The sequence below is a fragment of the Dasypus novemcinctus genome, chromosome 8 (genome assembly GCF_030445035.2).
Source record: "Dasypus novemcinctus isolate mDasNov1 chromosome 8, mDasNov1.1.hap2, whole genome shotgun sequence".
NCBI classification, from domain to species: domain Eukaryota; kingdom Metazoa; phylum Chordata; class Mammalia; order Cingulata; family Dasypodidae; genus Dasypus; species Dasypus novemcinctus.
Window position 1 is genome coordinate 111,392,312 of NC_080680.1, and position 1,153,433 is coordinate 112,545,744.

General features: G+C 43.2%; 9 protein-coding genes, 5 long non-coding RNA genes, 3 other non-coding genes and 4 pseudogenes across 32 annotated transcripts; 10 read left to right on the forward strand and 11 right to left on the reverse strand.

Annotated features, from left to right (window-relative positions):
- The first annotated feature begins 2,050 nt into the window (after positions 1–2,050).
- On the forward strand, positions 2,051–146,522 carry PTPN3 (protein tyrosine phosphatase non-receptor type 3). Of its 8 annotated transcripts, none has more exons than XM_023584102.2 (26): positions 2,051–2,128; positions 63,272–63,426; positions 71,945–72,052; positions 72,129–72,171; positions 74,689–74,767; positions 79,362–79,406; positions 82,673–82,725; positions 87,495–87,615; positions 88,766–88,853; positions 90,794–90,882; positions 97,719–97,782; positions 99,681–99,853; positions 102,583–102,717; positions 105,013–105,189; positions 116,679–116,865; positions 117,034–117,102; positions 118,091–118,147; positions 119,193–119,349; positions 123,100–123,260; positions 131,602–131,692; positions 131,966–132,027; positions 133,736–133,882; positions 141,897–142,025; positions 142,264–142,409; positions 142,879–143,014; positions 145,160–146,522. In XM_023584102.2, exons 1-26 carry the CDS (start codon positions 2,080–2,082, stop codon positions 145,235–145,237), a joined length of 2,799 nt encoding a protein of 932 aa, XP_023439870.2. In that variant the 5' UTR covers positions 2,051–2,079; the 3' UTR covers positions 145,238–146,522. The 8 variants fall into 8 exon arrangements, with proteins under 8 accessions (XP_023439870.2, XP_023439871.2, XP_071073178.1 ...); XM_004476536.5 differs by lacking the exon at positions 2,051–2,128 and adding an exon at positions 32,666–32,770; XM_058302564.2 differs by lacking the exon at positions 2,051–2,128 and adding an exon at positions 33,926–34,086.
- Positions 11,137–16,502, reverse strand: LOC139439523 (uncharacterized). Its single transcript, XR_011649499.1, has 2 exons — positions 16,421–16,502; positions 11,137–14,477 (listed from the first exon to the last, which is right to left on the reverse strand). It is a non-coding gene; the product is annotated as an uncharacterized lncRNA (long non-coding RNA).
- Positions 24,769–24,931, forward strand: LOC111760023 (U1 spliceosomal RNA). Its single transcript, XR_002793828.1, has one exon. It is a non-coding gene; the product is annotated as a U1 spliceosomal RNA (small nuclear RNA).
- LOC111760026 (U6 spliceosomal RNA) lies at positions 56,608–56,713 on the reverse strand. Its single transcript, XR_002793831.1, has one exon. It is a non-coding gene; the product is annotated as a U6 spliceosomal RNA (small nuclear RNA).
- A 52,126-nt stretch (positions 146,523–198,648) lies between the features above and the next one.
- On the forward strand, positions 198,649–372,043 carry EPB41L4B (erythrocyte membrane protein band 4.1 like 4B). Of its 4 annotated transcripts, none has more exons than XM_058302570.2 (26): positions 198,649–199,093; positions 253,736–253,840; positions 267,284–267,326; positions 268,198–268,276; positions 270,266–270,310; positions 272,157–272,209; positions 274,132–274,252; positions 275,331–275,418; positions 275,561–275,649; positions 275,951–276,020; positions 276,109–276,278; positions 278,908–279,017; positions 281,251–281,281; positions 284,641–284,674; positions 288,959–289,023; positions 312,090–312,310; positions 314,451–314,569; positions 319,370–319,495; positions 323,213–323,280; positions 326,281–326,379; positions 336,710–336,905; positions 338,709–338,786; positions 350,407–350,520; positions 352,948–353,016; positions 363,305–363,447; positions 369,363–372,043. In XM_058302570.2, the coding sequence occupies exons 1-26, from the start codon at positions 198,785–198,787 to the stop codon at positions 369,430–369,432; spliced, it is 2,715 nt and encodes a 904-aa protein (XP_058158553.1). In that variant the 5' UTR covers positions 198,649–198,784; the 3' UTR covers positions 369,433–372,043. The 4 variants fall into 4 exon arrangements, with proteins under 4 accessions (XP_058158553.1, XP_058158549.1, XP_058158550.1 ...); XM_058302566.1 differs by having other exon boundaries at positions 198,770–199,093; positions 336,719–336,905; XM_058302567.1 differs by lacking the exon at positions 350,407–350,520 and having other exon boundaries at positions 198,770–199,093.
- A 4,413-nt stretch (positions 372,044–376,456) lies between these two features.
- FRRS1L (ferric chelate reductase 1 like) lies at positions 376,457–405,415 on the forward strand. Its single transcript, XM_058302571.2, has 5 exons — positions 376,457–376,709; positions 390,369–390,453; positions 393,012–393,150; positions 396,609–396,855; positions 399,453–405,415. The coding sequence occupies exons 1-5, from the start codon at positions 376,472–376,474 to the stop codon at positions 399,623–399,625; spliced, it is 882 nt and encodes a 293-aa protein (XP_058158554.1). The 5' UTR covers positions 376,457–376,471; the 3' UTR covers positions 399,626–405,415.
- A 4,752-nt stretch (positions 405,416–410,167) lies between these two features.
- On the forward strand, positions 410,168–504,976 carry TMEM245 (transmembrane protein 245). 2 transcript variants are annotated; one of them, XM_058302572.2, is made up of 18 exons: positions 410,168–410,840; positions 420,913–421,030; positions 422,564–422,665; positions 435,415–435,531; positions 437,518–437,736; positions 439,613–439,782; positions 442,816–442,839; positions 446,843–446,947; positions 451,143–451,225; positions 456,531–456,621; positions 463,730–463,828; positions 465,454–465,585; positions 476,171–476,293; positions 476,435–476,580; positions 488,433–488,533; positions 488,695–488,869; positions 491,426–491,620; positions 500,266–504,976. In XM_058302572.2, exons 1-18 carry the CDS (start codon positions 410,262–410,264, stop codon positions 500,309–500,311), a joined length of 2,625 nt encoding a protein of 874 aa, XP_058158555.1. In that variant the 5' UTR covers positions 410,168–410,261; the 3' UTR covers positions 500,312–504,976. The 2 variants fall into 2 exon arrangements, with proteins under 2 accessions (XP_058158555.1, XP_058158556.1); XM_058302573.1 differs by lacking the exon at positions 442,816–442,839 and having other exon boundaries at positions 410,210–410,840.
- Positions 427,872–428,989, reverse strand: LOC139439469 (SPRY domain-containing protein 7 pseudogene; annotated as a pseudogene).
- Positions 504,977–507,223: 2,247 nt separating the features above from the next.
- On the forward strand, positions 507,224–590,011 carry CTNNAL1 (catenin alpha like 1). Of its 2 annotated transcripts, none has more exons than XM_004476544.5 (19): positions 507,224–507,449; positions 520,069–520,258; positions 526,106–526,293; positions 528,329–528,448; positions 535,689–535,778; positions 536,819–536,989; positions 541,202–541,402; positions 543,431–543,517; positions 550,697–550,855; positions 552,621–552,713; positions 557,719–557,869; positions 568,971–569,008; positions 580,773–580,823; positions 580,915–581,069; positions 585,044–585,092; positions 587,921–587,977; positions 588,125–588,238; positions 588,897–588,977; positions 589,081–590,011. In XM_004476544.5, the coding sequence occupies exons 1-19, from the start codon at positions 507,315–507,317 to the stop codon at positions 589,153–589,155; spliced, it is 2,205 nt and encodes a 734-aa protein (XP_004476601.2). In that variant the 5' UTR covers positions 507,224–507,314; the 3' UTR covers positions 589,156–590,011. The 2 variants fall into 2 exon arrangements, with proteins under 2 accessions (XP_004476601.2, XP_023439869.2); XM_023584101.3 differs by lacking the exon at positions 507,224–507,449 and adding an exon at positions 510,753–510,967 and having other exon boundaries at positions 541,202–541,423.
- Positions 590,012–590,320: 309 nt separating this feature from the next.
- On the reverse strand, positions 590,321–597,305 carry ABITRAM (actin binding transcription modulator). Its single transcript, XM_058302574.2, has 6 exons — positions 597,106–597,305; positions 596,021–596,072; positions 595,318–595,447; positions 592,436–592,512; positions 592,287–592,356; positions 590,321–592,197 (listed from the first exon to the last, which is right to left on the reverse strand). The coding sequence occupies exons 1-6, from the start codon at positions 597,206–597,208 to the stop codon at positions 592,060–592,062; spliced, it is 570 nt and encodes a 189-aa protein (XP_058158557.1). The 5' UTR covers positions 597,209–597,305; the 3' UTR covers positions 590,321–592,059.
- Positions 597,306–597,528: 223 nt separating this feature from the next.
- ELP1 (elongator acetyltransferase complex subunit 1) lies at positions 597,529–685,212 on the forward strand. Of its 2 annotated transcripts, none has more exons than XM_012518830.4 (37): positions 597,529–597,791; positions 601,600–601,798; positions 604,597–604,749; positions 608,444–608,525; positions 609,609–609,689; positions 613,683–613,759; positions 614,781–614,877; positions 615,948–616,038; positions 617,148–617,271; positions 626,247–626,340; positions 626,817–627,041; positions 630,953–631,123; positions 636,345–636,444; positions 638,225–638,407; positions 640,910–641,016; positions 641,336–641,439; positions 642,704–642,757; positions 642,854–642,959; positions 643,829–643,944; positions 644,324–644,397; positions 645,137–645,215; positions 645,306–645,385; positions 646,793–646,930; positions 647,038–647,123; positions 647,450–647,598; positions 649,096–649,219; positions 650,587–650,684; positions 659,059–659,260; positions 665,059–665,120; positions 670,526–670,588; positions 670,966–671,026; positions 672,517–672,630; positions 673,146–673,257; positions 674,242–674,369; positions 674,841–674,995; positions 677,550–677,625; positions 682,312–685,212. In XM_012518830.4, the coding sequence occupies exons 2-37, from the start codon at positions 601,649–601,651 to the stop codon at positions 682,377–682,379; spliced, it is 3,984 nt and encodes a 1,327-aa protein (XP_012374284.1). In that variant the 5' UTR covers positions 597,529–597,791; positions 601,600–601,648; the 3' UTR covers positions 682,380–685,212. The 2 variants fall into 2 exon arrangements, with proteins under 2 accessions (XP_012374284.1, XP_004476602.1); XM_004476545.5 differs by having other exon boundaries at positions 597,549–597,791; positions 613,683–613,768.
- On the reverse strand, positions 606,008–606,114 carry LOC111760025 (U6 spliceosomal RNA). The gene has a single exon (XR_002793830.1). It is a non-coding gene; the product is annotated as a U6 spliceosomal RNA (small nuclear RNA).
- LOC139439470 (beta-1,3-galactosyl-O-glycosyl-glycoprotein beta-1,6-N-acetylglucosaminyltransferase-like) lies at positions 628,157–629,778 on the reverse strand (annotated as a pseudogene).
- On the reverse strand, positions 632,441–633,111 carry LOC101415833 (prefoldin subunit 6 pseudogene; annotated as a pseudogene).
- Positions 685,213–690,271: 5,059 nt separating the features above from the next.
- On the reverse strand, positions 690,272–691,772 carry ACTL7A (actin like 7A). Its single transcript, XM_004476546.3, has one exon. The coding sequence runs from the start codon at positions 691,714–691,716 to the stop codon at positions 690,394–690,396; it is 1,323 nt and encodes a 440-aa protein (XP_004476603.1). The 5' UTR covers positions 691,717–691,772; the 3' UTR covers positions 690,272–690,393.
- Positions 691,773–700,123: 8,351 nt separating this feature from the next.
- ACTL7B (actin like 7B) lies at positions 700,124–702,759 on the forward strand. 2 transcript variants are annotated; one of them, XM_004476547.4, is made up of 2 exons: positions 700,124–700,219; positions 701,387–702,759. In XM_004476547.4, exon 2 carries the CDS (start codon positions 701,428–701,430, stop codon positions 702,679–702,681), a length of 1,254 nt encoding a protein of 417 aa, XP_004476604.1. In that variant the 5' UTR covers positions 700,124–700,219; positions 701,387–701,427; the 3' UTR covers positions 702,682–702,759. The 2 variants fall into 2 exon arrangements, with proteins under 2 accessions (XP_004476604.1, XP_058158910.1); XM_058302927.2 differs by having other exon boundaries at positions 700,151–700,246.
- A 33,823-nt stretch (positions 702,760–736,582) lies between these two features.
- Positions 736,583–754,029, reverse strand: LOC131279521 (uncharacterized). 2 transcript variants are annotated; one of them, XR_009186935.2, is made up of 3 exons: positions 753,904–754,029; positions 750,446–750,588; positions 736,583–739,929 (listed from the first exon to the last, which is right to left on the reverse strand). It is a non-coding gene; the product is annotated as an uncharacterized lncRNA (long non-coding RNA). The 2 variants fall into 2 exon arrangements; XR_009186937.1 differs by lacking the exon at positions 736,583–739,929 and adding an exon at positions 750,243–750,332.
- Positions 741,260–742,114, reverse strand: LOC101417570 (mitochondrial transcription rescue factor 1 pseudogene; annotated as a pseudogene).
- Positions 754,030–760,309: 6,280 nt separating the features above from the next.
- LOC131279630 (uncharacterized) lies at positions 760,310–785,686 on the reverse strand. Its single transcript, XR_009187026.1, has 3 exons — positions 785,399–785,686; positions 784,853–784,962; positions 760,310–760,339 (listed from the first exon to the last, which is right to left on the reverse strand). It is a non-coding gene; the product is annotated as an uncharacterized lncRNA (long non-coding RNA).
- Positions 785,687–836,410: 50,724 nt separating this feature from the next.
- LOC131279522 (uncharacterized) lies at positions 836,411–1,034,468 on the forward strand. Its single transcript, XR_009186938.1, has 4 exons — positions 836,411–836,654; positions 1,021,772–1,021,950; positions 1,022,547–1,022,586; positions 1,034,126–1,034,468. It is a non-coding gene; the product is annotated as an uncharacterized lncRNA (long non-coding RNA).
- On the forward strand, positions 988,754–997,584 carry LOC111760022 (uncharacterized). The gene is made up of 3 exons (XR_002793826.2): positions 988,754–988,855; positions 994,199–994,351; positions 995,169–997,584. It is a non-coding gene; the product is annotated as an uncharacterized lncRNA (long non-coding RNA).
- Positions 1,034,469–1,153,433: the final 118,965 nt, after the last annotated feature.

The window sequence follows — 1,153,433 nt, forward strand, 5'->3', positions numbered from 1 at the left end:
GCCCCACGTACAAGGAGTGTGCCCTGTATGGAAAGCCGCCCAGCGTGAAAGAAAGTGCAGCCTACCCAGGAGTGACGCTGTGGGGAAATGGTCTCCCTCCCCCACGCCACACAGAGTCGAGTGAGCAAGAGCAGCTTCAGAATTAAATTGTTGTTAGACAAGGCGAGATGGAGAGGGCCTGAGATAGCCCTATGGAATTCCCCCAAAACTCTCTGGAGTACCTCAAGCGAGCAGCCAAATATCTCCCACACCCACAAGGAAGAGCAGAAGCTAGCTGAAAGAAGTGAGCTGGCAGTTCTGCAGATCCTAGAGATAATGAATTAAAAAAACAAACCTCAAGGACAACATTTTTTTTTAAGATGTATTGATTTATTTTATTTATTTATTTATTTATTATTTATTTCTCTCCCCTTCCCCCTTCCCCCTTGTCTGCTCTCTGTGTCCATTTGTTGCGTGTTCTTCTTTGTCCACTTCTGTTATTGTCAGCGGCACGGGAATCTGTGTTTCTTTTTGTTGCGTCATCTTGTGTGTCAGCTCTCCGTGTGTGCAGCGCCATTCCTGGGCAGGCTGAACTTTTCTTTTGTACTAGGCGGCTCTCCTTACAGGGCACACTCCTTGCACGTGGGGCTCCCCTACGCAGGGGACACCCTTGCGTGGCAGGGCACTCCTTGCGCGCATCAGCACTGCACGTCGGCCAGCTCCACACGGGTCAAGGAGGCCCAAGGTTTGAACTGTGGACCTCCCATGTGGTAGACAGATGCCCTATCCACTGGGCCAAATCCGCTTCCCTCTTAAGGAGCTTTTTAGCAAGAAGGGTTATTGACAACTGAACTCCTCACGGAGCCATGTTCAGAGGCCACACATTCCAACAGCAGTTAGCGTGAAAAGAAGACCCCTGAAGGCCAGCTGCCTGCTCTATCTCCTTCCCATTACTCTCCCACACCTACCCCCACACACACATACATGCATGTACTCACACACATGTACACACACAATGGCTTGAACATACACACAACCTTGGGGAGAAAAGGAGGTAGAGGAATCCCTACACTGGCTGAGAAACCCTGGAATTGTTTTTCTATGTTTCTGCCACCAGGAGGAGTGAGGGACCAAGAGCGAATTTGATTGAAGTTACAGAAAATTAACTACCTTCATTTTTGCAGATCTGAATTTTGAGCCTGAAAATTCATACTCATTATAAATATTTGTTGAATGAATGAATGAGTGAGTGAGTGAGAGCGGGGGCTCTCAGCAAAGCAGTCATGATTTCCAAGCAAGACGGTAATTACTGAAAAGAGTGTTTGCTTTCTAGTCCTTGCTTGGTCACTTATTGCCTGGCGTTCCTTGGGTAGTTGGTGGGTCTCTTTGGGTCTCAGCCTCATCACCTGTAAAATGGGATGATGATAACGGCCCTGACCTCCTTAAAATGCTCTTATGGTGCTCAAATGAGATAACATACTCAAAGGTGCTTTATATGGGATTATAATGAGGGCATCCAGATCACCCCTGATTTGTGATACAAGGAACTAGAGAAAAGTAGTTCAAAGATCTCAAAGATCAAAGAGTTCTGCCGTTACCCTCTTCTCAACCAAAATGTGTTTCTAGAAATGGCAAGGATCAGTGACTACGTTTTCCCTGGAACCACATGAGTGCTAATTGGAGGATATTGAGGATTATACTCCCAATATCGGCAGAACACACTCCATTGGGATGAAATTCCCAGGGCATGAAGCAGATTTGATTTCATTGTGAAAAGTCTGCCTGCTATGCAACAACAAATTAAGCTCAGATGACTATTCCTGTAAAACGTGTTCTGTGCTCACCACTGCTATTATGGGGTGGATAGCCATGGTAAAGAATCAATTAAAACTCTGACACAATAAATGGAGTTCAAAGACCTGTTTCACAGGTTTCCCCAGAGGAAAATAATCATGATGCATTATACTTTGGAAGCCGATCGAGGCAAGATTCCTGAGACAAGTCCTGTGGTTTACAAGACAGACTTGAGCTTTTCTAAACCATTTTTGAAGTGCTATTTGAAGGATTCAGTGTTTAATTCTCCAGTAGTCCAACAGCAACATGGTGGAGCAAGAGGGATTATCAACATGTGGCCATCCTCCGGAAAACTGTAAGTTCCCTTAAAAATGCATTCAAAGAAATGAAAATATTACGGTGTTTATATTTTTGCCCATGTTGAAAGGAAAGCGAATGTAAAGCAAGTCAAGTCACAAGGATATTAAAACTGCATTTCTTTTCTAGTTTTCTAATAGGGCTCACACCCAAAAGGGTAGCCATTGTCCAGGAACTCTCTTTTTTTTAAAAGAAGCTCTAAAATTTCAAAAAGAGATTCACAAAACATGAATGAGAGCGTTACAAGTAAAATATGAATATTTGTCATTATTACGGTTTAAATCATGTTTCTATGACAGCAAATAGGAATGTTGATGATAAGAACAGTGTGTTTCTTGGCTAATTCAGACATCTGTAAACAATCTTCAGTCTCATTGCCCCAATAATTTCTGTCTCTCCACCTGAATAAATATAAGAGACGTTGAGGTTAAGGGAGTGTATTTTCTGGAGTGTTGCCTAAATGAGCTTTGGCGGAAATAAAGAATTGAGCAGGTCAAAAGCAAGCCAAGCGTCTGCAGTGATCGTTGTCGAGGAACAAATAAGGCTTGCTGATGCCATTGGCTTATCAGGAAATGGTCTGGGGGACTCCGCAAACCCCCGGTTTTGCACACTAATTCAGAACAAACCTGAGTCAGCATGAGGGTGGGGCGTAAAAGTCATGTTTTCAAGACATTTCACCGGGACAGAGAGAAAGAGAAAGAATGAAAAGGAAATCCAGAGCATAAGGACAAGACTGGGCCTGCCAATTCACACGTTCAGCTTTCATAAGGGGCAGGACGTTTTCAGAGGAAATGTTCTCACAGTGCAGGAATCCATGTGTTTAGGAAAGTAAAAATGTTTGACACTCCGTTCACAGAATCTATCTGCAACATCTTTTCTTTTTCAGTATGAGGAGGTGAGAAGGGGGCAGTTAAACTAGGCTGGAAGTTAGGGACACCATTTTTAGCCAAGTAAAATAATTTTCCAAAAAAATCTTTTGTTTCTCATCCTATTAAATGGACACCTAAATCCTTAATGTCCCCTCTATTGCTTGGGAAAAGTATCCTTTCTCGTGGAATAATGTGTGCTTCAGTTTGTTGATGCTTTCTTAACCTTTAGAGAACACAGGCCTTTCAGAGCTATTCAGCGGGAGGCTCAGAATGTTCCAGAACCTTGGAGTCTTGTGGTCCTGACAAAGACCTTGGGGCTATAAGGAGAGAGGGTGTCAGGCCAGGTCTGTGCCCTGCCCCACACTGCTTTCCTGCCCCCACAATCTCTCTCCCCTCAAACATACACTCCAACCACACCTGGCTTTCACCTACGATTTCGTTAAAAAAAAAAAAGTTTCCACTGCTTAAAAAACAAAAACGTGACTATCACTAAAATAGTCCCCTTTTTCATTTGACAGGGAGGGGCATTTAATTTCCCAGAAAATTATAATGAATATGTTAAAGGCAGATCAGCAAGAGAAGCCAGGGCTATGGATAACTAGCTCCATCATACCCGTCTTCTTTTCCCATTTTCCAAAGCAGTTGGTAGGGTCTACTTCACCTCACCCACCTCCTACCTTGACTTAGCTCATCTCATATTCTAAGGCCTTACATCACACGCCACAGAGTCCTAGAGGATAGGGCTCTATGTAACGCCTCTATAGTTAACCATATTCCACAAATGTTAATAGAGCACCTTTCCTATGCAGCCCAGGTTCTGGAGATCCCCAGGTGAGTAAGACACAATTCCTGTCCTCAGATATATATGCAACCTCTTATAACTGAAGCCTTCTTATAATTGTACCATGATAAGATTTTTTAAAAATATACCATATTATGGAGCAAAAGAGAAAAAGGAAATGGAGGCTCTGTAGATGCTATTAAGGCGCCAGAAAATAAGGTTGTAGCATCAATTGAGGATCTGCTCGTGCAAGCCTGGAACATCTTTGGATCTTATTCTGGGAGAAGTCGGAGAGCCTATAAGAGTCTCTAAGCAGGAGGATGACTTGATCAGATCTATGTTTTTGACTGGACATCTTGAGTGGGCCACCAGCTGTAGGTCTGGGCCCTTGGAAACCAAACACACAGAGTCTGCTGGCCAGGTGGGAAATCCTGAAGAATGTACCAAGATATAAAATCCCTGCCTGATCATGTTTCAGTTAAGTAATTGTAGTCATCTTATTTGAATTCAGAAATATTACCCAGGATGAAAAATATTAGCCACAACTTTTTCAAGAACTATTTTTAAAAAAAAGCTTAAACCCATATTTTTGCACATCCTACCAGCTTTGGCATCTAGCAGAGTGTTTAAAGTAAAATTAACCTGCTGCCTCTTGCTCTGAAGATTACTCATAAAGACTTGTCTTTGAACAAATTCTTCCCCAAAGAAGAAAGCCTGTTTTTTCAGAGAGCAAATTGCAATCCAAAAATAGATTTAGAAAAGGAGCTATGTTTCAAAATTAATACATTTACTTTCTTAAGTCTCAATTTTGACCCTTGTAGCATTTCAAGAAATACCGAGCACCTTAACTTTTTTTCTGAAAAGCCAATGGGCTTACTTCGTACAAGGAAAAGAAATTTGATGAAACCAGAGTGAAAATCTGACTTGCTCTGTACTCATCTAAATTCAAGGCAAATCTATCAGAACCATACGGAACTTAAGAAAACAAACTTTAGAGGTAATTCAAAAGACCTCTATCTTCTATCATTGTATCCACCAGTCCTCTTCCCCTTGTCTTCCTAGGGTGACCAACTATTCCACTGTATCCAGGACTGAGGGGTTTCCCAGGACATGGAATTTTAAGAGCTAAAACGGGAACATTGGACACCCAGCTTTCAAGTCCACCCAAATCCTTATCAAAAGTCCCTTGTAGATGCAGGATTAGTTTACCGAGCGGCTATCACAAATACCACTCATGGGTTGGCTTAAGCAATGAGAGGTGATTATCTCACAATTTCAAAGGCTTTCTGGCAGCATTCTGATGCTGGCTCCTTGGCTTGTATCTCTGCCTCTGTCACATGTCAATGTCCTGAAGAAAACCCTATAGGGGTCCCTCTGGGTTCTTGCCCAGAGCAGATGAATTGGAGTCCATACTGGTGTGTTCATAAGAACAAGCAGGTTTAGTAATGCCTGCAGAAGGACAGGAGATTGGGATGTTTCAAATCTGCTTTCCCCAAACCAGGGGAGCAAGAGTTTTTATGATTCAACCAGGGGAGGATAGAGTGGTTACCATCACAATGGCAAGTATACACAAGGGTGAGTTCTGAAATAACCATAAACAAGGGTAAGTTCACTCTAGAGTTTCCATCACTATGGTAAGTACACAAGGGTGAGGCTAAGTGTAGAGTAACCATAAACAGGGCTAAGACCTGTTTAGAATGACCATCACAAGAGTGGGTCTAGGCTAAATCCAACCAGTTTTAGCCATTGCAGATATCAACCTTTTGCTATTTCATAATATAAAGGCATCTATATAATGATTTTCTAATCATAATTATTTGTCAATTCCTAACCTTTAGTTACAATCCTCTCCTTTCTTGCTTCTGTGACTTCTTGGTACTCATCGTAAAGTTTCCAGTAATCTGGATTAAGACCCAGGGTCATTTGGTTGGGCCACACCGTAACTAAAACTAACATCTTCAAGGGGTCCTATTTAAAATAAATTCACACCCACAGGAATGCAGATTAAGACCACGGGAAGTGGAAGTGGCTCAGGTGATAGGGCCTCTGCCTACCATATGGGAGGACCCTGGTTCGATCCCTGGGTCCTCGTGGTGAAAAAGAAGAAGAAAAAGTGTGCCTGTGCAGCGAGCCAGTGCCTGTGTGGTGAGCCAAGTGCCCACACAGTGAGCTGAGTGCCCACTCAGAGAGCCAAGTGCCTGCATGGTGAGCCGACTGCCCATGCCAATGAGTCACAACAAAAGACAGACAAAGAGGACAGTCAAGGTGAAGTGCAACAGAGACCAGGAACTGAGGTGGCACAATTGTCAGGGAACCTCTCTCCACATCAGAGGTCGCCAGGATCGAATCCCAGTGAATCCTAGAGGAGAACGATGAGAAGACAAAAAAGAGATACAGATACAGAAGATCACACAGCAAATGGACACAGACAACAAAAACAGCAGGGCGGGGCCAGGGGAGGGGGAGGAGAAGGAAAAAATAAAAATAAAATAAAACAAATTGAAAAGAAAAAAGATTAAGAACATATCTAAATTGGGGTACATAATTCAACCCACTGTACTGGGAAAGTAAAAAGTAACAGCAGCAGTGAAGAGGAGGGAGACATTGGGCATCATTTGGGTCCATAACATGGAAAGAAATACATTCAAACAGCAAGAATGCATTCCAAGTGAGCTGTCAGACTCACAACTTCAAACCTGTGTGCCATGACAGTGATGTGACTATGCAGCAGGCTGCAAAGGAATGTGTTTTTTTTTCTTACCTTCCAAGTCATTCACTCATCAAATGCCTACCATGTGCCAGGGTCAGGATCCAGGGGTGATGAGCCATCCCAGCCTTGGAGATGCTCACAGACCAGGGGTGCTGCAGAGGAGATGTATTGGGCGGCAATCGGGAATAACAGAGTTCCCGATGTCTACGAGCCAGACATTTCTATGTGTTCTCTCATGCTCATAACTATACCTCCAGTAGGTAGATATTATTATCCCCATTTTACAAATTTAAAAAATAAAATAAAATAAAAACTGAAGCCCAAAGAAATTATGGAACTTGCCCAAGGCCACCCAGCTAGCAATGGCAGAGATATCACATTGTGAGCTCGCTCCACATGATTCCAGAAACTGCCTATTCCACTACTCCCCGATCTCTTTCAGAGTGATCAGGGCTTATGGCAGGGGCATTCAGATTTCTGACCTCAGTCCAGCATCCTTTAGCCTTTCATCAGAATAGCTGTGTCTTCGCTCTGAATTCCCAGCAAAATTGTCAGGTTTTATTTATGCTAAGGATGGTGACAAGGTGGGAGTGGGGGAAATAACAGACAATTGGAAACTGCTGTTAGAGATTAGATCAAGATTGCACACAGAGCACTTGCATCAACTGACATCAATTTTCCACCCAAATTTCCATTTAATGACAGAATGAAAAAAAAAACGTTTTTTAAAAAGGAAAAAAAAAAGTCCATTAGAACAACGGAAAGCAAGAATGAGTACTACCAACCCACCAGAAACTAAGGAATTTCTGAATGATGGAAAGCAGATGGGATTAGGCTGCAAGAGAAACAGGAATGGAGAAACCTCAGCTTGAAATACTTACAAGAGTCCCTGCTGTGAAAAAGGATCATGGAGAAAGGAGGAGAGCGATTGTCTGGAACATTAATTGGGGCACTCTAGAGAAGAGTGTCTCAAACTTTACCAGGCATTCGTGTCACCTGGAGGGCTTTTGTTACAACACAGATTAGCCCGCTCCACCCGAGTTTCTGATTCATTTGGGTTGGGATGGAGCCTGAGAATTTGCATCCCTAATAAGTTCCCAGGAGATGTTAATACTGCTGGTGCAGGGACCACGCTTTGAGAATCACCTGAAGGAGCTCAACCTGTCTGTTCTTCCCCCTCGTTCTCCCCTGGTGAGAGGATGCCAGCAGCCTCTTTTCCGGGTGGAAGCACTGAGTATAGATACTGCAGCCAGAAGTAGGGTAAAACCCCGGGTTCCTAAAAAAAGCGAAGGAAGGACAAGGACTCCACACCTGAGGACCGCCATCAGCACACAGCCTATCCACCACCACCCCCAAACAATGGGAAGCAGCTACTTGAACCATATGACAACCATCCACATATTTAACTGAGATTTTTAAAGTAAAAAATGAGTAGAAAACCAAGATTTGCCAAATATTTGAGGAAAGCCAGCAACAGACCAGAAGAGCATTAGTGTCACGAAAGAGAATTAGCAGGCAAGGAAGTAGAATTAATAAAACAAAAAGGTGTAAAAGTATGTATAACTAATAGCCACAGACAGATTGTAGAGGATATTGAAAACACACACAAAAGGAAGAAGGAGGAAGAAGAGAAGGAAGAGGGAAAAAAATGAAGAGGAAAAGAGACTGTTAACGGGAAATGAATGTGGCTTAAAGTGACAGGGCTTCTGCCTACCATACTGGAGGACCCAGATTTGATCCCTGGGGCCTCCTGGTGAAAAAGAAGAAGAGAAAGCATGCCTGCACTGTGAGCCAGTGCCCATGCGGTCAGCCGTGCCCACGTGGTCAGCCGTGCCCACGCAAGTGAGTCACGCAGCGAAATGATGAAGCAACAGAAGAGACAAAGGGGAGAGTCAAGGTGAAGCGCAGCAGAGACCAGGAACTGAGGTGGCACAATTGACAGGGAACAGCTCTCCACATCAGAGGTCCGCAGGATCGAATCCCAGTGAATCCTAGAGGAGAGAGATGAGAAGACAAGACAAAAAGAGAAATAGATACAGAAGATCACACAGTGAATGGACACAGACAGCAAAAATAGCAGGGTGGGGGGAGGGGAGGGCGGAAAAATAAATAAATCTTTTTTTAAAAAGGAAGACTGTTATACATATATATATATCCATAGATTTGGCTTTTTTAAAAGGCATAACATATATACATAGAAAAGTGTACCAATATTAAGTGCACAGCTCAGTAAATTTTTACATGTGTATATACCCTTGAAATCACCACCCAGATCAAAATAAAAGATACAGCCACAATTCCAGAAGACTCCTTTCCCAGTCCATAACCACCAAAGGTGACCATTATTCTGCCTTTTAACACCAGAGATTTGTTTTACCTCTTATGAACCTCAAACAAATGGAATCAGACATTACATATTTTTGTGCCTTCCTTCTTTTGTTCAACCTCATGCCTGTGAGAGTCATCCTTCAAGTAGCAGATGTTTATACTTTTTCATTAATGTGTAGTACTCCATTATATGAATACATCACAACTTATTTATTCATCCTATCATTAAAGTCTCCATTTTGACTATGTTAAATGATGCTGGTATGTATAGCCATATAAAAATATTTTGGAGAACACAATAGTCATTTGTCTTGGGTATTCTTGGCTAGATACCTAAGTAGTATTGTTTGGACATAAGATTTACTTACGTTTAACTTCAGTAAATACTGTCACTCTTCCAAATAACTGTACCAATTTATACTCCCACCATCAATGTATGAATTCCAGTTGCCCCCTATCCTTGCCTACACTAAGTATTAATAGTTTCTCTAAGTACAGCAAGGGGAAGGGCATATCTAGTGCGGTTTTAATTTGCATTAGTGACATTGAGCAAATCAATATCCAAAGGAAGATATCCTCCTTTCTGAGGTAATCTTTACAGTCTTTAGCCTAATTTTAAAAGACTTTCTCTTGTCAATTTGGGAGAGTTCTTTATCTATACTTTGCTGAACATATATGTGGTGCAGATATTCTCTCCCAGTCTTGGCTTGCTTTTTTCACTCTCTTACTTGTGCCTTTGATAAACAGAAGTTCTTTTTTTAAAATAAAGCTCAATTTATCAATCTTTTCTTTTATGGTTAGTACTTTTTTTGTGTGTTCTGCTTAAGAAATCTTTGCCTATTCCAAGATAACGAAGATATTCTGCTATATTTTCTTTTAGTATTTACATTCTTTCACCTTTCACATTTATATCTATAATCCATTGTGAATTAATATGGTGTGAAAGATCCAGTTTTCTTTCTTTCCTTTTTTTCCCTTTTATGTATATTCAATTGCCCAGCAGCATTTATTGAAAAGTTGATGTTTTCTCCACTAACTTTTAATAGAATATTTGTCATAAATCAAGTGGCTATATAGGATTGGCCATGTAGGATTGTTGCTGGATTCTCTATTTTATTTCATAGGTCTATTTGTTTATCCATGCACCACACTGCCTTAATTACTATAACTTTACAGTAAGAGTATATCCGGCAGTGGAAGCCCTCAGCTTTGTTCATCTTCAAGATCGCATGGGCTTTTCTAGGACATTTGCTTCCATATAAATTTTAGAATAAACTTGCCCATGTCCACTAAAAAGAACTTCCCTGAATTTTTATTAAGTTTGCATTAAACCTGTACCTCAGTAAATGGGAAACTGATGTATCACCAATATTGTCTTTTCAATCCATGAATATGGCTTAGCCCTCAATTTATTTTCATTTGCTTTTGTTTCTGTCAGTAATGCTGCATGGTTTTCAGTGTACTGGTCTTACAAATCTTTCATTAGATTTGTTCCTAGATATTTTGTGATTTTGTTGTTATTGTAAACACTATTTTTAAATGTTTATTTTCTAACTGTGGCTAGTATGTAGAAGTACCTATGAGTTTTATATATTGACCTTGTGTTCAGCTCCCTCACTAAATTTACTTGTTAATTTAATTTCATAGATTATATTAGATTTTCTTCATATTCAATCATATAATACATGAATAATAATGTTTTATTTCTTCCTTCCATAACTTTTCAAAGCTCATGTTAAGGAAGTATAATTTATATACAAAAAAATTCACCAATTATAAGTGTACAGTTTAATGAGTTTTAGCAAATACATCCAGTCAAATAACTACCACCACAATCAAGATGTAGAATATTTCCATCACTCCAAAATATTTGCTTGCTTTCCCCTTTACAATAAGGATTGGGAAAAAAAGGTCATATCACCAGCCCCTTCCTGGTGGGAAAAGCTTACGTTAATTAGCATGATGTTGCAGACTATAAGTCATCTAGAGTCTCCAGAAAAGGAAGAGTGGGATGTGAGGTTTCTTTATGAAGAGAATTCTATTAAGTAGTTCCCCAATCCTGGTCGCCCACTAAAATCATTGGAAATACCCTTTTAAAATACCACTGCCTGGAATCAATCCCCAGACATGCTGGTTTGCTTCATCTGGGATGGATCCCAGCATTGGGTATCTTTGAAAAACTCCTCTAGTTAATTCTAATGTGCAACCTGGGTTGAAAACCATTGAGCCAAAGGAAATCATGTTTGCAGGGAGAGAGACAGCATTTTAAAATCTCATCAACAAAGGAAATTACTTGAAAAGAAAAATCACAGAAACTGTTTTCAGGGCTTTGTCTAATAGTAAACATATTTTTATTGCAATAAACTATATTTATGGCAATGAAGCAATTTTACTTTCTTTTAGTTACCATTTGTTACAAAATTCTTCATTAAATCCTTACATAGATTATATCCTTAAATAGAGGGTAGTGTTTCTGAGTGTGGACTTTAAACTTACACAAGCCTGGGTTAAAAATTTTAGAATTTTCATTTTCAAACTGTAGATCTTGAGCAAATTACTTAACATATGTGAACTTCAGAAGCTCTAGTTGTAAAAAAGGAAAAATTGTATTTATCTCCTATCCTCCCAAAAGCCTTATATAAAAATTAATTCAAAAATTAATCAACAAACTAGTTATAAGAGCTGAAACCATAAAATATAAGGGTAGATCTTCATGATCTTGGATTCTTAGATATGGCACCAAAAGAATGAGCAACAAAAGAAAAAAAGATAAATTCGACTCATCAAAGTTAAAAACATTTGTGCATCGAAGAACATTATCAAAAAAGTAAAAAGACAACCTACAAAATGGGAGAAAATGGTTGCAAGTAATATATCTAATAAGGGTCTAATATCAAGAATATATAAAGAACTCTTACAACTCAATAACAAAAAGACAAACAACTCAATTTAAAAATGGGCAAAGGAATTGAATAGACATTTCTTCAAAGAAGATATACAAATGGCCAACACACATGAATAGATGCTCGTCCTCCTAAGTTACTAGGCAAATGCAAATCAAAACCACAAGATGCCACTTCACACCCACTAGAATGATTACAAACAAACAAACAAAAATCAGAATAATAAGTGTTAACAAGAAAGTGGACAAATTGGAACCCTCAGACATTGCTAGTGGGAATGCAAAATGTACTAGTTGCTATGGAAAATAGTTTCTTATTTCCTCAAAAAGTTAAACATCAAATTATCATATGACCCTGCCATTCTACTAAGTATGTACCCAAAAGAATTGAAAAACAGGTACCCAAAAAGTACCTGTATATGCAATGTGTTCATATAGCAGCACTATGTGCAATTACGAAAAGGTGGAGACAGCCCAAATGTCCATCAACGGAAGAATGGATAACAACCTGTGGTTTATCCATACAATGGAATATTATTCATCCATAAAAAGGAATGAAGTACTAATACATATACAACATAGTTGAACCTCCAAAACATTATGCTAAGCGAATGAAGACAAACACAAAAGGTCACATAGTGTAGGATTCCATTAATATGAAATGTCTAGAAAAGATAAATCCATAGAGGCAGATCACAAATTGGTGGTTGCCAGGAGCTGGGGGGTGAGGGGGGAGGGAAATGGGGAGCAACAGCTTAATGGGAAAAGTTTTACTCTGGAGTGGTGGAAATATTTTGGAACTAGATAGAGGTGGTGTTTGCACAGCATTGTGAATGTACTAAATGCCACCGAATTGCTTGCTTTTAAATGGTAAATTTCAACTCAATAAAATTTTTAACAAAAAAAAAATAGTACCTACCTTATAAGCTCATTCTGAGAATCCATGTTTTTAAAGCTGCAACAGCAAAATGTCTGGCACATTCTAGGCTTGCAATTAATGCGAGCAGTTATTACTGAAACCAGGCAGGGCTGGCTAATGAAAGGAATGGCATTCGAAGGCAGTAGAGGCAAACTGACCGTGGAATTGGGAGGGGAAAGCAGGGGCTTCCTTCACGCTCAGCAACCAGGGCTCAGCTCCCTGGAGGAGTGGCTTGGGGAGAGTAACTGCGTGTGTGCCTGTGTGTGCACACGTGTATTTGTGTGGGGCTAAAGAGCTGGGAGTCTATGAGGTGGAGCTACCACAGTTGAAAACTAGAAAAGGGCCCCTGGACCACCTGCCTCAGGAGGCACACAATGACAGCAGCCAGAGCCCTAACGAATGGAACGCTCAGGCAATTGAGCAAATTCTCCCTTTTTCTCTCCTTGAGACTGCAAAACCCAGGCTGACTCCTCAGACAGAGGGAAGATGTGCAGGACCTTGGACGTACCACAGGGGGCCGGGTCCTGAGGGGAAAAGAAAAGCACTCTCGTGTCAGATGGAGTGGAGGTATCAGGCCATCTAATTTGACTGATAAAGAAACAATACACATTTATAGAGAGAGCTTAATTTATACCAGGCACTATTCTAGGTGCTTTAATTAACTTTATTTGATTAAATTAATTCATTTAATCCTCACAACAACTTTTTGAAGTAGGTATTGTTATTATCCCCATTTCACAGATGGGGAAACTGAGGCATAGAGAGGCTCAGTAAACTTGCCCGGCGTCACACAGTAAATGGTACAGTCAGAACTTAAACCCAGGCAGTCCAGCCCAGAGACCATGCTCTTAGCCACCATTGCCCCAAGCAGATGGAGCGCACCATATTATTATATTATAACGAATTTTGAATGCTCACCACATAATAATTTACTCAACAATTCCTTTTTTGTCTAGTACCTCCATTTTTGTCTGCAGTCAATATCTTCAGGTATATAGCTTTTCACTTCTGTTGAATTATCTCCTTAGTTTTTTTTCCCGTGAGTGGCATTACTTGCTCCATGGGAATAAACTTTGTAGTTGGTGCTACCTATTGCCATAGTATTTTCCAAACAGGCCACACCAGTTTGCAATGCCACCAGCCGGGTATGATTATACCACTTTCACTACCACTTCAAACAGTATGGGTAGAATCATTCATATGAATAAATATAAATTTGTACAATTTTAAAAATATTAATAGCTACAAAGTTGGAAATTTGGAGCTTTTGGTTGGTTTGGCAGCTGTGATTCTGGAAGTTTCCCTTCATTCAAGATCCCTTCATTCACCAAATCTGCTGCCTGGAAGATGAGCCACTGTCCTCCATCAGGCCGGGACTTCTAAATTATCTGGAAGGTGAGGGACCCACACATTTGGCCCTTCATCTACAGCTGTACTGAAGGCCTCAAGATATGAGCTAGGCTTTCTCTTCCCCTCTATCAGTCAGTTTTCCTGCAGGAATCGGAACAGAATTTTAAGCCAGCTAGCTGTCCACTCTAGTCACAGAATCCAGTGCTTTTCAGACTTACAATGTGGCTAAAAAGCACATGAGGAAGCTTATTAAAACACAGATTCTGATTCAGTTGGTCTGATGCAAGCACTGGGAGTCTAGCAAACTCCTAGATGGTGCTGAATCTGCTGATCCATACTTTGAGTAAAAAGAACCCAAAACACCTTTAAACCTCAGGCAAATTGGACAGTAACCAAAGCCCAGAGAATCCTTTTGAAAACTCTCTAATCTTGGTTCTGCCAATGACAGGCTCCCGGACCTTGGTCTAATCTGAGGCTCAGTTCTCCACCTGTAAAAGGAAAGGCACAGCTTAATACAGTTTCACGAGGCAAACACCGTGTAACCAACGCCCTGAGCAGCACCTCCTTGTGCCCCCTGCCCATCAAAACCCACCTCCCCACCTTGAATTTGAACAGATGCCAGTGCACTGTGAGATCAGCTGGGAATCTTGCTGAGCTTGAAGTCCACTGGTTCCAAACACAGAATGCCCCCCCTCCTCCCCACAATCCCCAGCCTCTCCCCCAGATTATTATCTCTTCTTTTGTTCATTCCTTCATTTTTCTATCCAGTCATCCTCCATTCGATAAGCTTGAGCTGAGCACCTACACGTCACACACTCTGCAAGGGCACAGGGAATGGAATAAAGGTGAGTTAACACCAGGCGCTGAGCTTAAAAAGACAAATGTGTCAAAGGACAATTACCATACAATGTGGGACTGTAGACAGTAGGCGTGTACGGGCACGCAGGAGCAGGTTCTTGGGAAAATCATTGAGACTGTGTGGGTAGGATTAACAGGACTTCTGTGTCTTTGATGGGCTGAGACTGGACCAGCTTTTGCTTTATGTCACCGTGGACTTCCCATGTGGTTGCTGTGGAAGAGATCCTCTCACCTTTCTGTAAAGCAGATCCAAGCTAGAAAACCAGGCCACTGTCAGTGCTGTCACTGAGCAATAGAGGGCGCTACGAGACTGTGTGCTTGCCACTGCCAAGCCAAAAGGCAGCACCTTCCTCAGAACTGGGGAAAAAAGGTGATGAGGAGAGAGACGCAGCTCAGAGAGGAGAAGGGATGCGCGCAGGATCGCACAGCTGCTCAGGAGCAGAGTGAGCACATTACACCAGGCCTATGCCATTTATTCCGTGATGCTTTAAATTTCCCAAAACTCTCAATTTGTATAATTCAGGAAAAACTTTCTAGAAGGACTTCTCTTGTCATTTGTGCTGTGTTTGTGTTTATGAACTTCTTACAAACCAATATCATATTGGGCTTTGTATTCGCTTTCCTCCTACATTTGAGGTTGGTGCCATGTTCCTTGAGAAAAGCGCAACAGTTTTGAGTATGGGCTTGGGAATAAATCTGGGTTTGATTCCAATCTCTGCATCTTCTTCTTGAATGACGTTGGTGACCGTGAGTGCATTTCTCAACTGCTTGATTCTCTGGCTCCTAACCTGTGATGATCACACACGTACCCTCCAAAGCTGTTTTAGGATTAAGTGAGTTGACACTAATAAAAGTTCTGAGCTGCTCCTGGCCAGGTAGGAGTACTGGTCCACCCAGGCTCTTACTCTCTGTCTCCTCCCAAAACAGTGCTGGTGAGCATGCCACGAGGTGTCCGTGTACAGGAGAAGTCAAGCCGCATATTCTCCACTCTTTGAATCAACAGGTGTGTCCCAGCTCAGCCTTTTCATTTATGTGATCTTGAGTAAGTCCCTTCACTGCCTCTGGGCCAGTTTCTTCATTCCTCAAATAGTACAAATAATATCAATTTTATTACTACTAGTTATTTCATTGAAGCAAGACTTCCTTTGAAAGCAGTTCAATAAATATTTTCTGATGCCCTAAAGTGCCTTGGGCCCAATACTGGGGCCTGGGGGGGAGGGGGAGAACCAATGGTTAGAACCCCATCCTGGAGGTTCTAGTAAAACGGGCTAGTCTGGTGATCATATAAATTACCAGAGACAAGATGAATAAAGAGAGGGAACCCTGTTAGTGGGTTCCAGGAAGACTTCCCAGAGGAAGTGAAATCTAAGTTGGCTTTTTTTTTTTTTTTTACAATTACAGAATTGTGTTATTTTATTTTATTTTTTTCTTCTTTATTTTCTTTTAAATGTTACATTCAAAAACTGTTGGCTTTTGAATGTGAATAGGAGTTTGCCAGACTCCTCCTCCTTTAAAGTCAGTGAAGACAGTTTATGGAATCAGGAGTCCCAAACGGGAGGTTTGTTGCACATACCAGCCCAAGCTTTCTTCTTGCCTTAACTTCGCTATTCCCCAGGCTTATTACTTCTGCCAGTCTCCCTCTTTTCTTCTTTTCTCTGAAAGGAGGCAGAGGAGATGTTGTCAGCTGGTGGATTAGACTTTCCCTTGAGGGAAAGGAGCCCAAATCACAGTAGTGGGGAAACGGTGGGAAGCACCCAGCGCACACAGATCAGGTGCCCTAACTAGCACCCGACCCAGGGCACCTCCCACAGGTCAAGACTCTGCTGCATGCCCAGCAGAAGGGACATGAAGATTCCAGCCTTAATCCCACACCTAAGCCAAACACTGTCGTTCATATCTTCATCTTTCAGCCCTGCCTGATTTGTTCTTTCTCTGGTCCTCCCAAATTCTACTTGTCACCTCCTCCAGGAAGCCTCGGTTGCCTACCCAGGGCAGAGTCAGTGGTATTCCCTGCACCTCCAATGGTACCCTGACTGTACCCCAGCATCTCTTTGTCTCTTGGGGATCTGGCCTTCCAATAAGTGGTGAACTCTGCAGGCCAGAACTGCATCCACGTCCCCTTCTACATCCCCAGCTCCTGGCACAGAGCCTGGCACAGAGGACCTCGCTCAGTAAATGTTTGCTGAATTGAACTGAACTGAACTGACCTGAGCCCAGAATTCCTGGCTCTTTCCAGTCAGTGTTTTTTGTTTGTTTGTTTTGTTTCTTTTTCTGTCCCAGCAAGAAGCAGAGGGCACAAAGAAGAAACTGGAGAGAGTGGAACGAAGGAATCATTTAGAGAGGTCTTGGCAGTGTTGAAAGAGATAAATTTGGGGAAGCACCCAGAGACCAGCCTCTGTGGAAAGCAGTTACCACCCCTCGGCTGAAGGGGTGGGGAAGAGGGGAAGGGAGCTGGTGCAGAACCTGGTGAGAGCTGAAGCCACGAGCGTGGGGCTGGCCAGCAGAAGCAGCCACTGCCAGACCACAGTCTGGAGGAAGGGGGCCAGGGGGCCAGTGCCCACCCTCTCTCTTCTCCCACACGTCTCCTGCTGTTGCATCCCCTTGGTTGAACCCAAGTGGAACTCAGTGGCTCAAGCCACAGAAGGCTGCCTCCCTGGGCACAGAGCAATTAACCAAAGGGCAGAGCGGATCTGGATTTGTCAATGGGAAATACCTACCCAGCCAAGTGGCTTTTCCCAAAGTATGGTCCACATGCCAGCAGCAACAGAACCACTCCAGAAGCTGATTTCCAAAGCTTCACACAGGCCTACTAAATCCAAATTGCTATAGTTGGGGCCTGGGAGTCTGTGTTTTCAGGAAGACCCCCAGGTGATTCTAATTCACATGAAATTTTGAGAGCCACCATCTAGAATGGATGGTTTGGATGGTATAATAAGGAAGGCTGGCCAAGCATCTCTGGAAAGTATGGAATTACAGTGATTCTGAACTCATTTACCTCGATTTGTATTTACAGACTTGCCTCAGTTAATGGCGCTTGATGATATTGGTTCCCATCTATGACATCCAAAGGACCAGGGACCTTATTCATTCATTCATTCATTTATTCTTCATCCAACATCACTGAGCATGTTCTAATGTCTGAGTCCTTTAGAGCTCCTTGAAGACACAAAGGTGAACAATGATGGTCCCTGCCTGGGTTTTTTTTAGGATAGCCTCTTAAGATGTCACCTGGGGAGTCTTCTGCAGTTCCAAAAATCCTCCCCAGCATGTGGGGATGACTCTCCAGTGCTTTGGCAAGCACCCCGTTCTGGGCAGGTTTCAACCATCACCTACCCCAATACACATCTCTCCTGAGTTCCGGGGGTGTGGCTGCCTAGGAGACAGACACCTGGAGGCTCCACAGGCCCTCCTGATCCGCAGGAGCCTAAGGAACTCACCTTCTCTTCCTAGTCACCAGCCCAGACTCCTGACCTCCGTGAATAGTATCACCATTTACCTGTTGCTCAAACAGAATCCTGGGAGCCTTTCCTGACCCCTCCCTTACCCACCCTCAGTCACCAGGCCTATCAGCTCAGCCTTCTCCCTTTCTAACCTCTTACCTTCTCTAGTTTTTCACTAGCACTCCAGGTTCTCTTAATTTTCTCCATTATTACTGTAATGATCTATTGTGCTTCCTTATTTATTTCCAAGTCAGTGCTGCCAGAGGGCTTTTTTAAGTGGGCTCACTCCCCAGCCTAAACCTGCAATGCTTCCCATTGCCCTTGGGACAAAGTCCAGACTCACTGTAGCACACAAGTCCCTTCACAGCAGGCCATGCCTGAGTTTCTACCTCATTTCCCACCACCTCCCACTCCCTCCCACCCCCACCCCCCACCATGGGTCTTAAATTCAGTGCACTTGTGTCAGCCTTCTTCCCAGAATGTCCTCCCCCTCCTACTCCTGATCAACTCCTTCTTAACTCACTGCAAGAGTCCTTTCATCCATGAAGTTTTCCCTGACCACCAGACGGGGTTAGACTGCTCCTCAGTATCTTGCTCTTGTGTACTTGACAGTTCATTGGTCTGTGATCTCTATAAGGACAAGGATCAGTCATGTCTTATTTGACTTTATATCTCAATGCCTCAACAGTTCCTTCCAGTCACAATGAGTGGGTAGGTGGGTGGGAAGGAAGGCAGATAAATTGAATTTGTAGTAGTCTCTTGCTGGGGAGCAGATGTGGCTCAAGCGATGGAACACTTGCTTCTCACATGGGAGGTCCGGGTTTGGTTCCCAGTGCCTCCTAAAAACAAACAAAAAATACAAACAGCAAGTGAGCAAACGAAAAAAACCAACTCAGGCGAGCTGATGTTGAGCACTAGCTTCCCACATACGAGGTCCCGAGTTCGATCCCTAGCCCCTGTACCAAAAAAAAAAAAAAAAAAAAAATAGCAATCTCTTGCATGGAAAGGATGTTCTCAGAGAGGACCTAGGGCAGACTGACTCATTAAATTTGCTATATGGAAAGGAGTTCCGATGTTTCACTAAACTAAACTAGTGGAGTGTCCTAGGCTGTGTGCCAGTATGGCAATTGAGAACAACCCCTCCCCCCAAGGGCCTTGCGATAGTTAGGAAAACATTGTCTTAGTTAGGCTCTTTCAGAGTACAAGGGAGAGACAAGTTCAGCTTTCTTAGGTGCTGGGGGTTTTTGTATGGAAGTCAGGAAGTAAAAGAAGCCTCCCTGCAGCAGCCCAGTCCCTCTGGAATATCACCACTGAAGCAAGAGTTTCGAGCAGATCTCATAGAGGATGGAATTAAAGCCCCCTGTATCAGTCAACTGTTCCCCAGTGATGCTGCCTAACACACCACTCTAGTTTTCTGTCTTAAAACAACAATTATTTATTCTCAGTTCGGTTCTGCTTCACATTCTGCTTTCTTTTGGGACCCGCAGTCTAGCTGAGGCATGCCCTTTCTATGGCAGAAACAAAAGCAAGAGAGACAAGCTAAACCATGCAGGCATGTTTCAAGCCTCTGAGTGTATCACTTCTACTAACATCCTATTGGTCAAAGCAAGTCACATGGCCAACCCCAAAGTCAATCACGGGAAGGTATATCTACATCTAGTAGGAAGAACTGTAAAATCACATGGCAAAGAGCATAGACATAAGGAGGAGGAAAGAATGGGGCCAGTAACGCAGTCTACCATACTCCTCATTATTCAGGAGAGAGTTCTAGTTACCTGACCACCTTAGAAGCAGATGTCAGTGGCTCCCTTCTCCTCACCTGTAAGCTCCATAAAGACAGGGATTTCACTGTATGTCCGGAACCTAGAACCTTGCATGGCATATGGCTAGTGCTGATCAATATTTGTTGAATGAATGAAGGCCCTTTGATATCTCCTCCTCACATACACACTTTCCAAGAGCTGGCATCTGGCTGGAAAGGTTTGTTACCCTCGAATATGGTGTAGACTAAGGAGATTAAGCTTTATCCAGTACACAGGCCAAGGGGGACCATTGCACAATTTTGAGCAGAGGATTAACTCACTCAAACCTGTGCCTTAGTAAAATCGACCTGTTCCCAGTATTCCAAGAAAAAAAAAGAGAGAGAGAGGGTACTGGAAGATCAATTGGGAGGCTATTTGGTAAGAGATAAGGAGGTCCGGAAGTTGAGGGTGGAGCTTGCAAAGGATTTGAGAAATATTGTGGGGTAGAATGGAGAGAACTTGTCATTTGTTAGAACACAAGAGAGAGGGAGGTCTTGGGACTTGGGACTTGGAGCATGGGCACTGGGGCAGACTGGTAAATGGAACAGGCTTGTTCACTTGGGACTTGCTGAGTTTGAAGTGCTTGTGGGCCACCCAGGTGGAGGTATCTAGTAGGCACCAGAAATTGAGAAGTGGCCCTTTAAGCTAGCCGTTTACTTCAAATGTAACACTTACATATAATGCCCACTTAGTCAAACTCATCTAAACCTGCTGGCTACGCCCACCAGCTCAAGATCAGGCAAGCTGTTGTGAGTTGTCTGGTTTTCATAAGTCTCAACCCGAGAAGAAAAGGGTAAAAGACAAGGGCTGGAGATTAGAATCAGAGATATGTGACCTCTGCCAGGCATAAGCACCTTTCTCCAGAAGCTTGAAACCCACCCAAGATGTCCCCTGACTTTCATACATTCTTTCAAAAAATATTTTCTATCTGTTCCTTCTCTGTGCCAGGCACTGAGTTCAGGGCTAGAGACACTGAATAAGGCCAGGTCTCTACCCTCAAAGTGCTTGGACTTGGGTAGGGGACACTCTAAATACCCAGGTGCAGGCACCCGGATAAATGTCCAGTGGGCCTTCAAAAGAAGGGCTGGCCAATTTCACAGAGGTAAAAAAGACACACTATAGGTTCAGGAAACGTCCAGGTGGATGTGGGTTAACAAGAATAAGGAACGTTCCAGATGCAGTACCTAGCTAAAGCTGGGGCTAGTGTAAGAGATGAATGAACAGACTGCATTAATGTTTGGGAGGGAGGCCAGAGGAAGGGGAGGGAGACGGGCAGGGGAGAAACAGGCAATGCTGGGCCCAGATCATGCAGCACCTGGTACCGAAGGAAAGAGCTGGAAATGCATCCAGGGTTTTCCATCCTTGAAACATTTTGTGGAAGGGTCCCAAAGGCCTGGCTTTCCTTTCCTTAGAAGAACAAGATAACTCATAATGAATCTTGGTGGAATGAAAAATAGATAAAACACTTTAAACCCCTGCGTGACGTCTTTATGATTAAAGGCTTAAGAAGCATTTGCATGGTGTTTTCAGTTTCAAGGCGCCCTCCCTCCCCATACCCCTTTCAGTCCTCACAGCATTTGGGAGGCAGGTGTTACCAACATCTCTGCTTGACAGATGCGAAATTTAGACTTGAAAGAAATCCCTAACAAATGCTTCTTGCAGGAATAATGAAAACCTTCTTTCAAAAGGCCTTAAAGGTTAGCTAGCGTGATAATGTTTAACTAAGGAGCTGTGTGTTCTCTGTTCTGGGGAGTGAGAAAAGTGTGTTTGGCTGCCAAATGACTTTCAGAGAAGCGTGTTGGTTGGGCCAATGGTTTCCAAATGCTCTCCAGTCTGTGGACAGGAGCTTCTTAAAAACAGATTGTAAGGTTCTACCTCCAGAGATTTTCAGATTCAGCAGTTCAAGAAACTAATTTTGTCAACAAGCTTCTCAGATGTTGTTGATATACAGGTAATTAGGAAATTGGTCCATCGGGCTCTTCTGATTACAAGGATAACCTAAGGCCCTCTTGGTAAAAAGGTGGTCCAGAGACCGCCAGCCTCAGTGCCACTGAGGGGGCTTCATGACCATGCGGTTTCCTGGACCCCACCCAGACCTACTGAATCAGAGTCTCCAGAGGTGGGGCCTTGGGATCCATTATTTTCAAGACTCTCCCAAGATCTTTTTGTTCATTTATTCAGTAAGCCTCTCTCAAGGTCTTCTTGCGATGTGTTGGACACCGTTCCTGGGATGTTAATACTGAACAAAACCCTCAACGTCCCTCCCCTAAAGACACTTGCATTTTGGCGTAGCTCTTGGAAAGCTGGGGTGCGAGAGCCACTACCTTCAAATAATCTGAAATTACTCTAAGACCAGAGGGGGCAATAAAGAAAATGGGAATCTTAAAGAATCCCAAAACACGAGGTCATCCCAGATCATGGCGTTTCTAGAACGCAGCACGTCTATGAGCAGGGCAATCTGTCAGAGGAGAACATGAGTATCTCGGGCACCTTGGCTACACCTCCTGCGAAGAGCCGGGTGGTCAGTGCTGTGCTCACACTGAAGTAAAAATGGTCTCGTGTGATCACCTGGGAGCCAAGTTAAAATTTTGAATGTGCTGTTGGTTGCCCACATATTTTTGTTGTTTTTGGGTTTTTTTTTTTCTTTCTGGTTTTTGAAGTACTACGTATAGGTTGTAGAAAACTTGAAAAATCCCAAGAAGAAAATTTAAATCACTGGTCATATCCTTACATGGAAGTAGCCCCTCAGCCTTTGAGTGCATTTTTCTCTCAGACGTTTTAATGTGCATAAATGTATTATTCTTGACAAAATTATGCTCTAAATATAGCTTTAGGTCTTACATGCTTCTTTTAAATGATATCATTAGCATTTCCCATGTCATTACACACTCCTTGTAAAATAATTTTAAGAGTTAGAAAATAGTCAGTGGACAGGCTATTATGTATTCAGTCAGTCCCTTATTTCATATTTTTAGCAATCATTACCAGTGCTATAATGACCCATTTCTGTTCTTAAGCATTTTTCCACATTTTGGATTTTCCCTTTGAATTGAGTAGGTCCACATTTTTTCCTTATATAGCACCGTTTTCATGATTACTTCAGTGTTTCCTAATACATAGCTAGAAAGCTATTTTCTCTCTCGAATGGGACCGATACTGTCCTCTGCCCCATGTCCCAAGGCTGGCTCCGGGGCCTCGCAGAATAGGTCCATTCACTCTTGTTCCATTTCCCCTTGCTTGGCAGTCCTTGTCCATCCCCATTTCCGTGCGGGCGCACAGGAAAGCCAGGGTGGATCGGCTTTTCAACCTGTGAGTTCAGCAGCGCTGGAGACAGAGCTGTGCATGTTCCCACGGTCATCTCTGTATCCAAACCATGGAAAATTGACTTTTTTTTTCATAACTGGCACAGGCTGTGTTTGGGTCAGGAACCCAACATTAACTACCAAGGCTGACCTCACGGTTTATAAAAGCCCAGAAAACCTGAGCAGCATCTAGATAACACTATTGGGGAATTTTCCCTTCATGTGAATTGACATTTGAAATATTTACTACTATTATGTATATTTTTTTTAACACTGCTGAAACAAGTGGAACAAAAAAACACACTGGCTTAGAAAGTCAGGGGATTTAGCCTGACTTGGGCATACCAATAAGACAATCCAGTTTCAAAGTCACTCCCTTATCGTATGTTTGTTCGATAAGTACCAGAGTCTGTCTAGACTCCTTGGATAAGAAGAAAATATGTGAGAGTTGGAAGGTGGAGCAGAGACTGGGGCGGGGGGCATAGTGGACTTACTCCATTGCATATAGTGTGGTAAATGTGTATTGAGAGTGGAATCCAAATGCAAAAGGAGCGCCTTGGGGTCTGCCTACAGAGTCAAAGAAAGCTTGAGGGAGCTGTGAAGGCTGCCCTCGACACATTTACCCTCTAGCATTTACCCTCTAGCGGGAGGAGAAGCTACTGTCATGGGGCAGCTACTCCTGGTTCAGACCACATAAGAAGCTATGGTGCTGTGAAATTGAAGCCACAAGGTACCAGAGGCCGGCGAAGGGTTTGCATCTCCTTTCATACCCGGGTCACTGCTGTGCTGGTAGTCACTCTCCCTCTTGTTCCTGGTCCTTCTGCCTGAGGATCGGGTCACAGGCCCCAGAGCTGGTTTGGAATTAGCTCGCTTAGCAACCAATACAGGTAAACAACAAATGGGTGTGTCTTTGACCAGCAGACCTGCAGAAGGACTTCTGCTAGCACAACTAGGTGACTCTCAGGGTGGAGTGGGAGGGGAATGTCCTAACTCCTTCAGTGGTTGCACGTAAGTAAGAAACTGAGAGTGCATGGTCATGTCCAATACCTGACCAGGTAGACCTTACTTGGGATACTGTTGGATATTTTCCCCTTGTCTGTCTGCATCTATCTGTAGCTCTTTTCCTATTATCTATCAATCGTCAAGCTAGCAAGTAAAATTCCGCAAGGACTTTTGACCAAAAACCTTTAGCTATAACTTATTGCCTCTTGCTCACTGCAGAAAGGCAAGCAATTGTTCAGAAGAGGTTCACAGGCTTTGCCGACGTTGCTCAGAAATAAGTCAGAGCTCCCGCAGCATCGGGATCTTCAGTCCCTTTCGAGGGGTTTTCCAAGAACCTTCCAAAAGGGGCATGTCCATAGTAAGTACAATGCAAGCCAACTTGTGATGAGGGGAGATACCATGACCAGGAAGGTGGTTTTCCCAGGACAGGGCTTATCCCCTGTGCTCCGGATGTGCTGACCCCTGTGATTTCCCCAAATGTGGGACACTTGGCTGCATAATTAGGGATAATGAGGAACTGCCTTCATGTTTCCCCTTGTACCTAGCAAGAATTAAATAATAAAAAGGAAGGAAGGAAGGAAGGAAGGAAGGAAGGAAGGAAGGAAGGAAGGAAGGAAGGAAGGAAGGAAGGAAGGAAGGAAGGAAGGAAGGAAGGAAGGGAAAGAGGGAGGGAGAGGAAAGGATAAGAGGCGTAAAAAAGGAACAGACCAAATGCCCTGGGGTGCAGTGGTGGGATAATCTCTTAAAGGATGGGTAGGATTTCAACAGGCAGAGATGGGCAAGTTCATTGTTTCAGGAGGTACACACAGGCTGGGCCGTCATTCTTCAAGCAGAACCAAGAAAGAGGTTTGTTCCTGAGCTTGGGGTGGAGAGAGCAAAGCTCAACATGGTGGTGGCACCAAGGACCAAATGGAAAGAAGCCCAAGGAGGTGAGGAAATGGGGAAAGGATACGGCTGGGTGATAAGACAGCTGGGGAGAACTTTACCCTGGTAGAGGAAGTTGGGGCTAAAGGAGAGCAGTATCTCTAGAGGCCTTGGTGACTCCTGCACAAAACCAGGCTCCAAGCATGGCTCGGTTTCTAAGCAGAAGGTCCTATGACTCTCTTGAACCTGCAACCCCCATGTGAACATGGTATGCCTTGCTGTCCCTGGCCGAACACAGATTCCTTTAACTTGTGACTCATGTTTACAGAGGCATCACTGGACAGTCTGTTTGGACTGTGATGCAGTGGCTGTGTATACCATGGAAAAAATGAGAAAGCCATCCTCGCAGGACGCCAGGCGCAGTTGAGGAAATCCTGTGGTGTGTCATCCATGCAACGCTAGAAGGTCACCAGAGCACTGGGCAGGCTGGACAGTGTCCCCCAGCAGCCCTCAGAGGGCTGGAAGCATAGTTTTTCCTGGGCCCAGATCAGGTTTCCAGCCTCTCAGGAATGAAATGGTTAGCAAAGCAAGAACAGGCTTTGAGATGATCATCTTTTCAGAGAGGCAGCTTACAGTAGAGATTTGAGTAGTCAAAGTTCTCCGTCCCCACTCCATCTTCTTTTCTGGCCGTTTTGTTATCAGCTGTGTCGGGAAAGCATTATTCCTGATCCTGAGGTCACTGAAACCATTTTTCTTTCTCTTTTATCCTAGTCCAAAAGCTCCCCACCCCCGGCCCTCCCACAGCCATGTGAATTTCCAATAGGGGTAAGAGTTCTTGGCATTTGGCTATTTCTTTTGAGCAAGTTATAAATGGCTCTGTAAAGATTTGACTCCTTTCAAGTAACCTGTGCTTTGCCATAGGTAAGCAAAGTTTAGATGGAGCCAAAAAACATAACAAAATAGAGTCTGTGTTTTTTTAATTATGCATACTTCATTATTTTTTCCCAGAGAGAATTTATTTATTTTTTTTAAGATTTTTAATTTATTTCTCTCCTCCCCCCCTTCACCCCCCAGTTGTCTGCTCTCTGTATCCATTCGCTGTGTGTTCTTCTGTGACCACTTCTATCCTTATCAGTGGCACGGGGAATCTGTGTCATCTTGCTGTGTCAGCTCTCCGTGTGGGCGGTGCCATTCCTGGGCAGGCTGCACTTTCTTTCACGCTGGGCAGCTCTCCTTACAGGGCGCACTCCTTGCGCGTGGGGCGCCCCTACGCGGGGGACACCCCTGCGTGGCACAGCACTCCTTGTGCACATCAGCACTGCGCATGGGCCAGCTCCACACGGGTCAAGGAGGCCCGGGGTTTGAACCGCGGACCTCCCATGTGGTAGACCAACGTTCTATCCATTGGGCCAAGTCCGCTTCCCTGATTTATTTTTTAAATAGGTTATTCATTACGTGATAGAAAATTCAAAAGGTACTAAAGAATTTTGGGAAGAAAGCAGACTTCCATCTCTCCCCTACTCCTACTCATTCATCTCCTCTTCAGAATATAACGATCTTCCCAGTTTCAGTTTCCTCAGTCTCCCAAACACAGCAGTGTTCTTACTTTAAAGTCCATGCCCCTTACTAAACAGCAGCTCTCCCACTTGTACCACCATTACCACCTCCTCTCCAGCCATATGGTTATCTTGGGGTTGGCCTTGGAAGGACACGGTGAGATGAATGGAGCCAGAGACCCAGGGTGAAGGGCAAGAGCCCAGCAGCTGGAGGTTCCTATTTGCATGTAAGGGATGCCCTCTTCCCCATCTCCCCTTACCCTCCCCCTGCACTCCCTGACAGGGGCGGCTCCTTTAAGAAGTTGATGCTCTGGTCCTAGTCCCATCCATTCAAGCATCAGTAATGCCTACAAGACCATGATTATCTCTTGGTAAAATTTCCAGTCTTCTTAGCTCATTATACAGACTAAGTTCTTGATGTAGATCAATTAGAGGTTGTAGGACAGAAGTTATAAAGCATCAGTGTGCATAAGATTCTCAATAGTAAATTATAAAATGCAGACTCCTGGGCCCCACGCCCAGAGATTCAGAAGGTCTGGGCTAAGCCCAGGAGTCTCCTTTTTCACAAGGTTTCCTTCCCCAAGACGTTCTTGATGCACATGGTTCCTGAGTCACACTTTGAGAAACACTGGCTCTCCTCCCTAGAATTTTCTATTTAGGGTGACTGAATGCTTCCTTCCTTGTTGCTGGTTTTTCAAAGTCATAACCTCTGTGTGGTTATTCTCTATAACCCTCCTTCTGTTTTCGGCATATGAACCTGGAAGATGTGATTGGGGACTTCTGGCAAACCCATCCTCCCCAAGCTTTGTAAGATGGCACCATCTCTTTCCAGGATGGCCATTGCTTAAGTTAAAGAGACCAACTTATAGGCTCCACATTCTGTCATTGTTTCTTTTCACCTCTAAAGCCACAGCCTTCAGTGGTTGGAGAGTCTTCAATGCTTTGAGTTTCTGGAGCAGGACCCCAAAGACCCCAGACTTACATTTCATTTTCTCACCTAGCAGCAAATATAGGTGGTGGTCTGTGGGTATTTAACAGTCTGTTTGGTCCTTGGTCAGTTTCAAACCTAAGGATTCATGCAAGTGTTCCTGAAATTCTGTGAGTTGCCTAAGATCAATTTTAATATCATCTTTCCACTTTCAATAATGATAAGATTTAAAAATATATGCATAATCGGGATTGTCTGGCTAGCCCCCTTCTGAGGGCTGCTGTTTCATTTTGGTTCTCTTATTTCAATCTGTGCTGCTGTCTAGCTGGCATCGAGTGTCCATCTAAGGGGACAGCGTTTGACTTCTGATGGGTTACCAGCACATTTGGCAGCATTAACATGGCTTCCATCGCACTCAGAGTGAAAGCTTGAGTCCCAAGAGTCTCTCTGACTTCATCTCCTGAGGTTCTCCCTCTTGCCCCACCAGCCTCCTTACTCCAGACACGCTTCCCTGAGGGCCTTTGTATCAGCCCCAGAAGATTCTTCCCTCAGATTTCTTCACTCAGATAATCTGTAAAAGTAGCTCCCTCATCTCCTTCAGGTCTGTGCTCAAGTATCATCCTCTCAATCCTATTTAAAATTGCAACCCTAGCCCTCCCCACCCCCATCACACTCCCTATCACCCTCAACCTTCTCTCTTTCTAATGTTCAGTGTGTATTGTCTCCTCCCCCATTAGTAAGCATGCCCTGTGAGAGATGGGCTTTTTGTTTTTTTCAGTGATGTATCCCAAGCACCTACAGCAGTACCTGACACACAGTGGGTGCTTGATAAAAATTTAATGAAAGAATGAAAGCTCTAACAGACAACAGCCACCTCCTTTCCAGACTTGTCTTCCTGTTGAATTCTTTTCTCAGCTCTAAAGACAAAATTCCACTTTTGCCGTGATAATTTGCATTTTTCTCAATGGATAAAACTCTAATCTTGAAACTTTGTGTTTCTCCAAGTGAGATCCATGGACTCCAAGAGTTCTAAGGACATAGACACTGGGGATGAGGGATGGAAGTTTTCAGTCTGACCCAGGCCTCTGACTGACCCACTGACCACCTCTTTGTTTCTCACTCTCTCCTGGCTCAGAAACAGACCTCCTGCCGCCACCTGCCTGAGCTGGTGACTCATGGTCCACAGGCAGGGCAGACTTTGTACAATTCCCTAGCCATTTTTCCTCTCTTAACACCATTTTCTTTGGCTTGCCAATTTTAAAAATTGTTTCATTATTCTTGATTATAAAGGAAACACACACTTATTATAAAATAAAATTTAGAGAACCATAAAGACAGAAAGATATGGATGCCCAAAGACTTGAAATTCCTGCCCATAATTGCACTATCAGATATAACCACTATTATTAGCATTTTGGTGCAGTCTTTCCTAGCCTTTTTTTCTATGCACAAGGTATTAAGTTGAACTATAGGAAGTTGCTGGTATTCAACCATTCTGACCCACAAAATGGCAATTTTGTACAGTTTGACCTAGGAATTCATACAGCTAAAGTCACGCTATGTGTATATCGTTTTAAGTCATGTTCTTTTCTCTTTCTATAATGGCACCGCTTGTCCATGTTATTCTGGATTCTTGGGCCTTCCCTCAAGCTTGCATTAATGGCACAAATTATTGATGAGCATTAGAATCTCGGCTGGGAGCTTTGCCCTGTAAATCACTGAAGCAGCACACATGCTGCCCAGACTTCCTGAGTCTTGATGTGAATGACAGTCCTCAGTGATTCTTCCAGGAAACCCTTCCTATAAATGCCCCCAGCCAATTGCCTGTGTGCAGCGCCTGGCACCAGATTTTCTGCCTGATTGGCAGCTTCTGGGAATGCTGCTAATAATTGTGCTCAGCTGCTCAGCCCCTATGCCTCTCAACTTGTATGAATCGGGTCTGTTACCAGGGATCTATACTTCATTTTGTGCCTTCTCTTTCTCTCTTTACGACCCTCTTTAGCTTTTTGTGGTTTCTGGATTTCTAGGCCACCTACAATCTACCAGCACTATTAAGAGGTTTTTTTTAGCTTATCGGCAGGAGGAGGGCTGCTGGTAGGGCCCCGGCTTTCTCTCAGCAAACATCGTTGACTACCAGCTCTATACCCTTCTGTCACAACAAATTCCTGAAGAGTCCATGGATCATGAGGTTCCATTATGTTGTGACTAGGCCTCCAAAATAATTGCCTGGGGACAGTAGCCATGTGGGTCCTCTTTGCAGTGGCCTCATTAGCTGGGACTCAGGAGAGCCCTCCTGTCTGGGCCATTTGCTTGCTCTAGATTGGGCTGAGTTTAACCACAGACCAAAAAGATTACGTGTCATCTAAAAATTCCATTTGCATAAGATTTGGGTGCTTATGATAGAAGAGCCATTGTCATGGATAAAAACTCCATGTCACTCCAGGTGCAGAAGCTTAAAGGGATGTATCTTAACATCTTGGCCCCAAGAATAAAACAGTAATACACTGGAATAGAGGTAATCCGTAGCCTACAAACACATCAAAAAGTTGAGAAAATAAGCCCCCCCCCCCCCAAAAAAAAAGATATAGAATGAAATGTTATAAAATGGTATAAATGTTTGCTATAGGGCTGCTAAGGCAAAACACCAGAAACGGGTCGGCTTTTATAATGGGAATTTATTTGGCGGAAACGCTTGTAGTTCTGAGACCATGAAAATGTCCAAATCAAGGCATCACCGGAGATGTTTTCTCACCAAAGGTCGGCTGCTTGCCATGTGGCAAGGCAAAATGGCGGGCCTGCCAGCCTCTCTCTGCTTTCTCCTTCAGGCTCACTTTCTCCCCGAGCACACCAGTGGGTGATCAGGCACAACGGCTCTTCTCTCCCCTCTCTTCTGGGCTTCCTCTCTGCAGCCTCGAGCTGTTCCATGATTCCAGCCTCTGGCCGCTGCCTCAGCCTCTCGGGGTTTCTGTCTTCCTGCAGCTGTAGGTGATCCTGGAATCATCTCTACATACATGGCAGGGTCAAATGGCAGCTCTCTTTCTCTGTGTCTCTCTTCTGCATGTTTCTCCTGTTTATAAAGGACTCCATTAAAAGGACCGCCCCCTCCCCAATCCCACAATCTAATCAAAGTCCCTGAAGTGAAGCAATCGAAGCAAAAGGTTCACAATAGGTTTGCGCGCACGTGAACGGGTCAGCTTAAGAACATAATTTTCTGGGGTCCACAAAGGACTCAGAGCACTCAAACCAAGACATGTGTCCTCTCATGGTATCCTCCTGGTAAGATATGCTCAAGGCTGGCAGGCCATGTATCATGAAAGCTAACACCCAGGCTTGATGTCAGACCAACTGGCATTCACATCTTGACACTGATTTTGACTAGCTCCTAGATCAGGGGTTCTTAACCTTTTTTGTTCCACGGACCCCTTTGCCAGTCATGTGGAAACCACAGGCTCCTTACTAAGTTCACACTATACCATGTGTTATTTAAGAAATATATAACACCCGCACCAATGCATCCCCACAAGAACAAGGTTGGTCTTTTTTAAAATTAAAATTCAAGTTCATGGACGCCTTGTTAAGAACCCCTCTCCTAGACGGTTTCCTCAACTGTAAAACTAAAAATGCTCATTCTATAGAGTGAGTGTAAGGATTAAAGAGAGAATGTACGCAAAGACGGATCATATTTCTAGGAGCTGGATAATCAATAGTTATTATTATTAGATTTACACAAAACTTCAAGGATTTTTAATGTGATCTTTTAAAATGTTTATTTTTGCAAACACAACATTGTGACATTAGTAGATAAGCTTTTAAAAAACCTCAGCTCTAGGGGCGTGGATGTAGCTCAAGTGGTTGAGCGCCTGCTTCCCATGTACCAGGTGCTGGGTTAAAAAAAACCAACCAAACAAAACCCTCAATCCCACTACCAAAAAATTCAAACTATGTTCTCTCATATTTCCTTCTAATAGTCTTCATGTAATTATAGCATAGATATATATATTTAACATGGTACCATAGTTTTTCCCGGTTGCAACACGGTCTTTCCAATTGTAGAGTAAAATAGTTATTTTAACAAATAGACCATAACCTAATTAGCCTTTCCTTTACTGTTGGGCATTCGGTTTGTTTGCAAGGCAAGGAATAGTCATTCTTTTTGCTTCTCTTTCTATGATGATCATTTGAAATGAACTCTTTTAAAAATATTCAGGTCTTTTTTCTTAGGTTTATGTATATTTCTAGTTCTAATTTGAGAACCTTGTTCTCAACCTAGTGACTGTTGACTGTGGAGAAAGGAAAAATGGTTTCAGCCTAGTTTCTAGTATACGGGCGATCTGAGACAATTCCAACAATTCACATGTCGGCGAACCCCACTTTCCTCAACTCTGCAGGTGGCAGACTCGTGTGAAAGATGACGGATAACTGACCTAGGTACTCAAAGAAATGGGGCTTTAGAGCGGACACGTTCACGTCCTTGTTTTTGTTCAACCACCACCTACAGCCCAGACCGAAGCGGTAGGTCTTCGTATTGTGTGAGGCACAGAGAGGCTAAGGCGCTGGCCCCAGAGCACACAGCAGACGGAAGAGGGCAGAAAACGCGGTTCTCAGACCCTGAATTCCCAACCTTCCCCCCGCGCCTTGGGAAAAAAACGCCCCCAGACCCCGCTGAGAAAGTGTGGCTTCGGCGGCGGGCGGAGGGCCCGGCCGGGCTCTGCGGGGGTGGGGCCCGCCTTGCCCGGGCACTCCTCCTCCCCGCGCTCCCGCGCCGCCGGGCTCCGAGCATGCTCCGTGCGCTCCCCGCCCGTCCGAAGGGTACTGGAGCCGGGCGCGGCGGCTCCGGGCTTTGCCAGCAACTCCAGGCCACGGCCGGCCTGGGCGCGGGGAGGGGCGCGGGCGGGACCTGTCTCTGGGACTCCCGAGCTCCACCGGAATTCCCCCGGCGCGACACTCGGGTGGTGCCCACTGCGGTGGCACTGGCCGAGCATGGCAGGGACACTGCGGTGACATCCCAAAGAGGAACACACCATGAGAAGTAAGCAAACCACAGGAAAAGCCAACCTTTGCAACCTCATCCTGCTGTTCTGCCCTTCCTTGCTGTTCCCTGAAGCGGTCCTGGGTCTTGGGGCCCTTTGCATTGGCTGTTCCCTCTGCCGGGAATGCTTTTCCCCATGGATCAGCGTGGCTGAAATGTCAACTCATTGTCACCTCTCTAGGACCCAACTGATCACCCCATTGCAGAAAGCCCTGCCTCCACTCCCAAGCCCCTTCACCTTGCTCTCTTCCTCGTAGAACTTACCTCTTTCGAATATCCTATATAATTGCTTATTTGCTACGTGTATTGTTTGTTGCCTACCGCCCTCCCCGCCCCGCAACCCTCCCTTTCCATCAACCAACAGGATTTTGTCTGTTCACTAACGTGTACCACGCATCTAAAATCAGAGTGGGCGCTCAATAATTATTTGTTGAGGGAATTAATAAATGAATAGTGATACCTGCTTTGAAGACAATAAAGTAAGGTAAGGACGTGGAGAGTGGCCAGGAGCAGAGGGCTAATTTAAAAGGTGGTCAGGTAAGGCCTCCCTGAGGAGGGGACATATGCGCAATGAGAAGGAACCACCCACTTTTAAAACTGGGTAAAATCTGCCTCACTCTGGGATAAGGTATGTGCAAATGCCCTGTGGCTGGCCCAGCTCTGACTATTTGAGGGCCAGTGAGGCGCTTCGGAGAGAAGAGAGCGAAAAGAGCGGCAGAGAGAGAGGTGGGAGAGGCCAGGTGGGAGAGGCCAAGTGGGGGAGGCCAGGTGGGGGAGGCCAGGTGGGGGAGGCCGGAGGAGCACCAAGGGGGCAGGGGGCCTCAGAAGCCCAGGGCAGGAGGCTCCACCCGGAAGGCTCCCCACCGCAGGGGGGTGAGCAATGCAAATGTCGTCTGCAGGATCCCAGCTCAAGCGCCCACCCGCCGTGCAGGAATCCCCCTCGTTCCAAAGGTGGGTGGAGCGCGGACGGCCAGCCAGGCCGAGGCACGGATTCCCCGGGGCCCGGCGCACAGTAGGTGCGCACACAGGGGCTGGGGAAGGACGGCCTGCGTGCGTGGGCGAGGCGGCTCCAGGGCCTGGCCAGGACGCCGGGGGGCCCGCGGGGCCGCGTCGCGGGCGGGGGCGTCCCGCACGGCGTCCCGGGCCCCCGCCCCCCGCCCGGCGCGCGAGCCCGTCGCGGCCAGCCCGGCAGGCGGGAGCCGCCCGCGGGCGGCACTGGGCATGCTCAGACGGCGGCCAGGTCGCGCCGCGAGCGAGCTTCCGCGCCGCCCGCACGCGCGACCTACCTGGGCGCTCGGCGCCCCCGGATGCTGCAGGTACGGAGCGGCGCGACCCCCGCGGGCCGCGGGCCGGGTGCGGGGCGGCCGCGGGCCGGGATCGCGCGCGGCGCCGCCCTGCCTCCCCCGGCCCCCCAGGCGAGCGGCGGACGCGGCGCCCCGGGGTTCCCCGCGCCACGTCGGGGCGGGGAGGGGGCGTCCCGGCCGCGCTCACCTGGCCGGGCCGGGCCGGGGCGGGGGCCGGCCGGGCCGGGCCGGGTGGGGCGCGGGCGTGGGCGGGCGGCGGGAGCGCGGCGGGACGTGGGCGTGCGCTCCGGCCCGGGCAGGGGCGGGCGCGACCTCCTGCGGAACCCGCGCGCCCCGCGCCCCCGGGGGGCCCCGCGCCGCCGCGAGCCGGGACCCGAGCGCCCAGGGGGCGCACAGCCCGCGGGGAGCAAGCCAAGGCGGGCGGCCAGTCCTTCTCGGCTCCCCGGGCGAATCGCCTCTAGGCTTTCAAAGATGGCATTTCCTGGGCCTGGCACGAACTCCAGAGCCAATAAATCCTCCCTGTTCCGCGGGCGATATGGAATTATTTATCAGGTACCTGCGGTGAGACAGCTGCGGTGGGGGAGTGTGTGCGCGAGCGCCCAGCCCCCCGGGAATTCCCATTTGCAGCAACCTAAACTTGCTGAGAAGTTGCGGCTGCCTTAAAAATTCATGGGAAGTTAAGACAACTTGACACCTGGGTTCTCGGAGGTGGTAGAAAGAACCTTGTGTCTGGAAACAGGAGACCTCCGTTCAAGTTCGGCTTCCCTTGGCCAGCTGGTGACCTTGGGCGAGTAGTTTAACCTCTCTGATCCTCACTTTCCTCCTCTGCAAACAGCTGGTAATGATGCCCACCTCACTGGCTGGTTGGGTGGATTAAGTGGGATAAATTATGTGGGGGTGTTTGGCACGGTGCCCGGCACAAAGCAAGCAGAGAGCTGTTGGCGTGATGTGAATTTAATTCGTTTAGAGACCCTCGTGGCTCCCATTTCACCAGGAAATTAGAATTACTAAAGCATCTTCAGGGCCTAGTGCGGGAGTGACAGATTCTGTCTTTGTGCCCAGGAGAACTTCCACTCAAGTCAAGGGCTTTGGAAAAACAATTTAGTCAAATTGTAATCAGAGAGTTATCTTCTTTAAAAGCGGTTTTATACATTCAGAAACTCTAGAAGTTGGCAGCCCAGCTTTACTTACAGAGGAGCCGTTTTTGCAAGACGATCCATCTTGCACATGTTCAAGGGGATGGTGTGAGAGAGTAAAGCCTGGTTAAAAAGATTTCTGTTCTGAAAAGTGCCCAAACCCAACTTTAAGTCATTGTTACTTAGATCAGGGCTTCTCAACCTGGGCGCTCTTGACATCTGAGGCTGGTTAATTCTTTGTTGTGTGAGCCTGTCCTGTGCATTGTAGGATGTTTGCAAGTATCCTTGGACTCGGCTCAGTAGATTCCAGTAGCAAGCCTTCTTCCCGGCTTGTGCCAACCAAAAGCACATCCAGACATTGCCAAATGTTCCCTGGGGGAAGAGGGATAATCCCTGCCCCCCACCTTCACCCCCTTTAGAACACTGATTTAGATAACCCCTGTTTTCTGTCATTAGCCTGCATTGAGAATTTCATCTTGTGTTTTTACTATAACAACTAACGTTTGTATCGCCTTATAGAAGTGTGCGGAATGCACCCATATGCATCACTTCATTTAATTTTTATGACTACCCCTGAGAGACTGGGGTTATTACCGTTTTATAGATGAAGAAAATGAGGCTTTGAGCAGCCGAGGCACAATATGTGGTTAGCTGGGAAGTCACCCAGGTCTTCCTCCATGCACAGGTCTTTTTCTTCTGCATCAAGCTGCCTTTTACTGTACAGAGACCTTTAAATAGGTGACTTGCCTTACGGCTGACTCAAGATGTAAAATAGATTGGAAGCTGGAAACCTTTCTGAGATTGACTAGTTGAAATTTAACAACAGTAAGCTTTTATCTGACAGAGAGTAGGTCGTTCTAGTTAAATATTCTAGTTTATAGCGTGCTCCCATAAAGCCCACATACAGTTAATGGAATACAAATTTGCAGAGAATTCAAGTAGAATAAAACATGCCTACTACTCTAGCAGTATTGATTGTGAGCTGTCTCCGGTGAATTTCCCTCTCCTAAAAAGGACTCCTATTTGCAAACTAGGTATTAGCTGGGGAAGGCAAAAGGTCAAGTTAAAGTATTTTAGAGTGGCTGAGGCATTTCGTTCAGCAAGCATTTCTTAAGCTGCTTTTATAGGGCAGATGCATTGCTGGGTAGGGCACAGAGTAGATCAGTGGGTCCCAGTGAATTCAGGGTGCCTGGGTGAACTTTCCCACAGGAGAGGGCACGTTCCCAGCAGGCCAGACACGTGCTGGCCCTCAGGGACAGCTTGGAAAGCTAGAAAGAACCCAAGTCAACACTGAGGCAGATTCAGAATCCCATTGCTTCATCACACACATCCTGGGGCAAGTTGCTTCCTTTTCTGAGCCCTGTTTCTGCATTTTATTAGAGAGAAAGCACTCCACTAGCTTTAAGGGTCTCCTTCAATTCCCAGGGACCTGGCCAGTGAGGCTGGATCAGAGACAAATCTTATCCTTGAGGAAAGTTGGGCTTCGAGGCTGGTCAGTGGTCTCAGGGCATCGAGATCAAGTCTTTGATTGTTGACCCTGTTTTCACATGAATTGCTTAATAAGTTCTGTTCCCCTTCGCAGATGAGGAAACTGAACTAACAGAGAATGGGGCAGGAGCAAAAGAGACTAACTACTGGGCCAGACATGCCAGGGTTAGGATTTTCTAAGTTGGGCTGTAACTACCAGTGGGGCTCAGCTTTGGGGATTGGGGAGAACCAAGCAGACACGACACCCCGCTTCCCTCTCTACCCAAGAGAACTCTTCCCGACCGCAATCCCGACGCTCACCTTCCTTCCACCAGACCGCGTGTTCCTGGAAAGCAGGGCTGCTCTCCTCCCCTCTTCTTAGGGTCTCTTCCAGGGTCCAGAATGCGGAAGGCACCAAGCACATGATTGTGATGTTTGGGGGTGGCTGGTGCTGCTCCTCAAGCATCGGCTGCTCTTTTTACCAACTGATGGAGACAGGACAGGACCAGGGGAATATCTGCACTGTCCTTGTCTTGGGTATAGGTGACCTCGGGCTCTGATCTCACAGGTGTCTCCTTTAGGTCTGCTGAGAGGGAAACTAAGGCGCTACCTGGTCGGCCCCTGGCAGTCCTGGGTCCTGAGAGCCGAGGTCTCATCTGCAGAGCTTCTGCTCGTGCATGCACCTGAAGCCTGCTTCTGCCTCCGGGTTAGCATGTCATTCTCAGGCCAGCTGTAAGCAGACTTAACAGCAGCTTCAAACATTTATTGAGTCTGTACTGTGTGCCTGGCCCTAGGGCTACGAAGGTGTGAGTGGGACCCCTGCCTTGGAACGATGGAGGGATTCATGGTGGAACTGGGGAGAGAGTGATACACACATACGTAGGACAGCTGCTGTGGAAGAGGATTAAGCTAGGTGCAGTAGAGACCAGGGCGGGCAGCCATCACCCTTTCATTCTGACAGGGGCATCAAGGAGGGCCTGATGTTGCAGTTGGCATTTAAATGAAGCCTTGAAGGTGGGGAAAGATGGCATTGGGGCAGGTGGAATGGCCGGCGAAAAGCCTGGAGGCCTGAAGAGACCGAGTGTGGTGGCTCTTCCCGAAGTCCAGCCACCTGCCTTCCCCAGTGCCCGCCCCGCCTCCCGTGTTAGGGCCCCCCTCCCAATCTGTCTGAGAGGCACAGCTCACTCAGCCCAGGGCCGGGGAGCGGACGGGGTGCAGGGTGGCAATTCTCTGTGCTTCCCGCACTTCCAGGTTGTCATTGAGACCCAAGCACCTTCTGCCAGGAAAGCCTCAGGTTTTATTCATTGAATACTAACGTGGCGCCCACTCGCTGCCAGGGGCTGTGCTGTGTGCTTTCCAAAGAGTAACTCATTCGTTTAATTCTCGCAGCCGCCGGCGGGCCATGCTGCCTCCCCGGGCCCCGGCCGCGTGCTAGGATGGTGGGCCAGGTGCTGCCCCGTCCCGTCTACTTGGTAGAGCCCCCGTGGCTGCGCTTTGCCTCGATCTGCGCAGACACAGCCCTGGCTGAGGGCTGACAGCCCAGGCCCCTTTGCCCTGCCCTCTTTCCTGCAGGGGCCCAGGAGGGCCCTGCCGACCACATTTTCTGAACCAAAGCTTGGAGCCCGTAGGCTGAAAAAGAATGTTTGGGCTGCTGCTCTGTGCAAGAGGAGGCCTGGGAGGTGGTGTTTGGATATGAGAGAGTGGAATTTTTGAGCCATTTTGATGGTTTATGTGGAAAGTTAGGACAGAGGATTTGAAATTGGGAGCATCCTGGAATATTCAGGTCCCATAATTTACTGTCAGGATGTGCAAGCTTTTAGTACGTTTGGGCAACTTTATAATCTGGAGTGAAATTTCTGTACAGAGCCTGATAGGGCATCTCAAAAGGAGTAAGTGGTGCATTTTAGTCCCAGAATCTTGATAATTCCTGCCAGCCCCGTTTTACAGATGAGCTGAGAAAATTGAGGCTGGAAGAGAGGAAGTGACTGCCTACAGGATATATTGTTCTTAAGCAGGGCAGCCAAGATTTAGTCCAGGTCCACCCCTCCAGACCTATTTTACAATGTTGCTTAAAAATCGAGCAGACTATTGGTTACCTGTTTGAGGATAATAGAACTTTTTTCCTTTTATTTTGACCATTTTAATGAGCTGATGACTGAAAACCTAATAAGGTACATTTTGGCACAGAGAAGTGTCTCCTCCCTTCGGGGTGGAGCCCCTGCCCTCCCGGCGAGCTCTGGCGCTCCCTGCTGAGGGTTGCTATGGGCAAGTGCCTGCCTGCTCCAGGTCAGGGCTAAAGGGTTGGTCCCAGAGGCAGGGTCCAGGCCCCGACCGGGCAGTGACCTGTGGGAAGCTGTGTCGAGAGGCCGGTGGCCTGACTGGGAGTGGAGAGTGGCGACCTGGCCCCTGTACCTGGTCCCCCTCAGGTGAGTCAGCCTCCAGGTCTAGACCACGGGTTCTTGGTGAGAGGCAGGAAGTAGCCCCAGCCACCGTTGACCACTTGGTGGGCCTGGAGAGAGCATCCGAGCAATGCATGGTTGTCACTGAGAAGGGTCTGGGAACAGCAGAAAAGTCACCCATGAGCGACCCCACGGAGCACCCCCACCGTTCTGTGGAAAGGCCACGAGCTCGCTCACTCCTTCCAGGCACCCCTCCTCCTGCGTCCAGGGGGGCTTTCCTAAGATGACTCCTTGTCGCTCTTAGGATTAAGACAAAACTATTCTCCTTGGCATCTCCTGCAAGCCCCTAGGTTCACGCTGTGGTCCCCTGCTTTTTTCAGTCCTTGCCTTACCCCTTCCTGTTAGGGGCCGTGAGAGCCCAGAACCTTCTCCCCTCGCTCCTCGCCGGTTAACCTGTACGCATCGTTTGGATGCGCCGTTGGCTCCGTTGCCACAGCTGCCCTCCTTTACTGACTGATTTGGGTAAAGCCACCTGCCTGCCATGAACCCACGACACCACCTAGCTCTTCTCCACCGTTGTGGTTTTGTAGTTAATTAACATAATTATTTATATTCATACCTGTCTCCCCTACTGCCATAAGCTCTATGAGAGCAAGGTTTGTCTTTTTTTTTCTAACTTTCTCTGAGCTTTATTTTTTCTTTCAACTTTTTATTTTGACCTAATTTCAGCTTTATAGAAAAGTTGCAAGAATAGAACAAAGAACTCCCATATGCCCTTCGCGCAGATTCCCAAAATGTTACCATTTTATCACATTTATTTTATCTTCTTTCTCTATATATACTTTTTGAACCATTTAAGAGGCCTAGACTCTCCCTTTCCCCTAAATACTTTAGTTTCCTATAAACAACATTCTCTTGCATAACTTCCATTGTTAAAATCAAGAAATTAATGATACAGTGCTATTAGCTAATCTTTAGACCTTATTCCCTTCTTGCCAATTGTCCCAATAATGTCCTTTGTAGCAAAGAAAATCCCGGATCATACATTCCATGGCATTTTCTTCTCTCTTCGGTTTTCTTTAGGATGGGACAGTTCCTCGGCTTTCTTTGTCTTTGATGACCTTGATATATATCTGAAGAGCACAAGCCAGTTATTCTATAGAATGCCCCTCAGTTTAACTACCATTGTGTCCCCAATGTCAAACCCAGTGCCTGGAGCATCAAATGCATTCAGTAAATATTTGTTGAATGAAGAAAAGGAGAGATGGAAAGAGGAAGAAGGAAAAAAAATCAGGTTTTCTGGTTTTCCCCATTCCCACTTCTTTCTTTGCTGTGACATGTTATTTAGTTGCAGTCAGAACATATATAGGTTTGAATCCTGCTTTATTATTTTTTTTAAATAAGAGTTTTCCCCAAAAGAGAAAAACTCTTTTCTGAGGTAGTGAGCCTTCCATCCCTGCAAGTGTCCAAACAGGAGCCAAGTGATGGCTTGGCAGGCTGCGGGAGGGAACAGAATATTCAAGGAAGAGTGACACTCAGCCTGGGGGTCCCTTCCAAACCTGAGCAGCCTTCCTTGGTCATGGTCCTGATTCCTCAGGCCAAGAGGCCCAAGAATAAGGTGATTATCATTTACCATCTAAACCAGAACATTTTGAGAATAAAAGGGGGTGCTATTAATAGTTACATTTGGTCAGTGGCCTCAGCCAGGACTGCCCAAGGTAAACGAGGATGTGTGGTCACTCTGCCCAGGTGTGACTGAGGCCATGGATCAGTGCCAGGATGGGCCGGCCTGGGAAAACCTCGAACACCGGCAGTCCTCTGCCTGGATAAAGTCTCCTTGGCATTGGCCGCGGGCCCTGGTGTTCAGACTTTGGTCCCCCTTGCCCTCTGTGGTTGCATCGCCCACAGCACTCCCCTCCCCAGCTTTGCTCCTTAACCTTGCCAGCCTTTCTTCAGCTCTCGCTTCCCCGCGCTCCTTCCTGTCACAGAGGCTGTGAGAGCCTGGACCCTTGCTTACACACCCAGGCTGGATGCGGGGGCAGGAGCAGGCTTTTCCGAGATGCACAAGGGCGAGAAACAAGCCAGCTCTGATTCCCACTGACCCAATTCTAATGGAATTTAAGAAGAGCACACACAAGCGAGGCGGGGCAGGAAGCTGGAGCCACCCTAGACCTTATCTTCATTTTTCCCCTAGTGCTCACACTTCCACCTGTCCTTCCTGCACTAACACCCACTTCCTTCTTCCAGCCCTAGTTTTGAGATCACCACCAAGTCGCTGCCCTTTGGCAGAGGCAGGGAGGCAGGTGGCATCGGGGACCCAGACACAGTAGGATGGGCATTGGATGACCAGAAGGTGCAGACAGGGACTTGGATGCAGAGAAACCAGGCAGGAAACCAGAGTCTAGGGATCTGGGTAACAGGGTCAACATGGGGCCATTCATGAGGAAGCCTAGATGTGGCCTGTCAAGTAGGAGACGCTCCTGTTAGTGTGTGCTAGAGACCGTGCAGTTCTTTCATTCATTCTCTGCTTCGGAAAAAGCATACGTCCTGCCTTTCTAGATTAAAAAGTATTATAGGATGACAGTGTGACCATATAGAGGTATTTTTCTGGGAAGCATCCCAGTCATGTGGACTGAAAAAATATCATCAGTGCAATTTAATGTTTTTATAACTCCAGGCATCGGTGACTTTAATGGAAAAGCCACTTATGAAGGAGTGTTCTAGCTCTTAGAATGCAGGGTACTGGCACTCTTTGAACATGGAAAAGGTGTTCTAGTTAGCTATTATGTTTTACTGGTTTAAAATGAACTCCCCCACCCCGAAGCACAATTATGTAAAAAACATTTCATTTGGAGTCACTTTTTTTTTTTTTTAATTTTATCCTTAAGGGAGTTTTAAATTACAGAAAAGTTACATTGGAAATAGAGGGGATTCCCTTATACTCCACCCCTCCCCCTCTCACATTCTTCCCTTACTAACATCTTCCTTTAGTGTGGTACATTTGTTAACGATTGGCCAACAAATATTGAAGCATTGCTAACTGTGGTCTGTAGTTTACATTATGGTTTATACTTTACACCTTGCAATTTTATAGGTTTTGATAAATGTATAATGGCCTGTGTCCATCATTGCAATATAATGTGCAGAACAATTCCAGTGTCCCCCAAATGCCCCATGTCCCACCTATTCTTCCCTCCCGCTCCCCTCAGAATTTCTGGTAACCACTATCTTTATATCAGTGTTACAAGTTCTTCCATTACTACAGTAACAAGTCTACTTTGGTCCATGGTTGCATTCCCTCCTTATGTTTGTTTGTCCGTTCTTTAGTCTCAATGACTTTGGGATTGTGACATCCATTCTGCTTCTGATTGAGAGGGGGTTTAGATCCCATGGGGTGGATGGATCTAAATTGTCTTATTTGCAGTTGTAGATACTCTCAGGGTTTTGGGGTGGGCGTTGTCTATCATCATTTTTTTAGTTATCTTGGACAAATCTGATGAACTGGAAAGTGGGTGTTGACTGCACCTCTGCTGAGATTCAAGGCTAACCCGGCAAGTGAACAGACCAAAGATTTAAGTTGCTAGGACATATATTTAAGGAGTATAGTGCTAATTATGGGTTCAAATAAAAGGGGCAGAAGAACCATGTGTAGGGAAATTATAAGTGAGTCTAACTCTGTTACATTGGGAAAATAGGTTAACGTTTATTCCCAGGTCAGACCCACCAGTGCCCTGCCTACAGTGTCCAGATGTCTCTAGAGCCGGCAGGAGTCCCCCTGCTTGCGACTTTGTTTACTGTGGCAGTAAGTGAGATCCCTCTGAGACGTGCATAAGCATAACCTCTGGAATGAGCTCCTGACCCACATTGAAATCTCTTAGCTGTAAAAACTCTTCTGTATTTAATATTTCCCCCTTGGGGTCAAGGTCACTAGTTGGCACTTGGTAGTAATCCCTTGGTGCCAGGGAGGTCCATGCCAGGAGTCATGTCCCATATCCGGGGAAGGCAGTGAGCTTATATACCTAATTTGGCTTAGAGAGAGGCCACATCTGAGTGACTAGGAGATTTTCAGGAGGTAACTCTTAGGCGATATATATTATTAGGCCAAGTTTCAGTTTCACAAGAATAAGGTTAATAAGTACAAGCATTCATATCAAGGGCTTGGTATATTGGTCTGTCCTCTTTCACCAGGCACTGCCTGTGTACTCTAGAGATTCTTGTCACTTTATTAGAGAATGTGGCAGGACTCCCCAGGATGGGAATTTAATATTTTGTTGGCTATTGTTTGGGTCTCCACCCACTGAAATAATACCCCATGATCACATGAACACATAATATTCTGTAGAGGCATGTCCAGGGTGCATCCTTCCCACACATCCCCCCACACACAACACCCTGCACCAGTGATCCTCCCCTGCCATGGTTTAGCTTTTCTGAAATCCAAAACCTCCCTAAAACCAAAGCAAAAAAAAAATTTCTTGCATTGTGCCTTTCATCACCACAAGATCTGTTATTTTTTATGAATGTTAACAGTTTCTTCTGTATGTTCCCCCAGTGTCATCGTCTTTTTTTTTTTTCCACTTTCAAAGAAGCTTTAGTTTACAGAAAAGTCACATCTTAAATATTGGGAATTCCCATATACCCCATCCCCTGCCCCCTCGCATTTTCCCCTATTAATAACATCTTACATGAGTATGATACATTTGTTACAATTGATAAACCAGTTCTGAAGCATTACTACTAACCATGGTCAATAGTTTACATTATGGTTTACACTTTGCACCGTACGATTTTAAGCTTTTGGCAAAACGTATAATGGCCTGTATCCATCATTGCAAAAGCAATATCATGCACAACAATTCCCATGCCCTAAAAGCACCCTATGTTCCACCTATTCTTCCCCTCCGCTCCCCTCATAACCTCTAGTAACCACTAAGTTTCAATTTTTTCAAGAATAAGGTTCATAGATACATGTGTTAATATTGAGGGTTTGACATATTGGTCTGTTTTCTTTTATTAGGCGCTGCCTATGTTCCTGAGAGATTCTTGCCTTTCTTTTTGAGAACGTAGCAGGACTCCCCAGGATGGGAGTTTAATATTTTGTTGTTTATTGTGTGGGTCTCCCCCCACTGAGATGGTACCCCATGATCCCATGACCACATTCATATTCCCCAGAAGAAGCGTGCCTCAGGTGCACCCTTTGTCATACACCGCCCCCCTCCAACTGATACCCTGTGCCAGTGACCCTCCCCTTCCGTATTTGCCAAAAGAACATTCCACAGTTGTATTTTCAACCACAGACCTCCACCTCCCCACAGTGCACCTGTTCCTTCCACCGGCCCTCCTCTCAGTTCCATGGATGGTCCAACTCACCCTCCCCAACCCTGCTCACCCTCACATCAGAGTCACTTTTTAGCAGGACAGAGAGTCACAGGTTTCAGGTCTGGAAGGGACTTTGGAAGAACCAATTTCCAGACCCCTCTTTTTACAGGCAGGGAAACTGAGGCCCTAAAAAGTGATGTGACATGCCCAAGGGCACGCAGGTAGTGGCAGAGCAGGGACTGGTATCTATGCCTTAGAATTTCCAGCCTCCGGACCCTGGGTGCATTTTCTAGATCTCACCCGGGGGAAGTTTATCATGTGGATTGTTTATTTCTATTATTTGGCATTTGGCTAACCATACAAATAAGTTGAATTGACATTGAAACAGTTACACATTTCTTGTACTTTTATAAAGATGCTTCCAGGCTGCTTATCTTTTTTTTGTTTTCATATGAAAAAGATGATCATACCTTCGATTGAATTTCTATATCCTTTACCAGTGTTTCTCAAACTTTAGTGCATTAGACTCACCTGCATGGCTTGTTAAAACACAGACGGCCCCACCCCCAGAGTTTCTGTAGGTCAGAATCAGACCCTCAGGTGGGGCCCGAGAATTTGCAGTTTCTAACAAGCCTCCCCAGCGATGCTGGTACAGGGACACCCTCTGAGGACCGCGGCTCGGGGCTCGGGGCTTGGGCGCCGATAAGGTGCCCCCGGTGCTTGTGGTCAGCTGGGGCCCCCTTCCCATCCCACCTGGCTCCCACACCCCTCCGGGGGTTCCCACACCAGCTGACCAGACTTCTCCATTCCCTCCAGGATTGCTGCTGGCTGCCCCCCACGCTCCACTGACCCCTCCACCTGCCACCCTGAGGCTGGGGGCGGGGAGGCGCCTCCTCACTGGACCCGGCTCTCCTTTATTTCCTGGCTCCGCTCCTCTCCTTTCTTCCTTTCCTTCAGTCTGAGAAAACTAAGATCCTTCTGGCTCAGACTTACCTCTCCACTTAAGGTTAAGCCTGCCCTCGCTTCACCCAGCAAAAAAAAAAAAAGCCTTCTCCAAGCCCGGCCTCCCATTTTGGTCCTTTCACTGCTAAGCCTCCTAGAGGAAGAGTCCGTGGCTGCTGAGAAAAATTTGCTCCCCACCCCCCCTTTTTAAAAATTTATTGTTAGAGAAGTTTACAGAATCATACAGAAAATACATATAGTGCACCACCCCCCATGATTAGCACCATGCATTAGTGTGGTACGCTTGTCACAGTCGACGAAAGGATATTGTTGTAATTGTACAAGTATAGTCCATGGTTCGCTAGGGTCCATTGTGTTTTACAGACCTATGTTGTCTTTTTTAATTTTTTAATTTTTATTCTAACAACACATATGCAATCTATAATGTCCCCTTTTAACCATATTCAGATATGTATTTCAGTGCTGTTAATTGCATTCACAATTCTCTGCTACTGTCACCCCCTTTAATGCCATTCACTTCTACGCGTCCAGGTTTTCTATACCTGCAATGAAGGAAAGACACGATCCTGATTACGGGGGACTTGCCACCTCAGTAGAATGTTTAGGCATTTACGTGGCAGCCTCCACTTCATCTGCACACACACACACACACACACACACACGCCCACACACACACACTGCCTGTGGCCACCAGGCTTCCCCACTGGCAGTGCCCTGCTGGGTTGGCAGGGACCGCTCCCCTGTCCACACCAGTGGCCGGTTCTCATGCCTCAGCCCCTTCGTCCCCTGCGCATTGGCCCGGTCGACCCCCACCTCGTTCCGGGCTTCTGCGATGCTCTTCTTTTCATCTACCTCCGCCCACCTGCCTCGTCCTCGCTGCCTGCTCCCGGGCATTACTGCCCAGTGCCGTTCTTGCTCCTCCGCTCTCCTTGCCCAGACAGCCTTCCTGAGTGAACCTACCTCAGTCCGTCGTTGAGGGTCCACAGGTCCGTGCCTCCAGCCTGGCCAGCCCTGAGCAGTTCCAGACCTGGGCTGTATATCACATCTGAAATCCGCCCCATGCGTGTCCCCAGGCCCCTCCCTCTGCACGGCCAAAACAGAGCTGCTTCCTTAAAAATGCTCTCTTTCTGTGAAAGGCACCGCCTTCCACCTTAGAAGCCCCGGGTCACCCTTCACTCCTCCCTGACACGTGCACTTGACACATCCCCTCCATCAGGCCTCAGAAGTCAGCCCTTTTCCACCCGTTTGAACGGCATAGAAGGCCCCCATATTGCCACCAGAGAACTTCCCCTAAGAAGATCTCGTCCTCCTCTGGGATCTGTAACCCAAGTAGACAGGCCGTCATCCCTTGAGATGAGTCTGGAGGCTGATGTTTTGAGATGGAAGACAGGGAGTTGAAAGAGAGCTGCGCCTCTCGCCCTTCTGGAGAAGGTGCTAGCGATGGTAGTGGGGTGGGGCGGGGTTCCCAGCAGCTGAGCCTTACTACGGGCACATCAGGCGGGTTATATGACTCAGTAAGGCTTTGCTGTTGAGGAACCGGTTGGGAGAAAACCACTGATGGCTGTTTCCCCAGGAGCTGGACTTTGGCTGAAGAGAGGAGGGAGGATCACAGGGAATGGCCTGAGAGACGAGGTCAGGGAGGCCAGAGCCGGTCGGGCCACGTCTAACTCGGGATTCCGCTCTGCCCCGACCTCGGGCCACTTGCCCAGCTGGCTTCCCGCGGTGATGTGCGTGAGATGGCGGGCGGGGAGGGTCGCATGGGTCCCGGAAGGTGCCCAGGGGATGCCTTCCCATCCCCTTCCATTCCATCCTGTCCAGGGTAAAAGATTACCGTGCCTGGTAGAAAAGACAGAAAACAAGAATTGTGGCGCGGCCCCTCTTTCACCTTGCTCCCGTGTCCTCTTGTGGCAGCATGTATACAACACAGACCTTCCCGTTTTAACCACGGCCACGTGTCTGATTCGGTGCCTGGGCATTTTTGCCCCCAAGTCATCTCCTCTTGGCCCCCTTCCCTGGCGGCTGCGCCTGTCCTTGGCTGCCAGCCCCTCCTTCCTTCTCAGGATTTACTGTGGATTCTTTTTTTGAAATCTGAGCTCTAGTTAGAAGCTCAGATTAGAAGTCTACCCACCAGCCATGCTTACATATACCCACTCGGTGGAATATTATAAAACCATAGTCAAAAATGGCGTTGAAGTATTTGAACTACATGGACAAATGTTTGGTAGGGGTAATGAGAACAAGCGAGTACAACTGCTTTTATTGTCTAACATATTGTATCATTTAAAAAAAAATGTTATTTGTATCCGGTACATTTAATTGAGAAATGTATGTTTTTATTCAGCTGTGTTTTCTTTTTAAAATGTTTATATTTTCAATTATTAAATATACAAAATAAAGTTTAAAAAATAATTTTTAAAAATCCCCTCCCAAGTTGGGGAGCAGATGTGGCTCTGGCAGTTGGGTGCCTGCCTCCCACATGCGAGGTCCTGGGTTTGGTTTCTCCTAAATAAAAATCCAGCAAAAACAATAAGCAAATAGATGAGGGAGCCATGTCGGGGGCGGGGGGGGGGGGGGGCAAAAAATACCCCCCAAGCAAACGAGAGTGTTGGCTGGTTTGTTGTTTCGTTTGAGGCAGACACATCACAGCGTGTCCTTCGTCGACTGGTCTGCTGAGCTGTCCTCTTCGTCTTCCCCACCTTTGAGTGGCCAGAGCCACTTTTGTTTTCCCACAGTTGTCTGAGAGAATCTGTGCTCCCCGAGCATCTCCCACAGGGGGCTGAAATAACCGAAAGGGTCAGGACACTGGGAGACTTCCGGACCCTCTCCGAGACCCGGGCCTCTGCCCCTCCCGCTCCCCACACCCCCAGGGCTGGCCCCCTAAGATCCCTGGCCTAGGGCTGGCGCGTGAGGAGCTGCCTGAGCTGGGGCTAGGGGGATGCCCCGCCTCCTGGGGGCTTCAGGGCTGCAGGGACCCCCGCGGCTCCGAGGCTGGCCCCAGGCCTCAGGACCTCCCTGGAAGGAGAGCGGCAGGTTACTCCAGGGCAGGAGAGGCCCGTGGGCAGACACAGGGCGGGCCAGGCCACAGGAAGTGAGGCGGCCCCTCCCGCTGCCAATGATTAACCCAGGAGGGCTGCCTGTTGGACAGCAGGCAAGGCATGTCCACCCGCCAGCCCCCGCCTCTTGGCACAGCCAAGGGCGTTCTGCGCCGCCTTTCCTCCATTCCAGAAGGCGCGTTTTCCACGTTAGCTTTTCTGAAATCGCCCCAGCTCTTCCAAAGGGTACTCGGGCTGGACCGTTGCTTTAACATGATTTTTCTGTATTTTTGCTGGGAAATCTTTGCGTCACCTTAGAATGGAAGGAGTATGGTCATAAATATCCAAGGCGATACTCAGGTTTCTGATACTGCAGAATTAATTGGGGCAAAAAGGTTTTCTGGACCGTGTGGCTGATTTCCTTCTTAAGAGGAAATTTATCAACATGTGAGCTGCAGGGAGTGTTTATGGAGATTATCCCAAAGGGCAGGAACCTACCTTTAGTCAGTAAATTACAGAGAAAATAGCGATTAAGTGGGGCCTTTTCTCCCCCCAGTGATTTAACTCTAATTCACCTTCTCCCAGTCACGTTGCTGATCCCTGGACACAGGAAAGGGGGGTGTGCTGCCCGGACCTGAGCTTGGCGTTATCACCCGGCTTGGAGTCTGGACGTGTGGTTTGGGCTCCATTCTCCACCTGATCTACCAATCTGTAAAATGGGCGCAGCTGTGCTGTCGGCCAGGCCCAGCACCTGTGAGTGGGGAGTGGAGGGTGTGGAGATACTGGTAAACTCTGGAGCCTTGAAGGGTCCTTGGTTGTCCCTCAGACAGCAAGTCTTGGGGGGGGGGGCCAAATTCAGGGAGAGGAGCGAGGCGGGTGGAAAGGATGGTGATGGGGCGGCCACGATGAGTGCGGTTAGCGATGAGGAGCTGCAACCGCGTGGAGGGCCCGGCCCTCTGCTGGGGTGGGTGCTTTATGGCTGCTCTTCACACTTATTTACAGATGAGGAAACCGAGACTTAGAAAGTACTTTGCCCAAGGTCATAACCAGCTGGGGAGAAGCAGGACGGAGACTAGAACCGGGGTCTGGCTTATTCCTTCGTCCCCCCTGGCCTACTGAGACCTCCAGTGGTGCCAGGCCAAGGCACATACGTGGGTTGTCTTTATCTCTATTCCCAGCCCACGGAAGGCTTTCAGTACAAACAAATAAGTGCAACAGGAGCAACAAAATACATTGTCATCCGGGTATTCCTACATACTGTTATTCTGATTAGCATTTTGGCACGCCTTTATACGAGTCTCTTTTTTAAAGTTAATGCAGTTTACTTTCATTAATTTTCTGACTCATATCACATCAAGTCACAAAGCCATGGAAATCAAAATAGGTTCCATAAAAATGACATTTTACCTTGGTTACTAGGGGCTCTGGCAACCAGCAGTGTAACTGTACCTAATATAACCTGAGATGGCCCCTGGATTAAAACCTTACAGGCATAGGATTTTAAAGCTGGAAGGAGCCCTAGAGGGCTCTAAGCTGGAAAACTGAGCCAAAGAAAATCAGAGTCATGCCAAAAGGCGGACACAACCCAAGCACCCATCAACAGATGAATGGATAAACAAGATGTGGCATATACATGCAATGGATTATTATTCAGCCCTAAAAAGGAATAAAGTTCTGATACATGCAGCAACATGGCTAAACCTTGAAGACATGCTGTGAAAGAAGCCAGACACTAAGGACAAATATTGTCTCCACTTAACACGAAATACATAGAATAGGCAAATCCATTGAGACAGCAAATAGATTCAAGGCTGCCAAGGGCTGGGGGCGGGGGGAGTTCTGTCTTAATGTGTACAGAGTTTCTGTTTGGAGTGATGAAAAGTTTTGGAAATCTGTAGTGGTGACAATTACACCACATGGTGAATATAATCAGTGCCACTGAATTGTACACTTAACATGGTTAAAATGACAAATTTCATGGTATGTCTATTTTACATCCTGAAAAAAGTAAAGGAAAGAAAGGGGAGGAGTGACTTGCCCCAGTCCTCTGACTCAGGACAGAAGCGCGGTGTTTTTGTGTCTGTCGTTTTCTGCATTTCCTTAGTAAGTTTGCTGCGCTGCTGGGCTGCAGTGAGGGCTGGCCTTCTCGGGCTGGGCTGCTGCTGGCTCCACACTTCTTGGCTGGAGCAGAAGCTGCCGTTGAGGCATCCAGTTGTAAGATTCCAGCCGTCTTGGCTCGGATGCACTCTGATTAGCACATCTCAAACCTTTCAAAGTGACTCTAGCTGTGTTCTTTTCTGAAGGCTTCTGCTGCTTTGGGCTCTAAAGGGAGGGAGGTGGAGGGAGGCTGCAGCCTAAGATAGAAAATCATGGACTGACACCCAAATGGGTGTGTCTGTACCCCAGGGCAAATATTAGCACAGTATTTTTGTAAAGTTTATGCAACTTGATTCGTGTCCCGTAGAGTAAATTTATTTCATCCTGTTTTCCAGTCTGCTTGGAGCCTAGTGGAACTATTCAGAGGGAGCCTGCAGTTTAGGTAGAAGCAAGTTAAATATCAAACTCACGCCATTGTCTCTTTTTTGAGCTTTGTATTTTACTTTTTGTCTGCTCATGTTCTCTTTATGACCTATTTCATGGGATGACGGGCCATTTCAGATTTTCCCAAGAGTGCAGTATCTGTTTAGAATTATTTTCCATGAGAGATTCGTAAGGAAATCCAATTTTGAATGATGCTGTTGTACGTGGGGCTTACAGTTCCATAAATTTAACCTTGATACTGTTGGAATAGAAGTCATGATAGAATCTCGGGTTGGAAGGATCCAGTAGCTCGAAGTTCACTTGTCCCACTCTCTCCAGTGTGGGCTGCCCTCTACAACCCTATCACCAAGGGTACCGCCCAGCTTCTCTGCTTGATTTTACCTCTGATCATGGGGAGTTCATTCCTCTGATCATTACCTCTGATCATGAGGCAGTCCCTCCTGTATTTGTGCCACCTTAACTGTTTAAAGCCCTTCTTCTATTGATAGGAGATTTTTTTCTTTTTTTTTCATCTTTCACCCATTGGATTATTGGGGCTGAAAGAAATAAATTTAATGATAGCAATGCTAACTACCATTGATTGGGCCCTGGTAGGTGCTAGTTGATTTGCATATATTATCTCCAGTGCCTGAGACAACCTTGAAAAGCGGGGAAATTTGGCCCTGTTTTCTAGAGAAGAAAACCAAATCTCAGAGATGTCAAGCAGCACCTCTAAGGTCACCCAGCCAGTAGGTGCTTACGCTGTGGTTCCAACCCACATGCCTGATGGCAATGCTGGCCACCTTCCCACCAGCCCGCTCCACATCCTCTTTCCCATTCTGCTTGACAGCTCCTAGGATTTTTGAAGAATATGATCTTATCCTCCCAGAAATTTCTCTTCGCTAGGATTTCGGTTGCTGCTCAGACACTCCTGCTAAATCTGTTTCCGTGCAGTTCTTAAGTCATACATCCTTTCTCCCTCCCTTTGCACAGCAGTGTGCAGTGCCTGGAATGCCACTAGCTGTACCTGGTGAATTTCCCTTTATCTTTCAGGATCGGGGGCAGCCTTTGTGAGCTAGCCCCACCATCCACCCCACCCTGGTAGGGTCAGGGGCCCTCCCCCGGGCCCTCTAGAATCCCAGGTTTTCATCGCCCAAGGAACTTGAAATTCCAGGCAGCTCGGCCCCTCCCTACCCCCACCCTACTCCCTGCCAGGCTCATCAGATAAGGTTTCCAGTAAATGAATATTGAGGGAGTAAATGGCCTAGGACACCTTTGCCAAAGTAATAACAAAGGCGATCAAAAGTAATTATAAACAAGATCTACAGGTCTGTAACATTGTAGTCCCACTAGGGAATTTGGCTGGTTCCTTGGAGACACTCGGGTTAGAAGTCGTTTTCTTCTGCATGACTTAGGCCAGACCCCACTTGGGCTGGCATTTGTCCCCTTTTCTCCCCCGAGGAAGGCTGCTGGCCTCTTAAATTTCTGGGTTCACCCATGAGGCACATACAGGGGGCAGGGTCTTACCACAGCCCTTCTCAATTCCCCACAGCCACACATGCCACCCAGAGAACCCACACGTGCACTGAGGCACGACCCTGGAAGAGTCGGGTCCTGTGACATTGAGGTGTGTACATTTTAGCGGTGCACGTGATAACACTTTTTAAAAAAAAATCTTATTGGCGTATGTCATCCGTACATGAACATGCAGAAACACTGTGCAGTAAATGTTCAAAACTTACAACACAAACATGCATAATACATGCTAACACTTTTTAAAACATTTTTTTAAATTAAAAAAAAATTAATTTAAAATTCATGGAAACAGTATTATAAGTCCGGAGAGTGGGCACCTTTGGAGCAGGGGGTGGGGTGGGCGGGGGGGGGGGGGGGGGGGGGGGGAGCTGTGCCTGGAAGTGGCCCTGAGGGGGCTACTGCCAGGCTGGAAATATTCTCCTTCTGGAGAGCTTTGCACCTGTGATTTGAGCTTTTTCCCTCCAGGTGATAATTCAAGAAAAGTTAAAAAAAAAAAAGACAAACCTAATAAAAGAATTTAATACCTTCCCTTAATAATCTCATAACTTTTAGCATCAGGTGTCAGGTAGTTTACGAGCAGACTTTGCTTTTGTTTGTTTTAAATTTGCTAGCTGCTCATCACAAGCTGACAACTCAGCTCATGGAACATAAGAGGTGTGTTTCTCTTTATAGCAACATTACCTCTTTCCTGAAACTGCCTGTAGCTCCCACGGCATTCTTTATCTTGCCCTTCAGGGAGCTTCAAACTACGTCTTGTTATCCTCCTGGTATCAAGTATAACTTTTTTATTTCATTAGTTTTGCAAGTGTCGTGGTGTCGAATCTATAAATAAATCCCAACTCCATAATAAGAAAACTATTTGACATTTTGAAGTTGTAGGAGAACAAGGCTACTAATTACGGGTCTCTGTTTGAACACAACTAATCTTACAAATTACTCCACCCGTTTCCCAGGGGTTCCAGTTGGAGATCCACTCCCTGAATAAATTACAGAATCTCTGGAACAAATTAGTTGATCCCAAGATCATACTTCTGGAGTATTAGGATTAATAATTGCAGGATAATTTGACCGAGTGTCAAATGTTGTCATTAGGGTGACTTGTGTGAATGCTTTCTCCCATGTGCTGGAGAATAATGGGAAGTCTGAATGTTAAATACTTCCATAACTACTTTCACAGAAGTATTTTTTTTTATTTAAAAAAAAAGTATTAAGCACTGTTATAAATACGCACCCAAATTAAAAATAAGATCGATGCACCAGTACTTCCACTGTCAGCTGCAGTTATTGAATTCATTTGCAAGTATTAAGCTTCAAAGATGTTATTTAAAAATTAATTGATTTTTTGGTATATAGACTCAATATGGATTAACAATATGAAATGCCTCCTTTAATGAGTAGATTTTTCCTCCCCCAAATTTGCTAAGTATTCAGTAGTGATTGTTTACCTTAACAGCCAATTTTAAAAATAAGTTAGCATATCCAACTTGGTGTTTTTATGCAGTGACAGACTTTGGAAATTAAAAAAAGACATGAAAGGAGAAAAAATAGAATAAAGTAGTGATAATAAAGTTATGTAAATAATAGAGTCATGAGGAAAAATTTAATTTTGTTACGTTTGCACATAATTTAAAATTTTTAAAGTGAAGTAATGTATATGGAAGTGTTTTCTAAGATGGCGTTTCAAAAACAAAAGCGAAAATCACTAATTTTTAAATAGCTGGGCTGTATTTCATTAGTAACATTTGCTGAGCCTTATAAGTGACACAAAACATAAGCCTTTCTTTTGTCTTGCTTCTTTCCTTTCTTAAAATAGCAGTAGTCACTCTTTCATGCTTTTTTTTTTATTTAGAAAATGCATTTTTTTTTGAGAAAGCACGTGGATAACGGAAGATACTGTGGTCTTTTTTTAATAACTCGAGTGTTATAAATTGTTAAGAAATGGTGCCTGTGAAAGATTGTCCATGAACTAATTCCAGTGAACAAGCCAAGACATCTGGTTAAATAACATCAAGTGATAAAATCCTTTTTGAACTAATTTGATTTTCACGCTGCTTTTTTCTTCTTCTCTGTTTTGACAACAGAGCTAATCCCAGCACTGACATATAGACTGGCAAATGTGTTTCTTTATCAACAATGATTTAGGAAGGTCTTCTCCCAGACTGAGCCACGAAGAGACAGCTGCTGAACTATAGAAACTCTTTTTAGCTCTGGGAAGTGATTTTAGGAAAAACTAGCTTGTAAGCACAATCTGCCAAAACTGAAAGAAACCCCCGAGATCTCTGGCTGCGAGTGTTTCCCATAACATAGCAGCTAATGAAAGGCAATTTGGGATCCTGGATCAGGACGAAAGAAACTGCTGTAAAGTACATCCTTAGAACAATCTGAAATTTTAATACGGACTATCTATTAGATAGTGGTGTTTTATCAGTGTTTTGTTTCCTCTGTGATCCTTGTTCTGTGGTTATGCCATGACCCTGTTATTAGAAGACACATGCTAAAGCAGTTAGAGGTAAAGGGGTACGATATCTTTAACTCACTCCCAAATGGTCTAGAAAAAAATCATGGTGGGTGTGTTTGGGTAGAGGAAGGAAAAAACACGTGGCAAATTGTTAACGGTTAAATCCAGGTTAAAGGGTATATGGGGGTTCTTTCTCTTTTCTTGCAGCTCTTCTGTAAGTTTGAAATTTTTTTTAAGTTAAAAAAGGCATTTTCCTGGGCCCGTACTGAACCTGAATCTCTGGGTGGCACCAGGATTCTGCCTTTTAATAAACTTCCGAGATGATTCTTGTGTATGTTCACGAAAGTTTTATTTAAGTCACTAGTTAAAAGCAAAGTCTCATTTTTTTAAAGTGTGTTTTTTTTAACAAATATGCAACTCATGATTTACTGTTTTAACCACATTCAAGTATAAATTCAGTAGTATTAATTACATTCACAATATTATTCTGCCATTGCCGATATCCATTATACCTACTTTTTCATCACCTCACATAGAAACTCTTTATCCGTTAAGTTTTAACTCCCTCTTCCCACTCCTATGCCCCTCCCCCTGTAAACTGTTAACTACTGTCTGTCTCTTTGAAGTTTGCTTCTTCTAAATATTTCGTATCAGTGAAATAATACAATATTTGTCTTTTTGTGTGTGTCCGGTTTTATTTCATTCAACGTTATGTCTTCAGGGTTCACCCATGTTGTCGTATGAATCAGAACATTCCTTTTTACCGCTGAATAATATTCCATTGTATGTATATACCACATATTCTTTATCCATTCACCTGTCAACGGGCACTAGGGTTGCTTCCATCTTCTGGCAATTGTGAATAATGCCACTGTGAACCCTGGTGTGCATATAACTTCCTGAGTCCCTGCTTTCAATTCTTTTGGGTATATACGGAGAAGTTTATATTGCTGGGTCATATAGTAGTTCTATACCTGACTTCCTGAGGATCCACCAAACCATCTTCCACAGGGGCTGTACCATTTTACACTCCCACTAACCATGAACGGATGTGCCTATTTCTCCACATCCGTACCAACACTTATTATCTATTTGTTGGTGTGGTTTTTAAAGCAGCCATCTTAATGGGTGTGATGTAGTATTGTTGTGATTTGCCTTTCCCTGATGACCAGTGGTGTTGATCATCCTTTATTAGTCTTTGAATATCTATTTTAGAGAAATGTCTGTTCAAGTCTTTTTTTCCATTTTTAAACAGAGTTGTGTTTTTGTTGAGATTCAGAAGTTCTTCACGTATTCTGGGTATTAAACCCTTATCATGTATATGGTTCTTATTTTCTCCCATTCTGTAGGTTGACTTTTTGCTTTCTTGTGTCCTTTGGCATATAAAAGCTTTCAATCTTGACCGAGTCCATCTTATCTATTCTGTTGTTGCTCATAATTTTGGTGTCATATCTAAGAAATCACTATTAAACCCTTAGGTTTACTTTGGGGGAGGTTTATGGTTTTAGATATTTTATCTAGGTCTATGGCCCATATAGACCTAATTTTTGTATATGGTGTGAGATAGTGAATATCCAGTTTTCCCAGCACCCTTTGTTGAAGGGACCCTTCTTTCCCCAGTTAATGTACTTGGCACCCTTGTCAAAAATCAGTTGGTCGTAGATGTTGTAGGTTTATTTCTGAACTCTCAGTTCTTTTTCCGTAACAATATGGAGCACTTCATGAACTTGCTTGTCAGCCTTGCACAGGGGCCGGGCTAATCTTCTCCATATTGTTCTAATTTTAGTTATGTGCTGCTGTAGCAAGCACACAGAGTCTCATTTTAATCACTTAATCTTTAAAACATAAATTCTTAGTTTGATCTAATCTTTTAAAAAAAAGTTGTGGTAAAATATATGGAATACACAATTAGTTAGCCTAACCTTTTTTTTTTTTTTTAATTTCTCTCCCATGCCCCCCCCCCCAGTTGTCTGCTCTCTGTGTCCATTCACTGTGTGTTCTTCTGTGACCACTTCTGTCCTTATCAGCGGCACTGGAAATCTGTTTCTTTTTATTGCATCATCTTGTTGTGTCAGCTCTCTGTGTGTGCGGTGCTGTACTTGGGCAGGCTGCACTTTCTTCGCGCTGGGCAGCTCTCCTTACAGGGCACATTCCTTGTTCTTGGGGCTCCTCTATATGGGGGACACCCCTGCATGGCAGGCCACTCCTTGCGCGCATCAGCACTGCACATGGGCCAGCTCCACACGGGTCAAGGAGGCCCGGGGTTTGAACCGCGGACCTCCCATGTGGTAAACGGACGCCCTATCCACTGGGACAAGTTCGCTTCCCCTAACCATTTTTAAGTGAACAATTCAGTGGCATTAGTAACATTCACAATTTTGTGTGTCCTTTACCATTTCCGAAACTTTTTCTTCATCCCAGCTGATCTGATCTTCATATTTAATAAGTGATGAACAAATCTCTGCCAGTTAGAAGGGAGTAACCAGCTCATTTTAGAGAAATTTAAGGAACATTCTCATGCATGGACTTCAAAAAGGCCAGCTTATTAAAAACGACTATATAATATTCCTCTAATAGTATATGTTCAACCTTTGCCTTTAGATTGTCTTCCATTTGTTTTCTGTTATTAATAACGCTATGCTCAACCAACCAACTAGACCAGAACTGGAGGTGCAGACAACAGTTGTAAAGAGTGGTTTGTTTTCCTACCCAATGCCGTGAAAGCAGCAAGCGATTGCTAGGACTCCAGTTTGAACCCTGAAGACTCCATGATACAGCTCAACTTCTGTATTTACAGTGAGAAGGAAGAGAAAGCCAATAGTTTTACTGTATTAGCAGCTAAGCAAATAGAATATTTCTTTTAAATACATTAAATATTGGTATTTGATGAGAAGCAGACTTAATTTGATGAGTCATCCAATTAATATGGCTGATTGCACTTGACGTTTGTAACTTTTCCTTCTCGAGCAGATCAGTCATCTCTTTGGGCTCATAAACAGCAAAAAATAAATAAAAAAATAAAGAGATTCCTGGAACAAATTGAATTGTGACTACTAAACGAGGAAAGAAGAGAGCATAGCTTGCCATGTTTCCCTTGTGGAAGACCAGTCATAGGGTGCAAGATGAGGTATTTCCCCCTGGTGGCCACTAGGTGGTAGCATTGACCTAGTTCAGTTTGATCATTAGTCACGTTGATTCCTGTGGGGAGACACCCAGGGTTTGTTTGTACAGGTGATTCGCAAATTAGGTGTTTGTAAATCAGTTTTTATTGAAACTTACATTCTTGAATTAAAGGTCTAAGTTCCTTTTCTTAATTTTAAAAAACAGGGGTATGAAATGATTTTATACTTTTTAAAATATCAAAATTGGAGATGAGCTGCTTTATAACTCGTGCGTGCTTGTCTCCTTTCTTCCTGTGGTTCATTGACTTGTGAAAGAACACTGTTCTCCAGATCCACATGTAAACTCTTAGGAAATAAAGCAGTGGCATCTCCCCATCAGAAACAGTGGTGGAAGCCTTGTTACCCAGCCGGTCCTGACCACAGGGCTTGGCAATTTGTGGCCTCATTATTCTGCTGCCACTGAGTTTGCAGGGCAGCTCACAGATATGTCTTACATCTGAAACAACTACTCCTTTTTTCATTTAGCAGGTTGTTTCTATTAAGGCAAAGAAGAACTAGAGCATTTATATGTTTGAAATCAGAATCCAAAATCCAGGATCCAAAGTCAACACCTTGATGGTATTAGATGCTTAGCATTGTTCACAACATGCCTTTTATTAAATACCTATTATGCATTCCACATACTGCTAGGCACTTGACACACGCTAACCTGACACACACTAACCTAACATTCAATGATATTTATCGGGCCTCTACTATGTGCAGAGGGAGCTGTCATCTCTATCATAAGTTTTGCAAGTATAACCTGTAATAAAAAGAATAGTCACAGTAGAACCTCTGTTATTGGGCAAGAGATTCTAAAGCCATTACTGCTTGGTTTTTAAAGTTATGTAAAGAACAAGCTGAGCTTCGATATTGTAAAATGCATCAGCTACAGCCGTCATCAGCTGTGACCAGAGAGGCCAATGTGTTCCTGCTTCGGTTGTGGCTTTGTTTAGAGTTAAGAGGCTTATAAAGGAAGCCATAGAAACTCCCAGTTCCCCAATTGCTGTGCTACCGGAAACTGCGCGGCTAGGCAGCCATCTATTGTCCAGAGTGGATTGTTTAAGATATAATTGCAAGACAATCCAAAAACACCACACGGCTCAATTATGAGATTATTCAACATCAGACTTAATCATATCGAGGTTTGTTCTAAGAACATTTGCAGGAAGAACTTCTACAGCTTTACCTATTTATGACGTTATCCGCTGGTGTCAAGCTCTTGTGAGGAGGGAAAAGTATGTCTCTTCTGGGCTGCTTTATTTTTGCCAGCTGACTACGTGACTGTGCCGGGGAGTGCCACGAACCATGATTAAATTAATAGGCGTCCCCACCGTTACCCGTTACCCACGCTAGCGCTTAGCTACCCGGGCCTGCTCAGGAGCAGCATTTTGGAGATCTGCCTGCAGTTGGCCTGTCAGCCCATGTGACTTTCATTTGGAGGCTCCGACTTGAAATCACTGTTGTTTTTCTCTGTCCAAAGATGGGCAAGCCTGGAAACCTTTGATAATTTCTCAGTTCCAGCTGCCCCAGGGAATGACAAGCCCCCTTCTTTCACAAGTGCCCCTACCGTGAATGGCTTGGGTTGCACAGACCCTGTAGTCTAATTCAGACCATCCCCCCAGCCCCCTGGGGTTCCCTGAAAACCCACTCTAGCCGTTGCCTGTCTGTCTCTTCGATGGCTTCCCGAGGGGACGGCCATTCCAGGCTGTTGAGTCATGATCTGGAGATGAGGCCAGGACGTGCACATTTTTTAAACACTCCCCGGGTGATCCTGATGTGCACCTCCCACTAAGAACACTTGTAATAGTTCTGTTGTATCTTTTAAAAAACGGTGTAACCCACCTCAAATTCTTAGGCAAGGACTCAATAATAAATCTGACATTTCAAATTCAACATGATCCAAGTAGTATGGAACACATTTGTTGTCTTCCGATAACTCTTTGTATTACTCAGAAGATGCAGCCCTGCCTGGGATGACATTTTCATTGGAAAGGGCAAGGTGGAGGTGGTGGGGTGGGTGGAATTTTATAAATGCCTAAGTAAGTTTATTTCCACTGCTGATCCCAGGACTTTTGTGTTCGTATTTGAGATTTCCTGTCCCCCTCTACAGAAGAAGGGAGGTTTCCCTGGAGCACCTTGACCGTGTTGAGGGACCTAGTACGGGGCGCTTTCTGGGCGCGGTGTACCTGCTCCCTCTAGGACTATGCGGCTTCATCTTGTCCTCCTGCCTGCCCCTTATCTGTGCCTTGGTGGTTCCCAGAGGCCTCCTCCTCACCTCCCATCTGCCTTCACGTCCTCAGCCCTCTAAGAGCTGAGTCACTCGGAAGGATTTCGGAAAGCTCCTGATTTCCAAGTCTCTGTCTTCTGGCCCTGATCCCTGCCCTGCTGTTTGTTCCTGCATTCCCAGTTGCCTGTGGCTTGCTAGTCATGGCGCGGGCCCTGGACCGGCAACCTCGGAATCACCTGGGAGACTGAGAAATGCAGATTCTCGGGCCCTACCCAGACCCTCTGAATCAGAGTCTGCATTTTAGCAAGAGCCCAGTGCGATGGCACGCGTTGCGGCGTGTGATGCGCAGTCCCAGGACGTCCTCGCTGTGTTCTGGGTTGGCGCCCTCGCTCTATGCCATCCCTGCCCTCTCTGCTCCCACCCACCCATGTGTTTCTATCAGTTTTCCTGCTGTTTTTTTCCCAAATGATAAAGCTTTGCTTCATTTTTCATTTCCTTCTTCCTCGCATGCGCTAATGCGTTCAGATATTTATTGACTGCCTGTCAGAGGGCGATTGTAGCAGTTTGATATGGTTATGAATTCCAAAAATAGATACGAGATTGTTTGTAATCTGATCTATTACTGGGCATGATTCAGTTATGATTAGGGCTTTGATTGGGCCATGTCATTAGGGCCCCTTGGTGGGTGGGGACTCAGATAAAAGGCATGGCAGAGGACAGAGCTGGGGCTTTTAATGCTGGAGTTTTGATGTTGGAGTTTGATGCTGAAGCCAGGAAATAAGCTACAGAGGAAAGAAAAGTAAGAACCAGAAAGGGAGGAGCCCAGGAAGGCTTGCCCTTGCAGAGGTCGGCAGCCATCTTGCTCCAACACGTGAAAATAGACTGCGGTGAGGGAAGTAACTTATGCTTTATGGTGTGGTATCTATAAGCTCCTACCCCAAATAAATACCCTTTATAAAAACCAACCAATTTCTGGTAGTTTGCATCAGCACCCCCTTTGGCTGACTAATACAGAGATGTAGAGAACAAAACTAGACGTGATTCCTACCCTCGGGGTGCTTAGCGTAAGTAATCGCAAAAGCAGCTATTAGTGTAAGTTTGAAGTGCTGAGCTCTAGAGGAGCACCTATAGGGGAAATAGAGACTAGTTGGGAAGCCCTCGGATGGCTTCCCTGGGGAGGTGGAGCTTGTGCAGAGGGCTCTGTGGGAGCCGGTCAGGGCAAGAGGAGCTATTCGTTCCAGCAGAAAGAATAGCATATGCAGCTCATTATCGCTCGTTTGTAGGGGATTAAGAAGAAGAACATTTGGTTGCTCGTAAGTCCATCTCTTTTTAAGTAAACTTGTTGCTGAAATATAACGTGCACGCAGAAAAGTGCTCAAATCACAAATGCAGAATTGATGAATTTTCACAAAGTGAATACACCAGTGTCATAGCACCCAAATCAAGAAATAGAATATTATAAGCACCCCAGAAACCTCTTTTCTCCCTTCCCAGGCGCTAGACCCAAAGATAACCCCCCTCCTTTCTTCTGTCAGCGTCGATTCATTTTCCTGGTTTTGAACTTAATGTCAATGGACTCATGCAATAGGTGATCTGTTGCGTGTGGCTTTTTTGAGCCACATGATGTTAGAGGAATTCCTTCCTGCTGTTGCATATAATGGTAGCTCACTTATTTTCTTTGCTGAGTAATAGTCCACTGTATGACTGTACCATGGTTTACCCATTCTACTATTGATGGACTTTTTGACTGTTTTGAATACTCTTATACGTCTTTTAGTGAATAAAAGCACATTTTTGGGGAAGCGGATGTGGCTCAAGCAGTTGAGCTTCTGCCTACCACACGGGAGGTCCTGTGTTCTGTTCCCAGTGCCTCCTAGAGAAGACAAGCAAGACAGCAAGCTGGCGTGATGGGTAGGTGTGGCAAGCTGGCAGACAAGATGATGCAACAAGGAGACTCAAAGAGGAAAGACAATGAGAGACACAACAAAACAGGGAGTGGCGGTGGCTCAAGTGATTGAGCACCTCTCTCCCATATGAGAGGTTCCAGGTTCGGTTTCCAGTGCCTCCTAAAGAGAAGACGAAGAGACACAGAGAGCAGACAGCGAGCACAAACAATGAGGGGGTGGAATAACATAAATCTTTTAAAAAAATTACATTTTTCTGGGAATATGCCTAGAAGTAATTGAATAATACCACAAGTGTGCATATGTTCAGCTTTAATAGAGACTGCCAGTATTCCAAAGCAGGTGCAGTAATTTGCGTTCTCACCTGCAAAGCGTGAGTTCCAGTTGCTCCATGCCTGGCTAACACTTGGTTTTCTCAGTGATGTTCATTGTAGCTTTTCTGGTGGGTGGATGGTACAGTCGTTCTGTGGTTTTGATTTGCATTTCCTCTACTCCTAACAAGGTTGAGTACCTATTTGAGTTGTCTTCCCATTTTCTACCAGGCTGTTTTTTCTCTTGCTGAGTTGTAGGAGTCCTTTACATATTCTTTTTGGATATAAGTATTACAAATATCTTCTCCCCCACTGTGGGTTGCCTTTTTACTCTTTTATTGGTCTCTTTTTTAATGAATAGGCAGTCTTAACTATAATATAGCCAGATTTATCAGTAAATTTTTTCATTTTTAAATCGTATTTGTTCCACATTTAGTTCTGTAAAACCTCAGGGGTAGAATACACAAGTACATAAAATAGTCAAAACATAAATTAAAGTGTAAAAGCCTGGAAAATATACCTCACAAGAAGATTTGGACCAGGGAGGTAATAAGACATGCAAATAAACAAGCCATGTAATTCTACGAACGTGTTTTAATTGAGTAAGTTTTACATAGAGCATCTTAGAGGCCAAAGCTCAGATAGAAACATGGTGTAATGGACTTCTCCTTATCTGTGACTTGGCAGGCCCCGAGGGCATCTGTGGACAGCTGGTGGCTTGCACATCACAGGGCTAACGGGTATATCTTATGTTACAGGTTATCCAGCAATAGTTATGACCTCCCGGTTACGTGCGTTGGGTGGAAGAATTAATAACATACGCACCTCAGAATTACCCAAAGAGAAAACGCGATCTGAAGTCATCTGCGGCATCCGCTTTTTAGATGGCTTGGTACAGACCTTTAAAGCTAACGTAAGTTCTCCTCATTTTATTTTTCCCAAATTAATGCTCCTAAGGAATAGCTTTTCTCTCGTGAAATGTTTACAAAATGAACAATTTTATTTTTTTCAGATTTATTTTTTATTTATTTCTCTCCCCCCCTCTCGCCAGTTGTCTGTTCTCTGTGTCCATTTGCTGTGTATTCTTCTGTGTCTACTTCTATTCTTGTTGGCTGCACCAGGAATCTGTGTTTCTTTTTGTTGCGTCATCTTGCTGTGTCAGCTCTCCGTGTGTGTGGCGCCATTCCTGGGCAGGCTGCACTTTTTTCGCACTGGGCGGCTCTCCTTACGGGGTGCACTCCTTGCGCGTGGGGCTCCCCTACGCGGGGGACACCCCTGCGTGGCAGGGCTCTCCTTGCGCGCATCAGCACTGCGCATGGGCCAGCTCCACACGGGTCAAGGAGGCCCGCGGTTTGGACCCTGGACCTCCCATGTGGTAGGTGGACGCACTATCCGTTGAACCAAATCTGCTTCCGAGATGAACAATTTTAAATTGTTTAAAATGAAGGCCCAGTCGTTTCAGTTATCTCTCAGAGCTGTTATGTTGTGATTGGACTGGAGAGACTTCACAACGTGGCCCATATCCTCGCCTCTTCTGAGAGAGCCTTCCTGTCGTCTTTGTGACGTGAACTGCGTAATCCTCAGGCATTACCTCTCCTGAGTAGGCCTCGTCAGTCGGAGGCCGAGGCAGAGCTAGTGCTTCAGGAACAGTGTCCTGTGTCTGCTTTATTAGAGCCCTTGTCACATCGTCGTAATTATTAACTTTGAGGACAGGGCATCCAGGAGGCACTCATTAAACACAAGAGGGAACGGGCCCTGTGTGGAAGGTAGTGATGCTTCCACCTTGAGCTCATGGCAGAACCAGGGCAAGAAACCAGGACTTGAGTCTCCCAGCACAGCAGGAAGATGCTCGAAGAGTCCCTTGCTGGCCCCACCCCACCCGTCACCACTTTTATTCCCGTGACATTTAGTCAGAGTCACCCCCAGCCCTGGACCCAGTGCCAGCATTCACCCCCGCCTGGAAAGTTCACTGTGCAAGGAAAGATGTCAGAAGAGAAAACATAGGACAGGAGAACAATTGGGGGCAGTAAAAGGCCACAGGAATTAAAGGGTCACAAAAATTGACTGCCGGGTCTTCCACCCCACCCACTCCTTTGCCTCCTGCTGACCCAGGTGTCTGCGGAGCTTGACGGCTCATCAGGCGAGAGGAGAGCGTGGCTGGAGGGGTAGGGTCGCTGCCACTTGACTTGGCCGTGGGCTCCTCCCTGCCAGGGGACGGGAGTTAGGCAGACAACTAAGACGTGGGTGCATGGGCCACTCCCCTGCCAAGAGTGGAAACTGGACAGTGGAGACGCGTTTCCTACCACCCCCGCCCCCGCCGGCTTCCACGACTGTGCAGGTCTCAGCTGCTCCCCAGGCAAACTGTCTCGTTTTGCGCGTGGGAACGTTATTGTAGTAGGAAGGGGGAAACTCAGCAGGGAATTGAATTTAGTTAGATGTCTCCAAAGTCTAATGAGAAGGTGATAGAACATACACCTGTGGCCTGTCTCCTAAGTAGCCAGTTGGGACAAAAACACCCTCTCGAACAACATTTTCCAAAAAACTTTCTGTGATGATGGACGTGCTCTCTGGGCCATCTAATAGCGGGCCACATGCCACATGTGGCTATTGAACTTGGAGCAATGGAGAAAATAATTTTTTCGATTTTTTATTCTATTTAATTTTAATGTTAATATGCTCTAGTAACTAATAGTTCCTGTCTGGGACAGCGTGACCTTAATGGCTATTTCTTAAAGTACATCAGGGAGCAGATGTGGCTCAAGCAACTGGGCACCTCCCTCTCACACGGGAGGTCCCAGGCTCCGTTCCTGGTGCCTCGTAAGAAGAAGGTGAGCAGACCCGGCGCACAACATACAGACACAGTGAGCGCACAGTGAGCGCACAGTGAGCGCACAGTGAGCACACGCAATGGCGGGGAGCGGGGGGAGCAGGGGTGCCAAAAGTAAATAAATAATTGAAAAAAAAGACATCAGAACCACCGAGGTGGCATGTTAAAAATGTCAATACCTTGTCCCCTCTGGGTATTTTGAAATGTATATGCTGGTGTTGGGGCCTGAGAATCTGCATTTTTAACTGCCCCCTCTTTGATCTCAGCGCACACTATAGTTTAGAGCTGATTTAGGGGCCTTTTTGGCAAGGTCATAACATTACTGAAAGCAACTGATTTGATTCTACAGAACTTCGTCCTATGTCTGTTTCATTTTTAGCATAATCCTCTATAGAATTTGTGGTTAAACAAGCCTTTTTAAAGGTCACAAATGTCTCTTTCAGATGGTACAGTCTGACAATATAGTGTATGTCTGGCTCCTTCATTAAAATTAACTTTGTCTGGGAGCTATTTCTCGACTGTGTACCTTCTTCCTGACAGGAATCTGAATGTTTCTTGCCATATAATTCATTTATTCATCTGACACACATTTACCGAGCAGCACCTCTTCTGAGGCACACTTTGTTCTGGGTACAGAGAATACAGCAGTAAATAGAATGAAGAGAAATCCCTGCCCTTTTTTTTTTTTTCTATTTTTTGTCTTTATTCATTTTTTTAATGCTACATTCAAAAAATATGAGGTCCCCATATACCCGCCACCCCCCTCACCCCACTCCTTCCCCCATAGCAACAACCTCCTCCATCATCATGAGACATTCATTGCACTTGGTGAATACATCTCTGAGCACCGCTGCACCTCATGGTTTGATGCTATGTCCTAGTGCGGGAGATGGGCCGTAAACAAAGATACACTATTTCAGGTAGTGGAAAGTGATTTGAGGAAAAGTACAGCAGGGTGAGCGGAATAGAGAGAGCGGGGCAGGACGAGGGTAGGGCTGTCGTCGTGTAGCGGCAATAAGGAAACGCCTCCCTGTTCTGAGATGACATTTCAGCCGTGACCTGAAGGCAAGGTGGGAAAAGAGCCATCTAGCTCTCCAGGGGAAGCATGTTCCAGGTAGAAGGGACGGCAGTGCCAAAGCCCCAAGCCAGGAGCCCGCTTGGTGTGTTCTTGGAACTGTGGAAGCCGGTGTATTTGGAATGGATGAACAAGGTGGAGAATGGCATTCTGGATGCTCTGTCAGAATAGACTGTTAGGGGAGCATAGAGCTAAGAAATAGGATAACAGTCCTGGTGAGAAATGGTGATAACTGGACAGAGTACCAGTGGGGAAGTAGTTAAGAGTAAACCACGTCTAGAAATATTTTGACGGTGGAGCTGATGGAATTTGCTGATGGCTAGAATTGGGGTGGGTGTGGTAGAACAAGAGGCCACAAGGTGACTCCAAGATTTTTGGCCTCAGCAACTGGTAAGCTGGAGTTGCAATTTATAGAGGTGGGGAAGACTGAGGAAGAGGATAAATAGCCAGTTCTGTTTTGGGCGTGTTGAGTTTGCTGTGCCTATCATTCATCTTTGTGGAAATGATAGATACATGAGTGTGGAGGTCAGGAAAGGGGTCCAGGCTAGAGATAGATTCCATTGTTTCTAGGATGGAGATGGTATTTAAAGCCATAAAACTAACGAGATCACCTGAGGAGCCTGTATGACAGAGGATACGAGGTACGTTCTTTAGAGCTTAGAGACATGTGGAGCAAGCCCTGAGGAGACCGAGAAGGACCAGCCTGGAAGGTAGCAGGCGACCGAAAGCAAGTGTGTGGAAAACCTGGGTGATAACATGTTTTAGCGAGGAGTCAGCACATTAAGAAGGAATAAGGAAATCACCTACCCAGAGTATAAATCACTTAGAGCCCTGAGGGATTTCTTGTGGTTTCCACTCTAACGGGCAAAGAACTTGGAAGTCAACAAGGAAAAATCTGAACAAACTGAAAAACAACTCTTAAATCCATCAGAGAATTGAAGTCACAGGGCAAGCAGCTGCCCCCCAAAACAAGAGGCAAATAGAATCACAGCTCACTTGGAGCAGAAGCCTCACCTGGACCCAGTGTGATTCATCATGTCCAGCATTCAGCGGAAAACTACAAGGCGTATTAAAAGGCAAAAGCACAGTCTAAAGAGCAGAGTCAGCATCAGAACCAGACACAGATATGGCAGAGATTGGGGAATTATCAGACTGGAAATGTAAAAATAGCCATGATTAATGTGCTAAGGACTCTAATGGAAAAGTAGACAACACATAAGAAAAGATGGGTAAAGTATATAGAGATGGAAACTCTAAAAAAGTAGCAAAAGGAAATGCTAAAGAGTTAAACGTAGAATTACCATATGACCCACAAATCCCACTTCATCATATACCCAAAAGAATTGAAAGCAGGGGGTCAGACTGATATCTGTGCACCAGTGTTCATGGGAGCATATCTCCAGAATGCCAAAAGACAAAAGCAGTCCACATGTCCGCCAACAGATGAATGGATAAACAAAATGTGGTGTATCAGTACCAATAACAGGGAATGTTATTCAGCCATAAAAAGGAATGAAATCCCAGTATAGGCTACAGCATGGATGAACCTTGAAGACATCATACTGAGTGAAATTTAAGTCACAAGGGCAAATGTAATACAATTTCACATATATGAAATAACTAGAATATGAAAAGTCATGGAGACAAAGTAGATTGCAGGTTACCAGGGGTGGAGGGGAAGAGGAATGGGGAGTTATTGCTTAATGGGTACAGGTTCTATTTGGGGTGATGGAAGCATTTTGGTAATGGATGGTGTTGATGGTAGCACAACACTGTAAATGTAATTAATCCCACTGAATTGTGCACATGAAAGTGGTGAAAGTGGTAAATGTTGTGTTGTAAATAAGTTACCACAATAAATTTTTTTAAAGAAAACAACAATATATCACTTCATACTCACTTGAATGGCTGTCATTTTTTTTTAATGGAAAATAGCAAGTGTTGACAAGGATCCAGAGAAATAGGAACCCTCGTTCATTGTTGGTGGGAAGGTAAAATGGTGCAGCCAGTATGCAAAGCAGTTTTGCAGTTGCTCAGGAAGTGTAGAACTAGTATATGACCCAGAAATTCCACTTCTAGATATATACACATGAAAGAATTTTTTTTTAGGAGGTACCTGGGATTGAACCCAGGACCTTGTACATGAGAAGCCGGTGCTCAACTACTGAGCTGCCTCCACTCCCCAATGAGAGTTGGTTTTTTCGTTCATTTGTTTGTTTTGCTTTTAGGAGGCACTGGGGATTGAACCTGGACCTTGTATGTGGGAAGCAGGCGCTCAACCACTTGAGCTACATCCTCTCCCTTATACACCAAAGAATTTAAAGCAGATACTCAAAACAGTTATCTGTAAACCAGTGTTCATCAGAACATTATTCACACTAGCCAGAAGATGGAAGCAAGCCAAGTGACCATTGTCAGAAGAATGGATAAACAACCTGTGGTTGTTGTACACATGGTGGGATATTATTTAGCTGTAAAAAGGAATGAAGTTCTGATGCATGCTACAGCATGGATGAACCTTGAAGACATCATGTTGAGTGAAATAAGCCAGGCACAAAAGGACAAATATTGTATGATCTTACTCATATAGGAGTGGACAGTGCAGAAAAGAGAGAGTGCTCAATTGTTACAGAGTTTCTGTTGGGGATGATAGAAAAGTTTTGGTAGTGGATGGTGTGGCTGTGGTAGCACAAAACATGAGTGCGATTAATCACCAAATTGTTACTTGAAAGTGGGCAAAATAGGAAATGTTATGTTCTATATATGTTATCACAATAAAACTTTTTTTAAAAAAAGGAAATGCTAGAAATCAAAAACACTGTCACAGAAATAAGGATGCCTTGGATGGGCGCCTATAAAGCGCCTAGAAGAGAGCCTAGCATTTAGGAGCGCTCTGTCATTCTCAGTGATGGACGTCATTGTGTTGGTGCTGCTGCACCAGGGATGCCACCGCAGGCTTCTGGGCAGCCTGGCTCAAAGCTGACTCGCATTGAACGTGAGAGATTGGAGGGCCTGGGTACAGCCTAGAATCGCCATCTCTGAATATTTTCTCCTAGTGGGGATCGTGGCACTGTCTCCTTCCGATGCCCAGACCAGCCAGGACTTGGACTGGGCATCATCGGGGTGCTGACTTGGACAGTTCTTGGGTGCCCTGGCACTAGTAGCGCGCGCTGGTGTCAGCAGAGGAGGCCTGTTGTGGGCTGGGGGCAGAGCTGTGAGGCTTGTCTTATTATAAATGTGGCCTTTATTATATGTATTCTGATTCCTTTTGAGTTCTGCAGAATAAATACCTGAATGAATGGATTATGCGCTACACAGGAGCATAACACAGTGTAGTGGAAAAATATGAAGTTTACCTGCTATGAGTCAGGTGGGCAGCTGGAGGTACAAGACACATAGCCTTTCACTGCCTGCGTTTACACATCTGCAAAAGGGGGTGGTGGTAAAGTATGCGACCCACAGGATTGAAAACAGGGACACAGATACTTGCACAGCAGTGTTCATAGCAGCATTAGACACAATAGCCAAAAGGTAGAAACAACCAAATGTCCTTTGGCAGATGAATGAATAAAACATGATGTGTACAGACATAGACATATTTTTCAGCTATAAAAAAGAATGAGTTCTGATAAATGCTACAACATGGATGAACGTGAAAACATTGTGATAAACTAAAGAAGCCAGATATGGAAGGGCAAATACTGCTTGATGCCATGTATATGAAATTTCTGGAATAAGCAACTTCAGAGACAGAAGTAGATTGGAGGTTACTAGGGACTAGGGGAAAAATGAACAGGGAATCTTAGTGGGTGCAGCATTGCTGTTTGGTTTGATGAAAAAATCTTGGTAATAGATGGTGTTGATGGTAGTACAACATTATAAATGTGACTAATACCATTGAATTGTACACTTAAAATGGTTAAAGTGACAAATTTTATGTTGTATAAGCATAGGATGGCTGTAACTCCTTCTCAAAGTTGTCTCAAAGATTAGAAGTCATATTTTTAAAATGCACTTAGTATTTGGCCTGGCTTCTAAAGTTTAGTTGTTGTTAATAATACATATTAAATAGAGTATAAAATCAAATATGAATGATTATTTCGGTAAGGGGAGCAGATAGCTCTTTCAGGCATTTAGAGAAACTCTCATAATTTGGAGGGGGGTGACAAATGTAGCTCAGTGGTTGAGCACCTGCTTCCCATGTACAAGGTCCTGGGTTCAATCCTTGGTACCTCCAAAAATATAAATAAATAATTTTTTTAAAAAATCTGTGGACCGGGTCATTCTTTCGACACCCATTATGCTTCTCCTGTGATGGGAGACTTCCCAGGCAGAGGAAGCAGCAGGTACAGGGCTCCTCTGCAGGAAGAAGGACTTATGCAGGAAATGAGCATGTTTCCCACACTTGCGACAATTATGAGGCTGCCCCCAAAGAAGTGGCCCTGCAGGCGGGGACCACCATTACCTCGTTCTCCACATCCTCATCCCTGTGGCTATTTTCAGGTACATTATCAGCTGTCAGGCGCTCAGAGAAAGAGCTGCCGTTGCTCGTTCTATACGTGATCTATTTCTGACTCCTGTCATCCTCAGGTTAAATGGTTTGGTTCAAAGGATGCCTAGAAGCCGGCTTGTTAGGGAGGATTTGCGCCCACCCCTGTGCCTTGCGCGTGCCGGGCTGTCTGCTGCAAACGCCGTCTTGGCAGGTGCTCCCGGAGAGGGGGGCCTGAGTCTTGTCATCCTTCCAGACCCAGGTCAGGGGCTGCTGCTGCTTTGCCCCAGGTTGAACTGTTGTCCTCTGGGGTGCTCCCCTTCCCTCGTGCATTTCACAGCCTCGGACACGCTGTGCTCCAGTCGCGGCTTCCAGGGCTGCCCTTCCCAGGAGGGCAGGAAAGGGACCTCACGCGGCTCTGTCCCCGCGTCCAGCCCCGAGCCTGCTTCACGAGCGGCGAAGGCTTGAGCCCTGATCTGGACGTGCAGTGCGGCTGACTGTCCCCACTGGCTTCTCGCTCCAGATGACGCGAGCAGTGAAGCAGATAATCCACGGAGTGACTGTGCCAAATCACTTTGATGGCCTTTGAGTATTTTTAGCTGCCTTTATTTGTGCCGTTGGTAGAGTTTTCCTTCCCTGTACACACTCTTGTGCCTTCTCTGGGGGAAAGAGGCAGCCCAGACGTTCCTGAGGAGCTGAAGGAAACCAGCCTGGGATTAGCATTTTGCTGTGGATAATCCACGGGTAGGTCACGAAGAATTTATCTGACTCTTCTAATTTAGACATCACCACTTGACCATCGTAGCTAAGGGAAAGGAAGAAATCTTAGAGAATTAAATTAAATCGTATTTCTCATCTTTCTTAACCCTATTTCCTATGTATTATGTGACTTCTTGAAATTTGTTCAGACTTCAATAATTGTGGAAAATGTGTTTGCATAAAATCTCTCTGAATATTTAACTTCTTTTTGCCTACAATAAAGACTTTTTCACCACCCGTTCTAAAAGTTTGCCCACTCGATAATTTTTTTTTTTTCCTAGAAACAAGACACTGGCCAAGTTCTTTTGGATATGGCATACAACCACTTGGGCGTGACTGAGAAGGAGTATTTTGGTTTGCAACATGGTGACGACTCGATGGACTCTCCTGTAAGTTCCTTCCCTTTCAGATGTACTGGCCTCCTGCGCAGTTTGGTTTTATATCTTATATTTTCTTACTCAACAGAGATGGCTTGAGTCAAGCAAACCCATCAGGAAGCAGCTGAAAGGTGGGTGTGATCGTCTCATTGCACGTGCACAGTAGTCGTTAGATGTCTCCCCTCCAGTCATCAGTTTGCCTGGAATGCCTAGGATCTGGATTCCAGATGGTGCAGGAGACATGATTGGGCCAACTTCCCTCCGTCTGACTTTTGAGGTAGCAGAGATGATTCCAGATCAGCCATCGAGGGCCCTCACAGCTGTGGGCAAGAAAGGAAAGGCAGAGAGTAGACAACTCAGAGCAAGTGAACCCAAGTTCTTTTAACAGGGAAGAAAAAGGGGAACGAGAATGGCCTTTCAAAGCCCAATGTAAGAGCCAGGGTGGGGGAAAAAAGAGAGAGAGAGACATATACCTGTTACTTTACAACGACTCAATTACATTAGCTGGAAAACTGAGCCATAGATACAAAATATCACGAACAAAAAAAGCTTAATCCTGAAATCCAGCTCATCAACCGTGTGTGGATTCCCCGTGCTGTAGTCTAACTCCGAGTTAGGTGGGCCTTCAAGCCCCCACCTGCGCTCCTGCCGGCCCTGCTCTGTCCTCCACCTGCTTGTCCACCATGGGCTCTCTCGGGTTGCCTGGCTTCCCTTCGTAAAAGTCTCGCTGGTCTGCAGGCCGCACACTGTCCTCTGAGCCTTCCCTCAGTCTCTTCCCTCTGTCTGGAATGCTTTTCCCTCCCATTTCCATGTTTCCAGGTCTTACCATTCCTCCAGGCTGCTCAGCTCCCATCCGTCTCCTGCTAGAAGCCGCGACTCCCCCCCCACTCCCTTACGTCTCACCGTTTCGTGGCTCTGAGCACCTCTCCCTCTGCTCCTAGTTACCGCCTTTATCTTTCTCACAATGCTGCAAGGTCCTTGAGGTTGGGACGCTTGTCACATTCCTCTGTGGACCCCTTGCAGTGCCTGACACACAGGGTGGCCCGTGACTGACTGACAGATGAGGGGTCCAAACCTCCCGGCCCCAGGCCCCAGGTGGGAAGGGGCGGAGCCAAGCAGCCCTGGCCTCCATCCTGGGGGTGGCGAGGGGCGGAGGAGAGGGACGTGGGCTCGCTTTGGTCCCACTGCTGCCCTCTCCTAGAGCGAGGTCCTCCGACTTCTCACCTCCCTTGGGTATCTGTGTCCTCATCACTCCCAAGGACCCGTGGAAACCACGGAGCCCTCGTGGAGATGGATGCCAGCCCCCATCTAGGTTCACAGAAGAATGCACGTGCACAGGGCAGGGGCGGGCACTGTCATCTGTTCTCCAGCTCAGACTTTGGCAAGGCCGTGGACGAGGCCCTGGGAACTGTGGGGGCTCAGACAGGGAGAAAGACGTTTCTGTGATAGAAGCACATGAGAGGACGCTCTGGGCACACACACGGCTGCCTGGAAGAGGCCACGCCTGAGACATGAAAATGTTTTAGAAGCGGAGTGGGGTGAGAAACGGACATCCCAAAGCAGTGGCGGGACCCAGTGAGCCGGGATGTGCACAGTTACAGCGCCACCCACTGGCCCCCAGACAGGGATGCTCACAGGTATAAGCAGACCTTTAGAGAGTCTGAGCCCAAGCTAGAGAGAACAGGTACTAAAGAGACAGAGGGAACCAGGACGGGCTAGGGTGAGGAGGACAGGAAAGCCACCGGGAGGGGCAATGAGGGGAGAAGGGTGGTAGAGAACTAGGTTTCGAGAGCACGAAAGTGCTGAGCACGCAGGCAGGCGGGTGAATATTTGCTGAGTGATGAGAGAAAGCGAGCTTGCGAAGAGCCCAGAATCTTAGCAACACAAACCTGACTTTCTCCTGTTGCCATATCTCGCAAAAGAAATGGACTAATTTGATCTATGCAGGCCTCTTGTACGGACTCTTAGTGTTGATGCATAAAGCCATATTTAAGAATGCTATTTGTGTCTTAGTCACTAAAATGTTAATCATTTTGGGAATTCACTTTGCATTAGAGGCATGAAATATTTCCCAGTATAGAAATGATTTTGAAAGGGGGCATAGCAGAATCGGAAGCCTAGGTGCTGTAGTTCTGATTTGTCCTCAGTGCTGTAACCTCAGATAAGTCACTTACAACTCTAAGCACGTTTGCTCATCTGTAAAACGGTACTATCTATAGCAGCGTAGCCTAATCATGGAGACTTGGTGGTGTTTAAATTCAAAAGAGTAAATGAAAGTGTTTGAAAAGTATAAATCTCTGTGTAATTGTAAGCTGTTATTTCTTTGTGAATTTTGTATAATATACCGATTTAAGAATTTTTAAAATTCCTATTACAGATAACGAGTGCATTGTTTAAACACATTCCTGTGTAATAGAAAGTAGTAGATAAGAGCTGATTGTATGCTGGTGTTGCATAAATATTTTGCTTTTTGTAGACTTAGAGATTTCTGAAACCATCAACTAATGCACTCCTTATTAGAAATTTGCCCTTTTATGATGGAAAAAGCTGTGGTCTAGTGAAAAATGCATCACTTATGGGAGAGTAGTAGCTTACATACATTCATTTTCTTAAGGGAAATTTTAATTTGTTTTTGAAAAATGTTGTAGGAGGTTTCCCCTGTACCCTGCATTTTCGAGTAAGATTTTTTATACCTGATCCCAACACACTGCAGCAAGAACAAACCAGGTAATAACATTTTTTTTAAGTTTTCTATTTAGTGTATAAAAATTAATAACCACTAAAAATGTATTCTTCATTTTATAACAGTGGCCAAATAATTTCCTTTGGGTGTAACTGCACCAACAATTATGATCCAAGTAAAACTTCGAGATCCATGTATTGAACTTTTAATCACCTAATTAGTTTCCCGTCTTGGGCCTAGCTCTCTCACCTCCTGATTTGGTTTGATTCGCAGCAGACTCACATCCACCTCCCCCTACCTCCCCTGCCTCCACCCTCCTTCTCCCTGGCTCTCCCACCTGTTGGAACACACTGTGCCCCAAGGGTGCAATGTCATTTTCTAGTAATACCGGCAGGGTTTAGAAGATGAAACTGTGGAACAATCAGTCCACAGATCCAGTAGCAGAATTATATCTGAAAGGCCAGAAGTGAGGCTATTAGGATGCCCAGAAGTCTCTGTATGAAGAATTTTCCATCAGATCCGCAGTTCGTGGGAACTAAAAAGTAGAGTGCGCGGGGGCCCAACTCTTATCCCTGGTGAATCAGCAGACAGCAGGGCATTTGTAAACCAGATAAAGGAAGGAGGCTGGAGTAGGAGTTGTCTACCCCTCAGGGCCGGGGGTCCACACAGACCCTCATTTTGTTTTGGCTCATGGGTCTTCTGGGTTGGGGGCAGGGTGTGTGGAATAGAGGGAAAGGGCATGGGAAAGCTATCGCCACTTGAACACAGTGCGAGCTCAACTGTGCCTCTACTTCTCCTCCCCCCGGTGACGTTAAGCCCTTTTATTATTTATCCATTTATTTTTCGTAGAAAACAAATGGTTTCTCCAGAAAAAAGCAATGATTTTCAGGATTCCTGAATCCTGTTATGTGTCCATTGTGGCCATCACCAAGGAGGCAACAACTCAGATGCACAGAGCGCTGATCACATTGTAACTTTTAGTATTTAAAAGGCAGATATTAGTCTGCTACTTGTTTGGTTTTTTTTTTTCGTGCACTTCTTTCCTCTAAAATAGCAGACATTGGAGATTGACAAAGTTAAATTTTAAGCCAGCAGAAGAAATGCCCGGCGTGACTCACTGGACAACCACGTGGAAGCACACACGGTGCTTTCACTTTTTCCCACAGTGGCTTCCTCGTGCGGGTGGCCGAGAGGTAGTATAGAAACACTCCACACGCCAGGTCAGTGTACACCCAAAGCTAGTGGCATAATCTCTAAGATACATTTGAAGTGACCCCACCAGGGTTTTCCCAGACCATTAACTAAACATCAGCTTCTCTTCAAGGGATGCTTTAAAAAGTGGCATGGTGGATTCTCTGTGTGTGGGTAGTTTTAGCCAGCAGGTATGTTTTTTTCAATCACAACCCCATCATAAAATATGTATTTTGCTTCATAACCCAGGGCACAGATACCTATATAAATTACTGAAACGCTTCATAAAAACAACAGTAAGCACTGTGAAGTTTCCTTTTCTTTTTAAAAATGCCAGTTGTGGCCCACTAAATTGATTTTGCTACTGATTGATGGATTCCAACTCCGTATGAAATGTGCTAAGTTAGTGACTGTCACACATCACTCTGCCCCCTCCTTATATTGCTAGAGCTGCAGGCTTGAGGCCTCAGGGGGCCACAAAAGACCTGCCTGAGCCCTGCAGGGAAAAGATTGAGTGGAGAGATGGCTGGGAGCAGCTCCCTCACGCTCCCCTCTCCAGTACCCGCCTTACAGGGTCCTTGGCCATCTAGTTCCATACCACGGGAGGAAGCCCCCTGGCCGTGGGCTGACCCAGGCTGCTGCTTGCTGAGCCTCCCAAGGCTTGAGGGACAGTTAAGGAAACGTAGAGTGTTCGAGATGGAGAGAAGGCTCGGGGAGAAAAGAATGTTGCTTTCAGATCTCTTAAGAGCAGTCATGGGGAAAGGGGAGTCCAACGTGCTTGGCCATAGAACTATGACTGGTGGGTGGAGGCTCCAGAGAGGCAGATTTTGGCTTAGGAGGAAGAATTCTCTAGAATAGTTCTTACCTAAGTGCCAGATAAAATTCAGTTTGTCTGTGTTCCTCCTAAAACACTAGTTTAGGACTCCCTCAGTCTGAAGATAGGTGCTGTGCCCAGCGTGGAGTAGGTGTAGCTATCACCTCCCAGAGTTGGGGCACCAGACACCTCTTAATGCAGCAGGAGCCGTGGTAGTGGCCATCCCAGTGGATCCTGTGGCAACCAGGACTATCAGATCTTTTTCTTATGCTGAGTTAGGCGTCCGTATTTATATTTTTTATTTCAATGAAGTGTTTTATCTGTATTCCTGGTACATAGTATCTTATTAAATTCCAGCTTACTAGCCTTCCCAAAAGTAAGTTGAAGAAATTTAACTCTCAGGAGCAACAGGCATATAGAGATGGGATTTATTGTTTGCTTGATTAAAAAAATTTTTTTTCACTTTTTGAAAGCAGTTTTATTGAGATGTATTCTCATACTACACAGTCCATCCAAAGTGTGCCATCAGTGGCTTTTAATCACAACGTGGACATTCATCACCACGTTTTGCTTGATTTTTAAGGGTCTAGGCAGGGAGACATTCATTGCTTTTTTCTGGAACTGAAGTCACGGATGGGCTGCGTTCTGTGAGTGGCCATGCCCTTTCTGAAGAAAGGCGTGCCAAGCGTTTCTTCTAACTTTCCTTTAGTCTGATTGTTAAATAAATGTCGTCTTACTTCATGGTAAGCCTCCACAACTGCTGTTTTTGATAAATTTAGATCACTCTGAACAGTTAGCATTTCGTTTACTGGCAATCTCAAATTAAAATCCGCCTTCTGAGAGATTCCTGGGAAGGCCACACTGCACTGTTCTGATTTCCTTGGTTATGATGTGGGGTTGGCTCAGAAATTTGCTGACGATACCCCCAGGCGGCATTTGGTGAGTGTGATCTCCAGGGTGAGGTTCTCATTTATATCCCTGGGAAGCGACCCTGATTAGTTGGGCTCATCAGTGAAAACTCAGGTTTACCACTGGATTATCTCTAACTCTGTCTCTTCTCTTCTTTCCCTCAGTAGCATTGTAGGACAGGACACTTAATTCTGGTTGAATGTCAGATTGGATAAACATAGAAACAAACTAGGAAGAAGAGGTTTTGTTCTCCTAGTTGGGAAAGGTATAGATTCCAGTGCCAAATAGGTGTGAATCAGCAAATGAGTGCCCCTTCACTCAGTGCAGGGTGTACTGCCCATTGCGGGGAGTTGAGAATTATAATCAAAGTAGTATTTTCAGGGTTATGAAATGGATCCTAAGCGTTTTAGTCATTAAATAGGCCAGAAACTTGTGGCATAATCAGATTTTTTCAGAGCATGAATGTCCAGGTTAAAATGAAACAGCCCACACCAGAAAACTTATCTGAGCTTCTGTTTCCTTGTGGGGAAACTGAGGAAAGAGTTGGTACCTCTCTCATAGGACTGCTATAAATATGAAATGAGATGATTTGTTAGAAAATAGCATGCACACTACACTGCACATTTGAGACAGTATTGCCATTTGAGGCATTCTTATCTCAAAAGACCTGCACCTTGACCCTTAAATGTATACTTTTGAAAGCATGAGGTGACTAATTTGTTTAAACTGTCGAAATTGTCTCTTTCCTGCCCCCCAAATACTTCTGCAGTGTCTGCATTCTATTTTCAAGAGGTTTCCCTTTGGTCGTCTGGGCCAGATCCTGGAATGTCTATCCCGTTTAAATCTGGGTTTTAAAAAAAGGGTGGGAGCTAACTGCCACGTGTTACATGTATGCCACGTCCCTAAATATAAATCTCTCTGGGGACCTCCTGGCTGCACAGCGCTGCTGATGGCCTTCTCTTCCCCTCTTCCTGGAATTAGAGGCGCCGCCTTACAGGCTGAGGGGCTTGTGACCACCTGCCAAGCTCTGCCCACAGAACAAGTCCCAAGTTTTGAAGGTACACATGCTGGCAGCTCACAGCCGCCTGCAGAATTCAGCTGGGAGGTCCCGGCGGCCTCTTAGTTGACCGAGATTTATGCTTTTTTTATCACGCACCCACAGTTCCTGGGACACAGGAAAAAACCCAGCTGGGTGTTTGCACCCCAGCCAAGGAGATGTCTGCACAGACCCTCCTCCCCTGAGCAACTGCATGCAGAGGGAACGTGGGCGAGTGAATGCCAGCACGCTGTTCAGAACAGTGCACCATGGGTGTGGGTAGGGGGGAACCACCTGTGCAGAGTGCACGGGTGTCCTGGTGCTGTCTGTCACCTGGACGCTCAGGAAGGTCCCGGTGAGGGCCAGGGGCTTGCCCTCACTTGGTGACAGGCTGCGCCCATCCTGTCCTGAAGATCCACCATCCCTCTGACGGCATGTGCTGGGCTGGGAGAGCCGGACCCCGCCCATGCCATTTAAAACGTAAGGCAGCAACACGAGTCGCTGTTCCACAAGGGGCAGCCCCGAAATGTGCAAAGTAGATCCTGATACTTGGGACAAAAACAGGTTGTTTTATATTTTGATTTTTCAAAAGTACAGGTCTTGCCCTTGACTCATCCACATTTGTTGATGGTTTGTTTTTGCTTCTTTCAGTTTGAATAGGAATTAACTTAAGACCATTGTTTCATAGGCATTTGTATTTCTTACAACTGAAGATGGATATCTGTGAAGGAAGGTAATTCGAATTTTGAATTTTTCTTTCCTGTCGGTTGCCAGACTAACAAAATTCCCAGTTTTAATCTAATGAGCATGCATTTCTGGTAACAATATTAAGTCTACAAAGAATGGATGTTGAAAGCAGCATCCTGTACAACATTAGACTCTGGACATCTGTTTTTAACTCGGTCTTGCTTAAAGAGAGGCTAAGATTGATAAGCTGTTTCAAGTGTTATTCCCGTTTTATGACAAAAGTTATCTTTCTGGTAAAGACCTGAGAAATTTGAAAGGGAATGGGGATTGCAGAATGTAAATTGTCTTCATTCAGAAAGGCAGATCAGGCCTAATTTAGGTCCACGTCCACACTCCTTTGCTGATTCATTTTCTCTCTGGGAAGCTTTTTGCTCCATCTGCCTATGATTCAGCCCTTCTTGTGTATCAGGACCATCTCAGTGGCTGAAGAGAATCTGAAAGATAGCCCACGAAGGGAGGAGGAAATCCAAGTCACTGGGCCCTGAGCTACCTCCTTCAATCTTTTTTTTTTTTCCTTCTTGATTTATGGAAGAAACTGACCGCTCTCTCCTCCTGTCAGTTTGGGAGGGTGTTTGGAGGCCTCCAGTGTGCTGCAGCATGGGGGAGAGTACGGTCTGGTTGGGCAAAGGGTGAAGTACTTGGGAATAGGGGGGACCACAACTGTCGTATAAGACTTTAGAATAAGGAGATGCCAGTGGGGGCGGGACCATTTGGAAGAGCCACTGCGGACTTGGTGTGATGAGCTGGAACTGGGGTTAGTAAAGGGGAGGGAGGAACTGGATTTACCTGAGCAGAGAGAAGACACCCCCAGCCCCTTCAGTCCCAGTTGGAAAGCACACGCCGAGGGCTAGTGGTCATTTCAGCTCACAGGGGAGTAGAGCAGAGGGTTCTTCTGTCAAAGCTGGACCTGCTTCTTGGGTCCTGGAGACAGAGGAGAGCAGGCAGAGGCTTGTAAGCAGGAGAGGCCAAAGAGCATCTACAGAGACACCTTTTGTGTCAGTACACAAGGGAATTCTGGAGGGAGGGGTGGCCCTGGAGGAAGCCACCGCAGGTGTGCAGGCCAGAGGCTTGAGGGCATGGCAGTGAATATGTGGGGGAGGTAGACAGCTAGAAACAAGGAAGTTCTTGAAGAAAGGATTGACAGAACTGGCTGAGTGTTTAGCAGTCACAGAATTGTAGAATATTTGTCATTTTGGTTATCCTATTGCTCAAAGTAGAGAATGAATTCCTTCTCTAGGACCCTCTGCTTGATCGCCTCCTGTGAGGGGGAGCTCACTCTTTGATGAGGCAACATTATTCCATTTTTGGATAACTCTAGGTCCAGAGGCCCTCTGCAGCAGGAGAAACTTGTTCTCTCTCTTCTACCATTAATTTGTTTTTTTTCCCCACAAATTTCTGCAAGCACCTGTTGTGAGACAGTTACTGTGCCAAAAAAGGCGTGGTGCCTGCCCTCAAGTAGCTTTCCGTCTAGCGCTCCAAATACTGGAAATTGGCTTCTTCATTTTTCCCTTCTCCATTTTTCTGTATGAATTGGTGGAGATCTTTTAGAGGTAGGGTCCATGGCCTGGCTCAGCTTCTTGGCACTCTTGTTCAGGTCTGCTGGTGGTACCCACCATCCCTCTGAGGGAGGGTCCGCCATTGCCATACACTTCTCAGGTCTGTATCAGGTGGATCTCCTGCTAGGCTCAGGGGCATATAGTTAGCATTTCTCCTGCATTGTCAGTGGTAGCCATTGCCCAACACATTGCTATCAGGACAGGCATGGGCTGTTAATTAGTCCAGGTCTCTGACCTGACAGCCCAGAGGGAGCGAGAGGGGCCTGTTTGTGGCCAAGGCAAGGGTAGAATGCAGGCTTTGCGGATTCTGCCAACTGTATTCACAACCCCGTTTCTTTGGACATTTTTTCTTTCTGTGACTTCTTCACAGAATTGTTCTCCATCTAGACTGAAGCCCCCCAGTCTCTCTTCTAAGTTGCTCCCCACGTCCCAGACACCTGCTCTTCTTCTAGCAAGGGTGCTGGGTAGGAGAGCAAAATGGCGGATACTCCTCAAGTTTCTGCATGCTCTCCCATGGCATCTGGGTCCCCAGATGTACTATTAGATGGTGAGTAACGGCGGGACGTATCTGTAGGCTTGGAGAGATCACTTAGAAGTTGGAGCAGGAGCACAGTACTTAAGGGAAGGTGGGTCCCTGCTTCAGGAAGGCCACCTTCACAGCACCCAGGGCCAGCACCCAGAGCAGCGGCATGGGTGCCCCTGGCTGGCCAACCTGCTTAGTCAGAGGGTGGGGTGACTCACATCTTGGGAACCTCCTGGGTGGCCATGGAAATGGCATGTTTTCTCCACTTCCCACTGGGTTGCTGGGAGGAGTGCTTCCAGAACCTTCCTGCCTCCTGTAAGCTCCGTCAGTCCCTCTCTCAGACCCCTCCCTACCCACAATCCCCTCCTCCCACTGCTTCTAAGCAGGCCCTTCCCACTGCCTCTTCGGCTGCGCTGCCTGCCCCAGGCCTGTTGGCAGAGCTCCTGGGCCGGCCACGGAATGGGTGGCTGAGTGGAGAAAGGGAGGGGAGCCACCAGGAGGATTCAAAATATGACTCAAACTAAGGCAGAGCCACTGGCAGAAGTGGGGCATTTGGGAGGGCAGTGAGTGTAAGAGAAAAGGAGAACAAGTCCACCCCCGAGCCTCTTGATTTCTAGTGGACGTCGGGAAAACAGAGAACAGTGGGCAGACCATCTCATCTACTGATCTGGAACTTCAGGAGGGTGAATAGTTAGGAATCTTAATTGTGAGTTTTAAAATTCAAAATACCTTCTTTCTGCCTTCCCCTTCTAAGTGTTTTAAGTCACCCATAACTAAGAAACCCTACAAAAAAGGTCTCACATCTTTACCAGAAAGAGAGAAGGTTGCCCACTGAGCTAAGTGTAAGTGCCTGGCTTTTCTCCTTCAGGACGGGAGCATGGCTTTTCTTGACCAGCCGACGCGCTGGCCAGCCTTGGACCTCTAGCTTCGTGGCCTCTGTGATCATGTGCACAGCTTTAAGCCTGAGAACTTTTTCATTTTATTGTCAGAAACCTTTAACATGTTGCATTTACCTTGACTCTTTGAGATGCATTTGTATCATAAAATTGTTATAATTCATGGGTTTTTAATGGTTAATCCTAGAAAAGAAAGATGTATGTTGCTCATGACCCATGAGTGTTTCAGGCCGTTGTTGGTCCTTGTGACTTTGCTGATGTGTTTTTCTCCTGCCAGGTTGACGTGCCCTCTTAACTCCGCAGTGGTCCTGGCATCCTATGCAGTACAATGTAAGTCTCGACGGGGGCGTGTCGGGAGCAACGGCTCACTCTGACCTGTGCGTTACAGGCGTCCGCCTCTCCTGTTTGACCACATCCTTTCCCCTCTTCCCAAGAAATCCTGTCAGGCAGCTGTCCCACCCTTACCCTGATTTACACTCTCCTCCAGGTTGGGGGTCTGTCGGATTAAAGAAGGTGGGGATGGGGAAAGAATGAATGAGCTGGGGTGGGTTTTCCCCCCAGGAGAGCCATGAGGCAGCAGACAGCTCCTGCATGTTATATTTCCCAGAGCCTTTGCCCATGTTATTGCTGCTGGGAGCTTGAGGATTTATTTTGAGAGTTTCAAGATAGCTAATGGGTTATATATTGGTCTGTAGCAGGACTGACCGAAAGAAATAGAATGTGAGCCACATATGTCATTTTAAATTTTCTATTAGCCACATTAAAAAGAGCAAAAAGCAAAGTAATAAATACCCCTGAATTGTATACTTGAAAGTGGTTAAAATAGGAAATGTCATGTTGTTTGTATGTTACCACAATTTAAAAAAGAAAAGGCAGGGGCGGGTGCTCCCAAGGACTCCGAAAGTGAGCCTCAGTCCTAGCAGCAAAGAACAGGAATCAGAGTGGTACAGAGCCAGGGGCAGGACTTCAGCTCACCTCCCCAGCTGCACGGAACCAAGAAGTGGAAGGAGAGGACGTGAAAGGTGGCTGCAGAGCTCTTAATATACAGTGACCCTGTGCCCTGGTAAGACCAGGCCCAGCGGTAGTCTCCTGTCTAACCTGCATCTCCTTCCCCTTTATCGGGGACCTCACAAGAGGTTGGACGGTGATGGAACTGGATACATTTGAAGGTTCCCCTCTCCCTACGCTACAGCTAAAACAGTCTGGCTATGTAAGGTCCATATGGAAATGGCATGGTCACCAGTCAGTTTGGTTTCTTATTGTCCTCTAGGCCTTGTAGACTCTAACTCTTACACACGATCAGCTGATGACACCAAGCTCTCTCACAGCTCAGGGCAAGTTTAATGTTTATACCTAGAGCTTCAGGTTTGAGAGACAGGAGAGCTAGAAGGGACAGAGCTTTAGACGCCATCAGACTCAATTTAACGCTTGGATTCTGCTTCTGTCCATTGCATGAGCCTATATGTATCAAATCACGTCTCTGAATCTCAGTTTTCTCATCTGTATAATGGAGGTGATGATGGTGCTGTGACAACTCAAGATAGGGTTATTTGGTTCAAGTTTAACACATGTGAAGGTCATCTGTAACCAAAATCTCTCTGTGGTTGGACCATCACTGTTAACTGAGCCAGTGGGAGCACACATTGGGGCCACATTACCTGGTTCCCGTCTCTTCTACCCACATGACCTTGACCCTCTTCAGGCCTCAGTTTCTTCATCTGTTAAGTGGAAATACAGTATCTACTTCATAGGGTTGTAGTGAAGATGAAATAAGTTAATAGACATAAAGCTCTTAGAACAGTGTGCCTGACTCATGGAAAGTATTGTCTTGCTGTGTTTTCATGCCTGCCCAGAAGAAGGCTGCCTAAGGAACTGCCAGTTATAAATAATAAACTCCATTTAGAGTCAGCTGAGAAAACTGAAAAAAAAACCTTATTCCTGGCTTCAGTAGTCAGGTTCCCCTTTGCAAAGGACTCATGGAACTGGGCTAAAGAAAATTAGCATCTAAAAAGTGCTTCATGGAAATATTAGCATGACAGCCATGCTAATAAAATTGTGGGTTCTCACTGGAAATACATATTTAGTTCATAAATGTGGGCACTAAGTTGATTCTCTGCCGTGGGCAGGCAGCACAGCAGCCTCGGGGCACATAGATGGATAAAGCTGGGCTGTTCTCAAGGTCAGGCCAGGTAAAACTAGCAGTGAGGAGCCAATTCCATCCTTCTTGGGACAGAGAGGGTGGGCAGTCCAGAAAGGCCTCTGAGGGGGGATGTCTCTAAGAACTAGTTGGAGTTGGATGAATAAAGGGCTTGCCCAACAGAACACAGTTTGATAGCTTGAGATGCCATATGTTTGGGTAACTGAGGTATAGTCTCTCTTTGCTATCAGACATAAAATAGGAGCCAGGAGAATGCAGGGAAATTAAAAAGATGAGCTATCTCTCACGTCGGCACTACTTTCTTTCTGCTATAATGAGCTTTTGCACGTCAGCTTCCCTACCATAGGAAAACTGTGTACGTCAAAGGTGGGGGTGTGATATGGTAGACAAGCACATGCATGGACACAGGGGTCCACATTCCCAGCTGAGCAGCAGTGGGCAAGCCTCTCCCTGAACTCTCTGTTCCCTTACCTGTTTAATGAGGATGAAAGAAGTGTCTCTCACTGAGTGATAATGAGCATCAGGCGGGGTGATGTCCTCGAGATCCCTGTGGAAACGGCCCGGAGCTTTTGCAAATGTTTGTGTGACTGTTTGACTTTGTTTCCCCCTAGTGGTTAGCACAGGGCGTAGCACAGAGGAGCCACCCAAGACTTAAAGCCACCCTACCAGGAGGTTCACTCTTAATGCGTAAAGTTCAAAATCTTTGTCGGTGACTTGACCGCAGAGGTGCCTTTGCGGCTCGTGCTTGCAGAATGGCACATGGGTTGGAGCAGCTGCCCAGTAGGATGAACGTCTCCGGGAGCTGACGAAAGCAGGAGCAAAATTTCCTGAGACTCCTCCCTGAGGCTCAGGAGTCACTGGCAGGATTTGGTTGCCCTTTGGGGCGTAGCCACGGCCTCCAGCAAATGGCCACAGCAGGCGGCAGGCCCCGTCCTGGCAGGCAGGCTGGTGGCATGGAGGAGCGCTGGCAGGGCACAGCTCGTCTGGGTGCTGCTTGTCCTGACTCTGCTGAGACATGGCTCCATGTCCCCGCTCCTCTCTGGACCTCGGTTTCTTCCCCTCTGAAAGGAGGAGTTTGGACTAGGTGGTTCTAAGACTTCCATGAGCTTTCCTCCTTGGGCACCCAGCGTCAGAGCATCTGAGTTATTTCCCGTAAGCGCCCCATTGTCCACTTAGCCACACATAAACCTCGTTTACACTCACGTCGCCCGGCCTTGAGGTTCCACCTGCGGCTCGGCCGCATGTGCCTGACCTTCCCAGCCTGGGGTTTGACCCCAGCCAAGCTGCGCACATCACTTGGCTTTCTGTCCCGTCAAGTGATGGAACTTGAGAAATAAATTCCTGAAGTTCTTAGCGGCCTCTGGCAGGTCGGTTCTGAGCACCTGCTGGGTGTCAGGCCTGGTCCTGGACCCTGAAGACAAGTCCAGCACTCTCCCATCCCTCAAGGAACCAGGTAGGAGGAGACGGCGCCCTTCATTGCTGCTTGGTCCTCGGGTAGCCCTTGTGAGATGGCGGAGGGTGTGAAAAGCCAGGTGGCTGGAGAGAAGGGTCAGACCCTTGCATCTGATGCTTCAACTCTGGAACAGATTTCACCTGAGCAGCCACCTGGCTCGTCCCTCTTCCTTCTGGGATTGGCCATGAGGTGTTACCACAAGTCTCCCCGTGCCTTGTCCTCATAACAGTGAAGCGGCCGTTTGGTTTAGAAATCTCCCCTGTTAAGTCGGCACCACGGGACACTCGTGAGAGTGCCTGGGCACCTCCTAGCACGGAAGGCAGCTGCCCGAGGAAGTCATTTAAAACCTTTAGAAAGATCAAGGTTAATATTTTTTAAGAAAAAGATGAATTGGAGCCTCTCTTTTTGGTGATGGTCAAGACAAGAAAATGGAATACTATATCAATGACCCATCAAAGCTAGAGATCCTCTGCCTTGCCCTGTCTTTATACAGATGGAGAAACTGAGTCTTGGGGAAGGGAAGCAGGTGTCCTTATGTCCTACAAGCTGCATCCTTGACTTCTCACCTGGGGTCTTTTTTTCCTTGTCTTCTTCACAATCCAGGCTCCCAAATGGTTTGGGCGCTCAGGGCAGCCACATACACCTGTGCAGGTTGTGCACTGCATAACACTTGGGAGTGCCTTTTGTGTCATAGACATCAGCAATTCACCTCCACAGATGGCAGTGAAGGGTCTTGAAGGAGAGGTGCCACTGGGCCAGGCGCCAGGCTAGGAATCCCTCCACAAGGTCCCCCTGTGGCTGCAGGTCCCCAACAGTCCCAGCACCCGATGATCATCTGACCACTCTGAGAATACTTCCTTCTCCCTGAGAACTCTCCCGCCAGCCTTAGCGGGCCCCTGACTCTTCAGCACCTGTGGCCTCTGAGCACATCCTGATCCCCTTTCTTCCACACGTCCCCAAATCCCAGGTGGTGAGTCTGGAGGTAGACAGTAGTCAGCTGGGCATGACCCCTCTCCTGCTCACGGTCATTTTGTAAAGCAAGCTGTCCAGTGCCATGATCACCTGGGGCTTCTACGGGGAGAACGAGCCTGCACAGTGCCTGGCATACCCAGTGGGATTTTCCCCGGCGGTTCCCTTTCTTTTCTTTAAATCTGGGGATAGGAGTGCAAACTGCCATACTTACCACAGAGTATGGATGAGGTGTGGGGTTGGAGGAGGACCTGGTTTTGAACATGATCTCCCCCTTGACCCTGTGTAGCCTCAGAACTAGGTTGGATCATGTTTTATGAAAGCGCTTAGCCCATCACAAGGGTTCAGATCATAAACATGGAGTCTGGAGCTGTGTAAAGCTCTGGTTCCTGCAGTATCAGAACCTTAGAAGAGTATATTCAATTAGTATTTTTCACGTGATGCTGTTAATGCTTGTAAATACAGACCCCATTGAAAACCCAAAACTGATTACAATTTCTCCCCCATTCTGTCTTGTAGCTCATTTTGGAGACTATGATTCTTCCACGCATCGTGCAGGATATCTTTCCGATAGTCAGTTTATACCAGATCAGAATGATGACTTTCTGGTGAAGGTGGAATCTCTCCATGAGCAGCACAGGTGAGGGAGGGGCTCTGGGTGGCCTACTTTGGGACCTGGTTTGGATATATTTAGACATTGCCTCGCCTTTTGGCTGATGTGACCTCTTCTTTCTTTGCTCACGAATCCTCTTTCAGGATGTCGGGGGTTTTTGAAGCTTTGAACTATTAGGACACAGATAGATATATTTGGCATAGTGTTGCTGTAAAGTTCAAAATCAAGTAGAGTTTAGGGTTGATGGTTACTGCCTTCCATTTCAGGATGTCTTTGAACTTTCTAAAGGAAATGCCCATGTTGAAATCAGGTGGTACCACCAATTCACCCTGCCAGGAAAAGCTTTGAGCTGTTCACCACAGTTAATGAAACGGGCCATTCCTCCAGGTATCGTCAGCTAGACAGACAGCTGGGCATACAATACTGACAGGCCAGGTATTCCCAAGCCCTCCCTAGGTTTGGTTCGTGGAAACCGCCTCATTTCCAGGCAGGTAGCACCAGAGTGCAGCAGCTGCCTCAGGGTAAGCCTCGGCTCCTGGCAAATATGCCCAATTCTGGCCTCCTGTTCTCCTTCCTCATTTTACTCAAAGCTACAGTGGCAGCTCTTCAGTCCAGGTCCCCTGTGGGCCATGCTCACTGAGAAGGCCAGTTCACAAAGGACCTCACACTTCTTAGGAAGGCCATAAAAACAAAAGCAAGAGCCAGTGTACCTTCTCCAAAGGCGTTGCCAGACCACTTTCCCAGAATTCCTCTCCCAGCAGAGGTCAACGTCCTAAAATAGTACGGGGCCCGTGACATCCGGAAGTTTGAGTCCACTGCTAAGAGAATAGATAAAGGCAGATAGAACTAAGGAAGCAACTCAGAATCAGTGGGGCTGGAATTCTAAAAGTGACAGTTTTCGATGACTAAACGTTGAGAGACCATTAAATGGGAAGTATTATATTAAGAAATGAGAGGGCTGGATGAGGTCAAATTCAGTAGAATCTAGGGTTAGATTGTGTGTAAGATTATCAGCATAAAAAAATAAGAATTATATTTTTAAAGAGATTGACAGCATAAGGCATTTAATAACTGTGTAAAAACGCTGCCACATTTCCTGGACTTGTATTACTTAAGGAAGTTAGAGTGTAATTTCCTCTGCTCATTGAGTGAACTCTGCACTTTCTCTCTTCTGTAGTGGTCTGAAGCAGTCAGAAGCAGAATCTTGCTATATCAACATAGCACGGACCCTCGACTTCTACGGAGTGGAGCTGCACAGTGGAAGGGTATGTGTCCCTGTCGAATATTAATGCAGAAATTATTGTTTTATTTTCTGAAAGTTTGAAAGATGACTTTGATAAAGCCATTGCTTTTCCAGCATATAAATAGACCCTTTCTAGAGATTTAGAACTTATGGAGTAATACTGAGTTTTGCCACTTATTTATCCTGTTGCCTTTTTGTATTGGAAGGCTTTTTCTGTTTTGGAGGATTAGAGGGTATAAAAACGAGTGATTTTTTTGAGACTTTCTTCATGTGATAGATGAAGACGCAAAAAAAAAAAAAAAAAAGTGTATAAATCCATTTTCCAGTTTAGTGAAAAAGGGGGTTGGAATGCTAGCAAACGCTGCATTAACTAAAACCCCCTAAATCCCAGCAGCTTGTTCCCAAATTTTTTTTCTCAGTTCTCCAAAATCTGCGGTGGGTCTGGGCATGTCTCCAGGGCAGCCCCCTCCGTGCAGTGGCCCAGCAGTGCAAGCCGCTCCCATCTGGCGCCATCGCCTTCTCCACGTGTCGCCTCCATGCTTGAGGGAAGGGGAAGCTGGAGCATTGCACGTCAGCCCTTAATGCCTCGGTCCAGGAGACCCCCGTTCCTCGGTGGGCCAGAGCAGGTCCCGTGGCCCTGCCTTTTCCACACAAGTGGGGCTGGGAAACGTGGGCTGGGCGTGGACATTTAAGAAGCAGAAACGGTGCAAAGACCATGGAACTGATAGACCCGAGATGCTGAGTCTCTGGCGCATCCAGACCGTTCATTTCTTTCCTCATTATGCGCTCAATTTCTGGCCATTTGCTAATATGCCCTTCTGTCCCACTCGCTTCATATTTCCCTATATTTTGATAAAAAAATCACCGTTAAATGCAACCTTGCTCTTCATCATGCAAACTGATCTTGCTTAAAGCATATGATTTCAGTTGGGTTCCCAATAACGAACGTTCCGCCATATATCAGCACTGTTTTCTTTGGCCATTACCGGAACTCCCCGTGTTCCTACTTTTGTCTCTAAATGGCTTGCCGCACTGTCCCCTGAGAGACAAAAGGAAATTAGTGTTTGTTATACGTCTTCCACACACCAAACCCATTCTATTAAAAGAAACTCCACATGCCAGGCCCTGTACCAGGTGCTTTCCTCATATTCTCTTCCGTCAGCCTGGCAAAAACCCTCTGAGGGTTTTATTGTACAAAAGACAAAATGGAGACTGAGAACCCCCAAAATAACACAGCTGGTAAGTGGCAGGCCTGAGCTTCATAGTCACTGACTCAAACGTGCTCCTTCTTTAGAGTTACCAATATCTGATGGAGTAAATGGGAATGTCAGTGACTCCAGGGTAGGAACTGTTTGATTTAAAATTTTTTATTTGCTTATACCTACGTTGTTCTCAAAAGGCTTTAAAGCAGCTTGGAGTCATTGTATCTTTTTTCTGTATCTTAAGTGTCTGCGGCAATGCCTAGCACGTAGGCTCTTAATAAATACGAAGTGGGTTGAATTTGCAAGCAATATTTATTTCTTAATTGGATTTACAGCCGACGGTTCTATGTATCTAAATTTTCATCAAAATATCATTGTAAGAGCTAAATGGGAGTGGAGATTTGTATATTGCTGTGGGGGGAGAGCATTATGATTTTAATATCTACTAATGGTTGAAAATTTAAAATTGAATATTCATTTCAGTGATTGTGTGGAATGAATGGGCTTCTCTGGTAAACTGTCTAAGCCAGTAGAATCCAGGTGTTGCTGTCAAGTAGTGTGTGTTCCCTTTAGGAGAAGTTGGTGCTGAATACTTAGATCTCAAGTATCTGTTAAGGGGGGATTTTTGCCTGTTTTCAGTAACGTTTTCCCCTTGAAGCTTATACATATTGCTATTTATAAAAGCGTGGGCACTTTAAAGTTACTGCAGGCATGAGCCTGACTGTAAAGCCCTGTGACTCTGAGATCTTCCTCTTCACAGGATCTGCACAATTTAGATTTAATGATTGGAATCGCTTCCGCGGGCATTGCTGTGTACCGAAAATATATTTGCACCAGTTTCTATCCTTGGTAAGTGCAAACCAGTTCTAATTATTTTCTGAATCATGCTTTAAAAATGTGCTGAGCCAAAGGAATGTTATCTCTAATTTTAAACTTTTATTTCTCTAGAACTGGGTAGAGATTCGATCTCTGACCTCTGAATTTGATTCAGATTCAGTACTTGGGAAATTTACAGAGTTTGGTTTTCGTCAGCATTCCCTCTCCCCTGGCCTCGCTATAGTTGAGGGTACCCTGTGGAAACATGGTGGATAAAATATTAGAGTTCTCCAGGGAATCAGAACCGACAGGAGGTAGAAGTGTGTATTTATATATTATGTAAATATTATGAGGTGTGTTTTTTTTTAATAGAAATTGGCTTGTGCAACCGGGGATGGTAGCAGGCCAAAAACTGTTTCTCAAAAGGAGTGTAGTTATCTGAAAAGGATGGCCAGACTCCACTCCAGAATCCTAAGGGTCTGTGCCTTGGCTCTTCTCTAGGAGCCTGCTGAAGGCTCCAAGCAGCATCTCTGTGGGCCACTGACACTTCCAGCACCATTGGATCTGCTGGGTCCTATGGCCTAAGAGGCAGAGCAGCCTGCACAGCAGCCTGGACCTGTTCCCAAGCCTTCTCTTATTCTGATCCCCACTCAAAAGTAGCAACTTTTCGGGTTGTAAATGGGCCAGAGTAGCATACCCAGATGAGGAATATGTTGTTTCCAGAACCCAAGGAGGCCAAGTAGGCCTTGTGCCTCCTTTTTGGTCATAGGAGAGGCCTGATACAACAGCTTATCCTTCACCTTAGAATAAATATATCTCTACATGCCACACACCACTGGATGCCTAGAAATTTTACTGGGGTTGAGGGACCCTGAATTTTTGTTGGATTTATCTCCCACCCTCTGATGTGAAAATCCCTTACCTATCAATCTAGAATAGTTGCTACTTCTTGCTCACTACTTCCATTCACCAAGATATCATCAATATAATGGACCAGTGTGATGTCTTGTGAGAAGAGAGATGATCAGGTTGGTGTGAACTAGATTAGGACATAGGGCTGGAGAGTTGATATACCCATGAGGTAGAACAGTGAAAGTATATTTGCTGGCCTTGCCACCTGAAAGCAAGCCATTTCTGGTAGTCCTTACTAACAGTAATTGAGAAGAAATCATTTGCCAGATCAATAGCTACGTACCAGCTACCAGGGGATGTGTTGATTGCTCAAGCAGTGATACCATGTCTGGAACAGCAGCAGCAATTGGGGTCACAACCTGGTTAAGTTGACAGTATTCCGCTGTTGTCCTCCAAGATCCATCTGTTTTGCACTGGCCCAATAGGAGAGTTGAATGGGGATGTGGTGGGAATCACCACCCCAGCATCCTTCAGATCCTTGATAGTGGCACTGATAACCTGCAATTCCTCCAGAAATGCAACACAGTATTGCTTTTTTTTTTTCTTCAAGGTACCAGGGCTGGGGATTGAACCTGGAATCTTGTGTGGGAAACTCGTGCTCATTCACGAGCCACATCAGCTTCCCTGATTTGGTTTTTTTGTTTGTTTTGCTTGTTGTTTGTTTTTTTATTTTTTTTCAGGAGGCACCAGGAACCAAACTTGGGTCCTCCCGTGTGGGAGGTGGGAGCCCAACAGCTTGAGCCACATCCGCTCCTAGTATTGCTTTTGATATACTATTTTGCTAGGTAGAATCAATTCTAGTAGCATCTACTTGGCCTTTCCTACCATGATAGCCCTCACTCCACAAGTCAGGGGACCAATGTGGGGCTTCTGCCAGTCATTGAGTGTGTCTGCTCCAATTATGCATTCTGGAACTGGGGGAATAACCACAGGTAGGGTCCAGGGACCCACTGTGAGACAGACCTAAGCTAAAACTCCTGCTGGTCACCTGACCTCCATAAGCCCCTACTCTGACAGTGATGTTTTGGGTCGCCTGGAATTAATGTCACTTTTGAGTCGGTGTCTAATAATTCCTGAAATGTCTGATCATTTCTTTTTCCCCAATGCACAGTTACCTTGGTAAAAAGCCCATAGGTCTCTTTGGTGAAGGCTGGGAGGAATGTTAACAGTATAAAATTTTGGCAAGCATTAGCGGGGCCCTTCCCCAGAGAGAACTGGCCTTCCCTTCATTCCAGGGGCTCCGGGTCTGTAAACTGTCTCAAGTCTGGGAATTGATTTAAGGGGCTGTGACTCTGTTTTTGTGATTCAAGTTAGACTTTTGTTCTCTTCACCTAGAATGCTTCTGCTTATACAGATCAAGTAGGATCAAGTAGGATTTAGCAGACTGCGCATTTTACTTCTAGGTAGCCCATGATCTACTAGCCAAACCCGTAGGTCTGTGTGAGTCAGACTGTTTTGATTGCTGCTCTGAGTGTGCTGTCCATTGTGGTAGCCTCGCCCACCTTGTCTTTGTTGATTTAGTTTTGCCACTTGGCTTCTGCCAGTCCAGGATCCGATCATCCTCATTGTGTTTTAGCATCCAAGTTCATTGTCAACAGTGCCCCCAGTAATATCTGACCTATAGAGAAGAGGGAGCACAGAGCTCTTCAGGGAAGATGGGAGTTAGTCTCACAAATTTACTCCTCACAGTCCTGGTGGAAGGGGTGTCCTCTGGACATTCCTGGGATGAGTGAGCAGGTCCTACATGATAAATCCACTCTAACATCCAAGCTCTCTAAGCCTGGATCCCCTCATCTGCATTATACCAGGGCAGTTCTCGCATTTCAACCTTAGGCAGTGTAGGCCGCCTTTGAGTCCATGCTTCAGCCAACCACCCACACATACTATTAGAGCCCTTTCTACCCCTTCAAGCTTCAACATTGAATCCAGAATCTCTGCTTAGTGTGCCCATATCAATAAATTCAGCCTGATCCAACTTTATGTTCCTTCTGCCATTTCCCACACCCTTAACATCCATCCCCATACGTATTTCCCTGATTTCTGTCTTTATAAATTGAAACAATTATGCGGTTCTTTGGGAGTGTAGTATAACTCCTCATGGGTCATACTTAGTACCTCATCTCTTGGGGCCTGTTAGAACTTCAGTCTGGTTATAGGTCTAAAAGAAAAGAGGGGTGGTGGGGGTGAGTCATGAGAAGAATTAGAAGTGTATTGCAAGCCAGCTACCTAAGGATATTCCACTGCAGTTTCATCTGGTGAAACAGGATTAATCGCTTCAGGCAGAGGTGTGAAAGTTCTTTTCTCAGGGTTGATCAGGCACAGCAGGGTTAAATTCTTCAGGTGGTGGTTGGGTGCCTGATTCCTCACAGCAGGCTGGAGATGGGGTGATTTATTCCGCAGGACTGACCATGATCGGTTTATCTGGCAGACTAAGCAGAATCTCAGGTTTCAATGTCTCCACCTTTTCATTATCAATCCATATGTCTCCATTCCAGTTTTCAGGATCCCATTCCTTTCCAGACAGTGCCCTCACTTTAACAGCAGATACCCTGCAAGGCTGGGAATCCAGTTTATGTTGTAATTCAGCCACTCACACAATGAGACTCTGGGTCTCAAGTCTACAGCTACACAGAACAAGATTTTGTTTTCAAGGAACACATCATAAAAAACTTTCATATACTTCATACAGTGCTTAAGTTGGGAATTTGAAGCCTTGAGCTCATCCATTTCTTTTACAACTTTATCCAGAGTATTTTTGGAACAACCAACCCACATCATCATACTTTAACTCCACAAAATTCTGTTAAGGTATCAAAAACGTTCTTACCCAGTGCCTTGCCTCTTATAAGCATTTGAGTAGCTATAGCCTGTGGTGGTATTTTGTGGATCTCTATTGCCAAACTCATACCATGTGCTATCAGTGCCATCTTGATTATTGGAAATAGAGTCATTAGTGCCTTTGACTCTAATCAGATTGGAGAATCAATTCCAAAACCCCAGAACCAACCCCAAAATCTCATCCTTAAGATTCTTTTTCTTAAGAACCACTCCCAGTACCAAAATCTGTATTAGCTGCAATTCTCTTAGGAAACAGAAGTGATAGGAGATAGATATATGTTTGTATATATGTTGTATAAATACTTGAGTTCTTTTTTTTTTTTTTTAATAGGAATTGGCTCTCATAACTGTCGGATGGTCAAATCCAAATTCTGTAGGACAGTTTGCAAACTGGGAACTCTGGTGAATCTTTTCAGTGAATTCCTCAGGAGAGTCTGGCTAGTTCAAATAGATGTGGAAATTCTCTCTTCCTACTGCTGAAATCAGCACTTTTCCTTTTAAGGCCTTCAACTGATTGAATGAGACTTCTCTTACTGTTGAAGGTGGTCTCCTCTATTGATTGCGGATATAATCAGCCGTAGATGCAGTCAAGTTACTGATGATTTAAATCCATGAAATGTCTTCATGGTAACAATCAGGCCAGTGCTTGCTTGACCACACAACTGGACACTATCACCTGGCCAAGGTGACATGTGAACTTAGTCAGCACAGCAGGTCTTGGATTAAGGATTCCTTCCTGGGCAGTGCATCAGCCAGAATTTAGAGAAGAGCTTCCTCTGTGCATAAACTGTATTTTCAGTTGCATTCCTTAATTATTAATTGGACTTTTGCCAATTTCCCAGCTCTGTTCTAAACCCTAAGGGGACCCAAAAGATAAACATGGCAGGGTGCTTGCATTGTAGGCTTACAGTCCTGGTGGGGAAGCAGATCTTCTTACACCAATAGTGTGAAACGCAACCATCAGGTGTTACTGTCTGAGCGGTGATGATCATTAAGGAGAAGGATACGTTGAATAATACCATCTTTATAAATAACACGATAGTATTCAGAATGGAAGTGGGACCTATTTGCCGGATGAGTTTGAGAGAGAGGACACTGCAGGCAATAGGAGACAGAAGCAAAAGCACAGATACGTACAAGAACATGGAGTTTTAGCAAAGCAGGGGTGCAAGGAAGGGAGTTAGGGGAAAAGGATAAGAGAAGATTTGGTTCCAGGTCACGTGTCTCACCGAGTTTTGTCCTGGGGTCTAAATTTACTCCATCAACTTGGCAATGTAGAACTTCATTAACTGGGACACAGAGGTGTTCATGACAGCTTTATTTGTAACAGCAAGGAAAAAATATATAAACAAGTAAATAAACTTATGGAATAATAATAGTAATGATATTTGTTGAGCACTTACTCTGTCCAAGTCGCTGTACTTTTACTTTTTTACTTATACATTTATATTTTTTATTTTATATTTATACTTATTTACTTTATTTGGTTTTTCTCATTTTAACATGAGCTAGGTGCTATTGTTAGCCCTGCTTTCACAGAGGAAGAAACTGAGGCACAAAGACGTTGTCCAGGGTCACACAGTAATTGTCATGGTTGAAATTCAAATCCCTGCTAGTCTGGCTCCAAAGCTTGTACTTTGGTTCCACCATTAAAAGTTACATCTGTGAGGAAATGCTTATGGGACTCACCCCTGCAGACACTGGTTTTTAAATAAGTTTCAGATATTATATATATTTCCCAAAACAAAATATTGCAATAGCCCTTTGCTGTTTTCAGTAAAATCATTGTGACCAAGAACAGGATCATCTTTTCCTTCATCTCTATTCAAAGGCCATTGGGGGAAGCGGATGTGGCTCAAGCAATTGGGCTCCTGTCTACCATATAGGAGGTCCAGGGTCAATTCCCAGGGCCTCCTGGTAAAAACAAGCTGGCCAGAGCAGACTACTGGCCCGCACAGTAGTGCTGGTCCACGTGGTAAGCTTGCCTAAGGAGAGGGCTGGCGCAGCAAGATGGTACAGCAAAAGACACTGAGGAGAGACAATAAGAGATGCAACCAGGGAGCTGAGGTGGTGCAAGAGAGTAAGTGCCTCTCTCCCACTCCAGAAGGTCCCTGGGCCCATTCCCACCTAAAGAGAAGACAAGCAGACACAAAAGAACACAGAGAATGGACACAGAACAGAGAGCAAGCGCAAAACGAGAGTGGGGTTGGTGAGAGAGAAAAAAATCAATCTTTTTTTTTTTTTAAAAAGGCCATTGGAAAACTCCCGGCTTGGCTCACTTCAGTGCCTGCAGGATTGGGGTGTAGCTGGGGCCTGCTCAGACCGGGGCTCAAGCAGAGCAGAGGGGAAGGGCATGGGGTGGGGACAGGCTCATTTCCCTTCTCCAGGGGCTCCCCCAGATACCACAGGCCTGAAGTGGCCTGGGCCCGGCTCTGTCAAGCCGAGCCTCCTGTCTCATTGCAGGGAGCACCAGGGAAGGACAGCACCAGGGGGGACCTGAGCCCGGGAGGTGGGCTCAAAACAGATCTGAGGACCCAGGGGGCCTGGCCCAAGAGAGTGAATCCTAGACAGAAGGAAGGGAGAACCAGTAGATCCAGAAATGAGCAAGCACAGGGGAACAAATGCAGTGACCTCGGAGGTCAGGCGGCATGCAAGGGAGGTGGGTCTGATCTCTTAGTAGGGGGCCTGGTTCAGCTGATGATGGTTGCTATTCTGTTATTATGCAAACGAGAAGCTTCCTGGCACACAGCTGTTGAGCAGTGGAGCTGGGATGCAGGTGTGTCCTCTTTCGGCTGTACCCCACAGCTCTCAGCCGCCTTCCCCAGGTACGTTCACACAAAACTGCAGTGTCCGAAGAAGCTTAAGCTTACAGCAAAGAGAGCGCATGGCCCGTGTTTCTCCCCATTTAAAAGCCCCATCACTGTCCACTGGCCCTTATGTCATACTGCGCTTGGTTAGCTGCTTAGTACCTGGCCAAGGCAGTGGGGCCACCAGCATTTCCACCTGAGGCAAACTCTAGGCAGCCGAAAGTCCCCAGTCACCTTGAACCCGGGTAGATGGTGCAGGTCAAGAGACCACAGTGACTAATGGGCTTTGCTTGTGTTTTGTGTTTTTTGTAGGGTGAACATTCTAAAAATTTCTTTCAAAAGGAAAAAGTTCTTTATACATCAACGACAAAAACAGGTGCGTTATCCCCGTTGCTTTGCTTTTTGTCTTTGGAATCACTTCATCTCTTGATCCTTCAGGGTTGAAGGCAAGTGGCCATACATGTAGCAGGGAGGAGAGGGCATGGCCCGGTGAGAAGAGAATGGACTTTGGAGTCCAGAGGATCCAGCAGTTCTCAAGGAATTCCCTCTGCTTATCTGGTTGGAGGATTAACTTGGTTGGAGTCACTGATAGTGGATTCAGGGCCGAGCGCTTCTGCCTACCAGTGGGACTAGTCACCCCTAACCTTACCTAGACTGAGTCACCTTGTTTCCAAAAATGCAGTAGTACCCAATGACCAGGGACTCGTGAGGATTAAATAAAATAGCTTTGGTCTAAGCACTTGGAGAGGGCCTGCCACAGAGAAGCAGTAAAGGCCAGCAAGATCATTGCTTTCCCTGGATATGTTTAAAATGCATGGCGACCTTGTATATGTTTCCTCATTTAGGTTATCCAGCATGTAGGAAAGTAGGGATTCAAAGCAAGGAGGCTGATATTTGAACCCAGGTCATGGGAGATCCAAGATGCCTGCTCTGAGAGCAGGTATAGCTCAGGGTTTGAGTATTTGCTTCCCATGTACAAGGTCCTGGGTTCAATCCCTGGTACCTCCTTTTAAAAAAAAAAAAGAAAAGATTTCAAGACACCTGCTCTTTGCCTGATAGGCCACACTCCATCTTAAATTGTATATTTTTCACGTATTTTTTAAGCAGTTTTATTGAGATATAGTCACATATCATACAATCTATCCAGAGGTTTTTAATATAATCATAGTTTTGTGATTGTTTTATATTTGTCGCTATCTCCATTTCCAGTTTTTCAAAGGTAATGTGTACTTAAAACAGCTAATCATAGAAATGAACTCTTAGAAATGAGAACATTACAGCTCAGAGCAAATTAGGATTAGAATCTGAGTCCCCTGACACCCCAGTGTAAGATTCAGGGTGGTAGGAAAAATGTACAAGAAGGTAATTTCACATGAAATCAGAACACATCGGGAAACGGACTTGGCCCAGTGGTTAGGGTGTCCGTCTACCACATGGGAGATCCGCGGTTCAAACCCCGGGCCTCCTTGACCTGTGTGGAGCTGGCCCATGCGCAGTGCTGATGCGCACAAGGAGTGCCCTGCCACGCAGGGGTGTCCCCCGCGTAGGGGAGCCCCACGCGCAAGGAGTGCACCCATAAGGAGAGCCGCCCAGCACGCAAGAAAGTGCAGCCTGCCCAGGAATGGCGCTGCCCGCACTTCCCGTGCCGCTGACGACAACAGAAGTGGACAAAGAAACAAGACGCAGCAAATAGACACAGAGAACAGACAACCGGGGGAGGGGGGAATTAAATAAATAAATGAATCTTTAAGGAAAAAAATAAAAAAAAAGAACACCTACACTCACACGGAATGAAGGTGAAGCCAGTCATTAAAATGACAATGTATGTGAGCCTGAATTTATCTCTGTGCGGTTGGGAAGGTAAATAGAGAAGTCAAAGGTTATAAAATTCTTAAGAGCCTGCTAGGGGAAAGATCAGTTCAAGAGAGAGATTTTCCCCTGAGCTAAAAATAAAGAGGAATATATTAGGCCCTGACCTGGTGGTTCTAGGCATATCCAGCCTGGAAATGGAAGGAGATTTGTAACAAAACCATGCGGGAAGCACCACTGATGATGCTGAAGAGCAGACACTGGGCGTCTCTGTTACCACGCCCTTAAAGAAGACTAACAAATCATACCTCTGAATTTTTCTGAAGAGCTGGTTTGTGGCCTCAGGTATTTTGCAGCCAGTTGTCTGCTTTCTGGTGGTTGCACCTTAGCTGCTTACCACTCACGTGGGCATGACGTGCTTGTAAGACGTTGCAGGTGAAATCCCTACTATGTTTTTTCTCCCAGACTGACTCCAGGGAACATATTGTGGCCTTCAACATGTTAAATTACCGATCTTGCAAAAACTTGTGGAAATCTTGTGTCGAGCACCATACGTTCTTCCAGGCAAAGAAACTACTACCTCAGGAAAAGAATGTTCTGGCCCAGTACTGGACTCTGGGCTCTAGGAACCCCAAAAAGTGAGTATACTTTAGGGACGTCACCAGCACTAGCAAAGGCATAACCACGTCCTGGTTGCCACTGGCCGGTGGATGCCCAGATCCCAGTAACCCCAGCATTGGATCCACATCTTGAAGCCGAGGTTGAGAGTCTCTCCTGGGGTGACCACAGACTCAGGTACTTCTCATCTTCCCCTCATTTGTTTCTGCCTCCTTAACTCTGCTGTTGTCAGAACTCCCAAGCAGCCAAAATTGCAGCTGCCCCTGTACATGTCACAATAAAGGAAGGACGTGGCAGTGCCTTGGGGTCATCATGGTACAGGACATAGCAGGCATTCCCGGCCAGATGCAGCTAAACCACCTCTCCCCACGTGCATTTCACAGGACATTGATTCTGTAAAATGCTTCATAAAAAAGAATGAGTTATTTCCATTCAAATGACTTTTGGATACATTGCCTATAATAATGACAAAATCATAATATTGATAATTATAGCTGATACTCAAGGAGTGCTTACTTTGTACCAGGCACAGAATTATATTTCATTCTTTTAACAGTCCTATGAGTTAGGCTCTGTTATCCATAAGGATGATATTCGAAATATTTAATGACAAATACAGTAAAATGAATTAATATATTAAATTTTAATTTAAAGTTTTTTTCTCTAAATAAACTAGGCATATGGCTTATGTTTTTATTTTGTTACGAGACTGCCTTCTAAGTTACATAAGACATGGCAGAAATTGTTTATCAAATTATTCTTAATTTCTAAATCTTTTTTTTTAAATTCTTTTTCTGTGTTTTTATTTGGTTTGGTTTGGTTGCTGTGGCTATTAATAACTAAATGATACCCCTGTCCAAGCCATCGTTTGATTTGTGGATCTTCATCAGTCTTTTCCAATGACTGTACTATTAAATTGATAATCATTAGATAAATTATTCATTCAGTAAGTAGCAAATTTCCATTAATACCAGTGATAATATTTATAGCACTGAATGATTTCTCTCAGCTTCTGATGAACCAAGAACAAATACATTTTTAAAGTTTTTAGCTCTTAAAATACCGTCTGGTATTGTATACATTCTATAGCTCTCTTATTGAACAAGCCATGAAAATACCCTCTTGGAATGTGGTATTTATTTAGGTGGGATCTAACCCCTCAGGCCACGCGGGAGGCAGCATAGCGAGGGCAAGGAAAGTACGGACTCTGTTCCCAAGAAGCCTGGGTTCAAATCCCACTTACGTTGCTTTCGTTCTAATTGTCTTCTTCAGTTTCCTCATCTGCAAAATGCAGCCCCTGCAAGAAGGGATGTTCTGGTTATCTTTTGCAACATAACGAACTCCCCAAATTTTAATGACTTAAAATGACAGCTATTCTACTCTGCCTTGAGCTTGTGTGAGTCAGGGATTTGGGATGCATCCGCCAGGTGGTCCTTCTGCCCCGTTGTTGTTGACTGAACTTTCTTGGTTATGTTCAGCAGGTGGCTGAGCTGCACTGGAGGGTCTCACACAACTTCTCTCATATACCTGGTACCTTGCTGGGACCATTAGGAGGCTAGCTTCCCCTGGGCCCCTCCACATGGGCCCTCCAGGGGGGTAGTCGGATTTCTCACAAGGAGGCTCAGACCGCCGAGAGACTGGGCAGAAGCAGCTGCTCCTCTTAAAGGCTAATCCTGGTGGTTCTGTGACTTGCCCAAGCTCTGGAGATGCGTATATATGTTTGCATAGTAAGTCCTCTGAGAATTCTGCACAAAAGAAACCTACCTGTTCAGGACTTCTCACATTTACAGGATAACGTCGCACTTTTGCGAGATGCATCCATTAGTAACATCCAGCTTGCTCTGATCAGTGATAATTTGGTCTCTGGTATCAGCCTCCTTCAGAGCCGAGATTTTCCTAGAGATGCTACTGGTTGCTTATGAATCAGGGTGACAACAGTATTTCTTTTTATAAATTAGTACATTGACAATCTAGGGGATGTTTTGTGTGTTTGGATTTTTTGTCGTTTTTTGTTTTGTTTTGTTCTGTTTTGGTTTTGTTGGCCGGTGGTTTTAGACTGCAAGGAAATGTGTGGAATGTTTAAGACATCACAGCATAGCTTTGAATTTAGAAATCCCAGAATTGAAAGAGTTACCCCTGAACTGCCTTTAAACTCCATTCTGTCAAATAATTCATTCCCTAAGGTGTCTAGGTAGCTAAGATTTAAATTCTCTAGGTATAAATGAAAAATAAGCATTAGTGAAGCACATTCAAAGAACGTGGCCCGAAACTCTACTTCCTAACCATGTTCCTAGGTCCTCTCTCAAAGAGTTACCTTGGATCTACAGTGGCAGCTTCTGCCAGCTAGAATGACAGAGAGCAGCTAGAAGGATGATTAATGTTTTTTACTCATGCAGTGTGAATGAGAAATCCTTGAAGTTACTTAAGCTGCATTTCTGTATTGTCCTGAAATCTCTTCTAATCCGGTAAGGCTTGGTTATACTCTTGAAGCAGCTTTGTCAGCTTGCAGTAGTAAGGGCAAGAAAAACATTTTCACCAGAAGAGAGGAAATAATATGAGGAAGACCCAAAATGGAAGGGAATTGCGTTTGACCAGTTTACCTCTTCTCTGAACCTTGGTTGGTGTCGTCAAGATATTAACCATTTGAGGTCAGAGAAGGAGCGTGTAGAGACTCTGTTTCATATGTGCTCTCATTTCTTTCTCGCTGCACATGTCAGCATAGAAAGTGAACCTGCATCTGGTTTTTCAGGTCTGTAAATAACCAGTATTGCAGAAAGGTGATTGGAGGGATGGTCTGGAACCCGGCCATGCGGAGATCTTTATCGGTGGAACATTTAGAAACCAAGAGTCTACCTTCTCGGTCCCCTCCTATTACTCCCAACTGGTATGTCCTCCTCTTTTTGTACTACCCACCGGTAAACACTATATCTCTTTAAAAATCAAACCTCAGCTTAATGGATTCCTAAATATAGACCATCTACTCTGAGTTTATATTTGCATTTTACACTATTGCAGAAGTAACTATTTTCATAAAGTATGCAAGTCCAGCTAAACATTTTCTGTAGGGTATAATGCTGCAGGTGTTCCTGAAGGGAAAAAAAAAAGTTATTTGGTCTAAATAAATCTGGGAACTGCAGCATGCCTAAATGCCCCTCTTGGAATTAAAGTGCATGTTAGCATATAGAGGTTCTGAGACGTCCTGTGACAAAGAAGCCCATTTCATGCCATGTTTCCCGTCGACATCATCCAAGATAAACTTTGGGAAAAGCTAATGAAGGCACAGGATATATTTGACTGAAGGTTGTGTGACCCTCAGCAGTAGTAGCAATTTCACACAGGTGGGGAAGGAGCCTGCCAGCTTTGAGAGGATGGACCCAGCCCAAAGGAAGGACGTGGCAGTTTGGCAAAGTGGGAAGGGCACTGGGCTTGAAGCGGAAAGCCCCAGCTTCAGATTTGGCTCTTCAGTTAACTAACAAGTCTCTTTACCTCTCTGGTCTCGGTTTCCCCGTCTGTAAAATGGGTATAAAAATCACTCAAATGAAGTAATAAAGCACAAGTGCTTTGTGAACTTACAATAGAAAGTAAGGTGGAGTTATTATTATAACGTTCCCCATTTATATATTTGTACAATTACAGTTGTATGTATGTTTCTAACTGGATTATGTATGTTTATACATACAGTTTTTTTAGGAGGTACCCAGGACCTCATACATGGGAAGTAGGTGCTTAACCAGTGAGCTACATCTGCTCCCCAATGAGAGTTGGATTTTTTGTTTGTTTCTAGGAAGTACTGGAGATTAAACCCTGAACCTCATACATGGGAAGCAGGTGCTCAACGCCTTGATCTACATCTGCTTCCTATACATAAAATTTTAAATACGCTTCCCCAAAGACATCAGGCTATTCTCATAAGTGCCTCCAGAAAGTGCAGGCATCAGAGGAGGGGAGATGAGGCAGGAAGCGTTGCCCCCAGCTCCACGCTGGAGCAGGAGCATGGCTTTCCATTCACTTCACTAAAGATGGGATGAGCCTGGAGCTTCCTGAGCAGGGATCCACTATGACCAAGGGAAACTGAGGCATGGGTGAAAAGAGGAAGGGAGCACAGGGGCCGCTGGAGAAGACCCTCCCCCTGGAGCCCAATGCCCGGGGCAGGGGCGTTGCTGGTAGTTAGTGTCAAAAGCCACGCAGAACCACGTAGATTTGTTTCTTGTTTCCAAGATCTAGGCCTGTCATCAAAATGATACATTCATGCTGTAAGGTGGCAGCTGATTTTACCTGGAAGTCTCTCGGGCAGCGATGCCAGGGCCCCAGAGCACAGGGCTGGTGCAGGGCAGCCTAGACGTTGCCGCGTTCCGGCCAGGAGCTCTTGCTCCTGTCCCGAGGTAGCCACGAGAGCCTTCTGTTTAGACCCAGTGGTTTGGATCATCCAGGGGATTTCAAATAGCAGAGGCCCTGGCAGCCCCAGGGAGAATGACTAAGAAAGAAAGGGAAGATGGGAAATCTGCGAGGAAACCTAGACCTTGGAAAGCTCAGCAGCCTGAGCTCACAGCCGACTGCCCGCATGCTGTACCAGGGGTCCTGAGAGCATTCCCTCATTTTATTCTCAGGGTAAGGTGGGTACAGCCGAGGCCTCAGGGGCGAGAGACCCGTCCAAGTTCACATGGCTGTGCTGCCACCGGCGGGACCGGGCTGTGCTCTCGTCCACCTAACTCCACATCCTAAGGGTGACGTTAGCGCAGACATCTCTGGGATCAAGTGAAATTCACGTGAAGGGATGTAGCTGAAATAAGGTCTGGATTTTGTGGTACCCACAGCCCTTATTTATGCTGAATTCATCAGAAAATTTGTCTGATCAGCAGTGAGTTTGGCCTAGTTATGCCTTGAGATCGTGGGTCCTCCAGAAGAGTCCTCACCCGAAATCAGCGCTGGACTCTTCAAAGGGCATAAAACAATCTCCAGCTGAGGCCACTGCTCCGGGGGCCTGGACCGCTTGCCAAGAGAGCAGGACGCAGGCGTCACCCTCGGGACTTCCGGTGCAGCCGTGGGTTAACCAGCTCTCGATTTCTGACAGCTGCATCTAGTCATCCTTAGGGCACAAATTATATTGCTGATGTCTTTTTAAAATTCTTGAAGGAATTTGTGCTCAGCCATTTACACTCCACCCTTCCACCCCACCCAGGCGCAGTCCTCGGCTCCGGCACGAAGTCCGAAAGCCCCGGCACTCCTCCGCAGATAACCTCACCAACGAGATGACCTACATCACAGAAACCGAGGACGTGTTCTATACGTACAAGGGCTCCCTGTCCCCAAAGGACAGCGATTCGGAGGTGTCTCAGAACCAGAGTCCACACCGAGAGTAAGAACCTTGTGTGATTGTGATTGTCTGTCCCGGTCCCTGCTTGTGCGGGCTCTTGAATGCCCACAGACCCAGGTGGCCTGTTGGAGAGAAGTCGAGGCGCCTGCGGCTCGCTCCCCAATAAATCAGGCTGGCCGCCTCCACCCGCCTGAGCACGGGCTGTGTGCCTGTGTCTGGAGTACACGCTGCTTTTTATCTGCAACAGACGACCTTCTCTCCATGTTCTTGTTAGCTGTCTTGAATTGTCACCTCGGCAGCTCGTGAGCAAAGCCCAGCGTAAATCATTCCGTATTCGATTGCTGTAGACTCTTGGGTCATGCTGGCATTTCTCTGGATTTACTGCTTTACCACTGTATGACTTCAGATCTCTAGAAATACTCTGACTTCTAGCTCTCGGTGCAAAGCCTTCTGGGAAGCACAGCGTGCCCTCCAGGTTTTTGTTTTGTTCTTGTTCTTAATTGATGGTTACTTAATATGAAAAAAAAATAGTATAGAACATCTCTGACATCCTTTGTTTAATTTCTGTCAAAAGACAGTGTACACTATGTTTTGTTTTGTCTTGTTTTTTTGAGGTACCAGGGCCGGGGATTGAACCTGGGACCTCGTATGCAGGGAGCTGGCGCTCAGCCGCTAAGCAACATCAGCTCCCCTGCATCTATGTTCTTTAATGCCTCCACTCTACTTTTTTAAATATGGCAGATTCCCCCCATATATCAAGGCCCAGAGGGGAAGAAAACCTCTCCAGCATACTGGCTTGAGTGCTTTTATTATTCAATAAGATATATCTAATCGACTGGTTCCCTTTTTGTCTTGGTTACCAGGGAGCTGAGAGTTTCCTTTTATGCTCAGTGGCGTTCGTTCCCCTAGCCTAATTCCTAGGTTTCTGATTCAGTCCCTTCTCTTCCTTCCTTGCCCTTATTACGAGTCTTACTTGTTTCTCTTGTTTCAGTGAATTCATAGTTCTCCCATACCTATATCTTTTAGGGTAACCTTTCTCAAGTCATTTTTGGAAGTAGACAGGAGGTAGATCATAAATGAATAAAATCACATCTTAAACCAAAGTATGGATAAATTCTGGAAAGGATAAAACTGTTAGGAAGTCAGCCATAGCCACCAGCACCCTTTATAAGTCCATACTCAGCCCCCAACACAGAAACCTCATGCCTCCCCTAACAGCAGAGGAGTAGCAAGGCCTGGAGGTAATCTGCACGCCCTCCCCACCCGGTCACACTCGGCTTCAGGCAGCAAATGCATCCTGGTTCCTCTGGGCACCCGCAGGCAGCAGCAAATCTTGCTCCCCACGTCTGGGCGCGGTTGCTCCCCTCTCCTTTGTCTTTCTGACCACAGCGAACATGGTTTCCAGCTCGTCTGAGCTCTTAGCACCTCTGGTTAAATAATCCCTCTGGTCATTATTGCCTGGTGACCTCCTCGGCTTGGATGGCACTGTTGTTGAAATGAGCGCTGTCTCTTGCCCCTGTTGCAGCCTGCTGCCCCGTTGAGGCTACGGTGGAAGGGGTGGAAGGGCGTGAGTTCCTCTGTGTGACACTGGGGCTTTGCAAAGCTCGAGCAGGTCTAGAAAAACAAGGCAGGGGCGCATGCCTGGAGCCGATCTGAGCCGGCGTTGGTGCTTCTGCCTCTTTGGTGAAAGGAGAAGAGGCTAAGGAGCTAGTTGGGGGCTCTGGGATGCGCAGTCCCCCCCCCACTCCACCCCACCCCCCTGTGTCACCACTTCCTCCGGGGTTTGCCGCCCCTCGCCAGCCACATGTCCCAATTCAAATTAATTAAAATTAAAAAGTCAGCTCCTCAGTGACCCTGGCCTCTCCACAAATGCTCCGTGGCCACCCTTATGTGGCGAGCGGCTGCTCAGACGTGGACTGTCTCCCTCATCGCAGAACCTTCTCTTGGGCAGCACTCACTTTTTCCCTTTTTCTCTCCCTCATTTGAAGTGCAGAGGATGCCTGCAGTGTCTGCACCCTGAAAGGCATTTCTCAAACAGAACTCAAGTGGAAGCGAATTGGGGCTTGCGTTAGTTTCCTCCAACTGCCCTAAGGAAATACACAAGCTGGGTGGCTTAAAACGACAGATGTGTGTTCTCCAGTTCGGGAGGCCAGAAGTCCGGAATCGGGGTGTCGGTGGGGCCTGGCGCCTCCAGGGGGGCCCTCCTTGCCTGGTCCAGCTTCTGGCGGCGGGCCAGCCCCCCTCAATGTCCCCCCGCCTGGGGCGGCGACCCCCGCCTGGGGCAGCGTCCCCCCAGTTTCTCCCTCTCTCTCTCGGCACCCTCCGCTCTGTGTGAGTGTCCAAATCTCCCTCTTCTCGTAAGGCCCCCCGACATGGCGGCTTAGGGCCCGCCCGCTTCAGCACCGCCTCATCTCAGCTCATTGCATCCGTACAGAAGTCTCCAGCGCAGGTCTCCCTGGTGTCGGGGTGCACAGTTCTGCCCACCGCGGGGATCCCCGTTCACCACCACGAGTCTCGCCGCTGCTCCCCGGAGCACCCAGGGTGGAGCCGGCCGGCTGCACAGTGACCCGGAGGCCCGCAGGGGCCACATCGCCGACCCCATGCCAGGTGGAGGAGGCAGGGATTCTTTCTGGGGAGGGGCAGTGCCTTTGCTCCTGGCCCTCTGCTGGTCATTGAGGGGACGCCACGGGGAGCCGGGCAGCCCTGCCCTCGGGGCGCCCGGGCCAGCTGTGCCGCTAGCGCAGGACAGGCTCCCTTGCTCTGGAGAAGAGAGAAGAGGTGGCGGGACCTGCCCGAGAGCGCTGAGAAGCCCACTTTGGTCCCCCGCGCCAGGTCTCCCTGCTGTGGCCTTGCAGTCTCCGCTCATGGAATCGCAGAGCCTCTAGCCCTGCACTCGCCAATGTAGGGGCTTCTAGCCATGACTGGCTACTTCAGTCTAAATTAAAATCAAAATTGGTGAAAATTCCCTTCCTCAGCCCATTTGCACTGAGTAATTTCCAGCCTGCTGAGCCCTCCACGTTACCCTTTGACACTCTGGAACTCCTCTGGGAGACCTGGTAAAGCGTGTCATCGCGGGGCACTTCTGGGTCTGCAGCTCACTGTCAAAAGCAGCAGATGGTGGGCATTCAGAGGCCGCGGGCCGGGCCTGGCCCTGCAGGAGCACTGGCAGGAGGCAGCTCCCAGCGTGAGGCTAGGGGGAGCGCGCGGCTTCGGGGTGCACTGTTGGCAAATGGGCACCCCTACCCCCTGGCCTCCCCCGGGGACCTCTTCCTGCCCGCACCCGCACCAAGGCTGCCCTCCCTAAGTCTGGGAGCCCTCCACTGCCCGACGCAAGAAACAAAGGTTGGTCTGTACTTGGTGGAGGGGGAAAAAAAAGTGGTGGTTGCTTCAGCGAGTATTTGCAAAATGTTTAAGAAACGTTTGACATGTTTTATATAGCAGATTTGTGTTAAGAGTCAAAAAGAAGTTTTGTGTCAGAGAAATCAGATGAATAGCATCACAGACAGCGAGGAGGGCTCCTTTTAGAAAGAAGAATTAAGTGTAATGTTCTGTACCCATTTTAAAAAGAGGAAGAAGAAAGAGCGGGTAGACATTGGCTCTACACCCAAAGTGGCTCAGCTCCCGCTTTCTGAATATTATTGTAGCGGATGAGTCACTCGCCCGTTTCCTTCGTATTTATAGCAGCACAGCAAAGTTTATGATTATAGTTATGAGTCCTTGGCAGTGCTCTTTGTGCCAAAAGTAGGCTGTGCTCTTTTGTTGCTCCCAAAGATCTCTCAGCCTTCATGTGTTCCTTTCCTTCCTTCAGGGCCAAGATCAGATTCTGTAGAGAAATAAGTTGCCTTCTTTGCAAAACAGCCTGGCCACCCCCTACCCAGAAAAAGTGTGTGGGGGGGGGAGGGTAGGGGAGGCATTCCCTAAAGAGAAACCAACTTGCTGAGCAGAAAACCAATTTTAGGGCAGATTCGGGTTGTATTGAAAAAACTTGTTTTGTTGGTGTTGTTTTATCCCAGTTGTTTTCACGGATCACCAGAATGAGACATATCTCGGAGGGAGTGGGGCACCCTGGCATTACAAATCCTTGTTTGCGATTTGTTCACCTCTCATTGCATGGAATTTGGGACAGCTGTTCACGTTAAAAAAAAGTTTAAAAATTTGTAAACACTGTGTATTAATATCCCTAGCAACATCTCTCCGTCCCCCTTCCCCATCACCAGACAACCTCTAATCTACTTTGTCTCGACAGATTTCCTATTTCTAGCGCTTTTGTGTAAGTGTGAAATCATATAGCATTTGTCCTCATATGCCTTGCTTCCTTCATTCAGCAGCATGTTTTTGAGGCTCATCCATGTTGTAGCCTGTCTCTTCTTACAGCCAAATAATATTCCAGTGCATGGAAATACCACATTTTGTTTATCCATTCATCTCTTGGTGGCCACTTTTGCTTCTGCCTTTTGGCTATTGGGAATAATGCTCCGATGAATGGAAGCTCACAAGTTTCCATTTGAGTTTCTGTTTTGTATTTCTTTGGGTTTGTACCTAGAAGTGGAATTGCCTGGATACATGGTAATTCTCTGTTTAAGCTTTTGAGGAACGCCTAAACTATTTTTCACAGTGGCTAAACCATTTTACTTCCCACCAGTATCCTCTTCAACACTCATTTTCCTTTTCCTTTTTTTTCTTGTCTTTAATAATAGCCATCCTTGTGAGTGTGAAGTGGTATTTCATGGTTTTGATTCTTGTTTACTTAATGGCTAATGATATTGGGAATCTTTCCACGTGCTGATTTCCATGTGCTGATTGGCCATTTGTATATTCTCTTTGGAGAAATGTCTCTTGAAGTCCTTTGCCCATTTTTTAATTGGGTTTTTGTTGTTGAATTGTGGGAGCTCTTTATATATTCTGGATACTAGACCCTCATCAGATATATAATTTGCAACTGTGTTCTCCCAACAGCTGTCACATTTTATTTCAAAGCTTCCATGCATTGGAAGCAGCCCTAGGGCTCCCTCCTTTAGCACCTCAGTGGCCTAAGAATTCCCTCGGGCCTGAGATCCGCCTCTAGTGACAGGGTGCTTCCTTGCATTATGGTAGCCCGTTCTGTTGTTGGCTCACCCAGTTATCCAATGTTCTCCCCAAACTCTGCAGCAAGTCTCCTGCTTGACACTGACCCAGCATGAGCCTGGCCATCTACTGGTTGTCCCCTGCCTCAGGCCCTTGGAACAGCACAAATGCCATGTTTCTGATTTTACCGAATTCTAATTCTTTAAACAATCCCATTTCCTTCAGCCATCGTCCACCCTCCACCCTCTTTGTCACTGTTCTCCGAGTGCCACCAGTCCTTTACTCGAAGGTTGTGGTGAGTGGATTGGTACAACATCCTGGTGTCTCTGTCAGAGGACAGCAGCCAGGGATGAGATTTCTTTAGGACTTTCTTAGGTTCAGCTTCCCTGAAACCTGCCTGCCTTGCTTTCCCCTTGGTGGTGGCCCACTTGCATGTGAACGTCTCACACCGAAAACCCAACCTGGCCACTTGCAACCCATCATCTTCTTTCATGGCCACCCTGTGGCTCCTCCCACATCTTGGTGAGCAGGACCATCTTTTGAATCGCACTCAGTCTGTACCTATTGGAAACCTCAGTCACCTGTGACGACTCTTTTTCTTTCACCTTCCTCATCTCACTCATCACTTATTAGTTGTCTCCTCTTAATCATCTCTTGGACTTTTCCACTATCCCCACCACACTGGCCTGGTTAAGTGCCATCGTCTCTTGTCTGGACCATGCCAGTAGCATCCCAACTGCCTCCTGTCTTTGGTGTTTCTTTCTCCTAAACCATCCTTCACAAGGATATCTTTCTGAAATGGGAGTCACCCAAGCATGTGACTCCCCTGCTTAAACACCTTCTCTGTGCTTTTTCAAAACATCATCCACTGCATATGCTGCTGCTTTGTTTTGTTTTTTCAAATGGTTGGTAGTGTTGTTTTGCCCAGAATGCCTTCTCCTTCCTCCTTGACTGCCTAACCAAGCTCCTGTTAATTCATCTTTCAAACTCAAGCTCAAGTGCCACCTCCTTGGTGAAGCCCTCCTGGTGTTCTGCAAGTATCCCAGACATCTGGGCATCTCCATTACAGCACAATAATATTTTTATTTGATTACTTTTATATCTCCTCCTCCACTAGACAGTGAGCCTTTGAGGGCAGGGATAGTTCAGTGCCTCATTCACCTCTCCTTTCCCCAAAACCTAGCATAGTCCCTGGCAAGAGTGGACATTCAAATCACTGTTTACGTGGCTGGATGGACAGATGAATGGCTGGATGGGTGAAGTAGGATGGGGCTCTCATGATAAAATACAAAACAAGCTCCCAGGGTTTCACAATGGGATGCCCGCTCTGCCATTTCCTATCAGGTTCCTGTAGCATAAGGAATATTAGAATATTTCTGAGCAGGGCCCCATGGTAGGTGCTGCTGCAAGGCAAGCGTGGATGAGATAGTCTCATCAGAGAATTCAAGAATGAATCAGCAAGTGCTTTCTCACCATTGAGATGTCTTACATCAGAGCAGGGCAGCCTAGAGGACAGACTTGTGATCTGTTATTTCATGATTAAGGAAACTTGGGGCTTAGAAAGCAACATATCTGAACCACATTACTTCAGCAGCCTCTTCCTTGAGTTAGGCTTTGACCTTGGGCCGTGGCATTTACTACAGACAGAGACCGTCATAAACCTGAACTTGGACGCAGTATCAGTGGCCCTCCTGTAAGCATCCAAGTGAAAAATTTCTCCAGGAGTTTCTTTCAGAAGAAGCTTCACTTTCTGGGTGAACTGGCGTGCTTCCTTTTAGCCCCTCGCTATGCCACAGAGGGCTGTGAACCAGCGCTGACAGCATCACCTAGAGCTTGTGGGAAGCTCCGACCTGCCGGATGAGAACCTGCAGTTAGAAGAGATGCCCACGAGATTCGTGTGCACAGCACGTTTTGAGCTGCTGGGAACTCTGACCCTCTTTCTCTTTTCACCGGAGCTTCCCAGGCCACTGAGTAGATCTGGCGCTTTCCTGGAGAAGTCCAGCCAGTCCGCTTGTTTCTCCATTCGCTCTGCAGTTTTAAGTGAGTGCTCACTGGGGCCCTAGCCCTGCCTGAAGTGCACTGGGAGGTTAGAAAGATGCCTTCGGTCTCTCCCCTGTTGGGAAACGTGACACCAAAGAGCAGCCCGGCTCTGCCACCCCACAGAGCAGTCGTCCCATCATCCATTGAGAGCTGGGGCACGTCTCTCCTCTGCTCCACTGAGCAGCCTGGAAGGGGTGGGGGCTCGGTCCTTTGTCATTTTCTGGGGTTTGGGGGGAGAGAGGAGTATGAAAAGAATCATGCCAGAGTCTCTTTCTGGGACAATCCTGCATTTTAAAAATTCTTTTAATTTTGTCTCTCTTCAGAGAAGTAATTCTCTCCATCTTTTGTTCCTGATAAGGGTCGCGTTGAGGGTCCCGAAGCCCGTTTCCCGAGGGTGAGCTTGTCTGCCTGTTGGTGTGTCTGCCTCTCCTGTCGGTCTGTCTGTCTCTGCACCTCTCTCCCCCGGGTTCCGAGGGGCCAGGCCCTCACTCTGCTCTGGCTCCCAGATGCAGAGCTGTCCCCCTGGGCTGCCCCTCTCCGCTCTCTTGCGCAGCTGCTGCTCCCGCCTCTCAGGTCATCAGTGCACCTGCCCGCGCTCTCCACTCTCCCCTTGTCCTACCCTTTCCCTGCACTGAGCCCTTCTCAGGAGCCCCACGCCTCCCCTGGGCGGGGAGCCCCGGGTGTCAGCGCCATCGGCCCTGGCAGGCCTCAGGCCGCGTCCAGCTCCACTTCTCATCGCTCTCCGTCCTCCTCCCTATTTGTCTGTCCCTCCTCCACACTCTGCACCCTGAGCAGAAAGTTACTGCAGCCTCCCATTGATTGCCCGAAAGTCATCTGTGTAAATGGAACACTATCTAAAAGTATCCTCTCCTTTCTTAGAAAATAGGTTCAGACTTATGATGACTTTCAGTAATACTGTGGGCTGTTTTAGGTAGACCATTAGGGGTTTTTTTGGTTTTTTGTTTGGGGTTTTTTTGAAGTACCAGAGCTGGAGCTTGAACCCGGGACCTAGTATGTGGGAAGCCAGCGCTAAACCACTGAGCCACATCGGCTTTCCTGAGTTGGTTTTTCATTTATTTTGCTTGTTGTTTGTTATTGTTTTTTCAGGAGGCACTGGAAACCAAACCCAGGACTTCCCATGTGGGAGGCCGGTACTCAACCACTTGAACCATATCTGCTACCTGTTTTGTTTTTGTTTTTAAGCAGGTATCGGGGATTGAATCCATGACCTCACACATGCAAAGCAGGCGCTCAACCACTGAGCTACACCTGCTCCACGAGCATGAAGTTTTATTTTGTTTTAAGATTTATTTTATTTATTTCTCACCTCATTGTTGGCCCTCGTTGTCTGCTCTTTGTATCCATTTGTTGTGTGCTCTCTGTGTCTGCTCGTCTTCTCTTTAGGAGGCACAGAGAACCAAACCCAGTACCTCCCATGTGGTAGGCAGGAGCTCAATCACTTGAGCCACATCTGCTTCCCAACCATTAAGTTTTATACTGAAGGACAAAAATACTTGAAAATCCTCTATAATGAAATCCACAAATTTAAGATAACAGTGCGTAGATTTTTAAAAATCAAATAAACATAATGAATATTTTCTAGTTCTGCTTTGTTACCTTGCTTTTCAGTGTTTTGTTTGTTTACACTCCCTTGTCCCTTCCATCACTGTCACCTTATTGATTCTTCCAGAGTTTGAAGTACGTAAGCGCTACTTGGAACTTCTTGGAACTTCATATCAAAGGGTCGGTCATTTCCTAGCACTGAAAATGGCATTTGGTAATCCCTTTGGCTTTAGCCTTGTGCGGCAGTGGCAAAGCAGCTGCCCTTGCTGCCACTAGGTGGTGCTCTTGCAACTATTAAACCTCAGGAAAGTTGCCCTACTTGGGGGATTTTTTTAACTTCTAAGTAAATTAAAGTCTCACCCATTTTCAATCTGAAAATGTCCCACGAATGCATAACTTCAGTTCTACGCTACACTCTCTCTGAAATGCCTTCCTGTCCATAAGCCCCTTTCCTCAACCAGCAACTTTAAAACCATGAGGCCAAACTCTTTCTTGCACAGAGTTAAGTTTCTTTACTGGTCTGTGGCAGAATTTCTTTAGCGATATAAATTGAGACTGTGAATCTTTCTGCATGCATATGATACAGGTGTTATATTTAAAGTAAGCTCATTTGAACTCTCCAGGAAACAGTAGCACTATTTTAATTTTTAAAATTCTTGAACCAGGGCTTGAAATAAAGGTTTTGTGAGGGGTGGGGGCAGTTCTCTTTCACTGATGTTTCGCTGAACTGGCCCTGTCCACTTACCTTTTCCACCACTTACCTTCGCCCGAGCTCAGAATGTGACAGAATCTCTCCAGGGTGGGGCGAGCCTCACATTCCATAAGCTATTTTTGTAAATGATGGTAACATATACATATAACTCAAAACTTCTTATTTTAACCATTTTTAAGTATACAGTTCAGTGGTATTAATTACAATCTCAGTGTTGCGCTATCACTGCCATCTATTATCAAGGCTTTTTCATTACTCCAACAGAAGCTCTGTTCCAGTTAAGCAGCAGCTCCCATTCCTGCCTTCCCCTGGACCCTTGTGCCATCTAATCTACTTTCTATCTCTACGAATTTGCTATTTCCAGATATTTCATATAAATGGAATCGTACAGTCCTTTTGTGTCTGGCTTTTTTTATTCAACAGGATGATTTCAGTGTTCACTCATATTGTGGCATGTTTCAGAACGTCATTCTTTTTTCTGGCTGAGGAGTATTCCGTCATATGTACACACCACATTGTGTTTATCCATTCACCTATCAGTGGACACTTGGGGTTCCACTTTTTGGCTCTTGTGAGTCATGCTGTTATGAACACGGGCGTACGACTAGCTGCATCTCTGGTTTCGGTTATGTGGGGTATATATCTGGGAACGGAATTGCCAGGTCACGCCAAACTGGCTTCCAAAGCACTGCAACATTTTTCATTCCCACCACCTATTTCTCTGCATTCTCCTCGGCACTCGTTATTTTTAGTTTTTTTAATAATAGTCACCCTAGTGGGTGTGAAGTGGTAGCTCACTGTGGTTTGGATTTACATCCCGCTGATGACTAACGGTGTTGAGCGTCCTTACCTGTACTTGTGTCCATTTGGGTCTCTTCCATGGAGAAATGTCTAGTCAAGGTCTTTGTCAGTTTTTAAATCGGGTGGTTTGTCATTTTGTCATTGAGTTGTAGGAGTTCTTTCTATAGTCTTGATATTAAGCCCTTATCAGATGAAAATATCATTTGCACCTCTTTTTCCCCGTTCTGTAGGCTGTCTTTTCACACTCTTGATCTGTACGCTTGGTTAAGGCAGCGTCTGCTAGGCCTGTGGCTCTGGAGGGTCTCGTGTGGGCGCGTGACGCCGAGATGTTGTGTTTCCTGCCCGTTGGCCCTTTGAGGTGGAGATGGAGCTCTTAGGAGCGGCCTTGGCCTGGCCTGGGGGAAGGAGGCACTCAGGGACACACCACCAGGCGCTGTCTGTGGAAGGAGGGAAATGTTTATCATCTTGGGCCAGTCACTCGGTCTCTCTCAGCCTTAGAGTCATCTGTGAAGTGGAGATGGACCAGATGACCATAGAGGACTGTTCATTTCTGATAGTCTGTGGTTCTCTGTGACAGGGCTATCCCACAGAACATCCTGTGCTGATGGAAATTCTCACTGCCTCCACCATCCAGTACAGGAGCCCAGTGGCCACAGGTGGCTCTTGAGCATGCAAAACATAGCTATTATGACTGGAGAGCCGACTTCTAATCTCAGTTTATTTACGTTTAAGCAGCCATGCATGGCTCATGGCTGCCGAATCGGACAGGGCGGCTGCTCAGAGATACAGAAGGGGCTGTATTAGATGCAGCAAAATAAAAGACCGTGTGGGCAACTAAAGCATGTCCGAGGCATATAAGACAAGCTAAGAATAATATAAACTGCCCAGAGTGTGCAACAGTCATCCCTTTACTTTTGTGTAACCAAGAGTCTATTTATGCACAGCTGTTAGCAGAAAGGAGAGGGAGGAAGAAGCTTCCAGAAGGGATGGAGACATGCACGTCTGGCTGAGCTTGCCTGACAGAGTCTGGTTCAGTAGTGAAACCAATAGTCGCAAGACACCTTTTCCTCTCCCCACCCCAAAGCAGCAGGGAAAGGAGCTGAGTTTTTTGGGTGCTCCTGCATGCCCCTCCCCTCCTGCCCCCTTTTCCCACAACCAAAGGTAGCGCTGAGGGGAAGAGTAGCCAGGGGGCTCTGGGTGTGCCGGAGCCCCAGGGTCGAGCCCTGGGCTCTTCCGAGTTTCCAGGGATACAGGACAACCGTGGGACACCAGGCGCTGACAGTCAGGAATGTGTGCTCTGCTAAAATATTAATGCGGTTATTAAAATATCTCCTCCTTCCCCATGACGAAGGAGTATATCCGAGAACAACCCAGCACAAAGCTGCCTGACCCAGAAGTCATCCAGTTCTGTGTCTCCATCTTCAAATGCTCCAGGCTCCTGCTCGCCGGATGGGGTCGACCAGCAGTTCTTAGAGGACTTCCACAGGGTGACCGCAGGGGGCTCCTCCCAGGACTCCAGCCAGTACTACTGGGACAAGGTGAGCGGGCGGGTCCGACGGCGCCGCAGGGACGGGGGCGCACCCCACCTTCCTGGTGCGAGGGCACCACGTGGGCAGTTAAGTAGTTCATGGCTAAAATAAAACATTTTATCTGCAACAGCTCAGGAGAAGAATAGTGTAACTGACCACTTGCCACTGCTTTTCCAGGACGATACCTACTTACTCTTGATCCGTATCACTCCAGATGAAGATGGAAAATTCGGATTTAATCTAAAGGTACCTTGTGGGTGTCCATAGGGAGGTTTGAGGCTTTGACGCAATCTTGAGATGAGCCTTTAGCTTCCATTAGAGACGTGCCGCCTGCCTTAAGCCACCAAAGGCAGTTGGCTCGGACCGCAGAACCGGGGCTCTGGCGTGTGGCCACGGTGGGCCCGGCATTGGCGCTGGATCCTTGCGGCAGGCTGTGAGGCTGGCACTGTGCTGCCCATTTTATAGATGGACACTGAGTCTCGGGGCACACAGTTGGCATGCGTGTCTACCCCCGGGGGCTCTTAGATAAAGCAGACCGAAGCTCCCCTCGACATTGGTAAAGCTGATAGGAGAGAACAGCCGTGCACGGGGTAAGGTCCTCGCCCTGCCTGCATGCCACTGGGGAAGAGCTCTGCACAGGTGGCCCAGGGCCAGATGCAGCCCCTGCCCCCGGCCTGCCACGCCGCTCTCCTGCTCCAGCACCCATGGTTAGCAGTTGCCTGCAGAGACCACAGGGCTGCAAAGCCTAAGCTGTTTACTCCCTGGCCCTTTACGGAAAGAGTGGGCCGGTGTCCCCTGCTCTGCGGCAGGGTGGGGCCTTTGCGCCCGCCCCCAGCACCCACTGTGCACGCCTGTCCTCTCTCCAGCAGCCCTGCGGAGGGCTTGCTCTCAGTGTCAGGAGCCCTCGCAGCGCCTGATCCTTTCTAGAGCTTCCCTGCCTCTCCCCCGACAGCTCCTCCTTCCTGCCTCACAGAGGCAAAGACGTATGACTGGCATCCTTCTCTCGGGGCGTTTGCATCTTAACTGAGCGTGGGGGCTGCCGTGGGAGGCCGATGAGCAGGGAGCCGGCTCCTTAACCCCCTGGACCCCAAGGGGCGGGGGACTTTGTGACCTCCTGAGATTAGAATAGGTGAAAGTGAGGTTTGGGGGCCCCCAGGTGCTGGAGGACCCTGCCTTTGCTGGCATCGGTTCTTGGCTGTAAACTAAATTGTTTTTTAATTGAAAATATTTACAGGGAGGAGTGGATCAGAAGATGCCTCTCGTGGTATCAAGGATAAACCCAGAGTCACCTGTAAGTGGACACGTTCTGTGGCTTTTCTCAAGTTTGCTTTCCCCTCCGTCCACCAGATTTTCCTTAGTTTCCTGGGCCCCGTCAGTTTCTTTTTTGTCAACTGCGGAGAGTGGGTGTTTTTACCATCATGTAGGTGGATGGCAGGAAGGAGCAGGATCTACACGCAGCTGCATCACCTGGGGGCTTTTAGAAATGCAGACGCTCAGGCCCAGCCCCAGACACGGAATCTGCATTTTCATGAGATCCCTGGGTGATGTGTATGTCTCTTCGAGTGTGAGCAGCACTGCTTCAGAGAAGGAAGTCGAGGCACGGCATTTGCCTTGCAGCTGGGCCCTGTGCTCCCCTCCCCAGCTTCAGCCCCCTAAGTGCTCGGTTGAGGCCCCTGGGGATCAATGGCCATTTTTTAAAGCAGAGGAGCTCCAGCGAGTCGCTGTGCCTCCCGAGAAGCCACCAGCTCAGGGGTTTTACTGGTACGTCGACATCAAGCTTGTGGTTTCCTCTTTGTAGTCTCAGAGAGGTTTAGGGCACACAGTTGGCATGCACTTAACGAATTAAGGAGGCTTCCCGACTGACACTTTTACGTTCGTCGCTGCTCCACGTAATTGTTTCTGCCTTCGGCGTCCTGCTTGTGAAACCTTTGGCCATCCGGGCTGCGTCCCTCACGGCTCCTCCACTGCTCACTGCCAGCAGGCAAGTCGCATTGTGCCAGGACATCCAGAAAATAAAAGACTGCCCGCGTATCATCATGTTGTGACAGTCGTTTTTGTCATAACTGAACGTTGGCTGCCCTGGAGAAATGGTTCAGCAGTCCCCTTAGCCTCCCTGTGAAGTGTTCCAGAATTTAGGTCCTGAGCGGCACTTCTTTAAAACCCCGCATCCAAGCACCGTTTCAACCCAGCAGCGCGTGTAAAAATAACGGCGGAAATGCCCGAGGGAGAAAGGCGCGCCCGGCCGTGGTCTCAGGTGGCCGGGAGCCAGGCCGCCTCCTTCCCCCGGGAGGACGGCGTTATGGTAACCGCGGGAACCGCTCTCCACCTCCTCACAGGCGGACACCTGCATTCCGAAGCTGAACGAAGGGGATCAAATCGTTTTAATCAATGGCCGGGACATCTCGGAACACACCCACGACCAAGTGGTGATGTTCATCAAAGCCAGCCGGGAGTCGCACACGCGCGAGCTGGCCCTGGTGATCCGGAGGAAAGGTAAGCGGGGCAGGACAGGGCTCTGCGCGGCCCCTGCCCCAGCGGGGAAAGCTTTCGCTGCACAGCCAGCCTCGGAGAAGCAGGCGGCTTTCACCCGACAGCCGGGGGGCCTGGCGTCCGCCAGAAGGAGGCCTGGCCCCCTCGTGGCCGCGGTGGCTGCAGCTCGGCCACAGGCACTCCCCATCCACGGGGCACGAGCCTCCCGCGTAAGCCACGGACCTGTGCGCAGTGTCCACCCACCTAGTTCTGTGCACGTGCAGAGGGGAGATGGCGCCAGACAGGCTGTCACAGACAAGGGACCTTGAGCAAGTGGCGTCCCCCCCCACCCGTTGGGGCTTTGGTTTCCCCAGGCAGAAACCAGGGCGCCGGCAGGCCCCACTTCACAGGGGGGCTGAAGTGGGCAGTGTCCTGGACGGGGGCCTGGCGGGCGTGGGAAGGAGGCCTCTGCTGCATGCGTGACTCTCACTGCTGCTGCTGTTTTTAGAAATGAGCCCAGTCCCTCAACTCTCCCTGTCCAGTGCCGGCAGAGTGTGGGGCAGCACAGCACACCGCCCCACACGCCTGCCCGCTGCCTTCTCTCTATTGTACTAGAGCTCCTGGTCCAGAGCCAGCGCTGACACACGTCCCCCGGGAGCCCTTACCCAGGCTCTCTGGATACATTCGCCCCCCCCCAATCCCTGCCCCGTCCCCTTTAGCCCTAGCCCCATGTTGGTGCACAGTAGGTGTTCAGCAGTGATAATGGCTGGTGGAACCTGCACTCTTATTTTTTTTTTCCCTCTCCCCTTCTCTCCACCCGTTGTCTGCTCTCTGTGTCCATTTGCTCTGCGTGTTCTGTGTCCACTTGTATTCCTGTCAGCAGCACCAGGAATCTGTGTCTTTTTTGGTTGTGTCATCTTGCTGCGTCAGCTCTCCATGTGTGCAGTGCCACTCCTGGGCAGGCTGTGCTTTTTTCATGCCGGGTGGCTCTCATTATGGGGCACACTCCTTGCGCATGGGGCTCCCCTGTGTGGGGAACACCCCTGCGTGGCACGGCACTCCTTGCATGCATCAGCACTGCGTGTGGGCAGCTCACCACACAGGTCAGGAGGCCCTGGGTTTGAACCCTGGACCTCTCGTGTGGTAGGCAGATGCTCTATCAGTTGAGCCAAATCCGCTTCCCTGGACCCTGCACTCTGCTCGTTGCTTTACCTAAGCATCCTGTTCCGATCTCGTCACTTTCCTATAAGATTAGTAATACTATCCCCAAGCAGGGAAATGGAGAAACCAAGGCCCAGAGAAGTTAATTAAGAGACTTGTCTTGCTGCCCTGTAACTGTCAGGCCTGATGATCAGGGGGAAGGGATTGCAGAGATGGGAGCAGCCCCCTTTGTCACAGGAGTGCCCCACGTCATGCCAGGGGTCTGGGGGTCAGCAGGTGGGGAAGGGGAGCCCTACCTGCCCCCAGAAGGGGCTGGCGCCTGTTTGAGGCAAGGAAAAGAGATGTTGATCGACTATTAGAGCTGAAAGGGCAGTGCCACTGGTTTTCTAGTAACTGACGATGTTTATTTTTAAAGTAGTCCGTCCTCATTCTTCACCAATTCCGTATTCACCAGCTTGCCTATGCGTTGAAATCCACAAGCCCAAAGTCAGTACTTGTGACACTTTAACAGTCATTCACAGACGCGTGCAGAGCAGCCAAACTCGGAGTCAGCCGACATGCATGTTGCCCGCTGAGGTCAAACGAGGCAGCGCGCAGCCTTCTTGTTTCAGCTCTCCCACTGTAAACAAGCACCTTTTTCATACTAAAGTTAGTGCCTCGTTTTTTCACATTTCTGTGCCTTTTTGTTGGTGATGCTGTTCAAGTGGCCCCCAAATGTAGTGCTGAAGTGCCGTCTAGCGCCACTAAGCGCAGAAGGCTGTGATGCAGAGAACATGCAGGTTAGATGAGCTTCATTCAGGCGGAGTTAGAGCGTGTTGGCTGTGGGTCAAATGTCAATCAACAGTATGTCTAAAGGAGGGCCTTTAAATGGTAAGACACATCCAGCAGGGTTACACGCTGATGGGTGATGAAATGCTGTGGCCAGAGGCCCACAGGAGCCTCCCCCCGGTATTTCCCCCAGGAGCAGCGGTTCAGCGATCGCTAATTGAGTGTTCACAGGGACGTGATAGAACATAACTACCACAGAGAGCAAAAATCTAAAGAGAATCGACTGTACACGTATTACAGGAAAAAATATGAGTTGGATTTTAAAATGACAGGTAAACAGCACAGGGACTAGCACATAGGACCGAAACCGCGAAGTAGTAGAAGCAGCCCTGAACTCCTGTGATCCGGTGGAAAGAATGTGGTCATTACGGTCAGACAGAGGTGCACGGAAATTCCGTCTCTCACCTGGCAAGCTGGGTCGCCTTGGATAAGTTATTTGCGCCATCGGTGGCACTTTCCTCAGCTCTAAAACAGGAGTAATGACAGCTGCTTTGGGATCGTGAGAATTCACTTCAACTTTGTGGGAAAACTCTAGAGTTGTTAGTTTCTTTTTCCTTTCCTCTTACCTCGAAGGCAGTGGGGAGCCATTGAAGGCGTTTGAGTGAGGGAGTGACTTTCCTTTCTGAATGGAAAGAGAATATTTGGAGATCAGCCTAAAGTTTCCAATTTGGGAGACTGGAGAAGGGAAAGAAAGGAGACAGGAAAAAGTACATGAGGTTGTAGAAGTATTGTCCATGATAGAGAAGAAGCTAGTCCTAGGTTTGTTTATGCCCATATGGAGTTTGATGCAGAGGGAGAATTTATATTAAAGAAGCAGCTCTGAGATATTAGGATGAGAGATGTTTGCTTGGGAGCCTCCAAGCAAACTTGAGAAATGGCCTCAAGTTAGGGAATGAATAAACTCTCAGGGACTGATGGTATGATGGTGACAACACTGGAACACACACTGATGCTCTAGAAAAATCCCCCCTGTAAGGGAGCTAATGCGAAGCAGCCCCAGCAAGAAGGAGTGGAGAGGATGGGCAGAAGAATAACCATGTCCAAGGGAGCAAGAGGGGGGAAATAAATTTCTTTTTTTGTTGTTGTTGAAGTTATTTATTTCTCTCCCCTTCCCCTGTCGTCTGCTCTCTGTGTCCATTCGCTGTGTTCTTCTGTGACCACTTCTATCCTTAGCAGCAGCACCTGGAATCTGTGTTTCTTTTTGTTGGGTCATCTTGCTGTGTCAGCTCTCCGTGTGTGCGGCACCATTCCTGGGCAGGCTGCACTTTCTTCATGCAGGATGGCTCTCCTTACAGGGCGCACTCCTTGTGTGTGGGGCTCCCCTAAGCGGGGAACACCTTTCATGGCACGGCACTCCTTGCGCACATCAGCACTGCGTGTGGGCCAGCTCATCACAAGGGTCAGGAGGCCCTGGGTTTGAACCCTGGACCTCCCATGGGGTAGGTGGATGCTCTATCAGGCGAGCCAAATCCGCTTCCCAGAAATAAATTTCTTTAAAAACATTTTTCCCTTCCCCTTGCTTTTGGCAAAAGCTGCTGAGTACTAAACACCGTCATTTAAAACAAACCAGAGAAATTAGTATGTCATTTTGTATAATTAACACATATCGAACCATTCAACTAAAAGTGGTATCTTTGGTGTAAATGATTACTGTGCACTTAATCATTTAATGAGGTGTTTTAAACCATCTACATTCAGGTGTCAAAGGTGTCCTTTTTTTGAAGGAAGTGGATAAACCAGGGTGTTCCAACACGAGCCAGACGCCCTCTCTCTCGTCCACTACAGCTGTGCACTCGTTCGCGGATATCAAGTCTGAAGATGAACTGAACCAGCTTTTCCCAGAGACCCTTTTCCCCATGTGTCCTGAGGGTGGGGACAGTCTAGAGGGATCCATGGAACAGCTCAAGAAGGGCCTCGAAAGCGGGACGGTGCTGATACATTTCGAGGTAAGAGGTGCCAGGCCTGGGCGCTTCCCCCGTGCCCCCGGGCAGTGGCCATGCACACCCCCGTTCCATGAGGTCGGGGTGACGGTCTTGTTTCAGTGGAGTCACGTGACCCTGGCGGGGTGAAGCCCACGCTCAGCCCAGGCGCACAGGGTGCCCAGCGGCACAGCAGGAGGTCGGGACCTCGGGGTTAGAGACTGAACTCTGCCTCACCCTTTTTTTTCCCGCAACGTTCGGGTGTCTTGGAGAAACGTGTGAGAGGTGGAGGAGGAGGGCTGAACATATCTGGCTCAAAAGCTCGAGGCTCTCAGGCTGGGCCTGGGTGGTGGACAGAGGGCGCTGGAGCCAGGCCCTGACCCCACCAGGGGCTCTGTCCTTTGGAGCAGTGAGTATCACCCGTGAGCCAGGCCCCCCAGGACGGAGGCGCACGAGTAGAAACCAAAGTCGGGCCCCATCTTCTCCAGGGGAGCCTGTCCCCCATAGGACCGAGACTGCCCTGTCGACAGAGGCTTCTTACAAAACAAAATGCAGGGGGAGGCTGGGTGTCTAAATCGGTTTTACTGATCATCACGGACAGAATTACAATAGGATGTGTCTGTCTTCCACATTATATTAAAAGAAAACCAGGTCGTTGACTCGAGAAGAAAGAGCACCAAAAAGCATAAAGGAGGCCGATAGAAGAATCACGAATAGCAGTAATGTACACAGTCTAGATTCAAAAATTAAGAAATAGAGTCTTGAATAGATTCAAAACCAGAAATCAGCAATGCATGGTTTATTAGGAAGCCATACAAAGGAAGAAAGAGAAACAACTAAGAAGTTTGTCCAATGTATGTGACTGCAGATTGATTCAGGAAAGCTTGACTACTATGAATATCAAATAAAATGGAATGCAAAGCAAAAAGCCTCGAGAGAGGGAGATTTATTTTATAATGGTGTAAGGAATAGACTATAAATCATTTTATTAGTGCATTATATATTGAACAATGAACAACAGTGAAAAGCAAATTCCCACAAGTGAAAGGTGAAGGTAATTGACAAAATAAAAATCAATAGGGAATTAGCAGCCTTGGCAGATAATAAAGACAAAAAAAATTAGTATCTGTGGAAATGAAATCAGGATCAGGGGATGGGAACAATATAATTGCTTGGGTAGACTTTAGATCTACACTGGATGTTATATTCTACGAACAGAAATACCATCTTCTCAGTGGCCTGCAGGGAGTTACATAAGCTTCACGTTTGAAAAGAAAAAAATGTAGCAGTACATTCTCAGGCGCAGGTTGCAAAAAAGTTCAGAATTAAATATACATTTTAAACAGTAAAACTCATTAATATTTTAAAACACTCTTCCAAAACAAAAAGGAAACACTCTTCAAAATGATTGAAATGAGGAAGAACTTAAAAGCCAGTTGCTGAATGTATCTGTTTTTTCCTTCTTTGGGGGGCGGCATAGGTATTGGGGAGACACGAAAGGGAAATGGTGCTGTGGAGTCATTCATTCATTCATTCAGCGAGTATGTATTGGGCATTTATTATGTGCAAACACTGGGCCAGGAGCAGAGATGCGGACGAGGGGGAGAGGGGGCCCCTGGGCCAAGGCGCTTACAGCCCAATTTTGGTGTCCTTGGGGAGACATGAGAGTCCCAGAAACGGCTAAAGACCAAGCTAGGGCAGGATTTTATATCACAGAACGCACGCTCTGTAGGAACTGAAGTGGGGGGTTTCCGGGGTCCTCCGGAGTGAGAAGTAGGATTACCAATGGATGGATGGGAGGAGGGTGGTGGGGGCTATTACTGCAGGAGGGTCACGGCCTGAGCAGGGCCCTAAGCCCCCGGGGCGGCAGGTGGCAAAGGCAGCGCGCCCACCTGCGAAGAGTCTCCGGGCCGAAAGCCCTCCGCCCCGCCGGCCTGGCCGCTGTGTGATCGGCTCGGCCACCAGGAGGCGCTGCGGGCTCCCCGGAGGAAGACGTCTGAGGAAGCCTGGACTCAGCGCGCCACGACGTCCCCTCCGCTGAGGCGGCTCAACGTCACGCTTCGCCTGCGGGGAGCCCCTGTTAAGATTTGCCTTGAACCACCTTCATCGGCTTTTTGGAAAATGTGAACATGCTTTAGAGAAAAGTACCCGCGCCCACCGCCACCGATGTGTTTGCATAGTGTTTCTGAAAGGGGGACCCCCTCTGTGGAATCCCCTGGGGAGCTTGTTCCTGGGGGCAAGAGCTGGTTCCTGTCATCAGACCTCCAGGAGGTGATGGTGCACGTTGCCTCAGGCAGGGTTCAAGCGGGGAGATGGTCCCGGGACCACCGCTACATCCCCCAGCCCCCCCCAGCCATGTGTCTTGTCTTTGGACGTTGTAGTTGGACTATAGCATAAGAAATGGAGAACATACACCCTTTGGGGCTGCGTTCTCTACGCTCCCTAGGAATTAGGTGAGCAAACCCTCTTTTTAAATAGCATCCTTGGCAGGATTTGAAAATAGAGAAGATAGAAGCAGAGCTGCTCGGTGCGGGGTTGAGGTTACGTGCAGCCTCCCCTCACTGTCGCCCAAGGAGCCTTGGGCTAAACAGAGCATAATTGAAAACACTGTTATATTTGGGGGGGGGGGGTGGCTCACACAGCTGCTGGAGCAGCCGAATACTAAAGGAAACAAGGACCTCAGATCGGATGGAAGCCGAGACAGGCGGTCACCTCCCTGAGCACTTACTGCACGCCCACCTGCATCGACGCCGCCGTCTCCCGTGCTGGGTGGACCAGAGCAGCCGGGGAGGGAGGTGACCCATCCAGACCTCGCTGTAAACGGCAGGGCCAGCACGGGAGCCCAGGCAGGCCTGAGGAGCCGGCTCTCTAGCAGTCTGTATCCTGTGAAGACTGCACAGTGCTGTTTTCCTGGAAGAGCACAACCCCAGAGCAGGAGAACCCAGCGGCTGCCCAGCACAGGGAGTCAGACCTGGTTACAAGCCAGGCTCCACCCTGCTTCCTGCGTGACCGCTTGTTTTCCCCATCTGTAAATTGGGACTCTCCCGGTGTGTGGTTAGGATTAGATGAGATAAATGCTTAATGTATTGTCTGACACTTGGTACGTGCACAATTGACATCTGTTGCTGATTTTAAAAAGAAAAAAAACAGCCCTGGGAGACTTAAGAATGTGCCCTAGCTCCGACCGAGAAGTGCGGGAGTGAGTCTGGAGCCTGCGGCTGTCCAGACTCCCAGGCCTGGCTGCTCTGGTCCCCACCTGCTACCTCCAGTGCTGTCCACAGGCCGGTGGCTTGGCCGGTGGAGGCTGTGCTCTGGGGCAGGAGCAGAAAGAAGGGGCAGTTCCCCAGCAGGACCACAGCAGGTGCTCAGGCCACCCACCCGCCAAGACGAAGGGCGCCGGGAGGCCTCCCTCGCGCGTGGGGAGCCGCTCTCCGGCACAGCTTGCTTTGAAGCACTTTCTCATTAAGGGAATTCCTCCTCCCTCCCATGGCTTTCAGGAAACAATTACAAATGTGTTCCAGAAAGCATTTGGTCTCAGCTGTAATCAAATCACACTTAATAATAATCAGCATTTCTCTAGCACTTTGGAATCCACCAGGTGTCTTTCACATATGCTGTTTCACTTGATCCTCGGTTCTGTGAAATAGCTTTGGCCAGAACTATTGGGATTATTGGAGAAAGAGAGGCTCAGAAAGGCTAAGTAGCTCACCCAGTGTCACACAGCTAGTCAGAAATAGCACTGGGACTCAAATACGTATTAACAAATGAAAATCTAGTCCTTCGGAGTGACTCGCTGTTGCCAGGTACAGCCCGACTGTTCACCCAACTCACGTGTTAGCCCTTCCCTTCACTAGCAGCACTTCAAAGCGAGCAGTTGGGCAGCATTTATTATCTGCTTCAAAGTGCCGAAATCCGGTGCCTTGTCCCGTCGAGGCTGGGTTTTCTCTTGCTCTTGTGCACAGGAGCAGGCCTGGGCCCCAGCGGGCTCCGAGTCCAGCCCCACATCCATGCTGCTGGCCTGGAAGGAGGCCCGAAGTCCAGCCACAGGGTCTCCTTCCCAAGAGCAGCGTGTGGCTGGTTCGTGCTCTCCCAGCGGCGAGGCTCCTGTTTGCACAGCAGGCACAAAGCGACGTGGTCCCGCGGACTTGTCCTTCATTTGAGAACCAGCTTCCTGGCAAACAAAGGACCTCTAGCGTCCATTCCCATGCAGCCTCCAGAGGCCTCGCCGTTTCCCGGCCTCCTTTCCCTCCAAGAGTCAAGACCTTTGGAGGCCTGTGGGATGTGGCTGAGAGAAGACAAAGAACAGTGCGAGGAGATGCCCCTCCCCGGCCTGATGGATAGGTGGTGGCCCCCAGACATGGCTCAATGTCACATTCACATACCCACACCCTCCTGCTCTGCAGCAGCAACTTTACCATCTTCTTCTCTGACCCCTGGTTTCCCCTAACTCCTACATCTCCTAATGTCAAAACAAGTGACTCACTGTCTCTATGATAATTATATATAAAAGTTGTGTTTGGAAGGGCAAAGGTCACTGACTAATTATGAGGCCTTGAAGAAGATACCTGTAGAAATGAGTGAGGGTGACTGTACCTTCAAGATAAGAACCCGTCCCTAAAGGAACGCACCTAAGAAAACATTTTTCCAGGGAAGCGGATGTGGCTCAACTGATAGAGCGTCTGCCTACCACATGGGAGGTCCAGGGTTCACACCCAGGGCCTGCTGGCCCACTCACAGTGCTGCCATGCACAAGGAGTCCCGTGCCACGCAGGGGTGTCCCCCATGTCGGGGAGCCCCACATGCAAGGAGTGTACCCTGCAAGGAGAGCCGCCCCGCGTGAAAAGCGCAGCCCGCCTGGAGTGGCACCGCACACACGGAGAGCTGACACAGCACAATGATGCAAGAAAAAAAGAGACACAGATTCCTGGAGCTGCCGAGAATGCAAGTGGACACAGAAGAACACACAGCGAGCTGCCACAAGAGCAGACAATGGGGGGTGGGGGGGAGTAAATAAAATCTTTAAAAAAAAAAAAAATTTTCCAAATAGGTTTTTTTCTCTTTCTAAGAAAAGTGTTAGAAATAGGATATATGGGGGTACATGGAGCCAGCTGTGGGGTCTATGGAGGGGGTGTGACTGCAGCCTTTCCATCCAAGCGGCAGGACCCATTTGAAGGTAGCCCTCCTTCCGCCCGCCGTGTAACAGTGAGGGGGGCTCTGGAAGGATGCATGTCATCTAGGCCAGTGTTGGAGTCTAAGCCCGGGGCCGTGCGTTCACCCAGCACTACTGAAGGTCCCCACATTCAGCTGACGTCTTTGTAGGCAGGTAGGTGGAGGCCCCTTGGCCCCTCGACCATGGTATCACTTGCCCTCTGTCTGGGTTAAGAACAAAGGAAAGAGGCTGTCCCCAACGTGGATGAGCTGTGCATGTAGAATGAATTATTAATTTGCCTACAAAGTGGTACCGTGAAAACAGTCTCTGGCACCTTCCTGAAAAGGGAGCATGGAGTTTCCTTTGAGCTTAATTAAAAGCTCATGCCGAATCACCATGTCCAAGAAAGTCGAGACTGCCATCTCTTGACCCTTATTCAAGCAGCACATCTCAGAACTCATTTTCTCCAAAAATTTTTCTTGAGCACCTGCCATGTGCCGGGGGCAATGCTGGCTGCAGGGTTTATGGTGGTGATGGAAACAAACAGGATTCCTTCCTTCAGGGAGCCAACAGTTTAGTGACTGAACCTGTAAACAGTGAACGGTTATTTTTATTTTTTTAGGAGTTACCAGGGATCAAACCCAGGACCTCAAACAGAGGAAGCAGGCACTCAACCACTGAGCTACCTCCACTCCCCACTGCGAATAGTTATTTTAAAAGCCATTGCCTTGAGGTAGACTCTGGGTCTTTGTTGAAGGCATGAAATGGAATCTGATTCTGCTGTTGGCGCTTTCCTTACCACCAACTCCCCCCATCCTCTTTTTCTTTCTTTCTCTCTTTCTCTCCTTTCTTGTCTTTGTCATCTCATTTTCCTCGCCCTCCTGGGTTCCTGGGCCTTCAGGAGTTCCCCTTTTCATCTCGACATGTCTGACCGCCATGCTGCGCCTTGTTGGCACCCACAGGTTGAAAGCAGTGGGTTGTCGGCAGCCCTCGTCTGAGGATGTCACCAGATTTCACATCTTTGGTTGGGTGAGAAGTCTGAGGAGACCAGAGTCCCCTCCTGCTGCCCTCTATCTAATATTAGGTGACTTCTTCAAAGAGGAGGTCTTTATACTGGAAAACAGTCTCTTACCCATCCCACCTCTCCTTCGCCAGAATGATCCAGCTCCAAGTCCCACTATTTGATTTTTGGCCTTTGAGGCTATCGCTGGTGATACTGATATGAATTTAGATACATTTGTTCCCTGGCAACCTCTTTTGTCTTTATATCATTTAGCCTCAGTTTCAGAGCTTCTTAGAACTGTATTCTGATAGGATTAGATCGCAGTATTTTAGGACATAAAAATTAAGTTTCTCAACTACGGAATTTTTCAAAATTCCTCTGTCTTGTGACCCTTACCTCTCAGCTTCCATTTCCCTCTCATTCTCGGACAGAATTTAAGGTACGCAGGAGCTCTTGTCTGCCTCACACACATTCAGCTCAAGAATAACCAAGCAAAATGCATTTTTTCAGTGGATAGTTGTTTGGAGAAGAGTCCATAAATGAAAAGCACTTGAGCACCAGCTCTTTTTTCTTCTCCTATTTCAATTTTATAGATTTCTTTTATTGTAGTCCTTCCTATTTCAAGTCATTCGAATTTTTTAAAAACTCTGTTGTAATAATTCAAATAATTCAGAAATGAACAAAATAAAATGAAGTCTGTTCATCCCCATCCCCTTCAGTTTCTTCATCTTCGTTATAATTTACAAATAACAATTGATGTGTATCCTTCCATACTTATTGAATTGCTAATGCAAATATATTTTATACATATAGACACAGATATATATAGGTATACACATACACAGAAGGTTGTGCATGTGTAACCACACATGTGTCACTTTCCACTAAACACTTCTGTGAGATGCTTAGGTGTTCCATGGTCAAGTTAGCTACAGAAATCTGTAGCCAATCAGAACTAAGTAGGTTTATGTACCATGGGACTTATGGTTTAAGACTCTTTAATATGGTGTGTATACTTTCCAAATTTATTTGACCATGAGTCTTTTTTCAAGGAATACCTGTTGCTTCTCTGAGAACATGTGGGTTCCATGGAGCAACAATGCGGGAAATGCTAACATACAGTTAAATCTCATTTTTTTTTTGCTTTTACAAATTTAACAAGTATATGTATTATATCTGTTTATATATATATACTTGTAAAAGTATGCACAGAAAAAATAAACTGGAGAAAATATATGAAAAAGTCATCTCAAGGTTTTGAAATTACTGGTGGTTTTTTTTTTTCTTTATACTTATCTGAATTTTCCACATTTTGTGCAAGAAAAAAAAATAGTGTCACTTCCAACATTGAAAATAAAGTTGTTTTTAAATTCCCATAGACTTAATAGAAACACCTGGTGAGTTGGGCTTACTGCTGTCAGTCAAGTGGAAGAAACAGCTGCATAGAAAAGAAAACTCAAGCTTTGGAATCAGATCCAAGTTCATTTTCTTCTTTGTGATCTTGAGCAAAGCATTTAACCTCTGAGGCTCACTTGCAAAATAAGCCTACTGTTAACGCCTGACACAGGACTATTGTGAAAACCATGTCAAATACAGCAGAACTGTACAAATATGTACTTGTTATGCAAAAGTTATTTTAATTGAACTTTTTGATAGTGATCACATGTACAAGGAGATACCATTTTAAGTGAACTTTATGACACATTGGAACAAATATTTTTACTTTGGAAATATACTCCCAAGATGATGAATGAGATGCTTTTGTTCTTAAGCAAAGAATAGGGTTGACTCCACTAAATTGGAGCAAAATGTTTTTAGACTAATTTAGATGATCTTCATTTAATTTTGAATCAGAATTATTTTTCTCCTCTCTAGTCACTTTTAGCACTTGTTGAATAATCGTCATAAAGATAAGGTTTTACTTACCATGATCCATTATCTGTGACTTAGACACTTTCCTATGACTTTTTTCCCCCAGAGATCCTCGAGTTTTAAAAAAAAAAAAAACATTACTGAAGAATTTAGTCTGTTCCCATGAAATTGTAGAATTTCTTGTTGGAGAGCTTTTCTTTTTAACATATAACACATAATCACTTTTAAGATTTTAAGATCTTAAGAGTTTGATGCTAAGAATGGTAAACTTTAAAGTGTGGTTTCACGCTCCCTTGAGCTGTTTTTTTACAATTTTCTTCTGTACTTCCCTGTTTGTTATATAGCAACTCTACAGAAAGAAGCCTGGTTTGGCAATCACGTTTGCAAAGCTGCCTCAAAATTTGGACAAAAATCGATATAAAGATGTGCTGCCTTGTAAGTATCCAGCGGGAATGCCTCCTTTCCCCCCCACACCGAAATAATGTTTCCCTTTTCAAAACAGATTGTCTGGTATTCTGGAACGAGTTTCAGTGTGTCTGTAAACACCACAGCCTTTATTGCAGCCATTTCAGACTCGGAACAGTTGGGGAATAGTGTTTATGCTAATGAGGCAAGAGCTGCAGATGGGGCTGGGAATGAAACTCTTGTTGACTTGGTATGATAAAAATAACGCGCGGAGTAATTGGTCAATTTCTCTCTCCCCCGCAGATGACACCACCCGGGTATCATTGCATGGAAATGAAGATTATATTAATGCAAGTTACGTGAATGTAAGTTAGGAATCTATATGTTAAGACTGGACAGTGAAATCCCTTTAGCAACGATGATAATGGCATGATTGGGCTTTGCGCTTGACAGCGTTTTTCTGTTCACTCCCTCATTTCAGCTATATGCAGTTAGGCAAGTTAGTGTTGCTTTATAGAGGAGAAAACTAAGGTTCAGAGAGGTTCAGTAATTTCGAAAAGGGCAAAAAGCTAACAGAAGGTGGGACCAAAACTTGGATTCTGTGTCTCTGACTTCATGCTCCACATGCTTTCTACTGTCCTTGGCTGCTGACGTGTAGGTGTTTGTTTCTTGCCAGTGGTATGTTTGTAACTTGCTGTGTGTCCCCCCGCCCCCCACCCCATGTTATTTGTATACATTCTGCCTAAAAATAAGATAAAACCTCTGTGCATACCCCAAAAAGAAAAGGTGAAATATTTCACAAGTTTTGGGGAAAGCATTAACTCTCACTCTGAAAAATGCATTTTGAGGCAGCTTATTTGTTTTTTCTGAACCTTAGTTTCTTCATCTCACCAGCAGCCAGCAAACTTTTTCTGTAAAGAGACAGATAGTAAATATTTTGGTCTTTGCAATCCAAGAGTAAAAATCGAGGATATTATGTAGGCACTTAAGGTAACCATTTGAAAATGGAAAAACTGTTCTTAGTTCGCAAGGCAGGGGCCACTGGGTTGGCGGTGAGGCCATAGCTTGCCAAACCCTGATCTAAATGAGCCAGTGATATCCAAGTATAGTTCTCTCAGGTTGTAGCAAAGCATCAAGAACTGCCCTAGTAAAAATGGGTCCAATCAGTGGTTTCCACTTTTTCCAAGGCATCTGTGGGACTCCTTGGCCCTCATTTCATCACTTCTGGGATCTTAAAAGTAGCCCATCAGAGAGCGTGGGGACAGCAAGACCATGCCATCCCATCTCTTCATGTCATCCCGGGGTCTGAGACCAGGGTCCAGAAAGCCATTACCCCAAGAGCCAGCCAAACTATGAATGAGCAGCCTCCATGTCCCTTCCCCGCCTAAGAATGAGTGACTCTCAGAGCAGACCCAAAGCTCAGCAGGTTCTCGGTGTTCTTCCTTAGAAAGGAACACATAAAAGCGGAGCAGGAGGGGCACACCGAGGACATTTGTAAACATTTTAACTGGTTAATGTCAACATTGACCAACTTCAGGGGAAGCATTGAAATCCATGCAGGAAACAAAGAACAAGAAGAGATGGTTTCTGCTTCAAAGAAAATAGATTTTGATAGAAACCTACATGGGGATTGGTATGTATTGCTAAAAATACAGTTACCCAGTATCAATAGATTATCTCTGAGATAAAGCAATGTAAGTCATTTAACCGCTTATGTTTTTTAATGTAAAATTCTATGTGATATATTAACTTTAATTTTTTTTAAAAAGTGTTATTTAAAAAAATACCACACAGTGAAGGAAAAAAAAAACTTCTGCCATTTTGTAGGTACATTTCTGATTGTTGCCTACTGAATATAACACAGTTTAAACTTAAATATCTATTTCTAAAGTTACTGTCCAATATTTTTCAAGAATTTTTTAAAATACATTTTTCTTTGATTTTCCTCCTTTATGGTAAAATCATGAGATATGACTCTGATGTGATGTCAGCTACCAAGAAGAGTTTAAGATCTAGTTCCCTGTCCACCTTGGGGCAACAACAGATTCTAACACCTTCACAATCTCTTGCCAGATGGAAATACCTGCTGCTAACCTTGTGAACAAGTACATTGCCACTCAGGGACCCCTGCCACACACCTGTGCACAGTTTTGGCAAGTAGTCTGGGATCAGAAGCTGTCGCTCATCGTCATGCTGACAACGCTCACAGAGCGGGGCCGGGTAAGTGCTGGCTTCCCATTCACAGGTGTGCGGTGCTTTATGGAACATGAACCTGAGGACCGGAAAGGGTCTTGAATGTCGCCCAGTCCAGCTCCCATGCAGCCCACAGAGCTGCTAGTGTACACCTCCAGTGACCACAAGCTCAGCACTTGGCTCTCCCACGCCCTGCCTTCCCTGAACTTGGCCTTAAAGAATGATCAGGTAGCCATTCCCATTCCAGTCTTGGTCCATTATAACAAGCCAGAAGACAGTTGCCCGTACCCTACCTCGCCTCACCTGGCCCAGAACCCCTGCTTTAGCTGTGGCCTCATGAACTCCGGACAAGCTTGTCCTGAGGAGAGCAGTATAGAGGTCGGGTTAGCAGTGGCCGTAAAGAACAGGTGAGATGACATGCTTTAACATCATCTGCTTGTGTCTCAGTAAAACCTGATGCACAAAGAGGTCAGAAGGCATAATTAGGAGAGTGACAGGTACCATGCCGACCATAACTGGGTGGGAATTTTCTACAGGAACAGATCACTGACAATATGCAAGGGAGACCTGCGTCATGAGTCCTCTGACTTCTAGATACATCTGCATATCGTCATCATTAAACCTTTATTTAGAAATGCAATCCAAGACCAAATATAAATTAGTTTTGAACCACCTGCTCTGAATGATCTGTGTGACCACTTTCTCCCAGCTACCTCCACTGTACCTAGTTCAGAATTCCAGATTGATTCATGAAAATCAGAATACACGGGTTTGGAGTGGATAGTATGTTTGAAGGGATCAATCTAAACTCTTACCCAAAATGACCTGATAAGAATTCCTGCTAATTCAGCAGAACCCTGCAGGTTGTATACGCTCTTACATGCTTTGTCCCAGACACATAGCCCCCACCTCTGTCGGAGCCCCCCGAGGGCCTATCCTGTGGGTGTTTGGCGGATTCATATAGTTCTTCCATCACAATGAGCTGAAATCCATGTTGCTTTTAACCTTCACCCCACCTAGTTCTGCCCCATGGACAGATAACAAAATAAGCTACCCTTCTCTTCTACGTGGCACCCCTTTAGAGATCTGAAAATAACCTTGGGCTTGTAAAAGACACACTTCCATTAAGCTTGTGGTCAGTGGAAACTGTCTGGTCTTTGTCTTGATGTTGCTGTCTAGCCAGGGTCCCCCCTTTTGTACTCATGCCTTTGACTTTTGGAACCTCTGTCCAGCTCACTGGTGGTGCTCTAGAGCCAGACTTTCTGGGTTCAGGACATGTGCCTCTTGAGCAAGTTATTTAGCCTTTCCACTCCTCTACTTTCTTGCCTATAAAATGGAGGTGACAATAGTACCCACCTTGTAGTGTTGTTAAGAAGACAGAGAGAGCGCATATATATAAAAAGCTTAGAGAACTGCATGTTGCAAGTGCCTAGCAAATGTTAGTTGTTGTTCTGTGTGTGTGTCATCGTCCTCATCGTTGGTTGGATTCAGCCATCAGAGTGGTCTTTGAGGTCTTTTTTCTTTTTTCTTTTTTGCTCGTTCTTTGTGTTTGCTGTCACTCCTGGCTTCTTGTCACTCAGATTTTATCAGAATATCTTCTCTTTGCCTAAGTCATTGGTAAAATTGTTAAAGGTCCTGGGGAGGCAGTAGACGCCTCTCCGGGAACGTTGTCAGAGACATCGAGGGCACTCTTCAGGGAGCAGTTGTTAAGCCTCACGGCTCAGCTCTCGTCCCCTGCCATTTCTCCATCTTGTCTACCCAGTTACCACGAGAGAGCTTGTCACAGGCTTTGCTGAAATCATACCGTGCCATGTCTGTGGTCACCTGATCTAGGAATTTTGTTTTTGTTTATACTTTATGGTTGGTTGGTTTTTTTATTTTGTGTTTAATAAGAAGTCAGTTGGACTCTGTTTGAACATCGGGAACCCCTGTGGACTCACAGTACCGTCCTCTCTTGTTTTCTAAGGACTTCCAGACATTGCGTTCTGTGGTCTAGTGGCTAAGCATGCAGACACCAGGGCCAGCTTCCTGAGTTCAAGTCCTGGCTCTGTCGCTTCCTTCATGTGTGACTTAAGCAAACAGTAAAACCTCTTTGTAAAATGGAATAATAGTTCCTGTTTCATACGCTTATGAAAGCACACAAAAACACTATATAAAAGTTTCTGGTAGGAATGGCAACAATATTAATAGTAATTTGGGTACCACTTTAGCAATTATTGCCAGGTCTTTTACTATATTTATTTCACTGCACTGTTACTTTATGATTTTTCTTTGAATTGACTCACCTTTTTTCCTCCTAATGAATTTCCTTTAAAAAGTATTTCTTAAGTGCAAGTCCAATATTGCTTGCCATAAATAAAAGACTACAAAGCAATGTTATTAAATTCCAGGCAAATACTCTTGACTTCCAGACTCTGACACTGAGGCTGGCTTTCTCTCTCCCTGTTAGAAAACGGAGCAGAAAAGTACTAGGGAGGTGGTGGTAAAACTGCACCAGTCCCCAGTTAAGGCTCTCTCTGTGGCGCCATCAGAAATATCGAAGGAAAAATACCACTTTCCCACCAGGTGGTTCCTTGTTGTCTCCTGAAGGTCTCTTCCCCTCCTAGTGTACCGCCCCTGGCCCCCAGTCCAGGCCATTCTGGTATTTTATAGCTGACAGAGATCAGGCTTACTGCCCCGTCATTTCCAAAATCTATTTGAAATACACTTTCCCTATTTCATGATCCTTCTGTATTTATCTGCCTCTGGTCCCTTGCGCACCTGCTTCCCAGGTGCCTCAGTGCTCCAGGGGCTCTCAGGACCGATTCAGGGAGGTTGCCCTCCCCCATCTCCTAAGGCCTTTTAGCTCAGGGTGTGAATCCCGAACGCCCAAGCCCGAATCCGTTCAGGGTAGTCCGGTGCCATGCTCCTGCCTAGTTTGGGCTTCTCTGTCTCCTTCCCAAAGTTTGCTCTACCCTTTGCAGCTGGAAGAGCCTTCTTCCCAGGGAAAGGGGAGCCCCAGCAGGAATGGTTTATCATCTTTCAGCAGCTAGCGCAGCCCCCTCTCCCTTGCTCTGCTCTTTCCAGCTCAGCAAAAGAGGCCCTTTCTGTGCTCCGAGAGGCCTCGGCCTCCCCTGGCTGCCCTCACAGGCCCTGCCCCGCCTGTGCTGTCCTTGCGCGCACCCCTCTCCTCTCTTCTGTTGGTGTCCACTCTGAACCTGGGCTCCTCTGAGGTCTCCGCGTGACCCCGTGGGTTTCTTTGTTTCCCAGCCCTTCCTTCCTTTGTGAACCCACGGGGGCCGATCCCATGGCTCCTGTGTTGAGGTGCCATCTCCCGGGAGAGAGCCTTTCCTCCAGTCCCGACCCGGGAACCTGCCTCTCTCGTTGGCCCTTAGTTAGAAACCTGTTCTAAAATCCAGGGTTTGTGTTTCCTCCCTCTTCTGTTACAAACGCTCAGGTGACCCGGGCCCTTTGTTGGAAGGTCCCTATCTCTTCCTGGCCCCACCCACCCACGCACCCAGATTAGGAGGGAGTCCACGTGAGCAGTTTTGCCCTGAAAATGCTCAACAAGCCTTGTTTGTTCTCTCCCACTTCACGGTTGAGCGGAGGGAGACGGTCTGCGCGTGGGTTATGGAAATACAGGCGGTTCTTGCGATCGTGGTCGTTGTGTTCTGTAATTAGCAAATACTGAATCATCGATCCTACGGGAAATACACAATGTTTTCATCAACCGATCAATGTATAACCTTGTTTTATGTGTGTTTCTGTTGAAAGGCACTTCCCTTAATATATATTATTGATTCCTTAACATTGAACTCACAGCCAACATGCTATGACTCATGCCTAAACAAAGCTTATCGAGCACGTGGATTTTTCCTGTACATCGCATCGAAGCCCTCTCTTGCTCAGGAATTCTAGAGAGTACGTCAGTGCTCTACCTGGGGGCCAATTTAAACAGCAAAATCACCAACAAAAGGCACAACAATGCGAAAAACATGGCACTAAATATATTGCAGAAAGGACACATCGTTTGCATTGTGAGAGCCAAAACGAGAAGGCAGAGCATCACCTTGCTCGGCCTCGGTGGGGGATGTGTGTGGCAGGCAGCTCAAAATTTTTCACCACTCTGCCCATGTCCTCAAATGATCGTGAAACCACCCCAAGTGTTGATCTGGGGGTTACGAATACATTTTAGCAAGAAGGTGAAGTCAGACAAGCAGGTTCTGTGAATACTGAGGGTCGACTGTCTGTCTTTTCAGTTGAAAACCTCGGTCTCCCTCGCCTCCCAGCAGCGATGTTTCTTTTGAGGGAAGAAAGCATTTTTGCCTCTACCCCTTTCGGATGCCTTTCCTTCGTGGTCTGCCCGTCCTCAGGGGCGCTGGCTTCTGAATCGGAAGGCAGTGACAATGCCTCTCTCTTGGACCTGTTTGAGGGTTGGGAATGACCCTGGACACAAAGCCTGTCACATAGTAGGGCAGCAACTCTGCATCCCATCCTGCCATGTCTCACTAGGCCTGAGGTAAAAGCATCGACCGCTCTGTGCCCGTTAGGGCATCGCCAGGTTGTCACGGCATCAAGTGAGGCAACAGGAGGAGGTTTGGGGCAGCGCAAAGCCCTATACATGCTCTTCCTCTTGCTCTGTGTATCACACAGCGGCCTTGGTGAGATGCGTTCATGGGTGATGGCACTCCTCCCCAGGGAGCTTAACTTCCAACGAGTCCTGGTCCTCCCTCATGAGTGGTTGAGCAAACATCTGGGCACTGGCTCCTTCCGTGCCTGAACCCCAAACCCACGTGCTCATTTGTTGACACATTTACCCAAGTGGCCTCCATATAGGGTGCCCAAAGCTGAGGTCACCAACCGCACACACACACACACACACACACATACTGACACAAACTTGCACATCCTCTTGTGCTTATTATTTTGGCCCATGGCGTACATCTGTCCAGTCTCCCAAGCCAAAAATCTGGAACCAGCCTTTTCCCCTGCCTTATCTCCACCTCCCACATCCACTCACCACTGACTGCCCTGTAGACTACCTTCTGCAGCTTTCTACTCTGTCTCTTCCTCTCTGTCCCCAGGGCCCCTGCCTTCTCGCAGAGCCTTTTCTCGCCCCGAATCAGCAGCCGCTTCCTTAGGGTTCTCCTGGCCCAAAGTCCCCCCCGGTCTAGTCCATTAGCACAGCTTCCAGCTTGGCCTTTCCATAACTGTCACTTTTCTACTCAAAACTCTTTGGTGGCTCCCCAGGCACTCAGAAAAGCCACACATACAGACACACATGTACACATGTGCACACCCACCTGCCAGCCTGGATTCTACTTTTTATCCAATCACAATGAACTCTAAGTTGTTCTCTTGGTGCACCAGGGACTCCCGTACCTCTTTACCTTGTACATCTCCTGCTCTCCTGAAGCATTGGTCTTTGCCTCACACACCTGGTGGACACCCAAGTTCTCAGGCCCCTTTGTCCTAGATGTCTAGTTCACCTCTGGAGGACCTCCGTCCCTGCCTTGCCTCCATCTCTACTTTTCACACACGTCCCTCTACTGGATATGAGATACCTGAGGGCAATGCCCAACCATGTCTCATTCATCTCTTTCCCAGCAATATTTGTCAACTGACTAAATGAACAAGAAAACAAACATTTCCCCATAAAGGCTACTTAATTTGAGCATGACTCTCCCACCAAGCCTGATTTTGTGTTGTCTTCCTGAGATAATGTTCTTCCTGTACCATGAACCCAACCTTCAGCAGGTACCTTGTCATCCAGAAAACCAGATGTTTTCGGAAGCCATCTTTTATGGCCACCTCTTCCTCCCTGAACCCTCTTCTCACCCAAAGTCACACTTAGAACTGGAAGGAGAGAAAATCCAGGCCTGATCACATCGGAGCCATCCCGGTGAGCTGGGTTTGCAGCAGCCCGTTCCTAGCCTGGCACTTTCACGCATCTCCTTGGGCTCTGGTGATTCCTTCCTGGAGAGTTGGACCTTCTTCATGCATTGCCTGTTTCATCCTCACTGCCCTTCTTTAGAACTGTTTATTTGTTATTTCACAGTATATCATCCTGCCTAAGAATTCGCAACCCTGGTGTGAAATTTCAGCTCTGCCCTACTTTCTATCTACATGATCTGACCCAAGTTGATTCATTCTCTGAGTTTCCCTTTACTCATATGCAAAACTGAGATAATAGTAGTACCCACCTCACAGGGTCAAAATACAATGATGTCCATAAAAAGTACCATTCAGTGCTTAGCACAGAGTATTCAGAAGATACTAGGCTTTAGCATCATCGCCTCTTGCAGCAGTAGAACTAATGGGCAAAGGAACCTCAAAGAGATCAAGCAACTTTCCCAAGGTCACACAGTTGGTTAATAGAACTTATCGACCAGGATTTAAATACAGATTCTCCATAAAATTCTTGCTCTTTCCACTAAACTCCAACTGCTTTCAGATCCAAATAGGCCTAAAAACTAAATTCGATCAGAGCTAAGGATGGAGTCCAGTTCAGGTCGTATTCATTGTGGAGAAAGGGGAATCTCTGGGAATGCAGCTATTTGTAGCACTGCCTTACGTGGGCTAATCACTGCCAAGAACTTCCTCCCATCTGTCATTGTGTGGGCAGGGTGTAGGAAGCCTGCAGGGCCGGGATTTATGCCTCTTTAGAGATGGCAGGCAGGTGAGGTGGTGGTGGTGCCCTCTGCCTGGGGTTCTGCAGACAGTAACCCTTGTCACATCGAGATGAAGTTGGGAGATGCCTGCTGGCTGACGCACCCATGGTCCAGGAGTAAAAGTAAAATCTTAACCCAACTTCCCAGCAGCAGACTTCAAATATCCACTGTGACATTTGAAAATAAGAATAGAAAAGCTGTTTCCAGACAAATTATACCCCCTTTCTGCAGCTGTAAGCACATGTAATGTAATGTTTACATAATTGGTGTATATATAGGCTTGGAAATACTTTTTTTTTTTTTTAATGAGCCAGAATTTCACAGACAAAAGGAGCTATGATGCAGTGGACAGCTCGGCCCTGAATTTTGCTTAGAGTTTAGAACCAGGAGCTAAGATGGCTTTTGGGCAAGCTACCAGGGAGGGCCGTGGGAGGTGTGAGTCTGTGGGAAACCACCACCGTGTCAAGGGACACTGGGCGTGCCGAAGAAAGAGGGCTGCCCTGTGCCGCAGCCCTGTGGCCTCGGGCACACTGGTCCCCTGAGCCCCGGTTTCCCGTCTGCTAAATGAGGAGTGGTAGCACTGGTCAGCCCCGTAGGGAGCCATGTGTGAAAGCGTGTGAGGGCCTAGAAGTGCCACTCACATGGGAAGGGCTGTGGATCTCAGTGTGGGGATTTCATTCCTCTGGATTTTTGTGGCATCTCTGCTCGACTGTTCTCATGCAGTCGAAATGACTGCAGTGATGGCCACATGGACCCGACCCCAGGGCGAGCCCAGCGCCGCCCCTCACTCCCCCAACCTCCACCACCAACCGTGACCAGGCGCCGTCCCAGTCTTCCCGGTGAAGAACGTGAGGCTGAGAGGGCCGAAGCCACATGACTTGTTCAATGTCTGATGACAACAATGTTTACAGAACTAGTCCTCCCCGGGAGTGCCGGCCGACACCCAAACGAGTGCTCCCGCCACGGGACCTGCAGCCTCCTGCCCTGGGAGCAGGGGGTAGATGGCGAAGAGGGACCGAATCGATGGGGTGCTCGACTGGGGTGGGGGGAGGTTGGGGTCCATAAAGCCCCGTAACTGTGGTCGCCCGCTGGTCTCCCACCTACGAGCCTGGCGAGGGAGAAGGCAAATCTCTTGGGGTCGTCCGGGCTCTGGCCCAGGACTGATGGGAGAGCCGCCGGCAGGCTGCCCCGCACCACGCTCTCGGGAAGAGGAAGGAAGGGTCTCTGCTCGCCCGGGGCCTCACCCGAGGTTCCTTTCTCCCGCCACCCCCGGAGGACCTGGGCGTGAGGGAGAGGTCGCTGCTGGCTCCTGCTGTGCCCACACCCCTCTCTCACAGGGAGGCGGCTGTGGCCGGAAAGTGCCCCCGCCTCACTCAGCCGTTCCCTTGCAGACCAAATGTCACCAGTACTGGCCCGACCCCCCTGACGTGGCGGAGCACGGCGGCTTTCACGTGCGGTGCCGCTCGGAGGACTGCACCATCGCCTACGTGTTCCGGGAGATGCTGGTCACCAACATGGAGGTGGGCGGGGCCCGCGGGCGACGGTCAGAGGGGAGGGCCCAGCGGGGCCCTGGGGGAGGCGGTACTTTGGGAACGCTCAGTAGTGACGCGGGTAGAGAGCCCGCACGTGTGGCCCCGACGGTGAGTCCCGCGGGCGCCGACGGGAAGAGATCCCCGGGTGGGAGTGAGCGGGGAGGCCGTCCTGCGTCCGCCACCCACGCGGCGAGGTGGCCTCACCGCGGACCCTGCGTCTGCCCAGACAGGAGAGGAGCACGCAGTCACGCATCTCCAGTACGTCGCCTGGCCCGACCACGGCGTTCCCGACGACTCCTCAGACTTTTTGGAATTTGTCAACTACATGAGGTCCCTGAGAGGGGACAGCGAACCTGTCTTAGTTCATTGCAGGTACTGTGGTTGGCTGGTTTTGAACCTGTATCCCCTGGCGGGGGCCAGGAGAAAGCTGACGGGCAGCGCCCCCTCCCTAGTCCTTGTAAGGCCGTGAGCTTTTACAGAGCCCTGTTTTCTTGGTCTCTTTACTAGTTCAGATTTGGAATTTTTCATGAAATGACAAATTTCCAAATGTTGCCCAGAACGAAAGGAAAAGTTCCCTCCTGATCTTTACCTGTACCTTTGAGTCAATGGCCTTCACCATAGGTGGGGATAAGCGGGGGGGTGTGGGTTTCATTGGCCTTTAAGCCGGGAACCTATAGATCAGGCTCCTTCAGCAGCCCGAGGGCACACCCTGAGTGTGTGTGCGAATTCTCCAAGGTCGGAGGAGGAAGGCTCTTCCTGAGGAAGTGCAGGCTTCAGGCAGGATTCCTCTGGGCCATGCAGAAAGCTGCTGGGACAAATCCCACTTCTCTCCCCTCTGCAGTGCTGGAATAGGTCGGACTGGTGTGTTGGTCACCATGGAAACAGCCATGTGCTTAATCGAGAGAAACCTGCCCGTTTGCCCACTGGATATTGTCCGGAAAATGCGAGACCAGCGCGCCATGATGGTGCAGACGTCAGTGAGTGGAAATCCAGCGATCAAAGCGGGCGATGGCTGGCACTTACCGAGGGCCTACCCTGGGCCAGGCTTGAGGGAGGGCTTGAGGGCAGAAGATGGAGGCTTGGGGGTCCAAGGCGCTCGCCAGGGGCCAGAAGGCACCAAAGCCCAGCCCCTCCTGTCGGCCAGGCACTGCCCTGCGCTCCCACGGCCCTCGTGGTTTCCTCCTGTCCCCTGCTCAGCCGGGAAGCAGCCGGGGTGGTGCCGTGCCTTGCAGAGCCACCAGCCGTCATCTGCCCACCAGAAGTGAGCAGGTCACCCGAGGGATCACACCCTGGGGGACTCTGGCTGAGTGGACGTTTCACACGGGCCCTCTCTCCTCTTGGGCTCTTGGTACAGCAGCTGCCCTTGAGTGGAAATCCAGTGGCTTTCCCCTAGAACTACCAGCCGGCAGTGGAGTGGGGTGGAAGGAGCGTTATTCAGGCTCCCCCTACATACTGGACAACTTTTTTTTTTTTTTAAACTTATTTTATTTGTTTATCCCCCCCTTGCTGCTTGCTCGCTGTCTGTTCTCTGTGTCCATTCACTGCGCGTTCTTCTGTGTCTGCTTGTCTCCCTTTGTTGCATCATCTTGCTGCCCCAACTCTTCATGGGGCACAGGCCGTCGGCTCTCCGTGGGCGCGGGCCAGCCTGCCTTCACAAGGAGGCCCTGGGACACGAACCCAGGGCCTCCTGTGTGGTAGACGGGAGCCCAACTGATTGAGCCACCACCGCTTCCCCTGGACAACTTTTGATCATCTCTTAACCTCCCTGCAGGCCTCAGTTTCCCCACCTGCAAAGTGGAGACTTAGTTTCCCTGGCTGCTGTAACACAATACGACAAAGTGGTATTAAAACTTAAAACAACGGCCTGTTAGTCTCATAGCTCTGGAGGCTGAGAGTCCAAAGTCAAGGTCTGGGCAGAGCACGCTCCCTCTGAAACCTGTGGGGAAGAGTCAGTCCTTCCTTGCCTCTTCCTAGCTGCCAGCATTTGCGGGACATCCTTGGCGCTTCTTCAGCTGCAGCACCTCAGTCTCGTCTCCCTTTATAAGGACTCCAGTCGTAGGGGATAAGGACACCCCTCCCCCAATCTAGGATGGCCTTACTTTAATTTAACTCATTCCATAGGTAATGACCCAATTTCCAAACAAGGTCACATGCTCAGGACTCGGGGTTAGGATTTTGATCTATCTTTTGGGTGGACACCATTTAACTCGTAAGAGGGGCCATCCCACATTTATTCGTTCAACAGAGAATTGCAGCAAGCAGGAGGGGAACTGGATTATCAGTCCTGGCGGGAGGGGGAGTTCAGTGGGCTCTGAGAACTCAGAGGAAGGGTATCTAAAGATGCTGAGAGGTCCAGGAAGGCTTCCCGGAGGAGGTAGAAACCCCCAGGATGAATGAGAAGGGTTCAGCAAAGAAAGCGGGAGCTGTTCCCCAGCCACCAGCTATGTAAGATTTCTCTAATAGATTATGAGCTCTTGTAATTTTATATTAGTTCATCCCCAGAAAATAACGTTAAGAGGAAAGAAAAAAAAAAACTCATTAAGGCTATTCTCTGCCCTGTTTTGTGGAAATGGAAAACCTTGCTGCTGGTTACAAAGGAAAAAAAACACATCATCTTGGTGGGTAGATTTTCCTAGCTGGTGAAGCTCTGTCTGATGCTTCACTTCATAAAATAAATTTCTTGAGTGTTTGTCGAGATAAATAGCCTGACCGGCGTAGCGGCTTTTAGAGGCTCTCCTTTGGAAGACAAAATCCAGACTCTGGGCCCCAGCTCAGGGCCCCCCACGACTGGATTCTGGCCCACCGTCACAGCCTCTGCTCTGGGCCGGCCCAGCTGGCACCGCGCTGCTGCTTGCGCCACCCTTCCCGCCTGCGGCCACCTGTGCGTCCTCCCCTCCCTCCACCGAGCTTCAAAGACGCGCTGCCCCCGCCTCCCGGGCATCCACACACACACACACGCGTGCGCGTCCTGTAGGAACTGTTGACTCGCAGGTGCATCTTCTCCTCTGTTTCCCTGGCCTGGCCCAGAGACGGAGCTCGGGGAGCGTTCATGAATGGCGCCGCGGTCCAGTGCGGCGCGGAGGGCGCTGGGCCCGCCTTGACAGCCTTCTTCTCTTTTCCAGAGCCAGTACAAGTTCGTGTGCGAAGCGATTCTTCGTGTTTATGAAGAAGGCTTAGTCCCAATGCTGGATCCCAGTTAAGACGACTGTGAACACGTTCATTCCTCTTTCCCAAGGGCACCCTCCTGAAGGACTGACAGGCCTTCTCTCTGGACCCAGCAAGAGGGACCTGTGTGGGCTGTGGGAAAGGAATGGGCGCATTTGAAACCAGGCACTTTAAATTTCTCTAGGAAAGGTATCGTGTACATAGGAACCATGTAGATAACGCATGCAGTCATGTATAGCTTCGTTGAGACCCATTTTTTTCCTACGGAGAGAAATAAGCAAAAGGAATCTCACTTCGGGGCCCGTGCTGATGCCTTCCTCCTAGACGTCCCCAGGCTCCTGAAGCCATGCTCGGGCACCCCCCTGAAACACGAAGGCGTGGTCGCTTAGGGTTGCTTGGAGTGTGTGTGTGTGTGTGTCTGTGTGTAGAGGGTATGGGCAAGCTAAGGGCTGAGCTTTCTGTGCTTCCGGGCAGAGCTGGAAACAATTGGAGTTCAGCGATGGATGCTAAGGAAACCCAGATGAATGTACTAGACTTCAGGGGCAGGGATTTCAGGCCCTGTGCCCTCCCCTTCTTCCCATCTTCCTGCTACTTCCCGTATTCGTGTTCCGGAGAATCAAGTCCAAACTCTCTGCTTTCTCCCTGCGTTCCCGACCCGTCCTGCTTGGTTTTCAGTTTCGACTCCGAGAACTAGGACTCTCGGGGTCTTGTTTTCCTCACGTGTTAGTTTTAGAAGCAGGTGTCCCTCGGCTCTGCTCAGTTCTTACTGTACCCTCGGAATCCAGGACTGGAATCATTTACTACTGAATCTACTACATGTATTGCTGCTACTTGAAGCTATTACACTTGAAACCTTATGATTTGCGTGAGGGGGAATGGGATGACGTCATCTAAATACTCAGAATCGTTGGCTCTTCGAAGAATGACCGTCTAGGCGATGAACCGTGGGGAGCCCAGTTTTCTGGAGGGTTGTCTGCCGGCGCGTGTATGTGTGTGTGTGCCCATGGCTGAGTGTTTCTCAGGATTCCTGACTTGATTCAAATTACAGTCAAGTTCATGTAAAGAATGACTCTCTGTGCAGAAGAACAAATGTGTGCATTCACCCTGCGTCACGATGGTCTCCATTTCATTTCAAAGGAGAGGATCAGACTATCTGAGTATAAACACAATTTGATGTTAATTTATTCTAAGTCCATCATGATTTTGATTGTCCTGAAGAATTCTGCCTTTGTTAATACCATGTTAATTTTTTTTTTAAATTTGTGTCAGGATTGTAGCCAGCTATTATTTAAGGGAAATAAATTACATAAAAAATGTTAATGTGGTTTTTTTACATAGCTTTTTACATGTTCAGAAGAGGAAACTGAGCAAGCCTCTGAATGGCATTTATTAGGAAAAAATACATTCATAATATGGTGCATGTGAGTGAAGCCATTTTGATAGAGCAAACTCAGGACAATTGATTCATTTCCTGATTGCAAGATGGATAAAGACCTGTACAATGGGGGCAGGTTTGTAAAAGTTTTTCTCTGCAGACCTAGCATATTTACTTGGATACTTCCCATCTTTTCCCCACCAGTCTTTACTGCTAAGTGGGAGGGATAGGAGGAAGGTGCCATAGCCTCATATTGTGAAACAAGAAAACACCGAAGGCAGTTTCCTTGCATAGTGCCAGGTAAGCAGATGGTTTGAGGCCAAGCGGGAAGGAAATTTGGTTCCTGATCTCCATTGATGCCGGGTAGCCATAGGCCTCATCCCATAAGAGCTCTACCTCTATTTCCTCATCTGTAAAATGGGAGAAATAACACTTCTGACTTTAGGTTGATAGTGAGGATTGAGAAGGATCATGTTACTAATGCAAATTTTCATCAGCTAAAATGTAACTGATAACTGTTATGGATGGGGTAGTTAACTTATTAGTAACTAATCCCAAAATATGGCTTTTTATAGGAGAAAAGTGCTTTTCTTCTAGAGAAAGCAAGAACAAAAAGGGAATTCTATACCAGTATTTTTGTTCAATCTGGTCTCAAAAAAATTCTGTCAGCAAAGCACCAAGAAGGGGAAGGAAGGAGCAGTGGCATAAATTTAAATGCCATCAGGATATTTAGCAAATCATTACCATTTGATGAAAAGGCCTTGTCACCCTGTGTGCAAAAAGCCCGAGGGGTCTAAATGTGTTTGAAGATTTGTGTGTGTGATTCTTTTAAACAAATTAAATTTGTCCAGTATGGTTGCAGAATTGCTGCCATAATTGTTCCATGAATTTGTCGAAAGCTACCAAAGCTTGCCACCAGCCTTTCCCTGCCTCTGTGCCAGCCAGTGGTTCAGCCCCAGCAGATACTGCCTGAAACAAACTCCATGAACTAATGGGGACGAACAAGACAAGGGGATTATCTGAAGGGGCAGATATGCAGGCGAATACTGTAGATATAACCAATTAAATTCTATAGCTCAGATTCCATTCACCCCTTATACACTTAAGCAGTTATACTCAAGAAGGCTTGTTTAGTTTCAAGTAAAGAACTGCATCAGTCAGGATGGATTCTTTCGGCTGGGAAATTTGGCTAAGTGTGAATAGGGGAGACACTGACACCCTTGTTCTGCACTTGGGAGGATCTAACTAGACACGTCAACATACCTGTTTAATCAGGAAGGGAGAGCCTACACTTGGTGTTCCGACTTTCCAGAGAAAAAGATTCAGCTCAGTTTGGGAGGTGAGAGCCAGATCACAGACTCATACAGGTCTTTAGTTCCTGAGATAGTATACAATTTATACTTGATTGTGCCTTTAGATGAGTGTAGAAGCTACTGCTGCTGTGTTGCCAGTTGGCATTTTTGTGTTCCTCAGGAGTTCACATTTGAGGGCGAGCAGCAGGGCCCTTCCTCTTCCAGAAACTATGAAGAGGCATCATCAATGCGAGGAAATTGCACAAGGCAGGACTTGGGTCCTGACCTGGACTTAGGCAAGATGTGTCTCTCTCAGCCCTCAGTTTCCTCGAAAGGGGAAGATGGGGCTGGACTAGGCAAGCTCTTTGCTTATTTCAGAAGTTAACATTTGGGGGAAGCGGACTTGGCCCAGTGGTTAGATTGTCCATCTACCACATGGGAGGTCCGCGGTTCAAACCCCGGGCCTCCTTGACCCGTGTGGAGCTGGCCCACGTGAAGTGCTGATGTGCGCAAGGAGTGCCCTGCCACGCAGGGGTGTCCCCGCATAGGGGAGTCCCACGCACAAGGAGTGCGCCCTGTAAGGAGAGCCGCCCAGCGCGAAAGAAAGTGCAGCTTGCCCAAGAATGGCGCCGCACACATGGAGAGCTGACACAACAAGGTGACGCAACAAAAAGAAACACAGATTCCCATTCCGCTGACGACAACAAGCGGACAAAAAAGAAGATGCAGCAAATAGATACAGAGAACAGACAAATTGGGGGGGGCGGTGGGGGAGAAGGGGAGAGATAAATAAAGTTTAAAAAAAAGTTAACATTTGGGGAGTCTGATATTTCAGAGAACTGTAGTTAACGCCTAAACCAAAGCCATGTAGCTACTAAAGAGGTATTTGTCCCATTTAAGTGACTTGTCCCAGAGCGATTGTCCCTCGACCTGGGAGCTGCTGAATGCGGAGACAGATTGACCTCTGGTTCCTGTCTGACGCCCTAAACTGGAACAGTGTCAGCGAAGATGTCAAAGGCTCTGACCTCCGCTCAGGGAATCAAAAACGTGTGAGGCTGGTGGCTGGGCTGTCGTGCCATCATCATAAGTCACGTTCTGTTTGGCGCAACCAAAGGATTTGCGTGAAGCCACAGAGTGCAGAAAAGGATTTTAATTGATCAGCAATATTTCTTCTGTAAACTTGGAATCTTTCATTCTGACCTTCAGTGACGACTGAAAAACAACTTGGTCATTATAAAAACATTCAAGCTATGCAATACTATTATTGTCTGTTGACATTTTTATTCCAGTTGTCTTGCTTCCTGGTCATGCTTGCTTATTTTGTTTGCCTTGATTTTTTTTTAATACTCTTTGGAGGAGAGTGCCCTCTGCCCGTCTCCACCATCCCTGTGGTTAGCAGCATGGCCCCCACGCACACTACCTGTCTCTGCCTTGAACTTGGGTTGCCAATGCTAGATCAGCATTAGGTTCAGTCATTGGTGACAATAGTAGTTTGTACAAAATAGAACTTTACCCTCTGTTATGAGTTGAATTGTGTCCCTCAAAAAGCTATCTCCAAGTCCTCATCCCAAACACCTCCAGACATGCCCTTATAGGAAATAGGCTCATTGCAGATGGACTTGGCTAAATTAAGATGTCACGCTGGAGTAGAGGGGGCCGTAATCCAATGTGACTGATGTCCTCAGAAGAGAAGAGCACACCCAGACTGGGGGGAGAAAGTTACATGAAGGTGGAGGAGACAGACTGGAGCGCTACGTCCGCAAGCCAAGCCTGAAGGAGCAGGAAGGATCGCCAGCACCGTGAGCTGGGGGGGCAAGGAAGGGTCTCCCCTTCAGGTTCAAGGGAGCACGGCCCTGCCGACACCTTGACTTTGGGTTTCTAGACTCTAGAACCGGGAGACGACATTTCTGTTGTTTCAAGCCCCCCCCCCCCCCCCCCCCCGTTTGTGGCACTCTGCTACGACCACCCAAGGTGATTAAGACAGCCTTCTTCTGCCGGCCGCCCCCCCCAGGTCCTTCGACTTGGTGCTCGCCCCTCCGCCACGCAGCCTCTGCCCAAATCCAAGGAGGCTGCTCCAGGCATTGCATTGCAGCCGGGAGGCTGGAAGACAGGCAGGACCCCTTTCCTCGGACACCCGCCGGGCGCCGTACCCTCCGCCTGTGCTTACACCCAGCGGATCAGAACTAGCCACGGGGCCGCGCCTACTGCGAGGGAGCGGGGAAAGGTGCTTTAATTCCAACAAGTGTTCACTGCCAGGCTGAAAGGCAGCGGGCCCATTTCTGAGAAAGCAGGGAAGAATGGGTTCCAGCGACAATGGCTCAACTTTGAGCCGCTGTCTTCCCCCTCATGGAAGCCACTCCCCCGCTGCTCAAGGGAGACTCCCCACTCCCACCCTGTTGCAGCCGGGCCCTGACGCCGAGGCTAACGCTGGGGCCAAGTGGTGGGTGGGCTTCTCCGTCAGCCCCGGGTGCCTTCCTGTGGGCTGATGAGCTGTAAGCCTCCCAGGACAGCCTTTCAACAGGAGTGAAGTCGAAACAGGAAAAGAGCCACAGAAAGCTCCCACGGGAGGGCAGTCGCTGCTCCGTGGCGCTCATCAGAGCCGTCTGGACGGAAGGGGAGGGCGCCCCTCCTCGGGCGAGCCCCTCAGGCAGACCCCTGGGCCTCAGCGCTGCTCCCAGGAGGGGCTCCTGGTCCGTGCACCCCCTCGGCCTCATCGAGGCAGGTCTGCAGAGGGTGATCTTGGTGACAGCCCAGCTTTTACTTACAGCCCCTCTGAGTCCTCAGGGGTGCTTCCACGGTTCTTGCAGACCAGGTTGTGGTTTCTTTGCCGATAGAATCCCACCACAGGTCCCCAGCCAGAGATCCGGGGTAGACCCTGGGGGGTTTCCTTACTCTCCTCGGCTAGGCTCGTGCTTCTTTCTCATTTTAAAAGTGACTGCCTTGAGACCACACAAAAGAGAGACTCGGGTGCAAAGGCAGCCCCCGTCATCTGATTTCTGGAGCTACCCGGCCTGCATTTTCTGGCAGAGAAGTCTTGAAAACAGTATGTCGTGCAGAGCAGGTGAAGCTCAGTGGTTGAGCACCTGCTTTACACGTATGAGGTCCCAGGTTCAATCCCTGATACCTCCTAAAAAATAAAAAGTAAGGAAACGGCTTGTTGTCCCAGTCTTGCCTCCTGCTAAGGCTGCCACTTCAGGGCCACTGCCCTGAACAGCTGCTGTTTGGAGAACAGAAGAATTTTGCATTTTTAAACCCTCCCAAGACTTCAATCAACTTCAAGTGCAGGCTGCAGACAAGACCTCCCTTAGCAAAGCTGGATTCCCTCTCTGCTTACAGCCTGCCTGGTGTAGTTCAAATTCATCTCACTTTTATAGGACCGTGTGAAAAGCAGTAGTAGCAGTCATACTCCTTGTATGTCTCCTACCATTTCCACCCTTGCTGGGGCCTCAGTCAGCGTGTGGCCCATCCCCCAAGGTCCTGCAGATGACAAACTCATAAAATGTTTAGCCCTTATATAAAAGGACAATGGCTGTGTCCTCACCATCTTCTGGCCTAGCAATTCCACTAAGCCAAGGCCACAATTTAGATGTTGTTTGCAGCACCCCGTTTTCAGGTCTCACATTCTGAGTTAGAAAACCAAAGTCAAGGCAGCTTGAACAAAATTTAAGTGTCAGTGTCCCTGAGCACGGGGCACAGTGTAGGCTGCTGACACCACTGAGGTTAGGCCGTGGCCCTCCAGCCCTGGACACGGGCTAGCTGGCCCTGCAGCAGCCACCCACACCGAAATGAAGCTACATAGTCCCTTGCATCTCCTAGCTCTGATCCAAAGTCTGGGCCAGATGCTTCTCATTGGCAGAGCTTCAATCATGTGCCCACATCTAGCTGCCAGGAAGGCGGGAAAGCCAGCACTGGCATTTCAGCACCTGTGATAGGAAATGTGAGAGGTATCTCCAAATGTAGAAGCTGGGTGATCAAAGACAAATGACCAGGGAACAGATGTGGCTCAAGCAGTTGAGCACCCACCTCCCACACGGGAGGCCCCATGTTCAGTTCCCAGTGCCTCCTGAAAGAAACAAAGACAACAAGCAAAACAAAAACTAACTCAGGAAAGCGAATGTGGCTCAGTGGTTGAGCACCAACTTCCCACATACAAGGACCTGGGTTCAATCCCCGACCCCTGCACCTAAAAAAAAAAAAATCCATATAATCCACTCCTGTTGCTATCCAGTATCCTTCTGATACTTATACATAACTGTGCTCCCACCTGACAGAGACCAACATCCCATGCACCCCTTCCCCAAAAGGGATCCACCAAAACTCTCATCACTTAAATCTGGAAGAAAATCCATGACCTCTGGCTGTCGGTTCCTTTTCCATTTGATCATGATCCCATCTCATCATCCAATAATCTATGGACTAAATTCTATGGGATAACTATCAGCAGGCCCTTTAAAACAGTGGACAGAAACAAGAAGAAAATGAGATAAAATACTTTAAAATATGTATGACACAGCAAGGAAAAGAAAATGCCATAGGACAACCTGGTGCTAAGAGGCACTGCCCAAAAGAGGGTGATGTCTCTTTTCTGTCCAGAGTGAGTGACTTGGACCTAGGCCTTTGGGGCTCCAGCACAGAATGTATCTTAGCACTTAGATTTCATCCAGACCGGGGACAGGGTTTTGATTGCAGTGAGAGACCTACCTGGCAAACTCAGGAGAGATGTAAATGAGAACAGGCTTGATAGTAATTGAAGCTGGTCAGTCAAGTTTCTAAAGAAAAGCCACACTATTTATAAAACAAGCACAAAAACCCAGTAACTTAAAACAAACAGCTGGGAAATGCCTAGAAGATGAATTCCTAAATAAGTATTAAAATGATAGTCCTTCTGTAGTCCCTCATTTCCTTTTTGTTTTTTAAGATTTATTTTATTTACTTATCCCACCACCACCACCCCACCCCGCCTCCTTGTTTGCATTCACTGTCTCCTCTCTGTTTATCTTCTTTTTTTAGGAGGCGCTGGAAACTAAGCCTGGGGCCTCTCATGTAGAAGGGAGGCACCCAATCACTTGAGTGACCTCTGCTCCCCGCTTGTTGTGTCTCATTGTGTTTCCTCACTGTGTCTCTTCGTTGTGTCAGCTTGTTGCATTAGCTTATTACACCAGCCTGTCACGTCAGCTTGCTGTCTTTTTTTTTTAAGATTCATTTTTAATTTATTTCTCTCCCTTTCCCCCCTTACCCCCCCCCCCCCGCCAGTTGTCTGCTCTCTGTGTCCATTCACTGTGTGTTCTTCTGTGACCGCTTCTATACTTATCAGTGGCACCAGGAATCTGTGTTTCTTTTTGTTGCGTCATCTTGTTGTGTCAGCTCTCCGTGTGTGCGGCTCCATTCTTGGGCAGGCTGCACTTTCTTTTGTGCTGGGCAGCTCTCCTTATGGGGTGCACTCCTTGAGCGTGGGCTCCCCTACGCAGGGCACACCCCTGCATGGCACGGCACTCCTTGCGCACATCAGCACTGCGCATGGGCCAGCTCCACACAGGTCAAGGAGGCCCGGGATTTGAACCGTGGACCTCCCATGTGGTAGGCAGACGCCCTATCCATTGGGCCAAGTCACTTCCCAGCTTGCAATCTTGCTTGTCTTTTTTCAGAGGCACCGAGAACCGAACCTGGGACCTCCCATGCAGTGGGCGGGTGCCCAGCTGCTTGACCCACATCTCTTTCCCCGTAGTCCCTCATTTCTTGCATCAAATCTGGGTTGTCTTTGGTTACAAAGAGATGATAGGAATTGAGTTTTGCCTTGTGTAGGCTTTGTCCAGAAGTACAGGATTGTGAGGGAACCAAGAGCTGACTATTTACCTCCAGGCATGCATACCTCCAACCTCCTTATTTTTATCTTTCACTGTTTGAGTAAAATTGGTCTCTGGTGAGCCCTCCTCTACAAGTGTATATTCCTTCTTTCCACACCCTTCTTCATTCACCTCAGGAAAAGCTCTGTCTTCTTTCTTCATACCATCAAGAACCAGAAATGGTGTTCATAGCAGGATTGCTCAGAATAGCTAAATAGTAGAATCAAGCCAAATGCCCATCAACTGAAGAATGGATGAACAAAAAGTGGCATATCCAGAGAGTGGGTTATTATTTGGCCATAAAAATGAACAAAGGACTGAGACAGGCTACAACGTGGATGAACCCTTATAAACATGCCAATGGAAAGAAGGCAGACATAAGGGGTCACGTATTGTATGATTCCATTTATAGGACATGTCCCTATTACGCAAATCCAGAGAGTGCAGATTGGTGGTTTAGGGAATTGGGGGAGAGTGATGGGAGACTGGGGGGTGACAGCTAATGGGTACAGGGTATCTTTGGGGCATAATGAAAATGTTCTGGAATTAGTAGTCATGGTTGCACAACATTATAAATATTCTAAAAACCACTGAACTGTACATTTTAAAATAGCAAATATTGTGTGAATTTAATTGAAAAAAAAAATGATGTTAGAGAAAGAGAGAATAGCAAAAAGTCTGGAAAAACATATGCCAAGTCGTTAGGAGTGACTGTCTTCAAGGATAGGATTGTAGGGCGATTTCCTTTCCTTCTTTTTTTAATGTAATTTTTTATTAAAGAAATTGTAAGTTTACGGAAAAATCATGCAGAAAATACAGAGTTCCATATTACTCGTACACGCACCCCATTATTAACACATTGCATTAGTGTGGTGCATTTGTTACATTGATGAAAGAATATATTATAATTGTGCTATTAACTATAGTCCATAGTTTACATTAGGGCTCACTGTGTTAGACAGTCCTATGGTGCTTTCTCTTATTTTATTCTAGTAGCATAAACACAACCTACAATTTCCCTCTTTTAAGCACATTCAAGTACATACTGTGGTGCTCCTTTTGTCAGAAGTCTTTTTTTTTCTTTTTTTTTTTTAAGATTTATTTATTTTTTTATTTAATTCCCCCCCCCCCCCTCCCCTGGTTGTCGGTTCTCTGTGTCTATTTGCTGCGTCTTGTTTCTTTGTCCGCTTCTGTTGTCGTCAGCGGCACGGGAAGTGTGGGCGGCGCCATTCCTGGGCAGGCTGCACTTTCTTTCACGCTGGGCGGCTCTCCTTACGGGCGCACTCCTTGTGCGTGGGGCTCGCCTATGCAGGGGACACCTCTGCATGGCAGGGCACTCCTTGCACACATCGGCACTGTGCATGGGCCAGCTGCACATGGGTCAAGGAGGCCTGGGGTTTGAACCACGGACCTCCCATGTGGTAGGCAGACGCCCTAACCACTGGGCCAAGTCCATTTCCCTATCAGAAGTCTTTTGATTACAGGTGACAGGAACCCAACTCAGGCTAGTTTAAGCCAAAAGTGGGGGCTCATGGGCAGGATGCTATGGTGGCAGAATGGAAGGAAAACTGCAGGAATATTTATTCAGAACTTGAATATTTATGTTCTTTAACCCAACTTTTTCTTCTAGTTATTGATTCTAAGGAAAAAACAGAATTTGGGAAAATGATTTATATACAGGAATATTTGTTGCATAGGTTTCTAAAATAAGGACAGATTGGAAATGACTTAAGGGTCCAATAATCAGGATGTGGGCCAAATAAATTGTGGTATGGCCAGATAGTGGATTATTAGGCAACCATGAAAATGACCTTTGTAAAGAATATGTAAGTAAGATTTTAAAAATGCTTGTGATGGGATGTTCAGTGTAAAAGCCCAGACACAAAACTTACAGAGTGTGGTCTCCATTGTGTGTATGTATGTAAAAGGGGCTCGGAAGTTTACACCCCTATATTAACAGTGAAATATCCCTATGTTTATGAATTATGGGTAATTTTAGTTTTTTTCCACAAATACCAAGTATGTTTTATAATTACAAAAATTCATTTTTAGAAAGGCTCTCCTAATTTTAACTAGTCACAGATTACCTTATAGTACAACCTCAGTGGCAGTCAGTATGCCAAAAATTTTCATCAAAGATGCACATTCCTTTGATCCCGCAGTTCAGCCTTTAGAAGCGTATTCCTCATGTGTGTGAAACGGCCTGTGTATCTGATTATTCACTGCAGCATTGTTTGTAATGCCAGAAGGTGGGAAACAACTTGAATACCCATAGAGATCTGGTTAAATAAATGATGACACAGATGTACAATGGAAAATTCTGCAGCCGTCAACAAGAATAAGGAAGTTCTTTACAAACCATTATAGAAGCCTCTTCAAGCTCGAGTGCTGATTGGAAACAGCAAGGTACAGAACAATGTGCAGAGAAAGCCTCCAACTGTGTAAAAAGGGGGGGAAAGAATATGTAGATAGACATCTGTATAATTGTATCTATATACCCTTGTGTTAGTTCAGATCATGCCCCCCCCCCCAAAGGCATGGGCATATCTTAATCTCCATTCCTGTGCCTGTGAACCCATTAGTAAACAGCACTTTTGAAGGTGTCATTATCAGATAAGGTGGCCAAATGGAATCAGGGTGGGTCTTGTTTCCTAGGACCGAAGGCCTCATAATGAGAGGAAATTGGAATGCAGTCAGAAGTAGACGCCAGAAGTCAGGGGAAGCCAGAGAGGAGAGAGCGATCACCATGTGACAGGGTGACTCCACTGACCCTGGGAGAAAGCTTGGCCTTGCCAAAATGTTGATCATGGGCCTCTATCCTTCAAAACCGTGAGATAGGGAAGTGGATGTGGCTCAAGTGATTGAGCTCCTGCATACCACACGGGAGGCCCCTAGTTCAGTTCCCAGTGCCTCCTACAGACAGAAAGCTGGTGTGGCAAACTGATGCAACAAGAGACACAAGAAGAAAGGCATAATGAGAGACACAACAGAGCAGGAAGTGGAGGTTCCCGGTGCCTCCTGAAGAGGACGAGCAAGACAGCAAGCTGACGCAACAAGATGACACAACAGGAGACACAACAAAGTAGGAAATGGAGGTGGCTCAAGTGATTAGGTGCCTCCCTCCCATATCGGAGGTCCCGGGTTCGGTTCCTGGTGCTTCCTAAAGAAACAAGGAAGATGAACTGACACAGCATGTGCAAACAATAAGGGAGTAGGGAGAAATAAATTTTTAAAAATCTTAAAAAAAGTGAGACAATAAACACTTGTTGTTTAAGCCAACTCATTGTGTGTTTTTGCCATAGCAGACTTAGGAAACGAAGATGCCTTCTTCTATATGCATAAAATAACTGGAAGATTACACAAGACACAGTATATTTGTTTTCCCCCTCACATCTCTGGCTTCATGGGCTCCCTTTATTTCCAATGTCTGTATTACTTCTTTCTTAGAATTTCCATGTGGTTTTTCTCAAATCTGCCTGTTCTCTTCTTACTGCTCTGCTCTTTCCTTGAGGCTTAAAGTATCTTTTCTTTCCTTTATCTCATCAAAAAAGTTTAAACCTGCTTAACAGTCTCTTTCAGATTGTTTCATTATCTGTTGTTCTTGGGTTACAAAGTCTGTTTGTTGCAGGTGCTGACAGCGTGTGATTTATTTCCTGCCCTGGCTTTGTAAATGAATTGCAAGCTCAGATGCATCACGTATTTCTGTGGCACCCTGTGACTCCTGACTGTGGGGTGTCCCTACCCGTGGTCTCATAGACCCTCAGGACCCTCAGGTTTTACCGGTTCCGGACAAGTCTAGTGTTTTGAAGAATTTGTATTTGTAAACACTCTACACACGCCTAGCAAGCCCCCTCTTATTGCCCTGTCCCCATCCCCTCATAACTGCTTCTCTGCTTTGCGTCTTTGTGAATTTGCTATTTCTAGCTATTCCATGTAAGTGACATCATGCATATGTGGCCTTTTATGTCTGGCTTATTTCACGCAGCATGTTTTCAGTTTCATCAAGGTAGCAGCATGCTTCAGAACTCCTTTCCTTCTTATCTCCACTTGGAATCCCCGTACCATACAGGTGATATGAACTTGGACCCCACATCTGCACGTTCCCAGTGCCAGCAGGTGGAGTTTCTCTGGTCCTGGTTCCAAGGCCAAGCAGCCCTTTTCATCTTCCTCCCTGCAACACAGAAGGTATGAAGTCTCCAGCCTGACCACCAGGTTTTGGCAAGCCATGATGAGCTCTGTGACATCATCGCTGCAGCACATACCATAGACAGGAAATATCCATGAGTTCTGGACTACAACGTTAGCTGAAGAGAGAATGGGCTCAGAAGCTTCAGGATGAGTTGGGGAGAAGATAGCAGAGAGCGTCTGGGGAAACAGATGTGACTTTAGCGATTAGGCTCCTGTTTACCATATGGGAGGTCCAGGGTTCAACTCCCGGGGTCTCCTGGTGAAAGGCAAGCTGGCCCAAGCAGAGAGCTGGCCCATGCAGAGAGCTGGCACAACAAGATGACACAACAGAAAGAGACACAGAGCAGAGACAATAAGAGATGCAGCAGACCAGGGTGCTGAGGTGGCACAAGAGACTGAGCGCCTCTCTCCCACTCCGGAAGGTCCGAGGATTGGTTCCCCGTGCCGCCTAAAGAGAAGACAAGCAGACACAGAAGAACACACAGAGAATAGACAGCAAGCGCAAAACGACAAGGTGGGGGGATAAATAAATGTTTAAAAAAAAAAAGAGGGAAACAGACGTGGCCCAGTGGTTAGGGCGTCCGTCTACCACATGGGAGGTCTGCGGTTCAAACCCCAGGCCTCCTTGACCCGTGTGGAGCTGGCCCATGCGCAGTGCTGATGCGCGCAAGGAGTGCCGCGCCAGGCAGGGGTGTCCCCCGCGTAGGGGAGCTCCGCACGCAAGGAGTGTGCCCCATAAGGAGAGCTGCCCAGCGCAAAAGAAAGTGCAGCCTGGGAAGCAGACTTCGCCCAGTGGTTAGGGCATCCATCTACCACATGGGAGTTCCATGGTTCAAACCCCAGGCCTCCTTGACCCGTGTGGAGCTGGCCCATGCCCAGTGCTGATGCATGCAAGGAGTGCTGTGCCACACAGGGGTGTCCCCGCGTAGGGGAGCCCCACCGCCCTGTAAGGAGAGCCGCCCAGCGCAAAAGAAAGTGCAGCCTGCCCAAGAATGGTGCCGCACACATGGAGAGCTGACACAACAAGATGACGCAACGAAAAGAAACACAGATTCCCATACCGCTGACAACAACAGAAGCAAAGAAGAACGCGCAGCAAATAGACACAGAGGACAGACAACCGGGGTGGGGAGGGAGGAAGGGGAGAGAAATAAATAAAATAAATAAATCTTAAAAAAAAAAAAAAGTAAATGACACAATCCTGCTGAAAAACTCAATCATCTCTATATTGAAATAGATTGGGAAGAAATATACCAAAATGCTAACTGAGCTGGTTTGTTTTGGGTTGAATTTTTTTTTTTTCTGCTTTTCTATATTGTCAATATTGTCTATCCCTCCTTTTTTTTTTTTTAGGAGATACTGGGGATTGAACCCAGGAAGCAGGTGCTCAAACCACTGACCTACACCCACTCCTCTATTCCTCTTTAAAAAGAAAAAATATTAATAGATTTTATTTTTTAGAGCAGTTTTAGATTCACAGAAAAATTGTACAGAAGGTAGAGCCCATGTACCTCCTCCCCCACCCTGAACCCAATTTCCCCTGTTAACATTTCACATCAGCGTGGTACATTTGTTACAATTGATGAGCCAATGTTGATGTGTTATAAAGTTCACAATTTGCATTGAGTCTCTCACTTTGGGTTGTACAGTACTATGGATTTTTATAAATGCATAATGTTATGTATCTACCATTACAGTATCACGCACAATAGTTTCACTGTCCTTGTTTTCTATTCCTTTTATCTTGGGGGGAAAAAATCAAAGGCCAGGTTTTAAAGCAGCTAGCAGGGGGTTGCTAAGGTGACAGCAGAGGATCATTTCTCCTGTCAAATAAAGGCAGCTGTAGGGAGGGGCTGAACTCCAAGGCCTGCGCTTGGAGGTAGAGCCCCAGCTCCGTATTTGCTGGACCATCCATGGAAGTAGTCCATTCTCTGACCTTCATTTTCCTTTCTCATCTTCAGTGGAGACTTGTTCATCAATTCACTCATTCCACACCTGTTTACTGATCATGTGCTCGGTATTCAGCACTGGAGCTACCACAAAGAACCAGACAGACATAGACTTGAAACTCATATTCTAAGGCAGTGCTATCTGATGGAACGTTCTGGAAACGTTCTGTTTCTGTGCTATCCATATGGTAGCCACTAGCCACATGGGGCTGTTGAGTACTTGAAATGTGTGACTGAGGATCTGAATTTTTTATTTTACATAATTGTAATTAAATTTTAAAGAGCTGCATGAGGCTAGTGGCTATTTGCGCTGGACGGCGTCCTCTAAGGACTTACCGTAGCGGATGATGCCTCTTGCCCTATCTCACACAGTCTGTGTGAGGATCAAGGCAATGTCGAAACGGAACTGTGGACCCCTCTTCAGCTGCGAGAATGTTGCTTGCCTCCCTCAGACAGAACAAGCTGCAGGGAGAAACAGCTGTGGAGACTTGTAAGGCCTGGAGGCGGGAGGAGTGAGAACGTGGAGGTGGAAGGAAGCATTCAAAGTGGCAGGACACAAAAGCTGTGGTGACTAAGCCTTGGCACGTGGTCCAGGAGCACCTGCCCCACGGGCTTTGCGCAAGCTGAGCTCTCCCTGCGGAGTACAACATCTACGGTGGAGTACAAGAGGTAACTAAAATCAGGCCCCGGGCACCCGATGCTTGCTAGCTCCTTCTGCTCTGCAGGCTGCCCTCTTTACCTGCCGCCTTCTGCCCCATCTGTTTCCCTCCCGTGAACTGTCTTCTCCACTGATAACTGGAGCTCCGGCTCCCTCGACAGTGGGCAAGGCCAGCCCACACAGCTTCATTCCACACATGCCCACTCTTGTCTCTGCCTCCTGGAACCCTTCACTCCAAATCAAGCTGGTTTTTTCCTTAGCCAAGAACATGGGCAGCAGCCCTCCCTTCCTATTTTGCCTTCCATGGCTCTCTGACTTTTTCTCTGCCCCAGTCACCTGGGTTTTCAGGGGCTCCATGCCCTCTGAAGCCATCCTTGGAAATATACTAGACTCCTCACTCATAGCACCCATGCCTCTCGCTAGCCCTGCTAAATGGGAGTCCCTAGGGCAATGAACCTCTTCCCCATTCCTCCTCTCCACAACCACAGCTGATTGGACCAGGCCCAAAGTTCTTGGACCAAAGTCAGCCAATCTATAGGTTTGTCAGAACCTATGAGGTGGCCTGGTTTGGAAAAGATAAGCTGAGCCTATCAGATTTTCTCTTGTGGGAATTTGTACTGAAATACATAGAGAATGAGAGGGTTAGCAGTGGAGATAAAGTTGAAAAGAAGTCTTGAGATGACATCAGGACTATCAAAAAACATGGAAAGCTGGGCTTACAAAGTAGACATACAGAGAGCATGCGGAAGCATGGAGATCCTAAAGCTACTGATGGCAATCAGGTTCTAGTTCCTGAAGACACTTGAGAAATTTCTTGTGAAGGAACTTGTCATATATCTTAGATTGATTTTCCTGGAAATGGGCTCTGAGATGGAAAATTGGGAGAAGACTTATTGGGGATTGCTCTTCAAAAACATAAGGAGGTGAGGAAGGATGGAGAAGAGGGTTGAAATGCAGTGGCACGTGAGCGTTGGCTGATCCTTCAGGGAACTCTGCAGCTCTTCAGAATTGACCCAAACATTGAAGCAAGGAGCTGGGTTTCTTTATGCATAAATTAGGTAATCATTGACCATGAACCACCTGTGAGAGGGGGTATACCCTTGGGGCCAGCAGTTCCCTGCAGCTGAAGATAATACATTGAAGTACACAGCTCTGAACCATCAGCAGCCACCATTTGCAGCATCTGGGGTACTAGTGTGAGGGCACTGAAGCTGGGACCTGGGTAGAGCCCAGGCCCCACATCTTGTGACACATTCACAAAACATACACAGTGCACCCTTTCCTCCAACTCAGAGTTGCTCAAGGGCAGAGATTATGTCCTATGGTGTTTCTCACCTCCAGCCTCACACCTGTCGCAGGATACTGTTAGCTTTGGATTCAACAGATGTGCAATTGAGCATCTAAACTGCACCAGGCTTTGTGCTAGGCACATTACATGGATTATCTCACAGAATATTCAAAATGGTTTTCTAAAATGCAAATATTTTGTAAAGTACAAAATTTTATCCCCGTTTTCCAGGTGAAGAAATTGAATCTTAGAAAGCAACCTGCCCAATTAGCCAACAAGTAAGGACAAAACTATAATTTGGATTTGATTCAGGGCTCTTTCCATTATACCATGTATGACCAAGATCACTAGTAGCCTACCCAATATCCATTCTATTCTTCCGTGCTGATGGAACCCTGATTTTATTTCAAGCTGACTCATGCTCAGCTAAAATACCACGTTTCCTAGCTTTCCTTGTGCTTAGAGAGTGACCATTGAGACTTAAGTGAAATTCTTGGGGTTGGGCATTGACTAGACTTAAAGATTCACTCTTTGCCCTTCCCCATTCCTCCTGCCTGAAAGTTGCTGTGATGTTTGAAACTGCAGTAACCATCTTGGGACCATGAGACAATCATCGGGATGGAAGCCACACTCTCAGGTTGACAAAGCAGAAAGCTGAAAGAAGACTGAGACATTGGAGTTTCCTTACTAGTCTTAGAAGGCCTACCTCTATATGTTAGGCCCTTGTTAATTTAGAATCTACAATTCCTTATAGAATAGAGTATTTATTATTTTGTTGTCTTGTAGATACAATCCAATATTGCATCTATGGTCCATGGAAATGGTATGCCAGAAATAGATTTTGCCATAGTTGGAATTTCTCATAAGCAAATAAGTTATTTTTTCTTAAATATTAGAATGCTTAGTTCCCATACTAACATATTCAGATTGAAGTAATAGTAGTAATACCTACTTTTATCTTGCTATTAGTGGTATGCATCTTTTCTAATTTGTCAACATAACAGTTGTGTGAAATAGACAGGGAAGTACTGCTATTTCCAATTTACTAATGAGAAAAACTGAGCTTCTGAGAAATCCAGTCACAGACGCCTCATATCATTCTCATACTGGGTATTTTTCAGTCCTTTCCTAATCCCTACAGAAGAGAATCCAAATTTCTTAGAAGTTTAGGGGAAGTGGATGTGGCTCAAGCGATTGAGCTGCCATCTAGCACATAGGATGTCCCTGGCTCATTTCCCAGTGCCTCCTAAAGAAGACAGCAAGCTGGCGCAATGAGCAGGCACACCAAATTGACGCAACATAATAATGCAACAAGAGGCACAAGAAGAAAAAACATGAGAGACTCAACAAAATGGGGAACAGAGGTGTCTCAAGCGATTAGGTGCCTCCCTCCCACATCAGTGGCCCAGTTTGGTTCCCGGTGCCTCCTAAAAGAAACAAGGAAGAAGAACATACACAGCAAGGGCAAACAACAAGGGGGTGGGGAGAAATAAATAAATAATTTTAGAAGAGAGTCTAGGCCTTTAAAAATCAGATCCCAACCTACCTCTTCTACTTTCTTTTCCATCCTCCCCACATGAACCTTATCAAATAGTACTGCAATAGGAGAAAATGTTGGAGAAAAAGTTGGAGAAAATGTGACTAGCCATGAGTTTTATCCTGGCTTACTTCCAAAATAGGAGATGGGAGACAACTAGAGTGCAGATAGTTTATTTGGGAGTTGACCTCAGGAAATAAGAATGAGGTACACGAGAAAGTGAAACAGGGAAATAGGAAAAACTAAATAAAGAGTATGTTCTGTTGCTAGTCACCACTGGGGCCACCGGGACTCAATCCTGCCAGGGCCCTCTGAAGAGCACACAGAATCCTCAAAAGTGCCCACTCTAAATTCAACAGGATCAGCTAAATTCATTAGCTCCCACCCCCCACTGTTTGACTGTTGTTGCAGGGGGCCTTCTGGCCTGCACATGTGGACATGCCGAACTAGCTGCCACCAGCATCCCACATGACAGCCCTGGAGAAGTCTTGGGGTAGAAAAATGAAAGGTGTGAGGCTCACCCTTAAAGTGAGTTGCTATCCAGCCCAAGTGATCGAAAGCCTGCATGGGGGGTATATTGGAGTTCTCTGTATTGTTCTGTATTATTTTTGTAACTTTCCTTTTAGTTTGATGTTATTTCAAAATAAAAAGTTTAAAAAAAAAAAGAAGCCTGCAGAGACTTCTTTTTTTTTTTTTAATTTTTTTTTAATTGACTTTGTAATAATATTACATTAAAAATATATATGTGAGGTCCCATTCAACCCCATCCCCCCCCCCCCTCCCCCCCCCCAACAACACTCGTTCCCATCATCATGACACATCCATTGGATTTGGTAAGTACATCTTTGGGCACCTCTGCACCTCATATACATTGGTTCACATCATAGCCCATACTCTCCTCCATTCCATCCAGTGGGCCCTGTGAGGATTTACAATGTCCGGTGATTGCCTAGTACCATCCAGGGCAGCTCCATGTCCCAAAGACGCCTCCACCTCTCATCTCTTCCTGCCTTTCCCCATACCCTTCGTCCACTATGTCCACTTTTCCCATTCCAATGCCACCTCTTCTATGTGGACATTGGATTGGTTGTGTCCATTGCACCTCTATGTCAAGAGGAGGGTCAGATTCCACCTGGATGCTGGATGCAATCCTCCCATTTTCAGTTGTAATCACTCTAGGCTCCATGGTGTGGTGGTTGTCCTTCTTCAACTCCATCTTAGCTGAGTGTGGTAAGTCCAATAAATCAGATTGTAGGTGCTGGAGTCTGTTGAGGCTCAGGATCTGGCTATCACATTGTCAGTCCAGAGATTCAAATCCCCTAAATATATCTTAAACCCCAACATTAACTGCACCTCCAGCACATTGGCATGAAAGTCTTATGAAGGGAGATCCCATCTGAGTCCAGATTCATCACACATAAACACCATTTCCAAAGAGGGGCCATCTGCCCTGGTAGTTAACCCCATCGGCCATGACCATAACTCCCGTGGGTCTCTTTAGCCCTCAAAGGAACCAATATCTGGGGGTTGTATCTGCTTTATCTGTCTCTCTGACTCTGCTCAGTTGTGCATGAGGGCAAACCTTCTGCCAGCCTCCAGACTCTTTTTTAGAAACTCGTAGCCATATAAACTCATTTCTCCTTTCCATTTCCCCCTTACTTTAGGTCAAACAGCATTTTAAAGTCATGGTATTTTATGTAGACATGGATATTCTGCTGATCCGCATTGAACCTTCCGTATAAGGTCATTTTCCAGTTGCATCATCAGTTGGTAGTTGATAGTGGTCCCTCGTTGCCAGGGAGGCTCATCCCCGGGTGTCATGTCCCACGCTGGGGGGAAGGCATTGCATTTACATGCTGAGTTTGGCTTCGAGACTGGCCACATTTGAGTAACATGAAGGCTGACAGGAGGAAATTCCCAGGCACAAAGTTGTTCTAGGCCTTGTTCTTATTTTGGGTTTATCAGCTCACAAGCATAGTCATTAGCATCAGGGGCTCACTGTTGAACCCTCACTCCCTCCCGGTCCCCGCCACTGTACCTGGGAGACTGTTGCTGCTCCCCTAGGGACCACGACAGAGCACCACTGGCCAGGAACCCAGGACCCCCCCTACTGTGGTTTTTAATTGTTGCCACTATGAGTATATCCAAACATTACCATGCACCCTGGACATATGTTCCTACAGAGACTTCTGCTTCCAGTCTGATTAAGTAAGATCCTACCAGATGTCTTACCCTCTAAAAAACAGTTACAAAATTTGGATATGATGCTACAGGGATGCTTCCCTCAAGGCACTGGAGAGGGAACAGAAGTAGGATAATTCTGGTGCAGAGCACACATGCAGGAAGGCTGTACAAAATGACTTCCTATTTTCATAATACCCACTTGACAGTCTAGAATAACCCGATAAATGATAGACTAGGAAAATGGAACACACACTCAAGAGAAAGGAAAATAATTGAGAACAACTCCAAGATAACCCAGATTTTGGAAATCGAAGATAAATATTTTTGATGGCTATTATAACTATTCTCACTGAAGTGAAACAAATAATTTCAATGAATGAAAATAGAAAATCTCACCAGAGCAAGAAAATAAAAATGGAAAAAAAAATGAAATGGAAATTCCAGAAATGAAAAATAAAATATAAAAACTTTATACATTTTAATGGATGGACTTAATAGCCAAATGATCATAGTACAATATGATAGAGCAATAGAAATGATCCAATATGAAGAACAGAGAAAAAATGTTAACATAAATTTTACAAAGAACAGAGATTCAGAAACCTTTTAGATAATATCAAAAGACAATGAATACTCAATCAACTGAGCACCTTCTTCTCATATGGGAGGTCCCAGGTTCAATCCCTTGTGCCTCCTAAAAACAAAAGCAAACAACAAGCAAACAAATGGTCTTTGGTTCAATTCTCAGTATCTCCTAAACAAAACAACAACAAATAAGGTGATGAATATGCAATTGGAGTCCCAGAAAGAGAGAAAAGAAAGAGAATGGGGCCAAAAAACATTTTTAACATAATGGCTAAAAATCTCCCAAATTTGGTTAAAAACATAAGCTTGTAAATTCAGGATGCTCAATGAACATCAAGTTGGATAAACATGAAAGTAACTTATATTCAAAGTGCTTAAAGCCACAGATTTTTTTAAAACTCTGATTTTCATGTTATGGGGCCAATATTACCCTGGTATTAAAACCAGACAAAGATAACACATGCAAAAATAAATAAATAAAACTACAGACTAATCTCCCTCATGAATCTAGATTTTAAAATCTTAATGAAATTTTAATGAATCAAGTACAGTATTTTTAAAAAGGATTATACATAGTGATTATTTTAGTTTCCTGGCTGCTAAATCAAATACTATGCAATGGATTGGCTTTAACAATGGGAATTTATTGGATCACAGTTTTGAGGTTAGGAAAGTCCAAAATCAAAGTACCATTAAAGCAATGCTTTCTCCCAGAAGACAGTGGAATTCTGGGGCTGGCTGCCAGCAGTCCTTGGCTTTCCTGTCACATGACAATGCACTTGGCAGGTTCTCCTTTTCTTTGGTCTCCATCGACTTCCAGATACTGGCTGCTCCCTGTGGCTTTCTCTCTCTACGTAATGCCTCCAGTAATAGGAGAAGACCCATCCTGATGCAGGTGGGCCACACCTTAACTGAGGTAGCCTCATCAAAAGGTCCTATTTGCAAGGATTCACACCCACAGGAATGGATTAATTTTAAGAACATGTTTTTCTGGGGTACATAGCTCCAAGTCACCACAGCGACCCAGTGAAATTTACTTGGCAATGCCAGGTTGGTTTAATACTCAAAAATCAATTTATGTAAAAATCACATTTATAGATTAAGGAGAAAAGCCATATGATCATAGATGTGCACACATAATTTGACAAAATTCAACATCCTTTTGTGATTTAAAAAATATATATCTTCAGCAATCTAGGAAACTATTCAATCTGATTAAGGGCATCTTTGAAACCTACAGTTAACACCACACTCAATAGTTTAAAGGGTCAGTGCTTCCTCCCCAGGACGAGGAAGAAGGCAAAGGTGTTTGTTCTCACGTTTCCATTCATCATTGTACTGGGAATTCTAGCCAATGTAATAAGTCATGAAGTAGAAATAAAATACAATCAGATTGGAAAGGAAGACATAAAATTTATTTTGTTTGCAGATATCATGATTGTCTATGTAGAAAATCCTAACAGATTATAGAATAATAAGAGAATCCAGAAAGATTGAAAGATTCAAGTTCAATATACAAAAAATGATTCCATTTCTATATACTGACAGTGAACAATTAGAAAATGAAATTTAAAAATCAACTCCATTTACAATACACTAAAAACTATCGTAATCAAGTTAGTGAAGTATTGGCATAAAGATAGATACCAAAAATCAGTGGAACAGGGAAGCAGATATAGTTCAGTGGTTGAGCACCTGCTTCCCATGTGCAAGGTCCTGGGTTCAATCCCTGGTACCTCCTATTAAAAAAAAATCAGTGGAACAAAATACAGATTTCAGAAAACTTTTGCTCTTTAAAAGACGTTGTTAAGAAAACTAAAAGACAAACCACAGATGGGAAGAAAATATTTGCAAAACATATATCTGATGAAGGGCTCATATTCAAAAGACATACTGAACTCTTATGACTCAATAATAAGATAAACCAATAAAAATGGGTGAAATATTTGAATAGATATCGCCCAAAAGAAAAGATAGAAATTACTAATAATCACATGAAAAGATGCTCAACATCATTAGTCATTAGAGAAATGTAAATTAAAACTATGTAGCTCTTCACTTATTAGAACAGCTAAAATTAAACAGTGACAAGACCAAGTATTGGCAAGGGTGTAAGGTAGGGCAATTGGAACTCTCATTACATTGCTGGCAAGAATGCAAAAAGGTACAGCCACCTTGAAAAACAGGCAATTCCTAATCAAGTTAAACATATATTTATCATATGACTCACCAATCCCAGTTCTAAGTATTTACCTAAGAGAAATAAAAACTTATGTTCCCAAAAGACATGTGCATGAGTGTTAAGAGCAGCATTCTTTAAAATAGCCTGAAATTGGAAACAATCTAAATGTCTATCAATTGGTGAATGGGTAAACAAATTGCAGTATATTTATACAATGGGATACTGTTTGGCAGTAAAAAGGAACGAATTACTAACACAGAACTATAGAGATAGAAAAAGGTCAATGGTTGCGAGGGGTTCAAGGGTGGGTGGAAGAGAATGATAAATAGGTAGCGCACATGGCATTTTTAGGACAGTGAAACTATTCTCTATGATACCATAACGGTGGATACATGACATTATCCATTTGTCAAAATCCATAGATCTTTACTACACAAAGAGTGAACCCTAATGTAAACTGTAGACTTTAGTTACTAAACATGTATTAATATTGGTCCATAAATTGTAACAGAAAAATTGTAGAGAGTGTACAGAGAGTTCCCATATACCTCACACACAGTTTTCTCTATTATTAATATTTTGCATTAGCATTGTACATTTGTTAAAATAAAATCTATTTAAAAAAAAAAATAGGAATGAACTACTGGGCACCACTCTCATCACGATGACAGAGAGAGATGTTTTTAAGTCTCCATCCCCCAACGGAATCTTTGAACAATTAGTAAGAACAAGCAGAAACATCTTTCTCAAAGCTACAGAAAATAGTTAAAGGACTGCAGTAACAAGGCCGGCACCAAATCAAGAAAAAGGCTACTTAAAAGCAGTAGTATCTCATGTCACCCTGGATGGCCCCAACCCGTCCCTCAACAGCTAGGCAACAAGCTGGCCTATGCTCCCAGTGTGGATCCCTGGCCCCTGGTTCCAGAGGAACAGAGTAGCCCTAATGCACATCTTGTGGTAGCCTGAAAGACTTGCCAACCCAGAATTTGCCCTGTGCGTAGAAGGGGGCTCACAGAACTCTCCTACAGTAGTCTGTGGGAGAGCGGTTAAGTTGAGCTGCTAGAGTAAAGGATTGCTGGTTATAGGACATATAATGCAGTGTCTCAGACTGTGAGGAGACTGATTCCTAGGGAAGAGGGGACGTTCATATCTGCATAAATGGAGGAATTCCTAAAAGCAAACGCTCAAGCCTAAGATAAGACATGCATAGGAAGGACCAGGAAGTCTCCTACACTTTGACCTAGAGCTGTTTTCTTTTCTTTTCTTTTTTTTTTTAAAGATTTATTTATTTATTTATTTATTTAATTCCCCCCCCCCCCACTCCCGTTGTCTGTTCTCTGTGTCTGTTTGCTGCGTCTTGTTTCTTTGTCCGCTTCTGTTGTCGTCAGCGGCACGGGAAGTGTGGGCGGCACCATTCCTGAGCAGGCTGCACTTTTTTTCATGCTGGGCGGCTCTCCTTACGGGTACACTCCTTGCGCGTGGGGCTGCCCTACGTGGGGGACATGCCTGCGTGGGGTGGCACTCCTGCGCACATCAGCACTGCACATGGGCCAGTTCCACACGGGTCAAGGAGGCCCGGGGTTTGAACCACAGACCTCCCATGTGGTAGATGGATGCCCTAACCACTGGGCCAAGTCCGTTTCCCTAGAGCTGTTTTCTAAACTCATTGTATGAGTAAACTCTGAAGGAGAGCACCCACACAGGTCAATTTACGAAAACTGGAAGATTTTTTCCTTATTTTCCTTTCCTTCTTTTTTTTTTTTTTTGTTAGTTCCTGGTACTAAAGGAAAGTTCTGTTATGACACTAGCTAGATACAAGCATAAGGAAGAGATACTTCAGAGTCTAAATTCCAGTGATAGCACAGAATATCAAAATATCTAGGTTTCAGGAAAGGATTTCAAAACATACTAAGAAACAAAAAGTGATGACCCAGGCAAAGGAGAAGATTAAAGCATTAGAAATCAGCCCTGAAGAAGATCAGTCCTGGGACATAACAGGCAAAGACTTAAAAAAAGAAGAAAAAAAGGTCTTAAATATGCTCAAGGAGCTAAAGGAAAACATGAACAAAGAACTAAAGCAAATCGGGAAATTCGTAAACACAAAGAGACTATCAAGGGAAGCGGCTGTGGCTCAAGCAAATGAGCTCCCATTTACCATATGGAGGACCCAGCTTCCATCCCCAGGACCTCCTGGTGAAAACAGATAGAAAGGCATCCCAGACTTGCATGGTGAAATACAGGCCCCTGCGTGGCAAAGCAATGCATCAAAAAGACGATGATGCAACTAGATAAAAAGGGATAAAAAAGAATATCAATTAAGAGATGGAAATTATGAAAAGGAACTAAACAGAGCTAAAGACCACACATAGAACGTAAATTTAAAATTCCCTAGGAGGTTTCAACAGCAGATTGGAGCTGGCAAAAGAAAGAATCAGTGAACTTGAAGATAAGATTATCGAAATCGTCCATCCATCCAGTCTTAGGAGCTGAAAGAAGAAAAATGAAGAAAAGTGAACAGAGTCTGAGGAACCTGTGCGACACCATCAGCCATGCCAGTGTGTGCCTTGTGAGAATCCCAGAAGGAGCAGAAAGAGAGATGGGAGTAGAGAGATTTGTGGGGCTTATTTGTTGTGGTGGTACTATGAGATACCCTAACCACTACATCTGTTAAATATAGGTGTATGTTACTGATCTCTTTTATTAGAACATATGATCTGTTTGAGGTCAACAGCAGGTCTTCATCCTTGTAACTCCAGCACAAGCCCCTACAATACAAGGGACATAAAGTGTGTTCATTAAGGGTGTGTCGAGTGAATTATAAGTCAGTCATTCTGCCTCAACTTAAGTTGATACTGACTAGAAGCATAGTGTCTTTGTTTGTCAGGTCAGCTATAACAAAACCACAGGCTCACTGGCTTCAACAATTGCAATTTACTGTCTCACAGTTTTGGGGGTTAGAAACCCAAATTGAGGTAAAGGCAGGATCATGCTTTCTCTGCAGTCTGTCGTGCTCTGGTGGTGGCTTGCTGGCAGTCCATAAATCAAAATGGGCCTCCATCACATGGTCATCTCTCTCCCCATCTGCCTTACTGCTGTGTCCAAATTTCTCTGCTTATAAGGACTCCAGTCACACTACATTAAGCCTATGCTGATTCCATCTGGCCTCACTTAAATAACATCTTCAAATACCCTATTTACAAATGGGTTCACAGTCACAGGACCAGAGGTTAGGACTTTGTGGCTTTGAGAGGGATGTGATTCAATCCATACTACTTGGTAATCAGGGGCACTGGATGCCAATCCAGAATCTTCTAATTCCAAGCTGAGGGCTTTTTGCACGTTGCCATTGTGAATACATGATGGGAGCTGTGAAAAAATTCCCATGTGTGACAGTTCAGCTGACAAGCAATGTGTGTGAGTGGCTTTCTAGGACAATTATTCTGGAAAGTCATTTCTGGGAAAGGGCCCAAGAATTTATACACAGCAGAGAAGAAAGAGTTCTTTAAACACTGACTCCTGCCATTACTCTAGTCCTGAAACTCTGAAAACAATACCAGTCAGAGCTTCTTTGTGGACAGAAAAGTATCTGTCCTTTTGGAAATTTCAACTTTTTATTACACAATTTCTCTGGAATGAGCAAAGGAAAAATTGAGCAGGGGACTTCTTAAAAATCCTATAATTATGCTCAAAAAGTCAGTGCAGATTCAAGGTAGGGAAACAGATTTGTCAGCTGTGTGACATCAAACTCAAGAGTAATAAAGATAAATTTTACTTTGCTATTTTCCAAGAGATGACTCTACTGTGGGTCAGATACAGAACTAAATTTTATCTCCATCATACTTTCTTACTCCTTACAATAAAGTGGCAAGTTATGTAATATTATTCCCATTTTTAGGTGGAAAAAAAATGGGTTCAGAGTAATTTTGAAACTTGCTAAAGGTAGCATAGCTAGTAAAATTGCTAATACAGGATTTAAACCCAAGACTTTTGGACTCCAAAGCCCAATCTCTAAGTTTGCAAATGTGGCAAAGGTGATTATTTATTTGAAAGTCTCAGAAACCCACCTTGAACTGTGTATCAGTGAGGGTCCTCAAGAAACAGAAACCCCAGGATCTATGTTTATGTATGTATAAGAAAGAGATTTGGGAACCAGATGTGGTTCAAGCAGTTGGACACCCACCTTCCACATGGGAGATCCCAGGTTTGGTTCCTAGTGCCTCCTAAAGAAGACAAGCTAGACAGAAAGCTGACACGAAGGGCTGGCATGGCAAACTGAGGCAATGAGATGTCACAGCAAAATGTCACAATGAGATGACACAATGAGGAGACACAATGAGAGACACAACAAGGAGGGAGCTGATGTGGCTCAAGAAATTGGGCACCTCCCTCCACATGGGAGGTCCTGTGATTGTTTCCCGGTGCCTCCTAAAAGGAGCAGACACAGAGAGCACACAACAAACAGACACAGAAAACAGCAAGTACAAACAATAAGGGTGGGGAGAAATAAATCTTATTTTAAAAAGAGAGATTTAATACAAGGAATTGGCTCATATGATTGTGAGACTGATAAGTCCAAAGTTGTAAGATGGACTGGAGGCTGGAAATTCCAGTGAGGGTGGAGGGTATAGTCTGGAGACCAAATTCCTTCTGATCTCTGGAACCCTTAGTGCTTGCTGTTAAAACTGTCAGCTGATTGGATGAGGCCCAGTCATGTTAAGGAGGGTCATCTCCTTCACTTAAGGTCAGTGATACAGCAGCAGATCCCATCTACAAACACCTCTACCATAACAAGTGGACCGGTGTTTCACCAAGCAACTGGACATCATAACCAATCCAGGTTGACATCTAAAATGAACCATCACAAACTGGTTTAGATAAAGGGACTTTACTGTTCCCCAGACTCCAAGAAGGATTGAATGGCAAGCCACTGGAAGGGCAGGGATAGCTCTGCGCTCCTTGAGCAACAGCAACTAGATGTCCGTCACCCCCCATCCGTGTGCTCCTCACAGGGCTCGCCTTCGTTCTCTCTCCCGCACAGCGTCTCTCCCCCACACAGCAGAAATCACAACTGTCGACCTTTCCCATGCCTCACAGCCCTCAGCTCCACTGGGAAAGAGGAGCTGGCTCGCTTCAGCTCCCGTTTTAAAATATCTCAGAGCAGGAATCTAATTGGCCAGCTGGGGACAAGTACCTCACCTTTACCAATTAACTCTGACCATGGAGAAGGGGTCATCTAACAACGAGGCACCTCCTTGTTGGGAGAAGAATAAAGTGTCTGAAAAACAAATATAGTGGAAGGAACTATAAAAGCTTAGCCTGAAGCGGGAAGATAGGGAAATATTCCTGTTTCCTTTAAAAATCTGAGGGACCATCATGGGGAAGATGGGGGATGTGCTGTGGGTCACACCAGGGAGCAATTAATAAAAAGGTCCAAAGGATAGAAGTTTCCAGGGATGGATTTCAGATTCAGACTCGGTAGCCACTGAGTGCTAAATGCTCTAAGTCCTTGTGCACATATCATCTCTCTTTCTTTTTTTTTTTTTTTAAGATTTTATTTTTATTTATTTAATTCCCCTCCCCTCCCCCAGTTGTCTGTTTTCTGTGTCTTTTTGCTGCGTCTTGCTTCTTTGTCCGCTTCTGTTGTCATCAGCGGCACGGGAAGTATGGGCAGCGCCGTTCCTGGGCAGGCTGCACTTTCTTTCGTGCTGGGCAGCTCTCCTTATGGGGCGCACTCCTTGCGCGTGGGGCTCCCCTACGCGGGGGACACCCCTGCGTGGCACAGCACTCCTTGCGCGCATAAGCGCTGCGCATGGGCCAGCTCCACACGGGTCAAGGAGGCCCGGGGTTTGAACCGCAGACCTCCAGTGTGGTAGACAGACGCTCTAACCACTGGGCCAAGTCCACCGCCATGGGCGGCTCTCCTTTTAAAAGCTATACTGGATATGTTCCATTTGCCCTTCCAAAGGAACTCTGCCTTTCTGTGCCCTGACCTGAGCCCATGGGCTGGCCTGAATGCCCTCCCTCCTGGGCTGCCTTGCCCTTACCATCCAGCTGCTTCTGTCTAGTGGGGAGCCACAGCAGGAGATCAGAGGAAGGAGGTGGGCAGCTCTGGGAGGTCACCTTTGGTTGGCTGTACCCTCAACTGGAGACTGTGCTCAGCCTGGCCTGCTCCACTCAACTCTCATTCCTTCTAGATTCTGATAGCCTCTCTCTTGCCTCTTGTCTTCAGCCTAGGGACAGCAGCAGCTCTGCTGCTGCTATACCCCAAGTCCTCAGTATCCCTTGTGGGGTTCCCACGCCCCATACCTTTACAATTAATCTCTTTGTAAATCAATCTTCCTCGAACCATTCTGATTTGCTTCCTATTGAGACACTGACAGATAAAATAACCTTTTCCAGATAATAAATCCTGTATTCTAATGACATGACTCTTCATGCTCAGTGTGAGAATTTCAGATGTAGACCAAAGAAGGAAATAGAAATCAACTATAATCCCACCCCTAGGAATAGCTAACATTTGGGGCATTTCTTTCCATTATTTTTCTATGGATACATTACATGTGCTTTTTCAAGCTTCTATCTCAGTGTATATACCATTTCATTAATGCAATTGTATCATGTGCATTTCTCTGTGTCATTAAAAAGCCTTTAGGGAAGCAGACTTGGCCCAGCAGTTAGGGCGTCCACCTACCACATGGGCAGTCCACAGTTCAAACCCCGGGCCTCCTTGACCCATGTGGAGCTGGCCCACGTGCAGTGCTGATGTGCGCAAGGAGTGCCGTGCCACGCAGGGGTGTCCCCCGCGTAGGGGAGCCCCACACACAAGGAGTGTGCCCCGCAAGGAGAGCCGCCCAGCACGAAAGAAAGTGCAGCCTGCCCAGGAATGGCGCCACACACATGGAGAGCTGACACAACAAGATGACGCAACAAAAAAGAAACACAGATTCCTGGTGCTGATAAGGATAGAAGCGGTCACAGAAGAACACGACAGCGAATGGACACAGAGAGCAGACAACTGGGGTGGGGAGGGGAGAGAAATAAATAAAAAATAAATCTTAAAAAAATGAAATAAATAAAAAGCCTTTATAAGCACTGTGTTTCAAAGTTGTCCTCTATAATATAACATGATGATTTTGCCATTTCCCTCTTTAGGTTATTTATGTTTTTGCTATCGTAAATATCAATGCTGTAATTATCATAATTCATGACCCTTAGTACAAATTTCTGATTGTTTCTTTTTTAAGATTTATTTATTTTTTCCCCTTCCCCTCCTTTCACCCTGCTGTTTTTGCTGTCTGTGTTGTCTTCTTTTATCATTTTCTTTCCTCTAAGATTCACCAGGATTTGATACTGGAGACCCCTAAATGTGGAGAGAGGTTCCCTGTCAATTGCACCACCTCAGTTCCTGGTCTCTGCTGCGCTTCAGCTTCCCTCTCCCTTTGTCTCTCTTCTGATGCATCATCATCTTGCTGTGAGTCTCACTTGGGCGGGCACTGGCTCACCACGTGGGCACTTGGGCTCACCACGCAGGCACTCACATTCACCACGCAGGCACTCGCGCAGACACTGGCTTGCCGCGTGGCCATGCTTTCTCTTCTTCTTTTTCACCAGGAGACCCCAAGGATCAAACCTGAGCCCTCCCATATGGTAGGCAGAAGCTCTGTCACTTGAGCCACATCCACTTCCCTGATTTTTTTCTTTAGGTCCTTTGAAATTTTGATGCTCGTGTAATGCCCGATATATTGTCTACACTAGAGGGAGCATGAGAGTTCTCAGAAACAACAGTTTTCTGTGCCCTAGTGAAGAATGAACACAACCTGCCAGGACTGGCAGAAATATTAAAGGCATTTGAGGGTTCCCCTTCGCCACTGGGAAAGCTATGCCTGATCTCATAATAAAACAATGTGGGCCTTCTTTTCCCAGGCCTGGTGGCATCGTGGGTCGGGAGCAGGGCTTGGCTTGTTATTTTGGTTGAGGACAAGTGTGGTCTTGAATCTTTAGATCTGTGGGTGACCAGCAGGGTGACTGCAGAGGCCCTGCTGTTTATGAAGAAAGCCACTTGAGAGGGCTGTGAAGGAGGGCCCCGCCCTAGCCCCGGGGAACCTCAGTTCCCGAGTGAGTCCCCAGAGCCACAGGCCAGACCTTGTTGTAAAACTCGTTGTACAAGTTCTCTAAAGCTGCAGGAGCTGCTTGAGAGTGCCTGGTGGGTAATTCGTCCTCAAGCAAGGCTCAGGATCACCAGCAACTGAATGGGTAACAAGCCACAGGGACAGGACTCCTGAGGGGGAAAAGGTGGGAGCAGGGCCTGAGTCATCACCCCACTTATCTCGAGATGATTCTTAAAACCTAAGGTCCCAACTCAGAGAGAGCCTACCAGAGCCCATGCCGTCAGTGGGGAAAAGCCCTCAGCAGGTGCATGTGCTTCCTGTGGCTGCTCCAACAAAGTACCACAAACTGGGTGGCTTTAAACAACTGAATTCTTTTCTCTCACCCTTTTGGAGGCTAGAACTCTGAAATGAAGGTGTCACGGGGTCATGCTCCCTCTAAAGGCTCTAGGGAAGGACCCTTCCTAGCTTCTGGTGTTTGCCGGCGATGCTTGGCATTTCTTGGCTTTTCTCGGTTTGTAGATGCATCTCCCTCATCTTTACCTTCAAAGTCACATGGTCTGCTCCCTGGGTGTCCAGGTCCAAATTGCTCTCTTCTTGTAAGGACACCAGTGATTTTGTATTTAGGGCCCCCCTATGCTAGCATGATCTCATCTTAACTAACTATATCAGCAAAGACTCTGTTTTCAAATAAGATCACTTTCACAGGCACTGAGTGGTCATGAATATTAGGGGAATGCTATTCAACCCAGTAGAGACGGTGACGTGAGAACATGGGACGCTGCTGGGTCAACCCTACATTGCCCATGGATTAAGATAGAATCTTCCAGTCCCCTTGCAACCAGGACTCTGCCTCTCCCACCTGGGTCCACCTTCCCAGGGATTGGCATCTCCTGCCCAATGCTACTTGGCTTGCTCATTTGTCCAAGAGATAAATCAAACCTCTCTCCTTAAATTCTGAAGCATGAGGAAGATCACTGACTGCAGGCCATAGCCCTTCCACGGCCTAGGAAGGCAGCGTGGTTAGCATGATTGGCAAAAATGACAAGTTGGAGACTAGACAGGCTCAAGGACTTGGACTTTTTCTTTTGATTTTCTTTCTTTATAAAGAATGTTTTTTATTAATAAATGTAAAGCTCTTAAAACAATATCTGGACCATAAGTAGCAAGTGCTATGTCAGTGAGTGCGATATACATAAATGTCCCAATGTCCTTCACCATCTCCACCCCATCTAAACTCATAGCTGGGGAGTGAGAAACCATTCTCCCCTTTCGGTGGGCCTTCAACTCTCAAGCTTGTGTCTTCTGGACTTGTTCCCACGAACAATGTGGAACGTGGCAGGGGGCAGTACCCCTTCCTTCCCCAGGACCCGTATTTTTCTAATGATAGAAGTACCATAGGTAGGGTTGTCTTTCCCTCTAAAACCATGGTTCTCAGCTTTGGCTGTAGGTAAAACCACTTGGGGAGCTTTTAAAAATCTCACACTCAGAGTCATCACATCAGAATCTCTGGGGATGGGACCAGACATCAGTAGTTCTTAAAGTTCCCAGGGGATTTCAATGCATTACAAAGTTGAGAACCACTGGCCATGAAAGGACAATGAAGGAAGGCCAAGGCTTTTAATGGATTGATAACCGTGTAAAGGTAATGGCCATAATTCCAGTCTGTAGTTAGGGGTTTTATTTCTTTACATCTTGCTTTATAATGCATTCTGGCCTTAATTCACAAAGCCAATTAGAGCTCTATAAATAAGTTATAATTCTAATAGTAAATATTTAATGACGACAAAAATCTTTTTGTTACTTGTGCTTCATGAGTTACCCCTACCTAAGGAAAGCCTCATTGGCTGGCAAACCCAATGCCATCTTTTGCATCAAGCAGATAGAATGCCTTGTGAGAAGGAGAGGAAAGGTCAGGATTCACCAAAGCAAAACGGTAAGGATAGCAGATTGAGAAGTGGAGGGAAGCTCAGATGAATACCTAGGAGAGAATTCTGCATTTCAAGTGCAAGAGTGTAGCCACTGGGGCTGGAGGGTGGCAAAGGGTGAGGCGCTTACTTGGGTGGCAGCACACAGGAGACCCTCGGACTGGACTTTGGTTTGGACTTTGGCAGGAAAGCCAAGAGGAAATCAAATCCCAGAGCTTCAAAATTCAGACCTTTTCTGTTTGCCGCACCCTTCTCTTTCTTCAGTCTCAGACATCTTCCTTGATGGTTTGTCAAGGAGTAGTGTGGAAAGTGGAAAAAGCTGGGATCTTGGAATCAGACATGTGAGTTTGCAGCTTAACTCTATCACTTACTGTGAGACCATCAAGATAGGTTTAACCCCTCAGGGTTCAGTTTCCATCAATGAACTTTGACAAACCAGTAAAAGCTTAGTCCCAGGTAAGAGGGGTCCCTGCTCTGGTCCCCCTGGTTTTAAAGAGTCCTATTCTGGTGTTTCTTCTCCCTGCTGGATGAGGGTTCATGGGGCCAAAAGAACCTGCCTCCTGGAACCCATGCTCTTTTTCTAGACCACATTTTCTACCCTGCGGCCAGGACCTTAAAATTTCCCATCCACACCATCTGATCCTCTTCTGGGGTGTGCAGGGGGTCCCTCACCAGGTCCATCCTCTGGAGGATGAACTACACTGCTGGTACCCCCAGGCTCGGGGCGAGGGGGGCGGTCAAGAGGCAGTTGTAGGGGAGAGAGGGGGGAGAGAGGTAGATGGGGCCAGGACATCTGGTTTCCACGTAGGCATGGCCTGCCTGGTGTTGTGGTTCAGTGCAGTTACGGTTGGGAAGAGAAGGGGGCAACTCTCCCTGCCTCCCTACTATTCAGCACAGAACACAGATGAGCCTAAGTATTTAAATTCGAACTTGGCCTTCCGGGCCATTATAAAGATTGATGCTATCTGTTGAGGTAAGAGGTTAGAACTTTTTTTTCCTAACAGCTTATTAGTTTGATTTGTAACATTGAGAAATTGAGGCATATGGTGTGTGGGCCTCCATTTGTACTCTTACCTAGCCCTACAAATGTTACAGGCAGGCCTGGGGAACATCATCTATCACTTAGGTTTCTGTGAGGATTAAATGCAAAATGTAGGAGTGCACGGTAGGTGCTCGCTAAGGGTTATCCTCCCTTCCTTTGCGTTTATCAGTGTCTTACTTTATAAAGCAGTGATTCCTGCTCCAGGTAGGGCTATTTGCCTTCTTCTCCCCAGGGGCTGAGGTGTAGCTTCTGGCTCCTTGACTCGCTGGAGCTCATGGCTATGCCCTCTGGCCTTGCTGAGAGGCTCATTCCCTCAGAAGCCAAAACTTCACTCTCAGCTCGGCCAGGAAGGCCGGGCCGCTTCTGAAGAGGCTCTGGAGCTTCAGGAACTCAGGTGCCCGTGATCCAGCACAAACCACAGAGAGGTTTCTGGGTGTGGGAAACAGAGAGGATAAAGAAACCACTTTGGGAATCCTGAGAGCTGGCTGCAGAGTTTTACTGGCCTGAGCCCAGGAACCGTAGCTCAAAACCCACCACTGCACAAGACTTTCATGCTACTTTACTGGAACTGTAGTTGGTGTTGGGGTTTAAGATATATTTAGGGGATTTGAATCTCTGGACTGACAATATGATAGCCAGGCCCTGAGCCCCAACAGACTTCAGCTTCTACAATCTGATTTATTGGACTCACCTCACTCAGCTAAGATGGAGTTGAAGAAGGACAATCACCACACCACGGAGTCTAGAGGGCCTACAACTGAAAGCAAGAGGATTGCATCCAGTTGTCCATGTGGAATCTGAGCCTCCTCTTGACATAGAGGTGCAACGGACACAACCAATCCAAGGTCCACAGAGAAAAGGTGGCATTGGAGTGGGAAAAGTGGACATGGTGGCTGATGGTATGGGGAATGGCAGGAAGAGATGAGAGGTGGAGGCGCCTTTGGGACTTAGAGTTGCCCTGGATGGTGCTTCAGGGGCAATCACCAGACATTGTAAATCCTCCCAGGGCCCACTGGATGGAATGGGGGAGAGTATGGGCCATGATGTAGACCATTGACCATGGGGTGCAGAGATGCCCAGAGATGTACTTACCAGGTGCAATGGATGAGTCATGATGATGGGAGTGAGGGTTGCTGGGGGGGGAGTGGTGGGGTGGGGGTGGTAGGGTTGAATGGGACCTCATATTTTTTTAATGTAATATTTTTACAAAATCAATAAAAATTAAAAAAAATTTAAAAAAATAAAACCACCACTGCTTCCTCAAGGGCCACGGAAGGGGCCGGAGGGGGCGTGAGACCCACGTTCAGGCTTCTCTGATAAGCGGAACCAGCAGAACTGGTTCACTCGACACCGTTCCTCAGATTCGCTGTGGTGTGCCTACTTTGTACTTTGAAACTACCCATTATTTTCTGCTTTTTAAACAGTAAGTAGGAGTATGCCAAATAGAAAAAGGGCTGGGTGAGGCAAGACAGGGCAGGGAGCGAGCACAGTGTACGCACAGGGCTAAAGGCATAGAAGATCAAGGTGCATCAAAAGGCAGCAAAGGGGGGCAGGGGGCAGAGATGAGGCTGGGAGGGCCCTTGAAGCCTTCTGATGTTACTTCATGTATCACAGGGAAAAATCACTTCAGACTCTTATAATAGGATTTCCTCCTCAGAGAAAGGCTTCTGTAAACTTTGGGAAATACCCATATATACTTTGAATCTCTTGCTGGTTGAAATAATTCTGAACCTTTACTTATCTATCTATCTATAATTTATCTATCATGTATTTTTTTTTAAATCACCAGAAATAGAAATTTATTTTTAAATGAAAAAAAAAAGTATTTTTCAAATACAAAGTTATTCATTTGGTAGGTTTGGGGGTATCACACAGTTTCAGGAAACAGGTCCCTGAAAAAGCACTCTAAAGCGGGGTCCTTAACCTTTTTTTGTTCCATGAACCCCTTTGCCAGTCAGGTGAAAACCATGGACCCCTCACTAAGTCCACACGATGGTGTGTATTATTTAATAAACAGATCACACCTGCACCAACATGGTCCCACAAGATTAATGTTTCTTTGAACTTCAATTCTAGCTCAGGGACCCCAGGTTAAGAAATCCTGCCCTAAAGAAAATGTTCCTGGAGCCTCAAGGTCTTAAAAACAAATTTTATGAATATTTTCAACTTATTCAAATGCTAAAGACCACTCTCCGAAACAGTATCTATTCAGCTCCATAATAGTCCTCTAGGGTAGCTTTCTCCCTAAAGATGAATAAATAGGAACTCACCTGAAGGCAAAGTATAAAAGTGTTGCGATTTGGACTCTGCCCAGTCTTCTCTGAAGGCAGCCCACAGGCCTCCACGCCCACCCTGTCTTTCCCGCCTCCCAAACGCAGCTTTGAACTCCACATTGTCTCTCATGTGAAACCCAGGTTGGCTAATTCTGATGATTAAACCCTGGTCCTTTATACCACTGGTTGGTATAAATGCAACATTGTTTATTTGCCAAATCCCCCGGAAGCAAAGATCTAATTAATCTATTAAGGCTTCTCCTGTAAACAAGTCATACCTTGCAGATGGGAAACCTGGGTGGGTATCATCAGTGGGTTTTGCAACGGGGCTGACGGGGTTGCCCCAGACGACCCGGACCGCCTCTGCGCGGCACACCGTGGTGTTCCAGCAGGCTGGGGGTGGCGAGCTGGGATGAAGAGAGAGTGCAGCTCTGTCTGGATGTTGAGCTGGAGAGGCCTGCGGCCTCCACCAGATGGAGGCCCGTTGCCGTCTGAGGTGGCTCAGCTGTGCCTCTCCCCAAAAACCAGGTACAGAATCGGGGAAGACACAGTGGAAGTGGTGCTTCAGGATCCCCCCTGGCCTGTCCATATAATCTTCCAAACCATGTGCTGGAGGGTGGGGGCTCAGCTCTGCTCAGTGGGCCTCTCTCCTGAGGCTTCTCCTGGCAGGCATGGCCACTCACAGCAGGCGATAAACTTGCCCCCCCCCAAATGAAACCTCCCCGGTTGGCCACCCTGCTACCTGGTACTGGGGGTTGGACAGCGGGTTTGGGTGGGAGGAGAGGGCACTTGCTTTGGTTTAATTACTTTTTTTAATGTGATAAGATACACATAATACATTTTGCACTTTATACATTTTTAGGTGCACAATTCATGGCATTAATTGCTATTTACAATGATGCTACAATTACCTCTACAGTATAACCGCTGTCTTAGTTTGCCAGGGCTGCTATAACAAATATCCCAGACTGGTTGACTTCAACAACAGAAATGTACTGTCCCCCAGTTTAGATGTCCAAAATAGAGGTGTCAGCAAGACCATGCTTTCTTTGAAGGCTCTAGTATTCTGGTGTGGTTTGCCTCAATCTCTGCCTCGGTCACATGACCATCTCTCTCCTACTGTGTCCAAAGTTCTGCTTATAAGGACTCCAATCGTATTGGACTAAGCCCACCCTGATTCAGTTTGGCCTCATCTTAACTAATAGGGTCTTTGAAGATCCTATTTACAAATGAGATCACATCCACAGGACCAGGGCTTAGGACTTGAACATGTCTTTGCAGAGTTTGAGACTCAATACATAACCACCACCCATTACCAAGACTTCTTCATCACCCAAAAGAAATTCTGTGCCCATTAAGCAATAACTCCCCATCTCCACTACTCGTAAGCTGCTGATAAACTTGAATCTACTTTCTGCCTCTATGAATTTGCTTATTCTAAGTATTTCATATAAGTGGGCTCATGCAGTCCTTGTCCTTTTGTATCTGGCTTATTTCATTAATCATAATGTTTTCAAGGTTCATCCATGTTGTAGCATGTGTCAGAACTTCATTCTTTTTTTTTTAACTTTTTTTTCTTTGATTATTCCCTCCCTCCCCAGCATACCGCCAGATGGTTCTCTTGTCTGTTTTCTCATTGTTTGCTTGCCTTCTCCAGGAGGCATCAGGAACTGAACCTGGGACCTCCCACATAAGAGGCAAATGCCCAGTGACCTGAGCCACATTTGCTCCCTGTGGGCTGTGGCATCTGCTGGCTTGTGGCATCTGCTTGAGGTGGGAGTGGCGTCTAGCTCATTGTAGGGGGTAGGGTGGTTGGGGGGGGCAGTGTCTAGCTCATTGTGGTGGGGGTAGCATTGGCTCATCTTCTTTAGGAGGCACCGGGACCCAAATCCAGGACTGTCCATGTGGTAGGCAGGTGCCCTACTAGTTGAGCCACATCCACTTCCTTTCATTCCTTTTTGTAGCTGAAAAATATCCCATTGTGTATAATATACCACATTTTGTTTATCTTTTCATCTGTTGATAGACACTTGAGGTGTTTCAACCTTTGGGATATTTTGAGTAATGTTGCTATGAACACTGGTGTACAAATATCTGTTTGAGCCTCTGCTTTGAAATTTTTTGTGTATATACCTAAGAGTAGAATTGCTGGGCTATATATGGTATATTAGTTAGTTTTCTTCAGATAATCAGAAACAACAGGATAGATCTATATCTATGTCTGTCTATATCTATCTATACCTATACCTATGTCTAAATCTATACATCTGTATCTATATTATTATTATTATTATTATTATAGGAATTGACTCACATGGGCTTTGGTTGGCAAGTCCAAATTCAATAGAGCAGGCTGCAAGTTGGAAACTCTTATTAAGGTGAAGTTGAATTCTCTGGGAGAAGTTGGCTGGCAGAAGTAGAGGTAGAAATTCTTTCTGACTTCTGAAACCTTCAATTCTGACTTTAAGACCTCCAACTGATTGGATGAAGACTTCCCTCACTGCTGGATGCAAGCTCCTTTGTTGATTGTAGATACAATCATCCATAGATGTGATCAACTCACTATACATGCAAATTCATCTGTGAAATACCCTCCCAGTAACAATCAGGTCAGTGATTACATGACCAAACAACTGGACATCATAACCTAGCCAAGTTGACATATGAAATTAACCATCACATATGGTAAGTCTATGTTTAATTTTTTGAGGAATCGATGATTTTAAGCCACCAACCTTCCACATTTCCTTCAATTCAGGAAACTTCTGAGCAGTGACCAAATAGAGCCTCCTCAGGCTTTATTACATGGTTTTGATCTCTTCAGATCTCCAAGCCCAGATGACTTCAAGAGATCCCCAAACTGACATCTATACTCACATTATGACCGATATTTGGCAGAGGGTAGGGGAAGTGGGATAGGGACATGGCTTACTCTTCAGCTCTGTCCAACAGAACTTTCTGGAACAATGAAAATTCTATTTCTGCCCTGTCCAACACAATAGCCAATAGATACATGTAACTACTGAGACTTGAAATGTGGCTAGTGTAACTGAGGAACTGAATTTTTAAAAAAATTTCATCTCATTTTTAATGACTTTGCATTTAAATAGGCACAGCCAGAAGCAAGCACAGCAAAGAAGTTCCCCGACCTTGAGAGGCTGAGGGAGGGAGGCCAGCTTCAAATCCTCCTGCTCCCCTTTTTTTTCTTGCTTGCCTGGACTTTTGGGCCTTTCCTCATTCCTGTATTGATTGCAGCTCCATTGCTGAGGCCTTTGGTCTGTTAACCCTCCCGCACTGGCCGAACTTCAGCAAGAAGAAATATTACACTGTCTGCTTTAGAAAGACTGGGTATTGCTTTCTCTGAGCAGGCGGAGGTTGGCAAGGATGGCTAAAGCTGAGTGTGACATTCCAAACTGCTAATTTGCTAAAATAATTTGGGAAAGTGCTACTTAAAACCCTGACATGAGCGAAGGTGTCGTTCCTGAAATCTGTGGGAGGCCAAAGTGCATGCCACTAGAGAGTATGTTTGCTAATAGCTCAGTGGTTGTTTATTAAATGGCAATGGAATATTGATTTCTCTCAGTCTGAGCACTTGCCCCAGAGAGGCAGGCTCACTCACTGAGATTTTCCACCTTGACCCAATCTAAAGATTCAGTGTGATTCCTCTGCAATTGGAAATTTTATTGAGAGGGCTCATGTAATCTGCTTTTCTCCCCTCAGAAAGATGCAGAGGACATTTTCATAATTGCCTTTGCAACCAAGGCGAACTGTCCCATGCAGAGGGTCTGCTCAGAAGAGAGAGGCAGGCATGTGTTTTGTTCTATGCTGTTCACCCACCTGACATTGGGTGTTTTAGGAGTGGGCCCTGACCCACAGCAGCCAATTCCATAGGCTGGCCAGTGACCTGTGGCCTGGCACAAAAGAATATCAGATTTCCCTTTTCTGGACTCTAAGCTGGAAGCAGAGAAAATCTGAACCTGGAAATAGTAGGTGGGGGATGAGAGGGGAGGGGCCAAGTATAGCTACTTAAGGTAGGCGCCTCTTCCCAGGGACTGATTTTTCACAAGCAGGATAGAGCCATAGAATCTCTGTTTTTGAAATTCTTTGGGCAAGTCCGAAGCAATAAATCCACTCTGCTTTAATTCCATACGTACCTAGTCACCTTCAACAGGACACCTCTACCTCACCTCCCACCTCTTGTTTGAAACTTGAACATAGGATACAACCAGTATTTTCCTATTTTGCTAGTAGTCAGTGCAAGACTTTCTACTTAATTTTTTCCTTAGGAGAGATTGCTAGTAGTGGGATTTTTAAGCCACAGGGATAAGTATCTTTCTGATTCTCGCTACACTCTGTTTTCCAATAGCTTGTGTAAATTTAGTGTCATTGGTTAACTGAGAATGCCAGTGTCATCACAATCTTGTCAGTGCTGGAGTTACTGTTTTGGATTTTCCCCTAATTTTTTTTCAGTAAATGTCAGAAAGTGTCTGACATCTGCTTTAATTTGTGTTATGCTTTCCCATTTGTGTGTTTCTCTTCTCCCTGAGTTTCCCAAAAGTAATGTCTTTTAGACACCTTTTCTCCTACTACTAAACCTAGTTTTTCTCTATATTTTCAAAAGCACAACACAGCGTTCAACATCTCTAGTGGCAGTATCCTAAAACCCCAAGTCTAAGCTTCCTAGGGTTGCTCTAACAAAGTACCATGGACTGGGTGGCTTACAACGGCAGACGTTCATCATCTCATGGTCCTGGAGCCGCCAGTGTGAAGTCCAGGTGTCAGCAGTGTTCTCTGCAATATGTAGGGAGATCCCTTCCTGGCCTCTTCCTGGCTTCTGGTGTTTGCCCATAATCCGCGGCATTCCTTGGCTTGCAGCTGCAAAACGTCAGCCTCTGTTGTCATGGGGCGTTCTCCCTGTGGACCTGTCTCTGCATCCAAATTTCCCTCTTCTTACAGAAACACCAGTCCTCTTGGATTAGGGTGCGCCCTAACCCAGTTTGGCCTCATCTTAACTAACCACATCTCCAAAGATCCTATTTCTAAATAGGATTGCATTTATAGGGTGGGGATTAGGGCTCAAACACCTCTTTCTGGGAGACACAAGTCAACCCATAATACCCGACCAGTCAGAAAAGTGACCCTTTTCCATTTCATTTAAACCTCTGTGGTAGCATTTCCCTCCATAACCGACACACGTTGTTGTCAAATAACCATGACCTTTTGGTACATGGCCAGAGTGTTCTGTGGTCAAATAAAGGTGAGATAATGGGATAAAATACAATGAAGCCAATTTCTTTACTGCAGGTCTTTTCAGAACCTTCAATACTTAACAAATGCTCAGTGCAGCTCTAAGAGGAGAACGTATGAGGCATCTTTTTCAAATAGATTTTGTCTGCAGGAGAATCCCTGAATGCCAGGGAGCAGATGTAGCTCAAGTGGTTGAGCGCCTGCTTCCCATGTACAAGGTCCTGGGTTCAATCTCTGGTATCTCCTAAAAACAAAACAACCAAAAAGCCGACTGTCATTGGGGAGTGGATGTGGCTCAGCTGTTGAGCACCTGCTTCCCATGTATGAGGTCCTGGATTCAAGCCTCTGGAACCTCCTGAAAAAAAAAAAAGGAATCTGCAAATGCGGAAGGATCCTGAGGCAGTGGTGTTCTAAAGAGGTACGATGAGAAGCTCTGCTCCGCCACACAGACCAGCACCGCACTAAATTCAGCATGCTAACCGGAGCAGGAAAAACATCCCACAGCCACTTGACTTCAGAAACAGGTTCCCAGCGCCAAAACACAGCTTGGGTTCAGAGCAACTTTAAAAAAGATGTTTGCAAGGTCAATCAGGATGTCGGAAAGATATTTTATGGAGTGAACGGGTAAGCTACAACACAGCATATAGAAAGGGTCCCATTTTTAATTTTTAAAAATGAATAGGTTCATTGCTCACTTGTTTGTGCCTCCACCTCCCACCACCACTAGAATGTAAGTTTCAGAGGGCAGGAATGTCAAATCATACAGACCATTCTAAATCGGCTTAAATTTTTAGAATAGGTTTATTTTAGGCTATTGTGTTTGCTTATCACACTGTTGGGTTTTGCTTTATATTTTATTTTAAAATGTCTTTATAATACATTTTTTACCTAAAGAACTCCTTAATAATAAAGTTGTGTGTGTGTGTGTGTGTGTGTGTAGAGAGAGAGGGGTAATGTAAATTTTACCAGAGACCTGTGATCCTGGAAAACAGCAATGGTTAAGAAACTCCCCACCCTTTGTGTTCTGGAAAAAAATGATAGACTTCAAGGCAGTCCCCATCATTTAGCTAAGATCCACAGATGCCCCCTTGTTTACCTGTGACAAGGCCTCAAATTGCCATTCTTTGCCTTATAGCTGATTAATTGAACTGCTAGTCCCTACTGATCAATTGGAATAAAAATGCCTGTTCACCAAAATTTTGGTTAAGCTTCCTTCCAGACCCCTGAACTTTAAGGGCACCTCTCAGAAAATAGGCTGTTTCCGCGAACAAGATTCTCTGATCTACTATCTAATCACATCGACCTTTCATCCCATTTCCCCACACTTGGTTTCCTCCCCTCTATAGAATAAAAACTCTTTTTGCCTAACTGTTGAGCTGCTTGTGGCCTTTAGAGTGTTCTCCCTACTACAATAGCCCTTTCTTCCTTGGACTCATGAAAGTGTCTCCTTACCAGGTCCGGATTTGTTTTTTTGTCTATACATACGTGTGTGTGCGCGCGCGAGTGTAGGTATATAGGGAAAGAGAGAAAAATGTCTGAAAATATGTATATCAAAATGATAGCTGGTCTTTCTTTTGATTGGTAGGATTATATGATTTTTAAAAGCTTGTTTCTCTTTATTAGTTATTGCCTGAGAAGAATGATTTTACAATGGGTATATGTTAGTTTTATAATCAGGGTGGGGGTGGGGTTAGATTAAACCTATTTTCATTCTAGGGAAAAAGAAGAAATAAGGGAAATGAACATTTGTGCATCTCCCGTGTATGACGCACCTCAGCTCTCTGACATCATTTAATCTTCTCGTTTATTATTCCAGTTTTACAGATAAGGAAACTGAGGCACAGAGCACTTAACTGACTTGCCCATGAGCAAGTGGTATGTGGTGGAGTAGGTTTTTGTTGTACTCTGGAGGGCGTAGGGGTTTTGACTCCAGCTCTGTGGGACTTCGGGTGGCTTGAGCGCCAGTTTTCGCTAAGGTAGGTCCACAACTCTGTCTCCCAGAGCCAGAAACGGCTGGCTAGGCCGGAGGGCCCCTGGCAGCGCCTCCAGGCCGGCAGGGACTCCAGGCAGCTCCCCGATGCGGCCCACACCAGCTGACCCTCCTGGCTCCGGGACCGCCCAGACCGGTTTGCAGAGTTTCAGTTCCTGGGAGCACGTTCCCTGGCCACACCGCAGAGGCTCTCTGCTGGATTCCTTCTTCCTCTCTCCCTCCTTCTCTCCCTGTCTCCACCTGGTCCCCTGCCAGCCCTCAGGTTCTGGACAGCTGATTTCACTCCCGCCCCCAGGCCCCGAGGCCTGGGGCCCCTCTTATCCCCTGGGCCCTGGCTAGGCCAGCCAGACTCTGACCCAGAAGGTTTCTGTTTTCTTCCATGGTTATAAAATTATCAGTAATAGCACCGACAGGCATGTTAGCACTTAGGCAGTCTTGCCAAAGTTTACATGCTCACGTCGGTTTCCCTCACAACAGGCCTGTGAGGCCGTTATTACGATACGATTATTATGCCCTGTGAGTGGATGAAAAACTAAGGTAGGAGGCTCAGAGGCAGTGCCCAAGGTCACAGTCAGCGGGGCACACCCCTCCCGCTCCTGGACCGCCCAGCGCCCTCTCTCACTTGCTGCCCATGGCTGTTTAATGAGGGGGGGAGGAGAGAAGGGGAGGGAGGGAGAGCACACACCACCAGGATGTCATGTCGAATTCAGTGTCAGTTAGTTTTTCCAACCTCAGACCTTTTGGTTTCCAGGAGGTGTATTCCCACCTACAGAGTGGGGTGACAGGGACAGAGTGCCACCCCTGAGGGAACTTGTAAGGAAAGTTCTTGAACCCAACACCCCTGACCCCTCACTCCAGGCACCCTCCCCAGGCTTCAGGCCTGGCTTTGTTCTCTCAGCCAGGCCTGCACGGGATGGGGTGGGGAGGATGGGGATGAGGAGGGAGCCGGGACCTGCTCCCACCTCAGGGAGCTCCCAGGAGCCACCTGCCACCTGCCTCCCTCTCCCCCTTAGCCCACCCATCACCGCATCTTGCTAGGGTTGCCGCCTTTCTATCCCTCAATTCTGTTGGCTTTCTTTCCCCACTCTAGTGCAAGCTCCCTTCATCTCTAACTGCTGAGGCTGATACCTCTTAGCACAGAGGGGCTGCCCGGTTACACAGCAGAGGGGGGCGTGGGTGCCTGGCAGCTGTGAGAGGACAGAGACGGGAAACAGCAGGGTCTGCTAGAGGGGGCCAGAAACGGCTTGACCGGCACGGCCAGTCTGGGTTCTGAAGGCTCAGTAAGAGTTTGCCATGGGAGGACAGGAAAATAGATTTGAGTGGGAGGAACACCCATAAAGGCTTGAAGGGTGCCTCTGGGTCTCAGAAAAACGGGAGTGAATACAAGGTGATTAGAATTTAGGGCGAGGGGTGGCGACAGCGCAGAAGCTGCTCAGGCAGCAGGGCCACACTGCGAAGACCCTTTCCTGGTGGAGTGGCCTCCCAGAATGAGGCGGAGCACTGGTTCAAAGTTTGTTTACTTGAGTGTAAAGAATAAAATAAAAAATTGACAATTGTTTTCATTTCCTAGGCTGCTCCAAGCAAATTCCACGAGTTGGGTGGGGTTAAACCATGGGAATTTATTCGCTCACAGGTTTGAGGCCAGGAAAATGTCCAAACCAAGGCATCATCAAGGCGATGCTTTCTGCCCAAAGACTGGCTGCCGGCGATCCTTGGCTCCTGTGCCACTAGCCTCATCACAAGGTCCTGCTTACAATGGGTTTACATCCACAGGAGTGGATTCGATTTAAGAACGTTTTTCGGGGTACCTGTACCTTCAAACCACTAGGACGGTGATGCTAGCACAACACTGTGAATGCCATTGATGCCACTATATACGGGAAAGTGATCACAATTTCTGTGGTATGTATATTACCACAATAAAAAATACATAAACAATAAAACTAAAAATGTTTACATTGACGCTATTAGATTTCAAAAAGATTTTGTTTGTTTGGCCTCCCCAGCAAATGCAGACGGACTAAAAATCTTTACATCCGGAATTTGTCGGGATATACAATATAGATGGCCCCAGGTCCCCTTCCAGACGCTTGGAACACTGACATTTGTACCCATCTTGTCATCAACCCAGATGAAAGAGTATAAATAGGGGCGTGGCCTGGCCCAGCCCCCTTTCAGAAGGGTCCCTCTGGGGGCCGGGTAGGGGACAGCTTAGAGGGGCCCAGAGGATGATTCTGGAAATGTCAGGATGCAGGAGTAGAATGGGAGGAAAGGACGGGCAGAGAGAGCCCCTGCCCAACTCCCCGCACCAGGAACGCATCCTGCCTGCTTTCTTGCTCTCCTCCGAGAGGACGGAATACTAATCTGATTGGTTAGGTGCCAGGAAGCTGGTGAGGCCAAGTTTCCTTGTGAGTGGGGTCACTGAGCAGTGAACGGCCAGCCTCTGGCCCTCTCTTCCTCCCACCCACACCTGAGCACACGTGCTTCTGCTTCTCTAGCCAAGGCCAGCGGAGGAAACACCCCCGATCTCTCCCCAGGACAAAGGAGGGCTTTCGGGCTAGGCCCTGGGCTCTGGCCCAGCTTTATCAGAGCCCTGGGCACTGGGCAGGCCCAGCGGCCAAACAAAGCGCCGCTTGTATGCCGCTGCTCTTGCCGGGGTGCCTGCTGGCGGGGGCGGGGAGAGGGGCAGGGCAGAGTTTGGGTGCCCCTGGCTCCCATCTTCATAGCATCAAAACCCCCGACTTGGTTCTCAACAGCTTCATCAGAAGGTTGAATGGGTGGAGGGAGGAGGGAAAGGAAGGGAGGCTGCCTCAAAGACTTGGGATTGAAGGGGGGGCGGAGCCTTGAAGGCCAGTAGAGTGTCTGGGGAAGAAGGAACAGGGCCTCCTCCCAGTGAGTCAGTAGAGCCGAGCTGGCGTGGCCTCGGGGAAGAGCTTCAGTTTGGTTTCAGTTTGGAGAAGGCAGCGAGGGAGGGAAGGAGGCAGGTAAATAGCTGTGGGAGGCAGAGGCCCAACCCCAGCCCGCTACTAGCTATGCAACCTCCGGCTAGTTCCTACAACTTCTGGGAGCCCCAGGAGCCTCCATAAACTAGGGCTAAAAGATGCTCGTGCCCCAGCAAGCGGCAGAATTGTCACGAGGAGTAATTAAATGCGAAGAGGTGTTGGCATCTTTACTATTCCCTTGGGAATGAAGAGCCTGATGCCTTCTGATAAGCACTTGTCAAGTCCCAGCTCCTTCCGGTTTCTTCCTTCCATTTCTCCATCCAGTCTTCTCTCCAGCTTCAAAACTGCCACCTACTTCCTCGCAAACATCAGCTTTACGCTTATTCTCAGATACTCCCTCATCCCTTCCCTCTCCTTCTCCGTAGGTTCCTTGCTTTTTCTGTTCTCCTAATACCTATCAGTCCCCTCAATAGAAAAACACCACCAGGCCTCCCAGACCTTTGCTTGATCCCCTTGCCTCTTCTAATTACTGCCCTATCCCTTCCTTCTTCCGACCTTACACTTTTATAGCATTTTTGCATTGGTTATCTGTTTTAATCTTCACCTGTCAAAATGAAACTTGGGGGTTAGTAAAGTGTCCATTTTACAGGTGAGAATAGTGAGTCTCAGGTTAGACTTCAGCAGACATCCCATGTTTTCTTTGATATCAAACTGCCTCCCTTTGCTGCTAAACTTTTTTTTTTTAAATTTCTATTTTGGTAACATATACAATATAAAATTGTCCATTTTAATCTCAATGAAGGATATCATTGAGGAGGGCTAATTATACTCACAATGTTGTGCTACCATCAACGTCCACCATTACCAAAACGTTTCCAGGCCCCTAAACAAAAACTCGGGATCCATTAAGCATAAACTCCCACTGCTGACTGCTTTCATGAGTGATCTGGCTCTCCCGTGTCGATTCCCTTCTAAGCCCTTATAGTCCATTTGCTGCTCCCACCAGTGTACTGTCCTCAAGGCCACCTCCTCTCCAGCCAGCGCACCTCAGAGGTTCCTTGCAAACCACATTCTTCTCAATCCTTCATTGGCATGCAGCTGACTCTACCCAGCACCTTCTATTGCTTCAAAGTCTTTTTCCTTGGCTTGAAACAGGACTTGAAGTCTTTGCGGGAGAGGAAGGTGATGGGAAGTTCCTTCTCCATCTGTGGTTCTTGTCCCTTGGCTGAGTAATGTGAACACAGGTGAGTCATGGGACCCTCACTTTGAAATGCTGCTTCCTGGTGTGCTTTGGGGTGTGGCAGGATTTCAAAAGCACATTCCACCACCACCACCAGCCCAGCTGTGAAGGGCTTTCCCCGAAAGAACATTGTATTTTGGTTTGGATGAACTTGGCACAAGCTGGGCTTTTAATTTGATGGCAAACAGGAGTGGAGCTGTCGTATCTTACGACTTGGCTGGACACGGGAAGGCTGATGTCAGCAGTCTGGGACAGAGCAAAAGGGGTCACTACCTTTTGTGGGAGTAGAGTAACGGCTAGGGAGATGAACCCAGCTGTAGGTGGTGATGGGGTGGCAGGGACACCTAGTCCCGTGCTACCCAATATGATAGCCACTAGTCACACATGGCTACTTACATTTCAATTAAAATGAAATAAAATTAAATATTCACTTTCTTAGTTGCACTAGCCACATTTCAAGTGCTCTGTAGTCACATATGACTAGTGGCTCCCAGACTGGATGGCACAGATATAGAACATTCCTGTCATCACAGAAAGCTCTACTGGATAGCACTGATTTTAGCGCGTCAATTGGAGAAGAACGGAAAGTATATAGTTGGCTAAGAGAGAGTAAGGGAGAAACAAGTTCATCTGGGATGTTCAGTAAAAGGGGGCATGGCATGGGCAATCCGAGGTCGAGAGCAATGGAAAGGTAGGCAGGGATGCAGCGGGTGGGGGGGCACTGCAGTAAAGGCCTCCCTTCCCTTCTGTGCATCTTCAGTATGGATATCAGGCTTATCCAAGCCACACGGGCGGGCGTGGTTTCTTCATGTACATCCTTCGGGTCAGGAATGGGTCCTTAGATAGGAAACCCCTGCTAAGGTTGGCATCTAGGTCTTGATCTCTTGAACCTAGTCAGAGGGCTGGAGAGCAGATGTTTGTATCAGGGTTCTAAAAGCTTCAGTGATTTATCAACCCTACATTTATTTCTCACAATTCAGTGATGAGCATTGCTCTGCTAATCATGGGCCTGGAGACAATTCTCTTAAAAGATGAACAATGTGAATGCCTATTCAAAATGTTGCTGTTCTGTGCTCAGGAAAGAGAACGAATGATCCCAGGAAAAGACGGGGACCTGAAAAACTTCCTCCTACTCCTGATTCTCTCCTTACAGCGGAAACACCAGGGGACAGGTCTAGCTTCAGATACGGATGGACTGAGGCAGTCAAAATTGCTTGTCCTTAAAAATCGGCATTTCTCCATCTCTTGGCTTGGCTTTTCTTTGGGTTGGTGTCATCCTCGGGCATTTTGTATCTGGTGTCAAAGTGGGCACGCGGCAAGCAGTTCCATGCTTATATGTTGCTGTTTCATCAATCGCAAATGGAAAGCAATTGCCTCTTCCCATGGACTGTAACAGGTGCTCCAGAGCTGACCTTCAATGGCTGGGCCTGGGTTACTGATCATTCTTGAGCCAATAAGGCTGGTCTAAAAAATTGGTCAGGCCTGATCATGTGCCCATATGTGAGGCAGTGGGCAGGGTCAGGATTAACTAGGCGCCCCAATGGGGAAGAAGTGGTTCTTCAAAGTAACCCAAACACCATCATCCAAAGGAAAATGGATCCTAGGCCAGCTGAAACCACTCTACCCACCAGGTGTCTTTAATTAATGATAGGTATTATTATTGTGAAACAATAGCAGAGAGGTTATGCCAACATTTATTAAACACTTGAGAGGGTAGGGAAGGCTTAATAAGCTCTCAATAAATGTTTATGGAAATAATACATTTCTAAGGGAGTAAATAGTAAAGCGGTACATGCATAAAGTGTCATCTTGGTCTAAAGAAAAAAGTCCTATTGGAATGAGGGCACAATTTGTCTAGGAAATGAGCCAGGCAACACAGAAAAGGATAAATGGCACATTTCTAAAGAGGAGTTCCTTAGAGGACTAAGGGCTCTTTAATTAACATATAAACCTACTCTGGGGGAAGGAAATGCCTAAGGAACTCTCCAAGGTTTGCTGAAGATTCCAAACCCCAGAGTAGAGATGGGGAGGACAAGGAAAGTCCTCCTGAAACTGAGGGATGGGCAAAGTGGCAGCTGAGCTTTAATGAGGAAAAGGGATGAAGGTGACTTTAGGGGTCAAATTTCAAACGATGCATATGAAATTAAGGAGTTCAAGCTACTGCTTATGACCAAGGAAAAGACCTGGAAGCTAGTATAGACTGTTTCCTGAGAATTTCAGCCCTGGATGGTTCCAGACAGAAAGGCATGTGAAATACTGGGAGTTGTGAATAATAGTTTGACCAAAAGGCACATAAAAGAGATGCAAGGGGGAAGCGGACTTGGCCCAGTGGTTAGGGCGCCCGTCTACCACATGGGAGGTCCGCGGTTCAAATCCCGGGCCTCCCTGACCTGTGTGGAGCTGGCCCATGCGCAGTGCTGATGCGCGTAAGGAGTGCCATGCCACGCAGGGGTGTCCCCCGCGTAGGGGAGCCTCATGCACAAGGAGTGTGCCCCATAAGGAGAGCCGCCCAGCGCGAAAGAAAGTGCAGCCTGCCCAGGAATGGCGCTGCCCACACGGAGAGCTGACACAAGATGATGCAACAAAAAGAAATACAGATTCCCGTGCTACTGACAACAACCGAAGTGGACAAAAGAAAAACACGCAGCAAATAGACACAGAGAACAGACAACTGGGGTGAGAGGGTGGGGAGAGAAATAAATAAAAATAAATAAATAAAGAGATGCAGGGTATGTATGTAGCTCTGGCCCATACATACAGGTCAGGGGAGGTCCAAGAAAAGGCATTTCCTATCTTTAGAGGGCTGCTTATAGAGCTCAGGTAACAGGGATAGAGACTTTTAGGTCTAAAAGACAGAGATTAAGAAGAGCAATGGTTGAGGTGCATAACAATGCGAGCAGACAAAATGCAAACTTGCTCATCAAATCGTGAAATTAAAATTCTAAGGTTAAAACTTGAGGGATGTGAAATTTAATCAAAGGAAGTCCTGAGTCCCAGTTTCTCCTCTGATGGAGCAAACAGTGCTTAGATCTCCATTGTGGGGAGGGTTGACAGAGATTAGTCAGGTGACAGTGCCTGACACATAGGAGGTGCAGGTAAAATTAAAGCCATCTGGAGTCCCCAGGCAACTAGTGTTAGCTGGAGCGACAAGGTATTGCCAGCAGCACACAGGACTTAAAGTCAGGAGACAGAGTTTGAATCTGGGCTTCACTCCAACCTTCATTTTCATAACAATACCGAGGGCCATGATGAAGATGAAATGACATCCTGCATTCATTCAATAAACATTTACTGGAGGCCTACCATTGACCCAACAGTAGGCTAGGTGCCGGGTAGGGATGCAATAATGAATAAGAAAAAGCCCTGTCCTCATGGAGCTCACACTAGTGGGAGAGACTGATAGGAGATATTCACAAACTTGAATGAGGCTTACAATGAGAGAGGTGGCACTAGGAAAATGTAATGGGGAGCGACGGCTTTGAAAACTGTAAAGAGCTCATTATCCTTTAATACTGCACTTGAATTAGTTTTCTTTTGCTGCTGTAACAAATCACCACAAATGTAGTGGCTTAAAACAACACAAATTTATTCTCTTACAGTTCTGGAGGCTAGAAGTTTGAAAGGGGTTTTATGGGGTTGAAATTTAAGGCTGCTTTGCTTCTGGAGGCTCTAGGAGAGAACGTGTTCCTTAGCTTTTCTAGCTACTAGCAGCTGCCTGCATATCTTGGCTCCCGGCCGCATCATTCCGACCACTACTTCCATTGTCACGTTGCCTTCTCTGACTTCAACCCCCTGCCTCTCTCTTACAAGGACCCTGTGATTAGTGAGGGCACACCTGGAAAATCCAGGATTCTTTTTCCATCTTAAGCTCCTTAACTTAATCACAACTGCTATGGTCCTTTTGCCATGTATGATAACATTCACAAGTCTTGGGGATTAGAATGTGGACATCTTTGGGGGAGCTGACATGCATCCAACCCCAGCACACCTGGGCTATCGAGAGAGACTATTGTGGGAATGGGCTATCCTTAGAAACCAGTAAGCAGAATTGGGCTATCTTTGAATACCAAATTGCTGACATTCTACTGGATCTAGTCTTACAGGGGGAGCAGAGTGGGTATCTGAAAGCTGATTGCTGATGCCCCGTCAGAGGGCACTGTCTGCATGTTAGACCCCACAGTGTCATAAAAGGAGTATCAGGCAACACATGAGGGCACTGGCTACTGCCACCCAAGAGTTCTATGACTTTGGACGTCTCTAAGCTCCAATCTCCACCTATCCTAATGAGGATAAACAGACTACCTGGAAGGGTTGGAGTGAGAATGAATTAAAATATCATCCATGAAAACACTTAAACAGTGCTGATCCTGAAGCAACGTCTACTCTGGATGGCCTCCTGAGGGCATCCTTCCCTCCCTGTCTGTCCCTTTTGCTGTGGTCTTTGCCTTCATCCGGGCCTCACTGGTACCTTCACCAGGTCGCCAGCCAGGCCACATTCCTCAGTCTGGCAGCGGAGCTAGTGGGCACGGCACTTATCCCTGAGGCCGACCTTGAACTTGCAAACCTGAGGAACATGGCTTTTAAACAATTCCCTCTGCCTGGAATATTCTCAACACGCCCTATATTACTCAGTGTCTGGGTCTCAATTCTGCTCTGCGCCCCAGCGCTTTGTTCAACCTTCAGGAGCCTTCTCTGTTACGGCTGCTTGCGCGCCATGGCCTCCTCCGTGGAGAATGTTGGAAAAGCACTCCTCCGCTTTTGCGGGTCTCAGTTTCCTTATTTTCAACGAGCTCTTGGGAGTGGAACGGCTGAAATGGCCTCTCCAGCTCTGAGATCTTACAGGGACATAACTTAAGAAGTGGCAGGGGCCAAGAAGGGAGACCGAGGGGCCCAGGCCCGGGGAGGGTCATCACTCAAGGCCATTTTCCGTCGATCCTTCCAGGCAGGGCTGTCCGGAGGGCAGGCAGCCTTGTTTACCTAACCGACTGCGGGGCGACTCTCGGGCGTCTCCAGGACTCAGGGCGCCGGAAACACGTGTGTGCTCACCTACGGGTACACACGTGAGCACACCTACAGCAGCGGGGGGCGCTCGGGCCGGCAGGGGGCAGCACAGACCCGGCTTGCAATTACCCGGCGCAGCCCCCAGGGAGGAGGGCGTGCTGCAGTCCCGGCGGCGGCGGCGGCGGCGGCTGGAGGTGCAGCTTCCCAGGTGGGAGGCGGGGGCCGCCCGCGCAGGAAGAGCCGCCTCGGGAGCGGGCGCTCGGCGGGCTCTCCTCCGGCCCGGGCGCGGCGCGGCGAGAGGGAGCGAGCGCGCTGGGAGCACGCAGGCGCTCTGCTCCGGCCGGCCCTTGGTCGGCGCGCGGCGCGGGAGCAGCCCGACCCCCGCAGCCCCCGCGACTCCTGGCGGGTCCGCAGCCGCCGGCCGGGAACGGCCCCTCGGCAGCCAGCGCAGGCCGCCCGCCGGGGTCTCGAGCGCGCGTCGGTGGCGGGACGGCCCCGGGGCCACCCCGAGCGCGCCCTCCCGCCTGCGGCGACTCGCGGCGGGCGCTGGCCGGGCCGGCGCGCCCCGTAGGCGGCTGGAGCGCGGCCCCAGCGTCGGCGGGAGCGAGCCCCGGGCCGCAGCCGGCGGGAGGCGGCGCGGGCGGCCGCGGGAGCTGACGGCGGCGCGGGGCGCTCCCGGGCGGCGGCGGCGCGGCGGCGCAGGGGGCGGAGGCAGGGGGCGCCCCCGGCCAGGATGCTGCGGTTCCTGCGCCGGACCTTTGGCCGCCGCTCCATGCAGCGCTACGCGCGAGGCGCGGCGGGGCGCGGGGCCGCCGGGCTGGGGGACGAGCGCGACGGGGGGCTCCGGGGCGGCCCGGCCGCCGCCGCCGCCTCCTCCGTGGCGCTGCCCGCCGCGCCTGGGGGCAGCGTGTTCCCGGCCGGCGGCGGGCCCCTGCTCACGGGCGGCGCGGCCGTGCACATCTCCGCCGCCGGCGCCGCCAAGGCCGTCCTCTACTGCCGGGTCTTCCTGCTCGACGGAACCGAAGTGAGCGTGGACCTGCCGGTGAGTGACGGGGTCCGTCCGGGGCAGCGGCACCCTGCGCCCCGCAGGGCAGCCTCCCTTCCCCCGTGCTTCTCCCTGAGCTTCTCCGGGGATCCCCTCCCTCATCTCCTCCGGGCACTCCTCGCCCTGGTTCCCTCTCGGGCCACCCCGTCCCGGCCTGTTTCGGGGCTCCATTCCAGGCCCGCGCCCCCTCCTTGACACGTTGCGCCGCAGAGCTGCGCCTTCAGTGCACCCCACCTCTTCTTCTGGTTCTCACCCCCTACGGATCGCACAGTCCCCACGTCCCGAGACCCCGCCCCTTGGCTCGGGTGACAGGTGTTCTTCTGCTCCCCACGTTCACGCAGAGACCCTCCTGGTGCTAGGTTTTTGGGTAGAGAACCTCAAAGCTGCGCGGGGCGTCCCTGGGGCGCCCGGATTGCCCCCACAAATTCGCCGCCAGACCTTGGGAGAACTGCTGGGAGGAGAAACCTTTTCCTCCTTTGCTGCCCGGCGGGTTCCCCAAGTTTGGGGGTGGTGGTCAATGGGCCGTTCTTTCTTCTGATCCTCTCTGGGTGCTGCCCCAACGCAGAGAGCCCTTCTGGCCCGCCAACCCCCCGAGGTGGGGGAGTGTCTGGCGACCTGGGAGCTAACTCCAGAATCGACTCTTTTAAACCTGACCAACTTTGTACCGGCTGAGCCCTGGCGCGGGGAGTTGGCCTCGGTGACTCGCGTGGCCTGGAGCCCCGGACTTCGCCTCCGGGTATTGTGCGTGGGTCTGGCCGGGCACCCCAGGGCGGTGGTGCCCGGGCTTCCGTCCCCGGCCACCTGCCCACAGGTGGTTGCAGTCCCTACCCTCTCCTGCTTCAGCATGGCAGGGCGTCCAACCACGGAGGAGGCCTTCTGGCCGGAGGGACCAGATCAAATCCAGTCATTTATGGGGCACCTCCTTGCACCCCGAGCTGCGGCAGACGGTGCCTTCGGGTATCTTTGGGTGTGATTGATGACACCGCTATAGTTGAGCTTTAGATGAACGTTGGAATTATCCGGAGGGTTTCAAGAGAAGAGGACAACATACCTTGTGTTCCAAAGAAAGCATTTAGGCCTTCCCTGGCAAGGAAGTTCTTTGGATTCCACGTGAGAACTAGGGACATGTAAGGGTCTCCGATGGAAAAATCAGAGCCTGCCTGGTCTGGGCTTTAATGTTTCCCTATGTAGGTTTAAATTTTGAGAGTTTCAGTTTATGGCAGTTTTATTTTTGTGGCTGCTTGTGCTCTCCGTAGGCTATCATTTGATGTGACTACCCTTTGGGGGCCTTTTTATTCATGGGAAAGGAACCAACATTCTGGTGCTTAGAGCTACCATCTTTGAAACAGCCTTCAAATGTTCCTGCTCCTGAGGGAAGAGGTTCTCTAGCTTTCCTTCAGCTGGGAGAGGAGTGGATGGTGAGCAGGCTGCGCTGGAGGGGCAGCTTGCGTTTGGAGACGATATGGCGCATTTTGCGTCTTGGGTCCGGGAAAGGAATGCTCTCCTTGGGCACTTTGACATGCCCCTTGTTGATGGTTTTCTTGTCTGTTCCCCGGGAATAATTCGCTTATGAAACATGTTGCTTCTGTCAGGTTTGTGTGACAAGCTTATGTGCCATTTCTGAGATGAAAAATGCAAACTGAGTAAAGTGCATGCGTGGTGAATAGACCCAACCTGGTCCCCAAATGAACAGGTTGGGAGGGGACTGCTGTCTTCGTACCACCGCTGGTGGAGCCCTCACTGAGCATGGGGGAAGGGAGAATTGCATCCTAAAAGGTTTTCTTCTCTCCTTTTTGACAAAAGAATTCACTCGTCTGGATTTTCTTAGGATAACAGATTTCTTGATACCTTTAAGATGCAATTTAATGAACTCCAAATTGTATTTACATGTACACACATTCATGTGTGTCTACGTCCTATCCAGAGGCAAATTAAAAATCAAAGGCTGGCTTTTTGTCATGTGAGTTCTCTGGGAAGAAAGATGAAGAAAAATCACCCGTGAGCACAGCTCACTGGTTTAAAGATTTATTGGATATTAGAACTGCATCACACAACCTCCTACACCAGTCTGCTTGGATCAGAGTGTTAGTTCCTGTAATTAATTTGCGGAGTTAGGAGGTTATGCCAGGCGGCCGGCTCCCAGATGGATGTGGGGCTTATCTTTTGGGTTCTCACCCTGCCCCGGGCTGACTTGGGAGGCTGTCCTTTTTGGCATTTGGCTCCACTCGTTGTTATCCTCTTCAGTGTTCCAGAATTTTTACCACTTCCGGGACTCTGGCCTGGCCTGGGTGGTATCGTCTTGCCTTGCCTTTGACTCTGACTCCGCTAAGATGGTTTTCTGTCTCATCTGCTTCCTGGGGCCCTGGGAACTGTGGCTCCTTTGTAATTAAAACCTTCTGGTGGTGGTAGCTTCAAGAACTCCTTTGCTCAACATACTAAAAGTGGTTTTATGTGTTGCCATAAATCCTTTTATTAGTTCTGAAATGGCCTTGGATGCAATCACATGCTCAGGACGGCAGTTCACTCTGGCAGCGCCGCAGCGCAGTTCAGTCACTGATTATGGGGCATCTCCAGTGTGTCAGGCGCTGAGCTATGGACACAAAGGTGAATGGGAAGTGGCCTCAAGGCTCGGGGGAGACACACGTGGGAACCTGTCTTTTTATTCTAGGCGGCCATGTGCTGTGCCAGGCATACCCAGATGGGATGCTGGGGACCGACTGGACGGCGGGAGGGGGAGGGCTTCTGGAGCCTTTGACACTGGAGATTATAGGATCTCAAATCCAGTGTCCTTTGAGCTCTTTCAGAATATCTTTTGTCGAGTCCACTTCTTGGCAAAGCCATGGCCCAACTGTGGTATGAAATAAAGGAAGAAGCAACTGTAATTTTCTCCTCCCACAGTCCTCCTCTGGCAGAGCTTCAAGCGCCCGCGGCTGGTGGTGGGCCGAGGGGTGGTATGGGTGGCGCATTTCCAGCCATCGCCTAGCATCCCTGGGTCTGTCTTTTCTTTCTTTTTCTTTTTATTCGGAAAGGATTTCAAACTTGCGGGACATTTGCAAAAATAATACAACCACCAGTACCGAGAATGCCGGTATACCCCCCACCCACATACCCAGATTTACCAGCCCCGCCCCAGCGTTCGTAACCTTTGCTAGGCATGGTCCGTGGTCTCCCAATCTTTTAGAAGATGTGAATAAAAGGATCTTCCTAAAAATCCATCTCTAACATGCAGTGTAGAGTGGGCTGGCTGTGCACACCCAGCTTCCAGATGAATCCTTGGCTTGCCCTGCCAGTCACGGATCACCCTGAGCAACTCCTCTTCAGAAAACAGCTGGCCCTGCCCTGGAGGGCGCCTCCCCGTGCTGGCTGGCCCAGCACTCCCCAGCCCCCAGGTGTGGCCTGGTGAGAACAGGGCACGGCTGCCTCTGGCCTGCTAGAGACACCTTCCTTCTGTGAATGCAGCTGAAGATCCATTAGTGCGCTTGGCAGAGGCGCCCACTGTTGACTCATATTAGCTCTCTGTTGACTAAATCCCTGGCACCGCTTTTGCTCGCGCGGCTGCCGCTCAGCCCGTCTCCCCCTTCTGCGTGCACAGCCTTCCAGCATCCCTGTGTGGAAAGCTGTTAGGGTGTGTGGCTGGTGGGCTGGCACTCCCGCCATGCCTTGGAGGGCGTGGCTTGCATCGCCTGTGGGGCCATGGCTTTCACTGTACCTGGAAATCCATCCATCCGCACTGAAGAGTGCTGCAGGGAAGAAGTTCAGAGTTAGAAGACCCGGGTTTGAGCCTGGCAGCCTGGCTGTGCAGCCTTGGGCAGTTTATGCAAGCTCTCTCATCATCGATTGCCTGGTCTTTAAAATGGGGATGTTGGGAGGATTAAATGGCAGAAAGGATATATATATTTTTAAAAACCACAAACCTGTCCAAACAGCAGGGTGCAGAGAGATGCTAGAAGGTTGTAATCTTAGACGCCTCTCGTGCCTTCTCTTTGGCCTATGGAAAAGGCTGGAAATTTTTCTAGAAAAAATCCAACAAAAAGTTCATAGCTGTGCCAGGTAGGCTGAACATGGTTTAGCTATTCTTTAGTGGAAATTAGAAGTTGGATGTAGTTTGTGGAAATTAGAAGTTGGATGTAGTAGGAGATATGCTTTAAGAAAGTTTGTCACTTTGGATGGGAAAATAATGCCCCTAGGCTCTGAGAAAATAATACATCCCCACCAAAAAAAACCCCAATTCTACCATAAATTGCAGGTTCTTGGAACTTTAGGACTGGAACCTCTGCTCCAACTGAAGACACAAGGGTCATGTGTCTTATTGTGGAGTTGGAAGGTACCCTCGACAGCCTGCATCCCATCCATTGTTTAGATGGGGAAACTGAGGCCTGTGGTTATAAAGTGGCTTCCTGTGGTCTGCCAGAGAAAGTGTGGCGCTTGTCTGGTGTAGTGGGTAGCATCAGCAGGAGGAAGGAAGACCCCTTGGTCTTCCTGCCTGATGGACACATTTTCTCAGATGGTTCAAGGCACAGCATTTGAGAAACACGGGCCCTAGAACGCTGAGCACAGAGGGCAGCTACAAGATGCATTAAACACTGCTCAGGTTATACTAAAAGCCGTTGATTATACACTTTGGATAGCGTGTATAGTTTATGACTATCTCAATAAAACTGCTTACTAAATAAATAATTGTGCAAGAATAACCAGAAATAGCAGCTCTGTGCAGCAGGAGACACATAGAGAAATCGAGGGATGAAGAGTTTTCTTGCCAGTTTGTTTATTATTATTATTATTGAAATAATGAAAATGCTCTAATGATGAATGTACAACTGTGTGATTGTACAAAATACCATTGATTATACACTGTGGATAAATTGTAGGCTTTATTAATGCCTATCAATAAAATTGATTTGTTTAAAATAAAACCTGCTCCAGTGGTCTTTGAGCCGGGAGTTGACAGCATCAGGCCAGTGCTCCAGAGAGCGCATTTTTATGGGGTCGTAGGAGGGACCAATTGCTGTTGCAGTGGTACACGTGAAGGGTGAGGACGGCCTGGCTGGGACCGAGTGCCCAGCAGAAGCAGGGCAGCTCCTGAGAGCAGGAGAGGTAGAGCCAGTTGAATAAATGGGAGGAGGAGATAAGGAGTAGTGGGGTCTGGTATGGAGGACAGGGGTAGCTTCACCCTCAGGAAGCAGTGGGGTCCATATAAGACAGCCCAGGAAGGAGGAGAAGGTGCCCCCTCCTTGCCACCTTTGCCCAAGGCTCTGGCTGCCATGGGAACCTTGCTTTTAGGCCATCCCAGGCCTCAGGAGTGGGGCGGGAGGCTTGCTTGTTCCTCTTGCTGCTGGGAAGGTATTGGCTAAAGGTGCCCGCAGCGCTTGCCTCTGCCCCGTCCTGCTTCTCGGACTGTGAATGAGACTCTGGAAAGCCTGGGATTCCTACCTGTGTCAGGGTTGTTGTTGTTGTTGTTTTTAAATAATATCTTTGTTTTGAAAGGGGCTTGGAGTAGATAAGTAGACAGGTATATAGGTAGATGGATAGATATTATAGAATGATACAGCAAATGTGGCAAAATGTTAAAAGTTGATGGGTTTGGGAATTGGATGTGGCTCAAGCGATTGGGCTCCCATCTACCATATGAGAGGTCCGGGCTTCGATTGCCAGGGCTTCCTGGTAAAGGCAGGCTGGCCCACGTGGAGTGCTGGCCCACGTGGAGTACTGACCCACTTTGCGTGCTGGCCCATGCAAGAGTGCTGGCACAGCAAGACGATGCAACAAAAAGAGACACAGAGGAGAGACAGTAAGAGACAGCAGACCAAGGAGCTGAGGTGGTGCAAGAAATTGAGCACCTCTCTCCTGCTCCAGAAGGTCCCAGGATCGGTTCCCAGTGCTGTCTGACGAGAAGACAAGCAGACACAGAAGAACACACAGCGAAAGGACACAGAAAGCAGTGAATGCAAAACATCGGTGGGCGGGAGGGGGGGGGGGCTGTAGGGCATAAATAAATAAATCTTTAAAAAAAGTTGATGGATGTGGGTATCTGGGTAGAGTTGGAGTTCTCTGTATGGGTTTTGTATTATTTTTGCAACTGTTCTGTAAGTTTGAAATTATTTCAAAATAAGTGTGTGTGTGTGTGTGTGTGTGTGTTTAAGGGTGGGGATAGGGAAGGTAAGAGAGACAGGTGGTGACCGTCCTTCCCGATGGTGGACGTCGGTGAGATGCATCAGAGTCAGGACTGACCTGAGAGGGAACTCCAGTTCTAACCCTGGTCCCGCATTTTACTAGCTTGTCAGTGTTAATATTGGGGGGGGGCTGCAGGTGAGGTGGTGGTGGTGGGTCCCCCCCAGCCTCTCTGGTGCCAGTAACATAACCCTGCACTGGCACAGGACGCTGAACAAATATTAACTTGCTAAGCACTTTCACGTGCATAATCTCATGGAATTCTGCCCCTGGTTTCCTGCAGTGGTTGCAGGTGCAGGTCTGTTGAGTTTTGAAAGAGTAAAAGGCCAGTGGGGAGCCCCTTTCCTTAGATTCTTGTGTGGGAATTTAGGGAAAAAAAATCCACCCCAGTAACCACAGAGATCCTCCACCCACAACTTATCCTCCGAACTTGTTTTCCATCCATCTCCTCGGCCTGAATCCTTTCTGCCAGCCCCTGTAGGATTCCCCCTACTTCCCCCCACCTCCTCTCTGCGCCAGCCTGGAGCAGCTCTTGGGGAGAATCCAGTTCTGTCTGAGCTGCAGTTTGCGCCTCTATCCTGTGGCAACTGCCTGCGGGCAGGGTTGGCTGCTGATTCATTCTGGTGGTGGTGGTTTTTTTTCTCTCTCCAGGTTGACTGGTGCTTCCCTCTCCTACTTTTCCTTTCACGATTCGAACATGTTCAAAGCAGAATGGCTAGAAAGTACAGAGAAGAAAGAGAAGTTAAAACATCATCTAGAATCACACCAAGCAACGATGGCCACTTAAAATGCTGGCGTACAATCGTCTTATCCATCTCTACTTTTTCCTTTGCCTATTTAGACATAAGTACCTATTCAACATGATTAACTTACTTTGGCTTATGTTGATTGACGGACGTCTCTCTCCATCCCTTCAATACAATTGAATAGTGACTCTGGACCCTGCGCTTATTTTCCTTAGGGTTGGGCCAGTCCTCAGAGCTCCTCTCCTTAAACGCCCTGGCCCCTCAACGGGGATGCTCATGGGGTAGCCCCCCAGTGCTGGCTGTCTGTGTGAGCTGTTGACTCCTGCCAGGGTGAGAAGAAGGCTCCCTGCTCTTTTATAACCAACCCCCTCCCCCATTCCCTCCTCTTCCAGGCAGATGGAAGGTCTAGTTGGTACAGCCACAGAGTTGTTCTGGGAGCTTGCGTCCTGAGCACCTGCTTTGGGGCAGGCGTGGCCCTTGCCTGCCTGGGTATGCTCAGAGCTTGCGGTGGTAGAGCTGGGTGAGGGCTTGTAGCGCCCCTGGGCGCTCCTCTCTGCTCTAATCTCATCATTCCACAGCCTCTGCCTCCTCTCTAGAGTTGGGTTTATATCTCACTAGTGCCACTTGAATTTAATTTCTGGCTTATTTGTGACTGTTTTCCGATATGCTCTCATCTTCCCCTAGTACTTTTTCTTTAGTTAGCAAAGATCTTTTGAACGCTTTTGCTTCATGAGGCACTGGGGAGGAATACAGGGTGTAAGAGAGTTTCTTGAGCTCCCAGTCTAGAAGAGGAGACAGTGTCAGTAGATATTCACAACCCCACTGGGGGGTGAGCTCCTGAGCCGTGGCTGGAGCAGGAGAAGGTTTGATGCCCACAGTGTTTTCTGAGTCGTCCCAAAGGATGCACAGGGGCTCAGCTGCTGGATATGGTGGTAAGGAAGCAGCAGGTGTGAATGCATGGAGGATGGGAACCAGAGCACCTGCTCCCTGGGCCTGGCCATTTGGGGACAGGAAGGTAGGATTTGAGCTCTGACTGTGTCCCTGGATCTTAAAGGAGCGAGGGAAGAACCTTTGAAACTGAGATCAATGTGCTGCGAACTAATAATAAGAGGCAATACTCCCCAAGTGTTTACTCTGTGCCCGGTACAGTGCTAAGTGCTTGCACATCATCGGATTGAATCCTCAAGAGTCCCTCTTGGTGGTCACAATTGTTGTCCTTGCTTTGTGGAAGGGAGAATTGGGGCTTAGTGGATAGGGCAGGAAATCTGCCCAAGAGTGTGCAGTAGAGGTAGACTCCAGACTGAAGCTCAGGCTACCTGGCGAGGCAGGACATGGGTGAGTGGGTATGGGGGCCCAGCCCCGGGGGTCCTGACCCTCCTTTGGGTTTCCTTCTTTGCAGGCCTCGTGTGCCATCTCAGGGATTTCCCAAGGTTGTTTACGTCTTCAGTCATCCTGGGTTGAATGTAGTTTTGCCCCGAGTGCATTCTGCTGTGATGGCCGTAATTCTTCCCCACTGAGGTCAGAAGGCAGCTGCATTTTCCAAAAGTGATTAATAGACAACCTTAAAACCATCACAAAGAAAAAGGCCTTTTATATAGTCCAATCCTGCTGCGTATAGCAACTGGTTCTTTCTCTGTGTTCCCTTTAGTCTTTATGCTTTTCATGCATGCTTATAAGCATGTATATTCATTTATTTAAGGATTTCAAGTACATATTCAATTTTTTTAGTATATGTAGGGTTGGTTAGAGTTTTAAATTGTTTTCTTGGGTCAGATTTAGTGAGTTGGGTTTTTCATTGATTTTGTCCATTTTATTTAAGCTGTTGAGTTTGTATCCATTCTTATTTTTAATTTTTTCGCTACCCATTCAGGCTTTCCTGACACACCTCCTTTGTGCTTGGTAGGGATTACTTAGATTCGGCTCTCATTCATTGTGTGTGTGTGTGTGTGTGTACTGTTCTGCAAGGGAATGAGTAATACCTGTCTCTACCTGTCTCTCTGGGTTGGAGGTTGATATGCAAATCACCTGGTATCTTACCTGGTAGGCAACCTTACCTGCCAGGCTGGGAAACTACGTTGTGTCCCTTATTCCTGACCTTCCAGTAAGGAAGCATAATAACTACATTACACGTGGTCTCAGGGAGCCAGAACTGAATCTAGGTTTCTCGACTCCTTTTCCAGTGCTCTTACCCCCAGCCCATGCTGTGCACACCCCGCCTGCCGCTTTTAAATGTGTACCCTGGGGAGTTCAGAATCCCTTGTGATTTAGCAGGTCGAAATTTTATGCAGCCAAAACCACCCCATCTCTCTGCAACCCCTTGCCCTCTCCGCCCCTCCGGCATCTGGGTCCTGCCTGCCGTTTCTCGGCGTGTTTTTGCAGCCTCTTGTCCCCAGAGTCACAGCTGGCTGAGTGCCCAGTGTTTCCTTCTTCGAAGTTAAGAATTGGCAGATGGTATCCCAAGGGTCCCAGCGTCCCCTTCCCGGTTACCCAGCGCTGGGCCCAGTCCGAGGGGTGCCTGCAGCGTCCCTCAGCTCGGTGGCGTCCCCTCCACACCTGTTTTGGCACCCGACTGGGCGGCGGGGATAGACCGGAGGGTGCTTCTTCTGCCTTGCCCTCGCTGTGTGCTGCGCAGTGCACCCAGGCTGAGCTCTGGAGTTGGGTGCTGGTCCAGGCCTTCTAACTCCATGCTGCCCACTCATTAGTGGCTCTGCCCTCAGCGGCTGGATGCTCTCAGCCTCCCCTCTGGTTTGATTCTTGGAACCCTGGCTCCTCACCCAATGCTGACCAGCCTCCAAGGTGCTGCTCAGTCTTTGCTTGGGGCGGGCGGCAGGTGACTTCCTTTCTCCCCCTTAAATTTTTGTCAGAATTGCTCTGTGCTGGCAAGTCCTCTGTCCAACACATTCTTTAAAGTTTCGAAAGATGAAATATAAATATAATAATTGTCCGTAACATGGATCGTTTAAAGAAAATAATACAATGAACCTGTGTGCACCCACCACCCAGCTTAAGAACATAAAGCCCCCCGTGTGTCCTCCCAGTTACATCCCCCTACTTCCCTTCTCAGGTTTGTCGTTCATCCTTTCCTGCTCTTTATAGGTTTACTGCATCCATGTGTTTCCCTAGACGATATATTGTTAGTTGTGCATGTGTTTGAACTTTGTCTAAATGTACTTTCATTCAATTCATGTTTGTGAGATTCATCCATGTGGATGAAGTAACTGTAGTGCCTTCATTTTTATTTCTCTATAATTATTCTATTGTGTGACAGTATCAGAATTTATCCTTTGGCAGTAGAGATTTGGGATGTTTCCAGTTTAGGGCTATTATTAAAACAAGGCTGCTTTGAACCCTCTGGAGTTGCATTTCTGGGTGCACGTGTGCAAAGCATCGCTCCTGGGTTTGTATCTGGTTGTGGAATGGCTGGGAGGGAGGGTGTGCAGGGCCTTTTAAAGGTATGCCAAATTGTTTTCCAGAGTCCTAGCAGCATGTAAAAGTTTCTGCTGATCCATTCTTCTCCAGCACTTTGTATAGTAAGACTTTTTTGTTTTATTTTACTAGTCTAGCAAGAATTAGTAGTAGCCTAAGCCTTTCCCCAGGTATTGATCGGGTTGTGTATCTTCTCATATGTTTATTGACCATCCCCATTTCCTCCAGGATTGCTCTGTTTTAGGATTTGTTTGGCCTTTCTTTTCCGGTTGAGTCGTGTTTTCTACTTGTATTTCGCTCATTCCTCCTGGTATTCTTGACTGTGTCTCCCTTATCTCCTTCCTCTTTAGAGGTTAGTCTTAATGGAACCAGAGAGGACAGTTTTTGTTAAGTCCTCAAATAAATAAACTTTCCCTCCCATGCCCATCTTTACTGAGTAGGAATCTGTGTAAGCTTCAGTTTCTTTTTGCTGTGAATGAGCTGAAGTTTGTTGCTGCTGGTGGCTTTTGGTGAACAGTCACAGAATTGATATAGTAAGACAGGGAAAACCATGCACAGTATATTTGCTTTGGGCAGATCTTCCTGATAGGAGGGCTGAAGCTCAGGAAAATCTCTGCCTTATCACCATCTGGTTATAAAACCAGGAAACAGACATCCCAGGGAGTAAATCCCAGAGTTAACATTTTAAAACATTAAAACGTACAGTGTGTTGGAAGCAGATGTGGCTCAACTGATAGAGCGTCCATCTACCATATGGAGGGTCCAGGGTTCGATCCCCAGGACCTCCTGATCTGTGTGGTAAGCTGGCCCATGTGCAGTGCTGCCGTGCGCAAGGAGTGCCGTGCCATGCAGGGGCACGCCTGCATAGGGGTGCCCCACGCGCAATGTGTGTGCCCCGCAAGGAGAGCCGCCTCGCGTGAAAAAAGCACAGCCTGCCCAAGAGTGGCACCACACACACGGAGAGCTGATGCAGCAAGATGACGCAGGAAAAAAGAGATGCACATTCCCAGTGCCGCCTGATAATGCAAGTGGGTGCAGAAGAACACATGGCAAATGGACACAGAGAGCAGACAACAGGGGGGACAGGGAGAGAAATAAATAAAAAATCTTAAAAAATTGTACAGTGTGCAAAAAAGGACTACAAGACAAAGGAACAGTAAATGATGGCATATAAAAGTACAGAAAACACCAATGAAGAAGAAGATGAGAATGTACACATTCCAAACAAAGCCTTTACAGGGGTTCTTAACCTTTTTTGTTCCACGGAACCCTTTGCCAGTCAGGTGAAAACTGTGAACCCCTCACTAAGTCCACACTACACTGTTTATTATTTAATAAATATATTACACCCACACCAACACGTCCCCACAAGAATAGTGTTTTTTTTTTGAATTTCAATTCAAGCTCACAGACACCCTGAAATCTTCCACGGACCTCTTGGGAGTGTGTGGACCCCTGGTTAAGAATTCCTGCTTTAAAAGAAATAATCTTAAAAATGCTTAAGGAGATACAGGAAAGTACAGAAAAAGGACTGCAGGATATCAGGAAAATAATGAATGAACAATATGAAAGTCTAAGTAAAGATAAAACATTTAAAATGGACCCAAACAGAACCACTGGAGTTGAAGATCACAATAACTGAAATGAAAAATGCCCAGGAGGGTTTCAAGAGCAGAATGGAGTAGGCCCAAGAAAGACTTAGTGAACCTGAAGACAAGACACTTGACATGGGCCAGGCTGAGGAGTGGAAGGAAAGAAGAAATGTTAAAAGCAGTTGTCCAAGACAGCTATGGGACACCATCAAGCACACCAATATATCCATTATGGGAGTCTCAGAAGGAGGAGAAAGAGAGAAGGGTGCAGAAGGAAAAGTCAAAGAAATAATGACAGAAAACTTCCCAAACTTAGCAAAAGACGTGAATATGCACATCCGAGAAGCTCAGAGAACCCCAAATAGGATAAGCATGAAGAAAACTACACCCCATCATATATTGATTACGCTGTCAAATGCAAAAGCAAGGAGAGAGTTCTGAAGCTTGCTAGAGAAAAGCAGTGTGTTACATGCAAGGGAATCCCAATAAGATTGAGTGCTGATTTCTTATCAGAAACCATGGAGGCAAGAAGCTGTGGGTTGAAATACTTAAAATGGGGAAGCGGATGTGGCTCAACTGATAGAATGTCCGCCGACCATATAGGAGGTCCAGGCTTCAAACTCAGGGTCTGCTGGCCTGTGTGGTGAGCTGGCTCATGTGCAGTGCTGCCACGCGCAAGGAGCGCCATGCCACTCAGGGGTGTCCCCCACGTAGGGGAGCTCCACTTGCAAGGAGTGTGCCCTGTAAGGAGAACCACCCCGCGCGATAAAAGCACAGCCCACCCAGGAGTGGTGCTGCACACGTGGAGAGCTGACACAGCAAGATGGTGCTACAAAAAAAGACACAGATAAAAAAGAGACGCAGATCCCTGGTACTGCCTAGAATGCAAGCAGACACAGAGGAACACACAGTGAATGGACACAAGAGAGCAGACAATGGGGGTGGGGGGAGGAGAGAAATAAATCTTTAAAAAAAAAAAAACCTTAAAATACTGAAGGAAAACAATTACCAACCAAAAAAAAAATTTTTTTTAGGAGGTGTTGGGGATTGAATCCAGGAACTCATACATGGGAAGCAGACACTCAACCACGAGCTACATCTGCTCCCCAGGAGAGTTGTTTTTTTTTGTTTTGTTTTGTTTTAGGAGGTACTGGGGATTGAATCAGGGACCTCGTACATGGGAAGCAGGCACTCAACCACTTGAAATAGCTCTGCTCCCCAACCAAGAATTTTATATCTGGTGAGATTCTCTTTCAAAAATGAGGGAGAGGTTAAGACATTCTCAGATAAACAAGAGCTAAGGAAGTTCATCACCTCTAGACCTGCCCTACAGGCAGTTCTGAAGGGATTTCTTCAGACTGAAATGAAAGGACACTAGCCAGTGGTTCCAAGCAACATAAAGTAATAAAGACTTGTAATAAAGGTAATCATTTGGGGAGTGATAAATGCCAGTATTATTGTATTGTTTAGTATGTAACTCTACTTCCTACTTCCTACAGGTGCTAACATGCAAATGCATAAAAAGCAATAATAAATCTAGGTATTTGAATATACAATGTACAAGAATGTAAGTGATAACAAGTACAAAAAATGGTGGGGAGACAGAAGGGTACAGGCAAAGTGTAGGTGCATGCTATTGAGGTAAAGTTGGTATTAAACCAAAAATAGTTATGTATTTAGGATGTTAAATTTTAACCCTGTGGTAACCACAAGGAAAACAGATGAAAAACAGTATCCAGATAGAAATGAGAAGGCCTTCAATATGATAGAAAGCAAATTCATTTAAAAGAAGCTTTAACAGAAGTGAAGGACAAAAAGGTATAAGACTTAAAGGCTAAACAGCAAAATGGCAGAAGAAAGACCTGTATTATCAGTAGTGACTGATAATGGATTAAACTCTCCAGTCAAAAGGCAAATATTGGCAGGATGGATAAAAAATAATGCTATAGTATAGTATAGTAAGTATATGCTGTCTGCAAGACTCACTCTTTTTTTTTTTTAATATTTATTTCTCTCCCCTTCCCCCTGTTGTCTCCTCTCTGTGTCCATTCACTGTGTTCTTCTGCACCCGCTTGCATTATCAGGCAGCACTGGGAATCTGTGTCTCTTTTTTGTTTTGTCATCTTGCTGCATCAGCTCTCCGTGTGTGTGGTGCCACTCCTGGGCAGGCTGCGCTTTTTTCATGTGGGGTGGCTCTCCTTGAGGGGCACATACCTTGCACGTGGGGCACCCCTACGTGGGGGCACCCCTGCATGGCACGGCATTCCTTGCAAGTGGCAGCACTACATGTGGGCCACCTCACCACACAGGTCAGGAGACCCTGGGGATCAAACCCTAGACCCTCCATATGGTAGACAGACGCTCTATCAGTTGAGTCATGTCTGCTTCCCAAGAGACTCACCTTAACGTCAAAGATACAAGTAGGTTGACAGTGAAAGGATGGGGGAAAAAGCATACCATGCAAGTAGTAACCAAAAGAGAGCTGGAATGGCAATACTGATATTGGATAAAATAGACTTTAAGTCAAAAACAGTTATGAGGGAGCGAGTGTAGCTCAGTGATTGAGTGCCTTCTTCGTGTGTATGAGACCCAAAGTTCCATTCCCAATACCTCCTTAAAAAAAAAAAAAATCAACCCACAGTTACGAGGGACAAAGATGGTCATTACGTACTGATAAAGGGGACAATTCAACAGGAAAATGTAACAATTATAAATATATATGCACCTAACAGCAGAGCCCAAAAATACATGAAGCAAATACTGACAGATTTGAACGGAGGTATTGACGGTTCTGCATTGATAGTAGACTGTAATACACGACCCCGGTAATGGATAGAACATCTAGTCAGAAGATCTGTAAACAAGTCCAGGACTTGAATGATACACTAACCAATCTAGACCTAACAGACGTTTATAGAACACTATACCCAATGGAAACAGTCTTCTCCAGCGGAGGCGCAGGGAGAGCAGCGAAGCCTCGTGCCGGTGGGAGAATCTTCACTGCTCGCCTGCCTGCTGCTGCTCACCTGTGGCGAATGAGCAGTAATTGGAGTGTAATAAGAGCAGCTTCCTGCATGCAGCCCTTCCACTCCCAGCTCCAGCTCTTCGTGGCTGAGTGACCTTCAGCAAGCCTTTTTTAAAAACCTCTCTGAGGCTCTGCTGCCTCTTAAGAAAGAGAGCCACAGTTTGTCCTTGTCTCCGCCACCACACACACACAGAAGAAACGTTTACTGCCCAAGATACCAGCCCTGAAATGGATGTGCACTTCCTGCAGGAAAGCCAGCTGAACCGCAGAGGCTTATGGGGGTTAGTTATTAACTCGCAGCCTACGTCCTGCGGCCATAGCACAGCATTTCGTGGCACCTCTGTCCTTTTATTGCTCCTGTGGGCTGCACCTGAGAGCCCAGGCCCAGGCCACCTGAGCAATCCATTGTGATCTGAAATGGGTGGCATCAGCAACGCTGTGGCAAGGGCAGCTGGTCAAAGTCCAGGGAGGGAACCAGACGGGTTTGAAACTGGTCCCGGTTCATGCCCACAAACCCCCCAAGGAAGCAGATCCAGTGGGTTCTTCTAGGGTGCAAGCTAAAAAAAGGAGATTTATGGGAGAAAGGGAAACCCAAGGTCAGAAGTGTTTGTTCAACATACTTCAGTAGTCTAGAGCTATAGGATTTATTTTTCTTTGAAGTCCAGAAATAGTTCTCTTTATTCTGAAAGATGTGGAGGAGAAGCTCCTCTTCATTTAAGAGGCTTCTGAAGAAAAATGCAAAATTGACATGCTGTCTTTTAAAAGAGAAAGAGAAGAATTGCGTGTAGTCGGAATTACTATAACATGTCATTTATCTTATTAAATCACTTCAGGGAATGAGCTCTTCCACATGTATGAGCTTTCCAAGTAGCTTCAGTTTATTCACTGACAAGACCTGTTTTATTTCAGCTATTTCATTTATTTTTTATTTTTTTTAAATCACAGTGCATGTAGTATGTGTAAGCCCCTGTATGAGGAATAGGAAATGTTAGGGGGGAAAAAAAAGTGGGCTCAGCTCCTAAGGAGCTCCTTTGGGGTAGGGCATGGACTTTCTCTTGAATTGCACATCTTGTGCCCTTTATTGCCCTGGTCTGCATCAAGGCTCCAGGAGGGTCCTTCCCTCACCCCCACCCCGCAGTGGTCCCAGCTTTGTCAGCTGGGTCCTCATGTCACCTTTGGATAGTATTCCAGCTCCACGGTTTGCTTCCCTTTCTCGCTTTTTCAGTAATGGGGTTCCCTAATGAACCACAACAGTCGTTTATTTTTCTTCCAAAATTCTTTTGAAGACCATTTTTACACCATTAATTCACCTGTTTTAAGTGGACCATTCAGTGTTTTTTACTATATTTAGAATTTAGCCAACATCTACAAAATTTAAATTCAATGTTTTTATCACCAGTAAAAGAAATCTTATATTCTTCAGCTGTCATTGTCTATTTTCTACAATTATCGCCATTCTAAACATACTATTTAATGTGTCATCTCAACATATCCCATCAGATTGGAACGTTGTTTGGTCACAGAATTTACATGTGGGTTGTATCTTCAACCATTATTTCCTTCATTTTTTTTCTTTGCCTACTTTTATAAAGGAAGAAGTTACCCTCTCCCACTTAGTATTGGTCTACCCAATGTTAGCCTTTAAAAAATTTTAAAAAACAATTTTAACTTTATTTTTAAAGAAGTTTTAGACTACAGAAAAGTTACAGTGAAAATACAGGGGACTGTCATATATCACACCCCCTACCCCTCTCACATTTTCCCCTATTAATATCATCTTATATTAATATGGTACATTTGTTACAATTGAACAAATATTGAAGCCTTGCTACTAACCGTGATCTATAGTTTTCATTATGGTTTATACTTTGCACTGTACAATTTTACAGGTTTTGACAAAATGTACAATGGCCTGTATTTGTCATTGCAGTATCATGCAAAACAATTCCAGTGCCCCAAAAATGCCGCCTGCTCCACCTATTCTTCCTTCCTCCTCCCCTCTGAGCAGCTGGTAACCATTATCTGTATATCAGTGTTACATGTTCTTACATTACTACAGTAATAATAAATCTCCTTTGGTCCACTGTTGCATTCCCCCCTTAGGTTTATTCATTCCTCCATTTTGATGACTTTGGAATAGTGATGCTCACCTGCTTCAGATTGAGAAGGGACTTAGATCTTATGGGACAGATAGAAATGTCTTGATAGCAGTTTTAGTTACTGTCTGTTTTTTGGGCTAGGTGTTGTCCATCATCATCATTTAGTTACTTGTCCAGGGCAAGTCATGAACTGGAGAGTAGGTGTTGGCTGCAACTCTGCTGAGATTCAGGGCTCAACTAGCATATGGACAGACTGAAGATTAAAGTTTCTAGGACATATGTTTAATGGATATAGAGCTAATTATAGAGTCAAATCAAAGGGGTAGAAGAATCAGGTAGGGACATCATAAATGAGCCTAACTCTATTAGGAGAAATAGGTTAACATATATTCCAAGGTAAGGGGTTCTGATTCCATTGGGTTGTATGCATTGCCTATAGTGTCTAAATGTCTCTAGGGCCTTTGGGAGCCTTGCTGTTTGAGGCTTTGTTTACTGTGGCAGTTAGTGTGAACCTCCTGAGATGTGCATAAGTGTAACTTCTGGAATGACCGTCCAATTCACTTTGAAATCTCTTAACAATAAAACTCTTGTATCTAATATTTCGCCCTTTTGGTCAAGGTCTTTTCCAAATGCATCGCTAGTTGGCACTTGCTAATAGTCCTTCTGTGCAGGGAGGCTCATACCCTGGAGTCATATCCCACACTGGGGGTGGGTGGGTGGGGGAGACTGGAGAAGAGGTAGTGAGTTTATATGCTGAGTTTGGCTTATAGAGACCACATTTGAGTAATAATGAGGTTTTCAGGGGGTAACTCTTAGGCAATAGATATTATTAGGCTAAGTTTCAGTTTTACAAGAATAAGGTTCATAAGTGTTACTATCAAGGGCTTGGTGTATTGGTCTATGTTCTTTTATTGGCACTGCCTATGTTCTCTAGAGATTCTTGCCACTCTCTTAGAAAACATAGCTGGATCCCCAGGATGGGAATGTAATATTTTGGTGTTTATTGTTTGGGTCTCCACTCACTGAGACAACACCCCATGACCGCATGAACTAGAGGCATGCCCTGGGTGCATCCTTCCCCACACATCTCACTACCACAGACACCCTGCACGAGTGATCCTCCCTGCCATAGTTGTAACTTTTCTGCAATCTAAAACCTCTGCCAAAAAAAAAAAAAAAAACCTGCATCATGCCTATCATCACCGTAAGATGTTATCTTTTTGTGTATGCTCCCAGATTCTTCTGACTGTTCCCCCAGTGTCTTCTTTTTTTTTTTTTCTTTAAACTTTATGTTTAAAGAAGTTTTAGACTACAGAAAAGTTACATTGAAAATATAGGGGATTCCCATATACCCCTTCCCTTCCTCCTCTATAATTTTCCCCTATTAATGACATCTTATATGAGTATGGGACGTTTGTTACAATTGATAAATATTGAAGCATTGCTACTAACCATGGTCTACAGTTTACATTATGATTTACACCTTGCACTGTACAATTTCATAGGTTTTGAAAAAAATGTAATGGTCTGTATTTGTCATTGCAATATCATGCAGAACAATTCCAATGCTCTACAAACGCCCTGTGTTCTACCTATTCTTCCGTCCCCCTCCCTTCAGAACCTTTGGTAACCTCAGTCTGCATCGAGGCTAAAGGAGGGTCTTTCCCTCCCTCCCTTGACCCCCCAGTGGTCCCATCTTCTGTGTCAACTGGGTCCTCATGGCCAACTATGGATTGTGTTCCAGCCTCCACTCTTTTGCTTTCCTTTCTGGCTTTTTTGGGTTCACTAATAAACCACAACACTGATTTTCAAAGTCTGTTGCATGCTAGACTCTTCTGGGGAGCTTTTCAAAGTCCAGCTCCTTAGGCACAACCCAGACCACTAACATTGGAATTGCTGGGTGGGTGGGGGGACCCGGTCATCAGAGTTTTTATACGGGTCCCGAGGCGGTGCCGGTGGGCAGCTGGGTTTGAGAGCCAGTGTTTTACAGGGTCACGTCCCTTACGTCTGGGTAGTGTTTTAGGTTGACATGAAGCACTTCCCTTTCATGGCTTCATTTAGTCCTTATAGCACATCCTGGAGAGAACCATGGGTCTTCCAGTTTTATGGAAGGTTCAGCAGAAGGTATTTGTCCAAATCTCACCGCTAGTAAATGCCGGGAGCCAGACTTAAAATCATACCCAAGCTCCAAGTTCACCTCTCTGCAGTTCTGCTCCACTCTAGGGGTTCTCTGGCAGGCCTCCTCTCACCTTTACTTCTCACCTGTGTATATTTGCTGGTGTAGTCCTCCTTTCTATCTGTTGCTTCCATCCTGAGGACCCACTTTCAGGGTCTGTCTCATATGCTACTATGTTCATGAAGCGTGTCCAGTCCTCTCATCGGCCTCCCCTCCCCCCCTCCATATAGTGGCCTTCTCCTGCCTGCGAATCTGCAGGGCACTTTTTTTTTTTAATTAGAGAAGTTGTAGGTTTATATAAAAGTCATGTAAAAAATGCATTCCTATCATATCCATATGTTCCCATATATGGGAATGTTGTGTGTGTGTGTGTGTATTTTGTGAGCATAAAGCACCTTTAGTGCAGTAATAACTCAACACTCGTATGTGTTGTGGGAGATGGAAGGGTTAGGATTAGGCTTAGGGTTAATTGTTGCTAGTTGTTGACAGCATCAGTAGGTACCTTTGTTAAAATTGATGAAGGAATATTAACATATTACTGTTAACTATAGTCCGTAGTTTGCATTAGGTGTGTTTTTTTCCCATATACTACCTTTATTAACACCTTATAATAGCGATGTACATTTGTTGTAATTCATGAAAGAATATTCCTATATTTGTAGTATTAACCACAGTCATTGTCCACAACAAGTTCACTGGGTTATACAGCCCATGTTTGATTCTCTAGTTTCCTTCTAGGGACCTTCAAGACCCAAAACTTCCCCATCAACCACATTCACACACATGATTTGGCTCTGTTAATTACACTGAAAATAATGTTCTACCATCACCTCTATCCATTTTCAAACATTTACAGTCAACCTAATTAGAAATTTTGCAGACGTTAAGCATCAACTCCCCATTCTCTACCCTCATTCTATCTCCTGGTAACAACCCATACTCTAGATTTTGCCTCGGTGAGTGAACTCATTATAATTAGTCCTTGTTAGTGAAACCATGCAATCTTTTGTCCTTTGTGCCTGACTTCATTCACTCAGCGTCCTCGGGGTTCGTGCATGTTGTTGCGTGCATCAGGACTTCATTCTTTCCTATAGCTGAGTAACATACCATCGTATGCAGAGACCACATTTATGCCTATCCCATCATCAGCTGATGGATACTTGGGTTGTTTCCGTCTTTTGGCACTGTGAGTAATGGTGCTATGAACATCGGCGTGCAAGTGTCCATTCGCGTCCCTGCTTTCAGCTCTTCTGGACCTGAATCCTACTGGTGGGACTGCCAGCAGTTCTAAGCTCCCCGAGGAACAGCCAGACTGTCTCCCCCAGCAGCCACCTGCAAGGCACTTTTGCCTTGGGTGGGGCTCATTGTGACTCACCCTGCAGTAGTTATTTATATTCAAGTAACAGAGAACAAGAATTGATTATTTTTCCCCTTGCAAATGATATGTTTTATTGTTGTGATAAAATACACATAACATCAAATTTACCGTAGTGACATTTATTCCACTCACAAGGTTGTGCAATCGTCACCACTCTCCAGCTCCAGAACCTTTTCGTCACTCCAAGGTATACTCTGTACCCACGAATGGGCTACTTCCTATCACCCCCTCCTCCTAGCCCCCGGCAACCACTAATTTGTTTTCTGTCTTCGAGGATTTGCCAACTCTGTATATATTGTATACATGTTACCGAGTAAAATGTGGCCTTTCTCGTCTGACTCCTTTCCCTTGGCATAATGCTTTCAAGGTGTCTTGACCATTTAAATGGTTCTTATCTCTTTATGTGGCTTAACTCAGAGACTCCTCACAACCCGAGGAGATAGATAGTGCCGATTAGCAGCCTCATTGTACGGATGAGGCGACTGAGGCACAGAAAGGTTAAGTGTTGTTTCCTGCAGGCACAGCTCATCAGCACTCTTGGCCCCTGTGCTGACCTGCCCTACCTTCTATGCCGTTAGAGACCAGAGCTGTGAGCTGAACCTGTAAAGTGGAATTTGAAGGGCCAGTGTTACACTTAATCTACGACCTAAGAACAACACAGATGCAGCTGCTGGAGCAAAACCATCAGAGGCACCTACCTCAGGGGCCTGCCGAACAGTATTATGGGGGTGGATTCTGCTCAAGGTCTTGCCTTAATTGGACTGGCTCTGTTTTGTTACAGATTTCCTGCTAATACCGTGTGTGGAGTATAGGGTCGCATATCTAGTATTGGAAGCCAGGGGATGTTCCAAGGTATCTCCTGTATTGTACAGATGAGGCAACTGGGGTTAAATATCTTGACCAAAGTCTTGCAGCTAGAACAGGATGGAGCCAGGGAGTCTGGTTCCAGAGTCCATCCTCTTAATCTTTTTATGTTGTCCTGCCTTTTATAGTTGAAGGAAAGCTTGGGCAATTGGCTCTTTGTCATGGGAAGGAGAAGTCTTGTTATATGGGCAGCTGGGGAGAAAGTTGAAGTGAGTACCTGGTACTGAGGAACCCGAAATGACCAGGATGTGAGAAGGCAGACGCTCTTAGGAGCCTGTGGCTCACAATTGGACCGAGGTTGGCCATAGATGCTAAGGTCCCACTGAAAACATTGGATCTTCAGTGAGCTCCCAGTCCTTTTCTCATTCAGTCCTCACCAATACCTTCTTTTTTTTAAAAAAAAGATTTTATTTATTTATTTATTTCTCTTCCCTATCACCCCGCCCCCCCCTCCACGCCCAAGTTGTCTGTTCTCTGTGTCTATTTGCTGCAACTTCTTTGTCCGGTTCTGTTGTTGTCAACGGCACGGGAATCTGTGTTTCTCTTTGTTGCGTCATCTTGTTGTGTCAGCTCTCCGTGTGTGCGGTGCCATTCCTGGGCAGGCTGCACTTTCTTTCGCGCTGGGTGGCTTTCCTTACAGAGCGCACTCCTTGTGCGTGGGGCTCCCCTATGCGGGGACACCCCTGTGTGGCAGGGCATTCCTTGCGCGCATCAGCACTGCGCGTGGGTCAGCTCCACACGGGTCAAGGAGGCCCAGGGTTTGAACCGCGGACCTCCCATGTCATAGACGGACGCCCTAACTGCTGAGCCAAGTCTGCCACCGCCACCACCTTCTGAGGTCAGCACATCAGACATTCCCATTTGGCTGAGGAGGTATCTCCAACCTAGAAGGGTGTGTTTGTTCTTTTGACTCTTTCAAGCCCTCTGCCAGATATGTCTCAGATAACCGCAGTTCTCAGGCAGGATGGCTTGGGTACTGCCCTTGTCCGACAGACGAGCCATGTGGGGGGCTCGTTGGAAGCAGAGATGGGTTTTGAATGAATTTGGCTTCGTGGGAAGTGATGTTTGAGGTTATTTTGACAGCCTGAGTGGCGGAGGATTGACAAGTCCGGGTGTTAAGACAATGTGAACAGTGTCACTGAAGGGGGCACACGGAGGATGCATTTGAAAACTAGGGTGCAGTTCTGGGATGCTGAAGCAAGGGAGATGGGAAGGCAGGCTGGGGCCATTTATGAGCTTGGCGTTGGGTCCTGCGGGGTGCTGGAAGGTAGACTGGCAGATGAGGAAGCTGTGGCAGTTGGCAGAGGCTGAATTTGCATGGTGCTGGGCATGGGATTTGAGGACTTGGAGTCTAGGGTTTAACCAGGAGTGGGCTTGATGGAGAAGCTGAGATGACACCCCCATATTTCATGCATGACACATTGGTGAGGCTGAGAACCCAGGGAGAGGAGCAGGAATGGGGAAGAGCCCAGCAGGGTACTTAGTTGGAAAGTTTGTAAAGGCAAGCTATCCATAGGGGTCATAAGCTTCACCATGCTGTGTCTGGACTCACTCACTGGTAGTGTTTTAGACGAGGCCAGTGAGGGGCCAGCAGGTTGGACACCTGGGGAGGAGTCAGGTAAGAGTTGGAAATGCACATCCAGGGCCGGAGAGGGAGCCTGAGAGTGAGAGCAGCTAGAGCGCGCATTCTGGGCCATCACCGTTCTCTGGGGAAGACTCAGCCCTCCCAGCCTCCCTGCCATTTTACAGATGAGAAAAGGCAGGCAGCTGCCCAGGGTCCCACAGTCAGCGGCAGGGCTGGGATTTGAATCCAGCCAGCCCGCACCCTCAGCTGCCCTGCTCTGCTGCCTCCCAAGCCTGGGAGTGGTTGGCATTTTCAAGGGGGAGCGAAAAAGAAGAGAGGTATTTATCGAGAGCCTGCTGTGTACACAAACTGAGCCAGCTTGGTGCTGGGTGAACACAGAGCTGAGTAAAAGATGTGCGTGCCTCTTAGCTCAAGCACCTACCAGTTTAATGAGGACGAGTGTCCTTTGTATTTATAGATCACTCTGCTGTTTTAAGGTGCCTTTTTCCAATTGTCTTGCTTAAGGAGGAAAAAGAGCCAGGATATGAGACAGGATAAAAAATAAGTGGTCCACCTTTCTTCTCAGAGGGGTGGTATAAGTCAGCTCCTGTTGGTCAAAACTCTGAGATAGGTGCTGCTGCACAGAAACTGGTATTGGACCAAGGGAAGAAAGCAAGACTCGAGTAATTAATTGAAAATCATGCTCCAAATCCCAGTTCAGGTTAATTGTATACACTCAACCATGAAAGCTTTATGGCTTAGCCACGTAAGGGGCCACAAAAAGGACGGTGGAGATGCGTCTACAGCAGTTTGGCCAAAACCTAATTCTTTTTTGTTAGTAAACTATCTTATAGAGCAGTTGTAGGTTTGCAGAAAAATTGCACAGACAGTACAGAGTTCCCCTATCCCCCACCCCAAATGGAATTTTTAAAACTCCTCTTTTTGAATCTCACAGGCATTATGTGAAGTGAAAAAAGCTTTTTACAAAGGAGTACCCTCCTAATGATTGCATTTCTATGCAGTTCTAGAACAGGCAAGATTAGCCTATGGAGTAAAAAATCAGAATAGCTGTTGCCTCTTGGGGGGAAGGCAGGGGTTTTACTGGGAAAGGGGACCAGGGAACTTTCCAGGGAGATTGGAGTGTGCCGGAATGGAAGGAGGGGTGTAGGGTATGGGTGGGTTGCCATTTGTCACAATGGAGGCGCTAAAATTTGTGTATTTCAATGAAAGTAATTTTTAAATTAAAAAAAAATTTAATAAAGAGATGAGTTTTATTTCTCCCATAAAACCCTTTTAAAAATTTAAAAAATTACAGTCTTGAAGTTATGTGGACTTAAAAACTTAGCTACTGTTTTAATTTTGAAATAATTTCAAACTTATGGAAAGTTGCAAAGATACTGGAGAACTCCAGTATGCACAGATACCCTGATTTATCGGCTTTTAACATTGTTACATTTGTTAAGTTCAATTTAAGTACATTTTACCACCATCCTCAGCAGATAAGTGTAAAAAAATTAATATATTGGGGGGGGGGGAGGAATGAGTAGAAATAGAGGAAAAGATGATACAGAATGTTGGTAATGTTCAAGCTGAGTGACAGCCAGCCAGGGTTTATGATACTACTCTGTTCGCTTCGTATTTGTTTAAAATTGTGATAAAGAGAAAAACAAAGCGCATCAGGTAACCTCTGTTGATTCATCCTTCCGGGAAGCTGCCTGTGCAGAAGGCAGGCTCTCACGAGGACAGGAGTGGTCCCAGCCGCCCTGGCTGCAGCCTCTGCTTGCTCACTGCCTTGAACTTTGGCTTCCTCCCCCTGCACCTGCCAGCCTGTCCTCTCGCTGTTCCTTTGATCTAGGAACAGACCCTCCTCTTCCGGTTGACTTTGACCTTCTCTGTCCTCTGGCTTTTCTTATCTCTGACTCCTCCCTCTGCAGATTCCAAGTGTTATCCACAAAATGATGAATTAACTTGGGGCTCACTTCCCTTCCCTGGAGGGTTGTAAAGTGCCACCTGTGTGCCTTTGTTTTTAATCCAGCTCTGCTGTGAAAAGGGCAGCGCCACCCCCACCCCGCAGCTGCGAAAGGGTGCGTGCTAGATTCCATTTATACCCAAAGTTCAAAACAGGCCCAGTTTACCTGTGGGAAGCAAGGAGGGGCTGGAAATTGGGAAGAGGCCCCAAGGGGCCCACCAGGCAGCTGGCGACGTTCTGGTTTATTATTAAAAAAAAAAAAAAAAAAAAAAAAAATGGGTGGGGTTGCACAGGTGTGCTCACTTTTTCCCTTTTTAATAATTCAAACTTTATATCAATTTCGAAAAAATAACAGAAAAAGGGTGCTCAACAATTTATGGAAGCATTACTCCTAAAAAGTTCTGTCTAGGCACTTTTATCTCATCTAATTCCAACTAAGGTGGTTGTTCCTCTAGTGTTCCGATGAGCAAAGATTAATTAGACGACATAGAGTCTCCTTATTGATGAAAAAAATGAAGAGAAAAAATGTTTACTCATACTCCTATCTCACAGAACCAAACCCCATATTATTTTTTCTTTGACCTTTAGCATTAATGTAGTACCTTCTTTGCTTTTACTACAAAACAGTACAGTGTTGTTAACTATAGTCTATAAGTTACATTAGTTATATTGTTCCCATGTATCACCACATTCTTAACATCTTGTAGTAGAACATTCCTGTATTTATATTAATCACAATCCTCCTGTCTCGCCAAAATCATTGTTATGCTTTTTTTTTTTTTTTGAAGTACTAGTTAGAGATTGAACCTGGGACCTCGTATGTGTGAAGCCGGCACTCAACCACTGAGCCACATCAGCTCCCCTGAGTTGGTTTTTTTTTTCCTTTTGTTTACTTGTTTGTTTTTGTTCCTTCAGGAGGCACCGCGACCCCTATATGGGAAGCAAGCACTCAAATGCTTGCGCCACATCTGCTCCCTTGTTATACTTTTGATATAGTGAAATCATAGATTCACTTTTTTTAAGATTTATTTCATTTATTTCCTCTGCCCTCGTTACTTGTGGTCACTGTCTGCTCTCTGTGTCCATTTGCTGTGTGCTCTCTCTATCTGCTCGTCTTCTCTTTAGGAGGCACCGGCAACCGAACCCGGTGTTACCAGATTTTATCGATATTCTTTGACTATGTTGCAGAAATGAATTTCAAGAGCATGTCGGGTGAATTAGGCCAGTAATTTATATAGGGAGGGAGGGAAGAGAAATGGGAGAAAACAGATCAGGGGTCCCAGGTGAAGAGGAAGGGGTTGAAAAGTGATAAAGCAGGCTGATTTACAGACCACAATTTCCCATTATAGATTATAAATCCCCAGGTTTACTTGTGTGGCCACGTGGCAGAGGAAAAAACGGTGAGAGCGGTGCACAAAGGGCAGGATGGGCCCACAGGTGAGAGAGCACAGGAAAGCGAGACCTCAGGCCTGGCGCCTGCTTTTTGAACTGTTAATTATCCCACCCCTTTGCTAATGGCAGGGGAGGAGTTTCAGCTGTTTACCCTTTTGATTGCTTATTTCTCCCATCAATCTCCCAGGAGGGCCCAATGATAAAGTCCTTGGGGAATATCTGGGGCTCCTCCTGGCTCCCAGAGGACATCTCCTTCTTGGGGACTCTCTGCCAGGTTCCAGATCCATCTGTTGTTTCCCTAATTTACTAGCCTACTTCCCCTGGACTCCCATGTGGTAGGCAGGAACCCAACAGCTTGAGTTATATCCACTTCCCAATAGATTCATTTTTGATAATTCCTTGTGTTGTAAGATCCATGTACTTTTTTGTATGTATGTTACATTTCAATTAAGAAATAAACTAGAGGGCAGTATGAGGTTCTTGAAAATCAAGACATTTCACACTTAAGCAATTCAAATTTCTTGTTTTCTTGAGAAATAGGAAGATCTGAGTGTATGGTCTGCATTCCCTTAGAGCAGTCATCCAGCAGAAGTTCCTCACAGTGCCTGTGTGTGGGTGGTACCTGTCTAAGCCCATTACACATCTACCTCCTGTGTTGTCCTCTAAGTCTCTTTAGAAGGGATGGAAATTTTGTGGGCGAGGGTGGGGGAGGGAGGGTAGAGCAGATGCCCGCTTTAGGTGGCAGTCTTGCAGGACTACCTTTTGACGATTGGATCTCAAGTCCTGGGGCTTCGGGTACTTGTTGAAATCACTCCAGGTGAGGTCTGCTTGAACTGGAGACAATTGGAGTTAGTTTATGCATGAATCCGTAGCAGTTGAGGATGATGAGCTATTACTTTATTTGTACCCAGGTGCTCAGTTCTGTAATTTCCTCCTTCTGTATTCTACTTTCAAGTAACTTTTCAGGGTACTAGTTAATACTTGTTTAAAAATGCTGATATGATTGGGAATTATTTTTCTTAGGTAACGGGTTGAGAAAGGCTAAGCTAACTTTTTTTTTTATCCCCCCTTCCTTGTGGCCTTTTTTTTTTTCTTGCTGTCTGCTCTCTGTGTCCATTCACTGTGTGGTCTTCTGAGTCTGTATTTATTTTTATTTATCCCCTCCCTTGTGACTTGCTTATTGTCTGCTCTCTGTGTCCATTCGCTGCGCCCTCTTCTGTGTTTTTTTTTTGCTTGTCTCCCTTTTCTGTTGTGTCACCTTGCTGAGTCAGCTCTCTGCGGTGCCCTGGCCAGCGGCTCTCTGCAGCGTGTGGGCAAGCCTGCCTTCACAAGGAGGCCTGGGGACGCGAACCAGGGCCTCCCATATGGTAGACAGGAGGCCAAATGACTGAGCCACAGCCGCTTCCCTAAGCTAACTTTTTGTCTGAAAAACTTAGAGCCAAATGGCTTCGTCTTGAACAGCACATACCGTTGCAGACCACATAGCTCAGGGAAATCATCTTTCCTAATGCCATCCTTACAAATCCAAGCCCATGGAGAAGCTGTAAACATCACCCCCTTTTCTGTCTGAATGTGCTATTCTCTGCCACCTCCTTGCAGGAGGCAGGGAAACTTTTTGTTTGGTTGGGTTTTTCTTTTCCTTCTTTAAGACTGTTGACTCACCGGGGGAAAAAAAGAAAAGAAAATTTCAAAAGCCACCTATGAAAAGGCTACTTTATTTGTATACCCGCTTATCACATAATAGTATCGCCTCAGTTATGGTTTCATGATCCTAACAGCCAACTTACCACAGGGAAGGTTAAAAGAAAAATATGTATGTGTTTTTCCACTCATTAATCTTTTTGAAAATTTTATAAACACACGTGTGTGTGCTCACACAGCCATGTAAATAGCTTTAAGAGTCTGTGCCTTCCCAGCTGGTGTGATCACCAAAAAGACTAAGAAACCAGTCAGTTTGCTAGCTGGGTTCATTGTCCACACTTGTGGACTGCCAGCCCTGGGTGGGACCCAAGGAGCCTGGGCTCCAAGACCGTGCTGTGGCTCATGACGCTTCCAGGCTGCCGGGGACAGGTCTCACCGCCAGTTTGAGTCCAGGGACCAGCATTGTGCAAAGGTTTTCCAGGAACCACACAGGCTCTCCACTGCCGAGGCGATGTGACGAGACGGGCCCAGGGCTTGGAGTTGGCAGCTGGACACATGTGCTGGATGGACACGCCTGTGCTTTCCTTCACCCTCACGACCACTCGGTGGGCTGGGTACCCTGCCATTATCATCTCCATTTTACAGATGGGACACGGGCTCCGAAAGCTCGAGGAGCAGGCTCATGAAGGCTGCAAGTGCTGTGGAGCCAGCGGTCCAGCCTGGCCTCTACCCAGCAGCCCTTGCTCCTCCTGCTGCTTGACCTCCCTCAGCGCACTTCCCTCTCTGTCAATGGGATGCTCCCTAGAAATGATGCCACCTCCATTGCTGGGAGCTTCCCTCGGGCAGACCCTGGGCCAAGCCCTGTTAAATCTGTCATCTCATTTGATGGAAGAAAAAAAAAAAATTAGCGAAGGTGAAATTCACAGAGCGTTAAAAATTAACCTTTTTTTTTTTACCACACCATTATTTAATCTTTAATTTTTACATAATTTCGAACCTATAGAAAAGCTGCAGGATGAGTACAGAGAACATTCATGTAACTCCATGCACCTTATTTATTTATTTTTTTTAGCATTTTGCTCTGTTATTTTCGCTCTCTGTATTTATTTCCTTAAACTTTTGCTATCGGGTAGTATATGTCATACAGTTTGAATTAGGCTTTTTAAAATAGAGAATGTTGTTGCCTCAAAGAATATTGAAAAAAGAAAAGACCAGAGGGTTTGGAAGAGAAGCTGTTTTGATCAATAGGGGTCTTAATCTCTCATGCTTTTTTTTGAAGGTCAGAGTTCACCATCTAAATGAACTCAAGAGCCACATCTAGCCTGCTACCTGTTATTGTGGGGCCAGTAAGCTAAGGAAGGAAAATTAACCATTTTAAAGGTTCAGTGACATCTACTGCATCCACAATTTCTGTGTAGTTCCACATTTCCCTCATTTCAAAGTAAAACCCTGTGCTCAGGCAGAGTTTTCTCTACCTCCTACCCCTCCCCCACCCCCCGTTAATCCTCACAACCTGCTTCTCAGGTGAGGAATTTCCTCGGGGTGAGACTCCACTGAGCTGAATAACAGAACTGGGGCTTGACCCAAGCTTGTGCCTTTAGCCGCTGCAGCACACAGGGTTTGTTGTGAGATTCCTGACTATGCTTGCAGGTGTGAAAGGGCTCCACAGAGAAAAAGCCAACGGTCACAGTAGACCTGGGGGTTCAGTAAGCTTTGAGCAGCAGGTAGCCTTGACAAATTTCCTCAGCATTTCGAGTTGCAGGATGGGTGGGGGCAGTTGTCGACCCAAAGTTAGGTCTTTCTGTCCACTTTTCTTGGCTGGGTTTCCTGGGGATTTGTCACAAATTTATTTACTTGGGGTTATTTGCTTTCAGAATTGCACTGAGGGGGTATCTGCAGTCTGGCTGCAGAAAGTAATTTGGCAATTTATTCTCAGAGATGCCCTTCTTCCAGCAGCGTGTTTCAAACTCGACCTCTGTCATAAAGATATCCATCATTTTAATTGCATGTTACTATTTAAGCAGTCACAAATTTGTTGCCTTTTCTTTTTCCTTTTTCCCATATTCCCCCCACCCCCCATTTTTAAAAAAAGCCAAAACTATTTCCCCAAACCACTTTTTATAGTCAAAGAAGTTTTTTCAATTTTTATTTTAGTACCCTCTAAAATTTCCTCTTATAACCACATTGAAGGACATAATTCAGTGCTGTTAATTATGTTCACAATGTAGTAATACCATCACCACCATCCATTACCAGAACTTTTCATCATCCCAACTAGAAATTCTGTACATTTAAAACCTTAACTCCTTATTCCCTACCCCCACCCCATACCCTAGTAAATCATATTCTAGATTCTGACTCTATGAGTTTGCTTATTCTAATTATTTCATATCAGTGAGATCATACAATATTTGCCCTTCTGTGTCTGGCTTAACAACATGACGTCTTCACATCATGACGTCTTCAAAGTTCATCCTTGTCTCATGTGTCAGACCTTCATTCTTTTTCACAACTGACTAATATTCCATTTATATACCACATTGTGTTTATCCATTCATCAGTTGATGGACACTTGGGTTGCTTCCATCTTTTGTCAGTTGTCCAAGAGTTTTTAAATCCCTGGTTTTCCAGTGTTGCGTGATTGGTTCTTCACCTTTCCATAGTGGAAAAGCTCTGCTTGCCTTTTCCTTTTCTGTTCAGGTAGCATAATTCAGTCATCTCAAGATAGATCTAAGGGAAGTGGACTTGTCTCAATGGATAGGGCATCCGCCTACCACATGGGAGGTCCGTGGTTCAAACCCTGGGCCTCCTTGACCCGTGTGGAGGTGGCCCATGCGCAGTGCTGATGTGCACAAGGAGCACCGTGCCACACAGGGGTGTCCCCCACGTAGCAAGGAGTGCGCCCCATAAGGAGAGCCGCCCAGCGCGAAAGTACACCCTGCCCAGGAATGGCGCTGCACACACGGAGAGCTGGCACAACAAGATGACGCAACAAAAAGAGACACAGATTCCCAGTGTCGCTGATAAGGATAGAAGCAATCACAGAAGAGTACACAGCGAATGGACACAGCAGACAACTGGGGGGGAAGGGGAGAGAAATAAATCTTAAAAAAAAAAAAAAAGTGGATCTAAGAAAGGAAATGGCATTGGTCTCAGGGTCCGAAGCCTGTGCTCTAGTCCTGGCTTCGCAGTGGCTGCCTGGCAGTGTGACCTCCGTTGGCCTCGTTTTATCCCACCTGTAAAATGAGGGACTTAAACACCCTGATTTCTAGGACATTCCTGAGTTCTTGCTTGGTAACTTGGATGCTGGTCCTTGTGGCTATCCAAGGGCATCCAGCTGAAGAACTTGTCTTGTAGATTTTTCTGGTTCACAGATGATAGCTTTTTCATTCAAGGTTGAAAATCATTTCTGTGCCCTTCAGAAACGGTCTAAGGATAAAGCATTGTTTCCGTGAATTAGAGTAAAATGTACATGTTGGTGCCCAAAGCTAAAACTTTACCTTTCATTGCTGCATATACTTCTTTGTTTCATGTTGTGAAAGTATATTACTTTGTCTGTGAAATTCGGCACACAGTACAGTGGCGCAGCCCCCTTTAGAGGCTGTGTGGAGGGAAGTAGGGATGAAGTGGGACCTGTGCTCCGGGGAGCATCCTGACGGAGGTCCGTGTGTTGCATTTTGTTTTATTGACGTAGGATAGGTGGCTAGGGGTAGTTTTTCCCTGCTGTGTCTTGAAGACTTTCGTCTTCACCACAGTGGACATAAGCCTCCTCTTTTAACCAGCGGCTTGGCTCCTTGAAGGAGGGCCCAGGCCAGACTGCCAATACCCTCCTCTTACCAGCTCTTTTGCGTTTCCTGACGTTTTAAGCGTTTATAGACCTCTTTGAATATACAAAGGAGAGAGAGCAGTGTGATGGGACTCTCAAGTACACAATACCCATTTATTTATTTTTCTGGAGTATTTTAAAGCAAATCCCACACAACTTATTGTTTAACCATAAATATAATACGTAAGTGGGAATCTTTAACAGATATTTATATATATACACCACAATACCATTATCGAACTCAGCAAAATGAACAATTCCTTAATGTCATTTAATATCATCTAATACCAAATTCTTGTTCAGCGTTCCCTAGTCATATCAAAACCCTTTTTACAATTGGTTCGTTCAGATCAGGGGCCAAACAGGCCACACATTGGCATTTGGTAGCTATGTCTCTTATTCTGTAGCAGTGCCCTGCCCCCTTTTACGTGCCAGCTATTGAGGCTTTAATGTGTAGTTTGGTGAATGGAGAGTAAGGCAGCCTCAGATTTTCCAACCCTCGACCTTAATAACTTTGCCCTAAACAAAGGTAGTGGCCTTCAGAGAGCAATTTATTTATTTGTTTATCTTTTTATTTTTTTAAGGATTCATTTAGTTATTATTTTATTTCCTTGTCTCCAAGCAGTGTGGGGATTTCATAAGAAACTTATTTTTTACCTATGAAAAACTTGATATGTTTTATATAAACACACATGCACACACCCACACGTGATGGGTCTGTAAAGGTTTGGTTTTCATTCTGGCTATCTACTGTTGCCTAACAGACTCTCCCCATACTTGTCTTTTTTTTTAAACTTTATTTATTTTTAAAGATGTATTTATTTTTCCCCCTTCCTTTCCGCTGGTCCTGCTGTTTTTGCTGTCTGTGCTTCACCTTGACTCTCTCCTTCGTCTCTCTGTCCATGCGTTGTCATCTTGCTGCGCGACTCACTTGCACCGGCACTGGCTCACCACGTGGGTGCTTGCGCTCACCACACAGGCACTTGCGTGGGCACTGGCTCACCACACAGGCTCGCTTTCTCTTCTTCTTTTTCACCAGGAGGTCCCAGGAACCGAACCTGTGTCCTCCCATATGGTAGGCGGAAGCTCTATCACTTGAGCCACATCTACTTCCCCTTACTTAAGTCTTAACATCAACCACTTAGTAAAACTCACAGATTTCTGATGATCAGGAATTGGGGCAGGCCTCAGCCAGGAGATTCTTCTGCTCCTGGTGGCATCAACCGAGGTCACGCGTAATATTCAGTTGGGAGGTGGGCTGGCTGGAGGATCAGTGGTGACTGGCAGGCTCAGCTCAGCAGGGACAGTTGGCAGGAACGTCTACTTGTGGCCTCTTCAGCCTGGTGATCTCAGCTGGACTTTTTATATGGTGACTGGCTCTTCCTCCAGAGCAAGCATTCCGAGAGACTGTGGCCTGAGGCGCCTTGGAAATCACAAAACATCACTAATGCCATATTCTATTTGATTAAGGAGTAACAAGCCCTTCCAGACTGAAGGAAAAAGGAAGTAAGGGAAGTGGCTATGGCTCAAGCAATTGAGCTCCTGTTCACCATGTAGAGGATCCGGGTTCGATCCCCAGGACCTCCGGGTAAAAAAAAGAAAAAAGGAGTCCCAGACCTGTGCAGCGCAGCGCAGCAACACACCAAAAAAAGATGATGATGCAACCAGATGCGGGGGAGGGAGGATATGAGACTCATCCTTTTCTCTGTAAGAAGGTCAGAAAATATATAGCTGTTTGTAAGGACCACAATTTAACAATTAAAATAACACCTAGATACGTGTCCATGGTATCTTTTAAATCTCTCTGTACCTGCTTTTCTTTTGATGTAAGATGGAGGCCACTGAGGTCAGGTGCCTGCCTTAGAGGCTGGACGGGGCCGTCTCCTGCCCCTGCTCCATTCACCAGGGACTCGAGTAGACTGTTGGGCACAGCGCAGTGACAGGATGTATGACTCCCCTGTCTAATCATAAAGGCAAGGCGGAGAGGCTCCCATGCCAGCACTCTTAAGGGGAACTCATCCGGCAGACCTCTGTGTTACCGAGATTGTCTAATACGTGGTTAACGTCCCTGTCAGTAGGGACAGCATATTGACAGTGCCCAATCATGTTGCCAAAAACTGAAAGACTATTCAACACAGGCTGCTTCGATGTTTCTCCTTGAGGGTGGTAGGCATGATGTTCAAGTACCTTCAGGTGTCCCGACTTCATTCAGAATTTTGAGGAATAAATGGGAAACCCATCCCTTAAACCAACTCTCAGATCTCTTGCGTCAGGTATGCTCAGAAGGAGCTGTGGGCAGGCAGAAATCGTGGTCACCAGCAGCTGCCGGACGGTCCATGCCGATTGAAAGAGGGTGCACGGGATCATGGCCAGCAGGATCCTGAACCCTCACAGCAGGCCTGGGCAGGCGGTTCTGTTGACGGAGCAAATGAGAGCTTTGAATTCTGCTCAGAGCTTGGCCTGAAGATGGTGTATCAGCCTGGAGCAGAGGCTGATCAATAATGCCACACAAAGCCTCAGGGTTTTGAAGTTCTCTCTCCATTCCAGTGTGACTGTGTTCTGTGGTGAAATAGTTAAACCTACAACCTGCCTGTCCAGCCCCCTCTTCAGCACACACAGAGCCCCTGGCCTTGGGTTGACGGAGAACACTGGAGAAACTCGTCAGTGATGGAGAACACTGGAGAAACTCGTCAGTGATGCCTCCTTTCACTGACTAGCATTCCTACGTGACAGTGACTTCTAAGATTCTTACTTCCTTGTTGATCAAAATTAAAGGCAGTTGCTTTTGTTGCTTCCTCTGATTTCTAAGAGATTGCTGGCCAGGCAAGTCAGGAAATTAATAAGATGTGCTCTGCATTTACCAGAATTGAATTTCCAGGAACCGCCCAGACTGTTGTGTTCTCCCCACACTCCAGTGTCTTGGCTTTGGTGTTAGTTTGTGAGCAGAGAATCTATTTTCCACTCTGCTGCAATTTTCCTGCCCTCCAAACAAAATGGGAATCCTTCTCCCACCGTGAGATCTCTGTGGACCATGTGGTCTTCTATTCCAGCTGCAGCCAAGATGGTGTGAAGTGGGCTCTTAGTGTTTGTGCATTGATTTGGTATTCAAAAAACATTAATTGTTTGTAAGGCACGTTGTATGTTGCTCGACGCCAAAGAGGTGAATGACATGACTAGAAGCAGTGGGATAGGATAGAAAGAACTTCGTCCTAAGAATCAGAAGGCTGGTTTGGTCATTTATAAACAAAATGAACTTGATCTAGGCCTCGATTTCCATGTCTACAAAGCGGGCTTACAGAACCTTCGTTAACATGGAACAAGTGTCCCACTCTTCAACGGGAAGGTGGCGTTTATAAGTTGGACATAATTTACAAGCCTTATGTCCATCAGATTATGGACATTTCTGTCTGATCTTTGCCTCACTACCTTCCAGTTTTGAGTTACCAACTCACAATGGTAACTGAGATGGTGTTTTTCTGACATGATAAAGTTCAAGGTAACTTTATTTCATAATTTCAGATATTACGGAAATTATAACACTCTGTTATAATAGAGTGGTAGTTAGCTACAAAGACTCATAGAAAACTAGCAAATTTTCAAGGGATGGTGGTGAAGCTGGTAGCTAACCATGAAACTAGCACTTCCTAGAAACAGCTGGAACAGGCCTAGAAGCAGAGACCTTCGTGGGAAGTCAGCTGTGGTCAGAGGTGGAGCTTTGGCACAGCTGACAGGAGTTTTCAACAACTTGCAAAGGAAGAAACTGCTCTCTAGAGATCATCATAGGTTTACTAAAATCCCAAAACCAGATGAGCTTCATTTTTTTTCTTTAAATGGAATTGCTAGACTGCTATCGATCTTGGGCCTCCCATACCTCAATGTTTATTGGGCATTTGGCAAGGAGAACATCATGCTGTTCCTGAGGACAAGTGGGAGAAATGTGGTTTGTGTGAAAGTAATAAGGATTCCTTTGTGTAGGACTCCAGTCTACAGTGCATGCTCATTTGCTTTCTTCTTTGTTTGTTTGTTTTTTTACTTATTTTACTTTATCCCCCCCCCCCCTATTGTTTGTGCTTGCTTGTCTGCTCTCAGCTCTTGGCTGGACCAGCTTGCCTTCACCAGGAGGACCTGGGAATCGAACCTGGGCCCCCCATATGGTAGACGGGAGCCCAGTTGCTTGAGCCACATCCGCTTCCCACCTTTCTTGCTTTTTTATTATAATGACTTAGCAAGGTTGATAAGGCAGATGAGATGAGATGAAGAAACTGAGGCTGGGGGTGGGGAGGGGTGCTAAGTAACTTGCCTAAGGTCATATTGCCAGAAGAGGGTCAGAGCTGGGTTTCCAATTCCAGGTTTTTTTTGTTTGTTTGTTTTTTAATCTGGTTGTATCATTGTGGCATATTGCTTCCCCACGCAGGGGCCTTGTGCCTCTCTGCGCAGGTCTGGGATGACTTTTTTCTTTTTACCAGAGGTCCTGGGGATCGAACCTGGGTGCTCCATATGGTAAATGGAAGCTTGATTGCTTGAGCCACAGCCACATCCCCTGTTTGATCTCTTAAAAGTCCCAGGTCGGGAAGCAGACTTGGCCCAGTGGTTAGGGCGTCTGCCTACCACATGGGAGGTCCGCGGTTCAAACCCCGGGCCTCCTTGACCTGTGTGGAGCTGGTCCATGCGCAGTGCTGATGCACGCAAGGAGTGTCCTGCCATGCAGGAGAGCTGCCCAGCGCGAAAGAAAGTGCAGCCTGCCCAAGAATGGCACCACACACACCGAGAGCTGACACAACAAGATGATGCAACAAAAAGAAACACAGATTCCTCGTGCCGCTGACAATAACTGAAGCAGTCACAGAAGAACATATAGCGAATGGACACAGAGAGCAGACAACTGGGGTGGGGGGGGTGGGGAGAGAAATAAATAAATAAATAAATCTTTAAAAATAAAAGTCCCAGGCCACTGCCCTGAGCGGTTCAACTGTGACCTTCATACCTGGGGTGGAGGCCACCCTTGGGCAGTGACGTTAGTGAGGTATTGTGATACTAAAGAAAGACATCACCATCACCCTCATGGGCCTGCTTCTCAGATTTCCCATACAGTGTGAAACTGAACCAATAATTAATAAACAGTTATTGGGTATAAAAAAAGGAAGTCAACATGCTCTTTTTTTTTTTTTTTAAGATTTATTTCTCTCCACCCCCACCCCGTTGTTTACTCTCTGTGTCCATTCGCTGTATGTTCTTCTGTGTCTGCTTGTATTCTCATTAGGTGGCTCTGGGAACTAATCCTGGGACCTTCCGGAGTGGGAGAGAGGCAATTACTCTGTTGCGCCACCTCAGCTGCCTGTTGTACTACATCTTCTCTTCTCTCCTCTGTGTCTCTTCTTATGCCATCTTGCTGCGCCAGCTCTCCACATCGGCCGGCACTCCTGCGCAGGGCAGCATTCCTGTGTGGGGTGGCAGTCTGGCATGGGGCAGCACTCGGGCATGGGGCAGCATTCCCATGTGGGTCAGCATTCCTGCATGGGCTGGCACTCCACGTGGGCCAGCTCGCCCTCATCAGGAGGCCTTGGGCATCGAACCCTGGACTTCCTATATGGTAGACGGGAACCCAATTGCTTGAGCCATACCTGTTTCCCTCAACATGCTCTTAATTGGATAGAATCATGGGCCAGTTAAAATAAGGTAATGTTTAACTGGAACAAATGCAAAAGCCTGCACGCAGGTTTAGAAACCATCACCATAAGTACTTTGTTGGTTCTAACTCAAGAATTGAAATCCAGTACGTGATAGCATTTTGTGTGTAAAAGGCATAACATTTTTGTTAGCCATAAAGATAGGCCACTATATTATCAGGGTCCTCCAGAGAAACAGAACCTACATGGTGTGTGTATGTGTAAAGAGATTCTGAGTGTGTGTGTGTAAAGAGATTCATTATAAGGAATTGGCTTACGCAACTGTGGGAGCTAAATCCAAATTCAAAGGGCAGGCTGGAGGCTGGAAATTCCAGGGAGAGTGGGGTTGAAATTCTTCAGTCCTAATTACTTAGTCTGGAAACTCAGGTCAGAGTGGAGGGTGTAGTCCTGGGTGGAATTTCTTCTGATCTCTGGAACCCTCAGTCTTTGGTAGTAGGACCTTTTACTGATTGAATGGGGCCCACCCACGTTATGGAGAGTCCTCTCCTTTATTAAGGTCAAGCGATTGTGGATGCTAATCCTATCTACAAAATACCTTCACCATAACAACCAGGCCAATGTTTGACCAAACAACTATAATCCAGCCAAATTGACAAATAAAATTAACCACTCTAGCCACCATGTGGTATGATTTCCCAGACACTAGCATCACAGTTTGCATTAGAACGGACATGGGGCCCAAAGGGGTGTCTGTAGTACTAAGGTTCTGTGTCCAGGTTCCAACCAACTATGAAGAATTCCCAGCAGAGTTAGACCAGGAAGACTGGATCTCTGAAAAGCAGGTTGTTTGAAGAGTGTTGTAGAACCAGAGATTCTCTTTGTACACATCAGCATTTGTGTTTTTTGAGACCCAGAATGTCAGATGGCAGAGAAGCAAAGAGGAATGTGGATGTGATCCCACCAACAAGAAGTTGAATGAAGATTGTTGAACATGGAGATTGGTTTGCTGTAGGTGGCAATAGGAAAGGGACATGGGACAAAGGCATCTTAGGCAGTATAATCCATACAAGCAACCACTGTGGAGGCAAGAGCTGCTGTGTGTACTGCAAACTATGGAACAAGCACAGGAGCATGTTCCAGAGTTTGACTGGAGCTCAGGGTATGTTTAGGTCCCTGCTGGGGAGATAAAACTTGAGTATTGGGATGGGCAGTGTTGACTGTGTAGTGTGTCATGACACCAAGCCGAGGAGCCTGCGTGTCATTCCCTGGTGGATGCTTTTTGACCAGAGAAGTGACTGAGGTGAGGGCTGTGTTGTGAGAAGACCATTCTGACAACACGGGGAGGGAGATGGTGGAGATAGGGGGACCAATCCAGGAGACGTTTCCATGGTCCAGGAGCGAGGTGATACGGTCTGAACCATGATGGCGGTGGAAGGGAAGGCCCTTGCTGATGATGCGTGCTGGAGGGTCCTGGCATCTGATGGCTGCAGAGCAGGTGGATAGAGGAGGGCCTGAGGGGCCTGCAAGGAGATGGCTCCTGACACCACTGCCACTGCTTCGAAGCTGTTCTTTTCCATTTTAGTTCACAACTAGGGTATCTCTGGTTGGCTGGCACCCTTACTCAACAGCTTCTTTCCCCCTTTCAGACCTGCTTGCAAGGCCTGTCATGTCTTTGGCTGTTGAGATGAATGAGATCTGGATGGGTTGGCCTTTATCTAGGACCAGAGTTGTCCTGTTACATCGTGCTTGGGTCCAGTTGCAGTAAGACATTGCCAGTAAGCATGTTATCTAAGAGGGTCAGGATAATTAATTTATTTGGGGGGCAGTTAAGACATAAGCTGTCCATCAGTCACCCTTATCAGGAGCATGGCCAGGAACCAGTACATAAGCAAAAAAGGAATTTCTGACTGGCTGGCAAAGATATCACAATGTCCATACCTTTCCTTGCTGGCTGCCTGCCCAAGTCTTCAGTTGGCATCTCTACTCTTATTTTACCCATGATTTTAATGAGCTTGGTTATTTTTAGCTCTTGTCAGATTGGGGGTAAGAAAGGAGCTTCTACAGAGAGAAGTAACTGATTCAGCACCACTAGTTGCTGGTCCTTGTGAAAAGTGATGCACTGAGATGGGAGGCAGAAAAACTAGGAAACGTGGGTTAAGCTGTCTAGGGCCTGCTGTGTTTGGGCTCAGGTTACTGTTTACATTTCGAAGTAGAAGGAGTTGGATTCCGGAACGGTAATCCTGGCATAGTAAGGAAAATCTAGATATCAACAGTCAGTACTTTACACTTAAGAAGGGAGGGAGGTATGTAATATGGCTACGTATGGGTTTGGACCTCAAGCTCTTTTAGAACCTTTTGCTCCCCCAGAAGTCCTTATTCAGTGAGGCCTTTCTGTCCTACCAAACAGACTTTGTAACCCCAGCTAGACTGGTGGTTGACACTTGATCAATAAATAAAAGTAATCAATAAATAATTGTCAAATGAGTGAGTGAATGAATGACTACATCACAGAGGGTGAATCTAGTTAACAGTAAGGCACATTAACTCATCTTCTATTGTACCCAGTAGCCAGCACTTCACATAATAGAGCAAGATTATGTGTAGGTAAACGGCCTTGGGAGTGCAGAAGGGTTCCCTGGGCACTTGTTCATGTAATCCTTAATTTGAAAAGGTCTTGATGAGTGTATCCTCAATTTTAAGCCTGCCACTCATTTAGTATTTCCAGCCTGACCATGCCTTAGCCTGCTGATCCAGAAGATCCATGCAACAAACAAACGTTTATGGAGCGCCTGCTGCCTGCCTGCCAGGGATGGAGGGAAGGGGAGGCGGGTCCTGAGATGGACACAGCTGGGTCCTGCCCTCAGGGAGCACTCAGCACTAGCAGGAAAAAGGCAGGGCCCCAGGCATCTGCATTGCAATGTGACACGTGTCTGTAATAAAGGCCTCTGCCTGCTAGAGAGGAAGGCGCATTTACTTTGGGGGGGGGGGGTGGGGGTAGGGAGAGTGGGGGGGCTCCTGAAGGAAAGAGTGTGGACCAAGCCTGAGATGACAGTTTGTGGGCTTCTGGGGGTTGCCTTGGGCTGCATGTCCTGGCTGGCATGCCAGTGAACCATTGCCTGGTGGCTTCTTAGTGTTTCTTGTTTGAACTTTTTGTTTTAGTAATGGGTGTACATTTATTACATTTGCAGTTTTGTGCTACCATCCCCGCCATTCCCTTCTTAGTTTTGAGAGAGGTCTCTCTGGGTGCTGGAAGGGTAAGATGGTGGGTTCAAGTGCTCAGTCATTAACTCTTCTTTCTTCACCCCCCACCCCACCCCACCCAGTGAGCCCCTGGGACCTCCATTTGAGCTCTCATAATTGTACGGGATTCTTTTTGAACTGGAGAGGTCCACTTCCAGCAGAAGAGATCAGAGACTGCACTTGGGGTGTGTGCGGGAGGCTGGAGGGGTGCGGGGTGTGTGTTGACAGATGTGTTAAAAAGGACTAGAGGAGAGGTTAGTTCCTACCCACCCAAACCTGCTTCCGCACCCGGGGCCAGCCTGCCACCTCCAGGTTCAGCTCAGTGAGCACCTTCTAAATTAAAAGCTGCGTTAAAAGGCGCAATGGAAAAGCAAGATTTGGAATGACCTAGACAAAAGCTTGGTAGAACCCCCTCATTTTACACATGTGGAACTGTGATATTTCAGCTCACGTTCCGCGAGTGGTAGGATTCCCTACCAAGGTGGGAAAGCTTGGACCAGAAGACACCCAGGTAGGGAGCAAGTTGGGTTCTGTATGAGTTGAGTTCTGGTGCCAGATTTGCAGCTGTAGGGAGAAGGCTGGGATGGCAGTATGGATGTGGGGACTTAGGGCCTGCTTAAGGGCCCCGTTAGCAGCAGATCTGGGTGTAGAGCACAGGTCATCTCCTTCCTCCCAGCCCAGTGCCTTCTGCCACATCCTGCTGCTTCAGCTTTACTCTAACTTACTCTGTCCTCTAGGAATCCTGTTAATAAAGCATTGGAGCCATTAGGTGTTGCATAGGGAAAAATAGATCAGGAGGACAGATTTTATGGGCAAGGAGGAAGAGTGCTAGAATAGCGATTTAAAAAAAAAATTTTTTTTATTCCTCACCTGACAACTGGCAGAAGATCATCCACAGGTTCTCTACCCTAACACAGCTATTTTTAGTTTTTGCAGATACCCTGTTTTTATCAAACTGTCCATGTATAACATATGTATTTATGTAGTTGGAATCATACCTTACTTATTCCTTTGTAGTCAGTTTACTGTCACTGTTCTAAAATCTTTTCTTGCTTCTCTCTTCATAATTATCTTTCATAGTGGCCAAACAGTATTCTGTTGTATTCTGTGCCTCTGCAGTTGGGAGTTTCAGTCATCTCTTCTTTTTCCCCACTCTTCTGTTTCTCCAGTAGATAATTTTATAGAAAACCTCATTGCCTATTGAATTATTGTTTTCAGAGGAATATTAAAAAGAAAGTCTGAAGGTGTAGTTTTGTTTAATAATTTTTTTTTTTAATTAGAGAAGTTGTGAGTTTACAGAAAAATCATGCAGGAAGTACAGAGTTCCCATTTACCCTTTCCTTACATGCAGTTGTCTTTATTAACATTTTGTAGCAGGGTGGTACCTTTGTTACAATTGATGAAATAATATAACTATAATGTTAACTATAGTTAATAGTTTACATTAGTGTTCGCTCTTTTTGTTACACAGTTCTATGATTTTTCAGAATTTTTATTCTGATAACATGTACAACCCTAAAATTTCCATTTTAACCACTTTCAAGTTTACAATTCAGTGGTGTTAATTACCTTCGTAATATGCTACCACCACCACCATCCATCACACCAAAAAAGACTCTGTACCCACTAAGCATTAACTCTCCATTCCTTACCCCACCCCAGCCCCGGGTAACCTGTATTCTAGTTTCTGACTCTAAATTTGCATACTCTTAATTATTTCATTTAAGTGAGATCATACAGTATCTGTCGTATTGTGATCTGGCTTGTTTCACTCAACATGATATCTTCAGGGTTCATCTATGTTGTAACATGCATCAAAACTTCCTTTTTTTTTTTTTTTAGATGTATTTTATTTACTTTATTTATCCTCCCCTCCGCCAGATGGCTCTCTCATCTGTCTGCTCACTGTCTGCTCACCTTCTTTAGGAGGCACTGGGAGCCAAACCCCGGACCTCCCACATGAGTGGCGAGTGCCCCACAGCCTGAGCCACGTCTGCTCCCCACAGGCTGCGGCATCTGCTGGCTTGTGGCATCTGCTTGTTGAGTAAGGAGTGGTATCTAGCTCATTGCAGCAGGGGGCGGTGTCTGAGCTCTTTGCAGCGGGAAGCAGCATCTGCTGCTTGTTGTCATCGGCTTTTTTTTTTTTTTGAGGAAGCAGAACTCGAACGTGGGACCTCCCATGTGGTAGGCAGGCGCCCAAGGGCTTGAGTCACATCAGCTTCCCAAAACTTCATTCCTTTTTTATGGTTGAAAAGTATTCCATTGTATATATACCCCATTATGTTTATCCAGTCATCAGTTAATGGATCCTGATTGCTTCCATCTTTTGGCAATTATGAATAATGGGGCTAAGAACATCAGAGTACATAGTTTTGCTTTTTTCTTTTTAACCTTTTTGTTATTGCTATGTGAAGCATAAATCCAGATGTACAAATAAAACAAACATACAGCTTCATTAACACTAGAATGCAGGTGCTCTCATAGTGCCCACCTATGTCAGGAGATAGAACCAGCCAGTCTAGAAGCCTTCCCTGTGCCCCGCTCAACCCCCTTGCCCTCCCCAAGAGCAGCAACCACCATGATTTTATTGTCATCACTTCCTTATTCTTTAGAAAGTTTTATTACTAGAAGGTGCATCAACATGTGGGGTCATTTGTGCCTGGCATGTTTCACTTAGCATAATTTTTTTTGGTGAGGGGCTCCGCAGACTAGATTTTATTCTGAGTTTTGTTTGAGTGTTGCTGAAATCCTCAACTTCAAATTAACCCGAAAGAAAACTTCATTCTACAAAAATAACTCTACCAAATTCTTAAGGAATTTAACTTGGTTAAATTGACACTGTTGGAGGCAGCTTTGGGGCAGTTTAAGTCAAATGACCTCCTTTGTTTGTGCAACCAAATAAACTCTTTCTTTGGAACTCCATTGTTTCAGAAATTGACTTTAAAAACACATCAGAAGAAAAGAACCCACTTTTTCTTGGTATCGGTTTGGCAACCCAGAAGGGATAAGGACAAAGGGGTCCCTGCTGGAGTCTGACCTCCACTTCGCTGTCTCTGCTTATAGTAATAGCCTGGCGTGGCCGGCAAAAGAGGCAAGTGGAGCAGGCGGTGGACTGTGGACTACGGGTGTTTGAATGCTGAAGCATCCCTTTTGGCACCCGCAGCCTTGGACATTGTACTCTGCGTATCGGTGCCAGCATGCGCCTCATCTTGGTATCCTCTGGGCATCCTTTTATCAGGTGCCTTGGAAAGCAGGCACTTTCCACTGGGGAACAGAGGAGGAGCAGGCCCTGCAGGAGGTGAAAGTGGCCATTTCAGCTGCCCTACCTCTAGGACCTTGAGGGCATGGATCTCCATTTGAATTTCAGGTTTCTGCCACCAGGGCCTATGTCAACTGGTCTGGCAGAAGGGAGGAGCCACAGGAATTCACAGGCTCCTGGTCTTCTAGACTCAAGTTCCCAGATGTAGCCCAGTGATATTCCCCAATCAAGAGGCAACTTCTGTCCTGCTATTGGGCCTTGGTAGAAACGGAAAGGATCACCAAGTGCTCTCAGGTCCTACTAAGGTCAGAAATCCCCATCATAGCCTGAGTCCTGGGTAATCAGAGCCCTCTCAGGCAGTGCCCAGCAACACAACATCATCAATCGGAAGTGGTGGCGGCAGACTTGGCCCAGTGGTTAGGGCATCCATCTACCACATGGGAGGTCCGCGGTTCAAACCCCGGGCCTCCTTGACCCGTGTACATCTGGCCCATGAGCAGTGCTGATGTGCGCAAGGAGTGCCCTGCCACGCAGGGGTGTCCCATGCGTAGGGGAGCCCCACATGCAAGGAGTGCGCCCCGTAAGGAGAGCCTCCCAGTGCAAAGGAAGTGCAGCCTGCCCAAGAATGGTGCCACACACACGGAGAACTGACACAACAAGATGATGCAACAAAAAGAAAGACAGATTCCCGTGCCACTGACAACAACAGAAGTGGACAAAGAAGATGCAGCAAATAGACACAGAGAACAGACAGCCAGGTTGAGGGGGGAGGGAGAGAAATAAATAAATAAATCTTTTAAAAAAAATCGGAAGTGGTGCTCTCAAGGTCATGCTCACGCAGGCCCCCGGGGAGAGACACCCGTGTGTAAGTGGGTGGCGGAGACCTCTCAACATTGATCCTGTTGTAACAGCAGATGAGGGCCATTGTGTCTTGCGGACACAACCTGAGCAGTTTTGGCCACCCCAGGAGACTGGCTACAATGGGATTTCTTTCCCTCTCTTGTGAACTCTTTTTGCTGTGTAAGTAATAAAGTCATCATGTACATATACAGAGAATGGAATATTATTCAGCCATAGAAATGAATGAAGTTCTGATATGTGTGACAACATGGATGAACCTTGAAGACATTATGCTGAGTGAAATAAGCCAGCCACAAAAGAACAAATATTGTATCATCTGACTGGTATGAAATAATTAGAATAAACAAACTCATAGTGTTGGAATCCGGAGTATAGGTTACCAGAGGATGGGATGGGGGTAGAGAATGGGGAGTTAATACTCAATTTATACAGAGTTTCTATTTAGGCTGATTGCAAAGTTTTGGAAATGGATGGTGGTGATGGTACCATAATATTGTGAGTGTAATTAACACCACTGAATTATATATATGAATGTGGTTAAAAGGGGAAATTTTAGATTGTATGTATGTTACTAGAATAAAAATTAAAAGGTAATTTTTATTCTTTTAATTTTAGGACTGTATAGAACTGAACCCTATTGTAAATGATGGACTATAGTTAAGAGTACATGAAAATGTTCTTTCATGTTCCCCTCTCAATCAGAAACAGAGTGGGCATCATCCTCCTAAAATCCTCAAGATTGAGGAATGAACAAATATAAGGGTGAGAATGCAACTGTGGACTAAAGTAGACTTACTATTATTCTAGCAATGGAAGTACTTGCAACATTGATAAAAAGGCAGTGGCCACCAGAGGTTCTGAGGGGAGGGGGAGGGAAGAATAAGTGTAATATGGGGCATTTTGGGGATTTTCTGAATGACATTGCAATGCAGATACAGGTCATTATACATTTTATCAAAACCTATAAAAATGTGCAGTGCAGTGTGTCAACTTTAATGTAAACTATTGACCATGGTTAGCAGCAGTGCTTCAATATGTGTTTATCAATTGTGACAAATGTACCACACTAATCAAAGATGTTGTTAATGGGGAAAAGTATGGGAGGGGGAGGGCGTGTGGTATATGGGAATCTCTATATTTTTGATATGTCATTTATGTAATATAAGCTTCTTTAGAAATAAATTTTTTTTAAAAAATTGACACTGTTAAGATGGCAGTACTCCCTGAACCAATCTAGAGATTCAGTATAATCCATCAGAACCCCAGCTGAAGCTTGTCCCAGCAGAAATGGACAAGCTGACTTTGAAATTCAAATGGAATTACAAGGGGCCCAGAATAACCAAAACAATCCATTTGAGGCCCCTTGCAATTCCATATGAATATTAGGATCAGCCTTTCCATTTTCACAAAAAAGGTGCTGTAATTTTTATCGGGATTGTATTGAATTTGCAGACTGCTTTAGGCAGTGTTGACATCTTAACAATATTAAGCCTTCCAATCCATGAACATGGGATGTCTCTCTGGTTTTTTTTTAGGTCTTCTTTAATTTCTTTCAGCCATCTTTTGTAGGTTTCAGTGTTCAGAGCTCTCAAATCCTTGGTTAAATAAATTCCTAGATTTTTTATTATTTTAGATGCTATGGCAAATAGAATTATTTTCTTGGTTTCCTTTTTAGATTGTTCATTACTCATGTAGAAACTCAACTGACTTCTGTGTGTTTACTTTGTATTCTGAAACTTTGCTGAATCCATTTATAAGTTCTAGTAGCTTTCTTGTGGATTCTTTGGGATTTTCTATATATAAGATCATGGCATCTGCAAATAAGAGTAATTTTACTTCTTCCTTTCCAATTTGAATGCCTTTTATTTCTTTCTTTTGCCTGATTGCTCTGGCTAGAACTTCCAGTACAATGTTGAATAGTAGTGGTGACAGAAGGCATCCTTGTCTTGTTCCTGATCTTAGGGGAAAAACTTTTAGCCTTTCACTATTGAATATGATATTTGCTCTACCATTGATTGACTTAAGATATCTGTGGGTTTTAGGATATATCCTTTGTCATGTTGAGAACGTTCCTTTCTATTCCCAGTTTTCTGAGTGCCTTTTTACATGAATGAATGAATTATATTTAGTTTCCTTTGGAAAGACTTTGGTAGTCTCAAATGACGCTTGAATAAACTTAAGAGGCAAAGAAATGCAGTAGCTAATTGTATAATGATTCTGGTTGGACATCAAAGATGTGAGAAAAAAAAAGGTGGGAGAGCATTTTATATCTTATAACTTAATGATGCGGAACACAGATTGCCACCTTTGAATTATGCAATCACTGACATAGCAATTAAGAATTTAGTTCCGTGTATTTTGACCTAAAATATACATCATGTGTATTATATATTCACATATAATAAGATTAGACCTGTGACAGGTATCTCTAAACCATTGATGATTTTCACAGGGCTTTCTTTTATGAGTTCTCTGATATTTTGCTGAAGATGTTCCACAGTTAATGTGTTCATAGAGTTTTATTTCTGTGTGCAGAATTTATCATCCCAAGCCCTGCCATACTCACTGCCTTCCAACAGTTTCTTTTCTGTGTGAATATTCTGACACCAACTGAGGTCTTATTTCTGGACAAGGGCTTTTGTCCAATCAGTATGTTTCTACTACTATGAGCTCACTGGTGGTCTACAGTGATAATTGTTGATAGGGTCTGTCTTCCTACAAAAGGTTTTCCCAGTCTCTGCATTCACACTCATTCTCTCTGTATACACTGACAGCCATATAATGAGCAAGGTTTTACTCAATCAAGGCCTTTCTACCTTGAATGTATCACAGTTTATTCTTGTGTGTTTTCTGTGACAAAAGATGTGACGTAATTGGTCACTGAAGGTACTGCCACATTTGTGCCATTTATGAGGTTTCTCTTCTATGCAAACTGACTTATCAGCTGAGGGTTCACATCTGGCAACAGGCTGTCATCTAACAGCTATGCTAGGAGCCCACCGAAGTTTGATGAACTCTTAAGTTGTCACAGAAGACATTTGCACAGTAACTGTATTAACAGTTTTTCTCGTGTATGAGATCACTTGTATGTGATGAGCCTTGATTCTTTGAGAAAGGAGTTTCCAGTTTGGCTAAACTCACAGGTTTCTCTCTTGCATGCAGCATTCTCTTAGGATAAACAAGGCAGAACAAGTGGGAGAAAACTTTCACACAGTCAGAGCATCCACAGGGTCTCTCTACTGTTTGAGTTGTCTGATGTCTATTGAAACATAACTTATCTCTAAAAGTTTACCCACAGTCACTGCAGATAGGGGTTTCTCCCCTGTGTGAATTCTCTGATGGTTAATGAGACCAGACATATATGAACAAAATTTTCCACATTCAGTACATACAAAGGGTGCCTTTCCTGTATGAAATCTCTGATGGGATATGAGTCATGTCTTCTGGCTGAAGGCTTTCCCACATTCACTGCATACATAGGGTTTCTTTCCAGTAGGAGTTTGTTGATGTATAAGGAGATTGTCCTTCTGGATGAAACCTTTCCCATAATTGCTGCATATATAGGATTTCTCTCCTATGTGAATTTTCTGATGTGCATTGACCTGTGATTTCCAGCAGAAGGCTTTTTCACACTTAGTGCATTTATAATATTTCTCTCCTGTATGAGTTTGCTGATGTTCATTGAGCTGGACTTTCTGGAGAATGTTTTTTCACATATACTACACCCATGAGGCTTCTCTCCAGTATCAACTCTCTGATGATTAGTGAGCCTAGACTTCTTGATGAAGCTTCTTCCACATTCTTTCCCTACTTAAGGTTTCTCTTCTATATGAATTTTGTGATAAATACTTAGCCTGATTTCTTAAGACTTTGTGACATTCAGTGCATTCGTAGCATTTCCCTCCTATAATAGTTTTCCTATATTCAGTAAGCTGAGACGTGCTGGGGAATGACCCAGATATACTGTATCGAGGTTTCTCTCCTGTATGAACTCTCTGATGATTAGTCAGGTGAGACTTCTTGGTGAAGGCTTTCCCACATTCATTGACTCATTGGATTTATCTATTTTGTGTGTTCTCTGATGCTTAATGAATTGAGACTGTGTGCATGGGTTTTCTCTGTTCGGGGAATTTAATTTTAGTATGCAATTGTTCATGCTTAGCATGGAGAAAGGATTCTCCATCTCCATTAACTTCAGCATGGTTCTTAACTTCATAGCTTCTGTTCTGGTTAAGTAAACTTAAATTTGATTTCAATGTTTTTCCCAAAAGTTGAATATATCATGCTTTAGCTGTAAAGAAAAATGATTTTTGCTTGATGAGCAATATTTCCAAATGCATTATGTTCAGGATACTGTTCCATTATCTTCAGCCATTTTTGGTTTTGCAAGCACCCCTGTAGATGATTGTCAACTTTCTTGCTTTCTGAACAGGTTTGACTGTGGATTTCTTCTTCTATTGTCCATGGTTCTCCTCATTTCAACCAGGAGAGGGCATCTGGTTGGCTGGCCTGATACTCCAGTGACAATGGGTTATTATAATTCTCCAACATCATGTCCCAGTATAGGGCCTTCTGAGCAGGGTCCAGGAGCTGCCACTCCTCCCAGGTGAACTGCACAATTACACCATCAAATGCTAGTGATTCCTGGTCCTTGATCATTTTCTTGTGTTATCAGGAAATGGCAAGTAGCTAGGATGCTTTATATTTAGTCTCTTCTGGGTATGTCCTAAATCTCTGGTTACAAATCTCAGTCACCAGTCAAGATAGAGCCTCTCTCATTTTTCCCAGAAATGACAATATCCAGGTCCTGGAACCATCTCCTACTTCCTTTGATGAATCTTGCTCCCGAATACAGTTTCTCAAACCAAGACTGCCTCTGATCACTCTGTTCTTTGGTGCCCCAGAGGGTTTTACACCCTGGAGCCACAAAACTTAGAATTCAGAATGTGTGGACAATCTGCCTTTCTTCTGTGAAATAGAAGTGTGTTGACTGTGAAAGGGAAGCAGGAGAGGAGATTGATCTAGCACAGCATGATGCCCCAGTAGCAGGGGATTTCTCAGGCAGATGGGTTTCTGGGCTTCCCCAGGCACATTCCTAGAGGTCACCCATATTCCCTCAAGAAGGAGCTCTTTGCTGTACAGATATGTACACATGCTTCAAGATGGTCCTGCCCACTGCACTGCTTTGCTGCTTTCTCCATATAAGCACACAGTGGAGGTGGCCTTCCTTGGGCTCAGTACATCTTGCAGGCTAGGATTGCATACTGTCCTGAGTGTTTTTATCATGAACAGATGTTGGATTTTGTCAAATGGCATTTCTGCATCAGTTGAGATGGTCATGAGGTTTTTTGCCTTCATTCGTTTAATGTGGTATAAGAATTGATTGCTTTTCTTAGATTGAACCAGCCTTGCATTCCTGGAGGATTTATGCTTCTATATTCATAAGTGATAATGGTCTGTAATTTTCTTTTCTTTTGCTGTCTTTATCTGGCTTTGATAATCACGGTAATGCTGGTCTCATAGAACTCCAAGAAGTAATACTGCCTCTTCCTTTTTTTTTGAAGAGTTTGATAAGTATTGGTGGTGAATTTTGTTTAAATGTTTAAGTTTGGTAGAATTCAGCAGTGAAACCATCTATTCCTGGACTTGTTTTCATTAGGAGGTTTTTTGGTTTTTACTTTTTTAATAGAGAAGTAGGTTTACAGAATAATCAGGCATAAAATACAGGATTCCCATATACCATATGTATTGGTCTGGTATATTTGTTACAATTAATGAAAGCACATTGGTATATTTGTACAATTAGCTAGTCCATGATTCTGGAAGTTTTTGATTACTGATTCAATATCTTATTATAAATCTGTTGCGATTTTCTATATTTTCTTGTGTCAGATTAGGTAATTTGTATGTTTCTAGGAATTTTTCCATTTCATAACTGTTCATAGTGCCCTCTTATAATCGTTTTTATTTCTGTAAAATCAGTAGTAATGTTCCCATTTTTATTCTTGATTTTAGTGATTTGTCTCCTTTCTCTTTTCTTTGTCAGTCTGGCTAAGAGTTTGTCAATTTTATTGACCTAACATAATATTTTTAAGGTTCATCCATGTTGGAGCAGGAATCAGTACTTTACTCCTTTTTATGGCTGAATAAAATTTTGTATAGATATACTACATTTTCTTTATCCATTCATCCACTGAGGCATATGATTTATTTCTGCTTTTTGGCTATGATGAATAATACTGCTATGAACATTTGTGTAGAAGTTGTTGTGTGGTCATATGTTTTCATTTTCTTGAGCATATACCAGGGGGTGGAATTGCCAGATTGAATGGTAACTCTGTTTAACCATTTGAGGAGTGGCCAGACTGTTTAAAAAAGTTGGCTGCACCATTTTACATCCTTACTATCAGTTTCCCTACATCTTTACTACCCTTTATCTTTTTTTTTTAATTGATTTTGTAAAAATATTACATTAAAAAAAAATATGAGGTCCCATTCAACCCCACCACCCCCACCCCACCACTCCCCCACCCCCAGCAACACTCACTCCCATCATCATGACACATCCATTGCATTTGGTAAGTACATCTCTGGACATCTCTGCACCTCATGGTCAATGGTCCACATCATGGCCCATACTCTCCCACATTCTATCCAGTGGGCCCTGGGAGGATTTACAATGTCTGGTGATTGCCCCTGAAGCACCATCCAGGGCAACTCTAAGTCCCAAAGGCGCCTCCACATCTCATCTCTTCCTGCCATTCTCCATACCCATCAGCCACCATGTCCACTTTTCCCACTCCAATGCCACCTTTTCTCTGTGGACCTTGGATTGGTTGTGTCCGTTGCACCTCTGTGTCAAGAGGAGGCTCCGATTCCACGTGGATACTGGATGCAATCCTCCTGCTTTCAGTTGTAGGCACTCTAGGCTCCATGGTGTGGTGGTTTTCCTTCTTCAACTCCATCTTAGCTGAGTGAGGTGAGTCCAATAAATCAGATTGTAGGAGCTGAAGTCTTTTGAGGCTCAGGGCCTGGCTATCATATTGTCAGTCCAGAGATTCAAATCCCCTAAATATATCTTAAACCCCAACACCAACTACAATTCCAGTAAAGTAGCATGAAAGTCTTGTGAAAAGAGATCCCATCTGAGTCCAGTTTCACCACACAGAAACACCAGCTCCAAAGAAGGGCCATCTGACATGGCAGTGAACCCCATCTGCCATGACCATAGAACCCGTGGGTCTCTTTAGCCCTCAAAGGAACCAATACCTGGAGTTGTATCTACTTTATCTGTCTCTTAGACTCTGCTCAGTTGTGCATAAGGGCAATCCTTCTGACAGCCTCCAGACTCTTTTTTAGAGACTCGTAGCCATATAAACTCATTTCTCCTTTCCATTTCCCCCTTACATTAGGTCAAACAGCATTTTAAAGTCACGCTATTGTATGTAGACAGGGATATTCTGCTGATCCACATTGAACCTTCAATTCAAGATCATTTTCCAGTTGCATCATCAGTTGGTACTTGGTAGTGATCCCTCAGTGCCAGGGAGGCTCATCCCCGGGTGTCATGTCCCACGCTGGGGGGAAGGCATTGCATTTACATGCTGAGTTTGGCTTCGAGACTGGCCACATTTGAGTAACATGAAGGCTGTCAGGAGGAAACTCCCAGGCACAGTGCTGCTCTAGGCCTTGTTCTTATTTCAGGCATATAGGCTCACAAGCATAGTCATTAGTATCATGCTCTCACTGTTGGACCCTCATTCCTTCCTGGTCCTTACCTTTGCACCTGGGGGACTGCCGCTGCTCCCCCTAGGGACCACGACAGAGCACCCCCGGCCAGGAACCCAGTACCCCCCCCAGCTGTAGTTTTTAATTGTTGCCACTATGAGTATATCCAAACATTACCATGCACCCTGGACATATGCCCTGTATAGCTCCCTGTCAGCCATATATCACCTGTCAATAGTATCCTATACCAGTATTCCTCCGCTGCCATTGTTGAACCACTCTGTGATCCAAAACTTCCTGAAAATTGAAGCCCAATATAATGTCAGGATCCCTTACTAGTAAAATGGCATATAGTGATGGGTTTAAAGGTTAGATATAGAATATGTGTTGACTTTTTGATTCCAGCCATCCTAGTGAGCCTGAAGTGTTATTTCACTGTGGTTTGGATTTGCATTTCCCTGATTGCTAATGGTATTACATGTCTTTTCATGTGCTTATTCGTCATTCCCATATCTTCTCTAGAAAACTGTGTTCAGATCCTTTGTCTGTTTAAGTTGGGTTACTTGTGTTTGTATTTTATTTTTTTAAACTAATCAATTTTATTGGTACATATTTATAAAGCATATAATTCATCCAAAGTATACAATCAGTAGTATTTGGTATAATCACATAGTTGTATGTTTATCACTTCAATCATTATTAGAGCATTTTCATTATTTCAATAATAATAAACAAAAAACAGATCGTGTTTTCATTATTGAGTTGTAATAGTTTGTTATATATTTTGGTACAAATCCCTCATCATTTATATAATCTGCAAAAATTTTCTCCCTTTCTATGGTTTGTCTTTTTCTTTCTTCAGGAATTGATGTCCTTTTTAAATTTGATGATGTCCAGGTTTTTTCTTTTGTGGTTTGTGCTTTTGGTATCATATTTAAGAAACCATTGCCTAATCCAAGGTCATGAAAATTTATGCCTATGTTCCAAGAGTTTTATAATTTTAGCTCTTACATTTGAGTCTTTGATCCATTTTGAGTTATTTTTTGTATATGGTGTGATCTACTCTTTGTTTAACTTGTGCTATAACTAAAGGCTGGATAAATGCTTGATTCTTTTCCTTTATTTACCAGTTTTCGTGATAAGAAGTTGGTTACCAAGACATCTTATGAAGTCGGCTTTTGATTTTTTTCCTTTCTCATTATGAACACTTATATTTAAACATTTGTGCTTGGATCTATCAGAGAATTATGCCTGTGTTTTGCTTGGATGAGTGCAAATAAGCTCTTTCTTTTGTCAGTGACTAGTTTTCGTGCAGCGGTTTCTCATGCATGATCCCATTCAATTCTCCCAAGTGACAGTGGGATGAGCAGGTATCTTCAGGCCCATTCAGACAGGAGCAGGAATAGAAGCATAGAGAGGAGACGCGACTTGCCCAGGGCCACACTGCTAAGTGGCACATTCAGGATTTGACCCGTGTCTCTGTCACTCCCCTCTGAGCTCATGCCCCTTGCGTGTACCATGCAGCTGTCCCCCTGGAGTGGGCCTGTTCTTTGAGTTTGAGTCCTGACTCTGCCCCCTTTGGCCAGAACAGGTCTCTGGACTTTCATGGACCCTGGTTACCTGCTCTGTGAAGTCAGGAGCCTGACAGAGCCAATTTCAAAGGATGAGCTGATTTCCTAAGGTGGCCTCATTTATGGAAAGGCTCAAGAGAAGCAGCCCAGGTTTCATTCTGCTAGAGTAGGGCCATCACCACTTCCTTCCGGTGCCTGGTTTTCACTACACTTACCATCACTCATGGGTGTTCTTCCAAATAGCTCCTTAGAAAGGGTTAACAGTGGTTATCTGGGTTTTTAACTTTATACCATTATATGATGTTTGAATTTCTTTGATTTTGAGTTTGTATTATGCTTATAATAGAACTAATTTAAAATTTTTATATGCGTATTGTGACATATATGTGTATATAATATACATAGAGAAGTGATTTTGTTTTTCTTTTCTTTTTAAATCTTCCCAGCCTTCTCATCTTAAATTTTCTTGTATTGAATTGTCTTCCAGAAACATGCCAAAGGCCAGGATTTGTTTGATCAGATTGTGTACCACTTGGACCTCGTGGAAACAGATTACTTTGGCCTCCAGTTCCTTGACTCTGCCCAGGTCGCGGTATGTATTGCTTTGATTCATTTTAGGCACAGATTGGATTTTCATGCTAATTGCAGATCCACAGTTGTTAGAGATTGGTAGAAACAAATAGGAGTAAAACTGTGATATTGTTCCAGTAATGGGATTTGGGACCGCAGGGATGGTGCCGTGAGAAAAATATCCCCAGTGCCTGCAGGATCCCCTCCCACCCCCACACCGAGGTGGCCAGTGACGGGAGAGGGGATGAGAAGGAAGCACTTCTCTCACTCGGGATGCATTAGGAGAACATTTCAAAGCAGAGGGATGCTTTATGGGCACATCAGCAGAGTAAATAGAAAGAAGAAATATCATAATAGCAATTCTTTTAATGGTGCTACTGTTTTTTTCTAATATCAGGAGAAGAGGCTGTGCCACTTTCTTCTCGTGGAGCCTTGCTGGGTGTGGAGAATGGGTACTCTGAATCCAGCTGGATCCCAGCCAGGCTTTGTGTGTGTGTTGGGAGGGTGGTTACAGCAGGTCTTGGCATTGCACGAGAACCATCTTGCAGGCTCCAGGAGGCTGTGTTAGGTCAGCAAAGGTTCTACTTTGCTGTTCACTTTGGAGATGCTAGAGTGAGTGGATTTGAAGCAGCTCAGAACTGCTCCCTCTTGTTTTGTTGTTGGTTAAAAAAGAGATACTTTTATTATAGAAAATGTCAAACACACAAGTGGAGAGATTCGTCTCCTAGCTTCAGTCACCACTAGTTGTCAGAATCATTCTTTTTAAAAGGAGGAATGGTTTCATTGTCCATCCCCCCACCCCCACCCCAACAAAATCTAGCTTTGGGTTTCAAAGATAATTTATTCAACAGTCTAAAAATATTTCTGAGTGCCCGTCATGTGCCAGGCCCAGTTGTAAGCCCTGCAGAAAAAGCAACGAACAGACAAGACAAAGTCTGCTCTCTCAGGGCCTCTATCCAGGTGAGGCGAGATGGGCTATGAGCAGGCACAGAGGAATAAAGTGACAGGTTGTAATAAGCTTCAGGTAGAACAAAGAGAAAGGGGCTCGATGGCTGGTGGGGAACATGGGGAGGTGCTATTTGAGATGGTGTGTTGAAGGGTAGGTTTCCTAATAAGAAGGCGTTGGAACTAGATACCTGGGCTCCTCATAAATGGTTAAATCCTTTCTACCTGAAAGGCATGTATCAGATACTTCCCGGGTGCTGCACTGTTAGTCATAACGGGAAGATGATCACATCGGTGTCTGGAATTGTTTGCAGTAGAATGTGCGTGAGATGCCTGAGCCCTTTGCAGATGGAGTGGGATGGGATTTTAATGCATCCAAGCTCCAGGGCTTCCTGGGTGGTTGCCGCCTGTGCCATCCCCACCCCCTGCTCCCACCCGGAGTCTCTGTGCAGATGCCCCCTTATGCCACTGACCTCCTCTGTGTCTTCAGGGCTTCCAGTCTGTGGACAACAGATTCGTTGACTGATGCTGGAAGCTTCCTGTTGCCCCCTTGAATTAACGGTCTTCATTCCTTCTCCGTTTCTCAGCAGAAGACACTCACTCTTTCCCACCTGGGGAAGGCGGAGAGCAGCTTTTCCCTCCTTGCCTCCCTGTCCAGCTCTCCTTCCTCTGAAGTTGGGCTCCCCAGCACCCTGCTCTCTCACCTCACCGTGGCCCTTCACGTCCTTCAAGGCATCCGTGTCTCCGTTTTCTCTTCCCCTGAGAAACCTCAGAATTCAAGTTCCTCTTATTCGAGCAAATCTCGGCACACTTTGGGCGCTCTCATTTCCCTTCACGGCCAGATCCAGGATTCTCTAATTCCCCCTTCCAGTGATAATTTCCCTCCAGTCCATCCTTCCAACTGCTTCCATCTGGTCTTGACCCTCAACTGTCCCCTCCCTCCTGATTGGCCCTTCTCCTGGCCCCCTCCTGTCCTTGCCTTCTTTACCTGTGTCCTCGCTCACCCTGTGACGTTCTCCTACCCATCCCTCAGCATGCAGGTCCATCTGTTTTCTCCGTGACTTTTCCCAGGCTGCCAAGAATTACTGGAGAAAGTCATGGGCTGGTGCCTTTTGGCACCAGCACAGATCAGAGGCTCTGCAAAGGTCAAGCACCCGTCCCCCCGTCCCCCCCGCCACCCAGCTGCTCTTTGGGGCTTGTTAGCTCATAATTGACTTTTTTTTTTTTTTTTTTTTGAGGTACCAGGGCCGGGGATTGAAATGGAACCTTGTATGTGGGAAGCTGGCACTCAACCACTGAGCCACACTGGCTCCCCTGACTTGGTTTTTTCATTTCTTTGCTTGTTTGTTTTGTTTTTAGGAGGCACCAAGTACCAAGCCCAGGACCTCCCATGTGGGAAGTAGGTGCTAACTGCTTGAGCTACATCTACCCCCCCAATGACTCTTTTTTAAAAAATATATATTTTTAATTTATTTTAAAAAGATATTTAGATTATGTAAAATGTTACAGAAAAAAATATAAGGGATTCCCATATGCCCCAGGCCCCACACTTCCCATTTTCCCCCACATTAGCCATTTCTTTCATTAGTGTGGTACATTCATTGCAATTGGTGAACACATTTTGGAGCATTGCCACTAAGAGTGGAATATAGTTTACACTCTCTCCCACTCAATTCTGTAGGTTATAGCAGGATATATCATGGCCAGTATCTGTCATTGCAGTGTCATTCAGGACAATTCCAAGTCTTGAAAATGCCCCCATATTACACCTCTTTTTCCCTCTCCTTGACTTCAGCACCTCCAGTGGCCACTGTCTTCACATCAATGATGTAATTTCTTCCATTGCTAGCATCACAATAAGTCTATAATAGAATACCAGTGAGTCCACTCTAGTCCATATTTTATTCCCCAATCCTGAGGATTCTGGGATGGTAATGCCTACTCCACCCTATTGAGAGGGGGCTTCAGTCCCAGAAAACTGACGGATGGGACTCTATGGCTTGCAGCTGTAGACTCTCTTAGTGCCTTGATGTGGTGGCCCATCCTCACCTCCTTGTTAGTTGTCCTCTGTGAGTCCAATGAGTAGGTGTTGACAACTCTGCTGAGGCTCAGGACCCAGCTGGCACATGGACAGCCCAGAGATTCAAGTCTTTCTGACCTACATCTACCAACTCCAGCACCAACTATGGGTTCAAATAAAGGAGACAGAAGAGGCAAGTGTAGAGAAGTCACATCTGACTCTAACTCTGTCACACTCGGGAGCACAAACTCCAAAGTAGAGCCCACTGGCAAGGCACCAAACTCCAGAGCTACTGCCATGACTGTAGGACCTGGGTGCCTCTGGAGCCCTCAGGAGCCCCACTATTTGGGGTAATATCTACTTTGGCTGTCTATGAGATCCTGCTGAGGTGTGCAGAAGTGTTACCTCTCTGATGACCTCCCGACTCATTTTGAAGTCTCTTAGCCATATAAACTCATTTGTCTTTACCTTCCCCCCCTTTTATTTGAGGTCTTTTTCCAGTTGCATCATAGCTGGTACTTGGTAGTAATCCTGTGCCAGGGAACCTCATCCCTGGGAGTCATGTCCCATGCACGGAGGAAGGTAATGCATTTATATCCTGAGTTTGGCTTAAAGAGAGTCCACATTTGAGCAACATTGAGGTTCTCAGAAGGTAACTTTTAAGCACGCTACGGCACTAGGCTAAGTTGCAATTTCAAGAGCAAAAGGCTTATAAGCATAGTTGTCAATATCAAGTGCCCATCAATGGACCATCCTTCACTAATCATTGCCCCTGTTCTTGGGGGATTGTTGCTCTTCCATTAGAGAATGTGGCAGAGCTCACTAGGATGGGAATTCAATATTCTTTCTGTTGTTGTGTGAATCTCTACCCAGTGTGGCAATGCCCCATTAGCATTTGAACATATTTATATACCTTATATGTATGCTCAGGTGAACTTCCTCCCGTGTATCCCCCTTCGCTGACACCCATACCAACGATCCTCCCCTGCCACAGTTGTAACCCTTCTGTGATCCAAAACTTCTTCAAAAATGAAGCCAAGAATATTGTCAAAATCAGTTAATATGAAAATGAAATAATAACAGGTTTAAACCTAAGAAATAAGATAATAATTTAGAAAAACTAAAACAAAATAAAGTAAAAAATTGGGGTATTAAAGAAGTGAAAAATATTTTAAAAAAATTTTTTTGCTGTTTTTCTTTTCATCACTGTAATATCTGTAGACCTGTATGTACAGTGACATTTTCTTCCATTTCTTCCCCAGTCGTACTTTTTTTCACTTTATCTTCAAAGAAGTTTTAGGTCACAGTAAAGTCACATAGAGAATATAGGGGATTCCCATATACCCAACATCTTCCCTCTTTTCCCCCTTCCCTGTTAGTAAACTTTTTACATGTGGATCATACATTTGTTAAAACCAATGTACCAATATTGAAACATAGCTGCTAACCATGGTCAGTGGTTCACGTTGCAGTTCACACTTTAGACCATACACTTCTATGAATTTTTGATGAAATTTAACACGGCCTGTATCCATCACTGCAAGATCATGCAGAATACTTCCGTTGCCCCCTAAATCCCCCCTCTTCCATCTATTCTATTCCTCCTTCCCCCTCCCCTCGGGTCCCACAACGACTACCAGGCTTCACTCCTTGAAGGACAAGATTCATAGATATTTTCAGCAACACCAAGGACTTGCCACATGAGTCAGTCTGCCCCTATTAGGAGCCATCCATGCTCTTGAGATTCACCCTCCCCTCTGTCTGAGAACGTAGTAGGCCCTGCAGTCCCCTTTCTGAATCTTGGACCACGGGCCTCCAGTCTAATCCCTACAAAAAGTGTGCCAGCATCTGGCCTCCCTTCCTACTGAGTTCCAGTATTCCCTCCCCACCTCAGAGTTTGTCTTTTTCTCCCCATCCTTTCTGCTTTGTCTTTGTTTTGCTTTGTGCCTGCTTTCCCCGTGTTTACTTTCTCTGTCTTCCTGAGGGCCACAGGCAGATCCCCCTCCCTGACGTCAGCATCCTCCAGCCGTCCCCGCATCTGACCCGCTGCAGCCTTCCTCTTCCCTGAAACGCGTCTCCATTCTGCCTTCTCCTGTGTGTCTTAAAGCTCATGGTATTTTTGGCTTCAGCATATCTACAGCTCCAAGCAGGGAGTCAGACCTGGGCCCCGTTCTTGGCCCTGCCTCTGACTCCTTTGTGGGCCTCAGTTTCCTCATCCGTAAAATGCAGTGCTTGGACCTGTGCTCCAAGAGTTCCAGCAGGTCTAGTGTTCAGTGGTTCTGAGTCTGAGGGGGAGGCAGGCATGACGGCCCTGAACCAGGGTGGCTCTGCGGCAGGTAGAAGGGAGAAAGGCTTCCATCCTCTCTGCCCTGCGAGCCGAGTGCCGTTACCTTGTTGGCTTGTCTGCATCCCAAGGTGACCCCTCTTCAGCCACTTGGATTCCCAGAAAGCCAAGGATGTGGCTCCATTCTGAAAGCCTCTGCCGCTTTGGCTGGCGGGCTTTCCCGAAAGCCAGCGCCTGCCGCTGTGCAGCGGGAAGCGTGTTCACCGCGGCATCCGGCAGCCTTCCCGGGCCAGGCACCTGCAGGCGCTCAGACTCCACAGGTTCTAGAGCCCTTCCAGCTTGCAGCTCCTTGGACGTGACGCGCACCTTCCCCCCAGGAACAGGTGCAGGGGCCTCGTCTGCCTTCGACCCTGAGGACCTAAGACGTAGCAGCAGCTGCCACCAGCCCCCTTTTTGTTCATTCCAGCCTTTTGATTCCTAAGCTCTGGGTTCTGGGGACGCCAGCCTCTCCTTTGCTGATGCTGTTTCCCCTCCTAGAATGTCCTTTCTCATCCTGTTTCAACTCCTGGCTACCCTTCAAGACAGCTTGGATGATAGCCTTTTATGACTTGTGCCCTGACCTCCCAAAACATCTTTCCTCCTCCATGTGGCTTATTTTGCCTTATAGAACAGTTCGCTTGTTTGGCTTTAGGTTTGTTACTTGAGTATCCATAAAACAAACAAAAATAAAACATCTTCTGATCAGCTCCTACCAAGGTGGCTCTTGGTGACAAGACAGCCTAGAAACTTAGACTTAAAAAAAAAAAAAAGATTTATTTTATTTATTATATTTATTCCCCACCCCAGGTTTGTGCTCACTGTCTGCTCTGTTCGTCTTCTTTTTAGGAGGCACTGGGAACTGAACCTGGGACCTCCCATGTGGGTGGGAGGCACCACCTCCACACCCTGCTTGTTGTATCTCATTGTGTTTCCTTGCTGTCTCTTTGTTGTGTCATCTCGCTGCATCATCTTGTTGTGTCAGCTCGCTGCACCAGCCCATTGTGTCAGCTCATTGTCTTGCTCATTTCTTTAGGAGGCACTGGAAAACGAACCTGGGACCTCCATGTGGTAGGTGGGTGCCCAACTGCTTAAGCCACATCTGCTTCCCGAAACTTAACTTTTTAGCCCCAGAGAAGGGACCTTATGAGGCATCTCATCGACTCTTGCCAGCCTCCAGATGCTGAAACCAAAACCTTTAGAATGTAATGAGTAACACAACTTGGACTCAAAGCCAGGTTTTTGGTTTCTTTCCAGGATGTTGTGCCCTTGAGCCTCAGTTTCCCCACCTGTAAAACAGAAACAGTAACATCTGTTTCACAGGGCCTCTGAGGTGAGTAGTGGAGGAGAAGGGGTTTTGGAATCTGAGACGTGGCCTGTGGATCTTCTCTTCTCAGCTAGGCAGAGTGAGAGGGAACCAGAAGTAATCCCAGCCCCCAGGGATGAGCATGCCAAGGTTAGCTGGAACCTGCAAGGTCGCTTTGCTTGTGGGAAAATCTTAGCAATTTAAACAAGAGTCCTTTGGGAAGGTCTGCCTGAGACAGCATGGGGGGAGGGCATTGCTTTTTTGTTGTTTTTTTAAGGAGACACCCGGGATTGAACCTGGGACCTCATATATGCAAAGCAGGCACTCAATTACTGAGCTACACCTGCTCCACAAGGGCCATTGATTTGTGTGGTTTTTTTTATCCCTCCCCCCCCCCCACCTTTTGGCTTGCTTGCTGTCTGCTCTCTCTGTCCATTTGCTGTGCACTCTTCTGTGTTTTATTTGTCTCCCTTTTTGTTGCGCCACCTTGCTGAATTGGCTCTCCGCAGTGTGCAGGCGAGCCTGCCTTCACAAGGAGGCCCTGGGATGCGAACCCAGGACCTCCCAAAGGGTAGATGGGAGCCCAACTGATTGAGCCACAGCCGCTTCCCAGGTCATTGATTTTTGAGGGCCTGAGACAGTGTAGCTGGGGACAGGTGGTTGGATGTCGGGGGACTATGTTTCAGGGGAGAGGCGGTATACTCTTATTGCCCTTTAAGTGAAGCTCCTGCAAGTATCTGACATCCCCAAGCAGGCCCTAACATGCAAATGAGCTGTCTCCATACCCGGCTGAGAGCCCCAGCTCCCTGCAAAAAGCAGGTGTGGTTTCCATAGTGCCCTGCCCAGCCCAGAAGCCACGGTCAAAGTCCATCGGGGTCACCTACTTTGAGTTGAGGCTAGGGCCTCCCTGTTGTCCTTCTCCGTGTCAAAGCCTGCAAGGTCACCCCAGGGACCCACTCTGCAGATCTCACTTTTGCACAGCTCAGAACAGAGGACTGAGTCTGAATCTACGTATCAGAGCCTTTTTTCTGTGAGCCAGCGCCTCTGGCCCAGCTTTCTCGCAGCCTGGTCACGCCGCATGCTGTTCGCTGAGTGCCCGCTCTGAGCCAGCCACTGAATTAAAGTTTAGTGTTCATCCCTCATCTCTCCAGCTGGTGTTGCCAGCACATTTTACAGATGAGAGAGCAGAGACTCAGGGACTGTGATGTGGTCCCAAAGTAAGGGGCAGAGCTGGGGTTCAGAACTTGGTCTCTTTTGCAAACCCCCACCATACTCTACTAGATCCACATACACACGTAGAGGGGAAGAGAATGTTTCATCACGAGCCATTCATTGAACTGACTCGGTGCTACCTCTGTGCCAGCTCTGTGGTTGCCGAAATGAGGTGGACACTGTCCCTGTCTGCCACATCCCTGGTTGGGAGACAGATGGCAGCCCCTTGCAGTACAAAGTGGTAAGTCCTCTAATAGAAGGTGCTTTGGCTACTTTATAAGCCCAAACGAGGGATGGTCTAAGTATCGGCTGAGATTCCAAGGCACCAGGGAGGAAGGGTTAGCGTTGGATGTGCACCAGGAAGGAAGGGTCAGGAATATGGGGTGGGGTGTGGGTACGAGAGTAAAAAGAGCCCCCACCAAGCTGGGCCTGTCCTCCCCCTCTCTGGAGGAGGGTTCTGGCAGGTAGCTGTGACCACCATAAGTCCCTTTCCTAAGCCCTTCCCTACGTGAAAAGGGAGCTTTTTGATGCTGGCAGATTTTGTAGGAAGGAATCCAGAAAAGGTGATTTGGGCCTTTGTCTCAAGATTTGTCAGGTATTTTTCTTCTGTTTGCAGCCTAGAACCTGGTGGTAGTAAGAGGCCCAGGGCTATGCGGTGAGGTCAATACCCGGATAGCGTGGCTGCTGGAAGGACTTAGTGGGTGCTAAAGGGAATATCAGGGCTTCCTTGGATTTGGCCTGATGGGTGTTTGGAATGTCACCACATTTGCCTCTTGTGTGGACACTGCTGAATGTCCCCACCGTTCCAGACGTGCGTGTAAGAAGGTAGGAGCAAGTACTCTGCACACCTGGAGCTGTAAAAGCTAATAGCGGGTTACATATTACTATAATAGAAAAGCAAATGAAGCCTGTTCCTCCCGTATATTTGAATGGTCCCTTGTGGTTTCCATGGACACTGTGTGACAGCTGTGATAGAGGCTGGCCTCAGTTCACAGGGGAAGAAGCTGAGGCTCCTAAGTGGGGGCCTTGCTATGGCCACCCAGCAGGTGAGTGACACAGCTGGGCCTGGAAATCTGACCTTCTGCCAACTTCCATTTTGGACAAAGAGTTAAGATGGGCTCAAGAAACCCGAATGCTGCGGGTCTCCGGGCGGCCTGTTTCTGAGTGTTGGCAGTGAGGGGTGAGGGTTTCCCGCCCCCATGCAAATATTACATGGCAGCCGGATGGGAACCAGATCGAGGGTTCTCAGAGTGGATTTAGCTGCATCCCCAGGGCAACCTCAGCTCCAATCATCGCTGGTGTAAATGAGTTTAAAGGGCTTTGTTGTGACTGAGGAGGGGAGACCCAGCCTTTGGAAAGAAGTCCCTTGAAGGTGGTTTGTGGTCTGGGAGCTGGAGGACAGTGCAGTCACACGGGGGGAGTTTGAATCCTGGTGTCCCTGTCTCTCATTAGCTCCAGGGTCCTGGGCCTCCCTCACCCCTCCGAAGCCACCCGGCCTGCTCTGAGGTCCGAGTAAGGGGACGGGTGGTGCAGGAGACGCCAGAGGCATTCACTTGCCTCCTTTTCTGCTGTCCTCTGGGGTGGATTATCTCTTCATACTCCTTCCAGCTCCATTTTCAACACAAATCAGAACCCCTTTACAGGCGAGAAGATGTGTAGATAACTAGAAATCCAGTTCAGTCCAACACGTGGACTCAGGAGGTGTTTAGGCGAAGGCTTCCCACACTGCCTGCAAACCCCTGAGCTTCTCCCAGGCTTTGTGGTTCCAGTGCTTCTGTGCCGATTTTAAGCAAAGCCTACAGCCAGTCCTGGGCGTGTGATAACTCCTACAGCAGTTGAGCTTTGCCAGTGTCCTCTAATCTCTTGATTAATGAAGAAGGTATTGCCAGATGACTTTCGTGAGAAATTCGTGTCAGAAATCACCTTTCCAAGGCCTGTTAGAGTGTCTTGTCCTTTGGACTTGGAAATGTCCCTCTCAGTTTCAGTGATTGGTTTAATGGTCTGCTGAGAGGGCTGGAGCTGTTTGCTTTGGCCTTTACCAGCAGGAGACGTGGCTATATTTAGCCTGAACACAGGTGAATATCCAAGACCAGTCCTGCTGCTGCAGAATGGTCCTCAAAGCCGAACTTAGGGTACAGTTTCCTAAATGCCACATTGGGCTTTCAGTGCACAGGTGAAGTCACAAGGGGGCCTTGTGGGATGAAACAAGAGTGATAGAGTCTGGTAAGCTCCTGCAGCTAAGAAGAGAGTTAATGAACTTGAACTTGCCAGGTGTAAGCTAGGCTTTGTCATCTTGTGTTTGGGGACTGGGTCTGGGTCTCCTATGGCCTGTGATAGAGGCAGCACCCCCAGGCTGAACTCCAAGGGGCTTTTTCAGTGAGGAGGCCGGCTCTGATTCCTTTCCCAGCTTAGCGAGCTCCAGACTTTTTCGCATTCCTGCATCTTGACAGCTGTCAGAAGAAGTCCAGCCTTGAGCAGGGCCCTGTGGCTGGCCAGAACGGAGCCCAGTCTACAATGGGCGATGGCTCTTAGCAGCGTGGCCACGGGAAAGCTGCCCGCTGTCCAGGAGGAGCTGCTGGCTGCTGTCTCTCTGAGTTGATACCAGCCATAGACATTTGGCCGCCTCCCCTCATAGACTGGCCAGTAAACCTTGGAAGTGCTTGAGACTTTACAGAGTTCAGACAGCAGTTTTCAGAAGTGGGTGTGGATGTTTTGAGACCCCCAAGATCCCCAGAGCGTATTCCCGGTAGGAGAGGATGTGGAAAACGTCAGAACTAAATATGTAGTGGGCATGCGGGGAGCCTTTAGAAAACACTGCTGCTCTGAGATTCTTGGGTGAGAGCTGGGTGGTACCTTTTTTACAGTCCCTTTTGAGTGATTCTCCTACGCAGCCAGGGTTAAAAACCACAGCGAAGGAAACAGCACAGGTTAGACTTGGATCAAGATTAGAGTTCCACAGGAGCAGGGACGGAAGCTTGTTCTATTCAAAATATGTTAAGGAGATTTGAGAAATAAAGAAATGGGACAAGCTTCTTTTAAGCTATGAGCCTCCAGGCTAATTAGACTAGAAGGCTGGTTACCGGGGAGAACTTTCTCTGCATGGGAAGGGTAATTCCTTTGAAAGTGAGGAGAAGAACAGTTAAGTTATAGTCCTTAGCATGACACTTACTTTGGCAAGAAAGTAAATTTTACTCTGACATCAAGTCTTGGGTTTTTCTGTCCTCTTCCCGAAGGCTAAGGTTGGGGGCAGTGGTGACATCTAATTTCCATGAGGCAAACTGATCATTAAAAGCTGCCTGACAGGGAAACAGTGAACATGGAACAACCCAGCCCTCCCCCATGAAAAATAATATCATCATTAAAATAAAATATAATGCGACAAGTTAAAAAAAAAAAGTGGGATTTATAGCCTCACCATCCCGAAATAACCACAAAAATCCTTTTGGACGTGTCTCAATACAAAAGAACACTTTCATATAAATGGGTACCTTCCTAATTTTTTTTTTTTTAATCTAACATTGTGCTGTGGATCTCTTGCCACATCAATAAATACAGGCCTCATCAATTTTAAAGGCTGTCTACTATTTTATTATATGGATGAGCCATTTAAAAAAAACAAGTCTTTGTTGATGGGCATTTAGGTCCTTTCCAATTCAAAGCTATTAACAAGGAGGTAAAGCATCCCGTGCATTTGAGACATCCCGTCTTTGAAATACACATCCTGCTGCAGTGATCTGTTTCTTTTATTACACGGTTGTCTGGCTGGGGAGGGCAGGTGACATAAACCCATATGCCCCATAGCCCTGCTCACAGCATATTGTATCATAATTCATCTGTCATTTGCTTTTGTGTCTCCCTGTCTCCGTCCTCCCACACTGCCGTAATGGGCTCCTTGGTTAGGTGTAGGGTACACTATACTAATTTAGTCACACCCTTTTTAAATATAGCATGTGCAGAGCTTAGATTGCTGCTGAAGGTCTGTTGACAGCAGAATGGGGTCTGATTTTGAATAGCTGGTGAGAAACCCGCTGTCGCTGTTATTCTAATGGTGAAGTTCCGACGTGTATGGAATTTGCCAAAAGTGATGGGGAAAGTCCCTATTTGCCTCATTTTTTTTTCCTTTTTCCTTTTTATTGTAGTAACAAATATACAACTCAGAATTTCCCTTTTTAACTATTTTCAAGTGTATAATTCAATGTTAATTACATTAACAGTATTGTACTACCATCACAGTATCCATTACCCCAATCACCTCAAAGAGAAACTCTGTACTTATTAAGCAATAACTCCTGCCCGCGCCCCCAACCCTGTAACCTATAATCTACTGTCTGTCTTTATGAAATTTGCTGCTTCTAGAAATTTCTTATAAGCAAGATCATACAATACTGGTCCTTTGGTATCTGGCTTATTTCTCTCAACATAATGTGGTAGCATGCATCAGAACTTCGTTCCTTTTTATGACTGAATATTCCATTGTTTGGATCTACCACATTTTATTTATCCATCCATCTGTTGATGGACACTTGGGTTGCTTCCACCATTTGGCTATTGTGAATTATGTTGCTATGAACATCGGTGTATCTTTGAGTCCCTGCTTTCAATTCTTTCATGTATACACCTAGGAGTGGGATTGCTGGGTCATGTGGTAATTCTGTTTTCAACATTTTGACTAATTTCCACCATTTTGCAGTGCTACCAGTTATGCATAAGGGCTCCTATTTCTCCACGTCCTTGTGCCTCACATTTGAGGAATGCTTTAAACTTAAATATATTTCTCAAGCATCTAATGTGGGCCCACTGGGTGCCAGGCTCCATGCTAGCCCAGGAAACGCAGGGGCAGGTGGGAGCCCGGTCCTGCCCCCGGCGGCTTGTCCTTGTCTGCAGGGGCTCCCAGTAGCACCGTCTTCAGTGCAGTTTCCCACGGAAGTGGACGTGCTGGCTCGTCAGGAGTGCAGTGTCACTGACTTTGATGCGACAGAAAAACTTTTCGATGAGGGAAGTGATTTGGTACTTTTCCTTGGATGAGTGAGACCCAAGTGGTTCTTCTGGTGAAAACCAGAGTAAGTTGAAATGCCCTCACTCTTCAGATCACAGTTACCTCTGCCAAATGCCTGGCCTCCTGAGCTGCCATCTTGCCATCTGCAACGTGGATCGTTTTTGAGGCAAAAAATAAAGGAGCCCTGAGTTTTGCTTTTATGCTTTTACAGGTTAGGGTGGCAGAACCACAAGACCCCAGTGCATGACCACCAATTCTTTGCGGTGGGCTTCTGCTCTTTACTGGATTACTCAAGTCTTGGAATTATGGGAGAAGATTGTAAATTGAGAAACGGAAGGAAAAGACAGTTGTTATTTCTATTGACCAGAAAGACTTTTACAGATCCATTTAGCTAAAGGATTTTATGTGTTTTGGGGGAGCTCCCTTTGAAAATCTTTCAGAAACCGTGGGACCTCCCCCCAGAAAAATGCGTTTGTGTGCATACACATAGAATTTTTCAATCCATCCCAAGAGGTTTGCAGATATCCCAACCTAATAACTCATGAGCTGCTCCAATCCCTGCTTTTTATAGGTAGAATTCCTGAAGTCTGCAGAGGAGGGTTAACTCTGAGTACTGCATAATCTTGCTGATGAAATATTACTAAAGAAACATGTTCTTTCTTTCAGCACTGGCTGGATCATTCCAAACCCATAAAAAAGCAGATGAAAGGTAAGTAAGCGGAATTAAGCCTCCTCATTAATTTCTTTAATCTGAGAGGAACCTCCTTTGCCAATGTTCTGAGGTGTTAGGTTTTCATTAGAAGTTGGAAGCATTTTTAAAAAGCTTTAATTTTTAAATGGATGATTTTTAATTTCCTAAGTCTGGCCAAATGTTGAGTTTAAGATTTGAATGCAGGTTTTTAATAGATATTAAAAAACCACCTATCTTCTCATTTGAAATCAGATATCCTGCCAGTGGGAACTGATGAATATACTATTCCACAAACATGATTTTACACCTATTTTATTCATTTTCTAATGAGTTACAAAGTAGACTCAAAGAATGGTAGAGAAGAGTGATCTTGACATTCTGGTCCAATTCTCCTTCTATCAGTGTGGTAGCCACATACCTTTAACATTGTTTGTGCTTAGGTAATAGTAAAACCTTATGCTCCAAAAAGCTCTTTGTGGTATTTTTACATAATTTTTAGATTTCAGAACACAATGCTGCCCCTTCTGTTGATGCGTCACTCTCCTTTAGACCACTTAGTATTTTATAAAAAGAGGTATCAGTTTGGAGTGTCTTGGCAGTTGCTGTGAAAGTAAAATATCAGTTCTTAGTAATTAATCTAGATGGTTCGTTTTATTTTGTTTTGTTTTGTTTTTTCCTTCCAGAACGAGACTACTAGCTAAAACATCATATAGCACAATAGTCCCTTTCGGTTTTACAAACTCAGATAGAAAAGAGCTAGCTTTGCCTGCCCTGCTTACCTTTCTGATGTTGTGGTGCTGTAGGTTTAACATGTTTTTCCTTTTATCCATTCTATGATCTTCAAAATTGGGGGAAAAAAATCTTCAACCTTCCATCTCCAAATGTGTAGTTGGACCTGCTTATGCTTTGCACTTTCGAGTTAAATACTATTCTTCAGAACCGAACAATCTTCGCGAGGAGTTTACAAGGTAGGATGTGATACAGAACAAGTTCCCACCAGTGGCATTTGCCTTCCTTATAATTTTTGTGGCTTTGTCTCCCCTTCCTTCTGTTGTCTTTGTATTTATGAGCAGGAGTTAACACTTTGCCCGTGCTTACTCTGTATTCTGTTGAAAATCCACCACTTTGCCCAGATCTTTTTTCTTAGTGAGTAGATTAGAAGAGAAGATTTATTTTCTTGTCACACTTTTGTTTTCTTGGACTTTGGGTAAATTGTTTAGTTGTTTTATGGCACTTCCTATTTGTTTCAGTGACAAAGAAGAGAAGGAAGATATTACAGGGGCATTTCTCAGTGCCAAATTATCATCTTATTCTTTTAAGGACCTACCAAAATATTCCCTTGATTCCTTGATGAAAGGAGCCCTCTCGTTAAAACGTCAGCACTCACTATGCATGTTAGAATAGCTGCATGTTACCTTTCAGCACCACTGCATTTCTTTTAGCATCTCCCAGGTTAGGATGTGTCTCTTGGACTTCAGAAACAGTATAGAAGCATAGAAACTTAAACAACATTTTAACTATGGAATTTCCCTCTACCATCCCTTCCATCAGTGAAATTCTCTACCCACCTTTTCCTGCTTTGATGTCCCCAGAGCCTTCTGTGGTTCTTTGTGTGATGGACAGAAATGGGGTCATGTACACTGCTGGGCAGTCCATGTGGAAGCCACTCACTTGGAGATGAATGCCCAAATAATGCTCTAAAGGTGGACCAATTATCACTGTTCCCAGGATGCAGGATGGTACCCTGGGTTTCAGAAATGAAGTGGTAGTTACCCATAGTTGTAGTTAAGCACCACTGGGACACAGGAATATTCTGGAATGTGCTAGAACCTTTAGCCCCCTTTTATTTCCGGATCACTCAGAGAATGAGCGCATTGCTTTCAAAGTTCAAGCAAGGTAAATTATCCTAGCATTCCTCTTCATGGTATTTATTTACTTACTTATTTATTATTTATTAAGGAGGCACCAGAGATTGAACCCGGGACCTTATACATGGAAGCAGGCGCTCAACCAAGTGAGCTACACCTGCTCCCCCTCTTCGTGGTCTTTTATGAAACACGCAGTGCCCCGCTGTCATTAGAGCCAGCGGTTCTTAAACCAGGGTTCTGTGAATCAGCAATACGCAGGCACTGTTTGAATACTGTAGATTCCTGGGGTTCACGCTGCGTGTAAGATTCAGATTCTGTAGGCCTGGAGTGGAGGAGCGTGGGCAGCTCTGGTTTTTACAGAGCACTACAAGTGGTTCTGTGCCCACAACCCTCTTGGTAAAAAATAAAAAACAACATAAAACCACGCTAGTTAAGCCAAGACATTTATCACTATCATTTTTTAACCTTAGTAACCCACCTGTGTTATTTGCTGCCCCATCTTTCGTTATACCTGTAACCAGTTGTATTCCCATTCCAGGATTTTTCTTGTTTCTGTTTTGTGTGTGCACATGCACGCACGTCTGTTTGATTTTTTTAAAGACAGACTGCCGTTAAACTGCATCAGGGAAACAGTCTCAAGCAGTTGTTAACTACAGTCAGTTGTAAACTTTGATGCAATCAGATGCAACCTTTCTGGAATCTGCTGGTGGACCTGGCCAAGGGCCAAATCTGGTGGTTCCACCCTGCCCATTGGCTGTATTGCATGCCTGTGTGTGCCACGGGGTTGTGCAGACCGTCATTGGACAGTGTGCCGTTCCATGTTCCACCCTACACATATCTTGTGACTCTTGTACATGCACTCACCTTCCTAGCTAGACTCTGGGACATCTTCCTGGAGACACAGGAGGGGATGCTTCCACCAAAGTTCTCTTTTGATTCGGGCTTTCTTTTTACAATACAAAATTCCAGGCTGGAGATATGGGGGGTGGGGGGTGCGATGGGGGGGATGGGATTCATGATGGGAAAGTGGGAATTGGAAGCAGCTGGGAAAGAGTTATCCTCTGTTGATTTTTGTGTTATGTTTGTCAGGTACCTGTTTGTTTTACAACTCAGGCATGACATTCTTTCAGGAAAGTAAGTATGTTTTTGTTCTAACTCTTAACCCAGGATAGATCACAGTATATTTCAAAATAATTCTCTGTTTTAACTCTTTTACCCTTGTTCCCTTTTCAAAATTCAAAAAAAGTGCACCAGGCATTGTAAAGTGAGTCTAATACTTGTATCGCTGTCGTCATCATCTTTCTTAAATGATTACTCTCTGGCTTGAAGCATTTCCAAGAGCATTAATATCTTAAGTGATGTGTATTTGGGAAAAAATCTCTCCCTGATCACATCATGGCCCCATTCATACTGGCTTTTGTCGTATTTGCAAGCAAGACACGTTATTTGTATGTATACACTTACAAGGATTTGGACAGTCAAAAAGTCATTCATTTCCATCTGCATTTAAGTATCGTGAAGAGGTTATGTGCTGTTTCCAATAGAACGAGGTTTAGACATCTCATCTCATTTCCTTTTCCCCTCTTAAAAAATGGTTTTTAAATACTAGGCCTCTGGCTAGACAATTTAATGATTATTGAGCATAAGAAGCACTGGCACTTAAGTGTTTGATTTTGCATGCAGTATTAATTGATTTTAAAGATACGGGATTTCTTTGGCCATCGCTTTGCAATTGCGTCATTTTTCAGCATATGTACTGAGTATTTTCTATTATGTGAAAAACTAAGGGTATAATAAGTCTAAAAGGCCATACCTGCTATATTGACAAGAATATGTTTTAAATCTGATTTTGAATATAATCTGAAGGACATTTAAAATGTAATTTCAGAATTTGCAAACTCTCAATGGAATATACAATCCCAGTGGAATAAATCTCACTGGAATGTACACTATAAAACGAGTAGATTGTACAGTGTATACATTTGCCTTATTCTGCCATGCAATACGGATCCTTGATTGGCGTGTGTATCATGAGTGTGTGTGTATTTCTCTCTCTCTCTCCATACTGTGCTCCTTATACTAAAGGCCTCTTGACCCTAGAATTGTGTTCCGTTTGGAAAAATATTAATGGCGACACCTTGCATTCGTACAGTACTTTGCAGTTTGCTCGCACTTCAGCCTGATTTACTGGACTTCAGAGCAGAAGGGTGTCCTGGTCCCAGCACTGCCTTCTACCTCCTGGATTACCTTGGGCAAGACACCTTAAAACTTAGTTCCTTACCTGTAAAACAGGGGTGCACTGGTTACACCATCCTTAGGGTTTACAAACTCAATGCGTTGGCCAAATTGGGTAATATATATAAAAAGGCTTTGAAAACTATGAAGTGCTATACCAATGGATGTCATTATTATTTTTCTAACTAAATGTGTAATATTAGGTATGAATGAGATCACGGGATTTGCAATAATATACCTCTCTTGCCACGCCTCAATTATATTCCTAGAATGCTTAAATGTATCCATCTGTCCTGGAAGTAATAGAGATGGAGTCTGTATATTTATTTTTAACTCTATGACCTTATTCCAAGAAAGCTTTGAGGCAGCTTGAAAAGACACAGAGACTATATCAAGATAAAATACATTCAAAATAAGTTTAAAAAATATGAGGCAAAGGGAAGACTTCTCATTCTATTTTCCATACTTCCCATTTTTGCCAAATTCAGTAAAATTGTTCACATGGTTGACAGAAACTACAACTGGGTTATTTTGTCATGTGACGAGAGCCGAGCGTGGGAAATGTACAGCAGAAGTCAGTTTGTCTACATTCTTCAATGTGGACAGCAAAAATATCAGCTCCAAAGAATAGAAATCATGATCTAAATGTCATTACCTTTTGGAAAACTATTTCTAAGAAAGTTTGTATGTTGATGAGTATATTTAAGTCACTTTTTAGTATTCATTTCTTTTCACTTTTTTCAAGATTGAAATGCCCATATGAAACAGCTGTGGAGTTAGCTGCCCTCTGTCTACAAGGTATATTATTCTTTAGAAATCATTGGCATTTTAATGTTATTGCTTTTCTTTTAACAAATGAGTGTCTACTGCGTACCAGACACGGTGGCATCCTTTGGGGATTAAATGAGTATGAAACGATCTCTCCCCTGGTAGCTGGTGGTGCACTGAGGCAGGCAGGCATTTGGTGAACAGGGCAGGGTTCTTCTGGAACTGGGGCATGCAGGAGGCGGGAAAGCAGGAGCCCATGGGGGCATGAGCAGATGCAGATGAATGAAGGAACCAAGGCACAAAACAAAGAAAGGTGCGGAGAGGTGCCAGCCTTGGAGGGTGTCGTTCAAGAAGCTGCAGAGGTGGAGGACCTTGGGCCCTGTTTACAAAGCCTGAACTTTATGCTGTCAGCATTGGGTGCCTTTGAAGGCTGTTGGGGAGGCGGTGGGCTGGGTCAGGTGTGCCTTTTAGAGAGGCTTTGCTGGCTGTGATGCGGAGAAGGGACGGGCGCAGGGGAGGCTAGGCGTGCCCGAGGAGGTGTTGCTGTGGTAGAAGTAAGACTAGGTAGGGCAGGGGTGCAGGGGGCTTCAAAACCAACGAACAGCAAGCATCGGGCATAAAAGGAGAAGGGCCTGGTGATTAGACTTAGGTGTTGCGAGAGGACTCGGCCATGATTCACAGGCTGCTCCCGAGGGTGGCGAATGGTTAGAAGAACTGGACCTGGCGTGGCCAGATGGTCCAGGTATAAAAGGACCATCAAGGTACCTGGCGAGTTGCTGTCCCTGGAGGTGTTCAGGCATATGTTGGCTGGTCCCTTCGTTGTGTTAAGCAGCAGTTCTCAGAGTATGTTCCCCGGGGCTGCTGCATCGGCATCACCTGGGAACTTATTAGAAATGCAAATTCTCAGGCCTCTATGATAAGGAATCAATCTCTGGGGGCAGGGTCCAGCAATGTGTGTGTTTTAACGAATCCTCAAGGTGATTCTGATGTCTGCTCCAGTTTGAAAACCACTGTTTTAGATAAAGGGCTTCTCCAACCACAGTTGAGCTCTAGTCCCCTGGACTTCTTTTAAAAAACAGGATTTGACACAGCATGTCTGGGGTGGGGCCTGAGCTTCTGCATTTTGAGCAAGCTCCCAGGTGATGTCGATGTCGGCCCAAGGACAGTAGCAAGCTGTCAGAGGATCTCTGGGGGGTTCCTTTTCATTCTGGGATCTGCTTCCTGAGCGGCAGGGTTGGGGTGGGAAAGAGGCTGGGGAAAGTGGATTTGCTCAGTCCTGGAGTAACAGGGCCACCTGTGTCCTCAGGCTGTCCGTGCCATGGGAGAGCATGAGCAGGGGCTTGCGGCTTGGTTCAGGCTTTGCGCAGGCACAGCTGGCACAGCTGCTCCCTGCTTCTGCGCAACCGGCTGCCTCCCAGGTTCTGCCTGAGTTGCCGCAGTTGCTCCGGCAGCCCTCTCCCGCCTCCCCCTTCCCTCTCCTCCCATGGTATTCTCCATGCTCCCCCCATCCTACATGTGCTGAATTCTTGATTGGTCTTCTGCAGCCTGCAGACCCTAAAGAGCTGCTGTGACCTACCCTTAAGAGAGCCTTGTTAAATGGATGTTTTTGGGCAGGACCTCATTCCTTTATTGCAGATGCAGGCTCTGCCACTTCATGGGGGAAGGTGTAACTGAAGCCTCCTGGGGCAGGATAAGCAGTCTGGAGAAAGATAGACATAACTAAGATGATGGGCTCTCACCCAACGGGGAGGACGTCGGGGTGATTCTTGGGAACTCAAGTGTTTACAGGTGGGGTACAGAGTGGGAGTTAAGCCTTCCTGAAAGAAGATAGTTCTTTAGGTAACTGTGGTTACCTGTGCTTTAGAATCATGCGGCTGCCTTTGGACCTGGTTGCAGCAATAACTGAAAGCGTTAAATGTCTCCTGTTTTCCTCCCTCTTATGGAACTCACAGCGGAGCTTGGAGAGTGCGAGCTTCCAGAACACACACCCGAGCTTGTGTCTGAGTTTCGGTTCATTCCAAATCAGACGGAAGCAATGGAATTTGATATCTTCCAGAGATGGAAAGAGTGCAGGTACCTTGAGGCTGATGCTACAGCCTAGCATTCTGAGATAGACAGACAGACAGACAGATAGATAGATTTAATAATGAGTGTTTGTCAGATTCTTATTCACCAGAGAATTGCTCTACCGATGACTGTAAAATTGCAGCCCCGGCTCATAAATTGTCTCCCTTGCTTCAGTTCGTGTTTTTCTAAAGGCCCACATGTCACCTCGACTTTGAGAGATGCGTAACGAAAAACCAGCCATTCTCTCTTCCTCTCTGAGAAATGCAGACCCTGGTCCTGATTTGCATATTGCTGTCAAGTTGGCCACACCTGCCTCGACACCCCCCACACACACACACCTATGTTTCTGTGGCCCATGGCCTGAATCAGGCAGACCCTTCAGAAAAATGCCTTTGCTCCTTAGAGGGGCATGCATTTTCGCGATCACATAGAGTTACATTGCAGGAAGTAGGGCCACCACGCCTAAACCCAGCCTCTCACCCACCTGTCGTGTCCCCCTGCAGTCCCCACCTCGCCTACCGCAAGCACCCCCTCTTCACTCACTGGCTTCCCAGACTCCAGACTTTCCTCCTTGCAGTCTCATCTTCCCCAAAGACTGCCTGTCCCAAGTCATTCTTGGACACAAGAGCTTCGCATGGTTTTCTGTTTGTCGCTCAGTGGTGCTGGGAAACTCCTGTGACTTCTTTGCAATGGAAAGGTGACATCCATGCCATCTCGCTGTATGAAATTGAAACAATATAGAAGTGCATACAGAGTCATCCCACCATCGCACCCTCGCACTCACACAAGCACATACCCGCGCCCTTTGCAGGAACCCATCGTTAACCTGTCTCTTGGGTATCCTGCCAGCCTTTTTCCTTTGCATTTACATACGTACAAAAGAAAAATTGTTTCATTAAGTGGTATTATAAGCACTGATCTATTACATTAACAGTATGTTTGTGGAGATCTTTTCTTGCTAATATAAAACGGCGTCCCTCGTTCCTTTAATTGCTGCCTAGTATCCCATTGTGTGGCCAGACCCTTCAGAATTCTTTGAGAGTGCCAGTTGCCGTTTACGTGTGTTTCCGTTGGTTTTTCTAAGGGGAAAGAGCCCTGCCCAGGCGGAACTCTCCTATCTGAATAAAGCGAAGTGGCTGGAAATGTATGGGGTGGACATGCACGTTGTCAGGGTAAGAGCTGCGTGTGCCCCATTGCCGGGTTTTGCATATGCCGAGAAGTGTGCAAAGTAACGTGGTAAAGAAACTGTTTTGCATTCTGCTCTGTAACCCCTTGTTAGAACCTTCTACCGACTGTCACTTCGTTTGTTTGTAGGGAAGAGATGGCTGTGAATATTCTCTTGGACTGACCCCGACAGGCATATTAATCTTTGAAGGAGCTAACAAAATAGGCTTATTCTTTTGGTAATTTAGTTTTGTCTAATATTAAAAAATGTCTTTAACTGTTTTGTGGTGGAATTATATGTGATGGATGATTATTGAGGGGCATTTGCCACACCCAAATTCATTTTTAAAATGCATCATGCTATTTGTATTTGTGGGTGTATGACGATTTCAAAGAAATTTCTGGATAATCACATTTAAATGAATGAATGACTTTTTTTTAAGCAAGCCTTAAGATTAAAATATGGAAAGGAAACTGCTGTTGGGTGTATAGATAGTTCCACTGCAGGTTCTACTTGTAAAATATTTTCTCTTCGTCCAGGCCTAAAATCACCAAAATGGATTTTAAGAAGAGCAAATTGACACTTGTGGTGGTGGAGGATGATGACCAGGTAGGCTCCGCCCCTGTGTGCCCCCCTCCCCGTGGGTTCTTGTAACGTTACAGATGCCCACCCTAGCGCCCTGTGCTTCCTCTCGCAGGGCCGCGAGCAGGAGCACACGTTTGTGTTCCGGTTAGACAGTGCCAGGACCTGCAAACACCTGTGGAAATGCGCGGTTGAGCATCACGCCTTCTTTAGACTGCGGGCCCCGGCGACTAGCAAGTCAAGTAGATCAGACTTCATCAGGCTGGGTTCTCGCTTCCGGTTCAGGTAGGGAGTCATGTTTTTCATTGTGGTAACTTATATGTGTGTGTGTGTGTGTGTAAAGTTTTAAAATATAATATTTACCATTTTAACCATTTAATTTTTTAAAATTTTTATGATGGTAACATACATAACCTTCCTCATATTAACCACTTTCGAGGATACAACTCAGTGGTGGTAATTACGTTCACGGTGTTGTATTATCATCATCACCATCCGTCACCAAGACTTTTTCAAGGCCCGGAACAGAAACTCTCCAATGTTAAGCAGTCACTCCTCATTGCTCCTCCCCCAGGCCCTGGGATAGTTTATTTAATCTAGATATCTAGACTAGTTTATTTATTCTAGATATTTCCTATAAGTAGAATCATAAAATATTTGTCCTTTTGTTTCTGGCTTATTTCACTCAGCATAATTGCTTTCAAGGTTCATCCATGCTGTACATAGCATGCATATGAACTGTATTGCTTTTTACAGCTGAATCATATTCCATTATATGGGTTTATGTTCATCTGTTAATGGACACGGGCTGTTGCAGCCTTTTGGCCATTGTGAATAATGCTGCTATGAACACAGGTGTACTGGAATCGGTCTGTTTCCTGCTTTCGGGTCTTTTGGGTAGATACCTAGGAAGGGAGCCATATTACACCGTGACTCACGTGTTTCCAAGAAGGGCAGCCGTGGTGTTTTTTGTGTGTGTGAAGGGAAAAAGGGATTTACATGCAGAGACTTGGGTTAGCATCCCATCCCTGCTTCCCTCTTGAGGTCTGACCCTTTGGCAAAATCACTTAAGCTCTTTTAGCCTTCATGTCTTTGCTGGAAAAATGGGGCTAATAACAAAATCATTGATTGCCAGCATTTAGCTAGAGCTGTGCTGTCCAGTCTGATGGCCACTAGCCACATGTGGCTGTTTAAATTTAAATTAATTAAAATTAGGTCAATTTTTAAAAAATACAGTTCTTCCATCTCATTGCCACATTTCAAGTGCTCAGTCGTCTCATGAGGATACTGGCTCCCATACTGGGCAGTGCGGGCATAGGACATAAGATCATCACAGAAAGTTATAGTGGACTGTGCCACACTAGAGCTTCCCACGGACTGACTCTTAATCGTCACCTTAAAAGATAGGGACTCTGATAAGCTGCCAGTAAGTGGTAGAGATGAGATTTGTGCTCAGGTAATCTTGCTCTTATATTTCTAGCTACTATTATGTTGCCATTCATGTCAAGGAATTTGGTGACAACTAAGAATGAGAGCAGAATGTCAAAAGTGCATATTTGTGACCCAGGTTGGGCTCAGTAATTGAATCTGAAAAGACAGATTGGAGAACTTATTCTGAAACATTTTTGCTGATGATACTAAGACAGTGTCTTTCAAACAGCACCAAGTCCCAGGGTGGTGTTAGAAATGAGGATTGATGACCTTCTCGAAGGACTAGCCTTGTGTTACTCCCAGCTTCCTTCCTTTATTCTTCCTTTGTCATCACAGTCTATGAGCTCCCACACACTTGTATTTATAATGCTTGGGTGTATGCATTTTAGATGCGCTCCCAGAATCAATTTTTGAGGTGCACTTGCTGGTGTGCGTATCACTCTTTCAAGATCTAAAACTTCACGTGGTTTCATAACCTCTACACATTCAATGGCATGGCCCTGAACTCATTTGAAATGCCAAGAGACTGGCTCATTTCAAATTAATCTACTGTGTAAGGAAATGGCTGTGCCCTTCTGTTTGAAGAATTGTTTTGTTTGAGTGTATTTTTAAGTGCTCCAAGGGAGAGAAAAATTAGACTAAGTCCTTTTTGAGAAAGAATTGAATCACAGGGTTCTTTGGAGAATGGGTCATGTCAGAGCTGCAGAGGTTAGCAGAGGCATTCCAAGGTGTGCTAAGATCTACTGGAGTTGGAGTCCGGAGGGAAGGTTTCTTGGGGTGGTTGCCAAAGCAGGCTCTTTCCTCCTGGGAGGAGGCTCTCCCGGGATTTGGCCCAGACCAGGCTCCCTTCTGCTCTTAAGAGGAAAAGTATAAGAAGGAAGGGGAGTGTGAAAATAAGATTGCTCCTTGGAGGCACTTAGAACTCAGAGTAGGTGGCAGGCGCCTCCTTCCACCGGAGAAATCCGAAACCAGAAGTGATTGGAGTGAAGCAGTGGTGGGCGGATCAGACGAAAACAACATGTCTCCTAGAAGCTGCAGCTGGGTGTCACGCTTGCTGAAGCCAGAAAGCCACAGTGAGATAAGTACTATTTCCCTTGGCATCTCAAGGAAAGCCAAGGTTTAGTTAAGTGGTCAGTGATGAGTTAAATATTTATGTGGTTTGTTAATGAAACGCTGTTTTATGTGCTAATCAGTATTGTCTTAGTCAAATGTTCCAGGTACTCGTACCTGCTTGGTTTGTGCAGCCAGGTGGCTGGTACCTAAATTGCAGGGTTAGTCCTTTGGTGGAAATATCTGCTCCGATAACCTGGGTTTGGCAAAAGTGATTTTATTTCCAGTGGAAAGGCAAATGGGTCTTTACCAAATGAGTTCAAGATAAATTGAAATGTATGCCAGACTGCTTGAAAATAAGAGTTCACATCCAAACGTGTAATGTACTGATATTCTGATATTGTTAGCATGCAACAAAATATTTCTTTTCCAGTGGGCGGACAGAATATCAAGCCACCCACGGCGCCAGGTTACGAAGAACCAGCACCTTTGAAAGGAAGCCTAGCAAACGCTACCCGTCCCGGAGACATTCGACTTTCAAAGGTTGTGTGTTTTTCACGTCACCCCAGAATTTTACATTCTGATTGGGTTGGTTAAGCCGCCCCAGGTTGCTTGGTGAAGCAGTTTGTGAAGGAAGTTTCTGCACTTCAGCTCTGTCCTTCCAAAGCCCTTGAAAGCCTCCCACGGCAGCCTCAATGGGACCAGGCCTCGTCTGCCACCTGCCCTCTTGAGGCTCTCCCACTGGGGTGTGTTCATTTCTTGTCCTCCGTTCTTTTCTGGTGCCTCTTGGCTTCTTTTGGACCCAGCCCTGCGACCTCAGGACTATCCTAGGTAAACCTGTTTCTTGCCTGTGGACGAAGATCCTGTGTGTTGGGGGGGAAAGAGTCCCATCTCTGCTCCCTTTTGAAGCTTTAAATGCAGACACCAAACTGCCCACGGAAGAGTAGATGCTGAAGTTTTAAATGCAGAGTTAAGGTCCGCGCGGCGGGCCCAACACACGCCCTCCTTTTGAGCTAAGCCGGGCCGTAGGGTCAGGTCTCTCCCCACCCCCTGAACCTCACCTACAGCTGTGTCCTCACACCTCACCTACAGCTGAGGCCCAGCACCCAGCCCCCACCTTCCATCCTGTGCCTCTCCTTGCTCTATACTTGATTGCTCCTCCCGTCGGGGCGCCTGGTTCAGCGCTGAATTGTTTGCTCTTTTATGCAAGCGCCTGGGAGGGCAGCGTCCCTGCACTGGAAACCTGCCACGCCACCTCCCGCGGGTCATCCAGGCCTGTACGTCGAGGTGGCTTCTGTCCGTACATTTTTCTGGAATGGCTCAGGACTTAGTGGGCCTCCATGGGACAGACCTCCTTCTAGAGGCTTTAGCTTCGTGTTCCCCCACAGTTTTCTTCCTTTCTGAACCCAATAATGCAATCGTGTGGCAGGCAGAAATTTTATTGAGCTGCCCTTGGCTGCTTTGGGGGAGCCTAGAATCCAGTTAGTGTGGTCCTGCCCCCAGAAAAGGCCCGAGGGTGGGAGCCTGTCCAGGGAAAGGTGATGGGTTGATGAGGGACCTCCCCACCCTGACAGACAAGGGGTGACTGCAGAAACTGGGAAGTGTTCTCCCTCCGTGAGGGCTGTGCAGTGCGTGGTCATGGGGTCAGAGTTGCTCAGAAACAGCCCAGCATAAGGAACTTTCCCTGGGGTGGTCCAAAGGTAGGCAGACCTACCTCAATTCAGTAGTGAGCTCCCCGTCGCTCCAGATGTGTGCAAGCATGAACGTAATGGCCTTTGGTGGGGCCATTGCAGAAGAGAGTGGGCCTCGTGTTGCTTGACCTCCCGTGGTGGCTTGAGGTCCCTTCCACACTCGAGCTTTCCTCCCTGCTTTCCATCCTCTTTTTGCCCTTACTTTCTGGACAATTTTTCCTGGCCAGAGTTCTGGCATCTTCTTTGTGAAGCTTTTAATAATTCTCCCTACCTCATCCTTTTTATTTTTCATTAACTTTAAAATATTTATTTTTGTTTGTTTCTCCTCACCCCCTCATTGTTTGCCCTTGCTGTGTCCGTTTGTCTTCCTTGTTTCCTTTGGAGGAACCAGAAACCAAACCTGGGACCTCTGATGTGGGAGGGAGGTGCTTAATCACTTGAGCCACCTCTGCTCCCTGCTTTGTCATGTCTTTCATTATGTCTTCCTCGCGTCTCTTGTGTCATGTTGTTGCATCAGTTCGCTGCGCCTGCCCATCATGCCCACTCGCTGTCTTCTTTAGGAGGCACCGGGAACTGAACCAGGGACTTCTCGTGTGGTAGGCGGGAGCCCAATTGCTTGAGCCACATCTGTTTCCCCTCATCTCTTTTAAAACAAAAGTGAACATAGGCAAATAAGCTCCACCTCTTTCCATCCCTCCTCTCCTTCCACACAATCTCAAACCCCTACCCCAGTCAGAGGTAACTGCTCTGAGCTCCCTTGTCTTTCAGCCTTTATTTCCCACCTCATGCTGTTTTCCTTTTACATGCCTCTGTCTCTCCTTGTTTGTCTCTATGTGTGTCTTTCTCTCTCTCTGGAGAGCAAGAGCTGTGTCTCATCATCTCTGCATTCCCATAGCGTGCGGCCCTGGAAACAGGCTCAACCAGTGTAGAAGTGAATTGGCAGGAGGGGGCACGCAGGGAAGAAGTGGCCAGGGGCAGGAGGTGCAGACTCTGAGGCTGCAGAAGTCTCTTTCCGGGTCCTTGTCTTTCATTGTAAAAGTTACGAAGCTCTCTAAGACGCCACACTTTTCTTTTTTCCTTTAAAGCAAGCAACCCGGTGATTGCAGCTCAGCTCTGGTAAGTGCCCCCAGACTCTGGGGTACAGCTTTCCTCTCTAATTAATGTATTTATAAGCAATGTTGACTTTCCTTAATACAATTAAATCCTAGAGTGAGTCACCTGATAATTTTTTTCCCCTCTTTCTGTTGCCGGGCTCCTAGCTTTCAATAAGTGCACAATAGAATGTTCCGAGACAGTTTGTTGTGGGTTTTTTTTGGAAAACACGGCTGCTTTGTTTGAGGTGCTTTGTGCTTTGTTTATTATAACAGTGGGTGATAAAGGTGATAGGAATGTGTACTGCTCACGGTGCTGAGGGCGGTGCATGCAGCAGTGAGAGGAGGCCCCGCTCGCCTGCAAAAGCTAGACGCCAGCAAATGCTGGGCGTGCTCCGCCACAGGCGGGTTTTGCAGTAAGACAACATAGAAGACATTCAGCGCCTTTGTTGCCATTCCTGCAGGAGACAGAACTCTTTGCAGGACTGAACCCCGTTCCCAGCACAGGCCTCAGCAAACTTTTTCTCTGAAGGACCGGAGAGTGAATCTTTTCGGCTTTGCAGGCTGCGCCATCTCTGCTTGTCCTGGAGCCGGAAATCAGCCCCAGGCAGGAGCAAACAGGCGAGCTGAGCCGGGCTGAGTTCCAACAAAACGTTACCTGTGGAAACCCCTGGGCCCTGTGGCGGTGGGGTGGAGTGAGCCATCCCCCCGGGCTTGCCTGTCCGTGGGCATCACCTGGTGAGCTTTGAAGACCCTGCTGGGCCCAGCGCGCCCCAGGCACCTGTGTATCTTAAGGCTCCCCACGGGATTCCAGGGGGCAGCCCCGAGGAGACCCGCAGCCCTGCCCGGCCACGGCCTCGCCTTCTCCCTCTGAAACAACCGTTTTTCTGAGGCGGGTTTTGATGTATGAGGTAGACAGCTGTCACGTTAGGGACTCACAGACCAGGTGATCCGCTCCTGGTATGCAGGTGCCAGCCACTCGCTGCCCGATTTCCTCGGCCTCTCCGTCCCGGGCATGGGGCTGAAGGCTGCTGGGACAGGCGGCCCTCGAGGGGAACACGGCTTGACCATGCCGGGGGCTGGACAGTGGATGTGGAGGGGTGGCTGGACAGAGGCTCAGGCCCCGACACCCTGGCCCCAGCTCTGAGGTGCTGGCCCTTCCCCTGGTTGGGCCTCCTTTTTCTCATTTGGAACCAAGGAGGTTGGACCAGGGCAGTGTTTGTCCAATTTTTTTAGCCTCTGATTTTTCTCACCAGAAGAAACCTGATGTAAACAGACCAAAATGGAGTTCCCCTGGATGAAGGCGAGTGGGGAGGGAGAGGCCGATGCCTCCTTGCTCGTCTGCCTCCCTCACCGCCCATGGGGCAGCCCCTGGCACCGTCAGAGCACCCAGGGTTCTAGAGAACCGGGCTTGTCACACAGCTGGACACTCAGCCCTGCATCTCCGATTCCAGACTCCGCTTGCAGTTCCAGTCTGCGCTGAGGCTTACCTCAGGGTGCAGTTCTCAGCACCTGATGGAGAGGCTCGTAGCCCAGGGGGGCCCGGAGGAGGTTGCAGGCTTGGGCGAGCTTTACGCCTGCAGGTTTGCCCCCTTTCTAGGGCCCTCCTGGCAGGAAATAAGCTAAAAGTGTTTGCACATTTCTCAGCCCATCAAGGTGTCTTGCCTTTTTTTTTTTAATAATGGGACTTTTGTTTTCTTTTGTTTTGTTTTAGGAGGTTCCCGGGATTGAACCCAGGACCTCGTCCATGGGAAGCGGGCACTCAACCACTGAGCTGCACCCCCTCCCATGCTTGCTTTTTATATTTCAGGGGCTTGTAAGTTATAGCATTTTTTCCTTTTGCTCTCAGAGGAGGTGATTTGTTTGGTTTGTTTGTTTTTCCCTAATAAAATTACGTTTTCCTCTTAGTGTCTTGCGGAGATTATATATATGGGGAAGCAAAGCAAACTAATAAACAATCACACACTTACAAAAACAGCCCCAGTAAATATACCCTTTAGGAACAAATGAACTAATAGCCACTGTTCGCAGCTGTTCAATTGCTCTTTGCAGCCCGTCGGGTTCCAGGGTGAGTGAGATTGGCGTGGGAGCCGGGGACGAAATTGTGCTCTGGGTTGCAGAGGTACTTCCAGAAAAATAGCACCTCGCAGGACACTTAACCTGCCGGATGAAATCCAGCCAGAGGTGAATCTGGCCCAGAGCTGGCTCTGTGGGGTTGTTGCTCTCTGAAAATGAACACTGAACCATTTCAACCCCAAACAAGCCACTCATAATAATGTTATGTTTTCCTCTTGTTGGAAAAGCAGTAAACTGAGATTCCAAATGCACCAGCCTGGCAACGTAGCCAGCAATTGCATCTGTGTTTGCTTGTGGTTTTGCCGGCCGTGGGCATGTGTCTTAAGCACCTTGCATGCTACGCTAATCTCCGTCTGTATTTTTTTGCCAAAGTAGCTGCATGTAAGATCCCATCAAAGCAGGATCATCACTGCACTCTAGTTCTATGACGTTAACTTTAGGGGAAGCTGGGTGAGGGGTACTATATCTGCAAATTTTTACTCTTATCTGCCAATTTTTCTGTAAATCTAATATCAGTCCAAAATTAAAAGTTTAGAAAATTTATTTAAAGGGTCATGCGTGGGGGGCCCTGCACCTCTTCTCAGGCGCTCAGGGAGGTGGCAGGAGTTCCTGGGAAGGATACAGGCTCTGGGATTGGACAGATCTAGACTCTAGCCCTGGCGCTGCCATTTGACCAGTCCGGTGACCCTGAGCAGATTTCCCAAGTTCTCTATTAGGCAACCTCTGTTCCTTTATCTGTAAAATGAGGTGGTAACATTTATTGACCTTTTCTCACCGTTGTGTGGATTAAATAATAACGGGCGTGAAGTTCCCAGTCCACAGCCTGCACGGAGTGAGCATTCCAAAGTGGTGGCCACGGCAGCGTGGGTAGCTCAGGACGTACGTGAGGCTCCTCCACAGTGCCCCTAGTGGCCGATGCATGGAAGTGGCTGGAGGGAGGCCTTCCAGCTGGAGAAAGTACCCTCGGGCCACCCAGCAGTGCTGGGTGGCCTGGGATGGGAGCTCCTGTTACTCTGTTCACCCCACTGAAAAGGCAAGGGCCTCCTTTTTGCCACCAAAATGTTACAGCACATGCATTATTCTGGAATGTTACCGACACTCTTCTATTCCTGAGTGATGACTCGAAGTTGCTGTTTGGTTTCCTTGGTTATACATTAACTAAGTAGGTATTAATAGTAGCCAAAAAAAAGTAGTATGTGAAAGTTACCAACACGGGAGGTAGTGCATAGAAATCGCTTATGATTGCTAGAGTCAGCAATAATACCACTTTGCAACCTGTGAAGTTACAATTTTTCATTTCTTTTTTAGCGCTAAAACAAATCCTGAGGTCCATAATTACCAGGTAAGATACTGCTTTAAATGCTCCCATGTGATACTTCTATAGCTTTTCAGTTTTCTGCATTGAGTAGTTATTATGCATATAGTCGTATTTTGAAGAAATAATAACAGTGAATATATATTTTTTCAAAAACAGCAAGAGGAAAGCCCTTCTCTACTGTCCTTGCTTCTTGTTGGTTGTCTGAACTGCCTGTTTTCCTTAACCTTGTCACTTGGCCAGCCATGGGGACATATGTTTAAGTTTCTGGGTGATGAAACACAACCTCATAGAGGCATTCAGAGGAGGCAGCCTTTTGTCACAGTGTCTTCTAGGGAACACAAGTCCCTCGAGATGTGCCTCCTAGAAAGGATGTCTTGGGCACATGTTTGGGAAATGTTGCCTCCTTCATCCCCTTCTAGGATTTTATAGTGCCTATGGGGTGTCAAAAGTACTGGGAAATCCTACAAAAAAGACACATGCTTTACTTTTTAAAAATCTGGTATTTCTCCAAATTATTTGATCATGGGATAACCCCCCTCCTCTATTTAAATGAAAAAAAACAAAAACTGGTATTTCTCTCTTTTGCTCACTCTCTTTGTGTGTGTGTGTGAGAAATACGCATTGACATCAGCGTAACAGTGGTGTCTAAAACCTACTTTGTAAAGTTCTAGGCCCATTACGTGCAGACGGAATGTAGAGATGTCTCCATGGCTGGCAGTCTCCTCTTTCACAGATCCCCAATTTGCCCCAAGACGGGTATAACCCCTTGGTGTAAACCAAGGGCCCTGGCTGCCTGCCGTCCCACCCACCACTATAGCAGCCCTTGGTAGCGTTTAAAGAGCATCCAGCTTGGATGGACGCTCTTACTAGCCATTCACAGCCTTCTGCAACCAGGCTCTGACTTGACTTTTCTACATTTATTTCTCGCTGCCCCTCGTTACACACCATATGTTCAGCCTTAGGGAACTGCATAATTATTGCCCCATAACTTCATCTCACTCTTCTTTAGCCATGCTCCTCTGCCTGGAATTCCTTTACGTCCTATCTGTGTGCCCTCCATTGGAAGTCACCAGGACCACTGGTTCTCAGCAGCACTAGTGCTCATTAAACTGTCTGGCGAGCCTTCAAAGAATAACCAGTGTGTGTGCCTTACCCCAGACAGACTGAATCAGGGGAGGATCTGCACATCAGTAGAGCTTCCAGGTTCCCGAGGTCACTCTACTGAGCAGACAGGCGGGGGACCCTGGGTGGGTGTGTGCCTCTCTTCTGAGGTGGCCATTTGTTGGTGCTGAGAAGCAGCATCCGTGCCTGGTGACTTCTCCTAACTTGGGGCCCCCTTTCTTGTGCTGGGTGGGTTTGAATGTCCAAGGGATACCACTCTCGCAGGCTTTCTGTGCCCTATCATCATCAGTCTGTCTTTGAATGTCCCAAAGAATGGAGCTATCCCATAAAAGACGTATCCTTTTGGAGCCTTCTTCTGGTTCTATTTCTTGATCTTTCCTCACTGTTGATAGTAATGCCTTACACTGGAGGAGAGATCCCAATGTATACGGTATGGGGTTTCCAAAGCATTGTATTTTAGAATGTTGTGACATGAAACCACATTCCTGGAAGTGCCTTTAGAGTTTGAGTGAATAACAAGTAAAAACTGCTCTGAACCTGGGTGAGCCTCCCACTTGCCTTGCCTTCCGTAGGTTCTTGAATCTTCTTATTCACAGGTTGTTTTTTGTTGAAGGACTTTTCAGGTGTCAGTGACTGGAATGTTGTGGGTCAAGGAAGGGAGGTTGATAGGTAATTACTGCTCGGAGGAGAAAAGAATAAATAAAAACAAAGCAACCCCAGGTCAGGGCACTCCTGCCTTCTCCCCACCTGCCTAGCAATGCTCTCTGCTTATAGCAAACAATGAGGGGATTATTTGTTGGAAGCAGATCTACAAAACACTGTTTCCAAGACATTGTTCTTCTCCTCCCATCTTTGGCAACCACTGCTGCCTTGCACCTTGGTAATTTTAGAAGTTCTGTGTTCATCTATCAAGGTTTGGGAGTCTACTGATCAGGGAATGAAGGTCCGGAGTAGTGGCCTGATGAACATCTGGGTGCTGTGAGGGTTTCTCGGAGGCTGGGGTTGCAGCATTTGTTTTATTCTGAACACAGGGAGGTTGGCCAACCACAGGGGATAGATTCCTTTGTTTCAGTGAGGATACCATTGGTGTTGGGAGGGAAGTTATTCATTGTTTCGGACTGTCGTTAGAATGGCAGGGCATTAGCTTCCTTCTCCTCTGCCCATTAGTCATTGTGGCAAGCAAAAGGCCCATATGTATTTCCCATTATCGTCCGGGGGACATAACCACCCTGGTTGTGAACCATCTGGGTTAACGTTAAAATGCCCCTGATATCCTCAAACTGTTTGAATAAAGTACCAAAAAGACTGAGGAAGGTTCTGAAATCTCCCCTCTTCTAGGTGTTTGTGGATAGGATATTTGCCTCTCTCTAACAAATTGGATTTAGTTGGGTCTGAAAATGGAATAGAGTGAAGAGTTGCATTCTGTTCTGGGCTAAATAATTTCTCTTGTTGAAGACCCGGTTGACGGAGCCACGTTTCGGGCCTGGCTGTGCGACCAAAACACCTGAAGCAGTTAGACTTTGAGCAAGTCATCCATCATCCCTGGGTCCTGTATCCCCAAAAGAGGGGAATCTGAAGAGACTGCATTAGGATGTTTCTTAAGCCCTGACCAGCTCTCAGGTTCTACTACTGAGATTTGTCACCAGATTCCTTTCCCTTGTAGAATGTCCTTTTGGGGGCTGCAGACTTAGCTTGGTAACATCGTTGAAGGGGAGAGGCCACCATCCCACTGCCCTGCACTCCTTCCAACAAAGGAATACAAATCCAGCAGGAAAAACCTCTGAGGTCCAAGAAAATCTGAAGAACAGAATTGCTGAGAATTGTCTATAACAGAGAATAGGCATCTCCTTATTAACACAGCAGCAGGAGAGGGAGAAGGGGAAGAAATAATCAAAAGAGTAATGGTGGCAGGATTGTAATGACTGTAGATGTCAGGAGGACCTATATTTGCCCCATAGAAAGTTTAGCCTGGGCACACTCTGTGGCTGATGTTGGTGCCTGGGGCTGGTGCCCCCTGCAGGCCAGAAGTGGAAAGGCAGCTCACCCCCTGGCCAGCTGTTCTTGTCTTCATCTTGATCCTTTTGTGCAAGTCAGTGGTCTGGTTCTATTTCCTCATCCTAAAATGGATAATGGACTAATTCCTTCCTTCCTACTGTTTTGGTGGAATAATAATTAATGCTCTGGATGATTTTTTTTGTGTGTTTTGTTTTGGATCACATTTTCTTCCTTCCTCCCCCCATCCCCCTCCCCCCCCAATTGTCTGCTCTCTGTGTCCATTTGCTGTGTGTTCTTCTGTGTCTGCTTGTATTCTCATTAGGCAGCTCCAGGAACCAATCCTGGGACCTTCAGGAGTAGGAGAGAGGTGATCATTCTCTTGCGCCACCTCAGCTCCCTGGTCTGCTGTGTCTCTTATTATCTCTCCTGTGTCTCTTTTTGTTGTGTCATCTTACTGTGTCAGCTCTCTGCCTGAGCCAGGACTCCTGCGCAGGGCAGCACTCCTGCCCGGGGCAGTACTCTGCTTAGGCCGGCACTCTGCGTGGGCCAGCTCACCACACGGGCCAGCGTGCCTTCACCAGGAGGCCCTGGGCATCAAACCCTGGACCTCCTTTATGGTAGACGGGAGCCCAATTGCTTGAACCACCTCCACCTCCCTTTTTATTTATTTTTATCAAAAGTTATTTTAATTGCATAAATAAGGGAGAAAGATAAAGAATTTACCCACTACCCTGGTGCCTGGCGTTCCTGTCCAGTCTCTGTGTGCCAGTGTAACTGTTACGCATGGTCAGTGTCTTTTCTGGCAATGACAGAAGTTGTTTCTGAAGAAAGAAATCCTCTCCCACAATCTCCATCTTTCTAGAACCTTCCATTTGTTCCATTGGGAGAGATGGATATTGTCCTGGGCTCTCTAGATGACCCCCTTTCAAAGCAGATAGGTGTTTCCTAGCTCTTCGCAGGCAGGATCCCCTCTGGAAACTGTGCTTTCAGAACCAGGGACCCGGTTCCAGCCCCCAGCCTTTGTCAGTGGGAGGAACATGATCATCCTGGGAAACGGTCGCTTCACTGTAGCACCAGAGACTGGTTTTAGCCTTCCTATTCACATCCCCTCGGCTGGTAAAGGAGAAAGTAAATGAAGACCTTTAAAATAAAAAGGTAATTGAATAACCAAGTTGGATCTTTTATTTCTAGCCTCAGTATCATCCTAATATCCATCCCAGCCAGCCTCGGTGGCACCCTCACTCTCCAAATGTAAGGTAAGTGCTTGAGCTCGAAGAGCTGTGCATTTGACATTTCTATTTTTCTCTGGTCAAGTTCAAATTTTACGTAGTTATATACAACTCTTAATGGTTAATGGTTCGTTGTCATGATCGAATGAATAATTTGTAAAGGAAAGGAAGCCAGTGGTGAGTCTGGTCTTACTCAAGTTATATATTCTGTGAAATGAAAAGGAGTTTTAAAAAAATAATTTTAACCTCAGTTATTTTGGGGGTTGTTTTTGAAGTAGAAACATTACTTCAAATTTCTAGGTAAAGTTTTCCTATCCCAAGAATTTATTTAAAGAATGGCCATAAACCCTGGGGAATTTTTTGTTGTTGTGGGTTTCTTTAAAGGATTTTGCCCCAGAGGGGAGAGTGGGGATCTGCTTCTTGTGGTAATAGATCTTTTCCCCTCACCTGGGCGTTTGCAAACTTGTCTTGTAAAGGGGCAGATAGTCAATATTTTTCACTTTGTGGGCTGTACAATCATATCACAACTTAACTCTACCATCATAGCTTGAAAGCAGCCATAGACAATGGTAAACACATGGATAAAGGGGCGTAGCTGTGTTTCACCAACTCTTATTTACAGAAGCAGGTGGGATGGGGGATTTGGCAACCCCTGTCCTGACCTGTCACAGTTCTTTCCAAGTAAACTGACACCTGCAGTGCAGGCAGACCTCGGAAGCACTGCGGGTTCAGTTCCAGACCGCCGCAGTACAGCAACTATCACAATAAAGCAAGTCACGTGCATTTTTTTGTTTCCCAGTGCATATAAAAAGTATGTTTACACTGTACTATAGACCATTTAGTGTGCAATAGCATTGTGTCTGAAAAAGTAATGTACTCACCTTCAAATGGCACAGAGACACAAAGTGAGCACATGCTGCTGGGTAAGTGGTGCCAGTAGACTTGCTCGATACAGGGTTGCCACAAACCTTCAGTTCGTTTTAAAAAAAAAGCAACAAGATCTGCAAAGTACAATAAAACTAGGTATACCTGTACTGGGCTGTTAGGCTTGAGAGATTTGGGGTTTTTTGGGGGGAGCAGGGAGAGATGGGGGTTGGTTTTAACATTTTTAATGTGGTAAAATATATTCCATAAATTCTGTCCTTTTAGCTTTTGGCTTGAGAGTTTTTTATACTAGTTTTGGAGAGCCACATGTTCTTTTTAAAGATGATTTTTAGATCAATCTTAATTGGTGTTTATGTGTGAAGCTGTTTCAGAAACATAGTTAATGAATTGAGTTTGCGTAAAGTTATTTCTTGGTGAGGTTGCATTCCTTGCTCCTTGAGATTGTACAGAGAATGGAATGATCTTAGAATGAAGTAAATGAGACAGATGAGGTCTTGGTAGTTCTTACCAAGTTTGTTAGGGATTCTGTAGGAAAACAGCACAATTTTATCAAGGACACTTGATTTTCATGTACTTTTTAAAGCAGGTTAGATTGATGGAGTAATAATTCTAAATGTTTTCATGTATCGAAGGCATTTTATTTTCCAGACAGGGGAAATAGAAGAGATTTGTAGAAATGCTGTTTTTATTAAAACATCTTTTTAAAATTTTTTTTTAATTGGAGCAGTTGTAGGTTTACAGAAGCATCATTCAGAACACAGAGTTCCCATAAGCCACCCACACACGGTTCCCCCCTATTATTAACGTTTTGCATTGGTGTGGTACCTTAGTATTAACATGGTTTTTGCAAAGCTGCACACTTGTTAATGCCTGCTTTATCATGCTAGTTTCCTTCTGGGGTTCGACCCAGCCCAGCACTCCAGGAAGGCTGGGTGGCCCTGCTGGCTGGCAGCTTCAGCTGCAACCAGAAGGGGGGCTTGTTAGGAACGCACCTTCTCAGCCCCACCCCAGACCTGCGGCATCCAAATCGCGGGGGGTGGGGGGGCAGCATTTGGCCTTTTAACAAGCTCTGCAGATCTGGGCATTTGAGCAGCACTGCCCACGACACCCCGTGGAAAGAGAGTTCCTTGGGCCAGCGCTGGGCATATGCTGCAGAGGCTTTCACGGTTTGCAGGCACATAGAGCCCCGGGGAGTCCTGCAGTAGAGAAACCCTTTAACTTCCACCAAGGTTTCCCCAGATGGGCTGGACCATGGGACAGCCTTTGAGAAACGGTAACCCCGCCACAGGCAGAACTTCTCTCTCCTTGAAAGTATATATATGCTGTCTACATCTGGTGTGTCACGGGGCTGAGGTCGAAACGCCGTTCATTTCTGTGTGTAACGCTTCTTGCTGGCTGTGGTTCTCCCCGCCCGTTGCCTTTGTGCTTGTGCTCTTTCACTCACATGTCTTCATTTTCTTCCATCTCCCCGCTAACTGCTCTGCAAACAAACAGGCCACCCTTTCAGGATGACAGGTCACACTGGAAAGCGCCGGCCAGCGGAGCTGACAGCCATGCCGATTATGTCCACGACCAGAACCGGAAGAACTTAGGAGGAGCGCAGAGTGTGGTGTACCAAGATAAACTCATGACCACCCTTTGAGAGACAGAAGCATCTTAACCCCACTCACCATCACAGCTTCATTCCATCCCACGAAACGTGTCTTAACATCGCATGGATGTCTTTGTAAAAATGTCTTTAGGGAATAGTTCTGAGAGGGGTCCTCGGTATCCGTGTAAATATTTGAAAATAGCCATGTAGCTAGTCATAATTTACTGTTGAGTGCATTCTAAGTCAAATGAAGGCAGTTAAAGGCTCAGGAATCATTTTGATACTCTGATTTTTTAAATTGGAGGAAAAGTCTGTGTTTATCGTGTTGCTATATACCTGATATTTCTTTGATACTTGATTAATGGGACCAAGTAAAACAAGAAAAGCTTGAGAAGATAGTTGGGCCGATCGTACTGTCATGGGAATCGAGAACGGCTGGGGTCCAACCTCTGCTGTGGTGGGTCCTGAAGGAGCCACTCCCCCTTTGCTGGCCCTTCCCAATTCTAAAATTATGTGGTTGTATTTTTTGTTTGAATATTATGAGGGATAATAAATTTCTCATACGGGAAGACTCTAATATCCTCTTTTCCAAGAAAAAAGGGTGTTAGCCCTTTTGAGAAGCTAAATAAAGTATTTAACTTATTAGATGTTATCTTCAAGCAGTTTATAGTCACTTTCCATTTTAATGATTGTACTAATCGAACATAAATTGCATAGCATCCATTCGTGTAGAATTTGCTGCTCAAGTACAAAGATAATTTTAATGTCTTAATGATTGGTGCTGCTAACTTCCCTAATTTCAGAAGGCGTAATTGGAATACATGCTGTAAGAATTGGTAGAATTTGGGGGCTAGTTTTTACTAGAGATTTCATCCTTTTAAAAAGCAACATTTAATCCAAGGCACATTCATTTCAAACTAAAGTATATAAAATTTTAATTAAGTTGTGCCAAAGCGTTCTGTAGAATGGAATAGGATGGGTGTTGCTTCCATTCTCTTTGTTTGGTTTTTGTTGTTTTTTTGTTCTTGTTCTTGTTATTGTTGTAGAACCCAAAATCAATATGTTGTCTTATAGGGTAAAACTTGCACCAACATATTTATTTCCCCCCATTTCAAGCCATGAGTCAAACATTTTTTTCTCTTATAGATAGGCCTAAGATATTTTCATTTTTTAAAATGAAAGCAGTTAATTCTTATTCCATTTTTGTGTATGTAATTATAATTTGGCCCATTTTAAATCTTTTAAAAAGAATCTATCGACATCCTTTGAGATAGTTTATTGCTAAAATCTGATCTATTTTGGTTCCCACAAAAATCTCTTCAGAAGGAGGGAATCAGCTGCACACCTTGCACAGTGGAGTCAATCACCTATAAACCTACCTAAGATATTTATTTACAGGTGTGTTCCATTTTAGCAGATGTTTTAATTCTCAGTGTATGTGCTGCGTACAAATAAATGTGTTCTGAACCTTTTAATCTTACTGATACATTTTTACAAACGTGTTTCCAAGGAATAAAGATTATTCTTTTTTTTTTTTTTTAAACTCCAACTTCATTTTATTGATTCTTGTTGCTGCACAGAAGAATCATTTGTGGATGGTTTAGGTAATGGGACAGTTCGCCTTTGGAAGTCTGGAAATGAGCAATCCGTTAGATGACATGGAGCAAGATTATCTTGGAATAAGACTGCCCTTGTGAAGCGTGACTCTCTTTGTAGGCATGTGGGCTGAGGCACATTTGGTTCATCTAGGGTACTAGAAGGTTCTAGTACCTGGTCACAGATGCTGAGAAGAGTGAAGTGGTGACAGACTGGGGTTTCCCTTATAACAGTCCTGTGCTCAGGGTGGGTGTTTGTTCTGGCTACTGCTGCTATTCCTGGTTGAAAGACATCCAGACCTGTGCCTGCGGCCTTCTTAGTGTTTACACTTCCATTGCCCTTTAATAAACACCTTTCAGCTTAAAATACCTTGAGTGGATTCTGTTGTCTGCAACCCAGAAGTCTAACCAGTGGGTATACGTATCACCTGATTGCCAAATGAAATGTACACTTTCTTCCCTTACCTTAGTGGCCTCTCTCCTGCATTTGGCAGTGGTGCTCACAGCTTCTGGAATATCTGACCTCTTAGTTCTGTGATATCTGATTCTCTTAACCCTCTGTCCCTCTCTAAGCTTCTTTGGTCTTTGTAAGAACCTCCTCTCTGTGTTCCTATTTAATATCAGTGTTTTCCAAGGGTTCTTCCTCTCCCTCTGCTTTCCTCTTTTACCGTAGTCTACCTGGGCCTGGATCTTCCCATCCTGTCTTGATTTTATGGTGCTGTTGACTCTGAAACCATTATCTCTAACCCAGACTCCTCCCATGAGTTTTTGGGTTGACACTTCAACTTGGCTATCCCATGTACACCTCAAATTCCAACATGCCAAAAATCACACTCATCTTCTTTAACCCCCCAAAATGGTTCTTCCACCTGAATTCTCTCTTTTCTGCCCATGGTAAGAATTGATATCGATTATCCACAACCTTTCTTCCTTTTGCCACCTGTATCCAAGCAGTCTCCAGGTCTGTTCAGCTCTGCTTCCGTCGTGTTTGTATTTAGCTCTTCTCTCTTCTTTCCAGTCCCAGTCCTGAAGCAGCATCTTTTCTCTGACTGAGAGGTGCCCTTACTGATCTCCCTGACTCCAGGTTCTCCTGACAAGTTCCTTCTGCTCACAGTGTCATTCCAGGGCTGGCATCCACCAGGGCTCTCCATCACTCATAGGGTGACGTCCCGGTCCCCTCCTATGGAACTCCCCCACAACCTGCTCCTTGTCCTGTTGTTCCAGCACTTTCCTCCTTCTGTGTCTTCCCTCCTGTTTTAAGTCCTGCACCACCAGCCAGCTTGCAGTTCCTGGGCTACACCTCATCCGTGCCCTTGCAAGTGCTGTCTCCTCTGCCCAACTCCTGCTCGTCCTTCAGGCCTCGGCGTGGATGTTGTCTTCTCCTGGGAACTTCCTATCTCTGCCAGTGGGCTTAGGGGCTGTGCCCTGTGTCTGCCTGATAACCGCCACTGTCGTGCTCACGAATTTGTATTTTAGCTGCCTCTTTTCATCTCCTCCTATAGCCTGTGGGCTCCTTAGGTATCAGCCTGGTGTCTTAGTCACCTTTGTTCCCCAGTGCCTGGCACACAGCACGTGTGTCTTCAGCATGTGACTCACTCCACTCCATTCTACAGGAAGCACCTCCCAAGATAACAGACAGTGGCTCGTCATCTCCACGCTGGTCAGAAGGCACCTGGGTGGCCTTATCCAGTCTGGGGCATCACATTTTGAGACGGGCGGAGTAAGCACCGTGCTAGTTCTGATGCGCCTTCACTGTCTGAGGGCAGCCCAGCAGCATGATATTGGAAACACCTGTAGTTTGCATTGGTCACCCATAATTCATAGCTCTCACCAAGTGCTGTACTTAGCACTCTACCTGTGTCAGTTCCCTCACCTTCCTGACCGCTAGGTGAGGTGGGGATATCCTCGTTTTCACAGATAGCGACGCTCAGGCTTAGAGTTCAACCAAGCACCTGACATGTGGTCGTGGAACTGGTAAGTGGTAGAGTCAGAATTCTAACTCGCAGTGTGCAGTCCTGTGCTCTGCTGCCACTTACTATTCATCATTCCACCGTTCGTGACCCCGTGTGACCCTCTCCACATCTCCACGAGACTTCCAAGGCTATGTTCAGCAGTTCACTACACCGAAATCCAGTGACCCTGACCACCGTCCCTACCCCCTCCACATGACAGTGGGTAGTAATCGGACCAGCCAGCCTCTCCATGCACATAACCATTTGACAACAGTCCCATTTTTAAAGGCACATTATTATTAGGCATTGTTGATTCTTAGTGGACCTCCTCTCATTTGAGGTGATCCAGTGCTTCCTCCCAAGCCCTCACAAACTAATTTCTTCTGACAGCAAAATCAATCCACAACGAATGGAATTCACTTTTTACCTGTTGAAACTCAGCACTTACAGTCTTCTGTCCCTTCATTTTCTGTGACCCCTCAGAATACCTGACAGTAATTTGACAGTCTCATTGGGTTGTTGTAATTCACATGGAGTCTTGAAATCCTACCAGGTAATACCTTGACCTTCCAAACCCCTCTGACCTGTTTCATTTCTTGGTGGACCGTTTCCACTGAAAATGGTTCCCCTTAACAGTGAAGATGGAAGAGTGAGGACCGCGCGGGAGACCTCTTGTCATGCTTGCCCGCTCATGTGGCACCTCCCCTTCAGGTCAGTGACTCTTGTCCTCGGTTCCTGCTCTGACTACGACTAATGGTGGAGCCTTTGCGTTGCCCTTGACTTTTCATCTTCTAACTAGTCTTTTAAAATCTCAGCTCATCACAGAACTCCCTGAGCAGCCACATCGATCCCTTTGGATCAATATTTCTCCAACTTGGCTCAAAATTTGACTGCCCACATTTTCCAGAAGTGCTCTGAAAGGGTCTGGGATGATTGGCCTCCGTCCTTTCCCTATGGGAGGTAATGGTGAAACGAAGGGGCCAGGCGGAAGGGGGCAGCCAGGGGAAGCAGAGTGCTAGGAAAGGAAGGCCCTTGGAAGGCACACAGAAAGTGGAGCACTTGTCAAAGCCCTTGGGGTGTCTGAGAGGGGAAGCAGGTACACAACTGACCTTCCACTGAGCCTCCACAAAAGAAGAAATCCTCAATAAGTCTGCAAATAGGCCCACTACCCTATCGGCCTTTAGGGAGCCAGAAAATCACTTGAAAAACTCATTAAGAATATATATTACTAGACCTCACCTAAGTGGTCTGGATGAAAACTAAGAATCTGTGTTTTAAGAAAGCACACCCAGAAGAGGCTGAGGCGAGCAGGGGCAGAAGCACAGTTTCGTTTCTTGTTGTTTTTTCCTTGTTCTATTTGTTGTTTTTTCCAGATTATATTTCATATTTTATTAACCTTATTTAAACCATACAATATAAGGTATGCTGGGGCGAGTTCACATGCCCTTTCACAGATGAGGAAATCGAGGTTTCAAAGAAATGGATATCCTCATAGTAAGCTACTAGTAAAATATAATTGGTGTTGAAATCCACACCTGTTTGAATCCACATGTCCTGGTAGGCATGATGTCAAAAAGTAAATGGATGGATATACCATAATTAGCAGCTAGATCTGTCTCATCAGCATAGTTTCACATTTCCTTCAGCTCACGGTGAAGCAGAAGGCGGCGAGGAGTCTGTGGGTTCTTTAGATGGCTTTAATGTCATCATAAGCTTCCCAAGTCTCTCAGACCAGTTTATGTCCTTGTTCTGCTCTCCTCACTCTGGGAGGAAAGGACTAGTGACCTTGAACCGCTGGAGAAGGGGGTGAGTATGAGCACCCCAGTGGAAAGACCCATGCCAAGATGAGGGCCATTGTAGGGAAACGGGTGGAAGCTTGCAGAAGCACAACAGCTGGACACTGCAAGCCAGGTGAGAGAGAGTCTGCGGAGGCCCTGGTGTGGAGTTCCCTTTCTGTTGGGGGCAACCCCCGCCCCTGAACACATACACAGCATGAAGTCCTCTCTGACCAAGTGAAATGTGTAGGCTTTGGAATCACACTTACTAGCATGTTAACCTTGGACAGTTTCTTACTTTCTCTGCCTTGTTTTCCTCATCCCAAAATGGAATTTAATAGTATCTCAGTGTTAGAAGGAGTAAGTGATATGTACACAAGGTGCTTTGCCCAGTGTTTGATGCTTTCGGAGCAGTTCTTAGTGTTTTTTGAGATTGAAGGCCTCAGATGTCCCTGTGGGCAGAGAAAGGATAAGGAGATTCAGAGACTAGCTCAAGAAATGGTACCTCTCATTTCTCGTGATGGCTTGAGACACACAGGCTAAGTTTAGCAGTGGAAAGGGGTGCTTCATTCCAGAGGAAAGATCAGATGGAAGAGGTTTATTACAGTATATAAAGACACATCTCTTTTGAAAGTCTAACCAGCTAAGGGCAGAAGCACCATGGGGATCTTTTGAGAGAGGATAGAAAAATAGAAGTGATATTTCTAGTTGAGAATACCAGGAAATAACTGTCCAGGAGGGATGGAGACAATGCCTTCCCAGCTGCAAATGGCAAAATGGGCAGTGAGGGAGGCCCTGGGGAGACTACTGCTGAGAATCCATTCTGCCTGGTACAATTGGGACGCAAAAGTTTGTAGAATTGGAACATAGCGTCTGCTCTTGTCTAACTTAGGGTTTCATCTTAGACAAAGCAGAGGAAGCTTTTAACTCTTAGAAGGCTAAGTGGAATGTTGGTAATAAAGGAAACCACTGTGTGTTTTTACTTTTGAATAGGTAATATAGACAATCTCTAAAACTTACATTGCTTTTCCACTTTTTTATTCCCAAGTTCCCTAGTTTCCCCAGAAGTGAACAGTGTTAGCATTTCTTGTGTGTTGATCTAGAGCTATTCTAGGTATAAATGAGCCCAGAGGTGTTTTTTCAACCAGTCACTACTGATGGACATTGAGGCTGCCCTGGAATCTACAGTTACAACTTTACTGCTGTCCCTATACATTCTGTTTGCACACTTGAACAAATATATCTGTAGAATAAATTCCCTGGAAGGAGAATCCCTGGGTCAAAAAAGTGTGTACATATTTAATTTGGATACTGAGGCCTAACGGGCAATAACTGGAATTTCCGTTTTAATTGTGTTGCTCAATGAGCATGTTTGCATCCCTTTGTCTTTCATCTTTTTGAACATCATCTGTAAATTATTTCTGTGAATTGTCTGGAACCCCTATGCTCGAGTCATGCCCTTTAATAATAAAGATCAGGCTGCTGAAGTGAAAGTAATTATACCATCTCAGCATTCATCTGCAGTGAAGAAAGGGAAGCCTGGGAAGAACTGATGTTTACCAGACAATTTTTGTAAAAGCAGATTTCTGGAAGTTCAGGTAACAATCAGCATGATACCATACGCTGGGGATCTGAGAAAGGAATATGGGCAGTATAAAAATAGCCCGAGTAAAGGAACTGATTTTTAACATCCATGTTTCCTTCCCTCCCTGCAAATTTATTGAAAACTTTCCACTTAGATTTAAATGCCTTCTCAGACATCGGTGAATTTCCCTGGTGCATTTGACCAGGGAAGGATAGATGTACTTTTACTTACCATTAGTGTTCGAGTCTATTGGATTAAAAATTGCCTTTGTATCCCAAGACTTGTGAGTGGCTTTATTGGAGGAAAGGCTGCAGAATTTAAAATATTTAAGCTTCTGTAGTCTAGGCAATCCACTAAAAAGGGTTAGAATAATTAGAGGAACATCCCCGTAGGCTCATGTTATAAAAAACCCACAGAAACCTGCCTAATCATCGTCTACTGAATGGTGAATGGTTTAAACATCCACTCTCTGCAGCTGAGACCTCAAAAGCCAGAGGGGTGGCTATGCTAACTGCTCAACCAGCCTCATTCTGTGGTTGAGTAAAGAACACTGTGTCTGTATTAAAGGCAATTAAACAAGCCCTTAAAATTAGGCCCGGTGTATATGGGCCTCAGAGGCTAAACAGGATGTTTATAATAGAAGTTTCTGAAAAACCTACAAAAATAGGGGAACAGAGGGAATGGATCATCTGAGATTTTTATGCACTAATGAATACCAAAATAGATGAATCCTTGTCTGTATCACCTCAGAAATACACCCAGCTTTCAGCTCCTGCTCCCATTCACACCAATATCTTGTGCAATTAGAATGTTTAATGCCTCCTCTTAACAGATTATGCATTTTATTCATCTAACCCAAACTTCATTCTGGAATGAATAATATTTTAATTTCATTCACTTGGATGAGCTGGATAGTGTCTGGTGGATGGAAAAAATAACACCCCCAGCTCATGCCTGAGTCTGCCATAGCTCTTTCAACATGTAAAGGATGATGAAGAACTGACTTTTTCATTGTTATTTTATATATACACTAGCGGCTGAGCTTTCATGACAGTGATGATTTTGTCAGACCATATCTTGCGGGCACCCATGTAATATTGTTTGGGGATGCACTTAAAGCAGGTTAGAGGCAAGTCGATTAATGCTGTCACCCACCCAGAAAAAAAATCTTTGTTAAGGCAAAGAGCTGGCACTGGAAGGCAGAAGTGAAAGACGAAATGATCTGTAAGGAGCCAAGGAGAGAAAGCATTGTGAGATTCATTGGAAGTGAAGGCTGTAAAGGAAAACAACTATATTTGTGTAAGATTTTTTTTCAGGCAGAAAAACGATTGAATAAATGCTTAGTCATGAGCCTCTGTGTGAAATTGAACTCATGAAATATTAATTCTCTGGATTCATCTTGAAATTGATCTGAAATTGCTAAAATCCCAGTTGTCTTAGTTTGCTGGGGCAGCTATGACAAATACCACACACTGGTTGGCATAAACAAGTTTATTGACTCAGTTTTGGAGGCTCGACATCAAAAAATCAAGGACTCACCAGGCCATGCTTCTTCCCAGGTCTGTAGCGTTCTGGTGTGGGGCCAGCAGTCCTTGGCACTCCTTGCCTTGTAAATGTATCGCTGCCTCCATCCCATGACCATAGGTTTCTCCTCGGCTGGCCTTATCTGAATTTCCTCTGCTTACAAGCACTTTAGCCATATTGGATTAAGGCCCTCTCTCATTTGGTTTGGCCTTATCCAAATAGGATCTTTGAAGGCCCTTTTTACAAATGAGTTCACACCACAGGACAAGGGGATGGGCCTTGAACCTGCCTTTGCAGGGGGCATGATACAACCCACCGCACTAGGTATCCCCACAAAATTACAGAGTCCTTCCTGACAACGTCATGTGCTTCGACACAATGAGAAGGCCATAGGAAAACTCAGCAAGAATACATTGGGACAAAAATGGATTTTCTGGCCAAAAAATAAAAAATAAAAGGCCTTGCTTACCTGCTTACAGTCATTCATTGGAATCATCTGATAGGAGTTTTGCTAAAGGAAAACTCCAGACTCAAAGATGGAAGCACATGTTCTACTCCAGCTCACACCGAGTCCTAAAGGGTCACATCATCCCCTAATACGTGGCATAGAGTTTTGCACAGACTAAATAATGTATGTAACATTAGGAACAACTAGCAAATTCATGACCAAAGGGAAACTTTAGTGAATATCACCTTATTTCATTGAGCGGTAGTCCTGCCAAAATGCGGTGTCCGGGGACCAGATGAAGGAAGTGCTTTGCCTAAGGTTATAGAACTAAGCAGCTGTGAAGCCAAAAACTAAGAGCCAACCAGGGTTCTTTCTACGTCATTACCACACTGCTGCTGTCCAAATGGCAAAGCAGTGTCACGTCGTACTTCAGGGGACACAGGGCTCTGGAGTCAGGCCACTTGGGTTCAAATCCAAGCACTACTACGACTGTTGACTTTGGGGAAGTTTCTTAGCTTCTCTGTGTTCCCATTTCCTGATCTGTAAAATAGGGGTAATAATTGTCCCTTCCTCAAATGTTGGAGGATTAAGTAAGTTAATAGATGGCACATTGCTGGGCACTCAAATGTTACCTTTTGCTTTTTTTTTTTTTTTAATCTCTGAGTAGTTAGAGCATGATTAATACACTGGTATTCAGCCAAGAGATATTCTGGCTGATACCAGCTGCTGTTTAAAGAAAAAAAAAACCACACGCATGTAAACATGATACTTGAATGAATTTCCCTAAGAGAAATGGAGAGCCTTAGTTCCAGTCAGATGGACTGTGGCAGTGGTTCCCAATTTTTTCTTGTCCTTGGCATGTGTAGAAAACAATACTCCCCTGCTGGGGTAAGCATATAAGGCTGCTTGAGGCTTCAGGCTCTCCAGGTCCTGTCTGGCTCCCAGGGCTGAGAGGATACATGGCTTAGCCCACCTATAGCCCTTTTAGAGGCCCATCATTTGGGAAGTTCTGCTGGGATAGTTGTATCTCCCCTATGCTTTAGTTCTGATTAAGAATATGGATTTGGGGTGGCGGACTTGGCCCAGTGGTTAGGGCATCCGTCTACTACATGGGAGGTCTGCGGTTCAAACCCCGGATCTCCTTGGCCTGTGTGCAGCTGGCCTATGTGCAGTGCTGATGCGCGCAAGGAGTGCCGTGCCACGCAGGGGTGTCCCCGTCAGAGGGGAGCCCCACGTGCAAGGAGTGTGCCCCGTAAGGAGAGCCACCAAGCACGAAAGAAAGTACAGCCTGCCTAAGAATGGCGCCACACACACAGAGAGCTGACACAACAAGATGACGCAACAAGAAAAGAGACACAGATTCCCGTGCAGCTGACAACAGAAGTGGACAAAGAAACAAAACACAGCAAATAGACACAGAGAACAGACCCCCGGGGCAGGGGGAGGGAAGAGAAATAAATAACTCTTTAAAAAAAAAGAATATGGATTTGTCCCCCATATAGGTTAACAATAAAACAGGAACCAGTTCTCTCCAACAAGTCTCTTTGGGAAGGTCTGAGCAGGCAATGAATGTGTTTGGAGAATGTGTGTGCTACTGTGTTGGCTACACAGAAGCTGTTCCTGCCTTCAGGAAGCTAGCTGGAGTTGAAACATGACAGGAGTAGGTAAAAGAAGAACCTCCAAGTATAGGTAACACTGACCTTGGTCCAGACCAGACGCTGGAGAACTTTGGATAGAGCCTGTGCATTGTGTTTTCCTGAGAATCTTCAAGCTGTTACAAAGGTGTGGCGTAGCACCTATGGGGACTTCTTGGCCATCAGACCGTGGCATTCTGTTAAAAGCAGAGTGTCTGTCGATTTCTTGGCCTGCCTGGCTGTTGATTTGGTTGCTGGAAGGCAAAAGAAACAGAAGAAACACTACCAGGCCTGTTGTTTTTAACTTTAATTCTGGTCAACAAGGAAAATCTGATTGGTAATATGGAAGTGACAAGGTCCTTGGAAGAAAATGATTCTGATGTCTTGGAATTGTTAACATGAAATGTGTGGAATTCAGAGTTAATTCTTCCATTTTTAAAATTTTTTTATTTTCGTTTTTTAAGTCAGAGCCCCAAAATGTCAAAGAAAAGATAAATCTAAAGAGAAATATTTCTATCCCATGGGCTATGTGTAATCTGGGGAGGAAAACTTTCAGGGGCCTCTCAGATAAAACCACACTTTAAAACAGTATTTTAAAGAGAAGGAAAGTAGAATATATGATAAAAAAAGGAATACAGACTTTCTTTAAAAAGAACTTACAAAGTTTTATAAATGCATGCTTTAGTCGAAACAAAAAGGTGAACAATTTAATAACAGACTTTCTTGAGTGTGGAATGTAAGATTGAGAAGAGAGAAGAACGACTCAAATTCTGCTTTGCCTTTTTCTTTTAAAACAAGGAAGCCAGTCAATATATTAAATGCAGAAGTGAAGAGAACAAAGAGAAGAAATTGAAGTTCTAAATAAGAGGGAGAGTGGTTAGGGAATGTTTTGCTACTTTTACTGTCAGTTCAAATCTTCAGACCCCAAAATGACCTCCCAAATACTGATTTGTACATCATGGTTAAATCAACATCAGTACCCTTTCAAAAACAATGGGGCCTTGGGAAAATGCCAGAAAAGTAGAGAGGAAAATGTCATACAATGCTTCAAAAAATGAATTCCAAAAACTGGACTGGTAAGCTTGAAGGCGATTCCAGGAATGTTTGAGAACAGATGGTTTTAAGCTTCAATAAAAGAAGTGATGCTCTCGGGAGGAGCATGGATTCACTCAAAATTTTCTAAGCTGTGCTAATCTCTCAAGAATTTTAGTAAGCTAAAGAAGGACTGTTTCTAACATAAGTAGAATTTGTCTGAAACTAACATTAAATGTTGAAACACTAGAAACTCTGTAACCTTCAGAAATAAGACAAGGAGTAGTCTAATATTCACTATCATTCTGGAGGACTAACCTATGCAATAAGCCAAGAAAACAAAAATAAGGAATAAAATTGGAAAAGAAGAAAAAAAGTCATGTGATTATCTCCTTAAAATCCAAGTGAATTCCAACTAAGACAATTCAGCAAAATGCCAGAAGTAGAAATATCCTCAAGTCAGTAGTTTTTGTATATCTAGCAGTAGAAAAAATTGAGGAAATATAATAATTAATGAAATCGCATATACAGTTGTGCCAAAACCGAAAACCACTTAAGAATAAAGCTAAGATATTTATGTTTCATACTTTTATGAATAAATTTAAAATCCTGACAGAAGGAAATTTTAAAAGATCTGAGTAAATAAATGGAAGGAAATACTGTTCTGTATGAAAACATTCTTCCCAAATAAATTCATAATCTATAATACCCCCAATGAGAATGCCTGTGGGATTTTTTTTTTTTTTAGTAACCTGAATTAGTTCTAAAGTAACTTGGAATTCTAAAGTAATCTGGAAGAGTAAGTACATGATAACAACCAAGAAAAAAATAATAATACTGATGTGGGCAATAAAATAGGATTTGTCCTATCAGATATTAAAACATATTAAAAGTAATTAAGACAATCTGATGCTTGTTTAGCAATAGATCAATAAAAGCATAAAACACTGAAAGAGTCATAGGTATTGTTGTGTGTCAGTCAGGGGCAGCAAGGAAAACAGAAGCCACTCTAGGCATTTCTCACAGGGGGAATTTAATACAAGGGACAAAATAACTAGAAAACTAAATTGGAGAGTGAGGCAACCTAGAGATAAGAAACAACTAGTACCTGCTTATCACTCTTACAGCAAGAGGGACAAAAAGAGGAGGCAGTGTCCAGCACTCTAGAGTTACTGTCACAGTGGAAGTCGGGACCACAGGAAGCTGACACTCAACTGCTGCTGGAAACATCACTTGAGGCTCAGAGAGGGGGAGAAATACCCTGACTTCCCCCCTTCTCCCACCCTTCAGTCTCTTCCAGTGACTCCCATTGACCAAACTCACCTAGAAACCAGAGGGTAGGAGAAGCACAGTTCCTTGGAAACAGAGCAGGGCAGGGGAGGAGCAGGAAATGGAAGTGAGAACACTCAGAAAGGTGGGAGCATGAAGGAAAAATGGGGCAGGATGAATTATTTGGTGATAGGGGACAATTGGTTCTTCATTTAAGAAAAATAAGTTGGGAATTTGCCCCCAATATACACACAAATTACAGATTAGTTCATAATCCATATGTGAACAACAAAATTATAAAAGCAGGCAGCTCATTCTCAATCCTATATAAGGTAACCCATCTGTATTAGTCAGCCAAAGGGGTGCTGCTGCAAAATACCAGAAATCTGCTGGCTTTTATAAAGGGTATTTATTTGGGGTAGGAGCTTACAGATACTAGGCCATAAAGCATAAGTTACTTCCCTCACCAAAATCTATTTCCACATGTTGGAGCAAGATGGCTGCCAACATCTGCCAGGGTTCAGGCTTCCTGGGTTCCTCTCTTCCCAGGTCTTGCTTCTCTCTGGGCTCAGGGTTTCACTCTTCCCAGGGTTTGCTTCTTTCCAGGCTCAGGTTTCCTCTCTTCCCAGGGCCTGTTTCTCTTTTCTCTGTGTGCTTGCTTCCCGGGGCTCCAACTTAAGGCTTCAGCATCAAACTCCAACATTAAAAACCCACAGCTCTGTCCTTTGCCATGTCTTTTATCTGTGAGTCCCGACCCACCAAGGATGGGGGCTCAACACCCTACTGGCACAAGAGGTGTACTTGATTAAGAATCCAATATAATCTAATACGCCCAGAGGAAAAGACCAGTTTACAAACATAATCCAATATTTCTTTTTGGAATTCATCAATAATATCAAACTGCTACACCGTCCAAAACTGCGCTTAGCAAATCCCTTCACTGACCAGTTTGCCTTGTTAATTCCAGGCCTTTGCACTGGCCAGACCCTCTGCCTGGAATGCTCAGTGCAGCTCCTCCCCAGCCCACTCTTGCTCATGATTTAGGATCTCAGCATCACCACCCCAGGAAATCTTCCTGGTTGGCTTCTCCCCAGGTTGGAGTGGGTGCCCCACTTTCTGTTCATCCACAGCCCTTCCCCATGCTTACCCTTATCACAGCCCTGCCTTGTACTTGTTACACGGCAGTGAGTCCCTTGAGGACAAAGACAGCATCTCATTTGCCTTTTTACCCTCATGCCTAGCACAGAGCCAGGCACAGGAGTTGGCACTAAATATTTATCGGATGCATTGTTTATTTTTAATCTCAATCCAACCAGGATGAATTGGGGCCCTGTTGTGTGCTTAGCATTTTACTTAGTACAGTGGAGGACATGAAAACATGGGGCATGACAGCCCCTATTCCTTCAGAGCTCACGGTAGCGTGGGGAAGACAAGACACATGTCACCGAGGGATGTCTGGAGCTGTGGGGTCCCAAGGAGGACTGGGGATTCTCCTGATGAGTGTGTTTGCTGTCCGAAATAGAAGCCAAGGCAGATGGGAGAAGGGGCAGGATGTGGGGTGGGGGCAGAGTCCAGCTACCTGCGGTGTGACCTGGTCACCTCACGCTCCTTGGAGGCCCCCCTTCCCCATGTGCAAAGGAGGAAGCTGGCCTAGGACAGTGCTTCTGAGGCCTGGCCGCGTGCTGGATTTCAGGAGAGACTCTGATGTAGTTGGTCTGGGAAGCACCTGGGCACTGACATTTTTCAAAATGTCGCCTGGTGGTTCAAAAAAAAAAATAGCTCTATTGGGATGTAAGTCACATACTGTACAATTCACCAATATAAATTGTACAAGACAATTTCTCTTTTTATCATTGGTTTTTAGTACTTTCACAAAGTTGTGCCACCGTCACTACAATCTAATTTTAGAACATTTCATTCCCCCTAAAAGAAGCCCATATCCATTAGCGGTCACTCCCCATTTCCCCATGCCCTCTAGCCTAAGGCAGCCACTGATCTGTTTCTATCCATACGGCTTTGCCTATTCCAGGCATTGCATGTAAGTGGCATTATACAATATGTGTCCTTTAGCCTGGCTTATTTCATTCAACATAAGACTTGCAAGGTTCATCCACGTAACATGGTTCATACATGTAACATGTATCAGAACTTCATTCCTCTGGATGGCTAAGTAATATTTCAGTATATGGATTTACCAATTTTTGTTTCTCTGTTCTTCTGTTGATGGACATTCGGGTTGTTTCCATTCTTTGGCTGTTATGCAGGTTTTTGTATGGACTTAGATTTCCATTTCCTTAGGAGTGGGTCATATGGCAACTCTGTGTTTAATTCTGAGGCGCTGCAAGGCGATTTTTTAGAGCAGCTGCACCATTTTACTTTCCCACCCTGCTGATTTTAATATGCAGATGGGGTTCAAAACCACCAGACTGGATGATGTCTGAGAGCCTCTGTTTCTACAATTCAATGATTTCTCTCCCAGCGTGAGATCCCCAGGGTTCCCCCCAAAAGCCCATGTGACCCAGAGCTTGGCTGAGCTGTCAAGTGGTGTGATTGGCTCCCCAGAGCACCTCAGTCGCTCCTGACCTTCCTCTTGCGAGAAAGCCTTGCATGCGGGCTCAGGACTCTCCCCTGCCCTGGCCACAGTTCTAGAGGTAGATTCTGGAAGATCCTGTTCATTCAAAATGCAACGCATTCTGATTGAGCACCATATGTTTGGCTCTGGTTGGGAGGACATGTGGGATTAGGCAGGGCTGGAGAAGCGCCCCCCACCCCCACCCCAGCCTCCCCGGCTCCTCAGAGCTGTGCCCACTCCTAAAACGGTCACTAAAGACCCCTCTGACACAGGCCCAACAGGAACACTCGCTTCTCTGGAGGTGGACGTAGAATGAGGTGGGGTCAAGAAGTGAGATCTGGTGCAATCTTTCGCTTCGCATTGCCCACCCTCTGGCAGCCCCAGTGTAACATGAGGCGTCAGCAGCTGCCTGCCGGATCCTGGGAAAGTTGAACACCGAAGAGCCAAGCACAGTGCTGGGTATAGAGCAGCCTCCTTCTTAAACAGCCAGCCCCTTCCCAGCTGCCAGCCTGCCTAGAGACCCCTCCTCCATCACCCCCTCTGAAGACCGGGCCTTGTGCCCTCCTTTCCAGAATGCCATAGAAAAAACCCAGATGTGACTCTTTTGGATTAACTGCCAGGTACTATCTATGATACCTGTGACTGCTCAACAGTGTGAACAGGGGCTGGGGCGGTCCTTGGCTGGGTTCGTTCGCTTGGCCTGGCGAGATAGGCAGAAACACGCTGAGCTAGGCTAGAAAGGGAAGGAGGCTTCATCGCTAGTGGGAGACCAGAGATGCCCAATCTCAAATCAGCCTCCCCATTAAGGGACTTTTCTCGCAGATTTTACACCAATTGAAACCAAGAAAGTTAGTTATCAGGGTGACATTCCTAACTAAGGTGGGCCCGGAAAATTAGTGCTTGCTCTAATCTTAAGATACGCATGGTACCTGGAGTCTGGTAATCTTGGGGTGATAAGGATGGGGGGAATGAGGGGTACAGATGTGGAATGTGCAGATAACAACGGATGTGAAGATAAAGGTAACGACAGATGTGAGTAAAGATAAGGAGGCTCATAGTCATACGTTTTTGGTGGAATCAATCTGGTTAATGTTAAATCTGTGGCTCTGTGTGCCTCCTGACAGGTGAGCAAGAGTTAATGAAATTTTCTAACATTAAAGGTGCAGTGCAATGCCTTAATATTTAAGCTATCCTGGGTTTTTCTAGCACTACAAGTGTTTCTCACACGTAGCCTTTGAGAAGGCATTGTCTGTTTTCTCACATTGAGGGTGAGATGTTTTCTCTAACTCTAGGTCTGTGGAAGCCCCATGAGCCTCCTTCTCTGTTGGTGGTGAGCACGGAGCTTCATCTCCTTGGACCCTAACCAGTGGGCCCTGAGGCTCGTGGGCTGCCGAGTGCTGCTGGAACCTCGGGGTGGGCTGTGACCCTCTCTGAGGTCCCTGTGGACTGTGCAGGTGCCTAGCTGTGGAGGATGCTATTCCATCGTAGTCTATGCAAACAGGGTTCCTGGAGTTCTGCAGGGAACTACCTAGGAGTCTGAGGGCAGAAGCCCTGCCTGTGATTTCTTGAACAGACCCCAACCCCACAGCCTCCGGAAACTGTATGAATTAGAATCTGGAGGATGGTATGTATGTGTGAGTGAGAAAGCACCCAGGTGATTGATTCCATGGCCTGCTTAAGAACTTTTACTCTTCTCGATACCCTTACCCTGGCAAGGTCCTGGGTCTAGCTTCAGGTGGCCTCATTCATCCTCATCTATTTCTCTGCTCAGTTGTCTCTTTCTTGGTCTCCCCCTTCAGTGATTGTAAGGTGAAAGCCACATATACATATTTTATTTTACATGTTATTAATTGCAGTTTCTCACCCCCTGCATATCTATATATTTTTTGCTGTTTACCTCTTCACTCTGAGTTCCTTGGAGTAAAAAAGTCACACTTTTGACTTGGAAAGACAAGTGGGTGATGCTTGTCCTTCATACCTCTGCTCCCTTCCCAGGCCATGGCAGGCATCACCAATCACTCATAGCACTGTCTGTCCTCCTGATCTGGGCACAACCTCAGAATCCTCAATCTGGCTGTCCAAACGAGTGAGAAGCAGTTGGAGTTGGCATGGGAGATGACATCAATTTGCCATCCCTGAGACATGCTTACTAAATCTTCCCGACTCCACCTTCAGCAGTGATGGAATGCCATATCTCTGCTGTAGGACATTTCCCTTTGCCTATTCATCCTCACACACAGTGTAACTCATGTGGGGCTCAGTCATAGTTTGCTCTCCTCAAAGTAACCCTCACTCTCCACCTCCTTTTTCCTATTCATGACCTGCCATTTACCTGATCTAAAAACCTTGGAGTTTTCTGACTCCTCCATGTCTCTGTGTCCTCCCCTTCTCAAACCCAGCCAGTAGCCCCACTCCCGTATGTCTCTTCTTTTCAATGTTTCTCTGATTTGTCTCCTTCCTCCTAGACAATTACAGTGTCCAATAGACCTCTAATCGGTGGCAGTAACAAGGAAGAAGGGCAGGGAGGAAGACAAGCTTTAAGTTGTGAAGTTCTATCTGGTACACCCAGACAGAAGGAAATTTTCTCTGTTCTGAGCTCCTGGTCTGATATTATTTTAACATATTTGAAAGGCAGTAAAATAATGGGCAAGAATGCAGTCTTCTGGAGTCAACAGTGTTGTCAAAGTCTAACTCAACAACTTTCTTGAGCGTGTGTGTGTGTAATTCATTTGTTCATTAATCTGCTCATTCTTTCATCAATCAAATATTCACGGAGCACCTACTATATACCAAGTTCCGACTTCATGTGACAGTTAAGGAAGAGGTCAAAGTGACCACCCAGGATCCCACAGCACATTTGGTGTAGAAGCAAAACTAGAACCCAGGTCTTCCAACTCCAACCCATGCACTTCCCACTGCCTCCATGGGGCAGGTAGATGCCCATGATGATGTTTCAGGTTGGAGAGAGGAGAGGGGAAAGACAGTCCTTGAGCAAAGTCTCCGGGGGTCAGGCAAGGTGGGTGAGAGATTCTCCAGCTCTTGGGACAATGTGGGGTCAACCGGTAAAGTTTCACCCAGGATGTATCCTGCATCTGCAGCAGGGGCCTCCTTGGTGCCTCCTACTCCAGTTCTCTGATCAGGCCTGCAAGCCCTGCTCACACTTAGAGGTATCCCACCTCACTCCAGGCCAGAGTTAGTCCAGGCCCCACCTGCTGCAGTCCTGAGTTCTTATTTCCAGCACCTCTCCCCGCAGTCCATCCTCTACACGGCACTCCAAACAAACTTCCTAAAATGTAGCTCTCACCCTGTCTCGCCCTTGCTTAAAGCCTTTCCAAGGTGCCACAGTGCCATGGTGCCCACAGGATGACCTGGCGCACCCAGCCCTTCTTATCTGCCCCAGCTTGTCTTCTTTGTCTCACCTCTAGCCTCTTCCCTCCTCATTCCCCCTTCTCCAGCCTCCTGCTCCTTCAACAGCCATTTCCTGGCTCATAATATTCCTAAAACCTGGAATAACTGTTTCTACGTCTTCTACCAAATAAACACTCCCTGCCCCCATGCAAAAACAACCAAATATGGAATGATGTAACCAATGTGGAAAAATGCTAATAGTTGATGAATCTGCGTAACTGGGTACATTGGAATGCTGTGTATTGTTTCTATTTTATTTTTGCAACTTTCCTGTAAGGCTGAAAATATTTCAAAATTAAAAGTTTAAGAAATAACAAAATATCACACCTTTAATTAGAACATGTGGGTTACATATGGGAAAAACCCAGCTACTTTAAGCAAAATAATAACAACAACAAAGAGGAAAGAAGTGACTGGCCCATATACCTTTAAAGTTAAGTTGTAGCCAGCTTTAAAGTTAAGTTGGAACCAGGAGCTCATAAGATAGCATTAGAGTTTTTTTCTCTTTCTTCGTTTATCTTTAATCTCTGCAAACCTTGTCTCTCTTTGCACATCAACCTCCTTCTTACAGATGTCTTCTTTGTGTCCAGGGAAGGTGGTGACAAGTAGCCTCAAATTCTCTCATCCTTACAGCCAGCGCTGATTTGTCTATTAGTTACAGAAGACACAGTGCCTTGGTCCACTATACTTTCACTTCTAATTTCTTTTAATTAAAAGTGTTTTGATTTCTTTTAAAAGCACAAGAAAAAAATGAACTTTAAGTTGGAAAAATGGTTTAATATATGATAATACTCATCTTTGTATCAATAAAGTAAAATATCACGCTTAATATTTTCTTATGGAGAGGGAACAAAGGCAAAAGTGCTCAGGGCCCACAAAAATCACAGCGTGGCCATGCTTGTCCATCAAAAAGGAAACCCTTTCTTTCCCTTTTCTTGTGTCAGGTCTTAGGGAAAACTCTGCTTGGCCCTGATCAGATCACATTCCAGAAAAATCCTTCAGCCTAGCAGGATGGAGGACTCTGCCCAGCCCTGAGTCTCAGGCCCAGCCCTGAGGGGGAAGCATCAGCCCCCTGTGAACACAAGGAATGGGGTTTCCTATAAGAGAATTGTCTTTCACGGGGGTCCCCCGAATGTCCCCTCCCTTATGCCGCCTTCCCCCAGAAGAATCAGTTGCTTCCACTTCTTTGCCCCGGAGCCATTTGTTCTGGTGTAATTGGACCTGACTGTATCACGTCTCTGGGTCTTGTTCCTGCGCTGGGGTCTGAGCTCCTTGAGGGGGAATGAAGGCGCTCTCAGTAGAGAGCTGGGCTCTGGGAATGTTTCGGCAGGGAGGGTCCAAGGTTCTCATCAGATTTCCAAAAACATTTCTGTCTGAAAAACGGTCGTGCATCAACAGCAATGGAGCTGTGTTCAGATTTCTTGTGAGAGATGTGGCCCACGCTGGTAGGGCATTAGAGTGCCGCCCTTGCCACACAGCAGGGAGCAGGGGCCAGGCGACCTGCAGGAATCTGTTACCAGTCTAGGTGGGAGATGACTGGCTCCAAATAGACCATGTTAGTAAAAACAGGGGGGGCCATGGGAATGAAAAGCTGTTGTCGCTGTAAGGTTGACATGCTTTCTTCATGTTGGGGGTGACAGAGAGGAAGAGAAAGTGACGCCAAGGTTTCTGGTGTGTATCATGAGCTTGTCATAGGATGGGTAACAAATAACTTTTTATTGCTTTATTTTTATTTCTTCCCATTTAGGGAATGTTCTTTGAAGTATGCACAGGAATATCAAGGCCTTTGCTTTTCTAAATCCTGCCTCGGTCACTCTCCACAGCTACCCGCTTCCTTCCCCAGTGCTCAGCAGCTCAGACCGGCTGCCTTTTGGCATCGAGGAGAATGGGGGCACACCATTCTCTGCCAAAGCTTCCGGAAGGCACCTCCAGCCCCAGCTCCACCACCAGCACCAGCACCACTCAAACTACGGCCTCTCACTGACCCTGGAGAACAAAGAGGGGCCCTCGAGGTCCCCGAACTCCAGCAGCAAGTCCCTTACAAGTGAGTAGGGGTGGAGGTGGCGGGGCAGGGGTGATGGTGGCGATACTGCAGGGCACGGGTGGCTTCCCTAGAGCCTTGAGAAAGACACTGTCGGGGCGGCAGGTAACTGTGGTGATGGCACTGGGTTACCAGGTTGGGCAAGAGCTGACAAGAGCCTTGTGCAAGAGGTGGTTTAGGGATTGAGGTTTACCAGTAGACTGATCTCATAACAAGGTAATGATTCTCTCTGGAATTCATTCCTTAGCAGTTCTCTGCTGTGCAGTGCCCAGAGAACTGCTGGCTTATGCAATGGAAACGGGAGTTTCTACTTTCCTAATTACCAAAAAACCTATCCTGCTGCCCCATTTCTGACATTCCCACTTCTGAGAGCAAGGTGCTGTCAGGTAGAGCTGTGCTCCAGGCTGGGCACTGTTATCAGGTCCCAGTGGGAGACATACAGAAATGGAGACTAAGCAATTGGAAAACATTTTTAGCAATATGTTCCAGTGATTTTATATCCGTTAAATCAAATTTAGAGATATGGGCTTGGATTGTATATGTCCGCTATTTTTTTCTTATTTTTCTAGAAATGCATTTTTATTACATTTTTTTAAACAAAAGAATTGGTTTGTGATAGACTGGGGGAATAGAACTGGGTCTTCATCACATTTGGTTTGAAAAGCACAGAAATAGAGACAACAGTCCCGAGGTGTCAAATCTGAATCAAGTCCCTTCTGTGATCCTTGTTTTTCTCATCTGTGCAATGGGGTAGAGTGTGGTGAGATGATCTCCGAGGAATCTTCTGTGACCTGGTGAAACAGGATGAGCCAGTCAGCCTTCACCTGTAGAGCACAGGCAATAATTATGGGTTGGCTGAGCTGGAAATGGGCAGTCATTTGGTCTTAAAGAATCAGAACTCTGTCATCCACTATCCTTGCTACCCACACTATCCGTGCTACCCTCGCTGTACTCCAGGCCCCGTCTTTCTGTACCTGGATAACTGTGACAGCCTCCAGAGGGACACCTTCTGTGGCCCATGTCCACGTTGTGGCTGCCAAAGCAATAGCTCTCTAAACTCACATCTGATCAGATTGCTTTCCTGCCTTAAAAGCTTTCAGTGGTTCTTCACTATCCCAGTGCCCATACTTCCAGACACATAGCCTGGCCCCTCCCAAACCACCCCACCCTCGGACCCTCACTTGTCACCACGCTCCAGCAATATGGAACAACTCTCTACTTCCCAGACGCTGTGCTGTGCCCCGGCTCTGCTCTTTGCATCTACTGCTCTGCCTGCCTGGGATGCTTTCCCCTGCCCTGTGAACTCCTACACATCCTTCAAGAGCCAGCCCCAAATGTTATTTCTTCAGTGAAACTGTCCTTAACACCCATCCCACATTCTTGGCTTTGGAATCTCTTCCCTCTTGCTCTTGTAGCAATTAAATAAACCAGTACCACTCTCATCTGGAGTATCTGTACAGGCATCGTTTCCCCCACTACTAGAATTGTGTCTCACTGCTCTCTTTATCACAGCTCCTCATGTCCTAACAGCAAACAATAGTTGGCCCAAGTTTTAATAGGTAATGAATACTGAATAGTTCATGAATATTTACCATATTCAATCATATTTCATGCGTTAATGGGTAAATTCAAGCTAGTGGGAGGAGTGGTGGCAAACTAATCTAAAATAGTGCAGAAATCAAAATCAATGGATTTGATTTCAGAAACATAACTTGATCCTTAAGGGCACATTTGTATGCTAGTTAGCCGCAACGCCCATCTTTGCCGTTTACACGGGCTTTTCCATTTATAAAGCATTTGTACATGAATGATCTCATTTAAGACTTACAGAGACACTGCAAGGTAAGGAATTATATTTCCATTTTAAAATGACCTGGGAGCTCAGGGACTAAAGCAACCTGCTAGGGCCTCCCAGCTCATAGGTGGTGGTCGGGGAGGGGGTTTAGGTCATCGCAACCTTGATGCTAGATGTTCTCACCGTTACCAGCCGCTGCCCACGGAGAGGGTTCAAGCTGCAGGTGGAGGAAGTGGAGGCCAGCCCAAGGTGTGCTGGGGGGCCAGGCTCTGGCAAGCACCCCTCGTCCACTGTCTCCTAGCGGTCCCTTCAGCCTTTCCTTATTCCTTCCTTCTGGTTGCTTTGTAGAACTGAGTCCAGGGGCGCCTGCCCTGTTCAGTGAAGCCGCTGCCCAACTAAAGAAGCTGGAACTGGAGACTGTGAAGGCTGCAGGACCCTGGCCTGCTCTGCACATCAACATAAACAAGGTGCTGGGGCCGGGGCTCCGCAGAGAGCACGCGCCTGGCACTCCTGGAGCCATTTGATCAAAGCCCTTGCCTGCCTTATACCATGTGCTCTGTGCCAGTGGGGTTTCTACCCAGTCTTTCTGGTTCTTCTGCTCAGAAGGTCTTTGAGGAACAAAACATGAACTTACATCCTTTCTGGGTGGCCACCGACCCTGTCCTCGGTACTGAGGCCGACAGGCTGACCTGTTAGGGTCTTACTTCTAGAAGGAAGCTCCATGGGCTACCTTTTTCCTTGTGCCCCTCTGTCTCCCTCTGGCGATGCCTGGCACATGGTAGATGTTCAGTAACTGTTGATGGAAGGGAGGGAGGAGGGTGAAGAGGGAAGGAGGGATGGCAGGAACCAAGCTTCCTTCTGGCTAGTCTGTTCTTACATCCCCGTGGGCAGCCTTATAAAAGTCAGGTTTTATCTTAGACGTCTAGAATGCTGGGGTTGGGTTTGATTTATCATTTGGTTCAAACGTCTCAATATCCGAGACCAGAGGAAAGGAAATGACTTTCTCAAGGTCACACAGCAAGGGCGCACACCAGTGCCCTCTGCCCTCCAACATACTTCATCGTCTGACCAGGGCTTCTAAACCCTGGTTTAGAAACAAGTGACATTTTGGGCCTGATAATTTTGGTTGTGGGGGGCTGCCCTGTGCATTGTAGGATGTTGAGCAGTAACTCTGGCTTCCACCTGCCAGGCGCCAGTAGCTCTCCCTATCCAATTGTGACAATCAAAAGTACCTCCTGTCATTGCCGTATGTCCCCTGTGTGACCAAATTGCCCTGGTTGTGCATATATTTTAATTTTTTAAATCCCCGAAGAAACCGTCTTCTCCACTCACAGTACCTTTCTTCCACTCTTATGCTAAGCTTCGCCTCTTTCTAAGAATCTGGAGGAACTGACCCGGGAGGCTCCCCTCCTTACCTGTGCTGGCAAGCAGGGCCAGGTTGCACCTCCTGGTGGGCGGCCCTTCTACCTGAGGCAGCCCTCTGGACCCACGTAGACTTCTAGGATATCTCAGAAGACCCTCACTGCCTCAGTGCCCCTGTACCCCAGCAGTACCCAGGAGGGCAGCCTGAAGTCCTGTCAATCACTGAGGAGCCCCAATTTCAGCCTTGACCTTTCGGGTCCTGCTCATCTGCCTTTACTTCCTTATTGCCTCCCTGATCCCCAAGTAGAAATATGCCCCCCCCAAGGGTGACACTTATATACATTTAATCAACAAATCTTTATTTTATAGGTGCTGGGGTTCAACCCAATATGTCATGTGCCCCCTTGGAGCAACCTTCTTTCTTTTAGTCTCTTTGGTTTTCAATTTCTTTTCTGCAAAACAGAAAATGGGGACCTACCTAAAGTTTGGCAAAATCCAAAAATATTTTGCAAGGAATTGCAGCCTATAGTGCAACAGAGAACTTGCAAGTTCTTTGTATTTGTAATAGCCATGGGCTGTTGGTGGGATATGAGCAGTAGTTGCAAGTTCTGGATTAAGGACAGGCAGTTGAGGATTTCCCTGGAGCCCAAGCTATAACTCCCGTCCTTTCTCCTCTACTCAAAGAACACAACAGTAAGCAAGTAAGCTAGAGGGATGTGATTATAAAGATAACTTTGACTTTGTCCTGGGAAGCGATGTGGCTCGAGCAGTTGAGCACCTCCTTCCCACCTGGGAGGTCCCGAGTTGGTTCCCTGGTGCCTCCTAAGAAAACACAAAAACAGACAACAAGCAAAAGAAACAAAAAACCAACTCAAGGAGCTGATTTTGCTCAGTGGTTGAGCGCTGGCTTCCAATATATGGGGTCCTAGTTCCAATCCCCAGCCCTCCATACCTCAAAAAAAATTTTTTTTACTTTGTCCTAACATATAAGCAAAGTATATTAATTCAAAGTATGATTCCTTTTTTATCATTAATAAAACATTCCTTGCAACAAATCCCCCTCCCCCAATTCATCATGACATCACAACTGGTAACCACTGATTTGAATGACTTCTAAGGTTTTTTCCAGACCCAGATTCTGGAATCATCTAATTCTTCCAGGGTTTAGCATAGTTCCTATTTTTGATTTAATGGTGAGAAGTCATTTTCACTGCCAATTCCAATCTTGTACCCAGAATTATTACAGGAATGTAAATCTCATCAGATTTCAAATGTGTCAACAATTTGTAAGAACAATTTAAATATGCTTCTGATCATTTCTTTATCCCCAAATGGTATCCCCAAACAGATGGACTGTTTCCAATGATAATAGTATCAAAGCCCAATTGTCATTCATTTGTGGGTTTTGAAATCTGCGTTTCCATATTGAATGATAAAGTATCTTTCAACCGTTCAAACTGATTGTAAAATACAAAATATAGTTATAAAAAAGAGAGAAAGCACAACACTCTCCAGAGCCATCCGCCAAGTTAGAATTGTGGTCTTACTGCAACTGAGACCTTTATTTCTCATTAAAAAAGCCTTCTATACAAACAAATTCATATGATGATGCACAAATGCTCCAAAATTTATATTGGCCTTTACCTGAGTCAACTCACAGAGCTGACCATTATTGCTCTTGCTCTGTCCAGATCTAATAGGAACAAGCTAACTGGAATTTTATGTCCAAAAAGCAGTTTAGAATTACTAACTTCAAGGGGGAAATCGATGCTAAGTGCCCATTCTTTTCTTATTTTAGCGGTGTTCGATATTAAAATATAGGTATTTGGTCAGTACCATCACTATAATTCTAATCTCTGTAAGCAATTGTCAGAAATCTCAAATGGACTTTAGAACCAATTTAATTCCTACATCCCAGCATATCATTCTTTAAAAAGGAAATCTAATTTTAAAATGACCTCATCCTATACCAGTGAAAACACCAATTCAAATAATAAATATCTTAATGTAACTGGATTTACAAACACAGGAAAAATTCTCCTAAGGCTGTCCCATAAATCTCACCTTTCAAAATAAGTTACTTGCTTGCCTAAAGGGGAATGCTGAGTCCCTCAGGATAATGGATTCTGCCAAACAAGCCAGTTTTCTTTATACTCAACTCGATAGCTCAGGATCATTAGTGTCTTCATATCCTTTCTTAGCTATATATATGTTTCTAGCCATAGGATGTAACATGAAAGTGCCTTTTATAAAGCACTTTCATGGTTTTTTTTTTCTCAGTTGATTGGCCTGACAGTCTTATGAGGAAGGAAACTGAGGCTCAGAAAGGTTAAGAGGAACCAGTAGCATCAGAGCTCTGGCTTTGTAGTCCCCCTGTCTTGGGTGTGAATCTTTACTCTTCTCCTTACTTCTTTGTGTCCTTGGGCAAGTGACTTGCCATCTCACTGCATTGTTTTTCTCATCCGTAAAATGGACATAACCTTCACATGGCTGGATAAATGAGAACATTCAATGAAATGTTCAATGATTCGCCCATAATAAGCTCTCAGTAAATGTAGAGTTGCTGGCATTATTTTTATTTTTTTTATCATCATCCTCTTCTTCTTTTTTAGTAAGGAGAGAAGTGAGGCTTAAATCCAGGTTTTCTGCCTCTGTTTATCTTGTAATTACATGAGACTGCTGAGCTCTGCTGATTCTCCCAAATGCTCTTCCATGTGTTTGGAAGTCCCACTGGGAAACTGTATACTGTGTTCTCTTTCTTTATTAAATTATGTCAACCAGCCAATTGCCCTATCCTTCCTTTAGGGTTTTCTGTGTGAACCAAGGTGCTCAATAAGGATTTTGGAATTAGTGAATGAGATTCTTTTTGGAACTCAGAGCTTGAGCCTAGAATATTTTATTCTTGCCATGGAGCCACAGCTCACATGTCAGATTTAGTCCTGATAGCACTCATTGGTTTTCAGCAATCCTATGACCTTGTATCTTTCTTGTTAAACACATCTCTTCTAATAACAACTGTATACCATCATCTTCTTTTTCAGAAGGTATTTACTGAGTATCTTTTATGTGCCAGACACCACGTTAACACCGGGAGAGGCAATGACCATGACAGGCTCTGTTAGCAGTGAGGCATTATTTCCCAATGTGCGGCATGTATGTACCAAATTGATTCCAGACTATACCCATCAATGAGTATTTTTTACTATAATAGTTAAGGAAGTATCTTAATATATAATATAATAAATATAATGGTCACCAAACCCATGATTTCAAAGATGTTATTGCTTAGTACACAGTTAAATAGGTGCCACTGAGTAAATACCATAACTGGATCACATGAATTATAGGTACATGTTCAATTAATACATGGGATATGGTAAAAACGGTAAAAACAGCAAAGATGGTACCAGATTACTGCCATCTGAGTCACTCTACCTTGAGACAACACTGATACAAATTCCCTTTTTCAATTTGTTGTAAAAATACCGATGAGAATTTTGCCCTCTCCCTCTTGACCCAACAAGCCACACAATTGAATCTTTGTGTGTAAGAGGTAGCAGGTATTAATTGAAAGAACACTGGGCCAGGGTGCAGGAGACTGGAGGCTTGAGTTCCGGATCCACTACTTGCTCTAGCTGCTTGACTCTGGACGAGCCTCCTCCTCTCTGAACCTTCTCTCTGTCTTTTGCTAATGTGATCTCCCTACTTCACAAGACAATAAGATGCCGTGCTTGTCAATCCTTCACAGATAGGAAAGCACTAGGGCAAATGCAAGGAGTTGGTGACAACTTGGGTTATATTTTGAGGTCTGTGTGTTATTTGCTGTCGTTGTTGAGAGAAGTTCATCTTCGTGTTTTCTTTTTTCTTTGTGGACCCTCTGCTGCATGTGTTTTGGTTTGTCACAGGCTGAAGAAAAGAAAGTTTCTGAGAAGACGCTTCAGACCCCGCTTTTGACTTCCCCTGTGGCGGATCACGTGAAGTGTAACATTTTGAAAGCCCAGTTGGAGGATGCGTCTAGGGTGAATGCCCAGGTGTGTGGAGTACATATATTTCTTTGATTCCACTTTGCAGGATTTCCTTAACTCCTGATAGAAGAAAGAGGCTGTCGAGGACTGAGGCCAGTCAGTGTCCAGTCAGGAGACAGGAAGCACACTATTATTTGAGCAGAGAGATTTTAATACAAAGAATTCTTAATTGATATACAATTATTAATTAGGTTAAGTAGAAGGGCAAAAGGAGAGCTCTAAGACAGGCGTTCCCAAACCACCTGGGGCGCTGGTGCCCATCCCCAGAAATTCAGGAAGTCTAGGTGGGGCCCCTGAATTTGCACTTTTGAGGAGCTCATAGGAATACACTTGAAGTAACCACTACTTGAAGGTGCCAGAGGTAGCAGCTACAGGAAGCTTCATCCACAGAACTGAGGGAACAAAGGGTGGAGCCTGTAATTATTAAAATTTAGAGGCGGTGGACTTGGCCCAGTGGTTAGGGCATCCGTCTACCACATGGGAGGTCCACGGTTCAAACCCCGGGCCTCCTTGACCCGTGTGGAGCTGGTCCATGTGCAGTGCTTTTGCACGCAAGGAGTGCCGCCCCACGCAGGGGTGTCCCCCGCGTAGGGGAGCCCCACGCACAAGGAGTGCGCCCTGTAAGGAGAGCCACCCAGCGCGAAAGAAAGTGCAGCCTGCCCAGGAATGGCGCCACACACACGGAGAGCTGACACAGCAAGATGACGCAAGGAAAAGAAACAGATTCCTGTGCCACTGATAACAACAGAAGCAGACAAAGAAGATGCAACAAATAGACACAGAAAACAGACAACGGGGGTGGGGGGGAGGGGAGAGAAATAAATAAATAAATAAATAAATAAATAAATAAATAAATAAATAAATAAATAAATAAATAAAATCTTTTAAAAAATAAAATAAAATAAAATAAAATTTAGAAGCATAGGAGCAACCCCAGGGAGCTGAAATTCAGACTTCTGAGGAGGGGGCGCTGTGCCACCGAGCCCTCTCAGAGCTGAGAGGACCAGTCCCGGGTCCGTGACCCAGGACCGGCTGACTGGTGCTGATTTGTCTGAGATGGACAAGATGAAGCTGGATCTGCTTTGGAAAACCGCAATCTGGAATCAGGTGCTGCTACAGGAATGGCCGATGCTGCTGGGGTGAAGAACGGAGGCTGGGGTGACTCATAGGAGCAGGAAGTGGACAGGAAGGAACAGCTCTCTCACCCACTAGCGCCCCCTGTTGACAGACCCCACACAGACCCAGCCGGCAAAGTAGAAAGAGGTTGGCAGGCTCCCAAGACCAGTTCCACCTGTAGAGTGTGTGGGGGTGGGGGGGGGTTGGAGCCGAGGGCTGATGGTTTAATAACGGCCATAAACCCCCCAACTTGTTCCCCTTAAGGACATCACTGGTTGATCACAGCAGCTTTTCTTTCTAACCCTAAGTACTGCCTCAGAATCCTATCATTCCTCGTATACCAGGACATCGCGGCACTTGCTCAGAGTTGGCGCTCTCTCTAGAAACCCGTTTGCCACCCCTGCCTTTTTATGTAAAAAGTTATAGTTTGCCTGGGATTTCATTAGAAAAATATATAACTCTCTTCTTTATTCCTCATGAACCTAATATCTGTATCTACGTAGCCTAGGGTAAAGTAAATACTCAGTAATTTCTTATATTGCTATTCCCATCTATGGGTGTAGTAGTCTGAATAATTTAGGTCCTCCAGGAGATACCTTGAAAGACAAAAAAAAGCTTACAAAAAATATCTTCAATTTTGCCGTTGTGAAGCAGTAAGGTATAGAATACAAGCTTCAACTATAATAAACATAATAGTCACCAAGCCCGTGATTTCCAAGAGGTTATTGCTCAGTACACAGTTAACTTAGGTGTGAGTCTGAGTTCGAATCTCTGTTTTATCAATTGTCAGCAGTGTCACCTTCAGTGTGTTTTTGAACCCCTCTGCGCCTCAGTTATCTCATGTGTTAAATGGGGATAATAGTATGGACCACCTTGGGTTATCGTGAGGCGTAAATGCCATAGTCCATGTGCCACCTGATACGAAGCCTTACTCTACCATTGGGGGTGTTGCATTAATATTCACAGGTACGGTGGGAGGCAAATGCTGGGGGCACTGGCTAACCGCAGATAACAGTGATAGCACCTACTACAAGATGGCCAGATGGACTTCCCTTCACCAGATGAGTTATAGCAAAGCTATATTTGCAACTTCTCTGTTTTAATTCTATCTTTGTTGTTTTGAAGTGTGTTGTTTTTCTATTAACACCAAACAAGTCAAAGTGACATAGATTTCAGAATTTACAAAGCGGACCGTGTATACGTTAGAAAGCACTATCATGTTCCGAGGCTGTATGTCATCATCTGTGGACCGGCCCACGTTTCTGCTTCTCTGAAGTGTATCTGAAATATTTCATGTTGTAAAATGTAGGGAAGAAATGAGAAGTGGGTAGGGGTAAGATAATATTTCTAGTCCAAATAAGCACGATGGAAGGTCACGGAAGCAGGAAAGGAGAAAGGCACAGCGGCTGGGGTGGGGTGTGTTCAGCAGTTTTAGAACAGTGTTCCCAAGATGTTCTAAGGAGCACCAGCCCCACGGGATGTTCCCTGGTCTTTGTGAAAATGCAGCACGCTCCGCCTGGAGAGTCTCAGTGCACATTAGCATCTTCTAGAATCTGAGAAGCCCTGCAGGAGAGCAGCTGTTTTGCTTTGTTTTATACCTAATTGACCACAGAATCCTTTTGTACAGCAACTCTCGTGGACATCTGTAGTACTAGTGTTTATTGAAACACAGGAACATGCTCTGGGGAACCCTGCTCTAGAGCGTTATGTGGGACTGTGACAGCAGAGGGGAGGGAGATGGTTGATACAGAGCCACACATACTGCCTTCCTTCCTGAGGAGCATCAGTGCAGAGTAGTGATGTAAGCAAAGGAAGCAGAAGTCAGGCAGCTCCGTGTCACTATCTGCTGCTGGCTCCGAAAAAGGCTTTGAGCAGGGAGCAGGGCTATATCGGCATGTGGGCAACCCTAGCAGGGTAATCACGCCGTGCCTTCCAAACCCAGATCCTTGAAATCTTTGCTCAGCGTGTATTTAAAGCAGAGACCGAACTCTCTGTTTTGTGCTGGTCGTGAGGATCACAGGCTGCTGCATCCCCTGTTGACCTCCAGCGTGGGTTCAGCTGGTTTGGCTGGCTGAGTGGGTGTCCCTTCCTGCCCCACCATTTTTTTGTGGGACTTACCAAAAGGAGGAGGACAAGGCTTCTATCAAAGTCATATGACAAAATCCCTCCCAGGCCTATTAAGCTGATGTGAAAGGACAGATTCCAGATTCCTTTGTAAACTGTGAATGTGGCATGAGCATAAAGCTGATGATTATTTCTGATCTAAAATGCGAGGAAAGGGATTAAATTGTGGGTTTGGCTTTTCCCACACCGCTCATTCACGTGTGAGTTGGCACATAGCAGGTGCTCAATAAAAGGATGACTGCAGGAATTGATTGCATTTGAATGACTGAGTCTTAAAACCCACAGTGGGGGATGACTCAAGAAAACAATTTTTTTGTTAACTTTTATAAATACCGGAGCAAGATTTCTTCCTGACTGAGTACTTGATGAACTGCCTCTTTGATCCACCTTCACATTTCTATAATCCTTTGAATGTAGGAGACTTGAAAACATTTCTGCATGCCAAGACACTCAGTTTTTGACTCACCTGTTTTTCTTTAACAGGTTGGAAAAGAGGAATCAGCGTTTGTAAATATCAATAAGAAATCCTGTCTTCAGGACGCTAATGTAAGGTCTGTTGCTTCTTGTTTGCATGGGGGAAATGATACACTCTGTGTCATCAACATTACCCTGGAACATTGCCCACGAGGGCATTTGCTAATGAAATCAGAGAGGATAAGAGAGACTGAGAGAACTTGAGCCTGAACAGATAGAAAAAGGTGGGCTTAAACAAATGTCTTTCAACCTCAGAAATGCTGTCATTTTAGTTTCCTGGGCTGCTCAAGAAAATATGATGCCATGGCTTGGCTGAAACAACGGGAATTGATTTGTTCATGGATTTGAGGCTGGAAAAGTCCAAATCAAGGCATCATCAAGGCGATGCTTTCTTCCTGAAGATTGGCGCTCCCGGCCTGGCGCCTGCTGGAGATCCTTGGTCCTGAGCGCCTCTGTCACGTGAAGACAAATGGTGGCCTCTCTTGGCCTCTCCATTCTCTTCTGGGTTCCCTTAAATTTCAGCTTCTGGCTGCTCCCTGTGGCTTTGTCTTGGTCAGAGTTTCATTCAGCTAACAAAGGATTCCAATAAAAGGATTAAGATCCATCTTGACTGAGATGAGCCATAATTAAGCAACTTCATCCTAAAGTCCTCCTTACAGTGGGCGCACACTCACAGGAATGGATTAAGCTTAAGAACATGTGTCTCTGGGGTTACATACAGTTCCAAACCATCACAGCTGTTTATTCTCTATTTTAATATTTCTACCTGTTGAACTAACGAAGAAATCACTTTGGGTTGTCTCTCAAGCATGTAGCTCTGACCTTGTCTTTCCTTGCATTAAGTTCTTCGAAGGGCTCTGCTTTGCATTTAGGAGGCAGTCCATCCTCCTTAGCTGAGCACAGGGGGCCCTTCGCCACCTGGCTTCTGCTCACCCTGCGACTCTGTCCATCACTCTTGCCTTGTCCGTGGGCAGGCCAGCCGTACCAAGCTGCTTGCCAGTGCTGGGACCACACGTGTTCTTTAAAGCCTCCAGGCCTTCACACCCCCTGCCCCCTTCACACCCCCTGCCCCCTTCACACCCCCTGCCCCCTTCATACCCCCTGACCCCTTCATACCCCCTGCCCCAGACCCAGAGGAAACCATTCCTTGCCCAGAGCAGAAAGTCCTCCCTACACACTCCTAGGCCTGTTGCCACTTGTCCATCTACCAACACAGGGGATCTTCATAGAGTAGAGTTTCCTTACATGGCTCCTAGGACCAATGCATCAGCATCTTTTGTTAAAATGCAGATTCTTGACCCTACTCCAGAACATTCAGACCCTTGGGGGAGGTGGGATGGAGGGAGTGGGGGCAGGAATGAGCACTCCAACCAGCACCCCAGGGGATTAGGCACCACTGCCCTGGGGAATTTTTAGGACAGATGCTAAAAATTTAAATACTCATTTCTCTATATCACCTTATGGTTCCCAAATCCATGCTCTAGGTACATCCTCAGCTGCCTCTTGAACTTTTCAAAACCTTAATTCATCTCTCCCTGCCCCATCACTCTAAGCCTTCGTCTGTTTTCTGGTCTTGGTTAATACATCACTATCTACCCATTGTCCAGGCTTGAAACCTGGGAGTCCTTGACTATCCTCTTCCTCACCCTCTATCTACTTGATGGCCAAGTCCGGTCAGGTTTGCGCTCATCTTATCTCCTGTGTCCATCCTCTCTTCGTCAGGACCATATCCCTACCTACCACCTCTCTCCTGAATTACTGCTTCCAGTGGTCTCCTAATATATTCCTGGCTCCCTTTGTTCCTCCAGGGACCTTTCTTGAATGCAAGTCTCACTATGCCACTCCTTTGATTAAAACCTGTAGCGATGGCCATTGCCTTGGGTGTGGACTCCTTAGCCCAGCACCTGAGCCTCCTCACAACCTGGCCACTCCTTTCCCTTCCAATCTTAACCCCCTGCTGTTCCACTCAGGACTTTACTGTTCAACAGTTCCAGCTGTCTTGTCTCCTGCCAGGTCCCTGCTCTGTCTCCTGCCTTGGGGGTCTTCCCCCCATCTAATTAAATATAAACTCCCCTATGAAGTTTTCTCAGATACCAACAGTTTCATCCAAGCCAAGCCATGAGCTCCCCCATTAGACTGTAAGATCTTCCAGGGACCATGTTCTATTTACTCTGGGGTCCCAACTTGAGGAAATGATGAAGCTAGATGACACTCCAATTCCTTATCTGCTCACTCACATGTTCCTTCAACTAACATTTACTAGGCACTGGCCACATACCCATTACCATGTTAGGCACTGAACATTAGAGAAAATGGAGGTCCGGATGTGTTTACTTCCTTGCCAGGGTTCCCTTCCTGAGAACCTCAACTGATTTGATGTCCCTTTCATCCCAAAGAGTTTTACCTTTTTTTTTTTTTAATGAAATGAGCCATGACCACTACAAAAATGTGTTAAAGCTTTTTCCTAAATTATAGTTTGGGGTCCGGCCCAAAGGTTATCTGACATATTTTCTTACAGAAATATAAAAGCAAAGCTTAATATTTAGCATTCTCACAAGTACCTAGAATTACGACATGTTTTGATTATGTGTTTTTCAAACTAAATACTGATTCTTTTTTCTTTTCTTTTTAAAAAATGTATTCTGTGCTATGTTTAAAATATCATAGCTACCAGATTACTTGGAAGTAAAAATGGATTATCCACGAGTTTCTTTGCTCTTTTTTTTTTTTTTTTTTTTGGCAAAACATGGTTATGAGCCAAACCCTGATGCTGGGGAAATGGCGTTTTGGGCAGGGAAATTGTATTCAGTACCCCAATTATATTCTGTTCTCCACATGCTATCTTTTCTTCCCTGTGATTTTTTTCACTTTTTTGTTTTAGATTTTCTTTTCTTAAGGTAATTTTTAATAATTATATTTAAAAAGTGGAGAAGAGGGAAATATGGATTTCTTGACTATCAGTGTTATTAAAGTATAAATTAACTGGGAAAGCCATTCCTATGGCCAAAATAAGACCATAAAACGTCTTTGTTGGTGATGTTCTGCTTTTTTTTTTTTTTTTTTTTTAATGTCTCCAGAAGTCCTATTCCTATACGTGTGGAAACTACCCAACCCACTGTGGAAAAACTGGAAATCAAACCTCCCCGAGTGAGGAAGTTAACAAGACAATACAGTTTGTGAGTTCTGTACTGCAAGTTGTTCCGTTATAACAACAAAGATGATGCTGACTGTTTGATCTGAAATGCTTCTTACCCCTCACACTGTTCCCAGAGAGTCATGCCCCAATTTGAGTTTATTTCCAACTTATGGCATAATGGAACTAGACCTCTCTCCTTAAATACATTATATGTAGTTGATGTGTATATTAATTACCTACTGCTGTGTGACAAATCATGCCAAAACCTAGTGGCTTAAAACACCTCACAATTTCTGTGGGTCCTGAGTCTGGGCATGGCATAACTGGCTCTTTGGCATCGTGTTCTTCCCCAAGGCTGCAGCCGAGGTATTGACCAGGGGCTGTGGTCCCCTCTAAGGCTCAGTCATGTGGTGGCTGAAGGGATTCAGTTCCTTGAGGGCTGTTGGACTGAGGGCCTCAGTTCCTTGCCACATGGGCCTCTCCAGCTTTCTCCATCAGAGAAAGCACATGTCGTGGGTGGAAGAGTGTCCTCCCCAAATTCACGTCCACCCAGAACTTCAGAAGATGACCTTATTTGGAAATAGAATCCTTGTGATGTAATTAGTCAAGAATTAGGTGAGATCATACTGGATTAGGGTGGGCCTTAAACCTAATGATTGGTGTCCTTAAAAGAATATGAGAGGACATGGAGAGACACAGAGAGGTGGCCAGGTGAGGATAGAAGCAGAGATTGGAGTGATGTAGCTACTAGCCAAGGAATGTCAAGGATTGCCAGGAGCCACCAGAACAAGAAGACGCAAGGAAGGCTTCTTCTCTAGAGCCTTGGGGGGAGCCCTGATTTCAGACCTCCAGAACTGTGAGAGAGGAACTTTTTCTGTTGGTCACCAGGTTTGTGGTGAGCCCTAGGAGACTAAGACAGCACACAAGAAGAGCCAGAGGGAGCAAAGGTGAAACACATGGCAGTCTTTTGCCTCCCAGTCATGGAAATGACATCTCATCCCTTTAGCCGTGTTCTGTTCATTTGGAGCTAGCCACTAGGTCTTTCTACATTCAGAGGGAGGAGGTCACCATGAATATTAGGAGGTGGGGATTCTTGGGTGCTGTGCCAGAAGCTGCCTTCCATGAATGTTAGAGAAATGGCAGCACGGTCTTTCCATATCCAGAGGTAAAGGCTGAGCCGTCCTGAGAGCTGGGGAGGAGCCATCCCAAGGGTCCTGGAACCACCAGGACTCAGCCCTTTCGTTCAGCTTAACAATAGTCTCCTGGCTACTGCATGCACAGGGCAGTAGCAGGCACCACAGGTGAAGAACAAAGTGACTCTGACAATTCTTGTCCAAGGACTCACAACTCATTGGTGGGAAAGACAGAATTGCAAATAATTATAATCCAAAGAAGACAGCTAAATGCTGTAGAAAGGCCGGTGGTCGTGGATACGAGAGGAGTAACCCTATTCTCCTAGGTTCTTCCTGGATTCTTGACCTTGGCTGTGGCCAGGTCCTGTGCCTTCGTGTGCAATTGGTCAGAGAGCTGCAAGGGATCTCTGGGTGTGCCTTGGTTTCCCTGGCTGCCCTAACAAAGGACAACAAACTGGGTGGCTTCAACACCAGAGATGTGTTCTCTCACAGTTCTGGAGGTAGACGTTGGAAGTCAAGGTATCTGCAGGGTCTCACTCCCCCTAAACCTGTAGGGGAGAATCCTTCCTTGCCTCTCTGTAACCTCTGTGGTCCCTGCCATCCTCGGCGTTCCTTGGCTTGCAGCTGCAGCACCCCAGGCCCTGCCTCCATCCTCGCCTGGTGTTCTCATTGTCTGTCTGTCAAAATTGTCCCCTTCCTATGAGGACACCAGTGATATTGGATTAGGACCCATCCTAATCCTGTTTGCCTTATTTAAATGAATCACATCATCAAAGACTCTGTTTCCAAATAAGGTCACACTTTGCAGGGGGGGTGTATTTAGGACTTGAACATATCTTTTTTTTTTAAGATTTATTTTTTTTATTTAATTCCCCTCCCCTCCCCCGGTTGTCTGTTTTCTGTGTCTTTTTGCTGTGTCTTGTTTCTTTGTCCGCTTCTGTTGTCGTCAGCGGCACGGGAAGTGTGGGCGGCGCCATTCCTCTGCAGGCTGCTCCCTCCTTCGTGCTGGGTGGCTCTCCTTATGGGTGCACTCCTTGCGCGTGGGGGTCCCCTACATGGGGGACACCCCTGTGTGGCAGGGCACTCCTTGCGCGCATCAGCACTGCTCATGAGCCAGCTCCACACAGGTCACGGAGGCCCGGGGCTTGAACCACGGACCTCCCATGTGGTAGACGGACGCCCTAACCACTGGGCCAAAGTCCGTTTCCCTGAACATATCTTTTTGAGGGATGCAGTTCAACCTATAACAGGTTGCAGTGGAATGTGTGGGGTGAGGAGCTGAGAACCTTGGTTCTAGAATGGGAAAGGCCTCTGCATCCTAGCTAGCTTCAGCTGTAAGCTTTTGGGAAAATTACTCTTTGACGTCTGTTTCTTCATCTGTAATGTGGGTGAGATAATACCTACTACCCCTGAGGGATTTTGTGAGGGTTAACATGAGATAATGTGTGTGAAGCCCTTAGCAAGGTATCTGGCCATGCGATGAGTTAGTTCCCCTTGCTCTTTTCTCTGGGGCCTGGAAGATTCTGAGAAAAGGCCAAGTTTGGGGGATACCCAGAGTGCAAAGTGTAGGACAGGGAGTGTCTCTCTGGAAGCAATTCTCACAGTAGCCCATCTTAGGCCTGCCGTATACACCTTGTGGAAAGGAGAGGGCTTTAGTTTGCCAAAGGTATGCTGATGCCAAGTACCAGAAATGTATTGGACTTTATAAAGGGTATCTATTTGGGATAAAAGCTTACAGTTCCAAGGCCATGAAAATTCTAGCTCAAGGCCCATAAAAGGTATTTTCTCACCCAAGTCAGCTAACACGTGTTGAAACAAGATGGCGGGTGATCTCTGCCTGGTGTCTGCCTTCCTCTCCAGGCTGTAGCAGCTCCCAGAGCTCAGCTGTGGGCAACCAGGCACAGGGCCTCCTCTCTCAGGCTCAGCTGCTTCACTTTTTTCCAGATTTCCGCTACAATCTATCAGGCGTACGGCTCATCCCTCTCCGGGGCCTCAGCTCTTTGAGCCTCTCCTTTCTCTTACATGGCAGGATAAAAAATGGCAGAGCTTTCTTTCCCTGTGTGTCTCGTTTTATTTTGTTTGTTTGTTTTTAGCTTTTTAAATCAGACCCAGCAAGAGGGTGGAGACTCAACTGAGTCATGTCTGACTGATGGAGTACAACTTGAGAGAGTCTCACACCACAGGTGTGGGCCATGAATCTTTTTGGGATTCATAAAATAATTTTAAACTGGCACGGAGAGGCCTGGGATTTCTAAGAACAGACACATCCTTCCTTGTTAACGTTAACAGAAACTCCTGAACAGTGTGACCACTGTCTTTCCTAGGAAAGCCAAAGGGAGTCAGTCAAAATAATTAACAGTCCTAATGATCTGGCAGGAGGAGAGGGGAGGGACTATGGCAAATTAAACGAGAAAAATCTGCTCCCTCAAGAATAAAACTGGCAGAACTGGCCTTTCCTTTTACGTTTTGAAATTCAAAATGTTATTAGCACCCATTTGGGATGTATAATTATGTCGGAAACAATGACTGATCCTTGGCTTGGAGGAAAGGAAATGTAACTAATTCACCAAATTGGCTTTTTTCAAGGAAACTTTTTTTTTTTTTTTTTTTTTTTTTAAAGATTTATTTATTTATTTAATTTCCCCCCCTCCCCTGGTTGTCTGTTCTTGGTGTCTATTTGCTGCATCTTGTTTCTTTGTCCGCTTCTGCGGCTTGTTTCTTTGTCCGCTTCTGTTGTCGTCAGCGGCACTGGAAGTGTGGGCGGCGCCATTCCTGGGCAGGCTGCACTTTCTTTTCACGCTGGGCGGCTTTCTTCACGGGCGCACTCCTTGTGCGTGGGGCTCCCCCACGCGGGGGACACCCTTGCGTGGCACGGCACTCCTTGCGCGCATCAGCGCTGCGCGTGGGCCAGCTCCACACGGGTCAAGGAGGCCCGGGGTTTGAACCTCGGACTTCCCATATGGTAGACGGACGCCCTAACCACTGGGCCAAAGTCCGTTCAAGGAAACTTTTTTAAAACCTCTAGCTTCTCATGTTTTCCTAAGCTGCCCCAAAATGTTCTGCTATGAAAATCAAACATAGCTTTTCCCCCGTTAGTAGAAACTAGCAAATGAATGGGGAAGATTTTCCCTGTTCTAAGGTTTTTCTTCCCATAACTAGTTCTTGAAACCTTGACACTGGTTACCACTCACTTGCTCATCTCTTGAACTCACGGTTAGTGATAGCGTCAATAAGCATACAGGGAAACGGATGTGGCTCAATTAATAGAGTGCCCATCTACATATGGAGGGTCCAGGGTTCGCTCCCAGGGCCTTCTGACCCGTGTGGTAAGCTGGCCCACATGCAGTGCTGCTGCTGCGCGCAAGGAGTCCCCCATGTGCAAGGAGTGCACTCTACAAAGGAGAGCTGCCCTGTGTGAAAGAAGCACAGCCCACCCAGGTGTGGTGCCGCATACATGGAAAACTGACGCAGCAAGATGACGCAACAAAAAAGAGACACAGTTTCCCAGTGCCACCAGATAATGCAAGCAGACACAGAAGAACACACAGTGAATGGACACAGAGAGCAGACAACAGGGGGGAAGGGGAGAAAAATAAAGAAAATAAATCTTAAAAAAAAAAAAGCATACAGTCAAGGAATACAGATGATGTCTTAGTTTGCCAGTGCTGCTATGACAAATAGCACACACTAGGTTGGCTTAAACAACCTAGGATTTATTGGCTCACAGTTTAGAGCCAGGAATTCCAAAATCAAAATGTCAGCAAGACCATGCTTTCTCCTAGAGCCTATAGTGTGCTGGTGATGGCAGTCCTCCATCACATGGGGAAGTCCTTGGTCTCCTGTGGCCTTCTCTGAATTCTGGTTTCTTGGATTGCTTCCTAATTTCTTCTCTTCTAAGGCCTCCAGTCAGATGGATTAAGGCTGGACCTCATTCAATTTGGCCACAACTGATTGAGACCTTCCAAGGTTCTATTCACTCCCTGATCCTCTTTAACATATTCAATGATACTATTTACAAATGGATTCACACCCACAGAAAAGTAGACTAAGACTTGAATGTGTCTGTTGTGGGGTACATGATTCAATCACTGACAGATGAAACAGCCTTTCTGCCTTTTTTTTTTAAGATTTATTTTTATTTATTTCTCACACACCCCCACCCCTACCCTGTTGTCTGCTCTAATGGACATTCGCTGTTTGTTCTTCTGTGTCTGCTTGTATGCTCATTAGGCAGCTCCAGGAACCAATCCTGGGACCTTCTGGAGTGGAAGAGGGTGATTACTGTCTTGTGCCACCTCTGCTCCCTGTTCTGTTACATCTTCTTATTTTCTCTCCTCTGTGTCTCTTGTTGCATCATCTTGCTGCACCAGCTCTCCATGTCGCCTGGTGTTCCTGTGTGGGGTGGCTTTCTTGTGTGGGACGGTGGCACTCCTTTGTGGGGTGACATTCCCTGCATGGGCTGGCACTCCACATGGGCCAGCTCACTGCATGGGCCAGCTTGCCCTCACCAGGAGGCCCTGCACATTGAACCCTGGACCTTCTATATGGTAGATGCGAGCCCAATTGGTTGAGCAACATCCATTTCCCTGCCTTATTTTTGAGGTTCAGAGATGCGTGCACACACAGCCCATTAGGCTGCGATGGCATTCCCAGTTCCCAGGGGGAATTAAGTGTGTTTAGATTCAAGGATGCCCACCAAGAGTATCATGTGCTCAGGTGCTCATGATACTGAGCAGATGAGAGTTCTTTTTCCCAATGCACCTTAGAAGTCAATTCTTAAAACATCAAAGTTTCAGAGAAAGAGTTTGTTTGTGCAAGCAGAGGAGGTCAGAGGCCTTGACAGCCCAGAACTAGCTCCTCGACCTGCAGAAAGTCTATTATTTTGTAACTTCAAGATTCTATTGAGTATTTGGGGTGGAGCTGGCACAGGTTTCTGCAGGGACAGATGCTGGACATTATATATCCTGGCATAACCCCCTGGGTGGACTGGGGGAGAGTGTAAGCTACAATGTGGACTGTTATCCATGGGGTGCAGTGGTGCTCCGGGGTGTGTTCGCCAAGTGCAGTGAGTGTGCCGTGGTGGTGGGGGTTTCTTGATGTGGGAGGGGTGGGGTGAGGGGGTGAGGGGGGTGTGTGGGAACCTTATATTTTTTGAGTGTAACATTTTTTAAAAAATAAAAATAAATTTAAAAACATAAATATTAAGGAAATGAACAGGATGGGAGGTGGGCACCAAATGAGGGGGAGTCACAAGGTTCTGGGATAAGAGAGTGCAGAGCAGAGGTCAGTTACAAGGTTTTTCTTTTGGATATTAAACAGAGAAGGTGCAGTGGTTACCATCACAATAGTAAGCATACACGAGGGTGAGCCTAGTTTTGGTATAACCCTTAAAACAAGGATAAGGTCTGTCTAGAATTACCAACACAATGGTAGGTAGACACAAGGTTAAGGCTGAACTAGAGCAATCATAAAAAGGGATGAGACCTGCTTAGAACGACCAACACAATAGTAGGTCTAGGCTAAGCCTAGCCAATTTCAGTAATTTCAGATATTAACCTTTGGTTATTTTATAATATAAAGGCATCTATGTAATGATTTTGTAACCATGATTACTTGTCAATTCTTAACACTTGGTTATACTCGGAACAAGTTTTCAAGCAGCTCCTTTTGAGGAAAATAACAGTACCTCACCGTGTTCTTTCCTGGAAGGAGAACACAGGGTGGAAGAGTGTGGCTGCCGTATGCAGTGTGAACAGAAAAGCAGAGGAATCCTGCCAAATTTGAGGCAGATAAAAGTGTCGTATTTATATAGATTCCAACTAATATGTTTAGAACATAACAAGCTGCTTTAGTTTTTTTCCAGAAATATAACTTTACTATTTATTTAAACATAGTGTAAAAATCTCTTAAAAATGCAAGCAAGGTATTAAAGCCCAAAGAGAAGAGTAACCAGTCCCCCAGAATCACATCATAGATAATACCAGCGTTCACACATGACTGCTCTTAGTTTAGGCAGCTCCTATGAATAGATATTAATAAAATGGACGGATAATTTCAGAGAAAGGAATCATACTATGCACATTATCTTTAATTACTAATATGTTGTTTCTTGAGTTTAACAGAAGAAAAAGAAACATTTGGAAATGTTTCTTCTCCATGAGATCTAAATTAGGACAAAAGTTGATAAAAAACCATTAGGAATTTGAGGTCTTTTTCAATTTTAGATACTATCAGTTGACTTCCTGTTATGAAAGATGAGCAGTTATGTTTTTTTAAATGGCCTTTTATATAAAACTAACAAAGAACTATGCTTTTAAGGTTAAAGTATTTTTTTCAAAAATGGGGTAAAAAGAAATTCTAACCCTCCTCCCCAAGTAGCTACATGACCTTGGGCAAGTCATTTGACACTCAGTCACTGACTATCATCTATGTCTCTGAAAAATGGAGGTCGTAGGACCGGGCCATGAAAATTAAATGGGCTAATGCCCATGTAACTGAGCTGCTTCAGGGGCGTGCCTCCAAATATGGGGTGTCCTGTTCATGTTTCCACTTACACGTTGTCTTAGTCTCCTAGGGCTGCTGTAACCCAGCCCCACAAGCTGGGGGCTCAGAACGATAGAAACGTACCACCTCGGGGTCTCGGGGTCCCGGAGGCCAGAGTCTGAAATCCAGCTCCCTCTGAAACCTGCCGGGAGAGCCCTTCCTTGCCTCTCAGCTTCCGGCGAGGGCCACCCTTGGGCTCCTCGGCTTGCAGCTGCAGCGCCTCAGCCTCTGCCTCTGTCTCCCCTGGGGGTTTCTCTCTGTCTCCCCTCGCCTCTTCTTCTAGGGACACCAGTCACATGGGCTTCAGAGCCCACCCTGCTCCAGTATGACATCATCCTAATTAATTCCAGCTGAAAATGACCCAATTTCCAAATACGTTCACATCCTGAGGCATTGGCAGTTAGGACTTGAACAAATCTTTTGGGGGAACACTGGTTAATCCAAACCCCACCTTTCTCCCTTATTAGTCCTAAGTCCTAAATCCCCCTCTAGAGGCTTCTCTACATACAGAAGGATCTAAACCATCCGGGCTATCAGCCCTGACCTTGCTGCAGCGGTGTCCTGTGGCTGCATCTCCCATCAGGCCCCCACGGGACCCAGCTCAGGCCACACTGGTGCCCACTGGCCATGGTCTTTTATCTACACCCGTGAGCTCAGCTATCTCTTCTTTTTTTTTTAATTGTCGTAAAATATATATAACAAAACTTGCCATTTTAACCATTTTTAAATGTGCAGTTTAGCGGCATTTTTTTTTGTTATCTTTTTTGGAAAGTTAGTAGATCACACAAGACATTACTTTAAAAAACATAAGGGTTCCCATATACCCCACTCCCCACCCCCACATTTTTTAAAGTGTACTTTTTTTGAAGATACATAGATCACAAAAAATGTTACATTAAAAAATATGAGATTCCCATATACCCCTCATCCACCCCACCCCACTCCTCCCACATCATCAACCTCCTCCATCATTGGGGCACATTCATTGCATTTGGTGAATACATTTTGGAGAACTGCTGCACCACATGGATAACAGTTTACATAGTAGTTTACACTCTCCCCCAGTCCATTCAGTGTGTTATGGCAGGATATAGAATGTCCTGCATCTGTCTCTGCAACATCATTCAGGACAACTCCAAGTCCTGAAAATGCCCCCACTTCACATCTCTTCTTCCCTCTCCCTACCCTCGGCAACTACCATGGCCACTTTTTCCACATCAGTGCTACAATTTTTTCCATTACTAGTCACAATAGTTCTGTAATAGAATAGCAGTAAGTCCACTCTAATCCATATTTTATTCCTCCATCCAGCAGTCGGCATTAATTACCTTCATGATGTTGTTTGTCCATCAACTCTCTGTCCAGAAGTTTTCATCACCCCAAACAAACTCGGTACAGTTAAGCTGTGATGCCCGTATTTCCTCCTCCCTCAGCCCCTGGTAACCTCTGATCTACTTTCTGTTTCTAAGAATTTGCCTATTCTGGAAGTATATATACTTCTATGTATATAAGTGGAATATACATATTTGTCCTTTTATGTCTGGCTTATTTCACTTTGCATTGTATTTTCAAGATTCATCCTGTTGTAGCATGTGCCCCAACTTCATTCCTTTGTAGCTGACTAATATTCCGTTGTAAGTATGTACCATATTTTGCTTATCTATTCATCTGCTGATGGTCATGGGGGTTGTTTTCACCTTTTGGCTCTCGTGATTAATGCTGCAATGAACATTGCATATACGTATCTGTTTGAGTCCCTGCTTTCAGTTCTCTGGGGAATATAACCAGGAGTGGAATTGCTGGGTCATATGGTAATTCCATGTTTAACTTTTTGAGGAGCAGCCAAGCTGTTTTCCACAGAGGCTGCACCATTTTACATTCTTACCAGTGGCATCCAATTTCTCCCTCTCCTCGCCAACACTTATTTTCTGTCCTCCCACTCTCCGTCCCTCTGTCCCTCCATCCCTCTGTCCCTTCCTTCCTTCCAATAGCCGCCCTAGTGGGCGTGAACTGTTAGCCATCACTTCTAAAGCACAGCCCTGTGCCAAGGTGGCTGCAGGAGTTCTACATGGGCGATGCTCAGGGGCAGCGATCTTGTCGGCATCAGGGACCAGGGGCCTTGTCTTCATTTCTCCGAGTTTGAAGAGATTATTGTCCATCCTAAGAACTGGGGGTTGGTTGGTCCTGCTCTGGCCCTGTGCCCGGATGACGGGGCCGGCAGAGGCTTCCGGCCTCAGCACACCCTGGGGAGGGCAGCCCTGAGGATGAGCCTTTCCCTCCATCCCGGTGACTTGTGCCCTTTTCTTCCTGGGTCATCTCATTCCCACAGAGAGATTCCAAGACAAGGGCTACTCGGCCCCAAACCAAGTGCGCCCACCTCTTCTCCCCCTTGCCAGTTTGTCACCAAAGAGGGAGTAGTACTGTCAGGGCACAGAAAGGGCCCCTAACCCCTTCGCTCAGGTCAGCGGCTTGCTAGAGCCTTCTGTTGCACTCTGAAGGGAAGGTATGCAAAATCACACCCCTTGGCAAGTGACTGAACATCCAGCCCAAATTTGCTTTGGCAAAAAAGTCAACGTCTTGGCTCCCGTAAGCTAGACAGCTAGTGGACAGCTGCCTGGGAGCCCCCTCCCCGGCCTCCTCCGCTCCCCGCAGCCTGTTTCTTGTTGTAATGAGCAGAGCTTCATGTGCTTTTAGTAACCGCAGTGATGAAGACGACCTCCCTCCAGACCTGGCCGAGGCGGTGGACGCCACCACGACCACGCCCACCAACACGACCACCACCGCAGCTGCCGCCGGCCACGCCTCCGTGACGCTGGTGTCTCCCAAGGTCCTGAAGGTCAGCTTGCCTCAGCAGTCAGATGGCTCAGGCCACCCGTCGCCAGGGGCCAAGGTATGGGAAAATGCCCTACTAAGAGCAGGGCTTGCCGGCAATTCGGCATCCAGCTAGCGATGTGGCCTCCTATGTGCAAACCAACTGTATGCACTCGCAAAACAACCACCGCCCAAAGATGGTTTTTATATGACTTTCCCTAAAATATAAGCCAACTGCTTGTAAGAGACGAATAGTATAGTATAAAGCCATGTGCACTGTCCTATAAGAGCAAGTTAAGGGATTTGTGATTTTGATCTTAGAATCTCATCCCTGCATAAGAGATTTGTGTACTGAAATGATAGAAAGGGAGAAACTCCCCTCCCCCATAATGGGAAATTTGAAGGAGTAAAAAACAGGGACACACCCCCATCCGTTCCCTATATTGATAGCCTATGTTAATAGTTTGAAAATGAGAAATAATATTCTATTTGCCAGTTTGAAATTTCAGAAAATTGCCTGAAATGTGAAATGGGCCTCACACAAGAGATTGTCCTAAGCTCCTTTACATTAACTGTAATGTAACTCTTCTGCAAGTAGTCCGAATAGGGTTGTACCTATTGCTTGCCGAGAGGATCCTAAGCCAGGGGTGCCTTTGGTCCGAGGAACCCCACTGAGGAAGGGTGTGTGCGTGGGGTGGTGCCTGGAATACAAGACCCCAGCTCCAGATTCTGTCCCCAGCTCCCCCACTCACAAGCCCCGTGGCTTCTTGAAGCAGGGGATCCCTTGGGCCTTGCTTCTCCGAGCTTCAGTTTCTCCCTCCTGAAAACGGGAATACGATCTGCTACCTGGCCCAGCTCACGAGCTGGCAGCAGCCGGCCCGGCGGAGGTCAGTGTCACGCGTGTGCAAACCAGGTGCTTGAGGCTTCTGCAGCTTCAGGGCCCCGTGTCCTGCTAACACCTGCTAAAGACTGACCGTTCAGGCCCTCGTCCTGCACGACGAGGCCAGCCTTTTCCTGGGTCCCTTCCCCGGGGTCTGGGGATAGCTCTGGGTTCTGCAACAGGATCTGGCCGGATCCCGCAGCCAGCAGCGGGCCCAGCCTTCTGCTTCTCAGGAGCTCGCCTCCTGGCGTGTAGGTGGGGTCCCCTCAACTGCGGGGGGTCCCCTGTACTGCTTTTCCCGATGGTGGGCGCTGGCCCTCACCCTCCCTCCCACACCGGGGTTAATACCACGCTGAGGCAGCGACAAACTTCACCCCGGAAGGGAGTTCCCGGCTGCAGGCGTCGTGGGCGCCCCCTTCTGGCCACTTCTCCCCTTAGGCCTCGCGTGCGCCAAGTCGGTGGGGCTCCTGTTCTCGGCAGTGAGGTCCCCTCTGCAGTGAGGTCCCCAAGCCGCCGTGGCCGGCTGCGCTGGAGGAAAGCAGTGATTTCCCAGAAAAGAAGCACGGCGTCCAGAGGGGGGAGCTCGGCACCGTGAAAACCTCTGTGATTCTTGGGCAGATCCGTTTCCCTCCTGGAAGCCTTGACCGTCCTGGTGCAGGATGGGGTGTTTGCGCTCCTTTTACACGTGCAGAGTGTTTCCCCAAAAGCTCAGGCAAAGGAGAATTCCACCCTCCCTTAAGAAAAGCTCGTTGTCGCTTTAAAAAGTGACAGTTCCCCACCCCATCCCCTACTTCCCCCATTAAGGTTTCAGAAAAAAAACTGGGGTTCAGTCTCCACGTTTCGTACCCTGCTAAGCAAGGGACGTTTGTGGGGGGTTGTCATGGAAGTGAGCCCTCTCTTAGAAAGGTCGGGCGCCTCTGTCTTTCCTGGTTAAATTCAGTGTGACCTCGGGGGGCCAGTCCAGAACCGTCACTAACCCGGGTGCCTCTGTCTGCTTCTCAGAGCCCCCCTGAGCGTGGAGGCGCCTTTACGCTGGAGCCGGGCGATCTTCTGATGGATTTCACAGAAGCCACTCCTCTGGTAAACTTCCCACGTTGCTAAAACCAGAACATCCGCAAACCATAGAAACATCTCGGCAGAGGGACAGGGGGCGGCGGTGCACGCTGCGGGTGGGAGGTCCTTCCTGTCGCCTGCGCGGCCCGGAGCGCAGGGAGCAGCCCTCATGGAGGGCTCAGGCCCTAGAGCCCCCGCCCCCACCCCGGAGCCCTTGAGAGAAGGAGGTGCTGCGCTTCCTCTGAGGGTGCTGGCAGGGGTCCCCGCGCCTGCCCGCTGCTGCTCCTCCACGCTTGGGTTTCGGCTTCTTGGCGCCCCGGGCTGCGCCCCGCATGCCCACCGGGGGCATCGCATCGCCCACTGCTGCTTGCCACAGTCTGCTCTGGTCTGAAGCGCCTTTCAAGGCCTTATCAGGCTCCCCGGGCCTGCCCGTCATCATCCATCCTCCACACGGGTCTCCCCTTGGGGATGGCAGCTCTCGTGGGACTCCTGCAGGTGAGAACTCCTGCCAGGGGAGTGCGCTCTGGACCAGGAGTCCCGTAGCCAGACCCAGCTCCCATCCCGCTCCCCTTCTTCAGAGCCTTGTCCTCGGCCACTCACTGCCCCACCTTCCGTGAAAAAGGGAATGGCACTGTCTGCCTCACAGGATTGCTGTCAGGATGTCATAGAGAGAGAGGGAGAAGGAGGGGGAGAGAGAAAGGGAAAGGGAGAGAGAGAAGGAGAGGTAGAGGGGGAGAGAGAGAAGGAGAGGAGGAGAGGGAGAGGAAGAGGGGGAGGTAGAGGGGGAGAGAGAGAGGGAGTGCAAGCACGTGTGCTATGGAGAATGAAGCACTGCAATATGGGCAGGTGGGCAAGGTATTGTGATTTTTCCCGGATGACACAGGCAAGCTTAGAGGCCTCTTTGGCTGAGCTCAGCCTCATACTAAAGTGCACTCGAGCAGACATCAGAGTCTGCAGCTTTGGAATGTGAGTCAAAACGTGAGCCATGTCAAAAAAAAAAATACCTGCTAAGCGCTTCCTGTTCCCCTGGCCATGTGCTCTAGGGGTCCAGAGGGTAGCTGGAGGCCAGAAGGGAAGTCAGGTTGGCAAATACCCTGAGAGACCTGAGAGTTATGGAAAAGGTGTGGGCGAGAAGCCGGAGGCAGGAGTCGTTGGGGTCTACTTGGGGGAGGAGGAGAGGGGTGGGTGGCAAGAATTTCTGGACATGCTAAGAGGTGACAAACGGGACAAGACGCTGTCCAGGTTTTAGGAATAACCACTGTTCTTGCCTCAGTTGGCACAAGGAAATCGTGTATGCAATTGCACTCCCCATCTGGAGAGCTGGTACAGTCCGAGATCTCCAATAAGCAGCTGAGAGCTGACCCATGAGTCCCCGCCCTAGGACCCTTCCCAGTCCCCCACGCCTGTCTTCGAGGCTTGCTCTCCTAAAGCAAACTGCCCCGACGTTCACAGGGGGAAGGGCTCGTCTTCTCTGTCCTTCAAACAGGGTAACCCAGAGAGCCTTTCAGCATCATCTCATCACCCCTTTGCACAGATGGGGAAACTGAGTCCCACAGTGGGATAATCACACAGGGACTGAGCGGGAGCTGCACCCCTCTCCTGGGTACTGCTTCCAGAATTCTTCTCATCACAGGTGGCCAAATCCACCTCCGTTTAGGGAACTTGATGCTTTGGAGAAGAGCAATGCCTGGCCGAGGGGATACATTTAAAGCACTCCCCGGACTGGGAAAGTAGAGGGAGGGGCGTGGTGGGAGGGGCAGGAATCAAGACCCTGGGCCTGATGGTGCGAGGCCTTGTATGTGGGAAATGGAAGCCCAAGCAGCAGTCGGGGTACATCCTGTCTAGCTGACGAGCAGAACTCCCTGAAGGGGCCCAAGAACTTCTGGGCACAACCTGAGGACCTGTAAAGGCGACAGTGAGGAAAGCTGAGTTATGAGGACCACGTTGGAGAAAACATGCCTGGCAGGGATAGAAGCCAGGGAGGAAAGAGAATCTCTCTGAGTTAGACCCTTGAGCAGCAATCAAGCTGCTGAAATGTGCTCCAGTTAATGCCCTAACAGAGTCTATGTGAAGTGCTGTGGGACCCAGAACTTAACCCTGTCTGGGGACCCTAGCAAAAGGAAGGCTTCGTGGTGCCTGGGTTTTAAAGTATGAATAGGAGTTTGCCAGGTAAATAAAGTAGAAATCAAAGCATTCTAGGCAGATGGCACCATAGGAGCAAAGTACGGAGAATTTGTTAAAGGATCTGGTGGATCTGAGAACGAGGATCAATTTACAAAAAAATTACACCCATGGCTTTGACAGGAGTAACAAATTTCCCTTAGAGACCTCTGTGTTCTATAGATTCCCTTATAGACTTAATTACTCCGTCTTTTCTTTCATTGAACATGACATACTGAAATTAGAAAGGAAACTCAAAATCTGGCAAGGACCCCGGAGCCCCCGATGCTCAGTGCAAATGCCTATCAAGTGACTGTCCAGCTCTGCTTGCACTGCCCACCCCCCCAGCTCCTGCATCACTATCCCCAGTAGTTCATCGTCAGACCTGAGTTTCTTCCTGGGATGAAGAGGTAGGGAGTGGGGGTGGGAAGGGAAGAAAGCCAGTGAGTAAAGACAGCACCCACTCTCCCTTTCACATCCTTTGCAGGGGGGAGAGGGCACAGGTGTGCATAGGAGTGGGGGGATTCATGGTAAGTGAGGGGGTTACACATTAATAATCTTGACTCTCAGAAGGCAGATTCCTGCCCTCACTCTAGGTCTGCCATGCCAAGTTCCCTCCCCAGGTAACAGATGATTATAGTTTCTGCCTTCTGGCCTTTCTTTTTTGGACCTATCGCTCCCTGATCCCCATACTTCGTGAACAACTCATCCTGCTGCAAAGCAGAGCCATCCAGAACCCACGTCTGTTCAGGGCCATGGAACAATCAGGAAGAGGTGGGGGTTTGTGTGTCAGGGAGGAGGTTGGCCTGGCCAAAGGAAGACCGTGTAGGGCACAGGAACAGGACTGGGTGGGCGCCAGGGAAATGGGTTCCCCTCTGGCTCAATAACTTAGTTTTCATTTCGAACCTCCTTCAATCAGGAGGTCTGAAGCTTAATCTTGAGTCAATGCAAGGGTGCCCCTTCTGCCTCCCTGGTTTCCATGAGAAGATGGAGGGCGGTCTCTTTCGTGCACGATATCATCACATCCGGGGTGCACTCTGCTTCTTTCTTGGTTTGAGTGGATGGAAATTCTCCCTCTGGCTATGTGAATCCCTCCCTGCTCAACCATTCTATCCTGGGGTCTGCCCCCATCACCCACCCCCACCTCTGTCTGAGCAACAGGTAGGTCTTCTCTGCTCATCAGACTTGGTTCAGGGAGGAGGAAGGGGCACAGGGCCCCTCTCCTGGGTACTAGCTGCCATCTCCTTCCTTCTCCTTAGGGCTGCCCTAACAAAGTACCAGAAATTGGATGGCTTAAAACAACAGAAATTTATTGTCTCCACAATTCTGGAAGCCAGAAGTCCAAGACCGAGGTGTGGGTGGGGTTGGTTCTGTTGTGGAATTTAAGAGAAGTTCAATTATTTGAGTATAGAGAGGCCAGGACTCAGGAATGATTTTGAGAAGGAAAAATGGTTTATTGACGGCCGGCCGGACTCGGGAGCTTTCAGTTTGAATCCCGAGCCCCGAACAAGATTTTCAAACGTCTTTTATACAGAGAGGAAAGGCCAAATGGTCCCTTTGTTTCAGTTCTCAATAGGCTTCAATTAGCATATATCTTCCACATCTTAGGTAAGCTTTTAGCATGGACTCCAGACATTCTAGATAAGCCTTTAGCACATTTGGTTTTTGCATTTCCCCTAAATACTTAAAGTTTATAGCCCCCGCATTGTTAAACATTTCCTGGGACTGGAGCTGCTGCTAGTCCCCAAGGGCAGGACTGCAGCCCCCCACACCGTTCCACACCCACAAGTCAAACAACTTAGTTATCTCTGAAGAGACAAAGAGCCTTCCACCCATAGCCCACATCATTCCCCCCTTTTGTCAAAGTTTACTTGCTAAGCTTTGGCATAATTATTGTTGGAGCTATGAGGTGGATGGCTGTTTGTTGTCTTGACTGATTATTTATCAGTCTTTAGTACAGCATCCAGGACCGTTTTTAGAAGTTTAGAACTTTTCATTCTGGACAGCAGAATCTTGGGCAGGGGCCTCCCGCAGTTATTCTGCTGCCACTGGCACTCACGTGGATTTCCAGTCAGGTTCCAGATCCATCTATTACTTTTATTTTACTTTTAAAGAGTTTACACCTTTAATTTAAAAGGGGTGCTGAAGGGAGATGATCTCTTTTCTGTAACTGCTTCCTGCTGGCCATGGGCTGTAGTCATTGCCTAATAAGGTGTAAAACTCTTTAATTTATTCTAACTGGAGGAAGATGGATCTGGCATTCTGTACGAAGTTGGATGAAGTTTTCATATGGTTAATAAGATGTTCACTCTGAAAGAAACAAACTTAATTAAAATTTTGGAATACCTGTTTTTAAAAGAGGACACATTGGATTACAGAGGTAGACAAGGTTAGGTGCCTATAAAGATGGCATTCCTTAAAAGCTGGTGGGAACAGCATATATATTCTTTTTTAAGTTATCCATCTTTAGAGAGAAATTGCAACAGACACTTAGCTTTGTCTGAAGACACATTCCAAGCTGTTCAATGATTGACACTCATTCACTCTGTCAGATGCTCCTGGTGAACTGGTACTCCTTGGGCAACTGGCTTCACTCAGGATTAGAACACTAATTTGGAAATACTCTTAGTTTTCACCTGTGGGAGTGATCAGAACTACAGAATAAAGATTTTTACACCTTGGTTTTCATTGTACAATTTCTAGCAATTTTGACTTGTTCAATAGGTGACTCACCATCAGCAAGCAAGCCTCACTTTTGCTAACTGAGACTGGCTGAGACTGCCACCTTATTCTATAGACATGTTATTAACTGTTTAGAAAATGATTTTACCAGGAATTTAACATGTCTAATATACTTCTGCACTTGATCCAAAATAGAAAAGATAACATTACAATTATTAGGCATATATTTAGTACAGGATAAAAGTACAGCACTTAATATTAACTAATGTATTACTTAATGCATAAGGATTCAGAGTTGCCATTATTAGTTTTGAGTTTCAGGTTTGTAATACTTTACATGTTATCTCTCCATGAGAGCAGGCCATAATGCCAATTGTGTTTAAGTTTTACTTACAGTCTCCTGGTATCATGGCTCCACTTAGCATGTTCTTCAACGCAGTGAGCAAGTTGCAGCATCCTTCCAGTATTCCAGAGATTTTCCAGTATTCTACTAGCCTGGTGCATAGTGCTCTCTGGCACCATGGAACAGTGCCAGTCTGGAGGCGATATCCATTGTACACTTGGCTGTACCGAGTCATTATTGGCTGCAGGAGCTTGAAACTGCAATATAGTTTCCATCGACTTCAGGAGCAGAACCAGAGACTGATATAGCACATATTTTTAATTGAGGGGTCAGTGACCAGCCTAGCCAATAACTCACATGGAGAGGCCACCTGTAATGTATACAAGGCCTGGTTCGAATGCACAAGAGTTTGACAATGTTAAAGTTTATTCCTTGTTTTATATATATTTTAAACAACTTAACGCAATACATATATCAAATGACTATTTACTTACACAATTTTACTATGAAGATAACAGTAGGTACTTTACTTTAGTAATAGAGGAAAAATATTATTTTTCATTGTTAGAATGAAAACAGAATATTTCCAATAGAATCAAGACAACTTTTTATTACCATTTACTTAAATGTGTATTTTGCAGTGGCCTTCAGACAGGTTTATTATCATGAAGTTATTTCTGCTACCAATACCAATCTAAGTTTCTTTAGTTAACAATGACTTCTACAATTAGAACTATTTAAACATTTTCAGTTTGGAAGATGTTTTACAAACTCCTTATAATTGACTATAACCGCATTGACTAGACACCTCATGTTTAAATAAACTTACTAAATTACAATTACCAATGAAAGAAATTTACTCTTTATTTAAGAGAGCATATCTACAATCTTTTTCCTTTAGCCTAATTTCACCAATGTGAACTTACAATTTTCATTACTGTAAAGATTTTGTACATATGTTAATTTAGTTTATAAATTAACTATGGGAGATTACACTCAAGTTAAATAAAATTGAAACCATAATAGTTTATGCAAGGAATGTTCTCTTTTTCCCTTACAGGAAGCTAAAAACTTCTTTTCTTTAAGTTATGAAAATTATTAATTTAAAAGCATAACTGACTACCAGGTTTTAAAACACATGCATACTGACTACCAGGTTTTAAAACACGTTACACAATTACTTAATTTTTTTAAAACCTATTAATTTTATAACACCTTTAAATACCTTTCATTCAACTTATAACATATTAAATGAACTTAACCATTACTTTAATTTTTCCTTTAAAGTAAAAGAATAAATCTCTTGCAGTTAGTTTGAAATAAAAGGCTACTTTTCAGGATTTGATTTCTAGAACATAAAATGTTCTTTTAAAAGAGGTAAGACTCTTCTTCAAACATTGAGGATATGATGAGGTTAAAGCACAAGAAGCTATTGATAAAATATTTTCTTTGTATATTGATCTTACTCAATTTAATCATAAAAATTTCCCTTCCACAAACCTTCTACACTTTCAGTATTCATTCAGGTTCTGTCCCACACTCTACTCTTTCCAATAATCAATCATTTTATCTTAGGACAAAATCATCTTCTATTGCCTTAACAATAAAAACACACTCCATATATCCCACATGCTAAGTTACCAGGCAAACTTCTTACAACATATAATTGCCATTAATACTAAACAAGTTTGTTAAAATAATGAACTTTTCTTCTCTTTAAATACTTAGTAGCATGTAATACCAGAAACAGTTTTTTTGGAAGCAAGTTGGCAGGGGAGATTGGCTGCCGAAAAAGTTTGTTATAAAATTGCCTTTTATTATTATTATTATCAATTCAGTTTTGTTAAATAATGACTTTCTGCAATTAGCCACTTAAATACCTTAAACAATGCTTTGTAAAACTTTTATAATTATTTATACCCTTAAGACAGATTTTACCTTCACAGAACACATTCTCTCACTTAAGGTTACTACAATACCTTCTAAGAACCTGAGCAGAATGCAAACGTATTTTGGCTTTGACACCCTAAGGAGGGAAATTTACTGCATTTATTCTGATTCTGCTTTTCACCTCCTTCAATTCCCCCCCCTTTCAGGCGGTCGGGTGCACAACAAACAGGAATGCGGCTTATGAATAGAAGGGTGGACTCACTGGAAAGGGGCAAGCCGCTCCCCGATTTCCAGCTTTCAGCCAAAATGGGCAGACAGAACCTACTCAAATTTGGCAACTCTCCCAGGAACCCAGCCGCCCCGACTGGGACATTCCCAACAAACTTGGGTGCTTGGCGCGGACACAGATGGCCTCCAAGCCCCGGCAAAGGGCCAGACCAGAGACAAGACAGCAGAACATGCACAAACATCTAGACTCCTCAGCTTTTGCCCCAGAATCATTTCACCCCCTTGCCAATGGCAAGGGAGGGCTCCAGCTCAGCTGTAATTCTACTTTATGTAAGGACACAACTCCAACACTAACATTGAGCTGACACAGACAGAAGCACAAAGGTCACTAATCTGACTCACAAGTTTATATATTTATTTTCACCACGGCTGCCCCCACAGCCATCACAAACCTCAGAACACTTAACATTTGGTATAAAGCGAATTCATTCACAAATTAGCACCATAACAAAAGATTTCAGCTAGACTTTTCCACTGTTTAAACTTTACATCCAGACCAAGCTCCACCAGAAAAGCCGATCCATTTTCCTGTAACCAAGTTTTGTTTTCCTTAATCTAGACCAATTTCCAGGATATTAGGACTTGAACCTATAAATACCCTTCCTATTAAAATCGAGACTCCACTCCTTTAGTGGATATAAGACCAGTACCAGATTCTAACATGCAGTTAGACAAACCCAAAACACCAGGGCTTTTCCCCAGTTTTCCTCCTTTTCCCAAGCCTAGAGAGAACGGCTTCCCCCCAGCCTTCTGGGGCTACTAGGGTTCTCTCGGGAGGTGATCAGCCTCCCCTTCCTAGCAATTAAACTAGGGCCTTCCAGACTGTGCTCACCCGGGGAGTCTTACCTTCTTCCATGTTCGGAGTTCTTTTTCGTTCCCAGAATCTTTCTCTTCAGACCTTCCATTGCCCTCGATTTTTGTCGGGAAGATTCTGGTGGAGCCCACATCTTTTCTGGATTAAATTTAATCCAGGGGCGCCCAGATTTGGGGTTCACCCGAGTCCTCCCGGCTTCCTCGGGGATTTGGAAGAGGCAGCAAAATGCTACCGTCTCTGGCCTTCATTTATTGTCCCATCTGGGTCGCCAAAAATATTGTGGAATTTAAGAGAAGTTCAATTATTTGAGTATAGAGAGGCCAGGACTCAGGAATGATTTTGAGAAGGAAAAATGGTTTATTGACGGCCGGCCGGACTCGGGAGCTTTCAGTTTGAATCCCGAGCCCCGAACAAGATTTTCAAACGTCTTTTATACAGAGAGGAAAGGCCAAATGGTCCCTTTGTTTCAGTTCTCAATAGGCTTCAATTAGCATATATCTTCCACATCTTAGGTAAGCTTTTAGCATGGACTCCAGACATTCTAGATAAGCCTTTAGCATATTTGGTTTTTGCATTTCCCCTAAATACTTAAAGTTTATAGCCCCCACATTGTTAAACATTTCCTGGGACTGGAGCTGCTGCTAGTCCCCAAGGGCAGGACTGCAGCCCCCCACCATTCCACACCCACAAGTCAAACAACTTAGTTATCTCTGAAGAGACAAAGAGCCTTCCACCCATAGCCCACATCAGTTCCACCTGGAAGCTCTTTGAGAGAACCTGCTCTGAGCCTCTCTCTGAGCTTCTGGAGGAGGCCAGCCATCCTTGCTGCTCCTTGACTTGGAGACACATCCCTCCAGTCTCTGCCCCCATCTTCATGTCACCTTCTTCTCTCCGCATTTCTTCTCTGTGTCTCTGTACCTCAAATATCCCTCTCCTTTCTTTTATAAGGATCCAGTCATTGGATTTAGGGCCCAACCTACTTCCAGGATGATCTCACCTTGAGACCTTTAGCTCAATGATGTCTACAAAGACCCTACTCCAGGCCACATTCTGAGGTTCTGGGTAGACATGAATTTGAGGGGTGGGGGACTCTACTCAACCCACTGCACTCCTCATACTCGCAATATGTTTTCTTACGTGGATGATCAAGGAGGCTTACCTATTTTTTACCTTGATTTCTCTTTGCCAAGAATCTTTTCTGGTCTCCTAGAGTCAGATTTTGAAACTCCAAAGCCACATATCTGTAGAAGAACCTAGCTGCCTGAATGTGGAATAGACCCAAGGAGGAAAGGAAATGCCAGGAGAAAAACATAAAATGATATTTCAAAATAATATCCCATTACATGTGTTATCTTATTCCATCCTCATTTAATAAGAGTCAGGAGTGTAGACGCCCCAGGGATGTTCTTATGTTTGAATTCACTCTGGTGCATATTTAGAAAGGTCAGAAATGATTGTGTAATGGATCAACATTTCTTTACCTTAAATGTCCAATGCTGGGCAAAGCCTTAAGTCATTCATTACAATCTTCAATTAGGACATCGGTGGCCAGTACAAATTTGGACCTGTAAGCAGTGGGTCGGTGTTTCTTGGTCATTTATGTCAGCTGTTAGTCTCTTTAGAAAATACGCAATTGACTGAAGATACTTTCTGGAAAGCAGCAAAAGAAAGCTGACACTTCATTTGAGAAAAAAAAAAAGAGATAATAATGGTTCCTTTGGTGAAGTCATTTCCCATAACATCTGACAAGAATAGCTTAGGAGAGGGTGGCTGGGATAGGACCCATCCACTGTTCTCTATGGCTGTATGTAAAAATAGGTCTTCCTTGGGCAGGGAAGTTTTCTAGCAGGAAAGGGTTTTCACTCCCCAGTGTTGACTGTCATTCCCTCTCATTGTACCAGACCTTTGGTAAAGCTCATTATACACCACGGCCTCGGCTTAGGGGTACTGGGGAGTGTGAATGGAGTGGTCCACATCCATTCTGGTGACATGATGAGCTAAGGCCTATTAAATAATAAAGCTGCTATAAACACCGCCCCCCCCCCCCATACACACACACACTGAGTGCCTGACAACTGCTGTTGTCAGCAGGTACAAAGGTGCAAAGTGCCAGTGGCCTGTTGGTTCTACCTGGAGCATCCTTGAGAGGGGGCAGCGGTAGAAACTGAGACTGGAGGCCTGGCAGGAGCCAGCTTCATGCAGGCCTCATACGCCGTTATGGAGCTCAGAATTTATCCCGAGGACCGTGCAGAGCAGTGGCAAGGTTTTAGGTAGACTGGCAGAACTTAGCTGCAGGCGACTCGCATGGAAATAGATTAAAGACTCACTTGTTTCTGAAGACTGGATTTAGAAACAATCTGCAGGAGGGTCTAGCACCGTGGCTTTAGAATTTGCAAATACAATGGCTGCCTCTCCCAAGTTTCAATAGCAAAACAAGGCTGTTGAAAGACCTTTGGGAAATCATGGTTGTAAAAGCCCCTGGAAATTATCCAGGACTACACAGTTGTAAAGAGGACAGAGTCAAATCAATTTGGAGAAAGAAAATAGGCCTGTAATTTTCTTGATCAGTTGTCAATGAAATTTACCCCTGGGGCCGGATGATACCGACTCTCTAAGGCAACTCTCCTGAGCTAAAAGAGGCACCAACGTGTTTCCTGTAGTGAATGGCCCCTCCCTGAAACACAAACTAAACTAACACTGTGAGAGTGGCTCCCTCCCCTAACCTCAGGGCATTCTTTGTTCACCATCCTCATCCTCACCGGCCCAAGCTGTTGGACTCTGCTGTCTGCATGGCACTGTTCAGGGCTGGGGTGGGTAACCGGAGGCTCACACGATGCGGCCCATTTCTCACAAGGGCTAAGCGGCATGATGTCCCTGGGATCCCAACTTAAAGGCCAACCCGGGACCCCAAGGCCTGGGCCCCTGGGTGTGGGGGGCCCGGGCCAGGCCGGTCTGTTCTCTGAACACAGGCAGTCGTGACAGGTGGAATCCTAAGCTGTGCGCCCCAGTGCTCTCTGGGACATACGTTGGCATCCCACCCTAGAGTGTGCACCCTGACTTAGCAGATGCTTGGAAGACAAGTGCGCTCAAGTGGCCGCCCGGGCTGACGTCGCTGACTCCGGCCCCTTGGGGCAGGGCCTGGCCAGGGCTGCAGCGTGCCCGGCAGCGTGCCAGGAAACCATGTGGCCTTGAGGCCTTGGCACAGGAGATGGCCTCTCCCAGCCAGCCCTGGGAGTGGCTCTTGTAGTGGAGGAGACAGATGAGGGTCAGAGAGGAGGAGAGAAGGCGGCGGGAGGCGGGTGGCGGGAGGTGGGAGGGGCTCGAAGCCAGCGGGCCTGAGAGTCGGCAGATCCAGCTTGCACTGTGCTGTCTTTCTCTCCTTCCCCCTCCCTTCTCTCCTCTTCCTCCTCCCCCTCTCTCACCACCTCCTCCTCCCCTTCTCTCCTCTCCTCTCCTCTCCTCGAGAGCAGGCAGAGCCCGCCAGCGCCCCCCACTGTGCCCACTCTCGCTGTCCTCCACTCTCTCTCTCCCTGAAGGAAGAGACCACTGGAGTTTGCATGCACCCTCCAATCAAAACGAGGCTGGTAGGTACCCTGGCAGGGAGAGGACCTGGCGAGGAGAGTCTGGATGGGCATGCAGGGGCGCCCCAGCTCTGGAAGACCTGTGCCAGCAGGGGCTACCGCTCCGGGACGGATGGAGAGCTTGGCGTCCTGCCTGCCCTGGGCAAGGGACCCGCAGCTGCACCCCTTTGACTCTAGGTCTCAAGAGCCAGGGAGATCTTGCTGTGCTAGAGTTGGATGTGCTTAGATGCTTTTTCCAGAGAGAAAAATACCCTCTTGTACTCACCAGTTGGATATTCAGCGATATTTATATTTAAAATGTTTTAAATTTTAACTTTCCTTCTGCTGTTTATTGAGACAACGTGATAGGATTAATCCATAACAATGGAAAGGAAACACCTGTATTCCCTACCTAGCACAATTTTTTTTTACATTTTTGCCTGTTCCCTTCCAATATTTATTCATATTCATTCATAATTTGACCTAGTTGCCATCCTAATATCCATATCATCTCCTGTTTTTCCCTTTCACCAAACGTTGTGTTGTTGGAGTTTCTCTCTTGTTCTTGTTACCACATTCGGTGTGACTTTTTATTATTCTGTCAAATGAATGGACCATCACTCACCTGACCAGTTCTTGTTTGCAGGGTGTGCACTTTGTTTCCAGCTTGCCACTGTTCCAGAGCACACACAGAGCTCTCTGCGTCAGGAGTTTTGTTTTCGTAGGCTAGACCTTGATGGGTTAAATAGCACGGCTCGGGCTCGGGCTCCATGTTTAAAATGGTTATACCCACCAGCAGTGCCATCAGGCGAGAACGGAGATGCTTTGCCTCAGCCTGGCCAACACAGAGTATAACTCTTGGGATCTATTTTTCTTATTTTAGAGCAGGCATAAATGACTACTTTGAGGTTCCCAACTTGCACGTTTCTTAGGTTCAGAGCAACAAACCCCCCTCTTCCCCCCAGCAAACAGGATTGAGGCTAACAGCAGTTTGGGGTCCATTCTGGGACTTTGGAGAGGCTTAAAAAGACTGAAGAGAGTTTAGGGAAGGGTGTAGGCTGGGGCTCGACTTCTCCCTGGGCATTGCAAGGTCCTTAGCGTCCCAGGAAGGCTGAGACCCAGTCCACCCGCTCCGAAAGCCTCGGCATGTCGGGGTCTGGTCTCTTGGTTCTTGCTCACCCTACTCCCCTCCCCCCTTAGAGTGGCTCAGAGCAAGTAGCTATCCCTGGGTCCACGAGCGAGACCCCGAGAGACCCGCGGGCTGCTGCCATTGGGCAGTGGTGGCCTCGGTGTCTCGGCCACAGCCCCTTGGCACGGGGTGGTCCAGTGTGCATTCACCAGCCCAGGTGTTGCAAGATTTGGCACCCTGGGAACTGCAGATAAAGCTAGTGCCAGAGTTGCTGGGCCTTCAGGCTTGCTGGCAGGACCCTCGGCCGGTTTCACGAGATAAGCGCCCCCTGTTCCCCAAAGCTTCCAGGAGGCCAAAGACAAAATGACCAAAGATAAAGAAATGGCAGCAAAGGCCGTTTGGGGCCACCATGCTTGGGGCATCCCTCCTCTCAGCCCAGCCCGGGGCTGTGGCTACTCCAGCGCTCGGCTCTTCTGAACACGATGTCTTTTTTTCCCGAAGGCCAAGATTGCGGGGTTCTCACCTGCTTATGTAGGGTCCTCGGAGGCGTCCCTCTATTGCCCAAAGCATGGAGTGGGGGATGTCTTCCACAACCAAAGTGACGAGAGAGGCAGTGCCTTCTGCCTATTTAGTCCCAGGTCTCCCGAGACCAGGCACACGTCCCAGGACGTCACCGATCAGCAGCCTCTAGTCTGCTCCCCACAGCTCCAGAGAAGCCCCGGGCAGCCCTGGCTTGGCTCATTGCCCGCCCTGAAGGTGGCCTATCGTGGGCCAGGCCATCTGTAAGACCCAGCATGCCAGGGGGGCCCTGGGCCACCAAAGCGACCTCAGGGCAGGGAGCTCCAGGACAAGGCCACGCTGGGTCCCCTGCAAACCCCAGACTCAAGCCTGTCACCCCGCTGAGTCCCACCTCACAGTACAACTACAAGCACAGATAGTGCCCGCTAGCCCGCACTGCAGAGGGATCCTCTATTTCCTTATGCTAGCCTGGTAGGCTCTGCTTGTGTGTTCTCCTGCATCCTTCAGTTTGCTTTATTTTTTTTACTTATTTATTTTTGAGGTACTGGGGCTAGGGATCAGACCCCGGGGCTTCATATGTGGGAAGAAGCCAGCGCTCAACCACTGAGATACATCATCTCCTCCCCCTCTCCCTTGTTTTAGGAGGTGCCAGGGATTGAACTCAGGACCTCACATGGGAGGCAGGCGCTCAACCACTGAGCTACATCTGCTCCCCCAGTTTGCTTTAAATCAGCACTGCCAAAGATTTCACAACCGTGCTTTCCTATCTGAAAGTAACACTCTGATCTCTCTCTCTTTTGAAGATAAAAACATTCCCGGCTGATCCAGTGAACCCATTTCTTGACCCTTTCACCACGGGGCCACCATTTACCGTAAGTAGATCCCCCCAAACAGACCTGCATTTTCAAACCCTTCCCATGTGGCATGCTTTTGTGGGAAATGCCAAATAACAATGCTAGCAGTTTCTTTTGATCACTGTGAGGTTGGTGAGGTTGGGAAGAGCAGGGATTTGGGGACTGGAAACCGAAGTCCAAAGCCCTGGGTCTGTGTCCTGCTAGTTGTGTGATCTTAGGCAAGTCGCTCTACCTCTAGGAGCTCCCGTCTCCTCTTATTTAAAGTGGAAAGAGTAACGAGGGCGCCAACCTTGCAGCCAGTTGAGGCAACATCAAAAGGTATCACGGAGTTGAAAGTGCCGCATCAACCAAAGAACATCCCGCAAATGCCAGTTGTGCTGGTGGTGCCTGGAGGCTGGAGAGGCAGGGGGGCTGACTAACGAGAGCAGTGCGCCTGACCGTCAGCGTCTCCGTACCACCTTTTGGTGCTCCTCTGAGCATTAAACTTCCTGCAAAATGTTTTAATGTCTTTAAACACTTAAATGCTGCCATTTCCTCATCTGCAGAACGAGGGATTTTGATGATTTTTCAAGACTTTTTTCTCCCAACTGCTCCACTCTTTACATCATGTAAAAAAAAGGATGATGAGAGCTATGCAGGGCTAACGTAGGGAGCCCAGGGTCGCTTCCTCTTTCCTTGCACCTTCTCCTCCTCCCAGGGACCAGAGCTGACAGTTCCTAAAACTGTATGGTTCCTGAGAGAGGTCATGAGCATACGAATGACTGAACTCCGAAGCAAAACAGACAAAACAGGGGACAGATCCAGGTTAGGAAAAGGAATGCGGGGCAGAAACCGCATGCTTCCAGCGGGTCTGTGCCTGTGCAGTGGCCGTGAGGCTGGCTGGTGGCCACTCCAAAGCAGTCCCGTGAGCTTGAGCTGTGTGGAGAGGGAGGGCAGGAGCAGCGACTGATTCTGATTTCAGAGGATGAACAAAGCCAGCCATCCAGGCAGAGTCAAAAACAGGTTCTGAGGGAAGCAGACTTGGCCCAGTGGTTAGGGCGTCCGTCTACCACATGGGAGGTCCGCGGTTCAAACCCCGGGCCTCCTTGACCCGTGTGGAGCTGGCCCATGCGCAGTGCTGATGCGCGTAAGGAGTGTGTGCCATGCAGGGGTGTTCCTGTGTAAGGGAGCCCCACACGCAAGGAGCGTGCCCCAAAGGAGAGCCGCCCAGTGCGAAAGAAAGTGCAGCCTGCCCAGGAAGGGCACCGCACACATGGAGAGCTGACACAGCAAGATGACACAGGAAAAGAAACACAGATTCCCGGTGTCACTAATAAGGATAGAAGCAGTCACAGAAGAACACACAGCGAATGGACACAGAGAGCAGACAACTGAGGGGTGGGGAATAAATCTTAAAAAAAACAGGTTCTGAGAACAATCCGTGTTGAGGGCCATGAGTGGCTTCCAGCACCTGCCGTTGAAGGACCAGAGAGCAGAGCTGCAGGGACTGGGCCACAAGGTCAAATGCATCACCCCTTGCAGTTTCCTCAACGCTGCTCCCAGCTGGAAGGCCTGGCTCCATGGCCCTTGGCTGGCCATTGCAGGGCACTCTGGCCTCCTGCCCAGCCTTGGCATGCTGGGAGGCACCCAGCGACCCCTTCCTGAAAGCTGGGGCCCAAGGCGGAGCACTCAGAAGCCAATAATGGAAACCACACTGGAGCTTTTACAAACCAGGCTTGAAGGCAGCTGGAGCAGGCAGAGGGGACAGCATGAACCAGAATCAAACCTTCAAGGGACTAAAAAGAAGGCCAGTGGGACTGGGTTGCAGAAAGCAAGGTTAGAAGGGTGGGAGGGGAGGAAGGGAGATGGACAGGGGACAAACACGGTAGGGGCAAAACCTGCTAAGCCTTATGAGCCATATTAGGCCACTCTCATCTTTGTTCTAAGAACAAAGGGAAGCCTTTGAAGGACTTTAAGCAGGGTAGTGATAGGGCAGATACATTTGGAAATGATCCTGTGATTTCAGTGGGAGAATAGTAGGGTTCAGACAAAGTAGATTCAGGAACACCAGCTAGAAATCTAGGGCAGTAGTTCACGGGAGAGAGAACAGAGCGCTTGGCCCAGGGTGGTGGTGATGTAGAGAGAAGTACACAGATGGTGAGATATTTAAAGTGTTGGTAGGGAATGGCCTGGATGAGGGCGAGGGAGTATCAAAGATGGTGCTCAGACTTCTGACCAGAAGAACTTGGATGGCTAGTGGATCCATTCACTAGGATAAGGATACCTGAAAGAAGATTGGATTGAGAGGGAAAATGAGTTTGCATTTGGCTGCGATGCATTAGAAATGGCTTTGAAATATCCAGGTGGAAACAATGAATGACGCTTGGATATCCAAGTCTGGAACTCAGGAGAGTGGACTAGACTAAAGATAAAAATTAGAGTGACTGGCAGATGGATGCTAACTGAAGCCAAGCTCTGGACTTCAGCCTCTCAGTTTTCTTGCCCTTGTGTGTCGTGTTCTTCTGCTTCCCACCAAGGCCAACACACTTGACCTTGCTGCAGGCTCGGCTTCTCCACAGACTTCCAGATCCTTCTTGGCCACAACCACAGCTTTTTCAGTATCTCCAGGAAACCCTGCCCGAAGTTGATCTGGCTGTTGATCCAGCATTGACCTTGGGGCCTGGTTTCAACAACTGGGGGTCTTTGCTTGATCCCGAGACCAGTTTCTCCCTTGTATTCAGGATTGTTGACAGGCTTAGTCCATCAAGGCTGAGGTTCCCTGCCTGCCTCTGGCCAGATTTCTCATCCACATTCTTCTTTTAAAACTGAGCCTGTTCTTCTGTTGCCTGCAAGTAACAGAGTACTTCTGTTCCAGGGATAGTTTGATCATTCATTCATTCATTCATTTCCTCAGTCAAAAAACTTTAAAAAGATGGGTACTCAAGGCTGAGATTTAAAAATATACGTAATTTGTATTGCTTCCTCAAGGTCATTCTTACACGACACTGGCATTTTATTTTTCACTTTGAGTGTGTGGCAGTGAAAATACAATGATGGTGAGTAGTTTGGTGCCACTGCCTTGATTTATACTAATGCCCCAGCAATTTTACTCACCATTGCCTTTGCACCATCAGGGCAAACTTCCTCCCTTTGCCAGAGGGAATCAAAAGTGGCATTCATTAACCCAACCTCACCCACTTCACTGATGTATCAAGCAGACTTCTTATGCCAGGTCCCCTCTCAGGCAGGATAGACTAAGTCATGCCTTGAAATGACAAGTTGAATTTCCTGTTCATGCTGCCCATCTGCCGTGGTGGGCTGAAGGCTCTGCTCTGTGTTCCCCTTTTCCTGGGACACAGGCTAAGAGCATAGTTACCCTGTGGCGTGCTGCTAGTCTCTGTGGTAGAGGGGAAAAAAATAAGTGACGAACCACACACTGGTTTTTTAATGTTTAAATTTTTTTTATTTTTAAAGAAGTTTTAGATTACATAAATATTACATCAGAAATATAAGGGATTCCCATATACCTTACCTTTCTCCTCCTCCCATACTTTCCCCCATTAACAACATCTATATTTAGTGTGCTACCCTTGTTACAATTGATGAACACATACTGAAGCATCGCTACTAACCATGGTCTATGGTTTACATTATGGTTTACACTTTGCACTGCACAATTTTATAGGTTTTGACGAAAAGTATAATGACCTGTATCCGTCATTGCACAAGTTGGTTTTTAAAGCTTTCAACATAAGTGAATCACAGCATCTCAGCCCACATTTCATTGGCCAAAGCAAGGCACATGGCAAGAGACCTAACTAACTTCCAAAGGAGCAGAGACCTGCAGTCCTATCAAGTTCCTGCAAAGTGGTGAGCCAGAATTACCTGGTGAACAGCACAAATGAATGCGACAGCTGTTATTCATTGCCAGTGTTTGTGAGTGCTCTTTGTGACAAACTTTGTGTGCTGTACAACTGTATGATGTGCCCGTTCTTGTGGTTAATTCTTTGGCATTGCTCCATTTCAAACAGGTCAGTTCTTGCTTTAGAAGTAAGTGTAAAATGCAAACGGGGGGGCTGTTATTATGCAGTAATGTCCTCCAGGGCCCCACCCTTCAAAGATAAGCCTTCTCTCCATTGCTCAACACACTTCCAGAACTTCTACAGTACCATATTGGATCTTTTTAGCAGTGTTCCATGGTTCCTGAGGAGGGTCAGCTCATCTCTATCACCACTAAAAAGAAATTACTCATTTGATGATTGAAGCCTCTCTTTTAAAAAGCCATGTGATAAATTTCTCTTGAGTTTAGGGCCAGGAACCAGTGTGAAAAATATTAAGTTATAAAATATATAACTGGTATTATAAAATAACATAAAATAAACAAAAACTATGCATAGGAAAAATACGAGAAAGCACACTGGCAGTAACATTAAGGGATTAAAGAAGGTCTTCATTTATCTACTTCTCAGTTTTCTATACAAAATAATGAAAACAACAGCAATAAATTATCCCCTTCCCCCAAATGAAGCAACATTGCCTAGACTGAAAGTTCTTAAACTCACCCTTGTCAGAATCATGGGCGGTCTTGTTGGAACACAGGTTGCTGGGCTCCATCTCCAGAGCTTCTATTCCAAGGTTTTAGGTGAGGCCTGAGAATTTGCATTTTTATTAAATTTTAAGGTAACACTGATGCTGCTAATCAAGGGGCTTTTTTTTGTTTGTTTGTTTGTTTCTTTTTTTTTTTTTTAAAGTACCAGGACCAGGGGTTGAACCCAGAACCTCATATGTGGGAAGCTGACACTCAACCACTAAACCACATTGCCTCCCCTGAATTGATTTTATAGTTGTTTTTTTTAAGAGGCACAGGAACTGAACCCAGGACCTCCTGTGTGGGAAGCAGGGGCTCAACCACTTGAGCCACATCTGCTCTCCCAGGGACCATATTTTGAGAATTATTGCTGTAGTGGTAAACAATACCAATTTTGGAGTCAGCTAAGTCTGGATTGAACCTGGTTCTGAACCCTTATTAATTGTGTGACCTTGGGCAGATTATATCTCTGAACCTCACCTCCATTTTCCATAAAATAAATCCTAAGTGGGGTAGTTTGAGACTATGTACCCCAGAAAATCATGTTTTTAAAACCAGTTCATTTCTGTGGGTGTGAACGTATTTAGGGTGGGGCCATTTGATTACATTTTTACATTACTTCAGTCAGGCATGACCCAGGGTGGGTCTTAGTCCTATTACTGTAGTCCTTTATAAACAGATGAATAGGGAGAGAGAGGGCTGCAGAGACAGTGAGAAACCTCCAGAAGCTGAGCGAGAAAGCCCTGGAAGTCAGAAACTGAAATCACCTGAACACAGACGCACAGAGAGCCACGAAGCAGGAAGCTGTGGACAACGGAGCCCAGAGGAGGAGGCAGATGCCACCATGTGCCTGGCTTTGTAAGAGAGGATTCCAGGATCTCAAACAGCCAGTACCTGGGGAAAGAAACCATCACCTAATGAAGCCTTGATTTGGACATTTTTCTCAGCCTTAAACCTGTAAGCTTATAAGCTAATAAATCCCCATTGTAAAAGCCAACCCATTTCAGGTATATTGCCTTGGCAGCCTTCAGTAAAGTAAAACACTAAGGTGCACATTTTTTTCACCTTTTTACATCTCTGAAATCAGAATGTCTACTACAATAGTGGGTGTAATAAAGTTTGAGTGGCCACATTTTTATTTCCTTGAGGTAGGTGTAAAAGTGGTCCATCTTGCAACTGATGGTGTCTAGATGGGATGAAAGATGGTCTCTACCTTAAGGTGTTATCAAGAGCTAATGTATGTAAAGAGCACATGTATGGGCTAATGTACATTAAGTGTCTGGCACAAAGCAAAATCACTTAATACATGGCAATTGCTTTAAGCTATTACTTTAAAATAACAGAAAATTGTGACAGCATAAGATGCTCCAGGGTGCCATTCCCCACAGAATCTTTGAAGAGCTAGCAAAAACTGGCAAAGCCATCATTCCTCAGAATTCCAGAAAACAATTAAAAGATTGCAGTAACCAGTTAAGTGACAATTCAAGAAAATTCAGCTTTAAAAATGATAGAAGATCATGGCACCCTTGATGGCCCCTCCCCCCAGCCCTCCCCAGCAGGGTGTGAAGCCAGCCTGCATTCCTATGGTGGGTCCCCGGCCCGGTTCCAGAGGGAGTGCAGAGTAATTCCTATGTGTATAACAAAGTGCCAGATATCAGAGCCAATTTATCAAGTGGCAGCCTGAAAGACTGAACCAGGAAACTCATTTCTGGCTTGCACTCCTAGAACTTGCCCTGCAGGCAGAAGTTGCTTGCCCACAGCTAAGTCAATGTAAGAAACAATTAATTCAAAGCATCTTGAGGCAAAGGATTATTAGCTCTAGGACATACAACAGAGTTCCTGGGAGGGGGTGAAAATCTATTTCATAGGGAATAGTGGGGACATTTAGATTCTTATTTTAAAAAGATGAATTTCTGAGGCAATAAGCTAGCACAAGCTCAGGAAATGATGTAGTCTCAGGAAAGATAGAGAAGACCTGCATTTCACTTTTGCCTAGGACTGATCTTTTTGATATGAGGGCTAAATTCTGAGAGAGTACCAGCCAATGCAGAGCCAATTTGCAAACACTGTGAAAGATTTTGTTGTTGTTGTTGTTTTGCCTTGGTTTGTTTGTTTTTGTTAGCTCCCAGCACTCAAGGAAATCTATGTCATATCACTAGCTGGATACAAACTTAAAAAACAGACAAATCAGAGACTAAATCCCAGAGTTAACATATTAAAATATTAAAATGAACGGTGTACAATAAAGGATTATAAGACAAACAAAGAAACAGGCAATAGGAAATGATGGCCCATCCAGAGAAAGAAGATAAGAATTCAGAAGGCACCCATGAAAAAGACCAGACTTTGGACATACTGAACAAAGACTTTAAAAAATAATCTTCAGTATAATCGAGGAGATAAAGAAAAACACAGAAAAAGAACTAAAGGATACTAGGAAAGCAATGCATGAACAATACGAGACTCTCAATAAAAAGAGCATTTTTAAAGGAACAAAATAGGAATACAGGAGAAGATCATAATAGCTGAAATTAAAAACACCCTCGAGGTTTCAGTAGCAGACTGGAGCTGCAGAAGAATCAGTGAACTCTGAGACAAGACAATTGAAATGATTCAGGCTAAGGAGCAGAAAGAAAAAAGAATGAAAAAAAGTGAAAAGAGCCTAAGGAAAAAAAAAAAAGAAGAGCCTAAGAGACCTGTGGCACACCATCAAGCTTACCAATATATACACTATGAGTTCCCAGAAGGGGAGGAAAGAGAGAAAAGGTAGAAAGAATATTCAAAGAAATAATGGCAGGAAACTTCTAAATTTAATGAAAGTCATGCTTATGCACACTCAAGAACCCCAATAAATCCCAAACAGGACAGAATGAAAGAGATTCACACTTGGACACATATTAGTCAAACTGTCAAATGCCAAGGACAAGGAGAGAATTCTGAAAGCTGCAAGAGAAAAGCAATATGGTATGTACAAGGAAGGCCCAATAAGGTTAAGTGCTGATTTCTCATAAGTAACCATGGAGGCAAGAGGGCAGTGGGATGAAATATTTAAAGTGCTCAAAGAAAACAATTGCCAATCAAGAATTTTATATCTAGCGAACAGCTTTTCAAAAATCAGGGAGAGATTAAGACTTTCCAAAATAAACAAAAGCTGAGGAAGTTCACTACCATTAGAATTTCCCTAAAGCAATGTTAAAGGGAGTTCTTCAGATTGAAAGGAAAGGACACCAGACAGTGGTTCAAAGCACCATCAAGAAATAAAGACTGGGAAGTGGATTTGGCTCAACGGATAGAGCGTCCACCTACCACATTGGAGATCCAGTGTTCGAACCCAGGGCCTCCTGACATGCATGATGAGCTGGCCCATGTGCAGTGCTGATGCACACAATGAGTGCCCTGCCACTCATGGGTGTCCCCTGCAGAGGGGAACCCCATGTGCGAGGACTGCACCCTGTAAGGAGAGCTGCCCAGCACGAAAAAAGTGCAGCCTGCCCAGGAGTGGGGCCGCACACATGGAGAGCTGATGCAACAAGATGACAATAAAAAGAGACACAGATTCCTGGTGCCATTGATAAGAATATAAGCGGACGCAGAAGAATATATAGCGAATGGACACAGAGAGCAGACAACTGAGGGGGAAGGCAGTGAAGGGGAGAGAAATAAAAAAAAAATAAATCTTTAAAAAAAAAAAAGAAATAAAGACCTTCAGTAAATGTAACCATACACCAGTGTCAATGTATTGTATTTTTTATATGTGACTGCACTTTTCACTTCTTACAGGTTCTAAAATTTATTAAAAAGTGAAGCTAAATCTATGGTTATGAACTTACAGTGAATAAAGATATAATTTTTAAAAAGGTCCTCAGAATGGAGGAATAAAATATGGATTAGAGTGGATTAACTGGTATTTTACTATAGAATTATTGTGACTCTAGCAACGGAAGAAATGATATCTTTGATTTGGAGACAGTGGCCACTAGAGTTGCTGAAGGCAGGGAGAAGGAAAAAGAGGTGTGATCTAGCAGCATTTTCAGGACTCGGAGTTGTCCTGAATGATACTGCAGGGACAGATGCAGGACATTATATATTCTGCCATAACCCACTGAATGGACTGGGAAAGAGTGTAAACTGTAATCCATGCTATGTAGCAGTGCTCCAAAATGTACTCATCAAATGCAATGAATGTACCACACTAATGAAAGAAGTGGTTGATGTGGGAGGAGTGGGGGTGTGGGGAGTCGGGTATATGGGAACCTCTTATATTTTTTAATGTAACATTTTGTGTGATCTATGTATCTTTTTAAAAAAGATAATAATTAAAAAATAGGGATTAAAATTACCTTTCCTTAATATATCCCTATCTAATTTCGAAACTAAAGGGGAAAAAAATAATAAAGTGCTTTAAAAATTAAAAAAAAAATAAGGTTCAACAAAAGGGTGAGAGGACAGAAGGGTATAGGAATAGTAAATATGTATGCTATTGAAGTAAAGTTGGTATGATCAAATCAAACATGATTGTTATAGATGTAGGATGTTAAACTTAAGTCCTGTGGTAGCCACAAAGAAAATATCTGTAAAATGAAAAGTGTCTCAAAATGGTACATTACAAAAAATAAAAACAAATTAAAATAGTAATTAACAGAATAGATGGACAAAAATGTTATAAGACTTAACAAAGACCAAATAGCAAAAAGCCCTGGATTATCAGTAGTTACTATAAATGTAAATGAATTAAACTCTCCAGTCAAAAGTCAGAGATTGGTAGAATGGATAGAAAAGCATGACCAAACTCTATGTTTTTTATAAGAGACTGACCTCAAGTTCAAACTCCCAAGTAAATTTAAAGCGAAAAGATGGAAAAAACATACCATGCAAATTGCAATCAAAAAAGAGCAGGGATGGCTATACAAATATCAGGTAAAATAGACTCTAAGCAAAATACTATTACAAGGTACAAAGGTCACTATAGACTGATAACGGGGTCAATTCAACAAGAAGTCATAATAGTCATTAATGTGCATGCACTGAAGGATGACAGCCACAGTTTCTCCTTCTTAGATGCCAAGATATCTGAAACTGCAGGTGCGTGATCACTTGCAGTGGGAAAGCAATCTTCCATGATGTGAACATTCTTATGAAGAGGCCCCTGTGGTGAAGAATTGAGGTTCTAGCTAGCAGGAACAGAATGAGCAAACGCCCAGAGGTGGGCAGGAACATGGTACTGGGTAGGGAATGGGGAGTAACTGCCTCATCAGTACAGAGTTTCTATGTAGAGTGATGGTAAAGTTTTGCTAATGGATGGTGCTGATGATAACACAACATTGTGACTTTAATTAACACCCCTGAATTATATATTTGAGTGTGATTAAAAGGGGAAATTTTAGGTTGTATATATGTTCTAGAATAAAAATTAAAAACAACAACAACAACAACGGCGGTGAATCCTGGTGTAAACTGTAGACTATAGTTAATCCTATAATTATAATAATATTCTTTCATCAACTGTAACAAACATGTCACACTAATGCAAAATGTTAATAATAGGGAAAACTGTGTGTTTGTGTAAGGGGGTATATGGGAACTCTCTTTTCTGCCTGATTTTTCTGTAAACTTACAACTTCTCTAATAAAAAATGAAAAAAACAAACAGGAGCTGTAGAGAAATACATTGGGAGCAGCTGACAGGGTGAAAATGGCAGCTAAGCTGAGCCTGATGTCTGCCTTTCTGTTTCTCCTCCAGGCAGACTTCAGAGACAGTAAATTACCATGCTGTCCAGGGCTGTCTTCCCCGCTGATCCCAGCAGCGACCCTGAGGCCTTTGGCAGAGACCGGCTCCACCGTCCAGACCATCTACGCCAGGAAGCCAGTTTCTCTGGCAGCCAGGTAAGCTCGATGAGCACGTGCCAGCAGGTGGGGTGACCCTGTAACTCTGGTGCCAGGGGAACCAAGTACCATTTGTAGGTCCATTGGGTTTGTACCACCCACAACCCTCACATTCATTCTTCCATTCATTTGTTCTGTATTTATTGAAATGTCTGCTATGGGCCAGGTACTATTCTAGATGCTAAGGATGTAGAGTGAACAAAACATAAAAATCCTGCCCTTATAGAGTTTATAGTTTGATGGGTAGGTAGGCGAAGGGGTGAGAGGAAGATGGAAGTTAAATGAATGAGTGTGTGTGACAGTGACAAGTGCGATGGAGAAAAATAAGGCAGTGACGGGCAATAGGGCATGCTGGCTGAGGGGAGGCCTCGCTGAGGTGGCGTTTAAGCAGAGAGCTGAAGGTGCTGAGGCAGCAAGCCAAGGGGGTCTGGAAAAGAGCTTACTAGGCAGAGGCACCAGCCAGCGCTAAGGCTCCTGAAGTGGGGTGTTGCTGGCATGGTTAAGGAAGAGCAAGGAGGCCAGTGTGGCCTGAGATTCGTGGATGACAGGAGAAGAGCTCCTGAGACTGCAGGACCTGGGGAGCAGACGGTATAGGGCATCGTTAGTCTTAATAGAGACGTTTTTCGACGTCTCTGTTAGGATGAGATTACTGATGTTAGTTTGTGCCTTTAAAGATACTCTGTGTGTGTGTGTGTGTGTGTGTGTGTGTGTGTGTGTGCACGCGCGCATGCATTTAAATGGTGGATATAGGTTCCATAGTTAGGCAACTAGGACTGAGGGTCAGGAAATCAGAGGCAATACACAAAAGTTGGTATGTCTATACCATGGAATATTATTTAGCCAGGAAAAGGAATGAAGTCCTGATACATGATGCTACAAATGAATATACCTTGAAAACATGCTCATTGAAAGAAACCAGGCACAACAGGACAGATACTGAATAGGTCCACTTATATGAAATATCTAGAATAGGCAAACTCAAAGAGGCAGAAAGTAGATTTGAGTTTACCAGGGGCTTGGAGGTGAGGAGAATGGGCCATTATTGCTTAGTGGGTACAGAGCTTCTGTTTGGGGTATGAAAATGTTTGGGTAATGGAAGCAAAACATTGCAAATGTAATTAATGCCTCTGAATTTTACACTTCAATTTTATGTTATATATATATATTTATCACAATAAAATTCATTTTTAAAAAAGAGGCAACCACTCAAGTAGCCAATTTTACTTTCAAGTGAAACATAATGAATTCTTTGTTAAAATAGTAATCGAATTTAAACTCCAGGGTATCGTATCTGTGAAATAAATTTAAAGCATGATTTAAAGAAATCTAATACCTGGGCACAGATCCTGTGCTGGGCTCTGGGGTTTTGGAGATGAATGATGTGTAACTGATTCCTGAGGAGTTGTCTCTTGAGGAATGCTCAGTCCCTTGGGGGAAACCAGTAAGTTACCAGGAAATTTTAGGTTACTGTAACAGTAGAAAATTTAAGGGTCTCTTTAAGGAGCCTAGAAGGGAATGTCAAGATCACTGACTGAGAAAGAATCTGGAAATGATGCTTAAGCTGAGTCAGCTCCTGCATTTTTTGAGGCATTTTTAAAAAACCCCACTGCTATTGTATACAGTGTGTGCTAGGCCCTATTCTAAGCATTGTACAGATATTAACTCCTCCGATGAGGAGATATTAGTCCTCATCACTGCCCCAGGCATAGGTACCCTTGTTATGTGCATCTTCAGATGAGGAAACAAGCCACAGAGAGGTGAAATAACTTGTCCACAGATGCACAGAAAGTAGATTATAGAGCCCGGGTTTAAACCCAGGCAGCTCAACTCCAGAATCTGTACTCACCACACAATGCTGCCTCCCAATTTATTTTCAGCTCAGTTTTTGGAGTACTCCCAGTGCATTTTTATTCTCTAAAAAAGAGTTGGAAAGAGCACTGCCAAGGAGGTAGCAGAACCATTTAGATGAAAGACTTTGAGCAAGTCACTAACTTTTTTGGACTTCAGATCTCCTATATAAAACACGGTAGAAGAGGGGTGTGTTAACAGCCAAAGGGGTGCTGATGCAAAACACCAGAAATTGGTTGGTTTTTATAAAGTATTTATTTGGGGTAGTTGTTTACAGATACCAGGTGATAAAGTGTAAGTTACTTTCCTCACCAAAGTATTTTCACGTGTTGGAGCAAAATGACTGTGGATGTCTGTGAGGGTTCAGGCTTCCCGGGTTCCTCTCTCCCCAGGGCTTGCTCTTTCCAGGCTTAGGGTTCCTGTCTTCCCAGGGCTTCAGCTTAAGGCTTCAGCATCAAACTCCAACATCAAAACTCCAACATCAAAAACCCTCCAATTCTGTCCTTTGCCGTGCCTTTTACCTGTGAGTCTCCACCCACCAAGGGGTGGGGACTCAACGCCCTACTGGCACAAGAGGTTTATATATTACTTAATCAAGTAAACCTGTGAATCCAATATAATCTAATATGCCCAGAGGAAAAAATCAGTTTACAAACATAATCCAATATTTCTTTTTGGAATTCATTAATAATATTAAACTGCTACAAGAGGGAAGGAACGAATAAGGAGTGACCTCCTTCCTGTTAGTTCAGAGTCTTCATTTAGTTATTTACTTGTCTCATAAACACACAAGCTCCATGCTCAGCTCTGAGGATACAAAAGTAATGTGTCCCCGTTGTTTTTCATAAAGAGCTCATAGTCTTTTACAGAAACCAATGAGAAACCCCAACGTGATGGTACATTCCTGATTGATCTGAGCCTGCCAAGTCACAGCAAATATAGCTCTCACTGCTGACAATTCCATACCATCAGCTGTATTCTACTAGTTTTGCTTTGATGGTCACAGTGTTACCTGTAATATGTGAAGGCTGTAGAATAAGAAGCTTTTTTTAAAAATAGCTTTATTGAAATAGAACTCACACACCATACAAGGCATCTGTTTAAAGTGTGTAATAATTCAGTGTTGTATCATATACTCACAGCATTGTGCAGCCATCACCACAATCTAATTTTAGAACTTTTCATTCCTCCTAAAAGAAATCCTATACCCATTAGCAGTCACTCCCCATGCCCACCCCACCCCAGCCTTTGACAACCACTGATGTACTTTCTGTCTCTGTAGATTTGTCTCTTAAGGACATTTCATGTAACTGGATATAATTGGAATCATATAATATGTGGCCTTTCATGTTTGGCTTCTTTTACTTACCACAATGTTTCTGAAGTGTGTCCATGTTGTAGCATGTATCGGTATTTCATTCCTCTTTATGGATGAATAGTATTCTATTATATGAATATACTATGTTTTGTTTATCCATTCATCTGTTGGATTGAATTTGGGTTCTTTCCATTTTTTGGTTATTATGAATAATGCTCTGATGAATATTCATGTGCAAGTTTTTGTGTGAACATGTTTTCTGTTCTCTTGGGTATAATACTAGGAATGGAATGACTGGGTCATATCATGATTCTGTGTTTAACTTTTTGAGGAAGTGCCAAACTGTTTTCCAAAGCAGCTGCACCATTTTACATCCCATTAGCAAAGCATAAGAGTTCCAGTTTCTCTCCATTCTCACCAACACTTGTTATTGTCTGTCTTTTTTTTTTTAATTTTAGCCATCCTCCTGAGTGCCAAGTGGTATCACCTGGTGATTTTGATTTGCATTTCCATAATGACAAATTATATTGAGCATCTTTTCATTTGTTCTTTGTCATTTTATATCTTCTTTGGAGAAATGTCATTTCAAATCCTTTGGCCATTTTTTAAATTGCTTATTTGTCTTCTCTTTTTATTATTAAGTTATAAGTTCTTTATATAGTCTGGATACAAATCCCTTGTAAGAGATACACTTTGCAGGTGTCTTCTCCCATTGTGTCGATTGTCTGAAGATAAGCTTTTGAGATCCTCTGCCACTAGGAGGGCAGAGGCCCCAGACCTCCCCAATCCATGGAGGCACAAAAGCGGGGAAGGATTTTGCAAAGATTCTGGAAAGAAAATGGACAAAGCAAGCTCAATTTCCTGGGCCGCGGCATCATACCCTGTGTACTATTCAAGATATACTGACAGGGAGAGCCGCTGCAACCTGCTCATTAATTCCACAATTAATTCACTGCTAACTGCTAGGGATACAGTAGAACGAAACAGACCAAGCTCTCTCCCATACTCTCTTTTGATACGTGTAAAAACTTCAGAACCTACCTAGGTACCCTTTGAGGATCTGTCTTCTGGAATATCCCCGCTACTCGAGAACGTGAGTTCCAAATCAGACTTCCTGAATTAAAGTTTTGCTCCAGGACTTCCTGTGTTGGGCAAGTTATTTAACCTCCCTAAACTTCAGTTTCCTTATTTGTGAAATGGGAATAACAGTTCCTACTCACTGGTTTGCCTTGAGAATTTAAAATGCATGATTCCACATCTCAGTATTTAACACAGTGCCAGGAACATAGCAAGTGCTCAAGGAATGTGTCTCTGTTGTTACTTTATTTGGCATGTTTTACAAAAAGAATGAGCTTTTTTCTGAAGTTTCTAACTACCAGCGTAAATCAAAAAATGGAAAATACTTTTCAAGTCCCTCCCTCCACTAGATTTTGACAGCCTCCCCATCCTGTTCTGCTGCAGATGACATTTCCAGAGAAGGAAAGTAGTTGTGATCAATCTGAACCATGTTCTACCAACTCACTTTAGAATGGAAAGAAAGAGACAACTTTGGTGATAAAAATAAGATTGGGATGTTGAGGACCCTGTTCCCCGGCCCGTCATTTCAGTTTAGTTCAGTTCAGAAAAAACTTTTTTGACCTCTTTTGTCACTGGAGTGCTATGTTAGGAGCTGAGGCCACAGACGAATGGGGCTTCTGCCAACCCTTGTGCCCTGCACAAATTCATCCACACCAGGAGGAGGCGCTGAGTCCAGAATCCTGCCGATGCCCCCCTCGCCAAGTCCTGGCCCTGCTGGGCTGCACCCACCTAGGGGGCGATTCCCTCTAAACTGTCAAAAACATCCCAAGATACTGTCCTCCCCCTAGAGGAGCACACAGCCTGGCGAGACATACAAGCTAGTAATCAAACTTTATTTTATTTTTAGATTTATTTTTTATTTATTTCTCTCTCCCCACCCCCCATTATCTGCTCTCTGTGTCCATTCACTGTGTGCTCTTCTGTGTCTGCTTGGATTCTTGCCAGCGGCACGGGGAATCTGTGCCTCTTTCTGTTGCGTCATCTTGCTGCGTCAGCTCTCCGTGTGTGCAGCACCATTCCCGGGCAGGCTGCGCTTTTTTTCACGCTGGGCGGCTCTCCTTACGGGGCGCACACCTTGTGCGTGGGGCTCCCCTACGCGAGGGACACCCCTGCGTGGCACGGCACTCCTTGCGCGCATCAGCACTGCGCGTGGGCCAGCTCCACACGGGTCAAGGAGGCCCTGGGTTTGAACCCTGAACCTCCCATGTGGTAGGCGGATGCTCTATCAGTTGAACCAAATCCGCTTCCTTCAAAACTTTATTTTGATGAGTGCATTTGGGGTGCTATGGTGACATTGAGGAGGGCTGCCCCTAACTTTACCTGGTCAATTACTGCTAAATGTCTTCTCTATGAATTTTTAAGGAAATTAAAGAAATACAACATGCCCTAAGACTTTGAAAAATGTGGACTGTTTCTTTTTTATCAGCCATTGTGTGGACATGATTCATACCTTCCTCATCTCTAATCCCAGGCTTGGCACAATGAATGAATGAGTCCTTCTAATGAAGTCACATACATTTCAAAGTAAAAAGCTACTGGTTCAGTAAACTAAGTTCTTCAGTGTTTCAAAGAGTACCTTTTATGTTAAGTAATGCACTTTGCAATTTGAAGCAAATTTTGCCTTTTATGTCTTATTGGTGTATCTCACTATTTGTCACCTACTCCTCTTCAGTGCAGAGACACTCCGGCAGGAACTGGAGAGAGAGAAAATGATGAAAAGACTGTTGATGACCGAACTGTGAAATTCTCCGCTTGTCGCCTAGAGGATGGCATGGTGCCTTCTGTCGGTTTTCACTCTTTGGGCTTTGTGTGTGCACGCTAGCACGACACACAGATGTGTGCTCTGTTCTCCTAGGTCTCTATGGTTGGTCAAAGCCAACTTCTGGCTGTGTTTTTTTGGAAAAGTCACTTTGTTTCTTCCGAGCACTAGGGTTTTTTTACTACTCAATGTAGTCGAGACAGGAGTTGGTGAGTCTAGGAGAAGAAAGATGGGAAAACGGGGATTCCTTTTCAGAAGTACCTGTGTATATGTGTTAATAACCACAGGGGCGAGTTTAGCGCGGAATCCTTTGCTAACAGTCTCAAACCCTGTGATTTTGTATGATTGAAACTTGCAACAAGCTTTGACTGTTTGTTAACGAGTCATTTTTAATGATGGAATAACTAATTCTTTACTGCTGGTTTTTCATTTACACGGATAATTACACAGACCTTATAAAGTCCTGAACATTCATTTTTATTCAGACATGAATAGATGAACTGAAAGAAGGTTGTATATCACCATGACTGAAAGTGTTTCAGCTTAATCTGAAAAATAATTGAGCTTGTGAATTTGGTGGATATGACATTATTCGGGAAGAATTTATCATTGAACCCCAAGTAGGAAATTACAGCTTCAATACCTAAAAATCCTTACGAGGTTAAGATGATTCAATATCAGGAAGATTCGTTTGGGTGTTCCCTAAAGGAAAATTATTTCTAAAGTTGATTAATTTATGTCCTGGTGATAGAATCTTGAACAGAAGAAACTTTGCTGTCTTTTTTTATATAGTTTCAAGAAATGTGTTTTTAAATTTTTATTATGCACTTCAACAACTTTGCAGGAAAAATGGAAACCCCTAAACCACACACTGTCCCTTGAAATTGTTCCCCAAGCTTTCTCAATGTATGTACACAGGTTTTTACATAGCGACAGCCAGTGTGTACCCTCCTTTGTCGTACTTCTCCACTTAATACATCTTTCCTCATATCAACACAGATTCTGCTCTCACCAACTGAAATGTCTTTATACTGGTATAACATGGTCAACCTCACTTCTCCCATTGTTCGATATCTGAGTTATATCCAATTTTTTCACTCTTATAAATAGTGCTGCTATGAATGTCTTTGTAAAAAAAAATTCCTCCTCCTTTTGGATTATTCCCTGGGAATATCTCCAAAGAAGGATTACAAGATCAAAGAGCATGAAGTATTTTATAGCTCTTGTTTCATATTGCCAGATCGCTTTCCAGAAAGATCCAATTTCTGGGTTGGAAGGACCTTAGAGGTCACCCACTTCAACCCTCTCCCCCCTCTGAATGCTTGAATCGCCTCGACAATTTATGATGTCACCAGCAATGTATACGCATTTGTATTTACCAATAGCTCTGCCAGTATTGTTTTTGCCATTTTAATTTATTTTCACTAGTTTAATAAGTGTGTACAGTTGATCTTGAAAGGTTGTTTTATCTCATTAATTGCTAGCAAGGCTGAGCACTTTTCCTGTGATGATTTACTAGATGTATTTCCTTGTGTGTTAAAATGTCCATCCATTTCTTATGACCACTTAAGTGGAATAGATCTTGTACATTTGTATCAGAACTGAATTTTTATTTTGCATTGTATAGTTTGCTCTCCTGTCCTTATCCTTAAAACTGAATGGTGCCAATAATTTGATACTAATGATTATAAAAAAAAATAATGCCTCATTTACTAGCATTGTTGTCAAATGAGGTACAAATAATCAAATAACTGAGGATTAACCCTGCAAGTGCTGAATCTTTAAACTTTTAATATTTTTTGAGGGGACTCTTTCTAAAATGTATTATGCACTTCCCTGCCTTAGTAAACAGAGTATACTGGAGAGTATTTAACCTTTTCTTAATGAGTCACGGTCATCATTATAAACATCGGCCCCTCTTGTACCTTGATGTGGTACAGTGATGTCACCTGGAACATCTTAATGTGTAGGCTTGGCTTTGCCTTTCAGATGCTTATACTATTCTCATTGATGGTTTTTTTTTGTTTGTTTTTTGTTTTTTAACTACTGTCTGGTCCATTGGTGATGCCAACTGGAGAAATTGTAGTGGTTGGGGCCTTTCATCCCACACTATATGACCCTCTCCACGCCCAACTGTTTTTTAAAACACCTTCAGCTGTTCTTTATCTCGTACACACAATACAAAAATGTGTTCCTGTACAACATGGGGAGATTCTGTGTCTGGGGTTGTCACCTCTTGCCAATCCCTCCTCGTCTTCGTACCTGTTCCCTGAGGCTCCTGCTCTTCACTGCCTGCTCTCTGATGGAATCCTCCAGGACAAAACTGAAGGTGTCTTGGGGAAGCCAGGAAACCAAGCATTACACACGTATTGGTTTGCTTTGCTTCCCAGGAAGGCTGCATGGGCTTTTTGGCCGCTGTTTTCCAGGAGGCTGTGTGCCTCCTGCTTATTTCCCACTTCCCCTAGGTTCACCTAAGTTTCAGAAGGTTGACGTCACTGGAAGTCTGATCACCTAGTCAGCTGTTACTGTAAATGCAAAGCCAGTACCATTGGCAGCTCAACTCTAACCAGTAAAATCGAGAGGATTCCACTGTCTCAGCAGTTGTCCTGGTTATTTGCCTACTTCTTTGTATGATGGGTGCTTGACACTGTAACCTGAGGAGATGAAATGGGGTCACTGGGTTGATAGCGACTGAAACGAATTGGTACAATCATCACTTGGCCTATTTTATATACTTAAAACTAGAAACAATAACATATACCGTATGTCAAAGGAGAAAGAAATCAGCTTTTGGATATAATCATTCCAGAGCAAGGATTCCAAACAGTGGGCCACAGCTTCCTGGTGGGACTGGGGAGTGACTGCAGGGGGTCTGGGAATCCCACGGTCCACAGGATTTAAGGATTGTAAACTAGTATAAGAGGTCCCTATGTTTGGAAAGTTTGTAAACTTTTCAGTTTTCCGTTTTCTAGGTCCTAGAGCATTCAGAAGATGCCACCTGGACGCATCAGGATTTTATTTTATTTTATTTTATTTTATTTTATTTTTTAAAGATTTATTTTTATTTATTTAACTCCCCTCCCCTCCCCCGGTTGTCTGTTCTCTGTGTCCATTTGCTGCGTCTTGTTTCTTTGTCCGCTTCTGTTGTCGTCAGTGGCACGGGAAGTGTGGGCGGCGCCATTCCTGGGCAGGCTGCTCCCTCCTTCGCGGTGGCTGGCTCTCCTTATGGGCGCACTCCTTGCGCGTGGGGTTCCCCTACGCGGGGGACACCCCTGTGTGGCAGGGCACTCCTTGCGCGCATCAGCACTGCGCATGGGCCAGCTCCACACGGGTCAAGGAGGCCCGGGGCTTGAACCGCGGACCTCCCATGTGGTAGACAGACGCCTTAACCACTGGGCCAAAGTCCGTTTCCTTCCGCATCAGGATTTTATATCCCCAAAATAGCACAGGGATTTTCTGGTTTTACCTTTATTTTTCTTTACCATCTCCAAGATAGCAGCTTTAAAATTTTTTTAAACTAAGGTAAAAGTTGCCATTTTAAACATATTAAAATGTACAATTCAGTGTTTTTTAGCATATTCACAATGTTGTGTAACAATCACCACTATCTAATTCCAGGACACTTTTATCACCCCCTCCTCCCCCACAAAAAAAATACATGTTAGCAGTGACTCCAGCTCTTCCCTCCATCCCTTGGCAACCACTAATCTACTTTCTGTCTCTGTGGGTTTACCTATTCTGGGCATTTCACATTAATGGAATCATATAATATGTGACCCTTTGTGTCTGGCTTCTTTCATTTACCAAATGTTCCAGGGTTCATCCATGTTGTAGCATGTGTCAGATCTTCATCTGTTTTTATGGCTGAGTAATATTCCATTGGATGAATATACCACTTTTTAATTAAAAAGAGTTTTTTTTTATCCTTTCATCTGTTGATAGACATTTGGGTTGTTTCCCACTTTTTGGCTGTAATGAATAATGCTGCCCTGAACATTCATATACATGTTTTGGGGTGAGCATATGTTTTCGTTTCTCTTGAATAGAGACCTAGGAGTGGCAGTAGTGGGTCATATGGCAATTCTATGTTTAACTTGTTGAGAAGCTGTTAAGATCGCAGCTTTTATTTAAGAAATCTAAAGTGAAAAATCCCATCTACCTAGCAGTTAACAGCATGGGCTAAATCTGTTACTGATAAGATGCTGAGATGCAGCATTGATTTGGGGAGTTTTTATAATGGGAAGAAGGTATTTAAGAGAAATTACTTTGAAGAGAAAATAAAGATGTCATCTTTCCTTTAAAAATGAAGATGAGATTAAACGCTGGTTCATTTCCAAGTTTACTTGTTTGAGTCGCTGACTCTTGTTCAGCCAATGATCTCAGAAGGTTAAAGGAAAGTGTTTCCCCAGAAAATGTGCACAAAAGAGGAAAGCACCTTATTTTCTGGCCACTCAGTGGACTCAAATTGGTGGCGAGCAGAGGGTCCCTGCAAAACCTAGGATGTAACCATGGGGAACATGTGCTGGAGGTGAGAACAGGTCTCCATTCTGGTCTTTCCAGGGCTTACATCTTGCAAGAAAATAAGAAGAAATAGAAAACCCCAAAGGCAATTTAACCAAATGCGAGAGAACCTCACATCATGGAAGCACAGTCTGCAGGGAATGGGAGCCTGATTAGGTTCTAATGTGTATTTAAGGTGTCAGAAGTTCCTTGCAGGATACCCTGGAGAGGCATCCAGTGTTTGAGTGACCCATGAAAGCTATGGTCTTCTCCCTAGAAAAATGCATACATCACAACATTATTCCAGTACTTTCAGAGGGTCCTCCTGCCTCCCCTGAAGGCTGTCTGTGGCCCTCTAGGAGTCCATGGGCTCCAGGTCCTTGATCATGTAAACCCATAGATTACCTGCAAGCCCATTTTAGGCTGTGGTTGCAAATCCACCCCTAACACTGTCCCCCCTCCACGCCCTCCCCCAAGAAGTCCACACTGTTTTATCAGACCAATTAGTAGGGAGAAGAACAGCCTGGTTTTCATTTGCCTTCTCTCTGGCACCACTACTACTTAATTGTTAATTGTAGTAATTGAAATGAAAGGAAGGAAAAAGAAAGTAATAAATGACAGCTTGGATTCCCACAGTAGAGAATCAACACTAAAATGAGAAGTCTGATGCTTGCTTTCTTTTTCTTTTCTCACTAAATGCCGGTCCATTTAAAAATGACCACAGCCTCCCGAGTGAACAGGAAGAAAAGAAAAAACGAATTTCAATTTTTAGGGACGGTTCCCCCCCACCCTTCTGCTGCCCAAAGATTACACTCTAAAAGATTTCAAATAGATTTGTTTTTGTATTTTAGAATTTCGTGCATCAGAAAAGGATGCAGAATTATGCTTTTTGGGGAAGGAGTTTCTTTGTTTTGATTTTTAAAATAATTGTAGTCCATCTTTTTTTCAAGCAATAAATCTGATCTATCTCTTGTAACAACTGGTACATTATAGGATCTAGTGAACAAGGTTTTCATGAATTACACCTCATCAGGATAAACATGTTTAAACTACAGTTGGACACCCAAGCCGACACCCAAGAGCAACACCTGAGCTCGGATCGCCCAGCACTTCTCCCTATTTCAACAGCAGCACTCCTGTTTCCCACACATCCAGGGCACAATGGTTGAGGTCACTAATTTCTTTTGGAATACTAGTGTTTACTAGTCTTATGCATAACCAATCATGTCGATAATTGCATTGAATCCTATTGATCCTTACCTCTATCATCTTACCTAGTTTTCACTGTCACCATGAAGGTCACTGATCAAATTGATCAAAGGCAAGTTTGACTTCTGGGACTGCATTTGGAACTTCTATACTTTTCTGCCTCCACAATTATTCTCTATCTGCAATGAAATAAAAGCAAAATAATAAGAGGAATATAAAATGCAGGAAAAGTGCTGGCTCTGCAATACCAGCACTGAAGGAATTGTGCCCATGTCCCTAAGGGAAAGCAGTTTAGCAGTTTGGACTTGTTATCACCCAAACCACTCTCCTCGAAAGAGAACCCCAGGATGTACCATTTAAGTGAATACATGGATGGCTGGGCCCACAATGGAAAGTGAATTACAAGCTGCAGGAATGGACTTGGGCAAGTCTAGGATTCAGCGTGGGTCTACCAAGGTCTGTGTGTGTTTGCTGCGGGCAACAGCAAACCAGTCTCCCAGTTTGGAAAGGGCAGGTCATGCTCAGGCTCCAGCAACCGGATGCTGATGATTACGCCCCAAGAGTCCGGAGAGCCAGCTAGTGAATCCAGTCCAGAGAGTTCGGTGCTGGTCTCCCTCTGGCTCAAAGCACTTCCGTTTTCCTAGCTCTCTAGCGGCGATCTTGCTATTTCAACTGCTTTTTGTGCTGATCCCAGTAAATAAGGGGCACAGTCAGTGCTTTACATAGACTGAAAGGTGTTGGAACAAGGCAGCATTTCTGACAAGACCTGTTCGGAGGATGTATCCAGAATAATCCCTACAAAATAGCGCTGCTTACACGGGAGCGTGCACGCGGATCTCCTGCTGAAAGGCAGATCCCGCAGCAGGGGTGCGGGGTGGGGCCTGGGAGGCCGCTTTGCAGGCCAGCGCCGGGTGACGCCGCAGCGCCGTCCGCGGACCACGCGCTGAGGGGCCTTTGCGTCTGGGGGACGCGTAGAGGGGGAGGTGAGGGGGGCAGGGCGGAGGGAGGGACCGGCAGGAAGGGCGAGGGCAGGGAGGCGGCGGGGAGGCTGCGGGCGGGGGCGCGCGCGCGGGCGCGGGCGGGGGCGCGGGCGGGGGCGCGGGCGGGGGCGCGGGCGCGGGCGCGGGCGCGGGCGCGGGCGCGGGCGCGGGCGCGGGCGCGGGCGCGGGCGCGGGCGGGCGGCGGCGGCTCCGCGGCTGCGCGGGCTGCGGGCCCGGCGAGTGCGTGCGGCGGCGGCGGCGCAGTCCCGGCCCCGCGCCCGCGGCGCCCCCGCTGCGGCCCGAGCGGCCTGGCTGCGGGATCGGTGCGCGGCGATGGCGCGGCCGGCCCGGCGGAGCCCGGGGGCCTGGGCGTCGCTGCTGCTGCTGCTGCTGGCCGGGCCCGCCGCCTGCGCCGCCAGCCCCGCGGACGACGGCGCGGGCCCGGGGGGCCGGGGACCCCGGGGCCGCGCGCGGGGGGACGCGGGCGCCGACGAGGCGGCGCCGCGCCACGACTCCTCCTACGGCACCTTCGCCGGCGAGTTCTACGACCTGCGCTACCTGTCGGAGGAGGGTGAGGCCGAGGGAGGGGAAGGGCCTGCGGGACGGGCGGACCGGCTGGGGGCCCACAGGGGCCTCGGGGGCGCGGGCGGGGGCAGCTGCGGGGTCCCCGAGGCCAGGATGGGGAGCGCACTGCTGAGACTGCAGCTGCCCGGAAGGAAAGGCCTGAACCGCTGGCAGCGCCCCCCACCAACCCCCCATTTTACAGATGGGGATGCTGAGGCCGGGAGAGGGAGGTGGTCACCCAGGTCCTGCATGGCTTCGGACAGGTGGTGCTGAGTCTGCACTTCCCCTGTTACAAGCATCTGACCCCCACCCCCCGGGCCGGGGGCGTGGGAGGGGGATAATAGGGTAGGGGGCTGCCATCCTGCCTGGGATGTATGGAACCAAGGCCCTCGTATGATGTGGAACTTGCACCTCGGGCCTGGCTGATGTCCAGGTCGACTGCACACAGGCCAGAGTGTCCTTGGGTCCAGCTGGTGGGAAGCAGAAACCCCAGATCCTCCCCCCCAGCTTAAAGACACGTTGTCTGAGCCCCTTATTGTTTATACTGACCTAAATTGCAGAGACCAACCCCTAACCTCTTCCTAGTTCTTTTCCTGCTCACTGCCTCCAGCATCAGAGCTGGGTCGCCTCTCCCTCCCCATTCCCATCCTCCTCCTTTTCTGTCACCAGGCATGCTATGGTCCCCTGGTGTGAGCCACCATTCTTGGGGCCTGCTGGATTGAGAGACTGGGGTTTTGTCAGCCACAGGCCTCCCTGCAGGGCTGCTTCAGTGAGCATAAAAGCCAGACTGATTCTGTTCAAAAGGAAGGAAAACTGGCTTCTTGTTTCTGCAACTTTGAAAAGTAGTGATTTTCCTTTTTTTTCCGGCTAAGGAGGATATCCATTAATCAAGTTAGGATTTGAAATGTGTGTCCCAGCAACAAAGTGATGCTGGGTATATCTGTCAGTGAGGATTGGGTTCAGCTACATACAACAAACAAACATTAATGGATTAAATAAGATAGCAGTTTATTTCTCATATAAAGACATCTAGAAGACTGTATAGAACTGATATGGAGATTCCATGGTTATCATGGACCTTGGATCCTGCTATTCTCCTTTCTCACAATTGTTAGCAAGAAACTTCATGGTTCAAGATGGCTGCTTGAGCTCCAGCCATTATATCCACATTCCAGGCAGTGGGAAAAAGAAAGCAGAAAGGTGGTCACTGATTACAAGGAAATTATTCAGAAGTACCCTATAACAATTCTACTTATATTTCATTTGCCAAAACTGAGTCATGTGATCACACCTTTAAATAGATGTAAAGGAGACTGGAAATATAGCCTTTTAGCTGGGAATATCCCCAGTTTAAAAATTGGAATTATTGTATTAAGGAAATGGGGAGAATGGTATTGGGAAGTTTATTAGCTGCGAAGAGGCTTAACTACAGAAAGAAAGACCCCAACATATAGTGGCTTAAATAAAACACTTTCAGACTCTGGCTGGTCTGAGCTAGTGGGGCAACTCCACAAGGTCATTCAGGGACCCAGGTTCCTTCCATCTCATTTCTCCGCATCCTCTAAGGCTTTGTTCTTATCTGCGTGGTGGGTGGAAACTGGTTTGCTGGCATGCTTTTGTTCCAGCTTGAGAGGAAGGGAAGGAGAGGATGTTCAAGACAAGCAATTCCCTTTTAGGCTAAATGCAGAGATCACTGCTGCTCCCACTCCATTGTCAAAATGTGATTTCATAACTTAGCTGCCAGGGAGGTTGGAAGTGTCATTTTCCTGCTGACTTGCCATGTGGCCAGGGAGAAGTTGAGAATAGGGACGAAGTGGGAGGTACAGGGGAGACAATAAGCCGAAGCAGACTCTGTCGTTCTGGGAAAGAACGGATATTCTAAAGCCCATCTGTTTGGGACAGCATCAGCTACATATTTATCCTGTGCGCATTCAGCACAGCACGCTGCCAGGAGTCTTACGCGTGCCACGTGCGAGCTTATCTTTTGACTGGGTACATATACCTGAGGGTTGAAGAAAAAGGTCAGAGTCTCTGGATCAGTTTGTAGAAACAGAGAGGAAGAAGAACTAATTATATAGCTGCAGCCATTGAGCCATATAGCTGTAGCATTGAGCTGGGAAGAATGAAAGATGTAGGTGAAACAGAAGAGGAAGGGCATTTCAGCTGAAGTGACCTCACAGAGGCTGCAGGGTGCAGTGTTTGCACAACAGTTCCCTGATTTGCGTGCTTTCCCTTCCTACCCTTCCTGCACATACAACTAGTTTAACCTTCCTGAAGCTCACCTCTAGCCCTGTTGCATTGCACCCCAAAATATGAGATGATTCCAGCCTGCCTTGAGGATGAAGCCTCAACTCTTTATCTGGAATTTTCTCTTTGTTCCATCTTTGTTTTGCAACCATCTCTCACTCAGCTCCTGCAGCCACCGTGAACTTTCACTGCCCATTCTACTCCCGATCTTCTCTCTGGTGATTTCGCTTCCTCTTCAGATACATGTCCTGCTGCCCAGATGCCGGTGGGAAGGTCGGGGGAGTGGGCCTCTCGGGGTCCACAGCTCTGCTAGATTAACCTGGGCCTGGGCTTTAGTCCTGAGCTTCCTGAATCCTTAGACATAATCAGTGATGCTGCCCTAAAAGGGGACTGAGAAAGGATGCCAGGGAGGGAGGAGCAGGCCCAGGAGAAACGGGTGTCCCAGAAGGCAAAGGAAGACAGGGTGTCAGGAAGCAGTGTTCCATACCAAGGTTAGGCCCGCCAGCAAGGAGACTCAAGATAGTTGATGGATTTGGGAACTGGGAGGCCCCAGGATGAGTTCAGGGGAGCAGGAAGCAGGAAGCCTAATTAGTTCTGGAGGGGGTGGCACGTGGAGAGAGAGAAATAGTGCCTTCAAAATGATTCCCTCTCTCCATCCCAGTGGGGTTGTCCTTTTCTAATGATTGGGCTCCTTGTTTCCTCCATGCAGGGTGTATGCTGCTCAGTGTCAAAGTAGCTGAGACACTGAATCGTTAATGAAAAGGTGGCCTGGCACTATGAAATCAGAAAAAGGGAATTAGAATAACGTGCCTGACCCTTTTTGCTCTCTATCGTCAGGAGTTTGGGTAGGGTTTTGGTGCTTAAATCCTACCACACAAGACTTTTTCCTTTGAGGTTCTCAATCTGGAATCTATATGCAGAACAACAGTAGTGTGTGAAGTAGATTATAACTTGGTCATGGGCAAATACCCTATTCTGAGAATTGTTTGGGAAACAAACCACTTACTTGGATATGGGGTTGGGGCTAAGTCCCAAGTGAAGCCTTCTGCTCCCTTCTCCCTGCTGCTATGATGGCCAGCTCCAAGGGGGAGACCCTGAGCCTTAGGAGGTCTGGAACCGTAGAAGCTGGAACTGGTTTGCCCTTGGAGCTGCAGCCTGCCTAGGAAAGAAAAAAGGAGCAGGTTCATAGTTGCTTATCTTTAATGCAGAGCAATCTGACCACTTGTGAAACGTGGTCCAGCCAATGAGTTTCTGATCACAATTCTTCATTTCTTGGGGAAGAACTAGAAAGGGAGTGGGGAGAAAGAAGCATGGGAGAAAGGGCAGAAGTCCCTTCATCTGCCCACTCCCCCCTACATCCTTCCTGCATGTGGCATGTGGGTATATAACTCACCCCCTACTAATCTGGGAATTCTTTCAAGGTAATAATCTACATCTAATTTATCTTTTTATGCTTCATGAATCTAGCCCCATAAGAACAATAACAGGAGCTAAATTTTAATCAGGAGTTACTACGTGAAAGACAGTGTTCTAAGTACTTAAACCAAATTAAATCCTTACAACAGCCCTGTGAGTTAGGTACGACTATTATCTCTTCCTAGAGATGAGGATACTAACCCCAGAACATTTAAATGTCTTAGCTAATGTCTCATTGCTAGAATGTAGATGTGCTGGTTGACTTTATGGATAAGGTTATGCCAAGTGTCCATCCTGCATGGAATGGGAAGGCTCTGTGGACACATGTTAGGAAATGCAGCTGGACAGGCAGAGTTGTGTATATTTCTGAGCGCACTTGAGAAGAGGGTTTGGAGTTGAGATGGTAGGTAATGGGACCATTGGAGTTTCCTAAGCAGTAGAGTGTGCACGGAACCTGAGCTAAACAGGCATTTACGTGTATGCGGAGCTTGACACTTTACGAAGTCTCTTGACATATTTACTTCTTTATACCACCCAGATAAGTAGAAACAGTGATTCAGGCAGCTGGAAAGAGGAAGGGGCAATGCAATGGTTGTCACAGATTCGCACAGAATGGGGCAACCAGACTATTTCTGGTTAAAATGTCAAGGAATCATGTACTAAATTAATACCTGAAGGCTCTGATCCAAGGAACTAATTAGAAGCCATTAGCCGTGCAGTGGAGTATGTCAGAACACGCTCAAGGGACTGCAAAAAAGGAACAGAGAGTTTCCATGAATTAGACAGTAAGGGGAGTTGACGTGAATTAGATGATAAGGGAACCCCAAAACCACTTTGAGAACACAAACTAGAAAATATCTTTCATGTTGTGGGGATCTCTGAAAGGAGAAAAAGATAATAGAGAAGAAATAAGGGGCAGAGAAAATGGTTCTAATTATTGTCAAAAAGAGAATAGTTACCAAAAGGCTTTACAGAGCACAAGTAAGAAGATGGAAAATGGATACTTTCTACAACTGGAAAACCTACAGAAGTCATTTGCCCTCAACCCGATATTATTTAGTTTTAATCCAGACTTTTCTTTTAGAGAGAGAAAAAACAGCATCAAAATGAAAAGTGGAAGGAAAGGAATAAGAAAAAAAAAAAAGGTAAGTAGTGAAAAATGAGGGAATGAAAATAGGGAGCAGGAAAAGCTGGCCATGTCTGGGTGGTCCACCCCATATACCTCAAGACTTAAGAAGACAGTGTGTAGGGGATTTAGACTTGTATGGAGCTATGCAGTGATAAGATCAAATATCTGTTTTAGAAAGATGGCACATGGAGGAAGGAATAGGAGGCAAGCTGGGAAACCTGACAGGAGACTGTACAGTAGTCAGAAGGCAGGAAATGATGGCTGAATGCACCAAGTAGGGTAAAAGCTGCAAACCAGGATTGGGGTTTCAGGATTGGGAGTCTGTGGGTGGGAAATGAGATTGGTCACTAAGATAGAAAACCTTTTGGTGGACCATTTAAGAGTGAGAAATTCAGTAGTAGACACATGGAATTGATTCCTGATGTAATATCCAGGGAGAAGCCCCTGGAAGCAATTGGCTCTTGGGCTAAAATGCTGATATAAGAAAAGAAGAAATGCCCAAAACTAGGAAGTTAAGAAAAGAAGAGAATAAATCTAAAGAAAGTAGAGAGAAACAAATAGTTATTAATAAAGTAACAGATATAGCAGAAATGAATGAAATAGAAACCAAATATTCAATAAAGAAGACCAACAAAACCAAAAGTGACTCTTTGCAAATGTTAATAAAAAGGATAAGTTGGAAAATGGACTTGGCCCAGTGGTTAGGGCGTCCGTCTACCACATGGGAGGTCCGCAGTTCAACTTGACCCGTGTGGAGCTGGCCCATGCGCAGTGCTGATGTGCGCAAGGAGTGCCCTGCCATGCAGGGGTGTCCCCCGCGTAGGGGAGCCCCACGCGCAAGGAGTGTGCCCCGTAAGGAGAGCCGCCCAGCACGAAAGAAAGTGCAGCCTGCCCAGGAATGGCGCCGCCCACACTTCCCATGCCCCTGAGGACAACAGAAGCAGACAAAGAAACAAGACGCAGCAAATAGACACAGAGAACAGACAACGGGGTGGGGGGGGGGGGCGTTAAATAAATAAATAAATCTTTAAAAAAAAAAGATAAGTTTCTGATGAGATTGATCAAGAAAAGAGGACAGAAGGCACAAATAGTAGTAGGAATGAAAAAAGGGAAATAAACTTAGATATAGTAGAGATAAAAATAAGTTATAACTTCAACAATAAAAAGACAGATAACCCAATTTTAAAATGAGGAAAGGATCTGAATGGACAGTTCTCCAAAGAAGATATGCAAATGGATAACATCTTAGTCCTTGGAGAAATGTATATCAAAATCATGGGAGATACCACTTTGTACCCACTAGAATAGCTATAAACAGACAAGCAGTGTTGTTGAGGATGTGAAGAAATTGGACCCCTCATACACCACTGGTGAGACTGTAAAATGGTGCAGCTGCTTTGGAAAAGAAATCTGGCAGTTCCTCTGAAAGTAAAACAGAGTTACTATGACCAAGCAATTTCATTTCTAGGTATATATTTAAGAGAATTAAAAATAAATGTTCACACAGAAACTTGTATGCAAATGTTTATAGCAGCATTATGCACACTGCCAAAAAGTAGGAACAACCTAAATGTCTATCGGCTGATGTAGGGATAAACAAAAGCTGGTATATTCATACAGTGAAATATTATTTGCCCCTAGAAAGGAGTGAAGTCTGATGTATGCTACAACATGGATAAACCTTGAAATCATTATACTAAGTGAAAGAAGCCAAACACAAAAAGATTCATATTATGTGATTCCATTTATGTGAAATATCTAGAATATTCAAATCTATCAAGACAGAAAGTAGATTAGAATTTGCCTAGGGGACATGAGAGATAGGGGAGTGATGACCAAAGGGTTTGGGTTTCTTTTTGTGTGCGTGTGGGAAGGGTAATGACAATGTTCTGGAAGTAGATAGTGGTCGGGTGTACAACAGAGTGAATACACTAAAAACCAGTGAACTATATGGTGAATTTTATGGTATGTCAGTTGTATCTCGAAAAAGCAGATTTTCCAAAAAGCAAGCTAGTAAGAGAATACAGTGAACAACTTTATGCCAGTAGCTTGAAAATATAAATGGACAATTTTCTAGAAAAATATAACTTAGCAAAAATGGACTCAAGAAGAATTAGAAAACCTGAATCATTTTGTATCCATCAAAGAAATTGAGTCAGTTAAAAAAATCTTCTAACCAAGAGAGCTCAGACAGCTCTACCAGACACTCAAGAGATAGTTAATGACACCTGTGATGGTTAAGCTAATATATCAACTCGGCCAGGTAATGGTGCCCAATAGTTTGGTCAAGCTAGCCATGTGCTGATTGTAATACAAGGATATTTCATGGACTTTAATCGTCAGTGAGTCGATTGCATCGATGGCTGGTTATCATCTAAGATTGCTGTCAGCAATGAGTGGCATCTCATCCAGTCAGTTGGAGACCTTAAAAGGGGAAGTGATTTCAGCATTCAGAGAAAGAGAATTCTCATCTCTACTTTGGACGGCCAACATCTCAAGGGAACTCATCAAAGACCTTCATTGGAACCCCTTGTTTGCAGCCTGCCCTATGAAATCTGGACTTGTGCATCCCCACGGTTACAGGAAAGAATTTCATAAAATCTCATACTATTTACAGATATCTCCTGTCAATTCTGTTTCCTTGGAGAACCCTGACTAATAAAGTTTGGTACTGGGAGTGGGGTTGTGCTTTTGCAATTACCAAAAATGCTGGAATGGTTTTATAAATGGGGAAAGGGTATTTTTTTGAAGTATTGTGAGATGCTTGATAGAAAAGGCCTAAATTGCTTTGAAGAGACTGTTGGTAGGAATGTGGATGCTAAAGAGACTTTTGATAAGGCCCTGGAAGGAAGGAAACTGGAGGAAACGCAATCTGTGTTTTAAAGTTGCAGAGAACTTAGCAAGTTTGACTCTGGATGTTATATGGAAGGCAGAATTTGAAAATTACAAGCTTGGACATTTATCCAAGGAACTTTCCAAACTAAATGGAACATGCCTGGCTTGTTCTTGCAGCTTATAGCAAAATGTTAGAGAAATTAATTGTTGGGCACAAAGAAACCAGGAACTGATTCCAGAAATTCCATGCCTCTGGAAATAAGCCCCCAAAAGATAGCGCTCCATTTGAGGAATTAACTAAACTTAGAACTTGTAAGTCAGAATTGAAAATGCAGTTATCCTGGAAAGACTTGTGGAAAGTCTTACTGACTGATGGCTTGGACCCCTGCTTTCTGCATGCTAAACCAACAAGCTTTTTGCAAAATCTGTATGAACAAAAGTACTGTCAGCCTGGGCTAAAAGCGACAGAGACAGGAGAGATGAAAGGGAAAACAACTATAAGAGGAAAACCAGGGAAGCTGAGATCTTGGGCCAAGAGAGGAAGCCCATCCATGTGTATGGAGAGGGTGAGTTTGCCCCGGCATTTGAAGAGGGTGGGTGTGCCAGCCCACTGTTGAGGGAGAGTTTTGCCACCCCAGGCTACAGAGAGGGTGGAGCACATTCCCCAAGGGCTGGGGAGAGTCACCACCCCAGTGCTCTGAGAGGGGTGGGCCTGTTCCCCATAGATTAGGGAAGGCCAGGTCACCACCTCATTCTTTTCAGGAGATCAGGCCTGTATGCCAGAGATTAGAGAGAATGTCGCCGCCATCTCACTGTATTTAGGAGGTTGAGACTCTACCCCAGAGATTGGGTAAAGTGTGGCCATCACCCCAGTGTTCTTGGAGGGTGAGGTCTGGAGCTCAGTCACCACCCAGATGCTTGATGAGGGTGGAACCAAGAAAATGGCCATGAGGCCTCAAGGAGGAGAAGAAACCACCATCTTAAGAATGACTCTCAGACTTTGAAATCTAATGGAGTGTGCCCTGCGGGTTTTCAGAACTGTTGGGGACCCGTGATGTATGTTTCCCTCCCACATTCTCCTTGTGGTAATGCACATGTTTATCCTTTGTCTGTCCCTCTGTATATTGCAGGCAGATAGCTTATTTTGTAAGTTTCACAGGTCTCCCGCCAGGGGACTTTGCCCTGAGAAAAACTGTATTTCTATATACTGATTGTGATATGATTTTGCACTTAGCACTGCTACTGAAATAAGATATTTTGTAATATTGTGATATCTTTTTGGGATTCAGAGGGTGGAGTGTGGCAGTTTGAGATTATTTATGAATCCCCAAAAAAGATTATGTTTGTCAACTAATCTGGGTGTGAAACCCTTTGAATGCATTAGATTCAGCTGACACATCTTGATTAAATAACCTGTTAGGATTGGAGCTTTGATATTGGCCATGTCGGTAGGGTCCCCACCCCCTTGGTGGGCTGATATAAACAGACGCTCAAGAAGACAGATGAGGGAAGCGGATTTGGCTCAATGGATAAGCATCCGCCTACCACATGGGAGGTCCAGGGTTCAAACCCAGGGCCTCTTGACCCATGTGGTGAGCTGGCTCATGCGTGGTGCTGATGTGTGCAAGGAGGTGTGTCATGCAGGGGTGTCCCCCACGTAGAGGAGCCCCATGCACAAGGAGTGTACCCCCACAAGGAGAGCCGCCCAGCACGAGAAAAGTGCAGTCTGCCCAGAGTGGTGCCACACACACACAGAGTTGACGCAGCAAGATGATGCAACAACAACAAAAAAGAGACACAGATTCCCGGTGCCACTGAAGTGGACACAGAAGAGCACATACAGCAAACGGACACAGAGAGCAGACAAGGCGGGGGAGGAGAGAGGGGAGAGAAATAAAAAAACATAAGTCTTTAAAAAAAAAAAAAAAAAAGACAGACACACGGTCCTGCCATGTGACAGATAGGATAAGACTCAAACCACTAAAGCCCCGGGAAGAGAAATGAGCCATTTGCCTGATAGTTTGCAGCTGAAGAGAACAGTGAACAGTGCACCTGAGCAGCTGAGAAAGCCAAGATCACCGACCATCTTGCTTCAACACATGGTAACTGACTTTGGTGAAAAGGCAACCTTGAGTTGGATTCTATAGAGTCTTGTAACCTGCAAGCTTTTACTGCAGATAAATACCCTTTATAAAAGCCAACATATTTCCGGTACTTTGTATCAACACCCCTTTGGCAGACTACTACACCCTCAAAGAAATCCCATATACTTTAGCCCTCACCCCCCCCCCCCGTCCCCCATTCTCCCATCTCCCCAGCCCTAGGCAACCAGCATTTCTATAGATTTACCTTTTCTGAATATTTCATTTAAATGAAGTCATACAGTATGTGGACTTTGTGCCTGGCTTCTTTCACTTAGCAAAAGGAAGTGGTAGCATGGGTCAGTACTTCGTTCCTTTTTATGGTGACTACTATTCCACAGTATGGATATACCACATTTTGTGTATCCATTCATCATTTGATGGATATTTGGGTAGTTTCTACTTTTTTTGGCCATTATGAGTAATTTTAGTAGAACATTTGTATACAAATTTTTATGCAAACATATATTTTCATTTCTAGGAGTGGAATTGTTAGGTGATAGTGTAACTCTATTTTTAACCTTTGGAGGAACTGCCAAACTTTTCCAAAGCGGCTATATCCCTGTACGTTCCCACCAGCAGCGAAGATATCCATTTGGGCTTGTGTGGATCCAACAAATGGGTTGGGGTCCTGGAGCCTCCTGCCTGGGGCCAGGGGCCAGTTTCCTTGGCAGGCCAGTTCAGTGATGGTGGTCCAGGTGACATTCCTGGGAGCTCCACTTAGAGCTTGCCCCTCCAGCCCTCCCAAAGATGTAAAACATCAAATTACCTACCTGTTCTACTGCCAATAGCTACAGTAGTTCCTGTTTTCTGTAAAAGACCTCAACTGATAAGAAATAATTATAACTGCTTTTTGAAAATTATAAAACATGACAACTAACACTCTTGGTAAACTTGACAGCCAGGGAAAAAATGGTGGAAATGTATAAAATGGTGTGTAACGGGGCCACAACATTGTGAACATAATTAACAGCACTGAATTATATATTTGGATGTAGTTAAAAGGGGAATTTTTAGGTTGTACATATGTTACTAGAATAAAAATAAAAACAAACATAGGACTGTATGACACAAACTGTGGACCCTATTGAAAATGATGGCTTATAGTTAATAATAGTACAATTATAAAAATATTTTTTCTTGAATTTTAACAAATGTACCACACTAATGCAAGGTGTTAATACTAGGGTGGCATATGGGAACTCTGTATTTTATGCATGATTTTTCTGTAAACCTACAACTTCTCTAAAAAAATATTAATAGACTATTAGATGAAAAAAAGAGAAACTTGAACAAGCCAAAATGATTAAAGAAATGTAAATATTAGCTAACTGAATCAGTGTATCAAAAAACATACATTATGAGCAAATAAAGTTTATCTTAGAAATAAAAGGATGGTTTGACATGAGAAAAATCTATTTAACTTACCATGCATGTATTTAAAAAAAAAAAGATGTATTAAAAACGAAAAAAATGTTCTGCATATAAGTGTAAGTTTTAGAGAAACTCTTAGAAAATTAAAACTATAAAGGAACACCCTTAACATGTTATAGTCTATCCTTTAACAAGCTACAACCATCAGGACACTTGATGGAAAATCTTTAGATGTATTTTCCTTAACATCAAAGTAAGGCATGGGGTCAAATTAAGGCATAGATACATATTATTACTGCTATTGTTCAGTACAATCCTGGAAAAGAAAAGAAATCAGAGAGAGAAGAATTAGAAGATAAGATATGATATGACCATTTACATAGAAAACCCCAAAGAATTAACAAATTGATATAATCAGAGAGTGCATCAAGTTTGCTGTAAACAAGATCAGCATACACAGGTCAACAGCTTTCTTCCTCACTAGCAAAAATACACAGAGGAGCCAGATCTAGAAGTCAGCAGAACCCAGAAGACACCAGGAGAGAGAGATGGCCATGCGATGGAGGCCGAGATGCAAGCCAAGGGACCCCAAGGGCTGCGGCAAGCCAGCAACCAGAGCACTGCAGACTTCACGAGAACGCTCGGTCATGCCGACACCTTGAGTTTGAACTTCTAGCCTCTGAAACCATGAGACAGTAAATCCCTGTTACTAAGCCAGCCATTGTGTGATATTTGTCATAGCAGCCCTGGCAAGACAAATGGCTTCGGGATTGTGGTGAGAAATAAAAGAGGAACATGTACGATGCTGCTTACCATAGTTTGCAGTTGCTCAGTAAGTACTAAGAAAAGCACAACTCACCTAAGATAGGCCTCAGTCTGTAGTACTGAAGTACTGATGTAGGGCTTAGTATAAAATAAGAGTAAAATTAGAATAAGTAATGCATTTGGCTTATTCAGAGATAGCGAAATGTGTGTGAGGTGTTTTAGCATCTGTTCAAGATGTAGGGTAATGGAAATAGGCAATCCATAGTCCACAGATATGTGCCAGGAAGGTATGGACTGCTGCTTTATTTTTTTAAAAGGTGTAATGAGTCTAACGGAACAAAGTAAAAGGAAACAGAGTAAACCGTTTAGGAGAAAAGTGTTTCTGTCTCAAACTAGGTATAATGTACACCTACCCTTAAGTATATGATTTGATTCATTATTGTAGTAAGTAATCATATAAGGAAGATAAGAAAGATACATAGCCGTTAAAAACTGTATGTTTAAGAAATTGAGATGTGAATATTGTACATGCAGCTTAATGAAAAAATGAAAGTTCAGAGAAATGGATTGGAAAAGCCCTAATATTAAGTATTCATATAACTGTTATTTTTCTCTTAAAGCATGTGTATTGCATTAAAAATTGTGATTTTCAAACTCCCAGGGGATAGTAGTGACCCAGTGGTTATTTGCTGTTATACCCCCTTGGTTACTCAGATTCCTTGCCAGTAAAATGGGAAAGGAGCCCACATCTTTTCAATTCATGTGTAAGGTGGGGTCCAAAGATGTGTGCCCTGGGTCCTCAGAAAATTAAGTGCAGAATTACTGTATGACCTGACAATCCCACTTCTAGGTGTATACTCAGAAAATTTGAAAGAAGGGACTCGAAAAAATATTTGCACACCAGTGTTTATATTCGCAGTTGCCAAAAATTGGAAGCAACCCAAGTGTCCATCAGCTGATGATTAGATAAATAAAATGTGGTATATACATACAATGGAATTTTATGGAATGAAGTTCTGATACATGCAACAACATGGATGTTGAAGGTACCATGTTGAGTGACATAAGGCAGACACAAAAGGATAAATGTTGTATGATCTCACTGATACGAACCAATTAGAGTAAGCAAACTCATAGAGTCAGAATCTATAGGTTAACGGGCTGGGGTGAGGGTAGGGAATGGGAAGTTAATGCTTAACTTGTACGGAGTTTCTATTTGGATTGATGGTGAGTTTTGGTAATTGATGGTGATGGTAACTCAGCCTTATGAATGTGATTAACAGTACTGAATTATATATGTGAATGTGGCTAAAAGGGAAAATTATGAGTTGTATATGTGTTACTAGAATAAAAGTGAGAATAAACAAAGGACTGTACAACACAGTCAACCCTATTGTAAACAATGGACTATAGTTAATGCATAGTTAGCAATTATAAAAATGTTCTTTTGTGAATTGTGACAAATGTACCACACTAATGCAAGGTGCTAATAAGAGGCTGGTATAGGGGTCTCTCTATTTTATGCATGATTTTTCAGTAAACCTACAACTTTTCTAATAATAAAAACAAACAAAAAGCCCTGTATGCCTTGTCCCCTTCCCCATGAAGGGGCCTATGAGCCTTAGTCAAAGCTCTTTTCTGAAGTCCCAAACATTTCTAAACCTGTGTGATGGAGAACTGTCAACACATTTAAAAAGCTGTTTGTCATTGGAAAAGTTGTAACTGGATTTTCTAACCATTATTTCTTCTTACTACCCAGGTTACCCTTTCCCTACTGCTCCTCCAGTGGATCCATTTGCCAAAATCAAAGTGGATGACTGTGGCAAGACCAAGGGATGCTTTAGGTTGGTAGAACAGTAAGTGGGATAACTTTAAGGCTAAGAAATTGGCTGGCTTTTCAAGGAAGTATTCAGTTGGTGTGGAGTTCATTCTAACCAGGGATCTGGCCCCCTAGGCAGTGTCAGCAGGTGTGTAGCCTGTTTCTCATGGCCATCCCATTCTTCAGTCTTATGGACCTTTTGATTCTAGAATTCCTCAGACTCTGGAACATTTGTCTCTGGTTCTTAATTTAAATTCCTGAAAGAGAGAATCCATTCGGTCCTGGCCCAGGGCATCTCTCCGAGGCAGGTCGCAGTTCACGGCTGGTTGGCCTGCTTATGGCTGGGCTGCCTTTGGCCTCGGTTCTACTCTTTGCCAAGTGGCTGCATGACAAAGGATAACAGGATACAGAGCGTGTGGGCAGGACAGGGCGATGCCAGACATGTATGAAGCCCAATGCTTTTTCAAATAAATAGTCATGGCTTATGTGCATTTGTGTGATACTAAGTAGCTATCAAGTATTGATTACTTGGTATCTCAAGTTAATGAGTTCCTATGTAATTATTGGTAGTTTTCTATGAAGATGTGATGGACTGGGGCTAGAAACAATAGTGTAGACAGTGGACCTTCCCATTTAGACATCTTTGCTTTGTTGGAAAAGCCCCCTCCCTCTCTTTTTTCAGTCCTTTTATTTCCTCAAATGAATCGCCCTTGAGTAAAGATTTTGATGGCCATTTCACTGAAGGCTCTGGTTTTTTGGGGGGCCGGGAGGGTCAGTGTTCAAGGACTGAGGTGTGAAAATCTAGTATGGGGGTTTGGAGCTGTCTTTGGGTTATAAAGGCATTTCAAGAATTAAAAAAATACTCAAGAATACAATTATTGAGGAAGATGGCCAGTAACATAAATGGTATTTAGGGCATGCTTTTGAGAAGAGAAGGCATTCCCTGTGGGCTTCAGGCTGACTTATTTTCTGGCACAGTCACCCCTCCTTTAGTTCCTTACTCCTTTTAGAGTTTCTCTTTTATCCCAGTTCCACGTGGCCTTGATCTTGTACATCTCTTCCCAGCTGTTCAAGATATACTAGCCAGCTTACTAGCTTGTGCCTTGACTCCTTCCTCACTCCAAACTTAGCTGCCTCAAGTCCTGTTCCTTCAGCTACCTCCATCTGCTTAGATTGTCCCAACCGATGCTACAATTTTCTCCCATCCTGAAAACAGTGTAATACAGTGAGTGCCCCTCAAAGCAGGGCCTGCCAATTCTTAAAGGATCCACAAGTCCTTTGGGTTTTCATTTCAATGATATGCTTTTAAAAAGTTAATGTGTGCATTATCTGATTATCTGGATAACCACCTAATACTGCTCTGTGTTTTAATGTCTGAATTTATGATTGTCTTAGCACCGAGTAGCCCAAAAGAACAAAGGCAAATTTAGTAATTAAATGATGCATTCATAGTCAGCAAATATCAATCGAGGTATTTTGGGGGGACCTTCTATAAATGAAGGTTATGCAGCAATTCAAACAGGTGAAAGTGGATGGTTGAGCCACTGTACTTTGTTCATTTGTCAGAGCATGTTCCCCTCAAAAGGCCTGCACGGTTCAGGCCGACGTACCCCATACGTGTGAGCAGAAATTTATTTTCAGTAAAACGACATCACCCATCCCTTGAAGGCAACCAATTTAAATGTTCCTGCTTTTGTAGTTTAATTTATATATAATTTGTAAATTTGTTTTAGCTGAACAGCGGTATGAAAATTTGGAAGTAAAAAGAGTTGTATATCTTTTTTTTTTTTTTTTTAAAGATTTATTTATTTATTTAATTCCCCCCCTCCCCTGGTTGTCTGTTCTTGGTGTCTATTTGCTGCATCTTGTTTCTTTGTCCGCTTCTGTTGTCGTCAGCGGTACGGGAAGTGTGGGCGGCGCCATTCCTGGGCAGGCTGCTCTTTCTTTTCACGCTGGGCGGCTTTCCTCACGGGCGCACTCCTTGCGCGTGGGGCTCCCCCACGCGGGGGACACCCTTGCGTGGCACGGCACTCCTTGAGTGCATCAGCACTGCGCATGGCCAGCTCCACACGGGTCAAGGAGGCCCGGGGTTTGAACGGCGGACCTCCCATGTGGTAGACGGACGCCCTAACCACTGGGCCAAAGTCCGTTTCCCATAAAGAGTTGTATATCTTTAAGTGACAAAAACCATTTTAAGTTATTCTCTCAGAGAATTTTTTCCCTCTCAGAGGGATTCAGAAATAATTCAGTAATGACTCACGTTTGAGAAACTTGGAGTAAGGCAGAGGACACGGGCTGGAAGCTCAGAGAGCCGGAATCCAGCCCTGGCGCTGCCGCTGACTCCCGCTGTGATTTGGAGCAAGCCCCTGCCCATCGCTGGGCCTCAGTTTGTTTATAAAGTGGAGCAGCTCATCTCCAAAATCTCTCTAACGGAGTGAAGCTGTGGTTTTGAGGTCCCAGCCAGCAAAGATCAGCATTCAGTAATACTGCTGAGCCTCCTAGCTGATGCGTGGTAGCTGCTCTGCGGGAACTGTGAACGAGTAGGTGAAGCAGCAGCAAGGTCTGTTTTGATGTGTCCTGCAGGTACGGCAAGCCAGGCTGTAATGCGGAGACCTGTGACTACTTCCTTAGCTACCGGATGATAGGGGCTGATGTGGAGTTTGAGCTGAGCGCAGACACAGATGGTTGGGTCGCGGTTGGATTCTCTTCGGACAAAAAAATGGTAAGAGACAAATATTGACAGAGCTGATGTTCTTTTGAGTTTGCTGTGTGTAGCAGTTTGGCATTGTATGTGAATTCCAAAAATAGTTATTGGGTTATGTTTGTAAACTGGTCTGTCAGAGGTGTCACTTTTAATTGATTAAATTATGATAAGACTTGGATCGGGCCATGTCAGTAGGGCATAGGACTCACCGAGAAGAAACATAGCAAAGGACAGAGTTGGGAGTTTTGAGCTGGAGCCCGAGAAGTGAACACATAATAGAAGAACACAGAGGAATAATGACAGCTCCTTAGACATGGCAGAAACCATGCAGAGAGAGACAGAGCTGTTCGCTTGATAGTGTACAGCTGACCTTGTGGAGAGAACACAGCAGCTGAGCCCAGAGAGAAATGAGCAAGAGAAGAACCCAAAAGCCTGAACTCTTGGTAGACATCAGCAGTCATCTTGCCCCAACACGTGGCAACAGACTTTGCTTTATGGCCTCGTAACTGTAAGCTTCTACCCCAAATACCCTTTTAAAAAGCCAACAGATTTCTAGTATTTTGCATCAGTGCCCCTTTGGCTGACTAAGACACTGTGTCACTTTAGACTTTAGTTATAGGTATTTTTATGTTTCCCTAAGCTACCAAGCCACATTTAAATTTGAGAAACTGGTTTCTGGCATTGGATTTTCATTTTCAAAGCAAAGCAAATAAACTGATCAAAGCAATATGAGGATTGTGTTAGTTAAGGTTCTCTGATGGCAAATAAAAAAAAAAATTTCCAGCTAGCTTAAACTAAAAATGAAGGTTATCAGAAAGCAGGGTGTCTTGTGGCACCTGTATTCATCAGCTCTTTCCACAGTCTTGCTGTGAGAAAAGCCTCCAAACCCACGGGCCTTATAACAGGAAGCATTTATTTCCTGTGCCCAGGCTCGTGCATTGGCACAAGCCCATTTTAGGCGGGGCTCAGCTGGGCTTGACTCAAGTCCGTGGTTTAGATTCAGGTTTTCTCCGTGTACTCTCATCGTTCTGGAAGGCATATTCTCTTCATGGTCGAGGCAAAAGTTCAAGAGCCACACGAACATATTCCTAGCCCGCTCGCGTCACCACTGCTGACATCCCATTGCAAGTCACGCGGCCAAGCCCAGAATCGAGGGGGCAGAAGGGCACGCCCCCTCCTGAGATTCCAGGAGAAGGTGTAGATGAATACTGCCACAGGGGAGTAAAGAACCGGGCCCAGCCGTTCCATCTCCCACATTGCTCATGGGCAAGAAAGCTGTCTGGACCTCAGGAAGAACTGTGACCAGGAGCAGCAGGACATCAGAGCCCTGGCGGCTGCGCCTCTCGCTGTGCCTCTGCTTCACTCTTTCCTCTTCTCCTTTCTGGCCTCATCCTTTCCTACTTCACTGTGCCAGGGTTCTTCCCAAACAGCCAGGCTTTTGTCAGCCTCTGTCCCTTCACACAGGCTGCCGCTTCCCTCCCCTTCTCTTCCCTGGCCTTTCCGGGTGGCTCGGGTGAGAGAGGAGGGAGACCTGGACTCAGGTGAGAGCAATGGTGGTGGTGAGAAGCCATCAGAGTTTGGTTATGTTCTGAAGGTACAGCTGGCAGGATTTGCTGGCAGATTGGTTGTGGGTTGGGAGGGAAAGAGAAGAAGCAAGCATGACTTCTGAAGTTTTGGCCTCAGCCACATGAAGGATGGAGTTGCCATTAACTGAGCTTGTGGACGAGAGGGAGGGGACTGTTAGGGGAAGAAGATGAAGGATTTGGCCTTTGGTCGTGTTAAGTGTGAGTTGCGTTTTGATATCCATGAAATGAGGCAGGGCATCAAGGGAGAGGTCTGGCTGCAAATGCAGCATATGAAGAGTAACGTGCAACTTAACGCTCCTTCACTGGATGGCATCAAAGGTTTGAAGACCTGAAAATTTTTCTGAGGATTGTTGGATTTATGTTCGATGATCTGTGACTGTGTAACAAACTACTCCAGAACGTGGTGGCTGCAAACAGTGACGACGATGTTTATTTTGCTCATGACCCTGCAATGTGGGGAGGGCCAGCTTGTCTCTGATCCGCTCGGTATCAGGTGGTGCTTTTGAAGGCCTGACAGCTGGGAGCTGGAGTCATCTGGAGGTTCGCTCACTCACACATCTGGTCATTGGTGCTGGCCCAGCGTTGGCCTGGACCACAGCCAGGGCTGTGACTGGAAGCCTGTACATGGCCCTTCCAAGGAGATATTTGGCTTCTGCACACAATGAAGTGAGGGTGAGCATCCCAAGAGGACCAGGTGGAAGGTGTATTGCCTTTACTTTTTAAACTTTTCAGTGGAAACTTTTAAAACAATTGTGGCAATAGATATATAACAAATATGTTGCCATTTAACCATTTTTTTTGCTGTATAATTTAGTGGCGTTAATTACATTGACAATGTTGTGTAACCATTACCACCATCTATTTCCAAAAGTTCCTGTCACCCCAAACAGAAACTCTGAATCCATTAAGCAATAACTCTCCATTCTGCCCAACCTGCAACCTGTTACCTCTAATCTACTTTCCTTTTCTCCTCCCTCCCTCCATTGTCTGCTCTCTATCCATTCACTGTGTGTTCTTCTGTGTCTGCTTGTATTCTCATTAGGCGGCTCCAGGAACTGATCCTGGGACCTTCCCGGGTAGGGGAGAGGTGATCATTCTCTTGTGCCACCTCGGCTCCCTGGTTTGCTAAGTCTCTTATTGTGTCTCCTCTGTTTTGTTTTGTTTTTTTTTTAATTTTTAAAAAATATTTTAATTTTTTCTTTTTTTCCCTTTTTCAGTGCATTTTTTATTGTCTTTATTTTTTAGATACATACATCACACAAAATGTTACATTAAAAAAATATAAGAGGTTCTCATATACCCCACACTCCACCCCACCCCACTCCTCCCACATCAACAACTTCTTTCATCACTGTGAAACATTCATTGCATTTGGCAAATACATTTTGGAGCACTGCTGCACTGCATGGATTATAGTTTACACTGTAGTTTACACTCTCCCCCAGTCCATTCAGTGGGTTATGGCCTCTTTGTTGCATCATCTTGCTGTGTCAGCTCTCCTCGTTCGCCTGCACTCCTGTGCAGGGTGGCACTCCTGCTCAGGGCGGCACTCCACGTGGGTCAGCCCTCTGCGTGGGCCAGGTTGCTGTGCAGGCCACCTTGCCTTCAGCAGGAGTCCCTGGATATCGAACCTTGGACCTCCTATATGGTAGACAGGAGCCCAATTGCTTGAGTCATATCCACTGCCCTAATCTACTTTCTATCTCCATGGATTTACACATTTTTTTCAAAATTCAATGCAGAGAAAAAACATTTAAGGTTATTTTGGGAGGTAGGATTTCAGGTTACAGAGGTAATGGCTTGTATGTTTCTGGGTGTCATTTCTTTCTCCCAGAAAAATTTGCAAAAGACGGACATTTGACTTTTTTCTTTATTCATTTTTCCTTTTAGGGTGGTGATGATGTCATGGCCTGTGTCCATGATGACAATGGCAGGGTCCGCATACAGCACTTCTATAATGTGGGCCAGTGGGCCAAGGAGATTCAGAGAAACCCTGCCAGAGATGAAGAAGGAGTCTTTGAGAACAACCGCGTCACCTGCAGATTTAAACGCCCTGTGAATGTTCCTAGAGATGAGACAATTGTTGATCTGCATTTGAGCTGGTATTATCTGTTTGCTTGGGGTCCAGCCATTCAGGGTGAGCTCACATTTTAGCATCTGGATTAAACACCAGGCACCACTGGGCCTTGTGTTCATTATTTATTGTAGTCACACTGGGTGTGCAAGAGAGTGATACGCACTCCAGATGATATAAAAGAAATAGAAGATGTGATTTCTGCCTTTAGACGTTTATAATAGACTTATGGAGACAAGTTACAAAGATATAAAACCAGAACACTCTGAAATAGTGTACGATGAATTATGTGCTTAATGAAACACTGTGTGTGTCTGCTATATGTGGGATATGGACTCTATATACTCCTCACTGCATCCTTGAGAGGTTTACGTATTTTTATCCTCTAAAAGGATTTAAACATTTGCCAAAGGCTATACCACCTAATTAGTGGAAGAACTAAGATTCAACCCTAGGTCTCTCTGACTGCAGAGCTCATGAGTATGCTTAACTCCTTAGCTGTAAATATAAAAGTACTGACCAGGAAAGGGCCTCCAGAGACTTCTCTAGAGATCAATGCCAATAATTTCACTTTATGACCATTCTCGTGGTCATACGTCCACCAAATTATCCTGTAATCTAGCCTATTACTCGTCAGATACTAATGTGTGCACGAATCGCCTGGATATCTTATAAAACACAGCTTCTAATTCAGTAGGTCTAGGGCAGGCGCCTGGGATTCTGCATTTCTAACAACCTCCCAGATGAAGCTGGTCCATTGACATCCTCACTTTTGGTGGCAAGTCTCTTCCACATTTTCTCAACAGAGACTTGAGGATATCATGAGACCTTTCAGAGACTGCCCAAATCAAGTACCACTGCGATTTCAGCATTCCTCCTGGGTGATCAGCCTAATGACCCTAACAGGAAAGGAAGTCAGTTTGGTTTATCACCTGATCTGATCAAGATATATTTTTCCTTCAAATTGTTTCCTTTTACGAGCTAATTGGGTAAATATTTGGATGCCTCCAGATTTGTGAAGCCTTTCCTGGTTTCTGATTTCTCAGATTACCAATAGTGGATCTGCAATTATAGCTTCAAGTACTTTCAGTGCCCTGGGAAATAAATTATATCTTGGCCTGGAGAAAAGAACTCATTTACAGAGATGAATCTAAAGGTTTGGTTTTGCCCCTTGGTAATTGTATGATATGATATTTAGTCTGTTATCTAAATTCTGAACTTCAATTTCTTCATTTCTAAAATGGGGGTCATAACAATACCAACTTCCTAAGATTTTTGTAAGGATTAAATGAAAACAAGTATTCAAAATTGCTTTACATCTCCTTACATATATGGCATCACAGTCTAAAATTCAAAACCCTTCCAAAATCGGATCCAAAAAAGCTTTACCTGATAAGCTTTCTCAGGACTCCTGTTTTCCTGTCTAAATGCAAACAGGTACGTTTCTACCCCATATATAGGCTTGCGCTTTTCCTATTTCTTGAATGCTCTAGTTACACATCTCTGTGGAGCAAATCCTACCTGTTCCTTTAAGGTCTCTTAAAGGGGCTAACCTTTGAGCTAAGGCTTGAGAGCCATGTGGGATTAAATTTCCCTTGAGAAAGGCACAAACTGAACTTGCATGAGTAAGTTTAGGAGGCACCGAGTAGGTGAGCAAAGAAATGAGTAGGTCAGGAGGTAGAAGAGATGGATGGGGCCTGTTGAGAGAAAAGTCCTGAGGCCAACCTGAGGGATTTGGTTTGCACTAACAGGGACCAGCATGAAAATTGGAGCAGGGACTTGATATGTCAAGATCGATGGGGTTTCCGTAGCAGGTAGTACCTTAAAAATCCTGAATCTGCGCTCTCTTTCCAAGGAGACCTTTACAGTGGATTTAAAGGCTTAATCTCCTTAACCCAAGTTGCATTTGGATTATTTATGGGGATCAGGCACTTCTAAGTAACTTCAGTTTATCAAGCATTCCTTACACACAGCTTTTCCCTCTTTCGGCTTCTAACCAGGCAAAAAAAAAAAAAAAAAAAGCTTTTCATCCAAAGATTTATTTGATATATTAATCCTTTAATCCTCCTCCTTTCTGTACCATCCCCGCCCCACTCTGCCAGAAGGAAACAGACATAGGCACACACAACACACTAATCCCCTCTGGTCAGCCTGGGTGGGCTTCCTCTTTATTGTCCCGCAGACAATGAGAAAGGGCTTCCATGTGTAAGGGGGATTTTAGTGTGGTCAGGAATTGATGATGACCATGTGTAAAAAATATACCTGGGGAGAAAAATAGTAGCTCTTCTTGTTTGAGATCAAAATAATACTTTCTCCATTTGTACTAAGATGATAAAACTCATTAGACATGTTCGAAGGAGATATTCCTACAATACTGGCCAAGTAGCAGCTGGAAAACTGGGGATGCCTTGTTCTGACGGGAGGCAGTGCGGATTAATGATAAACCAGTCTTTTGGACAAATGTAGCTAATTTCTTTGTTCTTTTTATTTCATATACAATTAGAATTTTGATAATAACTCTTTACCTGATGCCAGACCTTTATAATCACTGCTTAGGTACTCAACACTTAAAGACTTTTGTTTTGCTCTTGTTTGCAAAGATCATTTTACATCTATAATATTTTTCAATTGCCCCATCCCCTTTTCTTTCTTTCTTCAAGGTTCTATCACTCGGCATGATATAGACTCACCACCGGCTTCAGAGCGTGTTGTCAGTATTTACAAGTATGAAGACATTTTTATGCCATCTGCTGCCTATCAGACCTTCTCCTCTCCATTTTGTTTGCTTCTCATTGTTGCTCTGACCTTCTACTTACTTATGGGGACCCCGTAACCACAGCTGCAAAGCCAACAGATTAAATGAATTGGAAAGTCTCTAGGATAAATATATTTTTAAAGAAAGTTCAGTATAATTTTGGTTTCCCTGCTTTTTTTTTTTTAAAGAGCAACTACTGTGATTTTGTCTCTTTTGGAAGAAAGAGCAAGCTTCTTTTCTAGTCAAAGAGGATTGTTTAATAATGACCCTGTACTTTGCGAAGGTACTTGAAACTTTTCAAAGCACTTTCAATTTTGTTTTTTTATTCGAGCTTCACAACATCTCTGAGTTGGCTTGATGAAAATGATTACTGCCATTTTACTGAGTGGGATTTGAGACCCAGAAAGGCTGCCTTTTTATCCCCCACATACCAGGTAGCCTGGGCCACTTGGCCAAATAACACATAACAAGGCAGAGAATGAGCTAGGCATAGAAATCATGTCTCCAAACAACCTTTGCTTTTTCTCCTATAGCACACAACAGTGACTTTGTATACTAGAGAGAACTTTGGTTACTAGTTCACAGTCAGCCTTTTAAGGAGGAGAACTTTCACATTTTATGAAGCATAAGGCTTTTTGATATTTATATGGCTGATGGAGAGAATGGGGGCGATTACAGTGATATGAAAATGGTTTATATATTTTTGAAATTTCTTCTCAGTGAGTAGCTGGGAGAAAACATTTTTAAAGATGCTTGGAAAGGTTAGAAATGGAACTGTGAATGTTCCTGAATATGTAAAATTATGTTAATGATAAAAATATGAGAATTCTTAATAGTTAGAATTTGGACCTTTCTACCACTGTTTCATAAACTACAGTATTCATTCACCTGTGGTTACACTAATTCTGTTATCAAAGTAAGAATACACTGAGTTTGATTAGACATGCATTATAACAGACAAATCATCTTAAAATTTGAGGCATTTTAATAATCAACATTCTTAGAGATTATTAGAGATTTTGGGTGGAAACTTTTTCAGATGAGTTGCTTCTTTTAAATTAGAAAATGGGAAGGTGGCCAGTAAACTGAATTCACCTCGAGTATCCATTCAGAATGTTCAGACTTGTGAATTGGACTGGCAGCCAGCATAATTTTTTGACAGTACTTATGAAAAGAACCCAAAGGTTCTTTTGTTCCGAATGTCTTTCCTGACAGCCCCTTTAGAAGGGAAGAGTCTGAGTGTAAGTTATGCTGCCGTGTTTCCATTGTAGAGGCCTTAGCATCCTCTGGCTTTCCCCCGCTACTTAAAGCTGGTTCCACATTTTTTATTTTTGTGATTAAACAACACTGGAGATGGATTTCTAAATCAGTCCTTGGGCTTTGCGGTAGAGTTGAGAGCCTGCCTGTGGGGCGAGCTTTCAAAGTCTTCTGGAAATGGACAAAAATAAGGAAAACATTGCTGTTCTGTGATACTGCAGTTTACCAAGCACTTTCTCTGGATGCGGGAGGAGCCTTTCTGCAGATGGGAAGAGATTAAATGACATCACTGGAACTGGGTAGCATTCAAGCTCAAGTCCTCTGACTTTGCTCATGGTGCCACCTGACTACCCCTTAACTACACCCTCCAGTCGTAGCTGAGGATGGCCCAAGTATCCCCTTCTCAGCCGTACGGATTGTTTATAGTGATGATAGTGAGTCTGCAGGCATCCGCTCTGTAAATAAAAAAGCAAGTATTTTTATATTACGTTCTCGAATATGTATAATATTTCAGCTATAAATAGGTTAAAACTAAAGAGAGACTTCTAGCTAGTCTCTGTAGCAGGCAGGGAAAGAATAAGCAAATGGATTTTCCTTCCGCTTACTTTTCAAATCAACAAGCTAATGATTTCGCTAACTGTTTCTACTTTGATTGCCAGTCATTTTTGCATATCCGTGCTTGGAACTTTCAATGACTTGTCATTGCCATTAGGGTCAAGTGTAAACCAAGTTCATTACCTTTAGTAACACGTCTTGCTACACCTCCTCACCTGCTGTGCCCCAGCCAGACTGAACTGCTCCCAGGTCTTCAGACATGCTTCCTCATCTGTCATGGAGTTCTTTCTGCCCAGATGTTCTCTGCCTCTGTACTTGACAGATTCCTCCTCATCTTTCAGGTCACAGCTTAACTATTCCTTCCCCCCTCCCCTAGACTAGGGCAGGTTTAGGCTCCTGCTGAATGCTTGCACAGCATCCTAGGCTTCCTCATTACCATACTCATCAGACTTTACTGTAATTACTGGTTAGTCCTCCTGGCTAACTCCCTGACGCAGGGGCCATTTCTCTTTACTCACCATTGTAGCAGTCACTGCTCCATAATGGGGACTCAGCAAATATTTGTTGAATGAATAAATAAATTCACACGGCAAGTTTGATTCACAAAGTTATATTCCATATGCATTGCCAGGGTGACCAACATTTTTATATTTTTCACATGTGATCAAACCATGGCCCATTCATTTAACGAACACTAAACTTTCCTTTTTGAAATATAAATAGAAAGATCATTGGTAACAGTGGCATTTTGCTCTGCATTTGACATTTTCAATGATAACCAAGGTTCAGAAATAAGACTTTGAAGACTAGGGATGCTAAACAGCATTTGATCGTCATCTCAGAGAACCATCAGTTTATAGACACATGGAAGTAAAAACTCTGTAGACTTTAATTTCATTCATTCTTACCTGATATAAGAGAATTAACTTTTATTTCTTCAGTCTTATCTAACTGTGATACCCAATCTGTTCTTTCTTTTAAAATGCCTGAATAGAATAATAATAATAATGTTAGCTAAAATGTATTTAGTGCTGTTTTAAGCACTTTACATGGGTTAATGCATTTAATCCTCACAACAACCATAGGAAGTAGAATCTATTATTAATCTGATTTTACAGATGAAGAAACTGAGGCTAGTCATTTGGTATAAATTACCAGGGCTGGCAGGGACTTTAGAGATGGTTTTATCCAAAGCATTTATTGTACAAAGGCATAGAAAGGTGATCTGATTTGCCTATATCCATATGCCCGCCTCACATTCATTAAAACTCTTATTTTCCCATTAAAAGAAGACCCCTCCACTATTCACACTCAACATAGTTAGTTGCTTTTTCCCCCCTTTAGTAATTTGCCATGAACAGGGGGGCTTTTTATATTAATTTTTGTGCAGGGTGAGTGGGTGGGCAGTGAATTTTACTTTGCATCAACTTTCTGCTCTGCATTTTAATTATTTTACCACTCATTTTAGTGCCTTTACTAGGGTTTTTTCTTTTTAATAATACACAGATCGGACAAGACTGGGAGAATATATTCATCCTAGCTAATTTTTAAAAGTGACTTGCCTCTAAGCCAGACCTTCTGACGTGAAACCCAGTGCTCCTTTCATTGCCCCACTGTAGTCTCTAAGATGAATTTGTAAACATGATTTCAGACACAATGCAGGGGCCAAACTAAATTATCTTAGTTTAGAGAACTTGGGGAGGATTGATGGATTTTACTACTTGTTCTGTAACAGGCTTACTGTCTATATTCAGGATTTTGTGCTTAAGAGCTATTTCCACTGAGGTGTGTGCCATTCTTAGCTCTAGGCTAGGGTTCAGCAAATATTTTCTGTAAAGGGGCCAGGTAGCAAATATTTTAAGCTTTGCAGTATCCGCTTCATCTGTTCAACTCTGCCATAGACCATACATAAGGGAATGATCATGGCTATGTTTCAGTAAACCTTATTGACACTAATATTTGAATTTCCTATCATTTTCACGTGTCACAAAATATTCTTTTGATTTTTCTTTTAACTATTAAAAATGTAAAAACCATTCTTAGCATCTGGGCCACACAAAAATAAAACTGCAGGCTGAATTTGGCCCATGGACCATAGTTTGTCAGCCTCTGTGCCTGGCTAGGGGACATACCAGCGTGCCAGTGATCACCTGTTGAGTGGATTGTCAATAATTTATTACAGGTTAATTGTAAAAATGTCAAAGTTAGTGAATAATTTAAAAATTTTTTATTGTGGTAACATCTTCAACATAAAATTCCCTATTTTAACCATTTCAAGTATATAATTCAGTGGTATTTATTACATTCACACTGTGAGTAATTTGTTTTTAAAGTAAGTCATAGTCGATTGATTTTCTGTTATCTTGATAATGACATTCCCATATACTATTCTAATAGATTTTTTGGAGTTAATAGGAAAGGGGGCAGTGAAGTGGTTAAGCAGTGGTCCTATTTTACCTGCATTGCAGCAGTAATGACTGCCTGTTTCTGTTGAATTGTTGTTCATAGTGGGGATTATGATGTTTCAGAGCAATTTATTTCCCAGTAGAAATTTAAAAAAAAATTTTTTTTATCAAGATCTGCTATACCCACAGGAGTGTTTTATGCGTGTGACTATGGCTACTACTTGTATATCATAGTTGAAAATGTTTGAGAACCACTGGACTGGGCCAAATGTTGAGATACGTATACTTTGTTGTATATAGGTACGTTGTATATCTTTGTTTTCTAAGCAGAATTGGTTGTGTTGGGTGGACAGTCTGGCTGTTGTCTCTGTGTGTGTGTGTGTGTGTATGTGTATCATATGTATATACGTGATAGGGTGTGTGTTTACACATAAATGCCTATAGATACACACACTACGACCACTTGAAGATCTTTATGAGGGTTATTTCTGTTTCTGATCTCGCAAAAACTTTAAAACCCAAGAGAAAACACATAGCTTGTACACAGACAAAACTGCCCTTGAGTTTATAGTAATTTAGTTTGTAGAATGGACTCCTGGATCCTTTATTAAGTAATCCTTGCTTCTTCTATTTCACATTATATGCATTGTTAAGAATGTATACAGTATCACTGTTGAGTTTGACTTTTCTATGCTATTACTTAAGAAACCAAGTCTAGTGCTAGCTGGGTAATTGGCATGTGGATGCATCCTATACAAGTTTCATATTTAATTAGCTTCCTTATTCCTATGTCAGTTATTCAGTTTCAAGTTGGACTTCTTTGTTTTTATATTTAATAGAAAACTTGAGTATAATTCTTTTTCAGAAAAAAATAGTGGCTGTTCTTATGTGATTTTAAGTATGACTGGGGACTGGAAAATTAAGGGAATCATCAAACTAGTTCAGATTTTTTTTTTTTTTTTTGCTTAAAAGAAACTAATGCTTGTTTAAGGTTTTCAGTTTTCTCCCTGAATATTTGCTATTAGGTGGATAGCCGTTCAGTCAGATTTTCCTGGAGAGTAAGTGATTCTCTAGGGTTACCAGGTGCTGCAATGGTTTGGCATTTGCCCAGGTCACTAGAAGAGTTCCTATTTCACCACGTAAAATGCCCTGGCCACCTGGAAGATCAAACCCAGCTTCTCCAGTTGCCTTATCCCCACAACGCTGATATGCTGGAACAATCTGGCTCCAGGAATATTAATATACTTTTTTGAAACTGTCTATAAAATACTATTTTGTAAAAACTATGCCTTTAAATAGACATTGATGGGTTATATTTGTTTTATAATAATTGTGCACCCAATGTTCAACTGTGATTGATTTTGAGATTTATGTATATTTGTAAGCCTGTTCTATGTGAATTTTTATTCTAAGATGTGTGGTACATTATTGATAAAGATATGGATTTCTATTTACATAAAGTAATTGTAGCAATATTCCTACATGGTACCTAAATGATTGTTCTGTCCAGTTGCCACCATAAATACTTTTATGTTTAGAGGATTAAGTTACAGCCAGAATATATTAACTGGAATTAAATTTTAGTATATAAATTTTCAATATGGTTTAAAATTCTTCCTGTTGATGTAATTAAAGTAAGTTTATGATTCCATATTGCTTTGCTCTTGTGCATTTTTGGATTTCTCCTTGTTTGTTTTCACTCCTTTCATTAGCAAAATCTCCCTTACTTTTCCCTGAATTTATAGACATTGGAGAAGATGAGATCCTGTCTTGTGTACCAACAAGGAATCATATTGCAGTAGTCTGGCAAAGATCCTTGTAGAGAAACAATTTGCAAAATAAATCAAGTAGTAAATGGAGTGCTAAAATCCCATGTCAAGTATATCAGTTGGTTAATGGCTCTTTTAGTTTCCTAGACTACTAAAGCAAATACCATAAAATGGATCAGGTTAAACAATGGGAGAGAAGTAAATATGTCTCAACAGATAAAGCTTCTGCCTACCATATAGGACATCCACGGTTCGATATCCAGGGTGAGCTGGCCCATGTGGAGTGCTGCCCTGTGCAAGGAGTGCCACCCTGCACAGGGGTACGCCCCATACAAGGAGTACCGCCTGGCGCAGGAGTGCAGCCTGCCCAGGAGTGGTGATGTCCACACAGTGAGCTGATCCAGAAGATGATACAACAAAATGAGGCACAGAGAAGCGTCAATATGAGTTGCAATGAACTAGGGAGCTGAGGTGACGCAAGAATGATCGCCTTTCTCCCGGGAACCACCTAATGAGAATACAACAGACACAGAATAACACACAGCCAGCCAATGGATACAGAGAGCAGACAACGGGGGAGAGGGGGTTGGTGGAGATGGGGGAGAAATTTAAAAAAAAAGAAAAGGAATTTATTTGCTCACTGTTTGAGGTTGGGGAAAAGTTCATATCAAGGTGATGCCTATGCTTTCTTCCCTAAGACTGGTGTTCTGGGACTGGCTGCTGGCAATCCTTGGTTTTTAGTTTGTCACAAGGCAAATGTGGTGGTGTCTCTGGGTTCTGTTTATGTTCAACTCCCAACTGCTCCCTCTGGCTTTTTCGCTGTCTAAATTTCACTCTGCTTATGAAGAGCTCCAGTAATAGGATTAAGACTCATCCTGATTGGGCTGGGCCACACCTTAACTGAATTAACCTCATTAAAAGGTTATAATGGGGGAAGTGGATTTCGCTCAACAGGGTGTCCTCCTACCACATGGGAGGTCCAAGGTTCAAATCCAGGGCAAGGAGTGCTGAGCCATGCAGGGGTGTCCCTCGCGTAGGGGAGCCCCATGCGCAAGGAGTGCGCCCATAAGGAGAGCCACCCAGCGTGAACAAAGTGCAACCTGCCCAGGAATTGCGCTGTACACATGGAGAGCTGATGCAATAAGATGGGGCAACAAAAAGAAGCACAGATTCTGGGTGCCACTGACAAGAATACAGGTAGACACAGAAGAACACACAGCGAATGGACACTGAGAGCAGACACTGGGGGGCGGGGCGGGGAAAGGGAGAGAAATAAATTTTAAAAATTTAAAAACTAGAAAATAAAAAGGTTACAATGGGGTCACACTCACAGGAATGGATCAAATATAAGAACATATTTGTCTGGGGTACATACAGCTTCAAATCACTACAATGGCACATAGCCAACACTACATTTCAATTATAAGCCTTACTGGTATGAAAATCATATTATACAGGGAAGCAGCTGGGACTCAAGCGACTGAGCTCCTGCCTACCACATGGGAGGTCCATTGTTTGGTTCCCGTTGCCTTCTAAAAAAGACAGTGAGCTGGCGTGATAGGCAGGCATGGAGAGCTGACAGAACGAGATGATGCAACAAGAAACAAGAAAAACAATGAGGGAAACGGATTTGGCCCAGTGGTTAGGGCGTCCGTCTACCACATGGGAGGTCCGCGGTTCAAACCCTGGGTCTCCTTGACCGGTGTGGAGCTGGCCCATGTGCAGTGCTGATGCGCGCAGGGAGTGCCGTGCCACGCAGGGGTGTCCCCCGCGTTGGGGTGCCCCAGTGCACCCGTAAGGAGAGCCGCCCAGCGCAAAAGAAGGTGCAGCCTGCCCAGGAATGGCACCGCCCACACTTCCCGTGCCGCTGACGAAAACAGAAGCAGACAAAGAAACAAGACGCAGCAAATAGACACAGAGAACAGACAACCGGGGGAGGGGGGGAATTAAATAAAAATAAATAAATCTTTAAAAAAAAAAAAAGAAAAACAATGAAAGCACAACAAAGCAGGGAGCAGAGGTTCCCAGTGCCTCCTAAAGAAAAAAACAATCAAGACAGCGAGCGCATGCAATGGGCAGGCGTGGCAAGTGGATGCAACAAAATGACATGAGACACAAGAAGAAAAAACAATGAGAGCACAACAAAGCAGAGAATGGAGGTGGCTCAAGCGATTAGGTGCTTCCCTCCCACACTGGAGGTCCTGGGTTCATTTTCCAATGCCTCCTAAAGAAATAAGGAAGATAACAGACGGAGCAAGTGCAAACAATGGGGAGAAATATTTTTAAAAATCATATTATACAGTAGGAATAGGTAGGTAGAATAATAGAGCCCAATGAATCATCAGGGAGGTATGAACATTGCAGAATATAGTAGCTGAGCTGCCCTTACTACTGGGGCTAGGTTGAAAAGATCAGGAAATGACATGTAAAGTTAGAATTAGGTGTTATCATGTTTTGCATTGCAGTCACCAATCCTCATTAAAAAATGTCTTATGCTGTGTCAGGTGATAAAACAAACACAGATGCTCAAAAGAAGCTCACATTTATACGAGAGATAAGTAAACTGATGACTTTGACCACAGTGTGGTGAGTGGAAAAGAGGAGTGAGCACAGTCCTTTGGGCCATAGAAATGTTAGTCTAGTAAGTTTCTAATGCTTCAACCTTTATTTCTGTTAAATTTCCATACCCAACCAAGACCTGACAGTTCTATTTGGTCATCAGAATAGTTTTGAAATGTTCAGCAATTTTGCCTTTTGTTGAAACATGGAAGCAGAGCACCATGACAGGGCTGTTTTTAATGAGCTGAGCTGGGACCCCAATGCAGTTTAGGAAACATTAGCAGCCCCCTATGTCCAATGCGTACAGATGCTAGTATCGGTCTGCATCCACTGATAGGTGCTTTCATTTTATAACTAGAGGAAGAGAGCCAAGTCTTCAGAATGGTTTGTCTTTGTTCCTCACTGGCCCTCTGGATGTCACCCGAATTTGTAATCATAATCTTAAAAGGCCTGGACATAGTCATCAAAAAGCAAAGCAAAACCTAGGAAAAAAGCAAAATATTTACACTGTTGAAATTCAAAGGCCACCTAAAAATCAAGGACTGTGACCTGAAACTTAAAAAACATGATGGAGAGCAATTACTTTTTTTCTTTACTTATTTTACTGAATCCCCTCATCTCCAAGCCTTAGTAAGCAATAGTTTCTGTGACAGGTTGAATTATATGCCTCAACAAACACATGTTCTTAGTCTTAATCCAAAGGACCTTTTGAGGATGTTATTACTTTTTTTTTTCATTGAAAGTGAAGCAGGGTGGACCTTAATCCAGATTATTAGAAAGAGGCTTTATAAAGAGAACGAGGAAGTCAGAAGAAACCTGAAGAGCAGAAAGGAGAGGATGTTCCCACATGTCGGGAGGTGGAAACCCAGGCCGAGGAAACCCCAGGGTTGCCTGGAAAAAGCATAGCCTTGATAATATCTTGATTTTGTATTTCTTTTAGCCTCAAAACCGGAAGCCAATCATTTCCCATTGTTCAAACCAATGCATTGTGTGGTATTTGCAATAGTAGCTCAGGCAAATTAAAGACAGTTTCTTTATCTGAAAACTGTGGATAATGATACCAGCTCTGTCTACACTAGAGAAACAAAACTCATGTTGAATTGAATATAAAAACTTAAAAAAACAGGAGTAACTTGCAGGGTTTTGAAGCACTTACATACTGAATATTTAGTAGAGGCTTTTTAAAAATAAAAAGCTGTTGAAGGTATTTTATGGGTGGTAGGCTTAGCCCCTGGGACCTTACCAACAGAACAGAAACACCTGTTCTTCCTCTTTTTTCACAATAACTCTGAGGTAAGAGCTTCTATTATAATGACTCCCATGTGAAAGGGAAAATGGAGATTGAGGGCGCACCGATCTTACCTCAGGTTTCAAAAAGAAACGCAGTTTGAAACTCTGATCTAAAGTTCTTTCAATTTAGGCTGCTCTGATACCTGCACCACTAGCTGTCACCACTGGTTGTACATTACGGTCCTCTGAGAAGCTTAAAACAAACAAAACCTAGCATAGCAGATAAGGTTATAAGATTGAGGAGCCAGACTGCTTAGTTTGGATCCTGCCTCTGTCACTTCTTTGTGCCTCGATTTTCCTTTTTGCAAAAGGGATAATGACTCTCTTTGTAGGGTTGTTATAGGGATTGAATGCGTTACCAGGAATGGTACTTAGAACAGTACCGGTCACCTGGTAATCGCTATTTAAAGTTTTGTCAAATACCTCAAACACTTTTGAAATTTTATTAAATAAATGAATAAAATAAGAATCTGGGCGTCAGTCTTTTATAAGTACCCCGCCCCCAGGATTCTGAAGTGCAGCCTGGCTTTTCAGTCCGAATTAAATGCCTCTTTCGGGATCCCCGCCTCCCCAGAAGTTGACGACCATCAATGGATGAAGGGAGGTTTTTCTTTTTTTCTCCCTCCAGGAAGATGTAGATCCCAGTAACCTTTTACCTGGATCCTGAGAGGGCCAATGGGCGAAGGGAGCCTAGGGGCGAAGGAACGCCCGACGCCCCTTGGGAGATGTAGTTTTCCAAAGGTCCTGTAGGCGCTCGCTGGCCGCTTAGGAACTACGACTCCCACAATGCCGCGCGCCGCCCGCCCTGCCTCTTGCCCGGGGCTCTCGCCCGGCTTCCCAGTACCGCCTCGCGGCGGTGGCGGCGGTGGCTGAGGCACCATGGCCGACAGCGGTGGTTCTGCCGAGGTGCTCAGCCCGCGGGGCTCCCCGGGCCAGCCGCCGCGGGTCCCGCGCGCGGTCGGGCCGAGCGGCGGCGGCGGGGAGACCCCACGAACCGCGGCGCTGGCGCTGCGTTTCGACAAGCCCATCAAGCAGGCTTTCTACAACACCGGGGCCGTGCTGTTCGTGTGCCTGTGCTGCGGCGCCGCGGTGCTGGTCTACTTCATCCTCGAGGCCTTCCTGCGGCCGCTGCTGTGGGCCGTGCTGTGCGGCACCTTCCTGCACCCCTTCAAGAGCTCGCTGACCCGCCTGGGCCGCCACTGGCTGCACCGCCTGCACCGCGCGCACACGCCCATCGTGCTGGCCGCGCTGCTGCTGCCGCTCTGCTTCGCCGACTACGGCATCGAGGCCCTGGGCGAGCAGGCGCTGCGCCGCCGCCGCCTGCTGCTGCTGCTCGGCGCCGGCGGCCCGCTCTTCTACGGCCTCTACTGCCTCGGCAGCTACCTGGGCGTGCAGGTGCTGCTGGCCCACGCCGGCGCGCTCATCTGCCGCGGGCTGGACTACTTCAGCAGCCTGTGGGTGAGTGAGCCGCCGGGCGGACTGAAGTCCGGGCTCTCCGTCGTCCTGCCGGGCAAGCAGTAGGCCTGACCACACTCCCTGCTCACGGGAGTGCAGCCCGGCAGACCAAAGGCTCACACTGTCTGCACAGTGAGTCTCTTTCCTTTCTTCGCGAGGAACTTGGCTCGCTTCCTTCCGGAGAGAAAGTGCTTGTGTAGTTTGAAACAGTCTTCACTCTCCCTAGCTTCACTCCCGTCCTAACAGGCACTCTTAGGGGGGACGTGTCCCCGGTTGAGAATCACTGTTCTGCTTCGCAGGAGGGGGTTTGCAGACCAGGGAACTGGTTTTACTCTTGGTCGGAGAGGGAAGGGGTGCCCCAACCACCCTCAGTTCTGCTCTGGTGGGACTTCTGGTTGTGAGAGCTGGAAAAGACCCTTCAAGCTTCTGGACCAATATGCCATTTACCAATAGGAGAGGTGACTTACCAGGATAGGGCTAGCTAGTTAGGGACAAAGAGGGAACTGGTTGATTCAGGTTCCTGACGTCCTAAAACAAAGCCTTCTAGACCGGCTGCCTCTACGTTCGGGTGATTTTAACATACTTTGTTCGAGACACTGGGTGCTGAGCCAACTGGACTTCCTCCTCTTTACACTCTTCTTGGGAGCTGCATAGTTTGTCCAGGGACTGCTGTACCCACAGTGTATCTTCTCTGGCCTGGAATACTTCAGCAGATTGGGTGAAGGGGAGGTAGATTTGTGATTCTTGGGTTGATCCTGAGCTTATTCTTAGGCCGTCAGGCAGCTTTAGAATTGGAAGGAATTTCAAAGATAACCTAGTGACACATTTCCCAGCTCATACTATAGCATAATAGCCAGTTAACTATGAAACTGGGAAAAAAGTGACTAATATCTAAGAATCCTAATGATCAATAATGATCGATAAACAGCACCACTTAAAAATATTTTGGATTCATCTCTTTTGTCATCTTGACAGCATTAGGTTGCAAAATAGTCCCCTTTGTCTGTCCAGCAAAGTTTTGACTTGGACAAGGTTATTGGTAGTGAAGATTAATTACAAAATTCCTGCCTTCTGCTGTTACTGTGTCCCAGTACAAGTTAAAAGTTGTTTGAGCATGCTGTTAGGTGCCGAGCTCTGTGCAGAATTTTTTAAAAAAGTAAGAGTAATGTCCCCAAGGTGCACAAAAGGACATGTGAGCATATTTTAGTGGAGGTGACAGTGCAAATAACTATCATTATCCATCAATTAAGGGCCAGCTCTATGCAAGGCATTGGGGGCAGCCCACCCATAGGTGATGCTCGCTGGGTATGCAGATGCTAAGTGATGAAAAGCTTTGGCCTCCAAGAAGCCTGAATTGTTTCAGGTGTGATAGGAAAGAGGGGTGTGGAATAACCGTCTTTAGTTCTGGGGTTTCTGGAGTGTCAGTTGGAAATGATCCTAGAGGTCATCTGCTCTTCACTGCCTCATACCCCTCTTTTCAGGAGAGGCTTTTGAGGTCCACAGGATCTGATTTTCTTAGTCACTCAGCCTGTGACCACATCAGCAGTTCACATGGGTACAGCCCCAGTCCAGTGCTCTTTCTCCTTTACCATGCTGTCTCACGGTTCAATTAAAAAAATTGATTGTCTCTTATATAGATGGTAGATCACTATGTGCTGTTAGGAATATAAAGACTACTGTGACATGATTCCCATCTTCAAGAAGTTCAGAAATTCAAAGTCAGGTTCATTTAGAGATCCTGCTAATGTTTGACTTGATACTGCAATTTACTGTGAATTGTTGTAGGCAGCACCATGGAGCATATCCACCAAACTTTAGGAAATTAGAAAAGAAAGCCTTAATATAAACAAATAGTATATTTTCATTCTAGAGTATGAAATTGAATACATGGATAAATTGGAATGAGAAGTGGAAAATGAGGCATTTCTGCCAGCCACTCTCAGGCACTCAGTGGAAAGAGAGGAGAAATTGAGTACTTGGGAAGCTGTATCTCCTCCTGCTCAGGGTATATAGCTTTGAATATCTTTTTATTGAAGTTAAACCCTCATCTTTGTATTTCACTTAAATACGTTTGCATGGACAATGGATGAGTGGAAGGAAAGGGCCAAGTTAAATTAGACCAAATGAGAGGAAGGCCAAACCAATAATGATTTTTTTTGTTGAGGTACCGGGGGCCAGGATTGAACCTGGAACCTCATATGTGGGACCCTGGTGCTCAACCACTGAGCCACATTGGCTTCCCTGAGTTGGTTTTTTTTTTTGCTTGTTTTGCTTGTTTGTTTTCGTTTTGTTTTTCAGACGGCTTCAGGAGCTGAACCTGGGACCTCCTGTGTGGGAGGCAGGTGCTCAATGGCTTGAGCCACATCTGTTCCCAGTGATTTTTGAAAGGACTTGAAACTCAGCTGTTTGGCTAGAGTGATGGGACAAGAGAGGAGATAAAAGAAACAGCATAAGTTGGTTAGAATTGAGCAGGAAGTGGTAGAAGGACTAAACTCTGAAAGAGTAGAGCCTTGATGCTGATGTGAGTTTGAGATAAACAAGGCTTGGAGTTGTGTTTTGCTGTAGCCCCAGTTGGGGCAGGTCCGAGTATGTCCGGTGTGCCTGGCAAGCAGAGGCAGGGAGCCTCCAGCCGTGAGCCCGCGGTGCTGAGGAAGGTCTGACCTGAAGGGAGAGTAGTAGAAGTCCAGCAGAACGGCAAAGAAGCTGACACTTGGTCAAGCGACTGGAGAGAGGCCCTGTTCTGTAACTTTTGTACCTTGTAGTTCACAGTGATTTTGTTTTATGCCCAAGCAGGGTTGCTGGTTATAGAAAAGTGACTTTTGTGTTTTAGACAATTTGTAAGTTGAGCCATTTAATCCCATGTTGAAGAGAGGTATAGATGAGACAAAGAAAAACTCTAAGCAAATCTACATTTTGGTGAGCTGACAGGATTCATCCATTTAAGATCTAACTTTTGAGCATCTGTCATGTGCCACGCAGTGGATATGGTATTTTCCTATGTAGTAATTCATCCTTACAACGATCTTGAGAGACAGGAGTTGAGGGATTTCATAGGTGAGAAAACTCATTTAGAGATTGATCTGTTCTATCAGTAAAAGGTCTGTAACTGACCTCTCAGTAGAAGTCCCTATATCTTCAAAATTCTTGTAGTAACCACTGGTAAGGATTTTTAAAGCTTTCCCTCCTCATATGCTGTCTTTAAAGTTTTTTAGTTTAAATGTAAATTGATTTTAGATGTTAGAAATCATAATAGAAGAATATCAGGCTTAGACCAACTGTAGGTATCCCCCCCAAAGACTCCTGGGTTTTCATCACTTAGAAAGCTTAGTTTTCATTCTTTTTTCATCTTTTTTACCCTGGTATCTATTCAGTTATTTCCAAGTCCTGCCTGGTATTCCTCTGTATTATCTTAAGTGTCTGTGTTTTTCTTTGTTATCAGGTGTCCTCCTGGTTATGTTCCGCACTTTTGTATTATTTCAGTTTTCTAACTCTCTTCCTTGACCCCAGTCTCCTCCTAACAATCCGTCCTGCTGACAAGTCAGAGACTAATCAGTGATATATGGTATGAGTAATTTTTTTTTTTTTTTTTTTTTTTAAGATACTGGCAGGGTCGGGGATTGAACCTGGACTTTGTACGTGGGAAGCTGGCACTCAACCACTGAGCTACATCAGCTCCCTTGAGTTGGTTTTTTCATTTGTTTGCCATCTCTTGCTCCCAGCTCACCTGTGGCTCAGTCCTTGGCTTCCTCCCATGGTGTAGAGTTGTATAAGATATATCTGAAAAGCTAATGGCCTCCCTTGCGCCACCATTTTTCTTAGCCAGGAGTGTTTTGGTCTTTCTGTTCCTGTTAGTTCACACTTGTTAGAAAATCCTGAAGGCTACCTAACAGTTTTGCAGTAGAAATAAATTTGTTTATGCCGTAGTCTACAATCCCACTCTTTCCATTTTCTTTATAATGAAGCACTAGGAGGGAAGAGCAGTGGCGAAAGGTCAGAAGACTTTGTTCTAAACTCGGCTCTTTCAGTGACTTGTTTTGTGACCTTGGGCAGCCCGTGGCCTTCTGGGCCATTCAACCCCAGTTGTGTAAAGTGAGGGCTTTGCTTGGATGATTGCTAAAATTTCTTGATGTTCTGTTTAACAGACCATGGAAGTTGACAGTACTGCCTGAGAGCTCTCAAGAGGTGCACGTCAGTCAAGACTGCTAGGCCTACTGCAGTCTACTTCTAAACTCCTTTCTGGGTTGTGTTGGCCCAACAACAGTAAAGAGGACACTTTCCAGTACTTAGTTTGTCCTCAAAGACTTTGATTATAAAAATTCTTAGTTCTAAGCTGCCATGTAACAAAGAGAACAGTTTTCAAATTAGAATGAAGCTGTTTTTAGAATGAAGTACCTGAAGCAGTCACTGATTGGGGATATTATGACAGTGGCTCCCTAACTTGGGAAAAAGCCTGTGGGTTTATTCTGTCTGAAAAAGATTTGGGTGACTGTTCTCCAAAAATGTTCTAGTTAATGTCCAGATGGCAATAAATAAAAGGAAGACATAGTCTAAAATGCAGTCTGTACTTAGATTTTATGCATGCAAATTTTATTTTAACCAGAAAAGTATATGTGATTGATCATGTTAAATGAAAGGAAAATGTAATTATCTTTTACTTTTCTTTCTCTGTAGTACTAAATAAATGTTGTCAAATTTTATGCAGCATGTCTGCTGTGTCTAGTACATATTGATGCTTTAACATTTTGTATCTATTGAATGTATATTTTGAAAAGGACACATTCTTTTGAAGAACCTAAGTTCAAGAAAGTATGCACTCTTATTTATTATTTATGGCTCATTGATTTATGCCTAGAAGAAAAGCCACACTTGAATAGGCTTGCTTAGAGGGTAGACATATCTAAAGTTCTGACTGAGGCTTCTGTTACTGAAGGCTGCAGGATTAAATAACAAAAACAAAACATAAAATCCGAAAACTCTTTTAAGGGCAAACTTTTAGAGATTCTTGCTAGAAATTATATATGACATGTGAATATATGTTCAAATCCCTTGTTTTCAGTAAGTGACTTTAAAGACTATGTAGTGATTTAAAAAACTGACCCAAGTCAAACAAGCTTGCTTATAAAAAAACAGTTTAAGCAACATAGATGTCTACAAGGTAAAAGTGAAAATTTGTTCCTATTCTCTGCCACCAGTCCTACTGCACAGATGTTATACTTTAACAGTTTGTACAGATGTTCCAAATGTATTTCTGTCCATGTGAACTTATAAAGTGTAGGGTTTTTATTTTTTATTTTAAAACAAAAATGGATAACATACCTATACTTCTGCACCTTGCCCTTTTATTTGAGTGTATTGTGGACATTTTTCCTTGTTAGTACTCTTTCTTTTTAATAGTGCTATAGAATAAGTGCTTATTTTTTTAAAATATTACATTCAAAAAATACGAGGTCCCATTCAACCCCACCGCCCCCACCCCACTACTCCCCCCACAGCAACACTCTCTCCCATCATCATGACACATCCATTGCATTTGGTGAATAAGGGCTTTTTTTCTGGATGCTTTTTAAAAAGTGTTCCTACCAGATTTCTTAGCTCTAAATTTGTATAGTATAATCTGATAACATTTTTAACCACGGATAATTATATGCCATAATGGTTTAATATAAACTCTAAAATATTTTTATAAGTGGCTGTAGTCTTTGAACTAATGTTACTTCAGTGAATCTTTTCTTAGGAGATACTTCAAAATACTGGAAAAAAATTCATAAGCCAAAAAGAGATTTGCTTTTTTTTTTTTTTTTTTTTTAACTTAAAAATATATTTTTTTCCTCCTTGTTTATAAAGTTAGTATATACTCTTTGGAAAAAATTCTCTACTTGAAGAAAAGCATAAAGAAGCAAATTACTATCTGAAATCCAATTGTTCAGTCATAGTATTTTTAAAACAACATTTTGGTAAATGTATTTTTACCATTGTAATGTGCACATGTATAAATTTACACTGGGTCATTGAATATAGATATTCATCACACCATTGAAAGTCTTAATAATTATTCCATTTTCAGATACACCATTATTTAAACAATCCCCTATAAAGTGACATTTAGGTTGTTATCAATTTTTAGATATTGTAAACTGCCACAGTGAACGTATTTGTATCTATCTGTATCAGTGCTTCTAAAACTTAAATTCCTAGAAATGGAATTGGGGCATATATTTAACAAGCAGTTACTCTATACTGCAATGTAATAATCTGTGTATGTTTCAGATTTACTAGGTGAAACTACATGCTTCTCTTTAGCCCTGAGTTTTTCTTAACAATTTTGCAATATGCTGTCTCTTCTTCTTTCTTTCCCTGCAGATGATACTCCTTAGGCAAACGGATAAAAACCAAACACTTCTGGGAGATTGGTTTAAAAGAATCATAGACTTAAAATCTGAAAGTGTATATACCCTTTCTGATCCTCTAGTTCACCTTCTCCCCTAGGGTAGAATTTGTTACTTTGTCACCTCTGACTTAGGGTCAGTTTTGCTGAGACACTTTTTGTGATGGCAGCTTATTTCATTTTTAGGTAGCTATAGTTAGAAAATTTATCCTCATACTGAGTTGAAATGTGATACTTCCTAATTCCCACCTACTGTTTCTGCCCTCAGAACCACAGAAAATTGTCTAAGCCTTTGCCAGAGGACTTCTTTTCCCCAGCTATTTGAAATGTCAAATCTTGATATTTCCTTATATTTCCAATTTCTTTCCCAGCCTACATTTTTACTGCACATGTGGTTTGATCATGTACAATTCACTGGAACAGTTGCTTTCCCTGATCTGGATATCGTACTTTTATAAATAGGCATTCACACCAGTCATACTCCTGACACATACTGATCTAAAAAGTAGCTTAGCTGTCCTCTTCCTGTTCTGCACTTGTGTAGTTGCCTTTTTGAACTTAACAGTACTTTGCATTTTTCCTATTAATTTTTTTTCTTTGCAAAGCAAAAAGTCTTTTTGATTGCTTTGAATGTAGCAGAGAAAAAAGTGATGGTTCGACCAGGCTCCATTAGCAGTGGAGAGCGGCTGAAGGCAGGAGTGTAGAGATGTTCTTTTTTCCAGGCCCAGGCCTGTCCACTGTTACTTGTTGAATTGGAAGTAACAGACCTCGTGGTAGAGGGAGTATCCACTGTTACTTGATTCTGTTGGTTACTGCCATTAACATTAGAGGAAAACATGGGGGTATCCTGGGAGATGGACACTCCTTGCGGGGCTGCAGCTCTTTACATGTACATGCTCTTGCTACCGAGGGGCTGGTGGGTCATTTGCTGGGTAAGTGGCCCCATCATGGTGTCAGGCTGGAGAGACCCTGGCCAAAGGGCTTCAACACCCCCTCCAGTTCTTACTCATCCATTTATAGTGGGAGGATTGAGATGTATACATTTGGAGGATTCTCCTGTTGCTTTGCCATCTGTGCCTGTGCACTGCTAGCTTTTAGTGTTGTTGCAGTTTATGTTGAGGGACTGTCAAAGTCCATGAAGCCGTAGTCTTTGTGTATTTGTGATCTTGTCTAGTGTGGCCTTAGTTGGGACAGTCTTGCCATATGGCTGACACAGCTTGACAAGGTCCTGGTCAGTAATGCCTGGTTGCAGGCCCCAGATGTGTAGGATGGTTTTGCTCAGCTGGTTCTTTCTATTGCTCTTATTGCTGCTGCTAGGGGCACTATTTCTTGCTTGGACTAGGTGGGGCCAGGTGCTGAGTCAGTGACACCTATGGCTTCTTTCTGTTCTTGTTCTAGCCAGAAGTCAGAATCCCAAGCCTGGAAGTCACTGATCACATTTTCTCTGTATTGTAGGGAGTTGATAGAAGAGGAGATGAAAAGTGGGAGGGGGAGGGCTTAAGGGAAAGAGGGAGGCGGGGTAGGAGAAGGGGAGAAAAGGAGCAGCAGGGAGAGTTCTACTGACTTTACTGAGTCAGCCCATTATGCTAACTTCAGGATATCTTTTTGAATGATAATTAGGTTAGCCCATTTTTTATTAGCTATTTTCAGTTTTATGTAATCTGAGAGTATGATCAGTATGCCTTCTACACATTCATCTAAGTTACTGACTTAACGTTCTGTGGGAAGGACTGGTTACCCCTGAAGACCACCCATAGGCTGAGGATTATTTTTCATTTCAACAATTTGTAGTTGTAAAAATCTGCTGTTTTTGTTTTCCCTTGCGAACATTGGAGCAGCTTTTGCTTTTCTTTATTTTTCTAGCACCACTCTTCTTTCTCCTTATGGTTAAGAAAGCAGATTCTGGGCCAGATTTCCTGGATTCTGATCCCACCTCTGTCACTTACTTCTTGCAATCTCAGTTGTAAAATGGGGATGATAATAGTACTTATTTCATGGGGCTATGAGGATTAATTGAGTTAATTTATGTAATTTATAGTGTTATTTAAGTCTACTATTATTATACTTTGCTTTTGTTCTGATCTTTAAATCATATCTCTAAATTCTTTGAATTCCCAGAGTTAATTTTCTGGTCCTGCAAGCATGAACATTTATTAATAATAGCTACAGCTTATTTCCCAGGCCCTTATGTATCTGGGGTTCTGATCTCTTTAATATGTCATCTGAGAGAATTGCTTGAAGATTTTTAATATCCTTTTCATTAAAAAGGATTAGTGCTCATTAAAAGCCATTTGGAAATTCAGAAAAGGAAAAATAAAGTCTTACCGTCCAAATATAACCATCATTTCTTAGTATATTCCCCTCCCCACCATATTGTAGATTTAATCATGTTTTATGTATTTTTTTTTGTATTTTACTTTTTTCCTAATAATTTGACATTAGGGATATTTTTAAACTATATAGTCTTTTTTTTTTTTTAACTGTATAGTCTTTGTTTTTAAAAAATTCAAGCTGATTTTAGTGGTTGTGTAACATTTTATTGCATAGATCATCCATAGTTAACTATTTCCCAGTTGTTGAACTTTCAGGTAATCAACATTTTACTGTTCTGTTACACTTTGATGAGGTTCTTTATATTTAAAGCTTTTTCAAAATTTATTATTGTTCAGTAAGGATAAAGTTGCAAAGCTGAATTTCCAGGTTCGAAGCTATAAGCATTTTTTAAGAGTCAAAGATAATTTTTTTTTGGTACATACGATGAAACAAAGTAGGAGGTATTTTTTCTTATATTTGTAGTGATTATATCAGTTTTTTTCCTTCATGCTCTGAATTATAGCTTAAAACTCTTTTTTTAGTTTGAATTTGCCTTTTTTTTCCCCCAGGATCCAGGCCAAACTTGAATTTTATCTTCCTGATATTGTTCGTTCCAACTTCTGTAAATGTTCTACTGATATATGAGGTTATTAGTTTTTGTGTATGCTACTCTGACTTCTTTGGATGCTGCGTAAGTTCTAGGGTCAATTTTGGGTTAGTGTAGGGAGAACTGAGGTGGGGACCCCGTTGTCAAGTCTTGCTTGTGTTTTCCTCTAGTAATATCTTTTTCAGGTGTACTTCAACTGTGCGTATAATTCTGGACTAGGTTCTAACCATCTGTTATTTTCTAGACTCATTCAAGTATCTGTTATTTTCTAGACTCATTCAGCAGAGTCACACTTGAGCGCGCTGTCTTCATTCTTAGCTTTTAAATTCTTTTCCCAGTAGCAAATATATTTCTTAGGCTGTAATGGAATCTTTTAACCTTTTTTGGAAAGCTTTTCTTTTCTTGTTTTTCTTTTCCATTCTAAACATTAATTTAAAGAGAAAACTTCAGGAATTCCACAATTATACATAATTATTTTATGCATAAAATTCTTTTTGGACTTTAACACATCTTAAAGTATCTTTATGCTTTTTTTGTTAAAGAAAATCTTTCAATCACTGAGATTTCAAATATCTGTTTATTTTTAAATTTGGTTTCTCTAAACAGGGAGGAGAACCTAGACACGCTTCTTTTAACCCCACCAACTTTCAGCTTATCTGGGCTACATCCAGTGCTTTCTACCATACAGATACTTGCATATTTTGTATAATTGTATGTTTATTTCCATGTACATATATTTTACAACTGTGTCTATATTTCATTTATTTAAGATCTGGACGTTGGTAGTTGGCTATGTGTTGACTGTTTCATTCAAGTGGAATACAAGCACTGAACGCTACTTGAGAGCAGTTTCAATTCCTGTCTGGATTATATTGCTTTTTCATTTAGGTGGGTCACTTTTTTTTTTTTTTTTTTTAGTTTAATTTAATGTACATCAGCAGAGACTGACTGTGTGAATGAAAGTTAATTCTTTGTAGTGTTTTATGTTGCATTTAGAATCCTTTAAAATATTTAGAAAATGTTTTACATTAATCTTTCATGAAAGTGTTATGCTTTAAAATGTCTTAATTATGTTAAATATTCATTTTCAAAAAATCCTTTAAAAGTAATTATAGCTTTAAAAGGAGAGCATACTGAACTATCATATTTATTTCTGAATGTCCTACTTAAGGAGGATACAGATAAGTAAGTGGTTGAGAAAGATAAGAGGTGTTCAGAATCATGTGCAAAAAATGGTTAAAGGAACTTGAGAAGACATTTACTCTGGATAAGAGAAGTGGGCTGGGGCTGCAGGGGTGGGGAGAGGGTGGAAGTGAGGAGGTATAAAATATGAAACCATGTTTGGAGAATTGCCCTATGAAAAAGTAATTTAAACAGATTTTTGTAACCATGATGCACAGATGACAGAGTGGTGCGTAGCTTCAGGGAGACAAATCTTTGTTCAGCATACGGATGACTTGAGTCAGAGCTGTTCACATGCTCCCTGACAGCTGTGTGGCTGGGAGGATGTTGTAGAGTTATAGAATGATCTTCAGCCTAATACATATGGTTGGGATTCTTTTATCTCTTAGTCTGGGTCTATGGAAACATTAAGTTCAAATTTAAAAACAAAATTCAGTAACCCACAGCAGTAGATAGTCTATTGAAAGTAATTTTTAGAGCTACTATTGTTAAAAGTTTTTTTTTTTTAAATTGGAAAATGTATGTGCTTAGAGTTGGTGTTGAACAACAGTATTAACCCTCTAGCTTTGCCGATTGAAATACCAGAGGCATTGTCAGAAAGAGCCCCTGAAGTCTGATGGGACCCATCTTGAATCTGGGGAAGGCAGAGGAGGGAGGCAGGCAGGATGTTGATGAGGCTCTAGACAATCTCAGGGAAATGCAAATGGCTGTGGGTAGACCTGATCCTTGGCCATGTAGTAACAGTTTGACACTGTAACTAAAGAGAATACATTGGAACTCTTTGTGCACCCTTTTGGGCCATTCCTCTTTTCCTTGAGTTTGCTCCAGTTGGTATTTTTAGGAAATCAAGCCGGGCTTCCTGATTTTTAGGAGCTATGCCTGATGCTGGTCATTCCAGGGTCATGTGGGTGCTTTGGGTTCAGGATGCTCTTAAACCCTGTGTATAGTTTAGAATGGATTTAATTCCTCAGGTGAAATATCCCATTAAAGAGAGGTTGGCAACATACCCAATCCTTCAGACCAGGGAGCACTGAGAGAGGGGCTAGATTTAGTGTGCAAAGCCTAATATTGAGACTTAATCTGTCTGAAGTCTCCCCATCCTATTAAAAAAATTTCCCTAGAGAAACAGTTTTATTAATATATGTACCAAATTTTTCTGTCAGTCTACTGAACTGGTTATTTTAAAGAGAAGTACTAGGTTTTTAGTTCACTAAAAATGTTAACTTTTAATAATTTCAGCATCCTTGGCTGGCTCATGGAGAATCCCAGTATTCCTGGTTATTGTTTTCCTGATGTCCGTGGGCACCCTCTATGAAAAACAGAATGGAAAAGAGTCTTCTGGTAAGAAATAAGGGCTTTTGATTCCTAGTGCTCTAAGAAACATTTTGGAAAGTAGCTTTACCAAAAGAAAACAACAAAATAACTTTGATGACATGGCTTTACATTGGCTTAGAAACCCGGGGTATTTGCTGAATAGAAAATATTTGTTTAAAGTATTTAGGTTGGGAAGCAGATGTGACTCAAATGATAAGGCCTCCATCTGCCATATGGGAGGACCCAGGTTCAATCCCTGGAGCCTCCTGATGAAAAAGGAGAGGCGAAAGCGTGTCTGCCTGGCGAGCTGAGTGCCTGCGCGGCAAGCTGAGTGCCCGTGTAGGTGCCCGTGCAGCAAACCGAGTGCCCGCGTGGCGAGCCAAGTGCCTGCGCAACAAGCCAGTGCTCACGCAGTGAGCCAGTGCCTGTGCAAGTGAGTCATGCAGCAAGATGATGATGCAACAAAAGAGAGATGAAGGGGAGAGTCAAGGTGAAGCGCAGCAGAGACCAGGAACTGAAGTGAAACAATTGACAGGGAACCTCTCTGCACATCAGAGGTCCCCAGGATCGAATCCTGATGAATCCTAGAGGAGAAAGATAAGACAAAAAGAGAAATAGATACAGAAGATCACACAGTGAATGGACACAGACAGCAAAAAACAGCAGGGAGGGTGAGGGGAAGGAAAAAAATTTTAGGTTGTTAGACCATGCTCTTTAAAAGATTGTTTTTGAGGCACTCTGACTGAAAGAGTCTATATCCAGAAATGGTTTGTTAAAGTTACAAAGTCTAATGAGTTGTAAGGAGTGGGGTCAGGATGTAGTAATGGGCCTGTAATAGAGTCTGTTGGGTGGACTTCCACTTACCCAGCCCTGTGGGAGCAGCTGGGACCAGAGCGTTTGGGCTACGCAGCACGTAGCTTCTACAGTGACGGCACTCTGTCCAGTTGCTTCTTCCTGTTGCTTATATAGATATGAAAAGAGCAAATTACTAATTTTAGCAGATTTTTAAAAGAAAAATAAAATTTCTCTTCACTATAGAAACATTAAAAAATACAGAGAGACAAAAAACAAAATAAAAATGATTCAAAACCCTATCGTTGGGAAATGGACTTGGCCCAGTGGTTAAGGCGTCTGCCTACCACATGGGAGGTCCGTGGTTCAAACCCTGGCCTCTTTGACCCGTGTGGAGCTGGCCCATGCAGAGTGCTGATGCGCACAAGGAGTGCCGTGCCGTGCCATGCAGGGGTGTCCCCCATGTAGGAGAGCCCCATGTGCAGGGAGTGCGCCGTGTAAGGAGAGCCGCCCAGTGCAAAACAAAGTGCAGCTTGCTCAGGAATGGCACCGCACACAAGGAGAACTGACACAGCAACATGAAGCAACAAAAAGAAACACAGATTCCCGGTGCTGCTGATAAGGAAAGAAGTGGTCACAGAAGAACAGACAGCGAATGGATACAGAGCAGACAACTGAGGGGGGAGGGAAGAGAAAAAAAAAACCGAAACCTATTGTCCACCGATTATGCCAAAATGTTAACAAATGGTTTTTATGCCTTCAAATTTTTTAAACACAAAAATTTACATTATTGTGAACATTTTGTACTATAACTTGCACTTCAAACTCAATTATGTTAGGAGCATCTTTCTCTGTTAATGGATATACTTCTCCAGCATTACTTAGAGCATCTTCATTTTATTCTAATGACCTGCTACTTGTGACACTCAGGTGTATTTGTATACCTACCTTTTAAAAGGATTTTTAAAAAAATATTAAGTAGGTTTTTATCATGGTTTTTTTTTAAGTAAATGAGTACTGTGTGGCAATTTAAGGTATTTTTTAATTCATAAATATGTATTTAGAGTTTCAAAATGACCTGAAGTAAAGAATCTTAATAATACCCTACCCTGACAGCAGAAAATAGGAAGATTTTTGTTTTATTTTGTATTTATTTTGTAAGTTTTCTTTGCTTAGCCCATCTTCCAGTCGTAATCTGTTAGACTCTGTGGTTACATATCAGACTAGTGGGTCTAAACTTCCTGTTTGGGCAACTACTATAAAAAGCTTGGTGGTTTTGTCTTGTTCCTCTGGTTAGCTTTATTTCCTTTTTTTTCCTCTCCCTTTCCTCTAATAGAAGGTGATTCAAATGGTTCTGCCTAACCCCCACCCCAGTACATTTCTCCTTTTGACTGCTATTGTCTAGAGCCACAATAAGTACTTTATTACCAGTATATAATGTAGGCCTAAATCAGAGGTTTCAGATAGGATTTCTTTTGAGTATAAATTATAAATTCTAGTCCACTGGTGGTAGCTCTTGTCTAGATGCTGCGAGGGAATCTAGGAATTCTTAGGTCAAGTGCTGAGTTTGCGGAACAAGAGGACCCGTGGTTGATGATGATTATCAGCCGTGTGCCCAGGGCCTGTGGTGCGGATTGGCATGTAGCCAGGCTTTGGGCATTTGTATTTAGACTATCAGGAGGAAGGAAATTAAGGGGAGGGGACACAGAATAAACGTGGAGAGAAACAGATGTGGCTCAAGTGGTCGAGCTCTGGCTTCTCTCATACGGGTTCAGTCCCTGGTACCTTAAAAAAAAAAAAAAAAAAAGCAGACTTGGAAACAGTGCTGGTTTTCCTTGATTTGGAAAAGGTTACTATTCTTTGCTGTAATTGTTTTTTTTTTTAGCTTTTTGTTTTGAAACAATTTCAAACTTCCAGGAAAGTTGCGAAAATAATACAGAAACAATACATAGAATTCCAGTGTACCCCCACCCCCCACCCAGATACCAGATTTGCCAACTGTTAGCATTTTGCCATGTTTGTTATATCATTCTACTTCTGTTTATCTGTTCGTCTTCTACACAGTTGAGGGTAGGTTACATACATCATGCTCTTCTGATCCTTAGCACTTCCATGTATGTTTCCTGAGAACAAGAACCAAATTAGGTTATTCTTGACTGAGAATCCTTCTCTGAACTTCTACACTAGATAATCCTCATTATAAGATAATCTTTAAATTTTTTTTTACCCTAAATTTCTGAATAGTTCTTTTTCTCTTGCAGCTAGAACCTCATTTCTTTTGGGTATCAGAACTCACACCATCTAATTCATCATGGGAACAGTGCTTGTTTCTTACTTATGTTCATTTCCCTCCTGTAGATGTCACTGTAATATAGTCAGCTACAGGAATGGCAATGTTTATAGATTCCTTCCTTGTCATTTCCATTGCCCCTTTGTAGGACTTGCTTTTGCATTCTAGTCACCTGTGTAAGTATCTTTCTCTGTGTCTTCTGAGCTTTAATCTTTTCCTGCCGTAGAAGCTTTTATGATCTGTGGTTCACTAGACTCATAGAGTTATTTAGATTTCATCAGGATTCAAATCATGAGTTGTTTAACCCCCAGACCCAGAAAACTTTGCTGTGGATCATTTTTGAGTTAGTTTCAGTGGTTCCTTTTGAATCCAGGGGCCTTACTCAGAGGTTTTTTCTTAGACCTGGCAAGCTCTTACTTACTGGATATTTCCTGAAAGCCCAAGATAATGATAGGGAAAAAAATGTTGAGTGCCTGCTATGGCCAGGAACTCTTATGTGCTTTTAAATGCACTGTGTGTTTTTTAATCCTTAAACAAACTAACTAATTAAAACCTTGTGAAATAGCTGATATCTCCATTTTGTAGATGAAGACATGTAAATCCAGAGATCGCCTAACTTGCCCACAGTCACTCAGGTTAAAAGATGGAGCTGAGATTTAAACCTGTGGTCCTTGAACCTAAGCCCAGTGATCACTCCCTAAAGCAGACTTTTTGAACAGGCATCAGCCATCCTCTTATACAAGGAGAAGTATCAGCTGCCAATGGCTCTCACACTCATTTGTAGTGGTCAGCTCATTCGGTCTTGCATGTTGACCGATTAGTTAACCAAAACTATAGGACCTAGGTTTTTTGCCTCTTAGATCCCAAAAATCTTACTTGGTGAAAACTTGGATTCCGGTTTCAGTATGTTCCCTTGGCCTTTGAGAAAAGAGGAACACTAGCATTTATTGTGATCTCCTGTGGCTCTTTTAGGCTCTTACACATGACATCTCATTTAATTCTCTCAGTAATTCAATGAGATTTCTATTATACTCATTTTACAGATGAAGAAATTAAGGCTCAGAAAGCCTTTTACTTTGCCTATGATAAATGCTTCTTCAAAAGCTAGGGAAACAAACATCACATGTATCTTCTTTTTTTTTTTTCCCCTCAATATGGCACTGCATGCTCCTTAGTTCTTTATTTTGTTATTCATTACAGAAAAACATACATTTAAATAAAACAGTCCATAAAAGAATAATCTCACTGATGTTGCTAGTAATATAAATTTCTTTCACTCTTACGGTGTATAAAAAAAGACACTGACATACAAGTTTTTGGAGTACAGACTTAAAGTAGTGAGTTCTGAACTTTATCTTAACCAAGAAACCCACCTAACTCCACATCTCTATTAAAACAAATATTGTACATAAGAAACATTCCCTTTTAAATCTCTCCATATATATATATATTCCTAATACTATCAATCAACCCATAAGGTTAAATGTATTTAAGAATTAAATAAACTACCCCGTATGCTGATTTTCATATCACAAAACACAAGTATTTTAAATCACATCTTGGTGGTATATTGAAGACATTGGTTCCTTAACACTAACAGGCATGGCATATTTTTAAGAACATATTTTCATCGGTAGGTCAGGTAAAGCTTTAAATGGTAAACACTTTTAACAATGCAGAAATATAAGTTTAAAAAAAAATACAGGGAAGCTGATGTGGCTCAAGCCATTGGGCTCCCACCTACCTCATGGGAGGTCCTTGGTTTGGTTCCTGGTGCCTCCTAAAGAAGACAGGGAGCTGGCGCGACAGACAGGTGTGGCAAACTGACACAACAAGATGATTCAACAGTGACACAAGAAGAAAAACGTAATGAGAGACACAACAAAGCAGGGCACAAATGTTCCTGGTGCCTCCTAAAGAGGATGAGCAGGATGGTGAGCTGGCATGGCAAGCTGATGCAACAAGCGAAACGAGGAAAAACTTAGTGAGAGAGACACAACAGAGCAGGGACCAGAGGTGGCTTAAGCAATTAGGTGGCCTCTCTCCCACATTGGAGTTCCCAGGTCCAGTTCCCGATGTCTCCTAAAGAAACACAAAGATGAACAGACACAGCAAGTGCAAACAATGGGGGTGGGGAAAGGTTAATAAATCTTAAATGTATTTAGAAGATCGCTTTTCAAATAATAATTTTTCAAAACTAGGTGAAGGACTGTGAGAAAATTCACTGAACTGGCAATCCAAAATTGCACTGTCAACATGAACTGGATATATTGTCCCTAATGTTCCTGATGCTGGACAATGCATATTTTTCCCATTCAGATAGACATTTAGTTCTGCATGGTCATCGTAATCCCCATCATATCTTCCTCCTGGGGAAGGCGGTTTGCCAGCAGCCTGTTTTTCTCTTCCTTGTTGCGGTACAGTGCTCAGTCATCCCGGCCAGGAGGAATCTGATTCAAGATCACCTTCCGAGTTGTAAATTCTAACACCCCAGATTCCCATGGACTGGATTTTGAATTCAGAGTAGCTTTAGTTTTGATGGAAAGGTGACTGGCTAAACAGCCTCATGTTTCACATATTCTTCGTGCATTTTTTACAATGACAACATCTGCTCCCACATGATGCGTGTCCAGCTGCACGGCCGGCATCTCCTTGGGCAAGATGTGGCCCGTCCTGCCATCCTGGCAGCACCTCAGGCAGCATATCACTGGGGGTCCATAGTGCTGGGCCCACCGACTCCACCACAGCCGCTCCCACGTGTATCTTAAATAGCGTGGATGTTCACCCTGAGAGGTACTGACAAGAACAGATGAGTGCTGTTCCTCCTAACATTGGTAATTGTAAACGACCAGAAATTCCTTGCAGGGAAGGCCTGGTGGTTGCCTTAAATCTCTTGAGAGAACATGCAGTATGAATGAACAGTTTGATTCAGCTTAGGCCCACATTGGAAAAAAGGAAAGTTATACGCTAAATCTCTTACTGCTCATCTTGTGCTCCCCCAGTTCCAATACTGTTGGTTCAGTAGGCCTAGGGAAGCTCCTGCTGGGCTATATATCCAAGCCCTTGTCACTTACCAGTAGTGCAGTGAGGTGGTACTCGATGCCATTGAAGGGAAGATGTATTTTCTGCAATAGTAATGGAATTGAAGCTTTCTTCAAAGGGAACTCTGCATGCTGCGGAGGTTTTACTTGGTATTCAGTGCCTCCTTTAGATGTATTACTGGAAACTCCACTATCATTGTGAAGGATAATGAAGCAGCTAAGAAGCATCTCCTTTTTTAGATTGTTTTTTCCCTTATTATTAAAGAAGTTATTTTGCCCATTGCCAAGTTAGCTGTACTAACAGGTGCTATCTGACCTTGTGATTTGTTTCTGTCCTGTGGTGCTAGGCTGCTTATGTCAGTGGACTGCCTGCTTGGACCTCCATATATCGCCTGTTATTTGGGCCTCAACTTAATGCTGGCCATGTCCCTCTGTAGATTGACACTTGAAACCTTGGATGCTTTTTCCTTTTTTTGTTTATAGTTCTTGAGTCCCAAGGTTATGTTCCCTTGTCTCTGTGTCTATTTTTAGCTCTGACTTTATCCAACACCATGACTTTGATCACTCGAATCTTGATCCTGGCTTGCTTCCATCCATTTTATCATCTCCCCAATTGAACTTCTGGGGTTATAGAAGTGCCAAAGGTTATCATTAATATAGCATCCTTAAAATGCATGTCTGTTTGATAAATAAGAGCAGATACAAATCTTAGGTCTTATAATTTTGAAATACTGTTTGTTGATTTTTTTCTGTGTGCTGCTCTATATATTCCTTTGTGAAGTTTCATGCACTCCAAAAATTTGGTGAATCATTTGTGTATTAACTGGAAAGATACTGCATATTTTTCTCTAATTTAGTTAAGATTTATTGAATAGGGAAGCGGATTTGGCCCAGTGGTTAGGGCATCCGCCTACCACATGGGAGGTCCGCGGTTCAAACCCCGGGCCTCCTTGACCCGTGTGGAGCTGGCCCATGCGCAGTGCTGACGTGCGCAAGGAGTACCATGCCACCAGGGGTGTCCCCGCGTAGGGGAGCCCCATGCACAAGAGTGCGCCCCGTAAGGAGAGCCGCCTAGTGCGAAAGAAGGTGCAGCCTGCCCAGGAATGGTGCCACCCACACGGAGAGCTGACACAAGATGACACAGCAAAAAGAAACACAGATTCCTGTGCCGCTGACAACAACAGAAGCGAACAAAGACAAACACTCAGCAAATAGACACAGAGAACAGAGAATTGGGGCAGGAGGGAAGGGGAGAGAAATAAATAAATCTTTAAAAAAATAATTTATTTTTTTAAAGATTTATTAATATTTACTGTATATTTTAGTGATATTAGCAAGTTGGAGAATTTTTTTTTTACTTTCAGGATCTCTCTTTTAAAAAACTTTATTTTGCAATATTTTCAAACTTACAAGACAGTTGCAAAAATAATTCAAAACCCTATAGAGAACTCCATTCTATCACCCACCCAGATACCTAGATTCACCAGTTTGTAACATTTTGCCACATTTGCTGTATCATTTTTTACCTATCCATCAATCAGTCTTTCTGTTTAACTATTTTGTAAACATTTGAGAGTAGGTGAACATTTAATACTTCTGTATACCTTTCCAAAGAATGATATTCACTTGTATAACTACCTTAAGTAAAATTATCAAGTTCAAGATATTTAACATTGTTATAAAACTTGTAGTTTCTACTCCAGTTTTTCATTATGTCCCAAAAATGTCCTTTTTGGATCAAAAATTGGATCCAGTCTGGGATCATGTGTTGGCTTTAATTGCTATTGTCTCTTTAATTGCACTCTTTTTTGTTTTTAAATTGAGGAAACATATACAGCATGAACTTGCCTATCTCAAACATTCCCAAGTGTGCAATTCAGTGAGATTAATCACACTCAAAGTGTTGTGCTAATCTCACCACCAAAAAAAATTACCGGAACTTTCCTGTCACCCCAAGTAGAAACTCTGTACCCATTATGCGCTAACTCCTCCTTTTCCTTTCTCCCCTCTCCTGGTAAGCTGTACTCTACTTTCTGTCTCTTCGAATTTTCATATTCTGGCTATTTCATGTAAGTGAAATGATACAATGTCTGTTTCTTTGTGTCTGACTTATTTCACTCAACGTGATGTCTTCAGGGTTCCTCTTCATAGTAGCATGAAACAATTTCATTTCTTTTTAGGCCTGAATTATGTTTCATTGTATGTATATACCCTTTGCGCATCTTCTTTGGAGAAGCGACTATTTAAGTCCTTTTTCCATTTTTGTAGTGAACCCTTCAGAAATCCTTGTTTTTTTTCTATGCATAGTTTTCCAATATTTTCTTTGTGGTTACCCTTTACCATGGGGCTTAAATTTAATGTGCTAAGTCTCTAGCAATCTCATATGGTTTGACACCCATTTAATTTGATAGCATACACATACAATGTTTTTAATTCCCCACTGTCCCCCACCTTTATATAGTTGTCACAAATTATATGCTTATATATTATGAGTCAAAACCATTGATTTATCATTACATTTTATGTATTTGCTTTTTAGATCCTGTAAAAAATAAAAAGTGGAGTTACAAATAAAAAGTACAATAGTACTGGTATTTGTGTTTACCTATGCCATTTGTTTTTACTGGAGATCTTTATTTCTTCATGTGGCTTCAGTCAATTATGTAGTTTCCTTCCCTTTGAACCTGCAGTGCTCCTATTAGCAGTTCTTATAGGGCTAGCTAGTGGTGGTGCACTCCTTCAGCTTTTGTTTTTCTGGGAATATCTTTACCTCTCCCTCTTTTTGAAAGACAGTTTTGCCAAATACAGAATTCTCGGCTGGCATTGTTTTACCTTAAGCACTTTATGTCATCCTGCATTCTTGCTTCCGTGGTTTCCTGTGAGAAATTGGCACTTGGTCTTACTGAACCTCCCTTGTACATGGCATGTTGCTTCCTTCTTGGGGCTGTGAGAATTCACTCTTTAGGTGTGGCGTGTGACATTTGACTATAACATAGCTCAGTTTGGGTCTCTTTGGCTTTATCCTGTTTGGAATTCGTTGAGCTTCTTGGATGAGTAGATTCATGTCTTTTATTAACTTTTGGATGTTTCCAGCCATTATGTCTTTGAGTATTCTTTCTGCCCCTTTCTCTCTTTTCTTTTTGGGATTCCTGCAGTGCTTATATTAATGGTGTCCTACAGGTGTCTCAGGCTCTGTTTACTTTTCTTCATTCCTTTTTCTTTATACTCCTAACTAAGACTAAATAATTTCAGTCCTCTTATACTCAGGTTCACTTGAGTCTGTCTTCTACTAGCTCCAATCTGCTGTTGAAACCCTCTAGGGAATTTTTTTTTCTCCTTTTTCCTGTTAATGTGGTCTTAAGCGGTTTTGTTCCTTTTTATAATTTCTTTAATTTTATTGGTGTTTTCTTTGTGTTCTGTTATTTTTCTGATTTCTTTCATACTTTTGTCCATATTTTCTTTTATCTTTTTGAACTTATTTAGGACCATTTTTTAAAGTCTTTGTTTGACATGTCCAAGATCTGTCTCATTGATGGTTTCAAATTCTTTATCCTGCTCCTTTGCCTGAGCCATTGTTTCCTGCTGCTTTGTATACTTTGTAATCTTTTGTTAAGGCCTGGATCTTTTAATATTTTAATGTATACTCTCTAAAATTTAAACAGTGAGGGATCTGTTCCTTAAGTTTGTGTCTAGCTAGTGTTATAAAAGATTTTCTTGAATGCCAGAAGAAGTTACCAAAAAGAAAAAGAAGCCACCTTTCTTTGTATTGCAGATGGGCCCATGTGAATACTCTCCTTTAGAACTTATCTGTCCTAACAATAAATTTTGAAAATAACCTAAGGTGAAAGCGTAGGGTCTTCCCTGGTCTTTTCTGAGCATGTCTCTTGTCCTGAGCATGCACTTGTGGCTCTAGGAATCCCCCCATTTACATGGATCTGCATGTCCCCTCTTCCCTAGGAAACGGTGTTTCCTTGTGGTCCTGGACACCGCATGCTATGTCCCACAGCCAGGAAGCCTTTGCCCCAGGCAGCTAGGACCTGACTGTCTCCTGCAGCGTTCTAGAGGAGACCTCCCCTCCTAATGCAGGCAACTTCTAGGACGGCAAGCCTGTGTCAAGTGTCCTGGTTCAGTTCTTCTGGCTGCCACCAGATGGATTGACACTGGCATATATGCACAGCCTGTGCACGAGTGTTACAGTGCTCCCTCCAGAACTGGGACCAGGGACCAGGGACCTGCAGTGGGCATGTGGGCTGGATGTACGCCAAGGGGTGAGGGGTTGGGGGAGGGGCCAGCAAGGGCACCATGAGGGTGATTTCCCACTGTGTTTAAGCTTTCTCTCGTGATTTGGCACTTTCCCTGTTTGCAACCTTTTAAGTCTTTTCTGGGGCTTTGAGAAAGAGGGTTCAGCTATCTCTTGTTTGTTGCTTGTTTCTGTGCATCTCTTGATGACTGGAAACTGAAAGAGTTAGGCCCTAAGCCATAGTTTTGTAGGTTTAATTTCTTGATCTTTCTCTAAAGTAGGGATTCTTTACCTTTTTTGTTTCACAGAAAACTTACTAAATCCATACTGTACTGTGTACTATTTAATAAATATATCACACCCATACCAACATGTCCCCACAAAAATGGTTTTTTGAATTTCAGTTCAAGCTCACAGACCCCTTGTTAAGCACTCCTGCTCTAAAGTCTTTCAGTATCTACTGCATGCAAGATAATTTTGCTTAGCTATGTGGGGAGATCTAAAAAATATCAAGAGGGATAAGAAATGTAAATGGATATAATAAAAAGTAGAAAGGGGATGAGCAGTCAGAGAAATCTGGTAGGGGTGCTAGTGACTTATTGTGCAGTTTATACCATCTAATCCAGTGGTTTTGATATAGGTGATGATAATAGCTAACATTGATTGAGCATTTCCTACAAATGAGATAATTTTTAAAGTACTTTATGTGTGTATTGTTTCATTTAACTCTTATGTAAGATGAGAATTTATTTAAGCCCATTTTATACATGTGGAGACTAAGGCATCTGTATGTTAAATAACTTATGGTCATGTACCTAGATGGACCTGGGATTTGAACCTGGGCAGTCTTGCCTCCTCACCAGTGCTTTTTTTTTTTTTTTTGGATTTATTTATTTATTTATGCCCCCCGCTATTGTTTTTTGTGCTCGCTCCCTGCTTTCTGTGTCCATTTGCTTTTCAGCCTCTGCTTTCCAAAACATCATAGCCTTTCACTTCCTCCCCCAGACTGACTTGTTTCTTAATTTGACCAACTTTTATTTTAAAGGGTTTAAGGGATGGCATCTTTAACATTTCTGGTCAGATAGCTCCTTTGGAAGTCCTTCCCTGACCTCTCAGCATGGATGGGATTTCCAGCTTCTGTGCTCCCCTGACATTCTGTACTTACCTTTATGTTAGCTTTTAATACACTCATCCACAACTGGCAGTTGAAATATTAGACGGGGCTTGAGAAGAGGGTCTTTGAGTGTCTTTATCTTAGCACCTATTTGGTGAATGAATGCTTAGTGAGAGTTTACAAATATGTCTGCTTACCATCAGAGTTCAGAATTCTCTGTTGTCAGGTTATGTATTGGCCTACTAAAAGTAAGGTCCCAGCTCTGTGAGTGAGGGTGTATAGTTTGGTGAATGGGAATGGCTCTGTGAGTGAGAGTGTATGGTTTGGTAAAAGGGAACGGTGCGTACTCTTAATTGTAGATAGTAGAATCTACTCTAGCAAGTTTAAATGGAAAGAGGTATGTGTTAGAAGGCCAGAGAATCAAGGTTGGATTCTACACAGAAGAGAAGCATTGCCACTGGGAGAAATACCCAACCACACCAAAGGACGGTGCAGAAATCCCACTGTTGCTGCCTGCTGGCACAGAGAGATGAGACGCCAGAACCTCTGGAACCTGGGCTACACTGCTGGAGAAAAAAACAGGCCTCCATGACTGTGCTTGACATGAGAGTTATATGGCTGCCAAGTTACAGTGCATGCTTTGGTGTTCCAGATTTTTCACAGATGTGCCTGCTTGGTAGAAACTGTATCACATGTGGACTTTAGCTGCAAGAGAGTCCAAGACATACAGTGTTTAGCTGTCCAGCCTCTAGTGTGCAGGAAAGCATGCCAGTATCTGGTGTTGTGTGAGTCAGTCTACACTTGTCTGCCATAGCAGGTTAAAGGCTGGCCATTACAGACAGATCTTAAATGCCAGTGAATGTTTTATTTGAGTCTAGTGCAAATGATTAAGCATGTAACGTGAAAACATGTAACATGAAACCAAGTAATGATAGTCTGTTGGATCTGCAAGTGGTGGATTTTGCTGTGCTGAATTATATACTTCATAGAAAATAAAGTATGGAATGTCCCTTCCTGTACTAGGAGCTAGTAATACAAAAGAGAGTAAGGCAGCTTGCATCTGGGATCTCATAGACTTGATGTGCAGTGTATTTCTACTGTGGTGTATGGATTGTAATTTTAAATTAGATACCTAGAGAGCAAAGTCAAATTTATGAATCACTTCTGTAGACCCAGGAAATGCATTTTTAGCATGCTTTTCTGTTCATTCTTAAGCATTTTCCTTTGATGAAGAACTTCTGATTTAGCAGATCAGTAATAACCGCTTAGAAGTTTTAAAGATATGTGCTTATTTTCCAGGGGCAGAGTTATCAGGACAAGTTATCTCCATGGCAGCATCCACTCTAGCAACCTTGGCCATTTCTATCACCGGATATGACTCCAGCAGTGAAGACCAGCTGGCAGCACAGTCTGCAGGTGACTGACGCTATGTAGGGATGCCCTCAGAGTTACTCTGGAAAGTGAAATAGAAATAGATTGTAAGATTAAGGACACCAGCATCACAAAATGCAAACTTACTCTTGATGGTCCTTCACTTTTTTCTCTCTATTTCTATTTTTGCACCTTTCCCCCTCTTACCTTTGTTTTCATTTGTCACTTTTTTCGTACATTGAATTTATTTAGTTTTTGGCTATCTTATCTTGGACCTTGTTACCTCCATTTCATCCTTCTCTCTCTTTCTCTTTCTTTTTCTTTCTTTCCATCCCTTCCCTCTCTCCCTCTCTCTTTTGCTTTTCTTACTCTTTTGGTATTTTTTCTCAATTTCCTTTCATGCTATTTTCCTTTTCCCAGTGTCCCATTTACCTTTTTCCATATTCCCTCCTCCCCCTTTTTTTCCGTCTTCTAATCTTGGTTTCCTATTTTTCATTTCTTTCTTCTATGACTGCCATCGGTTTTCCGCCACTCTTTTATTTTAACACACTCACATTACTTATTATTATTACCATTTTTTGCATTATTTTTGGTTTTCCTTTTTCATCTTCCATTTCTCTGGCAATCCTTCTTTGTTAGTTCTTGCTTTTCTTCTAAAAATTTTGACTCACATGCCTCATACTATTATTTTGACAGTTTCCCCTAAAATAGACCTTTCTGGTTATTCTAGAGTCATTGTTCTGTATGACCTGCCTGTAGAGGAGTTGTTGCCTCCTGTCAGATCCCAGCTGATAGATTTATATTTGATTTAGAGTTCTTTCGCTTACACAGAGTTCAGGAACATAAAAGGCCATCCTCATCTGTGCCGAGAGGTCCATCGGTGCTAGAGGTATTTGAAGTTAGGGATTATTTATGGTGAGTGCTTGTTGAAGAATTGACTTTAGAAAAGTTTTGAAAAAAGCATCTGCTAAGAGAAAGCCATTTGTAATAGTAAGAACGCTTATTTTTCTTGTATACTGAATCATGTTTCCAAAGTGGAAAGATCATGTTTGGCTTATGTACTAAATATTCTTCCACATAACTGCTATACTCACTAACGTAAGGTTTGCAAATTAGAGAGAGACTCAGAGAGCAAGGTCAGAAGCCTGTCATGAGTAGCTTAGGCTTTAGCCCCACACCTCATGTAGAATGTTAGTTCTGGTGACATGGGCTCACTCACCGTGGTGCTGGTTATATTGGTAGTAAAAATTCACTCACTGTTAAACATATAATGCTGAAAGAAACATTAAGTCCACAATGACATAGCACTCAGAGGGCTCCTCTGTGGTCGCTTAAGAAAATTATGAAATAACTAAGTCATTCATTCAACTGATATTTAGTCAGCATCTGCTATGTATGTCAGGTTCTATTCTGCATGCTGGAATGCAGTGGAGGGAGAACAAGACAGAGTCTTAGCTGTTGTAGAGCTGGCATTACAACTGAGGGGAGAAAGTTAAAAAGATACGTAGAACATAATACAACCATGTACAACTATGTTTCTAAAAGACTGTGGGGAAGAGTACGTTAAAAAAAGAGAATAAAAAACAAAAGAGGAATAATTTTAAAAATATATCCAAGAGTATTTTAATATTTCTTGTTTTATATGGTTTGAGTAATTTTAATGGGCTAATTATAATTCTCAGCTTCTTTGTCTTGTTTTTTTTTTAATTTGTTTTTAAATAATATTTATATACTCAACATAAAAATCTTGAATGGTATAAAGTATATGAAGTAAAAAGTAAATATTCCCTGTCTACCAGCCCTGTCCCCCAAACCTTATTCTCCCCAGATGTAAGCACTGCCAACACTGTAATTCTCCATCCATTTTCCAGTACATATGCAAACATGCATTTTTTTTTTTCCCAGTGTCATCATACTATCCATACTATGAGTATAATTTGCAGGCTTAACATAGGGTGAATTGCTCTTATTACTTAGTAGAATGTGGATTAATAGGATGTATGGTCTTTTTTTTTTTCTTTTCCCTTCCAGAAACCATGGGCAGGGGAGAACCCCCTCCAACCTTGTCCACATCGTCTTCAGCCTCCTCCCCTTCACCCACTCTGGGCAGACAAAGACCCGAACTTGGAACATTTCTTAGAAAGAAGAAAACTAGTGATATCTACTTTGTGTCTCTGGTTTGGGCCATCATTGTTGTGCAGATCTGGTTGAACCTGTGGATCATGCAGCTAATGCCAGTGCCTATTGCAGGTCCTTGTCTGGTTAATTATAATCTTGTCTTGTCTTTGAATACTTTTTGTTTTTACCCTTTTATTTTAATATTTGAGATAGTTTTATTATCTTTAAAATAAAATAGCCTTAATGTACATTTAAATAACAAACATTATTTTGGACATTTGTTACTGATAACTTTTTAATATTCACTTTTAATCTTGAAAATGCATTTGGCTTCTTATAATCTTGCATGGTTTTTTAAATTGCTAGCTTCATGTGGGGAATTGACTGTTCAGCCATATATAATTTGTGGAGTGAAACATTACCAATAATCTGTGTTTGGGGCTTTATGATGAAATTTTGAGACGTCCTGTAAGTGGCATTCATTTTATATTTCATTTTTAATTCAGAGGAAATGTAGCTTTTGAGAAATATATGCATTTTTAATTCAAAGAAAATGTAGGTTTTGGGAAATACATGAAAAATCTTGATTTTTCTTTTGAGTGGCAAAAAATTGAATTGTATGTACATATATGCATTATGTCATGCTGTCAAATCGTGTCAATTGTTGGAAGCGCCTTTTCCTTAAATATTGATAGCAGGAGTTAAGTTTGTTCTAGTTCTGTCTTTAACCTTCTGGTCATCATAGGAATTTGACCTGGCTTTGGGAGAACAGGCTGTGAACAGAGTGAACCCCAAAAGGATTCCATAGGCCCCTCTCCTTAACATTAGCAAGGGCAGGAATAATTAATACCTTAAAAGGTGACGGCACCAGCCAAAGCCCACTCTCTCTGCCTAGAGCAGCCCGCATCAAATCTTGATGCATATTTCAGTCCTCTCCCATTTCTCCTCAGGCTCTGTTCTTGTCTCCCATTTTCCAATAAATTCTTGTTACTGGCCTAACTAAAAAAAAAAGAAGCTATCCCATAGCCGGTTATTACCATTGTTACTTTCTAGAGAACCTAAGAGCTTACCCAGGGTCTTCCTAGGGGGTTTTAAAATGCTTATGAAGGAATTATTGAGCTGGTATGTAACAATGAGCTCCTGGTTTAAAATAGTAAACTGTGAAACTGTGAACTCTTAGGTTACAAGGCCAGATCTTCAGGAGTTCCTCAAGTTAGAGAACTTTTAATGGTTGGGATCAGTTATCTAGGGTCCAGCCTGCAAGGCCAGCCTTACAGATCAATAACACTTCCCCCTGATCCTACCACCTTCTCAGCTGGCCTGTAACAGGAAGCTTGACCCCTGCTAGAAGGGCCACTGTACTTCCCAGCACCAGAGCCTCCGTCTTGTATTAATGTCTGTGACTGTTGCCCCCTGAAGTTGTTCAGAGCTTATTCTGAGGGCCCATTTCAAGCAGCCCTGCCTATACTCAGCCTGGGTCTACTGACTTGGCAGAAGGTTTACATGTACAGGGCAGCACAACAGTGCAGTAGGAACACAAGTCAAAATGTTACCCTGCATTGGAACAGAATTTTTATGCGTTTGTAGTACCTTATGCTTTTCATGTCACTGAATAGCCAATATTAAGGAAAAGAACAGAGTTTAGCAAGGGCAGCTGCAATAGCCAAGGAGATTGGTAAATGTCAGGTGTTGGTTTTATTTACCCTGGAGGGGGACTGCCGTAAGGGACCAAGATCGTGGCCTTTGCGATCTTTGTGATAAGGACTGTAGAATAATACCTGACTCTCTTCTCACAAAAAAGAGAAGGTAAGAAAAGGTAGTGATTATGTGAAAAGATATTTGGCCCAATTCCATCTGTTTGGAATACCTTGAACTTTCTTCTCTCTTCCCTTTTTTTGCACTGATGTTTATTTTAATACTGACTTTACTGCTTTAGAAAGGTCATGTGAAATTAAGAGACCCTTTCATGTTATAAATTTCTAATCTCTAGTTTTTATTGTCTTTACAGTCTGGGTACTCAAAAAGCTTGTTGTTCACTTTGGAGTTGTGAATTTCCTGGAGAAACGCTGTCACATGTGGTGGCAGGTTGTAGAGCACTTCTTGAAGGAGCGGCAAGAAGCTCTTGCACCGTGGCCAGTTGTTGGGCTGGGAAAATTCTTACTAAAAGTTGATAGCAAGGTATTGTATTTTAAGAGCTTGGGCTGTTTTATTGGGGTTTATACATTTCCTGGTTTGAGATATTCCATTTCATGGTATATAGTATTGATATTGTAATTGTTGATAATACTTAATATCAAACTCTATGATGAAATTTTAAAGTTTGGAATTATGGTTTATATAAGGATAGGATGAATTTGGTTTAATAAATATTAAGGGTTTTTTTTTTCTTTTCCACTTTAAAAAAAAATGGGAGAAGGGGCTCTTATGGAACACCTAGTTCAACTCCCTCTTCTTATAAGGACCAAATCGAAATCCAGAGAGATTTAGTGACTTGCCTACAGTCATATAGCCAGGCAGTGGCTCAGTTCAGTTCAGTGAAAACTTTTTACTCTTCCATGTATCAGATATTGTGTTAGTCCCTAGGGAAAACAGGTGTAGATGTGCGGTCTGTTTAATGGAGCAAGAGAGCAGTTGAGCAAATTTCAGAGGCAGCTAATTAGGAACTTGGTGGTAAGAGAATGGATCTGAATCCAGATCCTGGTTTGAGATCCCAGTTTTGCTACTTATTGGCTGTGTGACCTGGGACAAGTTTCTTAACCTTTCTGTGCATATATTTCCTTATCCATAAAATAAAGATAAAGAGATCTGCTTCATAGACTGGTTGTGAGGATTAAATGAGTTAATATATGTAAAATTCCTAGATCAGTACCTGGTACCCAGTAAACTCTATATAAGTGCTTGCTGTAATTATAATTTGTATACAAAAGCATGTATAGGATACAGCAGTAGTATCAAACAAGAAACGATTGACTGTTGATAGAAGGTGAAGTGGTGGGAAAGGATGGCTTTTCAGAGGAGAAGCCAGAGCAAAGTTTGAAGCACAAGGAGGAGTTTATTAGGTGACATGGCAAGAAGAGCAGGTAGACAGAAGAGCGCAGAGGGACGGAGACCACAGAGGGCCTACTTAGGAAGTACCACATGGATGGGAATGGTTGGAAAGGGCCAGGGGTGGAAACTAAGGCTGCTGACGTGTTGGGAGAGTCTGCATCAAGCTAGACTGAGCAAGCTAGATTTCATCACAAAGACCTTGAATAGGTCCATTGTGACTGAGAAATGCTATTGCAGGAAACCAGTGTAGATATGGAATGAGAATAATAGCAGTGAGGGGGAATGAAATAAATCTTCATATTTGTCCTTAATAGAAATAATGTTGCTGTGTCAAAGGAGAGGAACATGTTAAATTTTCTTATGTACTACTTGACTGTCTTCCAGAAGACATATGAAAAGATTCACCAGTGCTACATATGAGAATACCTATTTCCTTGAGCCCTTGACAATACTGTATATTATAACTTAAAATGGGCTTTTAATTTGGGTAAAAGGTATCTCAGGATTGCTTTAATTTGATAAAATTTTAAATAAAAATTTAAAAATGCTCATTGGCTGTTTATATTTAAATGCTTATTAACTATTCATATTTTTCTTTTACATGCTTGTTGGTTATTCATACATTTCTTTTGTAAATTGCTTGTTTGCATCCTTATTCATTTTTTTCAACTTTTTAAATAAGAAAGAATCTAAGATTTTCATGCATTTTTGAACTCATCTATCACATCACCCTGGTGTTGGCATGAAGCTTTATCAAACTAGAGTAGATTCAGCACTTGAAACTAAAGAGGGGAACTCTTATTTCAGTCAATTTTTTTTGTCTTACCACTCAGAAATAACAGAAATGAAAACCTATTTTCAGCTTTCCCATGTTCTTATACTTGGAATTCTGTAGTTAGGAAAACTCAGTTGTTTTATCAGTTGAAATACTGGGGGCATCAAAGAATATTTGTTATGGAGACAGCCTTGTAAAAATATGCCATTTTTATACTAATTTATAAAATAGTGTAAATTTATGCTAATATATACTTGTTAAGGGAGACGGTAAAATGAATAAATCTTAACATTTTTTACTATATATAACAATATGTGTGAGAATGATTGTCATGTAATAAATATTTATTTAATTGTAACTGATGCCAAAATTATGTTCTCTCTAATATAGCAATATGTTTGAAATGCTGCTTTGGGGAAGAAATCTATTCTTCATGTTTTTATTAGATTTTAATTTGTTGGACCAGTGTTTCCAAAATGATCCATCTGTAGGAGATTGACGTGTATGTCTAAATATACATGGGGTATATTTTAGGGGAAATCCTGCAAGAACATTTTTATAATTACTCAGAAATTATACTCAAAAATTTTTAAATAAAATTTTTTAAATTAAAAAAAATCCTTCTTAAAATGCTTTTTGCATCATGAATAATGCCTTAAATACCATGTTTATTGAATTTTAAATTGTTATGTATCAGAAAGATAATTCATTATTATGCAAAATATTGTGAGAATCAGATGAGATAACATGTATGTGAAAAAAGCAGGCTATATATATACAGTAGAAAAATGCATGCATAAAAAATCATGATAAAAAAAGAAAAAATCAGGATGGAAGGAAATGCAGTAAATATTAACAGAATGTAGGTATGTCTGCTTTTGGTCACGTGCTCACTGTTCAAAATTAGCACTGAAATGATTTACTCTTTTAAAAAAGCAAAGTAACTGATACTATAAACCTGTAACTACAAAGTTCAATGAAAATTTAGTATATGAATGTGAATTAGTTTATATAGGGACTAAAAATCCTTTTGGTTCCTGATTGTGAAAGAATCTTAATAGTTACTACTCAGTTATTTCAGAATTTGGTGTGACTGTTCAAGCCTACAAGAACTCAGGTTGTTTTATGTATTTTTAATTGTTAAATTGCCAGCAAAGCTTGTGGTTACCATCTTTTCAATCATTGTATATTTTAAAGGAATACTATATTCTCTTGATTTTAAAAACTTCGCGTTAACTTTTTTTTTTATGGTTTCTTTTTTATATGGAATAAGTTTCTTCTCATGCTCTCAGTGACTTTTTCTTTTCCTTTCATGCAGTTATTGCATTCTCTAATGATATTCCACTGTTATTATCTTCTCTTTCTCACCTTACCCCCATATCCTCTAGCTCTGGCACTGGTTAAATAAGAAGGTAAACGAACCCATAGATGTTGGTTTTGACTTTGAATTCCATGACTTTTCCTCTGTATTTTCCTTCTCATTTTATGTTTCTGTCTAAATGTCAAACTAAGCTGTTTTTGGTTTTGTTTTTTTAAGTTTAATGATAAGTTATGGAAGGTCGTGAAGCATTAATACTATCATGGTACTGTTTTCAATTGCTAAAAACAACAAATACTATTACAAAATGAATGGTATCCCCTTGTCCAAGTGTTTGAAAGTTCTGTCTTTAGTCCCTTGGTCCAGTTTAAGTGATTTTTTTTCCTTTTCAGCACTATCATATGGCTCTGCCTGAGACTCTGACCTCCTTTAATGGGTGTGAGCACATTAGGCAATAGTTACTGAAAAGGAAAGAGAACTCTTTAGTGCTGCTTTTTCTATAAATCACACAGGAATTTTCAAAAGAGCTATAAACTGAGCTGCTAAGTGTATATATTGTCTCCTTTTTTAACTTGTATTCCTATATTTTATTTTAAACTTAAAAAAGATTGTAGATAGGGCCTGTACCATCTAATTTAGTGTGTTTCCCAAAGTATGAAGTTGTATCTTTGGCAATTCTTCACATGCTAGCATGTAACAAGTACATTTTTAATAAACTTCAGTAAAGGCTAATCAGGATATATTAGGAATGCTATACCTTTGACATAGAGTTCACACGTATAGTAGTTCTTGACTTAATTTCATCCAATTCTTAGGACATTTGACAAGAGATGATATTTCGGTATATTGTTTTTAAATACAATAAGACTGAAAGTTCTCAATGGAAGTATTACAGCAGGCCTTAAGAAAGATGTAGTACTTCTTAAAATAGCTCAGAATGTGACTTGTGATCCTAAAGCTTAGGATTTCATTGTCAAAACCGAGAAAAAGAAAGGCTTGATAATGCCTCAAGTTTTAAACTTTGGGTTGAAAACAGCCAGTTTGTTACATACGCACATGTATGATTGTATGCACCACCATTCCCTACAAAACTAATATTAGTAAATGAGTTCAATCCTTTGTCAATGATAGTGATACAAACAGAAATCATATTTTCTTATTTTGATCTAAGATGGTGGTTTGTATATCTCTTCAGTTTGTAGATATTGAAATGAAATTGCCCTAAAAAGATGGGAGAATGAAAAGCTAAATTTATTAGGTCCTTGGTGGACTAAGTGACTTGAAGTGCCTTATTTACAAGCCTAATTCATTAGTGAATAGTTGAGTTATTTTAAAAGATTCCTAAGAGCTCAAGTTACTTTTTTCTTTTCCTTGATGAGTATGTGTAACATAGATAAAGTATTGGTATAGAGTTGGAGTAATGGCTTCAAGTTCTAATAGTTTGTGTTCTAGGAGAGCAGATAAGTAAGATGAGGATTATTTTATTACATTACCTCTAACATTAGAACATTACATGATTGGGTATTTGGTACGTCAAAAGCTCAGGTGGAATGAATTAGGAAAGTAGTTCAAAAAAAGAAGAGAGGGTGAAAAAATACATATCATGGTAAATTGAAATGTAATCTTTCTCAGGGTTTATTTCTTTTCTCCTCTTGACTTTCTGTAATCTCCCTTTATATGTTAATATGCCTTCTATGTCTGTCTTTCCTGTACTCTCTCTTGCTATCTCCTTTCTTCACCTCTTCTTTCACCTTCTCTTACTTGATGTAATATGAATAGGGAAAAGCATTTCAGCTTATAAATTGAAGATTTTTAATGATTTTAGTTATTTAAAATTTTAAGTGAAACATCTAATTCATTGTATCTCTTGAATATAGATTTTTATTTAGGTGATTTTTGGTGTAGTTTTTTTCCTACTCTTTTGTATATGATTTGTATTAGGAAAAAAAGTTGCCCTAACTCTGGTTTAAAAATACAAAGTTCGATTTTGTAATCCAATGTATTATGATGTGTCTGTGAATATTCCACATTAAAAATATTTTTAAAAAAATGCTGCATGAAAAGAAGGGAAAAATAATAAACAAAAATCCAAACACAAATTTAGATATTGCTAGTGTCTTTGTAGAATATCATTCAATTTTAAAAATATATTCCTTGATATAACTTCTGAAAGAGTAGAAGTTATTCCCAAATTATTTTCAGAAATTATAATTTGTGAGTACAAATATGGTCTTCTCAAATTATTTATGCATCTTCAAGTATTTAGTAACTGAATACCTACCATGTACCATGCACTATGTTATATGTTAGGTTTTTGAGACAGAAGTGATACACTGGCTCTTTCCTTAGGAAGCTGTTTCAAGAACGAGGTGTTAAGTTGATTTCTGATTATGAAATTTTAAAATCAGTTTCATTGATTTAAAAACTACCTTCAAAATGTAACATCTGACCTTCCATATCTTAGAAACTAGTTATTAAATTTTTTAATCTCTGCATTGCTTTGGATGCTTTGATAGCATGCACTGAAAATTAACTGTTCTGTTTGAAGCCGTAATTGTCAGAATTAAAGGTGAACTTTTTATCCTTGAATTCTCTATAGGATTTATCTCTTAGAGTATTCTTCATGAAAGATCCTATAAGGAGGACACAAGATTGTAAGCATCAAGTGGAAAATAGTTCTAGAAGATATGTTAGAGTCATAAAGATGCTTCTATTTGGTTAAAATAATAATCTGTAGTACTAACTTGAAGTTGATAGCCTCAGAACATTATTCCTGTGATTTTAAATTCACAAATTCTCTTGGTTACTTGACCTTAAGTGACCAAAATCCAAACATTTGAAAACTGTGTTTAAGAAGTCTAATATAGACTTCCTTAAATACTCTCCCTGAGAGAGGGAAAACATCCAAAGTCATTTCTTAAATGTGCTGTTTAAGTATGCAAAGTTAATTTTAGCAGTGTAGTTTAAAAATTTTCTTTGCTCCTGGATGTTTTACTCACTATTTGGAAAGTGTAATTCAAATTTAACTCATGTTAGGGGTTTGGGGTGAAATGTGGGGTTTCAGCATTCACAAATCTAATGAATTGTGGTTTTGAAACAATAAATGTTAGCTTTGCATGGCAGGAATATTAGGAATCTATCAAAATTATTATATATTCTAAAAAAAAGCTTTTTGTAAATAGGATTATTTGTGATTGTGAAAGGTGAGGTAAGTTATTGTCTATATGGAATGTCATATATTTGGGGAAAGCTTAATTTTAATTAGTGATTAAGGAATAACCACTAAATTGATGGTTATTCTTTACAATCACATTTCATAAAGCTTTTCTAAAAAGAATAAAAATTTCAAGTAGAATATCTGATTTTTAAAAATACTTTATTATGAAATATTTCAAATATAAAAAGGTATGAAGAACACCCTGATAAACCATTACCTATGTAATTGAAGCTCATTTTGCATCTCTCTCTGTTTGTGCATCTACCTCTCAGCCCCTTGTCCCCATGGGTAACTATTATCCTAAATTTGTTACCTATTCCCTTAACATTATATTTTTATTATTACTGTTTTATAACCCTGATGAAATCAAAGGGAACTATAAATATTTTGAATGTAATTCCTTTTTTAATTTGTTCCTATTTTATCTAATTTAGAACATACCTATATTATAAGGGACATAGTTTTTCTACAGGTCATCTCTATTTAGATGTGATACTTCTTTTGCTAATTGACTATAAACCTTTATGAGATTTGAGGTCACCTAATGTATAGCCATTTTGTTTAGAATAGTGACCAGATTATAAAGTGTAATTTGAAATGTGAATATACCACAGTATGAGAATTCAAATATCAATATCGCTTATGTTCAAACCGAATGCGTTTCTTTAGCTATAACAATAAGCTTATCGTAGTACAGCAATAACTAATACTGATAATTTTCTAAAATCGCTTTCAGATTTCATGGCTTTAGATCATTATGCCATAGTTTGTTTTGTAATGCTAAGTATCGCAGTTTGTCTTTTTTGATATTTGAATACATATGTGTTTTTATTCAGTTGTATTTTAAAGATAAATAATTCTCCCTTTCATTTCTGTGCAGATGATCATCTGGTTGGAAAAGATGCTAGACAAAATAATTAGCATTTTCATCATATTTTTGTTAGTGATAGGAACCCTTCTTTTAGCCTTGCTCCTGACTGCAAAGGTAGCGTACAATGATTACAATTACTGTCAATAAAGTCTTTTTTTTTTTTTTTTAAGATTTATTTTATTTCTTTCTCTCCCCTTCCCCACCGTTGTCTGCTCTTTGTGTCCATTCACTTGTGTGTTCTTTCTTCTGTGTCTGCTTGCTTTCTTATCATGTAGGTCCCAGAAACTGTCTTTTTTTGTTGCGTCATCTTGCTGTGTCAGCTCTCCATGTGTGGGGTGCCACTCCTGGGCAGGCTGTGCTTTTTTCATGCAGGGTGGCTCTCCTTGCGGGTCATACTCCTTGTGCATGGGGCTCTCCTACAAAGGGGACATCCCATGTGGCATGGCACTCCTTGCCTGCAGCAGCACTGTGTGTGGGCCAGCTCAGCACATGGGTCAGGAGGCCCTGGGTATCAAACCCTGGGACTGTCCATTTGGTAGGCAGATGCTCTATCAGTTGAGCCATAGCCGCTATAAATACACGAAACAGCTAAAGTATTGATGATTTATGTATTACTAGTATGTTTTCATTTCATACCTCTTTTATATGCATTTCTATTTTATCATCAAAATCCCCAAGAGTAAATAAAGATGGAAAAAAAAGTGGATACCAAAAAACAAGAGCCTTCTGCTCTCAATAGAAGAACTATGGTCTGGTCTCAGTACCCGGCTCAGCATTTCATGATTAGTTCCTTCCCTTTCCGTCTTGATGGTCTTCCTGCTCATCTACCATAGGTCTTTATTTCTCCCTTTCTTGGTCCTTTCTGCTTAAATTTCCTTTCCCCACTTAATCTCATCAAAGAAAATTATTCCTTAAACCACAGCTAAAACTTTTTCCCCTACAGTGATGCCTCTTGACTCTTTTTTTTTTTTTTTCAATTTATTTCTCTCCCTTTCCCCCCACCCCCCAACGTTGTCTGTTCTCTCTGTCCATTCACTGTGTGTTCTTCTGTGTCTGCTTGTATTCTTGTCAGCGGCACTGGGAATCTGTGTCTCTTTTTGTTGTGTTGTCTTGCGGCGTCAGTTCTCTGTGTGCAGCGCCATTCCTGGGCAGGCTGTGCTTTTTTCACGTGGGGTGGCTCTCCTTATGGGGTGCACTGCTTGTACGTGGGGCTCCCTTACACTGGGGACACCCCTGCGTGGCACAGCACTCCTTGCGTACATCAGCTCTGCATGTGGGCCAGCTCCACATGGGTCAAGGAGGTCCTGGGTTTGAACCCTGGACCTCCCATGTGGTAGGTGGATGCTCTATCAGTTGAGCCAAATTGCTTCCCTCTTATTGACTCTCTTATCTATCTCATCTATTTATTTTCTTATTGACTCTTAAAGTGCTTCTTAATCTTTCTTTTCTCTGAATGCCACTGAATCTTAAGAGTTTACTCAAGATTTTGGTATTTTGTTTTCAAAAAATTGTGTTTATTCTTTTTCCCTGCCCCAAGGAATTGTAATGCTTATGTGATATCATGGATATAAAATTTGTTTGCATAGTGTTATCAATAGAGAATCTAATATGCAGTAGTTTCCTAAAGAATTGCATTGTTTTTTATTATGTGACACCTCTACTTGAAAGTTCTGTTTTCATCAGTCTTAGCCTTTTGTGTCCTCAAACCATCTCATCATATGCTCCTAACCTCTGCTCTGCCTTAGTACCTTGGTTTCAATCTCTGTACAGTTCCTATCTGTTCTCTGTCTAGTAAATATGTGCAGCCACTTAGATAAATTATACACACTTATTTAGGGGCCTTTCTGTATCTTTGTCATATTTTGACTAAATCTGCCACTATACAATCTTATCTTCCCTTCTAGTGTGTAGAGAAACCTTCACCAATATGGTCTTCCATCTTTTTTTCTTCCCTTTCTCTTTTTCCTTCCTGCTCATCTTCTATTCCATTTTCCTTTCTTTTCTTCACATAGGGTCTTTTTGCATGTCTTCCTCAATGATGTTTGTCTTTCAAGTCCTTTTTCTTTGTTCATCCTTTGCTTCAGGGAGCTTTTGCTTCCCTGAACTTTGATAACATATATTACTGAACCACTTCTTTGTGATCTGAGATCCACGCACACTGAGCTTTTAAAGGAACCTTGTTCTTCTCCTACCCACTAAAGGAATCACTTTCCAAAACATCCATGACAGTATCCACTTGGATGTCTAATGGACATCTCAAAATGTAACAGGTCAGAAACTTAACTTCAGACTTTACCCCACTTCTTTGTTCTTCTTATAGTTTTCTGATTTCATTAAATAGAACCGACTCAAGAAGAAATAGAAAATTTGCATAGCCTTGTATTGAGGAAAGGAATTGAATTGGTGTTTGAAATTCTTTCCACTGAGACTAATCGTTCAGGTCCAGATGGCTTCACTGTTTAATTTTATCAAAGGTAATGAAGAAGTAATACCTATCCTATCCAACCTCTTTCAGAGAATAGAGGAGGAAGTAATACTTCCCAACTCATTTTACGAGATTATAATTGTACAGATACCAAAGTCAAAGACATCCGAGAAAAGGAAGCTGCAGACCAGTGTTCCTCAAGAATATAGGCATAAAAATCATTAACACCGTATCCAAAGTAATCCTTTGAAAATTTAAGTCAGATTATGTCACTGCTAAGCTTAAAATCCTCCATGGGTTCCTATGTTCCTCAGAGTGAAAGCCAGATTCAGAAAACCTATAGATCTTATGTGATCTGTCTTTTTTCTAGTATTACCTTTGAGTTGAATCTCTCCCCACTTTGTCCAAAATCATTTTTGCCCCTTCAAGCTATAGTTTGTGTTTTGTCTTTTCTCAACTTTTTGAGGGCCGGTTGGCATTGAAGTGGGTGGGAATGACACATTTTATGTGGTTATATATGTCTTTGTTAGAATACCTGGACTCTACTGTTTTGAGTTTTGCCCACTAAGTGTTATGCCACCTAGTTGAGGTCGTACTTATCCCTGAGGAAGAAGATCCTCGATCTTTGTATTGTTTCCAACATTCCTGGTGTAGTGTGGAGCTTTCATTGGTGCAGAGAAAGAGAGGGAAAGAATGAGAATCTGTTGTTCTTTCCTCTGATTTTCTTTTTTTTTCATTTCTCCTCCACTAAGGATTCTGTTCTTCTTCAGTCAGAAAAGGAAAAGGATAGGGCTTTCTTAATTTTCTTTTCTCCATATTTGCATATTATATGTGCATCTCAGGAATGTTCAACTCACTTGTATGGCTTTTGGATATCAGGGTCAGTTTAGGAGTGAGCCATGTTATGCTTTGCTTTGCTCCACAGTATTTGTTCCATCACTTGATTGCCATTTTCCAAAATACATCAAATTATATTATGCTTCTTTGTTGATTTGGGTATTGTGGGCAATTTTTTTTTTTTTCCCCAACTAATTTGAACCTTTTTTCTCTTTTGTTGGTTATTGGGCAAGGTAAATTCTGGGATGCAGAGTCACTTGGATTTTTTACTTAGAAACTACTCAGTTACTATACCCTTATGTCTGACATTGAAATTTTTTTTTTTTAAGATTTTATTAATTTATTCCCTCCCTCCCTTGTTGTCTTCTCTCTGTGTACATTTGTTGCGTGCTCTGTGTCTGCTTGTCTTTTCTTTAGGAGGCCCTGGGAACTGAATCTGGGACCTCTTGTGGGAGAGAGGTGTGCAATTACTTGAGTCACCTCAGTTCCCTGGTTTGATGTGTCTCATTGTCTTTCCTCTTTGTGTCTCTTTGTTGCATCATCTTATTGCATCAGCCTGCTGCACTTGCCCATCGCACCAGCTTGCTGTCTTGGTGGTGTTCTCCAGGAGATACCGGAAATGAAATCCGGAACCTCCCATGTAGTAGGCAGGAGCTCAATTGCTTGAGTCACATCTGCTTCCTTGACATTGCATTGTGATTCTCTAAGTTCTTGTAGTGTCGATATTGCTTTACATATACAGCACACGGTTATGTAAATAAATCTATTTGTATATTTGTTTATATGTATTTGTGTAAGTTATCTATTTTTTTTCTTTTAAATCATTAAGCTCCTTGAAGACAGTGAGTCATGGTGTACTTTTTAATTTCATTAGTGTGTGTCATAGTACATCATATGTAGCCCCTGTTCAGTGCATATTTCTAAATTGAGACTGATGTATAATTATTTGAGCCTTAAAACATTGTTAAAATAATAGAGTTAAAAAAAAACGTTAAATTGGTTTTATTTTTTTATTGAGATTATTTTTTCTCCTTATCCCTAATACAGGTACATCAGGAGAGTGTGCACATGGTTGAAGTCACAAGTAGTTTGATTAATGAAACTCTAGCAAATCACCCTGAGTGGGCCAAGTAAGAACATTGTTTTGAACAAAAATAGAGGTAGATGATCCAAGTTCAACATCTGTTTGCATGAAAGGATCTTCTTTGATGCAATAATAAAAGATGGAGTTTGCCAAAGCTTTGTGGAGAAATGCCATGTAATTCAAGGGGAAAACATGTTTTAAGATTTTGGGATTAATTTATAATAAGTGGTACCTTATATTTGAATTGAGATTTACAGTTTATGATATACGATTTACAGAGCACTTTTACCTGCCTTAATCACTCGTTCCTCACAAGTGAGATTATTCCTGTTTCATAGATGAGTGAACAGTCCATCCATGGTAGAATTGGCCCTCATACCCAATACTTCCAATGAAGTGAAGGGAACTTTCTGCTGTAACTTGTCCCTCAACTTTCATGTAAATGTTGACATATTCCCAAATTGTATCATTTTAGAGGAGGCCTTGGTAAATATGGCCCAGGATAAAATCCAGCCAATTATTTTTGTAAATAACATTTTATTGGAATGCAGCCATTCTTGTTTGTTTACATGTTGACTATGACTGCTTGGGTGCTACAGGGGGAAAGTTGCGTAGCAGCGACAGATATTCTCTTAGTTTCCTGGCAGCTATGGCGAATCTCACAATGGGTTGACTTCAGCACTAGGAATTTATTGTCTCATGGTTTTAGAGACTAGAAGACTTGCTTTCTCTGGCATCAGTGGCGTTCTGGTGCTGCAGTCCTTGGCACTTCCTTAGCTTAAATTCCTTCCCTCATGTCACATGGCAGTGTCATCTCCTTTCTTCAGCTCTCCCGGTTCCAATTTTTGCTGACTTCATCTTCCTTTGTGGCCTTCTCCACCTTCTGGCTGCCTTCTCTTTACATGGTCTCTAGTAATATGGATTGAGACCAGCCCTCATTCAGTTGAGCCACACCTTAACTAAAAATATCTTCAAGAGGTCCTATTTACTGTGAGTTCATACCCATAGAAACATGTCTAAAGTGAGGTACAAAATTCAGTCTGCTGCAGAGATTGTAAGTCCCACGAAACCTAAAATGGACCTTTACAGAAACAGGTGTCCTCCTCCTGTCTTAGACAGTCTTTGTTTCACTTAATTTGGGTTTTGTAAGGGAAGTTTTATGTCTTTGTGGGGTAGCGTTCAGCAGCTGTGCTCTTCACCTTGATGACAAATTACATGGCCTGCTTTAGTTTTACTAATCCTAAAGTAGTCACTAAAGCTAGGAAAGACTCCTGCGGATTTTAGTTTTGTAAATTGAGAAGTAACATGTTTTCTTCTTTTAATCTTTCTTTATTCCTTTATATAAAACTTGCTTAGATTATTTATTTATTTGAACTTAGTTTAGAACCTTATTTGAATATTTTTCAAGGAATGTATTTTTTTTTAAAATTTATTTCTCTCCCCTTCCTCCCCTCCCACAGTTGTCTGCTCTCTGTGTCCATTCGCTGTGTATTCTTCTGTGTCTGCCTGCATTATTGTCATTGGCACTGGGAATCTGTGTGTCTTTTTTTGTTGTGTCATCTTGCTCTTTCAGCTCTCCGTGTGTGCAGCACCACTCATGAGCAGGCTGTGCTTTTTTTTTTTTTAGTGCGAGGTGGCTCTCGGGGTACACCCCTGCGTGACACAGCACTCCTTGCACGTATCAGCTCTGCGCGTGGGCCAGCTCACCACACGGGCCAAGAGGCCCTGGGTTTGAACCCAGGACCTCCTATGTGGTAGGTGGACACTCTACCAGTTGAGCCAAATCCGCTTCCCAGTAATGTATTTTGAAACATACTTCTACTCACTTATCTCACATGACTAGTACATACTCAGTATGCTTGTCCTCAATGTTTCTTTTTAGTCATAAATTGAGGTATAGCCATACGATGGGATTTTATTCAACATTAATGAATGTAAACTATCAACATGTGCAACAGTGTGGGTGAATCTCAAAATAATTATGTTTCATGAAAGAAGTCAAGCCAAAAAGAGTATATGCTCTTTTTGATTCCATTTATGTAAAATTCTAGAAAGTACAAAATAATCTTTAGTAACAGAGGTTGCTGGGTAAAAGGGGTGGGGTGGGGCGAAAGGAGAGATACCAAAGGGGCATGGGGGACTTTAGGTAGTGACAGCTATGTTCATTATTTTGATTGAAGGATATAAGAAGAGCAGCGGCCTAATTAGATATATTTGACATGTGTTGCATAATTATAGTGTAATAATAAAATCAGGAAGTTGACATTGGTACGATCTACAGACTTCTAGATTTCACTAGTTTTATGCACTTGTTTGCATGTGTTGTGTGTAGTTCTGAGCAATTTTATCATACGTATAGTTTCATGTAAACTATCACCTGCTTAAGATGTAGAACTGTTCCATCACCACAAGGCTCCCTCATGCTACCTCTTTATAGCCATATCCACTGTCCCTAACCCTTGGAAACCACTAATCTATTCTCCATCTCTGTAATATTATTTCAAGAATTATCTATAAATTGAGTTGTAAAGTACATAGTTTGTGAGATTGGCTTTTTTCTCACACTTAGCATATTTCCTTTAAAATCCTTCCAAGTTTCTGTGTGTATCATAGTTTGTTCCTCCTTATGCTGAGTAGTGTTTCATATAGAGAGGTTAACTCCCCTTAGACTTTGGTGATTAATGAAGTATGGTTTTTCTGCAAGTTAGTAGGGCTGGGTCTGAACCAGAGGGGGTGAGCGTGAATTAATGGTAACATTTTCTTGTAAATCTTGGTATTCAGTGGATTCCTGTCATGTGGGTAACAGTTGACCTTTTGGGAAATTCATGTGGATACCTCTAGTGGAGATGATATACTTAAGAATAGTTCATATGTACTTTCTTCCAACCTGGTACACATTTTATGTGCCCTATCTAGGTATCCTGACTTTTTGTGAATATGCTTGGTGAGCCAGTGGATGAATTAGAAGGACTTAGGTTAGGATCATTCTAGCAAAACTTTGAAGAAAATGAAGTTGAAATCAGAGCAAATCCTAATTCTTACCTTGGTCAATTCTCTTGACTAGTTTCAAGCCTGTTGATTCATGAGCATCTGTACCCTTATCTCAGGAGATGACTCTCAAATGGTACTGCCCTGCCCTTATTTGGGAGAAACCTAGTGGCTAAAGCTAAGGTGTATCTAATTGGGGCCATTCTCTTGGTAGGCCATTTCTTGATAGAGATTAACCTTTACTGGGGAGGTGAGAGTAGACCAGTCCAATGTAGGAACTTGGTTTCTGCCAAGGGGTCTCTCTTCACTGAGAATGGGAGGGTTAGTGATTGACTGAATAGTGAATATCCTAATGAAGGAGCTCTGTTGAGAGACTTTGTTGGTCCAAAGGCCAAGTTGCATCCCAATTCATCTTGCCAAGGTTGCTCAGGTATTTCTGGCCCTCTGTCTCATGGAGAGTCTGTACTGAGCTAATGCCTTTGGCTTGGCTTCATGACAGTTCCGCTTATTTTTTGCTCTCAGGACCCTTGCATGATTCCAGTGGTGAAGTGTTCGCGTAGCAGCAAGCAGGGCTTTTTCTCAGGCCTAGTAAACTGGTTAGGCATTATGGATTTAGCCAATTACCTGTGCAAATCCTCAAACATTTGAATAACAGTATGATATATAATTTTCCCTTTAAATGTGTAGTACCATATAATTGAAAACAATTCCATTTAAACTGCTAATAAATCTATAAATACTAGAGTAATTTTAAAGCTATTTAAATTGATTTCTCCCAAATCACGTTTCTATTTAAAGATCCAAATTTCTGTTCCTGTCCTTATGCTGTAAGATTATTACATTTGTGTGTTTAAAGTTTTGTCATACTTGCTGAGAAATATTTGAACTAAGGAATCTACCAGAAGTTTCACAAATAATTTTATATTTAAAAAAAATAGTTTTGGACTAATTGGTTAATGTCAGCTGATTTGACATTCTACTTTTAGAAAAACTTTGTGATAATGTATATATAACTTAAGATTTCCCCTTTTATTGTTAACATTTTTAAGCATACAATTTAGTAATATTTATTACATTCACAATATTGTGCAACCGTCACCACCTGTAAATACAAAAACGTTTTCATCACCCCAAACTCTATACCCTTGAAGCATTAACTCCCCATTCTCGCTCCTGAAATTTCCCTTTTTGATTTATCTAAATAGTCTCTTTTTCTCTTAAAGACCATTGCTTCAACTACTAAAGTAAGTTGACTTACTCTTTATGACAGTTGAATTACTCTTTGTGACTGTCTTTCACATGCAGAAAAGCAGGTTTATCACTTCATATTTAGTGTAGAAATGACTGCAAGTACATAAAGCTGCTGTGAGTTGAGGATGTTGCACATTCTACTTCACTCACTAACTCACTAGATAGTTGACTTCTTCCCATATGCCACCCTTGCAGTGTATTTCATGTTTGAGACTCAGGAAAATGACTAATTGCTGCTTGCCATGGCTTTTTGGCATTACTCATAAATAGTTGAAATCAGAACTGATAAATCTGTGAATGTCATTATCTCTAGTATACAAATTGTGAGGAACAATTTAGAGAATATATGAAGACATTTTCTCTTTTGGAAAGCATTGGGCATGTGTAAAGGATTATTGATTAAGCCATATTGTGCCATCTACTTAGTTAACAGGGAAATTGGGAGGCCTCCTCTTGCTGCATAAGGAGTAGAACTTATAGGCTGCAGTTCTTGTTTAGCTAGAACTCTGCTCAGAGTTTCTTGCATCTTAAAGATAGAGTGTATCAATGGATTAATAAAGTGAAGATAATTACTCTCATAATTTTCTGTTTTCTTATATCTTTACTGCCTGAGACCAGTGGTTTTCAAACTTTAGCTTGCAACAGCATCACTTGCAGGGCTTGTTAAGACACAGATTTTCAGGCTTCAGCCCCAGAGTTTCTGATTCAGTAGGTCTGGTACTGGGCCTGATAATTTGCATTTCCAACAGGTTTCCCAGCAATTCCAATCCTGCTGGTCTATGGACCACATTTTAAGTGCCACAGTCCCAAATAGTGTCCCCTGGTGCTGAATAAGATACATGACATAGGATTTGAATGGGCAGAGAAACTAGGCAGAATAGGGTGAAAGTGGGCTGTTGGGGAATGTGGGTCTAAAGCTGAGGAGACCTTGAAGAGAAACCCCCAATGTTAGAATTAGGCCAGTTGGCCTGGAAATACAAGGAGTTCTTGGTGGGATTCATTTGAATGTGTGTTTTGATGACTGAATAGCAGTTTATTGCTTAAGTACATAAATTCAAAGAGTTATTGGTGCAGTACACTAAAAGTGTATTTTTTTCTTCATTTTAAATTAGTTGGCTTCCTGAGGCCCAGGTAGTCCAAAGAGCCCTCAGTTCTGCAGCTAACAACGTGTATCAGTATGGACGAGAGTGGATAACTCACAAGGTAAGGGAAGAGCCTACCTTTCTGGCTTCTTCTTTGCAGGGCCTTCACTGGCAGTGGCTTCTTGCTTTGATAAAGCATAAATGGAGACTTCATTTAGAACAACATCCATATTTGTAAGAAGCTAAGTCCATAGGTTACAGGCAACATACAATAAAATCAAACCTTCTAGATAATCACATCTAATAGTGCTAGAAGCCTGAATCTGAAAATTGGTCATTTACTTCTTTTTCAAGATAAATCTGCTTTATTATTTATGTTTTAGGATAAAGTGATCACTAAGCTTGGATGGTTAAATAAGACTTTGTGGAGAAAAGGGTTTTAACACACTAAATCCTTTTATCTGCTGATATCCAAATAGTTTCACTTGATCTTTCTGAGAAACCTATGTAGTCTGAATTATTTTGCCCACTTTACAGATGAAGAAACAGACTCAGTCAGGCTAAGTTCCCCACGTGGTCATGCAGTAAATTGCACACGTTGGTTTGAAACTGAAGACTTAACTCCAAAGCTCATGCTCTTTCTACTGTAGTGTGTGGGAACTACATGCCTGGAACTGGGGTAAGTGCTAAATGTGGCACTTGAAACAAACCCTGAAGGAACAATAACTCTTAAAATGGATAAAGAGGAAGGAAGAGTGTGTTTGAAGAAGGAGTACTTACGTGAACCAAGGTGCTTGTGTAGGAGTGTGTTAGAGGCGATGAACTGGACTGAAGTGGGGGAGCTCTGTGAAGGCGGGATGAAAATAATAGTGAGAAAGACATTGTGGCCACAGTCAGGATCAGTCTCTAGGGTATGGGTTCTTGCCCTCTTTGTTATTAACTATGGGAATAAAGGTAACTGGAAATTTTAATGTACTGAGGTAATTAGAATCATGTGAGTATTGATAAGATATGTAGCAGTGAGACTTGTCCACAGAAAATAAGTATTAGGAAGTGATTCCTTGTTCAAAAAAAAAATCTCGAAAAAGAAAAAAAGAGATGTGGAAGTTATATATATGTATAGTAATCTAGTATTCTCAGGATGGACTCATGGTCAAGTTAAAAGTTAAGAGAAAAGTGGGTGTAGTACTAATTTTTTTCAGGTCCATAATAACCAATTGTCACATGGCGTATTTTTATAAAAATATTAAATAAGTGAAAGATAAGTATGTGGACACAGATCTCAGGTCTGTCGTAGCAGGAAGAGTCAGCTATTGCAAAAGACTTTCAGCCTTCTAAAAATATGTTGACCAACTTGTTCTGCTGAAAGCATAGCATTTAATATATTCTTGAGTTATTTGTTTGGGGAAAATTTTTATTCTGGAATTCGCTTTTTGGGAAAAGGACAAAAAAAGGAAGTTATGGGTATTTGGGAAAATGTGCCTTAGATTTTAAGGAAGTAGATTTCAAGTTACTCAGAGAAAAGATAGATATGAAATATTTTGCCTTAAATTCTGAAAGGAAAGAAAGATGAGAGAAATGGGCATTGCTAATGATAAAAGTCATAAAAAATATATGTGATCCCGATTTAGAGGGATCTAAAAACAATTGAATGCCCACCAGCTGATGAATGGGTAAATCGAATGAGATATATTCATATAATGGAATATTATTTGGCCATGAAAGGTACTGAATCATGCTACAACATGGATGAAGCTTGCAAACCTTATGCTAAATAAAAGAAGCAGTCACAAAAGACCACATATTGTATGATTCTGTTTACGTGAAATGTGCAAAATAGGCAAATCTTTAGTTACAGAAGGTAGATTAGTGGTTGCCAAGGGCTGGAAAGATTGGGAAGAAATGGAGAGTGACTGCACATGGGCTTGAGGTTTCCTTTTGGGGTGAATGAGAATGTTATAAAGTTGATTGTAGTGATGAGTTGCATAACTCTGAATATACTAAAAACGAATGAATTTACTCAAAATGGGTCAATATGTGGATTATATCTCAAATTGTTTTTTAAAAGAATGCTTGAAATTGCATTGGTACTTCTCTGACAATCTCAGGTCTTATCTAGCTAAGAATCTTGTAAAAATTGGATTCTATGAGTTGAAAGTCTAGAAAAGGCTGAAGCTACAGAAAAAAATCATCCTGGAAAAAGGAAATGAGCTTTTTAGAAATGTTGAGGTGTGAACTAGGAAGATTCTTGTCTGTATGCTTCCAGCCTTCTTTGTCTGCCTTACCTCCTCCTACACATTGCGTGGGTTCCAGTCAGACTGCATAATTTGCTATTTTCTGAATAACCTATATTATTTCCTTATTCAGAATTCTTGCTTGACCTATCCTTTCCCCTTGGTATGTCTTTTCTAAAATTTCTAGCTGGAGGTGCTTCCCTGGGACAGCAAGAGAATAAATGATGTGCTGCTTCTGTCCCTTCTCCCATGACTAGAAAGAAGACAGTCCATATACATGCCAGGCACTGTTCTAAGTGCTGGGGAGAAGGCAGTTGTATTAGTGGCCAAAGGGGTACTGATGCAAAATACCAGGAATTGGTTGGTTTTTGTAAAGGGTATTTACTTGGGGTGGGAGCTTACAGATACCAGGCCAGAAAGTATGTTACTTCCCTCACCATAGTCTTATTTCCACGTGTTGGAGCAAGATGGCTGTCGACATCTGTGAGGGTTCAGGCTTCCTGGGTTCTTACGTTCCAGGGTCTTGCTTTTCTCTGGGTTCAAGGTTCCTTTCTTCCTAGGGCTGGTTTCTCTTTCCTCTGTGAACTTACTTGCTGGGGCTCCAGTCTTCAGCATCAAACTCCAACATCAGAACTCCAACATCAGAAACCCTCAACTCGGTTCTTTGCCATGCCTGTTATCATGCCCTAATCATGCCCTAATCATGACTCAATCATGCTCAGGTACATATCAGATTACAAGCATAATCCAATATCTATTTTTAGAATTCATAACCGTATCAAACTGCTATAGCAGTGAACCAGAAAGAGTTTCCACCCTCAAAGAGCTTACACTCTGGTGAGATGAGACAAGCAGTGAACATGTAAATAAGTAAAAATTTCAGGTGCTGTAGGTGATATGACAAGTTTAAAACAGGGCAGGGTGGTAGAGAGTGACTGGGGATGATGCTTCAGTTGGAATGGCCAGAGAAGACCTCTGAGTAGTCCGCACTTTCACTGAGACCTGAAGGATGAGAAGGAGGCAGTTTGTGCAGATCCAGGAAAAGAATGTTTCAAGTGGGGGCATAGCAAATTCAAAGACTCTGAGATGAGAACACGCTTGTTAGAGGGACAGGATGAAGGCCTTTGTAGCTGGAATAGGAAATAAGGTGATGAGATAAGCTTTAGACCATGACAGGAAATTGGGGTTTTATTCTAGTAGCAAAGGCAGACATTATATAGATTTAAAACAGAACGGGATATGCCCTGATTTAGGATGTGAAAACTTATTTTGGCTGCACTGTGGAGAAGGGGACAAGAGAAGACTTATTTACTTCTTAAGTTATTTACTTAAATATGATTTTAGTCATCCAAATGAGAGATAATGATGTCTTAGAGTAGCATTGTAGAAGTGGAATTCAAGAAAAATGATAACATTTGAGATATATTTTTGAGATTGTGTTGAGAGGAATTACTACTCATGGATTAGACATGGGTGTGAGGGCAGGAAGTTTTTTGGCTTGCTCAGCTAGAGGGATAGCTGTGCCATTTCTTAAGGTGGAAAAGCTTTGGGGATGGTGGCGGGATATAGGTTTTGCAGGTGGATCAGTGATTGTATTTGGGTCATGTTAAGTTTGAAATGCCTATTATATAAGAGCTGTCAGGAAGGCAATTGGATGTACATAGCTGGAGCTCAGAGGGGTGATTTGGGCTGAAGATAGGGGTTTCAGTATCATCAAATGGCACCCATAGGATTCAGTGAGGTGGTCTAAGGAAAGAGTCTAGAGAGAAGAGGACCAAAGATGGGCCCCTGGACATGTGAGCTTTGCAGGTTGGAGAGAAGTGAGTCAGCATAGGAGACTGAGAGGGGAATAGTCTGTGAAGTAGGAAGAAAACCAGGAGAATGCATCACAGGAGCTGAGAGAAGAAAATGTTTCAAAAAAGACTTGGTCAGCTTTGACAAGCGCTGTTGTGAGGTCAGCCAAATGAGCACAGAGAATTGCCCATTGGCTTTTATTATTCCCATTTACAGTTGAGATTATTGGCTTTAAGTTATATAGCTCTCAAATGGCCTTCTGGTTGTCCTTAATGCTGTATTGTCTTTCATATGCAATGATTGTGCCCTATACTGTGCTGGGGCAATCCTTCTAATAGTGGTGACAGCTCCATTAGCCTGTGCACTCTGGTACATTCTCTCTTGTGTTGGAATTACGTATTGTGACTTTGTGGATGGCATTCTCAGCCAGTAAATGCTCTGCAATGGGAGCTAGCATCACAGTTTTTTATGACATGCTATGAAATTGTCAGGCCCTCCTTTACTTTCAGAATTGTGGTATTTTAGAGTTATTCACACCTATCCTGGGAGTGAGACTGCTCAAGGAGATGCCAGTTTGAAATAGCGCATCACTGCAGTAAAAGCCACTGCGTGGACAATGTTGACTAGAGGGTTTCAACTTTAGGGTTTTTCTGTTTAAAGGGAGATCTCAGAAGCTGATAGAATGGAGGGCAAGCTGGTAATAAGAAATGAGTGAGTGATGCTCAGGAGATGTAAAGACACATTTAAAGTAACTAAAGAAAACAGTAGAGGTGATTGTGTTTTTAAAATTATTTTGAGTAATTTGCTCTTTCAGGTGTTCTTGTTCCAGGTTGTAAAAGCTCTGGTTGAAGGAACATTAGAGAGCATTTAATTCTGGCTCTACCCCTTAGCTGCATGACTTTGGACCTGTCATAGTTCCTTGCTCAATCTGTTTTCTCATCTTAAAAGAACAAGGTGATGACAAGCTTTTTTCTGTCTAAGCCTTAGGGTTGTTGCCAAGATCACTTAATGTAGGCAGTGGCCATTTGTAAATAGTAAAATGCTAGTCAAAGATAAATGGCTTGTATATTCACTAATTTGTGTTTGGTTTATGAATAAATTAATTAAATATAAAGGAAAACATTGGGCAGATATATTTGCATCAAGTATACCAAAGAACTGGTTCAAATATATAAGGCCAGCATCAAGTAGGCAAGGGGTACGGATAGACCACACAAAAAGGAAACATGCATTATAAACCAATGTGAAAAAATGTTCACTCCCATTACAAAAGAAAAAAAGATTAAACAGTTGGTTACCGTTTTAGACCATTAGTTCATCCATCCATTGTTGTTGGAAAATATTAATTGGTACAGGCTTGTGGAAGAAGGCAATTTAACAATGCATAGCGAGAGCCATTAAAAGCTCATTTCCTTTAATTCCTGTACATTTATCTTACTATGATAATAAGAAAAAACCCTGTATAAGGATGTTCATTGCAGTATGACATTATGACATTAAAAATTGGGAAAAATCTGTATGTTCTGTGATTGGTAATGATTAAATAATAGTATCAGAGCTTAGTGAACTTTTAAGAAAACATTAAGAATAAAGATGAAGGCTAGTATCTGGAAATAACTTACGATACAAAAGAAAATACAATTTCAAATTGTATCTTCATTAATAGGCAGAAGAAACGAAAAAATGGTAACAGTTGTATTAAGGAAGTGAGACTACAAAATCAGTGTTTGTCCTTTTTGGATTTGCTTTGAGTATTACAACATGATTTTAGAACTAAATTAAAAGAAAGGATTAAGGTACTATGATAAATAGCCTTCCTCTAATTTATTGGGTCTCAAACCCCAGGCCTCCTTGACCCGTGTGGAGCTGGCCCATGCACAGTGCTGATGTGCGCAAGGAGTGCCCTGCCACGTAGGGGTGTCCCATGTGTAGGGGAGCCCCATGCACAAGGAGTGCACCCCGTAAGGAGAGCCACCCAGTGCGAAAGAAAGTGCATCCTGCCCAGGAATGGCACCACACACACAGAGAGCTGACACAACAAGATGACGCAACAAAAAGAAACACAGATTCCCAGTGCCGGTGATAAGGATAGAAGTGGTCACAGAAGAACATACAGTGAATGGACAGAGAGAGCAGACAACTGGGGGCAGGGAGGAGAGAAAAAAAAGAGTACGTTTGATTCCCACAAACCCAGAAGCCATTTTTTAAAAAAAAGATTTATTTATTTCTCTTCCCTTCCCTCCTGTCCCCCATTGTCTGCTCTCTATGTCCATTCGCTGTGTGTTCTGTGTCTGCTTGCATTCTTGTCATGCGGCACTGGGAAACTCTTGCTTTTTTTTGTTGTGTCATCTTGCTGCGTTAGCTTTCCGTGTGTGAGGCGCCACTCCTGGGTGAGCTGTGTTTTTTTTCGACACAGGAAGACTCTCCTTTCAGGATGCACTCCTTGGCCGTGGGGTACCCCTATGTGGGGGACACCCCTGCGTGGCACAGTACTCCTTGCATGTGGCACTCTGTGCGTTGGCCAGCTCACCACCACCACATGGATCAGGAGGACCTGGGTATGGAACCCTGGACCCTCCATATGGTAGGCAGATGCTCTAGCATTTGAGCCACAACTGCTTCCCCCAGAAGCCATTTTGATCAGTCATAACATTCAGAGACCTGACATCTCTCAGCAGTCAAACTAAAGAAAAATATTTGTTGATAGCCAAGATCCTAAAATTTTATTTAAAGTTTTCTAAGTCTTTTTTAATTAGTTTTTTAAAATTCTATTTTAATTTTTAAAAATTTTCTGTTTTAACCTCTAGCTGAGGTCATTCTTGACAATGATGATGAGTGTAACATAAGACTTCTCTATTGTGAAGGGGCACTAGGGTCACATGGAAAAGATAAGCTCAAATAGGTCACTCATCATGGCTTTATTCGCGCTATTCTCTGGTAAACATGAAGTAGCTCTCTTAGAGACCTGAGAATAGAGAAAAGAAAAAAGCAAGAGGTGGAGGAAGGAGAGGAAGTTTACTGGAAACATTAAAGCATAGAAATTAATGGGGAAATAAAAACAACAAAGTGGTTTGAGACCATGAAATGGTCTGAAACTTTTTAGTTTGATTTGGGACAGATTGTAAAGGCCCTGGCATGTGTGCTACTTCACTGGGTTGTTACCTGAAATATTAAACCGGATTATATCTTTATTTCTTCCAGCTCCATAAAATTCTAGGCGATAAAGTGAACAATACTGCTGTAATTGAAAAGCAAGTACTAGAACTTTGGGACAGACTGTATCACTCTTGGTTTGTAAAGGTAAGTTGTTCTAGCTAAGGGTTTCATTTGTAAACTAGTAAAGCCCTTTGACTTTATAGACTCACTTACTGCATAGGATTGTTTTAATTTTGGGATTTCATTTATTATTTTATAAACAAGATCTTAAATGGCCAGTCACTTAAAGTAAACTTGTTTCCTCGGCAGAACCCATGAGTCCCTCTGGTGTGTAGGTTTTGTACCTTCTTTTCATAGTTATCATGAACTTTTCAATATATAATCTACAGAAGAAATTTTGATGGGCTATTTTACATTCTTTTTATTCATACTAAGTCTTTGAAATCTGATGTCTGTTTTACACTAATAGCCCATCTCAGTTTTTGTACTGGCCGTATTCAAGTTCTCAGTTGCCGCATGTGGCTGCTATACTAGATAGTCTTTGGACAGTACAGCTATAGACATTAAGAACTTTTCTCTATGAGAAAGTGAAAAGAGATCCAAGAGTTTAGAAATTTTTAGAGTCAACCTTGTATGCTGCTTGTGCTTGTGAAGTTGTATTTCAGAATCTGATGGACAATATCATTTTTCACTAAGTATGAAAGCAACTGGCTCTGTCAAGCTGTGTTACACACTGTGTTTGGCAAGCCCTCTGGGCCACCAGGAGCTATGTGAAGACTCCCTGAGGGGGATCAGATTGAGAGTGGGGCAGAGTTGGGGGCTGCTTTTCACTGGTTTGAACCAAGGGAAGGAGAGCTGGATTTTGAATTTGAGTTTGTTGCTTCATGATCAGTTTGGGATTGTGCACTCTTGTCCTGGGATGAGTTGCAGAAATAGTGCCGGTTGTATAAGTTTCCCAGACTGAGAGTTAAAATGAATCGAGGAATCTCTGAAGCACCAGAAAGTTCGAGATTGTTATCTACCTCCTCTGCTAACTGGAGTTTCTGCTTACAAACAAACTATCCCTCATCCCTTTTGAGCTTCATTTTGTGGTAGTGGGAGGTCAGTGCCTTATAAGAACCAGGTGTATTGCTTTCTTTATCTCTTTCACTGGGACCTAATGTCTTTCTGCATTGCATAATGGATATTAATATCGCTATCCCATTCGCAATAGTAGAAGAGGAGATACATGTAAATATGTTAAGAATTTACCTGTTTCTGCAATTTAACCTCAGCAGTTCCTTCATTAAGTCATATCTCTTCCAGTTTTAGTTACCACTCTGTCCTGCCACTTTAACTCAAAGATTATTTGTCTTGTTACTGATTCTTTTGCATATATTTTTCTTCTCCTTTCTTTATCTGGTATGCAAGAAGAATAAGAGCAATGAGGAAATAATCAGAAATGGGAAACCAAAAGGAAAAAAAGTGATGAAAGTAAATGCTCTGTTAGTATACTGTTGTATACCTGGAGGAATAAACTATGTTCACAAATTTAGGAGGGAAGCGTTTGAGCTGAGCTCAGACATGGCACCTAGGATTTAAACTGAGCAATATTGTATTTTCAGGACTTGAAATGGAGTTCTTGGTTGATTTCTTCAAATAATGCAAAGTTTTTTTACCTTGACTACTTGCTAAGATGCATAAGTGGACCTAAAATGAGATAGGATATTTATAGTTTTTATTCATTGGTTAAGATCGAAATGTCATGTTAGGACTGTTTTATTCCATAGAATGTGACACACTCTGGAAGGCACAAAGGACACAAAATGCATATAAGTCGTCAGAATAGCTGGCTGGGGGACATTCTGGACTGGCAGGATATTGCTTCCTTCGTTCACGAGAACATTGAGACATTTCTCTCAGTAAGTATTTATAGTTAAACCAGACTTAAAAATAAAAACAGAACACTCATTTCCAGTTTTTTTTTACACCCTTAAGGCTTTTATTTACCCTGTTTTTAATGCCATAACATTAACAATTTTGAGAACTCCAGATTTTGAGAATGCACTAGAAAAATGTCTGAAGACCATGGTCGTCAAATGCAGCCCCTCTGGTGCCTCTTCTGGGGTTGAGGAATAACAGAGGTGCTGCATCCTGAAACGTGTGAAGAATGCTATGGGCTCCTGGTTGGGTACTGAGGCCCTGGGGCGAGTACTGCAGAGGAGCTGCCTTCCTGGTGGGCAAAGCCCTTGGCAGGTAGAAAGATGGTTCCAGCGACATTTGAGAAAGACTGCATTTTTAAAGGCTTAGTTTATTATCTTCCCACGTTCTGTCCCACCATGTATCTGTCTACCTCTGTCTTTAACAAAAGGATAGAAGGTAGCAAGTTACAGCCTGCAGCATTGTTAACTATTAACTACTGCTCTTCATAATCTCTTATTGTACTTTGTGTGAGGTCTCAGCATGCAGCTTGTCATAGAGATGAGAAGAATTTTCTTATGAATAAACTCGTCACTTTCATCAGTTTCACAGAAATCGAGGTTTGCACCAATGCTAGACTTTTTAAAATTTAATTTTTATCAAAGTAATACATAACCAGTGCTTTAAATTTTTTTAATAAAAAAATAGCAATGGCCTACTTTTCCCTTCCTCACTTCAGTCTCATTCTCGAGAAATAGCTGGCAATTCCTTTAGCTTTCTTTGAGTATTTACCTCTGAAATTCTGAAATAATGTTTAATTTGCTTTTTCTTGTTTTTGCAATTTTAGACATTATCTTTTGGCTTCCTAATATGGAAGATGAAGATAAAGATGTCATTTGTTGAAAAAACTTCCACAACTTTCTTTTAACTCCCTAGGGTTTTGTTGACAATCCCCCTTCCACGTCCTCTCCTCGCCAAAACATGCACTCTCTTGCCCCGCCTCCTAGTCATCTAATAGAGCCATGGCAGCTTGGGGTTAAATCTTGAAGTTCATGTCCTTCAGGTCTAAGAACTTTTAATATTGTATAGTTTTTTGTTTGTTTGTTTGTTTTTTTAAAAGGAGGTGCCTGGGATTAAGCCCAGGACTTCATACATGGGAAGCAGGTGCTTAACCTCTTGAGCTACATCCACTCCCCAATATTATATAGTTTTTGATAATTTCTCCCTTCTGTTTTCTCTCTTTCAGTGATTCTCAGTCTTTTTTGTTAGAGGACTTAAGTGGGTTTTTGTTTACGAGGGTTATATCAGTGGATATTTACTGTATTTGCAGTTAAAACTAAGAACTTTAAAAAATATTTATTCAATTTAAAATAGTTATGTTAACATGAAGAGTATGGTTTTTTAGCAAAAACACACACAAAAAAGACTTAGAAGAGTGGCTTTTTAAAAAAAATGCCCCCCCCTTGCGACTTGGTTGCTGTCTGCTGTGTCCATATGCTGTGCGTTCTTCTGTGTGTCTGTATTATTATTTTTTATTGATTCCTCCCCTTGCGGCTTGCTTGTAATTTTTTTGTTCTCTTTGTCCATTTACTGTGTGCTCTACTGTGTTTTTTTTATTTTTTATTTTTTTAAAACTTGTTTTTAAAATTTTTTTAAATTAATAGATCATAAGGAATGTTACATTACAAAACATTAAAAAAACAACATAAAACACACTCCCCACTCCCCACCACATCATTTTTGTAAATTGTATTTTTTTGAAGATATATACATCACAAAAAAAATGTTACACTAAAAAATATAAGAGGTTCCTGTATACCCCCTACCCCCCCTACCCCACTCCGCCCACACCTACAACCTCCCTCATCATTGTGGTACCCTCATCACACTCTGTGAACACATTTTGGGGCACTGCTGCACTACACAGATAATAGTTTACCCTGTAGTTTGCACTGTCCCCCAGTACATTCAGTGGGTTATGGCAGGATATATAAAGTCCAGCATCTGACCCTGCAGTATCATTAAGGCAACTCAAAATCCCAAAAATGCCCCCACATCACATCTCTTCTACCCTCTCCCTGCCCTCAGCAACTACTGTGGCCACTTTATCCACCTGGATGCTAAAATTTCTTCTATTACTCATCACAATAATTTTATAGTAGCGTTATCAGTAAGTCCACTCTAGTCCATATTTTATTCCTCCATCCTTTGGACCCTGGGATGGTGATGTCCCCTCCACCTCTGGATCAAGAGGGGGCTTAGATTCCACATGGATGATTAATGCCATGCCTCTGCTTACAGTTGTAGGTACTTTTCATTCCCTGGTGTGGTGGTTGACCATCTTCACCTCCCTGTTAGCTGACCTGGGTAAGACCAACGAACCAGAGAGTAGGAGTCTCCACTCTGCTGAGGCTCAGGGCCCAGCTGGCACATGGCCAGTCCAGAGATTCAAGTCTCCTGAGTATGCACCGTTCCTAGAGCCAACCACAGGCTCAGTAAAAGTGACGGAAGAGGCATGTGTAGAAAAGTCATATCTGAGCCCAGTTCTGTCACACTCAGGAGCACAAATTCCAAAGTAGGGCCTTCTGCTATGGCACAGAGCTCCAAATCCATCCAGCATGATTATATACCCTGTGGATCTCCGTAGCCTTCAGAAGAACCAGTACCTAGGATTGTATCTATTTTGGCTTTTTCTGGGATCCTGCTGAGGTGTGCATAAATGCCGCCCCTCTGATGACCTCCCGACTCTTTTGGAAGACTCCTAGCTATACCAACTCATTTGTCTTTGCCATTTCCCCCTTTTAATGCTTGATCCCACATATAGGCTGAGACATTCTGCTGGTCTGAGTTGACCCTTTTATTCGAGGTCTCTTTCTAGTTGCTTCTCCAGTTAGTGATTATGTCCATTCGCTGCACGCTCTACTGTGTTTTTACTTGTCTCCCTTTTTTTTGTTGTGTCACCTTGCTGAGTCAGCTCTCTGTGGCACTTGTGGGCCGGCAGCTCTCCTCGGCATGTTTGTGAGCCTGCCTTCACAAGGAGATCCCGGGATGCGAACTCAGGGCCTCTCATATGGTAGACAGGAGCCCAACTGATTGAGCCACAGCCGCTTCCCACAGTGGCTTTTTTTAACTAATATTTGCAAATCTGTTTAATGTCTAGATTCTCATACCTGCTTCTGTGTTTACTCTTCTGTAATATGCTGTTTTGGTTGAAGTATATGAAGAAAATCCAACCTCTTACAGATACGTAGTTGGAAAAGGAAGGAGAATTATAACAGCTTTTCTTAGATAATTGTAACTGTTCTTCTTCAATACTACACCAAATCTCAACAAATGATCTCTCTTAAAGATTAATAGGATGGAATTTGAAACCATATCAACAAACTTTTTATATTGTTACAGTAAGGTCCACTGGTTTGACTTCACTAAGAATGGATCTTTTGCCCTTACATTTCTGTTGTAAAATGTATTGGTTGTTGAAATATTGGTGCACTGGTATCTGTACATCTTCCAAATATTGGCATATTCTGTTATACAGTATTTTAAAAAACACATTCTTTAACATCACCTATTTTTTCAGAAAAAAAGTTTTAATTATTAAGAAGCTGTCAAGGTCACAGTGACTGATAACATTTTTCCAAAATTCTAATTTTTTTTTCCTTGAAAGCTCAACTTTTATCATTGGCAAAAAATACTATCACGTGTTATACTTTTTCATTTCTGAGAAAATGTCTGCCAGACACCAAGTCTGGCAGTTGTTTTTTTTGATAGTTGTTTTTTATGTATAAATGGTGTTCTAAGAAACCAGACTAGTTCAGCTCCCAGCTCAGTCACTTGAGAGCTTTTCCAGGTAGCCATTGTACTTGAGTGACCAGCAGACATGCTTTTTGCTTACTTCTCATTTTTCATACTGAATATTAAAAAAGAAGGGTACTCAGGGTTGATACTGATAGTTAATAAAATTATTAGCTTTCTTTCATAAAGAGCATTCTTTTTTTTTTTTTTACTTTATTTATTTCTCTCCCCTCCCCCTCCCCGCCCCCAGCCCCAGTTGTCTGTTCTCTGTGTCTATTTGCTGCGTGTTCTTTGTCCGCTTCTGTTGTCAGCGGCATGGGAATCTGTGTCTCTCTTTGTTGCGTCACCTTAGTGTCAGCTCTCCGTGTGTGCGGCACCATTCCTGGGCAGTCTGCACTTTCTTTCGCACTGGGCAGCTCTCCTTACGGGGCGCACTCCTTGAACGTGGGGCTCCCCTACAAGGGGGACGCCCCTGCGTGGCAGGGCACTCCTTGCACGCATCAGCACTGCTCATGGGCCAGCTCCACATGGGTCATGGAGGCCCGAGGTTTGAACCGCGGACCTCCCATGTGGTAGACGGACGCACTAACCGCTGGGCCAAGTCCGTTTCCCCATAAAGAGCATTCTTGAATGAAACTGGCCCTGTGTCTGTTGTGAAGATTACAATGAATATTACTACATTTGGGTGCCACTGTCTTGATTTGTGCTCAGGTGCCAGAAAATTTGAGCACATACCCCTGCTCTGCTTGTGTTTGTACCCACAGTGCAAATGTCTGCACAGTGAGAAAGGCAAACATTTGAGTATTACTGTGAAAATAGTTTTGACCTTACAGACCCCAGGAAAGGATCTTAGGGACTCTAGTTGTCCATGGGCCATACTTTGAGAATCACTTTTCTATTCTACATTTCTGGAGTGAATTTTTTAAAGATTTATTTATTTATTTCTCTCCCCTCCCCCCCCCCCCGCCCCCGGTTGTGTCTGCTCTCTCTGTCCATTTGCTGTGTGTTCTGTGACCGCTTCTGTCCGTATCAGCGGCACCCAGGAATCTGTTTTTCTTTTTGTTGCATAATCTTGTTGTGTCAGCTCTCTGTGTGTGCGGCACCATTCTTGGGCAGGCTGCACTTTCTTTCACTCTGGGCGGCTCTCCTTACGGGGCACGCTCCTTGTGGATGGGGCTCCCCTACGTGGTGGGACACCCTTGTGTGGCAGGGCATTCCTTGTGCACATCAGCACTGCACGTGGGCCAGCTCCACACGGGTCAAGGAGGCCCGGGGTTTGAACCGTGGACCTCCCATGTGGTAGGCGGACGCCCTATCCATTGGGCCAAGTACGCTTCCCTCTGGAATGATTTTTAATCAGATGTTGAACCTCTGATGTGGATTCCTTAAGTTTTAAAACATCTTACCTAACATGATCCTATATTTAGAAAATTCTGAAATGTCTGCACGAAACTTACTTGAGCTAATAAATGAGTCCAGCAAAGTGGCAGGATACAAGATCAATAAGCAAAAATCAGTAATGTTTTTGTACACTAGTACTGAACAATCTGAGGAGGAAATTGGTAAAATTCCATTTATAAGAGAAACAAAAAGACTCAAATACCTAGGAATCAATTTAACCAAAGAAGTACAGGACCTATATGCAGAAAACTATAAAACAATGCTAAAGAAATCAGTAAAGACCTAAACAAACTGAAATATTTTCTGTGTTCATTGATTGGAAGACTAAATATTGTGAAGATGACAATCCTACCCAAACTGATTTATAGGTTCAATGCAGTACCAATCAAAATTCCAACAGCCTCCTTTACAGAAATTGAAAAGGCAATTACCAAATTAATTTGGGAAGGGAAAGCACACTCTAATAGCCAAAAGCATTCTAAAAAAGAAGAGCGACGTGGGAGGAATTTCATTGCCTGACCTTGAAACGTATTACAAAGCTTCAGTGGTCAAAACAGCATAGAACTGGCATAAAGATGACACATTGATCAGTGGAATAGATTTTAGAGCCTGGAAATAAACCCTCACCTCTGACCCACTGGTTTTTGACAAACTACCAAGTCCATGTTAATGGGGACAAAACAGTCTCTTCAGCAAATGGTGCTAGGAGAACTGAATATTTATAACCAAAAGAATGAAGGAGGACCCCCTATACAAGAAGATTCCCTATACAAGAATCAATTCAAAATGGAACAAAGACCTAAACATAAAAACCAGGACCATAAAACTACTAAAAGAAAATGTACAGAAACATCTTAAAGACTTTGTGTAGGTGGTGGTTTCTTGAACTGAAACACCTAAAGCATGTGCAACAAGAAAAAAATTGACAAATGGGACCTCCTAAAAATTAAAGTTTCCCACCTCACAGGACTTTGTCAGAAGGGTAAAAAGGCAGTTGACTCAATGGGAGAAAATATTTGGAAATTACATATTTAATAAGGGTTTAATATCCATGATATATGAAGAGATGCTGCAATTTAACAATAAAAGGTAAACGACCTGATTTAAAAATAGGCAAAAGACTTGATTAGACATTTGTCCAAAGAAGAAATATAAATGGTAAAAAAAAAAAACAAAACATAAAAAAATGTTCAACATCACCAATAAGTAGGGAAATGTAAATCAAAACTACAAGGAGATATCACTTCATGCCTATCAGAATGGCCACTGTTAAAAAGACAGCGAACTTCAAGTGTTGGAGATATGAAGAGAGAGGAATATTTACTCACTGTTGGTGGGAATGTAGAATGGTACAGCCACTGTGAGGGACCGTTTGGCAATTCCTAGGGAACTTGAATATAGATTTGGCATGTGACCTTGTAATACCACTACTGGGTATATACCCAGAAGAACTGAGAGCAGTGGCACAAACAGACATCTGTACACCGATGTTCACAGCAGTGTTATTCACGATTGCCAGAAGTTGAAAACAGCCCAGGTGTCCATTGACCAATGAATGGATAAACTGTGGTGTAGTCACAGGATGGAATATTATACAGCTGTAAGAAGAAATGAAGTCATGACCCATATGACAACATGAATGAACCTGGAGAACATTATGTTGAGTGAAGCAAGCCTGACACAAAGTGATTGCATTACTGTGAACTAAATATATTGTATAACATATTGTATGATTCCATTTATATAAAATGTAAATATAAATGAATTTATAAAGATGAGATTAGATTATTGATTACATGTAGGTCTGGGAAGGCCTGCTAAGGGGTGTGAAGTTTTTCTCTTTGGAGTAATGAAATGGTTCTTAAATTTTTTGTGGTGAATGCATAACATTGTGATTATACTAAAAGCTATTAATTATACACTTTGGATTGTATGGTATGTGACTATATCTCAATAAAACTGCTGAATAAATATAAATAATTGTGCAAGAATAGCCAGAAATAGCTATGTACAGCAGGGGAAGCATAGATTGAGAGGTGAAGAATTTTCTTGTTTTTTATTATTATTGAAATAAAATAATGATTGAAGTGATGAATGTACAACTATGTGATTATACCACATACCATTGATTATGCACTTTGGATGAATTGTATGCTTTGTTAATATGTACCAATAAAATTGATTGGTTTAAAAAAACAACAACATTTTACCTATTTTTCATCTCTTTTCAAACCTTGATTTGAATTTTGTATTTTTACCATGTTTCTCCTATTCAATGGCTCTTTCTTATTTTGTGAACCTTTATTTTTCTGAGAATATTTATAATAACATTTTTAAAACATCTCCATATGCTCTGAGTTTCTTTGAAGTTTGTTTTGTTCTTTCTAAAACTAGAGTCTATCTTCAAATGTCTGATGACCCTTGGCAGTCTGTTCAGTTTATTCACTTTAATGTATACAATCCAGTAATGTGTAGCCATCACCAAAACTTTTCATCACCCCAGGCAAGAGCTCTTCACCTATTGAGCAATAATTCCTCAGTACCCCCACTCCCATCCCCAGCCCTTGGTAACCTGTAATCTACTTTCTGTGTCTCTGTATTTGCTTACTCTATTTCATATCAGTGATATCATACAATATGTCTTTGTGTTTTTTTTTGTTTTTTTTGTTTTTTTGAAGATTTATTTATTTCTCTCTCATTCCGCACCCCACCCCAAGGTTGTCTGTTCTCTGTGTCTCTGCTGCATCGTCTTCATCCACTTCTGTTGTCAGCGGCACAGAAAACTGTGTTTCCTTGTCATCTTGTTGTGTCAGCTCTCCGTGTAGGTGGTGCCATTCTTAGGCAGGCTGCACTTTCTTTATTTTTTTTGCACTGGGCGGCTCTCCTTATGGGGCGCACTCTTTGCGCGTGGGGCTCCCCTACGCAGGGGCACCCCTGTGTGGCAGGGCACTCCTTGAGCGCATCAGCACTGTGCGTGGGCCAGCTCCACACAGGTCAAGGAGGCCCGGGGTTTGAACCGCGGACCTCCCATGTGGTAGACGGGCACCCTAACCACTGGGCCAAGTCCGTTTCCCACAATATGTCTTTATATGTATGGCTTACAAATGAAAACTTAACTTTACCTATAGGATTCAGTTAACATGCTAAAAACATCCTTTCCTCTGTCTTCCCCAGCTGGTCCCCTTGGGTACATAATACAGGTTACTTGATTGTTTTTGGAGGCTACTGGGTTATAATTAAAATAGTTCATTTCTTAAGCATTATCCCAGAGGATTTTCTATCATTGTGAACCAGAAACTATGTAAAAAAAATTTTTTGATGAAAATCCCCAAATGTCTGAAGCCTCAAAAGAATGCTCATCACAATCACAAGTGAAGGCATTGTTGGCTTGTTTCTGGGAATCAGTTGCATTGTTCATTTAATCCTTATCCCACAAGTTCAGTCAGTCAATTATGCATATTTTTGTAGGCATTGTGCAGCTTTTTCAAGATTTTATGTAAGGAGTTTTTGTAAATGGAACCAGCCTGCTAAATGTTCCCTTGTGAAGACTGACCTGAGGTTTGCAAAAAATGCCGAGGGCAACAAAATACCCTGTTGTGAATGATACATTTGAGGTAGGAAAGGAATGGATAGGCCCTTCATAGAACAGATGGTATAACTTGAACATATGACAAGAACCAGAAGTGCTGTTTTGGAAAGGACACCAAAATAAAAACCAGACTTTATGAATTCTGTTCCTGGCTGTAGTTCCACTTAATAGTTCTGTGTCATTGGCTGAAGTTTTAAAAAAGTCTCTGTGCCTCAATTTGTATCTTTAAAGTAAAAATGATATCATCTGCATTGCTTTCCTCACAGTGTTACTGGGAGGTGTACTGGTCAGCCAAAGGAGGTGCTGATGGAAAATACCAGAAATCTGTTGGCTTTTATAAAGGATATTTATTTGGGGTAAAAGCTTACAGTTACAAAGCCCTGAAGAGTCCAACTCAAGTTACCATAAGAGGTACTTCCTCACCAAAATCTGTTGCCACATGTTGAAGCAAGATTGCAGGTGATGTCTGCGAAGGTTCAGCCTTCTCTTTCCTCTGAAAGTTCCGTGGGCCCAGCTACTTTTGTGTATCTCAGCTGTTGGCTGACATAGGGTTCAGCTGCTCTGTTCTTGTCAGCTGCAAACTATCAGGTGAATGGCTCCTCTTCCTGGGCTGCAGGATCAAAGCTGACAAAGTTCTCTGTCATCTATGGAATGCTCTCTGTTCCCATGTGTGCCTTCTTCTGTCTTCTTGATTGAGTGTCCATGTATATGACCCACCTAAGGTTTGGGTTGGGGACTCAACCCTGTAAGCCATAATGATGGGCTGAATTGAAGCCCTAATCTTGATGTAATCAAGCAAAGCCTTTGAATTTAAATCAGTCAAAGGGTATCATGCCCAGAAAAAGAGACCAGTTTACAACATAATATCTTTTTTTGAAATTCATAAATAATATCAAACTGCCACAGGAAGTTTATGGAAACAATTTGAAAACTATAATGAAAGATGTTTTCTGATTATTTTGCTTCCATGTTTTTCATTAATGAAAAAAAACAGTTCACTTGGGAAAACTCAATTAGACATTATCTTAGGGTTAAGTTCATGAAGAGACAGACAATGTAAACATGTAGGTGTACTGTAATATTGTCTATCTTTCTTTAGTAATATTTAGTATGTATTAATGCCCTTCATCTTAATATCTGGTCCTAGTGAATTTGCAGGTGATGGAACAATGGACCCCAGTAGATCTTAATTTCAGGTTTATTGTTTACTTCCAGAACGAGTTCTATCTGTTGAAATCTGCCGTTGGCCATGTCTGTTCATTACTTTTGTTGTGATTTTAATTAAGCATTGGAAAGGATACTTTTGTATTTGTATTTAAAGAAGACTAAGTTGGGGATAGTTTGGGGGAACAGGTGGGGACAGCTAATAAGACAGATGTTTGAATTTCATGGCATGAATGTTGAACTCTATAAGCTTTATAAAACCTAAGGCTGTGTTCTCTCATATTTTCCTATAGGTCTTTCTTTTTACACATACCACTTTTTACAGTTATATTGTGTATAAAAAGTTCACAATCTGCTTTTTAAATGTAACATTATATCATAAATACTTTTCTGTGTTATAATATTTTTAATGGCTGCTTAATATTATTTTGAGTGAATTCACCAGTTTGTGCAATTGTTTTCCTTACTATTGAACATTCAATGTTTTCAATTTTTTAAAAAATAAAAATTTTTAAGCAATGTTCAGTTTTCATCCTTCTTTCCAGGTTACTAAGCCACTGTATTACAAGCACACTAGGTAGCTGTGGAAACTTTCTTGTGAGGATCAGTTTTCATAGCCAGCTCTCCTTCCTTTTCAGATCTTAGAGTCTCTGTGGATTGTTATGAGCCGGAACGTGAGCCTGCTTTTTACCACCGTCACTACGCTCCTGACCATTCTCTTCTACAGTGGGACTGCCCTTCTCAATTTCGTGCTCTCTCTGGTATGTACATACAGTTACAGGGACCTCACGTTTCCTTCAACAGTAAAGCATGTTCTTGGTTCCATTTGCTTTTCTGGATGTCTTACCTTCCTGTAGTCCCCAAATGTGATTTTTTAGGAGATGCTGTCCTTTGTTTTGCAGATAATTTTCCTGACCACACTATTTTATCTGTTAAGTTCCAGTGATGAATACTACAAGCCAGTGAAATGGGTGATAAGCCTGACACCACTATCTCAGCCAGGTCCTTCTTCTAATATTATTGGCCAGTCTGTGGAAGAAGCTATCAGGTAGGACAGAGATTTATGCTATCCTGATTTCCTTCAGAAACTCTTTTCCAAGAGAAGCTCCTTCTGTGTCTTGAGCATCCTAGTAAGATTCATTGCTAAACAAGTGGAGGACACTGGTATTTTTAAGATCTTTATCTCCCCTTGAGAGGATAGTATGAACAGTGCAAATGTTAATAGGAAAAAAACTCCGAACAGTTTCAATATCTTAATCTCCAGCCTTTGATTTACAGAGATTTAATGGCCTGTCCCCATTACCCTGCCATTAGCAGACTTTTGTTTTAGCTTCTGTCTTCTCATCATTAGCTCAGGAGACCCCTTGTTTTCCACCACACACTCCTTCACCTCCTTTTATAATCCTCTTCCTGGTCTCAGGAATTTTAGCATTTTCCAGCGAGGAGAGCAGGTAGCCTTTCTGTTTCCTCCTCTTCCTCTCTCTCTCTAGCCAGGCTGTGCCCTCTCTAGGCGGTAAGTAGGATACTGGAAATTCAAAGGCTCTGGTTATTCTCAAGTCATAGGCTCTGTGTGTTTTGTAGCTTTTGGCCAGAAACTTCCATCATACCTTCTGGGATCATGGACTGAAGGCTTGGTTTTTGAGGGAGATTCTTCTTCAGTTTTACCACCTATAAGCACTTTCCAGGTCTCTGGCTCCTGGTTCCCTCTTCCTCTTTTTCTTTTCCCTTTCATCATTTCTGATAAGGAGAAGCCTTTTCCAATCTGGGCATCTCTCAACTCTTCCCCCAACCCCTATCCCTCATTGTTCTTAACTCTACTATGTGTTTACTCACATTGCTACTCAAATTAAATTCTCAAGTTACTCACTAGAGCTCCTTTTCCTAATAAGTTATTCGGCAGTTATTCTAAGTGTCTCTTGAGTAGTGAACCTCTGACTGGCATTTCCATTCCCTCATACTTTAATAAAATGCCATTGCTTGGAACTGATCTTCCACAGAAATCTTCATTTGACCCGATAATCCTATAACAGCCTCATTGACATCTTTTTTCACTGTGTTCATGTAATAGCAAGGTAGGGTGCCACTTTGATCTCTGAAAAAATCAGTTAAGTTCAAGTAAGGTGCATGTTCCTGAAATATGTTGCCTCTGGAAATTTTTGTAGGTTTCCTCTTTTTTTCCTACTAGTAAGGCCTAAGTAAAGTTTTCAGCAATATCTTGCTTCCTTGATGAGATATCAAATGGGATCAGAAAAATAAATGCTTTTAACCCCTGTGGTGCACTGGGGTATCCATATGGAGGCCATCCACGTCAGGATTTCAGGTTTTGGGAGTGTATCATCTAAAGTAACAGCTTTTAGGGTGAAGCTGTCTTCAGGGACATTGTCTTACTGATTTAGTGTCCCTTCTAAGCCTATATGAGCCTAGACTGTCATCCTTATTGCATAAATGAAATGATAAAAATTCCAGGACTAGATCAACTTCTGTCTAAATGATATCTTTCTGACTCAAAAAAGTTTATGCAAATACACTTCTAAAAAGGATAACTATCCTTTTACCTTTGCAGTAGGATAAAGCGGTTGAGCTAACCATATAAGAGGCTGACAGGAATACTCTAGTGGTGTGACTTACGCCAAGCCTTACCAAAAAATATCTACCCTGTCCATAAAGAACTTTGAAAAAGATGATGCGTCCTTTTCCTAAGGTTACCTATATTGGCACACACTCTTACTCTCACAAATTATTTTTTTTTTAGAGATTTATTTTATTTATCGCCTTCCTCTCCCCACCCCCCCCCCAGTTGTTTTGTGCTCGCTCTCTGCTCTTCGTGTTCTTCTGTGTCTGCTTCTCTTCTTTTTTAGGCGGCACTGGGAACCGATCCTGGGACCTTCTAGAATGGGAGAGAGGCACTCAATCTCTTGTGCCACCTCAGCTCCCTGGTCTGCTGCATCTCTTATTGTCTCTCTTTGTCTTTTTTTGTTGTTGTTGTTACATCATCTTGCTGCGCGGGCCAGCACTCCTGTGTGGGCAAGCATTACCTGCGCTGGCCAGCACTCCTGCATGGACCAGCTCTCCTGTGCGGGCCAGCATTCCACTCAGGCCAGCTGTATGCTCAGGCTTGCTCGCCACGCGGGCCAGCTTGCCTTTCACCAGGAGGCCCTGGAAATTGAACCCTGTACCTCCTATATGGTAGGCAGGAGCTTAGTTGCTTGAACCATATCTCTCCCACAAATGCTTGTTTATTTTCAAATCACAGTTTTAGAATTTTCTCCTATTCAGTGTTCTTAGAATAAACTACCTTTTGACCATCCTTTTTATAAATGTCTGCCACTGAGTCAGCTTTTTTCCCTACCCAATATGGTACCCCCTTGCTAGCTCAGTCCAGCTGATATCCCTTTCTGTGATACTATGATGCCTTCTTCTGGGAGCAGCTGGTTGGGGAGAAGATCATGAGCTAAATTTGGAGTACTATTAGGACCATTCAGAGGGACACTTGAGGCTATCAGCTGGAAATTCAGGTCTGAAGCTTAGGAGGGAATTTGAGATACAGAGATATAAGGGAAAATATGTCTTTTTACAAATTAGATTTACCTTATCTACTTGGGATTCCACATCCTAATTATTTATTTAACAGTAGCCAGTTTTCTCAGTTCCAAAGTAAACTGGGACAGAAACAGCTCGTTTTGTTATCAGCTTAATTTTAGTGCATAAAAAACTTTAACAACCCTCAGTATCAGAACTGTAATCTTAATGGTTCTCAAAATCGATACTTATTCTTGAGTCTGATAAGAGAACTTGCTATGGTCTAGGCAATTCTTCTAACCATAGGTATATCAAATTATATAAATTAAAGATTGTAACTCAATATGATTTTTAGTTGCCCAAGTCATGTAGGTCTGTTCTTACTGGGTCAAATTCAAGACTTCAATAAAAATATACAGGTTTTACACAGATTCCTCTGAAGAGCCTTCTCATGTATAAGATAGCAGTGAGTTCTATTTCTGAGAGTTCTTGTCAAAGTTTTCATTCTGAAGATTGTCTTCAAGAAGAAATATGTTTGTTCATGGGGAAAATTTTTAAGAGGAAATGTACAAATGATTATGAAAATATTATTGTAATATTTCAAAATGCAATTTAATCTGTAAATTTTCAGTGATAATCAGATTTTATAAACATTGGTTATCAGTCATCATTGTTGCAGTTAAGTGGAAAATCATTAAACTCATTTTATATGATTCATTAATAGGTTAAAAGGGGAATCGAATTGGGGGGTTAAATGCATGACCAGTTATTGAAAGTGTTTTTGTTCTTCAAGGTTTGCTTTTTGAAATATGTAGCTATTTTATAATCACTATTTCATTGAATATTTGAACCTTATTATCCTCTTTTCTGAATGACTATTCTTTTAAATTTTGAATACATTTGTGATTGAGTTTTCAGTTTGTGAATATTTGAGTTAGTGGCATGCATCCTTTATCCCCAAACCATTTTCCTCCCCTTAGCAGCATGTTGTTTCCTGAATGTATGCATCACGCCCTTCTTCCCCGATGCTCCATTCTGCTTGCTCTGGTGGAGATATTGCACATTACTAAGTTGCATGTTGTCACGGCCTCAGTGCAATTTAGTGTGTGTGATATTTTCACATGAGTGCATGCACACGGGTATAGCTCTTGCTTGCTGGGATCACAGCTTTCAGTGCTGGTGGGTGGGAGTCCCACTGGTAAACTAGATAGGAGAATTTGTGTATGTGAGATTTTCATTTGGAAAGTGAACGTTCTTCTTTCCTCCATCCCCCAGTTTTGGAGAATTAAAAGTATTTTGGTTAAAAAAAAAAATTCAGTGTTGATCATTTAATAAATCAGTATTTCCATTTTTGACTTTGAGCTAGTTATTGGGAAGATATTTTCATGGTCATAAAGTTCCGAACAATGTTTAAATTAAACTGTGTAAAGAAGAGTTTAAGCTGTAAGAAAATGTATTTTCATTTATTTAGACAGATATTCTTCTAACACTGGAAATGAGTCAGAATCTTATGTATATTTGGGAAATTAAATTAACTATAGATCTTAAATAATAAATCAGTGGATATAATGCCTTTTAAACCTACCTGATTAAAGATATGTCTAATATGCCTAAATTCTTTGTTTTTTTTTTTAAGTTCATAAGGAACATGACCTTTTTAAAAAACTTTTGTATTTTGTTTCTCATTGTGATGTTTTAAAAATTGCTGAATTCATTTTAATAGGCCTATAACAGAACTGGTTTTGAGATATGAATGTATACTATTTGCCTAAAATATTGAAACAATCCCCTTTTTTAAGATAATAAGATAGGTTAATTTATTTTTTGTTAGCATTAGAATAAACATTCGTGATCAGTAAGCATTGTCAAGGACCCCAAACCATGTATTAATAATATAAAAATATAGAATTAAAATCGTTACTGCCTGGGTCTCCAGATGATCTAATGCGATACCATTGTTGTATGCTTCTGTGAGCCATGATGATTTCCAGCGGGGATGGAAGGCTTTCCTCCTCATCTCCTTGGCAGCTCTCTTGGTCTGTAGGCACAACACAACCCTTCCCCTCACTTTGGACACCCAGTATTCCCCAGCTTTGTGTACATTTTCCTGTGGAGCTGGGTCTCTGGGGCAGATGAACTAGAAAAGAGAAGGAGCTGTGACTTTCGTGAGGGATTAGGTAGCAGATCGGGGGAGGAGAGCAATATATTCTCCCACTTAGCAGTTTTATATGCTGTGTTTCTTGAGGCTGACGTGGCCCTCCCCACTACCTTGCCTTCCACTTGAGGCACACTGTTTTGCGGTGAGATAAGGATACTTATGAGGTCGGTAGTGGTTATCCTTTCCTGAGGGAATGATCGCCTTCCTCTTGACCTTTAGAAAGAAAGGAGGGCAGAACCCAGTGGAAGACAATGTGTGGACTAGGCAGAATTTGATTTTGAACTCTTTGCTCCTCCTTTTCTTTGTTTCCCTTCTTCTTCCTTAGTCATGATCATCTTCTCTGCTGTCTGGCACATAGAACTCCTCTGCTTTGGTGTATCATTGTCCCTACCCCACTTCTTGCTTCAAATCCTGTTCCATTAGAAGCAGGCCACCTGGTCAAAAGCTGAGAGGTTAGTCTTCTTTCAGTTTGGACAAGTTAGAGAGCAATCCCGTTGGTCAGAAACGAGAGAGGAATGATAGCTTTAGTGAAGTATTAAGAAATTTGTGAAAAAGTAAGTTTAATCTGAGACTTCAGAAAGAATGAAGACAAAGTGCTGGTTAAGAAGAATTAAAATCCTAACCAATCATTCAAAATCAGGGAAGTTGTATCTACCATTGTGCAAATGAAGCATGGACACACATGCTTTTTGTGCCACTTATTATAAATATACAGTAGGTTTTATTAGGGGAAAACAGAAGCAGGGAAAAAACTGTGCATGACCCATGGAAGTTTTATCCCAAAGGCGCGGCGGGGCTGGATTGGCTACACACTGACCAGCCTTCCAGTAGAGAGGGCCGCTGCCCCAGAGCAGTCTGCAGGTTGTGTGGGACGGGGAAAAAGCTGTAGACGGTGTAATAGTGGGAAGTCTGAGGGAGGAAGTGGTCTTGTTAGAAAGGGGGAGCCTCCAGCTCAGCCATTGGTTTCAGGCTGGTTTCAGGCTCTTCCATTGAGCTAAATCAAGCCCGCCAAGCCTGCTGGACTGAGCTACCAGGAGAGAAAAGGAAAAGTGCCTCCACGGTCTTCTGAATTTTTTTCTTCTCAATTACTAAGTGCTGAGAGAGCTTAGAGATGTAGTTAGAGAACAATTATCAATAATCTTTGAGGAATCACTGAAAAGAGAACTCCAGAAAACAGCGAAGGCAAATATTATTCAGAATAGAGGGGTTAAGGGGAGAGGGTGAAGGGCAACTTTGTATTCCAGAAATAATAGACTGGTGAACTTGATACAGGTGTCCTGTAAATGTCTACAGTAGATGCCTGAGCATATGGAATGCAAGCAGGCACCAAGGATTCACATAGAGCAAGTCTATCGTGATATTTGAAAGAGACTCATGAAGTTTATCATGTCTTTCCTTGATAGCGAGACAGAAATGTTCACTAAACTTGAGTGTCCAAAGAGTGTTGATTAATAGGTCAATATCAGGGAGTGAATGAAATGAGGAATGATAATCATTGTATAATCATAAGGGGTATTCTTGTATTGATTAATGATTTTTGGTAACCCATTCATACGGTATTGTACATGCTGTTACTTATGTCAGATAAAGTTTTATTTGATTATGAGAGGAAAATATTCTTACTAATCTCTAAACATTAGATTCCAAACAACCTGAGGGAAAAGTGATTATGTATTGTATGCTCAATATTTTGGATTATTGCTCGTGTAACCTGATCAGTACCTTACAATGTAAAATAATTAAGCCAAAACTTCCTGGTATGGTACTTGCATTCTCAACACTGCCATGCCCTATACTTCTTCAGCAAAAGGAAAAGGTGCATATACTTCCAAAACCTGGACTGTTCCAAAAACTGTGATGTGCAAAGTGCTTTATGCGTTATTTTTAGCCTTACTGCACCAATAATGGTACATTTGCATAACAGCACCAAGAGGTAATCTAGTATTTACTATGCATCGGGCACTGTGCTCAGCATTTTACTTCTTAATTAATCTTCAGAATAGCACAATAAGGAGAATGCTATTATCCCTATTGTACAATCAAGAAAATTGAGGTCCAGAGAAGTCTTATAATTTCATGCCACCAGTAAGTGATAGAACTAGAATTCCAAAGCAGTTAGTGACAGAGCTGGAATATGTCAGGTCTCGCAGCTCCCATTTCATTATTTTTTTCTACTGAATCCATATCCTCTTAGTTCTCCTACCTTTACATTTCTCATTCATTCACTGCCTTCTTAATTTATTTCCTCACTGCCAACTTGCTTTAGTTCCCACTGTTTTTGTATCTCTTAACTACTGCCCTCCATCCCCTGTCTCAACCCTTCTTTCAGTCCATTCTCTACCCTAGTATTTGCTGAGTGTCTACTATGTGTCAGTCATTGTGTTACATGCTTCGTGCACGGTCTCTCATTGTTTCCCTCTTAGGTCCCCTTGTCCATCTAGAAAAGAGACCTCTGGTCAGAAATCAAGTACATCTGTTAAACTGGAGGTGTAGTTTGTTTTAAACAAAAACATAAAAATAAAAATTGAGAAATGTTTTTATTCGACTGTATTTTCTTTCTATTTTTAAATTAATGTTTATATTTTCAATCATTAAATGCACAAAATGAAGTTTAAAAATAAGTTGAGAATGAGGGCCTGAGTTATTCCAGGTTAAAAGGCAGGAACACCCCTCTGGAAATCGTTAGGTCTGTGTGTAGATCACTCTGGTATCCTGACTCCTAGCCCTGGCACTCAGCTCACTGAAGGGGTTGGGTGCCAGGGTGGTACTCATGAGCTCTTATATAGTGCAGCCGAGGCTTGACTCTTGGCCCACTATACGGTTTGTCCCATCTCGCATTGTGCCTGTGTTGTCCCCAGCCCTTATGCTCTACTTTAATTTTCTAGAACACTTCACTCAAGTAGAATGATTAGAAGGCTAGTTTGTCCCATGATGGCTGTCCTGGGCCCTGAGCACCTTTGGGAAGTGGTCAGCTAGGATAGTATCTAATCGAGGCCTGGGTCAGGACCAGAAGTAGGTTATAATGCAGGTGTCCAGGCTTCTGTTGGGGGTGTCTTGGCACTGCAGATCCTCAAGTAACCTGTTTCATTTCCATAAGAATATTTTAGTAATGATATAATGAAATCTGGATACCAATGAACATAGATCCATCCAACGTTTTGGCTTTCAGTGAGTTGAGTGCCTGGAATAGGAGTTAGTACCCAAGAGTATGCAGATTCAGTAGTTTCCAGAGGTGTTTTCCTGCCTGTTAATGTGGAATAACTCAGGCCCTCATTTTGAGCCCCACCCCCACAGCCCACCATGCTGCACTCTCAGTTTAAAGGAATTACTTGATTTACGAGGAGTCTTTCCTAAATGGATGAGGGGACCCAACAGTGAATCAGTGAAATAGCATGTGTAAAGTATATAACACAGTGCTGGACACTAGTGGATTGTATTAGTTTTCTTTTGCTGCTATAACAAGTTACAACAAACTTAGTGGCTTAAAACAGCATGTGTATTTAGCTTGCAGTTTGGGAAGTCAGAAATCCTAAAATCAGGGTATTGGGAAGAATGTATTTGTTCTGGAGGCTTCAGGGAAAACTCAGTTTCCTTCCCTTTTCCAGCTTCTAGAGGCTACCTGCATTTTTGGCTCATGGCCCCTTCTTCTGTCTTCAAGGCCAGCAGTGCAACATCTTCAGACTCTGATCTCTGCTTCTCACCTTACAACTCCTTTTCTAACTCTGACCTTCTTGCCACTTCCTTTAAAAAAAATTATTTTATTGAGTAAAAGTCACATAAAATTTACCATCTTAAGCATTTTAATGTTTACAATTTAGTGGTTTTTAGTATAGCCACAGTTCGTATAACCATTACCCCTATCTATTAATAATTCCATAATTACTGCCCTCTTATAAGGACCTTTGTGATTACATTAGGCTCTTTTGAATAATTCAGGGAAAAGTCCCCATCTTAAAATCCTTAACTTAATCATATCTGCAAAGTCCCTTTGCTGCATAAGGTAACATATTCATAGGTTTTGGAGATTATTTTGGAAGGTAAAGACATTTTGGGGCCATTATTGATACTACCACATGGGTCAAGAAATACTAGTTTTTCTTTACCTTACTTTGAGGTACTAATTTCTAGAGTCTTCATCATCGTCATCAATGTCCTTTGAACATTGGTCAAGTATACTGATCCCCAAAATTCTAACACCAAAAGCACCAGTAATAGCTGCTGTTTATTGAACACCTACTGTGTGCTGGGTCAGCTACTAGGGACTTTAGATTTGTTACCACTTAGCTTCCCAGGAACTGAATTGCTCTTACTGTTGGGATCCACCCACTAAACATCATAAGTGTGAAGTTTAGCCTTACCCCTTGAAGAAGTGATGAAGCATGCAATGATTTCTAGATATATCCAAGGTCTGTAAATTTTCTCTGAATTGAGGAATCAAAACAATTGTTAGTGTTTCTTATAAAGTTAAACAGACACCTTATATACTGGCACCTCAGCATCTAGGTATTTATCAAAGAGCAGTAAAAGCATATGTCCACATAAAGACTTGTACTGAAATGTTCATAACAGCATTAATCATAATAGCCCCAAACTAGAAACAACCCAAATGCCCATCAGTTGGTGAATGGGTAAATAAATCATGGTAAATCCATACAATGGAACACTGCTCAGCAATAAGAAGGAACTACTGATAAACTCAACAGTTCGATAAATCTCAAAGCATTATGCTAGGTGGAAGAAGCCAAGCACCAAAAGCAGTATATGATTCCCCTCATTGAAATTGGAAAGGGCAAAACTGTGGTGACAGGTAACATATCCATTGGCTGCCCTGAGCCAGGGTTCATGGGGGAGCTGACTATAAATGGGCCTGAGAGAACTATCTGGGGTAATGGAAACATTCTAAATCTTGATTGCGGTGGTAGTTATACAACTATACACATTTGTCACAACTTACACTTAGAAGTGGTGACTTTTATTGTTTGTAAATTATTTAGTTCAGTGAAGCCTATAGCAAAAAAATAAATGAAGGAAAAATTCCTAGGGAATTTACATAAAGAGAGTTTAAAAATTCTTCTGCTTCCTAATATATCACTAGGGGATTTTTCTCTGCTGTTTTATAAAGCTTATGTGTCAGATCGTAAGTATCTTAGTTTGGCAAAGGCTGCCAATGCAAAATACCAGAAATGGGTTGGATTTTATTGGGAGTTTATTTGGGGTAAAAGCTTACAGTTCCGAGGCTGCAAAAATGTCCACATCAAAGCATGGTCAGAGATGCTGTCCCATCAGAGGTCTGCTGCTGGTAGATCCCAGAGTCTGCCCTGGGGCAAGGCTGGAAGGTGGCCCATCTGCTGTTCTGATGGCCTCTCTCCCTTGGCAGGGTCAAATGGCAGCTGTCTTCCTCTGTTTCTGCTTCCAGTTCTCAGTTTATATAAGACCATGGCAAGAGGGCGGAGACCCAACCTGGGTCCTGCCTCACTGATGTCCAGTCAAAGGCCCTCAGGTGATTCAGCTGTGGTCTTTTGTACCTTTAATGTCAATTTTATTTTTGGTTTTTGTTTTGCCTTTAGAAACTTAAATATAGTATAAGATTAATGACAATACCACATCTAAATGTTTTCTCACTGACTCTCCCAGTTCTAGTTTGATTTAGTACTTTGCTTTTCTTAGCCTTTTTTCCTCACTTATCGCTCTGTGGCATTTGATATTATTAGTCTCTCCTTCTCAGAGCTTCATTTTCCCTTGGTCTCTGAGATCACTACACTCTAGTGATTCTCCTCCGCTAGAGAAATGATTTCATTATCTTTCTGGCTAGCATATCTTTGTGCTTTGGTCCCTTAAGAGAGTGCCGCGCATTGCCCCACTTCTCTAGGCTTGCTCCTTAGGATATCTTATCCTTTCCCAGGATTCATCTATTCTGTTGCTTCACGAATCTCTTGTCCACAGTTCTCTGTTAAGCCTTGTTTTTTATTTCCAACTATCTCCAGGGTATTTTCATCCTTTTTGGCTTCCCACAGTTCAAACTAAATTTACTCCCTTTTCTTCCGTGTCCCCTCTCATCCTGGACTTCTCCATGACTTTGGGACACTGCCATTCTTTGCGACCCTTCAGGTTCAAAACCTACAGCTCTATCTTTTTCTCTTTTTTTTGTCCTCCCCCCCCACACACACACACTCAGTTACTGTAAGCCCTTTATATTTCCTATAGAACAACTCCCTTCCTTTCAGTAGTATTGATACCAGTTTAATCTGGGTCCTTATTGTCAGAGGTCACATAGCACCTTTAAGACATTCCTGAGTGAAAGCTCTTATCAGGACGGTAAAGAAGGTTTCACAGTTTAGGGCATGACTGTCAGCATGTGCGACTGGCCAGTAGATTCCAGAGCTTGAGTTTGCTCTCAGAGTACCCCTCTTGGAATGCTTTAGAAAAGATTGTTGTTTCCCTCTGTGTGTGCAGTGTTAACTCTGTTCCCATGGTCTCTGCTAGTGGATTGCAGACAATTTCTCTTTCTCTCTGAAATGTGTGAGAGTGCCTCCCCTGCCCCAGGCAGAAGTCTGGTTTCTGTAATTTTCTATTTTGGGATTACTTACCATTTGCTGCTCTTCTGAGCATCTTACTTTCCCCTTTTACATGGTGCTACTGCCTTGGTTTGTCAGGGCTATGCAATGGGCTGGCTTAACCAGCAGGAATTTACTGTCTCACAGTTTCAGAGCCTAGAAGGCTCGCCTCCTTCTCGGGCCAGGAGTGTTCTGGCTGGCTGGCAATCCTGGGCTTTCCTGCCAGATGGTGATGGCCTCTCCTTTTTCTTCTGGCTTCCCTTGACCTCTTGCTTCTGACTCTTCTCATGGCTTTCTCTCTATAAAGCCTCCAGTAATAGGATTTAGATCCATCCTGATTCCGTTGGTCACATCTTAACTGAAAATATCTTCCAAAGTTCCTATTTACCATGGGTCACCCCACAGAGATGGGATTAAGGTTAAGAAGATGTTTCTTTCCTGGGGTATACAACTCATTCTGCCACAATATATTTTTAGGGTTCAGGATTTAAAAAATACAACTTAGGTCTTGATGTCTGTTTCACATAAAATGAAAGCAGCATTCTTGAGCAGTAGCAAAATCGAAGCCATTATCAGATTTGGTGTGAAATAGCCAGAAAACTAGAAATAATGATTTTTCTGAATCACAATATATTTATTTACTTTCTTTTTTATCTTTGGGTATCCTAGAGGGGTATTTGATGCTTCCCTCAAAATGGCTGGCTTCTATGGATTGTACACTTGGCTGACTCATACAATATTTGGCATCAATATTGTCTTCATACCATCAGGTAACAACCAGTCATAACTGCCATTGTGGCCTTTTTAAAGAAATTCAAAGCAACTTTACATGCATTGGGAATTGTGTTCTTCTTAATAGTTGAAATATTATATTTTGTGGCTATTTTGATGATGATGTTAAGTTGCTTTTCTGCTTTTCCTTTTTTATTAGCTTTAGCAGCGATCCTTGGAGCAGTGCCATTTCTGGGGACATATTGGGCAGCGATACCTGCAGTTCTAGACCTGTGGCTTACGCAAGGGTTAGGATGCAAAGCCATCTTACTGCTGGTTTTTCATCTCTTGCCAACATATTTTGTAGACACTGCAATCTATTCTGATATATCAGGGTAGGTATTTCACAGAACTTCTGAAGGCACTGGCAAATCATATCCAGGGATTTTCATTGCTTTTTTTAAGGAGGTCTTATTTTTCCAGGGAGATTGGGGCAGTAAAGGTATTTTTCAGTGAAGTAGCCTTTTGTGTTCCCACTGAAAAATAAAAGTTTAATTTAAAAATAATTGACATCATTAATAAGGCATGATAATTTGTTATTTAAGTGTGATTTATAATATATGATTTCCTGGGTTAAAACAATGAACAGGGAAGCAGATTTGGACCAACAGATAGAGCGTCCACTTACGACATGGGATGCCCAGGGTTCAAACCCAGGGCCTCCTGACCCATGTGATGAGCTAGCCCATGCACAGTCCTGATGCATGCAAGGAGTGCTATGCCACACAGGGGTGTCCCCTGTGTAGGTGAGCCCCACGCTCAAGGAGCGCACCCCTGAAGGAGAGCTGCCCCGTGTGAAAAAAGTGCAGCCTGCCCAGGAGAGGCGCCGCACATGGAGAGCTTACGCAGCAAGATGATGCAACAAAAAGAGACACAGATTCCCGGTGCCACTGACAAGAATACAGGCGGACACAGAAAAACACACAGTGAATGAACACAAAGAGCAGACAACTGGGGGGGGGGGGGATGGGAAATAAATCTTAAAAAAAAAAACCAAAATGAACAGTCTTCTCCTAATTTAGTGGCATTTAACCTAAGAAAGAAATATTACTAGATATACATAAAATATTTTAAGAAGAGTTAGTGGTTATTTTCAAAACTTCTTTACCTTTTTGGGGAAACATTAGATTGCGTACCTAAGAATTTCTTTCTGAAATCAATTCTCAGCCAGTTAATGTCTGACAAACAGAAAGCTCTTATTTAAGATACAATATATTGGATGATTTAAAATTTTTTAAATATATATCCAGTACATTTAATTGAGAAATGGATGTTTAAAAAAAAAAAGATAAAATAGTATGGTTCTAAGATGAAGACATGCTAAAGTCAGGTCAGAATATAAAAACTTTGGCCATATATTATAATAAATATCTGGCTATCTTGTAGGTTTTGATATCTTTCTTAGGAAGTGGATTAAGTAAATCAAGCCAGTTCTCATTTAGTCATGATTAAATATTTTTCGTATCCAGATTCACACTGCTTATTAGAATCTAGGCTGGGACCAAATGCCGAATTTTGTACAACTACTCAAAGTCAGAGTGTAGCCTCCTGAAACTATCATAATAGTTAATATATTAAATTTTCTTTAAGTAAAACCATTACATTAAGAGGAGACAGGGTCTAGAGCAGGGATTCTTAACGTTTTTTTGTCCGCAGTCCCCTTTGCTAGTTAGGTGAAAACCACTCACCCCTTACTACGCCCACACTATACTATGTATTATTTAATAACTATAACACACCTGCACCATCACATCCCTACACCCCAAGAATAATGTTTGTTTGTTTTTTTCTTTAATTTAAATTCAAGCTCACGGACCCTTCATTAAGAATGTCTGGTCTAGAGTTATAGAAAGAACCTTTCAGTCCAATTTGAAATTATATAGAGGAATATTATATGCCACCTTGTTTTCTCTCTAGTAAGTTAAAGTAGAAAATAACTTGATGTAGAACAACTCTGAAGCCCAAACTTCTGTTTCAAAAAAAAAGTAAGCAGGAAGTAAATAAAGCTCAACTGATAGAGCGTCCATCTATCATGTGGAGGGTCCAGGGTTCAATCCCCAGGGCCTCCTGACCCATGTGGTAAGCTGGCCTACATGAAGTGCTGCTGCGCTCAAGGAGTGCCATGCCACGCAGGGGCATCCCCGTGTAGGGGTACACCATGTGCGAAGAATGTGCCCCATAAGGAGAGCCGCCCCACGTGAGAAAAGTATAGCCCGCCCAGGAGTGGCACCGCACACATGGAGAGCTGATGCAGCAAGATGATGGAACGAAAAAGAGATGCAGTTTCCCAGTGCTGCTAGATAATGCAAGTGGACGCAGAAGAACACACAGCAAATGGACAGAGAGAGCAGACAATGGGGGGAGGGGAGAGAAATAAAATCTTAAAAAAAAAAAAAAAGTAAGCAACTCCCCCAGTAAGCCTAAGGGGAAAATTTATGACTAAAACTTGAGAGAAAAAATTAAAATTAGAAGAATATCAGTGTATAGTTAAGTAATGTTTAAAAGTTGAAGTTTAATTATCCTTGATGGAGGATGATCTAAGAGGTAACAGGTCACTAGTCCTAAGTCAACATTAACCTCCCCAGGCAGCTACGTGTAATAGGTGCCGAATAATCTGTTAAAATGCTGACTTCCATTTCCAACTTCAGTTGCTGGACCTATAAAGAGGCAAATGTGGCACATGCTGCATAGGCAGAAAATTCTTGTATCTAAATACTGTTAAAATCAGTGTTCAGGTATCTGTGTTGAGATTATCTAAAAGCAATCACAAATGCAATGAAAAAGATGGTGTATTAGATCATTAGCAGTGTGTTAGAAATGTATTTCAGATTTACCCCCAGGTTTATGTTTGTTGAAACACATAGACTAATCCATGTGTTCTTCCATTCTAGAGGTGGCCACCCATATCTGACAGGCTTGGCAGTGGCTGGTGGAGCATACTACCTCGGCCTGGAGGGAGCAATCATTGGGCCCATACTTCTCTGTATACTGGTGGTTGCTTCCAATATCTATCGTGCCATGCTGCTGAGTCCCACGAATTCAGTGCCCACACCAAACCAGACCCCGTGGCCTGCACAGATTCAGCGGTGAGTTATAGCGCTGTAAACCATGTGTGAAAATTGAACTATTCTGTCTCTCATCTGACTACTATGTTAGATACTGGAATTTCAGAAGACACTAAGTAAATATATATCATTTGTTTGCAGACTTTTGGGTTTCCTTTATCAGGAAAATTTTAAAACGTAATTGTTAATATCATAATAGGCCAAAAAATAAAAGTAAAAGGTGGTTGTGGAACATGATATGCTAGTTTAAAGGAGATTCAAGCAATTAGATAACCAAATGCCATGGACGACAGGATCCTGGATTGCAGGTGGGAAGAATCTACAAAGAACATTTCTGGAACAATTGGGGAAATTTGAATATGTACCTTTTGTTAAATAATATTTCAGTGTTTTGGTTCTTGGGTATGATAATGGTACTTTGGTTGTGTAGGAGAATGTCCTTTAGCTGGTAACATGTCATGATGTCTACAACTTATTTTCAAATAGTTCAGCCAAAACTGAGGGGGGAGGGGTGGAGAGAGAACATGACTGTTGCAAAATGTTGACGATTTGTGATTCTAAAGCAGGGGTTCTTCACCTTATTTGTTCCACGGATCCCTTTGCCCATCAGGTGAAAACCACGGACCCCTTACTAAGTCTACACATACTGTGTATTATTTAATAAATAGATCACACCTGCACCAACACGTCCCCACAAGAATAATTTTTTTTTGAATTTCAATTCAAGCTCATGGACCCTTTGTTAAGAATCCCTGATCTAAATGAAGGGCACATAGTTGTTAATTGTACTAGTATTTCAATTTTTCTGTGGGTTTATGCTTTTTAAAAATAAAAAGTTGGGAAAAAGTTATCTGGGGGCACTAAATTGGATACAATTTTAATATCCAGAATATGTTAAGAATTCTTACAACTCAACAGCAAAAACATAACCCAGTTAAAAAATGGGCAAAGAACTTGAATAGACATTTCTCTTAACGAAGATATACAAATAGCTAATATGTTCATGAAAAGATTGCTAATTAGTCATTAAGGAAGTGCAAATCAAAGTCACAATGAGACACCTCACTCACTAGGATGGCTATTATTAAAAAATGGAAAATAAGAAGTGTTGGAGAGAATGTAGAGAAATTGGATATTGCATATTGCTGGTAGAAATGTAAAATGGTGCAGCTGCTGTGGAAAACAGTTTGGCAGTTCTTCCTTAAGTTAAGCATAAAATTACCATATGTCTTGGCAAGTCCACTCCTAGGTATATACCCAAAAGAATTGAAATCAGGGACTCAAGTGGGTATTTGTACATCATTGTCCATAACAGCATTATTCACAGTAGCCAGAAGGTGGAAACAATCCTCGTGTCCACCAATATATAGTAGAGACTCAAAATATGATATAGACACACATGGAATATTAGCCATAAAAAGAATGAAGTATTGATCTGTGCTACAACATGGATGAACTTTGAAAACATTATGCTAAGTGAAAGACGCCAGTCGCAAAAGGATAAATATTGTGTGATTCCATTTATATGAGATATCTTGAATAAGCAAATTCATGGTGACAGTAAGTAGATTAGAAGTTACCAGAGGCTTTGGAGAGGGAGGGAGAAGAGATAGTTATTGCTTAATGGGTACCAAGTTTCTGTTTTTGATGATTAAAAAGTGTTGATAATAGATGATTGCAATAGTAGTACATTGTAAATGTTATTAATACCACTAAAGTGTATACTTGAAAATGGTTAAAAGGGAAAATTTTATGTTATACTGTATATATATTAACACACACACAGTCTCAAAATAAGAGTCAGAGACATTTTTTGGTTTTTTGTTTGTTTGTTTTTGAGGTGCCGGGGGATTGAACCCAGTACCTTTAATGTGGGAAGCCGGCACTCAGCCACTGAGCTACACTGGCTCCTTCTTGTTTTTTTTTGGTTGTTTTGTTTTAGGAGGTACATGGGATCGAACCCAGGACCATGCATATGGGAAGTAGGCACTCAACCACTTGAGCTACATCTGCTGTCCTATTAGATAGTTTTGATAAAGGCTTCACCATTTTGGGGCTGTTAATGTTATGCTATCACAGGTAGACAGATACCTGGGAAATCAGTGGGGTTACTGCAAAGCAACAGAGAACCCTTGCTAACTTGGTACCCTAGCCTTTGAGCTCCCCAAATAAAATGGAGAAAGAAACAGAGAAAATTGGTTGGTCAATATTTTGCTGTTATTTTAGGAAAAACTTTCAACTATTCTAGATTAGTTAAACAGGAGTTAATTTTGAAGGTGAACCCAAAGAAATAGATAGGAATTCCTCTGGGAGCAAATGCCTTCTTTTCCCTTTCTGAAGGTAGAACGCGCTTAATTTGGTGGATGGAGGAGTTGACAAAAAATGTTAGGGCCAGTATATCATTTGTCTTTTTCTTTGCCTTCAAAGTTAATCATTGCTGGAGTTTAAAGAGTCCAAAGTTTGTTGTGAAAAAAACAGTAGTTCTTTACCCTCTCCTTGTTCCTCCTTAGAGGGAACCACTTTCAACTCTTAATTCTTTTGATATTTACCTCCATATCTTGAATATGTAACTTGTCTGTTACTTGATTTTGGTTTTCATGTATAGACTTTATCTATTGACTTTTTTTTTTTAAGATTTATTTTATTTATTTATCTCCCCTCCATTGTTTGCACTTGCTCTCTGCTCTCTGTGTCCATTTGCTGTGTGCTTTCTGTGTCTGCTTGTCTTCTCTTTAGGAGGCACCAGGAACCAAACCTGGGGGAAATGTGAATGTGGGAGAAACATGCTCAATCACTTGAGCCATCTCAGTTCCTTGCTTTTGTGTGTTTCTCATTTCTTTCCTCTTTGTGTCTCCTTTGTTGTGTCATCTTTTTGCATCAGCTCGCCACACCTGCTTGTCAGACCAGCTCACTCTCTTGCTTGTCTTCTCCAGGAAGCACCAGGAGCTCAATCGCTTGAGCCACATCTGCTTCCCTCTGTTGACTTCTCATATGCATGGTGAATGTTTTGCTCTTTCTCTAACTTCCTCTCAATACAGTTACACTGTAATATTGGTTAGATCAATATTCAGTGTTTACATTATTATGAATCTGTAAATTATATTTGTATTTGAACCTTATATCCTGTTTATATATTTCCTTACCCATATGACTTTTTGTTTTCCCTTGACTTAATAGAGTTTTTTTTATTGCTTTTTCTGTAAATTCATAGCTGGTCTAACCCCCAGGCTTGTAGCAGGTGTTCCATCTCCTCTCAATGTGTTCAGTTGTATCACACATGCTGCCAGTGTCCTCTTCCTGAAGGAGCCTCTCCTGCAGTTTTCTGACCTGGTCAGAGGAGAGCTATCCTGCATGCCCAGCGTACAGCTGTTACCCTGGTGATTCCCTCAACACTCCCCTCTGTTGGAACCCTTATGTCTTGTGCCCTATAAGTTTTTCTTTCTTGCCCCCCCCCCCATTTTGGTGAAGCTTTTTGGGGAAGAGTACACAGGAGATAAATTTTGGGGGATGATGCATGTCTTTAAAAAAGGCTTTTTTTTAAACTTTGTACTTGATTGATAGCTTGCCTAGGTTGAGAATTCTACGTTTGAAAAAATTTTTTCATAATTTCTTTATTTCTTCATTGTCTTTTCTCTTTCAGGGTTGTCGTTAGGAAGTCTGAAGCCATTCTGATTCCTTGCTCTTTGTAATTTTACTTTTTTGTCAATCTGAAAATCTATAGGTTCTTTGTTTTGTCTGATGGGCACTTGATGGGACCTTTAAAATGGGAAAGTTAACATCCTCCAGGTCTGAAAAATATTCTTGAGTTGTATTATTAATGATTTCCTTTTCTCTCTTTCAGAAACTTACTTTGATGTTGACACTCATAGAGCGGCCATCTTTTTGTTACCTTTTCTCTGCTGTTTTTCATCTGTCTTTTTGGCTCCATTATCTGGGTGATTTCTACAACTTTATCTTCCATCTCTTCTACAGATTCCATTTCTGCTGCCATGTTTTGTTTTGTCACATTTATTGAGATATTGTTCACATAAAGTAAAATTCCCCTTTTTAGCATACAGTCTGTATTAGTTTTTTATGATGTGTCACAAATTGCACACGTGGCTTTAAACAACATACATTGCCTTACAGTTTGGGTGGGTCAGGAGTCCAGGCATGGCTTAGCTGGACCCTCTGCTCAGGATTTCACAGGGCTGCAGGCCAGGTGTGGCCAGGGCTGGGCTCTCACCTGTGTCCTGGAATCCTCTTCCAAGCTCATGCGATTGTTGGCAGAATTCATGCCCTTGAGGTTGTTAGGGCTGAGGCTGTCTCAGCAATTCCCAATATGGCTGCTTCATGCCAGCAGGAGTTCATTTTTCTGACTTCTGACCAACTCTAGACTCTCTTAAAGGGCTCTCATGATTTGGCCTGGCCCACCCAGTATATCTCTTTTTCAGTTAACTAACTGATTAGGGACGTTAATTACACTTGCAAAATCACTTCGCCTTTGCCATATAACATAAGCATGCTGTCAGGTATCAAAGATTTTTGGCTGCTGACCCATATTTTAGTGAGTTATTTACTTAGAAGCTGTCAGTGGGCTTGTAACTATGTGTATTGCCATGATATTATGTGGCAGGACCATTGCCTTGTGGAAGCCTTTGATGTCTTTGAATATAGGTGCCTTTTTTTTTTTGCCCAGTCAGTTCCGTAGAGAAATCTTCTAAAATTCTGCCTAGAGGTTGAAGGCCTGGCTGTCAGCATGTGGGAGCCAAAAGGGGGAAAAGGGCTAGACAGATTCAAGATGGAAACGTTCACTTTCTCTCCCAGTTGTCAGTATGTACCCCACGTCATCTCTGCCTCCTCTAGTCCAGAGACTTTTTGTTTTATCGTTTGAGGGGAAAAAAACTCAGGGATGGAATTGGCTACACATATTGGCCAGACTTTAAAGCATTCCTTCTCTCTTTAGATCTACCTTTAACTCCATTTCCAGAGTTACTTGATGCCACCAATTCCTGAGCCTTTTGGGAATTTTGCTGGATGAATCAGATTGTTTCTTGGCTTAGTACTCAGCTTTTTAGGGTATGCTAAGTCAGTTAACAGTTGTCCATCTGTGTTCTACTTTCTGAATGCTTGTTGTTCTTGCCTCTTCTCACCTTCTTTTAAAATTTTCTTTTGATAGGTTTATGCTTTGAAAAACATTCTTTTACTGGTATGCTATTGGAGTTGGGGGAGGGCCTGAAGAAAATGTGTGTTCAATATATCACACTTTAGTGCAAATTCTAAATAGTAATAGTAACAAAAACAAACATTGTTAATGTTTTTGAGACTTACTGTGGGCTGAGTTCTGTGATAAGTTATTTTTACTTTGTTCATTGTTGTCGTATGAAAGTAGGTACTTTTGTTTTCCTTGTTTTATGGATGAGGAAATTGAGGCTTAGAGAGGTTAAATTGCTTACAGTCACTTAGCTAATAATTAGCATGTGAGCTGGTATGTTTCAACTAATGAAATTTCTCTGCCTCTACCTTCCCAACCCAGTAAAACAAGAATCTCCTGTTTCCTAGTTCAGTAAATGTTACTTCCAAATAAATACGACGTAGTGTTGTCATCCTTATTACTTTTGCTGTCCTCATTTACCATCTTTACTAAGTCTGGTCAGTTTTACCTCAGAATCTATCCTTGTCTCTTAATCTCCATTTCCCCCTCCCTGGTCTAAGGCTGGCACAAGCTCCTTCCTGGCAGTTCTCACCTGGACTGCTGCAAAAGTCTTAGCATCCTAGCTGGTCTTTCAGGATCTAGCTATTTCCACTCCATTCTTTATATTGCACCTAAAATGGCTTCCCACTGGTTTTCGAAGAAAGATCAAAATCCTTGACGTCGTTAGCGAGATCCTGTGTGATCTGCTCTGTGCCTACCTCGCTAAACTGCTGTCTGAGCTGCAGCTACATCGGCCTTCTGTCAGGGCCCCAGATATCCCGGGCTCCTTTCTAATGCTGGTCTTTGTGTATGCTGCTTCCCATGTCTGGACAACTTACTCTTCCCCCTCCCCACCCCCCACGTTTTCTTGCCTCCTTAACTCTCCTAATCATTCTTCAGGTCTCATCTCAAATGTCAGTTCATTTGAGAGACTCTCCCTGCTCCCAATATTAGGTTAGGTCCTAACTGCTAGTTTAATGCTTTTACAGCACCTGGCACTTTTCCTTTATAGTATAATTTTCCTTTATACATTTGCTCATTTATCTTTTCTTTGTCCACTTGAATGTAATTGCTGTGACTGCACGGGCCATGTCTGTTTTAGTTACTGGTATAACTAAAGCAGCTGTCCCACAGAGTTTTGTATTTAGAATGTACTCAATTCCTAGTAGAACAAATGAGTGGCTGTGAGGGAGCAGTTTCTATAGAGGCATTAGGTATGAAAGGGCTTGGCTAATATTTTAGGAATTCATATATTGTTATAGTGTGACAGCAGAAGGTGGGTGGTTGTGTTTCATTAAGCATACATACCTTTTTTAATTGATGTTGCAAGTATTGGTGGCTGAAAAAACACACTTGCAAGACTATTTCTATGTGATATCATCTATTTTCACATAAACGAAGAACTGTCCGGCTAAGAAGATCTGGAGGAGGGGAGACCTCTTCTCTTCTTCTCACTGTTGATAGTGGCAGATGCAGTACTTTGAAAGAAAGTGAGTGTAGAAGGTGCAGTACAGACCTGGGCTGGTGAAGGGCTTGGGAAACACGCTCTTAGTAACTGTTTTCTCAGCTTGCATCACTTTGTTTTCCTTTTTCTAAGTCCTTTTGGAGGCTTTCTTGGCCTGGAGACAGAAATGAATAGTAGGTGTGAGTTTCAAGGTAACAGCTAAGCTTACTTGTCAACAGAAAGCAGTCACTAGGCCAACCACAGCCTTAATCTTAGTTCAGGTATCTTTGCCCTGAGGCAGAAACTTTCATTCATAATTTAGAGGTACTGCATAGTTAGTCAAACTTGCAGGTGTCTTTGAAATTTGAAAAGATGTCGAAGGATGAATTTAAAAACCTGTTGAGTGTTGGGAAATGCTTTGTATTATTGGTCAGTTTTTGACTATTGGTTGCAAAGATTTTCCAGGGCATTTTGGAGTAATGCTTCTATAACTTAAGCTGCCTTTTTGTCTGTTATTTTATGTTTTGAATTTTAAGCAAAGTTTGAATAAAAAAAGATTTTCCAGGGCTTCTCAGAATTGAGTGCTACTTGAAATTCATATTGTTTGAGACAACCTTGTAGACAACTGTGCCTATACACAAATGTGAAAACACAGACTTAGGTGAGACAGTGAAAGACATATATAAATACGTATGTAGATATGGTATCTAGAACAGTAGTTCTCACTGGGGGCTGATTTTGTTTCCATATGGAACAATTAGCAATATTTAGAGACCTTTTCAAAAATTATTTATTTGATTTTTCTTAACCTCCATTTTTTTTTTCTTTTTTGAAGTACTGGGGGCTGGGGACCTCACATGTGGGAAGCCGGTGCTCAGTTACCAGTGCCAGTGAGCCACATTGGCTTCCCTGAGTAGATTTTCTTGTTTGTTTTGCTAGTTGTTTGTTTTTTCCGGGAGGCACTGGAACTGAACCTGGGACCTCCCACGTGGGAGGTAGGCACCTAAGCGCCTAAGTGCTTGAGTCACATCTGTCTCCGAGACATTTTTGATTGTCATGACTTGGGGAGTGCTACTGATACCCAGTAGGATGGTGCCAGGGATGCTGCTAAACATCTTGTAAAACACAGAAGAGCACACTCTTGCCCCCTCCCCAAAGAGTTATCTGGTTCAAAATGGCAATAGTGCCACTGTTGAGAAACTTTGATCTATATATGGATATAGGTAGAGGTGTAGAGATAGATAGAGGTAGATGTTAATATATATAAACTTATGTCTGTATAAATATTAGTTTTTGGCAATTTTTTTCAGGGCATACAGATATTTAAGGAGACAAAATTCACGCTAATTCTTAGATTCATTAGCATATTTGCAACGAGGTGGATTTAATCGTGTTAGACATAAACCCTTTCAGAGCCACCAGAGTCTAGTCAGCAGCAGCCTATCCATTCCTTAGAGCTGTTCCTTTGGAAGTAGAGCTGTGCTGGAGAGAGGCCCCCTTCAGGGAGGCCCAGGAGGCTCGGGCAGCATCCTTCGGAAGAGCCTAGAGATAATCAGACATCGTTGAATATACTCTCTTCTGTGTGACATTTTACCTGTGCTAGGATGTTGGTCTTTAATTTATCTTTATCTTCACCCTGCTTATGTAGCCCTCCTAAATATTTGGATGAACTGATAATTGGTAGATAAGGTAAGAGAGGTATCATGAGTATGGAATTGCATTTAAGGTTTAGATTATTTGCTCTCTGAGTTTTTAAAGTCTGGGAAAACAGTCTTTTGGATGGGAGATAATAGTACCATTATTACCAAAGAAAGAGAGAGAAACAGAGTCTGAGACAATATACCGTGAAAATATTAAGGAAAAGTAGTGACTACATAACCTCATTCAGCCTCTTGATTATAAAAGCAAGATACTGTCTTACGGTAATTAATTATTAGATAGATCCTTGTTTTCTTTTCTTTTTTTTTTTTTAATTCTCTGTGTGGTTTGATTCTCACCCCTCCCCGCTTCCAAAAGTAAAATTGATCGTTTCATCTTTTCTTCTTATAGGACTTTCCATGACATTTCTGAAGATCTGAAATCTTCAGTGGACTGACATGGCTTGCACTGCGATTTCTCAAGGAAGTTCAGCTGACAGTGAGTTCAGCTCAGCTCTGGCTTTCTGTCTTTTCGGTGGTGCCTAGAAAGCAGAGCCCAGGAAAGCAGCAGAAATCTCCTGGTCTTACATACAGCATGCCTGGACAAGAGAGAACTTATTGTGGGCTGCTTTGCATTTTAAAACACAGCTTTAGAGCCCAGAAATGTGGTTTTCTCACTCAACTGTTACTAAGATGGCTTGAAAAGTTTCAATTTATATATTGGTACCGTGGCTTGAAATTTTTCCACTTTGGTTATCTATATTATTATATGTATTTATAAAGTTATTTTAAGAGCTCTAAACTACCTGCTATTAAAAGCGTATACAATATAATTTTCTCTAGTTTAAGGAATCTGTTTTTAAATTTTTCTCGGTTACTTTTCAATGAAGAGGACTTTGCCCTTTTAGTACATAGCTGTGTGAACAGGAAAAATGAATTTTCTACTCTTCTCCCATTCTGTATCTTCCCCTTCTTAAGGGAAAACATCTTGTTGGGGTTGGATAGCTTATTGGAGGTTCGTTTGTAACCATAAGGCACAGAGACTGAAGCTCTTCTTTCTCCCCCTTCTCCCTCCATCCCTATTACACCATTGCCAAATTCCTAAAATTTGGCTGCCTTCATTGAAGTAAAGTACTTAATAAGCTGCTGCTAATGATAACAATATGATAGAATTCAGGCTATGATTATAATTTTTTTTCTCCCCAAATATTTTAAGTGACAAACCTCAGATGTACTGGTACTCTCATTTGTTAAATGTATTTATTTGGAATTCTGCCCATTACTTATCAGCAGTAGAATTTTATATTTATGTTGAATTTTTCCATCATATAGCACAGTGCCTTGCACATAAGACGCTAAATGAATGCTTATTGAATTAAGTGGTAACTTTTCAAATATTTTAGGTATTACAATAACCAGCATAGTGTTTACATTTTACTAAGCCCTGTTGGATGTTTTTTTCACAACCATTTCCTATCAGGTTTCATATAGTTTCATGTTATTTTAAAACACTTGTACACAAATGGGGAAGCTGAGGTTCAGGAAAGTTAAAGTGATAAAGTTAGTAAGATTTGACCTCAGGTCTTTCTGACTCCCTAGTCTGCAAACTCTGCTGCATTATAGAGACTTTCTTCTAATAGCTTATGCAATTTTTCCAAAGCTATGGTATCAATAGCTATTACTATTCATTTATTATGAATGAATTTAAGGCATGTCCTATAGTTAATGCCAGGGCTGGGACTCAAACCCAGCTTTTATCTTTGTTTCCTTTCCACTGTATAAAACAATCATTAGGTCCTTCTTCTACCCAAGGGGGAATATGAAGAAGGGGTTCATAAGTTTCAGAGATTTCCATTTTGGAAAACATTTTAAAATAGAAATTTTTTTTTTTTCTAAAATACTTTCTAAGAAGCATAGCTTATGATAATGAACTTAATTGTATTCTGTATTACTTAAGAAAAACACTCCCATCTGGGAAATAGGTCCTTTGACAATTTATATAGTAGACTATATGTAGACCTCTTATTTTTATTGTGAGTCCTTTGACAATTATAATCTCATATTCCACCATGTGTTAGAATTGACTACTAAGTAACTCATTCTGTTCTTCAGTCAGTTGTATAGTCATGCATTCAGGAAAACACTGGCTGAGCATTAGCTCAGCTCTAGGCTCCAGGCCAGGCAGTATGTAGGGGGATAACTCATGAAGAAGCCCTTTCCTGATCTTAAATCTTAGCTAGATCATGTGCAATGCTAAATATAAAATAAATTAATTAATTAAGTTAATTTTTTGGGCATTGGAAGGGTTAAAAAAGAAGTCAGGTTTTTTTAATTGTATATGGATAAATTATAGCTGTAATTAGCATGTATTAATAAGAGGCAAATACTGTACACAATGAACTAGTGTGCGCACCAAAACTATGTTTCTCCGAAGTCTTCTTAGCTGTATGAAGTGATTTTGCAAGAAACTAAACTTGAGCTAATTTATAAGTGTTGCTGGACACAATTATTAGTATGAATAGTGGGTTCTTAGAAGGGAACTCCAAGCCCTAAGAGAATAGTTTAGAGCTGCCAAAATTAGCTTCACTGATGAATTATCACCCTGAAATATTAGGAGCGGAAGTGCCCCAGAGTGCCACAAAGTCCTGATCAGGAAACTTGAACTGCCCCAGTACTCCAGTGACAGCACAAGGAACAGGATTGTTGACTAGCTAGGGGAGGTCTCCCTGAGATCTGCTGAAAGACAACAGGGCATAGGATTTTCAGCACAGTCTCCATGTCATATAAGTCTTGCTTGACTTCCAAAATTCCCAACATACTCTTAGTTATGGAAGTGATCTCTGTCAGACTGCCTTAACTACTAGTCTTAGTTATTTTTTTCAATTGCAAGTGTTCCTGGCACCCTCTTCCATGAGAGTTGATCAGCTGGCAGTGCTCTCTCTCCCTTGACTTCAGAGGCTGACATGAGTTGACCTTTGACAGTGAGAGGATACTGAGAAATGTCACAGAGACTTTGTGTTTCAAAACTCTGTCCTTAGGCAATGGCAGCTGCCTACTTCAGTTAAGGACTGCTTGAGGGCTTGCAGATTGAGGTCTTCTCTAACTTGGTCTTAACTTGAACCCATTGTGACCTATCAGAATTTCCTGGTTCCTCTACTCCTAAATGGTTGTATTAGTGCTTTAGGAATTTGACAGTGCTGGGCAAAAAATACTCAAAAATTCAGGCCGTGGGGGGTTAAGTTAGAGCAAAGTGGTTTGAGGTGAGCTGTCTAGAGCTTCCAAACTCAGGCTTTCCAGGAAGGAGTTCCTGTACTCTTGTCCTGACCTTGCACTCCAGCTAACAGTCACCCAAGACCCTTAAAAGGTTATTAGGGTGGGATTTCCACATTTCACAGTGGAAATAACCTCTGACAACAAACTTCCAAATGCTAGTTCCGATTAAAAGAACACACCTTTTAAAAGCCAATTCTTTGTCTTTATACTTATTCCCATCAAAACATATTAATTTCATTAGCATGTGGAGGACCTGTAAGAAATACATACAGTATTTGAAACCACTAAGCAGTTATTTTTCAGTAGTTTGAAAATCAGCAAGAGAATTGTAATTCAATATGATCCATCTTCCTCCTGGAGTCAGAAATTCTGAACTAGAATGCACCTTTTATAATTAGGTGATCCTGTCATTTTCTAGAGAAGGAAACAAATTCATAGGTTAGAGTGACTTGTCTAACACACACAACCAGTTAGTAACAGAATTATAAACAGAATGCAGTTCTATTTCTCTCAGTCCAGTGTTCTGCTTCTCTTCTCTTTTCCTGGTAGTTGGGCAACATTTGGAAATTGTGTTCCTTACAGCAGTAATTCCAAGGGATTCTTACAGATGTTGTGAGAGGAAAAAAATATGTGTGGGTGTGGGATGGGAAGGGGACTCCATGGTCAATTAAACTTGAGGAATGCTGAGTTTGTTTCCTTTCTGTAGGACTTCTTCTAAGGGGTTTAAACTTGCTGTTAACTGAATTTATAAAAGGGGACAAATTTATAAATAAATACTAAACTCAGAGTGCTCCCCCTCCTTTTCTCTTAAGCATCTCAAATGACTACTGGTCCTTTGGGAAACATGGCTCTAGAGTAGGTTTACACAGCCCATTTAGAAGTATCCTTAATGGAAATGCTGACTAGAAAATCTGTTACCATGGTACTTTGTAATCCTTAATAAATCTCAAAAGTTTAGTGAGACAATAGAAAGCATATTTACAGTTCAGAGCTATACTTTTACAGTTAGAGATTCTTTTCCATCTGTGGTATGTAAAATCAGTGTTTGTGTTTAGTTTTGTAAGTTTTTCAAGGATCAGTTTGCACATACAGTGGTGGTACATTGATATTACATTTTTAATAATGCTTTTGTATGGCCCTTTATAGTTTTCAGACTGCTTTCATAACAACCCTGTGAGGCAGGCAGGCATTCAGTATTATTCTCATTGTACAGATGAGTCACGGGAAGCTTTCACAGATTTTTTGGTGATACATACCATTGTGCTCTCCTCCCCCCTCCCCCCAAGTATTAACCATAAAATGGTGGAGCCAGAATTCATTTGCAGGACTTCTGACTCCAAGTCCAGAATTCTTTTTTCCACACTTCCCGCCCCCCCCCCCCCCAATTTATAATATACAATAAAAAGTGTGGAAGTAAATTATAAAGTAACAACAGTTTTGGCTTAATATGAAATACCTTTGTTTTTTTCTATTGCCATGACCCAGAAAGTGTTAACTCCTGTTATAGCTAAAGAAAATCCTTCTATTGTCCTTTGCAGTGGCACTTGTTTAGATGACTGAAGTGTATTTGCAAATACCATTTGATTTTGAAATCAAGATGGGGATATATAGTTTTAATTGTTTATGTAACTTTTGGAAAATGTATCAATTTAGGATTCTCAGGCAAAGTAGAAATGGTTTCAAAGTAAAAAGAATATTTAAATGCAACAATAAATATTCTTTATTGTCACACAAATGCTGTTTCTTAGCTTTAACTTGCTAATAGGTTGCTATTGACAACCTACTGGTGTAATTTCTTTGTAAATGTAAAATATTTATATTTTGAAATAAAATGACTAGTGTTGAATGAATCAGGTGGTAAACTTAGTCTCATTTCTGTTGGGAAACTTAGCTTTAGTAAAGCTGAACTTTCATGAATTTGTCTATCTGTCTGGCCTTATGTCTTGCCCTTTTGTTTGGCACCATTGCCCACACTGAAGTTTTTTGAAATCTGGTCAACTTACATTAGGGAAGGTGTGTCTTGGGGGTGCATCTTACAGAACTTAACAGGGGCCCAAAGTTCTTAGTACACAAGAGAACACGGCCTTGGGGTAGTTAGGGAAGTGGTGGGGTAAGTGGCCGAGGAGTAAGAATCAGAGAAGACAGTTGGGTAAAAGCACTGCACTTAAAAAAGTTTTATTTTGAAATAATTTCAAACTTACAGGATAGTTGCAAAAATGATACCAACTCCAACCTACTCCCCACCGAGATACCCAGATCCACCAATTTTTAACAATTTACCACATTTGCTGTAACATTTGATCTTTCAGTCTATCCATCCATCTATCGAGAAACTGTTTTGAATGAAGAAAAGCCTAAGTTATGACTATCTTCATCATCAAAAATAACTGTGTGGTGGTTCCCGTGGAGTCTGACAAGATGCCCCCCAGAGGTCCCTGGGGGGAGGGGGAGGAGCTGGGAGGGGGCAGCCAAACTTGGGGGTAAATAGTTTTTAAAAATTAAATAAAAATTAGACAGGAAAACCTCAACAACAACAACAACAACAACAAAAAACTATAGCCCAAGTAGACAAAGCTGAAAAGAAGTGGAAGTACTGTGAAGCATATTTCAATGGAGCGTTCTCCATCTCCAGGGGGTGGTATCCAGCTCAACAATGTGACTTTACATGGAGCATAATGATCCTGGCCAAGGTGTAAGGGTGGACTGGCCAGCCTCAGAATTTTTTCTACCTTGATGCTTTCTCTTTGGTAGATTTGGTAGCTCACAAAATATCTTTCCAAACTTCTCCATCAGTTGCTTAAATCTAGGACCCTTTCACAGGATGCATGGTTTTGACAATCTCCAATTGCCTGTCCTACTGGAAATGTTGGAGTAAGTGGTATTCAGCTCTTCCACCCTGAAGAGGGCTCTGTACTCTCAGGGTGAGGCTTTGAGTACTGACTTCTTATTTCCCAGGCCTTACGTTTGGTGACGTTGGAATTACTTTGCTCTTTTCATTAGGAAACTGTTCTGTGCTACACAGTAGTGGAAAAGTAATTTGAAAAATGGTTTTTCAGCCATGCACCCCGCCCTACCCTGCGCCTAGGATGTGGCCCCAGCAAAGCTGCCAGTCCTGGGGGGCGGGGAGGTAGGTAATTCATCCCAAGTAAACTCTAAATTCACACGCAACGATTTCTAGAAGCTGCGGTAGGGTTGAAACAGGTAGAGCAGAACAAGAGTTAAGTCTATCCTGAGGGGCCCTGTACCCTAGGGCTGGAATTCTCCCGAGAATAGTCTCCTGAGGCTTCTCCGAAAAGTCCCATTTCCCAATCCATCCTTCTCATTTCTAGGGTCACAGGTAACCAATCCTATCTTCTGACCATATCTTCCTCAGAATACTTAGATTTGGACTGAAGATAAACATTTGATAATTTAAGAGTTTATGGATACTCTGCAAGAAAATAGTGATTCAGATATCTTTCATGCTCCCGTTTTAGAAGTATTCAAAAGGAAAGTAAATAAAGCATATGGAAAAGTTCTACTCAACACGATTGCTTTTATTATTTTTATTTTTATTTTTGTATCTAGAATATGTAAAGAACTTTTATTTTTTTTCTTCTTTATTTTCTTTTAAATGTTATATTAAAAAAACATGAGGTCCCATATAAACGCCACCCCACCCATGCCACCCCTCCCCACATCGACAAACTCTTCTATCATTGTGGCACATCCACTGCACCCGGTGAATACATTCTGGAGAACCGCTGCAGCACATGGACAGTGGTCCACATTGTAGTCCACACTCTCCCCCAGACCACCCAGTGGGTCACGACAGGACACACACAAAGTCCAGCATCCACCCCTGCAGCACCACCTAGGACAACTCCAAATCCTGAAAATGCCCCCACATTTAAAATGGCCAAGCCCGATTGGGGGCGGGGCCCTGGAGGGGGCGGGGTACACGGCTGGGGGCCGGCCCGATTGGGGGCGGGGCCCTGGAGGGGGCGGGGTACACGGCTGGGGGCCGAGCCTGATTGGGGGCGGGGCCTCGGGGGCGGGGCCTCGGGGGGCGGAGCCTCGGGGGGCGGTTCCCGGCGGGGGCGGGCGCTGGAGAGCCGCGCGGGTTCGCTGCTGCCGCCGCTGCAGGCTGGCTGCGGGCTGCGGGCCCGCGGTGGAGCCGAGTCCCGGCTGCGCGACGCGCGCAGGGCCATGGCCGCCTCTGCCGCCCCCGCCGGCGGGGCCCGAGCATTCCGCAGCTCCGGCCCGTCGGGCTTCGCCTTGGACTCGGGGCTCGAGATCAAAACCCGCTCGGTGGAGCAGACGCTGCTCCCGCTGGTGTCTCAGGTAAAGCGCGATGGCGGCGGCGGCAGGTCGCACGGTCGGGTCGGGGCCGGCCCGGGGGCGGCCGCTGCCGCACGTTCCGCGCCCGGAGCGGGGCTGAGCAGCCGGCGACGCTGCGGGGCGGGGGTGCGGGGCCCGGGGCTCCCGCGGCCCGGCCCGGCGGGGGCGCTGCCGGCCTCGCCCCCGACCGCCTCGGGCTGCGGCTCCGCGCGGTCCCCGCCGAGCGAGCGCGGGAGGCACCGAGGCCCCCGCCGGGCCCCGCTCCCGGGCTCGCAGCTGCCGCCCGTGCCCGGCCGCGGCCGCACGTGGGCATGCCCAGCCCGGCTCCCGCGCCGCCGCGGGCTCTTCCCGCCGCTCGCCGCAGGCCTTTGTCCCCTTCCCGGCGGGGCGGGCTGGCCTCGCGCCGCGCCCCCGTCACCTGCTGCCCGGGCCTGGGGGAGTGCGGGGAGGACGGTCCCAGAGTTGGTGCGGATGCACAGCTTTTGGCCGAATCCCGTTTCGGGGTGTGTCTAGTCGCCGCTTAGTTTTAGAAAAGTTTTTGTCGCTCTGAGCCGGTTTATCCGCAGCCCGAGGGCTGGAATTCCTCACCTCGCTGCGCTGCGAAGTGCCAAGCACTGCGGGGCGTGAAGGATTAAGTACCTGCCGGTGCGCGTTGGCGACGTGTGACTACTAGATTAACAACATCGTTCTTACTCAGGCTGCTGTTGTCGAGATTTTAGGGGTAGGAGGAACCTTAGAGATTCCCTGACTCTAAATAAAGATACTCTTTCTTACAGCATCCTGGACACCTGGACACCAATCCCCTGCTTAAACACGGTGTTCGGTTAGGGGAGTCCGTAGCTTTGAGAGGCGGCCTGTTCTGTAGAATTTTAAGCGCTACCTCTTCTCTATCACAGCCCTGCAAATATTTGGAAACAGCTGTCACACGTCTCTAGACTCCTGTCCTGTCGATGAAATAAACGTCCCCGTTTTCTTCACCTGTGCTCATTTTAGACGGGCTGCAGGACAGCCATTCGAGTGGACCTGAAAGCTCCCACCTCTGTGTTTGCTAGAGGCACTGATGGTTGGGAAGCAGTGCTGGGATCAGTTAGGAATGTTATGTAGCCTACCGTCTCCGCCCCCCCCCCCCCAAAAAAAAAACCCCGCCATTACCAACAACACAGTCATAACCCAAAATGAGAAATAATGGAGCAGTTTTAAGAGACAGAGAAGTAAGAGAATGACCGAGTTCAAGTGGACCCTGATTTTTTTTTTCCATTTATTTAACAGTTCATATTTAGTGCTTGCTACATGCCAGGCCATGTTCTAAGCACTTTATAAATATTCGCTCATTTAATCCTCGTAACAATCCTATGAGGGCGGTGTATATTTATTCTCATGATACGGATGAGGAAACTGAGGAATAGTGAGGCTAAGTAACTTGCCATAGGTCTTCAACTAGTGTCAAACTGGGTGAACCCAGTCAGCCTGCCTCCAGAGTGTGTGCTTCTACTACAGTATATGCTGTGTCCCCTCTAGAAATTAGAAGCAGCAATGAGGTCAGAGAGTAGTAGGTACAGAGAAGAGAGCTGGCAGTGGAAAAACAGGCTGAAGACTGTTGTAATCTGGAGAAAGTAACATTTCATGGCACCACAGCTAAAAATGTATCAGTGCAGCAGCTCTCCATTGTGTAATTCTGGGGTAAAAAGGGTGGGGAGAGTAGGAGAGTGTAGGAGGAAGAGTGTGCCTTTCTGCTGAGATAACTAGAGGTCAATGCCAAAGAAAGAAAATGTCAGCTTTTTTTTTTTTTCCTGCTCAAGCTACTTTCAGGGCGGTAGTGGAGGTTCTTCATCCCACAATGAGGTATCCACAGCTATATCTCCAGCACAGTGTCACAACTGATATTTCTAATGGTTGACTATGCTTAACAAGAATTGATAAAAAGCATGGTTGGAATACTCTACTATCAAAGTGTGGAGTACAATTGCAAATGATTTTAAAATTTCAGTAGTGCCTAGGGGATTAAACTGTAGCTCTCTAGAAAACTCCTATGTGCAGAAGTCTTAATTTCTAAGCATGCGTCATTATCCAAACCATGTTTCACCATCTTATCCACTATGATATTATGGTGTGCTGACTAGTTGCTGCTCTTTGAGGGACTTGTATTCTAATTGGGAGATAGGACATGCACAGAAGAGCAATAAAAGATATATGTTCACATCAGTAGATACAGAAGAAGTGTTAGATTAAATTCAGCTTTTACCATGATAGAGAGCATGTTGCAAACTATCAATAAAAGGAAATTTCCTTAACCTGATAAAGAGTACCTGCAGTTAACATCATAGTAATGGCCAAATTTAAAATAAATATTTCTTTTAAATCAGGAATAAGAAGATTGATGCCTGCTATCACAGCTTTAATTCAACACTGTACCGGAAATCCTAAACAGTGCGAAAAAACAAGGAGAAGAAAGAAGAGGTGTAAAGATAGGAAAGGAAAATTCAGAACTTTCACTGTGGTGAAAACTTAAAAGAGTCTACAAATAAGTTACCAAATGTAGGAGTGTTTAGCAAGTTTGTTGAATGTAGGGTAGGTACTAAAGTCAACTGCATTTCCATGTATTAATGACAAACAAAAACAATTCTAAATACCAATTACAACAACACAGCAACGTTAGAAGTCCTAAGAATATATGTATTATAAATCAAAAGAGAGTCCAAACTTCTTGAAGAAATTTTAAAATTTTTATTCAAAGCCATTTATTTCAATGGGGCTTTCCTGCAGAATTTTATAAAAGTAATTCTGAAATTTACACGAAAGCTCAAAGAATCTGGTATAGCCAGAAGAAAAACAAGGTAGATGGACTTGCCCTACCAGATTACAAGATAAAGTTATAGTAGCTAAGACAATGTGGGTGTAAGAATAGGAATGGACAGATCCGCAAGTGAAATGGACTAGAGCTCCCAGAAACAGATCCACAGATAACTTGATAGATGACAGAATTGGCACTGAAGGTCAGTGGGGAATGGAAGACCTTTTCAGAAAATGGAGCAGAGGCAATTAGTTATCTAAATAGAAATAAATGTAATTGGATTCCTGTCTCACACCATACACAAAAATTGATTCCAGGTGATTTAAGGACAGGAATATGAAAGTACAACACTTTTAGGGGAAAAAAAATGGGACAATAACTTCATGACCTCATAGTGGTAGTGGGAAAGAAATTAATGTACAAAATGTATGAACTCTAAAAGATGGATACATTGGACTCCATTAAAATGAAGAACCTCTGTTCATCAAAAGACACTATAAGAGTGAAAAGATAAGCCGTATACTGGGAGAATGTAATTGCAACACAACCAACAAAAGATTAGTAGCCCCAGAATAACGGGCTCCTATGAAATAAAAAGATTACTCATTAAAAATTGGCTGAAAAAAATATAGTCATCTCACAGAAGAGGCAAGAGATGGCAAGAATCTATTTGAAAAGAAAATTGGAAAGCAGGGAATGCAAGTTAAAGCCACAAAGAAAACAAATCTTGGTAAGGAATGTGGTGCTGGTGAGAGTGTCAGTCGTATAGCCACTTGGAGTTTGGGGTTGACGGTGGGCCTAACCTGTTGTCCAGCAATTCCTCTCGTTAACCCCCAGAAAAACTCCTGCATATAAGTATTGGAGACTGGATTGGACTGTTCATAACATTTTTACTTTTAAAGGCTACAAACTGAAAACTCCCCAAATGTCTTTTTAAGAAGATGCTTAAATAAATTGTGCTGTGTTCATGCAGCAGTGAAAGGAATGACCTGCTGTGATAATTATCAGTATGAATGAATCTCAGAAACAATGTTGAGGAAAAAAAAGTTTCAAAACCAGGCAAAACTAAACCCTTTATCATTTAGGGATGTACATGTGAAGTAGTTACAAGGGAGCGATGCACACAAAATTCAGGAAGATTCCTTCTGGGCAAGAGGGAGGTGGTGTAGCAGGGAGGGGCCATGGGGTATATCAGTTCTAACAAGTCTTGGAAATGATCTCTTAAGCTTGGTGGTGGGTGCATGGGGCTTCCTTTCGTTTCTGTAAGCTGTACAGATATGTATACTCAAATGTGGTATATTTTATAACTTTTTAAAAGTCTCAGGCCAAATCCACAGCTTATTTTCCCGAGAGCAGCCCCCTGCCCCCCTTTAATAATCACTTCATCCTTCCTGTCAAAGCCCCCACCTCCAGTCTTACAATGCCTTATCCAGGAAGGGAAGAGGCATATCTGCTGTGCAGCTCCACCCAGGGTGGAATATTATTCCACAGCTCGTTAGTCTTTTCCTGTCTCTGATAGATTTCCTTCGTTTGCCATTGCCCAGACCCTTTAAATGTCCACGGGAGCCTACCCTGTCGTCCCACTCCCCTCTGCGCTGCCCCGGGAGCTCTTCAGGACCCTTGTTTCAGGAGGTTGGGGATGAGTAGCGCAGATTCGGGACCCCCTCTGCTCTTGGCCGAGTGTGTGCTTTTAAGTACAAAGATGAAACATAAAATGCAGACAGTGCCGTGCCCCCTTTCTGCCCCCTCGAAAGCACACCTGTGATTTGATATGCTTTCTTCCATCTCATCGCCTGTAGAGGAGTAGCTGATTTTTAAAGAATGTCCAGATGCATTGGAGTAGCTGATTTTTAAAGAATGTCCAGATGCATTAAGCCCTGGAGATTAACCTCTTTATCCCAGGCTGATAATTTTACTTTTCATATCCCAGGGAATTAAGCCTTGCTCCTTTTTTCTAGGTTCTCACCACCTTTTTTTCCTAGTCTCCTTCACTTATTTCCTCCTCACAAAATAAGTGAATAAACTGAGAAAATGCTTTTCACTTAAGGATTTTCTCCTTTTCTTTTTTTTTTTTTTTTAGGATTTATTATTTATTTATTTCTCTCCCCTCCCCCCCGTTGTCTGCTCTCTGTGTCCATTCGCTGTGTGTTCTGTTTTCGCTTGCACCCTCGGTGGCACCGGGAAATGGCGTCAGCTCTCAGTGTGTGCCCTGCCACTCCTGGGCAGCTGTGCTTTTTTCGGGCGGGACGGCTCTCTTGCCCGGCACAATCCTTGTGCGTGGGCCACCCCCACACGGGGGCACTCCTGCATGGCAGGGCACTCCTTGCGTGCGGCAGGTCTGCATGTGGGCCAGCTCACCACACAGGTCAGGAGGCTCTGGGTCTCGAACCCTGGACCCTCCCATATGGTAGGTGGACGCTCTACCAGTTGAGCCATGTCCACTTCCTGAGGATTTTCTCTTATTCTAGAAACTAGTATCACAACCACAAGGAAAGATCAGATTCTAGAAATCTAATGAGATTACTGTCTAACAATTACTATGTATCAGATACTATTCTAAGTACTTTGCATTTACTAATTTATTTACTTCCCATGGTAACCTTGTGAGATGGGTACTATCCCTGTTTCTACAGATGGGAACACTGGGTCACAGGTTAGCTAACTGGCAGAGCTGGAATTCCAACTGAGGCAGTCTTATGGCAGAGTCCACCTTCTCAACTGCTGGGATAGGCTTTGTTAGTGGTACGTAGTTCTTGACACTCTTGTTAGAAGCTATCAAGTAAGCCCTAGTTCTTTGATTCCACAGCACAATTCTAATTTTTTTAAAGATTTAATTAATTTTAAAAATTTATTTATCTCCCCTTTCCTGCCCCCCCGTTGTCTGCTCTCTGTGTCCATTCACTGTGTGTTTTTCTGTGTCCGCTTGTATTCTTGTCAGCAGCACCCAGAATCTATGTTTCTTTTTGTTGCGTCATCTTGCTGGGTCACCTCTCTGTGTATGCGGCACCATTCCTGGGCAGGCTGCACTTTTTTCGCGCTGGGCAGCTCTCCTTATGGTGCACACCCCTTGCCCATGGGACTCCCCTGCAGGAGGGACACCCCTGCGTGGCAGGGCACTCCTTGTGCGCATCAGCACTGCGCGTGGGCCAGCTCATCACATGGGTCAGGAGGCCCTGGGTTTGAACCTTGGACCTCCCACGTGGTAGGCGGAGGCCCTATCCATTGGGTCAAATACACTTCCCTACAGGAGAGTTCTTCAGCACATTAGCTCCTCTTTCATCCCTATGGGATGCTTTCTCTGCCCTTGTTTACAATGCATTCAGGCAATTTCCAGACTCCAATGTCAGGGCAACTCCAGGCTGTGGCTCCTGATTGAGTATGCCTCCTATTTTTTCTTTCTTTTTTTTAGGAGGTTGTACATGGGGAGCAGGCTCTCAACCACTGAACTACATCTGCTCCTTCAATTTGCCTCCTATTTTTGCACGATAACAACTAAAGTTTTATTTGGCATGTTATAATTCACAGAGCACTTGCACCGGCAGTCTCTCCTGTGATCCTTTGACCTAATCCTAGAGAAAAGGGAGGCGATGCAGTGATCGAGAGTTTAGGCAACTTCCTGGCTTTGGGACCTCGGGCAAATTAGAATCTATTTAAATGTCAGGTTATCTGAAAAGTGAGACTAATAATCGTCCATCTGTTTCATAGAGATGTAAGCACTAAGTGAAATAATGCTTGTGAAACACAAAGAATAGGGCCTGGTACTGTTGTGCTCAATAAATGTTACCTAGTTTCATTTTTGTCATCTTTTTTTGTGTGGTAAAGAAATTGAAGTTTGGTTTCAATTTTGTGAAGCCGTGTGTCTAAGTAAATATATATATAAAACAAGACTGGAAAGAATTATGCCAAGATGTTAGTGGGGTAGTGGGATGATGGGTGATTTTTATTTCTTTTGATTTTGTTTCTTTTGGCTATCCTATATTGCTCATCTTTTTTTCTTTTTCTTTTTTTAATAATCAACATATATAACTTTTGGCCCTCCCTTTGAAAAAGTATAAAAATAATTTAAGACACCGTTAGATCTTTTAATAAGGAATTTTATGAATGGACTTACCTCTAAGTGTCCATTTTAAAGGCATAGCTGCATTTGGACTGAACATTTTCCAGACTGCTTTGAGCAAGAGGAGGACAGCCATGCCTAATTTCACACTGGGCAGGATACTTGTGAAAGCAAAATGGGTATGTTTGGGAGCTGAAAAATAGTTGCTATTTTAGCCTAATTGCAATATCTTTTGTTTATAATGCAAATTTGAAAGCTTTATATAAATAAAGAATTTAATAAATGTGACTTAAAAACTTCTTTTATTCTAGAGTCTCTTCCAAGGGGGCAGCTTGGAACAGTCTGTGGTGATTAAGGCCCCTGATCTCCATGTGGTCTTTAGAGCTCCTTAGGGTCTGTCAGATGTGGGGAAGGATGGAGATGGTCCTAATAGGATTTGGTCCTCTGCTTCCCAACAACTTGATCCAGAGTCACCCTCCACATTCAACCCTGGTATCTTTTCTGACCTGATTATATAATGGACTTTTAGGTAAACTTTTCTTTTTTTGAAGGAAGGGTTCTGCTCCCCATTGGAGAAAAAAAAATTCAGATTGAAAATCTCCAGTAAAGAAAACAGTATGGGTGGGTTTGGTGTTAGAGACAGCCGAGTTCAAATTCTGAAGTAGGCCACTAATCTCTCAGCCTAGTTTTCTCATCTTTAATAATACCTAAGGATTCAATCAGAGCTGATTCTTTTTTTTTTTTTTCTCTCCCCTTCCCCCCCCTCCAGTTGTCTGCTTTCTGTACATTCGCTGTGTGTTCTTCTGTGACCGCTTCTATCCTTATCAGCAGCACCAGGTATCTGTGTTTCTTTTTGTTGCGTCATCTTGTTGTATCAGCTCTCCACATGTGTGGCGTCATTCTTGGGCAGGCTGTACTTTCTTTCGCATTGGGTGCATTTATGGGGTGCACTCCTTGCGCGTGGGGCTCCCCTAAGTGGGGGACACCCCTGCGTGGCACGCCACTCCTTGCACGCATCAGCACTGTGCGTGGCCCAGCTCCACACGGGTCAAGGAGGCCCGAAGTTTGAACCGTGGACCTTCCATGTGATAGGCGGACGCCCTATCCACTGGGCCAAGTCCACTTCCCCAGAACTGATTCTAATACACCATTGTGTCCTTAGCACAAACTAGGTATCATGTTAAACAGACTACTTGCATGATTTCATTTAATTCTCTTATCAATATTATGCGGCAGGGCAAGCAGTATGGTTAAGGGGTTAAATATAAGACTCTAGAGTCAGAATATCTGGATTTAAATCCTAACTCTCCTACTAATTAAATGTATGGGTTAGGGCAATTTACTTACACTCCTTGGTGTCCATTTTCTTCATCTGTAAAATGGAGTGATGCTAGTGCCCATTTCCCTGGGTTGTTGTGAGGCCTTATAGGGTGTAGTGTTTAAGAGAATGGCTTCTGGAGTAAAATCATTTGACTCTGAATCCTGACTCTACTACTTAATAGTTTTGTGACCTTAAGTAAGCATCTTTTACATCAATTTCCTCATCTGTGTAAAAGGAATAAAATAGTGCCTACTTTCTAAGATTCTTGTGAGGATTAAATTCGGTTATTTATGTATAAAACTTTTAGCCATGCTGGCCACCAGAGTTGTTAGGGTGATCCCAGTCCAACCTGTTTCTCATGCCACAAGTTTAGGTGTTATTTCGACAGTACTTATTCAATCCAACAAGCAAGTCCTATTCAGGACATTCTCTAATTTGGCCGTTTTCCTCCACCTTGACTATTGCCACCCTATTTCAAGCCAACATCATCCTTTGCCTCAACTACTGCAACAGCTTCTTAATTCATCTCTGCTTCTACTTTTGCCACTCTAGCAATCTACAAAAGCTAAAGTGTTCTTTTTTAAACATAAATTTGAGGTTGCATTAGGGTTTTTTGTTTGTTTGTTTTTTACTCCAAAGGTAGTGGTTTAAAAGCAATAGACATTTATTCTCTCTCAGTTTCTGTGGGTCAGGAATTTGAAAGCAGCTTCCTTGGGTGGTTCTGGGTCTGTGTGTTGGCAGGAGACCTCTGAGCCTTGCTAGTTGTTGGCCAAAAGCCTCAGTCCCCTCCTGTGCGTGCACCTTTCAGTCTGGTTGGCCAGTGTCTTTGTGACCAACATGGCAGCTGACTTCCCCAGAGCGAGTGATCCGAGAGAGCAGGAGGGAAACCCTGATATGTCTTTTATGACCTGCCCTGCTACTTCCACTTTCTAATATTTGATTATAAGTCCAGTCTACACTCAAAGGGAGCAAAATGAGACTCTATCTCTTGAATGGAGGAGTATCAGAAAATTTGTGGACATACTTTAAAACCACTCTAGGGATGCTTAAGTCCTTCTGTGACTCCCTGTCACACTTAGAATAAAGCACAAGCTCTTTAATTCACAGCCATTCATGCCTGGTCCCTGCCCATCTCTAGGGGATTAGCTTTGTACTTGCCTTCTTATGCACTGTGCTGTAACCACTCTGGCTTACCTCATTTCCTTGAGCAGGGCAGGCTCATTTCTGAGGGCCCTTTTACCAACGGGCTCGGGCTTCCTCTCTCTAGAATGCTTTATCCTCTGATGTTTGCCTACCTGGCTATGCGATATCATTTAGGTCTCAGCTTAAATGTCACTTCCTCATAGAATGAAGATCAACCAATCTCAGGTAGCTACAGATACTTTCTATCACATTATCCTATTTTAATATTTTGCATAATATTTACATTAAATTTTTTTTTTTTTTTTTACCTATTTATGTGACTATTGTGAGCTCTATGTGATTGTGGGTGTTTTCTTTCTTGTTCATTGCTGTTTCATCGTTGCCTAGTATAGCCAAAGGGGTAAAAGCTTACAGCTACAAGGCCTTAAAAAGCCCAAATCAAGGTTATTTCCTTACCAAACTGTTGCCACATGTTGAAGCAAGATAGCAGGTGACATCTGCAAGGGTTCAGCCTTCCTCCTTCTTCAGGATCCGTGGTCCCATCTACTTCTGATCTCAGCTGTAGGCTGGCATAAGGCTCATCTCTCTTCTGGGGCTTGTTTCTTTCTGGGCTCAGCTGCTCTTTTCTCTTCACAAGTCATCTGTAAACTGTCAGGCAAATGGCTCATCTCTCTTCCCGGGGCCTCTGCCATGTCTATGGAGTTGTCTCTCCTTCTCTGTGTCTACATCTGTGTGTGTCTGTTTATGTAGCCCGCTAAGCGCACGGGGACTCAACCCAGCACGCCCTAATGATGTGGTTGAATCAAAGCTCTAACATTGACTTAATCAAGTAAACATAAAGCCTTTGAATTTAAATCAGTCAAAGGGTATCAAACTCAGAGGAACAGATCAGTTTACAAACATAATCAATATCTCATTTTGGAATTCAAACTGCCACACCTCAAATTTTAGTTGGCACTTGGTAGATGATCAATAAATATATTTCGATGATTGAATTCTTATTGTCGTACTAGACCGTAAACCCATGGGGAGAAGATTATGTCAGTCTTGCTCATTGATGCACCTCCCAGACCTGGGGTGCAGGAGATGGTTGAAATTTGTTGAACAACAATTTTATTGGTGAGGAAATTTAGAGTGATTAAGTAGATTTCCCGAGGCCACTTAATAATGGCAGAATCAAGACTCAAACCCAAGCCTTCCTGATTCTAAACCTTAATGCCATACCATATAAAGTGGTATGGCATACATTGGTTTCTCACTAAATAGTAATTATGTTCCTCTTCTCTTAGTTCTTTATTCTGGTCTTTGTTAATATAACTTTATAAATGATTTCAACTGTTATATTCATTATACGTGTTGTTTTAGTCAGCCAAAGGAGTGCTGATGCAAAATACTTGAAATTTGTCATAGTAGAAGAAGCTAGACCTGAAGTGCTTTGGTTTACTATGGTTTCTTTGAAAGTAATGATCCATCTTCTTCCAACCTTTCCCCTAAGATTTGTTAAATATATGGAGGGGCTCTAGAACTATATAACCCCAGTTAACTACCCTCAGGTGACTTAGAATTTTAATTAATGGAAAATTGTCCTAAGGAATGATGCAGGGTACTTTGCTGGTAGCCTCTGGGTTAAAATATCTAAAACTGGGAAGTGGATGTGGCTCAAGTGATAAGGCCTCTGGCTACCATATGGGAGTACCCAGGTTCGATCCCTTGAGCTGCCTGGTGAAAAAGAAGAAGAGAAGGCATTCCTGCGTGGTGAGCCGAGCGCCCGTTTGGTGAGCCAGTGCCTGCGTGGCGAGCCAGTGCCTGCATGGTGAGCCAGTGCCTGCATGGCGAGCCAGTGCTCAAACAAGTGAGTCGTGTAGCAGGATGATGATGCAACAAAAGAGAGACAAAGGGGAAAGTCAAGTTGAAGTCCAGCAGAAACCAGGAACTGAGGTGGCACAATTGACAGGGAACCTCTCTCCACATCAGAGGTCCCCAGGATCAAATCCCAGTGAATCCTAGAGGAGAAAGATGAGAAGAGAAGACAAAAAGAGAAATAGATACAGAAGATCACACAGCAAATAGACTCAGCAAAAACAGCAGGGTGGGGGAGGGGGAGGGGAAGGAGTAGGAAAAAAGATCTAAAATTATCAGTTTAGTCTGTTAGGTTAATCCAGTATGCCATGCTTAATTTCGTTGGCCTTTGTGAAATAGGTTTTTTTTTTTTAGTATTTTAAAAATTTTAAGTAAACTTTAGATTACATAATTGTTATATAAAAATATAGGGGATTCCCATATAACCTATCTCTCCCCCTCCCACATTCTCCCCCATTAACAACATCTTTCATTAGTGTAGTACATTTCCTGCAATTGATGAACACATATTGAAGCATTGCTACCAACCATGGCCTACAATTCACATTAAGTTTACATTTTGCACTGCACAATTTTATAGATTTTGACAAAAAGTATAATGACCTGTATCTGTCATTTGCAATGTCATGCAGGATAATTTCAATATCCCAAAAATGCCCCCTGTTATACCCATTCTTCCCTTTCCTTCCTTTCAGAACCTCTGGTGACCACTGTCGTTATATCAATATTACAGGTTCTTCCATTACTAGAATAATAATAAGTCTACTTTAGTCCATGGTTGCATCCCCCCCTCATGTCCTCCATCTTGAGAGCTTGGGGATGGTGATACCCACTCTGTTTCCAATCAAGAGAGGGTTTAGATCCCATGGGGCAGATAGCTGGAACCGTCTTGCCTGCAGTTGTAGATCCTCTTTTTTGGGATGGGTGTTGGCGATACAGGTTTTTTGTTTTGTTTTGTTTTTTTAAAGATTTACTTTTTTTTTTTTTTAAATTTCTCTCTCCTTCCCTCCCCCAGTTGTCTGCTCTCTGTATCCATTCACTGTGTGTTCTTCTGTGACCGCTTCTATCCTTATCAGTGGCACCGGGAATCTGTGTTTCTTTTTGTTGTGTCATCTTGTTGTGTCAGCTCTGTGTGTGTGTGGCGCCATTCCTGGGCAGGCTGCACTTTCTTTCGTGCTGGGTGGCTCTCCTTACAGGGTGCACTTCCTGCGCGTGGGGCTCCCCTACATGGGGGACACCCCTGCGTGGCACGGCATTCCTGGCACGCATCAGCACTGCGCATGGGCCAGCTCCACATGGGTCAAGGAGGCCCGGGGTTTGAACCGTGGACCTCCCATGTGGTAGACGGACGCCCTAACCACTGGGCCAAGTCTGCTTCCCTTGTTTTGTTTTCTTAATTTTAGTGTTAAGGATCAAATTTAAGCAAATTGTTTTTATCTTTTACTTTTAGATCACCACGCTTATTAATCATAAAGATAATACCAAAAAGTCTGATAAAACTCTGCAAGCAATTCAGCGTGTAGGACAAGCTGTCAACTTGGCTGTTGGAAGATTTGTTAAAGTAGGGGAAGCTATAGCCAATGAAAACTGGGATTTGAAAGAAGAAATAAATACTGCCTGCATTGAAGCAAAGCAAGCAGGTACATGGATATTGATTTTGAAGGCTATTTATACCAATTTAATTGCTGTGGATTTGATGACAAATTGTTTTATTTTGAGTAAAGATGTATATACTATGTTTAGTTCTCTGATTACAGATCCCTTTTTCCACATACAAGGTCCCTGGTACCTCAAAAAAAAAAAAAAATTAAAATTAGTACATGTCAATCACTCCAGAACAGGCAAATCATAGTAACTTTGCCACAATTCACTACAGCTGGTCGCACAGAAGCCTGAGAGAACCTGGGGTGTTTTGAGGGATTACAACGAGCTCTGCTTTGTTGAAGCATAATTTACCCCGTTATTCTTTCATTAAATATTTACTTTTGGGTATAGAGCTGTGTACAAGTGAGTCAAAAGTCTCTGCCCTCATGAACCTTGCATATAGTGAGGGAGACAGACCATAACAAATGAATCAATATAAAATGACAGATGGTGATAGTTATGAAGAGAAGTGTGAAGCAGGGTACGGGTTAGGAGAGCAGTGGAGGTGCTGTGTACAGGGCAGGGCTTCTCAGCTTCGACACTGCTGGTGTTTCGGGTACGGCGATTCTCTGTTGTGAGAGAGTGTCCCGTGCACTGGAGGATGTTCAGTGCATCCCTGGACTCTGCCTACTAGATGCCAGTAGATCCTCCTCATCCCCACTGTGATGACCAAAAATGTTTCCAACACGTCGCCTAATGCCCTTTGGGGGTCAGAATCGCTCCCAGTTGAGAACTGCTGAGGTAGAGGGTCGGGAAGACCCTGTAAGGATGTAACAGTGGAGCAGAGACTGCAGTGAACCAGGGCCCTAGCTGTGTGACTGCCTGGGGAAAGGGCCTTCCTGGCAAGGAGAGTAGCAACAAGAGGTGTGGCCTACTAGGCAATGATAGGAACTTTAGACTGTATCCTAAGTGCAAAAGTGGGGCTAGTGGAAGGTTTGTGCAGGGGAGTGACATAATGTCATTTATATTTTTGAAAAAGATCACTGATAGCTCCTGTATGGAGAATTGTGGGAATGAGGGTAAAACCGGAGAGACAAGTTAGGAGGCTGTTGCAGTGGTCCAAGCGATAGAGGATGGTGACTTAGAACAGGTGATAGTATTTGAGGACTTGAGAATTGGTTGTATTTGGATATATTGTGAAAGTTGAGCTGATAGGATTTGCAGCTGGGTTGGATGTGGGCGTGACTGAAAAAAGAGTCATGTGTAACTCCAAGGTTAGAGGTGTGAACAGCTGGGTAAACACTGGTGCCGTTTATTAAGATGGGCAACCCTGAAGGAGGAGCAGGTGTTTTTGGAGGGCCATTCTAGGGTAGAAGGGAGTGGGGAGATAAGCTCAGTCAGTATGGGGGGGCCAACTAGAGCAAGCATGGCTCTGCTTGTTACACAGATGACGCCAGGTGTTATTCTATCGGTGATAGAAGGTCATTGAGGAATTTTGAGCCAGATGAAAAACAAGGTTTTGTGTTAGACATCTTTCTGGCAGTGCAGAGGAAACAAATAGAGTTGATTGAAAGAGGGTTGAGACTAAAGGCAGGTAGATAAATATGGAAGCTTTTACAATAATCCAGGCTAAACTGAGAAAGTGTCAACAGGGATATAAAGAACAGGAAGAGTGCAAGAATACTCCTTAACGTGGTTGACTAGATAGGGCTTGGTTATCGATTAAAGGAAGGAGGGCTCTAAGTGGACTCCTGGATTTCTAGCTCTTCACTGGGACAGGGATTAGGTTTTTATGCTTGGGGCAGGAGGGTGTTCTTATTCTATTTGTATTTTATACTTTGAATGCTTTTAAAATGGACTTGAAATAGCTTACAATTAAAGAGACATATACAATAAAGCTGTTAAAATAGGAGGTGAAAATAAGTATGCTAGAAACTTCGGCCAACTCGGTAATTAAGCATGAAAGTTATCTTTGTACCTCCTGGCAGCCAAGACAAAAATGTGGGAAGCAAGGCTTATATAATTCTCATTGTTTGTTGAAAGGAAACCAACCAGCTTGTCAAGAGGAGAGAGAGTCTTTTTTCCTGGAACTAAATTATTGTATGGGTACTTATACAACAGATATTACATAATGTAATGGACAATTCAACAGAAAATGTGGAGATTTCTTCATATTAGTATTTCTTACAACCCTTGATTCGAACTAAGAGTAGGTTTTTTTTGGTGTATTTTCTTCCCCCACTTGTTTCTTCAGTGTTCAGAAAGATAAATCAGTGAGCACAGAGTGGTTAAATGACATGACCAAGGTCTCCCTGTTAATAAGGCAAATGAAGAAAAAAAATGCCTACCATATTCATATCAGAACACTAAATCCTATATATATTTTTTTTAAATGAAAGAGCAATCTGAGCCCTACTCACCTATTGGCTTTGTAGTATGTCACTGTGCTCAGTGTGATACACTAACCCAAGCTCCAGTAGACCAAAGTACTCTGCACAGTGCTGTAAGTCCAGAGACACAGTCTCACGGAGACCATCAATGTCATGGGTTCCACACATCCTCTCTCCTCGCTTTCCTTTCTTGAGTGCCACCACCTGTAGCAATTCATAGAAGAGCCTAAGGGTGGTCCCCCAGGGAGTTGTATGATGTGGAAGCCCTAGTTTTTTTCTTAACATGTGCACATTTAAGACTTAGCTCGACTCATTCCTGAAATGTTTCTAGCCCACACAATCCACAATAATCATTTTCTCCTCTGGACAATTTAGCGTTCGTTTGAGAGCTAGGACTTCAGAGTCAGGCTCTTTGGGTTTCAATCCCAGCTTTTCCACTTCTAGTACTGTGACACTGGGCAAACTATTAACTTTTAAACCTCAGTTTTCTCATCTATTAAAGGGAGATGATAGGGCTTATAGAGGTGTTTTGATATAATACACACATGCATTTGGCACATAGTGCTCAATAAATATTGGCTGTCATTGTTATTTTTTTCTTTCCCTGTATTGAATTATGGCATTGTGTTTTTAGTTTATACCTAGCCAAGTTTTATATTTTATATGAGAGCACAATTATATTTGAGTTTTTTTAAGATTTATTTATTTATTTATTTATTTATTTCTCTCTCCTTCCCACCCCTCCCCCAGTTGTCTGCTCTTTCTGTCCATTCGCTGTGTGTTCTGTGTCCACTTGTATTCTTGTCAGTGGCACCGGGAATCTGTGTCTTTTTTTGTTGCGTCATCTTGCTGTGTTAGCTGTCCATGTGTGTGGCGCCACTTCTGGGCAGGCTGCACTTTTTTCACGTGGGGCAGCTCTCTTTATGGGGCGTACTCCTTGCGCATGGGGCTCCCCTTATGCAGGGGACACCCCTGCGTGGCGCAGCACTCCTTGTGCACATCAGCACTGCGCATGGGCCAGCTCCACACGGGTCAAGGAAGCCCGGGGTTTGAACTGTGGACCTCCCATGTGGTAGACAGATGCTCTATCCTTTGAGTCAAATCTGCTTCCCTATATTTAAGTTTGACTTTGGGTTTTCCAAATAATACAAAATGCTGGCTAGTTATAGTATAACAGATTAAAAACAACCATTTGAAGCTGTAGGAGAGCTTTGTGACTTTTTCAGGAGACTAAATTTCTGAACATTCTACACCATGAAGAACCTTATAATGTTAAGGAAGTGTTTGGTGGTGGTGGAGGAGCTGACCGATGTTACCATCCCACATACATAGGAGTGAAATGCTGGGGGTTTAGTCTGAAAAAAAGGAAAAGTTAAATAATGCCATATGTGCTGGCTCGTTTGTAATATCTTTGGTGATTGAGAACTACAGAAAAAGTAACGTTTTTCAGAGGTTCAAAGAAAACGTTTTATCCTTTCAGCTTTTGCCCACAGAATTCAAACTACTTCTTCCTCCTTTCTTTCTATGTGTGTTAAGATTTAGTTCTAAGCTCTTTTTTCTCTATATATTTTTGTATTAGTTATTGATTGCTGTGTAAGAAATTAACCCAAACTTAGCAATTTAAAACCACAAACATGTATTATCTCACACAATTTCTAAGGTTCAGGAATCAGGGGGTGGCTTGATTGGGTGGTTTCACACTCAGGATCTTTTGTGAGGTTTCAGTCAAGCTGCCTACTGGGTCTGTAGTCATCTGAAGGCTTGACTGGGCTCTAGGATCTGCTTCCAAGCTGCTCACATGATTGCTGCCTGTTGACTGGAAGCCTTGGTTCCTCCCCATGTTGACCTCTCTTCCTGAGGACTGCTTACAACAAGACACCTGTCTTCCCTCAGAAAGTAAGAGAGAACAACCAAGATGGCTGTCTTAGTATCTTTTATACCACAGCATCACTTCTGTAGTACCAACCCTGCTACATTGTGGGAGGGGACGATGCAAGGATGTGAACATTACTCGGCAGGAATCGTTGGGAACCATCTTGGAGGCTGGCTACCACAGACTTTATTTCTTAGTAGAGCTTCAGCTATTGCCTTATACAGAGAATCAGATCTGGATTATAAATTCAGTTGCTTATCTCCTGGATATTCCTGTGGTGTTTCAAAGTCCTGCAATCTGAAACTAAATTTATCATCTTCTTCCTTTCCCATGCCCTTCTGATTTTCTTAAAGTGACTCAGGTTCACAACCTTGGAGCCAATTTTTTTTACTCTTCCTTTCTTTCTTATCACTAGTCAAGTAGTAATTTTTAATTTCCTTTCCTCATCTTTATATTCCTATGACTAACGTCCTTGTAAGGACCCACACTTGAAAGAGCTGCCTGTTTGGTAGTGTGGCTCTAAGTCTCTCCTCTCCAATCCTTTTTGTATGCTCTTTTACCAGACTAATCTTCCTAAATCTTGACATTCATCATATCACACCCTGTGGTCTGTCTCTTAAAATTACAATACTTTTACTCACGTTCCTTAGCCTATGAGCTGGTACATTGTGGTAGGCATGTAATGGTATTGACAAGAGGGCTTTCATGAGAAAAACCAATCCATTATGCACACAGGTTTATTTAGGACCCAAAAATTACCTTGAACATTATCAGAAGAATAAAAGTTTATTTTGTTTAAAATCATATTAAATTAATCAGTAAGGAGGTTTTGAAGAAAATATAGCCTGGTTTCATATTGAGGAGAACAAACATTGGTGTTGTTTTATTGATGGATTGTTGCTGTAATAGAAATAAAAAGTGAAGAAGAGAATTTTCCTAGAGGATTGGGAGTTCATTTGGTAGAATGGCTTTTCCCGGGCATCATAAGAAATATAAATTCCCAAGTGAGGGCTGGCCTGTGGTTTGACTTCTCAGGAGGGAGGCTTTTGCTTTGTTTTCTCTCCCCATCCAGAGCCCAGCATGACCTACAGATAAGCTTCCTTACTGTTTCCCTTTGCCTAAGGATGGATTCTTTCCAGGCCCCCTTTTCACTGAGGATGTAGCCCTTTTGGGCCAAAGCCTTGTCTTCTCTCCCTGAGTGTCCATGAAAAAGTGAAGATGGGCAGTGTCCTGTTTTCCACAGCCAAAGCCTCCGTGCCTTCTTATTGCTCTAGTTTTCAGAGTCTCTGGTTTCTGGCTCCTGAGATTTCACTTACCATCTTGAAAAGCAGGAGGCTTTTTAGACTGCAGAGTTTGCTTATCGATGGAAAGAAAAGTTATAATATTCTTCAAACTGATACCATTTTGTCAAAATTCTGAAGACAAAAATTTGTCATAGTTCTTAAGAATGTGTTATTATTTTGTCATTAGAAAGCCTCATATAACCTCTCTGCTCAGGGGTAAACTGTTTACTGAAGCAAACTTCAAAGCCGAGGCTTTCCCTGTTGTGCCTTCAAGATTAGTAGTATGGATTTTATTTTAATTGTGTTTTATTTCCAATTTCACTCCCCCACCCACCCACCCCGGGCCTTTCTTGATAGGAGAGACAATTGCGGCACTTACAGATGTAACCAACTTGAATAATCCAGAGCCCGATGTCCGGATCACAATTTTTACGGACAAAACAGGAGTTGTAAAGGCTGCAAGGCTACTACTTTCTTCAGTGACCAAGGTGCTCTTGCTGGCGGACCGAGTGGTCATTAAGCAGATAATAACCTCGAGCAATAAGGTACTTTCCTTTCTGGTATTTCTATACATGTGTCTTCCAGGGTTGTTCAAAAAGTGTTTTTTAGGGTAAGTGAAGGTAATTTGGCAATGCTTGCCTATTATAATTATTTATAACTGTAATTGCCCATAGTCTAAAGGTGGTTTCCATCCTATACCTGTAATCCCTAAATGGTATGTGTCCTGTGCCTAAATTTTTGAGTGCAGAGAATGTTTCTTCTCAGAAAATCGTCATCTACTTGATGAGGTTTATTGGTAAAATCTTTTCATGCATACAAAATTCAGGAAGTAAGACTGAGCACCATTATAATGCATGTAGTAGAAACCTGGTTGATAAAATCCTAAATTCATCAGTACCTTTTGTTTTTTTTAAAGTCAGAGTGACAATTTATAAGCCTAAGAAAAAAATTAACCACCTAAAACTATATTCACGGTTATCCACAGCTATGACATTTCTGTATGCAGAGTCCCTAAATAGTATTGAATGATCACAGAACTAGAGAATGGAATTAAATTCTTCTAGTCCACAACTCTTCCTATCTCTTAGAGAAGAGTGGTGCTCCTGGGACATCTGGGAACCCAGCACATAGTCACTTCTTTCCCTGGGTAATTTTCTAGGCAAGGAGGAGCGGAATCAGCTAGGGAAGGGATTGTCCTGGGAAGGTTTGAGGAGAAAACTACCTGCTAAGTATTGAATGAATCAGAAAGGGTAAGTTTCACTACTCAGCCATAACAAGGAATGAAGTCTGATATATACTACAATGTGGATGAAACTTGAAAACATGCCAGGTAAAAGAAGCCAGACACATAAGGACAAAGACTATATGATGTCACTTTTATGAAGTATTCAGAATAAGCAAATTCATAAAGACAGAAACTAGATTAGAGGTGACCAGGGACTGGGGGGGTAGGGTGGGGAAAGGGGAAGTTATTGCATAGCGGGTCAGAGTTTCTGTTTCCTGGAGGGGGATGAAAAGTTTTGGTAATAGAAGGTGATGATGGTAGCACAACATTGTAAATGTAATTAATGTCACTGACTTATGCACTCGTTAAATGGTCAAAGTGGCAAATTTTATGTTATATATGTTACCGCAACAAAAGAAAAGTGTAAGTTTAAAGAAAACAAAAGTGCCCACGTAACTCAAGCAGTACCGTCCTCTCTTTGGAAGATGGAGGCTCCGTGCAGTGGTGGTGATCTGCCTTTTCTGTGTTGGTTGCCTGGATTTCCTGAGCTGCCAGGCAGATTAACATGCCAAACATCTATCATATCCTCATTAAAAATAAGTAAACACAGGATATCTGTGTTTTCTTTACCTATCTTGGACTGACTAAAACTAATCCAGCACTGTTATTTTAAAGAAAAGTATTTGAAAATATTTTTCACATTCATTTACTTTATTTCTTATGCAAGAAAACACATAGTCTGTTGGCTCTGTGACAGATTCATGCTCTCTCTTCACCCTTGACTGCCTGAGCTTCTTGACAATTCATTATTCAACACAGGCAATGCCTGGCTGATCCAAACTTTTCTTGCTCTGTAAGATCCAAACCTTCCTTTTAACTTCTCCCCCTGCACATGACCTTCCTTCCACTCAGCTGAGAACTGGGTTCCTCTGATTCTGTTTCACTGAACTTTAAAGCTTCCATTATTGTCAGTGATCGCCTTCCTCTTCCTAATTCTCTGAAGATTTGGTTACCTTACTCCTGCCCTATCCACTTTATCCAGACCTAACTACACAAATTATCTCTGCTTTTGTATATTTAGTCATTTCTTTTATTCTCTTTCCTTTTTACTCTCAAAGAAGCCCAAGCCTCCCCATCCTCAAAAAAGAAAAAATGAATCATTCCCTAGAAGATTCTAACCTTTGAATCTGCTTCTGCTTGTCTGAGCCCCTCCTTTTCTGCTTCTCTGGCTTCTTCTTCTCAGTTTTCCCCCAGAATTTACAATTTCCCTTTGCTTCTTTCTTTATTCAGCCTTGATGATCTCAGTCTCTCACATTTGTCATCTTTATAACAAAATAATGTTCTTTCTTTTTCAGGTTCTTGCAACTATGGAAAGACTAGAGAAAGTGAATAGCTTTCAAGAGTTTGTCCAAATATTCAGTCAGTTTGGAAATGAAATGGTGGAGTTTGCACATCTAACTGGAGATAGACAAAATGTATGTATTTACCATATTTTAAAATTCTCAGATAAATGCAGACTTTTCACTTTGGTGAGGGATGATCCCTTGGATCATTTGGATTGCTTTCTTTGCATATTAAATCTAAATTATATGTTATATGTGTATGTTACCACAACAGAAGAAAATAAAAGTGTAAGTTCAGGGGAATGGATGTGCTCAAGCAATTGAGCACATGCTGCCTACATGGGAGGTCCTGGGTTTGGTCCCCAGGGCCTCCTAAAAACAAATGAAAAGCAGCAAGCTGACAAACGAAAGAACCAACTCAGAGGAGCCGATGTGGCTCAGTGGTTGAGCTGGCTTCCCATGGAGTAGGTTCCAGGTTCAATCCCTGGCTCTGGTACCTCAAACAACACCACCAACAACAACAACAAAACATGCAAGTTTAAAGAAATTGCATATTAACTCTAAAACCTTAGCCTTGAAAGCCTTTCATAAATAAGCCGAGATAAAGTGGACTCTATGGGGTTTTTTTGGGTACATTTAACACTTAAATTTAAGTTCCTGCCAGACATTGGGAAAGGTCATACTCACCCTTCAAGGCCCAACTTGAGTACTTCCTATATTATGAAGCTTTCTGTTTGACTTTTCTACAAGGTCTCAGGCAAATAAATTGAGTCATCATATATATTCCTACAGTATTTTAATATATTTTTGTTATTATTCTTACCAATTAGGTTAATAGTAATAACCAAAGACATTGTTTATGTGTGTCTGTTGTGTGCCAGGAATTTAATATCCATGACCTCTCTGAATTCTCAAAACATCCCTGTAAGGTAGTACTGCTTATACTACTTAAGGAAGGTTTATTTCTATTTTATACTTAAGGAAATTTAACCTGAAAAGATAATTAACTTTCCCACCTTGCTTGGAAATTGAATTCAGTTATGTCTGATTCTAAAACCTGAACTTTTCAAACTCCACCACAATATTAGTTTTTCATGGATCTATTCCCCAAATCAGACTATAAGCTCTTAAATTTAGGGAGTTGAAAGAGCGGATTATATCCAGGATTGACTTTTCCTTGTTGGGTTATTATTTCTTTTCTTTTTTTTAAGATTTATTTATTTATTTATTTCTCCCCCTCCCCCCCCCCACCCCGGTTGTCTCTTCTCTGTGTCTGTTTGCTGCATCTTGTTTCTTTGTCCTCTTCTGTTGTTGTCAGCAGCATGGGAATTTGTGTTTCTTTTTATTGAGTCGTCTTGCTGCATCAGCTCTCTGTGTGTGCGGCACCATTCCTTGGCAGGCTGCATTTTCTTTTGCGCTGGGCAGCTCACCTTACGGGGTGCACTCCTTGTGCGTGGAACTCCCCTACGCAGGGACACCCCTGCGTGGCACGGCACTCCTTGCACGCATCAGCACTGCTCATGGGCCAGCTCCACACGGGTCAAGGAGGCCCGGGGTTTGAACCGCGGACCTCCCATGTGGTAGATGGACGCCCTAACCGCTGGGCCAAGTCTGTTTCCCTGGGTTATTATTTCTTGAGAAGGCCTATCCCTTTAGATTTGGTAAGGAGCTTTCCTGGTTGCAGCTGGATTTGGCAAATGTGTATTGGCTTGGAAAGTGGCAGGCTGGATAATGGCAGTGGTCTCTAATACCTGAACTGTCTTATTGGCACCGTATTGTTTCATTTTCTGTTCTGTGAGCATCTTTCTTTATAAAATAGTTTTCTTTCTCTTCCATCTCTTTCAGTTTGTCTTCATCTTCCTCTTCTTCCTCTCTTTCTGCCATATAAAAATTATTACCTTGATTATTTCTATAACAGCTTTTATTTAAAAAAAATTTTTTTTGATTTTTAAAATAAATTTTATTGAAAAAACCATACAATCTATCTAAAGTGTACAATCCATGGCGTTTGGTATAATTATAGAATTGTGCATTCATCACTACAAGCAGTATTAGAGCATTTTCATTACTCCAAAAAGAAAAATACCCTACCCCTTAGTATTCACCACTCAATCTCTCTATCATTCTCCTGCCATATATAACTGCTAACTTATTTCTGTCTCTATAAATTTATTTATGTATAGATGGAGTCAAGCAATATGTAGTAGTTTGTAACTGGTTTCTTTCACTTAGCAAAATTACTTTTTTACCATTGATGGAAGAACATTAATATATTACTATTCCCTATAGTCTATAGTTTGCTTCCTTTGTATTTTTCCCAACTATCACCCAATTATTAACATCTTGTAACATTAATGTACATTTCTTCTGTTTCAGAGTAAAACATTCTTATATTTACACTTTTAACCACACTAATTGTCCACAAGAGAGTTTGCTATGTTATAGTGCCATGTTTCATCCTTTAGCTTTTCTTCTAGTAATGTATCTGACTTTTTTTTTCCAAATTCTACTCAATTTATTCATTTTTTTAAAAGATATTACATTAAAAAAATATATATGAGGTCCCCATTCGCCCCTACCACCCCCACCCCACCACTCCCCCCACAGTAACACTCTCCCCCGTCATCATGTCACATCCATTGCGTCTGGCGAGTACATCTCCGGGCATCGCTGCACCCCATGTCCCGTGTTCCACACCATAGCCCACACTTTCCCACGTTCCATCCAGTGGGCCATGGGAGGACATACAACATCCGGCAATTGTCCCTGGAGCACCACCCAGGACAACTCCAAGTCCCGAGAATGCCTCCACATCTCTTCTCTTCCTCCCATTCCCCGCACCCAGTAGCCACCATGGTCACTTTTTCCACATCATTGCCACATTTTCTCGATTATTAACCACAATAGTTCATGAATAGAAAATCATTAAGTCCACTCTGATTATAACAGCTTTTTAAAAAAACATTTTACTCTTTTTAAAAAATTTTTAAATTTCTCTTCCCTTTCCCTCCCAGCCCCCTGTCGTGTCCCCCACCACCCCGCCCCGGTTATCTGCTCTTTGTTTTGTTCTGTTTTAATATAGTAAATCTGATCCTACTTGGAAATAGCCTCTTTTTTTTTAAAAAAATTTCTCCCCCCACCCCCCCAGGTGTGTGCTCTCTCTGTCCATTCACTGTGTGTTCTTCTGTGACCGCTTCTATCCTTATCAGCGGCACCGAGAATCTGTGTTTCTTTTTTTTTTTTTTTTTTTTTTTTTTTAAAGATTTATTTATTTATTTAATTTCCCCCCCTCCCCTGGTTGTCTGTTCTTGGTGTCTATTTGCTGCGTCTTGTTTCTTTGTCCGCTTCTGTTGTCGTCAGCGGCACGGGAAGTGTGGGCGGCGCCATTCCTCAGCAGGCTGCTCTTTCTTTTCACGCTGGGCGGCTTTCCTCACGGGCGCACTCCTTGCGCGTGGGGCTCCCCCACGCGGGGGACACCCTTGCGTGGCACAGCACTCCTTGCGCGCATCAGCGCTGCGCATGGCCAGCTCCACACGGGTCAAGGAGGCCCGGGGTTTGAACCGCGGACCTCCCATATGGTAGACGGACGCCCTAACCACTGGGCCAAAGTCCGTTTCCCATGTGTTTCTTTTTATTGCGTCATCTTGTTGTGTCAGCTCTCCGTGTGTGCAGCGCCATTCTTGGGCAGGCTGCACTTTCTTTCGTGCTGGGCGGCTCTCCTTACAGGACGCACTCCTTGTGCGTGACGCTCCCCTAGCGGGGGACACCCCTGCGTGGCATGGCACTCCTTGCACGCATCAGCACTGTGCATGGGCCAGCTCCACATGGGTCAAAGAGGCCTGGGGTTTGAACCACGGATCTCCCATGTGGTAGGCAGATGCCCTATCCATTGGGCCAAGTCCACTTCCCTCTCTGTGTGTTCTTCTGTGTCCGCCTGTATTCTTATCAGTGGCACCTGGAATTTGTGTCTCTTTTTTGTTGCATCATCTTGCTGCATCAGCTCTCTGTGTGTGTGGTGCCATTCCTGGGCAGGCTGTACTTTTTTCACACTGGGTGGCTCTCCTTATGGGGTGCACTCCTTGTGCATGGGGCTCCCCTACACGGGGGGCACCCCTGTGTGGCACGGCACTTCTTGCGTGCATCAGCACTGCGCGTGGGCCAGCTCACCACATGGGTCAGGAGGCACTGGGTTTGAATCTTGGATTTCCCATGTGGTAGGTGGATGCCCTATCCGTTGGGCCAAATCCACTTCCCTATAACAACTTTTTATCAAACATTTTCTTCATCACTTGGACAAGATTGGTGTCATTCATAGAATCTGAAGCCACCATCCCTTAGTTAAGCTTTCCACAGTATTCTCTTCTGCCTCTGGGGATAACTGAAAAACTTTTCACCATTAATTTAGTTTGTAGTTAGTAATTTGATGTAGAGAACCTTTACATTTTCCATTCTTATAAGGCTATGATCTAGCATTTAAAAACTTGTGCGCATTGGATGAAGAGGTACCATATTTTAAAAATGTAACTCAACAAATGCAGGTCGTTGGGCAAGAAGTACTCAATATTATTGCTAGTACCATTAGTATTATTTTACAGCTATCATATCCGGCAGGGCTAAGCTCTGCGTCCAGACAATTCTTTTACCCATGAGACTCTATCAGCTGGTTGTATGTTAGCCCCATCTAGCATCCTCGAACACTGTATCATACTTGATACGCCAGTGTTGCTCATATACAGATGTCCCTAGCACAACTCGAGAAAGTGGTTGAATGAACAATACACTCTGATAAATGTTTACTCTACAGATTACATCTCAAGTTTAAAAATGACATAAACACCCTTGAGATTGCTCCTGACCACAGAGGGTAGAGGAGACATAGTCCCTGTCCCCGCGGGGTCCAGTCCCCCTCCCAGGCACAACATTCTTGCCCTCAGCAGTTGTGGTAGGGTGGCTTTTCCTCACTGGTGCTTTCAGTATTAATTGCTTGAAAAAGGTTGGCTTATTCTCCAGACATTCTGAATCTTCTTTTTCAAGGGAAAAACAAAGCAAAACAAAAACTTTATCATTTCTCCTTAGCAAGTGCCACATGTTTCTCCCTCCTAAGTTTGCCTCTGAAGCTTTCCATACATACAAATATACATACACACAAATATATATTCACTTCTTAGTTTTTTTTTAATAGAGTTTATTATAAAGCGAAAGAAAGAGAGTATACACTAGAGATGGGTCAGATGTGCTCAAGGGAGTATTTGTTTCTTGGAACTGAAAAATCCATATATATCACATTCACACTTGTCCTTTTAGTGATTGGCATAGCGTCTAGTACCTACAAGGGTCTCAGTAATTTTGAATGAATGATAAAGTAATGAACAATGTAACTCACCTATCATCTTAAATGAAATGCCAAAGGCAGAACTTAAAGAGTCCATGTTTGCACAAGAAGAGATTGAATGTCTACAAAATGCTTTGGACCAGCTCTTAGTAGGTGAAGTTCAGCAGTTCCGTCAATAGAGCATATAATTCCCTGATTAAGAGCTTCTATTCAGTGATTTAGTTAAAGCAAACATAAAATGGATTCTTACAACATTGACCTACATTTTAAATATCTTTATCTTTCAAATATTTGGCAAGTTTCACATGTTTAGGTTTTTTCATTTTAATGAATGAGGCATAGTACAAAGGAAACTGAGAACCTGAAATGGCTTGATTTGGCTAGAGTGCCCGTGGACAGTTGTTGGAGAGGTAGGTGGCAGGGGCTAGATCATGAGACGACTTGTGTTTCATGTTAAGGAGGTTAGACTTTATCTTGTCGTGTTAGAGATAGTAAAGGGTTTCTAATAAAGGGTTTCTAACAAGGTAACGACATAATCAGATTTGTGTTGTAGAACGTTGACCTGGAAGCAACATGGAGGATAGATGTGAGAGATTATGAGGGCCCAAACTGTGGGGGTGGCCATTGGGATGGAAAGTAGAAGAGCTCTGAAAGACAAGGTGGTATGATGAAAACGGATGTATAGAGAACCATGCTTTTCCAAAATTCACTTATTTTGATTATTTAGAGTAGGATCAGCAAAGTATACCCTGGGGGCCAAATCTAGCTCACCCCGTTTTTCTACAGCTTGTGAGCTAAGAATGGTTTTTACGTTTTTAAATTATTGTCAGGAAAAAAAATCAAAAGAAGAGAATGATGTGAATTTCAATTACATAGTCAAAACTGTAATTGAAATTTCAGTCTTCATAAATAACGTTTTGTGGGAATCCAGGCTCATTCGTTTATATATTGTCTGTGGTCGCTTTCATGGCATAATGCCAGGACTGAGTAGTTGCAACAGATTCTATATGGCCCAGAAAGACTAAAATAGTCTCTGACTTTTTATTGAACATGTTTGCTGATCTCTCATTTACCTGACAGTAGCCAGGTTATTATTAGAGTGTTTTACTTTAGATTTGATCAGCAATATTTGAGAATCTTCTGTGACAACACATATTCTGTTGATGATTCTATGAAGAGAAACCAAAAGAAAATTAAAAATCCAGGACCTGCTTCAAAGTTCATAATCTAGTTGTGGAAAATTGAATACCCAAGAGACCTCTTAAGAAATTCCAGAGCTGTATATTGGTTAAGTGTAGGACACACAAATCTCACATTGAGATGAATAAGCAGTTACATGGGATTACTCAGACGTGATCTTTGAAATAATTGACTTCTAAACTTCTGTTTTGAAGGAAATTATAGCCAATAGTTAATAAATCTCTCACCTTTACTTAAGGGAGGCATAGGATGGCTATTTGCAGTTAGGATGAGGCATGGGCAACCTTCCCTGTGGTTTCAGGTCCTGCCACTTTGGGCAGTGTTTTGTTTTTTTCATTTGTATTGTGATGATGCATTTGAATCAAAGAAGTGACATTTTATAAAATTTGTCTTTTTTTTCTTTATTTAATGTTTGGTAAGTATTTTCACATTATTTCATTATTTATAAACATCATTTTAAATGTCTACAAGAGTCTATTAAGTGGATTTGCACATTTTACTGAAATAATTTATTATGTAAGTTTCTGACTTTTCAGGCTTATGACATGCTATGAATAAATGCTATTTTTGGTGTATAAATTGATTTCTAAAGTTTTCTTATTCCATGGGACAGGTTTCCAGGAGCAGAATTAATGGGCCATAAATGAACATGTTTTAAACTCTTTATTTATAATTTCAAATTTGATATCCAAAAAGAATGTACCAATTTGTGGTCCTACTAATAAACTGTAGAGCTCTTTTTAATTAAACTCTGTTGTTGCTTGCTGTAGAGATGATTTTTTAATAAATTGAGTTGTTTACAGGATCCTGGATTTCTCAGTGACTTTATTTCATTTTTAGGATTTGAAAGATGAAAAGAAAAAGGCAAAAATGGCAGCCGCTAGGGCTGTTCTTGAAAAATGTACCATGATGCTTCTCACAGCTTCAAAGGTAAGGTTTTTTTTTACTGTGCTATAAAGAATTAGAAAACCAGATGAAATGCATCTAATTTATACATTTTATATTTTTGAAAAGATCTAGTAATAACTTGAAAGATAGATGATAAAAGTCACATCTAAATGATTCTTTAGAAGGAATGCTGACTTCCTTCCCCAACTCCAAAAAGCAGCTAATCTATGAGTTGACTTCGATGGAGAAGCTAAACAGAAGACGGCATAGTCGGTGCTGTGGATTGGGGCCCACTGGACCAGCACTGCCTACAGGGCTCTGCTGGTCCTTCTGGGAGCCAGCCCACATGCTCTGGAGGAAGCGAGCGAGTTAGGACAGTGGAGTTTTATGTCAGCCCTTAGTTTGCTTATGCTGTAAGTTCATCCTTTAAATTCCTCATTCTTCTTTTAACAACATTCTCAATCAAGAGCTTTTCATGTCAGACAGCAGTTGGTCAGCAAATTGGTACAATTCAAGAATGAACTAGCAAATTTCTTATTACCAGTTTGTTTAGAATTTCTTGGGCCTTTTTCTGATCAGAGTACTTCCTCTATGTTAGGATCAGTGAAACCCCAGAAACAGAAAATTCACTGGAGCCCAATTGGAAGACTCTGTTCACACATGTCTAGGTCCTTAAGGAGTGTTTCATTTCTATCATTTTTTTGAAAGTCAAAGATGCATCCATAGTCATATATCATCTCTGGTCATTTTTTCTCATTTAGTTTTTTTCACATGTAAGTCAGCACTCTTAAAGAGTTAGTTGTGATGAAAATAATAGGGTGGGTTTTTTTTTCAAAAATTTCAAGCAAGCTTGTTGAAGTATTAAGATACAGTTTTACACTCTGTGTTTTTTACTTAACCTTGCTATCACTTTTTACTCATCCTGCTTCCACTTTTAGTGAGGAGAAGCAGCTGAGTGAGCCAGGGACCCAGGAGATTTTGGTAAAGAACCATTTTTATTAGCATGACAAGTTCTGTGTAAGATTTTGTGTGTTATGATATGGGTGAAATATTAAAATAAAAATGTTCAATTTTTTTCGAAGACCTGTCTCAGGCATCCCAACTGTGAATCAGCCCATAAAAACAAAGAAGGAGTATTTGACCGAATGAAAGTGGCATTGGATAAGGTAATTGAAATTGTGACTGACTGTAAACCAAATGGAGAGACTGACATTTCATCTATCAGTATATTTACTGGAATTAAAGAATTCAAGGTAAGAATGGAGAAAGTTTTTTTTAATTTTTTCTTTTGCTTTTTAAAGGAGAATCTTTAGTGTCCATATTTTCATGTAATATTTTGAATAGATGCTTCACAAAAGAGGGTATATCTCTTTAAAACAATGCCAGTATGTATTAATAGAAACTAATGTTCAGTAACATTTGGCTTGGGTTTTTTTTTTAAAGGTTTATTTATTTATTTATTTATTTCTCTCCCCTTCCCCCCCACCCTGGTTGTCTGTTCTCTGTGTCTATTTGCTGTGTCTTCTTTGTCCACTTCTGTTGTTGTCAGCGGCATGGGAATCTGTGTTTTCTTTTTGCTGTGTCATCTTGTTGTGTTAGCTCTCCGTGTGGGTGGCGCCATTCCTGGGCAGGCTGTACTTTCTTTGGCGCTGGGCGGCTCTCCTTATGGGGCGCACTCCTTGCGCGTGGGGCTCCCCTACGCGGGGGACACCCCTGCATGGCAGGGCACTCCTTGCGCGCATTAGCACTGCACGTGGGCCAGCTCCACATGGGTCAAGGAGGCCCGGGGTTTGAACCGCAGACCTCCCATGTAGTAGACGGACGCCCTAACTGCTGGTCCAAGTCTGCTTCCCATTGCTTGGGTTATAATAGCTACCATGACCCTCTTTAGCTGTGTGGTTTGACTTGTAGCCTCTTGTAATGCATTTAGTAGGGTATTCCTTTCCCATTTTTTTTGAGTAGTACCATATCCATGGATGATGACAGGCACTGAATCATTTCTCCTGGAATTCCTGCTCTTCCTTATGTTATAGGGCTGGGACCTTGAGGTCATAGTAATAGTAGTAGCATTAATGATCATTAAAATTAAAAAATAAGCAATAATAAACAATAACTTTATCAAACACATCTATGTGCCAGGCCCTCTTCTGAATACTTTAAATGTATGACTACATGTAATTTTCACAGTACCCTATCAGGCAAGTATATTGTAATTATTCCCATTTTACCATTGAGGGCACAGAAAGAGAGAGTAAGTTACTTGCTGGCTGGTAAATGCCAGAGTGGGGTTTGAGACCAGGAAGGCTGACTCCAGTTGGAGAGCAGAGATGGTGAAGAGGCCCCTGGAAAACCTTTGGGAAAGAGCAGTCTGTGTCAGAGGGCCCTAGGAAATTGCCCTCCTATTTGACAGGTGGAAAGATGAAGGCCCTTGCTAAGTTTTATCTCCCTTTAATAGGCAGGACTGAGACACGCTGCTATTCTTTCCATACTTCAGCATTTAATTGTGTGAAGGTTTAAGAAGGAACATGGGATGAGAGAAAGAAAGTAATGGAAGAACATTTATTCTGAAGGGCCAGGCACCTAGTAAATATCTCATTTAACCCTTGTAGCAGTTTGATACAGTTATGAATTCCAAAAATAGATATTAGATTATATATGTAAACTGATTTGTACCCGGGCGTGATTAAATTATGATTAGAGCTTTGGTTGGGTCACGTCAGTAGGGTGTTGAGTTCCTGCCCCCTGGTGTATGAGAACTCACAGATAAAAGACATGGCAAAAGAAGAGTGTTGAAGATTTTGATATTGGAGTTTTGATTTGGAGTTTGATGCTGGAGTCTGAAGCTGGAGTCCTGGGAAGTCAGCACACAGAAGAAAGAGAAGCCAGCCCTGGGAAGAGAGGAGCTGAGCCAGGAGAAGAACACAGAGGAATAGAGATGGCTCCTTAGACACAGCAGACACCCCAGGAAGAGACAGAGCCATTCACCTGAGTGTCTATAGCTAACCTTGTGGAGAGAAGCAAAGCCTAGAGAGCCTCATAGACTGCAGCTGACCTTGTGGAGAAAGCAGAGGACCTGAGCCCAGAGAGAAGCAGGACTTGGGAAGACAGGGACCCTGGAAGCCTGAACCTTGGCAGACTTTGGCAGCCATCTTGCTCCAACACATGGAAATAGACTTTGGTGAGGGAAGTAACTTATGCTTTATGACCTGGTATCTGTGAGCTCCTACCCCAAATAAATACCCTTTATAAAAGCTAACCAATTTCTGGTATTTTGCATCAGCATTCCTTTGGCTGACTAATAGAACATTTAACTACCCTTTTAGGTGGATATTATTATAACTTTTTTTGAGGAGGAAGAATGCTAGTAAATGGTCGAACCCATCTCTCAAACCAGGACTCTCCGATTTCAAAGTTTAATTTACACATCTGTGTTTACACATCTTCTAATTTACACATCTGTGTTTTCTTCTATGGTGCCAGTCCTATCCCATCTAAAAATACATATACAGTCTATCTACAAGGGAAATAAAAAACCTTAACATAAATGTTGCGTGGTCAACATAACTGATTTTTTTGTCTTCTGTTTAAATTCTCAGACCCTCATTGTTGAACCCATATACAACTTTTATTCTTTCCTAGCTTCAAAAAAGAAAATATCCTATCTATCTAGGATGGAGCATTATCAGATTGATGGCCAAGAGAAGAAGGGGGAGCAAGCATTCCCCTAGGTCTTCTTGGCCTTTTTTTTAAGATTTATTTATTTTTATTGCTCCCCCCCCCCATTGTCTGTTCTGTGTCCATTTGCTGTGTGCTCTGTGTCTGCTCATCTTCGCTCTTTTTTTTTTTAAGATTTATTTTTTATTTATTTCTCTCCCCTTCCCTCGCCCCCGCCCCGCCCAGTTGTCTGCTGTCTGTGTCCATTCACTGTGTGTTCTTCTGTGACCGCTTCTGTCCTTATCAGAGGCACCGGGAATCTGTGTTTCTTTTTCTTGTGTCATCTTGCTGTGTCGGCTCTCCGTGTGTGCAGCGCCATTCTTGGGCAGGCTGCACTTTTCTTTCACGCTGGGCAGCTCTCCTTACGGGGCGCACTCCTTGCACGTGGGGCTCCCCTTCTTGGGGACACCCCTGCATGGCATAGCACTCCTTGCGTGCATCAGCACTGCACATGGGCTAGCTCCACACGGGTCAAGGAGACCCGGGTTTTGAATCGCAGAGCTCCCATGTGGTAGGCAGATGTCCTATCCATTGGGCCAAGTCCACTTCCCTGCTCATCTTCTCTTTAGAAGGCACCAGAAACTGAGCCCAGGACCTCCCACATGAAAGAGAAGGGCTCAATCAGCTGAGCCATCTCAACCCACTGGTTTGTTGTGTCTCTCATTGTCTTTCCTCTTTGTGTCTCTTTTGTTGCATTATCTTGTTGCGTCCGCTTGCTGTGCCTGCCACATCAGCTCATCTTCTCCAGAAGGTACCAGAAACTGAGCCTGGGACCTCCCATATGATAAGCAGAAGCCCAATTGCTTGAACCACATCTGCTTCCCCTCTTGGCCTTTTTGAACCTTGTTTTCACTGGCCATGTGTAACAATGGACTTGAAATAATATTTGTAAAGGGTTTTTTTAAGGTGCTAAAAAAATGTGAGCTATGCTTCCTGTCAGGTTCATGATTATCATGGTCATGACCATCATCATTTAATGCCTTTTGGCCCAATTTGTCTCTGTAATATATTTGATGGCCTAGAGCTTTAATAAGGTTGAGTTAGGAGAGAGGAAGATTGCACAAGTGAACATGTGTCCATTGCTCATCCAAGAAACTCCTCGTGCAGTATGGCTGAAGTGAAAGGTTGTTTGTGGGTGTGGGATGTGTGAGATAGAATGTTGTAGAGGTAAATGGGGGCAAGGCCAGGACGTTTGGGCTTGATTCAGTAGGTGATGAGGAGCCAATAAAAGAGAAGTACAATGTCAGAAGATTTGCATTTTAGAAAGATTACACTGGCCACTAGGTGAGGATGTTTTGCTCAAGGAGGCACCATTTGGGACATAAGACAAAATGCAGGGAGGCCAGTTATTTGACTAAGAGCATGAATTAATGAAGGCAACTGATGGTTTCCCAGCCCCCCTCACACCCCATACCTTCTATACCTTTGCTCCTGGCTCAATACTCATAAGTGGATGTACCATATCTTCCGGAACTTTGCCTCAGCATTTTCTTAGACTACCCTTTCCCTGGAAGCTGGCTCATTCTTCATGTATTGGCTAGTACGTGATGGTGCTCTTTCTGCCTCAGTCTGAGGAGAATGTGCTTGTATTAACTCTGGGAATGAAACTCTGCATGAAGCTCTGCCTTTCCCTTCAGTCCTCAGACAGGAAATGAAATTGCTAGTATCTTCCTGGGTGCTATTAGAAATGACACCCATTTTGGTTTGGTGGTCATTTTTCTCACATGGATGTACATCCTTTTTGTTCTCAGATGAATGTTGAGGCTCTTCCGGAGAATCTTTATTTTCAGTCCAAAGAAAATCTTTCTCTGATGCTGGAAGTCATTTTGGAGCGTACAGAGGACTTCACCGATTCTGCCTTCACCAGCCATGAGCACAGGGAACGCATCCTGGCATTGTCAATGCAGGCGAGAATGGAATTACAGCAGTTAATTTCCATGTGGACTCAAGCTGTAAGAGCTTTTGTCATCGAAGTAAATCTTATATTTACTTTTCTTTAAAATTTTGAGAGCTATGGAAGCTAATATGATCTCCAAGAGTGTGAATTTAGGCCAGAGTGGGCAAAGCAGTTCATCCCTCTTTCCCTTCTAGTTGACCCAAATCTCCCTCCTGTCCAGCACTCGTAGTATTTGAAGTGTCCAGGCCCTTTGCTTTTTACCCTGGCCAGGGTGGGTTCTATGCCACTGTCACCATCACTAGTGGTCCCCAGTCTCCCATCAAACTCACCTCTGGAAACTCCCCCCAAAATGCTTCTTCACAGTGAAGAGCAGAGGAATAGACCCCTGCGTAGAGTTCTTGGGACCTGTGCCTTATTGCCAGAGCCCTTCAGATGTGTATAGTGCTTAACTCTGAGGACAGAATGATGCTTTAAAAAACTTACTGTGGTCTAGATGAGATGAAGACAAGGGTGTATCCAGCCAGCAGGAAAAAGGTTTTTCACACTTATTGGTGAGCAGCCGCTTATTGGGCCTTAAATAAGGTGCTGATGTACTTGAAACATGGAAGGGAATTTGGGCAAGAGTGGTAAAGACTGATGGAGGTGGACAACTTAGGCAGTCTTTTAAAAAGGGTGAATTCCAAAATTGTAGCTGAGAGAAGGCAGAGGCCTGACACATGTATTTGGCACTCTTTATTTCTTAGACCTAGGCTATTTCAAAAAAGAATTTGTCATAGTTTACAACGTAAAGCACAGAAAGAACAAATCTGGAAGTCATGAGCTAAAGCTTGGCAGTAAAAATAAAGAAGGGTAAATATAGTTGGAAGTTGAAAAAAGAAGCAGTAGTTTGCTTCCTTGTAAATAGGTTAATATTGGATAAAGAGATACAAATCACACATTTCTCTGCTATTTTCTTGGCATCAAAATATGATGCAAATGCTCATATTAAGAGGGAAATTTGCCCTACAATAGAGATATGAGGCATATGAGCACTATTTTGTGTTTAGTTTGATTTGTCTTTGTGATTTCTAATTTGAGCTGAAGATTGCTTCACTATTGAAGTTTTTCAACCCAACATTCAATGTGAAGAGTTTCTTGTGATGAAATACTTTCTACATTGGGAATCCAGTTCTGATAATACTTAAATTTACAATTTGCACTTTTCACATATTTTTACAAGCACTCTGGTCTCTGATTCTGCATGCTAAATGTATTATTCATTCATTTTTAAAATTTTTTATAGTTAGTGAGTTGTCTTTTATGTGCCAGGCATTGGAAATCTGAAGATGAATAAGATAAAATCTTTGCTTATAAGAATTTTAAAATCTAGAAAAAAGTGGAAAGAGGTAAGAAAAGTACACAAAACATTGTAAGTGTTCTAAAAGAGTATAAATCATGTGTTTGAGGGGTTTGAAAGAAGATGAACTTGTATTTAGAAAGAGGGACCAAGAAGCCTTCATGAAATTATCGACATTTACCTTTGATTTATTCAAAGAACTGAAACCTGACCACCTGCCAAGTCCCGTGAATGTAGTAGTGAGCACAGACATGACCCTTGCCTGTATGAGGCTCACATAAGTCTAGTGCAGAATAGACTTTAAGCAAGAAAATAAGTTTAAAAAACATGTGCAAACTAGAGTGCGTTACTTAAAATAGTTGGGTGGGTAAGAAAATGGTTTAGCTTGGGGTGAGCTGAGAAGGCCTTACTGAGAAAAAGACATTTATGTAAGGACTTGAACATGATTTTAATTTTTAACTAGGTTGAGTGAAGAGTGCTTTCATTCCAGGCAGAAGTTAAAATAGACATGAATTTATTAAAGAAAAGTAGGTTTTAAAAATTTATCTGTTTGTAGTTACAGTAAAAAAATAGAACTAAATAAATTAACAGTATTTTTTACTCTTAACTCTTGACAGGCAAATTTGTAAAATCTTATAGTTCACATAATGATATTAAAGGTTTATCATTATTTATAGTTCAATTAAAATTAGAATTACCAGATGAAAAAGATGAGGTGACACTGCACTTTTTTTTTTTAATTTGTAGCAAAGCAAGAAAACAAAAAGCATTGCTGAAGAATTGGAACTTGCTATATTGAAAATCTGTCACAGCCTCAATGAACTTAAGAAAGAAGTAGGTATAGTATGAAATCTAACCTCTTTTAATTTCATGTTAATTTTCATGTTTATAGTATGAAAGTAATGTATTAGTATTAGTGTGATCCTGAGCCCAGAAAACAGCTTTAAAATTTTTCCTTGGTTGTGGTTATTTGGAAGCCAGCATTTTTCTCAAATCTTTGATTGGAGGTTCTAGGTCATTAAACCTAGGTCATAGGTGTGTTACTATCCATTGTAATGTCATTTGTAAGTAATTTCTTTTTTTTAAATTTTATTTATTTTTTAAACAAATCAATTTTATTGATACATATTAGTAAAATATACAACCCACCCAAAGACTGTAATGATGAATATGGGTAGGTGATTTTCACTTGGCCCTTTAAAGGAAGGCTGTTAAATCAGGAAATGGCATATTGGACAAGTATTACTCAGAACAAGAACAAAATACAACTTTTTTTTTTTTTCTCACTTTCCCTTTAACATTGATTTGTTGAAATCATACTTAATGGTGAATGTCTAACTGCTTACTTCCTAAGATTAGAAAAAAGGCAAAAATTTCTACTTTTATCACTTCTATTTAACATTATACTAGAGGTCTGAGCCAGTGCAATAAGGCTAGAAAAAGAAAGAAATGGCATACATGTGGAAAGGAAGCAATAAGAGTATCTATTTGCAGATGACATGATCATTATATAGAATATCTTATGGAATGAACAAAAAAGCTACTAGAGTAAGCAAATTAACAAGTTGGTAGGAAACAAGGTCAATACACAAATGAACTGCATTTCTGTGTATGTTCTGAGTATAGTGAGGGGTTGTATACAATGACAGCTTCCCGCCAAACTGAGAAGGTTACGTCAGACCAAAGAATGACTTGAACAGGTCCAGCTTAGAGAGTAAATGAGTGTTTATTAGGGGGCTTACATGAGCTCCTTGTCCTTGGCAGTAAGAGGAGAGATGGCAGTTCCGAGCTTGATCATCCATACCACAGCATGAAGGAAGTCTTTTATAGTACATGTCTACATGCAGTCATGAGGGAATGCAGGACTTCTAAAGAATGCAGTGGTACCAGATTTACTGATCAGTCATGAGTCCACAACCAGTTCCCGAGGCTTGCCTTTTGAATATTTAGGAATGGAATATAGCTGTGACTAGAAGGGGCAAGAACTAGAAGGGTTGGAGAAGAAAATCTAAAGTCATATATGCCACAGTATGCTAGCAAAAATTACTAAAAACAATAAACTTTACAGTAGCATCAAAAATATAAAACAGAGGGAAACGGACTTTGGCCCAGTGGTTAGGGCGTCCGTCTACCATATGGGAGGTCGGCGGTTCAAACCCCGGCCTCCTTGACCCGTGTGGAGCTGGCCATGCGCAGTGCTGATGCGCACAAGGAGTGCCGTGCCACGCAAGGGTGTCCCCCGCGTGGGGGAGCCCCACGCGCAAGGAGTGCGCCCATGAGGAAAGCCGCCCAGCTCGAAAAGAAAGAGCAGCCTGCCCAGGAATGGCACCGCCCACACTTCCCGTGACGCTGACGACAACAGAATCGGACAAAGAAACAAGACGCAGCAAACAGACACCAAGAACAGACAAACGGGGGGGGGGGGGGGGGGGGAGGAATTAAATAAATAAATAAATCTTTTAAAAAAAAATATATATATATATAAAACAGAGATAAATTTAAAAAAATATGTCTGAGACTCATACACTGAAAACTATAAAACACTACTGAGTAGAATAAAAGAAGACCTAAATAAATGGAGAAATATCCCATATTCAAGCATTGGAATACTAAATATTGTTAAGATATTAATTATGCCCAAATTAATCTGTAGATTAGATTCCAACCAAAATCTCAACAAGATTTGTATAGAAAGTAACATTGATATTAAAATTTCTATGGAAATACACAGGACCTAGAATAGCTAAAGTAATTTTGAAAAAGAATGAAGTTGTAGTATTCACACTCTCTTGATTTCAAGACTTATTATAAAGGTACAGCAGTCAAGACAGTGTGTCATCTGCATAAGGATAGGCATAGATCAATAGAATAGAAGAGAGTGTCCAGAAATAAACACACATATATGATCAATTGATTCTGAACAAAGGTGAAGTTGTACAGTTGTACAGTTTTGTACAGTTGGGGAAAGGATAGTGTTTTCAACAAATGGTACTGGAACAATTAAATATCTGTATGAGAAAAATGAACTACAAAAGAAAAACATGGTAAAATGGACTTGATCAAAATAAAAAAATATATATTCTCCAAATTACAACATTAAGGAAATGAAAAGGCAAACCATAGACTGAGAGAAAATATTTGCAAAATATGTATTTGACAACAGAGTAGTGTAGAACATATAAGACTTTTACAACTGAATAATAAGACATCCCAATTTAAAAACAGGAAAAGAATTTGAATACTTAAGATATATAAATGGCCAATGAACAAGTGAAAAGATGTTCAACATCAATAATCATTAGAGAAATATAAATTAAAACTACAATGTGATACTATTACATATCCACTAGAATAGTTTAAAAATGAAAAAGACTGAAATGAATTGTGGATGATGTGGAACAACTGGAACACTGCTGGTAATTAAATGGTATAATCTTTTCAGAAAACATCAGTAGTTTCTTATAAACTTATACCTACATTGACCATATGACCCATCACACTTATGTATCCACCCAAGACAAATGAAAACATACACCCAGAAAGACTTGAACTCAAATGTTCATAGCAGCATTGTTCATAATAACCCAAACTGGAAACAATCTAAATTTCCATCACCAGTATAATTGATGAATAAGTTTTGGTATAACAATACAAATTCTACTCAGCAATAAAAAGGAAAAATACTTATACACACAACAATATGGATGAATTGCTATAATTTTAGCCTGAGTGAAAGAGAGGAGATAGGAAAGATATTATACTCCATGATTCCATTTACAGGAAATTCTAGAAAAGGCAAAAGTAATCTATCATGACAAAAATCAGATCACTGAGTGCCTAGGGTCAGAGGTTGGGGGGGTATTAAAAAGAGGCATGGGAGAGTTTTTTGAGGTAATGGTAATGTTCTAAATATCTACTATATGGCCCTTTACAGGTAAAGTTTGCCAATCCCTCCTTTAAGTCACAATCTCAGTTCAAAAGTCAGAATGTTCATTCCACTATATTGACTATTTCAGTCCTCCAGTTGTAGACTTCTCCCCTCTTCTTCACCCCTCTATCCCCACCTAGGGCTCTTGGGGAAGGTGTGATTGTCGTCCCTTTTTCGCTTCCTTCCTCCCATTCCCTCTTTATCTAGTTGTAGGTTATGGTGCCAAGGGAAGAGAGGAAGCGGGAGAGGTGGTAAGTTCTTAATGGCCAATGTCCCTGTAAGATGGCTGTGGACCCAGCAGATGGTGAAAGTTCACTTCCCCTCTCATGGATTCTTTACTGGGTTTCTTCAGAGGCTCTCCTCTTGGGTTCCTTCTCTAAACTCCATATCCCCTTGCTCCCTCCACCGTTCCATCTGGAGGTATGCTCGGGGTGGGACCCACAGAGAGCACTCCACCAGCTCTCCAAACCATTCTTTGTCATGAAACCTCTCTTCTCCCTTACCTCCAATTTCTTATATAATTCTTTTATGATTTTGAAGAGGGTCAGGGCTCAAGACCATGAAATTGGGTTTTGGATGTTTCTTTGATAACCTGTATATATGCTGTTCCGTTCACATCTTGATCCCCTTATTGAAACCCCCATTTTAATATCCTATTACACATAGAAAGACAGGGTTTCGTGGTTTTAAAAAAGCCTACCCATTTTTCCAGCCTATTCAACTTTAATGATTGTTAAAGCCTTGACTAAGTAGAGCACAAACTCCTTATTAATTATTTTTATCATGGGTGTTGATGATGCTTTATTTTCCTTACTTCTTATACTGGGTATAACAATAGCAACCTGGAAGAATTTTTATAAGGATTAAGGGGGAAAATATATATATACAGCTGCTGTCTGCACATTGCACAGAATAGCACTTTACTAAATGTTTGTTCTCACTTCCTCCCTTAGGGTTATTAATGTGTAGTCTCCAGAACCATTTGTAAATTTTACATGACCTTGGCAAGTTGCTCAGTCTCTATGGACTTGTTTTATAGTCTGTAAAATAAAGGACTGGCACGAGATACTAAGGCCCTGATGATTTTAAAAGATATTTTCGATTCTTCTGTGGCATGCTTTTGAAGTTATGGTATCAATGCAAACAAGATTGTTATGTGTTTAGGATGTTAAATTTAAGCCACTTTTTAACCACAAAGAAAATGTCAGAGACTATGCAAACAAATAGAGGTAGAAAATAGAGTACAAGTTACCAGGGGTGAGGGAGAGGGACGATGGGGAGTTAATGCAAAATGAGTATATGGTTTCTGTTTGGGGTAAGGAAAAGTTCTAGTAATGGATGGTAGTGAGAATACTCCAAAATTATGGATGCGTTCAATTCCACTGAACAGTATGCTTAGGAGGAGGTGGGGTGGAAATTCCCATATCTGTTGCATATATGTTTCTGCAATTAAAAAACAAAAAAGAGAAACTGAAGAGATAATGATAATTAAATGAAATACATAATACAGAATAGGGAAGCAGACTTGGCCCAGTGGTTAAAGCGTCCGTCTACCACATGGGAGGTTGGCGGTTCAAACCCCGGGCCTTCTTGACCTGTGTGGAGCTGGCCCATGTGCAGTGCTGATGCGTGCAAGGAGTGCCCTGCCACGCAGGGGTGTCCCCGCATAGGGGAGCCCCACATGCAAGGAATGTGCCCCGTAAGGAGAGCCGCCCAGCGCGAAAGAAAGTGCAGCCTGCCAAAAAATGGCGCCGCACACACGGACAGCTGACACAACAAGATGACGCAACAAAAAGAAACACAGATTCCCGTGCCGCTGACAATAGAAGCGGACAAAGACATTGCAGCAAATAGACACAGAGAACAGACAACTGGGGCGGGGGCAAGGGGGAGAAGGGGAGAGAAATAAATAAATCTTTAAAAAAAAACACAACACTGGATAGGATCTAAGAATGGAGGAGAAAGGCTCAAAAGGACATTATGGAGATATAGGAAAAATTAGAGTACAGAATGTAAGCTTTATATCAACATGAAATTTAAAAAATTTTATAACTACATTTAGGATGATTACATAAGTGAATATACTTCTTCATAGGAAATATACATTGGAAATATTATGTGTTCAAAGAATATGATGTATGCAACCTGCTCTCAAATGTTCAGGAAATAGGTATATGATAGAATGATATGACAAAGGCATCAAAATGTTGAAATTGGTGGATTTGGGTATCACTGGGGTGGGGATATGTTGGAATTTTCTGTATGGGGTTTGTTTTCTTTTTCCAACTGTCCTGTAAGTTTGATATTATTTCAAAATAAAAAGTTAAAAAATGCTGATAGAAATATAGAAAAAGTTTTCTTGGAAAAAAAATTGTGTGGCATTTAGTTTCCAAAGGAAAGTATATTTTAATGTCTTTGTTTCTGACTGTAGTTATCCTCACTTGATTGTATGAATGCAGACTACCCTATTGTTAATTTTGCGGAAAGTCCTGCTACCTTTTAAATTTGAATTGTTATTGGATTACTTCCAGGAAAAAAATACTTCATTCAAATAGGCATAAATCCTATTTTTTTTAGGAAAATATTATTTAAAATGATATCTTTCTGGAGAACTCCCAGATAATCTGTCAACATCATTAATTTTTTTAAAAGGCAGGATCAGGAGAAGAAAAGACTTTGGAGATAATAGTGCTTAAAGATATCCAGTGAGAGTGAGTGTATTAGTCAACCAAAAGGGTGCTGATGCAAAATACCAGAAATCTGTTGGCTTTCATAAAGGGTATTTATTTGAGGTAGAAACTTACCAGGTCAAAAAAAGCATAAGTTACTTCCCTCACCAAAGTCTCTTGCCACGTATTGTAGCAAGATGGCTGTCGACGTCTGTAAGGGTTTAGGCTTCTTGTGTTCCTCTCTTCATGGGGCTGTTTCTCTGTGGGCTCAGCTGCTCTTTCCACAAGGCCAGCTGTTGATTATCAGGCAAATGGCTCATCTCTCTTCCCAGGGCCTCTGCTGTGTCTAATGGAGCCTTCTCTCCTTCCTCACCTATCTGCTTCTCTGTGTGTTTACTTCCCGGGGCTCCCATATCAAAATTCTCACCTCCCTTCTCTGCAGTGCACTTTCTCTGTGAGTTCCCACCCACCAAGGGGGCGGGGACTCAACGTCCTACAGATGTGGGCCAATCAAAGCCTTGATCATTATTAAATCAAGTAAAAGTGAAACCTCTGAATCCAATATTATCTGCTATGCCCAGAGGAACAAACCAGTTTATAAATACAATCCAATATCTATTTTTGGAATTCATAAAACAATATCAACTGCTACAGGGAGCCATGTTTAAAATCCCTTCCACCTAAAGTCAAATAAAACTTGACGTTTTTGTTACGCTTTTATCTATTGTTTCTATTGAGACACAATTTGTTCATAGGGCTCATTTTCTTCCTTTAGAAAGCAAAGTTCTAGGCAACAACTATAGACCAACTATAACCCCCTCCCCTGTGTCCTATTCATCATGTACATCCAGCCTCTGGCACGGTGTCTGGCATGATGGAGCTGTTTAATAAACTTCTGTGGAATACCCAATTGACTGACTCTCACACTGACACTTTTTCAAAAAGTTTGTAAAAATTGGCTCTTACTTCTGAATTACTGTATGATTTTTCTCTTAGCCTTCTGAATACCATACTCTACCTCTGTGCCTTTCCTTGCTAACCAAAAGAGTAGTGGGAGCAGTTCTTTGGTTTTTTTTACTAAGAGGGAAGCTGTGTGGGAAGAAGCTGGTTGGCAGCAGGATGAAAACGAGACAAGGCCACTTTGCTACTGGACGATCAGTTTATCTACAGACTTCATTTCTGCTCACCCGGGAGGATTCAAAGATGATTAGACATCACCCCAGCCTTTGGAAGAACTCACAAGCTCCCTAGCTTCTACTGTTATCACAGGGAATGCACACTTTCCCCTGAATGGGTCAAGTAGGACTGCTTTGAGGTTTCTACTCTTTAGTTTTAAAATTGCTTATGAGATGCTTGTTCACAAAACCTTAATGTTGTTTTTGTTCCTTCATCACTATTCACCCTCCTTCTCTGCAGCTTCATAGTTCAGCAGCACAGCAGGCAGCAGATCTGTTGAAATACCATGCTGACCATGTGGCTTTAAAAGCATTAAAACTTACAGGAGGAGAAGGAAATTTAGAAGCTTTGGCTGAATATGCCTGTAAACTCTCTGAACAGAAAGAGCAGCTTGTCGAGGTGAGTAATAGTTTTGCTCGCTACAGAAAGTGTGATTTAATGATAGCTGTATTATCATGAGGGAATATTAACAAGAATATAGTTTTTGGTTAATTTACCTCATTTGAATGTTTTCTGTCTCTTTCCTTTAGTATATCTGTGCTGTTCTTACAGCAATCTGGCCTCTTAAACAAAATGAAAAAACCCCAGAACCCGAAAGTATTCTTCTTAATCTTCTTTTTCTTATCCTCTCAGAGAGATTAGACCTTGGAGTAGAGCACTGGGGTACATTGTATGACTTTGTTTCTGTTTGAATAAGTCAGAGTCTCAGGGAGAAAGAGAGGGCACACTCTAATTAGGATAATTTAGGGAAGGTTTAATAAAGAAGCTATTTGCAAATGCATAGGCAGCGTGTAAGGCAACCATGAGTGAGAGTCAAGTAACTGGAGCTAGCAGAGCTGGACCACCCAGAGACCCAAACTGATAGGAGCAGCAAGTGGTTAATGGAGCTGGAACAGAGAGAGCTTTTCAGAGGGGGCCACCTAGAGAGGCAGTGATTTTAGGGCCAGGTATACAGGCAGCCCAAGGTGACCCTGTGGGGAAGGAGCAGGGGAGCAATGTCCTTTCTCTCCTCCTTTCTGCTCATCTGTTGTCTAGGCTTCCCCCTGTGGACCACAAAAAGGAGGGAGTGGACACGGAGGGATGAAGAGAACACATCCAGCACACCCTTCTCTGAACCTCTCCTGTTCTGCCCAGATCTCTGTTATGTATTACTGGCGCTTAATCTTTCAGGCCTACCACTTTAATTTTAATTCCACTGTGGCTTATTAATTGATATTCTAAGCATTCTACTTACTGAAAATGCCAGACATCTACTAGTTAAAAAAAAAAAAAAAAGGCAACCCATGTATTAACATACTGAATGTGTATGAGGTGTATCCTAGCCAACATAGATAGAAATGCACAGATATGAACCATCCAGCTTTCGTCATATTATCTAATATAGCCTGCTCACAGAACTCAAAGACTCATGGTTAGAAGGAGCTGTGTAGACCAACTGGACTAGCTTCTTCTCCTTTACTTCCTTACATAGCAGCCTGAAAACTGCCAGGGAGCATTCTTAAAATGACTGTAGGTACATCTCCTTTATTTAATAGATTTCATGCTATTGTGTTTATAAACCAAATATTGTGACTAATGGGAAACTTGCTAATTATAGGAATCTTGCAGCAAATCTTTTTAAAAGTGAGCAAAAAATACCTCTAATTTTCTGTTTTAAGTCTTAAGATTTTCAATAAATTTCTCTGATGTAGGCTTTCATCAGTCTGCCTCATCCAGGTTTATCTTCAGTGAAACATATGCTTAAATGACCCTGAGGGAAGTGTTATTTCTTGATAGAATGAATGTGTAGCTTATAGTGACTCTGGCGTAGTTGTGAGACTTTGGTTAAGTCGCGTCTCCAAACCAACTTTCTTGATATATAAAATATTTGGGTGCAACTTCATCCTTTCGGAGATTCCTTCTGGTTCTAATATTCTGTGACCACCTTGCTGCGATTGGGTCAGCAATAAAACAATATACTGTGCCCTTGTTCACCCCTGCTTCGTTGCTAGAAAATCTGTGGTGACCAGTAGTTTAATCATCTTTTCAGCAATGTACACATTTATCTGTAGAGGGTTTCATACATTTTATCTATATAGTTTTATTTTTTTCATCATTAATAAAATGATGCATGTTGTAAAGAATGAGAATATGGACGTTATACTATAGAAATGTTTTCTCACAGACCTGTCGATTATTGCGACATGTATCTGGGACAGAACCTCTTGAAATAACCTGTGTCCATGCAGAGGAGACATTTCAGGTGACTGGCCAACAGGTATGATAACAGCAGATTATTCCTTCTATATTCTGTCTTGTCTGAGTGCCATAAAAAATTATGTGGAAGACGTAAATGGTTCTGCCTAACTAGAGGCCAAATCTCTGGAGAGAAACAGAGATAAAGGAATTTCGTTGGTAGTTTGCCAGACGTGGCTGACATTCCATTGGATTAGGGGATCAGCTGCCAAACTGCAAATTAGGCCATTTAATTGATTCCCTGGTCTATTTCTAGTTTAATGAAGTGATTTATAGTGATGGTTGTTATAGCACTTTTGGAAAGTGATTTATCATATTTAACAAGCCGTAAAAATATTCACATTTTGATGCAGTAATTCCTAAGGACATAGGGAGATAAAAATAATTTTGAAAAGATGTTCATTACATTATTTATAATGAGCTGTATTTAGGAGCAAAATCAGGCAAATAATGTATTATGACTTTAAAATAATAATTATCATAACCAGAAATAACATGGAAAAATACTGTGCTAAAATGTTAAGTAAAAAAGGCATGGGAAACGGACTTGGCCCAGTGGTTAGGGCGTCCGTCTACCACATGGGAGGTCCGCGGTTCAAAACCCCGGGCCTCCTTGACCCGTGTGGAGCTGGCCCATGCGCAGTGCTGATGCGCGCAAGGAGTGCCCTGCCACGCAGGGGTGTCCCCCGCGTAGGGGAGCCCCATGCGCAAGGAGTGCGCCCGTAAGGAGAGCCGCCCAGCGCGAAAGAAAGTGCAGCCTGCCCAGGAATGGCGCCACACACACTTCCCCCTGCCGCTGACGACAACAGAAGCGGACAAAGAAACAAGACGCGATTGGGGGGGGGGGGGGGGTTAAATAAATAAATCTTTAAAAAAAAAAAAAAAGGCATGATACAAAATTTGTGTGTATACTATCATTGCTACTATATAAAATGTATATACATGTGAAAATGACTGTGTGGGAAAATGCAGCAATAAAAGTTCTTGTGTTCATTTGGAAGGATTGTGAGTGCTTTTTCTGAATTTTCTATCTATTACTTTGTCTTTATAATTTTCGGAAGTCTTTTAAAAGTGATATTCCCTTTTTTTTTTTAAACTTATTTATTTCCCCCCTTGCGGCTTGCTTGCTGTCTGCTCTCTGTGTCCGTTTGCTATGCGTGCTTCTGTGTCCACTTACCTCTCTTTGTGGTGTGGTCTTGCTGCTCCGGCTCTGCATGGGCGTGGGCTGTCAGCTCTCCGTGAGTGCGGGCCAGCTTGCCTTCAAAAGGAGGCCTGGGACATCAACCCAGGGCTTCCCATATGGTAGACAGGAGCCCAATTGATAGTGCTACAGCCACTCCCCAGTGACATTCCTTTTAATACTGTCACTGTCAAGTTGACTAAGGAGAAAATTGAATGACAGTCCTCCTTTCCTTTCTGGTCTAGGCTCTAAAATACAGTTTACGAGGTATCCATGTTCCATTATTATGATCAGCTGGGAAGGGAAGGGACTTACTCCTAAACTGCAATATCGAATGGTAGGTGTTGAGCCCTGGATCTTTGACTGATAGACGAGCACAGTGACAGTGTCTTTGAGACAGCGGTGATGGTGTGTGCCCTCTAGCAGAACCACACTGGATGTTGGAGGGATGACTCATATTCCCCTGTAGAGAGCAGTGCCAGAGGCTTATCACAAAAGCAGGAACTCTGAGTGAACCTCAGCGATGATCCTCTGTTGAGCACTTTATTATAATGAAAGAAACTTACTTTATTGGGAGAAACCAACCCATCGGTATTTCTTGGGGAGTGGATGTGGCTCAAGCAGTTAAGTGTCTGCCTCCCATATGGGAGGTCTCGGGTTTGTTCCCCAGTCCCTCCTAAAAACAAAACAAAAGAACAAACAATAAGCAAACAAATGGAAAAACCCACTCAGGGGAGCTGATGTGGCTCAGTGGTTGAGTGCCAGCTTCCTGCATATGAGGTCCTGCATACGAGGTCCCGGTTTCAATCCCCGGCTCTGGTACCTCAAAAAAAAATTTTCTTATCCACATAGGAGTTGCCCTACTTGCCTGGGCTATGCATGTATTTCATTGGAACTGGAGGGTTTGACTCTCTGGCCATATGCAATCACTCTGTTCTTATTCTCAGGCCTCACCTCCTATGTGGTCACAATTCTTGGCTTACTGTTTTTATTGCAGCAGATATATTAGGAATAGCCATATTTTCTTCCGCAGACAGTGATAGAGTCTGTTGTCAACTTCCATAACTTAAGAAGCTTTTTCTATTCTCATAGCCTTAGGTTTTACTCCTAGTGTTTATCCTCTGTCTCACAGACAAATAAGTTAAGGAAATAGAGCATCCCTGAGTGCTAATTTATACTTGTTTCTGTATATCTCTGCTTTAGCAATATCATTTTTGTATTTCCTTTAAAATGTTAGATCCTCTCCAGGGCACATGTGAACAGTTGGTGCACTGGACAAAGGCCCCTGGCCGAGAGGGCGGCAGCGCTGGAATCTAGCCGGTACTCTACCGGCAAGCCATGCTCCCCTTCCCTGAGGAGAGGAGCCTTGTTCTTGCAGAGCTGCATTTGCTTATCAGCCCTGTGCCTATGGGACTGTGCCCACCCAGGATGGGCACCTGGTTTTAATTCCCCCAAAGGGACGATATAGGCCAGCATGGCTTTAATCTTGTCAATCTTCTGAAAGCTCTGCAGTGACTTCCTCTCTCATTCAGAGTTAAGTCCCTTCCTTTCCATGGCTTTCTCTTGCTCACACCAGTCCAGCCATACTGACTGTATTAGTCAGGGTTCTTTTGGGAAACAGACTCAAGAGGAGATATCTGTAAATAGTATGAGATTTATAAGATTCTCTCATGTGACCATGGGGATGCACAAGTCCATGTTCTGCAGGGAGGCGACAAACCAGGGGCTCCAAGGAAAGTCCATCGAAGGTTCTTGATGAGTTTCTGGGAGATGTTGGCTGTCCAGATATGAGCTGGGGAATTCTCTCTGAATGCTGAAATCACTTCCCCTTTTAAGGTGTTCAACTGATTGGATAGAGCGTCTTTCATTGCTGATGGCAGTCTCCCTGGTGGATGTAGATATAATCAGCCATCTATGCAGTAAATTCATTGATGAGTAAAGCCCATAATTGTCCTTGTATTAGTTAGCCCAGTGCTTGCTTGACCAAACAACTGCACACCATTACCTGGCTGAGTTGACACATTAGCCTAACCATCACACTGACATACTTGCTCGTCCTCAAACACACTAGAAATGCTCCCACCTCAACCCAGACCACCTCCCTGGATTCCCCCATGGCTTCCTCACCTCCTTCAGTGCTTTGTTCACATGCCCCCTTTTCGGTGACCACCTAATGCTCTCTATCCCCTGACCCTTTATTTTTGTACGTATCATTTATCACCTTCTAAAATATCTAGTAGTTTAACTTATATTTTTAAATTGTCTTTCTCCTCCCATGATAATGTGAACCCCATGAGGAAAGGGAAATTTACCTTTCTCATTCACACCTGTTTCCTCAGCTGCACCTGGAACATTTATTTCTCTAATAGTACTAGTCATAATTTATAATTATTTTAATTGTAAGCTTGTTTATTGTTTCTAATTTCCACTAGAGTGTAAACTCCATAGTAAAGGGTTTTTACCTTTTTCTTTTTTCTTTTTAACGTTTTTACCTTCTTTACTTTATCCCAGTACCTACTATAGTTTGGGTATATGGTGGGTATATTAATATCAATTAATATTTTTTGATAGTTTGATGTAATATCCCCAATCTGTGAATCCTAGAAATTAGACAGAGTTAATACCTGTTGTCAGGAATCGGAGGTGAAAAGTAGGGTAAAGAAAAGGAGTATTATGCACCTATCAAAACTGGTCTACTGATTCCTGGCTCCTGGCTGCTGGATCCTTTTTTGTGTTTTATTTAATGTGCAACCAGGAAATTTCAGTAGGTTTTATTTGGTTGATGGGTTAGTGGGAGCTAAAACATAATTCCTATTGAATGTCAGATCAGGAGGTATTTAAAGATTCAGCTCAGCCATCCATTTTCTGCCGCTATTACAAATAACATCAGTCAAGATCTTTGTGTTAGAGAGTGACTATTACATAAAATTATTAATTGATTAATTGATATATTAGCTAACACGAGATAAAATTTGAAACCCCCAAAGCTCAGCAGCTTAATACAAAGGAAGCATATTTCTCCTTCACATCAAGCCTGATGGGTGGCTTGGTTTTCTTCCTCCTGGTGATCAGGATGGTTCCATCTGTGGCTTGCCAGCCCTGAGAACCTCAGAATCCCTGCTGGGTCCTCTGCATTGAGCCCTTGGACATGGAAGGGAGAGAGAACTGAGGAACATGGGGAGGTTTTGAATAGCCAGGCACCGATGTGGGGCTTATCAGTTCCTCCACATTGAAATGGACAGAAGTCAGTCACCCGGCCACACCCCACCACTTCTACCACCACCACCATCACCACCACTACTGCTCTACTACTACCCCCCTCTACTTCTACTACCATTGCTGCTAGTACTGTCACCCCCATCACCGCCACCACTACTACCCCCCCCACTGCTCCCACTGCTTAGTACTTTACCACCATCACTGCCACCACCACCACTGCTACTTTTACTGCCACTGCTGTTAGTATCATCACTACTGCCACCACCACTTCTACTACCATATCTGTATATAATCTGAGCATAACTCTTTGAGCCACCTTCTAGACCATGGAAATAACTGTTTAAACAGAGTTTTCCTTGGATAAAGATAATCACTTCCAGAATGCTAGCTTATATATAATAATGCATACCATTTATCTGTTGGTCAGATTATAAGAAACAATAACTTTTATTCAAGTATCTCCATATTGTTTAACATGGGGCTTGTATGTGAAAATTTATTCATATTCGTTTATTAAATATATTTGAACAACAGCTCTGCAATACAGATTTACTTAAGTTTGATCCCCAGTATGCCTTTGAGAAATAAGGTATTGAAATTCACACTTGTGTATATTGTGTTTCTTTAGATAATTTCTGCTGCTGAAACATTGACGTTGCACCCATCTAGTAAAATTGCTAAAGAAAACCTAGATGTATTTTGTGAAGCTTGGGAATCCCAAATTAGTGACATGTCAACACTGCTAAGAGAAATCAGTGATGTGTTTGAAGGAAGACGAGGTGAGAAACTGTCCATGTATTAAAATATTATAACTCTAATGTAACTCTGTGAGTTTAATGCCAAGCCTCAGATGCAAAATAAATTATCTTACTATAACTCAGTTGGGTTATTTTTATAGGAAAAGATCTTCCACGGAAAAATGATGAAAACATTATTTATCCTTCTTTATTTTACTATCTAAGGACTAAAATTTGCTGTGTAACAGTTTGTAGATTTCTTTGAATTAATATTTGCATTCTAGTTTTCCTATTAAAATGAAGTCTTTTGATATTTCTTCTAAATTTGTTTTTTTAGTTTTATTTCAAAAGCTGTACTAAAATGTGGTAATCCTGTCATTATTAACATTAATTCTATTAACTTCATAATGAAATGAATATAGCTGTTTGATTTTTGAATTGCTTTCCTTCCACTTGGATGGAATCTCTTTCCTTGATGACTACATAATCTTGGAATGTTTCCTGTGGTGAGTAAGTTCTTTGGTATTTCTACATGTAGAATAGCTCCATACAATGTACAAGAGGCATTATTTATACTCTTTATTTTAATATCAACTAGGAATTTGGTAGATTTCCCATTGTACAGTATGTTTTGTTATTTATGTTTATGTGTTTTAATGTTTTCCCTTTGAATGACTTCTATTAGTGTCAAACATGCTTGCTATTGATATTTTTAATAAAATGTTATTTAAAGTCTCAATGTCAAATTACCTATTTATTTTTACAAAATATAAACTTTTAAACATTTCATATATTTTTTAAAAATAGCCATTTTGGATAATTGCTGATATGCTTAGAGATCAGAGGATGATAGATTTTGTAGGTATAATATCATTTGTAAAGTATAATAAATGTTTATCATGCTTCTATATTCAAAAATTTCTATGATAACTAGTTTGAATGACAATGCTTTGATAAAATAATTGTAGGTACATGTATTTTATATAGGGGCAAGTTTCATATATTAAGAGGTATAGTGACATATTTAATCCACATTTAAAGGAGAATGATCACTTAGCCATAGGAATGGCTTAAAGAATGAAGAGAAGAGAAGTAGCATATGATAAAAGGGCACCTGGCCTGGGGGAAACCCAAGCATCTGCAAGGCCCAGTTCTTTCTCTAACTGGTCTCAGGCAAGCCCTTTCCCCATTTCAACTTGAGTGTCCTTGGCTTGCGTGTGCTGGACTGTAACAAAGGCATTGAGCTAACTAATTTCAGAAGCTCCTGCCAGCTCTTAAAGTCTTTTGTGAGTACTACCTGAAGTCAACCTACCTTTGAACTGTAGGCATGGAGATACCCCTAAATGTGTCTTGGTGCTGTCTCTCGGTCTTTAGGTAAAGGCCAGAGGAAAATTGTCCTTCTGACTTTTTTAAAAAGGTGTCATTGGCCCATAATGCAGCGAGGCTAATTTGAGGGGAAGGATCTGACTCCAGGTACTTATAAGTATTCAAGGTGCACTGTGGAAAGCTCTACCAGTGAGAGCAACCTTGCTGACAAGATAATGACGCCAAGCCTTGCCAAACATTTCTTCTATTTACCAGAGCAGCACTCAGCTTAGTGTGGGTTTCTTTCATACAGTTATCAGTGCTGGATAAGTTTTGTTCTTATTCATGGAAACTTGGGGAATGGCCGAGTTATCACTATTTCTACTCCTCTTCCGCCTTGCCTCTAGGCCGGTGAGTTCACCCTAATCTGTATGTGTGATGGAACCGGATCCTCTCTTTGTTCTAGTCCCTTTTTGACCAAGGACTTAAGCCTTATTCTTCTTTGTGTGGGATCCTTGTGGTTTAAAACCAACCTCTTCTATCAGTATTTTGGTCTATCTTTCCTCTTTTCTATTTCTATTTTAAAAAAGAAAGGATTTATAACATTTTTTCAAGGAAGATAAGTCATTTAACAATTATTCTTTACTCCTGAGCCAACTACTGAATAGAAAATAGCTGTTAGAGATTTATAAGCTTAAGAAGGAACATAAAAATAAAAAATGACAAAATAAAAATAACAAAAAACAAACAAAAAAGAAGGAATGCTCTTTCTATAAATACAAGTAAATTCCTTTCTTTAAATAAAATATAAACCACAAACCCCACCTTCTACTCTTCATCATTTTGGAACATGGGGTCTCTGCCTTCTCCTGGAGTGATTGGTAATCTCATGTTGAAGGACAGAACCGTGTAAAAATTATAAGCCAGGCTCTAGACAGGATTGTAGGAAGGTGGCAGAGTAGGAAGCACCAGGACTCTCCCCCAAAACAACTTTTGAACTGACAGGAAGACAGTGGGTTGGTATATTTAATGTCCTTGAAGAAAAACCTGACAACTAAGAATTGTATAGCTGACAAAATTACCTTTCAAAAACGGAGGAGAATTTATGGCATTTACAGATGAACAAAAGCTGAAGAAATTAATTACCAGAAGACTTATCTTACAAGAAAAGTTAAAGAGAGACCTTAAGACCAAAATAAAAGGACACTAGACGGTAACTTGAAGTCAAAAGAAGAAATAAAGAACATAAATAAAGGTAAATACATAGGTACATATAAAATCCTGTATCACTATACTTTTGGTTTGTAACTGTTTTTTTCCTCTATATGTTAGGCAAATATGTAAAGTAATATTTAACATCTATGTATAAAGATGTAATATGAAACACTTGTATGATAGAGGAAGAATGGAATAGATAGGGGTAGAGAGTTTGTAAACTACTTTTAGAGGTTCCCCCTTACAAGGTTTGCAATTATTAATGGGCTGTGACTCCATTCCCATTGATTGAGCAAGTTGCCTGTGGGCTAGGAGGCAGCTCATCCCCTTCTAAGAATAAACCAAGTAGAGTGGATAGGGCCTTTAATACCTCTGGGCCCAGGCACCACCAACCCCTCCCCATTCTAAGACCTCCTAGCCTACTTCCCCCTGGCCATTTGGCCCCAGGCTGTACTCGGTTTCCCTGCCTATTGATGTACTGTATAAAATCTTACCCACCACCTTCCAGGGGTGGACTGAAGTCTCTCTTCAGACCCCCGCCATGCTAGCGGGGGTGGGGGGAGCTGAAGTCTATTCTTCGGACCCCCTCCATTGGGAGAACTTCCCAATGAACTTCCTACCTGCAATCATCAGTCCCTGTGTCCCAGTGATTGCTGTTTTTCTCTAACACTACTGAAACTAGGTTGGTAGTAGTCAAACTAGGTTGTTATTAGGTTAAGATGTTAATTGTAATCACAAAGGTAAGCCTTGCGAAAATAAACTAAAAATACAGAGAAAAGAAAAGAAGAAGAGAATCAAAATGGTACACTAAAAAAAGCAATGAAGTACAAAAAAAAGGTAGTAATGGAGTAACTGAGAAAAACAAAACAGAACAGGTAAGACATACAGAAAAGAAATAGCTAACTGGCAGAAGTATTTCTTTCCTTCTCAGTTATTACCATAAGTGTCAGTGGATTAAATTCCCCTATTTAAAGGCAGATTAGATGGGAAAGCATGACCTATCTCTATGCTTTCTACAAGGCACTCAGTTGAGGCACAAAGACAAATAGAGATTGAAAGTAGAAGGGTAGAAATAGATATTCATGTGAACAATAGTCAAAAGAGGGCTGGAATGTCTATATTATTGTCAGACAAAATAGACTTTAAATTATAAAAGATTACAAGAGACAAACAAGGATATTATATATTGATAGAAGTTTCAATCCAAAAAGAAGATATACTGATTATAAACACATATGCACTTCACAACCGAGTCTGAAAATATATGAAGTGAAAATGGACAGAATTGAAGGGAGAAATAGATAATTCTACTATAATAGCTGGAGATGCCAATACATCCCACTTTCAAAAATTAATAGAACAGGCAAGATGATGGCCATGTAAGGAGCACCAGTAGTCATCTCATCCTACAAGGCAGTTAGTAATCACCCAGAGCTATCTAAAGCACCTGTTTGGGGGGCCCAGGAGACCAGAAGAACATCTGGCAACATCCTTGAAAGAGTGAAAGTAGGAGACTGCCCATCTGCAATGAAGTTGCATGAGTAGAGCACTTCATGCCACTGAGCTGGTGCCCATCCTCCACTGGTGGCACAAGCTGCCTCAGGAGCTATTCCCTGGCTGGAGTTGGAAGCTCCATTTCTCAAAAATGGAGGAGGAAGAGACAGTTGGCCACTGACTTCAGCTTCTGATTAGTAAATTCAACTGGGCTAAAGTATAATCCTAAGATCAGCTAAAATTTGAACCTGTCCAAGTTGGAAAGAGTCTGGTAGCTACCATTTTAACTCTGTCCCCAGCATGAGAAGAAGCGGGCTGATTGAAAATCATGGTGACAGTAAGGACTGGCTTCTTTCCACCCAGATCAGATTGCAGCCCTACCCTAGGCTCCAACCCCATCTCCAGCAGGCAGGAAACTGGAGGGACCTGCACCAGCCTCTTTAGGTAAGTGCAGGTGCTTTGGGCCAGCACAGCACACACTGAATAGTTGTACACATGGGATCCCCACACCTCAGTAGGATAGGAGAAGAGCTGTGTTTCCTCAGCCTTTCTGAGCAACTCCAAGTGCTTTTGGCCCACACGGAGTGGATAGCCAGACATCTGTAGCTCCATCCCTGACCACCAATAGGATAGGAGGGGAGCTGTGTTTCCTCAGCTTCCCTGGGCAACCACAGGTGCTTTCAACCCACATGAACTCGTTCGTTGAGAGCCTTTATTTCCATCTCCACCTCTGCCTCACCCCCTGTAGGATTAGACGGGGCTGGTGCTTCCTCAACCTATCTGGGCAACTACAGGTGTTTTTGGTCTGCACAGACCTGACTGTTGGGCACCTGTGGCTCCACCCCCAACCCCAGTAGGACCAGAGGAGGGTGGTATTTCCTCAGGTTTTCTGGGTAACTGCAGGTGCTTTTGGCTCACACATACTGAATAGCTGGGCACCTGTAGCTTCATCACTGCCCCCGAGTAGGATATAGAGGGCTGGTGTTTCCTTAGCCTTTCTGGGCAATGGCAGGTACTTTTGGCCTACATGGACTGAACTGTTGGGTGCCTGTGGGTCCATCCCTACTCTCTAAAAGGCAGAAGGGACAATAATCCCTCAGCCTCTCAGGGCAACTACAGGTGCATGTAGCTTACGTGGCTTAGATTGTTGGGCACTCCAAAGGGTCTGTCCCCATCCCTCGCAGGGGAGGAGAGGGGCTGGTGCTATTTCAGTCTACCTGGGCATGTGCGGTGATTTTGGACCTGCACAGCATAGATTGCTCCCCACACCTTTAGCTCCATCCCCACCCCAGGCAGGGGAGGAAGGGGCATGTTGCTTCATCAGTCTCTCCTGGCAACTACAGTCTAGGCCCGCATGACCTGGATCATTACACATGACTGCAGTTCTGTCCCTACTCCTGGCAGAGGAGAAAGGTGGAAGAAGTTTTCTCAGTTCCCGTGGCAATGTGTACAGCTTCAGCCTCCACAGCTTGCAGTACCATCTATATCCTCAGGTCCTACTATAAAACCAGCAGGGGAGAAAGGGCAAGAAAGCCCTAAACTAAAGAGAGAAACTACACCCAGAATAAATACATCTAGTAAGCCAGATGGCAAGACACCAACAATCCATACCAAGAAACAGGAAGATATGGCCCAGTCAAAGGAACAAAATAAGCCTCCAGATGACATAGAGGAGTCGAGACAACTAATCATAGATGTTGGAACAAACTTCCTTAATAAATTCAATGAGATGGCTAAAGAAATTAAGGATATTAAGAAGACACTGGATGAACACAAAGAAGAATTTGAAAGCATACACAGAAAAGTAGATCATGGGAATGAAAGGGACAATAAATTAAATAAAATAACCTGGATGCATATAACAGCAGATCTGAGGAGGCAGAAGAAGGATCAGTCAACTTGAAGACATGGCCTCTGAAAGCAAACATACAAAAGAAAAGATGAAGAAAAGAATGCAAAAAAATTGAACAGGGTCTCAGGGAAATAAATGACAGCAAGAGATGTTAGATCACACGTGTTTTGTGTGTCTCAGAAGAAGAAGGGACGGGAAAAGGGGCAGAAGGAATATTTGAAGAAATAATGGTAGGAAATGCCCCAACTCTGTTGAAGGACATAGCTCTCCATGTCCAAGAAACACAATGTACTCCCATCTGAATAAAACTGAATAGACCAACTCTGAGACACATACTAATCAGAATGTCAAATGCCAAAGACAAAGAGAATTCTGAGAGCAGCAAGAAAAAAACAATGCATAACATATAAGGGATACCCAATAAGATTAAGTGCCAATTTCTCATCAGAAACCATAAGGCAAGAAGGCAATGGTATGATATATTTAAGATAATGCAAGAGAAAAACTTTCAGCCAAGAACCTTGTATCCAGCTAGATTGTTTTTCAAAAATGAGGGTGAGATTAGAATATTCACAGATAAACACATACTGAGATAGTTTGTAACCTAGAGACTGTCTGTGCAGGAAATACTAAAGGGAGTGCTATAGCCTGAAAAGAAAGACAGGAGAGGCTTAGAAGAGAGTCTAAAAATGAAGGTTATATCACTAAAAGCAATGAAAAGTGTAAAAAGAGTAGTGAAAATAAAATATAATAGATAAAACCAAAGGTCATTGAATGTTAATGGCTTAATCTCCCTAGTTAAAAGACACAGACTGACAGAATGGATAAGAAAATATAACCTATCTATATGCTGTCTATAAGAGACTCACCTTGGACCCAAGGATGCCAACAGATTGAAAATGAAAGCCTGGAAAAAGGTATTCCATGCATGGAGAAACCAAAAAAAAAAAAAAAAAAAAAAGTCTAGAGTAGCTATACTTTATATTGGATGAAATAGATTTTAAAAGCAAAATTGTTACTAGCAATAAGGAAGGACAGGTCATTATTTATTAATAAAAGGGGCAATGCACCAGGAAGAAATAACAATCATAAATGTATATGTTCCTAACCAGGATGCCCCAAGATACATGAGGCAAACATTGGCAAAACTGAAGGAGAAACAGATATCTCTACAATTACAGTTGGAGACTTCAATATACCACCCTCAGCATTGGATAGAAATCTGGACAGAGGATCAATAAAGAAACAGCTTGAATAATATGTTAAATACACTAAACCTAATAAGAGAACATTGCATCCCAAAACAGCAGGATATACATTCTACTCAAGTCCTCAAGGAACTTTCTGTAGGATAGAACATATGTTAGGTCACAAAGCAGATTTCAATAAATTCAACAAGATTGAAATTATACAAAGTACTTTCTCTGATCATAATGGAATAAAGTTAGAAATCAATAAGAGGTGGGAAAAGGCAAAATTCACAAATACATGGAGAATAAACAATCACACTCAAATAATTAATGGGTCAAAGAAGAAATTATATGACAAATCAATATCTCAAGACAAAAATGAGAACACAATATATCAGAACCTATGGGATGTAGCAAAGGTACTTCTAAGAGGGAAATTTATAGCCTTCAATGCTTACATTAAGAAAAAAGAAAGAGCTAAAATCAGTGACCACACTACACATGTGGAAGAGCTAGAAAAAGAACAGCAAACTATTCCCAAAGCAAGTAGAAGGAATGAAATAATAAAGATCAGAGCAGAAATAAATGAAATTGAAAACAAAAAACAATAGAGAGTGTACTAGTCAGCCAAAGGGGTGCTGATGCAAAATACCAGAAATTAGTTGGTTTTTATAAAGGGTATTTATTTGGGTAGAGACCTACTTTTTTTTTTTTTTTCTGTCTCCCTTTTTGTTGCATCACCTTGCTGAGTTGGCTCTCTGCAGTGCTTGCTGGCCGGGTGGCACTCTGCGGTGCTTAGAGCCCAACTCATTGAGCCACAACCGCTTCCCCTCATTTGGGTTTTAATTCTGTAACTACTGTTTTCTTATATCTGGTGGCCCTGCTTCATAGCTCTGCATCGATATTATCAGTTGTCAGATTGTATGGATGAGGTATGGTTTACTGAAACTGGGAGTACAGGAAGCAGACTGTGTTTGTGGATAAAGATGAGTTTATTTGGGGGGATGTGTGAGTCTGGAACAAGGGAGCAATCTGTCCAGACAAGAGCTGATGGCTAAACTGGGGTAATGATGATAGAGATGGAGATAAGGGGACTGGCTTAAGAAGACGTTTTAAAGTCGCACTGGTAGGATTTGGTGATTAATTGAATGTAGAGGTAAAGGAGAGAGGGGAGTTTGGGTTTGGATTGGACTATCTCAATCCTAATCCTGAATTTAGTTGATAATCTGCCTGTCCTTCAGTGGCTAGGGTTTGTTTTAAGTGGGTCAAGGACATACTATTTTTCTTATTTATCATGCCCTACAGAAGCTTCTCCAGAACCAAACAGCTAATTATTAGAACTTCTAATGGGGAATGATGTAATACAACTTCGGTGAAACAATGAGGCTTTTTTATTCTTGGGGAGTGAGGATGTAGAGCTGCATGAAGACTCTGGATATTGAATGAGAGCATCATTTCTCAGGTTCTTAAGAAATAATTTTGTAACCCCATAAAGTGAGAGGGCTTTTTGAACTTAATTAGGCCTTGACTTGAAACTTTATGTGGAGGTGTAAACTCAGAAGTAATGATGGCATAATTGTGGTGCTGACTAAACAAAGGTTTTTGGAAATATTAAACCTACATGTTACTCCTGTGAGGGCAGTGCTTTGAAAACAATTCTGTATATCAAATATCTGTACCAAGTATATTTTCCCCAAATAATCCTGTTTGTCTATTTCAAATATGTCTAACATGTTTTCATCAGAGATAGAAATTGTTTATGTTATCTCTTTAATTTGATATAATAGCTAACCACAATGAAGTCAATCTATTACTGCTCTGCTTAGCATCAATGGCAATATATTTGTGTGGAAATAACACCAATAAAATTAATTATAAAATAATTCAGATTCTTTGTTAGCATTATCATTCTTTTTCTTTCTTGTATTACCAACTTTTTTGATTCCTGTGGGAACTGGGAGAAAGTAAGACAACCTTGCCTATATAACATTTGGGAGAGGCCCATCTGAAGAATAATTTCTGCAACTATCCTCAAATTTATATAAACCATTCTGAGTCCAACCGAGGATAGGAATAGGGAGAAAAACAGTACTAATACAACAATTACTTATCTAAGTATACTTAAATAGCGATTATGCTCTCTGTAATAGCTTATTAAGACTACTTCTTAGGCATATTATAGAGAGGATCCAGACTTTGAGTTAAGATTGACGATAAATTCTGAGATTCTGAGTAACCTAAAGGCTATCTTCTATAAAACTTCTCACAACTAAATCAGGTGCTTTTTATATCAGGGCTAGGATATAAGGTATGGAAATAAGCTCTTCAAGGCTCCCTTCTCCCCACCCCCATAATTTTGAGATTAGAAAACCATTAATAAAATCCTGACATTGTGAATAAATTAACTGAATCATAAAGCTATTTCCAAGTACAATTAGCTGACCCTTAGCAACAATTAATCTTCTAGACTAGTCTGTCCAATAGAAATACGACATGAGCCACATTTGTAATTTAACATTTTTCTAGTAACCATGTGAAAAAGAAATAAAAAGAAACAGGTGAAATTCATTTAAATAATATTATAATTCAGTCTCATATTTATAATTATTAATGAGATATTTTAAATTCTTTTTTTCTTTGTACTCAGTGTTCAAAATCTGTATGTGTTTTGCACTCATCTCAGTTCAGACTAGCTACATTTCAAGTGCCCAGTAGTCAAATGTAGCTATTGGGTTCCATATTTGATATGGTTCTAGATAATATTTTAAACAGATTTTAAGCTGGCTCTCCATGTTCATGTAATAGTCTATAAGAAAGGGTGGAATTTAGTGCTCTTACATTATATTTATTTTTATTAGTATGAACCATATGAAATTATCATTTTTGTATTTCAGAAATGGTTGAGTATCAGCAGTTACATATGGTTTAGCCGAATATAGGTGAACGCACTTAATTTTCTTGAGATCAAGAAGTAATTACTGGGAAGTGGACTTGGCCCAGTGGTTAGGGCGTCCGTCTACCACATGGGAGGTCCGCGGTTCAAACCCGGGGCCTCCTTGACCCTTGTGGAGCTGGCCCGTGTGCAGTGCTGATACGCGCAAGGAGTGTCGTGCCACGCAGGGGTGTCCCCCGCGTAGGGGAGCCCCACGCACAAGGAGTGTGCCCTGTAAGGAGAGTCGCCCAGCGTGAAAGAAAGTGCAGCCTGCCTAAGAATGGCGCCACCCATATGGAGAGCTGACACAACAAGATGATGCAACAAAAAGAAACACAGATTCCCCTGCTGCTGACAACAACAGAAGCGGACAAGAGGAAGACGCAGCAAATAGAACAGACAACCAGGGTGGGGGCGGGGGGACAGGGGGGAAGGGGAGAAAAACAAATAAATAAATAAATCTTTTTTTAAAAAAAGAAGTAATTACTGTTCAAATCTCATCATAAATTCCTAATTCCAGATATCACAAACTAGCTTTAAAAAAATCTGTCATCCTCTGTAACCTGCTTTTATGCATGGTCTGGAAGCTGGAAAGGTAACCTGGCAGGGATGAAGTAGGTATTACAAAGCTCCTTCCATTCCTCAGTTATTGTGCTCCTGGTTCTGTGTTGTTTGCTTTATTTTGTCTTAATATCTTGTACACTAGGATTGCCCTCTGCCTTGACTGGGAGAATGCATTATGAGGTTACTTGTAAATAATTTGGTCTGGTACTTTCTGAGAAAGAAGCAAGTACCAATACTGACACAGATGGAAGAGCAATCTGTTTCATTAGAAGTAATTGTCATAAAAGAAATATACTATGAAAGAAATGGTTGTAGTGGCAGTACATGTCAGTGAGACATTTTGCCTTTCTGCCTTTCTGCTGGGGGAGGTAGAGATTGGCTAACCTAGGTGGCTTAGAGATGCAAGTGTTGATAGGCTTCATGTTCACCAATTAAATGACTGTTTCTGAATCACATGTAATTAATAGACTGAATTACTAAAACTAATGCACTAATAACATTAATATTTAATAATAGTTTTAAAGTTAAATGTGCCTAATAGCAAATATATTCAGTAGAAAATTTGTCTCAAATTATATGTGTTATTTGTAGGAGAGAAGTATGGCTACCTTTCACTTCCAAAGCCAGTGGTGAGTAGAATTTTGTATATGTCAGTATGTTTTTATTCAGAATTCAAATTATGCTGTTATCTGAGTATTGCTATTCCCCCCTCCCCTAGCTGACATAAAGGAACAAAGTTGGGATATTAAATGTTGACTATCCAGAGTCCTGTTACTTTGAATAGCAGCCTAGAAGCCATAAGCTGAGGTCAGAGTTATTTTTGTTCTCTACATCTTGGGACTAACTCACCAGGTCATGTTATTTTCTCTGAAATAAGAACTTCCATGAGGTTTTACAGCTGGATGAAAATATGCCACGTATATGGTAAGGAGAAAAAGTGTGATGTATTAGTTGGGCACCGATCCTACAGTAACTTCTGGCAGATAGCATTGTGATATCAGTCATATTACTCAGGTAACATTTTGATGACCTAAGAGGCTCATTTGCAGAGATCATTTCATTGAATTTTATAGTTTGAATGAAGTGCAGGATATGGAAAACAGAGCTTATAATTTTTAAAAATCTATCAACAAGGACCATTCTTTTAAAACCATCAAGTAGCCTAATACCTCTAGTTTTAGAAGTAGAAGAAAAACAATTGACTATAGAAGTAGCTTCTGAGCAGGAACTAATCATGACAAAAAATGAAATTAAAGACTTACAAATTATTCCCAATCTAAAATTATACCCAGTATGAACTGTCCTAGGTTTAGTTGATCAAGATGGCAGTTTAAGATGCTCCAGGTGCCATTCCCCCACAGAATCTTTGAACAACTAGTGAAACTAGCAGAACCATTATCCTTGGAACTCCAGAAAATAGTTAAAAGGTTGCAGTAACTGGGCAAGTGCTGAATAAAGAATACACAACTTTTAAAACAGTAGGAGAAGCTGGTGCCCTTTTTGGTCCCCCCCATACCCCTTCCCTGGTACGGTATAGAGTCAGCTTGCATTTCCATTGTGAGTCCCTGGCCCTGATCTGGAGGGAGCAGAATAACCCCTATAAACATACCGGGGTGCCTTCGGTCGGTGCCAATCTATTGGGTAACAGCCTGAAAGATTAAACAAGGAAACTTCTCTCAAGCTCCTTCCCAGATCTTGTCTTGCAGGCAGAAACAGCTTGCAGACTGCTAAAGCAGTGTAAGAAATAAAGTCAAAGTGACCTGGGGTAAAAGATTACCTACTTTAAGGCATACCATAGAACTCCCAGGCAGGGAAGAAAGTCTGTTTCATTGGGAGGAGAGGTAGCAATGGAATTCCTGTAAACAGGGGAATTCCTAAAACCACTAGCAAGCATGAGAAGCCAAGGACAATGTAATTGAAGCATATTGAGGAACAAAAAGAAGAAAGAATTTTTAAGTAAGCAGAGCTTTAAGAGACCTATGGGACACCATCAAGTATACCAATATACACATTGGAAGAGTCACTAAAGGAAAAGAGAGAAATTTAATGAAAAACATGAATATGCACACGCAAGAAGACCAGTGAATCTCCAACAGGATAAACTTGAAGCAAACTACATCCAGACACTTAGTAGTCATCTGTCAAATACCAAAGACAGCGAGTTCTGAAGACTGCATAAGAAAAGCAACATGTTATATACAAGGAAGTCCCAATAAGATTAAATGCCGATTTTTCATCAGAAACCATGGCAGCAAGAAGGCAGTGGGAAAAAAATATTTAAAGTGCTGAAATAAAACAATTGCCAAACAAGAATTTATATCTAATGAGACTGTTTTTCAAAAGTGAGGAAGTGGAGCAGATGTGGCTCAAGCAATTGGGTACCTGCCTCCCACATGGGTTCTGTTCCCAGTGCCCCCTAAAGATGGGCAGATGCCCCAACCAGGAGATGACCCAACCAGCAGGGAGTGGAAGTGGCTCAAGTGCTTGAAGACAAACAGACAATGAGCAGACAGACAAGGGAGCCATCCCTGGAGGTAGGGGGGGAATAAAAATTAAGGAAAAAAAAAAAAGAAATTAAGACATTCCCAGATAAACAAAAGCTGGGAGTTTTGGCACCACAAGACCTGCCTTGTAAGCAATGCTAAATGAAGTTCTTCAGACTAAAAGGAAAAGACACAAGACAGTAGATTAAATCAGCATTAAGAAGTAAAGACCTCTAGAAAAGGTAATTATACAGGTAATTATAAATGCCAGTATTATTGTATAGTGTTTTTTAGTATGTAACTCCACTTTTTACTTTTTAAAGCTTCAAAAAATGCAAACGCATTAAAAGTAAAGATAGGAAGCAGATGTGGCTCAAGTGGTTGAGTGCCCACCTCCCACATGGGAGGTCTGGGTTTGGTTCCCGGTACCTCCTAGAGAGAAACAAAAACAAACAACAAGCAAACCAATGAAAAAACCAACTCCAGGAAGTCAGTGTGGTTCAGTGGTTGAGCACTGGCCTCCCATATATGAAGCCTTGGGTTCAATCCCCAGTCTCAGTACCTAAATAAATAAAAAAGTAAAGTTAAATCTATGGTTTGGGGTATACAATGTATAAAGATATAATATGTAACAAGTACAAAAAAAGGTGAGGTGAGCTAGAGATATAATTTTGAAGTTAAGTTGGTAGGAAATCAAACATGATTGTTGAGAAGTGGATGTCGTTCAGGCAACTGGGCTCCTGCCTACCACATGGGAGGTCACTGGTTCAGATCCTGGTACCTCCTAAAGAAGACAGCTGGCATGACGGGCAGGTGTGGCAAGCTGGCACAACAAGAGACACAAGAAGAAAAAACATAATGAGAGATACAGCAAAGCAGGGAGTAGAGTTTCCCAGTGCCTCCTAAAGAAGACAGTGAGCTGACGCAACAGGCAGGCATGGCAAGCTGACCCAACAAGATAACGCAACAAGAGATGCGGGGAGGAAAAATATAATGAGAGAAACAACAAAGCAGGGAGCGGAGGTGGCTCAAACTATTAGGCATCTCCCTTCCACATCAGAGGTCCCAGGTTTGGCTCTCAGTGTCTCCTAAAGAAACAGGGAAGATGAACAGACACAGCAAGTGAAAAACGAAAGGGAGTGGGGAGAAATGAATAAATAAAATAAATCTTTTAAAAAACAACAACAAAAAAAAACATAATTGTTATAGCTTTAGGATATAAAATTGAGGCCTCATGGTAACCACAAATAAAATACCTGAAACATATATACATAAGTAAAGAGAAGGGACTCACAAAAAATCAAATAAATATGAAAGTAGACATTAACAGAAGAATTAAGGGACAAAAAGGTGTTAGACTTAAAGACCAAATAGCAAAATGGCAGAAATTCCTGCATTATCAGTAGTTACTTTAAATGTAAATGGATTAAACTGTCTAATCAAAAGTCAACGATTAGCAGAATGTGTAAAAAAGCATGACCTAAGAATATGCTACTTATGAGAGACTCACCTTAAATTTAAAGACACAAGTAGGTTAAAAGAGAAAGGATGGGAAAAAGTATACCATGCAAATATAACCAGAAAGAAGCTGGGGTAGATATACTAAAACCAGATAAAATAGACTTTTAAGTCAAAAACTTATGAGGGACAAAGAAAGTCACTATATACTGATAAAGGGGTCAGTCCAACAAGAAGACATACAGTTGTAAATATATATGCAGCTAACAGCAGAGACCCAAACTATATGAAGCAAATACTGACAAATTTGAAGAGAGAAATAGATGCTTCTACATTAATAGTAGAAGCTTCAATATACCACTTTTAATAATGGGTAGAACATCTAGACAGAAAATCAGTAGGGAAATAGAAGACCTAAATGATACTATAAACAAACTGGACTTAACAGACTTTTATAAAACATGTCACCCAACAATAGCAGAAATTTCTTTTCTAGTGTTCATGGACTATTCCCCACGATAGACCATATGTCAGGTCACAAAACAATTCTCAATACATTTAGAAATGTTGAAATCATACATTGTATCTTCTCCAGCCACAATGGACTGAAGATAGAAATCAATAATGGAGAACTGGAAAATTCACAAATATGTGGAAATTTAAAAATGTATTCTTTTTGAAAATTATGCCATGTATTTTTTCCAATTTTATTGATGCATATTGAAGCATAAATCCATCTGTGTTAGCCAAAGTGGTGCTGATACAGAGTACCAGTAATCTGTTGGCTTTTTAAAAGGGTATTTATCTGGGGTAAAAGCTTACAGTTATGACACCCTAAAGAGTCCAACTCAAGGGTGATTTCTCACCAAAGTCAGTTGCCAGGTGTTGAAGCAAGATGGCGGGCCATCTCTCCTGTTATCTCCTTCCTTCTTCTTAAGGCTCCAAGGGACCAGCTTCTTCTGATTTCAGCTTTAGGCTGGCATAGGGCTGGTCTCTCTTCCCAGGGGTCTCATCTCTCTTTCCAGGGCTTTAGCTGTTTGAGCCTTCTCCTTTCTGTCACATGGCAGGACTAAAATGACCAAGTTCTCCTCTTCTGTGTATCTTCTTTGTTTTCTTCTGTATGCCTTCTTGAGTGTGTGTCTGTTTCTATCAGCCTACCAAGAGGGTGGGGACTCATCCCTGACATGGTTGAACCAGAGCCCTAATTTCTATTTAATCAAGTAAATGTAAAACCTTTGAATTTAATACAATCAAAGGGTATCACGCCCAGAACAGAACAGTTTACAAACATAATCAGTATCTTTTTTTTGGAATTCATAAATAATATCAAACTGCAACTCCATCCAAAGAGTACAGTCAGTGGTATTTGGTATAATCACATGTTTGTACGTTCATCAACCCAGTCACTCCCAGAGCACTTTTATTGTTGCAATAATAATAAACAAAAAAAACCACTCATCACCTCTCAATCTCTCTATGCCTCACCTGCCGTACATAGCTGCTATTCTTCTTCCTTCTCTTTAGTATATGTGTACTGATATTTTGTAAAAAGTCTCATATATACAGTATCACCATATTCATGTTTTATATGAGGTTTTACTATTTTATACCGTCCCATGTTAGTTTTAAGCTTTCCTTCTAGTAATGTACATGACCTTAGACTTTCCTTTTCAACCACCGTCATACCCATACAACAGCACTGCTAGTTACAAACACCATGATATGCTTTAACTGTTTCTATTCATTTCCAAAGATTTACAAACAACTTTTAAACAATTCTGCACAGATTAACCCTCATCTTTCCATTCTCCACCCCCTTTCCGTGACCTATATTCTAATTATTAACTCTATGTATTTACACGGTATATTTAGTACATAATAGCGTGATCATACAATATTTGTACTTTTGTGTCTGGCTTGCCTCACTCAATATAATGTCCTTCAGGTTCATCCATGTCGTCATATGCTTCACGACTTCATTTCTTCTTATCGCTGTATACACAGTGCAATTTCTTTATCCATTCATCAGTTGCTGGGCACCTGGGTTGTTTACAACTTTTGGCAATTAAACAATGTTCTCTTAAACAACCAATGGATCAAAGAAGAAATCATAAGGAAAATTAGGAAATTTCTTGATGTGAATGAAAATAAAAACACAACATACCAAAACTTAGGGGATACAACAAAGGCAGTGCTCAGAGGGAAGTTTATAGCTCTAAAGGCTTATATTACAAAGGAATACAGATTGCAAATCAGAGAACTAACCCCACGACTGGAGGATCTAGAAGAAGAAGAGCAAATTAAACTCAAAGTAAGCAGAAAGAAGGAAATACCAAAGATTGGAGTGGGGATAAATGAAATGGAGAATTTTAGAACTGTAGAATCAGCAAAACCAAACATTGGCTCTTTGAATATATTGATAAACTCAGCAAACCTTTAGCTAGACTGACCGAAAAAAAAAAAAAAAAAAAAGGGAGAGAGAGAGATGGAGAAGATACAAATAACTAAAATTAGGAATGAAATGTGACATTACCAACCTCACACAAATAAAAGGATTATAAGAGGAAACTTTAAACAACTTTATGCCAACAAATTAGACAATCTAGATAAAATGGACAAATTTCTATAAGCACACAAACTACCTGCATTGACTCAAGAAGAGACTGAGTCAGTAATCAAGAACCTGCCAACAAAAACATGCCCAGGACTAGATGATTCACTGGTGAATTTTACCAAACACCAATCCTGCTCACACTCTTCCAAAAAATTAAAGAGGAGAAGTCACTCCCTAATTCATTTTATGAGGCCACACCTCCCAAAACAAAGCCAGCAAAAGATACCACAAGAAAAGAAAATTACAGACCAATACAGTTGTACCTCACTTTGTTGTGCTTTACAGATACTGCATTTTTTAAAAAGTTGAACATTTGTGGCAGCCCTGCATTGAGCAAGTCTATTAGTACCATTTTTCCAACAGCATGTGCTCACATGATGTCTGTCACATTTTAATTAAGGTATGAACAATTTTTAGACATAATGCTGTTGCACACTTAATAGATTACAGTGTAGTGTAAACATAACTTTTATATGCACTGGGAAACCAAAAAGTTTGTGTGACTCACTTTATTGCAATATTCACTTCATTGCAGTGGTCTGGAACAGAGCCCACAATATCTCCTAGGTAGTCCTATATCCCTTATGGATATAGATAGAAAAACCCTCAACAAACTACTAGCAAACCAAATCCCACAGTAGATTAAATAATTATACACCATGATCAAGTGGGATTTATCTCAGCTATGCAAAGGTTGTTCAATATAAGAAGATCAATTAATGTAATACCCCACAGTAACAGTACAAAGGGAAAAAAAACTACCTGATCATCTCAGCTGAAACAGAAAAGGCATTCGACAAAAGCAAGGACCCCTTCTTGATAAAAGCACTTAGAAAACTATGAATAGAAGGAAACTTCCTCACATGATAAAGGGCATTGTATTAATCAGCCAAAGGGGTGCTGATGCAAAATACCAGAAATTGGTTGGTTTTTATAAAGGGTATTTATTTGGTGTAGAAGCTTACAGATGCCAGGCCATAAAGCATAAGTTACTTCCCTCACCAGAGTCTATTTGGAACAAGATGGCTGCCAATGTCTGCGAGGGTTCAGGCTTCCTGGGTTCCTGTGTTCCTGGGGCTTGCTTTACTCTGGCTTCAAGGTTCCTTCCTTCCTGGGGCTGACTTCTCTTTTCTCTGTGTGCTGACTTCCCAGGGCTCCAGTTTAAGTCTTCAGCATCAAACTCCAACATCAAAACTCCAACATTAAAAGCCCGTAACTCTGTTCGTTGCCATGCCTTTTATCTGTGAGTTCCCACCCACCAAGAGGTGGGGACTCAAGGCCCTAATCATAACTCAGTCATACCCAGGTACAGATCAGATTACAAGCATAGTCCAATGTTTCTTTTTGGAATTCATCAATTATGTCAAACTGCTACAGGCATATTTGAAAAACCCATTGCTAACATCATACTCAATGGTGAAAGACTGTAAGCATTCTGTCTAAGATCAGGAACAAGACAAGCGTGCCCACTGTCACCACAGGTATTCAACATTGCACTAGAAATTCTAGCCAAAGCAACTAGGCAAAAGAAAGAAATAAAAGGTATCCAAAATGGAAAGGAAGAAGTGAAACTTTCCCTATTTGCAGATGACATGATCCTATATACAGAAAATCCTAAAAAATCCACAAAAGATAGAAGAACTAATAAATACTTTCAGCAACATGATGGGGTGGGGTACAAGATCAACACATAAAAATTAGTGGTGTTTCTATACTCTAATATGAACAATCTGAAGAAATCAAGAAAAAATTCCACTTACTATAACAATTAAAAGAATCCAGTATCTAGGACTAAATCTAACCAAGCATGTAAAGGACTTGTATACTGGAAATTATAAAACATTGCTAAAAGAAATTAAAAACCTAAATAAATGGAAGGACATTTTGTATTCATGGATTGGGAGACTGTATATTGTTCATTTGTCAATTCAACCCAAAGCAATTTATTGATTCAATGCAATTACAATAAAAATTCCAAGAGCTTTTTTTGTAGGAATGCAAATACATTATCAAATTTATATGGAAGGTTAAGGAACCCCGAATAGCCAAAGCCATCTTGAAAAAGAAGAACGAAGTTGGAGGAATCACTCTTCCCAATCTTAAAACTTTTTATGAAGCCACAGTAATCAAACAGTATGGGGAGCGGATGTGGCTCAAGCAGTTGAGTGCCTGCCTCCCACATGGGAGGTCCCGGGTTTGATTTCTGGTGCCTCCTGAAAAAAAAAAAACAAAAATAAACAACAAAAAAAAACTTAGGGGAGCCAATGTGGCTCAGTGGTTGAACACCAGCTTCCCACATACCAGGTCTGGGCTTCAATTCCCAACCCCTAATACCTCAAAAGAAAGAAACAAACAAAGCAATATGGTACTGGTACAAGGACAGACATATAAACCAATGAAATAAATTGAGAATTCATTATAAAATCTCATATATGGCCAACTGATTTTTGAGAAGGGTACCATGTCCACTCAGTTGGGAAAGAAGCAGTCTCCAACAAATGGTGCTGAGAAAATGGGATGTCCATATGCAAAAGAATAAAAGTGGACTCCTGTCTCATACCATACACAAAAATCAACTCAAAAAAGATCAAAGACCTAAATATAAGAAAACAATTTCTATACCTTAATCTATCCTCTGAACAGTTTGACAGTAATGATAAAAATTTGTCTAATTTTGTCATTTTAAGGTAGCTTAACTTTAATTGATGGTATTACAACTAATACCCTGCTGGGATTAAGCAAATAAAGATAGACTGATGGTTCTTCCAAGTGCTACAACTTTAGTCTACTACAAGATACATTTTTTGAGGGTTAGAAAAGACACTTGTTTTTAATGAATGGAGCAAATATTTTATTGAACTGAATATTCTCTGTCTTCAATAAAAAATCATTTCTGAATCATTAGCCATTTCCTTAGTTGAAGATAACATTGCTGATAATATTCCTAGAAAATTGTAAATCTCTTTTTTAGTAAGCAAAATTGGAGTTTGGTGATATTTAGAGTCTTGAAATGTTTGGCTTTATGTAACCAAAACTGAGGCATCTGACTGCATTCCAAAATAGTATCCACTAGATGGCAAGCTTGGTTACATTGTTAAGATGGTTTATTTACCTTTTCAGGCATTTATCTTTTAGTCTATAAAAATTTGTAAAAGTAAAAATAAAAATAATGAAAATATAACTAAATTTCAAAGATTAGGAGAGAGTGTAAAATTAAAAATAAAATAAAACTCTAAAAACCTCAAGGGTATTCTTAAATGCAGTATCAGTTGCTTTATGGTCTACTAGACTAAGGAAGAAGGTAAACTATTATGACTCTAAAAGGAGGAGCCAATCAGAGATCATAGGTCATCTCCTTTTCTTTTTTTTTTTTAAGGTTTATTTTATTTATTCCGCCCTTCCCTGCCCCCCCCCCATTCCCCTCGTTCTGCCCGTTGTCTGCTCTCTGTGTCCATTTGCTGTGTGTTCTTTTGTGGCCGCTTGTATTCTCATTAGGTGGCTCTGAGAACTGATCCTGGGACCTTCTGGAGTTGGAGAGAGGTGATTACTGTCTTGTGCCACCTCAACTCCCTGTTCTGCTCCATCTTCTTATTTTCTCTCCTCTGTGCCTCTCGTTGCATCATCTTGCTGCTCCAGCTCTCAACATTGGCCAGCACTCCTGCACAAGGTGGCTTTCCCGCACTGGGCAACATTCTCACTCAGGGCAGCACTCCTGTGCGGGGCGGCATTCCCACATGGGCTGGCACTCTGTGTGGACCAGCTTACCCTCACCAGGAGGCCCTGGGCGTTGAGCCCTGGAACTCCTTTATGGTAGATGCAAGCGCAATTGGTTGAGCCACATCCATTTCCCTCCTTTTATTTTTTAATGAATATGAGAGGCAGCTTACATTCAAAGTTTTGTGTGTGTGTGAGAAACTTTATATAAGTTTCCCTATATTTATTTTCTGTCCATTAACTTCTATTTCTTGTTGTAGCAGTTTGATAGTATGAATTCCAAAAATAGATACTGGATTATATTTGTAAACTGGTCTGTACTTGGGCATGATTAAATTATGATTAGGGCTTTGATTGTACCATGTCAGTAGGATGGCAAAGGACAGAGTGGGAGGTTTTTGAAGTTGGAGTTTTGATGTTGGAGTTAGTTTTGAACTGGAGCCCAGGAAGTGAACACACAGGAGAAGAACACGGAGGAATAGAGACAGCTCCTTAGACATGGCAGAAGCCCTGGTGAAAGAGACACAACCTTTTGCCTGAAAGTCTACACCTGGCCTTGTGGAGAGGCAAAGTCTAGAGAGACTCATAGGCTACAGCTGACCTCGTGGAGATAACAGAGCAACTGAGCTTGGAAGGGGGCAAGCCATGGGAAGAGAGCAACCCAGGAAGCCTGAACCCTGGCAGATGTCGGCAACCATCTTGCTCCAACACATGGCAGTAGACTGGTGAGGGAAGTAACATGCTTTATGGCCTGGTAAATGTAAGCTTCTACCCCAAATAAAAATCCTTTATTAAAGCCAACAGATTTCTGGTATTTTGCATCACCCCCCCTTTGGCAGACTAATACACTTATATAATACACATTGTTAGAAAATTTCAGATGACGTGTGTTGGGTGAGCAAATCTCAGCTCTGTGGGATTAAAAGAAGGGAAAAATTGAAGCTGTTCTGTTTTGCAGTGAAACTGATAACAGAGTAGCTGTCAGAAGCAGCAAGTGTTGGTTATGATAAGGGAAGCAGAAAACAAGTATCCAGTATACGTACCTCAAAGGTTTTGGGGATGGTCTATTTCTTAAGCTGAGTGGGCACATGAGTGTTTTATTATGATTTACACTCTATGTGCATGTGCGACAATATAGTCTATGTGTGTGTATATATATATAATTTACATAAATTTTTACTTTAAAAAAAATCTCTCTGCATCTCCTGGCGCCTTTGCCTCCACTAGCTCCCACCGTGCTGGAGCCCCTGCTCCGCTGTGGATGCTCCAGTCAGACCTCTGCGGGGAGGAATCCCCAACCTGAGCAGCCACCTCCAGAGAACTGAACATGTTCTGCAAAGAAATATTGCTAATTGTAGTGATGAACGTCTGTAATAGTCTCTTCCTCAAGTAAACTGGCATGTGTGTGACAGCCTAGTAACCTAACTAGTGTAGAATATTTTCTCTTCATCTAGGGGAAAACAATTCAGAGTTCCAAACAGCTGACCTAAAATTTTTTCTTGATTTCTTGTTCAAAGATAGGGGCCCATCGAATATGTTGGTTCATATATTTCATCCAAAATTCTAAGTATAATCTCTGCAACTGGGGATATGTATGGGTTTAGGAATTGGGATGTCAGTGAAACTAGGGTACTAAAGTTTAACCTGCCAGGGGAAAATTGATTAGAGGAATTGAATCCGAGAGTCATAACATTAGGAATAAATGGAAATTCTACAGATAGTGGCTAATTTTGTTATTATTTCTTAAGAATAATTTGAACATTATAATCTTATTGCAAGGGGCCAGGGAGGTTTGGGGCTCTGAGAATACTACAGAAGAAGCCTGCACTGAAAAGAGTACAGCAATGCAAACACAGGGGACTCAGGGGCAGGCAAGAATTGACCTGTTTCCCTGGCCCCGGATTTTAAAGCAGTGACCTATTCCAATCTAACCTCACATACTAGTGGAGAGTATTTGCAATTGGTCATTTAATTTAAACTACTTAATATAGTTTAAGTATATACAGAATATATTTAAATAAAAATTTATTACAGGTAATTTATCATGGTTTCTGTTATTGCTGTCTTTCCTCACAATTGAATGTACTGTTTTTAAAGCTATTTTAAATCCGTCTTTTCTCCCAGAAGAATAACGCAAACTTGAAATCATTGAAGGTAGACAAGCCTGACTCTGAGGTAAGATCGTTTCCTTTGTTCTAGTCTTCCATCTATTCTTCCTTTGAAAGTGATAATGACAATTATTGTTATTAAAATGTGTGCTTTGTAGGAGCAAGCCAAGATAACCAAGCTCGGACTTAAGCTGGGTTTGCTCACCTCCAACGCAGACTGTGAAATTGAGAAATGGGAGGATCAGGAGAATGAGATTGTCGACTACGGACGGAACATGTCCAGTATGGCTTATTCTCTGTATTTATTTACTAGGTAAATATGGTTCCTTTGTGAACTTTTGAAATCAGTATAAAGAGATCTTATAAGCCAAATAATATCTGGTATAAAGAAAATTTGCTGTGTCAAATGTTTGGTTAAAACAGTATCAAATTTATGGTTAAAAGACTAAATGTGGGTCTTAAAACAATTTACTTAGGTGAATGAAACCGAAAGACATTTAATTAAGATTTAGATTCAGACAGGGTCCTCTTCTAGGTTGTGTCCCAGTCTTTCCATAATTTTGAAATAATTTTGAATCCTACTTTTCTTATCCTGTATATCATTTGTCTCTCCCAACTAGCATCATTAAGTTTAAAAACCATGCCTTTTAAATCTTTCTATAAGGAACTGATTAAACATATATCAAAGAATAGAATTATGAGGGCTACCACTAGGGACCTCAACCAGGTACCAAATCACTGTAGTAGAGAATTTACTTCATTCATTGTGTAGTAGAGAATTTACTTAACTTTACTATTATCTGACATACCATCTTGTCCACAATGTATGACTCCTGGTAAAATACCTTCTTGAAGTTGATGCTGATTACATTCCACAACCTTCTAGTGGAGTAATCTATACATGTATAGTAATTCTGCCTTGGTAAACATTTATTAGTTTTCTGCTCAATAATGTGTTCTAGAATTTTCTTAGTAAGTGACTTTAAACTTTTAACTCAGTTTCTGAAACCTACCTATTCTGTTTTCAGAAATGTAGAAAAAGTTGATTTATTTCCAGTTTTCTGGTCCCTCACGTACTCATTTTGATTTTGAAAAGATTGTCAGCAATAGGACACACCTGTAAATTGTTTCAGTGTTCTGGAGTGTAATCCATTTGGGTCTGAAAATTTAAGTTCACTTAAAGAAGTTAGGATCTCTACAACTGTTGTGAGCATTGGGGCTTAGTAAATAGCACCTAAGGTCTGAACAAACTGAAAAATCAAAAGAAAAAGGCAGGGAGCAGTTGTGACTCAAGCTGTTGAGCTCCTGCCTCCCACACAGGGGGAGTCCCAGGTTCGGTTCCTGGTGCCTCCCCAAAAAACAAAACAACAAGCAATACAAATGTAAAAAACAACTCAGGGAAGCTGATGTGGCTCAGTGGCTTTCCATATACAAGGTCCTGGGTTCAATCCCTGGCCCCCAGTACCTCAAAAAAAAAAAGAAAGGCAGAGGGGTCCAGTAATATTTGTTATTGACAAAAGTGATATCAGATAATGTAGTTTACACCCATAGACAAATAGGTTTGTTAAAATGATCCCTACATAAGGAAGTCTGATTTTACCCCATAGTCTATAAAAACCTGGAAGAGTAGGTATCTCCTAAAGGCAGCTTCATTCACAAAAGAAAAAGGAGAAAAGAGTCATCTCATCCAGTTTATTTTCACAGAATCACCAGAAAGACTGAAGAGTGCTCACCCTCTGTGGGGTGGAATAAGTGAAGGGGCAGAGAGAAGCAGGATGTTGTGCTGATGGGAGATTTCTTCACATGGAAGAGAGATTAGGGGTGGGGAAGAAGCATCAGGAAGCAAAGAGGCTTTGCCTCCCTCTTGATGCTGTTTTCTACCTTCTCTAAATAGACAGTTCTTGGGGGAGAAGGCAGAAACGATAGGAGTTGAATAATTTTTCCTCCTTTTAGTTGTCGTTTGCTAATAATACCTTACCATCTTTTCCATCAATGGAGACAATACTTTCCTCTTTGGTGGTTTCCTTCCTTTGTCCTTCATAGTTTTTAGCAAATTTCTCCTGGGATTGAGTCTCCCCAACACTGATTACGACCTCCTTTCTTAGTTCATACCTTTTTAAATTCTGACTCAAGTATGCAAAAGAAAGTAAAATGGAGCTCTTTTGTTTACCCAAAGGAAATTTGCACAGACTGACTGAAATATCAAAAATCTTTACTTTTGGCCGGAATCATGCTACTTATCTCATGGTGAAGAAAATCAGCAGGTTTTTGTGGAGGTTTTTGTTTTGTTTTGTTTTGTTTAGTTTTGACCATTAAAAACTGGAGATACACACTATCAATTAATGACTAATTTGTTTGATATATAAAATCTTCCCAAACAAGGTATTCATCCATAGAACATTCTTTTAAGTTTCTAACAGCTCTATGAGTTCTTATTTCTTATTTAAGACTATTTCAGAATGACATGGTCAAAATTTTTTGTTTTAAAGTCAGAATAGTGGATTTTGGTAAGAGATGGAGTGCGTCCTAGAGAGACTGGGAAGCACAAGTGGCTGGCTGCACTATGAGATGAGAGGGAGGGATTACTAAAGTTCAGTGGGGTGAGACCTGTTACTGGATTGTGGTCATTGGACAGGAATGCTAAAATTCAAAAGAAAAGAAAATGGATATTCTATAATGGAAAGCATTTTGTGCCATTTTGGCAAGTCTTGGCGATGTAATTACCTCTTTGTGGTAAAATCTCAAGTTCATTTTGTTTCCTACCCATACTGTTTACCTGTTTTCTCACCCAACACTCTTTTCCTTTTTCCTCTAAGACTTGTGGTTTACCGACCTCATCTAGGTGCTTTTTTCTGAGATCCATCTGTTCATCTTTGCAGTATCCAGTTTTGCAGTTTTTCTGGGCAATTTTATAGCCCTTCCTCAGGCTATTGTTCAAGGTCATCTTAATAATTTATATGTTTAATATCTTATATACAATAAATCATATCCCTTAATAATTTTCACATTTAAGCTTTTCAAGTGCCTAGTATTTTTTTTCAGATTTCAAATTACCAGTGCCTTATAGTTTTAAAAGTAATTTCTGCTTCATAATTTCATTTGATTCTTACAATAGTTTATCAGAGAACATGAATGATTTGTTCAAGTCTCATAGCTTTTATTTATTTTTTAAAGATTTATTTTTTTAAATTTCTCCCCCCTCTAGCCCCCCTCACCCCCAGTTGTCTGCTCTCTGTGTCCATTTGCTGTGTGTCCTTCTGTGACTGCTTCTATCCTTATCAGTGGCACCAGGAATCTGTGTTTCTTTTTGTTGTGTCATCTTGCTGCGTCAACTCTGTGTGTGTGTGGCGCCATTCCTGGGCAGGCTGCACTTTCTTTCTCACTGGGCGGCTCTCCTTACAGGGCACACTCGTTGCACGTGGGGCTCCCCTATGCGGGGGACATCCCTGCGTCGCACAGCACTCCTTGTGCGCATCAGCACTGCACATGGGCCAGCTCATCACACGGGTCAGGAGGCCCTGGGTTTGAACCTTGGACCTCCCATGTGGTAGGCGGATGCCCTATCCACTGGGCCAAGTCCGCTTCCCTCTCATAGCTTTTAAGAGGCAAAACTCACTACTAGATTCTAGATGATTCACACTTGTTCATTGCTCTTCTTAATAATGCATTCTGTTGCTCCCTTTGTTTTAATTGATTTTTCATTTGTAGAGTTTGAATTCTTGGTAGTATTCAATCTGATATTCCCTAAAATCTAATGAAGGTATTACTGTGATTATTTTATAGATTCAGAATTAAAGCTTAAAATGACATGCTTCATCAAAGTTAGACAACTGAGTTTTTAGAAGAATTCAGGTTGGAATTAGAAATGAGAATTTCCTGATTTTTGGTCTGATCCTCTTTCCATTATGTAACATACCTTGGTTAAGTCATATCAGATCTCATATATTTAATTGATGAAGCAAAATGAAAAAGTTTTAAAGGGACATATAACATTTAAGGATTACTTGTCAGTTTTAAAATTTCTTTACACTATAAAATTAACATATATGTAATGTGTACTTGAACTAAAAAAAGTACCCTAAGATATAATAAATATTAAATTTGCTTTTAGAATAGTGTCTACTTAGCATTATTACTTTATTCAATATGATTAGTCTATTAATCTATAAAATATTATTCAAAATTTGTTATCTGTTAATACACAAAATGCTTAAAAATTTTAATATTATAAACCAATTTCCAGGCAAAAACTTGTTCTTCCCTTCTTAATAATTCACTTTATTCCAGAGGAGAGGGGCCACTGAAAACTTCCCAAGATTTAATTCATCAACTAGAGGTATGTTTTGTTTCCATTTGATGGTGCAACTTTAATTCTGGACTAAAAGTGGGTTAATGATATGCTCTATCATGTGGTGGTCTTGCATGTACACACACACGTGTTCTGTAGAGGTAGAAAAGTGGAAAGATAGAAGGCTTGAAACATCATTGTGTTGAGCTTTTTTTGTTCTCACTTGAAAGAAACCTAAATATTAAAGGGATAAAAAAGAATGGGTTTCTTGATAGTCAATAGATGCAGTAAGTTTTAGTTTTTCCCAAGAAGGTGGAAATATCCTGTTAGCCTAGAAATCTCTCATACTTTCCAGAGTTCCAGAGGTTTTTTGGCCTCTTTGTTATTGAACTAGATGAATGATAATGATTAATTCAGATATACATGAGAAAGGATATATACTAGGCTGAGACCATTAGGGGGTAACTCAGTATATGTTAGTTTCTTTCTTTCTTTCCATATTCCAGATGATTTAGGGCATTAGGGAGAAACAGATGAGCTAACACTCACCTGCATGTCCTGGTTTGTCTACTGGAACTCCATGTAGGCCCATCTCTAATTCTCCTCCTTCCAGTTAGATGCTTTGGATTGGCAAGTGGTTTGCAAGATTCCTTTTTTAATTTTCCCAACCCTCATGTTAGTCTGTTTGCCTGTCTAGAAGCAAGAGCATTTCTGCATTTGAAATCTGAAGTTTCTGCCACATTATAAATTCTCTTATTATGCTTACTCTGGCATTCCCAAAGACTTGAGCCTCTTCAGTAGGAATTTCAGCTTGGGTGACGATTCTCAACAGAGGCAGAAGAACTACAGAAAATAATCCTTTCTGGATTTCTGTAGATTATAAATGAGCTATTTCTCTTGAAACAATCTCTTGAAACATTCTAGATTCATATTTGTTCAGTTTTGCCCATGTCCATTCTTAAGTCATACCACACCATGGGGGGTGGTTCACTGCAAAAGATAAACTACTCACCTTTCTGCATGAGCTTATTCATTAAACCAATGTTTGTTGAATCATCTAGAAAATGTGATGAATGTAAAATGGCATATGTCATGCAGAAAATATTTATTGAGTTGTACTATGTGTCAGACTCTAGGCATAGGCACTCTGGAGAAAAGGTAAACAAAACAAAGCCCCTGCCCTCATGAAGCTTACATTCTACTAGGAGGATAGGGACAAAACATTAAGGATATAATGCCCATATAAGTATGTGGAGATAAAATAACAGAGGATAAGAAGGTAGAGGTGATAGAGGGGTGGCCAGAAAAGACCTCTCTGAGGAGGTAACATTTGAGTAGAGACTTTACTCAAGAGATTAAGCTGGATGGCTATCTGAGGATAGAGTATTTCAGACAGACGGAACAAGTGCAAAGGCCCTGAGGTATAGGGGCAGGCTTGATAGATCGAACAGTAAGGAGGCAGTGTAGATGAATGGGGTGAGCAAGGGGAAAGTGGTAAGATATGACAACTCTGTAAGCCAGCTCAGTGTGATGGAAAATCCGTTGAGGGTTTTGAGAAGCAGTGACATTATCTGACTTAGGATTTAAAAGGTTTAGGGCCTGACCAACAAGGTAAATGGTAATGCCATTTACTGACAGAGGGAACACTGGGGGAGGACTTCAGATTTAGGGAGTGGGAATCCAACATTTGATTTTTGCTCATGTTAAAGTAGGATATACAAGACTGGTGTCTCAGAGGCTAGATAAGAATGAAGAGAAAGATTGGGAGTCCTCAGCATTAAGGTGGTTTTAAAGTCATGATACTGTATGAGGCAAACTCCAAGGGGTCTGCAGGCTAGAAGGGAAGAGAAGGTGTGTAAAATAGGAAGTGGTAAAGTGCAACGATGAGGAACGTATGAGGAAAGGCATCAGTCACATAGGTTAGAATCGAGGTGTCAAGCCCATTGGTTTCCCTTCTAAAGAGTAGGGAAAGGTGCCGAGGACTCTTTGACCTTGAGATTATATTACCCAGTGGCAGTAAATTGTTAAGGAAGCTAGATAGAAGGTTAAAGTTAACCCTGGAGTTATTGCTTTCTTAGTCTTCATGTTCTTTATCTAATTTAATCTCTAAGACCTGTTGTTTTTCTTTGCAAATCACTCTCAGATTTGCCCTGTTCTCTTCATTCTTACTGCTGCCACATAAAGCTAAGCCTTCATCCCTCTCCTCTCCTGGATTCTCTCACTCCAAAATATTCTGCATACCACTTAAAAATAACCTTCCTAAATATTTCTATCTTACCTATTGAACCTTCTTTTTAAGTATTTCCCATTGTTCTGTTCTCATTAACTTGTAAAATGCACGATGCCTGGTGAATAGTGAAAACCAATCAAATTGGTCCTCTTGAATGGTTGCTTAGTGAACATGGGTAAGACAAATTTTTCTTGCTTAGCTGGAAGCAGAAAATTCTAATTTTTAAAAACTCCTGCTCTAAGATTCATTACCCTTTTATAATTCAGGATATTATGATATTAGCTCCAGATCCCTCCAAAATCCCAGACACAATTTATGACTAAATATCATAGGTCATTGACTCTTAAAAAGGACTGAAGGTATCCCAGTGTGGAGGAGACCCTCAGGCATTGATTCTGTAGTAGGTCTGGGAAATCTCTTTCTGAGTACGTGGACATTCTTGTGTTTTCCTGGGTGCAACAAAAACTGTTTGTTTTTCTCTTTTTTTTGTTCCTTGCAACAAAAACTTTAAAGAATTCCATGACAGACTTTTGGTGTTTAGTTTTTTGTTTTTATTTTTTAATTCTATATAAAAATTATTTAAATATATTTCTTACCAACTGTCCATAAGACACACATCTAAAATAGTGTTTTTCCTTTCCACCAGGTTTTTGCCACAGAGGGTTTAAAGCTAGCTTCAAGTGTACAGGCTATTTCAAAACAGGTAATGCATGCCTGTCTGCCTGGGGCTGGTGATGTCAGGTATACCCACTCTGGAGAGAGTGGGAGGGTATATTAAGGTATAAAGGTATTAAGGTATAAAAGATGGAGTTTTGTTGCTGTTGTTATAACTTCCTAAATTACATTTCAGCTGAAAGATGATGATAAGCGTATGCTTCTCCTGGAAGTAAACAAGCTAATTCCTCTGTGCCACCAGCTCCAGACAATAACCAAGACACCCTTACAGAATAAAGTATTTCTAAAGGTAAAAGACAAGTATGGGTTATTCGTGCAGATACTTGAGAAACTTTTATACTTGTGCTCTTATCAGGTTAGTTTCCAGCCTCTTTTTTCTTCCAAGTGTTATTACCCACAAAAGGGCAATTTATTTCCATTCTCATGCCTTAACTGTAAGAATTATTTATTATGCTGTTGTTATAACTGGCCCCAAGAAGCAGTAGGTCACTAAATAAACAAGCTTTTTGGACATGATTAATTCTGTAGCTCCATTTAATGACAATTCTGTTAAATCCTGAAGTCATCATATATCTGACTAGGGCACAAACTCAGAAACTGGGCTCCCGTAATTTGTCTCTGGAAGTATAGGCTTATCCCCACAAATCAGTGCAGAGAATTGCAAAGCAATTTGGAGAGCTTTGAGAAGGCCCTAATGGCCTGAAGTAGAACATCTGGTTTTCTACCCATGTTTCCTGGGGTTCCACCAAACAGGCATGAGACCTGGGCAGCAACCCCTAGTCCTCTCTTCTGGGGCCTTAAGTTGTCTCCTTAAATCCCCTAATCTGAATACCTTTCAAGATGTCTTAAATTTCCATAATGGAGAAATTTTATCATTTAGAACTAAATATATAATAAAGTTTTTTAAGTACCCACTGTACGACTGGATTTGTACACTGTCACTGTAGGTTGACAAGTGCATTGCAAAGACAAGATCTGTGATGGCTCTCTTGGTCCAGCTTCTCTCACTTTGCTATAAACTACTGAAGGTGAGATAGTTTTTTCTATCTTAAATGCACATATTATTTGTTTAAAGGAAAAAGCAAAATAAAATGATTACTATTTTATTTTACAAAATCTTTTTTTTTCCAGAGTTCAGCAGAAACTAATTGTCCTAATATCCCAACCTCAGATGGAAAACAAAAGATGGGTCTCAGTTACAAATAAAGATACCGTGGATGATAAAGCTTGAGAAGTTTTAGGGGTCAGATCTTTGGAACAACATGTGGCAAATGTGACATTTTTAGAATGCAAATCTTTATATTTTCAGAAATTCAATAATTTTATATAGAAAATACTGAAATCTTGCCTTATTTTCTGATCATGAAACTGATTGTGAAGCTTCTTGATGACTGATAAGTAAGTGCCACAGTAGTTGAAAGAATTTCAGTTGCAGTGTGATTTTAAGGGACAGTGCCTTTAATATGTTCTATGAAAGTCAAACCAAATAGCCTGTCTCGATGGCAGCTTAATCCAAAGAAGCTATTTTGAGTATGTGCTCATCTTTGGCATACTTGATCTTACTGTTTTCTATCCTTATTTAAGCTTATCATCTAGAATACTGATTTTCAGTAGGAGATATGCAGCAGTCTGGAGTAATGCTAAATTTTCCTTAAACCTATCGTCTCTTCCTCAATCCCTCTGTCAACCAAGTGTGATGCGGGCTCCTCTGCTGTCCCTTGTCCCAGATCACGCATGGCAGTAGTCACCTTGTGCTCTAGCAAGCATTTCACATCATCACAGGTTATCTTTTGTGCTGCTCATGTCCTTCTCCCATTCCCTAAAGTTGGGTAATGGAGCTCACTCCACGGAATCCTGGAAGAACTCACTAGGAGTTGGCTTTTAGTCCTAGTTCTAGCATGGCTGGCCTGTCTGCCCTGAATGTTAGCTGGAATCTGAAACTTATCTTACAAGTGTAAAAAAATATTTTTGAACTTGCAGTGATAACTGATGGAATGAAAGATCTGAAAGACTGAGAACTATGGAATCAAGAAACTATTTAGAATAAAGTCTGAAAATCACATTTTTATGTTGTTTTGGCATGTTCATTATAAAACAAGCATTTTTTATCTTGTCTTAATATAATTTAAGATTTTTAAGTTTTCCTTGTTATGGTGGGGTGGAGTTTTGACTGATATACGATATAGTAGGGTTATCTTTGTTTTGGGCTTGTTTCATAGTGCTTATCAGTGCTCTGAAATTCTTTTTTAAATCTAATGGGACATATCAGTTGCCAACTGGTAGTAGTTATGTAAACGTATCTGATCATCTGTATCTGGGTTAGCCATCACAGTCAATACAAAAGATCCTCAAGAACCACAGTACTACCAACTAGCCAGCCAATATTTATTGAAGAAAACTTAAAAAACACACTTTTATTACATTTCTTTTCACTTTGAACCCTGTGAAAAAGTGCCTCCAGCTGGTTCTTCTAGCTAGTGAATTCACCTTAAGGGCAGAGTAGGAAGCACTGCTTAAACCCTAATTCCCAGGGTTCAGTGATATGATGACATCTGCAAATGTGAAATGTGAAATTGAGTTTAACTTATTATAGGTCTGTAAGACAAAATGGGAGGCACTCAGCTTGGTTAATGATCTTTAGAATATATTTCTTTAAACAGTCAAAATCATCAAGCATTTTTATTTTCTGAAACCAAAATATTGTTTTAAAGTATAATAGAAATAATGGAGAAGTGATGTGAAGCAATATTATATGTAAAATAAAATAGATATATAATTTAACATCTTTGGTACCTTTGTTTTACGAATGATCTTCAAGAATCGTTTGTGTCATTTGCAGTGGGGAGCTGCTGGTCTGTGCTTACATTTTCAGTCCATTGTAGGTGTTTTTAATTACTCCTTATATCATGTCTGATGGATGTATTTACAGGCTAGTCATGCTGACACTCAAATTCCAAGAAGTTTTTCTTGTGAATCACAAATAGTTTTTGGTTTTATTTACAGAATAATTTTCCTACTATCTGAAAAAAAGAATATTCTCTTATGTAAAATGTACATAGGGGTGGGAGAGAACTTAAAACTTCAACCAGCATAAAAAGATAAATTTACACATTAAGTAACTTCATCTATATGAAAGGATTGTGTTTTATTTAAAAAGAGATATTTAAATGTATATTACAGCCCTTAAGGAAAAAGTAAGTATCCAGTCTCAAACCATAAATGTGTACATTTTTAGTTTAAATGCTATGAAAGCCTTTGCTCAGTTCGGAGCTTTCTGTGCTTTTGACTTATATATTGTCAGTAACTTCTTTGCCGTTGACCCAGCGACTAGAGCCAGCATTTCTATTATCAAAAGCAGCTCACCATTGCGTTATGCTTCCTTATGTTAGAAAAGTCCATGGGAGTTGGGAAAGCCTTTCACACGTCCCTCGTTTAAAGCGTCACAGCATTACAGTTGTTTCAGAAAGGAAGGGACCACCAGTGGCATGGGGAGCGACCTCTGCACCCCAACCTCTCCTACAATTATGAGAAGAGCAGCGTAGGCAAAAGGCATCATCCTCGGTGGGGTGAACAGGATGTCGTGGCAGGGCCACACTGAGGAAGGCTGGGGAAGGAAGGCCAGTGTGTTTTATTTTGTTTTTGTCTATTTAACTTCAAACTGATAGAAAAAGTTGAGGCCAAAAAAATAACCATACCATAACGTTCAAACAGAAATATGTCAAGATGTCTTTACTTCTGGGATATAGCATGATGGGTAAATTATTATTTTACTATTTAAAACTTTTGAGTGTTTTCTAAATTTTCCTCAAAGTACTTTTTTAAAAAAATCAGAAAAACACCCCTTGCTTGTCAGTTGTCAGAAAGAGAGAAGCAAGAGAGGAGCAGAGTACATGGGCAGGGCAGCTCTGAGGGAGAAGACAGGAGGGGGCCCCAGGCTTGTTACACAGGACCAAAAGGGCAAACTAGTGTACTGAATGCTCAGGCCTCCCCTGTGGATGGCTGGGTGCGAAGAGGTAGGCTTCACATAGACAGGTTCTTCTCCTTTTGTGCAGGTCGTTTAGGCCAGGTAAGGATAAGACTCCCGTGTCACTTTCTACTCCAGCTCAAGCCTCATGACACAGCAGCTGTATCACTGATGCGTTTTATCACGACTTCCTCATATTGCTTTTGTGTCAATAACCCTTCTGTTATGCTTTTACTTTCTTCAAATTTGGGTAACACAACAGCAATGTAGCCTTCAGTGGATGGCTAGAAAGGAAACAGAACAGTCAATGCTATGAAATGATTAAAAAATTCAGATGAACGGTATGGATCATACTTTTTCCCTTCTCTTTTACCTTCTCTTGAAGAATAGATGGCTTATGGAGAATGTTCTCATTCACTTCCATCAACCGTCCTCTAACACAGCTAATTAAAAACAAAATTGCTTTTCAGAAAAATATTGCCTCCCCTCTTTCTCTTAAATTGTGGTTAGAAAGTAACTCACCTAGAAACGGTGTACTCTTCTCCATCTGAGCAATAAATCTTACACAGAGGTGCAAGTTCTGTGAGAAACTGTGCCCCCTGTGCAATAAAAGGGAAGTAGGATTTAATTGATGTACATTTTCACTTTCCTTTGAAAGGCAGCTTTCAGAATGATAATGGGTTATATATTCCCAGAAATGGGTGTTTGAAGTAAAAACATAAAAAACATTTAATTATACAAACATTTACATAATAAATACCTGCTCTGAGTCACACATCATAGTTGGCTCCAAGGAAAAAAGCAAACTAGATCTTATAATAGCTTAGTTATAGGTTAAGGACATATTTTATCTACTGTAAATGAGAAAGCTATGTATAGGTGTAGGGATTTCATTAAGATTCCTTTTGCCTGATTGAGATACTAAGAAGTCGAAAAAGGAACTTTCAAAAATCAATCAATTACTAACTTTTTGAAAGGGGACTTTTTCTGATTAGGACAAAAAGACATGCACTTTAAGGAAATTTGGAGAAAACAGGAAAATTTTAAGTGGCAAAATAAAAATAATTTACTCATTATCTTATAAACCAGAAGTAAATACTACATTTTGGCATGTTTCTGTTTGAATGTTCTTGCATGGTTATTATTTCATGTACTTTACTATATGAATGTGTTGGGGAAAGTTCTGACACTTACTACAGAGTAAGTCATGCAGGCATGTCTCATTTGTCTTTTTTTTTTCCAGGAAATTTTCTTGTAGTAAACGTAGGCATGTGAAGTCAAGAAGCTATTCTTTTTTTAAAGATTTATTCATTTTATTTATTTCTCTCCCCTTTCCCCCTCCCGCCCCAGTTGTCTGTTCTCTGTGTCTATTTGCTATGTGTTCTTCTTTGTCCGCTTCTGTTGCTGTCAGTGGCACAGGAATCTGTTTCTTTTTGTTGCGTCATCTTGTTGTGTCAGCTCTCTGTGTGTGCGGCGCCATTCCTGGGCAGGCTGCACTTTCTTTCACGCTGAGCAGTTCTCCTTACAGGGCGCACTCCTTGCACGTGGGGCTCCCCTATGCGGGGACACTCCTGCGTGGCAGGGTACTCCTTGCATGTATCAACACTGTGCATGGGCCAGCTCCACACGGGTCAAGGAGGCCCGGGGTTTGAACCGCGGACCTCCATGTGGTAGACGGACGCCCTAACCACTGGGCCAAGTCCACTTCCCAAGAAGCTATTCTTTATGACCTTTTTATTTTCTACTACACACAAAGTAGACAGCATTTATAAATTATCACATTGGTGTCATCCCTCTGTGTGTGAGTACTTCATGTCAAAATATTAGAGTTGTGCAATTACTAACTTTTGGGGGGAGATCTGGGGGATTCATCCCAGAGGCCTTGATGCAACTGGGTCTGTATCAAAGCAGAAGTGTTTTGACCCCTTTTTATTACCTCCCTAGGGGGAATGAATGATTGACAGTGCTGAGGTCCAGTCAAACTTAAATATTTCATCTGTAGTGGGTTCAATGTGCAGGTCCCTCTCTGTTCTATAGTAGTAACAATATTTGGGGGAAGCTCAAGTGATAAGAGTGTCTGCCTACCATATAGGAGGTCCAGGGTTTGGTACCCAGGGCCTCCTGACCTGTGTGGTGAGCTGGCCCATGCACAATGCTGCCGCATCCAAGGAGTGACATGCCCCGCAGGGGTGTCCCCTGTGTAGCTGTGTCCCACGTGCAAGGAGTGCACCCCACCAGGAAAGCGGCCCTGTGCGAAGAGTGCAGCCTGCCCAGGAGTGGCACCGCACACATGGAGAACAAATGCGAGATGATGCAACCGAAAAAAAACCTGACAGTTTCCTGGTGCCACGTGACAAGAATGCAAGTGGACACAGGAGAACACAGCGAATGGACAAAGAGAGCAGACAACTTGGGGGGGCAGGGAGGTAGGGGAGATAAATAAATAAAATAAATCTTAAAAAGAAAAAAATATTTGGGACAGATCTCTCACAGAAACTTCACAGGCACTTTTATGTTTATTGTAATTTGTAAAATTTTATTTATTAAGAAAGGTATGTGTGAGGGAGGAACAATCAGTTACTTATAAGGTAAGGATTAGGGGACTTCAAACTTACAACAGAGAATATGAAGAAGGATCTCTCAGAACAGTGATTTATTCCTGATCTAAGTAATGAAAATTAGCAGAAACTCTTGGTATGAACTCAGTAAATGAAGGGCCTGAATCATGCATGGAAACTTTCCTAGCCGGTGGGTTTGTCAGGGCATTTTGGTATGTTACTAAATTGTCTTTGGTATAATACCCCTCTTTAATAAATGTATGCATTTAGTCTGGAGTTGTAGAGGGGAGAGAGAACATTTTGTATACCAAGCATTATGATGAGGAGGAGGAGGGTATGGGTAGATGTGCATTAGATTGGCAATGGCTTAGAAATGGAAAGAAGTTAAGAAGCAAATACTGTATATTTCCTCAAATAAGCTTCTTTTTCACTACCGCAGGATGTATACATATATTTTTAATTTACATGTAAGAAATATGGTAAATAAAAAGTTGGTTGCCTGAATTTTATCAAACTTCAGATAGCAGTTTAATGATCATATCACCAGACTTATAAACTAGATGGGCCAAAGTATCTCCTTATAATGGTATTCAAGTTGTTCTTTCAAATGGCTGCCTTATGGGAATGATAGTGGTGGCACAGAACCTTCTATGATATTATATGTCCTGAAATACCTTATTTCTTTGGTCTATGAATTTCTTTTTATTAAAGTATACTTAAAATTAGCATTTCAAACTGCCAGAGAAAGATGCTAGGTACATACTATTGTATTGCAAGACACTGGATTTATTTTTACCATGAATGCAGAGAATTCAAGTGGACAATCACAGGATTACAGGAACATACCCGCTTAAATTTCCCAGAGACTTTGTTCTGAAGCCTGCTACAGTTAGTACTGATCTGATAGGAAATGCTCTTAATTGTTTTTCCACTTTGAAGAACTGGATGAGATCCTGCCAATGTGATGACACATATTCTATAAGAAACAAAATTGATCCTGTATTATTACTTGGTATAATTCTTTCTCCTACTGGCATTAAGAATATCTGAACTGACATTTGTTTAGTCAGACTATCATTTCCCCCCATTTCCTCAGGCTACTTTTGGAATATAACTAGAATGGGGAATGCAATAATAAAATGGGACTGAATTTCCTTCCCAGGAAAGGGACAAGGACCATAGGCCTTTAGGTAGCACTAAAGAGACAAAGCAAAGGCATGACTGTATGTACAGAAGGCCACACATTCCTCTCTCCTAGCCCTCACCATGGACTCTGGTAGTTCTGTGGGTAGAGCTAGGTTAGCTGCTTCAGGAGGTTGCTGCCTGGTGGATGGTCCTGCACATGGACTTGTGGGTAATCAGGTTTATTTGTTGAGAGTTACTAGGCCCTGGAAGACTAGTTCTTGCCAACAAAACTCCTTTAATAAATAACACTATTTCAACACTACGGAAGATAATCCTTTACTTGACTATTTGCTCGATCCAAGACCATATCAGGGTTACAAAACTAGGGAAGAAAAAGTAGCCTTTAAATTTCCAATTCACTTACCTGTTAGAATGCTGCAGTATACAGTGGTCCTCACAGGGTTTTCCTTTGACATCTAGAAGAATAAATCCATCTGTTAATTTTTGGATCAATATTTACTATTCTTTTTCTGAGGTTGTTCTGGACACACACTCAAGTAACAGTAGTTTTGGCTGGAAGTGGCAAATTTTTTAGACTGTGTGCAGAGTCCTGCAGCTAGTATGAGGTTCATTTCATCATGTTCTTTGGCTTGTAGAGATAAGGTTAAGTATAAGGATTGGACACTTACTAATAACTGGTATTCCTTTCATTACTCAAAGACACATCTAAAGGCTTCCTATAAACTGCTTGAAGGACCACGACCAGAGGAATCATTCATTTAAAAATTGATGTGGCTCAAGCAGTTGAGCCCCCACCTCCCGGGTGGTCCCGGGTTGGGTTTCCCCTGTCTCCTAAAGAAGAGGAGCAGATAATGAACAAAACAACCAGCAGAGGAGGGAACCACGCGGGGATGGCAAGGATGGGGGAGAGTTAATATGGTAACTTTCTCCAGCTTTCGTTATCCTCAATTTACACAAGCACACCCATCATTCCCGAATAAAGACAGAAGGTTGGGGTTAGAGAGGTTCCCCAACCATACCCTACGGTTGATATTTTCTGGATACACAATTCAACAGGATACCTACCTCTAAGTGGCAAAAGTATTTAGATAATACGGGGGTTTTCAAGTAAAACTGTAGATTCTGCTTTCTATTCTAATCCACCTTCTCTCCATTCCTACTGCCTCTGCCTTAGCTTCGATCTTATTATTTAAATTCTTAGATAAAGCCGCTGCCTACTGGATTAAACGTCACAAATTACTCCAGTCACTCAAGGACCTTTGTAACCGGTCCGCCTACTTCGCGGGCCTCATCTAGGCCTACTCATCTTCCCCAAGTCACCCTCCCTGGAACTCGCTAGCCCCAGAACGCGCCCTGTTATATTTCACGCTTTCGCAAATGCCATTCTTTCCACCTAGAAGGTAACGGAGAGAGGTCCAGTTCCACCCGAGCCTCCATAGCTTCAGGCCGTGCGGCCGAGCAGGGGCCAGCCGACGCCACTCCACCTACCCGCTTTGTACCAGCGAGTGAAGTAACGATCCACAAGAGACGGCACTGCAGGCGCGGCAGGCGCTGCAGCCAGGGCCTCGGTAGCCGCCGGCTCGGTAGCCATGGCGACCCCTAGCGCAGCTACCCCCGCCTCCCGGAACCCGAAAGCTTCCTTCCTGCAGTGCTCTTCTGGCGCACGCGCACTGCTCTATTGGCCCCGCAGGCTCCGCCCACCACCGCTGGGCTCTAGGCTCTGACGTAAAAGCGGGCATCAAATTCAATAGGATGGGCAGGGAGGCGTGTGTAGCGGTCGGCGCAGCCTCTCTCCCCCCACCTTCCCCGGGCAGCCGGGAAGGCGGCCACCGCGGGTAAACCCGGCGGCTCCGCCCAGTCTGGCTCCGCCCCCGTCGCCTCACTGACGTCACGACCGCGGCGCTCACGTGTGCCGCGAAGCACACGCCCGCGAGTCTCTGAGGCGCTCCGCTGGTTTCCATCTCGGTTGAGCCGCGACCCCCAGGGTCCAGTACCGGGTCGCTGAGGCCCGGCGGCCCGGCGCCCCGGAAGCTCAGTGCGCGCCCTGAGAAGGCGGGAGCCGCGGGCAGAGGGAGCGCGTGCGCAGTGCGGGCGGGCTCCGGGAGGCCGGCTGCGCGTGGCCGGGGAGGCGAGGGCGGCCGCCGGTTCTTTAGGGTCCTCAGGGCACGGCTCAGGTGAGCGTTCGAGCAACCCACCGGGTGGGTGCAGGGAACCAGAGCCTGATGGCGAGTACCCGCGAGCGCCAGAGCTCTTCCTGCTGCTGACCCCGGGTGAAGTGCGGCAGATGTGGCGTGGACCACTTCTAGCCTGGAGCCTCTTGTTCTCTTTTGCAGACTTGCTCGCTGCCCCACCGGCGGCCATCCGCAGCTCCTCCAGCTGCACACGTGGCCTCCGGATTCCTTGCAGGGGTGGGCATGACGGTAGAAGGTCGATGGTTATTAGAGGTTTCGGGTACAGCGCTGTAGGTCCCTTCTCGCGGACGGGACCTTTCCTTGGAGGTGGTGTCCCCTGTGCGTCTCCGTGTGCCTGTGTTATTACGTGGTCCTGATTTCTGTGAAGGCTGCGGACTCCTTAGGAGGCGGCAGTGAGAGTTATATCTCATTTTCAGATCCTAGTACTCTGCAAGTCTGTCTGATGGAGGCCACAGACCAGGTCATGGCACTCGTGCACTGGTGCTGTGTAGAAAATTGAGAGCCACGAACATGACCAGAGAGTAGTTCAGTGTGGCTGGTGCAAAGGGAAGTATGGGGATCGAGGCCAGTTCATGAGGACCTTGCCCGTTTGGAAACTAGGATCTAAGTCAGATGGGTATAAAAGGGCAAGCAAAAAGGAGACAAAGATAGTTTTCAGCTTGGGGGGCAGAGTAGAAATGCCATGGCCCCAAATGTGGACAAATGTTATTTAGCGAAAGGATAGCTAGTTCCAGGTCGCATTTGATTTGCTTGTGAGCATCCTTGTGATAACATCAGGAAGTTGAAAATGTGGGTTTAGTTTTCAGTTTGCGGGTTCAGTACTAAACATTTAGATCTAATCGGCCTGTTAGGGATATGTCTAGTAACTAAAGTCATGGGCATGATGATTAGCTAAGGAGTGGATAGATGAAAGGGCAAGAGAAGAAAATTAGCAGAAGGTCCAGGATTAATTTTTGTTGAGGAATTCTATAGTACATGTGATAGCTGATAAAGTTGACTTAATGGGGCCAGGGAGCAAGTTGGAGATTGCAGATGTAAAAGAAAGATTATTCATTTAAGGCCAAGGTCCTGGGGTAGTTTAGAGGATTCTTCTACTATCGCCTTGGGCAGGAGTGGGGGCACTTCTTCCTTTGAGAGCTTAAGGAAGTAAAAACGTGTGATGGGGGAAAAAATTCAGAGAAGTTAGTTTGGGGGATAATTGGGGAGGAAATGGGGAATGAAGGTTCGCTGTGAACTCAGTGATCCGAGAGCTCAGTTTGTTTGCTCTGTTTGTCAGTTGGGGTCCAATCAGGAAAGTAGAAACCACATAGTACTTAAACAGAGAGGATTTAATATAAAGTCTTGTCTAGATAGCTTCTGGGGGACTAAAAGTGAAAAGGGAGCAGTGAGGCAGCACAGGTATCTAGCTGAATTAAGCAGCTGCTACACTTAGCTAGGCCTAGGCAATAAAACAAAGGGAGGGTATTGGGGTTATCAGGACCTTGGAGGAAAGGAACTGTGAAGCTGGAACTCAGGCTTCTGGGGTTGGTACCTCTGGAATTCAGAGAAGCCCCAGGGAACTGGATTTCCTAGCCCTTTGGAGGGGGTGGGGCCTGATAGGATGTAATACCTCTGAGACTGGGGTTGAGGGGGTCCTGGGAGACCCCCTGGTCCTGGGAGAGCTAGAGACAGGGACCAACGATCCTTGTAAGAGTGAGGGATCCTTGTAAGAGTGAAGGCCGTGGCTGGGCAACATTGACAGGAACCCCCTCTTGCCTTTACCTCCCCTATGCCATGGACCCCAGGTTGTCGGTGAATAGAACCCGAGTTCACAAGGGAGGTATATTGAAACATGATTGCTCTGAGCGACATTAACAGCATGATTACTGTTAGATAAACCACTGTGGAAGACAGGCGGGAGACTCTACATGCCTGCCTGGCCCTTCTCACCTCTGGCTTACTCCCTTGTAACCAGACATGCCAGGGAGTCTCATCTGAAATCTATACATCCTTTCAGATCTAGTTCAATGGTTTTTTTAATAATTCTTTTTATGATGAAAGATAGGTAATTTTTATATGTTTTGAAAAACCCAAGGTCTTTTTATACTAAGATGTTAGAATTAGATCTAAATTTAAAAACTGCATGATATAGTACAGGTTCTAACAATGTCCGGAAAGTTTTGAATATAAATGTTATCAAAGCTTACCAAAACTGCTGTCTCGGTTCTCTTCCTCATTCCCACCATATACCGTCTTGCCTTCCTCTGAGCCCTCATTGTATCAGTCATGTTACACTTAACATTGTCTTTCAGATAATGTAAGGATTGACTTGTCTTTATTCTCTGAATGTCATTGTGTGAAATAGATGTCAAGATGAAAGAATTCACCCAGAATTAAGGTGACATTATCGCCAATATGGTCTTTGTAAGTGCCACCTGTAAGACAAGCTAGGGACTTCCAGTCATAAACCTTAAAGGGATCTGAATGTGAAAATCCAGCATATTTAACATTTGTGGTTTTTTCCCTAGTTAAATAATGATATGCATTGAAACAAGCCTGATTTTTCCATCCCAAAGATTTCCTATTTAGCATTTCTTTTCTCACCTTTATCCTGTTGTCCTGATAGAAGCCTGGCCAGAAAAACAGAGATAGTTGAAGTAGTTATATCAGGTCGTTAAGCTCCTCAAATGATGATCATTATTTTGAAGTACACCGTTAAAATTGCACATTATTATCTTTTTTTTTTTTTTTGCTCCCCGAGAACAGTATGTTTCTTTACTTGCATCTCTGATTTCAGGTTTTTTTTTTTTTTTTTAAGTTAATTTATGCAGCCAGTTTAGAAATAAATTTACTTGGGGGATAGTAAGCTCATTTTATTCCAAATCATCTTCAACTACTGGTATATATGCATGGATTTTTATATAGCTCTCCAATCAGTGTAATAATTGTTTTGTTCTTCCTTGTGATTTTATTTATTTATTTATTTTTAACATCTTTTTTTTTAAGATTTATTTATTTTTCTCCCTCCCCGCCCCACCCCTGCCCCCACCCCCACCCCCACCCCCGCCCCGGTTGTCTGTTCCCTGTGTCTATTTGCTGCATCTTCTTTGTCCACTTCTGTTGTTGTCAGTGGCACGGAAATCTGTGTTTCTTTTTGTTGCATCATCTTGTGTCAGCTGTCTGTATGGGCGGCGCCATTCCTGGGCAGGCTGCACTTTTACGCTGGTCGGCTCTCCTTACGGGGCGCACTACTTGCACGTGTGGCTCCCCTACACGGGGAACACCCCTGCGTGGCAGGGCACTCCTTGCGTGCATCAGCACTGCACATGGGCCAGCTCCACACGGGTCAAGGAGGCCGGGGGTTTGAACCGCCAACCTCCCATGTGGTAGACAGATGCCCCAACTGCTGAGCCAAGTCCATTTCCCCCTTGTGACTTTATAAATTGGTTATTATGATATGGTAATATGCAAAAATAAGAAGTTTTGCATTAATTTTGTTTTGTTCAACTTTCCTGATGAATAACCTATTTTAAAATCTTTTGAAGAGAAAAACTCTGAAGTTGAGAATCTTGCTTCCCCTCAAGAGTGAAAACATAAACCAGATTATAGAAGCCTCAATTTGTATTCTCTAGTTATGAACAGTGAGACAAGTTGCTGTCACATATCCCTAGAAGGGTGTGTGTTTAGATCAACAGTTGTTTTTCCCTTGATTAATCAAAGTACCTCTTCCCCACTCCTTCTCTACCCCCGGATCCTTTTCCTAAGATGAGTGTGGTCATTTATCACTATTCCACTGTTCTTTCTCTCTCAGGAATTGGCACTTCATCAAGGGATACTTTTCTCTCTGGAGTTGCTTCATCATGCGGAATCTAAAGTTACTTCATTCCCTGGAGTTCAGGGATATTCAGGCTCCAGGGAAACCCCAATGCTTCTCTCTCCGGACTGAGCAAGGGACAGTGCTCATTGGCTCAGAACATGGACTGATAGAAGTAGATCCTGTTACCAGAGAAGTAAGTGGCTGGTGGAGAAGGCTAGCACTGGGCATGGCCCTTGGCATGTCTTATTCCAGACTTCCCAGCCCTCCCTGCCCCAGTAGTCTTTCCTTTAAATCTCATTGATTTCATGTCCTCCTAAATGAACATTCCCTTTGCTTTATAGAGATGTCATATTAGTTATCATTTAAAGTATAGTTGACAAAATCCTGACCTGCCCTACTTATTACCCTTTCTACCATGTAAATACTACTCAGATCACAAGATTTTAGGAAAATTACTCCAACGGATTAAAGAGTATTACTCTAAATGGGTCCATTTACCTTAAAACCATTTTCTCTTGGAAGACAGTCAAACATGAAATGAAAAACAAAAACAGTGAGCTTGGGCTCTTTAAAAATGTCCAATTAAACATGAAGCACCAATAAAACATGCTGGAGGTACAGTGACTTTCTAAGATTTCTATAGTATAGGAAAGAGGCATAAGGAATGTAATTACCTAAAATACATTAGTAGCAAAATATATTCAAGGGAATATAACTTGAAATTATATCTGCTCAGGACCTGCACTGAAAATTTTGGGTTAGTTGGTATGAGATGGGGCTCAAACCTGTTTATTTTTAAAATGCTGTACAGGTTATTTTAATGTGCATTCCCAGCTGAGAATATATTCCCTTGAATATAAGAATAAAAAATATTCTTTGTGGGAAGAGATATTTTTGTTTGGCATGCCTTGAGGAATGATTACTTTCTAATCAACTATTTGAATGTACTGGAAAGATTTCATTTTTTCCAGTAGTAATTATACTTGTAATATTAACTATTATGAGGTAATGTTAACTCAGCACTTGCTGTATGCCATGCATGCACAGGTCTGCCCTGCTCCCTGTGTGAGGGGTCGTGTGAGTCCATGGCAGTAAAACAATAGTAAAAATTTGGAGTAATTTGCCTAAAATCCTGTGGCCACAAAGTAGGAGGACTTGAACCAAGATAAGTGCAGGGCTACTACGTTGTCTCCCCTCCTCTGATTCCCACCCCCCTCTTTTTTTTTTGCCTTCAACTGTTTTTTTTTAAAATGTTTGGAAAATTTCAAACCTCTGGAAGAGTTGCAAGAACAATACAGTAGATACCTAGCAGTTGTCAGCATTTGCTTTCTCTTTCTCTGTATATGCCTTTTTTTCCTGATCCATTTGGAAGTAAGTTATGGACATGACGTATTGCCCCTAAATGTAGCCTGTATCTCCTGAGAACAGACAAGCTTTCCCACATATCTACAGAATCATTATCACCTCCAAGGGTTTGCATAGTGAAACAATATTATTATTTAATAAACAGTTCATCTTTAAATTTCCCCAAAATGTCCTGTAGAGCTGCTTTTATTTTCCAGTCCAAGATGACACATGGCGTTGGGCACCATGCCTCTGGAGTCTCCTGTAATATCTAATAGTCCCTACCCTTGTATCTTTCATATTGTGGACATTTTTTAAGAGACCAGGCTCATTGTCTTATAGAATGCTTCTTCTTGATTGGGTCCAGGTTAAACATTGTTCTGCAATCACAATAGGAGGCCCAGAATGTCACTTTGTTCATTATTGGTGATGCTCTAGGGTTAGTCGCTCGGTTTTAAAAGTACCTTTTTCCCTTTGTAATTAATTACTAATCTGTGACCCAGATAAATTAATGCTTTTAGTATCCATTGATGATCTTTGCCTGACTTGGTTATTTTATCGGTGGTTGCAAAATGATAATTTTCTGAATTCTAAACCACCCAGTTTTTCTACATTTATCAGCGAGTATCTTTGAAGAGCTCCCTAATCTTCCCTCCCTCTTTTTTCTGAGTATCAGTATGGACTCCTGGGTCCCTTTTTAAAAGATCTGTTTAATATGTCATAATTCATCATCACCACTAATTTTTTTAATGCCGAATTGTTCCTAGTGGAAACTCTTCAGGCCAGATCCTGTTTTTTGACATGCCTCTATTAGTCTTTGAGCACTTCCTCCTTCCTGGCACCAAACTATATTGCCTTTTAAATGCCTTTCTTCCTTCCTTCCTTTCCTTTTCCTTTTCCTTTTCCTTTCTTTCCTTTCCTTTCTTTCACCCTACTTCCCTCCTCTGCCCTCTCAGTCTCTCTTTTTTGCCTTGGAGGGGTATTGAGTGGTAGGAATTTAGAAGATTCTGGGACCCACTATTGTCCACATTCCATTTGTATCAACATTCACATATAAGGTGAGAAAATGAGATTTTAAAAAAGTATAATAAAATACACATAATTTAAAATTTACCATTTTAACCATTTTGACGTGTACAGTTCAGTGGCATTGAGTACATTGGTCATGTTGTGCAATCATCTCCACTCTCCAGTTCTACAACTTTTTCATCATCTCAAAGGAAACCCTAGAATTGTAGTTTTTGAGCATTGTTGTAATTATTTGCTATTTGTTTATACAACAAATAATTTCATTTGCTGTCTAGAGCAAAGGGGATTCTAAAGGCTTTATTAATTTTCTTTCTCCTTATTACTGCACATTCATTTGCCAAAGACAAGCCATTTACTTGTCCTTCATAGAATTCTGAGCTGTGAATATAGAATTTGTCAGGTTTGGCTAAAAAGTCACATTAACTATTTTTCTTGTTAAAGATGATAGAGTTGGGGTATTTCTCCTGTGAAAGTTTAGGTTTTAATCTAGAAAAAAATTTTTTGAAATATTTTACATTATAAAAGAAGCATTAAAAAGTACTTCATTTCTGAAAATGTTATGAATTATTCCTGAAAGCAGACTGGGTTCATTTAGTTGTGTTTTTGTTTTGGTGGAAGGTGAAAAATGAAATTCCTTTAGTGGAAGAAGGCTTTCTCCCAGAGGATGGAAGTGGCTGCATTATTGGCATTCATGACCTGCTGGATCAGGAGTCTGTGTGTGTGGCCACAGCCTCCGGAGACGTTGTACTGTGCAACCTTAGCACACGCCAGGTGAGTGCAGACTTCAGTGACGGGGACAGCTCAGCATCCTCATGTCACTTTCACTTACTTTGTGTTGAACTTTTCATATCAGTAGCCATAATATCTAAGCATTTTGCAAATTAAGTGTTTTTGCATGATATTTTTCTTGATTTAAAATTACTGGCATGGCTTTAGCTATATTTCAGGATTCTTCTAAAACTTAGTTTTTGTCAACTGCATCTATTAACCAGAATAAACAGGACATTTCAAATGAGAACTTTTTATTTTTTTTTAATAAATAGAAACTGACCATTCTGGTGTATTACAGAACATCTCTTATGAGAATCTGCTTTTTTTTTTTTTAAGATTTATTTCTTTATTATTTATTTATTTCTCTCCCCGTCCCCCCCCACCCCAGTTGTTTGTTCTTTGAGTCTATTTGCTGCATCTTCTTTGTCCACTTCTTTTGTTGTTAGAGGCACAGGAATCTGTGTTTCTTTTTGTTGCGTCATCTTGTTGTGTCAACTCTCCTTGTGTGTGGCACCATTCCTGGGCAGGCTGCACTTTCTTTCACGCTGGGCGGCTCTCCTTAAGGGGCGCACTCCTTGAGCGTGGGGCTCCCCTATGCGGGGACACCTCTGCAGGGCACGGCACTCCTCGTGCGCATCAGCACTGCTCATGGGCCAGCACCACGCAGGTCAAGGAGGCCTGGGGTTTGAACTGCAGACCTCCCATGTGGTAGGCGGATGCCCTAACCACTGGGCCAAGTCTGCCGCCAGAATCTGCTCTTGAGTTGCAACCTTTATTTCTCAATTTAAGAAACTAAAATATTTATATGACTTATTTTTCTGTTATGAATGCTGGGTGAGCCTCATTCATGGCTGATTTCAAGTCCTTGAACTACAGGAACAGGTACAGGTATTATCATTATGTGCATCATTTTAAGATACCACAAGAGGCCTCTTTCTCTACTCTGGAATAAGCTCTCAGAATGAGTTTCTGGATTTTCACCCTTATCTTCTTAGTAGCAAGAGTTTCAAGTTCCAATTTCCCTTTTTTTTTTCCCAAGTAAAACTCAAATTCTTTACTTGCATTTTTCATATCTCACTCAACATTTTCTTTCTTATCTAATTTCTTTACATTCTCTATACCTTCCCAACACTACATATGAATCTTTCTCTTCTCTGTATTAATCAGCATCTTAGTCTCTATCACAATTCATCTTTTTATTATACAAATTAAAAAAAATTTTTTTTTTAAGTATTACATTAAAAAAATATGAGGTCCCAAAAATATGGAACGCTTCACGAATTTGTGTGTCATCCTTGCGGAGGGGCCACGCTAATCTTCTCTGTATCGTTTCAATTTTAGTATATGTGCTGCCAAAGCGAGCACCCAATTTCCTAATGCTCCTCCCCTCCCTATGGTTCCCTCATCTGTCTGATCGATGTGTCTGCTCATTGTCTCTGCTTATTGTGTTTGCTTGCTTTAGGAGGTACTGGAATTTGAACCTAGGATCTCCCTTGTGGGAGGCAGGTACCCAACCGCTTGAGCTACATCCACTCCCTGCTTCTTGCATCAGCTTGTTGCGTCAGCTCATTTTGTCTGCTTGTCTTCTTTAGGAGGCACTGAACCTAGGACCTCCCTTGTGGGAGGCAGCTGCCCAACTGCTTGAGCCACATCTGCTCCCTTAATTTTTCTTTTTTTCCCCCTAATTCTTTTTAATCTCCTTTAATTGTTCCACTAATTGTGACCTCTTTTTTAATTTTTTAAAATTTTCTCTCCCCTTCCCCACGCCCCCCCCCCAGGCTGTCTGCTCTGTGTCCATTCTCTGTGTGTTCTTCTGTGTCTGCTTCTATTCTTGTCAGCGGCACTTGAATCTGTGTCTCCTTTTGTTGCATCATCTTGCTGTGTCAGCTCTCCATGTGTGCGGTGCCATTCCTGGGCAGGCTGCACTTTTTTCGCACTGGGTGGCTCTCCTTATGGGGTGCAGTCCTTGCACGTGGGACTCCCCTACGCATGGCACGGCGCTCCTTGCGCCCATCAGCACTGTGCATGAGCCAGCTCATCACATGGGTCAGGAGGCCCTCGGTTTGAACCTTGGACCTCCCATGTGGTAGGTGGATGCCCTATCCATTGGGCCATATCCACTTCCCTAATTGTGACCTCTTTAATGTCAGAGGAGTTTTAGTATTCCCAATAGAGTAATAATGACAGCCGACATTTCTTAAATGTTATAATATGCCAAGTACTTTTTTTAAGATTAAATTTTATTTACTCTTCCCTACAATCTTATGAGGGAGATTGCTGTTTTCTTATTTTTTAGAAGAGGCAATTGAGGCACAGATGTCTTAACTAACCAGGCCAAGGTCTCATAGTTACCAGGTGGGCTGTATCTGGCACCTTCACTCTTTTTTTGTTTTTCTTTTTTAAAAATTGTGATAACATAGATGACACAAAATTTACCATTTGAAAAAAGAAAAAGAAAAAAAAACTTGCCATTTTAACCACTGGCCACCTCTTCCATTCTTTTTTTTTTTTTTTTACCTCCTTCATTCTTAACCATTCTTTTTTTTTTTATAAAGATTTATTTCTACTGCCCCTTACTCCACCAACTCCCCCAACCTGCCTAGCACCCTCACTGCTGTTTTGTGCTTGCTGTCTGCTCATCTTCATTTTTTTAGGAGGCACCAGGAACCAAACCTGGGACCTCCCATGTGGGAATGAGGCACCCAGTCAGTTGATCTATCTCACTCCCTGTTGTATCTCTCATTGTGTATCTTGTTGCATCATCATCTTGTTGCATCTATTGCCATCTTGTTGCATTTGTTGTCATCTTGTTGCATCAGCGCACCGCACCAGCCCCTCACTCCAGCTCACTGTCTTGCTTGTCTTTAGAAGGCACTGGGAAATGAACCTGGGACCTCCCATGTGGTAGGCAGGCCCCCAAGGCCTTGAGCCACATCTGTTTCCCATCCATTCTATCATAGTGCAGATATAAATCTTAACTCTGAATTCATGGTCAGAATTAGTAAAGCCATTAAGTACAAATTACTTAGTATGTCTAAAAGGCATGCTTTTCCTTTCAAAACAGTTTTTAGGATTTTTTTCCTAAATGCTCCATTTCTTTCCAGTCAAAAGAACCAATTTAAGTGCTTTATGGCTTCTCACTGGCTGCAAGACAGAGTCCCTATTCCTTATCATGCCTGATAAGACCACTTGGTGTTCCCCAAATTTCTTTTTAGCCTCATCGCCTATCATTTCTATGTATACAGATACCTTCTATCCAGTGGCAGCTGATTGCTGACTTCTCTTTTTATGCCTTTGTGTCTCAATGCTGTGCTTTTCCTCCTGATCTCTCACCCTTTGAGGTGGCACCTCAGAAAAGCTTTCCTGGATTCCCCTGGACCATTTGACATTTTCTGCTCTGAGCGCCCACTTTCTTCCCAGGGGCCCTGGTTACAGTTCTAATCCTGCTGTAAAGTCATCTTTTTATCTTGCTCATGAGGCAGCTCTGGGAGTAATGGGGTGGCCATGGTTATTTCCAGTCCCTTTGCCTAGCTTCATGCCTAGTCTCTTAACACCTGTTACTGAATAAATGTTTGTTGAATAGACTCATGGTTATGTGTTTTCTTATTAATTATTTTGGTTGAGATTGTCTTAAGGTTCTGCTGAGATAGTGGTGTTTAGAAATGTCCCTTTTCATTCTTCCCTGTTGTCTCAGCTGGAATGTGTTGGGAGTGTAGCCAGTGGTATCTCTGTCATGAGTTGGAGTCCTGACCAAGAGCTGGTGCTTCTTGCCACAGGTGAGTTTATCACTGTCACCCTATTCTGACTTTTATAAAACATTGTTCCTAATATCTTACAGGCTCAAGGTAAAGTTGTTTCATGTAACGTTTTCAGTCTTTGGAAATGGAAAACAAAGTCACAAAATCTGGAGAGGCTGCTAAGTCCACCATTGCAGAGAAAAACCTCAGAACATGTATCTTTAACATCTATAAGAGGAAGAGTTGCTATATGAATGGATTCTAAAAACTCCTCCTGCAGTTCTATTTTTTTCTGTAGTTCTGTTCCAGATGAGATTCCATAACCCAGCACCATTAATGAGGTATATATTGGAAGAGACTTTGGTGACTAGGAGCATTGAAGTCAGTGGAAGAAGGCTATGTGGACTTTTTTTTTTTTTTAAGATTTATTTATTTATTTCTCTCCCTGCCCCAGTTGTCTGTTCTCTGTGTCTATTTTGCTGCGTGCTCTTCTTTGTCCGCTTCTGTTGTTGTCAGCGGCACAGGAATCTGTGTTTCTTTTTGTTGCATCATCTTGCTGCGTCAGCTCTCCGTGTGTGCGGCACCATTCCTGGGCAGGCTGCACTTTCTTTCGTGCTGAGTAGCTCTCCTTACGGGGCACACTCCTTGCGCATGGGGCTCCCCTACATGGGGGACACCCCAGCGTGGCACGGCACTCCTTGCTGACATCAACACTGCTCATGGGCCAGCTCCAAATGGGTCAAGGAGGCCTGGGGCCTGAACCGTGGACCCTACATGTGGTAGACGGGCGTCCTAACCACTGGGCCAAGTTCGCTTCCTTTGTGGACTTTTATGTTCCACTTTATATACATATATATATGTATATAATATATATATATGTATATACATATATACATGTATATATATGTATATACATATATACAGAGTTGAGAATAAGCTCCAGGTCAAAGCATTTTTGAATGACTCTGTCTACCTTTTTCTGACTCTAAACTCCTCTACTCCAGCCTATAGCTCACAGTACCTCTTAGGGTGCCTGGCAGGCAGTACATCCTCAGTAGATAACTATGGAATGTAAAACTTATTACATGAAAATGAATTTATTTTTGTTTATGCTTCTCCAAGGTCAAGAGACCCTAATTATGATGACAAAAGACTTTGAACCAATCATGGAGCAGCAAATCCACCAGGATGATTTTGGTGAAAGTGAGTACAGCTTTGCCTGAAACATTGTGTGAACTCAATTTTTATTATTTTCTTGCATACTCATAGTCAGGTCATAAGCCCAAAGGACTATGAAGCTTAAACCCAGATATTTATTAAGATCTGGCAGCCTAGTTCATTTGGCTTCTCCCAGATCTAAATAGGCATCCAGCTGGGCCTTGCCAGGTCCTAGGGTTCACTTTCTTTGTTACTAGCCTGGGGACTAGAAACCTTGGTTTAGGTCACCCAGATAGATGATGTGCAAACCCTAGGAAAGGTTTAGTCTGGAGGTGCCATGAAAGGACTGTACAAGCTAGAATAAGGAGAACATTTCTGGAAACAGTTTTAGAGGAAGGAGAAAACAAGGGAGGTGGGATAGATGGCTAGATCTTTGTACTACTGATTTCACCTAAATCTTCATTTTCCTGGGGACAATCAAATTACTTTCTCTCTAAGGTCTAGCCAAGGTCATGTGGGCATTGAGGATGTCAGAGAATTTAAGCAGGAGGAAAAAGAGATATTTATTGAGTATAAGAAGCTCTAGCCAACTTGAAGGCACTAGGTGGCTAACCTGACTGAGCAGAGTTCCAACCTCATGCCTTCTTCTTCCAACTTTTGGAATCATTTAGAAAACTGCTTCTCATTTATTCGTTGAAAAATAATTTGTTCAGACATCATTAACTGCGTAAGTACTGTGAACCAACAGTGCAACGGCTGAACAGTTGGCTTTTCTCTTAAGGAATCCCATAAATACAATAAAAAATGATGAGCCAGGTATTAGGAGAGCATTAGGGGAGGGAGGGAATAACGAGAGAGAACACTTCCCAGAGGGGCAGCTCTTGATCTGAGTCTTGGCCGAATGGTGTTGGATAGATAAGAGTTGAGGGGGAGTAATCCAAACATGGGAACTGGTCCATTCCAAGGGAGGGATGCTTTGTAGAAGCTTTGGGGACAATCATGGCTTATTCAGGGAATTAGAGTAATTCAGCATTGCTGTAGCAGCAGGAGGTAAGTGTGGAATGAAATAAAGGGGATGGATTTTAATAAATTTCATATGCAAGAGTAGGTAATTTGGACCTTGAGTTACAGATCATCAGCCAGTAAAAGTTTTGATGGGGAAGCGGACTTGGCCCAGTGGTTAGGGCGTCCGTCTACCACATGGGAGGTCTGTGGTTCAAACCCCAGGCCTTCTTGACCCATGTGGAGCTGGCCCATGTGCAGTGCTGATGCGCACAAGGAGTGCCATGCCACGCAGGGGTGTCCCCTGCATAGGGGAGCCCCACGTGCAAGGAGTGCGCCCCATAAGGAGAGCTGCCCAGCGTGAAAGAAAGTGCAGCCTGCCCAAGAATGGTTCCACACACACGGAGAGGTGACATAACGAGATGACGCAACAAAAAGAAACACAGATTCCCGTGCTGCTGACAACAACAGAAGTGGACAAAGAAGAAGATGCAGCAAATAGACACAGAGAACAGACAACTGGGGTGGGGGTGGGGGGAGGGAGAAATAAATAAATCTTTTTTAAAAATAAAATGAATAAAAGTTTTGATGGTGGGCAGTGTGAAGAGTTTTTTTTACTTGAAAAATTACTCTTGGTGGCATCTATTTTGTGGAGAGAGCAGACAGGGTAATCAGGTAAGAGATTGCTGCATTAGCCCAGGTGAGAGATGAGGATGGTGGGGTGGGGGGCTCTGAAAGAGGGAGTGAATTCAGGAAAAAACTTGATTCTCAATCAAGATAAGTACTACATATATTTGTGTTATCTGAGAAACTGTTTTGGAATATATGTGCACGGGGCCCTTCTTCCTCTAGCCGGTTTAAGAAATGCAGTTTAGGAAGTGAAATAAACAGGCTTGGGTATATAAGGTGAAGAAGAAGAATTTAGTGTGATTCCAGTGAGAGGTCAAGTGGTGGGAATACAGATGCTGGAACTGAGAGAGGGAAGATGGGGAAGAGCTGTTAGAAAGGGTTGGTAGTAATTTCTGTTTTAGATTTGTTTAAGGGCCATATGGGATCCCCAGGTGGAGTAGGCCGAAAGAAAGGGCTGAAGTTCAGGAGAGGCCGGAGATGTGAACTAGGAGTCATTGGCATGTAGAGAATCCCAACACTTTGGATGTAGGTGATGTCACCTAAAGGGCAGGAGGTTCTGGAAGAGTGTAGGATCCAGCATGGAACTCTGGGGTATCCAGCTTTGAGCACAGTCAGAGGAGGAGTAACCAGACTGTCTTTGGAAAGTGCCCTGAGCCTGGCTATCCCTACCTGCCTTTACCATAAAGAGCCTAAAATAGCATGTTGAGGGAAGCAGATATGGCTCAAGTGATAGAACTTCCGGCTACCATATGGGAGGCCCTGGGTTCGATCCCTGGGGCCTCCTGGTGAAAAAGTAGAGAAAGTGTATCTGCAGCGAGGCAGTGCCCATATGGTGAGCCAAGTGCCCGTGTGGCAAGCCAGAACCTGCACGAGTGCCCACCTGGTGAGCCAGTGCCCTATGCAAATGAGTCACGCAGCAAGGTGATGATGCATCCAAGGAGAGACAAGGGGAGAATCAAGATGAAGTGCAGCAGAAATCAGAAACCGAGGTGGCGCAATTGACATGGAACCTCTCCACATCAGGGGTCCCCAGGATTGAATCCCAGTGAATCCTAGAGGAGAGAAAATGAGAAGAGTAGACAACACAGACAGCAAAAACAGCAGGGCAGGAGGAGGGGAAGGGGGAAAATAAATAAATAGATCTTTTTAAAAAATAGCACATTGAGGGAGAGGGGTTTGAAGTCAGAGGCTTAGGTGATAGAAATATTTGTCAGTACAAAAAAACATTCTGTGGAGTAGTGAAAGATTGTGTTCCTCTAACCCCAGGAGTCAACACATTTTTTTCTATAAAGGGCTAGATAAGAAATATTTTTGGCTTTGCTGGTTGTACAGTCTGTATTGTAGCTACTCAACTCCACCATTGTAGTGTGAAAACATTATAGACCATATATAAAGGAATGGGCCCAGCCAAGTTCCAGTAAAGATTTATTTGTAAAGTCACATGTAGGCTGTAGTTCACTGAGCCCTGCTGTAAATTGGTCACATTGGAAAAGGTCTCTCACTTCACTCCCTGGTACTTTGCAAACTCTCTGTGAAAACTTGGAGGTAGAAGCTTGGGGATAGTGCACCAGCATAAGTACTGCTATTTCTAAGTGGCAGCAGTAAGGTGTGCTTTACGAGACTACAGTTCTTGGGTGTGCCTGGGTACAGCAGACAAGAAATGGTCATGTTGACCCATACTTTATAGAAATTATAAACAGCCCAGCCTCATCAGAATCAGTGGCAGGAGGGCAGAATTGAGTCCTGGACTGGACTGATGCTTCCAGCACCATCTGTCTTACCTCTTCTATGTTTTACCACCTGAGACAGAAGGGCTGAACTGTTTCAGCAACTTTGCATATGTTACATAAGAAAGTACTCTGGTTTAGAAAGAGCCCCAGCCAGGAAGGCAGAAACTGTGTGTTCCGATTTGGACTCTGCTTCTAGGTGTCTCAGTCTGAGTCTATGTAAGGGGCAGGGTCCCATGTTGTGTAGTCCTCTCTACTACCAGCAGCAGGATAGGTGAATACATTTGGTGGATTGAAAGCTTACCATCAGAATTTTACTCCCAGCTCTTGCTTGAATTTTTTATTTTCTTATCCATGGACATGCTATGTAAATTCCTTATGTTTCATTCTTCTTACTTGTAAGATAAGATTGCTGACTTGTGTTGTCATCAAGGAAACAGAATAAAGAAGATGTGCAGTTAAGCACTTTGCAAAATAATGGCATTTCAGTTTCTTCAAAATCACTGCTACTTATAATATGGAACATAGCTTAGTCAAATATTGACTATTGGTCAGTTATATTGAGAGGTCTTAGGAGATCCAAGTAGTTGCCGCTGACTAGTTCATGAAAAATAGCACTTTTATTTCACTTCATTTAGCTTATCGGTTGTCTTGCATGTTCTCTAATCTCTTTCCCTAGGCAAGTTTGTCACTGTTGGATGGGGTAAAAAGGAGACCCAGTTCCATGGATCAGAAGGAAGGCAAGCACTTTTTCAGGTGCAGATGGTAAGGTTGGTCTCATGGAGAAAGTACCTTGGTTGGGACAAAGGGAAATTCTGCCACCCACCACTCCTGACCTTAGATGTTCTATTGGAGGCCAATAATGGGCAGATTTCTGCTTTTGCAAAATGACAGCTATTTATTTAGAACCCTCAGGTAATGAGTCATCTAAGAGGGTATTTTTTTCCTTTACTGCCAAGTTGCTTTGTGATGTTCTTTAGTGTAGCAAGTAATTATAATCAGTAGTCATCTCCTGGTTTAACAAAGAAAACATCACAGATAGAAATGAAGCCCCCTCTATGCCCTTTCCTGATACTCTTCCTCTCCCTCCTCCTCTCCCTCCCCAGAGAGTCTGTCCTGCCTTCACTGCTGATCATTTAGATGCATATTTTTTATACTTTTCCTGCATATGTATATTAAATGTTTATTGCTTGCTGCTGCCTTTATCATCTCAGTGGCTCTTCCCTATTCTCCTTTTTCTCATCTTCTGAATTCTTCTCTGTGCTTTTGTGAAGCTTAACATAACCAAATAAATAATATATTTAGACAAACAGGCCATTTCTCTCCATTGCATAGTTATCTGATAGGGTCCTCAGTTATTTATTTATTTATTTATTTAGATGAAATCTCACATAATATAAAGTTAACCATTTAAAAAGTACAGTCAGTGATATTTAGTACATTGGCCATATTGTGCATCAGCTTTACCAAATTTCATCATTTATAATATGTAGACCTGCAATTTACTCTAGATGTGCATGGAAGCCACCTCTGTGTTTAATGCCCAAAGAAGAATTTTTAAATTTTGTTTAAAGTTCTTTTTTTTCTTGATGATTTCTGTATCTAAGAGCCTTTTTGTGAAGGGTTCCTGTGGATTCTATGAAATTGTTTTTCTAGTTTTCTAGATGGTTTAAAATTCATTTAGAAGATTTACTATTTAATATTAATATTCTAATGGCTCTTTGGCCCAGGGCCACTTAAGTACCACAGTATTATTTGTGTTTCTTTCTCTCTTCAGCATGAATCTGCTTTACCCTGGGATGACCACAGACCTCAAGTTACCTGGCGTGGTGATGGACAATTTTTTGCTGTGAGTGCTGTTTGCCCAGAGACAGGTATGGAAATAATTACACTAAAAATTTTTTTTCTTTTTAAATCTTAGTTCAAGTTTGGTGTTTTTTAAAGATTTATTTTTATTTATTTCTCCCCACCCCCTTGTTGTTTGCACTTGCTATGTCTGTCTGCCTTGTTTCTTTAGGAGGCACCAGGAACTAAACTTGGGGCCTCTGATGTGGGAAAGAGTCGCCTAATCGCTGAGCCGCCTCTGTTCCCTGTTTTGTTGTGTCTCTCATTATGTTTTTCTTCTTGTTTCTCTTGTTGCATCAGCTTACTGCACTTGCCCATCATGCCAGCTTGCTGTCCTCTTTAGGAGGCACTGGGAACCGAACCAGGGGCCACCTATGTGGTAGGCAGGAGTTCAATTGCTTGAGCCACATCTGCTTTCCTCAAGTTTCTTTTTTAATCTTAGAAAGTTCTTCATTTTGTTTTGAGTGGGGTTTTCTTTTATTTTGTTTAGGTGAAAACAGGCAGCCCTAGATGTTCAGTGAGTTTAGAGTTCAGAATTAGAAGAGTCCTCCAAGGCCGCTAGTCTAGCCTCCCATGCTGTGGATACATTCTAGGTCATCTGTGTCTTGGTAATACTGCAGATAAAGAATCTGTGCAATATTAGGAAACAATTCCTTTCTGCCGAGCTAAAATAAAATCTCTTTCCCCTTTACCTCTGCCTCTATCATCTAGAGCCTCAAGAATAAAAGAGCACCTCTTTCCTACATGATACAATGTTTTAACTCTCCCCTCTAAGAATTCTTTCTTTTTTCTGTCCATCCATCCATCAATCCATCCATCCCTTTATCAATCTACCTAGTAATTAGTGAGTCAAAGTAGGTTTACGCCATGTGGGCTGTCCCACATGTCGGTCCCTGGCAGTGTTTCACTTGCAAATGCCCCATTAAATTTGATGATTAATTCTCAGTTTTTTTTAAAAAGTACCCTAATTTGCTTTGTAAAACCCTGACAGCTTTTATATATATATGTAAGGAAGGTATTTGAAAAGTTTCTGACTTGAAATTGTTGATCATAACATTTTGACTCTTTATATTTTAATTGTATTTAACCTGCTGCACAGGTTCTCGGAAGGTCAGAGTGTGGAGCCGAGAGTTTGCTTTACAGTCGACCAGTGAACCTGTAGCAGGCTTGGGACCTGCCCTGGCTTGGAAGTAAGTGGAAGAAGAAACCTGGGAACTTCTTCCTTAGAGAATGACTTGGATTGCTGGGTGGGATGGAGGTACCAAAGGAACACAGATGTTTATGTAATGCAAAAGAATATTTCCTTTTCCTCATTTGACTGTAAACCTGTACCTTTCCTATTTTTCTACTTCTCTGCAGCCTGAATTCAACAGGATAGTTGATGCTTGGCTTCTTCCCAGATCTTGTCACCTCAAGGCCCACATATTTTGCATTCCCCTTTCTTGAAAGAGCATGGTTATAGACAAGGCCTAGATGAAGCCATTATGTAAAACAAAATGGTGCTTAGAACTAAAGGAAATTGTTGTCTGTAAGGCTTAGTGGGGTAAATGGAGCTTTTGTGAGAATTGGGAAAAGTTGTTCCTGCCTCTGCACAAACTCTGTAACACCAGGCAATCTGCTTGTTGAGGAACATGCAGGTTGGTTTGAGTGCCCATTGACCGCCTTCTGCAATTCATAGCCTGCCTGTCATATGTACTGCCCTGGTTGTGGATAGAAGAAATACCTCTCCTGTCTCAGTAGCATCTGTTATATACAAATCCACTCGGTCTGTAGGTTTCACGCATCTCGTGTCCCACCAGTACTTGAATGGCAGTTGGGCAATAGAGCAGAGATAGAAATGTATTTGTGTTAAAACTCTAGAAGCAAATATGAATGGGATGAGGCAATTGAGATCTTTTTAATGGATTAAGAAATCTTAAAAAATACCTGCCTAAACATGGAATGTTTGCTGAAATCATATAATTGAAGGAGAATTCAGATAACTTTTTTAGAAGATTGTACTTGGAATGGTTTAAATGATTTACTGGGTTTAAAAAGAAGAAGTCACCTAATTGCATTCTAAGTCTCCAAGGCTTTGTGGGCAAATAAGAAAAAGACACGCTGTCTTCTTGGCAGAGGCAGTACAACATGAGGGTACTACTTGCTAAGGGATACACAGGATTTAAAACTTCCTGGAATGAAGGTTCTTTTCTTTTTTGCTTAAAAAAAATCATTTCTCTCAATTTCTGAATTTCTTCTTGGTCTTTAGCCAGCCAGATGAGCTTTGGGAAATACTAACACTTTCTGGGTTTGCTTTAAGGCCCTCAGGCAGTTTGATTGCATCTACCCAGGATAAACCCAATCAGCAGGATGTTGTGTTTTTTGAGAAAAATGGACTTCTTCATGGACATTTTATGCTTCCTTTCGTCAAAGATGAGGTTAAGGTAGGTGCCTAAGTTGTGTTACATCATCAAATTTCGAGAACTTTCCACAACTATAGCGGAGCTTTATATTTGATAGGAGTATATAAATAGGTGCTCCAGAGGAAAGAGTAATACAATTGGTGGCTTCTTATAACTGAATTTTTTTTATAAAAGGGAAATTTCTTTTTGTAAAGAAGAAATGGCATTTCTTCTCCAACCCTAAATACACTGTCTTATTTCATTTAAAGGTTTGGCCGCTAGTAATTCCAAGTTAAGCGATATCAGCAACTATGATCACATTTATATATTCTAAGAAACCTTACCTATATTCCAGTCCACGCCTGGTCAGTCTTTAGTTATAACTGAGGCCAGGGGTTCTCACCTCTGTTTTCCTGTTAGGCACACATCCTAGTTTGTCAGGGCTGCTTAACAATGGGAATTTATTGGCTCACACTTTGGAACCAGAAGTCCAATATCAAGGCACCAGTAGGCCAAGCCTTCTCCGAAGTCTGCAGCGCTCTGGTGGTGGCTTCATGGCACTCAATCTCTGCCTCCTTACCTGGCAGTCTCTCTACTTCGACCTCCTGTGGCTTCTGTTTCCATGACAATGTCCTTTACTTATAAGGACTCTAGTTATACTGGATTAAGGCCCACCTGATTCCTTTTGGCTTTACCTCAATGGGATCTTCAAAGGTCCTGTATCAAATGAGTCCACACCCACAGGAGCAGGCCTTGGGACTTGAGCATGTCTTTATGTGACTGGAACATTCAGTCTCCCACAGCATGTTTCACTGGTGTTTATTCTAGAAATCATGCCTCCTCTCTCAGTTGGGTGTTGCTTCAGATTCCTTAGACGTGATCACTTGCTCAATTTGTAAGCTTCTTAGTACTTTCTAGAGCATGTTTCTGTATATGGATTTCTTACATCATCTCCTACCCTGAGTTATCGTGCCCTTTTTCTCCACAGCAACCCTGGCCCACCTTTTTTTTTTTTTGCAGCCTTATTATTTTTCAAGTTATTAACTAAAGCTCCAAGTTTATTTAAGAGTTCCTTTGTTGTTACCTACTATCTTTTTCTGTTTCAGTGTCCCATCCATAACATTACATTATATTTAGTTTTCATGTTTCCTTAAACTTCCCTTAGCTGTGACAGTTTCTTGGACTCCTTATTTCTGATGACCTTGACAGTTTTGAGGAGTACTAATTAGGTATTTTGTAGGATGCCTCTTTATTGGGATTAGTTTGATGTTTTTCTCATGATTAGACTGGGGTTATGGGTTATGTGTTTTGGGAGGAAGACCACTGAGATTACTTGTCATTTTCATCAGATCATGTCAAGGTTACATAGTGCAAATATGATTTATCACGGTTGAGATTGACCTTGATCGTCTGGCTGAGGTAGTGTTTTGTCAGTTTTCTCCACTGTAAAATTACTCTTTTCCTCCCCTTTCCTTATTGTTCTCTTTGGGAAAAAAGTCACTATATGTAACCCACACTGAAGTAGTGAATGTATGGCCCCAGTCCTGGGCATAGTGGCTACGTACATTATTTGCAAGGGGGATTTGTCTCTCCTTCCCCATTTATTTATTCAATCAGTACACACTCCTGTTGTATAAAACTCATGTTTTATATTTTGGGTTGTAGTCCAGTATTACTTTATTTATTTTGTTGATTAAATTGTTCCAGTTTTGGCCATTGGGAATGCTTTCATTTGACTTTTATATCCCTTTGACATACTTTCATCAGAGTAGATTTTTAAGGAAGTTACTCTTTTGATTTAACTTTTCACCCTCTGTTTTGCAGTATAACTTATTTGTAGTAAAGTCCACTAAGGAGTAAGTTTACGTCTCTGTGCATTTTTAATTGTATGTGTCACCCAGTTATAGAACTGATAAAGATATAGAACATTTCCAACACCTCAGAAAAGAACTCAGAATAATCTTGCCCATGCTTTCTCCTAGTCAGTAGCTCTGGTCCAAGGTAACCATGAATCTGTTGCCTAACTTGTGATAGATTTACTTTACCTCCCTTTGAATTTCATGTGGTAACTCTTTAGCTTCTTTCGCTTGGTATTATATCTGTAAGATTCTTCCTGTTGTTGTGTTAGGAACAGTTATATGGTGGTGTATTGTTTGATTATATCAAATGTATTTATCCTTTCTGCCTGGATAGCATTTGAGTTGTTTACAACTTACAGCTGTTATGAATAACATGGTTGTGAACATTATATATCTTTGATAGGCATAAGCACTTCTTACAGTTGTGTATATACCTAGGAGTGATTTAGTTTAGTAAATATTGCTAAGCAGTTTTCCAAAGTCATTGTACCAACTTACATTCATATAAAAAAGGTATGAGTTCTAGATTCCACATCTTTGCCAATACTTTGTTATTTATGTATATTATGGTATATTTTTAAATAAACTTTTTCTTTTAGAACAGTTTTAGAGTTGCAGTAAAATTGTGAACATAATGCATTTCCATATACTCCACACCCGGCAAGTTTGCTTCATGTTCTGGTCCCTAGGCAGAGCCCAGAATTAGCACTCCAGAAGATGACAAGGGTATTTTCATATTGATTTTTTTAAAATTAATTTATTGAAATATATCACTCATACATAAATATACATAAACAATGAATGCATAATAATAGTTGTGAACTTATAAAGCAAACATATATAACATCATATAAGACTCTCATAACTCACCCTACCACCAATAACTTGCATTGTTGTTAAACCTTTTTAACTAATGATTAAAGAGAATTGTCAAAATATTACTACTAACCAAAGTATTTTTCCCCAACCCACCCTATTATTATTTTTTAAATATATTTTTTATGACAGAAGTTGTAAACTTATTCAAACAACCATGCACACGTGCAGAATTCCCAAACAACACCCCTCGATCAAGACACTGCACCGTGGTGGGGCATTTGCTACAGATAATATCTGATTGTTACCATGTCCATATTGTACATTTGGCTCACATTTTCCATGTGCCTCAGTGTCAACACAATACATCTTTCACAAAGATGCAAGAATATTGTTTTTTTTTTTTTAAAGATTTATTTTATTTATTTAATATCCCCCCCTCCCCCGGTTGTCTGTTCTCGGTGTCTATTTGCTGCGTCTCGTTTCTTTGTCCACTTCTGTTGTCAGTGGCACGGGAAGTGTGGGCGGCGCCATTCCTGGGCAGGCTGCACTTTCTTTTCATGCTGGGCGGCTTTCCTCACGGGCGCACTCCTTGCGCGTGGGGCTCCCCCATGCGGGGGACACCCTTGCGTGGCACGGCACTCCTTGCGCGCATCAGCACTGCGCCTGGCCAGCTCCACACGGGTCAAGGAGGCCCGGGGTTTGAACCGCGGACCTCCCATATGGTAGACGGACGCCCTAACCACTGGACCAAAGTCCGTTTCCCACAAGAATATTGTTACTACTAACCACAGTACATAGGTCGCTCCAGCTGTATTTTTCCCATGCTTCTCCACATTCCCAACACTCTGCAGTAGTGATGTACGTGTCCTCTAACTCACAAAGGACACTTTTGCATCTGTACCATCAACAATTCTCATCTATCTCTTGGATTACTGGCTGTTCAGTTCCTAGTTATTCTTTAACATTTATATCCCTAGACTAACATTTTCAGCCACATCCCCATTTATAAACTAGCTGTTACTCACTATGTGTTACCATCCACTCTATACATTTCCACACTTTTACAGTAAAGCTAATTAAAACTTCGACATACATTGAACATCAGTAGTCCATTTCAGTCTTCCTCTTATCTTCTTTAAGAATCCACTACCTTCCACCAGGTCTTGAAGATATTTTCTTATAATTTCTTCTACAAGTTTTATGGTTCTTGCTTTTATTTTTAGGTTTTTTATCCATTTTGAGTTAATTTTTTAATAAGGTGTGAGATATAGGGGTCCTCTTTCCTTCTTTCAGCTATGAATATCCAATTCTTTCAGCACCATCTGTTGAATGGACTATTCTGCCCGAGGTGTGTGGGTTTGACAGACCAGTCAAAAATCGCTTGGTGAGGGTCTGTTTCTGAACCATCAGTTTGGTTCCATTGGTCTATATGTCTGTCTTTATGCCAGTACCAGGCTGTTTTTACCACTATAGCTAGGCAAAATGATTTAAAGTCTGGAGATGAGGGTTCGCTTTCCCTTTTTATGATTTTTGTGGCTATTCAGGACCCTTTACCCTTCCAAACTGATGATTGTGATTTCAATTTTTTTTTAACGCTGGTGGAATTTTTATCGGATTGCATTGAATCTGTATACCAATTTGAGTAGAATTGACATCTTAATGATATTTAGTTTTCCAATGCATGAGCATGGAATGTTCCTCCAATTATTTAGGCCTTTTTGATTTCTTTTAACATCAAGTTGCAGTTTTCCAAATACAAGTGCTTTACATCGTTGATCAACTTTATTCCTGACTATTTGAGTTTTATCTGTCATATTTTATATTCACCACTCTTTTGAGACTTTTAGTTACTTTTATTGATATAATCTTCATTTCTAGACTCTCCTCCAGGTCTTTCTCTCCTGTCTTTTCTCTTCAGGCTCTAGCATACCCTTTAGTATTTTCTGAAAATCTGGTCTCTTGCTTAGAAATTCTCTCAGTTTCTGTTTATCTGTAAATATTTGAATCTCGCCCTCATTTTTGAGAGACAGTCTTACTGGTATAAGATTCTTGGCTGAAAGTTTTTCTCTTGTACTATCTTAAATATATCAGTCCACTGTCTTCTTGCCTCCATGGTTTTTGGTGAGAAATCAACACTTAATCTTATTGGGTATCCCTTATGTTATGTATTGCTTTTCTCTTGCTGTTCTTAGAATTCTCTCTTTGTCTTTTAGCATTTGACATTCTAATGAGTATTTGTCTCAGAGTTGGTCTATTTGGATTTTTTCGGATGGGAGTATGTTGTGCTTCTTGGACATAGATATCTATATCCTTCAATAAGGTTGGGAAATTTTCTACCATTATTTCTTCAAATATTCCTTCTGCCCCTTTTCCCTTCTCTTCTCCTTCTGGGACACCCATGACACATATGATTGCACGCCTTTTGCTGTCATTTAGTTCCCTGAGACTTTGGTCAATTTTTTCATCTCTTCTTTTTATGTTCACTTTCAGAGGCCATTTCTTTAAGCTTACCAGTCCTTTCTTTTGCCTCCTCAAATCTGCTATTATTTTATGTATGCTTTCACATTCTTGTTTGTGCTCATCCAGTGTCTTCTTAATATCCTTAATCTCTTTAGCCATCTCATTGAATTTATTAAGGAGATTTGTTTGAATATCTGTGATTAGCTGTCTCAACTCCTTCATGTTATCTGGAGGCTTATCTTGTCCCTTTAGCTGGGCCATAGCTTCCTGTTTCTTGGTGTGGATTGTAATTGTTTGTTGGTGTGTTGGCACCTGGACCACTAGAGTATTCTTGGGTGCAGTTTTTCTCTTTAGTTTAGGGCTTTCTGCCCTTTCTCCCTAACTGGTTGTGCAGTAGGAGCCAAAGTTGTAATTGGAGCTATAAGCGTGGAGGCTCAAGTTGCCCTAATTGTGCCAGGGACCAGTGAAGCTTCTTCCAACTTTCTCCTTTGCCAGGGGTAGGGACAGAGTCACAGCTGTGTGGAATAATCCAAGTTGTGCAGGTCTAGAATGTAGTTGCCCAGAGAGACTGATGAAGCTTCATGCTCCTTTCTCCCCTGCCTGGGGCAGGATGGAGCTGCAGCTGTGGGCAGCAGTCTATGCAGTGCAGGTCCAAGATGACCACAGTTGCCCTGGTAGACTTCCGATTTTCAGTCTGTGCCAGCCAGAGGTACCTGCAGTTACTTGGATAGGCTGGTGCAGGGCCCACCAATCTCCTCCCTGCCAGAGGTGGAGCTGACGCCTGGTCTAGGGCTGCAGGCCAATCTGGGTGAAAGAAACTGGTTCCTACTGTCACTGTGATTTTCCGTCCTGGCTTCCCCTCAGGTTGGGACCAGAGTCAAAATGGTTGTCACTGGCCTCTTTCTGCCTTGGACAAACTCACACCTCAGTTGTTCCCAGGATTATATCTTAGCCAGCCAAGTCTACTAATCAGTAGCGGAAATCAGCAGCGAACTGTCTCCTCCTCTGGAGCTTCCAATTCTAGCCACAGGACAGCTCCTGGGGCGGCTCATGCCAACAAAATAGGATAATCACTGGCCTCTGTGGCTTGGCCAGTAATTTCCTGGAGAGGCTGGCACAATTCTCTACAGCTTCCTCTCTGTGGGAGATGGTGCTGGGGCCTAGGCTAATGTTGCAGTCTGACCTGGATGGAAAGAAGCCAGTATCCACCAGTGCTGTGATTTTCAGTCTGCCCCGCTTCCCCTTGTGCCAGGTGCATAGTTAAGATGGCAGCTACGGGCCTCTTTCTGACTTGGACAGGCTCAAACTTTAGCTGTTCTTAGGATTATACTTTAGCCTGCTGAAATTACTCATCAATAGCTGAAGTTGGTGCCCAACTGTCTCTTCCTCCCCATTTTTGGGAAGTGCAACTTTCAGTTCCAGCCGCGAAACAGCTCCCGAGGCGACTTGTGCCTCCAGTGGAGGATGGGCACCGGCCTCCAGGGCATGGGAGCGCTCTTCTTATGAGTCTTCTCTGCAGATGGGCATTTTTCTCCTTCCATTCCTTCAAGGATGTTGCAGAATGCTCTTCTGGCCTCTTGGAGCCCCAAACAGGTGCTTCAACTAGCTGCAGATAGCTGTGGGTGTTTACTAACTGCCCTGTAGCAGGAGCTGACTCTAGGACCTCCTTACTCCGCTGCCATCTTGCTGGTTGTCCTTCCATACTGATTTAACAAAGAATCTTTTTTTGGCTTGGGTGCCTGCATTTGTCTTCCTTACTGTGCTCTCTGGTTCCCACCTAGAAATTGTACCATCCTTCTTGTCCTGATGCCTTTTGATTTAGGTTTGTCCAAAACATGCATTAGGTAAAAGAGATGATAACTCTTTGGACCTTCCATTGTTTTGTTTCTGGTTATCAGCCCCTTTACAGATGTGGTTATTATATCCTGAGTCCATGAATAATACAGCTCTTCCCACATTAGATTATCTCTCTAATCCTTTCTAGTTCTTCTCCTTTTCAATTCATACAGAATAACTACCTTTTCATAATCAAAATCTTTAACTGTATCTAATACCAAAGTTAATTCTCAGTGTAAGAACTGGGGGATACTTATCTCACTGTCCCCTTAGTCCTTGAGTACCCTATAAGTGAAGACCTTCATTTTACTTTTCTTTTTATGTTTAAATGCATTTCCCATTCATGCTATTTTAAATATCTAAATTAGTTTTTATAGTGGGCTGCACTACTGTAATAAATAGACCTCTAAATGGATAATGGCTGAAACACAGTGGATGTTTGTGTTTTGCTCACGTAATAGTCATGGTTAGATGCAGGACTTCTCTGTGTGATGATTCAGGGACCTCAGCACTTCCCTTTTGTGACTCTCCCATTCTCTAGGGCCTTGTTTGTTTATAGCATCTCATCTAGTTGGGGGAAAAGAACATAGAGGAGGGCAAATCCATTTCTTAGATCCTTGACCTGTAAGTCCCTTCTCCCACTCTTGGATGAATACTAACCATTTGACGGGAGCAGGGCTGGCTATGTTGTTCTGGCTGGGCAGCCTCAGACTCTGTTTTGAAGAAAAAACAGGTTTTAGTGGACAGCATTCCTTGCGTGTATCAGCACTGCGCGTGGGCCAGCTCCACATGGGTCAAGGAGGCCCAGGGTTTGAACTGCGGATCTCCCATGTGGTAGGCAGACGCCCTATCCACTGGGCGAAGTCCGCTTCCCTAGGTAACAGGAGTTGAATCTCAATGTGACAATGGATTTCCCTTCTAAAATGATCTTTTGGTGGATCTAGTCCCACATAATTATTTCTTAACACAATTTTGGCTTATGCTCATGGGATTCTAGGTTGTAAGGCACATTTTTTTTTAAAAGTTATGTACTTTAATATCTTTGATTTTGTACCTTTTGATACCTGTAATACCTTTACATAGTCCTTTACAGTGCTCATGTCTGAGATTTTGGACTTTTCTTGTCATATGACCCTTGTTTATAATGACTTATCACCAGAGATGGCTTGCGTTGGCCTTGTGGATTACGGTCCTGCTTATGCCCACAGCATCTTTCATACCACATTGTTTTCTTTGTTTTGTTTTGTTTTGGCACCGTGACGTGGGATCCATTCTGTTCTCAGATCCTGAGTATTATGAGCAAAAATGTCACTGTAAAATACAGTTCCAGTACACACATGAAGGCCAAACAGGATTTTTTTATTGTGTATTTCCAACAAAAACTTGTTCCTCCCACTAATAAGGATACTTTTTTACTTATAACATTTAAGTTATAAGCAGCTTTTTATCATGAGGACTCTTGCTGAAGCACAAGCACATCAAGTGATCATCTTTAAATATGTAAAATATTTAATGTTCTAAAGGTTGAGAGAAGAGATTAATGAACCCATCACTCACTGTCTACTGACAGCAACATTTTGCAAATCTCTTCATCCACTACCCTCTGGCCTAAATACACACACGTTTTTCTTTCTTGGAGGTTTGTTAGTTGTTTAATTCTAGAAATCATATTTTTAATATTCATTTGTAGCAGTTAACTTTTCTTTTTACAAAACCACAATGCCATTGTCACACCTTACAAAGTTAATAATATTCCTTACTGTTTAATACCCAGTCTTCAGATTCTAAAATTTTGTCACCTTGCATTTGGTTTTAGGTCCCTTTATTGATTTTAATCTGTAAACATCATGCTTTTTAAAAAAGTTCTCTGTGCATAATCACAAATTTCACAGATTTGTTTAGTGACTATGGGTTAGTAATTTACAGCTAGGAATCAGCTCAGTTAGCAGGATTGTTTGTGAGAGCCAGGAGTTGAGCTGTTATAAAGATTTTGAAATAAATACATAGCCACAGGCTAGCAACAGATCTTTTTTCCCTTACTAGGTAAATAACCTGCTCTGGAATGCAGATTCCACTGTGCTTGCAGTTTGGCTGGAAGACCTTCAGAGGGAAGAAAATGCCACTCGGAAAGCCTATGGTGAGAGCTATAGTAGCTCAGCCTCATCCCCTGTAAACTGCAGTTATATTGGAGGGCATGGGGTTGCCTTCATCCTTCTTACTTAATACCTTAGGGGAATCAAAGATAGCCGAAGGGGGCAGGTGGAGATGGAGGAGTGTTTGGTTTTGATAATTTTTGGATTTCACACATCATTACTTTCTCTTCCTGGATGGTATTGCTGCAGAATGTTTTTAAAAATCACCAACTGTTTTGGCCTAGTAGCTTTCCATTTTCATAAGGTTTGAAGTTAGAGGGGATCTTATTGATGACTGACATTTTTCCTTGTGGAAAAAAAAATTGTTTTAACTATTATTGATAGTATTATTTTAATGAGGAGGCTCACTGGGAAGGTTCATTTAAAAAATTTTTAAAGATTGCTGCCATAAGCATCTATCTGGTGGTGTGAAGTCTGGTCCCTCAGCCTCTGATAGCAATTCTTTCCTATTTCCTTGCAGTTCAACTCTGGACTGTTGGCAACTATCACTGGTATCTCAAGCAAAGTCTATACTTTGGCACCTGTGGAAAGAACAAGATCGTGTCTCTGATGTGGGACCCAGTGATCCCATACCGGCTGCATGTTCTCTGTCACGGCTGGCATTACCTCTGCTACAACTGGCACTGGACGACTGACCGGAGCTCAGAAGAGAATAACCTGGCAAATGTGGCAGTCATTGATGGATGTAAGCTGTTGGGAAGTGAGGGTTCTCATCCAGGGGCTGCAGATGTGGGGGTTTCACCCACAGCAGTGGAGTTTCTTATTTGCGTTCTTCTCTTTTTTTAAGCTTTTTATTTTTAACATATACAAAATTTCCCATCTTAACCCCTTCTAGTATATAATTCAGTAGTATCATCGTCGCCTCAGATAGAAACTTGGTTAAGCAATAACTCCCTCTTCTCCTTTCCCTTTTCCAGCCCCTGGTAACCTCTGGTTTGCTATCTGCCTCCATGAACTTTGCTTTTTCTGGGTATTTCATATAAGTGCAATCATGAAATATTTGTCTTTTTGTGTCTGGCTTATTTTACTCAGCATGTCTTCATGTTGTAGCATCTATCAGGACTTCATTCCTTTTCCTAATGTGTGTGAAGTGATATCTAATTGTGGTTTTGATTGTCATTTTTCTGATGACCAGTAATGTTGAGCATCTTTTTATGTGCTGATTGGTCATTTGCAGATCTTCTTTATAGAAATGTCTATTCAAGTCCTTTGCCCATTTTTTTTTTAATGTTAAATCAAGGATATTTTTATGGTCTCTGAGTTGACATACATAGGTATATTACACAGCACAATATTTCAGCAGAAAATAATTTACAAGGATCATTTAGAGTAAAATCAAATTTGTTTCAACTATAACATACAAGATAAATTATTTTCTTATTGAGTGTTGCTATAAATTTATTCAAATCAGGGAAATCACCAGAATTAAAGCTTTCAAATAATTTTGGCACAGGCTCATATCTTTTCCTTTTGTTAAGTCCCTGAGCTTTCTGAACTGATTATTGCATTGTATCTCTTCCCTGTCACCTCGGGCAACTTTCCCCACAATGCCCACAGCCTCCTCTGGCCTTTCTACTTTAACTTACCTCCCCCCTCACTTTAACTCCAGGTAGACATTTAATGTTACAGCCTTTCTAACAGCTTGTGCTCTAGAGAAAACACAGAGCTTCTCTGACATAAAAAACAAGCTGAGTCCCTGACCCAAGAGCTCCCCATACAGTTTTTCTGATCCTTATTAACAAGTCAGAGGAGCCAGGTGGGGTATATTTTCCGAATCCTTCGTATTTCTAAAAATGCCTACTATGATTCACGTCTGAATGCCTCCAGAGCTTTATGCCGCAGATGCTCATCCAAACACTGGATAGCAAAAGGGTCAACGTCCATGTCAAACTTTTTGGCAAAGAAGTGGTGCTTGCGCAGCATCCAGTTCAAGTCACTCATCCCGAAAACACACACGGAGTGCACGTGGACCCCGCCTCAGGGTGGGTAGGGGGCGCCCTTGGAGATGTCACCTTCAAAGTAGTGCCACTTGACGAACCTAACTGCATGCATGTCAGACATGTCATACTTTGGGCTCAAGGGCAGTGCGCCTGGGACTTCTGGGATCCTTTGAATAGTGGCCCAGAGGTATTCATCTGGGCTGTATGTGTCTTTTGCCCAGTCTATAAACTTGGATTTTTTCATTCTCTAGCACATACCCCACATACTTTCTACTGACCACAAAATAGGCACTGCCTGAAAAAATGGGTGTTTCAAGAGGAGGAAGTATTTTGTTGGTCCCTGTGTTGGTTAGCTTCCCATTAATGACTTCGTAGTGCTTTTTCCACTGATCCTCTTTATTGGGTGGCATCTTCTCAGTTTCTAGGCTGTTTTCACCCGTCAACGACTTGAGCTTCCTGACAATTTCCAGGTTGGTTTTAATAGGAAAATCCATACCACAAAGATTGATCAAGTACTTCCAGTCTGCACTCAGGCTATAGAGGTCCTTCATGCAGTTGAGATCTGCCTGAACCCGACTCCATGAAGCATAAACCACACTCTCCAACTGACTGGCCACAAAGACATTACTGAAACAGGATGCAATGCCCAGGACTGCAGCTAAAAAGAAATCGTCTGATTTTTTGTCCACATGAATGCAATAGAAATTCTGAGGCATATAAATGGCCCTCAGGAGCCTGTCAAGAATTTCAATTTTGTGGTGAACCACTATTGAATATGCAATTGGAAACTCCGCTTCTTCTTTGCTAAGGAATTCTACAATATATTTGTACTTCTTGATGAAAGAAGTACAATCACTGGTCATGTTTACGTAGTCATGGGTTGTCCATCGAGGGTGCTTTTTAAATTTCACTGTTATTATCTCAAGCTTTACCTTTTCAATTTCATCTCTGTCACCCTGTAAAATTTTGCTACAATTAATATTACTACTAGGATTTTCCCCAATCAGCTCCAAATGTCCCACACTTACAAGTTGGGGCTTTTGATGAATTATTAAAACTGAGAAGGTGACTAGGGAAAAAATGAGAACCAAGAAGTAGTATTTGGTGTGATAAGAAAAAGTCTCCTCCACAGCAACTTCCTCAGCATTTCAAACAACAATCTGGGATTTTGCTTTGTTAAAGCACAGTCTTCTAGGCTTCAAGCACCATCAATTGTCCTTCTGTCTTGGCTTTGAGATTTGTCAGTTTGCATTTATCAGAAGTGCAAAGACATCTTGAAATGGAGAACAGAACAGGCAGCATTAAGGAAAGGCTGGGTTATTTAGTCCTCTGACTCCAGGTAGCCTCCTTGGACCATTCAAAGGATCTCTTATGCAATCAGCTCACTTAAATATACAAGCATCCAACAATGGTGATATGTCCGAGGAGGCGTTTTAAAAATCTCCACCTGGTCGGTGCCTAAACCCGGCCTGGATCTGCAGGAGTGACCTCATCCACTAAGGAAGATGGAAAGAGGAGATGGTGCCACTGTTTTACTTTGCCCTGGAGGTGAAAGCTCTGGAGCCGGCACCTGGCCTCCGAGGGGCCCTCCGGGTGCGTGGTGCGTGATGCTTCGGTTGCACCCGGGGGCGCCTCTGGTCTCCCACGCTCCTTTGCCCATTTTTAATTGGGGTGTCTTTTTGTTGTTGAGTTGTAGTGTTTGGTCTGCCTTTATTTATTTGTTTTTTTTGTTGTTTTCACGGAATGGTAACGCTCTTAGTTAGTACATGCACTCTCTTGAAAAGCATAGTTACCCCCCAACACTTGATTCTCTGCTGTACTGTATCTGTCTTTGGTCTTCACATTCTTATTTGTCTGGTCTTTGAAGGCATTTAGGGTGCTGACCCCTGGCACAGAGGAAGGAAACAGTAGTCTTGGGAGACTGGATGTATGAGCCTTGTCTTTTGCCTTGGTGTGGATTTAACTTGGCCCTGGCACCACTCCACTTGTGTTTTTTGCTGATATAATATTTGCTAATTATTTACCTCTCTAATATGTTCAGTTTGATAATGCAAACATCTGCCTAGTATGGGGATTGGGTGGTGGTTCTACAATTCAGTTAAGGGTGTTTTAGGGGGATGGATTAATTGGGGGAGAGAAATAAATTTACTTTTTGATGAAAACATGAAGAAATGCATCTTTATAAGATTGTAATGTGTTGGTGTGCTAATTCATTTTCTGTGTAGTCATGCCACTAGTTTTAGAAACATATGCTCTTTAGAGAGGACTTAATCAGATCTGCCATATTTGAAATCCTTGGTTTAATCTTGCTTGCTGAAGTTGCAACCTTGCAAGCTGAGGTTTATTTCTAGAACTTCAACTTCTTGGCCTTCTTGCCTTAGTTGCTGGCTTCTGAGACCTCCATACCCAGGTCTGGAGGTAACAATAGCTGGGTGTATCAATTAGACAGAGCCTCTGACACTTACTCTTTTCCCCACACCTTTTTTTAAAAGCTTATTCATGAGAAAAACACTGGAAATTATTGCTAAGGATTGCTGTGTATTTTCTAGCACCTTTAGTACTCAGTGGCTCAGTGCTGTTCAAATGAGGCCTTATTTGTCAAATGGAATATCCATCCATGTATCTAATCCTCCTTGTGTTTTTCTCTCACATGCAGACAGGGTATTGGTGACAGTCTTCCGGCAGACTGTGATCCCGCCTCCCATGTGCACCTACCGACTGCTGCTCCCACACCCTGTGAATCAGGTCGTGTTCCCTGCACACCCTGAAAAGAGTAACAGCCTTGCTCTCCTGGATGCCAGTAACCAGATTTCTGTTTACAAATGTGGTATGTTCAAAAGCTGTTGTCAAGATGCTCTGAATCGTGCCACTTTTACTCCTATACAAAAGGCCAGTTATAGTTCAGAATTGCCCTATCTTTAGTGTTTTTATTAAATTTGAAGTTTATAATTATTTTCATTTTCATTATGATCATTTTCATTACTTGCAGGCTTTTTTCCTGTTTATCCTCTTCCTGCCTTTAAGAGATGTTTTTTTTTTTTCCTTATTGAACTTGCAGAACCAGTTATTTAAGAATAATTGTCAGCCCTGCAAATAGCCTAGTACTTTATTAAATCAATAACGAGTTTTACACTTTTCTTTGTCTTTGCACATATTTTCATTTAGATATCACAGAAGGATCTGGAAGTTATGTCAGAGATAGAGTTTCCCTATTTTACTGATGAGGAACAGAATACCAGAGGGTTTGGGATTTGCCTGAGGTCTTAGTAGTAGAGCAAAAATAGACAGGGACCTCCACACAGGTGCCTCCTAATCCAGCCATCCTTCCACACGCCCATTGCTGTCAATTCCGGTTGTTTTCCTGATGTACTAGAATAACCTGAAATTTGTTTTTATTAGTAAGTTCTGTGGCCATGTCACAAATTATATTGGCAGATAGTACTTGACAGCCTTGTTTTCAAATAGCTTTTGAAATCTGTTGGAAAAGGCTATATGGCTGTTGAGAGAAAATAACCAAAATTAATTTAGACAGATTGAAATCTATAACTTTCATATCAGCTTTGCTGTTAAATCAAGGCTGCTGTTTACAGCGATCCTACTTAGATATATCACCAGCTTGTCTAGTTTTTAGTTTCATGTTCTATAAAAATGTTTTTATCCTCCTTAAATTCTTTTTTAATAGATTTTTCTTTTGATAATAGTAATGTATTCATTATGAAGGCAAATCAGAAAAAGCAAAAATTAACTGCTTTTTAAAGTAGGTTTTCCATCAGCCAGAAATATCAAAAGTAAACAAATATTTGTACCTATTATTATTTACTTCCAGTTTTTTTTTTTTTTTTTTTAAGCATTAGGTACTGGTATTTTAAATCGGCTTAAGCTATATTCCAACAAACTCTAGGAAGACAGGTTTAAAAGGAACTAAGAAATGCCATGGCTATTTGGAGGATGACAAGTGTTCACAGCAAGGAGGGTAGCTGCATTTTGTCTCTGGGTCTCAGGTTAAAAGAACTGTGATTTCTTCAATTAAACTGGTATTCCCAACAATATGTTACATTGCAAATGCTCTTCCCAAGTTTTCAAAATGGTCATGCTAACCAAGATACGGGAGAGTTCAGGGTTGTGTTTGTAGACAAGAAACGTGTTTGAGACATTTCAGATTTTAGTTTAAAGAAAAAAAGATTATCCTGCCACAAAGAGACTCCAGGTACAAGAATCTGGACCTGAGACAGTACCCTGGGTGGCATACAATAAGGTGGAGGGGGCAGGGAAAATGGATGGAGAATCAGGACAGAAGTAGCTCGTCAGAGCCAGGTGTTTTCACATTTTATTAGCTACAGTATAAACCCTAGAGCTGCCTCAGTCCCTCCCTTTCCCCTTCCCCCCACCACAGGGTCAGGCCTTCTCAGGAGCCCCTGCCTTTGCCGCCTGGGCCCGCTGGAACTCCTGCTGCAGCTGAGCAAGTGTCTCCCTCTGTCGCTCTGACTGCCTCTCAAGGTCCCGGAGCTGGGATTCGTATCGTTTAATTTCCGCTGTAAAATAGTCCAGCCTCTTCCCCACTGTGGCTTGGGCCTCCCCTAGCTCCTGTTTGACCAACACCGGACCCAAGAGTTTAAAGACCACGTTAGATCCATCCAGCAGGGCCAATTCCTCCTTCACGATATTATTTTCTGTTAGTTGTGCCTCAAGCTTCTGCCGCCCTGACATGGATTTACTCAAGTCCTTCTGTAGCTGCTGATATTTTTCCACTTCTCCCTGTAGTTTCTTCTGTATCAGCTCAGCCATGGCAGGGTCGAAGGCGTTCTCCCTTCAGTATTACTACTCCAGTTTTGTGAGAATAAAAAGATTCAGAGGTAGAATAAGCTTTACGGTGCTTACCTTACGGTATTGAGTTTATATACCACTTTACAATGTACAGTATTTTGTCCAACATTCACTTTTATTAAAAAGCATCTTTGGAGGAATAGAGTATGGATTAGAGTGGACTTAACTAATATTATACTATGGAACTATTGTGATTAGAAATGGAAGAAATTGTAGCATTGATGTGGAGAAAGTGGCCATGGTAGCTACTGAGAGTAGGGAGAGGGAAGAAGAGATACGATGTGGGGGCATTTTTGGGACTTAGAGTTGTCTTGGGTGGTACTGCCGTGACAGATGCTGGACATTGTATGTTCTGCCATGACCCACTGGGTGAACTGGGGGAGAGTGTAAACTACAATGTAAACCACTGTCTGTGTGGTGCAGCAGTACTCCAAAATGTATTCACCAAATGCAATGAATGTGCCCCAATGATGAAAGAGGTTGATGTGAGAGAAGTGGGGTGAAGGGGGTGGGGGATATATGGGGACCTCATTTTTTTAATGTAACATTAAAAAAAAGGGGGGGGGAAGCTTTATTGAATTTATACCACTCACCCATTTAAAGTGCACAATTCAGTAGTTTTTAGTATATTCAGAGTTGTGCAACTATCACCACAATTTTAGAATATTTTCATCATCTCATAAAGCAGCCCCTGCGAGGTCCAAGGTTCAAACCCAGGGCCTCCTGACCCGTGTGATGAGCTGGCCCACACGCAGTTCTGATGCACGCAAGGAGTGCTGTGCCGGCCAGGGGTGTCCCCTGCATAGGGGAGCCCCACGTGCAAGGATTGCGCCCTGTAAGGAGAACTGCCCAGCAGGAAAAAAGTGCAGCCTGTGCAGGAATGGCACCGCACACACAAAGAGCTGGCGCAGCAAGATGATACAACAAAAAGAGACACGGATTCCGGGTGCCTCTGACAAGAATACAGACAGACACAGAAGAACACGCAGCGAAAGAACACAGACAGCAGACAGCTGGGGGGGGGGGGGCGGGGGGCGTGACAGAGAAGGGGAGAGAAATAAATTTAAAAATCTTAAAAAAAAAAAAAAAGAAGCCCCTGCAACCCTACATTGGTTTTATTTGATACTTACAACTAACTCCCCGTGATCAGATAGGGCAGTTGAGAGGTTTATTTTTGGAAGACAGGCTAGGGATCAGTATGTGGGGTAGGCCATGGTGAGAGGTACCTGGAGGCAGAGATAACCTGTTAGGAGAAGGTAGGAGATGATAAAAAGAAGGCAGGGGATGGTAAGGGCCTGAAGTAGGGCAGGGGCTGTAGAACTGGAAAGAGGAGACAGATCATACAAATCCAGGACATGGAATCCTTTGAGATGTCAAGGAGCAGATTCTGGAGAGTTTTGATATTAGAGAGTCTGGCAGAAGTTTGTGGGAATCTTGATGAGAGTGTAGGATTTAGAGATTAACGTTTCAAACAAGGGGCAGTTTCAGGTGATGGCCCTGGCATGGGTAGCTCATGTGGAGTTTACATGATGAATGCCAGTGTCAGGCACTGGCCTGGTGAACATAGGAGGAGGTTGTATTGGTGAGAGGTTCAGGAGTGCTTGTGTAGAAATGGTTGCCATTGGCTTCCAGGTTGTGCATGGAGTCCAGTGCAAAGAATAATACATTTTATGAGGTCAAGAAGAATGAGAAGAGGAAAGATTGCAGGCTGAGTTCAAAGACAGAATATTCAGATTTGAGATCTCAGGATGGAAGGGGTCAGAACACTGCTAAGGACTCAGTGCCTCAGCCAGAGAGAGAAGAGCTTTTGTTACAAATGAACTTTGAGATGCATGATGGACATCTGAGTAGGGTAGGAACAAATTAGATGCCAAAGAAATCTGAAAGGACATTAGTAGTTGCTTAGGGGTGGAGAAAATTCTAGGCAGTGGTAGCTAAAGGGTACAGCGTTTCTTTTTAAGTTGATGAAGATGTTCTAAAATAGACTGCACTGATGGTTTGCACGTATCTGTGAATATACTAAAAAACCATTGAATTGTACAGGTTAAATGGCTGAATTGTACAGTATGTGAATCATATCTCAATAAAACTGTTAAAAAAATAGGTTGGATATGAAGGTAAAAGAAATGATAGCGTCTCATACACCTTCATCTTATTTATTTTTAAAATATTCCTAAGTAGTTAAATGAAGGTATCAATAAAGTCTTAATACAAAAGCAAAAAATAAATGCCAGTTTTCAAAGGTAGCATTTGATGTGTCCTGAGTATCATTCTCTTCTCTTTCTCAATTTTTACTGATTGTTTGTTTCATGTCAGGTTTTTCTTCCTAGCCCTTATCTTTATGGAATTTATGTTCTAGTTGGTGAAAGAGATAGTAAATAAGAATATAATATGCCTGTGTGGAGAGAAATAAAGCAAGATGGGATATAGGAAGGCTGGAAGGCAGGGCGTTGCTAGATGATGACTTTTGTGTTTTGGGTTAGAGAAGGCCTCTCTGTGAGGTGATATTTAAGCAGAGACCTGGTGAGAATCAGGATCCATGCGCACATCTGGGGTAAGGACATTCCAGACGGAGTCAAGAGTAGCTGCCAAGGTGCCCATTTTATCTAGGAAATAACATGGAGGATAGCGTGCTGCAGCAAAGCAATTGAGGGAGGGCTGGGGGAATTGGGGTTGTGGAGATGACAGCAGCAGCTCACATTAGGCCTTGAAGGCCCAGGGAAGATGTTCGCTTTTACTCTGGGCCAGGAAGCCATTGGAGGGTTTTGAGTCATTAGAGGTTTTAAGCAGAGGAGTGCTATGTCCTGGCTTAAAAAGATTTCACTCACCTTCATGCAACAAATCAGATGAAGAATGGAAAGAGAGTATCTTATAGGAGAGGACTGGGGACTTCAGAGGATGCGCAGCTGTTGAGGGACAGCTGTGGGACAAAGGAAGGAAGTAGCATTGGGCCGAGGGGGCAGCTTCTCCACCTAGTCTTGCTAAGGTGTGGCCTTTGTCAGTGAGGAACACAACTGACATGATAGAAAGGGAAAAGCAGGTTGGGTTAAACCAAAAGGTGGACGGAAACTTAAAGAGGATGAGATGTGGTTATTTTTCTAAATTTCTTACTTTGTAAAGTGGTTTGCCTTCTAGTAACCTTTAGTTGCAGGAACCTTTTCCCTTAATATTAAGGAGCAGTGTTTATAGTTTACTACAATAATATTTGCATTTTTGTTTTCTAGATGATAGTCCACGTGTGGACCCTACAGTCAAACTGGGAGCTGTGGGAGGAAATGGATTCAAAGTTCCGCTTAGAATGCCTCATCTGGAAAAGAGATACAAGTAAGTTTTTCTTTCTACATTGGACCTCTGGGGACAGGAGAAACCAGCATTTGGTCCTAAATTCAGACGTCTGTTGTTATTCTGTGCCTACTGCTGCGTGGGACAGAGAGGTAGACACAACAGCCAGGCCCTGTGTTTTCAGCCAGGATGGAGAAGCCAGTCACCTTGCATATCTATCTGACTGCCGTGTACCCTGATGGGTGCCAGGAGAGCGCGAGTCAAAAGCCAGCCTAGAATCCACTCCCACAACAGTGCTTAGTTTTTCGGGGAAAATCACATAGAATGATAGAAATGCAGGTGGCAGGGCAGAGGGACGTACTCTTACATAAAAGAAATGGATGACCTGACATTGCTTCTGTTGTTGCCTCATCCCAAAGTCTAGAACTTCTGCATGCTGCATTTTGAGGGGCCAGGTTGGAAGTCAGAATGCATTTTGCTAATTAGAATAGTATTGTAAACAACTGGGTGTAATTAAATACTGAATACCTTGAGCATACTATGGACATTTGCAGAAATGACCCAGTAGTCAAACTGTTAATTATAATGCCATTTCTGTGAGAGTGGTTTTTTAAAGTATCACTTAATTAAGCACTTATTACAAATAGGGAAATGAAGTGTAGACATTAACTTGTCCAAGATCATGGTAACTAGAGGATCCAGGATTTGATTCTGGTCTATTTGATGGAGAACTTGTTCTTAATTACTGCACTGCTCTGCCTCCTGGAAGCACTTATTCCTAAATTACAAATAACCAATTTAATAAAGAAAATGTTTTTTAAATACAAATCTTTAGTAAATGTATATATATACATAAATACACACATAAGTATTCAACCTCTGTATGATTTGGGGGCTGCCTCTGTAATGCCTAGTCGTTTTCTAAGAACATTTGCATCCATCATTTATTTCACAGACGTGAAACCAGTAGAGAGCAGAGCTGTAGGGCAAACTAGAAAATGTGAGGCAGGTTTGGTGATAGTTCATTAAAAAAAAAAATAAGAGAGAGGTAACTCCAGGTCATCCAGTGAAGGTTTCATAAAGGTGATGAACGCTTATCTTGTTCCTTGAAAAAGTGATAGGTTTGGGACTGGCGAAGTAGAATTGGAAACATTGGGTGTATTGGGGAGAAGAATGTCAGTGACATTCTTCAGCAGAGTTGGGAAGGTTCCTGCATAGGGAGAAGATGCTGAGCTGAAAGGACGGAGACTGAGTCAGGGGCGCGCTCACTGACTAGGAAGATGAGGATAGTGACAGAACTTCTGCACGAGTGGAGGATGTGACACTTTATCTTAAAGGAAGGAAGTAGCCATTCTGGTTCCTCAGTTTCCTGGGAGGTGTAGATGCTACAGACAGGAGGCGTTAGAGGCAGGGAAACCCTTTCTCAAGCTGATTACGGTTTTTGATGTGAGTTGCTTAGGAAAGGATTTGCTGAGACCCACATCTTGCAGGAGTCTGGCTTGAATGCCAATGGCAATTGACAGTGGACAGGCTCAGGGTTAATTTGTGTAGGGACTGGGGCAGGTAATTTTCACGTGTAGTAGTGTCCTGAAGTGTTCTCTTCAAATCGAAACATCTCAGTGGATGAGAAACTTAAATATAAAATGTACTCTTAAGGCATGTATGCGTTAGTTTTGGAATTTCTGGTATTTGATATTATCTCAGGGTTTGTCCTTCCAGATAATGAGTTGACAAGGTGGTTCATTGGACCTTTCATTCAAGAATATCTCAGTGCTTTCAAAGTTTTATTCATGTCTTGGATATTCTTCAATATTTCAAACAGAATTCAGCTTGAAAATAGTGGCGATCAAGAAGTTAACCCCCTGCACCTTAACCATCTCATCTGGATTCAGGAAGACGTTTTCCTGGTCGTACGGCACAGTCAGTCCAGCCCACAGTCTGTCATTTGCCATTTGACTACGGCCCCTTCTGAGACAGGGGAGGAGCAAGGGCAGCTCAGTATCAGGTATTACACACATGGAATAATATGTTGATAAGCAGATGGGATTATGCTTTTGTTTTCTACAAGCATAGTACTTCTTTTGACTTTTTTTTTTTTTAAGATTTGTTTATTTCTTTCCCCTTCACCCCACCCGGGTTGTCTGTTCTCTGTGTCTGTTTGCTGCGTTTACTTAGTCCGTTTCTGTTGTCATCAGTGGCACGGGAATCTGTGTTTCTTTTAGTTGCATCATCTTGTGTCAGTTCTCCGTGTGTGCGGCGCCATTTCTGGGCAGGCTGCACTTTCTTTTGCGCTGGGCGGCTCTCCTTACGGGGCGCACTCCTTGCGCGTGGGGCTCCCCTATGCGAGGACACCCCTGCATGGCAGGGCACTCCTTGCACGTATCAGTACTGCACATGGGCCAGCTGCACACGGGTCAAGGAGTCCCGGGGTTTGAACCGCGGACCTCCCATGTGGTAGACGGACGCCCTAACCACTGGGCCAAGTCCGCCGCCTTCTTTTGACTTTTAATGAGCAAGTGTGAAGAGCCAGTAGCTTTCTTATAAGTCACACTTAGCAAGATAATTTGGTCTAGTTTTGAGTCATGTCAGCACAGAGAAGTAAGACAAAACCCAATAAATGAAGGAGAACATTTTTAAGAAGTTAAATGTTTCAGTGTAGTATTTATACACATTCTGGCAGTTTAATTTTTAGATCTTATAATTGATTCTGTAACTACTAAAGATAATTAGACTGGCTTATTCTCATGAGCTAATGCAATGGGAAGAAATTCTGTATGAATACAGAAGCTTCATTTTGATGGGCCGACTTCAAAATGTTTCTTCTGGCCTCCTCCTGTATCATCCTGTTTGGCCCTTGAGTGCATTTGCTACTAGGAAGTCTTGACCTCTGTTTTCCTTGGCTGAATTTTTTCTGCCTTCTGGATGTGAGTTTTTGTTTTGACTATATCTTCATCCTGTAGTAGGTTAAGGAATGCTGTTCTCTGTAATGCAAGCCCTGTCATGCAGTAAATAGTATTTTCTTTAGCCAGCTTTCAGAATTCTAGGTTTTCACTGTCAAGACTTGGCGCCTTAGGTATACATTGACTATCAGATTCATTTGTAATTAAAGCCCTACTGGTCAGATTTATATTTTGTAAGCCTTCAGTGCTAAATCAGGAATATTTCCTTACTGTGTATATAAACCCATACTATAATGCACTTATTCACTCCTCATCTTTGACTCATAATGCTTCATGATATTTTCAATATGTCTGGATGCATAATATGTTCTGATATGTGCAGCACTCAAAGCTAACTAGGGGTTTACTCTTTGAAAAGCAGAGTAATTTACATAAGAAATGCCTCAATTATGCAAGCTTCTACATCCTCAAACTTGAAATTCTTTCTCGTTAGCTTGTAGAAGGAAAAGCTAGCTGCAATCATTTCATTTGCTGTAAAGGAAATTAGAAAAATTTCCTAAAATAAATTTCTGCTAGTTTGTTTGGAATCATTAACAGTATCACTTTTGTTTCTCAAAAAAAGACTTTTGTTAATGCAAAAGAATCTCTTTAAGGAATGTAAAGTCCATTAACCAATTTATAGCTATTAATAGCTTACACATGCCATAGCTCTGTGGTAAAAGTTATACTCTTAATTGTTTCACATACATTAATTCATTTATGTCTCACAATACCTTTTTGAAATATGTACTATTAGTACCATCAACAGCTGAGGCACAGAATAGTTAATTAACTTGCCCAAGATCACACAGGTAAGAGTCAGGATCCAATATCATTTAGTCTGATCTCTTCTTTATCCCCACAAAACTGGGGATGTTTGTAAAGAAAGTAACCGTTGTTGTATTTTTTTTTAAATTTGGTAGCTTGGTTTTAAACTCCTTGAACTAAATGTTAGCATTGGCATCAAGCTACCTAATCACTTCCTTTTCCTCTTGCTTTGAGGCATTCTACTTTCTCTGTTCTTTGACCCAGGAGAAAAAAAATGGCACGGACAGATTTCCCCCTTGGCATTAGTGAAGACCCACAGGTTTCTGTGAATGTATATGATAGCAGCAGAGATAATGTGTGCTAATTTTCCTACAGACTCACTGCTTATGTAATTCAACTTATATTTTAAGAAGACAGAAAAGATATTGGTGTCCTGCACATCTAATGAAGGCATTGTAATGAGTTGCTGCCAGAATAGGAGTGAGGACTTTGTCGTGCAGACACTGGCCTATTGGGTTTGTGGAAAATAGTGTCAGGCAGGTCACTGATTTATCTGGCTTTGGGCTTGGAATAGTTGTGTGTGTGGGGGGGGGTATGTAGAACTGTGTGTATATATGTGTATGTGTATATGTATATAGGGTATGTATATATGTCTGTATGTGTTTGTATATATCATATTGAAATAGGCAGTCCTACATCCAAGTTAAGCTTTTTTCTTTTTCTGTTTTGCAAAATGAGTGAAAGTCACTACTTTGAGAAAAATGGTCTGTTCACCCCTCCTTTTTTGCTACTTTTGTCAGCTCATCTGTGACGGTGGATGGGGTCATAATCAGTCTCTGTTGCAGTTCCAAGACCAAGTCAGTAGCATTGCAGCTAGCTGATGGCCAGATTCTTAAGTACCTTTGGGGTGAGTATCAAAGTGTTAGAAAGGCATGGTTTTGACTTATACAGATGTTTAATTCTTGAGAATATATACTTGTATCTTGTCATTATACCAATGACTGTAAGTCTTTTAACTACCCTAGTTGACAATAAGCTCTGGAGTGGCATTGCAGGGATACCCAGCTTTTGTCTTCTCCTGTCCTGAACTGGAGTACCCTAGTGAGTTTTAGAGTACCTTTGAAAGTGGTGCAATTGCATGTTAAGTGTTTTTAGCAAGTATTGATGTTGACAGTTCTTTACAAAGGCAGCCCAGCTCCTAGTAAACAGATCTGTCAATCCTGCAGAGTCACCTTCTCTGGCTGTCAAACCATGGAAGAACACTGGTGGCTTACCTGTCCGGTTTCCTTACCCATGCATGCAGATTGAATTGGCTGTGATTGGAGGAGAGGTAAGTGATCGCAGGGCAGGAAACTTCACTGCTTAAGGCAGTCAGCTGGGGCTGATGGCGTTAGGTAAAAAGCCAGGGCTTTGGACCTGGCTCTCCACCAAATCCCAAGGTGGCATTGAGTTATCTCACTTTCTTGAGCCTTAGCTGCTTCAGCTACAAAATGAGAAAATTAATACTTCCCTCTCAGGGTTTGGAAAGAGAATAAAAGAGATAATGTATATGATTAAAAGATTACCTGGCATGTACTTGCTAGTTTATTCCTTTCCTTGGCAGTACAATTTCAAAAACAGAACACCAAAATTGTCCAACTTTTATTCCCACCTATACAGAAAATTGAAAGTTTGTTTTTTGGAATATCTTTTGAGGACAACAGAAATAAAATCTCAAAAGTGTTATTCAATAGATTGTCATTCAGTAAGTATTAGAATGCCTATAGTAGTGGTATGCAGTGGCTACAAGACAAAACAAAACAACTGATATGATCCCTGCTTTTCTGGAACTTACACTCTTTATCAATTTAGATATAATAATCCCTTGTGATAAGAGAATGAAGGAAAAGAACAGAGAATAATGTCCAGGAATGGTGAGCTGTTTGGGGTTAATTAGGAGATGGTAACTATGGGGAGACTACTTGTGGTCTGGAAAGCCTCTCTAAGGTGGTGATGTCTGCTGAGATGAGAGGCAAGAGAAGGATGTATCCCTAAGAAAAGATGTGTACTCCAAGAAAAAGGAATTGTAAGACCTTGAACTTGAACGAGCTTAACTTATTCATGAAACTGAAAGGAGGCGATGTGGTTGGAGCTTAGTGATGGGACATAGTAGGAAGTTTGGATTGTTCTTAGTATTTTATATCCGGAAGAATGGAAAGTTACTGGTGCTTTTACAGTCAGTAGAGTAATGGGATCTGCATGAGGGTTTGAAAGGTGATTCTGGCTGCCCAGTTCCTGCCCTGGTTGGAGTTGGGTAAGAATGGAAGAGGGGCACCAAGGATGAAACCGTTGAGGTGGAGATGTAGAGGGTAGGAAAGGGGATGTACAGGATGTATTTGATACATAGAAGGTAGAAATGACAGGACTTGCTGATGGATTGGATGGTGTCATAGTTAATTTTGTAAGGACCAACTCTGTTTCAGGTATATATATATTCAATCCCAATTACAAGGGTTCAGATGTGAAACCATAGGAAAATAGAACTAATTAATAGAAAAGTTACGTTTAACTAGTTTGTATTACTTGTTTGTAATTCCAATTTTATTTCTTTGTAGGAATGTGTGCTTGGTCTGACCAACAGGTACCGCTTTTTCATCAATGACACTGAGGTATCAAGGCTTGGTTTGGCAGTGGATCCTTTTAACAGTGTTGGCTCCAAGTAAAATTGCTAATTTCCCCTCCCTTCTTCCCTTGCCTTGTTGCAGATTGCATCAAATATCACATCATTTGCTATATATGATGAGTTTTTATTGTTGACAACCCATTCCCACACCTGCCAGTGTTTGTACCTGAGGGATGCTTCAGTTAAAAGTAAGTTTTCAGTGTATAAAATGGAAATCATCTCTCTTCTAATATTCTTTGTCCTTCGGAGTATTGATGACTTTTACACTCTTTTATGTACTTTAGTTTTTTATCATGGAGTCCTAGAACTGGAAAAAGCATTTAGATTTCATTTACTTAGCCTCTTATCTCAACATAATATCTCAGTTAAATCATTTTACACCACTTAACAAAGACTTCCAGGAAAGGAGGCTAAGCAGCATGTTCTAAGTTAAAAAATTTCAGGCAATTTTATTATGTAATTACTGCAATACTTTATTTTGGCTTACCCTGTAGATACCAAACTTGCAATATTCCCTAACTTCTGTGTGATATTTCCTTTCTCACTGTAGAAATATTTTACATCCTCTATTGTACATGTGAAGGAATCCATCTCTTTCCTTGGTTTGCAGGACGTTGGCTCCATTTTTGCTTTTAGTATATGCCCCTTTTCTTCTATGTATGTGTGTATTTCTCTATTTTTTCTTTATTTCAAAGAAGCCCACTTAATTTTCCTTGCTTATATAACTAGAAAATTGGAAATCTTTCTTTCATTGATGTTGGGGCACTGATGGGCTAAGAAATAGAGAAGTTACGCTGAACCTCCCTTTGGAAGTTGTGTGTGTCCGTACGCTTGAGGGCTCTGTGAGAGAGAGAGGGTAGCTTCCAGGGATGTGGTCATTTATTAGAAAGGCCATTTATTAGAAAGGCTAACTCTTCTGTGGTTGAGTGGGAGAGCAAAGGAGCCTGGTTATTAATTGCTCTGTTCTATTGCCAATAACATGTGCAGTTTCTACTGAGGTTGAGAGAGACTTGTCCTGATGGAGATTCTTAAGGCTTAGTCATTGTGCTATCCTTAGCCTTACAGGTAGGTCTAAGCAGCAGTAACATGTCTAACGAGGAAACACTGCGAAAGGTGGAGAGGGGTTCACGGATTGTCACTGTTGTGCCCCAGGATGCAAAACTCATATTACAGGTAAGCTGAGAGTCACCTTTCTCCTTGTCATTTGGCAGTCAATACCGAGTAGAATTCTTACAGGTTGTATTTTAGGCTGTCTTATCATTCATAATCATTTATGATAAGCCTCTCTTTGCTAGGTTTTTATTTGTTGGTTTGTTTTTAAAATAGCTTTATACAAAGGAATGTTGATACAAGCTTTGCCCAGTAAGGCTTTAAAGAGGAAGTTTCTCTTGAAAGTTAAACTACAGCACAGATTCTGCTGAAAGTGTGTTCATTTTATAGCTAGTTTTGTGGTATTTTCTGTGAAGAGTTAGGCAGTAAAAATGTTTATCCTGGATATTTATTTTTTTTCTATTTAATTAAAAATGTTATTGTTTTGATTTATTTATTTAAGATGCCAAGGGGAAACTTAGAAGTTGTTCATCATCGAGCTCTGGTTTTAGCTCAGATTCGGAAGTGGTTAGACAAGTAAGTGCCATTTTATATGACTGGTTAGCTTGTTGTTATGGCTTAAATGTGAAGACAGTAAGTACTTTTATTACAACTTTTAAAACTTGTAAGTTTGACTTCATTCCAGAAGTCTTCATTGAGATTCTCACAAGCTTTTTTCCCCTCCATATTTTTATTTTAATACCGAACAGTGTAGCAGACATTCCTAGCAGAAAGAATCAGGAAGCTTATCCTATAAAACAGGCTTCTTAACCTGAGGCAGTTCATTTGGGTTTTAGATGGCTTATGAAGCCAGGGAAATTGTACCCTAAACTATGTCTGTGTATTTATTTAGGTAGAAGGTCCAAGGCTTCCAGAGATTTATAGAGGGATCCAGGATCCAAAAAAATCAGTTCTGCTGTTGTGAAGGAAATGATCCATTGTCAGATTCTATTTGGGGGAAACTTTATATTAGAAAGATCTTTATTAACATTTTGTTTTTTAAAAAAGTAGACCTATGGTCCATGATAATTTTCTAATGTGTATATGGGGGGACATAGTCATCAGATTGCCGTGATAACTAAATCACAACTTTAAGAAGTTAAATGAACTTGGTACCTGAACTTTTCCATTCTGTGGTTTCACAGTGGAAATCCAATAGTAGTTTCTGTTATTTCAGCTGTAGTCTGATTATAACTGGCTTGTATAATAGTGAAAATATGCTTGTTCCAATGAACTTAGTTTTTATAAAATATTTTTGTCCATTCTCTTCTCACAGGCTTATGTTTAAAGAAGCATTTGAATGTATGAGAAAACTGAGAATTAATCTCAATCTGATTTATGATCATAACCCTCAGGTAACTTTCTAAATCTGCATCCTTGCTCACTTTAGACTTGAACTAATATGGTGTGAACTAAAATGTTTTGTCCTCTTTTTTTTGGGGTAGGTGTTTCTTGAAAACGTGGAAACCTTCATAAAACAGATAGATTCTGTAAATCATATTAATTTGTTTTTTACAGAATTGAAGTAAGTATTTCAAATTATTTGTGAGTATAATTTCCATAATTTTCTTTCTTCTAGTTAAGGTAATCAAGCAGACAAATAGGTAGAGAGGAAAAATTACTTACTGTTCACGTATTTTAATATCTAAACTCTCAGATGCCATATGTGCTGGCTTTTGCTCTTTTTCTCTCTTTTAAAAATAATCTATTTAAAACCTTGAATTTAAAACATGCCATTAAGAATTATCATTTGACTTGATTTTTAAATATGTGTATACTTTTATATATATATAACTTTTATATATATATAACTTTTTCTTAGGAGATTAAGATCAAAGGGTGTTTTTCCCTGATTACGCTTTTTTCCAAGTTTTTAATGAAAAATTTTAAATATACTGAATGTGCAGTGAGAATCCTGTACCCACCACCACCTTGATTCTGCAGTTTATATTTTGCTGCATTTGCTTTATCACTGTCTACCATCTGTCCATCCATCCATTCATCTTGTTTTTAGATGCATTTCAAAGTAAACTGGATATCTCTTGCATGTCACCATGCATAGCATTAATTAGAGTGCTTTTTTTTACCTGGATTTTTGTTTTTTGTTTTTTTGGTTTTTTGTTTAGAGATAAAATTTCTCTACAGTGAATGTATAAATCATTTGTGTACCATTTAGTGAGTTTTGACAAATGCATACTTGCATGTAACCCAAACCCCTCTCAAGATAAGAGAACATTTGCTTTATCTCAGAAAGTCTCCTCAGATCCCATTTCAAACTTTGCCTGGTCTAGAACTTCCTGTAAATGGAATCCTGTAGTATTGTTTTTTGTATAAACAAGCATAGTTCACTTGGTATGTTTGGAGATCCATCTGTGTTATGTATATCACTAGTTCATTCTTTTTTATTGCTTTTACCTTTTTTATCCACTGTGTAAATACACCACAGTTTATTAATTCCCCTGTAGAACTGGCTCCTGTTGGATTATACCCAGTTTGGGGCTAATATGAATATAACATTTCTATGTATAAGTATTTTGTGACATGTTTTCATTTCACTTGAATAATACACCTAGGAATGGAAATACTGGGTTATAGGGTTGGTATAGGTTTAGTTTTATAAGAAACTTTCAGACTTTTTCTAAACCAATGTGATTTATAAAAACAGAAGTAACATAGCAAAATTTGTAACTGATTCCTAAACTGTACATTGCTTAGAATTTAGTCTGATTCGAATGATTCATTTTGATGAACTGCTAAGCGTTCAGATTGGGAATTAAGTTAGTCATAAATTTCTCAGTTTTTCACCACATACGTTATATTTCTTTTCCAACAGCCATTTTTATTGTCTCCTCAGCATGCTAGGTATCCATTAGTAGTTTGATAGCTGGGGCACAGGTACAATTAGTGATCTTTTATACACATTTGTTCTTAGGGAAGAAGATGTCACAAAGACCATGTACCCTCGGCCAGTCACCAGCGTTGTCCAGCTGTCCCAGCATCTTGACGGGACAAAAGTGGACCTGATCTGTGATGCTATGAGAGCAGCCATGGAAAACATTAATCCTCACAAGTACGTGTGTTGCCATTGGTTGGCATCTTTTGAAAGTGGAATGTATAGTAGTCCTTATTCGGCTTATTCATCTTTCTTTTGCTGATGTTCTTCACTTACTACTTCAGGTACTGCCTGTCAATACTCACATCACACGTGAAGAAAACAGCCCCAGAACTGGAAATTGTGCTGCAGAAGGTACACGAGCTTCAAGGTAGGGACCGCCCACAGGGAGAGTGTTTAAACATGACTTCGACTGATGCCAGTTTTGCGTTCTCTGGAGATGGTGTTGACCAGACATTGTCATCACCAAGTCATTGCCATGGCACAGATTTAACATGTGGCCTCTCGGTTGCTGTCTTAAGACCTGTGTTGATTCTTTTGAATGCCACCCCTCAAAGCATATACAAGAGAATGAAAAAAAAAACTCATTTGGTGCCCTGTTCTATCAAAATGTATTCCTTTGTCTTTTTGGTTATTTTGCTAGGTATGCGGTTTTTCCCCCAAGTGTTTTTGTTTTGTTTTCTTAAACATGGACAGAAAGTGCTCCCTCTGTTCCTGATGCTGTGAGTGCTGAAGAGGCCTTGAAATATTTACTGCTTCTGGTAGATGTTAATGAATTATATGATTATTCTCTTGGCACCTATGACTTTGATTTGGTCCTCATGGTAGCTGAGAAGTCACAGAAGGTATGTGGAGTTCTTACTTGTATCATTATCATCTTCATGGTTCTTGTCTATGTAATCGTGGTTATATGAATCCCCACTCCTGATGGTGCAGTAATTTGCCGGATGTTACTTAGAGAATCTAGGACTGGGGGCAGGTCTGTGAGACCCCAGGGCCCATGCTTCTAAACCCCATTCTCTATTTTAGTTCTGTGCTTGTCAGAGGTTTTGGATTACTAAGTGGAATAAGTGCACTAAAATTACTTGGTTATTTTTAACCTTAAAGGCACATGTATGAACTAATTCTTCTCTTATAAAGGAAATATAAAAAGTGATTCATATGTTTCGCTCTGGTTCTTTATCATCTAGCTCTTTTCTAGTGGAAAGTGGGAACATGGGAACTAGACAGGTTCAGAGCCTCTTGTCCTGCCTGTAGTTGAAAATCTGAGCAACACTCACCTACTCATTCTCATTTTTCATCTGGTTTTCTGCAGTGCCGGTCTTGTCCCCTAGCAGTCCTTTCTTACTGTGGCCAGAGTGTTCTTTCCAAAACGGAAAATTTGATCCTTCATTCCTCTGCTTAAAACCCTTCATGAGCTCCACAGTGATCATGGCTGAGATGGTATCTTCCCAGTAAGCCATTCTTGCTGCCCTCACCCTGCGCCCCCCAGGGACTGGCTTAGATGGCTCTCATGTGCTTCTATTCACCCAGTGCTTACCCCTGCATTCCACAGGCTGTCTTCTCTACTAGACTACAAGTTTCCTGAGGGTCAGGGTTGTTTCATTTTTCGTTTGTATCAGATTCTTACTAAAAGTTTGTTTATTGAATATTTTGGCCCATAGTTATTCCCCATAGCACGTACTTGAACATTTAATTATTTATTGTCTTGTTTTTACCCTGTATAGTTTTTGTGTGTGTTCATCTTGTCTTCCCAGTGAAATTACTTTAAGAAAAGAAAGCATATCTTCTGTAGAAAGGAAAAGAATTTCCTTATAGAGCATGGCACAGAGGTGGAGATGATCAGTGCCTCAAAGTTTTGCGTCCTGCCTCAAAGTTTTGCGTCCAATTCATTACAATTTGGCCTGTGTTTTAACATTTGTTCTTTGCAAATAGAAGGCTTGAAAAATCAGGAAAAACAGCAACAAGCACAATGCCTTGCTCTTTTCGGTGAAACTTGGATGCATTTGTTGATTATCTTTCAGATTGGACTTTTGTTTTCCTTAATTAGCCTTTGAAATAAGTGGTTACTGTGAGACTTAGCTCAGAATTAGTCATTATTATTCGAAGAGAAAATTTAGATAGATTCTATCTATCTATCTATCTATCTATCTATCTATCTATCTATCTATCTATCTATCTATCTGTATAAGTTGTTTAGGAGGTATCAGGAATTGAACCGGGGGCCCTCATATATTATAGGTGAAGGAATTGCTCAACCACTTGAGAGCTACATTCACTTCCAAGTGCTTATATTTTAAAGCATTTTTGCCGAAATTTGTTCTCATTGTTTAATTTTTCAGGATCCTAAAGAATATCTTCCATTTCTTAACACACTTAAGAAGATGGAACCTAATTATCAACGGTTCACTATAGATAAGTACTTGAAACGGTATGAGAAAGCCATTAGCCACCTCAGCAAATGTGGTAAGTATGAGAGTTAGTATGCTTATTTCTGTTTGAGAACTTCTTTGAAACTGGTCAATCTATAAATAAAAATATTAGTTTAGACATAAACTGATTTCAATTTCCATTCCTGAAAACCTTAACAAGTACATATGTATACCTTTTGTTATAATTCTGAAAATTTGAGGGTCTACCAAATCACTTTTTTTTACCCCCCTTGTGACTTTTTTTGTATGCTGCCTGCTCTGTGTCCATTTTGCTGTACTTTCTTCTGTGCCTGTATTTATTTATTTTCCCCTCCCCCCTTGTGGATTGCTTATTGTCTGCTCTCTGTGCTCATTTGCTGCTGGCTCTTCTGTGTTCTTGCTTTCTTGCTTGCCTCCCTTCTTTTTTTGTTGTTGTGTCACCTTTGCTGAGTCAGCTCTCCGTGGTGCTTATAGGCTGGGTGGGGCAGGCAGGCCAGGCAGCGCTCCACAGCGCTTGTGGGCTGGGTGGTAGCTCCACAGCGCTGCGGGCTGGATGGCGCTCCCCAGCGTTTGCAGGCTGGGCCAGCCTGCCTTCACAAGGAGACCCTGGGATGCGAACCGAGGGCCTCCCATATGGTAGACGGGAGCTTATCTGATTGAGCCACAGCCACTCCCCTGCCAAATCACTTTTAATGGTCTGGACTAGCGCCCTAAGAAAATAGAATAGATCCTTTTTGGGCTAAAAATGGTTACCTTCTAAATTCAATGTCTCAAGAACAAAATTGGTTTATAATTCACCTTTTCTCGTGGTGTTTGCAGCCATGTGAGGGAACTATGATTTGTCAGGAGTGAGTGGTGACACCCACCTCCCAGGACTCTGAATGACACATAGTTGGCTGTGATGGAGTAAAACAAGCACAGTGTTTGTGTTTTGCTTGTTTTGGGTCCCCTGTTAACTTTGTCACCTAAGCAATTGTGATTCTTTTTCCTGAGGGCTGAAGCAGGGATAAGTGAGAATCACCTGGGATGGATATTAAGCATTTGGCTTCCAGCTCCCCTGGAGACTCTGCTGAGCAGGTCTGGGATAGATCTCAGGAGTGTCTTCTTTTAATAAGCAGTCCCGGGTGATTCTTATCAAGTAGGTTGCGGATACACTATAGACTGGATGGTCATTTATTATGCAGAACGTAAAAGGAATTCCTTTTAAGAAGAACATTGATCCCAATCAGTGTTTTTCATACATCAGAATCTCCAGTGGCACTTGTTAAAAATTCAAGTTTTTGGATTCCGTTTTCCAGATACTCTGATTCTGTAGGTCTTTAAAAGGTGCTTTTTGATTTTGTTTGGGGATGATTGGTGTAAGTGAAATCTGTTACACTTAAAAAGTTTAAGCCTATATTTGTATGAATCTTATCCCTACAGGATCCGAGTACTTCCCAGAATGCTTAAACTTAATAAAAGATAAAAACTTGTATAATGAAGCTCTGAAGTTATACCCGCCAAACTCGCAGCAGCATAAGGTAAGTGGCATATGAATTGAGTCTCTCCTGATTTCTGCATTAGCTGGAAAGGGGTGAGAAAGCTTGGTTTCAAAGCTTATCCTTTTAAAATGAATGAACCTCATCCTGACTTTCTTTTCTGGGAGAATGACCCTGTCCTGTTCTGAAGAAATTGCCCAGGCTAGGAGTTGTCTATGGTTCCTCACCTGGAATTCCACAGCGGCTTCCACAGGGGGCTCCTGGCTTCTGCTCTGCCACCTTCTCTATTCTGGCCTTACTGCTGCATAACTATTCATTCTGAAAAATGAAGCTCTTTCCATATATTTCAGTTAAAGAGATAAAAGTATTTTTTTTCTTTTAAAGTCTTATTTAATTAATTAATTTATTTATTTATTTCTCCCCACCTCCTCATTGTTTGCACCTGCTGTGTCTACTTGCTGTGTGCCCGTCCTCTCTTCAGGAGGCATAAGGAACAGAACCCAGGACCTCCAATGTGGGAGGGAGGTGCCTAATCACCTGAGCCATCTCTGCTCCCTGCTTCATTGTGTCTCTCATAATGTTTTCCTGATGTCTTTTATTGTGTCAGCTCACCGTCTTGCTTGTCTTTTTTTTTAACTTGATTTTGTACATTTAATAATAGAAAATATAAGCAATTAAAAACTAAAAAGAAAACATACTTGAATAAAAAACCATGCATTTCTCAAATGTACTGGATACCTGTAATTTTTTTTGGAATCATACTAAGTTACACAGTATATTTGGTTCATAGTAATGCGATCATACCATATTTGTCCTTTTGTGTCTGGCTTGCTTCACTCAATGTCCTCCAGGTTCATAGATGTTGTCATATGCTTCACAACTTCCTTTCTTCTTATAGTTGTGTAATAACTCTATTGTGTGAATAGACCATAGTTTATCCATTCTTCTGTTGATGGACACCTGGGTTGTTTCCAACTTTTGGCAATCATGAATAATGTTGTTGTAAACATTGCTGTGCAGATGTCTGTTCCTGTCACTTCTCTCAGTTCTTCTGGGTATATACCCAGTAGTGGTATTGCAGGGTCAGGTGGCAACTCTATATTCAACTTCTTTAGGAACTGCCAAACAGTCCTCCGTGGTGGCTGTACCGTTCTGCATTCCCACCAGCAGTGAATAAGTGTTCCTGTCTCTCTACATCTTCTCCAACACTTGTAGTTCTCTGTCTTTTTAATAGTGGCCATCTGATAGATGTGAAATGATACCTCACTGAAGTTTTGATTTGCATTTCCCTAATCATTAATGATATTGAACATTTCTTAATGTGTTGCGGTTTTTTTTGCTATTTATATTTCTTCTTTGGACAAATATCTGTTCAACTCTTTTGCCCATTTTTTTAATTGGGTTGTTTGTCTTTTTATTGTTGAGTTGTAACATCTCTTTACATATCCTGGATGTTAAACCCTTATCAGATATGTGATTTCCAAATATTTTCTCCCGTTGAGTTGGCTGCCTTTTCACCCTTTTGACAAAGTCCTGTGAGGTGCAAAAATATTTTTTTCTTCTGTTGCATGTGCTTTGGGTATAAGGTCCAAGACACTACCACTTACTACAAGGTCTTGAAGATGTTTCCCTTTATTTTCTTTTAGTAGTTTTATGGTCCTGGCTTTTATATTTAGGTCTTTGATCCATTTTGAGTTGATTTTTGTATAGGGAATGAGATAGAGGTCCTCTTTTATTCTTTTAATTATCGATATCCAGTTGTCCCAGCACAATTTATTGAAGAGACTGTTTTGTCCCATTAACATTAACTTGGTAAGTTTGTCAAAAACCAGGTGACTGTATAGGTGTATGTTTATTTCTGGGTTCTCAGTTCTATTGCACTGATTCATGTCTCTGCCCTTATGCCAGTAACATGCTGTTTTGACCACTGTAGCTTTGTAATATGTTTCAAGGTCAGGCAGTGAAATTCCTCCCACATCGCACTTCTTTTTTAGAATGCTTTTGGCTATTGGGGTGCACTTTTCCTTCCAAATGAATTTGCTAATTGCCTTTTCTAATTCTGTAAAGTAAGCTGTTGTGATTTTGATTGGTATTGCATTGAATCTATAAATCAGTTTGGGTAAGATTGACATCTTCATGATATTTATTCTTTCAATCCATGAACTTGGAATGTCTTTCCATTGATTTAGGTCTTTTAAAATTTCTTTTAGCATTGTTTTGTAGTTTTCTGCATATAGGTCCTGTAATTCTTTGGTTAAATTAATTCCTAGGTATTTGTGTCTTTTTGTTGCTGTTGAAAATGGAATTTTCCCCCTGATTCCTCCTTAGCTTGTTCAGTACTAGTGTACAAAAAACATTACTAATTTTTGCATGTTGATCTTGTATCACTACTTTTGCTGAACTCATTTTATTAGCTCAGGTAGCTTTGGTGTGGATACTTCAGGATTTTGTAAGTATGGGATCATGTCATCCGCAGTGAGAGTTTTACTTCCTCTTTTCCTATTTGAATGCCTTCAATTTTTTTTCCCTTGTCTAATTGCCCTAGCTAGAACTTCTAGTACAATATTGAATAACAATGGTGACAGTGGGCATCCTTGTCTTGTTCCCAGTCTTAGAGGGAAAGCTTTCCACCTTTTGCCATTGTGTGTGATATTGGCTGTGGGTTTTCATATACGCCTTTTATCATATTGAGGAATTTTCCTTCTATTCTTAACTTTTAAAGTGTTTTTATCAAAAAAAGGATGCTGGATTTTGTTGAATGCCTTTTCTGCATCGATTGATATTACCATGTGTTTTTTTCCCTTCAGTTTGTTAATGTGGTATATTATGTTGATTGATTTTCTTGTGTTGAACCAGCCTTGCATACCAGGAATAAATCCCACTTGGTTGTGATGTATAAATCTTTTGATACACTGTTGGATTAGATTTGTAAGTATTTTTTTGTTGTTGAGAATTTTTGTATCTATGTTCATTAGAGAGATTGGTCTGTAATTTTCTTTTCTTGTAGTATCTTTATCTGATTTTGGTATTAGGGTGATGTTGGCTTCATAAAATGTGTTGGGTAATTTTCCCTCCTCTTCAGTTTTTTGGAAGAGTTTAAACAGGATTGGTGTTAATTCTTTTTGACATGCTTAGTAGAATTCACCTGTGAAGCCATCTGGTCCTGGACTTTTCTTTGCTGGGAGATTTTTGATGACAGATTCAGTTTCCTTAAATGTGATTGGTTTGTTAAGTTCTTACATTTCTTGTAGCATCAGTGTAGGTTGTGCATTTCTAGGAATTTGTCCATTTCATCTAGGTTATCTAGTTTATTGGCATACAGTTTCTCATATCCTTTTATGATTCTTTTTATTTCTGTGGGGTCAGTTGTAACTTCCCCCCTTTCATTTCTGATGGTATTTATTTGCATCTTCTCTCTTTTTTCCTTTGTTCGTCTAGCTAGGGGTTTGTCAATTTTATTGATCTTCTCAAAGAACCAGCTTTTGGTTTTGTTGATTTTCTCTATTGTTTTTTTTTGTTCTCAATTTCATTTATTTCTGCTCTAATCTTTATGATGCCTTTCTTTCAGCTTGCTTTGGAATTGGTTTGCTGTTCTTTTTCTAGTTTTTCTAGTTGTTCAGTTAAATCTTTTAATTTAGCTCTTCTTTTTTAATACAGGCATTTAGGGCTGTAAATTTCCTTCTCAAAAACTGCCTTCACTGTATCCCATTAGTTTTGGTATGTTATGTTCTCATTTTCATTTATTTCAATGTATTTACTGATATTACTTGCAATTTCTTCTTTGACCCACTGATTATTTGGAAGTGTGTTGTTCAGCCTCCACACATGCATGAATTTACTTTTTTCCTATTATTGATTTCCTGTTTCATTCCATTATGATCTGAGAAGGTGCTTTGTATAGTTTCAATCTTTTTATATTTATTGAGAGCTGCGTTGCGCCCTAACATGTGGTCTTTTCTTGGAGAAAGATCCATGGGCACTTGAGAAGAATGTATAACCCACTGAATTTGGATGCAGTATTCTGTATATGTCCCTTAGGTCTAACTTGTTTATCATATTGTTTAGGTTCTCTGTTTCCTTCCTTGTTGATCTTCTGTCTCTAGTTGTTTTATCTTAATGATGTGAGTGGGATGTTGAAGTCTCCAACAGTTACTGTAGAGGTGTCTCTTTCTCCCTTTGTTTTTTCCCAGAGTTTGTCTCATGTATTTTGGGGCACCCTGTTTAGATGCATAGATATTTATGACTGTTGTATCTTCCTGTTACACTGCTCAGTTTATTAATATATAATGGCCTCCTTCATCTCTTCTGACTTTTTTGCGTTGAAAGTCTGTTTTGTCTGGTATTAATATAGCTATCCCTCCTCTTTTCTGGTTTCTGTTTGTGTGGAGTATCTTTTTCCAACCTTTCACTTTCAGCCAGTTTGTATCCCTGGGTCTGAAGTAAGTTTCTTATAAGCAGCATATAGATGGCTCATGTTTTTTTAATCCATTCTTTCAGCTTGTATCTTTTGATTTGGGAGTTTAGTCCATACATATTCAATGATATTACCATAAATGTACTATTTACTTTCTCCATTTTATTCTTTGGTTTTCATATGTCATATCTTATTTTTGTCTGTCTTTTTACTCTTTTGGTTATCCTTTCTGCTGTTCTTTCTTCTGTACTTTGCTCCAAGCCTGTCTCTCCTGTGTTTTTCTTTCAGGCTCTAAGTCTTCCTTTAATATTTTCTGTGAAGGTAGATTCTTTTTTGCATACTCTCTTAATTTCTGTTGGTTTGTGAATATTTTATATTCACCTTCATATTTGAAGGACAGTTTTGCTGGATAAAAAATTCTCGGCTCGCAGTTTTTCTCCTTCAGTATCCTAATTGTATCATACCACTGTCTTCTCGCCTCCTTGGTTTCTGAAGAGAAATCTGCGCTAAGTCTTACTGGACATCCTTGTACGTGATGGTTTGCCTCTACCTTGCTGCTCTGAGAATTTTCTCTTTGACATATTCTGGGTGGTATGTGTCTTGGAGTAGGTCTATTCAGATTTATTCTGACCAGGGTACAGTGTGCTTCTTGGGCATGTACGTTCATTTCTTTCGTGAGAGTTGGGAAATTTTCAGCTATGATTTCCTCAAATACTCTTTTTGCCCATTTTCCCTTCTCTTCTCCTTCTGGAACTCCTATGACACGTATATTGTTGCATTTTGTGTTGTCATTCAACTCTCTGAGCCCCTGCTCAGTTTTTTCCATTTTTTTCTCTCTCCTTTTTTCTCTTAAATTTCTGTCTTTGGTATCACTTATTTCTTCTGTCATTTCGAGTCTGCCATTGCATGCCTCAAATGTGTTGTTGTTGTTTTTTTCTTTAAATCAAATGTGTTTTTGATCTCACCTGTTCTGTCTTTGATTCCCATGCACTCTGTTACTTTTCTGTTCAGGGTTTCAAATTCCTCTTTGCACGCGCTCAGTGTCTTCTTGATGTCATTTATCTCTTTGACCATATTGTCTTTAAGTCCATTCATTTGATTTTGGAAATTTGTGTGCATCTCACTGATTAGTTCTTTCAAATTCTGCATCTCTTCTGGGGCTTTGATATATTCCTTTTATTGGGCCATGTATTCTGTTTTCTTACTATGGCTTGTAATTTGTTGCTGGTATTAGGCATCTGTAATTTACCCAGCTGCTCAGATTCTTTCTCCTTTGTAGGAATTTAGTGGCAGGAGGGCATGTGATACCACTGCTCTTTGAGTCTTTTCTTTTTTTAAAGATTTTTTTTTTCTCTCCCCTTCCCCCCTACCCCCAGTTGTCTGCTGTCTGTGTCCATTCGCTGTATGTTCTTCTGTGACCACTTCTATCCTTATCAGTGGCACCGGGAATCTGTGTTTCTTTTTGTTGTGTCAGCTCTCCGTGTGTGCGGTGCCTTTCTTGGGCAGGCTGCACTTTCTTTCGCGCTGGGCGGCTCTCCTTACGGGGTGCACTCCTTGCGTGTGGGACTCCCCTACTCAGGGGACACCCCTTTGTGGCATGGCACTCCTTGCGCACATCAGCACTGCACATGGGCCAGCTCCACACGGGTCAGGGAGGCTGGGGGTTTGAACCGTGGACCGCCCATATGGTACACTGACGCCCTATCCAGTGGGCCAAGTCTGCTGCCCTGCTCTTTGATTCTTGACTCAACTTAGATTGTTAGGATTATCCTGCTAGTTGCTCAGAACTGGGCACTGAACTCAGTAATTGGTTGTGGAGTCATGTCCTAGAGCTTTTGGGAGGAAGGCTAAAGAGGCCAGAAAAAGTCTCTCCTACTTATTTTCAATTTTCTTGAGTGCACTTCCTTCGTCTACCAGTAGATGGCGATCTTTGGCAGAACTTAGTTCAATGCCTGGTCAGGGTGTATCTGTTGCAACACAGACCAGACCAGTGTGATAGATCTTCCTGACTTGAGGCTAGGAGCCTTGTAATTCAAACTTTCTCTGAGACAGTTCTCCATCCTTCTCTGGCAGCCCCTCCCTTTTCCTGGGTAGGAAATATTTCAGCTCCCCTTTGAGTCCTCAGCAGTCAGTCCTTGTTAGTAGAGGAGGATTGGGTGGGTTGTTTATCTATATCTTGTTGGCTCCAAGGCAAACAATGGTGCAGCCTGGAGGGGCTCCTGGGACACCACTTACCAAATTTGTGAGTCAAAAGCTGAGTCAGCCTTAGGCTATGTTCCTTTCTCTCCCCTTTCCTGGCCTGTCCTCAACACTTAGTCCCAGCTAGAAGAAAGGGAGGTTATAAGGGTCGGATTTCTCCAGTCCTTCCCTGGCTTCCAGGGCAAACCAGCATGTGGTCCCACCTGGCCTGGAAGGGCCTGCTGCGACAAAGCAGACCAAATTGTGGGTCAGAAGCTGAGTCAGCCTTAGGTGGTGTCCCTCTCTCTCCCCTTTTCCCGGGTATTAGATTTCTGGAGCCTCCTTTGTCTATAGTGGCAAGCCCAGAGGCCCTAGAATTCTGTGGGGGATGATACTGGCAGCAGGAGCTACTCGTTTCAACTCACAGTTCTGTCATTATGATTTTCCTCCTTTGTCCCTCTCTCCTTTTGGTGGTGTCCAGCCTTCGCCTGGAGGGAAGAGAGTCCCATGTCTTTCTAGTCTGCCATCTTCCTGGCCTTTTTCACTCGTCTTCTTTCGGAAGCACTGGGCACCGAACCCGGGACCTCCCATGTAGTAGGTGGACGCTCAATCGCTTGAGCCACATCTGCTTCCCTGATAAAGGTTTTTTGCTGTTATTTGTCTGTTTAAGCATTAATCAAACTCTTCCTCCATGCCACCTACCTTGCTTATAAGTTAAATATATTACATAGTCCTCATAACAGCCCGATAGGGTGTTATACAGTTTATAGAGGAGGAAGCAATTTGTCTTATGGCTTAGAGCTATCAAGCGATGGAGCCTGGCTTGTCTGACCATAGAGCCTATGTATGCCATTAACCACTGCTTCTCTTTCTAGCATCACCACTACCATTTCCAAATTTGTCCTCAAATTGCATGCATCTGTCTGTAATCCAGCCCCTGCTAGCTTCTCTAGCATCATCTTCTGCCACTCTCCCCCATCCAGCTCCACAAATGTGTTACACTGCATGGTGCCTCTGCCATCTCTCTGTCTTCCCTTTCCTCCTGCCTCATATGGCCATTAGAACTTTGAGTGTCCTCTAGAAAGCCCTTCCTGGACTAGCTCCCTGAGCAGCCTGTTCTTAGCATGAGCAGACTACCAATGGACTGACTTTTCACCCCCACCAGGCTGTGGTTTCCTAAGGCAGGTCATAGTCCTCTCTGTGGCCCTGCCTAACACTGAGCCTGGGAAATACAGTGTTTGGCCATTGGCTGCCTCTGTTCTGTCTCCTACTCCTTTCTCCCTTGCTCTCTCCACTGTACACACGCGTTCTCCATATTCCTCAGGCACATTCCTGCCTTAGGGCCTCAGTGCCTTCTGGTACTTTCTGTGCCCTATACCTGGATTATTCGATCCAAACTCTTCACATGGCTAATTCTTTCCTCACTATTTTTACTGAACGGTCACTTCTTTGGAGAAGTGTTTCTGACAACCCTCTGAAATTGCACTCCTGTCACCCTGTGCCTTCACCACTGTCCAACTTCATGTAGACATGTCAGAGTCCATTCTCTATTGCACAAGAACAGAACTTTGCTGTTGCTTTTGTTGTTTGGTTGGTTTCTGTTTTGTTTTTATTTTTTTGTAGTGCTGTATCCCACTATCCAGAAATAGTGTATATAATTGCTTACTTATCAGTAATTATCTGTTGAGTAAATAAGTAGCATATTTCCATTAAGGCGTTGAAAGAATGATTAACTGGTCAGCCACAGGATTTCCAGCCTACCTTGGAGATTTAAAGAAACAATTGTTATGTTTTCTCATGGACCCAAAATATCTTGTTTCACAGGACATCAGCATTGCTTATGGGGAACACCTGTTGCAGGTGCACCTGGATGAGCTAGCAGGCCTTGTGTTTGCCCGCTGTGGAGCTCATGAGAAAGCCCTTGAGGCCTTTCTGACCTGTGGCAGCTGGCAGCAAGCCCTCTGCATGGCAGCCCGGCTTAGCTTCACCAGAGACCAGCTGGCCAGCCTTGGCAGAACTCTGGCAGGTAAACACTGTCACTTATTTATCTACTTCTCTAAAGTTGTTTGTGTGTGCGGTTTTTTTGTTTTATAACTTTGCAGAAAAATTTAGGGCCGCATACCTTGAATCAGTGTCATATTCAGTAATAAAAATTAATTTAGAATGGTATATTAATTAGGGTACAAAAGTTACCTAGCGTCACACTTGCTGTGTTACTTAAAAAAAAAAAAAAGTTTGCAGTCTCCTATATAGTTGGTGTGCATCCAACAGCTCTCCAAGGAGTCAGATTGCATGGGGGTTAAGTTGACAGTTCTTGTGATACGTAAACCCCTGAGGCCAAACTTGAGGGTTTATTTAGGGTTTTCTGTTTGTCCTTTGGGCTTTTGTTTCACTCTGTTTGGGTACTCTTTCTCCATTTACAGCCAAATCAGTTTCCTGATGTTTAGAACTTTTACTGATGTCAAATGGAGGAAAGGGACAGGAAAAAAAAGGTTTTTACAAAGTAATAAAAATTGAAACTGAGCTGTTTAAATGTTGCTGTTTTTACCTGTCTGTTCTTGTGTGAAAGTGGGACATTCCCAGGGAGAAGAGGAAGGTTCTACTTGGTTCCTTAAATTGTCAAAAGCCCCAGCCCAGAATTCAGTAACACCCTCCCCTCTTCGCCCCCGATTCTTGCAGCATTATTTCCCAGTCGGTCCATGCCAAGGCAAAAAGACATCCTTTTAACAGTTAGAGAGGATCAGTTGCTTAAATGATTCCATGTCAGTGTTGTATTTATGGTTTTACAATAAAATGACCTTTAGGAAAAAAAAAAAAAAATTAAGGTACAGGTTAAGTTGTTACAATAAAGAGCCTCCCAAATGCAGTGGCATAATAAAGAAGTCAAGGCTGGCAAGTTTTAAGCTTCCAGGGCATTGCTGCTTCCCGGGGTCATTCAGAGAACTACCTTTGTGTGGCTCTGCCGTCTCTTAGGCATTATCCTCATCTGCATGAGCTGGGTCATCTCCACGTCTGTATTCCAGCCAGAGAGTCCTAGAAGAACATTTACCTTTAAATTGAAAATGATCTAGAGGTTATACTCTAACTTCCACTTGCATCTCGTTCACCGAAACTTAAGTCACATGGCAATACCTTGTAAAGTGTTGCTGGGAGACCAGGTACCCTGAAAACGGTGAAAATGAATTTTGGGATGGAACTATTCAGGTATAGACAATAGATCTTGGAGACAGTAAAAGCAATGCCAGAAATGAGGTGGAAGAAAAAGCCAGTCAGGGAAGTGGACTTGGCCCAATGGATAAGGCGTCCACCTACCACACGGGAGGTCCGCAGTTCAAACCCTAGGCCTCCTTGACCCATGTGGAGCTGGCCCATGTGCAGTGCTGATGCACGCAAGGAGTGCCCTGCCATGCAGGGGTGTCTCCCGCATAGGGGAACCCCACATGCAAGGAGTGTGCCCCATAAGGAGAGCCACCCAGTGCGAAAGAAAGTGCAGCCTGCCCAGGAATGGCACCGCACACACGGAGAGCTGACACAACAAGATGACGCAACAAAAAAGAAACACAGATTCCTGTGCCGCTGATAAGGATAGAACCAGTCACAGAAGAACACACAGTGAATGGACACAGAGCAGACAATGGGGGGGGGGGGGGGGAGAAATAAATAAATAATAAATCTTTGAAAAAAGAAAAAGCCAGTGAATAAGCAGTTAGAGAGCAATGGCAGTTTAGGTGCATCAGGATTTAGGGATTGCCTGAACCTGAGGTGAGAGTAGTCCCACGTGGAAGAAAGGGTAAGGACTGCCTGTGGAAAGAGGTGAATGGGGCCCAGGGGCCCTGGCCCTGTCGGCAGTGCTTGGAGCGCAAGAATTAGCATGTTAGAAAAGTGTCCACAACGCTCTTTGAAATTGTAACCTCCTCTATGGGAAGGAAATCCTGTTAGTCTCACTGAGAGATGAGAGCTGTGATTATCACCCTCAGCCCTTATCCTGTAATTCATCATTTTTCTCATCTTTTTCCACCTGATAACACATCTGGCTTATATGGATAACAAGACTGTGCTGTTTACCTCAGAATTGCACAGTAAGAAGATACGGTCGCCAGCAAACAGCAGCTCTGAAACTGCTGCTTTGAAATTTTACACTAAACCAAACAAAGCTTTCTTGTGGCCTCTCGTGCGAGGCTTGAGTCCTTGGAGTAATGCATTCTGGACCTTAAATCTACTCTGTGCTAGCCCTCTGCATATCAGCAGTAGTCAGGAAACAGCATAGTTACCAGTTTGGCATTTGTGCTGTGAGTTCTGTGCACTTCTCTGAAGAGGTGATCATGGAGGAGGGTCCCGGGCCTTGTCTGGAAGCACATGTCGCTCACCTGGTGTTCCGGGCAAGGATACCTGTATACCTTTCTCTCCAGGCTGCTGCAGCAGTCTGGAGCACCTGCATTGGCACTTTTTCTTGCTGCCTCGGCCTGGGAGGCGAGGGAGTGGCTATGGTTGTGGTCTACCAGGTCTGTCACCACAAGGATGTCACCACAAGGGCGTCCCTGCAGCCAGCCTTTAAGGGATAGGGAATAAGCCAAGGGGGGGGGGGGATTCTGGTTTGCATACCTAACGTTGCTTGCTCATCCTCCTTTCCTAAAAGTTAGCAGAGGCTTTTAAGTATTTGACAGCTATATTTCCCAAAAAGACTTAGTTACATGTTACCATATTGCACTTTTAAAAGACTGGAATAGTGAGAACAATAGGATTTTCTGTCTTTTTATCCATTGTTCCTAGTATTCAGTAAATATTTATTGAAAGAGGGAATGTATGTTTTTCATTACTTTATTTCTCTCAAAATTATTTTGTGTAAAAAGCTATAAATGAATTCAATAGTCTTAATTTTATCTTTAGTGATCATAGATAATAAAATGACATCATTTCCTTTATTTAGTATATCTGTTGCTGTTTTAAATTACCTTATAATACTGAAAATTTTTAGATAAAATCTTTCTGTCCTCTACCTTTTTATTTTAAAAAAACTACAGAGGGGAGCAGATGTAGCTCAGTGGTTGAGTGCCTGCTTCCATGTACAAGGTCCTGGGTTCAATCTCCAGTACTTCCTAAAACAAAAAAACTTACAGAAATGTTGAGAGAGGAGTCTAATGAGTGCCCATATACTTTCACTAATTAACACTTTGCCCTATTTATGTTTCCTTTCCCTCTTTCTACATCCATACTTTTTTTATGGCTGAACTTTTTGACAATAAGTTGAAGACATCATGCTATTTCATACCCACATACTTAAGCATTCATCTCTTAAGATTAAACTCTTTTACTTAACCACAAAACTATTTTTCACCCCTGAGAAAATTAACAATAATCCATGATTTACAAATGTTCAAATTCAGATTTTCCCAATTACCAGAAATTGTCTCCGTCATAGCTCTTCTTCCTCGTTCTGTAAAAGCCATTAAGGGCCGTGTATTTGGCTGCCGTGTCTGTTTTAATCTAGAATGATGCCCCTGCCTTCCGTATTTCATGGTAAAACATATTAAAGAATTCAAAAAAGTTGTCATAAAATATTACACTTCTAAAAATTCCAACTCCCATGTCTAACAAACAGTGGTTAAGAACATGATCTAGGAAGGCAGGTTGCCTGACTGAATTCAGCCTCCCTTGTGTAGCTGTGTAACCTTAAGCAAGTTATTTAACTTCTCTGAGTATCCTCTTTAAAATGGCAGTGATAATAACAGTAATAGGGTTGTGGTAAGTAGTAAATGAATTAAATGCGCATAAAGCTCTTTAAATAGTGCCTGGAACAGAATTAATGCTCAATAAATGTTAACTACCGTTACTACTTTTCATACTTACTCTCAGTGATCCTGATAGGTTTCCATCTTTATTCATAAGTATATGTGTACTATGTATACACGTGTATATGCGTGTAGAATATTTATACATATATGTGTGGTATAATCATATACCCACACTTGCATGGCATTTTTAACTTTATTTCATATGAACAAGTATGTTCTTACATAGTCCTATTTATCCTTTATTGTTTATTGACATGTTGTTGCCCTCCAGGGCATTTAGGTTTTAAGCTGTTCTGCCATATAAATAATGCTGCTCTCAGGACCTTGCTTGTTGTGTATGAGTGTGAGTATGTATAGACATTTAAGTAAATGACTGCTGATATATTTTTCCCCCACCTCTTCCCCTACCTTTGAATGGTCTCTAAAAGAAGCAGTCCTAAAAATATCCCAAATGATATCCTGTTAAATTTATGTACATATCCTTCTTCATTATTTACATTCTTTTTTCCTTGGGATTATAAAAATGGATGAAAGTATCACATTTCTCTCTGGCATTTTCAGGTTGTTAGATCTTTTATAAAAATTTTTAAAAATAAATTTCCTAGCTGAGCTCTATTTACCAATGCTAAGAATTCCTTATTAGGCTTTTATTTGTTTATTTATTTTTTATTTATTTCTCCCCCTTCTCTCCTCCCCACATTGTCTGCTCTTCGTGTCACTCTCTGCGTGTTCCTCTGTGTCCGCCTGCACCCTTGTCAGCGGCACTGGGAATCTGTGTCTCTTTTTGTTGCATCATCTTGCTGCATCAGCTCTCTGTGTGTGCAGCGCCATTCCTGGGCAGGCTGTGCTTCTTTTTGCATGGGGTGGCTCTCCCTATGGGGCGCACTTCCTGTGCGTGGGATTCCCCCATGTGGGGGACACCCCTGCGTGGCACAGCACTCCCTGCGTGCATCAGCACTGTGCGTGGGCCAGCTCACCACACAGGTCAGGAGGCCCGGGGTTTGAACTACGGACCTCCCATGTGATAGGCAGATGCTCTATCAGTTGAGCCAAATCCGCTTCCCTATTAGGCTTTTAAATTATTCATTCTGACTCCATTAATTCTGCTTTAGAAAAGTATGTTGTTGATGTTTTTACCTCCTTGTCCACAGAACGAGGAGGTATCAATCTATCATCTTCTCACATATTCTTTTCAATTATTAGCTTGCTCTTTACCACCTAATGATGGAATACACCTTCTCCCAGATGCTTAGAAAAAGGTTAGGAGGGAGGCAGGGGCCCAAGATTTTTGAGAAATGTTATATAGTGCAGGCACTTTATATGCATATATATAACTTAGGCAGTTTATACATGCTTAGCAAAAGAAAGGAAATAAAACTGTTTTAAAAGTGGAGGCAATTTTAACTTTTTTTCAATGTCTCATACTGTGAAAGACTGGGCTGAGAGTGATTCCGGGATCTAAAGGCACCACTTGATGCCCAGTATGAGCAGCTACCTCCATCTAGTGCTCAGCCAAAGGAATAACAATCTCTTCCTATTAGGAAGAAATGGATTGCTAAGAGATACTTTCACTTTCCCACGTGCATTCCTTCGTAAGCATTTTTCGAGACCCTTGACTATATGTGATTCTCACTTCCCATGCTAAATTTAAATTCTACCTGCCTTTTAAAATAAGACTCCATGATAGGTATACCTGTCCTCTCACAGAAATTTACAACATATTAAAAAAGAACTTCAGTGAAAGAATCTGCTTAATTTTGTTTTACCCAGTGCTGTCTTGAACTTGGAATCTTTTTTTTTGGTGGTTGGTGTTTTAGTACTGTTTTTATTATCACATGGAAGTTTTAGGGAGCACTTTTGAAAAATGCTGTTTAAAAGCCATTCTATTTGAATGTACTCTGTAGCGTTTGATTTCCAGTTTGTAGGAGATTACTTTAATTTATATAGTACCAACAAAGACCATTTCAACTTGAGTTTTGGCTATACTGGTCTTAAGGCAGCTGTGGTCCAATGCTTATTTTTACCTTTGCAGGAAAGCTAGTGGAGCAGAGAAAGCACAGTGACGCAGCAACAGTTTTGGAACAGTACGCCCAGGTACACACAGTTCCTTCCTCTTGAAACCCTCCCTCATCAACAAGCAAGGACTTCTCACTTGTACCTTACAGATCATGAAGTTATTTAAAAGAACCATGGGTAATTGTTAGGTCCACAGATGCTTTTTGCCCTGAAGGCGTTCTTTCTTGCTGGCTTGACTTGGAAACCTGAATTCAATACATACCAAATGAATTGTAAGTTCTGTGGGTGGAATACCAAAGTGCCTCACTGTAATAGGCACTAGTGATTTGATCTTGGTAGAAAGTACTAATTTAAATCGCAAGGTAGGTGTCCTTTTTTTTTAAGATTTATTTATTTATCCCCCTGCCCCATTGTCTGTTCTGTCTATTGGCTGCAGTGTTCTTTGTCTGCTTCTGTTGTTGTCAGCTGCGTGGGAATCTGTTTCTTTTTGTTGCATCATCTTGTGTCAGCTCTCTGTGTGTGTAGGTGCTATTCTCGGGCAGGCTGCACTCCCACGCTGGGCGGCTCTCTTTACGGGGTGCCCTCCTTGTGCGTGGGGCTCCCCTATGCCGGGGACACCCCTGCGTGTCAGGGCACTCCTTGCGCGCATCAACACTGTGCATGGGCCAGCTCCACATGGGTCAAGAAGACCCAGGGTTTGAACCATGGACCTCCCATGTGGTAGGTGGACGCCCTAACCACTGGGCCAAGTTCGCTTCCCTGTGTCATGTATTTTGAAGCTCTGTTAGGAGATGTGTATATGTTTATGATTATGTCCTAAATGAATTCATTATGAAATCCTTCCTATCTCTGTTAATGTTTCTTTTTCTGAAATTTACTTTGTCTATTATTAATATAACCATCTTATTTTCTTTTGATTAGTCCTTTTATGGCATATTCTTTTTTGTCCTTTAACTTTTGTGATCTATCTGCCTTCTTTATTTAAGGTAGGTTTCTTGTTGATCGCCTATAGTTGGTTTTTGCTTTTTTATTCAATTTGACAGTCTTTGCCTTTTAACAAAGACACAAGAATAACAATACACATCTTGTTGAAACTACATATGACAGAAGAGAATGGAGAGTTAAAGTACTGAAAGGAAAAAACTTGTTAATCAGCAAAGTTATCATAAAATTTCCTCTACCTTCTTGAATGAAATATGTGACGTATTTATAATAGCTCTTTTACCATCTTTTTTTTTTTTAATAGTTAGGCCAGTAAAAAGAATTTATTGGGAAATGGGGGAAATGAACAAAGCTTGCTGAGAAATGGCAAAAAGGACAGAAATACACACTGAAATTTGGTGTCTCCTCTAGGCAGAGAGAGCGAGTTCTGGCTTGTATGGTTACCTTTTAACCTATTAATTATTCCTCCCCTTGCTAATGCTAATGGGAGGGGCCCCAGCTGTTATTGGCTACCCCACCAATGGTGGGGGCCAATATCTTTTACCATCCTTGACTGTTAATACCATCATGTCTGCCTTTTCCGGCTTTGATTCTATTCATTGATTTTTTTTTTTTCCTGCATCTTTGCATGCCAGGTAACTTTATTATATGCTGGGCATTATGAATTTTACTTTGTTAGGTGACGGGTTTCTTTTTGTTGGTGGTGGTGGTGTTGTTTTTGATAGTTTTTTAATTAGAGAAGTTGTGAACTTACAGAACAATCATGCCTAATGTGCAGAATTCCCATATATCACCCCTCCACCAACACCTTGTATTGTTATAGGATATTTGTTACAGATTATGAAAGAACGCCATCAAAATATGACTACTAACTATGGTCCATAGTGTACATTTGGTATATTTTTTCCATGTACCCCCTATTATTAACACTGTATTAATATTGTACATTTGTTATAGTTCATGAGAGAATGCTTTCATGTTTGTACTGCTAACCACAGTCCATCATCCACCACATGGTTCACTATGTTATATAGTCTCATGCCTTGTACCATCCATCTAAAGTGGACACTCACTAAATCTCACTTTCATCACGGAGTTGTATAGTCCTCACCTGAGTAATTATTTGAACATTTTTCTTGTTCCAAAAGAAAAAAATCTCATACCCCCCATTGATAATTAGGGCTGATATAGTATACCTTATTTGACATTGTCACATGACTATTACAATAATAGCTGTCAACTTTAGTCCGTAAGGTACATTAATTGTATTTCTTCCCGTGCATCACTGTATTACCACCTTGTGGTAGTGATGTACATTTGTTCTAGTTTGTAGAAGAACATTCTTTATTTGCATTATTAATCACAATCCTCATCCACCACTGGGTTCACTGTTATTCAGTCTTTAGATTATTCTCTAGCTTTCTTTCCATTGATATTTATGTCCCTAGACTACCCCTTTCAGCCACAATCCCATTAACCAGCCATGTTAGTTATACTCACTGTAATGTTTCCATTAACTCTATTTTCATATTTTTATAGTCAAGCTAATTGAAAATCTACATACATTAAGCATCAGTACCCCTTTTCAGCCCTCATCCTATCTCCTAGTAACCTATACTCTAGATTTTAACTCCATGTGTTTAATTTTTATATTTAGTTCATATAAGTGAGACCATACAATATTTGTCTTTTTGTGTCTAGTGTATTTCATTCAGCATAATGTCCTAACAGTTCATCCATGTTGTTATATGTGTTCCAATTTCATTTCTTATTACTGCAGCATAGTATTCCACTGTATGCATCACATTTTGTTTATCCATTCATTGGTTGATGGACACTTGGGTTGTTTCCATCTTTTGGCAATTGTGAATAACGCTGCTGTGAACCTCATAAAATGTCTGTTCGCATCCTGTTTTCATTTCTTCTGGATATTTTCCTAGTGGAGAGATTGCCGGATCATATGGCATTTCTATATTTAGCTTCCTGAGGAACTGCCAAACTCTTCCACAGAAGCTGCACCATTTTACCTTCCCATCAACAGTAAAGGAATGTTCCTATTTCTCTACTTATAATTTTTTAGCACTTGTAATTTTTTTTTAATAATGGCCATTCTGTGTGGTATGAGATATCTCATTGTAGTTTTGATTTGCATTTCCCTAATAGCTAGTGATACTGAACATTTTTTGTGTGTGCTTTTTTGCTGTTTGTATTTCTTTGGAAAAATATCTGTTAAAGTCTTTGAACATTTTTAAATTGGATTGCTTGCCCTTTTTTTCGTTGAGTTGTATGATCTCTTTATATAGCATGGAAATCAAACCCTTTTCGGATATGTGGTTTCCAAATATTTTCTCCTGTTGAGTAGGCTTTCTTTTCACCTTCTTAACAAAATCCTTTGAAGCACAAAAGCGTTTGTTTGTCCTTTTTTTCTTTCATTGCTCATGCATTATGTGTAAGGTTTAAGAAACCACCGTCAGGTGATGGATTTATTTTTTTCCTATAAAATGTTGGGCTTTAAATGTGAAGGAGGTGGCGGACTTGGCCCAGTGGTTAGGGCGTCCGTCTAACCACTGCATGGGAGGTGCACGGTTCAAACCCCAGGCTTCCTTGACCCGTATGGAGCTGGCCCATGCACTGTGCTGATGCCGAGCCACGTCGGGGTATCCCCCGCGTAGGGGAGCCCCACGCTCAAGGAGTGCGCCCCATAAGGAGAGCCGCCCAGCGCAACAAAAAGAAACACAGATTCCCATGCCGCTGACAACAACAGAAGCGGACAAAGAAGATGCAGCAAATAGACACAGAGAACAGACACCCGGGGGGGGGGGGAGAGAAATAAATAAATAAATCTTAAAAAATAAATAAATGTGAAGGAAATTTGAGAAACTGACAGTCAAATAAGATAGAACATGGAAAGCTAAAGGTATTTTCTTCTTTTTACTTTTTGTTGTTGTTTACATGAAGGTTGCCAGGCTATTAATGAGTGGACCAGGTATAAGAGATTCCAATAAAATGTTGCTTATATATCAGTCCAAGGGAAGCTTCTCAACTACTTATTTGCTATCTTTTTTTTTTTTAAGAAAGGAAATATGGAGTTTTATTTGATATTTCCTGATTAAAAAAAGAAAACATATCCTACTATGTCCTTGTGGACCTCTGAAATAGGCCTGTTAGGAAGACGTATACAAAAATGATCCATTAGGGCAGGGGTTCTTAACGAGGGTTCTGTGAGCTTGAATTGAAATTTTAAAAAAACATTATTTTTGTAGGGATGTGTTTGTGCGAGTGTGATGTATTTATTAATATGCAGTACAGTGTGAACTTAGTAAGGAGTTTGTGGTTTTCACCTGACTGTGGAACAAAAAAGGTTAAGAACCCCTGGGTTAGGGTATGGGAAGAAAATATTTAGAATGCTTACTTAATTCTTTTGATTATTTTTAAAAAGAAGAATATATGCATTGTAGATTATAGAAAATGCTGATAAACAAATATAAGACTAAAAATTCCTACCACTCCATTTCATTATTAGCATCTCATTGAATTGCCTTTTAGTTTTCTATATGCAAGTATGTGCATTTTTAACCAAAATGAAATCATAGTGTGTGCTGCTTTTTAATTTGCTTTGTGTTATGATCTCCATCTTTTTTCCATATTAATTCATTGTAATTTTATCTAATAATTAATGTCCACATTTCCAGAATGATTCTAAATTGTTCTTTACAGTAGATTGAGCCAAATAAGGTTTCAATCTGGGATCATGTATTGCATTTTGTATTTTACGTCCTCAATCTCTTTTAATCTAATATGTACCCATCCTCCCATCTTTTTTTATGAAAGTGACTATTTAAGGAAACTCAGCCAGAAACTCAGTAGTCTTATATATTTCATTCTTTTAAAAATGTATTATCATTTATATGCTTTATATGGTGCATATTATGTTAAGTACATGTATATAATAATAAGTATATATTGTACATGTTCCAAATATTTTTACTAGTATTTTATATAGGCATAAAGGTATAGAATCAAAAACATTTAAAGAAAGAGTATACAGTTGTAGATTACACTAGTTTTTTACTTTTCTGTAGATTTGAAACTTTTCAAAATAAGAATTTGGAGAAAAATAAAGATTAGAAAAAAAGGAAAAATTAAGTTTGGAAGATTACTCTTCTAGACTAGTTTTTCAGTGTGTGGTTTTCTGAACAATTCTGAAGCCCACCTAAACCTGCTGCATGAAACTAGGTGGTGTAGCTGGGGTAATGGGCATTTCTAGCAGACCTTTCAGGTGGTTCTGATATTCAGAGATGTGGAAAGGTGATACTTATCGTGTGTTCTGTCATTAGTCACAGAGTACACTCCTTTGTCTTCTGAGTCATTATTTATTGAGCATGAACTCTAGGCCAGGCATGATGCTAAGAACTGGAATTATAAGAATAAGGCCAGAAAGGTAGACAGAGGTAGCCCTGAAGTCAACTTTGCAATTTATTATGCGCATCTGACACCATTGCTGCATTAAACTGTCATCTTCCTTGATGTCCCCTTGTCAGGATTATGAAGAAGCTGTGCTCTTACTGTTAGAGGGAGCTGCCTGGGAAGAAGCGCTGAGAATGGTAAGAGAATTTTTCAGATCCTCCTTGTGTTGGATGGTAAACAAAAGGAAAGAAGGGAAACAAGGTCAGCTGGAATCCCTTGACTTCTGAGGCTAGTAAAATTTAAGTAGAAATAGTTCAGGACCCTGATCTAAGAATAAGTGATGTTTTGAGCCCATTTTTAAAATTTACTTTTTATAATGTTGAAAATCAGTCTGTCCTCCTTCAGTACAGTTTTGTAGTGAAATGAGCTGAGTTTCCTTCGGCTGCCTTTTAGGAGGCCTTCTCTGGGAGTAGCCAAGTTATCTCTGAAAGTGATCTTTTGCTCCCCAAGTATCTTAACCCATCCAGTTGCTAGAAGTTTTTTCTGCCTAAAATTATTGTATTTTCCCTTTCAGGTATACAAATATAACAGACTGGATATCATAGAAACCAATGTAAAGCCTTCCATTTTAGAAGGTGAGGGTTACATTGTAGATGGAATTCCTCATTTGGAAGTATAAAGATGGGGCAGAGCGAGATTACATCTTTTGGTAATGTACTATTATGTGGAATACACCAAAATTCCCCATTGGGTGTAACATTTAATTTTGACCAGAATTTTTTAATATGCTAAACTGCTAAATGGTAGCACATAAAGTATTTCAATGTTGCAAACCTGTGGTATGAATAAGAATCTTTGTATAGTGATAAATCTGAATATGATATATATAGTAGATAATACTATGTCAATTAATTGTGTTGTGGTTATGTAAAATAATACCCTTATTCTTAAGAAGTATATGCTGAAGTGTTTAGGGATAATGGATCTTATCTGTAGCTTCCTCTCACAAGGTTCTACAAAAATAATAATGATGTGTATGTATGCATAGAGAAACAGGAAGGAATCAAGTAGGCAGAATGTTAACAATGGGTAAATCTAGGTAAAATTACATATTTACATATATATAAATGTTCATTGAATTGTTGCAACTTTTAGGTAGGTTTGGTATTTTTCAAAATAAAAACTAAAAAAAGAAAAGCCTTTTGCAAATGACGTTTATGGTTCCTAGAAAATAGATGAGTATTACCAGTTCTAGATGTTTTGATGTTTCCTCTGACCCCCTAAAAGCAAAGTGGGAAAAGATATTAGATTGACTTACAGAAATCTTAGGGAGTAAGGATTGATTTTAAGTTCTACCTTTGAGCAAAGCCTGTTGTGATATTTGGCCTTTCCGACATTAACATGCATTTACACTAGTACCCTGCCTGCTCTCCTATCTAATGTCCTAATTAAAACTGGGGGGAGGACTTCTTTCTGTATCATTCATTTTAGGTGCCTCAAACTAGATAATGAAAGCATCCTCCCTGGCATATAACAATCCATCCAGGCAGTTCTGACTTGGATTTTTTTCTATCAGTGACAACCTAGAAAATGCTGATAATTCCTCTACATAGACCTAATACCTATTAATAAAATGTGTCTTTGGAGAGTAGCATTTTGCTTTTTTTCATATATTTTACTGGTGCCATTAATGTCTGTGTATTTTGCCATTGGACAGTAATTTTAATAAATTGATGCGTTTGTTCAAAATTCATGGGCCTTTTAATGGCTGTTTAAACAGAAATATTTAAGTAACTACTTCCATTGCTTTGTTAACAGCCTTCTCTGCACTTTTATTTGCCAGTCCTCTCCTGGGTTAGATACCAGATCTTTGTTCAGATGATTTTAAAAGTTTAGTAGTAGAGAGCAGTCCTGTCTGGGATAACGTTGCTGAACTCCAGTTTGTTCTCTTAAAACTGTGTAGGTTAATGTACATTAAGGAAAAACTTTTGCTTGGAAAACCTACTAAGCTGTTTTTTGTTTGTTTGTTAAATTCTAATCACCTTTACCCCTCCCCAACCCACAGATTTTTTTCCTTTGCTTAAACATCATGTTCAAATTATTTTCCATTCTTCCCCTGCCCTAGCCCAGAAAAACTACATGGCATTTCTGGACTCCCAGACAGCCACATTCAGCCACCATAAGAAACGTTTACTGGTGGTTCGAGAGCTCAAGGAGCAAGCCCAGCAGGAGAACATGGGTGAGTGTCTGCGTGACGTCCACTGGTGCTTAGAGAGGCAACAGCACACTTTGTTTTAGTGGGTTGCTGCTCCCTCCGTGATTCAATTCCTGGGCCATGGGGACATCTGAGGCCACTGTGAAACCCTTTAGGGTCTTGGTATGTTTTTATTTGTGTGGGTTTGGGAAGGGTTTGGGGGGACCCTTGGGCCGAGCAAGAATGGGAAGGACTCTGTCAAACATTTTCCCCACCCATCCCACCAGAGAAGCCAACTCCTTCTCTCTTTTACAAAATGAGTTTCTTCGTTGCCAAAGATTCTTTTGCTTTAACAGAGAAATAAAAAAAGGTTGGTATACTGCTGGTTTGCAGTAATCAAACTATATTTAATATGCTTTCATTTTATTTTGAGATCAGCTTTGTAATCCTATTCATCCATCCTGAAATAGGCCCTGGCTGTGTAGCCTTTTTACCCCACTGAAAGCAAACCCACATTAGCAGGGAGTGTTTTCATTCTGTATCTGGATCTTCTTTTCTAGACAATGAGGTGCCCCTTGGTCCAGAGTCAGACCTCTTCTCTGACACTAGCAGTGTCATGAGTGGCAGTGACCGGAGTAGCAAATATTCCCACAGTAACTCCAGGATTTCAGCGTATGTATCATGTTTATTCTGCACATTGACCACCTCCTGGATAGATAGGTTATCCACCAGGACAGCGCAGCAGAGGGGGAGGACGTTCTCTAAGGCTGTGTGGAAGTTGTGCCAGGACCTACCCAGCAGATCTGAATATAAAAGCTGATTTTATTCATTCAACAAGTAGTTAAGTAACTCTAATGCATAGGCACTGTAAAAGGAAAAGACTGTAAAGAAAAAAATTTCAGGATTCCTCAATTCAAAAGTGGAATTGAAAGAGATATAAAGATAAAAGAAATTATTGCACTTTCTTTGGCCAGAAATATTTAGTGAATGCCCTATGCATGGTACAGTGGATGGTACCATAAACTTAGTATGGAGCTGTGGGTCATAAGAGATTATAGTGTTGCTCAGGAGACATAAACAAAGCAAGATTGTATATTTAAACTGAATTAATTCAGAATGGGATCTGTGAGGTTGTGTGGAATGACCAAAAACTTTGCAGGCAAAGCAACTAGAACTTTGCTTTTAAAGGTTAGAAATAGAGTCCTAGATACAACAAATGGCATGAGTAAAAGCCTCTGAGGCAGGAAAGAAGATTAGAATTCAGTTTATTTTACCTTGTTCAGATTCCATTCTGGTAAGGTTATATCTCCTTATGTAAGTTTTACTTTGTTGCTTTTAAATTTATTTAGTTTTTCATTGAAAGTCAAGTTGGTGGTTCTTTTGTTCATTGCTCCAGCTCTTATTCTCAGATATATAACTCATTTTGCTCTGTATTTTCATCAGAATCTCAGGGCAAGATAATTACTTTTTAATGATTTTTTTTTTCCTACGATTTGCTTCTCCCAATTTTATTTTTCATACATAATAGCTTTAATACCACATCACCATTTTCCCCCAAATACAAATAACAGAAAGGAGGCAGCCATCAGGTCCATTCATTGTAGTCTGTTTTGCACAGGGAGGCCTCTTTTTAAATATTTTTCTGATTTCTATCAGGCGATCTTCTAAGAATCGCCGGAAAGCTGAGCGGAAGAAGCACAGCCTCAAAGAAGGGAGTCCACTGGAGGATCTGGCCCTTTTGGAGGCTTTGAATGAAGAGATACAGAACATTGAAAAATTGAAAGGTACGTTTTCAATCCTGACAACTCTGCTCACAAAAATTTAGGTAATGGCCATTGTAGACAGGCCAGGTCAGTAGAAAATAACAATACAATTTCCCAACTGTGAGGAGAGAGAAAACTTTTATCAGGAAGGGTCATTTCAGGGCACTTTCCTGAAACAACCCTCCTCAGCTCATATCTTAGAAGCCTTCCTCCCTTGGCATACCACTTGCTCACTGAACTGGGAAAGAGTCGTACATAAGCCAGAATGGTGGATCTTGGAGACTCTGCTTCCTACTTGAGCCCCAGGGTGTTTGTTTTCCATCTTGTGGTAGATATGTTGAATTATTCCAGCATTTGGAAAGAAAGAAGAAAATGTGGGAGATGCCATCTAGAGTGGGATATTAGGTATTTTTGTCTGGGAGAGAAACTGGTACAATGCTTGCATTGGAACTGGGACACACCTTCTCAGCCTGTCACATTTCTTCTCTGTAGATGAGATACACCAGGTTTTAAAGGTGCTCTTTCTCTTTGAATTTGATGAGCAAGCAAGGGAATTACAGAAGGCCTTTGAAGATACTCTGCAACTGATGGAAAGATCACTTCCAGAAATTTGGACTCTCACCCACCAGCAGAATTCAGCCACACCTGTAAGTTTTCTCAAAGACAGAGTGCATTTTTTCATCATTTTTACAGCTGCTTACATTCACACAATTCATTCAGAGTCAAAGCAAAACTTTCCTGTTCTTAAAATTAAATATGCCGTGGTTAAATTACCTTAGCTTTATGTTTAAGTTCTCTGTAAGAAAATTTTATGTTTGAGCTGGCTCCTGATATACCTTGGAATAGCTTACATGGGCGGTTTTTTCTCTTCTCCAGGTAGGCAGCTGCCATGAGAAGATGGGAGAGGCAATTGGTTGCCCTGGGCCTTCAGGGAAGGCTGTGGGAGAGCTGGGGCCAGAGTTGCCTCTCACCTCCCAGTGCAGAACTTGTGGACAGGGTCAGAGTTCTTTAAAGAAATCCCAGACATTTGTTTTCCTTTTGTTTATGAAAAAATTGACCTGCCATTTCTACTACATTATGGTGAGCTTTGCTAGTTATGCTTAAGGCTGAGTTCTGTGTCCCATCAAGAATTCTCATGCATTATCTTCCATTAATTGTTAATACCTCTGCTCAGCCTCCCATACCTTGGGTCTTATTGTTAAGCCTTTTGGTTTAGATTCAGAAAAATTTGTATATCAGAGTCCAATCAGGAAAACAAGAACCACACCAATTATTTTATCAGAAATTTCAATATGTGGAATTGGTTAACCAAATACTAGGAGACTAAAAAAGCAAAGGGGAAACCTAGATGAGGAATGTTGAGATAGCATCTCTGAGAAGCACCTTGTACCCTTAAGGTTAGAACACAGTGGGGGAGTTTGGGATTAGTAGAAGTTAGAAACTTGGAGGGCCTTGCAGAGTTGATTGTTGGAACTCTGAGAAGGGAACACCAGCCAGCCATTTGGTGCTGATATTTCTGAGGGGGCATGATGAGGCCTTCTCTGAGTATATAGAAATAAATGGAAACTGGAATGAACAGCTGCTGCCAGGGTATAGAGCAGCTGTTGGGCATTGCAGATAAGAAAGCAAGCAAACAAGGAGCAAGTCCCTTTTTCCCCCAGCCTCGTAGTCTCCTCTGGCACCCCGTGTTGGCAAAGCATAACAGGGAGCCAGCAGACAAAGGAGAAATGTTCTTCAGGCTTCCAGCCCCAGCATCACAAGCAGTGTATGGAAGGATGGGCTTGGAGCTGAGAGAGAGGAGGTTAATGATCAGCTCACTGGTTAGAAACACTTCCTCTTACTGAGTCACAGTTTCCTTAGTTGTAAATGGGGATAATACTTCTCCCATATACTTCATTTTGAACGTTAGATAAGATAGAGAATATAAAAGCACTTTACAAACCATTGAAATAAAAGTAACTAAGAATCAGGACCCCACAAATGCTTGAATTTACTCTAATAGGTGTTTCCTAGAAGAAATGTGATCATCATCTTCAAAAATGTAGATTTTTTGAAGCTTCACACTTTATAATGCCTCCTCTGTGCCCTTCCCTACCCTCTTCTATTCAGGTCACATTGACTTCGAAGAAACCAACTTTATGAATCTTCTAGGAAAAATGACCTTTGAAGTTGTGCTTTGTTTTGATGGTTAAAGTGTGGTAATGGTCTATGTGCAGGATACCATGAGTCACTGGAAGTGCTTTGAGCACATGGCATTGCTTCTGTGTGGTTATGCCAAGGGGCAGCATGTGGGGATGAGCAAGGGCAGACGACAGCATCTGCTGTGTGCCCAGAGAGGCACGCTGCCAGCATGATTTCCTGTTTCACCTTGAAAATTTGTGCAGGTTTTCATTCTACTCCACAGTAAACATATATTTGGATTTTGTTTTGCTTTTTTAGGAGGGTAACTTAGTATGCACATATTTAATATAAAAATGTTTGTTATGGTAAATCTTTGAGTAAAGTTGACACTCTGTGTGTATACCGTAGGCTCTAGAACTATATAAACTTACTGCATCTCCATTCCTCAGTATCTTCCCACTCCCCTTAGCAGGGAGGATTGTCCATTTGGAAAAGGCTAGGCATATATTATTGTAGATTTCATTCATTTATTCATTTATTCCGTCACAGCTGTATTCTCTGAGTTGAAAATGGAGAAGCTGCCAAATTAAAATCAGTCACATCATATCATCAAAAATAACAAGCTGTTTATTAGTGGTAGGGGTTTGGACTTTGGTATTTGCAGTCATCGGAAGTGTAAGATAGGCGGATATGGCTTAAGTGATTGGTCTTCTGCCTACTACACGGGAGGTCCCAGGTTCAGTTCCCGGTGCCTCCTGGAGAAGGCGAGCTAGCGCAGCAAGCTGGCACAGTGGGCAGGCATGGTGAGCTGATGTAACAAGATGGCACAACAAAAGAGACACAAGAGGAAAGACAGTGAGAGACACAGCAAACCAGGGAGCTGAGGTAATGATTGAGCACCTCATTTCCACATGGGAGGTCCTGGGTTCAATTCCCCATGTCTCCTGAAGAGAACATGATCAGACACAGAGAGCAGACAGCGACTGCAAACTACGAGAAGTTCAGGGGATAAATAAAAATAAATCTTAAAAAAAAAAAAAGTAAGATAATCTTTGCTTATATACTCTATTTTCTACTTAGGTTCTAGGTCCCAGTTCAACTGCAAACAGTATCATGGCCTCCTATCATCAACAGAAAACTTTAGCTCCTGTGCTCGGTTAGTATTTTTTTTCCTTTATAAATTATTACAATACTAAGAAAATGGAATTTTTTTCGGTGAGTGTTGAGCTCAGCAGTCGGAGACATAGGTATTACAGTTTCCTCACAACTCTTAAGATTTCATCTTTAGTAAAATATCAGTTTAATGCTTCTAGTAATAGGGATGAGGTGGAAGAAAAGGCAACATGACATTAAATGTGCTTTAAAAAAACTTTTACTGGGAAGCAGATTTGGCTCAACTAATAGAGTATCCGTCTACCACATGGGAGGTCCAGGGTTCAAACCTAGGGCCTCCTGACCCGTGTGGTGAGCTGGCCCATGCGCAGTGCTGATGTGCACAAGGAGTGCCGTGCCACTCAGGGGTGTCCCCCGCATAGGGGAGCCCTACACGCAAAGAGTGCACCCCATATGGAGAGCTGCCCCACGCAAAAAACGTGTAACCTTCCTAGGAGTGCCACCACACACATGGAGAGCTGACACAGCAAAGTGATGCAACGAAAAGAGACACAGATTCCTGGTACTGCTGACAAGAACGCAAGTGGACACAGAAGAACATGCAGCGAATGGACACAGACACAGAGAGCAGACAACTGGGGGGTGAGGGGAGTGGGGAGGGGAGAGAAAAAAAATCTTTCACTGACATAGACATATGACAGTTTAAAAGTATGAGTCTATAAACAGTCTGCATTTACAGGCATGCTAAAAATTCATCTGAATATTTTTTTTTCCATTGGCAGCTATGTATTATACTTTGGGGGTGTTTTCATAATCCTTGCTTATGGGCTGAACCTTTATCACCTTTAGTATTGACTGTAGGTTTTTTTTTAAGATTTATTTTTTATTTATTTCTTCCCTCCACTCCCCCCTGTTGTCTGCTGTCTGTGTCCATTCGCTGTGTGTTCTTCTGTGTCCACTTGCATTCTTGGCGGCACCGAGAATCTAATCTGTGTCTCTTTTTGTTGCGTCATCTTGCTGTGTCAGGTCTCCGTGTGTGTGGCACCACTCCTGGGCAGGCTGCACTTTTTTTCACACAGGGCAGCTCTCCTTGTGTATAGGGCATCCCCACATGGGGGATACCCCTGTGTGGCACAGCACTCCTCACGCGCCTCACACTGCACATGGGCCAGCTAGCTGTACAGGTCAGGAGGCCCTGGGGATTGAACCCTGGACCCTCCATATGGCAGAGGGACCCTCTATCAGTTGAGCCACATCCGCTTCTCTTGAAGTAATTTGAAGGCAGATCCAAATTATATTAGCATTTTACCTGCGTTTCTTATTTAGTTATACATACAGTGTTTTGTTTGTTTGCAGAGGGAGGTCATTCTCAATTCAATCACATATCCCTAAAAGTTAAAAGCTCTATAAGCTTTCTTTGGAAAGTTGGTTAGGAACTTTTTTTAAAAAATCAGTCCAAAAGCATTTGTTAGGGGAACTTAGAGCAGCATCTACCTTGTAACAGACAGGTCCCTTGAGTATGTCTGCACCTATGGCAACAGCTCTGCAGATTATATTTGTTTGGGGAGTAGAAGTGGCTAAATGTCAGGGGCTTACATGCAAGCTTTGGAAAATATCTTGGTATATGCTCTTTACTCAAAACAAGATGCACTTAAGGTAGGCATCACTGAAGATGTAGCAGTGGAGTTCCACAGGCTTCCAGGGTGTTATGGGAAAGTACTCCTTCAGAGTGTGGAAGAGGGCAGGGGTGAGGTCAGTCCTCATTCAGGGAGGGCATGCTGTATATCACAGTAATCATCTTCTTGTGACGTGCTTATTCATTAATAAGCCAACCCAAACAACTTACTGATTGTCAGATCTCCGCCTCTAGATTCTTAGGTTCATTAGGTGTTCTATCCTCAGACTCATCTCCTGAAGGAGTTTCTTCAGGAGCCTTCTGACCTGCGCCATGCTGTGCCCAGTGCACAGCTGGTCCGATGGCCTCTCACTGCATCTCTCCTGTGTTGAAGCTTCAGTTTCCTATATCCCGTGTCTTCTTTTTTCTTGATTTGCAAACTTAACTTTTGATAGATCAGTTTGGTCCCTGAATATTTGTCCCTCAGGAGGATCAAACATACCAATATGTCTTCCTTTGAAAAATTAGTGACATATTCTAAAATAATTGGCAGTTTTTGCTGCTGTTATCTGCTTTTTCTAGCTTGTGACAGGCATTGTTCTGACTTTTTTTTTCCATTTTACTGCTACACTATGATGTTCGCATCTTAATGACATTTGAAGGAGCTTTTGGTGATTCAGACTAACCTGAACTTTGGCCTCTGTTGCTCCCATGCCAGATGCGTACATTCAGGAGTGACTGTTATCACCCTGTCTCCCTCTCTTCCTGGAGGCTGGCAAGCTTCTTTTGATAGTAATGCCAAGACACACACTTCCAAGATGCCAGAAGTGTATCTTTGACTTGAGGCCATTTGGTGGTCATTTAATTTGTACCATTGTCCCATCCAGCTGTGTGTACCTTGCGGGCGGCCTCATCCCTTCACCCTTTTCCCTGGTGTATTTTGTATGGCTTCCCCACACAAAAAGTATCTCTATGTTCCAGATGGGACTTAAGCCTCTCTCTGTAATATTTAGGAAGGCTCATTATCTGAGTGTTTATTATCAAAGTTATTGTAGTTACATAGTTACAAGATTAGGTAGGAAAAGGGAAGTTTACACTGCAATTCAGACCTCATGCAGATCAACTACAAGTCTTACAAAATGTAGCATTTCATGAACTGGATATTGGAGAAGTGCTTGAATCACAACTGAATTGGACTTGCTACAGTTTTTTTTTTTTAATTTTTTTTTATTTTTTTATTTTTTTATTTTTTATTGACTTTGTAATAATATTACATTAAAAATATATATGTGAGGTCCCATTCAACCCCATCCCCCCACCCCCCCTCTCCCCCCCCCCCAACAACACTCGTTCCCATCATCATGACACATCCATTGGATTTGGTAAGTACATCTTTGGGCACCTCTGCACCTCATATACATTGGTTCACATCATGGCCCATACTCTCCTCTATTCCATCAAGTGGGCCCTGTGAGGATTTACAATGTCCGGTGATTACCTCTGAAGCACCATCCAGGGCAGCTCCATGTCCCGAAGACGCCTCCACCTCTCATCTCTTCCTGCCTTTCCCCATACCCTTTGTCCATTATGTCCACTTTTCCCAATCCAATGCCACCTCTTCTATGTGGACATTGGATTGGTTGTTGGACTTGCTACAGTTAATAACAAGTGCTTCCAGTGAGAATGATTTCTTTATCAAAGGATTGAGAGTTAAGGTCCAGGGAAAAATTGATAAAGCCCTCAATATTTTTTTTTAATGGCTCTTTTTGTACTGTGAAATTCAAACATGGAAATGTGAAAGAGGTTGTGTCCTGTTGTCCTACAATTTGTCAAAACAGTTACCTCTCTTCAAAAAAGTCAAAATTTAGTGTTTACTCTTAGTTAATTCTAAGACTCAAATATAGTTGTAGTTATGCCTATTTTTTTCAATAAGAATATTTTATTTTTATAACTTGTTTAATTTTTTTTAGTCTCATTGAAACCTTTTCATACTATTTGACATGAAATTATAGACCTTGTTGATATTGAATTTATTTAAGTGGCCTTTTTCCAGCATCAGTGTTTAAAAACCCAGAACCTCCTGTGATCTTTTCGTCTCTTTGGAGGGAATTGGGAAGGGGATAATTGTGGGTATGATTATAAATCTAATGAGATTAGTAGAGGAAAATCTGGACTATACAGAAAAGTAGGTCAAAGAGAGTTAAAATCACTTGGAATGCCACTACCAAGAAATATGAGTTACTATTTGACAATTTCCTTCTAGTCATATAATATAAATATATATATTTATATAATATATGTATGCTTACATGTATTTAAAATAGAGTGAAGATCATGATGTTTTATTTCCTGCTTTTTGAAAACATTCTATCCTGAGCATTTTTTCATGCTGTTAAATATGCTTTGAAAATAATTTTTAATGTCCTTGGCTCCTTGCACAAATGTGCTACTGGAAGTATAATTATCATAAGTAAGGCTGAGAAGGAACATCCTCATATATCCATATTTCCTCATAGCCTTGTTTCCTCTCTTTGATTCCTAGTTAGATGAGACTCCATGGAACCTTCTAAATGAAAGAGTGTCTGGATTTTCCCCATCCCTCCATTTATTTAATAAAAGGGGGTGGGGGCATATTTTTATTGATAACTGTAGAATTTTTTTGTCGTAAAGTACATTCTATCCATTAATGTTACTTCCTGAATTGTCCTACATGCCACTACATTTTTTTTTTAACTTTTTAAAAATTCAAAGTAGGTTTACAGATTTAGTGAAATGCATAGCTGCTAGGAGTTCAATTTGTTTTGACGAATGTTTATGGCCATGTAGCCACCATCACTATCACACACACACTTACTCCATTTAAGATACAGAACATTCTGAATTTATATTTTCTTCCATGATCCCACATGCCTGAAAATGATAAGGCACTCCCTCTTCCCAGGGCAGGGCTTCTAGGCTGTGTTTTCTTCGACTGTGAAGTTGCAAGGGTAGCAGACATACTCATGCTCTCATCATCTTCATGTAGCTGCAAATCGTAATTTATTTAGCTTAGAGGTTATCTCCCACCAGTGAGAAGTATCTGTCACAATTACCCTTTCCTCTCTTACTTTTTAGATTCTGAACTTTTTATACCACCAAAAATCAACAAAAGCTTCCAGTGGAAACTGAACCTACTAGAGTAACTCCAACCCACTTAGGAGAGTTCCTACAGAGAAGACTGCTCTCCATTTGTTGGTTGTTTTCTCCCAACTGTCACTTCCCTGAGGCTAGAGGTTGAATACTGGGCAGAGTAAGTCACAATTAACCTGAGGCATGCTGAGAACTGCTGTGTGTACCAGACCTCAACAAACACCAAGAAACTCTGTTTTAATTTTATTTTGTGGATATATATTAGTCATTAGCAAAAATTAACCTTTAACCTATAGAGCATTGTTTTGTAAGAATTAGTTTCTTTTATTTAGTGCTGTTTTGAGAGAGTGTTTCTGGTATTTATAGCAACATTCCCAGCTACCGATCTGATCTGTACTGTGACCTTGCTTAAGTCACACAGTTGATGTGTGCCTCAGTCCCTCGTGTGTTGAATGGAGATAATGTTTCATGCATCTATCTCAAAACTATGAGGACAAGTAAAATAGTGTTTTGAAATCAGTGTATGTTCCTGGAGAAGAGAGTTACATATGAACAATATGGCTGTTAGTTCTACCTAACGTGGTTAAATTTAATTCCTTCAATGGCTTCTTCACCTTGAACTAAAGCACAAGAAAAAGCTAAAGGTATCAGGTTGGCAGCTGTTATTTTGTAATATTTTAGCAGGTCATGTGCTTCTGGCGAGAACTGGCTTAGCCTCCTATAGTTGCAAAGTCCTTAAGGACTATTTTATGCCTGTGTGTTTTCTGCTAGAGAGTTTGTACTGTAAGAGCTAGAACAGATTAGAATTTCTGAAATCATATTTGCCCATTTGGTGTGGATGAACAGTGTTCATAAGTACATGGCATGCACAGTTGTAAATTATTCTTAGTTCTCCAAATATTGCTTCCTCTTAACTGAAATGTTTTATCGGTGTCTAGGCCATTTCATTTGCTTTTCTTTATGGTGATTAACTGACCTCTGTTTTATTTAGTTTCTCAAAAGAACTTCCTGTTGTTTACTTTGGGAAAAATGGGAATATTTTCTCTTTTTGATGAATCTAGAAAAAGCCCAGTTTATTTTGAAAACAGTTTTATGACTGATCCTTGGGTAAGGTTAAAAGTTTCTTCCATGAGAAAAATCACATTATCCTCTAAATTGATGTAAGAAAGGCACTTGACACAATACAGCACCCTTTCTTGATAAAACCACTCCAAAAGATAGGAATAGAAGGCCTTTCTCAATATAGTAAAGTGTATATATGAAAAACCTACAGGGGAGTGGATGTAGCTCAGTGGTTGAGTGCCTCCTTCCCATGTACAAGGTCCTGGGTTCAGTCCCTGGTACCTCTTTAAAAAAACAAAACAAAACACCTACAGCTAGCATTGTAATCAACAGTGAAAGACTGAAAGTTTTCCTGCTGAAATCAGAAACAAGACAAGGATGCCCACTGTCACTACTGTTATTCAATATTGTGCCAGAAGTTCTAGCTAGTGCAATTAGGCTAGATAAAGAAATAAAAGGTACTCAAATAGGAAATGTAGAAGTCGAACTTTCATTATTTGCTGATGATATGACCCTATATCTAGAAAATCCTGAAAAATCCACAACAAAGCTACTAGAGCTAGTAGATGGGATACAAGATTAATTAAGCAAAAATCTACAGCTTTTCTATACACTACTGATGTGCAGGCTGAGGAGGAAATTGGGGAAATTTTTCCATTTATAGTAGTGACTAAAAGAATCAAATATTTAGGAATAAACTTTTAACCAAGGACATAAAGGACCTGTATTCAGAAAACTATAAAACATTGCTGAAAGAAACCAAAGAAGACTTAAATAAATGGAAGGACATTCCATGTTCATGGAAGACTAAATATCGCTAAGATGTCAGTTCTACCCAAACTTACTTACAGATTCAACCCAATCCTGAAAAATCCCAACAGCTTTTTTTGCAGATATGGAAAAGCCAATTATCAAATTTCTTTGGAAGGGTAAGGGGCCCCAAATAGCCAAAAATGTCTGAAAAAAGAATAAAGTTGGAGGCCTCTCACCTCCTGACTTTAAAGCATATTACTTAGCTATAGTGGTAAAAACAGCATGGTACTGGCATAAAGACGGATTGACCAATGGAACCAAACTGAGAACTCAAAAATAAATCCTCACCTCTATAGTCAAGTGATTTTTGACAAGACTCTCAAGCCCTCCCAGCTGGGCCAGAGCAATTTGTTTAACAAATGGTGCTGGGAGAACTAGATATCCATATTCAAAAGAAAGAGGACCCCTATCTCACACCTTATACAAAAATTAACTCAAAATGGGTCAAGGACCTCAATATATTAATAAAAGCAAACAACCACAAAACTAGAAGAAAATGTAGGAAAACATCATCATCTTGTGGTAGGCATACTTTCTTAAACCTTATACCCAAAATGTAAGCATCAAAAGAAAAAACAGATAAATGGGACCTCCTCAAAATTAAACACTTGTACCTCAAAAGACTTTGTTAAAAGGGTGAAAAGGGAGCTGATTCAATGGGAGAAAATAATTGGTAATCACATATCCAATAAAGGTTAAATATCCATGATATAAGGAGGCAGCTGTGGCTCAAGCAGTTGAGCTCCTGTTTACTATATGGAGGACCCGGGTTTGATTCCTAGGACCTCCTGGTGAAAAAAAAAAAAAAGAAGCATCCCACACCTGTGCAGAGAGACTCAGGTCCCTGCACAGCAAAGCAACGCACCAAAAAGACAATGATGCAACCAGATAAACAAACAAAAAATATCCATGATATACAAAGAGATCAGACAACTCAACAATAAAAAGACAAACTACCCAATTAAAAAAAATGGATAAAAGACTTGAAAAGACAACTTTCCAAAGAAGAAATACATGAAAAAATATTCAGCATTACTTGCAACTAGGGAAATGCAAATTAAAACTACAGTGAGATACCATTTCACACCTATAAGACTGTCCACTTTTAAAAAGTTGTGGGGGCGGGGGGTGGGGAAGCAGATGTGGCTCAACTGATAGAGCATCTGCCTATCATATGGAAGGTCCAGGGTTCAATACCCAGGGCCCCCTGGCCCATGTGGTGAGCTGGCCCACGTGCAGTGCTGATGTGTGCAAGGAGTACCATGCCACGCAAGGGTGACCCCTTTGTAGGGGTGCCCGACATGCAAGGAGTGCACCCTGCAAGGAGAGCCGCCCTGTGCAAAAAAAGCAGAGCTGGCCAGGAGTGGCTCTGCCCACACGGAGAGTTGACTCAACAAAGAGACACAGATTCCTGGTGCCACCTGATGAAAATGCACGCAGACACAGAAGAACACACAGTGAATGGATAGAGAGAGCAGACAATGGAGGCGAAGGGGAGAGAAATAAATAAATCTTAAAAAAAGTCAGGGGAAGCAGATGTGGCTCAAGCAGTTGGGTGTCCACCTACTATGTGGAGTTGCTGGGTTCAGTTGCTGGTGCCTCGAGACTAAAGAAGACCAGCAAGACAGTGAGCTGATGTGATGAGTTGGTGTAGTGAGCTAATACAAGTTGATACAATGAGGAAACACAATGAAAGACACAACAAGCAGGGAGTGGGTGTGGCTCAAACAATTAGGTACCTGCCTCCCACATGGGAGGTCCGGGTTTCAGTTCCTGGTGCCTCCTAAAAAAGATGAGCAGATACAGAAGAGAGTACGCAACAGACACAGACAGCAGACAGTGAGTGCAAACAATGAGGCAGGGGAGGGGGAAAATAAAAATAATCTAAAAAAAAAGAAGTGGGAAAACTAGCTGTTGGAGAGAATGTGGAGAGATAGGAATGCTTATTCACTGTTGGAGGGAATGTGGAATAGTACAGCCACTGAGGATGTTTGGCAGTTCCTAAGTAAGTTGAATACAGATCTGCCCTGTCACCCAGCATTACTGTTGCTAGGTATATACCCAGAAGAACTGAGAGCAGTGACAGGAACAGACACCTGCACACCTATGTTCATGGTGGCGGTATTCATGATTGCCAAAAGACGGAAACAACCCAGGTGTCCATCAGCTAATGAATGGATAAACAAATTGTGGTGTTTACACACAATGGAATATTATGCAGTGGTATGAAGAAATGAAGTCATGAAGCATATGACAACATGGATGAACTTAGATGGACATTGAGTGAAGCAAGCCAGATGCAAAAGGACAAATACTGTATGGTTGTGCTAATATGAAACAGATATACTGTGTAAAGTCATGGAGTTAATAATTAGAATATAGATGACCAGAAAATAGAATGAGGGTAAATAATGGAGAGCTGAAGGTTAATCTGTGCAGAGAACTGGTAAAAAGTTGTTTGTAAATCTTTGGAAATGAATAGAAATGGTGAAAGCACATCATAGTGTTTGTAACTAGCAGAGTTTTTATATGAGTATAACAGTGGTTGAAAGGGAAAGTCTAAGGTTGTGTATATTACTAGAAGGAAAGCTTAAAAATGTAGCATGGGACTATAACTGTGTAACATAGTGAAACCTCATGTAAAATACATATATGGGTGATAAGCATATATGACTGTTTTTACAAAATATAAATATAAGCTAGAGACAGAGACAGACACAAGAATAGCTATGTACAGCAGGGGAAGCATAGATTGAGAGGTGATGAGTTTTCTTTTTTCTTTTTTTATTATTAACGAAAACACTTTCAAAATGATTGAAGTGATGGATGCAAAACAATGTGATTATACCAAATACCATTGATTATATACTTTAGATGTATTTGCCTTATTAATATGTATCAATAAAATTGATTTGTTAATAAAAAGGTGTTTCGATGTTTTTAATACCAAAACCAGACCTTTATTATTGTATATAAAAAGGAAGTGCTGTTTTTGCTCCTCAGAGGATAGATATACCATGAATTGTAATTTGAGAAGACTTGACCCAGTATAGCAAATGTTAGCTGTAGAATCTAGGGATGTTTGATGTATAATTCTTTCAGTTTTTACATTTAAAATTTTTCAGAATAAAATATTGAAGGAAAAGAAAACTTTGCCTTGCTTTGGGAGAATCTACTTAATGACTCATACCCATAGTGGCTTTACCATAATTAAGTGCCCAATACTAAAACATGGAAAGTACTTTACAGCCACTCCCTTTCATGGATAAATAGATTAATCTCTGTAATGGACTAAATGACTTTTAGTATGTTGTAGTGTTCTTATTTTTAAATTACGATTGGTTTACACTGAAATCAAGTTGGATACTAGTACTGTACTAATGAATTGGAAATACAAATAAATGTATCTTGACAATTGTGTGAATTTTCATGGACATTCAGTTCCCTTAAAATAAGGTATTGGAGCAGCAAGAAAATCTGTGTGAATGGAAATTACTGTCAATTACTATCTTTCTTATGTGGCCAAGACTGGATTTTGTTCATTTTGAGAAGAACTGGGTAGGAGCAGACCTGCCAAATTGAAGGCAAAACCAAGCAACAGTTGATGGGAAAGTCAAATGGAGCATATAGGAAAAGGGGAAACTGTCCTGTGAGTATGAATACTTAATTTGGGTAAAGATTCTGTCAAGTGCTAGAGAGGGGTGTAAAACTCTTCCCCCAAACTTTGTCTGTCCCTGAGCAAGTTCATACTGTAGTGAGGTAAAATCTCAGTTATTTCCTTGATTCCACTGAGTTACATAGCTTTGTTCAGATGCTCCAAAACCAAGAAGGAATGTGCAGAGGATTGTTTTCTTCAAAGTATATTTTAAATTTACCTTTTAAAGTAAATTAGCAGGAGCTAATCTTTATCATTTCTTTAACAGTATAGCTTTGTGTAATTCCTTAGCACTGCTACATATTTTTAAATAAATTTATTTTCATATTAAAAGATTATATAAAATGTTTTTGAGACATTTGCCATAACTGAAGAGGGAGGGCACTTTAAAAAATACAGTTTTTGGTACTATGAAGTGACTTCAAGTTTCAGAAGCAAAATTAGATTTTTCTTTTCTTCTCCTCTTGTGCCAGCCCATAAACATTTATGCTCGTGGGCTGGATAAGTCATCCATCCATCTATCCATCCATCACCTGGACAAGCCCTTGGAGTCTGGTTGTCATGCCTATGTGTCATGTTAATTAGTTACTGGGGTGGGATGGAAATCTTAGAAGCTAGATGACTGTACGTGTCCACGGGGCTATAAACAGGCCAAGGGTGACATTTGATAAGGCTCAAGGTCTACTCTTGATCCCCATATCCCTGGAGCTGGGGCATCTCCCTCCGTTATTCAAAGAGGTCCACAGGTTTTATCCACCTGCTGAAGCTGTCCAAGGGTTAAGAAAGAACCAAACCTCACCTTGCCTGTTGGTGAGTGTTCATGGACTGTTGACAGCAGGGTGGTTTGGGCGGAAGCCAAAGTGAGCAAGACAGCTTTCTCCCAAGTCAGTGTGCCCAACTCCTGGCTGGTCCCATGGGACTCCAGGGTACAGCTTAGTCATTGCCAAACCTTGACAAGCCCATACCCTTCAGTGGTTATCTTTGCTTCCCTTCTCCAGCTCACTGGTGCCAGGTCAGGATCCAGGCTTAGCCAGTTTAGCCCTTTCAAGGATGTCCAGGCAAACCAGGAGGCTGTAAGGGTAGCTCTTTGGTACTTTTCCCTCAACATGGAAGAGATGCCAGCTCTCCCAGGAATGCTGAACATGTACCTTTAGGTGCATATGTGGCTAAGAACCACAATAAGAGACTTGGACTTATATTGCATAACAGGTAAAAATCTACAAGATAAATTCCCTGGAGGCTAGACATTGGTATTCAGGTATTTATATCTGGTTTTTGCACAGCTTTGCGTGCAGTTATATGAGCTGAACATTAATATTCAGTTTTAGAGGTAACAGGCTCAGTTCATACATCTAGGTGGTAGCAAAATAGTTTCAAACCACAGTACAGAGCCCATGTTTTTCCATTATCTTATGCTGTCTCCCAGTTTTGGTCAAATTCTGAACTTGAGAGACATGGCAAATAATGTCTATTGGGGCTTGTTCTCAAATATCTTTGTCCCAATTATAAACTTGCCTGCAGGATGCTGGTCCTGGAACGCCTTCCTAGCCACTGAGGAGCCACACATACCTTCAGACTCTTTGGCTGGTTACAGTGACCAGCATGGGGCAGCCTGGCACAACCCACACCATCAGCCCAGAATCAGTGGCCTCCATCCTGAACACCCTCCATACCCTGACTGTGTCTCCTACACACTAATCAGGAGAGGCAAATCTGGTGAGAGATGGGTAGCTACTACCATCCTCAGTGCTGATAACCCACGCTAAATCTTACCCCAACTTTTAGAGAAAATCTATGCAGCATTCTTTCTCTGAAGAGTTGCCCCCCTAAGGCACATAACCCATTCTTGATCGTGGAAGCCAGGGGTGCTTGGAATCTTACCCTGCCTATAATATACTGGACTTCAGCAGCCAGTCCTTATGATGGCCCAATAAGAGTTGCCTATGATGGCCCAATAAGAGTTGGTATTAAGACAAATGGCAATTGGAAGTAATAGTAAGGTTAAGCAGGGTCACACATGGGTGGCCGTTTCCAAGCCTTCAGGGATGCTGATGAAATGTGAAATGTGCATGCAGCTTTGTGGAAGCTTGAACTATCACAGCAGACTTCTTACTGGTATCTTATTGCAGGGGCATCTTGTTATATGCCCAACGGCATTCTCTCATCTATGTGCATTACACTCCCCCTTCCAAGATGATTTTAGTTATGAAATAGTTCCCCCATGGAGAATGCACAAAATAAGGGACAGAATAATTTTAGAGCTCGCTTCTCCCAAGAAAAATATGTGTTTAAGCAGTCAACACATAATGCATACCTTTTTCATTTCCCCGGCTTTTGTCTTGGCAAATAGATCTATTCTGGCAGATGCTGCGTCTGTGAATTCGTTCTTAAGTCAGGAAATAAAGAAACACACTGTGGAGAACATGAGGATTGTTTACTATTACGGGAATGAGAGTGCCAGGCCACATGGCAGGATGGGCGCCCACCCAGTAAAGCTGATACATCACAACTGCAGCAGCTACACTTCATCACTGAGTTCAGAAGCATCTTCTGTAGAGAAAGAAAGGCCCATGTTCCTCATACTCAAAGCGGTGAACCCACAGTGGTTGGAAGCCCTGAAGCGAGGCCAGGATGGAGCCACCAGTCCACACAGCAGTGTCTCTTTCTGGCAGCACATTTATCTGGGGGTTGTCATTGGGACACATGCTGCTCAGCTCCTTCTGAAGACGGTTAGGGAAGCCGCTGAGCATAGTGCTGCCCCCGCAGAGTAGGATGTTGCCCATGAGGTCCCGTTTGAGGGCGATGTCACACTTGTTCAGGCAGGACACTGTCTGGGTATGGAGACCCAGCTGCATGGACTTGATCAGAGAAGGCTTGAAGAACATCTCTGCGCAGAGGAACCGTTCCTGGCTGAGAGATATTTCCTTCCCATCTGGCAGAGTGTATGGGACCGAATGATCAGTGGATGGGACTTTCTTCTCTTCATTTGGATCCAGGGCCACAAAGCAGCATTTCTTCTTGATGTCCTCCACGATGCTCATCTGGTCCTCTGTGAAGTGTTTCCCCGAACAGTTCATCAGGTTCATCAGGTAAGCTGTCAGGTCAGAGCCTGCATAGTCCAGTCTCCCGGTGATGCTGGGCAGAGGATACCCCTCATAGATTGGGACCACATAGGACACGCCATGGCCGACCTCCACCACCAGGCCAGAGGTCCTTCCGTAAGAGTACATGGAGAGGCGGGACTGGTAGGCAATGTGCATTGCAGGCGTGTTGAAGCTTTCGAACAGCATCTCCGCGTACTTCTCCCGGTTGGTGTGTGGGCTCAAGGGCGGGTCCGACACCAGTACTGCATGTTCGTCTGGGGCTATCTTCATCTCCTTCTGGAAGAGATATTCCCAGATATCCTGCACTGAATCCCAGTCCACAATGATGCCATGACGCAGAGGATTGATGAACTTGAGACGAACGTCTGGATCAAGCAGCTCCTGGCCCACGAATGTCTCTTTGCGATTATCGCCAGTTTTGGCTGTCTCCATGTAGGGCTTGCCCACTGTGGATGAGATCTTGTGAGTGGGCCTGGGAAGCCCGGCAAAGCCACACTTACAGTAGCCAGTGCCAAGGTCGACCACCACTGCTTTGGTCACCTCCATCTTGGGCTTCTCCTTTGCCACCTTTGATTTTGTAGGTTCTTCAGGCACCGAGCTATTGGAGCGGACCCACACCGCCCGCTTTGCGGGGCCGTCCATTAAGGAGGCCGTCTGGAGGACCTGGCTCTGCAGGGAGGTCTGTTCTCCCCCTATTTTGGCAGGCCCATCCCCTATGATTGCATTCTGTGAGGCCCAGACACTGTCACAAGCCATCCTGCTTTCAGAAATTCCCTCAGTCCCGCCGCCTCAAGGCCTGAAAGGCCTTTTAAATCAGAGGATAACTTCAGAATCTTCCCAACTGATGACATCACTTATTATGACATAATCCAGTGACCTGGTGGGCTTTCTAGATACTGGGAAACTGTCCCATGTTATGGTGGATGGGGGGGCGGGTAAAGTTTTTTTATCTTGGGAAGCGGACTTGGCCCAATGGATAGGGTATCCGCTTACCACATGGGAGGTCTGCGGTTCAAACCCCAGGCCTCCTGGACCCGTGTGGAGCCGGCCCATGGGCAGTGCTGATGCACCCAAGGAGTGCCGTGCCACGCGTAGGGGAGCCCCACGCACAAGGAGTGCACCCCATAAGGAGAGCCGCCCAGTGCGAAAGAAAGTGCAGCCTACCCAGGAATGGTGCCGCACACACGGAGAGCTGACACAACAAGATGATGCAACAAAAAGAGATAACAGATTCCCGGTGCCGCCGATAAGGATAGAAGCGGTAACAGAAAGAACAAGCAGTGAATGGACACAGAGAGCAGACATCTGGGGGGGAGGGAGGGGAGATAAAGAAAAAATCTTTAAAAAAAAAAAAAGTTTTTTATCAAATTTTGTGATACACTTGATTAATTCAATCAACTGATATTTATTGAGTGCCTGCCATATGCAAGGCAACTGGGAATCCGCAGTGAAAAAAAAAAGCAGACAAAAATTTCTGCCCTTACAGAGTTACATTCTAGTTGGGGGACCCTGGGGGAGGAGACAGACAACCAACGTATTTGTTAGGACATGTTAAGCTAAAGAGAATAGCACAATGGGGTGGGGATGGGGAATGTGGGTGGTGGCAATGTTAGTGTGTCCTTGGCAGGGCTCCCTGGGACAGTGATGAATGAATACAGACCCCAAGAAGGTAAGGGGAGAGAGCCAGGTATAATCTGGGAGCAGCTTATGCTCCTGGAGGCAGACAGGGCTAATGAGTTAGTACAGGGGTCTGCAAACTACAGCCATGAGCCAAATCCAGCCTGCAGCCTGACTTCTGTAAATAAAATTTTATTGGAATGCAGCTATATTCATTCATTTATGTATCATCAATGGCTGTTTTCACACTACAACAACAGTTGTCATTGAGATCAAGACCATATGGCACACAAAGCCAAAAAAACAGAAAAAGTTTGCCAACCCCTGAGTTAGAGACGGGCCAGGAGACCAGCAAACAAGGAAATGTAGATGAAGTAGAAGAATGGTGCGGGAGGGCAAGCCGCACTGCAGGCCTCATAGGTCACTGCCAGGGCTTTGACTCAGCAGGAGGTGGGAAAGCACTAGAGAATTGTGAGCGGAGAACTGACATCTGATATTAGCAGAACCACTCAATACTATGGTGAGAATGCCACCAAGAGTGATGGTAACTGCCAGGCACTTGTTATCTCACTTCTTAGGACAAACTTAAGAGGAAATATTTTTGCACATATATTTGTACACAGGCTCCTCCTCTTTAAGGGTCATTGGTTTAGGGAGTGAAGTTAGAACCTACAGAGACCAGCCTCCCAATGGAAGTTAAAGATGCATAGGTCACCTGTTGAGGATTGAATCATGTCCCCGACAAAAGATGTTCAAGTCTTCCTCTGAGTTCTTGAGGGTATGAACCCATTTGTAAATAGTAATTTTGAATACTGTTAAGGCAAATTAGGGTGCAGACTAATTTTTTAACAGGATCTTCAAAGATCCCATTTAGATGAAGCCAGACTATATCAATGGGCTTTAATCCATATAACTGGAGTTCTTATAAGGCAAAGGAAATTGGGACACGGTCAAAGAAAGCCATAAGAGGAGACCAAGGAGACAGCTTGCCAGGTGACAGAGACAGATGCAAGCCAAGGAACCCCCCAAAATACAGCAAGCCAGCATCAGAACACTACAGACTTTGGAGACATGGCCTGTCGAGACCTTGATTTTGGACTAATAGTCTACAAAACCATGGGACAATAAATATTTGTTGCTTAAGCCAACCAGTGAGTGACATTTGTCATAGCAGCTCTGGCAAACTAGGACACCATCCAAGGATATCCAGCCAGGCAGTGGTCAAGCTCCCCTGACTGTAGCTTCACCCAAGGGGTGTGCTTGATGGGCATGTGTGTGACTCTCAGGCTGTTCAACTACTGTCTCACATGCCAACCCTGAAGCTGGATGTGGGTGCTGATGTCTCATTTCTCCAGAATCCACCATGATGATGCAAGGCACACTGGGTCTAACGCCAGCCCTATGCTGTTCTTAAAAGAAGCAATCACTGTAATGGTGGATTTCTCCGTTAGGAAGACTACTTGGGATGCTCTTGGTTTCTTGTGGGGTGTGAGCCCGGACTGACCCCAAACTTGTGAACCTTGTGGCTATCTGAAGGGGGCAACCAGGCTATCATCTCACATACAAAATCTCAATTTCTTGGTTCCATGGGTTGTGGATGATGATGGCACTGCGTTTTGAAGAAAGAATAGGAAAGTACATTTCTCCAATGCCTGGTTCCCTGAAAAATGGTTTACTTGCCTTTGCTATTCAGGGGCTGGCATGGTCAACTCAAACTGACTTATTTCAAAAGAACTTACACGATAAACAAGGTACATTAATTTAGAACCATCTATTTCTCTCCCACAGCCTCTCTCTTAAATATCTGTGCCTGCTTTGTATATATATTTTCACTCCCTTGGATTCCTAAAGATCCTGTATTGGTTTCCTGTCACCACTTAAAAGCATACAAATGTGTTACCTTACAGCTCTGGAGGTTAGACATTCACAGTCAGTCTCGATGGGCTAAAATCAAGGGGTCAGCAGGGCTGCACCCCTTCTGGAGGCTCTAGTGGAGACTCCTTTCCTTACCTTTTCGAGCTTCTAGAGGCTATCCATATTCTTTGGTTCATTGCCCCTTCCTCCATCTTCAAAGCCAACAGTGTAGCATCTTCTTTCTGACCTCTGCTTCCACTGTTGCATCTCCTTGTCTGATTTCAATCGTAACACCTTCTTCTTATAAGGACTCTTTTGATTGCACTGGGTCCACCTAGATAATCTAGGAGCATCTCCCCATCCCAAGACCCTTAACTCAATCACATCTGCAAATTCCCTTTGCAATGTGTATTAGTCAGCCAAAGGGGTGCTGTTGCAAAGTACCAGAAATCCGTTGGCATTTATAAAGGGTATTTATTTGGGGTAGAAGCTTACAGTTACCAGACCATAAAGAGTAAATCCTTCACCAAAGTCTGTTGCCACATTTTGGAGTAAGATGGCTGTCAGTCTTTGTGAAGGTTCAGCCTTCCTCTTCCTCCTAAGGCTCTGTGGTCCCAGCTTCTGGTCTCAGCTGTGGCTGGCATAAGGCTTGTCTCTCTCCCTGCAGCTCTTTTCTTCCCGGGCTCAGCTGCTCTGGTCTCTCCACAAGGTCAGCTGTAGCCTATCAATCTCTCTTTCCCAGGCCTCTGCCATGTCTATGAGCTTTCTCTGTTCTTCTGTGTTCTCTTATGTATTTACTTCCCGGGGCTCCAGCATCAAGACTCCAACTTTCTCTTCTACCAGGTCATTTTCTCAGTGACTCCTTGCGCACCAAGAGGGCAGGGACACATCGTCCTACTGGCATGGCCAAAGCAAAGCCCTAATTTTAATTTAGTCAAGTAGAAGTGAAACCTTTGAACTTACTACAGTCAAAGAGGAACACGCCCAGAGGAACAGACCAGTTTACAAACATAATCCAGCATCTGTTTTTGGAATTCATAAGCAATGCTAAGCTGCCACACCATGTAAGTTACCATATTCACAAGTTTGGGGGGTTAGGATGTGGACATCTTTGGGAGGGACCCGTTATTCAGTTAGCCTCTTCCCTGGTCGTCATTTTCAAGGCCATCTTCCCCAGGGACTGCCAGAGTGTGCTTCTAAAAATATAGAGCTGATCTTTGTCATTTCCCTATTTAAAGCCTTTGCTCGTTCCCCTGTCACCTTCAGGACAGACTGCAAAGTACATCCCTTAATGGTTTGGTTCCTGCAACCCTCCCACCCACCCACTTCTCCACTCACTTTTCCACATCCACCCTTAACTCAAAATATGCTGGGCCTGGGTGTTTCCTGGAGAAAGTCAGGCTATTTCCCACAGCAGTGGCTTTCTGTGGGCTTTTCTCTGCCTGAGACACCCTACCCTGTCTTGTTCAACTGGTGACTTCAGTCCTCTATCAAGCTGGACCTGTTCCCATCTTCCCTCCATGACATCTTCCCTGCCCATCACACTGCACTGTGGTTTTCTCTTCGTCTTTCTGCCCCACTAGATTGGGATATTGGGAGTCCCCTGAGAGCAGGTTCACCTTTGTGCCCCTGGCATCCTGCACAATGCCTGGCATGATATAGGTGCTGATGAATGTTTGTCAAGCAGATGACTACTAGGAAGTAGCACAGCCCTGGATTAGTTTCCTTTTGCTGCTGTAACAAATAAACACAAATTTAGTGGCTTAAAAGAATACAAATTACTTTTACAAATTTGGAGGTCAGAAGTCCAAAATCAGTTTCACTGGACCGAAGGTATCAACAGGGCTGGTTCCTTCAGGAGGCTCTAGAGTATCATCTGTTTTCTTGCTTTTTCCATCTTCTGGTGGCTTCCTCGTTTCATGGTTCATGACCCCTTCTTCCTATCACTCCAGCCCTTTGCTTCTGTCATCACAGCTCCCTCTGACTCTTTGACTCTTCTCCTTCCCTCTATAAGGATAATTGTTATTACATCATTGGGTCCACCTGGAAAATCCAGAACACTTGCCCCATCTCAAGAACCTTAACCACAAATGCAAAGTCCCATCTGCAAGGATTCCAGGGATTAGAACGTGGACATCTTTGGAGGGCCATTATTCAGCCAACCACATCCCTCCTCATTTGACCTGTGCATTCCACTTCATGAAGACACTTGGAGCTTTGGGCATGACATGCTTTGTTGTACATGCTTTTCCCTGATGTCTATGCTCAGCCATCCTTACCCCATTCTATCATTATGGGTGAAAGAGGTGTTGTACTAGCTTAAGGCCAATTCCTCCATCTCATCTGTAAGGTCCATGAGTATGGGGACTCTCAGGCTTTAGCCCCACATTATCTGGACTAAAGCCAATGAACACTTCAGTCCTTTGACTTGACCTCTAGAATTTTGCATGCCCAAATGTGCTTGGTTGAAGCTCTTTTCCTTACCTTTTGTGTCCCCTGTCCCTTCTCTCCCTTTCTGAGTTGATCAATGGTAGAAGAAGAGACTGTGGGCATGCTGCACCTACTGCCTGGCACAGAAACCTCGCGACACATGCACACACACACGTGTCACCAGCCATCTAAAATATGGGTTCCCTGGGATGTCAGAAGAGGTCCTTCTAAGGAAAGAGACCCTATATTGCTCAAACCATCTCAGACCTCTTTTTTTTTTTTAAGGGCTACACATACTTTTGCTCTTTTGACCCAAGACCAAAAAAGCTGTGTGATATGGCTCCTTCCTGAAAGCAACTCTGGGACCCTCTTCCCTAGTGGAGAAACAAAGTCTGGAAAGATGAGGTGAAGAATATGTTTTCCCCTAAGATGCTGTCCCTGGGCCTAGTCTTGGTTTTGGGGATACCTCCTAACCTTGACCTTTGGAAGAAAGGTGAACCAGGCCCCTGTAATTTTAGTAGCTCTGAGGGGAGAGAAAGAGAAATATCTAGTGAGTAAAAGGCTAAGGCATAGCATTTCTTCTCATGAATCACCTGAAGTTTTTCTTACAAAAGGAAGATTCCTGAACCCCACCCCAGCCTTACTGAATCTGAATTTGTAGAACCTAGGAATATTTAGGCCTAAGAATCCGGCCCTCCAATATACTGAATTTTAAGACCCCTTGAGAGGATCAGGTGCTCTCAGCAGAGGAAGGAGTCCTTGCCAAACAGGCACTTTGATCCTCTTTGTTCTTTTCCAAAGCTCAGCCTGCCTTGTGGTATCCCAAGTACTAAACCTGTGTCATTTTCCTTAAGGTGGAAGGGAGTGGAACTCTTCAAAGGTGTTCTGGCCACCGCATATTCACCCCATTGGCAAAGGTGAGATCCTCCATCCAAAATTGTATGAGATATCTCAACACACGACACCATACCCCAGATACCATACCCAATGGGAGCAGTTTAGTAGTCACACACAATCCAGCCTTGGGGAAAAGGACACATCACGTCATGCAGGGCCACATGGGGGTTGTACTTGGGAGCAGGCTTTGTAGTGACAAGTAGGAGATGTGCCCCCTGGTTCCCAGGGAGGATGTGATTGTCTTGTTTGAATAATTTCACAGGCTGGCAGAGAAGTGAGACTTGTTAGATTGAGGACTGGGTGGAGCTGGTCCTGCTGATGGGGGAACAAGCTAGGTGGGGAGACTTTCCTGCTGGGTGAAGGGCATGTCTGGCAAGAGCAGAGAACGCATGGTTAGGCCTTGGAGGCCCTGTGAGGCTCAAAGGTATAAAGGTAGCCGTTGAAGTTTTAGGCCTTACAATAAAGAGGGAAGAGGACTATTGAGGACTTAAGTCTGGATCCAGCCACTTTCTCTCTCCTTTGCTGCAGACCACTATGCTACAGTCCAGTGGCCTTGATGCATCTCTAAGTCGGCGTGTCCAAGTGGAGTTCATTATCTTCTCCTTCATCCCTGCTCCTCTCCCTGCATTCCTGTTTTCTATGAGGGCACCACCATCCACCAAGTCACTCAAGACAGAGACCTGGAGGCAGGGAATAGGGACCAAGCTGATGGGTGGACATCGCACCATCATAGATTCAACTAACATTTTAAGTAGTTTACCCAAGGTCACCCTCAAGTATAGAAGCAGATACTTGTACATCAGTGTTCATAGCAGCATTATTCCCAATAGCCAAGAAAATGGTAACACCCCAAGTGTCCCTGAATGAATAAATAAAATGTGGTTGGTCCACACAGTGGAGTACCGTTCGGCCATAAACAAGGAATGGAGTCCTGACACATGCTGTGACTTGAATGAACCTCGGGAGCAATATGCTGAGTGAAATAAGCCAGACACAAAAGGACAAATGTTGTATGATTCCACGTATATAAAATATCTAGAATAAGCAAATTCATAAAAACAAAGTGGAATAAAGGCTAACAGGGTCAGGTGGGAAAAGGCATGAAGAGTTATTGCTTAATGGGTATAGAAGTTCAAGGTGATGAACATGGTTTGGTAATGGCTGGTGATGGTAGTGCAAAATTATGAATGTAATTAACAACATTAGGTTGTATATATGTTACTAAATAAAATTTTTTAAAAAAACCATAGAACTATACAACACAAAAAGTGAATCCTAATGTTAATTATGTGCTATAGTTAGTAGTATAATTATAATATTGTTTCATCAAGTGTAACAAAGGTGCCACACTGATGCAAAGTGTTAATAATAGGGGAAACGGTGTGTATGAGGACAGTATATGGGAACACTGTATTTTCTGCATGATTTTCCTGTAAAATGACAACCTTATTTTTATTTTTATTATTTTTTTAACCTAACTTTTAAAAAGACTGAAATAGTAAAGTGATAAAATTTTTGAAAAAGGAGTAGATTTGAACCCAGGTCTTCTGAGTCAAGTCCTGCTCTTCCCTCATTCTGTAATGTCTTTCCATGAAGAATGGAAGAGTTGCCTAAGGGGGTCCATGGCACAATCTTTAAATAGCCCAAGGTTTATCACATGGAAGAACCTTGGCCTACCCAGCCTCAAGAGTAGACACGATTAATGGCATCTTCAGATGTCAATCCAGTGTGAGGGAAAGTCTGTTATTCACAGCTGGCCAAAATGGGGCGCGCAGTCTGCACCAGATTGTTGAGCGGGATGTTCTAAAGGGTAGTCAATGTCCAGGCCTCAGGTTCTGTGATACCACTCAGGGAATTTCTAGACCTGATGTTCATGATTGTAACCCTTATAAAGTTGTTACCCACATAATCCAGTTTCATAGTGCCATGTTCCAAGAAAAAATTCAGCCAACTGAAGTTCCAGAATGAGTTCTTAGCATTCTTATGTTGTCCACAGCTGGATTTCTTAACTATATCTTAAAATCCATTTTTTTCCAATCCACATCACCAGATGGCTCACCTACTTGCTCTTCTTCATTCTCCCTTCCTCAGCCCTAGCTGCTACTCTTCCTTTTTTTTTTTTAAGATTGATTTATTTATCCACCCCCCCCCCCCGCCGTTGTCTGCTCTCTGTGTCCATTCACTGTGTGTTATTTTGTGTCTGCTTGTATTCTCATCAGGTGGCACTGGGGATCTGTGTCTCTTTTTGTTGCATCATCTTGCTGCATCAGCTCTCCATGTGTGTGGCACCACTCCTGGGTGGGCTGTGGTTTCGCATGGGGCGGCTCTCCTTGCACAGGGGCCACTCCTTGTGCGGGGGGCAGGCACCCTTATGCGGGGCCATCCATGCATGGGCCGGCACTCCTTGCGCGCAACAGCACTGTGTGCAGGCCAGCTCACCCCTCAAGCCAAGAGGCTCTAGGTATCGAACCCTTGGACCTCCTATATGGTAGATAGACACTCTTATCTGTTGAGCCACATCTGCTTCCCTCCTCTTCCTTTTTTCCTCCTGAGTCTTCACCGGCAAAGCCCTAATGTGACTCTTTTGGGCTTGGGGGTGGGGGCATTTGGGAGGCAGGTCCCTATGGGAACCTAATAAATTTGTCCCTTTGGACAAATTCACCTTTGCTTGGGCAGAGGTAAGGGATTCATCTTTTCCTCTCTCCCACACCCCATGTCTGATCAGATCGTCTAATGAAAGTGCAACCATTGAGGCTAAAAAGGTCCCAGTAGTCAATGAAGAAGGCCTCAAATGCTAAGATTCCTTAATTTCAAGTTTGAGGCCTAGGACCTCTCTAGCCTCATCTATTGCACTACATTTCCAAAACACCTTAACTCCTGGAAGTTTCCCACCTTCGCTCACTCTGTGCTCAGGCTGTGCTCTCTGCTTGCGATGTCCTTCCTTCCTGGCTTCTTGACACGTACCCCCCGTGTCTTTCTGATTTGACTCATCGTCTCCCCTGGCCTCTGTCATCTTTCACCAGCAGGCAGCACTGAGCTGGCCCCACCGCCAACCTCAGGCAATGTCAAGTGGAGATGAAAGCTCTGCTGGGGATTCAAGCTTTAAGGGCAGCCTTCTAGAAGGCCTAGTGCATTGGTGGACAGATAAGTTGAAAGTCCAGTACAAACACTCCCCAGCTAGTGGCTCTTGGGCAAGTCATTTGAATTCGGAGCCTCAGTTTCCTCAGCTCTGCCTACCTCCCAGGATTCTGTGAACTAGCAGGTGAAATGCCTGATAACAGTGCCTGGCTTACTGTAGGGGCTCAATAACCATGCATTCCTCTCTCAGTCAAGAAGCACCGGAGGAAAAGGTATCCAGTGAGGGGATGGAGGAGCAGGATATAAGGGGAGGCGGAATCCTCGGAGAGTCCAGGTTGCTGGGATCTCTAAAGCTGCTGGCCAACTGCTCTACCCAGGAGCACATTCGCGTTGGGGGTGGGGCAGGCCGGGGGAGCAGGTCAAAGGCCGGCCAGGGCCAAGTCCTCCCCAAGCCGCCTGAATGGACCAGCCCCCCATGACATCACAATCCCGCCTGGGTGGTCGCCGAGGCGCTGCTGCCGGAGCTGGGCCCTCTTATTTCTCCCCACAGAGCTCTAGGATGTGGATGTGAGAAGTGAGCCAGGAAGGGAGATGGCGACAAGGAACAGCCCTGGCCCCATGCCCATGGGCACGGCCCAGGGTGACCCCGGAGAGGCGGGAACGCTGCCAGGCCCCGCCGCCAGCCTCCGGGACACGGGCTCAGCCACCCAGCTGAAGATGAAGCCCAAGAAGGTGCGAAAGATCAAGGCGCTCATCATCGACCTGGGCTCGCAGTACTGCAAGTGCGGCTACGCGGGGGAGCCGAGGCCCACCTACTTCATCTCCTCCACCGTGGGCAAGCCCTGCCCCGAGGCGGGCTATGCCGGCGACACCCGCAAGGAGACCTACGTGGGCCACGAGCTGCTCAACACGGAGGCGCCTCTCAAGCTGGTCAACCCGCTGAAGCACGGCGTCGTGGTGGACTGGGACTGCGTCCAGCACATCTGGGAGTACATCTTCCACACGGCCATGAAGATCCTGCCCGAGGAGCACGCCGTGCTGGTCTCCGACCCTCCGCTCAGCCCCAGCAGCAACCGGGAGAAGTACGCCGAGCTCATGTTTGAGGCCTTCAGCATCCCGGCCATGCACGTGACGTCCCAGTCGCTGCTGTCCATCTACTCCTACGGCAAGACCTCCGGGCTGGTGGTGGAGAGCGGGCACGGCGTGTCGCACGTGGTGCCCATCTCGGAGGGCAACGTGCTGCCAGGCCTGACGGGCCGTGCCTACTATGCGGGCAGCGACCTCACCAACCACCTGATGCAGCTGCTCAACGAGGCGGGCCACAAGTTCACGGACGACCACCTGCACATCATCGAGCACATCAAGAAGAAGTGCTGCTACGCGGCGCTCCTGCCCGACCAGGAGCTCCGCCTGCCCCTGGAGGAGCTGCGCGTGGACTACGAGCTCCCCGACGGCCAGCTCATCTCCATCGGCCAGGAGCGCTTCCGGTGCGCCGAGATGCTCTTCAAGCCCTCCCTGGTGGGCTGCAACCAGCAGGGGCTGCCCGAGCTCACGGCTGCCTGCCTGGGCCGCTGCCAGGAGGTGGGCTTCAAGGGCGAGATGGCCGCCAGCGTGCTGCTGTGCGGCGGCTGCACCATGCTGGACGGCTTCCCCGAGCGCTTCCAGCGGGAGCTGAGCCTCCTGTGCCCAGGGGACAGCCCCATCGTGGCCGCAGCGCCCGAGAGGAAGACGTCGGTATGGACCGGGGGCTCCATCCTGGCCTCCCTGCAGGCCTTCCAGCAGCTCTGGGTCAGCAAGGAGGAGTTCGAGGAGCGGGGCAGCGCCGCCATCTACAGCAAGTGCTGAGCCACGGGCCCCGCCAGGGAGGCCTCCGGGTCACTTTATACACATTTACAGAATTTCACATAAAACTTTAACGGGCTGTGCCTTGTCTAGTCTGGATTTCTTGGTCGAGTCTGGCAGCGTCAGGCTGCGGGGAGTTGGGCTTAGATGTGCCAACACCTTTGGCTCTGCTGGGTCAGGAGCAGCAGAGGGACCTCACTGCCCCCTCCCCGCCTCTGCCCACCCCGTGGGGGGATCCCACCTAAGAGCCCAGAGTATGGCTCAAAACCAGATTCCATACTGCTTGCTCATCCATTTGACAAAGGAAGAAACAGGTCAGAGATGAAGGGACTAGCTTGTCCCAGAGCTAAGAGGAGGGTGAGAAACTCACCCAGGTCCCTGTCTCCTGGCCACAGCTTGGTCCCTGCTTGATCGCCCTGGACCCCCTCACTCGCCCTGCCTCATTGCTTCCAGAGTGTTTCTACTCCGTAACGGTCCTCTCCGCCCTCACCAAGACTGCAGTGATTTTTCAGGAGTCACAGGCAGAGCCACTAAACCCAAAGGTGTTGGAAGAACCAGAAGGTCCTTCAGCAGTCACGCCCTGCCCTCCTGTAGAGATGGGAACCCGACAGCTCGGGGTGGGGCTCAATATCAACGAGTCCAGGTCTCCAGACCCAGTGACCTGGGTCATGAATATTTCCAGAAGGGCACACATGGGTTTCAGTGGTCAGGCAGTAACCCAAAGCACTTAGAAAGCATGTGCTGTGGGCCAGGCCCCGTGCTAGACACCTAGAAATGCTAAGAACACGGGCCAGGGGGCACATCCAGTGGACAGACGAGTTGGTATAACTTGGTGTTCCTGAGGGTATGGAGGGGGAGGTGCCATATTGGAAAGTTGTACATGGAGACGGGCTACGCCCAGCTTTGGGGCTGAGGGAGATCTGATGAGATATGTGAATAGCTACCCAGAAGACGGTGGTTTCCACCCTTTTTCCTTACCCCCAACTTCTGATGGAGCCCACAGCCATATCTGGGATCAGACATTGGTGAGCTGTGTAATCTTGGATGGGTTGTCAAATGTCCCTGAGCCTCTCACCTGGACAGAGTCCTGATATGGGGCACTTGGTAAGGAAGGCTCTCTCTGTCCTGGACCCTGTGCTGTGGCCATGGACTTGGGAAGAACCAGACACAGTCTATTTCCTAGGGCCGCCTAGCCATTCCCTGTGGCCTAGGCTTGGCCTTTGGGCCTGGAGCCTGAGTACCCTTGGGGCTGGCAGGCCTTGGTGCCGTGCAGGAAACTTGAGCTTTTTCTTATAAAGCGGGGTTGCAGACCAGAGGCCCATAGGCTAAAAGAGGCTACTAGACCTGTCTTGTTTGGCCAGCACAGTGTATACATTTTTTCCCCTCTCAACTGTGAATTCTTTCAGCAGGGCCTACATTCTCCAGGTTGCCAAAGACCCTACCACTCATGCCTTACATACCTGCTGCTTCAACATAACCTTTGCTTAATTAACCAGCATTAGTTTCTGTTGTTTACAACCCAAGAACCTTGACTGATATTGAGCCTAAAACCCCACCGAGATATAGAGTATAGAGGGAATCTGAGGTTCGAAGAAGGGAAAGTGACATGCCCATCATCACACAGGCAGTAAGCAGTATGTGCTAACACATGCGCCCTCTCCCTCAGGCTGGTCTTGAAGATTTCTGGAAACCTGTCTGTGTCTATCCCCACCCCCTCTGATTTAGTCTGCCATACTGCTGAACGCAATATACCTGAAACGGGTGGACTTTTACAAGCTTACTGTTCTGAGGTCGTGAAGATGTCCAAATCAGGACATCTTCAGGTGATGCTTTCTCCCCGAAGACCTGGACTCCTCTGTCACCTGGCAAGGCACGTGTCAGTGTCTGCTGCTCTCTCCCTTCCTTCTGGGTTGCTTTCAGCTTCTGGTTTCTGTGGCTTTCTCTCTCTCTCTCCGCATATTCCTCTCATTTACAAAGGACTCCAGTAAAAGGATTAAGACCCACCCTGGACCACACCCTAACTGAAATAATCTAATCAAAGGTCCCTAACCTAAGTGCCCTGGTCAAAAGATCCACATAATCGGTTCACACTTACAGGAATGGATTAGCCGTAAGAACATGATTTTTCTGGGGTACATGACACCTTCAAACTAGTACACCCTCCCCATCTTTTCAGTCCCTACATCCTCAGTAACTTGTCTCCTCAGTTAACAACCTGATTTCTGTGGGAAAGCCTGGGTCACTGACTTGCACTTTCCGACAGCCCACCGGCCATGTGTGTATCTCCTCTCCTAAGACCCCATTACCATTAAAATGATGGTAGAGGAAAATGAATGTGAAAACTCTCTGCAAATGAAGAGGATGGTAGGGGACTGCAGCAGGCTAGAGAATTCTGGGAGAAGGAAAGTGGATGCAGGAAAGGCAGGCAGAGAAGGCAGGCAGGGGGTGCTGTAGCCTGCAGTGGAGTTTCCAGCACAGGAGGGCAGCTTCCCATCCTGGAAAATGTGGGATTTGGAAATGCCAGTTACCAAGTGTTCTGCGTTGACTTGTGTCCCCCCAAAAGATATGTTCAAATCCTGACCCCTGGGTCCCATGAAGGTGACTCCATTTGGAAATAGGGTCTTTGGAGATGTGATTCGTTAAGATGAGGCCAGACTGCATTAGGACGGGCCCTCCTGTGTGACCGGCATCCTTATAAGAGGAGAGAAATTTGGACACAGAGACAGGAGAAGGCAGGGCTCGAAGTGCTGCGACTGCAAGCCAAGGAATGCCAAGGATTGCTGCAAAGCACCAGAAGTTAGGAAGATGCAAGGAAGGACCCCTGCAGATTTCAGAGGGACTGTGGCGCAGCCGAAGCCTTGGTTTTGGACTTCCAGACTCCAGAACTGGGAGAGAATGTTTCTGTTGTCTTTTTCAAGATATCAGTGCCGGGGATTGAACCTGGGACTTGTATGTGGGAAGCCAGAGCTTAACCACTGAGCCATCCTCCTCCCAAGTTTCTGTTGTCTTAATCCACTCAGTTTGTGGTACTTTGTTAGGGCAGCATGAGGAAACCAAGGGGGTGAGGCGACAAGAGGAGTGGGCAGAGACAGGCCTCGGTGTGTGCAGTCCTCAGGCAACTTTGAAGAATTCCGTGAGGACGGTGCTGTTACAGGGGAGAGGAGAGGGACCATCACGTCCCTGCCTGCACACTCTCTCCGTCCACCCCAAACCACCCAGTCTAGCTGACATGCCTGAGGTGGAACCTGTAGTTGAGGCCTCCACTTCCTTCTTCCCCACTGTTGTGGCAGCAGAGAGATTGAATGATCGTGTATGGAAGACCAGGACTCAGTAATAATTTTGGGAAGGAAAATTTATTAACAACCAGCTGGGCTCAGGAACTTTTCTGTTCAAAAACCTGAACCCCGAATAGGATTTTTGGGTTTCTTTTATACAGGGATGTAGGAGTCAGGAGTCAAACGCTGGTGTTTATATCCAAAAGGACTTTTTGCTAGTTTCTTAGAGTTTCAGGTGATTTATCTGAGTATCAGATAGGCCTTAAAGTAACACGTACTCTCTAGGTAAGTCTGAATTGACACGTACCCCCCCACACACATCTTCCATATTCCAGGTAAGCTTGAATTAACATATTTAGCTTATACCTACAGCCCAGGTTATTTATGAAAAACATACAGTCCCCTCCCCCCCAGCCCATATCACCACAATTGGTTTCTCCAAGGGCTTCGCATGTGGCCCCAGGGCAGACTTTAAGCTCCAGCTCCAAGGCTGGTGCAGGTGATATAGACTCAGCCAGTCAGAATATTCCACATGCACTTGGCTTGGAAGGTTGGTGTGAGGTTGGGATGGACGGCCCTGTGGAAGCCTCTGTTACCAGGAAGGAAGCCAGCTTGGAGCTGACCCACCAAGGAACGTAGGACTCAGGGAATCTAAGACGCAGAGCTGTGCCCTGATGACCTCCCGTGACCTTTAGCTCTAACCAGGCCTAGAGCACCCCCTACTGAAGCCAGCTGGTAAGACAGGGAATCAGTAGATGGATCTGGAAACTGGCAGAGTCCACATGGATGTCAAATAACCCCCAAATGGCTGCTGGAAGACCCCCCACACACACACACATGATTCTGCCATCCAGAACAAGATTTCCTCTGGAAGCCAGGAGAAGCCCCGGGCATTCCCCAAGGATTTTATCATTGGGCCCTTGTGGGGCATTGATGGGTGGGGTAATCAATCAAAACAGCAAACAGCTGGGACTCCTCCCCTGCCATTAGCAAAGGGGTGGAATAATTAACAGTTCAAAAAGGGAGTGCAAGGCCTGAATTCACGCTCTCGCTTTTGGACCCCTGTTCCTGCCCTCTGCACCCTGCTCTCACCATTTTTCCCCTGTTGTGGTCACCACGCAAGTAAAACCTGTGCATTTGTAATCTATAATGGGGAATTGTAGTCCATAAATCAACCCTCTATCACTTTTCAGCCCCTTCCTCTTCGCCTGGGACCCAGGGTCTGCTATTTTCTCCTATTTCTCTTCCCTCCCCACCTGAATAAATTACTGGCCTAACTCACCCAACATGCTCTTGAAATTCATTTCTGCAGCATAGTCAAGAACTTAGACAAAAATCTGGTAACATATTTGGCGAGCCAGCCCAGGAGCTTATTGGTGGGTGAAAATATGGCCTACAGCCTGTTTAATGCCTTCCTTTGGTTTTCCATTTTAAACAGATTCCACTACTAGCCCCCACAGGACGTAATCCTGGGAGGGAAGGGGCTGGGCCACTGGAACACTCTGTGTCTGTGCTGCACACCCAGGCTTATAAGCGCTGACCCCAGTGGGGGCGGTGGGGCATAGGACAGCAACCCAAACCATGGCCTTGCCAAGACAGAGGTTCCCTGGCACAGAGCAGGTGCTGCAAAGCTTCTTTTTAAGCCCTTTTAGCAGCTGGAGGCCTGCCTACCTTTGCCTTCTCCCTCCCTCTCCCCTAGGAGGCAGCACAGCAATGGGGAGAGCTGGGGGCTTGCCCCTCCCAGCGGGTCCATGCCTTTGCCAGCGCTTTTCTATGAACTGCACCAGCTACCTGGGGAATGAAGTGGGAAGGTGGCGGGAAGAGCCAAAATGGATGCCGTGGGAGTTCCCTTCCCCAGGGGGGTCACAGGCCAGGACGCCTTTGTATAATTAACCTCTACCCATGTTTTTACCTTCCTACTTCTTGCTACTGAATTTCTCTTTACAGGCTTGTGTTAAAATGCTTTAGAGTGTCTTAAAAACTGTAAAATGGCAAATGTTTTTGCTAGCAAGGAAGCTATTGCCTTAGGGCCCCAAGGCCTGTTAGCTGGAACAATTGATCTCTAATCACTTAGTGGCCTTTGATGGATGGTCTAACTGGGAAACTCCTAGACAGCAAAGTCATAAAACTAGGACAGTGTCTAAGTCTCTGGAGGGATAGGAGGAAGGAGCTGTCTGCCCATTCTCGGAGGAGGGAGCGGTATTGGCCTGGAGGGCATCTGACCTATTTGATCTTTCTTCCAAGTCCAGAATGGCCCTGAGAAAGCCTGGCAGCAGGGCCTCTGATTCCTGGGGTGGCAGAAACCAGAGAAGTAAAACTCCCCAAGACTTGAAGCCCTGGGCACTTCAAAAAGCAGACAAATGTTCTCTGAAATTTAACTCAGGAACTTCTGTTTGGGTAACAGTGCAGTCAGTCTCAGATCCTGAAACGTCAGGGGTGCCGAGAGCCAGAGCAGTAAACTCTGAATGGCCCCTATTCCTTGGGCCCTTCCATTCCCAGGGCAGCCAAATATCCCCTGAGAACTCTCAGGCACTTTGATTTGGGGTAACTGCTCAGAACACCTTCCACCAACTCAGCATGGGCGCATTGATCTTATCTCCAGAATCATCAGATATCCCCCAAGACTTAGGTTGCCCACAGGGACACGTGTAGGCCAGGCAGGTTCTGAATTAACATTCTCAGGACACTGGGAACAGAGCATCAGCTCCAAATTATGTGGAGGGTGACCATTTTAGTCAGACTAGGACTCTGGGATGCCAGATCGGGCCACTAAAAAGTGCTTCTTCATTCTTCCTAGAATAATGGGCACAGCCTCCAGCATACCAGCAAACTCCCCAGAGGAGTATCTTCTCAGGAATCCAGAAATTCTGCCTACTGCTGGTCTATATGGCTACGGTATAGCCAAGAGCAGCCTCTGTATGAAACCCCGAATTCCAGTTAAACTAGTGTAAGAAAAGAGAACAGATAGATCTGAGGCCCAGAAACCTCATGTCATTTCTCCTTAAAGAAATGAGGAAATATACCTCAAACTTCCATTAGTTTAAACTCAGTTGTGCCTATAAAAGGTGTGAATAGAAATCAAGATCCAGATCAGTTACTAAACCTGTCCTAGAAAATAAGAAACCTCATGTGCCATCACGTAAGAGCCAAGAGTTCCTAGAAATGCTAAGGATATAAAATTCTCTCTTCTGTTTTAACCTGTGTTTAACTTTGTCAGTTTGCCTATGCCTAGGAAATCAGATTTGGGGTCCACCTGTTACAAATGGATAGTGGTGAAAAGTAACCTAAAAATGAGTCTGTAAATGTCAATACTGTCTTTGATTGGATTTAATGTATAAATCACAAGTGGAATTACTTCAAGTGCTAGAAAAGTAGAAAAACTTTGCCAAGTTTTTACTAATAAAATTCTTTGGGAAGTGGATGTGGCTCAAGTGATAGAGCTTCCACCTACCATATGGGAGGATCTAGGTTCAATCCCTGGGGCCTCCTGGTGAAAAACCCGCGTGGCACGCCAGTGCCCATGCACATGCCCGTGTGGTGAGCCAGTGCCCACACGAGTGCCTACGCGAGTGCCTGTGTGGTGAGCCAGTGCCCCGTGCCAGTGAGTCACACAGCAAGATGATGACACATCAAAAGAGAGACAAGGGGAGAGTTAAGGTGAAGTGCAGCAGAAACCAGGAACTAAGGTGGCTCAATTGACAGGGAACCTCTCTCCCCATCAGAGGTCTCCAGGATTGAATCCCAGTGAATCCTAGAGGAGAAAAAATGAGAAGGGAACACAACAGAGAGCAAAAACAGCAGGATGGGAGGAGAAGGGGAGAAAGTAAATAAAGAAATGAATCTTAAAAAAAAAAAATTCCTGTGGCTTAGTTAATAAAGGTACCCAATTCACCTTAAGGTAAAAACTTACTAGAAACTGTAACAAGAGCTAAGATGCCTTTATATTATAAAACAGCAGAAGGATAATAACTGAAATTATAATAGGGTAGATTTAGCCTCAACCTACTATTGTATGTGTAAACCTTAAAACTGAACTTACCTTCATTTATGGTCACTTCAAGCCTAGCCTCACCCCTTGCCTTTGCTTATGGTTATTTCATAACAGCTTCTGCTCCTTTGGTTCAGGGGAAAGCAAACTTGAGACATCCCTGTCTCCTGTCTCCTGTCCTGCTTTCTCTCATGTCTCCAAGTGTGGACTAAATTGCTGCCTGATGTAATTCTCAACCCTTGGGGTTGAATATCCACTTTTCCAGTACAGTGGCTGCCAGAGTCCTATTATCTCCAAGGACTGGGAAGTGAAGGAGGCCTCCTGCCTTGACTGTTGGGGTTCCTAAAAGCAGCAATTCATGAAAGAAACCAGGTTCCTTGATGCTTTACTAGCCTCAGTGAATATATGTAGAATTAGTCTTGCTCATATAATGTCTGCTAACATCAAAGTAGAAAAATAAAGTTCTGAAGCAAAGGAAAATTGTATTAAAGCATTGGGAACATTTTGGTTATATTAATTAAGGAACAAATTAATTTTGGTCCATTAATTAAGGAGAAAAATTCTTGTGCAAAACTTCATGGTCACATGCAAATTAGAGTAATTAAAAGGAGCCCTCAAAGAAATCTTTTACATGTTATCTTACACTTAAATTTATTTTGTAAGAGAATGAAAATTATAACAGTGAGTCCTATGTTTCTGTGTCAAACTCTGTTCATGCTTGCCTACTTGTTCAATAAATACCTTCATACATCAAGATGATATCAAATTAACAAATGAAAACTCTAAATTCATGTCTTATGAAATTAAGTTAAAATAAATGTAGATCTACCTTCTTTTAAAAGCATAAAGTACATTCCATTGGTTACTAATTGTAATCTAAGGTAAACTAACCAGTCTATGTGGCTGTAGTCAATTATAAAGAGTTTGTAAAAGCATCTTCTAAACTGACGCATTTAAATGGCCAGTTCCAAAAAGCATTATTAACTAGAAACCTAAATTGATATTAATGGCAAAAAGTAACTTTATAGCAGTGAAATTGTCTGGAAGTCACCTCAATTTGCATATTCAAGTGGTGGTAATGAAAAGTTACCTTGATTCCTTTGGGAATCTTCAGTTTTCATTTAAAAAAAATGGAAGACATAGTTTTTCCTCTACTGCTAAAGTAAAATACCTGCTAATTAATGTCTTCATGGTTAAAGTGTAAAAGTAAGAAGCAAAGTACTAAAAAGTTCATTTGATATGTTACACATTGCATTGGAAGTGTTAAAAAGTGTATAAAAATCAAGAGATAGACTTCAGCATTGTCAAATTCTTGTGCATTCAAACCAGGCCTTCAATACACTGCAGGTTGCCTCTCCATTTGAATTATTGGCCAGGTTGGTCACTGACCCCTAAAACAATAGAAGTATCTACTACATTTCTGGTTGTGCTCCTGAAGTCGATGGAGACTACATTGCAGTTTCAAACTCCTGCAGCAGCCAATGATGGCTTCATATAACCAAATGTACAATGAATATCACATCCAGACTGGCACTGTTTCAGTGCCAAAGGGTGCTATGCTCCAGACTGGTGGTATACTGGAAACTATCTTCCTAACTTCTCTCTAGGATCAACAGTTCTGCAGCATTCTGGCTGTGTGGAGGACATACAAAGTAGAGCAGTGTACACAGAGTACTGTGAGTGGAACTTAAACAGTTGGTATGACCTGCTTGCATGGATAGATGATGTGTATGGTATTGCAAACTGTGAACTTAAATCTGTTAATTGTAACTCAAAGAAAAACTTGTGCATTGGGTAGTACATTAATTAGTATTAAGTACTGTACCTATATCCTATTCTAGATATATGCCTGATGATTATGGTGATATTGTTCTATTCTAGACCATATGCAGAGAAACACTGAACATGTTAAAAGTGCTGGTAAATTAAATTTTCTAACTAGTTAAGGTACTATAAGATAAAGGTGCCTATAAGATAAAGGAATGTCCATCTTGCCTAAGAGCAGTGGGAGAAATGACCCTTTTAATTAAAAAGCCACCAAATTAACTTGGGGGTGACCTCTTAGTCTTCACCCATGCCAGGTGGAAGACATGGTTAGCCCAAGTCTCCGTCCTAGCCCTAATTCCAGAACCTGCCCCACTCATACCCTAGGGAGGACTGGCAAATCCATATGCCATCCTGCCAGGGCTAAGCATTTCCCACCAGAAGGGAAATAGCAAATGGGGTGGCTAAAACCCACTTCAACTTAGCCCCTTTGAGATGGTCCATCAACAATCTTTCCTCACCCAGGACCTGCAAACTAGGTTCTAATCAAAACTTGGCAGGAAAACAGGCCTCATTCTCAATTAGAACCAAAATATGAGGGATTTTACTTTGTAGTTCTGATCACTCCCACAGTTAAAGGAATTTCCAGCTTGGTGCACTAACCCTGAGTGAGGCCAGCTGCCCGAGAAAGTGCCAGCATACCAGAAGCACCTGATGGGATATATGAATACCAGTCATTGGATGGCCTAAAATACCTCTTCAAGAGAAAAAGCTAAGTAGAGTCTATGTCAAAGTCAGCTGTTTCCTCTAACTCTAGCCCAAATGCCTATTGCTAGGGGGAGGGCAAATCAGGCACCCCTTTAAAATATCTTGCTGTCTTCATCTCTTTTAACAACTAAAAAGGGCAATGCTTCTTCCCAGAGAAGAGAAGAAACAGTGCTCTTTCCCATCAACTTTGGGAAAATGCAGCCTTTGCAGGCACCTGGCCTTTTCTACTTTTGTGGTCCAGGATCCTTTTAGACCATATATTCTCAAAGTTCGAATTAAGTTTATTTCTTCCGGAGTCAACATCTTGTTAGCCATATGGGGACTTCATCCAGCATCATCCAAGATGCCAGATCCATATTTCTCCAACTGAGAAAGAATAGCAGGAGGATTTTACACCTTCTCAGGTAGGGCCTACTTCCCCTAACCAGCAGGAAGTAGCTACAGAAGAATGATCATCTCCCGTCAGCACCTCTTTAAGAATAAAGGTGTAAACTCTGAGGGGGGAATGAAGCCTGCTAGTAAGAGAGGGAATCAACAGATGGATCTGGAACCTGGCCGAGAGCCCACGTGGACAACAATAACCCCCAAGATGGCTGCTGAAAGACCCCCCCCCCCACTCACAAGATTCTGCCATCCAGAACAAGATTTCCTCTGGAAGCCAGGAGAAGCCCCGGCATTCCCCCAAGGACTTTATCATTGGGCCCTCATGGGGGATTGATGGGTGGGGTAATCAATCAAAACAGCAAACAGTTGGGACTCCTCCCCTGCCATGAGCAAATGGGTGGAATAATTAACAGTTCAAAAAGCGGGTGCAAGGCCTGAATTCACGCGCTCACCTTTGGACCCCTGTTCCTGCCCTCTGCACCCTGCTCTCGCCATTTTCCCTCCGCCGTGGTCACCACGCACGTAAAACCTTATAATCTCTAATGGGGGATTGTAGTCTATAAATCAGCCTTCTTTATTACTTGTCAGCCCCTTCCTCTTCACCTGGGACCCATGGTTAGTTATTTTCTCCCATTTCTCTTCCCTTCCTACCTGAATAAATTACTGGCCTAACTCACCCCACATGCTCTTGAAATTCATTTCTGCAGCATATTCAAGAATCTAGACAAAATCTGGTAACACTATGGCATGACACTTTAGTTGGGTGAGGCATGTTTCTTACTCGCAACAGGGAAAATTCTAGATGCTTCAGTTTTCCTTCTAAGCAATGGTATTCCTTTGGAGAAAGTTTGCATGGAGGAGGGGCCAGAACTGGAGAGTCTTCTTAGAATAGAAATATTAAGACCAACATTTCATTTTTTTCCCAAGAAAAAAACTACTAATCAAGAATTTTTATCAGTCTTAAAGACTGTCAGATACGCTAACTGAAGAGCAGAGAACTCAGAGCATTTAATAATTACCTTATAGTCACTTGTTTAGCTATTAATATTTGTCACCAAGTTCAGACTCTGAGTTCCTCGAGGGCACAAACTGCGTCTCACTCCTCTTGGCTTTCTCAGAGCCCATTCCAGAGCATGGCACAGAGTGGGCAATCTGACTTATCCCTGACTGTGAGGTGGAAGTTACAAGTACATTTCCCACGTTTTACAGAGAGCGGACTTCACCCAGTGGTTAGGGCGTCTGTCTACCACATGGAAGGTCCGCGGTTCAAACCCCGGGCCTCCTTGACCCATGTGGAGTTGGCCCATGTGCTGATGCACGCAAGGAGTGTCATGCCACACAGGGGTGCCCTCCGCCCCCCGCGTAGGGGAGCCCCACGCACAAGGAGTGCGCCCCATAAAGAGAGCCGCCCAGTGTGAAAGAAAGTTCAGCCTGCCCAAGAATGGTGCTGCCTACACGGAGAGCTGACACAACAAGATGACGCAACAAAAAGAAACAGATTTCCCTGTTTTACAGGTGAGTCTTGGAGAGCATGAGAGTCCTGCTCAAGTTCACCCACTTGGTAAATCTGGTCTTGTGCTAAATTCAAGTGTGGTGATTCTAAATCTAAGGCCTCTTGTGCTTGTCTCATCTCCCTGCATGTTTCAATCTCTTTCCTAAAGAGGTATGTGTGTATATATATATCTTTCAATAATATTTGCTTTCAATAAAGAACAAATACAATAATCATCATCCTAAGATTTAAAAGGTCAGGGATGTCAGTGTTTTCAACAGAGATTTCCAGAGACATCAGAAATATTAGAGTGACATCCTGTGGTGAAATCTTGCCATTTACACAAAACAAGAGGTTCATCACGCTCCTGCAGGCAGCCTGGGCTCACCCATCCTCTGCCCCAGCTTTACCCTGAGAGTTATCCGTATAGAGTGTTTTTAGGAAATTTACTATATTACCAGGCAAATCGTTAGGGGTGTTGTATTTGACGTGGTATTTTTTTTTTCTTTTTCTTTTGTCTTTGACATGGTACTCTTTTGATTTGAGGCCACAGTTTCTTGTAATGTGGATCCTAACCAGTGGGGGGGTGGGGGGTGGTGAGGGGTGGCCATGTGGGGTGGGGGGTAGTGCTATCCAGTAGCCCGTGCTTCCTGGGCTGCGAGAGCCGCTCGGTGGCATTTTGCAAGCCAGTTGTTAAACTGCTGACAGCTTGAAAGGTGGGAGTATTTACCCCACAGAAATCAGCCAGTGCTACTAATTACCCCTTCCCCCACCTCTACTCCAACTCCCAGCCCCAGAGCTATCGGGGAGGGAAGGACAGAGGCAGAAGGGAGTGGGATTAGTGCAAGAGAGACGGTGGGTGGCAGAGTCGCCTAGGGAGCTGGTTCACAAAGCAAAGGGGAGGCCAAAGTGAATCAGGGTGGGTCTGAAGCCAGTCTGACTGGGTCCTCGGGAGTGAAGGGTAGCCACGGGAGGAGACAGGAAGAGGCAGATGGCCGTGCGAGGGGGGCAAAGAGTGAGTCATGCCTTGGCAGCCAGCCACCGCCAGAGTGAGGCTCACCTCGGGAAAGCGTGGCCTGCTCAGACGTTGATTTGGGACTTCTGGTCTCCAAAATGTAAGCTAATAAATTACTGTTATTTATGGAAAAAAAAAAAAAAGAACCCCCCAGATAGACCTTCCCCTCCAGACTCCAGGGGAGAACCTGGGAATCTGTATTTGAAAAGGCTCCCCAGGTGATTCTGGTAGACTCCCCTAGTGAAGAAACTGCTCGGAGGCCTGCATGGCCCGTACTAAGCACCGTGGAAGTGTTCAGAAGGAAAGTGGCAACTGGGATGCGGTGTGGGACAAGCCAGAGGGGCTGGGTGGCCGCCACGCTGCTCCTTCAGGTCAGAACGTCTTTCACACCTGTCCAAGCTCCACCGGTGCTCCCAGGGCAGCTGTGACGTCTGTCTGCTGCTCTGGGACCCGTTCCCTGGCACACCCGGGCAGGGCGCGTCTCCCCTGCGCCCTGTCGCGTTGTGTGGCCCTGGGCTCGGCTGCCTTGGCTTTGATCGGCTGCACTCGATCCTGTCTCTACAACTCAGCAGAAAGGCCGGACGCTGCCGGGTCTTGTTCCTTTGCGCCCTGTGTGGGCCTGGGGTAGGCACTGAGCAGGGGCCCGGAGAAGGTGGGAAGGCGGGCTGAATTTATTGCTCCCAATTTCCTGCATTTGTATTTGCTAGGCGGTGACCTTTTCAGGTTCTTTCTTCCCAGACCAGTGCAAGATCCCTGAGGTCCTGTTCTCAGCCCTTCCATCCTGGCTGCATGCTGGAATCACCCAGGCAGCTTTTGAAAAATAACTCATGCCCAAGCTGTGACCAATTAAATCAGAACTTCTGGGCACAGAGGTGAAGCGCAGGTATGAGTGAAAAGGCCGCCAGGTGATTCTGATGGCCCAGCTGAGAACCTCTGCGGGGCCTGGTCTTTTGCTTCCACAACCAGAACCATCAAACTGCTTAGCAGGCAGCACTCAGCCTAGAAAAACGTTCTTTTCCTGAAATGACCCCTAGAACCTGCAAAGTGTCTCACCCTTTGGCATTCCAGAGGGCACTGCACGGCTTCTGAGTCCCCCCATTCTCTTGGTTACTGCATTCAGAAATATGTAAAATAATAATTGGGAATCAAATGAATCATAGCAAAAGCAGTAGAACTGTGCTTAAGAGAGTGTGGTAAAGTCAGAGAAGAAAGCAGTGCTTTCACGATGACCCGTGAGCAATTGCAGACGGAAGACTGCGAGCCACTTCCATGGTTTCAGGCAAGACGTGTCCAGCAGAGAAAACTGTGTTGACCAGAAAGGGATCAACAAGCCCTTGCATGACTATGAACTAAATGCCGGACCTCTGAGCTTTGACCTTGAGAAGGTCCTCTTTTTTTTTTTTTATGGTCAGCACCTCTTTTGTTGCCCTCACTCAAAGAAAGGCAGCTTGGTACATTTTGTTGTGTTTTTGTTTTTTAAAGATTTATTTATTTATGCTTTCCCCCCTCTTCTCCCCCCCCCCCATTGTCTGCTCTCTGTCCATTCACTGTGTGTTCTTCTGTGTCCGCTTGTACTCTCATGAGGCGGCACTGGGGACCTGTGTCTCTTTTTGTTGAGTCATTTTGCTGTGTCACACGTTCTCCATGTGTGTGGCACCACTCCTGGATGGGCCGTGATTTCATGTGGCGCTGCTCTCCTTGCGCAGGGGCCATTCCTTGTGTGGGGGACACCCTTATGTGGGGGCTTCCCTGCGTGGGCCGGCATTCCTTGTGCATAGCAGCACTGCGTGTGGGCCAGCTCACCACATGAGCCAGGAGGCCCTGGGTATCGAACCCTTGGACCTCCTATACGGTAGGTGGAAACTCTTACCTGTTGAGCCACATCCGCTTCCCAAGCTTGGTACATTTTGGTAGCTTCAAGCACTTTCTGCCAAAGGAACTCATTCAAGACTGCAAGTGGTTTGTGGTGATCTGATGTGGATGGTGTAATTATAGCTCAAGCAGGAAAATAACCTCTTGGTGTTTGAGAGGGCATCTTTTCCTCTCACTCTGATGTGTGCCATGCATAGGTGTGTACATACATACCTAGGTACACACATGTACACATACCACAGAGCATGCGGTCTGCTTAGCGGGGTTTGTTTCTTTTTGATGGGTGCCAGTTAAGCAATGGTGGCCAAATTCTTAGAGTCGTGATTCTCAAGTTTTGATGCATATTAGAATCACCTGTGGAGCTTAAAAAAAGTCCTAATGCCAAGGACGTCCAGTTCCAACAAGATGGAGCATTCCCCCAGGTCTTCCCTCTTACAACCCCAAAGACTGGACATAAATAACAAGCACAGGAAGACTCTGGAAGGTAGAAAGAAAACAGTGACCTGCCTAGAGAGCCGGGGACCAGAGCAAAGGCACAGTGGGTTTCCTGGCTCCCTTACTGCTTCCCACGTGTCCCAGAGAGGGCTCTCTAGAAGCCTTCAGCCCAGAACTGCCATCAGGCATTGTCAAGAACAGCTTTAAGAACAAAACACATCCCCCAGCGAAAGAACTGAGAAAAGGGTGGTCTGAAAATAGAAAACTTTTTTTTTTGGTTTCGTTGTGACCACACCCTCCCACTCTACAGAAGTAAGCAACATGTTCTGAGTACTTCAACAGGGTAGTATCAGAAGGGCCAGCGGCAAGTTGAACCTCCATCTCCACCAGCATCAGTGAGTCAGAACAAGCTAGTTGGCGCTCAGCTTCCTCCTCTCCTACTCTGTGGTGACTGCTGATCTTATTGCCCCACTTGAGGGCAATGAAGTGGTGAGAGTCAGTGCCTTGCTTTTGCCATGGTGGTGTCGGTGAGGCCCAGTGGAAGGCTGAACTTACTCACTGTAGCAGTTTGATATTTATGAATTCCCAAAATAGATATTGGATTGTACTTGTAAACTGGTCTGTTTCTCTGGGCATATTATATTGTATTAGGGGGAAACGGACTTGGCCCAACGGATAGGGCGCCCACCTACCACATGGGAGGTCCGCGGTTCAAACCCAGGGCCTCCTGACCCATGTGATGAGCTGGCCCAGGCAGTGCTCATGCACGCACGGAGTGTCGTGCCACGCGGGGGTGTCCCCTGTGTAGGAGAGCCCCACACTCAAGGAGTGTGCCCCATAAGGAGACCCGCCCAGTGCAAAAATAGTGCAGCCTGCCCAGGAATGGCGCCGCACACATGGAGAGCTGATGCAGCAAGATGACACAACAAAACAAGACACAGATTCCAGGTGCCACTGACAAGAATACAAGCGGGCATAGAAGAACACACAAGGAATGGACACAGAGAGCAGACAACTCGGAGGGGTGGGGGGGGGCAGGTAAGGGGAGAGAAATAAAAAAAATTTTAAAAAAAAGATAAAATTTATAGAATAGTGTAATAAATTAAAAAATTGTTCGAAAGCATTAATTTTTTTAAAAGTGGAAGCTAAAATTAAAAAAAAAAGCTACAGATTGGGAGAAAATATTAGCAAATATTCAGCAAAGGATTTGTGTTTAGAATATAAAAATAACTCTCGAAACTCACATGAAAAACCATGAACGATTCATTTAGAAAATGGGCATAGAAATTGAACAGACATTTCACCAGAGAGGTTTTATAGTTGGCAGATAAAGCACACTACAAACATTAAAAATCATTAGTTGTTAGGGAAATGCAAATTCAAACCACAATAAGTTACCACTACACACCCATCAGAATGGCTAAAATAAAAAAATAGTGGTAACACTGAAAGCTGGTAAAGATGAGAAACTTGCACATTGTTGGTGGGAATGGTAAATGGTACAATCCCTCTGGAAAACAATTTAACAGTTTCTTATAAAACTAAACATGCAACTCCCACACTATGCAGCAATTACACGTTTCCGCACTTATCCCAGAGAAATGAAAACTTATCTTCACACAAAAACCTATACATGAATGTTCATAGCAGCTTTATTCATAATAATCCAAAACTGGAAACAACCCAGATTCCTTCAACAGGTGAATGGTTTACTGTGGTGGTCCTTGTCATAGAATATTACTTAGCAATGAAAAGGAATATATTCATCTATGCAACAACAAGTTTGGATGCATCTCTAGGGGATTATGCTGAGTGAAGCATGCCAATCCCCAAAGAGCATATACTGTATGACCCCATTTATGTAACATTCTTGAAATGATAAACTAAATGGAGAACATTAGTGGGTTCCAGGAGTTATGGATGGTTGGTAGGGGCAGGTGGGTGAGGCTATAAAAAGATAAGAGGGATTCTTGTGGTGGTGAAATTGTTCTCTGTCTTGATTATATAATATCAATATAATGGTTGTGACATTATACTATAGTCTTGCAAGTGTTACCACTGGGGGAACTGGGTAAAAAATGTGTGGGATCTCTATTATTTCTTATGACCCCAAGCAAATCTGTACTTATCTCAAAATAGTTTAAAAAAGAAGACTTAAGTAAATGAAGAGATAGACAAAGGGAAAAAAATATCCTTATGCCCAGGCATACCTTAGAGCAGTTAAATCCAAATCTCCGTGGATGGAACTCAGATATTAGTACTTTTTTTTATGTGTCCAAGTGGTTCTGGCGTGCATTCAAGTTTAAGAACCAATACCTTCGCCCACTTGCTGGAGCATGGAGTGTCAACATAGGAGCAAGAGAAGAGCTTTGGGGTTGTGCAGATCAACTCTGAGACTAGTTGTGTGGTCTTGGGCAAGCCATTTCTCATTTAATTTCAGGCTCTTCATTTGTAAAATGGCAACCACCTGTCCTTACTTTCCAGAGCTGTTCTGAAGATCAAAGAGAAACTATAGATAAGTATTTCATAAATTGTAATGTGCAATATAAATGCTCTGATCAATACACATATGTACAAATGTACGTCTACATATGCATATACACATACACACACATAATATACAGAACACCTACCACATGCAAAAACTGTCTTTTAATCTTTCCAAGAGCCTGGTCATGTAGGAACTATGATCCTGATTTTACAGAAGGGAGAAACCTGAGACTTATAGAAGATCAATAATAGCACTGGTGTTAGGAATATGATTAGATCCTCTTCCAGCAAAAGTCCACTGGCCATGGGGTTGCCCATAATGCTGATTGTCAAGGTCATTTAGAGTCAAAAGTAAGCCTCTACTTTCACTTCTAAGAGACATAAATTAAATTCCCATAGGGAAATTTTAGTCAGATTATCTGAATAACAGTTTGAATTCTTCTTTTCACTCTGCCAATACAGATGAAGCTAAGTGTAAGAGAGAAAATGGAAGTTGAGATTAAGAAAGCACCTGGTCCCCAAATGATTTATACCCAGCATGAAAGTAGAAGAGAGAGGCTGCCCGGGAGAAGAGCAAGATAGAACTTGTGGCATCCCATTAACAAATATTAAATCCCTCTTAATGCTTGTGTTTGATTATAAAGGTAGTTAAAAATGCATTAAGTAAGAGTAAAGCTGATTCTGGCATCAGATTTGCACAAAATGAAAAGAATGCCAGTGGAAAGGAGAAGGAAGCTATTATCTTTTAATGTGCTTCTGTTATAAATTAAATTACTGGAACATTTGTAAAAATAAAATTTAAGAGGGATAAGTTCAAAACATATCAGAGAACTGAGACAATTACGTTGAAACATCCACATATGCGACTGGAAATACCTAGATCATTGGTGTGCTTTTTGGATTTAAGGTAATTACTTGACTGACCGGCTGCGCATGTATAAATGGAGACTAAGCACTTCAAGGTCTCCTGCCTCCCAGGATGGATTTGGAACTAGGGAGCAGTCTCAATATTGGATGTCTGGCAAAGTTTTTCTGATGATCTTCCAAGAATTTGGTGCTCTGCACGAACTAGCCACCACTTTTCACCTCTGAGGGCCGTTTTCCCACCCACTTTAATCTTTGGTTGTGGGCGCTGGTTCCCAAGTGAACTAAATCCTTAAAGTTCTGATTCAATCAATGGAAGACAACTCACCAGGTGAACCTTCAAAGATTGGGGGAGGGATAGTGAAAGGCATCAGGACCTTTTTGCAGCCGTTTCCTTTTGAAGCCAAGAAGGAACCTTCCTTCTGGCTCCTGTCTTGGGGGACATGACTAGATTCATCCTAAATTCAGGATGTTGAAGTCCTGAAGAAGTTGAACATGGCATTTCAGCACTCTTGCTCTTATTTTCCAGCACTGGTGAAATAGAAGAAAAATATGGGGGAAAAAAACCATGGAAAGTCTTGGATGAGCTTCCTGGCATTGGCCTGGGGCCTGGGGTTTCTACAGGGCCACCTCTCAGGCAGTATCTAGCCAGGACCTGCCCCTCTGTTCTTGTTCCTCTCTGGCTCGCAGAGAACACTGGCTCTTCTTGTCTTCTGAGTTCCTTCTCCATCCATACCTGGGCTTCAACTTCACCCTCGTTCTTAGATTGCCAGACAATTGGTAGTTTTCAAAAAAAAAAAAGATTTAAAAATGGAATAGATACAGGTTGTACATTTTCTTCTCAGAGTTAGATGCTAATGTTGGTGATGGATGTTAGCCTTCACAACTTCAGTTCTTCTCAGTCACAAAGTATCATTGTGCCTCCTTGTGGCATTTGAGTCTCTCAAGCAGCCTAGAAGAAAGGTTGGGGGCACGGGGGAAGGAAGACTGTTTAATTACTCTTATTTTACAGATGAGAAAAACGAGGCTCAATCTAGTTATTGCATGTAGCCTGGTGCCTGGTGCACTGGGGAGATCATAAAGGGCCAAACTGGGAAAGGGCCCGTGGGAAAGGTGGTAAAAGCTGGTAGAGTGGACACAGTTGCCCTTCTCTGAGCACAGGACCTCAATTCAATACAATGAACTGAATGACCACCTACCTGACTCAGGCTCTGTGCTAGCCCCTGGGGGTGGGTTTCATGGGGTAAGGGTGCCAGATGTAGCAAATAAAAATAAGGATGCCCAGTTAAATTTGAATTTCCGATAAGCAAAGAATGATTTTTTTTTTTAAGTTTAAGTGTGCCCCAAATATAGCATGGGGCATACTTATACTAAAAAAAGCATTCCTTGTTTATTTGAAATTCAAATTTAACTGGGCATCCTGTATTTTATCTGGCAACCCTCCACAGGGGAAGACAGACTAAAAGTCTGAAGCTGTAGTGAAAATAGGCGGGGCTCTGGGAAGACTTCCTGGAGGAAGGGAGAGCTGAGCTGGGTTTTGTATGCTGCAGAGGCCATAGAAGAAGATGTAGGCAATGAAGACGCAGTAGGGCCCAGAGAGTTTGGGGAATGGAGCTATTCATCGCCTTGGTCTCAGTGTCCTCATCTGTAAAGCGGGGGCAATGATAAGAAGCCTGTCATCATAGAGCCGTTGTGAGGATAAAATGAGTTTCTATGTGTAAGGCATTTCGGATAGTGCCTGGCACAAAGTAGGCTCCTGGGAGAGGGGCCAACGAAGTTCACTAGAGTAGTGGAAAAAGTGAAGCGGAAGGGACGTGTCAGAAGTTTAAGTTCCTGGCCCCTACAGAGCAGAGGAGCAGAGCAGGGAGACAGGAGGTGGAAAAGAAGAGAAGTTCCTGATGGAGTGAGCAGGAAAGCCAGGGGGTGTGGAGGAAGGGAAAGGAGCAGGTTTGGGGGAAGGGACCAATCCCTTCTGCACCTGAGTTTAAGGTGCCCAGTCCTAGGCTAGGATTCACGTAGTGAGGGTTTGGGAAAGAGGGCGGGGCTGGAGGTGAGGGAAGCCGAGGGCGTGGATGAAATCTCCAAAGGACTGACTGAGAGAAAAACAGAGCTCAGGTCTCCACGTCGCCAGTGTTCTGCTTGCAACTCACAGATATTCCTAATATTTAATGTGATTTACACTCAGCAAGGCCATCTCATAAAAACCAGGGCAACCGTGAAAAGCTGCCTGAGTTACTGGCCTGCGTGTGTGCCTACATGGGCCTGGCAGCCTCTGCAAGGCAGGCCCTGGGGGAATGGAGAGCCCAGAAGCCTGCGGTGGAGAAGTCACTTGCTATGTTTTACCTTTTATGACTTTTGGTTTTAGCCTCCAACTACATGTATTACTTATTCAAATGAAATTTATTTTAAAGAAAAGAAAAAATGCTAGACATTTTTTGGTAAAATAGTGTCCGAGCTTCTGTTTCCATTCTACTTTTTCTTTACCCAACCTGGAGTGGGTTTTGTGGAGAACTATGGCTTTTGGTCATTTTTACCCCTGGAAACAAGGGTCTAGGCCTCAGGTTGTCCCCAGTTGTGTCTTGGATGTGTCCCTAGAGTTTTAGCATAAGGAGGGACTAGTGCTCCAATTTTTGTGCACATTTTCCGTTTCTCTTAGTTGTCTGCTATATGTCTCTCCATAGACATGCATCATGGGGCCCGGGAGTCAACAGCGTTTTAAAATCCCTTTTACATCTGACTGAGCCTGGCCCAAAGTATCAGCCCAAGGTCCTGATCCTCAGCAAGTACCCAGGGTTGGGTCATTTTGGAGGCCTCAGATTTTCCCTCATCTGATGATGGACATGGGAGAAGTAGAATGAGAAGGTAGAAGCTGGCTTTTCCCTATAGTTACTGCTCCAACAGGGAAGGAACTCTTGCAAGTGATCTGGTCAAAAGGTTTTAGATCAGGAAATGGAGGCCCAGGGTTGGAAAGTGACTTGCCCAAGGACACACAGCTGGTGAGTGGAGATACTGAGACCCTTGTGAGATTTCCCGGCTTCCAGGCCCTGCTCTCTCCAGGCCATTGAGAACCTGTAGTTCAGCTACGTGCAGCTCAGCACATGCAAAACCTTTGCATCGTGTGCTCTTTAATCCTTTAAGAATCACATAAAGAGGAACAGTCGTGGCTGCGGGGGCCAGTGACCTGGCAGGAGCATACCCTTTGCAGGAACAACATGATTTTTGCTCCCTCTACAAAGCGCAGGAATGAGTCAGCCTCCAGGGACTGCCAAGCCAGCGTCTCACAATCCTGGGAGTAAGGGCCCCCACGTCACAACCGCCTCTTCACAAGGCAGCCGGGGTGGTACTCTGGTAAGCGGCCTGGCCCTGACCTGAACTCCCCCTTTCCCCTCTTTCAACCCATATTAGGAAGCCCGAAAGGCCAAGTATATCTTACCAGGAGGTCTGATGGCGTTGTGGAAGCTTGCCTAGTGACAGAGAAGGAATGAATTGCAGAGGCTCATGGCTGGCCCAAGAACAAGCCAAGGAGGAGATGAGTAAAGCAGGAGGAAGGTCTTGGCAGAGATGTTTGACCCTCAAAACATCCCTTTTCTTCAATAATAATGGCTTTTCAGCTGGGCATATGGTTGTCCACTTGGAGAGCCCATTAACCAGCCTCCCTTGCAACTAAGTTTGGTCGTATGACTAAGTTCAGGCCGGTGAGGTGAGTGGAAGTGCTCTGTGTAACTTCTGGACCATCTTCAATTTAAGAGAAACTCCTTGTAGTGGAGCGGGTCTCTTTTCCCTCTTCCCTTGAGCTGGAATCTGAATGTGTCTGTGACTGAGCTTTTCTTTTTTTATTTTTTAAAGATTTATTTATTTCTCTCCCCTTCCCTCCTCCCCCCCCCCCCCAGTTGTCTGCTCTCTGTGTCCATTTGCTGTGTGTTCTTCTGTGACCACTTCTATACTTATCAGTGGCACCAGGAATCTGTGTCTCTCTTTGTTGCATCATCTTGCTGCGTCAGCTCTCCGTGTGTGCGGCACCATTCCTGGGCAGGCTGCACTTTCCTTTGCACTGGGCAGCTCTCCTTAAGGGGCGCACTCCTTGCACGTGGGGCTCCCTTACGTGGGGGACACCCCTGCATGGCACGACACTCCTTGTGCGCATCAGCAGCTCCACACGAGTCAAGGAGGCCCAGGTTTTGAACCGGGGAACTCTCATGTGGTAGGCAGACACCCTACCCGTTGGGCCAAGTCCACTTCCCTGTGACTGAGCTTTGACCTTGCAGATAAGACAGTGCTCTTGGCCGTGGCAGAAATGTTGGGAAGAAGCTGGTGACAGCATGGAGAAGAACCTCTCACAACTTGGAGCAGTCACCTTAAGACCAGCCTCTGTCTTCGTTACACTACTGCCTTTTGGGAGTTCCTTTGGATACAAAAGCTTATCTTTTACTCTATCTTATAGTGGCAGAGCAAAGTGGGAAGTGGATGAATTTTTGAGCAAGATGAGAAGGACCATAGGCCAGGGCAGATAGAAGTTCCATCCTTTTGGAGAAATACTGGGCTGGGCACCAAGTTTCTCTGTAGAACTGTTCCCCATTCATCTCCTTTCCATCTCTGACAAATTCATAAGTGAGCAAACCGGCTCTCTCATATATCCCTCATAATAATCCTGTAAACAGGTTTCCTCCCATTTTATAGTTGAGAGAATTGGGAGTCAGAATGGGGAGGTAATTTGCCCAAGATGACCCAGTTAATAAATGATGGGACCGTCATTTGAACTCAGGTCTCTGTGACTTCTGAGTCCAGGCTCTTAGTTTGCAGCATGCTGCTCCTCCCAAGAAGCCAGACGGTATTTCTGAAAACAGGTGCTGGCAAGCTCTTGTGGTTTTAAAGTCTTAAGCTCATAAACAGAAAGGGCTTGGCTGTTTCACACAGGTGGAGGCTGGCAGGAAGCTGTAATTTCAGGTTGTTCCCAATTTATAAATGACCAGTGCTCTGACAGTCCATTCACATTTCTGTTGTTTGGGACTCAGACCATGTTTTCACAGAATCAGTGTGATTCATAGTGACATGCCCAGGCTAGCTGGCAGACACCTATGTAACTCATACCCTCAGGCCTGAGTCTGGGGAACAAGGAACGAGGGTCATGTTAGAGATTATGACCCTCCAATGACCAGGTGTCCCATTTCCATTCTGAGCTGTGCTTCTGGCCTGCTTTGCCTCCAAATTGCTTCACACCAAGTGTCAGAGTGCCACTTCCTCTGTACTTCTGTCAATCCCCCAACTTTTCATTCTAGTCCACTTTGGGTAAGAATAAATATGAAAAGTGATCTGATTGAACTAATATACTCTAATGGTTCTTTGTTTTGTTTTTCTTTTTTACCCTAATGGTTCTTAGCTAAGAAAACCTATGCCATTTAGGATAGTGGGTTTCTTAGTTTGCTAGGGGTGCTATGACAAATACCACATGCTGGCTGACTTAAAAACAGGAATCTGTTGTCTCACAGTTTGGGAGGCTAGAAGTCCAAAATCAAGGTCATGTTTTTTCTTGGCATCTGTAGCATTCTGGTGCTGGCTTTCCACAATCCTTGGGGACTTGCATCTCTGGCTTCCATCTCTGCTTCTGTCACATAGCGCTCTCTTGCTCTCTCTCTCTCTCCCCCCTCCCCCCCCTTTGGGTCTCCTCTTCCATTTTCTTCTGACTTCTTCCCGTGTTTTTCTCTGGTTTATGTCTTTTTTCTCTGAGACCTCCAGTAATACAGATTAAGGTCCAGCCTTAGATAGTTTGGCCACACTTAATAGAATTTTTGAAGATCCTATTCACAAATCAGTCTATACCTGATGATATGTCTTCAAAGGGTCCTATTTATAAATGGGTTCCCACCCCCATATATGAATCAGGATTAAGAGGATGTCCTTTGTTGAGGTACATGAGTCAGCCTACCACAGTGGATATCAAATATTTGTATTCTATATAGTGTCTTCTATTACAGTGCAATTGTAGCCTGTATGCTTGCTTGAATCAGGCCAGGGATTTAGGCTAAGTTATTTTATTGACCAAATTTACTTCTTGCAGACAGACTAAGTTTAATATGGAATGGCATAAGTAGTATCTTAAAGGAGAGTGAGGCAAGAAAACAATTTCAAGTGACAATCAGAGGCATGGCCACCTAAACTAACTGCTAGGAGGCTGGGTTGCATTTTTGGAATCTGGAAAGTGAAGGAATGATCTTGAAACACAAAACCTGTGTTATAAGTCTGCCGTGAACCATATCAATCAGTTTGGCTCAGAAAATAAAATCCATTCTAAGTATTTTAAGCAGGAGGATATTTAAGGTAGGGAATTAAGTATCTGTCAGGTAGTGGTAGGTGTGGGGGTTGCTGGCTGTGGGCTGGTCCTCTAGGTCAATGTGGAGAACATTACAAAAATGACCCACCAGGGAAGCTACCACTTCTGAGGCCATTGGAACTATTAAGTTCAAGAACCCATCAGTGTAGCTTTGGCCAGAGAAAAGGAAGATGGAATGAAGAAGGTGCTGCCACTGTTGGCAAGGTCAGTGTCAAAGCCACAGCTCCCTTTGACATCTGGAAAGCTGGAGAACAGACAGTTGTGTTCTGCTGCAGAAAAACCTGATACCTTCATTGTTTTGCTCATCTTGCTTTTGCCTTGCCAAATGCACACACATATCTAATCGGTAATATATGTTTTGCATCCAGAGATTGCAGAGGAGGATGAGAAGTACAGCTTTAGCATTTTAGCCGTTGCCATATAGGTAGGCACTCTAGATCAGTGTTAACTAATAGAACTTTCTATGGTGAAGGAAATGTTTTCTATCTGTACTCTCCAGTATAGTGGCCTCTAGCCCAATGTGACTTGAGGACTTGAAATGTGGCTAGTGTAACTGAGGAACTAAACTGTAATTTTTATTTAATTTCAATGAGTTATTTAAATATAAAACCGAATAGCCACATGTGGCTAGTGGCTACCAAATTGGTTAGCACAGCTCTAGAAGGAGGGTGGAATGGAGGTTGAGCAAGTCGATTTGTATAGCCTTAACACTGATGATTATCCTTGTAAATCACTGTGAAGGATAAACTTCATGGCCCCGATTCCTTACCTTACAATGAGGATGACTGGGGAATAGTTTATGGCAAGCAATAAATTTAGGAATGTGAATACCAGTGAGTGATTAAGATGTGGTAATTAGGATTATTCCAGAGTATAAAGATAAACACACTTGAAACCAGGGTCTGGCATAGTACTCTTTAAAAAAATTTTTTTTTAATTTAAATTTTTATTAAAGTTAATAGATCACATAGAATGTTACATTTAAAAAAAAACATAAGAGGTTCCCGTATAACCCACCCCATCTCCCCACTCCCATCATTTTTGTAAATTGTATTTTTTTGAGGATATTTACATCACAAAAGAGGTTACATTATAAAAAGCATAAGAGGTTCCTGTACACCCCCTCATCCCCCCACCCCACTCTTCCCACACCAACAATATCTCCCATCACAGTGGCACACAAATCGCAATCGGTGAACACATTTTGGAGCACTGCTGCACCACGTGGATAATAGTTTACTCTGTAGTTCACACTCTTCCCCCGGGGCATTCAGTGGGTTATGGCAGGATATATAATGTCCAGCATCTGACCCAGCAATATCATTTAGGACAACTCCAAAGTCCCAAAAATGTCCCCTCATCTCTTCTTCCCACTCCTTGCCCTCAGCAACTACTGTGGCCACTTTCTCCCCATCAATGATACAATTTCTTCTATTAGTAGTCACAAAAGTTTTATAGTAGAATATCAGTAAGTCCACTCTAATCCATATTTTATTCCTCCATCCTGTGGGCCCTGGGATGATGATGTCCACTCCACCTCTCTATCAAGAGGGGGCTTAGATTCCACGTGGATGATGGATGCAATTCTCCTAGCATAGCACTCTTGATAACTCAAGGGCTTTATCTTTCCAAGCATACCTTCCAAAGAGAAAAGTGCTGATAAGTGCTTGGCTTCTCTCCAGCCCAGATCTCTCTCCTGAACTCCATATTGATATGCTTACCCACTAGATGTCATCACCTGGATGTCCCACAGTCCCCTCAGATGCAGTATTTGTCTATCCATCCATCTGCCATCCATCCATCCATCCATCCACCCAAACATTCACAAACATGTATTAGATGACTAATATGTGTTTAGGTGCTGAGTTAGGCATTTGAGGCAAATTGTTGAACAAAACAGAATATCTTTCTCTTGGAGCTTACAGTTTAACAGGAAAGACAGAAGTAATAGGCAGTGAAGTAAGTAGAAGTAGAGGGTGCAATGGGAGTACACTGAAGGAGCACCAGACCTATACTTGGGGGCCCAGGCTGGATCAGGGAAGGCTTGCTGGAGGAGAAGGATAGGATGTAGCCAGAATATTGAGAAGGGAACAACAAAAGTAAAGACCAGAGATTAGAAAGAATACAGTTCATTCTAGGAATGAGAATATGCTCAGGATGGCTAGAGTATGTGAGGGAGTGATGTAAGATGGGGTAGGAAGGTAGGTGGGGATAGATGATGTGGGATCTTGAAAGTCAAGCTAAGGAAATTTGGACTTTACCCTAAAGTCACTGGGGAACCACTGAAAAGCTGTAAGCAAGAGATTTTATTTATTTATTTTTTAAGCATCTGGTTGCAATGTGGAGAAGAATTCCAAGTCTGGAGCCAGAGAGACCTGTTGGAAGCAGCAGGCTGTTGAAGTAAATTCATTTAAGATATGACTACATGCACTAAGGTAGAGCAAGGGGAAGGATAGAAAAGGACAGGCTACAGAGGTTATCAGAGAGAAAAGGACAGGTTAAGGAGATAAATTCAGATTCCTGACTTGGGCAATGGGGTGGTGCTGTTTTCTAAGATAAGGAACTCTGTAAGAATGTTGGTTTTGAGATGGAGAAATAGTTTTGGATGTGATAGTAACACATTCAATGTGTGGAACCTCTATTTCACTAAGTCTGGTAACTTTGATCAATGGCCTTTCTTAGTGGTCTTTTAGGGAGATGACAGTTGATGGTTGAGAAGGTTAATAATAACTAGTGTTCTTGAGGGCTTTGGGAAATAGACCCTGTGGTGGGCAGAATAATAGTCCCAAAGGTGTCCATGCCCTAATCCCAGGAACCTGTGAATATCTTACATGGCAAAAGAGATTTATAGATGTGATTAAGAGATGGTAGGATTATCCTGGATTGCTCAGGTGGGCCTAAATTAATCACATGAGCCTGTAAAATGGTGAATCTTTCTCAGCTGGGGCAGAGAGATAAGCATGGAAGAAGGGGACTAGATTTGAAACTTGGGAAGGGCCCAACCTGCCATTTCGGCTTGGAAGATGAAAGGACCCCCAAGTCAAGGAAAGTGGTAGCCTGTAGAAGCTGGGAAAATTCCTCAGCTGACAGCCAGCAAAGGAACGGGGGTCACAGTTCTCCAACTGCAAGGAACTGAATTCTGCCAACAATGCACCAAGCAGGGACTAGATGATCTCATAGACCCTCCAGAAAGGAATGTAGCATCTGGACATTGGTCTGGTCAGACCCGTACCAGACTTCTGACCTACAGAACCACAAGACAATGTGTTTGCATTGTTTTAGGCCAAAAGTTTGTGGTATTTTTAAATGGCAGCATAAAAAACAAATACAAGTCTTCATATACATTGTTGGTAGAAGCATTAGTCAGCGTCCAGTCAGGAGTGAAACCAAACCAGTAATTTGAACATTTTTTAAATTAGAGGAGTTTTAGACTTACAGGAAAGTCATGCATAAAATACATAAAATATAGAGTTCCCACATACTTCCCTATTATTAACACCTTGCATTAGGGTGATATATGTTAATATTCATGAAAGAACATTTTTATAATTGTACTATGAACTATATTTGTACTATTAACTATGGTCCATTGTTTACAATAGAGTTCACTGTATTGTACAGTCCTATGTTTTTTTAAAAAGTTTTATTCTAGTAAGACATTTACAGACTAAAATTTCCCCCTTTTAACCATGTTCACATTTATATTTGTGTTCTTAATTACATTCACAGTGTTATGCTACCATCACCACCATCCATTACCAAAACCTTATAATCAACCCAAATAGAAACTCTATACAACTCAAGCATTAACTCCCTATTCTCTACCCCCAACCCAGCCCCTGGTAAACTATGTTCTAGATTCTGCTTCTTTGAGTTTCCTTATTCCAATTATTTCTTATGAGATCACACGATCTGTGTGCTTTTATATCTGACTTTTCCCACTCACTGTGATGTCTTCAAGATTCTTCCATGTTGTAACATGTATCAGAAAAATATCCTGTTGCGTGTATATAGCACATTTTATTTATCTGTTCATCAGTTGATAGACATTTGGGTTGCTTCCATCATTTGGCAATTGTGAATAATACTATGAACATTGGTGAGCAAATCTATTTGAGTCCTTGCTTTCAATTCTTTTGGGTATATGCCAGAAGTGGGATTGCCAGGTTATATGGTAATTCTGTACTTAACTTTCTGAGAAACTCTCAAACTGTCTTCCACAGTGGCTGCAACGTTTTATGTTCTTACTAGAAATGAATGAGTGTTCTAATTTCTCCACAGCCTCTCTAACACTTGCAATATACATATATATGTATATTTTAGCAGGTACCAGGGATTAAACCTGGGACCCAGTACATAGGAAGCAGGTGCTCAAACACTGAGCTACACCCACTCCCTTTTTTTTTTTAATAGTTGCCATTCTAGTGGGTGTGAAATTGGTATCTCATTTGATTTGCATTTCCCTAGTAGCTAATGATGTTGAGCATTTTTTCAAGTGCTTTTTGGCCATTTGATACAAAGAATTTTTTAACCAGCAAAAGGTGATTAATAACAGGAGTTAAAAACAACTTTAAAGAATAAAGGAATAGAAAATATAGGGAGGAGCTACTACTTCTAGGACTGAGAGAAAGTACTCAAGGAAGTCGCAAACTTGGAAGATTACCTCAGCCCTTGTAAGGGTGAGATAAATGTTTCACTGGACAAGGTATACCAGCAGCCCACCAGATGACAGAGAATTTCGCTGATGCAGTGGCCCAGAGCTGGCTGGTCCACCAGTCCCACTGGATAGGATTGGTGAGCAGAAAACCACCTGCTGGGGTGATGATGGAGCTCACTGGAGGGTGGGTGCCACTGGGTCACCTGCACACTATAGGAGCTGTGCTGTGGGAGCCAGAAGGAAAGCACCCCAGAACAAGGAAGAGAAGCTCCTTCCTCTGCTAGGCCTTGTCTTATTCTTCCAGAACATTCTACCGACAAAGCTTAACATTGCACTAGCTGGCAAAGCAACAATGTTTATAGGACCCAGCTACAGTATCCCAAAGCAGGGCGAAGAAGGATAGATTTAGAGCTGAGAGACTAAACTGGCACAATGGAATAGAAAATTTGTACAACTTTTTGGAAGGCAATATCTATTCAAATTAAAATCATATATTTTCTCAGCAATTCCTTTTTAAGGAATCTATTCTATAGAAATGCTAACAATTTTGGGGCAAGATATATGCATAAGGATGTTCACTACAGTATTGGTCATAAATGTAAAACTCTAGAGACAGTCCAGTCTTAGCAGTGTCCAAATAGGGAAATTATGGCAATATTCTGTAGTATTTTGGGGCCTCGATTGGATGACTTCAAGGAGGTCTTGCAAGGTGGAACATTGCCTGGAATTGTTTAGAGTTTATGATATAGCTTGGATTGGTGGGCACAGCAAAGCAAAGATCTTGAAGCAATTCTTGAGCAAGTTTTAATCCTTATGAGTAAATCATTTTAGTTTTGCATTCTATTCTCTCAGGAGCAAGTATTTCCTGAAACAAACAGCTAAGTTATTTTTGCTTATTTTGCTTATTGTTAGAAAAAATATGCTGGTCCCAGTATTATTTTAACATAGGTACAGAAAATTATGTCAGTTTAAATTTTCACAATCTTGGCCATTCTGATGGGAGAGAAAGATACCCTCTTTGTTGTTTATGTTTCATACATGAGCTAACAGATTTTTTAAGAAATCAATTTTATTGTTACATATTATCGAAGCATGCAATCCATCCAAAGAGTACTATCAATAGTATTTGGTATAATCACATAGTTGTGCATTCTTCATTTCAGTCATTTTTAGAGTGTTTTCATTATTTCAATAATAATAAACACAAAACAAAGAAACAACAAAAACTCTATGCCTTAATAATCACTTCTCAGTCTCTCTAACCTTCCCCTGCCATACATAGCTGCTAGTCTGTTTCCCGTCTAATTGATCAGCTTTTCATATAAATTTCTGTGTAAACTTTGCCTGTGAATGAATCATCTTTTTCCGATTGCTTTGCAAGAATTTTGCATAATAAAGGTATTTAGCTGTCATCTGAGTTACAAGTTTTCTATTTGTCATTTTTTACTTTGTTTTCACTATTTTATTTAAATACTGAAATATTAAGTGTTTGTTATCCTCCTAATCGACTGATTAGTCTTTTCCCTTTAAGATTTCTAGGTTTCAGATTAGGCTTTAAAATACCTTTCTATGCACACCAAATTATTAACTCTGCTTATCTCCAGGGAGTGGGATTTAGAGGGATGTGAAGTCTGCTTATACTTCTGACTTTCATCATTTGTGTTTTTTAAATTTATTTTTAAAAGCATGCTGTACTAGTAAACTTTTAAATGCTTTTAAAACATAGAAATGCATTTTCCACTAAAGATAATCTTTTAGAACTTGTATGTTTAAAAAAAATGCTTATTTAAGGAATGAGTTATATCTGGTTTTTCCTCCTAAGGTCCTACTAAGTTGCCCCAATGTTGTTGAATATCCATTCTTTTCCCACTGATTTGCTGTGATACTTTTATTTTTATTTTTATTTTTATTGACTTTGTGATACTTTTATAAGAACTTCTACACATATTTTTATTTTTATTTTTTTATTTTCTACACATATTTTTGACAATTTATGGACTTTTTCTCACCCATATTCCTGTATATTCCTGTCATTACTACAGTATTCTACTTACATTGTTAAAATATTTTAATATTTTTGGGGCTGCTTACCTTCCTTCATTACTGTCCCCCCTTAAGAATTTTCCTAATTTTTCTCACATTTTTAATATTAATTTTGAAAACATTTACTCCAAATTGTCACAAATCCTGCTAGTATTTTCATGACAATTGCAATGATTTATAGATTTGGGAAAAACTGACATTTTTATAATGCAGCTTTCTATGCTAAAAAAGTATATCTATCCTAAAACGCCCTGTCTCTCTCCCATCTTATTTTAGGTTTCTAAATAGAATTTTAGAAACTTGTGATTTGTGTGTGTTATGTGTATATGTGTCTACCTTACCTACTTAATTTTATTGTTTTATCAGTTAATTCTTTTGGGCTTTCCATTCTTTTTGTTTTCAATCTCTTTGTTTTAGGCATGTAGTTTATAGACAGCATAGAATTTGGTTTCATTTTTTCACCCGGAGTTTTTCATTTGCTAAGGATTTTATCCCACTTTCATTTTGTGCAATAATACCTATTTGTTCTGCTTCTGAATTCTCATTTCAAATAGTCTCTTTCGAGTTTCTTTCCTTTTTATATTTTTTCTTGAAGATCTTCCTGACTACTGTCAACCAAGAGTCTGTTTTTTTTTGTTTTTCTGTTTTTTGTTTTGGTTCTAATACTTACAATAGTAACTTTTATTACATTACTACATTATATAGGCTTTTGCTTAAATCCTCTAAGCTCCATTTCAAACGATCATAAATAATAGTAATAATTGATATTTTTACATATTGCATTATGTAAAAGGATTTAAAAAATGACTCCAAAATTGGGTGAGAAGTTGGTATAAAATTTCAAGATCCCATTAATGTCTTCAAGTGAAATTGAAGAACTACCAGGTAGTTCACATGTTATTTTTCCATGTAACATTTAATTTACATAAATTTCTATGAGGTGGAAATTATTACTCTCATTTTCATGTGAAGAAACCCAGTCTCAAGAAGTTTAAGTTCATGCGGAGCAGGTGTAGCTCAGTGGTTGAGCACCTGCTTTGCATGTGTGAGGTCCCCAGTTCATTCCCCACTACCTCCTTAAAAAAAGTTCAAACAGTGAGATTCAAACCAGTCTCTTTCTTTCTACAAAGTTGCTACTCTTTTTGCTCCTCACAATTCCTTCTGCATCTTGAGAGAAAAAGATAAAAGCGAGAGCATCACCCCTTGAGGTTTTTGTTCATGAACCACTTTAAGAATCAAATGGAAGGACTGGAAATGAGACTTCTCTGAGTGCAGCCTAACTCACACCCCTAATGCAGCCGCTAAGTTCTGAGTTTAACTTTTTATTTACTTTTGCCTTTTAAACCATGCAAATGTTTTACATTTTCCAAAAATAAAATTAAAATCAGCAAGGAAAATAAACCTCACCCCCAAATTGAAAAAAAATAACTCCATCAAATTGGTTATACAACCACACAGATAAAAGAATTATTTCAAGTGACTAGTGACTGTACATTCTTGGTGGGATGTATTCTATAGAAAAAAAGAATTGCAAACAAATTTCTAACAGTGTTATTAGGAGGAATATTTGCAGACACCATTTTGAAAATACTTAACATATATATTAGGATAGAGCAAAATAAGTATGTTAATACTAAGATTCCAAATTTTCAATGCTAGAGAGGCAAGATACAAATAAAATCAGAGAAGTAAAAGCCCTATAATGTTAAATTTGGAGATATTACTATAAGAACTTATGGTTTAATTTTTACTTTTGTTTCTGTCCACTGAAAAGGCCTAAAAACAGTGATATTCCAGGAGCAATGTTGTCTGAGGATCTATTCACTATTTTTGAAAGAATGCTTTTGCTGGAGGTTCTGGTAAGGGCTAATATGGGAGGGAAGAACTGGATGCTCTCGGCCCAGACTGTTTCAGCTGAGGAAATAATTCAGCGCCTCATTCCAGCAGGGGGGAATTTTAAATTTGTTGGGGGTACCTGCTGCGGGCCCTCTTTGTCACCCTTACAGCAGCTTCTGTAAAGGCTACATTGCTCACTAATGTTTGTGAAAGTGGACTCTTGGGCGAATGTGAAGGTGAGCTTGTAGCATATGTCTGGGTTGATGCAAGGTGGGAAGCTGGAGCTGAGACCAGACGGACTCGTGAGAATGCAAATCCCTGTAAATTAGTAGAAATTCCTGGGATAACTTCAGACTTTCAAAGGCTATAAAGGGAAGTGGATTTGCTCCAAAATTAGGGCATCTGCCTAACACATGGAGGTCCAAGGCTCAAACCCAGGGCCTCCTGACCTGTGTGATGAGCTGGCCCACATGCAGTGCTGATGCGCGCAAGGAGTGCCTTGCCACGCAGAGGTGTCCCCCACGTAGGGGAGCCCCATGCGCAAGGAGTTTGCACCATAAGGAGAGCCGCCCAGTGCGGAAAAAGTGCAGCCTGCCCAGGAATGGTGCCGTGCCACTGACACAAACAGACACAGAAGAACACACAGCGAATGGACACTGAGAGCAGACAACTGGGGGGGGGGGGGGGGGGGGGGGAGAAGGGCAGAGAAATAAATCTTAAAAAAAAAACCCCAAAAAACCAAAGGCTATAGAATTGGTGGGGGTCAAAGCTGAGATGACCAAGGGGATAAAAGAGGACCCAGCTGTTTGGGTTGTAGGAAATAGCACCACAGTATAGCTATGATATGAAGAAAGGATGGAAGTAGAATAACAAGGCCCGGAGGTGGAAAAATCTGGAAGGCCCAGGAAGGGTTGAGAGATCTCCTAGGCTGGATGGTGGGAGAAGGATCCTCTTCCTCTTTATGGGCCCTCTCCCAGCCTCTAGGACATTGCGACTCTTTTATAGCTCCACGAGGTGGACCACAACACAAGCACACATTCCCAGGGCCCAGTTGCATAAGGCAACTGTACATTTCAGATGAACTGTCTCTGCTTTCACAGGCAGCTCAGTGAGCTCTGGGACACCTGTTCCATCTTATACTTCTGTGTAGTGTGGGGCTCCTTTTTTCTATTCCTCTGTTTATAGAGGAATCTAATTTTACCAATATTTGGGGAAAAAAGACACATCAACCTGGCAAGGAAACTCTAGGTCCAGCAGAAACTTTTTCCTATTCTTTTTCCGACTTTTCAAAAATTTTGACACAGAGCCTCCAGAGATGGAAACTCACAGCAAAGATTGGACACCATCCAGGGGAACAAGTTGAGAAAGGCAGGGGCAGAAACTAAGGTTTATATCCGAAGCTCACAGATCTGCTATCTGGTAGGTAGTTCCAGGTGAAACCCTGATCATAGAAATTCATTGGCCATGGATTAGATTATAAGAGTGCAGGACACCTGCAAGAGGACAGAGTCCCTCCACTCTTATTCGATGGTTAATGTTCCTCTGAAATGTCTCTGGGCCTCCCGTCATGTTAGGGTCGATATGGAGAACAATGCTGGGCCTCTGAGAACCTCAGCTCAGGTGCTCGGTCACTGGGGCCAGAGGCCTAGCTGAGGGAGAACACGTGCTCCTGCAGTTCTGAGAATGTGTAGAAAACAGAGAATGAAAAATCAACTGAGCATGACATAGATCACCCTTCTTGAAATTTTCAAAGAAAGAAAAATAGAAAATACTTTCATCCACTTAAAAGTGGCCAACAGGGATGGATCACCGAGCTCTATTATTTAATTATAATTAAATCTAGTTCTCCATGAAAAGTGAAGGCCTGCAGCTTTCCTAGAGGCAGGAGAGTGAGTTTTGGGTCCCACCCACTGACTCTTGTCCCTCATGATCAATGTAGAGTCAAAAAGAGGAACAAAGGTGTAGCATTTAACGTAAGGTTTGGTCTACTCAACCCAAGCTCCCCTAGGTGAACCTTAATCTCACCTTTCCGTGAGGGCCCACATACACAATCTGAAGATCTTGGTTGCTAGAGCAGGGCCCTCTTAGAAAACAGCTCTCAGAGGGCAGGCTCAGAGGAAGGACTCAGATTCTGTTTCTGCCCATCCCTCTGAAGCTGGGCCATGGATCTTGCCTACTGGTGACAGTGTGAGCTAGAGGGGAGCCATTATTGGTTTTGGAGACAGAACTTCAGGGGGGCCTGAGTTTAGACAAGGTGTCAAACTTCCCAAAGGCTCAGCTCCTCCTCCGAGGTCACACCTGGCCTCCATACCTCACAGGGTTGTTGTGAGGATCACATGAGCTAATGTCTTTGAATGGCCTTACTATCTTGGCAGTTGATCATTCATCTTTTATACTGAGTTTGGAGCTTTCAGTCTCATCTCCCAAAAGTCTCCCCCACAGGACCATTCCAGATAGCCTCCTAAAATACCCCTTGGCAAGTAACTCATGTTCTCCGTTTCTCAAATTGGCGAGGTGGCCTGGTGGAACCAGCCTTTTCTGAAAAGGTGATTGATCTCTTTCCCCTCTTTCCTGTATCCCTCAACCTAGCATGGCTTATGCATTCCAGGATCTAGTGTGGCCTGGGGTTGACATTGGAGGGGAAATCCAGCGGGAAAGGAACGTGCAAGAATACCCTGTGGTGGGGAGTACCAGCAGCACTGCGAAGGTGGGGATGTGAGATTATGCTGTATGTTTTCCACCCTGCAAGCCTCCCCATCCCAGCTCTACTGATTTCAGCTTGTTGGTCTTATCTTCTGCAGCCACTTGGGCAAGCTCCCTATGAAAGGCAGTTTTTGGCAACAATTTTGTCAAGATTCCTGCTTGAGTCATGCAGTGTAGTGGCCATGGAAGCTGACATGCTGCTGCTTGGGGCACCTGTGGAAGATGCTACTGCCTTGAGTCCATGGTTCCCACTGTTTCCTTTGAACAGGTCTGACGATGCCTTCAGCCCCTCACTAGATCCTCAGAGGACCCACGACCAGCTCCTCCATATCGAAACCCACGTTCTAGACCATCTACTAACTTCCAGAACACTGGGTTCCATCTTTTCCATTTATCTTCCAGAGGCTTTACCTTTTTTTTCCTTTTTTGCCTCTTTTCCTGAGTACCTTATGGACACCCATCTTCCCTTTTCACTGCCTCCTGCTTTCTCACAGGGCCCCTACCTCCTCATTACTTCTCTTACCCCATCACTGTCTTTCATTTTGTGAAAATTTGGTTACAGAAGCAAAAAGTTTCTGAATATTGTTTGTTTGAAATCAAAGCCTTTCTTTCTATGTATAATGAGGTAGGGCATTTTAGAGTTCTAGTTGTTCAACCTACTACAGCGTATATTATCCCCCAATCATTTCTTTGTTGTGTCCCTTTACCTAGGAAATCAGCTGATGAATTACAAGAAATTGGTAGCAAAGGAAGTTGGGTGGCACCCAAAGGAAAGTTAGTACTAATCCAACAGACAGTGTAATTGTATGTTTTAGCCAAAACATGAGCAAATTGTAGACTAGTGTTGGACTCATACCAAGGAGTGACTAAGGCTGCAAAAAAACAGCATTACGGATAAAGACTGTGGAGGTATCATAGTTAATAGGTATTCAGTAACACCAATTTAAACCTTAAATTGGCAAAGAAGAAAGAACAAAGGAAAAGAGCACAGGCATGCAGATTCAAGCACGGCAATCTGTGGTTCTGGCCATCTTGCCTGATGGGTCTTGGGTGGGAGCTGTCCACTTCATGTGGTCATCAGCTTAGTCCGGATGGTCTCCGGTGGGAGGATTCTCTTCCTGTAGCTATCTGTTTCGGAATGGTTGCTGTGTTTGAGGCCTCAGTCAGGACAGTCTTCCAGAGATCTTAGTGGAGCTTATGTCTTTCTAATTGGGAGGCATGGATCCCCAGGGATCAACCCCTGGAGATTTACTGTTGTGTAAATTGTTAACAGTACTTGGTGAGGTCCTTCTCACTGAAGTTCAAAGGCAGTCTTTCCGTGATATCTGATCCAAGAGCTTAAAAAAATAAGGAAATTTTTGTTAAAATTATTGAAGAGTATACCAGAAGGGCAGAGAGTTAACAGACTATTTTGGTGACTCAAAAAGAAAAAAACACTATCTGGGCATAAAATAAGTTGGCATTTTATGGAAAGGAAACCCTAATTTTACTCTTTTTATGTATCGTCTATATAACAATTTTCAATAAAAGCCTTTTTCTGCAAATAAATCCACTAACATGGAATATAACCTTAGATTTGTCTTTTTAACATTCGTAAAATTAAAAATTAATATATTTCCCTACTTGAATATGTAGACATACATAAATATATAAATATATAAGTATGAATCTTTTAATTATAATTTTATGATATAATTTATCTTAGCATATTAATTAAAACAAATATACAGATTACATTGAATTATCATTTTAATAAACTAACAATTCCTTAAGAAACAGACAAATCATGCTCATCATCTTGCATACACATTCACATTTTTCTATACTTATTATTAAGTGCTGTCAATCACTTATTAATTACCATTTTTAGTCAGGGTAAATAATTTTTGTTCTATCTAGACACAGAGAAAACTAGAAGGCAAGAAACTGAGGACTGCCTAGGTACTCTTTTATAAAAAAATGTGCCTTTTATATAAAAGAGGCAGAATAAATACATATATCACATTATCCAAAGGCATTTACACATTCTATTAATCTATAGCTCTTCTATAATATACATAAGGATAAATTAAAACTGGTTTTTGTATCATTTTTACTTAGAAATTGTCCAGATATCCAAAAATTGTTTAATTGAGTAGTTCAGGTTTTTCAAAGGTCTTCAAAATTTAACCATCTGAAAATTATAATTTTAGCTAAAATATTAAGTCCTTAATGATTTGTAGTAGTGTGATAATTTTATAAGGTCAACACTCAATTTAAAAGATACCTGTCCTTTGAGTTTCATTTTAAAACAATTTTATATTTTATAATTTTAAAAGATTATTCCAACAGTGATCCTTTTCTTGTTCCCTGCTATGAATACAGAGAATTTTGGAAGCTTAAATCTTGAGAATTTTAACTAAGATCTTATACAAACTAGAATATTGTGTTAGCATTATATAATATAATAATATATATATATTATATAATCAGGGACACACAGACATCAAGTTGTCTACGATAAATGTGACAAACTCTTTTCACTTGTCAAAAATTTACCTATCAGGAAATATTAGAGGACATTTACAAATAAATACTTTTGTTTAACTTACACTGTTTATGTTGTGCTTTGTAAAGTTTATATTTTATAAACCTCATATTCATGAGACAAGTTATAAGTAATTTTTTTTTTAATGGTAAAAGAACTTTATTTTAGTAAAAATGTCCTCTTTTAAGCTGGCTTCTCCCCACCCCCACCACTAGGAAGCAGCTTTATCCCCACAAAGCCATCCATCTATTTAGACACACTCTTCTTAGGCAACTTTAACTTCTTCCACAGTCGTAACATCACTCTGTATTTTTCCTTTTCAGTTTTCTCTTCAAACACTTTTTTCAGGACAATTCTCATCACTGTCTCTGTTTCTGCTTCTTTATCCTCTCCAATGAGGAGATCTAACGTATCTCCCACTTTCACCGTTCTGCTTTTCTTCCATAATTTTTCCCCATTCAGCCTGAGTTCACCTTTGTAGAATGCATCTTCCATTTTGTTTCTTCCAACATCAGCCCAGACTTCAGGATAATATCATACTGAAAAGACTGCACAACCCTTTCTAGGTCTTTATAGCCTTTGACCACACTGGGATCATCCTGGGATCATCCTCAGGCTCCTCTTCTTTCTCACTCATCTCATCATGATCCCTCTTTTCATCAGAGTCATCTTCATCTTCTACCTTGTGTAGAGTCTTTTTAGTGGATTTTTGAGAGCTCATCTTGCTTTTGAGTCTTAAGGAAAATGGAAAACATATTCTGGAGATATTGAAAGCCCTGGGAATCTCAGTGAGAAAATATTATGGAAAAGTGTTTTATAATTGGATGCATTTTACCTGGTAGGTGAAAAATAAAAGTATTGATTCCAGGAAGCACAGGGTTTGTATGAAGAAGGTATTCCTTGGAGTACTCCCCAGAGTCCAATCCAGGCATCTGGCTTTCTTAAAACACCTGCAGGCAACCTGACACTAGTCATAGCCATGGTGCATATAACCTGCAGGTTAGGGAAACTGACCCCTCTCCCACTCCCAGCGGCTGCACCGACCGCCAGCCTCTGGGCCGCTATAAGTAATCTTAAAATCATATTTAAAAGGTCTCATCTTGAAAGTAAGGCTTTTTTCTTTTCTCTTAACAGTATTAGTGAAGGCTATTACTTAAATACATTTGTCTTCATCTTTTAGTGCAAAAGGAACAGTTTATTAACTATTTTATTTTTCTTAGACATTTTTGACTACCTTTATTTTTTTTCTGATCAATGAATTCTTAAAACTTTAAGAATTCTAACCTAAGAGAAGCTTAGAACAACAAAAGTGAGGTAGCTTTAGGCAAGTATGAAATTATCAACATAAAAGGTTATCTTTGCTCTTTAAGGAGAAGGGAGTAAGTTCAGATGCAGGAAAACCTTTTTACATATACACATATGCACAAAAGAGGAGTCCCTGCAGCTAGTTTAAACACTAACTCAAGCCCTTGACAGTTTTATCGTACCATACAATTAAAAGGCAGTGCTTTTTAGTCCCCAGAATGAAAATGGAGGGAAAATCTCCTACATTAAACAAAGTGATCTCTTTTAGACAGACCAGATACACAATGTCCTCTTGAGGGTTCCTTTTGCCTCAGGCACGTCTCAAATGAAGCTTCTTGTCTTGTCAAAGTGCCCCATGTGGCCACCTTAATTCTAGTTTATTCTCAGTGAAGTTAGGCCAGGAGGTAGCACAAGCTTATTAGCAGACAAGTCCCTGAGAATTTGCCTGACTGTTGAGAGCAAAGATAAAATATTACTTGTGTTTTGAGCCCTGGACTGCAAGGTTAAGCTGCTTCCACTTGCTGACTTGAGAAATTGGCCGCCTTCTGGCACTTGGAATGTGTGGAGAGAAATTTCCCAAAGCCAATTCTCATACACAGAGAAATTGGGGAAAGTTCTCATAGGCAAGCGAAAGGTAGTGGATAACAGAAGACAGGACATGGTGTTACAAGCCACATTTCACCAGGGAACACCAGAGACTGATCAGAAACAAAGATTCCAGGATACAAATAATAAACCTGATACAGAAGGGACAAAGAGAGAATCAAAGTCCAAATTCAGTGGCCAACCATACAATCAAAGACAGGGAGACCTTGAAAATCTTGAATCTCAAGGAGTGTCCGATATGCATGTTATTACTGAGTCAGAGAGTCCAGTTCTTGTCAGTAAGGGTGGCTGCCAAATTTCAATAGAATCTCCACCTGTCCTCATTGAACCAGCCTCAGACTACCAGGGGCAAACCTGTAGTCAGGCAAAGTCAGGGTTTTTGGTTTGCTGCTGGCGAGGGAGTCCAACAGAGGGAGCATGGTACTTAGCATGAGCAGAAAACAATGCACTTGTAACCTAGCAAACACCTTAGGGTAGACATGCAGTTTCTGTAGAAAAGCATGTAATCCTGTCTGGTTTAATACTAATTAGACCTTTTACTTCTTCATAAAGAAAAGTGTGTGATGTCCACATGTAATGCTTGACTCATTTGCCTATCCTTATCACCATGAGCCTTAGAGGCACCAGGCATGTATGTATCTTGATGTTAACCAGAGCGGAATGCTAGAGAAACTCCCCAATCCCTTCTCAGAGATGTCAGCTCCATGATTAACTTTCCATCCTGCACAAAAGCTGTAAGAAAACTCAACAAGGAGGCAGATTTGAGACTGGTTAGATCTTCTGTCCTCCAGCCCATGAAACCACTTTTCCTTCTTAGCCTAGTTCCGTGATCTGTCTCTTCTGCTGTGCCGAGCACCGAGCCTGTGGACCATTCCAGTTATCTTTGAATTTGGCAACCAAGATGGGACCAGCGTCCTCATGAGAATGACGACCCTAAGGTAAGATGGTCATGGGCTCCAGCTCTGCGGCCACCAGTGTATTTTACTCTGAGAGTGGAAATGGGACTCGCTTGCCCTGGGTGTCTAAAATCCCTAAATGTGGCAGGCTACAAAGGAAAACAGGTTCTGCTCTGTGTGTTGTGAAAGTTGTCTTTCTTCTCAGCAGCACAAGAGCCCCTGCCAAAGATGGAAGCGGCAATTTGTTGTTCTAGGTTTCTGGGCTTGGAATAAGAAAGGAAGTAGCCCTGGTGTAAAGAGAGGTTGCTGAGACTGGTTACTTAGGCTTTTTACTTGGAAGTAAAGGGAAAGAATGACCCCCTAGGTTGCCTTATTAAGCACTGGGAACAATTTGAGTGTGAACCTATGGCTAAAAAGGGAATGGTCTGTCTTTTTAAGGAAGTCTGGCCTCTGTGCATTAGAAGATTTAGAAGATGAGCAGAAATTGCTAGTGCAAGAGTCCTTAGAGTACAATACTATTCTGCAACTGGATCTATTCTGTAGAAGATTGAGTAAATGGGATGAAATTCCTATATTCAACGTTTTATGGAGTTAGCCCATAGCTGTCAATCAAGTAGTAGAAGACATTCACCCGACAGTGCCTAATCCATATACACTTCTTGTCAATATTTCCGATGTTTACGCTTGGTGAAATGCTTTTTATTGCCTACATCTAGAGAAGGAATCACAAAGACCTTTTGCTTTTAAATGGGAAGATCCTGACACTGGAATAAAACAACATTGTTGGACTGTGTTGCCACAGAGATTTAAAATGCCCCAACTCTTTTTGGACAGGCACAGTCCAAGGACTTACTTATATGGAGTGCAACTCCAAGAAGGACTTTTCCTTGAATATGTTGATGATATAATCATAGCTACCAAGACCCAAGAAGTCTCAAGTCAAAAAGCAATAATAAAGCTAAAAGGGCTGGCAGAGAAAGGATATGGATTATCTGAAAAGAAAGCCGAAATAGCGTTACCATTTTTTTAAAGATTTATTTTTTATTTATTTCTCTCCCCTTTCCCCCTATTACCCCCATTTTCTGCGCTCTGTGTCCGTTCACTGTGCGTTCTTCTGTGTCTGCTTGTATTCTTGTCAGCGGCACTGGGTATCTGTGTCTCTTTTTGTTGTGTCATCTTGCTGTGTCAGCTCTCTGTGTGTGTGGCACCACTCCTGGGCAGGCTGTACTTTTTTCACGCGGGGCAGCTCTCTTTATGGGGTGCACTCCTTGCACGTGGGGCTCCCCTATGTAGGGGACACCCCTGCATGGCACGGCACACCTTGTGCACATCAGTACTGCGTGTGGGCCAGCTCACCACATGGGTCAGGAGGCCCTGGGTTTGAACCCTGGACCTCCCATGTGGTACATGGATGCTCTGTCTGTTGAGCCAAATTGACTTCCCCCAAATAGCTTTAAATGTTAAATACCTTGGGTTCAAACTATTGAAGGACAATGAGCCCTGCTGCCCAGCAGAAAAGAGACTTTATGACAAGTACCAGAACCCAGAAACAGAAAAGAACTTAGAGGATTTTTAGACATGGCTGGTCATTGCAGGCTCTGAATACCAAAGTTTGGGCATATTGCCAAACCTCTGTATAAAGCCTTCAAGGGGAAAGAAGAAAAAGATCCTTTAGAATGGACTCCAGAATGCTCTCTAGCATTTCAAAGACTTAAGGATGAACTCCTCTCAGCCCCAGTCCTAGATCTCCCTAACTTAATGAAAGAGTTTGAATTGTTTGTGCATGAACAGCAAGACTTTGCACTAGGAATAATAGTACAAGACTTTGGAGGAAAACTCCCGCCGGTGGCATGCTTATCAAAGCACCTTGAGTTGGTCCCACAGGCAGGCCAGCCTGTTTCAAGCAGTGGCTGCTATCTGTGATCTTCTCCAGGAAGGGGCAAAGTTCATGTTGGGCTCTCCCACCCAGTCCTCTTCCCACATTATGTTCTTACATATTAGGACAAAAAGAGGTCAATGGTTAACCATGGGTCATTTGAGCAAATATCAAGCCATTTTACTGAACAACCCAAATGTCACACTGAAAACGATAGATAAACTCAATCTGGCCACTTTACTATCTGAGGTTAATGAGAGACCAGAATGGAAAACTCCCAAATGCAATTGTGTATAGCTCGAGGAGGTACACTCTAGCCACCCAGGATTGACTCATGTCCCACTATCAGATCCAGACCTAGAATTATTTACCAATGGGAGTAGTTACATGGACCATGGAAAATGCAGGGCAGGCTACTGTAGTTACTCTCACTAAAATACTAGAAGCAGAACCTTTACCTGCAGGAATTTCAGCAGAAAGGACCAAATTAATTGAACTCATAAGGGCTCTGCAATTAAGTGCAGGACAAAAGGCAAAAATATATATACTGACTTCTTTTGCCATACTTCATGCCCCTGATGCTATTTGGAAAGAGTGTGCTCTGTTAACTACTGCCAACAAAAACATTAAGCATGTAGATTTAATCCTGCAACTGTCAATCTACTAATAGCAAAGAAGCTAGAGGCTTCTTTATAGCAAGCAGATAAAGCAGGGAAGGAAGCAGCCAAAAGGGAAACCTCCATGACAATTGTCACCCTGTTCTATCCAAAATATCCACTGTTACCTGAATGAAGACCCAAGCTTGAAAGATTTAGGAAACCTCAGTATTCAGAAAAAGACTTAGCAAGAGCAAAAGAATTGGGATGTACAAGCCTAACTGAACAGGGATGGTTACACAATGAAAATGAACACAGTGATATGAGTAAAATTCTTGTCCCAGAGAACCTCCTTAAACCCATCATAATACACTTTCACCACACATTATGGATGAGACATGCTCAACCACTTTCTAGTGGGACATAGCCTATGCCAAACCCTTCAAGTTGTAATTGATCAACGTGTAACATGTATTTGGGTCAATCCCCAGCCCCACCCCAAAATACCTGCCTTAACAAAAGGAGTGTGTAGCAGTTTGATATAGATATGGATTCCAAAAATAGATATTGTATTACTTTTGTAATCTGGTCTGTACCTGGGTGTGATTAAGTTATGATTAGGGCTTTGATTGGGCCACATCATTAGGGCGTTGAGTCCCCACCCCTTGGTAGATGGGGACTCACAGATAAAAGGCATGGCAAAGGACAGAGTTGAGGGTTTTTGAAGTTGGAGTTTTGATGTTGGGGTTTGATGCTGAAGCCTTAAGCTGGAGCCCTGGGAAGTAAGCTACAGAGGAAAGAGAAGCCAGTTTCAGGAAGAGAGGAACCCTGAGCCCAGGAAGAAGCAAGCCCTCAGAAGAAAGGAACCTTGAACCCAGAGAGAAGCAAGCCCCTGGAAGGGAGGAACCCAGGAAGCCTGAACCCTCGCAGACGCCAGCAGCAATCTTGCTCCAACACGTAAAGGTAGACTTTGATGAGGGAAATAACTTACGCTTTATAGCCTAGTATCTGTAAGCTCCTACCCCAAATAAATACCCTTTATAAAAACCAACCAATTTCTGGTATTTTGCCTCAGCACTCCTTTGGCTGTCTAATACAGAATGCAATATTGAAGGTTAGGTGGAGAAGACTGGCAAGTCGATTTTACTGTGATGCCTAAAGCCCCCTGAAATTTCAGATATCTGTTAGTATTTATTGACACTTTCACTGGATGGGTAGAAGCTTTCCTGTGTCAAACTGAGAAAACCCATGAAATTGTTAAATGTTTGCTAAAAGAAATTATTCCTAGGTTTGGACTCACTCCATCCAAAGTGACAAGGGCACTGCCTTTGCTCTAAAGTAGTCAGGGATGTTTCAGGTTTACCGGGTATTGATTGGCGACTACACTCTTTTTATAGACCTCAATCCACAGGAAAGACAGAGCGAGTGAACTGAATGTAAAAGGAAGATCTAGCAAAAATCTGCCTAGAAATACAATTGAGATAAAACCCTAACCATTATGCTCCTGATGATAAGAGTAGCACCCTAGAGCAGGCGAGTCTTAAGCCCTTATGAAAAGATATATGGAAGGCTGTTTCTCAAATTTCTCAAGGTGGAATAAGCTGGCAATATGCATTCTAGTTCTGAATTAGCCACCATTCAACCCTTAGTTGGTGCCCTAACTGAAATCAATAACTATACTTTCAGTTATCTTAAATTCCCTACAGATACTCCTTTACATAATGATCAGCCTAGAGATTGGGTATGGCTATGTACATGGAAAAACCATCATTCCCAAGTCCCAAATGGGTAGAACCAAACCTGGTATTGTCACACACTCTTAAGTTACAGGGCATCAAACCATGGATACATCATACTAGACTCAAGCTGTACAGTGGCTCTCTGCTACTCAATTGAAAAGCAGCCCATTGCCATTGACCCACCCAAAGATCCAGAACATGAGTGTACTTGTGAACTTCTCAATGGACTCAAATAATTGTTTAAAAGAAAAAGGCTTCAAGAATAATGGGTGATTGTTGTATTTGTTGCTAATTACCCCTTTCTTCATTTTTCTATGATTGTAGATCCTGGTTAGTTTAAAAATTTTTAATCATTTAGGATTAACTCATAATTGAATCCTATTAACATGATAATCCAATACAACAGTTTGAATTTGGTGAATCCCAAAAAAGAGAAAGATTATGTTTTTAAACTAATTCATTCCTGTGTGTGTGAGATGCTTTTGATTGGACTGCATCAATGTGGTGTGACTGGGGTTGAGTGTCCTCCCTCTTACTGGAGTTGATATAAATGGAGACAGAGACAGACACACAGGAAAAGGGAGCTCTGCCATTTTTGACCCTGAAATGTGCAAAGAGGACTTGAGGGTTGCTAACAGCCAAAGCTTAAGCACAAAGTCCCCAAGAGGCTGGGCCCATGGAAGAGCTCAAGGCTGAGGAGATGAGCCCTATGCCTGAGAGCCCACAGCTGAGCTCTGGGAGATGGTAGGTTCTAGAGAGGAAGGCAGGGCCCTTGGCACAAATCAGCAGCCATCTTCACCATGTGACAAGACACCAAAATCAGCAGTAGTTGACTGTGGTCAGAAAGCATCTCTGCTGATGCCTTGATATGGACATTTCACCCTAATAAATTTCCTATTATAAAAGCCATCCCATTTCTGGTACACTGCCTTGACAGCCCTGTGGCAAACTAAGACACCCAACTCTTTCTTATGCCCTCTCTCCTGTCCTTAACTATAAATCCACAAGATAATAACTTTTTCCCCCCAATGGGCTCATTCTTATGCTAACTCTATAAATCAGTCTAATTGTTAGCTCTGTGGACAGCTGCCAACTTCAAGTGTTTCTGATTGCCCTGGTGGGTATCTCCCTTATAAGGTACTGATTGGCAAACTTTAAAATCTTTTATAAAAGAGATGCAAAAAATGACCAGGGGCATTACATACCATAGACATAACCGGAGCCAAACCCGACTATTGGCCAGTAAATTCAACAAAATCTGGCCATCAACTCTGAGTCTCAGATAATGTTACCACTTGAACTGCTGTGCAATATTCCTCTCAGTTAGATGATCATACTGAAAAATTTAGCCATAAGAGAAAAGGGCAGACATTTCCAACTTTGGGATGAAGTAGTTTGGTTCATCCCAGGCTATGGAAAATTTAAGTAAAAAAAAAACAACACACCTATGTTAGGAACAGCACAACCACTCCCAGCAACACAATCCTTTCCTTAGTCATAAATTAGGACACTCACTGCCTGAAAACTGCCACCAAACAATTACCTTACAGACAAGTAATTGGTTTGAAACTGATTGGGAAAATAGACCAGGAATTTACTGGGTACCCCAAATGGCACACAATAGATTTTTGGAACAAGTCTGTGGCCATGGCTACATCCAGGCTAGTTAAGAAGATGTACCTTAGAGTTACCATTGGCCCAAGAAACTGTTCATACTACCCTTCCATCTATTGCAACTAACTTACCTCTACTACAAGCTAGGTGGACTTGCTCCATCTTCCATTGGTACGATCACCTAGCAGCAAATTTTTCCCTCTATAGGAATTGAAGATGTAATTACCAGAATAGAAGCTCTAAATAATTTTCTTTCTCAAGCCTTAAACGATAATCAATAATACAAAAATGACTCTGATGCACAAGGCTGTTCTCCAAAATTGAATGGCATTTGATATCCTGACTGCTCCTCAAGGAGGAATATACGCTATAGTAAAAACCGAGTGCTGCGCTTACATTCCTGGTGAATCTAATGCTATTTCTGCTCTTTTACTCTTCTACTCTTTTATCTCATATGAATAAACACTTCAAGTTTTGTCAACCCCATCCACTCCATTCAATTCTTTGATTTATTCAGTTGGCTTCCATATGGTGTTGGATTCTGGCTGTGCACTGTTCTCCAGGCCGGCTCCACGATTATTCTGCTAAGAGAAGCATTGAAATTCTCAAATGTACTATCTCCTTATGTAGTTACATAGCAATGTGATTAGTTTTTAAAACATTTTCTTCATCCAAAGTTACTTCCAAAACTCACCTAAATCTCTCGAACCACAATCAATATTATTTACACACCATGGGTCAATGTTTCTGCCAAGAAATTCCATAATTGCTACGCTCCATCTCAGCAGGAAGTCACCAGATAGGATGACGACTGGATCCCAAAAGTTGATTTCATGGCTGGAAGTAGACACATAACCAGGGGGAATTTGTAGCATGAGCAGAATAAAATGTACTTGTAACCTAGCAAACACTTTAGGGTAGACATAAAATTTCTGTAGAAAAGCACGTAGTCCTGTCTAATTTAATATTATCCAGACCTTTTACTTTTTCTATGTAAAGAGAAATGGTGTACATATGTAATACTTCACTTATTCTGTTACCCTTATCTTGTGAGCTTTAGAGGCACCAGGCACATACTATGTATCCTGATGTTAACCAGAGTAGACCACTAGAGAAACTCCCAACCCATACCTAGATATGTCGATTTCATGATTAACTGTCTTTGTTTCAAACATGTATAAAAGCTTCAAGAAAACCCCTCAGTGAGGAGGCAGATTTGAGTTTGGTTAATCTCCTGTCCCCTACTGGCTGATAAAGCCACTTTTCTTTCTAGCCTAGTTTGCTGTGTCTGTCTGAGCCCATGAACCATTCCAGTCTTTTTCAGGGCATGTCACCAAAAAAGCAAGTTATTACAGGATTTTGGGGATGGATGGAGTTTAGGTGAAATTTTGAGGAAAAGCTTTTGACAGGTTCAAAGTTAAGATAAACTGTGTGTGAGGGGCAACATCAGGCCTGGATGGCTAAGTGCCCACAGGGTCTCCTTTCCTTAGAAACTATAAGGTTTAGATGTGGAATATTCTGTCCCAAAACCATGAAAAATCTGAATCTCTGCACCTGGGTTGGAGCCAAGGCTTTTTCTCTCTGTCAAAGTGACGTAGATCTTGTAGGGAAGAGTGCGCTATTTGTTCCTACTGGAACAATTTCAAAAGCAAAGTTTCTGAAAAACTTTGATTTTAAAGAAAAAGATTTCTTCAGTAAGAAAGTAGTCATGCTACTGAGTCGCTAGGACACTTGACAGTTGCAGAGTTTCCTTGTGAGAAACACAATTATCTCTTAACTTTGAACTGCCTCCATCTGTGCCTGTTTCCCCATTCTGATGAGTGCAGGGCAGATTTTCATTTTCTCAGGCCAAACTAATTTTCATGTTCTCAACATGTAACTCAGTCTGCTCTTTTACCAGCCAGAAAGAAGCTGAAGGCACATAGGACCTTTTCTGGAAGTGATTCATCTCTTTCCCTTCATTCCTGTTTCTCCCTTCCTAGCATAGAGACATTCAATTCCATGGCTCCAGTGCAGCCTGGGGTTGTTATGGGAGGAGGAATCCATAAGAAACAGTGTAGTAGGTTGAATTATGTACCCCACAAACACACATGCTTAATCTTAATCTTTGTCCCTGTAATTAGGACCTCTTGGAGATATTTTTACTTAAGGTGTGAACCAACTGAAATGAGGTGATTCTTAATCTGGATTATTGGAGGCTTTAAAAGGTAACCTGGAAGGCACAGGAACAAGAAGGGAGAGCATATCACCATCTGATGAGGGGCAGAAATGCAAAGGAATCCCAAGGTCTGCCGGCAGCCACCACCAGAATGCTGCAGATTTTTGGGAGAAAGCAAGACTTGCTGATATCTTCTCATCTCAAAGCTGTGAGTGCATAAATTCCTGTTAAGCTCAAACCAATTTGTGGTATTTGTCATAGCAGCTCAGGCAAACTAAGAAACACAATGTGAAAGAAAAGAAAGCCTTGGGGTGAAAGAGAAAAGGAGTATAAAGCCATCCATGTGGGAAAATGGGAAATGGGAAGGGGCAGTATGGTTGCCTCAGGGCCCCTACCCCTGCCAGATCCTCTTCTACCTCTTCTGTTCCTAGCTGCAGCTTGTACTTCCTGTTCTCTTGAAGCCACCTGATTGGTTCCCTGATAAGTGCAGCTTTTTTATTTTTAAGGATTTATTTTTTATTTATTTCTTTCCCCTTCCCTCACACCCCCAGTTGTCTGCTCTCTGTGTCCATTCTTTGTGTGCTCTTCTGTGACCGCTTCTATCCTTATCAGTGGCACTGGGAATCCATGTTTCTTTTTGTTGCATCATCTTGTTGTGTCAGCTCTCCATGTGTGTGGCGCCATTCTTGGGCAGGCTGCATTTTCTTTCGTGCTGGGTGGCTCTCCTTATGGGGCGCACTCCTTGCACATGGGGCTCCCCTACATGGGGGACACCCCTGTGTGGCAGGGCACTCCTTGCACGCATCAGCACTGCGCATGGGCCAGCCCCACACAGGTCAAGGAGGCCCGGGGTTTGAACCTTGGACCTCCCATGTGGTAGGCAGACGCCCTATCCATTGGGCCAAGTCTGCTTGCCTAAGTGCAGCTTTTGACAACTCTAGGGTCAGTGCTGGGAGGGGTGTGAAGCATGACTGGAAGCTTTCCTTCTGCTTTTGGGAGGTCTGTGAAAGAAAGAAGCTGCTCCCTCTGTGTCTCCTTTGTGTCAGCTCACTGTGCCTGTCTGCCACGCCAGCTTGCCTTCTCCAGGAGGCACGGAGAACCCAATCCAGGACCTCCCGTGTGGTAGGTGGAGGCCCAATTGCTTGAGCAGTAACTGCTTCTCCAAGATCCACTTTTAAGTTCTCATTTTTCAGTCTCAAAATGGGCACCAGATCCTTTTTGTCCCAGGAGCCCACAATCTTAATGGATCACCTTCTTTCTCTATCATTTATCATTTCTTTTCTTTCATAAGACCACACTTAGATCCTGTACCCTCTTTCCCAACCAGATCACAATGTGTTTCTGGAACCCTCCTCTCCTCAGCTGACTCTCCCTCCTCTTTGTCAGGATGTCATCCCTCACCTCTCACCAACCTCCCTTTCACTCCATGAATCCCACTGATTTATTTGCTCATTACCTTTCACCACCAACTGTCTCTACCCAACTTAACCCATTGCAACTTTCTCCTGGTGGGAGGTATGTGATGACTAGGCTAATTTGTCAGCTTGGGCAGGCAATGGTGCCCAGTTTTTGGTCAAGCAAGCACTGAGCTAATTGTAATACAAGGGCATTTCATGGACTTTAATCATCAGTAAGTTGATTGCACAGAGGGCAGGTTACATCTACAATGAACTGAGGAGATTGCTGTCAGCAATGAAGTGACAACACATCCAATTGGTCGAAGGCCTTAAAAGGAGAAGTGATTTCAGCATCCAGAGAGAGAATTCCCAACTCTAGTTTGGACAGCCAGAATCTCTGGAGGAATTCATCAAGGTCCTTCTTTGGAGTCCCTGGTTAGCATTCTGCCCTATGGAATTTGGAATTGTGTATCCCCACAGTTGTGTGAGTCAATTTTGTAAAATCTCATACTATTTACAGATATCTCCTGTTGGTTCTGTTACTCCAGAGAACCCTGACTAATGCAAGGCATCTGTTGAGAACTTGCTTCTCCTTACCTTCTTATACTGTGATTCCAGCAAGAGCTTTCTTCTCTCCATCAGGTTTCTGTCTCTGGGGACACTCTCCATCTAGACATGTGGAAGTGGATAAACTCTCTTTCCTCAGTCCTGTTGTCCAGAAGAGCTCCTGGAGATAGAAGTCACAAAGAACATGGATCTCCAGATTTGGGATCATTGCTAAAACAGCCAAGGGTGCACTACCAACTCAATTCTTCTGTGACTATCTTAACACCACTTGACTGTTTAGCATTACTCCAAAGCCCTCCCGCCCTTCTGGAGATCTGAAGGCAAACCAGGGTGATGGCATAGTCCTTAGGAGTCTCCAGATCCCCCAGCCTTGCTGGACGTAGCAGTGGCAATGGAGCTAGCTTGTCTGGGGTCTCCCCTCTCTGTCCAGTGGATCCCTAATGATGGCTGTTCTTTGATGGCCGTTTCCCACTAGCCTCCTGTTCTCTTTATTCATCCTCTAATGCCTTCCCCCCATCCAAATGCAGGCAAGGAATCCCCACTTCTTTCTCAGCCCCAGCCCCAGCCCTTGCCCCTATACCCCTACCTTCGGATCTCACCCCCTCCACCCTTGGGGGTAAGTCCCAGAAGGAAGGGGCTCACCAAAGAAGGGCAGTAACTTCTTTAAGCTGAGTTTCTACTTTAGGATTATGATGGTGGAGAATGAATTTAGGAATTCCTTCAAAGGTTAAATAGCCCAGGGAGAAAGTCAAGGCCAAGGAACCCCTAGCTCTTGAGAGGCCTGGGCCTGCAGAAGCCCTGTGTCCCTAAGCTTTAGGCCCTGAGGAGAAGCCAGAGAAAGAATGTAGCTCCAAAGAATGAAGGACCTTATGAGATCCCGAGCACATGTGCATCAAGGAGGGCAGGCAGGACTGGGGACTCACCAAGCCAAAGCGTCACCTTCCCCAACGGGGGGCTTAGCTGATACCAAGTGAACAAGACCCCTGAGCTCCAGCCCCAGACTAAATCGACTCAGGGAAAAAGGATGAGAGGTTTCGGTGGCTGTGTTCCAGGAAAAAGGGCTAAGGGCAAGAAGGTCACTTGTGAAAAAAATGAAATCAACTATGCCTGGTCTAGTTCCAGTGAGTCATCGTGCCAAGCACTTGGGAAAGCACATCAGTAAGGAAAACAGAGAAAGCTCCCTGCCCTGGCAGAGCTTAAATCATGGCTGCTTTAGTCAGCTCCCTCTCCTCCTGCTCAAAACTCTATCAGGCCTTCTTCTCTTGCATCATTCCTTTACCTTTTACACCCCGGCAGCAGATGTGCTGTACTGTCACTAGCAAGAGGCACTGTAAACCTTCAGATGGAAACGTTTCATCATGGAATCCTCAGACCGCCTTGTACCCCACCCGTAGTTCCTCTTTCCTTACTGCTCCGTGAAAGAGGGGTCTCCTTCACCTGGCCCAAGGAAGGATCAGTGCCCTCACTTCCCCCATCACAACTCTTGCTACATTCGGTGGGGACTTCAGTGTTACTTATCTATCTTCCCTGAGGACAGGGACTTACCTCACTCATTGCTTGAAGGCCTGGTATGTGGCATCTAGTTAACGGTCAACAACGGCTCTAGAACCAAGGAGCTTTGGGGAATCTTGCAGGGAGAAGCCCCGCCCAATAGAACACGGGGGTGGAGCGACACCCAAGGGGCGGGGCCTCTTTCAGGGGCCGGGCTACAGCCAAGGGTGGGGCCTCTGTCCAGGGCGGGGAGGGTGGAGTTCCTCTTCCGGGGGTGGGGCGGGGCGGGGAGTGGGGTGGTCACAGCTCAGCACCCAGGGGCTTCCACCTCCCAGGTTCTGGTGGAGCTTTCCCGGGGCCTGAGGGCCTTTCTCGCTTCCTCGGCTGCCAGTGGGGCCAGGTCCCCCAAGCCTGGTTGGCGCCTCCGAAGGTGCTGAGAGGCCTGGGCACGGAACTGGCCCAGGGGAGCCAGGCCCGCCTTCTCTGTTTGAATTCGAAGAGCGTCCTTACATCGTCATCACCGTCATCAGCAACCCTGGCTGCCGTTTGCGGAGACTGAACCCTGCCCGGGCTGCCGGGCTCTGGGCACGGCCTCTTCGCTCAAGTCTCACCTCTTCCACGGCGCTGGAACAATGCAGTGGAGCCTAATCAGGTTGCCGCTAGAAATAGAAAGGAACCCGTGCCTTTGTGCAGCGCCAGAGTTCAGGGCTGGGCCTGCTGCAGTTGCCACGTGGGCCACGTGGGTTTGCCCAGGGGTCAGCATCTGAAACTCTCCCTGCGGGACCAGCATCTACAGGGTGTGCGAACTGTGTTCTGAGTTGTTGGCAGGTAGGTTACGGAGAACCCCCTGCCTTGGTGTCCTAGGATTGCTGTAACAGAGTACCACAAACGGGGTGGCTGAAAACAGACATTTATTGTCTTGCAGTTCTAGAGGCCACAGGTCCAAAATCAGGGTGTCTGCAGGGCCACGCTCCTTCCGAAAGCCCTGAGTGGGGAATCTTGCCTGTCTCTCCTAGCGTTCCTTGGCTTGTAGATAAGTCGCTCTAACTCCTGCCTCCTCAGTCTTCAGTGTCCTCTCCCCTGTGTCAGTCTGTCTTGGTGTTCAAATTTCCTCTTCTAAGGTCACCAGTCTCACTGGATTAGGGCCCCCTCTAAGCCAGGTGTGCCTCCATCTCGTATTTCCAAGGAAGGCCCTATTCACAGGTCCCAGGGCTAGGACTAGAACATGTCTTTTTGGGGTTCACAATTCAACCCCACACTCACTCAGTGAGGCCAGGGGGAGCGGTTTGTGGGAGCTCAGGTGAAGGCCCATGGGCAGCGGGCTGGCCCTGACAATCTCTGCCTTTTAATTGGGGTGTGTAGACCACTTACTTGGCCATTTTGATATGGTTTTATTTAAATCTACCATCTTGCTGGTTGGTTTTGATTTGTTTCATCCAAAAAGTTGTTCCTTTTTTCTTCTTTTTAATTACCTGTATATGGACTAATGTATTTTTTATGATTCTATTTTATCTTCATTCGTATCTTTTTTTTTTTTGCAAGGAGGCACTGGGGATTGAACCTGGGACCTCATGCATGGGAAGCAGGCACTCAACCACTGAGCTACATCTGCTACCTAGTATCTTATTGTTTAAATCTCTTTTTAGAATTTTTTGTGACTGTCTTAGGGTTCAAAATAATTGTCTTTAATATTCACATTTAATTTATCACATTTTTAGAACACTCGTCTCCAAATAATATTTTGCCACTTCATATATGGATATTTTGACTTCTTCCCTCCCATTTCTTTGTGCTATCATATACTCAGAGGCTGTATTTATGAAAATTAATTTTAAATTTCTCAAGTAATATATGATTAAATGCTCTAAATAAATATTAAAACATTTCTTGAGTGGCTGTGGTTCAAGTAGTTGAGCACCTGCCTCCCACATGGGAGGTCCTGGGTTTGGTTCCCAGTGGGCTCCAGAAAAAACAAAAACAAACAACAGGTAAAACAAACAAACAAACAACTCAGGGAAGCCAGTGTGCTCTATTGGTTGAGTTCTGGCTTCCACAACAAGGTACTGGGTTACTGGGTTCAATCCCCAGCCCCAAGTACTTAAAAAAAAAAACATTTCACATAGTCTATGGTTCCCTTGATCACCCTTTACTTGGAGGTAAACAGTATTATCAGTTATATATCTTTCCAAACCTATCTCTCTCTCTCTCCCTCTCTCTCTATTTGTCTGTCTTCTTAGGATATGTATAGTTGACTTTTTCCCATAAAAGATATGATACTGTGCATATCTTAATGTAGCATGCTTTTTTTTTTTTTGAGGTGTCGGGACTGAGAATTGAACCTGGGACCTTGTATGCAGGAGGCTGGCTCTCAACCACTGAGCCACAGCAGCTCCTCTGCGCTAGCTCCCTCTTCTGTTTGCTCATTGTTTGCTTGTTGTTTGCTCATTGTTTGCTTGTTGTTTTTGCTTATTGTCTGCCCATTGCTTTTGCTTGTTGAATGTTTTCTTTAAGAGGCACTGGGAACCGAACTTGGGACCTCCCATGTGGGAGGTGGGTCAACTTCTTGAGCTACATCTGCTCCTTGCTTGTTTGCTTTTGCTTGTTCTCTGCTTGCTTTTTTTGTTTGTTTGTTGCCTGCTCACTGTTTTTGCTTGTTGTCTGCTTGTTGTTTTTGTTTGTTTTTTCTTTTGGAAGCACCAGGAACCAAACCTGGAACCACCCTTGTGTGAGGTGGACGGGCAACTGCTTGAGCCACATCTGCTCCCTGCTCATTTGTTTTTGCTCCTTGTTTTTCGCTCATTATCTGCTCATTGTTTGTTTGTTCTTTCTTTCGAGGGACTGGGAACTGAACCTGGGACCTTCCATGTGGGAGGTGGGCACTCAGTGACTTGAGCCACTCTGCTCCCAGCAAGCTTCTTTATATTCAACAGTATAGCATGCCAGTCTACCTATATTAGTACATAAAGATCTGTCTTATTCTTTTGAACTGCTGCATGGTATTCTATTAAATGAATTTTCTACAGTTTTTTTTTTTTTTAAGTTGATGGACATTTATTTCCTATTATTCATTACGGTAAAGAAAGCTACAGTCTATGTGAACATTGTGGACATTTGTAAGTCCTTCTTTAGAGGCGTTACCTAGAAGTCAAATTAAATTTCTCAAAGAACTCAACAACAAGAAATAAAGGGGAGAGGAGAGCCAGAAATTAAACCTAGGATGTTCTATGGTTGTTAAGTTTCTGTGTTAAGTTTCGCCTAGTGGGGGTGGGAGGGATGGGCTAGAAAATTTAAGGCCTCAGAAAGTCTTATGAAGTAACGACATCATCTTTGGAACTTAGGAGCTTCTGGGGGAACACAGGTTGGCGGTGATTTTCCTGCCTTGGGTATAAAGAAACTTTCCCAGAAAGTTTGCAAAGAGAAGGTTGTGACTCCTTTTGATGGTCGATCAGAGTTGTTAAATAACTTGCTTAAAGTCAGAGGTCTTAAAGGGCTTGTTTTTTTGTTTTTAAAGATTTATTTTTATTAATTTTTTCCCCTCCCACCACCCCCAGGGCTTATTTTCCTGTCACCTCACAGTGGGATGCATGACAACCCAGAGAATTTAGGAAAGTAGTTGAATTTAAAGATCACCGGGCTAAACGCCTTCATATTTCAGAAGGGACGCAGGCCTTAGAGGGAAAAAGATTTGCTCAAGGTCCCATGCTGTGTCAGTGTTAAAGCTGGACCTGTGGCCCTCAATGCTGACATTTTTGGCCCAGCTGTGGGAGGCAGAAAAGCAGAAACCGGAAGGAGATAGCCGAGTCCAGCTAGGGGAAGTGGTGGTGGAGGGGCCAAGGAGACGGAGAAGCAAACATCGCTGCCGCCTCCTCCCGCTGCAGCCCACTCTCTTCCTTCTGCCAGATTCCTGCGGACTTTTTTCTTTAGCAGCATCAAAGAAGTCCAAAAAGGAAAACCAAACAATCCAAATTACAGGATAGAGCAAACGACCCATTTCCATGTAAATGTTAACCATTCTGCTGCAAAACAAAAAACAGTGGAAATGCTGAGGCTTTGGTTTGGATGGGCCATGTGGAAGATGGGCGATGCTTATAAATAGTCTCTAGAACAACAAGTGGCGCGCAGTAGGTCCCTCCTGGAGGGCAGCAGGATGGTGGCTGGACACGTTACTCCAACGCAGCTATTGAGAAGTGGCCCAGGACTCCTTGTAATAATCCTTAATTTCAACTACACTACCCAAAATGAAACCCCCAAACAACCAAGACAGCGAAGGGAGGAGGGTTGTCATTAAAACAAAAGGGCTGGGCACCCAGAAGACTAGTCACAGCTGGAGAGTTGTGGAGGTGGGACTTGAAACTGGCTCTCTCCCGGCTCTCATCCCCTTAGGACAGAGGTCCTCAAACTGGCCTGCCGTCAGCAGGCTGAGGCTGTGCTTTGAGGAGAGCTGAATCTTGGAGTGTTGTCTTCTCAGGACTTGGGAGCAGAAAGCTCTTCCACTCCAGAAATGCTGCAGGGGAGTTCCCCAGAGAGCAGTGTTTTACAAATTCCCAGCATCCAGATGACTGGATAGCTTTGAAAAAAGGCAAATTCTTGAACTACCCCTACCCCCAAAATTAGTACCTAATCAGCCTTTGTGGATGTGACCTAGAAATCTGCATATTAAACAATTACCCCAGGTGATTCTTGTGCCTGCCTGCTGACACGTGGCCTAGGCTGGGCTTGTCCCATCATTCTGCAGTGATAAAGGAACTGTCTTATGGAAGGCTTGCGGAAATGAAGTCGAAGCCTATCGATCTGCTGTTTTTATCATTTGTAAGTAAAAAAGGTTGAGTATTGTCAATTTCGTGTAGTTCAACCTAGTATCTTTGTTTCTTTACACTTCAGTGGAGCTCTAGAAATTGAGTTTTCCAGACCTTTGATTGGACATAGTCAGAGTAAAGAGATTTTTCCAGGGTGTGAAGATTCATTGACAAGTGACCTAGGGCAGAGGTTTCCATATTAGTAAGTGGCACCTTTGAGGTCTTGTTTCTATTTGGAGCCATGAGGTTCAAAGATATATTTTATGGGGTAGCAGATCCCCAGGTTTTAAAGGTTGTTAATATTTATATTTTATGACCCAACCCCTTTTTTAGGATCTCTGCAAACACTCTGGGAAGAGTTTCTCCCATTTTGCAGAAAAGAATTTTTTTTAATTAATTTTTTTCACTTCATTTATTTTTTTAATTAAAGTTAATAGATCACAAGGAATGTTACATTAAAAAACATAAAAAACAAAAAACATAAGAGGTTCCCATATAATCCATTCTCCACCCCCCACCACATCATTTCTGTAAACTGCATTTTTTTGAAGATATATACATCACACAAAAATATTACATTAAAAAAATATAAGAGGTTCCTGTATACCTATCTGCCACCCTCCCCACCCCACTCCTACCACACCAACAACCTCCCTCATTATTGTGGCACACTCATCACACTCCGTGAACACATTTTGGGGCACTGCTGCACTACACAGATAATGGTTTACCCTGTAGTTCACACTCTCCCCCAGTAAATTCAGTGGGTTTTGGCAGGATATATAAAGTCCAGCATCTGACCCTGCAATATCATTAAGGACAACTCAAAATCCCAAAAATGCCCCCACATCACATCTCTTCTTCCCTCTCCCTACCCTCAGCAACTACGTGGCCACCTTCTGTACCTCGATGCTAAAATTTCTTCTAGTACTCGTCACAATAGTTTTATAGTAGAATATCAGTAAGTCCACTCTAGTCCGTATTTTATTCCTCCATTCTGTGGAGCCTGGGATGGTGATGTCTTATCTACCTCTTTATCAAGAGGGGGCTTAGATTCCACATAGATGATGGATGCAATTCCTCTGCTTACAGTTGTAGGCACTCTTGGATCCCTGGTGTGGTGGTTGACCATCTTCACCTCCCTGTTAGCTGATCTGGGTAAGACCAGTGAACCAGAGAGTAGGAGTCTCCACTCTGCTGAGGCTCAGGGCCCAGCTGGCCCATGGACAGTCCAGAGATTCAAGTCTTCTGAGTATGGACCATCCCTAGTGTGCCAACCACAGGTTCAGTAAAAGTGACAGAAGAGGCATATGTAGAAAAGTCACATCTGAGTCCAGCTCCATCACACTCAGGAGCACAAATTCCAAAGTAGAGCCCCCAGACATGGCACAGGCTTGAAATCCATCTGCCATGACTATATACCCTATGGCTCTCCGTAGCCTTCAGGAGAACTAGTACCTAGGGTTGTATGTACTTTGGCTTTTTCTGGGGTCCAGATAAGAATTTTGTTTCTTGGAGGTACCAGGGATTAAATCCAGGACATTGGACATGTGAAGCAGGCACTCAGTCACTGAGTTACACCTTTCTACTTGCAGATAAGTATTTAAACAGCACTATTAAATAGAGCCCTTGATACTAACAACTATGCTTGTGAGCCTGTGCACCTAAAATAAGAACTAGGCCTAGAGCTGCAGGGTGCCTAAGAGTTACCTCCTGAGAGCCTCCATGTTGTGCAAATGTGGCCACTCTCAAAGCCAAACTCAGCATGTTAATGCATTACCCTACCCCAGCATGGGACATGACTCCCAGGGATGAGCCTTCCTGGCACCGAGGGATTACTACCAAGTACCAGCTGATGATGTAACTAGAAAATGACCTTAAATAAAAGGGTCAACTCAGACCAGCAGAATACCTCAGCCCACACGTAATATCAGGTGTTAAAAATGCTTTTGACCTTGAATAAAAGGGAGAAATGGAAAGGACAAATGAGTTTATATGGCTATGAGTCTCCACAAAAGAGCTGGGAGGTCATCAGAGGGGTCACCTCTACGCATGCCTCAGTAGGGTCCCAGAGACAGCCAAAGTAAATACAAGTCCAGGTATTGGTTCTTCTGAGGGCTACAGAGACCCACAGGTACTACGGTCATGGCAGATGGAGTTCAGTGCCATGTCAGTTGGCTCTACTTTGGAGTTTGTGTTCCTGAATGTGATGGAGTTGGACTCAAATGTGATCTTTGTTCACAAGCCTCTCCTGTTACTTTTACCAGACCTGTGGATGGCTCTGGGCTTGGCGTATACTCAGGGGACCTGAATCTCTGGACTGTCCATGTAATAGCCAGGCCCTGAGCCTCAACAGACTTGCAACTCCTACCCTCTGGTTTATTGGACTTACCCCAGCCAGCTAACAGGGAGGTGAAGATGGTCAACCACCACACTAGGGAGCCTAGAGTGCCTACAACTGCAAGCAGGAGAATTGCATCCATCATCCATGTGGAATCTAAGCCCCCTCTTGATACAGAGGTGGAGTGGACATGACCATCCCAGAGTCCACAGGATGGAGAACTAGAGTTTGGACTAGAGTGGACTTACTGGTGTTCTGCTGTGGAACTATTGTGATTAGTAATGGAAGAAATTGTAGCATTGATGTGGAGAAAGTGGCCACGGTAGCTGCTGAAGGTAGGGAGAGCGAAGAAGAGATATGATGTGGGGGTATTTTCGGGATTTGGAGTTGTCCTAGGTGGTATTGCAAGGACAGTTGCTGAACATTGTATGTCCTGCCATGGCCCACTGGGTGGACTGGGGGAAAGTGTAAACTATAATGTAAACCATTATCCATGTGGTGCAGTAGTGCTCAAAAATGTATTCACCAAATGCAATGAATGTCTCATGATGATGAAAGAAGTTGTTGATATGGGAGGAGTGGGTTGAGGGGGTAGGTGAATGTAACATTAGAAAAATAAAGACAAAAAAAAATCTTCTGGAATAAGGCAGTAGTATCAACCCATGAATCAATCAAAACAAAACTTCTTGTCATATACATAGCCAGCGGGAGAGTTAGGACTTGAAGTCTTGAATTAAATTGAAGTTTGGCCTTAAATTAGGGCTGCCACTTACTGGTTAGTTACATGATCCCTGTCAAATCATCTCTAAAATTAGGAGGAGGCCATTTTGCAGAGCTGGTGGGAGTATGGGCTTGGCGGTTGGATGAGACCCTTGGCACCATGCATGGCCCAGTGGTGGTTCTTGGTGAATTCTGGGCTGATGCTTTTCCTATAAAAGTACTGCAGTTTCTCGGGTTAAAAAAGAGTCTCCCAGCATCTACCTACCTACCTACCTACCTACCTACCTATTTATCTATCTATCTATCTATCTATCTATCTATCTATCTATCTATCTATCTATCTATCTATTCTCTCCCCTTTCTCCTGTTGTCTGCTCTCTGTGTCTATTCGCTGTGTATTCTGCACCTGCTTGCATTGTCAGGTGGCACAGGGAAACTATGTCTCTTTGTTGTGTCAACTCTCTGTTGTGTGATGCCACTACTGGGCAGGCTGGTTTTTTTTTTTTTTTATGCGGGGTGGCTCTCCTTACAGGAAGCACTCCTTGCACATGGGGCACCCCTACATGGGAGTGCCCCTGTGTGGCATAGCACTCCTTGCACACGGCAGCATGGTGTGTGGGCCAGCTTACCACACAGGTCAGGAGGCCCTGGGGATTGAACCCTGGACCCTCCATATGGTGGACGAACACTACCAGTTGAGCCACGTCTGCTTCCCATCCCAGCATTTTAAAACAGCTGAAACCCCCTGCCCCAATGCTTCATATTTACAAGTGCCCTGGGCTTTTACCCTCCAAGGGATAAGGTTTGGATGAAGCTGACACATCTATCATGGGCACCAGCAGGTGCCAGCACAAGCTAAGCTTTTGGAAGGGCTGTCTGATTTGACCTGATCATTTTTCATCCCTCGCTGTGACTCATGGAAGTTTCAGACTTCTTTGCTTTAATCCAGAGAGATTTCTGCCTCTCTCTCACAGCCTTTCTTGCTTGTTACTCCCAACCTGGGAGGAAATGTCCAGGGTTGCACTGTCAAATGTTAATTAAGAAGAAAAAAACCTTCTGTTTGGGGAATCCTTGTAACAAAACTAATAAACACCGGCGGCCACCTTTGGACAGCGGCTTTCAGTTTGCAAAGCACTTTCATGCCTATTAGTTCGTTCAGTATTTGCAAAGCCCTGGCAAGGCATTGTGATGGCTAAGTGCTAGTCTCTGAAGTCTACAAATTGCCTTCAGATTCCCGTGTTCACCTCTTCCCAGCCAGATCATCTTGGGTAGGTTACTTATGGTCTCTGAACCACAAAGATCTAAGGAGAAAGTACTTGGCATGTGGTAATAAACTGAATGGTTTTTAGCTATGATTCCCATCATGCCCATTTTATCAAGGGGCTTCATTTAGTTTTTCCATGGTATCTTACCTCAATCTAACAGGCTGAGCCTACTTCTTTATTTTCACACCCTCATCCTACACCTTGAGTTTGGACTTCTAACCTTCAGAACTGTGAGACAATACGATTCTGCTGGCCTAAGCCATCTAGTTGTGGCAACCCTCGGAAATGGCGACACCAGCCTTTAAGTGGATTGTGCCCTCTTAGCGTCATGCCCCCAGTTTGCCTTCTGCACACCGTGGTTACAATGGCTGGGTTGATGTGGTCTGTTTCCCCATCTGCTGTCTCCCTGAGGACAGGACAGGGATGGAGTCTTCTCACTTGTGTAATCCCTCTGCCTGATAGCTAGATGGCACCCGGTAAATGCTGGTTTGAATGAATGCATGGGATTCATCAATCCAGCTAAAATTATTTCTGGGAAGTGTTCAGGTCATTGAGCCCGGAGGCTGTTGAGCCAATTCTGGAACCAAGTCACCAGGCTCTCAAGGTCCCCCTTGGCTGGCTCTGACTGTGATGTGATTGCGTAATTTTTCTGACCCAGCTGGACACAGGAGACAAAACTAAAGCTCTGAATGTATAGACCTCAGATTTGCAGGCTCAGTAGAAGGTTTCCAGTGCCACTAACCAGCCAGTATGCAGAGGCCTGCTTTTTATGTATCAGAAAAGACCAAATTACAGCATGCCCGCCTTTGATGTGCCGTCTGTTTCGTCTTTCTGAATAAAAGGGAAACTCTGGCTCCAGGCTGATTTTTGATCACAAAAATAGACTAAATTCCAGCCCTGAAATTATCAAAAGTGCCACATACTTGACAAGCAGCTGAGCAGAGAGCAGCAACTACCAAGTTAGTAATTAAACAGAGCTCAAGTCAAATTAACAGAGGCAGACAATCTTGTCTGGCGGTCAGAACAGAGGCTGGGGAGCCCTGGTGTCTGCAGGCATCAGTCAAGTCCAAGGAGGGACCCCAGGGCTCCAGCCACCCCTTCTGCCCTCCTGCAGAGGCTCCCAGGGTGGGAGGGGCTACTGCTGAGGGCTGAGATGTGGGGAGGGGAGGCAGGAGGAGGCTCCACTCCATTTCAGAAGTTGTTTTCAAAGACAGCAGGGGCTGTGGGAGATTTTTTTTCTTCCTATAACATGATTAGAGCTGGCTTAGAATCCTTATAAGCTTTTTTCTTTCTTTAATATTTACCTTTTATTTTTAAAAACTGTATTCCCCTCTCCCCCCCAGCCCAGATGGTTCTCTTGTCTGTCTGCTCAGTGTTTGCTCGCCTTCTCCAGGAGGCACTGGGAACCGAACCTGGGACCTCCCACTTGGGAGCGAGTGCCTAATGGCTTGAGCCACATCCATTCCCCATGGGTTGTGGCGTCTGCAGGCTTGTGGCATCTGCTTGTTTAGGCATCTGCCTGTTGCAGTGGTGTAGTGTCATCTCGTCTTCTCTTGGAGGCACAGGGACCCAAACCCAGGACCTCCCTTATGGTAGGTGGGTGCCCAACTGGTTGATCCAGATCTGCTTCCCAAGCATTTTAATATAAATAAATATTCATTCAGAAACTCTCGAGTGCCCACAACAATGGACAAAACAAAAGCCCCAGGCTCGGAGAGCCGACATGCTGATAGGGGGAGGCAGAAAACAAATAAGCAAATAAATATACAGTATTCCAGGTGGCTCTATGTGACATGGACCTGACTACAGTGAGATGAGGAAGATTGGGGGTTCAGGAGTGGGGAGATACAGGGGAGTGGGGAGAAGAGAAGATGGAGTTGCTGTTTAATGGTGGGTGGTTAGGGAGGCTACTCTGATAAGGTGGTATTTGGCAGAAGCCGATTGGGGACAAGACTTCTGGGCGGAAGGAGCAAAGGTCCTGAGTTGGAAGAGTGTTTAGCATGTTTGAGGAAAAGCAAGGAGTCCAATAGTTCAGTGTGTCCGGATAAGGGCGAAATGGGGGGAAGCAGTAGGAGACGAGGTTGGAGAAAATGAGGGGCCAGAGCAGGAAAGCATTTGAAGGGCACTGGCCTTGCTTCCAGTTTAGAAGTGGAGGTTTTGAGCGGATCCGACGAGGTTTGTAGTTGTTGCGCAGGCTGCTGTGAGAGCAGACAGCAGGGAGTGAGGGGTAGGAGCGGAGAGGCTGATAAAGAGGCCATGGCGGATCCAGGAAGACACAACTGTGGCTTAGACCAGGTAGTGGGTTCAGAATAACCTTTGAAAGTAGAGCATGTAGGAGTTGCTCGTAGTTTGGATCTAGGATATAAAAGGAAGAAAGAATTCAAAGACGACTTGAAGAATTTTGGCCTGACCAAGAGGAATGATGGAGTTGCTGTTTACCAAGATGGGAAATACTGTGGAAAGAGCAGGTCCGGGGGATGGAAACCAAGAATTTGTCTTTGGCCACGATAATTCTAAGAAGCCTATGATAAAACTATGACAGGTGTGGTGAATAAGCACATCTCCAGGGATACAATCAGAATGCCACTTCATTTTTGTCTCCCAGTGTCCTTTTAACATTTATTTGGTGGAGGAACAGTTTTCCCTGCCCGTGGGTGAAAACTTCGGCAGGCACCATGACTCTTCTGGTCCCTCCTAGGTATCAGACAGTTCTGTGGTTTTCTTCAAGTAGGCAACTGTAGTCTTGGTTCAGAGATAAGAATGCTCCGTTCAGCTTATTAATCAGTATTTACATTTTCAAGGAAAGGTAATGTTCCTTCTGCTCCCAATGCTCCCCCATCTCCCCACCTTCGAACCCCTCAAGGAAGGGCTTGCTGCAGGCAGACCACCTGCACTGGGGGAAGTTACGGCTGCCTTTTTTCACTTTCTTGCTCATCTCCTCCTCAGCTGGGCTTTTAACCCCTCCAGGGCTGGAGACTGGAGGGTGGAGTGGAAAGGGATCAGAAAGTTCTTACTTGGCTGGTCTGTCCTGACACGATGTCCCTCTTTCTGGGGCTGGTTAATGTTGAAAGCTGAGTCTTTCTTGGTCCTGTGGTGAATTCTCTGGCGGCTCCCAGCTGGGCTGCTTTCTGCAACATCTTCAATGTGTGTGAGGCAGCCTCTTCCACCACCGCCACTGGTCTTCCTGTGGCTCAGTCCACACCGACTTGCATTCTTGCAGTCCCATCACATTACTAAGCAGAACGTTTGATCAGGAATGGAGAGGCTCCTGGATGACTCTCTTCTGCAAGGACCTCGTCTTGCCTGCTCTTGGCTGATCCCCAAGGAGTTACCTTTTCTCTGCTACCCCCCACTGCTTTAGCAACTTCTCACCTTTAGACTCCCCAGGTGGGAATGAGAATCCTGCCTATTAGGCACCTCCCTCCTGATAGGACACAGATCAGCTCTTCAAGTCATCTCTCACTAGATCTGAGCTAAGGAGGGATTTCCCCCATCTTTTCCCTTCTTCGGGGAGAGGGGCTTTTCATAGCACAGGTTTCTTCAAAGAAAATCTTTCACAAATCCTTCCTCCCCTCAATCTCTGGATCACTTTGCCTTTGATTAACAGTGTTGAAGGGCCCAAGTTAAGCTGTTCTCAGATACCCACCTTGAAAATACTCCTTTGCATCTGGCGCCTCACTCTACTATGTGATATCTATTGCCTTGGCTCCAGTTCCCTTTTAAAGATCTTTTGTTACACTTCTAAATTTTGGGAGTCAGTAGCATGTAAATGCTACCTAAGGCCGCAAGGTTAGTGAGCAGCGAACACGTCTGAAAACGGAGCCCTGTGAGGTCTTGAGAGACCAGGGAAATGTAGAACCAGCCAGGGACACAGCCGGAGCCTTCAGAATTTGCCCTGCGTCTGGATTGGCTTGAACAAACAAACAATCCTCCAGGCTCCTTGAACTCATCTTCTAGTCTAAATTATAATCAAGACTCTAGTAATTGGCTTTTCCAAGAGTGAATGTTCACAACCCCACTCTTCATATGTAAATGTCTTTGGCATTTATGAAGTATCCATTATCTCATTTCAACCACCTGATAGATAGCCCTGTGAACTGAGGGTCAAAGAACTGTAAGAGGCTTTCCCAAGATTCAAGAAGTGAGAGAGCGGGAATTTGAACTCAGGTTTCTGTGTTTTTTTTGAGGTACAGGTGCTGGGAATTGAATGCAAGATCTCAGATGTGGGAAGCTGATGCTCAACCACTGAGATCCATCAGCTCCCCCAAGTTGTTTTTTTCATTTGTTCATTCGTTTGTTTTTAGGAGGTACCAGGGATTGAACCTGGGGCCTTGTAGGGGGGAAGCAGGCCCTCAGCTGCTTGAGGCACATCCACTTCCTGAACTCAGGCATTTAGGCTCCAGGTTTGGTACTCTTATTTCACAGCTGTCTCAGAGGTACTCTTGACAATATTAGTTTTCTAATTTTTGCCAAAGTAGACAATTGTCTAAATGAATGGCAAAGGTCTCATCTCATATCCTGGCTACCTAGGGAGCTGTGCTGAGAAGGATTCTAAGGCATGATGAGGTTCAGTAAGAAAGAGTAGCTTGAGGGAAGTGGCTCAAGTGATTGGGCTCCTGTCTACCATAAGGGAAGTCCAGGCTTCTTTTCTTGGGCCTCCTGGTAAAGGCAAGTTGGCCCACGTGACAAGCTGGCCTGAATGGAGAGCTGGCCCAAGCAGAGTGCTGGTGCAGCAAGATGATGCAACAAAAAGAGACACACAGAGGAGAGACAAAAAGAAATGCAGCAGACCAGAGAGCTGAGGTGGCGCAAGAGTGAGCACCTCTCTCCCACTCTGGAAGGTCCCAGGATCAGTTCCCAGTGCTGCCTAAAGAGAAGACAAGCAGACACAGAAGAATGCACAGTGGATGGACACAGCAGATAATGAGGGGGGTGGGGTAGGGGTATAAATAAATAACTGAATCTTTAAAAAAAAAGAGTAGCTTAGCTAATTAGTGGTGATTGCCATTGATGCAGGAGGGGTTCTGGTGGCACATAAGTCATGCATTTGACATCATGATTTCATCGTTGCTCCTGTCGGGGTGTGTCAGCAGTTCCTCAGAACAGTTGTAGTTTCTCAGAACATATCAAAAGAATGGGAAAGGGAAGAAGAGAAGCCTAAACCACCATTCGGTTACTTGGAGATGATAATATTGTATACATGCATTTCTGAGAGCATACATTTTTAAGATGTGGCATCAACAAAGGAAGCAATCAAAAGTTAGAGCAGCTTTGCAGATAAATAGAACTAGTCATTGTTCCCCAGCTCTTTTCTCTCCTCACTTTTATTTTGAGAAATTTCAAACCAACAGAAAAGTTAAAAGAATAGTATAATGAATGCCCATAGATCATGTCCCTAGACTTGCCAATTGTTAACATTCTTCCTTTCTGAATTTATTCTGAATAATCTGACATTAAATGAAAGATTCATGCCATCTCTTAAGAACAAGGACCTTCTTATACATAATCACAATACCATTATCACACCTGAGAATTTTAATATTGATTAAATATCACATGACATATAGGCCATATTCAAATTTCCCCAGTTGCTCCTAAAATTAGGAACATCTTAGGGATGTGGTGGACTGGCCTTAATATGTATTCCCACCTTTTTTTGAGGGCCTTCCTTTACAAAGACTTCATTTTCCCCAACCTGTCCTGCAGCTGGAATTTAGTTTCCACCAATCACTTTTACTCACCTAGATTTAGAAGGCAGAAATGAGGCATGGGTCATGGTTTGCTACTCTTGCATTTCTCCTGCAAGCACAGCTCTTATTTATTTTTTCTGCAATGTTGGGAGAGGCTACGGGAAGCTGTTGGAGGGTTGAGGCAGAGACATGATGTGTTCTGATTTAATTTTAAGGATCACACTGACTACTGTGTGGAGAATATAGGTTGTAAGGGGGCAAATTTGGAATCAGGGACCCATTTAGGAGGCTCTTCTAGTCCGGGTGGAGTTGATGGTGGCTTGGACTAGGACAGCGTCTATTGATAGAGAAGGTGAGGGGTAGTTAGATTCAGAATATATTTTGAAGGTGGAATCATTAGAATTTACCATTGGATTGTGAATAGGGTATGAGAAATATGATCTCCAACTCCCTTGTAGTTAGAATTCTGAGTGTAATTTGCGTTCCAAATTTGAAAAGCAAAAAGCGATCAGAGATCATGATTTTGCTACTTCCGAAGATTTTGGGCCTGAGCAATTGGGTGAATAATGGTGTCATTCAACAGATATAGGAAATCTAAGTTTTGGTGGGGATGACTGTGGGCACTCAGTAGTTCTGTTTTGGATGGAGATTGTCAAGCAGGCATTTGAATATATGGGGATGGGTCAGGGCAGGAGATACATATTTGGGAATCATCAGGGTAAACATTACTTTCAAAGCTATGAGAATGGATAAAGTCACCTAGAGAAGAGGAGAGGCCTGAGCCTATCTGGAACATTCCATGTTAGAGTTTGGAAAGAAAGGATCTAACTGGAGCCTGAGCAGTGGTGAATCAGAGAGGAAGAAACGTGGAGATGTGAGGCTCCAGGAGCCAAATGAAAAAATGTTGCAAGGAGGATGGAGCAATCAGGTGTGACAAATAGTCATGAGACATGGAGGGAGATAAGGGCAGATTATTGGAGAATTTTACCATTGGAGTTTGGCAACGAGAATGTCATCTCTGACCTTGATAAAAGGAATGATGGAGGCAGGAACCTGAGTGGAGCTGGTTTAATAAAGAGTTAGGTACGAGGAAGTGAAGAAACTTTCTTTTTTTTTTTGAAATTGGAGTAGAATTTATTTTTCAGAAGCCACTCTTCACAAAGAATACATACAACGAATAGCAGATAATTTTGGATCCTATACTTAGTTTTGAGTTAGCACTTTGAGAAGCTTGGCTACATAAAACATTTTATACCAAAGAGATACTACCAAAAATCAACCCTTAAAAACTTCCAGGAAAGAACATGGAGTCAGTTATATTCAAAATCTGTAGTTCCTCCTCAAATCAAAACAAAATTTCTTTGAATACATTGATAAGGATAACAAAAATTACTATTTTCTAAAATTTTAAAAATATCACACATAAAAATCATAGCATCTGTTAATACTTTTCTTTTATGACTCTCAGAATTTTATGCATTATCCCAATAAGTAGTATTTTATAAAATAACCAGCTGTGAGAATTATAAACTATGTAGCTGCTAACTGCTACCCTTCATTTCTGCTTGTTATTTCAGAATTTGACTTTTTAATTATAGAAGTGTCATTTTCATTAATACTTCTACTATTTCTTATTATTATAAAAGCAGACTCAACTTTTCTCTAAATTTAGAAACTAAGTCAGTACACCATAATTACTGCAAGCCAATCATCCAAACAACTTCAGTTTGCAAATTAGCCCTTCAGAAGAAATTAGAAATAACTTTTGGTGAAGAAACTCTTTCTTGAGTTTTGCTGTAAAAGAGAGAGTGGAGCTAGGTTTTTTTAAAAAAATTAAAATTTTATTTTTTATTGGAGAAGTTGTAGGTTTACAGAAAAATTATAAGGAGGATACAGAGCTCTCATAAAGCCCCCATACAGTTTTCCCTAATATTGACGCAACATTAGTGTGGTACCTTAGTTAGAATTAATGAGATAATATTATTATAATTATACTTTTAACTATAGTCCATAGTTTACAGTAGGATTCATTGTTTGTGTTGTACAGTCCTATGTCTTCTTTAAAAATTTTTTGTTCTAGTAAAATCTTTACAACCTAAAATTTCCCCTTTAGCCATATTCTGATACATAATTCAGGGTATACGTTACATTTGCCATGCTATGCTACTATCACCACCATCCATTACCAAAACTTTTCCATCATCCCAAACAGAAATTCTGTACCATTTAAGCAATAACACCTCATTCCCTACCCACACTCTGGCCCCTGGTAACATGTATTCTGGTTTCTGACTCTGTGAATTTGCTTGTTCCAATTATTTCATATCAGTGATATCATACAATTTTTTTTTTCATTTTTTTGGCTTTATTTTTTTAGTGTTACATTAAAAAATATGAGGTCCCCATATACCTCCCACCCCCTCATCCCACTCCTTCCCCCATAACAACAACCTCCTCCATCATCATGAGACATTCATTGCATTTGGTGAATACATCTCTGAGCACCGCTGCACCTCATGGTCAGTGGTCCACACCATAGCCCACACTCTCCCACAGTCCACCCAGTGGGCCATGGGAAGAAACACAATATCCGGTAACTGTCCCTGCAGCACCACCCAGGACAACTCTAACCCCTAAAAATGCCCCCACATCACATCTCTTCCTTCCACTCCCTACCCCCAGCAGCCACCATGGCCACTTTCTCCACACCAACGCCACATTTTCTTTGATTACTAATCACAATAGTTCATGAATAGAATATCAGTAAGTCCACTCTAATCCATACTCTATTCCTCCATCCTGTGGACCTTGGAATGGTTGTGTCCACATCTATATCAAGAGGGGGCTTAGATTCCACATGGATGCTGGATGCAATTCTCCTGCTTTCAGTTGTAGGCACTCTTGGCTCCCTGGTGTGGTGGTTGACCTTCTTCATCTCCATGTTAGCTGGCTGGGGTAAGTCAAATAAACCAGAGTGTAGGGGTTGCAAGTCTGTTAGGTTTAGGCTATCACATGGTCAGTCCAGAGATTCAGGTCCCCTGGGTATACATTAAATCCCAGCACCAACTACAGTTCCGGTAAAAGTGACAGGAGAGGCTTGTGAACAAAGATCACATCTGAGCCCAGCTCCATCACACAGAAACACAAACTCCAAAGCGGGGCCAACTGACATGGCACTGAACTCCATCTGCCATGATCATAGAACCTGTGGGTCTCTGTAGCCCTCAGGAGAACTAATACCTGGGGTTGTATCTACTTTGTCTTTGGGACTCTGCTCAGGTGTGCATAAGGGCAACCCCTCTGATAACCTCCCGGCTTTTTTGGAGACTCATAGCCATATAAACTCATTTGTCCTTTCCATTTCCCCCTTTTATTCAGGTCAAAAAGCATTTTTAACTCCTGGTATTATATGTAGACTGAGATATTCTGCTGGTCCGAGTTGACCCTTTTATTCAAGGTCATTTTCTAGTTACATCATCAGCTGGTACTTGGTAGTAATCCCTCAGTGCCAGGGGGGCTCATTCCTGGGAGTCATGTCTCACGTTGGGGGGAAGGCAACACATTTACATGCTGAGTTTGGTTTCGAGACTGGCCACATTTGAGCAACACAGAGGCTCTCAGGAGGTAACTCTTAGGCACCCTGCAGCTCTAGGCCTTGTTCTTATTTCAGGTGCACAGGCTTAGAAGTATAGTCTTAGTATCAAGGGCTCATTGTTGGACCTTCCTTCCTTTTTGGTCTTTGCCGTTGGACTTGGGGGATTGTTGCTGTTCCTTTAGGGACTGTGATAGAGCTCCCCTGGCTAGGAACTCAGCACTCCCTCAGTTGTTGTTTTTAATTTTAACCACTATGAAAATATCCAAACATTTTTATGTGCCCTAGATATAATTTGTCCTTCTCCCTGGCTTAGTTCACTGAACATGTTGTCTTCAGGTTCATCAATTTTGCATGTATCAGAACTTCCATCCTTTGCAGCTGAATAATGTGCCATTGTATGTATGTACCATATACCTGTTGATGGACACTTAAAAAAAAAAAGATTTATTATTTATTTCCTTTCCCCACCCCCCCCAGTTGTCTGCTCTCTGTGTCCATTTGCTGTGTGTTCTTCTGTTTCTGCTCGCATTCTTGTCAGTGGCACCTGGAATCTGTGTCTCTTTTTATTTTATTTTATTGATTGATTGATTGATTTAAAGATTTATTTTTTATTTATTTCTTGCCCCCCCCCCCAGTTGTCTGTTCTCTGTGTTCATTCACTGTGTGTTCTTCTGTGACTGCTTCTGTTCTTATCAGTGGCACTGGGAATCTGTGTTTCTTTTTTTTGTTGTGTCATCTTGTGTCAGCTCTCTGTGTGTGCAGCACCATTCTTGGGCAGGCTGCACTTTATTTTGCACAGGGCAGCTCTCCTTACAGGGCACACTCCTTGCGCGTGGGGCCCCCCTATGCGGGGGACACCCCTGCATGGCATGGCACTCCTTGTGCGCATCAGCACTGTGCATGGGCCAACTCACCATACGGGTCAGGAGGCCCTGGGTTTGAACCCTGAACCTCCCAGATGGTAGGTGGAAACTCCATCAGTTGAGCCAAAGCCGCTTCCCTGATGGACACTTTTGGGTTGCTTCCACCTTTTGTGATTGTGAATAATGCCATGACCAATATCAGTGTGCAAATATGTTCATGTCCCTGCTTTCAGTTCTTTTGGGTGTTTATATACCTAGAAGAGGAATAGCTGGGTCATATTGGAACCCTGTATTTTTCAGATGTGAGATATTGCAGCCTATTTTGTATGTCGATGGGAACGATTCAGTAGATAGGGAAAAAAGTCTGGTGCAGGATATGATGATTGAAAAGTCCTTTTGTAGCCAAGAGGGAACAGATTCAGAGGACAGGTGGAGGGGATTTCCCCAGACTGCAAGCAGGCAAGCTTCATCTGCTGCAGCTGGAGAGAAGGCAGAGCACACGGGTCCAGCTGCAGGGAAGATGGCGAGGTGGTCTTCTGGTGTTTTCATTTTTCTCATGAAGTAAGAAGCAAGGACATCAGCTGAGAGTGAGGAGGTGGGAAGGGGGACTGGACTGTATCCATTTTTTTGTTATTTTGTTTCTTCCTCCCTGCCAGGACTTAGCACAATGCCTGGTCCCTAGAAGATAGTTTGTGTTGACAGAAAGATTTACCTATAAACCATCACCTTTGACTTCAAGATAAGTCAGTTCAGGAAACCAAAACAACAAGATTCTCATATTTGTACAAAGAAGCAATTCTTATATTTAAACCTTTAGTTTAAGACAATAGTTGTCTTTAGAGCATTCCTAATCTAGAAATATTTTCTGATTCAATATATCCACAAAGTTCTGAGTCTCCTCAAGAGGGTGATAATATTCCTAGAGGGAACAAATAGCCCACCTATGTTTGAAAACAATTGAGCAAACTCTGACATTTTTCAGTCCTGAGAAATAGTTTGGTAAACCAGCCTTAAATCTGTGTGTGACATTGCTGAGCATTCCTCTCTTGGTCAGTATTTATTTTTGGAGCAGTTTGGGGCTTTTAAATTTTTTCCCATCATTTTTTGTCATGTTGAGTTCTAATTTCTTGATTCAAATTTATTTTCTTTACTTAACCTCTAAGAGTCTTCAGATTAGAGTGGAGTGTAATGATAATGGAAAAAATATCCAGTTTGGTGTTAGAAGATACATTCTGGCTCCTCTGCTAGTTCCTGACTGTGTGACTTTGGGTTATTCAGTTCAGTTCTCTGAGACGGAGTTTCTTTGTTTATAAAACAAGGATGACGCCTGCCTCATATAGTTATAGTAATGATGACAACCACCTCTCTATAACTTTCAATCATTTTTCCATATATCATCTTATTTGATGCTCAAATCAATCCTATAAGCCTGGTGGGGCATTCATTATCAACTTCTTTCTACATATATGGAAACTGAGGCAGGGCAAGGCTAGTATGAAAAGTCAAATATCCAGGAGATGTCAGAGAGCTGGAGTTCAAACCCAAATATATTTCCTATCAAAGCCCATATTCTGTCCACCACACTCCATTGGGTTTATTTATTTATTTATTTTTTGAGAGTCATTTGTAGATATTTATTTTGTACAAATAAGGACATTCTTATACACGGCCACAAGATAGTTAGCATTTGGAAATTAACTCCGTTGGGTTTAGAGAGCATTTTATAAATCTCAAAGCAGTCTGCAAATGTAAAGGATTATTTCTGTTAATTTACCATCCACTCCTGAGTGAACAGTTCTGCTGTGAAAATAGCAAACCGTGCAGTCGATAATCTAGAACCGCACTGTTCCTTAGGGGAACCACGAGCCACCAGTGATTACTGAGCACTTGAAGTGTGGCTGGTGTGACTGAGGAACTGAGTTTTTCACTTTGCTAAATTTTTATCAATTTAAATTTAGAAACCAACACTTGATTCAGTCACTGGAAAACTTTTAAGTATGCTTGGAACAATCTGAGTATGAGTCTAGTTTTCAGCTGTAACTTTTATGATCTAAATACAGATCGACTATTTTCAATTAAAATTTAGCATCCATATTGTGATGTGCTCTAAGTGTAAAATATATACTGGATTTTGTAGCCTTTGTTCAACAAATACGGTATAAAATATCCCATTAATAACTTTTTAGATCGATTATATGTTGAAATGGCAATACTTTGTATAGAAAATATAATTAAAATTAAATTTTTTTTTTTTTTACCTTTTCAGTGTGGCTTTGAGAAAATTTAAAATTATATATGTGATTCTCACACTTTATTTCTCTTGGAAAGCACCACTCTAGAATTGGCTATGAAAAAACATTCGTATTGTCTTAACTAGGGATTTCCAGACCACACCAATACGAGCCATATTTCACATTTCACATTTTCTTTCAAGTAAGAAATTTCCAGAACGACCCATTCAAAACTCATGGAGACTCTTGTGAAGGCTCATTTAGGTTTGTTTGGACCGTCTGTGTGGAGGCTTCCCAGGTCACCCCTTTGCGCTTCCTGCCAGCCCGGAAGGCTAGCTCCTGAGTCTCCTTCCCACCGGCAGGGCTTCCTGGCTGCGATGACTTGGGCCCTTCTGGCCTGGCATCTGAGTCTGTTGTAATCGACTGTACGTAGGCCTGGTTCCTGTGCTCTCTGCCGAGCCTCTGCTTGGGCCTCTGCTGGCTTGGCTATTTCCTTGGGGTATCCCAAGGATATGATTGACCACAAGTATGGAAAAGGCGGGATTGCAGGCAATCCCCTAATTTTATACATGTACACATTCCTGAAAGTTTAGTGCACTTGAGTTGAAGACAGACATACTAGCTGTAAGGTGGGGATTGTACACCTAACGGCTGAATCACATTGCAGTCTCAAATAATGCCTTGTCTTTTAGCCACACTCTTTGATGCTCTAAATCCAACATTTCGTGTATGTTCTTTAACTTTGTTCCTGTATTCAACATTGAAAACATGGTCAACTAGCTAAATGTTCAACTAGACTAAAGATTTGCCACTTTCAACACCACTGATAAATGCTGTCATTTTTCTCAAATATGTTCAAGTTATAAATCCCACACTTCTCATCAACAGTATTAATATTTTCATTTTTTCTACTTTCCATTTAAAAATATTCAAGGTAAAGAAAAAAAATGTTTTTCAAAAAATGCCAGCTTTGGATTTTTAGGCTTTTTCAAATGAAAAATTATGCGGCAGGCTGAGAGGTGCAAGCCGCTGTGGTTGGAGCAGGGTGGGGAAGTAGGCAAGGTGGGGGGAGGTCAGCGCCGCTGTGAGGGAGCTGGCGGGTTGCTGCCAACTCGTGGCTTGAAAACTCACAAAATCACTGAAATAAGATACTCACACAAGGCATCAACCTTTCTTTTGGGTGATGCTGCTGAAATTATTGTCAACTGGCAGATGGTGCCACCGTGATTCTTTTGAGCTGCTGCACGGGAGCCTGAAGGGTGGCAGTTCACAGCTGGCTTAGGACTGTGCACAAATGGAGGTTGTTCACTTGAGGTTTGATTGGTCTCTGCTGGATACTTGACTCTCAATCTGGGTGGTCCCAGAGAGAGGCCCTGTGTGTTTTTTTCCTCTGGGAACATGCCTGTAATTTGGGGGAGGGGCTGCTCCAGATAAAGATGCTTTCTTTGCTCCACGCTCAGCAATCTGGCATTATTCCCTCGCTGTCCAAACCCCCGAAGAGCCTGGATAATTTTCCTGACCAAGCTGGCCTCATACGCCAAGGCACTGAAGTGTATGGGACACTTGCCAAGTGCACAAAAACAGACGATAAAATCCTGAACTCCCTCCTTCTCTGCTCCCCACTCCCTGGTTCCTAATTTTAGCACGGTGGTGGGATAGGGGACAGTTCCAGCCTCACCCGCCGACATGACCGATTCACATTAATAAATGAGTGTTCTATTAATGGTAGAGAAATTCCCTCTTCTCCGAACAGGATCTGGTTTCACTGGGAGGGCAGAAACAGATTCCTATTCAACTGAGCGGTTTATCAAATTGCCTCGAGAATGAAAGCAAGTAAACAGTTCATCAGACCCCATCCTTCTCAGCCTTCAGCCTCTTTGTCTCTGCATAATGGCCTTTAGTTCTTGAAGAACATAAGAAGATGGGCAGGAGGATGCCAGGTCTAGCTGATGTGCCATGTGATTGTTTCCCCGCTGGATGCTTTAAATAACTAACCTCACTGAGTTCTCCCTGCAGTTCTGAGGTGAGCTATACTTTTCCATTCACATATGAGAAAATCCAAGGTCAGAGAGGTGAACTAATTTGCTGAAAGTCACACAGCTGGTGACTAGGCATTGCTCTAAAATCCATTTGCTTATGTAATATTAGGAAAATACCTTCAACAGTAGAGTTAATAATTCCCACATGAAATCCCGCAGCCTTGTGTACAGAGTAGAATATGACCCACACAGCAACCTGTGTTATGCACCTGTCTCTCCCACTATACCTGAGCTTTCTAAGGTTGGGGAGAGGAGCAGATACTATTGGTTTTCCTCCCGTCAGCTACTCCTTTCCATTTCCTTGACAACAGGGTTTAGCTCATTGGCCAGAACACAGTCACGTGACCACACTTAGCTGCAAGGGAGGCTGGGACATCTAGTTTCAAGGACTGTTTTATTTTATTAATGATAAAAAGAATCATACTTTGAATTAATATGTTTTGCTTATGTGTGAGGACAAAGTCCCTTTTTTTTTTTTTTAAGGTACCAGGAACTGAGAGTTGAATCTGGGACCTAGTATGTGGGAAACTGGTACTCAACCACTGAGCCACATCAGCAAACCTGAGGTGGTTTTTTTGTTTGTTTTGCTTGTTGTTGTTGTCGCTGTTGTTTTTTAGGAGGCACTGGAACCAAACCTAGGACCTACCATGTAGGAAGCAGGTGCTCAACTACTACTTGAGCCACAGCAGCTCCTGAAATGTAGTCTTGTAAGTGGGCCGTTGCTCTTAATAAAATTCAGGTCCTAAGAAAAGGTGGAGTCTGGATTTTAGGTAGGAAACTAGCAGTTTCTGTATAGGAGACTTTAAAAAATGTATATTTTTAAATACCTGTAGGAAAGACACATTTTCCATCTCTTCTGCTACTCCCTTTTTCCTTTAACCTTACCCAATTCCCATATATGTATTACCTCTAGGCATTGAATTTGGAATATGGAAAAAACATCTGTGGAAGGCAGGACTCTTCTTTCTTCTGATAATTTGTCTTTGACATCAGGAGCGTGTCCTCCCCTCTCTGCTCTGGGAAAGGACTTCCAACCGCTGCCCCAAATCTGGAAATGTAGCTCCAACCCACGGTAAATTGTCTCCCTGATTCTGTGCCCGCCCCACTCCTGCTTTCTAAAACAGTTCTTCTGACTTAACACAGTTCAGTGCGATTTCTACCTTATTTTCAGGAAAATGCCTATTAAGGTGAGGCAGAGGTACATGCCTCAGCCATTGCATTTGTCTGGAAACATTAAGTGTACAATGTTTTAGTTCTTCTAGAAGAAATGCACCCCCCACGCCCTGTCCCCAGATGTGCCTGCTCTCTTACCCAGCTGCTAGTGCTAAGGCAAATACTGAGGGAAGCTTACTGTTGTTTCAGTCCCTTCTGAATGAACTGACTTGGGTCTTTGTTTTAGGTGCTGCGAATTTGGTATTTCTGATGTACTTAGCCTGTGGAGAAGGGAGCCTGGGATCTGAGGGAGTGGTTAGAATAAAACCATTTCCCACTTAATTTTAAAATATTATTTGTATCTATATTTACCAGCAATTTCTTTGATTCCTGGAAAGGCTCTGAGGGAAAACTGGTGAAGCTCAGGTGATTTCCAAAGGGTTCTCCAGTAGTTTCCCACAGAAAATGTAAAAACACGTTTGATTTTAGTTTATTTGGAAGTATTTCAAGAAAGCAGATCTAACATGGAAATAAGGGCAGATGTATGAATAAGTAAATATGAAAAGCTTTTGAAAATCAGTAAATGCAGTTTTTCTGAAACACTGATAATTCTCACTTGATGTCGAACTTATTTTTCTTTTGCCCCAAACACTGTGATTGTTTTTTATTTTTTTAACAGCTTTATTGAGATATAATTCGCATACTATATAATTTGCCCATTTAAAGCATAAAATCTGGTGGCTTTTTGTATATTCACAGATATGTGCAACTATCACCACAGTCAAGTTTACATTTTTACACCTTAAAAGGAAATCCCTTACCCTTCCGCTCTTACCTACTTACCCAGCCCTAAGCAACTCTCTAAACAATTTCTCCCCCCCAACCTTGAGCAACCGCTAGTCTACTTTCTCTTTAATTTTCCCTGTTCTGGGCATTCCATTTGAATGGAATCATATAATATTTGGTCTTTCGTGACTGGCGTTTTTCACTTAGCATGAGGTTTTCAAGGTTCATTCGTGTTGTAGCATGTTTCAGTACTTGATTCCTTTTTAATATTCTAGTGTATGGATATTTCACATTTTGTTTATAAAGTTTCACTGTCTTGGAGGACAGGATTACTTGTTAGGCTGACTCTGTAGGGCAGGGTCATCTTGGTACTTTTAGTGACCAGCACAACCAGGGACTCAGGACGTTTGTGTGGAATTGAATGGACATCATTATTTCCAAATTGCACATCACAGTAGAGTTTCATTAATGGACCTAATTGATTCATATCTTACAACTATGAGGAGAGCATCACAGACTCCTGGACCTTCTGTGTGCGTGGGTGGGTGGGGGGGAGGATCAGTGTGCAAGCTAATTAATTCGTTTCACATATATTATTGTGTTCAATTCCAGCCGTTTATGAGCTTTAAGCAGACAGTTTTGCTCTGAATGAGAGATTCCGTACCCATAGTAAATGGGAGTGTTTGACTTTTCTGTACTTTTATGTCCCTGTTATGTATATTGTAGCAGCATCCAAGGTTAAATTATTTTGACACAGAGAATTGTGATCAAGAAATTTTTACCTAGGTAAGGATATAACTGGTTCTCTACTGTGGCAGTATAAATAGAAGTTTGAATCTGTCATTTGGCAAAATGGGCCACCTCCATTGGGTCAGTACAGTTTCAAAGAAGGCAACCTTCTGACTACCCAGTTTTAAAATACCAACAATGGGGAAGCAGATTTGGCCCAATGGATAGGGCATCCGCCTACCACATGGGAGGTCCAGGGTTCAAACCCAGGGCCTCCTTGATCCATGTGGAACTGGCCCATGTGTAGTGCTGATGCGCGCAAGGAGTGCCCTGCCACACAGGGGTGTCCCCGTGTAGGGGAGCCCCAAGCGCAAGGAGTGCATCCCGTAAGGAGAGCTGCCCCGTGTGAAAAAAGTACAGCCTGCCCAGGAATGGCGCTGCACACACGGAGAGCTGACACAGCAAGATGATGCAACAAAAAGAGACACAGATTCTGAGTGCTGCTGACAAAAATACAACTGGACACAAGAACACATAGAGAATGGACAGAGAGCAGACAACGGGGAGGGGGGGTGGGAAGAGGAGAGAAATAAATCTTAAAAAAAATAAAAAATAAAATATCAACAATGAGGGAAACTTAGTAGAAGACTTCTTGTGTCCATAGTGACCTATGGAGATATAGCTGGATTTGCAACATATTTTAAAATCTTTTAATTAAAGTATAAGATAGGAATAGAAAAACACAAAAATCATAAGTATATAGCTTGAGTTTTCACCAACAGAACCTACCCATGTAATTAGCACTCATTAAAAACCAGAGTGGTCTCAGGTCCCTGGAACAGAAGATTCTCTGATTCCCCCTTGCAGTCTGCCAGTGCGTGCGTGTGTGTGTGTGTTTTGGTAGACACGCAAGTGCACTTCTCTCATAAGCACAGAGGAAAGGAAATCCTTCTCTGTTTCCTTCCATCCTTAACATTATCCAAAAGTTGAGTTCTAGCTTAGACAAATCTAGTCCCTGGAATTATTCTTAACATAATAATAACAGAATGACCTGCAAGGGCCTCAGGGCTGAAGGACTCCAGGAATGGAAGAGATTGATGGTGCTTCGCCGAGCTGAGTGCACTGCAGCTTCACAGACCTCGAGAATCCCTGTTTTATGTGACCCACTAAAGGAGACTTCTGCGTCCTTCATCCAGAGACACATTCTAAGTATGCAGATAATGTGGAATGGAGCTGGGGGAAAGTTGTGATTCACTCCTTCACTCCTTCACTTTCTTATTTTCTGCACTTCGCCGGGCACTGCTAGAGACACTGGGGATTTAGCAAAGAACATGCTGTTTGCACGGCCCTTACATGGTAGAAAAGGGGAACGGAAACCAACAAGTAGACACATACATGGCAAGATGCCTTGACAGAGCTTCAGTGGCTCAAAGACACAAATAAGGATAACACGAGAATGAGAGGGTAGGGAACAGGGTGATCAGAGAAGGCTTCTTTGAGGAGTTGACTCATTTTGTAAAATAAGCTTTCTCATTCAAGTAGAACACACATTCAAAAACATGCACAAGTCACAAGTGTACAGCGCAATGAATTTTTCCTAAGTGAACACACCCGCATAACCCCCACCCAGGTAAGAACTAGAACATTGCCTGCACCCCAGAAGCACCTCCATGCCCTGAGGAGGTGACATTTGAGCTGAGACCTGCTTGCTAAGTAAGAACTGTACAAAGATTTGAGCTCAGAGTGTTCCAGTAAAAGAGGATAGCAATTGAAAAGGCAAGGGGAAGAAGTTGGCATGCTTGAGGAAGAGAAAGAAGGCCAATTTTATCAACCTGCTGATTTAGCACAACAATATTTGAGTTATGTGTTTGTGACATGGTTCTCAGCTTGAGACTGGAAGGAAAGCATTATTTTGATTATAACTTTTATTCTACACCCATCCAGTAAGCTGGACTCCAAGGGAACTTGGAGTAGAGAGTCTGAGCTGGAAAGTCTTAGGAGATTTTATTGGTCACATGGTATCTACCACCCAAGTTCATGCCCAACTCAGACATGGAGACTTTCACAAAGATTTTGTAAACTCTCCCATTATAATCATTCCCCTAGATTCCTTTCATTTCCAAGTACTTCCCATCACCATGACAACCCATTAAATAAAAGGGAGGAAGAGTTCCTCCTGTTATCTTGTCCAGGGCCCTGGTTTTGATATTGGCTATTCCAAGATTATATCATGACTATGTACTTGAATACTCCAGGTTACTTAAATGTTGCACACAGGTGGGGCTGGTTCCTGAGAAGGCGGGTAGGGAAATAACAGAGGCAATGGGAAGCATGTAAATAACTGGGAACAATAGGAACCCTGGGAAAACCCTTACTCTACAGTCTGCCATTCAAAGCTGTTATGCTCGGAGAAGATAATGTCAAATCATGGTGGTAGAGGCCGTCTTCAAAGTTTTCTCCCTGTTCTAGTTAAATATCGGATGGCCTTGTGATGATCAACATTTCCATGTAGGAACAATGCTCATTCAGAACTTGACAAACGGAAACTTCTGGTGAGGCAGTCCTGCCATTACTCTGAGCATGCGCGAAATATGTTACCCCGCTCTGGTTGCCTGACTCCCCCAGCAACTCAGAGCTCAGAGCAAGCCCAGGGTCCCATGTCCATGGCCAGTGTCGGGAAGATGCCGTGGGGCATTCCCGCATGGCCTCTCTGCTCTAGGCCTGCTGTGGCCCCGCTCCGCTCTCTGAGGATCTGAACGTGACCTGCAGATCTTTGCTGGTTACCATCCTCAGCCTTCAGGGGCCAGAGGTGGATGGAGAGGGACTGTCTCCCCATCTCTGCTACACTCTGTTAGAAGGGCCCCAGAGCAGGGCTGTGTGAGCTCCAAGTTGCTTCCACCCTCACCAACAGCCTCCTGCTCACCAGGGGACTCAAGGCAGAAACCCAGGGCAGGGTTTGTCTAGAGACAAACTGGAGTAGCAGAACCCTCACTGTGCTAGAATTTTCCAGCCTTAGAACTTTCTTACAGGCTCTTTCTTCCCTAGGATATGCTCTCTCTAGGAGGTTCCTTAGCCACCTCTTCTGGTCCATCAGATGTGTCCACACATCGCTGACTCCCCGGCCTGAACACACTCTAGGGCTTTCTCGTTAGCCCACCCATGGTTCCTGGCACTGAATTATGAAGGCCGGAATCTTGCCACCTCCAGCTAGGACCCTGTTGCCCCCACCCCTTTTTCAAGTGTGCTCAATGCTTTTGTCTTTCTTTTTAATTAGCACGTACCTGATCCTTGCTTTGACAAGTCATGCCCCGAAAAGAGAAGGCAGATGCTCTCAGTCAAACCGTATTCATAGCTGAAGATCCTGGGATGTTGGGTCATTCCTTTGGAGCATCTTTTTAGTGAGGAGGATGTGAGAAGTTAGTGGACCCCTAACCGATCTCTTTGACCAGAGTCTCACCCCAGTAATTTATCCTTGTGCAGGCCACTTGCATAATCTTTCTGAAATACTGAGTCACACCCCTGATCTCAACACTGCCAGGTTAGCCCATTGCTTTAAGGCCAAGTTCTTTATCAGATGGACAAGGCCCTTCCTCATCTGCCTCGGCCAGGAGGCCCGCTCCTGCCTCGGTTCCCACCACTGCCTTCCACATGCACATTCTCCGGTCACACCAGACCAAGGCCCCTCAATCCACTCCTGCATACTTCCGCATGCTGTTCTCCGCTCCCCTTGTCTGCCTGGCCAATTCCTATTCATGCTTAATGGCCCAGCCCAAATGTCCCCTCTTCTAAGAAGCCCTTCCCTCCCTAGATGAAGGTAGTCTCCTTACTGCAGAGAAGGTGTCTCCAGCAGGAGGCCCAGGGCCTGGCTCACGTGCAGTGCTCAGTCGAGGCTCTACTCAGTAGTTGGTTGCTCCTGAGACACGTTGTGTCTTTTTACAGGGCCTGGATTTCCTTCCCACTCTGCATTTGCCAAGTGCACTTTCTCTACTGATTCAGCTCCTGGACCTTGTGTGTGTCATCCATTAGTAGACCAGGGAGTTGCCTGTTCCTGAAAGACGTCAGCTCCCTTAATCCTGCATCGTAACTGGATTATGTCAGCCTCCACCACGTGCCTGGAGGCCTCCTATGGGTCAGATTTCAAAATAACAGAGAAATGTCATACTCAACTACTCCAGGCCTGCTACATCTTTGTTTTTAAAACAGTTTAAAAGAATTACACCCAGGAAAGAAGCTGAGGCGAGTGAGTGAGATTGAGAGAGAGAGAGAGAACACTTCCAAACTGACAATACAGCTAATGCATGAACTGAGTCAAAGGGCTCTCAGCTCCTCAGGGTGATCTGCAGGAGAAACAGAGGGGTCGTGGAGTGGAGGGGAGCTCCCTTCCGAGTGCGTCCCACCATTTGTGCACTCACGGGGCAGCCCCTTGTCAACAGGATCCCTTCATCCAGGCCCAAGCCACAGCTAATGAAGTAGGCCTAAAGCAGCAAGAGAAGCTGCTGACAGAGGCTGTGGGTGATACAAGGAAGGGGTGGGAGGATTCAAGTCTTGGAAAGTCAGAATTGAGGCACTTAGAATGAGCCAGAGTCCCTGATTTATGCTATTCATGACCCTCCTTTGATCAAAAGCCTTTGGTGCTACCCTTTTAAAGCCACAGCCACCTCCCTCCCTCCCCACTTCCCTAACTCTTGGAAACCAGTAATTTGTGTTCCAGCTCTGTAATTGTCATTTCAAGAATGTTATATAAATGGAACCGATATGTGTCCTTTCGAGATTTTTTTTTCTCCCGCAGCAGCAGGTTGTTGCAAGTACCAATAGTTGGTTCTTCCTTATTGCTGAGTACTATTCTAGGGTCTAGATGCAGCACAGGTCATTTGTCCATTTTCCAAAAGAAAAGTGTGAGGGATGCTTGTGTCTTCATTTCCTGGCTGCTAAAACAAATATCATTCAATGGGTTGGCTTCACCACTGGGATTTTATTGGCTCACGTGAGGTTTTGAGGCCAGGAGGTGTCCAACTGAGGTGTTGGCAAGGCAGTGCTTTGTCGTTGAGGAATGTGGGGTTTTGGGTCTGGCTGCTGGGGATCCTTGGCTTTTCTGTCATTGGCGATGTCCTCTCCTTTCCCTTCTTGATTCCAGCTAACTTCCAGCTTCTTCTCCACATGGCTTTTTCTTCATGAAGCCTCCAGTAATAGGATTTAGGCCCACCTTCATTCAGTTGGACCACAAGTTAACTAAAAATAACGTCTTCAAAAGATCCTCTTCACATTTAGTTCATACCCCAGGAATGGGCTGCAATGAAAACCGTCCCCCTCCCCCCACCGGGGTCCACAATTCAACCTCTTACACCCTGTGATGGAACTCTTCTGTCATCTTGACTGTGGGGTGGTCACACAAATTTATACATGTGATGAAATTGCATAGCAAAAAAAACACACACACAAGTGTGTGTAAGCTGGCGAAATTTGACTGGCGAGTGGATTTCCTGCTACTATCCTCACGTTCTGTAAGGTGTCAGCATTGGGTGAAACTGCATGAAGGGTACATGGGATCTCTCTGTAGTATTTCTTACAATTGCTTGTGAACCTACGATTATCCCAATACAAAGTAAAAAAAAAAGCCTTTCGTGGCACATCTTTGCCTGGGAACAAAGGTTAAATGCTTTGGTCTGGATTCCAGACCCTTCCACCTTCTAGACCCATCAGTCTTCAGCCTTCTCTTTCAATACCCTTGTTAGGCTGATCGGGTCAGCATCCATCATACCATGCCCTTTCCTTTAAAATAAACTTTTCTTTTTAACCCAAGTGTACCTACAAATAGAACAGGGCAGAAATCATAAATCAATGGATTTTACAATGTGAATCCACCTGGATAACTAGAACTAAATAAAAAAATGGAACACTGTCAGGACGCCAGGGTCCCCTCTCTTGCCCCCATCCGGTTACTGCCCTACAAAGGGTAACTGCCATCTGATTTCTTACATCATGTATTAGTTTTGCCTGTTTTTGAACTTTATGTAAATGAATTCACAATTCTTTTTTTAACTGGCTTCTTTAGTGCAACATGTTAGTGAGATTTAACCCCATTATTGCAGGTAGCAGTAATTTGTTTATTATCATTGCTGTGTGGTATTCATTCCATTGGGTGAAGAACTGACATTTTATTTATACAGACAATGATTATTGGGTTGTTTACAGTTTGGGGGCTGTTTCAAGTAATGCTGCCATGAACACTCTTTTATGTGTCTTTTGGCATGCATATGTTCTCATTTCTCTTGGATCTATACCTAGAAAGGGAATTGCTATGTCATAGGATATGCACACGTTTGGCCAAATAGTTTTCCAAAGTGGTTGCGCCAAGTTACACACTCCTACCAGGCGCGTATGAGAGGACCTTTTGCTCTGCTTCCTTGCCAGTTCCTGGCACTGTCAGTTTTCTTAATTGGAGCCATTCCGGTGGGTTGTGGAGTGGTGTCTCACTGACTAGGACTAGTTAACGGAGAGTTTTCTGCACTCCCCCACGCAGGCGGGAGATGAGTCTGTTAGGATCCTCAGGGGGAAGCGAGCTTTAACACCCTCTCCCCAGGGGCAGATGGATGGTGGATTTTTGCCTGGGCCTCGGGAGGGGGAGGGTTGCCCATGCCTCCAGTGGTTTAAGGCTTCGGCTTGTGATCAGTGAAGCTTCTGGGCAATGGGCGGCGTTTCATGCCTGTGGGCCATTGAGGGAGCTCCTGCAGCTCTCCTGCCTGCCCCAGCCTTTCTCCTAAGCACCTGGCTGGTGAAACAAGAAGATTGTGAGTGAGAGCGAACACCTCAGCATCAGGGAGTCCCGAGGGTTCATCACTGCCATGCTAGCCCACACTCAGCTTGCGAGAAATGGTTACAATTTTAGCTGATTTCTTCTCACTTGCTCCTCCAAAGAGGTCTGTTGTCATAGGTGAAACAGGTCCTTTGTCCCGTCTCTCTTTGGAGGAGCTTGGCGCTCTGTGGAATTCAGTTCCCCTGGTTGCCTTGCCACCTCAGCTCAGTGGTAAGCTCAAGAGAAGTTATGATTTTGTAGATCTCCTGGCTTTTCTCGTTGCTAGAGTGGGAGTGAGGCTGTCCCATGGCTTTCTACCTCTCACTGTGGCTTTCAGCTTGAGTTTCTCTCCTGACTGCAGAGTTCAAGTGCCTGTAAATATCACCACTGGGCCTTGCATTGCCGTGCCCTGTGTCTTCATTCATGTTGGCTCCCTGTTGGGAAGGCCCTTTCCTTTTAGCCCCTGTCCGTTCCTTCAAGGGCCAGTTCAGGGACCCCTTGGTCCATGCAGCCGTCTCTAACCAGCTCTGTCCTCAGCCCTGCCACCCACCAGAACTTGTGCCCTCCCTCCCTTCTACTCCCTCAGCATTTTGTGCTTTGGGGAAAGACGGTGGTTCCTTCTCGTTTCCATGCATTTTCTTCACGGTCATTGGCTGGGAGAAGCACCGCAAGCTGTGGGAGGCGGTGTACATGCCAGGGTGGGTTTTTCCTGGGCTTGGAGAGAGGAATAGGGAACAGACGGGGTTTCTTCAGAAAGCAGTAGGGCTGCACCTTGCTGGTGACATGGCTAGCACTTAGAGTCCGGGCGTTTAGTAGCAGGGTCACCTCACGGAAGCCCTGAAGGCCTGGTGCTGGTTTGGTTGCCTCTTTGTTCCTTTGTACTTTTCCTGCCTAATTGAGCCCAAATGGCTGAAAGTACACTTTCTCAGAATTTCCTCATCCTGCCAGGTATCAGCTTTCCCTAAAACCAAAATTGCTGCTTAGTCTAGACCTGCACGTTTATCGTTCTATTTTAAGGGACGCCCCGGATCCACACCAGAGTGGCAGAAGTGGCTGCTCCACTTAAACTGCCTTGCCCTTTGGCATCTGCTGGTGTCCCCGGCAGCCGAGAACCTCTCGTACAGCACCTGTCTGGGGGCTTTGGGGCAGAGAGCAACTGGAGGCTTCCTGCCCAGGACAGCAGCGAAGGCAGAAAGAACATTTTCAAAGTGAGAGAAGAGAACAACGGGTTAAATTTCAGGCCCAGAAAAGCCAGCCTGAATCTTGGGGGTGGTCACAGAAGACCTTGTGCTGATCAAGCCATGCCCAGGCGAGCTGGGCTGGGTACCTTCAGTCCTTCTTTCCCCCAACTCTTAAAGACTGCTTTTTCTCTTTTCATTCAGCTTCTCGGCCTGGATTTCCTGGGCCAGTTGGTAAAGCATGTCAGTTTTCTATGATGCTTTCCCAAGCCAGTGGTGTGCTGATAAATGCCTAACAGCTGGCTCTCTAGGAAAAAAGTCCTGATTCGTGGTGTTGGCCCATTTCCATACTGCAAATACACCCCCACGGCTGATCTTAAGCTACCAACACGATTTTACTGAATGGGGAGTTGGGAAGAGAGGTGGAACAGCACATAATGATACAGTATTTCCATCGTACAGGTCAAATCGGGGTAAATGCCCTCAGGATAGGCAAATTACGGTCTATGGGCCAAATCCGATCCATGATCTGTTTTGGTATAGCCCATGAGCCAAGAATGGTTTTCACATTTTTTAAAGGGTGGTAAAAACACACACAAAAAAACAAAAAACTATCAGAAATTAAAGACTACATGATGGACACTTTGCAGGCCTGTGGCCTGCAAAGTCTAAAATATTTCCTATCTGTCCCTTTACAGAAAAAGTTTGCCAACCCCTGGCATAGATAATAGTAAAAATGCAACAAAATACTTGGGAGGTGGTATACCTTGAGTATTTTTCACCTGTGTTTTCAAAGATAACTTATTTGTCAAGGGTACACAATTTAATTTTAAAATAATGGCTGTATTTAACAACAGGCTTGTGAAATTTGCCCAAATTTAACTCTCAGTTCTCATGTACCAGCTAGTAAGTCCGCATACCACTGCTTCAAGGCCATTGTTGGAGGAACCTCAAGGTAAGGGAGGTCCAAAGACGAGAATGATTTACTCCAGGTCACTTGGAAAATTAGTGGCCGAGCCAGATGTCTTCTCCCAGTTGTGTGACCCCGGCTCATTTGATGCTGCCCATGGCTCTCTTCCTGGTGCCTCTACCTGTTGGTGTCTCAGTCTCCCCTGATGTTGGAGCTGGCAGGGCAGCAGCTCACACGCCTGGAGCTTCCTGGTGTCCCTGGCGTGGTGTGCCTTGGGGCAGCCCACGGGAAGAACGCTGGCCAATGATTTAACCATGACCCACTTCAGTTTCCTGACTTAATTGCTTTTCTGTTTACTTTGAGGATAAAAATTCCTTTTCTCTCCCCTACACTGCTGCCTTGGGTACTTTATCGACTCCCGACTTCTCACCAGTCTGCTCTTGGCTTTTTCTGGCAGGATGGGTCTTCTTGCGGCTAGCCTCTTTGACCTCCCCACCCCCGCTCTGGGTCTGGCACTGAGCACTCTTGGTGCCAAATCTTTGTTCTCATCAGACTGGGACCCTGTTTATGAGTGAGAGAATCTGGTGTTTTCTGAGAGGACGAGGCAGGACTGGCGAAGGAGCAGGAGAAGGTGGGCTTGCGAAAGTGAGCAGAATGCTGGTGTGAGGTCCCAGGGAAGGAGTGGCTGGCTGGGGCTGCACGGAACAGGATCCATACTGGAGAGAACGAGAGAGTGAGTGAGCGTGGGAGAGAAAAAGAGAGAGAGCGAGAGTAAGCACAAGCGTGCACAAGAGAGCGAGCACCAGGAGAAAGAAACTGAGACGGGGCCTGTGTTTCTTGGCTTCCCTAGTCCCACAGGGCCCGACTGAGCTTCCTGCACTTTGGGGATGCTAAGGGTTGAATTGTGTTCCCTCAAAATGGATAGTTCAAGTTCTAACCTCAATCCCATGAATGTGACTCTCTTGGAAATGAGGTCTGTGAAGATGTGAAGATTAGTTAAGATGAGGCCAAACTGGGTTCAGGTGTCCATAATCCAGTATGACCACTGTCCTTATACAAAGGGGAGAATAGACGAGACAGATACAGAGAAGAGCATGCTTGGACGGAGGCAGAGACTGAAGCGCTGCAGCTGCAAAGCAAGGAACACCAAGGGCCACTGGAAAACCCCAGAAGCTAGCAGGGGCAAGGAAGGATTCTCCTCTACAGGTTTCAGGGGAATCTGCTGACACCTTGATTTCAGACTTGTAGCCTCCAGAACTGTAAGAGGACAAATGTTTGCTGTTTTAACCCACCCAGTTTGTGGTACTTTGTTATGGCAGACCCAGGCAGCTAAATCAGTGGTACTGCAGATGCCTCTAGTGATCTCACAATCAACACCCACGTTTACTGAGCTAGTTTAAGTGGATTTCCACTCCTTGTGACCCATAGTTTCTTACTAAAATACTGGAAAGCTCAAAATCTTCCTCTACCGAACAGCGGAGGCACCGAACGTGGCTGTGAACCAGCAGGCACTTTCCCGAATTAGAACCCTGGCTGCTGCAAAGCAATGGCAGAGCCCTGTTGTTGACATGTCATTTGCTTTCTGCTGTTTTCTCTCCCTCTTTCCACAGAGCAATTGAATGCCAAACAGTTATTATAGCACAACAAGTACAGTCAGAGCCAAGGGGATGATTACTGGCATTGTCCTGATTTTGATGTATTCTAAGATCCCAAAAGTGAAAGCAATAAATTGTAAAAGATTGTCTCAGTTTGCCAGGGCTGCTATGACAAACACCACAGACTGGATGGCTTAAACAACAGAAACGCCTCGTCTCTCAGTTTTGGAGACTAGAAGTCCTAAATCAAGGTCTCAGCAGGTTGTATCTCCTCCAGTTTGTAGTGTTCTGGTGGTGGCACGTAGCAGTTAATCCCCACCTCCCCCACATGGCCATCTCTCTCCTTTGGCTTCCTCCAGTGGCTGCTTCTTCCACAGAGAAATTTCCTTTGTTCGTAAGGCCCCCTGACCTATTGGATCAAGGCCCATCCTGATTCTCTTTGGCTTCATCTTAATTGGATCTTCAAAGATCCTATTTACAAATAAGTTCATATCCATAGGACTAGGGTTAGAACTTGAATGTGTCTTGTATGGTTCAATCCCCAACAAAGATCCTGTATAAAATATGGATTTGAAAAATCTTCACTTAAAGAATGTTTCCATTATATGTTATATTTCTGTCAAGCAAGAATGACATTTATTTGAACCTGGCAGATAGAACAGATAATTTGGAAAAGCATGTGCATCTGGCATTAAGACATCATAATGGCATTAAAAACATTTATAAAGAAAAATTTGCCCAGAATTCTACTTCCCTGTAAAATAGTACTTTCATTTTACCTGGTGTTCTGTCTCAATTTACATAGGTGTTTTTTTACACAAGTATGTTCATAATATACATACACATTTTCAGCTATGAGCAGTTTCTATGTTGCTGTAATGTACACATTTAAAATTTCTAATGATTGAGTACTGTTTTTTCTAGTGGACCTGCTATCATTTGCTTATTTCCCTGTAGTTAGATATTTAGATTATTTCCAATTTTTGGTATCAAATCAATAATGTAGTGAGCCCTTTTTATTTTCATTAGAATTAAAAAGTAAAATTCCTCAGCACAAATTCCTAGGAGTGGGATAGCCAGGTGAGCTGGAAAGGCCAGCACAATGAAAGAAGCTCTGGATTTATGGTTTTCTTACATATAACTTGATTTATACAATTCCATACCTCAAAGGATTTTAATGAGGATTAATGATGTGTCACGTGAGTAAACACTAGCACATAGGAAACACATATGAGTTAGTTTCAGCTGAAAGGGGATGGGCATTTTTATTTTTCTTGATCCATATCATCAAGTTTCTTTCCAGCAAGTAGAATCTCCTGCAGCATACTGAGTAATATGCACATTTCAGGTAAACTCACTAGCATTGAATTTTATGATCTTAAAGGTCAATCAAATAAACACAATATGTTATTAAAAGACACAAAGGGAAAATTTGAAGTGTGGAAAAGAAATGCTTAGACAGTAAAAAGTAAAAGAAAAATTATACAAGCAGGCAAAGCACAGCATGGTATGAAATGACTGAAATTAGAGAAAGAATCAAAGAGACAAAGGTGGGAGAGGTCAGTGGCCGAGGAAGGGAGTCAGGACTTTTCCACTGCACCTCCACCCATGGTGGCTGCACGGGCACATCCAGTCCTCCTCTTCCCTCTAGGCGGCAGCTCAGGCTTTCCCTCTGGGCCTTGGCAGATGCTCCCTGACTCAGTTTTCCTTCTGTCCCCTCCACCCTTGGAGAACAGATGTAAGGCTGGAAGGAACAATGCCCACATTGTGAGCTCTCCCCACCACACCCGCCCCCCATGCTCAGAACCTCCAGCTCGCTCCTCTGCCGACTCGGGCTCAGCCCTGCCTGACCCCTGGGGGCAGACAATGTCTTTTTATTCCCAGGCATTGTTTCTCTTCTCCTTGTAGGACAATCCATCTCCCCTTACAGAGCTGTCTTTGGCCCATCTCCATCTCAGGAAGGTGGGGCTCAGTCTGTACAGCTGGGTCATTGGCACCGGAAGCAGGGAGACCTGGTTGATGTGACCTGGGCCTCTCCCTTGTCCTCATGAGGCTTCAGAGGTTGCTGTGCGTTGAATTGTGTGGCCCGCAAATGATACATTGAAGTCCTAACTCCCAGTACCTGTGAATGTGACCTTATTGGAAAAAGGGTCTTGGCAAATGTAATTAGTTAAAATGAGGTCATACTGGATTATGGTGGGCTCTAAATCCAATTAGACTGGTGTCATATAAGAGACAGAGGGACTCACAGAGACGCAAGGAGAATGCCATGTGACGATGGAGGCAGAGATTGAAATGATGTGTCTAGAAGGCAAGGGAAAACAAGGACTGCTGGCAACCAGAAGCTAGAAGGGACTTCTCCTAGAGCCTTCAGAGAGAGCATTGCCCTGTGACACCTTGATTTCAGACTTCTCACCTCCAGAACCAAGAGAATAAATTTTATGTTGTTTGAAGCCACCCAGTTTTTGGTATTTTGTCATGGCAGCCCTAGGAAACTGATACAGTGGTCTTGACTGTGAACTGAAGGGGACAACTCTTGTGAGCCCCCAGCTCTAGAGCTGCTCTTCTAGAACCTCCACAGTCTCTACAGCAACAGTCCTTACTAAATACCCACACTGTGGGCTGAAGAAAATAGCCATCTCCGCGATAGGCAGTTGATTTAGAAATGTGGTACAAAAACATTCTGAGGTGGGAAGGAGAAGACATCTTCCACTTTAATGGCTCTCTGGAATCTGTAGATCCTATTTGCCCTGCCTCCCTCCTAGAGAAGGAATAAGACCAGATCTGTAAAGGAGGAAACTGGGGCCCCAGGAAGGGGAGAGTAAGTATGGGAGCTGGAACTTTGGAATCCAGGCTCTTGATCTCCTGGGCAAATTGTGTGCTTTCCAATTCACCATAGTGAGCCTAGTAAAGGGTGTGGGAATGGGGGGCACAGAAAACACCCAGAGCTGTTGAGCAAGAATCCCAGGGGATGAGCCTGTAGGGGCCTCTGCAGACAGGAGAATGGTCTTGGGAAGGACTATGGTATGGAAGCAATACAGGACTTTCAGTTTTCTTCTGAGTTCTGGTTTGCACCAGAACTCCTTTCCTGTTTCCTGTGATCCCCCCTCTTGCTGGGGTCCTTTGACTTCTAGATATTAGGAGTGAGATCTTCTAGGTCTGAGCTGAGCCTGCCCAGTGGCCCCTGGTGTGTGGGCTTCTCTAGGAAGCCAGGGCCTGAGGCAACGACTCAAAACTAGATTGTAGTGGCCAGTGGGTCCCAGGTCCTCTCTGATAGCCTGGGTTCTGGACCCTCAGTGTTTCTCCCTTTTAGGGCACCCCTGACCATTCATGAAGGGTGATCATTTAAAAAGGAAAATCTCCCTGCTCAATAATTTTCCATGGCTCCCCATTCCCTCAGGACAAGTCCAGTTCCTGCACGATGACATACAAATTTGTTTTCAGACCTGTATTGGCCCTTAGTCCACCAGTCTCCTCCCTGCTGCCCTTGACTCCCACCCCAACCCTATGCTTCCACCATAGAGAACATTATCAGGTTCCTAAACACAGCATGCTGTTGTTTTTTTTAAAGATTCATTTTATTTATTTATTTCTCCCTCCCTGCCACCCCCTTGTGTACACTCGCTGTACGCTTTCTGTGCACTCTCCATGTCTGCTCGTCTTCTCTTTAGGAGGCACTGGGAACTGAAACTGGGACCTCCCATTGGTAGGTGGGCGCCCAAATGCTTGAGCTGTATCTGCTTCCCTGCATGCTGTTTTCTACCTCTGTGCTTTTCTGCAACCTGGAATGTCTTTTCCCATCTTATTCACCAGTAGAACTTACTCATTATTTAAGACCCAGCCCCGACAAACCTTTCTTCCTCCGTGGAGCCTCCGGTGGCCCTCACTCTGTCTTTCCGCCAGCACCGACCCCTGGTACGGCATGGAGTGCTCTGCTTATATGTCTCTGTGCTTCTAGACCGAGAGCTCTTGGAGGGCAGGCGCCATGCCGGATCCATCTTGGCATCCTGGCTGTCGGAAGGTGCTGAGCAATTGATCAAGGGGTTTTCTCTGGGCTTGTGGCACAGGGTGCCTCCTACTGGCCTCCAAGCTGTTTCCACACAGTAGCTAGAGAGATTTTTTTAAAAAATCATGGTAACCTATATATACATAACATAAAATTTACCATTGTCAAAACATTTTTAAGTGTACAATTCAGGGGTATTAGTTAATTTATAGTGTTGTGCCACCATCGTCACCTTCCATTACTAAAACTTTTCCTTTACCCCAAACATAAATTCTGCACCATTATGTGATCCCTCCACCTTCCCCAGCTCCTTGTATCCTTTAATCTGCTTTCTGGATTTGCCTATGGATTTGCTTATTCTAGATACTTCGTATGAATGAATCATACAGTGTTTGTACTTTTGTGTTTCCGAGGTTCATCCCTGCTGAAACATTCCTTTAACTTCATTCCTTGTGGTGGCTGACAAGATGATCTTTAAAAACCCAAATGGTGTCCATTTCGCTGAGCTGCTTGTAACCTCCCAGGGGCCTCCTGTTGCCTCTGGGATAAAATCCAAGTCATGGTGGCCCCTGATCCCTTCCAGCCTCGCAGCTCTTGTCACTGGAGCAAAATGTGTTCTTTTGTTCCTTAAAAGCTTTGTCACATCATTTTTTCTCCTTAGGATGCTGCTCCTTCACTTTTGCCGGCTCTTTGTTGGCCTCCCTGGCCCATCTGTGAGCGTGTGATTGCTGGTTGCCAAGGCTGACCCGTGTTCCCGTGACCTGCCCAGGTTCGTCCCCTTATAAAAGATGGAAATGTAAGAAGAAAAACAAAAATGTTCTGGGGCCTTGAGGATGAAGAGTAGAGGGGGAGAAAGAGAAAGAGTGCAGACACTTACCAGGTAGACCTGGTTCAACTTCCAATCTGGCCATTTAACTGGTTTTGGGACCTTGGCAAATTCCTTAATCTGCCTCCGTCAGTGTCTTCATCTGTAAAGCAGGGTTCATAGTGGTTTTTATCGCCTTGCGTCATCATGGGTTCGAGTTAACATGTGTGATGCAGCTTACCATGGTGTCTGCCACATGTTAGGCACTCCATTTTATTTATTACTGATTTGTCATATAACAGTTTATGAAAGTGTATAAACGGGCGTTTGTTCAGAATCCCTTCAGAATCTTTCCTTCCTCTCCCCTTCCTTTTTTTCTCTCTTTCCCTCCCTCTCTTTTATCCCCCTTGCTTGGTTTCTTTCTTTTCAAGCATTTAATAAACTTTATTGGGTGCCTGCTGTGTGCCAGGCAACATCCTGGAGCCTGGGAATAGATTTTGGAGAGAAGAATGTGTGTTTTGTTGTCTTTTCCTGCCTATGTCCCCGAATGAACTTTGAATTTGTCTATATGACTTAGCCTTAAATGACAGGCCCAGTGAATCTGGGGAGGTGGTGGTGGTGGGGGGGTGTGGACTGAAAAGGCGCTGGGATGTGTGCGCAACCCCCCACCCCCAGATGGTGGGCCTCCTCCCACTGCCCGGCAGGAAGTCTCGGCTTGTGATATGAAAATGCTCTTTCAACAGCACCAGCGTGGAAGCTCAGATGTTTGTAATAGTTGTTTAATTTTAGGAACAGGGATATATTTTGCCAAGTTGTGATCCTACCGGGCCTTCAAGCAGTCTGAATTTGGAATGAAATCCAAACCATGAAGTCTGAACTCTTGAAACTAAAAAAAAAAAAAAGAGAAGCGATTTCCAGATTCAAAGCAAAAAAGCTTCACTTGGCTCCTGGGTGTCAAAGTGTTCATCCAAAAATAATATTCTGAAGGTTTCATTTAGAAAAAAATGAGAGACCCATGGGTGCAACTTTATTTGTAACTAAGAGAGAGAGGAGAGAGAAACGTAGAATGATCTCTTTTTCAGAGTGTTAAATGAACAGTTGTTTTGTGATATCAACTGTTCAGAGAAAATAAAATGCTTTGTTTTTCTGGCTAAGAATGATCTTCTATGGTTAATGGACTTAAATGCTGTAAGTATCAGTTGCTTACATTTTAAATGTGGATTTCACAATTCTCTTCTCCCGAGTTGAAGAGACCTTAAAATGAGCTAGACCAAAGGCAAGCCGAGCTTGAGGCAGATTTGGTAGCGTTAAACAAGCTGGGATTATGAAGAATGGTTATGCTGATATAATATCTTCTGCCCATCCTTTGGTTCACAATTCAGATTTCAAATTCTCTGTCGAGCCTTCCTTAAGAGGTTGCTGCCTCTTCCCTGATCCGCCCCCACCCCGGACCTGCTGGTCGTAGCGCCTCTCAATCTGCTGCCTTCAGGACCCACACTGGGGGTCTGGCTCCACGCCTTGGCCCCTTAAGAAACCTAAAGCCTTTGGGAAGAGGGTGCTGGGTTGGGAGTTCTAATTAGTCTGAGGCTACAGGGTTTCCCCCGTGGACAGCACCCTCAGCCAGAGGGCTCTGAAGGGACCGAGAAGAGATCTGGACGCCGTGGAGGTCCAGGGAGAGATGACTGCCTAGGATGAGCACCTGGAGGTTCTAGAAGGAAGGAACCTGTCCTGGCGCATTAGACTCTGCTCAGCTGCCTCCTAGGTTAGCTAGTGAAGAAGAGAGGATAGGTGGTGGAGTTCCACGGTCTTGAACCACGGCTGTGGCAAGGCCTGGGGCCTCAGAAGGTCTAGTTGGGTGAAGGGGGCTGCCCAGCTAGGTGGGGGCCCTGAGCTTGTGGCTCAAGCTCTGTCATGGCTGCCCCAGTGGCTGGGCCCCTGAACCTACTTAGAGAGATCTGGAAGAAGCTTCTGGAGGAGTAGGAAATAAAACCCTGGGGGGCTTTATGAGCAGGCAGGTTTAGCCTGGGGCAAGAGAGAAGCTTATCCTCCCTGTCTTGGGCCTTTGGAGTCAAGAATCACAGTCAATTCTAAGCCAAGCCCTTCTGTCAAGTCAGCTCTCTCACTGAAAGGTTGGCTGAGGCTGAGGAGTGGAATGTAGGCCCCTCCGGCTAGGGAGTGTGTCTGCAGGAAAGGACCACTCCAGTGTGAGAGGTCTAGAGTAACGTCCAAATGTGGTCCACTCAGTTCACATAGAATGTGGATGAAGTGATGACATGTGACTTTTGAGGCTAGGCTTGAAGAGACGATAAAAATTCTGCCTGGCTCTCTTTCTTGGGATGCTTGTCCTGGTAATCCAAGCCACCATGTTGTAAGGAAGCCCAAGCCACAAGGAGAAGCCACACATAGGTGTTCTGGGTGATGACCCCTGCTCCGTCTCAACCAATAGCCAGCTTCAGCTCCGAGACATATAGTAAGTGAAACTTCTGATGGTTCCAACCCACAGCCTTCAACTCACCCCATTTGATGCTGAATGGAACAGAGAGGAACTGCTTCCTTCTTCCAAGCCATGCCCAATTGCACATTCCTGAATGAACTGTTACATTGTTTTGAGTCACAAAGTTTTGGGTAGTTAGATAGCAATGAGGAACTCGAATACCAAATCCTGTGTTTCCTTGGCTTCTTTCATTTCTTTGATACATTGGTTTGTTGACTTCTGTCCCCCATTGAGAATATCATGGGACACTCAAAATGTGGAATGTTATGCAGGCACTGAAAATGCTGTTTTTGAAGAATTTCTGATGATGCGAGAAATTGATCTTTTTATTATTGAATTTAAAACTGTAAGATAGGAACTATATATATAGTAAAAGCCCAATTTTGTTTTTAAAACATGTGCATAGGAAAAGAACTGGAAGGAAACACACCTGCATGATGTAGTGGGATTATAAGAGGTTTTTAAAATTTTCTTCTGTATAATTTCTTGTACATTTTCAAATTTCTATAATGAATATTTGGTATTTTTATAATCAGAAAAATGGTTATATTTTAAAAGATATTCTCCAAACTCTTTTTCTCACATTAAATGTGATACTTTTCATCCTTAATTTCCAGTTTCCAACTATGCCTAAGGAGACATTTCATATTCATTCCAGGAAACAGTTCCAACCAGATAGCAATAATTGAAGAGAAACTCATCTTTTAAAAAATAATATTGAATAAATGAGCTTTTAGTCAGACTGTGTAAAAGTCCTTTCAGCCCTCTCTTTCTTTCTTCTCTTTCCTCCTCTTTTTTTTTTTTTTTTTTTTTTATAAAAAAGCTTGACTCTAAACCATAATTCTTCCCATAGAGTGTCAAAGGTTTCTTGAAACCTCAGGCTCTCTGGAAGAGTTTCCTGGATCTGCCTTCTTGTCCTGCTCTGATGTCCATTTCCAAACTTATGATTTCTTGCTCTCTCAGGAGCAATAAATATCTTTGAGGAAGTATGTCTCTAAGAGGTACACACTATGCTAAATTAGCCTCCAGAGGAAAGCTTTCTTTCTGTTTCTGGGCAGCCCTAATTCAACTTTGTAATCTGGGAGATAGTAAATGCAATCCAAGAATGTTAGAGAATGTTAGATTTGGAAGAAACCCCTTAGATTATCTGGTTCTATCCTTTTCTTCCAAAGAGAAGGAAATCAACATCTAAGCGTTGAAAGGCATTTCCAATATTATGTGACAAGAAAGACAAAACAACAACAAAACAAAACCCAGGGTCAGGGTCTGTGGAACCTGGAGGAAGAGGGAGACACTCCAGGTTCAGGCCTCTGCTCTGCCAGGTGACAGCTGGGGAAAGTTGGGCAAGCTACCTAAGTTCTCCAAGGCTCAGCTTGTAAAACAAGAAGCATAGTGGGCACCTGAAGGGACTGCTATGCTGTAAGAAATACCACGCTTCATTGTCCTTTTAGATGCTCAAAGAAATGTTTATTGCTAAGTTTTATTTGAACACATACTTTCTTTAGAGGAATCAGATTTTCAGGGATCATTGATGCAGATAACTGCCCTTCCAAGAAACAAACGTAGTCATTTTCCAGGTCTACAGTTTTAAACACAAGTTAGCAAATATCTTTCCCACCCCAGATCACCACCTCCTCCACCTGTCCCTGCCCCCCAGTCTAACCAGTCCTCCCCACCCTTTGCCTCCCTGGCCCTTGGCACCCCAGGGCCAGACACCCCATTCTCCTCTCATTACTCACACTTAGCTTTACTTCTGTGCCCATCTTGCAAAAGAATTCCCTTCCTTCTTCTATATCTTCTGACACTTGTGAATCAACTCAGGGACATCTACCTCTTTTTATTTTATCCATAAATTAAAAGCTTTCCAAACCCTGGAAGACATGTATAAAGACACTTATTTTCAGGCCTCACTTGTGTGCAAGAAAATGAAAGCCACATGTTTTTTAGTTTTGTCAGATAATAATAAACATGACTGAAAATGAAATAACATTTTATAACCATCAGACTAGTAAGATGAAGACTCATAGAGTTCACTTTTGATAAGGGTGAGGGGAAGTGAGAATTATTATAATATGCATACTCTTGGTGGAGGTCATTGTCAGTGTAGGTTTTTTGGAGAACATTTTGGTTGTATTTGTTAAAAATGTATTTATCTCTTATTTGGTTGTATTTGTTAAAAATGTATTTATCTCTTATTTGCATACATGCCGTGATAGGTTATATTATGTAGCCCTTGTAGACATGTTCTTTATCTCAATCCTCGTTCCTATGGGTGTGGACCCAATGTAAATAGGACCTTTTGAAAACATTATTTTTATATTTTAAGGTGTGGCCCTAGTGAAGGAGGGTGGGTTGTAATCCAGTTTATTGGAGGCCTGATAAAGAGCCAGAGAAGTAGATTGTCAGGTGGAAATGGAAAGAGCAGATACAAGAAAGAAGAGGACATTGTCATGTGACCCGAGGCAGCGATGTGAGCCAAGGAGCCAAGGACAGCAGCACGCCAGCACAGAATACTGTAGTCTTTGGGGGAGAAAGCAAGCCTTACCAGTATCTTGATGTTGGACTTCTGGCCTCTGAAACTGTGAGCCAGTAAGTAAAAGCTTGATGTTTAAACCAACCCATTGTGTGGTGTTTGTCATAGCAGCGACTGTAGAACTAAGACACATGCAGAGTCAAGTTCAATAATGTTCATGAAGGCATTCTTTTTATTTTACTTTATTTTATTTTTTAAAAATTTCTTTCCCCTTCCCCCCCCGCCCCCGAGTTGTCTGTTCTCTGTGTCTATTTGCTGCGTGTTCTTCTTTGTCCACTTCTGTTGTTGTCAGCAGCATGGGAATCTGTGTTTCTTTTTGTTGCATCATCTTGTTGTGTCAGCTCTCCGTGTGTGCGGCACCATTCCTGGGCAGGCTGCATTTTCTTTTATGCTGGGTGGCTCTTCTTATGGGGCACACTCCTTGTGCGTGGGGCTCCCCTATGCAGGGGACACCCCTGTGTGGCACGGCACTCCTTGCATGCATCAGCGCTGTGCATGGGCCAGCTCCACATGGGTCAAGGAGGCCCGGGGTTTGAACCGCGGACTTCCCATGTGGTAGACGGACGCCCTAACCACTGAGCCAAGTCTGCTTCCCAAGGCATTCTTTATAACATAAAAAATTAGTAGCATTTTAGTTAAATGAATTTGGTTCATACATTTTATGGACTTCAGTGAAGGAGTTAAAAAGAAAGATATGTGGTAGATCTGTATCTCTAAGACATGTGAAAAGAGTGAGTTGATGAATAGTATGTAAGGAATGAAACTATTGTTGATTGTAGATGCAATCAGCTGTAGATGCAATCACCTGAGTACAGATGCACATCCATCTACGAAATACTTTCACAGTAATAATCAGCCCACTGCTTGCTTGACCAAAAAACTGGACACCATAACCTAGCCAAGCTGACACATGAAATTAACCGGCACTCATTATATATTATATAATATGTAAATGTATAAAAAAAGATGTGGACATATACACTCAAATGGGGAAACAGTGGAAACAAATTTAGCAATTTAGAACAATACACTTTTATTATGTCATACTTTCTGTGGATCAGGAATTCACCTAGGTCCTCTGCTTTAGGGTCTCTCCAAAATTTCAGTCAAGTTGTTGATTGGGGCTGTTGTCCCATCTGAAGATTTGACTGGGAAGGATCTGCTTCTAAGGTCACTTGTGACCGTTGGGCTGAAGGCCTCAGTTCCTGACTGGCTGTTGGCCGCTGGTCACCTCCTGTTTCTTGCCATGTGCATCTTTTCAACAGGACAGCCTGCTTCATCAAAGCACGCCAGCTGAGATGGCAATAGTGAGAGACAATACCAACAAGAGGAAAGTCACAGTCTTTTGTCAACCTAACCACAGAAGTGACATCCCAGCTCTTTTGCTATATTCTATTCAGTAGAAGCAAGCCCTTGCATCCAGCCCACCTTCATGGGGAGGGGGATTATATGACAGCTTGACTACCAGGAGAGGAGATCATTGGGAGCCATGGCAGATGTTGCTTACCACAGAAACTAATGGCTTAGGAAATTTAGAAAAACCTAAAATATGGACCCGTTTTCTTCAAGCACCAGTATTCATATTTTAGCATTGCTTACTGTATTTTCAACTTTAATTATAATTACTTCACTGTTTTTATATCTTAATGTATCTCTTATACACTCTCTTATTAGTAAAATACTCTTTAATGAACTAGCTTGGGAGCCCAATCATCGTTTAGGTCAGAGTTTCCATGGGAAAGTGCATTTTGAATTTGGTCCAGCACTCTGTAGATGGTTGGAATGCCACCTGCTTGTCCAAGGGTGCACAGGACCATTCAATCCCAAGATTAAAATTGCCAAAAGTTTTCCAAAATCTCTTTTTCACTTCAGAATTTGCTTGCAATGGTTATCTGTTTCGGTTGGCTTTTGCTGCATAAATAACACCTGTTTTAGTTTGCCAATGGCCGCTAATGCAAAAATACCAGAAATGGGTTGGTCTTTACAATAGGAATTTATTAGGGTAAAATCTTGTAGTTCCAAGGCTGTGCAAATGTCCAAATCAAGGCATCATCAGAGATGCTGTCTCACTAAAAATCTGCTGCTGACAGGTCCTGGACTCCTGCCATGTGGCAAGGCAAAATGGCTGCCAGGTGCTACCTTCTCCTCCAGGCTCACTTTCTGTCCCAGCTCCACTGTGGGTGACCAGACATATGGCTCATCTCTCCTCCTCTCTTCACCTTTGGGCTGCTTCACTGATTCTGGCCTCTGGCCTCTCTCTCAGTCTCTTGGGGTTTCTCTGTCTTTCTGCAGCTGCAGATGATTCCAGAGTCTTCTCTTACATGGCTGGGTAAAACTAGCAGAGCTCTTTCTCTGTGTTCTCCTCTGTTTATATAAGACTCTAGTGAAAGGATTAGGACCCACCCTGGCTCCTGCAGTCTCATCAAAGGCCCTTAACTGAAGCAATCTAACCCAAGTGATCTAATCCCAAAGGTCCCACATGCATACAGGAGTGGGTTAGCTTAAGAACATAATTTTCTGGGGTCCATGAAAGACTGCAACCAGCTCCCCACTCCATACCTTGTTGGGTTAAAACCACACCCATCTTACTGATCATGAGTCTGTGGTCAGCTGGCAGTTCTGCAGACAGCTGGTCTGAGGGACCTCGCTCACAGCTCTGGCCCGGCCAGGCTGGTTGTGCTCGGGAGCCCCCACCGGCACAGCGCGTCTCTGCCCCGTGGAGTCTCTACCCCACCAAGCTAGTCTGGGCTCCTGCACCTGGACGCCTGAGGGAGGCACGTGAGGGCAAATCTCACTGGTTAAAGCAAGTTTCATGGCAAGGCAGGAACCAGTCTGGGAGGGGACCACCTACGGGAGGCCCGATCCGGGGGGGCCATGACTGGACACCCCTACCATGGTGTCGTGGACTTTTGGAGACCTTCTGTTACCTCCTCATCCTTTGCTCTTTTGGACACCAAGGCATTTGAATTTTGTCAACCAGTGAAAAGATTAGCTAGACTTTTGGGTCCTGCCAGGGAGTGCAGCTCAGAAGGGCTGATCGAGCCCTTGTCCAAAGCTTGGCCCGGGCTGCTGCTGCTTGAAAAAGTGAATCTGAGGGACATTGCATCCACCCACCTCTGTTTCTGCTGTCAAACTTATTTTAAAAAATTACGTATGTATGTATGTATGTATTTTTGCCTCATGCACCTCTGTATTCCATGCTCCAGCACAGCAGTAGAGACCAACCGGCACCACTCAGCCGCCGGCGAGGAAAGAGCCTCTCCCAGTGAGTAGCAGTTTAATGCCAGGCCCTTGACTTTGATTCATGGTCATTGTCAGAAATGACCATGGGGAGGAAATGTTTGTACCTTTAGGAAAATCAATATGGAGGATGTTATTGAGAACTATCATCAGTGTTCCTGCAATAGAACATCATGAGATAAATTCCTTCCAGAAATTAATGTAAGGAAAATGCTTGTCTCACATGACAGAGGACAACCAATCTTCCTTTAGAAGGCAATAAGAAGCTTAGAATTCCTTTGGAGACCAGAAGGAGCAGATTTAAATTTAATGTTCTGTTACAATAGTACTATTAGCCCTATTAGCCCCTGTTATTTCTCTTTCTCTCTGCCTGATGATATCCTTCTGTTTTGATGATCTTACTTTTTTGGAAGTGTGAGGGGGTTAAAATGACAAATATGTGAATAAACAAATAAACAAATTAAGCAATTTCAGTTCTGCTGCTCACATGTTGTACAATCATGGGGGAAAATAATTTTCCCTTATGCATAAAATGTTGAGCTAAGTTTGGGTTAAGTGATCTTTAAAGCATCTTTGGCTCTTAAGAACTCTAAAACGGTTTCTGCTATGACTCTCTGGTTTGATCTTTTTCTTCTTTATGGGTTATTCCAGCTAGTCAATATCTTGAATAGTTTACTAGAAAAAGAAGTAAATTAAGACCTGTTTCAGTGTGGCTAAAGATTTTTCAAATATCTTGTGTTTGGCAAAAAAACAACAACAGCTACATATTGGCCAGCCTTTGTCCCTTGCTTCTAAAACCCAAATGTACAGTATTTTCAGGGAACTGTTTGAAGGTGTTATGCCAGAGGGTAAGGGATTGGCTGTGAATATCGAACCCCACCTCTACGTCTCCTTGCTCGTGTCCTTGGCAAGTTACTTCTCGAAGTCTGTGTTCCCTCAGTTTTAAATTGGTGGTAACGACTGTACCTACATGGCAGGTAGGAAATGCAGGTGAGCTTGTTAGCACCTTATCTGGCACTTAGCAAACTTAATAAACAATAACAATAAGCTATTATTATTATTTTTTAAAGATTTATTTTTATTTATTTCTCTCCCCTTCCTCCCCCTGTTTTCCTCCCCCTGCGTCCATTTGCTGTGTGTTCTTCTGTGTCCGCTTGCATTCTTGTCAGGTGGCACCGGGAATCTGTGTCTCCTTTTGTTGCATCATCTTGCGGTCTCAGCTCTCTGTGTGTGCGGTGCCACTCCTGGGTGGGCTGTGCTTTTTGTGCTTGGGGCAGCTCTCCTTGTGGGGCACACTCCTTGTGCACAGGGCTCCCCTATGCGGGGAACAACCCTGTGTGGCACGGCACTCCTTGTGCACAGTAGCACTGCGCATGGGCCAGCTCACCACGAGTCAGGAAGCCCAGGGTTTGAACCCTGGTCCTCCTATGTGGTAGGCGGACACTTTATCAGTTGAGCCACATCCACTTCCCACAATAAGCTCTTATTATTGCTGTTATTATTAATGTTAAATTACATAGGAAGAGGCCCACTTTTCCCTTTGTCTCCCTCTTTATGTAGGAAGTTTTTTGCTGAGATGGAAATGACTTGGAGCAACTTAAAATTGTCAATAGTTTAATTGCTGTCCCCAAAGACAGCAATTATGAGATAAATTATCGTTTGCATGGAAGGGCAAGCCCTGGGCTTATATCCTGATAGCTCCACTTACCAGCTGAGTTACCTTGAGCGAGTTAACCCCTCTCAAGCTCATTTTTCAAAACTGAAAGTCTGTTTTCCTGCCAGCGCGGCTGGTTGTAGAGCACAGGGCCGCCTAATTGGCCACAGAGCAGGGCTGCTCGTGGAGAAGCAACCCAAACCGCGGTAGCAAAACTTGCCTAGGACAGTCGTTCCTGGTGGCCCCATGCGGAGTTCTCAGGAAGTGCTGGGAAAAAGTGTGGGGCTGCTTTGCTTGTGGTTCCGGTTGTCCTGCAGCCCTCGGGACAGTTTTGCACAGTGAAGAGCTGCCTTGCCCCGAGTGCCAGTAGCATGCACATTGAGGAGTACTGGGTTAGAGGGTTAAGAGGTGGGTCTCTGGTTCAGAGTCACAAGGTTCAATCAGGGCTGGCATGGCACTCCCTGAGCACATCAGCACTGCAAATGGGCCAGCTCACCACATGGGTCAGGAGGCCCTGGGTTTGAACCCTGGACCTCCCATGTGGTAGGCGGATGCTCTATTCTTTGAGCCAAATCTGCTTCCCTATCCCACTTTCTTCACGTCCTTTCTCAGCCGCCTCCTCAGTGAGTCCTACCCAACCTAAAATGATCGTCCCAAACACTCCTCATGACCCTTGCCCTGCTTTTCCCCATAGTACTTCACACCTTCCAGAATATTATGCTGTCTGCATATTGATTATGCTCAATTTTCATTGTCTGTCCCCCCACTAGCACGTCAGCTCACAGGCCCCGGTGTGTGTGTGTGTATGTATATGTGCATGTATGTCTGTGCACGTGTATGTATGTGCATTCACAAACGTGCTCTAAGCCCTGGCTCTGGTGCCTGGCATATAGTAGTTGCTCCATAGATATTTGCTGAATGAATGAGTGAATAGCTGATTACCAGCAAAAAGAGTTAGGAAATATCATGGGGATAGGAGGCACCAAACATGAGAGCTATAGGTAAAGAGATTAAAAAAAGAAAAGAATCGAGAACTGTGGAGGGCCTTGGTGATGAAAACCCAATATGGTATAAAGAGGCATGAAGGAAGACTGGAGGAGATGGAGGGAGAGGCTGCACAACGAGCACAAACAAGGGGGGGGGGGAGGAGTAGACAAAATAAATTTTAAAAAGTTCTGCAATTCCTCAATGCGTAGATCTTGTATTAAAAAAGAAACAGGAACATTAATAGAATTTATAGAAAAATCCTCTTGAGTTTTTTTGAACTTGACAAAAATGGATGTCAAATTCTTAGGGAGAATAAATGTGAGACAAGCTAAGAAACCTGTGAAAAGAAGAACAAGGGGGGCATATCCCGGCTTTATTATAACTAGTTATAAAATGAAAATAATTAAACAGTGTTCTTGTGTACAAGGTGAATCAGAAAGATCCATAGAAGAGAATAAAAACCTCAGAAAAAAGACCCAGGTCTAGCTCTAGAGTAGAATACAGTATTTTGAATTAATAGGGAAAAAACAGAAATAACTGACATTTATTAAGCATTACCTATATGCCTGGTTTGTGCAAAGAACTTTATATCTATTATTTATTTATTTTCTGCATCAATCCTCGGAGGCATGGGACTGTCATTCATTGTTTTATGAACAAGATAATGAAGCTCAGGGACAGTCACACCGAGCCCAGAGTCTCCTGGTTAGTACGCTGCAGAGCGAGGATTTGAATTCAGACCTAACACCAAAGTTCATACCTTTACCTCTACTTTAGGCGAATAAAAGGTGCGGAGACACTGGCTAAATATTTGAAAAAATATGCCACACCCAGACTTAAATCTAAAAGCCAAAAATACAGCAAAAAAAAATTTTAAAACTCTTTATAGTAAAAAATTTGAAGCCGCATAAATATGCAGGTTTTCTATTTTAAAATAATTACACATAATTTTAAAAATTAACCTACAAATTAGAATTATAGGCAGTCATCAGAAAATGAGGTAAAGGGCTCTTTAATATAAAAATATTCACATGATAAGTGAAAAAGCAGCTGTTTGCAAATTAGTATGATGATTTTCTATTATATTGTCTATATATATGTCTCCATAAGTAAAAGAGGAGAAAACCCCACAGTTAAGTTATGTGTGTGTCAGAGGAGGCAGGCACCTGAGGAAACCCGTGACTGCCTCTCTCCCCTGTGGGATGGTTTACGGCCAGCTCCAGGCAGAAAGGGCGCTCTGGTACCTTGCAAAAATAGATGCCTGCTCTTTGGCCACAGTCGTTTCTTCGGCCACTCCTATCAACAGCCGAAATAGCCTGACTCTCTCGGCCGCGGCCCCCGGGACCCCCGTCTCCTGCGACCTGACCCGCCCAGCCCTGCGAAGGGCAAACGGGGAGCCTTGGTACCTCCCTCCCCTGCCTCGACGTGGCGCGTGTGAAGGTCCCGGCTGGGTAACGAGGTCGGTTCTACAGCTCCTCCGCCCACAGGCTCATTTCTTATGGGGGTGTCAGGCTGGGGGGCGGGGGGGCAGTTCTTCAGGCTCTTGACGAAGGGGTTCACGCCCCCGCTCGGTCTCCGCCGGCGCCTCGGGTCAGGGGTGCTGGGGCGCCGGGGAGGGCGCGGATTCCCAGAGCACCTTAACGGCTCGCAAAAGACGCGGCCTTCTGAGTTAGGAGTGTGCCTGTCCAGGTAAAGCGTGACCGCGGCGAGGTCGAGAGCGCGCCGGGCGGCGTCTTACTCCTCCCGGTGTCCGCCGGGCTTTGCCTTCCGGGCGAGGTCGAGGCAGGAGCTCTGGACCCGGCATTTTGCAGATCTTGGTTGGGATCGTTACCAGCTTCCCCGGGCAAATGGTTGAAACTTTTTGGGCTTCACCATCTTCATCTGTAAAATGGGTCTAATGATATCTCCTCCTGCGAGCTTTATTGAGGCTCGGTTTGTGGATGCACGGATTCCAGAGCCGGGGCCTTGGAAGGCTCTCGACTGACGTGGAGGGAGCAAGGCATAGGAAATCCTGGGCAGACGCCGTGGAAGGATGGAGTCCGCCCTGCAGTACTCCAGTTCTGCCACTAGGCGGTGTGCGAGCTCCATGATTGCTATGTCCCCACCTTCCTCTTCAAAACCCGTCTGCAAAATTCAATCTCTGCACATTTACATTTAATTTATTATTTAAGAGTTGATGAATGGCCTGCCCTAGCATTCCTTTTATATTTAGATTATTGCCATTGAAATGAAGACAGTGTAGCTGGCTAGAAAAAGTTTGACACATTTTCGCTTATTATTTCTTTGCAGATCTGCATTTGTTAGTTGAGTACTTAAAACCCGGGCTTGGCTGACACTGTGGGGCGTGGTCTGAAGGTTTGGACTCTTTGTGGGAAGGGATTTGAAACCCATCTTGATCCTTTATCTTTTATGCAATCAGGGAGGGTTCCCAATGGTGCTGCCTGGCTCCTTCTCTTTCCTGTCTTGGAGAAAGCATTTTCTGCCCCTTTTTGTTTATTGTTTCTGGGTTATCTCGAGTTTTAGCACTGCGCTCTCAGTCCAGAGAACTGGGTTTGAACTTCCATGAGGCTGTTTAAACTCTTAGTTAGATTAGGCAGCACCTTCAAGGAGGACTAGCCCAACCTGCTGTCAGATGAGGAGCCCGGGGGTCAGAGTGGGGCTAGGATCTTGGACTTCAGTTTCTTTGTGGGTAAAACAAGAGAATTGGGTTAGCTATTTTATAACACATTTCCAGCTCTGACATGTTTTGACTTTCAAATCCAGGTGCCATACTCACAAGCCCAGTTTTCCAACTCACCTGAGGTGTGTGAATTCCGATTAGGAAGAGCAGACAGATGTCGTAAACCCACATGTCACCAAGATTTATGGGGTGTTGTGGCAACCCTGCCTTGGGAGCCATGTTGGGGCTTCCTCCAAGTAGGCATTATGCCTTGGAACAAGCTGTTCTGATGAGCAACCGAGGATGCATCAAAGATTCCAGCACCCCTGCTTGGCTTTGGGGCCTGTGGTTCTCCTTTTTAATAGTCTGTGATGTTGGGGCAGCGTTAGCATTTACCTCCATTTGGTAAGCAAGGACAGCCTGCCGTGAGAAGGTGAGGGTGGTGAGTGTCCTTGTTCTGCTAAGGAGTCACCCTGGGAGCAGTACTCAGTTTTCTCATGTTTGCCAGGCATTTGGTGTTGACTGCTGCTGGAGTGCAGAGGAAAGAACCAAGATTTGAAGGAGAACTGCCTGGGTTCGAATCCTGCCTTCCACTTACTGGCTGTGTGACTTTGGGCAGGTAACTTAATCTCTCTGAGGCATACACCCCCAGCTGTGAAATGGGATAATAGTATCACCCACCACTCAGGGTTGTTCTCAGAATGGAGAAGAGGGTGGTGGTCTAAGGTGCTCCTGAAATAAGAGACCATTTTTTTATTTCTTTCATTTTAAAGGACAAGGGCAATGAGTCATGCTTTTTTCTATTCTGAAATGGAGATTAGAAAATGGAACAAAAGGATGTGAGAACTTGAACTTCAGTGAGTAGCAGCAGTGTCTGAGTTAGGGAGATCTGGCAATAAAAGGCACAGAGCAATCGGGATTAAATGGAGAAATCACAAAAGACCTGCCAACACCCCTGAGCTTTTGAAGGAAGGAAACTCAGGGCTCTTGAGTTCGTCTGGGATTCCTGAAGGGCCCGGCTGCCAAGGGCTGTGTAAGCTGGTGAGTGTGGCTCTTGGTCCCCTGCTGTCAAACTGCCAGGCCATTTAGCCTCTTTCCCACCTTCCACCTCACTGAGCCATACGGACATCTGCTGAGCCCCGGTCGTGAGCCAGGCTGGGCACAGGAGGCCAAGGACAGGTCCTGTGTTGGAAACTGAGGCACAGTGGCCTCACAAGGAGAGCTGTGCTGTCTCCATGGCTACGCTTGCAACCTAAGGAATGCAGTAATTAAGAGTTCCTGGCAAACGGGATGAAGCTGTTAAAGGCTGAAAGAAAAGATGAGCACATACCTTTTGTAGTGAATAGAACATTTAGACTTTGTACCTTGAGATAAGATTTTTAAAAATTCCTTAGACTATGGGTAATGCTGATAGTTAACTGCATGTTGCTGCTTGATGTCACGTAGGCTACGTGTTCCTGCTTGTTGTCACGTACTCTGGGGTATAGAGAGAGCCCCTTGTAAGCAATAAAGTTGTCTGAGGAATTATTACTCACAGACTCCCTGATCCCAGCTCTCTCGCTCGTTCTTTCTCTTTGTTTTCTTCTCCCTTTTCTCTTTCTTTCATTCCCGATACCCTTCGGGTCCAAATTCCCAACAGTCCTGGCCTCTGTCGTCTGATGGGGAGAAGTGTGAAAAGGTAAGGTCCCCACCCTCAGGCTCCATCTGCGCCCAGCGAAGCGGGAGGGGCTGGGAGCACCCAGTGCTGCCTTCCAGCAGGGGTCAGGGAAGACCCGGCCGAGAAGCCAATGCCTGTGCCGGGTGTGGGAGAAGCTTGCAACAGAGCCAAGGATGGGAGGGGAGAGAGCGGGGCCGCTGAGGTGGCCCAGGGCAGGCTATTATGGAGACGGCCGCAGGGAGTGGCATTAAAGTGGTCCAAAGACGCGGGGGCAGCTCGTCCTCTCTCCTTCTCCATGCCCCACACAAGTTACTCCACCGTGAAAATCTAAACCTTTCTCTTTACCTTAAAGCTTCTTACCTGTAACCCTGGGAAGACCATTCACACATACCAATGCCCCATTGGAACCCGGATCTGATGGTGTCATCCTTGACAATGCAGGAAGCATCTGGCCACCGGGGAGGCGTGCGTGTTGATACTCCCAGCTTGTCTTCAGGGACTATGGAGAGTAACCTCAGCTGGCACATGTCTGAAAAAATGTTGACCCCCCCAATAGTGCTCAGTCTCTGTTGAAAGTGACACCCGTGCTAGTTCTGATGGCAGTGAGAATTAGTCGGTACAATGCTTTGGGAAAACAATAGAGCAATTAGGGGAGAGTGGGAATCTGTGACTACAAGTGCCTGTCTGCTCCTGGGGGTCTTCACAGACAGGAGGCTGCAGACGGCGTCTCCTGGGGTTGTAGGGTGCTGTGGACTTGGCAGCAGGGACTTCGGCTTCTTCAGTGCTAGATTCCCAGGGACCTGGAACTGGACCAGGCACATAGTAGGAGCTCAGTAAACATTTCCTGACCAACTGAAGAATGCTTAGGTGGCATGCTGACTCATGAGTCCAGAAATTTAAAATGATCATCGTGAAGATAATGCAGAAACACACTTATGTGGAACCCTTAGCCAAGATGAATAAAAAGCAATTCAACTATTGCTGCTTTAGTGTGTAATTACAACCGTGCAAAATTGTGTATGGATATGAAAACAAGGCCTGAGATGGAATGGGCAAAAATGAAAATAATTACGCTAGTGTGCTGAGAGTATGGGTCATTGCTCTGCAATGTTAAAACATTTCCAAAATAAAGTGAAGTCAGATATTTTTCAACCACACATTTAAGGTTGATTTAAGAAAAACAGGAGAAGACGTTAGTAGTAGTAGAATTGGATTTGAATAACTTCTTCATCTCACAGTTTCCTCCCCCCCCCACCCCTGTGGAGTTAATAAATATTCTTCAAGCATCTGTAAACCATACTTTATAGCATCAGTCCCTACGCAATCCATAAACTCAGAAGGAAGGACTGCCAAGATGGAAACTGAGAAGAGTACTTTTGTTTTCAGTATCTACTGTGAGAATGCACCCAACAAGCAATGAAGAGCCACAAAGTGAAAAGCAAGGCTGGCTTGTTGTGGGGTTTGGATTTCCTAGGTGACCGGGGCTAGAATTGGCCTAACGAATGTGGGTACAACGAGGGGAGGGAAGCGGGCCCCACAGCCTCCCCAGGTGGGCACCGGCTTCACCACAGAACATCCTGACTTGCCTGCTCCAGTTCCAGGCGCTCTTCCTTCTCACTGAAAAGTCGAGGGGTGCAAAGCTTAGTGGGGTGAGGGTCGCTGGGAGCGTTTGCCAACAGGTTCCTGTACCCTGACCCTAGACATTCCAATTCAGTAGGTCTGGGGCGGGCGCTGAGAACTTGAGTTTCTAACCAGCTCCCCGGTGATGCTGCTGCTGGGGTGGGGGGGCGCACACTTTGAGGAGCACTGGGGAACCACTTTCCCAGGGTGGCCTCCAGGTGGTGTCCCAGAAGGATCCCGGATAAGGCGCCGCCCCTGGCAGACCCACCGTTACCCCCGAGCTGTGAAACGAACCCCCTTGGTTTCTCGAGAGGCAGCCTGTCAGTGTGCACAGAACAAGACCTGAGAGTTAGAGCCAGGGTCAGATGTCCGCTTTGGCCTTTGCTTTCCAAGCCTCAGTTTCCTCATTGACAAGGGAGCTCCTGTTGCCCACTGGGAAGAGTTTTCTTTAAAAGATTAAATGAGACAATATTGGGAAAATAACGAGCACAGTGCTTGGCTCATAGAAGGTACCCAATACATAGTGGCTTCCTAACAGAATTTCAAGATCCTACAGATATTAATACGAAGATGATATTCAGATAATTCTATCAGCATCCCTAGGTGGCTGGAACTAAAGGTGAGAGAAAGGGAAGGGAAGAGAAAGGGAAAAAAACCAAACTGCTTTAATTCCTTAAGCGACAACTTCTCTGTTAGCCTACTTTTTGTGCTGTCTGGGGAAAATGTTCTCTATTCTCTCCTGTCCTATCCTTTTCTATCCTATCCTATCGTAGCCATTAAAATTTGAAGTCCCTGAAATGCCATGCTTTTTGCTGGGTGTTTTCTGTCCTTAAGGAGAAATAGCCTGATGAAATGCAAAGGATTGTGGATTTTCAGCCAGGCAGACCAGGGCTTGAACTTGGACTCTGCCACCTCCTGTGTGTCATCTCCGAACTGGTCATTTCAGTTCTCTGGGCCTTAGGATCCTTCTCTGGAGAATGGGGAGAACATTCCCAGCCGATGGAGTCCACGGGAAGCAATGGGAGGGCAGGTGCTCGGCTCCCGTAGTGACTCAGGGCATCTGATGGAAACTGCAATGGGCAGTGGGAGACCGTGTTGGGCAGATGGAGACGGTGATGGACGCCTGGAGCCTGGAGCCTGGTGGGACAGGAAGCCCGTCTGTGACTAGCCCAGATGGCTAGTCACACTTTGAACAGAACCGTGGCCCTCACCACGGGGAGCTTAATTCTTGAGGGTGCTGGGTGGGAGGCCTTCCTGTAAGGCTGAACAGGGTCTCTGATATTTCATTAGAGAGTGGGAGGCCAGGTAAATTGCAGCCTCTGAACTCACTCAGTCCTGAGTTCTAATCCTGACCCCATTATTTACCATCATTGTGACTTTAGGCAAGGAAACCATTTATCCTCCGTCTGTGAAATAGGACCAAGAGGAGGATGAAAATAATGATATAGTACAGTGTGAGCACACAGTGGGTGTTTAAAAAAGTGTTCCCTTTCCTCCCCATTATCTTTCTAATCCTCACGACAGACCATGCTTGTTGAGCACCTACTGGATACCAGGCCCTGTGCTTAACGTTTATAGGAATATCTCATGAAACTTCTCTACGACCCTAGTAGGTCGGTACCTACTAGGCAAGCCGGGTGAGTTTTAGGAGGGTTAAGTAATTTGCTTCTGGTCTGAAAGAGGACAAGGGTCGGGACGCCAGCAGTGTGCCTCCACCCCTGGCAGGCGTCGGTACCTCCATTCTGCAGGCGATGGGGCCGGGGCTCAGGGTCGTGCAGGGACCTGTTTGGACGCCAGCTCATTGACTCCCAAGCCCCAGGCTCTTTTTCTTTTCAGTTCCTCAAACCCGCTAGTTCTTCTCCTCTTTCCATGGCCTCTTCTCATCCTCCCAGACTCCTCTGCAAACCCGTCTTTAGAGGCCTTTCCTGACCCCTGTTCCTGAGGAAGCTCCAGCCCCCCAGCCCTCTCTCGGGTCACGTGGAGGTCGTCCTCTCAGCACCTGTCGCCGTCCACGATAACCGAGCGACCTGTTTCTGCATCTCGTCATTGGCTCTCACTCCCTAGACTGTGAGCTTCAGGAGGGCAGGGACAACCTGCTTCTTTTAATGACCTACCCCTTGCCTTGTCAATTGCCTGGCAAATATTTGTTATCTAAGTGAATGAGCGAGTGAAAGGCAGCTGTGACATAAGCCGTTGCTTTCTGCCTCTGCTGTCACTTGCTAAGTGACCAAGGTACTCCCAGAGCGGCTGTGAGCAGTAACTCAGGTAACTTAGAGTGCTAGCACTGTGGGGTGAAGAGAAAAGACTTTTCTTTTCAGTGAAGGACTTTGATGAATATCCAAATTCATTCCCCCCAAGCCCAATCCTTCTTAATTTTTTTCTTCCAGTCTGATGCATTTCTTGGCAATGGGGGAATATTTTAATGCCGCTATATTAGTCAGCCAAGGGGGTGCTGATACAAAATAACAGAAATCTGTTGGCTTTTATAAAGGGTATTTATTTGGGGTAGAAGCTTACAGTTACCAGGCCATAAAGCATAAGTTACTTCCCTCACGGAAGTCTTTGCCACGTGTGGAGCAAGATGGCTGCTATCAGGCTTCCTCTTCCTCTTAAGGCTCTGTGGTCCCAGCTTCTTTCAATATCAGCTGTAGGCGGGGATAATAAGTCTTGCCTCTCTCCCAGGGCTTATTTCTCTCTGGGCTCAGCTGCTCTGCTCTCTCCACAAGGGCAACTGTAAACTATTAGGTGAATGGCTCGTTTCTCTTCCCAGGGCCTCTGCCGTGTCTAATGGAGCCTTTTCTCTTTCCTCACATATCTGCTTCTATGTCTTTACCTCCTGGGGCCCCAGCATTAAAACTCCAACCTCCCTTCTCTGTGGTGTGGTTACTCTGTGAGTCCCTGCCCACCAAGGAGGCAGGGGCTCAACGTCCTACTGACTGGCTCAATCAAAGCCTGATCATTATTTAATCAAGTAAAGGTGAAACCTCTGAATCCAATATAATCTAATATGCCCAGAGGAACAAACCAATTTACAAACATAATGCAATACCTAGTTTTGGAATTCATAAACAATATCAAACTGCTACAGTCACCTTTACCATGGAAACCAATGATTCCATTGAAGTAATTTAAAAGCACACGTGCTTGAAATGGTAATAGAAATCCATACCATTCCAAGAGGTCTACTTGTTGCTTCCTCTTGTAAACAACAGGTTTCTTGGTTGATGAGACAGTCTGCTGTGGAGGAAAGAGCCCTTAAATTTTCAGAGACCCAGGTTTCAATCCTGGCTCTGTGAAATGACAGCGCTTAGGCAAGTCCCTTCCTTTCTAGATAAAGACAAAGTCAGGGCTGGAAGTCGGAGATCTTCTAGTTCAGGGACAGGCAAACTATGGCTTTGGGTCAAATCCAGTCTACCACCTGTTTTTGTAAATAACATTTTATTGGAACTAGTCACATACATTTGTTTATGTATCGACGGTGCCCGCTTTTGTGCTACAGCAGCTGAGTTCAATTGTCATTACAGGGACCTGCAAAGCAGAAAATATTTACAATCTGGCCCTTTACAGAAAATGTTTGCTGACCCCAGCTCTAGTCCAACTCTCTCTTTCTCTCCTTCTCTCTCTCTCTTTACAAACGTGGGAAATTAATGTCAGTTAGAGGAAGGCACTTACCTGAGATCACATAGAGAATTTGCAAGAAAAGACAAAAACTTAGGAAAGAAAAAAAACTATGGTTAGTGGCTATGTTACTACAGTCCTGAGGCTAGATGTATTAATTATTTCAAAATCATTCTGAGGTATTTGATGTTTTCCCCCCTCCCTCCTTTGCTATCTGTCCAATTAGAACAAGTATTATCATATTTAAATGGCCCCAGGAAAATGAGTGCCTTAGAGAGTCCTGTAATGAAGGTTTTGCTGTGTGAATCCAACAAATTCAACGTAATGAATATACAGCCAAAACCTCCATTGGCATTTTGTTTTTATAACATCTCCCTGATGGTCATGATTTATCTGAACTCCACTAATTTGGAGCTGTGTTAAGTTGACAACATAGGCTCTGGTTAAATTTATCTTTGCATCCTGTCTGACAAAATGCTTCATTAAGCAAATTGATGGTGTAAACGAGACTTTAGGAGAGTGGTGTTCAAATTACTTAAGAGGATGAACTATTTTTTAGGTGTTGCCAAACCATTTAGATGCACTTATTTGAAAATAAATGATGACTATGTAAATCCAAGAATACTATTTATTTATCAATTTATGTCCAAGAGCCTTCTAATTGGAAAACGTTCTGACCACTCCTGGGATTTTCTGTTTGGCTATTGAAAGTCATTTCTCTCGGAATAGTGTGTGACTCCACTAATTATGATCGTGCTTCCTGTATAGTAGAATATCAATGTGGGGAGAGTCCTTTGGAGTTATTTTTTGAACCACAGAAGAATTGAGCTAATTTGGGTGATAAAGACAGGACTAACAGTTGAATGGGGTAGTGAGAAGTCATTCCCTTTGAAGTTCTCTTTGGATCTTTTGATTAGGCAAGGGAAAAGCCTCAGGGGGTGCCCGAGGTCTTCAGCACCTCTCTACATTTCTAATCTCTGCTTAGAAAGAGAAAACCACCTCAGGCTACCAGGCGTCTAGAGAAGCGAGCAGCACTCTTCTATTCTCGCTGTATTTACTTTCACCGCTGCCTTCTGCCTGGCCAGTGACATTTGGTTTCCATTCATGGTAATATTTTTACAAACTCCCTTTAAAATCAATTTCACGAAGAAAAGTGGGAGGCAATTTTTTTTTTTTTTTATTTAATTTCCCCCCCTCCCCTGGTTGTCTGTTCTTGGTGTCTATTTGCTGCGTCTTGTTTCTTTGTCCGCTTCTGTTGTCGTCAGCGGCACGGGAAGTGTGGGCGGCGCCATTCCTGGGCAGGCTGCACTTTCTTTCACGCTGGGCGGCTCTCCTTACGGGGCGCACTCCTTGCGCGTGGGGCTCCCCCACGCGGGGGACACCCTTGCGTGGCACGGCACTCCTTGCGCACATCAGCGCTGCGCATGGCCAGCTCCACACGGGTCAAGGAGGCCCGGGGTTTGAACCGCGGGCCTCCCATGTGGTAGACGGACGCCCTAACCACTGGGCCAAAGTCCGTTTCCCGGCAATTTTAAAATATTGTGTACACAGTGCAGATGGCACGTGGCTAGGACACCAATCATGATGTAATGTCTGTCGATATGGGAAATGGAGTGACGATGGGGCTTGGACACCTGAAGTCTGGGAAAAAGTCACCTAGTTCAACTCCCTTATTGTATGGTGGAAAAAGCTGAACCCCAGAGAGGGAGAGACAGGCTCAGGACACACAGCCCTGACTCCCAGCTCATGCTCTTTTTGCCACCTGACGCTACCTCACCTGTCTGTTTTGTTGTACCTGCCTAGGAACAAGCCAAAGCTGGATGCAGGGGCTAGTTCTCTGAATGTGCAAGGCTAAGTCACTTGCCCACACTGCATCAAAGTGTTGCCTCAGTCCCGCTCGCCCTGCAGTGTCAGAGAAACGTTTGCTGGAACATTGGTCACAGGAAGAGGTGAGAAGGCTGTCACCCCACCTGGGTTCTAGCGCCTTCTGTGACTCTCTTCACACAGCAGCAGGAAGCCATAAAATATCAGCTCTCTGTGAAGGAGAGGTCCCGTTCTTGGAATGCTGGCCTCCTTCCGGCCACATCCCCAGGAGATAGGTACCTTCTCTCCTCAATGGGGACCTCGCTAACTCATAATGGGGCCCGGTCCATCAATGGCCTTTTAGAAGCACTCGTCTCCTGTCCACACAGGCCCCGTCTACACTGATGACTTGAGCGCGATTCACCTCGGAGGTTGCCCCAGGGGCGGCAGGAGCTGGTCCTTCCAGCTTCTCTCGAGCTGGGGAGGGCCAGGTCAATGAGCAAGCAGGCGCCCCCGTCTTCTAAGCACATCCTGGCCCGCTGTCCTGGTGGAGAGGTCGCCTCCTTCCACTGAGCCAGAAGCAGAACCGAGACCAGAATCACACTGCAGACCTCCAAGAGGAGTCTACCGTTTGGTTTTCAACTTTATTTCAGAAACTTTAATTGGGAGCCTGGTTCCCTTTCCATCCATTTGGTGATCTTCCATCTCCCCTGCCACTTGAGTTTATCTCCACCTTGCCTAAGCCACCAGTGTAGGGGTCATGGGTAAGTCTTCATTTTTATGCTGACCTGGCTTTTTTCCTTCAAAACGTTTTTTCTTTCCAAGTATACATACAGAGCTTTGAATGGAATTTTCAAAAACCTATTTCAGTAAGGTATAGTAGGCCTGTGGGGAGGTGAATTGAGTGCACTAACCTTCAAGGCACAGCCGTGATTTTTGCTCAGGTGTACACTGTGTAACCACTGGCCAGATGAAGGAGTAGGCAGTAAGAGCGTCCCAGGAAATCCACCAAGAGGCTCTGGCGACAGGGTGGAGATGGGTGTGTAGGCACTAAAGCTCAGGGAAAGACCTCAGGAGGCTGCTGCGGGGTCCAGGGGGGATATGAGGAAGTGGGGCTGCTTGGCGAGGCGTCAGAAGCCCCTCAGCAGGACCCGGGGGCAGTGATGGGAGAAGGGGGTGGAGGGGCGCAGCCCACAGCCCTGAGGCCTCAGATGCCAGCTCCCTGAAAGCTAAACTGGCAGAGCAGCTGAGGCCTCAGCCTTCACAGAGGTCTGATGGGTGGGGGTTGCAGCAAAGCCTTTTTGGTTCCTACTTCTCCTCGTAACAGGATTGGAGGAGGGCTTGTGGGGCGATCGGGTGGGCGATCGCCCCATTTCCCCCAGTCCCTTGTCTTGGAGAGCAGCTGAGACCCCAGGCTCCTCAACGTGGGGCCTTGCCCACTGGCTGTGTCTCTCCAGCATCCCAGGCACGTGGGACACGGAGAGAAGTCATGTCCTTGCTCTGAAAGCAAAGTAGTGGAGGGAACAAAGACGCACTTCTCAAAGCAGTGCACCAGGGCACATATTTCCTATGCATTTTTCAGATGCCATCCAACACATTGGAGCCAGTAATTTTCCCAAAACCACATACTAGCTGTCAGGGCCTATGATGACATCTGTTTTCAACAGTAGCTGCTCAAACAAAACAGGTGATTGGAAAAACCAAGAGATGAAAGGCCAGATGAGGAAGCTGGCTGGAGAGTAATGCCTCCCCTTTGCACCCCTTTGGAAATCGCTGCTGCAGGATTGAAATCATGGTAATAAAAATGGCGGCCATTTATTGCTCCGAGCCAGGCGGTCTCCTAAGCACTTCTTTCTTTCGTGCAATTTAATTCTCTCAGACACTTTCTAAGAGAGATATTAATCGTCCTCAGTGTTTAGATGAAGAAATGAAGCTCAAGGATGTTTAATTATTTGCCTCAAGCAAAAAGCCAGTGGGAAGCAGAGCTGGCGGTTGATTTCAGGACCTTCTGATGCTGTAGCCCACACTCTTTGCAAACTGCCCCAGTCTTTATAAAAACCCTGGATTGTTTCCCCAGCCTCACTCAAATGATATTAATACTATTCATCAGTGAGCACATTGATTACAGCCCACTGAGTAAAGTCCTCCACGTGAGAAATAATGCACATGGGAGCAGGGGCTGGCATTTCAAGGAAAGTGTATTGCCGGCTTTTTTTTTGACTGCCCAAGGCAGGTGTACCATGGCCTCACTCCCACCACCTTGTGTATTCTTTCCGGGTAGAGACAGAGCCCACCACTGGGCCTGGCATGCGATGGGCTCACAGTTGAATTGGATTTAGCATTGTTTACATCCCAGAGACCTTGGATAAATGCTCATTAGGGTCATCAACAACAGATTACTTTAAAGCTGGAAAAATATTAATAACTTTACATTTGTAGTTACCTTTTTTTTTTTTTTTTTTACTTTAATGTGACATTCCTCTCCCTTCCGATATGCTTTCTAGCCTTGGTTGAATCATTTGGATAACTCCGTCTTCCACGTGGTTTCCCTGCCTCTCGTCTCCCTCTTCCAGCCCCACTGATGTTCCATGGTCCTGCTAGGGCGGAAGGCATCATCCTCAAGTGCAGCCTGCCTTCGGCTCTTATTAGCCCCCAGTTGCTGCAGGACCCTGTGCACCCCCCTTGCCCCTGAGGCCGTGATCTTTCTCGACTGCTTGTTGTATCCCTCGCGCTGCTCTTGCTGTGCTTACCACAAAGAGGGGGCTTAATTGTTTTCCATCTAATCGTTTCCTCCCACTGAAATGTCCTTCCCTTCCTCTTAATTAACAACAACAAAACATTCCCACTCACTCCTCAAGGCAGTCTTGGTCACGTTCCTGGCAGCAGAGCCTGAGCTGGGTTTTGATGCCCGTGGTGTATGGGGGGAATGCTCACGAAAGAGAAGCCTACAAGGAGGCGAGGAAGCAGGACAAGGCAGGGTCGAAGCCCAGCGAAGAAGTGGTTTCAGCTGAGTTCCCGCCTCGGCCTGAACCCCCAGGGAGCTCTCAATCAGCCAGGCACTGGCTGGGGTTGCTCCCGGGGCCTGGCGGGGCGCCGGGCACAGAACCTCTCGGGCAAGGCGGCTTCTGTCTGCTGAAGCACTGTGGCCAAGCCGGGAGCAGCTGTCACTCACTGCCTCGGGGGCTGGTGCCGTCAGCCAGGGAAAGGGTTGGCGGGCCAGGAGCACTGATAGCGTCTTTTTTTTTTTTTTTTAAAGATTTATTTTTTATTTCTCTTCCCTTTCCCCCCCACTCCCCTCTCTCCCTCCCCACCCCGTTCTCTGTTCTCTGTGTCCACTCGCTGTGTGTTCTTCTGTGTCCACTTGCATTCTTGTCAGTGGCACCGGGGATCGGTGTCTCGTTTCGTTGCATCATCTTGTTGTGTCAGCTCTCCGTGTGTGCGGTGCCATTCTTGGCAGGGGCTAATTTTTTAACACACTGGGCGGCTCTCTTTATGGGGCGCGCTCCTTGCGTGTGGGGCTTCCCTACACGGGGGACACCCCTGCGTGGCATGGCACTCCTTGCGCGCATCAGCACTGCACATGGGCCAGCTGCACACGGGTCAGGAGGCCCCGGGTTTGAACCGCGGACCTCCCATGTGGTAGACGGACGCCCTGTCCATTGGGCCAAGTCCGCTTTCTCCGATGGCATCTTCTGCAAAGGCTGTACTGAAGCACTATGTCCTCTGTGACTCACTGGGGCGGGCACGAGTGCTTGCTTTTGGCTGTTACAAACGCAGAACTCGCTGCCTTGTTCAGCCTGTGAGTTACTTGCTGGTGATGGAATCAGCGGAGGCCTTGGGACAGACACACCCTGGTTCTGATCTGTTCTGCCCTTATTTCCTTTGGTCCCTTGAACGTTCTGAACAAGTTTCCACCTGACAGAATTGTTGCAACACCACGTGAGCAATGGGTGTAAACCCACTGGCCAGAGTCTGGCCTGTGGAGGCTCAGAGTGGACGCAACCTATACACGAACGAGCAAGCTCCCAGGGAACTTTTTATTTATTTATTTATTTATTTATTTCTTCCCCTCCCTCCATTGTCTGCTCTCTGTGTCCATTTGCTGTGTGTTCTTCTGTGTCTGCTGGTATTCTCATTAGGTGGCTCTGGGAACTGATCCTGGGACCTTTTGGAGTAGGAGAGAGGTGATCGTTCTCTTGCTCCACCTCAGCTCCCTGGTCTGCTGCGTCTCTTATTGTCTCTCCTCTGTGTCTCTGTTGTGTCGTCTTGCTGCACCAGCTCTCCATGTGGGCCAGCACACCGCATGGGCCAGCTCGCCACACGAGCCAGCTCGTAGGTATCGAACCCTGGACCTCCTATGCGGTAGATGGGAGCCCAATGCTTGAGCCACATCCGCTTCTCCTTGGCACTTTTCAAAGAGCTGTCGGTCCCCATCACAGCCTTCAGACGTAGATGCTGTTATTATCCCCTCTACAGCGATCAAGAAACAGACTTGAGGATCTGGTCCCTTGCAGAGGGTAACAGTTAACAAGCAGCGGAGCTAGGTCTTACCTCGGGCTCCATTCGGGACACGTGCAAGTGGGCTTTGCTCTAACTTTCTAAGGGGCCCTCACTTTTCAGCTCTTAGGAGCCCTGATTTGATGTCTCTGGTTGAGAAGATGAACAGAGACTAGAGCTCATGCTTCCTGGGCACTGTCATGCATTGAACGGTGTGCCCTCAACCCGTGTTGCAGTCCTCACCCCTCGTACCAGGGACTGTGGCCTTATTTGGAGCAGGGTCTTTGCCGTTGTAATCAGGGAAAGAGAGGTGGTCCTGGTTAGGATGGGCCCTTAATCCAATGTGACTGGTGCCCTTAAAAGAAGAGGAGAAGAGACACACAGGGAGGATGGTCATGGGACAACGGAGGCGGTGACCGGAGTGACGCAGTGACAAGCCGTGGGGCGCCAAGGAGAGCCAGCCGCCACCAGGCGCTAGGAAGAGGCTAGGAAGGATTCGTCTCATATAGCCCCGGTGGGAGCGCGGCCCTGCCCACGCCTGGACTTCGGCCGTCAGGCCTCCAGAATGTGGAGAAGAGACTTCTGCTGTTTCAAGCCCCCGAGATCGCGGCAGTTGTTACGGCAACTGGAGGGTACTGAGACAGGCTCCTACAGTGTGCCCAGGAGTATGGAAGGATAAACTCTTTAGTCCTCGTACCCCAGTGGCAAATGTTACTCCTAATTCCTGGAGGAGGAAGGTGAGCTGGTTGCTGACGTCACACATTTACTCACGTAGTAGTGACGGTGGCCTGTGACCCGGGCTCTTTCTCCAGAACCAGGCTGCCTTCTCACAGGAGGGCGCGGGCTCCTGCGGGCGGCCGCTGCCACGGCGGGATCCGACAGTGGCTTCTTAGGCAACCCTCGGCATGGGCTGCCTCCCCCTGCTGTGCCTCCGGTCCTGCCCGATGTGGCCGCAGATGGTGTTTTTATTGCCATGGACGCAGAGCTAGCCTTGGCCCGGCGCAGCGCCGTCTGTCTGCCCAGTGGACACTGGAGGCTCTTCCCAGCACGTCCCTCCTGGGGCCGCTCTCCAGGCACCGCTCAGAGGAGACGCTGCCAGGGCCATGTGAGCGCCAGCCCGGCCATCCCGGCCCCCGGTGGACGCCCCTGGGACCAGACAGTCTGCCGGGTGCCTCTCGGGAGAGAGGGTGGCTGGGTGGCTCCCTGTTGTCTGTCCACAGGTGTCTGTTGGCAGCGCCCTGGTGCCTGGGGCCTTGTGTGCCCACCGGTGCGCCCTGCTGGGGAGCCCGTGGCCTGACCGCCAGCCCCGTTGGCGCCCACCGGCGGAGCCCCTGCTGTGTCTCGCTTGGCCCTGCCCTCAGAGCCTGGGGGGAGGTCACAGAAGGTAAAAGACAATTGGAATCTGGTTGGTAGAGAGACGAACACACACTTGAGCTCTCCCTCTCCTGTGGATTCTCCCCTGATATGTGCAGGCAAGGTCAGCCCCTGGCCCTTCAGTACACAACCCCCTGCAGTCACGCCGTGGTGGTTGTCACACTGGCTATTGTGACCGTCCACCTGCTCGTCGGTATCTGCCATGGGGCTATAACTGTTTGAGAGGATGAATACTCCCTGCTCCTCTTGATTTTTGGAAGCAGCAAGGCTTTGGAATCAGAGAAGCCTGGATTTGAGTCCCAATGTTGCTGATAATTAATTCAGGGCCAGGGCAAGGGTGAGGCAAGTGAGGCACTGGCTTCGGGCACAAAATTTAAGGGAATGCCAACAAACTCGGTCATCGGGATAAATCAAGGGACACGGATGTGGCTCCAGTGATAAGGCCTCTGCCTACCGTATGGGAGGACCCAGGTTTAATCCCTGGGACCTCCTGGTGAAAAAGAAGAAGAGAAAGTGTGCCTGCGCGGTGAGCCAGCGCCTGCAGTCGCGCAGCAAGATAATGATGTTAACAAAAGGGAGCTGAAGGGGAGAGTCAAGGTGAAGTGCAGCAGAGACCAGGAACTGAGGTGGAGCAATTGACAGGGAACCTCTCTCCGCGTCAGAGGTCCCCGGGATAAAATCCGTCTGACTCCTAGAGGAGAAAGATGAGAAGGGAAGACAAAAAAGAGAAATAGATACAGAAGATCACACAGCAAATGGACACAGACAGCAAAAGCAGCAGGGTGGGGGTGGGTGGGGAGAAAAAAATAAATCTTTAAAGAAAAAGAGATAAATCATATTTTAAGGCAATATTTAAAAAATCAAAATTACTGTGAAAATACCTACAATGAACAAAATATCAACATTTTAAATAAAGATAGGCCCTGACCCAGGACTTGCATGATGCACCTTGCCCACCTCACTCTTTCAGATTAATTTTGCTTTAATTTGGATAATTCTTGCATTAAGGTTGAGTTTTAAAAATATTGTCCTATAGAAGCTCACATTCTAGTAGGGGGGACAGGTGCATAAATGACTGTAACAGAAGCCATAAAGGAATATACAGCATGCTGTGGCAGTATAGCAAAAGGTGGGATCCATCTTCCAAAGTTGCTGCTGCTGGTGGTGGGATGGATGTTAGGAAACAGCATCAAACGTAGGGCCATTTGACCTGGGTTTTGAAGGATAAGTAGGAATTCAACAGCTGGTTGAGACCTGGATGGTGGAAGGGTTTCTAGGCCGAGGTAACTGTCTGAGGTGAGGCACAAAAGCATGGACATGATGACATATTTGGGCAATGTCAAACAGGTTGGGGTGTTAGGTTTGGTGAGAGACATTAAAGATGTAAAGAGAAATAAATGATTGTTTCCACTTTTGATTTGTTTTGTTTCAAATAACATTCAAATGAGGTTTCCCTGCTGGTAGGTAGAGTCAGGCCTAGAAACCAGAATTGAAAAGAGATCTTGGGTAGGAGGTAAAGGCATGGAAGAATGCTTCTCAAGGGAACGGTGTGGGGTGATGGTGGAGAATAACTGAAAACATACCTTGATGCTCCCTCGCTGGGGTCAGCAAACTCTGGACTGAGGGCCATCTGTTTTGTAAATAAAGTTTTATGGGCACACAGCCACACCTGCTTGCTTACATATTGTCGTTGGCTACCTTTGCACTACAATTCAAGGAGTTGTGTTAGAGAATGCATAGCCCGCCAAGTCTAAGATATTTCTCTTTGACCCTTGGCAGAAAAAGTTAGCTGATCCCTAGTTTATCACGTAGCAGGTCTGTGTTCCTTATTTAATCATGTCATTCAGTCTCTGCTACAATTTTATTATTTTATGATCTTCCATATTAATTCTGAAGAAAGCAGCAGGGAGGTTAAGCAACTTGTTCAAAATTCCATTGTATTCAAATCACTGGAATGTAGAAAAGAGCTGAAGTCATGGAAATTGCCAAGGGAGAGGGTGTGAAGACTAGAACATTTGTTCTGAACATCCTTCAAACAGGTCCCGGGTCTCTCTGATGAAATCTATGGAATTGCCCACCATGCCTGCACATATAAGAGTCTGCATGTAATTTCCGGGGTTCCTGGAAGCTGTTAGGCCTCTCCACAGAGCCCTTGGGTGGGTGGCTGACGCCCATAAAGTTTAGGTAAGAAATCCTGGTTTACGGAGAGAAGAGAAGAGGAATGAGGATACATGTTCCAATTTTGTGGTACTTACTTTTTAGAGTAAGAAAGAGGAACACAGAAAGACACAGGAAAGGAGGGAGGGAAGGGAGAGAGAGAGAGAGATCAAAAGGAAGTGAGAGAAGGAAGCCGTGTCAAGGATGGCCTGGTGACAGGACGAAAGCCTGGCTGGAGGTTAGGGATGACGAGGACAGAAGAGGCCCAGCTGGTCCTTGGCCACTGCTACTGTGACAAATACCACGGGTTCCCTCATTCTGTGTCCACTTCCAACCACCTCATCTCTTGCCTTTGTCCACTAAGAGTGCGGGGAATCTTACTGTCCTATTTCCAGCCTCCTTTTCTGCTAGGGGTGGCCTTGGGGTACAGTTCTGGCCACTGAGAGTAGATCAGTGTCCATGGGGAGAGTTTCCCACTCGAATAGGAAGGCAAAGCCTCGACACAGGAAAAGCCCGTTCCCGCCCCCTTTCCCTCCTCTCTCAGACTGAAACGCTGAGGTAATTCCCGAAGGTGCAGTCATAGACAGGGCTGGGGGAGGGAGGAGAGGGACTGGGCACGACGTAGGGTTCCCTCAGGCAGGAGGCAAAGATGGAGGGGGAGTGGGAAGAAGAACAGAGACGCTTTGAAGAGACGAGAAGAGTGCAATGACAATCGGAAAGTGGTGCTGTCGAGGAGCCTTGTATTAGATGGCTGGTCTATTCTCAGTAAAAGAGGAGGCACATCCACATAGGTATAACTGGCGTGTTTTCTCCATTTCCACTTAATGGAATCGATGCGATTATTGAGATGATTGGTTTAAGTCTATGATCTTGCTAGTTAATTTATGTTTGTCCCATTTGTTCTTTGTTTCTCCTTTCCTTTCTTCTTCTGGGTGAGTTGAATCTATTTTAGCTTCACATTTTATAGCCTCTATCATTTTTTTTTTTTACCAATATCTCCTTGCATTATTTTTAGTGGTTGCTCCTAAGCAGGCTTTTTGCAACCTGGGATTATTGTTATTTATATCATATAATTCTTTGTTAATGGGATGGTGGCGGCAGCTGTCCTGTGCACTGCAGGATGTCTAGCAGCATCTGCAGGAGTTGTACCCACTAGATGCCAGTAGTACCCCCCTCCCCAGTCCCGACAAGCAAAAATATCTCTGGACATTGCCAAAAGTCCCCTGGGGGCAAAATTGCCCCTGGTTGGGACCCAATGCTCAGGAGATTATAGTATGTATCTTTACCTTATAACAGTATTTTCAAATAACATATTTCTTCACAAACAATTTAAGAACTCTACAATGATCTAATGCAATTCATCCCCTTTCAACCTTTGTGCTCTTATATTATGTACTTTTAATTTTGCTCTAAATTCCATAACACATTGATAGACAATAATCTTTTAAAGAGCTAGCTAGCTAGCTAGTCTTTTGGTGAAGGACTAGAGGTGCTCAGCTTCCTTTCCTGCCCCCATTCTCTGGTTTTCCTGTGAAGTCCTGGAGAGCCTCGGAGGAATTTTTTTCCATCTCCTGGTCCTACCCTCAGCCTTCTGAGGGCCCAGCCTTGTACATCGGGGAGCCTTCCGTACCTCTGGGGACATCTGTCTCCGCGCTCCTGCCGTGCCCCACAGCTTGGGCATGCTGTCCCCCTGCACCTGGTGGACGCCCGTGGGAAAGGGTTGGTTGGGGGTGCATTCTCACTCTGTGCCTGGCCCCTGGAAGTCTGAGCCATCACGCAACCTACATACCGGTGTCCACAGCTGGTTAAAGGTTCACCTGATTCCTCTTTTCCCAGTCTGTGATGATCTCTCTTCTCTCCTAGGAAGCGTCTGCCACTTTCTTGAGTTTTTAGTTCACTTGGGTTTCTTTATTTTGCTGCCTTTCTGATACTTTTTTTTTTTTTAAACTATGGTTTTGTAGATTCCCTGGCTTGGTCTTGTTGTTATAGTCTTTTCCAGCTTTCTGCAGCCTAACTGGAACTGCACCAAACGTTCAAACAAATGCCCAGAGCCTTAAGTATTACTACTTTGCTTGACTTCTTGTTGCAAAGCCTTGCTGAACTTTCAGCGCCGTGAGTCCTCACTTATACTGCATACCTGCCCGCACCCCATCCATCACCCAGTGGCTGAGTCTTAAATGCCTGTAGAACGTGCTAGACTCAGCTTTTGGGTTGGATTCAGAGTTTCCGCCTCAGGAAAAATGGTTTAGTTATTAGTGAAAGAGCCAGGGAAGGGGCTGCTGACGTGATGGTCAGCACTGGGTGCCCTCTAATGGGTGGGCTTCATTCAAAACCTTATTTCATTTTGAGAAATAACAAAAACTTCTAGTCTGTGACATGCCCTGCCAAGGACTCATTACAGCAGCTTGTTTACTGGCCGTAATATTTTTCTGCTTCAGGCTGCTTGAAATCTTGTCCCCCATATGTGAATGGGTCACGGTGAAAATGTTTAAAATAGAAATAATAAATGCTAAGCTACTCAGCTGGTGATGATGGAACAAGGTAACGTCTATGACAATGACTACCATTGGTGGCATGGAATAGGTGCTTAATAAATATGACCTCTTCTTAATTTAGTTAAAAGAAAGGGCTCTCAGAAATAAGGGTGAGTTTCCTGTTTTCTCGTGGAAACCATATTGGGCCTGTTGAGAACCTGTGTAGCAGGTAACCCAGGGAGACCTCATCCCGCTGGATTCAAACACATCTAGGGAGCTGGTGCATGTGGCCAGTGGTCATCTATGTTCACCATCTACCATGGAGCCTCCTGCTGAAAGCTCATCCTAAGGGAAGAAGGTCAGGGGTATAAACCTGGTCCAGGAACAAAATTCCAGGTCCTGGGGGGAGAAGCAATGGCAATCCAGCCTCTCACTTGGTTTTCTCCTCTCTGTCCCTCCCCCTGGCTTCATGTCATTGCCTGGTACAGGAAAGTGAGATTCCTTCCTCCCACCCCTTTTGATCTAAAACCCTCCTGTAATGTTAAGTCCAAGGCCACCCAGCTTTGGGATCGATGCCCTGGAGCATGCCTTGAGTGTGAGATAGAGGGACTCTCCTGCACAGGGGCAGGGCTCTGGCTTCTCTGGTGGCTGGCACACGGTGCTGGCTTTTCTGCCTGATTCAGGGACGCTTCCTTTCTTTGGGTCTGTCTCTTCTCTATTTCTCTTAATGTCAATGGGACAGGGACTGATAATGCATGTCACCCAGGTTTTATTCACTATCAAAGGCAATGCATGAACAATATTTAGATGGAGCCTGCTCGACCATGGGGAATGGGTAGGTGGGATCTTCAATTGTCTGAAGGATCCTGGGCCCCAGAACTGCTTGGGGCGGACCAAGACAGAGGGATTGCCCTCATGGCCCCATCTCTTGTGGCTGAGGCTGGCCTCCCAACAAAGAGAGGGTAGGGTCATCTTCTGACCCTTTCATTCTTTGATTTGGTGCAGAAATTGTGGGCCCAAAGTGAAATCCAATGAGACTTTTTTCTTTTTTTGTAACATAGAAACAAGTTTCTCTGTAATCTCCTTATGGAGACAAACATTTCAGAAGACTAAACAACGGGCTTCTGACCCCAGGAGAGGTCTAGGTGTGGGTTCATAGATGGCATCCCCCATCCTTCAGTGCAGATGTGAAGGTATCTTGGATGATAGGGTTTATTAGACTCCTGTGAACAGAAGGAGGAAAAATCCTTGAAAGCCTAGTGCCAGGTGTTTCAGGCCCTGTAGGGGAATGTATTAATCCCAGAGGGCTGCCGTAACAAAGTCCCACAAACCAGGTGCCCTAAAACAACAGAAACTATGTCTCACAGTACTGGAGACTGCAAGTCTGAAATCAGGGTGTCGGCAGTTGGTGCCTCCTGGAGACCTTGAAGGAGGCTCCACACCTCTCTCCTGGCTTCTGGTGGTGAGCCTTGGTTAGGCTAACATGTCAGTAAGGCCAGGTAATGGTGCCCAGTTGTCTGGTCAAGCGAGGACTGGCTAATTGTACTACAAGGGCATTTCGTGGACTTTAATCATCAGTGAGCTGATGGCTTAGTTGGCTGGTTACATCTACAATCAACGGAGGAGATTGCCATCAGCAGTGAGTGATGTCTTACCCAGTCAGTTGGAGGCTCTACTAGGGGAAATAACTTCAGCATTCAGAGAGAGAATTCCCATCTCTACTTTAGGCAGCCAGCATCCCTGGGGAACTCATTGATGACCTTCACTGGAGGCCCGGTTTGCAGCCTGCCTGTGGAATTTGAACTTGTGCATTGCCCTGGTCATGTGAGTCAATTTTATAAGTTCTCATACTGTGTACAGATAGCTCCTGTTGCTTCCACTTCCCTAGAGAACCCTGACTGGTCCATGGATGCCTTGCTCCAGCCTCTGTCGTCCCCTGGCCTTCTCCCTGTGGCTGTGCGTCTCTTCTTACGAGGACACCAGTGTATTCATTTAGGGGCCCCTATTCCAGTATGATCTCATCTCAATTTAATTCCATCTGCAAAGACCCTATTTCCAAATAAGGTCACATTTCCTTATGGGGCTTAGGACTTCGGCACAACTGAGCCCACCACAGGGAATTTTCCGGAGGATCCCCCATGGCAGATGGCATCAGCAGCTTCATTAGGTGGCAGCAGCAGTAGCTTCCGTAGGTGCTGACTACTGCAGTGGTATGAGCAGAAGCATGAGGCAGCACTGCCTCCGCTCTGGTTCCTGGGCCTCGCTGGTGGGTGCTGGCAGTGTGGTGGGCGGGAGGCATGGTCACATGTCTTGCTACTCAGCAAAGACCCAAAGGCCCAGCCAAAACAACAGGGGGCAAGGAAAATAGTGGGCACCCCGACCCACTGAACGTGGAAGGTAGAGATGAACACAACGGCATGGCAGGGCCTCCCCTTTTCACCGTAACGTGTGGCGAGGAGCCTGGTCGCTCCTGCGTTGGCGCTAGAAACCAGCTGTTAGGAAGAGGCAGCTGGTGTCACCCTCTCCCTCACACTTTTAACCAAGCTCAACCCTGGTGACAAGGAAGCGTAAGGAAGAAATATCCCTTAACTTGACTCTCGAGTCTTCATTTTATGCTTCCTAACTTACATTTATGTTAGCATTTATGTTACTTTCACTGTGATACCACATATAACACGAAATTTGTCATTTTATCCATATTTAAGCGTACAATTCAGTGGCATTAATTACACGGGCAATGTTGTGCTACCATCACCTCCATCCGCTATCAAAACTTTTTTTACCACTGCAGGCAGAAACTCTGTACCCATCAAGTAATCGTGCCCCCGTCGGCCTTTTGACCAAATCGCGGCTGGCCGGTTTTCGCTAAGCCTCCAGGCCCCTTCTTGGCCACATAATTAACGTGCCGTATGTACGTGTGTGTGTTCAAAGGTTGTCCTCTTGCAGCAAGTGACACTGGGCACCGGCCCCTTCTTCAGGCCTGCGGGCTCCCCAGCATTCTCGGCCCCGAGCCGCAGCGTCATTGGAGGGTATTTGCATTTCTGGACCTGGACCAGGGGGGCCGTGGTAGAAGGGAACGGGAAGGGCTCAGGAGCCAGGCAGACCTGGGTGGAGTGCCGGCGCAGCCACAGGCCTGTGCCGTGGAGCCCGGGGCATGGCCCTGAGCCGCTGTCTCCTCGCCTGGAGGGGGCCGCAGGGTTCCTACCTATCAGGCAGTGCTGGGGATTAAAAGGCACCCCCCCCCCACGTGTGTGGAGTCTGGCACAGGGAGGAGCTTGGTGAGTTAGTTGCCTTTATCCTTTATTTCCTCTCCAGTTGGATGTCTTGAGAGATCACCTTCCTGTCCCCACAAAGACATAACTCACGTCAAGTACTTCGGCTCCGAAGACAAATACACAAATTGTTCAGCAGCGACCAATTTTGCGCCATGGCAACCTGCTGGTTTTCATTACCCGCCTTTCCCCTGTAACAGCTGCGGAACACTTGGCCTGGCCAAATGCAATTTCAGCCTGGTGACGCGTTCCAGATGTGGAGGTATTCTGCCAGGTGTTTATTTGGAGTGTGTAATGTGGCCTTTTAGCACACTCAGCCTTTCTTTTCCCCATCCTCCCTGCCCTGCCCCAAATGTTCTTTCAGCAAAGGCCGGGGCTCGGGCCCCCGGCTCCGTGCCCTGGGCCTGAGAGCCAGCCATGGAAGTTGGAGTCTTTGGAACTGGGCTTCCTGCCTCTTCCGGGGCCCCCGGCTCAGAGGCGGGGCCTGTTAACAAGCAGGAGAGCGGCTACTGCTCTGGGGAGTCCCATGGGCCCTGGGGCCTCCGCCTTCCGAGGGGGCCTGCGTCCTGCCTTCTGGGCCGGGTCTTGCTTGGTGGCTCGTCTTCCTGAGCACAGCCTTGTCCCTGCAGGAGGGAGGCAGTGCTTCTCTTTCGGGATGTGGATCGACCAAATGAAGAACAGTATTCAGAATCGAGGAGGCCAGCCTCGAACCCTGCACGCCGAAAGGCTCCCGAGCGGCCTGGACAGAATGAATTTTTCCTCACCCCACAGCGCCCTGGGTGCCTGCCTGGGCTGGGGATCTGGCTGTTGCCGAGTAAAACTGGGGCAGCTGTTATGAAAGGGCCGCATGTAAAAGTGGAAACATCTTTTCGGAAATTGCTTTTTTCCTTTTCCATAATCTTTGTAAATTTGGGACAAAGCCTTTGGACTGCTGATTTCCCCCCCACTCCTTTCCTTGCCTTATTTGCATTTGACTAAAAACCTTTGGGGTGATTTGTTGAAAGAATTGAGCAAATTTGGCTGGTATGAAACTTGGTTTAAGTTGCCATTTAATTTCATTTGACTTTTAACCCAATCTAGTCCACTGCATTTATATATTCAACAAATATTTTTTTCGAGCAGCTACCATATGCTTGGTCACTAGGGAAATGACTGTGAGCAAAACAAAGTCCCTGCCCTCATAGAGCTTTTGTTTTATTAGGAAAGAAAAACAATGAACAAGTAAAACAAGGGAATATATATTTTTAGGTTAAGTATGTTAAGCGCTAAATAAAAATAAAGCAGGATACAAGGATAGAGAATGGGGGGCTTTTCTTTTAGAAAACCCCCCAAACAGAAGCTTGAACAAGGTAGAAGTATATTTTTCTCTTGCAAAAGCAGGCAGTCCACTGCTGGTATGGTAGCTCCAAAATCATCAGGGACCCAGTTCCTTTTATCCTGTTGTTCCACCATCCATGATATGTGGCTTGCACATCATGGCCCTAAAGGGCTGCTCTGGCTCCAGCCATCACATCTATATTCCAGCCAGCAGGGAGGAGGAAAGGGAGGGAGAAGGGCATAGCTTTCTCTTGGAGGGTATTTCCTGGAGTTTGCACACACCACTTCCATTTTCATCCTCTTGTCCAGGACTTAGTCACATGGCCATACCTAGCTGCAAGAAAGGCTGGGAAATATTTTCTCTATTCTAGATAGTACATACCTAGTTAGAAATCAGGGTCTTTTCTATAGAAAAAAAATGGGGGAATGCCTATTGGGGTGCAACCACAGGAGGTGAGGGAAGGTCTCTCTGAAAGTCATCATCTGAATAGAGATCCGAATGATATGACTTTCAGCCAAGCCATTTAATTAATCAAATCTCAGATGAGTGCCTCCTCTGTGCTAGGAACTAGAGCTGCAATAATGACTAATACATGGTGCCTGCTCTCAGTGTTTGCAATGTAGGCCAGAGGTCACAAATGGATATGAGGGCAATTCTAGGCAGCAGATATAATTTATCTGGCTAACGTGTTCTAGCAGTTAGGAAATTTCACAGAAAAGTCAGGTTTCCAGCTTCTTCTACAGTTAGAAAAGATCTGGTAGTGCAGGATTTGCATTCCCACATGATTGGAGCAGAAAAGGGACTGACGTTTTCATGAGCATGAACACCCTGGTTTTCCCTAGTCTCCACTATTCCAAATTGTCCCACACTTGCTTGCTTCTCTCTTTTTCTTTACCTCTTTGGCCCCTACTAGCCAGGGTTGCAGCCCACGGCCTAAAGAGGGTGAAACCAATAGTTAAAATAAACAAAACAAACCAGTCTTCAATGATTTGACTATTCTTTCCTGCAGACACCATTGAGGATCCACATCTTGTCTCTTCCTGAAACCTTAAGTGCCTGAGTTCCAGTCAAATTCACTCTGAATTTCTGTTTTTCTTGATTCCCTGATGGATTAAGAAAAACATCAGCCTAGGAGTCAGAATACCAGAGTTCAGGGTCTCTGCCTTAGCACGGGTAGGGTGGGTGAGCTTGGAAAAGTCATGTCCTCTTTCTGGCTTCACTTTTCATGTCTATAAAAGAGGGCTGAGGGAAATCATTCTTGGTCTATCGGTCTTCCAGGATTTGGGGATGGTCAAACGAGATAACGCAGGTGGAAAAGCACTGTAAGTTGGAAGGCACGTTGGTGTGACAAGGAGCAGAAAGCCATCGCCACCTCAGACATGTTAACTGCAAGGTCCTGAAGTATCGCTCAGAAACGGAGCACGTCCTCGCTGACACAGGCTGAATTTCCCCTCCCCCCCTCCCAAATATATCTTGAGGCCCTAATCCCCAGTTCCTCACCCCGTGACCTTATTTGGAAATAGGGTCATTGCAGATGGAACGAGGCTAGTTACCATGAGGTCATGCTGGAGGGGGTGGGCCTTAATCCAAAATGACTGGCGTCCTTCCAAGAAGAGGAGAGGAGCCTTGGAGGGACCCTGTGACAACTAGGGCAGAGCCTGGAAGGCAGGAAGAGGCAAGGAAGGCTTTCTGCCCACAGATTTTGGACTTCTAGCCTCCAGAACAGGGAGACAGGGGGTTTCTGTTGTTTAAGACATCCAATCTGTGGTACTTTGTTACAGCAGCCAAAGGAAACTAAGACACTTGCCTCGAGGGAATTGGAGTTGGAAACCGGGAAGCTTCCAGGAATTGAGGCAGCTGCTTTCTTCCTTTTTTTTTGTATATCTGAGCCAGTCTCCATGTTCTTTGCCTACGGATTTTCTCTGCTTACTACTCATTACTTATGAGGCCAAACATGACTGCTTCAGCCCTAATGCTCCATGACCTTTTAGTTTAAGTGTTCGCCATTGCATGATGACAGTCTTTGTGTCTCTCAGTTGAGATTCTCAAGAGAAAGGTTCCTCATTGAGGCACCGGCTTCGCCTGGGGCCGGCGACCGCCCAGGGCCACCACCTGAGGCCAGGCGGGCAGCGTCACAGGGTTCCAACATGGCGGCTCAGGCCCCGCCCTTCAGCGGGGGCTGAGCCCGGGCCCTTTCCGGGGCAAGGACACCAAAGCACTCTCCTGTAACATGAAAGGTTTATTGACATTACAGCTAAGATGATTCTGGCAAGTGGGATGGAAGCCTCCTTCTGAAGAGACAAGACATTTGCCACAACTCTCTAATGGAAACATGATCACTTCCAGGTGATGACCATGTGTATCCAGGTCCTTTGAAAACTCACACCACTCCACAGAGCCTCTTCAGTCTACGGCTGTTGCTAGTTGTGCGTTCCAAAGGTAAGCAAAGAGACAGGCGAAGGGAATGAAATGAGGATTTTCATGGCCACTGGCTTGAGTGTGTCTAAGACAAAAGTTTTTGAACAGAAAAGCCTCAATTCATCCAAAATATTTTCCCTCTCTATTTTACTTGTTTACTTGTTCAGCAGAGAAACAGAGCAGAGAATGTTCTGGTACAAATAGCCTGAGGGAGTCAGAACTTTTCCAGCTGCCAGGAACATCCCAAACAGAGCCTAGAGTGTTCAACGAGCTTTGGGGACACTTAGAACCCGCATGGGTAAAGTAGAGATCCACGTTTGGGTCTTGTTCACGCCTGTCTCTAGCTGGGTAATGTTGGGCCAGTAACTTTACCTCTTTGAGTCTGGAGAAAAGGAATAATTGCTGGTTGGGCCTGAATCTGAACCCATGCTTGAGGTTAGTGCTAACAACCCATATCAGTTAAGATTAGACTCACATGAAGAAACTCAAGCGTTTTATTGTTTTGAGTAAAAGGCGATGATGAGGTGATGAAATCACCTGGGGCTCAGGCTCCTTCTTCCTGCTTTCTTCCTCACAGGGCTGGGATGTGGCCCTGAGCCCCATGGCCCAAGATGGCTGCTGGAATTCTAGCCATTAGGTCCGTGTTCCATGGTAGGAGGCGGAAGGTTGGGGCATGTCTGTAATCCCCTCCCTGTGAGTGTGGGCTGGAACTGGTGATTCATTTCTAATGAGTAGAATATAGCAAAAGTGATGTGATGTCCCTCCTGAGATTGGGTTACGAAAAGTCTCCCTCCCTCCACCTCTCCCCCTCCCATTCCTTATGAGAGAAAGTCAGCTGCCACATGAGGCAGCTGTGTGGAGACCCGGGATGGCCAATAGTGAGTGAACTTGGAAGAGGATTCTCCAACTGCAGCTTCACACAAGCTCATGAGCGACCTTGAACTAGAGGCGCCCTCCTAAGGCACCCCGATTCCTGACTCATGGAAACTGTGAGATAAGAAACGTTGGTTGTTTTCAGCTGTTAAATTGTGGGGTGCTTTGCTAGGCAGCAAGGGAAAACTGATTCACTCTGCAACTGCTTTCGAGACATCCAATGAGTTTTGGGGACACTCAACACGGAAATGGGTGAAAAATGACAGCCTGGCGGGAGACGGGACTTGGAACAGTCAGTGCATGAGCAGTGTTCTGGTCAAGCTTTGCTCAATTTCCCATCGCTTGGATATTTTCCTAAAATTTGCTTAGAGGAAAAGAATGAAGCCACGGCCAGCGCTCCACGCACGGAGCAGAGTTGACTCAGCACACATTCTCGGAGCCTGCCCTGTGCGCACGGGGCGTGGGATCCTGAGCTCCGGGGCCGGGGCAGGAGTCTGTGCACAGAAGGGTCCCCTGGGAGGCGCTGACTTTGCCCACCCCGAGCCAGCCCCGGGGCTGCTCAGCGCAGGCTCCTCTCTGGTCCGCGGGTAGCATCGATCGGCCCTGCTCAGAGGCCAGCACGCGCCTTCCTGCAGGTCACATAAGGGCCCACCCCCCGGGTGCTGGGGCCCAGCCGGGGGTGTGGGGGGTGCTTGGCCTGGAGACTGGAGCAGGCTGGTGTCAGCTCCCAGGCATCCCGGGCCGCTGCAGGGCACAGGCTGTACCTGTGGAGGGGATGACGCTGCAGCACAGGACCTGCTCCGTGAGCCATGGAAGAGGAGGGTAAATAATCCACATGGGTCCTGGTCACAGGCCTAGTCCAAGCTCATAAGAACCGCCTCCTTAGAAGAGTCTTCTTGATTTTTCATCATGTATAACTGGAGGGGGAAAAAAAACATCAAACATCATAAAACAGCATGAAAGTATGATCTCATTTAAACTATACACACATATACACAGGCAATTTCTTGAAGTATCAGCATCAGATGCCAATAATCTCTGGATAGTGGAACTTTGGATAACGTTTACTTTCTTCTTTATATTTTCCTGTAGTATTTTATTCTTTTTTTTTTTTAAACAGTAACCAACATTCTTTTAGGCAGAAAAAAACACAATAAATCTTCTTTTCATTTGGAAAAAACATTGTACATCTAGTGCTTTGTAGAGCTTTTTTTTTTTTTTTTAAAGATTTATTTATTTCTTCCCCCCCTTCGCTGTCTGCTCTCTGTGTCCATTCGTTGTGCGTTCTTCTGTGTCTGCTTGTCTTCTCTTTAGGGGGCACTGGGAGCCGATGCTAGGACCTTCTGGAGTGGGAGAGAGAGGCTTAATCTCTTGCTCCACCTCAGCTCCCTGGTCTGTCCACATCTCTTATTGTCTCTCCTCTGTGTCTTTTTTTGTTGTGTCATCTTGCGCCAGCTTTCCACTAAAGCCAACCTGCTTTGTGGGCCAGCACTCCTACACGGGCCAGCACTCCTGCATGGGCCAGCTTGCTTTCACCAGGAAGCCCTAGGAAATGAACCCTGGACCTCCCATATGGTAGACGGGAGCCCAATTGCTTGAACCACATCCACTTCCCTACCAGGTAATTTTACCTTTACCATTTCATTTAAAAGTTCATAGCTCAGAGTACAATTGTCCCCAATGCATAGATTTAGCTACTGAGGTTCAGAGAGGTGATGTGATTGGCTCATACAAGGAGAGGACCCTCCGTCCCACCCTCCTCCTTTTCCCTGCCCCCTCCCCTTTGGTGTCACCTCCCTAGAATTTTATATGACAGCATCGAGCCTATATAACTTGGACCAGCCATTTCCCTTCTCAGTATTCTCATCTGTAAAATGAGGCTAGTAATGGTATCTACCTCACAGGGTTATTATAAGGATTAAATGTGATAATGTGTGTGAAGCACTTAGCACAGCTTCTACCCCTAGCAATCAGTGTCTGTTAGCATTCTTTGTTCTTGGATGACTTTAGCGAAAGCACTTCTCTCTGGTCTGCTTTTTTTTTTTTTTTAAAGATTTATTTATTTATTTAATTTCCCCCCCTCCCCTGGTTGTCTGTTCTTGGTGTCTGTTTGCTGCGTCTTGTTTCTTTGTCCGCTTCTGTTGTCGTCAGCGGCACGGGAAGTGTGGGCGGCGCCATTCCTGGGCAGGCTGCTCTTTCTTTTCACGCTGGGCGGCTTTCCTCACGGGCGCACTCCTTGCGCGTGGGGCTCCCCCACGCGGGGGACACCCTTGCGTGGCACAGCACTCCTTGCGCGCATCAGCGCTGCGCATGGCCAGCTCCACACGGGTCAAGGAGGCCCGGGGTTTGAACCGCGGACCTCCCATATGGTAGATGGACGCCCTAACCACTGGGCCAAAGTCCGTTTCCCTGGTCTGCTTTTTCAACTTCAAAATAAATGGATTGGATCTGATGATTATTGAAAATTTTTCTGTTTCAGTACTCTGGTTCCATATTTTTTTCCATTACATGAAACAAAGTTGATTTCAAGAAGTTAGGTTGCAAGAAGCAGTTGTTATTGGTTAAGTTTTCTTTTTTGTTCAATTAATTCAATCACAATTTGAATTTATGAACAACTGAAGAGAGTCTGGGGGAAGAGTGTTCCTGGCAGAGGGAAACGTGCCAAATTTCTGCAACCAAGCAAGGGCTGGGCAGCTTTGAGGACGTGATAGAAGGAGTGAAGCCGGGGCCCATAGTGTGGGCTGGTGACTCTGGAAAAGGTCCTCAGTCACAGTCAAGGGAACGGGGCCCCCTGCCCCTCAGTGACCCTCCACACCAGATCACGGGACAGCTGAGGAGCGCTGAATGCAGGTGCTTTTAAAGGCCTGACTATATCCTCTTAGCTCGTGTTAAGTATCTGCTTTTGCCTATTTGTGTTGCCCTCAAGAACATGGGTGAGGTGTCAAGTTCTGCCACATCATAAATCAGAGGCCCGGCTGTGGCTTTTCCATTGCTAACAAGCCCACTGACATGTCTGTGGGAATTCCAGCCCTGGCTGAGCTGGCAGTGGGGGCAGGTGGGGGGGGGGGGACAGGAAGCTGCTGGGATGGCATTTTGAAGGTCCTTTAATTGGCATTTTGCAGCCAGTTAAGGAGGTACAGGTGCATAATTCGGGAGCAGCTGGGTCTTTGGGAAGCGGGGAGCTGTCTAGGACAGGAGGCCAACCGCGGAGGTGCTGTGGCTGGGGACCAGTGTCATGGCCTTTATTAATTAGCTGAGGATGACACGTCCTCTGCCACGATGTCACTGTGTGCCTCTGAGGGGACCCGTCAGACAACATTGACGGCAAGTGCAAAGAGTCACTTTTATTCTGTTGTCTGCTTTTTGAGGATGGGGATGGAACTGGAAGACAAAGAAAAGCAAAAACAAAACCCCAACCAAAAACCAGGCTAGAGGCTGCTGACTAGTGAATAAAGCCTTTGCCCACCTATGTTTCTTTCATTTTTCTTTTTCTTTTTTACCTCTCTGATAGAACACTGATAAAGTACTTCCTGCTCAGGGAGTGCTGGAATAACTCGGTCCCTGGGCTCTCCTCTGCCCCGAGCGCACCTCCGCTCACTGGGTGCTTTACCAACACAGTGGTTTGGTCGTGCCATCCCCCTTTTGTGACTCCCTACTGGATAAAGACCTTCACGACCTTGTCCTAACCCTCCCTCCCAGCCTCTCCTTGAAGTAATCCCATTCTCTCCCGGCTCAAATCATAGACGGTCAGAGCTAGACTGGATCTGGAGATCATCTAGTTGTTCTTCCCTAAAAAAATCCTGAGGCACTTGGGTTCCTTAATGTCTTTTCTCAAAAACCTGCCTCTGAATTTGGAGAGGGCTCTGGATTTAAACTAGAGCAGGGGTTCATAACCTTTTTTGTTCCACGGACCCCTTCGCCAGGCAGGTGAAAACCACGGGCCCCTACCAAGTCCACACTACACTTGTGTATTATTTAATAAATAGTTCACATCCACACCAATATGTCCCCACAAGAATAATGGTTTTTGAATTTCAATTCAAGCTCATGGAACCCTGGTTAAGAACCCCTGAACTAGAAGGACTTGGTTTCATTCCATTCTCTCTGCTTACATAGATGTTGAGTTGCTTGTCCAGGGGCTCTCTGCTGGCGTATTGCAGAGTCAGGGGTCAAAATCAGTTCTCAGAGATCCATGGCAGTGTCTTCACATTCCCACTTCCAATGTCCCAGCTCTGATTTAGAGCGTAAACTCCTTGAAAGTTATTCAATTTCATCTCTAGGCAGTGTTCTTTCCACAGGGAGTGACTCAAGCAAAATGCCAGGTAACCTGGGCCATGTGTCTCTTGGTCTTTAGGGTGCCACGAGAGCAACCTGATAGCTGTGGTCAACACTTCCAGTGTCACAGGGAGCATCTTCTTTTATTGGGGGTTTATTGATGAGCCTTTTGAAACATCCTCCCACTTTTAGGGAATATTCTCCTCCCAAATAGACTTCTTGACCCAGAATCAGATTTGTCTGTAGAATTCTGTGCTGGTTTATTTAGCTTTCCCATCATTTTGGAGAGTCCCACTCCAGCATCCAGGGAGTCATAAAGCCGGAGGGAGCACCTCCTACCCTCACCTCCACACGATCTGCTTCCGCATCTCAGGCCTGTCCAGTTTCAGGTGGGATTTGGTCAGAATTGACTTTCCCCTCACCGTGCTGGGTGGGAGGACTTAGATCCTGGATAGTAATGGATTCAGTCCACGACCAGCTGATTATGTTGGTTTTGTAAGTGGGACAGGGGAGGCTGGAGTTAGCTGGGAGTACGTTTGGGTGCTTGACTTGAGGCTCTGAAAGGGCTCTCCTGACTCAGCGATGATGGTGGTGGTGGTGGTGGTGGTAATGGCAATGGAGGGCATAAGAACAACAATTTGTTGAGCGTTCACTATGTACCAGGCTCATGCTAAGCGGCTTACATATATGATTCTTTTACATCCTTGTAACAATCTCATGGGACAGAGTCATTTTGTTGTTGAAAAAAGTGGAGGCTCAGAAAATCTAGGTCATTGCTTGTGGTTTCACAGCCAGAAGGCAGTGCAGCCATCAAAGACCAAGCCTTGGATTACCACGCTCTATATAACATGGTCTTGTGTGAGAAGCATGGACACAGACACGGTGAAAGGAACTGACAACACAAGGTTGTGTCAGAGCCCAAGGAAGAGTGTGGTTTCCTGAGGACCCCAATGTACCCCTAGTATCTGAGCATGGTCCCTGGGGTTGGACTGGACAGCTGAGTTGGAACCTGACGACCCCACCCCTGGCCAGGGCTGATTGGCCCAGGGATGGACACCTGATGCAGGGATGGTCAGTCCATTGCCCGGTCCACCACTTATCAAGCCTGTCCATGCACATTTGAAGTGAGATGTGGGAATCAGATTAAGTCGGTCTTGAGTCTTACCAATGATGAGTCAGAGTAGAAAAGAAAACTGAGCTCTGCTTCCCTGTGTGTTGATCTTCCTTCTGTCTATATGGCTGTCTTATCAGGAGACCCGGGTGAGGGACAGGATGGGAACGGATGTTGAAACAGAGAAGAGAGACTTGTTGAACTCCTGCTCTGTCCCAAGAGTCACAGTGATCTTGCTGGTAACCCTGGAGTCAGGAGGATACTGAAGGCCAGGGAGGTGCGACTTGGTTTCCCAACCAGTGGGTGGCAGCACTGGGCCTGGAAGCTGGGTCTGGGAAAGAAGAGGGAAGATTGTTTCACTTTTGCGTCAGGCATTTGGAAGGGAACGATATGCTTCAAAGAGATAAGCTTGGAATATATGTTGCTCTGAACACATAAAAGAAAGTAATCAGAACCACTCCGAATGTGCATATTTCATAGTAGTCATTAAGTTTCTCTCTGATTTACCCGTAGAGCTAGGGATTTGCCTATCTGGGTTTATAAGCAAATTTAAGATGTCTTAAGATTCCGTGGAGGTATCCCTCCCTGAAAAACTGGGTGGAGAGGGAAGAAAGGAGGCTGGGATAAAGCAATGACTTCAAGCTGAGCTGAAAGGGACCCCCTCCCTGCCCCCACGTTGCTGGCGTGAACTGCGCACACACCCTGTGGAATGCCCTTTGTCCAGTCCCGAGTCAATTTTCTCCATTATCGATGATGTGGGATACTAGCAACTCTGTTTATAATTCTCTGTGGGATTCGTTTCTCTTCTGTGTGGTGTAATCGTCATTAAATACTGGCTTCAGGAGAGCCGGAATGGTTGTTTTGATTGTTGTTACCGTGGCGACGAGTGGCCCATTGGTCCAGTGACAGACAATACTGTAAGTAAGCGTTCTTTGAGTCTCGTGTGACGCTCACAGTGCTTTCTCTTACATCGTCAATGCGAGTAGCAAGTTACGTGTTCAGGAGCTCACATCAGAGTCTTAACATGCCCAGACATAATCAGGGAAAGGCAGTGAGAGGTGAGCCGCCTCCTTTAGAGGCAAAGGGGCGGGGTCGGATGGCTGCTGTTGGTGGAGGAACGTCCTGTGAGGCCAAACAGACCCGGGCCCTGCCCTGCCTCTGCTTTGCCACCCTTTTCCCAGCCAGGGCCCCTGACCTTTCTTTTTCCAACAAGGTTATGCTCAGACTCTAAATTCCGCTGGAGCAAGCAGCACCAGTGCCTCGGAGATCTCTTCTCTGTCTCACACTCCTGTTCCATTCAAGCATTTGGTCTTAGAAGCCTTTTGTGAGGTCTGGAGCCCCGTTACTTCCTGTCGATAGGACCCTGCTGACCTCTCGCTGTCACTCTGCCATATGGTATCAACTCTCCAGCTGGGACTTCAGAGTGTCCCTGCTCCTTATCGCACGAGGCCCCTCATAGAGCACCCATCTGTTCACCTGGGACCCCCACTGTTGACTGTTTGCTCGACTCTAATTCCTTTGGACGTTATGCTTTGCTTAAGCCTTGCCTGCCTGGCTGAATGCCACTGCCATCTGAGCTTTTCCCCTCCAGAAGCTTCTCTAGTTCTCAAGGGCTGGGCGGAACCCAGCTCTGGCCTTTCTCTACCATCCGGCCTTCTAGCCAGTATCAGGCACAATTTGTTCATCTTTTTTGAAGTATGACATTAGGCCAGTGGGACAAATATCAAATCACTTTCTAGGAAAATATGGCCTGGGGTAACTGTGAAAAAGTATTTTATTTCATTGGGGCTTTCGGACTGCTTTTAAAGCAAAGCACCCAGCCATAGGTGAGTGCCCCAGAGATGCAATTACATGCCCTCTCTACTGCCTTAGGGTCCTAATACCCCTTTTTTTGAATTTGGAGTTTCAAGTAAACTTCTTTGCTCCCAAAGCATTACTGATTCCTTTTGGTTTCCAGAATAAAGTTCAACACCTTCTCCAGTCGGTCCTCAACTTGCCTTCCCAGCCTGTGGAACTGGCTTATAGGATGACTGAATGAGTTTGGTATAATCAGAAAATAGCTTAACTTTCTTCAACCTTTAGTGCTCTGTCAGCACTTTCCCCTGCCACCCCTTGGGGACAGATCCCATGACTTTCATGGTCACTTTCAGCTGTGGGCGAGTTTGCATTTTCAAGTATTAAAAGCCCAATCCAAACCAAAATCCTGATCCCATATTCAGTTCAAAACGTCCCTCATCCTTCCATTCCCTGCCCTCAGCTCCATCTTGACCATGGCCACTTTGCGGCATTCTGGCCACACTGCCCTCCCGATAGGTCCCAGAACACAGCAGCCACGTCTCATTGCAGAGGCTGCTCTTAGCTCTTAGTCCCTCCCTGGAGTACTTTCCCATAGCTTGCCGAGGGACGGGCCCTTCTCAGCCTTTAGGTCTGAGCTTGTGTCCTGCCTTTTAAGGACCGATCCTGATCACCCTGTCTGAAGTGTGTCCATGTTCAGGTTTCTAACATGTAGTGGTTCCTTCTGACCTCTTTTCACCATTTTAATTAGTTGTTAATTTTTTTTTAAACTGAGTTTTCTCCCAGTCTAATGTTAACTCCAAAAGGACGGAAAGTTGAATTTATGTTGTTTAGAGTTATATATCCACAGCTTAACCTCATGCCTGTCCCATTGTAGGTATTAAAAAATAATTGTTTAATTAATAATGAATTCCTATTTGACATCAAACCCCAATAGTGTACCTGACGGCCAGATAATAGGTTGAAACATATGGAATTGCTGACAACCTCTTTTTGGCCCTGAAAAATGGCAATTTCATATACTTCAACCTAATATTTGAAGTATCCTCATTAAAGTAAAAATCAAGATCAAAATGACTGCTTCCTCCATCAGCTGCTTGTTGTTGCAGTCATCATTCCCAGTGGCAGGTTATATCTTGGATCTCTCAACTTGTAAATATCCTTGCATGCAAGGCAGGCACCCCCACCAGGGGCTTCCTTCCAGCTTCCTAAGAGGCACTCATAACGAAACCTGTGTCCATATCCAATTGCAATCGATTTGGTCAAATAGTGTACACAGTTTGAACAAGTCAGCTCATCCTTGAAATCTGGTAGATCCAAGGCAGCCGTTCCTTAAATCCTCAGGTAATAAGTGTTTGCTTTCAAAGCTCCAGAAAGCAGCCTCTAACCATAGATCCTAATATTTCCAAGAGAGGGATCTTTTGTAATATCATGATTATGGCTGTTTAATGAATACTTGCTGTATGCAGCTCTAACCAAATAGTTTACTTTTCATCTCTGCTTTAAATAATGTCTGGAATATAACAAAATAGTTAAAATATGTTGGATGTTTCCTGAACACTACTTGAACTTTCTCATCTCCATATCTTTTTGAAAAAGGCTTTCCCACTCAACAAGTGAATGGTTAAACAAATAAATTCCATGGCACATCTTTCCAATGGAATATTACTCAACAATGAAAAGGAACAAACGATTGATGCATGCAACTTGGATGGATCTCAAGGGAATTGTACTGAACAAAATTCCAAAAGGTTACATACTGCATTTATATACCATTCTTGAAATGATAATATTACGGAGATGGGGAGCAAATTAGTGGTTGCCAGAGATTAGAGATTGGGCTAGGGAGAAAGTATAAGTACTCAATTTTCTATTGTGTCAGTAAATGCTAGATTGTAAATTGCATAAAACAAAGGACCATATCCATACTCTTAACCTTTGGATACCCAGTACTTTACCTCTTGACAAATGTTACTTTAGTAAATGCATAACTAATTTATCATGCATTAAGTTGCATGGCATAGTAGCAAAAAAGTTATCTCTTAGAAATGTGTAATATCCATTATGTAAGATCAGGTACAATAAAGTTGACTTAGAATAATTGAAAAATTGATATTTTGCATTTTTTTCTTCAGATAAAAATGGTTTTAATAACAAAAATAAGACATGCAATAGTAAAGGGATATTTTCTTTCTCTTTGTCCAAGTAGGCAGTGATGGGCTTTAATTGCCATTTTTTTGTACAAGAAGCTAAGGCTTTCCGAGATTCCATGATTTGCCACTTGTTATGGAGTAAGCAGAGGGCCAGGACACAAACTACGGCCTTTGGAATCCAAGTTTGGTGCTGGTTCTCTTTGCCATCTCCCTGAGTGCCACAGTCAGGTGGTTTGCCCAGTTGTATTCCTAGTGCGGTTCTGGCAGTGAGAAGCAATCAGCAAACCATAGATGAGTGCCCGAATACCTCTCCTGGGCCAGCAGCAGAAGCATCCTCTCAAAACTGTTAGAAATGGAAATTCTCAGGCCCCACCCCAGACCTTCTGAGTCAGAAACTGGGCCTGGGGCTCAGCGATCTGTTTTAACAAGCTCCCCAGGTGATTCCCATGTATTCCCACACTTGGGAACTGCTGGTCTAGGTTACCATGAGGCATACTTCCTGCTGTTCTTCATTCAGTCTGGCCTTGGTACCATGTGGCAGGAAAACAAGAGCACACTGACACCCCTTTCAGTGATGATCTCTCTTTCAGCTAAATGACAGCAAGCAAGGTCAGGTCACCAAAGTGTTGCAACTGCATGCGCTATACCTTAAATTTAAGGTAATGATACTGTGTCTTTCAATATAGGATCAAAGACTAGAAATGCCTTCTTATGTTACCTTGGATTTTTCCCAGTGAGCATTTCAATAGGGATGGAGGCCATGGTGTGCTTTTCTCACAGATGAAATTAATAAAGAAATGACTTTATCCATTTAAGCCTCATCATTCTATGCAGTGTCTGGGACTGGCTGGAGATGGAGTGGTGTTATCTCAGAGAACACAAACCCCATATACTTATGAGATGATATGGGTAATGACGGAACTACGCACGAGCTACCAAGCAGTAAGGAGAAGGACACTGCCTCTGTGTGTGTGTGTGTGTTTTGTGCAGGGCAGGGTGGGCTCATGGAGAGGTGGACAGGATTTCACAAAGGCCGACGTTCTAGAGGTGGGTTTTAAGATCGAGGAGTCTAGCAGGTGGACAAGGAAGAGAAGAACCCTGCAGGCAGTTGAACAGAGCATGCAAATCTAAGGAGGCCTTAAAGTGTGTGGTGTGTGTAGGGACCGGTGGATGGCTTGGTCTTGAGAGTGTCCGGAGTGTTTAGAAGTAGCAGACAGTGAGGCCTGAGAAGGAGCCAAGAGGCAGCTCAGGCCTCTGAATGGCCTCCTAAGGAGTTCGCTCCTGATCCCGTTGGCTAGTGTTTCCCAAAGTGCATACAACATTGAGCACTGGGTTCAGGGGATTGCATTTAGGTGATCTTTGAAAAAAAAAATAGAAAAAAAAAAAGGATTTCTCTAGTGCAGTAAATGAGAAAAAAATTTTTAAAAAGATTTATTTATTTATTTATTTTTCTCCCCTTCCCCCCACCCCAGTTGTCTGTTCTCTGTGTGTTTTTGCTGTGTCTTCTTTGTCAGCTTCTGTTGTTGTCAGCAGCACGGGAATCTGTGTTTCTTTTGTTACGTCATCTTACTGTGTCAGCTCTCTGTGTGTGCGGCACCATTCCTGGGCAGGCTGCACTTTCTTTTGCGCTGGGCAGCTTTCCTTACGGGGCGCACTCCTTGCGTGTGGGGCTCCCCTACACGGGGGACACCCCTGCGTGGCAGGGCACTCCTTGTGCACATCAGCACTGCACATGGGCCAGCTCCACACGGGTCAAGGAGGCCCAGGGTTTGAACTGCGGACCTCCCATGTGGTAGACAGACGCCCTAACCATTGGGCCAAGTCCGCCGCCCAATGAGAAAATTTTATTAGGGTTTCTTCTACAAAAACTTCCCAAGCTTTTAGTATGCAAACGTCATTGACAATACACAAGATGGGATTCAAAAGGCTTGGTAAACTTTCCGATGAGCATCTTCAACATCCGAAGTTCCTCAAGAATAGGCATTGGCAATGCCACTGTACACAAGAGGAGAGGATTATTTAGACTTGTCTGTCTTAGGGTAAAATCCAAGACCTTAACATGGCCTCCATGGCCCTACAAAATCCAGCCCTGCCAGCCTTTCTGACCTTGTCTCCCGTCATCTTCTTCTGGAACACAGACCAAAGAATTTGTTAACATATTTCTATGGCTGCTCTCAGACTCTACCAGCTGAGTTGAGTAGTTGCAACAGAGACCCTATGGTCTGAAAAGCCTAAAATATTTACTCTTTGGCCCTTTACAGTAGAAGTTTGCCCACCCTGCTTTATATTTTCGGTGTTTATTTCTTTGTCTGTCCCTCTAAGAATTTCTAGATGGAAGGGCTTATGTTTTATTATTTTTGACCAGTTCATCTTTGTGTCTCTAGTACCTAGCACAGTGCTTGGCATATAGAAGGCACTCAATGAATGTGTGATGAAAAAAAATCAATGAAACTTTGATAGTAATCATAATGACTGACCTTTGTACAAGGCTTTGCAGTTTCACACATACTGAACCATATTATGTAATCTTCCTTTTTTCACATTATGTAATCTTCATTCCAACTCTGTGATGGGCAATCAGCATTCCTGTTTACATATGGTCAATCGTGATTATGTGCAAACTCCATGTTTGTGAATTTACCTACTCACTAAAATTCACTTTGTAACCTCAGAATCAGTACTTGCAGCACTTTTGTGGTACTTTGTGGACATGTGCTAAGAGATAAAAAGTTTGAGTTGCCACAGGCACATGTTTCCAGCTGAGATTGAACTAGGTGATGTTTTGCCTTCTTGTTTCAGCTCTTATACTGTGAACAAGTGTGCTCTTTGTGGCATATTTAATGCCATGCTTTTCACACTTTTGTGCTTTTTGTTGGTGATTTCACTGTTTAAAATGGCTCCCAAGTGTAGTGCTGAAGTGCTATCTAGTATTCCTAAGTGCAAAAAGGCTGTGATGTGCCTTATGGAGAAACACATGTGTTAGATAAGCCTCATTCAGCATGAGTTATAGTGCTGTTGGCTGTGAGTTCAATGTTAATGAGTCAATAATATATATTAAATAAGGCGAGTTTAAATAGAAACACATAGAAAAAGGTTATATATTGATCAGTTGTCAAAAATGTGACCAGAGGCTCACAGATCTTGACCCTGTATTTTCCACAGGAACAATGGTTCAGTATTCGCTAATTCAGTGTCTGTGAAAACTTTCTAGAACATTACTGTGAATAATGAGAACTGGCTGTTTGAGGAAGCAGAGGCTCTGAGAAGCCAAGTGATTTTTTCAATGTAACACAGCTGAGGTGGGGATAAAGATTAGGTTTCTGGGGTCAAGTCCCATTGCCCTTGGCCATCTCCATTGCTTTCACTACCAGACCTCTATTGGAATTTCACTGTGACTCACCTGCCCTTTGGCTGCTTCCCCATGTGGGACACTCTTTCTGTGGTTCCTCCTGTCTCCAAGCTGCTTTCCTAGTCTCTTGCCTCCTTCTCCCCACTCATTCTTGGCTTAATGGCTGAAGTCGCTTATTTCCCAGGAAGCCAGCAAATAGTGGTGTGTGGTCCTCTATAGTGTGACTGAGAGGGGGTCCAGCAGAAGAGAGCCTTCCTCCAGGCCCTTTACCACTGGGATGCACAGACCCTTCTGCCAACAGGGCTCCATGCTCAGGAGGTTGGGGCACCTGCAGATCGACCTGCCCAGGGATGCCTTCTCATCTCTCACCTGGGACTCTCTGAGCTGATTGACAGGCATTGTTTGCAGGAAAAGTATTACACTGAGGACCCCTGAGAGAAAACGAAGTCATTGCTTGTCTGAGAGTGATTTATTCTTTCATTAGTAACATATTTGCTATCTTTTCAAGTGATAAGTTAGGTTCTTACGGCAAATGCTTTTGTTCCTAACCTGGTTCAAAGGAGAGGCCTACACATCACTAATAGCTTTTTTTTTTTTTTCCTTGGTGTGCATGTTTGGTCAACTGACCAACCCCTCAAACTCATCACTATCCAAAAAAATGTTTGAACTTTATTCTTGGGCTGTCTAGTTGTCATACGATATGAGACAAGCCTTTAGAAGGGGCTGCTTTATAGCTAGCAATTTGGCTTTTGAAGGTGGTACAATATGCAAAAGAAATTATGTGAGGAAAAAAAGCTAACACCTTCTCCACCAAAATTGCTACATGAGGTCCAGATCTGCGTCTCGTGAAATGAAATCTGAGATCATAAACATGGTCCGCACATCTGGACTCTTGCCTGTGGCAGATCCTCTAACGCTTGAGATGTTATAGTGAAGCAAGGAAAAGAACATTTTCCTTGTGTTTAGCCTTTTCACACTTTACCCCATTACCACAGCCTCATGAGTGGAGGTGATTATTATCATCAGTTTACACGGTAAATAACTTGAACAAAGCTAAGATTCAAACTCCGCTTTCCTGCCCCAGAATCTCATCATTCTCTGGCTGCATCTTGCTACCATTCCAAGCCAAGGATATCAAAGAATTCACCGAGAACATGTAGTTTCACTTGGGGCATAGGAAAGGATTCTGGTTCCTCAGTCATGAGAAGAGCCATTTGTCCTGTGTGGGTGGACTGGCAGCGAGGTCGGAACTGAGGGCTGGATGCTGACTTTTAGAACACTGATTTGTGTCCAGTGGACGGCTCGAAGATGAATGGTGACCGATTGGCTATTTATAACGGTCAGTGATTCAGGTTGCCACCCTTAGGTCTCCTCTGATAGCCTTTCTTACTTCTGGGCTGGAAGATGAAGGACCAGGAGTTGGTTTTTTTTTTTTTTTTTTTTTAATGTCCTGTTATTTAGTTAAGATGAGCCATCTTTCAAATGATTTACTTAATTTGTGTTGTTTTAAGCTTCCATAAAATGATGGTTTCTCCTAATCTTCCCATTTCTGCCCACACCTCCATCTGCCTCCTCCTCCGGATGCCCTTCCTCCTTGAGCTCAGTAAAGTGTGCTACCCTTCCCACTGCTGGCCGCGGATGCTCGGGGACCCTTGTGGTCCTGAGCACTGCTCTCCACCTCTTGGTGATTCTGCAGCTTCCTGGGCCCCTGTGGCTGGATGGGGCATGTGACGAGTTCTGACTCAGTGGACTGGAGGTTGGAGTGAGGTGTGTCACTTCCATCCCAGGGCATTAAATTGTTGGTACAAGAGACTTGAGGAGCTTTTTCTATTCTCTAGCATGAGTGCCAATGTAACATTTAGTGTTTGAAGGCACTGGGACTCTAATGGGTTTCTTTTCTTTCCAACAAAATATAATTTAGATTATTCTGACAGATACAGTAACTGTTTACTGAATGGATCTGGACACTGTGTTATAACTGCTAATGGAGTCTTCTTAGGTCTTATTCATAAGTATAATCATGCTCTCTTTGACCTGCTAACTCCTAGGGCCTTGTTTTGTCCTTGTATAATACTTTTCCTGCTCCTTTTTTTTTTTCTTCCAGCAAATTAATCTTCTTATGTGATTTTAACTACTACCTATATTTATGGCAAAACATCATTGTTCAGGTAAATTAATTTGAAGTCAGATAAGCCTGGGTTCCAGATCTGACTCTACTCTACAGGGACCTTGTGTAGATTGCTTAGAAGTGTCAGTTTTCTCATGTGTACAGCTGGCCTGCTATTGTGCCTGTGTCATCAGATCACCAGTGAGAATCAAATGAGATCAATGAGAGCAACTTCTGTAAACCATCAAGAATCATGGGAGCAAGTGTTTTAGAGAAACTCTGAACCCTCCTCCTAGCAGTGTACTGCCATGAACTTCTTCATGTTCAGGATCCACTTTGCGTGGCCTTGTCCTCTAAGATGATCTGCCTCTCCATGTGCTCAACCACTTTGTTGTGGCTGTGTTTGCATCACTGATGCCTTGTCCCTAAGGTTCGCCCCACCTTCTCGATCTGTGGCTGGCCGCATCTTTATTTCCCTATCACTTCTTCCTGATGATTCACCTTCAGTTGGTTTCCTCAGCCTCACCTCCTTCAACCTGGTTGCCATCCCCAGGCCCTGCCCTAATGATCTTATTTCGCAATTATGACAGCAGAATCCAGATGTACACCTCCCTCTCTCCAAGTTCTCCTTTGACCTCTAGCCCACTCTCAGCAGTAAAAACAAATTTTCCTTAATTTCACTTAGCTTGCATCAGCCCTCTCCTTAGAATTAAATACTTGCTCCCAGTTGCTTCTGTAAAATAAAGACGCACTTGTGCACACACATAATTTTTGCGGTTATTACAAAAGTAATTCATGCTTGATGTCCCAAATTAGCAAAATACAGAAAAGCAAATAGAAAAATAAACAGATCATCTATTAGCCCATCACTTTAAGATAATCATTTTAAACATTTCCCTTTTTTCCATGCCTCTGTATTTTATAAAAATGTTATCCAACAGCCATACTTTCATGCCTTGTTTTTACCCTTAGTAACATATTCTGAGCATTTTTCATGTCAATAAGTACCCTATTCAATGAGTCAATGGCTTCAATTTGGTTTATTGAATAGATTTACCAAAATAGACTTAGTTAATTCCCTACTATAGAACATTGATTGTTTTCTGTTATAAATAACACTCTGAAATATATTCCTATCCCATGTGTGTTTATCATTTTTGTAGTGTGTGTAATGAATCTGTAGAGATGGAATTGCTTGAAGAGTACCTAAATTTTAAGACTTTTCATATGTATTACCTTTCATAAGGTGTGTACCAATTTGCATTCCCAGCAGTAGACAAGAGTGTCAATTTCCCATCCCTTCACTGAGTTACATAGGCTTTGCTACATCTATTGGCAACATCCCCTATCATGAACTTTTAATTTGAGTGGTTTTGATTACCAGTCAGGTTAAACATTTGTTCATATATTTATTGACTATATTTCTTCTTTTTGAAAGCTACTCCTTATAGCTCCCTCATTTTGATAATGTGGGGCTAATCTTTTTCTTAATGCATTATCAAATCACTGTAATGCTTTATTTAAGTTTTCTAGTTTGTCATTTGCTTTTTCAATTAAGAGGTTTTTTATTTTCAGATATTTCAGTGTATCAATATTTTCCTTTAAATTTTCTGACTTTGCTCAGACTTTGTTCTGACTTGTTATATTTAAGAACTGCCCTGTATTTTTTTTTATTACTTTCATGGTTTCTTTAAAAACATTAACTCTTGAATACAACTGTAATTCATTTTTGTCTATGATGTAATGCAAAAGTACAACTTAATTTACTTTCACACAGTTAATCCATTAATGCAAGACAATTTCCCATGGAAAGTAAGTGTTTTGTAATTTAATGTATTTTTAGATAATTTTACTTGGGACTGTTTCTGAGATTTTTATTCTACTTCTTTGATCTTTGTTTTCTGATATCTGCACAGCAATATTTTATTTATTATAGATTTATCCTACATTTTAAAATCTGGTAGAATAAGTTTATCCACATGATTCTTCATTATCAATATTTTCTTGACAGTTTTCATGCATTTATTTTTCAGGTTCAATTTAAGAATAATTTTCTCAAGTTCCAAGAATACCATTATAATTTTGATTGAAAGAATTGTCTGTAAATTAATAGGAAGCATTAGTATCTTTACAAAGTCTGAGTTCCCCTCCAGGAACATGGAATTTCTCTCCATTTATCCAGATCTTCATTTATGTCTGAATGTAAAATTCTGGTGTTTAATGAATACTGCTCATTAAGTTTTTTAGTATGTACTTATATTTTTTTTGGTTACTTCTTTTGAATGGGATCTTCTTTTATCCTGTTTTCTAATTGATCATTGCTGATCCCATTCAACTATTTTTAGTAGGTCTAATACAAATTCTCTTGGATTTTTCTAGGAGGAAAATCTTAGCATCTGAAGATAATTATAATATGATTTCCTCCTTTCAACTCTTTCTACCTCTTATTTATTTTTCCTGTCTTATTGCATTGATTAAAATTTTTAAAGCAAGTTTGAAAAATAGGTGTGAGTGTTAGCAGGTCTGTTTCAGCCCTAGTGTTTCCCAGTTAAGTAAATTATTGGCTGTTACTTTCAGGTAGTTACCCTTCTTTCTTATATTAAAGAAGTAGCTTTATTTTATTTTAATTTTAATTTTATCTTATTTTATTATCTTGAATGACTTGCATTTTATCAGATGCCTGTTTGGCATCTTTTGCAGTGATCGTATGGTTTTTCTCCTTTGACCTATTGATGCGATGAATTATATTAGTAGATTTCCTTATATTAAACTATCCTACATTCCTGGAATAAACTATTCAGTCATTCTGTATTAGTCTTCAAATACACGGCTGGATTTGATTTGCCAATATTTTATTTAGGTTTTTTGCTTCTACATTTGCAAGTTTGGCCTATGGAGGTTTTTTTTTTTTTTTTTTTAAGAGTAGTATCTGTGCCAGGTTTTGACTTCAGAATTTTTCTGGCTTTCAAAAATAAAATGGGATGGTTTTCATCTTGAATCAATTAAGTGACATTCCTACCATGGACACAAAAGCTCTCAGTGTGGTGCAGTGTAAAGAATACAGGACTGGGAATTAGAAGCCCTAGGTTCAATTCCTGGTTTTGCTCCTAGTATTTTCTCCATAAGTAAGAGCAAATTATTTCATCTCTCTAAACTTCAGCAACGTCAACTTTAAAATGGGAGCTATACCCAGTTTCTGTCCTAACTACCTTGTGAGATTGCTCTGACGATCGATGAGCTAATGAGGATGGAAACACATTGCAGAGCTGGGACGCAGTATTATTGACTACCCGCTCCATGTGGGTGCCGTGTGCGGCATTTTACATAAAGAAGCATTACTGAGAATGCTCACTGTACGCCTCACAGTGAGGACACCCCAGAGTCTTGCTGCTCAATGTGGTGCCTGGGCCAGGAACATTGGCATCAGGCGGGGTGGCAGGGGCAGGTGTTAGAAGTGCAGAATCTCCAGACTCACCCACTGACTTGGAATGTGCATTTTCCCAATTCCTGCAAGATGATTTGCATCCACACTGAAGTCTGAGAAGCACTGATCGCTCCTAAACCATAATGGTGCAGATTGTTCCTCATCAGAATAGAAACACAATGATATCAGTTAGAAATCATTCCGATGATGACTCTCCTGCTCAAGCTTCTGATATTCTGGATGAGATGGCTGCTCCGTCGAGACTGTGAATGTTGTCATTTAGAGCAAATGCCATGGATATGCACACTACATTCCAGTTCAGAGGTGACTGACTATTTTCTGGAAACTGAGTGAAAATGACCCATCCATTGTGAGTTATTTTCTAGCATGTCCAAAAGTTAAGAATAGTTTTAGTGCCTGCAGATGTCCTCTTCCCTAGGGAGACTCAGTCTTACTGCATTCCCATCACTCAATCTGTAGGAATTTTTCAGCTGATCCTATGAGCAACCACAAGCCTTTCACTGGGGTGAAGATTATGATTTCATTTTCATCACAAAGACTACGCTAGTCACTTCTCAAGCGTGCTTTGGCTTCCACCAAGAGCAGATGGCTGCATGTGCTAAGCTTCAGTGCACACCTTCATATACATATGCGCATGTACATACATGGTTAGAGAATGTCCCAGAAGATCATGGCGGGAACAGAAACCATGACAACCAAGCGATCAACAAGGATTCCCTCCGTGGGAGTTCTGCAGGGACGTGTAATGTAATCGAGGTAACTGTTTGCGGGCTGTGGCTAGCAGTTGTCATGGAGACAGGCAATTGAGTGAGGGAAACCCTCCTCAGTGACGTTGCCAACAGCTGTTTTATTCCTTTGGGTTTTGTACGCAAGCAATTCTTTCACACCCTGTGTGGGAGGGAGGCACAAGTGTGTCCCTTGCTAAGCTGGGGAAGCAGAGGAGAAAGTCCAGTGTTAAAATATTCCTACTCATGGCAATCTTCCATGGTGGTGAAACCATTTCTCTTGGTCAGAGTTTAAATGGACAGATTTGAAATGAACATGCATCATGTCAAAGATGCTTCATTTTAACCCAAAGTATAGCAATTTCTGGGAATGTGAGGTAATTCCACTGTGTTAGAATTTCTTTCCCAGTTCAGATATTGCATTTATGAGTCTTTCCTTAACTCCCTAGGGCAGAAATAATTTCTTCTGAGGCTGCACACATCCAGAAAATGGATGAGAAGTCTCTTACAACAGTTTATATTTTATGTTGTAGTTTAGGTCTACCCTTCGTCTCCACTACTAACTTTGCTGCCACCATCTCTACCTAGGATTGGGCTCATGACCTTGCCAATCTAATATGACCATTGAGTCTAGAACAGTGCCCAACACAAAGGATACTCACAGCTGTGTTGTTTATGTATCATTGTGTAACAAAATACCATGAATAGTGGCTTAAAAGATACATTTGTTATCTCACAGTTACTGTGGGTCAGTTGCATAGCTGGGTCCTCTGCTCAGTGTCTCACAAGGCTGCAGTTAGGATGTTGGCTGGCCTACATTCTCATCCAGAGGCTTGACTGGGGAAGAATCCACTTCCAAGCTCATCAGCTCATTGGCAGAATTCATTTTCTCCGGCATGTAGGAGCTGAGGGCCTCAGTCCTAAAGGCTGCCCACAGTTCCTTGCCATGTACTTCTCTGTAGGCACTTGACAACATAGCAGCTTGCTTCTTTAAGGCCAGCAGGGGAGCAAGAGTGACCCCAGCCAGTGTCTTACACAATGCAGCCTAACCGTGGCAGAGGCGCCCCATCACCTTTGCTATGTTCATAGTTGGGAGCAAGTCATAGGTCCTGCTCACCATCAGGGAGGGGCTAATACAAGGGTGGGGACAGCAGGAGGTGGGGATCATTTTAGAGTCTGTCTACCATAATGATCCTTTACAGTTTGTCCAATGAGCTGGGCATTCAGGCACATCGGAAATGGCCTCGGACCTATGCTTCAGAAGTTGGTCTAAACCCTAAAGTGAAACACACCGACATTCTTTTTTTTTTTTTTTAAACCAAGTTAGAAGCAAAATGCTTTTATATCTATTAATGTTAGTACCATGATGGCAATATAGGCCCAAAAGCTCTCTTTAATGGTCTTGAGGAAAACATGGAGGTGGGGGACCATCTGGCCAGAACCTTCCTGGGAAAGGGAGGTAAGCACTAGCATGTGTGGCATCCCGCATCCCAAATAAGGGTGGCCATTGGCAGGAGAGCTAGGGCAAGTGTCTTTATGAGCCTCTGTGCTGTGCCACAGGTGGAGTAGGGAAGTGGGAAGTTGCCAGACCTGGAATTTGAAAACCTGCACTCCCATTGCAGTTTGTCACTTTCTGTGTGACTTTTGGGCAGGTTACTTTGCCTTTCTGAGCTTTAGTTTTGTTTTCCGTAAAGTGGATTTGCAAATAAATCATGTCACAGGGCTCTTACGAGGCTCAAATGGGATAATGAATGAAATGTGAAAGCTTTTTGTAAATTGCAAAATTCTATGCAGATGTTAGCTGTTTATCAGAATATTTTGTCCTATTATAACCCACCTGAGTTACAGCCTCCCTGTGGTTATCAGTGAAAGGTGATCTTTAAAGCACAGAGTCACGGGAATTCAGAATAACCAGGTGCATCACACAGTGAATGATGATGAGGATGATGAAAACATTTGCATAGTTTGAAAGGTCGACCACTGTATAGGAGGAATTAAGGAGACTGATCTGGCTGGAAGTGGATGCTAAGAGATTTGTCTGGAAGTTGCTTTTGTATAGAGTGCACACCATTTAAATTTATGTCCTGTGTTCATTTGGGGTAGCTGGGGGAAATTTTGGTGAAGTCAGTGGGGTGGGAGGTGGGGTTTATACCACTCTTTAAAAAGGAATTTTGGGTGCCTGCTCTTCTGTTTCTATCCCTGTTTTTCAAGGAAATTGAAGTTCAGTGAGGTTAGTTAACCTGCATAATGGGTCCACAGCTGGGATCCCTTGCCAGGCCTGATCTGATAACCCTGAGATAATGTAGGTGGCAGGGTTTTGTGAACAGTACAACCCCATGGAGATGTGTATCATTATTTCAGTCACATTTAAACAAGAGAGGCAACTGAAGCCCAGAGAAGTGCAATGGTTTTCTTAAGGCCATGCAGTTTGGAAGCAATAGAGGAACCTAGAATCTGGATTTACCCATTCCCAGAATGTAGGGCCCATGCCACCATATCTATTGTATTTAGGGGTGCTTTCTAGTCCAGCCCCAAGCCCTCTTCCCTTTTAAAGAAAAAACTTAATAAAGGGCAGCTAAGCAATGGACTAATGGGCCTCAGGAGAGGTTAGGAAACAGACTTGTGAGGCAATCATGAGATAGCTTTCAGCGAAACACATGATCTTGATAACAAAAGGAATACTGAAATAAATTTCTTTGAATGCTCTTCAACCTAATAAACTCTGATGCTGCTAAACTGTTCCTGACATTCTCTGGTATCCCCTCCTTTAAAGCCCCAGCTAAAGCATAATGAAATAAGCTATAAGCATTTGGGGGTTATTCAACTCTCTGAAGTGCTCGAGTATGCAATTTGTAGGCAAGATGTTAAGGAATTAAAAAAAAAAATAAAGTCGGCTGGTGCCAAGCCGCATTGTACCAATTTCTCCATGGCCCTGCTGCAAGTTAGATCTGCATATGGCCCACACATTTTTTGAAAACATACCCCCAGGTGTTGGGGCCTGCTCTTTAGAGCATATCAACTAAATGTGGAGAGACGGGTGTGCTGAGGAAATGAAAAATAAAGCCCCAGCTGCTCCTTAGAACATGGTCGTAATTTGGAGGCTTGGTATAGGAAGGAGTGTTCTTGTTTAGAATTCTACAGATGCAGTATCCTAAAAGGTGAATGCCTCCAGGGCAGGACCGGGGGTACCAGTTCTTTGTCTGGTGGCCCAGGATGGGACCTGGCACAGAAGAGGGGCTCAGGGAACTCCAGGTGAATAAATAAAAAGCGAACGAAGCTAACAACTGAATTGGTTCAAGAGAGAAAGGCCCTTTGAGCCAGAGGTTCTTAGCAAGGAGTCCATGAGCTTGAACTGAAATTAAAAAAAAACATTACTCTTGTGGGGACGTGTTGGTGCGGGTGTGATGTATTTATTAAATAATACACAGCATGATGTGGACTTAGTAAGGGATCTGTGGAACAAAGAAGGTTAAGGACCCTGCTTTGGATGACGCTAATTGGAATAGTAGGATCCTCCCCTTTCCTTGCCTCTTAGCTAATCCTTGCCTCAAACCCACCCCTGTTTTAAAGAATTGGCTGCCCAGTGTGGTGAAAACAGGGAGAAGAATTGAACTGGGAAGACTTGGGATTGTGACAACAGCACTGCACTGGAGCCCTTTTCTTCTTTAAGTGAGATTGTCATACAGCACGTAGTGCAGTGCTTGGCATACAGGAGGCATGTATTTCAGTCATTAATTTGTTTAGTGTTCGTGCAGTAACTTACGGTGTGCTTGGTCTATGTCTGAAGCTGGTTGTAGAAAAGGCACCATCCTCAAGGAGCTCACAGGTGAATAGATATGGGGAACTTTCTTCTTCCTATCTAAACAACCCCTTTGAGGCAGAGAGTATGATTTCCTCCCCTTTAATGATAAGGAAACCAAACTTTAGAAAAGTTCCTTGATCTGTCCCCTTGATCTGGCTGTAAGTGATCGACTCTGAAGTGGAGCTCAGTATCAGAGGTCACCAACGGGCAGCTCACAGTTCAGTTTCTGCCTCACCATGTATTTTGTCTGGGCTGCCTGTTGCTTAAGAAATACCAACATAGACTGGGAATACCTTAAGACAGAGAAGAGGCCTCCCAATTCATCACTGGCCCTATGCTCCCTGAGGTCTTACCCTTGGCCCTGGTTGCACTTTGTCCTTATCAGCCTGGCCATGGACAATTGAGCTTGTAATCTCATCTCAGATTTGCTATTTCCATACCCACTTCTCTTTCCAGTGGGCTCTAGGGCTACATTATCTTTCTCTGACAGGGCCTAAATCTGTACTACTGATCACTTTGGGTCTCTTCTGGTTTAAAAGCTATGCATCAGTGGTAATTATTACCACTGTCCCTGTTACTGTTTTTCAACTCCATGGACTATCAGTTTTGGATCAAACAGATTCAAAATCACTTGTGGCAAGCACAGATTCTGGTATAGTTCCTGGACTTTTCTGGGGCAGGGCTGATGTTGTTGTTGGTGATGGACGTGGGGACGATGCCTAGCACAGACTCGAGACATACTGAATGCTTGCTCAGTGTGTCCCAAATAAAAGAAGAATATTCTGAAGCTAGCCTCTTCTAACAACTCCAATTAAAAAGGGTTTATTTTCTTGGTTTTAAAGTAACGAGCACTCCTAGGTTGCTTAGTTCTGTCATGGAAGAGATTGGGCATCTGGTTTTATACCCCCAGCATGTTTCCATATTGAAATCATCTCTCATTTAATGTGGTTTGTGGAGCTTTTGGGTCTCAATCAATCCCTGAGCTGGATTAAACATATATCTCCCTCCAGAAAATCACGTGGGCCCCGGGGTACTCATGCCAGACCTGACGTGGGTTACCTTTGGGTGAGGGCAGGACTAGAATCTGGCCCAGAAATGTTCTTAGAGGAGTTGGGGTCTCTCTGAGTTCATAAAGAAGGAAGTCCCATCGACTTGCTGTAATAGTACAACCCTTTTGCCCCACATCTCCTTGGGTGACTTAATAAGGATCTGGATGAATTTTAGCACTTTCCTAGAGTACATTTCATATCTAAGATCCCCAATGGACCATAATTTCTCAAATTGAGGCTGAATAGCCTGATGCTTAAGATCGAGGATTCTAAGTCAGATTTAGAATGCCAGGTTAGAATCCTGGCTCCACCACTTACAACCTCTCTGACTTCTGGACGTGTTAATGCCTCTGTGCCTCTGTAAAATGGAGATAATAATGGAACCTACTACATAGGGTGGTGTTGAGGATTCAGTTAGCTAATACGGGGAAATGGTTTAGAATAGTGCCTGGCACATAATAAGCCTTAAATGTGTATAGATATTCTTAGCCCTTCAAGATTCTCCCAGCCCTATCTCTACATTAGGTTTAGTCCACATAAATCAACTGGCTTTCACTGATCCAGGTTTGATGTGATCCCTCAGCTGATGGTGGTTGATATGAGAACATTCCTGTACTTTTATAAATGGCAGTTAGAGTCAGCCTCATTATCCATGCAGTACACTCCCAGAAAGACACTGGCCCCTTCCCATGGATATGCTTGATTTCTGTGGACAAAAAAATAAAAATGATGTTACTGTGGGTGTTTTTTCTGCCTACCCTGTCAGGGAACTTAGAACATCATCCACTCCTTACCTGGAGTGCTGAAACACATCTATTTCTTTACATTTCCCTCAAATGGAATATTCATCCTAAACCAGTGCCTCTTAATCCACCCCCCTTCTCCCCAGGGAAACACTAAAAATAGTAAAGCACAGTGACTGAACATATATCTTAGGGAGTTTGCAGACTCTAGTTTTAAGAATCAGTAAGTCTGAAATTCCTTTCAAATCTCATGTTTTAACTTAAAATCTTATCCATGTTTTGCATTTGAGCCTATTACATATCTATGTCTATTTTAAATTAAGTCACTGTTTTGAATTCTCTACCATCAAGTACAATTGGTGCTCCAGGAAGCTGCTCCTTCAGGTTTATCTTGTGATTCTTTATGACAGTCTTCTAAAAAAAATTTTTTTTACCATTTTGTAAGTTTTATTGTTGCATTAAATTTTTTTTTTATTTTTTAAAAGATACTTAGATTACATAAATGTTAAACAACAAATGTAGGGGATTCCCATGTGCCTCACTCCCTACCTCTCCCACACTTTCCCACATTAACAACTTCCTTCATTAGTGTGGTATATTTGTTACAATTTTTTTTTAAAGATTTATTTATTCCCTCCCTTGTCACTTGTGCTTGCTGTCTGCTCTCTGTGTCCATTTGCTGCAAGTTCTTCTGTGTTTGCTTGTCTTCTCTTTAGGAGGCACCGGAAACCCATGCCAGGACCTTCCAACATGGGATAGAGGCATTCAATTGCTTGAGCCACTTAAGCAATGTGGTTTGTTGAGTCTCTCATGATCTTTCTTCTGTGTCTCTTTTTTGTTGCATCATCTTGTTGCATCAGCTCTCTGCACAGGCCAGCTCACCACGAGGGCCAGCTAGCCTTCACCAGGAGGCCCTGGGAACCAAACCTGGGACCTCCCAGATGGTAGATGGGAGCCCAATTGCTTGAACCACATCCACTTCCCACATTTGTTGTAATTGATAAACCCATATTAGGGCATTGCCACTAAGTGTAGATTATAGTTTACATTATAGTTTAAACTCTCTCCCACACATTTTTGTAAGTTATGACAAGATATATAATGGCCTGTAACCATCACTGCAACATCATTCAGGACAATTCCAATGTCCCAAAAATGTCACCATATAACACCAATTTTTTTTAAAGGTACTTAGGTTACATAAGAAATATAGGGGATTCCCATATGCCCCACTACCCACACCTCCCACATTTTCCCACATTAACAACATCCTACATTAGTGTGGTACATTCATTGCAATTGATGAACCCATTTTGGAGCATTGCCACTAAGTGTGGATTAAAGTGTACACTGTAGTTTACTCTTTTCCACACAATTCTGTAGGTTATGGCAAGATATATAATGGCCTGTATCTGTCATTGCAGTGTCATTCAGGACAATTCCCAAGTCCCGAAAATGCCTCCACCTTTCACCTGTTTTTCCTTCTCCCTGCACTCAGAACCACCAGTGGCCACTGCCTCCACGTCAATGATATAATTTCTTCCATTGCTAGAATCACAATAAGTCTATAGTAGAATACCAGTAAGTCTACTGTAGTTCATAGTTCATCCCCCAATCCTGAGGATTCTGGGATGGTGATGTCCACTCCACCTCTAATTGATAGGGTACTGCGATTCATTAGGGCCGATGGATGGGACTCTTCCGCTTGCAGTTGTAGATTCTCTTAGTTCCTTGGTATAGCTGTTGTTATTGACAGTCTTTAATGCTATCCTTGAAACTTTTTTTTTAAAAAGATTTATATATTTATTTATTTCTCTTCCCTTCTCCCCCTACCCAGGTTGTCTGTTCTCTGTGTCTATTTGCTGCGTGTTCTTTGTCCACTTCTGTTGTTCTCAGCAGCACGGGAATCTGTGTTTCTTTTTGTTGCGTCATCTTGTATGTCAGCTCTCCATGTGGGCGGCGCCATTCCTGGGCAGACTGCACTTTCGCGCTGGGTGGCTCTCCTTACGGGGCGCACTCCTTGTGCGTGGGGCTCCCCTATGCGGGGACACCCCTGTGTGGCCCGGCGCTCCTTGCGTGCGTCAGCACTGCACATGGGCCAGCTCCATACAGGCCAAGGAGGCCCAGGGTTTGAACCGCAGACCTCCCATGTGGTAGGCGGATGCCCTAACCACTGGGCCAAGTCTGCTTCCCTCCTTGAAACATGTTGTTTCTCCTTCCTGGAACATAGTAGGATTGTATTTCTCTGTCCCCTTGAAGTTAGGTATGACCATGTGACTAGCTTTGGTCAAGGACATTATATTAGCTCTAGGCCAGTGTGAAGTGGTGGGCTGGAAGCCTGGGTGGAGGGGAAACCTCCATCAGGTGGGTCCCTGAGCAGAGCTCTTCTTCTGAACTGTGTTGGACATGCTGGGTGAACAAGAAGTACATGCTGTTATTTATAACCGCCGAGAATTCAGGGTGGTTTGTTATTACAGCACGGCCTAGTCCATCCTGACTGACACTCTCCTTATATCTTTTAGCCACCATCAAGTTTCTGAAGGAGAGTCTATCTCCCATTTTGAAAGCAAGCAAGGCTGAAGTATCTTGTGTAGAGCCATACATTTGGGAAGATAAGGGAAACAGATGTGAAATGGGAAAAATTCAAATGCTGAACTTCTCCCCTTTAATGAAAAGAATGTTTCCTTGTTTCTTCTTCATTTTAAAAATACAGGGCATACTATGAGATCCTTGATTCATGAGTCCTTCTGAAATTTAGAGCCTCAAATATATAAAATAAAATCAACATCATATTTGTTAATTCTTGGGATGTGCCACTTTTAAACATTATTCATCTGTTAAATGCCCAGGACTATGGTACTGTGTCTGAAATATGAATTTATCAGTTCAAATTGAGACCTAAACCTCACTATCAAATTTCTGTTACAGCATGGTACCTGGAGTATAATGGATACTTGGTAAATGGTTACGAATAGAATGAATGTTCCTTCAATAATGTAATAATGCCAACCCATAAAGCCTTCACTGTCATAGAGCAACTCACTTTAGCATCTGTTTTATTTTGTCCTGTTTTATAGCTTGATGTTTATGTTACTCTGAATAAAGTAATAGTCCCTTTATGCAGGAAGAAATTGTTTTTTCTGTGTGTCTTCTGATGGGATTAAGTTTAATTTTCTGCACACAGCAGGTACTCAATAAATTCTTGCTAAAATTGAGTTAAATTAGTGATAAATTAGTGTGGTTTTGGAAGCCAAGGATACTGTGGTGTGGCCTGATATTATACATGGATACCCCTTACAACTGATTCTAATCTTGGCCAGAGCCCACTCCTGCTTTTATGGTAGAACCTTCTCACCTTGATTCATATCGTCCCTAAGGCCTTCCGCTGGGGCAAACTACAGTAGCAGGCTGACGTTTGCTGTCTCCCTTCTCCCTTCTTCCAAAATGAAAAGGGCCCCAGCCTCTTATTTATAAGGGATCTTATTTACAGGCTTCCTGCTGCCCTACTTGGTAGGACCAAAGCAACTACTGGAATTTGCATATATTTAAAACATCTGGGAAAAGAGCTGATCAATTTGGATGAAAAAGGACCATCAGCCTGAAGAAGCTGACTTGCCATCCCAGGCTTCAGGATAGAAGGAAAATAAAAGAATGAAAAGGAGAGATGTGGGAAAGGCAAGAGTGCTAGAAACATCAGAAGCCAGGTTTTTGGGTTGTCAAGTAACAAATGCCCCGAAACTTAAGTATCTTAAAACAACATCACTGATATTAGTAGTGGTTATTTTCTGAAAACTTGAACCATGAATAGTCACTAGACTTGAATGTTTTAGTTGGTGTAAAATAGTCAACTAAGATTTGCATTTTAGTCCCTTAGCTTTGTAGCCATGTTGACCAAAAATGGGAAAGGGATCCTTTCAGTGTGCCTGGGTCTTGGCTAAACTGAAAGCTGAAGGTGAGCCTGGTATCACCATTGATCTCTCCCTGTGGAAATTTGAGGACAGCGAGCCCTATGTGACCCCCACTGATGCCCCAGGATGCAGAGACTTTATTAAAACATGGTCACAGGCCACCTCAGGCTGCCTGCTGTCCTGACAGTTGCTGCTGCTGGTGGTGAGTTTGAAGCTGGTGTTTCTGAGAATGGGCAGACCTGTGAGTGTGCCCTTCTGCATTGCACCCTGGATGTGAAACAACTAATTGTTGGCATTAACAAAATGGATTCCCCTGAGCCTCCCTACAGCCAGAAGAGAAAAGAGGACATCGTTAAGGAAGTCAGCACCTGCATTAGGAAAATTGGCTATAGCCCTGGCAATTTCTGGTTGGAATGGTGACAACTTGCTGGAGCTAAGTGCTCACATGCCTTGGTTCAAGGGATGGAAAGCCACCCGTAAGGAAGGCAATGCCAGTGGAACCACGCTGCTTGAGGCTCTGGATTGCATCCTGCCACCTACTCGTCCACTGATAAACCCTTGCATCTGCCTCTTCAGGGTGTTTACAAAATTGGTGGTATTGGCACTGTCCCTGTGGGCCGAGTGGAGACTGGTGTTCTCAGACCGGGCATGGTGGTCACCTTTGCTCCAGTCAATGTTACAACTGAAGAAAAGTCTGTTGAAATGAGTCAAGTGCTTCCCAGGGACCACGTGGGCTTCAATGTCAAGAATGTTTGTGTTAAAGATGTTCATCGTGCCAGTGTAGCTGGGGAGAGCAAAATGACCCACCAGTGGAAACAGCTGGCTTCACTGCTCAGGTTATTACCTGGACCCATGCAAGCCACACCAGTGCTGGCTGTGCACGTGTCCTGGGCTGTCACACAGACAATTGCTGAGGGTGTCATCAGGGCAGTGGATAAGTAGGCGGCTACAGCTGGCAAGGTCACCAAGTCTACCCAGAAAGCTCAGAAGGCTAAGTGAATACTATCCACAACCCCTGCCACCCCAGTCTTAATCAGTGGTAGAAGAAGGGTCTCAGAACTTTTTGTCTCAATTGACCATTTAAGTTTGATAGTAAAAGACTGGTTAATGATAACTGCATCATAAAACCTTCAGAAGGAAAAGAATGTTTTGTGGATCATTTGTTTTTGTGTGGCAGTTTTAAGGTATTAATTTTTAAATTCAGCACTTTTAAAATGGAAACTACTTAACCAAAAATCTATCACAGAATTTTGAGACCCATTAAAGCAAAGTTTAATGAGAAAACACAAACACACACACACACACACAACAAATGGAAAAAAAAAATCACTTGCTATTAGGGAAATGCAGATCAAAATGACAATGAGATGTCATTTTACACCATACAGAATGGCCATTATTAAAAAACTCCAGAAAACTACAAGTGCTGGAGAGGATGTGAAGAAAGAGAAACACTCCTTCATTGTTAGTGAGAGCGTAAAATGGTGCAGCCTCTGTGGAAGACGTTTTGGGGGTTCCTCAGGAAGCTAAATATAGAACTTCCTTTTGATCTGGCAGTCCCTCTACTAGGACTATATTCAGAAGAACTGAAAACAAGGGTGTGAGTAGATATTTGCACACTGATATTCATAGTGGTATTATTCCCTTGCTAAAAGATGGAAACAATATAAATGTCAAGTGATGAATGGATAAGCAAAATGTGGTATGTATGTATGATAGAATGCTATTCAGCTGTAAGAAGAAATGAATTGGGGAAGCACAGGACAACATGGAGGAACCTTGAGGACATATGTTGAGTGAAATAAGCCAGGCCCAAAAGGATGAATATTGTATGCTCTCGCTGTTATGAACTAAATACGATGAATAGACTTGTGGAGTTGGACTATGGAGTGTAGGTTGATGGGAGACAGAATGTGGGTTGAGAAGGGGGAGATGCTGGTTTATGTAGAATGTTTAATAAGGTCATTTGTAAATATGTGGTAATGGATAGAGTTTATGGTAGCACATTATAATAAGTGTAACAAACACTGTTTTTGGGAATGTGATTGTGGCTGAAAGGGGTGGTCTGGGGAGGTTAATGTTAATTGGAGGACAGCATGAAGATAATATAGGTAATGTATGACAGTGATTTTGGCAGTAAATAAGGATTGTGGTTAATAACATAAATATGCGAATTTCTACTACAAGGTGTTAAGAATATGCTGATACATGGAAAATATAACTAATATAATTTATAGGCTATAGTTAAGAATAATATTGTAACTTTTTTGTAGCAAAGCCAAAGAAGGTACTATATCACTCCTAAAGGTTAAAAAATGAGGTTTAGTTTTATGAGATATGAGTATGATTAAGCATTTTTTCTCTTCTTCAGTTTCTTCATTAACAAGGAGACATTTATTATGTCATTTAACCAATCATGCTCATCTGTATACACTTCTGAACACTGGAGGAACAACTGAGTCCTTTTTTAGGATTAGATGAGATAAAAGTTCCTGGGAAGAACTTTTTTGGAGCAATGCTTTCATAACTTGTTGAACTGCCTTTTATTATTGTTGTTATTGTTTTTTGAATTTGAAATAAAGTTTGGGAAAAAACTCAATAATATATAATTGTCTTTCACAGTTCTGTGAGTTGACCTGGCTCAACTGAGAGGTTCTCATTTGGGTTTCCTTTTTTTTTTTTTTTAAAGATTTATTTTATTTCTTTCTCTTCCCCGTCCCAGTTGTCTGTTCTCTGTGTCCATTTGCTGCTTGTTCTTCTTTGTCCGCATCTGTTTGGGGTTTCTCATTTGGGTACAGTGTGATGGGGCTGGGCTGGCGTGGAAGCTGAATGCTTGCCTGGGATGGACTTCTGAGATAGTTTTTTCCCTCCTGTGGCTGATGCCTCAGCTGCGTGACTGGAATCTTTGGAAGCTAGCCAGGCCTCTCTCCCCACGAACCTTTCCATATGCTTAGCTTGGGCTTCCTCCTACCATGGTCGTCTGAGGGTAGTAGGACTTCTTGCATGGTGACTGACTTCTTTGGCAGGTTTTCCTAACCATGGCATTGTTGATGCTTTGGACCAGCTGTCCTGTGCATTGTAGGATCTTTAGCAGCCTTCCTGGCCTCTGCCCCCACCCAGGGATGGCAACCCAGAATGCCTCCAGACATGGCCAAATGCCCCTGGGAAACAAACCTGCCCTGGGTTGGAAAACACTGCCATGGAGTGAATGTTCCAAGAGACCCAGCTGGAAGTTGCAAGGTGTCTTATGACCCAGCTTTGGAAGTGACACAGGGGCACTGCCTCTGCACTCTGCTTATCAAATGTGAGTCCCAGGGACAACCCAGATTCCAGGGGAAGGTACTAAACAGGGCATGAATACAAGGAGGTGTGACTCATTGTTGGGGAGCAGGAGGGCCATCTTTAAAGACACAGGGTTTGTTAGTGGAACGCTCATAGTAACAGTCTTCCCTGACTCATTTCATGCTTATTGCCAGTTCCCTTTGACAACTTTCTGCCCGATGCCCACTTTGTCCCCATTTCTTTGAGAGGCACTGGATAAAACCCAAGGCATGGTTCCTGTTCTTGAGGATCTTGAAGGGGTATAGGGAGACAGAACCAGAAGTTTCCAACATGGTTGTGATAAGATGGAGCAAAAGGGAGTATGGGGGAGGGATGCTTGTTCTAGTAGGGGGTTCAGGGTCAGCTGCCTGGAAAAGAGGACACCTGGGCCATGACTTGAATCAATCCAGGGGGAGAAATGTGGGAAAGGCATTACGGGGCAAAAGCCTGGAACACGCCGTGCTAGAATCCTAGGCGTGAGGCAAGGGTGGGAGCTGATGCTGGCAGGAAGGGGGAGGCGGAATCCGGGGGACTCTGCGCCCCTGGCTTAAGAGTGGAGACTTGATTTTGTATCTATTTCTTGGTTATTGATTTAGTGATAATCGCCGGTCACTAGGGAATGGCACAGCTCCACCTTGGAAAGCAAACAACAGTGAGCTGGCCGCTTACTAAGCCCACGACCTGAGGACACCAGGAGGCCAAAGCCAGCACCGGACAGCAGAAGTGACATGATTCTCTGCTGGGAGGGGTGGGAGGTCCGGGGGGTCAGAAAAGTGCGCGGTGTGTCTACTCAGCACCAAGCCCTTTCACGGGGACTTGGAGACTTCCTCTCCGTGAGCCTCTCTAACAGCTGTGTGGAACCTCCTCAGGAACTGTAGTGACGCCACTGAGAGTCAGTGGCTTTGGGAGACTTGGTTGGTATCACGCTGTGAGTGAGCAGGAGAGGCAGGATTGGACCCAGATTTTCTGGCTGATATATTTATTTATGTTGAGTGTGGTCCAAAAGAGAAAAAGAGAGAGAGAAAACCAAGGAGCCTAATGTTCTTTCTTTTTTTGGCTGCAGTTCTGGAAAACATTGACTTGAGATTAGTGCCTCCACGTGCGGGGGCTCAGTCAGGTGACTGCGTGTCCCCACCCCTCCCTGTGGTTCTTGTGCCTCCTGCTGCCCGTTCTGTAATTGAATGTGTACCCCCACTTGGTGGTGCCCTGTGTTTCAGGGGAGCAGCCACCAGTCAGCAGGAACGCTTCTAATACACTCAAAGGACACTGTGGAGGACTTGGGCTTTCAGCGTAAGGGGGCCACTGGGAGGGAGGGATCAGGCCACAAGCTCCCAAGGTACATACAACGTCTCCACCTTCTTGAAGTCCAAGACATAATGTTTTCAGCTGAGAAAGCACAACTACATGGGTCTACTCATGGCAACCCGCACAGATAAAGGGTAGACCCTTGGTTCCCAGGATGACGTTCCAGTGTCTTATAGCAGGGCACACAGGGCGTTTCCCACGTTGAGCCCAGCTTCCTTCTCCAACCCCATCCTGTGCTGTTTGCAACGCCACACCCAGAGTCCTTCCCCAAAAGGCCCAGGGCCTTTCCATCATGGCGCCCTCTTCCTGTAATGCACCTTTTTCTCTTTTCTGTCTGATGACACCTACTCATTCTTTGAGATCTTGATTACTTATTTGGCACAAGTCTCGAAGCACCTCCGATGAGCAAAGCCCTGTGCTCTGCACGGGGGACATAGTGATGAGTAATAGTCCCTGGCCTCAAAGAGAACCTCGAGTGTTACTTTCTCTATGGAAATGTCTTTAATCCCTTTGGCAATTCCCAAAGCATGCTCACAGGGTCTCTAATTATAACCCCATCCCAATATGTGGCAGTTATTTGTTTAGGTGTCTAACTTCCTCATCACTCCACCAGGGTATAGACTACACCCGACATACAGTGTTGCTCATATTCACAGTTCCTAGCTCACGTCTAGATCACAGTCACTGTATATTTTGAAATAAACCAATGACAGAATGAATAAGTGAATGGATAAGTAAATGCAGCTTCTTGGTACTTAGGCATATGGATCTTCACCAGTCTATACCTCACAGCACTGCCGCAGGAGAATGGTTTCCTGTTCTGTGGAAGTTCTCTGTGAAGATTTCTATATACGTACTTCAGCTCTGCAATCTCTTAGTGGAAGAACAGGTTTTTGACCCTCAGCCAGCAAACCTGACAGAGTCAAGTTGCTTTATTTGAGAAGATTAATGAACAAGGGCTTAAGCGCAGGGATGGTGAACTGGTTACTAACAAGTAAGAACCAGCCGTAAGCTCAACCCTATTTTGGGAACAAACCAAACCGGGATCTTTCAGGTTGAGCTTGGCTTGCTTCTCTTAATCCCTCTCCTTCTCTTTGTGCCTTCCCAGCTCCCACACCCACCACAGCCTCTCGCTCATCTCTGTTGAATCATGAATCATGAGCTGGCATCACCTCCACGCTCCCTGTCCTGTTGGGTCTGGCATTTTCCTCACTTTGTTGTCCTATGAGGACAGAGAGGGCTGGAGGTGGAGGGGGAGTCTTAGATCAATAGACCATTTTGAGTCTTTCAGAGCAACACAAGCTCTGAGTGGGCCTCGTGATTCATGGTGAAAGAAGATGTGGAGGAGGGAAGAGTGTGGAGGGATGGGTTGGATGAGAATCAGAGAGGAGGGAGGGGAGGTTGGGCCAGCTCATGGGGATGGGTGGGAGAGGTGAACCACCAGGTCCGGATAAGGAGTGGCAGGTCTGAGGCCAGTGGGCAAGGGACTGCAGGCAAAATGGGAACACAGAGAGGTACAGTTGACATCTTCTCTACGGGCAAATTCCTAATTGACTATCAGGATTTGACTTGCAAGCTCCTTCTTTGGGAAACTCTCTCTGATTTTGCTGGTGTCCACTGAACTGCCAACATCCTTCACTTCCCTCCGCTATGTCACTTCCCACTTTCTTCCATTGTTTCCCTATTGTCTTCTATTCCAGGTTGTGAAAACTTCAAGGGCTGAGACCTTGCCTCTTTCATTCTTGTTTTCCCAAGTAGGGTCTGGTGTACATTCCCACTGGCCATCTTTCCCTAACCCCCAATTGAGTCACGTGGCCTGGCACAACTTCCACCACATGGTTTGAGCAAGGTACAGAGCATCTGAAATGAGGACCATCTTGGAAAACCTGGGGCACATGGTGGAAACGTGCTCAAGATGCCTTGTGCGCCAAGAGTCAGAGGAATTTAATAGTACTCATTTTATTGCCTTTCCCCCCAAATTCCTGGGTTTCTGCCTTCCCTAATAAGAAGATGCATTTTGCTGAAATGATTCATTTTACGAAATTCCTGCAGGCTGAACAAGAAGAGGCATGCATGTAGCTTTCAAGTGGAAACTCATGATTTGGGAACCTGGGGTTTCAGTTCCAGTTTAGTTGATAGATTCAGCTAGGTGTTTCAAACCTTCTTTTCGAATTAGGATCTCAAATGGAAAACTGAGGAGAGCCACCAGGGCCAGTATACAATTATCGAGCACCTACTGTATGCAAGGACTACATTGTTCTGTTTAGAGTAAGGGTTCTAAACAAGGGGTTTGTGAGCTTGATTTGAAATTCAAAAAAACATTATTCTTGTGGGGACGTGTCGGTGTGGGTGTGATCTATTTATTAAATAATATGTAGTATAGTGAGGATGTAGTAGGGGGTCCGTGGGAAAGGGGTCTGTGGAAGAAAAAATGTTTTAGAACCCCTGATTTAGAGCCATCCTGGGGAGACAGGCAGATATCAGCCTTCTACATTAAACAGATGAAAAAATTGCTTGTCTTCTTGAGGGGCAGAAGCGAGCTCTGCAAGGTACATTTTGAGGCCAACCACACACATCAGAATTAAGGCAGTATAAAATCTCAAAAGAGCCCTCCCTTGTTGAGAATGTGGGATTGGCAGCTGCTCTTGTGGGGCTTTGTAAATGTGCTTGAGTCCCTCCTCGGGGACACTGGGGGGCAGTGTGGTATGGTGGATGGAACCTGGGATTTGGGGCAAAGGCATTGGGCGTGACATTGAAAGCTGTGTGGCCTTGAGCAAGTTAAGCAACTTCTCTGAGTCTCAATTTCTTTGTCCATAAATGGGGATAATCATTCTAACACCCACCTCATTAAGGCTGTTGCAAGGATCAGATGAGAAATGATTGTGGGAAATGCTTTGTAAACTGTGAGGAGCTGAATGCATGATTCTAAAGTTATTATGAATGCATGATTTGCAGAGCCCTAAGGCCCTTCCTGTTAGAAAAATACCTCCCTCCAAACTCCGGCCTTGATGCTGAACCTTCTGGATGCTGGAGGTCTGTCTTGTGGTTCAGGCTCAAGACTTGAGGTGGAGGTGGGGAGGGGTCGCCCAGGGATCAATGGGGCCCCCGTTAGCAGTCTTCTTGTCTCGTGATGAGAAGAAGGTAGGTTATTGGGACCCGGGACAAGTGTACTTGGCTGGGGAGGAGCGAGGAAAAGGGGCCAAGGCCAGGGTTTTCCGGGAGGCCAGGCGGCAACACAAGAGCTCTGGGGACTCTGGTGTGGAACTTGCACTTCCCTGGAAGAAGAAAGACAGCCATCAGAGTGCGCTCGGGTTCGGGACGAGTACTGAGGAGCAAGGAGGAGGGTCCTTCGTCTTCTAGTCATTCCTATTTTTCTCATCCTACTTGGTGATTTTCTTTACATCCCTTGACCTAGATAAATTCAGCCTCATCTGAATCAGAGATACCCGTGAAGGCGCCATGTAATCATTACGATAAAAGGTGTCTTTATGCACCATCTACAATCACCCTAGACACAGCTGCTTCTCCATGTGCTAACTTGGTTGGAAACTGTGTTCTAGGTCCATCACTCACCTGAAGATGCAGTCTGTTCTGTAACATTTTCAATAAGTCGTCACCCCGCATCTGTCTGTACACCTCAAGTGACAGGGAGCTCACTCCTTTTCCTGAGGCAGGTCTGCCAGAGAGGTTTTCTGTAGATTTTACCCCACCTTCTTACCTGTAATTCCAGCCATTGGCCCACTTCATGGGTCACATTAAAATACGTCTATTTTCACTCTCAAAGAAATCAAGCCCAGCTCCCTGCTTGTAGACGGATCACCCCAGAGCCATATAGTGTTGCTCTGATAATATGGTTTCATGTCTCCTTACCATCTTTTGTCATTGTCCTCTGAAAAGCATCAATTTGGAAACCATCTATTAAAATATTAGTTCCAGAATGGAACACAATCTTCTAGGTATGGTCTGGACAGGTGTGCATAGAATGAGACTGTCCGCTCCCTCATTCTAGATAGACTACCACTATTCATGCAGCCTCTTCACGATGCACCTACAAGTGTCAGCAGGTCCTGTGCAAAATGACTGTTTTCACAGCAGCGCTAATGCCTTATATGACTGGCCACACTCTCACACGACCATCCTGATGCCAGACAGAGGCATGTGTGGGCCAACTGACTGCCATCCAGAGCAGCATTCTTTTTTTTTTTTTTTTTTTTTTTTTTTTTTTTTTTTTTAAAGATTTATTTATTTATTTAATTTTCCCCCCTCCCCTGGTTGTCTGTTCTTGGTGTCTATTTGTTGCGTCTTGTTTCTTTGTCTGCTTTTGTTTCTTTTGTCCGCTTCTGTTGTCGTCAGCGGCACAGGAAGTGTGGGCGGCGCCGTTCCTGGACAGGCTGCACTTTCTTTTCGCGCTGGGCGGCTCTCCACACGAGGCGCACTCCTTGCGCGTGGGGCTCCCCCACACGGGGGACACCCTTGCGAGGCACGGCACTCCTTGCGCGCATCAGCACTGCGCCTGGCCAGCTCCACACGGGTCGAGGAGGCCCGGGGTTTGAACCGCGGACCTCCCATATGGTAGACGGACGCCCTAACCACTGGGCCAAAGTCCGTTTCCCAGAGCAGCATTCTTTAAACCTGTTTGATAATGCAAGCATCTGAGTAAGAAGATTTTGAGCATGCATCTCAAATATACGGATATTAATTTGCTATCCCCATTCAAGTACCTGTGAAGGTTTTTAGGAGATGTGTTTAACGTCTACAATCCATTGACCTTAAGGCTACCCTGGATAAATGGGTGGGCCTTGTCTGGTCAGAAGAAGGCCTTAAGAGCCGAAACGGAGGTTTCCCAGAGAAGAAGAAATTCTGTCTCAAGACCGCAGGGTCGATGTCTGCGTTTCCCGCCTGCTGGACTCCACCATTCTGAGGCTAATACCTTAAAATGAATCTCTCTCTTTCTTTCCCCCCTCCCTCTCTGTATCCTGTTGGTTCTGTTTCTCCAGCAAGGGTCTGTCCCCTCCCCGGAGTTCTGACGTCCCTACTGCTTTCTGGAGGCACCAGGCTTGCCTCCTTACAAGAGGCCGGAGCATAACAGGGCGGGTGGTCTCCTGGAACCCTTCTGGCCTTCAGAGAGCCTGGGGGCCTGCCGGGCTGCTGGCCTCCAGGCACGCAGCACCTTGGCAGAGAAACTTCACCGCATCCATGGGCATCCATGGGCGCTTCCATTCAGGACATTGTTTTCTCATGAGTTTTTCTCTAGATTCACTCGAGAGAGGTGTGAGCTCTGAGAGGTTGGGGGCACGCTTCCTCTTTCCTGAAGGCAGGCGGAGGACATCGGGGCATCCCTCGTAGGTCAGGGTCACTGCCTCTTGGTCTGCTGCTTTAGATCCTGGGGAGAATGAGGCTGGTTTGGCCTCAGGTATGTCTTGGAGTCTGTTTGTCCTCTCTTTCCCCTTTGCAATGTCCCTGGCTCAGGCCCTTGTCATCTCTCATCAGCATGATGACAGGACTCTCGCCCTGCTTGGCCTTCTGGCCCCTGGGCGCTCTCCTGTCGTTCCGCCCTCCCCGGAGCCGTCGTTCTGGCAAAGGACGTCAGGTTCTCCACACTCTCGGGAGCGCCCCGGACTCTGCCCTTCACAGTCCCATGCCACGTGGCTTCCGAGGCTTCTCCCCGTTCACGAGCCCTTCCTCACCGTTCCCTTGGTGCCCCCTGCCCGTGGGACGCCAGACTTTTGCATATGGGGTTTGGGTTTCAGAGTGTCATTCACCCACCTCTTCTGCTTAGGAAACTTCTAATCACCCCTTAAGAAGACCTCCAACGTCACGTTGCCTGGGAACTCCTTCCCTGACTCTCCTGGATGGAGCGAGGGTCCCCCACCTGGCTGCCCCCGGAGGCCTTGGTTCGAGCAGGCCCGTGCCGCATCTGTTACCTGGTGTGGCATCTGCCTCTGGGGCTCAGGTTTGTGCTCACCAATGGCAGGAACTGAGAAGGGCTGGTTGTGGCCCTTTGTCTGCACTCAATACAACTAGGTAAAAGAATGACTAATCCACTTTCCCAGCCCAGAAGGTCAATTCACTTGACCTTCTGACCCTCCAGTAAAGAGGGATATTAGGCTTGCCCATTAGAAGCCAGCTGAAATGGCTTCAGGTTTTCTTCCGAGTGTTTGAGGGTTTAGCAGAGTGAGCACTGAGTCCTTGCACTTTGTTCCTTGACGCGTCCCTGTCCAAACCTGCAGAACGGGAGAGCTGGGCTAGCTAGATCAACCCTGAGATCCCTTTTTAATACTTTCCTTTTCACTTTGGAAAGTCCAGTGGTAACTTTCTTCTCATTCATCCACTTACCAAATATTTACTGAGCACCTACTTTATGCCAGGCGCTTGGAATTTGTACTGTATATGCAGAGTTCTCGCAAATGGTTCCCGCGGTACGTGCTGAATGAGGCATGATGAGGTGTCCGTCACATGTCTACACTCGGCATCTCCACTGGAGCCTGGTGTCATTTGATTGGGAATATGATTTATCAGCTATTTGACTATTGCTTTCACAATCCAAAGAATAGATTTGTGGTTGCCAAGTTTAAGTCCTCGGTACAATCTCATTATGAAATCTGGTTGGAAACAAACTGAAAGCCATTCTCCAGTCTCCATGCTGGCTTCAGGAGTTGTAAAGGAAACAGTAGCACAAACTTCCCAAGGGCCTCTTTTGTTCAGAACCAAATTGTTGATGTTTGCATCTGGGTTCAGATTTACTAGCTCTAGGCCTCAGTTTCTTCATCTGTACAATGGGGGTAATCCAGGTACCTGCATTATGGGATGTTATGAGGCGTTAAGTGAGTTAATGATGTGAAATGCTTGAAGCAGTGTTCGATCAGCCTTAGTGACTATTATTTTTACTTGCTGCTTTCCTCTTGCTATCTTCCCCTTCTCTCCTACCTCTCTGCCTTTCTCTCTTCTGGTCTTATTACTTGCTTCTTTTCCTAATTCTCTGTTTTTTTCCTCTCTCTCTTTCTGCCTCTCCTTCCCTCTGAGACTCAGTTCTGGCAGTTCTTCGGTGCCTTGTTTGTCCCTTCAGCTGCTGCCCACTGCTGGGCCGGGGCTCTGTTAGCTTGTACTTCTTACACTTAGCCTTACTCTCCTACTTCTTAGATCAGGACTGCCTGCAGCCCCGGGTGTCTTCTCTCATTCTATCTGAAAGCCCTCACTTTCCTATATCATGTTCTTCCTATAAGAAAGTTCACAAGCAAACTCCAACAATCCACATATTCAGAGGGGATTTTATTCCTTGAGCGCTGAAAAAGGATAGGAATCTCAATTCTTACCTTGCTTTTGGGTAACGTAATTTCAGCACAAGTGAATATCAGTCTGGCTCAAGTCCATGGAAGGTCCAAATGAGGCAAAAAATCTATCACTATCAGCTCGCTAAGGATATCCATTTTTTTTTCTGCTGAGCGAAATCTCTGCGATCTGAGCTGCTCATTGTGAGTCTCAATTGCTCTGTGTTCCTGTTTTCCAGGCAGGCTGGATAGGGGACAGTGCTACCCTGTATCCCACCCCCCTAGGCTGCCTGATTTCTCGTTCTGCCTTTGGGTCAGCCCTCCCATCCTTCCTTTTCAGCCTCTCCTGTGGACCCTCCAACATACCAGGCCTGGTCCTTCCAGAGAGATAGGGCTTCCCTGGAGGGGGCGCTCTGCTCCACATCTAGACACATACCAGGCTTTTAAGATGGCCAGGCTCCTGCTGGCAGAATTTTTGTCTACTTGCAAATTATTGAAGGGCAGGAAGGCTCAGTGGTTTCCTAGCCTGGGGGCAGCGACTGACTGTCTTGGGGATTCTCAGGACCCTGTGATTCAATGGGGCTCATTCCTCTCCTCATCCACTGGGCACACACTGAGTGAGTTCAGGTATCATGCTGAGCCTTGGGGAAAGCAGGATGAAGGAGGCACTGGCCTTGCTCTTGGGGAACCCAGACTCCAGTAGGGATGGAGTACAGTGCAGGGCAGGGTAAACAAGGGGCTGTAAAAATGTGGAGCTGGCATTGCCCAGTTCTCCTTCGTTCCTTTCTTCCCTTGGTCCATTCCACAACTGATACCTACTATTTGCTCTGGGTTCGCCTGCTCACTGCTTGCATTTACGGCTTGGTGTGCTTCCACTCGCATATCCAGCGGGGGTGAAAGTTTGCTTTTACTTCTGTCATCAAAACTAATCACCCACTTCCATTGCTCCCCAGGGAAGGAAAGCACATGCTACAAGGGCATAAATCAGGCCAGGTTTATTCACTGCCATATACTTAGTAGCTAGGTGCAAGGCAAATGAAGGGTGGGGATCCAGTCAACGTTTGCTGGGTGAATTAATGGAAGGGAGGGTGAAGGAGATGGTCTTTGATGGCGATCCTCAAAATTTAATGTGAGTAAGAATCGGGCGAAGAGTTTGTTGAGACATAGATTGCCACCCCCAAAGATTGATTCAGTAGGTCTGGGGTGAGGCCCGAGAGTTTGCATTTCTAGCCAGCTCCCAGGCGATGCCGGGGCTGCTGGTCTAAGCAGCACTGCCCGATGGGGTCTTCCTCTCAACCAGAGGTGGACGGAACACGACGTAGCGTGGAGGCAGTTCCCCAAGGAGGGCCATGGGGTTTGGGCCTCCTTCCTCCTTAGCAGGGGCCCAGGGCTCTCACGCAGAGCAGGCTGGAGCAATCGGTGTTGTGTACAGGTGCACGATGACACAGCCCTGAGGCAGGTGTTTAACCAGCCAGTGGAAATATGAATGTGTGCCTTCAGCCGTCAGCTCATTAAGCGAAATATAGGGCTGTTAAAATATCTCTGCTTGTGAAACCCTTTTGTCTAACGTGCGTGCGGATCACTGTCCCTTCTTACGCAATCAGCTTCTTCAAGGAAAAGGACCTGCTCCTGTGGCAGTTTGGGTTTTTGGTTATTCATCATCCTTGTGCATTCATGCTGAGTAAGTTTTAATTGCCTTGGAAATTGAGCAAGGAGCCCAGTGCTGGCAATCTGGATATGCTAAGGTCTCTCGTGGAGTTTCTGAAGAATGCACGGACCCCAGGCCAGGGGCAGCCTTCAGCCCGCCCTTCCTGTGCTTCTGGGGGAAGTGAGCTGACCCAGTCTCGGTGAGACATGACGGTTCCTTCCCTCTCCACAAATATTTGGAGGCCTGTGCCTCTACCCAGTTAACTGCAGACCTCATACATCAGAGGCACATTTGCAAAGTCACCACCTAAAGGCGGCCGTCAGTTATTTGATTAAATGCACTGCGTGGTGATGTGGAAAGAGCATCGGAGGCTGTGGGGGCTCATTCAGGAGGCCCCTCCCCCAGGAGCTGGGCTCACTGGGGTGCCTCAGCCCTGCGCCCAAGCCCCCTGGGCTTCTCTCCATCGCAAGCACAACCCACGAGACCTGCAGCTGCCTCCTTCCTGGATTTGGAGTTCCTGGAGCCCAGGGATGGTCTCTTGTTTCCTCTTTAGTTGCAGAGCCCAGAATGAGGCCTGCTGGGTAATAGCTGCTCATTAAATGGCTCTGGAAAGCATCAGGGGCCACACAGGTCCACGTTCATGCCCTGCCTGGGCTGCTTCCTAGTTGCATGAAATCTTCCCTCACTTCTCTGGGCTTCACGTTCCTTGTCTAAGAAATGGGTATGATGTGTGTCTGGATGTCCCCTTACTATGTGCCAGGCCTGTTTCTCTGTGCTTCTTGTGTAATGCTTAATTTAATCCCCATAACCACTCGGTAAGTGGTATAGTATAAACTCCACTTCATAGTTAAGGTATTGAGACCAGAGAAGGTAAGAGAATTCTAAGGTCACCTGATAAATCAGGAAGAAGTTAGGATTTGGGTTTTGGCCGTCAGAACAGTGACACTGAGAAGGCAGAGTGAGAGGGAGGGTGCTAAGAGCCAGAACCAGAGCGGGCGCACCATAAATGTCACTTTGTTCTCAAAGCTCCCAGGTTGCTGCTCCGAGAACACAAATCACCCGGTCTCCAGTTTCGTTCAGCAGCTCACGTTTTATTCTTAATGGTTCCCGGCTGCTTGGCGGCTTTGCCTTGCGAGTTCCTGTCTTTGTGAGACTTGCTGACAAGTTCTCGAGAGTCAGGGCAAAACTCTCCTTGGGAGAAGTCCAAGTTCATGAGATTTGGCAAGTTGAGGCATTCCAGGCAGGCTGTACCCTTTCCCGGGAATTCTCCTGGCCTCTGACCTCATGGCACATGTGGCTCTGGGGACCACTGGGATTTGTGCAATAAATTTCTCCTCTCCTGGGAAGTGATGCTTGCCATCCTCTGCGTGGAAGGCCTTGCAAGGTGCTTTTCACCATAAATGAGGTCTTGATATAAAGGCCATCTTGATTCTGGCCCTTGTAAAAGAATGAGCCAAGGAGAAACATGGCATAGGACCTCTCAGCTGGAGCCGTGGCCACCCCGCTTTCCCAGGGACCTTGGGCAAGTGCCTGGAACTGAGTTCCGTCAATGCCTGCTGAATAAAGCTCTGTGAAATGACCTGTGGGCAAGCTGGCATTTGGGGTCTTTTTTTTTTTTTTAATGTATGAAAGAGTTGGAAAATTGAAAGGGTGCTGCAAAGCGTGCCAGGTGCGGCGGTTTCACATTTGGGGTTTTGTTTCTCGCAAATTCACAGTTTCATGCTTCAGCAATGGAGACTGGCTTTGAGTTAGAATAATGTTTTCAGCAGTCAAGGACTGTTGAATTTTTGACCCTGCTTTGCCTGGGTCCTTATAGGCAACACAACATCTTCCAGCCATGAGCTCAAGGAAGTTTTGCTTAAAATGTTAGCCAACGGTAGGCAGCATAGATCCATTCTTGAGAACCAGTAGCAAACAATGAACGATTATATCCACATGGAATAACGAGCAGATGTAGCTGATTTCTCTGAGGCCTAAAAAACAATGTTACCTGGGATTTATGAGCTGGGGAGAATTAATTCTTTCTTAAAGTTGTCAGACCATGGGGCCCTGTGTGGAAGAGCCCGTTGCCCTCCTGGGGGATGTGGGAGGAGACCAGACGGGGCCTTTTCTCTCCCACGGTTCACCCCACATGAGGATATTTGAAGAACTCTGGAGTACTGATGGTGTACCCCTCTCCTCAGCACAGACAGGTTCAGAGTTTTAAATTTCAGGAGTAGGACTGACAATTTGGCAAGGGTGTGAGGCTATTATTGCAGGGTGGGGCTTCTGCCTCCATGCTGCAAATCTGGAAACTTCTTGGATAAAATGGAAGAGGGCAGTGGAGCCAACGGCAAAGTCCTCCTCTGGGTCCTCTTTTCTGAACCAAGTGTGTTCACCTACACTGGCCCCGGAAAGCCTCTATGCGGTGTGATGGCATCAGTCACTCCATGCTAACGGAGCAGCTTCTAACTGATGCACTGACGGCAGGCACCAAGTGCCCACGGACAGGGGTCGGGGTGTGGAGGCCTCCTGCTGTGGCTGAACAGTGTCCCTCAAAGAGACATATAACCCCTAGTCCTGTGAATGTGACCTGCTGGAAATAGGATCTTTGACGATGTGATCAGTTAAGATGATGCCACACTGGTTAGGGTGGACCTCAATCCAGTGTGGCAGGCGTCCTTAAAAGAAGGCCAGCATTGGGAAGCAGACTTGGCCCAATGGTTAGGGTGTCCGCCTGCTACATGGGAGGTCTGCGGTTCAAACCCCGGCTTCCTTGACCCGTGCGCAGCTCGCCCATGCGCAGTGTTGACGCAAGCAAGGCGTGCCCTGCCACGCAGGGGTGCCCCCGTGTAGGGGAGCCCCACGTGCAAGGAGTGCGCCCTGTAAGGATTGCTGCCCAGCGCAAAAGAAAGTGCAGCCTGCCCAGGAATGGCGCCGGAGAGCTGACACAACAACATGACGCAACAAAAAGAATCACAGATTCCTGGTGCCACTGAAAAGGATAGAAGTGGTCACAGAAAAACACACAGCAAATGGATGCAGCAGACAACTGGGCGGGGAGGAGGGGAGAGAAATAAATAAAAATATAAATCTTTACAAAAAAAAGAAGGGTGGCATTGGACATAGACAGACAGAGGAGGGGAAAGCCCATGTGGTAATGGAGGCAAAGACCGAAGCCCAAGGTAACCGGCAAACGATCAGAGGCCAGAGCGGTCATTCTTCCCTCGAGACTTCGGAGGGAGCGTGGCCCCGCTGACACCTTGATTTTGGACCTCTGACCTCGAGACCTGTGAGACGATCCATTTCTGCTATTGTAAGCCATCCAGTTGGTGGCACTTTGTTACAACAACCATAGAGAACTAAGACTCCTCTCCTAACCTTCTGGTTGTGGAGGTCAGAGGCAAAGCACCAAATTGAGAGGCTGTCACATTCAAAAGCAGAGCAGAGCCTGGGACCAGCAGGAGGAGTTCGTAGCATATTCCGTCAGATGAACTTCACTCTCACTGGCTCTCGGAGCCTGACAATTCTGTCTTGTTTTGTGTCCCCTGTAGGATGCCTCTGGGCTCTGACATTTGCAGCAGGCCCCTCTGTGGCCTGCAAAGAATTGCGAATGGAGAAAGAGAGCAGACAACTGGGGAGGGTGGAGGGGAAGGGGAGAGGAATAAATAAAAATAAATCTTAAAAAAAAAAAAAAAAAGGCAGCAGGTATGGTACTTGCAGTGCACCAGCACTGCCCAAGGTCTTTCGTTTACAATCCCTTTAATAACCTGAAAAGGTGGTATTGTTATGGTTTTTCAGGTGAGAAAAGTGAGACTCAGGGTGGAGAGCTAACTGATGGTAGATGATTAGTTAGCGTGAAAAGTGGAATTGGTGCCCAGGTTTCCTCTGTCTTCGAAGGCACCCGTGCTTTCTCTCCTTCTCTTCAGATTCAGCCTATGCGGTTGGGTAAGGATAAGGCTAAACTGCAGCTCTGTAATCCACATAAATAATGGAGAAAATAAAATAGGAGTTTATTTCTCCCACAGCTGTCCTATGGGAGACGGATGGTCTAGGATGGGTACACAGCTCCGTGAGGCCGGTCAGGTTGCTTCTATCTTGTTGCTCCACTGTCTCCTGGGCAGTTCCCCTCCCCTGCACAGTCACTGCCTTGTCCACACTATATCCTCTGGGGGAGGGGGCATGAAAATGCCTGAAGGCAAGCAATTCCCAGTGAAGAAAGTGACACAGAAGTTGTATACATCACTTCCTGCCTATGTACCACTGGAGGAACTCAGTCACATGGGCACATTTAGCTGCAAGGTGCTCTGGGAAATATGTTCTCTGTTGGGTGGGGGAGTAGATATCCTGCTAAAGCTCAGGACTGAGATGTGTGTGTGTTCTATTATTAATTAGAAGAAAAGAATGGATTTTAGGGGACATTTAACAGTTGCTAATATATAACTACATAAAATATAAAACATACCTTTTGCTCTTTATAAAAAAGTGAAGTGCCTGAAAATTTATTATGACAGGGTGCCATTGAGCCAGTCACACCAACCCATAGAGCCAGCACTAATGCTAATGAGAGGTGGGACTTTGGGGCGGTGACCTGTGCAGAGTGAACCAGGCACTAAATATTCCCTGCTGATCTTGCCTGGGGGAAGGTCTCAGTAAATCCTGCCCTTGTCCAGACTTGGCAAAGGCAGTCCCCTGATCGTGTTCAGCAAATGCTTGGATAATCATTGGGCACTCAGGACCACACTGAGTTGAGCACTCTCTGGAAAATGCTTGCTTGGGGTCAGGATGATGGGATTAGCCCCGCAAGACCATGCTGAAAGCTATCAAGATGTTCTGCTAATTTCATTCCCTTTTCTTTTTAAGTGACTACAAAGGAATAAAACTTTCTAATGCCTGAGATTAGGTATGGACAAGCTTCACAATTTGGAATGACCTGGAATCTTTCTGGGGATGAACAGGTGCCTGAGGTTGTGACACCATGTCCCTCCTTTGTACCCCCTCCCCTTTCTCGAACGTACTGCATAGACCAAGGCCTTTGGATTTAGGCTCTCCTATCCCCCACTACCACTAACCCCAATTCCCATATACCTCCCTGCAATATGAGTCCAACAGCTCATCCATGAAATCTCATCGCAGCCTCTTGGAAGCCTTTCCTCACTCTCTGGTCTGATTCAGAGGCTTCTTGTCTATCATCATCCTAAGAACTCTGTATTTTTTTTTTCTCTTTATAGGGTGGCACAATTGTCAAAGACTGAGTTGGAATCAGGGCTTTGCTACTTTCTAGCTACACCACTTTGTGCAAATTACTTCTTTTTTTTAAAAGATTTATTTAATTATTTCTCTCCCCTTCCCTATCCCCCACTCCGGTTGTCTGTTCTCTGTGTCTATTTGCTGTGTCTTCTTTGTCCACTTCTGATGTTGTCAGCAGCCTGGGAATCTATGTTTCTCTTTGTTGTGTCATCTTGCTGTGTCAGCTCTCCATGTATGTGGTGCCATTCTTGGGCAGGCTGCACTTTCTTTCGCTCTGGTCGGCTCTCCTTATGGGGCGCACTCCTTGCGCGTGGTGTTCCCCTACGCGGGGGACGCCCCTGCGTGGCAGGGCACTCCTTGCGTGCATCAGCACTGCACATGGGCCAGCTCCACACGCGTCAAGGTGACCCGGGGTTTGAACCTCGGACCTCCCATGTGGTAGATGGATGCCCTAACCACTGGGCCAAGTCCGCTGCAGCAAATTACTTCTTGCCGAGTCTCAGTTGATCAATAAAACTAAATAGTAAAGCACATGTGTTATAGGACTGTGGCAAGGATCAAATGGAACATTGTGTGCAAGTTGCTTAGCACAGTGTCTAGCACACGGGAAATACTCAGCAAATGCTTGACTATCCCACACCTGAGGCTTATCCTTCTGTTTGGAGAATTCCCTGAGGATGAGTCTGGGAAGGAGGCCACACTTGCCTCCTACCATCAAAGCTGAGAAGGCCAGATGATGCTTTCTTCCATCCCCTGGGAACAAGGACTTGACCTTGGCTCATTAGATGCCCCTGCCTCAAAGCCAGGGTCGCATCTCTCCACACTGTCTGGAGGGATTGTTTTGCTGGATTTGGCCACAGGAAGTACAGCTCATCTTATGGAGTAGCCATGAAAGCAGGGCCAGCCACAGTGTCCAGGCAGCTGCGGGAGCAGGGTCGGCCAGGCGTCCGGGCACTGCTCTGGGAGCAGAGCCTGCCAGCAGTGGTAGCAGGAATAGCCTCACCAGATCTTCCCTGTGATGGGAATTTGGCCGTGGTCCAGCTTCAGAGTTTCCCATTTCCTGCCCATTTTCTACATCTGGTTCTCCAAATTTCCCAGCAATTCTATGAGCATCTTTTCCCCCTAATAAATTCCTTTACTGCTTCAGTTGGTCAGAGTTGGTACCTGCTACTTGCATCCTAACTCTGTACAACAAAGTCAGCTTTTATTATTGTTCTTGCTGTGCTCCTTCTATTGTTACCCTCACGGCAGTCATTGGCTCATGTACCTGCCTCCCCACCTGGGCCGTCAACCTTTGAGCAGTCCCTGGCATAGTATTGGGCTCAGAATAGATTTTCGAATGAATGGATAGATGTCTAATGATGGACAAGTCATGGAAGAATGAATGAATGAATAAGTGAGCAGATGAATGAAATATTTGCTCACTGCTTCTAAAGGTTCTCATAGCCCTGAACTTGGTTTGAGGTGCCCTGCGTAATGGTGACACAGCAGAGCTCAGAGAATTTGCTGTCATTTCTGCTAGACCTTTTAATTTAACATTAGAAGACCCATATGACCTGCTTTTTCAGGCTAAAAGCAATCTACAAATAGTTGCTGAGGCTCCCAGATTGTCTTATCCTGAGTGCAGCAGGGACTCCTCAATAAAAACCATATTCACCTATAGGATATTTTGCCCTTTCTGATGTGTGGATGCGTATTAGCGTATTTAATCCTCACAAAAATGCTGCTTGATAGGTATGATTATCGCCAATTTACAATGAGGAAACAGAGTCTCAATGAGGATAAGTAACTTAGAAAAGATGACTCACCCAGGAAATGGCAGAGATGTGTTTCAAACGAGGTCCTAGACTCTGAAAACTATTCTCTTGCTATTTTACTTCTCCACCCAAAGAGTAGTAAGCTGTCAATGAGGGTTATTTATGGAGAATGCTTCTTAAAATGTGGTGGTTGAATTATTGTGTTGGAGACACTGATCACATTATTTCAGGCATTCTGTTGGCAGCCTACCAGGAAGATTTGCATATGTCATAGCCCAGGAGGTGTTTTGGAATTTATTCTGATAATTAGAAAACCACAGAAGACTGTAGTACATATTATGATTTGTAATGTAATCAACTAAACCAATCTGATTTTTGGTGGGAATAGACCAAGAATCCATATGGGATTCTCAGGACACTTCCCCAGGGAGGTCTTCTTGAATGGTGTTTGTCTTCCTCTCATGTTGGCTCAAAGTTGCCCTTGGTTTTATTTTTGATGTTGGCTGTCCTCAAATCTCTGTGTCCCTGATAGGAAACACAGATTCTGAACCCCATTGTGCCTGACAATGCTGAGCTTTGACCACAGGTGAGTTATGGAATTTGCTGACAGGACTTTTTCAGAACTCTTCACGTTTCGCCCTATTTGCTTAAGCTGATGGTCAACCTGGGAGGAGGTCTAAATGGCTAGGGATGTCTTACAGAGGACAGTTGGATGAAGTGACACTCTCCCAAATGTGTTTAATTCCCCTTCAATCACACATCACTCTGTTTTTTTTTTTTTTAAGATTTATTTATTTATTTATTTCTCTCCCCTCCCCCTGCCCCAGTTGTCTGTTCTCTGTCTATTTGATGCATCTTCTTCTTTGTCTGCTTCTGTTGTTGTCAGCGGCACGGGAATCTGTGTTTCTTTTTGTTGTGTCATCTTGTTGTGTCAGCTTTCTGTGTGTGTGGTGCCATTCTTGGGCAGGCTGTACTTTCTTTCATGCTGGGCTGCTCTCCTTAAGGGGTGCACTCCTTGTGCGTGGGGCTCCCCTACGCAGGGGACACCCCTGCATGGCACGGCACTCTTTGTTTGCATCAGCGCTGCGCATGGGCCAGCTCCACACGGGTCAAGGAGGCCCGGGGCTTGAACCGCGGACCTCCCATGTGGTAGACGGACGCCCTAACCACTGGGCCAAGTCCACTTCCCCATCACTCTGTTTTAATAGCAAAAAGCAGGTCTGCCGATTTACCTTTGGCCCTTGGTATCACTCGTCATTGGCAGAGGAACTAAGATGAATGGCATTGTACAGACTCCACTTTACACTTTGTTCAGGAAAATATAAACTTCTTAATAAAGCAAGTGACACTTCTGTTCGGTCACTTAGTCACTGTTCAAATATTTGTTTAAATTTTCTTCCTAGTACCTGTCACTATGTGGTGGAATCGTCTTGATGTATTTGTTTACTTTATTTTCTGTCTCCTCCATCTAGAATGTACGCTCCAACACAGGAATGCACAGTTCTTTTGGCAGCCCTTGGCATCCAGTGGGGACTCAATAAATATTGGTTGAATGAATGAATGAATGATTGAGATAAAGTAAATTATTGAATGGGGATGGGATCTTGCTGCCCAAACTTAATATTCTCGTAGGAATGTATTGAAAGGAATACATAAAACAGAGTAAGAAAATTATGGAAAGATGAATAATGAGCAAAATTAACTCAAAATCAATTATCATCTTCAGCAAAGTCCTACTTCCTAATCTGTAAAATGGGGATAATGGTACTTATCTGGCAGGTTTGGGGGAGGGTAAACACATGTACATGAACCTGGCATGGTAGGAGGTAGGTGCTCGATGAATGTTAATATTGAGTTAACAGTGGAGGGGACAGAAGGGGTGAGGATTGTCATTCCAGACTGACCTTGATGTTTTCATGAGAACTCTGCTTCCAAAGCTTATCTCATTATCATATTTTAATTTATATTTGCATGGTTCATCATAGTTTACCGAGGTCTTTCTCCATCCTTGATTTCATCTAATTCTCATTCACCACCATTCTGTGTAGTGGTTATAATTAGTCCTATTCCACAGATGGAGTCAGAGGTAGGGCTCAGATTTAAATTTATGGATTCCCAATTGCATGTTCTTTCCACTCACAAGCAGACCCTGAGCTTCATGAGCTGCTCCTCTGGTGGTGGATATATCATCTCGCCTACTTGATCAGGCTTGCCACCTCAGCCCACTTTTCCATTGTCTGTGTGGAATTCAGACCCAGAGCCCATTTGAGGGCAGGGCCGATGTCTATTGTTTTATTTTGCAAAATTCCAGATGCAATCTGGTTGCTCATGTGTTTATTAGTAACAGGATTAGGCAAAGATGTTGCATACCTGGTTTGTTCATTCCTGGTTTAAGCAAATGCGCAGGCTCTTTTCTTTCCCACTCAGAACACCCTCCACTTTGTTTCTGCGGGCAGAAATGGAGTTGAGAGGTCAATGGGGATGTCTGCTCCCAGGCCTCCCCTCTCCTGTCACTCCCTGGTTTTGCCATGTCTCCTCTGCATCTTGGTTACAAAACATCAGATTTAAACCTTGCCCACAACATGTAGAGTCCTCAAAAAGATAGTCTTATTAAAGTACAGATTGAAAAATGTCAAGTAGCGAGAACTAGAGAAGCTTCAAGTTGAAGGAGACCAAAGAGGTCCAAACAGACAGAACTCCCCCTCTTTTCAGTTTACCCAACATTTATTGAACCTGTGCCATCCAAGGGATATGGCCTGCTCTTCCCTCTTTAACACTCTGCTGATGGTCTTTCACATCGTTTCTGGATATTTTTGGTGAGTGGTAGTTCATCCCTGTAGGCAGTATGGGGCAGTGGTAAAGAGCATGGGTTTCATAACCAGAAAGACTTGGGTTCAAATCCTCAGTCTCTAAATAATGATACCGTCTTTTCAGTATTGTAGGCTAAATGACCTTGGAAAAATCATGTAATTTCTCCAAACTTCTGTTTCCTTGTCTCTATCATGGGGATAGAGCAACACCTTAGGTTCCACTGAGGATTAAATTGAAATCTATTCTTAAATCTCCTAGAGCAGAACCTGGACACTCTGGGATCCCAGTAAAGAATCGATATATTTACTGGACAGGGTTAACTGTTCCCTAAAAAACACTAGTTCTCATTGTCAGAATATCTTTGGGCCATAGAAATGTTTATGTTTTTCTGTTTAGTAATCCCACTCCTGGAACGTTATCTTGAGGAAATGATTCTAAAGGACAAAGAAAGCTATAAGAATGAAGATATTCATGGCACCATTATTTATAATAAGGGCATTTGTGGGCGTGAAAGTGGCTCAAGCACCTGAGCTCCCGCCTCCCACACGGGAGGTCCTGGCTTCGGTTCCTGGTGCCTCTTGAAAAAAAACAAGAAACAAAAATGAACAACAAACAAAACAAATGAGAAAACAAACTCAGGGAAGCCAATGTGGCTCATGGTTGAGTGCTGGCTTCCCACATATGAGAAGCAAAGGAACATTTGGAAATCACTTCATATCAGAGACTGAGTAAATTATTATCTATTTATACTGTGGAATATTATGTAGCCATTATAATAATAAAAGTAAAGACAATGAAGCAAGATGGATAAAACAATATAATGTTGGATTTAAAATTCTGAATACAAAATTACATTTACATTATGGTTAGAAAAATGTAAATATATTTATGCACATGGGCAAGGATTAGTGGGCAAAGGAGGGAAATGAAAAAGGAATTTTTGGTGAGTAGTGAAATTCTAAATTAAATTTAAAAATTTGAATTTTCATTAATATTCTAGGGCTATTCATGTTATAAATAGCTACATAAAATGCTTTTTTTTTTAAATTTAAAAAAGGTATTTTTCCTCTCTTCAATAAAGTGGTGGCCTCCAACTGGAGCTTCACTCTTCATGGCGTACAGAACCACATTATGATATTGCGTCTCTGCAGGGCATTGTCTAAATCACTGGAATCTTAACCACAACATCACTTTGGTTGCTAGAAAATGATTTGAAAGTTAGCATGGGCTGGGAAGATATTGAGCAGAAATTCCACAATATCATGTGTTTTCTTTCCTGCTGAGCAAAGAAATAGACAAAGAAAGCTTTGGATGAGTTGGCTAAGTCTAGCTTTACAAGAGATATGCCTTTAACCACAAAAGCTTCCCTGCTGCATGGACAAGCTTTTACGAGGTGGGTGACTAGGGTGGAGAGAGGACTCGTGGCTCTACTGTGTGAGGAATGGTTGAAAGAACTGGGTCAATTGCCTGGGAGATGCTTGCAGCCTTAATATTTTTTCTTTTCCACTTAAAAAAAACCCAAACCATTGTGGTAACACACATACATAAATTTGCCAATTTAACCATTTAGGTGTATAATTCAATGGTTTTAATTACATCAACAATGTGGTGTTATCATCACCACCATCTATTACCAAAACTCCTTATTCACCCTGCACAGAAACTCTGTACCCATTAAGCATTAACTCACTGTTCCACCCCAATCCCCTCAGCCCTTGGTAACTTCTCTATTTTCTGTCTCTATGAATTTGCCTATTCTAGATATTTCACAAAGTGGAAATCACACAGTATTTGTCCTTTGGTATCTGGCTTATTTCACTCAACACGATGGTTTCAAGGTTCATCCATGTTGTAGCATATACCAGAACTTCATTCCTTTTTATGGCTGGATAATATTCCATTGTGTGTTTATACCAAATTTTGTTTATCCATTCATCTCTTGATAGGTACTTGGGTTTTTTTCACCTTAATACATAATGCTGCTGTGGACATTGGTATGCAAGTATCTGTTTGAGTTTCTGTCTGTTTTCGATTCTTTTGGGCATTTACATAGGTGTGGTGCCTCAAAATTTTTGAACGTAGGTCAGGCATAAGAGAGACTAAAAACTTGTTCTGTTCAACCTCAGAACGATTAGTAGAAGGTATCAAGAGACAGAGTTCAGCTCAACAAGGAGATTTTAGTAGTCACATAAGTTCAGAAATAGGATGGTACAGCTCAGGAGATGGTGAGCTCATTGTTCTTGGAGGCATTGCCAGTGAAGGTTGAAGACTCTAGTGGGGCAGGAGCATTGGATGAGGCTGGTTGGGGAATGGAGGAGCTGGTCTTTGAGGTGACTTCCATCCCTGAGATGCCATGACTCTTCCTTAAGCTCTAATACTAGTTGGTGACAGCACATCCCAGGGACCCACCTTCATTTCCTTTCCTGTCACCCATCCTGATGCGCTCAAGGGAATTACTCACAGTCATCATGTCCCAATTGTGATTTCCCACATGGGGATGTTAATGACCTATTAACTATTTCAGTTTATCTTAGGGATTAATGAGGATTAGTAAATAAGAATTGTCAAGAGATTAAATTTCCCCAAGGACAAATATTATAATTTGGCTGCAATTTAGATGAATCATTTAGGAGGAGCTACAGATGACAAAATATTCTGACTCAGAATAAGTAATATTTGTTTTACGAATACATTTATTCATGAAATATTTATTGAGACCACTAGGAATTTTCTCTAACATGTATGGTATACATATTTGACACTGTATAATGCACAAGAAATAATTTAAGCAAAATTGTTATCCCCCACAAAATCTTCCTGACTTAATCTGAATTATTTGGAATCTCTTCTCATTCTTATCCTTCCCTTTTACCTCCAATTTATGGTTTGTTTAATATTTTGTTTTAGGCTATGATTTCAAAGGGATACTGTTCAGTAAATGGGTAAGGAAATTTAAAGTGGATGATTTTATTTTTATTATATAAACGGTGAATATGATATTGCCACTTTGTGAATTATACTATCTTATGCATATAACTCATAAGAAAGAGGAAGGCATGAAGCAATTAAACAGGAAAGCTAACAAAGATAGTAATAGTGTACATTTTCACTCTGGTGGCTGTAATTAGACAGTTTTTCTACTCGTATACAGAAAGCAACTGTAAACTACAGTTTACTGAATAACAAATGAGTCTTCAAGGTAGCTAAGGCCAGAAATTATTCTTTTGTTTTAAAAGCAAAGGAAGTCTTTATAGGCTCCATGTTGGAGCAGAAATGGTCTTCCCAGCACTTGGAGATTTGCACACATTTAAAATAAAATAAGAAAGAGCAGTAGTGCGTAACTGAGTTCCGTAATGGGCAGTGAATGAAACTATGGCAGAGAGATTGAGAGAAGTTTTTGGCAGTGGCTTACCAAGGCGGGTGGTGAGTGGGGCAAGCCTAAGATACAAGTCATAAGGAGGTGCATTGTCTGTAGAGAATTTAAATTTAAAACAATAATTTGAAATTTAAAATGTATAATAAAACTCACTAAAAGTCAGTTTGCTTTTACTTATCACTGTGCACTCACCAGTTTCAACAATGTCAGGAATAAGCTAGTCCTTGAGAAAAATCTTCGTTTTTTTTAAGTCTTATACAATTACTCTAGTAACTATTAATTTTTATACCCTACATATTAGCTTCTTATTAGCACATATTTATCTTTTATCCTTGAATAAACATTGTCTTCTACATGGAAGTTAATTCAGGGAGCTCCCAATTATACAGCAGGTATGCATTACGTGCACTTAGCTGCACATGTTGGTTTTGAGAGTTAAGTTCAGAATGGTTTGGAGTCTGTAGTGCTTCCTTCACTTTGTATCTCTAATCCCTGTGGCACCATCAATTCCATGTTTAAACAGAATATTTGAAATAAACAATGAGAGCACAGTGATTGTGAAAGCAAAGAAATAAAATTTAAGTTATATCAGTTCTGTTAGTCTACCACTTGGAGGTCTTACTTGCACCTAAAATTTAAAACAGCAGCACAGAATGTGATCTGCAAGTTGTAATATTTTGCTTTCTTAAGTGCAATATTTTAGCGCATGAGTGAAATATTTTACTAACTCTGATTAATATGTTTAAAATAGAAATTTATTCTTCTTTTGGACTGTTAATTGATTTTAAACTAAAGATAAATAAAATTATGATTTTTTTTTGATAACTGCTGAAAATAATCTTGTAGTAGAGATGTGAAAACTTTGAACAACGATCTAATAGAATGTCAGATTTGCTAAGTCTACTCCTGATCTTTGGAATTGGACAGTTTTGGGTCAAGTTCTTTGTAAAGAACAAGTTCTAGTAAATCATTCTAAATCTTAGCTTTCTGGTCAATAATGACTGTTTTTGAAGAATTTCTGTGAAGTTAAATGGGATAATAAATATAAATACTTAGAATAATACCAAGAATATAATAACTACTCAATAAATGATGGTTCAGTAATAACAATAGTAATAGTAGTAATAGAAATAGTTGTGAATTCTATGAAATGCAATGCAGAAGGGCTTTGTTCCAAGCAATTATAGGCAAAAATACTGAAAATTCTCTGGAAACAGGAAACCTTGTTAAAAGGAAGTAACTGGTCTCATTCATTCATTCACTGGAAAAATATTTATTGGATGCCCAATATCTTCAGGCACCTTTATAAGGGCAGGATGTAACAATAAGCAAAAACAGAGTCCTTATTCTCATGAAACCTATAATCTGGCAGAGATCTAGAGGAATTAAAAACTCATTCCGGTATCACTATCTGATCTGGGTAGACCCAAGCACCATCAATGGTCAACATTGTGATGCCCAGAATAGGTGGGAATCCTAGATCAGCAGTGTGGTCTGCTTGAAAGAACATGTACTGTGCAGTCAGAATGGGTTGCATCCCAGCTTATCTGTGCATGAGCTGTGTGACCTTGGGCACATCTCTGTGATTCTGGCTTTCCCATCTCTGTGATTCTGGCTTCTCATCTCTAAAATGATGATAACAGTCCTTGCCTCATAGGGTTATTGCTAGAAATAAATGCAATAACAAGGATAAAGGACATAGTATTGCTCCTGGCACATGGGAGTTCTTAACAGATGTTAGTTTCCTTTTCCTTCTCCCCTTATCAAAATCTGCCTGAATATAACCTAGCTCTGTTGGGTGTTTCATCCTTTGCATATACATACACATGAGCACATCATATTTGGGAAAACCATAGCTAAAAGGACATAAATTGATGTTTAAAGTAAATTACTCAGGGTTGCCATTGACTGTTAGTTCTAGTAGTGAAGGTAGACTTGGAGATATGCCTACTGATTGTGTACAGTCTACTCCATTGATAATAGAGCAACCAACTGCTTCTTCCAAACTATAGGGTAGTATGCTTACCAAACTGGTATCTAGAATAAGTACCGTTTGATTCTTGACAAAGTATGTTTCTGGACTTCTTATGCCAATTATATTACATGGAAAATAAGCCAACTTGAAATACTGTTGGCCACTGTTATATTCTTTATCACCTTGTGGAGAAATTTAGAAAGAGCAAATTAAGAATTTTAACTTTTATTGACTTTTCTTAAACTTTCACTCCATGGATAGGAATTGCTTGTAGGAGAAAATCTATAACCTATACAGACTATGCTTATATAGAAACTAAACCTTAGTATTAGTTTCTAATGGACGTCAGCTGAGGCTGGGACAGTCTCCTGAGGGAGGAGAGGATTTCCAGTGGAGTAAGAGATGTATTTGGCTACCTTCCCCCTTTTATAAACTCGTGCAGTAATAATGTGACATGTGACATCTCTTTTGGGTAAGACATTCGTGTGTTTTCTACCCCACCCACCAGAGAGAGTAACAATATGCTGACGTTATGATTTATTGTTTCAAACTAAGAATGCTTCAACAGACAAACTGATGCTGTCATCTAATGACTGCCAGAAAGAGTGGCCTAAGATAAACTATTCCCAAACCCATTTTCTCCAACATTTACCCAGCTTAATGCCTTCCCCCCAGCGCGGGACATGACACCCGGGGATGAGCCTCCCTGGCAACGAGGGACCACTATCAACTACCAACTGATGATGCAACTGGAAAATGACCTTATACGGAAGGTTCAATGCGGATCAGCAGAATATCCATGTCTACATAAAATACCATGACTTTAAAATGCTGTTTGACCTAAAGTAAGGGGGAAATGGAAAGGAGAAATGAGTTTATATGGCTACGAGTTTCTAAAAAAGAGTCTGGAGGCTGGCAGAAGGTTTGCCCTCATGCACAACTGAGCAGAGTCAGAGAGACAGATAAAGCAGATACAACCCCCAGATATTGGTTCCTTTGAGGGCTAAAGAGACCCATGGGAGTTATGGTCATGGCCGATGGGGTTAACTACCAGGGCAGATGGCCCCTCTTTGGAAATGGTGTTTATGTGTGATGAATCTGGACTCAGATGGGATCTCCCTTCATAAGACTTTCATGCTAATGTGCTGGAGGTGCAGTTAATGTTGGGGTTTAAGATATATTTAGGGGATTTGAATCTCTGGACTGACAATGTGATAGCCAGATCCTGAGCCTCAACAGACTCCAGCACCTACAATCTGATTTATTGGACTTACCACACTCAGCTAAGATGGAGTTGAAGAAGGACAACCACCACACCATGGAGCCTAGAGTGATTACAACTGAAAATGGGAGGATTGCATCCAGCATCCAGGTGGAATCTGACCCTCCTCTTGACATAGAGGTGCAATGGACACAACCAATCCAATGTCCACATAGAAGAGGTGGCATTGGATTGGGAAAAGTGGACATAATGGACAAAGGGTATGGGGAAAGGCAGGAAGAGATGAGAGGTGGAGGCGTCTTCGGGACATGGAGCTGCCCTGGATGGTGCTTCAGAGGTAATCACCGGACATTGTAAATCCTCACAGGGCCCACTTGATGGAATAGAGGAGAGTATGGGCCATGATGTGAACCAATGTATATGAGGTGCAGAGGTGCCCAAAGATGTACTTACCAAATCCAATGGATGTGTCATGATGATGGGAACGAGTGTTGTTGGGGGGGGGGAGAGGGGGGGTGGGGGGGTGGGGTTGAATGGGACCTCACATATATATTTTTAATGTAATATTATTACAAAGTCAATAAAAAATAAAAAAATTATAAAAAAAAAAAAAAAAAAAAAGAATCCTGTGCAGACTGTCACCTTATTTGTTTACCTCAGCTTACATTTTGCAGCTGGTTTATCTTGGAGGGTTCAGAAGGAAATGACCTTTTTTAGTATCAGAAATTATATAGAACTTTATATAGATTAATTCCTTCATGTCATAGCTGGGATTTGAAAACAATCATTTAAAAAAATTTCCTGGCTCAAATGAGCATAGCCATGGCGTATGGCCTAGAACTTTGGGGTCTTGACTCTTCATTGTCTGTTCATTGGACCAAACATATGGGTGTAGAAGACTTGAACCTGTACTAGATGATTATCTTTTACTCCCTTCTGGATAGTAGTGGGTTGGCCTTTAAACCAGGGCTAAATTCTGTTTAAGCTGCTTGACTTTCCTAAGTGTATGTCAGCCCCCTGTGGCGGATTCTTTTAGTCCACCTGCCCTCTCCCCCGCCCTCTTCCAGTCAGTAATACAGCCTCTGAGTTTTAGGTGGATTTGAACTTGCCTAGAGAGTCTATTTTCCAGCTGTCCTTGCAGCTGAGTGTGGCCATGTCACTAAATTTTGGTAAATGGGATGCAAATAGAATTGTTGTGTGCATCTTATCAGTCACATAAGGATGCTGTTTGCCGTTCACTATCTTTCTTTCTTTCTTTTGGCTCTCAGATGGTGACAACTGAGCAGTTACCTTGGACACAGAGGGAGATGTATATTGAGGATGCAGAAATACCTTGCCAGCCTGGGTCCCTAGATGATCTTATGGAGCAGAGCTATCCACCTGCTCTGATGACCATCCCACACCTGGGCTGTTACACCAGAGAAAAAGAAACTTTAGTTTTATCTAGGTCACTGTATATTGGGGTCTTTTTGTTACAGCAGCCTAATCTATCCTGTAGCTAATATACCCTCCCCCAGGTCACCTGACCAACAAATCATACAGGGCTCCCTATAGTTCCATAATGTTGACTGTGTTCTGGATGCTTGTCACTTTCAACTATTACTTAATACTTATCAGACATTTTCATGTGAGAAATAAAATTCACGGAGTTTAGCATGAAGGGTGTACTATTAAACGATTCCTCCAGAATCCAGATGTCCTTTTTGGATTAAGACAGACCTTCAGAGTGCTGTGCACCTGGGCTGTCTTGATTTGGCTCCTTGGGGAATTGCTCCATGGATCTGAGCCTTGGACTTGTGCCCCCAGCCCACACTGAGGAATTCTAGGAAACGATTCTGTGGGCCCTGCTGTTGCACGTCCTGGGAGATGGAATTGAGGATGTGGTTTGCTACCCTTTGTGAGGACCCAAGGGGGAAGTTTCTTTCAGACCTTGTACCAGGAATAATTATGCTCCTGAGCAACTGGCTTGTTTTGTTTTTGTGGACACTCAGAATTGTGTGACTCTCTGTGTCTTTCAAAGCCACTTCCAATCCTTTGGGAACAAGGCACGGTATGAAATAAAATTGGTTACAGTCAAGACCAAGCTCCCTATTTAACTCATTATATTGCTTTTGGAAAAGTCATGTCTTCTGCCTTAATTTTTTGCTTGTAACTTAAAGATAATGAGTCCTTCCTGTGAATGGAAAGCAGATTAATATAGATAAGGTGCTCAGAGTTCCCTTAACACAAGTCATTGTGGAAACTAACAGTCATATTTAATCTCTGTATGTCTTTGCTATTCTGTAACTACCCTTCTTTTAATGTCCTCCCTGAGCTTCACTTGTTCCTTCCTTTATTCAGCAAATTTGAGGATGTGCTGGTATGCTAAGCACCCTGGAGGGATACAATCCATTAAGCCTGAATCCAATTTCTCAAGTAGTAGGAAGAGTTGAGGATGTGTTTACCACCAAATTCAAGATTTGAATAATAAATAAATAAATACATAAATAACTTACTTTTCATTGCAGAATTTTGAGACTTCTGTCAATGAAAGCAACAGGAACAGTAAGAGAGAATTTTGGTAATGCTGGAGGTGGTGATGAAGGCCTCTCTAAGAAGCCAGCATTCAAGCAAAGTTCTGCAGAATAAAAGGAAACGACTTTGTTAAGAGCCAGAGCAATAAGTGTTAAGGTGTGAGAGGGTTTGACATATGAATATGGACAGTGGATGGAAGTAATAAGCAAGGGCAAAGGGAACTTGGAGGTGTTTGGAGAGAAGGTCAGGGACTAAGCCATGCAAGACCTTGAAGGCCAGAACATGGAGTCCGAGTCTCCTCTTACCTGCCAAAGGAAGCCTCTTTTGAAGCATTTTAAGGGGTAGATTGATATAGAGTGGTTGATGCTTTTAAGAGGCGGTTCTCCTTGTATCTCCAGGGTGAGATAATTCTAACTTAATACGAAATGTTGAGATGAAGTGATCACTGGGCTTAGAGGAGCACAGAGGAGGGATACTTTGCTCAGTCTGGGTGTTGAGCAGGATTTTCTGAATTATATGGTGGTTGAGCTGAGTTCATGAGGGACAAGTAAGAGTTAGCCAGGACAAGGCAAGGAAGGGTGAACCAGACACTGAACTACATAACTGAATGCACAGAACTGTGCGACAGCTTGGTAAGGAGGGAAACCATGAATGCTAAGCTATTTATTTATTTATTTTTGTTAGAGAAGTTGTGAGCTGACAAACAATCATGCATAACGTGTAGAATTCTCATATATCCCCTTGCCACCAACATCTTGTATTGTTGTGGAACATTTGTTACAAATTATGAAAGAACATCATCAAAATATTGCTACTAACTGTGGTCCAAAGCTTTCATTTGGTGTATTTTTCCCCATAAACCACCCTACTATTACACCATGTATTAGTATTATACATTTGTCATAGTTCATGAGAGAACACTCATATTTTCACTATTAACCACAGTCCATCATCCATCACATGGTTCACTGTGTTATACAGTCCCAATAGAAAAAATCTCAGACCTCCTATTATTGACCCTTTGCTTAAGTTTTGAGCACTAGGGGAGATGAAGCTGGAGAGGTGGCAAAGAAGAGCAACACCAACAATCTTGAGTGTCCAGTGTTTTTTTCTCCAAACCTTGACTGGCAGCTGATAGGGAGCTGGACTTCATCATGCCATAGGAAAATTACTTGGGGGAAATGTTTGTTGGCAATCTCTTAATTAAAAACTTACTTTTCCATGTTTTCTTTGAAATAAGAGCCCTTGAAATACAGATGTCTACATGTGACACTCCTTCAACCTGAGATAAAGCAGTTGGAAGAAGATTAGTCATACTCATCTTTACACTTACCTTGTCAGCTCCTGTCACTCCAGTTTCTTTCCTTAGCACTGATCTTCTCCAACCCTCTGTAGGAGGAGTCACTTGTGGATACCCACCCCACTTCCTACTGTGTGCAAAAGTGCTTAGTAAAATGTGTCACAGAATTTAGTTATTATTAGTGTTAATAGCACTGGATTTGGAGTCAGCATGCTGGTTCCGCTCTACTACTTGCTACCTGAGTGATATTGAACATATTACTTAAATTCTTGAAGGTATTTCCTCACCTTTAATAAGGGGGCAATACTTACTGTGGTGGCTTGGAGATGTGCACCCTAGAAAAACTTGTTCTTAATCCATTCCTGTGAGTGTGAACCTGTTGAAAATAGAACATTTTGATGAAGTTGCTTCAGTTAAGATGTGGCCCAATTGAAGCAGGATGAGTCAATTCTATTACTGGAGATCTTATAGAGAAGGCCAGAGAGGAGAAATACCAGAGGAGCAGCTAGAAGTCAGAAGGTAAAGGAACCTGGAAAAGAAAGGAGAGGCCAGAAGAGGCTGCCATGTACATTGCCATGTGACAGAAAAGCCAAGGACCAAGGATCCGTGGTAGACAGCCCCAGAATGCCAGTCTTCTGGGATAAAGGGACTCTTTGATGACACCTTGATTTTGGAATTCTCCTAGCTGCAAAACTGTCAGCCAATAAATTACCATTGTTTAAGCTAGCCGATCGTATGGTATTAGTTTTAGCAGCCAGGAAACTGAAAACACCTACCTTCCAGAGTTGTTATGAGGATTAACTGAAAAATTATGTGAAGAATTTATATGGAGCTGCTCTATAACAGTTGCTTAATAACTTGTAGGTACTACTATTGTAATTCATAACAGAAAAATAATAGTGAAAACAGAAGGGCAAATTCAAAGTTTTTTTCTGAATATTGATCATGGAAGACTAGGAATATGGAGAAGCTACTGAAAAAATGAGGTTATTAATCTTGGCCGAGTCATTTAATCATTTTCTCATCCAAATAGTGGGGACTATGGTTTCTCTTTTGTGTAATTTATTGGATATTCTTAGGGAATAGATGTGATTGTAGATGAAAAGTTCTTTGAAAACTGGGTGTTTTCTATTTTTGTTGTTGTTTACAGTTATTAGTGTGGGCCCTCCAAGAAACAAATGCCAAGGATTTTAGTAGGGGAAATGCTTGTGAGAGAAAATGGGGTGGGAGCCAGTGGACACTGGCGATGGACCTCTGATTCAGCCAAGGAGAGAGGAAGGGAGGCTGGGGTAGACATGTCTTGGACTGCCCTCCAATCCAGGGAAGGTATGGCAACAGGAGTCAACCTGGATCAAAATCAACCGATAGAGGATTCCTGCCTGTAACTTTCAGGAAGCAGCTGCCTTAGCATCCTTGTGGACTCCATATTTGGCTGGGAGAAGCCTGTGGGAGGCATGGCCTCAGGCCAAAGAATTGACACGTTTCAGAGCAGCAGCTGGGCCCTTGGTCAATTCTGCTTCCTGTATTTGGAGGTCTTCCAGGTGTTTTCTCATGGCAACCATATTTACCATGATAAAGAACCTCTTTTCTTAACAGGAGAATATACCATTTGCAAATAAAACAATTTATCCTTATACCCCTTAATACATGAGAGAACTCTTCCCAGGAAGTCAGATGCCACCATTCTTCCAGTAAGGTCAACATACAGTGCCCAGTGATGAGCTAAAGGAGCTTGGGTGCATGAGCTCTGCTTTTATCCTAAGTGCATCCCTGAGAAAGCTAATGCGAATGGGACTAGCATTCTCCTTTAGAACTGGTACCTTTTCTTTCTTTGTACAAAGTAGTTATTAATAGTGACTTCTGTGTCCATTGGCTTTTTAAAGAGCAGTGAAAAGCACTCTTTCTTCAAACAATTACTTATATTTATAAAGCACTTTACCTTTTACACGCTTTCATATGTACTTTCTCATGTGGTTATCACAAAATTTTCCATAGGAACCCCCATTCTAGAGAAAGAAAAGTGAAGACAGGAAAGTTTCATAATTTATCCATAGTGCATGGCTAGAAAGTATTTAAGTGGGGACTTGAACCCATGCTTTAATATTTCCAGTTCTTGTCACTGCAGCACTGAGCTCGAAAGCACCTTTCATTTAATGAAAGAGAAATGTTCTGAATTTTGCTTATTATTGCTCCCAGTTTGAATGTCTTCATTTTACAAATAATGTGAAAAAACTGGAGATGCTCCAGAGAAAATCATAAGACGTTTTTAAATGGCCCTAGGAGGAGCATTGAAGGGAGTTGGAGCCCCTCACTGTGGAAAAGAGAAAACTGGGGATTACTTCATTACTTGCTTTACATCCATAAGGGGTTATTATGGGGTAGAGGTTGACAAATTGTTCTCCATCTCCAGAATAGGACGTCAGTAAATGGGGCTTATGGTGGAGTCAGAAGAACTTTCTGAGTTGTCAAGGTAATTAAACAAATAACCCACCAAGACCATGGGGCAAAGGCTTGAATAGGTTTACAAATAAGAGTGACTACAACTGGCTGGCTGGCTTCCTACCTTCTTACAGGATGAGGCAAGGAACTAGTACTATGTCGGAGCTGTAATTCTCTGATATCAGAACAGAGACTTTAAAATATATATAATTTTTTGATTTTTAGAGAAGTTGTAAGTTTACAGAAAAATCATGCAAAAATGCAGAGTTCTCCTATGTCCCCTATTATTAGCACTTTGCATTGCTGTGGTATCTTTGTTTAAGTTCATGAACAAATATTAATAATTGTACTAACTATAGACTATAGTTTACATTAGGGTTCACTGTGATGTACAGTCTTTTTTTTTTTTTCATTCTTGTAACATATATACAACCTAACATTTTCCATTTTAACCACATTCAAATATATAATTCAGTGCTGTAAATTACACTCACAATGGGCTACCATCATAATCAGCCATTCCCAAAACTTTTCCTTCAACCCAAATGGAAATTCTGTACCAATTAGGCATTAACTCCCCATTCCCTACACACATCCCAGCCCCTGGTAACCTGTATTCTAGTTTCTGACTCAATGAATTTGCTTATTCTAGTGATTTTGTACCAATGAGATCATACAACATGAATAACTTTTGAGTCGACTGGTTAGCATTGTAATGTGATGATAAATTGTACCATGTGAGAAGTATGATATAGCTCAGTCAGCTCTCATGTTGGTATTTTGAAAAGCTCAGTGTCATTTCATCCATTCATTCATGCAACAAATATTTATTAAGTGCCCACTATTTTCTGGACACTGTCTAGGTGCTAAGGATTTGTATAGTAAAGAATAGACAAGGTCCCTGCCTCCTTGCCTTCACAGTTCTTATATTTTAGCGGAAGAAGGCAACAATCAAAAAGTAGACATATAGGGGGAAGCAGACGTGGCCCAGTGGTTAGGGTGTCCGTCTACTACATGGGAGGTCCGCAGTTCAAACCCCGGACCTCCTTGACCCGTGTGGAGCTGGCCCATGCGCAGTGCTGATGCGCGCAAGGAGTGCCCTGCCACGCAGGGGTGTCCTCGTGTAGGGGAGCCCCACGCACAAGGAGTGCGCCCTGTAAGAAGAGCTGCCCAGCACCTGCCCAAGAATGGCGCCACACACAGGGAGAGCTGACACAACAATATGACGCAACAAAAAGAAACACAGATTCCCGTGCTGCTGACAACAACAGAAGCGGACAAAAAAGAACACACAGCAAATAGAGACAGAGAACAGACAACTGGGGTGGGGGGGAAGGGGAGAGAAATAAATAAAATAAATAAATCTTTAAAAAACCAAGTAGACATATAAATTCAGACAGTGATAAGTACTCTGGAAACAATGAAAAGGAGCAATGTGATGGAGAGAGGCTTGGGCTCCCTTAGTTCGGTGGTCTGGGAAGGGCTCTCTGACGAGGTGTCATTTGATCTGAGGCCTTGAAAACGAGAAGAATCCACCCTGCAAAGAAGATTTAGAAGAGCATCCCAAGCAGAAGGAATGGCAGCATAAGGTAGCATTTGGACCAAGCCTTGAAGATACAGCAGAGGGGTATTCCACAGATTGGCAGAAACAAGAGAGAATATATACTGGCCAATGTCTGTGAAGAATTTTCTGGAAGTGGTGGCAGGTGCAGTTTAGCTGGAGGTGGGCTTGGTATAGAGTCACGCTTCTCAAATGGAAGAAAAGTAGTGATGCTTGAAACTGAAATAAAAGTAAATAAAGCAGGAAAGTATTTTTTTTAACCACTGTGGAATATTTTGGAAAAAAAAAACCAGATAAAACTTTCTCACGACACCTAAAATGTTTGCCAAACTGTCCCACCGTGTACTCAAAATAGCAATACTTAGAGAATCCGGTGATTGAGAATATTTACTTTGACCATGACTGATTTCTTTTGTACTGATCGTCTTTCTGCTACAGCTCGGAGAATTGCTAGAGTGAATCTGACCAGGAAGTGCAAGGGTGACCACCTTGCCCTAGTTTGCCTGGGGCATCCTGACTTTAAAACTACAAATCCTGAATCCCAGGAATTCCCTCAGTCCTGGGCAAACCAGGATAGGTGGCTGCTCTAGTAAGTCTCTTTCCTCCCAAAGCTGGGGATTAGCTCACCTAGAAGAGTGGCGGCATTGAAGGGCTGTCTATGGGGCTAGCAGGTGGCTGGTGCTGTGTCTCTTGTACTTGCAAGGTCACTACAGCAGCAAATCATAAAAGATATAATTAGGACTGAATTTTGGGTGACTCAAGTAGAGCAGCGAAGACCTTGCCAGGAATCCCTACCTGCCTTTTGGTTTAGCCCCATTGCCCTGCCTCCCCCACCCCCCCTCTACTCCCTTTGAGCCCAACTGCCCATTTGGGGATTTGGAGATTTCCAGAGCCAGTCTGTGAGCTGAGGAGCTCGCAGACCAGTCAGAGTTAGAAGAGGACACTTCTTGAAGAAGAAAGCAGTGTAAGACCCCTAAGAAAGTGAGGCATGGGGAAAGGGGGCTGAATAATGGAATGGAATGGATGAAGCCGCTTATTGTTGGTGCAAATTAAAGGTTTCAGATTTTCACAGTTAGGAACACATCCTCCTGCTCATAAGAGTCAAACCATGAGCAGAAGTGGTACAGTAAAGAATATTTTCCAAGTAGAAACTGGAAAGAAACAAAACAAAAACAAAAACCAGGAAGCACAGAACTCACCCTTACAAATAGTTTTAGAGGTCGTTATTCTCTGCCAAGGAAGCGGAACACCCAGAGGAAGCATGGAAACAGCTGTAAGAAAGAGGAGGGCGATGAAGACTAGGCTAGACAATTACACGCAGTGGATGTGATTGCATTTTGGACTTGGCGAGGATGTGTGTGATTTTATTTGGTTGGAGGATGATTGAGTATTGGCTAGAAGAAAACAGACTCAAGGATGATTTTTTTTTTTTTAACAATTGATGCTTTGTTGTATTTAAAGAAGAAGTTGGTGTCAAGCAGAAATTGACCTAATAATTATTTCCTCAAATTAATACCAAAATATGCTCTAAAGATATCCTGTTATGTTTATCTGATCTCAGTTCTATCTATCATCCATCATTATGTTTTTCTCCCTCTCGCTCATCTATCTAACATACAGTTTTTTGTTTTGTTTTGTTTTACTTTGTTTGGGATCTGTTTTTTAAAAGTGAATATAGGACTTCTACTTCCAGCCAAGGTGGAGAAAAGGAACGAGATTTATCTTAAAATAACCAAAGAACCATAACCACAGATGGAATATATAAAACAATGTTTACCAGGATACTGAGCATCAAGCAATGAAAAACCTTTGATTCCTAAGACGTGAGAAATAAATGGCCCAAGCTCTACAAGTGTCCTGTCTCACCACCTGGAGAGTTCCCTGGACACGGTGCTGGGAGGGGGAGATGAGAGGAGTCCTGAAAAAGGCAGAATTACTGAGTTTTTTTAAAAAGGGTTTAAACTGCAAACAACTGCAAAAGGAGATGGGGAATTTTCTATAAGACCCCGTCAGGTCTACTGTAAGGAGACAGGTGCTTTAGAAGTGTACCTGCATGGGGTAAAGAGAAGGGTCAGCAGATGAAAAGAAGCAGGATTCAAAGAAGCAGAGGATGAAAACTAGGGCTACCTGGGTGTTTCCTAACTTTCTTACGAAGGAGGGACTGGTAGTTAATACCAGAACCAGTATGGCTTGGCTGGTAAATTATTTGTAGCTTGTTTTGTGGCATATATGCTTAAAGTCATAATAAACTTTACATGATGTATTTTCTCTTGGGTACCCCTTTTGATTTTAAAAGTCCTGAATACAACCTCCTTTGTATGAATTTATAAGGAGGGGGCCTGAGACAGTTCTGGTCCCTTCCCCTGGTGCCTTGGGTGTATGGGGCCTTCCCATGCAAGGGGTCTAAGGTGGATCATTCTTATTTGAATTGACTGTAGCTAATGGTGATCCTTCATGTTTCTGGTCATAAGAAATGGGGAAGCAAACTTGAGGTAAAAGGGAATATGTAAAAACAATGAAAATAAATCCATGCGTGAATTTCTTTGTGTGTGTGTGTGGGGCATGTATTATTCTTTCTTAAAATTAGGTGGAGTTTTCTTGAAGATTTTACCTCAGAGATTTTCTGGTACTTTAAATTAGTTTTATGTTCACATATATAAACACACATATCTTATCTTTAGGTTAATCTTATAATTTCTATGTCCTTTTTTTAAAAAGTGAGGAACTGCATTATTTGAAGAGCTGAGTTAATGCACACCCACTGAACTCCTGCTATGTACATGTTATAAAGATGGACATGAAGGAGACTTCTGGGAAACAGAGTTGGCTCAATGGATAGGGCATCCGCCTACCACACAGGAGGTCCACAGTTCAAACCCCGGGCCTCCTTGACCCGTGTGGAGCTGGCCCATGCGCAGTGTTGATGCACACAAGGAGTGCTGTGCCATGCAGGGGTGTCCCCCGTGTAGGAGAGCCCCACGCACAAGGAGTGCGCCCCATAAGGAGAGCCACCCAGCGCGAAAGAAAGTGCAGCCTGCCCAGGAATGGCGCCACACACATGGAGAGCTGACACAGCAAGATGACGCAACAAAAAGAAACACAGATTCCTGGTGCCGCTGATAAGGATAGAAGCGGTCACAGAAGAACACACAGCGAATGGACACAGAGAACAGAAAAACCGGGGGCGGGGGGGGGGTGGTAAAGGGGAGAGAAATAAAAATAAATAATCTTTAAAAAAAAAAAGGAGACTTCCTTCTCTGAGGCCACTTTGTTGGTAGTGTGGGGTTGGGGTGGGAGGATAGTGGGAGGGGACGGAGTTGAAGTTGGCTAATACCGCACACCCGGGCAGGATACGATAACTAGAGCCAGGATCGTTCTTTAGGGGTTCTGTGAAGGAGCAGTTCTATGAGGTTTAGGAGGCAAAGAGCACCTTGTATGGATTATACACAAGTGAAAAATCATCCCCACAAAGAACGTGGGGATCCGAAGGCATGTTTAATGCCGCACATGCAAAATGTCTGCTGCGGCTTCAGTTTAAAAACAAAATAAAACACCAGGATGTGAGGCAGGCGTCTTCTGAAATGTCACGATTACAACTCACCATAAATAGCTGGGAACATGCTAAAATTATTTTGATGTCTTCTGTGTGGTGTTCGTGATTAAGCGTGGGTAAAAAGTCACGTTCCTGGGGTTGGTATGTCAGGCCAACACCTCAAATTCCCATCAAGTTTGGTCCTGTGGTGGTGGAAGTTGCTTTTGAGTTTGGGTTGAGTCACTGTCCTGATGAAGAACTGTGGCAGTTTTGGGCCCCAGAATCAGAAGCAAGTGTGAACTGGTCTTTTTGAGATTTTCCAACTGGAAGCAGGGGCTGAGGTGGGTAAATAGAGGTGGGTAAATGATGGAATGGCAGACCTGAAGCTGAGCTGTGTTCTGGAACAGCAGCCCTTCAATGAAAGCCAGAGGAGGGTTAATGGGTTGGTTTTGTTAGAGAAAGACCTTTAAAAAACCACAAAAGTTGAAAAGGCAGCCTTGCAGGAAGTGTCAGCTTTGTGATTAATGTATCTAGCTACTAATTAGTCAGGAAAAAGTTGTCTGATGGTTCAGACTTACATGTTAGGGGCTGCGAGGGAATCACTGGGGGATTGGCAGTGACAACCAGAAAAACCAGATGGGTTTTAGGAGCAAAATCCCTTTGATTTAGCAGAGACCCAACCAAATTAGTTTAAACATCCAAGGGTTTATTTCCTTACGTGAATGATGTCTGGGAGGAGGCTGTCCAGCATGGCTATGGCTGTCCTGAGGGTCCTCAAAGATTGGGCTCCTTCCAACTCACAGCAATTCCATCCCTAGGGCGTGACCCTCCCACTCACAGCCCAAGATGGTGGCCGGAGCTCCATCTATTCCATTCCAGCAGGACAGAGGGCAGACAGGAGGAGGTCCCCTCCTCTTCCTTTTACGGAAACTTTCTGGAAGCACTACATTGTACTTGAATTTCATTGGTCAGCCTTAGTCCCAAGGCTACACCTGTTTCTAAGGGAGGCTGGGAATATAGTCCTTTAGTTGAGCACATGGTTGCTCAGAATAATTTAAGGAGTTCAGAGCTCTGTCCTAAAGGGGAGGAGGAGAACAGATTTTGGGAGACAATTAGCATCTTTGCCAAGGAAGCTTGTAATGGAATGATGCAAAGGGACCTAAACAGCATGCACAGTAAATTTATCCCAAGCGATGGGAAGTAGCCATTATAGATTTAGTAATTCATTCATTGATCATTTGATAAGCATTAATATATGCCAGTCCTGGGCATAAAGAGATGGCTCGAGACTCTAGACTGACTTCTGGGGATCTCCGTCTTGAAAGACAAAACAATGCCCTTTAATTCAAATACTCCTTTGTGGGGGATTTGGGAATGAGAACTTCTGCAGACTTATTTTCTGTTTCTGATGAGATTCTTAGTGTCTCATATGTTAAAGAGTGCCATGCGGCCTTGGGTGAGATACTTAGCTTCCGTAAACCTCTGTTTCCCCATCTTAAAATGGGGATAATCAAAGGGCTCTCGTGAAGAGCAGAGTGATTGCTGTTACTGAAACAGAACAGTGAGGGCACTTATTAAGTGGCATATAAACATATAAATGGTTGTTTAAAAATGAAAATAAACTTTTATTAGAAGAGAAATTGACCCGTGGGTCTGTGAGATTGGAATTCCCTTATTCTATCTCCTTTTTATTTTTTTGGTCACTAGTAATGACATTTTGTAGGGCCTGAGTATTTTTATAGCTAATCAAATAATTTAATGTGCATTATGTAATTTGGCCTGCACAGACTTCTGTGAGGTATATCCTATGAGCTTCTTTTTGAGGTAAAGCTGCTGGGGGTGAGAGAAGCAAAGTAATTTGTTTACTTTAACACATCTACCAAGTGACAGAGCCTAATGAACTTTCCCACTAGTACTGTTAACCACTACCATTTTTATTGCATTTACTGTGTGCAAAGCAGCATGCTAAATTAAAAAAAATTAACTCTAACCCTCTTAGCAATCCTGTAAGGTATTATCCCCATTTTACAGATGGCAAAACTGAGGTTCAGAGGGGTTAAATAACTTGCCTAGGTCCATACCTAATGAATGGAAGAATCTGAATTCTCTTTGAGGAAAAACCTTTGACCTTTTTGCTATAACACACTATTGTTAGATTTTCCTGAAGAAATGGTGGATTGTCCATGCCTTGGCTGTGTAGGCTTTGATAAAAGGGATCGTGTCTTTTCATCCTTGTTACCCTGCATCACAATGCCTGGCCCCAAGCCCTATGCCTGGCGAGCTGGTCTAAGTGGAACTGGTCCCTTGCCGCCCGTCTCTCCTCCGCCAAGCTATGTAAGAAGCTGAGTGGCCAGAAGCCTGAGTCCTGGCTCAGCCTCAGCCTCGTGCCAGTTCCCAGTTGAATGTGACTTCCAAGGTTGTTTAGTTTCTTCTCCATCATTGGGTGGCATCGGATATCACTTTCTGTGCAATTTTTTGGCTCTTCCTTGGGAAACTGCTGAATGTTATGATTTCACTCGTCCATAGCAGAACACGTGTTCAGTAATAAAACGATAATTGAATTGTTAATGAAAACAGGCTTTGATGAAGTGGAAACCTCAATTCTTTGCCAGTGGGGAACCCTCAGGACTGGACCTCTGGGGAGCGTGATAGATGTATTCAGCTGTGGTATCACTGATTAAAAGAATTGTTGGGAAAGATGGGGTGGACAATATTTGGAGGACGCAGCCCTAAACTTTAGAGAGAACAGTCTCTGGGCACTCAATATAAATGGCTCTTAGAAGGCAAGTGACTTAGGTGGATTGTAACCAGAGGGGAGGTTGAAGTCTTAACTTGGAAGGAGACCTCTACTGATCTGCCACAGGGGTCTGTTTGTCCCATGCTTTGTTCCCTTCTACAACTTTAAATGAGGATGAAGCTAGCTTGCTACAGTATAAAGAAGGCAGCTGGACTTGGAAGATATTGCTCTAAATCCTAGTTCTGTAGATCACTTTCACTTGGGGTTTCACTTTCCTTATCTGTAAAATATAGATAATAATGTGCATTATTTTTTTGCATGTGGATAAAAAAAGAATATTCTTTTTTAATGTTTTTCTTGTGATAACATATATAACATGAAATTAACCATTTTAACTATTTTTAAGTGTACACTTCAGTGGTATTAATTACATTCACAATGCCTTGCTACCATCACTGCCATCCTTTGCCAAGACTTCTTCATCAACCTAACAGAAATCCTGTACCTATTAGGAAATAAATATCGTATTAGGAAATAAATACCTTCCCATTTCCCCCTACCTACAGGTTAACCTCTAATCTACATTCTGTCTCTGTGAATTTGTTTAGTCTAGATATTTTACATAAATGGAATCATACAATATCTGCCCTTTTATGTCTGGCTTATTTCATTGAGTGTAATGTTTTTAGGGTTCATGCATGTGGTAGCATGTGTCAGAACTTCATTCCTTTTTATGGCTGAATAATATTCCATGGTATGGATATACCATACTTTATCTTTTTGGCTTTTGTTGAGCACTTGGGTTGTTTCCACCTAATAATATGCATTTTGAGTGGCAGTTCTGAATCTAAACTAGGACAACTTGGAAAACACTAGAACAATGTCTTACAGTATACACTGAAGATATGATGCTAAATATTAGACTCCTGTCACATGGCACATAGCTTAAAGTTAAAAGGAATCATAAAAGCATTTGGCATCAGACTTACTACTCAAAAATTACTTGACAGGCTTTATTCAATTCAATTTCTAAAATAATCAATACCCTTTTATAGACTAGCTCTGGGGGATAGTGATGAATCAGAAAGGCTATAGGCACCCTGACCTCCCTGCCCTTCTAAAATCACCACAAACATGTAGAAGAAGCAAAAGGATGTCCTTAGTTAAAACCTAGGACTGGGAATCCATGGGGTCAGGGGTGTATGTGGGTGAGGTAACTTGCACATGTATTCTGGAGAGCATTTCATATTCTTTGAAATCATCTAAGCTAAGGTTCCATGTTGCTTTCTGGAAAATAAGTCCATTCTATCATTTGTTCCATAGATAGTGTGTGAGGTGCTGAAGCTATCGAGACATTGCGGTAAATCAAGTCTGTTCTCATGGAGCTTCACCATACTCCTGTTCTCTTTGGAATGAGAAGGAGGTGATTCAGGTATTATCTGGAATAACTCAAAATGCAGTCACTCTCAGGCTTCATCTGAATTGTTCAGGTGAGGATGCTGAGATTTAGATGTAGCAGTGGCCAATCTAAAATCATAGAGCATGTTGATAGCAAGAACCAGTTTCTTTTCAGGCAAGATTTAGTGATTGAAGGGCTGTGGTGGGTGAGGAGAAGAAAGCATTGGGGCAGAAGGAAAAGAAAGAAGTAAACGAGGGACCTGGGGTCGACAAGGTTACTCCTGGCAATCGGTAATGTAGTGGTTTCTATTGCCAAAGACCAGCTCATCAAGCTCTTGGTGACCTTAACGGTGATGTGTCAATGGAGTTGTTGAGGTAGCCATAAGGTAATGGGATAAGGGCTAAAGGGGAGTTGAGGTAGTGGAGACAACTGGTACAGATCATGCTTTCAGTAAGTTTGGTAAAGGGAAAGCCCAAGAGGAGAGATGGTAACTGGAGGTGGGGAAAGAAAAGTTTTTTGGTTCATTTGTTACGGATTGCCAAGACATGACCTTGTCTTTGGTCAAGGGGAAGGAGCATGACCTTCAGTTTTCCTTCTTCAGGAACTGAAGACATACATAAGAGGGGGTAACTGATGGAGATCAGTCCTGAAAAAAGGTGGAGGGGAAGGAATTCGGTTTACAGGACATGTCATCCTTCCTCCTTTTCATACAGGAGAGAAGGAGATGAGAAGGCAGGGGTGATATGTTTAAGTTTAGAGGAGGAGGGGTATATTATACTAGTGCCAAAAGCCTTTTATATTCTCTGTGAAGAGATAAATTCATTGATAAATTGGGTTGGACTTTAATAAGTTTTGCATTTCAGAAGGGAGCCAAGATCAGCCAACACTTTCACATAAGGACTTAATGATAAAGGAATAATGTATGAGTTAGACAAATTACCATTTGTCTCTTGGAAATGAAGTGTGAACAGAAGGGATAATGCCTGGCTTTGTTGATTGTTTTGTCTCATTTGGGAACAGAAGCGGGCAGCTGGTCTTTAGCCAGGATGTTTTTGGATGTGTGCACATAATGGACGTGTGTGCAATCTTGTTAAACCTACCAGAAAACTGCCTCCTGCCAGATCATTACCATTCCTTGATCAATCACTTTGGTGAATTCGGCTTTCTTCCCGTCCTCTGTTGTAACACAGTCACCTCCATGATGGGGGGTGAAGTTGATTATGTCAGAGCCAGAAAATTGCCTCCCCTTGGAAAGGACGAGGCTGATGAAACTGATGTCTTCCAGGCAGGGACCTCTGCATCCTCCAGGACTGAGGAGAATGTGGCTTCTAGTTTTCCTTGTCACACTCAGATTTAGAGTTCCGTCTCTGGATGCTCACTGGAAAGAGGGCTCCATTTGGAGACAGATGTGCTGGGGTTAACATCCTGGCTCCATCATGTCTCACCTGAGCCTTTAGCAGAGACTCACTCCACCTCCCTGCGTGTCAGTGTGCTTCTCAGGAAAAGGAGATGATCACGTCTCCTTTGGTTACTTCAAAAGTTCCTTGAGAGGATTAAGCTGGCCAAGGAATAGAAAAGTGATATATAAGGTAGGTGTTTTTATTAAGAAGGGGGAAGGGAGCTGTTGTTTCCCGAACACCATTTGGGCATTGGGTGATGTTTTCACTGTCGTGGTCTCATTCCATCCTCATGGAAAACCTCTGAGGTTAGTGCTATTATACCCATTTTACAGGTATTGAAACTTATCCAAGGGTGGGCAGTGGTGAGTCACCACTGTTTTCCTAGAGGAATCACTGATGAATACTTCTTTCACTCTCGAAAGTTTGGAATACTAATTATATGGTCACCTTAGGTGAGAGCGAGTGCCAGGAGCTGCTCAGATGCTGTCTTTCTTCCTCAAGGATGGATGGCGATCACTAAGTGAAAAAGATTGTTCCCTGAGTTTAGGTTTGATTCCAGGCAAGGAAGAACTGAAGAATAGAGCTGTAAGAGGGGGGAAACAGGATGGGAGAAAAAGATGAAAGGAGCGATGGAAAATATAGGGGAGAGCAGATGTGAAATTTCCCACCATCTCATAAGACACCCAAGGCATTGCAGAAACTGGTCACAAAAAATGAGTCGTCTAATTTCAAACTCCCTTGTTGGGGTAAGGGCCCTTGGATATGACTGTTTTCCCCCCCTCAGTTTTACCAATTAGGACGTGGGCAGTGAAAAGGGGCGTCCAGACCGTCCCCTACCTCTGAGCCTGTTTCTCTTTCTTTTCCACTGTTCTCAGGGCTTATTCACATAGGTCATATGGGAAATGAGGGCTGAAGGTTTCCAAGGGAATAGCGTTTTTTTTTTTTTAATTGATGTTTTTATTATATTTTTAATAAAAAAGATACATAGATCATACAAAATGTTGCATTAAAAAATAACAAGAGTTTCCCATATACCCTACTCCCCACACCCCCCACTCCTCCCATATCCACAACTTCTTTCATTAGTGTGGTACATTCATTGCATTTGATGGATACATTTTGGAGCATTGCTACATAGCATGGATTATAGTTTATGTTGTAGTTTACACTCTGCCCCAATCTAGGCAGGATTATATGGCAGAATATATAATGTCCTGCATCTGTCCCTACAGCAGATTAAGAATTTGTACTTAATTATTACCATGCTGATTAAGAACATAAATGGTTGGGGTGTGGGTGGGAGGAATTTTCTTGGAGTATCTTTTTTTTTTTCACTCTATTTCTGCCCTGCAACAAGGCTGTACTTTTCTGCCTCAAAAGCAAGAAAGGCATTCTCCGCTAATCCCCTGTGCTCTGCATGGGGTACTCTTAGCAAAGCCAGCCCATCTAAGAATAAAGATAGGAAGCTGTAGGAGGAGAGAACCTTTTGGTTATATTGACGTGAGATTCCTTCCTTCCTCCTTCCCTCCTTCCTTCCATCCCTTCCTTCCCATACTCATTTGTTTGCTCATTTATTAGCTACCTACTCCTTGGAAGACCCAATGGTGGGTATGAGAGTGAGAAGATAGGAAGATGACTGCCATACGAGTCCTATCCTCAGAAAGCACACAGTCCTAAGAGGGATTTAAAGGACTAAAGTGAAAGACTGGAAGTTCAGAGTATAAGGGTAATGCATTTGGTGTGAGGTCACTTCCTGTGGAGAGCAATTTGGAAGGTTTCTTACAGGAGGTGGCATTGAAGATTTTAAAATCTTCACTAGGATGTGAACGCACAGAAAACATGGGAAAGTACTGTCAGGCAGATGGAGTGACCAAAAATAAAGCAGGACATTTTAAAACCAGGTGTCAGGAGTAGTGTAATTTTATTAAAATAAAGATTATATAAGAGGGAGTGGGGAGAAATAAAGGGGAAACTGGTTGGGTTTATACCACAGATGGCATAAATACTGGACTAAAAAGTTTTAATTTTAATCTCTTGGGAAAGAGTATACATATAACGTAGGCTATATAATTCAGAGTTAGTTTATCTCTGTATATTTTTAAGTTCTAACAGGAAGGGGAAAATGATGAAATCTGGTAACTGAGTGGAGATGGACCCAGGTGAAAGATGTTTGAGACTGTTTTGAGCAAAATAAGAAAATTTATCTCCAGAAAGAGAATAGTAAAATTAATTCTAATCCTAATTTGAATGTTTTGCAGGGTATTAGAATTTTTGCATGTATACATATTGTTAAAGAAACAAAGTCACCAATATAACCAAAGCTGGAGGTTCTATTGAAAGAGAAACTGCTCAAGTAGGGAGATCTCAAGCTGGGGATGTCGGAGTGAGAGTCTCAATAGCCATCTGGTTAGAGCTGTTTGTAAAGGTACTTTACAAACTTTTAGAGGATTTCCAGATGGGAAGTTACAATGATTAGTTGATATTTAAGTTTCTTATTTTTAAATTTTATTTATTTCTCTCCCCTTCCTCCCTGCCCCTGGCCCCAGTTGTCTGTTCTTTGTGTCCATTTACTGCGTGTTCTTCTTTTTGTCCACTTCTGCTGTTGTCAGCGGCATGGGAATCCGTGTTTTGTCAGCTCTCCATCAGCGGTGCCACGCCTGGGCAGGCTGCACTTTTTTCACGCTGGGCAGCTCTCCTTATGGGGTGTACTCCTTGCGTGTGGGGCTCCCCTACGCGGGGGACACCCCTGCGTGGCAGGGCACTCCTTGCACGCATCAGCACTGCTCGTGGGCCAGCTCCACACGGGTCAAGGAGGCCCAGGGTTTGAACTGCTGACCTCCCACGTGGTAGATGGATGCCCTAACAGCTGGGCCAAGTCCGCTTCCCCTTAAGTTTCTTATTACATAGGAAGACCTTATACAACAAGGGATAGATGGTTAATATGATATGATAGGCTATCGCTACTGGGCCAAAATTGGCTCATTACTAAGTGTCAAAGTGTTGCTCAAGTTGCAATTTTATCAGCTCTTGGAAAGGTCCTGTCCCTCTTATCAATTACTTTGTCTTTTGGAGCAGTCCCTGTCATTTCTCAGAAAGGGTTCATTCCTGGCACCCCCAGTGCAGATAGTCATTTTCTTTTAACCACATAGTTCATAATATGTTGGGTATGACACGGTTACGCCTCGTGACTACTGGGGAGATGTGGCATTATGGAGCTCAAGTGGGGATATTTTTCAGTCTGAACTCTGAGCAGGAAGCAACTTTTTTTTTTTTTTTTTTTTTTAGAAGGTACTGGGGATTGAACCCAGGACCTCGTACATGGGAAATAGGTGCTCAGCCACTGAGCTACATCCACTCCCAGGAAAGCAACTCTTTGAGCCCAAAGCTCCCACATATGGTGTACAGTGTAGAGAATGCTAATCAGGGCAGAGAGGAGGCAGGTGCTAATGGGAACACAAATACAGAATTCTAAGGTCAGAGAGCGAGAGGGTTGTAGCTTCACCTAACCATTCAGATTAACAAATAGAGCAGTGGTTCTCAAACGTTTTGCATACCACCAGTAAAAACTTAGTGATAATAGTTATCACTAAGTTGGATTCTCAAGGCAAAAACTATCAGCAGAAATAAAACTTAACAATAATTCTGTAGATTTATTAATTAAAACATGAGTGGAAACAACTGTAAACTGTAATTGACCCAAGACTCCAATGATAGAACCATGGAAACAATTGCTTCATTTCCAAACATTTGAGATTGAACATATACAGTTAGAACATTTTATCTTTTAGAAATAGCCACTGGTAACCACTGACTTAAATAACTTAAGTACATTTTAGTAATGTGTGAATTTTAATAAATTAGTGCCCCATTTTAGTAATCTTATATAACTCAGTAGGTAGTTAGTAAGTAGTCTTAGTGGTGGAAATGAAAATCTATGGAGTAGTTTAATACTTGCCAAGTGGAAACAGTTCACTGCTCATTTGGGGTCACTTTGGGGTGAAACATGCTGCTAGCATTTTTCACAGCAAGTTGGAGGGAAGTGCCAGCCTGTAGAAATCAATTGATAAAAACTCGATCATTTGATCAAGAGTTTAGGCAAAGAGTAAGACTTGGGAATGAGGGTCGTAAAGATAGATAGCATGCATCCCAGCTCAGGTCAGTGGGGTGAGAGACACGAGCAAGCTTAGACCCACCTAAAAGCATGTGGACCTGCTGGGCATGAAGATTGTCCCTGCAGTCAAACTCAGTGGGACCTCCTCCAGCCTCTCAGTGCAAGGGCATGGTGCCTGAGGTCAGAACCTAGTATCCTTCCTGTAATAGAGTAACCAAATGTAGCTCATTTCAGAGCATGACCTTGACCATGCTCAACAAATATCTTGCCATCTTCATGAGGTTACAATAAAACAACAACAACAACAACAACAACAAAATAACCCTGATCTTCTAATACAGTAGAAGTCCTCTTATTGGATATGATTGGGACCCAGTAGCTGGGTTTGTTTTTGAAAAAGTTAACATGGGGAGAAATGATACATGTACACAATAAATATTTTATTTTAGCGTGGAACACATATATGTACATGCCTTTGCTAGTCTTTGGATGTTAGGCCAAAGCTTTCTTTGATTATGTTTCACTGACTCTAGTCATTCTTCTTTTGAAATGATCCTTCAAGGAGCTGGAAATTGGGGACCAGGGAGGGGCAGAAACGTTTTTAAAACAAACTCCATTTGACTTTTTAACCTATGTGCAAATACAAGTGGAATTAAAAATAAACTTTTAAAAAACAAAAACCCTGCCAGAAGTACGAATTTGCAAGCACTGGCAAAGCAATTTGAGCATAGACTCCTTCTAGACTTTTCTGATTTTTTTCCCCGCTTGTTTCATGCATACCTATTTCCAAAGCATTTGCTTATCTTTATTGAATCTTTTCAAAGTATTCAAATTACTTTTCATAGAAACAACTCTTATTGCTTTTATCTGTCACTGGATTCTGTAATATTTAAACCATGTCATTCATTAATAAGAACAATTGGCAAAGCTCATTTGGATACACACTCAGGTGATTCTTGATAAGCGCCCAACTGACAGGTGGAGTGTAGTTGGGAGGGGCTGACTGGCTGTTCTGTGGACCGTGATGTCTGTCCATATGTTTTACAGAAGGACTAGAGTGTATTGAGGTTAAATGGAGGAGGCCCAGGCAGCATCTTCTGTATACATGTTCCTGTACTGGGTTTGTCCCTCTGCCTTAAACCTTAAAGACCCTACTGCCTGGAATTGGCAATCCATCTGAGTACCTCCTGCCTCCTTGTAGAGTTCTTAGTGAATAAGGATCATTTCTGTCTGAGTGAGTGGCACCTTATAGGCATTGTAATATTTAATTGCTAAGTGGCAAGTATCTTGAGGTCTGAATATTCCTTTTACACCCCCAGCTCCTATCTAAGCGTTCTGTAAATTTAGTTGCTTGATGTGTGTTGGTCTGATGATTGACTTCCAAATATCTCCCCTTAAAAGTAAAATTTCAAAGCATCCTCTGCACCTATCAGAGATTGGAGTGAAGGTCTAATCACCCCCACGCTCATGGGAAGTAGCAGAGACTGAAGTATCTACAATAGCCACGCAGGGTAAGTGGAGGACATGGGAATGGCTTCTGCTTTAATTGCCACACCAGTGACCTCTGGCAGCACTTCTTGCAGTAACAAAAGCCTCATGTAGCCTACTCTGGTTTGAACCTGGCGTTTTTAGTTACTAGCTGGGTGACTCTGGACAAGCTATATAGTATCCCTGAGCCTCACTTTACCCACATGTGAACTAGTGATAACAATATCCATCTTGCAGAGTTCTGGGAGGACTAAATGGGATAATGTAGGCAAACAGAGTAGGTGTTCAATAAATGGTGATTTTGGGGGGTCAATAATAATAATAATATTTCAATGCCAGCCTTAAAAAGAAAGGGCTTTTCACTAACAGTGATGATCAGTTGCTTTCTGAGAGTCTTCAGTGATTTAGTGGTCTGCAGACCATTGTCCCTCTCCATCACTTTTCCAGGCCATTCAAGAGTTGTGATGTGTTTGACTGACAACATGGAGAAACTCCCCTCAATTCTATACCTTTCAAAGAGCTGTGTCACTTTACTTTTAGCACCCAGAGTCTTCTGTCCTTGGCATCTGCAAGCACAGTGGTGCCTACAGAAAAATGGGGTTCACTCACAGGCTGGAAAGATTGGGTTGCAATAATTGGGCAGAGTAAAGAAAGGCAGCAGCTGAATTAAGCTTAACTTTGCTATTTGTTTCTCTGGCGCTGTGAGAAAATAGAAACCAAGAAAGTTGTGCAATGAGAAAATACAAGTATGAAGCCTAAGCGGGAAGTTAAAGACAATGAAAATACCAGCTCTCATCCTTGTCTCTGGGAAAACAAACAAGCAACAAGCACATCAGCCACCACTTAAAAGCTTTCAAGTGTAACCAAGAGAAATGTTTTGCTTATGAAGAAGAGTCCAGACCTCTTAGAACTATACATCAAGTCCTTTATAATCTGGCCACAGCCATTACTAGAACTCCTTCCTCACTTTACTTCCGCCCAAGCTTCCAGTGCTTCAGCTAAACCAAGCCACCATCCTGAGAATACATCATGTGTTTCCAGGCTGCCGTGGTGTTGTACAAGGTGTGACTACTACCCATGGCCCCCTTCCCTACCCATTTCTCCATCTGGTGAACACCCCTCACCCTTCAAATGAAATCTCCCCTCTGCAGCTTTTCCTTAATACCTTCCCCTTGTGCCTCAACCATATCAAAGAAAAGTTAGTTACCACACAATTGACGCGCGATAGCTCCATATACACGCTTTTCACTGCACTCATCATACTTGGACTTCCTCTTCCTTCTCCTCCTATTCTTTCTCCTCCTCTTCCTCCTGCTACTACGCATTTTATGCTAGAGCCGCCCTGCCCAATATGGTAGCCACTAGTCATATATGGTTATTTAACTTTATTTAAATTAACTAAAATGACATAAGATTAAAGAGTCCATTTCTTAGCCCCAATAGCCACACAATAGACCCCTGCAGATGTAGAATTTTTCCCACATTGCACGAAGTTCTACTGTACAACACTGTGTTAGAGAAAAGCTTCTTTTTTAAAACTTTTTAAATTCAAGTTTATCATTCATACATGAACATCCATAAACAATAAGTGGCTAGTATAAGTTGTAAATTTACAAAACAAACATTCATATCATCTTAGGGGTTCCCATGCATTATCCCATCACTAGCACCTTGCATTCTTGTGAAACAGTTGTTGCAAACTATGAAAGAGCATGGTCAAAGCATTACTACTAACTATAGCCAAGAACTTAAATCTGGTGTATTTTTTCCTCCATTCACCCGGTCAATGACACTCTGTATTAGTATTATATCCTTGTTATAGTTCATGAGAGAATGTTCTCACATTTGTTCTGTTAACCACAGTCCATCTTCCACCACAGATTCATTGTTGTTATACAGTCCCATGCTTTGTACAATCCATTAAAGTGTATACTCAGTGGTTCTTACGTTCATCACAGAATTGTGCTGTCATCACCTCAGTCAATTTTAGAATGTTTTCATTACTCCAAAAGGAAAAATCTCGTACCCCCTTATACTTTGTATTGACCCTTAGAATTGATATAATATCTTCTTTGCCATTGCTGCAAAAATATTACATTATTACTGTTGAATATAATCCATAAATTATGTTAGTTATAATTTTCTTGGGTCTCACCATATACTTAACACTTTGTAAAGGGAGAACATTCTTATACTCTTAACCATAATCTTCATCCACCACCGAAATCACTATATTATTCTCTAGCTTCCTTTCAATTGAAACATTATATCCATAGACTACCCCTTTCAGCCACAATCACATTTATAAATCAGTGTTCTTAGTTATACTTACTATACTTTGTTACCATCAAGAGAGTAAGCTTCCTGAGGGAAGGGACCATGTCAAATTCACTTCTCCATTTGCAGAAACTAGCAAACTGTCTGGAGGTTGATGAAGACTCTGACTAGTGGGTTTGAAATCCCAGTGCCTAGGCTTTTCAAGAAAAATACCAATTTCCAATTCCTTCCAACACCCCTGAATGTGTGAAATCTAGAAATTTCCAATATGGAAGTAGCAAAAAAATATAATAATTTGGATGAATCCTTCTTGCATTTCTACTTTAGTAATGCTTCTTAAATGCATTTTCCCAAGGGTGGTAGACTCTTAAACAAAATAAAAGTGAAAGGAAGGGAAAAATGAAGGCAGGCTTTCACCTTAGATGGATGCTGCTTGTTATATCCTATCTGTTCTAAGAGACTCATTTATGTAGAGATGCTTTTGAAATCCCAAACCTTGTTTTGACAGTCCCTGAGGTGACTGAGCCTCTTGGTCATGATTTTTGAAAGAAGTGAAATATGCCTCCATTCACTGCAAGAAGGCTGAAGAGTAAACAGTTTGATTCTAAGTTTTTGGGTTAAAAGCTTTTACAAGAACCCACCAATCGCCAGGGTTCTATGGATAAAGTCATGGAGCTGAGGCTGGATCCCACTATACCACAGTTTTCTAAATTCACCCGCATCATCTGTGGTCACTTGTTAAAAATAGCCCAGACTTACTGAATCTGCCTCTCCAAAGTGGCATCTGTATTTTTATCAAGTGTCTATCATAATTCCTGGGATCCAACAAGTTTGGGAAACCACATTATACTCTGTACTTTTCAGCTGGGTTAATAGATATTAAATATAACATGTTGATTCCCTTTGGGACAAGAATCTCATTTTAATATATGTAGATCTTAGCAAAAAGTTAATTACCTGGTTGGAATTTGGAGTTGGATTTAATTGTTTCACATAGATATGGAGGCTGTGGTAATTTATTCTAATTCTCACTTGCTATAGGAATTTTACGATAGCAGCACCCTTGGCAGAGGGTCAAGTAACTGTTGCTTGATTAGCTCCATACTCTGTAGGAAAACTGCTTTCATTCATGGGTTTCCCCTCTTACTGGAAAATACTTCCTTCTACTGAGCTAGAATCTGCCTCCTCATTGGCTCAGTTAGACCTTCTGGGGGATAGGGAATGTGAATTAGCATACTAGGAGGTAATGGCTGGAAGGGGCTTAGAGATCATGGTGTCGAAACCCTTCATTGTTCAGATGAGGAAACGGACGTACATTCTCCCAGCATTCGTTCAACAACCATTTCTTGTGCACTGACTCTTTGCCAGGCCCCGTGCCATGTGCTGGGGACACAGAGGTGAGCAAAAGTGGACCTGGACTCTACTGTCCAGGAGCTTACATCTTTGAAGAAGACAGAGAGATATTTGTTAAGTAATTATAGAGTTATGTCATTTATTAATTTACTTTTTAAAGATTTATTTATTTATTTATTTATCTATCTTCCCTTCCCCCCTGGCCCCCCCCCCGGTTGTCTGTTCTGTGTGTCTATTTGCTGTGTCGTCTTTGTCCGCTTCTGTTGTTGTCAGGGGCACAGGAATCTGTGTTTCTTTTTGCTGCGTCACCTTGTTGTGTCATTTTTTCCATGTGGGCGGCACCATTCTTAGGCAGGTTGCACTTTCTTTTGTGCTGGGTGGCTCTCCTTATGGGGCACACTCCTTGCGCATGGGGCTCCCCTACACGGGGACACCCCTACATGGCACGGCACTCCTTGAGCGCATCAGCACTGCACATGGACCAGCTCCACATGGGTCAAGGAGGCCCGGGGTTTGAACTGTGGACCTCCCATGTGGTAGATGGACGCCCTAACCACCGGGCCAAGTCCGCCGGCCAGAATTATGTCATTTATCAACACACTGATAAATACTAGAGAAAAAAAAAAAGTGGGTGATGAGCATGGCTGATGGGGGCCCATCTGATCTGGGGGTCAGGGAAAATGTCTGAAGAAATGAGGGTTGTAAAGGATGAGGGAGAGTTGAAGAGCTGATGAAGAGAAAGAAGAGCCTTTCAGGCTGAGGAACAATGTCTGTGAAGGCTGAGGAGGGAGGGAGTTTGCATATTTGAGAAATTAAACAGCTGGAGTTCAGGGAGAAGAGAGATAGGATAAAAGTGGAGTAGAGTAGAGGCCTTCTGTGCTGAATTGATGGATTTGGTCTTTATCCTAAGAAGAAATAGGAAAGCATAATAAGCCTGCATTTTAAAGGTTCCCCCTGGCTGCAGTACAACATTTATTGGAGGCTAGTTGTAGTGGGTTTGAGGATACCACTAGTGAGTTAGGAAGTTATTGCACAAGTGAGAAATGGAGTTGGCTTGGTCTAGGATCTTGGTAGTGGAGATGGAGAGGAGTGGTCAGGTTTGGGAAATATTTAGGAGGTCGAAGAAGTAGAATTTGTGATGGATTGGATATAGAGTAAGAGTGTTTTAAGAAAGGAATGGTGAAGAGATCCTGATAAAGAGGGGGAATTACTTGTCTAAGACCACATAGTCAGTTAATTACAAAACAGAACAAAGAGGACAAGACCAGTGATCCTATGACTACTTTGTCTGTGCTTCAGTAGAAATGGATTGGAGTTGGAAGTAGGCAGACTGGGTCTGAACACTGGCATTGCTACTGATAAGCTCTGTGATCTCCAGCCATATCCTTTACCTCTTCGCAATGGGAGGGAGAGGCCAACCTTATCTATCTCATGGGAGGTTGTGAGGATTGAATAGATCATGTTTGTAAAGGAGCCAACACGATGTCCAATACATATCAGACACCCAGGTTTTAAGCTAGCTGTGGTCCTTATTAGTGTGGTTAAGAGCCACTGGATCTTCCTCCAGTACTCTTCAGGCCCACTTCTCACCCCTTTTCCAGAGTCATGATTTCCAGAACCTTTTCATTTCTTCAAATATGAATGGAATTAGGCTTTGTACCAAGCACTTTGCTTGGCTTCAGTAACACAAGATACAAATCTTGTGATGTTTAACAATAAGTGGAACCAGCATGTTAAGTTTTATAATAGTTGGATATCCTGGAGCTATTGTCTCTGCCTCTGATGACCAGGGAAGACTTCCTAAGCCAATGTTTAGCGCAGACCTCAAGGATGAGAAGATATTTGCCTGGTGGTGAAGAGGCAGGAGATGGCAGTAGTGGTCATGGAGGTGTGGTAGGGCTTTCTGTTGTTGTTGTTGTTGAGGTACTGGGGCAGGAGATTGAACCCTGGACGTCATATGTAGGAAGCTGCTCAACCATGGAGCCATATCAGCTTCTCTGAGTTGGCTTTTTTGTTTGTTTGCTTCTTGTTTGTTTTGTTTTTAGGAGGCACCAGGAACCGAACCTGGGACCTCCCATGTGGGAAGCAGGTGCTCAACTACTTGAGCCATATCTGCTCCTCTTGAGTTAAGTTTTGAGAATCATCCCAATAAGGATGACCAAACACCCACCAGTGTTGGAAATGATAGTCTGGAATCCTCTTTGTTCATTTCCAGTCTGTGTTTTTATAGTTCAGTACCCTTTGGCTCTAAACTCTTGCTATTTCTTTATGATCTTACTTTTACCTTGTTAGATTTGATGCCTACCTGTGGTCCATGATTATTAGGTTCACCTCATGGATTTTTGCATATTTTCTCTCCAAAGATTTTCCCCTATGCCTCTCTTACATAGCTTACTTTCCCCAGCCAGTCTCCCTGGGACTTAATTTCTGGGCAACCAATCTCAAGTGGTGGGGCAAGAGAAGGGACCCTTAAGAAAGGGGAAATTTGCTGAATGGGGGATGGGCAGCTGAAACAAACAAAGGGACATTTGAAGTGAGATGAAATGAAATGCAGGAATCTAAAAATATTGGTTGACAGTAACCCTCAGTTAACTGAAAGATCAATTAACCAGACTCTCCAACCCCTCGACATTTCCATTAAGTTTGGAAAAATTCTAAACAAAGTCATTAAAAAAGACAAAACAGATGGATGAGGTCTGGGACTTCAAAAGAAGCAAAGTTTAATACAAGTTTTTAATAGGACCCACCTGACAAAACAAAGGCAGGACTTGAGGTTGTTCCGTTGGAAATAAAAAGACAAAGAAATAGAGGCACACAGGACAATGTCTACTGGGCTGCAAGAGCTTAAATTAACCTTTAATGCAATTCATAAAGCACCAAAGCATACACAGGACCTAGAGGACCTGCTTGGAATTAACTTCTGATGGCGCTGACTTCAAAGGTAATCAGGATGCAGACCCCAATGAGGCAGATCTCTCCACAAGAATAGAGGAGACATATTTCATGGCCAGGGACCCAGCAAAAGAGTTCATTGCTACAGATCAGAAGAGAAAAATGAGGCATTTCTCTGCATTAGAGAAGACAATTTTTCCAAATCAGTTGCCAGGTCCTAAGCAGAACAACCAAACCCATATGCTGGATCCTAGGGTCAGAGGACATACGGAGGAGGTGATGTCATTACTGAAAGGCAGCAGCCAAACTACCTGGATTTTTATTGCCTTTTCTCACATTTCCTTGAGTTTAGAGATTAATCAATCATCGCACAGTTGACTGTAAGGCTTAATGAAACCCAGTGGGAAGAAGATTCAGGCCATGTTCAGCCATGGTTAGAATCATAACTAGACTATAGGACTCACCCAATACACAGTGCCTAAAAATATTTTAAACTTGCTTCTACCCAGGCCAGACCTGATAGCCAAAATTATTCAACCTGTTGGCAGAGCATGATGGCAAGTATCTCTACAAGTAGTGATTCTAGTCAGGCTTGAGCACAACTATGGTTATAGGTGGTCTGTTGACTTTGGGGCAGGATGCTGGTCAAAATTATTCAGGGCATCAAGGCATCAGGCAACTAGCTGGAGATAGGAGTAGGATTCCTTCTATATCAGTGAATATGGGCCCAAAATTAGGAATCATGGAAAAAGCCCAGTCATATAGGTTTAATAAATGTGATAAGGACCACCTATAGATGCATTGTGTAACTGACTTAGGCAGCAAGTCTAATCAGAACTGCCTGAGTGTGCTAACATTTTAACTGCTTGGGTTGACACTGGCTTAGGGACCAAGTAGTAGAAGGTTCTTTAGTGACTACAGCAGAATAAAGCTCTGAGGAAGGGATGACCCAGTCCTAGACCTGACCCAAACACATTTAGACAAGCTGGGTTGCCTTGTACTCATGTGGCACACAGAGAATTTGCAGAAGTATTGACCACATAGTATACAGCATGAACCTTCACAGTCTTACTGGCTCCAGGCTGGTAAAGGCATAAGCAAAGGCATTGAGCTAGATGCCTTCTCTTTGTCTCTCTAGGTACATTCTCTACCTTCTCCACCCTGCTCTGTGCCCAGGAGGCTGAGCAATAAAGATCACATCCACCCAGTTTCCATGTCCTCTGCCTGCTGGTTGGGTTTCAGCCAATGGGAAACCACAGTAGGGGACAGGTAGGAGATAGCTTCCTCCCTGCTGGACCATGGTTTGGGAGCGGCTGCCTTCTTCACCCACAGCTACATATCCAAGCAAGTGGCCCCTCCTTCTGTTATAGCCCTTCCTGGGTTCTGGTGGCTGCTCCCTCCCTTTACTCCTCCAGGGAGGGTAGTGGTGGCTTCCCTGTTGCTGGATCTGCCCCTTTGTGCTTCACCATCCATTGCTGGTTTCCCTTAAACCTGCCAATACCTTTGTAAATACTCTTCATGGAACACCTTTTGAGCATGCCATTGGCTAAGATCTGATCAACACAGGGAACAACCAAATTTATGTTTGAGGATTTTATTGTTTTGTTATTTATACAAACAAAAAACTAGAGACAAACCAAATGTCCATTGCTGGAGGACTGGTTAAATTAATTATGGTATATTCATATTATAAGGTATTATTTAACCACTAAAAACATCATATTATTAAAATATTTAATGTCATGGGATGATGCTCAATATATGATGCTAAGAGGGAAAATCACAAAATGATATGAAAAGAACGATGTGAAATAATAAAAAAAACACAATACAGCCAATTTAAAAAAGTGGTTATCTCTGGTGAGGTTGAGGTGTTAATTCTTGTTTTCTTATTATTCTTTTCATGCATTCCAAACATATGACAACTAACCCTTTATAAATTACTTTATAACCAGAAAAGTAAATATTTAAAAAACGCAACAAAATAGGAGAAACACCCTTGATCTAGAAGGCTATCCATCACTTGCAGGAGTGCTGTCATTTTTTTCAGATTGTCATGGAATTCTTCATCAATATTCCAGTGGGGCATCAAGGTCGGTCAAGATCATGGGCCCTTCGTGTGAAGTGACTGGATGGAGACATGTTATCTTCCTATAGCATTTTCCTTGTATGGTAGTTTGAAGCTGTATTCCCCAGAAAAGCGTGTTCTTAAATCAAATCCATTCCTGTGGGTATGGGTATAGGTTATTTCAATGAGGTGACTGCCGCTAAGGTGTAAGCCACCTCATTCAGGATGGGACTTAATCCTATTACTGGAGTTCTTCATAAATGGAATAAATACACACACACACACACACACACACACACAAAGCCAGGGAGCAAGACGCTGGGAGAGACCAGCAGACGCCACCATGTGGCAGAGGCGCCAAGGGGCACTGGCAACCAGTCTTTAGGAAGAAAGATCACCTTGATGATTCCTTGATTTGGACATTTTCTTGGCCTCAACACTGTAAGCTAATAAATTCCCATTGTTCAAGCTGAGCCATTTCACGGTACTTGCTTCAAGCAGCCTACGAAACTAAAACACCTTGTTCAGCTCTTTTGACGAGAAAGAGAATCTGAAAAAATTTTCCAGGGAGAATGCTTGTCCCAACTCAAAAACCTTTGTGCCACATTGTAGAGGAGTAAACTTACTATATCTGGTTATAAAGGCTATAAATAGCAACAAGGAAGCAGGAATCAAGTACCACATTTCTGATATGAAAGCAGAGAAAAGTAAATATCGTCTCCAGTTTTCGAGCATGTCTTGTCTGCGTCTGCTCTTTGAAATGTGGGTCATCAGCTGCTTATGGGATAAGTCCCACGTGGACTTGGCCTACATGTAGGTGCTTTGGGCTCAGTAGGTCTCATAGCAAACTCAATACTTTTGTTTCCCTCAATCCATGCTACTCTTTCTTCTAAATTCCTTATCTTGCTAAATCCTGCCATTAACCAAGTCACAGTTTTCAGATGACACATAGAGTTAAAAGTCTACATCTGATTATTTCTAATTCCAGTGTCCGCTCTAACAGGATCAACTGAGTTACTGGACTAGAACCTCTAATACCTAAAAGTCATTATCTGTGCTCTTCTTGAGTGGTTCAGCAGCCTAGAAAAGCATGAAAATGTCTGTAGTGGAAAGATGGTGGCCCTAAACCTGTGGGTTAAGGATATCATTGTGGTTCTTTGTCATGTCATCCAATCCCGTGTGAGTCACAGCTTCATTAAGTTACATTGTTACTAATCCCATCAGCTCTTTCTTTTTAACAGGGACTGATGTTGTTCCAAAAAGGAAGAGTCCCAAATGGTTGAACTATAAGTGAAGTTGAGGTTGAAAAGGTACTTTTCCTCATTCCTCTGGACATAAATAATCTCATTAATGTATAGGCTGTATTTTCAGTAAATGGAAGGTAGTAAGATGAAAAGGTATCTTGCGTGAGGTTGGTGTTCCTTTTGGGTGGTTCTTTTTCTTCTCTGTGTCTTTCTTTTCACTGGGCCACTGCCTCACCTTCCAGAAGGGTGCTGGACCGCCTTGCTGCTCTCTGCAAGGACTTCCTGGAGCCCCTGCAAGCCTCCTTCAGGTCTTGCCTTGGAATTCACACTTTGCTGCTTTCCAAGTAAGGCTCATCTATAACATTTTAATGAGTGGGGCAATTACTCATGTGCATGAGAAAATCTCTTATAATGCTGGCTTGAGCTCCAGCCAAGTTTGAGGTAAGAGATAATTGTGCCTCTGGTTGGGAACTCCATCCTCTGTTTATGGCATTTGGGCTTTGTTTATCTTTCAGTAACTGCACGGCTTCCCTCCCTCTGCACCAACTTTTATGGAAATGATCTTCCTGCTGCCTGAAGTGTGTCATTCTGCAGCTTGCCAAGAAGAAAACCACTCCATAGAGAAAATGACCCATCTCTTCCCCTCTGCAACCATCTGACTTAATTATGCACTGCACTTGGCCCCTAGAGAGCCCAGCGAGGAACATGAGGAAGTCCTGGCTTGATCACCAAGCCCTAGGGTCTTTGTCAATTATCATCTGGCACCCACGAGTCTGGCCAAATTTACAGGCATGTCTGTCTCTCAAAACATGTCAGGCCTGAAGAGTGAATCACTTTTTTTTTGGAGCCGCTATAAGTAAAACAATCTTTTCCATCAAAACCCATTTTATTCTCTTCCAACACCTCAGAGCCTCCCAAACACACCTTCCACTCCCCACGTGATGCCTGGGAGGCTGCAGATGAATAACATTACTCAGTTCCCAGGACTCATGGCACGCATGGAATTGTTGTGGTCTAACAAGAAGGACATAGGGTTTGCAGAGGCGCGCAGCTGTGGATTGGAGGGATCCATTCCTCTCTCCCCTAGCTGCGAGCCCCTGGGCGAGCCACTGGCCTTCCCGAGCCGCCATTTTCTCACCAGTGCGGGGATGATAATAACTACCTCAAAGGGTTGTCATGAAACAAAAGTAAGATAATGCAAGAGCAATTTGAAAACTAAAACAATAAAATATTAGTGCATGTAATGAAGAATAAGAAAAACAGCACTCATAGTCACATTCCTTGCCCCCCCTTCCCACTTGCTCTTTAAGGAAATCTCTTTGCTCTCAGTTTCTCTGTTTATTAAGATTTCATGGCATAGAATTCAGGGGCCCATCAAAGTCCTGTTTTCCCAAGAGAGTTTGAGATCTGGATTTGGGCTGTTGTACACATATGTGTTTCCTTCTGGGATGCCTCTTTTGACTCTGACTTTGAATTTTCCAGGCCTATGAATTCTATTCCTACAGTACTTTAAATGCCATCATCTTTTTGAGGAAGCAATAGCACAATTCCATTGTCACATTCTCTTGGGATTGTTTATTTATCCATCCCCCCATCCCCCCAGACTCTAAGGAGAGATAGGGTCCAGTTTTCATTCATCTTGGTATCCTGGTATCCCCAGGGCTCTGCATAGGAGTTAGTGCAAAGAAGGAGGTCAGGGTACGATTGGTGAAGGAGAGAGGAGGGAGAGAGGAAGGGAGGAAAGAAGGGGGGAAGAAAGGAAGGAAGGAAGGAAGAAAGGAAGGGAGGGGGAGGGAAGAGGGAGGAAGGGAGGGAGGGAAGGGAGGGAGGGAGGAAGGAAGGAAGGGGAAGGGAGGGGGAGGGAAGAAGGAGGGAGGGAGGAAGGAAGGAAGGAAGGAAGGAAAGAAGGAAGGAAGAAAGAAAGGAAGGAAGAAAGGAAGGAAGGAAGGAATCCAGACCTGTTAGTATACTCAAGGGCACTTGTAACTCTCTATGAAAGCAACTATATTGGGAAAACCTATTATTACACTCTGGCTCTGGGGCTGTTTTCATATTTGAGAGGAAATGCATCATTTGTGTTTTGGACTAACCCCGTCATTCTAATCCCTCCATGCCTGTCCCAGACTTCCCCTGGAGTTATGTGGGCAGGATGAGGAGGTCCCTGGTTTGTAGTGGTGACTAAAGCTAAGGGATGTTTGCCTGCCCAGAGCCCGTGGCTGGCAGTTCCTGATGAGGGATTGGGCAGGAAAGCCCTCCAAGCTGGAATTCTTGGGCTTCTGCCGTACCCTCAGCCCTGCATGTAGTTGCCTGTATTATGGACAGATTCTGGGAATTTATAGATGAGACTCAACCACTGCTCTAAATGGGTCCATATATTTTAAAAAACATCTGTCAATAGCAATTCATGTTGGTTTGAGGTCAACTATCTATTTGATGCGTTTTCCCATTGACGTGAAGGAATTGCGCTGATTGCCTTGATTTTCATAGATGTCACAGAGCCTGCTTCGTCCTGTTTTGGATGCTTGTAGCTAAAAATTTGCAATTGAACTAGACACATGACAGTGACAGGGAGAGCCTAGCGTTGGAGGAGCTGGGTTTTAATTCCAGTTCCACCCCCCATTGGCTGTGTGACCCTCGGCAACTTCCTAAATCTCTTTGAGGCTTGTTTTTTTTTTCTCTTTAAAGTGGGGACAAAAATACCTACCTGTGTAGCTTGTTGTGATGTTTAAGTGATTTGCTGTACATCAAAGCACAGGGCCTGGCTCATAACAGACCCTCAGTTTGTGTCTGGTGGTGGAGATGGGGGTGGGCAGATGACCTCCAGCCTGGGGAATTAGCCTGGGCTGCAGGTCTCTTATCATTAGGGGGGACCAACACTCATGTCAGCTGTACCAGAAACATGTGGACTCCTTCAGATGGTTAAGGATCACAAACAGCTGCAGGTAGACTCCAGGTTAGTTGGTCGCGGGGGATAGTCACATAATGTTTTGTAAACCCAAGCACACAAATAGCAATGGTTTTCCTCTTCCTCAATGATGGAAACAAACAAACATACTAAAACCCTCCCACCCCCGGCCAATCATCCGACATGTTTCCAAGTTCCCGCCCAAAGCACAGCCACATGGACATTCATTTTACACATTAGTAACCCTTGCATGCAGAAACTTTGAAATATTTTCTTTTTTAAGTTAACTTATCTGCCTAGCTACCCTATGGCCTGAAGTCCAGGTAGGGCAGGTACGGGCACCTGGCTACTCTTAGGGATGGGCCCTTCATGCAGTGCCCATGGAGGAAGAACAGAGGTGGCTGATGCACCTCTAGACCTGTGGCTCTCAACCCGGCCCATTTGTCACCAGGGAACATTTGGCAATATGTGGAGACATTTTTGGTGGTCACAACAGGCTAAGGGGTAGGCTTCTGGACTCTAGTGTGTTGAGGCCAGGAATGCAGCTAAACATCCTACAGTGCACAGGACGGCCCTCCTAACAGAGTTATCTGGTCCAAATGTCAGTAGTGTCGCGGTTGAGAAACCTGTTCTAGAGAAAGTATTCTTAGCTTGGAGGCGTGAGGTCAAAGAATCCCTGGGTCAGGGTATGCACAATTTTATGTATAAATGGATTTTGGAGGGAATCCGAGACTTTTATAAGATTCTAGAAGAGCAGGAACAGTTCAGGAGCACTGAGCCATGTGAGCAAATGGCCCCCAAGTGTGTTGGGCTTGGCTGTAGCTGAATTGACGGTGTTACCTGCATGTACCCATCACAAGGGATGGCAGTCAGTGTGAAGCATAGGGAAATGGAGTCCGAGAGGCTAACCTGAGCCCTTCCCAGCCGGGCTGCACCCTGACAAGCTAATGGCTATTTACAGTTCTCCTGCCAAGTCTGTCTCTGATGGACTTCTCAGACACCTGGATCTGTTAGAGTCTGATTGCATTAAATGTTTAAATCACATTAACTTGCCTGGCTGTGGGTCCATACTCAGCAAGAATGGTCATTTCTCTTCCATCTAGATCTGTCTGGGTCTACAGGGTTACTTTAAATTCATCACTAGACCCCTAGGGTTTGGGGGCTGAGTTATATTCACCTGTTTCTCCATTGCTCACCAGCACTTGGCACAGTATTAGCATCCAGTAATTGTTTGCTAAAGTGAGCATGAGAATTGATCTGGTTTTGTCCACACATACATGCCACTCCATGTTATAGGGATATTTCTTACAAATTAGCATATTAGTTTTCAGGTTTATATTTTGAGTTTCTGTAAACTTGGTTAATGTGAGTCTGCCTCCCCAATTCTGCCCACTTTTGGGGCAGTAACAAGATCAGAGCCTGCAAGTCTGGGAGGCAGAGACAGGTATGTCATGTGTTTCCTGGGATAACACAGCCCTGTGGGACATCTTTGTTCTAACACGGAGTGCCTAAGGGAATTGGTGAGACTGATAGGCTAGTCTTGGGCTTGTTTGTTCTCAGATCTACTCCTTGCCTCTCTCCTGCTCTGCTCTGTACCATGGGGGTCTGACCCTGCAGACAGTGTTTCCCAGCCTCCCATGCCAGCTGCCTTCTAGCTGGGTTTAGCCAATGGGAAGTATTGGCAGGAGATTGGAAGACAGAGGGGGAAGCCAGGGGATTTCTCCCCATCTCTCTCATCCTTGGGCAGCATCTCCAGTAATGCTTCCTCCATGCTCCATGGTGGATCCAGGTATTATGAGACCTGCAGCTTATACAATTTGGGGGACCCTTTCTTAGAAAAAGAATAAAAAATATGAAGACAAAATTAGATGCAGGCTTGTGGAAGGGTCCCCTGAAGGTTGGCAGCCCTGATGTTTATACTTCATCAACTTCGTGGTGGACCTACCACTGCCCAGGTCCCAGCTTCCAAGGGCTAACTTGGCCCTTAGTCCTCCTTTGTTCTTTTGGCCCAGAAGTGGCAGCAGCTTCCTGCTTCATGGGCTGCCTCACTGCCTCAGCTCCCCCACCACTTGCATGCTTAATTGTTTTTTATTAAATTCCCTCTGTAGTAAATATTTAGAAGGATTTCTTGTTTTCCTGGTTGGACCCCAACTGATAAAACAAGTCAAAGTAAAAAAAACGATTGATGCACTTATTTTTATTATCTGTAAGACATAGGGAAGAGACTTTTTGCTTGATGTGGATAAACAGCCAGTTAGAATCAGTTCAATATTGTACAAAGTTAAGGTAGGGCCTTAATCCTTTGTAAAAATTTGGGGATACTTTTGTGGATTTTACATTGCTGCTCCGAAGGAACTCTTCAACCTCAAATAATCATGGAAGGGCATTGCAATTTCAGAGACCAAGACTGGCTAGACTGGAGAGGGCTCACAGCCCGAGGTGCTTTCACTTCTTCAAACATCACTGAGCCCCTGCTATGGGTCAGGCTTTCTGACACTCAGCCTCTGGGCGCAGACGTAGCCACTAAGGGAGAGTAGGGGAGAGAGATCTCAAATCTATGTTCTTATTATATTGTGGGGGAGTGTTGGGTTTGGCAGGGAGCAGTTCTGATCTGGACTATGCTGTGTGCTTTAGAAAGGCAGGGCTGATGCTAGTGAGCAGGAGATGGGGACAGCAAGAGAAGCAAGCAGGAAGATTGCCCATGATGTGATAACAATAGCCTGGTCAAGAGATGGAGTGGTTTTGACTAGGAGCTGAAGCAGTGAGGACAGGGGAGGGGACTGAGTTGACTCAGTACATAGGGTGTGAAATAGAAAGAGAAGTCAAGAATGCCTGTGCTTTCTGCATTGGGTGAAGAGGTTGCTGATGCTGCCAACTGAGGCAGCACGCACAGAGGAGCAAGTTTTGATGGGGAAGTGGAGAGTTTGAATTTGGACAGGTGTGGTTGAGGCCAGTGTAGACAAGCAGGTGTGGAGTTCCATCATGCAGTTAGATTTGCTGTTCTGGGCTCAAGAAGGAGAAAGAGCTGGCATGGGAGATTCTGGATTCATGTGGGAGTAGGAGCTATCTGGAGTCAGGGGTGCAACTGTAGCATCTCCTAGAAAAAATATTATGGAAAGAGGTGGTCCTGGGAAGAAAGCTCCACGTCCAGGGCTGGACAGAGGAAAAGGGGACAGGTGGTGTGGACTGAGGGCAGCCAGGAGAGTAGGAGAGCAACTTTCCGGAAGCGGAGAGTGGTTAGAGTGGAAGATGCTGATGTGGGGCCAAGTAGGGCCAGACCATGTTGTGATGTGAAGAAGGCACTAGAGACTTCCAGAGAACTTTCCAGTCATATGGGGAAGGCAGTTAGGGCTTTACAGAGGCTGAGGGGTGACCATCACAGGAGAAACAGATGAGGGTATGGGATTCTCTGAGTCATGTGCATTTTTTAAAAAAATGAGATTTTTTCAGAGTATTTGCAAGTGAGAAGAGTGAGAGTCAAAAGAGAGAACTAATAGGAGAAATGGAGAGAAGTCTTCATCCACCTGTGCTCTCACTTTCTAAATGACTGTTTGCAGCGGGACTCTCGATCTTGTCTGAGCTAGGGACATCAGAATCTCTGCAACTGTAAGCCCTGATTCTAGAATCCAGAGTGGCCCTGGATGGCAAATTATCTGTGCTGACTGGAAGCTGTATTCAGGGCTTCGTGCCATGAGGACTGCTACCCTTTGGAAGTGATTTATCTTCTAGGTGCGAAAGGGAAAGGGTGACACCTACGTGCTTGGAACATACATTAGTGCCTCTGAGTGAGAGAGAGAGAGACAGAGAGACAGAGAGGAGAGAAAGATATTGTCAAATAATCTCTGTAGATTCTGATTGGGAGCCTGGCATGGGGCCAGCACAGCTTGTCAAACCAGATTACGTGGGAATGCGCCCTGGGCTGCTGAGAACATGCAGCTTTTATCCGTGTGTATGGACTTGTTTCACCGGGGCTGGTTTTTACTTTCCATCAAAGGGCCACCTGAGCCTCCCGTGTAGGTAATAACTCTGGGTTCGTCCCCACTGCTCTGTTTGCTTTGGTTACTGGTGCTAAGCAGAGGAAGCCTCTGTCTTGGTGGGTGAATGAATCCTTTCTGATTTCTGAGCACATTCTTGGCAAGAGAAGGTTTTTCCACTGTAATGGCCACAGCCACCACTCACTGAGGAGCTCCTCTGTGCCTGATGCTTGGCTGGGGCCTCGTGCACCTCTCCCACTCATAGCACCCTGGCTGGGTTGGTGTTAAGTTTGCCATTTACAAGGGAGGAAACCGAGGCTTGGTGAGGTCGCCTGAGTTGCGTGGCTTTCTATGACTGATAGGTTGCAGAGCTGGGCCTTTTGTCGCCTCTTTGTTCTTCATGCTGCCTGCTGCTCACTCGGTACTGGGCCCTGATTCTCCCATGTGTGTCCACTCACCTGCTCCCCCACAGCAGCCCACAGAGAAAGCTGTTTGGTAGCATGATTTACTTCTCTCTTGTTTCTTTCAGAGCAGATGTACACAGAAAAAGATCAATAAAACCTAACTTGCCTCTTTGCTCTTTGCTTCTCCCCTGCCAACCTGCCCTCACGGTGCCCCAGAGGGAGTGCCCTTAGAGATGAATCTGATCTCGCCCCTCGTGGCTTTGAAAGCTCACAGGGGCTCCCTGCATTATTGAATAAAGGCCAAGCTCCTTACCTTGGCACATGGAGCGGCTCTTTATGATTTGGCTGTTGCCCACCTCCCTAGGCTCATCCCCCGGAATCCCTGCCTCCAGCTGATTCTGTTTTTTGCAGGCAGGAGCCTGTACAGGTTCCCATGCTCCTTTACATGGCGGAGCCTTTGCTCAAGATGTTCCAACTGCCCATCATGCCCTCAGCCCCCTTCTGTGCTTGGGGAACCCAAATGGTGTCTCCTCTGTGACACCATCACCAGCTTCCCCAGATGGCATTACTTTTAGAACTTTCTGTGTTGGGTTTTCCTTGATCATGGGTCTGACTTTGCTCTGGTTGGTAAGTACCCTCAAAAGAAGGACCAGAGTTCTTCACTCCTGTCCGGTCCTCGAGGGCAGCCTGAATGCAGTTGAGACCCTCAGTAAATGTAGTTCTATCAGGATCCCTTCTGTATTTGCAAAGACACCTTGGAGGTTGATGACTTTGCAGCTGGTGGGGCGTAACCGTGGCTGTAGTTTCATTACCACATTTAAACGGAAACTGGCTGAGGTGGGGAGGGGAGTCTCCCTAACCTTTAAACCAGGTCAACTCAACCTTCTCATGAAGAACTCCATGTCCCCTCTATCTCCAAAGATGCCCTAGGAGTCACAGTGAGAAAGATTTGCACACACGGTATTTTATGGCGTCCTGAAGAAAGGCAGCGGAAACTTAATTATAAGACCTTAATTAAGCTTCTGTAATTTCAGAGTTGATCATTGTTCTCATGGAGGTGGGGACCCAATATCACTTGTTCTCGTCCCCCTTGGATCTTTTACTTATTCGTTTATTTGACCCTTTGGGTTTTGTCATGACACTACACAGGTATCTCACCAAATGGGCGATTCCTAAACCTCTGTGGAATGGAACAGCTGTATCCCTTTGAGGCAGGGAGTATGATTATTCTCAGATTTAGGATGAGGTTAACTGTGGTTCAATTCCATTTTCAAATATCTTATCCTTTGTGAATAAATAAAACATCCTCCTTCACTTTTCTGCTTCCAACACTGCTTTTTAAAAAAATCCTAGCCAGAGGTCCATACAATATTTCAAGGCCCAATGGGTAAGCCGTTCCTACTACAGTGTCACTTCTAACATCCCCAGGAGGGATAGATGGCCTCTTTCTCATCCTTCAGGGCCCTTTGCCCTTTACTTTAGGGCCTGTGTGTGTCTGTCTGTCTCCTTCCCTAAACATGAGCTTGGGGGAGGGAGTTGAGGTAGTGTCTGATCCCTCTTGATTTCCATTTATTGTTAGTACTGGGCACATACTAGGTGCTCAGTGCTTCATCTCTTTCTTCCAAAGGTGCTTCACCTACCCTCTTCATTGGATTTTTAATGAAAAAAATTCTTTTTTCTAGGGTTAGCTTGCAGGATTTTAAGCCTGTTCCTGATTGGGCTTAGAAAAAATCCTTTAATTCAGGCATTCTAATAACTATTTTGAACAAAAAAGAGAAAGTGCATTCCAAAGTGAATGAAACATTCCAAAGTGGCAATGCTTTGAGTGGCTCTGTGATGCCAGCTGCTCCGCTTTCTAGTTACTATGTGTATTGGACAGGTGCATTGCTACTCCTTGGCCTGACCACTGTTACTGATGGCCTCTGTGTGGGTGGTCTTTTGGCATCACATGACTTGTTGGTGTGGCCCAGTGCTCAGATTCCTTTGACGGACATCTTGTTGGATCATCCACTTGCAGAGTAGTGGGCCAGGGAGGGCCCCTCGAGGCCATCTGCTCCCTCATTTTCCAGAGACAGCTCAGTGAGGTACTGGTGGGGATGGGACTCCCACAAGATCCTGCAGAAAGAAGTGGAGCCACGGCCACCCATCAGCCCTGTGCCATCAGGATTCTTCTTACTTCCCCTGAATGTAGGTTTCTTAATATTCCCTTGTTAATGTTGACCCTTGATGAGGACTCAGAACGAGTGAGAGTTACTGTTCAGGGTTTATCAACTCACCTTCTGGAGCAGAGAAGGGCTGCAAGTTTTGTGCTTGTCTGGCTCCCTCATTAACACCCAAGTTTTGCTTTTGATTCTTCTGGGGGAAAAAAAAAAGATTTCCTTTAGGAGGGGGCAGGCTGTTCCACTTTGTGAAATTAGAAGGACCCTAAACTGCACATATGCAGTTCGAATGAGGGAAGTTACAGAATTTTGATGCTAATTGGAATGGGGATTCGAGATGGCCACTTCTTTCCCCTTAATGTGTTGGTACTAATATTGAAACACATACCAGTAACAAGTAAAGAAAAAGCTCTGCTTTCCCTCAGCTCCAGCAAGACCTATGTGTGTTTTTATGACTTTCCAAAGAGCACAACCTGATAATTAGTCACAAGAGTCATTCATTGGTCTTGATAAGACATGATGCTCTTTGGAAAAGGAGCTCTTGGGTTTCAAAACTGTGGCCAGTGCGGGCTAGATGGGACACTTTGCGGAACAAAAATTGATCCTGAGTTTTGACCGAAAGTCAAACAGATCTGCTTTTTTATTCCACTAAAGAAAAAAAAAAGTGAAAAGAAAAGATTTGATTGACTTTTGTTTTTCATTATTTTTCCATTTCACTCATTTCTATACTTCTGGCTTCCAACTGTGACTAGGGAAAGTGCCAAAATATCATGCAAGGTAGTCTCTCTGGAATTTAGGCATGACTGAAGGCTGAAAATATGAAAGCTCCACCAAATGAGAGAATCCAAATTCCAGGCCTGTTGTGCACACCATGAGTTTAGGGGCCTTTTCTTCAGACTTTTAAAGTTTTGTCAAACTAAGTGAACATTTTCTCGATTATTGGCATGTCTTCTTAAAGTAGGGAGATATAAAGTAGGAGGTATGGAAAAGCACAAGGAATGACCACTTTTCCAGTCCCTGTTACATTCTACATATTCTATTTCACAGACTCTTCCTGAAAGTTCTATGAGGATTCATTTTGCAAATGGGGAAGTTGAGGCTCATTTGCTGTGAATTTCCTATAGTCGTCAGCACACCTGCTGGGAGGTGGAGTTGGGATTCAAAACTAAATTTGATTCTGCAGCTTGTGTCTACTTCCTATTTCCTGGTTACTTATTTGGAAAGAACACAACATGGCAGTGCTCTTTCCTTCTTTTCTGGTCTTGATGACGCCTGAGCTCTGGTTATTTTAGTTTAGTTCCTTAAAGTAATAATAATTAATTTACCTTACTAAGCCTGAAACATTGACCTAGATTCTTACATGTTAGATGCTTAACTGGGGTCCATTGCAGGGTATTTCTTCCTCTGCTGCTATGATGATTTATGACACCATGACTTCTCTTTAAGTCATGATAGCAAACATTCTGGAAACACCACTACCCAAGGCAGGTTGATGTGGATGGATGAGCATTAAATTTATTGTCAGGAAACTGGAGTTTAAATTCCAGCTTTGTTACTAACTTGTTGGGGTGGCTTGGGGAAATGTTTTTTCTCCTCTCAGGATCTGAGTTTCTCCATCTAAACAATAAGAGGTTTGAGCTGTAGGACCAATAGGTAACTTTGGGTTCTAACATGCTGTGATTTTGTCACACCTGGTCTGAATGGAGGCTCCATGAAGGCAGGGACTTTATTTTATTCCCTATGGTATAACCAGTGCCCAGAACATGTACTAGTATCTGGTATATACTTACCGAATACATGAATGAATTCACTTCCTTTATTAGCTCAATATGTATTCAAGTATTATTTGTGGAGCACCTATCATGTACCAGATACTGTGCAGGGCACCAGAAATCCTTGAATCATTTGCTAACATGGCCCACATCACATACCAGGGAGTGTGTGTGTTATTATTATTATTGTCAAAAATCATGAAGTGGGCTTTTAAAACTGTCAATATTCAGATCAGTATTACTTGAACCCCTACTAAGGTTGGGCCAGGGATCCTACTCAGTCAATTATTACCACAGTGTTTGCTCCCCCAGAGCTCTCCAATATGGTACTGATCTTCAATTTGAAGTACATAGAAGTAATTCTAGTGCTCAGAGCCAGGAGGAGGAAAAGGTTAGCCAAGGGGGTAGCAAAAGTTGTCTCGGTATTGCTAAGAGAGTTTTAACATTGTCACTTGTGTTTTAAGGTCTCCTAACGGCCTCAAAGATGAAGAAAAGGCAAAGGCTAAGAATTGACTCTGCCGAAGGACTGTGCTAAGGGCTCCTCTACCAATGTCTCTCCCCCATAGTAATATTTGCAAAACATATATATGACCAAGTTCCTCCCCTGCTTATGTTCTACATTGTCTTTCCATTGTCCTCAGGGTAAAATTCAAGCTCCTTAAGATCCCATTTGCAGAACAAAATATAGGAAGTTTCATGCTCCTTTGCACTGCCTGTGAGTGATAATGGAAATGGTGCCATTTGCTTGGAGGGAGCCACGGCTACTTGAATGGTGGCAGAACTGGGGGCCAGCCTTATCTCGTTCATCTACTTACTTACCCATCCATCCATTCATTTGTCAACTTCTTCATTTTATCTCTTACTCCTTCCCTTTTTTATCCACTCCGTTCTTTTATCAACCAATCATCTATCCAAGCAGTTTTCCATTCACTGATTTGCATAATCACTCACGCACCATTTAGATTACTTAGTTTTCCTCCCCCCACCTTTCCTTTTCCCCCCCTCTGTTGGAGTCTTTTTTGATCTGCCTGCCCACCCCTCTCCTTGGACTTGCACCTGAGCTGCTCACTGGGACACTGGATTGGGGTGTGGGTCTTGAGGGTAGGTCCCCAGTGAAATGCCCAGCCCAGATCCACCCTATTTGAATACTGAGGGGTCCTGAAGGAGTGGTGGTATCAAGAAGTGGGAGGCAGAGAAGCTGGCTTTATATCTTAGTTTTCATATTTTTTTAAACTACTGTTGCTATATGACTTTTACAAACCACTCTACTCAGAGACCCAGTTTCTTCTTTTATAAACTTGAGGGGGTAGACTATATCAGGTTTTACCAAACTGGTCTTCTACTGAGTACTGTCTGACTGAGGATTATAGATAGGCAGCACAAAAGGGGTTCTGTAGTCAAACTAACTTGGAAAGCATTGGGCTAATTAAAATTAAACATTTGAGTAATAAAATTTTTTTTAAAGAAGTTTGTACTGCAGGGCTTCTCAGAACCTCTGGCATGCTAAGACATATTATGATTCTCCAAGAGGACGAGACATCATGAAGCTCTGACATCTTGTGAGTTTATGAGCATTCAGAGCAGGTGGGTGTCTCTCATTTGCACAGTTCTTAAAATTTTCAAGGTGTGTGTTGGGTAGTAGATTTGGTCCTTCCATATCTGAGATCATTGCATTCAGTTAAATCCAGAAATTCCACTAGAGAAAAAATGACATAATTAAGTATTTGAATTTCTTAGTACTGTATATATCTGACCCACTGAAAACTGGCAGTGGTAATGGGTAGGGCAGAGGGGTAGGGCTTGGTGACCAAGTGGAAGAGGTCACCAAGTCTTTGGCTCTCTTCCTTGTACTATTTGTCTCTTAAAAATTGAAAACAATTCATGAAGGAGCACCATCTATTGGTAGAGACCATTTCACTTAACTACTCAATCTCCCCAACTGCAAAATGGGTAAGAGGAGCCCCCGATTATTTTCAGCTGAAATGGCTGGTGATTTTGCCATTTGCTCTCTGGTTATTCATCAAGAGCAGTCTGAACCTTGAATGTATATGGGAATTAATCATGTCATGGGGAACTGAAACAATATTTGTTTTGGTTATGCCACTGTTAATTAGGTCAGGTTCAATTTGACCTTGACTGAATGGTGTGGGTAGGGGCTTGTAATGTGAGAAATGGATCCAAATGAGATTGAATTACTTGAGCAGATAGTAGAAAGCACTTGAGTTCAGGTGCTTTTGAACTGGGATATTACTAGGTCAGTTTCTGGAAGGGTGAAACCGACTTTGGAAAAGAGCAGGCCTTCCAAGCAAGTGGTGGTCTATTCTTGTTTATACCAAGGCCTCACTTTTCATTTTGATAAATGCGGTGCAAAATAATAAAACTATTATAATGGCTTTCACAGGAATTTAACATAATTCTCAATAAATGCTCTAATGATACACTCCTGATCTCATATACGTCTCACACCAGGAGTGCGAGAGTCTACCATATACTCTCTCACAGAAGAACACATAGTGAATGGACACAGAGAGCAGACAACTGAGGGGCAAGGAGGAGGAGAGAAATAATAATAAAAAAAATCTTAAAAAATATATTATCTCATTTGACCTTCACAACAATTCCTTAGGGAGATATTAACTCTGTTAGTAGAAGTGAGGAAAATAAAGCTCTGAGAAGTTAAATGACCTGCCTGAGGTCCCATTTGATTGCATGAGGATTCAAATCCTCGGGAAAAGCAACAAGAACAAAAAACCAAACAAACCCTGATTTGTAATATTTTCTATTTTCCATGGTGTAAATATTCCATCATGGCAAATTTCCAGCTACCAATGTAATGCTATTAAATGCAGAGTTGGGAAGAGATGTGCACAGTTGGCTCGATGGAGTTGATATGATGATATGAGCTGGCTCCAGCATGCCACTGTGAAACAGTGCTTTTCTCCCTCCACCTTGACCCATTTGCTTATAGCTAGGATCACTGAAGGGTTTTGCCCAGTTCTTTGATTTGTAACTGAAAGGTAGGAGCATACTGTCAGCTTCAGCCCTATCAGTTACAAGAGTCTGGAATTTTCTCCTAGTAACAAGGAAATTGTGTTGATTGTGCTAGAGGAGAGCCCCTGAGCTCTAAGCGCTTCTCAGTTGACGCCTTCTATAGATAATAATGTGATGATGATGATGTAGAAGCAATAGTTAGCATAGTATTATTATTATTTTTTTTAGAATATAATCTGTGCCAGATATTGTTCTAAGCATCCAAAGAAGCAGTGGAATGGAGTGGCTAAGAGCACAAGCTCTGGAATTAGACTGCCTGGGTTTAAATCCCATTCCATTTGCACTTCTTAGCTCTGTGATTTTGGAAAAGACATAGTAATAGTACTTACTCAGTAGGGTTGGGGTGATCCTTTACTTATAACAGAGGATTATAGGAGATCAGGAATGTAATCTAATGCTCAATAAATGCTAATTACTATTATTATACATGTCTAGTCTCGTATACTCATACCAGGACTTTAAAAAGGTATTATTATTCCCATTTCACCAATGAGAAAACAGAAGGACTGAGAGGTTAAGGAAAAGACCCAAGGTCAGCAGGGTGGAAGCTGTGGGTCAAGAAATGGAACTCTGCTCAGCGTCATTATAAAACCTGTGCAAAAGCCGTATTGAATATGAGAAACCTTAAGTAGGAATTTTGCTTTGTGGCCAATGGTTCAGCCAAAGAAGACATCGAAATGGCTAATTAGTGTGAATATAGATGACCTGATTCCTTTTGAGGGTCCTTGAATGTGAGCTTTAGCCCATATGCCTCTGGAAAATTGTACAGGATAGATGAGATTGTTGCTGACATGGTCTGAGATAGTTGTCCTGTCCAGTTCAGGATGAGCTCTGCACCGAGGAGCTCTTGGTGAAATGGGAATACCCCATCCACAGTCTCCAGTGGAGGCTCCTTTCTCATGTACAAGTCATTTTCCAGGCTTTTAAAAAGGTCCCTTTGCAAAGTAGGCCCTGAGCCACCACCAAACTACGCAGTTTGTGATTCAGCTTTGGCTTGTATACTGGCCAGCATAATCCCTCTCTTCTTTCATTGGTCAGAAGCAAGAGTGAATATAAGTGAGCCAGAGAGAGGACTGTGAGGCTCCACTAATGGGGCTTACTCGGGATACAACCATTTCTTTTTTTTCTGACATTATGGGGAGTTCTTTCTCCTTGAGTTTATACAATACATTTAGAATCATTTTAATGTGGATTGGATGTGGAGAAGCTCAGGTTTCAGCTTTTCCTCTTTAATAAGACAAACTTGGATTCTGCTTAGATAACAGATGCGGTAACAGCTTTCTATTATCTAAGGTCCAATGTGGGGCTTTCTTAGTGGAAAGAGTATAATAGTCAAGTGTCTGGATGCAAAATCTGCTGAGAGCTGCTGAGTAAATATTCATCGTCTCCTTCTGTTATGTGCCTAAGAAAGTTCAGCCCTTGGGTCTGTAACCATTGAGATCTCTACAAATGATGCTCTATCCTCCATAACCTGGTCCTTTGTTGGTCAGATCTTAATAATTCAGGTCTTCCATAACCTTCACATGATATCTCATGATCTGAAATCCCCAAACTTTTCACTACCAGATATCTTGGTAGATATTGGAACCCAGAGCCAGTATGACAAGAGTTCCAACTTGGGCTTTCATGTCCTTGTAGAAGAGAAGGTATAGTAAGTGTAGTATAAAAGTGATGAGTGACACAGTAGAATTATATATATATATATATATATATATATGTATAAAACATGTTATTGGGGCATTAATGTAATAGATTCAGCCAGGGATTGAGTGAGGGAGGGTTGGGCTCTTATGACAAGTAGGTCAAAGCATTATCTCCATTTGTATTCCCAGCTAGCATTCTACTTCCTGGAGGATGAGGACTGTGACTCTCTTTCATCTTTGGAGTCCCACGTCCTAGCACAGTGACTACACTTGGTAGGTGCTCACTAAATGTGTGTTAAAAGAATCAATAGGAGCATAGGGATTACTAGAATATCAATTGTGCTATAATGGAAGGAAATTATTTAGCACAGGGATTAGCAAACTACAGCCTGTGGGCCCAATCCAGCCCTATTTTGTTGATAAAAGTTTTTTGGAACACAGCTACATCCATTTGTTTGGATATTGTTTATGAATGCTTCTATTTCACAATGGCAGCGTTCAGTAGTTGTAACAAAGACTGTCTGGCCTGCAAAGCCTAAAATATTTACTATCTGGCCCTTCACAGAAAATGTTTGCTGACCTCCGCATTTAGCAAGCCAAACTGGCTCTGCCATGTGCTGAGAAATCAGAGCCAAGATATTTAAGTCCTGAGATGCAGTTTTCTTAACTGTAAAATGGGACTAATCCAATATCATGCTAAGGATCAAATGAAATGGTAGTACATGCATGGATAAGCCTTTAAAACTATAAATATCCCTACAAACATGCAATATAATTACATGTGAACTACAAAGTTTTACAATTTCTTTTCCATTTCATTATCTGTGAACTGACCTTTTCTGTCATGGATTGACCACCTCTTTGGGGCATAGTGAAGGGAAATCATCTGCATTGTTTCTCTCTCTTGGACAATTAACAAAGTGAATGGCATCCACTCTGATTCCATCCTTAAAGAGCTGGTGATGCAGTGGGGCAGGCCAACATGCTCTTCTTATTTTATGTGTGGGAACACAGGATAGTGGTATTTTGGTGCCAGTGTGGCTTCTTTTGCAGTCTTCCTAAGTAAAAGTTTTCTTTCAGGCATAGAGGGCCTGAAAGACAGAACATGTTTTCCCCTCCAGCCCTAAAGCAATAGGGATATAAGAGATTCCTCTTGATGGATATGGGTCTCTTGGGGCATGAGTTGACTGTGAGTGGTTTTGAACTGTATCCCCTGGAACATAGTTCACTGTGAACTTTTGGAACTTTTTAAAGGCAAATTTAAAGTCCCTGAGTACAGAAGCCACTTAAGTAGCTTCTGTGGAATTTGAGACCTTAAGGAATGAAAAAATTATTTGGATGGTTCTCTGAAAGTGGTGAATATTGATTGAGATCTATAATACTGTGTAAATATGCCACACTTAAACCATGATTTCTCTCTCCTGTACTCATGGCAGACATTGCTTATCAATCCCTGTGACTCTTTTCATCTGAGCCTAGAAGTAGCTTTAGAACCTTCCCCCAAATAGTATTCCAAACATACCTTAACATCAACTGAGTGTGGAACAAGAAACAAACTCCATTTGAACTTGTCCAGCTAGTTCCTATAGGGTAATAGATGATCTCCAACTTTGGGTAGAATGGAAATATCCCTATATACAATAAGCTTTTCACATAAGATAATCAATATTAATGGTCTACTTGAGTTGGACTTATGTCTAAGAGATTTGGGGTCAACTGAAGGCTGACAAATTTGGAAGAATTCCTCTGGAAGAATTATTTCATATATATGTTTCCTATTGTGTATTTGTGTAGTGACGAATATACAAATGCTTTACAACCTATAACAAAGAGTCTTGTGAACTGTAAGGCAGACTTTCCAAATTATAGCACACATACGAATCACCTGGGTATCCAATGAAATGCAGACTCTGATTCACTAGGTCTAGGATGGGGCCCAAGACACTGTTTTTCTAGCAAGCTCCCAGGTGATGGCTTTGCTGCTGTCCCACGGTCTACTCCTGGAGAAACAAGGCTATAAAGAATCCTGAACCAGCTTTGGATGAAAAACAAAATAAAACAAAATGAGAAAGATCATTGGGAAAAACTAACTTGTAACTACAGGACTTCTGTGAGAAACCCTCACTTAACAAGATTTAGCCAAAGAAGCAGACCAAAGACATTTTAAGGAGTCTATGCATGCTACAATTAGATTGACCCATAGCCAGATTCTCAACCAATACAAAGCTTTCTCATTTTGCTTTTCTCCTGTTTCTTTCTGATGTGGGAGCTCTAGCACAATAATCTTCTATGATGACTGGCTACATTATACTGAGGAAAAATTACTCACAGAGTACAAACGTGTGTAAGGTCACTGTGTGCTGGGCTCTTTAGAAACAGGCCCTCTCCCTTCTGGGGTTGTAATTAGCTTGCTCTCCATACATTGCCTCTTGGATTTTCCAGTTCCTGGAGAACAAAGTGTACTCGGCATTTGGCAGCAGCTCAAGGAATGCCTGGTACTGGGTGGTTGGGTGTCAGTGGAGGAGTTATCTAGAGCAAAAGCTCCTCTTCCTCTTACGGATGGTCCCACTGGTAACCTCCCATTTTAGGGTCTATTCACATCTTATTTTGTGCCAGAAGTTTCCTTTTGTCATCTCTATTTTTGGAGAATTTACGTACATAAAAAACAATAGATTTATGCCTTATTCTCTCCCAAGAAGCCAAACCTATGCTCAACTTTGGAAGGACACAAAGAAATGGATACTGTTATATGCACTTTCTTATGAGGAAAGACGTGGCATTTTCCAGAGGTTTTCATCAGCCATTGGAGGGCACAGTGACACTTGAAACAGAATCCCAAATTTTCTTGAAGCTTGTCTGTTCTTTAAATTGCTGCTTGCTGATTCTCAGGGCATACATTTCCATGTCTTTATTCCCTGTTACAAAATAGCTGTTGGGTTTAAGGCAAATTCTCTCAATGACTAAGACCAATTTAGAAATGAAACCAAAATGGTAGGGTGACTTCCAGCCTATTTTTTCTCTATTTCCCCTCCTGCTGACTGTTGCACTCTCTTTTCCTGTCTCTCTTTCATCCCTACACCCTAGATAAGTTGCTGAGTCCACATTTCACACCATGAATATGCAATATACATCTATGTGAATTATTTTGTCTTTCATGCACACGGAAGCTCACATTTATGCAAACCAACATTTTTTACCTCAGATCAATTGAAGTAATAAGCAGGACTTCAGTAAACCCTAAAGAGCAAAGACCCAAGAGAAAGGGGGAAAATTGGGTCAGAATTTTCACGGAAGAAATATCCCTTTCTTGATAATTGCCTCTTGGCTTTTCTCCCTTCTTTATTTTCTTCCTTCTATCCTTGTCTCTCCAGACGAGTGAAATGAGGAGGCAAGAGCTTGGGCTGTGGAGCCTCGTTCATTCATTTAACCAATGAATGTTAATATGATATCATATATTAGACACTGTTCTAGGTAGCAGGGAAAAAGCTCCAATGAAAACTGGCAATATCCTTACTCTTGTAAATTTCTCATTTTAGTAGTAGGAGACAGATAATAAACAAGTCTATAATATGTCAGGTGATGATAAATGCTTAGAAGAAAAATCAGGTTTTATAAGGGAACAGAAAGTGATGGGATGGAAAGCTCTTTTCAGTAAATTAACCAGAGAAGCTCTGTCAGATGTTGGAACAGAGCCCTGAATGAATCCACGTGGTTATCTGGAGGGAGAGCGTGCCACTCAGAGGGAAAGCAGGTAAAAGGCCTGGAGGTAATAATGAGCCTTGTATGTTAAAGAAACAAGTAGGTCTTTGTGGCTGAAGTGGAGCAAGGGAGAGAATGGTAGCAGATGATGCTACAGTTAGCTATGACTGTGTAACAAACTATAATTTAGTGGTTTATTATTATTATTATCTCTAATGATTCTGTAGGTTGACTGGGCTCAGCTGGGTGGTTCTTGCTTGGGGTCTTTCATGTGGTTAAAGTCAAATAGCAGTTGGGTATGGCAATATCTGAAGGCTTGACTTGGCTAGAAGTCTAAGATGACTTGTTCACAAGGCTGGCAGGTGATGTTGTTATCTGTGGTTGTCAACTGGAGGGCCTACCTGTGGACATGTGCTACCATGTTGCTACCATGTTGCTTGGGTTTCTAGCAGCATGATGGCCTGGGACCATTGGACTTCTTACATGGAGGCTCAGGCCTCCATAATAACAAGCTGCCATTCCAAAGCTACCTGTTCTCTTAAAGGCAAGGCCTAGAACCAGCATGGGTCATTTTTAGTGCTTTTGTTCATGCAGTGCTCAGATTCAAGGGAAGGGGCAACAAATCATCCACCTCTCAATGGAAGGAGCGTAACAATGACCAGCTTTAACCTGCCATGGATGAGCTCAGAAAAGTAGCAAGGAGCCAGATCATATTGGGCCTTGAGGACCATGGGAATGACTTTGGAGGGTGTTTTTCTGAGTGCAATGGGAAGCCACTGAAGAATTTTAAGCAGAAGAATGGTATTGACCTAATTTATGTTTTTACAAAGACCACTTTGGCTACCATTCAGAGAAGAGCTCACTGATAGATGAGGCAGGGAGATCATTTGGGAAGGTTTTGCAAAAGTCCAAGGAGAGATGATGGTGGCTTGGATTAGAATAATCATAGCCTGGTAAAATGGGTCCAATTCAGGACATAATCCAGAGGTAGAAACTTCAGGATCTACAGATGGATCAGATGTGAGTTACATGAGAAATGCAGGAGTCAAGAATGACTTCTCTGAGGTTGTTTTGGCTTTTATGTAGAGATGAAGGGAATTGTCCTTTTTTAAGATCAGGAAGACAGATGAAGGATAAGTTTTTCAGGGAGTGGATCAGGTGGGAATGGAAATCCAGAGTTCAGTTTCCTATATATTAAATTTAAGATGTTTATTGAAATTCAAGTAAGAATGGCCAGTAGTTTGGTTAGATATACTAGTCTAGAATTCAGAGGAGAGGTTGGGCCTGAAGATGTAAATTTGGGAATCATCAGTAAATAGCTGGTATTGAAAACTGGGGCCTGGATACAATACTATAGGAAATGAATGTGTAAATAAAGAAGGGTCTGAGGATGGAGCCCCGCACCCACTGAATGTGATAGTTTGTAAAAATGAGGTTATTCCAACAAGAAGTGGCTAGTGAAATGAGAAGTGGTCAAGAGGTTTGAGCCTCAAGACAAAAGGAAGGAACTGTTTTAAGCTGGAGAGACTGATCTGCTGTGTTCATTGCTGCTGTGAATTGACCATTGGTTTTTGGCATTATGACCCCAGAGCTTGTTTGAATCCCAACTCTGCATTGCTCCTAGCTTCCTCTTCTGAAAATGAAGGTAAGACTGATCTCACAGAATTGTGAAGCCCATTAAAAGAAATAATATTCTATATTCCATATATATATGACTTCTGGCACTTAATAGTACTCCAAAAGTATCAATCATCTTCCCCTTTACAAAATACTTAAACAATATTAATTGGGCCACAGAAAATTGCCAATTTTGAACCATCCTTACCTTACGAAATGGCAATTTCATATGGTTCAACTTAGTAATTGAATTAGGATTCTATCTAATTATCTAATTAGGACAGACCTTTACTAGTCTATGTTTTCATATTAAGATTTCTAATTGTACATTTCCCATTGAATAAATCATCCAGGAGAAAGCTATACTGGTAATAGTTTTGAAACTGCTTTCTAATTCTTTGTTGCCTGTTCATTTTCATGTTGGCACTATGTCAAGTGCAAGGGCCCAGCTCCACCCTTATATAGAACTTAGTATTTAGACCACAGATATATGAACTTATAAATTAGAAGTTTCTTTGGAACTTTCCTATCGGCTTGCCGAGTGATTATTGTGGTATTCGTCCTTTCTTGAAGGCCTGAGTCTGTAATACCGGCATTCTAGGTTCCTAACAGGGATTCTGCCTGCAGTTGGGATAAGCTGCTGCCAAGTGGACTGTGGTGCTAACTCTAGGGGTGACCCAGCCCACCAAACTTTTCTTCTGCTAGAGGCTTTCTTTCTTCTGGTGAAACGCTTTTGATCTCCATGGGCTTCCCTAGTCACTAGTGCTCAGGGCTCTGATTAACTAGCTGCCTAGTTTCTTCCCATATCTTAGCTCAGGAGAAACATAACAAAACAAAATATAACAAAATGAAATTATTTTCTACTCTTCCACACTTGGCAGAATCTAGAAGAGAAAGTGATTAAAGTCCATCAACAACATGATTTCCCAATGATGCGCCTTTTCCAGAGGTATTTTATACCTACCTTGGTACGTCTCTTTATCTTAGCTCTTTGCCCTAGAAACTTGAGTTTACTAATTAGCTTACATACTTAAAGCTAACTCATTAAAGGCTGAGTTGGCTACTGGCCTTGCCTCTAACTTTAAAGGGCCCCTTTTAAATGGGCTACATTCTCTTTCCAGCAAAGCATGTTAATATACGTTGAAAACAAGCCCAATGGTTTCAATGAAGAAAAAGTAAAAAGTTTTTTTTTTCTTTCCACCATTCCACCAATAGGAAAAACATCCTTGAGATGAGCAAGAAAGAGTGAAAACTTTTAAGTAAAATTATCCTGTTTGGTATATGGAGTCACCTAGAGTTCTGGAAAGAAGTATTTACTAAGAAATAATTCCTTTTGATCTGAACTTCCTATCCTTAAATATGCGCAACCATATTTAAAGGAAGTGGAAAGAAGAAAGTCATAGTGGGAGAAGAGGGAAGAGCAACTAAGAGTTTGCTATGTGCTGATTTTTTTAAAACTTTTTTTTTTGTCTTTATTTTTTTGATATTACATTAAAAAAAATGAGGTCCCCATACACCCGCCACCCCCCTCACCCCACTCCTCCCCCCATAACAACAATCTCCTCCATCATCATGAGACATTCATTGCATTTGGTGAATACATCTCTGAGCAATGCTGCACCTCATTGGCAATGGTCCACATCATAGCCCACACTCTCCCACAGTCCACCCAATGGGCCATGGGAGGACATACAATGTCCGGTAACTGTCCCTGCAGCACCACCCAGGACAACCCCAAGTCCCCAAAATGCCCCCACATCTCATTTCTTCCTCCCACTCCCTACCCCCAGCAGCCACCATGGCCACTTTCTCCACACGAATGCCACATTTTCTTTGATTACTAATCACAACAGTTCATGAATAGAATATCAGTAAGTCCACTCTAACCCATATTCTATTCCTCCATCCTATGGACCTTGGAATGGTTGTGTCCACTCCACATCTATATCAAGAGGGGACTTAGATTCCACATGGATGCTGGATGCAATTCTGCTGCTTTCAGTTGTAGGCACTCTTGGCTCCTTGGTGTGGAGGTTGACCTTCTTCACCTCCATGTTAGCTGAGTGGGGTAAGTCCAATAAACCAGAGTGTAGGAGCTGAAGTCTGTTGAGGCTCAGGGCCTGGCTATCACATGGTCAGTCCAGAGATTCAGGTCCCCTGGGTGTATACTGAACTCCAGCACCAACTACAGTTCTGGGAAAAGTAACAAGAGAGACTTGTGAACCGAGATCACATCTGAGTCCAGCTCCATCACACAAAAACACAAACTCCAAAGTAGAGCCAACTGACATGGCACTGAGGTCCATCTGCCATGACAATAGAACGTGTGGGTCTCTGTAGCCCTCAGAAGAACCAGTATCTGGGGTTGTATCTACTTTAGCTGTCTCTGGGACTCTGCTGAGGTTGCATAAGGGCAACCCTTCTGATAACCTCCTGGCTCTTTTTGGAGACTCATAACCATGTAAATTCATTTGTCCTTTCCATTTCCCCCTTTTATTCAGGTCAAAAAGCATTTTTAACTCCTGGTATTATATGTAGATTAAGATATTCAGCTGGTCCGAGTTGACCCTTTAATTCAAGGTCATTTTCTAGTTACATCATCAGCTGATACTTGGTAGTAATCTTTCAGCTCCAGGGAGGCTCATCCCCGGGAGTCATGTCCCACACTGGGGGGAAGGCAACACATTTACATGCTGAGTTTGGCTTCAAGACTGGCCACATTTAAGCAACATGGAGGCTCTCAGGAGGTAACTCTTAGGCACCCCGCAGCTTTAGGCCTTGTTCTTATTTCAGGTGCTATGTGCTGATTTTTGATCTTATATTTATTTCCCAGACAATCTTGAGGGCAGGTAATCTCTACATTTTACAAAGAAGGTAAGGCTCAGAAGGGTTAACTGACTAAAGATCAAATGGTAGGTAAGTAGCAGAGTCTGTGAATTTGAACACAAGTCTATGGGACCTCAGCATTCTACTATTTTTTGGGAAGTATTAAACCAGTACAAGATTCTGAAGGTGGGCTCTGAAAGTGGCACTTTGGGCTTTCTTTTTTTTTTTTCCTATAAGTGATACATTGTGATAAGAGACAAATTTTGATCTTTGAGAACCTGCCTGCAAATGGAACAAGCCTCCAAAAGAGCCAGACAGAAGCAAAATTTGCCATTGCCCTCTTGAAGAAGAATGACACAAGGTTTGCAAGCATAGGCTCTGAAATGTAGCTGAATTCCTACCCCAAGTGAATTTGGGTAAACCATTTAACTTCCTCCATCCTCAGTTTCCTCATCTGTAATATGATAATTAGTCTCTACTTTAGGGTTTGTTGTGTAAAACATTTGATCCCAGGACCAGACAATTTTAAGCCAACTGTTATCCATGAAGTCTATGGTCAAGATACCGCCATTACCTAGCTCTGGTGTTTAGGGAGCGGGGAGAACATTGTCTATTACACAGTTGTTGCACAAGTTTTAGTGCTGACACTTCTGTCCTCCTTTGGCTTCAGGGATGCAGGGTAAGTCAGTGCTTTAGGAAGCAACTTCTAACCTAGGAAGTAACTTCTAACCTACTCAGCTTAGCACAGCAAATGGGAGGGAAATCCCCACAAGTGCACAGACACTCCAATCCTTTTCCAATGCAATAAAATATATGAGTTTACCATTGTGCATTAGTGGGAGAAGCCCTAGGCTGGTTTCATGGGCAGGTGTGGTTTGCCCCTCCAGCATCCATTGGCCCCTTTTTTTCCTGATTTTCTTTAGGATTTATGTCATTCCACAGAAGCTGGCTCCAGGAGGGGAGTACATGACACAGGTGAGCCCAATCAGCATGTTCCATTCCTGGCCTCCGTGACTGGTTTACGGAATGAATTTTAGGATTTTGCTGGGAATGTTGGGGTGAAGATGTTCCTGGTGGATGTAAATGAAGGCCCTGGGATGTGCAGACAGGCATCTTGCAACATGATGGAGGTTGATATTAGGGTGGAGTTGACCCTGCAGAAGGCAGAGTGGTGAGATGGGAGAAAACAGGTCCTTGATCATAGTGTTGACCTGATTCAGCTTCTTTAGATCTGGCATCATCTCTAGACTTTCAGTTATGGAATTCAAACCTTATTGTCAATGTGAAAGCTTTGCAACCCAAAAAGTTCCTTAACTATTTGGAGTTGTCCTAGGTGGTGCTGCAGGGATGGATGCTGGACATTGTGTGTCCTGTTGTGGCCCACTGGGTGGTCTGGGGGAGAGTGTGGACTACAATATGGACCACTGTCCATGTGCTGCAGCGGTTCCCCGGAATGTATTCGTCAGGTGTAGTGGATGTGCCACAATGATGGAAGAGTTTGTTGATGGGGGAGGGGTGGCGTGGGTGGGGTGGGGAGTATATGGGGACCTCATTTTTTTTAAGGTAACATTTAAAAGAAAATAAAGAAAAAAAATAAAGTTAATGAAAAGGGTGACTGATAAGCCAGAGGAAAAAAAAAGTTCCTAACTGACATTGCTAGAGGAAGGCTGCCTGTGTTGCTGTAAGATCTATAACCTTTGGCACATGACTTGTCCTTTCTGGGTCTCAATTCCCAAATCTATAAATTGGGAATTAAGTGAGATTATGGAGGTGAAGGCATTTTTTAACATTATAAAGTAATTATAAACATAAGGCAGTATTGTGGTAATTGTTATTATATGTTGGCATCATAATAGATGATTCTGTTTTGCACCAAAGCCTTGAGTTGGCATCCTGGATTGACGGCATTTTTGCATTTAATCCTTGCGGGTTTTGGTAGATTATGGAGAACTGTGAATTTCACAGAGAACCTGATGGTTTTTGTCAAATCACTGTAAATAGGCTTACTCTTGATAATAGTAAATATGATAATCATCAAGCTGATGATTTTCTAGTCCTTAATTTTCCTTCACTTGGATTTTGAGGTTTAAATCAAAGCTCTCTTTACCAGATGGTTAAAGCAATGTACTGACAGCAATGCTGAAGTTACAAAGCATCAAAATAACTCAGCAAAGGAGGTCAAATTTTGTTAATCCAAAAACTAAGAAGAGGGTAAAGTGATTAATAGCATTACTTCACAAGAATATTTTCTTAGTATGGGAGAGTATATTAGTGTTTTCTAGGACTGCTGTGAAAAATTATTACCACTGGGTGGCTTAAAACCACAGAAATTTATCCTTTCACAGTTTAGGAGGCCAGAAGTCTGAAGCCAAGGTATTGGCAGGAGTGGTTACTGCTGGCGGCTCTCAGGGCGAATCTGTTCTGCACCTTTCTCCTGGCTTCTGGTGTTTGCCGGCAGCCCTTGGCGTTCCTTGGCTTGTGGGTGCTTCCCTCAGTCTCTGCCTCTGTTGTGACATGGACTTCTCCCCTGTGTGTGCCTCTGTGTGTCCTCTCCTCTTCTTAGAGGGACACGAACTATTGGATTTAGAGCCCACCCAAATCCAGTATGACTTCATCCTCACTAACCTCATCTACAAAGATCCTATTTCCAAATAAGGTCACATTCTGGAGTCCTGTGTGGATATGAATTTTGGGCAGCACCATTCAACCCACTACAACCCACTCTCTTTACTACAGAGAGTGAAGGACGGGATAGGTACATTTACTGAGTGACCACCATATGTCCAGCATGTCAGGGCCTTTCCAGTGACATCTCAGTTGATCTGGTTATGAAACTTTTATCCCATGTCAAGGGACTCTCCCTAAACCCCAGACAATGTTGACAAGAGAAAGAGGTGTCAGAGAAAGCTTTTCCCAGCCTATTTGTGATCCATTTTATGATCTGTTGTGGACAAGGTAGAAAGATGGCTGGACTTGGATCCAGAAGCCCTGGGTTCCATTCTTAGCTTTACATTTATTTAACTTCCCAGAGCCTCAATTTTTCATTCATGAAACAGACATAATAAGAAATGCTACTGTCTACTTCAAAGACTTTCTGAGGATTAAATGAGGCATATATTAAATATGGGGATTTACTATCATAATTTTTATTAATGTATGGTAACCATAAATCTAATGGCCGGTTAAGCCAATTTTGGTGCCTGAGTTGGGAACTTCTTTGTTTAAATTAACTCTTTACTTTCATTGTTTGCAAAAATGCAGAACAATAAAAATATAAAAAATCCCAGCAGAACAGAAGCATATCATACATAGGATTCTTTCCTCCAAAAGCTTCTGCCATCCCTTCTGAAGATGATTCACAATTTGAATATACATAGTATAATCCAGGTGCAGCGAGTTATGTGAAATAGGATGACAGAGTGTAACACATGTTAGATGGAAAGATCCTTGTATTAATGTGTGCAAGAGATAGAAATCGATTTTATTTATTTATAAAACTACACCCCAGAACTGGCCTGTGGGAAGTTTGAGAAGCAAAAAACAAACAAAAAAAACAATAATCAAATGCATAAAGACAACGCACAGATTCCATTATTGGTTAAGAATTTCTAACCCCATTTTACACCAGAATAATTAAATGACTCCTCCTTGGATTATATGCTTTAATACTAGGATCATAATTGCCAAAGAGTTGAGACTTTTCACTCTATTGTTCTAGATCAGTGGTGTCCAAAAGGTAATGGAAGTCACAAATGCAAGCCACACATATAATTAAAAATTTTCCAGTAGCCACATTAAAAGAAATTTAAATGGAATGGGTAAAACTAAATTAAATAATCTATTTAATTTAAGCCAGTATGTCAAAAATATTATCATTTCAGTATGTACACAACATAAAAATTATTAATGAGATGTTTTGAATTCATTTTTACTGAACTAAGTCTTAAACTCTGGTCTGTATTTTCCCCTTCCATCCCATCTCAATGAAGATGTATCATTCGAAGTTTTGGGCACTGCCACTTGGGATTTCTCTGATGGGAATTTTTGGATTCAGAAAAACCTGGGCTTGAATATCTATTCTAGCACTTGTTTTCTTTGTGACTTTGAAGGAATTACTGCTTTGCAGAGCCATCAGGAAAGTTAGCTGAAATGAGTCAGGTGACATTGCACCTCCCCCAGCATCTGGCTTATAGTAGGTGGTCAATACATGTTAATTCTCTTCCCAACTATTATGGATTGAATTGTGTCCCCTCCTCCCCCCAAATATATGTTCAGGTCTTAACCTCCCCACCCCAGTCCTGTGACTGTGACCATATTTGGAATATCATTTCTGAAGATGTTATTAGTTAAGATGAGGCCATTCTGGAGGAGGGAGGGTCCTAATCCAAAATGTCTGATATCCTTATAAGAAGAGGAAATCTGGTACTGACAGAGAGACAGAGGTGGGGAGAATGCCATGGACTGCTGGTAAGCCACTGCCAGAAGCCAGGAGAGAGAGGCATGACACATGGATTGTCCCCAACAGGTTTCAGGGGACGTATGGCCCTGATGACACCTTGAGTTGGGATTTCCGTCCTCCAGGACTATGAGAAAATAAATTTCTGTTGTTTTAAGCCACATAGTTGGTGGTACTTTATTACGGCAAACCTTCCTAGGAAACTGAGACTTCAGCTTTTCAATATGAAGCCAGAGGGGTAGGAGAAGAGAAAGCCAGAGACATTAGCAGCAGGAAAACCTGGATAAGTTTCCCCACGCCAGATGAAGCAGTGTCCAGAAGCCAGGACCAGGAGGTTGGGGGCTGAACTGTGTGAGCACATGGAGATCAGATTAGTGCTGCATGGGTATTAGTGCTTCATGGTTCTTAGTGCTCATGGGTCCTTGGAAAGGTGAAGTATGCATCTTCTTTGTGGTGACCTAGAACCTTAAGAAATGTAATCCTGTTCTGAGGACATCTATCAGTGATGATGAAATGACTCAAAATCATGCCCCAAACAGAATGGTGGGAGGAAATGATTATGTTTCCATAAAACAAAGAGGGAGGTGGAGGGAGAGAACAAGAGAGAGAGAGAGAGAGAGAGAGAGAGAGAGAGAGAGAGAGAGAGAGAGAGTCTTTATCTTCAAATAAACCAGCTTTGCCTGGTTTTAAGAGGCAGAACTAATATGGAAACTAATGGAAGGAAGAGTCCAGCTCAACAAAAAAGCACTGTTTAATTAGAGATGCCTTGAGAATGGAATGGGTTGCTTTGTGAGGGAGTGAGCACTTGGCGGGGATACTATGAGGAAGGAAAGCATGTGGCAGCCACATTGAAACTAGACACGATTAGCTTAGCATTAGGCAATGGCCACTTAGCACAAGTGGAATTGGATTAGGTAAACTATAAGTCCCTTTCACTCTTTTCTTGGGATTGCCTAATTGTCCAACATTGTTCTTCAAGGGCAAGACACACTAGAAACCTAAGTATCCCTCTCATGATTCTGACTACATGAAGATTGACTTCCCCAGGATCAAAGTGAATTCACCTAGCCCTTCGTGACTTTTCAGTCACAGTACCATTGGCATCATCTTGTCTCTGTTTGGTGGATCTTGGAAGAGTCAGAATATTGTCTCACATTTTTTCACACCTTCGTTTCTGAGTGCCACATTCTCCTGGATCTCTTCCTATTTCCTGCCCCATCCCCTCAGATTCCTATGCCTTAATTAAAGGGGTTTTTGAGAGATCTGGCTCGGGCTCTCTTCTTTCTTTCCCAAGTCTTCCACAGGGCTCTCGTCCTTTCAGTCCTGCTCTTTACTCCCACATCTTTTTCCTCCAGCTCAGATTTTCCCTCTGATATCCTCATCTGGATGTGTCACGGACTCCTCTAGCCCACACGCCATACCTGAACTTGTTCTCCAAACCTGCTCACCCTCCTCAGCAGCTCATTCGGTGAAAGGCACCACTGTCCACTCAGTCATTCCAGTCAGAGGCTTGGCGGGTGTCCCTGGATCCCTGCTTTTCCTCACTTCCCACAGCCAGTCCATCATGAGGAACTGTGGGTCGGATCCAGTCTACATTTCGGCCCTTCATTATCACGTTATACCATAATCCTCCATCTCTTGCCTGGGCCCCAGCTGTTGTCTTCTTAACACAGTAGCACCCACCACTTCCATCAGAGCCTTAAAATTGTAGTGAGGGACTTTCGACTCCACTGTGGGGTGAAAGGGAAGTCAAATAGACGCGAGTCCTGGTCCCAGACTCTGCTTCTCCCAGAGAAGCTCTGCTTTATCTGCTTCATACTTAATACCTCTTCCAAACTATATTCCAAGCCAAATCAGAGAGATCTTCCTAAAGGGAAAATCTAATTATGTCATATCCAAGTTTAAAATGTTTCCTTGACTCCCCATTGCCTATAGCGGAAATAAGGTCAGCTTCATATTAGGACTTTTAGGCTTTGACCCTTGTCTGTCCCTTCACATTTCTTTAACACTGCCCCTTCTCTCCCATGCTCAGATAATTTTCCATTCATTTGAACATTGGAACTATATCAGGCCTTTGATCGCACAACTTCTTCTCCCAGTTGCCATCTGCCTGGTAAATGCCAGCTTATCTTTTAAGACTAGGTTCAAGACTTAATGATATTCTATTCATGAACTATTGTGGTTAATAATCGAGAAAATGTGGCATTGGTGTGGAAAAAGTGGCCATGGTGGCTGCTGGGTGTGGGGAATGGGAGGAAGAGATGAGATGTGGAGGCGTTTTCGGGACTTGGAGTTGTCCTGGGTGGTGCTCCAGGGACAATTGCCGGACATTGTATGTCCTCCCATGGCCCACTGGATGGAACGTGGGAGAGTGTGGGCTATGGTGTGGAACATGGGACATGGGGTGCAGCTATGCCCGGAGATGTACTCACCAAATGCAATGGATGTGACATGATGACGGGGGAGAGTGTTACTGTGGGGGGAGTGGTGGGGTGGGGGTGGTGGGGGTGAATGGGGACCTCATATTTTTTGAATGTAATATTTTTTAAAAAATGAATAAATTAAGTAGAATTTGGAGAAAAAAACCTTAAGTTGAAGAGTAATGTCATTTATATAACATTAAATATTTTTTACCTAAAAAAAAAAAAAAAAAGAATTGCCTTTTCTCTGAAGCTTTCTTTGGGTCCCAACCTCAGTATTTTGTGCAAAAGTACCTGTAACATGTAATATTCTGAGTGGTTTACTTATCTTTCTTCCCCATTCCATCATCATCAAGGAGACACGGCTTAACTTAGTATGTCCAGCACAGGGGTTGGCCTATATTAGGTGCTCAGCGAGTATTGACTGGCACTAAGTTTGAACCACAGGCTTAGTTAGATCTCAAAGAATGAAGCTCTGCAGATAGGCTGGTGTTAAGCCCTTTTGTAGGAGACTATAGGTGACATTTTTCTATAATTTTTCCCAGCTGGAAAGAGAATATATTGCAACAGCAGGCATTCTGATAGCTCCACACTAGTTTGTAAATGCATTTGTTTCTATGAAATTGATACAGTCAAATCAGCTTCTGTCTGGTCTCTCTGGATACGATTTTAGTACTCAAAATAATGATGAAAGCAATATTACTTGTATTGACCTCTGTACCTACAAACATTTTTACTTCCATTATCTTGCCTGATATTTGCAATAATCCCATAGGTGGGGCAGGGCAGATATTATGATTCTTATTTTATAGACATCTGGAACCAGGCACTCAAACATCATATGACTTGCTCAAAGTCACATGGCTGGTTGAACCAGATTTTTAAATATTCCTATTTCAAGGAAAATTAATTATTCATGTAGATCTTTGGGTCTCACTGCCACTGAAGGGGCTCTCTCATTTTTCCTTGAATATGATAGAAAAATAAGTCAGTAGGGTCAGAAGAAAAAATTCCTTGTTGACACATCTATCTGGCCCTTGGTTATCTGGAGAATGGGCTCTTCCATCATTTTGTTTACTTGCTCGCCTGTTCCCCAGGGTTTCCTCATGTGGGCTGCCCTATGGTCACCACACTGTTGACAAATAACAAAGATGCTCCTTGTCTTGCTGTCAATGTTCATCCTTTGGGCTTGCCAGGTGAGCCCGCTGTGGCAGGAAAGGCTTTGTTGTGGTCTGTGACTCACCATGCTCACTCCTCTGCCATTTCCTGGGACAGGCTGTGACCACCTGCCTATTACACAGTTTCAGAACATCTCTGTGCGAATCAGCAGATGATGAGAAAACAAAACAAAACAATAAACAATAGACTCAAGATGCAGCAACTGCTTCATGAAGCAGTAGGAATATTACAGTAGAAGAGTTACTCTAATCTCACTTGCAGATTGCTCTGTCATCATCTGGGGAGAGCTAGTGGAGAGATTCCCTAGTGGAGGGAAACCCTGTCTGCTGGGTGGTTATATGGATGAGGTCTCAGAATGTCCCATGGGTTAAGGGTTGTAAGTAGGAGAAAGGGCCCCTCTCACTATTTGGAAGTGGCTCAGTTCAGGGCCCGTTGATGAGGTACTGCTCGAACGATTGCTCAGAGATTACCCGACGTGCTCCTCAACAGGTCCTGAAAGAGCCTTGACAGTGGGGGGACTTTATTAAGGCAACAAAGGATCAGAAGACAAGTAAGCAAACACAGTGACAGTGCCACAGTTGCTTAAAGAGTTGTCTGTGTAGGAAGTATAGAGGGACAAGAGATCGGTTCTACTGAATTGATGGGAAGGAGGTTAGACAAGTGTTGTAGAAGAGAGAGCCGGTGGTTTTGACAGGAGTCTGGGTTACAACAAAAGAGAATGAGGGAAGGAATTTCAGACAGAAGTAAAGACCTAAGAAAGCACCACAATCTAGTCCAGTACAATGGGAGCCTAGAATAAGCAGGGCACAGTGCCGAGCAAGGCAGGGGTGGGATTGTGAGGAATCTGGTAGAGCAGGCTAAGGACGGTCCCGTCCTGTAGGCCATGGGGGGCCCTCAGGAGTTCTACACAGGGGATTTCGTGATGAGATTTCTATTTTGGGAAGATTCCTATGGCAACTGGGTGTAGTGCAGACTGGAGGGTCCATGCTTAGTTCTCAACTCTCTGTTCAAAAAGCCCATCCTTTTCTGTGAATAGGGTTTATCCATCAGATCTCTCTGGCTCTGGCTTATTGGTTTGCACCCTTGCTATTTATAAGAATGACTTGGGGATCCTTTCAAACCATCCAGGCTGATTAGATTAAAATCTTTAGGGCTTGGTTATCTGTATTTTCTTAGAAGCATCCCCAGGTGCTTCTGATACATACTGCAAATTCTTCTTTCCCTGTTCCTTGCACTCTGGTAATTGGAAGGATATTATAAATATCCCTGACTTTATTTTGGGAAAATAACTTCTGGGTTGATTGATCCTTACAAACTCTCCTCATCACCCAGAAGTCCTTTCTTTGTGGTGGCATCCCATCTATTTACAAATGTCTCTGTGGGAGTCAAAATTGCCTACTTGGTATACCCTTTTGGGATTTTGAAAGTTAACTGTTTCATGCTCACCCACAGAGAGGTTCCCTTCAAAATTGGTTGCCTCATTCCTCAAAGGAGTGCTTGGCCCTTTAGGCATAATGGAATGTCCCTATGTGCCAAAGCCCACAGAAACATGGTGGTAGCAAACTACCTTCCACCTACTTGTGCAAGAGGTGAGTAATGCAGGAGATTGGCTACAGGAGAGTGCTTCCATCCCACCTGAATGGAGCTGGAACTCCAGGGAGAGCTACCTCCTCTGTTGTCCTACAGGTAGGGCATCATGGACATACTGCCTTGTCCAGAGTGCTGCCACATGCACTGTAGTTCTATGTAGACTTCAGTTGGATCATCATGGCCCTTGGATCCTAGATACTGGGAGAAGCTCTCCCAGAGAAACTTTTCTTATGCTTTCCCACCTCCTGGCAGAGACAAGTACTATGGAGGAAAGGCAGAGGAGTCAGAATTTGGGAGAACATGAAGGTGGGAGCTGAGTCCATCATATCAGATCCTTTGCCTATATTAGTAAGGTGCTAAATATGTGAATGGATGATTGGATGAGACGTCCAGGGAACTGGGCCACCCAACAGAGCATTTATCCCCATCAGTGTACAATGCTGATGTCTGAGTTCCCTTCCTGGTCTCTAAGGGTTCTGACTGGTACAGGGCCAGCTCAGTAGCCTCAATGTAGCTGTAGCCACAGAGGCCTCTGCAAGATCAAGTTTCACCAAAAAGTTTAATTAAGTAACCTGGAAAGTATTCCCCAACTTCAAGATTCTAGTGCTCTTTGAGTGTACCTGAAGGGAACTCTTTTAACCTCTGCACCTCCTTTCCCATCTTTATGTAATACTAGCTATGCCCAAGGAGGCTGTGGCATTTGCTTTTGTCTAATAATGCCAAGAGTCTCCACATCCTCTCGTACTTTCCTTGGTCCTGTTGAATCGACTTCTTCCAGTATGGGAATGGGTTAGTTCCTTGTTTTCACCTTATTTCAAAACAAACTGTATCTTTCTGTTTGAAAAATAGTGAATATCGAATATGGAAAACTTGCTGGTAAATAGGAAGAGTAATAAAGAAGAAAATAAAAATCACCCATTAAGTCCATTGACTGATAACTCCACTGTTAACATTTCCTTCTAGTCATTTTTTCTATGTATATATAAATATAAATTTAATACTCAAGATTTATATAAAATTTTATATTTTACATTTTAAATTGATTATATCATACTTTTCCATGCCATCGGTTACTTTTGGAACTGATTCAAAAGTAATTATTTTAATCAAAAGATTAAAATACGTTTTTATATATATGTAAAAAATGAAAATAAAGATAAACAAAAAGAAGATAAAGTATACCTACAATCTCAAAGCCAGTGATGATTACCATTCACCTTAAGCTTTGCATGCATCATACATATGCATATACATACATATATTTTTATAAGCAATTGAACCTATATATACATGTGCACAAACTTTGTGCATAAAAGTAACACATGCACATGGAACTAATTCAAACACTACAGAAAATGATGAGTCTCCCTTTCCATTTCCCTGACCCATGTTCCCACCTTTGTAATTAACCATTGTTTATAGTTTCATTGGTTCCTTTGAAGAGACATTTATGTATTTGAAAGCATGTTATACCTGTGCTATGTATCTTTTTAACTTCCAAAAATGAGTCATATACTTCATGCTTATACTTTCTTGGTTTTTCCATGAAATAATATAGCTCAGAAATCTTTTCTGACCAACACATACAGATATGCCTCATTCTTTTTAATGCTTTAGTGGTACAGCTATTCTGTAATTAGGTCATGTAACCAGTCCACATTGATCGAAATCTAGGTATCAAGTTTGTTCAGGTTTTGCGATCACCGCAAACATCCCGTACCAGATGTTTTCTAATTTTCTTTATCCCGCACTCATTTCCCACCATTTTTTCTTGTAAATAAATCCAAATCTATGATATCTTTTAAATGATTGCATTGTACCCCAATAGAAAGACATACCATAATTTATTCAATCAAATATCTCTCGTTAGACATTTAGATATATCACGTCCTCTTTCTCCCTTACTCCCTTCTTCCCTTCTTTCTCTCTCTCTCTCTCTCTCTTTCCCGTTATTATCAATATTGAGATAATGTTCTTATAGCTACATCTTTACACAAGTTAAATTTCTGGAAGTAGAATTGCCAGGTAAAAATATTTTTAAGTTTAAAAGGACAAATAGCCAAATTGCAGTTGATGAAAGTCATACCAGGTTAAACTTCGGCCATGGCATATAATCATGCTCAGTTCTCTACATCCTCATATCCGCAAGTTTAATACTTTTGAGCACTTGTCAATTTCATGAATGATAATCATAGTATTTTATTTGCATGTTTAATTAATAGTACTAAACTATTTTTATGTGTTTATTGAACATTTGCATTTCTTCTTTTGGATTTTGTTCATCTTCTCTGCCTATCTCAAAACTTAGGTGAGGTTTTATCTTCCTGTCGATTTGTAAGATCTGTATTTTATGGATGGTGTTTTACTAGCTGTTAAAGACAAATACCATACAATGAGTTGGCTTGAACAACAGGAATTTGTTGGCTCACGCTTTTGAGGCCAGGTGAAGTCCAAAGTCAAGGTGTCAGCAAGATGATGCTTTCTTTTAGAAGTGGTGTCCTGGGGCTGGTTGCCAGCGATCCCTTGTCCTCGGCTTTTCTTTCACATGGCAATGCACATGGTGATGTCTTCTTTCTCTCCTGCGTTCTGTTGACTTCCAGCTTCTGGCTACTCCCAGTGCCTTCTCCTCCCATGTCGTGTCCAATTTCCTTTGCTTATAACGGCGTCAGCCATGTTGGATTAGGGCCCTCCTTCGTTCGGTTTGGGCACACTTTAACTAATAACATCTTTAAAGGTCCTGTTTACTGAGGAGTTCACACCTATAGGACCAGGGTTGGGACCTGAATGTGCCTTTCGTGGGAAAAAAGATTAAATCCCCAACAGATGGTTAATCTGATGTCATGTATATTGTAGATGTTATACCCCCCTGTGTCAGTTGCCTCAACTTTGTCTTGGTTTGGGATGTACAGAAGTTTAAAATTTTAAAATCCAATTTTGGTCCTTTATGGTTGTGCACTAGGTGTCATGATTAGGAATGTCTTCCCCTCTCTATCATCAAATATGTATTAGCATATGTTTTATTCATGTTTAAATCATTATCTAATACTTGTTTCTGTACATATTCTCATTTTATTAGCAAACTAAACAATGCCATTATTTTTTTCCACTTCAGATTTATCATGCTTCTTCATAATGATATTCTAAAATAAATTTGAGTATGTTTTTGAACTATCTCTTGCTTTCTATTGGTCTGCCTCCTTATTTCTGTATCATTAACAGCCATTGGTTGTGCTGTTGAAGAACATTTTAACATCTTGTTGGGCAAGTTCCCTTTTCAAGTTCTTTTCTGTGTGTGGCTCCAAGAGGTAAATTATAACCAGTGAGGGAAAGCTGCCTTTGGCTCATTATAGGAACCTAATAACTGAGTTGTTGAAAGAGAGATACTGAGTTGTAAAGGGAAAAATAGTTAGACAGGGAGATTATCAATAATTTAAAGAGGCTTAAAGACATATTAGCACCTAACTGTGACTTTCTTCTTGAACAATCAAAGGCATTGAAAGAGATTTGCAAGTTAGATGCTCTGCCTAGAACGGCTTTTCCCACTGTTGGTGGTACTTGGCCTTCACTGTGGGAGACTCTGTACCTCCTAGGGTTGCTGTGAGGATTAACAAAGGTTGATTACTAATGTAACCTTCCAGCATCTTACTGGTGCTCTGGATATGGAAGTTACAGTAGAGCAAATAGGTGAATTCAGAAGGAAGTGATCTGCCATTCCCTAGGGTGTTTTTTTTTTTACAAAATAATTAAGGAATTTATTTTTATTTTTTAGGAGGTATTGAGGATTGAATCCAGGACCTTGTACATGGGAAGCAGGTGCTTAACTCCTGAGCTACACCGCTACCCTTCCCTCGAGTTTTCCAAGCAGAGGGAGATGGGCATGTGACAGGAGCATTGCAAGGGAACTTTTCTCAGGCTTCAATAGGCACAAATCACCTCGGGGATCTTGTTTAGTAGTTTCCGGTTCAGTGGATCGAGAGTGGGACCTGAAATCCTGCATTTCTAGCAATCTCCCAGGTGCTGCTGCTGCTCCTGGTCTGGGGACCACATTTTTCATAACATGGTTGCAGGGAGGATTCAAGAGTTTTAACTGAGGCTGGACTAGGTGATGGAAGACCTCTTCAGGCTTCAGTCTTTGAATCAGTGCTGGACAGACCATTTACAATTCCAGAAATGGGCACAGTAGCAGGGAGGGGTGATGGTGGCACATGTTTAAAAAAATATTGTATTATTTTTATAGGTGATGCTTATGCTGCCACATTAAAAACTGCAACAGGGTACTTAATTTCCCTCCCACCCTGGCTCCCTAGCAACCCTGTTCCTTTCTTCAGAGGCAGTCATTGTTACCCATTTCTTGGGTACATTACTAGAGGTAATCGAAGGCTGTACAAGCACATATTTTCTTTTTTATTCTATTCTTTCTTTTTTTCTTTAAAGATTTATTTTTTATTTATTTTTTTCTCCCCTTCTCCCTCCTCCCCACCCCCCCAGTTGTCTGCTCTCTGTGTTCATTCGTTGTGTGTTATTCTGTGACCACTTCTATCCTTATCAGTGGCACCGGGAATCTGTGTCTCTTTTTGTTGCATCATCTTGTTGTGTCAGCTCTCCGTGTGTGCTGCACCATTCCTGGGCAGGCTGCGCTTTCTTTCGTGCTGGGCAGCTCTCCTTATGGGGTGCATTCCTTGTGCGTGGGGCTTCTCTATGCGGGGGACATCCCTGCATGGCAGGGCACTTCTTGCACGCATCAGCACTGCACATGGGCCAGCTCCACATGGGTCAAGGAGGCCCAGGGTTTGAACCGCAAACCTCCCATGTGGTAGGCTGATGCCCTATCCATTGGACCAAGTTCGCTTCCCTATTGTTTCTTTTATACCTTTCTTTTTTCACCTGAAAATATATCTAAGAAATCATTTTGTATTGGTAAATTTGGGGTCACTGCAATTTGAAAAATAGTTGTATTTAGATACATTATAATTTAGTTTCCTATAGATGGGCATTAGGTGTTTCCCAAAGTTTTGATAATACAATTTCGCAGCGAAAATATTTGACCACATCTCACTTCAAACAAGTAGAATAAATTCTTAGAAGTAGAATTGCTGGCTCAAGGACATGTGCATATAAAATTTTGTTAGATAGTGCCACACTCCCTAGGTGTTTTGATAATCCACAGTCCCACCAGATGCTTCTTGGCTCACACTCCATCCCAAACAATATGCTATCACACATTTTTATCTTTGCCAAAATGATAAGGTGATAAGTGATTTCTCATTGTGGTTTTAATTTGCATTTCCCATATTATGAATGATATTGAGATACTTTATCAATTGTTTGAGGCACTTGCTTTTCCTTTCCAAGAACTATCTATTCATATTCTTTCTTATTGCTTTGTAGGAGTTCTTTATTAAGTAAAGGAAATCAATCATTTATCTGTGATATGAGTCACAAGCATTTTCCCCATATTGTTTTTTCTTTCTACTTGAGTGAAATTTTAGTAATTTTTATGTAGTCTCAATTGTCAGGTTTTGTTGTGTCATTCTTAAAATGACTTTCCCACTTCAAAATTGTAAAGAACAATTCTCTTATGCTTACTTCTGGTATTTTTTAGTTTTATTCCTTCACATTTAAATCTTTGATCCATCTAGAATTAATTTTCATGTGAGATGTGAGGTACGGATCCAACTTTATTTTTCTTTCCAAATGACTATCTAGTTGACAAAACAATTTATTGAATAATCCTCCCTGTCCTGATTAAAAAATGTACATGTTCCTACATATATTCCTAAGTATATTTGCATCTATCTCTGAACTTTCTAGTCTGTTCCATTGATTGATCTTTGGTTCTCGAGCTTATCTGTTTTAATTTTTATAGTTTTTAAAACCGTAAATATCTGGTAGGGCTCGTCTCCATTGATTATTCTCGTCCCCTCCCCTGACTTTTTAAAAATTATTATTACTTTTACTTACTTATTTTCTATGTAAAGTTAAGAATATGCTTGTTTAGTTTAAAAAAACACTTTGGTATTTTATTGAAAGTGTGTTGAATTTATAGATTGACAAAGAGAACTGCTGTTTTTACGAAATTGAGTGTTCTTATCAAAAAACGTGGCATGCCTTCCATTTGTTTGCTTGTTATATATGTGTGGCATTTTAAAGTTTTCTTTATATAGGTCTTATAGATCTGGTTTCTCCATGTAGATTTTATTCATTCCTAGGCCTTTTGTGTGTGTGTGTTGTTTAAATGGGTTTTTTTCCTTTTTATTATATCTTTTAATTGACTGATGTTTGCATGTATGAACACTATTGACATTGGCATATTAATTTTGTATCCAACCACCTTAATTTTCTTGTTGTTTCTAAACACTTGCCAATTGCTTTTCTTGGATTTTATTGCCTCTTCTCCGATTTTTATGTCTCTTGTTTCTTTATATTATCTATTGTGCTGGTTAATAACTTCAAAACAAGTACAAATAGTAGTAATGGCGAAGAATTTCCATATCTTCCTTCTGACTTCAATGGAAATACTTCTATTGTTTCCCTGATAAACATGATGCTGGAGTTTTTGACTGAATAATTAGCCCTTCATTTTTATTTTCAAGTAATTTTTTAAATGGATTTTTGATTTTTAAAAATAATTTAAAAAAATCAAGACTGGGTTTTGAATATTTCACATACCTTTGCAGTGTTTATAGGGATGAGCACAAGATTTTTCTCTTTTGATCTATTAATATGGTGAATTTATCTTAAACTGTGTGTATTTGAGATCATCTTGCTATCTAATATGTGAAGGATTATCTATAAAACCCCAGTCTCATTTTTATTATACTACCAGCTAGCTTTCTTTGAGGCCCCAGGAGGTAGATTTTCCAAGAATACATTTCCATGGTTATTGGGAAAAAACCTCTGTGGCTCCCCAGTACCCCTAAATGGAGCTCATAGGTCAAGCCACATGGGTGATTTTCAGTTCAGGGCAGATTTTTTCCTCCTAGAACAATTCGTTTTCTTTGGACCTTTGCAAGTCTTTTGCTCTTCGATGCTTAGCTAGGAAGATACAGAGGGTAAAGAGCCCCTTCTTGAATTTCTCTTCCCCTAGGCCAACCTTGCCTAGCTCCCTCCCGACTTCCCCGGCGGCAGGAGGCACTCAACGCCAGTCTTTACACATGCGCTCCACCGGTTGCCTCACCTCCCAGCAGTCAGCAGCAGCCAGCCTTCCAACTCTGCCCGGGGCGCAACCAGCACCCACTGATTCACCGAGCCACGGCCTGGAGATGTGGACTGGGCCCGGCTGGTCTGACCTGCGTCCTCAGCAGTTTCACCCTGTGCTGAGTCAACCCAGGAGCTGGCCTTGCGTGAGGCCCAAGGCCTGCGCTCTGCAAGCGTGGAGTCACGGCTCCTCCAGGCCTGCTGCCTCCTGCGCTCAGGCGAAGGCCCAGAGCCACGAGGATTTGCCATACACCGCCAAGATTTCACCGCGGGAAATCAGTGAATATTCCTGAGCTTCTCCTATTGATCAGCTCAATGCTGGGTGCAGAAGTGGAACATAGTAAGATGAATTTGGCTGTGGCTGTGGCCGCCATTGTTTTCTGGGAGTCCACAAAGAACAGAGACAAACCAAGGTTCAGTGAGTGCTTATGGACTAACCTGCCTGCCTAGAGGCTCCCTCTTTAGGGAGCTTCCAGAATGATCTTTCTGTAACATAAACCTAATGCCACTCCTTTGCTTAAATGTTCCTCTTTGTTTTCAGGATAAATTCTAGATTTGACCTGGGATGTAAGGCCCTTCACAATCTGGATCCAATCACGTTGACCGGCCTCATCTTCTTTTATCCCCCTTTTACAGACTTTGCCCCATTATTTTGTCTCTGTGCTTTGGATGTGCGGTCTCCCCTGGATAGACATCCCTTTCTTCACCTGATGAACTCCTACTTATCTTCCAAGACTCAGGTCAGGAGTCTGAGACTCCTCTTCTGATACCCCCATCCCATATTTGTTCTCTGTTTTCTCGCTAAGCTCCAGAGGTGCCATGTTTAACTTTCTGTTTAGTACTTTCTGTCATATCCTGTAAGTCTTCTAGTCCAGTGGTTTCCAATGGGGATGTAGGAAGACCATAATAGAATGCCCATTTTTATTATTTGTATATTTCATGATGTGCCTAATATGTTGATACAGTGGTATATGCATATAATTCAAGACTAAACTATATCTATATTGTGGTTCTGTCCACAAATGGTTTTTTTTTTTATTAATAGGGGTTAATAATCTGGAAATTTGAAGGTGCTGGTTAGCTTCTTAGAAAAGGCAGGGATCCAATCTTATTTGTAGAAACTTGATAAAAATTAGTTGAATAAGAAAATGACCAATATGAATAAAATTATGATAAATGCTTTCAATGACAATGACAAACAAAATGCCAAGGGTAGAAAGAGTAGGAATATGATCATGCAGTAGTTTAGGAGTCAGGAAGCCTGGGGTTCAAAGAGTTTCTCAAGAAGGATTCAAAATGGCTATCGGATTGTCTTAACTGGGCAGCTCATCTTTCTAGACCAGGGATTGGCAAGCTTTTTCTGCTAAGAGCCAGAAAATAAATACTTTGGGTGGTGCAGGCAATTCAGACTCTGTGGCAGCAACTCAAGTCTGCCACAGCCGTAGACAGAAGATAAACAGGTGAGGGTGTTCCAATAAAACTTTATACACAAAAACAGCAGCTGACTGGCTGGCCTGTAGTGTACTGACCCTTGTTTTAGATGATAATTCCTGGCTTGTACAATGATTGTATTATCTGAGATACCATTTGTGATGTGCCTAACCCATGGCTGGTGATTAATTGATTTTTAATAAATACTTAAAAATCTCAGTAACAGTTAATTCTGATTTGAGGTTTTGCAAAAAAAGAGACATTTGAGTCAAGTCTTTAGCTCCGAGTCCCCCAGACAGAGGAGGAAGGTGGGGAAGGGGTTAGAGAGAGAAACATGTGCTGGGAAACAGCACATGTAAGAGCCCAGAAACCCTGTTGGGAGCACCTGGGAATTGCTGCAGCATTGCCTGGGTACTGGTGTGATAGAAATAGCAAAAGGGAAATTCTCCCTACCTCAGTGGTGAAATGGAGACAAGAGAACCTTCCTTCCTATAGCGACAGTCAGAGACTATGTCGCCACACACCTTGGCCATGTCCTATGACCTGCTGGGTTATATCTTTTGATCTTGACGTCTATCTGTCTGATGCCAAGACTTTTGCCTACTCCATTTTGCTGTTTTGCACATGGGTTTAAGACAATTTACTCCCCAGTCTGAGCTCTAACCTACTCAGAAGACTTCTCATCCTGCAAAAGTGGGCAGATTCTAGAACATAGCTTCAGGAGGGGTCACTTCTTTGGGACCATCCCCACTGGATGGAGATCAGTGGCCCTCTAACATTTGCAGCCTGGAAGCAAAGGGGCTGCTTGGCCAGGATTTCTGAAGGTGGGTCTGTGGAGCACCTGGACCAGAGTTACCTGGAAGTGTCTGTTAAAAATGCAAATTCTTGGGCCCCATCCAGACCTCTGGAGCTAGCTCTCTGCTCTGAGGCCCATTTAAAGTTAGCTTCCCAGGTGATTCTTCTGTACTCCAGAATTGGAGAACTGCTGATCTGACCAAAGGCTTAAAAAAAAAATTCCAAGTCTCACTTGATGTCTCCTTAAGCAGACTTAGTTCTTTGAAGCCAGTGTGATCAATAAAAGGTAGAAAATTATGTCAACCACTAGCTTGCCTGATTTCCCTACCCCCCCCTTTTTTAATGTTAAAAAACATTTTTTTATTATCTATTTTTTAAAAGATACATAGATGACACAAAATGTTACATTAAAAGAATTAAGGTTCCCATATACCCCACTCCCCACACCCTGCACTCCTTCCACATCTACTTCTTTCATTAGTGTGGTACAGTCATTGCATTTGATGAGTACATTTTGGAGCACAGCTACACAGCATGGGTTATAGTTTATGTTGTAGTTTACACTCTCCCAGTCCATTCAGTGGGTTATGGCAGGATATAGAATGTCCTGCATCTCCCTCCCCCTTAAAATCCACTGATATTTTAAAGTAAATTGCTTACTGAATACGTTTACTTCTGTGTGGGTCTCAGAGTCTCAAGACCCTTCTAAGATGCCTCTTATCCAGCAGTTCTATCCTCAAGCAGACACACACACAGGGCTTCCCCTAGGAGAATGCTCATTTGGGGCTTCTCTCTTTGGAATGTCCCAATTTGCTTCTGCATATAATGCTCTTGGGGGAGAGATGTCACCTTGAATTTTCCTGGTTAGAGTTGCCACTTGTGGCTTTCCTAGTTAGAACGGCCGCAGCGGGCTTGCCTCTTCCCACACGTCTTCCCAATGGCCTCATTAACCCATACCTGGGGAAGGGGAGCTCTGATGGCCTCATTCAGGGGTTTTCTGCTTTGGTGACTTAGTCAATGTAGTGTACCTAGGATGCTCCTCAGTGGGTTGCAAATTTTATCCATTATTTGAAAGGTAATTTTGTTGTTTTCGTCATCATGGGACTCAAGAGCATAGGATTAGCTCCCAGATAATTAATCAGTGGATTATTATTGATTGTCCATGTGCCACAGGTGTTAGGCCTTAACAATGAATATATATATTCACGCTTATGGATAAATTACAGTAACAAATTTGCAAATTAGTTAACGTCATTAGTTACAAAATTTTCTGGCCACATAGAGGACAGGGTTATTCTCCCATCTTTTGAGTGAGAAAACTGAGGTTCAGGGAAGTGAAATGACATGTAAGGTCATATGACTGGCAGGATGCCAAGGCAAGGCCCATAAGTACATTCTCGAACGTGCAAGGCCGTCATTTGGCTTCTCAGTCAATTCTACCCTTTGCCCTCTGTCCAAAAAGTGATGGACTTGTAGACACACAGGGAAAAGAAATGATGGAACAGGGAAGTGGATTTGGCTCAACGGATAGAGCATCTGCCTACCACATGGGAGGTCCAGGGTTCAAACCCCGGGCCTCCTTGACTCATGTGGAGCTGGTCCATGCACAACGCTGATGCATGCAAGCAGTGCCGTGCCATGCAGGGATGTCCCCACTGTAGGGGAGTCCCAGGCAGAAGGAATGTACCCTGTAAGGAGACCCGCCCAGTGTGAAAGAAAGTGAAGCCTGCCCAGGGTGGTGCCACACACACACAGCTGACACAGCAAGGTGATGCAACAAAAAGAGATTCCCTGTGCCGATGACAAGAATACAAGCGGACACAGAAGAACACACAGCAAATGGACATAGAGAGCAGACAACTGGGTGGGGGGGGAGGCGGAGAAGGGGAGAGAAATAAATGAAAAATAAATCTTAAAAAAAAAAAAAGAAATCATGGAACACTTTGCAAGTAAAAAGTGTCCAAATACTAAAATGGCTTGGGATTCTGGCACGCTGTGAAGTTTCTCCAGTACTGCTGTGGCACTATTGTATCTTTGAGATACTCCCCTGGAAAAGTCAAAGCAACCGCTAGATGGCAGTATATGAACATTAACAGGGCAAATGGTTCTTGATCTTGATTTTGAAGAGGACCCTGGGACTGCCTTAGCGAAAGCCTTGGCAAGGACTTCCCAGTGGAACTAACCTTCCAAGAACAAAGAAGCAGGACGTCTATCCTGACTTTGTGCTCCAGCGCCAAGCAGGATGTCCGTGCTTTGGTTCCATGAGACGCCACATCGGCGGTTCTAAGCCCTGCCTGGACATTAGAATTGCACGGCGTTCTGATCTCCTTGGTATGGGGTGGGGCCCAGGCACCAGGTTTTTCTAAAGCTCCTGGGGGCTCCAGTGTGCTCCCAGGGTTGAAGACCCACCCTTGGACTTCAGAGAAACCCAGGCAAAGCAGCCTGATTTGAGTTCCTAGTGATGCTCCAGGGCACAGGGTAGAATGCGGAGGCGACAGAAAGGAGTAAAACAGTAAGACCTGGTCTCTGCTCTCAAGAAGCCACAGTTCCAAAATTTAAAAGTTCCGCATTTAAAATCCCAAATAGGATGCAGGCGTGTGGTGAAGTAGCTCCGGAGTCCGGTCCCTGCTCTGCCCTGCGTGGCTTTGAGTAAGTCACTTGACTGCTCCGGGACTCACTTCCCTCACTGGGTTTTGATGGGATTCCTCACTGGAAAATTGAGGATGGCAACGTAGGTGCCTCTAAGGAATCTTTGAGCTGTGCTCCGTGGGGTGGGCTCTGTTCCCAGCCAAGTTCTGTGCACTCGGGCTGCTCTGGGGAGGACCGAGGCCCCTTAGCCTGGCAGCTCCTCAGCACTTTAGGCCGGCAGAGGCGACCTACTGCTTTTTTGAGATCTGACTGTTATCATTTGCCAAGGGTACATTTTAGTGGGGAGGGCACATTAGTTGTTGATTATAAAGCCCTTAAAAAGATCCACAACTTTCATGTGCTGTGTTCCAGATGCATGTTCCAGAGGAGCAAGCAGTTGGCTGGGGATGGGACAGAGGGTCTCCAAACCACAGGTGCTGCTGAGACCCTCCAGTAACTGCTCCCACTTCTCCCACTCTGTATCCTCAGCTTCAACACACAGCTCGAATTGTCCCTAAACCAGGAGAACCATGGGAAAGGTGCTTCATCTACTCCCCTTTGGTGGAGGACTGATGGGGCATAGTCAGGGATGGGGGAGAATCAACAGTGATAGCCAGCAAGTCCTGATCTGCAGTTAATGCTTAAGAAAGACTTGAAGAGCAAAGTCTAGATATTACTCATCTCATTCATTTTAATACCTGGCACAGGGCCTGATACAGAGTGGGTGTGAGTGAGTGTTTGTTGAATTAAGGTTTCTGTAGTTTGAAGTGTTTAACTATGTCAAGCTGATGTTACATATTCAGATCTCAGGATCAGAAATAGCTTTGATGCTATCTGTGTCTATGACACAGAAAATTATGAAACGAGTCATGTTTCCTTCTTTGCTTTGTCTGCTAGGAAGCTCAGAGAGAAATTAGTGGCCCACCTCTAGCAAATGCCTAAGGAAGACCTTATAGCACATATATGTGATTATATGAAGCCTGATTTCACTATGTTTTTCAACCTTGTTATTTATTGTATGGAATTATTATTGCAAGCTGTTTCAAATTAGTTTTGGAAGGAGGGATGGAGAAATTCATGAAATCTGAGGCAATGTGTCTGGGAAAATACCTGGTATATAATGAATGAGTGAATGATCTTTTTATCTGAATCTTGAGATCGAATTCAATGTTTAAAAAATCTGTCAATCAATCTGAAAGTCATTGTCTCTCAGAATGAGTGGAAAAATGGGGGGGGGGGGGGGGGGTTCATCTGGGAAATAGACCTAGAGAGGCAGAGTGACCTGCTCAAGACCGTACCAAAATTTAGAGGCTATAACTTAAGGCTGCTCTTTCTGTTTCTGCTCTACTACACTGTCTATTACTTCAATACCACTTCTTTTTTCTTATTCTGAGAGGGTTAACTATCCTCAAAAGGTTTCAAAATGAAGTACAAAAAAAGTATGTTAATCTTACTGTTCTATTCTAGTGTGTGGCTTCCCAGCTCACAGTCACCACACAATCCAAGATGGCTGCTTGAGCGCCAGGCATCATGTCCTAGTTCCAAGAAGCAAGAATCAGGAACTGCAGAAGCATGGGAAAAAAAGAATGGCATGATCATCTAGTTAACCTTATGTGAAAATAGAGATAAAATGAGAGAGTACGGTCACTTGTTTGATGGAATTGATCATTCTGTTTATCATCTCTCCTTCGATAAGTCACTGATAGCTCATTTGGTTATAATGAGAGCCTGCCTCTCTAAGATTCATGTGGAGAAAAAGTTAGAGAATGCTGGTAGCCCCATTCAGCAGGCAACCTACAGTCTTTGGGAGGATGGAAAGAGAAAGTTTTCCTGCCAGTGTTTATCCTGGAGAGAAGCCAGTGGATCCATCTGCTTGAAGTACAAGTTGCTTTGTCTTGTCAAACATCTTTGTCCAAAGCCTGGTCAAGGGAGAACTGAGTCAGCTTGGTCTGATGGAAATTTATTGTTCATATATTTATTCAGTGTTCATTGAGAGAGCAAAAGAAGCCCTGTTCGTTTTTTTTTTTTTTAATTGATTTTGTAAAAATATTACATTAAAAAAATATGAGGTCCCATTCGACCCCACCACCCCCACCGCACCCCTCCCCCCCCCCCCAGCAACCCTCACTCCCATCATCATGACACATCCATTGCATTTGGTAAGTACATCTCTGGGCATCTCTGCACCTCATGGTCATTGGTCCACATCATGGCCCACACTCTCCCCCATTCCATCCAGTGGGCCCTGGGAGGATTTACAATGTCCGGTGATTGCCCCTGAAGCACCATCCAGGGCAACTCCAAGTCCCAAAGGCGCCTCCACATCTCATCTCTTCCTGCCATTCCCCATACCCATCAGCCACCATGTCCACGTTTTTAACACCCAACCTTCCTATTTTTCAAGCATTTCCTCACCATTCTTACTGCTCCATATCCATAAGGAAGTTGCTGCTCAGCAAACACTTTTTAAGTTTTTTTTTTAACATTCTCTAACCGGGAGAACTCTTTTCTTTTTTTCTTTGCTATCTCTTGTATTTTTTTTTTAATAGACTTGGATAGACATATATTATTTTCTCTAAAGCCAAACATACATCTTCAGGCCCATCAGTTTTCACTGGTATTACATCCATTTCCATCAGTTTTCACTGGTATTACATCCATTTCACTGGATAGGCTTTAGGCCTATCCTCCAAAGCACTTTTAATCCTTGAGCCGCCATGTACCAAAGTTTCATTCTTATTTCATTCTATAAATGAACCTCTAACCCTTTATTCTCCCAAATAGCTGTGGCAAATGTCTGGCTTCTGTGCCTTCACTCATGTTTTCCCCTCTGCCTGGCATGCCTTTTCCTTTCTGACCAACCTGTGCGTTCTAGCTCAGATGAAATGATTTCCACGAGGACTCCCTGGGAAGACAATGGACACATCTCCCTTTGGCTGCTCCACATTGTGCGACCGCCTTGAGGTTGAGTGTCTGTTTTTCCCAATGGCCTGTGAGCTTCTCAAGGGCAGGAACCATCTCTCCTTCGCCTGTGACTCTCCCAAGCCTACCCAGGGCCTCATATGGCACAGGTGCCCAGGTGCATATCTGCTCATCCTGTGGTTGATTCATTGTGGTTGCTGCTGTTCCCTTACTCAGATTTATTCCCTTCCCTGGGAGAAGCGGACTCTGCAGAAATCCTGGCCAGAAAGAGATCTGGTGAGCTAGTCAGAGCAGCTCACCTGTTGGCTCACTGGTATGAATGTGATGTGATGAGCACACAGCCCAAGGGCCTGAGCTTTGTCAACAGGCACTGAAATGCCTTCTGACTCATTCACGGCTACTACTGCCTGAGTCTTCGTCCAGTGGCGAAGACCCAGATCCTGCTCACAGGCTGTACTGGAGATTTCAGCTGCTGGGTTCGCCTCCTGGCCTTCGCCTTCTCTGGGTAGTCTCTGAGTTTGGCTCAGACCTACTCTGCATTTGAGATGAGATTGCTGAGGATGACACCCTTGGGAGAGGAATATCTGTCATTGGGTTTTTCTACTTAATCTGAGATGAGACTGCGAACTCTCGGCTGCAGCCTGGGCCTACCGGGCCGGCCGGGGATCCTTCTCAGCCCAGAGGACAGCAGAATGTGGAAGCACAACTTGTCACTATGAAAGAGGCCAAATCAAGTCTGGAATGAAGAAATTCCTAAGGCAGGAGAGAGAAAATAGAGTGTAGTTAGCACCTGCTTATTTTTCTTCAAGAGAACAGAGAGTAGCATCTTTTAGCATTCCAGTGAACCTATTTGGAAAAACGCCCTTGGCACCTGAAGTTTGGTGTTGGCTCTCTAATTGACTTTAAAACTGGATTTTCCACAAATTCAGGTCCCCCCCTGCCTTTTCACCCTAATCTTTATATGTGCCTGCCTCTGTTAGGAAGCCCATTACACTGCGCCCATCCGCTGAGCTCCACAGGGAAGAGGTTCTCCAAACTGAGTTGCTTTCTTTGACAAGCAACCCTCAACTCCTCCCTCCTCCTCTCTCCTGGCTAGGAAGCCCCTGCTCTTTTACACAGCTGTTTGAGTTAAAGATTTCTCCTAATGTCGAGAAGAATTCTGTCCCTGCCATGGCCTTAGCCATTTGTTTCAAATAGTCTGTATAAAACAAATATGTTCCTGCTGTCCTATCACTCAGCTCTTATGCTCTTTCAGCCCAGCAGATCACTTCCTTAAACCTTCCCTTATACAGTGCCGCTTCCGTACTTTTTAAAGTAGTAATTTTTTTATTTTTAAAGAAGCTTTAGATTACATAAATGCTATATATATAAAAAATAAAGGTTTCCCATATGCCCTACCCCTTCCCCCTCCCACACTTTCCCACATCAACAGCATCCCTCAATAGTGTGGTACGTTTGTTACAATTGATGAACACATACTGAAGCATTGTACTAACTGTGGATTACAAGTTTACATTATAGTTTACACTCTGTCCTGCACAATTTTGTAGGTTATGACAAAATATACAGTGGCCTGTATATCCATCACTGCAGTGTCATGCAGGACAATTCCAGTGTCTGGAAAAGGTGAGTCCCTCTTCACTGAACACCTGACACCTTGCACCCCTTGAAGTATGTGTAGATCCATGTCTACACTCAAAGAAGATCTTGTGAAGAATTGTGGTAGACTGAATCACGTATCCACAGGCATGTTCTTAGTCTTTAATCTGCGTTCCTATGGGCATGAACCCATCTAAACATAGGGCTCTTGGAAAGTAAGGTGGATTATCAGTTAAGGTATGAACTCGCTTGTGAATAGCTGAATCTCGATGGGCCTTAATCTGTAGGGAGGCCTTATAAAAAACCAGAAGTCAGAGAAAGCCTCAGCAGGAGGTCAAGGACATTGCTACGTGATGAGGAAAGGAGATGCCAACCAAGGAACCCCAAAGTCTGCGACGAGCCAGCACCGGAACACTGAATTTTGGGGAGAAAGCATGGCTTTGACAGCACCTTGATTTTGGACTTCTGGGATCTGAAACCACGAGACAATCAACTCCTGTGTTTAAGCCAACCCATTGTACGGTATTTGGCATAACAGCCAGGCAAACTAAGACAACAACCAAAAACAATGGGGAAGAAATTTAAATCCTTAGTGAAGTTATTTGAAAACCTTAAAGGCTCCCAGCAACATATCATGAAATTTGCATTTTCCATCTTTCTATTTCTCTCTGCTTCCACTTTAGTCTCTCATCTTCCTTCATTAACATGCTGAAAAAACTCCCCAACCCAAGGCAGTCAGGCTCTCATAATTTCTCCTCTCTCTTCTTAGGCTTAGTTCTTTGTTATTAAGGAATGTGGAAGGATGAAAGTGAGTGGGAGGGATTGCAAACACACAATTAAAAAAAATCTCTTGTTATGTACGGATTTAGAAGTTGGTCAGAATGAATGACCGTAAGTGAAGCCGGACCCACGTAAAACCGCATCAACCTATCCGCCGCCCTGCTTTTTAACATTAGGCTTCTTGTAACAGAGCTTCTAATAGCATGGCCTTTTTTGGCAGGCCAATTCTACTGGTGCCTCATATTAAACTTCCTGTGGCCTCAGGAGCCTTGGGGGACTTATCCAGGATCTTGGGTTGAGATGGACCCTGTCGTGAATTCTGTAGGTTTCCGGCACAGGTGCAAGGAGAAAAGGGAAAGTTTAGATTTTGTCATTTCACTTTGTTGTGAGGAGTGAAGGAACCCCTGACAGAAGTGGCTGTCTAGCAAGGCCCTTCCCATCTTTGCTCCGCGTTTTTGTCCTCTGTGTGTGTGGCTGGAGGCTGGAAATGACGCGGTCCCCGCCCCTGCCATGTTGACTGACAGGGCTTCTGCAGCTCTCAGCAGTCCCTGGTGGAGTTGAGGACGCCGTCCTCCCCCATCCCACATCCCAGTCTAGTTGGGCCTTCCTCAAAGAGTTTGATGATCGGAGACAGATGTTTTTCTTCTTTTTAAAATGCCTTTGGTCATTTTAACAGGAATTTGGGAATGAGGAGGATTGTATCCATGGTACAGATTTTGACATCTTGAACCAGCAGTTAACTAAAGTTGAACTTCCACCGCACTGGTTGAGGCAGAATGAGAAGGAATGGAGTACAGTGTTGAGGCTGGGCATCTTGGTGGTCAAATATTGTTGCTCTCTCCCCATTTCCAAAGCATTTACATGTATATTGTTTCATTTGATTTTTTTTTTTTTTATGGAGTTAGTGGAGATTGAACCCAGGACTTCATACATGGGAATCAGGCGCTCAAGCACTGAGCTACGCCCACTCCCCCATGGGACTTGGGCTTTTCATTTGCTTGTTTTGTTTTTAGGAGGTACTGGGAATCGAACCTGGGACTTTGCACATGTAAAGCAAGTGCTCAACCACTTGCTCCCCATTTCATTTAATTTTTTTTTAAAGATTTATTTTTTATTTATTTCTCTCCCGCTCCCCCCCTCCAGTTGTCTGCTCTCTGTTTTCATTCGCTGTGTGTTCTTCTGTGACCGCTTCTATCCTTATCAGCAGCACCGGATCTGTGTTTCTTTTTGTTGTGTCGTCTCGTTGTGTCAGCTCTCCGTGTGTGTGCTGCCATTCTTGGGCAGGCTGCACTTTCTTTTGCACTGGGCAGCTCTACTTACAGGGTGCATTCCTTGCGCTTGGGGCTCCCCTACGCGGGGGACACCCCTGCATGGCAGGGCACTCCTTGAGTGCATCAACACTGCACATGGGCCAGCTCGACATGGGTCAAGGAGGCCCGGGGTTTGAACTGCAGACCTCTCATGTGGTAGGTGGACGCTCTATCCCTTCATTTGATTTTTACAACACATTTGACATAGGAAAAGTTGCATTTATTATCTATACTTTCCTGATTCACAGAAAAATGCTCAAAGCAGCTCATTAACTTACCCAAGAGCAGAGGATTTGTGAGTCCCCCCAGATATTTTGCCTTCTAGGACTAGAGCTTTATTCACTGAAGCTAAGTATTTGGGTACCATTCTCACTATTTTTTCAACATCCACAATGACCTGTCATATTTTCTTATTTTTTTCATTAAGCTAATTTTTTTTAACCTTACATAAATATGTTTAACACATATGACTATAGCAAATAAAAAGCCAATATCTCTTTCTATAATTGGAAAATAATCACAAAAATAAAAACAATGAGAACTGAGCAGTGTTCTTACATTTTAGCTTCCTGTGGAAGTCTCTGAGCCTGAGGTCTGCCCTCTATTTGTTATAAAGGGAAATTTTAACATGTTTTAGAGAGGTGGTGAAAGTCAGATGCCATCAAACTGAGACTTTCTCCTTTATGTCATTAGAAGGACTGAAACAGAATTGGAAAAGGGCTAATTTCTCAGCATTTGTATCAGTGTTATTTAATTCAGTGACCTTGTGAGAATACCAGAGTTACATAATAAAGAGTAAACATTGGCTGTAAGTTGATCAGAGTCTCTGATAGACTCTGTAGGTATCAGTAGCAGGTGCGCTAATTCAGTTCCATAATGAGTATTTTTCCATTCATTCACTCATTGGCCTTTAATGACCACTTACTATGGGCTAATCATACAAAGATGAATAAGAAATAATCCCATCCCTAAAGGAGAGTCATGGCTTCATTAGCATTAGTAATGGCATAACCTTCTAAGTTGTCTAAGATGAGGGTTATACCACCAACTTTGTCTAAGCGGGGTGAAGGAAGACTCCTAACATTTTGGTGATATCTGAACTGAGTATTGAAAGATAGGAGTTTGACAGCTATATATCTCCCAGTTGTACTACATAGTAACAATGGTAGAAAAAGACATGGTGGTTGTCTTAGTTTACCAGGGCTGCTATGACAAATACCACAAACTGGTTGGTTTAAAAAACAGAAATTTATTGGCTTTCAGTTTGGAGACTAGAGGTCCAAAATCAAGATATTGGCAGGTCATGCCTTTTCTGAAGTCTGTAACATTTTAGTGGTGGCTTGTTTTCACTCAGTCTCTGCCTATGTCACATGGCAATCTGCTTTTTCTCTTCCTGTGGCTCTCATGTCCAATTTTTCTCTCCTTGTAGAGTCTCCAGTCATACTGAGTAAAGCCTACCCTTATTCTGCTTGACCTAATCTTAACAGGACCATTGAAGATCCCCATTACAAATGAGTCACACCCAAAGGACCAGAGGTTAGAATTTGAATCTGTCTTTATGGGGAATATGATTCAGTCTACCACAGAGGTCTTGAGAAATGAGTTCTTTGAGAAACAACTAATTCTTTGGTTGAAGTGTAGAGTCAAAAATGAGAGAGGTGGGGTGGGATGCAGAGGTGTCTGAAAAGGAGACTGAGTAGCAGACTCAAACCAATCTGGGAACTTTGTGTACCTTGCTGGGGAGTTTGGACTGTCCCGTATACAGAGTGGAGCCAGGCAGAATATGTAAGCAGGGAAGTGATGTGATTAGAGCTGCACTTTAGAGAGGTCACTCTGGCAAAAGTGAGGAGAGATGTGGAAAGAGAAAGTATGATATCAGCACAGATGTCCAGCTTGGACGCCAATATTGAGCTTAAGTTAGTCCATGCAAATTTCATTTATTAGCTTGCTCCATGTGAAGAGTTTTTGGCAGCCAGAATGGAATGATGCTCTAGAGGATCTGTTGCTTTGGCCTTAGCAGGGTTGCCCTGGGATTTGTTTTTTAAAAATTATTATGTAGAGCTGCATCTTAAAAGTGGCCCAGTCCATGTGGGCTGTTTCAAGGGTGACTTAGGACAAAATATTGATTTCATAACCAAGAAATTAAATTAATAAGGAGTTTAGCCTCCTTTTAACTTTAAATAACGTGAGTGATTAGGGACTGAATTGTGGAAGGCCAAAGCCATTACAATACTTAAGACTTTTCATCCTCCTAGCCATCTTTAGCCAATTGCCAAGGCTACTACCTGGTCTCGGGAGAGGGCCCTTCTTTCCTCGTTACCATTTTACCCAAATATGGAGAAGGCTCTTCCCTTAATTTATTACAGCACAAGTGAGCCCAGATTGTTAATGTTGAGCACAATTGTACTGAAGATTGGGGATTTGGCTAGGATGTAAGTACAAGCAGAGCATATTAACAAAACTATTTTGTATGTCTGATTTCAGAAACCATAGGTCTGTACCCATCCTCAGTGGGCCATTGAAGGGTCATTGGTCATTCTCCTTTCTCTACTGGAAGTCTCTCTGACCAACAGCATGTCTCCTTCATCAGAGGCTAGACCTTGACTTATGGCACAGAATAGAGTTTCATTCCCCTGTCTACCTCCTACCTCTACTAGACCAGGTTTGCCCCCTTAGTCCTCACAGGTCGTTCTAGGCTTGGCTGCTGATTATAATGTACAGCAGGAACATCTGTTCTTTTCAGGGACAACTCTATCCTTGGCCTCATGGTCCCCAAAACATCATCCTACTGGAATGCAGTATTCCAACGCATCATAGTCTAGATCAAGAAGGCGTAAGCATAGTCAATCTAATCTCAGGTCCAGCTTGAAGTAAAGACAGGACTTTCTCCATCTTCCCTGTAGTCTTTTAGGTTTCTGCTCCTTATCTCCTCTGAAAAAATTCTTGAAAAAACAAAACAAAACATAGCACACTCACACATACATACACACACACCCTTCCCAAGAACAAGCAAAATATACAGTCAAAGGGAAGATAAAACCCTTATATAGACAAGCAATGTTTTCTCTAAAGAAGCTACAAAGCCTGCGGAGAAAGAGCTATGCTAAAACAAACATCTAACTTATATATCCAAGAGAATTCTTTATGTCTTAGTATAAACATTTACATTCTGATTAATTGTGACTTCATTTTTCCTCAAATATAATGGCTGGGTATATTGCTTTACAACTGGGTAATTAAAGGGCCCACTGAATTTATTTTCAAGAACAAAGGATGAAGGGTAGTGTGACCCAGAGTTAAATTCAATCCTTTAGCACTTAGAAGGTAAAAACTACTGCAGCTTTTAGATGATTTTGTTTTTTCAGCACCTAGTCCTGTATTAAAAGAAAATCTTATTGTCCCTGATCAGTGAGAATATTCATTTGAGAGCAAGTGTTGGGAAACTTATTCTGTAGAGGACCAGATAGTACATATTTTAGATTTGCATGTCATGTGGTCCCTGTTACAGTTACTTAACTCTGACATTGTGGGTACAAAAGTGGCCACAGATTATACATAAATGAAGGAACATGACTGGGTTCTAATATAACTTAGTTTATGGATACAGACATTTGAATTTCACATTTTTATGAGCCATGAAATATTCTTCTTTTGATTCTATGAAAATCAGTCTTAGAACATGGGCCATACAAAAATAGGTGACCCAGAGGCTAGTTTGCTGACCCCAGCACTAGAACTGCATTACCTTTTATAGTTATATATTCACATTGGATTTTATGGTGAAGTATTAAGATAGAGGGAAATGCAGAGTACTCTGTAACCATGAAGAAACCAATAAACCCAACTTGGAAGAATTTCCACCTCTTTTGAGTTTTTGAGTGAATCTGAGCATGTCTAAAACCTTTTAGGGGCAGCCTGGAGTTTTTTATGATCAATGTATTTCCCCTTGGAAGAAGACAACTTCCTACATGTCAAAAGGGAAAAAAGAGATCTTGAAAGGCTTCTGGCTGTCCAAACTCAAACGTGAGAGACAATTTTAATGTATTAGGAACAAACGAGGCAGTAGCATATGGTTTAAATTGTACGTAACACAGACATGTGTTTTCATCTTGCTGTTCTGGAAAGTGTGACCAGTTTGCCAAGTGGTTAGTGAGTACTCCTGGGGCTGGGTCCACAGAAACCCAATGGAGTGATTGCAGGTGTGTGCAAGAAGGGACATTCCGATATGGATACCCCATGTGTATGTGTGTGCATGTCATGGTGAGGTGACCAACACTCGCCAATCATTTGTCTGTAGTAAAATATTCTTCCTTGACTTCTGCCCATCAGCGCCCCTTCAGTCCTTTATCGAAGTTTAAGTCAAATGCCACGTCCCCTAAGAAACCAGCGTCATTTTCCTGTGACCCTCCCTTCTTTCCCATTTCCCCATAAGAATCAGCACTTCCTTTGTTCCCACCACTAGTATTCACTCCTACAAGCCCGTCTTGGATGACAGCTGCATATCACCTGATTGTGGGATTAGTGACCAAAACTGGATGATAATGCTTTAATTTTAAACCCTTCACCCGTGTCAGGAGGCTCTCTTTGAGTGTCTCTCTGATTGCAGGGCAATTCCCACTCGCATTCCCAAAGTCTCATCCTTCCCATTTGGGAGGTTAAAGAGAGTTCTGGTTGGGCTGTCCGTCTCTTCTGCCATGGCCACCAGCCTTGTGCTGTTTGCAGGAACTCCTACACATACCTGCCTTGCCATGACTCCTTGAGGCTCAGGCCAAGGGGCTGTCAGACCGAAGGCCCATTCTGTGAATGTGGATGGGTGGGTGCTCTGGGAAATGGGGATGAGGACAGCCTTCCAATGCAGGCTTTAGAAACTGACTGGCTAGGTGAACTTGGGGCAATGCTGAACCAGAGCCCGTTCAGTTGTGATCTATTCCAACACCTTCATTGTTGAAGTGGAAAGGCCAATACCCAAGGAGGTCATAGCTTATTGCTATCAGAGCTGGTCCCTTTGTTTCCTGTCGGAGGTTCTTTAAAATTACCAATTAATTGATTCATTCATTAACCAAACCTCACTGAAGCCTGTCATGTGTCAGGACTTCTGCTGGGCACTGGGGGAACCCAAGATGAATCAGGGATGCTATCTGTCCTCCCATATCCAGGAACCCAGTAGAGATGCTCATTTGGGCTTCATGTAGATTTGGGTGTAAGCCCTGCTTCTGCCCTTTTCTGACCATAGAACCTAGAAAAGTGTAAATGCACATGTCACCTTCATGAATTTATTGTGAATATTGAATGGCATAATTTAGGAAAAACACTTACCATATTGACTGGTACATAGGGAATATTCAAGAATTGGTAGCTCTTAGCATTATCATGGAGGCCCTTAGCCCTTGACCAATCAGCTGTCTTGGTTGCCTGTTTTGAGCAGTGCAGGAAGGTAGCCAAAGTATTTGGAAAAAAAATTGACCTCAAGAAAAATAGTTCAAGATTAGCTCCCTTGCTGCAGTTAAGATTGATTCTAATCCATCTGCTGCGAAGTGAAAGGTCATTTTCTGCCTTTTTCTAGAACTGAGAGTAAGGAGAAGAGAGGAGTGCGATGATCAGATGAAAAATGATTTCTTCTGCCCGGAGATAGTTTTATTCACTGCTTTCCTGGTAACTTAAAGCTATGTGCATTCACTTCTAACTTTTCCCAGTGAGACGTAATTTCTTTCAAAAATAGAGGCCAGCTTCCCGTTGCCCAGCTGACTGCCGATCCCACCCTGCCCTGATTAGCCCTCCCAGGGGGCTCCCCCAGAGCCGGGCACAGGCCCTGCTGCCTCTCTCGGACCGACTGGCACAAGCAGGTCCCTGCCTGGGAGGCGCTTTCCCGATCTCGTTTGTGGATAGAGTCCCGTGGGGTGCAACTCACCCTGGTTTCATGCGGTGTTGCAATCGAAACTATTGAATCTCAAAATGGAATATAATTAAGGCTGGGTTAATAAAGCGTGTTCCATTCGTAGCCAGTAAAGGGTGTCAGATTTCTCCTTACAGCTTTGGGCAAGGAAACTTAATCCCCAGCTTTGTCAGGGCAGACTGAATCAGAGGTGTGTCATCCAGCGGCAAGCCTCTCGCTGCCGTGGTGGCAGTCACTCCTCAGCCTCCTCTCTGCGGGTTTGTCCTGAGCTCATAGGCTCCAGCCCTGGCATGGCCCGGAAGGGGAGGCCCAGCTCTGCCACGTCTTTGGAGGCTAACCTGACTTTGTCTGGGAGGAATAAGGGACTTTCGCTCTAGGTCGAGTCCTGAAAGCAATCTAGAAGAAGGTATCCCTCAGGGACACCTGTGTCTTTGGGGGCACAGGCATGGAAGGTTGTGAGCAGAAGGGGGAGCAGTGTTCTAGAACACCCGGGCGGCGCGAAGGCCTGTTGGCCATTGTCTCGCTACCCTTCCTGCCTTGAGTCCCTTTCCTCCTTTTTTTCTAGCAACCTTCTTCTCCAGCTTCTCCAAGGCCCAACACAACAGGCAGAATTGTTAGTGCTCATTAATTCTCCCTTAGCCCCGGAGCCCTCTGCGCTGTACATATTTAACAATAATGGCCACTTGTTTTGTTGTGCAGAGCACTTACATGTGCTATTTAACCCAGCTCCCCTGACAAGTCCTCTATTATGGATGAGGAAACAGAAGCTCAAAGAGGTTGAGTAAATGTCCCAGGGACATATAGAGAATTCATTTCTTCAGCTGATGTTTATTCATTATCTATTATTTCATGCTAAGCATTGTTTTCCGTCCTGGAGATACATCCATGGACAGACAAACAAAAATACCTGACCTCATAGAATTTATAGTCTAGTGATATATATATATGCTGTCATTGTCACATTAAATAAATAAGTAAATTATATAGTATGTATTAGAAGTTGACAGGTGCTATGGAAAAAAATGCAAATGTGAGGCTGGGCTGGAATTTGAACCCAGAGCTCGAGCCATGCCTGGCACGCTCTTAACCTTCTAGGTTCTATTGCCTCTGGTTCTTGGACTTTCTTGTAATTACCTATGGGCATTCTAGCTGCCCCCTCCTAGCCTAGGGCAGGGCCTTTCCTGAATCAGTTCCCTATGCTGGCACATAGCTCAGGGCTGGCCCAGAGTCAGCTTTCAATGAATGTTGGCCCAGCATGTGAATAAGTGACTGACCATATGATGATACCAGAACCTGCCGGAAGGTGGCAATTTCCCAGAAGTCTGGTCAGTCCTGGAGGCTGGGCTCTGTCTCCCCAGGCAAATGCTAGAGCCTGTAGAATCTGCAGAATGGGGAAAAAAAGAATGACTGTTTTTCACTACCTTCTAGATATGTCATAAGGATTAACTTGACAGGGCGTGCTCGAAGACTTCAGCTTCTCTGAAGGCAGGGACTTGTGTCATTCAGAATCCCAGCAAGGATCTGGCATGGTATTTTCAGGAGGAACTGGTCCCAGAGAAATAAGTTTGTTTTACTGACTAGGCTTCTAAACAGGTTTTAAGAGCAGCCTCTTCTAGACTATGGCCCTGTGCAAGGGCTCACTACCATTTGGAGCAAGCGTGAAAACATGTTTTTCCCCCTTTGCCAAAGTGGGCTCTAAGTATGTGCAAACCCACGTTTCTTGGATGTTTCTTTCCCATTGTGGAAGTAAAAAGGCTGGCTTTTATTTGAGTGAAGTCTTGTCCATCAGCTCTAATAGGGCAGCTACCGGAATGCTTGCCGGCCAAATGTCAAATACAGATCATTAGGCGAAACGGCCTTGAAGCCATGTTCCCAAACTGAGAAGGGCTCTGCCATTTTGACAGTGGGAACAGAAAATTGGAAATTCTGGAAATGTCAAAGTAGTATGAAAACTAAATGGAAAGGTTTTACTTCATTCTCTTTTGTTGCTGACGACTAAGTGCCCCAAACCTGTTCGGTCACTCCCACGCTCAGAATGCAGGCGGGAGGCCCTCTCGGTATTTTCCTGCTCATCTGATGCAGTGTCCCTAAGCGCAGTGAACTCGGTTAACTAAAAGCTTTGCCAAGATTCTGTTTGACATTGGCAAATAGGTCAGCACTGTAGTGTTTGCCTGATATGGACAACATGCATTCTCAAGTGCAGAGAGCTGTTTCCTGATGGGGAAAATCCCCTATCATTACTCAGCAAAGACAGGTAATAATAGTTTGGATTTCTCTGGCGCCTTTTTCTCTGAGAGTTCAAAGGTCTCTCTTCCACTCTATCTCAGTCATCTCTCCACTCTGTTGTCAATTAGGCAGGAGCAGGCATTATCATCACTAACTTGAAGAAAGAAGAGCCGAGGCACATTTTGGTGAGTTGTCCCCCTCATGCTGACATTAACTCAAGTTCAAGTTTCCTGCCTGCAGTGGCAGGAATTAATGAATTTAGGCCCAGACCCTAATGACTTGTTATCTCTCAGGCAGACTCATGCTAGACACTATAAATATGGTAACTTGTTTATTTCACCGTGGAAATAATCCTATGAGGTGAGCATTACTATTGCCATTTGCTAGTTTAAATAGTTGTCTCATAGTTCTTGAAGCTAGTAACTTGCCATGCCAGTGAGTGTATACTGCTATAGCAAAGCTCAATGCCGTTGTCCACATCAAATTACCTCCTTTACCTACGGAAAGATAGAGTTGTCCCTGGATCTGTCAGAGCTGCACTGTGCCTAGGATTAGGTTGAGATGTGTGGGTGTCCCAGGCAGTCAATTTGGCATCTGTTCATATCGATGCCTTAAAAATATTTATAAGACATTTATTTAGTGGGGGAGCCGAAAACTCATTTTCTATTAAATGGAATTCCTCTCTCTTTATGTTTACATTTAAAGTGAGGAATTCATTACATGCACTGACACTAACGTAACACTTTAGTGTATTTGGAATAGCTGCCCAGTTCACAGTGTTTCCATTCCTCGTAATTGGATAGTGTTAGTCACTCACACGCAGGAGGCTAAAGGTAACTTTGCGAATGTAGTTGCGTAGTATCATTCAAAAGGAGGTGAGAAATTGCTTTTCCTGATTTGCCTTTCGGCAAAAGTTTCCTATTTTTCTGTTTCTTATTCTCTCTTCAGCTTCCTTGTATGATTTTTCAGAGCCAGACAACATCCTGGGAAGCTTATTAAAGGGATTAAATTTTAAATATTACACAAAATCACTCATTGCCAATAAATGACGTGACCCCAGGCGTAACTTGGTTTCAGGTTTCCCGCTGGCCTCAGGGAACCATCAGCAGGCTGGTTTTAGGGCTGGGTGGCTGGGCCAACGCTGTCCGGGGCAACTGCCATAGTAAAACTAAGCAAAAGAGGTAGGGTGACCCCAGTGAGTGAAAAAACGTCCACTTGAGCGTACTCTCTACCTCAGTAAGAGTGGAACTTATTATTAAAAAAGTTCAATTTCACCAGTTGTGTCAGTGGACATGTATGGAATATATTCTGATTTTTTTCCACAAATTTAAATGTTTGGTAGAGACTTCTGAGTGTATCCCTATTCTTATTTCCTCTCCTTGAGGTGGTGAGCCCTGAAGCCGTGTGTTAAGATAATGGGTCACACAGGATGGCTGCTCCCCTTGCCAGTCTGGGTCACCGAGTGACTAGATGGAATTGAGCCCTCTGCTGACGTGCTTTAGACATGTGCCGTGAGCAAGAGAGAAACCTCTGTAGTTTAAACCACGGAGATGTGGGGGATTTATTTGGTATCTTGTCTTAATACAATTGGTGTCCTGGCCCACTCCTTTCTCTGACTGGATCTTGCATCCCCTTGGTAACTTAATCGTTTGTTCCTCTGTTATTTATTTATAAAGCTGAGGTGCTCCATTGACAATCTGGGTTTGGCTTGGCAACGTTCTTACTGAGCTCTCCGGAGGGATCTCCCTGTGTTCTAGGCCGACGGATGCTGCCAACAGCCACACAATATTCATCACCCTCACTGATCATCCCACTTTGGGCTTTGAGGGTATGAGGCAGAGAGGGAAGTGAAGGTCAAAAGGAGGAATGGGGAGAAAAGGACAGAATAAGACAGTGTGGGGATGAAGTAGGTTCTGAAGAAATTAGAATGGGGAAAATAAGATCCAAAGGAGACTCAAGGCTGCTTCCTTTCTGGTTCCATCAAGGACTGTCATTCATGGAATCAAGCAGTGATTCCTTCATTGATTCTCTTCCTGCTAAAGTCATTTGTCCATTCCAGAGACAGTAAAATGAGCTACAGAGAAATGTACTTTGGTCTTCTGTTGCTTGTATTCTGACAGAGAAAGCATTCACATAAAGGGGCATTTGCAGTTTATTGATGTAAAGAACATCGTATAGAGCCTTCAGAGGTAAGGGTGGCTGCCCAATAGAGTGGGGATGCGGGGCAGCAGGGTGGGGTGAATGTTTCTGTGAGGGCATTAATGACATTGAGAATGGGCCCAAGACTTTGAGATTGAAGAACATTATCTTGTCAGTGCCCATAGACCTTAGTAAGCTCACTCTCCTGCTGAGTTAACTTACCTCTCACAGCAGTGATTTTGAGTCCCAGTGTCAACACCTGAATTTTTAAGATAAAACAAAACCTTCCATCTAGGACAAGTCAGACATCTATGAAGTAAGTGACATTAACCACATACCACTAATAATAACTGCTGTTTTCTGAGAGCTACTTCCTGTGAACTATTTCATCTAATCCCCACAATCGCCTTGTAGTGTCATCATTTATTTCTATGTTATAATTTTAGAGATGAGGAAACTGGGCCTCCAAGAGATTATGTCAGTTGTCTAAGGTCTCTAAGAAAATGTGGTGCTGGATTTGAATCCTGTGGCATTTGATCCCACAGGCCGTGCTCCTACACATTACGTTGCACTGCCAGGTTGGCAAGGAAGGGAGCTAATCCTTGGAAATCACTTGATGAATGTGGAAGCAAAGTAGATAGGGTTGGATGATTTGAAGAGACACTGACTCCTGCCCCACAATAGATGCTCCTCTGTAGTAACCTAAAGTCAGTGGTGGCTACCTGCGTTAGGCTACAAAGCTGTGACAAGCTCTTCTTTTACGGTCTGTTTTCTGCACTAGTCTCTCTACAGGCTCCCTCCCTTCTCTCCACTTTATTCTCCACGGACAGTTTGCATCTTTCCCCATCTTTGCATGGCTGTGTCTTGCTCCCCCTGCTTTGAGTTGGAAGTAAGTCAAGGTGGCTTGGGAAGATGGTAGTCTCTTCGTGCCATGGCGACTTCCCTGGTTCAGTCTTCCCTGGAAAACAGGCTCTGAATGTAAACTCTTCCACAGAGTGCACAGTGTACAGAGCTGCAGTTGAGTCTGGGGTAGCCAGAGAAGGAACTCAAGGGGACTCCACAGCTGTATTGCCTTTGGGAAGCTGGGCAGGCTGCATCTGAGATGGGCTACTTGGCTGGGCTTGGAAAATGAAGCATTGTCTTTTTCGAGAAAGAAAAAGGGGAGACTTTCCTCAAGCAGGGAATAGCTTTCACAAAGCATAGCAGCCTAAGAGATATCTGGATGTTTAGGGCAATTGTCAAATTGTCAGCAGCTTTGTATGGCTAGAAGTTAAGGTACACAAGGAGATAGAAAGCTGCTGGAAACCAAGAGCCATGTCTATTCCTTGATATCCAGCAAGAACAGAACAAGAGCAGATGCTTAATCATAATTTATTGCATGAACACCTAAGTGTTGAACGAATGTAGGAAAGAAGAAATCATGGAATTATCTATTCTTTGAATCCCTCACCTTATTCAGGCCTGTTAGTTTCCAATGGTGTGGGGCCACTGATACAGCTCTTTGCCCCACACCTGCTAACTTAGACCAGTACTTAACAGAAGAGGTCCCTTTTCCTTCATTTCCTCTCCATTTTTGCATGTCTTTCTTCTCTTAGTTTCTTTGTTTCTCTACCTATCTGGTTTTTAATAGAAAAAGACTTAGATTTGGAACTGAAAGTCTTGAGTTCTAGTCCTAGCTTCTACTTTCTAGCTGGATAACCTTTTCCAAATCATTTAATCACTTGATGCCTCACTTTCATCATCTATAACATGGAAATAATAATGCCTATTTCTCAGGAATGTTATGAGACTCAAATGCACTATGCTAGGGTTTCCCAAAGTGAGTTCCACAGATTTTATTAGGTGTAATAAGAAGGTAAAGGAAGCATCCATCCTTTGGTCAATGTGAAAGTGTGAGAAAGTGTGGGATGGACAAAATATATTAAATTTCCCAAACCTTTAATATGCTAAAATGTCTTGTGATCGCCAAGAAGCAATGATGGTGGGTGGAAGGTATAGGATGCAGTATTTTGGTGTCAAGAACTGTATTATTTATTGCCTACCTAAAACCCCTTTCTATTTTCTTCTTTGCTAAAAGAACTGCTCCTTCTTTGTGGAATCAAATATGTCCTGTCCCTTTGCAGCTGGCCTATGGCACATCAGAGCTTGGTGCTGTAGCTCAGTGGGTGTATTTGTGCAGACTGCAGAGAGGAGGTGAGGTTGAAGTAGGGCCTTATGGGATGAGTAGAAGCTTCCACCAGGTAGGGATAGAGAATTCTAAGCAGAAGGCATAAGATCCCAAACGTTTCATTGTGCCATGGCTTGTGTGTAAAAGGGCCTGAGCTTACCTAGACTTTTGTCCAAGGGCTTTGGGAAGTAAGGAGTTAGAGGGAAATGACATAAATCATTAGCTCCTATTCTCCAGTGACAGTGTTATTTGCTCACAAGATCATGGCTGGTGACTTTCCTCAGTTGTGATTGCGTGCCATGTTTGGGGAAATGGGGCATTCCCCAGGGAGACCTCAAGGCACACCCTAATCCTCCTGGCCAGAATGACACAGAACAGCTGGGAGGAGCAGCTCTCTGACAATGGTCCAGACGTTCTTTAGGCTTGACTCTTCCTCTCTGACACTCGCAGGCACCGCCCCTGGGAGGTGGGAGTAAACTTCTTTGAGTGGAATTGGGCCCTGAGAGCTCAAGCCTCACATTAGCGTGGCAGTGGCCTCCATTCCCACTGCCTTTCCTCTCTGGGCCTAGAAACTGACAGGAAAGACAAACCCAGTGAGCAGGTGGGGATGACAAGTGCATCTCAGAGACAAGTGCAGAGACAAGATACTGTCCAGCAAATCTCATGGGCTGCTGACAAAATGGAAGGCAGATTTCTTTACTCTGGGCACACACTAGAAAGGACTTGCTCAGTTTGTGGGGGTGGGTCCTTGGATTTCAGATATCAAATCTATTTGAGAAGAATTCCTCCCAGACCATCCAATTCTAGCCAGGTGCATCCTCCGGGCTTCCTTCATGCTGCAGTGCACATCATGTTAAACAACCGTCTCCAGTCTTCCAGTTCCTTCCCTAGCCTGTGGGCTCCCATAGGGCAGGACCTGTATCCTGGTCTCCACAGTGCCGCACATGAACCAGCCCAGAAGAGGTGCCCAATGAATGAAGAAAGGAATTTATGCAAACAGTTCAACAGCATTCAGGACCAATTTCCTAGGTTTAGGCTAATTAGCACTGCACTCCACATTGTTTTAGTACTAAGCATGACAACAGCATTATTTATCTTGGACTAACAGTCAAGGGCCGCCATGTTGCTTATGTTGATCATGCCCTACAGTAGGAGGATGTTGTCCAGTTGGGAAGGCATTTCACACACAGGATTCCAAATTGGTCCCCACAATTATCTTTAGGCCAAGAAGAAGCTACCATTCCCATTCTGTAGACAGGGGACCTGAGTTGCCAGCCGCATATGATGCTATGATTCCCTGGAGAGCTGAGACTTGACCTTACCTTCTCCAGAAGCCCAGCTTTTTGCTCCAGTTTGCTGCCTCACCCAAATCAAGGTCAGTTATTGGACATTTATTCATTCAATAATAAAAGTGACTAATTACTAATTTTCTTTCTCTCTGGATGGTTAATACTTTTTAATAACCACATAAGCTGCTTTACAGAAATGCACCAAAAGAAAAATTATTGCTCTCCTTTAACTAAAGAGGAAGTGATTATTTTAATAATGGGGACAATGTGGTCAAGCTCTCACCAAAGTTTGATTACTCTCTCTTTGTATGTCTTCAAATGTTCTTCCCAAGTCCTAACGCCCTAGATAATACTGCTGACAGTCTCGGAATCTCAATAGGGGTATACAATACGAAAACAAAATTTAAAAGTATTTCCTTCCCAAAATTCAGAAGGAGATTGGGAGGAAGAAGAGATAAAATTTTTTAGTAAACATGGCAGAGTACCACAGTTATAGCACATTATAATTCTGTTTTTTTTGGTTAGCATTTGTCAGATTCCTCATTTCATGCTCATGCTTGTACTGAACGTTATTGCCTTTGACTGTCCTGATCACACACCGAAACCAACCTGACCACCCAGCATGAAATTTTTTTCTTGAGATTCAGGAGCTCCCTGCCAATTTCTGCACAGCTCCGGGGTGACAGATCTAGAAGCAGCAGTTAACAAACAGAACTTTTTTTCCATTTTCACTCCCCTCAAGGAATAGCTGTTGTTTTCACCCTAATGAGAAAGTTTAGAGATTGCCTCTACTGTTGTTGTTGTTTCTTTTTTTTTCAATGCTCTTTTCTGGGTGAAACCAGTGGGGAGCACTCTCTAGGAAGACAGTGGAAGCTGCTTAAAGTCCTCCTCCTTCCTCTCCAGGACTCCCGACAGGTGGCTGCTAAGTGAGAAAAGGAATGATCATTTCTACTGTCAAGACTAACTCCCCATCTGGTGAGAAGAAAGATGCCTCCTTGGGCCCAAGCTGGCCATCCAGAGAGCTATGAGGCTCCTTTTCCCTCAGGCAGCCTCTTGTGGATGGATGGCCTTATCCGCACTGTGGAACCAGCCAGACACTCTGCAGAGACCCTGGCAGTGTGAGAAGTCCCTCAGCAGCAGGGTACAAAGTATTTCCAGGAGTCCGCCCAGCAGCTTCCACCCCAAATCATGCATGTTGCTCAGCTCCCACACCATGTGCATTGCTCAGACCCCAAACCATGTGCGTTGCTTGGATTAGCTTTCAGTGGAAGGACTAGGAGGAGCCAAAAACAACTGAGGAAGGGAAATCCTTTATCCCTGGGCACCAAGGGCATGGAAACTCAGGGTTAAGAGAAGCCTTGATGGTTGTCCGGTCCAGCCTCCCTTGGTCTACCACATGGTATCTAGCTTGCACACCCATCCCATCCCATCCCATCCTGTCCCATCCCGTCCCATCCTGTCCCATCCCATTCCATCCCATCCCATTCCATCCCATCCCATCCCATCCCATCCCATCCCATCCCATCCCATCCCATCCTTCCCATCCCATCAAGAAGCTGCTTGACTCTTTGAAAGTTCTCCGTTCAATTCAATGGAATCCAACAAACCTGTATTGAGTATTGACTGGGCTGAGCACAGTGCTAAGAAGTGGAGACATGCAATGAACTCCTACCAAGATATCCACCCCTTGGCCTCCCCAACACAGTAGGCCTGCCTCTTCCTCCATTCTATAGCTGTTCTCATATTTGAAAACAGAGTTTATGCCCCCGGGCCCAAGTCTTCTTTTCTGCAGACTTAACATCTATGTCCTCTGCTTTGAGCATGTTCCTCTTTGTCCATGTCCTCCTGAACCTCACAGCCATGGACCACCTAGGATGGATGAGACTTCACTGTCCTTCCTAATGCAGCCTAGTAGCAAGATATGCCTTAGCCACACAGAGCCGAGAATGTGGGTCACCGTATTGCTGATAGAGGGAACTGAATTTGGGGTACCTATGAAAAATACTAGAAAGAACCCCTACACCATCTCATCAGTCTGATCCTTCATCATTCCCAATTCCTTAAGATCCTTTATAGCTGACTTAATGGCAAAGCCAGTGAGCATGCTCTGGGTTCTCCTCGGAACATCCCTTCAGACCGGGATCTCAGAAGTATAAATCCTTGTGCTCTAGGCTTAAAATGCCCCATCCACAATACTCTCCCATCTGCTTTGCCCCAGATGCTGGGGCGTTTTTTTTTGACAAGCACCTCCCATGTGCATGCAGGGAAAAGGGGGCTGGTGGTATAAGCCGGCAGCATTGGCAATACCCCTGTCTCCAGGTGAAGCAATTTCCGATGACTTGGGGACTCCTGCCCTCCCTGGCTGCACCGAGCTGAGGACCTGCTGGGCCTTGGTTCTGCTCAGTGGTCTCCTGCCCCCAGAGAAGGAGCTGGTTCTTGCTGACCCTTTCCTCTGCCTCAGCTGGCCTGGCAGGAGTAGGAGAGGGAGGGGGCTAATCCCCTTATGGCTTGTGGGGGTAGATACAAGGATTCACTGAGGCAATGCTTGTGAAGCCTTTAGAATAGAGTGAGCACTCAGTCAAGCTGACCTGGTGAGCAGAGGACTGGACTCTGGAATTCCGATTCCACACCTCATGCACTTTCTGCCGCACGAACCCCAATGCTACTTTTGAATTTTGGCACACCCCAGCCGCAGCAGGCCTCCTACACTCTGTGCTCCCTGCCTCCATACCCTGCTTTATTACTATTATTTTTTAACAGATGAGGAGACTGAGAAGAGTGACAAAGTTGTAGCCTAGTTTGTGGCAAACCTGGGTCAGCATCCAGTGCCCCCTGACTTCCATTGAACCCAATATCTACAAATTAAGAAAGGAATGAGCTACACGGAATGAGTTACACCCACACACAGAGCAAAACAGAGTATCTTGAATTTCGTCCCTGCCTCCAACTAACACTCATAACTCTTGTGATCAGTAATTCATTCCAACAGCTCTGACATTTCCAGCTGCGGTTCAACATATATTAATAGTGGCAAGTAGACAGGGCCTGGAGTCTCCATGGGAGAAATGCTTCTTTAGAAGTTCTGCATGACTGAGCTACGGCACATGCTCCTCCTGGCTGGTGCCTAGAATTCCAAATTACATTTGCTCAGCTCCACATCCCCTTCACCGCCTCCTGAAGGGTGGAACAAGTGCAGGCTGGGGTGGGGAGATCCACCCGTCAGATAAAGGGAAGATGGTCCCAGCAGCTCCCTGGGGGCGAGGAGGGCTGGCTTGCAGGCTGGAATTCCCAAGTAAAAACAAACAAATAAAAAATCTATCATCACTTCGGTGGAGAGTTCTTGCTTCCTGTGAGTTGGATTTCCTGGCTGCCTTTCTTCTTCCCCCACCACAGCACACAGCATTCCCATGAGCGAGAGCATCAAGGCCAAGGGAAGATCCTTGGATAAACTTGGGAAATAGCTTTGGTATTCAAGGTGGCCCTCTAGGATGTTATCTTAGCCTACCTTTGCAATCTTACCTTGTGTGACTCTCCTTCATGCAGCCTGTGCTCCAGCCAAAATCAACTGCTCACCCCATCTGGGCCTTGTAGCCTGTGTGCCTTTGCCCAAGACCCATGCTGGACACCTGAATTCTTCATCTCCCTGTGGCCAGATCCCTAGCTGCCCCCTCCAGGACACCCTCCCTGATCTCTGCAAGTGATGCTCCTTCTTCTGGCCCCTCAAAGGTCCATCTCAGTATTTATTCAACTTAGAGTTATTGAGTTCTTCCCATTGTTGTAGACATTGAGAGAGGTTAAATGATTTGCATATGGAAAATTATTCCATTCCGTAATAATTTTGGAATGGAAAAGGATTTTATTTGCCATGTGCTGAGCAGGGCTGCAGCTCTCACACAGCTCAGGATATCTATGAAGAGAGGATCAGCCCCCACCCATAGCTTATATCACCATGATCTAGGTGCTGTTCTAGGTGTTTGAGGTTCATCAGTGAACAAAGATCCTGACTTTGGAGAGTTTACAATCTGGCCTCTCCCTTAATTTACTGATACTTCTGTACATACTTTGTCCTCCTGTCAGACATTCTGCCATTCGAGGTCAGATTGATATCATTTCTGCCTCCTCTATGTATCCTCTCTTTTTTAAGTTCAAACTTTATTTCAAAGGTAAAAAATAAAATAGCAGACAAAAGGCAGCTCAACAAATTATGGAAGCACTACTCCTAAAAATTCTGTCCAGACACTTTTATCTCATCTAATCCTAAAAACAAACTCAGCTGTTCCTCCAGTGCTCAGAAAGATACATAGATGAACACAGATTAAATGACCTAGGTAAGTTCTCCTTATTAATGGGAAAAAAAGGAAAAAATGCTTACTCATATTTTTATCTCACAAAACCAAACCCCATATTCTTTTTTTAAGCTTTGGCATTAATATAGTACCTTCTTTGCTTTTGCTACAAAATCATTACAGTATTGTTGTTGACTATAGTCTATAAATTATATTAGTTATATTTTTTGCATGTATCACTGCATTCTTCACACCTTGTAGTAAAAGAACATTCCTGAATCTTTCTTATTAACCACAGCCCTCATCTACTGTCAAAATCATGTTTTGCATTCTCTATATTATCCTCCAGCTGACCTCCAACTAACATTAACCTCCCTAGACTACTCGTGACAGCCACAATCACATCCACAAATAGTGTTTGTTACACTCATTATAATGTGTTACCATCAAGTCCATCCATTACCACATGTTTACAATTGACCTTATTAAACATTCTACATGCATCCAGTATCATCTCTTCCTTCTCAACCCACTCCCTCCATTCTCCACTTCATAGACCAACTCCCTAAATCTACTCATCATATTTAATTCATGCCAGTGAGACCATACAATATTCATTCTTTTGTGTCTGGTTTGTTTCATTCAGCATAATGTCCTCAAGATTCCTTCATGTTCTCATGTGCTTCCCCAATTCATTTCTTCTTACAGCTGAATCGTTAGCTGTTGTATGTATGTATCATATTTTATTTATCTGTTTATTGGTGGATGGCACTTAGGTTGTTTCCATCTTTTAGCAATAGTGAATAATGCTGCTATGAACATCAGTGTGCACATATCTGTTTGTGACCTTGCTTTCAGTTCTTCTGAATATATTCCTAGTAGCAGGATTGCTGGATCATATAGCAGTTTTATAATTTCCCGAGGACCTGCCAAACTGTCTTTCAGAGAAACTGCATGTTTTACACTCCCATCAGTAGTAAATGAGTTTTTCTATTTCTCCACATCCTCTCCAGGACTTATACTTTTCTGTTTTTTGTTTTTTTTTTAAATGACTATTCTGTATGGTGTGAGATAATATCTTATTGTAGTTTTCTTCTTCTTTTTTTTAAAATGTTACATTAAAAAAATATGAGGTCCCTATATACCCCCCACCCCCCTCACCCCACTCCTCCCACATCAACAACCTCTTTCATCATCGTGGCACATTCATTTCATTTGGTGAATACATTTTGGAGCACAGTTGCCCTACATGGGTAATGGTTTATATTGTAGTTTACACTCTCCCCAGTCCACCCAGGGGGCCATGGTAGGACATACAATGTCCCTGCAGCATCACGCAAGATAACTCCAAGTCCCCAAAACACCCCCACATCATATCTCTTCTTCCCTCTCCCTACCCTAGGAGCTACGAGGGCCACTTTCTCCACATCAATGCTACAATTTCTTCCATTACTAAACACAATATTCCATAGCAGAATACCAGTAAATCTACTCTAATCCATATTCTATTCCTCCGTCCTGTGGACCCTGGGGTGGTGATGCCCACTTCCATTCTATATCAAGAGGGGGCTTAGATTCCACATGGATGATGGATGCAATTTTCCTGCTTTCAGTTGTAGGCACTCTTGGCGCCATGGTGTAGGGGTTGACCTTCTTCACCTCCCTGTTAGCTGGCCAGGGTAAGTCCAATAAACCAGAGGGTAGGAGTTGTAAGTCTGCTGAGACTCAGGACCTGGCTGTCACATGGACATCCAGAGAATCGGGTCTCCTGAGGATACACCAACCCCAATGCCAACCACAGGTCTGGTAAAAGTAACAGAAGAGGCATGTGTAGAAAGGTCATATCTGAGTCCAACTCCATCACACTCAAGAACACAAACTCCAAAGTAGGGCCAGTTGACATGGCACTGAACTCCAGAGTCATCTGCCATGATCATAGAACTTGTGGGTCTCTGTAACCCTCAGGAGAACCAGTACCTGGGCTTCTATCTACTTTGGCTGTCTCTGCTACCCTGCTGAGGCGTGCATAAGCATTACCCCTCTGATGACCTCCTGACTCTTTTTTGGAGACTCATAGCCATATAAACTCATTTGTCCTTTCCATTTCCCCCTTTTATCCAAAGTCAAAAAGCAGATTTTAACACCTGATATTACATGTAGGCTGAGATATTCTGCTGGTCTGAGTTGACCCTTTTATTCAAGGTCTTTTTGTAGTTACATCATCAGCTGGTACTTGGTAGTAATCCCTTGGCACCAAGCTCCAAGGCTCATCCCCAGGAGTCATGTCCCACGCTGGGGGGAAGGTAAAGCATTTACATGCTGAGTTTGGCTTCAAGAGTAGCCACATTTGAACAATGTGGAGGCTCTCAGGAGGTAACTATTAGGCACCCCGCAGCTCTACGCCTAGGTCATATTTCAGGCACACAGGCTCATAATCGGAGCCATCAGTATCAAGGGCTCATTGTTGGACTATCCATCTTTATTGGTCTTTACCATTGCACTTGGGGGATTGTTGCTGTTCCATTGGGGAATGTGACAGAGCTTCCCTGGCTAGGAACTCAGCACTCTCTCAGTTGTCGTTTTTAACTGAAACCACTATGAAAATATCCAAACATTTTTATGTACCCTGTATACATGCCCTGGAGAACTCCCTGCCAACCATGTGCCCCCATTAATAACACTCCACAGCAGTGTTCCTCTCCTGCCATAGTTGAACCTCTCTGTAGTCTAAAACTTCTTTAAAAATGAAGCCTAATATATTGCCAGGTTCCATTAATAGTAAAATGGAATATAGTGATGGGTTTAAAGGTTAGATATAGAATACATACTAATTTAGAAAAATTAAATAAAGTAAAAATAAATCGAGGTATCAAAAAATGAAAAAATGAAAAGCTTTGTTTTTGATGTTTTGCCTTCCATCACTGCTATAGGTGTTGCCCTGTATGTACAGTGGCAAGGCAATTTCTTCCATTTCATCCTCAGTGTCTACTTCCTTTCTTTCTTTTTTTTTCTTCTTCTAATTATTAAGTTTGTCTTCACATAAGTTTTAGATCACAGTAATTCACATATACAATATATAGTACTCCCACCACATATCCAACATCAAACCCTTTGTCTCTTCCAAGCAATGATCATTTTACAGGTTCATATTTTATTTGCCACAACTGATATATAGATATTGAAACAATAGCTTTCAAACATGGTTCCATTTGGGTTTACATTATGGTTTATATTTTAGACTATACAATTTTCTAAACTTTTAGTTATCTTACATTTTACATTATGGTTTACATTTTATTTTATTTTTTTAAAGCTACAGCATTTATTTATTTTTGTCTTAATTTTTTAAATGTTATATTAAAAAAAATATGAGGTCCCTATATACCCCCCACCCTCCTCACCCCACTCCTCCCATAACAACAACCTCCTCCATCATCATGGGACATTCATTGCAGTTGGTGACTACATCTCTGAGCACTGTTGCATCACATGGTCAATGGTCCACATTATAGTTTACACTTTCCCCCAGTCCACCCAATGGGCCATGGGAGGACATACAATGTCCGGTAACTGTCCCTGCAGCACCACCCAGGACAACTCCAACCCCCGAAAATGCCTCCACATCACATCTCTTCCTCCCACTCCCTACCCCCAGCAGCCACCATGGCCACTTTCTCCACACCAATGCCACATTTTCTTTGATTACTAATCACAATAGTTCATGAATAGAATATCAGTAAGTCCACTCTAATCCATACTCTATTCCTCCATCCTGTGAACCCTGAAACGGTTGTGTTCACTCCACATCTATATCAAGAGGGGCCTTAGATTCCACATGGATGCTGGATGCAATTCTCCTGCTTTCAGTTGTAGGCACTCTTGGTTCCCTGGTGTGGTGGCTGACCTTCTTCACCTCCATGTTACCTGAGTGGGGTAAGTCCAATAAACCAGAGTATAGGATTTGCTAGTCTGTTGAGGCTCAGGGCCTGGCTATCACATGGACAGTCCATAGATTCAAGTCCCCTGGGTATACACTAAACCCCAGCGCCAAACACAGGTCCAGTAAAAGTAACAGGAGAGGCTTGTGAACAAAGATCACATCAGAGTCCAGCTCCATCACACAGAAACACAAACTCCAAAGTAGGGCCAACTGCCATGGCAGTGAACTCCATCTGCCATAGAATGTGTGGGTCTCTGTAGCCCTCAGAAGAACCAATACCTGGGGTTGTATCTACTTTATCTGTCTCTGGGACTCTGCTGAGGTGTGTATAAGGGCGACCCCTCGGATAACCTCCCAGCTCTTTTTAGGAGACTCATAACCATATAAACTCATTTGTCCTTTCTATTTCCCCCTTTTATTCAGGTCAAAAAGCATTTTTGACTCCTGATATTACATGTAGGCTGAGATATTCTGCTGGTCTGAGTCGACCCTTTTATTCAAGGTCATTTTCTAGTTACATCATCAGCTGGTACTTGGTAGTAATCCCTCAGTGCCAGGGAGGCTCATCCCCGGGAGTCATGTCCCACACTGGGGGGAAGGCAATGCATTTACATGCTGAGTTTGGCTTTGAGACTGGTCATATTTGAGCAACATGAGGCTCTCAGGAGGTAACTCTTAGGCATCCTGCAGCTCGAGGCATAGTTCTTATTTCAGGTGCACAGGCTCACAAGCATAGTCATTAGTATCAAGGGCTCATTGTTGGACCATCCTTCTTTTTTGGTCTTTGCTGTTGCCCTTGGGGATTGTTGCTACTCCATTAGGGAATGTGATAGAGCTCCCCTGGCTAGGAACTCAGCACTCCCTCAGTTGTCATTTTTAATTGTAACCACTATGAAAATATCCAAACATTTTTATGTACCCTGTATATATGCCCTGGAGGACTCCTGGCCAACCATGTGTCCCCTGTCAATAACATCCCACACCAGTATTCCTCCCCTGCCATTGTTGAACCTCTCTGTGATCCAAAACTTCTTCGAAAATGAAGCCCAATATATTGCCAGGTTCCATTAATAGTAAAATGGAATATAGGGATGGGTTTAAAGGTTCGATATAGAATACATATTAATTTAGAAAAATTAAAAATAAATTGGGGTATCAAAAAATTAAAAAATGCAAAAGCTTTGTTTTTGATGTTTTGCCTTCCATCACTGCAATGTGTCACCCTGTATGCAAATTGGCAAGGAGGCAACTTCCATCTTTTCCTCAGTGTCTACATCCTTTCTTTTTCTTTTTCTTTTTTTCCTAATTATTAAGCTTGTCTTCACAAAAGTTTAAATCACAGTAATTCATATATCCAATATACGGTACTCCTACATGTCTAATATAAAACCCTTTTCCCTTCCACAGCAATAATCTTTTTACATGTTCATACTATATTTACTGAAACTGATGTACAGATATTGAGACAATAGCTTTCTTTTTTTTTAATTCATTTTTTAAAAAATATTACATTCAAAAAATATGAAGTCCCATTCAACCCCACTGCCCCCACCCCCCCACTCCCCCCACAGCAACACTCTCTCCCATCATCATGACACATCCATTGCATTTGGTAAGTACATCTCTGGGCATCGCTGCACCTCATAGTCAATGGTCCACATCATAGCCCATACTCTCCCACTTTCCATCCAGTGGGCCCAGGGGGGATCTACAATGTCCCGTAATTGTCTGTGAAGCACCACCCAGGACAACTCCAAGTCCCGAAAACAGGACTCTTTCTCCCATTCCCCGCACCCAGCAGCCACCATGGCCACTTTTCCCACACCAATGCCACATTTTCTCTGTGGACATTGGATTGGTTGGAGACAATAGCTTTCAAACAGAGTAACACTTGGGTTTACATTGTGGTTTATATTTTAGACTATACAATTTTCTAAATTTTTAGTTATCTTATGTTTTACACTATGATTTACATTTTAGCCTATAGGCCCCTATACATTTTTGGTGTAATTTAACATGTCCTATATACATTAATGCATAATCTTGTGAAACACATCCATTGCTCCACAGTTACATTGATTCCATCTATTCGATACCTCTTTCCTCCTCCCCTCAGGGCCCACAGTGACAATCAATCTTCATTACTTGAAGGGCCATGTTCAGAGATACTTGCAACAATGTCAAGGGCTTGACATGCTCGACAGCCCTAACCCACTGGAAGCCACCATTTCTCTCGAGAGATACAATTCCCTCTGTTTGAGAACATCAGTCCTCCCCAGGATGTGGGTATACCTTCACTCTTATTGTATGGGTCTCCACCCAATGATAAAACCCACTATGAAAAAATGAGCACTCATACATACCCTAGAAGCTTGCCCTGGGTCAGATGCCACCCCCCCTTAAGCATCTTAAACGGGTAACATTCCTTATTATATTTTCTAAAGAATTTTCTCTACATTATAATTTCAGCCACATACCAGACAATCTCCTATGTTCAAATGTTACCCCCACCCTCCCCCCAATTTTTTGGGCCATCTAAGCCATCCCTCCCATACCTAGCCCCCCTCAAGCCCACAAAGCCCCACCCAAATGTATCCCTATGCCCCCATTTTATCCCTTCCCTGTACAAATATCTACCTTTATTGTAGTTTTGACCTGCATTTCTCTAATATCTAGTGATGTCGAGCATCTTTTCATGTGCCTTTTGGCCCTTGTTATTTCTACTTTGGAAAAATGTCTGTTAATTGTTTTGCCCATTTTTTTATGGAGTTACTTATTATTCTGTCATTAAGTTTTGTGATCTCTTTATATAAAATGGAAGTCAAACCCTTGTCAGATATGCAGTTTCCGAAGATTTTTTTTTCCCATTGAATTGGTGGTGGTCTTTTCACTTTCTTAAGAAAATCATTTGAAATGCAAAGATGTTAAATTTGGAGGCAGTCCCATTTCTCTCTTTTTCCTGTCATTGCTTGTGATTTGGGTGTAAGATTTAAGAAACCACCACCTACCACAAGATCTTAAGGATGTTTCCCTACATTTTCTTCCAGGAGTTTTATGGTTCTAGTTTTATATTTAGGTCCTTGATCCATTTTGAATTAATTTTTGGATAAGGTGTGCGAAAAGGGTTCTTTTTCTTTCTTTTAGATATGAATATCTATTAATACTTCTCCCAGCACCACTTGTTGAATAGGTTGTTCTGATCCAGGTGGGTGGGTTTGACAGCCTTGTCAAAAATCACTTGACCATAGATGAGAGCGTCTATTTCAGAACTCTCAATTCGATTCCATTGGTCAGTCTATCTTTATGCAGTATCATGATGTTTTACTGCTATTATGCTTTAAAGTTGGGGAGCAAGAGTCCTCTAATTTTGTTCTTCTTTTTCAAGATATTTTTGGCTATTTGGGGACCCTATCCTTCCAGATAAATTTGATAATTGACTTTTCAGATTTTGTAAAGAAGGATTTTGGAATTTTTATTGGGATTGCATTAAATCTGTAGATCAGTTTGGGTAGAATTGACATCTTAATGATATTTACTTTTCCAACTCATGAACATGGAATATCCTTCTATTTTATTTAGATAATCAATAGTTGCTTTTAGCAATGTTTTGTAGCTTTCTGAACAGAGGTCTTTTATGTCCTTGGTTAAATTTATTCCTAAATATTTGATTCTTTTAGTTGCAATTGAAATGGATTTTTTCCCCTGAATTTCTCCTCAGTTTGCTCATCAGTAGTGTATAGAAACACTACCAATTTTTACATATTAATCCTGTATCCCACCACTTTGCTCAACTTGTCTATTAGTTCTAGTAGGTTTGTTATGAATTTTTTGGGATTTTGTAGATATAGGATCATATCATCAGTGAATAGTGACAGTTTTACTTCTTTCTTTCTTATTTGGGTGTCTTTTATTTCTTTTTGTTGCCTAATTGCTCAAAGTTAGAACTTCTAGCATTATGTGGAATAACAGTGGAGAGAGTGGGCATCATTGTTTTTTTCCTGATTTCAGAGGAAAAGCGTTTAGTCTTTCACCATTGAGTGTTAGCTGTGTGTTTTTCATTTATGAATTTTATCACATTGAGAAACTTTCCTTCTATTCCTCTTTTTGGAGTGTTTTTTTTTTTTAATCAAGAAAGGATGTTGTATTTTATCAAATGTCTTTTCTGCATCTATTGAGATGATCCTGTGAGTTTTCTTCTTCAGTTTATTTTACGCTGATTTTATATTGGACCACTCATTCTTACCTGGTATACAGCCCTAATTGTGATGTATAATTTTTTTAATGTGCTTTTGAATTTGGTCTGCAAGTATTTTGTTGAGAATTTTTGCATCTATAGTCATGAGAGAAATTGATATATAATTTTCTTTTTTCATATTATGTTTTTTTGGCTTCGATATTAGGGTGATGTTAGCTTCAAAGAAGGAGTAGAGTTCCTTCCTGTTCAATTTTTGGGAAGAGTTTAAGCAAGATTTGTATGAGATCTTCAAATGGCTGGTAGAATTCACCTGTGATGCCATCTGGTCCTGGATTTTTCATTTTGGGGAGGTTTCTGATGACTGTTTCAAGTTCTTTACTTATGATTTGTTTGTTGAGGTATTCTATTTCTTCCAGGATCAGCGTGGTTTATTTGTGTCTTTCCAGGAATTTGTCTCTTTCATCAAAGTTGTCTAGTTTGTTGGCATACAGGTGTTCATAGTATCCTCTTATGATCTCTTTTATTTCTGCTAGGTCAGTGGTAATATACCCCTTATCATTTCTGATTTTATTTGTGTGAGTCTTCTCTTTTTTTAAAAATTATTAGTTTAACCAAGGGTGTACCTATTTTGTTGATCTTCTCGCAGAACCACCTTCTAGTTCTGTTAATTTTCTCTATTTTTAAATTCTCCATTACATTTATTTCTCCCTGGTTTATAGTAGAGCCTTAGTGTGTTTGTAAAGTGAATGAATGAATGAATGAATATCCCTACAAATCATATAGACCAGATATTCCATGATAGGCTCCATTTCCAACATTCTCCCCTTGTCTGTACATTTTTGGTTGCCAGGCCAACGTGACTTTCAGAAAATATAGCTACCCTGATCAGAGCAATATTCTGTGCATAGAAAAGGTGCTTAAGCACGTCTTATGATTGCTGATTTAATAGATGAGTAATTTTGAAGTTTGGTATGTGGGGCTACTGGGGTTGGTGAGAATCAAAGCTGACAGTGGCATGTCTCCTCAAGTACAGATGTACACATTTCCAAGTGGCTCATCAGAAGGGGCCCAGGCCTACTGGTTGTCTGTTTACACTGTGTCAGAAGGGATAAGGTGGATCTTTCTGGAATCTTCACTTGAGGCATAAAATTTTTACCTAAAGACCTTGCAATTAGTGTAGAAGACCAGTCAAAATGGAAAATAAAGTTTTCTTTTAAGTGAGGAAAACTCTCCATCTGCCCCCTTCAAAATAAGCAACAGTAATACCTTCGGTTTACTGAATGAAGAAAAACAGTTGTCAGTTTACAAAACACTTTCACATAGGTTGGTTTATTTATTTATTATAATAATCTAGTGAGGGGTATCATTATTCCCATTTTTACAGAGGAGGAAACTGAGGCTCAGAATGGTTTGCCCATAGACATATGGCTGTTATATCAGATAAGATTGGCTAGGTTGTCCTGCAGTAACAAGAATTCCAAAATCTCAGTGTCTTATAGCAACAAAGCTTTACGCCTTGCCCATGCTCTTTGCCCATTGTGTGTTTCCTGGGGGATTCGTTGCCTACTCCCTTTACTTGAGCACCCAAGCTGATGAAGCAGTCACCATCTGAAATGTCATCCTGGCAGAGTGAGAGTGAGAACTCTGGAGGGTCTCATGCTGGCTTATGAAATGCCCATGCATGGAAGTGATGCAAGTCACTTTTGCTTATAATTCCTAGCCAGGACTAGTCACATGACTCTACCTAGGTACAAGGGGGCCAGGAAGTAAAATCCTACTGTGTGAGTTTAAATGTGAAAGTCCAATATGTGGTTTTGTACAACTAAAAGTAAGCTTCAGTGTTCAAACAGTCAGATGATTCCTTTCAAGGAGGGCTTTTGATTATTCTCATGATGGTGTTTGATCCAGGCCCCAAAACCTACTTAACTTGACCCTTGGCATTGCCTGTCCCTTTAACTATGAATGCTGCTGTTTTCCTTTTTCTCTGAGCCTATCACAAAAGATTTCTGGCTTCTAAAGCCTCTCCCCTAAAACTCAAGATCCACATACAGCCAAAGTAATCTTTATGACACACCAACCTGACTGTATCTCAATATCTTTAAATTACTCTCTATTGCCCTAATAATAAAATCCAAAAAGGATGTTTCTTGATCTGGTCCCTCTTATGTTTCCTATCTTATCGCTCACTCTGCTGGCTCTTTGTTTTTTTTTGCTCTCAGATGCTCTTCCTGTCTTTTTCTGCTCTGCTTTCTACATTTCCCAGGTTCCCTTGCTCTCTGGCTTCTGGGTTGGTTTGGTTAATGGACGGGTGGGGTGGGGCAGAAGACTAGCAGAAGGTCAGGAGGGGACAATAATCCAGCCTATTACTTCCCTCATCTCTACTTTGGGTGGCTTCTGCAGCAGCAGTTATGTTCCCTCCAAGATCCTGTGGTTCCCTTGTCCACCTGCTAATATGAGTTCAGCTGTAGGAGCAATAGCAGCTTCCTGCTGTTGCTAACCCAAGATTGCCTCCCTACTCCCTTCTGGCTTCTCAGGCATATGTGTAAGTAATTCCCTGTATTAAATGCCCTCTCTTTGAATACCTAGAGTGTTTTCTGTTTTTTTCATGAACTGTGAGACACAGATTAAATGACCATGCCTATGAACACTTTGGTTCTGGCATTTTAACTAGAGCTGATTCATATTTTGCAGCAGCATGTAAAAGATTCTCCCAGGTACCTCCTCTTTGCCTGCTCAACATATTACCATTTACAACCTCCTGACTCAGATTCCATGGCTTCCTAACTTGCTTCCTGATAACTTTCTCAGGTCTTCCTTAATTTGGTGAATAGTTTGGATCTCTCTGTCTGCCCTGTGGAACCTGAATTTGCATGCTCCCTTGATTTCAGTAAAACCACAGATTTCGGAGACATTCCTTCCAGCACCTTGGCCCCTCAGGAACCATCTAGCCTTCCACGAGGAAAGGAGAACCAGACACTCCTACAGTGCTATCACCACCTCTGTGCCTTTCCACGTGCCATTCCCTTCACCTGCAGTCCTCTTCTAGCTTCTCATCTGCTGAACTTCTGCTTATTCTTTAAGTCTGTGCTTGAGCTTCACATTTTCTTGGAAACCTTCCCTGAGTTTGGCTTGAAGAAGTTCACAGGGCTTTCTGGGCCTATGCCGTCAGACTAATTTGAAGTTGTTGGTTAATTTGACTGTATCTACTTATAGGCTTTGTGCTTTTTGGAGGAAGGGACCATGCCTTGGTCATTTCTGTATCTCAGTGCCATTCATGGAACCTGACTCCAAATAGGTGCTCCTTGAATGGTTAAGAATGATTTGAGCATGACTGAGTGTTTAGACTGGGAAAGGCTGAGGTCAAGAATGATCAGCTGTCTGCCCCATTCATTAAAATTAGGTTCCAGTATGGCACCTCATCTTGAGAAGCTCCATCCTGAGACATTATCTGGTTGATTAAATTGCAAATTGTATTCCAGAGTAGTTCAGCCACATTAAACTATTGGTCAGGGTGTTAAAGATTGATCATTTAAACCCTGGTAAATACCTACCAAATACAATAACTGTTTTTCAGACTAATTCATACAAAACTTCTTCCACCTGGCAATAGTATCTCAAGGCCATTTGGTCTAAATAAATTTGAGTAAAATTTAACCTGTCAGTTTTTCCAACACTTAGTTACATCTTTTTTTGTTGGTTTTGGATAGCTGGATAAATTGTTGTTTTTCTTTTCCATCAAAGTGCTGGACTTTGACAGGTTATTGTTTATAATTTGGCAGGTCTCAACTGTAATATACCTGCCCATTGCTTAATTACAAATGTTTAAAATATGAGCTTGTAGAGCTAGGGGAACAGAGATTGTTTTTTGAGTTTTCTCATTGCAATCCATTAGCATTATATCCAGAATGGAGCAGCTCTTTGGAAAACAAATGGACACCCATCACAGACTCTCTCGGAACTGGTGTGGGTGTTTAAGCCAAGGAAACAATTGTTTCAAGTTTGGAGGTCTATGTGTGACTTAAGTGGGGCATTGCAGGGCGGGAACTGAGAGTTTCCTGTGTGGGCACACCCAGAAAGTGAATTTGTTCAGAGAAACAGGTCTTCCCTGTGGACCCTCAGACTGAGCTGGGGAGCAGGGGTGCTAGAGCAACTACAGTGCTTAGAATACCTCAGATCCATTCCAGGTTGCTGAAGGAGGAGCAAGAGTCTCGTCTTCGAGTCAGAACATCAGAGCCCAAACCCCCTTTTCTGATGTGTGCTTGCTCAAAGACTGATCACAAAAGAGGCATTTTGCTTTTGCTGGCTGGTAGCCTTTGGCTCAGGGTGTAATAAGCTGAGGATGCCTGCAGGAGGGAATGGTTTTCACTTGAAATGAATTTTACCTTGCTAGTGTTTCTGGCATTCTCTGAGCCTTGGTCTTTTCCTTTTATTAAAAGAAAGTGGCTAACACTCACCTCTGGGGGTATGGCAGGTTTAACCAAGTACCTGGTCATAATGGCACTCATTACTGGTCAGTTCCCTATTCAGTCTGGCTTCAGTGCATGGGGTAGAAGATACTGATTTAACAACCCCTTTTCTCTTCCCCACATCTCCTATCAAACACGAAGCCATTCATGAAAGGGACAGGAGAGCCTACCTGGGTAGACTCCCACACCTAGTATGTGAATCTGGAGGTGGCGCCTTGTTTTGTCCCTCCAGATGCTGAAATGTTTTGGTTAAGAATTAGTCCTTACACTGACTTTTGAACAAATGAAATGCAAACTGACATTGGGAAACTTAATTATTTTTTGTATTTTGATTTTGTTTTCATTTATTATTGGTATTGTGATTTTTGGTTTCCACTAAAAACCGAAATTAGAAATGTCATGATATTGCTCTAAAGACTGCTAATGTATTTCTGATCAGCCAAACCAAAGAACACAGGGAGTATCCCAAGGATTTAATTTTCCTCATGAGAGTTTGAGGTAAGGGATATTCAACACATGCCTGGTGGGGTCTTTCCAATTGTTCCAACTCATCGTGGCTTTGGTCATTCCTAAAAAATGTTCCTTTTGGTATTTTCTTCCTTTAATATTAACTGAAATCTTAAAGTGCTAAAGAAAGAAAAAATAACTAAAGTTACAGGAACATCTAAAAACAGTCTGAATATTTCTTGCTTCAAATAGCAGGGGAAATATCGAGTTATTAATTTTTCTGCTCAGCATCAGTCTAAAGGTATCACTTTCAGGTCAGAAGGATTTTTAGTATTTCCCAAACTTTCATATTCTATTTGAATATTTTTCAGTTCATGAAGCACTGAACATTTGTACGTGAAAAACCTATAAGATTTTCTCCCCAAAATTGACATACCCTGTCTCCTAAAGGAACAAAGAAATTCAAATAGCAATGTATGTATCAAAACCAAAATAAAATAATTTAAACAAGTATCTTAACAATGAACATGTAACATATCTGATTTTAACCACAGAATATATACCATCAAAACTGTTAGATGAGCAAGCCTTAAGTAAGTTTAACTTTCCTCTAATCTTTCAAGCATAATACTATATTTATTTAGATATTGTTAGTATGCAATTCCAATTGCTTGTGTTTTGACAGAACTATAAACGCTGTTGGATAAAATCTTTAAGTAAATAACATATTTTTGGTGAACCTAAATTCTAGGCATGAAAGATGAAGGATAGAATTTTTGAATCCTGTTTTCTTGTCTCTCTATTCTAGTTTGTTTTTCCTGTTTTTTTTCTTTTTCCTGTGGTTGGTCCCAAAAAGCTGTCCCAATATTTCTAAGAAAAGATTTCTCTGCCATTCAGTGACTGATGGCACTAATTCCTCAGCTGTGATATTTTTTACTCCCTTCAGGCTATCATGAAATTACCCAAAATTTGGAAATAGGCAAATGAATTTACTGTATATTCTGTCAGTGAGGGCTAAACAAGCTTGCAGGAACTGGGCACTTCTATAACCCTGTGGGGACAGAGGATGAATTACAGATATTTTGTCTTGGAGACAGGTAAATAATTCCTGTTCAATTGAAAAGATAGCCCGAAAGATGGAATATTATGGCCCTGTTGGACATCGACTTCTTTTGTATCTAACCCAGAAATCGATTGAATTGCCTGTATGTACCTAGATTCTCAAACTCTTGAAACTGGTAATAGCTAGCATTTTATATTTGCTAGAGTCTGAAAATTATGCCTGAACAGTGTGTATGATGTTTTCTTTCTCTTTCAAAGGAAGATAATGCTTTGTTCATTCATAATGGTGGAATTAAAAAATTCAATAACATCAATGAAATACAAGGCATCTTTGATTGATTTCAAGGAGCCAACGTCCAGTTCTTATTGTTGCTGTTATTATTACTAATGGAAAAATGAGTGGAAAGAGGGGCGGCTCAATGTGACACACCTCATCTGGTGGTGGCATCAAATTTAAGCCAACTGTGACTATCTTGGCCCAGAGGGCTAGAATGGAGGTACAAAGGAAGGGCTATGGGAGCTATATAAGGAAGTTTAAATACATTCCCTGTATAGTAATGCATATATTAACATACATTTAAAGGAAGAAAGAGCCAAGGAATAAATCGTTTTGATTACAAAACCACAGGATTATGAAAATAACTGTGCAGATGCATTTGAGAATCCTTTGAAAGAAACTGATATTAGACTATGGTTGAGAACAAAATAATCATCAAAACTTAAAGAACTGAAGTACTCTCTTTCCTTAAAAAAGTTTTAGAACTTCTCCCGTTAGATTCCAGAAGTGATTATAACTTTTTCATGAAAATTCATGAGGATTCAAAGCTTGAAAACTCTTCAGAAGTTAGCCCTGGTAAGAGGCTCGTCTGCACAGAATTACCTAGAGACAGTATTATAAATACAGATTCCCAACCCCAATCCCAGACTTACAGAGGATGGGGTCTAGGAATGCATGGGTGTACATGTGTGAGTGTGTGTGCAGATGCATGTGTGCACTTGACCATGCACTTGACCAGGGGATGTGGGTATGTTTATGAGACTGGGAACCACTGGTAGAGACATCCTTGTATGGATGAGGGATCCAAAGCCCACATCAAGCCACAGCCCCTGTTGGCGTCACTGTAGAAGGCTTCTCAGTGCTGGCATCCCTCAGGCAGCTCAGGGCATCTTTCAGCTCCATGTGGTCCTGCACCTACTCTTAAGGGGGAATAAAATGCATTGTGATCCCAGGGCTCAGTGTTGGCCAGGTCTGAACATCAATCTAACTCTTTTCAAGCTACTATTCCTATGTTTTTCTTACCTTTAAGAACTCTCCCATGATGGGGAGTATAATTTTAGATTTATTTTTTATTTATTTCTCTCCCCGTCCACCACCCCCCCCCCCCGCCCCGCCCCGTTGTCTGTTCTCTGTGTCTGTTTGCTGCATGTTCTTCTTTGTCCACTTCTGTTGTTGTCAGCGGCACGGGAATCTGTGTTTCTTTGTGTTGCGTCATCTTGTTGTATCAGCTCTCCATGTGTGCAGTGCCATTCCTGGGCAGGCTGCACTTTCTTTTGCACTGGGTGGCTCCCCTTCCGGGGTGCACACCTTGCGCGTGGGACTTCCCTATGCGGGGACACCCCTGTGTGGCACGGCACTCCTTGCACGCATCAGCACTGCACGTGGGCCAGCTCCACACGGGTCAAGGAACTGCGGACCTCCCATGTGGTAGACAGACGCCCTACCCACTGGGTCAAGTTCGCTTCCCAAGTACACAGTTTCTTGAAAGCAAATTGGCTTTGCAGGTAAAAAATCTTAAAACTGACCATTTCCCTTGCCTCTTTGATTTCTCTTTTTGTAATCTGACCTAACACAAACCAACAATCTGAATTGTGAATACTGATTTTTTAACAAAGTTATTCTTGGCAGTGCCTCTTAATAAATATTAAAACAAAAAATTTAAATGTCCCCAAACAGGAAATGATTCAATCTCATCCATCTATCAATGTAATGCAGCTGTTATGGTCTCTAGGAATAATTGTTAATGATGCAAAAGAGTAATTATTGGGTGCTTACTCTGTGCCAAGCATTTCTTGAGTTTATTTTTCAAAATTTCTGTGATGAACATTGATTATCTTTATGAAGCTACTTTAGATAGTTTCCTTCCTTTTACCTACCAAGAAACTCGTTACTTAGATCTCTTTTTTTTAAGGTTTATTTATGTATTTTTCCCCTTCCCCTGCCCTGCTGTTTTTGCTGTCTGTGTCCATTTGCTGTGTGATCTTCTGTAGCTATTTTTCTTTTTGTCTTCTCATTTTTTCTCCTCTAGGATTCACTGGGATTTGATCCTGGGGACCTCTGTTGTGGAGAGAGTTTCCCTGTCAGACGTGCCACCCCAGTTCCTGGTTTCTTTGTCTCTTTTTGCTGTGTCATCATCTTGCTGTGTGACTCATTTGCACAGGCACTGGCTCACTGCGCGGGTGCTTAGCTTGCTGCATGGGTGCTTGGCTCACAGGCGGGCATTCACGTGGGTGCTTGGCTCAGCTCACCACCTGGGCACTGGCTCACCACTCAGGCATGCTTTCTCTTTTTCTTTTTCACCAGGAGGCCCCAGGGATTGAATCTGGGTCCTCACTGAAGCTCTATCACTTGAGCCACATCCGCTTCCCGTCATTAACTAAATCTTGAGAGTATACAAATTGATAATGATGTTTGGTGTAAAACACTGATTCTGTGAAGATATTTAGCATCAGTCATATATTAATCATCAGGCAATGTGCTGAGTACACACAAGAAAGCTTTTCATTATTAATGTTTGACCTCTGCCTGGCAAAGCTAAAGCAGTTCTAATTAATTAATTCATTTTAAAGCCAGAAATGTATTTTTCAAATATGAGTTCAGATTGTCCTCCTTCCATCTTCCCTTCAGTCTCCTTCCCCGATCTGTCTAAATCAATGATGCTTGAATTTCTTTTACCTGAATGTAACAACATACATACAAGGAAGAGTAGACTCAGTGGCTAGGGGGAATCATTGCCACATTCAGAGAAACTCTCTCCAGGGCTCTAATTCCCATGAGCCATTTTTACAAATGTAGAGAGTTTGTACTCATGGTCCCTACCCAAAACTGAAGAACAGAACTGGACTTTTTCCAAGTGAGTTTTATGGAGAGGGGCAAGGCAGTGAGTAAGAAGTAGATCATGGACACTCAGCTGGGTAAAGAGGGGAGTGAGGATGCAAGGAGGTGTGATGGACAGTAAAAAGTTTGTGGACCCACTGAATTGGAGCTCTTAATTGGACCAAAGAATTGTTGACGTGGGCATGGTAGAGGATAGAAGCTGGCAGAATGGATGGGAAGTTCAGAAGAGAAATTTCAGAGTATTGTGGAGTTGGTCGAAAAGGTCAAGGTGGCAGTGAGAGACTAGAGACATGGAGGGTAGTTTACATGGATGATGACGTTGCCAGGGCAGTTAGAATTGGTGAGAGAAGAGTATGCACTCTTCAGAGAACAAGAGAGGACAGCAGCAGTGAGGATTAGAGGGTGGACCTAATGGCATGCCCTTCAATGGAACTGAGTTGATTGAGTAGGAAGTAGGGAGCAGGGAGGGAAAAAGATGTGAAAGCAGCAAGAAAGATCAGGGGGTCATTGCCCCATCTCTGTGCTCCATGAGACCAAACAAAACTGTGGTAACTTACCATGGCTCTAGAAACCCAATTTGGAAACTTAAGACTGGCATGTTTTCTCAGCTTTCATTCACACAGTTTGCTTTCCCACCCTACTTAGCTTATAGTTTGACATTGTTTTGGGGACTTGTCTCATGCCTGTTTCTCCCTCTGGATTCTAAACTATCCTGTGGACAGGGCCCTCTGGCACCTGCTCAGCATACATGCTTTATGAAGGTCAGATAAAGAGCTCATGTTTGAAATGTGCTTAGGGAGCATTCAGGATTTTGGTTTTCCTCACGAAATGGAATCAAATCTCTTTGGAGACTTGCACCCTCACAACTTCAAATGCCCTCACCGAACACCTCTGTGCTCCTGGTCTCACAGTAGTTTGGCCTTGGTATTCCTCATTTGGGTGCCCACCTTCCCATCCACATTTTCTTTTTCCTAAAGCATGTCTAGTGTATCCTCCACTACTACCTGGTTGCTGGAGTCCCCCGTTGAAAGGTCTGGCTCTTTGCTCTGTGTCAGCACAGCCTTGATGTATGAAGACTCTCGTGTCTTCTGAAAAGCACACGGCCTGTTCATGTGCAATGCACCTCCCTTGCACAGAACCTGAGTTTGAGTATCTGTCAGGGTCTACCCGTGAGATTTAGAAAAACTCATTAACCCAGGAAGAAATTAGGACTCACAAACTTGACGAACGTACCCAGTTTTATCACTTAGTATTTTGGTTCCTCAGAGCTGTAGAAACAAAGTACCATAAAGGTGGCTTAAAACAACAGAAATATATGGTCCCAATGTTCTGAAGTCAGAAATCAAGGTGTCAGGAGGAACTTGCTCCCCCTGAAACCTGTCAGGAAGAATCCTTCCCTGCTGCTTCTTGCTTCTGGCATTTGCCAGCAATCCTTGGTGCCCCATGGGTTGTAGATATATCACTCCACTCTCTGCTTCCTCCGTCTTCACCATGCCTTCTCCCCTGTGTTGCTGTGTCCAAATTTCCCTCTTCTTATAAGAACACAGTCACATCGGATTAGGGCCTGTCTTAATCCAGTTTTGCCTCATCTTAATTGATCACATCTTCAAAGATCCAATTTCCAAAGAGGGTCCCTTTCACAGGACCAGGAGTTAGGGCTTGAACATATCTTTTTCGGAATGCAATACATCTCCTAACAGTTAAGAATTAAAACAGGATTGTGGACTGTAGAACCTGGGCTTTCTCCACTGCAAACTACTTCTCAAATGTTTTATATCAGTTAGTTTTTGGGGACACAGCCTTCTTTTAATTTTAGCAAAGTATCTAAGCATGGGTCTCAGTTAATTATATTCATGTTTGCCACTCAAATGGAGCCTAAATAAGAATGACAGCAGCAAATCAACCCCTATATATGAGCAACCTGACCGTTTTCCTGTTAATAAAATGTGACTTTAAATTATATGGCTGCAGTTTTATCCTGGGTCAGCCCCCAGCGTTATTTCTGTTGTAAACACTGGTCCAAACGCTCAGTGTTTGGGAGGAAACACCTTTCCAGCATTACTTGGTCATGTGATGATGGGCAATTAGGATAACTGTGACTCTATCATATTCATCAGTGAAGCAACCAGGAGGTCAGAAGCGGGGCAACAGCTGACCTGCTGAGCTAGAAGTATTTTCCATCCACTGTTCCTCTGTAGAAACTAGTGGCAAACCTATGTTGTGTGTCACAGTGCTCCCCAATGGGGCAGAAAAAGAGAGGCATCTCACTTAAAGTAGAAAGGCCATGTGTCTCGGAATCAACAGATGTGGATTAGCATCCCAGCCCTGAGACCTTCTGCCTCGTCATTGAGTTCCAGAGTTCCCATCAAGAAAATGTGGCCCTGGTATCCTTTTTGCTGGCAACAGTGAAAACCATATACAAGTGCCCATGTGTAGGCTCCATACATATTTCTTCATATAAATGTTTTTTAGAGAGTTAAAATTCTAATGTTTGTTTCAGAAGTGGCTTGGTGCAGATATTTTGAATTGAAATATACCTTCAGAGGCATGATTTGACATGACCAGTTGAATGATGTTTTTCCTCCTATTTTTACATGTTTATGTGGGATTTTAGATGTTGAGATCAGTTTTTTTTTCAATGAAGAAAAACAGCAACTCTTCCTAACATGGGTTTTGTATATCTTAAGCCAGCAGGAAAGTAGATCTTTGGTGAAAATTGGTATTCTTAAGAAACCAGAGAATAACTAAATAGTTCTTCTTACTATTATTACTCATACTAACAATAACAACCCCTCACAAAGGATGAAAGGACCTTTGGGTCCATTAACTTCTTAGAACTAAATCCTCACTCATCACTCGTGTGAGGTGCGAAGATTGGCATTTGGGATTGATCTTAAACTTCACCTGATATTTGAGAACATCAGACTCTAATCAGGATGCATGTTTCATTTCACCAATGTATTTTATTTTTCGTTAACCTATTCATTTTATTTTATTTTTTAACAATGATAAAATTTTTCTTTTATTAAATGGAGTGGTTTGTGAGGAGTCTTCTAATTATATCAAGTTTTACCTTGGTTAAAAGAAAACTAAATTAATGAAAATCTCAGATAAAGCCATGTATTTTTTAACAGACTATTTTTTTTAGCACTGTTTTAGGTTTAGAGAAAAATTGTGTTCCCATATCATATACCACTTCTTCCCACTCCTTTGCCCTCCACCCCCATATATAATTTTCCCTATTATTAATATCTTTCATTAGTCCGGTACATTTGCTACAAATGACGAACCAATATTAACACATTATTAGAAACTGAAGTCCATAGCTTATTTCAGGTTTCCCTCTTTGGGTGGGACAGTTCTATGCATTTTGACAAATGCATAACAACAAATTAATTTTAAAATACAATTCTTGTATTTAAAGTGGATCACATTGGTTCTCATCTTCATTTTAATTCTCTAACTTTGCCTTGCTCATTTTCAACATGTCTTCTACCTCCATATCTGCGAATCTCATCTGTCAACTCAGAATAATAGTGCTTACGCTGCTTGGAGTGGGCGGTGAGTTTAGATGTGGAACCAACAAGTGCTCTTTCATCCTCTGCAATGTCACCCAACACCTGTCCAAATAACAGTATCCCTGGGCCTGCAAGGCCCAGGAGCAAGTCCTTGTTTCATTTCAAGGGGAAATACAACAAAAAGAAAACAAGCCATGGAGTTCACCTGAGAAGGCAGGGCCCCATCCTGTTTGTTGTTTGGAGAGTGCGGGTGTTATTTCAGCCCGTGTTATTTTGAATGTGCTGCCTCAGTCCTGCTGCCCATCCAATCGCTGCTGCTATTGTGGGGCTTGTCCCTCTGACTCCATGTCCTAGGATGGGGCCTTATGGCTCTTGCAGAAGACATATATCCCGGGGTTGAAACCGAGCCTCCAGGACAGCTGTGTGTGCATGTGTGTGTGGAGGGAGGAAAAACCAGGCATTCGCTATTTACAGTTTAGATAATTAGGTTTTACAGTCTCAGTGTGGGAGGAAGGTTTAAATGCCATCAAGACCAACCCATCCCCGGCGGCGGACTTGGCCCAGTGGTTAGGGTGTCCGTCTACCACATGGGAGGTCCGCGGTTCAAACCCCAGGCCTCCTTGACCCGTGTGGAGCTGGCCGATGCGCAGTGCTGATGCGCGCAAGGAGTGCCCTGCCACATAGGGGTGCCCCCTGCATAGGGAAGCCCCACATGCAAGGAGTGCACCCCGTAAGGAGAGGTGCCCAGTGCGAAAGAAAGTGCAGCCTGCCCAGGAATGGTGCCGCACACACGGAGAGCTGACACAACAAGATGATGCAACAAAAAGAAATACAGATTCCCGTGCCGCTGACAACAACAGAAACGGACAAAGAAGACAAAGCAGCAAATAGACACAGAGAACAGACAACCAGGGTGGGGCAGGGGAAGGGGAGAGAAATAAATAAATAAATCTTTTTTTAAAAAAAAGCCCAACCCACCCTGATTTACAAATAATGTATATTCATTTTATAAAATTATAAAATATACATAAGCAAAAGGAAAAAAAAAACCAGGAACTGTCATTTCAACACCCAGGGATATGTATAGTTAGCAATACATAATTTTTTCTATGAATGAGATCATACTATACCTGCTTTTTTACTTAGCAATAGATTGTGAACATTTTTCCATATCAATAAAAAATCAATAAAAATATATCTACATTCTGAGTTTTATAGTGTTCCATTGGGTGGGTTTATCATACTTCTGTAACTAATTCTTTATTGTTGGATTTTTAGTTTACTTCTAGCCTTTCACTCTATAATGTTAAGTGAACATCCTTTTTTTTTTTTTTAAAGGATTTATTTATTCCTCTCCCCTATTACCCCCCCACCCCGGTTGTCTATTCTGTGTCTTTTTGCTGTGTCTTCTTTTGTCCTCTTCTGTTGTTGTCAGTGGCACAGGAATCTGTGTTTCTTTTTGTTGCGTCATCTTGTTGTGTCAGCTCTCCATGTGTGCAGCACCATTCCTGGGCAGGCTGCACTTTCTTTCGCGCTGGGCTGCTCTCCTTACGGGGCGCACTCCTTGCGCGTGGGGCTCCCCTACGCGGGGGACACCCCTGCATGGCAGGGCACTCCTTGTGCGCATCAGCACTGCGCATGGGCCAGCTCCACATGGGTCAAGGAGGCCCGGGATTTGAACCGTGGACCTCCCATATGGTAGATGGACGCCCTAACCACTAGGCCAAGTCCGCCACTTTAAATGAACATCCTTGTACATATATTTATTGCACAACCGAGTGATGTTTAAAAACCTCCAATATTGGGAAATAGGGCACTAGCTTTGCTCAAACACAGCAGTTCTCTCTAGAGTATAGGTTCTGGTAATGGGACCCCTAACTGAATCTGCATGATATGAGGTCTCTGTACCATGTTCCTTATAGAAATGTGTTCCCATTATTCTTCTCTTCTCTTAGCATTCCCTAAAGTTACCACATGCCTCAGTTATGGCCTCCTCCATCAGACAATGGTTGCTCAGTACTCCCAGGCTGCAGGGCTGTTTATGATGCCACGTAATGTCAGAAAGTCTTCCACTGATTTCTAATTGCCTGCTTATCATCTTTATCCAACCAAATATTTTATTGCTTTATCAACACTTAGGCACATATAAGTGAACTTGAAAGGCAGTTTTTATAGAGACTGTGTTAACAGCACAAACATAGCTATAAGGAATGGGCACTGGGTCACTGGCAGGTAATGGCTTCTAGGAGATGGCGGGTTGGACAGGACCTGAGTCAGAGTTGGCTTCAACTTCTCTGAGAGTTCACCAGATGCCATGCTTGGGAAGTTGGTGGGCAAGGTTGTGAGTGAGGTCGAGCTATCTGGCAGGATTGTAGTGGAGGTCAGACTCCGGACATCTGGTGGGAACATAGGCAGGACAGGGGACTCCTCTGTGTTTTCTGCCACTAATTGTACCCTGGCCAACTTCCTACTTGCAGGAGGTGGTCCAAGCAAAATAAGTGACCTTGGCCGACGCAGTCTTTTCTTTTTATCTTCTCCTGGTATGGCCCAAAGAGGAGGAGTAATCCAAGATATCTGCCATTTGACATTGTACCCGGGCAGCCCAGCTGCCAGGAAGCCCAGCGGAATCTGCATTATGTGAAGATTTCACACCCAGGTATGTTGGGATTCAGACAAGCTAAACTCAGTAGCTAGAATGAGAGACCATTAAAGACGGGGGCAAAGACATTACCTCTGGGTAAAACCTTCATTTTATAGATGAGAAAACTGAGAGCTAGCGAGGGGACAGGATGTGCTGAGACCATTCAGTGAAATAATAGCAGAACTGCACAAAGAACTCACCTCTCCTGTTCTCCACTTGATGTGAAATGAAGAGTTCAGATTAGCAGCTGCATTTTGCTGCTGGTGTCCTCCAGAAATCACCCTGGAAAAGAAACAGCTTAGATAATTACAGAGAAGATGGATGGCATGTTGGGATTCAATTATTCTAAAAATTAAACTGCACGTTTGTTTTTCTGGTTCTGCCATTTAAATTTACAGTTTGGTAACTGGTCTGGCGGGCAGCAAGGCATATGGTTGTTTTGCTAAGACGTTAAATACCTCTTTCCACTCCCCTTCAAAGAGAATTTCTGCTATTCCTCTGTGGAATGTTTTTGTCATTTGTTATAAAAAGCAGGTACATAAAATTAAAGAACCTTAAGCAACTCCTCCTGGTCCCATAAACATTTGAATAATGATGTCCTTGTATTCCAGCAGGGCTGTGATTCACCAGGGGATTGTGATGCTGCTCGTGGTAAGCCCTGCCTGGGAGTTAGATCTCATGGTCTCCATTTCATGGCTGTGGAAACTGAGGCTCGGAAGGGAATTCAGGTGTTCCAAGCATATGTGCAGATTCTCTGCCAGTCCCTGGAAACGAGGTTCAGAGAGGGGTGCCCTAGGACCTGGGGGGGATCCACTTACCCCCACCTTTATTTCCCATTTGGACACCCCAGGTCCATAAACACATCCAGTCCTTCCCTCCCCTCTCCTCAGTCTAACATACCTAATCATTTCAATTCCTACTTCTCACCATTAGTCATCCAGGTGAGTGTCTTGCACCAGGCTTGATCACCCTCACTTCACATTTTCATCAAAAGCCTAATTACTTTAAGTAGGGCGTTGGCCTTCTGTGGCTTGTATTGACTATTTGGGCAGTTTATTTTATTTTTTGGTTATTTGTACCTCTTCCTTTAGTATTTGATTTATTCTTGCATTTTATTCCCATTTTATCATACTTCAATTATCCTGTCATTTAAGAGATAAAAACCATGACCTAATCAGGTTTTTAGACATGGTATTTGAAGTTAGAAGGCATGATTTGGTTTCACAGTTCTTCCTCTCACTAGATTTGTGACCTTGGCCATGTCCTGTCCCCATTAGGGCTTTAGTCTCCCCATGAGGATGTTAGAACAGATGACCTTTAAGGGTCCTTACTGGTCTGAAATCCTCTACTTGCATTTGTTTTCTGTTTTTATCAATGTTGACTTTATAAAATAAAGTTGGATGGCCAAGCTTTCTGGTCTTGGAATGTTCACCAGAATTTGTTGGTCTTGCCTTTAGATTTAAAGGTAGTCCAGAACAGTCTCAGTTTGGGATAATCTGTATTTTGTGCCCAGGTTTCTCAGAAAATGTCCAGGCAAAGCCCTCTGAGCTCCAGATCCTTGTAGACATTACATCAAGGGTTATAGCTGCTGTCCTGTTTAATGTCATAATTTGACAGGCTTGGAATATGGATGTTTGCAAAATGTAAAAAAAACTCCTAGCAGAATGTCACCAGGTGGAATTACAGCCTTCTTATCTGTTTTTTGTTAAAAAAAAAAAACAAAAACAACATACCACATCTTGTGGCTTTATGGATGCTGCATTTTGGAAGAAAAATTCATATCCCATTTTGCAGAGCAAAACTGAGGTTCAGAGAATGAGTGACAGGGCTGTGAAAGGGATAGAGCTCATGCTCCTTCTCTCTTTCACAGTTTGAAAGTTCACCAGTTTAGGTTACATTTATTGAGTTAACCCAACATTGAGTCAAGACTTTTTGAGCCACACTCTGTACCAAGCCCATGACAGAATTCAAAGTCAATGCCTCTGGATCTGAGGCGTGACTTTGCTCTTCTCAAACAGTGTTGCTTCCATTCAGAATCACTTGGAGGAAGCTAATTGAAAGCCAAGTCTCATGGGGTCAGTTTTCCATTGTCCCACAGAATAATGTCCAAACTCTGTAGCAAGATATTCAAGACCATTCAGTATTTAGTTACAGCCTATTTACCTTAACTCTGTTTAAGTCTACCAAATTCTTAGTTCAAGTCTTACCAGCTTGTCATTGATCTGCAGTGGTTTATTCTAGTATGCTAGTCCTCTTGGCTCAGTATCCCGAGAGTGATCATACCTTAACATTTCAGACTCAATGTTTAGTATGTGGATCACCAGTTTGGACTCTTCTCTTTGTCTCAAGGACTTGTCCTGGGGTTTGCCCCTCCTGTTCTTACAGTTTTCTTCCCAGGGATAGGTAGTTCTCCTTGGAACTCATTCCCTGGCTTCAAGTTGCTTGTTTGGCACTCTGGCTGGCCTTCCAGGTCACTGGTTGGATGGGCTGAGAGTGGGGTGAGGGATTCAGGACAATCTTCATAGATTCTTCAAGTGCCTGCTGTTTGCCAGGCCCTGGGCTAAGTGCTAGGGATAGCGAGATGGACAAGATGCTCTTCTATCCTGAAGGAGCCTGGTAGGAAAGTAAACTGCCTAAATAAATTAAAGTAGGAATATGTTATGGGTACTACGAGAGAAATCTGTGTGTAGTGAGTGAAAGGCATGGAAAACGAACATGGGGATGGTTAGTGAAGACTTTGGAGATGAGTGTTGAGTCCTCAAGGACACATGAAAAAGGAATATCGGATATAGAACTGGAACTTCCTCTCTAAGACTGGAGTACCAGATTTCTTTGGAAAGGAGAATCTGATAATTAGTTAATTATGCCTTTAAGACAGAGAAATGTGAGAAAAAGAATGGAGCCTCTTGGATGGAAATCTTTGACATTTGGGATCCAGAGTGCCCCAAGGCTAGCCAGTCTGACTGAGGGTCTAATTCGGTCTTCTTCGCAGAGGGGAAATTCCCAGAGGCAGCGGCAGTGGAAATACTAAATGTAGAAGGCCAACATAACAGACGCTCATTTTATCTGCCTGAAGTGAGGGGAAAAGGCTCTTAATACGACCTTTCTTCCATGTGGAGTTGCCTTTTAGGATTGGAAAATTTGGCTCAGAAACAAAATGTGAAGTGGAACAATAAATCCAGAACATCTGTGTGTTGTAGTTTGCCCAGGACCACCCTTTTTCCTGTGTGTTGGCTGAGAAAGCCACAGTCAGGTGTCCAGCCCAAGGCAGCTGCGTACAGGATGGTTTGGGCATGTCGTGTTGAAGGCTGCGAGGTACCCCATCAGCAGGTTGCAGAGTGGGGACAGCCTCATGGGTGGCAGCTAAGCAGAGCAGAGAGGAGAGGGGCAGGGCTGGCAAGCTGAGCCTGTCCCACTCCAGAGACAGAAGGTGTTGATTTGCCTGGCTCGATGAGAGGGATGTTTCACTGGACACATTTTTCCATGGTGACTTTGGTGGCAGTCCCCCATGTCCCTGTGGAAAGTGGGGTGGTGAGAGGAATGGAAAAGAACAATGTTTTCCAGCAGGACCATTACATTATGGAAACCCTGACACTGATTGGCAAATGTCTCTTTTCTCTTGGGTTTCCTTAGGGACGTTACTGACTTCTGACCACATGGGACTTTTATTAACATCAGAGACCATTGTACTTGTGATCTGGAATCGCTGAAATAAATCTACCTTAAAATGCATTTCGATTAATCTCAGGATCATAATGTTGTGTGAAGAAAAGTCACAGAAAAATACACACACAGTATTATTTCACTTATATAAAGCTCAAATACATATATAAGTAAATATACATACAAACACACATAGCTTAAGAAGGCAAACATGTAGAACTATAAAGTTGAGCATGGAAATGGTCAGCACAAAATTGGAGAGAGCGATCACTAATTTTGAGGAAGAAAGAATGTTAGGAATGGGGAGGGACACTCAAAGGGGATTTCAAAGTATAGAAAATGTTCTTTTAAAAAAACAGGTCGTGAAAACAGAGATGTTCATCGTATGGTAATTCTTTAAATATTGCATATATTTTATGACTATAATTTATACCTACCACATTTAGTAAAACCGCTGAAATAATCTACGCTAATTTATAGGGGTAAGATGTGTGTGGGGGTAAAGGTGGTGGGATATGTGGGTATCTGATGTCCATACATTTGAAGGAAGGACATCTGGTCGGTGGCCAACTTATTCTGAGTTAACCTGACCCCTGGTATTGGCAACTGATTCATATTTCGAATAAAAACCTGAGTGTCCAAACTGACCCCAGGTGCCCCTGTTGAATCAAAAGTTTGTTTCTCTTCTTGATGTGGGAAATGCTAATAAAAAATTGCCAGGTGAAAAAGTAAGACATGAAACTATGCACGTAGTTTCATTTTGATATTGTTTAAAACATCTGTTTATGTACAAAGACTAAAAAAGCTTAGTGGGTGTCTCTTAAAGTATTTGAAAGGGCTTATCTCTTGAATGATATATTTTCAGGAGAGAAGATAGGTTTTACAAGCGGTCTGGCCGGTTGGTTTATTTCATCCTCCCCCCATTCCCTGGCTTGGTCAGTCCTCCTCTCTTTCTCCTTTCCAAAAAGGAGGAAAAATTTCAGTCTGGTTCCTCCAAGCGTGTTGATGAATCCTGGAGCCAAGAGGTCAGCCCAGGAGTGAGGAAAATCAGTGTGACGGGAAACACATGGCACAACAGGGTGACGCCGGGACGTCATGGAAAGTTCCGCGCGTGCCCGGCCGGCCACTAGCAGCCCACCTCCCTGCCTTCCCCACTTTCCTTTTCAGAGGAGGCCATGTCCCAGGCCGGCTTTCCCCGGGGCCCGCTGAGCTCAGGTTGGCATGCACAAGGTTTAAAAGGAGTGCCCGTGGGTTGCAAATCAGGGGAAGGGAAGAAAAGGAAAAGAACAGGAGTAGGATTGGGCAGAGGGAGAAGCTGAGCTGAGGTGTGATCTCAGTGAAAACATCATCAGTCAATTCTGCAGGGGGTTCTGAATGAGACATTAATCTTATGCCCCACATCAACCAAACACTGGATGCTGAGGCAGTCTCCAAAGGAGGCTGACAGTATTCCCAGCGTTGGGGGATACTCATTCTTTAAGGGATCTGGATATGGCTGACAGGGAGCTGTACAGAACATATGTCCAGGGTGCATGGTAATGTTTGAATATACTCATAGTGGCAACAATTAAAAACCACAGCAGGGGGGGTACTGGGTTCCTGGCCAGTGGTGCTCTGTTGTGGTCCCTAGGGGAGCAGCGACAGTCTCCCAGGTACAGCGGCAGGGACCGGGAGGGAGTGAGGGTTCAACAGTGAGCCCCTGATGCTAATGACTATGCTTGTGAGCTGATAAACCTAAAATAAGAACAAGGCCTAGAGCAACATTGTGCCTGGGAATTTCCTCCTGTCAGCCTTCATGTTACTCAAATGTGGCCAGTCTCAAAGCCAAACTCAGCATGTAAATGCAATGCCTTCCTCCCAGCGTGGGACATGACACCCGGGGATGAGCCTCCCTGGCAACGAGGGACCACTATCAACTACCAACTGATGATGCAACTGGAAAATGACCTTATACGGAAGGTTCAATGCGGATCAGCAGAATATCCATGTCTACATAAAATACCATGACTTTAAAATGCTGTTTAACCTAAAGTAAGGGGGAAATGGAAAGGAGAAATGAGTTTATATGGCTACGAGTTTCTAAAAAAGAGTCTGGAGGCTGGCAGAAGGATTGCCCTCATGCACAACTGAGCAGAGTCAGAGAGACAAATAAAGCAGATACAACCCCCAGATATTGGTTCCTTTGAGGGCTAAAGAGACCCATGGGAGTTATGGTCATGGCCGATGGGGTTAACTACCAGGGCAGATGGCCCCTCTTTGGAAATGGTGTTTATGTGTGATGAATCTGGACTCAGATGGGATCTCCCTTCATAAGACTTTCATGCTAATGTGCTGGAGGTGCAGTTAATGTTGGGGTTTAAGATATATTTAGGGGATTTGAATCTCTGGACTGACAATGTGATAGCCAGGTCCTGAGCCTCAACAGACTCCAGCACCTACAATCTGATCTATTGGACTTACCACACTCAGCTAAGATGGAGTTGAAGAAGGACAACCACCACACCATGGAGCCTAGAGTGATTACAACTGAAAATGGGAGGATTGCATCCAGCATCCATGTAGAATCTGAGCCTCCTCTTGACATAGAGGTGCAATGGACACAACCAATCCAATGTCCACATAGAAGAGGTGGCACTGGATTGGGAAAAGTGGACATGGTGGACGATGGGTATGGGGAAAGGCAGGAAGAGATGAGAGGTGGAGGTGTCTTTGGGACATGGAGCTGCCCTGGATGGTGCTTCAGAGGTAATCACCGGACATTGTAAATCCTCACAGGGCCCACTGGATGGAATGGAGGAGAGTATGGGCCATGATGTGGACCATTGTCTATGAGGTGCAGAGGTGCCCAAAGATGTACTTACCAAATCCAATGGATGTGTCATGATGATGGGAACGAGTGTTGTTGGGGGGGGGGAGAGGGGGGGTGGGGGGGGTGGGGTTGAATTGGACCTCACATATATATTTTTAATGTAATATTATTACAAAGTCAATAAAAAAAAAAAAAAGGGATCTGGGTGGCGCATTATACCACCTGCCCCACCTCCATGCTGTGACCGGAATATATTTTATTAAAATGTGACCTTAATAACTTTAATCCATCTGTGGCTCTCCATTGCTCACAGGGAAAGGTCTAAACCTTTACCTAAGCATTCAAAGCTTTTTACAATCTGATCCCAATTTTCTTTCTTCTTCTTCCTGAAACTTTTTGCCATCCTCGCCCTAAAAGACACAACACCATATTCCAGCCGTGCCAAACATTCACACGTGGTGAACATTCTGCACCTTTGCGTCTCCTGTTAATGCTGGACTGTCTTTCTTCTGTCAAACTCTTACTCAACCTTCAAAGCCAAATTCAAATGTCCCTTTCTGAAGTTCCCTCAAGTTTTCCAGGCTGCATTTCTTTCCTCTAGGTTCTCACAGCCCATTTTCCTTCTCTTCTCCTCTTCCTTTATCTGCTCATACTCTTTTCCCTTCCCTTCTCTCCTCTCCTGTCCTTACATTTGCTTCTCCTCCCTTTTCTTGTATTTCTTTCCCCTTTCCCCCATTCTCTCTGTTCTCATTGGGACAAATTTTCATTTCAGATATATTTCACAGGATAAGCTAGAGGCTGTGGATTTGCTTGTGTTCCTCATGCTAAGGGAAACCCACTTTTGGCATGTATGGTAGTTGACGTTGGACTCCCAGAGCTCTCCCTACTGACATTTGTTGTGTCACTTATCCCGGCAGGCTGTGACTGGTTTGCCTAAGAAGAGTTGGAGCATCAGAGTCACAAGGCTTCTTGCTTCATCAATGAGTTGAGCAGCTTTTCTTAGAAATAGTATTGAAATTGTTCAAAATACCTTTCACTTCAAGCAAGAGGCCCCTTATTTGTAATTATTTGCTTTTGTATCTGACTCCCCAAGCAATTCAAGTCTACCACCTGGGCCTACGCTGTGCCTTGTTAAGGCGCGGGCAAAAGGGAGAGCCTCATCCGTTGCTTATTGAATGAGTGGATATTCCTACATATATTTTGTTTTCTGTTTCAGAAACAGTGCAAGGGAAGAATGCAAGTGAATGTCTTTGTAAGAGGATCTTGCACAAAAATAATAAATGCCCACATCTTTTTCTAATATACTGTTGGGTTGTTTTACATTTCTTTTCCCTGTTGAATTGACGGTACTCATGAGTTAACTAGTGATGGATGATTTGCAGCAAACGGAAAGACCTCTCACTGCCATCCGCCCTTTATACACTTTGGTAGCAGCCATTGATTGAGGCCTTACCATGTGCCAGGTTTTGCACTCCTCATTTCTGATGCTCAGAATAATCCCACAAAGTAGATACTGCTATACCCATTTTGCCAGTGAGGCAGTGGAGGCAAGTGAGGTTCAGAAAATGTTAAAATTACTTGCCTGAGAGCATGCACTTTTAAGTGGCAGCACCCGGATTTGAATTAGGTCAGTCTGATTCCAGAGCCTTCACTCTATTCCTCCCTGTTGTGTCAGTCTAGTTCACTGATCTCTGCAGTGCATACAGATGATAGGAGACACTTTCCTGTTAGAGGTGGAAGGTGTTTTGTTTCATTTTGCTGAGAAATTCTGCTCTTTTCAAAGGTCACGTGAATCATCTGATAAAACAAGAAGCACTGTATGTTGACGTTCTGTCTATAAGTGGGCAGATTAAACTAAGACCATGTTTAATTTCTTCACCTATCAAAGAGAGTGAATGAGAGTGATTATGAAGAAGAGTGATCTTAAAATATTCTGAAAAGATAATAAAACAGTCCTACACCAATGCCGATCAAAGAGTGGCCAGAGTGAGTGAGAAACAGCAGGGGTAGGTGTGAGTGAGGAGGGAGGGGCCTGGGGTCCATGCTCACCCCCGCCCCATGCCCTGCAGCCGGCCCTGGACCCTGGGCTTAGTGTGGGAATGGAAAGGAGCCCCAGAAAGGGTGGGCTGCTTCTCTGCCAGGAACTATTAATTTCTGGTTACCTATCATCAGCTCACATTTTACCAATCCATCTTCTAACTCCTCACTCCACATACTTTTATGCAATAAAAGCATTATTTTAAGAGTGAAAGAAAGACAAAAGTAAATAATACCTAAACATGTCCTCCAGGTACTCTCAATCAAGTTAGAGATATACATACATGCCTCACATTCATACAAATAATACTAACTTGTACAACACAGTTTGATATGTAGGTACAATAATAAATGCAAATAACATGTTTTGGAATATCATGAAGAAGAGAGTATTCTCAACATAAGGTTTTAGAAGACTTGGTGGAAGTGTGATGTATTTCATTTTTTTTTAGTTTTAATTTTAAAATGTATAAAATTTATATTCTATACCCACTAAGCAACAACTCCCTCTTTGAGGGGTGATATTTTGTACTCCTTGAAAAGTGATGTCTGACTTAAACTTGATGGAACAGACATTGGAGGCCGAGGTAAGAATCTGAGAAAGAAAAAGTGCCCATTCTGTTGGGGAATAACTGAAATGATGGTAGTGAGTAGAGTGAACAGATGGGCAAAAGGGAGGGATCAAGTTCTGAATCAATAAGTGATGAGGAATTTCTATTCTTTCCCAACTGAGAGTCAATGAGGGTTTTTGGGCAGAGATGTGCCAAAGTCAGCTCTGTGGTATAGACGGACAGATTGCCCTTGTGTCGTGGGGCATATAGATTGGGCAAGGAGGAGAGGCCACTGTAGTAACCAGTCTGTACCACCACTCAGACCCCTTCTCAGGGGCAGTGGTCTCCTTAGACTCCTGGAGTAATGAAGACAAGACAATGGAAACATGACCAATGTCAGTTGACTTTGACAGGGCTCATGGAGTGGGCTGTTGAGGGGTCAAGGGATTAGGGTGTTTGTGAGAGTTCTGCTGAAATTGATGACCACGAAGCCCAGTGGAACAAGGGAGGGAGTTAGCTGGAGGGCCAAATGGGAGAACCGGCAGTCCACAGGCATGCATTGCCCAGATGCAGAAGGAGTGTGGGGTCAGGACTGAGAAATGGTTTTAGACAGTGAGATTAGTGGTACCTAAGTGGACTCCTTGGGTATCCAATAACCCGTTCTTATGCTCTTATCTCATGAGCTGCGTCAGTAATGGGAGTTGGTCTTTACTATTTTGTTCTTTCAAGCATATGTGGAGGAAGAGGGCAGCAGGGACAGCTGCTGCTGTCATAGAAGGTAAGGGTACATAGAAAGGGTCCCTGTTCTGCACTTAGTAACCGTCTCACTTCTCAAGCAGCTCTTAATCACTCTGTGCTTCTACTGCCCTCAGTAAAGCAGTCTGAGTCAGTAGTTAACAGTGGGCTCTGGAGTCAGATTGATTTGGCCTCAATCCTGACACTATCACCTTGTGCAACCTTTTATAAGACCTTGGGCAAATGACTTAACTTCTCAGTGTCTCAGTTTCTTCTTCTGGAAATGGCAATATTAGCACTGCCTACCACTTAGAGTTGTGAGGATTAAATGAGATCATGAAGCTAAGCTTTTAGAACAGTTCTTGGAATGCTCTAACTAATTAATAATAGACTAGAATAGAAAATAACATGCTTGGGATATATCAAAGAAGAAAGTATCCTAAGAGAAGTGTTTTGGAAAGAATTGATAGTTTGAACTAGCCCTTGCAAAATGATGGTTAGACTTAAACATGATGAAAAGGACTTTGTAGGCATAGGTTAAAGTATAATAGTAGATGCTTGTACTAAATTTTAATAAATACTATTTTTTTTTAAAGATTTATTTTTTTATTTATTCCTCTCCCCTCACTCCCCCGCAGTTGTCTGCTCTCTGTGTCCATTTATGCGTGTTCTTTGTCCGCTTCTGTTGTTGTCAGCGGCAAAGGAATCTGTGTTTCTTTTTGTTGGTCATCTTGTTGTGTCAGCTCTCTGTGTGTGCGGTGCCATTCTTGGGCAGGCTGCACTTTCTTTCGCGCTGGGTGACTCTCCTTATGGGGCGCACTCCTTGTGCGTTGGGCTCCCCTATGCGGGGGACACCCCTATGTGGCAGGGCACTCCTTGCGCGCATCAGCACTGCGCATGGGCCAGCTCCACACGGGTCAAGGAGGCCCGGGGTTTGAACTGAGGACCTCCCATGTGGTAGACGGATGCCCTATCCATTGGGCCAAGTCTGCTTCTAATAATTACTATTAACAATGGTAAAATAAGAGAGTTGCTGTAAGAATTAGATTAGGAGCTTGAAAGTGCTTTTAAATTGTAAAACACTGTACAGATACTAGATATTTACTACAATGATAACAAGGACCCATTCGAAGAGAACTGCAGCTCAGGGCACACAGAACAGGAAGCCGTGGCTGCTGAGGACTGTCTGCCCTGGCTTCTCTCACTGCCTGGAATCAGCTGGTAGCTGCTCAGGCCATGCTGGCTTGAATGGGGTGAGTGGCCTGGGAGCCAGCTGTTCAGTGCAGCAGATAACAAGGATGCTGCTGAGACAGGGTGTGATGATGAAGCCAATTTCCATTCTGAAGGTATCCTGGAATGTCACAAAAGCCATCAGTCCCCAGCCCTCTGATGCTGGGGAAAATAGAGCCTATTTAAGAGTGACAGCACCTACAGACCCATTAAGAAACTTGCCCAAGGTCACACAGCTGGGAAGAGGAGGACTCAGCTTTGGAAGCCTGTTCTGTCTGATTCTAGAGCTTATGTTCCTTTTTGCTGCCCCTCATTGACTTTTTTGGGGTTGAAGGGAATGTGCTAGTGTGTTGGGCTGGAGGAAGTTGGCAAAAATATGTGATGAGCTTGACAGCCCCCTTGGGTATTGATATTAGAGCTAGGCCCCTGGAGGAAAGAAAATGACCATTATCCTTCCCAGCAGTTGTGGCAAGAGCTGATGCTCGGCCCTGAAAATTGCTTCTGTAAGAACAAGCACCAGGCCGGGATGACCCAGAGCAAAATTATCTTTTCCCTCCCAAACAATCTTCTTCACGATTTCAATGAAAAGTACAAAATTCCTCATGTTCACCATTCCAAACCTCAGAGTCATCCTAACATCCCTCTCCCTCTCTCCACCTCCAATCTGTTCTGATACCTCGTTGATTGTATCTCCCCTCTCCCTTTTGCAGTCCTTCCTATCCCAACCTTGGTCAGGCGCTCATCTCGTCACTGGATTATGGTGGCAGTTCCCTAATGGGTATCCCTGCCCCATCTCCTGCCATCCCATTCCCCCTGCACACAGGTACCAGCAAGCACTCTCAGAAGCAAAGCTCTTTTCACGTCCTGTCCTTTCTCCAAGCACTTCACCAGTGTCGAATAAAGCCCAGGCTCCCAGGCATGGCCTGGGAATAAAGCTCAAGCTCTTGGTATGGTGTTCAGGGTCCTTCAAGATCAGACTCACTTGTTTTCTCAAACTTGTCCTTGAAGGTAGAGATCAGAAATTCACCTTTTTTCATGCAGCTTTTCTTGATTTTCCCTCATCAGTTATAGTCAGTCCTCTGCATTCCCACAGTCCTTGTTTGGGGGTGTTTCTTTCATGCTGCTTCTGTCTCCTCACTTCTCTTCTGTTCATCTTCCCGTACAGAGGGCAGAGCCTGTGCTGCATCTACCCCTTGGCATCCCAGGGACCTTCCACCAGAGACCCTGGCCCCAAACCGCAGGAGAACACTTGCGCATTGACATTCAGCAGCGATGGCCTAGCTGAGCCGGATGGAAAAACAACAACAACAAAAAACAGCAACAGAAAAACTAACCACTTTTGCTTGAAGAACCCATGTATAGAGCGCTTCTAAGCTCAGAGACTCTCTATACAATTACAGTCACGACAGTTCTTGTCCACCTTGATTAGGAAGCTGACCATAAGGGAAATTAGAGTAATTTAGCAATTTGAATATACATTTTTTTTCTCACCAGTGGTCTCCCCATGCCAGGATTAAAATAAAAAAGAAAATATTAATTATATAAATAAAGTCAAAATGATGAAAGAGGCATGGATTGCTCTGTTGGGATACGGTTTTGTTTTATTTTTATTTCTTTCATAGTCCTACATACTAGGTCTATGGAGGAACTGGTGGCGGGTGGGGAGGGGCACCTAAACCCACTGATAATTTACCTTGCAAAAGAGTAAGTAGCATGAAGATAGAATACCATTCTCTAATCTCAGCATCAAAAGTATAATTTCTTAGAGCTTGGAAGGGAGCTCAGGAATCACCCAGATCCTTTTTTTTTTTTTTTTTTTTTTTTAATTTTTTTATTTTTTATTGACTTTGTAATAATATTACATTAAAAATATATATGTGAGGTCCCATTCAACCCCACCCCCCCACCCCCCCTCTCCCCCCCCCCCAACAACACTCGTTCCCATCATCATGACACATCCATTGGATTTGGTAAGTACATCTTTGGGCACCTCTGCACCTCATATACATTGGTTCACATCATGGCCCATACTCTCCTCTATTCCATCATGTAGGCCCTGTGAGGATTTACAATGTCCGGTGATTACCTCTGAAGCACCATCCAGGGCAGCTCCATGTCCCGAAGACGCCTCCACCTCTCATCTCTTCCTGCCTTTCCCCATACCCTTTGTCCATTATGTCCACTTTTCCCAATCCAATGCCACCTCTTCTATGTGGACACTGGATTGGTTGTGTCCATTGCACCTTTATGTCAAGAGGAGGCTCAGATTCCACCTGGATGCTGGATGCAATCCTCCCATTTTCAGTTGTAATCACTCTAGGCTCCATGGTGTGGTGGTTGTCCTTCTTCACCTCCATCTTAGCTGAGTGTGGTAAGTCCAATAAATCAGATTGTAGGTGCTGGAGTCTGTTGAGGCTCAGGATCTGGCTATCACATTGTCAGTCCAGAGATTCAAATCCCCTAAATATATCTTAAACCCCAACATTAACTGCACCTCCAGCACATTAGCATGAAAGTCTTATGAAGGGAGATCCCATCTGAGTCCAGATTCATCACACATAAACACCATTTCCAAAGAGGGGCCATCTGCCCTGGTAGTTAACCCCATCAGCCATGACCATAACTCCCATGGGTCTCTTTAGCCCTCAAAGGAACCAATATCTGGGGGTTGTATCTGCTTTATCTGTCTCTCTGACTCTGCTCAGTTGTGCATGAGGGCAAACCTTCTGCCAGCCTCCAGACTCTTTTTTAGAAACTCGTAGCCATATAAACTCATTTCTCCTTTCCATTTCCCCCTTACTTTAGGTCAAACAGCATTTTAAAGTCATGGTATTTTATGTAGACATGGATATTCTGCTGATCCGCGTTGAACCTTCCGTATAAGGTCATTTTCCAGTTGCATCATCAGTTGGTAGTTGATAGTGGTCCCTCGTTGCCAGGGAGGCTCATCCCCGGGTGTCATGTCCCACGCTGGGGGGAAGGCATTGCATTTACATGCTGAGTTTGGCTTCGAGACTGGCCACATTTGAGTAACATGAAGGCTGACAGAAGGAAATTCCCAGGCACAAAGTTGCTCTAGGCCTTGTTATTATTTTGGGTTTATCAGCTCACAAGCATAGTCATTAGTATCAGGGGCTCACTGTTGAACCCTCACTCCCTCCCGGTCCCCACCACTGTACCTGGGAGACTGTCGCTGCTCCCCTAGGGACCACGACAGAGCACCACTGGCCAGGAACCCAGTACCCCCCCTACTGTGGTTTTTAATTGTTGCCACTATGAGTATATCCAAACATTACCATGCACCCTGGACATATGTTCTGTACAGCTCCCTGTCAGTCATATATCATCTGTCATTGGTATCCCATACCAGTATCCCTCCATTGCCATTGTTGAAACACTCTGTGATCCAGAACTCCCCGAAATTTGAAGCCCAATATAATGTCATGGTCCCTTACTAGGGAATGGCATATAGCGATGAGTTTAAAGGATAGATAAAGAACTTGGATAAAGTTAGATAAAGAACTTAGATAAAGAATGTTGACTTGAAAAAATTCCACATCCTATTTTTTTTTTTTTTTTTTTTCCCCCCCCCCCCCCTAATTATTCAGCTTTTCTTCACAGGAGTCCTAGACCACAGCAATGTATATATATAATATACAGCACTCCCACACATCCACCAGAAAACCTTTTCCCTTCCACAGTGATACTCTTACGCCCTATTCATATCATATTTACTTAAAGTGATGTACAGAGTCTGAGACATTAGCTTTCTAACAAGGTGACATCTGTGTTTACATTATGGTGCATACTTTAGGATACACAGTTCTTTACATTTTTAGTTATCCTATGTTTTACATTATGGTTTACATTATCAGTCTGTCATCTCCTATATGTTATGGTGTAATATTACATGTTTTATATCCATCCTTGTGTACTCTCAAGAAACTCCTCTCTTACCCCCCATTTACTTTGGTTCCACACATTTAACGTCCATTTTCCCTTCCACCTTGGTGCCCTCAGTGATAGCCAACCTCCGTTTCCTGAGGAGCCACTTCCAGAGATAGATGGAATAGTGTTCAGGGCCTAACTTGCTCAACTGCCCCAATGCCCTGGGAGCCACCCTTTCTCTCGAGGGATACAGTTCCCTCTATTGGATGGCATTAGTCCTCCCCAGGATGTGGGTCCACCCCCACTCTCACTACTTGGGTTTCTACCCCATGGTGTCACCCACTCTGGCAGAATGAGCATTTAGACATTCCCCAGGAGCCCGTCCTGCATCAGACCCTCCCCTCCGAGCATTCTAAACAGGTAACCCTCTTTATTATATTTTGATATGATTTTCTCAGCATTTTACTCTCCACCAACACCTGACCCTCTCCTGGTTCGTATGCTACCCCTCCCTCCCCCCACTTTTGGGCAACGTTACCCACCCGTCCCTCCCCAGCCACCCTCAAACCCGCAAAGCCCCAAGCAAAGGCAACCCCTTGCCCCCCTTTTATCTCTTCTTTGTGTTCATACTTACCACCATCTCGTCTTAAATTCCACCCCTGCAGACATCGGCTCATATCCTTCCTCCACCCTCCGATTTCCTGCAAGCCTATTGTTCAGTCTCTTGCTATCTAGGGCAGCTTGTTTATTTCATATCATTGAGGTCATGTAGTATTTGTCCTTCAATGTTTGGGTTGCTTCACTCAACATAAGGTTCTCAAGATTCATCCATGTTATCACATGTGTTTGTAGTGTGTTTGTTCTTACAGCCGAGTAGTATTCCATTGTGTGTATATACCACATTTTATTGATCCACTCGTCTGTTGATGGGCATTTGTCACCCAGATCCTTTATACAAGTATGTGTCGAAGCAGTTAACTAAGTTCTCTAGGGCTGGGTAGCCTAGGGGCCTGCCATCTCTTTATGGCTAGAAACCTTTGATCCAGACAGAATTTGGTGCCCACTGCATTTATGCAGTTAGCAGAAACATACGGGACACCAATAATGGTTGGATAGTGCATATTCTAGTTTTCTTTTGGGAATAAAAATATATGACATTTTCATTCCTCTGGCTCTCAAGAAGGATGGCAATTATTCATTTCAGTTTAACAGTCATGGTCTGAGCTTCTACCATGCAGCCACTATTACCTGTTTCTCTTTTTTACTGAGCTGTTCTATGCTTACATTCCACTTTATGCACATTGAAGCATCGTATGCTCTGTTACACCCCTCAGTTTTTCTTCATTTATTATACCATAGGGATATTTTAATATCATCACATATGAACCTGGCTATTCACTTTTTTCAGTTGCCTAGTATTCCGTTTTATCAATATGCCAAAAATTTTTTAACCTATTTCCCCATCATGACCACTTAGTTTCCAGTCTTTTTTTAAATTACAAACTGCACTGGAATAAACACCGCTATACATCCATTGTTGGGCACATGGATGACTATATAATCTAAATCTCCAGAATTCAGATTTCTGAAAGATAGGATTTTCATTTTAACATTGCCATATTGAGCGGACTGTTAGGTTTACTGTGAATATAGCTGGGAGCTTGAGGTTAATTAGAGGAAAGGAACCATTTCATATGTACAAATCTGAAATAAAAATACAAAGAAAACATATCCTTGTAACTTCCACCCTCTAGTCTGTGTTCTACTCCAAAGGCTATTCCACAGAACAAGTCCAATCCCTTTTCCATGTGATGACAGTACTTCAGAGACTTGAAGAGATTGTCCATGATGTGCTAGAATCTTCTCTTCTCTAGGGATGCAAACCCTGTACCTTTAGCCATCCTGCATGGTGCGGAGTTTGAGTTCCTTTCCACTGTGACCACTCTCTTCTAGATGTGCTGCTTTTTGTCTCCGTCTCTTTTCAAGTATGGAGAAGAAAATGGGATGCTGTGCTCTGGAGGTAGTTTGGACAGCGCAGTAGGACAGCACTGTCACCTTGCTCATTCAGGATATAATAATTTTGGTAATGCAGCCCGATTTTGTAATAGTTTTATTGTTGGTTAAAACCTATTCTTTACTGACAGTTCATGGAAATTTTGTGTCTTTTTTCTCAGTGCTAAACCAAGACTCACCCATACTGTGCTTGTAAGTTGATTTTAGGAGTCATGAACGTTTATCCTTATTAAATTTTGCATCGGGTTGTTAAATTCTGATCACTTTTCCAGTTCACTGTGGAATCTTTCATCTCGATTGTCTTCCAAAATATTTTTTTTCCCTAATAACGTCATGTAATCCATAATAATACAGAATAGCGTATAGCCCTTGATGGGCCCCTCCAGCCCTCTTGTGGGGCTGTTCTTGAGCTGCCTTTGGGAAAGGTGGTCTTGCCAGCTACAAGCCACCTACAGAATCTCTCCCCACCTTTTCCCCGGGAGGCAGAAAGTGCAGCAGGTGCTCTCTACTTCCCTGCATTGTGTTTCCATAGCATTTACCCTCTTCAAGTATGCCATATCACTGGCTTATTTCCTTTGTTATCTGTCTCCCGACTGAAATACAAGCTTCATGTGGACAAGAATTGTAGCCTGTTTTGTTTACTGATGTATCTGTAGTACCCAAATAGTACCTGGCACATGTTAGGCACGTAGTAACCACTTGTCAATGAATGAATGAATGAATGAATTGCTTCTCAGAATCTATACAGGCATACCTTACTTTATTGCACTCTCTTTATTGTACTTCACAAATAGTGGGTATTTTTTTGTTTTGTTTTTTTACAAATTGAAGGTTTGTGGCAACTCTGCATCAAACAACTATTGGCACTATTTATCCAACAGTATGTGCTCACTTTGTGTCCTGTGTCATATTTTAATTAAGGTATGTACATTTTTTAGATATTAATGCTATTGTACACTTTATAGCTTACAGTCTAGTATAAATATAACTTTTATATGCACTGGGAAACCAAAATCTCATGTGACCCATTTTATTGTGATATTCACTTTATTGTGATCTGAAATTGAACTTGCAATATCTCTGAAGTATGCCTGTGTATGTTGTGCCCACTGGATTTTCTCTACCTAACCATGATGAGAGCAAGTTCTTCTGATTCAGTTTCATCAGATAAGAGCAGGTTTCCCTAGCCCTTATCACTCCAAATTCAACACTAACATTAAGATAAAGTAAAACATCTATATCCCCACAAATCCTAATAGCTCACACTTCCAGGGTCCTAACAAACTTCTCTTATATTTAATTTTTTTCTGAGTAATGGATAAAAATCTAATGGCTAAGACATTATAGAGAGTATCATATATATATAAAGTGATATTTGCAAGTATATAAATATATATGTATATACCCACATACTTTGCTTATGAATTGACAAGAAAAACTGTACTTATTAGAAAATCCAAGGCTCTACTGGATGAGGTCCCAAATAGAGACGTACATGAATTTGGATTCTAGCTCCCCCATTTACCAACTGTATGGTTATTGGCAAGTTACATAGCCTCTCTGAACCTCAGTTTCCTCATTTATGTGATGGGGTTAGTAGCAACACCTCAGCATGTGGGAGTGAGAAGAGCAAATGAGATAATGCCCAGGACATTAAATGTTGGTTTCTTTTCATTTACCCTAAGAAAGAAGTTTAAAATAAATTAGAGGGAAGCAGACTTGGCCCAGTGGTTAGGGCGTCTGTCTCCCACATAGGAGGTCCGTGGTTCAAACCCTGGACCTCCTTGACCTGTGTGGAGCTGGCCCATGCGCAGTGCTGATGCATGCAAGGAGTGCCGTGCCACACAGGGGTGTCCTCTGTGAAGGGGAGCCCCACACGCAAGGAGTGCACCACGTAAGGAGAGCCGCGCAGCCTGAAAGAAAGTGCAGCCTGCCCAGGAATGGCGCTGCACGCACGGAGAACTGACACAACAAGATGATGCAACAAAAAAAGAAATACGGATTCTCCTGCCACTGACAACAACAGAAGTGGACAAAGAAGACGCAGCAAATAGACACAGAGAACAGACAACCGGGGCAGGGGTTTCAGGGGAAAGGGGAGAGAAATAAATAAATAAATATTAAAAAAAAATAAGTTAATTAAAAACTTACCTAAGTACCTGTAAATGATTTCTCATTTAAAATAGAAACAATTACCTTTCAAGAGGGAGGTAAAGAAATCCCCAGATAAGATCAGACATGATGTCATTATAATAACTTTTGGTAAAGCCAATTAAACACTTGCCAAAAGTTCTTTTAAAGTTCTTAATAAGAGTACCTCAAAAAGCTTCCCTGCTATCATGAGGTGGTTGGGCCAAAAAAAAGTAGATATCCATGCTTAAAAATCAAAGAGTAACACATCTGAGATTAAAAGGATCCTCTTTGCCCTCTTTGTTAGCTAATCCTGTTATCAACACTTTTGGAGGTGGTGACTGTTTCATTTATTTGTTTATGTTGTTTATTTTTGCATTCCTTTATTTTTCTTTTTACATTACATGCATTGTTGGATTAAATAGTGCAAACTGTACTTTTAAGATGGTGGCTTAAGCATTTATTATAGTCCTTCCTTATTACCAAATCCAGAAAATAATAAAGAAGACAGATATTAAAAAATGTATGTATATATATGCATATTTATGCCTGCATTGGAAAACAAGGGAAATTATGAATCAGGAATTGTGAAACAGAAAGCAGATGAATTGGGACTGAAGATGAAAACCTGCCTGGTATTTGCATGAGAGAATTGCATCATGGAAGATAAGAGCGGCACCAGGGATGTGGTGGATTCTGGAGGAAGCTTAGGTGATCCTGACAGGGCACGGGGTAGAGGTATCCCAGATGGAGCAGCCAGGTGTGTTGATTCTACTTGTTGGGTAGAAGACAAGGCATCTGTTCCCAAGCAAAAGTAGTACATGGGGTCTTTGGGTCAGAGAGATGGGTCTGAGGTCCAGGTTGCTGGTGCTACTGGGAGGAACATTTTAGACACAATTCCTAACAATTAATAAAGGAGAGAAACCAGAACCCGTGAAACAATAGTTACCATTTCCTAAAGCCAGCACTGTCCTAGGCAAACCAGGACAAATTGGTGACCCTACTATCATCCTTCCATCTCTTATCTCATCAACTAATGCAGTGCCTCATTTGGCCTCTTGTTTCAACTCCGTGGCTCACTCTGACTGTTGCCAATGACGGTAGTGTGTTTTTCAGATCACTTGGGAACACATCCTGTTTACTGGAACCCATCCCTCCACCCCCACATGTCTGTAATTTCTTGTTGTCTTTGAAAGACACACATAATTAGTATACACATGCATCTGGAGACCCATACTGTATTTGTCATGGTGTTATTTTTTTCATGACCAAAACTAGTTTAATTTTCATCTTTCATTTTAGGTTCCGTGGTATCTGTAACCAATGCTGATGACTGTGTCCTCCTTAATGACATGAATCTCTGAATCTAGTCCAGTATGTAAATCTATATGTGCAGTATAAAGGTAAAGGCTCTGGGTCTGATTCTCCAGTAGCTGGAAATCTCTTTCCCCTACTCACCTCTGCATGTTCCAGGCTCAAGAAGGTGTCTGTTGACTTTTTCTGGGTACTCATCCTTTCCCTCTCTGAGGATTTCAGGGTCCCTGTCCTGTTCCCATCTTCATGTCAAGGTCTTTAAAACATGAGTAATTTTTCACTTATTAATATACTTATTTAGCCAATTGACAAATATTCATTGAGGAACTACTATGTTTCAGAGAATTCTAGTATTGAAGATTTAGTAATGAACAAATAAACAAAAGCCCGATTTCAGGGCACATATTTTATGGGGCTGGGGGAGAAGATAAAAGAAAAACAAACAAACAACCACACAACTAACAAGTAAACAAGAAAGATTTCAGACACATGCTGAGTATTAAGCAGATAAAGTTGAGGTTTTAATAGAAAATTCATCAGTTGATAACATTCTCTATGTGGTCAAGGAGGTGACATTTAGGCTGAAATTGGAATGACAGGAGTTAGCCACAGAGGAATAGGGGATGGCGTGAGAAAAGCATTCCTGTTAGAGGGAAAGCTAGGAACAAGCCCTAAAGGGCAAACAAGCTTGAAGTGTCCAAGGAATAGCAAAAAAATCCCAGTGTGGGTGAAGGGGAAATGGTAGGTGAGAAGGTCAGAGCCAGAGGCAAGGGCTAGCTCATGGCATCTCACGAGGCTCTGGTGAGGAGTTTGGGTTTTATTCTAAGTTAGTGAGACTTTGTTGGAGAGTTTTAAGTAGTGGAATGATAAGATATGATATGGTTTTTAAAAAATTACTAAGCCTGCAGTGGGGAAAATGGATGAAAAGGGCTGAGTAGAGGCAGAACAACCAGTTAAGAGGCTGCTGGAATAGCTCAGGAAGAGATGGTGGTGGCAGTAGCCTTCGTGGTGGTGGTACTGAAGACGGAGAGAAAAAGATAATGGAAAATTTGTCAAGTCAGTGGCCCTGGGATGGATTTGATGTAGAAAGGAGGGAGAAGTGGGGAATCAAGAATAACTCCTCAGTGTTTTAGTTTTAACTACCTGATGGATGATGCCATTTACTGAGATGAGGCAGACAGGGAGAAGAGCAAGATTTTCTCCAAGAGGGCATACATTCTGCAAGTGGCAAAATGGGAGGAATTTCATACAAGTAAAATTGAGGCCCAGGACAGAGGAGAGGGGGTAAGCAGAGGTGGCTCCAGGTCTAGAGCTAAAGTAGTGTGTGAGGGGTGGAGAGACAAGAATGCTGTTCACATGAAAGGGGTGTGGACTACAGTTAGTAATAACGTTTCCATGATGTTCTTGCCTAGTTTATAACAAATGTATCACCACTAAGCAAGGAGTGGTGGAGGCTGATGTATGGGATGCCTGTATGATGTTCACAACTTTTACTTTTACACAATGTTTCTTTTTTTTAATGCAGAGATACTTTTATTCATCCCTTTTTTTTTCATTTTTTGTTTTTCTTTTTTCCCATATAACCCACTTCCCACCCCCCACATCATTTCATAAATTATATATATTTTTAAGATATATACATCACATAAAAAATGTTACATTAAAAATATAAAAGGTTCCCATATTCTCCCCATGCCCTCACCCCACTCCACCCACACCAACAACCTCCCCCATCATTGTGGCACACTCATCACACTTGGTGAACACATTTTGGAGCACTGTTGCACCACATAAATAATAGTTTACCCTGTAGTTCACACTCTCTCCCCCAGTACATTCAGTGGGTTATGGCAGGATATATAAAGTTTAGCATCTGACCCTGCAATATCATTTAGGACAACTCAAAATCCCAAAAATGCCCCCACATCACATCTCTTCTTCCCTCTCCCTGCCCTCAGCAACTACTGTGGCCACTTTCTCCACCCTGATGCTGAAATTTCTTCTATTAACTTGTCATAATAGTTTTATAGTAGAATATCAGTAAGTCCACTCTAGTCTATATGCTTAGGTATGAATGATACACTTCAATAAAAAATAAACTTACAATGAGCAAACAAGCAAACAGAAAAAAAAGAAAAGAAAAAAAGAAAGGCTAACACCAGAACTAGTGATACCCCATGCTCATTTTTCTTCCTTTGCTTGGTGCAGGAACTTGGGTCATTTACTTAACTTCTTTGAGTCCCAGTTGCTTCGTTTTAAAATAGAGATAAAATGCAACACTTTTATTTCAAGGTCAAGAAGCTATCCTTAATTTTACCATTTTTATCAGATGTTTGTCTAAAGGTCAACCTTTTTCTCTTTTTATTCCAACTCTTATTATCAAGAGAATTGACTGCAATGCACTAATATGCTTAAGTAGAAGAACTCTCTGCCAATAAGAAGTAAGTTCTGGTACTTTACAATATTTGGGAACTACAAGTGTTCAGGTCATCTGAGGTTTGAACATATGACCTGGTAACAAGTGCCTTAAAAGGCATTTATTACCCTCCCCGCCCAGGAATTTCCCCATTTCTATAGAAGAAATCACCTTTCTCTCTCTTTCTCTTTCTTGCCTGGCCCAGAAGGGATCACTTTACTGTAATGTGGTATTTATAAGCATGTCAAAGTATTTTATTGCAAAAGAATTTTCAAATTGTGGAATCTAAGAAAAGCTTTTTCAAATCATTAAGGTATTTTGCCTCTTCCTCTCCATGTAACATCACAAGCGCCATGATAAAATCAAAGGGATTGTTCAACTCTCCTGTGTCAGTTGCCTATAAATTTTCAGGATTCACTCAGCAATCCTCGAATGTGCTGACAGATTCTTTAGGTTTTGGGTTCTGTGGTCAGAAAACATCTAGGGAGCTGTAAATAATTGCCTCGGTGCCTTTGTTCAAGCTGTTTTCTCTGCCTGAAAGTCCCTCTCCTCCTCCCCCATATCACACCCATCCTGGCCTCCCTGAATCTTTCAGGACTCCGCTCAAAGGCCCCAACTTGGCTGAAATGTCCCCCAGTTCCCTCCTTTCACTTTATTCATGAGTTGGAGGGGTTTGCCTCACATTAAGTATCTCCTTCCCTTCCAGGCTCTTCCAGCCTTCATCCCGCGGCACTTTCCCTGCCTCTCGGTTTGCTGTCTGCCCTGCTTTCCCTGGTCTTGGTTCCTTCTTTCTCCTGAGCATCTTGATCTAGACTCCATTTGCCTCTGGGTTCCTTCCGCTCAGCACAGCCTCATGCAATGCTTTACATGTTTCATGTGCATGGATGCCTGGATGGATGGCCGGATGGACAGATGGATGCTCACGGGCATGCCGAACACATGTATTGTCTATAAATTGTGAAATGGCCATTTCTTTGCTATGTGCTTGCCTTCACGTGCATGCAGCAAGTCCCTCATAAATAGAACATTCTGGCACATGAGGCTCGTTCTTCAGCTTATCTTCCTGAACCACCAGTTATGCTGCTTCTTCCCTACCCCTCATCTCTCCTTTGACTCACTTTGTTGCTCAGTCTAGCATCAGCACTTCCCCTCAACCCACAGCTCTTCCCCTTGGATACTTACTCAGCTTCTCCCTCCTAATCCGGCGTCCCTGTCATGACAGTGGATGTTGGACTACCTTGATCAATCCTTCTGAAGTCAAGCTGACCTCTGGGGTGCTCTTTCTTACATTCTACTATTGGGCTCTCTTGCCTTTATTGATGGGGCATTTTAAATTTTATTGCCAGTAATGTCAAGGAGAACTAAACTTTAGAGCAGGGGTTCTTAACCAGGGGACTTCAGGGGGTCCATGTGCTTGAATTGAAAATTTAAAAAAAACCATTATTCTGATGGGGGCATGGTGTGGGTATGATATACTTATTCAATAATACATAGTATAGTGTAGACTCAGTATGATTTCTATTTTGATGTAGTGTGTTCTGAGTGCAGTGGATAACTGCCTGCAAAATGGTTAGTAAGGATGGTGGAGATGGTTTTACCACACTGTGGGAAAACTAGAATTTCTAAATGTTTGCTGAAAACGATCATTTGAACTGATGTTGAACCGAGTTAGGTTATCAGGTATTGAAATGATGGGCAAGTTGTATAACGTAATTTTGAATAATCCTAAAATTTAATTTAAAGACACACCAATGTTGAGTGTCATAAAACTATTTGCCGCTACATTCTGAGAAGGGGTCCGTGGTTTTCATCTGACTGGCAAAGGGGTCCATAGAACAAAAAGGGTTAAGAACCCCTGCTTCAGAGACATTATACTCTTTCTCTCAAGACAAAGATTTTCTTTGTAGAGCAGCTCTGGCTTACTCAATTACCAGGTTTCATTGAAACCTAGCATTAGAGTACAGAAAAAGTATCTTGCTTTGTAGGCTCAGTGCCTAAGCAGCTTCAGTTTTGGAAGAATCAGACCAATGTAATTACTTGGTCAATCCTAATGGAGTCCTACTGTATAGTAGCATGTCCAAGGAAAAGAGAAGCTGTTAAGTTATGAGACTGTTTTCTCCAAAGTCAAGCAGGAAAATCAGGTTTATTGCTTCCCCAGTCACTCTATATAGTCAGCTCTGCCTCACCTCAATAATTTTGCTGATGATATAATTTAAATGACATTACGACTGGGAATTATGTTTTCCAGTGTGAGAGATTACCCCACTAGTGGTACCTGGATCATTTTGGTGAAGCAGCTGGATACAATGCAAAATATCACTGGCCGGTAAAGTGACAGGCATTCCCTTTTTAATTCTCTAGCTTTCTGATTAACCAAGAAGGTTTCCATTTGGAGCCAACATATCCTTATTACCTCTCCGTTACTTACTAATCTTCTTTCTTTCTTTGTCATATGTGAAGAGAAAACAAACCTCAGTCTCAAAGCCTTCTGTAGACAACAGTCTCTCTGGGGCAAATTCCTTGACACTTCTACTGTCATCGTATTTATTCTTCATGGTTACCATCTACGTATGGCAAAGGTCATTCATTTTCTATTTAAGGTGGTGATGTAAAGTTTCCCTTTGCAACCCATTTATTTAAGTAAAAATGAATTTATTAAAGAAAAATAATAATGTTTCCTGAGACCCACAGAGTATCAGGCTCTGGGAATTTCCATGGGGAAAAATTCAGGCATAGTCCTCAAAACTGCAGGCAGGTGATGACAATGACCAGGCAGATGCTTTTCTATTTCTCTTTTAACAGCTCACCATGGGCTGCTGCAAAGCCTTTGGGGAGTGCACAGAGTGCCCATTCCAATAAAGTTCGTTTCTTTAAAATTAGTTCAATTTTGTTGAACTTCACAGTCTTTGTGTCTCAGCTTTGTTGCTCTCATTTGAAGCTTCCAGGAATTATTTCCGCTGAGTATGTGCCTTAATTCTCAAGAGTTAATTCAGTTAATTCCCCAAGAATAAATCACACAGTGGGAAGCCAGGCGAGCCTGGGATGTGTCCAGGCATTCCAGATCGGGGCCACGCCTGCAGCTAACAGGCCTCGCACGAGGTGCTCTGTCTTACAAGGCCACTTAGGTTGTGGCTGATCCAGGAACGAGTCCACCAAATGCTTCCTTGGCAGGTTGTTCCTCTCCGAAGCATCCAGGGCATCACGTGATCCCCTTCCCCCAGCAGAAGGTGGATTGTTGCCACGTAGGAGATGAGATTGGTGATGTTGTCTTCAGGAACCACTTCCCCTCAATTGTCATCTTTACTTTCACTTTTCCAAATCAAGTGGGGGAGAAAAGATATTGGGGTCTGGAGAACATCTGGATAGCATATTGGGCAAAAGGATCTGTTTCTTTTTTCCTCTTACAGCAAGGAAATCATCCTCTGTTCCTGGGAAAATGATTAATGATAGCACTCGGAAGCCAAAGCATATGAGCTTTTACTTTACTTTCTTTTTTATTCCTACCTGCAGACAGATAGCCTCTTCCTGTGCATTTTGACTCAGGACACACCAAATTCCAGGAAACTCCCTGAGCCCTGTTTCTTGAAGGGGTGTGGATTTTGCTGATTGCCTTCCTTTTTGGCGCACTGAGCAATTACCTGGTACAGATGACATGGGAGTTTCTGAACCATAAAATCCTGCCTTTGCCCTCCCCTTCGATTTCTCTTGCTCTCTATTAAGCAAACGCAAACCACAGCCCAGACAGACAGAAAAGTGTGCTCACTAGTGTGTGGTGACCTGGAGGAGTTGACTGACTGGAAATTGAGGTCAGGGTCACCTCCTGTGGCCACTTGACTTCAGACACCGCAGACCGAGCAGAGACCTGGCCCCAGGGGCCCAGCTCACTCACCCATTCCTGCCGTGGCTTGAGGCCTCGCAGCTCCCTCTTCATTCACAAGAACCGGTAAAGCCTCATAGGACTCTACACATGTGGGTAGGAAGTGGGGGTCTTGGTGCCTTCCTGCCCACACCAGTCAGCATCTTCTCTCTGCTCTGAAACCCTCATCCCACAATCCTTATGCCCATCTCCATTTTTTTTTTGTTTCTTTTCTTTTCCAGCAGGACTGTTCTCTTAGGCTCTGGGTTACTTCACAGATTGCCCCTTTTCCCACTCCTGACCACATAGGGCCCCTCCGCCTTCAAGATCCAGGCCTATGGACCATTCCCCCTCTACCTAGGCCTCCAGATTTTACCCCCACACCCCATACCTTCTACCACTCCTTGCGACGCTCTCCCCCCGCCTCCTCTCCTCACACGCAGCCAATGAAGGCCTGCTCGGGGCCCATTTTTACCAGAGACTGTGCCTTCCCCTCATCCTTCAAGCTTCCAGGCTGGCCCTGGGTCTTTGTGGAATTGGCCTTCTTGAGGCCCGTTTGTCCTCCCACAAGCCTGAAGGTGGAGGTTAGGGAAAGGCAGGACGACTGTTGGAGCTTGAATTGAACAATGTATTTCTGTTGTTTTAAGCTGTCCAGTTTGTGGCACTTTGTTGTGGCGGCCTGAGAAAACTAAAATAGGGTCTGAGAATCTCGTGTCTTCTGAAAACCCGCCTCTTTCTGCACCTGCCTCCTCATTCCCAGGCTGCGTTTACCGCCTTCCCTGTTCTTGTTCTTTCGCTCATCCTAGATCCACTTAAGCCCTGCTCCAAACTGACACCTTCTCCTCTCGCTCAGTTACTTCTCACCTCAGAGCACAGCGCCCACTTTCCCTCCTTCCTCCTCTTTCTCACCTGTCTGAGTCTCTTGAAAGCAGATAGCCTGCCCAGTTCATCTCCCAGCTCCTAGAAGTTCCTCCATTTGCTGCTGAATTGGAAGGGATTGTGGGGACTCATTTACATGGCGTGGCACTGGGGACACAGCAAAGCTCTGTGTGATCCTACACAATACACCTGAATTGGAAACAGGAGCCTGTGAGGGGGAGAGGCGAACCACAAATTTTCTTTCCAGAGTCTCCATAGTCAAGCAGTCTTTTTGGGCTGGGCACTGGCAGTTTTAGAGCTTATCATTTATTGTATATGTGCATGCTGGCTGCCAAAGGTAAACTGAGGCATTTACAAATTTTTGCTCAGGTTTATTTGGGCAACAAACAGTTTTCAGGCAGCATCCAAACCCTACATGGAAAGGAGCTTCACTGAGGCAGTCAAAAAGGAAGTTTCTCTATGGCAAATGCAGAAGCACGGGAAGCTGATGTTTTCGTTTTATGTGGGGAGGGTCTTAAAAATAAAAGCAGATATATGTTGATTAGTGTGGTCTGCTCATCCATTCTGATATTCTCTGTCTACTGGTTTATTCTACTGAAACTGGTTTATCTCCAGGTGGGGCTCTTCTGCAATCCAGTAGGGTGTGTTCCTTTGTCCCATTTTCTCAGAAAGACCCCACAGATCAGTTGTTTTTGTCTTCTGGAAAATCATTTCTCAGAAAGGGGTCCCTCCTGGCAATGCCCAGTGTAGCTGACCATTTTATTTTCCTTAACACCATCTGCAAAATAGCCAGTCCAAAACGTAATTCCATTGTGAATACTTATGAGTTAGAAGTGGGGATTAAAAAATCAGATCACATATAGGAATGACAGAAATGATAAACTTTAGAAACAATTTAACAAGAGAGTTACAAGATGTGTATAAAGAAAATAACCCAGTTCTAGTTTTCATTTTAGAACATAAATGAATGGCCAGTCCCTCCAAGTCCTGTCCCCTAGGAGGAACCTGACTGCATCGAGACTCCACATGTGTGGTACTCCCTTGTACACCACGTGTCCCTGTATTGTCTATAGCATTACACGAGTCTATCTTACATAATTAGGAAAAGTTTAATAATCAAGAAACATCTTGCCAGTAGCAAAAAATGGCTGGAAAGGAGAATGAGGTGAGGACAGGTTAATATGTTTATGCTCATCAGGATATCAATGTGATAGGATTTGGTAGTGTTTATTGTAGAGCAGGAGATCTAGGGATTAGTATATTCTGAGTCATTAGTTGCTTTTCATTTTAGAAACATAGAAATAGATTTTGAAATAAAAAGACCTGGCTGTCCTTCAGGGGAGAATGGCTGAACAAATAATTCTCTATTTTATTTCAATGTTTCTGTATAACACTTGTCCCTTTCTAGTTTCTAAAGGGGCTAGACAGCTAAAATGAGGTATGTTTTTATATTACTGATGTTATAGTGTTTATATAAGGTATGTTTTCCACTGTACTTTGAACTATACAGTTAGAGCATTATTAAATAAAACTTATGAATGCATGGAAATTTATTAAAGAACAAATGATTTATAGTTAAAAATCAGAAATAAGCAATATTCTGCTTTAGACCTTGAAGTCAACGTATCCCAAAGGTCATATCTTCCCCCATTAGCAGTTTGTGAGCTATTTCTCCATATCCTAATTATCAATATGATGCCCCACACTGTAGGATGCAAAATGGTGAAGAATTGTAAACAATAACAATGAAACAGCTTGAACAGTGACTGCATGGCGAGGTCTCTATCACTGAATCTTATATTCTTAGGAACCAGTTTATTTAGAAAGAGCTGTTGAAGCTTTCAAAATATATTGATGGTAATTCAGAATTTCCCAGAGATGTCTAATGAATTCCGAAGTATTTTATTTATTTTTATTTTTTTTAAAGATTTATTTATTTATTTAATTCCCCCCACCCCCTTCCCCGGTTGTCTGTTCTCTGTGTCTGTTTGCTGCGTCTTGTTTCTTTGTCCGCTTCTGTTGTAGTCAGCGGCACGGGAAGTGTGGGTGGCGCCATTCCTGGGCAGGCTGCTCTTTCTTTTCACGCTGGGTGGCTTTCCTCACGGGCGCACTCCTTGCGCGTGGGGCTCGCCTACGCGGGGGACACCCCTGCATGGGGCGGCACTCCTTGCGCGCATCAGCACTGCGCATGGCCAGCTCCACATGGGTCAAGGAGGCCCCGGGTGGGAACCGTGGACCTCCCATGTGGTAGATGGATGCCCTAACCACTGGGCCAAGTCCATTTCCCCCGAAGTATTTTAGTGTGATCTATGGAGTAGAACTTTTAGCACAGGCCATCCATTCTTCTAGACACTGGAGCATATTAAGCTATTTTTCAAGAATTCTGGCCCAGCATATGGCCTTCATAGAAAGGTGGGAGTGAGGGGTGAATGGGAGGCTGGCCTTCTCCCACAGCTCCTGGTCAGAACCCAGAGCCCAATAGAGCTGTGTACTGGAACCCATTAGTAGGTCATGAAATTATTTAGCTCAGTACTGTCCAAAATAACTAGAATCCTATCCATATACATAATTTCAAAGTTTCCAGTAGCCACATTTTTAAAAAGTTGAAATTAAGTTTAGTAGTATATTTATTGAATATAATATATCCAAGATATTATCATTTTCACATGTAATTAATATCAAAATTATTGAGATATTGCACATTCATTTTTTGAATTAAATTTTGAAAGCAAGTGTGTGTTTACACTTGCAGCACATTTCAGAATAGCCACATTTCACATGCTGCATAGTTATATGTGGCTAGTGGTTACTGTAATAGTGCCAGTTTAGTGGGCATTGCCAGCAGTGACTCCTTGAAATAGAATAGAATAGAATGGAACATGTCAGAGAATATTGCTCATAAAAGCATCAATAATTAGTCTGAAATTGTAAATGTTTTTCTGAGTGGGGGTCATACTTAAAAAAAAATTTGGAAAACTATCTAGTAAAGCTCTAGTGTTTGCAGAGCTGTACTAAAGACAACTGCTCTCTTGGCAAAATGGAAGAGCTCTGCTAGGCACTCGCCAGGCAGTGCACCAACTCTTGGGCGCTCCCATTCTTGGCATCTAGTCCAGGCTCAGATATCTATCCACTAAGCCTTTGGAGGATTGCTTGAGGTGCATGCAGCCCACTGATCTTCATATATGTTAATACCTCTCTAGACTGACCAGATCTGTACAGAGATGGAACCCTACATCCACATCAGGTTTTCTCCCCCTAGAATTTGACTTTGGTGTTTGTCTCAGTTTTCTGGGGCTGCTGCAACAAAGTACCATGAACAGGTGGTGTGAAACAACAGAATTTGTTGTCCCACGGTCCTGGAGGCCAGAAGTCCCAAATCAAGGTGTCGGTTCTGAAACCTGAGGAGGAGAAGCCTTTGTTACCTCTTCCTACTTTCTGGTGGTTTGATGGCCATCCTTGGCATTCCTTGGCTTGCAGCACTTCAGTCTCTGCCTCTGTTGTCTCAGGGTTTCTCCCTCATGTATCTCGGTGGCTCCTCTCCCCTTCCTCTAAGGACACCAGTCATACTGGATTAGGCTCATATTGGATTAGGGTTCCCCCTACTCAAGTTTGGCTCCTTTTAACTAACCACATCTTCAAGGGGCATGTGGGAGTCCCCTATATTTTTTATATATAATCTAAAGTACCTTAAAAAAAATAAAAAAAAATTTTTTTAAGGCTCTATTTCCAAATAAGGTCACATCCATGAGACTGGGGTTTATACCTCGAACATGTGCTTTTGGGGGACACAATTCAATCCATAACATTGTGACACCTCAGCAGGGCTAAGAGGAATGTGCAAGGACATGGGCACCCCATGCATTGCCGGGGTATTATGAGCTGGAGAGCAATTCAGTGGTACCTATCAAAGAATTGCCCTTGGAACCAGCACTTACGGGAGTTTATTCTTCTACTTCCAGGAATTTGGTCTATGTAAGTGATAAATGTGTGTATAAAAATTCAGCTATACTAAATGCAGTATGCTATCTTGGATTGGATCCTGGAACAGAAAAAGGACACTGGTGGAAAAACTAGTGAAATCTGAATAAAGTCTGGGACTAGTTAATAATAACAATCTAAGGTGGTTTCTTAGTTTAAGTAGTGATAAACGTACCATGGTACTGTAAGATGTTAACATCAGGGAAAACTGGGTGAGAGGACTATGGAAACTCTCTGTTCTATCTTTGTAACTTTTCAATAAATAAAAAATTATTCCAAAATAAAATGTTTACTAAAAATATTCTCCTATAAGGATTTTCATTACAGTACAACTTGTAAAAGCAAAAAGTTGGAAAAAACCCAAATACCCAACCCTTGAGAGTTGCTTAAATTATTTTGATATTTCATAGACGGTAATACTTGTAGCCATTTAACGGATGCTTTGAATTTTATTTGTTAACACATAAAGATGTTCATAGTCTATAGAATGAAAAAGCAACTTACAAAATATTATTTTGTTAAAATATTTGCATAAAGAGAATTGGCAGAAGGTTCACCAAAATTACAAGAGCAGGTATTGCTGAGTCAATAGGATTAATGGAAACTTAAAAGAAATATTTTTGTGGGTGTGTGTTTCTGTTTTTCTATATTGTGTCATTGTACAGATTTTGTAATAAGAATTTTTGAAGGTTTTAAAAAATATATTATTTACAAAAGTGAAATGGATGAGTCAGAGTGCCCTGTCATGAGGGTGACAGATGATTGTGATCCCACCACAAACTTAGAAACAGGCGAAATCAGATTGCCCTCTGAGTATTAGACTCTGAAATCAACACTGGGGGTATTAGCATTAAGCCAGGGAAAATCTCTTTAAAGAAGCAGAATGACTCACAGGGTAGAATTTGTCTTGGCTACAACTAAACTTGATATTCAGAAACCCAATTTACAATGTGTCTGTCAGAAAGTTGGTAAGGAATGGATATGGTGAAAGGGAAGTCACAAGATGGCATCGTGCCTATCCCAGGAGGCCATGGGAGGTTGTGCCCTGTCATCTTGGCCTCAGTATCTTCTTCCTAATAGGCCCGTCCATGCTGAGGTGGGAGCTCCATCCTGTTATCTGGGCCTGATGCCTTTAAACATTTAGATCATTGGTTAATTACCCTGACTCCTATTCTAATCACAAAAGAGCCTTCTGGATTGCTTGGCTCTCTTTGTGGCCTGTCCACAGCTGGGCAGGCTGACATGAGCATCCATCCACTGGGCTATAAGCTTCCTCATTGTGAATTAGCAGAACTAGCAGTTAATTTGATGACTGTCTCTGGGAGCACTGTTAGCATGAGTCAGCTGCTCTGGGTTCAGTCAGATGTGTGGCTCTGACAGGAGGAATTTATGGGCCTGGGAGGGGCGGGGCCAGACTCTGGACTTTGATAATGGACTCTTTGGGCCTTGTCAGCCATCCTCTCAACTGCCTTCTCCTTAACGCAACAAGTAGCATTTCTGCTGTATCCATTGCTCTTTTGATTCTTTTGCAGGGTACCATCCATTGACCTGGCACTGGGAAAGCCAGTCTAGTTCTTTTGGGTAGGGTAGCAGGGCCTGTGAGGGGAGTGCTCTAGGAACTTGGCCGAAGAATTCAGAGAGACATGGGAACCAAGTAATTTCCACTAGAAGTTGAGTAGTTTCAGGTATCAGCAGGAGTTCACAGTCACTGTTTACTGAGACTCTGCTGTGGTCAGCAGGTTATGATCCTACATCTTTGGCTTAATTATCTGGGTGACCTTGGACAAGCCAAATGTTTGGGTCCCCAACCCTAAAATTAAGCTAAATAATACCTACTATATGGAATGGTTATAAGTTTAGTTGCTCTGTGGAGATAGGAAAGTACAGTATAAACTAGAAAGAACATTACAATTACAAACTATTGTTTTTTATTCTATTCTTGAACTACAGTTTAAATTTGAGCATGTGTGTGTGTGCATGCCAGTGTGTATGAGTGAGTGATTTTCGAAAGGCAAAACAACCCAAAATCTTGTATGTCTTAGAAAAGTGGAGGACAGATTTAGTTTGTTATCATGTAATGCATGGAAATGCATCAGGTACTAAAGACAAAGCAAAGAGTGTCCTGGCTTGCTCAAAACTTCATAAGTGAATATTTAACTTTATTAGGAATCCAGTGACCAGCTTTTGCTGTGAATGACTGCTTTGTACACAAATTAGGTTTGTGTTTAGTGTTTTTAAGGCACATTGTCAACAAGAAGATTCTTTTGCTGCCACGTCCAAAAGAAGCCACGCAATTCCTAAGCCCTTGCTGATGCCCTTTCAAGATAGACTTGTTATGAGCAATTTTTCTCTGAACATGGGGCCAGGTTGATTTTCTTGTCTGGCCTGTGCCCTACTTTTTGTGACCGTTGCATTTCCATATGGTACAACAGGTGAAGGACCTCTGGAATTGTAGTTAGGACTCTCACCTGTGTGTCTGCCGGTAGGTCAGTTCACCTCTCCATGTCTCAGATTCCTTTGCATAGAACGAGGAAAAGACTTACCTTGCAGGGTATGGCTTAAATGGAACACTGAAGGTAGAATTGCTTTGCAAACTATTTCTCGTCATAATATTGTTTCTAGATCATTATTTTGTTTGTTCCATAAAATTATAATGCTGAATTTTTGAGTTTATTCCTAAGACTGAGAAATAGCTTAGGGAAGGCTGACCTTCTAACCCACATTGCTTGGTGCTTGGTTATCATTCACTGGGACCTCAGGGCTCGAACGTGTCCATTGACAAAAGCTCCATGCTGATTCAAGCAGCTACTACTGCTCTGGGAGAGCTCTCCTTCCCAAAGTCTTTTTATATAAAAATCCGCCTCTCTAATTATTTCCCATTGTTCTTAAGTTCTTCCTACTGCTGTGAAAATAGAATAGGACTATACTCTCTCCTACTCTGATATGGCTTCAGATTTTGAAGACAACGGTCATATCCCCCCTTTTTTCTTTTCTCCACACCTTAATCTTCTCTTCTGTTCCCTGCTGGAAATAGTTTACAAACTCTTCAATATCATGGCTGAGCTTCTCTAAATACATGGCAATCGGCTAATAGCCCACTTGAGAGGCAGCATTTGAAAAATAGTTAATAATGGCTAACATTTATTGAGCACTTACTCTGTGCTAAGCACTGTTTTAAGAACTTGACATATATTAACTCATTTAATCCTCACAACAATTTTATGAAGAAGTGAATTTTATTATCCCTTTTTTGAGAAAAGGAAGCAGAGACAGGGTCACTCACCTACTCTTGAGGAAGTGGAGGACCAGGGATTTGAACACTGACCTCCACAGTTTCATATGGCCCTGGATAAAAAGGAACATTTCTCCTTATCTTTGGACTGATCCATACAAGAGAATGCTGAACATTATTCTTTCCTTGCTGGCCTTATTATTGGCACACAAAGTTTTTTTTTTTTTTTTTTTTACTATTTGAATATTTGAATAAGTCCAGGTGGCTCCTCTTTGGACCTTGGTTTCCCCAACTGACATGTGAAGAGGTTGGATGAAGTAGTCTCTGAATTGCCTTCATAGCCGTAATATGTGGTAATTTCATGGCCCAGGAATTTAAAAGCTCTGACAACTTACAATGTCTGGCTTGGTTCCCATGCCAAAATGTATGCCAGTATACCCAATGATTTAGACTTTCCAAATTTATTAATAGTTGAAAGCAATTCTCCTACCAAGAAAATCCCTGTTCTGATCTTAGCAAATATTTCCATGTGATGCGAGTATATGGAAGGAAATCAGTTCTGGTGTCACTGGTCAGAATTGTTTCTGATCTGGTCTCTTATCTAGCCCACAGACCACTTGCACCCTGATTTATTTTCTTAAAGCCACATCTGAGAGCATAATTTCACTGACCAAAAATCACCACTCCCCAGTGTTTACCGAATGGGAGCCTAACTTGTTTTAGCATGATAGTCAAGGTCCTTAACTTACGTTTCCAGTCTTTTCCTGCATTGTACGGTTAGGCCCACCATTGGCTTCTTCTTATTTGGGTCACATAGCTCCCTCAGTTGGAATGCCCTTGACCTTTTTCTCCTGTTAGAATTCAATTTGTCTTTCAAAGTCAGCCTTGATATTTCTTGTTTGAAACCTCACTTTCATTCTTCAATCAGACATGATTTCCGACCTCTATGGTGTTTAAACTGTTGCTTCACACTCCACTCTATTTAATTGTTGCATAACATTTGTGTATAAGCAACATTATCATGTTCACATAACAGAGCTTTACTTTGATGAGTATAAGTCTCCAAAAAAGTTTGTATAGATGCCTGCCCCGCTACTCCTGGATTTTTAAAAGTAGGAAAATTGTAAGAAAAGAGATAACTCAAAAGAAAATCCATTTCAAGGAAAGGTGAGCCATTAACACTACTTTATCTATGATAAAGTAGGACACATTCTAGAAAACCTGTTTAAGAAACAAAGCTTGAGGTTTTTTTTTTGGCCAGGCTACTGACTTTCGAGACACAGCATATGTCAAAGCTATAGCACTGTTGAGAGCCATTTTGTTTTCCAAAGGTGGCACATATGGAAATAGGATAATCTCTGGAGATCGGTTTAGGTGAATTCTGGCTTCATCTTTTGAATTTCTGCACCTTACTTCCTCATTTATTGAGAAGAATATAAGGAAATTTCCAGAACTTACAGGGGACAGGCATGTGTCCACATGCTCCACCAGAGCTATTCTAGTGAGATTTCATTTCAGAAGGAGGACCCACCCAAGGAAACCACTGTTACATGGACTCCATCTTTTGGTGCATGTGATAGCGTGGCATCTGATTTTTAGGGGGCAGGAGTGGTGGACCCTCTGTGTTCAGCCCCAGGGTCAGTGGTGCAAATTGGTATCTGTGCCCAGCTGCAGGGGCTGAGATATCTTCACTGGATGCCCAAGCAGTGTGGTTTAGGTGCTGTTCCTGGCTGTGAAAACTCCAAGCTGTCCCTTTGGCTTTATCCAGAGACTCTGTACTTCTTCCAAAAAATCTATGTTCTGCTTAAATTAGATGGTAGACTCTTCTTGGTTATAACTAGGAGTTCTGACTAATAGACGGACATAATGCTCTGGGACAGGATGCTAAATGTGATTCTTCCAGGCTTCTTGGAGTTTCAGCAGAAATCCCAAAGGAGAAGAAAGACACAGCAGGTACACACCTTAAAGCAATGTGTCAGGTCCCCTCTGCCAGACATGCTGGGGATGGCAAATTGGTTCTGCCAGGATTAGCCAGATACTTGCTTTCATGCTGCTTACCAGGTTGAGGCTGAACTGTCTGAAGGATGGAGGATTCCTTTGGAGAGAGAGTTGTCTTCATCCTGTGATACTTCTCTTCTTATCTCCAGCCTAGTGGGAGGGCTTTCAAAAGAATCGCTAGAGGAAACTTGATTTGTGTCTCTTGCAGGTTTAGAGGATAGAGGGATGGCTATAACTTATTTCCCCCAAAATCAAAAGTTGTGAGCAACTGGCTCGATTGGCCTGAGGCAACAGAGTATAGAGAAACCAGGGCTGTGTTAGGAGCATGCTGGTCTCCCACAGATTGTGGGAGAATATTTCCTGGGAAAGAGAAAAGAAGTTCATCCCATCCCTTGGTGCCTTTATGCTCTGCAGGTTTCCAAGTGTGAAGGATGCCAGAGCTGGGGAGAAAGAAGTGTTTTAATTTTGATTTTTCAATGTATGATACAGGAATCATTTAGTTATTAGACTGTACTGAACTTTTAATTATCTATGAAGGTTTGGGACATTTTTGAAATGTCAAAGGGGCAAAGAATGATTCCATAGGGCAAGGTTGCCGAGAAAATGGGAGAAGGAGTACATACCCTCCATAACTAAAACCAGAGGAGTATCCCTCATGCAATAAACCAGTTATAAATATATATCTCCCAAGGCTATTCTAAGAGGAAAATAATATACACCTGCAAAATTGTCATACAATGGTTAAACAGCAAAATTATGAGCCATCAAGTTGATATTTCTGCATAGTAGTGAAAACTTTTCCAAAATGTACCCATGTGGAAGATACTCTGTTCCCATCAGAATGCCAGGGGATAGAAAATATCTTTTGTCAACACTTTATTATTGCTCAGAATGGATCAGAAAGGAGGGGTGTGGGGGTGGCAGAGAAATGATTGATAAAGTTGTAATATGATTATAGAGATGCCATTCTTGGGTAACCTGGAAGATTTTTGCAGGGAAAATAGACCAATGGTTTCAACTGGAGGCAATTTTGCCTCCTCAGGGGACATTTGGCAATGTCTAGAGACATTTTGATTTTCATCACTGAGGCATGATGCTACTGGCATCTAGCCAGGGATACTGCTTATCCTCCAGTGATGTCAATAATGCTGAGGTTGAGAAGCCCTTGCATAGATGAAGTATCAGGATTCCATGAAGCTTTGAAATAAGAATGTGGCCAGCTAGAGCTAGAGAAAGGTAGATGGTAAATACTCTGTGTATTTCACCCTGAACTTGGAGCAATTACAGATAAAGGTCTTGATGACATGTCTTCAATACCCTTTAATCAGAAACGGACTATTCTGAGGCACAGAGTGCCCTAAAGAGGATCAGTGCACCAAGTCAAATTAGGATATAAAAGATGAGAACCGGGTAGCAGATTTAGCTCAATTGATAGCATGTCCACCTACCACATGGGAGGTCCAGGGTTCAAACCCAGGGCCTCCTGACCTGTGTGGTGAACTGGCCCATGTGCAGTGCTGATGTGCACAAGGAGTACTGTGCCAAGCAGGGGTGTCCCTGTGTAGGGAAGACCTATGTGCAAGGAGTGTGCCCCACAAGTAGAACCGTCCCACGTGAAAAGAGCACAGCCTGCCCAGGAGTGGTGCCGCACACATGGAGAGCTGACGCAGTAAGATAACACAACAAAAAGAGACACAGATTTCCAGTACCACTGACAAGAATGCAAGCGGACACAGAAGAACACACAATGAATGGACAGAGAGAGCAGACAATGGATGGGGGGAAGGGGAGAGAAATAAATAAAAAATAAATCTTTAAAATAAAGAAAGAAAGAAAGAAAGAAAAGATGAGAACAAAGACAAGAGAGATGGACATGGTTCTTTGGGCCATACTGGTTTAGGGTTTTGCAAGTTCTTCAATGGAATAATAGTCATTGCCTGCTGTACTTCTTTATGCTGTGGCTTTACACACACTTTTGGTCCATTCTTACAACATGTGAGGTAGACAATATCATCCACATTTCAGAGAGAAAGAAACGGTGCCTCAGAAGATTTAAGTAATTATTTCAAAGCTACACAGTCACCAGGAAGAGTCAAAATTTGAGCACAGGTCTGTGGTTCCAAAGGTCACGATTTAACTACTGACTTACATTTCTTCCTCTGGAAGCTACTGCTATATAAAACTGTATTTGCAAATTTTCACAAGCAAGTGAACTATTTTTAATATGTATATCATGCTCCCATATGCATTATTAGTCTTCTATAATCTTTTCATTGTCTTTCTAAACCCTACATTTAGAATATCTCCTCTAAGTGTTTTTATAGCTCATGATCTGCAATCAATGGATCCCAACACGCTGTAAAGATTTGGTATCCAGATTGGGAGGACTAGTTGAGCAACTCTCTTCCTTAACTACCATCTTTGCTCCCCAGCCCCACTGATGTTGGCAATTCTGATCAAATCAGGTACGTGACAGTTAGTTATCTGAGTGTGCCCTGAGTTACAGAAGCCCCTAGCTCAGTGCCTGGCACATGGAGAGTGTTTCTTTCCTAGAGAACATCCATTGTGTTTGGTATCAGTTTTTGTATCAGTAGCTGACAGCGTTTTAGCAGCCCAAAATGATGATTACTGCTTGTGACTACCTGGCATCCAGTCACATTATCCCCCATTTTCAATGAAGGCTGGTGAGGACAGGACTATTGCATTTGTCTTACAAATTTGCTGGGACAAAGCCAGAATAAACATCTACTGGAGGTTCCATGGAAGGCCAATACAGAATTTTAACTAATTTGCAAGACTAATCTCAATTAGCACAGCTCATTAGTCTCTAATTGGACTTGAAACCCTTTCTTTCACTAGGTAGCCTCGGTGGGGCTCCTGAGGATGTGCTGCTGGAGGTGGATGTCTACGTGGATGTCTACTTGTGGACTGTGCCAAAGAGTTGATTTTCCCACAGCAGGGTGGAGTAATCCAAAGAAAACAAATGAGGAATCAGACTGGCTTGACAAAAGCACTGTATGATTGTAAAAGGCAGCAGGACCCTGGCTTTACAAACATAATGACTTCTTATTTCTCTCTTATCACAGCCAAAGGAGGCTGCAGATGCTAATTTGGGCTCAAGACAGGCCAACGAAAGTGTCTTTGGAGTGTAGATACAGTTCCCTCATTCCAGGCCAGCCTTGGGTAACCTTAAGATGATTTACTCGGTGCTAAGCCAAAAATCTGTCCTGGCTCTAGTCCTGGCTAGTACCCATGAGCGCCTCCGGCAGTGTCTCAGGCACCTCTTTCAGCAGGAAGGTATTTGTAAAGGGTCCAACCTGTGCTCTTCCAGTTAACTCTTTGTATGTGCCGGGATTCCTCCCTCCCCCTTGCTATCTGTGAAGTTATGAAATCTTTCAAATATGTTGATTTTGGTTGTGAAATATATCAGCTCAGGACTCAAGGCACCCACTTTCTTTTCATGTGTTTCATTCTCAGGAGTTCACAGGCTTGGAAGGGAGCCCAGGACTTCCACCCAGCAGAACTCCCCATTTGCAATAACATGAACAGGTGCCCATTGCCTACACTTCCAGTAACCAGTGCCTTTCCTGCCTTCCTGTATATTCCCCTCAACCATCCATGTCTCCTGATTTCTGGAATTACATGGAATAGATTAAATCTAGCCCCCATGTGACAGACTTTCAAATACATCCATGACTTCCTTGAGTCTGCTCTTTTTCAGATGAGGAACTCCTACCTCCCTCAACTTTTCCTCACTTGGTACCATTTTGAGATCTTTATCCACCCTGTCCCCTAACCTCCTACCTTTTGTTTCCCCTTCTCACTAGCAGTGAGGGGCTTAAAGCAGAGACCATCCTACCCACTGCTTCCTACCTTGATACTGGCATAGAATGGAATTCCACCTTCCTTGCCCTGGCCTTTGTGCTTCTGTTGATATAGCTAGCACATGGGGCCTTAGTATCATTTGGCAGGTGTGCTGGACCTTTGCTCAAACCAGGCATCTTGTCAACCTACCACAGCCTGCTCTTTCTGCTGTAGCAGCTTGGTTGTCTAGCAGGACTATGACCCCCTAACAGCAGGACTTTATGTTGATCCCACTTCACTTTGTATGATTGGATTTGGATGGTCTTTCTTAGTAACTCACTCAAGAATCAAGAAACATGACTGTCTTGAGCTGTTCCTTAAAGTTAGGTGTAGTCCCTGATGTCATTTATTACATTTATTACAGCAAACTGACTTTTATTCAGAAAATCCAGTTCATGTTTTTTTTTTCCTTCCCCAAAAATCTCCCCAACCTAGGGGATTTCCTATTCTGACCGTTTTTTTTTTGGTTGGTGGTTTTGTTCCCATGGCTGTTTCTTGGAAGTGACAAGGTATCCGGAAAAGAAAAAAAGAAAAGGAGGAGAGGTTGTTCTTCAACTCTTTTTTTCTTTCTTGGGTTTTTCAGGGGTTGAATAGCTTTCCCTTAAGAATTCGGTCATAATCTTTCAAACTTAAATATGTCATTTATAGTTATTTAGTTCTCTCTTTTTAGAGTCTACTGGGAGCTGGGAATGGGAAGGGGAGAAAGAAGAAGGCAGTGTCTGAAAGAGGAAAGGGCATTTGGTTAGGCTTCCTGGGGTGAGACCTGTGCAGCCACAGGGGGACCTGTGCTCAGAAGGCTTCATACTTGGCTTAACGCTTTGTTGTCATTGTCTTGAAATTCCTATTTTTTGAACAAGAAGATATACATTTTCATTTTGTACTGGGTCCTGAAAATCTTGCAATGAATCCTGATTAGGAGCCAGTAAGTGTCTCTGTCCCCCACCCCCTTACCCTCCATCTTGGCATGTTTACTGATAAGTAAAATGAGCGTGTTTCCACCTCTGACTATGAATGTAAAACAGGGAAGAAGAAAAAACGAACAGTGGACCCTGTTGAGAATTTGTGAATGGAACTGAAGCTTCAGACAAGATCTTTTGACTTTATCTGGTCCTATTTCCTTATTTTATATCAGAGGAAACTCAGTTCCTACAAGGGAAAATGACCTCCTTGAGTTCCCATACCTCTGGAATAGAGTGGTCTGAGGATGGATGGCCTCCCAGAGGAGCCCATGGGGAAGGTGATACTGTAGACAAGGAGGTAGTCAGGGGTGGGTTGGAGAGAGGGGCTTCCTTCTTACTCTGCTTCCCATCTTTCCCCTGTACCCTGATGCCCATACACAAACTCTGAGTAGAAGCAAGCAGTTTTACCACAAGGCCTCCAGTGGTAAATCCAAACCACCCAGAATCCAGGGTAGGGAATTGGGTCTAATGTGATGGAGGAGCACAGGGAGCCCATGCCAAAGGTACATCCTTGGGGGCCTCCCAGGGCCTGCCCTTTGGCTGTGCCATGAGGGTGCCCTCTCCCTCGGAATATTCTTCTGTCCTCCCTGCTCCTGTTGTCCCTCTGGCTTTCAACTCACTCCTCCTTTCTCAATTCCATACCCCCCCTCCATCTCCCCCTTTCCCATAGCAATTCTCACCTTGCAGATTTGAAGCCCTCAATCCCCTTTGAGGCCAGGGAAATACTTATGGCTACTTGGTATCTACTATGAATGTATACATTGCCCTCACCACCTTTCTCTGCGGCTGCAGTGAGATACAGGGGCTAAGATCAGAGGGAAGAAGGGTGGGGGAGAGCTTCCCCACAGTTTAAATTTTCCTCCAGCTCTCTTAAAAATATAACTTGGTATTGCAAAGATAGGTCCCCTGCTGAAAACCCTCTTGGGATCTCTGTACTAATTTTGTATTTCTTCTACTAGTGCAACTTTGACTATGTTATGCTAAAGGAGACTTTGCCCTTTCCCCCAACCTGGCCACACTGCTCCCTCATACCACCACATGCTCATCAAGGCCCAGGAGCTTACCTCTTCACTTCCCTAGGTGTGATAATGTGCCCACTTAGAGTCACACTATTTTTTCAATGTTGTTGTGACTATTTTGGTCATCTTTATTTCTCTCACTAAATTAAAACATAAAAGGCTAAAATTTTCCCAGAGTTTCCTATGTCCCAGAGACATTACCTATATTATTTATTCTTTGTAATAACTCTAGGAGATAGATACTATTCTTATTCCCATTTTATAGATGATACCTCAGTGCTCTGGATACCAGCCCTGTAATACTTCTGATGAAATCAGGCCCAAGAAACATGGAAAAGGATAGCTGGGGAACATTCTCCATCTCAGATGTGGTTAAGGGCAGAGCTCCCTCTTGGTTTGTTTTAAGCTTTGGTCCCATGATGACTAAGGAGGATGATTCATCAGCAATCCTCTTATTTTCATTATTAAAACAATCCTATTCTAATCCAGCTTCCATTGCTTTGTGGAACAAACCTCAGTCATGTTGAACTTGTGACTATTTAAAGCAGAACTTTCAAGGGATGGAGAGGTTAAAGGCAGCCTCTTGGGGCACATGTGGCTTGACTGATGGTCCACTGTAGAGGTTAAGAACAAGGAATTCTGAACACAGTCCATTTTGTTTCACTCGACTATACAAAAAGTATCCTGGACCAGGTTTGTGGTACTTGCTGTGGGTACAGAGAGGAATGAGATAAAGTCACTGCCTGGGTGAGGGGGCTGAGGGAGACAAGCATTTATACTTAACTGGAATACCAGGCTGACTGTGCTGGGATAATCCAAGTAACTGTAAAAATCCATGAAGAGCCTCAGAGGAGAGGCCATTTGAGCTGTGCCTAGAGCAATCTGGAAGATCAGCAAGAAGAGGTGGTGGGAACGAATCCTGCCTAACAAGCGTGGAATGAACAGAGGCCTGAAAGGTGAGGGTTTGTTGGAGGCTTAGGAAGCCTTTGGGCTTCAATGAATAGACGCGGGGTATTGTACGGAGGCCGCGTGGTCCATGTGGAAGAGGAAGCTCATGGAGGCCACACAGTGGAGGGCCTTGACTCTAGCCAGTGGCAGGGCAGGGGGCTTTCCCACCATCTCCTCTCTCTTGTCTCCAATGACCCACAGCTAAATTCAGCTCTCAGATAAGCGGAGGAGAGCCCCCAGTCATATGGATGCCCTCTGCATAAGGCCTGACTGCTCCCGTTTCCTGAGGATTTAAAGTCACAAATTCTTCTTTCATATTATCCTTTCTATACAATCCCACCTGTCCACCAGTCAATCTACATAGCCATCTGTTTCTGCCTATTTCAAGGCACTCTTTTAGATGTGGAGAAGAGATATCAAACCAAAAAAGACACAAGTAGACTTCGTGGATCAAATGTACACTATATTTTTGCAATAATTCTGAGTTTGGTATAGATTATCCCAGGTCAGGCAGGTAGTGATGAGTGGCTGAGCCCGGACGATCCCCAACCTCAGTTTCCTAAGCTGTTACGTGAGGAGAATATAAATAGGTCATAGAAGAGCTGACGAGTAAACGAGATCACATAAAGAAAGTTCTGGCACAGTGCCTTGTGCCTAGTAACAGGTGTTATTCTTGTTATTTTTCAGAGCGTCAGTGCCTGGCAGAGCTGGGACTGGGGCTCAGGGCCATCTCAACTCCCCTCAGAGTCATGTTTTTTCCACAACCTCACACTATCTCCCTGCAAAATCATGCAGCATTTTTTGGATTAGCCACTCTGTATAAAGACTGAGGCAGAAATAGACCAGAGAATGCAGTGACATTAAAGCAATGCTGGGAAGCCTGACTAGCCAAGTGGATGGCTCGTCTGAAGTATGTGCCAACCCACCATTCCGCAGGATTCACCGAGCTCTCTCCTCAGGTCAGATCCAATTCTAGGGAAAACTGTTATCCTGGGACTGTCGGGCGGTAGCTCTCAAAGGCCTGCCTCAGATGACAGCAACGTAATTTTGTGCTCTTTGCTTCTCAAGAGTGGCCACATCCAAAAAGGAGCCTGGCAAACTTAGTTTTATATCCCCATTTCAAGACTTGTGTGCTCTGCAGTCACGGTCTAGTTATTTAATACCTTTGCATTTCAATTTCCTTCACTGTAAAATAGGAATAATGCCTTGTCATGGGGTTGTTGTGAGGTTATATGAAAATGAAAATTATGTGTAGCACTTAGCACTGTATCTAATAGGTTTTATTATAAGAAAGCCTTCTTTTATGAGAAGGTTGTTGATGAGTCTCCGATAACAGCCCATGTGCTATTTATACCTTTAGAAGGGCTTCTTTGGAAGAGAAAGTTTTTTCCTTCCTGTCGGGCTCTTTGACATTATGTGGAGAAATGTGCAAGAAGTTAGAGGGAAGTCCTGAAGACTTTTACTGCTAGCCCAAATTTCACTCTAAACGGACCATTTTTGTGTAAGTACAGTGTGGAAGACTGTACTTACACAAAAATAAATCAGGAAGCAGTTATCGTCATCAAGAACCAGGAATGAGTGTATGTAATCTACACTTAAGTAGATTGGAAATGCTTGAAGGTTAAAAAAAAAAAAAAGAAACGAAAAAGAAAAAGGGAAACATTTTTTATTAGAGTACTGGGTAATTATTTAAAAATTTATCCTTCATTTTATCATATAGTCTTTGCTATAAAATAAGACAAAAATAAGTCAAAATTTTAAAAGTGAACAAATGTTTTACAGTTTTTTTCCAGCTTTCCAGGAGCATGCAATTGTGTTAAAAATTTCCCTGTGTGTGTGCTCCATTTCCTTTATTGCTTCCTTTCTGCATTCTATTTTAAAGGTCATTGTTATATTTTTATCTCAACTCCATTATTCCTTTTTTTATTTCTGTCCCCCCTTTTTGTAACTTTACGTTACATGTCTCTTTAAGGCCAAACCAGCCAGTTCATTTGGTCAGTTAATCAAATAATTGTTAGTGCAGTTATAGGGAAAAAAATTTAAAAAATAACAAAACAAAATGATAAAAACAAAACAAAACAGCAACACATCAACAACTGTAACCATCCAGCCCGAACCCTGTGTCCTGGGCACCGATTGGAGCAACATCAAAGGGCTGACTGCATTTCAGTTTTTGTTGGCAGTGCTGGTAGAACCAGTCTTCTTTTGCTCATAAAGTTAGCTAAAGGTATCCCTTAATTTATTTATTTTCCTCATGCTTGGGGATGAGTGTCCCTTCATCGTATCATTCTATTCCTGTGGTAGTTGTCTCTTTCAGATAACAAAGAAATGATTTCTATTCTTAACCTTATCTAGTCATTTAATCAGTTTCTGCTTATTTCCTCTTTTGTAAAATGGGGAATTACCATGAGGATCATATGGATGAGAGATGTGATGGCTCCTTTTAAGGTCAACACAGTGTGTGCATGCAGGTGATGATTATCCCTTGTTGAAATACTGCAATTCTATTGCAAAACTATTTTTTCCCAAGAGGTGACAGTTACTTTTTTTTTTAATTAGAAAAGTTGTGAGTTTACAGAGCCATCATGCATAGAACACTGGGTTCCCATATACAACCCTATTAGTGAAACCTTGCCTGGTGTGGTACATTTGGTACATTTGATGAACACACATTTTCATAATTGTACTATCAACCATATTCCATGATTTAACTTGGGTTCACTGTGTTGTGTAGTTCCATAGATTTTTTTAAAAAGCTTTTTTTCTAGTAACATGTACAATCTAAAAATTTCCCCTTTAATCACATTCAAATATATAATTCAGTGCTGTTAATTATGTTCACAGTGTTGTGCTATCATCATCATCATCCATTACCAAAATTTTTACATTACTCTGAATAGAAACTCAGTACTTTTTAAGGCTTAACTCCTTATTCCCTATCCCCACCCTTCTCCCTGGTAATGTGTATTCTACATTCTGAGTCTAAAGTTTGCTTATTCTATTTCTTGTCAGTAAGTTCATACAATATTTGTCATTTTGTGTCTGGCTTATTTCACTCAACATGATGTCTTTCAGGTTCATCCATGTTGTTGCATGTATCAGGACTTTATTCCTTTTGATGATGTGTATTTTAGTTTGCTAAGGCTGCTGGGAGCAAAATACTAGAAATGGGTTGGTTTTTATAAAGGGAATTTATTAGGGTAAAAGCTTACAGTTCTGTGGTTGTGAAAATGTCCAAATCAAGGCATCATTAGAGATGCTGTCTCACTGAGGTTGGCTGTCGGGGATCCTCAACTCCTGCTGTGTGGCATGGGAAAATGGCACTGCTGCCAGTCTCTCTCTGCCTTCTCCTTCAGGCTTGCTTTCTCCCCAAGCTCTGTGGCTGGTCAAGCACACAGCAGGGCTCTGTCTCTTCAGCTTTGAGCTGCTCTGTGGGCCTATCCTCTTGGGGGCCTCTTTCCATGTCTCTTGTGCTCTGTTTATTCCAGCCTCCTGGCTCTGTCTCAGCTCTTGGGGTTTCTCTGCTTTCTGTGACTTCAGAGATCCTGGAGTCTGCTCTCACATGGCTTGGTAAAACTGGTGACTGTCTTTCTCTGTGTTTTTGCTTTCAGTTCTCACTTTATGTAAGACTCCAGCAAGAGGGCAGAGACCCCACCTGGGTTTTGCCTCACTGTTGTAGTCCAATCAAAGATCTTAAAGCAATCTAATTGACAGTGTTTCAGCCAAAAGGTCTTTTAACTGAATTTAATGCAATCAAAGAGTCCTACACTCACAGGAATGGATTAGTTCTAAGAACATGATCTTTTCTGAGATTTACAAAAAAACCTCCAATTGTCATACTTCACCCTCTGAATCCCCAAAAAGACATTCTCTTTCCATATGCAAAATGCATCCATTTCATCCCAATGTTTCAAAAGGACTTAAATCATTTCAGTAGCAATGCTAATACAAAAACATCAAAAATCAGTTACAAGCATGCAGTCTGTCTTGGGTCAGAATAGCCCTTTGGCTGTGGATCTATGGAACTTAGAAGACAAGTTATCTAATTCCAATATACAAAGGAGGAACAGTCACAGGATACAAGCTTGCCTTGCCATAGGGAGAAATTGGAAGGAAAACAGCATCGTGGGTCCCAAACAGTTTTGAAAACCTGCATGGCATACTCCATTAGATATCAAAGTCTGAGTGTCATCTACAGAATGATGGTTTCTTCACCTAGGGACCTCATGGAGGCCCACCCCTTCCAAGGGCTTGCCCAAAGGCCAACATTGCGGTTCCACCCTCATCAAGTATGTGGGTGGCGGGCCTCTAGGTATCACCCTCCAAGAACATTGGGCTACACTCTCCCTAATTTCTGGTGCATAGGTCCAATCCCATCAGAACAGTAGGGTGGTGACCTAATTCTCCTCAACCTCCTGAGAATGTGCCTCACCCTCTCTGTAGCCTGGGGTGGCTAAACTCTTCCTTAACAATGGGGCAGATGGCCCACCCTCTCCAAGCCCTGGGGTATACCCATGCCCTCTGCACGCAGTCCCTCTCTTAGCCTGAGAAGGTGTCTAAAATCCAGAACTCAGCTTCCACTGTTTTGCTCTTGAAGTCATTTTACCTTCCGTCTCTCCCTTTCCATCCCTCTTAATTGAGGCTGACAGAGCTTTTGTTTATATAGATCTCACAAATAGCTGGTTGGTTTTGCATGCAGTTCACAGGGGTTCAAGCCATCAAGACAGTAAGACTTTACACAAATCCTTCCTGGATAACTGCAATTCCAATCCTTACTTGCAAAGAAATGGCTGCTTAATTCCAAGTTCAGGTAAACCCTTACATGGGTCACTATCCTCTGGGGAATCACTTTCTGGAAGCTTAGAATTTCCCATACCATCAACTTCTGGTTTCTTTGTGCCCAGGAGTTCAGTTCTCAGCTTATTTCTTTCCTCTCAAATTCTGTATTATAAAATTTTATTGAGGGAAGCAGCTGTGGCTCAATTGATTTGGCTCCCATCTACTAGATGGGAGGCCCTGGGTTTGCATCCCAGGGCCTCCTTGTGAAGGTAAGCTGGCCTATACCTGTGAAAGCTGACAGCCCACACCCATGGAGAGCTGGTGCAGCAAGATGGTGCAGCAAGATGATGCAACAAAGGGAGACATGCAGACATAGAAGAATGCACAGCAAATGGTCACAGAGAGCAGACAGCAAGCAAGCTGCAAAGGGGGGGGGGTAAATAAAAATAAAAAAATTTTATTGAAGTATATCATTCATGCATAAAAAATACACAAACAAGTGTATAGTAAAAGTTGTAAACTTACAGAGGAATCATATTATACAGGCTCCCATCTTCTAGCACTGGATTTCCTGTATTATACATCCTTATATTTTGTACAATTCATTCAAAATGTATACTCAGTGGCTCTCATTTTCATCACAGAGTTGTGCTGTCTTCATCTCAACCAATTTTAGAACATTTTTATTACTACAAAAGGAAAAGTCCATACCCCTTTAATCCCCCACAGTTGTCTCTTAGAATTGACATATCTTCTTTGCCATTACTGCAAAAATGCTACAATTTTACTGTTAACTAGTCATATTTTTAACAATAATTTTCCACATGTATCACCGTATTCTTAATACTTTGTAAAAGAAGAACATTCTTACATTTATACTATTATCCACAATCATCATCCACCACTGAAATCACTGTTATATGCATCCTACATCATTCTCTAGTTTCCTTTCAAGTGGCATTTTGTCCACAGACTACCTCTTTCAGCCACAATCTCATTTATAAATCAGCAGAGTTAGCTGTATTCACTATAATGTATTACCATCAACTCTATTCATTTCCACATTTTTATAATAAACCTTATTAAAAATTATATATCAATCATCAGCTTCCATTCTCAACCCACTTTCTCTTTCCTATTAATCTATACTCTAGAGTTTGTCTTCATGAGTTTACTCATCATATTTAGTTAATACTGATGAAACCATACAATGTTTGTCCTTTTGTGTCTGGCTTATTTCACTCAAAATAATATTCTCAAGGTTCACCCATATTGTCATATTCATCCCCATTTCATTTCTTCTTACAACCGAATAATATTCCATTGTATGTATATACCACATTTGTATATACCACTTGATCATAGATGTGAAGGTGTATTCTGAGTTCTAGATTCATTTCCACTGGTAAATGTGTCTGTCTTTATGCCAGTACCTGCTGTTTCTACCACTCTAGCTAAGTAATATGCTATAAAGTCAGGAGGTGGGAGTCATTCAACTTTGTTCTTTTTTAAGACATTTTTGGCTATTTGGGGCCCCTTACCATTCCAAACAGATTTAACAATTGGATTTTCCATTTCTTTAAAAAAGGCTGTTAGAATTTTTATTTGGATTGTGTTGAATCTGTACATTAGATTGGGTAGAATTGACAACTTAATGATATTTAGTCTTCCTATCCATGAACATGGAATGTCCTTCCATTTATTTAAGTCTTCTTTGTTTTCTTTTAGCAATGCTTTATAGTTTTCTGAATATAGGTCCTTTATGTCCTTGGTTAAGTTTATTCCTAAATATACTTTTTAATTTTAGTCACTATTATAAATGGAGTTTTCCCCTGACTTCCTCTTCAGATTGCTGAATGAACAATATGAGACTCTCGATAAAGAGATAGAAATCTTAAAAAAGAACCAAACAGAACTACTGGAGTTGAGAATCACTCTGAGATAATTGAAATGAAAAATTCCCAGGAGGAAAGCTTTCAGTCTTTCATCATTGAATACATACATACATACGTACTTTACCCTGTTGTGATAGCTTCCTTCTATTCCTATCTTTTGGAGTGTTTTTTTGTTAAGAAAAGATGTATTTTGTCAAATGCCCTTTCTGCATCAATTGAGAAGATGCTGTGGTTTATTAACGTGCTTTACTACACTAATTGATTTTCTTGTGTTGAACCACCCTTGCCTACCTTGAATAAAACTCACTTGATCATGGTGTATAATTTTTTTTAAGTGTACTTTGGATTCAGTTTGCAAGTATTTTGTTGAGGATTTTTGCATCTATATTCATTAGAGAAATTTCTCAGTAATTTTTTTTTTCATAGTATCTTTACCTGGCTTTGGTATTAGCATGTTAGCTTCATAGAATGAGTTTGGTAGCATTCCTTTCTGTTCAGTTTTTTGGAAGAGCTTGAGGAAGATTGTTATTAGTTTGTCTTTGAATGATTGGTGGAATTCACCTGTGAAGCCAACTGGTCCTGGGCTTTTATCTTTAGGAGCTTTTGATGACTCCTATGATCACTTTACTTGTGAATTGTTTGTTAAGCTCTTCTGTTTCTTCTAGGGTCTGTCCTCAAATTCACTATTTCTGTCATCCATCAATTCATACCTGCTGCTATATGCATCTAATATATTTTTAATTTCTTCTGTTTTGTCTTTTATTCCCATAAGCTCCTCATAAAAGTTTTTTTTCTCATAAAAGTTTTTGACTTAAAATCTATTTTATTTGATTTTAGTATAGCTACCCCCAGCTCTCTTCTAGTTATTACTTGCATGTTTTTGTTGTAAATTATTCTATGTACATTGTATGTCAAAACCATAGATTAAAAAAAAAATTTATGCATTTGTATTTTAGTGCCTATAGGGATATAATATAATAATACTGGCATTTATAATTACCCAAATGGTCACCTTTACTAGAATCTTTGTTTATGCCACTTTGAACCCTATCTAGTGTCCTTTTCTTTCAGTATGAGGAACTCCCCTTAGCATTGCTTGTAGGGCAAGCCTAGTGGTGATGAACTCTTTCAGCTTTTATTTATCTGGGAATGTCTTGATAATTCCCTCACTGGATATAAAATTCTTGGTTGACAATTGTTTTCTTTCAGCACTTTAACTACTTCAACACATGTCCTTCTTGCTTTCATGGTTTCTGATAAGAAATCAGCACTTAATCTAATTTGGACTTTTTGTATACAACGCATTGCTTTATTCTTGCAGCTTTCAGAACTCTTCTTGCCCTTTGTATTAGACAGTTTGATGAATATGTAACATGGCATATTTTCCTTCAAGTTTATCCCGTTTGGTATTCTCTGGGATTTGTGGATATGCATATGTACATCTTTTGTTAAGTTTGGGAAGTTTTCTGTCATTATTTCTTTGAATTTTCCTTCTTCCCCTTTCTTTCTTTTTCCTCCTTTTGGGACCCCCATTTTGTGTATATCAGTATGCTTGTTATTATCCTAGAGGTTTCTTAGGCTATTTTTACTTTTTATATTTCTATTTCCTTTCTGCTCCTCAGCCTGAATCATTTTTGTTATCTTGTCCTCAAGTTTGCAATTTCTTCTTCCAGCTCCAATCTGCTCTTGAAACCCTCCTGGGAATTTTTCATTTCAGTTATCTCAGAGTGATTCTCAACTCCAGTAGTTCTGTTTGGTTCTTTTTTAAAATTTCTATCTCTTTATCGAGAGTCTCATAGTGTTCATTCATTGTTTTCCTGATATCTTTTGGTTCTTTTTCTGCATTTTCCTTCTTCTTCTTGAGTATGTTGAAGATTATTTAAAACAAAATCTTTGTGTAGTATGTTCATAGTCTGGTCTTCTTTGTTTTTTTTTTTCTGGATTTTTATCTTCTTTTGTTTGATGGGCCATCATTTCCTGTTTCTTTGTCTTTGTAATGTTTTGTTGCACATAGTAAATTTTAATATTTTAATATATGGGATTTATTTGCTGAGATGTCTGTCTCTTGAGTGTATACCCAGTTCGTATAAACTGGTAGTATGGCAGAGATTTTCTTGAGTGTTAGCTCTCCTATCAGAAAGGTTGGCCCAAGGTGAATGCAAAGTGCAGGGTCCTACTTGTCTTTTCTGGGCCTGTGTATTATCCTGGATTTGTGCTTGCTAGAGGCCTTAGGAGTCTCCCTGTTCAAAGGAGTTTGAATGTCCCCTGTGGGACTTAAGGTAGGTAAGTCTTTGCCCCAGGCCATCTGCCTCAATTGTTTCTTGTACTGCTTTCATTGTCTGGGGCTGCTTTTGCTTGGAGTGCAAGTTCTGGTAGGAGGGGTACACCAGAGAGGAGCATCCCAGGTTATTTCCCAGCAGAACAGGGTCAGGGACTCCTGAAGGAAGCACTGGTCAGCTCCAATCTGCCCTGTAGAGGGGATGAGGGAGGGGCCAGGAAGGGCACAAGAGCTTCTGCCACAGCTCCCCGAGAGCTACAGCTATTCATCTGTCCGGCAAACTCAGTCCTTCACCTGTCCTCACAACTGTTAGGAAGCATGCTTCTTTGAGTCTCTTCTGCTGCCTTTGTCTGGGATGGGTTGAAACTATGGCTGCCTTCAGAGCTGGGGCTCCCTGGGATCTGCATAGCTGATCAAAATTCATGATCAGTGATCGGCCAGTGACCACCTTGTATCACTGTGAGTAGATTTTATATCCCTTTCTGTCTGGCACCAGCAAGCTACCCAAGGGACTGGCCCCCACTGCTCCCTGCTGTGAGAACTGGGCCTCAGCTAGGGGACCAGAGAGAGCAATTTACTGGTATTTATTGTAATTTATCAGCCTCATCCTCCTGGTCTTCTCTGCATGCTGTACAGTGTGGTACTGGGCTTTGAAGTTTTGAAATAGTTGATTCAGATAGTTTCTGCCTGTTTATCTTCTAATAGTTACTTTTAATAGTCTTTGGAATCATTTGGGACTCAAAAAAATAAGTACTGACTTCTGTATATTTTTTAGATATTTTATTTATTTCTCAAGTGGCAAATTATATGAGAAACATTTTAAAAAGTTCTCACTGAATTGAATTTAAATGCATGGGTTTTATTGGTTTGCAAAAGAATTACTAATGTCTAGAATCTATATTCATAAGTCAATTAGGGGCTACTCCCTCTATTCATGGTAGGTTATGAATATGATGCCCCAGAATTAACAGATGTATGATAATAGATTATCATATCAGTTATTTTTATAAGTCTGTATCAAGGTATATCTATCTGGTCTGATTTAATCCCTCCCAATCCAACAAACATTGATGAGCATTCAGTGGGTATCAGGTAGCAGGGCAGGACTGGAGAATAAAAACTTGTTCATGGGTTGTGAAGGATGATGTATGCCTGTGCAAGTTAGTTTGTTGGAAGTTTTTCAGCTAGCATCTGAAGAAACAATAATTTAATATTTGTTTTATGAGACTTCATGGTTTACACAGTGACTTACATAATTCTTCTTTTGTCTTAAAAATAATCGTATAGGATAGCTATTCACTATTTCTTATATGTGAGAACTCTGAGGTTTCACAAGGTGTAAGGGTAGACCCATAGCTGGTTTGTAGCAGAGACTCACACAAAAGTTGGCTGCATCTAAACTCTGTGTTTTTTCTTTTTCATACAATACTATATCCATCCTAAGAAAGACAAAACATTCATCAGCTAAATTATGGCCTAATTTCCGTGTTTCACTTTGGCATAAATAACATCTGTTTCTCCTTGCCAAGGGCACTACTGTCTGTCTGTTCTCATGACACACTGGAGCTTTGAACTTCTTGGAAGAAAGGAACTTTCTAAATTCAAGGTATTATTATTATTATTGCTATTGCTATTAGCCAAGACAAATGAAAAATGGTGAATAGAGCACCTCTTGTCTCACTAGAACCCTTTAATTAAGGCAATTGGTTCTTTACATTCCCTGTAAGTATGTAATGATGAATGCAACACAAAATGATACATTCAGATTGGAAGATATATCTCACTGAAACCAAGCAATAAGTTCACTTCTCTAAAGAGAAATGAGTGGTGGTCAGTTTGGAGCAAATGCTGACATCTGATATCTACAGTGAAACATCATGGTAGTTTTTGTAAATTCTAGAGAAGCCATTTATCAACCATCTAGGGATCATAAAGTTATCCATGGGAACTATTTTTGAATACATTTCTTTTAAAGATAGAAGTGAAAAAAAATTGTAAATCATTCTGGCCTCTTAAAGAAAAGATATTGCTAATTGATAGCTTATCATACCCTTATATCTGCACAAAGAGGACAATGCACAGTTCTGGGTATGGTACAGATAAAATAGAATTACAATAAAGAATTTAAATGACTTACTTTGTCTTAACTGCAGGGGGAAGGGGGGTATGTATCTTCAATTAACTGTCTTCATTCCTTAGTGAGGAATGGGCTGCCACTTAAGAGCTCTGTGATCTTGGATAATTTATTAAACTCTCAGAGTCTCAGTCTCTTCATCTGTAAAATGGAGGAAACAATACCCACCACATAGGGTTTTTGTGTATACAGCTTGCGTTTGAGATCAGGGTCTAACTCAAGTTAGTGAGTAAAGATGCTAATGCTGATGATGGTACTTTGGCACTGAGCTTTACCGCCTTTTAAAATAGGCTAAGAAAGCATTTCTCAACCACCAGCCTTTGGATTCCACTGGCAGGGGTTGGGTCTCAGCCATAGCTCTGGCTCACTTCTTAGGAATTTGGCTCACAGTTCTACATCTAATCCTTCCATTCCATGCCAAGGTTCCATGCTGGCCCATGTGGAGCAAGAAGCAATGACAGCCGTGAAGAATAGCCTCAGTTTGACTGTCTGTATCCTCTGGGTAGGTATTTGTTTTATTTTTTAAGATTTTTTTTTCTTCCCCCCCCCCCACACACAAACGAGGAGTATTCTTTAGGTACAGGTGAACAACTTGCATTTAAGTTAGACTCTGTAGATTTGAAAGGGAGTCAAAAGCTGAATTTGGGAACAGAAATCTGATTTTATTTCCATCTCCCATATCTTTTGTAAGTGCAAATGTTTCTAAATCAATCTCGCAGAGCATCATGGTTATAAGATTTTGGAAAACTACCACACCATGTATGTGTTTTCATAGTGCAGGATTTCCATTTAGTTCTATTCCTGTCAACAGATTTGCATGAGACCCCTGAGTGCTTTGGCATACTGGGTATGCAAACACAGTAGCTGGATGGTGTTTGGATCGGTATGCCAGAATGAAGAGTGACTCCAGTTTGCCACCTCTTTGGTTGATTGCCACTCTGCAGTGCATGACTCATAGCGACCCCCCAAGATATCTGCAGAGTGAATGAATGAATGCAATAAGATGAGGCAGGTCATTGAAAGCTCCTGGGGACTATTTAAGCCCTTTCGATGAGAAATAGCATGAGCGTTGACACAGATGTTTGGAGATCTGGCCAGTTGGTGTGGTTCTCAAACACTTGTGACAATGGGAACTTGAGCCTATAGAAATGTTTTATTTGATTAGATCAAAGCCCCAGGAAACAAGAGGTCAGGACTCAGGGTGTTTGATATCTGCAGGAGCAAATAATAGCTGAAAATCAGGCCCTTTAGGATGATCTTTAAACTATGTTGATAATCTAATCAAATTATGAAAAAGTAGAAATGTATCTTTAATGTATCTTTATAGGGTATCTTGTTGTCATGTAAAGAATTGACTAGTTCACACACATTTTGAATCAGAAACTTTGATTTAATACAAGCAGAGGCAAAAAGAACATTCTATTGATGGAATCCCAGTTTATTTTTCTCTAGAATATGTTTATGTTTACTTGGTTGAACCAACCCGTCATCTTGCTTTTTTGTGATTCCAAACTACATGGAATATATTTGTAATCTGAATCCAGTTTTTGAATTAGGGAAGATTGCTAAATTCTAGTAACAGGTTGGAAAATTTGTAGTGTATAGCAAGGCAGCATTTTCCACATGTCCAGAGGAAGATTAGGCTTCTGAGATGCCCCCTGACATATATGTTCTGAGGTCAAATAAGTTTTTCTTACATAATGTAACAAAATCAGCACTGGATTAAAAATTGTTTTTTTGCTATTTACAAATTAGGGTGAAAGATACCTAAGAGTTTGTATTTCTTAAAATCATGTTGTGGGAAGTGTGTGTAGCTCTGTAGTTGAACGTCTGCTTCCCATGTACAAGGTCCCAGGTTCAATCCCTGGTACTGCCTTAAAAAAAACTCATGTTGAATATCATCTTTAAAAACTGATGCTTAATAATCAAGTTCCTTATTTGACTTAATGAAAAAATGAGCTGCTTAAATAAGTAAAGTTTCATGAAAGAAAGCTTAAAGTGAAAAGGAAAAATTACTTTAAATAATCATTTTGATAGAAAATGATCCAAAATGAATTGACTCCATACCTTCTTAAACCTACTAGCTTTCCTGTTATGATTCAGGGTTATCATTATGGATATTGTGTAATATTATAGTTCAGAGAAGCCTTGAGAACTATACGTGGAACTGTTTGTCCCCAGATTCTTTAGTTCTCAGTGTTCTCGTGTGTGCTTTTTATTGGCAGGATGCACCAATTCCTCTGAATTTACTGCCTGTCACTTATTTCAGTCTCCATGTTGATCTTTATCAGCTTTTTTTCTGATGGGATATTAGATAGGCTTGTGAAAATTATAGAACCATGTATAAAGGAAGATAGATATACTCTGAGAGACATAGCTTTAGTAAAGTGTATGAGCATTAGTTTAAATTCATAATATTTAGGAAACATTATTTTTACTATTTTTGCCCATTCCTTAGATTTGGATAATTTTTATTTGGAAGGTGCAGTTTTTCTACTTCTTAACATATATGATCAATAGATGGAAATTCCTTTTGCTTATTTAAAAAAAATAACATACTCTAAATCAACCATATCTATACATCCCCTGAAGTTTCCAACTAGTTTATCACCAAGGAACTTTCATTCATCTCATAACAACATATCATAATCTTAAAAAATTAAATAAGAATGAAAAATTTATTAATTTCTGAGATTCAAACACAAATTTTATAAAATAAATGAATAGCCATCTCAGTAATACTGATATAGATTTGCAAATAACCCTTAAAATGACAAAATGGGACATCTGATCTGTCACTTCTACCCAAGGTTGCTGGTTCCATGGTGTTTCCAAATTGCACCCCTTTTGATTAAATGGAATAGCCTGATCACATTATACCAGACTGCTGCATTTTCTCACATTGCCATTGAGAAATGTCATGTACAAATCTCTGAAACTCTATTTTCCTGGAAACCAATTTCCTTTCTGGTGCTCCTTGTAATATTTATCAATAATGTAGAAAGTAAATTCTCTTTCTATCCAAGACTCCCTATATTGAAAGACAGAAGAAACAATCTAGTCTGGTGGGCTAAATACTAGGCTAGAAATTTTTTAAAACCCAGATCTAAATCCCTTGATGAAGCATGGTACAAAGAACTCTGTGTGCAGAGTCCTAGACTAGCCTAGATGTAGAAAATCTTGAGTCTATCACTATCCAGCTGTGTGAGCATGGTGAGTGCCTTGTTCTCTCTGAGAATCATTCCCCCCCCTCACAAAAATGAGGCATTTGAGTGGATGCTCTGAAGTCTATTCCAGCTCTAGAAATTGTTATCTAACCTCCACATGGTGCATTATAATGAACTGCTTTGCTGAGGGAATTGAGCGATGGCCTACCCTGGATAATTTATTCATGAAGCATGGGAAGGAGTGCTGGAAAGATGATCTCTTGACTATTTCTGAGGCCCATGGCTCTTCCTGGTTTTTTCAGTATTGCTCCCAACTGGCAGACATTTTTTAAGGAAGGAATTAACTCTAAGAGGTTTTTTGAATTCTTTTTGTTCTTTCTCGTAAGTAATATTTTTGGTTTAAGCACAGATTGACCTACTGGTTGTCTGTCTCCTTTCCAGTCTGGGTGAGTGAGTACCAGGACTAATCTTTGTGACCGTGTCCAAAAAGATGCAACTTATGAAGCCTCATTCTTTGTCCTTATGACATCAGTCCCCTTAATGACCACTCTGAACCCTGGTCTCTGCTTTAAAGACCATGATTGGGCAGGAATTACAGAATTTGAAAGAATTTTAGAGGGTTGGTACAATCACTGCTTGTAAAATTATATATAAATATAGGTCTATCTCTTCTTTAAAAATAAATCACTGAAGAGAAAATATTCTTAAAGGAAAGATCTGATTCATAATAGGAGTATAAAAAGATAAATTAGTTAACTTATAGAGAAAATTTTAGGCTTTATATGAAGAAAGCTGGAGAACACTACTGACTGACAAAAAGAAAGTCAAGAATAAATGAAGAGAAACACCTCATTTTGGTCAGAAATATTAATTTTAGAAAATAGGAATTCTCCCTAAATTAATCTGTAACGTCAAACAATTAGCAATTAAAATGGAAATGGAACAAAATTATTTTAAAAATTAATTTGGATGCATAATGATGTAATAACTAGAAATTAGGAACAAAAGATTTAATGAGGAAAATCCTGTTATATTTATTAAAATATGTAAGTTTAATCAATTAAAGCTATGTGGTATATACTGGTGGAGGAACCAACCTACATATTTGTGTATCAAAATAGAAGCAGTCCTAAGTACATGGGGAATTTTGCATATGATAGTAGTAACTTTTATATTACCTGGGGAAAATAGTCAATAAGTGGTATTGAGAGCTAGGGATACAATGCTGTATCATTATTTTGCTTCCTGTCCTCAAATAACTAGGAAATGGATCAAATATCAAAAAGGTATACATACAACATAGTAATATCTAACTAAATTGTAGACAAATTTAAAAAGTAATATGGGGTTTAAGTATATCACAAAAACCAGAAACCATGAAGGAAAAATACTGATAAATTTGATGACACAAAAAAATCTGAAGACACTTAGTTTTTAGAAATTCCTACTGAAATATTTGTAGATGAAATAATAGGATGTTTGGGATTTGCTTAAAAAGTTACAGGGTTGGGGGAAGTGTGTGAGGTGGTAAAACTGAAACAAGATTTTGAATTAATGCCCAAGAAAAAGGGGAGTCTGTGGAAGATGGCAGATTAGGGAGCTGCAGAAGTCAGCCAAACAGCTATTAAATAGGCAGCCAGAAGAACATTGTACAGCACCCATGGAAGACCAGGAAGAAGTTGATACACTATGGTAAATAACAGTGAGTTGCTGTCTCTGCAAGGCAATGGCTGCTGGTGCCCACTCCCTACTTTTATGGTGGGCTCCTTGGGTTCCAGTCCCTGGCAAGCTCACTGGTGACAGAAGGACATTAAAAGTCCTCTCCTCCAAGAACAAGGATGGGCATGGCTGATCACAAATCATGGCTTTTGATTAGAGAATTTGGATTGCTAAATCCTGGAACTGAGCTATTGTTTCAATCGTCCCTGGAAAAAGGTGGCAGCAATGATTGTTTCCAAGCTGCCCCAGACAGGGGCAGAGATGGTAGAAATTTAAAGACACAGCACTTACTCAGGGGTGTGGGGGACAGTTAACTAAGGGCTGCATTTTCTGGGCAGGCCAGGAAAATACAGCTTTGGGGAGCAGTCAAGGGGATTTTGGCATCCTTCCTGATTCCCCCTCCTAGGGCACTTTGGAGCCATTTGGCATCCCCTTTGTGGGCCCCTGGCTCTGTTTTGGCTGGGAAATACTGACTTGGGAATGTCCTCTTTGGGACGACTCTCCTCACAGAATTTTCCCTCCAGGCAAAAGCAGTTGGAAACAGCAAAAGGAGTTTCAAAAACTATATAGAGGAAACAAAAACAAACACAACAGATCAAGATTCCCAGAAGGAACAGAGGAAAGGCTGCTTTCTCCAGGAGGGGACACAAAACACAAAAGTGCAATCTTAAAAATTGTACCTGATATCCAGGGCAAGAATCAGATGAAGAAGAGATGAAAAAATCTTATCACTTAAACATGGACTATCTTAAAGACCTAGAGTAAGGCAGACTAAGCATCCAAAAAGATGCTTAAAATAAAACTAAAGCCAAACAACAGTACAACCCTATGTAAGAGAGAGAAATTGACCTTCAGAGTAAACTAATCAAGAAAACCAGATGCCCAGACATTAGCAAAAAATTGCAAGCCATACCAAGAAACAGGAAGATATGGCTCAGTCAAAGGAACAAATTAAAACTTGAGAGGAGTTTTGGAGTTTCAGAATTTGGAACAACTAATCAAGGTGTTCAAACAAATCTCCTAAATTAATTCAAGGAGATGAAGGAAAATATGGCTAAAGATAAAGGATATTAGGAAGGCAATGTGTGAGTATAAAGAAGAATATGAAAGTATTAAAAGAAACATAAGAGAAATTATTGGTATGAAAGGCACAATAGAAGTGATTAAAAATACACTAGAAGCATATGGCCACAGATATGAATAGACAGAAGAAAGAATCAGTGAACTAGAAGACAGGACAATTGAAATCTTTCAGACAGAAGAATAGATAGAGAAAATAATTGAGAACAATGAGTAGTGTCTCAGGGATTTGAATGATAGCATGAAACACACAAACATATGTGTCATGGGTGCCCTAGAAGAAGAAGAGACGGGAAAAGGGACAGAAAGAATATTTGAGGAAATAATGACTGAAAATTTCCCAATGTTTATGAAAGACATAAATATACCTGCCCAAGAAATGTAACATATTCCAAACAGAATAAATCCTAATCGATCTACTCTAAGACATATACTAATCAGAATGTCAAATGCCAAAGATAAAGAAAGAATTCTGAAAGCAGCAAGAGAAAAATGATTTGTCACATACAAGGGATCTGCAATAAGGCCAAGTGCTGATTTCACATCAGAAACCATGAAGGGGAAGCGGACTTGGCCCAATGGATAGGGCATCCACCTACCATGTGGGAGGGCCGCAGTTCAAACCCAGGGCCTCCTTGACCCATGTGGAGCTGGCCTACGCACAGTGCTGATATGCGCAAGGAGTGCCATGCCACGCAAGGGTGTTCCCCATGTAGGGGAGCCCCATGCGCAAGGAGTGTGCACCATAAGGAGAGCCGCCTAGTGCAAAAGAAAGTTCAGCCTGCCCAGGAGTGGTGGCTGCCCACACAGAGAGCTGACGCAGCAAGATGACGCAACAAGAATAGGTATAATTTCCTGGTGCCACTGACAACAGTACAACAATGGAAGTGGACACTGAAGAACATGCAGCAAATGGACACAGAGAGCAGACAACTGGGGTGGGGGGGAGGGGAGAGAAATAAATAAAAAATAAATATAAAAAAAAAATCATAGAGGCAAGAAGGCAATGATGCGATATATCTAAAGTACTGAAAGAGAGAAACTGCCAGCCAAAAATTCCTTATCTGACAAAACTGTCCTTCAAAAGTGAGGAGAGTTTAAAATATTCACAGATAAACAGAAACTGAAAGAGTTCATGAACAAAAGATCTGCCCTACAAGAAATACTAAAAAGAGTTCTGCAGATTGAAAGGAAAATACAGGAGAGAGTGACTTGGAGTAGGGTGAAGAAATGAAGATTATAAGTTAGGGTAACTAAAAAAAAGACACATAAAAAAGATATGACATATAAAAACTGAAGTATAAAATGGCTCAAGTAAGTACTGACTTTACAGTAGTAACATTGAATGTTAATGGACTAAACTCCCCAACCAAAAGACACAGATTGGCAGAATGAGTAAAAAAGTATGATCCAACTATATGCTGTTTATCAAAGATTTACTTTAGACCCAAAGACACAAATAGATTGAAAGTTAAAGATTGGAAAAATACATTCCATGTAAATAGTAACCAAAAAAAGACCAGAGGTAGCTATACTAATATCAGACAAAATAGACTTTAGGTTAAAAACTGTTGTAAGTGATTAAGAAGAACATTATATATTAATAAAAGGGGCAATCCACCAAGAAGAAACAACAATCATAAATATTTATGTACCTAAATAGGGTGCCCCAGAATACATGAGTCAAACACTGGCAAAACTGAAGGGGAAATAGACATTGCTATAATAATAGTAGTCGTAGACTTCAGTATGCTATTTTCATCAATAGATAGAAAATCTAGACAGATGATCAATAAGGAAGCAGAGAACTTGAAAGATATCTAAATGAACTAGACCTAACAGGCATATACAGAGCATTGCACCCCAAAACAGAAGGATATACATTTTTCTCAAGTGCTCATGGATCCTTTTCCAGGACATACTGCATGTTGAGCCACAAAACAAGTTTCAATAAATTTAAAAAGATTGAAATTATAGAAACATGATTTCTTTGACCATAAGGGAATGAAGCTAATCAATAACAGGTGGAGAAATGGAAAACCCACCAATTTATGGACATTAAATAACATACTGTCAAACCATCAGTGGGTCAAAAAAGTAATTGTGAGGGAAATCACAAAATATCTGGAGATGAATGAAAACAAGAACACAACTTATCAAAACTTATGGGATGCAGCAAAGGGAGTACTTAGTGGGAAATGTATAGCCATAACTGCCCACATTAAAAAGAGATGCAAGTGCTAAAATCAAAGACCTGTCTGCACACCTGGAGAAACTAGAAAAAGAACAAGGAACTAATCACAAAGCAAGTAGAAAGAGAGAAATAACAAAGACTAGAGCAGAAATAAATGAAACTGAGAATAAAAAAAGAAAATCAATTAATGTAATATACCACATTAACAAAATGAAGGTGAAAAAATACATAATCATCTCAATTGAGGCAGAAAAGGCATTTGACAAGACCAGTATCCTTTCTTGATAAAAATCCTTAAAAAAAAATAGAAATAGAAGGAAACTTCCTCAACATGATAGAGGACCTATATGAAAAACCCACAGCTAACATTGCACTCAATGGTGAAAGAATGAAAGCTTTCCCTCTAAGATCTGGAACAATACAAAATGCCCACTGTCATCACTGTTATTCAACATCGTGCTGAAAGTTCTAGCCAGAGCAATTAGGCAAGAAAAAGAAATAAAATGCATCCAAATTGTAAAGGAAGAAGTAAAACTTTCCCTATTTGCAGATGGCATAATCTTTTACCAAAAAAGTCCCCCAAAATCTACAACAAAGCTACTGGAACCAATAAGTGACTTCAGCAAAGTGGCAGGATACAAGATCAAAATGCAAAAAAACAGTAGTGTTTCTATACAGTAAATAGTAATGAGCAATCTGAGGAGGAACTCAAGACAAAATTCCATTTACAATATCAGCTAAATGAATCGATAGGAACAAATTTGTTTAGGAACAAATTTAACCAAGGATGTAAAAAACTTGTACACAGAAAACTACAAAACATTGCTAAAAAATCAAAGAAGACTTAAATAAGTGGAAGGTCATTCTGTGTGGATTGAAAGACTAAATATTGTTACAATGTCTATTCTACCCCCAAGTGATTTACATATTCAACATAGTCCAAATCCAAATCCCAATAGCCTCCTATGCAGAAATGGAAAAGCCAATTATCAAATTTATTTGGAAAGGTGAGGGGCCCTGAAAAGCAAATAACAAAGCATATTACAAAGGTACAGTAATCAAAAGGGCGTGTTACTTGCATAAGGATAGATATATTGACCAGTGGAACCAACTGAGAGTTCAGATATAGACCCTCACATCAGTGGCCAAATGATTTTTGACAAGGCTGCCAAGTTCACTCCACTGGGAAAGAATAGTCTCTTCAACAAATGGTGCAGGGAAAACTGAATATCTAAATAAGAAAGAATGAAAGAGGACCCTGATCTCATGCCATATACAAAGATTAACTCTAAATGGATCAAAGACCTATTTTGAATAGAATTATGTAACTCCTAGAAGAAAATGTACGGAAACATCTTCAAGATTTTGTGGTAGGCAATAGCTTCTTAGAGTTTATACCCAAAGCACAAGCAATGAAAAAAAAAATAGTGGGACTTTCTCAAAATTAAAAAAAAACAAAAAACAAAAAGCTTTTGTGCATCAAAGGACTTTCTCACAAACATGAAAAGACAACCTATTCAATGGGAGAAAATATTTGGAAACCACAGACCCAATAAGGGTTTAATATGCAGAATGTATAAAGAAATCATACAACTCAACAATAAAAAGACAAACCACCTGATGGGTAAAAGACTTGAAAAGACATTTCTCCAAAGAGGATATTCAAATGACTAAAAAACACATGAAAATATGCTCAACATCACTAGCTCTTAGGGAAAGGCAAATCAAAACTACAATGAGATCGAATGACTACTGACTAGTAAGAAAATGGAAAATTAGAAGTGTTGGAGGAAAATGGAGAAATAGGAACACTCATTGCCACTGTGGAAGACAATCTGGCAGTTCCTGTGGTAGCCAAGTATAGAATTACCATATGATACGGCAATCCTGCTACTAGGTATATACCCCAAAGTACTGGAAGCAGAGACTTGAACAGACATTTGCACACCAATATTCATAGCGACATTATTCACAATTGCCAAAAGAAGGAAGCAACCCAGGGTCCACCGACTGATGAATGGATAAACAAATGTGGCATATGTACACAATGGAATATTATTCAGCTGCAAAAAGGAATGAAGTCTTGATCCATGCGACAACATGGATCACCCGTGACAACAATGTGTTGAGTGAAATAAGCCAGATACAAAAGGAGAAATGTTGTATGATCTCACTGTTATGAACTAATTATAATAAGCAAACTCAGAGACTAAGAATCTAGAATACAGGTTACAAGGAGACAGATTGGGGTGAGAGAATGTGGAGCTGATATTCAACTTGTACAGATTTTGTATTTGGGCTGATGGTAAAAGTTTGAAAATGGATGGTGGTGATGGTAACACACTATTGTGAGTGTAATTAACAGCTCTGAACTATATATGTAATGTGATTAAAAGGGGAAATTGTAGAATGTATATATTAGAATAAAAATTAAAAGGTAAAACAGGTCTGTACAACACAGTGAACCCTATTGTAGGCAATGGACAATAGCCAATAGTACAAGTATAAAAATGTTCTTTCATGAATTATAGTAAATACATGATAGTAGCACACAGTATTAATAATAGAGTGGTATATGGGAAAACTACATTGAATGTAAATGAAGTACATAGAATTATTTTAATAATATTTCATCAATTGTAACAAAGGTAGCTACTATTAATAAAAAGAGTGCAGTTATAAAAAAGGCTCTGAACACTTGTAACAAATGTTCTACACCAATGTAAGGTGTTGATGGTGGAGTGATTGTGTGGGAATCTTGCATTTAATGCAGATTGTTCTGTAAACTCACAACTTCTTTAATAAAACAACAACAATAATGAAGATACAAAAAAATAAAAAATGCTAAAAGAAATTTTAAATTAATAACTACTGAAGATGGGTGATAGATGCATGGGGTTTATTTCTGCTAGTCTTGCTTCTTTGTGTATCCTTGAAATTTTCAATAATTAAAAAAAAAATCTTTTGGGTGGCTAAAAACAATCTTAAAAGGTTGAAACTCCACATTGGAAAATATTTGCAGCACATAAAACTAACCAAGGGATAATACTTCTCATACACATGGAGCCATTAACCAATGACTTAATAAAAAAGTTTAATTCAAATATAAAAAAGAAATGGCAAAAGACATGGTCAGACAATTCACAAGTGAAGAAATACAAATAGTTGGTAAACATATACAAAAGTTTTAAAATATCACTGATAGTCAAAGAAAAGTTAATGAAAAAAACCTCAATATATATTTCCCTTATTAGACCGAAAAAGATTAACTAAGTTTCAGAAGTCCTGAAGATCATGAGAATATGGATAAATGAAATAATTTTCTATGCAGTTGTCAGAACTGTGAATTGGTACAAACTTTTTAGAGGCTAGCGTGACAATATGTTTCAAAATAGAAAATGTAATATACCTTGACATCCACTTTAACTTACAGAAAGTTATTCAAAGGTTATAATGACACAAATGATAAATAAAAAACATAAACCTTAAGTGATCTGTTGAAGCATTCTTGTTAATGTAGAAAAATTAGAACACAATGTCTCTCAATAGAAAGCTGGTTAAATTCATTATAGCACAAACATACAGTGGAATATTTTACAGCAATTAAAATAATGATATAAATCCATCTATATTGTTGAGAATAGAGGTCCCTGATATATTATTGAGAGAAAAAGCAATAGTTAAATGTCTGTATTTTCCAATTTACATAAAAGGATATACATGGATATTTTTGTGTGCATGTGTAGAGGGATGTCTGGAAGAAGGTTCATCAAGTCATTAATTATGACAGTTTACCATTGGTTGTATTTCTAGTGAGTTTTGTAATTCTTTGTACTTATGTGTAATGTATAAATTGGAAATAATTAAGAAGTATAATTTATCAAGAGCCAATTTATAACAGAGAATTCATTTCATGTTCCTCCTCCACTAGATTGTGAAGTGCTAAGGGATATTGAATGTATAATTTACTCATCTTTATATTTCTAATTCATTTAGGCACCTAATAGGTGCTTAGTGAACATTATTCACATGATACATAATATACCCATAATTCCTTAACATTTTTAGGGAAGCCCAAAGCATTAGAGTTGAAAGGGTCTTTCTGTCCCCATAGACCAAATTCATCCTTTGCTGGTGAGAAAAACATAGCCCAGGAAGTTACAGTGACTTATTTAGTACCACACGGCTGCTACGTTTTTTTCTGAAGGTGGATACCATGAGAGCAGGCATTTTCATCTGATTTGTTTAATGCTCTATCCCCGGGACCTAGAACAAGGGACTGGCATATGGCAGGTGCTCAATAAATATTTATGGAATGAATATATGACTTGTTCCACCACTCTGTGTCCAATAGCTTATTCCACATTTTTTCTCTATGAATCTCCTTTTGTTAAAATAGGTTCTCAAGGTGGGTTTTTGTATTTAAATCCTGCTTTTTCCTCATTGAAAGAAAAGACTCACCTTGCTAGAGGGAAAGGATTACATTTAACTGACATGCTGATCATCATTGCACTGGCAATGAAATGAGGACAGTGAAAACAATTGTAAGGAAGCCATGTTTCGTTAATCACCGACAATTAGCCATCAGATCTCAGGATGGCTCAGACCTGGTGCATTATGGGTTGAGCCTGACAACATGGAGTACTGGGGAAGGGAGAGGAGCCAGGCTTGGAAAAAAGACACACTCTTCAGGACTGAAGGTAAACTCAGCTGCATGTCTGGCATTAGAGAGGTCAATAAGCAGTCCTGGAAAAACATCTCTGGGGTCCAGCATCTCAGGGCTGTTCTCTGGAAGTGTTGGTACTAGAGCATCCCATCAAGGTCATCCAGGGTTAGGGGATCCAGGCAGTGACCACTACTTAGAAGTGAAGCTGGGGAGGAGCGAATAGAAGGTCCTCAAAGCTTGGGAAAATGGAACAGGATACAGTCCCATAGAAATGGCTTAGACAAAGCAGTGCATGTTCCCTGCATCTCAACAGATGGAGTGAAATCTAAAGTTGGGTGACTCTAACACCAGCAGGTCAAGGATCCAATTAAAGATGTATGACTGGAAACAAAAGCACAATCCTAAGGGTGGAGCTAAACCAGACTGATGGATACTGAGAGTTAGAATATGGAGCTATCCAGGTGCCCTGGAATGAGGAAGTATGGCATAATTCCAAGCCCCAGCAGATTGTAAGAAAGTGGGGAGGAGTGAGAGGAAGTTCAGCTGATATACTGACTTATTTCCTGCCTTACCTGGTACTAACTTTGGCACTGGGGTAGAGCTAACGTTTTTGGGAAGTACTGGAGCAATTGGTGGCAGGGACTAACGTCATCTATTTTCCATCATTTATAATGAGGTTGGCTCATGCTATTCATCTGATACTTTTCACTTTCAGCATATCTAGTACTTATTTACTTCTAACCAACTAACCCTCATATAATATAATCTTTTGGACAAGAAATATATTAATTAGAAGACAGTCAAAGGAAAAAATTGTGACACATTAAAAAATATAAAGGACAGGGAAGTGGCTGTGGCTCCATCAACTGGGCTCTTGCCTACCATATGGGCAGCCCTGGGTTGGCCTCCCAGGACTTCATTGTGAAGGCAGGCTGGCCCACGTCGTGCGGAGAGCTGATGATACGCACCTACGTAGAGCTGGCGCAGCAAGATGACGCAACGAAGGGAGAAAAGCAGGCACAGAAGAATTCAGAGCAAGTGGACACAGAGCAGACAGCAAACAAGCCACAAGGGGGGGAATAAATAAATAAACAAATAACTGCAAATGCAAGCAAACAAAACAAAACGTAAAGGACAGATAATTTTCATGCAGTTTAAACACAGCCTAAAAGTTTTATCCCTCTATCCTAGGTTTTTGCATCCATTTAAAGTAAGGCTAGCATTTCTTAAGTGTGTGTTCCTGAGCAAATTTCTCATGTATTTATTATGGGCAATAAAATTAAGACATCAAAAATGTGTATGCTTGGTTGGCAGACTGGGAATGTTGCTTCATTTTATGATATTCATAAAATCAAGTTTGCTCTTGCTTATTTTGTTTGTTTTTTGTTTTGTTTTGTTTTCAGGACTTCTTTTTTCTTTCCTGTTGTGAGATCAGCTGGGTCATTTTGACTTATTCCCTGCTATGGAACAGCTAGGTCTTGGACATAGGCCCTGAAGTATGGTTCATTGTGATTTTAACAGAACTCCGGGTAATGACTTTAAATGAATGCTCCCCACAGGGTGGGCATTGAAACTGGGGGCTATAGGCAAAAAAGTAGATAAGTCCGTCTAAGGATTCTCTAGGGTTGCTGCAAAGAGTTCCTCTCACTGCTGATGGCATGGCCCATTCACAGCCTCAGCCTCTGGAAAGGCTTTGATTCAGCAGCATGGTCGGGTTTTCAGACACCCCAGTGGGCCTTTGTTGGCAACTGTGATGCCCATGTGCACAGAGGGCTCATTCTTCCAGGCAGGGCCAGACAGCCTGCTGATGGGCCAAACCACTTTACCCTGATGTTCCCCATGGGAGGGAAGGCAAGGAAGGGAGCCTGAATCGGCACATCCTACGGAGGCGCCGTTTATTCATTTCCAGCTCAGTATTCTCTTCCCCAGGTGCAAACCACCTCCAGTGCACCTCTTGGTTAATGGTCTTTGAGTCCTAATTCTTACTCACCCAAATACTTCTGACACTCCTCTAAAGTAAATTCTTGAATATACAACAGAGGCTGTTACAAGGTGCCATCACCAGTGTCCCTTGGGGGAAATGCTTTGTGGAGAAAGTAATGTCATCACACGCCCTGCCACACACCCACATTCCCTTTGATCTCACAGTGTTTATCTGTGACTTATTGAGACCAAGGTAAACTGGATACTGAACATTCCACTTCTGTTTCTCTAATAGGTCTTCTTTGAAGTTGGATCCATTAGGCATTGTTTGCTGCCCCTTCAAACACACTCACATGTATTTCTGAGGCCAAACCTCTTCCTTACTTGTTCAGAAGGAGAACCAGAGTTTCTTTCCATATTGGCTACCCTTTGATATTTTTTAAAATGAGAAAAATGATATCTCTGGAGTCCATTTTGTCCACTTACAAATTATTTTAGCTGTATGTTAAGGGCAATTTTGTATTCTCTCCATCCCATTGCTATCTTCCAAAAAAACACAATTATATGTCAATTGAATGACTCAGAACTTCTTCTGCCCAAGTAATAAATCATAAGTGTAATAGGTAAGAAGAATTTGTCATTGTTCAGTGTGTATGCAGAGTTATGTGGCATATAACCTTAAATTTCTTTCAGATCATGTGTAAATACATAATAAAATAATAATGCTCATTAGTCAACACCAAATATAAGTTCCAGATGTTTGAACATCAAAGTATTTATAGGCCTATAGGACTGCCTTGAGACAGAAACAGCTCTTCAGAAATGGTATCGGAAGAAAGTGGGCTAGAAAAACCTCCCAAATTCTCTGAAACAAAAGCTATTCTTGTTTATACATAAATTATGAATGGCTTCTCAAGGCCTGACTCATTGGCCAGTGCATGTGTCTACAAATCTTGTTTCACAAGAGACTGGAAGCTGACTGGACCAGCAGGAATCCTACAACAAACAAACGTTTTCCCCAGTTTACCTCTCATGCAAGCCTATTTGTCCGGGTTTGCAGCGATTGACTTGGGTTTGCAGCGATTGCTCTTTTCAAGGCACAGCAGGGTGTGAGGCTCCAGCTGGCAGCCCCGCCACTGCTCCTGGGCCACTCAGATGGCATTCACGTTGTCTGTCTCCCAGGGCTGCCTGCTTCTGCGCATCATGGGACTGACTCTTGTCTGCGAAGAGCACTTTGGAGCCGTGGCCTAGTTCTCGGCAGAAGACTCCACAGCACCGCCCGGTGGTGGCCTTGGGGCGGCAGCAGGTGGTCTCCTGGCCCGCAGTCACTCACCCCCAGCAGGCGCAGCTCCTCTTTTTCTTGGGATCCCGCACTGAATCCACAGCGAGGTGCCGGAGCAAGAGTCGCTTTCACATCCCGGCTGTACTGTGCATCCTCTGCCTGACCTTAAACAAATGAACTGACTTTCCCCTTAGGTTTCTCGTCCATAGAAGGAGGTGTCACACACAATAAACTTCGCAGGTCCTGTCCAGCTGTGATGAACTCTCACTGGGTTTTCCGCTACACAAAAGGAAATAAATGAATGTATTAGTTCATCAACATGATGTATTTGATCCTTGTGACTAAGATCGCTAATGAATGGCTTAATTAGTCAGGACTTAATGTAAGATTTCACCACTAATGCAGATCTGCCAGGACTTCAAGTGTTCTTCTCCTGCACGGAGGTGGAGTGGGCGAGTTGGGTGGGTTGCAGGAGGGGAGGGCAGGATACAATGGATATTTTCTGATGGTTTAAGAATGAAAAGGTAAACCCCAGGCAACTTGTTGGCAGCACAAAAAAAATAATTCCTAGTTTAGTCTTCTGCCTCAGAGCTTCCTTTTATAGGAAGGAGGGGGGAAAAATGAAAGCGCTTTTTAAGTGCAGTGATTCAAACTCCGATGACTGATAATGCATGAATGTCAAAATTTTGAACATGACTTATCCATTCAAACTTTTCTACCCAAAATGCTTTTTTTGTTGACTTCTCCAACCATGGAAAATTGCCCCTAGGAAGGAAGTGTTGGGTTCTTGAAGTGTTGAATAAGGAGATGAGTATTTGAATCTGAGCTCTGTGGGATCTCTTTTGGAAGCAATTTTAAGTGGGAATTGACCACACTGCTTTTCCTTCCTTTCTAAAAGGAAATTTGTTTCCATTGGCTCACTTGTCAAAGCAAACAATCCTGAGTTTCCTCTGATAGTAAAGTTTGATAACTACAAGGTGGCAACAGGGCTTACTTATCAGTTTTCATTAATAAATAAATGACTGCAAACTTCCACAGTTAACATGGAACAGCAATTACTTAAACCTCAATGCTCCAATATTGCACAATTAACAATCAATCCATTATTATTTGATGTATTTGCTCAAACAAAAAACACATGTGACTGGGAATTTAAAAACTGAGCAGACATTGGCAAATGCTTTCCAAATATAATACAGCATCCTGACAGCTAATGCATCAGCCACGTTTACTTCGGCAAATGTTTCCCATTTGGAGGGAGAAAAATGGGTGTCAAATAACTTTTTACATTTGAGCGCGCCGATGGTGCTTTACAGTTTACAAAGCACTGTCAATGCATACATCCACTCAACTGATCCTTGAGACAAGTCTGGGAGGTAGACGGGACATATATTATCTACCAACAATTTGTAGTTCCACAAACTTGTCACGCTGTTTTGGGTCTCTGTGATTTCACACGCGTTCTTTCTGAGCCCTGGAATGCCTTCTCCGACATCCCATTAGGTCCATTTTTCATCCGCCTAATCCCCAATCAATTTAATTATTTATTTTTTCCTCTGAAGCCTCTTATTGTTGAACACGATGAATTTAAAAGACAAACTAAATTCAGAAGTTCACCACATTTGTTCTAGAAATGACCCTGCAACCTTTATCGTCAGTATTTCTGTGAAGGCCTTGGCCTTTCACGACTAGAATCAATTTAAAAAGCAACCCAACTGCTGCCTCTGCCCAAATCCTTTCGGAGCCTCCAGTCTGAATTAGATTTCGCCTTTCTGTGGTTCTTCTGTACCCTGTGTAGTGCAGCAATGATTGCCTGTGCGTTAGTCACCTATTTTTCTGTGTCTCCTAGTAGACCATGCTGCAACTTGAGTGCAGGGATCTCTTCTTATTTATTTGGCATCTGCAGCACCTGGCACTGTCACTGTCACATTGTAAGGACTCAATAAATGTCTGTGGAAAGAGTGAATACACATCATTGATGAGACGAGGAAACTGGTGCTCACGGGTCTAAGTGCCTTGTTCAAGGCCACACAGCTGGGGAGGGGCAGACGTAGAACTTGAGTTGTGCTGCTGGCCTTCTACTGTGTTTTTCTGCTAATTTTTATTGAAACAGATTAAATGATTATGGGTATAAAGTAACGGTATCTTGAGGGTTTTTCTTCACCATATATAAGAAGCCATTGGAAGAAATGTGTTAACTTTTCTTAGTTCTTTTATGCATTTATTATTATTTTAATTCTCTATTCATTTCCTATTTTCTTCCAGCAAGGATTTGAAGCAGTTTAAAATAAAAACATTTATGTAAAACTAACTTAAAAGACAAGGAAACTGGAAAAAGAGAAGGTGAAGAGGGAACATGTTGTGCCATGAATTCTAGGCTAAGAAGAGTTACTGTAATTGAGATTAAGCTTGGTTTTAAGTGTTCTGAGGTCCAAGTAGAAATGGAAAACACAATGGGTTATATTGCTTTTATTATTCTATAATGAGAGAGAGAATATCATGGGAGCCTATTTTTTTCCTGGTATTAAACTCTAAGAGGAGTTTATTACATGACTATTTATGAGTCCATGAAAAACACAATGGAGAGTGTCTTCACTTGCAGCTCACAGAAGAGGGATTCCTACCGCAAACATTTGTTGAATTTCTCCTATATATTAGGCATTGTATTAAGGGCTGGACAAGTATTCAAAGATGAATAAGACAGACTCTATTTTCAAAAGGCTTCACAGTTGGTCAACAGAGAAAAGTAATATATAGCTAACTAGAAGTAAAGATACTTCTTACAGCAATTCTAATAATAACTGGGGGTGTTATATTATAATAACATGTTATGTAATAATACATTTCCATTAAGGCGCTTCTATGAGGAAGTTAAAGAGATGCAGGATATGTACTTCCTACTGAGGCCTTCTTTTAAAAAAATAATAGAGTTTGACAAGAATATAAATACTGAGGCACATTATCAGTGTTTGATGAGTGAATTAGCATGCTTTTTGTTTGCTTTCCTTAATTCTTTCATTTTACAGTCTATATGTGGTATTTGAGTGCTGCTCCATGCCAGGGTGTCTGTGCTTTGAAAGCTTATAAACATCATCCATACATGGAGATATCTTTCTCAACCATAGACCACTAGGAAGTAAGCCTAATAATAAATTGTCTGGCCTCAGAAAACATGATTAGAGTGAAAAGTCCACATTTTGTTCCTGTAATTTGTAACGCATTCAGAAAGTCCTGAGGCTGGCGCAAAACCAGCTCATACCCCTCAAAGCGCTGGACTCATAATGGCGAGCCTATTTTTCTTTTATTACTTGTAACTGGAAAAGCCTAGCAACTATTTTCCATTGGCATTTCCTCTAGGATGGAGAGCTTGTTTTTCCTAGATTTTCATATATTTTTAGGCAGTCATCTTGGGCAGTCTGGCTTTGTATCAAAAGTGTTTTTTAATTGTGGAGGTTCTCCCTTGGGCTACTGGGTAGGAAAATACATTCTCTGTATCTCCATGTCTATTTTGGGGGTCCCGGCTGGGTTCCAGTTCTCCATCTTTATGCAGAGTGGCTGCTCTTTCATCTTATCATCTCTGCAGTGTGCCTGGAAAAAGGGAAAAGGGAGGAAGCAACAGAATACCAGAGCTATGATCTATCTTAGGAAAGGCTGCTTGGTGGGGGGTGGTCAAAGTGGCAATCTTGAGCCACCTATTCCATTTTCTCAAACTGATATGCATATTCTGACATTGGAGGGAGCAGGAAAAACACTGACGACTGGGTGATTGAACAATGGTGGTCTCCGTCTCATGGCTGCTTTTGGATGGGGCTTGCAGGACTTTTTACTTACACTTGACTCCACCTCAGATTTTCCGTTTGCATCATTCTTATTTTCTCAGAGGCAAAGCATACTTGCACTTAACTTTGGGTTCTCAGAACATTTTTATAAGACCCATGACCTCTGCATGGCTTTGATCCCTTTTGCTTGGTACTGCTTGGCACTATGAAGCAAAACATATTTAAGGGAAGCGGACGTGGTTCAACTGATAGTGTCCATCTACCATATGGAGGGCCCAGGGTTCGATCCCCATGTGGTAAGCTGGCCCATGCATAGCTCTGCTGTGCACAAGAGAGCCGAGCTATGCAGGGGCACCCCCCTATAGGGTTGCCCCACACGCAGGGAGCGTGCTCCTCAAGGAGCTGCTCTTCAAGGAGAGCTGCCCCGCGTGAAAAAAAGCCCAGCCCTCCCAGGAGTGGTGCTGCACACACGGAGAGCTGATGCAGCAAGATGATGCAACAAAAAGGAGATGCAGTTTCCCAGTGCCACCAGATAATGCAAGCAGACACAGAAGAACACACAGCAAATGGACATAGAGAGCAGACAACGGGGAGCGAAGGAGAGAGAAAGAAATAAAATAAATCTCTTAAAAAAAAAAAAACGCATTTAGTTATTAAGGAGAGTCAAGCTTGATCTTTGATCATTTAGGAAAATCACTTAACACTCTAGAAAGTATTGGGCAAGGCCCTGGCTGCTCACTTGTCTCTAACACAGGGAGAATGGGAGGTGAGCCAGCAGGGATCTGTAGGATGTTGGTCACTGATATCATGGTAGCGTATTTATACATTCTCTTATTTAGTTCTCAGAATCAGTGTGCAGGGAAGGAATCTTTATTCCCATTTTCTGGTGACATTCAGAGGTCTGCTAACTTGTGAAGGTCACACAGCTGGTAGTGATGCAGCAAGGGACAGCCTGATGTTGATAGGACTCCGAAGCCAGCTGTTGTATCTGGTGACGCAGTGGCCCGCACAGAGGCACCGTCTGCCCAGCATGTTGGCCTTCCAGGACACATCTTTAGGAGAATAGGTGTTATTGACCTGTTCCCTCAACAGGGTCTCTTCACAGGGTGAGATTCTCGGTAGAGTTTCAGGCTGTAACCCAGCATCCCTCTTAGAGGAAGACACTGATTCACCTGATTACATTATTCAGAGGAAATTAAAGAATATGAGGCATTAATAGACAATGAAATTCCTTTTCACTGAAGACACAGATGCCAAGGAAAAAGCAATAAATGACATTTCATAATACTTTGTACACACTGTACTTATCTGATTCTCAAGTTCTCTTGTCCTCCTTAAAAGGACAGGAAAAAGGGTGTGACACGCTTAGAGTTTCACTTGAAATAAGGCACACAAGCTAAAGTCAAACCTTTGAGATATTCACTAAAATGGTGTGTTGGGAGCAGCTTCTTTTCACTTGAGGTTGCTGTGGTACAAATATGGAGTCCAGAAGCCTAGGTCTGGGTCTCTGGGAATTTAATCAGGGCACTCTAAAGAACATTGTTTTGCTGAAAAGACTTAACACTAAATGCTGATTTTATTGCATGATCATTTGCTTTCACTAATAAAAATTTTTTTTTTTTCTGAACCCCTAGTCACAAAAGATTCTTCGGAAATTTCTGGAGAATCTAAGCTGGTGTGTGTGTGTGTATTTCCTAGAGAAACATTCAAAATGTTAAAATCTGCTTTGGCATAGCCACTGACCCTCAAAATGGATCTTGGTTGCCTTGTTGTTCCCTGTCAACTCTAACTCCAGGAGCTGCATCGTGGGAAAGTCTGGAGGTCCTGGGTAGCAGGGAGGATGTCTGGTCTGGATGGAAAAGTTTCACCATTTTAGCATGACTGCTGCTACATCAGTGTGTGTGAGCTGAGTATCAGGTCTGTGTCCATCTCCGTCAATCTAAAAGAAGAATTAAAGTCCTACATACAAGGAATGATGTGGGTCTAAACAAGGGAAACCCTGAAGTCAGTTTGAAACTCCTTTTGTGGAATCTTTTAGGAATGTTGACATGGAACCCTGGAAAGGAGCTATCCCTGAATAGTTAAGAGTGTGGCTCTGAAATCCTACTGCCTAGAGGTATTAGTTTTCTTACTGCTGCTGTAATATATTACCACACACTAGTGGTTTAAAACAGTCTAGGCTTACTCCCCTACACAGTGTTGCAGGTCAGAAATCTAAAGCCAGTGTGTCTGCAGGGCTTCATTCCTTCTGGAGACTCTAGGGCAGAATTTCTTTTCTTCTTTCAGCTTCTAGAAGCTGCCCACATTCCTTGGCTCACAACTCCTTCTCCTCTTCACTCCAACCTCTTGCTTCCAGCATCACATCTCCCCACTACTTAACTTTCATCTTTTTAACTTCCTCTTATAACGACCCTTGTGATGACATTTGGTCCACCTTCATAACCCAGGCTACTTTCCCCATCTTAAGATCTTTAATCCCCTCAAAGTCCCTTTGGTCATGCAAAGTAACCTATCCATGGGTTCTGGAGTTTAAGATCTGGACATCTTAGAGGTGGGCAGCATTATTTTGTCTACCACCCTAGCTCTGTTGCTTCCTGGTGATGTGGTCTGATGCAAATGACTCACCTCTCTGTGCCCTTGCTTCCCTCATCTGACCTAGGGGGATAATGGTGGCACTTTCCTCGTAGGATTGCCATGCAGACTAAATGAGTTATCATGGGTGGAGGACCTGGTACGGATGGAGGTCTTGCCCCTGGCACATGCTCAGTGAGTGCACCTGCAGTGACTGCTCCCGAACAAGCTCCATTCAGCTCTCCGCTGCTGACTGCGATGTTGATGTCCCTGCCAGGCCAACTGAAAAGGATGTTGGTCCTCTATGAAGCCACCATGGTACAATGACCTGTCTGGTTTGTTACCCCTGCAACCATGTCCTCACCACGGTGGGGGAGCTTCTTGAATTCCTCCTGCAGCTTCAATCCTGCTGCTTCTGTGGGACAAGAAGAAGGACAGATAAGCCTTAAGGGATTGTAGCGCAATATTCCAGGACTCACCCTGAATCCATGCTCTAATGCTGCCAATGCCTTGTTTCTGGGACTGTTCTTGTAAGAATGTTCCAAAATGGAGTCTTGTCTTATTCTTCCAGCACAGGGTTTCTGACCTGGTGACTCTTCCTGGCCCTCGACATGCTAGAAAGAACCCTCCACATCGCCACCCACTAGTCTTTCTGCCTCTCTGGTCCCTGTGATTTTTCCTCGAATCTCTCCCCTTGGCCTGGGACTGCTTCCCACATCTGCCAATGCCTGGAGCAGCCCACCTCCAAAATGAGCCCCCCTCTGGAAGGGATTTCAAAGCCCTGCTCTCATAGCGGGTGTGGGAAATAAAAAGTCTGCTCCTTTTATAGAATAAATTGGATTTGGATTTGAAGGCATCTGCTGTCTGAGAGTTGTCATGAAAGAAGAAAGTGGCATGTGCATATGAGGGTGGAACACGTGGTTCCTTCCAACTCAGGGGATCTATGAATCCAGTGGAAATACTGTAAGGAAAATTATAAGATGCTCCTCTGGCATGGCTGAATCCAGAGACTGTGTTTCTAAAGTATTATAACAATTTTTTCCACTTCTATAGTGCTTGTTGCCTGCATTTTTTTTTTTACCAGTCCTGTTTGTGGAAATTTCTGACCTGAAAAACCTTATACAGATCAAGAAAATATATTCTCTGACACTAAGAATCAATCTGTTTAAACCACTGATCTCCCTGCCACAGCTGCCCCCTCACCATTTTTTTAAAACAAATTCCAGTTTGTGGCTTCATTTTGGTAACGTCTATTGCTTCTAAAACTAAACTAGGTTGTACTATTTTGAAAGAAAAAAAGTATTTTACCCAGACCTATTTTCCTTGTCAACTGCCTTTGCCACAAAAGACTAAATTTATCTCTATAATTATAAATGGAACACAGTTACAGAGAAATTTTACTGGCTGCCTAAGAGAAGTATAGTTATTTTAATGATTAGAAAAATACAAAAGTTTTGTTTTATTTTCTAGCTCTTTTCCAAAGGAAAAAAATTCCTTCATTAAAAAAATGCAAACAATTTCTATAAAATAAAAACATTATAGGTCTTTGACATCAGGCCTCTGAAGAGTAACACTGATACTCAGCCGAAAATAGACTTTTAGTCCAATGAAGTGGAAAGAACGCTTGATTAAGAGTCAGGAAACCTGGGTACTCATTCTTCATTACTAATTATAAATTAAGACTTAAACGCCTTGTTCCTCAGATCTTCATCTGTAAGTGTGGATTTTAATTCCTGTACCTCAGAAACTTGTAGCAGGACTCAAAGGAAAGAATCTTTAAGAAATGGCATTGAAGAGTACAAAGGGTCATTTTGAAATTGAAATGCCAGCACAGCATAGTAGAGAAGGCAAGGCTTTTGCTGTCCACCAGGGCAGTGGGCGCTGGTTTTGTCAAGCTGGGTCACTCACCCAAGTTACTAACCTCTCGGAGCTTTGAATTCCTCATCTGTAGCATAGAAAATCTTTCAGGGTAATGGTAAGGATGGAAAGAGAGCCCCAAACAAGAGCTTAATACATGATCACTTTTATTATTTTCCTCCAGTGAGCAAGGCATTCCTGTCAATATCTTTAAGCTAAAAATATATTAGAGGTTTCCCCAGACCAGACATTCTTGGAACATTTGACTCATTAGCCTTCTTCCTTTTTGCAAAAAATTGGTACTGTGAGCAGGTTCGTGGCTCTCCATGTCATTAAGTTCAGAAATAAATATGCCAAACCACAAACTCTCCATCTTGTCTCCAAAGGCAGCTCAGATTTTCAGTCTACATGTGAGCGGAGTGTTCTTGCTTGCAAGAAATGTCCCTATCCCCTAGGGCAGGTGGGACTCAGGCTTGAAAAGTGTTCAATGTATTGTGTCTAAGACCTTTCCCCAGAAAGGTCCAGTGTCATGTGCAGCTCAGCCTGGTAAACCATAAGTCAGGGGGTACAAACTCAAGAGGGGCCAGAGAGACAACCAGACAGGTGGGGACCATGGCTGACAGTGGCAGCTCCTGGCTTGGATGATCTGGCAGGGTTGCTAGACCCTCTTTGTTTTCACCAAGAAAAGCCACACATTTGAATTTTCATGTTATGTTTTTCATTTTCCTCCTTAAACTTTTTATTGTGAAAGAATTTCAAACTTACAGAAGAGCTGCAAAAATAATATAAAATCCACCTACAGAACGCCAAAATACCTCGCCTCCCAGATACCCCGATCCACCACTTTTAACATTTTCTCACGTATTCCTTTTGCTCCTCCCTCCCTCCCTCCATCCTATCCCATCCCATCCTATCCCATCAATCAATTTTCTAAACACTTGAGAATATGTTGCACACATCATGTTCCTTGAACACTTAATACTTCTGTGTACATTTCCTAAGAATATATTCACTGGTGTAACCACCTTAATTGTGGTTACCAAGTTTAAGAACTTTAACAAACTGAGAGTCCAAGGGCCAACTCTGATCTCCATTGAGTTAGAGAGTAATTTGGATTAATTGACAATGTTTAAACCTGGGGAAATATAGCAAGTAAGAAACAATCTCAATTAAATGCAGTATATGTTTTTGGACTTGATCTAAAAATGGATGAGAAAAGATTCAAAAAGACATTGACATGTCTTATAAAAAATTGAGAATATAGACTGTAAGCCTTATATCAGTGTTAAAGTCCTTGAACTTGGTAACTGTACTTAAGGTGAGTCATCTTGTCAAGACATGATTTCCATTAGCTTCAAGACATTCTCTCTTGAAGTCCTATTTAGGATCAACAATTTAAGGGTTGTATAACCATTTGGAGTGAAGCCTCTGGGGCATAAAGATTAACGAGAAAGGAAGAAAGCTCATTCTTCTAGCTGCAACTAATGGCCAGCCAATTCCCTATTTAGAATACATGCACTGGACATGAATGTGTACTTTGGGAAATAATCTAAGTCAGTGGCTTTCACACTGTGTTCTGAGGTCTTCAGAGGGGCTCAGGGATCTCCCAAGCATGCCTGGTCTTTTAAATGACACTTTAATATGCCTTCTTTAGAGCAGGGGCTTGTAATAAGGTGTCCGTGAGCTTGACTTGAAATTAAAAAAATTATTCTTGTGGGGATGTGTTGGTGCAGGTGTGATATATTTATTAAATAATACACAGTGTAGTGTGGACTTAGTATGGGGTCCGTGGTTTTCACCTGACCAGCAAAGGAGTCGATGCTACAAAAAAGGTTAAGAACCCCTGCTGTAGAGTATTGGGATTGTATGTAAGAGATCACTTGAAACTAGGGTTCTAATGATTAATGAAGAAACCAGCTGAGTCCAAACTGCCTAAGGCTACCCCTAGGATGAAATAAAGCTGGGTCCAAAACTGGGTTCCACTTCTCCAAGTCCTTTCCTATACCAGCCTGCCCATTAGCTACTTTTAGCAACCAATTTATTTCTTCTAAAGGTGCTGAAGGCATTTTCAACTGCTTGTTGAAAGATGAAGTAGCTTGGACTGCTTGATTTTTATAAGTTTGGGCAATTTTTGGCATAATCGACTGGGGCTGAGCAACCACTCACTAGTTGGCACACCAACCATATACCATTTAGACTCAGTTGTCTTTAGCTAATGGGCCCCTGGCCACCACGAGTCTCCTCTTCCTGGACTCCATTCATAAGGACCATAGTCAGTTGGGAGATCAGAGATTAATTAGTACGTTCCAGTGGTACGCTAGTAAATATTTAACTACAGCTCTCTGGGAATGGGCAGCCCTGATTGGTAGGATTTCCTGATTTTCAAGATGTAAATACTCCTACCAGGGCTGATTTGAAGCTACTAATGAGACATCACTGAGCACAGAGTTGAGAAGAGATGAACATAGTATGCTCTTGTCAGCTGGTGCTAGCTGGCTCCAGCACTCCACTGCACAGTCTCCTCTTCTCAGCAGTGCATGGGGTCGTAGGTTAGCCCCACTTCTCACCTCTGCAGCCAGTCTTCTTCACTCTTCCTTAACCTGACAGTTTTTTCTCCCCAGAATGCCAAACCAATGCCTTAGAGTAGTCAATATAGCAAGTGACCGATTGAATGAAAAGAATCCTTATATTTCCTAAGAGTTTAGCAATGTATTTTAGGTAAGATGGTAGGCAAATTCTTTCTCTTTTTTCAATCCTTGAGAAAAAAACCCACAAACTTCCATTGATTCATGTTTTTAACCTTTCCTTGGTTTCAGTTTTAAATTTTTACGTATTCTGTTACTTCACTAGATGGTGCTATATGTAGTTCAGTGTTGGGGAAAGCATCAGCTCAAAACCTTGGGAATCCTCTGAGGAAAGCTTTTCTTCTTAAGGCCAGAAGTTGTCATCAAATTGAAATTGGGGTGTTCCTGTTGACTTTGTTCTTTTCTCTGCCTCTGTCTGTGGGATTGGTAAAAGCTACTCACCAAGGTGGATTGTCATTTGCTACAGACTTTAAGCATTACTCTCCCCAGTGGTGGAAAGCGCTTTACATTTACCCTGGTTATAAAGGTCTTGCCATATCGCTTTCATTTTTGGACTCTACCTCAGGTCTCATTTCATGTGGAAGGCATCTCTGTCCTCTACTCTGTGACAGCTCCTTAATTCTTATACTTTGGGTCCCAACATTCTTTGCCCCTTTTGTCTCATTTTTGAGCTGCTGGATATGGTGCTGAATTGTTTTCAAGATGGTTCATACAGATTTGAATTCTACAAGCCTGATTCAAGACCTATAATTTGTTGAAAAAGTAATAAGCCCTTTTACATATCTTATTGCATTTCCTTCATTAAGTACAGGAACTCGAAATTTTTTTCCTAAGATTTTATAGTGTTTCTCTCCAGTCTCCATATTCAGGAGTCACACAGGATAAAGAACCTTTCTAATAGAGGATTAAAACCTATTGACCCACATTTCACCACCTGTAAATTCCTCCCCAATCATTCTCACTGCTAACCATGGCAATATATAGGCCTGTTGTTTCCAAGTTTTAATTTTTGAATTCCACATTATTGAAGAAAAGGGCATTTTTAAAAAAAGATTCATTTATTTATTTATTTCTCTCCCCTTCCCACCCCTTCACCCTGGTTGTCTGTTCTCTGTGTCTATTTGCTGCGTCTTCTTTGTCCGCTTCTGTTGTTGTCAGCGGCATGGGAATCTGTGTTTCTTTTTGTTGCGTCATCTTGTGGTGTCAGCTCCCTGTGTGTGCGGTGCCGTTCCTGGGCAGGCTGCACTTTCTTTCGCGGTGGGCGCACTCCTTGCGCGTGGGGCTCCCCTATGCGGGGGACACCCCTGCGTGGCAGGGCACTCCTTGCGCGCATTAGCACTGCGCATGAGCCAGCTCCACACGGGCCAAGGAGGCCCAGGGTTTGAACCGCAGACCTCCAATGTGGTAGACGGACGCCCTAACCACTGGGCCAAGTCCGCCGCTGAAAAGGGCATTTATCATTATTGAAAGCATCTTTTCAGCCACACCGCAGCTTCATGAAGGCACTAGGTTTTGATAACAATTGTATCGCCCAGCAGAGTACCAGGCATATAGTAGGTGACCAAGAAAACCTGGGGCATCAATGGCTATTCTAGCTTCTTTGGGATCTAACTCCAATTATTCTTTAAAATACTAGAAGAAAGTCATATTATCCTCATGGAACCCAAATTAAGTCTGTAGTTTAGTGAACAGGACTGTACCAATGTTAATTTCTTAGTCTTGGCAAAGGCACCATAAGTGTATAAGATGTCCACATTAGGGTTAGCTGGGTGACGGGTATATGAGAAATCTCTATACTGTCTTTGCAACTTTTCTGTAAATCTAAAATTATTCCAAAGTAAAAGTTTATGAAGGAAAAAAGGAAAGAATGTAAGTTTGTGTCATAGCGCCATAAATAACTTAGACTTTTTTTTTTAAATTAGAGAAGTTGTAGGTTTACAGAAAAATCATGAAGAGAAAACAGAGGTCCCACATTCCTTGCCCCTCCATTATTAACACTTTGCATTAGTACTTTTTGGAGTGAAGACGAGTAGCAGGCTTGCAGAGGGGTATTTTACCATCATGGTAATGGCATCTGTTCCATGAATGTCTGAACAGTTCCCTAATCTCAACCCCTTCTGAGCATTCTCCCCACTGATGCCAGAGAGAGCAAAGATAGAAAGACTCCTCTGGCACAGCTGGTTAGTGCTCTCCCTCCTCCACAAGGTAAAACGGCACCTCATCAGCACAGACAGCTGGATAGGGTCTGATTCCTACCTATCACAGTCTCATTGCTTGCATAAGAAAGAATGAATCTTGGAATTGTCCTGAATGACATCGTAACGACAGATAGAGGCCATTATTTATCCTGCCGGAATCTACAGAATCGAGTGGGAAAGAGTGTAAACTACAATATAAACTGTAATCCACGCTTAGTGGCAATGCTCCAAAATGTGTTCATCAGTTGCAATGAACGTATCACACTAATGAGGGATGTTGTTAATGTGGGGAAGGGTGGGAGGTGTAGGGAGTGGAGCATGTGGGAATCCCTTTTTTTGTGTGTGTAACATTTTGTATAATCTAAGTATCTTTAAAAAAAAATAAAAATATATAGAAAAAAGAATTGAATGAATCAACAAATCATTTAATGTGTATCTACAGGGCAAAAGGCATTCTGTAACCTTCTAGGGACCTGCATAAGGAAGACAGATGTGTTTTCCACCATCATTTTCAGCAGCCAAGTGCCTAGCCCTTTACAACCCACCAGCACAGATGCTTTTTCCCACCCCCACGCCTCTGGCCACTTGTCCTGCCGGCTGGAATATCTCCCTCCTTCTCCATTGTCCTCCTCTCAAATACCTGCTCGCACCCCAAGTTTTTGTTCAGTTTACCTCCTCTGTGGAGCTTTTCCCCATTACCCAACCTGTGTCCCCATTGGGCTATGGACCTTGTAAGAGCAGTGTTAGTTCAACTCTAACTGCCCAGCCTCTAGAGCACAGCCCTGCAGAGCTTTCAGGGAGTGTGGGAGTGAATTTCTCCCTTAATTCAAAAAATGTTTATTGCTTGCTTACTCTGAGGTAGGCTGTGTGTTGGGAGCAGAAGATACGGTAGTGAACTCATGAGACTCACGTTCCAGTCAGGCAGAGAGAAATGACAAAGTGACTCAAGAAGGACGTACATGCTCTGAAGGAAATGAGCAAGGAGAGGTGATAAGGAATGAAGACAGCAGTCTTACTTTAGATAGTGTTCAGAGAAGGCCTCTTGAAGGAGATGACTTTTAAACTGTGCCTGAAAGGAAGAGAAAGGGGTTGGCTGGGAGGGAGCTGGGGAAGATGGAATAAACAGGGCACGGGACCTTAATATGGAAAAATTTTGGTGAGTGCGAGGTACAGAAAGGCTGGAGCATGGTGGTGGAGGTGGCAGGGTACAGATGTTGGGGGCAGAACCTTTGTCAGCAAGGGGCAAGGTGTGGAGGGTTGTAACGAGGTGAGTGACATGATCTGATTTACATTTTGAAAATGTCATTTTGACTACTATGTGAGAATGAATTTGAAAGGGCAAGGGGAGAGTAGTTAGAAGGCGTTTGCAGTGGTCCAGCTCGGAGGAGATGTCTTTGACCGGCGGAGGGGAGGCGGTGGGGGGAAGTGATGGAAGCAAGAAATGTCCCCAGCACCTAATTTCCAGTGAGCTCACTATCCTAGAACTAAAAAGGTTAATGGTTTCATGCTTCTGAGGTCAGAGCGACAGGTTACCCTCAGGGGGATATGGCATAGGGATGGATGGTCGGTGGATGGTTAGATGACTGGATGGCAGAAAGCAAGCCAGGAGGGAAGGAAAGAAAAAGGAAGGAAGGAAAATAGGCAGGTATGTTTCATGCCCTAAACCTTCACATTGATTTTTTTCTCTAAGTAGGATATTTGATTGGATACATGAATCAGAACCCTTATAAAACTTGCCATGGGTTTTTTGCTGATACACAGGGAAGTGAGTCTTCAAAAGCAAACCAGGCCCCATAGCCAAGGGGATGACATCTCTGGAGAGAAGCAGCAGATGGCAAAATCTGGCTGAGTGGGTGAGCAGCCGCACGAGGCATCCAGGAGGTCAGGAACGACCAGCACACCCGGTCCCTCCCTCCCAGGTACAGCGGGGAGAGGAATTCACATGTCTAGGGCAGCTTGGCCTGTACAAGTTCCTTCTGTGTTTATGTTTTACTACGAAAAGTCACATGAAGTAGAAGAAATACAATTACATTAAGTATGGTTAGTTGGAGTATTATTGGTAGGATTTTAGGAGGCAGCACTGGGCCTGTGGCTGAGCCCCGGGTTGAGCCCTGGGTTTCTCACCTGCAGCTGACCATGGCCAAGCGACGGGCCCTCTCCAAAGCTTCAGGGAACTCAACCATATACTGGATATTACACACTCCTGCTTCCTGCGCAGGGTAGTTGAGAAGAGATAGTGACTGTAAATGGGATAATGGAGATAGAACGAGTTAAATAAAACAGTTGGTTAAGTTTTGGAGTTTCCTGGCTGAGCCTCTGCCCTTCCTCAGTGCTGCTCGGCATTTACCTTTGCCTGGGCCCTGACCGCACTGCATTGTGGGTAAACTCGGTGAATCCTCCATCTTCTCTTACTGGCCTGAGAACCACAGGGGCAGAGCTGTGTCTTTTTCTTCCCTGTATCTTCAGCTTCTGGCTAGGGCATGGCACCGAGGGAATGCTTAATAATCTTCCTCAAATGGGTGAAGCACCTTCCCATCTCCCATCTTTTCTGTTCCCTCTGGCTGGCATGTTTTTCCCTCAGACCTTCCCATGGCTGCCTTGTTTCTCACAGTCATGCTTCCTCTCTGATTCTGCCTCCTCAGTGAGGTCTTCCCAGGAAACCTATCCTACTCAGCATTCCTTCTTCACTTTCTACTTACTTAACCCAGTTTTATTTTCTTCATAGAATTCACTGCTACATTATATTCTAAATCAATATATTTGTTCATTGTCCGTGAATGTTTCTGGAATATAAACTCCATGAGAACAGAGACTTTAGGCGTCGTTCCTTGCCATGACCCTGTGTTAGTTTCCTAGGGCTGCCTTAACAAATTACCACCAATTTAGCGGCTTAACTGTGTTGCAGCAAAAATTTATTCTCTCCCAGTTCTGGAGGCTAGAAGTCTGAATTCTGGTTGGAAATCTGGCTCCCTCCAGGGGCTTTAGGGCAGGGTCTGTTCATTCCCTCTTTCCGGCTTCTGGAGGTTGCACTGGCATTTCTGGGGTCTGGCCACATTGCTCTAGTCGCTGCCTGTCTTCACATGGCCTCCTCCTCTGTAGGTATGCCTTCTCTTCCGGCTGCCTCTTATAAGGACACTGGCACTTGATTTAGGGCCCATCTGGAAAATCCAAGGTGATTTACTGACTCAAGACCCTTAACTTCATTACATCCCCCAAAGACCTTTTTTTTCCAAATTAGGTAGCATTCACAGATTCTTGGGATTAGGATATGGACTTATCTTTTTGGGGACCACCATTCAGCCTACGCCAGAACCATGCCTGCCACATAGACATATTCAATAAATACATTTTTAGAGTGAGTGAATTCATGAACAAATGAATGAATGAATGAAATATGACTGAAATGGCGCTAAGAATTGGGCTTGATATCTTTGGAGAACCTGTGTTAGGCCCACGCTGTAAGTCAGGCCCCTTTCCATGGCCCTTGTGACACCTGTTTCCTTGTCAGTCACAAATTTATTTATTTTTTATTGTATTTTTTTGAAGATACATAGATCACAAAAAACGTTACATTAAAAAATATAAGAGAAGTGAGAGTGCCTACAACTGCAAGCAGGAGAATTGCATCCATCATCCATTTGGAATCTAAGCCCCCTCTTGATATAGAGGTGGAGTGGACATCACCATCCCAGGGTCCATAGGATGGAAGAATAAAATATGGATTAGAGTGGACTTACTGATTCTACTATTGCAACAATTGCGACTAGTAATGGAAGAAATTTTAGCATTGATGTGGAGAAAGTGGCCACAGTAATTGCTTGGGGCAGGGAAAAGGAAGAAGAGATGTAATGTGGGGGCGTTTTCAGGACTTGGAGTTGTCCTGAATGATGTTGCAAGGACAGATGCTGGCCATTATATATCCTGCCATAATCCACTGGGTGGACTGAGGGAGAGTGTAAACTACAATGTGGACTGTTATCCATGTGGTGTAGCGGTGCTCCAGGGTGTGTTCACCCAGTACAGTGAGTGTGCCGTGGTGGTGGTGAGGGCTGTTGATGTGAAAGGAGTGGGGTGAGGGGTGGGGGGTTTATGGGAACCTCTTATATTTTTTGAATGTAACATTAAAAAAAAAAGGGAAAAAAAGCCATTTAGAAGTAATTTTAAATTAAAAAAAAATATATATATATATATATAAGGTTCCCATACACCCCACCCCACCCTCACCCCCCACTCCTTCCGCATCAACAACTCACAAATTTTTTGGCAGATCAACAGCAAACTCTGCAGGCAGTAGGGAGTCAAAGAGAATTTCCATTAGCTTTATTTTACTCTAGCTATAGAGAGCAATGCTGTATATAGGAAGCCCACACTTGGAAAAATCTCTGCCCAAATATTTACTTCCAATATTGCCTGCATTGGAATGTGGATCTTTTCCATTGGAACCATCAGCCAGGGGGATGAAGGGGAATTTAAAGAGCAAAAGTTAAATCTCTTGGACTTCTGAGATTCTAGCAATTTTTGAATCAGAGAACAGTTTTGAGGCACAGAATTGAGTTGCTCATTTTAAACATTTCAGAGCCCTGTGTACTCTGTAGTCAAAGGCTGGGAAACCTCAGAGGAGCTTGCTCCAGCTGGAGAGTGGAGATTTCCTGGTATGCAGAGTTGGTATGAGGGCCAGGCAGGCCCCTCAGCTCCAGGACCTTACTGTATTGCCGCAATGGCTTTCTGACATGGTCCACTTCCTTTTCTCTGTTCTTTTCTTCCAAGTCCTTCTCCATATCACTGCCTCTTCAGAGAGCAGCTCAGCTACTGTTATGGCCCACTTCTTTATAATTACTAGTGTTTCCTTTTGCCAGTTTTCAATATCATCCCTGGGCAAGCATGAATTCCCCTCTCCAAGACAGAATAGCAAGATGGGGTTTAGCAGGTACCCCAGGATCAGAGATGCTGGGCCAAAAGGATAAGAGAAGAGGAAAAAGTACTATTGCCTGCCCAGACGTGCAAGGGTATAAGTTCTGGGAAAGCAGAAATGATTAGACCGTAGTGGCCTTTGAAGTCTAGAACTTCCCAACACCACCCTCAGGTTCAATAATTGGCTACACAGACTCACAGAATTCAGAAAACCTGATATATGTATGACTATGGTTTATTATAGTGAAAGGATACAGAATAAAATCAGCAAGGGCAGGAGATCCACAAGTCACATCATGAGCTTCCAGTGTTCCTCCCCAAGTGCAGTTGTGTGAACAGTGCTCATTTTTTCCAGCAAAATGTGTGACAGCATGTATGGAGTATTGCTAACTATGGAAACTCATCCGAGCATTGGTGTCCAGAGTTTTTACTGGGGCTGAGTCACAGGGACATGGTTGACCACCTGTGTGGTGCACTTTTATCTCTGGTCCCTCCAGAGGCTGAGCTTTTTTTTATTTTTTTTTTCTTCCCCCTTGTATGGCAGTCTAATAGATATTTCTGTGTTTTGCTAACAACTGTCAGTGAGTATACCTTAAGTTTTTGGCAAGGAATAGTTTTACAAGAACCCATAACTGTAAAAACCCTCAGAGTTACATATTCAGCTATTCTCTGCCACGTTCAGTGATGTCATCATGCAGGCAACCATTGAGTTGAAGACATCCACAGATGAAGGCTGTGTTGCAGTTTAAAGAAAAATGTCTTGAAATGGAAAAATCTAACATACCAAAAAACAACACATCATCCCAGCTGCACAGGGCAGCTTGTAAGTGGTTTCAAAGTTCTCCCTAGAGACATGATTTCCCAGGAACTTCCACTTTGGATCTGTCCTGGGCCCTTAGGTGCAGATACGGGTCTCCCAACTTCCCTGGAGGACTCAATTTTGAAGACTGTAAGGGCAAGGCAAGGTCACTCTTGCCTAGTTTGCCCTTTAAATCATAGAGCTGCTGAGCATGGGATCCTGTGATCTGGGAGACTCTAGGTTGGGTGTGACCAGTGGGAAGACATGGATGGAAATCCAGGGGTAGGAGAGCCCTGGAGAACACCTGCTTCCTTGCCAGGGCTGAGCGGCAGCATCTCTTGGAATGGGGACAAGGGAGTATGAGCTAAAGAAGTGTGAGCTCACAGAGCAAAGACAATTTTGGGTTACTCCAAAATTGATATAAGCCTCCTTATATCAAATGACTATGGAGTCATAGTCCCCTTGTTTTACTTGACAGCACTCAACCCAAGGACAATTGTCCATCTCTTCATAATGGAAACAGTCTAAGGCTCCTTAAAAATTGCTTGGTGAATGTTTTACAGGATAGCTGGGTAGATGTAAGAAACAAAAACACACAAAAGTTCCAAAGGGCATTAAAGACTGTGTTTCTATCCAGAGTATAAAAGGAATAGGGAAGGATGGTAATGGACAATATGTTTAAGGCCAAAAGAGTACTTATGTTACTTGGATGCTGCTTCCAGAAGGATCTTGGTCATGCTTTCCATTTTCCCAGACTATTTGGGAATGTGCACCTGGTGGGTTCCTAAACTGTTCCTCCAAAAGGTTCCCTTTTGTATCAGATCAGAGGTGGGTTATGGGATGCCTCCCCCCTCCCTGTACTTGTTCACCCACTGCAATGTCAGGTCTGTGCATAATGACATTGGGCAGCACAGTGGCAGTGGATGAGCCAGCAAAGCTCTCCCCAGGTTTATGGTGCCAGCTGCTTCCTTGTCATGTAATGATGGTGTTTTGTCAGCTGTTGGGATATTTTGGGAGCTCATGCTAATTTCTTTAAGATCATAAAAGGATGAGGTATTCACTCATCTGCAGCCATCAATGCTTGATCAGTGGAAAATGATGAGAAATTATTTGGTTGCCTCTGAAGGAGGCCAAAGGAATGGGTCTATAGCATTTTATAATGTGTTCTCACACTCATTGTTTCATTTGAGTCTCTCCACAAGTAAATGCTATTTGTACCAGCACATTACAAAGCCCAGGTAAATTGACAAGCCCAGGCCAATTTAGTAAGTAGCAGAACTAGAACTGGAACTCAGGACTTTTGGCCTGATGTTGTAATAATAGCCTGTGCATAAATTCAAACTTATTCTATATCCAAGTATCCCTAGTTCCCAGAAAGCCAATTAAGTGATATAGGCTCTATAGGCTTATGATATTCAGGAAGAATGCAGACCAAATGTGTTAATTCACACTTACCTGGAATGTGGGGGGTATATGTTGATTCAAGCTTACCTGGAGGATATGTGTTAATTCAAGCTTACCTGTAATATGGGGGGTATGTGTTAATTCAAGACCTATCTGGTACTCAGATAAAACACTTAAAACTCTAAGAAATGAACAAAGAAAATCCTTTTACATAAAAGCATCATTTGACTCCCCACTCCTACATCCTCTATATAAAAGGAACCCAAAAATTCTATTTATGGCTTGGTTTTATTAGGACAGGAGTTCGCCAAGCCTGTCCAGCTATTAATAAATCTTTCTTCTCAGATTCTCATGTCCTGGCCTTCAATACTGTGTTCATCTGACTTCTTTCTGTCACAACATCTCTGGGGGCTCATCCAGGATATGCTGAGAAGGACAGAGGTGGTAACAGTTGATTACCCCTCTTGGACGCCTCTGAGAAGGCCGGGAGGGCCCGGGTGAACCCCAGTCCTGGGTGCCTCTGGACTCCCTTTAGTCCAGAAAGAGGTTATGGACTCCACCAGAGCCCTCTGGAGAAACTGGAGGCACCAGACAGTTCAAAAGAGACCCTAAGAATGAAGCAAGGAGCTCTGCAAGCCAGACGGGTAAGACTGCCCAGGGGCATAGTGCAGGAAAAACATAATCCTGAAAAACAAGGAGGGGAGCCTGATCAACTCCTGAAGAAGAGCCCAGTACTCCCGAGGAGAAGGGAGAAAGCCGTCTTCTCTAGGTCCGAGAAAGGAAAGGAAGAGGGTGGTTGTGTGTATGTGATTGTGGAGACTGAGTGAAATGCAGAGACACACTTCTGCAGGGTGAGTGCAGAGTCCTGATCCATGGTTCTGTGGTGACCTCATCTGGTCAAGGACAGTCTGGAGGGCCTCTCTGCAAAGGGACCCTCTTCCAAGTCAGAGGCTTATATCAACCTGCTAAGGCTAAGAGGCACCGTAAGCTTCCACAAGGAACGTGGCCAGAAACAGACAAAGCGAAAGGCTGAATGAGTGTTGTGCAGCGCCAACACAGGGTGGAAACATGAGAAATGCACAAAGTAGGACCCTGTTAGGTTTTATGCTGAAAAACTTTCCCCGAGTGTTCCATGGAGATGTATATGGCATAAAGTTCCAGCCAGGAAAGCTTAGAATACTTTGTGAATTAGAATGTCTGACTTTTGGTGTGGGCTGGCCCCAGGAGGGCACATTTGACCCCTGGATCATCCATAAAGTTCACAACATAGTAACTGGAAAACCAGGGTACCCTGAACAGTTCCCCTACATTGATGCCTAGCAGGATGCTGTGAGTCAAAGTCCTCCCTGATTCGGGAAATGTACAACTAAAGAAGTCAGGATTTGCCTGACACAAAAGCCCAGAAGTGCTGTCCCAGGAACCAGGACAAACAATCACTGTGCAAAGGGTCCAGAGGAAGTAAGCCCCAAATCAAGTGCCAACCCACCCATTCTAGAAGGGCCAGGTGAAAATGACCTCCCACTGCCTTATGCAATTGCCCCTACCATACCAGTGCTGAGGAGGGAGGATGAGCCAATTTTCCTGAGCAGCATTTCCCCACAGCTGTCTTTGCTGTCATGCTCCCTGGGAAGTGCATCCTAGCCACCCCCGCAGCTGTTTGCCCCTGGCAGCATAGTGCCAACCATCAGTCAGGAAGGAGTTCCTGAAAGACAACAACTCAGACCATGAGGAGCCCTGGGGACAGGTGGAGCATGGAGAAGGGCCACACTACAGTAACCTCTCCATGAAGCCCAAGGTCCAATTTATTTTGATGTAGATGACCAGATTCAGGGAGGAAACCGAACATTAGTGTACCAACCCTTCACTACCATTGACCCCTTTAATTGGGAAAGCCATACCCCACCATACTCAGAGAAGCCTCAGGCCATGACAGACCTCTTTCAGTCCATCATACACACCCACAAACCCACCTGGGCTGATTGTAAACAACTCCTCACGACCTTACTCAACTTTGAAAATAGAACACGAGTTATACAAGGGGCTCTAAGTGGCTCAAAGAGCACCCACCTGAGGGAACTCTGGACAGTGACCAATATGCCCGCACACATTTCCCAGACAAGGACCCCACAATGGGATCCCAATGACACAACTGGGCTCAACCGACTAAAAACTTTCCATAGGGTCTTAGTGGAAGGGATCAATGCTGGGAGGCGAAAGCATAAACATGGCAAAGACCACCCAAGTCCTACAGACTCTTGATGAAAGTCCAGCTCAATTCTATGAGAGACTGTGCAAGGCATTTTGTGTATACATGCCATTTAACACAGATGCTCCCGAAAGCCAAACAGTGGTCACTGCAGCATTTGTTACCCAATCACAGACTGACATCTGAAGAAAACTACAGAAGTTAGATGGGTTCACTGGTATGAATATTTCCCAGCTCATGGAGATAGCCACCAAGTTTTGTGTCAACTGCAATGTAGGAAACAGGAGAGAAGAAAACTGGAAAATGAAAAAGAAAGTAGACCTTCTCTCAGCAGCAATAGTCAAAAGAAACAATCCTGTGTCAAGAAAAGTAAACAGAGAATCCACGGTCCCAAGGAGGGGGGGCCCACCTCTAGGGTGAAATGAGTGTACATACTGCAAGGAGGAGGGCACTGGAAACAGAAGTGCCCCAACAGGCCACTCAACCCCATTGCCCCCAAGAAAGTGGTCAAAGCATTAGCCAGGAGAGCAAGTGGAGCATCACAAACTAAATCCTGGGTTTGCAAAAATTCAGAAGGAAAACCTGCAAATCAGCTCATCGGATTTGCGGGAACAGAAGACCCTGCTGGAGATTATTAGGACAGACCAGGCTCCTATTCATTCGGCCCCATGGAGCCTAAGGTCAGAGTCCAAATTGGGGGCTGCACCATATATATGTTGGTTGACACTGGGGCTCAACACTCCATAATGACCAGGCCAGTTGGACCATTATCAAAAAGACAAGCCACTATCACAGAGGCAACTAGTAAAAGCACCCAGAGGCCCTTCCTCCAAGCCAGGGCCTGTAACATTGGGGCTAAAAAAGTCACTCACAAGTTCCTGTATCTCCCAGGATGCAAAGACCCCTTCCTGGTTGGGACCTGCTGTCTAAACTACAGGCTCAAATTACCTTTGACGCCATGGGACAATTCACAGTAACACTGGGGCCACCGAACTCTCCGAAAAATAGTGCTAACTCTCCATCCAACTGCAAGAAGAATGGAAACTGTTGTCCCTCAGCAAAGTTGGCAAATCTATGGCTGCACAGCTCCCCTTCAAAGATGTAGCCAAAGTATGGGCAGAGGACAAACCAATGGGGATGGCACATGTATTCTTTCAATTATTGTTGAAATCAAGTCTACCACCAGCCCAGTGAGCATAAAGCAATATCCAGTTCCACGTGAAACACAAGAAAAAGTCCAGCTACTTATTCAGAGATTGCTGAATGAAGGCATACTAGAGCCATGTCAGTTTCCATGGAATACCCCACTCTTCCCAGTTAAAAAGGCTGATGGGGATGACTGCCAGGTCCAGGACTTGCGAATAGTCAACTCAGCAGTAGTAACCCTCCATCCGGCGGTCCCTAATCCTTACACTCTCCTCTCCTCAATACCCTCATTTGCAGTCTACCTTTCATGCCTAGATCTTTTTTTGTTTGTTTGTTTTCTTTTTAATTTTTTTTTTTTCATGCCTAGATCTTAAAGATGCCTTCTTCTGCATTCAGATAACACCCCAGAGTCAAATGATTTTTGCCTTTACATGGAACAATCTGAGCTCTGGAGAAAAGCAACAGCTGACCTGGACATGGCTCCCTCAGAGATTCAAAAATGTACCCACTGTTTTGGACAAGCCCTGGTCAGTGATCTCAAATCCTTTAAACCAGAAAGCCATAATTGTTTTCTCCTTCAATATGTAGATGACCTCATCCTTGAAAGTCCCACCTACCAAGACTGTGCTAGGGGAAGCCATGCCCTCTTAAAACATCCGCAATGGAAGGGCTATTGGGTGTCCGAGAAAAAAGCCCAAATCTGTCTACCTCAGGTCAAACATCTAGGTTATAAAATAGCACAGGGCCTCCATGAATTAGGATTTGAAAGAAAGGAAGCCATCTGTAACCTCCCTGAACCCAGCACTCACTGAAAGTTGCGAGTTTCTCAGAGCGGCTGGATTCTGCCGCATGTGGATCCCCAATTTTGGGATCCTCACGTGCCCTTTGTATGAAGCCACAAAGGGAGGAGATTGTGATCCCCTGCTCTGGAAAGCCCACAGAAAGATGCTTTCACTGCTCTCAAGCAGGCTCTGATGGAAGTATCAAGCCTTGGGCTTCCAAATCTCAGTAAACCATTCTATCTCTATGTTCATAATCACCAAGGCATCACAGTAGGAGTACTCACTCAATACCTGGGTTCCTGGCAAAGACCTGTAGCTTATCTATCCAAATAACTGGACACTGTAGCCCAAGAATGACCCTCATGCCTGCAAGCTGTAGCAGCTGCAGCATGTTAACACTAGAAGTTGTAAAATTAATTCTTGGGCAGCCTATAATTGTTCAGTTCCACATGCAGTAATCACAATCTTAGAAGCCAAAGGAACACACTGGTTTACTAATAGCCACCTGGTTAAATATCAGACTCTATTATGTGAAAATCCATCCATCCAAGGAACTCATAAAAAGCCCTGAATGCTGCTACACTGCTACCGGTTGAGCTGGGGATTTCAACCTGTAACAGTCTGGAAACATTGCAAGAAGTGTATTCCAGCTCGCCTGACCTCCAAGATCTGCCACTACCAAATCCCGGCATGGAATTCTTCATGGATGGCAGTAGCTTTGTTCAGGGCAGTGACCAATGAGCAGGATATGTTGTAGTAACCTCCGAAACCACAGTGGAGGCCCAGCACCTCCTGGATAATACATCAGCACAAAAAACCAAACTCATTGCCCTTACTCGAGCCCTATAGCTTGCGGCTGTGGCCAAGGTTAACATCTACACAGAGTCCGAATATGCCTTCCTTACCCTGCACACACATGGAGTCTTATACTAACAAAAAGGACTCATTAACTTGGGAGGAAAGAGCATTAAATATGGCACACAGGTTCTGGAACTACTAGAAGCAGTTTGGGAGCCCATCAAAGTGGCCGTGATGTACTGCAAGGGACACCAGACAAGCCATAGCACCATCACTGAAGGAAATTGGAGGACAAATCCTGAAGCAAAAAGAGTGGCATGGGAAGGATTCCTATCTGAAGACCTCCTCATTCCTCAACCTCCTAATTATCAGAAACTCAAGTATACACTGCCACTCTCATCCCGCAGCCTCTGAATCACTGGGAACTGCAATATACTCAAGCTGAGAGAGAATGGATACTCTCTGAGGGTGGGACACAAGGAGCAAATGGGTGGTCGACATTGCCTGATCATAGAATAGCTATGCCTCAAGTATTAGATGCAACTGTAGTTCAGAACTACCACAAAAACACACACTTGGGAAAAACCCATCTTAAAGAAATGTTAGAAAGATTCTTCTACATCCCAAGTCTAGCCACTATCACCCATGCCATATGCCAGCTGTGCAAGACATGTGCAAAAAATAACACTCCCTGGGGGCCCATGGGAACCCCAGGAGTCCAAAGAATTGGCAGTATGCTTCTTGAAGACCTAGTAGTTGATTTCACCAAAATGCCATGATCCAGAAACTACAAATACCTCCTAGTCCTCGTTTGCACCTTTTCCCGTTGAGTGGAAGCCTTCCCCACTCAGACCAAAAAGGCTGAAGTGGCCAAAGTTCTCCTCTGGGAAATCATTCCTCGATATGGTCTATCCCTCTCAATTGACTCTGAGAAAGGACCTGCCTTTGTCTCCGAAATCACTCAAAAGATTGCCAAAGCACTGCACATCCGATGGAAACTGCACACCACTTACCATCCTCAAAGCTCAGGAAAAGTAGAGTGAATGAACCGTATAATAAAAACTTATATTGCCAAGATTTGCCAAGAAACTGGGCTAACATGGGTGCAAGTGCTCCCAAGTACCCTCCTCCAAGTTCAGGCCAGCCCAAGCTGAAAGCTAAGCTTAACCGCTTATGAAATCCTCTTTGGGAGACCCCCCCTTTAATCTGAAATATAGAAGGCCATCTCAGAGAAAGAGGAAAATTACTAATAACTCAGCACATGATCAGCTTAGGAAAAACCCTACAAACCCTGTATCACTGGGTCCAAGAAAGGGCCCCCATTAGCTTTAGCAGCTCCATACACCCATACAAGCTGGGAGATGCAGTCTGGGTCAAAGACTGGAAATCAGTTCCACTAACCCCTTGATGGTGAGGACCCTATCTTGTCATTTTACCCACCTCCAGTGCAGTTAAAGTAGCTGAAATCACCCCGTGGATACACCATAACCAGGTCAAGCAAGCTGCCCCAGAGTCCTGGACCTGTATTCCAGATACCCACAACTCAACAAAAGAAAGAACAAAACGCCAAGCCCTGCTTCAGTCACACCCCGGAAGCTGACTGGTCCATGCATGGCTGACGGTTGAGGACAGAACACTGAGCTCTGCTCCAATTATACATCAGAAGCTGACTGGTCTACATATAACTGAAGAGTAGGAATCTGGTTTAATCCCAGTTTAATTGCCCCTTCGGTTATTTTCCCTACTCCTAGCCCCAACCCTCCCCTGGTACCAGGTCAGCAGTACAGAGTGTGAGCCATGTATCCAAGAAGTGCGAACAGGGGCCCATGTCAATACCACATTAATATATCATAGCCATTACACCTGTAACAGCCATATAAACACTTGCCAGTTTCAGGGAATCTCCTATAGTGCCTATAACGTATCCAGCCAAATAACCTGCTATGACCCCAAGCCCCCAACAGTCTCCCATAAATGGGAAATAAGAGCATTTAATCAAAATGGGGAGCTACTTAACTCCACTCCAGTCATTAGCTGGAACCAATGAGTGTCCCTCCTATTTGTCCCATGTCAAGTTGTTATAGACTCCAGGATACCGTGGAACACCAAATATGGAGGGTTGAGTTGGGAGCAGAAATATACTCATAACAGTAAGTATCTGTGCACTCCAGAAATGAAAAGTGCAGCCTGAGGAGGGGGCTTCTGGTGTAAATACATAGGTGCATACTACTGCCCCTACTGGCCCTGTGTCACCTGGGCCACCTGGGCCATAGACATAATTAAACAAACAGCCGTCCCCACCAAAGGAATGGCCCTGGCTAACTGTCCACATGGTCAATGTAAACCCTTAAATCTCACCACCCTTAACCCTGAGTCCTGGCAGATTCAGGGAGTCCAAATGGGCCTCTGCATTGATAGTAAAGGAATAGACCCAGGAGCCTACATCTGGGTTGGGTATTGGGAACCCCACTCACAAGTAAAGCCCACTCTGTGTTCCACTCCTTCTATTAAGAAATGGAAAAACCCTTTTCCATTCTGCAAGCAGCAAAAAACCTCTTAATAAACCTAGATGGAGTAGTAGGGGCAGCCTTAAATGTCTCCTCATGCTATGTATGTGGAGGTAATAATATGGGAGACCAATGGCTCTGGGAAATTAGAGAATACAATTACAGCCAACCATAAAATTAAACTGGCCTTCCAGCTGTACCCTGAGATAGTATGTGACCCCTGCAAACTTCTGTCATAGGAAAATATTATGCTTCAAGGGCCTGCCTGAACTCCTCTATATCTATTGGAAACCTAACATGTATGGGGGGAAAATTCCAAAATTACACCCCCAATACAATGGAGCCTTGGGGAACATGGAATAAATCTGACCTCATTCTCATAAATCATACTTTCCCCAAATTGATCACAGTGTGGAACTCCACTGCAAAGGGCCCCTCTGCTGCCCCAAATGGTCTGTACTGGATTTGCGGAAAAGTCACATTCTGAGAACTTCCCCAAAACTGGTGTGGTACTTTTATGCTTGGTACAACAAAACCCTCCTTCTTCCTAATTCCCTTAGCAGAAGGGAAAGAGCTAAGCTAACCAGTATATCAAAACTGGTTAGCTTATATATAAGAGATAAAAGGGCTGTCCTTACCTGGAGAGGTGAAGAATGGCCCCCTGGGCATATAATCCAGTACTATGGGCTAGCAACTTGAGCAGATGATGGCATGTGGGGTTATTGAACCCCTATCTATATGCTAAACTGAATCATTCATTTACAAGCTGTGGTAGAAATAACTAATGAAACCACCCATGCTCTGAACTTACTAGCCCAACAGCAAACTAAATTCAGAAACACTATCAAAACCATCTTGCCCTAGACTATCTCCTGGCAGCTGAAGGGGCAGTTTGTGGAAAATTCAATCTCTCTAATTGCTGCCTTGAACTAGACACCCCTGGAAGGGTTACTGATGAAATTATAAACAAAATGCTAAAAATTGCTCATGTTCCAGTACAGACCTGGAATGGTTGGAATTTAAGTAATCCCTTTGGAAACTGGCAATCAATAGCAAACAATTTCAAGCTTCTTGTGGGAATTATTGCCTTCCTCATTGGAGGATGCACCATACTTCCTTGCCTCCTCCCTTTTGTCATAAGCAGGATATATATCCTAACAAATGGTATAGTAAAGACACAGGCAACTGCCCATCTCATGGCTCCATATACATACCAGTCAGTCCAGAGAGACTATGACAATAGTGATGCTGAAGTTTAACAACCTTAAGCAGGCATCAAAGGGGGGAAGTAATATAGCCTGTGCATAAATTCAAACTTATTCTATATCCAAGTATGCCTAGTTCCCAGAAAGCCAATTAAGCGATATAGGCTCTATATGCTTTGGATATTCAGGAAGAATGCAGACTAAATGTGTTAATTCAAGCTTACATGGAATGTGGGGGTATATGTTAATCCAAGCTTACTTGGAGGATATGTGTTAATTCAAGCTTACCTGTAATAAGGGGGGTATGTATTAATTCAAGACCTATCTGGTACTCAGATAAAACACTTAAAACTAAGAAACTAACAAAGAATATCCTTTTACATAAAAGCACCATTGACTCCCCATTCCTACATCCTTTGTATAAAAGGATCCCCCAAATCCTATTCAGGGCTTGGTTTTTATTAGGACAGGAGTCTGCCAAGCTATTAATAAATCTTCCTTCTCAGATTCTCATGTCTGGGCCTCCAATACTGCATTCATCTGACTTCTCTCTGCCACACCAGTTGCACTGTTCCTTCTGAGCCCCACATGGACTGAAGGTTCAGAATTGTGGAGACAGTAACATTGCCTGCCGCTTCTTGCAATAGCATTCTTTCTGAGGGGGTTTCTATTTGCTTTGTTTGCAGTTTTGAATGACTACCCATCAGCAATCATTCAAAACTGCAAACTGTTATCTGTCCTCTCACGGTAACTCGGTAACTCGTAATGGGGTGATATGGATGCAGTTTTTATAGATCTTAAGTGAAATATTAATATATGCATCTAGCCTGCTGAGGATGACAAATGATCCATGTCTTGTTATTCCTTTGTCACCCCCTCATCTTTTGCCTCTTGGTGAATGATAAAGGCTGAGTATAATTTTTAAGGGAATTACTATTCTTTCAATCATAAAAGTGCACTTCAATTTACCCAATATATTTGCTTATTAAATACTACGTGCACACCATTATTTTACAAATACATATTCTGTCAGAAGCATATTTCTTTTAGGAGAGCACAGGGAGATTAATAATTAAGACACAAATGTGAATAGTATGGGACTTTAGAAGTTTCTAAGTGACAAATGAATGCCAGCATCTGCAAAGAAAGGAAAGCAGGATAAAGCAAATAAGGGGCATTTATTTTCTAAGTACCTATATCCTGTGGAAACATTCATGACAATGGGTTGACTGAATTATATTTATTTGTCATGAAGCAAGCTAAATGAAACTGCCCAGGATAATGCAAAATAATTCAGTATAAAATAAAAGACTCTCAGAGGCCCCAGAGACATAATTCTTGCCGGCCCACTCCCAAGTCATTCTCAGTAATTTAAGAAGGAAATGCTAATGCAGGCCATTCTTTTCCAATAATTCCTAAGTGCACTTTGGGGGTGTGACATCATGAGGAGGCCCCTGGGGAGCAGTAACCACCAGTTAAACAAGGAGACAAGCCTGTAGGGCTCCACAGAGTTTTAAATCCAGAAGAGACTCCAACTCGTATGCAAAATACAGGGGATTAAGAATTGAGTTGAGCAAGGCCCAGATTTACGTTTTAAATGCCTGGTCTCTTTTTGTCCAAGTCCTTGTGACCTGGTGTCAAACAAGAGCAAAGATGGCTCCCCAAGGAAAGGAAAAGGAGTGGCTCTGGCTCCTAGCCAGGGTTAGAGACTCTCCCTCTAATTCGCTTCTTCCCAACACTGCAAGATACTCAGCTCTTACGTGCCCTTTCTTCACTTTCAGCTCGAGTTTGTTTATTTTGCAGACTTTCAGGCCCGGTAGAGAGTCCCTTAAACTTAAACTTGATTATCTGCACTACCTACCGCCTTTCCAAGTACTTTCAGAGACCTGGTCCAACTCAAATAGTTTAGTAGGTTCTTTTCTTTAGGGAATAAAAAAAAGGCTTTTTGGTTTTACCATTTCAAGTTGTGACCTGTGGCATTCATCTGGAAGACAATGCTTGATACAATTAACAGTTTTAAAATGGCTATTTTAAAATGTTTCCGTTCAAGCTCTCCCCTTCCCATTAAAATTAAAAAAAAAAATTAATAGTGTTTCTGAAAAAATCAACATTTGTATTTACTTCGCATCATCTGGACTAATTCAGTAATCTTTATTTGCCTTTTAAATTTTCTTTTAGATGCACATGAACAAAATCAGCTGGCAGCCATGGCTTCAAGTCCCGACTTTACTACACATTGTCACAGGCTGCTTGCACACAAAGCATGAGTGGGATAGGTGCTGAGTGTACTCATTCTATATGTGCATTGCCCCACAGCAGAAACCCAAACCTAAATCCCAGAATGCACTCTGATACACAGAAGCTTCAAAGGGAAATCTTTCCCTCGAGGGAATTGGTAAAATTGGAGTTGGGTGAACCTCAAAGGAGTCTCAATTCGCAAACATTGCTTATGTTTGGATTTGGAATTGAATTTGGCTCCAGTGGTTGGCATCGCTAAGCTGTGCTGTGAACTACCCCAGCCACAGCGAGGGGTGGGGGAGGAGGAGGAGGGGAAGACTGAATTGTGGAGTAGAATTTCCAGAAACACACAATCGTGCAATGTTGATGCAATTAAGAAAATTAGAAAATGGAGTTTAAATGGAAAAGTCCGTCTTTATCTTTTGCTTCCTTTGTGATATCCTTTCAGCTTCGTATCCTCTGTCTTCTTTGATCTCATTTACTTTCCACTTTTCCTTTCCTTTCTTTTTCTTCTAAGATTGCTATTCAAGCCGGGTTCTCCCTTTCTCCCAGAGTTTGCCTCAAGGGCTTGAGTTATGAATTTCTGGGCTTAAAAAGGCCTGGCAGGTTACAAAGCAGTATGTTCAGTGTGAGCTAAATTTTGGAAAGGGAAACACATTTCTTTATGTGCATGTTATATGTGTGTATGGACAACAAATTAGAAGGGTACTTATAAAATTTCAAGATTGTTTTTTTTTCCTGGGTAGTGGGATTATGGGTGGTTTTCATATTCTTTTTATAATGAGTTTTCTTCCAAGAATGGTTATACTGTAGTAAGTGCAATTTATAAAACGGCTGATAATTTGGCATGGTCTTATTACCAATTTAGCTCTTACTATGAGCCAGGCATTGTTCTAGAGCCTAGGAAGACAAGTTGCTGAGTCTTCTATTGAGGTAGATTAAAGTTTGTAGATGAGAACAAGTTTTGGCCATTTCATTTCATTTTTAGAATAGTGATATCTCAAAAGAATGTCAGATGGGATTGCTCCCCTTTGGGTGGGTTCTTAGCAAATAAATCGATGTAGAGAAGAGCCATAGAGAGTATTATTGTTCCAATCTGATCATGCTGTACTCAGAGGGAGAGCCTTATCTGGGTGACTGAGGTCATGAAGAAATATTGACTCAGACTTTTTCTGTTTTCTTAAATGCATAAGCTTCAGTGAAACTCCTTTTTCATGGGCCATGACATACCGCAAAGCTTCTTTAATTCCCATAGAGAATCTGAACAGAAAACCAGTCTTGATTGGTAAAAAGTCTGCATTATAGAATATGTCTATGAAGAAGTGAGTTAGATCATCTTTAGGCCCAGTTACTGTAACTTTAAGGTAACTAAAGTACCTTAAAGGTACTTTAAAGGGAGATGGTGTAAAACTCTATATCACTGAGGCTTAATTTATCAGGTATTCTAGTTTCAAGGTTGTCAGCCTGAGCTGTGGCCAGTCAGAGCTCAGTGGTTCACTAGGTCTGAGACTTTGGCTTAATTGTCCTTTCTGTGCTTCAGTTTACTCATTGTAAAATAGAGAAACTAATAGTATTTCATTCAGTTGTGAGAATTTAGTTAATACATATATGTTCTTAGAATGGGTTCAGGCATAAGTAGCCAAGGGAGATTTAGCTATTATTATTTCAGTGAGGCAGCTTGGTACATGAAGATGGATGTTGGAATTGTGGTATCAAATAATGGGTAAGACCATAGATTTCACAGACAGACTGGGCTCAGATCCCCACTCATCTCTCATTCGTTGAATAACAAATCCAAGTTATTCAGCCATTGTATTCCTCAGTTTCCTCATATATAGAAGTGTGCCAAGGGTGTACCTACCTCGTGGACTAAATGAGTTAATGTATGTAAGGCATGTGGAACCATGAGTGGCACATGATAAGCATTTGGTCAATATTAATATAATTATCCTGGCTCTTTGACCTAGCCAAAACACTTTCCTGAGCCTGCTTTCTTCTAGGTAAAATGGTGATGGTAGTTATCAGGCAGCTCAAGCATGTTCCTAAGTATTTTGTATCTCGTGGTCTGGTAGTATCCTCATCTCTTTGCTCCAAATACCCTCTTCTATACTCTAAAGCAAGACTGAGACCCTCAAATCTCATTTCTGCTTTGCCGGGGGGCTCCATGACAGCCTGGGCCGAAAGGGGGCGCCAGAAGGATACAGACAAGAGGTGAGAGCCCCTTCCTGTAGTTGCTGCCGCTGTGTTACTCTCCAAACCTGCCTTGTCCTCCTAAAACTAGGATAACCCTAACTAGTTACCTAGTTAACGACTTTATACCTATTTAACAATTCTTTTTATCAAATTATCTCTGTTCAAACAACTCCTGGGGTTTCTGTCTCCTGATTCGAGGCAGGGAACCTGGAAAGCATGGTGTTTGAAACAGAAACTCATTAAAGATTGATATATTCCATCCAAATTGAGAGACCAGATCATTTTCTCTTTATCAGCTGTTATTGCCTTAATTTAGTAGTAATAATTAATCATAGGCCAAATATTTAATTTACATCAATGGGAAAATAAGCGAAAATTGAGAAATTTCCCTCTACTCGTTTTTTTCTCTGATCGTTCCCAGAATTTGACTTTGGTAGCAAATCTCTTTGATTCAACTGGAAGGAAATTGGCCTACCTTGGGAGCAAAGTTAAAACTCTTTTCTCTCTACTACTTATGCTTCTGTATTTTTTGTTTGTTTTTTACATCAATTTTATTGATACATATTAAAGCATAAATCCATCCCAAGTATATAGCCATTGATACTTGGTATAAGCATATAGTTGTGCATTCATCACTTCAATCATTATTAGAGCATTTTCATTATTCCAATAATAAAAATAAAAAACAGACAAACTCATCACCTCTCAATCTCTATTTTTCCCTTGCTATACACAACTGCTATTCTGTTTGGATCTCTCTCTAGTTTATTTGCATTGATATTTTGCAAAAAGTTGTATATATGCAATTTCACCCATATTTGTATTTTACATGAGGTTTCACTATGTCACACAGTTTCATGTTACATTTTCCTTCTAGTAGTACATACCTTTGACTTTCCATTTCAGCCAGTCATGCCCATATAATAGCTCTGCTAGTTAACGAACACTATGGTGTGCTCTCAGCATTTCTATTCATGTCCAAAGATTTATAAACAACCTTTCTACCAATTCTGCACAGATTAACGCTCAGCTTTCCATTCTCTACCCTCGTTCTATTTTCTGGTGATCTATATTCTAATTATTAACTCCATAAGTTTATACAATATATTTGGTTCATAATAGCAAAATCACACAGTATTTGCCCTTTTGTGCCTGGCTTGCTTCACTTAACGTAACGTTTTCCCACATAATGGAAAGGTATACTGCAATCCAAATGCAGTTATTATAAAATCTGTATTTGTGAAATCTAAACTTAAAGGAGACTCTAGTGTTTCATAACATCATTGAAAAACAAGAAGAGCTAGTTTGGAGAAAGCAGGGTTCTGAGACCAATGTGGAACTGAATTCCAACCTTGTTGTCAGGCTCAGACTTCTTAATTGTGGCAAAATGTGACTTCCTGTTGTTTTTCCAGGCGAATGAAAAGGCCTCATAAGGATACTTAGACATCAAATGGCTCTTACAAAAGAGCATTTTGATGTTTTAAGTATAAATAAATTAGAAACATACTACAGTATTTGAATGTCTGTTAATATCCCCATGAGGTTAAAAATGGAGAACCGCAACGAGCTAGAGAAAATGAGAATCTTTATGACATGAAATTTCTTAAATAGTCTTGGACCGTTCGATGGGTCCTGAGATACAGAATGATTTGTGTATTCTTAAATGATAATAAGTTTGTCTCAGTTTAATCCTGACCTTCAAAATGTTCAAGTAACAATTACTGTCGGAATCTGTTTCAGCAAATGGGGTGTACATCTTTTTGTAAGTTAGCAGTCCTATGCTAATTAATACATTTTAAGTTACAGGTGCTGTTTCCTACAAATCCCAAAAGGAATGTCTTGTGAAAAAAGTGAAAGCATTTTTTTTCTGTAACTCAGCAGGTGAAGAGGAAAAAAGAAGTGATCGTACTGGTTTGGTCCTAAAAGGTTTTGGGTAGTGAAAGCGATGGTCTGAATTAATCCATTTCTAGGTTAAAACAAAGTAAATTCTGAAGAACATTTCCTGTTACATTTGTTAGCTTTGACATCAGTACTTCCCGTTCTATTAACACTTCTTCACTGATCTCATAGAGTTCAATAAAAGCAAGTCTCTCTCGTTTTTTTCTCCTGCAGAATTCCTGCCAGTAGAACTCTTGGCATTAAACTAAAGGTAGACAATTAAAGAAGTGAGATATTTTCTCAGTACCTGAGGTAGGTTGATGGCCTTGGGCCATCTGTGCCTTTCTCCTACTGGCCCTTCGGTCCTTCTCTGCAAAATGACAGCACTGGGGTCCTTGACCTTTAAGGCTCTTTCCGTCTCTGATTTCTTAGGCATCAAACATTCTACACTAAGAATTTAACAACCTTTACTTCCTTCTTGATTTCCTTTCTTCCTCACTGCACACACTTTATAGATATAATCATGGGTTTGATTTCCAGATTAAAGTCATTAATAGTTTTGCCATTTGTTATGTTTGAATAGTTTTTTACAATTGCTGGGTTTTATGACCATATTTACAATGCTTTAACTTAACGATATGTTTAGCACATTTCAGTAGTTAACACTAGTTCCTTTATACTCAGATTTCTTTATCCTTGGGTTCTTTTTGTTGGCTGGTTATATTTTCGAAAAACATTTTAAAAAATATGTTTTCTAAGAAAAAAAATGTTTTCTGATATTCGCAACTCTGAATATCTTTCTCCTGTGTTCACAAGTGAATGGTGTTTTGACTTGGTATAAAAATTTGGCCCTGCCCTATGTCATTTGTAATTTAATGATGTGGAGAAGTCCGAGACAAGCTTATTTACTTATCCATTATTCTACTTTTTTTTCATGTAAACCTATTAATTTTACCTGACTGTTTGATTGAATCTTTATGTTCAAAATCTAAAAATAACTCTCAGGGTATATCTTGAAATAATTGCTTTAATTTTACTTTTGCCCGATATGAAACAAACTGCTCAGTTTCTACTCTAAAAGTGTGTTTGTGTATCTGTGTTTTTTTTTTAAAGAAATCAATTTTATTAATTCATTTTAATAAAGCATGAATCCTTCCAGAGTGTACAGTGTATTTGATATAATCACATAGTTGTGCATTTGTAACTCCAATCCCTTTTAGAGAATTTTTATTATTTCAGTAATAATAATATTACTAAAAAACAAAAATTAACCAACCAAACAAAACTCAACATCTCTCAATCTCTCTATGCTTCCCCTACCATATAGAATTGCTATTCTGTTTCCTTCTCTCTAGTACAGTTGTATTCATATGTTTAAAAAAGTCTTATATCTGCAGTATCACCCTATTTGTATTTCACATGAAGTTTCTCTATATTATACACTCCCATGTTACATATTTTAGCTTTCCTTCTAGTAATATAAATTTCCTTAGGCATTCCCTTTCAACCACTGTCAAATGTAATAGCTCTTCTAATCACAAACACCATGATGTGCTCTCATCATTTCCATTCATTTTCAAAGATTTACAAACAAGCTTTTAAATAATTCTGCACAGATTAAGCATCAACTTTCCATTCTTTACCATCATTCTGTTTTCTGGTTACCCATATTCTAATTAGTAATTCCATGAGTTTACATAATATATTTAGTTCATAATAGCACAATCATAACAATATTTAGCACAATCATAACAATATTTGTCCTTTTGTGTCTGACTGACTTCACTAACATAATGTCCTCCAGCTTCATCCTTGTTGTCATATGCTTCATGACTTCATTTCTTCTTTACACTGAATAATATTCCATTTTGCATATACACTACAATTTATCCTTCCATCAGTTGATGGACACCTGGATTGTTTCCAACTTTTGACTATCAAGAATAACATGGTTCCAGATGTCTATTTGTGTCACTGCTCTCAGTTCTTCTGGGTACACACCTAGCAATGGTATTGTTGGGTCCCATCGCAAGTCTATATTCTACTTCCTTAGGAACTGCCAAAGAGTCCTCTACAGTGGCTATACCATTCTACATTCCCACCAAAGTGAATAAGCATTCCTATCTCTCTATATCCTCTCCAACATTTACAGTTTTCTGACTTTTTAATAGAGGTCTAATAGGCGTGAAATAAAATCTCCTTTAGTTTTGATTTGCATTTCCCTAATTGCTAGTGATGTTGAACATTTTTTCATGTATTTCTTCACCATTTGTATTTCTTCTTTGGACAATTATCTTTTCAAGTCTTTTGCCCATTTTTTAATCAGGTAGTTTGCCTTTTTATTGTTGTGTTGTATGATCTCTTTATATATCATGGATATTAAACCTTTATTGGATATGTGATTGCCAAGTATTTTCTCCCCTTGAATCGGCTGCCTTTTCACCATTTTGACAAAGTCCTTGAGGTGCCCAAGTATTGAATTTTGAGGTGGTCCATTTATCTATGTTTTTCTTTTGTTGCTTGTGCTTCAGGTGTAAGGTTTAAGAAACTACTGCCTACCACAAGATCTTGAAGATGGTTTCCTATATTTTCTTCTACGAGTTTTATGGTTGTTGCTTTAATATTGAGGTCCTTGATCCATTTTGAATTAATTTTAGTATAAGCTGTGAGATAGAGGTCTTCTTTTTTTCTTTTGAATATGAATATCCAGTTCTCCCAGCAACATTTGTTGAATAGATGTTCTGGCCTAGCTGGTTGGGCTTAACAGCCTTGTCAAAAATCATTTGAATGTAGATGTGAGGGTCTATGTTGAAATCTTAGTTCAGTTCCATCAGGTCGATCTGTCTGTCTTTATGCCAGTACTGTGCTGATTTTTTTGGTTTTGTTTTTTGTTTTTTTACCACTGTAGCTAAATAATATGCCTTAAAGTCAGGAAATGAGAGTCCTCCTATTTGGGGCCTTTTACCCTTCTTAATAAATTTGATTATTGACTTTTCAATTTCTGCAAAAAAGACTGCTGGGATTTTTATGGGATTGCATTGAATCTGTAATTCAGTTTGAGTAGGATTGCCATCTTAATGATATTTAGTCTTCCAATTCATGAACAGGCAATGTCCTTCCAATTATTTAAGTCTGCTTTAGTTTCTTTTAGCAAAGTCTTTGGTTTTGTGAATACAGATCCTTAATGTCCTTGGTTAGGTTTATTCCTAAATATTTGATTGTTTTAGTAGCTAATATAAATGAAACTTTTCCCTGATTTCCTCCTCAGATTGCACATCAGTAGTGTATAGAAACTCTGTTGAGTTTTGCATATTAATCTTGTATCCCACCACTTTGCTGAACTTGTCTATTAATTCTAGTAGCTTTGTTGTGTATTTTTCAGGATTTTCTAGATACAGGATCATATCATCAGCAAATCGTGAAAGTTTTACTTTTCTTCTCCTATTTGGGGGCCTATCATTTCTTTATCTAGCCTCATTGCTCTGACTAGAACTTCTAGCATAATATTGAATAATGGTGACAGTGGGCATCCTTGTCTTGTTCCTGATTTCAGCAGGAAAGCTTTCAGTCTTTCACTGTTGAGTATAATGCTAGCCGTAGGTTTTCATATATGCACTTTACTGTTTTGATAAAGGTTCCTTCTATTCCTACCTTTTGGTGTGCTTTTATTAAAAGTGGGTGCTCTATTTTGTCAAATGCCTTTTCTGCATCAATTGAGAGGATCATATGATTTTTCTTCTTCTACTTACCAGTGTGGTTTATTACACTAATTGATTTTCTTGTGTTGAACTACCCTTGTATACCTGGGATAGAACCCACTTAATTGTGGTGTGTATTTCTTTTAATGTGCTTTTTGATTTGGTTTGCAAATATTTTGTTGAGGAGTTTTGCATCTATATTCATTAGAGCTATTGGTCTGTAATTTTCTTTTTTCATAGTATCTTTATCTGGTTTTGACATTACAGTTATGTTGGCTTCGTAGAATTAGTTTGGTAACATTCTTCATAGTTCAGTTTTTGGAAGAGTTTGAGCAAGATTGGTATTGAGTTATCTTCGAATGAATCTCTTCACTTGTGTTTGGTTTTTTGAGGTCTTCTAGTTCTTCTAGGGTCAGTGTAGGTGGTTCTTGTGTTTCTAGGAATTTTTTCATCTCAACTACGTTATCTAGTTTTTTTCGTATATAGTTGTTCATAGTATTCTCTTATGATCTCTCTTATTTCTGCAAGGTGAGTGGTAAACTCCCCCTCTCATTTCTGATTTTATTTATTTGTATCTTCTCTCTTTTTTTTCTTTTCAGTCTAGCTAAGGGTTTATTGATTTTGTTGATTTTTCCAAAGAACCTACTTTTGGTTTTGTTGATTCTCTCTTTGTTTTTTTGTTCTCAATTTCATTTATTTCTGCTCTCATGTTTATCATTTCTTTCCTTCACCTTGCTGCTCTTTTTCTAGCTCCTCCAGGTGTGTAGTTAGATCTTTAATTTTAGCTCTTTCTTCTTTTATAATGTAAGCATTGTGGGCTATAAATTTCCCTCTCAGCACTGCCTTTGTAGTGTCCCATAGATTTTGATATGTTGTGTTCTCATTTTCATTCAACTCAAGATACTTGCAATTTCTTTTAACGCACTGATTATTTAAGTGTATGTTGTTTAATCTCCATATATTTATGAATTTTCCCTTTTTCCACCTATTATTGATTTCCAGCTTCATTCTGTTATGATCAGAGAAAGTGTTTTGTATAATTTCAATCTTTTAAAATTTAGTGAAACTTGCCTTGCAATTCAGATAGGGTCTATCTTGCAAAAGGATCTGTGAGCACTTGGAAAGGATGTATATCCTGCTCTTTTGAGGGCAATGCTATGTAGATGTCTGTTAGGTCTAGTTCATTTATCGTATTATTCAAGCTCTCTGTTTCTTTATTTATCCTCTGTCCAGATATTTTATCCAATACTGAGTGTGGTGTATTGAAGTCTCCAACTATTATTGTAGAGACATCTATTTCTCCTTCAGCTTTGCCAGTGTGTGTCTCATATCTTGGGGCACTCAGGTTAGGTGCATAAGTATTTAGTTTAGTTATTTCTTCTTGGTAAATTGCCCTTTTTATGAATATATAATGATGTTCTTCATCACTTATAATAGTTTTGCATTTAAAATCTATTTTGCCCAATATTAGTGTTGCTCCTTGTATTAGTCAGCCAAAGACTGGTACTGGAGCAAAGTACCAGAAATCTGTTGGCTTTTACAAAGGGTATTTATTTGGCATAAAAGCTTACAGTTATAAGGCCCTAAAGAGTCCAACTCAAGGTTACTTCCTTACCAAACTCTGTTGCCACGTGTTGAGGCAAGATGGCAGGCAACATCTGCAAGGGTTCAGTCTTCCTCTCTCTCTTAAGGCTCTGTGGGCCCAGCTTTTTCCAAACTTATCTGTAGGCTGGCATAGAGTTTATCTCTCTTTCCAGGGCTTGTTTCTTTCCTTGGTCAGCTGCTTTATTCTCTTCACAAGGTCAGCTGTGTGGTATCAGGTGAATGGCTCATTTCTTTTCCCAGGGCCTCTGCCAAGTCTATGGAGCTGTCTCTCTTCCTCTGTGTTCTTCTGTATATCTACTTCTGTGTTCTTTATTGACCATCCATTTATATAGCTCACCAAGGGGGTGGGGGGTCAACTCTGTAAAACCTAATGATGTGGTTGAATCAAAGCCCTAATCTTGATTTAATTTAATCAAAGACATCTCGGCTGAATTTAATCAATCAAAGGGTATCATGCCCAGAGAAAGAGACCAATTTACAAACATAATCAATATCTTTTTGGAATTCATAAATAAGATCAAAGTGCCACACTATTCCAGCTCTTTTTTGGTTACTATTTGCATGGAGTAAATTTTCCAACCTATCACTTTTAACCTGGTTGCATCCTCTGAGGTGAGTCTCTTGTAGATAGCATGTAGATGGCTCATATATATTTTTTTATCCATTCTATCAGTCTATGTCTTTTGATTGGGGAGTTCAAGCTATTAACATTTAGTGTTATAACCAAAATAGCATTATTTACTTCATCCATTTTGTCCTTTTAATTTCTGTTGTCATATCATACTATTGTCTGTCTTTTTACCCTTTAATATACCCTTCCTAATAATCTAAATTTTTATACTCTTTTCCAAGTCTCTTGCCCTTGTTTTTCCTTTTAGGCTGCAGCACTTCCTTTAGTATCTCTTGTAATTCTGGTCTTTTGATAACATATTCTATTAATTATTGTTTGTCTATGAAAACTTTGAACTCACTCTCAGTTTTGAAGGACAGCTTTGCCAGATACAGATGGCAGTTTTTCCTTTGTGTACCTTAAATACATCATACCACTTTCTTTTCTCCTCCACTTTCTTCTTTCTGTTGAGAGGTCAGCACTTAATCTTATTGAGGTTCCCTTGTATGTGATGCTTTGCTTTTCTCTTGCTGCCTTCAGAATCCTCTCTTTATCTCTGTGTATTACTCAGCCAAAGGGGTGCTGATGCAAAGTACCAGAAATCTGTTGGCTTTTATAAAGGGTATTTACTTGGTGTAAAAGCTTAAAGTTACAAGGCCCTAAAGAGTCCAACTCAAGGTACCATAAGAGGTACTTTCTCAGCAAAGTCAGTTGCCACGTGTGGAAGCAAGATAGTGGGTGATCTCTTTGTGGTCTCTCCTTCATTCTTCCTCTTAGGGCTCCATGGGTCCAGCTTCTTCTGATCTCAGCTGTAGGCTGACATAGGGCTTGTTTCTTTCCAGACCTTCTCAACTGCTCTGCTCTCTCAAGTTGCAAACAATCTGGCAAATGGCTCATTTATTTTTCTGGGGCTTTAGCTGTTTGAAACTTCTCCTTTCTGGCACTTGGCAGGACTGAAATGACCAAGTTCTCTCCACTTCCATGTGTCTTCTTCTGTGAGTGTCCTTTTATATGGGGCCACCAAGGGGGCAGGGATTTATTTGAGTCATGCCTCACTGGCATTGTCAAATCAAAAGTCCTAAATTGATTTTATCAAGTAAGCTTAAAACCTTTGAATTTAATACAGTCAAAGGGTATCACACCCAGAGGAACAGACCAGTTTACATTTTTTTTTCTTTTTTTGGGATTCAGAAATAATATCAACTGCCATATTCTGATATTTGTCATTCTGAATAACAACTGTCACAGGGTAGGTCTATTTGGAGTTATTGTGTTTGGGATGCACTGTCCTTCTTGGATATTGATATTTATATCTTTCATAGGGTTAGGAAGTTTTTGGTCATTATTTCCTCAAATATTCTTTCTGTCCTTTTTCCATTCCCTTCTCTTTCTGGGACACTGATAATGTATATGTTTATGCATTTCACCTTGTTATTCAATTTCCTGAGACCTGTTTCATTTTTTTTCCATTATCTTCTCTTTTTTTCTCCTGTCTTTTCCAGTTCAGATGTTCTGTCTTTGAAATCACTCCTTCTGCCTTTGAGCAATTAAAGTCTGCTCTTATGTGCCTCTAATGTATTTTTAATCTCATCCATTGTGTCTTTCATTTCTGTAAGGTCTGCTACTTTTCTTTGCAGACTTTCAAATCATTCTTTGTTCTCACCCAGTGTCTCCTTAATATCCTTGATCTCTTCTGTCATATTTTCTTTCAGTTCTTTGAATTGATTTAGGAGAGTTGTGTGATTGCCATTGATTAACTTAAATCCTGTATCTCTTCAGGATATTTGTTTTGTTCCTTTGGCTGGGCCATATCTTCCTGTTTCCTATTGGCTTGTAATTTTTTGCTGATGTCTAGGCATCTGAATATGTTGGTGAATTTCCAATTTTTCTTTCTTCCCTATTGATTTTTTTCCCCATAGCTCTTTGGTATTTGGTTCAACTTATTTTCTGTCTTAAAAATTTCCCAGTTTAAGTTATCAAAATTGTGCCAGGGACTCACTAATTGGGCACAGATTTTCTCCCAGAGACAACCAAAAGTAGTTTTTTCCATGCAATTTCCATACAGGCCAGCATATGATGTTCATTGGTGGACCTTTCCATGGAGAGGAAATCTCCATTTTCCTGTGTTTTGGTTTGGCTAGAGCCCTGAGTCAAAGCAAGCTCTGCTGGCCAAATTCACTGAAGAAAAGCCCCTGATCCCCTCTCTGTTTTCCCTTGTAACAACTGACAGGGAGGAAAATATCTTTTTCCCTCTCAGTCAGCTCCAGTGAGCCAGGGGTTTTACCCCAGCCTAATATCTTGGGGGTAGGGGAAGGGAACCCTTCCCAGCTGCTGCAGGGGTTTGGTAGGTCATGTTTGTTGTTTAGAGTTCTTTGTCTCTCTGCCCCTCACCCTCCTGGAAGATGTGAAGCACTGTCCTCATCTGTTGACCCCAAAGCAGGTCCCTCAGACAGCTTTTGGCTCTTTCTCTATTGTTTTTGTAGAGAGCTGAGCCCTGCCTGCCTAATCTGATGCCATCTTCCCACAGTCCATTGTGCATGTTTTAATTATTTTCTTTTAATTGTCTTGGTGTCTTCTTAAGTTGGATCATCTGGGCTTCATATCTGTGGCTTATGGCTCCACATTTTCTTTCTTTTTTCTTTTTAAAGATTTATTTTATTTTATTTTTTCTCTCCCCTTCCCCACGTCCCCAGCTGTCTGCTGTCTGTGTCCATTCACTGAGAGTTCTGCGTCCGCTTGTATTCTGATCAGCGGCACCTGGAATTTGTATCTCTTTTTATTGCATCATCTTGCTACCTCAGATCTCCATGTGTGCGGTGCCATTCCTGGGCAGGATGCACTTTTTTTTGCACTGGGCGGCTCCCCTTACGGGGCTCATTCTTTGCGTGTGGGTCTCCCCACATGGAGTACACCCCTGCGTGGCATGGCACTCCTTGTGCACATCAGCACTGTGTGTGAGCCAGCTCATCATATGGGTCAGAAGGCCCTGGGTTTGAATCTTGGACCTCCCATGTGGTAGGCAGATGCCCTATCCATTGGGCCAAATCCGCTTCCACACGTTTTCTTTTTTCTTTGTAATTTCATTTTCCTAAAGTTTTTCTCCACTAGGTTAATTATGTGTGTGTGTATGTGTAAATGTAAGTTATGCTCTCTTTAGTAATTAGTATATTTTTTAAAATGTTGTCATCTTATTTTTTGAGCTCATCCTCTTTTCATCTCATTCTTTTCCCCACCCTTGTTCTTGTTTCAGAGCAATCATGTCTTTCTTTATAATCCACAAAAGATATCAAATAGCTTTCTAGAATTTTCTTCTTGTTCCTGTCATAAATAATTTTAAGAAAGTAACCTGTTCTCTGAGTTCTCTGAGTTACTAGGGTCATATTATTTTTGGGTTGTTCTATAGTACTTTTCAGCAGCAGTAGGCCGAACGTTTCCTTTATTCTCACAAAGAAAGCTCCACAGAGATTTGGTCTTTAAGTGGCATTATTCTTTGAGTTTGGTGGTAGCCATTTGACACTTAGAACTGAGAAAAGACATGGCATTCTAGAATCGAGTAAGCATTGCTTTCTGGCTCCTTCACGCCCTAACTCTGCTTACAACACCCATCATCTTCATGTGGGTGTTTCACCTCCCAGATTGTACTATGCCTCTACCAGACCCACTCTCCACATTTTGGCATATGGTTGCTCAGAGTTTGGTTAATTCAAACAGCAACACCCATGCTATAAGAGTGAGGTTTCCAAGTTTTCTGGTTGTTCCTGTCAGGATTCATTTCACTGTTGATGAAGGTTTTCCTTTTTTTCTCTGACATCATGTGCATTTTAATGGCAGCAACTTTGGCCGGGGCTGCTAGCCAGATGCCATTGTAAAGCATAAATGAAATTATTGGGCCAGAGAGCATGCACACTTACAACTCTTGCTACATATTGCTAAATAGCATTCCAGAAACTTTGTACTGAATTTCTACCTCTGTCAACCAGAAACTGTTTCCCAGGATTGCTTTCGGCTCTACATTACTGATGTCTCCCAGAGATGATTCTTTCAGCCAAAGGTTTTTATCATCTGCCTGTGCCTGTAGACAATCACGTTTGAGATTTGTATCTTTAAAACATCTGAATGACAAACTTGTATTTTGATTTTTCTTTCCTATCAATGTCATCTAAGTGGCAAAAGCCCAGCATTTGTTGTCAAAGATTGAGACTTTGTTCTCGTGTTTATCTGCTGTGTGATCAGGACAAGCTGTTCAAATTCTCTGGGCCTTCTCTCCAAAGTGCTGATTCTGATCCCTCCATGCACAGTTGGGGGGACACAAAAATTGAGGGATGACTAGGTTTTTATAAGCCTAAATTCTGTAGGACTCTTGGCAGAGTGGTTGAGCAAAAGGGTTCTCAAGTCAGCAGGGGATCACTTCCCCTAGGTTACAGGGCTTTGGGCACCATTTCTAACATTCCTGAAACTTGGTCTTCTCATCTCTAAAATGGTGATAAAAACACACACAGAGCCCTCAGCTGTGTCCTTAGCTGTAAGGACTAAATAAGGAAATAAAGGTAGAGATTGCAGCACAGTAATGGTCACAAAATAAGTGCTCAATAAATGTTAGTCATTATTGTTATAATAGTTAAATTCTATAGCAAGACAAGCACATCCACAAGCACATCTATCTGAGGGGAAGAAATCTAAGTAAAATTATATACAACTGTTTCATGTATCTATTTTTTTCTTTTAAATCTCCTAGACTATGGCTCCAAAGCTATTCTGGGACACACCATTTTAGTTCTTTTTCTTCTTTTTTCTTTCTTTATTCGTCTTCTTTTTTTTTTTCTTTTGTTGTTCTGTTTTGTTCTATTTAAAGAAAAACCAGCTGAACAGTTTGCAACAGTTTATTTGCAAAGGAATTTTCTTCGTTCTCATTTTGCTCTCACAAAGTGGAAAACAAAAATATCACTAAGAGAAAACAAAAATTCCTACCCATTTCCTTCTACCATGAGATTCCAAAAAGTTCTTCAAAAAATTATCCCATGAAAATATTTTTATTGGGTTGTCTTTTTCTTATCCCTTCATTATAGGTTTTGGAGTCACAGCACCACTATTACCTACTTGCTGAATTGACTTCTCAGGTCCTCATTATTCTGGTCTAACCCATAGATATCATACCTGGACTTGGGGAGGGTAAGAGCCCCTGCCATGTGAAGGGTGTGTGTCCTGCGGGTGCTGCACTGTTTTGTATCAATGAACCGAGCCCTGTCATCTGTGTCTCTGGCCTTCTTGCAGTGATTGACTTGTTGCTGGTATACAGCAGTACTCAGAACAGCTAAGGCCTTTGCTGAAATTACATCATGGTTCTATCATTCTACTCGACTACCTTGAACTTGTTTTGGCTACCACACTAAATGTCGGGTGGTGTACCCAGAGAGCCATGACTTTAACCTAGAGTAATTCACTCAAAAGAAGGCCTGTACACGCAAGCCAGAATGATGTCCATGAGACTTAACTTTGGTTTATTCATCCTTGTTTCCTTGTACTATTCCTGCCAGCTCTGGTCAGGAGTTTCCTCCAAGGTTTTGGTTGTCTCTCTCACTTCTGCTTGGTCTTGGGGGTTCCTGTTATGAGTTGGATTGTGTCCTTCCAAAAGATATCCTCAAACTCTAATCCCTTGTACCTGTTTTTGAGAAATAAGAAAGTATAACCTTGTAGGAGACTATCTAATGAACCACTCCTGCCCCCCACTTCTGTAAATCCTCCTGTGAGGGCATGACCTTGCAAAAGATTATCTAATGAAGTCCTCCTGCTTTCTGCTTCTGTAACCCCACTTGCATATTATAGTAGAAAATTTGCCCACCAGCCCTGCAATGCATTAGCCAATAAGTGAGAGCCATGCTAATTCTACATAAGACCCTATATAAACCTGTAAAAAAAGTAAGGGGGGCCCAGAATTTGGAGATTGATTCTCCTCTGGGCCCGTGTATAATAAAATTTTTCCTCTGTCTCTCCGAGTGCCGTTTGGGTTTCTCTGCTGCACAGGTCATCTAGTTTTGCTGCAACACTGTGAGTGTGACCTTATTTGGAAATAGAGTCATTGCAGATAGAATTAGTTGGGTTAAAAGCATATCATACAGGAGTAGGGTGGGCCTTTAATCTATTGTAACTTGTGTTCTCATAAGATGAGGAAAAGAGACACAGATAAACACTGGGGAGAATGCCCTGTGACTGTAATGGAGGCAGAGATTAGAGGGATGCATCTGCGAACCAAGGAATGCCAAAGATTGCTGGCAGATGCCTGAAGGTAGAAGAGGTAAGGAAGGATTCCCTATAGGTTTCAGAGAGAGCAAGCACTGCTCACGCTTTGATTTTGGACTTCTAGTCTCCAGCCTGTGAAGATGATAAAATTCTGTTGTTTTAAGTCACCTGGTTTGTGGTGCCTTAGGAAAGTAAGATAGTTCTTTATTTCAGATCTGGTATCTGATCTCCATTCATTCATAGAAACAAAGGTGTGGACGATTGTTGGATCACAAAGCCTCTTCATCAATTGTACTAAAATGAGACCCTAACACACAGACATTTATTGTGCTCACATAGTTTGATTACTTGAAGTCCGTTATTCTCTCTAAGAAGTGGACTAGGGCAGAGAAGCATCATTATTAGAATGTAAAGGATGGTTAGGACGCAGTTGGCAGGTAAGCATTACTATGGAAGGACTTTCCATATTTTAGACAGTGGGCTGTGTGCCATGGCAATATAAAAATGAAACCTACGTGGCTTCTGTACTCAATGTGCTCAGATCATATAGGTCTGGCAATAAGTCTCTAATACAACAGATTAGAAAGCAAAATGATCCAAGAGAAAGGTACCAGTCATAAACCCTGGTAGTCCAGAGGAAGAAGAGAGGATAGGAATCCAAGAAAGCAACCTGAAGGAAGTAGGCTCAGAGCTGAACTTTAGTTCATCATCAACCTCACTATATAATGATTCTCCAAGGTAAATAATATGTCTTATTTATATTTTTATATACCTGCCCCTAATAAAGTCTGGTGCATAGTAGAGTTATCATAAATATTGTATGCAGGAAGGATGGACAGATTTTGGGCATGTGACATAGGGTGGGGAAGTGTATGACTACTAGGCTTTACTAGATGATTTTTGCTGGGTTGGCCTCTGTTGGGCTTATTGGCTGCATACCACAGAGATTGTCTTGGCCTCCCTGAATCTAGAGGAGGAGTTATTAAAAGGATGGTTGTAGGGTGGCATACAGAACAGAGGAAAGACTTGAGAGTCAAGTTCAGAGGATGGGCAGGAACCCTGGAGGACTGACAATGAGGAACAGTCATGGGAATGGTCTCCAGAGGCCTCCAACCACTGTCACCACTGACCCTGGACACCTTCAGTCTCTGCCTCTGAATCATCAAATCCCCAGATGAATAATTTCCCAAATGACCCTGCATCTTTGCATCATCCCTTTCCCTCCCTGTGCCCCCTCCCCCAAGATCCAGTGTTGTGGAGAGATAGATCCTCTGATTGAAGAGGCCAAGCCTAGGCCACCTGCTGATGCCCTAGCAGAGGGTGATGGCAGAAGGGAAGAAGTGCTGATTCCATGGTGGAAGGCAGGCCCTACCTCTCCTCGGGTCTTCCTCAGAGGTGCTTCCCTTCCCCACACACGTCCCCTCTAGGAAGGGCATCTAGATGCCGATTAGCCACAAATGACGAATGTGTATACAGGGATGACGGTTATACACTTAAACTTTTGGGCAACTCATGCAAGTTTTCTAATGCTGCCAGTCAACAAAGGACTGCACCCACAGTAAAGGCTCAGAAGTGGAAAATTAGTCTCTCACAGCTTCACTGACAGTTGGCAATATTTAACTACACTTAAAAAGAACGATCCATGAAACTCGTCTGGATCTTTTTCAGGTATGAAAACTAAATCCAGCTTTCTCCCTTTTGCCTGCACATCTGTAATGTGTATCATCTGAGCACAGAGATACCTTTGTAGTAAGAGGAGGTTTCCCCAAGGGAGAAGCACGCACATGGGAAACAAGTGAAATAGTGAGTGGGCAAGACAGTCGAAATTTGGCTTCATGACCACCCTGCACCTTCTGACTCGTTGGAGGAGTCAGCTTTTAGTGGTAACAGACACAGGCAGCTGGTTATATCATCCTTATAATGTACCTTTTGTACTGGATTCAGCATTTGCCCACATTAATGTTTATGCCATATTTTCTTTGGAATTCAAACTCAGCGCCAGTGGGTTTTTGTGTCTATAATGAAGCATATATCATTTTCAAAGATGAGGGAATGGGTAATGTCTCTGAGAATTGACCTATTTGTGTGATGATTCACTGATGAGTATATCCTCAATTTCCAATTTTCCTAATTATACTATGAAACCCCAGAAAAAAGGAGTGTTTTTCTTAATGTCTCACACTGATTCACAGAAGGAGAATGGCTCATAATATGGGTTACATTTGTCTAGCATCTTTCTTATATTGTACAACTATCTATTTGATCCTCATGAAGAGTCTCTGAGGCAGATAAAGAAGTGCTATCCTGTTTTAAAGGTGAAGAAACTAAGGCTCATAGATGTTAAGTGATTTTTTAAGGTCATGTAGTTGGTATGGAACAAGTTTAGGTCTAAATTTTAGATGACTCAGCTACAAGTCCAGAACATTTATAACTGACATCATAATCAAGCCTGATGAGGGAGCTGGTCACAGAAATGATTTTTCAGTTGAGACTGTGCTACATATTTACAAGGAGTAATGGCGATATGCTCATTTGAGAAGGAATGATGTCAAAATTTGCATTTGTTGATTTTTAAAATATATTTTCTATACACTATATATTCAACAAGGGTCTTTGTTTTGCTCACCGATGGATTCCCAAAGGGCCAGAATAAGTATTTTTATAATTTAAATTTTATTTTATTAGTGCAATTATGGTTTTACAGAAAAATCATACAGATAGTACAGAGTTCCCATATACCACCTACCCACAGTTTTCTCCATTATTAACATTTTATATTATTGTGTTACCTTTGCTGCAATTGATGAAACAATGTTATTATAATTATACTGTGAACTATAGTCCGTAGCTTACCTGAGGTTTTACTCTTTGTGCTGTACAGTTCTGTTTTAAAATTTTTATTCTGGTTATATCAATAAATATTTTTGAATGTATTTTTCAGTTAAGGAAATGGAAGTTAAAAGAAATAAAGTAATTCTAGAGACTGGCAGAGCTGGGATTCAAACCAAGCTGACATTCTCTCATTACCTCACTACTATCACAAATGGGTGATATTTATTTTTCACAAATTTCCTGAATTTTAAGAAGTTAGTGCATTGTATTTTGTTTAAATGATATTCTGATGCCTATAGAATATGCTGGGAATAAAATTAATGAGATAGAATGAGTGGTAGAATTGTATAACCAACTCTATTCAACCATACCAATCAAAAATGAAAGCAAGATTGGCACGTGTAATCCAATGGTGGATTACCCATATTTTAGTTTGTGATGCCAGCAAAAGCTGCTGAGGCAGGAGGCTTCTGCAGGTAATGTGCTTTTGCACCTAACATAGACGTTTCACAGGAGGTGACGTGTTTCCTAAGCTCTAGACGTGACTTAATGTAGAAACAAGCCCAAAAGTACAACGCATTCCTGATTTCTGTCTCAGCACAGGTGATGCACTGCTGTGATCTGAGACAAAAGAAACTATAACTGAAGAAATTGGAGAAATCCATAGGCCATTTGCCAGTGGTGCTCTGAGTTGAAATGGCTTTTGCTTGAATGATGTGACCTCAAAGGGGAAGCTTTGCTTACACCCGTATTTGGAAGGGCATGACTCAGCAATCTGTCTTTTCTATGTGACCAAATTCTGGGGCAGGGAACTCAGTAGTACTAATGAAATGGGAGGATATTTCATTAGGAGGAATTATAGACTATGTGTGTTCACTTGGACAATGTTAATTCTGAACCTCCCAGTTGTAGGATTGAAAATCCGATCTGGGACACGGGAAAAGTCTTTAAATTCAGAATCTTTAGGGCATAGTAACATACTTTAGTAATGGTAGTTAAAAAAAATGGTGAAATTTATACATTATTCATGCCTACAGCAGTAGAGCAGGATTGGCCACATTATAATCTATCTTTACTACTGCTAAAACAGTGTGACAAATCAAGTCACAGAAGATTTTGTAGTGAGTAAATGAATTTTCTAGATTGCTAAAGTTTATACCTTTGAGTAACATAAACTTTGTTCTGATTTTAAATCTTTTTGATGAAATTGTTTTTCTAAAATATTTTTTATTACATAGTTCTGGGGATGCACATAGTAATTTAGGCTAGCAATATTGGATCAAAGATGACTTATCAGTTGGTTTTTAAATACATGCCTGTCCAACCTGTGCTATTTCCAACCATGTTAATTAGGGTATATGCTCCAGAAAGATGTGGGCTTCAAAGTCAAGCCTCCTTAGCAAGCCTTTGCACTAACCCATGGTTTTGATGCTACTCTGTGTGAGCAGGGAAGTGCAGAATTAAGGGCATGAGCAGATGGGCCAGGAGCCTAGATTCAAATACTCCCCTAATACATACTGGTCATGGTGGGCAAAATAGGGAATCACCCTCTTCTTTGGTTCCCTCCTTCCAAAAAGCGGGATGGTAATAGTAGTATATCAATCTCATAGGGTTGTGTGAGGGTTAAATGAGTAAATATATGTATAATGCTTAGAACAGTGCCTGGTACATATAAAATATTCTCTTAGTGTTAGCTGTTTTCAACATTAGATCCATAATCGATCTAAAGAGAAGGAATTATTCTCTGCTTGTCTGTGGCCTGAGAGAGACTTCTCTTTCATTGTTAATGAAAGCCTTTTCACAAACTAAAACTAAAGAGGAAATAAATGGTGGGCATTATTTTAGCCCCATCTATGCAGCAGTGAAGAACAAAGAAAAGAAAATTCCCTGCTCTAATGCATCATACATTCTTGTGAAATGTACCATGTATTAGCAATCATAATCATTTAAAAATGAGCCATATGTATTGTGAGACAGTATTTGTTCACTCTATAGGCATTTGCTGCATGTGGATTCATGGACCTATTGCAAAAATACATTGTTTCTTAGGTCAATGGCCTACAGACTGGAACATACCAATCTGGTTCAACACTCTTCTTACAAGGAAAATAAGGACAAAAGTGTCCATTGAAGTCTGGAAATACCTAAATTTGCTTGCCGTGCAAGACTTTTGAGGTAGAACTTGGAGCTTATTGATGTGGCTTGAGCCACGTCAAGCATATGATTTAAGTCAGTTAGGACTTTTTAGTTGCAAATGACCAAAAATCTTATTAAACCAGCTCAAGCAAAAAGAGAATCTACTTACTCACAAAATTGAGAAGATCAGAGGTAAGTATGGCTTTACACAAGATTGGTGATAGGGACTCAATGATATGAGTGGAAAGCATTCTCTTCCCGTTCTTTTTCTGCTTTTCTCTGTGTTAGTTCCATTCTCAGGCTCTCTGTCATGGTGGCAAAATGGCTGCCAATAGCTCCCAGTTTGTATCTGCAAAATTCTTAGTCTTAAAGAAAGAGTACTCCTTTTCTAAAATAGGTATGGGGGTGGGGGGAAACCCTGGGCCTGGTTTTCATTGGCTTGTATTCGGTCTTGTTGTCATCCTTGACCCAATTTCTAAGCCTAGAGAAATGTAAAGCACTGATTACCTAAGGCCAGGTTACATCCCCTCTCCTCAAACTGGGTGTTGGTTCAGCTCTCTCCAAACTACTTTGTACTAGAATGGGGTGCGGGCTGTAGTTCTCCTAGTGAAATCAGGTCAACACAAGAAGGAGTAGATACCGGATTGCTAATGGACATTTTTTTAAAAAATTTATTGTTATTTTTATTTATTTATTTCTCTCCCCTAACCCTCCCGCACCATTGTCTGCTCTCTGTGTCCATTCACTTTGCATTCTTCTGTGTCTGCTTGCCTTCTTGTCAGCGGCATCGGAAATCTGTGTTCCATGTGTGCTGTGCCACTCCTGGGCAGGCTGCACTTTTTTTGCACGGGGTAACTTTCCTTATGGGGTGCACTCCTTGCACATGGGGCTCCCCTACATGGGGGACACCCCTGTGTGGCAAGGCACTCCTTGTGCACATCAGCATTGTGTGTGGGTCAACTCACCACATGGGTCAGGAGGTCCTGGGTTTGAACTCTGGACCTCTCATATGGTAGGTGGATGCTCTATCAGTTGAGCCAATGGACATTAAATGTCTATATAGGTAAAACCCAAATCCTTACACAAATTGTTCTGTTTGGTATAATTCCTCATAGTTTATGAAACACATTCACAGACATTAACCCTCAAGACAATGACATGAGGTGAATAGGAGGAGTTTGCTAGTTACATTTCATAGATAAATAACTTGTTCAGGGGGCAGTTCAAAGACTCTCTCTGCCTTCAGCTGTCCTGCTAAGCCTTGTGAATTTCTCCTTCCACCAATGCCTGTGGAAAGGCAACAACTTTTAGAAAAAGGATTCTGCTTCTATTTTGGTAACAGGACATTTGCAATCTTTGGTCTCCTCACTGAGCCTGGACTTCTGGTTTCAGTTTTTGGAACAACCACAATACCTCACAGGGGAATTTTTACTGGAATATGGGAAGAGGAGGAGGTTCTCATTTGTGTAGATTTTATTGTTCCTGCATGGAGTAAGAGCAACAAAACAGTCTCCACTGAATGATTAATACAATAGAGCCACACAAGATTGGAGCAGAAGGAATCATTAGAAATCATTTTGCTCTTCCTCTTCCATTCTGTAGATGAGGAGACTGAGGACTACACAGGGGAAAGAAGTTACTCAATTGTACAGAATTAGTTAGAGGTAGAGCTGGAACTAGAACTGGACTTTGCTGATTCCTTACTGGATTTTATTTTATTTTTTCTCAATACAACACTGCTTTATAACATGGAAAAATTATAGTTCATTTACAGGACTAAGTAATGTTCTTCTATTTTCAATGGCTTATATCCCCAGTGAAAAGAAAAAAAGAAAAAGAAAAAGAAAAAAGAATGTGAAACATTTTGGTTTCCAAATTTAGCCCCAATTATCTGTCTTTTAGCTAATGTCCCCCAGCAACTCACAACAGACCAAGCGTTCTAGCCTTTAGTCCCTCATTTTGAGGTAGGAATATTAGAATTAGCAGTTAAAAAAGCAGAATACCCAATGACTTGAATTTCAGATGAAAAATGAATATATGTATTTTAAGTTTAAGTATGTCCTAGGCAATATTTGGGATATATATATACTAAAAACGTTATTTGTTGTTTGTTCGAAGTTCAGATTGAACTGGGCACTTTCTATTTTATCTGACAACACACTCTGGGGGCCCATTAGAACAGGGGTTCTTAACTTTTTTTGTTCTGTGGACCCCTTTGCCAGTCAGGAGAAAACCACGGACCCTTTACTAATCCACACTATACTATATATTATTTAATAAATATATCACACCCTCACCAACATGTCCCCACAAGAATAATGTTTATTTGAATTTCAATTCAAGCTCATGGTCCTTTGTTAACAATCCCTGCGTTAGAAGGAAGGACTCTTGCGTTTTTTGGGAGAGGGGAATGGTTAATAAATGTTGCTTGATGATTGTGTTCTCCCCTGGTCTCTCACAAGCTTAAAGCTTTGAGGAAGAAGAGTCCAAATTGCTACAGGATCCAAAGAGAAGGGCAGGTTGCAATCCTGAGTCAGGTTAAGTTGATCCAGAGAAATAACATTCACCCACACTGAAGGGAGGGATGGAAGGAGAAGCTGACTCTGCAGTGATTGCATCTTGGAGTACCAGCTGTCTGTGAAGGTTGGTAAGTGCCCCAGTGCACAAGAGCCCAGTCCACCTTGTCTTATTGAGATCCAAGACCCCCCACTTACAGGGTTTATTGGTTTATTTCTTTATGTTAATGTTTTCTGATTAAGAAAATATGTCAGAATTATGGGCAAAGATAAGGAAGATAGTAAGTGTACAAAGCTGACATACAAAGAATACCATCTATGTGCCAGATGGCTGTGCCAGCTGCTTTAAAGTTAAAACTATTCTTCCTTCCTTTCCATCTTCTCTCCCTCTCTCCTTCCTTTTCTTCCTTCTTTCCTTCCTTGCCCATTATCCTCCTCTCCCATAGACAACCCTTCAACTATCTTTTAGTGTCCTTTTATTTGTATGTATTCATTCATGCAAAATAGTCAATGATTTCTGTATGGATGCATTTTTAATTTATGAAAATACCATTGTTGGGTAGACCTCATTCTTTTTTAATTAACTCCACAACATGTATTATAAGCTCCATTTATGTTGCTGTGCCTAACTGCTTGGTTTTTTCCTTATCCACAGTGTGTTCCTTAAAGACCAGGCTTTACTTATTCATGTCTGAATCTCCCAAGCTAGGCTTAGATGCTGGCACTTAACAAATGCTCAAGCAATTGGTGTTGAGGGATTGACATATGAATATGAGATGAATAGCAGTGTTCGATTAAAATTTTGTTGACTCGAAAGGAATGAAATGTTAATGGAGGAAGCCATGGCTTGTTGTAGATATTAAGGATTTGCTTAGGAAGGATTTCTATGTTAAGATTTTTGACGTTCATCATCAGTTAGCTATTTAACTTCAGCCTAATACCAATGAACCATAATCATGATTATCTTGGGACATTCTGAGTCTAGTCGAAAAGGTTTTAACATAGTCCTACTTAAGATACAGCTCTGGGAAAACAAAAGTGAGCCACCCAGCACGTAAATTCTGACCTAACTCACAACTGAGGTGGGATTAACCTTCAATGGGAATCAGTTGATAATATTGCTCAAGTCTTATCAACTTATGTGAAATTTGAATCCCCTGTTTTAAATTACCATAAATGCAGAAAATCCCACTTTGGTTTCCCTCAAGTAGAACATAGGAATATTTGTGCAAGAAGAAGAAAGTTCTGGCAATAACAGTTCAAAAACCATGGAACTAATTTTTAAAAAATATCTTTTTTTGGACACCCGAGGTAAAAAGTACCAACACAATTAATGGACTCATGCCTTAGACCTTTGTTTTCAATTACTGTTTATTAAGGGGGCCCCAAACATGCCATCAACTGGGTTACTCTGAGCACAGTCATGTGAGCTGCACTTTCTGGAAGAGAAATGACAGTGTCACTGAAGGGGCTCAGCCTGGATCTCCAGGTGAGAGGAAGTGTTCAAAGGAGACTTGGCCTGTGACTCTGGGCTCCCTGGACTTGGAGGGAGGGCTGTGGCAATAGGGCATGGCAACCCTGATTATGAACTTTTCAGAAGAAAATCTTTATAAGAAGAGTATTGTAAGTTCCTTTTTTTTTTTTTTAAAGATTTATTTATTTATTTCTCTCCCCTCCCCCCCCACCCCGGTTGTCTGTTCTCTGTGTCTATTTGCTGTGTCTTCTTTGTCCGCCTCTGTTGTCAGCGGCATGAGAATCTGTGTTTCTTTTTGTTGCATCACCTTGTTGCGTCAGCTCTTTGTGTGTGCAGCGCCACTCCTGGGCAGGCTGCACTTTCTTTCACGCTGGGCAGCTCTCTTTATGGGGCACACTCCTGAGTGTGGGGCTCCCCTACCCAAGGGACACCCATGCATGGCACGGCACTCCTTGCGTGTATCAGCACTGTGCATGGGCCAGCTCCACACGGGGCAAAGGGGCCTGGGGTTTGAACCGCGGACCTCCCATGTGGTAGACGGACGCCCTAACCACTGGGCCAAGTCCACTGCCTGTAAGTTCCTTTTTAATTTTTACAATATTATGATTCATTGATATCATGGACTTTGGAGTTAGACTATCTTGATTTTCACCAACTGGTCCTGCTGCAGGAACCTCGCCAAAGACAGAACCTCTGGGAGGCCCAGCTTCTCATTATTGAGTTATCCAAAAAGGTTAGCCAGGTTTCTTTATGGCAGAACTTCTTATAGCTTCAATATGGTTAATGTTCCCTGTGACTCTCCAAGAGACCCTTAGAATAATGCAAAACTTGACAATGTAGCATATTTGACCATGGAATTCTTTTGTTTCTCAGACAACCTATAGAATTTTCTGAGCTACACATTTGGGAAATACTGCTGTATATGTTGATAATTTTAAAGGGGCCTGGAAGGATGTTCCAGACATTTATTTAATTTATGACTAAACAATAATTACTGATTGATTGAGAACTTACTATACCCCAGGCACTATTTTAAGTGCTTTACATGTTTTACGTTTATTTTTTTTCCTTTATTTTCTTTTAAATGTTACATTAAAAAAATATGAGGTCCCCATATACCCCTCCCCCATCAACAAACTCTTCCATCATTGTGGCACATCCACTGTACCTGGTGAATACATTCTGGGGAACCGCTGCACCACATGGACTGTAGTCCACATTGTAGTCCACACTCTCCCCCAGTCCACCCAGTGGGCCACGACAGGACACACAATGTCCAGCATCTGTCCCTGCACCACCACCTAGGACAACTGCAAATCCTGAAAATGCCCCCACACCATATCTCTTCTTCCCTCTCCCAACCATCAGTAGCCACTGTGGCCACCGTCTCCACATCACTACTATAGTTTCTTCCCTTACTAATCACAATAGTTTCCCAGCAGAACACCAGTAAGTCCACTCTAATCCATACTCTATTCCTCCATCCTGTGGATCCTGGGATGGTTATGTCCAGTCCCCCTCTACATCAAGAGGGGGCTTAGATTCCACATGGATGATGGATGCAATTCTCTTGCTTGCAGCTGTAGGCACTCTTGGCTCCCTGAGGTGGTGGTTGACCCTCTTCACCTCCCTGTCGGCTGGCCAGGGTAAGTCCAAGAAACCAGAGGGCAGGAGCTGCAAATCTGCTGAGGCCCAGGGCTTGGCTGTCACATAGACAGTTCAGAGATTCAGGTCTCCTGAGTATATACCAACCCAAACGCCAACCACAGGTCTGGTAAAAGTGACAGGAGAGGCATGTGTAGAAAGGTTAAATCTGAGTCCAACTCCATCACGCTCAGGAACACAAATTCCAAAGTAGGGCCAACTGACATGGCCTGAACTCCAGAGCCAAAACCCTATAATATAGACACTATTATTATCCCTACTGTGCAAATGAGGACACTGAGGCACAGAGAGGGTAATTAACTTGTGAAAGGTCATATACCTCTCCTTGCTATCTAATTTATATTTAATCCAAACACTGAATATTTAATTTCGATGACATTTTTCATTTCTAAAGGTTCTAAGAAGGTTCTTTTTGTTCTTTTTTTATCAGTGTTCTGTTCTTTCATTATCATTCATATTCTTTCTCTTTTATCTCTTTAATATTTTAAAACATTTATTTTGTAGGGTTGAATTTGATTTATAATTTCTGTGTCTTGGAGTACATGTTATTGGATTTGCTGCGTTCATTGACTACCCATCATGGTGGCTTATTTCCATGTGTTATTTTTAAATTTTGGAGTGTATCTTATCTTTAGGATACTTGTTGCTGTTTCCCATATTGTTTTTCTCTGGGGTTCCAGGGATGTCAGATTTAGGAAATAAACATACAGGACATACATTAAATTTGGATTTTAGAAGCAATGGATAATATGCAATATTAGTATTGTATGGGACAGACTTGTACTAAGAAGTAATTCATTGTTTATCTGAAATTCATATTTAGCTGGGCAAACTATTTTAAATTACCTTTAAAACTATATTTTAAATTATTAATAGCCTTAATAATTGAACTGTACTTTAAACTGTATTTTAAATTATTAAGAGCCTTAAAAATTGTCACATGCTTTAATCTAGAATTCTAGCCTAAGGAAATAATCTAATAATGTAGGAAAAGTTTCAAACCCAAATATATTTGTCATAATAATAGTTATAATAAACACAAATTGGAAGCAACCTAAATGTCAAAAAAAAATGATGCATTATAGTACTTTCATAGCCTGGATATCTATTGAAAAGTATATTTACAAAAAAGTTTTGTTGACATGGAAAAATTGTGTTCTATAATACTACTGAGGATTATATGTACCTCAAACTGTGCTGAACAATTTGTTTACTTTTTGCTGAGAAGTATTTCATTGTATGGATTTGCCAAAGTTTGTTTATTCATTCATCAGTTTAAGAACATTTTGGTTGTTTAGCTATTGGGAGATTATAAATAAATCTGCTCTAAACATGCATATGCACATTTTTTTTTTTTTGGTATGTGACTATAAGTTATTTTGTGTCTTAGATAAATGCCAAGAAGAAGGATTACTGGGTAGTATGGTAATTATATGTTTTATTGTATAAGAAAATACAAAATTGTTTTCCAAAGTGGCTGTAACAAATCTGCATTCCCACCAGTAATATAGGAGGGTTCCAATTGTTTCACATTCATATAAGCACTTAGTATTGTCAGTTTTTAAATTTTTGTTTTGCCATTCTTATTACTGTGTAGCAGTGCCTAGTGATTTTAACTTGCATTTTCCAAATGAGTAATTATGTTGAATATATTTTTATGAGTTTAACATTCATATTTCTTCTTCAGGAAGTATCTTCATACTTTTGTCCATTTAAAAAATCATATTGCTTGCTCTTATTGGTGAATTTTGAACTCTTCTTATATATTCTAGATATAAGTCCTTTATTAGATACGTGTTTTACTAATGTTTTCTCCCAGTCTATAGCTTATCTTTTCATTTTTTTAATGATGTTTTTCAAAGTACGGAAGTTTTTAGTCTTGATAGAATCCAATTTATCTTTTTTCTCTTTTATGGATTTATATTTTGTTATTTTCTGTAATATATCTTTGCCTAACCAAGGACCAAGGAAGTTGTCCTTTGTTTTCTTCCAGAATTTTTATAACTTTAGTTCCAGTTCTATGATTCATTTTGAGTTAATTTTTGTATGTTGTGAATTGCATGAGTTCTGGTCCTTTTTTTTTTGCATCTTGACATCTCGTTTCTTCAGTACTAATTGCTGAAAAGACAATCCTTTCTCCATTGAATTGCCTTTGCTGAAATTTACCTTGCTGCAAATTAAATGTGTGAGTCTATTTCTGGACTCTATTCTGTTCCACTGATCTATATGTCTATCCTTTTGCCATTGCCACACTTTTTTAAAAAGATTTATTTATTTATTTCCCCTCCCCCTCCCCCTTCCCCTGCCCTTCTGTTTTTGCTGTCTGTATGCATTTGCAGTGTGATCTTCTCTATCTTTACTCTTTTGGTCTTCTCATTTTTTTTCCTCTAGGATTCATTGCGTTTCGATCCTGGGTCCTCTGACGTGGACAAAGATTCCCTTTTAGCTGTGCCACCTTCCCAGTCTCTGCTGCAGTTCCCCTTTACTGTCCCCTTCGTCTCTCTTTTGTTGTGTCATCATCTTGCTGCATGACTCATTTGTGTGGCATAGGCTCACTGTGTGGTGGGCACTCAGCTCACCACGCAGGCACTGGCTCACTGGACAGGCACACTTTCTCTTCTTCTTTTTCACCAGGCGGCTCCAGGGATTGAACCTGGGTCCTCCCATATGGTAGGTGGAAGCTGTATCACTTGAGCCACATCTGCTTCCCAACGCACTGTCTTGATTACTATAGATTTGTAGTGAGCAATTAAATTAGATAATGTGAATCCTCCAAAATTATTCTTTTTCAAGGTTGTTTTGTCCATACTAGTCTTTTGCCTTTCCATGTAAATTTTAGAATCAGCTTGTCAATTCTAAAACTCAAAATCTGACTAGGATTTTGATTGTGATTGCACTGAATTTACAGATCAAATTGAGGAGAATTGCCATCTTATCTGTACTGAATCTTCTAATATATGAACAAGATCTATCTCTCCATTCCCTTGGCACTTCTTTGAATTTTTATTTGCATTTTTGTTCTCTTCAGTATA

Coding starts and splice junctions, on each gene's coding strand:
- ACTL7A (XM_004476546.3), bottom strand. CDS start 691,716: ATGGCTTGTGACAGTGTCTGGGCCTCACAGAATGCAATCATAGGGGAT.
- EPB41L4B (XM_058302570.2), top strand. CDS start 198,785: ATGCTGCGGTTCCTGCGCCGGACCTTTGGCCGCCGCTCCATGCAGCGC. Junction 270,311..272,156: donor CATGACATTCTTTCAGGAAA/GTAAGTATGTTT, acceptor ACTTTTTTCAAG/ATTGAAATGCCCATATGAAA. Junction 353,017..363,304: donor CCACGGGGCCACCATTTACC/GTAAGTAGATCC, acceptor TTTCTCCTCCAG/GCAGACTTCAGAGACAGTAA.
- ABITRAM (XM_058302574.2), bottom strand. CDS start 597,208: ATGGCTACCGAGCCGGCGGCTACCGAGGCCCTGGCTGCAGCGCCTGCC. Junction 595,448..596,020: donor ATACTGCAGCATTCTAACAG/GTAAGTGAATTG, acceptor TGTTTCTTATAG/AATATGTGTCATCACATTGG. Junction 592,357..592,435: donor GAAGAGTACACCGTTTCTAG/GTGAGTTACTTT, acceptor GTTTTTAATTAG/CTGTGTTAGAGGACGGTTGA.
- ACTL7B (XM_004476547.4), top strand. CDS start 701,428: ATGGCGACAAGGAACAGCCCTGGCCCCATGCCCATGGGCACGGCCCAG.
- TMEM245 (XM_058302572.2), top strand. CDS start 410,262: ATGGCCGACAGCGGTGGTTCTGCCGAGGTGCTCAGCCCGCGGGGCTCC. Junction 442,840..446,842: donor GGCACTGGTTAAATAAGAAG/GTAAACGAACCC, acceptor ATTTCTGTGCAG/ATGATCATCTGGTTGGAAAA. Junction 463,829..465,453: donor ATCACTCTTGGTTTGTAAAG/GTAAGTTGTTCT, acceptor TTTATTCCATAG/AATGTGACACACTCTGGAAG.
- CTNNAL1 (XM_004476544.5), top strand. CDS start 507,315: ATGGCCGCCTCTGCCGCCCCCGCCGGCGGGGCCCGAGCATTCCGCAGC. Junction 507,450..520,068: donor TGCTCCCGCTGGTGTCTCAG/GTAAAGCGCGAT, acceptor TTTTACTTTTAG/ATCACCACGCTTATTAATCA. Junction 585,093..587,920: donor ATTTAATTCATCAACTAGAG/GTATGTTTTGTT, acceptor CCTTTCCACCAG/GTTTTTGCCACAGAGGGTTT.
- ELP1 (XM_004476545.5), top strand. CDS start 601,649: ATGCGGAATCTAAAGTTACTTCATTCCCTGGAGTTCAGGGATATTCAG. Junction 617,272..626,246: donor TCGTCAAAGATGAGGTTAAG/GTAGGTGCCTAA, acceptor TTCCCTTACTAG/GTAAATAACCTGCTCTGGAA. Junction 646,931..647,037: donor GAAAACATTAATCCTCACAA/GTACGTGTGTTG, acceptor TTACTACTTCAG/GTACTGCCTGTCAATACTCA.
- PTPN3 (XM_023584102.2), top strand. CDS start 2,080: ATGGTGGAGCAAGAGGGATTATCAACATGTGGCCATCCTCCGGAAAAC. Junction 90,883..97,718: donor TGCACCAGTTTCTATCCTTG/GTAAGTGCAAAC, acceptor TGTTTTTTGTAG/GGTGAACATTCTAAAAATTT. Junction 133,883..141,896: donor CGCTCACAGAGCGGGGCCGG/GTAAGTGCTGGC, acceptor GTTCCCTTGCAG/ACCAAATGTCACCAGTACTG.
- FRRS1L (XM_058302571.2), top strand. CDS start 376,472: ATGGCGCGGCCGGCCCGGCGGAGCCCGGGGGCCTGGGCGTCGCTGCTG. Junction 393,151..396,608: donor TCTCTTCGGACAAAAAAATG/GTAAGAGACAAA, acceptor TTTTCCTTTTAG/GGTGGTGATGATGTCATGGC. Junction 396,856..399,452: donor TTGGGGTCCAGCCATTCAGG/GTGAGCTCACAT, acceptor TCTTTCTTCAAG/GTTCTATCACTCGGCATGAT.